At 45.1% G+C, this 1,153,433-nt stretch overlaps 2 protein-coding genes across 3 annotated transcripts; one reads left to right on the top strand and one right to left on the bottom strand.

The window, feature by feature from the left end:
- Positions 1-194,248: 194,248 nt before the first annotated feature.
- Positions 194,249-691,121, bottom strand: TEDC1 (tubulin epsilon and delta complex 1). The gene is made up of 8 exons (XM_078659574.1): positions 690,893-691,121; positions 658,526-658,616; positions 578,282-578,484; positions 486,967-487,128; positions 474,442-474,540; positions 381,617-381,703; positions 331,423-331,632; positions 194,249-196,404 (listed from the first exon to the last, which is right to left on the bottom strand). Exons 1-8 carry the CDS (start codon positions 691,016-691,018, stop codon positions 196,030-196,032), a joined length of 1,353 nt encoding a protein of 450 aa, XP_078515700.1. The 5' UTR covers positions 691,019-691,121; the 3' UTR covers positions 194,249-196,029.
- A 316,729-nt stretch (positions 691,122-1,007,850) lies between these two features.
- LOC144782644 (mucosal pentraxin-like) lies at positions 1,007,851-1,089,289 on the top strand. Of its 2 annotated transcripts, none has more exons than XM_078662002.1 (3): positions 1,007,851-1,007,956; positions 1,011,365-1,011,436; positions 1,086,864-1,089,289. In XM_078662002.1, the coding sequence occupies exons 2-3, from the start codon at positions 1,011,379-1,011,381 to the stop codon at positions 1,087,529-1,087,531; spliced, it is 726 nt and encodes a 241-aa protein (XP_078518128.1). In that variant the 5' UTR covers positions 1,007,851-1,007,956; positions 1,011,365-1,011,378; the 3' UTR covers positions 1,087,532-1,089,289. The 2 variants fall into 2 exon arrangements, with proteins under 2 accessions (XP_078518128.1, XP_078518127.1); XM_078662001.1 differs by having other exon boundaries at positions 1,007,851-1,008,064.
- Positions 1,089,290-1,153,433: the final 64,144 nt, after the last annotated feature.

Raw genomic sequence — 1,153,433 nt, 5'->3', positions numbered from 1 at the left:
CAGAGACACTTGGGCCCGAGATATGGGAGAGGACCGGGCTGATGGGGCCTGGAAAATTATTCTGGAGCACCCCAGGAGAGTGTCCAGGAACGTCAAGTTCAAATTTATACAAGCAATGATACTACATAGAGCATACCTCACTCCTAAGAGGCTACATAAGATGTTCCCCGACTCTCCACAGTGTTGCCCCCGTTGTCGGGCGGACGAGGCCGACCTACTCCACATGATGTGGTTGTGTCCCGGGTTGCGTAACTACTGGGGGACAATTTGTCATATATTGCACACGGTCACATCCCTGCAGGTCCCAGAGGAAGCGACACACTGTCTGATTGGAAATAGGAAACGTCCCAAGACCCATAGAGCCCAACTGAAGTTTTTAGATCTGTCATTATTGTTAGCAAACAGAGTCTTGACTATGAGGTGGAAGTCTGCCAGGCCCCCAGAAGTGGTGACGTGGCGCTCGGACCTGCTAAAATGGGGTGGAGCTGAGAGTGCAGCTTTGCGTAGGGAAGAAGGGAGAGGCCTCCGATAGTATCCGATTGCACAAGATTGGGACCGGAAGTTGCTGGAGGTGGAGGAACTAGATTTGACACCATCACAAGTAGACCATACATCCTAAGGAACGGAGGGAGGGTAGCAGTGGAGGTGTCCAAGGGAATGGATCAGTGCATATCCAGGTAGACCAGATGAGGGTAGACAAGCTTCCCTGGGTGGGAACGATTTACCTTTCTTTTGTAATACAGACAGCTAACACTGTAGACCGAGGGACCGGGAGACGTACGGGGAGGGTGGGAGTTGGGCGAAACGGGGAAAGTTTAAAGGTTAATTTAAATGCACTAAATCTATATCCTGGTTTGTATTTTGTATCTTGTTATATTTTGCATCTTCTTCTTTATAATATACACATTTAGATTACATAATTAGATGTATATATATGCTTATTTTATACATTAATTTACATTCTTTATTGATCTGCAACCATGACAAAAGAATTGCTAATAAACCTTCATGGTTTGAACATCATCCTATATGTAGTTTTTGCGCATGCACTGCTCGCTCTGAGAGACTGCTGTAGTAGAGTATGGGTAAGAAGCTGCACCCAATCTCCTCTCATATTTTCCATTGGCTTATGTCATTGTCTCTCGTAAATGCTGCCTTCGGATTCGTTAAGAGGCTTGTTAGTCCCTCCTTAGTACGTCCTTGTCTTCATTTGTACCCTCCCATGGTGACTGGCCCTTTTACTTAAGTTATTACACGAGACCTGTTATTTAGTCTGTAAGCACTATTTACTTTATTGAGTTTCTCTAACTGCAGGCCAGACATGCGCTGCTTCAGCTGAAACCACTTGTGTGTTTTTTAAGCAGCAAGGCCGCCCCCGTAACACAGGCACCTGCTTTCAATCAGTATAACCCAGCATTATCTCCTGTCTGTTTCAACCACCCACGTAAAATGGATTTAGAAATGATTAGCACATTAAGTCATGTGAATTCCAGGTAGCACATAATCCTGTGCTAATGGGCTGAAGCTGACAACAGCACATCAGTATTACATGTCATCTGTACTAAAGCAACCTGATGGGTTGTTTTCAAAAGCCTGTTTATTAACAACAAAACCACCAGCATCAATACCACCACCACCACCAATACTGCCACCATTACCACCACTACCACCACTACCAATACCACTACCAATACCCCCATTAATACCACTGTAAAACCTAGGGTCGGGGACAATCGATATTTGCCCGGCGGTATTGCCTCTGTAACCCACGAATTATTAATCAATGAGGTGGCAGGCGCTGGAGACTGGAAGGCAGGAAACAAGGTTTTATTTTCTCCGGAGGAGAAACACATCAGTTGGACAGCAGGTATCGTTCTGAGGTGCTCTAACTCATTTCTGAGGCCTGGCCCCTTATATACAGGTTTTTGGTGGCTTTATTACAGTTTACATACTCATGGCAATGCTTTGATGTACGGAAAGACATTCCCGGAATCTCCCCTTCGGGCCTGTTCCCACACACATTTACAGTAGAAGTCCCCACCCTGGTCACAACAGGTGATGATTATCGCGCAGCTGGATATTCCGCCGATTCATGGAATGTGGGGTTCGATCGGATCTCATGGGGTGGGGGCTTTGATCAACTCGGGGGTCCTTTGATGAGGGAAGCTTTCTACTGAACGGGGAGGGGCAAGGAATAGTATCGGCAGAGCTGGGTGTCGGCCTGGGAACGAGGAAGACAAACGGGCACACGGGGAAAAAGGGGTTTGCATCAAAGGGCCGGGGACCATGAAAGGAATGAAGGGAGGTGTTGCGCTGGGAACAGGATGAGGTTCTGAGGCAGAGCCGCGCTGAAGAGGGGTTTATGATTCAAGGCAGGTGCGAGCAGGGGGGGTTGGTCAGCGTGCAGGCTTGGTGAGGGCGAAGGGCTATGTCGGGGGCCAGTGGCATGCAAAAAGGGCTGTTCTGATCAAGGCATTTTAAAATGGCGGGCGCGCTCGAAAAAGTGTGGCATCAGGGGGAAAGGCAAGATGGCGCAGATAATGTTCACCAAACCGTACTAATTTTCCACAGTCCTCCCTTTAACATATTCAAGACATCTTGCTGATCTATTTCCTATTCAAGTCTATTATGGTGGGCATAAGAAAAAGCAGTAGGAACCCAGGTGAAGGAGTCGTAAACATTACATTTAAGATCTCTAGTTTTAGGAGGCGGGTCCATTGATAAACTTTGATAAACTTGTTAGCAGGAAAGTCATAGTAATGTAATACAAAAACGATTCTGTAGTGGGAGCAGTGAGTACATTGCATAATGTGAACTGACAGGTTATTATATACAGGCTCCGCATATATTTGGTTGGAGCATAGTCAATACAATGGTGGCTGGGAGAGAAATGAGACGTAGCAAAAACGATGATTGAGGGTGTCAATGTTCGAAGTTATTGAGTTCTCAGTATTGGTTGTCGTCTTTTGTTGGCGCTGTGGAGCACCGGCGGTGGAGCTAAGGGTCCAGCTCTATTCTAGGTCCCGTGTTGCAGGGCACGACCTTTTCCTCGCGTTTCTGGTCAAAAAGGTCCTTTTCGCCCTGTGTCCTTTGGAGTCGATAGTCAAAAAGTTCAGATGGAAGAAGAGTGTGTAAGTAGTCCATAGGGTAGGTCGGAGAAAAAAGGGGGATGGAGCAGGGCCAGATCAGGGGGCGGAGAATTCCGGGTAGGCGGGCTCATGACTGAGTTCAGAGAGCGGGGACTTTTCGGCACACACTTGAACATTGAGCAGGGGCATCAGGTCAGCCCTTTCCTCTCATTTTGTCGGAAATAGTGCCTCGTCCTGCAGCTCTTTTCTGTCGCGGTCTCGCCTTGGCCAATGTCGCAGATGCTCCATAGTCCGTAGTCAGGCCACGTGCTCCCACATCCGGTCCTTCTTTCCTCCGACAGTCGTACCCTTAAAATGAGTTTGAAAAGACAGTCTTTAGAGAATTGGTAGAGGAAGGTAAACACATAAGTCTATTTCTCTCCCAGCTCCAGGCACAAAATGAGAATAGAAACGTCCGTTATATTAGGGTTCACAACTGACATATAAATGACCGATGGTGGGCCTGCTGGATTTACTATGACTTTCCTTCACAACTATTTATTATAGTCACAACAGTTCATCTGATGGAGACCCACCTTCGTAATACAAGCCTGACAAAGCTATACCATTCTCTAGGGGTTTATATTTACAAAGGGTGTTGCGAGCTATCAACATGGTACTAATAGGTATCTCGCTGAGGGGCGAACATAGGCTAAACATCTTTCATCTTATCAATGCATCCTGCCTTTTAACTAAACATTTTCGCTTTTCAACAAGGTTCATTGTAATGGTTTTCTTCGCTTAGGTCTAGTCTTTAACTTTGTAAAACATCATTCTGGTTCCTATGCAGCCTCTCACGGCCTGATTACTAAATTAGAAAAGACGGGGTCTCATGGGAAGAACAACTAGGGACGTAGAAAATGGTGGTGGGGGGGCATCGTCTTACTTTGGGTTATAAGGGCATTATCGGCAGAAGGCCACAGTTAAGTTGGTGAGCGTTCAGTGACATTTCTCGAATTCCAAACTCTGAAATTTGCCTATCAAAAAAAATCATTTCTAGGAACCACAGCTGGCCTGCGTTAGTCGCAAGTCGACCCATCTCTTACGATCGGGGGGTGAAGGATAGTTAAAAAACTCTTATCGGGGGCAACTGGACGCAATACTGGGTGCGTCCTGGGAAGATGGGGAGGTTTCGATTACCTTTACGGTTTGGGTGTTGCGACAATTCGGAACGGGGAAGGTCGCGTCATCTGAGGCATTTTATCTCATCATAGGAGCCGCTGACATGTAGTTCCCTCATTACAGGTCAGATTAGGGAACCTCAGTCGTCTTACATGTCCTTTCCCTTATGGCCAATTCTCGGTCTTATCAAAATACTTTTCGGAAAGGAGAGGTAGTGACACAGCGTTAGGGTGATTGCATTTAAAGACAAGTTTTGAGCCAATCCTGGCGGTATTTGAAGCCAATTGGATGGTGTGCTAGGGGTGGCGGTTTGCCAATTTAGGTGCTAGTCGTTCGGAAGAGTGAGAGTGTGGAGGAAAGAGAGAGAGAGAGAGAGAGAGAGAGAGAGAGAGAGAGAGAGAGAGAGAGAGAGATGTGCAACAATAGGCTAGATAGTATACGTGCAACATAGGGAGCGGCCGTGTATTTAAGATAGAATACTCAGCGCATTACTCGATACAAGACATCGCAGGTCTGTGTTAGTATTTTGTAAGCATGCGGTTCAGGACGGGCGAGCATTAGGTCGGGTACGGGGGACATGCGTTGGGAAAAAGGAAAAGGGGGGCACCATCGTGTCGCCCTCCTTGCATTCTTGGTCCTTTGACCAGTTGAGTCAGCGCTTCAGTCACACACGAACATTCTCTCATAGTTTCATTCACACGCGACATATGTCCATTCACGCATCACGGATTAAGGGTGATCATTTTTCATCGAGTCATACTATTTGTTGGTTTGTTTGTTACATTAGTAGTTTGTGGGTGTGCTTAGGTGCCACCTTGCGGCGCTAGTCTGCTTCGCGTATCAGACATGGCAAGGTTTCAGATCTTCGCCACACCTCGGTTGTGATCTCTGATGTAACCTGTAGAGGGGGGAGGGGAAGGGAGGGGGACAACATTCGCGCATATCAAATACATGGATTCAAGGGTCCTTTACTTACCTCATACCCGTCTTATCTCCTCGGGATAGAATCCCTGAGGTTGTGGTTTCTGGTGCCAGGGGGGGGGGGCCAGTGTGTCCTTATAGGCTGTGAGTAGGAAAACGTTAGAGAATCAGAAGTACTTAGCGCGAAGTTTCTAGTTGGTAGGTGTATTTAACTATCGGGGTCCTTAAATCTCTTTCAACGGCGTGACGTTTTAAGGTTTTTTCAGCTCTTCGGTCAACTCTGTTCCCTAGTACCTTTGAGTGTCGTATCTTTATAATATTCTATCATTTACATCGTTTCACTTTACCCATCCTTTATATTCCATTTTTCACACCATTTCGCTTTTACCCATCCCCGGAAATCGAGGTCTTCCTCCATGTGCGAGTCCCTGAGTCAGTCGCATATTTGACGGTAGGGTGTCGTGTCTCAGATTCAATCCTCCATCCGGGGCTGGGCAACCATCTTCTATTAACCTTAAAGAGAGAGCAAAGTAGGGTGCACAGAAAAGAATTCTCCCGCCGATCCCACATTTTTAAAATAAAGCATGCAATACCCGTTCATAGTTTCGAAAACCTTTATTTTGCAAAATCATTTCAGCACGTGGATTATGAGGGTGTGGTCGTATTTGGCCGGACACGGCAATGGCTAAAGTGCGTACAGTGGGGGGTTGTTTTGCAACAAAAAAACATTAGAAAGTTTTATCAATTCATTTGTAGCAAACTAAAACGTCTATCAATTGGCTGGGGGGTTCGGGGGCATTTATTTCATAATTTAGAAGCATAGTCAGACTAGTTGCAATCGGATTTCCTATATGCATACCGTGTGCGTGCGTCATAAGCGAGGTTATACATCAGCTATATATATAAAAAATATAATACATTGTACATTTGTAATCATCATTTTTAACGGGATCCTTTTTACATGTTCGTCGAGTGAGCTCTCCTTTCTTCCTGTCAAGTGTACAAAGGATCATATATGTCTCAGAACATCAAGTTTTGTATTAGTAAAAAGGAACACCACGAGGCGTTCGTAAGTTCCTATCGATACCGGCGCCATTTTGGGCGGGGCCGGGTTAGTCCGGAAGTAGCATCAGGGGAAACGTTTCCTACAACTGGCAGTTGGACCAGAGTCCTTTTCGGCAGTTCTAGAATTCATGCTAACAGAAAGAGCGGCAATGTCATGCTTGTTTCATCAGTGATCGAGGCAGTCGTCCCTTACCGGAAGCCTGCAGGGGCCGAGGGCTCCGCCGGGGACCTTCGTAGACTCTTCAAGGCTGTGGAGATGCTGTCGGAGGTGGGGGCTCGTGCTCCGGTGGGCGAGCGACCGAGTTATATTGTTGTTCAAAGTTACTCTAGCGGCCGAGACCCGCCTTCCAGTGGGCCCAGACGCCATTTTGAGGCCCTGCAGCAGTCCCCTCTCGTCGAGTCTGCAAGAGTGGAAGAGACCTTCCTGAGGACAAAATAGGGAACGGAACTCTGTGTCGTGGAAGCGGGACGTTCGGCTGGGGTGCAGCTGTGATGCCCCCACCTGGGGGGCGAGGGAGACTCGTTCACGCCGTCTCCTTCTCCCGGTGCACTCCAGGCCGCTCTCTTTCATGAGCATGCGCGATGGTCTCTCCACACCCTGTGCTCCACAAGGCCCATGCTCAATGCTGTGGAAGTATGGCCACCTGCGGCGCACATTCGGTGCTGCACAAGTATCGGTGCAGCCATTGCTTATTCGGTGCTCCGAAAATATGGGCACCGTTGCATGTTCGGTGCTGCGCAAGTACTGGGGCGCCACCATGGTATGTTCGGTGCTACGCAGGTATTGGCACCGCCGTCTGGCTGGGGGAGTTCGGCGTTGGGCCGGGGGCTGGGAGACCTCCTATCTATGGAGGTGGGAGAGGCTCGTCCGCGTCGCCTCTCCCTCCCAGCCCAACTTGGACTAAATTCCATGGAGGTACGAACAGGACATCCCGCCGTCCAGAGTTGCCGCGGCCATAGTTCATAACAGAAGTGGCGCCTGGCGTGTTGCTGCTGCCACAACGGAGGAGAAAAGGAAGAGGTGTCTCGTCCTTCTCTGGGCCGGGCTTCCTTAGGTTATCGGCTGCAGCCGGATCCAGTTGGCCCCGGTCCCTGGCCATGGGTGGTCGGACCGGGGGGGGGGGCATGTGGCGGGACTGCCTGCAACTATCCAGGGCCGCTGTGGCTGGGCCGGGGAGGCATGTGGCGGGACTGCCTGCAGCTACCCAGGGCCGCTGCGGCCGGACTCCGCTGGCCCCTGCCTCTCCTCCGGCTCCCCCATACGTTAAGATTTCCTGACCGAGTGTTGGCAGCAGGGCCCGCCTTATATGGGTTACCGCCAGTTGGGCGTAGCCGTAACCCTGCCCTACTTTGGAAGGTTCCAGAATGGGGAGGTGTTCTGCTGACTTTTATTTCCTACAGTTTACTGTTCTTGCTTCTAAAGTTATTGTTTCTTGTTTGTTATGTAAAATAAAAGTTCGTGTTCATCAGTGGCTTACTGATTTCGTTTCCCATTCCTTTCTTTCCAGGTTGTTTCATGCTAAAATTTCTGTTAACAGAGTTTATGTAACACGGAAGCACGTGCAGGGGGATGACGCAGATTCATACATTACGTACACACAAACTCAGACGGGGAGACAGTAAAAGTATGACACACAAGATCCAAAGACAAACATAAAAACAGTTATTGGCCATAATTATCTTTTTCCGTCTGTTAATTTAGAGCTAGGCTGGGTTCCCGTCTTTACATTGTCCGACCTAGGAAAACTCGAACATGTCGCTGAAATCGTTCTGGCGAAATCTGTGCCATCGGGCATAATCAAACGTGGTGGTTCTATCTGGTCTGTCCATGTGAGTCTGATTAATTTTTGTCTCGCGCCTTTTTCCTTTTTGTCGGCCTGTTACTCCTGTCGGCCCTCTATTCCCACTCTTGCTCAGCAGAGTCGGCATTGTGCTTTCCAGTGTCTGACATATCTACAAAAAGCGCATTGATCTTGCCCTAAGTCTGGCCGTCCTGCGCGTAGTGTCGGGGGATAATTTTCGGGTCGTGATGCCCAGGGGTTGTCCTGTCGATATATTCCTCTACCTGCTCTGTCCTCGTCTTTTTTCTGTCGTTGCATTGCCTCTTTGCGCCACATACCGAGACTGTCGAGCATAATAGGCGTTGTCTTATTATTGCGAAGAGCTATTTCTAACGTTTCTATTTTATCAAGGTCAAAGGATCCTATCAGTGGCCACTGTTTGTCTTGACTTTCTTTGGTATACCTGTGCCACAATTTATTATAGGCTATGGTAACTAATCCATAGTTTATGAACATGTCCTTATTAGGGGTGCCTTCCAGCGGAGCTAGGTGATCCACCTCTAACAAACGGTCCGGGCTGAACCAATTATCAATCAGTGGGGAGAAGACAGACATGACGGCTCGCAACGAGGGACAAAAAGTCAGCACTGCCTATCTTATCACTGTGCGCAAAGACTAGACAGAATATTTCTATTCTACGTTGTTTGCAGGCAGTGAATACCTCAGGAACCAATAACAAAGAATAACCAATAACAAGGAACAACCAATAATAAATAAAATAAAATAAAATAAAATCAGTGGGGAGAGTAAGTAGGGCGCAAAAGTCTGCGTCCTCTACCCTTTCACTATCCGTAAAGAGGAATCTGTTATTTCCTGTTTGCAGACAGAGAATCTCCAGAAGACAATCCGTGAACAGTAGTTCGGGGTCAAAGAACCCAGTTAATCAGTGTGGGAGAGGGAATCTCCTGAAAACCGTTAATAAATAATAGAATCAGTGGGGGAGAAAAATAGGCACGACGGCTGCGTTACCTATCCTTCACTGTTTGCAAAAGGGAAAGAGCCTACTGTTTCTCCGTGTGCAGACAGTGAATCTCCAAATAAGTCAAATAAAGAGTAATACTAGTATTTTCTGAACAACCAATACAATTATTTTGCAGTTTGTCGTGTTTACACGACCTTACCCGGACCGTATGGACAGTTTCTTGTCTTCCGAATCCAGCGCCCGTTCGTCCTCTTTTTCTCGTATTTCTCACGGCACTCCTAATGGTTCCCAGTCAGGACCGTAGATCACTCGAGAGAGGTCTGTTCGGAACTAGTGAAGTTCGGATGATCGGCTGCCAGACGAGGGTCTATTGGGCAAGAGCTCTCCCGATCGTTGCAGTCGTTCACTCTGTCGTCAGGACCTCTCCCACTGGATCCACGAGTCGCTGATGGGCCCCACGCTTGGGACGCCAATTGTAAAACCTAGGGTCGGGGACAATCGATATTTGCCCGGCGGTATTGCCTCTGTAACCCACGAATTATTAATCAATGAAGAGGCAGGCGCTGGAGACTGGAAGGCAGGAAACAAGGTTTTATTTTCTCCGGAGGAGAAACACATCAGTTGGACAGCAGGTATCGTTCTGAGGTGCTCTAACTCATTTCTGAGGCCTGGCCCCTTATATACAGGTTTTTGGTGGCTTTATTACAGTTTACATACTCATGGCAATGCTTTGATGTACGGAAAGACATTCCCGGAATCTCCCCTTCGGGCCCGTTCCCACACACATTTACAGTAGAAGTCCCCACCCTGGTCACAACAGGTGATGATTATCGCGCAGCTGGATATTCCGCCGATTCATGGAATGTGGGGTTCGATCGGATCTCATGGGGTGGGGGCTTTGATCAACTCGGGGGTCCTTTGATGAGGGAAGCTTTCTACTGTACGGGGAGGGGCAAGGAATAGTATCGGCAGAGCTGGGTGTCGGCCTGGGAACGAGGAAGACAAACGGGCACACGGGGAAAAAGGGGTTTGCATCAAAGGGCCGGGGACCATGAAAGGAATGAAGGGAGGTGTTGCGCTGGGAACAGGATGAGGTTCTGAGGCAGAGCCGCGCTGAAGAGGGGTTTATGATTCAAGGCAGGTGCGAGCAGGGGGGGTTGGTCAGCGTGCAGGCTTGGTGAGGGCGAAGGGCTATGTCGGGGGCCAGTGGCATGCAAAAAGGGCTGTTCTGATCAAGGCATTTTAAAATGGCGGGCGCGCACGAAAAAGTGTGGCATCAGGGGGAAAGGCAAGATGGCGCAGATAATGTTCACCAAACCGTACTAATTTTCCACACCACCACCAATACAGCCACTACCACCACCACCAATACCACCAATAATACCACCACCAATACCACCACCACCAATACCAATACCACCACCACCAGCAATACCGCCACCACCAATACCACCACCACCAATACCACCACCACCACCAGTATCACCAATGCACCCATCACCACCAATACCAGCACCACCAATACCAATACTACCACCATCACCAATACCACCACCACCAACAATACCATCACCTCAGCGCCTCTCGCTCACTAGTAATAGTAGGGCACAGTACGAGGCTGGAGCTACAGCCGAGACCATCCCTTCCTCCATGCCTGCCATAAAGCACAGCCTGTCCTGCACCAAGAGGTGAAGCCAGGGCCCTATTACAGCTGAAGTGTTTTTTATTAGGCCAAAGATAGCAATGACATTACTCAATGTCACACTGCACACTCAAATAACGGAGAGGGCAGGAAATAGCTCCTCCCCTGCTCTTCCTCCTGAACCGCCTGAGCCGCGAAATGTGTTGGAGCGCTTTGTTAGTGTTTGTAGCTTGGATCATATGTAACACTCACTTCACACTTTGGGGCAGATTTATGAGTTCTGGCGCATCTCTGCAAATCAGCAGGGATGCGCCAGAACTGATGCGTCACGCAATTCCCTCCTTGCGGCACCACAGATGCGCCGCATTTACAATGCGGCGCACCATGGTGCAAGGAAGGGCAGATGCGTGGTGTACGGGCGGCGCATTGCTGGAGTAGCGTCGCAAGTGCGACGCAACTCCTGCAATGTACAGAGGCCACCCAAACATAACGTGGTGCGTCACTCCTTACGCCTGCTTCAAGCATGCGTAAGGATTTGACCCAGCAGCGTCGTAAAACTGACTCAGTGAAATCTTGTAGATTTCACTGCGTCAGTTTTACGGGGCTTTCCTACGAGGGAACGCCCACCCTGCGACAGAACGCCCACATGAAACCTGATGCAGGTTTCATGTGGCGCAGGGCTTTACAAGGTGACGCATCTGCCTAGATGCGTCACGTTGTAAATAGGTCGCAGGGATGCGCCACGTTTCCGCGCCGTTGCGTGACGCAACGGCGGCGTAAACGTGGCGCAAGTCCGACATAAATCTGCCCCTAAGTGTCTGTGTAATATACAACACTTACACATCTTCTTCACTGCACTATTTATAACTACTTTGAAGACGTCTCTTTCTCTGATATTTACAATCTAACAAGCGGTCGAGAAGGCCCTTTATTGCAATGCAATAGGTCTCGCTTTTGCGAGAGTTTAAGATATTAGTATTGTAAATGATAGTGCCTTTTCTTTATGTTTTGAAAACCCAAAACAGAAATAAAAGGCATTAATAGCTCAAAATCGTGTGAATGTGAGACCTATTGCATTACAAAAGCTTGTTTCTATTGTTAGCTGGATTTTTAGCTGTATACGTATTTTGGAATTGTAACTCTGCTGGTTTAATATCCTCCATTTGTTTTGTTTTTATTATGTTATGGCTACGAGCTGAAACATTAAAATATTTCATTTCATTAATTTATGCACACTTCTAACATTCCCACAGATTTAGAGGAAGGCAGTAATATCACATCAGATCACGGAAATGCTGTGATAGGCAATTCAGCAAATAGGTAGTGGTAACAGCAAGCAAATTCCCTTCTGATTTTTACATCTAAACAAAGGTGCTGTGTATTCTTTGCAAATCCGTAAATTCCATCTCATATCTTTACATTGCCAGAGAAAACAAGTTCTTTTGTTTGCAGTTGTCAGGCTATCATCCAGTCAGTACAGTGGACTCCTATTGATGCTTTCTCTGCAAATTACTGTTTCTCTTTGCCAGACCCTTTTCTGGGGCCACAAGACAGATGGGGGCTATTGGGCCACATAGATAGTGTACAGAACGAGGGGGTTGAAGGGTTCTCTTCGTACAAATCATGAATTGATTCGTAACATTCTGAAGTCATCACAGGAAACATAGTTGCATAGCACAAGCCCTCACCTACCCAGTGGTGGCATGCTGCATCATCTGCATGTGTCCTCATTGGGCCGGAACTTAAATGCCCAATGGGCCGCTTGAATGGGCTCTTTGCCGTAGATCTTTTTCACAGAAGCCAAGTGGGCCATGTTAGTACGGACCAAGTATTGGTATTAAGTAGATAGGCCAAATAAGTAATAAGGAGGTGGAAACTTTTTTTTTTTAATTATGGGGTGTCTTTGTTAAGAACAAAAACAAAAGTAGACCACAGGGAGTGTCAATGTTCCCAAAGGTCTAGACAGGGCAACGTGTCTCTTCCCTTAAACCAACCCAAAGGATCAATGGCTATTTTTCAGGACCAAAATGTGTGCCTAATCTGCATAAGGGGCTCTTAAATTTAAAGTGTGAAGGGAGAAACAACTGTGTGGTAAGTTTTACAATTTTGTAAAATTACCCAAAGATTGTGGCCACTTTTCAGAAGACTAACAGGGTTGTCACGTAAGCCTGTGAAAAGATAAACATAAAAAGATGATTACGTATATGATATTATCACACAAAAAAGAGACTTTTTTTGTGGCCATGTGACTCCTGGTCCCCCAGGTAGTCATGAATGGGGCTCAGGAGCAGTCTCAGATTTTCCCCCTAAATTCAGTAGGCAGTGGCTGCAGCAAGCGAAGAGTGCACCAAGGGTGCCTGGTAGGTTAGGCATGGGCCACGTCTCTGTTTGCATAACTGCTCACCACAGTGCAGCAACCCTAGTGTCTAAACACAGGGGTGGGCACATTTGCTGTGTCTCCTTCAGACAGTGTGCTTGGTGATTGGCCTCACCCAGGCCAGTGAAGCTAGATGACACCTCAATCATGCCAACTCTGTAATCAAGGTAGAAAGAGACCCCGACTGAGATGATGTGCAGATGCAGCCCGGCCAGGCTGATAGGCGTAGGTGCTTAAAGTGGTTTTCATCAGGACCCAGCTGTGATAGGCCATGAAAATCCTCTGGGGGTTAGGTTCCCTCAACTCGCTATCGGGTAGCTTATTTTTAGGTCGAGCCTGGGCAGGTCATGCGCTGCTCTGCGAGGCATGCAGTATTGAGGAATGGAATGAAAACATCGCCCAATTCCTGCCCATTTTTTCAATTGACTACTGTTAAAGTCCTTCCAAAATCGTTGATTTTTAATTTGTGAATAGGCTTACTAGTCCCTCCTTGGAATTACCCTGTCTGCATTTGCAACCTCCCATAACTACTAGACTTTTTACTTGTAGTCTTACACAGTCTGCTTTATCTAGTCGGAGAGCACTAACAGCCTGATTCATCATTCTCCCGTTTTGCGAGCCCCTAATAGCGATTCATAACGAATCGCTATTAAGGACTTGCAAAACGGGATTCATGTAGAAATTGCATAAAGAAATGCAATTCGTACACATTCCTTATTTGCGATTAGCAAATTGCTAATCGCAAATAAGGAATAACTCCCCATTCATTCCTATGGGCCAAAAGGCCCATAGGAATGAATGGGGAGTATTCCTTATTTGCGATTAGCAATTTGCTAATCGCAAATAAGATAGCGATTTAAAGGGTGCCAGGGGTGTCCAAAGGACACCCTGTAGCACCCCTTAAATGCAAATTGAAACAGGTGTTGCGCACACACATGTCCAAAGGACATGTGTGTGTGCAACATGCAACTTAGAAAAATGCTTTTAAAAGCATTTTTCTTAGTTTTCGCTATTTACCACGAGGTTTGACCTCGCGGTAAATAACGGGCCGAAATTGCGAATTCGCAATTTTTAAATGGATGATGAATTGCATTTAAGGAATCTCAAATAGAGATTCCTTAAATGTAATTCCTCGCAAAATAGCGAAATCGCTATTACCGATTTTTGCATTTGGGATGATGAATCCCAAATGCAAAAATAGCGCTCGCAAAGGGCCAGATTCTCAGAATCTGGCCCTTTGCGAGCCGATTTCGGCTTGATGAATCAGGCTGTATTTTCTTTAATGTCTATTCTAGCAGCCACGACGGGCTCTCCCTAACCCACTCTGCAGCACCCGATCATGAACGCTGCACCTTATTTGAAAAACTCTCCCTGTACAGAGCAGCACTTTTGCACGCGCTGTGCTGCCTAACAAATGTTTTATTATTTTTTAAAACGCCCCATTCGGCGCTTTCACTTTAATATCAGCCATGCACCTTTCTTTACACGAGCTGCATCGAAATAAAGGGGGCGTTGCCGACATTAAAGTGAAAGAGCTGCATTGGGTGCTTTATCAAAAAAAACCAATTGTTTGTCAACTTCTAGGGGTAATTCACTAACAAGAACGCGTTTGAGTTGTGTCACATGACAGCGAACAACACCCGGACGTAGTCTTTCGACCCGGCAGTTGAAGTTGTTGTACCAAACCTACATTTGAGCTTTGATCTCCGCTCTATGGTTGTGTGCTTTTGTAGCCTGCCTCTCAGCCCGGTTTTCTCCAACTCAAACTCGAAGTCTGCATGACATCATTGAATAGACAAACATTAGCAATGCAATGGGTCTTGCATTTGAGCGAGTTTAAGCTATTAGCATTGTAAATGACAAAGCCTTTTATTTATATTTTAAAAATCAAAACATAAATAAAAGTAATTGTCATTTACAATGCCAATAGCTCAAACTTGCGTAAATGCGAGACCTATTGCATTTCAAATGCTTGTTGTGGATTGGTTTCACTGTAACTGAAATCCGGTGCTCATGATAGCTCTTTTTATACTTTTCCAGTCAATAATAAAAAATAAAAGGTCCATACAATCAGTGACGCAACCTTTATGACGACTATTCCTGTACCTAAAGATACAGAAAAGTGCGCCGAATATAATATTTTCTCAATTACAACAACATAAAGTGGGTACGAAGTATCAAAGGAGAAAGGAAGTGTTCTCGTTTGCAACGTTTTGAAGACTCTTATACTTTGGTGACATTTTGAACAACATTATGCATATTTTTTAATTGAATCGTCTATACCATAACATTTGTACAACAAAATGTATGTATTTATGTCCTTTAACTTTCTACTTTCCTTAAAATACGTTTTGATTAACAAGTGGCATTAATTTATTTAACATATATCTTGCACAACAAATTGCATATATATGTTTTGTTTTGTGTAGCATACTTACAATGCTGCATGACTCAAAGTATTGAGATTCGTTCCATGTTGGACATCAGCTAGATTTAGGGGAGGTTAGTTTATCTAATGGAGAAAAATAACTTGTGTTTGCTGTTTTCTGAATGAAGATGGGTAGGCATCTTCCTGATGTCAGGGGCTGTAGGCAGTAGTGGCTTCATTGATGAAGATTTTGCTTTTGAGCAAGCCTGGTTCTTAATTGCATACCTGAAAATTGATGGCCATTTCTGCTTCTGAGGCCCCTCCGGCCAAGGAGGATTATTTTCATTAACGGCTTTGTGTGCCAGGCAGAAAATGTTGAATGGGATTCTTGCTGTGATTGGTTGGCAGTGGAGGCATTTTATAAGGACGTTTTGTGATTGAGTTTGCCATGTGTGGCTACTAAGCCACCGAAAGATGTCCTGTTCTGAGTGACGCAATGTTTGAGCAGCTCCTGCAAAGACCGCATCTGCAAAACCGATTGTAAATTCAAAACAGTGATACTGTTTTCAGCAGGGATGCGGAAATTTGGTGAATGGGTGCTCTGAGAGATTGTAGGTAGAAATTCTTCAAACTTGTTGCATGGTTAATGAAAGGAATAACAGTGAGGGTTTGAGCTAAAGAGAAGCCATGAATTTATTGTAGATGAAAGTGAGGGAGGGAAACTTTGGAATTTCCAGGTGTCTGGCAGAGAATTATCAAATTTGCTTATGAGAATTCCAGTTTGACAGTCTAACAAGGTAGGTGTTCAGGGTGGCAATATTGTCAGTTGTTGATGTTTCTGCACACAATCGAGTGTCATCTGCACATTAGCGTACAAAAATCCCTGGGGCGCGATTCACAAAAGTAATCTGAGACAAAATCCTCAAATTTATGACTTTCGGTATTCACAAAATGCATTTAGGAGTACTAACTTTAGGAATCCTAACTTTAGTACTCCTAAATGCCCTTTGTGAAAACCGAAAGTCGTATTCAAATTTCTTTCTCTGGTCACCTGATCATCTCTCTTACTGGCCAACCCAAGATGTATCCTCTGGCTCTAAATCTTCCTTTTATTTGCTTATGGGCTTCAGTGTAATCCGTCTCTGAGCTGCAATTGTGCTTCTTCCCTGAGAAATTCCCCATAAGGGATACTCCATCCGAAACTGGGAACATGGCAACTACGGGAGTGGAGGAGCTAATTCCTTGCCGTGCCCTTCCTAAATAACTTGGGGGCATATCATCAAGCCCCGGAGATAAAATTATCGCCGCTTTAGCGTCCGTTTTCGGACGGAAAGCGGCGATAATTTTATCGCCTATTCAGCAAGGTCACGCTATCGCGTGAGTCCTTGCATTATCGCCCTTTCCCCCAACGCCCATCTTTGCATCTCTAATGAGAGCCAAAGTGGGCATTCCTACCCTGACATAACTGGAGAAATGTCACTAAGCGACATTTCTCCAATTATAAATGGGCACGCTAACCTGCAGAGCGACAAGCAAAGTAGCGATAACAGAGGTTATCGCTACTTTTCTTACTCCTGCTTCAAAACTGACTTAGCCATGATATCCTATGTAAGGTGGATATCATGGCTAAGTATGTCTTGCCCTACCAAACCTTGTGCGATTATCGCTGTATTTCCAGCAATATTTCGCACAATTGGCAGCTTGTGCTCTGAATTTTATCGCTTTGGAGATAAGCGTTGTTGATATCACGCTATCTCCGCAATACAATTCAGAGTTGGCCGGCGATAATTATCCTCGCGCTAAGAGCGCTGAGCGATAATTATCGCATGGCCTTGATAAAATGCCTCTTAGTCTGTAGTGAATTTGCTCTTGCCATTATTTTTAGGGTCCAAAAAGTCAACAGTGGCCTTGCTATATGTCATGGTAAAAAGTAAATTCAAAGATTCAAAGTTTAAAGCCTTGGCAAACTCACATAGATCTTCCTCCCCCCATTCCAGTAACAAAAAAGTCAACGATAAACTGTAGCCAAATGATTACCTGGCTGGTTCATCTAGACATCACTGCCTCCCAGAGCATCTGTTCCTCCCACCAGCCTGTAAACAGGTTAGCGGGGGAGCAAAACAGGTGCCCATCGTCGTTCCTTTTGTTTGTTTGTATAACACTTTCTCAAACAAGAAAGTGTTTTCGGTGAGGCAGATGTTGATCAGTTCTGGAAGGATATGTGTGTGGGCTAGAAGATTGATTTCATGACCTTTCATGAAATATCTACATATGGCAAGATCATCTTCCGTTCGAATTCTCGTATAAAGGCATCAAAGCATGCCATGATGTAAGAGTCTTCCCAACTCAAATCCTCAATTTTCGTCAAGAAATCTTTGGTATTCCTTAAATATGAATTTAGACTATTTACAAAGCGAAAGAGGAAACTGTCCACATAGATGGACGTTTTTCAAATAAACAAAATTATCAGCCTACCTGGGGAATGTCATGTTTTGTGGACTTTGTGAAGTAGATATATTGTTGGTAACACCGGAAAATGCTTAAAAAAAAATTGCATTTCTTCCCATGTCAACAATTGCCCATTGTGCCATTCAATCAATTTGTCTGAGAACCTCTGTTGAACAATGATATAATACATTTTGCCAAACTTACTATAACATTCTGTGTTGCTCAGTTGATGTGAGGCCTTATTCTCATAATCTGCTCTAGACATCAATACAATATTCACCCCGCCCGTCAGACAGTTTGATTATGATTTTATCATCACTTTGCAGTTTTCCAATAGCCCTCTATTGTTCCCTACTTTGATTATTAGTTTCAGGTTTGTCTGTGCTTGTCTGTGCACAGTTTCAGGAAATCTTAAGCTACCAGATCACAGAAAACATCAATGTTATCTTTTGCTGTCTGAGGGATTACTTTAAATGGTGGTTTAAATTTAGTCTCTGCAGACATGATGGTAAAGATTCCAAATTCTCTTTTCATTCTCTATCATTGTTGGATCAAAAGGGTCAAAGGAGGGGTCTGTATCACCGGTACTGTCAGTGTCCAAAGACTTACTCAAATCATACAGAGATTGTAAATTCTTAATGTCATCAATGAGTACATTGGTATTCTGTGTTGTGATTGCTGTCTCACGATTTCTGGTTGAATTACCTTTGAGTGCAAAATAGTTGTACAGTCTCAATTTGGCACACCTTTATATGTCAAGCTGCAGTTGGGCATAGTTGCCAGGTATACGGGTGCAAAAATATAACCCTAAACTTAAGACGTCATTCTCAACAAATGTTGAAGTACGATTAGACATTGAGAGAGCGGAACCAGTGGTGGCGCTGTGGAGCACACGAGCTGTGGGCCGTAGGCTGTGAGCAGGCTGCGAGCAGGCGAGGAGGACGAGGAGGAGACGCCGATTGCGGCGCCTGGCCCGGCCGCACCCTATTGCCCTATTGCTTATTGCCGGAGGGGTATCCCGGGCGCGGCTGTACTGCACTGCACTGTGTCCCGGTCCCGGACGCGGCAGGAGCGAAACGTATGCTGCGACTGGTGAGCAGGCTGCGGCTGGAGCCGCGACCGCCTGCTGGTCGCAGGCGTCAGCCGCGGGTGGCGTTTGGGGTGCGGCCGGTGCGGCTGTAACTACGAGCCCCTGCTCTCGACGTCTTCTGGTGCGGCCGGAGCTGCGAGCCCCCGTAGGACGCGGCAACTGCCGCGAGTGACGTTCTGGGTGCGGCCGGTGCCGCTAGCACCCGTCAGACGCTGCAACAGGCGCAAGTGTTTTTTTTTGCATTATTTGTGTGGCCGGAGCCGCGAGCCCCTCCGGGATGCGGCAGGTACCACGAGAGGCGCTTTGGGTGCGGCCAGAGCGGCCAGGTGCGGCCAGAACCACGAGAGACTGCTAGATGTGGCCACAGCTGCGACTGATGACCCAAGTGAAGTCCTAACTGAGGCTGGAGCCATAAAACTCTCCTGGACGTAACAACAGAGGTACTCAAATTATAAAAATCAATTAACGAAAGACAGGCAATTAATGTTTAATGTGCATGAAAATTTTACTATAAGAAACCGAGCCAGGGAGCCAGGGAGCAGGAACGGGGAGCTAGTCCCTGGTGTTGCATGAGCGGCGCACCTGTGTGCTAGCACCTTGGAACCTTACCTCTTTGGCAGTGTCAATTTGAATTCGGCAAGAGTTTCTACCTTAATTCTGGCTCTAAAGTAGTGGACAACAGGCGACCATATCAACCATACAGGTGGCCAAGATCTATCAAGTATCATACTGCCGGAACAAATAGCACAGCTAAAATTCCAACTAAAACAACTTAGTAATATACTCCACTGCCATGGCCTACCTGGGGAATGTCATGTTTTGTGGACTTTGTGAAGTAGATATATTGTTGGTAACACCGGAAAATGCTTTAAAAAAAAATGCATTTCTTCCCATGTCAACAATTGCCCACTGTGCCATTCAATCAATTTGTCTGAGAACCTCTGTTGAACAATGATATAATACATTTTGCCAAACTTACTATAACATTCTGTGTTGCTCAGTTGATGTGAGGCCTTATTCTCATAATGTGCTCTAGACATCAATACAATATTCACCCCGCCCGTCAGACAGTTTGATTATGATTTTATCATCACTTTGCAGTTTTCCAATAGCCCTCTATTGTTCCCTACTTTGATTATTAGTTTCAGGTTTGTCTGTGCTTGTCTGTGCACAGTTTCAGGAAATCTTAAGCTACCAGATCACAGAAAACATCAATGTTATCTTTTGCTGTCTGAGGGATTACTTTAAATGGTGGTTTAAATTTAGTCTCTGCAGACATGATGGTAAAGATTCCAAATTCTCTTTTCATTCTCTATCATTGTTGGATCAAAAGGGTCAAAGGAGGGGTCTGTATCACCGGTACTGTCAGTGTCCAAAGACTTACTCAAATCATACAGAGATTGTAAATTCTCAATGTCATCAATGAGTACATTGGATTTCTGTGTTGTGATTGCTGTCTCACGATTTCTGGTTGAATTACCTTTGAGTGCAAAATAGTTGTACAGTCTCAATTTGGCACACCTTGATATGTCAAGCTGCAGTTGGGCATAGTTGCCAGGTATACGGGTGCAAAAAGATAACCCTAAACTTAAGACGTCATTCTCAACAAATGTTGAAGTACGATTAGACATTGAGAGAGCGGAACCAGTGGTGGCGCTGTGGAGCACACGAGCTGTGGGCCGTAGGCTGCGAGCAGGCTGCGAGCAGGTGAGGAGGACGAGGAGGAGACGCCGATTGCGGCGCCTGGCCCGGCCGCACCCTATTGCCCTATTGCTTATTGCCGGAGGGGTATCCCGGGCGCGGCTGTACTGCACTGCACTGTGTCCCGGTCCCGGACGCGGCGGGAGCGAAACGTCTGCTGCGACTGGTGAGCAGGCTGCGGCTGGAGCCACGAGCGCCTGCTGGTCGCAGGCGTCAGCCGCGGGTGGCGTTTGGGGTGCGGCCGGTGCGGCTGTAACTACGAGCCCCTGCTCTCGACGTCTTCTGGTGCGGCCGGAGCTGCGAGCCCCCGTAGGACGCGGCAACAGGCGCAAATGTTTTTTTTTTTCATTATTTGTGTGGCCGGAGCCGCGAGCCCCTCCGGGATGCGGCAGGTACCGCGAGAGGCGCTTTGGGTGCGGCCAGAGCGGCCAGGTGCGGCCAGAACCACGAGAGACTGCTAGATGTGGCCACAGCTGCGACTGATGACCCAAGTGAAGTCCTAACTGAGGCTGGAGCCATAAAACTCTCCTGGACGTAACAACAGAGGTACTCAAATTATAAAAATCAATTAACGAAAGACAGGCAATTAATGTTTAATGTGCATGAAAATTTTACTATAAGAAACCGAGCCAGGGAGCCAGGGAGCAGGAACGGGGAGCTAGTCCCTGGTGTTGCATGAGCGGCGCACCTGTGTGCTAGCACCTTGGAACCTTACCTCTTTGGCTGTGTCAATTTTGAATTCGGCAAGAGTTTCTACCTTAATTCTGGCTCTAAAGTAGTGGACAACAGGAGACCATATCAACCATACAGGTGGCCAAGATCTATCAAGTATCATACTGCCGGAACAAATAGCACAGATAAAATTACAACTAAAACAACTTAGGGGAATGTCATGTTTTGTGGACTTTGTGAAGTAGATATATTGTTGGTAACACCGGAAAATGCTTTAAAAAAAATTGCATTTCTTCCCATGTCAACAATTGCCCATTGTGCCATTCAATCAATTTGTCTGAGAACCTCTGTTGAACAATGATATAATACATTTTGCCAAACTTACTATAACATTCTGTGTTGCTCAGTTGATGTGAGGCCTTATTCTCATAATGTGCTCTAGACATCAATACAATATTCACCCCGCCCGTCAGACAGTTTGATTATGATTTTATCATCACTTTGCAGTTTTCCAATAGCCCTCTATTGTTCCCTACTTTGATTATTAGTTTCAGGTTTGTCTGTGCTTGTCTGTGCACAGTTTCAGGAAATCTTAAGCTACCAGATCACAGAAAACATCCATGTTATCTTTTGCTGTCTGAGGGATTACTTTAAATGGTGGTTTAAATTTAGTCTCTGCAGACATGATGGTAAAGATTCCAAATTCTCTTTTCATTCTCTATCATTGTTGGATCAAAAGGGTCAAAGGAGGGGTCTGTATCACCGGTACTGTCAGTGTCCAAAGACTTACTCAAATCATACAGAGATTGTAAATTCTCAATGTCATCAATGAGTACATTGGATTTCTGTGTTGTGATTGCTGTCTCACGATTTCTGGTTGAATTACCTTTGAGTGCAAAATAGTTGTACAGTCTCAATTTGGCACACCTTTATATGTCAAGCTGCAGTTGGGCATAGTTGCCAGGTATACGGGTGCAAAAAGATAACCCTAAACTTAAGACGTCATTCTCAACAAATGTTGAAGTACGATTAGACATTGAGAGAGCGGAACCAGTGGTGGCGCTGTGGAGCACACGAGCTGTGGGCCGTAGGCTGCGAGCAGGCTGCGAGCAGGCGAGGAGGACGAGGAGGAGACGCCGATTGCGGCGCCTGGCCCGGCCGCACCCTATTGCCCTATTGCTTATTGCCGGAGGGGTATCCCGGGCGCGGCTGTACTGCACTGCACTGTGTCCCGGTCCCGGACGCGGCGGGAGCGAAACGTCTGCTGCGACTGGTGAGCAGGCTGCGGCTGGAGCCGCGAGCGCCTGCTGGTCGCAGGCGTCAGCCGCGGGTGGCGTTTGGGGTGCGGCCGGTGCGGCTGTAACTACGAGCCCCTGCTCTCGACGTCTTCTGGTGCGGCCGGAGCTGCGAGCCCCCATAGGACGCGGCAACTGCCGCGAGTGACGTTCTGGGTGCGGCCGGTGCCGCTAGCACCCGTCAGACGCTGCAACAGGCGCAAGTGTTTTTTTTTGGCATTATTTGTGTGGCCGGAGCCGCGAGCCCCTCCGGGATGCGGCAGGTACCGCGAGAGGCGCTTTGGGTGCGGCCATAGCGGCCAGGTGCGGCCAGAACCACGAGAGACTGCTAGATGTGGCCACAGCTGCGACTGATGACCCAAGTGAAGTCCTAACTGAGGCTGGAGCCATAAAACTCTCCTGGACGTAACAACAGAGGTACTCAAATTATAAAAATCAATTAACGAAAGACAGGCAATTAATGTTTAATGTGCATGAAAATTTACTATAAGAAACCGAGCCAGGGAGCAGGAACGGGGAGCTAGTCCCTGGTGTTGCATGAGCGGCGCACCTGTGTGCTAGCACCTTGGAACCTTACCTCTTTGGCTGTGTCAATTTGAATTCGGCAAGAGTTTCTACCTTAATTCTGGCTCTAAAGTAGTGGACAACAGGAGACCATATCAACCATACAGGTGGCCAAGATCTATCAAGTATCATACTGCCGGAACAAATAGCACAGCTAAAATTACAACTAAAACAACTTAGGGGAATGTCATGTTTTGTGGACTTTGTGAAGTAGATATATTGTTGGTAACACCGGAAAATGCTTTAAAAAAAATTGCATTTCTTCCCATGTCAACAATTGCCCATTGTGCCATTCAATCAATTTGTCTGAGAACCTCTGTTGAACAATGATATAATACATTTTGCCAAACTTACTATAACATTCTGTGTTGCTCAGTTGATGTGAGGCCTTATTCTCATAATCTGCTCTAGACATCAATACAATATTCACCCCGCCCGTCAGACAGTTTGATTATGATTTTATCATCACTTTGCAGTTTTCCAATAGCCCTCTATTGTTCCCTACTTTGATTATTAGTTTCAGGTTTGTCTGTGCTTGTCTGTGCACAGTTTCAGGAAATCTTAAGCTACCAGATCACAGAAAACATCAATGTTATCTTTTGCTGTCTGAGGGATTACTTTAAATGGTGGTTTAAATTTAGTCTCTGCAGACATGATGGTAAAGATTCCAAATTCTCTTTTCATTCTCTATCATTGTTGGATCAAAAGGGTCAAAGGAGGGGTCTGTATCACCGGTACTGTCAGTGTCCAAAGACTTACTCAAATCATACAGAGATTGTAAATTCTCAATGTCATCAATGAGTACATTGGATTTCTATGTTGTGATTGCTGTCTCACGATTTCTGGTTGAATTACCTTTGAGTGCAAAATAGTTGTACAGTCTCAATTTGGCACACACCCTATTGCCCTATTGCTTATTGCCGGAGGGGTATCCCGGGCGCGGTGATGTTCTGGGTGCGGCCGGTGCCGCTAGCACCCGTCAGACGCTGCAACAGGCGCAAGTGTTTTTTTTTTGCATTATTTGTGTGGCCGGAGCCGCGAGCCCCTCCGGGATGCGGCAGGTACCGCGAGAGGCGCTTTGGGTGCGGCCAGAGCGGCCAGGTGCGTCCAGAACCACGAGAGACTGCTAGATGTGGCCACAGCGGCGACTGATGACCCAAGTGAAGTCCTAACTGAGGCTGGAGCCATAAAACTCTCCTGGACGTAACAACAGAGGTACTCAAATTATAAAAATCAATTAACGAAAGACAGGCAATTAATGTTTAATGTGCATGAAAATTTTACTATAAGAAACCGAGCCAGGGAGCCAGGGAGCAGGAACGGGGAGCTAGTCCCTGGTGTTGCATGAGCGGCGCACCTGTGTGCTAGCACCTTGGAACCTTACCTCTTTGGCTGTGTCAATTTGAATTCGGCAAGAGTTTCTACCTTAATTCTGGCTCTAAAGTAGTGGACAACAGGAGACCATATCAACCATACAGGTGGCCAAGATCTATCAAGTATCATACTGCCGGAACAAATAGCACAGCTAAAATTACAACTAAAACAACTTAGTAATATACTCCACTGCCATGGCCTATAAGAAACTAAGGTCAAGAACCATTTTTATGAAGAGGATGGGAACGGAAGAAGCAATTAGAAAGAGCACGGGCAAGACGGCAAGAGCCGGAAAGTCTGCAGTAATTCCCGGTATTAAAAAGTATTTTACAAAACTAACCTCAGATGAACAGGGACAAGTACAAAAAGATCAGACAGTTAAAGAAATAAAAGGGAATAAAGAGGTAGGAAAGGATGAAATACATCAAATTCAAAACCAAAGGACACCTGAAGCTCCTCAAAAAAGTATTTCCATCGAATCGGAAGAGTTAATCGCGATCTCTACTACAGTAGATTCAATAAAACCGGAATCATCCAAATTACAACACTCCCAAGAATATAACATTACATGTCCAGATATTAACATCAAAGACTTAATATACCACACGGGAACACAAAAGGAAATCCAGAACATACAGAATAGTACTCCACAAAAATCATCAGACCTAGAGGGATTCCTCGAAAAATCACCAGATCTCTCTCTCTTTAAAAGTATAGATCTTCATAAAGACCATACCCCAATATCCAAATCCTTGTTTACATTGCAAAGTATTCTGGAAGCAGTTCTCACTCATCTAGGGAACATATTGGAAAATTCTGACCAAACACTTGATACCCAACTAGGAATACTAAAATTCCTAGTTGAGAAAAAAAGCAAGAAAGAGCAAACAAAGTCAACAGCAACAACAGGAGTCTGTGGTAAATGTAAAGGGGAATACTCTTATAACTCAAAAGTTAAAAGAATAAAAACATCTCCTTCTCAAACAAAGGAAACTGCAACCCAAACTGGAAAGAAATTAATTATGGAACCCAAGGGCAAACAGGATTCTAACCCTACATACTCTCTTAGAAACCTTTTTAAGGAGGAAACCAAACCAGTGTTTCCCCAACAGCCCGTAGCTTACTATCCAATCTTCACTAAAAGAAAATGTGACTCCACCTTGAACAGCCCTGCAATATCCAACCTCAAATCAACCGCTGAGATCGCGCTGTCCAATGACGACCCACAGGGCCTAAAAAGCGCTAATGACAAAAGAAATCAAAAGTTGATTAAATCAAAAAGGAGAAAGGCGCAAAGAAGAATTAAGAAAAAGAAAGCTCGTCAAATAAGATTACAGACCAACTCTCCTCTTTCACTGGAAATAGAGGAAAGCGCAGAAATACCACAGACCAAGAAGACAAAGGAGCAGAATTCGCCGGCAAAATCCCAAAGAGACAACTCTGACCAACTGAGTAAATTAAATACTAAGGCAAAAAATGTTTTACCATCAGGACATGGGCCGACAAGCCCAGAGGTAAGAGAGATCTCAAAAGAAACTCTCTCCACACAGAAAAAGGATCTGCAAACAGTGGAGACCAGGTCTAATTTTCTGGAAATCATAGACTTATTCCCGTCTGATGAAACACCACTCAACCGCGGCCGAATTATCAGTCTGCTACAAAAAATTCGGCCGTTACAATCTCTAGCACGTAATGAAATAAAACTAGTTATGTTTCCAGAAGAATCAAAAATGTCAATCTGGAGAAATATTTCGTATATGATATTCCTGCAGAACAGGTCGATCGGGGACACGCGAAAGGTGGGATAGCGATCTTATTAAATGAAGACTACAAATGGGCACAAGAAGTAATTCCAACTAACTCAAAGAACCATCAATGTATCAAAATCAAGTGCGAGACAAATCCTCCTGAAACCTTAAAAGATATACTAATTTATAACATCTATATCCCCCCCGGAGCAAAAATGGACGCACTTACTATAGAAATCCTAAAAGACATAGAACAAACAACAGAAAATCAGGGTTATCCATCGCTTTTCATCATGGGTGATCTTAACGGGAAAATATCTAATGAGTTAATATTGAAATGGGCAAATTGGCTCACAGATGAGGCCCTGGAAATCTCTATTCCACTTTTTCCCAAAGAAAATAAGGCGGACAAAAGAGGGAAGATTCTAATAGCATCGCTACCCATTCTAAACGGAACAATACTAAATGGCAATGTAGAAGGAGACATGCCTGCCTCAAATACAAGACAGGGAAACTGTAATCCTTCACTACTGGACTACATGATCTGTAGCTATGATCTGTTCAGATCAGTTTTACAACTTAAAATCAACTTTGCCGATGGTAGTGATCATGCGATACTACAGCTAACTACAGAGTGGAAAGCACAACAGTCCCAGTCAAATCAAATTATTTATAGCTATAGTACAGTCCTGGTAAACCCAACTCAAAGACGGATTCACTGGAATTCAGCTACTCTTACCAAATTAATCTCCATAATTGATTCAACACAACTCTTACAAAGAATACACTCAGCAAATCCGATAACAAACTTCGAAATTGTGATAAAAAAACTAACACAAAAATTACAGGAAAAGCTGATGCAACCTACAAAGAAACAAAACAAAAAACAAAACTTAGCTACTAATACAACTTACCTAAACAAACTGGTACGAGCACAATTTTTAGAAAAGTCACCAGCTAGACAGATAGAAATCAACAAATTGAAAAATCAACGCAGGAGAGAAAGAGAAAAAAACAAGAGAATAACCCAAGATAAAAATTGGGTAGATTTGCAAATAGCAGCGAAACAAAATAACCAACGTGCATATTGGAACATAATCGCTAAAGAAATAGGCACAAAAAAGTATTACAAACTATCCCGGTGCCTCCATCAGAATGGGAAATGTATCTGGCCAACTTATATAAATTAAACACTACTGTAGAAAAGAGCTACCATCCTGTTAGGAACTCGGAAATAAAATCTTCAGACTGTGGAGTTTCTAGTCCATTCTCTATTGAGCTACACATAAGAAAGGCAAGATCAACAGGAGCAACAGGTCCGGACCAAATACCGATTAAGGTCCTCCAATGCAACCCCAAAGAATGGAGTAAGATGCTATCTCCCCTTTTCAACTACATTTTTAGAACTGGAGATATTCCCAAATCTTGAAAGGGGAGCATTATAATACCCATACACAAAAAGGGTACAAAGTTGTATCCTGGTAATTATAGACAGATAGCCCTTTTGGACGCAACAGGAAAGATTTTTACAGCTACAGTATTAGATCATCTAAAAGATTGGGCCTTTTCATCCGGACTGATTCCCTTATACCAGGCTGGATTTAGACCAAAGCATTCAGTCACCGACAATATCGCTGTTCTGCAAACCATCTTAGATAAATATGTTACAATAAAATCTCTGGTTATATATGCTGCTTTTATCGACTTTTCCACCGCATTCGATAGAGTAGACAGAGCGACACTATGGAGAAAACTCAGTAATATGGGTATCCCAGACAATCTACTAAATATATTATCAGTATTACATACAGATACTTGGTGCAAAGTCCAAATGGGGAAGGAAAAAGGTCTTACTAGTGCTATCCGATCCCAAATGGCCTTAGGCAAGGATGTCTCCTTGCTCCCTTACTGTTTTCCCTTTATCTCAGTGACTTGCCTCAACGTTTTCAACAGATATGTAATTTTCCACCAAAAATTGCTTGTCATAAAATACATACTTTATTGTATGCGGATGACGTCATCATCTTAGATCAAACTCCATTTGGTTTGCAAAGAAGCCTTGAGGCCCTCTACAATTATACAGAGGAAAATTATTTAATACCGAACATCTCGAAAACAAAAATAGTACAGTTCTCTGGAAGAAAAAGGAGTACTAAATTTATCTGGTCCCTAGGGGGAAAAACGGTGGAAGTGGTAAAAGAATACACTTACTTAGGAAGAATCTTCACCAAGTCTTTACAAAATAAGTCCCATACTTTGAATTTAACCCGGAAATCTGATGTCCATGCTGGAGCACTTTTATGGCTATACGCTGCATCTGGACAAAGACATTTTTCTGCAATGCTTAAGGTATATAGTGCCAAAGTTCCACCAGTACTGTCGTACGCACTTGAGCACATACCAATAAGTCAATGGTCCTTTCTAGACTTAAAAGAAGGGAAGATCCTGCGGAAACGTATGAAGTTATGCCAGTCGGTTCCAGTGCAAGCTCTCCACCTCGAGTTTTCATTAACTAGCTCCTATGCCCGAGGAATCGCCAATATCATCAGGTGGGTGTATAATCTCCTCCATGCTGAAGAAGGAACGCTCCGATTCCTGTTAAAGACTGAGACATTTGAACGTGAATCATTGAACTATGTATTTTCAAAAAATGCCCTATCTGCTTTTAAGCTATCAGAGGTTAACATCAAGCTGTTACTTTCTTGGTCTCCTGCCCAGTTGAAACTTTTCCTAAAGCACTTTACTACAAGACTAAGTTTTGACCTTGACTCTCAACATTGTCTTAAACTGTCTTTTTATATAAAAATATTTCTGAAACTATAGAGTATAAGAAACCTCAACAATATATTAATTTTAACCTGTACCATGGGGTCAGGAGATCGATTGTTTTACTCCGATTCGGAATACTTCCTGTAAAAACCATTACATTTAGGTGGCATTCAAAAGAAAACCCTATTTGTAATCTATGTAATGGTGAGGAACAGGACTTGGAACATTTATTATCTACTTGCACAAATGCGTCAGTGGTAAAAGCAAGGAAAAGATTTTTACGACCAGTTTATTCAGAATGCAGAATTAACTCAGTACAGGAATTGATTATTTTATGTAAAGTTCCGCCAAACGAATTTGTATGTCACAATTTTTACAAATTTTTAAAACCATTTTTAATTTTATATTAGAATGACATTTTTAACAAAATTGTGTAAATTTGAATATTGTGTATTTAATATTTGTGGTTCTCAGTGGAGAACCAAATCAAATACAATAAAACTTGAACTGAACCGATTAGACAGATTGATTACTGTCAGCCACTGTTCCCTGCCTCCCAGCCACTGTTCCCTATGATTGTTTCTGGCCACGCCCCCATGTTCGCATGGCATTTTCACATCTTTTTCCGCCTTTCCGCCTTTGATGCCGCCTTTTGTTTCGTTTTTTTGCCTCTGCCTCACTGTGCATTGAGGAAAGACTGTTTGCGAGTCTGTTGTAAGAGGTAGATCTTATTACCAGCCAAACTGGAAAACTCCGAGTAGAATCTGCATCCAAACTCAAACTTGTGGAAGAGTTTCCCTTTCTTTTAGCCATTGATTCCAAACCTTCATCTGTAGTTGGTTGGTTCCGTGATACATCGAATGTCCGTGCAAAACTTTAAATCTTTCAGGCTGTTTGTAACCCACCACTGGTCCAAGACTGTTCTTATTTCTGACAGCAGCTGAATTATTTGTAAGCATGGGCGGATTTTGCGAATTAGCAATCCGCAAAATTGCGTATTTACGGATTCGCAATCCGCAAAATCCGCGAACTCTCGCGAATTTTGCGGATTCCTTTTTTTTTGTGTTCGCAAGTGTTTCTGCCATTTCGCAAGGGTTTTTTACCAGTTCGCAAACGCGAACTTACTTTTCGGGTAGCAACGGTCGCGACCATGTTGTTTCTACGTCTGGTTCATCACAGCACCCTCTGTATCACCACTGCCACCCTCTGTTTCACCACTGCCACCCTCTGGCTCACCCATGCCACCCTCTGGCTCACCCTTGCCACCCTCTAGTTCATCACTGTAGATTATGAGGGGAAAAGCACACCTGCCCTGCCTCAACTGACATGAATGAATTAGGGGCTGATTAATGTGTCACTAAATTTGAACTTCCAGGCTGGCACCTGCTTCCTTATCTGTAATTGCTTTCTGTTGCAGTGTAATTTTTTTAACAGGACCTTTGTTGTATACTTGTAGCTATTCTCTGAGCCTGCTTGTGGAGCAGTGGATCTTTCTCATTTGAGGACCAGTTTTTGGTGCAAGTCCACAGGCACAAGAGGTGTTTGGGTTCAGTAAGACACTAGCGGTCTAACATCGAGGTCTATTGGATATAGATGGGTTCATCTATCATCAGTAGGGAGGGCCCTTCCCTTGGACTAGCAGGGGGCCTGTAATGGGAAGTTTCAGGTGAGAAAGGAGCTGTTTTGGTGGGGGGCTCTGTCGGCGACGGTGGCCGCTGCCAGAGCTGTGGCGGAGTTACAGGGCGATCTGGAAGCAAATGGATACAGAAGGGTACCTCTGCACGGCACATAGGGGTGCCTGAGCCAGAGCCCAGGAGCCTCATGGGAGGTTCCTGGAAACCGTGTTGGCGCCCCGTTAGTCCTTCGGGAGGTTGTGGGCCTGAACAACTGGGGGCTTGCCTTGCTACGCTCTGCACTGAAAGGGGCGTGAGTAATAAGGGACCAGGTGTCATGTGATCCGGGAGGAGGATCACCAGAAGGGGCAGCAAGGATGGGGTTCGCCCCGGACGAAGCAAGATGACGGCCGCATAGTTGTGGCTGAACACAGCGGAGCAGTGAAGTTCAGGACGGAGCCCCATGATTGTGCCATACATCTCAGCCACCCGATCCTTAACTCGGGAAATGTAACCGGCAGACAATGGAACCGGCCTGCTTCGTAAAAAGACGATGATTTCTCCCCTTACCTGTCGCGGGTCTGATGGGCACCTGTTGCAAACTCTGATGCTGGCCGTGGCTGCTCTCGCGTCGGGCTGCCGAACCAGTGCGAGAGCAGAGGGGCGGAGCAACAAAGTTGGTCCACGGAGCAGAGCGGAGCGCTGTGCGGAATTCGCGGAGCTCACAGAAGGCTGTAAGGATCGTGGCTCCCAAACATGGTGGCATAGTAGAAGAGAGAGGCAAAGAGGAGCAATGGCTCCAAAAACGAATACAGGAGCGAAGGCGGCTGCGAACAAAAAGAAAGCAGGGGCAGAAATGGCAGCAGAGGAAACGGAGAATCGACAGAAAATCCAGTCGCCCCCATAAAAAAAGCAGCAAGTAGCTGTCAGGACTAGACTGGCCACCGCCCCAATAGCAGACATATTTACCAAAGGCGGTAAGGAGAAGGGGGCCAAGGGGGTTACTCTCCCAAAGGAGGGAGGTCAGGTCCAAGAGGCAGAAGGGCAGGAGGAGCAGGAGAACGTCTCTATAGCCGGCTTGGAGGCAGAAAACCCTCCCGCCCAGATCATAGAAGCGGAAATTTCAGTAGCCGCCCCCTTAGTGCGGGTAACCACCTTAAGTACCACGGAAGCTCCGGATGCAGCAACCTTAGCAAAAGCAGCCGCAAATGCAAATTTAAATGCCCCCACAAGTATCGGACTGGCTAATAGCAGTCAATAGCAGTATGGACAGTCAGAGCTTGCTGGTGGGAAACAAGAAGCTGTAATAACTGCTGAATCAGGCATCATAATCAGGGCGGACCCAGCTGCGATTAATGCAGGCGGTTTGGGCACTGATCTGGTCAACAACAATGAAGCTCCCCTGGAAGCTGGTAAAGGGAAAGACAAGGAGAAAGTCCCGAGCGAATACTTCTTTTCAGTTTCAGAAGGGGGCGAATGGTCTGATGATGAAGAGGAGGATCATAGCTCCTACCTGGAGGATAGCAACCTGGATTCTGAAAGCGACCCCGAGCATGAGCCCCCCTCGACAGCAGTCAATCTCCGAGCTGGATTAAAAGGGCAAGAGCCTCCCCAATGCGAGCTCAGCTGGGACCATTCATCGGCAATGCCACTGCAGGGCAGCCCGTGTGGCGAATCCGCTCAGATGTCACTTCTGGTGGTAATACATCAAGAGATCATCGCACATAGGGGGAAACTCGTCAGGACAACCATAAATCCCAAGCCGCCATGAGGAAGATGCAGGGCGCAGTCAGAAAGCTGTCAAAAGCCTGAACCAGTCTAGGGGACCGGGTGTCAAATCTTGAGGAAAGAATCGTCTCAACGGAAACGGAGGCAGCAGCAGCAACAAGTAAGGTCGAGGCTCAAAGCTCCCAAGTAGAGGACATCCAGTGGAAACTGGAAGATATGGAGAATCGACTCAGACGGAATAATCTTAGGATTTTGGGTATGCCGGAGGGAGCAGAAGGGCCAGACGTGAGAGCCTATACCATCAAACTCTTTGAGCAAGCGTTTCCTGAACTCTCTAGCTGGAACTGGTCCGCGGAAATCCAGCGGGCGCATCGTACCCCTTTCAGGATGCACAAGAATGCAAAGGAAGGGGATAAACCCAGGGCAATACTAATCTTTCTGGGTAAGTTTGTGCTGAGGCAGGCGATTACAGAAAAGGCGAGACCGGACGCAAAAAGGATTATTGAAGGGGTGGCTTTCTTTGTTCGCCCGTATTTCTGTCATGCGACCGTTGAAAGACGTTGGAGACTAAGGCAACTGATCAGGCCCTTTCAGGAGAAAAAGCTCCAGGCTTACCTGATCAATCCGGCCCAACTAAAAATAATAAATGAAGGGAGGACATTGTACTTTGCATCCGACATCAAAGCAAAAGAGTACCTCGACTCTCAAGGGACTTAATTAGTCATAACGCTTGTCTGCTGTGTTTTTTTTTGTGTGTTTTGGGTTTAGCAAATGATATATCAAAGGATTGGAGAATTGGATGGTTACGGATATAGTTAGAAGGTTTTAGGGGTAAAAAGTTAAAAGGCTTTGGTTTTCTTTTACAATTCTTCACTGCTCCGACTGTGATCATCACGTGCACAGACTAGTTCTGAGCGCTTCACGAGAGAGGGTGCAGGGGAGGGGAGGGGGGTCGGGGTCTGGAGGGGGGTGGGGGTGGGAGGCATGGGGAGAAAAATGAAAAATGAGATAATGTGGTGCTTTGAGTATATTTGTTGCTTTTTGTTGGATTCAGGGAAATGCTTAGTCAAGATCAGGCTAGTATTTTTTCAGGAATTAACTACTCAGGAATATGCCAAACATTAAAATTTGTACAGTTAATGTGGGTGGGCTGAACGACAAGAGGAAGCGCCAACGGTTGGCACACTTTGTCAAATTTAATAATATTGATGTACTTTGTCTCCAGGAGACTCATCTTCCCTGGACAAAAAGGAACCTGATGAATATCAGAGGTCTCGAGTTGCTGGCTTGCTCTTCCCAAACTTCTTCAGTTAGGGGAGTTGCTATCTTAGCAAGGTCCTCTTTAGGAGGTACTAAAAGAATTAAAGCTGATAGCTCAGGGAGATGGGTGATAGCCGAGCTTGATTTAGGCTACACAATATGTATAGCTTATGGGTCAAATCAGGACGACCCTGAGATATTCGATTTCTTAGAAGGAGAGTTAGCCAGCTGGCCCACCCCCATGATAGTGTGTGGGGATCTAAATATCTCAGTTGATTGGAACAAACAGGGACCATACTTGGGACCGAAACCAAGCGTATTCAGGGCTCTGGATGCTCTCATGAGGTCACATGGGCTGAAGGATGTTTGGGGGGATAAGGAGCCGCTAAACCCGGGGTTCACGTACTTCTCTAGCCCTTTTCAGAAACATACTAAACTAGACTATTTTCTGATCTCCTCTTCTGAGTTAAATAAGGTCTGCATTAAGAAACTTCCTAAATCAATTTCAGATCATAACCTGCTGATTTTGGTTTGTGAAGCAGCCAAGATAGAGAGGAGGCACACATGCTGGACATTTGAAAGGAGACTACTAGCCGATAATAGATTTGTGGAACAGATCAGAAAGTGGTCTAAAGAATATTATGACGCAAATCGGTATAGTACGTCACGCAACGGAGTATGGGAAGCATATAAGGCCTCCCTGAGGGGGGAATCTATAAGCTGCTCAGCAAGGCTAAGGGAGGATAGGAGTGAGATTGAGAGTCTTATGGGCGACCTAGCGGCGGCCGAAGAGCAGCACATCAAGGACATCGGACAAGGTGTGGATGGCCAGGAGAGCCAAATCAGACTTACCAGCATTAAGGCAGAACTACAGAGAATTGTAACGCAGAAGGAAACTAGTCAATATCAATCTTCTAGGGCAAAGCGCTATGAAACAGGGGAACAGGCAGGGAGGGCATTGGCACTTCGCATAAAACAGGATAAGACTAAGAATATAATCTCCAGCATACAGGAAGATGGAAATGAATATACTGAGCCTAAGGAAATATGAAGAGTCTTTAAGAACTTTTACCAACAAGCACTGGCGTTGCCAATAGGTCTCGCAGTAGGAAAGTTGGAGCTATTGGTTTTGTAAATGACACATGTTATATTTATGTGTTGGTTTTGAAAATCGCGAAACTAATAGTTTTGTCATTTACAATGCCAATACTTTTAACTTTTGCAAATGTGACACTCATAGTATTTGTAATGCAAATGTTTTGTATTTACGTGACTTAGATGTATTGATATTACAAATAACAATGGTTATGAAATTTTTTAAATAATTAATACTTAAATAAAAGTTATTGTAATTTATAATGGCAATAGCTTAAACTCTTGTAAATACCTTTTGTGAAGATTATGTTCAGTGTATTTTATTGTGAGGAACATAAAAGAACAGAAGTGAAATATTAACGTCTTTTAGTGACATTTGTGTAATGTGAGAGTGTGAGTGAGTTTGAAAAGGGTGATTGATTGTGATATGATGTGTGATGCTGATAGGGTGTGTGAGTGTGTTAGTGTGTGTGATTTTTGAGAATGTTATTGAGGGTGTGTAAGGGTCTTTGAGTGTAATTGTGTGTGAGGGTGAGTGTGTGTGAGGTGGTGCGAGGGGGAGGGTGTGTGTATTCCAATGGTGCGTGGTGTTGTGAGGATGAAGGTGTGTGCGTGTGCCTTTGTATGATGTAGAGGGTGTTATGGTGACGGTGTGTGTGTGTGAGGTGTTATGAGGCTGAGGGTGTGTGAGGGTGAGTGTGTGTGAGTGTGAGTGTAGGTGCGGCTGTGTGATCTGTGTGATTTTCTAGAAAGCATGCAAACTGAAGAAAGGCGAATTCAGAAGGCCCTTTAATAACCGATACACTTGGCAGCACGCTGCAAGGCTATAATAGTATGCTTTCGCAAGGGAGCATTTCACTGACATGGGAGTTCAAACAAAAAAATTATTCATTCTGAACTTGGAACCCCTTTGTATGAAGATGTGTGATTAGGCTTAAGCACTCTCTGCAACCTGAGGCGACCCCATGATTGGAAAACAAGTGAATACAAAAGAACATATAGCAATATCAACCTTTCACAAACTATCACAAAGCTCTAATGCATTAAGGGCCTATTGCTAGCCAACTTGCTGGTACTTATTTCACTCTTCTCTTTTGGGTGAAACCGCGTTGGTCGTGTTGTGGTTGGTTTGATCTATAACTTGCAAAGTAAGTACAGGTCTCTGCAGCAGGACCTCAACCAACTGACCCTTCGTAATAGCTCCATGAATCACACGCCAGTGTCAAATATATTCACATGGTACATACAAACACCGAGTATAATAAATCTAGGGGGAGATCGTGCTGCATACAAAGTTGGCAAAAAATTCATAAGAGGTGCGGCGACTAGAATCTCTTGATTCACTAAAACAACATGGCGTTGACATATTATATATAAGTAGTAGTTCTCCTAAAGCCAACTTGTTGCTACAGGTCTGGCAATTTTTTGTGACACGTTTAAACCAAGCGACACCAAAAATCCACTTTGAAAACACAGTTTCGTATGTAAACATCGGACAAAAATATGCATTTGTTTAGCATATGCGTTTAAAATACTATTTGCCTTCTTATTATCTCGAAGTTAACATTGGCCCTGAAGGTAGGCTGAAAGCTAGTTTTTATTCTTGACCTTTAAAAGTTGTGAGGCGAGTTCTTTGGCTTTGTAATGCGAACCCGGTTTAAATTTTTAACGGCAAGGGGTGCAAGACAAGAATGTTCTGGACAGGCACAGCCCACACCGGCCTTTGTCATCGCGGAAATGGAGACAAAGAAGGGCAGGATGGGTGCTTGATAGCAGCAGAATGGCTGCAAAGGGCACCTCATTATCCGATGCTCAGTTTAACCGCCTGGCGCCAAGTCTGCCTCACATGCCGGTGATATGCTAGGACTGTTCTGAATACCAAAGGCGGGATCCGACCGAGCAGTATTAAACTTTTTCGTTTCCTCGTAATTTTTTTTAAAAGATCAATCGCAATTACTCACTGAAATGTACATTTTGCAGCAAGATGAACACATGAACATTCAGAGTTGCACACAGTTTAGAGTTAAAGCAAAAAGATGGTTAAATCAGCACTAATATAAAATACCTATAACAAGGGAGAGAACAACACGAGTGGTGGGGGAACGCACGCACGGAGACAAAGTGAAAATCACCAACACGTACCTGTTAATGCAGAGAGGCCGACAAAAATATGCATTTGTTTAGCATATGCGTTTAAAATACTATTTGCCTTCTTATTATCTCGAAGTTAACATTGGCCCTGAAGGTAGGCTGAAAGCTAGTTGGTTTTTCTTGACCTTTAAAAGTTGTGAGGCGAGTTCTTTGGCTTTGTAATGCGAACCCGGTTTAAATTTTTAACGGCAAGGGGTGCAACACAAGAATGTTCTGGACAGGCACAGCCCACACCGGCCTTTGTCATCGCGGAAATGGCGACAAAGAAGGGCAGGATGGGTGCTTGATAGCAGCAGAATGGCTGCAAATGGCACCTCATTATCCGATGCTCAGTTTAACCGCCTGGCGCCAAGCCTGCCTCACATGCCGGTGATATGCTAGGTCTGTTCTGAATACCAAAGGCGGGATCCGATCGAGCAGTATTAAACTTTTTCGTTTCCTCGCAATTACTCACTGAAATGTACATTTTGCAGCAAGATGAACACATGAACATTCGGAGTTGCACAAAGTTTAGAGTTAAAGCAAAAAGATGGTTAAATCAGCACTAAAATAAAATACCTATAACAAGGGAGAGAACAACACGAGTGGTGGGGGAACGCACGCACGTATAAATAAAAACAAGCAAAAGCAAATGGTGGGGGCCTGAAGGAGGAGGGGGTGCGAGGGATGAGTGAGGATGGGGTAGCAGGGGAGGGAACACGGCCTGGGGGAAGCTGGCTGGGGAGGGGGAGGAGAAATCCAAGGAAGGCTGTGTGCGGGGAGAGAGGGGAGGTGCTGGAGCTGAAAGTACGGCCGGCCGGCCATCCAAGAATAATTAGGGGAGGAGAAGCCGAGAAGCCGCAGAGCGCACGCTGGGCGAAGCCCTTTGATGTGCTGCGAAGATGAGCGGCCGGGAAACTGAAAGTACAGCCGATAGGAGGGAGGGAGGCTGATGCGCGTGCTTGTTTGGTCACGTGGTTCACGTGAACTTCAAGAAAACCGCAGCAGAAAGCCCTTGGTTTGACGAGGATTTTGGCTACTTGAATTCTCGCTCCCTCAATGCGCTTGCGCGCATTGTAGGTCACGAGACCTAAAAACTGTATGACGAGGAGGGCGGTATTAATGATCAGAACCTGGACTGCGGGGATGTAGGCCCGATGCTAGATGATCAGACTAGAGAGGAATTGGACAGAAATATGACCCTGAGTGAGATTATAACAGCTCTACAGGAGCTAGCAGCCGGCAAGGCTGCAGGCCCTGACGGAATCCCCTTGGAGGTCTACAAATGCTTAGAAACTGAGATTGCCCCCATTTTGCTAGACCTGTTTAATGGTATATTGTGTTCAGGCTTAATCCCAGATTCTTGGAACGAAACGAACATCATTATATTTCACAAGAAAGGGAAACCCAAGGAGATTCCAGGGTCGTATCGCCCAATTTCGCTTATCAACGCAGACACGAAACTATATTCTAAGGTCTGGGCTAAGAGATTGGGTAGGATCATTGGACGTCTCGTCTCCCCGTGGCAGCATGGGTTCGTGCCAGGCAGAGGCACAACGGACCATACTAGACGGGCCATTGCGCTGTTCGATTCCCATGGTGCCTCTGGGGGGAGATGACCATGATCCTCCTCGACGCGGAGAAAGCTTTTGACCGCGTGGTCTGGGAGTTCCTCTGGGGTATTTTGGCTGGCAGAGGTTTCGGAAGTAAAACCATGAGGGCTATCAAGGCAATGTATAGGGACCCAGTGGCCCGGGTTCTAGTAATGGGCGAGTACTCCGATAAAATATTAATTAAGAGGGGGACGCGCCAAGGCTGTCCCTGCTTCCCGATCCTTTTTTCCCTTTACATTGACCCTCTGATACAGAAGATCCTATACTGTCCACTAATCATTACAGTGGTGCTCAACTGCTTCTCCACTAAACTGCTACCCTATGCCGACGATCTGGCTGTAACAACTACGGATCCCCACCAGGCTATGCTGATTTTGGCCCAACTGGCCAATGACTTTGGGAGTCGGTCAGGGTATCGGTTAAATGAGGGGAAAACCCAAATAATATGTACCAAAAACATTACGAAGGTAGACGAAAGGTTTGCGGATACAGCCGTATATCTGGGGGTGAGAGTGGATGCGAACGTTGATAAGATCATTGCAGATAATTATCTACCCCTGGTTACATCTATGGAAGCTGAATTGAAAAGAATTGATGTGCTACACCTCTCTCTGATTGGAAGGGTAAATGTTTTAAAAATGACTATGTTCCCAAAAGTGCTATATCTGTTTCGGGCCATCCCATTGATGTAAGAAGAAGGTGTCATGAGAAAACTGGAATCGGTGTTCATAAGGTTTATATGACAGTATGGTAAGATCAGACGCTCGGTAAACCGTATGTCACTACCATTGGCAAGAGGAGGTCTGTCTATGCCGAACCTTTGGCTATATCATTGGGTATGTCTCCTGACATAAATGAATATACTGTTTCAACCTCACCCAATCCCAGGGGAAGAGAAGGGCGACATTCAGATCCCTCCAACTATCTTTGAGCTCTTACTGGGGAGAAAGGCTCTAGGTGTTTTGATGAGTGAAGTAGACCGCAGATACTATAAGAGGGCCCGATATAAGATCATGGAAGGGGTCTGGGGGACATGGAAGGCCGTCAGGAAATTTCTAAATATCCCAAAGATTACGGGTAACATCAATCTTTGGAATTCTAGTCTTTTTCCCCACTTAGGCCAGAGTAGAAATTGCCAGCTCTGGCAGGAGCAGGGGGTGAGGAGCCTGGGGGATATTATGGTAGGGGATGATATCCTCTGGTTTGAAACAATACAGCAGAAATATGGTATTCCCCAAAATCACTGGTTTTTATATGGTCAAATTGTTCAAACACTGCTGGCCGTTAGACCAAAGATTTCTCTCCCTATAGCTAATCCAATGATTGATTATTTAATAAAAGGGGGCAAGAAGATAAGAATAGCATATAATTTTCTGCAATCGGGTCTCCAAGACGACCTGGAGAAAACCGAAAGTACACTGGCACAAAAGCTGAGGGATCCCGATGCAGACCTGGATCTTGCCCTACTCTTGAATAAGAAAGTATTTCGGTCTTCAAACCTGAGGGCCCAACATTACAAGACATTGTTCAATCTCTATTATACTCCTGCGAAGCTGTTTGATTGGGGGGTCAGGGAAGACGATAGATGCCCTCGGTGCAATATTGGCCCTGCGGATTTATTACATATGTTTTTTCATTGCGTTAAACTTGTCCCAATCTGCGGGGAGATAACGGTCTTTTTGGAGGGGCTGCTAGATCAGAAAATCAATCTATCCCCTTCTTTGGTGTTATTAGGAACGGATGATAAGTTGAAGGTGGGGAGAGATGCTGAAGCTTTGGTTTTTATTGCAGTAGCTGTATGACGGATTCTTATTTCTGCAGGATGGAAGAATACCACTGCCCCCACCTTCCAGATGTGGCTTGCAAGACTATTGGGGATGCACAATATAGAGGTGTTCCTATACGAACTTAAGGGCAAAAAATCTCAGGAGAAGGGCAGAAATATCTGGGCACCGCTTAAAAAATGGAGGGATTCAAAACGCTAACTTTTTAAGTTTTCCACCATTAAGGCCCAATGGTTCCAACCGCCCCCACTCTGTGTAGGTGTTTCCAAAAGTCTGAGTTTTGTCTATGTATATACTATTAATTATTTTTTAAATTATTTAATATGTATAATGATATTTGTATTTAGAAGGAATAATGAATTTTGTAAATGTATATGACTATTACTCAATTGCACTATAATATCTCAATAAACAAAAAAAACAAAAAAAGATGGGGTTCGCTCCAGTGCTGCATGGCTCATCAGGTGGGCAGGTGGCGAGAATGCTGCCTGCCCTTGGATCGCCCGTAAGATAACCCAGCTTTATTACATAACGTTGTATGTAATAAACCTGCAGCATTTTTCCCAATACAAAATCGGTGTGGTGTATACTTATTTGCATGCATGCTATGTGTTTGGGGGTGGGGAGTGTTGCCATGATGGTACTATGCTCCCTGCATTTGTTTTCGCCTACCTGCACTTCGGATAACTCCAGCCTTTGCCATTTGGACCCATTGGATCTCAGCAGCTCATCCTCAAGATTGTCACGTCGGCTGCAACAATAAGAAACAGGCATCATTCTTCAGGTCCGTGCACTGAGCCTGCGGCTACAACATTTGTATTGCAAGACAACGAATGTTATGAAGTTAATAGCGCTCCCAGAAAAAAGATCTAAAACTGTGCGCAGACAAAGCAAAACCACCAGGATGGGGAACATTTGAATACAACCTTTTGTCCAACTTCTGATATTGCAAGTGCCTTTTCACTCAATGTGAATAACGTCCTGGGACAACCTGCTGTTAAAACCTTATGTAAGTGGCTTAGAGGGAAAAGGAGGTAGCAGGTTGGTTACAATTGTCTCCATGCCCTTCTAATGGTGTTCTTGTTTTTCCCCTTTTTAAGGTGCCTGTTGTGGGAAGAATATAGGGACTACCAGCGGTGCGTGTCTGCTGTGGTTAGTACTTGAGAGTGCATCTTCTCTTCCCTTTTCATCCCTTCCACATCCTAATCCCATGTTCCTCTTGGGCACAGCCATTGGTACCTCTTGTGCTTCATGCTAGGGATTGTTCCTTGGAGGTATTGGGAGGACTGTCTTCTCTACTACAGGTTCCGAGTCTTCAGGTGAGTGGAGTGTTGACACCTGCTGTGTGTTCTCCATGCATTACAAAACTGGGTGTCTCTTCCCACACCTGTAGCAATCATAGCAGAATCTGCAGGGATATCTATTGCAGGATTCCCTGTTAAAATTCCAGTGTGGCCTCGCCAAGTCTTGTTTATTTGACCTTCCCACCTATGCCGGGGGGAGGGAGGATGCCCATGAAAAGGCATAAATGACAATGGCAAACATCTCACTATGGCCATCATTTGCAATGACCTTGTGGTGGTCATGTACTTCAGCCATCATTCGTTATCTATTTCTGCCCATGATTTAGTCATTGTTACATTCTTCCAGGTCTACATTCCTCATCGTACCTGAGCCAGGCCAGTCTTGCAAAGTTGATCCTGGCTGTCCATTTAACATTCATATTTCCGCAGTACCATGCTACACTCTGGGGTCTACCCACATATGATACTGGCATACATTGTAAGAGCTGATGTCTAGGTGTCAATGTTAACTGGCACCGTAGGACATTTTGCTAGTTCCCTCTCTGTTGGTTTAGGCCCCTCCTAAAACTTCACCTCTCTGTATTGCAGCTTAAATACATCTGAATAAGTATTTGCTCAAACTTTCTCTTTGGTGCTCAACAACAGATGTTCCCCCAAGTTGATACATAATTCCCATGTAAGGCAGTCTCACTGGCTGGTCTGTGCCCCCCTTGCCTTTAATCTGTCTTCATGTGTTTGCACCTTGTCAGCTGCTTGCTGTCCAGTGCAACTCCCTCTCCCTCCTTTGGTCCACACCTGGGTAATGCCACCCCTCCATTTGCCTGCCCAGTTGGTGCCAGGGAGCCACAGCTTCAATTTCCTCTATCTGAGCCGACATTGACGTAGTGCACCGTTGTGCCAAGAATCTGCCCCCACCGCATTCTCTGCATATTCTCTAATTCACTTTCACTTCTGGCCACCACTCGCTCATGCATCTCTCCCCATAAGTTTTCACTCATCTCACACTTCTTCCCTATCCCCCAACCCGTGCCCAGCCTTCCCCGTACTCAGGTTTCTGATCCTCTCTGCAGTGCCTCCTACTATGCATTCACCTGGAACATTTCTCTCTTTCTGCCCTACGATCCTCTGCCTATCAACCTTGCCAGTGCTACTTCTCTCAAGACATACCTCTGTCCCTCCATCCCAGGGATGCTGGTATCACTGGATTCTTTTCCCTGATCTGACCTCTCATCTTCTTTCTCCTATCTGTCCTCCTCAGGTACTCCCATTTCAGAGCTTCCTCCATTCCTTGCTACCCACTTCCCATCTGCTTGGCTTCACCCGATTAGTCATGATTGATGTTGCTCCATCAGTGCCCAATATGTCGTCAACCACTGCACAACCCTGTCTCACAGAAGTCCCTGAACTTTCCTTTATGTTCATCATGACCACTGTGGACCTGAAGTAGCCCTCTGCTCCTCCACCAAATTGGGGCCATCCCTGCTGACATCCCCAGCTCCATTACCTACTCCCCATAGAGCCTGTATCATCTCCCTACTAGTGTTGACATTGTCCAATGTTTCTGATTTAGCTACCGTCTCTACGGCTACCATCCACCTGTGTTCTGCTAGCATCAAGGGCAGTCAACAGATTTCCTGCCCTGCAGGACTGGAATCCTAGACCAGATCTCACTTCTTGGAGGGAATCGTCCACATACTGAGCCATTTCCACTCTCCTGCGTGTACTGCCGCTATCATGGCTGCATTCAACACTCTCTGCAGTACTTGTCCATGTCAGCCCGCTCTGCCTAGGTCTGTTGATAATTGGGTTAGAGGTTGAGGGGGCTGAAACCCTACTCAAGTGGCAACCACAACCGCTGCTAGACTGAAACACAAGCAAACCTCAAATGTACCTGAGTTTTACCCTCTTGTAGCTTGGCATAAAAGCACTCAGGTTTACCTTAGAGGCAAAGTGTAAAGTTATTATGCAACATTTCAAACAGTACTACAGTGAAAACACAACACATGAAAAATCTCACATCAATTAGAGAAATAGAGTAAAATGTAATAAATAATTTAAGACCAAAACAACAACAATCCAATCAGTAGAACCAGAGATATGCGATCTTAAATAAATATGAGAAAATAGCGCCAAAAAGCAAAAAAAGCCCCAACTGTGGTTACCTGGTCGTGCTGAACCAGGACAAAATCACAGGTACGGAGCCTTTGTAATATCAAAGTGTGATAGGTGACAGCTTCTCCTCATCAACATGAAGTCAGAGTGGCCCATCCTGTCAACACCCATCTTCCCTCTGTCTCACTGTCTGGGAGCAATACCTAAAGACCAATTGCCAAATACACCTAGTTATGTGACCCGTGCTGCAGGCACCAAATAGTTGGGACAAGAAAATGCCAACTTTCTAAACATATGATTTTCAGAATTGTGACTTAAAATCCGACATTACTATTAAGGAGGGGTTTAATTCTCAATTCCATAAACACCAAACTCAAACTGTCTATCTACTCCCAATGGAAAGTTTTCACTTTTTAAATGTAATAAGGAAACCCAATGTTACCCCATGGGAGAGGTAGGCCTTGCAGTAGTGAAAAATGAAATTAAGAGTTTGTCTCTACAAGGGCATGTAAAACTTCTTAAAAAGTACATGCCCACTTGTTTAAATACACTGCATCCTGCCCTGTGAGATGTCTAGGACCTAACATGGGGTGAATTTTATGTACTGAAAAGGAAGGTTTAGGCCTGGCAAAAGGTTTATTTTGACAGGTTGAAACAGCAGTTTAAAACTGCACACAAGCTGCAATGGCAAGCCTGAGATTTGTTTATAGGATCAAATTAAGTGCAAAGCTGCCAGGTTTCAGATTGCTTGTGTGTGACATATTCTATGGATCTGTGGATGTATGAGTGACATTCAATTGCGAAATGTGTAACACTTGAAGTGATACTTACTCGTGAGTAAAACTAAGCCATGAAGAGCATGTAAACAGGTAAATATCAGAAATTCATCTTTTTTGAGCAACGAGAACTTCTGAAAATATCTTGAAAGTGCTGCAAAACCCCTGAAATGGAAGGTTAACACCTGCTTCCAAACACTTGCTTTATAACACTAAATCTGTGCAAGCTTTGCTGCAACGTATCGCATACTGGGTGTGCTACATTTATAAAACAATGTGCATATTCATAGTGCTTTCAGTCGCAGGCCGCGACCTCGCAGCACTATATTACAGAAGTCACTATTTCCCACTTCACTAACTAGGACCCAATTCTGTTTCTCTCTGGATACACACCAAATTATTGCATTGACCAATTGATATTTCATATGACTAACATACAGAATGCATTCCCATCTATTTCTTTAACTAGCATGACTTATCATATTTCCTTTAGGTGTCTGATTATTTTGTATGCAGTTACCTAAAGATGAAAGACCAATAAAATATTAAAATACCCTTCATTCTCTGTGGGAAATAAGGAGCCCCAGGCATTTTTTGCATCTCAGTTTGAAATATAAATTAACAAAACAGGCCTACCACAGACATACCTTATGCTGCAAAGATTGTAACAAGGCAAAATAGACTGGGTAATTAATGTAAACATTAACCTGCATTTGAATTGATGTATTTATAAGTGGGGAGAACAGGTCAAGCTAAATTCATTTTAGCTTGATAAAAACTGGAGCTTCTTATCTAAATCGAAAGTGTTCGATTCGCTGTAGGGTATGTTCTTACAGAAGCCAGAATGATGTGTGGGATACCTACCCAGCCACACACATGCCTTGTATTTCTCAGCAGTTTCATCTGTGGGATTCCCTGCTTAACTTCTTTGATCATTGCTTTGAGTCTCGGCATTTAAGCAGCGGCTTGTGAATAACAAAATAAGCACAACCTTCTCACGCTGCTACAGACTTCGAAAACAGCCTGCCTGCAGTCAAACATTGACCCCCCTCCAGCCTCCACAACACAGGCTGAACACCAGGTGATTTTTATTTCAGATCAGATGGGTGCCGTCCCCTCCCAGGCACTGGCAAATGTCTGCCAGTGCTTGGAGCACCTCAGTGGGCCGGGCTGCAGAACAACTGTGATGAACACATCCTACCTGCAGACAGAGAGTCTGTGCCACACTTGAGCATGATCCATCTCCTCAATGTTGGAGGTCTCATGTGCAGGCCAGCCCATAGGCTTAATGCGCCACTCTTTTTTATTTATTTAATTTCTATAGCGCACTATCACCTGACAGGCATCTTGGCGCTGCAATGTTCACACCCTCTCTCGGGTATCTGCCCAGGTGTATAATAATGACTGTGCTTCCCATAGGTCCTGTTTGATGCCCTGTGCTTTTTCCCACCTTCGTAGAGGGACCACCAAGGTCAGTTCACCTGCACTTCATCCCCTCCTAACCATCTGTATTTTAGCTGCATCCTCAGCCTTGCTAGTGGAGTGCTTATCACCCACAGCTGCTGTAATTCGTCCGGCATTCAGATTACTTTCCAATGGAAATTATTTGATGCTGAATGACCAACGTTGCTGTGGGATGAAACCGGGAGTGCCCTAAGTGGTGAACGGTCCCAGGGTCGTGACCTGTTCTACAAATGCACTTTTTCCACCAGCTCGTGGAGCTAGAGGGGTGATGGTTTGGCCTGTAATTCCTATTTTTAATGTGAACTTTGATAGTCTGAGCAGACTGAAGCCTTATTGTTTCAGAAGGAAGTTTCTTTAACATCTGCACAAGAGAGTTTTATCTGCAAGTTGCAAGGTCTTCTTCTGAAATTTGATCGCTACTATGCTCTAACCTCCCACAACATTTCAGAGAAAACTTGTGCACTTAATCTTTAATGCTTCAAATACTGTGGCAGTAGTGATTTTTTTAAGCAATTGGTCCTGGGTTTGGTAGCTCTTTCTAGACTGTCATGGGAGAGATTCCATCTTTCGTACACTCTCTGGTTTCCAGTGTCTTTGGAGGGATACTGCTTGTCCTCTTTCTGATTGTGGGGAACCTGTTTCTATTTTTGCTGCTCCACAATGGATGTTCCGCCACGCAACAACATGGGAATGGCACTACCACATGCGTTAATGTGGTGTGAATGTATGATGCAGTATTTTGGCGCACTCTTACTCCATCATAAACTGAATGACAACTGGTCCTTGGCGGTTCAACCTTTATGGTAAGATTGCGTACAGCCTGTGTTCCACTGTTGGCTGTGCACTTTAAGAATGCACTGTGGCTTTTATTGATTGCAGTATTGTTCATTTATCGATTCCCCTGAGGAAGGGTGCATGCTGCACTCGAAATACATTAGGATAGAGTGATTTATGCCCATTATGCATTATTTTTCCTGTTGTAAGGAATCCCGATCATAAGGAAAATTGAAGCAATAGAAGCAAGATTCACGAAGAAATGAATTGATACAACTATGATTTATTGTTGGTTTATTGGAATTTGTTCACAGAATTTTTTGCGTCTTGTAAACGATGTTTTGTTAATGTACGAATGTATTACACAACACTAATACACCAGTTATTTATGATATGACACTTTTTAGTGCATAATAGTGTACACTCTGTCTGAGACCTTGCAGTCTCAGTATTTCTATTGACTTTTGGAGAGTCGGCATTTTTTTTTGTTCTAACTCTTTTGTGTCTGCAACCTAATACTAGGTCACACGGCTAGGTGTAGCTGGCAGTTAATCTTTGCATATTGCTCCCAGGCAGTGATACAAAGGCACAATGGGTGTTGGCAAGATGAGCCACTCTGAGTTAACGAGGGGAAAGAGGTGTCTTCTACCATACTTGCACATCACAAAGGCTCTGCCTGACCTCGATCACAAAATGCATGGCATCTGTCTATTGTGACCCCGATCCAAGACAAGGAGGAAGGGGATGCCTGACACCTCAGTGGGGTAGAAGCCTCTAGAAGCTTCCTCCACTTCAAAGTGGTCAAATGGGCCCATATTAGAGAAGTGCCCCTAGGGTGCAAGGGGCATTTGTGCCCTCTTTGTGCACCGGGCGCTTTGGTATTGCAGAAGGGGCCGCAGACACTTGACAAGTGTCTGCGGCACCTTCTGTAATACAGATAGCGCTGGCGCACATATAGCACCTGCGCTATTGAGAAAGGGCATTCCCTCATTTGAGAAACATGGAGCAATTTTTAAAAAGCTGCTCTGTATTTCTTTCAAGGGTGCACTATCCCTGTTTGCCCCGAGCATACATGCTTTGCGTGGCACAAACAGGAAAAGTGTGCCTTATGTGTAATAGGACCACAGTTATGAATGCTGGATCCTGAGACTCAACACTTCAGTCCACTTCTGGAACTTTGGACTCTGCCTCGAAGAAGGACTGCTGTGCTGCTGAAAGGATTGCCACTCTGCTGGACTGCTACCATGAAGGACTGCTGACCCAGTGTGCTGACCTGCTTCCTGCTGGCCTCTTGGCAGGGTGAGAAGGACTGGATCAATATCTCTTAACCCAGGACCCCAGAGTGACTCAATGGGCTATATGGGCGGTGTATTGATCAGAAGCCTCTGGGACCAGGCTTCCACCAACCTTGAAACTAGCACCTGAATTCTGACATCTGTGATTCCTACCTTCCCAAGTGGTGCCACCCCCATCTGGACCCTTCGAAGCAGGCCTGAAAGTGTTCTGTGAGCCCATTTGTGGATCCAACAGAACCGACACATCACGTCCGCGGCACTGCACATCTCCCACAGAACCAGCACATCGCCTTTGCTGTTTGATACATTGCTCTTGAAACTGGCGCCTCGCCTGTCCTGCACAGATTTCCCCAATGCAAGAACTTCACATCACCCCTCGCAGCCAACACATCTCCACACAAGGACATTGCCTCGCACTTCACAGCTTCCTTGAACCGCTGCTGTGCGAATCATCTCCACACAAGGAAATCGCCTTTAACTTTGCAGCTCACCTGAACCACTGCTGCGCAACACATTCCCTCACCCAGACCTCACATCGCCTCTGCTGCATAATGCATCCTTGACACGGGTCCCTGTAGTTGCCCTGTGCTCAATCTCAGTTGGCCTTACCATCTGAATTTAATAACCACAGTTGGTGGTTGGTACTTTTCGGTGCTATTTGCACTAAAATCTTTAAACTTGCATAGCTTCGATTCTACTGATTGTCGTTTTTGTCTTGTTTTATTTATTAAAATGTACTTTGTTTTTCTAAGTTGGTGTGGAATTTTTCTTGTGATGTGCTTTCACTTTATTACTGATTGAAGAGCTGCATAAATACTTTGCCCATTGCCTCTAAGTTAAGCCTGACTGCTCTGTGCCAATCTGACAGAGGATTGAGCACTGCTTAATTTGGGGTTTGCTTGTGCCTTCACCCTGACAAGTAATGCGGTTTCTGCTTTAAAAGGGTTGCACACCCCGCATCAACCAGTAACCCAGTTTCTTACAAGTATGTGTACTTCTTTAGTTTGAAAGAGAAAGTACCTGGACTTCTCAACACAGGTTAAATTGTTTTACTGGGAGAGCACAAGCACTTCTCAATTGCACACAGGTACTCTGGGACAGTGAGTACCTACACTTCTATAATTCTATTTCAATCACTGTGCGATTCTTTGGCAGTGTTTTTTTTTTGCATAGTTATAGATCTGCTGCATTTGTCACATAATCCACCATATGCATGTTAAACTTCAGATTTTCACTAAAAAAAATCTCTAGCTCAAAAGGATCAAAAGTTGCTAAAAACGTGACGATGTGTTCGAGATCACTGTAAGGCACTTCGCAACAGTTAACTGGTCGTCTTCCACTTGCTAAATTCTGTAAATGGTTGTTAGACCTATACTAATGAGGTGAAAAACAGCAACTCGCTCTGGAATTTCATCTTCAAACAAAAATTACACTAACAGGGATTAGAATTGGAGTGGAAGTAGCTAAATGACTTTTTTTTGTAATTAAGGCGTGTTTCCAACATTTAAGTGATAGTTTGCTTACGACATACAATACATTTTAGCATTCAATAGAAAGCAGAATATGGAGTCGCTTTCAGAAATGGAAGGCTGGTAGTAAAACTGTAATGGGATGCTTAGTGTAGTGAAAGCATCTGGAAGTCTAAGATTTCGCACTTCAACCAACAGGCTTGGAGCCTGATTCGGAGTTGGGTGGCAATAGAAACTCCTCTGATTACTGGAAGAAATGCTTAATCTGGAAAAGCATCCGCTGGTACAGGGGCGGCTCTAGGCTCATGCGGCCCTGGAAGAGGGGATCCGAGCGGGGTGGGGCGCGGAGGCCAGTGAAGAGGGGGCAGGGGGGTCAGGGTGTTTGGAAGTGGAACAGAGCCGGAGGCCGCCAAATCCCTGCCAGGGGCCGCCACGCAAATATGTATCCATCCTCAGAGGATTATTATATTAAGGATATATATTGGGGGGGTGGCCCCTGGGGTTTGGTAGCCCTGTGCAGGAGCACATCTTGCACATGCCTAAGGCCGCCCCTGGCTGGTAGGATGTCCTACGATAGACTTTCAGGGTCCTAGCTGTCTTTAGGGTCGCTCAGTAAATGTAAAAAAAAAAATCCCTTGGATTCACGGATCTTGGTGAAAATGAGAATTGCTTGAGGGTGGAAAGCCATAAAATGACCATCTCTAAGAACCTGGGGTCAAAAGTACTTCATTTCTGCAGTCATCTAGCTGGAGTCCTAGGGCACGAGGCATTTGAGACACAGGAAGACTCAGTAGAGACATTGACATGTAAACAAGACAACTTACCACTATGAAATATGGACACTGCACCGCCAATTGTAAATTAATGCATGCAAACTGATAGTTGCTTTCAGGTGAAGTACACATGGAAGGCATGAGTTGGGTATGTGACGAGGCAGTGATAAGGGCTATAGGCCTGGTTCATTGTAAAATGTTATGTCTTAAGTTTAATCTTTTTATTTAGCGAATTTATAACAAAAGAAATAAGCCTGACTTTTTTAATTATGAAAATCATAAGTTAAAGCCAATAGGCCTTTAAGAATTGATTGGTTTTTTTTTTAATACTCAATTTTATTGGATTTTAACAAGATAACTGATAGACACGACAGTTCATAGCACAAGAATGTGCACTGCATCACATAAATAATGCATGATACGCAGAGAGGTCTGCTCTTACAATACTTTTGAGTGTCCGTACATCAACAACATTGAATCGAAGGAGTAGGCCATTACACGCCTCTCTTTCATATTAACCCAGAAGGCCCAGCAATATGCCCCAAACTCGTTCATACTGGGTTGGACACCCACGTGCCATGTACACTGGCTGTTCTTATGTGTCACACCAGTCCAATCCTCTGGGCCACTGGGAAATTGTAGGGAGGGCAGGACTCTTCCTTCTGGTCGCTATGTCTCTTTTGGCCACCATGTTAGCTGTGCCCAGAAATGCTTTGTTGACTCAGGAGCTTCCTATACCTTCCAACACCCCCAGAACCAGGGCCAGCTGAGTGAGTGGGACCTCCCTTCCCATAACCCCACTCAATTCCCCAACCACCTCCACCCAGTACTTCGATGTGACTGTGCAGGACCAGGTCATCTGGTAATAGCCTGTGTGCGCCTCTGCACACTGTGGACAACTTGGATTCTGAAGATACACCGCACGGTGCAGCCTGGTTGGGGTGAGATATGCACAGTGCAGATAGTAGAGTTGGGTCAGCCTCAACCTGGCTGGAATAGTGATCACACGGGGCGCCATGAGGGTGTCCCGACAATCTTTGTCTTATAGGGGGCCCAACCATTGTTCCCAGCGAGTCCACAAGTGATCTAGTGTGGTGGGGGAGTTATTGACGAGGGACTTGTAGATCTGATCCCCGATAAGGAGCTTGGCCTCTAAAGGGCTGAATTTTAGAAGAGTGGTACCTGCGGGGATGAGCAGAGTAATGGCGTGTTGGAGCTGTAGGTATTTGTATAATTGAGTGGAGGTGAGGGAATATAGGCCCTGCAGGTCCTGAAAGGTGTGAAGCTGACTCTCCGCCCAAACATTGCCAATCTGTGTGATACCAATAAGATCCATTTTTGGAACCCCTCTAGCGCCACCACATCTCCCATCCATGTACCACGCCACAAAGGTGTCTGAAGTGTGAGTTTGGCATCCCACCGGTTGTAGCATAGCGCTGAATGCCAAGAAAGGGGGACCGCTATAATCAAAGCAGGGATAGTGTGGAGGATTGGCGACCCATAAAGCATTGCTTGGATCTGTGAGATCCCCAGATTCTCCAATTCTAGTTGGTAGGCCGGGTCCGACCATCCCCCAGAGAACCAATCGTTAATCACCAAGAGGCGTGTTGCAATGTACTAAAGGAAGAGGTTGGTCATTCCCATCCCACTGTCATGTGGAGCTTTTTGGCAGTGGGTCAGGGCCACCCACGTTCTTGAGTTGCCTCAGAGGAACGCTGTCGCCATTTTGTCTAGGTCATGAAATCAGAGGTGCAGGAGATGGAGCGGTAGATTCTGCAGTACGTAGAGGAATTGAGGAAGTATCATCATCTTGTACAAGGCAATTTTCCCCATCGGGTTCAATGGGAGGGCCTGCCATTTCTGAAGATTGTCTTTGGTCTTCTTTAATAATGGGGCAAGGTTGAGGGACCAAGTTAGCTCCAGATGGATTGCCACCCAGATCCCTATGTAGCGAAGCTAAGGCATCTAATTGAGATATTCGTTTGCCACTCCACGCATTCACGAAAAAGTGTAAGGGTACCAGTACTGATTTGGCTGGGTTAAAGCTAAGACCTGACGCTTCCCCGAAGGGATCAAGGATTTGAAGGCAACAGGGCACGTATGAGTGGGGTTGCCCTGAATAAGAGTACATCGTCAGCATAGAGGGCGATATACTCTTCAGCTGTTCCAGCTCCTTCCCTGGATTTGGGCATTGCACCTAATTAGTCAGGCTAGCGATACTATTGCTAGGGCAAAAAGTACAGGGGAAAGGGGACAGCCCTGCCTCTTTCCCCGACAGATAGGGAAGTCCTCTAAGAGAACCCCATTGATCAAGACTCGGGCCGACAGATTGGAGTATAACACTCGTGCAAGCCTCCTAAAATATGAGCTGAAGCCTGCTCGGGCCCGAACAGCTCCTATGTAACACCAGTCCACAGTGTCAAAGGCCTTCTCAAAGTCTATCAGTAGCAGAGCCAGATATGGTGGAAGGAGATGACAATGAGCTAGTGCCACGTGCAGGCATTGCATGCAGTGCCTCGTACTACAGAGGGGTATGATTCCGCACTGGACGGGATTTTGAGGTGGCGAGTGCATGTTTTAGGTGGATGGCTCGGATCCTCAGTGTTAATGAGTGGGATCGGATGGTGGTCCGAGCAGGAAGCAGAGGGAGGGTTTGCTTTAGGGATGACCACGATCATGGCCACATCAATGTCTCATGGAAAGCCTCCTCTCTCCTTTGCATCCGCCTCCGCGTTGAGGGCCTAAAGGTGTGGTGTCAGGATCTCCCTGAATGTCGAGTGGTACTCCGCTGGGTAGTCATCAGGGCCTGGAGTTTTACCTGTGGCCACTGCTGAAATGGCCTGGTCTATCTCTTCCCATGTGATGTGTTGGTCAAGAATCTGAATGTTAGCCTCTCGCAACCGCGGGAGCGGGGCGTCTCGCAGGAAGTCACAACGGAACCCAGAGTTTGGGGTCAGAGTGTTGGAATAAAGGTGTTTGTAGTATACAGCAAATGTCTTGGCTATTGCCTCAGACGCCTGCTGAGTGCAACAATCTGCATTTACAATTTCGAAAAATTTCCAATTAGCTTAAAGGCAAGATGTCAGCCAATATGGGAGCTTACCGTTTTTGTCTCTTCATCCGTAAATACAGGCGTGGCAGACCACCACATTTGCTTAGCCGATTCTAGGGAGACATGCGTTTTTTTCTTCGCAAACGAGCTCGAGCAGATGGGATTCAGTGTCTTCCTACGCTGCGGGTTAATAATAATTTAAAAAACGTACCTGACACCGCCGGCTGCCTCCCGTGTCACTCCTGCTGGCCTCTTCCTTGGTGCCAGCAGCCCTTGGGACAAACTTCCAGCCAATCCCTCTGCTGCAGAGCAGCACAGGAATTGGTCTGAGGGGAGTGAAAAGACACGCTGCTCAGACCTGGGTGTCTGTGGGGGGTTTCTCCAGCCCGGCTGGTGAATGCAGCCAGGCTGGAGAAACCTAAGTGTGCATGTGTGTTTTGGTCAGCCTGAGACGGCCAGTCAAACACACATGAGCACTTACGGAGTGCACAAACACTCCTCATCCACCCACCCATGCCCCACCCCTCCATGCACAAGCTGGCAAATGAAAAATAAAACAATGCTCTTGTATCGCTTTATTTTTTGTTTGCTGGCTCTGCACCAGGCAGTGGGGCGACACTCCTTCACCATTGCAAGGAGCTGCAACTGCAAGTGTTTGGATATTTGCGACCAAGCTGCAGTCAGGGGCGGGCATAAACACTAGGTCATGTGTGAGTGGGTGTGATGGGAAGTGAAAGTATAAGTGTATTGGCGGAGTCGGGTAGTCCATGTTCTCCACACATCACATATATCAAGTTGGTAGGCCCACTACGAGAGCCACTAAGCGCCAGAGCGCCAACGATGGGAGGGGGCTCATGTAGCATCGCAGGCTGAGTCCATGACTGCTATGAAGTCCCATCCGATCAGCGGAGACACGACAGCAAAACTGCGAGGTCACGTATGGAGGTGTCGAGGACAGCTTGGGGTATATAGACCATAATCGGGTTGAGGGTGCGTCTCCCATCTTCTGAGTGCCAGAAGCGTCCCTTGGATATCTTGGGTGACTCTGAAAGGAAAGGAACAAGGGAGAACTAGTGCCACTCCTCGGGAACCCTGTGGGAATCCAGCATGGAACACTCTTTCATACCCTTGGCGGCTAGGAATGGGCAGTGATTACCTAGGAAATGGGTTTCCTGTAACATGAGAGTGGTAGGGGAATATCGATGTGAGAACTTCAGAACCGCGGTGTGTTTTACTTAGTCCAGGAGCCCATTGACATCCAAAGAGAGGACACGTAAGGGCTCCAGGTCAAAGTGGGATGACCCCATGGGTGCTTTTAATGAAGGGACCGTGATTGCTCATCTGGGATGCTCGTGGGCCCATGTGTGTTAGGTCAGTGGGCGGGAAGCAGTGGCTCCTCTCCGGTCCGTTGTTGATGGGTGAGTAATATAAACATGTTGTGTCTGGTGCCATGAACAACTGGGACAAAAATATGAAAACAAGTCCTCAAACTATCCCCCCAACCAGCCTCCTTCCCCATACTTCTTCCCTTGAAGCATCTGTTGCCCTAAAAGTAAGAACTAAAACAAGTTCGACCATTGTGGTTTGAGGACGGAGTGGTGGACCCCTCCATATTGTAGGATTTAGAGAATTTCAGGAGTACGGCATGTTCATAGTCATCGGGGCTGGTGTGAGGCTTCGATCGTCACATCCAGGAGCTTTGCTTCACATTGCTGGACTGCGGGAGAGATCTGTGTCTCTGGATCCTTCCATCAGTGGGGTCGAAGATCGTCTCTGAGGTGCCTCCCTGTCTGGCTCCAACTCCTGCAAGAGACCACATGGTCCCACCTCCACAGGAGATCCAGACATGCTCCTCACAGTCGCTCCAGGTGATGAGAATACTTTTCTTCAGGTGTTGCGTCCCTGCCGGGATCAGGTGTGTATCTTCTGAGGTTTCACTGCCTTTCCTAGTGTGGTACTGGGATGCAACCGCGTGGGGGACAAGGAAACTATTTTGTGCAAGGTGAGAGGGTGCTCCTCTGTGGCCCAGGTTCATGCCGCTTTTGGGAGAGTAAAAAAATGGCTTTTATTGTTGAGAATTACCCTGAGATGGGCTGGGAACAGGAGCTCATATGAGAGATTGAGCGCCCGCAACTTCTGCTTGACCGCGGTGTAGGATTGTCGCTGCGCTTGTACTCTCCTCTTATAGTCCGAGAATATCATCACTTTATTTCCTTGACAGGAGAGGTTGGAATGAGAGTGCTCCTCCTGCAGAAAGGCGTCTCGATCTTTAAAGTTGAAGACGCACGCTATGATCGGTCTGTTTGGGGCCCCCGGCGGCAGTTTAGGGTGAGAGTTCGGTGAGCCCGTTTCACCACAAACCATGATGACAGGCGGATATCCATGTCAGTTCTCACAAAACAAAGGTTGTTCCGGCCAGAAAGATTTTCAGCAATCTCTGCTCGTCTATGGAGCTCGGCTGTGTGGGATAAAATCTGTGAGACCTGACCTTTCATAGTCGCTGCTTCATCTTCAATGGTAAACAGACAGGACTGAGCCTCTGAGATCCTAGCTGGAGCATTGCGGAGATATTGTCTGATGAGCACCATGTCCACACATACCTCAATGAATTTGGGTTCATCTGAGTCCTGCGAGGTGCGTATTACTTGAAGGATGGTGGTGTGGTCTCCCTTCGGTGAAAGGGTTTTGGGCGGGGCCATGCCACTGGTGCCCGCATTGCCCATAGTGTACTGCTCCATGCGGGTTTGGGAGGCAGGCGGTTTCACCGCTCCGCCTTTGCCCATGGTTGGCCACGCTCATATCTCCCCCGTCACCAGTCTATTCAAGGCTGGCAACAGCCTGAGGTTTGGGGTCGCCTCCCACTTTTCTCCTCCAGCCCCGCTCAGGACTTCCTTCAGAACCTTCATCCTAGGACCGGGCCAACGGGGGAAAGCACTTTGGTGAGTAAGGGCACGGTCTCAATCCCGGCGGCCCAGGACCATCTCACTGCCTGAGTCACCCCACCTCAAGCAGTCGCTTTACTTCCCCAGGCTCTGTTCTCAAGCCAGCGCTCAGAAGTGGAGTCCCTTCTTGTTGTTCCCAGTGGTGTGGCTATCCTATTGGGGTGTCTTGTCCAGCACACGGAGCATACATTCTTGATGTCAAGCAAGGGGGTGGGGGTTTGCCCTATCTCCGAGGGTTGGGGGTTGGCCTCCTTAAGAGTGGATTGTTACTACACTGTTAGAAAGATAGTATTGTGTTAGATTCTCACAGATTATTGTGTTTGAGTCCATGTTTTATTTCCTAACTGTATGCCACGAGCAGGAAACAGGCTTTACAACAAGGCTGTGACCACGCAAAACCATTACCACACCACATATCCATAACAACACATAAGTGTTTACATCACATGCTTTTTCCACGCACATTGATTTTACTACACATGACTTTACAATACAATTTTAAGTGTTTCTTAGGTAAGTATTAATCATATATATATATATATATATTCACAGTAGTTCGAGACCAACTCGGCATCCGCTTCCGTTGATAACGAAGATTGAAAAAAGCCACAGACTCGGTGCTCTCGTTTCCAGTGAGTTTATTTCGTGAGTAACAGCCCACCAGTCGCCATGACGCGTTTCGCCTCAGCCGAGGCTTGATCATATATCCCAGTTTCACGTTTTGGTCCAAAGTCAGGGTTTCCGGGTGCTCTTAGGCGGTGCACACCAAGCGCGGTAGGACCCAGCCGCGTATTTACATAAGTCCGTTTTTCCCAAGGGAAGTTTGTTTCTCAGAGCACTCCCGGGTATTTTCAAATTACGATCCAAAACAAAGATTTGCTAATTTATACGGTTTATTCCAAATTGTTAACAGCCAGCCAGCAACACACACACAAGGTGTTGCTGGCTGGCTGTTAACAATTTGGAATAAACCGTATAAATTTGAAAATCTTTGTTTTGGATCGTAATTTGAAAATACCCGGGAGTGCTCTGAGAAACAAACTTCCCTTGGGAAAAACGGACTTATGTAAATATATATATATATATATATATATATATATATATTATATTTAGGACCATGTTTCCATAGTTTGTTGACTTGCTATATCTTTGGCGATGTTTGATGAATCTTCACAAAATGTTCCCAAAAATGTGTGCAGGTGAGCCTTGTTGCACATGGTATGTTTCGGGATGATCAGACAAGGGGGGGGCAGAAAAAAAGGGGGATCAACAAAAGTGTTTTTACAATATTATTTACATCAGGAATTTTGAACACGACTAAAGCCTGAACTGCTGTACGGAATTACACCAAACTTGGCAGAAAGCTAGCTTTTGGTCCTGAAAGAGTGATTTTTTGCTATCCATTCAGTAGTTTTGGAAATTTTAAAGGAAATCCAAATTTGTATATCTTGAGGCGTGAAGGCTCCGCGAACCCTCTGGATCTCATGCTGAGACCTGATTGACTGTCAACACTTTAACCAGGAAGTGTTGGCAAACATCTTGGGACTCTGCTTATGCGGAGTCCCACACAAAAAGTTAATAAAAGAGAGAAGGGGGCAGGGAAGGAATACCCTGACCCCCTTGGCCTCTTGTGGGGTCCCAGAGGCCACTGCCAGGGCATAAAAGCCTTCTTTGTAAACATTTTGTCGCAGGTACCGAGGACATACTATAACAATAAGAAGGGGCGCAGGAGCCCTCCTACAGCGTATTAAAGCCCCTAGACCGCAACCTCCATGGGGCATATATGTATAAATGAATGTGGGGGGGGGCCCGTATGGCCTCCTTGTAGCCCCAGAAACTACCACCTCCCCAGGGCATTTCAAAATAAATTTGTGGTTGGGCTCACTGGGCCTGTCTGCGCACCAGGGACTGCCACCTCCCCTGGGCAAATCTGCTTAAATAAATGCGAGGAAACCTGAGCGGCCCCCTCCACAGCCCAGGGAACTGACACCTCCCCAGGGACCTCCAACTCCCTGGGGCAAATTATGTAAAAGAAAGCAGGAGGCCAACACGGCCTCCCGCAGCCCTGTGACCACCACCTCCCAGAGACAATTGATTGATAGTAAGAGGGGGCCACAAGGCTCCGCCCCACAGCCCTAGGAACATCCACCTTCCTGGGGCTGAAATAAATGAATGTAAGGGGTCCGACGCAGCCCTTGGTCACAGGGAGCACCACCTCCCCAGGGCTAAATACTACAGTGGAGGAGGGCTGCATGGCCCCCCTCGTGGAGCCACGTATGGCCCTGGGGACCGCCACCTCCCAGTACCAGCTCCCGCTACCTCACTAGGTGCCCACCCTCAGGAGGTAGTTTTTTGCTTTGGCTTGGTGGGATCAAGCAAAAGCCAACATAACTTTGCTTACTGCAAGCGCAAGCTGTTAAACAGCTTGCAGGGAGCAGAGTTTTTATCTGTTTCCTTGCACACAAATATGTGGGCAGGGAAACTGATGAAAACACTGCTCATGCAAGCAGGTAACTGATATTTAACGCAGCTCCCTGCTTGCTGCGGCAATATCGGCTCCTAAAGGAGGCAGGGAACAACCTGGGACTGGTGAGGCCTTGAGAGTCCCCCCATGGTTCCATTGAACACTGAGTGACCTAAGGGCATCCAGGAAATATGGCTGGGCACCGGGGAATGGGGTCCCGGGGCTGAAATTAGCCCGGGAGGGTGCTGCATGGTCCCCCACCCTTATTCAATAAAGGCCGGGTCCTCGGGGGATTGGGTCCCCGTGGCTGATATCAGCCCGGGGGAGGGCCCCCATTTGGAGGGCCTAGGTACTCAAGCTGCCCCCTCACTCATTTAAATAATATAGTTTTAAAGGCCAGGCCCTGGGAGTGGGGTCCCCAGGTCAAAATTGTCCCACGGAGGGAGGGTGCACGGCTCCCCTCTTCATTGAATTAAGGCCGGGCCCCAGGGAATAGGGTCCCCGGGGCTGTATGTGGTCAGGGAGGGGAGCCATGTGGCCTGCCTTCCACTTTAATTAAAGTATTTGGCCCCAGGAAGGTGGTGGACTCCGGGGCAAGGGTGGTTCACTCCGCCCCATTATAATTTTTAAAATAAAAGCCCTGGGAAGGTGGTGGTCCTCCAGGCACAGGGGGAGGCATGCCCCCCACATTCAAATAAATATACATATGCCCATGGAGATGGGCCCTGTGTGCCAACCTCCTTTAATTAAAAATAAATGGACATGCCACCGGGACCTGGCCCACTTAGGGGCCTTTTTCTAAACAAGAGCAGGAGCCCACGCTTGGTTACTTTATTCATTTTTGCAATGACCTCACACACCCACTCACAGACCCACTCAGAAAGGCACAGAGCCACTCACAGACCCACTCAGACTTGCACACCCACTCACAGACCCACTTAGAGACTCATGCACTCACTAACAGACCCAGTGAGACACCTATGCAGCCACTTTAAAGCCCACTCCTCACTCAGACACTCACATACTCACTCACACACATTGAGATACTCACTCACTCACACACCCTTTGAGACACTCATGCTCTCAGTCACGCACTCGCTCTAAAAGGTTGCAGTTAGGAAATACAATTTAAAAGCCCTAGAAATTCACTTAAAAAGTTTTTAGGGATTTTATAGTTAGGAAATAGAATTTAAAAAACCTTAGACATTCACTGAAAAAACACAAAGGTTACAGGAACATTATACTTAGGCTTGGATTACACTCATACAAAACCAGAGAAATTCAGCAGTTATAGTTACCTGAGCTAACTATAACCTACGCCCCTGCAATGCCCTGCCTATGACCTCAAATATCACATCACTCATGACATGGTCAGTGATATCACTGATGATATCACTGATTTATTTATTTATTTATGTCATTTGTAGAGCGCACTGTAACCCTGCGGGCATCCTGGCGCTAGGTCAAAGGAAAGCAATCAGCCGTGAGAGCAAGAGGAAGGTATACCAACAAGAATCTATTACTATTGCACCTGGGGGATTATACCCTCGGAAAGAGCCAGGTCTTGATTTTCTTGCGGAATAGCAGCAATTCGTGAATTTTCCTTATTTCGAGCGGGAGGCTATTCCAAAGACGGGCTGCTGCCACGCTAAACGCTATTCCGCCCTGGGTCGCTTTCTTTACCCTGGGTATTCTGACAAGGTTGGTAGAAGAGGAACGGAGGTTTCGGATGGGCTCATACCACTGGAACTTGTCCTGGAGTGGCTTAGGGCCCTGACCATGCAATGCTTTGAACACGATGCATAAGGACTTAAATAAAATCCTTTGGGGTACTGGGAGCCAGTGTAAGTCTGCCAATGCTTGTGTTGTTGAAGATCGGCGAGTTCGGTAGAGTGATAACTTAGCTGCTGCCGCCTGGATACTCTGTAGCCTGGCAATCAAATATCCAGGTGATTCCAGTAACAGGGCATTACAGTAGTCCAGGAGACTTAGAATGGTACTCTTGATTACAGTTGTCTTGCCTGTACAGGTAACAAAGGCAGCAGCACTGATGACTACTCAAATGACATCACTGATGACATCATCCAAAGAACCCCTCAGACACCCACTCACACACTCACACCCCATAGAACCTCTTATACACCTACTTCCACTGCTACACAACCACTCACTTACCCATTTACTCACCCATACCAGGACTCACACAACCAATCACTCACCCATACAGCCACTCATGCACACACTCACTCACCAGTAGAGCTACTCACACATCCAGTCATGAAGACATACAGAACCTTACACACCCACTCATACACCCTTACAGCCACTCACACACCCACTCAATCACCCATACAGAATGGTTACTCACACACCCACACACTCACCCATACAGCCACTCACAGAGCCACTCACTCACCAATACAGCTACTCACACACTCACTCGCGTACCCATATAGCTACTGAGACAGCCACTCACGGATCCACACAACCACTTCCACTCACAGACCCACAGAACAACTTACATACCCATTCACACATCCATACAACCACTCACACACCCACTCACCTACCCTTACAGCCTCTCACACAGACATTAACTCACCAATACAGACACTCACCCACTCACTTACCTATACACACATTCACAGACTCACTACAACACCCATACACCAACTCACTCTCCAAAACAGCCACTCACACAGCCACTCACTCACCTATACAGCTACTCACATATCCACTAACACATCCATACAGCCACTCACACACCCATGTAGTCAGTCAGACATCCACTCACACACTGATACAGTCACACAGCCACTCAGATGAGATGTTAGAAATAGTATGACAAATTACTAGTATAGAAAAAATAGTAATTTAACTTGTGCTATGTATCTTTAAGTCTCAGAAATGTTTAAGAAACACTCACAGGATGATGTCATCAATTATGTAATTTGAGATTTCATCAGTGATGTCAGAGACCATGTCATGAGTGATGTAATATGAGGTCAAAACCAGTGCATTGCAGGGTTGTAAGTTGTAATTTAGTTAGCTCGGGTAATTATAACTGCTGAATTTCACTGGTTTGGTACGAGTGAAATCATAGCCTAAGTATAACGCCCCTGTAACCTTTGTTTTTTTTAGTGAATATATATATTGGGGAAAGGGAATTTTTAGGGTTTAGGGTGGGTAAGGGTATTTGGGTGACAGGCATATTTTTAGGATTTAGGGTGAGTAGAGGTATTTGGAAGGCAAGTGTATTTTTAGGGTTTATGGTGGGTAAGGGAATTTATTAGGGTTTAGGGTGAATAGGGGTATCTGGTTGGGAAGGGAGTTTAAGGATTTAGGGTGGGTAAGGGTATTAGGGTGGCAAAGGTATTTTTAGGATTTAGGGTGGTTAAGGGCTTTTGGCTGCAAGGGTATATTTACGGTGCGTAGGTGTATATGTGTAGCAAGGCTATTTTTAGGGTTTAAGGTGGGTAAGGGTATTTGGTTGGTAGGGGCATTCTTAGGGCCTAGGGTGGATAGGGGTATTTGGGTGGCAAGGGTATTTGTAGGGTATAAGGTGAATAATGGTTTAGGGTGGCAAGGGTATTTCAGGGTTTAGGGTAGATGGGGTATTTATGTGGCAAGGGTATTTTTTAGGGTTTAGGGTTGGTATGGGTATTTGGGTGGCAAGGGTATTTTTAGGCTTTAGGCTGGGTAAGAGTATTTCGGTGGAAATGGTATTTTTAGGGTTTAGGAAAGGGTAGGGGTATTGCAATCCAAGCACTGCATAATCTACAGAGAAGCAAGCATGAAGAAGGAGGTGCCCCTAAACAGGAGTGGTTTCCGAATTAGGTCTCCTGGCTTCCATGATGGATACCCGGTCTTTGTAAATCACTCTTGCCAGTTATCATGGTGTTCCTGTTGGTTTGTGGGGTTGTACAATTGGTATTCACCTACTGTAAAACACAGTCATCAAATTATATAGAATGCAAGTAACTAGAAAGGTTGTCACAGTCAAAAGTGAGCAAAGAGAACAGCAGGAACCTAATAAAGAAATGGTATAAATGCATGAGTTAGATAGAATAGTTGAAGCCTCAGCTACAGGGGGAATGTTAATATGGATATCATGGCGTTTATCAATAAAAATGAACTATCGTCCTTATTAATTGAATCACCAATCCCGAACTCCACATCTACGTCGACACGCAAGGCAGGCCCTGCGACTTAGGACCGAGATTATTGATTGCAGGTCACAGGTGGGAGGGTGCATAGCTGGCAGGCAAGCACGTGGACAGGAAACTCTTGATCAGTCCAACAGAACGGCACAGCGACATTCCAATGGTCATGGAAGATTGCCCCCAATAAAGCACACATGGTCAGAGGAGGTACAGGACTTCAGAAAACACCATAAAGTCAGATGCCATATGAGTTAGCAACACATAGCCAATCAGGACCAAGCACACGTAGTGATCACGCGCTCCCCATGCCGGACATCTGGACAAATAAAACACTTGGCCACACTGTGTCCATGCAAAGTTGAGATCTACCTGTAGTAACCATTTGACCTTCAATTTATGTCTCTAAGGCCGCAACCAACATTCCTCACCATATATGGTATACCGGAAACTTTTATTGCTTGCTGTAATATTGTATATAAGACAAACGCATGCCTAATGTAATTTGAGACCGTCCTCAGACCTCTTATTATTATTAAATTTGTATCTAGGCGCAACAGCTACCCAAAAAGGGTTTCCCGGCGCCCGGCAGAAACAGCAGCTGAAAAGGAAATGGAACCTACTGATTGAAAAGCCAGGTTTTGAGGGATTTACGAAAAAGAGTAAAGTTCATCTGAGTTTGAAGGGACAGCGGAAGATCATTCCATAAAACAGGGCCCAAATAAGAAAAGGAACGGCCGCCCATACGGGACAGTCTGATCCTTGGCACCTGAAATTTAGCCTGAGTAATAGATCTAAGAGTACGGGATGGAAAGTAGGGGTGGACCAAGTTTTGCACATACATTGGTGCCATGTCGTGCATGATTCTGAACATATGTCATTTCCAATCTTTATTTCGACCATTAGGTCATAAAAGATATACATACAATAAAATCACATGAATTCTGTCAAATTAATAAAACATCAATACATGATTTTAAGGTCAACACACACAATAAAACCAGTTATTTTTAAAATTTGAAGCGGTTCTAAAGTCTACCCAGCATTTTTTAAAAGACAATTACGCGTATACCAAACATTCGTAAAGAATTTGGAAAGTGCAAAAACGGTAGGGCCAGAAACATCGGATTTTAAAATCCTGTACATAGGTGTGTATTCCCTGCCACCCAGATTCTTAATCAAGGGAAGCAGCCAATACTTTCTGGCTGCCTTGTAGGCTGGGCAGAAGAAGACCACATGCAGATCATTTTCCTCTTTATCAACGCAAAGAGGACAGTACTTGGTGGAAGGGACTTGTGACCAAGTGCTTGAAAAGGACCGGAAAGGCAATGTGCCGTATCTCCACTGGAGAAATAACTTTCTGGTAAGTATCGGATATATGGGATCGAAAGCCTTCTCAAATCTGTAGAGATCCTTGGTTTGCAGGAATATGGAAGAAAGGGACCCCTCTATCTGGGTAGCTAAGGCCCTTGTCCTTTTGTGTTCATGGTACAGAATCGCCAGGGATCTTTTAGAGATTCCTGGTGCTGCATTTGCTGGTTCAGTCCACAATTCAGGGAGCCCCAGATCAGTGCAAATTGACTGGATGTTTTTGACCCAGGGAATACTGAGCGCCTTGGGGTGCTTTAATAGTTCGGCCAATTCCGCCCTATAGTCGGCGAGATCATCGCCACTCCATAGCCTACGCCAGAAGGCAATGGGTCTTAAACTTATCTCGTCGGCAAGTGGCCGTATCCCTAGATCGAGCCTCAGTGGAAGGAGTGGGGTGCTAGGGGGAAGTGCGGTTATTTGTCTTATAAACCTATTTTCCGTAGAAGACAGGTTCCGACATGGGATGTGACCCCACAATTCAGCCCCGTACAAGATCGCCCCCCTGGCCTGGGCCTTATATATCTGGATTAGGGCCCCCAGTGGGCGGTAAGTCGAGCCGGTCATCATCCGGGATATACCCCCGGTAATTTGAACTAATTTAAGGTTAGCCCTGCTCTGATGGGTCACCCAGGTCATATTTTCGTTGAGCGTCACGCCGAGATATTCAAACGTGGATACTCTTTCCAGCCGCACTGCTCCCAATTGGGGATTCGGGCGCTGTTTGGGGCTCGGATTCAATACCATATATTTGGTTTTTGTGGCGTTGATTTCCAGCCCTCTATCCTGACAGAAGGCCACAAAGGCATCGAGTATCCTTTGGATGCCCATGGGTGTTTTAGAGATCAACAGTGTGTCGTCCGCAAACATTATTGCGGGCACACTGTTGCCATTTAATTTGGGGGCATCTGTATTATCGGTAGTATTAAGATGGGCGATTACCCCGTTGACGAAGAGGCAAAACAGGGTCGGTGCCAGCACACAGCCCTGTCTTACCCCTCTGCCAATGGGGAATCTATCAGTCAGTTCCCCCAACCTCCCACACCTCACCTGGGCATAATTATTATGGTGCAGCCTCTGCAAGGTCAGTAAAATATCTGGTGGTACGCCCATCCCTGCCAAGATGATCCAAAGTTTTCCCCTGGGCACGAGGTCGAAGGTGGCCCGTAGGTCCACGAAAATCGTGTACAGACTACCGCCCTCGAACCTCACTGTCCTCCAATAAACCAGATTCAATCTGAAGACCTGATCCACAGTCGATACCCCTTTCCTAAATCCTGCCTGATAGGGACTCAGGGCGCCCACCTCTTCTATCCATTCCTGAAGCCTATTCAGGAGAACCCTGCCGAACAGCTTCTGTGCTACATCTATCAGGCTAATTGGTCTGTAGTTGGCTGGGAGGAGGGGGGATCCCTTTTTAAAGATCGGGACCACCTCCGCCCCCAGCCAAGTACTAGGGATTTCCATCCCACCGAGAATACAGTTGAAAAGAGCAGCGAGGTAAGGCGCCCAGACGGTGGGCTCCTGCTTGAACAGATCTCCAGGAAGCCCATCCAGTCCAGGCGCCTTCCCCGAAGCCAGGCCTGAAATAGCAGCAGTGACCTCACTCAATGTTATTAGGTCCGCCTGAGGGCCCAGGCTCTCAGGTTCAATTAACGCAGGAAGTTCTCCGGACTCAGCACTATATAGGGACTGGAAATGGTCCTGCCACACTCCAGGAGCTATGTTGGGCTCCACTGCCGAATGTAGACTCCCTGATCCCCCATTCACAATCCTCCAAAACAGGCGTTGATCTTGTATTGCTAAGGCCTTTGTGAGCTCTTCCCACTGGTCTTCCTCCCATTCTATTTTGGCCTGAGCGAGAAGCTTCTTGTACGCTTGCCTGCAATGCTTAAGGCGTTCCCCTCCTGTACCCTCCTTAATTGCTCCAAGGAGTTCTGTTTTGGCCCGTCTACAGGCTGCATTGTACCATTGTGTTTTACCTTGGCACCTCGCCCTTGGCTTTCGTAAGTTACGAGTGAAGTGGGGTGCCGCAACTTTTATGAGCTCCTCGTGGGCATCAAACAGTTTACTCCTTATATCTATTTTATTAGCCACACTGTCAAGATCCCCAACAGTTTCCAGGATAGGAGTAATCTCTGCATAAAACAGTGGGAGTTTATCCTTGTTTGTGACCATTTGCTCCCACCTGATTCTTTTCCTACTGTTATCTAGGAGGAGCGTGGGGCGGTTCTCTTCCTCATGGGACACTGGGGCCTGAGGTGCTGGGTGGACAAGGTCTAACTCGAGGGCATTGTGATCACTGTCCATCCTGTCTATTACCCTGAAATCCTGTATTGTTGACCACCTCACTAATTGGACCAGGACATAGTCCAAATGAGACTCTCTTCCCCGGCGGTTGTAAGTAATTTTACCTGGTCTGTCGGACTTGATTCGCCCATTACATGCTCTAAGTCCGAACCTTAACGTCAGGGCAGTGATTTGCAGTGCCAGTGGGGTCCAAGCTTTCGGAGATGGCACATCAACCCATGGTACTGCCCACCTGTCTTCTTCCTCTGATAAGAACCCTTCCTGGATGCCGGGGAGTGGCTCATAGTGAGAGTTAAAGTCCCCACCCACCACATAATATGAATCATCCGACAGGTCAGATAAAAAGTTCGAGAGTTCATCAAAGGTCGGTGATTCTTTTGCCCTTCCCATCGGCCTGGAATAGATGTTAACCAGCAGGAGGTTAGCTTTATTTGGCCATGTTAATAAGACCCCAAGGATATCATCAGAATTAAATGGGAGCCGTGTAGCCACACAGCCCAGGTGAGCAGCAACCCACGTCGTGAGGCCCCCTGATGGGCGGCCTTTGCCTTCCCACCTTGCAGAGATGTAAAATGATGAGTAACCTTGGTGTCCATAGTCCTCTCTGGCCCAGGTTTCCTGGAACATACATATGTCACCAGTCTCTATGTACTTTGCCCAGGCCGGGTCTTCCATTTTGTTAACTGTGTCCATGCAAAGTTGAGATCTACCTGTAGTAACCATTTGACCTTCAATTTATGTCTCTAAGGCCGCAACCAACATTCCTCACCATATATGGTATACCGGAAACTTTTATTGCTTGCTGTAATATTGTATATAAGACAAACGCATGCCTAATGTAATTTGAGACCGTCCTCAGACCTCTTATTATTATTAAATTTGTATCTAGGCGCAACAGCTACCCAAAAAGGGTTTCCCGGCGCCCGGCAGAAACAGCAGCTGAAAAGGAAATGGAACCTACTGATTGAAAAGCCAGGTTTTGAGGGATTTACGAAAAAGAGTAAAGTTCATCTGAGTTTGAAGGGACAGCGGAAGATCATTCCATAAAACAGGGCCCAAATAAGAAAAGGAACGGCCGCCCATACGGGACAGTCTGATCCTTGGCACCTGAAATTTAGCCTGAGTAATAGATCTAAGAGTACGGGATGGAAAGTAGGGGTGGACCAAGTTTTGCACATACATTGGTGCCATGTCGTGCATGATTCTGAACATATAGTTCAGAGCTTTAAACGTAATCCGGTTCTCAATTCTCAACCAATGAAGATCTCTCAGGGAAGCGGAAATAGTGGCCGTTCTCGGGGTTCGACAGAGCAATCTGGCTGCTGAGTTGTGTACTCTCTGAAGCTTTCGGATAACATCTTTATTAGCTCCAAGATAGAGGATGTTACCGTCGTCCAGTCTAGATGTAGTAAGAGCCTGGACTACTTTTCTCTGAATCGGATCAGGGAGCATCCATACTATTTTTCTCAACCACTTTAGAATGGTGAAGCATGTTGCAGAAACCTTCGTGGCTTGATGACGCATAGATAGTGAGTTGTCAATAATAAAGCCAAGGTTGCGAACATGGTGGGAAGGCTGCAGTACTGCACCCATTTCCGTGGGCCAGTGTTGAGGTTCCCAGAGCTCTTTGGCTTTCCCCAGTACCAAAACCTCAGTTTTTTCACCATTCAGCTTGAGCAAATTGTCATGCATCCAAGATGCAACTTTGGTCAACCCCGTCCGAAGATCAGAAAGCTTTGAATTTTTCCCTGCAGACAGTGAAAAAATAATCTGAATGTCGTCAGCGTATGAAAATAACGACAACCCCGCTTCTTCAACAACCGCTGCCAAGGGTTTAACATATATGTTGAATAACAACGGACTGAGAATAGATCCCTGAGGGATTCCATATGGGGATGAATAGACCTTGGATTTTGCTGCAGAGAAAAAATCTGAAACGTACGGTCCATGAGAAAAGAGGTTAACCAGCAAAGAGCACTACTATAGAGTGTAAGGCATTTATCAACACAGCATGGAACACGATCAAAGGCTGCACTTAAATCCAATAGGACAAGTGCGACCGTGTTTCCTGCATCCAAATTTTGGCGCGGCATTTCAGTTACGCCAAGGAGGGTCATCTCAGTAGAGTAACCAGTCCGAAAACCAGATTGAGAAGAATGCAAAATCTAGTTTTTTTCAATAAACTGAGGCAGTTGACCATTAATATGCCTCTCCAAGATTTTAGAAAATACAGGAAGCAGCGAAATTGGCCGATAATTCGACAGCACCATAGAATCAGCATTAGCCCTTTTCAATAAAGGAATAACCATTGCCTGTTTCCATTCCAAAGGAACATAAGATTCCGTTAGAGAAGTATTTAAGAGTTCCGTGATGATTGTAAGCATTGACAGGTCTAACTGTTGCAGCACAGAAATAGGAAGGGAATCGTAAGGAGAACCAGATTTAATGCAGCCCAGATGCAATTTAGGGGACGTCGTGTCCAATAATGCTCAATTCTCTACTCTATTGGTGGAATTTAAATCAGGAAAATCATTGACAGCAGATAGCACAGTTAAGTGACTGGAGACTGATGGTATTAACACTGGAGATGATGGCAAATTCTCAGTTAGAAAGGAGTATATTACTTCCACTTTATTAATAAAAATTAAAATAAATAAAAATAACCTCTTGCCTGTAACTGTTCTCCCTGCCGAACTGCTTAATTAAACAACCTGTTCCTGTTTTGCCAAACATCTCTTATCTTCTGTTTTTACTAAGAAATCCAAACCCGAGCAACTATGACATATTGCATCTCAAAACTTAAGCTGACATCATCACACAACACCACATTCTAGAACGCCTATTGTTGGTAATTGTCAGTGAAGCCTATTTGTGATAGTCAGCAATGCAGGACAGGGTAAAGATAGACTAGCTTTGCCCCCTACAGGGGTGTCGCTTTCAGAGGTGCAGGAGGTGCAGTGGCGCCGGTGCACAGAGGCCTGAGGGACCACTAGACCCCGATCATTGCTCTATTTCAATACCCAAACAGCAGTCAGGGGGCCACCGTAGCCATTGTCACCCCTGGTATGCTACTGCTAGCGTGACCAGGACGGAAGGCACGTGAATGTCTAGAAAGGTAGACACACGCTTGAACGCTAGGCCATCAGAGAGTGTGTTTGTGTATGCAAGAAATGTAGAGCAGCGAGTTTCAATGTTCCTCTTCCAGTATTTACTTTCTGTTGAGGTTATTCATTTATTGTAACCGGTGAAATCACTCTTTTCCCGTGCAATGCCGTCTCCTTCTAATGAATTAGTAACAGCCCAGTAAACAGAAGCGGGCCATGCTTTACAGCTACCTTGTAAAAGACACTAATGTTTTCTAATGTGAATATAAAGCAATGCCTTGACAGCAATGGATGGGCGAGGCTGCTGTGTGCACATTTTATTGCCGAAAATAAGTGTCAATGCGCCTGCTTTTCTAAAAGGACGTGCAATGCAGTAAAGCATTGCAACGTTTTGTCTCTGATGGATGTAGAAGCCTCCCCGTGGCTGTAGCTTTGAAACGTGCGCATCGCTTGTAAACTACACCCAGGATGCAGCTCAGGCTGCCCCTTGAGCTTTCTGAAGAATGCCTCCTCCATCCACAGTCCCTGATGCCCCATACATAGGCCACACTGCTCCTTCAGTAACACAAGGTCCACTTCCTTGCATCTGTATTGCTGCTCTTGCACCGTCAATATTCACCATCGAGTTACAAAACAAACCTTCCACACTCTATCCACACTCCCTGGTGCCCTAAAGAGAGAATGGTAACGCCCGTTCAGTAATGCAAGGTCCACTTCCTTGCATCTGGTAACACTGCTCTTCCATCATGAACGTCTTCCCAAGAGTCACAAAACGTGAACTTCCACATTCCATTTACACTCTCTGATGCCCCAAGGAGACACCCTACTTCCCCCTCAGTAATACAAGGCCCACTTACTTGCTGGCATCTGGTAGCATTGTTCTTCCATTGATCCTCCATTGAGTTACAAAGTTAAAATTTCCACTTTCCTTCCACACTCTCTAATGTCTCAAGGAGACACCCTACTTCCCTTTCCGTAATACAGGGTCCACTTCCTTGCATCGAGTAATACTGCTCTTCCATCATAAACATCTCCCCACGACTTTCAAAACGTGAACTTCCACACGCCATCCACACTCCTTGATGCCCCAATGAGAGACCGTACTGCTCCTTCAGTAATAAAAGCTCCACTTCCTTGCATCTGTAGTAATCCTCTTCCACCATGAATATCTTCCATAGAGTTACAAAAGAGAGACTTCCACCCCATCCACATTCCCTGATGCCATAGGCAGAGGCTGCACTGCGCCTTAGGCAATACAAGGTTCACTTCCTTGCATTTGGTAACACTGCTCTTCCACAACGAATATCTTCCATAGAGTTACAAATCGGGAAGTTCCAGACTCCATCCACACTCCCTGATGCCCCAATTCGAGACCGTACTGCTCCTTCAGAAATGCAAGGTCCACTTCCTTGCATTTGCAATACTTCCTTCCACCATGAATATCTTCCATAGAGTTACATAACAGGAATTCCACTCTCCATTCACACTCGCTGATGCCTCAGCGAGAGGCTGCACTGCTCCTTCAGTAATACAAGGTCAACCTCCTTGTATATGTAGTAATCCTCTTTCACCATAAATATCCTCCATAGAGTTACAAAACGGGAACTTCAACACTCCATCCTCACTAAAGAGAGAATAATAATACTCCTTCAGTAATACAAGGTCCACTTCCGTGCATCTGGTAGCACTGCTCTTCCACCAGGAACATCTTACCAAGAGTTACAAAAAGGGAACTACCACACTCCGTTCACACTCCCTGGGGTCCCTAAGAGAGACCGTACTGTTACTTCAGCAATACAAGGTCCACTTCCTTACGTGTGGTAGCATTGCTCTTCCATTCTGAATGTCCTCCATAGAGTTACAAAATGTGAACTTCCACTACGCATCCATACTCCCTGATGCCCCAAGGAGACACCCTACTTCCCTTTCCGTAATACAAGTTCCACCTCCTTGCATCTGGAAACACTGCTCTTCCACCATGGATATCTTTCGTAGAGTTACAAAACGGGAACTTAAAAACGATTTTCACACCAGTAAGAAGTCCTCCGAAATGTAAAAGCTTCTCGTTTTGGAACTCCCTACCACACCATTCTGCTGTACCACGGTTTTTTTTATTTGACTTGTAGAGCCCCACTCTTTCCAGTGGCAGCATCACAGATTCTTCCTCGCTCTCATACTTCAGGATATTTTCCAGGAGAAATTTCAGGGGTGAAAAGCATATTGATGAGAACAAGCTCCCAAAGGTGCGAAATAAAAAATGGACAAATCAGAACAGCTTCACAACCCATGTACTGACCAGTATTGAAGCATCTTTCGACATCACGAGTCTTTTATTTGACATTGAACACCCTACAGTGAGTGAGCTCGTGCAGTATCACAAATTATCCCTATCACTTGGAGGCCCTACTTTAGCATCTTGTGGTATCACACATCTTTCCTTTCTCTTGGAATAAATACAATGTTTTTAGGGTGGGATTACGAGGTCACCGGTATTATACCTGTTGAATTCATCCCCTAAATTACTAACACTGGAGTACCCGTAACTGTGGGGGTGGGGTGGGGTGTGGGAGCGGGACCCTAAGTTTCAGTGGCAATTAATCATTAGGCCTCAGGATGTCACCTGGAGATTTTGACTTTTTTCAGCAGTCAAAACCTCTGGTAAAAATACCACAGATCTCATAATTGCGATGGCGTCCGTAATTGCCATTAGTGGACCTATCAGAATAATAGGGAAATCTCTTAATGAGTCTCTTGCTGTCTCACCGATTCTACCAGCAAAACAGAATTGAGAGCTCATGCAGCTTCTCTGTCAATTTATTTGGAGTATCCAATTCTCAGGTGTCATTTTTGGGACCCTAGGCATATTTTGGCACTCTCTGTTAGGGCTACATTGAAGTTTATCACACGTTTTCTGCCAATTCAAGCCGGCATGATGCCAAACAACATTGAATTATACTTAAAATTCCAGAAACTGCGTCATCTAAAAGCAGCAGAACTATGTCTCGCTTAGAGTCCCAAATATTCTTAGAATGACACTCGTTAGAGAGAGAGGGAGTGAGAGGCAGAGATAGGCAGTGAGCAGGAGAGTGATTGAAGTAAATAAATTGGGGTAATACAAAGATCACTTTCATAGGGGTGACCTTGGAAAGTTGGGGCCCAGAGCAATTGGCCTTTGTGCATATGGCTTAAAATGTCTATGCTATTCTCTACCCTGGTTAACAAAGACACTCCCTACCACTTGGAATTCCATTGTCTGCTCGAACAAACATTAACTTGTTTGGTACGTCTTTGCTCCCACAGATTTTGAAGATTCGTTGCTGTTCACATGGCAGGTGTCTCTATTAAGCATCTTAATGTTACCCCTTTTTTTAACCACACCAGGTAAACATGAGAGCTGATGCTGCATGAATACAAAATGTTGTCTGAAGGTCAGACAGAATTTCGGAGCAAATGACTCCTCCAAGGAATCGTACAGATAGCTGTCAATCGCACAGAACATATAGGCACTTGAGGAAGATAATGTTTAAATTGTGAACTGCATGGAGATATCAAACTGGCATCTGATGCACAATTAGCAACGGGGTGGGTTGAAGGCAGTGATCATGACTGGTCTGAACTAGTTTTTGTCACTATGCTAGTGTGTGCTGCTTTATAGTCAGTGTTTGGTAATTTCCCTGGTAGGGTAGAGATTAAAAGTTTTCTAAAGAGTTCCACAGCTTCTCTAGCTGACCTGCTGACCCACGCACACAAGGCTCTAAACCACCAAGGATCGCCTGCATTATGTGAGCCTAGAGGGCAGGGATAGGAGAAGGGATGAAAGGATAAAGAGTAAGGGGAACATTCAGCCTGATTCATCAAGCGAAATGCGCTCGCAAAAGGGCCAGATTCGGAGAATCTGGCCCTTTGCGAGTGCAATTTTTGCATTTGGGATTCATCATCCCAAATGCAAAAATCGCTAATAAAGAATTCGCTAAATTGCGAGGATTAGCATTTAAGGAATCTCTATTAGAGATTCCTTAAATACTATTCATGAAACATTAAAAAATTGCAAATTCGCAATTTAGGACCGCTATTTACCACGAGGTCCAACCTCGTGGTAAATAGCGAAAACTTAGAAAATGCATTTAAATGCATTTTTCTAAGTTGCATGTTACACACACACATGTCCTTTGGACATGTGTGTGCGCAACACCAATGTAGATTACATTTCAGGGGTGCTACAGGGTGTCCTTTGGACACCCATGCACCCTTAAAATCGCATCCTTATTTGCGATTAGCTAATTGCTAATCGCAAATAAGGAATAACTCCCCATTCATTCCTATGGGCCTGTAGGCCCATAGGAATGAATGGGGAGTTAGTCCTTATTTGCGATTAGCAATTTGCTAATCGCAAATAAGGAATGTGTAGGAATCGCATTTCTTTATGCAATTTCTACATGAATCCCGTTTTGCAAGTCCTTAATAGCGATTCCTTATGAATCGCTATTAGGGGCTCGCAAAACGGGAGAATGATGAATCAGGCTGTGAGTTCCTTAGCAAGTGGAAGCATTACATGCTTCCACATTGTGACTGCTGTTCCAGTCAGAGCATCAAATTATTTTTCCCCGCATCAGGTGCAGAAGCATTAGTCCATTTGTAAATGAGCAAACCAGAATTCCACTTGTTCTTTCTCACTCATATTTTAATAGGACACTTAGGGCCTGATTTACCAGTCGGCAGAGGGGAACACTGCATCACAAACGTGATGGATATCTCGTTCGCCGTATTATGATCACATTCTATCGGGGAACAGCGTTTACTACGCAACTTTTACAACGCTGTGCCTTTACGATGCAACTTTTACAACGTAAGTCGTTACAACAACTTGCGCTGGGGGGGCGCTCCAGGATAGGGAATAGTTTAATTTACTTTCCAACTCCTTCCCTACTATCCACGGGGACTGGAGTTGGAATAGTAAATTAAACTATTCACTATCCAGAGCCCCCCAACGCAAGTCGTAACGACTTGCGTTGTAAAAGTTGCGTCGTAAAGGCATGCGTTGTAAATGCATGCGTAGTAACAACATACATCCCATTCTATCCTATGGGGATCATAATTCGGCAGAAGGGATATCATTCACGTTTGCGATGGAGTATTCCCTCCGCCGACTTCTAAATTATTAATATTCCGCATTTGTACAGCGCATAGCTACCCTAGGGCATCCCAGCGCTAGTGACTGAACCGAGGTAAACTAGTGGGATTATGGTGCCAATTATTGGAATAACCATGTTTTAAGAAATTTACAAAAGGGAAAATGGTGGCGTTCGACGCAAAGGTGTGGGCATAGTGTGTTCCAAAGTCTTGCCACATTATAGGGAAAGGATCTTCCTCCGCTTCTTACCCTCTTGATTTTGGGGATGACTGCAAGGTTAGCCGATCGCAGGTCTTTCATGGGTCGTTAGGAGGTGATGAGGGAGCTGTTGATGGCAGGGCCAGTTTGCCACATGGTCATATGGACGATGCAGAGAGCCTTGAATGTTACTCTTTTGGGGACTAGCAGCCAGTGTAGGGTCTTTAGGGCTGCCTTAGCTGACTGAGTTTTTGGAATCCCTAGCAGCATCCTGGTGGTACAATTCTGTTCGACTTGGAGCTCCCTTAATGTTGCTTTGGGAGCACCTAAGTAAAGAGAGTTGCCATAGTCCAGTCGCAATAGAAACAAGGCCTGAATCAGGATTCTTTTTGCAGCCATTGGAAGAAGAGGGAGAACCTTCCAAAGTAATCTGAGTGTGCCAAAGCAGGCCCCTGTCACCCTCACTGCTTGATGGTCAAACTTGAGAGAGCTGAATGCTGAATAATAATAATAATAATAATAATTCATGTTTGTGATGGATATTCCCTCCATCGACTTCTAAATCAGGCCCTATGTCATTTTAACAGGTTTCAGACTTCACTTGGAGAGACAGTTTCATCGCTTCACTTGACGAGGGATCCACAATTCTGTATGCACCTAAGCGATCTGCACTTGTGAAGGGGGCATGTACTCCGGCGAGCGGAGGGGCGGAGCAACCGGCGGGGGTCTGCCTCGGCTCCCGGTCCACGCTCTGCTCCGGCACGGCTCCTGGCCACTGGAGAGCATTCTCCTCGACACCGATACTCCCTACCTGAACCAGAGAGTGTGGGGCACTTGCAGGGCTGCTCCGATCGTTGCTGGTGCCGTGGGAGCGGTGAAAATCTGCAGTGCGGGGGAGAAGGCGGCGGCGTACAAAATGGCGGTCGCAACCTTGCTGAGAGCGCCGACAGCTGCTATCCCCAACAGGAGGTACGGTTGAAGGTCGCAGCACAGAGGCTAACACAAGCTTTAAAAAAAACCAGGTGCTTCATTAGCGGCATTTCACTGGAGGCAGTCCTCATAACGATATTCCTTCCCGCGCATGCCTGACCTTAAAATGCCGGCTGGCGGCGACCTGCAACTGGTGATCGGCTCCCCCTATTGAGCTTCTGAACCCAACTCTCACTGCCCTCACACACCAAAAGCTGCCCCTGATCTTAAGAATTGCTGGATTCCTCCACTTGGAGCGCTGAGGCTGTTGACATCACCAGACTGCCCCGGGGTCACGCAAGACTGATCTGGATTTCCACGGACCTGCTCATGGTGGTGTGCGCGCGCCAGCCTACCACACAGCGTGCTGAAGAATTCCACATGCCTGCACCATGACTGTGGTAGGGAATATCGAAGCCTTGCAGGACAATGTTTCATACCAACCGTCTCTGTCTACAAGCAGGCATCAGGCTGAACAGGGCTCTTTCATTTTGGCCAGGGGCACTCTTATAAGATGCATCGGAGTGTCGGATGACCTTAACTATTCACCCTGGTACGGGAAACACTTGAGGCACTGTATTGGTGGACCACAGACTCTCATGGACCTCCTCACTTTTCCTGCCCGCCATTTTGCTGCTGCTCTCGGACGTTTTTCTCTTGTCCCCGGCTTGTCTTCTTGCCCATTGCTTCCTCTTTTACCCTTTTCCCTCGTTTCCCCCTTGATGTTCCTCAAATGTTTCCTCCCTTTTATGCATTGCCTTCTCTCCCTACCCTTGATTCCCTCCCACCCTTCCTTGGTGTTGTGACTTCGTCCCCCCTACAACCCCACTTAAGGGAACTCTGCCTGAGGATCTCTACTATGTGTGCTTATTTTTGTTTATAGGGATAACTCTTATCACTAGTATTTGCAGTAGATCTTTGTACCATCTACCATTCCTATGTGACCCTTGAGTATATCCAGTCATATCCCTTCCCTATGTATATAGAGATAACTCTAATCAATAGTATATGCAGTAGACCGGTGTGCGCTCTTCCATTTCTATGTGGCTCTTAGAGTATATCCATGTGTATCCCTTCCCTATGTATATAGAGTTAACTCTAATCACTAGTATGTGGCTCTTAGAGTATATCCATGTGTATCCCTTCCCTATGTATATAGAGTTAACTCTAATCACTAGTATGTGACTCTTAGAGTATATCCATGTGTATGCCCTCCTTATGTATATAGAGAACTCTAATCACTAGTATATGCAGTAGACCGCTGTGCTCTCTTCCATTTCTATGTGACTCCTAGAGTATATCCATTCGTATCCCTTCCCTATGTATATAGAGATAACTCTAATCAATAGTATATGCAGTAGACCGGTGTGCGCTCTTCCATTTCTATGTGGCTCTTAGAGTATATCCATGTGTATCCCTTCCCTATGTATATAGAGTTAACTCTAATCACTAGTATGTGACTCTTAGAGTATATCCATGTGTATGCCCTCCTTATGTATATAGAGAACTCTAATCACTAGTATATGCAGTAGACCGCTGTGCTCTCTTCCATTTCTATGTGACTCCTAGAGTATATCCATGTCTATCCCTTCCCAATGTATATAGAGTAATCACTAGTATATGCAGTAGACCTTTATACCATCTTGGAGTATATCAACGTGTATGTGACTTTACATCTTGTACATTTGCAATATTTTTCTGTGTGTATCCTTTTTGTAACGCATGTAATCCTAAATCCTTATGTTTCTCAACTGGTGCTTATGTAAAGCGCTCTGACACCTTCGGGTAAAGTTTGCGCTATAGAAAATCGCATAAATAAATAAATACTTCCTTACTTATGGCTACTACTCATCCTGGGGTATAGGCCATCAATCAGGACTCTCCAGTCATCTATGTCTTTGGCTTTTCTTTCAATCTGAATGCAAGAGTATCGGCTTTGTGACTACCAAGGATCTCTAGCTTTCACCCCAAAGTGTCATAGCTCTCCATGAAGGAGATTCCTCTCTCCCCAAGGCCGGGTTGAATTCTGGCCGACGTTTCTGTAGCTAGGATTTAATTTTTTACATGGTGGGGTAGCCAGCATTACGCATACGTTTTCTGCTTTTGCAGCTGGGCTTGGGACCGGCCTTGGAGGAGTTTAAGGGGGGGCATGTATGATAATAAAAACTTCAGGCCATGAAAGGTGCTGTTCATTGGTGGATGCTAGTTCCAAGTATAATAGATGTACTCTATGGCATTTGTTCTTCAGTTTCAACCTGATATCAAACTCATAGCATCTCATGGCGGAGCGATTTGATGGATGAGGAGAGCTCTATGAAGAGCTGACAAGGGCTAGGAAGGGCATCATTTCCCTGGGCTGTTGCTTCAACATTGTCTTCCAATGGTGAAGTTTTTTGGAAAGATAAAGTTATATTGCTTCGTTATGCTGAATATCAGTCGCTGGAACCCCACTGTTGAGGTTTTGCACACAATCCTTTAATTCGGGTATTCATGTCAGAATGTTTGCCTAATGGTCAAGCTAAATGGAACTGTTAAAAAAGTTGCTGCAAAAGTCTCCACCATTCTTCCTGTACAGTGCTGGGGCACCTGGATGGATTTAAGAAGGTAGGGTCTTAGTTTTAACCCCTACCGCGCTACCGCGTTTTCCCGCTGTGCGCTGATTTTCAAAATAGCGTTGTTTATGACAAAGCCAGCTCGTCATCCGCGTAGCGCAGGTAACGCCCATGACGAGCTGGCTTTGTCATTAGCGCGGAAGGGGTTAAGGGAAGTCCTCTTCAGGTCTCCGGACTATCTGAATTTCTTCAATGATGCAGCTGTTTGACCAATCAGTTTCTTAAATACAGTACATTTCTGTCCTTTTTCATTGTCATAGAGCAGTGCAACAAAATGAAACTGCCCCAGTGTCACGCTATGTTGTAAATCTGAGGCAGTGTCAAAATCCATGGTTGTTGTATGGGAACACCCACAACATCACCCCTGGCACTGTGAGGCAACGCACCGACTTGCGCTGCGTGGCCTACATCTTATCTACAAGGCCATGAAAATCAGGATGGCTTTATGTGGCCTTGTAGATATGGGCCTGCACTGTACACCACCGGAGCGTCATAAAAGTAACACTCCGATGGCGCTAGGGGCTTGTAAATATGCCCCATAGATTTAAGTGAGCTACTAAACTGTAAGCAACGTTTGAAGTGCTTCGGATGTGACAGAGCGGTAACATTGGCATTCTGACCACTGCATAACTCATGGTGTACAGACTCTTTACTGGCAGGCCCTGGATCCCCTTGAATAGTGGCATCTCTTTCACACAGCAGGTGAGCTTTGTTCTGGCATTTAAATACCTACTTTAGTTCACTCTCTGATGGGTTTTCAATGCATTTGAAGTTGAGTTCAGTGAACAAACGCCACGTGTTCCATCACATCTTTCATACCAGGTGCTTTTACAAATAGGGTACCAGCCAAGGCCGCATCCAGAGGGAGCGCGGGATTGGCTGTGAGCCAACACCATCAACAATGGGACAGGAAGGGATGGCATTTGCATCTGAAAAGGTTGATGGTCTATTCAGCAGCTTCAGTGAACTAGCTGCGCATTGAACAGTGGCAAACGTCCACTTTGATACTAACCAGCCGCATTTATCTCTGAAGTGGAGCAAGCAGGAGAGGCAATTCATAGCTCCATTCTACCATGACATATCGAGCCCTTGTACGTGCGTGTAAGAGACACAGCGAGCAGCCACAAGATGAAAGGAGGGCAGTAAATGCATTAATGAAAACACTGTTCTTTTAATCTCAAACTGAGAGTCTGAATGGGGGTAAGCTGACACAAACGTGTGCGCGCACACACACACATGCACGCACGCACGCACACACAACATTCCAATTTCATTTCAGCCTAGAGCTGCAAACCGTCTACATCTATTGAAAAAAAATAATGGAACAGTGACTCAAACATAGTTGAGCTCTTGAGATGTTTGCAAGCGCGGATAACACTATTAATATTTATTTCAGCTATTCAATATGGAATTTGGATCTAGCTCCAAGGCATATGAGTGAAGGAAATATTAGATGCTACTCCTAGCAGCCTGTGCTGTAGGTAGTATTCCTGCTGTACAAAATGTAATACAGATTTAAATCTGTAACATATGATAGGAAAGTGCTATCAAAAACAAATTGAAGCATAAAAAAAATGTAAATGTAGTACTTGTATAGCGTACATATCACCCCCAAAGGGGTCTCAAGGCGCTTGTAAGCATACCGCTGTGGAACCCTTCCTGGTTTTTCCCTGTGAAGTGCCCACTCCCAGGCACCCCCAAGGTGAAGCCAAGCATCCTAGCGTTGTTGGGGCCGTTGTGGAGATTAAGCATGCTATTGCCCAGAGTTGCAGAGTGGGACCCATGATTAGAATAGGCACCGAGGCGAGAATTATCAGGTCGGAGGAAATTGATCCCAAGACCCACCGAGGCGGGAATTGAACCCTGGTCCCAGGCCAGACCTCTGCATCAGGGTCTGCCGCTCTAACCATTGAGCCACATTTCCCCACGCATACAGAGTCACTGAGCTGAAAAGACCAATTAGGAAGTTAAGCTCCTATTACCTATTGCTCTATGTCATTAATGAAATGCTTAATATATTCTTCTGCACTTAGCTGAAGTGCATCATAAAAGACATGCACCTGTATTTATGTTATTACACTTTATTTATATTTGGAGCCAGAGTTATCACAGCGTTGCATCACCCTTGCACCACGCAACAGGGCGCACAGGTGAGACAACAATTAAATTGTTTTATTAGGCCAAACACGGCCATCTTTGACTGGCCCTGAACGGCTTGCTAAATCTGGAGTATCACCAGGCAGTGAGTACCCTCGCGATCCCATAGCACACTGGTTGCCCTGGGTGGAACTCGGGGACACATGGCAGGACCCCAGGGGATGGGGTGCCCAGGCCGAAAGGGGGGGGGGGGGCCGTGCCCTGTTGATGGGGTCAACAGGGCCAGAATCGGCTCTGGCAAGGAGGACACGTAGCCTACCCTCCCCAATTGATTCGCAGCCAGGCGCCGGGGATGGGGTCCTCAGAACTAATTGGCCCAGGGAGGAAACTTAGCCCCCTCCCCAATAAAGTCATGGCTAGGACTGGGGAATGGGGGACCCAGGGGCCGTTCTGGCCCTGATGCTCATTTCATAATAATTACACCTCAACAGTAAACACTTACACATATAAACATAGCAGGTGCCCCCATTGAAGCTCCACTTCTGTAAAGAACATATGATCCCAACTCCTGGGCTTGGCGAAGGCAAAGCAAGTGTGTTTTCTCAGCAGTTCCATATTGAAATATCCTCTCAAATCCTTTGTGATGCATCGTTGATCTATTGGAGAGAAATCATATGTAACTGTGACGAGCGGGTTCTTTGTTGTCCTGTCCTGGTGAGAGCAGAGTTCATAGTTCTCCCTTTAAATTGCTAGGAGTATACAAATGTAAAAATCCCTTGAATGCTTCCCCGTTTGACCCTGCCCACCTTGGTGATTTCAAAAGGTCTTCCTGCCTTTTGTCAGGATAATGGACAGCTTAAGAAGTGTTCCCCCAGTGCATTAACCGGCGATTCTGGTGAGGAGTTCTTGATGCCGAGGAACATGAGGACATCTCCACGAGGCAAAGAAGCACTTACATCTTATAGTTAACAGGAAGGACACTTGTATAGTGGAGATTTACCTCTTTGTAGTCTTGTCCTCTTATCTATAGGAAGATTCATGTTATCACATATTTCTGGATAAAGACGCACCAGGAACAATCACATTGCCGAAATGAAACAATGTCACTGATGGCATTTCCATGTGCTCCATTATGCAGCTGCGTGTAGAATAGGTACGGGACATTTACCCAAGGAGGCAGCACTTAGTAATTAATCAATAGTAAGAACACTACTTGGGTAGAAACTTTGTGCAAAACTGTGGACTCTTGTTGGATAAAAGAGCAGGTGTGTTTTAGTTTTGGCTGAGTCACTCACACAGCTACTGACACACCCACACAAACACTTAGACACTCACCCACACACTCAGGTACTCACACATCCACTGACAGTCCCACTCAGACACTGATACACCCAATCACAGGCCCACACAGCCACCTACTCAGACACCCACTCAGACACTCACGGACCCACTCAGACACTCACTGACCCACTCACACAACCAGTGAGACACTTAGGCAGCCACTCCCAGACCCATACAGACACTCACACACCCACTCATACACCAATTAAGACATACATGCACTCCCTCACACACTGAGCCACTCATGCACTCACTGACACACTCACTTTCAAAGGGTAGAGGTTACAGTTAGGAAATAAACATTTAAACCCTTAGAACTTCACAGAAAAAACAAATGTTACAGGGACATTATAGTTGGGGAACAGAATTTTAAAAAAATAGAAATTCACTGAAAAAAACACAGGTTACAGGGACGTTATAGTTAGGCTCAGATTTCACTTTTGCAAAACATTTCAAATTCAGCAGTTATAGTTAAGTTGGCTAACTATAACTTACACCCCTGCAATGCACTGCTTATTATCTCACATATTATATCACTCGTGTCATGGTCAGTGACGTCACTCATGACATCTCAAATCACATCACTGCTGACATCATCCACAGACCAACTCACATAGCCACTCACACCTCTACACAACTTGTCATACACCCACACAACCACTCAAATACCTATTCACAGACCGAGTACTCACATAACCACTCACTCCTCCATAGAGCCACTCAAACACCCACTCACTCGCTCATACAGCCACCTACACAACCAGTCACTCCTCCATAGAGCCACTCATATACACTCTCACTCACACAGCCACTCATGCAACCATTCACTCACTCATTTAGACACTCACACAGCCACACACTCACCCACACAGCCTCTCATCACAGTCAACCATACAATCACTCATACACTAAAACACCCACACTACCACTTACATACCCATTTAAACACCTATATAAGCACTCACTCTCAAATACAGCCACTCGCACACCAACTCACTTAATCAGACACCCACTCAAACAGCCACTCACTTTCCCACACACCCACTTACACACCAAGTCATCCACTCATATAGTCATTCAGACACCTACTCACTCACCCATACAGGCACTCACATACCCATGCAGCCACTGACAAACCCACTCACACACCCATACAGCCACTCACACACCCATACAGAAACTCACTCACTCACACAGCTACTCAGAAACCCACTTATGCACCCATACAGCCACTCACACAAACTCCCTCACACACCCATACAGCCATTCACAAGCCCGTACAACCACTCAGATACCCACATCTCAGATACCCCTACAATCCCTCATACAACCACTCACACACCCACAGAGCTAGTCAGAAACCCACTCACTCACGCATACAGCCACTTATGCACCCACTCACACATCCATACAGCCACTTAGACACCCACTTAGACACCCACTCACACATTGATACAGACAGTCACACAGCCACTCAGATCACATATGTTAGAAATAGTGTCACTCATTAGTAGTACACCTAGTATACTAATCTAACTTTTGTAGTAGGTTAATATATATGTTTAACACTCGTAAACGCTTAGAAAAAACGTACACTTGTAGAAAAAGGGCAAGCAGGCAGATGCGAATCGATAGCCCTTTTCTTTTAAGAATGCCCGGCGTAGCCGCCTCTAACTCGACTCAAGGTTATCAAACAAAGAGGCAGGCGCTGGAGACTGGAAGGCAGGAAACAGGAGTTTATTCCGACGGAGCAGAACACATCAAATCAGACAACAGGGTATCTTCTCGAGGTGCTCTAACCGCATCTCTGAGGCCTGGCCTCTTATACACGAGTTTATAGTTTTATTGCATACATTGCATCCGTAACATTTCTTTGAAGTACAGAAAGACATCCTCGGAATCCCCGGTTCAGGTCCGTTCCCACACACATCTACAGTAGAGTTCCCACCCCGATCCCAGCATGTGATGGCTATCGCGCAGCTGGACATTCCGCTGGGAACGGGTATGTGAGCGATCGGTCGGATCTAGGGGTGTGAAGGTATTGATTAATCCCTGCTCCTTTGATGTGGGGTGAGTTCCTACTGTAGGGGCAATAAACTGCAGCTGAAAGGCTAGGTGGTGGCCTGGGAACGGTTCGGACAATGGACGAGGAGGAAGAGGTTATCAATGGGAGATGAGATGAAAGGAGTGTGGGGGTTCAGCACGGGATGTGGCTCTGAGGCAGGGTCGCGCTGGAGGTGCGTTTATGGCCCAGGCAGGAGAGATCGGGGGCCTTCAGAGCACGGGGGAATGCTTGCGAGGCCGGAGAGTAAGGGAGAGAGAGACGCGCTGGCTATCAGCAGTGGGCAGAGAGGCCATGGCATTCAAAATTGTTGCTGCTTACGTGCACGTACGAGTCTGGAAAGGGACAAGATGGCGCCGATAATGTTTATGTCACAATCTAGATTTTGACAGTCCTCCCTTTTCAACATATCTAGCCAGCTTGTCAATTTACGTCGATCCCCATCATATTTCTTATTTCAAAGTCATACAAAGCTTTCATGCGTTCGGTTTCAAAGTCCAGAGTCTTACGGCAGATACAGTTAGTCAAAAGTGAGCATAGAGGTGGCAAGCATTGAATACCCAGGCAGAATCCACATATTACGACAATCGGTATCAATACAATCATAAGTAACCTCCACCCCCAGTCCTTTACAGCACTCCAGAACCAACTTCCAAGCGACCAATTTTCTTGTTCCTGATGAACCTCTGAGGAAAGTCTGTGGAGGTGTTCAATGGCTTTGTAGACTGAGGGCGAATTGTCTGGTACGTAGGTGCAACAGCTGGACCCGATGATACGGCATGCTCCTCCCCGATCCGCAAGAACCACGTCTAGAACGAGGCGGTTCTGAAGGGCTACCAGGCGGACCGCCTGAAGCTCGGCCGTGTTGTTCGTGAGGATGCCAGCTGTAATGTTCATTGTCGTTTCAACTGCCTGGGTCAAATGTCAGATGGCACGGCTGTTCGCCATTGGTCCCCAGAGAGGGACGAGTCCTTTAACTGCATCCAAGAATTGTGCTCCGGTAGAGTCGGCTTGCTCAATGTCTCGTGCTCGCTTTTGTCGGTGATGGTTTGCTGAAGCCACATAGGTTGGTGGAAGGATGAATGCAATGTAGCAGGTACCTCCCCAGCCCTTTGGGAGCCAGGTGTAGGCTTTCGTACCACAGACGAAGTACATGTTCGGAGAGGTGACAAAGGAGGGTGGATCAGTTGAGTCCAAAGTTCTGGTGATGAGGCAGGCACTGTGGCCCACCATCTGTGTCCCAAGGCCTTTGATGCATACAAGGCCCGAGACATTGACGACAGATAGGGCTACAGTTAGGGTGGCAGCTGTTCGTTTCCGGAGATAGGAGAAGGTAGGTCGGGCTGGGTTGTTGAATATCTGCATTTCAATTCGCTCTTTAGCGGGGATGTCCATGTGGATAGAGTCGTTGGAGGTCAGAGGGCAAAAGGGAGCAGTACTTCTTCCTGTTTTGTTCAGCCAGACCCCATGATAAAAGTGTGACATAGTTTCGCTGGAAGTGGTATTGTCCTTGTAACTCTCTTGTAAGAGGATCAGCCAAGCAAGGCCGGAACCATGGATAGAAAAAGGCGAAGGGATGAAAGGGATGGAATGTCCGGCGGCATGTGGTATCAACCCACAAATCCAGCAGTTTGTGGCATTGGCTGCAAGGTTGTGTTGGTGCAGCAACTGTACGAAGGAGTTGTTCCAGAACTCCTTACGTCTTTCTCTGAGTTGAGGTGAAAGAGAAACCAGGTAATGTTCTTTCATGGTGGTAGGCTGCGCAGTTGTTAGAAATGTCTTATGAGCCGGGGCACTCTCTTCCACAATCCAGAGGGTGGTCATGAGGAGGAGGCAAAAGAGAAGAGCGATAAAAAGGGCAATAGTCTTTGAGCTGTGTAACCTGTTTGTCTTCGGGTTTCTGTAGTGGGTCTTCGGATGTCCGGTTGCTTCCATCATCTTCGTATCGGGCGCTTCCATCATCTTCAAGGGGCTCGGTGGCGGGCAGAACCGCAAACTTCGTTTGGCTTCTCTCCCGGCAACCTTAGTAGTGTTAGGCCACCAGTCTGAGAATTGTAACTTAGTCAGTGGTCTGCTTAGCCAAAGCTCCCTTCTTTCATCGCAGGTTATACCCTTCTCTGGATGGCACAGTGGGATCAGGGAATTTCGCCAATTCGAGTGTCTCTGTCTCAGGGTAGCAGCTCAGGGATGGTCGGTCTTTGTTCAGGAGCTCTTCTTGGTTGGTCACGTCTTCGGTTGACGTCAGGGTCGGAGAGATTTTCTTGCAATGATGTGCATGCAGCCAATTTCGCTTCCCCTCCACTCGAAGAGCTGTTCGGGTGGTGATCAAGACTTGCCAGGGGCCCGTCCAGCGGGGTTCCAGACTCTTCTCCCGCTGGAAGTTCCGAATTAGGACGAAATCTCCAGGCTGGATGGTATGTCCGGGGCCCCTGGAAGCATCGGGGATGGCCTGCAGCACCTGATGATGAATAACAGACAGTGTTTTAGTTAGGTTGTACAGATAGTCAGACATTAGGACGTCCGGGACGTCGTGAATAGATGTCGGTTTGGGTGCAGACCAGATACTCATGGGCCGGCCGAAAACTACCTCGTAAGGGGTCAAGTGGTGTTTGGTGGGGGTGGAACGCATTGACAGCAATGCCAGGGGGAGAGTGTCTGGCCATTTTAGCCCTGTGGTAGCCACTATTTTTGCCAGTTTTAGTTTCAATGTGGCATTGTGCCGCTCGACCAGTCCAGCAGATTGGGGGTGAAAAACTGCATGGAATTTCTGTCGTACCCCCAGTCCTTTCAGGATAAGCTGGATAACTTCGGCTATGAAATGGGGGCCATTGTCACTCCATAAAATATGGCAAAGGCCGTAGCGGGGGAAGAATTCTTTCAGCAGTACTTTTGCAGTGGCAATGGCAGTGTTGTCACGCGTCGGGTAGGCTTCCACCCATTTGCTAAAAGCGCATACAACAACGAGTACATATTTCAGCCCTTGACATCTCTCTAACTGAATATAGTCCATCTGTAGGACTTCAAATGGGTGGTTGGGGACCCCAAATCCTCCTCGGGGTACGACAGTTCCTTTCCCAGGGTTGTGTTGCAAACAAACTAGGCATTGTTGGACAAGACGTTTGGCTGAGTCTGTAATTTTGTCGTTATGCCACACTCGGGAGACAAGTTCAGCCATAGGGGCTGCTCCTATGTGTGCAGGGGAGTGAGCCATGGTCAGTATAGGGATCAAGTATGAATTGGGTAGCAACCATTTGTTTGTGTCTTTTGTCCTCCAGCAGCCTTCATCGTCCTTCAGTCCCACCCGTGCCCATTCAGTCAATTCGTGTGGTGCACTGGCTATCTGGATGTCCCTAATGGTCTCCCTAGCGTCCTTCCATTTCTCTGTTTGTGACCTGGTCACGTATATGCGTGTTGTCGCCCTATTCTCTGCTGTCGTCCGGGCGGTGATGTCCGCCAGTGCATTCCCCTGTCCGATGATATCTGTCACCCTTTTGTGTGCCTGACATTTGATCACAGCAAGTCGTTTGGGAAGGAGAACTGCCTCAATCAGAGCGGAGACTAGATCTCCATGCAGGATGGGGGTGCCGTGTGAGGTCAGGAATCCTCTCTCCTTCCATAGGAGCCCAAAATGATGAACCACCCCGAAGGCATACTGGTTGTCCGTGTAAATGTTTGCTGTCGTCCCTGCTGCTAGGATACACGCTCGTGTGAGGGCAATCAGTTCTGCTGCCTGTGCAGATTTCTGTGTTCGGGCTGTGGTGACTGCATACGCAGCTGAGGTGGTGCCATCGGTGAGTTTGATGCAAGAGCCTGTTGTATAGCTCCTATATATCCTAATATCGTGTTAAGTTAGCATAGGTACATTTGAGATTTAAACGCCATTTTTCCTTTCTTGCAACTTCTGCACACGACCCTTAATTGTTGACTTAGCTTTCAACCTAGTGGTTTGCCGTGGTGTATGTGAGAATAATATGTTATTGCTCTGATATCAGTTTTGTTTAATAAACCATGTCTGCACGGAGAGTGCTGAAGTTTCAGGAGCAACACGATAAGGAATTGTTATGAGGTCTGATCTCCACGCCTTCATAGTCATAACACAAGTGCAGCCTTTGCCAACTTGGGCTTGAGGCGGGATTGATATCGCTTTGCACGAGAATTTGTTAACACACTTGATGCGGTGCACATGCAGAGAGAGCTGGTGTATGCTGATGTGATTCCTTCATGCTAGGACACTAAGGTATGGGCCCGCCCTAAAACAACCCAAAGAGACCTTCTTAGCTAATAATATAATATATGTGTTAGGGAGGGTGAGATATAAGTGTTGTTAACTCTTATTCATTACAGCATGTTAACATGCTGTCACCATTCGCTTTTTATGTCTTAGTAACTATGCTGATAATTTTGCTACTGATAATAAGTATACTTGTATTATCTAAGATACTGCGCCTGAGAAGACGGCATTAGTAAATAAACATTTCAAATGCACATGTGTCTTCTTTACTCCATGTTCTGGTTTGTAATGATAATATAACGAAAGAGTGTTCATGAGTCCCACGTACCCTGAGGTACTGTAAGTTCATGTTCTGGTTTGTCTAAACATTGGAAGTTTGATATGTCCAATGAGACACTGTAGCTAGCTCGGTAAGGGGTGAGTTGGTTGCTAAGGTAAGTTTTGGGACACCCTAATTTGCCGAGGTTCCACTCCTCTGTGCACAGTTCTGTGTGAGTACAGAAACCCTGCGACATGGCGCCCAACGGTTTCGGTGGTCTTATATCATGACACTCGAGTAGTTTATCGTTCATGTCTTAACCCCTTCACATCCGTTTCCGGAAAACGGGGTGTCGGTGAAACCTACCTATTTTTTGAAATAGGTCTTTATTCAAGCTTGATTCTTTCTTAAACGGTTTCTTTGAATTACTACCCAGTTGTGCTACAAAGTATTCTTTGTGTTTTCTTGTTTCCAGTGTTGTCATGGCGGCGGTGGCTATTGCGCAGCATAGTCGCGTAGCGGTTCGCAACCATCTTCAGACGTACCAGGTCCCAGTAGATGGGATGGCTGTGATTTTCGTGGTATGTGCAGATCCGGCGTTTCCTTACGAGTTGTTTTACTCTTGGGTTACGTTTCCGGCTGTGGACGCTAATTCTGGTTTGTTCCACTCCTACACCGCCTCGGATGTCCCGGCTGAGTATACGCCGTACAGGGCATTGGAAATACCTATTGATCATTGGCAGCATCGAGTTTGGTTTGATGGCGCCCTCCCCCACTCTTTGTCCGCAGCGAGGTTAGGTCCGCTCTCAATTCCAGGTACGAATTGGCCTGCGTTGGGTGGCTTTACCCCGCACCCGAATCACGGGGCTTGTACCCTAGCAGAAATTCGCAGGCTACATGTTGTTTCCATTTCCGTGATTCGTGCTTTAGTGCAATACATCGGTCGACATCTTCCTGGTGGTCCCCAGGGGGGTGCGGCCGCTCCCGTGGATCGGGGCGGAATGCGTCTCAATCCAGTGATGGTTAATTCGGTTTTTGGTGCGCGTCCAGTTGACAACGATGACTTCCCATTCTGGCTAGCAGAGAAGTTTGATCAACTGGAGGCGGTTTTTCCGAATTCTACTCCTGCTGATAAACATAGAATGTTAACGATTACTCTACCGAAGGATATAACTCCTGAACTTGTTGACTGTGAAAGCTGGGGAAAAACATTTGCGGCAGTTTATACAAGGTGCTTCGGCACCCTGTCTATGACTGCCCTGCCTGAAATCATTAGACGTGTTCAGAATGATCACGGTCCAGAGGCAGCGGTTGAATTGGGTATGCGCCTGTGTGGTTCTTTTGAGATTGTAAGTGATCTCATTCTCTCCAATGTTAAAGGAGATGCAGTTAACTTTCAGGTGTCAAATGCTTTGGCTGCTCTGCCCGATGCCGACAAACCCCGCCAGTTAGCAAAGATTGTGGTGGCCGCTTATAAGACAATTGGCCGCACAAGTAGAGGTCTGAAATATTTTCCAGTAAAGGAGAAAAAACAACCTCAGGGACAATCTGCAGTAACAGATGTCCAGCCCAAGTCCAAAAAACAAAATTGGCCTAAGAAACAGACACAGGGGAAGAAGAATACACAGACTCAGGATTCTTTTCCTGCAGTACAAGCACCTGCGCCGACAGAAAAAGTTTATGATTTGCGCGATCGCGCGATGATTAAATCACCTGATCGATTTCAGGGTTCTGATCAACGCTCTCCTCGTTCCTTTCAGGAAACATCGGCCCCGAAGACCGGTGGAGCAGGAGGTGGTGGACGTGGACGTGGTGGCCAACAAGGACGTGGTCAGTCCCGCCAGACGGACGGCGCAGTGAAGCAGGAGGATTCTACGCCTAAGCGTCCGCAGTTTGCGAAAAAGAAAGTCGCAGCCTTAACAGCGCATAGATATGCCACAGATAGTGAGAACGCGGCTTCGGAATCTGACGTGGGCTCTGACCTTGCTGGACAGCGCGGCGGAGATTACCATAGTCAGAGAGGCGCTCCGTCCACTACTGAGGGTGACAGCGACTGAAGTGTTTGTTGTAATAGAAACAGCCGATACGAGATTAGCTCCCCCTGAAAGACTTTTTGAAATTGTCCTGTTAATTGAGGGTGACATACAGCGTACTGTCAGAGGGGTGTTTTGGGAGAACCTTTCGTCTACGTACGACATTTTGCTTTCCGAGGCTGTTCCCAGTTCCCAGTTTCGCGCACACTGTCTCGACTGAGCATGCGCAGCATTTTGCAGAAGAGTGGGCTCGGGCTCTTGCACCGGCTCTCTACCGCAACCAATGTGGTTGGGACAAATTGTCCCCTTGCCACGAAATTCCTTTGCGGTCTGAGCCGCAGCCTCAGCCTCAATATCCCATACGGCGTGAAGCTAAAGCAGCCGTCGCAGAAATCCTTGAACAATTGGAATATCAGGGAGTTATTGAAACGTGTGTGTCACCAATGAATAATCCCCTTTTTACTGTGACCAAACCTGACGGATCATATCGTTTGGTATTGGATTACCGGCATTTGAACTCGCATTGCCGTAACTGTGCAGTACAGAATACTCACGGCTCTGCCCTAGTGGATAGTCTAGTGCGTAAGCGTTTCAAGACAACGCTTGACATTTCCAATGGTTTTTATGCCCACAGACTGGATGACTTTAGCTCCCAGTGGACAAGTTTTACGTCCGCTGGGGTGCAAAAACGCTTCCGGCGACTCCCAATGGGCTACAAAAATAGTCCTGGAGTCTTCACCTCCAGAATAGTCACTCTGTTGGAGGGAATCGATCCAGATGCATGTTCTTATGTAGATGATATTTATCTCACAGACGACGAGATTTGGATGCATCTGTGTCGAGTGAATTCCATAATTTGTACCTTTGCTGATATGGGTTACAAATTTAATTTTGCAAAATCGCACATTGCAGAACACACGGTGTTGTTCCTCGGCTATGAGCTGAACAATGAAGGTAGAGGTTTGGCTCCTCACTTCTTGGAGAAATGCGCACAATTGCGCGCTCCTACAACACTGAAAAAATTACAATCTATGCTGGGTTTTTTGAATTTCGGCAGAACTTATATTCCGGAATATGCCCAGCGTATCAAGCCGTTGTATGCTTTGATACAACCAACTTTCTCAAAATCATGCTGGCTGCCTGAGCATTCAGCCATTTTGCAATCCTTGCAGGCTGATCTGCTCGCTTCTAAATATTTACTGACTCGTGATAACCACACCAACCTAGTAATAAGAATAATTCCTGGGACGGTGGGTTTCACATACCTCACTTTTAATGAAGGTGACACAGTACCTATTGCTTACAAGTCGCACTTGTACACTTCGGCTGAGTTGCGGTTTCCCACAGTGGAAAAGGTTTTAACTGCTGTACGGATGGCAATTCTTAAGGAACGAGCACTGTCTCAGGGGAAACGCATGCTAGTGGTAACACCCTGTCCTCATTTGGAGGCAGTCACGAAAGCCAGTGTACCAAATTCAAAAGCTTTGCACCCTCGGTGGATTCAGTGGGCTGCGTCATTGTCATCCACGGATGTCATGTTTATTTTTGACGCCTCCTTACGGTCGCAAGAGTACTTGCAGTATGAATTCGTTCATCCTGCTCCTCTTGCTATGCGACCTTTGGAGGACTTCCATTGCATCATTTACACTGATGGGTCGGCGCAGGTTGCGCATGGCTCTAAACATGCCTACGTTTCCGCATGCGCCATTGTGGTCGGTGCTATGTTTAATGATGAGTTCATTTCCAGGGAGGTGCACACGATGCCCCTGGGCGATTGCACCGCACAATTGGCAGAGCTTCGTGCTCTATTACTAGCGTTGGAGTACGCGGATCCAAGTGTTACAACTCTGATTGTAAGTGATTCTTACTACTGTGTTCAGTCTTACAATGAAAACTTGTTCTTTTGGATTCAAAATGATTTTCATGATTCCAAGGGTAGCACAATAAAACATAAAATGATCTGGGTTCGAGTGGCAGAGCTTAAGGCTAAGTTGCCACTCGTTTTTGTTATTCATACTCTCGGTCATCAGCGCGTAGGAGTTCACGCTGTTGGCAACTCGCTTGCTGATGAAGCAGCGAAATCAGCAGTATCTACATACTTAGTTGCAGCAGTTACTAGGTCTAAAACCAAGATTGATAGCGACATCTTGGCAGCGATTGCTGCCTCTGAGAAGGGAAGTAAACATCCTGCGGGATTCCCTTCGAAGTATAAATACCACTTAAGTCCCGAAAAGGTTCCTTTTGTGACAATTCCTGATGTTGGGGAACGGCTGATTCCCAACTCGGATCGCAGAGCAGACTTGATTACAGCGGCTCATGAAGGTGTGGCGTCTGCGCATGCGGGCGTCTCGGCCACTGTAACTCAATTACAACTACGTTTCTGGTGGCGGGGACTGTACAAACAGACGCGTGATTATGTCCTTCTGTGTGACATATGCCAGCAGATTAAACCTTCCACTGCTACGCGTCCGCCACAGACTCAGTTGTACATTTCTAATAAACCGCTAGGCTGTGTTTATTTAGATCACTGCGGTCCTTTTTCATCTGATACTGCATATAAGTACATCTTAGTAGCAGTTGACTCATGCACACGCTTTGTGTGGGTATGGCCACATCGCAGCGCTGATTCACGGACTGTCATTAGAGATTTGCGTATCTTTATAGGGATTTTTGCCTGTGGTACCTTCCATTCGGATCAGGGTCCGGCTTTCGCCTCTAAGGCGTATAAGGATGCCATGACTTCGATGGGGGTCCAAGTCAAGTTTTCGTCACCCTACAGACCTGAGGGTAATAGTGTAGTTGAACGAATGAACCGTGATTTAAAGCAATCTTTGACAGCCCGAGTTATAGGCACTGGCAGAAACTGGCTGGCTCACCTCTATGGCGTGCAGCGTGCTCTTAATAATCTCCCTAGAAGGTCTCTGGGTGGGCGGACCCCATACGAGATGCTCTTTGGCATCAAGATGTACGTCCCTGACCTTGACGGTCTAGACTTGGTGGTTCGCGCCACTTGCTTTGACGCAGATGAACATTGCAATGTTTTACAGAATCTACAAAAGACCAGAGACAGTCTTGCAAAGGAACATTTGCCCTCCACGTCGGATGATGCGTTGCAGATCCCGGTAGCTGGCTGGTTACCTCAAGTTGGCGAACTGGTTCGAGAGAAGATCGATAACAAGAAAGAATTTGGTCCTTCCTATCGAGCTCCGGTTCCCGTCCTTGGAGTGAAGGGCACAAGAACAGTCATTTTACCACCACTTCCTGGTCGTAAGGAAAACAGGTTTATTTCAATTGAGAATGTCAAGATACACAGAGTGGCCGATTCTTCTTAGCATGACACCGGCTGTTTCCTGTCCTTCCATTGTGAGAAATTCAGTTATGCCCACTGCTTCTAATATTGAACCTGAAGTGGCCATCGAATTGCCTGCTGTTTCCAGTCCATTATTAAATAATTTACCCGGAACTAACGTTGATGAGTTGGACTATACATACCCCACTGATTTGTCCATGCCTGACCTGCAAGCTCGTTTAGCCACGGAATCCAGATTTTCATTTGACTCTGCTTCCCTTGCCTCGAAAAAACCCTCTCAAATTGCAGTATATGCTAGCCTGTTTAAAAAACATTTTTTGATACCTCCTTGGACATACATTTGGCTGGTCCTTTTTTCGGTTTACCTTTTTATGTCAATTGGTTTTGTGTTTTATTTTTTTCGAATTATGAATGGGCACTATGTCGAGGAGAGAACTTGCATTACTCATTTAAATGGAACTTTGGCCCCACTTTCCTCTTCACATTCTACACACAGATTAAAAAGAGACTTGACTTTGGTTAACATCACAGCATGGCCTGTTCTGGATGGAATCGCGTGGGATGCAGTTCGTTTTCAGATTCATGGCCCAACGGAAGTCGTTAATGTTCCTAATGTACTAAGAGTGAATATGGGGGATGTGGTGAAACAAAACATTCGGTCTGATGATTGGGATGTTAATGCTGTGGAAAGTTTGTTTTCTGATTTGAAATACTATGCTGCTTTTGATGCTGAGGATTTATATTTAGAATCTGCTAATTATGGTGAATTGTTCTGTTACCAACATTATGGCAATCACTTCTTACACAAAACATCTTCCCGAAGGGATGCTGTTAATTTTACTCAGTGGGAACATTGCCCGGCACCTACACAAGGGAGTTCAGAAACGTTTCTTAAAAAGTATACTTATTTCACTGACTTTAATCAGTCCAATCCCGAGTCCTTTTATTTTAAATTTCACAAACAGCCACTGTCCAAGGTTAGACTTACCGATACAAAATTGTTGTATTCGAAGGCCTTCCTAGATCAATTAGTTACTGGGGGCTATGAGTTATGGAAGGAAACAATAGACCTTAAATCGGTTTGGGGTTCAAGGTCCTGGCAGGTACGAGGCACTGAGGCTTTGCACCGTGCATGTCTCATCCCGAATCATGTGTTGTTTTTAAATGAAACCATTTCCCAGACCACATGCTTTGGATTGGCTACATCTAAAAGGTTAAATACCCCGTCTTTCCCGGAGTTGGAGGAATATGAGGATTGGAGTAATTTTACTCAATTGTCCATTAAAGATATACAGGCTCTGCTTCTTAATTCCTCCTTTAACATTTCCTGTATGAATCCTAAGGGTTGGCTGCTTTGGCACCGTAGTGCTGATTCTTGCCAAAAAAGATTTTTAAATATAACTGACGGTTTTAAGACTGTTAGATCTGATCCCCGGTTTGATTTGAGTCATACTGTCACCTCTTACTCTGTGGGCAAGTTGTGTCAAGCTTGGCTGAAACATTCAACTTTACCTGCGGTTAAGTATCACCTTTCCAAACTGAATGCAGACGTGGATTTGAATGATTTCATTAAAGGCCCAGCTAGTGGCAGGTCGAAAAGGTGGTTATATGGGGTTTACAATGAAATTTGGAAACTGTCACAGATTGAGGCTGCTTCACGCCTTAGGGCTATTGATCAGGCGAATCTTGAGAAAGTGCTTGCAGTTGTTGACAATAGCATTAACGTGCTTTCCTCTAGAATTTACACATTAGATAATATTGTGTCGTCTGTTGTTGATATTGTGCATGATGAAGTGTCAGTGTTATACCATGGTCAAAATCAATTACGGTCAATCATGCAGTTTGCATGGACACTTCAGACTCTGAAAATGGGTAAAGTTCCCTGGGGATACATGAACGTTTCCTCTTTATTTGCACCGTTTAATTTGACAGACAAACAACGCTTGCTTTCAATGCGTGATGCTTCCTTTTCTATGCTACATATTGAAAGGTTGGAATCTTTACCTTTTTCTGTGGCAGAAGCCACTGCTGCTACGTGGCTTATCCACGGTTTAATAACACTGCCTTTTGCTTTATATAAGTTTTCAAATTGTATGAAATATGTGCCAATAGGTCGTTTTGAACCCTTAGGTAGCGGTTTTCTTCATGAGGTCTGGTCACTCCCATACACATACAGATGTTTCAAGGATGAACAGGAAGTTTATCTAACAGGGGATGAGTGTACTGAGACGCCAGATCATTCTTTAATGTGCAGACACATACAGTTACACGGTTCATGTAACAAGGACCGACCGAATATGGCTTGCGTTTTACAGGGCACGCCAGTTCCTGCTATCATCCCCACGTTTAAATTGTTAGAGAATGGTAGTTATTTAATGCTCAATAATGAAAACTGTTGTGGGTTAATTAAAGGTATAGCTTTCATAGTAACAGTAAGTGAGCGAGTTATTTGCTGCAGAAATGTTCTTTATCCTCCCACACGTGAACATAGGGAGTCTTCCATTTGGCCACAGATACCGACCTTGGGAGCAGAATTCAGCGGCATGGCTAGAATAAGAGCTCTATTGTCCCAGAAAGAGGTGGCCTTGAGCTCGGCCCGTGAAACTTTCGTGCTTCACATTGCTAACACCCGTACGGAGGTTCAGGCTCTTTTAAATACTGATTTGCCTTTGCATTTCGGAGCCATGGTTCGTTCTATCTTTAACGCATCCTCCACAACGGGCCTAGCACATTTTTTTAAAGTTGTTAGCAGTGGTCTCGTGACTTCCTTTGAGAAGATTTTTGGAGTCATCCCTGCCTTCTTCCATTCTATTTTTTCATCCTTGTTTGGAGGATTCCCGTTTTTCCTTGCATTAGCGGCTGGCGCTTTGGTGGTTTTCTGCCTTTTTAAATATGGATGCCCTTCCTGTGCAAGACCACGCGCAAGTGCTACTGACGCGGTTTCGCAACCGCATGCTTGATTATTATGGCACACTGCCGTTGGCGACTCTAAGCACGGCGTTTGGATTATCTTTTCGGTTCTCCTATTTTACCTGTGTCCAGCCTGTATTTCGCTGCCTGACCTGTGATTTCCTTTGGGCCATTGATTTGTGTCTCTGCGAACCGATTTCTTCTGACGTCGATTTTGATCAACTGATGAGTCCTATCATTGCTCACGAGTTGGTTTGTTCTGACGAAAGGATTATGGCCTTGGCGGTGGCACATGGACTAATGGGTCCCTGGGATGTGTTGTCGGCAGCGCAAAATTTCTTGGAACGAAGTTTTCTTGAAAACCCACCGAGCTGTCCTCTGATGGTTATAGAGGATCCGGTGCTGGGAGATCACGTATGTTCCTTTCATCTTTTAAATTGGATGGCTGAACTGTTTTCGGATGAGGACAGTGACTTCCTCCTGGAGGCTGTTGCAGCTTACTTTTCATATACAGTCTTATCATAAACACTGCCTCAAATTGACATGCTGATTGATAGCATTTCCTTGATTTTATTGACTTTTGGTCAAGACATTTTATTTTTGCTTGCCTATTGGCTTGAGCCACATTATACTTGTGGGCTATTTTTTAGCATTAGTTTTTATAATTGAATTTTTATTCATGCTCGTTTATTGTTGGATTCTGCTCTCATGTGATGGCACTTCTGTTATCTTATTTAGTCCGTTCTCGGATCATGGGGGGGTGTTGTATAGCTCCTATATATCCTAATATCGTGTTAAGTTAGCATAGGTACATTTGAGATTTAAACGCCATTTTTCCTTTCTTGCAACTTCTGCACACGACCCTTAATTGTTGACTTAGCTTTCAACCTAGTGGTTTGCCGTGGTGTATGTGAGAATAATATGTTATTGCTCTGATATCAGTTTTGTTTAATAAACCATGTCTGCACGGAGAGTGCTGAAGTTTCAGGAGCAACACGATAAGGAATTGTTATGAGGTCTGATCTCCACGCCTTCATAGTCATAACACAAGTGCAGCCTTTGCCAACTTGGGCTTGAGGCGGGATTGATATTGCTTTGCACGAGAATTTGTTAACACACTTGATGCGGTGCACATGCAGAGAGAGCTGGTGTATGCTGATGTGATTCCTTCATGCTAGGACACTAAGGTATGGGCCCGCCCTAAAACAACCCAAAGAGACCTTCTTAGCTAATAATATAATATATGTGTTAGGGAGGGTGAGATATAAGTGTTGTTAACTCTTATTCATTACAGCATGTTAACATGCTGTCACCATTCGCTTTTTATGTCTTAGTAACTATGCTGATAATTTTGTTACTGATAATAAGTATACTTGTATTATCTAAGATACTGCGCCTGAGAAGACGGCATTAGTAAATAAACATTTCAAATGCACATGTGTCTTCTTTACTCCATGTTCTGGTTTGTAATGATAATATAACGAAAGAGTGTTCATGAGTCCCACGTACCCTGAGGTACTGTAAGTTCATGTTCTGGTTTGTCTAAACATTGGAAGTTTGATATGTCCAATGAGACACTGTAGCTAGCTCGGTAAGGGGTGAGTTGGTTGCTAAGGTAAGTTTTGGGACACCCTAATTTGCCGAGGTTCCACTCCTCTGTGCACAGTTCTGTGTGAGTACAGAAACCCTGCGACAAGCCATCCACCCATAGCTCTCCATCAGGATCTGGGAAAGCTGTGTCTCGAAGGTCCACTCTACTCCTAGTCTGTTCGTCCGTGAGGGTCACACAGTCATGTATAGGGGGCGCATCAGGATCATTCTCAGGCAGAGGCAACAAGGTGGCTGGGTTCAGTGTGGTGCATCGTTTCAACGTGATGTGAGGTGCGAGTAGTGTCAGTTCGTACCCAGTCAGTCGTGCGCTGGTCAGGTGTTGTGTCTTGGTTTGGTTTAGGAGGGTGTTAACAGCATAGGGCACTAGTACCGTGAGGGAATTCGAGAGTACGATCCCCTCACTTTGTCGGATAGAGACAGCAGCAGCAGCTACTGCTCGAAGGCAGGCAGGCAAAGCTCTCGCTACAGGGTCAAGAGTGTCAGAGAAGTAGGCACATGGGCGTTGTTTGGGACCAATGGTTTGAGTCAGGACAGGCAGGGCGCATCCCTCCCTTTCGTGGGTGTAGAGAGAGAAGGGTTTTGTATGATCAGGGGTTCCTAGGACTGGTGCTGAACAAAGGGCGTCTCGTAGTTCCTTGAAGGAGGTTTGGCATTCAGGGGTCCAAGGGAGCGGGAAGGGTACATCTTTAGCCAGTAGGGAGAGTAGTGGTTTCATAATGAGGCTGAAATTTGGCAACCATTGCCGACAGAAGGAGGTGAGGCCTACCAAAGAGCGGACTTGCTTTGGGGTTCTAGGGATAGGGGTCTCTAGAATAGCCTGAATTCGATCGGGTGTGAGTTTTCTCCCATCTTTGGACAAGAGGTGGCCTAGGTAAGTGACTTGAGGTTGGCAGAATTGCAACTTCTTCTTGGAGACCTTGTGGCCGTTTTCCGCGAGGAAGTGTAGGAGTTGGATGGTGGCTGTGACTGCGAGTGGAGTGGTGTCGGCCGCCAAAAGGATGTCATCGACGTACTGTATCAACACCACTCCATCCGGTAGCTGGACTGCATCCAGCTGTCTCTTGAGGGCCTGGCTGTAGATGCTTGGACTTTCAGTGTAGCCCTGGGGTGCTCTACAAAATCTATATGAGCGGGATTTTAAAGTGAAGCCGAAAAGGTAGCAGCTGTCTGAGTGGATGGGGATGGAGAAGAATGCGTTCTTGACATCGATTACCGTGAAGGTGGTGGCAGTGGAAGGAATCAGGGTCAGAATGGTGGTGATGTCTGAGGCTACAGGGTACTGAGGTACGACTACTTTGTTGACTTCTCGTAGGTCGATGATGAAGCGGTACGCTTTTTCATCTCCCTCACCCTGCTTCTTCACAATGGGTAGGATAGGGCTGTTGCAAACATTGCTAACTACTTCTTCTACCACTCCTGCGTCTACCAGGGACTGGATGATTTTTACCAATGCCTTCTCGCCTTCGGGCGATATCCGATACTGTGGGAGTTTTGGGAGCACTGCGTCCTGTCGAACAGTTATGTGTACAGGGTCTATCATCATGCGTCCTACATCCGAGTCAGTCTTTGCCCATAGGTACAGAGGTAGGGTGTCGAGTAAGGACAAGTCAGCGTCAGTGATGGAAAACATGCGTTGTGTGTGACAAGATCCGAGCAGCGTTGGGTTGTCGTACAGAATGACTCGAACTCTGTCTTGCGAACACCTAATAGTAGCTCGAAAATGTTTCAACAAGTCAAGTCCCATAATGGCGTCGGGGGTGTTGGAGGAGAGCAAAAATGTTGTGTCAGTGGTGTTATTGTCCAAGTTAAAAGAGATCGGTGTGGACAAGGGATTAGTGGAGGGCGTTCCATCAAAACCTATTGATGTCACATGTGAGCCAGACAAGGGTGCCCTGGGAATCAATTGTTTAGACAACGCACTACGTGTTGCACCAGTATCTACCAGAAATGGAGACTTCGTACCTAGGACCTTAGCGGTGACATAAGGACCTTGCTGGTCAACATAGAGCTCGACTGGATCCCTTCCTTGCCCTTGGCAGTCCTATGCAAAGTCGTGGGCATTGTCGCAGTCAGACTGTTGGCACTGATTCTGTCGGGGACGGTCAAACGTGTTCGATCTGCCAGGTCTGTCATTGTTGGTGTAGTTTGTGTGCCCTCGCCCCTGTCCTCTATTTCTTGGCCCGCCCGCCACGTCTCTCGTGTCTTTATTTCTGAGTGCTTCTTGCAGAACTGGGCATTGAGACTTCCAATGGCCAAATCCTTTGCAAAACGCACACTGGTTCTCATCGAGGTCTGTTCGTGGAGCGCCGGGTGCGGGTGTGCGGTCTCTAGGGGGTGGATTTCTAGGGGCATTCGACTGGTAGTTCCCTCTATACTGTTCCCTTCCTATAGTCACCCCTTGCAACTGAGCAATCATCACCCTCTCTTTCAAGTCCTTTTTCTTTTTCTCAGTCGCTCGATCGTTCTCGTTCTTTTGTCGTTCATAGTATTGAGCCATCTGAAGGATAGCTGCGGGCTTGGAGGCCGCCCAACTACTCTCGCTAGCCTGTAGTTTCTGTGAGACTTCTGGTGTCAGGCCTTTCACATAGTTCTGGACAAACAAGTGATGTCTGGTTGCAGTGGTCATGTCCTGGCCGCTGTAATCGGAGAACACCGTTTCAAACCGGGAGAAGTATTCTGATACGTCTTCCTGGGGTTTCTGGCGACAGGCCGTTACTACCGACCAGTCCACTTTCCTTTCTGGGACCAGGGTTTTTAGTTTCTGCACGATCTTATCTGGTAAGTCTAGAATGGCTTTCAAAGGTTTCTGTCCCGGCTCTCGCTGTTTGTCTACATCACCGAGTTGTACCCAGGTATGTCCGAACAGCTCAAGGTGGTCGACTTTCCGGATTTGCTTCCACACATCAGCTGGCAGACATAACCCAAAAAACAAATCGATATCCGCTAGGGTCATAATCGTCGAACCCAAAGCGGTGGCTAATTCTGTATAGAAGGCTGTGGGGTTCTTTCGCAGATCAGGCAAAGACTTTCGGAAAGTCAGGATGTCTTGCCGATCCCATGGTTGGTAAACCCAGTTGTAAACTTCCCTCCCTCTCGCATCTTGGTGGTTAATATCGTCGTGTGTTCCCTGTCCTCGTGGGGGGACCCAATAGGAAGCGGCCTCCTTTATGGGCATCATAGTGTCAATTTTTTCTACTCTAACTTCGGTCGCTACAGGGGTCGTGGTGTTAATCTCTGGTTTCTGTTCAGTGAGGTGGTGAAGAACTTCAAGCGTACGCGTGAAGAGGTTCGTCACATCACACTCGTCTCCGTCTCCGACATCAATTTTCCTATACAGAGTCGTTAGGTTTTCAGAACCTTTTCCTTGGTATTGGTCCTCATAGGCATTAAGGGTATGGTAACAAAGGCGTACGACAAAGTGTCGTCTATGGCTATTGGCATATGTATTGTACATATCCGTTACATAATCCTCACTTTCCTTTCGCACCACCAGTGTCTTTACAATCTTGTCGATCCCAGCTCGTTCATCCTTACTTAATCTATTCGATCTCGCAGGGTCTTTCCTCCCAGCTTCGGGATCATCTGAAGTCGCTGCTCGCGCTGCGCTGAGTGCGAGGGGTTCGGTCGGCGCAGAGGCCATGAGGACCGAGGCCCCGGCACTGCTCTCGCCTGTCGTTGGGGGTTGCGGGTGCTGCGCTAAGGGTTGGGAAGGGGCATATGGAGGGGGCATGTAGATGATCGGGGGACCTATTAGTAAATCATCGTTCGTTCGCTGTTTCGAAGGTATCTCGGGGTAAAGTGTAGAGGGTGTCCTGACGGGACACTGGCCCGATGATTCGGAATCTTGTTTTAGCTTGGTTTCCTCTCCTTCAATTTGTTAGCGGCTAGGTGAGCTGCTTTGCGTAATTCCTTTTCTAACCTGACCTCATTTCTCTTTTTCCGCTGTTCCGTTTCTTTGCGCCACATGCCGAAGCTATCGAGCATAGTGGGTGTTGTCTTATTGTTATAAAGGGCTGTTCCCAGTGTGTTTATTTTATCGTTATCAAAGGATCCTATCAGTGGCCACTGATTTTCCCGATCCTTTCTCGTGTATTTATGCCAGAGCTTACTATAAGCCACGGTGACTAGTCCATATTTAGTAAACATGTCCTTATTAGGGGTGCCCTCCAGTGGAGCCGGATGGTTCACCTCTAATAAGCGGTCCGGGCTGAACCAACTACCAACAAACGGGGCAAAGACAGGCATGACGGGTTACAAAGGGGACAAAAGTCTGCACTACCTATCCTTCACTATCCGCAAAGACTAAACAGAGTATTGCGACCCTGTGCTTATTTGTGAATAGAGAATAACCCAAAGAGAACCAATTCCGAACGATCAATGTTCGGATAAACAATCAATCAAATGAGGGATAAAAATAGGCACGACGGATTACAACGGGGGCAAAAGCCTGCGTTACCTACCCTTCACTATCTGCAAAGACTAAACAGAGTATTGCGACTCTGTGCTTGTTTGCAAATAGAGAATCTCTCAGAAACAATCAAATGAGTAATACTAGTATTTTCAAACAATCAAACAATCAATTCGCAATTCGTCGTGTTACACGACCTTACCCGGACCGCATGGACAGTTTCTCGTCTTCCGCTTCCAACGCCTGATCGTCCTCTATTCTCCGTAATTGCTGTGGCACTCCTGATGGTTCCCAGTCAGGACCGTAGATCACTCGAGAGAGGTCTGCTCGGAACCGGTGAAGTTCGGATAATCGGCTGCCAGACGAGGGTCTATCGGGCAGGAGCTCTTCCCGATCGTTGCAGTTGTTCACACTGTCGTCGGGACCTCTCCCACTGGATCCACGCATCGCTGATGGGCCCCACGTTTGGGGCGCCAATTGTAGAAAAAGGGCAAGCAGGCAGATGCGAATCGATAGCCCTTTTCTTTTAAGAATGCCCGGCGTAGCCGCCTCTAACTCGACTCAAGGTTATCAAACAAAGAGGCAGGCGCTGGAGACTGGAAGGCAGGAAACAGGAGTTTATTCCGACGGAGCAGAACACGTCAAATCAGACAACAGGGTATCTTCTCGAGGTGCTCTAACCGCATCTCTGAGGCCTGGCCTCTTATACACGAGTTTATGGTTTTATTGCATACATTGCATCCGTAACATTTCTTTGAAGTACAGAAAGACATCCTCGGAATCCCCGGTTCAGGTCCGTTCCCACACACATCTACAGTAGAGTTCCCACCCCGATCCCAGCATGTGATGGCTATCGCGCAGCTGAACATTCCGCTGGGAATGGGTATGTGAGCGATCGGTCGGATCTAGGGGTGTGAAGGTATTGATTAATCCCCGCTCCTTTGATGTGGGGTGAGTTCCTACTGTAGGGGCAATAAACTGCAGCTGCAAGGCTAGGTGGTGGCCTGGGAACGGTTCGGACAATGGACGAGGAGGAAGAGGTTATCAATGGGAGATGAGATGAAAGGAGTGTGGGGGTTCAGCACGGGATGTGGCTCTGAGGCAGGGTCGCGCTGGAGGTGCGTTTATGGCCCAGGCAGGAGAGATCGGGGGCCGTCAGTGCGCGGGGGAATGCTTGCGAGGCCGGAGAGTAAGGGAGAGAGAGACGCGCTGGCTATCAGCAGTGGGCAGAGAGGCCATGGCATTCAAAATTGTTGCTGCTTACGCGCACGTACGAGTCTGGAAAGGGACAAGATGGCGCCGATAATGTTTATGTCACAATCTAGATTTTAACACACTCACTTGATGATGTCATCAGTGATGTCAGTTAAGATGTCATCAGTGATGTTATCAGTGATGTCACTGACCATGTCATGAGTGATGTAATATGTGAGGTCATAAGCAGTGTATTGCAGGGATGTAAGTTATAGATAGCTCAGGTAACTATAACTGCTGAATTTCAATGTTTTTGTACGAGTGAAATCTGAGCCCAATTCTTACGTCTCTGTAACATTTGTTTTTTTTATCTTGAAGGTGCATAGGTGTGGAGTTAAGTACAGTAAACCTATCCTTCCTCTTTATCCACTTACCTTTCGATATTTTGTCCCTCGATATTCTGCCCATGACTTTAGTGTATCACAATATTCTTAGCCTCAATATTCCATAGTACCGTCAGGGAGGAACTAAAAATTATTTGAAATTTCATGTGAGGCAGTATTAGTGGTCATCTCTGGAGCTAAACCCTCTGGGTCGTCATCTGATCTGTGTCCGGCAACTATTATAATCCGATTTTCTCTGCAGTGTAGAGGAGATTACTGAAGTGTTAGCTTTTTCAATACACAGTCAGACAGTTCCTGAAGCCAGGAAAGTAGCTAATATTAGGCAATCGCTTAAAAAAACCATCTTGCTCCTCTAGACTCGACTAATTACCACCCTATGTTTCTTCCGCCATTTCTAGCAAAGGTTTTTGAAAACCAATGATTCATCTAGCTGCAGTCCTTTGTGATGCAAACACATTAGTACATCATTTCCAAACTGGATTCGGACACAGCACCTAGTTGGTGGACCTCTCAAATCTGGATGGTCTTCAGCTTCTGGTGGACGGGTGAAACAGCCACCCTGGTCGAGTTGGATATTGTTAAGGGACTCCACGCAGTAAAGTAGTTTCTGTTCTCTTTACTACATCCACCAAAACATAGCATAGCCACTACTAGACAAGCCACCAACCAACTGATCACTGGTTGCCCAGGAAACCCTAAAGTTTCATGTGATGCCCCCAATAGTCTACAGGGTACATAAGAGTTAATGGGGCAGGGACAGGTAACAACACAAGCCCCCCCCCCCCAATCATTAAATAACTAGCGAACTGTAATAACAAATGAAAATGTTTAATCAACCAAAAAGAGAATAATATAAAAGATAAAGAACCTACTAAACTATGTGGGGCTTGGAATCATAGGCTAAATGTCTAAAGAAAATAAAGCAATACCTTTGTAAAAATGCACTGTAGAAACATTTCAACTGTACCCCATAAGGAATACTACTTACTAATTTACAATGTCGAGATGATACACAAAATGTTACAAGTCAACATATAATCTTAAATTGGTTTAACTGTAATGGAATAGTGAAACATTAAAAACCACTGGGGCGAAAAGTGGACTTAAAACTTTAAAGCACAATCCTTGAGGTAAAAGGGTACTTTCCTGAGTCGTGAGGGCCCTCGGGAGCTACCTGCAGCCCTTCTCTCTGTACCCTCGGCTCCCTCTTCTTTACTGACCTTGTTAGTGTTGTTTATATATTTTGACAACCTTGACATGCTCCACACTTCTCCCCCGCTCAGAACAACAATATTTTTCTTAATTTTTATTATTTGATTGGGTCCCATGAATGTTGTCTTTTCCATTGGAGTCCAAACTGGTCTTTTCACACAAACCATTTCGCCCACCTCCCATTTTTTTTGTCTCATACCATGTTTTTCCATCAGACTGCCTCTTATATGTCTCCTGGTATTTCCCGATCTTACATGATGAAGTGCTTGCCACGGTTATATGTTGTTACCACGAATTCCGTTGCAACGCATGCCTTTTCCACGCATGCGTTACCACGGAATTCGTTTTCCCCTCATCTTCTTTGCCACGTCGTTCTTACGTCATAAAGAGGAAGCGGAAGTTTATTCCGCTTCCTCTCTTATGACACTGTTTTTTTCGGCACGGCGGGATCGTTTTTTTATGGGGGGGGAGACCCCCCCAACCCCCCTTTTTAATCCTTCGGTTTTTTTTTTCGTGGTAAATACGATCGTTGAAGGCATACGCGTTGGAAAGACGTTTACGTGGTAAGTGCCTTGTTGTAAACGTTACGCGTAGTACTGCCTTCGTTGTTAATGATGTTTCCCGCTTGCCACACCTCTGCTTCAACTCAACCATACAGGGTTAAGTTTAGACTGCAACTCTTACCTTGAGTTTCTGGTAGGGAGAGATTCCCGTCACACTATTCGGTGCATTGTGAAGCACCCACAATTTCACACGCAGAATCCCTTTTAGTGGCACCCTATTTTCCACTGTAGTTTTCACACAAGCCCTCACCAACTGATTTTTGCTCTCCACTAGACCATTTACTTGTGGTGCATACAGCAGCGGCCGCCATAAACAAAGGGTGGTGGGGCTGCGCAGGAGGAGTTGCGCGGGGGTAGAAATACAATTTGTTTTTTAAATCTACCTTTTGCAGCCGGCCGCCTCCAGCGTCGCGTCCCCTCTCCTCTTCCTGCCTGATCCCAGCTGCTGTTAGGACAGACTTCCTATCCAATCCCCGTGCTGCTCAGCACATGGATTGGTCTGAGCAGGAGGAAAGATGCCCATCTCAGACGAGGCTGTCTGTGGAGGTTTCTCCAGCCCGACTGCTCAATGCAGCTTGGTCAGCCAGAGTCGGTCGGCCAAACACACATGAGCACCTAGAGAGTGGAGTGCACTATCACTCCTCTTTCCCCTCCCATACCTTGGCCCCGCCCCTCCCAACACCGCTGGCTAAGAGCCAGCAAATGTAAAATAAAACGATGCAAGAACATCGTTTTATTTTACATTTGCTGGATCTGAGCCAGACAGTGGAGCCGCCACTGGGCAGTGCAATAATGCATGATTGGAAAAATCCTCAAGAAACTCCTTCATTTCCTGGGAGGTAAATTGAACACCATTGTCAGTCACAATAGATTTGGGGCTACGTTTGCACGCAAAGACATCCCTCAAAAATTCTAAAACACTCTTGGTACCAATTGTACTCATGCAACAAGCTGATACCCACTTGGAAGTGTAGTCCACTAACACAATACTCTCATTTGGTGATAATACTTCAAATGGGTAAGCATGGTCCAAAAATCCATTACACTCGCAAAATTTGCTGATTTTCGGAAATTTCGCAATCCGTGAACCTCACGAAATTGCAGAAAATTCGCAAATTCGCGAGTGGGCGATATTTAAAATTTTTTATGGCCAGCTCACTCAAGGGACCCCTGCGCCCTTCGGCGCGTTGGCATAGTAACACACACATGGTCACCGGAGACAACTCTTCTGGCACTTTACGCAGCTGTAGTGTAGGAAAAGCACTATACATTTACCCAACGAGGTAGTAGCACTTACTGATTAGCCAGTAGAAAGTACTCCAGTTGAGTAGAGGTATCGCACAAAACAATGGCGTCTTCTTGGATAAATATGAAGGGCAGGGTTCATTCTGGCACGATGCTCCTGTCACAAAAATTAAACCTCAACAGGAAGCACTTACAGATATAAATAAAGCAGGTTTGCAATATCCAAATACAGGTGACTTTGCGCAAGGGGGCAATGAGTGGTCCCAGTCCACATCCGGCCCACAGTTAAAGTCCCCTCTCCAAAAATCAGGCAAGTGGGGGTCCCTGAAAAGTGCTGGAGTGACCGTGTCAAAAAATTACCGATTGATTTGAGTTAGGAGCATATAGTCCCTCCAGCGATAGAGGAGTCCCATCAAAGTTTCGCTCTGTGGTCACATACCTACCCCCCACATCAGCAGTGTTGCTGCCTACTACATAGGGAACCCCAGGGCGATGCATATGAGCACTCCCAGTGCATATGCCGAGTAGGACATGTCGTACACCTGTCCCACCACTTTAAACAGACCTTATGAAGTTTGGTGGTGGCGAGAAATGTTTCTTGTAATATGGCGAGAGGAAGGCATCTATGCAATACCACTAAGTAGGAGTGGCCATACCATGCACATTCCACATGATCACATTGTATACTGGAGTCAGTCTGTCTATGCAGGAGGCCATGGTGTGTGTCAGTATGAAGTATCACAGGCATCCAGCCAGCAGTCAACTGCAGCCGATGGTACATGGCCCATGGTCTTCTCTAAGACATTTAGTATTGCGTTTCCCCGTGTGTGTGTCCCAGTTGTGTGCAGCCATGCTTAGAGGCTCCATACTATCCGAAACAAAACTACACTAACAATAAAGAAACCAACCCCCCCCTTCATATCAGGAGATGTTGGAGTCCCCTGCCATTTGCCCAGAAGAGAACACCAATAAGTATAGAAACTGTTTAATAGGAAAAACATGTCCACGTTGGAGTTTCTGTGGAGTGTGAAAGGCTCAGACTCATCCCGTCCGTGGTGTTAGCCCATTTCAGAGGACTTACCCTCTAGCTATCATAATGCTCAATGGCTTACCTGAGTAATGTTCAGCCGCAGCCCAAACAGACTGCTACTGTTCATCTAAGCATCAAAGGTGGACATGCCTCCCAAGTCATCTGCTGATCTCAGGTGACTTTCAGGCATCGATGAACAGCAGCCAGCAACCACCCAGAACCTCCCATGTTAGAACCAGACTCCTACGGGTGTTCCATTTGTAACAGCAAAAGGGTTAATGCTGTGTTGTGATGTCTCCCACACCGCTCTAACCTGCTCGATGGCCACCTGGTCCCGAGATGGACAAACCCTGGTGGACCAGTTTTTGTGGCAGCAAAACGTCCGCGCTCAGGAGTAGTCCCAAGAATCAAGTAATGGCAGGCACTTGTGTGGTTGCTGTAGCACAGAAAGTTCAGGAGTGCGGGTGTAAGCCCAGGTGGGTCTGCGCTCACCTGTAGGTCGTAAGGCCCACAGACTCAGGCTGGTAGATGGAGGGCACGGCCATCCATCTCAGGCCATCCCACAATAGGCTGTCACTCTTTGTCCCGGGCTGCATGCAGGATCCTTGCCAGGAGGGTAGACGCACCCCCAGGTCACCTACAGTAGCAGTAGTAAGGGTTGGGCACCTTCAATGCCCCAGGCCGCTTCCCCTCTTGTGCCAATTACTCAGGTGCATGGACCCCGCATGGGGACAGGGTTGTGCTAATCTAGGCAGCACACCAGACCCGCCTCATCAGACAGAGGTGCAGGCCACAAGTCTGTTGCTGTGGGAGCACCTCGTACCCAAAGCGGGATCAGGCAGCATCTGCATACCGCCGAAGGAATTCATGCAGTCCAACTCGTGGGCCGAACGCTGGGTGGGCAGGATATTTGTAAGGATTATGGACGGGCTCACCGCAGGGCTCGTCACAATGCTTACCACTAGTGGTGTGCACCGTCTTCCCGCCATTTACCCACTATGATGGACAGCTTACTCAAGGGACCCCTGTGCCCTTCGGCGTGATGGCATAGTAACACACACATGGTCACTGGAGACAACTCTTCTAGCACTTTACGCAGCTGTAGTGTAGGAAAAGCACTATACATGTACCCAACGAGGTAGCACTTACTGGATTAGCCAGTAGAAAGTACTCCAGTAATAGTTAGGCAAATCGCAAAAAATCCGCAAGTTCACGGGAAAATCCGCGAACTCGCGGATTATTTTGCGATTTCGCGCGAATTCGGAGACCGCAGATCCGCAAAATTCGCCCATACTTACAAATGGGCCCACTATGTCTTGCGCTAGCTTTCACCATGGTTCATCAAGAACCTCAACAGGTGACAAGGGAGTAGTTCTGACCAACCTGGGTTTATCATTGCAAGCACATTGTATACAATCTCTGATCACCTCCTCTACTTGTCTGTCTACACCCCGCCACCAATACAATTCTCTCACTCTGGCTTTAGTAAGGCTCAGCGTAAATGTTCTTCATGGGCCAGGTTAATGATTTTGTCCTGTAGCTCCCCCCTCTCCGCCTGGGGGAATCAACCTCTCACCACGGTAAAGTTCATTGCCAACAATACTGAGTTCATCTCTTACATCCGAAAATGTATTTTCCCCCTCAGGCGCTCTACTGATAATCAGCCAGCCTCCCACCACATATTCCAATACCTACTTCTGGGTTCCATCGTTGGAGACCTCAGTTACCCACTTCAGTTTGTTCAAGGCTTCGACCTTGATCTGCATCACTGAAGGCTCAGTAGTGGAAGTACATTTTTTGTCAAAAAGCATCCTAGACAGGCATGGTCCTCACGCCCGGTAAATACTCAATCCTGAAATTGAACTCCATGAATCCTTGCACCCACCTTTTAATCCTAGGAGTGGTATTTTCTACATGCTTACATACAAATATGTGAACTAAAGGCCTTTGACCTAAAACAACATAAAAATAATTTGAAGTAGCTTATGGCCCACATGCAGGCCAATGCCTTACACTCGATCTCTGAGTAGCATTCTTCAGCCCCCTTCAGCGAGCGTGAGGCAAACACCACAAACTTTTCCTTGCCTTCAACCATTTTGGAAAGGACAGCCCCAGCCCCTTCATGCCGGCATTAGTGGTAAGCACCGTTTTCCTAGTCATGTCAAAATGCTTAGTGTTGGCATTCAAGTTTTTGCATTCTTGACTTTCGCACCAGCCTCCTTAGACTCTCGGGATCACACAAATCCCACCCCTTTCTTGAGCAATAACCTCAAGGGTTGCACCACACTCGCAAAGTTGAAAATGAACTTTGAATCATATTCTGATAGCCCCAAGATCGATCTGACTTGGTCTTTGTCACTTGATGTAGGAGTTAGTGATATAGTGTTTATCATTTGAACTTGGGGCTAATACCATCCCTTAAAATGGTATGTCCCAGGTAGGATAATGTTCCCACCCTAAACCTGCATTTACCTTTCTTGAGAGTGACCCCATGTTCTTTTAATCTGGACCGTACGTTCTTCAGTATGATACCATGACTTGATATGTCTTTACCATATACCAAGATATCGTCCTGAAAATACATAACTGAGTTGATCCCTGACAAAAATTCCTTCATCAACCTCTGGAAACAGGCGGCAGCTGAGTAAAACCCAATGGCACTCTTACAAATCTAAAAGATTCCAGTGGTATAACAAAAGACGTTAATACATTAGGGTCCTCATGCAGCAAAACCTGATGGTGGGCGGCTGAAAAGGTCCATTTCGCTCAACATGTTTGCCCCTCCCAGCACTGCTAATGTTTCATGCCATAAGCCACCTAACTGGATCCCAGGTGATTCCAATGGGATGGCGATGTTAGTTCCCAAATCCTCCCAGGACTTGCCCTTGGTTTACCGAAGATGACACTGATCTGGTGGCAAATCCGAGGGGGAAGAGGGTTGGGATGGAGAGTGTGTGTGGAGTCAAAAGATGCTATGGTTCCTCTACTCAACAGCAACACTGCAGCAGGCATTCACACCAGTCTTCTTTAGATACTTTTTGTCGCAGATCTGGGTTGAAATCCCTAATCAGCCAGGCTAGCTTGCATTCAGTGGCAGTTAGCAAGGGAAGCACATCTGGCCATACCCTGCCAACTTAGGGTGAACAAAGCAAACACAAGGAGATGATGGACAGCGTGCTAAAACTTTTCAGACACTCACCCCCAGTCACAGATCTGGGTTGAATCCATCATCGTTCTTTAGCTGGGTATGCCCAGACGTGGGTCCCTTGCTCACTCTGCCACTGGATTCAAGCTAGCCTGGCTGATGAGGGGTGTTACCCTAAAACCGGTCTCAGGATGCTTGTTTCCGGTCCAAGGAAGGCCTAGCTTGGCAGTTCGGGCTGGACTGTTCCCATAAAGGGTCAAGACTGATTTGCAAATAGCTGGCTCTGAACTGCGGTGGCAAAGTGAGCTAAAGAACAATGATGAATTCAACCCAGATCTGTGACTGAGGGTGAGTGTCTGAAAAGTTTCAGCGATTCGTCCATCATCTCCTTGTGTTTGCTTTGTTCTTCCTGGTGGAGCCAGTGCTCGCAGACTCCAGGTCCCAGCCTCACACCTCCCCAGCAAGGCTAAAACCACTGCCAGGGTGCCGCTGCTGACTTGCACTTAATAATTTTGCCCCATTAGTTTTGCTGATAAATCTTGGCTCTGCCATCAAAGTGTGCACTTACAGTCCTCATTGACTCCAGTGTCTGTGAATCAGAGGTACTGTGACAATAATAATAAGGAGGGACTCGCCCCGTCACCCACCTCGTTTCTGCACACTCTCATATAATGCACAGGAAAAAAGCATGCACGCACCCTCTGGAATTTCATTTGTTTATAAGATTCGTGGGGACGTCGAAGCGCACCTCCCAAGGTGAGCTTGCTCCTCGCCTCCTTCAAGGCTGAAAATGCAAGGGACAAGCCGGCGCTTCAGGTGCAGTGCTGCTTCTGGGCTTTTGCTGCAGCCACTGATGACACGTGCATGCAGGAAACCTCTCGACTCATGCAGGAGCTACTGGCCAGCATCTTGGAAGAAAGTTGCGCTCAGATCGCTGTGAGGACCATTGCAACTCCTTGCATGCACTCGAGCTGGCTCACTGCAGCCAATAGTTCACAGGAAAGCAGATTTATGAAGACTTAGATCATTTACACAGGTCTTAAAAGGGTATCAGTTGGCCTTATTCACCTTGTAAAGATGAAAAGCAGAATCAGCTGAGTGATTTGCTGGATTTTAAATCCGACTACACGTACTCCGCCCACTTTGGGATAGCTGAGGAATTTGGCAGAGTTTTCTGGTAATTCTGCGGAATTCTTCAGAGTGAAACTCCATAAGCTCCACCCAGGCCTAACGTTAATACAACAATTTAAAATAACAAATCAACACAACAAGGCAACGTAAGTTAAAATAATACTTGTTATGTGTTTCTGAATCTTCATTTCCTGATACTCTTTTCAAGAGGAAATAGTAGGTGGCTGTGCTGTATGTACAGTTGTCCCAAAATTAATTATTGCTGATAGGCAAACAAAGTCTGCGCCCTACCCCTGTCGCAGGGATTCTGCTCCTACACAGAACTGTGCACAGAGACCCAGGACCTCAGTGAATTGTGGTGTACCAAAAACTCACCTTAGTGCCTAGAAACCCTAACCAGGTAGCATCAGTGTCACATTAGTTCTTAAAAGGAACCAATGATTAGACAACCCAGAACATGCAACTTAGATTATACTCAGGAATGGTGGGAAGCAAGAACACTCTTTTGTTATACTCTCATACCAGTCCACAACAGGAGTAAAAAAGAGACACGGTAAAGTTTAAAATAATTGTTTTAACGACGTGCTCTAAGATGCAGTATCTTTGCTAACATAAGCAGACATATGATTAGAAATAATATGATCAGCATTGTTACAATTCCATAAAACACAAAAGGAGAAATCATATTACAATGATGGTAAACAAAGGTCTTATAGCGCCTAGTATATCACCCTCCCTACCTAAGAACTATGTTTTATAAAATATAGAAGGTCTCTTAGGCTTGTGTGGGGGACCCCCTACCTCCAAGATCAGAAGGAATGGATCACATCAGGATCTGCAAAAGCTCTCTGTCTCTCTGGAAAAACGGGATTCTTCCAAGTGCCTGAAATCATACTTACAGTGCAATATTAAAGGCGCCAGAATCACGTTGGCTGCAGCTGCAAGTATGTTATGGCTAAAACGTGAGCCGATCAGCCCAAACAGCTACCTTGTTATGATAACCTTGGAGGCTTTAGCACTCAGTGTGCAGACTAGAGTCACGATGTAAGTCAAGGGATGCTGAAAACAAGCCATTCTCATGTGAAGCATTTCACCCAGCCTAACTTACAACAACAGTTATATGCAGGTTTGTGTGCAAAAGCAGCAAAAAGGTAAAATGGCGTTTAAAATTCTAATAAGCCTATGCTAACATAGCAATGTGCGCAACAAGGCTCAGCCCTCACTACACCCCAAATGTCTTGCATTTTGTTTTCTTCGCACCACTGTATGGCACCTTACCCCAAATGCCCTTTTGTTTGTTTTTATTTGAACCACTGTATGTGCGTGTGATTTCTCTCCTTTACCACACGCTGTTTGGGCCTGTTGGGTGCGTGGTTGCATTAATGAGGAGAGTTGCCCTTAAAGGAAAATACTTACGTTTCTGACGCTCATTATCATCTTGCTACATACACGGCTACGTTGTATAACAACGATGGTCACATGCGGAGAATTTTCCAGTAATGCAAATGACTTTCCATACCTGACACTCAGTATGAGTCTGGCTAAATACACAGTTGCTTTGTATAACAATACTGATTCCACAAATGCTGTTTCTGATGATGTATTGTCGCTGCTCATGTGAGGAGTGCAGTTGCTCCGCATGGCTGTGTACTCATTGTATTCGCTCCAGCACTCCATAATGGTCTTCACACGGGTTAAGTACAGTAAAAATGAAATTGATACTGCGGATTCCAATTAATAATGGAATTAGAATAAACTAGATCATAGTCCCGTTGAGTAGTTGTCATTTGCTACTAGTTATGGCTTTGTTCAAAGTTGTAAATAAAGGGCAAACTCCAAACACGCTTTCAGTTTCCAACAGAAATCAGCATCATCCAAGAATTCACCAAAACCCCCGATGAGGCCATGGACATCACCCCCTCCCAGGACCTCTGCAATAAGCACAGCTCCTACTTCTATCTGAAAATCATGTAACTCTACGACAACTTCAACAAACATACTCCGGACTCCGAAACCTCCCCCCCTACATCAACGCCAGACAACCCACCATCACTGCCTGGACCCCTGCCACCACCAAAGACACCAAATCGACTATGAAAGGCATCTACGCAGGAGCATCCACAGACCTCTGCCCTCTGTACATCTGTCACAGAGCCGCTGTTGCACCGGAACTACGATGCACCATCAACACCACCTTCGAAACCGGCACCTTCCCCGACTAATGTTACGACGAAGTCAAGCCCCTGATCAAGAAGCCCTCGGCAGACTCCTCAGACCTCAAGAACTACTGACCAATCTCCCTCCTTCCCTTCGTGGCCACAGAAGCCTGTCAACGCCCAACTAATGAAATTAATTGAAGAACACTCCATCCTCGAACCCTCCCAATCTGGATTCCGCAGCAACCACAGTACCGAGACCGCCCTACTTACTGCCACAGATGACAACTATACCCTCTTCAACCTCTCTGCAGCATTTGACACTGTCTCCCAACACACACACGCCCCCAGACTCCACGATGCCGGCATATGAGGAGCCGTCCTCGAATGGCTCCGCTCCTTCCTCACCGGTAGGACCCAAAGAATCAGACTGCCACCCTTCCTCTCTGAGCCCACAGAGATCAACTGCGTAGTGCCTCAAGGATCGTCACTCAGCCCTACGCTCTTCAACATCTACATGGCCCTCCTCGCCACCATCGTCAGACTCCACGGACTCAACATAGTCTCCTATGCCAACGACACCCAGCTCATCCTCTCCCTCACCAAGGACCGCTGCACCACCAGACTCAGCCTTCAGGAAGGAATGAAAGACGTCGCATCCTGGATGAGCAGCAGCTGCCTGAAGCTCAACTCAGAGAAGACAGAGGTCCTCGTCCTCGCACACTCCGCCACCGCCTGGGATGTCACCTGGTGGCCTACCGCCCTCGGCAGCCCACCCATCCCCACCGACCATGCCCAAAACCTTGGCATCATTCTCGACTCCTCCCTCTCCATGACCTGGCAGGTCCATGCCGTTGCCTCCACCTGCTTCAATACCCTCTGCATCCTCGCAAGACCTTCAAATGGATCCCCCACGAATCAAGGAAAACCGTCACCCAAGCACTCAAAACCAGCAGACTGGACTAGGGTAACACCCTCTACACCGGATTCAACAAGTCTCTGCTACGCAAACTCCAGACACCGCAGCCAGTCTCGTCATCGGCATCCCTCAACAAGAGCACATAACCCAACACCTGCAAAACCTCCACTGGCACAACGTCGAGAAGAGAGTAACCTTCAAGATACTCACCCACGTATTCAAATGCCTCTACAACACCGGACCCCAATACCTCAACGAGAGAATCTCCTTCCACGTACCCAAGAGAAACCTCTGATCCGCCGACCTCTCCCTCGCTGAAACCCCACGCATCCGCAGAGCCAGACCGGGCGGAAGGGCCTTCTCCTACATCGCCGCCAAGACTGGAACGAGGTCCCGGTCAACATCAGACATGCACCCTCTGTGAACATCTTCAGGAAGACACTCAAGACCTGGCTTTTCAACTGAGTAGAGCTGCTCACCCCTGATTGATTGATTGATTGATATGAATACTGTTGAGGTTGCACGCTGGGTTCATTGGTGGATGCGCCAACTCTTAGCCAATTGTAAGGGACTCGACAAAGAAAAATAGTTTCTGTTCTCTTCATTACATCCATCAGTACACAGTACAGCCACTACTTGACGAGCCACCAACCAACTGATCACTACTTGTCCAAGACACCCCAAAAATTCCATGTGATGTCCCCAAGACTTTAAATGGTATAGTTAAAGGGGCAGGGACAGGTTACAACAGATATGTCTTCTACAAAGACTGAAAAAATTAGGATGTGACTCATGGACAGTACATGTCCATTCCTATCTTTCTGAATTAATCGAAGATGCATTCATGCCACCTTTCATGGAGGAAACCAAGGCTATTTCACATTTCATGGAGGAAACTAAGGCTATTTCTTGTGGGATTCCCCAGGGGTCTTTCTTATTGCGGCTTTATTTTCAACATCTGCTTGACCGCATTAGCAGAGCTGTTAGGGTGAATTAGGAGTGTGGTTTTATATGTAAGCTGACGATATGCAGTATATACTTAATCTACACTGGCAGACGTCATAGGTCTTAGGTCTAACATAGGTACGGCAGTAGATGTCAGCCAACTTTTTAACTGCACTCCATGCCTTGGGCAGTGGTTGTTGTCCCTGCCCTCTCTCAGGCATGTACGTGATCTGGGGATTTTATTTATAGACTACGAGTTATCCTTGGAGCAGCATGTGGCTCTGGCATTCAAAGTTGGTCAAACAGATTTTCTCCTCTATAGATCACAGTTACCAGGTGCTGATGATCTCAGCTTTGGTTCTATCTTATCTTGACTATGCGAATGCATCTCTGGATGAGAGATAAGTATTTGAAATGCCTCCAGATGACCCAAAACGTGGCAGCTCATGTGTTAACTGCCACACAAGATGTCACCATATCTCACTAATTTTGTAGCAGCTACGTTGGTTACCAATAAAATAGAACGTTTTCTTTAAGGCCATGGTCACAACTCATTTTATCCTGCACTGCAAATGCTTAGACTTTCTAAAAGCCACATTCAATTTATGCAGGCCACTCAGAACCTTGAGATCTAGAGGCCCTTGAACACTTGCTGTGCCTAAAATCTGAACATAAATATTCGATCATAGTTTTTTTTAGGTTTTGCTTGTGAAATCCATTGTATTTAATATTTCTTAAAAGGGACTTACATCCCGCCTTCACTCCTGATTGGTCTGTGTGCTTTCCAGTTTGCTTTCCTCAGTTACTATTGGTTGTAGGCTGTTCTCCCACCCGTGTCTTTCTTATCAGTTTTTCATGGCCTGAGTACTCCTCTCCATCCACGTTGGTGCTTAGAACTACTAATATTTACAAACGCTGCATACTGTTTACTTTTACGGGCAGCGTTTTACAGCATGCTTCCTGTGTAATCTCCCTTGCACAGCACATTTCCATAATCATTCTCCCCTGGCTGCATGCATTTCAAGCATGCATGTAGTCTCCATTTTTATTTTCTTTCATTATTATACAAAGCTTGGAACTGGCAGGGTCTGAACTGAACTGAAATGACATGGGGAGCAAAAAAACATTGGATTTCGGACCTGATCTCTTTACTGGGGTGAATTATTTTTCCATTTGTCACCCGAGTGGGCCGAGTATGCCCAGACGTGGTTCCCGTGCTCTCCATGCCACTGGAGTCAAGGTAGCCTGGCTGATGAGGGGTGATGCCCCGAAACCGCTCCCAGGATCCTTGTTTCAAGTCCAGGGAGTACCTGGCCAGTCAGTTTGGGCTGGACAGTTCCCATGGGGAACAGGGTCAAGACTGATTTGCATATGGCTGGGTCTGAACTGGAATTGCATGTGGAGCAAAAAAACGATGGATTTAGGCCCAGATCTCTGTACTGGGGTGAATGTTTGACTTTGTGCAGCATTCTGTCCATCAATAGTTCTTTTTGCAATTGGAACTCATCATGTTCCAAGCCTCGCTTTCAGCCCTGACCCCGCCCTCATATTGCCCCGCCCTCATATAGCACAGACATTACTAGAGCTCTCCGCTATGCACAGATTCTGCACGTAAAAGCTCTCCCAGATTGATGTTGCACGTGAGAGACAGTTTTGGACTAAATAAAGAACACAGAATACAGCCATGCCAAGGAACCCCAGATGCAGAGTGAATTCTTTATTTTGACTTCAGCAATCCTTTTACAAACATGCCTGTGTGACAATTTAGCGCTTCTCGGCTTTCCATACAGAATTGCTCTGCATGCTTTGAATAATCTTTTTGTCTCAAAGTTTCTTTTTATCAGGCAAATAGAGTAAACAACTTACATGTTTTCATTCACGTATATTCTGAAGACTAGCATCGTCCGAAACAAAAGCTGTTAGGGAATAAAAGATATAATAGGTAACGTTTCATAGGCTCGTGCATGAAGTTACGTATGAATAGCACTACCGCTCTAATATGACTGCCAACCTACACAGGCAATCAAGGTTGTCCTGTTATTGGCAATCTATGAAATAACACGTGATACCTTGAAGAGGTCGTTTTATGGTCAGAAATGTTCCACTCTCTCTTCAACATCCTGCCAAGCGTTCATTAAACATATACGAGCCTGACTCTAACATGGAGGGCTGTCAGCGCTGTGGGGCTTCTTTTATAATCTCATTTCTACGTCAGTGACAGAAACTACACTTGTGCCCTAAAAACACTTGTACAGAAACGTTTTAGCGCTTATGGAAGCCTTCCGCTTTCCGGTTACCATCTCTTCTGCTGCTAAAAGCACCTGGAACACTGTTGCAAGGGGTTATGCATTGCCGATACACAGTGCTCGAAGTGTGCGGTATCTGAGGGGTACAACGTGCCCATACTTTTTTGTGTGAAAAAAACCAGTTCCCCTTTGTGGCGACGCGCTCTAGTTGTGTAGAGCGTCGCAGTGCATGGTGGGAACGTGCGGCGTGCGATTCTTGGGTGATGCTGCGACCAGCGCTACTGGGCAAGACGCGTCTCCCGGCGCTCGTATAAATAAATAAATAATCTTTAATAATCCTAACATGTCCGAGTCTTACACTGAAGGATACAGCTTGACATGTATAAAATGACGACGAGGCTGCGGATCTTCACACCGCCCTTCGTGTAATATCGGACCCTTAACCAGCACCACACAGTGACCCCGAAGCGGCAGAGGAACGTTTACAGCCACGAAGTGGAGGGGACAACCCCAGACGTCCCCGGACACGGCGCAGCAGTGGTGGTTTCCCCAGGGAAGTGCGAGCTACGTGCAGGAGCTGATAGGGACCACTACGACAAAGTGAGTGGACCACAGACACCAAGAAGCCAACCACAGACCCTGGAGCAAGATTACTGGCACGCCACCAACCAGCCACTGCCCAGCTGCAGAGTAACTGGGCCCACAAGGAGACACACATGCGGCAAATACTATTTCCCACAGTGATTACAAGGCCACTGATGGTGTAGATTGACCATTAGGCATGCACGGGCCCATCGGCGGGAATATGAGCACTCTAGCCCCACCCTGACAGGGCACAGCACTGGAGCTCCAAGGCTCATCCCGGGACAGGGAAGGGAGCCCTGCACAAGCGCAGGCAAGCAGAACAGAGGAGAGATAATGTAATGTAATGTATGTATACTTGTAAAGCGCACTGTTATGCCCCGGGGAGTCCACCAGGAGTCGCCACACAGCAAGTTCCAACCCAGCGCGAAGGGGGGAGAATGTGCGCACAAACGTCATCCCTCACCAACCTGGTCCCATTCTTGCCTAAAAGGGGAGAGCCAGCGATGCCCTGGGAGGACTGGAAGCGTTACTTTCTGAACTACCTGTCAGCCTTAGAGGACGAGGGAGAAGGCGAGTTCTCCAGCGCAAGGAGGAAAAGAATACTGCTACATAACCTCGGCCCAGAGGGCATCAGAGTATACGACAACCTAGCAAAGAAAACCAGACTCCCGAACGACACAGATGAGTTCAAACATGCGCTAGAAGATTTGGACTCACACTACCGCCCGGTGGTGTGCATAGCAATAGACAGATGCAATTATTTTCAAAGGAAACAAATCAGTAACGGATCAATAGATGAGTACGTAGCTGCTCTGCAGAAACTGGCGGTGACGTGCAAATTCGGCACACTGCACAACGAGCTCATCAGAGATCAAATCATTATGTACACTGCAAATACAGCGATCCAAGAGAAACTATGGGTAAATGGAGACACCCCTCTCAAGGAAGTCGTGGCACTCGTGAAGAAGGCGGAACTGTCGAAGAGGTGTGCAGAGGCAGCGAAAAGGGAGAGCCTTAACAAAATTCCCATATGCAAAGTGACGGACAGGAGCAAACAAGAAGCAACCCAGCAGCCTACACAGTCAAGTACCAAGTTTCAGAAGAAATATCCTCAGAGACCCCCGAGAACACAAAGGCCACAAGGAGACAGCAGAAACAACTGCTACAAATGTGGTAGCAAAAACATGCCAGCCACGACAAAGAATGCCCAGCGTTCAGGGCTAAATGCTCCTTCTGTGGTATAATGGGGCACTACGAAAAGGTGTGCAGACGGAAATTCAAGAGGTCGGAGGTGAAGTACGTGGCCCAAGATACGGACAGAGAGAAAGAGGCACCTGGAGGAGAAGGAGAAGAAGAAGAGGACGAGGTCTTGTGTGTAGACGACCAGGTGCTAGGAATAAACTGCGCGAGGTACAGGAAACCCGTGTTACAAATGGATATAGGAGGAGTGCCGATCAACATAGTGGCAGATTCTGGCTCACCATATACCATCGTCCAACGAACAGTCTGGGAGAGGGACTTTGTACCACAGGTGAACAGAGACTTACTCCCAACGGACATACACCCAGTCACGTACAGCGGCGGACCCATACCCATGGTGGGCTATTGCACACTCAAGTCAGAGCAGCTGAAGGGAAGCTTTATGTCGCCAAGAAAGGACTGTCAGTCCTAGGATGGATAGACCAAGGAGCTCTAGGGTTCCACCTCAAACCAAGAGGGACCACACAAGTGATGATGACAGACGCAGTACAGGTATATGAAGAAGAAGCATGGAAGTAGAGTACCCGGAGGTCTTCAAAGGAACGATTGGTCGGATGATGAAATTCACACATAAAATATGATTAGAGGAGGGAGCACAACCAGTGAGCCACAAGGTCCACAATATTCCCTTCAGGAGCAGAGAGGCGGTACAGGAGGAGCTCCAACGATTGGAAAAAAATTGAGTCATTGAACCCATTGAAAGTGACGAGTGGCTTGCGCCATCGGTAGTCGCACAGAAACCCAACGGGAAGGTGCGTCTATGCGTAGATTTGAGGGAACTAAATAAGAACATCATAGTGGATAAGTTCCTGCTGCCCCGCATAAACGAGATGCTAGCAAAAACTAAGGGAGTAAAATGGTTCTCCACGGTGGACCTCACATCCGCGTACCACCAAATCGCCCTACATCCTTCGTGCAATCATCTAACATCGTTCATCACACCCTTCGGATGCTATAAGTTCCTAAGAATGCCGTTCGGGTTGGCATCCGCCGCTGCGGTATTCCAAAAACTGATGCACCGATTATTTCAAAAAGTGGAAGGTGTGCAGTACTTCCAAGATGACATCCTCATCATGGGCAAATCAAAGAGTGACCACGATGCCAAACTGCATGCGGTCCTGACCATCCTAGCGCAAAACGGTCTCACCGCAGAATGGGGAAAATGCAAGTTCGGAGTGGGATGAGTGACCTACTTAGCCCACGAGATCAGCGAGAGAGGGATCGAACCGAAACGAGCCAACGTGACAGCTATTAAAGAAGTACCTACGCCAAAAAGGAAGGAAGACGTCCGCTCATTCCTAGGCATGGCTGAATTTTACAGCAAATTCGTTCCCCACTTTGCGTCCAAAACGCATCACTTAAGACAACTCCTGAAGGAGAACACCTTCAAATGGACAAATGAAGAACAGGCAGAATTTGAACTACTGAAACAAGACATCTGCGCGGCTGTTCCCCTCAAGGGATTTGACCAAGCAGCCCTATCGATACTGACCACTGATGCCAGTGACAAAGAACTAGGGGCGGTTCTAATGCAGACATCCCAGGAAGGAGAGATTAACACCGTCAGCTTTGCCTCCAGGTCCTTGGCTCCCAATGAGGAAAAGTTCAGTGTTATAGAAAAGGAAATGTTGGCAGCAGTGTGGGCCACGGGACGGTTCAGGCAATTCTTGTGGGGTTCAAAGTTCTTACTCCGCACAGATCACAAGCCGCTGGTGAGAGTCCTGACCTTGAGCGGGCATGCACACGCGACAATGATGAAATCTTGAAGGTAGTGAAGAGCTACGTGATGCAAGGATGGTCGGACAAAAGGCACCTGGACAGTCAGTTGAGAAAATACTGGGAAGTTCGGAAAGAATTGTCCATCGGAGACAACCCAGTGTTCCTGCTCCGAGCTGACAAGGTAGTACCTCCACAACCGCTAATAGATCACTTCCTAACCATCCTTCACGACAGACATCTCGGAATAATGAAGACAAAGGCCAGGGCGAAGCAGGCATATTGGTGGCCGGCAATGGATAATCAAGTAGAGAAACATGTTAGGATATACGAGAGTTGCAGCCAGGCGGACAAAGCGCAAGTACTACCACGTCCACCCCTAGGGAAGTTCAATTGCCCCACAAGCCCTTGGGAAATGCTCTCCGTGGACTTCTTGGGCCCCATACTGGACACCAATGGGGTACCCAAATATGCAATTGTCCTGATAGACAGGTACACCAAATGGCCGGAGGTGGACATTAGTGAGGAAGCAGACACGGAGCCTGTACTTTCCTTCCTCACTGCCACTTTCTTGAGGGGAAGGAATCCCCAAGGTGATCACGTGTGACAATGTACCACAATTCATGTCAGCCAAATGGAACGCGTTCATGGACCGCAACGGAATAGAATTCAAGCACACCCTTGTGTATCATCCGGCGGGAAATGGACTAGCGGAGAGGTTTAACAGGGTGATAATGGTCTCCGTTCAAGCAGCAATAAGTGCAGGGAAAGACTGGGAGAAGGAACTACAAAAGATGCTGTGGGCATATCGCATTAACCCAGCCAGCACAGGATACAGCCCATTCAAGGTACTCAGAGGACAAGACCCCTTCACAAAGGACAATCTAGCATGGAAACAACTGGTGGTCCAAAGCAAATGGTCCCCAGCGGTAGTACGCCGCAATATGGACAGAGCACAGGCCTTGTACGTGGAGTACAAACGTCATCGCACGTGAAGGAAGTGTGCTTAGAGAAGGGCGAGTGGGTGAGAGTGAAGCAAGCGGTGATGAAGAAGAAAGGCGAAAGTAAGTTTAGTCCTCCATTACAAGTAGTAGAGCCGTATGCCAGGTCGGCCTTGCTAAGTGATGCCAAAGTGTGGTTGCAAGATAGTATGGCGCGATGCAACAAAGTCATGAAGTGGGAAGGCTTGCAAGCTGAAAGCTCAACCACCCCAGAGGGAAGGCAAGGACCAGGAAGGACACAAGAATTGGAAGGAGTTCTGCAAGATACCATCATCACAGAGCAGAGTGATGAAGAACGGTACGATCCAGCGGAGGGTGATGGGGACAGATCAACCTCCCCAGTCACGCCTCGCGGCCCAGGTACGGAGGGTAAGGACGGAGAGCAGAGGATCAAGGCTATGGGGGGCACCAGCCCGCTAGTCAGCCAACAGGAGGCAGCCCGATGAAAACACGTACCAGGTTGGGAAGGCTGATCAAGGCACCCAAGAGGTTTGAAGATTATGACATGGAAACCAAGTAAGACTATGGTGTACCTGTTACGCTGGCTACCATGGTAATCAAGGGACTAGTCCTGCACTTTCCAACTGTTGTTAATTTTGTTGTGTAATGTTAAAGGGGGAGATTTGTGGCGATGCGCTCTAGTTGTGTAGAGCGTCGCAGTGCATGGTGGGAACGTGCGGCGCGCGATTCTCGGGTGATGCCGCGACCAGCGCTAGCGGGCAAGACGTGTCTCCCGGCGCTCGTATAAATAAATAAATAATCTTTAATAACCCTAACGTGTCCGAGTCTTACGCTGAAGGATACAGCTTGACCTGTATACCCTACTTTTTGTGAAAAGACAACCTTCCCAGCACAGGAGAGTTGAAATGCTTCAGCTGAAAAGTATTTGAATCACGTGAAGCAGCCTGATAACACCTTTTTTTGTTGTTGTTGTTTTGCAAGGGAGTTACCAGCTGAGCTGTGAGGTGTGTGCTTTTAAAGCACAATTAGAAACACAATTGCACTATGTATAGTCTGGGTAATACTAATTATATTTTGGAAGCAATGTGTTTTATTCTAAACCTTATTGAGTGTTTTTAGCAGCCTATCTTGTATTGTTATTATTATTTCAGTACTTGTTATAGCGCATACTGTCACCCTAAGGGTATCCTGGCGCTTCCGACTGAGAAGAGAGACCAGAATGGAAGGGAGAGGTCAGGCCGAGTGTAAAGGAGGCGGAGAGCTAAGCTTTTGGGAAGAGCCAAGTTTTTAGGCACTTTCAGAATTCAATCAGAGTATCCGCTTGTCTAAGGTTCAGAGGAAGTTCATTCCACAGACGGGCACCCACCACATTGAATGCCCTCCCTCCTGACCTGGCGCGTTTGAACATGGAAACCGACAGAAAGCCGGCACTGGAGGAGCGGAGATGCCTCTTGGGTTGGTACCACCTAAACTTTTCCTGCAAGGGGATTGGACCAAGCTTGTGCACTGCTCTAAAAATCAGACATAGGGATTTAAACTGGACCCTTTCCTTAATAGGCATCCAGTGCAGCTCTCTCAGAGCCGTGGTGGACGATGAACTACGCAGCCTATTAAGTGCTAATTTCGCTGCTGCCGACTGTACTCTCTGCAATCCCTGAGTGATGTATTGTGGGGCACCAAAATACAGAGAGTTGCAGTAATCAAGCCTGCTTACCACGGTGCTTCTTACCACCAGTGAACGTGACTCAGTTGGTAATAGTGGAAGTATTTTTCGTAACAGCCGTATTAAGGAGAAACATACATTAGCGGTCTTAATTGCATGGGACTCCATCTGGAGGTTGTCATCAATCAAAACCCCCAGGTTGCATACCTTCTTAACCGGCGATATTGGTTCCTCCTCAGGAGCGAATTTAAATTCACAGGGTAGGTGTTTAGATATCTTCACAGAGGAGCAATACAGCACCACGGTCTTTCCGCTATTAAATTGAAGGGAATTTCTCCTGAGCTAACCACCTGTGCGTTGCATGCACTGCTGGAAGGAGTCCAGGGAGATCGCATGTTCACCTTCTAAGGAGAACGCCAGCTGAGTATCATCAGCATAATTAACTAAGCTGACTCCATAGGATTTAATAATAGTAAGCAGGGGCTGCAGGTATACATTAAAAAGAATAGGACTGATCGCAGAACCCTGCGGCACTCCGTATATTATCGGAGATTTGCTAGAGTAGAAAGGTGCTAAGGACACGACCTGTTGTCTCCCCGTCAAATAGGACTGGAGCCACTGCAATGCTCGTCCCTTCACCCCCAGCCTCCTAAGTCTCTCTACTAGGATGGAATGATTTACCGTATCGAATGCTGCCGACATATCGAGAAGCACTAAAACAGTAGCATTCCCATTGTCGGCTCATGGTGAAAAGTGCCGTCTCGGTCCCATGGCCTGGTCGAAACCCAAATTGGTCCCTGTCAAGCAGGAAATTATTCTCCAGAAAGCACAACAGTGTCCTACTGACTGCCTTCTCCAGGATTTTGACCGGATAGGGCAGGAGAGAGACAGGCCTAAAGCTAGCCGGGATTGATGGATCAAGAGTTGGTTTTTGATCAGTGGGGTCACCACTGCCTGTTTCCAGCTGTCTGGAACAGTTCCTTCAACCAGTGATTGATTACAAATCTGTCTCAACCACAGGAAGGTTTCTTTACCAAAAGTCTTCCAGACTTTATGAGGGAGGGGATCGAGAGGGGACCCCGACGTGACGCTGTGCGCCAGGCTATTAAAGACGTCTTCAGTAAGAACCGGAAAGTTATCCAGAACCATTGGTTGAGGAATGTCTTCAGCCACCAGTTGTTCTAGTTCATCTTGGCATTCCTCATCGGGATTCAGTGTGTTAACAATTTTAGTGATTTTGTCCTGGAAATAGTGAGAGATGTCATCACATAGTTTTTGTGATGCTGCTACCTTATTATTTAGGCAGGTAGGGGAAGATAGGTCCTTTATGATTTTAAAAAGAGCTTTTGCTCCATTTGGCGCTTGTACCATAGAGGTACAAAAGGGGGTGGTGATGGACGGAGCATCTGAACCAATCAAACACTCACACCCAGTCAACAGATCTGGGTTTAATCCATCACCGTTCTTTAGCCCACTCTGCCACCCCAGTTCAGACAGGGCCATATGCAAACGCCTTCCTCGAGACAAACGGATCCTTCGACAGTTCGGCTTCTGAGCCAACCACAGCACCGAGACCGCCCTCATCGCAGCCACCAATGACATCAGATCCCTGCTCGACAACGGAGAAACAGTGGCCCTCATCCTCCTGGACCTATCTGCGGCGTTCGACACTGTCTCCCACCGCACCCTAGTACAGCGCCTCAGCGACATCGGAATCCAAGGGAAGGCTTTGGAGTGGATCATCTCGTTCCTCGCCGGAAGAACCCAGAGAGTCCGCCTCCCCCCGTTCAGATCCGAGGCCACCGAAGTCATCTGCGGCGTACCACAAGGATCCTCACTCAGCCCCACCCTCTTCAATGTCTACATGAGCCCCCACGCAGCCATCGCACGCCAACACAACCTCAACATCATCTCCTACGCCGACGACACCCAGCTGATCCTCTCCCTCACCAACGACCCCGCCACCGTCAGAGCCAGCCTACACGAAGGGATGAAAGACGTCGCCGAGTGGATGAAGAACAGCCACCTGAAACTGAACTCAGACAAGACGGAAGTCCTCATCCTGGGATCATCACCCTCCGCCTGGGACGACTCCTGGTGGCCCCCTGCCCTGGGCACTACCCCCAAGCCAACGGACCACGCACGAAATCAGGCTTCATCCTGGACTCCTCCCTCTCGATGACCAGACAAGTCAACGCCGTATCGTCATCGTGCTTCAACACCCTGCGCATGCTCCGTAAGATCTTCCGATAGATCCCCACCGAAACCACGAAGACAGTCACCCAGGCACTCGTCACCAACCGACTGGACTACGGGAACACCCTCTACGCGGGAACCACTGCCAAACTACAGAAAAGACTCCAGCGCATACAGAACGCCTCCACACGACTCATCCTGGACATCCCTCGCCACAGCCACAACTCGACCCACCTGAGAGACCTGCAGTGGCTCCCCGTCAACAAGAGGATCACGTTCAGACTCCTCACCCACACACACAAGGCTCTCCACGACATGGGCCCGAAGTATCTCAACAGCCGCCTCACTTTCTACACACCCACCCGCCCGGTACGATCGGCCAGCCTCGCCCTCGCCGCCATACCACGCATTCGCAGAGCCACCGCTGGAGGAAGATCCTTCTCCTACCTGGCGGCCAAGTCATGGAACTCCGTCCCCATCCACCTACGGCTGACCCAGGACCACCTCTCCTTCAGGAAACAACTCAAGACCTGGCTTTTCCCCCCAGCGCCTTGAGACCCTACTGGGTGAGTAGCGCGCAATACAAAATTGCTGATTGATTGATTGATTGATTGATGGAACACACTTTTGGTGTATAAGCACTTGTATTCTTTGGTTATTTTCTAATTTTACTAACTTTTCAAGCGATTTCGGGCTAAATTATAATTTTTCTTTGCTGCCCGAATGCAGCAACTAAACTCATCAGTGAAACTGTACTTTGATTCAGGAATCTATTTACATGTATGATAATCCATAACCCACACAAGGCAATGATATTATTTTTCCTTCTTTGCTATGTAATGCACAGAGCTGCCTCAAAATGCAAAACACGTGACATGTTATATGCAACATATTACATGTGTTGGTAACAGTGGAATTAGTGCATTCTATCATTATTTTTGGCAAAATGATCCTTTTGCCAGGCCTAAACCATCCTTTTTAGTACATGTAAGTCATCCTTAAGGTAGGCCCTAAACAACGCAAAGGGTAGAGTATAGTGTATGCACGCCTCCTCAATGCAGGACCACGCATCGCAGCCTGCAAACGCCTCAGAACTGCTGCTGCGCTACGCATCCTTGATGCCCAACCTGCATGGTCTGGCTGGTAGTCCGGCTGAAGGGGAGGGCATCAGGCTCCTGAGGGAACCAGGATGTTAAAGTGAATCCTCCCATGGACTGTCCCAGTTAGTTTGGAATATGTTTATAAGGACACAAAAAAGGGGGCTAAGAAACACATCTAATATGTGTACTGTCTCCTGTGTAGGTTCTGTGATGGTGTTTACTAATTGCAAAACTTTTACAAAAATGATAGAACTTTTCAGGGTCTTTATCTGCTTTGTTATCTAGGTGGATGTTAAAGTCGTCTAAAAATAGTATTTTCTTAGTGTTGAGGAGACCTGCTGCCATGGATTCCAACAATTATAGGATACAATGCTTTGTGGGTCCAAGAGATCTGTATAAAAGAATGCATTTGAATTTGAACTTCAGTAAAATATTAAAAGTTAGAGCTAGTGTCTCTCAGGCGCAATCGGCATAGATAAAATTAAATAAAACAAAGAAAGCAAACCACTTACCTTGCACTCGCCGCATTGCCGAGTTGTGGTTTTATAGATATTTTTTATTTAATTTTACCTATCTCATCTGTCGACTCCCCCACCCCCCGCCCATCACTCTTACCTGTGCCGGCCATGCCTGGTGTCTCTGCTCCATTAATCGGAGCAAATGCACGGTGCGACCGCACCGGGTGCTTACTTTGGGTGGGGGTGTCGTGTTTGCAAGTATATTATGGATTGAAAAGCACCTGCTGCCATGTTCCTGGCCTCCAGCAGTTTTCAACCAACAATAAAAATTTCACGATAACTCCGATGAACAATGTTCCTCCTTGCGAGAGATCGCAGGTTTGTCTAGTGGAGGTTTTGACTCAAGGTAAGGTAAGGTAGCGCAGTGGGCTAATATGCCTGCTGCAAAGAAGGTGTGCTGTGCAGATCACAAAGTGCATACAATGTAAATAGGTCAGTGGACTACTGCTTTTGTCAGAGAGATCCTTTTGTTACTTGCAGTTTGTAAGCTAAAATCCTAACATAGAACAGTGAACTATTAACTGTTATCAAACAGCTGCATGCAAACTGCAAGGTATAGATGAGAGCGTTATGATTGTCTCTGTGTAGTGCGTCTGATGTAAAGTGCCCTGACACCCTTCACTGGTATGAGCGGTGCTATAAAACTAATGAAATGCATCTGAGAGAGATTGGTTATAGGAACTTGAGGGCCACTGTTAAAGGTTGGTAGTGTGGGAATCCGTGGCGGAAATGGTAATTGGGGCACCAACAAACATTGTCGCACCGGGCGCCACCAGCACTAAAGCTGATCCCGGTTAAAGTTTTCCCAGTTATTACTATCGAAGTGTGCTATTCCTCCGTCATGTTTATGTTCTCTATCAAATATATTAAATACAGCTACCCGAGTGGGTGGCCATAAAGATTTCAAGTGCGAACTTAATTTATTTAGCCTATGTTTCCATTATGAAACACAATTCAAATTAGAGTCCGTAATTATGTTGTGTTTCCATGCAATGTTTTACCAAAGATAAAGGGTCTCCTGATGAGGGTGGAGTGGCACACCGTGTCGAACGCGGCCGACATGTCGAGCAGCACTAAAAAGGCTGCCCGACCTGTGTCGACCCGCGCACGAAGATTGTCTAACACGGCTACCAGCGCTGATTCTGTCCCATGCGCTGGCCGGAACCCAAACTGGGCCACATCCAACCACTCATTATCCTCGAGAAAACTAGATAAGGAGCGGGTGACCAGCTTCTCCAGGATTTTGGCTGGAAAAGGGAGCAGGGAGATCGGTCTATAGTTAGACAGACAGGTGGGATCGAGTGAGGGTTTTTTCAGGAGGGGAGAGACTACCGCTAACTTCCAGCTCTCCGGGACGGTTGCAGTATCCAGCGACTGCTGGCAGATGGAATACAGCGGGTGGAAAAGTTCATCCTGGAGGGCTTTCCAGATCTTATGTGGAAGGGGATCTAGCGGCGAACCTGAAGATACCGTCTGTGCCAATTTACAAAACTCCTCAAAAGACGGCAAGGGTAAAAGACTTAATTGAAGATGATTAAGAGAGTCAGCCGAAGATCCCCGACGAAGATGGCTACAGCTAGTAGGTTCCTCCGGAGCTCCCTGACAGAGATACCGGAGACTCTCCCGGGGTCAACTGGAAGACTCTTCCGGAGCTCCCACAACGAGAAAAGTATTTCTCGAGGAGGGTCGACTGGAAGACTCAACCGGAGCTCCCGGGCCAAGAGAAGGGTTGTTCATCTGGGGTCGACTGGAGGTCACCTCCGGATCTTCCAGGCCAAGAAGCAGATGACTTAACCGAGGTCGGCTGAAGGGTTCTTCCGAAGTTCCCAGGTCGAGAGTCGAGACACTCGGCTGGGGTCGACTGGAAGATTCTGTCGTATTTTCCAAGGTGGAATGACTGGATAAACAGTCCAAGGGAGACGATAGAGATAGAGGCTCCTCCGCAAGTCCATTTAAAATCGTGGAGATCTTATCCTCAAAGAAAACTGCCAAGGAATCACATAGAATCTGTGAGACTGGGATAGTATTTGAGGCACCAACCGGATGGGAAAGATCATTCACAATCTTAAATAAAGATTGAGATTTATTAGTTGACTGATTTAGCGTATCCTCCAGATAAAGTGCCTTAGCACACTTAATCTGTGCTTTATATTCCTGTAGTGTCGATTTGAAAACAGTTTTATCCGCTTCTAGATAATGCCTCCTCCACACCCTCTCTGCCCGCCTGCATCTCAACCGTAGCTGCAAAAGTTCAGGGGTGTACCAGGGCATAGCACGGTTCTGTCTGTTCTCCAATCGGCGCAGTGGAATCGCCTTATCCAGGGAATCAGACATCTGCCGACATAAACTAACATAGCTTTCGTCGACGTTGTTTCCCAGTGCAAAACCCTGAGGATGGGCGCGGCCGCGGATCTAAAAAGTCGGGACCAAGGTCTACCTATTTTAGTATTGCTCTTACCAATCTCACCCGTGGCTACCGGGATGCAAAGATGAAATAGAACCAGCGCATGATCCGTCCAGCATTGGGGCAAGATGTCATTCACCACTACATGTTGGACGTCAGCAAACACCAGGTCCAGAGCATGGCCTTTCTGATGGGTCGCAGAGCGGACCAACTGCTGCAGCTGGATGTTCTTACAGGCCTGACAGAGGTCGTGGTAGGCAGAATCCAAAGGCCCATTTGGCCACAAATTACAATCTCCCAAAACAATCAGTCTATTATGAGAGTTGGAAAGATCATAGATAAGATCAATGAAAGTCGGAAGAGTAGCGGGGGCCTTGCCGGTGGTCTATAGCAAAGCACCCCTGAGTACAGCGTTTTCTCCTGTCCTTTAAGGGAAAAACCCATAAGCTCAAAACCCTGCACCTCCTTAATATGCAGCTGAGATAGAGCCAACGATTCCCTAAAAATAAAACCTATACCACCACCTCCGTTATTCACACGAGGGGTGTGCCTGATTTTATAGCCCCGAGGGCATGCCAGACCCAATTCTACCTCACAGTCTGCACGAGTCCATGTTTCCGTGAGGAAGAGCACGTCAAGCCCACGGGACTAAATGAGGATAGCAATCTCCATGTGGTGCTTACATAGAGAGCGGACGTTCAGTAGACCACATAGCAGTTGCTCTGGTTTAGTCACAGGAGCAGCCTGCTGAGGTCTGAGCTGCAGGAGATCATTCCTAGAGAATACTATACGTGGGCTGGGCGACAAAACAGAGTGAGCGGTCCTAGGCGCGTTCGTTGCGCGAACGGGCGCAAACGGGCTTACCTCTGGCGAAACTCCGGCGCGCCTACGTTGCGCCCGCTGTGCGCCAACGCTGCGCGCAAAGGAGGTGGCCATCTTATTCACCAAGGTGTCGCGAGATTCCTGTGAGGGCAAGCCACTGGCCCCTCACGCAAGATGGCACCTAAAGATAGTAATGATCTTTCGTGGTCCCAACCCAATATGGCGGCCAAAAGCGGCGAGATCCTGAAGAGTCCCCTGCTGTCCCTCTTTCCCAGCAAATGTGGGTGTCAGCCAATTAGTATGCGGGTAAGTCCTGACTAAATAGTCCCCCACACAAGAAGAGAGCAATGGCGTTCTAACGCTGACCAGTGCGAACGCAATCAAATGAATGCCAAAAGGTACTAGAGTACAAACTAATATAGTAGGTAATTTAAAATGTTAAAAACAATAGCAGATAGCAACAGCATACATCGCGCATCGCGTAGCAGGCAAATAAGTCTTTAGAGACTTTCCATCGCTGCCTGACTGCCACTTCCAACTGGCTGCGTTCCAACTCCCTCCAGTTCAACGGATCGAAGACGGAGGTTCTCTACTGTTCCAATGACCATGTACCACGTGCTCTACCGGATGAGTTCTGGCCTCCTTCTTTCTCTGGGACGGTGACGGCCGCAGAGTCTGCCCGCAATCTGGGGGTCATGTTTGGCCCCAACCTTCAACTGGATCTTTTTGTAAATAAGTCCGTGGCCACTTGCATGATGCTGCTTCGGATGCTGCGGAAGGTCCTACCACTTCTTCCAGCGCAGGCTAGGCCAGAGGTAGTGCGGGGTCTGATCCTAAGCAGATTGGACTATTGCAACGCACTACTTCTGGAGGCGCCTAAAATGCTGGTGGGCAGGCTGCAGCGGGTCTAGAACATGGCAGCCAAGCTGGCACTATCTCGACCACGTGCTGCCTCTTCTACTCTGGCATTACAAGATTTACATTAGCTGCCGGTTCACCAGCGGATCCTGTTCAAAGCATCCTGTCTTGTCTTTAGAGCCTCACATAGACAGGGCCCAGTGCTGTTACAGAACCTTTTCTCCTGGTATACCACATCTCGGAGCCTGCGCTCCTCGTCGGCGTACTTGGTGTCAGTTCCTAGAGTGCAGAGAGTAAGGATGGGTGGACGGTCGTTTAGTTTTGCGGCCGCCAAACTCTGGAACTCTCTCCTGCTCTCGTTAAGAAGCCAGGGTAAATTCCTAGCCTTTAAAAATGGGCTGAAAACCCATCTATTTCCCAGAATAGCCTAACTTTGCATCTGTTTTTCTTAAGCGCAGCCTACTTCTGTTTCGATAGTTGTGGCTGATCTAGTCAAAGCGCCAGGATGCCCTTTGGGTGACAGATTAGCGCTATATAAGTATGCCAAATAAATAAATAAAGATATTAGGTTGAGTAAAATCACATTTAAGATGCAGTGAGGATATGTTAATGCCCCTGATCGTGCTACTTACTGATTGCTCGCGCAAGCTATCTCAGTTTAACACATCGAAAGTGCTTTGTTGTAGTTCTGGAAACTCAGTGTATAGGTAATGAGGCTACTGTTTGAGGGGATTGAAACCCTAAACAAGAAGCAACCACAAATCATATCTGAGTCAAGTCACAGCTTGGCACAAAAGCAGTTAGTCTTAACTGAGATGCAATGTGAAAAGTATTTATGCAGCACTTCAAACAGTAATAAAATGAAAACACAACACAATAAAATTCCCACACCAATTTGGAAAAATAGAGTAAAGTTTAATAAACTATTTGAGAGCAAAACGACCAAAATCTAATTGGTGGAACTGGAGATAAGCAATTGTAAACATTTAGGTAAAAGTAGTGCTTAAAATCACAAAGCGCCAACTATGGTTATCTGGTGGTGGTAGCAGGGATAAAGTTACAAGTTCAGGCTGACCACGATGGAGCACGGGCTGGATACAGAAACCAAGTTAGGCAAGCTGAATAAAGTACCTTAAATCCTGGTTGCAGAGCGGTGCGAGATCCTGTGTTAAAGATGTGTCGCGCAGCAGCGGTTCTGATGGGCTGTGATGCAAGGTCCTGCATTAAGAATGTGTCGGGCAGCGGCGATTCCGGGGAGCTGCAGGGCTGTGCGGGGCAGGGCTGCTGTTTCAATGAAGAATTAAGAAGGTTGGAAAATGGAATGGTAAAAGATTGGAAAGGGTTTGGCATATGGATATGAGCCACAACATAAAGTAGCTTATTCAGCTCATCTACATCATGGCCACAAACTTATTCCGAAATCCAAGGCATCCTTCTTTCAAAGTTTCAAAGAATCTAACCCTCCACCCCCGGAGAAGTGTTTCAACTGTTTAGGAACATCTCTAGCTGAAGCTTCAAAAGAATCCCAAAATATGTGCAACAACGAATTTACTTTCTAAAAAAAAAAATAAGATTGCAGATCTAGTGGAAAATATCTCACTAGTATCTGGCAAAGGAGTAGTCATTGCGGCGAAAGCAGGAAGCCGTGAGGAGCAGTTTCGCCGAGTGTCCGGTATTTGAAGGTTGGGAGAGGACTGTACTGAAAATATCCCCCCACCCCACAGTGAATCTTAAAGCGCTCAATGAAAAGGAGAGAACGCTGCACATCAGGCGATAAAGGGACACTATAGCCCCTAATCGGTACAAAGATACCACTGGAAGGGGTGAAAGAAAGAACAGCCTGATTGTCCGCATCAGACGCAAAGGCTATTGGCACGGCATGATAACCTAATTCAGACGGTGCACATCAATACAACTTACCTGCTCGACAGACACCATTTAATAAAGTGTCTACCAGAACCCTATGAAAGTCAATGACCTAAAGAGACCTCGTAGTGAGTGACTCCATCCGCAACCATACAAGGAGATATAGATGTCCTGAAAATCAATAGAAGGACCTCTACCCCTATACTTCAAAAAGAAGTGAAATAATCTGTGGTTTTAAACTCGTCCGTCCTGAGGAAGGTGCCATAATTATAACCAACGCACTGAAACGCGTCGACAGTGGGACTTTTAATATGTATATGGTTTATATGTATTTTGTATTTAATTTGTGAGCATAAAAATGCACAATTTTTTATAATTTTTCCAATAGGGAGTGACTCTGAGGTAGATACCGTAACCGGAACTGTTAGACAGTATTTAAGATTGTACCAGAGCACCCTACGTAGAATACTAATTGTCTGAAATTTTAAACAATGGTTTTTAATATATATGTTCCTGTATAATAAACTTTTGAGAGTAAAAAAATGATTTTCTAGTGTGGAGTACGAATATTTACTTAATATCTTTGTAATACCATAATTGTAAAACTGGTATTGATTTGAATGTGTAGGCTTTTTTGGCCACCAAAGGAAAGATTAATACACAGAAAGGATTCTCTTTTGATAAGTAGCCATTAAGGGCCATAAGTAGGTGGCCAAATACTGGTCGGTAACGGCCGATTTTGGCCGTTACCGACCGGTATTTTGAGTTTCAGATGTAGGTGGCCAAAATATTACCGATTCTGTATATTTACCGAATCGGTAATATGGGATGTAGGTGGCACTGGAAACAGTGCCACAGGCCCTTAGGAATTAATTATTTACCATGAAATATTATTGCATGGTAAATAACGAATTCCTGTGTACATGCACATCTGTGCATGTACACCTGTGCCATGTGGCACACAGACATGCCCTAAGGGCATGTCTGTGTGTCACATGGCACACAAGCCAGAAACAGGGGTGCAACAGGGTGTCAAAGTGACACCCTGTCCCCCTTGTAAAATCGGTAATTTTACCGATTAGGTAATTACCGAATCGGTATCTGCTATTGCATCCTATGGGCTTCAAGGCCCATAGGAATCAATGCCAAATACCAATTTGGTAATTACCGAATCGGTAATTACCGATTCTTACCGATTCTGTAATTGTTACAGAATAATTACCTACATGGCATTTACCAATTTGTAAATACCGAATCGGTAAAATTTGGTATTTACGATTCGGTAAATGCCATTTACCTGCATATGGCCCTAAGTTAGCTGACTCTCCCCAGAAGACCTCCCTCGTCTCTTCCATCCAAGCATCTATCCCTTTATCCTTTCACTCTTCCATCCACCCACTGAAGATCAGCATTTCACCTTCACATTCATTCTTTCATCCATCATTCAGTATGTTCACCATTCAACACATCTTTCTCTGGTGTTTATTATTACTTTATTATGAGTGGCCCATAAAACAATGCACACGTGCAGTAGCACCTAAAGTGGAGGGTTCACAACATGCCTGGCTACTGGTGAGACGATCATACACACCAAACCCTCTTTTGATATTAGATGGACAGCTTTCACCCTCATATCAGAATCCGACAGCACTAAAATCCTTAGGAACATGTGTTCTTCATTCCCTCTGAATGTATGTCCAGTTCAGCAACTTAAACGAAAATATTTATACAATCTTTCCGTATCTTAACTAAATGTGTAATTGATTCCTCTCTTCAGGCAAAGTTTCAGATAACTGGAAGACAGCAATAATCTCTTCATAGTTAAAAAAAAACCTTTCTTGACCTAGTCATCTTGGCTAACTTTAGACCTTTTTCCCTTCTTCCTCTCTTTGGTAAATTAATGGCAATGGAAGTCCACTTTTAGGTTTCAGATCATCTTGAGTAGCATAGGTTGCTGCACAAATCCAGGTCAGGTTTTTGCAAGGGAACCAAAGCCTTAGAAGATATGACGTCTGTTTTGGATGGTAATCGAGTGGCTGTCATGATATAATTAGATTTATCAGCAGCATTCAACACCATCTCCCGTACCATTCTACTCCAATGGCTTGAAGCTGCTGGGATTTCTGGGAGAGTTCTAGCTTGGTTTATCTCGTTTCTACAGGACTAGACACAAACAGTCACTTTGGGTAAAGTTAGATCTTCCCCAACACCCATTTCTGTTGGTGTGCTACAGGACTCAGTACTGAGCAGGACAGTCTTATCTATATATGGATGGCACCCCTGGCTAATCTAATTGAGAATTTAATTCCATACATATACAGGCAATACACAGTTGATTATTAGACTGGATGAAGACCGGTGGAGACCACATTCATTATAAAATGCTGCCTCAGTTACATTGCTAAACAGATTAATTTTAACTCTAGTTTTAAATGGCAAGAAGACTGAATCCCGCTCCTTGGCTCCACTAGCAATTAGCCTCATGATTGTCTCTCCCGTTCAGCAAAATTGAATTTTGGGTTGATTGTAGACTCAGAGCCACCCTTCACTGAACAAATTCAAAATATACTGACTGATTTTGAGATTCTAAGAATCATCAGAGAAAATTCTTCCATCCTTTTTGACCGTGTCTAGAAAGGAACTAAATCAGGATTGTATGATTGTAATTCCCTCTTTGTGCCTAAATTCCTTATACGGATGGTACAAGTCCTACAAAACCCGGCAGCCAGACTAATTTTAAGACTAAGGAAATCAGACCCAATACTAATGAACTAAAGACAACTCTTCGGCTCCATGTCCAAAACAATATGCTTGTTAAAGGAGTTATGCCTATGCCAGAAATCAAAACCAGAAAGTATGTTCATATATGGTTCATATATGACTCTTTTCTTGATAAAGCCCCTCGAGTGTGGGGTTAATAAAAGAGAAAAAAAGTACCTTATTGCCGCATCTCTACTCCACGTCGGGCCGTAAAAGGAAGCACCAAGGCCCCCCTAAGCCAATCCCAACTCTGCAAAGCAGCATTGTCATTGTTCTGAGCACAGTGGTTGGGCGCTCAGACAAGGACTGGAAGCCTGGGCATGTCCTCCACCCAGGCTGTAATGCAGCCTGGATGGAGAACATGTAAAGTTTGCATGACTGTTTGGCCGGCCGGAGATGGCCGACTAAACCATTCATGCACACTTACAATGTGCCCACCACCGCTACCCCTGCTCTGTGAGCAGAGCAGCCCCTCCCCGCAAAGCTGCTGCAGCAGGAAAAAGTAAAATGATAATAAAACATTGAGTTATTATCATTTTATTTGTCCTTCATTTACACTACTGAAAAGCAGTGGAGTGATGCCACTGCTGGGGTAAAAGAAAGCACCCAGGCTCCCCTAAGCCAATCACAACTCTGCAATGCAGCGTTGTGATTGGCCTCAGCACAGTGGTTGGGCGCTCAGACGAGGACTGGAAGGCTGGGAATTTCCTCCACCCAGGCTATAATGCAGCCTGGGTGGAGAACATGCAAAGTGCGCATGAGTGTTTGGCCGGCCCGAGATGGCCGGCCAAACCATTCATGCACACTTACATAGTGCCCACCACTGCACCCCTTGCTCTGTGAGCAGAGCAGACCCGCCCGCAAAGCTGCTGCAGCAGGAAAAAATAAAATGATAATAACATTGAGTTATTATCATTTTATTTTTCCTTCATTTACACTGCTGAAAAGCAGTGGGGCGACGCCACTGTTGGGGTACTTCCTTCTGGATGTTACTGTATAGCGCTTTATAAACGCAGTGACACCATAACTCCTATAAAGTGTTTGTGCAAAAAGATCCCATTCTGGAGCTCCTGGACAAACTACCTGAGCAGTCTAAAAAAGACAGCCTCCCCATGTTAACTGTGGCATTATGTTTTAGCTTACACCTTTCTTGGAAGGATGTTCTAAGCTACAGTGGGTTGAAGTGTATCAGAGACCATGGGGCTCTCTCTGTCAAGCCAAACCAGAACAGGTTCAAATCTAGAGACTAAAGGACGAATAGGGCAACAGCTCAGAATTAAGAGAATATAGATTGTTGCGCAATGGGTTTATAAAGAAATCTGAAAAATTCACATATAACACTTGAGACAGGTACAGCGATTACAGCACTAAAGGCAAGGGCTGTAACAGTTCTGTAGGTGGAAATTGCAGGCAACCCATTTGCCAGCACCTTGATACTGCATAGGAGCGCTTCCAGCTGTGACATTGGATAAACATCTCCATGCCACATAAAGGAAGGATTTGAGTGTCACAGTTTTTGTTTTAGCTAAATGTCCAGCTCTGATTGATAAACATGTCTTCATTCTACATGGTGAAGTTGTAATCAAGAAAGGACACCCCTTTTCCATCTAAATGCCCTTACTCCTTGACCGCCCTGTATCCTGTAGCTTACAACTTGCTACATGCAGCGCTAACTCTTTCAAACCCATTATTGACCAATGTCCTGATTTGGCCAACACCATGACTGTCCTATATTCCAAATTGCCCCACAACCCTGACTGTCCCACTTTCCCTTCTCCCTTCATTTTACTCTTCTCCAAAGTCCCTGCTATCCCACATATCCCATATGCATTGCCCTAGAACCTAGTCTATCACACATCTCAGACTGTCGTCAAGTTTCAATTGTCCTGTGTCTCGCACTACACTGTGACTTCAGTTCTCCCTCGCCCTCTCATGTGCCAGGTTCTCAATACTCCAGTATTTCCATCTGACCTACATCTCTTCATGTGCCGCATTGTCATCTACCCTCACATTGTCCTCTCTATTAACTATACACCCCTCTACAAACCCCCTGCAGTACGAAGACAAGCTCACAGTACAGCACTGTATGAACCTGAGTCTAGTGCACCAACCCTTCTAACCACAGACCGCAAGTCAGGACCTGCAACGACTGCAGGCATTAACTGACCTCAAAAAACAAGCCTCATGCTACTTTCTCAAGAAATCAATCATTTTCTGTATTCTCTAATCTAAGCCAGTTAAGGAGATGCTCTGTCTTTTCTCTATAAACCCATCATATATGTTAAATCACACAGCAATGATATGAGATTCGTTATGAACGAGGAAAATCAGTAGTATAAAACAGTGAATTGCAGCAGCCTGAATCAGCCTTTAAAAAGCTCCAAGCATGTGTGCAGTCAAGGGGCGAAACACGTGTCTAAATGTTCACTGCTAGGCTGTCATCACCATGGAGAAAGATGACATTCGAAGCTAAAAGAAATATATGTCAGTCAGTCAAATAACTTTATTCGATCTTGAAGATAAGTTCATAAAAGTTCAGTATATCTTACAGTGCATTCTCACAGAACGTTATACTTTTAGGGATAAAAGTTTTACAAAAATATATTGCCACTGAATTTGCATACAAAGAATTATATACCAATAGCATTTGTTTTTAAAAGGAATAAAACAGAAGCTAAAATCCATCTTTTAAGTGACTTCTAAATTCATCTGATTCATAATATAATATACATGATTCCATACAAAATGAAATTAAGATATATGACTGGTTAGATAGTATTACAAACCAATTTATTTCCTGGTTGTTAACGCCATACATAGATAAGATGCAAGGGAAAGTACACACATGAATAAAGCAGCGTTTGGAAGAAATTGGGAGCTTAGCGACATTGCACAAATTTAAGTTTCTGCAAAAGTGGAATAATAAACTTTTAACGGTTTGTCGTATAAAATTAGCAAAATAAAATAAGGTGTAGATTAGATTGTGGCAAGGCACCATCACACGGAAAAATGGCAATTTGTTAAGCGAATAAACTCCAGTGAGAAAGCCCATCATGCACGACATAAGGTTTAATTAAAATCTCACCAATACATAAAGATGTCGTATATTTGTAACAAAAAGTAGGTAAGAGTTTGAATGAAAGGGGATAGGAGGAAACCCTGAATATAGTGATACCATAGTTTTTTTGCGATTTATTTTGGACCTATCATTACCCCTGTGTAATTGAAGTGGTGTTTAATTTCAATTTTAGAAATCGAATGGCAATTGGCTGGATCCGTATAAAGGGATTTAAGTCCCAGAGCTATCAATGTTTCTGTTACATATTGAATCCATGGTACCTTATGTGCCTGGTCGTGGATTAAGCAATCATTTATAATATTTTGTGTTAACTCCACCGTATCCCTCCTCCAAATAGAATGCCAAAATAAAACCGGAGCGAGCCAAATGAAGTCTCCTATAAAGGGAACATTCAACTCATTGTGAAGATTAAAATTAGAACAGCTTTCAGGGAGAGCCAGTAGTTTCTTATAAAAACAATCTTCTATTTGTTGTAGGGCATCAGCATTCGTCATTCCCAGATCCCTGCCCCATATGTGGCTGCTGAGATTGCTTTAGCGAAAAAAAATCGTTTGTATTGCCTCCAATGGCTTCGAGACGAATTTTCTTCACAAAGGAGAATATCTCCATAGTGCTTTTTTCTAACACATTACATCTGTTCACTGCCATGTTTGACCATGAGACTGAGCTAATAAATAGAAGACGCAAATATAGAAAAGTTTGGGTAATTTCAACTCTACGGCCAGAAATGTGAAAAGAAGGAGGTCTTCTGGGCCGTTTCCCCATGATCAAAATATACGTTTTCGCTCCATTGACCCGGAGGTCCAATGAAGCCCTGTATGACACATACGCGTCAATGAGCTTTTGCAGTGCTAAACCCGTCCTAGCTATCAGTACAGTGGAAGACCCACTCGTGGAAGACCCACCGTTTTTGTGACTCTTGTTTCTTGCTCCCGCCACCGGTATTCTAGCTACAGGAGTAGCACAACCTTTCCTGGTCAGAGCCCTGCTGAGTGAGAGATCGTGAGGCCGCCGAGGAGGTCGAGGCGCCGGCCCCAGGACTGCGAGGACCAGCATTCACCATCTCCAGCTGGTCCTCTTCCTGCGAGAGCCGCGCCCCCTTCCAGTGCCCCGCCCCCAGCAGACTGCTACAACTTCTCGCGGCACCCGCTGCGCGGGTGCCACTCGTGGAAGACCCACCGTTTTTGTGACTCTTGTTTCTTGCTCCCGCCACCGGTATTCTAGCTACAGGAGTAGCACAACCTTTCCTGGTCAGAGCCCTGCTGAGTGAGAGATCGTGAGGCCGCCGAGGAGGTCGAGGCGCCGGCCCCAGGACTGCGAGGACCAGCATTCACCATCTCCAGCTGGTCCTCTTCCTGCGAGAGCCGCGCCCCCTTCCAGTGCCCCGCCCCCAGCAGACTGCTACAACTTCTCGCGGCACCCGCTGCGCGGGTGCCACTCGTGGAAGACCCACCGTTTTTGTGACTCTTGTTTCTTGCTCCCGCCACCGGTATTCTAGCTACAGGAGTAGCACAACCTTTCCTGGTCAGAGCCCTGCTGAGTGAGAGATCGTGAGGCCGCCGAGGAGGTCGAGGCGCCGGCCCCAGGACTGCGAGGACCAGCATTCACCATCTCCAGCTGGTCCTCTTCCTGCGAGAGCCGCGCCCCCTTCCAGTGCCCCGCCCCCAGCAGACTGCTACAACTTCTCGCGGCACCCGCTGCGCGGGTGCCACTCGTGGAAGACCCACCGTTTTTGTGACTCTTGTTTCTTGCTCCCGCCACCGGTATTCTAGCTACAGGAGTAGCACAACCTTTCCTGGTCAGAGCCCTGCTGAGTGAGAGATCGTGAGGCCGCCGAGGAGGTCGAGGCGCCGGCCCCAGGACTGCGAGGACCAGCATTCACCATCTCCAGCTGGTCCTCTTCCTGCGAGAGCCGCGCCCCCTTCCAGTGCCCCGCCCCCAGCAGACTGCTACAACTTCTCGCGGCACCCGCTGCGCGGGTGCCACTCGTGGAAGACCCACCGTTTTTGTGACTCTTGTTTCTTGCTCCCGCCACCGGTATTCTAGCTACAGGAGTAGCACAACCTTTCCTGGTCAGAGCCCTGCTGAGTGAGAGATCGTGAGGCCGCCGAGGAGGTCGAGGCGCCGGCCCCAGGACTGCGAGGACCAGCATTCACCATCTCCAGCTGGTCCTCTTCCTGCGAGAGCCGCGCCCCCTTCCAGTGCCCCGCCCCCAGCAGACTGCTACAACTTCTCGCGGCACCCGCTGCGCGGGTGCCACTCGTGGAAGACCCACCGTTTTTGTGACTCTTGTTTCTTGCTCCCGCCACCGGTATTCTAGCTACAGGAGTAGCACAACCTTTCCTGGTCAGAGCCCTGCTGAGTGAGAGATCGTGAGGCCGCCGAGGAGGTCGAGGCGCCGGCCCCAGGACTGCGAGGACCAGCATTCACCATCTCCAGCTGGTCCTCTTCCTGCGAGAGCCGCGCCCCCTTCCAGTGCCCCGCCCCCAGCAGACTGCTACAACTTCTCGCGGCACCCGCTGCGCGGGTGCCACTCGTGGAAGACCCACCGTTTTTGTGACTCTTGTTTCTTGCTCCCGCCACCGGTATTCTAGCTACAGGAGTAGCACAACCTTTCCTGGTCAGAGCCCTGCTGAGTGAGAGATCGTGAGGCCGCCGAGGAGGTCGAGGCGCCGGCCCCAGGACTGCGAGGACCAGCATTCACCATCTCCAGCTGGTCCTCTTCCTGCGAGAGCCGCGCCCCCTTCCAGTGCCCCGCCCCCAGCAGACTGCTACAACTTCTCGCGGCACCCGCTGCGCGGGTGCCACTCGTGGAAGACCCACCGTTTTTGTGACTCTTGTTTCTTGCTCCCGCCACCGGTATTCTAGCTACAGGAGTAGCACAACCTTTCCTGGTCAGAGCCCTGCTGAGTGAGAGATCGTGAGGCCGCCGAGGAGGTCGAGGCGCCGGCCCCAGGACTGCGAGGACCAGCATTCACCATCTCCAGCTGGTCCTCTTCCTGCGAGAGCCGCGCCCCCTTCCAGTGCCCCGCCCCCAGCAGACTGCTACAACTTCTCGCGGCACCCGCTGCGCGGGTGCCACTCGTGGAAGACCCACCGTTTTTGTGACTCTTGTTTCTTGCTCCCGCCACCGGTATTCTAGCTACAGGAGTAGCACAACCTTTCCTGGTCAGAGCCCTGCTGAGTGAGAGATCGTGAGGCCGCCGAGGAGGTCGAGGCGCCGGCCCCAGGACTGCGAGGACCAGCATTCACCATCTCCAGCTGGTCCTCTTCCTGCGAGAGCCGCGCCCCCTTCCAGTGCCCCGCCCCCAGCAGACTGCTACAACTTCTCGCGGCACCCGCTGCGCGGGTGCCACTCGTGGAAGACCCACCGTTTTTGTGACTCTTGTTTCTTGCTCCCGCCACCGGTATTCTAGCTACAGGAGTAGCACAACCTTTCCTGGTCAGAGCCCTGCTGAGTGAGAGATCGTGAGGCCGCCGAGGAGGTCGAGGCGCCGGCCCCAGGACTGCGAGGACCAGCATTCACCATCTCCAGCTGGTCCTCTTCCTGCGAGAGCCGCGCCCCCTTCCAGTGCCCCGCCCCCAGCAGACTGCTACAACTTCTCGCGGCACCCGCTGCGCGGGTGCCACTCGTGGAAGACCCACCGTTTTTGTGACTCTTGTTTCTTGCTCCCGCCACCGGTATTCTAGCTACAGGAGTAGCACAACCTTTCCTGGTCAGAGCCCTGCTGAGTGAGAGATCGTGAGGCCGCCGAGGAGGTCGAGGCGCCGGCCCCAGGACTGCGAGGACCAGCATTCACCATCTCCAGCTGGTCCTCTTCCTGCGAGAGCCGCGCCCCCTTCCAGTGCCCCGCCCCCAGCAGACTGCTACAACTTCTCGCGGCACCCGCTGCGCGGGTGCCACTCGTGGAAGACCCACCGTTTTTGTGACTCTTGTTTCTTGCTCCCGCCACCGGTATTCTAGCTACAGGAGTAGCACAACCTTTCCTGGTCAGAGCCCTGCTGAGTGAGAGATCGTGAGGCCGCCGAGGAGGTCGAGGCGCCGGCCCCAGGACTGCGAGGACCAGCATTCACCATCTCCAGCTGGTCCTCTTCCTGCGAGAGCCGCGCCCCCTTCCAGTGCCCCGCCCCCAGCAGACTGCTACAACTTCTCGCGGCACCCGCTGCGCGGGTGCCACTCGTGGAAGACCCACCGTTTTTGTGACTCTTGTTTCTTGCTCCCGCCACCGGTATTCTAGCTACAGGAGTAGCACAACCTTTCCTGGTCAGAGCCCTGCTGAGTGAGAGATCGTGAGGCCGCCGAGGAGGTCGAGGCGCCGGCCCCAGGACTGCGAGGACCAGCATTCACCATCTCCAGCTGGTCCTCTTCCTGCGAGAGCCGCGCCCCCTTCCAGTGCCCCGCCCCCAGCAGACTGCTACAACTTCTCGTGGCACCCGCTGCGCGGGACGCGCGCGGGACGCAGCCCGGGGCGAAGCCCGGGCCAAGGGCGGGCCCGTTGTTGCCCGTTAGTGCCCGGAAGAGACCGGACCGGGCTTACTCTCTTTCATCAACGACCAAGAAACAAATAACCATGCCGCCTAAAACCCGCAGTGCCTCCAATTCCAAATCAAAACACGCCGAGGAGGTAGCACGAGTAACTGGCCCAATTGACTTATTCATATCACGGGTAAATGACACAATAAATCAAAGTATAGCCCTAATGGAGAAGAGAGTTTCAATGGACCTCATAAGTGCAAACGCTAAGCGCTCATCATTAGGCGCAATAGCGAATGCCACCTCTCCAATCAATCTAAACACCCAAAACTGCTCTCTTCCCGTGTCTCTTTCTGTCTCAGACTTAAACACAGTCCCATCGGTAGTCGATTTGTCGGTCACTCATTCCGACTCGGATCCTTCAATAACAACGGATGATCTGGAAGCAACTCCCGACCTTGCCGGTTGCCTAATCGAAGGAGACATCCAACTCATAGATAACTCTTCCCAGCAATGCCAGAGAGGTGGGGAAACCTCAAAAATTCAATCACCAATCAATGAAGGAACACACAGTTTCCCCTGCCAGGAACCTAAACCAACCCATTCCAACTCGGAAACCTCTAATAGCATATTACACATTTCTGATTCAATTCTTCCCCACAAGGCAATTTCAAGCGATAATATCCCGGAGCAATGCAAGACCTGCAGAATCACCTCACAAGTTCTCACTACAACTAAGGACTTATTATATCAGTACCTAAAGCCAATTCAACTAAGCATTAGGAATCTTGAAGCTCAATTAACAATAATCTCGGCAACCCTTCTAGATACGAATACCCGGATCGATGTAAGGGGTCAACGCAACACTTCACACCCACCAATAAAACAAAAACAAAATCAATTACACGTACAGAAAGTAGTTAACCATTCCAATACAACACTTGCAGTACAAAAGACTCTAAAACAACCGTCCACTGCACCCAAACCCACTGTAAACACATCTCTTCCCCAGCAGGAGAAACTACCCCATCCCAAACCACAGCAAGTAGTAACTGCAGGCAAGGCCATGATAGGTACACCAGGTTCAACAGCTAAACTAGATTGCAGTAGAACCACTGTAGAAAAGCCTGTCTCTCAGCCCTCGAATCCATCGCTTTCACAAAAAACACCTAACAATACATCCAAGAACACACCCATACCTAAAACCACGCCGAAAAAACCTCCCACAGCTAGGCGTCCCGTCCATTTGCCTCCGGAAGCTACTCCCTTCACAATAGTCCTAACAGGAGTACCCGAGTTAACTGATGGCATCTCAGAAACTGCATGGTCACTTAAAAATAAGGCCATGCAGTGGCTCAGCATAAACAGACCCCTTGAATCCCATCTCTCGGGAGGGATTACTGCAGCCCGAAGGGTGGCCTGGATAGGCAAAACAAAGAAAGTATCACGCGGGGACTGTATCATCGTTACTTGTAAAGATCCCGCAACTGTAGACCATATTTGTGCATGGCCCCAACTTGAGAAAAAAGGGGGAATAGATGCCTGCCATCTTTCCTTCTTTTATCCCCCAGTTAAACAACACCATAACCTTCATCCATGGGAATGGCACCATTATCCTAATGATCATTTCAAAAACCCACGAAATCAGGATCCTTGGTGTCAAACACCACGGAATCAGAGGGAGTACCCACGTGACTACCTAGACAGGGGAGGACCACGAGGTAGATACGTCGAACACCAAATACCTTATTGGCAGGACAGACCCTATCATGCTTATGAAGGATGGCATGGCTTCCAGACCAACAATCGTTTTGAGTGCCTTGACATGGTCGATTGACCTTTCATGGACACACCTAACAAACGCAACGCAATGTCAGTAAACCATTCCGTTGCCAACAAGCATCCTACACCTTTACCAGAGCCGCCCAGCTCACCAAAAGAATTATCGACTGATACAAACAATTTCTTAACCAGTCCTGATACAAACAATCTCTTAACCAGTCCTCACCTAGCAGATTCAGATACCAGCCAAAGATCAAACATCGTCTCTGACACAACTATCGTAATCCACACCAATGCAAGGACAGTATCCACCATCACGGAACAAAAAGAGGCTATGAGCATAGGCATAGCCTTCTGGAATGTTGCAGGCCTAACGGAAAAAATATCATGCCCTCTATGGCTGAGCGCAGTAAGGAGCCACCAAATCCTGTGCTTACAAGAGACCTGGCGTACATCCCCACTCCATCTTGCAGGCTATAAGTCATTTTTTACGAAAGCAACGCCAAGTACAATGGGAAGACCAAAAGGCGGGCTCCAAATCTATCTCTCTAACATCCTACCACTAACAGCCAAATTGATAAAGGAAACATCCATGTATCAAATTATCCTACTCACTCATCAGACAACAGCGTCAAGGAATTTACTCGTAATCATAAACTATTATAACAACTCAGGCTCCCAGGAATGTTGTACCTATCTAGATGATATGCTAGATCACATATCCTCACTACAAAATGGTAACCCAAACTCGACAATAAACTTTATCTGGGGAGGCGATTTTAACCAAACAATATGTCCAAACCATGAAAGTGGCATCTGCGGTCTACAGACCGAATCCGGAGACCCCATCCCACACTTTGTACACACTCACAGTGGGAACAAGCTTAACGAAACTTTGTTCACCTTGGACCTAGACTTTGCCAATGAACTAGTCGACCCGGCCCAGGAATTTCAACCCACGTTTCATGGGCGTGGTTGCATGACAACTATTGACTTTATTCTGGCATCAAACACCTGCAAAGGTTCACTTAAAAATTATAAAGTAGGGTCTAGCCCGATTAGTGACCATTACCCCCTGAGTGTGGATCTAGTTATGGAAAAAACGGGCTCCTCCGAAACAAAAATCAGCCCTCTCGACCAGCAATCACTTGCCTTAAAAAAGAAGAACGGGTACGTCATAAAATGGTCAAAGATAGACCCCGAAGTTACCTCACAAAGGCTTCTCGAAAAAACTCAACCATGGTCAAGGGCCTGTCTGTCTGCAGAGGCCTCCCCAGAACTAATAGTTAGCTCCTTCCATAAAATCCAAGGAGCAATAAGGGATGAGCTATTCAAATATACTGCAAACAAAGCAAATCCTCCAACAAAGAGATGGTTTGATTCTAACTGCAGAAAGGCCCTTACGACACTCAAAGAAGCCCTCCAACAGAAACCCAGAGACGCTCAAAAAATTTCAATCCTGAGGAAAGAGTATAATACTGCCCGAAAAAAGCGAAGGCGCCAGATAAAGCAAGACCTTTGGTCTCAACTTCACGAGAGTGCGTTAAAAAAGGACAGCACCACATTCTGGCAGACCATTAGATCGCCCCTCCTAGACAACGCCGCAGATCCTCACCACCTAGATGTGGCAATAACAGAAACTGACTGGGTCCACCATTTCATAAAAATTTTCGGGTCACAAACTGCCCTCCCTCAAACAGAAGACCAACCACAAGTAGAGGACAAATTCTGTCCGATCAATCTACGCTTCACCGTCAACGAGGTCAGAAAGGCCATCACTGCGTCTAAAACCGGCAAGGCCCCTGGCCCTGATGGGGTTCCTATGGACGTGTTTTTATATAACAGTGACTACTGGTCATTAATAATTACCCGGGTAATGACAGCAGTCACCGAAATCGGCCTTTTTCCATCGTGGTCTACTTCCACCCTCCTACCAATATTCAAGAAAGGGGACCGCAACGACCCCGCGTGCTACCGGCCGATCTCCCTTCTGGATTCCACAGGCAAGATTGCAGGTCGATTACTCCTGGACCGATTACAATCTTGGGCCCAGGAAAACAACATCATCACAGACCTGCAATATGGCTTCCAGAAGGGGCTCGGGACGGTGGAACAGGCACTAAACCTGACCCTCTTGGCCGGAAAATATACCAGCGCGAAAGGAGGAAAAATCTATCTGGTTTACATAGACCTTACTGCGGCCTTCGACTGCGTCCAGCATGCCAAGTTGTGGGAGATCATGGCAAACCTCGGAGTGGATCCATCCGCATTAGCTTTTCTTAGGGAACTTTACAGCAACGCGGAAGGCCGAGTCCGTTATGGCATTGCAGGAGATCTATCACGCCCCTTCAAAATAACCCGGGGAGTAAGGCAAGGGTGTGTACTGGCTCCCTTCCTGTTCAATCTATATACCAACGGGATTGAACAAGCACTGTTGGAAGGGAGTCAGGACCTTCCACAGATAGCACGCCGCCCAATACCCATCCTCCTTTACGCCGACGACTCGGTCATCCTGGCCCGGACAGCAAATCAACTTCAGCGGCAGCTGAACAAATACGTGGTATATATGGATTCACTGGGACTCAAAGTCAATATCCAAAAAACATTCACAATGACCATTGGTCCAAAGCACGGACGTTCAAGATCCATGTATATTAACAAAAATCGACTGGAAAAAACATCGGTATACCCATATTTGGGTATACTTGTGGACGATGCAATGACCTGGCGCAAGGCTATTGAAACTAGAAATCTCAACTTCCGTCGATCAGTTTCAGCACTAAGTGCCTTCTCCAGAAAACTTGGCAAACCAGCTCCATCGGAATTGCTAACAATATATTACGCAAAATGCCATAGTGTGGCCACCTATGGAGCAGGCATCTGGGGCTACGGAAGCATCGACCAGCTCCAGGTAACGGAGAACGCTTTTATCAAATACGTTTTAGCCCTCCCCCAAAGCTCCCCAATCTTTGTGTCCCATCGGGAGTTAGGAATGGACTATGTGACAGACACCATACGTTGCCAGCCCATTATACTCTGGCACCGTATATGGTGCAACTCTGAAAGCCACATCACGCGATCCATCATCACCGAATGCCTTGGCCTAGTCCACTGGAGGAAAATACCCTGGCTCAATTATATTCATAAATTCCTCCAAGACATTGACCGGGAGCAATACTTTCTCGAACCCCCGTCAATAGAGGACATTTCGAAGAAACAATTGAAAAAACTATGTATGGACCATCTAAGAGAACTTCGCAATCAGGCCGAGATTGCCAAAACACAAAATGGAAAAATCTGCTCCTTACAGTCAGGTAGGTCACTGCAGCCCTACCTGACATTCTTTCTCTCGAACCACGAAAAGTTTTTACTGACAAGACTATGGTTCGACCTCTTTTTCCGATTGGTCTCATTCCCAGAACCGAACAACTGGTCCAGGAGCCTACCACGCTGTCCTTGTGACGGGGTTTCCAACCAATCAACGGTCCATGTTGTTCTGTTCTGTAAGTACTATATAGCAGCCAGGAAAAAATGGATCCTTCCCCTTCTCCGTTTAAGCGGACTTAGATGTACATACCCAGCTCTCGCCTATCTCCAGTCACCGAAGAACCCGCATGAAGCTAAAATGACAGCGATCTTTTTAAAACTAGTAACAAAAGCCCGACATGAAATCGTTTTTTAAACTAACATATGTGTATTAATGTATCAACTTCTGAATTTTTATAAAACTGTACTTTTTATGATTATGTAACATTATAATCGAATAAAAGTTTATGAACTGAACTGAACTGAACTGAACAGTGCCATCTGCGTATAGCAGTATGGGTATGCGCATTTTATTTGCCATGGGGACATTAGTTGTAGAGTTTGTCCCTGCTGATTCAACACCGTTTGTGTAGAGCGGGAACAAAAATAGAGCCAGGACACAACCCTGCTGACTCCTCTAAGGATAGGGAACCATCTTGTACATTCCCCCTGGCTACCAAACCAAATACATGCAGAGGATTGGGAATATATGTTTGTCGTATAAATAATATAATGGCTTCATCTACACCTATTTCTTTCACAGTTCTCCATAATTTACAGTGTAAGTAACAACTGAACGCTGCAGAAAGGTCCACGAATGCCAGAAAAAATACCCACACCTGCTCCATAGCAACCTAGAGAAAAGCATTTGCTTTTATATAAAGTTAGTAGCCCCTTTATTGACCTCGTTTTTTTAAAAACCTAAAAATACCGTCAATAGACCCAGCAAACGTGCAGGCCCACTGTTTTATCAAGTCACACCACCTCAATGTATCTGAAAAATTATACCGAGGTAGTTACAACTCTGGATTTTGTGATGGAAATACCATTGATGTGAAAAGAGCGAGAGGGTTTTTTTTTTTGGACCACAGGTCATAATTGTGATTTTTGGTGATTAATATTTAGGTTAGGATCGCTCATGAAAATATTAAAAGTGTCGACCATTGGCAGTGTGGGAAATCAAACTCTAGGAAGATCTTTTCCTTTTTCAATCCAAGTAGCCTCGAAGTGGTTTATGTAAAAAAGAAATACAAAAGGTGCCAATCACATCCTTGGTTGAGTAAAAAGGTGTAGTACAGTCTCCATTTATATAATAATGGACTTGGACCTTAGTGTCACTGTACAAACGTGCTAGAAAGAAGACTAGGGCCAGATCAATCCCTGCACTACACATCATGGACCAGAACTTGCCCCTATCAACCATGTCGAAGGCATTAGAGAGGGCCATAAAGACCAAATGAAGGTCCCCTCCCTTAGCCTGAATATTTCCCTGAGAATAAAAGGAGATTTAGAATCTGCTCAAATGTCCCAGCTCCCGGCCTGAAGCCATATTGTATATCAGAGAAAAAGGTACTTTCAATGCCCCAGCTCTCCTAAGTCTCTAAAAGGACTCCGCCTAATATATTTGACGACAAGCCCAAAAAGGAGATGAGCCGATAACATGAAGGAAGGCTTGTATTTTCCTTCTTTAAATATAGGAATAATTGTTGACTCCTGCCAGGAATGGGGAATTTCTCCTTTAACTGCCGCACGGAAACCGTTGATTAAAAGAGGTGCCAAAAGTGCTGGATTTTACCTATACATATTAACGGGTACCCCTTTGGGGCCTGGGGACATAGTCATTGCAGTAGACAACTTTGTATTGTTGACCTGAAGAGTTAAGAACAAAGTAGAGTATTGTGGGCTGCTGAGGTAAATTTTGGGTGATGTACAGATTCAGAAATGGCTTCAAACTACAGGAGACTTTTGTGTGCTCAATATCTGTGACTTCCCACTGGAGTCAACAACTATGATGGCCAAGTGTCAAGGCTTTCCTGGCCTAAAAACAGACTTGTCCCTTGTATCAACAAATCTCTGACTGTGTTGTCTTAACATATCAAAAGAAACTAAATAAAATGTGTGTTTCCATATTGGCTTGTGTACCTTTTCTTGGATGAAGCCACAGCAAACACTTTATCTATCTTTTAGGGTGCATGGTTATGACCCTAGAGCAAAACAGACTCCAAGGTTTATTCCTACAATCCCAGCATACTTTTGATAAAACTGATTCACATCTTTGAATCCATTTTGGTCAGAATCATCATGACAGTGATCTTCACTAGTTTCATTTTATAGTATTTGTTTATAGATTGGGTGACTGTAACAAGCCTGGGTGTTTTTTCAGTTCAAGCCAGATGATAGAGGCCTATCAGAGGTGCCAAAATCAGGTATCCCTACTTAATGATGATCCTTTTGGCGCTGTCTCGGCCAAATCTACAAGAATACATGATACAAAAAATGGTTGAGAGTTGGTGAGTCGAATCCTGTGGAGAATGCATCGAGAAAGATATCCGAAGGGGGAATAGGCAGTAGTACTTCTGAGAAACACCAAAGGAGAGTCTACCCGCTAAGTAAATGTCTAAGCAGGAAAGCAGATTACGCTGCTCCACTGTCTTTGGCACAACCCCCAAAAGACAGATGAATGACAGCTTTGCAGGCATTAGTGTTGAACAAGCCAGCTCCTGGATGGTGGGGTTTTCTGGTGCACATGGTTTGAAAATGTTGCGCTTATACTGCCTCTGATGTATTGATATGGATAAAGTCAGGAGTACTGTGAATGGCTCTAGATTCTGGTTCAAAGGAAATATATGTGCCAGGCACAAGCCAGGAGCAGTGCAAATGAGCAAGCTGGGTCTCTTACAGCAATACTCGGAGAATTCGGGACAAAATCTGTCTGAGAACCTTGTGGAAGAACTTGGAATGAATGCCAATGGAGAGAACCTTGAAAGTCATGTAACTTTTATTTCTTGCACTTATGAGGGATCGAATGATAAAGGTCAGTACTCTTCTTACAACTGAAAAGCAGTTGGGCTTGAGTAATCAGTCTAATTGAGAGGCGAACAAGGCTCAAAACATGGGTGTGGGGCAGTATCCCTCTCCTCAGCAAAATAGAGACTGCACAAATCTAATTTGAGGTGGTCTTGGCCCACCCACCACCTGAACTAAGTAGTACTGCTTGGACCCACAGCATAGGATTTAGCAGTTGAAACTGTGGCCTGATGAACCCTTTTGGAAGGACAAACACCTTTTTGTATCCTGGATGTGGGGAGCTTTTGGTATTCAATATCCAGAATCCTATGTCAATCCTGTGAAGAAGCTGACCGACAACAGAGGTGTTTATTTTATTTCTTATTTATTTATTTTATCTAACGAGTTTTTTATAGCGCTGACAAGATCCAGGGGTATCAGAGCGCTTTGCATGACGGAGACAAAACAAAGAACAATAGACAAGACAAAGTTAGAGTGCATTGATTGTAAAATACAGGTTCAATTGAGGGTCAGGTTGGAGTAGTTCACGGAGGTGAGTCCAGGGTAGGGGAGAACAGGTGAGTCCAGTGGAGGGCTAAGGATTGGAGTCTGAGGGCTTTAAGTGTCGGTTTAGGAGGAGATCTTTTAATTGTCTTTTGAAGATCACAATGGAGGGGTTTGTCCTGATATGCACTGGGAGGGAGTTCCAGATTTTGGGTGCATTGCTTGAGAAGGAGCGCGTGAAGGCTTTTTGTTTGTATTTTCTTGGTGAGATGAGAAGCATGGTGTTGGTGCTTCTAAGATTTCTTGTCTGGCCAGCCTTCGTTAGTTCGGACGAAAGGTAAGCTGGTTTCCCGGTGTGGAGGACTTTTTGGTGAGGCAGGCCATTATAAAGCAGCAACCAGCTTCGACTGCAGGCCTCAAAAAATGTACTCGCCCTCTCGCAATTGTGAGTAAAATTGTATCAGGTTGAACTATTTTTAGCACCTACTATCCCATCTGGTGAGAAAACGTAGGCTGGAAAGAAACTGGTGTTCTGTTCATTCAGAAAGTGAATGAGCAATAAAGATGCCATTAAAACTTGTTTTTATCTTGACACATTTGCTGTCTGTTCAAGGAAAGGGGTCAAATGTCAGTTTGTCTTTTAACTAATAGCTGCTTGGAAAATTAGCTTTATTTTTCTCTCTTACTAGAGTTAGAGGTCCTTGTCAAGTGAGCTGTCTGAAGATGTCAGCTATTTTTCTTTAACAAAACATTTAAATAAATAGCCTGTAAATTAATATTACAAATATTTCAAAATATATCTGGAATTACAAAAGCACATTTTTTGTAATTAAAAAGTGTGATGCAAACCCAGTTAAATAGGAGCAAAACAAAACAGAACACTTTACTTGGTGATGTGCAAATGGCGCATATTTGCAAAACCTATTTCTAAACATTATTAGTTGTACACTATATGGTTTTATCAGTAAAGCTGCATGTCAGTGGGAAAGTTTGAGGCCAATTCAATTAAAAATCTGCTGATTACAAATGACAGTGTGCTACCACTTCATGCTTTAGTTATGTATTCATCAAAACAGTTTTTAAACATGATTTGAGAAACATTCCTGCCTCTGCCCTGATGAAAATGCTGTTAAGGAACTAAAATGCAAGTCAGGGTTCATGTGCATCCTACATGTGGCTAGATTTGTATTATATATGGAAAAAAGGTTTGGTCTATTAAATCAAACAAAATAGTATTTTATACAGCAGCCATTCTGAACTTGCACATTTGACGGTGCTCCCATATGTGATAATGAAGAAAATGGCGGCATAATAAATTACATTATTTGCCCAAAATCACATCATTTGAAACCAGTTTATGGGTCAAGAGCATTACAAATAGGTCGAGTAGACTATTTAAGTCACTAGACCTGCAAGACTAGTAACATTTTTATGATTTTTCGACGCCTGCATTGGGAGCCAGTTAAAGTTTTTTAGGGAGGAGGAGATGTGATCATGTCTTTTTGATGTGACCATCCTTGCTGCTGTATTTAGTGAGGCTCTCAGGGGGGATAGGTGTGAATTTGCAGAGCTAGTAAGTGTGTCATTCCCGTAGTCCAATCTAGACAATACCATCGCTTGTGTGGCAATTTTGAGAACATTCAGGGGAAGAAAGGGTTTGATTTTGTGTAGGAGTTTTAGGTTGTAGAACACACTCCGGGCTGAATTATTTTATGTGTTGGTTCATGCTCAGGCTTGTGACCAGGGAGATCGCCAAAGAGGCGACGGCTTCGAAAAGCGTCAGTTTGCAAATCAGAGTGTCAATGGCATTAACCCACTCTAGGGCCTGGTCAGACAGACTACTGTTGGATAGCAGTAGGAGTTCTGCCTGGTTTTGGTTGAGTTTCAGATGGTTTTTGAGAGCCAGTTTTGGATTTTTTTTTAGAGTGGAATTAAGTTGTTGTACGTCTTCCAGTGAGGATATTTCCAGGTAGATCTGGGTGTTATTAGCATATAGGTGGTAGAGCATGTTAGCATGTTTGAGTGTGGTGTTGAGGGGTTCCATGTAAATAAAGAAAAAAGTAGGAGAAAGGACTGAGCCTTGGGGAACACCCCTGGTTATGGTGGAATTGTCTGAGGTCGAGTTGTTGATTTTTAATATTGGGGAGCGGTTGTGGAGATAAGAGGTCAACCATTTAGGATCGGCCTTTGACTTCAATCTTTTTTTTTTAGGGATTCTAGGAGTATCTCATGATCAACTGTGTTGAAGGACACTGAAACCTCTAGGAGGATGAGAAGGCAGAGTCGAGTGTCTGGTGTAAGTCATCAATCAATCAATCAATCAATACATTTATAGAGCGCGCTACTCACCCGCGAGGGTCTCAAGGCGCTGAAGGGAGAGGGGGGGCGCTACTGCTCGAATAGCCAGGTCTTGAGGTGTTTCCTGAAGGTGAGATGGTCCTGGGTCAGTCGTAGGTGTGCGGGGAGGGAGTTCCATGTCTTGGCGGCCAGGTAGGAGAACGATCTTCCTCCGGTGGTGGCTCTGCGAATCCGTGGGAGGGGTGCGAGGGCAAGGCTGGCAGAGTGGAGCTGGCAGGTAGGAGTGTAGAACGAGAGGCGGTTGTTGAGGTATTCGGGCCCATGTCATGGAGCGCTTTGTGTGCGTGGGTGAGGAGCCTGAACGTGATCCTCTTGCTGACGGGGAGCCAGTGCAGGTTTCTCAGGTGGGCAGATATGTGGCTGTGGCGAGGGATGTCGAGAATGAGTTGTGCAGAGGCGTTCTGTATGCGATGAAGTCGTTTCTGAAGTTTGGCTGTGGTTCCTGTGTAAAGGGCGTTCCCGTAGTCCAGTCGGCTGGTGACGAGGGCCTGGGTGACAGTCTTTCTGGTTTCTGTGGGGATCCACCGGAAGATCTTTCGGAGCATGCGCAGGGTGTTGAAGCATGAGGATGAGATGGCGTTGACTTGTTTGGTCACCGTGAGGGAGGAGTCAAGGATGAATCCCAGGTTGCGTGCGTGGTCCGTGGGTGTCGGTGCGGTGCCCAGTGTTGTGGGCCACCAGGAGTCATCCCAGGTGGATGGGGATTGTCCGAGGATGAGGACCTCCGTCTTGTCTGAGTTCAGTTTCAGCCGACTTAGCTTCATCCATTCCGCGACGTCTTTCATTCCTTCCTGTAGGTGGGTTTTGGCGATGGTTGGGTCTTTGGTGAGGGAGAGTATCAGCTGGTTGTCGTCGGCGTTGGAGATGATGTTGAGGTTGTGTTTGCGTGCGATGGCGGCGAGGGGGCTCATGTAGATATTGAAGAGGGTTGGGCTGAGCGAGGAGCCTTGGGGTACGCCGCAGATGATCTTGGTGGCCGTGGAGCGGAACGGCGGGAGGCGGACTCTCTGGGTTCTGTTGGAGAGGAACGAGGTGATCCAGTCCAGTGCTTTTTCCTGGATCCCAGTGTTGTAGAGGCGGCTTATTAGGGTGCGATGGCAGACGGTATCAAAGGCGGCTGAGAGGTCTAGGAGGATGAGGGCGGTTGTCTCCCAGTTGTCCATCAGGGTCCTGATGTCGTTGGTGGCTGCGATGAGGGCTATCTCGGTGCTGTGGTTGGCTCGAAATCCGGATTGGGATGGGTCGAGCGAGTTGTTTGCCTCGAGGAATGCAGTCAGCTGTTTATTGACGGTCTTCTCGATGACTTTAGCCGGCAAGGGAAGAAGAGAGATGGGGCGGAAGTTCTTGAGGTCTTTGATCTCTGCGTGCTTCCAGCTCTCTGGGAAGGTGGCTGATGCGAAGGAGTTGTTTATGACGTTCCAGCGGTGGGGTGCGATGATGGTGTCGGCTTTGTTGTAGATGTGATGGGGCATGGGTCAGAGGGAGAGCCAGAGTGGATGGTGTTCATGACGTGGGTGGTGTTTTCTGTGCTGATGGGGGTCCAGTCGCTTAGGGTGGTGGTGGGGGTCGTTGGTTTGGTGATTGGAGGCGGAGTCTGGGCATCAAAGCTGTTGTGTATATCTGCGATCTTGCGGTAGAAGAACGTGGCGAGGGAGTTGTAGAGGTCTTGCGACGGTGTGATGTTGTTGTTGCTGGCGCTGGGGTCGGAGAGCTCTTTGAGGATGCTGAAGAGTTCCTTGCTGTTGTAGGTGTTGTTGTCCAGCCGCTCTTTGAAAGATGTCCTTTTGGTGGTGCGGATCAGCTGGTGGTGTTCGCGAGTGGCGCTCTTGAGGGCTGTCATGTTTTCTGTCGTCCGTTCGTGGCGCCAGGTTTTTTCGAGAGTACGGCATGATTTCAGGGCGTCGGTGAACCATGTGGTTTTCCTGTTGCTGGTCTTGCCTGGGGGGTTCTTCAGTGGAGCAAGGTTGTCGGCGCAGTTGGTGATCCACTGTGCAAGATTGTGAGCTGCGTCGTTGGTGTCAGAGGTGTCGGCTGGTGTGTTCTGGCTCAGTGATGTGGTTAGCTGGTCTGTGGTAACTTTGCTCCAGCATCTGCGGGGGATCTGTAGCCTGCGGTGGTGGGATGTGGTCTTCTTGTAGGTGAAATGGATGCAGCTGTGGTCGGTCCAGTGTAGTCCAGTGGAGTAGCTGAAGGAGACGTGGTTGCTAGCAGAGAAGATGGGGTCCAGCGTGTGGCCGGCGTAGTGGGTGGGGGTGTTCACCAGTTGCTTGAGTCCAAGGTTGGCGAGTAAGGTGGTGGTGGTGTTGTGGTTGTTGTTCTCCAGGTGGAAGTTCAGGTGCCCTAGGAGGATGTATTCTGGTGAGGTTAGTGCATGCGGGTTGATGAAGTCGGCGATGGTTTTGCTGAATTGTGTGTGCGGGCCTGGCAGTCTGTAGATGAGGGTTCCTCTGAGTGTGGTTTTGGGGTCGGTGTGGATCTGGAAGTGTAGGTGCTCGGCAGTGGAGAGTGTGTCTTCGGCGTTGGTCGTGACGCTGATGGTGTTCCTGTAGATGATGGCGATTCCTCCTCCGGTTTGGTTGACGCAGTCCTTCCGGGTGATCTTGCAGCAGTCCGGGATGGCTATGGCGAGGAGCCATTCATCCAGGTTTCCGTGAGGAAGGCGACATCCGGCGCTGTTGTGTCGAGGTCCCAGAGTTCGAAGGCGTGCTTGTGGACGGAGCGGGTGTGGAGGAGGAGGCACTTAAGGTGGTTGTTGTTGATGTTAGGTCCGGCGGGTGGGGTGCAGGATCGGAGACAGGTGAATTTGCAGGCTAGGCAGGTGAAGGGTCCGTGGGTGTGTTTCGGGGTGGCTCGGTAGCAGGTGGTTGGTCGTCCGGTGTTGAGTGTGCTGAGGGCGCGGTGTCGTATCTCAGTCGGGTACCCTGGCTCCGGCGGTGGCCAGGGATTCTGGCGCTGGGCGCAGACGGGCTTGCCTTTGGCGCTCCCGCTGCGGGCGTCCGCTGCGCGGCCTCCATATGAGGGGCTGTGGGAGGGAGAAGCAGCTGGGAGGCGGGAGCGGGGCGGCGAATGGGACAGCGGGGGTGGGGCCACAAGGACGCAGCGGCGGGAAAGTGACACAGAAGGCAAGACGGGGGACCAGAGGGCGAGGACACAAAGGGCTCAACAGTGGCAGTGAATAAGTACAATAAAGGCAACAAGTGAGAAAAACAAAAAGGCAACAGAGACGGCGGAGGACGCACGCAGGAAAACAAGCACAGGCAAAGGCAAGGGCCAGGCCGACCTCGGAGGGGGAGAGGCGGTCTGATTACAGCAGAAAGCGGGTGGCAGCGTCACAGGAGGACCGTGTGGCGACTGGGGGGGCGACTTACCTGAGGACAGGGTCAAGGGTCGCTCCCTTAACCTCTGTGCGGCCTCCATATGAGGGGCTGTGGGAGGGAGGAGCAGCTGGGAGGCGGGAGCGGGGCGGCGAATGGGACAGCAGGGGGCGGGGCCGCAGGGACGTAGCGGCGGGAAAGTGACACAGAAGGCAAGAACGGGGGACCGGGGGCGAGGACACAAAGGGCACAACAGTGGCAGTGAATAAGTACAATAAAGGCAACAAGTGAGAAAAACAAAAAGGCAACAGAGACGGCGGAGGACGCACGCAGGAAAACAAGCACAGGCAAAGGCAAGGGCAAGGCCTACCTCGGAGGGGGAGAGGCAGTCTGATTACAGCAGAAAGCGGGGGGGCAGCGTCACAGGAGGACCGTGTGGCGGCTGGGGGGGCGACCTACCTGAGGACAGGGTCATCAGTGCCTAGTGTATGTCATCAGTTATGTTCAGTAGGGCTGTTTCCATGCTGCATCATTTTCTAAAGCCTGATTGTCGAGAAGATTGTTGGAGTCAATGTGTTGGATGAGTTGTGAGAGAACGCATTTCTCCAGAATTTTGGCCAGGAAGGAAAGGTTGGAGATGGGTCGACTGAATCAGCACCTGGTTTCTTTAGCAAAGGAGTGACTTGTCCTAGTTTGTGGCAGTCAAGCATCAATCCATTACTCAGGGAGCTGTTTATTATTTTAGTCGAGAGGGGAGCTAGAGCGTGGTTGAGGATTTTCACAAGGGAGCCGGAAGGGGATGAGCAAGGTGTAAGGAGGGCTTGGCATTTGCGACCATCTTAGATGGGGCTGGCTTTTGTGGGTTTGGCAATGGTGAGGAAGCGCTGGCTTCCTCCAATTTGAAGGGACTGTTTTCGGGGGATGGCATAGTATGTTGGTCGAAGGAGAGTTCGATCTTTGCGATTTTGTCAATGAAGAATTTTGCTAAATTGTCAGTGTTCTTTGGAGATATGGGAGTTTGGTTTTGCTGGTTTCGACATTTGTTGTTTGATGACGACTAACAGTTCTTTAGGGCGTTTTTTTGCTTTATCTAGCACTTTCCAGAAGAAAGTGTTTTATTTCTTTTACAACATGGCTTTTGTATTTTCTGCGCTCCATTCTGAGCTGCTGAAGGTGGAATGAGGAAGTTTTTGTTCTCCACAGTCTTTCTGCCACTCTCAGTGGTCTTCATTCTGCATTGAGGTCTTTGGTGAACTAGGCTCATGAAGGGGTTTCAGGATTTTTCGAAGTTTACGGGGAGGTAGTTGGTCTAGGATGGAAGACATAGCTGAGTTGTAGTGGGAAGTAATTTTGTCTTTTGAGAGGTGGTCTGTGGGGGAGGGTCATCATTTTATTTTCTATGTCCTCTAAGAGGATCTGACTTATGTTTCGGGACCATTGCATAGTTATCTGTGTGTGAGTAGGGGGTTACTTCTGTTTGGTTGAGGCGAAATCGAATGATGTGGTGGTCTGACCAGTCTACTGGAAGGATGCTATCAATAGGTATCACTTCGTTTTGTGCAATGATGGCGTCCAGGGTTGCGCTCATGGAGTGTGTTTGCCCTTTGCCGTGCTGGAAAAGGTTATTGCAGAGAAGGAGACTGTATAAGTGTGTCTTTCCCGTCATTTCAGTGTAGGTTGGTGTCGCCTAGGAATACGTTCTAGTCGTTGGAAAGTGTGTAGTGCATGATTTGTTCCAATAGCTGCTCTCCAAAAGAGGGCGGGTTACCTGGATAGAGGAGGTGGCATTTCATTGTTTTGGTGTTCTTCATTGTTAAGATTGTGCGGATATGTTGAAAAGTGGGGTAGGTATGGGTGTCTGTTTCTGTCATTTGTATGTTGGACTTGTGTATAACAGCTAAGTCACCCCCGATGCGATTTTCCCTGTCTTTGATGGAGAAGCAGGAAGTGACTAGTAGGCCGAGGATAGGGAAGGAGGTGTCTTTTAGTCATGTTTCAGTGATGAATGTGATGTCAATGTCATGGTTCAGGATGGTGTTGACTAGATCTGTAGCATGTTTAGTTGCTGATCTACAGTTTAGGCACATGCAGTTGAGGTTACTGCTGCTGTGGGGTTCCAGGGGGGAGGAACCAAGTAGATCATGATGCGGTTGGTTGTTGGTCTGGCAATTTTTTGAGGGTTGATGTCTCATCTGATCCTGGTAATCACCTATATCTTGGAGGGGAGGATATCTTAGGCCAGGGTCAGGTCATAGCTTTTGGCCAAGGTCATTGCTTCTCTCAGGGACATCTCGGAGGATGATTTTATTGGCCATTGTGCTAGGCTATTAGGCTATTGAGGGGAGTTGTCGGCCAGCCGTGAGTAGAAGTCTAGGGCAATCAAGGAGGTTTTTTTAGGGATAGGAGGATGGGAGGTGTGGGTTTTGGGTAAGTTTAGGATGGGAGTTGAGTATCGTTAGGATATTGTTAATTCTGTGCTACTTCATTGAGTTGATTTTCTAGGCAAGTTAGTCTTATCTTCAGATCGCGCAGAGGGACAATAGGAGAGACGAGGTGTGAGTTTGGGCTAGTGAGAGGCATTTCACATTGAAAGGGTAGAGGCTAGAGAAGGCGAGGGTTGGGGTTTCAAAAGTTTTTACCCTGTTAGTGTTGATGGAGGATGGCGATAGGGAGCTGTTTTGGGTTTTCGGGGGCAGGCGCTTCTGGGACAGTGTTCTGTAGGGTGTAGGGGGAAGAAAGAGGGTGGAAGGGTATGATCAGGGCGGGTTGGGGAGGGTATTGAAGGGTCGAGGGTAGGTGATGTTATTGCTCACGATGGTCTGATCTCTGTAGTCGGTTTGGTTGGGTGGGTTACCGCTTGAGAGAGAGGGGGAAGTGGTGTGATCAAGAGGGGTGGGGTTGTGTACAGTTCGGGCAGAGGTGTGGCTAGAGAGAGTAAGTAATATTGTTTTAGGTTAATAAAAACCGTTTAAACAATACATAGAAAAACAGTCTCCTCAAGAGAAATTAAAAGAAAACCTTAAAAACAGGAATTAAAAGAAATAGCAAAGATAAAAAGCAATAAAACATAGTACGAGTATATTGTTCGAGGCTTCTTTGTCTTATCCAGAGGTATCCTCTCGGCCAAGTGCCTGTTTTTTTTGTTTCCGTTCTGCTAGTTTCAGGAATTTCACCAGCTTCCCGTTTAAAGGGGGGAAACCAGGATCAAAACAGGCAAGGACGGCTTGTCTCCGTGAGCGGACTCCTAGTTCGTTGAAGGCGGTTTTTAACAGAGCTACTCTTTCCTCGTTCAGCCTCGAGCAAGTACATAGTAGATGTTCTAAGTCTTCAGTCCCGATTCCGCAGAGCCTGCATTTGGTCCCGTAGTTCTGTCTCAGCCATGGTGGTAGGTGAGGGATGGCAGGTAGGATCCCTAGCCTGTGTTTGAAAAAGGCTTCTTTTGTTTTCCAGCCATACCCCAGACCAAAATATGCTTGAAGCCCCGGTGATTTATATGTACACAGGGTCATCCAGGCGTGGCGCCTCTGAGAAAGCAAGGCTTTGTCCTCCACATGCGAGTGACTCTTTAAACTCTTGTTCACTATGCGCTTGAATTGTGCATGAGATAGAGGAGTCTCCCATAGATCTTTCAGTCCTGTGATGGCCAAGGACTCCTCTAAGTATTTTTTCGCCGGCATTCTGGCTGAACTGGTCATATCTTGCCAAAGCTGTCGGTCCAAGGTGTTTTCTGAAGAGTTCTTTAATTTATGCCAGCACTTGATGTATGAGCCTCTTCGTGCGAGTGTTTGGCGCGTCAGCCCAAATTCCAACCGAATCTGGGCCTGCGAAGTGTACGATGGCAAGTTAAATAGTAGTCTGTAGGCCTTTGAGATAGTTGTATCTAGAAGTTTTGCGTCCGTTCCTCTTAGGGCCTCGCTGCCATACGTGATTGATGACTCTATTTTGATTTTTGCTACTCGAAGTAGTGGCAATAGAGTCTCGCCACTCAAGTTGGACTTTAACTGTTTCAGTGTCATGCTATTACCATGCCTTTCCTCTTGAAGGCCTCTAGTTGATTTAAATAGCGGCCACCTTTGTCGACTTGGATCCCAAGATATTTGTATTCAGAGCAGTTTGAAATTGCTTCTGTGCCAAGCGACCAAGTGTGAGACTTTTTGTTCCCAGTTATGGACAGAACTTTTGTCTTGCTGATGTTCACTTCTAATAGATTTTTAACGGCATAACCATGAAGCGTGTTAATAAGATTCTGAAGACCAACTTTCGTGTGGCTGACCAAAACCACGTCGTCTGCGTAGGAAATGCTGGGAAGCCCTTTGCCTCCTAACCGGGGACCATGGGAATTACAAGCCTCTAAGGCGGGTGGCAGGTCAGCTGTAAAAAGATTGAAGAGAGTTGGAGCTAACACGCACCCCTGCTTTAGGCCCTTTGTGGTGGGCATAGGCCTAGAGAGGTGCGAGCCGTTCCCAAGCTTTACCTGGACCCACGTATTCGTGTGTAATCAGGAGGCTTAGTAGAGGCGAGGGAATCCCCCAGGAGGCCAGTTTTTGCCAGAGGATTTCTCGATTGACATTGTCAAAGGCCGCCTTAAAGTCCACAAAGCAGAGATGGAGAGCCTGCTTGGTAACCCTAGCCTTGTTAATGAGCAACGAGATGGCCACCAGGTTGGATGTTGTCCCCATGTCTTTACAAAACCCTGTTGACTAGATGATATTAATCTTTGATTTGTAGCCCAGTCTCGCAGCTGAGTCAATAGAAGACCAGCAAAATATTTAGCCTCAATATCAAGGAGTGCAATCAGGCGGTAGTTTTTTGGGAGGAGTCTATCCCGCCTTATAAATCGGTGAGATGATTGAGCCCCTCCATGAGACGGGAAGGCGCCCAGAGTTACTAATGGATGAGTAGAGGGGGATCAACTTGTCAGCCCAGTATTCTGGTTCAAGTTTGAAAAGGGCTGGAGGAATACCATTTGGACCAGCTGCGTCGTCTTTTCTACCTTTGGAAATTAATTTCGTGATTTGGGCCACAGAGGGTACCAATATGGCATCTTCTCGTGCTGAGCTTATTTGAAGTTTTCGGCTCTCCAGAAGATTATAAAGCTCCCTTGTTTTGCCGTCCTGATGATTGAAATGTTCATCGAGAAATGATTCCCAAGTCGATTTCATTATGTATGATGTTATACCATTGTTTTTCGGGTTTAACAATTTGTTTATGATCGACCAGAACTTGTAGTGTAGTTCCTATATTCCCAATAGGCTCTGCGCATTGGAATAATATAAACAGCAGTGTAGACGTAGGACTGAGGTCATCTAGGTCTCTACTGACTATATTAGACTTAAGGTTTGCCAGCTAGCTCAGAGGTCACTAGAAACTTTCTCGAATAAACGAGGAGGAGTTTAACTTCCCTGGATAGACAAGAAGGGATTAGCTTCTGACAACCATAAAACATGACAACTTTGCTCCCTCAGAATAAGAGTGTATCTCTAGAGTTGTGTGAAAACAATAGACAGCTATTTCACTCAGTCAAGTGTGCATATTTAGTTTCACCAGAGTGCAGAGAAAAGAGAGACGGGCGTTTTCAATAAAAGGTGTTATTTATTGAGCAGTCTTCTTTCTCATGCAAGAGAAATGAATTGCCACAATTGCAATACTCATAGTAAAGTAAAGTGCGTACAGTAAAAGGAGTATTATGAAATAATACTGTAAAAGCATTGATATGGTTTCTTAGCCATATGATACTTTAAAATAGATAATAGATATACATACATATATACATTGACTAACGTACTCAACTGGTGCTTCTAAATACGCCTACCCCGGTGTACCTGACCTAAGCCTAATACGTGGGAAGGAGTAAGTAAGTAGCAGTTTAAGTTAAGTTGGTTTTGCCAAGAATCTGACTCAAGAATTCTCTTTAAGGGTTTAGTCAGCTCCGTACCTGGGTAATAGAAAGCAGGAGGTCTGGTATCTCTCTCTCAGGACTCGATATCCCAGTAACCCGCGAGGGTATCTGGAAACACCGGAGCTGGATTTCTCGGCAGGAGAAAAGACAGCGTCTCTCTCAGTGCGTCAAAGGGGAGGGGCGGCGTCCGTGGGCTCTCGCATCAGCTGGGCTCTCGGGCAAGTAGATAGCCGCTCTGCTCCAAACCACCGTGTGTTTGCTTAAGGCAACGTTGGTATATTTATACCTGAAAGGTGCCGGGTTTGACGTAAGGTTGGACATAAGACGACAATAAAGATGTCACTAAGAACTGGCCATTCTTACACCGCTCACAGGAGTTCTAGGACAAAATCAAAACAAAAGCAATGGGGATTTCCCAGGTTGCTGGAGGCTTGGTTTGTTTAGAGAACTCGTTGTGCTTTCTAGGAGTCCGGGGAAGTAGCCTTGCTTAATGTGGACTGCATGGGCTACGACCAAATATGTATATGATTCTTATGTCTTTATAAGGATATTATTTATTATAACCGTACAAGGGCATAAAATAGAAATATCGAATTAGGTTTCTAGATAGAAACACAATACCCACTCCACGATCTAATGTCCATCATTACTAAAACTAAGCAATAGTAAACATATAAAAGTGCATGTGTTTTCCAACCCACCCCAAAATACATACTTTGCATTTGAAATGGTATATTGTAAATACACGAAAATGATTATTGGTACTGTACGTTTTTCAAGCAGTGTTATCATTCAGAAAAAAGGATTGCAAATAATTATCAGCTGAATGATTTGCGAAAATTACACATGAAATGGCTCTTAATACAGAAGAGAAGGTCGAGACCATTACATCACATAATAATACAAATGCTTGTACATGTGCTAGAGGCTGAGGTAATATATTGTCTCTCGAGTTCCTAAAATAGAAGCTCTGTTCTCTAAGAATAGTTCTACTCTAAGCAGAGTACATGTGCCAGAAAAAGGTAAATATTTTGAAATTGGGAAAAAATTTTATTTTGTTTTCAGGGGAAAAACAGTTCCAAATATTTTCAGTAGCTTTTGTTTATCAAAGCTGAAGGCCGAATTCAGAGTTCAGGGAACGCTGTGTGCTCGTTGCTTAAAAAAGTTATTCTTTCTGTTCAGGGGAGAACATAATTTCAGACAGACTCTTAAAAAATTGGTCTACCGCATCAGGTGAAAGTTCGACCAAGTTTGAAAATGCTGCAACAGTGCAGTCGTGAGAATGATTGCTATCATCGATGTCAGGATTAGCAATGCTCACAGAAGGTCGTACCTGGGTGATGCTGCTCTCATCTCGTACTTCACTGCCACATAATCGCAGTGATGAAGTCTCAATGAATGCCGTCATCAGAATCGGTAGCCGCTGGGGACAACACGATGCATGAGCCGTTACAGGACTTAGCAAAGTATCTGTATCCAATGGTACTGCTGATGGTAGTGTAAGACAGACGTCCAACACGCATTCTTCTCCGCATAGCATACATCGAAGCACAGGTAAGATGCAATTCTGCCAGATGGGTCTGAATGAAAGAAACCAGGTCATATTCAGATCTCTTAGCCGGGCTAATCCGAGGACTTTAGTTATGCGGTCCCGATAGCGTATAGCTAGGATCGTTTCTTCCATCGTTGCTGGAGTCTTGTCTGTGACTTGGCTTGCCATATCGGAGCAGAAGGATCAAAAATAAAATTCCTGCTACGAGTCCCAAAAGAAGTGGTAGGCCGCCAAAGACGGAATGGACAAATTTAGGAAAAATGCCCAGAACTGTTTCGAAGGGTGTTAATAGTCCCGAAAAAATTGTTTTAAATACATGTGGGATGCCACTGGTATCTGAAATATTTAGGATTTGGCTTAGCATTTCTGCGAAATGCACGGGGCAATTTGTTGATAAAAGGGAATGTATCTCTGCCGTTGTCCTTGCAACTTGCAGATCATACGTTTCTTTTGATGACGTTAAGGGCACAGTTGTCTGTAAAAGAACAGACTTTATTCTGCTTAAAGTATCAATTCGAATAGAAGAGATATTCAAAGAAGGCCAAATTGTTGCCTCCGTATCTGAAGTGCTGTTTGGATACAATACTTGCATACAGCAAGTGACCATGGAACTCACGCTGACGAGATAGGCTTTTCCTGGCACCATGCCATAACAGCTGTGGTCCGTTATTAGAATATAACTCCCGTTAGAAAGTTGTCTAAAGAATGGCTCTATCTGTGTTGCAGGAGTGCCGTGCAGGTGACATGAAAGGTTATTTGAATACCCATCGCAGGCTCCGTGCAAGTTAATGCCTTCACAAAGAAGTGTACCGCTCAGTGATCTTTTACATTTGTAACCACTAAGAAATACATTCTTTTTCTTTTCACTGTAGCATGTGTGTGTATAAGGTAATTTCCATGTTGACTTGATGTACCCTTTACCCAAACGTTCATACTGGCCCACTGGTATATACTCTTGGCAGTATTTAAATTGGAAAGTTGTTATCGGAATTGTAATTATTCCGTGTATTATCCATTCAATGACAGGTCTTTCAGACATTTTCAATGGTAATCTCTCAAGTTTTTCAATGCTCAGAATCGTATAGTCTGCTCCTTTTTGTGCCAAGCTGATTTGTTTATCAGTAAGGTTAAAGATAGAGAATAAAGACGTTGTGTTGATTAAACGCCATGGTACATAGCCTGAACGCAGATTTTGCAACGTCCAGCCAAGCTGTACAATAGAACGTAATTGGGACTGACCGTGTTGTAACATTAGTAAGTCCTGCTCTATTATATCAATAGCAGATGATACAATCCTGTCCAGTGAATATATTCTGGAGGACAGAGTCGTTAACCCATTGTCCACAACAGAAAGTGATTTTTCCAAATTAATACGATGAATTTCTCGTATTTTTTCTGCTGTTTCAATTTGCATTACTTTCCAAGCTTCGTTGTACGCAGCGTATATACCGGCCGCTATGAAACGTTTTTGACGCTGTTTGCGTGGTCCCATTATGAAATCACGCAAGTCAGCACCGTCTTTAAGTAAAGTCAAGTGTTGCTTAATTTCAGCCAGTGTGGATTTTTGTAGCCACTCAAGGCATAGTTTGCCTGCACTGTATGTTGTAACTATCCCTGGATGTTGTCTCTGGGAGTATCTAGGGTCTGGCCTGGTCATTTTTAACCCCTGTGTTTTGTTCAGGAATCTATCTTGACAGTTATTTGTGTCTGTGGGCCAGATCAACCATTTTTTCCAATCAGGATGTGTTCTGTTTTGGTTAAAAATATGGGATACGTCTATCTCAACATCTGTAGTGTTATTACTGTCAGGTGTTGGCTTTGGAATATACGGTTTGTTTAAATCTTTTATCTTGGCTAGGCCAAGACAAGTAGTCTGCTGAATGGTATCATTCAAGAATATTATTTGTTCTGGGATCATGCAGGTTCTAAATAATGCTTCTAAACCTTGGACCTGCCAATCTTTGGTACCCCAGATGGTTTTTGTTTCAATGTTGTTTTTCCAGAAATCAAAACCAAACGTATTCATTTTTTCATAAAATGTTTCCGAATAGATCAATTTAGCATTTGTCAGCATTGTTTTTACCAGTCTTATTTAACAGTTTGAAATAAAACGTTTCTGCATCACTTGTGTTAAACCCTGAGAAGCATGGGAATTTCTCGTAAAATGTTTTCGAACTGCTTTTAGGTGGAGTTGCACAATGTTCCCATTGATTATAATTAAAAATATTTCTAGGTTTAGCAGATTTATGCAAATAGTGATGTGCAAAGTGATTATAACAATACATTTCTTCATAATTTGATGAACCCTGTAAGTAATCATGTTCTGTAAATTTTGCTGACATTACTAAATCTGACATCATATCATTAATGCTTTCAAAGTCCCAATCATCAGAGAATGTACTCGGTTTTACAAAGTCACTTAATGAAACCTTGAACTGATGTGGATATTTCAAGAGCTCAACTGGGCCATAGATTTCATAATCCGTTTTGTCCCATGCTACCCCACCGGGTATTGGATTGGCTGTGACATTCACTGATGATAGTTCTCTTTTCTCGATGTGAGATGATTTGTGTGGCTTTAAGACCAAGTTGATGTTCTGACTTGCTGTGTCCATTGTACTGTATTTTACTTCAATGAATTTTCCCAAACAAAGAACCATGATGAGCCAAAGCTGGAGGAAAAGTACACCTAACACAATCCAAAATTCAATCCATGGAGAAATCAGGTAGGTTTCTTTGAGTTGATGAAATAATTCAGTTATTTTCTCTTTAAAAGTTTTTATTGCTGGCGTTTCTTCCGGTTCGCTTGGATCTTCAGAAAAGTTATCGAAATTGATGAAGTAGCCAGATGCAGTTCGGTCAATTGTTGGAATTGCTTCCGGATTTTCAGTTGCTTTTGCATTTTTTGTTTCATTAGCATAGTCTGAGGCTACATCGTCGTAGACAGGTGTTTCTTGACGAACTGTTGCAATTTGGGTTTCAAGAGGCATAAGTTCCATGGCTTTGTTGCATAGTCCTTTTTTATTCACTGCAGGTTTATCAAATGTGATTAGTCTCTCAGTTTGAACCTCTTGTATTGTAGCAAATGTTGGTACTCTGCTATTTCTTGGGAGTCCACTGGGCCTACTACTTATTATTGGCCACATGATTGTGGTTTTACCAGGTCGATGGATACAACTCGGTTTTCCTTTTTACCAGCAAGGGGCGGTAGTACAACTGATCTTGTTCCGCTGACAGCTAAGACAGGTACTGCTTTTCTGTAAGAAGGCCCAAATTCCTTCTTCACCGCGATCTTCTCTCTGACCAGATCCCCAATCTTTGGAATCCAGACAGGCCTTGCTGGGACAGGTGGTTTATCTTCAGTGGCTGTTGGCTGCTGTTTTAACTTTACGTTGCTCAGGCCTTTTCTTGTTTCATTTAAGTCCTGTAAAATAGCCAAACAATCTTTGATATCAAAGCATTTTTTAATCTACCACTGAAGTCTGACTATCAAGGTCCCGAATATGCATTCTAGTCCCGAACAATAGTTTGTACGGACTGAAACCTTTTAGAGAATTTCTTGGCAGATTATTAAGACTACGTTGGACACTTGTTAAATGTTGGACCCACCCATCACCCGAACCTAATACCCTCGCCGTTATAGATTGCTTTATGTCCCGGTTTTTTCTTTCCACTACCGCATTTCCCTCAGGATGGAAGGGACAAGAGTACCACAATTCAATGCCCATGCCGGTCATGGCTTCCTTGTAAGCTCGAGAAATAAACGCAGGACCCTGGTCAGAATGTAGCATGTCAATTGCGTATGTGCCGATAAAGACTCGCAAATCTTTTATAACAGTTCTGGCGTCAGCCAGGCGCTGGGGCCACATCCAAATGAATCTCGTGCAGGAATCCACTGCGACCATGATGTATTTATAGTTGCCATTCCTTTGTAAGGGACCACAGTGGTCCAGGTAAACACAAGCTAATGGTTTATCTGAGATTAGAAGGGGCGTCTGTTCTGGTCGTTTCACTGTTGATACTTTCGTTCTTTGGCATATTTCGCATTCTAGAACATAGTTCTTAGTTTGTATTCTCATGCGCGGCCACCAATATCTCTGTTTTAATAATGATATTGTGGCGGAAACACCAGAATGTGCAGAAGCGAGCCCTTCGTGTGCCGCTGTAATCAGTCCTAACCTGTGTTCCATGTTTGGAATTGCCCTATCCCCCACTCCAGGGATTCGAGCAAAAGGAACATTATTCGCATCAGTTATGTATGAGTACTTTACTGGAAAGCCTTTCGGGAGTATTTTTCTATCATTTTTTACTGACGCACTAACAGCTTGCATCGTATCGCTGTCTATTTTTGTTTTTGACCGGGTGATAGCAGCTACGGAAGCCGTTTGCACAGCTGCCTTCGCTGCTTCATCAGCCAATTAATTCCCCGCAACGTGAACGCCATCACGTTGATGAGTCAGTGTATGTATCACTTGAGTCTTTTGTAGTTCTTTCTGTAAAAGAACTACTTGTTCCCAAAGCGTTTTATGCTTGATTGTGCCACCTTTTGCATCTTTGAAACCGTTTTGAACCCAGTTCTGCAAGTATTCATTATAAGACTGAAAGCAGTAATATGAATCGCACACTATTAGTGTGGGGAATTTGCAATTGGTATTGTCAAGCGCCATCTTAAATGCTAGTAGTTCAGCTCGCTGAGCTGTACAATCTCCTAGAGATTGCGTTTTAGTGACCAGTGGTCTAAATTTTCCTTTGTGCCAACGACCTTTAACAATCTCGCACGCAGCACTGTAAGCTTGTTTACCCCCAACTGCGGGTTGTGCTGATCCGTCTGTTTATATTATACAGCCGTAGTGTTCTAGAGGCAGGATTTCGGTCGGCAGAAGACATTCATATTCATATTGTAGAAATTCTTGTGTTTTCAAATTCGGATCAAATTCGTATACTACGTCTGTTGCAGCAAGAGAATTAACCCATTGTATCCATCTCGGATGTAGTGCTTTAGCATTTGGAACGCTTGCTTTTGTTACCGCTTCTAGGGCTGGTACTGGTGTAACGATTATTATTCGTTTACCTTGTGCTAGGGCTCTTTCTTTTGCTACAGCAGTCTGAACCGCAGTTAGAATTTTTTCAGTAGAACTGAATTTTATTTCAGCTTGTGTGTACAAGTGTGATTTGTAAGCTATTGGTACCGTTTCTCCCTCATTAGAGGTCAGGTACGTGAATCTGCATCTTCCTGGGATGACTCGGATTACAAGGTTGCGTATGTTTTCGCGTGTTTGTAATTTAGTTTTAGCTAACATGTCTGTTTGCAATGATCTTAAAATTTCTGTGTTTCTGAGTCCAATTGATTGGTTTGAAATCAGGTTTTATTAATTCATAGAGAGGTTTAACCCTCTCTGCATAATTTAGAATGTATGTTCTTCCGAAATTCAGGAAGCCTAGTATTGATTGTAAGTTCTTCAGCGTTTTAGGTGCTTGGAGTACAGCGCACTTCTCTAAGAAGTTGTCTGCTAGGCTTTTGCCTTCACTTGATAATTCATATCCTAAAAATAGGACAGTTAGATGGGCAATTCGTGATTTTTTAAAGTTGAATTTGTAACCCTCTGCTGCGAACCCAAGTATTATGGTGTTCACTCTTTTCAAGTGAGTATCCAGGTCATCATCTGTGAGATAGATGTCGTCGACATAGGATAATGCCTCATCATCATATATTTGTAGTAACTCTGTTACCCTTGCTGAGAATAATCCTGGGCTATTCTTGAATCCCTGTGGGAGTCAACAGAAATTTTCTGTGACCCCATTATTGAGAAAGCGGTCAAATACCTGCTTTCAGGTGCAATGTTTTGACAAAAGAATCCATTAGAGATGTGTAATGTCGTTTTGTATTTTTTGCGCACAATGTTATTCATTAGTGCTGCGCTGTGTGAATTTTGTACTGCAAATGTTTTGCAACATGAGTTAAGGTGTCTGTAGTCCAAAACTAGACGATATGAATCGTCTGGCTTGGAGACAGGAAACAAAGGATTGTTCATTTGAGAGGTGCATGTTTCAATCACCCCTTGATATTCAAGTTGATCTAAGATCTCCCCGACTTGCTTTTTAGCTTCTTGCTTGATTGGGTACTGCCTTAGTGCAGTGGTTTGACATTTTAACTGGATTTTATGAGGAGGAGAGTCCTCATCCCATCCTACATGATTTTTGTATAATGCAGGAGCTTGGCCTACTGCCCATTTTCTTGCATATGTATATTTTCTATGAATTGGAATATGATTTGAGAAGGCAGGCATAATCATTTCTTCGCCATGAGGGCACTCCCTGACAAACTCTGGTGGCCAGTCTTTCTCAGCTAAAAGGATGTCATAGCCTTTCGAAAGATTATCCCAAAAGAGACCTCTTACTTTCCTGGTCTTATCTCCCTCTATACGTAAAGTTATCTCGTATATTTTATGAGGTTTGCTAACCCTGGTATCCGCAGTTTCCACCTGAATTTATTCATTCGTGTCCACTGTCTCCAGAAGATTCATCAGGATCTTGAGAGCTATGGTCACTTCTGCTGCGCTGTCTAGCATTGTCTGGGCCCATTCTCCGTTTTTCAGTTGTGTCCTCAGTATCCTCGGCATGTTTAATTATTTTAATACTGGCTACCTTCTTTCTTGGAAATTGTAATTTTTTACTTTGATGAGCAGGTTCCTTGTCTTTGGACTTGACGTGCTCTTCCCTGTGTTCTGACCGTTCTCTTCTTTCCAATTTCTGCGAGGAAGTCTGAAAAGATCGAGAGGGACGTGTTTCAATATCTTGATATTTATCAGGTTTTTTCAAATTATCCCTATTTCTAAGGTTGTATCTTTTCTCAGAGGGCTCCCTCTGGGGAGACTTGTTTCCTCGGTCAGGAGATCTTCCTCTTCGTTGAGGAGACCTTCCTCTGGACTGGAATATTTTTTCTTTGGGAGTGGATTGTTTATTTCCATCCCAGCTCTTTTTTGGAGTGTTTAGATTATTTTTAATAAATATCTTTTCAGGATTTTCAGTTAGTGTCACAGTCCTCCACATGTGGTGCGATCCCCATTGGAAGACAGATAGTCAGAATTCTGTGTTTCTCAGTAGGTGTAGTATCAGGAAATACTGCCTCTATTTGAGTTATTTTTTGTGCTAACCAGAATGGAATTTGTTCCCGTTTTGTGGGTGCTTTACCAAGACATGATTGTATGTTCTGTGGTGTAATTTTGTTTGTGTTCCCCTGATGGGGGGTCAGCTGTGGAATGTTAATAGCTGGTTGGACTGTTGATGTCCGCATTACATATTGGACTAATTGTCTATGTATTTTAATTAGTATTTTTAGCTGAGCTAAAAGTTCCCGGTCTGACATTTTTTCAATGTCTGGATGTGGTGTGTAGCTGGCTAGAACCGGCCACGTTGCTCCTGATCTACCTAGTGGACCGAGCCTGGTGATGTGATTGTGATGTTTTAGGGCGCCTTTAAACCAGAGCAGGTGCTCTTGGTAATTTAATGGGATTTCAACATCCTCGAAAGGAGTGTATACATCCGGAGAAATTACCTCTATTACCTCTATTTTGTAATAGTGGAATTTGTGTGTTACAGCGTTTGCTGATGGAAAGTTTATCCATGAATAGAATACCTCTGTCTGCCGATATTCATGGGCCTCTACCACGAATATGACTGTACCACCTCGTGATGTCAGTCCATTTTCTATAAGTTTAAGAGTTATAGTTTTTCTTATGTTGACCGGAATGAGTATAACATTCGCGTCATTGTCTCGGAGACTTGTGCCCTCCGCTAGGAGTTGAGCTGCTATTCTAGCTGCCTCCCTTTCGTCTTCACTTTCCGTCATTTTTACTAACAGAAAGGTTTTTTGTTGCAGATCAAGTTTCAAGTAAACAAAGATTAGGTGCAGATTTTAACCTTTTGCCCACTCCAGACGTCTTTTGGAGTATTTACGGGAAAAGGGGTCTGTGTGAAAAAGCACGACTGAGTTACTCTAACGTCTTGCGTTAGATTTATCGCCTTACCAAACGTTGGGCGCCATGTAGTGTAGTTCCTATTATCCCAATAGGCTCTGCGCATTGGAATAATATAAACAGCAGTGTAGACGTAGGACTGAGGTCATCTAGGTCTCTACTGACTATATTAGACTTAAGGTTTGCCAGCTAGCTCAGAGGTCACTAGAAACTTTCTCGAATAAACGAGGAGGAGTTTAACCTCCCTGGATAGACAAGAAGGGATTAACTTCCGACAACCATAAAACATGACAACTTTGCTCCCTCAGAATAAGAGTGTATCTCTAGAGTCGTGTGAAAACAATAGACAGCTATTTCACTCCGTCAAGTGTGCATACTTAGTTTCACCAGAGTGCAGAGAAAAGAGAGACGGGCGTTTTCAATAAAAGGTGTTATTTATTGAGCAGTCTTCTTTCTCATGCAAGAGAAATGAATTGCCACAATTGCAATACTCATAGTAAAGTAAAGTGCGTACAGTAAAAGGAGTATTATGAAATAATACTGTAAAAGCATTGATATGGTTTCTTAGCCATATGATACTTTAAAATAGATAATAGATATACATACATATATACATTGACTAAGGTACTCAACTGGTGCTTCTAAATACGCCTACCCCGGTGTACCTGACCTAAGCCTAATACGTGGGGAGGAGTAAGTAAGTAGCAGTTTAAGTTAAGTTGGTTTTGCCAAGAATCTGACTCAAGAATTCTCTTTAAGGGTTTAGTCAGCTCCGTACCTGGGTAATAGAAAGCAGGAGGTCTGGTATCTCTCTCTCAGGACTCGATATCCCAGTAACCCGCGAGGGTATCTGGAAACACCGGAGCTGGATTTCTAGGCAGGAGAAAAGACAGCGTCTCTCTCAGTGCGTCAAAGGGGAGGGCGGCGTCCGTGGGCTCTCGCATCAGCTGGGCTCTCGGGCAAATAGATAGCCGCTCTGCTCCAAAGGCAAAGTTGGTATATTTATACCTGAAAGGTGCCGGGTTTGACGTAAGGTTGGACATAAGACGTCAATAAAGATGTCACTAAGAACTGGCCGTTCTTACAGTGCTCACAGGAGTTCTAGGACGAAATCAAAACAAAAGCAATGGGGATTTCCCAGGTTGCTGGAGGTTTGGTTTGTTTAGAGAACTTGTTGTGCTTTCTGGGAGTCCGGGGAAGTAGCCTTGCTTAATGTGGACTGCATGGGCTATGACCAAACATGTATATGATTCGTATGCCTTTATAAGGATATTATTTATTATAACCGTACAAGGGCATAAAATAGAAATATCGAATTAGGTTCCTAGATAGAAACACAATAAACTGGGCGCTGTTATTGCCCTTGGATGCGTAGTGGAGTTTGGCCCAAAAATCTGCTTCATTTGTTCTTTTAATTGCCCATTTGTTTTTTGAGATCCGCACGGTGTTTGTGAACCTATGCTAGAAGAGTTCCATCCCCCGGGCTTTTCTTCAACTGTCTTAAAGTTTTATTAATCGCTTTTTTGTGTGATTTCATAGCCAGTTTCTGGGTGCTCGAGATCTTCCTTGTGACCCCATGTGCTGGTGCTAAAGAGTGCCGTACGGTTGTCGAGTAGTTGTTTGCAAACTCCATCGTGAATTGTTCCCAGCCTGCTACTGTATTCCCGGAAGGGTAGTTTGAAGTGCTCAGTTGAGTTTTTGCAGCTTGAAGTACCTCAGCAGTATTTGCTACTGAAGTTTTGATGCGTTTGATGTTGATGGAGTAACTATCCTGCGGACCTGTTGCATTCAAAAGAATATCAACAGGGAACGCCCCTAGACTGACTTCTTGAGGGCGATGATCGCTGTCACCATTAACTCCTAAATTGTAGCCTAAAACGGAATGAAATAACGTTAGGGAGACTAACGTATAATCAATTGAGGAGGAAGTCTTGCCTGAGGTGAATGAGGGCACAGATGGTGAGTCCTCTGCGAATCTTCCATTTAAGACCCTCTGGCCCATGTGTTCTAGGTCTTCCAGTAATGCCTTTGCAGCCTTAGATGCCTTGCATTGGCTGCTGAATGCTTGGGTTGGTATGTTCCAGTGGAATGACTGGGCCTGAATGTCGCTGTTAACAGAGGACCCTAAAATGCATTGGTTAAAGTCTGCAGACAAAATTAGGTTTGATGATGTTCGAGTAGTCATAACATTATGTAAATGGTCCATCAAGATATTCCCCTCCTTTAGAGAGAGTAGTGACAGAGGGGCTAGAGTTGGGATGATTGTCGGGTCTCGGGTGATCTCAGTCTGTGAGGTCCCCTGGGATGGATGTTGGGTCGGAAGGGGGTGGTTGGACTTAAGGTGAACGGCGTTCAGTAGTGTCGGGAAGATGGAGTCAAACGTGCAAAGGTCGGTGTCATTGTCTTGTATCATGATATTTCTGTTTTTGTAGATGGTTATAGTGGCTTTGCCCTTGAAGGTGATGGAGTTGGAAGATCGTCAGTTTGTGGCCGTAGGGTACGTTGGGGGATTTTGTAATATTGAGGAGGTTGGTTAGGATTGGGCACCATTGCGCCGGTTGGAGTTAGTGGAAGATGAGATCAGCTTTCTTCAGCCCTTTGAAGGTTTAGTAGATATCAGCTATTAGTGTTTCCGGGTGTTGCTTGATTAGTTTATGTTTGAAGTTTTTGGCAGCAAAATCTGAGAGGTCAGGGGGTAGGTTATGGAGAAGGAGTTGGGTCCGTTGGGTTTCAGGTTGCTGGGGGATGCTTTGGAAGTGAGCATGTTTATTTATTCGAAAAATATCGATACTTGTGAAAGTGTCTATATAGATGTGGCAGTGTGAGGGGAAATTCAGACTCTACCTGGTTGAATTCTCACTCTAACTGGTTGTTTTTTGTGTAATTACTTTTCTAAGGTTATTTGTTACGGGGAGATTGCCTAATCAAAGGTGGCTGCCGCTTTTTGGAATTGCGGTTAAAGTTTTTGTAGTTAAGACCAAGGTAAGATGCCCGGTGCCGTAGCTGCTTAAGTAAATGTTTTGTTTTGTTTTTTATGAGGATGGGGGGATCTCTTGGAGGACCTATTTAAAAAGGATGATAGCATATTTACGATGGCCACTGCTCTGGCTGTTTACAGTCCTCGTGCAGGGAAACTAGTGAGGATTTCTATTGTTTTCAAGGTGTATCTCGGGGGTTACGGAGGTGGAGTGGGGGGGGGGCCGGTGGCCCCAGAGCCTGTAGCAGCGGGCCAGACAGCATAGCTGGTCTAGCCTGCAACAGAGATATCCCACAGCAGAGCAAAGGGGGCAGCAGTGAGGCTGGCCAGAGGGAAGTCCTTAGTGAGTAACAACAGTGAGAGTGCCAGTAATCATTTGAATTTAGAGCGGTATGCAGCTCTCTATATTGGGATGGAGGTGAACCTCTGAGGGTCAGAATGTGTTGCAGATGAGCATGGGGCGGTGGACGTTGAGAACGGAGCAGCTCTGGTCCGGGATAGAGGCTCCGATACGGGGTCAGGTCGGAATTTGATTTTTTTTCCAGAAGGCATTGGAAAGCGTTGAAGATGAGCATGGGATGGTGGACGTTGAGAACAGTCGCTCCAGTCTGGGAGTGCAGCTCCGCTACTACGTCAGGTCAGTCTTCAATTTATTTTTTGCTGTGCGACTTAGAGTCGAGGTCGCCAGCACTTTGTCGAGCGGGACATAAGTTAATAGCACAGAGCCGGTTCCAGTCCGGGAGTGCGTCCCTGAAGATGGAGTCTTGGGAGCAGGAGACTTCGCAATGGATCATGGAGTGACCTTAGGTCGAGGATGCAGGCGGGTCCTTCGTTCTCTTAGTTACCGGCCTCCCACCTTCTGCCTGGGATAAGACTCAAGGTTGAGGGGAGGGGCTCATCCTGCCGCGCACTTGGTTGGGCAAGCTGGCGGCTCTGCACCTTTGACCATCCGGGGGAGTGGGTCACCTGCACTCCCCTTGACAGGTAAGGGGCAGTGAGACTGTAAGTACCCCTGCATCAGCGATGGCGATGATGATCAGAAGTAGGTCTTCTGTTCGTCTTGTAGTTGAGATACTGCATGCGAGAAGGGCTGTTGGCAGGGCATACCATGGATTTTCACAGATAGTGATCCCTGCCCTTGGAGAGCTCAGAGGGGCACTTCTGTTCCATCGTCCATCTTGAAGATGTCCTCAGGTAAGATGGCCAGTAGACATTTCATGTGCACACAAGTGAGTCATTACTCGAAGCAAGTGGCAGAAGTACAAACATCTGAAAACTCAGAATCAAATGTCCAAACCCAGTTGGCAGTTATACAAGCCCCAACATACCACTGCTGATGTTACTCCTTGGAGATCTTGAGGCAACTCAGAGAAGTGAGAGCAGCACCTGACTTGATGACCATTAGTAAGATAAGTGACAGAGGCAATGTGAGTCGCACAAGGAGATGGCAATGGAAGCATGACTTAAAATCTGACTGGAGAGGAATAAACCAGGCATCAATAGAGAAAAACAATAGAAAATAATGTTGACTAATGAAATAAAAAAATCAATCAATCAGTGTTCTTGTAAAGTGCGACTACCCACCCCAAAGGGTCTCAAAGCGCAAAGGGTGGAGGGATGAACACTAACATGATTCAATGAAGAGACTCAGCACCCACACACCAACAATTATGAGACAATGAGGAGTTGGGAACTAGTTGGTAAACCAGTGCACAATGGATGTAGTATGATGATAGACATAGCGGGATGCATGCATAATGCCAGTTGTGTCGGGAAGATGAAGTCAAACGGGCAAAGGTTGGTGTCATTGTCTTGTATTATGATATTTCTGCTGAAATACTTTGAAGCAGTTTTCAGCCCCAGCATAGAATACCCTCTATATGTCTATTTACCTGCCACCCGGACCATGAACCACCCTACACTAATCTCACCCCTGACTTCGTTGCCACCTCACCAATGACTCCAGAGCCTACTTACTACTCAGCTACCTCAAATACACCTGGAAAACAGAACCGACCACTGCTCCACAGCATTCCCTGAAAGCCTGGATAACACTGGTCTCACTCAGCTCATCCCGGATCCCACACATACCGCAGGACATACACTGAGCCCCATCTCCCCCACCAGTGACAGCATAAAATAGATCACCACCATGCTGCTCACATGGACCAACCACTCCATCATTCACTTCAAAATAGACACATCGCAAGTTAACACACCCACCAGCACCAGTCTACCAAACGGCAGCTGGGGCAAAATCCACTACAACAGACTGGCTCAGAGCCTGATGGATTAACCCATCGGACAACCTCGACTAGGATAGCCCAAACTTCAACAACTGGATCAGGGCCTGTGTAGACTTGCTTGCCTTCAAACTCAACAAACAAAGAAGATCCAACAAGCACGTCAACTGGTACACTGAAGACCTAAGAGAATCAAATCTACACTGCAAACAACTAGAAATGAAATGGAGAAGCAGCCACGAACCGCTGGCACAACCACCTACAAGGCAGCTCTCAAACTCTAGTCCTAGCAACTACAAAACACCAAGAAACGTGCACTAGCAGAACCCATCAAAAAAAGCTCCAACCGCAGCAATGAGATCGTATCCATCACAAAGGACTTTACCACATCTTCCACAACTGTCAACATCACCCCATCACAAGAACTCTGCATCTACCTATCTAACTTCCTCTACAGCAAAATCAATATCTACAGCAACTTCCCACACCAACCGGATCCTGACGACCTCATTGACAAACTAAACACCATCAACCAAGACAACGACCTGATCGAATGGGCACCCCTTCACCAGAGATGACAGAGCATCTATCATGCGGAACAACCACTCAGGGGCCTACACGGACCCAATGCAATCACCACATCTACAACTTGGGAACATGCGCAATCAGCACTGCCCTCCCCCACATCATCAAAACCTCCATCGCATCCGCCACATTCCTGGACGCCTGGAAACTTACAGAAGTCAACACTCTCCTCAAAAAATAAATCAGTCGACCCAAACCAATAATGCAACTTCTGTCTAATATCCCTGCTCCCGTACCCAGCCAAAGTAATAGGGAAGCCCATCAAAAGACAAATCCCAACCCTCCTCAAGTTTCACCACCTACTGGACAACACCTAATCAGGTTTCCAAAAGAACCACAGCACCGAAACAGCACTTACTGCAGGCCCTGACAACATAAGGACCCTTTTGGACCAAAGAGAAACAGCAGCCCTCATCCTACTTGGCCTATCCTGAGCCTTTGACATCGTCTGCCACTACACTCTGACCAGAAGGCTCAACGACATAGGCAGCCAAGGACCAACACTCTACTGGATATACTCCTTCCCCACAGGAAAAACCCAAAGAGTCAGAATACCACCAGTCACATCAGAGACCAAGTAACCGATCTGCGGAGTCACCCAGGTATCTTACCTCAGCCACACCCTGTTCAATATCTACATGACCCCGTTAGTCAATATCATCTGAACCCAAGGTATCTTCGTGATCTCATATGCCAATGACACTCAACTCATCCTCTCCCTGACAGACAAGACTACCAACTCCAGAACCAACTGGATGGGAACAAACTGCTTGAGGCTCAATTCCAATAAGACGGAAGTTCTCATCTTCAAAAAGAAAGACCTCCCCATTGAACTGGTGGTCAGCGGAGCTGGGTCCAACACCTACACTCATCGACCACACAAGAAACCTAGAGATTATCCTAGATGATAAACTCTCCATGATGGCACAAGTCAACGCAGTAAGCACCTCCTGCTTACACATCTTACACATGCTATGCAAGATCTCCAAGTAGCTGCCAAAGAACAAAAGACGGACAGTCACCCAAGCACTCATGACAAGGCTCGAATACGGCAACACACACTATGCTGGAATGTCCATGCAGCTCCTTAAAAAAACACTCCAGACCATCCAGAATGCAGCAGCAAGATTCATACTGAACCTCCCACGCCATACCTACATAGTATTGCACTTTAAAAAACTCCAGTGGCTCATCATCCACAAACGCAGTCAATTTTAACTCCTCACTCCCATGTACAAAGTTCTACACAACATTGGACCAGCTTATGTTAACAAACTCATACACTTTCACCAGCCAACTAAACATTTCCGATCTACCTCACTCTTGTTCGCATACATTGGGGAGAGGATGTAGCCTAACAGCTGGAGCGGTCGACCTTAAAGCAGGGGAACAGGGTTTGAGTCTCGGCAAGGGACACTCAACATCCTGTGATTCTGGGCAAATCACGTAATCTCCCTGTGCCTAACAAATGGAATGTGTTCGTATGTGATGAACTGGTGCTCATGTAAAGCACTCGGATACCTTCCGGTCAAGTTTGCGCTATATAAAACTCCGGGAAAAAAATAAATACACCCCCGCATTCACAGAAACAAAGCAGTGGTTGCTTGTTCTCCTACATCGCACCCAAAACATGGAACAACCTCCCCCAGCCCATCAGTGCCTAACTTCATGAGTTCTCCGCAGGGATCAAACGTTCACTCACTTGCTCAAGTGCCAGGGTACCCTCACCGGTGCTTAGTGTGTTCTAAAAGTCTAAATAACATAACATACATATACCCTCGTCTTGGAAAGCACTGCGTTTCGCAGCTAGGCACACGCTCTACAAGTGCTCATACATAGTAGGCCACAAATAGGTTAATTACAGGAAAAAGTCTAGGTTTTTAGAAGTATGTAAGTTTTTAATTTCCGATAGAAAGGGAAATACAAGGAAGCAAGATTAAATGATACACGGTCTACTGAACGCAAATCATTTTAAAAGGCAAAAAAGAATAAAGAAAAATTTAAAGTTAATGACAATTCACAGAATTTATGTTCACGAAAAAATGGTCTCCAGGGTTACATTGTGCATTTCTTTGCATGAGTTTTAAGGTCAGAGCTTTACTTACAATAAGCCTATATGGCAAAATCACAAATTATATTATCCAGCGGCAGGAGCAAGAGACGCCAAAGAGAGAACATTTTGGACTTTCACAGGCGGATTATTAAAAGGGAAAGAATAAGTTTCCACTCGAGGCTCAGTCTTGAAATGTATTCCCAGTGCGCCAGAGACAGATGTGAGTTTAATTCGTGTGTTCTTTCATTATTTACTACCCCTGCTGGTTGCAAAGCTTTGGAGTGGTGTCGTTGGAAATAACCATCTGCTACACAGGCTTCTGCTTTGGAAGTCTGTTTTGGTCCCATGCCTGTTTAGCAAAACAGACTCACAATTCAAATGTCTGCACATGGAACTGAATTCAGAGTGGCAATGGGCGAGCTGGAAGCACTGGAACCAGAAAACAAGTCGACGTAACAAAAAGGTTGTTAGTTGAGACATAAACCGATGTAACACAATTAATGCGCCCTCTTACAAAGGAAAGGTTAGTCCGCTGGAGCTGACTTAAGTACTAGATTGTCCATAGCTGACCATGGAATCGTAGTTCTGGATCATAAAAAAGACTTATTGGAGGAAGAGTGAAATGTCGCCACAGATTAGCAACTCTTCCTTGTTTCTGAGTCCTCCCCCTACCCTTCCGGTTTCAACATTTGGAAACACATTAGCAAGCACAGAGCACTTGGAGAATGGTGGTCTAACATTTGATAGAAAAATGGTAAACTAGTTAACAAAGGGTTGACTAGCCACATTTTTGGCAACCAAGACAGGTTGCATGGGGAGAATAGTGTTAACAGAATATAGGTGGTGCTTCCCAGGTCACTGCCCTCAATATACTGAAATTAAGAGCATGTAAATTGAAGCTGCATGAGATACCTTTGTTTTATATACTAGAGGACCTGGTGGATTTCAATCCACAAGTATTTGAAACACTGAAGTGTAGTTTTGGTTGGATTTCTGTCTTTGGGAAGTGTGGGGTGCACACTGTTGGATTAATTATCACTCAGTCCATTAACAGACTACAGAGGATTCATTAGCCTGAGGCAATTCATGGTGAGAAACTATGAAAGCGAAGGAAGCAAAAGCACATGGAAATCTCTAAATCTTGCAGTTTGCTTCATAGAATGAGAATACATTTGCATCTTTCATCGTCCCTAATGATTGGTGGTGTTACTGAAAGCTTTAAGGACGTTGACCTCTTTTGCTTATTCTAGCATCAAACCCCTATGCTCACAAAACAAATGGCCGCCCACCTCCTGCAAGTCTCCTTTGCAGCATGCTGGAATGGAACCTGACTTCTAGCGTAGGGGAGTGTGGGAGAGTACTCCAGAGCAGGATGGTCCTCTCTGTGCAGAAAGAACACAAGGACCTCTCTTGGTACGAGGCTGCTTGATTCCTAGGTGTGACCCTCAACATCACTGGGGGAATGAGAGACTTAATCCCCACAGATACGTCAAAGGAGGGAGGAGCGCTCAACCTCTCAGTGTGGTGATATAGTTTCATCACATATATTGATCATAAACTAGATTATTTAACGTTATCAGTCATTTATTAATATTTTGACATAACGATATAACAGATATGTTATATTACATACTTTCTTTTACTTTAACATGTGCATTGTGGTATCTTTATAGTGTTTCTATACTTTATATTACATTGAGAAAAATCAGTGCTAGATATAATTATGTTCATCTTTTTGAAGCTAATTAGTTTATGTAATAAATGTGTAATTTTCCTTTAAGATGTATAAATTATTGGTATTATTGCATGTTTTTTTTGTTCCTATGTACATTACAACCTTATTAATCTAATGCAAATGTACATAACAAAAGGAGAAACAAGCTCAATCTCATAGTGCAACAACTGACCGGATCTGCTAGACCCACACAGGGAGGCTCTACCAGATAGTCAAAAGCCTCTGTAGGGTATACAAAGCTTAACACCCACAAACTGCAAACAGCTCCACTAGCAAACTGCTTTCATTATGCAGGTAAGCAAAAAAGAGCTGACCTATGGTTCGCCATGGCATTATAGTTATGTACTTCCATATAGAACAGTTGTGGCCCACAATCATACTAAAACTATAATACACCATAGTCAGCAACAAATTGGAACTTATATCCATTAAATTCACATAATGTCTGTCACACATTAATGGACAATTTTGGAGGACTATTCCATTCACTGAACGTCTCAAATTTCTATACAATCTGACTGCTTCTTTACATCTCAGATAGACACTCAGATATAAAAATTTAAATCTCACAGATCTCTCCACTTCTCTCTTCCTCCAACCATGCCAGCTCAGGACCATAACTATACACAAACTCTCAGATGGACAATCCAGTGCAGTAACCACCTAAGCACACTATTTCATACGAAATACTATAAAGGGATCTGCAGAGCTGTTCAAAGCTACCAGCATGCTGAAAACAATAAAATTGTGCGTTTGTCTCTTACAATTCAGCATCCAAATCACTGCTATGCACTGCGTCTCATAAACACACCTCAGTGGTTATTATCCACAAACTTGGGAACACTTTCCCCACATAGGATTAAAACAAAAATACCATCCTCCCAATCACACACCTTGCATGGTGTAGGGTGCTAATTATGTGGGCAGGCATTTCAGTATTGCACAAGGGGTAGCAAATGCTATTTAAATGCTGCAATACAACACAACGCAAGGAGAAAAGTCTTCAGTACCTCCACAAACCAGCATCTCATTACACATTTAAGTTAGGAAATACGAAATCGATCTCACAGACCAAATTTAACATCTGCGTAACATTTTGCACTCAAAGGCAAGGATCCAAAAAAGCCTGCCTATTTTCAAGAAAGACCTAAAAAGGGTCTCTTTAAAAAAGCCATTTTTCAGCAATCAAGTCAGTTGCAAGAGTAGTCCCCTTCCCCCTCCATTAGCTAGCCCTCCCCAACCCCTAGCAAAATGTGTGTGGGCACGTAGAATGAAGACTCTCCAAATGCAATATAATCTTTCATACAATGATCTGATATCACAATCCTGATTACGATTTCACAATCAACCTTGAAGGCATCCTCTTCAGCCTTTTTCACAGAAAGATTTTCCAAGGGCAGAAAAGTGGCCACATGTTGACAAGTCGCCAATCTAATAAAACACACCAATAAATAAAATAAATGTTGAGTCTCTGAGGAGCCCTAGACTACTTTCTCACCGATGCTTCAACACTATAATCGTCAGAAGAAAGTTGCCTGATAGCAAGGGAAAGATTGTGATGGGACAAGGAACTTTATTCATACTGACAGTACTACTAGTTATGTGGGTGAATTCCATTGGGAGGGGGAAGAACTCTTGGATATGGTGTCTCATTTCACACACTCCTAGGGGTGTCATGCTTCATCATCGGATGAGTGCTCCACGTCAGGCTGGCACTACAATGCCCTACAGGTTCCCCGAAGGGTCACTTTAGCAGAGATATTTTGGTTTTATCGCCTTATGATGAAGCCTAGTGGATCGAACTATAATGCCACGAAGGTCGCAGCAGCGGTTGCGCACAGATGTCAGTAGTGTGTCCAGTACGTAAGACTTACCCTCCTTTTCTGCTCGCCCAGACCATCATTTCGAACCAAAAACTAGTAGGTACCTCTCTTATAAAGAGGGACCGCTTATTACGTTTAAAATGTGGGGTAGGCTCATTACCCTGCTGGTCCTGAAGAAGTACCACAAATTTTTTAGAGACCATAGAGGCGCGCAATATTTCGACCTATTTCATTCATAAACACGAAACTACTTGGGTGCATTATCACCTACAAGTAGTACTACCCTAATATGGTGTTTTAACCTGACAGGGGAGTCTATGTATTAAAGGGTCTTTTTGACATCCTCTAGTCAGTTTTAACTCACTTTGTCGCACAACACCACAAATCACCCCACTTGGTCAACCTTGCACTTATCATACAGCGATAAAAATCAAAAGATCGCCACTTTGGGGAACCCATAGGGCATTGCAGTGCCAGCCCGATGAGGGGCACCTGCCTGATGATGAAGCATGACACCTTTATGGGTGTGGGAGGGTAACAACAGACAGCCCTGGTGAATGCTCTTTTTGCCTTGTCAAAAAGCTAGCTAGTTCTCCCCTATCTTTTGCTTTGAGGAACAGTTACCCCCCATTTGATTTGATTATAGTTTTGGAGCACGGGTACTAGAACTTTACCTGCTCTCTATACCTCCCTCTTTTTCTCTTGATAATACTGATGATGTTTTACCCCGGAACTCAACCTCAATAGGATCCACCTCATATATTTATTTATTTATTTATTATGCATCTTGTATTGCGCGAACTAAACCCGGAGGTGTCAAGGCGCCTAACAAAAAAGATCGAAATACAGGGCACATCTACTCATACGCTTGTGCAAAAAGACGTGTTTTAAGAGCAGCTCTAAAAGTCTGATGGGAGGGGAGGGACCTTAGCTCTAATGGAAGATCATTCCACCATTTGGGAGCCAGATGGGAGAAAGCTCTACCGCCCCATCTGGTTTTCGGAGTGCGCGGGACGCGGAGAAGGAGATGATTAGAGGAGCGGATGTTCCTGCCAGGGATGTAGTAAGACAGGATGGAGCCAATGCCTGTAGGGCTACTTTTCGCCAGAGCCTTATAGACCATACACATGGACTTAAAGACTATCCGCTCCTTAATCGGAAGCCAGTGAAGCTGCTTTCTGGCCAGCGTGGCCGAAGAGCGACGGGGAAGGTCAAGGACAAATCTGGCTGCCGCATTCTGGACTACCTGCAAGCGCTGCAGCTGACTCTTATTCAGTCCAGCATACAGCGCATTGCAGTAGTCCAGGCGAGAACCCAGAAGAGCGACAGCCAGTTGCCTTCTTGCCTGCAAGGAAAGGTAGTTCCTAATTTTCCTTAGGATGTGGATTATGCCCCAACAGGTAGATATCGTCCTGTTGACCTGTTGGCACATCCCGAGGGTGGGGTCAATCATAACCCCGAGATTTTTAGCCGAGGAGGTGGGTTTAGGGCAGGCACCCAATGAATCAGGCCACCACTCCATGGACCAAATGTCTTCCTTTCCGCCGAACACCATCACCTCGGTCTTCTCCCCATTCAATTTCAGTGAGTTGTAAATCATCCACTGGCTGACAGCCTCCATGCAAGATCTAAAACTGGAGGCTGTCAGCTCGGTTGACTGGGAGAAGGACACGAGGATCTGAGTGTCATCCGCGTAGGAGACTACCTCCATCCCAAAGGATCTAATAAGTCTGGCAAGGGGGGTCACATAGATGTTAAAAAGGGTGGGGCTAAGCGCCGACCCCTGAGGGACCCCACATTGCACAGACAGGGATGGAGATAGAAATTTTCCCAGCATTACCCTCTGCTCTCTATGATCGAGAAAAGAGGAGAGCAGCCCCAGGGCTGCCCCCCGGACCCCAATCTCACCCAGTCGAGATGTTGGGACACGGGGACACAGGGTATCGAAGGCAGCCGTGAGGTCCAGAAGGATCAGGAGGGATGTCCGACCCCCATCCACGCTCAGACGGATGGAATCGAGCACCAGGGTGAGGGCGGACTCGGTGCTATGTTCCCTCCTGAAACCATGCTGGGAGGGATCCAGGCAGCCCGAGTTCTCTACGAAGACAGCAAGATGCCCATTTAAATGGGCCTCAAGCATCTTCGCGGGGGCCGGGAGCAGTGAGATGGGGCGAAAGTTCTTTAATACCCCTGGATCTAGAGAGGGTTTCTTAAGCAGAGGTTTTACCACCGCATTTTTCCACTGCTGTGGAAAGACACCCTCCCTCATTACCCCATTCATGATGTCAAGCAAAGGGGGTAAGAGAGATCCTCTACACTGCTTCAGGATCTTAAGAGGGCAAGCATCCAGCGGAGACCCTGACTTCGTTTTGTCAAGCAGCGTCTCAAGATCTTGTAGAGACAGCGGAGGAAAGGATTCCAGACAGCCGACCGGAGGAAGCTCAGCCGAAGCAACATCCAAGACCACTATGGCCGGAGGCTCAGCCGTTGATAGCCTCTGTGACTCCAAGGAAGTATAAATGTCCGATATTTTGGACTGAAAGAAGAGAGCTATGTCATTGCAGAGCTCCTGAGATGAAATGACAGGATCGGGGACCTGAAGAGATGTAAGAGAGTCCGCGATCCTGAAGAGCTCTTTGGGAGATGACAGAGAAGAAGTCAGGGCCGTAAAGTAGTCTTGTTTGGTCCCAATAACTTCCGCCTTATATCTTTTGAGCAGGGTTTTATGGGCTTCCCTGTCTTTTAGATCCCAACTAGCATGCCATCGACGCTCCTGCCTCCTTACTTCCTGTCTAAGGAGTCTTAGTTGTTCCGAGAACCAGGGAGCTGAAGGTCTTTTCCTAGCAGAATAACAAGACCGAGCCGGTGCCAGTTCGTCCAAAGCCTCTGTAAGAATTTTCTCATAATGCGGCACCGCCAGAGAAAGATCGATCTCCCGAATAGAAGACAAACTAGGAATCCACGGGTCAAAGGAATGGTCCCCGATGTTTTTAAGATTCCTACGTACTTCAAAAGTACTCGGAACTTTCCTAAGAATTTCCTGGCTAGGAAAAGCCACATTAAAAGGGACGGCCAGGTGGTCGGACCAGGAGAGAAAGAAGGGATCCGTTACTGACAGTCTCTGATCGTTAGAGAAGATCCCATCGAGCGTATGCCCCGCTCGGTGGGTGGGTCCTTTCACCAGTTGGGTAAGTCCACATGCTGTCAGTGCATCCAGCAGCGCAGAGGTGTCATGAGTCTCCAACAACTCTAAGTGAAAATTAAAATCACCCAGAATCGTTAGATTCTCACGGCCAAAATAAGGCTCCAGAAACTGAAGCAGATTTAGGCTAAAATCTGCTCTGGGACCGGGCGGACGATAGACCAGAATCCCATTAAAAGGAGAGATAGAGGAGTCATATAATGAAAAATACATCACCTGAATGGCGTCCTTAGGGTCAGATAAAGGCATAATATAACATTTAAATCTGTCTCTATGCAGGATAGCTAATCCACCACCGACCCGGCCTATTCTGTCCTGCCGAGTCAAGCAATACCCATCTGGGACTGCTTCGATAAGGTCTGGGCCCGATGAGTCCTTAGCCCACGTTTCCATGATAAAGATCCATGTCGGGTTCTTCTCAAGAACAAGCTCCTTAAAAACAATATTGTTTTTAATGAGTGAGCGCGCATTGAGGAGCAGGCAATTTACGCTCCGTTCGCTAGGTGCCACTAGCGAGCGGAGCTCTCGGGGAGGAGCGGGGGGGGGGGGCAGAGATCAGGCCCTCCAGGCCTGTCTGAAAGCACCCACATCCCATGGGCCGGAGTAAGTCTTCAGGAGTGCTTCTATGGAAGCACGGTACAGTAGTAGGACGGAGGCGTAAGACATCCTGTAAAGAATATTTAAATACACCGCGCCCCCCTATTACCGACCTGTAGGTCCAGCCGTCCAGCCCGTCCTCAGCGTGGACGGGCGCAGACGGGCTGGACTCTGGCGTGACTCCGGCGTCACTGCGGCGCACTCGCAGCGCGCACTCGCTGCGCGCCATGTTATCCAGTTTAAGTAGTGCTCTAGGCAGTCCACCTGACTGCTAGAGCGCGCCTCAATGCATACCATTCTGAGTAAAAACATTTCGAGCCTAGTCTAAATCTCATGCATGGGGGAGTAATAGGAGTATTACCTGTTGTCTGGATGTAACTCCCACCATGCTTCCATGAAGCACTAGTGCAGAGACCAGGTCCCAAACTGCCTGGACAGTCTTGTGCCCTGCAAGAGACCCTCTGCAAGGACGAAACAGACCAGTCCTTATCTACATCCAGCACCACATTGTAATCTTCACCGCCAAAATACATGCCACATCTAGCATATCGGCTAGTGTGCCATTCAGGGAACTAATATATTGGGACTGGTTTACATTGGGGCATAAATAATGGTCAATGTCAGGTTTAGGCTATCAAGGGACCCATCTAAGGTCACATATCGCCCCTTTCTATTCACAGAGGCCCTGTGGACCTTGTAGGGCACGACAAGGACTATCCAAACTAGCGCCCCAGCCTTTGAATATGCCGATTAAATGATGTCAACCAACCACTTTCTTCATAGTTTTTCAAGTCCCAGCTTGGTAAGGTGGATCCCCACCTTAGTAGGCAAGCAATATACATCGATCTATGTTTCAGATAAAACATTCCCGTATGTCATTTTATGGACATTCTAAGCCCTAGACCATTTTAGGTCATTGTAGGTACTACGCTCTTAGTGTGTGTGAGAGCTCTAAATCCATATACAATTTGCCAGCCTCATATGTAGGGATTGCCTTACAGAAATCATTATGAGCTGTGGCTTATCAAGGCAGACCCACTCGTATGCAAATCTGTTGAACTTCAAGCACAAGACTCATACTTCGTCTCTCGGGTCGTGTGGCCCAACTAGCCAGTGTCCTGGGGCACATGACTATGAATGGATCTAGCTTGTGTTCTGTGTATTCCTTTCAGACAGTGAGACAAATTGTACTGAGTGTAGACAGGATGGGCCATCATGCCTGGATTGCTGAGGGTGGAGTTGTTCCCTGCCGCACTTACATTTTAAAGGGCAGCCTGCAGTACACACACACAAAAGAATCTGTCACTAGTCGTTTGTCACCCCAGATTTCTTGGAGCCTTGACAGAGGAAGGGAAGAACTTTCCAGAACCAGAATTAGGGATAGCCTAGAAGATTTCCCCACTTCAAAGGCTGGCACCAGGTATAACTATTGGACTCTGAGTGCAACGCTTCAGTACTCTCTGGACCTGCAGGAGACTACATCAGTACTGCCTGGACCCCTAGAGGACGGCCCTGCTGCTTGAAGCATGCCTTGTTTTCTAGAAGACTGCCCTGCTGCTTGAAGCTTGCCTTGTTTTCTAGAGGACTGCCCTGCTGCTTGAGGCCTGCCATGCGCCCAGAAGGACTGCCCTGCCACTAGAGGACTAACTTGTTGCTTGAACCCAGGACTACCAGAGAGTCTCCAGGGGCATGTTGGCTGACTTCCTGTGTCCTCCGGGACATAAGTTCCAGAACTCTTGAACCTTGCAAAAGGTCTCTGCTGGTGGTGTCCTCCATCTCCTGGATCCTTGGAAGAGATGATCTTGCCTAACCCTAAAGGCTGGAACTTACAAAAATGTTCACCAAAAATTGTGCGAAGAACCGACAGAAGACCTGCTAGTAGATACGCCCATGGTTCAGCTTCTTCCCACTGGAAGTTTTCGACTACCAAAAAGTTGTCTAAGTCCAAAGGTAAAAATCTACACTGGGCTTGACAGTGTATCCATCGACGATGACCACCTCCTCGGCCTGGAAATCCAGCTTCTCCCACTCGAATCTATTCTCACCATCATTGACGTCTTCACTGAGACCTCATCCAGTGCTCCCCTGTGACGGCGACTCCTCCCCGGACACGGCCTGCTGTCTTCACAAGCTGAACTTGGCTTTCCCCTGGACTTTTCTTCAAAATTTCCAATCTCAAAAAAATTGAGAAGCCAAGACAGGGAACAATCCATTTCATGTATCCAGCCCCTGCTCCATTGTTGGTGGCCTTGACTTTTGAGTTTGCCCTTGTCCTGTGCCACCAGATACCCCACGTTTTGCGCTTTGATCTTTTAGGTGATATTTTACACTACAACCTTTAAAAATCCATAAGTCTAGTTCTACTGAATAGATTTAGTTTGTTTTGGTGTCATTTTATTCAATAAAATATACTCATTTTCTAAATTGGTTTGGGAGTTTTCTTGTGCTGTCACTTTATTACTGTATGTGTGCTGCATAATTACTATACTCATTACCTCCAGGTTAAGCCTGACTGAATTTATGCCAAGCTACCACAGGGTTAGCACAGGTTAATTTAGTGACTTTTGTGGTTCACTCTGACAAGGATTGTGGTTGATGCTCGAGTAGAGTTTTCACCCCCCTTAACCAATAACTCAGTTTCTTACATATCCCTCTTCTCGATCCACGACCAGGCATCAGCAAGTGTAGTAAGGAAGTGTGTGGTTCTGTTTGCAATGACCCTCAACTTAGCTGGATAGAAAAATGTGCCTCATGTCACATTGGTGAAGTGCCTACTTAATGTAATAAAAAAAACTGGCTTGTCTTTAACACTGTACATGTGTGGGAAAATGTGAATGTTTGCATTGTTCATTAGAAACCCAGACCACCATTGGTCTAGAAGGACCTACAGGAGTCAACTGGCCTCTCTTTACCCAGTGTAATCTCTCCTCCAGAATGAAATGTGGCAGAGCTCCATCATACACATTTCCAAGCAGCTATTGTTCTACAAAGGGTTCAGCCTCTATGCCTTTTCAGACACACCAACTTGACGAATGTTGTTCCTACGGGAAAGTCATCAGTGCACTCTGCCCGGTGGCACAGGAACTCCTTTGCACTCTCCAGTTCTTTAGTCTGAAGCTCCTCTATGGTAGGGTGCAGAGAGGATAGTGTTAATACAAATCAGCATTGACCCTGCGCCTCACTGTGCCACTAGAACAAAGCTATACCTGGCTGATGAACCATTGCCAGGAGAAATCAGTCCTAGTTTGCGTGTTTTCTGTTTCAGTGATGGCCTGGCCTGGCAGTTTGGGTTGGACAGTTCCCATGAGGAACAGGGTCCAAGCTGATTTCCACATGGCCGAGTCCAAACTGAGCTGGCACGGTGAGAAGAACAATAGTGTGTTGGGATGCTACCCCAAGCGATTGCCAGTGCTTAAACAAATTGCAAGTATTCCTCCCATCACCTTTTGTGTGTTTGATATAACTGACCAATTGATGAAGGTGCAGCAAAGTATTTGGTAACGTTTGGTTTTGTTGTGTCAAGGATTGAAGCTATTGGATTCTTTCGCCTGATGGGAAGCCTTCAGTGCTGCGGTGTTCAAAATCGCACCCAAAAACTAAATGTAAGTGGATGGACTTTTTGCATTCAAAGAGAGAACTATTTTGAGGAATAGCCAAACCTCTGTGAATGCTTCAGACTTACAAAGTAACCTCCCTTTGATTAATCAGCTATCCAAGAAAGGAAATACTTGATGACCTTGCCACCTCAGGAAAACTATCCATTTGCATCGCCTTTTGTAAAAAACTGTGGAGGGTGGGGTTCAGCTTAAGTGGATGAGACCTTGAATTGATAGTGGAAACCTGCTTCATGAAACTGCAGGAACTAGTGGTGTTTGAGATGCATTGGTATGTGAAAGTATGTATCAGGTGATAAATTCTCCTTCTTAGAGGACCTCCTGCAAAATCATGATATGAAATTATTTTTTTCAGAGATCAGTGTCAAGTATTGGACACCAAGCTTCTGATTTGGTTGAAGTTTGGGTTTTATCCAACTAGAGCGACTGCAACTAAAGTAGTACTGTTTGCAGCCTTTAATGCATGATGAGGCTTTTATTGCTATATTATTATCAACATAAGGTTTGGCGATGTGGAATGATACATGCAAGTTAATTATGAAATATGCAATGCTGGACAAAGTTAGAGGGGGGTAAAGAAGGTGAGGGAATGACGAAAAGAGGAAGCAAACACAAAAGGAAGGATGGCGAGAGGCATGAGCAGGGAAAAGGCACTGAAAGAGAACAATCAGAGAAGGCAAAGACAAAAGTATTCAACTCTTTTCATCATCACTTCTTAAGGATTATGCACTCAGCTCAGCTAAAAGACACAACTTTTGACTGTAAATGGGTACTTTTAGGTGAGAAAAAAATTATATAATGGCCAAAGTCTTTAACCATTTCCTTCCTGACTGTTCAGGAGGCCCATCAGTGCCACACATATTAGAGCTCCTGTTGATATACCCTTTGCTGCTTCAAATGCTGTGGCTTAAGGGTAATACCACTCTCACATGTGCCTCCGGGGAAATTTGGAAGTTCTAACTGTGACGCTACAACAGATACCCTAGCAAAAGTTCTTGCTATACCTTGTTTGCTGAAATGAAACAAGGGAACAAGCTATTGGTGGCGTGTGAGAGCGGTCAAGCAAGAAGTGGGCGGGTTGGACATTATGCGTTCACAAAAATCATGTTTTAAATGAAGCAGAAGCTTCCATAACTCCCACCGGATGTTTACAAATTCCCATGAGCTGGAAGTAAGAGTAGTTTACAATATGCAGCATAAACAAACCGGGAACACAAGGAAATTAATAGGGAAAGCACTGGAGCTGATGTTTACCAATCCGGTGCGTGGGTGGAGAAGGACTGTTTACTGCCTTGATCCTCAAACTGTTCTTCCTTCCCCAGGAAGGCTTTCATAGAAAACCTCAACAAGTGGACTCCAATTATAATCCTGAAAGAAGCAGTCTCTGAATACGTGCTTTGAACCACAGCAAAGCATTTATCCAAAAAGTCAAGCTTTCAAGAATGGCACAATTCTAACACAATCATGGAAGTTATCTTCTGAAGGCACTCATATTCTCTGAAAAAATCATGATCCGTTTGAGCAGTTTCAGCAATTGAACCATCAAGATGTAACACTTAACTAAAAGCAGCAACCCATCAGTAAAATGTTGAGATCAGGCCATTATCTCCCAGTCTGTAGGCCATGACACCATAATAGGGCTGAAGAAACACAATTTAACATATCAGCTTTAGAGGGTACTTAACCCAAATTCTAGACTATAAAAAAGACGGATTCTGAACATAGAAAGGGAAAATATTTAGAAGTATCCACTTGAAAAAGCAGGTTAATGAAGGTCGTTGAGTAGTATGGTGAAAGAAAGGCCAAGCCATTCATGCACCAATAAGTATTTTTGGATAGTTGAGAGCTTGATGGCTATATGTTGTGAGCCGCTAAAGGGGTTTGGTCCAAAGGCTGAATAAATCAGATTTTTACAATATTGATGGATACCATCACCTGTAAAGTTGTAAACCAACTGGTGATCCTCCAAGCTTTCTAAGGGAACCAAATCCTTTAACCAATCATATTTATGATGTCATCACCAGGGAGGCACAGCCTAACCACGTGGAAGCAGAAATGTGGTACGCTTCTGCAAGATACTAATAGATGAATCTGAGTCTCCTGCATTCCTTTCGCTAATATCTCACATTACTTCTTTGGGCCTCAGCTACCGGAAGACAATAAATTGCTAGATCAGACTGAGGAATAGTCATAAGGCCATCCAATTCACGATACAGATTTAAGATTCTTTTAAATGCAGTCCTAGGTCTTTGGTGGTGGGATACACACAACCCCTTCAAATGCTTCTGCAATTGCTTCCAGCTTGGTGCGACATTCTTCCTGTAGCTGCCTCAATTCCTTCTCCAAGGCATCCCCCTTTACTCGCAGTACGCGGATCACCTCTGTAGCATGGAGATCTTTCATAGAGGGATCCTTGTGTCCCAAAGTAGCAGAGCCTCTTTTGACGGAATAGGTTGTGTCTTTAAACACCAGTCGGTGAGATCCATGCATTTTATTTTTGTCCTCTCCATAATTTTGCCTGAGGCTTTCAGCTTCGTTGTCTACCCGCTGTCGTATTTTTGTGGCCGTCAGGTAGAACTGTGCATCATTCAAGAGTTCCTTCTCTTTTTCTTTAATCTGAAGGAAAGAGAAAAGAAAACATGTTTGCATTTTATATCGAATTCCAGCAGAGTATGAAGCAACTTTAAACTGTGATATGTTTTGCACAGGTTTACAGCATGCACAGACAGTAAGCTTTTTCTTTCCAAGAAGATGATATAGTTTACTCGGACAGTATGTTCTCCATATCAAACACTGCCAATTATTTTCTTATTACAAGTGCATTCTGGAGTTGTAACACATTTCTAATAAGAGAGGTGCATCACTTTTCACCTGTTACCAATTATCACAGGAGGCTGCTCAAATCTCTGACCAGTGTGACTGTAGATGCAGAAATGCGTCACACGGTTGAAAGTATGCGGATGAATGGCACTGCTCTGGATTGCAGAGGGTACTGGTAGCAGCTTTGACAATTCTTGGAGAGTCCCTCTAACACTTCATAAATCTCAGCCCCCAAGCTGTGACAGAGACAGTATGAATAAAGGCCGCAGGAGTCGGCCACCTCACAGTCACAAACTCTATAATCTTCAAACAGGATGACTTAGAGAAAGGAATGAAACTATGGTGGACCTCTAACTTTCTTGCCCTGGGTCCATCTACCTGTGATGGTCAGACATGACATGACCCTCAGCAGCGTAGTGCGGTCTACAGGCATAGCAGCTGCAGACCTCTCAGGATTTTGGGGTCCTTGGCTAAGTATCTCACCCAGTCAAGGCGCTTATTTTGTTTGTGTTCTGAGACTTGTAGTCTCGTTTTTAGTTATTTTATGCCAGCATTCACTTGCACCAATCCCACCCGTTATAAAGACTAAAGAGCCATAGAATGTGCATAAAAGGATTTTTAAAGTCAGCAAGGTGTTCTTTGACCCTATAAGGATCACAGGCTACTCAGTGGCATGAAAGCTGTTATAATACACACCTTGGGGCACCTCATAATAAATACACTGCCGCTGCGCCCCCACATATGCACATAACAACCCTATTATTATGAGGACCGGCCAATGACTGTAATGAAAAGTGTATTTACTATTCCAACTCCATGCATGCCTTGATTGTAGGGTAGGTTATAGAGTGGACAGAGACAAATATAACCACACTTTAATTTTTTTGATGCACTCAATCGAAATAACCGAAAAACACTACTGTGACTGGTCCTTCTAACGCCCCAGTCCTCACAAAGATAGTGTTTATCTGCCTTTGTCAGGGTTTGTCTGTGTCCTCACATGCCCACGGACATAGAGACACACACACACTTAATTTGAGGAGGTATAACCCCCTCAGACCTCATTATTCATGTTTTTTATGTATAAACTTCTAATCTATACAGTCGAGTAACATTTTATTTAAGGTAATGCGTACCGTAATTGCACATTTTATTGAATAACTATTAAAACAAGCAGTGAACGACTGAAAAATTACAATCTGAAATAATAATATACAATACTATAGTGCTCTGCAGTCACATAAATCTACGTTAAGAATGTGTTTCTTTTTTCACTTTCATATCATTAACACTTTATTGAACAAAAAGTAAATACAAAGATAACGACGTAGCTACCCATATTCACTATTACACTTATACTAATCATATGTCAGTCCCTATTTCTAACTTACTCAAAATGCACTAATAAAAAAGTCTTTCATAATGTTCTTCACACAACAGTTTGCTGTCTCTATGTGATGTAAATGGAAAAAATGGCCATTACCCAATTCAACAGCACTAAATAGCACTAAATAGCTGACCTCAGAAGAGTAGAGAGCTCCGTAAACCTTGCTGGGATTTAATAGCAGTACCTGAAGGTCATAAGATGTGCCGGAGGAGGCGATTAACTTGCTTAGCCATTTTAACATTTAGTGGTAGAAAAATTAATAGGGAGCTTGATTATGGTTTGGATGACTCTCTGGTGTATTTTTTATCTGAGTTACATAGGGACTTAAAAGCAAGAGTACGGATAAATAATGACGGCGATCTGTCCAATGATGTTCTTATTAGCAGAGGTGTCAGACAGGGCTGCGTACTCGCCCCCCTGCTTTTTATTTTATATATCAATGGGTTGAGCAGCACTTTGAGTAAAATTATTAAGGACGTTCCAATCATAAATGGCGTCCCCATTACTACCCTACTTTATGCGGATGACGCAGTACTAATGGGGCGAACCCCGAATGCTTTACGCATTTTAATTTCGGGGTTTGTTGCGTTTATGTCCGATCTTGGTTTAAATACCAATTTTAAAAAATCCTTTATCATGAACTGCGGACCAAAAAAGTACAATATTACATCAATTAAATCTGGTAACAATATTTTAAGATGCACTAGCACTTTTCCCTATTTAGGGTTACTCTTCTCTAACTCAGGTTCTTGGCAGCCGCATGCTGCTTTTGCGAGAAATAAAATTGGCAAGTCAATTAATTCAATCTTATCCCTCCAACAACCGAAACTGGCAGATGTGGTAACACCCCTACTTAACATATACCGCACTCAATGTCGACCAACTGGGACATATGGCGCAGAAGTGTGGGGATACTGCAATAGCACGGGTCTTCAGTCTGAGGAAAATAGATTCTGTAGGAGGATGCTGGGGGGAGTCCCCTGCGCCTCTACACTTATTTGTCATAACGAACTGAGACTGTCTTACATTGTTGACTTTATTAGGTCTAGGCCTGCTCTCTTTTGGATCAAGGTATGGTTAAATCCAGCAGCGTCCTTAACGCGCAGTATAATATCTGACTGTTTGTTAAGTGATAGTTTTCACCACATACCTTGGTTTAATGCAGTCAAGGATAGCCTGCAGAGTGTGGGTCAGGGTTCCTTGTTTAGTTCCCCGAATTCTATTGTACCCGCCCATAAGCACAGTATTAAACGGGCTTTACTTGACTTATATAAAGAGGATCGCTTGAGATCTGAGTCTATTAAACCTGGTGTTATTAGATATCAGCTCATTATTGACCTAAGTTGTGATAATTTGATTAATCTGAATAATTTTTATAGATACTTGTCAATACCCATAGGAAAGTGGAATCGGAGCCTTTTGTTCAGGTTTCGGGATGGAAGCATAGTAAATTTGCTCAGCTTCCCCCTAGGCTACAATAAAAAACTGGAAGCATTGGACTGTCCCTGTTCTCAGGGCGGGAAACAAAGTCTATTGCACTATTTCTTCTTCTGTGGCTTTTACAAACTGTATACCTGTCAATATCTAAGGCCGACCCTTTGTAAATATAACCTCAGAGATTTTAATTTTGCTTTAAAATTTCTCCAAATGCTGCATACCGATGAAATTATATATACTGTAAGCTGCTTTATAAAAAGATGTGTGAAATCGAGGTCATGCATGGAGTTTGGATAATTGCCAACAGCACTATGGCATTGTTGCACTTTTTGCATTTAATTATTTTATCCTAATTGCCTATTGATTTAGTTGTATATCTCTTTTGATATAAATGATTATTTTGGGAGTACATATCCTGAATCTTATGTCTAAGTTGCTAATAGAATAATGTTTCTCCCTTTACTATCTTTTTTGTACTGTATACTATGCTCTCCGCACTTTATGATTTATGATATATGCTGCTTAAATGCTATCTTGATAAATTAGCTTATTTATATATGTTTTTAAACTGTCTTAATGCATTTTTACCTGTATGTACTTTTATGGATGTATTGATAATCCGAATAAAGATCATTTGACTGAATAGGGAGCCAAATAAACTACAGGCAGATTACACAACATGGAAGACCATGCGATTGGGAATCTGAAAAAGTGAAACAAAATAAATGCTGCTGGTTATATTCAACCACATGTGTCCCTACAGCTTCAAAGGTCCCACCTGATGCTTTTAAATACTTTCTCTTTCTGCTCTTTCAAGGATGGAGAGTTACAAATACATTCCTTGATTTTCTATTTCCTCAAAACAAAATGTTCTTGTGTTAATTTTTTTCTAAATTCAAAGTATGACCAAATTGTCAGTCAGTCAGTCAGTCAGTCAAATACACTTTATTCGATTGTCTTTGTGGTTGCATTCTGTGAAGTGATTAAAGTTGAGACGTTTTTGACACAGTCTAGTTGTGACCTAAGTCGAGTAACAAACCCTCCTTGAATGCTTCCATGACTTCAAACTATCGCCCCATTGCGCGCCTCCCTCTTCCAGCTAAAATTGTGGACAAGATCATGAACATCCAACTGTCCCAGTTCATTGATGACAATGGGCTGTTGGACCACTCTCAGTTTGGCTTCCGTAAAGAACATAGTACCGAGACAGCTCTCATCAAGGTGACCGAAGAAATTAGAGCAGTCATGGATGGCGGTGGTACAGCGGCATTAATATTACTTGACCTTTCCGCCGCATTTGACACCGTTGATCATACTCTCCTGACTCGCAGACTAAAAACTCTTGGTGTGGATGGCATGGCGCTGACCTTGCTGGCCTCCTTTTTGCAGGAGAGGAGATCAACGGTGTCAATTGACGGATTTAACTCGGATTCCTTTGTGCTGCCTTGTGGGGTTCCGCAGGGCAGCTCGTTGAGCCCCCTGCTGTTCAATGTCTATGTTACTGAGCTTGCATCTCTTGTCAGGGACCACGGCTTCTCATTAACATCATATGCAGATGATTCGCAGATTGTGGTTGCAGCCCATAAGAAACAGAGCTCCCCTGCGGTGCAGTTTTACAACTGCATGGCCGCCATTAACACCTGGATGAGCAGTCACTGCCTTAAATTAAATTCTGAAAAGACGGAAGTGCTGATTTTTGGCAACTTGCAACCTTCCTGGAGTAGGCCCTGGTGGCCTGTGGAAATGGGCCTCCCGCCCGTCCCTACGGCAAAGACTAAAAACCTGGGCATTTTGATAGACAATAGGCTTACATTTATTCCTCAAACAAATGCCATCGTGTCTGCCTCTCACTTCCTGATAAAAAAAAATCAGGAAGGTACTTCCCTATATTGCGGAGGAAACCAGGAAAGTGGTCATCGCCTCCCTGATACAGTCCAAGTTGGATTACTGCAACAGGCTGTATTTGAACGCCCAAACGCAGTGCCTGAGAAAACTTCAGGCTGTCCAAAACTCGGCGGCTCATCTACTGCTGAGTTTACCCCGGCACAAATCCATCTCAGAAGAGATTCGGAAGCTTCATTGGCTCCCAGTGAGGCAGCGTATCAAATTTAAAGCACTCTGTGTGGCTTTTAAAGCCTTGACACAGAAGGGTCCACTGTTCATGAGGGAGCTTTTTGCTTGGTATCTGCCAGGCAGATCTCTCCGTTCCTCAGGGGCAAAATTACTTGCAGTGCCAAGGATCCGAACCCTGAACTGGGGAGGACGGAGCTTCAAACACGGCACCTCTAAGCTGTGGAACCTGCTGCCACCAGAAATTAGGAAGGCTAGCTCTCTTTTAGGCTTCAGAAAAAAATTGAAAACCTGGTTGTTTCAGTGAGGGGGGCTGGCGGGGTGTCTGTTCATGGTTCTAGCGCCGAGACACCATTTGGTATTCGTGCGCTTTATAAATATCATTATCATTATCATTATCAGTCATATTCCTAAGATCTCTTTACACTTGTTCTATTATCAGGTGGCAGAGAGATTTTCTTAAAGAGATGGCCAGGATTCCTGGTTTGGGTAACTGTGAGTAAAAGTAAAAAATAGTACAATTGCCTGAGGAGTTAAAACTTTTTTAAATGGGCAGGCAATGTAGACTTTGAAGTATGTAGATCACCGTGGGCAATTGTTCTTTTCTCCTGCCATTTCAGTCAGTGGGATTTTTGCATTTGCCCTCATTCATCATTGTATATGCAGTCTCCCTCAAAGACCTACTTAATCTGCCAAAAAGCATATTAACAGGATTACACAAATGATACTAAAACAGATTGATTGCTGAAGTCTTGCATGAAGTCTTTGGTATAGGTATGTGCCTAGGTTTTGTCCCTTACTGACGAGTACTGCATCACAGTAATGCAGACTGCCAACTGAATCTGTGTATTTTCAGCAACACCGATGCCAGGTGCGCGTGTTTCTGTGCTAGCTGTAGATTTGTGCAACATCATTTTGGACGTGACAAAGTATGTCAATAAAGACACCATTGGCACAGTTACTCATATTTTTCCCTGCTACCATGACAAAACAAGTATTGGCAAATCCAAAGTATCTGGTCTTCCTATACAAGACAAATGGGTTATTTTTAGATCGATCCTAGCCAGCACGCATGTGCTGTTTGCAAGACCTGCTGTTAACGCTCCATATTAAATGTAATCCAGCCTTCTGCTTCAATTGGTTCACTCCTGCGTCACTTGTATTTTCTAGCTCCTTAATAGTGGCGCTCCCGATAAGTCACTTCCATTTTTTAGTTCAGGAGCACCGGTCAACTACAGTTTCTTTACGCTGTAGTTGTTATGTGTTCCTGTGGGGAGTACTTGTTTAAAATGTGTGCCAGTGTTACAATGTACATGGGTGCCGCGCATCACATTTCAGTACAGCACCCCTCTCATCTTTCTTTGCACGACCATAAAAGGTACACGGGCACCATGCTTTATATTTAGCACAGGAACAGACTAATTTGCATATAGCCAGGTTCTGAACTGGGATGGTGCAGTGAGCTAAAAAACGGTGTTGGATCTAGCCCCGATCTCTTGACTGGGTGAGAGTATTCTGCTTAATTCAGAAACTCTGTCCATCACCACCCCTTGTTGTTAAATATTTTGTCCACCCTAAGCGTGGAAGGGTATACTCAGATGCGAGTCCCTTGCTCATTGCACCATCAGGATTCAAGCAAGCCGGGCCGACGACGCCTGAAATGGCAGAAACCGGTCCCCGGAAGCTTGTTTCCTTCCCAGTGTAAGAATTGGCTTGGTAGTTTAGTTTGCCCTGTTCCCATCATGCACTGGGACAGGAACAGACTAATTTGCATATAGCCAGGTTCTGAACTGGGATGGTGCAGTGAGCTAAAAAACGGTGTTGGATCTAGCCCTGATCTCTTGACTGGGTGAGAGTATTCTGCTTAATTCAGAAACTCTGTCCATCACCACCCCTTGTTGTTAAATATTTTGTCCACCCTAAGCGTGGAAGGGTATACTCAGATGTGAGTCCCTTGCTCATTGCACCATCAGGATTCAAGCAAGCCGGGCCGACGACGCCTGAAATGGCAGAAACCGGTCCCCGGAAGCTTGTTTCCTTCCCAGTGTAAGAATTGGCTTGGTAGTTTGGTTTGCCCTGTTCCCATCATGCACTGGGACAGGAACAGACTAATTTGCATATAGCCAGGTTCTGAACTGGGATGGTGCAGTGAGCTAAAAACGGTGTTGGATCTAGCCCTGATCTCTTGACTGGGTGAGAGTATTCTGCTTAATTCAGAAACTCTGTCCATCACCACCCCTTGTTGTTAAATATTATATTTAGCACAGCGCCTACTTATGTTTTTTTATTACAATGGTGCCCACTTCACACACATACGTTTTATTTACAGGGGCACCACGCTTTTAGTTTCTTTTTTTTGTTATTTGAACCAGTACAAACAAGAGTCAAAACATAAAATGTACAATTACAGACATTCGAAACAGAGACAAAATACTGTACATGAATGCTAAATAGAAGAGGGGGAAGGACTTGACAAGTTGATTATAGGGTGACGCAGAAGGTAAACATTGCTTAAATAGTACATTCATTATTACACAGAACAGTGTCTGTTTTAGTCATTTAGTGACTCAACTCGGATTGCTGTTATTAGTAATTGGATTAATACCGGCTTTCCACTTAGTAACTGGAAGCCAGATCGCCTCACCCATTTTCCTTGCCTTAAGACCCCTACTAGCGTATATGGCAGTTTCATAACTAAAGACAGCTAAAAATCGAGCCAACCACATCTGGAAGCTAGGCGGATCAGCATCCTTCCATCGTGCGGACAAAATAATTCTTAATACAGCTGTACCAATAAATACCATTCTTTCTTCAGATCTCGAAAGATTCAGAGTTATCATACCCCAGTACGTACAATGTCTCAGACTCCGGAATTCTATGCCCGAATAGCTCTTCCCAGAAGTCAGATATCATGCTTTTGATTAGGGCAAGCTCACTACAGCTACTAAACATACGAATTAGAGTAGCTGGTCCCTGTAGACATCTGGGACATAAATCATTTTCCCTTTTACCCCATGCAAATAATTTAGCGGGAGTATAATAAAGACTAAATATAGTTTTAAAAAGCTGTGCCTGAAGATTACTTGATATAAGAAGGCTGTGGGTCTGTTCTACACCTCTATCAATATCCACATCTGGGTTTCCTAATTTAACAGCCCAGCTTGTTTCAGTTTTTTCTAAATCATCTTGAATTTTGGTCAGAAGGATATCATATAATATTCCAATTCTTTTACTTGATCTATTCATTGCATCGATAATTTCTATGCTTAGCAAACAAATAGTTGATTCTCTTGCTTTAAGCCTAGCAAAAACTTGTACAAATTTAAGATAATCTCCATTAGACAATTGATATTTCAGCTTTAAATCAGAAAAAGTAGTTACAAATTCTTTACACAAAAAATCATTAACTGTCCTAATTCCCAGCATTTCCCATTTCCTAGATATAACATCAAAATCAAGGCCCAATGTAACCTTTGAGTGCCAAAGAGGTGTATATCTATTGATGTTGAAGGAATGTAGCCCAACAGTATAGAATAGTATTAGGAATGGTGAGCCCGCCTCTATTCTGTGGTAGTGAAAGAAGTTTATGGGATCTCCTGATCTTGCCTTGGTGCCATACAAATTTGGACATAATAGAGTTAAATGTTTTTAGTGTCTTATCATCAATGACGAGAGGGATCGCTCGGAATAAATATAAAAACCTGGGTAAAACATTCATTTTCAAAAAATTGCCTCTACCTATAATCGATAGGTGAAGACTATTTACACGATCCAAGTCATTTTTAATAGTAACAAGGAGTGGATCAAAATTAAGATTAGGTATAGATTTGGTATTAGGGCTGATAGTAACACCCAAATACGTAGCCTTACTGGCTCTCCGTTGATCCGAAAAAATAATATTGTCCGTACATAATATAATTGTCTTCGCCTTATTTAGGGAATATCCTGAGTAATTAATATACTCACGCGTCAAATTCTCTACTTCATTCATAGCCTCCATCGGATCAGATGTAATAATCGCAATATCATCGGCATATGCCAAAACTTTTGTCTCAAATTGCCCGCAGATAACCGGTTTGATTACCTGGCTATCCAAAAACTTTGAAATTAAAGGGTTTATATAAAGTGCAAATAATAAAGGTGAGCAGGGGCACCCTTGCCTGGTGCCCCTGGAGATGTTAATGTAGCCAGATTCCGAACCCATCATCTGTAATTTTGCCTTGGGGGATAGGTACATAGATTTGATGGACTTAATAAATTTGGGGCCAAAATTATTTCGTGCCAGAACCGCCCATAGGAAATTCCATGAGACGCGATCAAAGGCCTTTTCGGCATCTAGTAGGATCATAGACATCCGGCCCCCCCGTAACAGACATGGCATCAAATAAGGCAATAGCCCTACGTGTGTGATCGGTGGTGCCCTTACCAGGGACAAACCCATGCTGCCACGGGGAGACCAGACGCTCTATGACCCCACTAAGACGAACTGCCATCACTTTAGCATATAATTTGGAGTCCGAATTAATTAATGAAATGGGACGATAAGAAGTTAGTTGCTCTGGGGATTTACCTTTTTTAGGGAAGACAATTATATTAGTCTCGTTCCAAGATTCGGGGGGAACCCCGTTCCATTGTATCCCTAAAAATAAATCATGAAGTGTGGGACCAAGTTGACAGCTCAGTATTTTGTATAGGTCTAGGGGTATCTTATCAGGGCCGGCAGCTTTACCAGATGAGAGTGATGAAAGAGCTGCCATAACCTCAGCCAATGTAATTTCTTTTTCGAGATCCTCCCGAGAAGCATCATCTAATATTCTCCCAACTTCAAGATTGTTGAGAAGATTATTAAGATATAAACATGATTCTCTTTCACTCATAACTAAGTCCTCTGTATATAGCTTCTGATAGTATTGTTGGAAGGAGTAGATAATATCTGGGGTTTGTGTGTAAGACTGACCTCTATCCTCTATAGAACTAATATTGTTAAAAACATTCTTCTGTCTAGTGTGTAGTGCGAGCTGCTTACCAACCCTTTCGCCACTCTAATAAACATCCTTCCTGTGAGCTCTATATGTTTCTGCTGCTTTCTGACTAAGACTTCAGTTGAGTTCTGATTTCAAAACTGCTACTTGGTACATAGCATGTTTACCATCTCGGCCCTGCGAGATTAGTGTGGTATGCTCTTCTTCTGCTTTAGCCAGGGCTTGTATTTTTAAATTATATTCGTTATTTGATTGTTTTCTAGCCCTACTTTGAAAACTAATTGTTTCTCCCCTAAGAGGAGATTTAAAACAATCCCAGACTATATTCCTTGACGCACTAAATCGATTGTTATTAATAAATTCTTCAGCCCAGTTTTTAATAAAAATAATATAATCCTTATTAGCCAAGAGTTTGCGATCAAACGTCCACGGCCTATGCTGTCTAAATGGGGCTTCGACATTAATTGTAAGAATAAGTGTGTTGTGGTCTGAAATTATTTTTGGACATTTACTAATTAAAGATTGTGAGGCTAGATCACTGGAAACAAGCATATAATCTATCCGAACGTGCTTCTGGTGAGGACATGAGAAGTAGGTAAACCCTGGATCCTGTTGCATCGGATGAGCCCATATGTCGGTTAGGCCAAAGCTATCTGACAGTCTTTTAATAGCTTTGTAAACCTTGGGCTTACGACCAGTATATTTACGCGATTGTAGCTTGAGTGAGATATTAAAAACACAACATATACAAAGTGGGCCCTGCCATGTAGCGAGCTCTAATTCTAGATGTTCAAAGACTGCGGGATCATCTTGGTTAGAACCATAGATAGTACAGATAGTAATACCGAGGGCAAGCTTCACAATCGCCCATCTACCATACGGATCTGAAAGCTGACGTAATACCTCACCCAGAGACGTTTTAGCTAAGATCGCTACACCCCTAATGTTCGATGTTTGTGTAGATGTTACCAATAGATTATATCCCTTTAATCTCAACATTTATCTCTTGGCCCATGGCACATGCGTCTCCTGGAGGCATAAAATATCAACAGGGTTTAAGCTCATTAATTCTCCCAGTCGATGTCGTTTATCTGCAGTTAATAAACCTCCAACATTCCAGGTTTGAATATTCAACCTACCCATTGCTTTATAAAACATTTAAACCCAGCAGCCTTCCTAAAATCCTGTTTATTGAGATACCACAACTTCTTTCTCTTTAACTCTGTTTTATTTGTGAAAGCAACAAAAAAAAAGGCAAAAAGACAATATGACTCTTGATGATACAACTGGTTCTTTTTTTAAATTCGAATTTTTCCCTCCCCTGCCTCGCCCCCCCCACCCCCCAACCCACCCCACAACACCCCCCCAAAACATAGACAAACAGACTCCATAAGAGTCTGGGTGATGAAAAGCAGTAAGACACCCGAGCTACCACCTTAAGATATGAAAAAAAAAGAAACTAGATAAAAGAAAAGTAAGCCACCAGAGAGTTACTAATTATGAAACAGTAGAGATTCTAAAGCTCTCATTATAATGCAACCATAACCTTCTGATTACTTTCAATACACCTCCACTGATTCATTCAGTCATCCCTTTCTTCCTAATAAACCTGTACGATCAATCCATATGTTGATTACTCCCACTTGTTATATCTCATCCAGAAAAGCTTTTGCTTTTATCTCGGAAAGAAAGAATTTTGTCTGGCCACCACGGACAACTTTTAACCGTGCTGGATTGTTCAGGAAGGCCTGGGCTCCTTTATCCTGAAAAGGCTTAATTAATGACCGCAGTCGCCAGCGCCTTTCGACCGTGGCATGGCAAAAGTCTGGTCGCGTAAATATGAGAAGTCATTAAACGTAAGTTTATGATCTGATCTGGTCTAGCTTTCTCAGCAACTGTCTGTCTTAACAAAAAGTTCCCAAAATAAACCAGTATTGCTCGTGGGTAGGTTCCAGGTTTGGGTGGTGGGTTGAATGGCATCCAATGAGCTCGTTGAATTTCAGCGTTCCCAGTTCCAATTTGTCAATTCGGGTAGTGACTCCTTAAACAACCTCACCACAAAAGCACGCACATTTTCCCCCTCGATTTTCTCTGGAACTCCTAGTATGCGCAAATTATTCTTGCGCTGACGATTTTCAAAATCTTCAAGCATCCATTTGATATCAGTTAACTCTGCTTCTTGTAGCTTGATCTTTTCTGAGTTCACTGTAGCCTCATTCTCATTGGAAAGCACCCTTGCTTCAATCTCCGTGACCCTTTCTCCAAATGAGTTACAGGTCTTTGAGAGCTTTCTGACCACCCCTTGCATTTTGCAAAGAGCAGCTTGCGATCTTTTGCTGTCGAGGGCTGTCTCTTCCCTGTGAGCTGCAATAGCCTGTAGAATAGTCTCAACGGCTGTCGAAGGAAGCTCAGAACTATTGGCATTGTCTGATCCTTGAATAATAGAAGGAGGCTGGATAGACATAGGGTGGCCCTCAGCTGAGCCCCCTACACCACGATGTTTAAATCTGGATGTCAAGACTGGTTTAGATCTAACAGTATTCAGTTTCATGCTCTCTTCAGCACTGCAATCCTCTGAGGTGCCAGACATAGACTCCCCATCGAGCTCGGTTTCATCCGACCATTCTACCTTTGCATCTGGCCCATCAGAGAAAGAGTAGAAATCACTTATTTCCTTATCCCCCTCAGGTATTAGATTGTCTATTGAGGTCACGAATCTTAAATCTTGAACAGATTTGCCGGATCCAGTGGGATTATTAGCGCTTTCTGACAACATCTGAGCCGGAGGGACATTTATTTCATTTACTACAGAACCTGAGGCCACTACAACTGGCGTTGCTTGAGGGGTATCAGATGTATTTTGATTTAAACCCTCATTAGAGGGAAGAATAGCAGGGATGTTAACCTTTTTGAATTGCTCCACCCCCATTATATTTTCGCCTGCTCCAGAGAAAGACATACTTTGCCCCCCTAAACATTGGTTGACAATCTCAATAGTCTCAGCCGTTTTTTCAGACTCACCAGTCCCCCGAATAGTAGCAGTACTTACAGTTCCAGGCGACATTGGGATCTGGATATCAGATAATTCATTTATTTCATTTATTGATCCTGCTGCGAGAATCTGGAAATTAATCATTTGCCGGTCTGTAGAATCCGTCCCACTGCCTGAGTTAACCACTCCAGTTTCCAGATTTTGTGTCTGTGGGCTTAAAGCTGATGTTTGTGTTTTATTGTGAAATCCTTGTTTTTTCCTAAACAAATCCATCACTGTACTGCCGGGGGTGGCTGAAGATTGAACGCTGTCTTTGTTTAATTTTCTCCTAGAGGCCAATACCTCCTGCCTCGGAGAGCAATCCGTTACTGACGCTTGATGCTTCTTTCCCCTCTACTTCGCCTTTCCCGTGGAAGAAGGTACGTTCACTGGCCCGCCTCCATTCTGCAGCTGCTCACTCCGCTGCTGACGTTCAGTTTCTTCATGGAGGGTTCTAGCGGCTTTGGCAACTCTGGCTCTCGCTGCGGCAGCCGAGGCAGCCGATGCTGTCTTTGGCGGCATGGAGAAGGGCTCAGAAAAGTAAGAAGTTCTGGCAGAGCACTTTTGATGTGGTATTTCGTGACCCTCCCCAGAACAGTCACTCTGAGTCAGCGGGTGAAACGTATCGCGGGAACAACAGGAGCGGCGAGGCGGTAAGAATCGTAAACGCTGCCCAGCCGATGAGCATGTATAGTGATGAGAGAAAATGAGCTTCTGGATGAGGCGTTTCCGAAGAGTTCATTTCTCTTTGTAAAGTACCTTATATTGTTTAAACTGCTCTAGCACTTCCCCCCGTAATTAGCGTACAGGTAGAATTCTGTTCAGGAAGGTGTAGAGAAAAGTCGATAGTAACGGGTAGTTACATTCCTCTGGTGATGGCGGAGCTCAGGTGTGCTGCTGCTACGCGGTCTAGAGCCAGACCGCCATCTTGCCGTCCGCACCACGCTTTTAAATGTATTAATTTTTTGTTACGTTTTATATAGCGCGAACTAGACCCGAAGACATCTGGTATCAGAGCACATTACATAGCACCAGTTTCATTACATGAGGACACATTCATTTTTGTTAGGCACAGGGAGATTAATTGATTTGCCCAGAATCACAGGATAAACAAAGAATGACCCTGCACCTGAGATGAGCCAGAACTCTCTAGTATTGATGTCCTAGTACAACATATTTAGGCAAAAGGAAAAAGTCCAGAGTAAACAAAGTTGACCCTGCACACAGAACAACATGTATTTTCTAGTATAAATGTCCTAGTACATCATATTTAAGAAAATTAGAACAATGTATTGAATAAATAGCTTCCCAGATGAAAATGAGGCAGATGGTGGTGTTACGAGGCCGGGTCACCCCCTTGCTTCCCACGCCTGCCGCTGCCTGCCTCCTGTTTGCCGCTGAGCGACCCAGCCGCCGCTGGGCCGCCCGGATCTCCCCCTGCCTCCCACGCTTGACCCAGGGACACCGACCCAGCCGCCTGCCGTCCAGAGGTCCTGCTGCTACCTCCCTGTGGCCCCGCCCACCACCAGCCCATTGGCCGCCCCGCTCCCACCACCCAGCTGACCCGCCCACCCGGCTTCTTACTTAAGGGGTCCGCGGGGTCAGCTAGGGAGTGACCACTGCGCCTTTAACGAGGCCGGGTCACCCCCTTGCTTCCCACGCCTGCCGCTGCCTGCCTCCTGTTTGCCGCTGAGCGACCCAGCCGCCGCTGGGCCGCCCGTATCTCCCCCTGCCTCCCACGCTTGACCCAGGGACACCGACCCAGCTGCCTGCCGTCCAGAGGTCCCGCCGCTGTCTCCCTGCGGCCCCGCCCACCACCAGCCCATTGGCCGCCCCGCTCCCGCCACCCAGCTGACCCGCCCACCCGGCTCCTTACTTAAGGGGTCCGCGGGGTCAGCTAGGGAGTGACCACTGCGCCTTTAACAAGGCCGGGTCACCCCCTTGCTTCCCACGCCTGCCGCTGCCTGCCTCCTGTTTGCCGCTGAGCGACCCAGCCGCCGGTGGGCCGCCCGGATCTCCCCCTGCCTCCCACGCTTGACCCAGGGACACCGACCCAGCCGCCTGCCGTCCAGAGGTCCCGCCGCTGCCTCCCTGCGGCCCCGCCCACCACCAGCCCTTTGGCCGCCCCGCTCCCGCCGCCCAGCTGACCCGCCCACCCGGCTCCTTACTTAAGGGGTCCGCGGGGTCAGCTAGGGAGTGGCCACTGCACCTTTAACGAGGCCGGGTCACCCCCTTGCTTCCCACGCCTGCCGCTGCCTGCTTCCTGTTTGCCGCTGAGCGACCCAGCCGCCGCTGGGCCGCCCGGATCTCCCCCTGCCTCCCACGCTTGACCCAGGGACACCGACCCAGCCGCCTGCCGTCCAGAGGTCCCGCCGCTGCCTCCCTGCGGCCCCGCCCACCACCAGCCCATTGGCCGCCCCGCTCCCGCCACCCAGCTGACCCGCCCACCCGGCTCCTTACTTATGACGCCCCCAGAGCGACCGCGCAGCGGACACGCGCAGCGGGAGCACCGAATGAGCGCCAAAGGTGCGCCAAAGGTAAGCCCGTCTGCGCCCGTCCGCGCCTGGACCGCGCCCAGCGCCAGACCCCCTGGCCCCCTCCGACGGAAGCCGACCCGACGGACCTACGACGCCACCGTACTCAACGCACTCAACACCGGCCGAATCCCGGGCTGCTACCGAGCCACACCGAGACGCACACACGGACCCTTCAGCTGCCACTCCTGCAAGTTCACCTGCAACCGGACCCACGCTACACCAGCACCCTCCAAGCCGAACTCCAGCAGCACCCACCTGAAGTGCATCCTGCTCAACACCCGCTCCGTCCACAGACACGCCGTCGAGCTCTGGAACCTGCTCGACACCACAGCCCCAGACGTCGCCTTCCTCACAGAAACCTGGATGAACGCCTCCTCAGCGCCCGACATCGCCATCGCCATCCCGGACGGCTACAAGATCATCCGGAGGGATCGCGTCAACCAGACAGGAGGAGGCATCGCCATCATCCACAGGAACACCATCCGCATCACGACCGACACCGACGACACCCTCGCACCCACCGAACACCTGCACTTCCAGATCCACGTCAACCCCAAGACCACCCTCAAAGGCACCCTCATCTACAGACCCCCGGGACCACGCACACAATTCAGCGAAGACATCGCCGACTTCATCAGCCCACACGCCCTCCCCTCCGCCGACTACATCCTCCTCGGGGACCTCAACTTCCACCTGGAGAACAACAACAACCGCAACACCACCACCCTGCTGGACAACCTCGCCAACCTCGGACTCAAGCAACTGGTGACCACCACCACCCACTACGCCGGACACACACTCGACCCAGTCTTCTCTTGCCGCAAGGACATCGCCTTCAGCCACGCCACGGGACTCCACTGGACGGACCACAGCTGCGTCCACTTCAGCTTCAGAAGGACCACGTTCCACCATCACCAGCAACAGGTTCCCCGCAGAAGCTGGAACAAGATCACTGCAGACCAGCTCGCTACTTCCCTGAGCAAGAACCCTCCCACCAGCACAACGAACCCCAGCCAAGCGGCCACCAACCTCACGAAATGGATCAGCGACTGCGCAGACGACCTCGCCCCTCTGAAGACCCCGCCGAGCAGACCCGGCAGCAAGAAAGCCCCATGGTTTAACGACGAACTCAAGAGCTCCAAGAAGAACTGCAGAGCACTCGAGAAAACCTGGCGCAGAGACCCAACACCGGACAACATGACTGCCCTCAAGCTCGCCACCCGAAAACACCACCAACTGATCCACGCCACCAAGAAAACCGCATTCAAGGAACGACTGGACAACAACGCACACAACAGCAAGGAACTCTTCAACATTGTGAAAGAGCTCTCCAACCCCAACGCCGGAAACAACGACATCACCCCTTCGCAAGACCTCTGCAACTCCCTCGCCTCCTACTTCCACAACAAGATCGCGGACATACACAACAGCTTCAGCACTCAACCGACGCACGCCACGACCGAACCACAGCCCCCCACCACCACCCTCCGCGCCTGGACCCCGATCAGCACCGAAGACACCATCCGCACGATGAACTCCATCCACTCCGGATCTCCGACAGACCCCTGCCCTCACCAAGTCTTCAACAAGGCCGACGCTGTCATCGCACCCCACCTGCGGAACATCATCAACACCTCCTTCGACACCGCCACTTTCCCGGAGAGCTGGAAGCACGCCGAACTCAGCGCTCTACTTAAGAAGCCATCAGCCGACCCCACCGACCTCAAGAACTACCGCCCCATCTCGCTGCTCCCATTTCCGGCAAAAGTCATCGAGAAGACCGTCAACAAGCAACTGGCCGCCTTCCTCGAGACGAACGGTTCCCTCGACCTCTCGCAGTCTGGCTTCCGGGCCAACCACAGCACCGAGACCGCCCTGATCGCAGCTACCGATGACATCCGAGCCCTGCTCGACAATGGAGAAACAGCGGCCCTCATCCTCCTGGACCTCTCCGGGGCCTTCGACAGTCTGCCACCGTACCCTAGTACAGCGCCTCAGCAACGTCGGAATCCAGGAGAAGGCACTGGAGTGGATCATCTCCTTCCTCGCCGGAAGGACACAGAGAGTCCGCCTCCCCCCGTTCAGATCGGAGGCCACCGAAGTCATCTGCGGCGTTCCTCAAGGCTCCTCGCTCCGCCCAACACTCTTCAACGTCTACATGAGCCCCCTCGCAGCCATCGCACGCCAGCACAACCTCAACATCATCTCCTACGCCGACGACACCCAGCTGATCCTCTCCCTCACCAACGACCCCGCCACCGCCAGAGCCAACCTGCACGAAGGGATGACAGACGTAGCCAAATGGATGTCGAACAGCCGCCTGAAACTGAACTCGGACAAGACGGAAGTCCTCATCCTGGGATCATCACCCTCCGCCTGGGACGACTCCTGGTGGCCCCCCGCCCTGGGCAGCGCACCCAAACCCACAGACCACGCACGCAACCTGGGCTTCATCCTGGACTCCTCCCTCTCCATGACCAGACAAGTCAACGCCGTCTCCTCGTCGTGCTTCAACATCCTGCGCATGCTACGTAAGATCTTCCGATGGATCCCCACCGAGACCAGGAAGACGGTCACCCAGGCCCTTGTCACCAGCCGTCTGGACTACGGCAACTCCCTATACGCCGGAACCACCACCAAACTCCAGAAGAGACTCCAGCGGATCCAGAACACCTCAGCACGACTCATCCTGGACATCCCCCGCCGCAGCCACATCTCCGGACACCTGAGAGACCTGCACTGGCTCCCGGTCAACAAGAGAATCACCTTCCGGCTCCTCACCCACGCACACAAAGCCCTACACAACCAAGGCCCAGGATACCTCAACAGCCGCCTCAACTTCTACGCTCCCAAACGCCAGCTTCGATCGACCAGCCACGCCCTCGCCGCCGTCCCCCGCATCCGAAGAGCCACCACAGGAGGAAGGTCCTTCTCCTACCTGGCCGCCAAGACTTGGAACTCCCTTCCGACCCACCTCCGCCTGACCCAAGACCACCTCGCCTTCAGGAAGCAGCTCAAGACCTGGCTGTTCGAGCAGTAACGGACCCCCTCCCCCCAGCGCCTTGAGACCCTCCGGGTGAGTAGTGCGCTATATAAATGCTTTGATTGATTGATTGATTGATACTTGATTGAAGTCAGTTTCTTTTATTGATAAGCAGTCAATTCTTTAAAAAAACACCACACAATTGCTTGCCAAGATCAAAATTTCGCGCAAAATCTACCAAATTGCACATGTCCCCTTCATCATTCAAAGTTGCTATATGTGGTCAACTTATTCACCTCTTAGACTGGCTAATTACAGCAATTAGCAGGTAAAATCTACATTTGTAAAGTAACTGGTGTGGCATTGTTTTAATAACTTTTGATTTGCTGGAGCTAGAAACGTTTTGGTAAAATGTGGCAACTATGTGGCAAGTTCATGTTTACGGCGTGCGGTCGAATTTGTCCAGTGGCCCTGCCTGTATCCAATTTGGCCTCTCATCCTAGGAACATCATTGAATATAAAGTGCTATATGTTATATTTTAAATTCACTGTTATCATTACCCACAAATAGCCAAAAATGCAGCCCACACACACTGACGATCAGACAAGCCTGTCGGGCACTGGCTGATTGCCCTATGCTGACATTTTTGGGTGGAAGCAACATGTTTTTATTTTGTGAATTTGTGAGCAATGAAGGCTGCCTTTCTTTGTAGTAGTAAATTTCTTTATTCGGCATTTCATAATAGAAATCCATAAAAGCATTTTTGTGCACATTACAGCATAAAAATCAAAAAAAGAACAATATTTACAATAAAAACGTTTTTCAGTTACAAAGGCCGAATCTTCCTCCATTAAGAACAATTCATTAAGATTAAGGCAATTGTTCTCACAGATTGTTCCTATGTCTAAAAATACATTTTAAAAAGTTAATCATGTGGTAGCAAGTAATTTCAGAGTCCAAAAGTTGGAGGCGCAGCATAGCAGGGCGACACTGTCTTAGGTCCCACGATTTCAGCAGTGGCACCAGCCAAATTTTACAATGTGCGTGATAGTATTTACAAAACAATACTGTATGTATGGTGGTCTGTACAGATATATCATCGCAAGGGCAGTGGCCTAACGTTTGTTCCCAGGTATTTCTCGTGGGGAAAGCTACTAACCGGTGGAAAAGATTTAATCTAAATCTGGTTAGTAGGAAGCGATCAAAAATGCCGATTTCAAGCGTTAGGTAAGGCTGAATTGTAGGGACAAGATGGACCATAATTGCGTGGTGAACAGAGGGTTTCCCTATTTCACTTGCAAGTCTTAATCCATCTAAGTGGCTCAAGGCCAATTCTTTTAGCTCCTTCTTGGATGTCAATGATCTTTTCCGGTATTACATAGTAATCCTCTAGGCCTAAATCTGTAAGAAACTTTCTAATATAGGCAAGCCATTTTATGTCACCCGAATGAGCTAGTGCCATAGAGTCTACCATAATTCCTCTAGTTAACATGTTTTTTTCAGTGGTCCAAATATGCCTCCATAGTAGGAGAGGTTGGATTTTTGCTAGGTCCTCAATGTGGGGAATGCCTAATTCAAGATGAGATGAGTATGTAGAAATACGCTTCGGTGCAACCAGAAGAAATCTTAAAAAGGAGTTTTCTGCCACCTGTAGAGCGCTGACATCGGCATGACTCCAAACCCCAGCCCCATACAGAGCTACTGCTCGGCATTTTGCATTATAGATGTTCAGCATTTCTACAGGCGATCGTTTGCCTAATTTTTGTGAGAACGCCATCAATGCAGCTATTGCCCTCTTAAGGGAGTGTTTTCTGGCCTCAACTGCTGCTTTCCAATTTAGTTTGTGATCTATTATGATCCCTAGGTAGGGGTACTGGGCCGTCAGTTCAAGGTTTTGGTTGTTAAGGGATATGTTTTTAAGCCCTTTTTTCCCTTTACCTGCCTCCATTACAAAGGTCTTTTTGATGTTAATGTGGAGGTCGAGGTTACCCATGAAGTCCGCATACCTAGTTAAAGCTTTTTGGAGCTCGCGTGGGGTACGGACCAAGATGACAGCGTCGTCCGCATAGAGCAGGAATAGGGCGTGACTTTACTTGAGGGAGGTCCTGGGCCCCCCTCAACAGTTCCATCTCCAGGCTGTTTGTATATATGGAGAATAAGAAGGGGGCCAAGACACAACCCTGCCTTACTCTGCGCTCTACTCCAAAGGACGCTGTCAACTCGCCCCTAACACCATAACGTACCCTTGCTGAGGCCTTGGAATATAGTTCCCTCAAGAAGTCTATAAGTGGGGGGTCCACACCCATTTGTGTTAGGACTAGCCATAGCTTGGTATGGGACACGCAGTCAAAAGCTGCAGAGAGATCGACATACACCATGTAAAGTTTATCTTTTTTTGCATGGATATATTTCCCTACAATCATTGACAGATTTAAGGCCTGCTCCACTGTACCAAACCCCTCCCGGAAACCAAATTGTAGGTCTGACAGTATCCCCCTATCCTCTGCCCATTGTTGGAGACGCTCACGTATGACCCTGCCTGCTACTTTACCCACTGAGTCCAACAGTGAGATTGGGCGGTAGCAGGCAGGGTCCTGGCGATCTCCTTTTATGAAGATTGGGACCATAACAGACCTGGTCCAAGATTCCAGGAGCCCTTTCTTTGCAACTGCCGTACACACCCTAGTCAGTATAGGTGCCCATAGGTCTGTATTATGTTTAAAAATGTCCACCGGGACTCCGTCAGGGCCTGGAGCTTTTCCATTTTTACTTACATTTTTGGCCGTAAGGACTTCAGAGATATCAAATTCTATTCGAATAGGGTAATCAACATCTGGTTGAGTTATTTCTTCACTTTCTTAAAAATTTTTGACAAGTGAGAAATCCAGACTCCTTCTTCTATAGCTACCTCTATTTTTGGGGCATTATCGTCAGCTAAGAAGGGGGATTTTACTATTCGCCAGAAAGCCTCACTGTTTTTCTGTAAGGCACTTTTATGTAGTTCATCCCACAGGGTCTGTTTTAGTTCAGCTTTTCTCTGCTTTCTGTCAGAGAGATATTCCTTTCTGAGTCTGGCGATTGTCCTTGGGTCTCTATTTTCATTATTAAGGGCCAGTTTAAGCTTAGTATATGCCGAGGTACAGCTGTAGTTAAACCAACCTTTTTGGTTTAAAATTTCTACCTTCGATGATTTTGTCAAGAGGTCCTTAATCACAGTTAGAATTTTACAGAAGTTTTTTATAACTTCCTCCTCTGTCACAGTTAGATCAAGGCATTTTATGATGTGAGAATATGCCGCTTTAATCACTTTTTCAGTAATTTGCCCAGGGTCTATTGTCCCCCATTTTAGGCTATACCCGTTTATCTGTGCCAATTGTAAATTATTCTGGTTCAAAGCTTGGGCTATCGTTGTTTCCAGGGATTGTTGGTCTAATAAGTTGAATTCTATCCTTATAGCACGATGGTCACTTAGTATATTTGATAGAGTCTCAGCATGTTTAATCTTATTTACCAGCCCTTCCGATGTGAGAACGTAATCGACAATGGTCTGATGCCCTCTCCCTACATATGTGGGCTGTAGGTTTCTTGTTTTGGGGTTTAACTTATTAGCTATTTTAAGTCCTAGGTCAGACATTAGGTCGTTCATAGCTATGCCTGATTTAGTATGGCAAAAATGTATAAGGGGAATGTCCAAATCACTAATCATTTCACTGCAGTTTTTATTAGGGCAGGGGTGCAGATTAAAATCCCCTCCCCGAAGGAAGAAGACAACACCTTTCCCTCCTTTTGACTGTCTAAGGTAAGAGAGTTTTTCATTTAAGTTTAATATTACTCTCATAAAATCTCCTTCCTCCAAGTTGTTGTAAAAATTAATGAGTATGATGGTCTCGTTTTTTGGTAAGGAGAGGGAAAGAAGCTGGAAATTCGTGTCTAATTCAAGAGTGGTTATTTTTATTTGGACAGTGTTCGCTATGTAAATAGTTAATCCCCCCTTTGCTCTGCCCGTCTTCCCAGCCAAAGCTGGCGAAAAAAACGTCCTAAAACCCAGAAGGTGCAGTTCCATTGACGACCTAGTCTCCAGGAGGCATACAATTTGGTGTCTGTCTAGGAAACTTATGGCAGTACCGTCCTCGATCTTGGGGCGGAGGCCGGCAATGTTCCAGGACACTACACTTAGAGTTTGGAGATCTCTAGTTAGAGTCTTAGTTATTTGTGATCCACTATGAGTCTCTAATTCCCTTTTTTGGAGCTGAGGTGTTTTTTTTCCTGTGGTGGTAAATCAACTAGCTCAAGGCCACTATATCTATTAGACGTTGGGATACCGTTCCAACCCTCCCAGAGAGGTGGTTCTCTATGGGAATCCCTATGGTAAGGTCCTCCACAATCGTCCCTTTCTCTAGCCCGGTGTCGAGGGCCTACTGTATGCCAAGATCCATCGTAATGATAACCATTTCGATTTCTCGGGGGGTAGAAGAAGGAAAGGCGCTTTGTTCCTATAGCCCCAATTGGGGTCTGGTAGTCCCATGAGCAGATGCGATCAACTAGTCTGGGATCATCATAGGTGATGAGAACACAATCGCCTTGTATCGTTTTTTTACCGTGTCCTACCCAAGGGGCTCTTCTTACCATTAGGATCTTGGGTGAACAGTAGGGAGGAGGAGGGCGATTTACATTTAACCAATGTTGAACCTTGTTCTTTAGCGACCAAGTCGCTTCATTAGTTTGGTCTCCCAGTTCTGGCACGCCAGTCATTACGACTGTAAAAGGAGTGGCTTCCGGTGGAAGGTTGACGGAGAATCTTCCGTCATAGGGTCCACTATCCCATCCTTTATTCGACTGTGTAAGTGGTGTTTTTGAATCTATATTATTGTGTGTCGAATTAATATTAGTGGTATTGGTCGGAGTATTACTTAAAGTGTTATCTGATGTCTTTTTTTAGTCACTAACGGTTGGGCTGGTTTAACTATCGATGGAATAGGTTGTTTGTTTGGAACATTTGGGATTACAGGAGGCTGCTCCCCCCCCCCTGTTTTTTGTCCCAGTTGGTTCGTTTTTGTTTTTAAGAAGCTGTCAGATCAGCTAGTGCTTTTTCTATTTGCCCCAGTCTCAGTTCTAGTGGTTTAAGTAATTGTTTGAAAAGGTCTCCGATTTTAGTTAGTAGATGCTCATTGGGATCAGTGTTAACGTCTACCTCCTTGCCTGATGGAATGCCAATTATAGTTTCACTGGTAATAGGAACCAAGGTATCAGATAGTGCCTGGTGAACAATCACATTGGGAATTTCCTGTTCTTTTCTCTGTGGTTTGGTAGTTCGAGTCTCTCCTGCCTTATTAGAGGTCTTATTTGTTTTTTTTGACTTGATTATTCGGGACTATCAATTTTTTCTTGCTTATTGCACCCTCCCTCCTCCCTCTTAGCTGTCTTAGATCCTCTGGTGTATTTTGAATCACCAGATCTGGTGTCTTTTCTAAGTCCAATGATAGTTGCGAGTCAGAAAGCTGGGAGACCGATAGATCCACCGTGTTTGGAAGGCTAAGCCTTTGTCCACATGCTTCACTCAGTCCGGGGTCACTACGTTGCTCAGGCGTTCGTGCATCCGCAAAATGGCCCATAGAGGACCTTTTAGCGTTAGCTAGGCCTTGGGACACTCTACGTTCTATCAGGGAGATACTTTGATCTATAAAGGTGTTTGCTCTCGTGATGAAATTATTTATAGGACATGTTATTTGTCCCTCCTTAGCGGCAGTTTTGCTTCTACTACTTCGTGTAGACATAGTGGACGCTTATAATGCAATCTTACACACAGATAGGGAATTTTACAGTATATATATGCAGGCAAAACCCCAAATTTAATAGATCCCAATATTGCGGGTAATAAAGAATAAATGTGCAGAGCAGCAAGTTAGTAGGGTGGCCCAGTCCAGTCTATAACGGTCTCTAACGGGCACAAACGGGCCCGGGCTTCGCCCGGCGCGTCCCGCGCGCGTCCCGCGATTGCGGGATTAGTGCTCCTAAAATAGGGCAGAGGGGGGAGGGGCGGGAAGAGGCACCAGGTGCGCGCGATGTCAGGAGCGCTGAGAACCCTGGTCCTCGCACTCCCGCTTCCCCACAGTCACCAACAATCCAATCAGGCGTCACAGGGACCCGCTCTTCAGGTCAGCAGATTCCCCAGCAGAGAAGAAAGCCCAGGAAGGTTCGTGTAGCACAAGGACTCACGAAGCGTTACAAAATGCCCAGACGACTTCGAGCGGCTCCCGCGGAGCGGGGGCCGCGAGTCGTATTTGAAGCTCCAGGTAGGCAGAGGGGGGAGTGGCGGGAAGAGGCACCAGGTGCGCGCGATGTCAGGAGCGCTGAGAACCCTGGTCCTCGCAGTCCCGCTTCCCCACAGTCACCAACAATCCAATCAGGCGTCACAGGGACTTGCTCTTCAGGTCAGCAGATTCCCCAGCAGAGAAGAAAGCCCAGGATGGTTTGTGTAGCTCAAGGACTCACGAAGCGTTACAAAATACCCAGATGACTTCGAGCGTAGTAGTAGTAGTAATGTTTCATAATTTTTTGGTTACACAATCCACACAAATACACTCCAAACAATGACACATAATTCCTATCAGCATAATTTTACTCAACACCACACACTTCCATGCCACACAATTCAACTCTACACATTTCTATTCCAGAGCACATAATTCAACAAACCACATAATTCAACTCAACATAATTACACAACACACCACATACATCCCATCCACACCACAGAATTCCACACCATGACACAAAATTCAACAGCACACCACATGATAAATTTCCACTACATACCACTCCACCACACAACATACTATTCCAGATAATTACACTCCATAACACACAATCCCACTCTACATAGTTCCAGTACACTCAATACCACATAATCACTAGCCACATAATTACACTCCACACACAATTCCATAACTAATAATTCAAATCCAACCCACATAATTCCACTCCACACTCCTTCAACCCATTCATAACACATGGGTAAAAGACATGTTCATTTACAACGCCAATAGCTCTCACAAATACGAGACCTTTTGCATTGCAAATGCCTGTTTTTTACATTCTATATTGCAATAATATGGCACAAAAAGGCAGAACTAACATGGCATTGAGATCTTCTGCATTAGGTAAAATTGTGAAACTACTTTAGGAAAAATTGCATAATTCTCAGTAATCCCACTTGGGGTCAAAAGATAAGATATGAGAAGAATATATCATCCAGCCAGGGTATCAAATTGGAGAAAAGCTACAGTGTTAAAATCTTACTTAAACAGTCTATAAATCTACTTTGATAAGAAATCAGGAAATAAATTACTATCCAACTAGGCACCTGAAGTGCAGGCAAAATAAATAGCCATTTAAAAAAAATATACAAAAAGAAATGTAAAAGGCCCACTTTGAAATCTGTTATTAAAGAGTCAAGAACACTTTTTGGACAGGTGTGAACAATGTGCACAATTTTTGTGCAGCAACTCAAAGTGAAGGGAGCCAATGAGAAAGGTGGGCGGATCAATCCATGCTGTAGACTGAAGTGGGTAGAGGCAAAATGTGAATGATAGTTCAACGACCAATGGATTAATGCTGACAAAAAGAATCTCTATGTACATATAATAATTATGATTTTTTTGGAAGACAAACTAGTAAGACAGCAAATGTTGACCTAAAAATTGCACAGCTAACTAGAAATTAATCTAGAAAAAAATTTGCTGGATAATTAACACGTTCTTAGCAGAGGATAGATGTGGTGGTGATTAGGAGTCAGTGGGAATATTAAACATTCATAGCTATTGAAAAATGCGGCAACTTATTTTCTCATACATTCCACTTTGACAGATTGCACACCATGATTGACTCCCAAAGCAGCGTCACACAAGGCCACAGGTAATGGTCAATTCACACTCTGTGCCTGCAACTCAAGTAATAAGATATTCCTACCTTGTTTGGGGCTAGGAGCATAACTTGTTCTAAGTCACAATTTGTTTTGTGCTCCAACTTTAACACAGCACTAATCAACTCCGTTGTCACCAGGATCAAAGATCTTTTTTTTTTTACAAATCTTACTATGAATTGTGTGTTTACATTTCCTTTAGCATTGTGCATTTTTACATTGCCTTTACATGCAATTCTATTCTTATGTGCAATGCATTAGTGTTCATTTTTACAACTTATCAATTTAAAATGAACACACCTGTATTGAAATTGAATTTCTTTTTTGTTGGTGGCTGCAGATGTTTTGTTTGTGGTGCATGTGGGTGTACATTTATTAGTATGCTAGGTTATATGAACCAAAACGAGCATGACACATTACTTACCTATATTTTTAAACCACACACAACTTATATGTGTAGTGACACATTACAAAAGTGGTACTTACCACCAGGGACTCACTCCGTCAGGAAACCCCCTCTAGCAAAACGAAAGTTCAACAGGGAACTCTAAATCGGCTCGGCACAAACCCACTGGCTTGATGGCGACATAGTACTATTAACCAGCAAAGGAGTCCGCATCGTTAGCAGAGATGCGACGCTTACGCAACGGTAAACAGGTTGGACGGAGGTTCAGCCAGCACACATCTAAATACGGCGGGCGGGACTCCGTTAGCTCGACCGAGTACTTGTAACCGCGGCTACAGGGGAAGGATGATGGGAGTCCCACCAAGATTTAAATCAGGCCCTTAGTTTTCGTGTTGTTTACCAGAATCTGAACTCGAGTCCCTGTCTCATATGGAAGGAACATCTTCATATTCAAATCAATTGCACTAAATTCTTGCACTTTTAAGTGACAAGCCCTGCTGTCCTTTTACCTGGGGAATAAAAACTAAACGTGCAACTTCATCTTGAACCCAGGACCCCATGGTGACTCAAAGGGCTGGTCTACTGAGCTCCTGATCTGAGCCTCACGGGCATAAACGGCTCCCAATTCGGCTCCTGGATCTAGCTGCAGGGAGTTCCTTACACCCAAGTGATGCCTCTCAGGTCCTGTACCCTTGGTGTGGCTCACACGCTGTTGAAATCAAGCTTTTGGGCACTTTGTGACCGCCATTAAGACCGTTCTCACTGGAAATGTGCAGCTCGCACCAAAATTTAACGTGAGCTGCCACCAGCCCGTCTCTTCGTGCAGCAAACATCGATCACTCACGAAGGACCGTCAACGCAAAGCTCCAGCCTGTCAGTCTATGACACCCGGCCTGATCTTTGCACCACGCCGACTACGCCCATGACACTCTCCTTGCTTCTCCCGACTCTCTCTAAAGCATATGAGACTCTTGGCACAAAACTTGAGAAGGTAAAATTTCAGCAGGGCTAATCTGGGACTTTATCCAACCCACGCTCGGCTTGAACTTTTGACTTTCACCCAGTCCAGCGTGACCAGATAGGCGTAGTCGGCACTTTATGTTTTTGGGTGCTATTTTACACTTTGCTGTTTAAAAATTCATAACTCCAGTTTAACTGATTAGATTTTTGCTGTTTTGTTCTAACATGGTGTGGAATATTTTTGCAATCCTGTTTTATATGAGAGCGAGACCTCAAACCTCAGACCTGCTCTGCCCCCCAGCAGCTCCGCTGTAGTGCCGCTGACCCCACTCACTTCTCTGGTAGGTGTTCGAGTCCCTCCTCCACCCCGCAGGCTCCTACCTGTGCCTCATTCCTTGTGGTCTAGTGGGAGAGCCTTTCTCTCCTGCTGGTTCCACTGCTGTCTTTATTGTGTTGTGCCCATCTTCTGTCTTGTTTGTACCCGTTTTCTGTCTCTCTGCCTGCAAGCAGACTCCAGAAACCACCCTTCCCTCCAGCGATGACAGCCAGCCAACCATCACCGCCTGGACCCCGGTCACCACCGAAGATACCACCTCAACCATGAAGAGCATCCACTCAGGAGTCCCCACGGACCCCTGCCCTCGGTACATATTCCACAGAGACACCGCCGCCATAGCGCCCCAGCTACGATGCACCATCAATGCCACCTTCGAATCCGGAACTTTCCCCGTCAACTGGAAACACGCAGAAGTCAAGACCCTCCTCAAGAAACCCTCTGCAGACCCAACAGACCTGAAGAACTACCGAACCATCTCTCTCCTTCCCTTCACAGCCAAAGTCACCGAGAAGATTGTCAACGCCCAGCTGACAAACTTCATCGAAGAGAACTCCATCCTCGACCAATCCGGATTTTGCAGCAACCACAGCACCAAGACCGCCCTCCTCGCTGCCACAATCGACATCTGCACGCTCCTCGACTAAGGCCACACCGCTGCCCTCATCCTACTCGACCTCTCTGCAGCCTTCGACACCATCTCTCACCGCACTCTCATGGCCAGGCTACACGACGCCGGAATACAGGGAACCGCCCTTGACTGGCTCCACTCCTTCCTAGCTGGCAGAACACCAAGTTTCAGACTCCCGCCTTTCCTCGCCGCACCCACAGAGATCAACTGCGGAGTACCACAAGGAGGAGAAGTGTGGCTCACTGGTTAGAGGAGGCAGACCTGGAAGCAGAGGTCAGCCCGGGACCAGGGTTCAATTCCTGGCTCGGCGGGGTCTTGAGTCCTAAAATGTCCATGGACTCGACAATTCTCGCTCCGGTGCCTACTCGATTCACGGGTTCACACTCTGCGACTCTGGGCAATAGCTTGCTTAATCTCCACAACGGCCCCTCGCGGCGGGATGCCTGGCTTTCACCTTGCTGATACCCTGCCGGGGTTATCTCACAGGGGAATACCAGGACGGGTTCCCTAAGCAAGCGCTTAGAAACCGCTTGGTGATTTGCGCTATATAAATTCCTGTACATTTACATTTACATTTACATCATCGCTCAGTCCCACGATCTTCAACATCTACATGGCCCCCCTCGCCGCCATCGTCAGCCAGCATGGACTCAGCATTGTATCCTACTCCGACACCAAGCTCATCGTCTCCCTCACGAAGGAACCCAAAACCACCAGACTCCGCTTCCAAGAAGGAATGAAAGGCGTTGCAGCTTCGATGAGCAGCAGCTGTCTGAAGCTCAACTCTGAGAAGACAGAAGTCCTCGTCCTTGGACCCACCCCCTCAGCTTGGGAAAACCCCTGGCGGCCCACCGCCATCGGCACCACCCACCTCCACAGACCATGCACTGAACCTTGGCATCATACTCGACTCCTCCTTCACCATGACACGAGAGATCAGCGCTGTCGCCTCCACCTGCTTCAACACCCTCCGTATCCTCTGCAAGACTTTCAAGTGGATCCCCCCCGAGGCCAGAAAGACAAGCAGGCTGGACTACGGAAACACCCTCTACGCTGGAATCAACAAATCCCTGCTAAGCAAACTCCAGACCATCCAGAACACCTCAGCCATATTCGTCCTCAGCATCCCACGACATGAGCACATCACCCAAAACCTGCGAAATCTCCACTGGCTCCCTATCGAGAAGTGAGTAACCTTCAAGCTACTCACCCACGCCTACAAATCCCTCCACAACATCGGACCCAAATTCCTCAACGAAAGAGTCTCCTTCCACGTACCCAGAAGGAACCTCCTCTCCGTCGAGCTCGCACTAGCAGAAATCCTGTGAATCCGCAGAACCAGAGTGGGTGGTAGAGCCTTCTACATCACGGCAAAAGCCTGGAACAAGATCCCAGTCAACATCATACACTCCCCTACTCTGCACACCTTCAGGAAGAGAACGTCAAAACCCGGATCTTTGGCTCAACTGGAGCTGCATCCCCCCCCGGCCCTTACGGGCGAGTAGCGTGCAGGTTGTTGAGCACAGGTTAATTTGGGGTTTGCTTGTGTCTTACCCTGATGAGGATTGTGGTTGCTGCTTAACCAGGGCTTACACCCCAGTCAACCTGTAACCCAATTTCTACCAAGTACATAGAAGTCTGGTTCCTGGGAAGTATCTGCACTGTTGGCATTGTGTATGTCCAGGAAATGCAGAAATTCGCTTATGGGGGACGTTTGTTTATTTGAGAGTGTTAAATAGCACTCCCCTTCACTGGTGCCACCTAAGAGCTCCAAAGGAAAAATGCACCAAATAACAGAATGACAAAGAGACAGCATTGAGACTGGGTCTGTGTCAGACCTGGAATCCTTAACGTGTTCGACCTGGTATCCTCAGGGTGGTCTTTCCCTAGACCTTTTGCCTTTTACCTCCTGTTTTTGCAGATTCTTTTTGTTGGCCTTAAGACTTTGACCACTTTACCAGTGCTAAAGTGCATGTGCTTTTCCTCTTAACATGGTGACATTGGTGTATACCTTAATGGCATATTTCATTTACTAGTAAGTCCCGTCTAAAGTGGTATACCATAAACTCAGAGCCTGTATTTCAAATGAAACTAGTGGACGTGCAGCACTGATCGTGCTACCCACGTAGGTGTCCTTTCAAACCTGCCTCATCACTGCCAGTGAAGAACCTGTGTGTGCAGTTTACTACCATTGCAACTTGGCATATAAAATATAAAATAGGGAAATCACCTGAAAAGGCTGCGAAACAAATTTAAAAATTTGATGGACCGTATATTTAACACAGCTAACTCTAAAAGAATGCTGCACAACTTGGCCCTGGCATATGAAAGGCAATGCTAGGCCGCTCTGTATTTGCTTTCTATTAATGACCGCTGACTGACTGCTCTTTAACTTGACAGGCTTTAGAAGCGAGTCAGGGGTAAGCAGTGGGCCACTTATTTCGTCTTTCGTTTTTATGCCTTTTAAGCCTGCCACCGCTGGCAGTGCGTGGGTAAGGTGCAGCAGATTGCCCATTCAATACAAATGTCAACCTCCTACCTTCCAAGCAGGCTTACACTTTGTGCCGGCTTTTTATAGCAATCAATAGCGTGCTGAAGTACTCGCAGCGCTGTTCTTTTCTCACCAACATGGGGGGACGCAGTCAGCTTTCCACTTAAAGGTACAAAATAATGAGTGCGACATTCGACACCTTAAAATGAATTCCTTCTAAGAGCTGCACAATGTGCCTCCAGATGCAGTTCCTGTTCTTGGGGGCCCTGTCTAATATGTAGGGTCTTCGTGGAACAACACTGCCTCCCTCGGAGGAGCGGATGGCTTAATGGCCTCGGTAATAGGATTTTCTTTCCATGACATTTCACAAACGATCAATCTAGCTGCGTTCAAGGTTTTGTTGGCTTGCTATTGTGATAATGTTTGTTTGTTAATGGAAAGGTCATTTTTTGGTCTTGTATTGTGACACAGATTGCATACATGTCAGGAACATGCATAGCATGGTCTGGCAGCCACGGTCCCACAAATCTAACCGAAGTCCCGAAAGAAGACATTGCCTCAGTGTTCAAGGCACGGGAGGGGCATCGTGTTGAGTGTCAGGAGCCTTGGATGCAATGTCCACCAAGGATCTGGGTCCTCAGTCTCAGAGGAGTATTTAAGCTGTACCAGTGTGTTTGTGCTAAAACTACAGCCGACCAGGAGGTGCAGCTGATACTAGAGCAGAGGTCTTCAAACTTTAGGATGCCGGGACCCCCCATTCAACATTTTCAGGCATAAGGACCCCCTCCGGACAAAAATTTCTTAACCTGTAGGCAGGGCTACTATAATTATGAGGCATGTGAGGACCAAATTACACGACAGGCTCGACCAAATTGTGTGAGAAGAAAATGTAAATATTGTTATGTGATGCAGAGTATTTTGGGTTAGCATTGCTACATTATTTTTACACACAGTAACACTAAAACGATTTCACCCTATCAGTACCAGTTTATAACCAAAATTCAGCAATTAACGTCAGAAAGATGTCTATTTAACCTTTGTGATGGGCCTTCCACTCCACAGGAATACGTGCTGCCACATTAGAAGCTCACCTGGCCCTGGCCGGGACCAGCAGGTGTCCCTTACAACCCTGGTGGTCTTGTGCAGAGTTAAGCAGTTTACCTATGCCGCTTTCCTCTCACCCTCTCTCCTCTCCTAATCCCAGATCCATCTCTCAATTTGCAGTCCACTTCTATCACCCCTTTATACAATTTCCCAACTCTCCCCATTCAACCTCTCACTTCACCTTTAACCACCTTCTGCCATTCTGTCTTTTCACTACCCTCATCTCTAACAGTCGCTCGCATTTATCGCATGGCCTCTCTGGCCCTGTCACCTCCCGTGCCCCTCAGCACTTCTCATTCACCTCAAGTCTCTCCATTCAAATTTTTGTCTATTTGTATCTTACATCTGTTCAGTCCCCCCATTCACCTTCCACACCTTTGTTCTTCCACACCTTCTTGAACTCCCCTGTTACCTCAGCACCAGTGCCTAATTTGAGCAGTGGTTTCCAGTGCTTGGCACTGGCACCTAATTGTGCATACTGGCACTATGAGAGTCTGCCTCATGATGGCTCTGTCTAATCTGTGTAATTTAGAGATTAGCAGAACAGCTGTTTATTAATTCAATATTCAATGTACATTAAAAATGATAAACTCCTGACACCCATGCCATTCTCATAGCTTTGGAGGCTTGAAATAGTCTGAATAGTCACACTTGTACAAGTGTTATGGTTCGTAGTTGCATAGGAATGGCCATTGGCTGGGCAAGCAAGGCAATCAGTGGGTGGTTAAAGTTGCAGTGGCCAACTGGTGAGCGCCCTGACACATGTTTTATTACAAATTAATCACTGCTCAGCACCCACCCCAGTACTCCCTCTCTTCCCCTATCACTGCTGTCCCGCACCGAGTCCTATGATTAGGGTTGCCAGCTCATTATTTTGATGTCCCAGATGGTTAAAAAATAAGCAGTCACCTATTTTCAGCACTTATCGGTGCATACTTAGAACAGCAAATATAAATAGAAAGCACTTTTAATTTTGTTCTAGGGCTGCCTCAATGATTGATAATTAAAGGGAACATAGACAGTAAAGTCACATAACAAATGAATACATATTTTTTTATTTAGAAGTCTATTTAGTGTCAAGAGGACGTCTTTGCAGGCTCTTTAAACAACACAGGGCTGGCATTTTCTTTTGGCAAACCTACTTTATTTTACTTTTCATGAAATGCATTCTCACACTACCCCAGTAAATGTAAAATGCAAATGTATGGAATAGGCAGAGTGGGGGCCCAGGGAGTACTGGAACTAGAAAAACCCCGAAGCCTGCCTCTGTAACCAGTTTACTAAAGGTATGTAAATATGCTAAAGGTCTTTAATGACCTGTGAAAAACTCAGGGTGTGCCGGAGATAAGACTCTAGACACTGCCCTGCCGAGCCCCCAGCAGCTCCAGCTGCACTCCAGCAGCCCTGGCTGAGACACACGACGGGGGAGGAGGGGGGCTGAAGCTAAGGGCCTGGGCAGAAGTGTGAAGGGAATGCGCGACCCCCTTCCCATTACTCCACGGCCCCCCTGGGGGTCGCGCCCCACAGTTTGAATACCCCTGTACTAGAGGGAGAGCGACCATCATGACCACCAAAGGGCGGCAGACAAAGGGAAGGGCAGCAGGGCAGGACAGCATGCCAAGGAAAGTCAGCGAGTGACCAAATTAGTTTGGGTTCAAATGGCCCAACCAAGAAAGTGGCGTGGTCACAATCACGACCTAAAAGGCAACCGGGACAAGCAGTTCCTAGCTTTGTTTTGGGAGGAACTTGATTGTACCCACTCACACCTGAGAATGCGGGAGTCGCAGCTGTAGTGTGACGAGGGGACAGGCAGTCACGAGGTTTAACAATAAATAATTTCATAAAAGGACGTAAAAGGGCAATTGCACAAGAAAGGTACTTGGGATGCCTTACGGCAGGGACTCTTGAGACAAGTGCCCAAACAATGTCCTTGGGATGCCTCTTAGCAGGGATACTTGAGGGCAGACAAAATGGTAAGAAATGGTCAGTGCTGGGCGGACACGGCACTTGCAGCTCAGGCATGGCCATGGGGCCACGAACGCCAGACATTCAGTAGCAAGTTGAAGCCTCAAAGCCACGACCCGCTGTACCAAGTGAGTAATGCCGTCACAACAGTTGGAAAGTGATGTATGGCAACCTTGAAGAGACAACACAACTGTAAGGATGATGCACTGCAGGATTAGGCATGTTATGGTTATTAAGATGCAATAAAGTATAGGATGTATACTGTATAACCTGTAATGAAAATGACTTATGTTGTAGTCCAAGATTAGCCAGAAATGAGCTTGTTGATGACCAGTGCCATCATGACAAGTGTGTACCAACTTATGATGTGAATAAACTGCGGCCTTTTTAACACCACAAAACGTCTTGGTGTAAATAATTGATGGTAAAAAGGAACAGTGGAAGGGTTCATAAGAAGCTAGCACAACTGGGGGGCGGGGGTTGAAAAAAGAGCACAATGGGGAAGAAGCTGCTCGGCAAGGGGCACCTTTGGGGGTATGTATGGTGATGCGCATTGACTGCTGGAAAAGTGGCATGGATGGAGACGGTGTGTCACAAGTGCAGTGTACCCGACTGACACAGGCCTGTGGTGAATCTGTGCACTGCCCCTGGCAGACATTCACCTGCTGACACAAGTGATGCGAAACGCACTATGTGGTCATTAGTGCCTGGGGGGATTTCCAATCCAGTAGAAACTGCAGACTTAACTCACAGGGTGTTGTAACTGTACCAACATTGCGATCAGAAAGGTTTTACGTGGCATAGAGGGCAGTATGTAGATTCACTAGCATGGAAAGGTTAACCTAGCTGGGACACAATACCAATCACGGTTTGGGCTCATTGTGCGGGTTCACTGGAGTAGACTGGCAATGACGGAACATTTAACGAAAGACAAGTGACTGATACCTCGCAGGGAGATCCTATAAGAAATAAATAAATGATTACAGGTTGGTGGCGTGGAGGGGTTAAAGACTGGTAACAGCTATACAGGTCCACAGTGAGGAATTGCCTGCTCTCAAGAAGTAAGAAGTGATTCTACAGTGTTGTTTCCAGTCCTTGCTGAGAGGGTACTGCCTGAATGCCTGGGGTAGGGAGATGCAGGACAAAGGCTCTGGAACATGGAAATATTGCATCTTAGAGGCCTAGGTGCAGCAAGAAGGTTGCACTTGGTGGACTGTAAATGGAGGTCTGTGTGTATCGGGATAGGAGAGATAGAGGAGGTGGATTGGAAGCTTTGAAAACAGCGCCAGGATCTTGTATGATGTTGTATGGGGCCCGCTGTTCGCGGGTGAGCCTGCTGGTTTACTGTTGGTAAGTTGAAGTGGATGTATGCGTGGATAAACTCTACCAACTTCAGGAAGCAAAGTTTAGGACCTTATCTAGAGCAGAAAAGAGTACTGGGAAAGGTCAAGTACAAGATTATCATAATAGTCCTCTGGACAGTGAATCGACTGTGGTTTGGCTGTATTAACTGATACGTATGTTTGTATCTTTGTATGTTCAGTCATTGGCAGCATGTTGTTGTAGGTGTTAGCTATAAAGGCGTCCACTTTCAAGGGTAGCCAGAAAAAAATCCCAAGGTTTCTGGCTGGGGCGTTGAATTCCAGAGATGTTGGTAAAAAGTGGACAGAGTCAGCAGTGGAGGGGGCTGCTGTAAAAAAAACTATTCTACCCCTTCCACAGGGAAGCAAATAAATTCACACAGTATTTGTCATACCGACTATGTTCCTTTTAAGGCTAGAAGCCTGCTTTCCACTTAGTCAAAGCACCGATGTGGCCTGTGGATACCAGTGAATACTTAGCTCCATGGTGCGATGCGTACTTTACATTCATATACTCTGTAAGGCCAGGCTTGGTGACGCTTGAGCTGCCTGCTGCACACAGGCCCAGGGCATGAAAAGGGAACCTGTGCCTTGTTCGCCAGGTGCGCATACTGCTTTGTGGATCGAGCTTTGAACCGCTGTGGAGGGAGATGACTCGGGGGCTTCCGTCCCACAAGTAGGTTTGGAGGTGAAATGATGTAACAGTGCATTTACAAACATGATCCTGCCACTGTCCGTGAATCACAGGTTAATAATGTCTTAAATAAATTGTGAGCTGCCTGAAATCATACAGGCATACCCCCCATCGGAGATGTGCATGTCCGTGGACCACAAGGCTTTGGTACACAAGGAGACATCTTGGGTCCAAGCAGAGAGAGCTAAGGAAACCATAGCCGCCCCACGGGCCAGCAAAAATAGACTTAATGTACAAAAGCAAGGGTGCAGTTTATCTAAATATAGCTCGCACATACGTTACCGCAAAGCACAAAATCCCACACTTAACTCCTTTATTCGATCTTCAAACGTACTGAGATGGCCTTCATAAAGACACGCCTAAAAATTGCTATTCTAATATCTTCTTTGTCAGCAAGGAAGTTATTGGAACCGATGTTTGCTCAGCAGCAAGGACTTTTCATTAGTCATCAACTAGCAAATGAGCGAAGGCATATCGTGTAAGAAAGAAAACCAGGTCATTGGGAAGGCACCGTCGTGGAGGTAGAGGATGACATAGCCCCCCTTGAAAAACCCAAGGTGGAGGTAAAAAGATGAAACGGGGCCCAATATAGTAAAGGCCAGATTGCAAAACGGTCAGTATTTTTGCAAACCGACTGCATTGAGACCTGGCCTTCATTTTGCAATGTGGCTGATGCACTAATTGGCTGCATAACAAAACATGGATTTGAAAAGGCTGCTTAACCTTCAACCTAGTGAATATTAATTAGGAAGGAGGCCTTTTGTAAATGCAGGAATTAAGGCCTTCAAGGTACCGCAGACCTTTGCTCTAGCTTTCACAAAAAGAAAGCAAGTGATTACCAAACTTAGGTTTGGTGGAGTAGCAAAGAATGTTACATCATCAAAGTTCCGCCCCTCAATACTAATACTCTTACTAAACCGCTCTGGGCAGTAGGGCCAGCAGGCAATCATTTTATGTTCTTACATTCTGCTTGTGGAACACCATCCATTATAAAATGCAAAGGTCTAACAAGAAACCTTGCTGCAGTTTAAGAAATCTCAAATACCTTCCAAGTAAAACAGCTTTCTCTAGTCTCTAGCTAATTCAACGGCTCTCACCTCCCTCATTCCTCTTGGAAAACTATCCGTTTTTTTTTTAAAATGCAGCTGTCCAACCTAAATGCATTTGAAATATACCTCCAACATGTTAACTTGCCATTCATGTGGGTATTTTAGTCTTCTCTAAACCCAGGCTCTTAGTTCTGCCGATCTTTCGCCTTCCGGCTCTGAGATAATACAGAGAGCACGATTATGCAACAGCTATAGATACCACTCGACAGACCTGAATTACTTGAACCCGCTTCACATCGATATAATGACACTGTGGAGGCCTTCTGGCTTTGTAGCGCCAGACTGGGTGATCATCTCCTAACCCTTTGGGTGAGAGGTAAGGGCGCAACCAGAAGCCTGTGGGAATCACAGACCCAACAGTAATGCCAGTTACACAATGTGCCCTTATATTATTGCATTGTGATCCTTGCCACTTAAGTAATGAGGCACAACATTCAATGTAGTAATCAGGGCTTTAGGTGGTCCCGGTCCCTCCCAGTCTCAGACAAGACAGTAATTGTATACAGACATTGAAACGGGTCCCTTTCGGACCCTCTATTCATAGCCTTACCTTTACAGGCAAAAACACGGATTGCTTTCTGAACAATAAATGTAAAAATGTCAGGTAATCCATGTCGTTCCTGTTTATGTTTCACATGCTTTACGTCATCCTACAATCCCTAAAATGGTTTGCTTTTTCCAGGATATTGTGTACAGTATTTTTTTTCAGGCACTATATTACTCTTGTATAGTGCATACTTTGAACTCAGTGTCCACCAGGTGCTTGGAACAGACCATGACTGGCAGCTATGTAGTTGAGGCTGGAGGCACTGCTAATTTCTCTCAGTGCCTGCCAGCGGGTTACAAAAGTGTTCAGAATACATGGCTATTTAGTGCTTGACTTCTCTGTAAAGCGCACAGAGCAAACGCAGGTATGACAGTTGCGATTCCAGGCAAATATGTGTGAAGGAGGTACACAGTTGTTGAAAGACTCACAAGGCGAAAGTATAAGAAAATGAAGGGTTTATAGGTGTGTGTGTGTTTGGGGGTGGTGAAGTGAAGGAGATGCAAGGAAGTAGATGCAGGAATGAGTGAAAAGAGTGTGCTGAAGAGGAAAGAGATAAGGTTTGAGACATGCTGATGGAGAAATGTGTCTAGCATGGACTGCAGACAAACGTGTGAAAGGGAGAACAAGAGTGGTTGTGGCACTTTGAAGACTACTACCCCTTCCACTGAACCTTAATAATGGTAAATTCCCAGTCTCAGAACTGAAGCATTTCAATATTATTTACAAGAAAATCATTGTTGCTTCTCATTGATCTTAAATTGCTAACAACCACTAACAAAGCCAAAAGTCCTGGCTTGTTTGAGGTGGATGGATGTGAGTTGTGTTATATATCTAGATGCACTAACAGAAAGCTCAGTAAGACCCCAAAATACAGGTTGAATGGCACTCCACAGGAAGCACAGCATTTTAGATTATCTGTTGAAGCTACACCCTTAACTCGTTTGCCGTGGTCGCGATTCCACGGAAGTGCGGCACTTCTGCAAAACAGGCGGGGCCGCGTTGGACGTGCGCAGAACTACGAAGGCAGTGCTCGCGACGTCCAACGGCAGCACTTAAGGGGTTAAATAAATATGCCATGCCCTTTTAGGTACAGCCACTTTTTTCATCCAACTTAAAGCCCTGGTAGTAATGGAAATACTTGCAAGCCTAAACCACTTACAAGATGTCATAGCTCAAACCCTGCCTCATGAATATTAATAAGGCAAACAGACCCTTTCTGCCATAACAAAATAGCGCATGTACTGCAAGGGAAAAACCTGGCCAAGTCGCAGTGCAGAAGAACTGCAAAGACAGTGCTAGATTTCAACCTGGTCAAGTGATGTACCTAGCTTCTTAAGTTTTTACTAGCGGACAGCATACTCTGCTTTCTTTAAAACTAGCGAAACATGCAGTCACACAAATGTACTTATTCCCAAAAGTCACTACTTTAAAGCACGCTGGGTCGAAAGAGATTTCCAGACACGAATATACACTTAACCGCCCCAGCGTTTCAATGCAATTAAGAATTTATGTCCAATTCCCTTACTTTCCATGCCCTCCAACTTGCATGAATACATAATGAAGGAAAAATTAAGAAACGGAGGTTCTGTGCGACAATACAGTCATAGCACAACTCCAGGAATCAAATAACCAGGCGTGAGTTAAAATAATTGCACATTGTTAACTGGGTAACAAGAGATACTCCATTGTTAACGTGTTACTCTGAAGAAGGCAGTGTAAATGTACACATGGCAAGCGAGCTGCCACAAATTTGAACACCAAAATCCAGCATTCCATCGCTGGCCAGCCTTAACCAAACCTGCTAGTGCCTCTGAACATCAGGGCCTTTGCACATTCATGACATATTGCGCAGGACAGGCTTGCGCCAAGTTGGCCACATTCTGGACAGAGCTTGTAATATGAGACTTTGATTTACCAACTTATTAAGTGATGATGTCTTCCATGCCACAGCTTTCTTTCCCATCTTAAAAGCACAATGCCTTAAGGCAATATGTGTAATTTATTTACAGTAAGCTCCAATTCTGATTCCTAGCACTGCAGCATAGAGGAGGAAATCAGCAGAGTTTCAGTACAGCTTTGACAGTTACTGCTCTGCAACCTACACAACGCACTCAAAGTCGAACAGATTTTACCACTACCAGAGAGAAGGCTTTGCTTGTCAAGTATGTCTCCCTCAGGACAACTTCTTCTAATCTAAGACAACCAAGTATTCTCAGCAGGCACAGTGTGCGGGATTAATGCTTTAAGTGCATTTTGCAAGGCATCAATGCCTGCATAACAGGGGGGCCCATCTAAATGTTATTCCATCATGACATATTGAACGTGAAGCCTTCCGAACAGTTAGAATTCCTGTGTGGTATTCCCTACATTTTCTTTCTGTCTTTCCTTCCATAAAACTGGGGCAAAGGAGGAAGCGCCTACCGTATGCCGGCCCTGGGATCAGCTGTGGAAGGTAAAACCCGATCCAAGGGCACAGATAGAGTAGTTGTGTGCCTCTGCTGCCTTCTCACAGACTGAAGCAAGAAGTAAAGTTCCTGCAGGCCTCCGACGGTCTGAGTTGCCTCACTGCTGACTGAGGGCAGAGCTTAGAGTGTTGAGCCTAGGTGTGGGTGGAGCTCGCGGAGTTTTACTCTGGGTAATTCCACAGGGTTAATTAAAAACTCCGCAAGATTCCATAGGGTTCCGTGAGCACGTGGAATTCGGCTTGCAGAGATGCTCACGCTGATTTTGTAGCACAGATAGCTTGTTCTGTGCTGTAAAATCAGCATGAACGATACCACGCTGAACGTCAGAGGGTGCTGCTTCTTTCTGATGCTCGAGTAGATTTTCTATTCGAGTGGCAGCTTTCTCAACGTGAACAGTCGTGACCTGCCGCGTTGATAATATTTCTCCGGGAGGCGTTGAAGCCCCCGAAAATCACGCTAGGGGACAGAGATTTCCTCGCTCACGCTCGCCAACTTAGCGTTTGGAAGCTACGGACTAGAAAAAACTCCACCACACGTCACTTGATGGAGTTTTGCTGGAACTCCGCAATATTCATGTAGCGCATTGTGGGTAAAACTTCTCAGGCAGAGCGGAATTTTCCACCCACCCATAGTTCAGCGACCCTTCTAAGGAGCCCAGGGCACCAGGCATGGGCCTTTTCCATAGCACTGCAGCCATTCTATAGCTGCAGCTAGAGGCAGCAGAAGTTAGCAGCAAGCTGTAATATTTCACCATGCTTATAAGAATGTTGAAAGAAGAGGCACTGTCTCCAGAAGACTTTGGCCAAAAAACACAGGGTCTGGTTTAGAGTTGAAAGCTATGGAGTTTGTGGAGAAAGTGCTAAGTCCGGAGGAGATACCACCACAGAACATAATCTACAACACCATCCCTACTTGGTTAGTTCTTATGAAATGAACTAAGGACAACAGTCCCATTTCCACTTTCTATCGGACAAAAAGTTACTTACTGTGACTCCACTACTGCTGGTGCCTCCCCTTTTAGCAACCCATGCTTAACAGTGATAGCAGAGTTGGGATCAGAAACGTCATCCATAACGCAGTTCACGCCTGTAAACATGCACAAATATCAAGAAATGCATCCACGCCCAGGCGTTATCTGTGCATTTATACCATCTACATTTGAAAACGACTCTGCTGGGAAAACAGATCCGGAGGGATGGATGGGGCTGTAAGTAAAGGAGAATGCCACACTCAGAGTCCTGGACTCTGCTTTATCTAGAGCCACACTGGTCTCGATAAGACATGCATCAAACCATCATACAGAGCAGTGGGATGCTCTACACACTGAGAAGGACAGAAACAGGCTTAGCAATAAGGGTTCTCTTTTGGTGATGTCTGCAGCTCATACCCCATGGGGGTCTACAGGGGTGCAACTAGAGCCAAATTTCAGGGGGGGGGGGGGGGGTAATACTTCCAGCAATGGGACAGGATAAGAATTTCCAGAAGTGGAGTACGAGCTATCCTCATTGCCAATATGAGAATAAAAAGTGACAAACTGTGCAATTTAAACATATTGGAGAACATTGATAATGTAACGTACATGTTTTTGTATATTTGACACTGTTCCTAGGCTACTCACAGTGATCTTTGAAAAACAGAGAACACTGTTCCTAGGCTACGCACAGTGATCTTTGAAAAACAGAGAGTGCACTGACACTTAAAAACAACTTCTATAAAGTTGAACCCAAAGCTCATAAGACATGTTTTCACCAAGGTACTTCGAGACAACACCCTATTTGCCAACTCCCGGATTCCTTCTGTGCAGCACAATAAGCTTGTGAAATATTTATAATTGAAAGTCCAGAAATATGCTCCTGTCTAATAAACAACTGACTGCACAATTTAGTTTACCTAATTGGATGTTGCAAAATATTCATGGGCGAAGCTGCCCTTACGTTCAGGTCTCAAAATATTAGGCTAAGTGGCAGTGCCTAATTTAAGCCAGTGTTGCAGGTGGAGCTCACCTGCACAAATATTTGGGGTGCTGCACTAATTTTTCCTCATCAGACTTTGCTCCAGAACAAGATAGAGAAAAACATGAAAGGCGGAAGAAAAAGATGGAAATATTATGACAAAACGAGAAAGCAAAAATGTTAAAGAACCTGCAAGAGTGAGATAAGGGGGCAGGGAGTGCCTGTTGGTAGACGAAAGTGGCACACAGTAGAATCAAGCCTTGTCAGTGTTGATATTCAGCTCTCCTGACATTTGAAATTGCCGGTCACAGCATCTTGAGAAAAACTTTGTGCCCTGGCCTTTATGATTTTTTGACTTAAGGACTGGTATTGACGGTCTGTCATGTAATAAGGCGCCGGGCCCGGACGGTATACCACCGGACCTCTTCAAATCAAATCCTTCCCTCTGGGCTCCAGTCTTGGTGACAGTCCTTAATGCGGCAGCAAAGGCAGGGTGTCCGGAGTCTTGGGGTACCTCGACAATCGTACCAGTGTTTAAAAAGGGTGATTGCAATAGAACACTGAATTATATGCCGATTTCCCTTATCAACTCTGTGGTTAAGGTAGTAGGTGGAGTTGTATTAAATAGATTGGCGGCCTGATCAGAAGATAATCAGAGTCTCTCTGATATCCAATATGGGTTCCGCCCAGGACACTCTACCTTAGCACTATGCCTTAACCTACATCTGATCCTTGGAAAGTACATGGTTGCCCGCCAGGGGACGATCTACATGGCCTCATGGATCGTTCCTCCGCATTTGACTGTGGGCCATGGGGTTAGAGGCTAACTTGGTTGACTTTCTGAGGGATCTGCACAGGGACACTAAGGCAAACATCAGATTCGCTCAGGATCTTAGGGTCTCAAGGGATTTCAGTACTAAAAGGGGTGTACGGCAGGGGTGCATTCTCGCCCAGTTTCTCTTTAATCTTTATATTAATGATTTAGACAAGACCTTGATAGAAACAGGGGCTGATTTCCCGTATGTGGGGCATAGGGGTCTGCCCGTTTTGCTTTACGCGGACCTCCTAGCCCAAACCCCAAGAGGTTTTCAGATCCTGCTTGACTGCTTTCGTAGCTTCATGGCAGAACGCGATCTAGCTATAAATAATTCTAAAACTTATGTAATGCAAGTTGGGCTGCGTCCTAAGAAACAATACATCTTTAAGGTGATCGGGGAAAATGTGCCCATAACTTCGACCTTTTCATACCTGGGCGTCCTATTGGATGATCATTTGGACTGGGGTGCTCTAGTTCGAAGAAGGAGGGGGAGATGATAAGAGCTAACGCAGCGATTTTCAACTTTGCCGCAAAAATGGGCAAACGCCCGATTGCGGCAATGTTGAAAATTTACCAGGCAAAGAGCGTGGCGATTGCCAGTTATGGCAGTAAACTGTGGGGTTATGCAGCATTGGAAGGAATTCAGGTGGCAGAAAATAATTTTCTAAAACAGTTGCTGGGGGTACCGAAAGGAACCTCCAATTAATAGTTCATGAAGAGACTGGGATAACATTTATCTGTGACACCCCGGTCCTGCGCCCACTGCTCTTTTGGCTCAACTGCTGGCTAAATAAAAATCTTGGCCTTAATCACGAGTTATTGAAAGAAGTTTTGAGCCTGGACCACATGATTAATATACCGTGGTTAAAGTATCCAAAGGGCTGTTTTGGAGAGCTGGGGCATCCAGACCTTTTCTTAAGACCTGATCTCATTACCGTAGCTGATGTGGCTTTTGTGAAGAAATCTTTTATCTTACTTAAAAAATTTGACAGAGATGGGTTAGAACTGTCCAAAACTAGTGTCCGTAAATTCGTGATGCTTAAAACTACCCCAGATATGGAGTCATATCTTCGGTGGCCTTTGTCGGCCCATGAGCGGTTTTTACTGACCAGGTTCCGAATGGATTATTTCCATTTGTTACTTGCTGTTCCGAAGGGATGCCATAGAGGACACGTGTTAGCACCCTGTGGCTACGACGGAGCGTCTCCACAGGATCTGCTGCACTTCATGTTTTTCTATAGCTTCAATGAAGCGCCCCGGAGATTATTTTTAAAATCGCTTTTAAAGAAGTTAAATTTTACTCAGGTGCGCCCAGCCCTCTACTTTCTACAAATGCTCAAGCCAGAATGTATCCCATTTGTGGTTGGATTCCTGAAATGTTCTCTGAAGTACAGAAAATGTATGGAATTTTAAAAATCTCTTAATTTATTTAACGGTTGTTTTAGCTGCTATCTCCTATGAGGATACATGCTCCCCCTAACCGGCTGTCTTATTCTTTTTTTTCTTTCTCTGAATATTTAGCACTTTCTTGGTTATTGATCATGGTGTATTCATATATCTACATATTGTTAGAAATGGCTAATCATTTAGTATCTTGTGTAATGTATTTTTGTGCCTCTTATATTTTAAGAACGATTTGTGACTTTTTATGGTTTTCTACTCTGTAAACCGAATAAAGTATTTTGAATGAATGACTTAAGGACTGCTTTGTGGGTTATCACACAAGAAGTTGGGGTAGGGATCTGGTAATCACAGGTTTATGTACCGAAATACCATTCCGTCTTCCACATATGTATGCCAATCAGTAGGTAATATTACTGCATTTAAATGCACTGCCACACACCTGTGCTACACTAAAAAAAAATGGTTATTATTAGCATGCCACTTTGAACAGTTCACATATATGTAAACATATTGAGCCATAGTCAGTAGGAATGCACCAGGCGGTTGTCGACAAGCTGGCAAAAAAGTTGGTTTGTAGGGAGTATTATGGGCAGAGGTGCCATTCTCCACGGCAGAGGCCTAGCTAACTACAGATACAAAGCTATTTTTTAAGAATATTTGTCCCATTTCAAGTCCCTGTAGAGATGGACAGAATGAAAGGCAAGGGTAAGGTCAAGTAATAGGTGTGCCGGTACTCCATTTGAATCCATTCCAATGTTTAAATCAACCCGTGTGGAAGTCAGTGCTGCTGTCGTGTCACAGCCATACCAGAATCTGTTTTGGTTAATCTATGAGAAGTTTATGTTCTTTAATGAATGTAGTTATTTGTCGTGACACTGAGCTTTCAATCTAGAAGTTAGAAGGAGACCTTGTTTGAAAGCCTCTTTGCTTAAGGAAGTTCTTTTGAGAAGAGACCTTTATCCGAGGAAGTGTTGATAGCTCTGGCTAGATTAGTTGCAGAGCTATTAATGAGGATATTCTTGCATATATGAGCAGGTCATATTTCTAACAATGATGGTGCTGGTCTACAAGCTTTTGCAGATTTATTGAAGTCCTGTGTGGTAAGGAGGTTAAAGGTGTGTGTAACTGGAGGTAGTTTTCATAATTTATTTTCTAGTGAACTGTGCAGCACTGTTGGAACTGTGATTGAGCATTGGAGAGGGATGGAGGGGGTCTAAAATCATTTGGAGATTTGAAGTGATGCAGTTGTGCCAGTCACACAGCAAGGAAAAGTCCAGAGGCCTTTGACTGTGTTGCCAAGGCATCAGGATTTCCTAAGGTACTGCCACTTCAATTACAGTGGTTAGAGGATCCTTTTACTTGTGAACTCTTCCAGTGAGTTTGTCATCTAGAGGCCCATTGTCGCCTCCCCCTGTTCAGATCGCCTCTCTCAAAATTAGGTCTCTTGACCATGGTATACTCTTCAGGCCACAGGTCATCTCTACAGGATATAGGACAGGTTCCTCTGAAGCAAGGTAGGGATCAGGTCAGCTTTCCCTGCTACCTACTCATAATTCTAAAGCATAGTCCGATAGGACAACTGTGCACTACCTAGCTCCATGGAGTCACTTTCATTCACTTACTAAGATTTCAATGAGAGTCCAAGGCACAATGGGTGCATAAGAACTGTGCAAGATTATTGGCAATAAATACATGAAAGAAAAGAAATGGAAACTATAATAATAAAACTGGGAGGGTTAAAAACCACTGCACCTCTTCTAGATAATGAGTTTTTATTTATTTAATTTTTAAATTACATTTATTAGAAGCTTCACAGTCAAACACAGCCTTTTGCCTACAACCCTGGGGCCGGCAGCCTGTCCTTATGAACATTAATACACAGCTAATGCGCCAACAACCCAGAGGGCAGGCAGCGATCATGTGCTAGTAATCGGAAGGACCATTCCATACATATAAAATATAAAACACTACTAAGCAGCCTGAACCAAGCATACATTGCCTACGTCGCTGATATGATGACAAAGAATATGTGGAACAACTGAAGGTCATCTGGGTATTAATGTACGGTGGGATGGTTTACCCAGCCAACTGACAGGCCCTAGGCCCATATGCCCTTCTATCTAATTATGCTATGCACCCCTGGGGGGTGAACAGGGGGTGGGAAGAGGGAGAGAGGGGGAGGGAGAGAGAGGGGGTGGCGACAACACTCGGCATAGACACACCTCCCAGGAAGGCGCTATCCGCCACGGGAAGCCTGCAGCAGATCAAGTTGTTGCGGTATGTGTAGTACCGTCAGCGCCAGTGGTGGCCTCACTGGCGGCGTCCGAGTCTCTGGTTAGCAAGTAGGCCGTGTAAAGTCCCCAGAAGTTCTTGGGTCTGCTTCTGGGGGGGAAGTAGTTTGCTAAAATTTTCAGTTTGAATACTACAGTAAAGCATGTCATGGGACCATTGTGGTATTGTGGGTAAAGTACCCTTAAACCAGCACATTGCAACTCTCTGCTTAGCCATGAGTAAACCCATATCCACTAGCCTACGTATTGTCTTCGGTAATTGCTTAGTGTATCCTAACAGGGCCAAAGTTGGGTCAGGAGTGAGCACTGTCTCCACTATTTCCCTAATTCCTGGAAGATCAATTCCCAGTATTTATACACCCCGGGCAGTGCCACGCTAGGGGAAAAGAATCCGCCAACTGTGGCCTACATCTATCGCAAGCCGGAGTCTCACTTAACCCGTATCTGTGTGATCTTTCTGGGGTGTAATACACTCTGTTCAAGTATTTGAAATATATCAATCTATGTCTGCCGTGCAGGGAGATATGTCGAGTGTTGGTGCAGCAGTAGGTCCACATGGCGTCATCAATGTTCTTTTGCAAATCTCGCTGCCAGACCAGCCTGGCTTTAGTATTAGGATTTGCTTTGTGGGAAATTGCTAATTTGTATATGTTAGTAATCAGTTAACGAGGGGACTTGGCTCTTATAACGTAGGACAATTGCGGCACGTCAAGGGGGGCTCTTGTAGGTCCTTTCCCAAAAGTCCGCACAGTGTCCTTCTCACTCTATGAAACTGAAACCGTTGTAGCATATTGCTAGAATCCTCCGGGTCTACAACGTCTTCCCAAGATTTGACTGAGCCATCTTGGAATAAGTCTCCCGCCGTCAGTATGTTCAGTGATTGTAACGCATGTATGACCCCTTTATCCCAGCACGGGGTCAACCAAAGGGTCCATTCAATGGGCATGGTCGGGGAGTACAACAGTGCCGTCGCTTGATGTTGCAATAAGTAATGCCATGCGTGGCGTGTCTAATTAATGGAGTCCAATATCTCCGTCCTACGATCTGTTGATTCAAAGATCGTGGCCGGAAGGGGGAGGGGATCTGCGAAAAGGTTTTCCATACTAAACAAAGGGATATCTTGCGAACTATGCATCCAATAATAAGCTTGGGCACCTTGAGCCGCCCTGTTATAAAAGTCCAAATCTGGCGCACCCAGCTCTCCCATATGATATGCGATGTGAGTGTCTGCCAGCTAACTCTCGCTTGTTTGCCCGCCCAGGATAATTTTATCAATAATGTATTGACTCTTTGGGAAAAGGAACAGGGTAAACAACGGGTAAATTTGCGAAGAGGAACAGTAAACGTGGCAAAACCACCATCTACATGATAGAAATTCTTCCGAGGAGAGACCGTGGATCCAGGTCTCTACATCATCCTCCAGCTTGCTGACTGCAGTGCCGTAGTTTTCTCTAATCACGATCTTTGGATCCGTGTGGAGGCGGATACCAAGATATCATATCGCTTTAGTGGACCACTGCAGCGGGTAGTCCGGCTCAAATGGGCTCGTAACTGGGGCGAGTGGGAAAATTATGGATTTAGACCAATTAACACGCAGGCCCGACAGCGCCCCAAAGTGTACTACTTCCCTATGGACAGAGGAGAGATTGTTTTCTGGCTCGCGGATGTATAATAGTGTGTCATCCGGGTAGGTGGATACTATGATCTTATAACTGGGGGAACATACGCCTTTATGACTATGATACTCCTACAACGCACAAGCCAGTGGCTCAGCAACCAGGGCATATAAAATAGGGGACAGCAGGCAGCCCTGCCTCATTCCTGTGGATACAGTGATTGAGTCCGTAACCAAATTGCCTATTTTAATATGAGCTGAGGGGGAATCATAAAGTACCCCGATCAGTTGGAGAAAGACTGTGCCCAGTCCCATCCTAGTCAGAACATGCCGCATGAAAGGCCACTCGACAGAGTCGAAGGCCTTCTCCATGTCAAGGTAGACCGCAACCGCCTTAGTGTCTTGTTTGGTACGCTGCATAGTACCAAATACTGTACGGAGATTGTAGATAAGGTTCCTGTCCGGGATGAACCCCACTTGCTCAGCGGCTATCAATACTAGTGCCAATGGCACCAGTCAGTTAGCGAGTATCTTAGCAAACAGTTTGGTATCCACGTTCAGCAGAGAGAGTGGACGGTAGGACCCACACTCGTCTAAGGGTTTGCCTGGTTTAGGGATGGCAACAATTATCGCCTCTCTCATTAAAGGTGGCATTGTGCCCGAGACGCACAAGTCATTAAAAAGCACTGATAGCTGTAGGAGTAAAAGGTAAAGAAAGGTTTTATAGAAACCGTCCGCTCCGGCGCACTTGAGGCTTTCATACCTGCCAGGACCAATAATATTTCCTCCTTTTCTTTGGGACGCATGAAAAACTCCTGATGCGTATTTGTGAGAAATGGCAATTTGATGTGCTCCAGATAATCAAGGATTTCATCCTCCGAACTGGAAGAACGTGCCGTGTACAAGTCCGCATAAAATTGCTTGAACCTATAAGCTATGTCCTTCTCTTCAGTTAGTACCTCCCCCTGCTGACTTGAGTTCCGGAACCAGCGTTTTGCCACGCTTAGCCTTCAATATCGGTGCTAATACAGAACCCGGCCTATCACCCTCCCCGTATACACGTGCTGTGGCATATTTGCCTAGATGCTTGACTTTGCGGTCGGCAGCATCTTGATATTCTCCCAGCAATTCTTTGAGTTCACGTGACATTGCCTCATCAGTACATGACAATTGGAGCCCCTTCAAGGCACCCAGTTTCCGCTCTAGATCGGCCAGCCTGTGCCAAATGGAGCGGAGTACCCCTGAGTGCTTGTCCATAGCCACACCCAGAATGTAAACCTTGAATGCCTCCCAGACGACCTGGAAACTATCCACAGACTCCCCATTAATAGTGAAGAATGTTTCTATAGCTTCAGCTACGTCTTCTTTAAAGACAGGGTCCAACAACGAATAAAGAGGAAACCGCCAAGTAAAAGGCGGGATGGTCTTCATGGGCGTGGAAAGAGTCATTAAAATAGGAGCATGATCCGATAAAGTGCGTGGGAGCACCAGGCACTCCCGCGTTAAACCCAATAGGGGCGAGGAAATCATCCAGTAATCTATACGAGTGTGTAAATTATGGTAAGCGGAGTAGTGTGTGTGTAACCCCCCCCCTTATCTGGATTTCTTGACTGCCATACATCGCAAAGGTCAATGCCTAGCATGACACTCTCAAGTGCCCTAGCTGCTGCTGATGGTCGCCTTACCGGCCCCCCTGATCTGTCCAAAGTCGTGCTCCTGAATATTTGTTGACAGTGCTTGCGAGTTTTGCGTACAACTCCGGGCAATCATAGTTAGGGCCGTAGACATTCACAATGAGTAGATCAACTCCCTTCCCTTGACACCGGGAGAGCACAAAACGTCCATCTCTGTCGGAGTCCAATTGGACCATTGTGAAAGCTGACCTGGGGTTGACCCATGTCAGCACCCGCCTGGCGTGTGTGGTGAAACCTGAGGCGTTTACGTTACCCAGCAATCCTCTACAACGTAACAATGCACTATTCTGTGGAAGATGAGTCTCTTGTATCAAAGCAATATCAATATTATGCCTATTTAAATAATTCAGCACTTCTCACAACTTTCTGTGGTCGTTAAGCCCCCGGGCATTCCACGTAATCGCGTGGAGGGTGTCCAGGGACTCCAACTTGTTACCCTCCCTTTGTCCCACCATCATAGGTATTAGAGCACTTTATGTATCCCAACGTATACAGCAAAAGAGTGTAACGCACATCATATAAATACAAATGTGAAGCTTCAAACAATCAAAACACCAGAACTTGTCTCGCCCATCCCCCACCCACAACAGACCACCCCCAATTTGGCCGTGAAGCATCCCCTAGATTTCCCGATCACCCTCCCCCTACACCCCCCCTCCGTTGCTCGTCCCAGTATCGAACACATTGAACAGCCTCCCTCGTGCACCGTAAATGGATAACAATACAGCCTCGCAGGCCCAGTATACTTCGGGCCTCAACACACCTACAGAACAAATTTGGCTATGTCCCCTTCATATCCAGGTCCCATAATATCAAGGGGTATGACAAATCGCTTGTCACATTACTGGCACAATTATAGCACCAGCTCCATACCCTCATCTTATAGAACCACTGATACCCCCATCACACAGTTTCTTGTCCAGTATCTACTACATCCATGCTACGATAGATCTGAGACCTAGCCTCGTTCCCTCCTTTCGCAACAGTTAAGAATGAACAATTGCAGACCACATTATGCATCTACTTAACCACACAAATATCGTCCCCCTCTCTGAAAAAAAATCTCCCCCCATCCCCCAGGTCATACTTATCGCCTAGAGGCAAAACGCCATCATTAGTCTTGTTCTTCAAAGGATCCCCCAGCAGCCTCATCGAACAGGTGCCGCTCCGGGCTACGGCGGCGCTCCTTAGACCAATCCTTTAGGGCAGTGGTTCCCAAACTTGTTCGACCCGTGGCTCCCTTGACATAATTGGTGTTTGGCCGTGGCTCCCCATCATGTCAATTTTTTTCAGGGAGGGGTGATGTAAAGCAAAACACACAAGATGATGGACGGAATGTTGCAGAATGGCAAAACATTCACCCCCAGTCACAGATCTGGGTTTAATCCATCGTTATTTTGCTCACCAGGCCACCCCAGTTCAGACATGGCCATATGCAAATCAGTCTTGACCCTGTGCCTCATGGGAACAGTCCAGCCCGAACTGCCAAGCCATGTATCCCCTGGACCGGAATCAAGCATCCTACGACCGGTTTCTGGCTATCAGCCGTCTTTAGCCAGGATAGCTTGACTCCAGTGGCGTAGTCAGCACGGGACCCACGTCTGGGCATACCCTTCCCACATAGGGTGAACAGCAAAACACACAAGATGTAAGCCTGACCACAGGTGCTGGAATGTGCAGTGATTAAGAAGGAGATGTAATAAATGAGAAAATGTTATGTCACATGGCTGCTTTTGGTAAGGAGGCTTACTGGTGTTGTGGTCAAACACATACCGTTGATGTGAATTGTAAGGTAAACAAATTTGTAATCAGGGGAAGATGAGATAAGTGACATGAAGAAAATCGGCCCGGTGGCATCTGCAGTGCTGACCTCATTGTAGGTTTTCTGAGAGAACTGTGTGACATTAACAGAGACTAGCAACTTTCTTCAGTAAACCTTTCAGTGCACCTGTCAAGATTAGGAGACCTCAAACTTTCCTTTACTGCTGAGGTCTCTGTGAATCTCAAGGCTCTGTCACCACTAGTACTCTTTGTTTTTTTTTTTATAGCAAGATGACAATCTATTTTTGTTTAGACAGCACCGTTCTGTCCAACCAAGGGAATGTGGTGTCCAAATTTGCAAAATTATTTATTTTAACCTGTGGCTCCTGTTTCATTATCGGCAGCAGGGAATCTATACAAATGTTACTGGGTAAATAAAACCTGACATTTCTTTTTAGGGAATTGCACAATAATTGTGGATATGTTGTCAATACAGGGTTTAAAAGCATAGTTGTGCCACCCGATGCCAAGGAGTACCCCCTTTCCCTCTCACCCTGCATATTTTTCACACATTTTGTTTAAACACTGAAAGCACTGAAATGGTAAACCCACTGTGACTACTACCATGATCAATAGCCCATGATCAAGAAACAGCCTTTCCTATTTTACTGTGTGCAAAGTCTGCGCTTTGTTATTGTCATGGAAAGGCTCATTCTTGGAAGGTAGATATGTCACAGTGAATCTGTGCCTGTGCTATGTAAGAAATCAGTCCTATTTAACGAATGAAGTAATTTTGGCAGGACATTTCTTGTATGTGTATAACAGTGGCACCAGGCTGCAATAAACAAGATTTGAGTATTATTTAGCAGCAGCCCATCATTCAATAAGTTTTCAACAACTCCGAAATGACTTGGAAAAATCCATGGGCTTAGATAAGCCCATTTCGATAGGTGTTGTCAAACATGCGTGTGCCACTGCATTTCAATGCTTTGTTTTACAGTATGCACAGCGTGGTGTACATTTTGAAATAATGGAACACAAGCAGTTTGGATTCTTAACATTGGAAAATAAGGCAAGCCAAATGAGAACATGGCATTTTCAGTGGAAGGAAAGATTATAAACGCACATTGCAAAGTTCGCCAGAAATCTTAAACACCCCCCAAAAACTCCAGAAACACTCTCAGCTGGTCGTAATTCGACCTCTTCACTTCACAAGATCATGTTTACCCGTTTTTCCGATTCTAAGAGTGGCTGATGGCAGCAATCATACTGCTTGGCAGCACTGTCTTGATTGTTACGTTACACGCTGGTTCAAACCATTCCAGACGCTGACCGGTGCGACTTCTGTAACTCCCCCACATGACAGTCCCACATGGGGTACTCGGGGCTTCCAAATGCACATTACAAAAAATGTAAGTAAAGGTCTTTACAACGAAGCCATATTAAGAAAATAAAGACTCGCATGGTAAACAAATGCAAGGCAGTCGGCATCAACAATAAAATTAAAGTTACAGTACTAGAGCAGAACCTTTCCATCGTTCCCGAGAAGTGCGCGGCGCCCCTGTTGAGTTCTGATGGCGCACTGGGGTGCCGCGGCGCACAGTTTGGGAACTACTGCTTTAGGGCCTTCTGCTAGGCCTTTGGGTCAGTGAAAATGTGGGAACGCCCCTGTCTGTTGACTCGAAGCTTTGCTGGATACAACATGGCATAATCTATGCCCATGTCCCGCAGTTGTTTCTTCATGGGCACAAATTGACGACGCGCCTCCTGAGCTCGGATAGTAAAGTCTGGAAACAGTGATATCTCAGAGCCTTCGTAGGATAATGACTGCTTTTCCCCCCCGCCAGTTTCAGCGCTGTGTCCCTATCACGATAGTTAAGCAGCTTATCGATGACTGGTCGTGGAGGTGCCCCCGAGGAGGGTGGGGGGGGAGGGGAGGAGGGAAGGGCCCAGGGAGAGGTGTGCTCTTTCCACCACGAACATGGTAGAGAAGAGCACCTCTCCCAACAGCGTAACCAGCAGTTTCTCCAAAAACTGTTCCATGTTGCCAGTCGGGGTGGATTCTGGGAGACCAGTGATCCTGAGGTTTCAGTGTCAGGAACGTGCTTCCAAATCCTCCATTTTGTCTTGGAGGACACGTAGAACTCTCCCCAATTGCTTATGTTCCAAGTCCAGTGAAGTGTGGGCTTCCTCCACCTCTGTTATTCTACGCTCAGACATATCTAAGCGTTCAGCATGTTTGTCCAATCGCTATGCCATTCTATCCATTCTGTAGGAGAGGGCGTCCATCTTCGTACCCAGAGAGGTGATTCCGCCCTGCAAGTTCTTTTCCATGGCCACTAACATCCCCCTGATGTCTGGGCTAGGGTCGACTGTCAGGGGGACTTGCATCCTGCCTGTCTCATCTGTGGAGGCATCATGGGATTTCGATAGTTTCTGTTCAAAAGAGAGCTTAGGTTGAGCTCTCTCTACTCTGCCCATTCTGATTCACAACTGGACCTCTTATGCAGGGAACTTCTTGGCTCCAGCCCTGAAACACCGTACACCAGCCGATAATTAGAACCGTGGGGTGTCCTGTACTTCGCTCTGGGAGTTGTGCACCACGCAGGTTATGGCCAGTGTCAAGCTCTCCTATGTCAGCAGCTAGTGACGGACCCTTACTTTCGTGATCGGGGCGGCCCCCTGGCCAAGCCGTGGTCTGTAGTGCGGAACCAAGCCGTGCCTCAGTAATTGGCAAAAAGTACCGCAGCATCAATCCAGGATTCAATCGCTTTGCTTCAGGCCGCCCTGCCTGTCATCGATGTATCCCAGGTTGGGCCGCCTAAGCGAGAATCCAAAGTTCCTCAACCGAGGGCCAGGGCAACAGATTGCAAGGAACTCAATCCCCCCGGGTGCACTTCTCTTCTCTAACAGGTGTGTCTATGCCGCGCCTGCAGGGGATACATTTCTGGCATTTCCCTCACCTCCCCCACTCCTCCGCGGCAAGCCCCATTGTCCGCACACCGCAGGTGACCAGGTACCGGGGGCTATCCCCAGGCTCTGTATCCCGTAGATCTACAACCAGAAGCGTTGGGCATACCAGTTCTTCCAGGACGTGCTGAGCGCGAGCAACCCCCGCTAGGCAAAATGGGGGTGACAGGGCGTAGAGATTCACTGGCAATCGGGTATGCCTATGTAGCGATCATGTGCTCCGTCTCCGGTCAACCGACCTGTAGATTTAACTCCTGCTTCCTCGTTACAGGGGGGCGGGGGGGTGGACCCGCCGCCACAGTGATATCTGGGCGCAGTAGCGCACCGGAACCTCCAAGGCTTGCCCGGTCGGCTCCCGATGCCTGTGCGCCCCCGCCCCTCTCACCTTACGGCGTCCTGAGCAATGGTCCATCCAGGGGGCTCCTCGCGGTATCTGAGTACTCCAGGGCAGCGAATCAGACCAAGTCCGTTGGGTCTCAAGGCACCGAGCAGGGTCCCAGCGCTCCGGCAGTTCAATCCCCATCAGCGCTCACCACAGGGCGCCACCTTAGCATGGGGATCCGGGCCCTACGAGGGAATCAACATCCAAGTCGCACAGCGTCCTTTCCCTCAGTCGCCGAAGCACCACCGCTGTGCTCCGGGCGTGTTAAGGTAGGCGAATCAGGATCTTTTCAGGGCCTATCTCTATGAGGCTGGTGGATATTTGTCGGATAATGACACAGCAACACGGAGCTAAAGGTTAAAGCGGTCATCTTGGTCGCGAGAAAGCTTCGCCCCCCCATTTCTGGATAATGAGTTATGTTGTGGCAACCCGAGACATAACTCCATGCAGTAGTCTAGAAAACTTAAGAAACTTCTATAGTGCTGTGACGTGCTTTTTTTTAAGGTGTAACACTATTGGAAACTAACTAATCCACTCTTTAAAAGTTAATATCACAGCATCCAATTGATCTTATGAAATGCTTGATGGCTTTCGCAAACATGTTTTTTTTATCCAGTAACACTTGCACTAGGTGTCACACAGTAAAATGGGCAACTATGCAAAAAGTCTATAAACAAGTTTCACTTTGTGGATTAAGGCAATTATTGTTTAACCACTCAAAGGCTATGCAGAGAACTGGTGAATGTGCAAAGATTCCATATCATATGCAGATGTTAGAATTGAAGTGATAAATGTCTTAGCATTCAAACTTCTCTAAAATACTGAAGCTTGCTAAGAATTGACGGCCCACCACAGTGACAGGTTAAAGTGGCTATTGGACCAATGATTTAGCATCACTTGTAACTCTTTGGTCACGCTGTGTAGTAACAGCAACTGAACGTGTCTGAACTGAAAAGATGAACAGAAAACCTCAATTCTGGTGCATGTGTTCCCATGCAGAGCCGAAGCATTGGTGCGCTTTCACGAGCCCCAGCCACTCAGCTGAAATATTGTTGGAACGTGAGCCCAAGTGCCCTAAAGAAGCTGGTGCTGTCGCGCACAGCTCAGACAGTTTCCACTGTGGTTATATAAAATAGAACAAGATTTACCCTGCCACACAGATATAGGGGGTCCTATTACATGATCCAATCAATAAACAAATGGGGTGAACATGAAAAACAGAGCCATAGACTTCACCATTCCTTTTTTTTAGTACATGATATTTTTATTTTTTTCTCTATAAAATGATTTGTCTTTTCACAGTGGTGTTCTTAAATAGAAATACTGTTGATACATAATTCATGTTAAAATGATTACATCTGGGGAGAAGACATAATTCATCCAAGATAAAGGGAAAATTAGATATAATACACAAAAAAAAAAAAAAAATCCTCACATTCCCAAACACTCAAAAGAATTATATATATACATCATCACTCAAGATACTCATTTACTTCCTCATTCATTCAAATTCATTCACAAAAACAAGTACATCCGTGCCTGCAACAACAGATGAAGAATGGTTGCATGGATTAAAGGTGGAAGGAGCGGACAAAACTAATGGGAAAAGATTTTATAGGGACCCAGAAGTTGCCGTCCAATATATAGCGCCGACGCGCGTTTCGGTGTTGGCCCTATTAGGCAGCACCTTCTTCAGGGCAGGAGTGTGCAATCAGGGAGGGGAACACATAGGCTGAGATGGGATCACTGTAATGTCCCTCTCGTCGATCACAGACTCACTAAGTCCCAAGTCAAATATAATCTTAGGAAAAGAAGAATCGGAACCTCTAATGGGGTTCTGCGGCTGGGAGGAGCTTTGTTTAACGCTGCGTGGAGTCAATAGGTAACAGCACACTCAGCTTCGTTTTTTTTGTCCGTAGATAAAGAGTTAAATTTTATCTGATTCAGCGCGGTATGTAAGTCTGTCAGGAAGCCATCTCTACATATCTAGTTTCCGAATGAGGTCCAGGGGCCTGGCTTTGGGATAGATGCTCCCTCGTGGAGCTCTAAGGACTGTAGGGTTTCTCAATCTGTCTGTATGGTTCCTTACACGCAGCGGGGCAACAATACCATCCTCGTACAGCCGTACCACTGTGGTACCTGTCACCACAGGAGCACTGCCATCATGCAGGCCAAGAGGTTCAAACACTGATCTACGCCGTGGCTTCAGCAACAGCACAAACACCAGCTCCCTCTGCAGGCCAAGGGAGAGAAGTGAAGGATTAAAAATTAACTCTGGAGACAGTGCTCGTTCATCACCTGCAATGCATCATTGACCTAAGTCCCCACTCTATTCCATCACCAGATCACAGCCTCTGTCGTATTGCTTCATCCTTAACCTGTTCTGCAGCATTTGCCTGCTTTCTCCTCCTGTACCAAATAAACACTTGCTCCCAGCTGACCACCACAGCCTCAGACTGATCGTCAGTCCCTCACCATCCTCCAAAGCCTCAGCCCTGACCTCCCTCCTTTAGCTATCACTTTCCACTCTTGCAGCAGCCACGTAGTTACAGATGGGACTGACTAGGTATCTAGAGCCCCATTTACAAGGTCACTGCGCCGCCAGTACGTCATTTTTTTGTGACGCACAGGCGGCGCAGTGTGCCTATTCCTATTTACAAGGCCATGCAAAGTCACCCTGTGAGACTTTTCATGGCCTTGTAAAGATGGACCCATTTCACACATTACTCTGCATGAAAGGAGCATTCCATAGGTGTTGCTGTGGGTGTTCCCACACTACCTGACATATTTATTTTTATTTATTTATTTTATTTATTTAAAGGTTTTGTAGAGCGCATAGTAACCCTAGAGCATCCCAGCGCTGGAACCTGAGTTCAGAAGGGAACAGCAGCGGAATGGGGGAAGGGTTTTAGGGGAAGAGAAGAGTTTTCAATGCCTTCCTAAATTGAAGGAGGTTGGGTTCGGTTCTCAGTCTCCGGGGGAGACTGTTCCACTGTTTAGCAGTGTGTACCGAAAAACGACGTCCTCCAGAACGAGCTTTTTTTACTCTGGGAACGGTGATAAGGTTCTCTTCGCTGGATCGAAGGGCTCTTGTCGCTTTATAGGGAACGATGAAATTCTTAAGGATTGGTGGACCTTTGTTCTGGAGAAGTTTGTGGGCCAGACAGAGGGCCTTGAAAGCAACCCTCTCTCTGACTGGAAGCCAGTGAAGGAGCTTCAGGGCTGGCTTAGCCGAGGATCTGGCTGGAGTGAGAGTGAGTAGGCAGGCCGCGGCGTTTTGGATTCTCTGCAGGGTGCTAAATGTGGCTTCCGGGGCGCCCAGGTAGATTGCATTGCTGTAATCTAATCTCGCCAGGATGAGGCCCTGGATCAGAAGTTTCCGAGAGGTGGCAGGGAGCAGGGGGAAGACCTTCCTACATGCCCTGAGGAGTCCAAAGCAGATTCCTGCCGTCTTTTTTGCCTGAGTTCTGAAGCTCAGGTCCTTTTCGAGCCAAACGCCTAGACTCTTGACCTCTTCCTTGGGGGCTGGGGGGTCACCCAAGCAGTCAGGCCAGATGTTAGGCGGCAAGAAGGGCCCTTTGTGTCCAAGCAGCAGGATCTCTGTCTTGGACCCATTCAGTTTCAGCGCTGAGGTGTTAATCCAGTTGTGGATTTCGGTGAGACATCCGTGCAGATTGGAGGAGTCTTGGTGGGGGTGTGAGAGGGTCACCACCAGCTGGGTATCGTCGGCGTAGTTGATGATCGTCACGCCGAATGGGGTGACCAGTTCCTCCAGCGGGGACATATAGACGTTAAATAACGTCGGGCTAAGAGATGAGCCCTGCGGTACACCACAGCGAAGGGGGATCGCGGAGGAGTGGCTGTTATTCTCCCAGACTTGGAAGGAGCGGCCGTCTAGGAAAGACGTAAGCCACTTCACGGCAGTGCCCCTTATTCCAATGTCACTCAGACGCTGGATCAAAGTCTGGTGATTTACAGTGTCGAAGGCCGCACTGAGGTCCAGGAGGATCACTGCCACTGATCCTCCTGTGTCCAGAATGCTTCAGGCCTTCTCCACTGCCGCCAGGAGGGCGGTGTCGGTGCCCTGACCTGGGCGGAAGCCTGTCTGGGAGTTCCTGAGCAGGTTGTTACTTTCTAGGAATAGTGATAGTTTTTTATTCACTAGCTTCTCCGTGATCTTACTGTTTCCCGGAAGGAGGGAAATTGGCCTATAGTTGGCTAGGTCCTGGGGGTCCAGTGAGGGTTTCTTCAGAAGACCCTTAACCACCGCCGCTTTCCAACTGGGAGGGACTACTCCCTGTGTAAGGGAGGCGTTGATGAGGGACGTGAGAGGGGGAATGATGGTGCTAGACACTTTTTTTAGGAAGCGAAGCGGAGCAGGGTCGCTGGGAGAACCGCTTTTAATTGTGGCCAGCGTCGCAGCTACTTCTTCCGTGGATACTGGGCCGAAAGTGTCGGGACAAGGAATGGGGGCGTAAGTGGGCTGGGTGAGGCAGTGAGGGGAGGTGGAAAGGTCCCCGTCCTTGTGGCCGGCGTCAGGGGGGGGTAGGGAGGCAAGGATTGTTTGGATTTTCTCGTTGAAAAAAGTGGCGAGTTTAATACATTTACTTTCCGCGGCTATGGGGTCCAAGGGTTTCACAGGAGGATCAGGGGCGTGAAGAAGCTCTTTAAGGATGACAAATGTTTCTTGGGCGGAGCAGGACGCATTTTCAATTCTGTCTTCGTAGAATGTGCTCTTGGTTTTATGGAGCGCCTGTTTGTAAGATTTTATGGAAGTTCGAAATATGTCTTTCTTATCTGCTGTCTTGTCTTTCCTCCATATGCGTTCATTCCTCTTGCATTCCTTCCGTAAGAGATTCAATTCGGGGGTGTACCAGGGGGAGAGGTTGACTCTCTTGGCACATTTAAGGGCGCTGGATCTAGGTAAGAGGCAATCCAGAGATTGGGAGAGCCATGTATTGAATTCGATGTCTGCGGTAGTGGGGTTTTGTGAGGGGGGAGGGATATTTTCCCTAAGTTTAGCAGCCCATTCGTCTGGGATCAGTTTGTGCCAGCGTCTGATGAGGGTTCTAATTTTGGGCGTATGCATAGGGAAAGTCTTGATGTGCCAATCGAGAGGGACCAGAAAGTGGTCGGTCCAGGGAAGAGGGAGATGAGCACGGGAACTGAAGTTTTGAATGTTTGTGAATATGGGGTCAAGCAGCTGCCCTTTGTCATGAGTGGCTTGTGGATTCTTTAGGTGAAGACCGGTGGAGGAAATATCCAGTAGGAGGTCGGCTGCCTGAGTGTCGCCAGGGTCGAGAAAGTGGAGATTAAAGTCTCCTAACAAGAGATAGTTAGAGGAAGTTAACGCTTCAAGAGTGACATGGTCCATGAGTTTGCTGGAGAATTCGCCAAGATGGCCGGGGGGGCGATAAACTAGCAACCCCGACAGAGATGTTACGGGCGAGATTTGGATGGAGAAGTGGCAGCTTTCACAGTCTTTAATATTACCGTCTAGGATTCTGCAGGTAAGGGAGTCCTTGAATATTATGGCTAGGCCGCCTCCCCTGCCACGCGGTCTGTTCAGAGAGCAGATTTGGTAGCCAGGGGGAAGAGCGTTGACGGTGTCAGGGCCATTGTTGGGAGTGAGCCATGTTTCAGTGAGAAACAGAATGTCCATGGCGTAGTTTGAAATCAAAAGGTTTATTTCATGGGCGTGTTTGACAAGAGACATGCAGTTAAGTAGGCCAAGTTGAAGGCCACCGTGATCAGTGTCTACATCGTCGGGCTTGCAGATATTACAGCCAGTGAATGGGTTCTCGCCCATATGGATATAATTGCAAGAAGGGTGTTTTTGAGTGTTCAGGGCCAGAAGTCTATCTCGAGTGTAGGCAGGACCTTTCTTGGCGGAACTGGGCATAGTGGCTGGGCCTGGGACCGTCCGGGCCCAGATGGGCTTGCCTTTGGCGCGCCTTCGGCGCGCCCGCGGCGCCCGTCCGCTGCGCGTCCGAGTGCTGCACATGGTTTTATGCCGGAAGGGGGGCGTGGCCAGAAGAAGTGGGCGTGGCCTGTGAGCAGGCTCGCTCGCTAATGGCGGTGATGGCGATTTTCCTTCCCCGTGGCAGCGTTCGGATCGGCTGCACGGGTGTTTGAGATTCAGGTGAGTGCCCCAACCAGGCTAGTGGGAAAGGGAGAGGTGCACAAATTATTAAAATCAATTTACACACAATTTAAAAATATGCAGATTTTGAGCAGAGCTCCCGGCTGAGCCTCAGGAGTACAGGTTCTGAAAGCGACTGGGCGTCAGCGCTTTAAATAGTTGAAGGGGGCGTGGCCAGAAGAAGTGGGCGTGGCCTGTGAGCAGGCTCGCTCGCTAATGGCGGTGATGGCGATTTTCCTTCCCCGTGGCAGCGTTCGGATCGGCTGCACGGGTGTTTGAGATTCAGGTGAGGGCCCCAACCAGGCTAGTGGGAAAGGGAGAGGTGCACAAATTATTAAAATCAATTTACACACAATTTAAAAATATGCAGATTTTGAGCAGAGCTCCCGGCTGAGCCTCAGGAGTACAGGTTCTGAAAGCGACTGGGTGTCAGCGCTTTAAATAGTCGGGGGGGGGGCGTGGCCAGAAGAAGTGGGCGTGGCCTGTGAGCAGGCTCGCTCGCTAATGGCGGTGATGGCGATTTTCCTTTCCCGTGGCAGCGTTCGGATCGGCTGCACGGGTGTTTGAGATTCAGGTGAGTGCCCCAACCAGGCTAGTGGGAAAGGGAGAGGTGCACAAATTATTAAAATCAATTTACACACAATTTAAAAATATGCAGATTTTGAGCAGAGCTCCCGGCTGAGCCTCAGGACTACAGGTTCTGAAAGCGACTGGGCGTCAGCGCTTTAAATAGTCCGGGGGGGGCGTGGCCAGAAGAAGTGGGCGTGGCCTGTGAGCAGGCTCGCTCGCTAATGGCGGTGATGGCGATTTTCCTTCCCCGTGGCAGCGTTCGGATCGGCTGCACGGGTGTTTGAGATTCAGGTGAGTGCCCCAACCAGGCTAGTGGGAAAGGGAGAGGTGCACAAATTATTAAAATCAATTTACACACAATTTAAAAATATGCAGATTTTGAGCAGAGCTCCCGGCTGAGCCTCAGGAGTACAGGTTCTGAAAGCGACTGGGCGTCAGCGCTTTAAATAGTCGGGGGGGGGGGGGGCGTGGCCAGAAGAAGTGGGCGTGGCCTGTGAGCAGGCTCGCTCGCTAATGGCGATTTTCCTTCCCCGTGGCAGCGTTCGGATCGGTTGCACGGGTGTTTGAGATTCAGGTGAGTGCCCCAACCAGGCTAGTGGGAAAGGGAGAGGTGCACAAATTATTAAAATCAATTTACACACAATTTAAAAATATGCAGATTTTGAGCAGAGCTCCCGGCTGAGCCTCAGGAGTACAGGTTCAGATCCCAGATTTACAACGTTTTGTACAGCTGGGAATACGTCAGAATCCTACGCCTCCCCAGGGGAGGTGTAAGAGTGGCACTACAAGGAGAAATACTTTTATTTTTCATTTTTTTTCCCTCTCTCTATGCGTGCTGCATTCTGCAGCATGAATAGAAAGAGGAAAGAGGAAAAAGCCATAAATTATTGTTTTTTGTGCAGGAAGGCGTCCCTTCCTGCACATAAAAATATTCCCCAGAACTCAAGCACTGTTGCAACAAGACACAAGAGTGCCTGTTCTGGCATATGGCAGCCAATTGGGCGCCAGCGCATGGAAAAACATTCAGATGCATTGTATTGTATTGTTAATACTACGTATCCCTGTGCTTTTACAATGATGCAGCTCAGTGCAGCAAAATGGCTCGCGGCACAGCACCATTTGTAAATGAGGCCGCAAGTTGAGCGAAAAGAGCAGATATTTTTCAGGTGCTTTGTAGAAATGTGCATATTTCTGACAAGTTGGGTAATTTTCAGGCCTTGCCTGTGAAAGAGTATGTGCTGCTTGCGCATGCACTCTAGCTTGCAAAACATATTATAATACAGCACGGAGCTTAGCCAATGCTTGTTATGTGTGCAGCAGAAGAGGTGAGCTCATATAAATGTTGGGTGATTGAGAACAGAGTGAATGCAGCTTGTGTTTTGCGAGTGTAGGGTGAAAGGTGTGCTAATTTGAGTGCAGGGTGAGCTACATGAGTGAAAGGTGGGAGAAGGGCCCATGTGAGTGCTGGGTGAGGGGAGTGCATACAGAGTGCGAGGAATCAGTGCAGGGTGGGTGGTGTGAGCGGTGTAAATGCAGAGTGAGTTATGTGCAAGTGTGCGTACTGGGAGGCTAGTGAGCCTGTGTGAGTGCAGGTTGAGTGGCAAGAGTGAAGGGTGAGCTGTGATAGTGAATGCATGGTGAGAGATGTTAGTGCAGGGTGAGCAGTGTGTCCCTGGGAGTACTGGCAGACTATTGTGCCTGTGTGCAAAAGAGTGAGTTGCGTGAGTGATGGGTGAATGCAGTGCCTGTGTGAATGCAGGCTGAGCAGAGTGCCTACGTGAGAGCAGGGTGAGAGAAGGGAGTGCTGGGTGAGTGTTGTGAGTTCAGGGTGAGGCCATGTGAGTGAAGGGTGAGCTGTGCGAGTGACCAGAGTGCCTATGTAAGTGCAGGATGAAAGATGTGCCCATGTGAAAGTAGGGTGAGGAGTAAGTGCAGGGTGAGTAATGTGCCCATTTGAATGTGGGTGCGGGTGAAAGTGCAGAGGTGAGTGGTGTGTCATGTAAGTGCAGGATAAACTATGTGTGCAGGGTAAACAGCATGAGTGCATTGGGAGCAGTGTAAGTACAGTGTGATCGCAGTGAGTGCAGGTTGAGCATTGAGAATGATAGGTTAGTTGTCTAAATGCAGGCCAGACACTTTGAGAAACTCAGCATATTTGGTATCAATGGTAGCAAGTGGGGTCTCAGATATAATTTGTATTATGGCATATGTTAGAAATGGAGGTCTCTAGTTGGCAGAGGTAGATACCTTTGTCCCAATTGTGACCCTTGCTTCTAGTCAGGGTAAGGGGAATACACTTCTAAAATAACCCCTGCTGGCCCCCTTGGTAGTATGGCACGAGCAGACTTATCTCAGAGGCAGTGTAAACCATTTGTGAACACATCCAGTAATACAGTAAAAACACTACAAATGGACACCACGCCAGTTTGAAAAAATAAGTAATCTTTATCTAAACCAAAACTAGACCAAACAACAAAAATCCACTATACAGTAATAGAAATAGGAGTTTCAGATTGTATAAATAGTTCAGTTAAAAACAAACTGCAGTTGCAACACTTTTCACACGAAGTACCTGGGATGAGTCACACAAACAAACAAAACGGGCCATAGGGAAGGTGATGCGTTGGTTCCTTACCCTCAGGGAACGTGATGCATCGGCTTCTTGCTCCGGGGGAGGTGATGTGTCGGTTCCTTACTGCTGCGCAGGGGAGATGATGTGTTGGTTCATTACTGGAGAGGAGGTGATGTGTCGGTTTCTTACTACGTGGGGAGGTGATGCGTCTGTTTCTTACTGCGTCCCCCAACGATGGGACATACTTGGCGCCTCGATGCAATGCAACGATCCAGGACGATTCGTGAATTCTCCCAGCGGAAAACAGTCTCTAGTGGTCCAAAACAACAGCTGGCCCCTCTTTGCAGGTCAGAACTCGCAGCAAGGAAGTTCAGCGGAACTGATGGTGAAGTCTTTGTGTCCCTGAGAATTCAGAACAGGAGGCAAGCTCAGTTTCAAGCCCTTGGAAATCTTCCTCAAGCAGGGACACAGCAAACTGCAATGTCCTTTTCTCCTTTTGTTGGCAGTAAGTAGCCACTGCAGGCCAACCCCAGACAGCAAACAGCATAGGGGCAGTATTTAACCTCAGCTTCTCTGGCTCTTCTCCATGGCAAAGATCCCTCTTGATTTCCCAGAAGTGATCTAAAAGTCTGGGGTCTGGGCCCCTCTTTATATACACAAAAAGTATTTGTTCTCTGAAGGCAGAGATTGTCTGCACCCAGCCAAAACCAGTTCTGTCCTTACTGGTGCAGGTTCCTGGCAGGAGGTGGAGACATCATTGTTGAAGGCATACCAGGCCCATTCAGGTGAAAGGAAATCTCTTTCCCCTACTCTAAATGCAGCCCTGGTCTTTTCAGCCCAGGCCTGACTCATCATGCTCTCTGATGCCAGTGCTCCTCCCCAGCCCCTGTCATCCCAAGCCAGACGTGCAATACACAAACCTAGCAGAGGTACACTGGATGACTAAGCAAGAAAATACCTACTTCCTAAAAGTGGTATTTTCAAACGCAGAATGTAAAAATCACCCTCACTATAAGATGCATTTTAAAATTCTGAGTAAAGGCATACTAAACTTTATTTGTCTACCTCGTTCCCAGGTGTAGTTATGTTTCAAAGATGTTATAAACAAACGTCCCGATCTGTGCTATGGGAACAGGTAGACTTGCAATAGTGAATTACTGCCAATTTCGTTTTTCACTATCAGGACATGCCACACACACACACACACAAGTGATACCAAAGGGGATGATGGACGGATCGTTCGAGCAAATCAAACACTCACCCCCAGTCAACTGATCTGGGTTTAATCCATCATCATTCTTTAGCTCACTCCACCACCCCAGGTCAGACATGGCCATATGCAAATCAGTCTGACCCTGTGCCTCATTGGAACAGTCCAGCCCGAACTGCCAAGCCATGTCTTCCCTGGACCAGAAACAAGCATCCTGGGACCGGTTTCGGGTTCATAACCCTCATAAGCCAGGCTATTTTGAATCCAGTGGCAAAGTGAGCAAGGGACCCACGTCTGGGCATACCCTGCCAACTTAGGGCGAACAAAGCGATACCAAAGGGGATGATGGACGGAGCATTTGAACAAATCAAACACTCTCCCCCAGTCAACTGATCTGGGTTTAATCCATCATCATTCTTTAGCTCACTCCACCACCCCAGTTCAGACATCCACTTTGGTATCGCTTTGTTCATAAATGATATAAGTTAACACTACAACGCGTAAGAATTTGATTGAATAACTGCTAATCAATAAAGACTCCAGTGTTAAGGTAACTTCTAGCAGTTTGAGACCTGTGCAGTCTGTGAGGCCTAAGATATAGTCATGCTGTGTAAGATCAAACATCTGCAATATTTGTGTAACCCGAGGGATAGTTCTGCTGTCTAATAACGCCTGATAGATTGATGTAGCATGAGGCCTAGCTCGGTGAGGTGAAAATCGACCTTGTACTTTCTTCTGGAAAAACAAGCTTTTAACAGTTTATGTAGGAGCACTGAGGTTACTTTCATATGAGGTTACTTTCATACGCTACACCCTCTGGAGCGCTTTGTTTACACGTCAGTGTTCACCAGCACCTCCTCAGTATTCCTGTGATTGTTATGCCTTCCAGTAATCATAGCTTAGTGATAAATGAGCACATAACGTCTGGTCAATAACAGGCCTTAAAAGTGATAAATGCATGATTAAGTGGCGTACCGTGGCGCGTCAGGCCTGGTGGTGGTTTGCTGTACTGAGAGGTTGACATAAACAGACACAAACTCACTACACAGTGCTTTCAGCTATTACAGCTATTGGCGCGGGCTTCCAAGAAGTGAATGCTAATGTACTCTGAGGACCATTAAGGCACACGTATCGGGTGGTGAATTAATTGACAAACTTGCCGTTTATTTTAAAAGGCATTACTTAGCATCAGGGAAAATGTGGTCAAAGCGGGCAGTTCTCTAAACTGCATCGGTCACTGTCAGATCTTTTCTGCGTGTTTTACATCACTAACATTTAGCATCAGAAGACCTGTTTTTTTTTAACAATTAATGTGCAATCCATACCCATATGTAGGGTAACTGTAATTATGCGGCAGGGGGGCACCAAGGTTGACTAGATCAGCTGCAAGAAAAGGCAAATCTAGCAGCACATTTTTTTTTATAGTATTGCTTCAATATTTTGCTATTTGTACAATGTCTGGACAACGATTCCACCTCATTAGTACCAGTTTCGCAACGAAATACAAAAATAAGAAACTGGAAGATGTCCACTTAACCTTTGTGAAGGGCCTTCCAAGGCACGTAAACTCAGTTGTTTTATTTGTTAAAATCTGCATATTACGCAGCAGATAATGGATTATTTGGCAAATGTGGCATATTCATATAAATGCGAAAGAAGCATCAGAATCGTATAATTCCAGTGGCCCTTCATATAGGCTACCACTCGCACAAATGTAATGTTTACATAGAGGCCACGCGCTCTTGTCAGCACCTCCTTTGTCACTGTACACCAAGTTATTTTTAGGTCGGGCCTGGACTGCGGCTGCACTGCTCTATTGGAGTATGTACTTGAAGCCCCGCCCACTCTCTGCCAATATTTGTCATTGACTTGTATTCTTGTCCTTCATAAATGCTGGCTTCTGATTTGTTAGTAGGCTTGTTAGTCCCTCCTTAGTACTGCCTTGTTGTCATTTGTAACCCGCCATGAGGACAGGCCCTTTTACTTCGGTTGTTACACGGTACATCTTCTTTAGTCTGTAAGCACTATTTTCTTTACTGAGTTTCTCTTACTACAGGAGGGTCTCTCGGGCGCAGTTGTGACCAGCAGCTTGTTTATTTAACTCGTAGCAAACAGGGAGCTCTCCAGGGGCCATTGGAGACAGATGTGGCAACTCAGAGATGCCTTCAAGATTTTGGAATGCAATAGGCCTCGCATTTGCGAGAGTTTAAGCTATTGGCATTGTAAATGACAATGCCTTTCTATATATGTTTTTAAAAACCAAAACATAAATAAAAGGGATTGTCATTTACAACGCCAATAGCTCAAACTTGCATAAGTGTGTGACCTATTGCAGTGCAGATGCTTGTTATTTCTTCTTAATGGGTCTTAACTTCGGCCAACCAGGGCTTTAAATGGGGTGATAAAACTGGGGTGGGCGGGGTTTCTCTCAAAAGGGAGTGGGTGATGTAATTAGGGCGTGGCTTAAAAAGTAAGCTACATTTCTGTGCTTAGCATAGTGTGCCAAATGCAAACAGAACAATTGATGGACAGAATGCTGAACAAGGTCATGCATTCACTCCAGTACAGAGATGTGGGCATACACCCATTGTTTCTTTTGCATCCAATGCCATTCCTGTTTAGATCCAGCCATATGCGAATCAGTCTTGACCCTGTTCCCCATGGCTTCAAGTGGCACAAGCTAGAACTTGGCTTTAGACAACATAACAATCTCAGGGGTTACTGAGATCCCTCAGGTGTTTGAACGAGACTGCAGAGTGGTTTCTCAGGTAACAGTGAATTTAAAGGCAAAGTCAGTAGATAGCAGACTTCTCGAAATACGCAGAGCTTCGAAGTGCAGACACAAGCCAATGGATTATATACAAGTTCAGGCTTCACACAGCACAGCCTTCTCACAGGCCCAGGCCTTGGACAACACAGCCTTTTCTCCGGCTGCACAGTGAGGAACACCTGAGATTGTAGACAGCAGGGCAATAGCTTGTGTCAGTGAACCATCAGGCTCTGGGTTTACACAGAACAACTTTCCCACAAGGAGACACGCCTCAGAGGCTAAGGCTATGCACAGCAGAGCTGTCCTTATGGTTAAGAATATCTTACCTGTGGCAGCTTTACAACGCAGAGCTGTCCTTTACGTGACATAGATCTTCCAGCTTTTAGACAGAATTTTCACGAATACATACATGCTCAGACAACATATTGAACAACAGCCCCTGAAATAACTAAGGTCAGACAGTCATTGTGTTGGGCCTGGCCCTCTCTGCCTCCACCTCTCCCGTTTTGCTGAATTTGTTTTTGTTGGCTCTAGGACTCTGCACACTTTACCACTGTTAACCAGTGCTAAAGTGCTTGTGCTCACTCCTGTAGACATTGTAAAATTGGCTTACATCCAATGGGCATATTTAATTTACTAGTAAGTTTCTAGTAAAGGGGTAAACTATATAACCAGGGTTGATAAATGATTACATATTTTGCCACCTACTTAAGTAGCCCTTTAAAACCGGTCTCAGACCTGCTAGTGCAACCTGTGTGTGCAGTTTTAAACCACCATTGCAACCAGGCAAAATCCACCTTGTGCCAGGCCTAAACCTTCCTTTTTAATACATCCAAGTGACCTCTAGGGTAACCCCTAAACAGCCTGCATGGCAGGGTATGTTGGATTTGAAAAGGTTGACTTGTACTTTTAACTTTTACGTGTCCTGGTAGTGAAAAACTCCCAAATTCATGTCTCCTTATTGAAAGGCCTACCTCTCCCATAGGATAAAAGTGGGCTATATTATTACAGTTAATAAGTGATAACTTTTGGTTTGGGAGCAGGGAGAAATGTCATGTTTGGGATCTGAAGAATGGTAATTTAAAACCCCATTTAAAGATAAAGCCGGATTTTAAGTCACAATTCTGAAAATGACTATGTAATCTGTTCCTGGGGTACATGACTAGGTGTAGTTGACAGTTGCTCTTTTTTTGTGTACTCCTCCCGGACAGCCAACCGACAGAGGGTCTGAGTGCTGGCACAATGGACCATTTTAACTTGAGTGGCGGAGCTATCACCTGTCACACTTGCATTTCAAAGACCCAGCCTCAGCTCACATCCAAAAAACTTCACACTAGCCTACTATGACTTCAAACAGACTGGGACCATAGCAGGGAGGCAAGAAATTCCAAACCCTTCTTTGGGAGGAAACTCCAGGAGCTTCTCCCACTTCAAAGCTGGAATCAAGTATAAAAATGGTACCCTCAGACCCACTCTTCAGTACACTCCTAGACAGAAGGACTGCCCTGCTGCCAGAGCACTTCCCTTCTGCTTGAGGCCTGTCCTGCTGTCTGAGAAGCAAGACTTAACCTGCACCCTTCATCCCAAACTGAAGTGACTCCCAACAGTCAGCTGACTGACGCTGTGTTCTGAGCTACAGGGACACAACAAGCTCCAGAGGCCTTCATACAACTGCCCAGCTGAGTTGCTGTACTGCACCTGCCTGAGCCCTGCTAGCGTCTGCTGGAATGAGTTCCTGATCCCTAAGAGGTGCCCTTCAAATCCTGGACACTTGGGGTGGCATTAGTGGAGCTCTTCCTAACAGAAATGGAAAAACCTGAAGTTTCGGGCCCCTTGCAACTGTGAACAGACCTGTTTGCGCCAAGATCGTGCTGCCTGCGCCGACCACCAACACAAAACTACAGTGATCCAGACTCTTTGTGCTCCAGCTTCAACCGGCAACACAAGAGTTGCACTTCGCGCGGACCGCCAATGTGAAGCTCCAGCAACAACCGTCTGCGATGCCCAACAGTATCTTCATGCTACTGCGATGACCATCTACGACGCCTGGCCTGCTCTTCGCGCTACAGCAATGACCATCTGCAATGCTCTCCCGTCTCCTCGAAGTCTCCCCCCCTGTGAACGGCACTCTTCACGCTGGACTATAGAAGGTAACTTTTTCAGCTGGACCAACCGGATTCCCTTATCCGGCCTGCGCTCTGTTGCGGTTGGCCTGAACTTGCGACTTTCACCCAGTCTTGCACAACCAGATACCTATGAGTGGCACTATACTTAATTTAAATCTTTAAAATTGCATTTTACTGCTTCTACAGATTAGATTTTTGGTGTCAAATAAAGTATTAAATTTTACCCTTTTTTCTCAATTGGTGTGGGATTTTTCTTTTGTTGTGTTTCCACTTTATTTCTGTTCATGTGCTGCATAAATACTTTACACATTGCCTCTAAAGTGCTCATGAAAAGCGCCGGTGTTGATGATTAAGTGCAGGTGCTGAGCACCATCTGAGCACCACCTCAAATAAGCATGGATTGCTGGTGAATCTTCTGTTCATTTCTGCTTCCACCTTTTCTGTCCAAGGGTCTTCCCCACTAAGGGTGCGTTAGTCAAAAATGTATGTACCTCAGGTAGGAAGTGTATTTTCCTTGTTTATTAATTAGGCATTTTTCAGACGCGGTCAGGGACCTGCAGTATTGGGCTGTATGAAGTAATGCATTACCCAGGATCTGTGGATAGTACATGTTTCCCATTTCAGTGATGCTTAACTATCTTTAATGGTTCAAATGCTATAAGACTGTCCAAGAAGTCACATATGCCTGAGCATATCTGCGGCCTGCACTTGGCAAGCTTTCCCCACACCTCCCGGGGCTAGCTCTACTCGAGCCACGAGGTACCGACGGACAGTGCGGGGCCTCCTCCCAGAGCAGCTTGCCAGGTAGAGGTGAGGCAGGATTTCCTACTTATTGAGGATACCTGGGTATGACCTGATCACCAGAATAAAAGACAGGAATACCGGTGGAGTATTTATTATTTCAATTTAATTCCGTTTTTGTCACATATTGGCAGCAGCAATATCACATTTTTTCCAACTGGTCCTGAAGAAAGCCGATGATACCTTGTGATCAAGAGGCTGAAACATGTCGACCATTTAGTGACAGTGGTTCTACCTCTATACCACTGTGCTGTTACTTTTTAATCCTGTCAAGCGGAACACATCAATAAAGTGTTTAGTGTATCCCCTTAGATAGTTTTAAACTCACTTGTTTTTGATAGACACAGCGCTGCTATCCTCACTACACCTATCTTGCTCACATATGGGATTATTATCCCTTTGCCCATAAAACATCTCTGAGCTCCTCCTTTAAGATCCCGGAGTAGTAGCTCCCAGTGTGGACTAGGATTTCTACACTGGTAAGGGGGACCCATATGATGAAGCATGTCACCCTCGGGTGAGTGAGGGTTCTTATCCTTAAGGGATGTCTCCCCAAGTTAGGTGCATGACATCACAGGGGTGTTGAGAGAGGATGACTTACTCATTTACCATATACACATGACCTTGTCCACAGTTGTGCATTTTGTGTGATTTGTTAATTGGGGAACGCACATTCAGTGGTCTTATAATTTTCCCCACAGACCCCCAATCCACGGTAGTTCTTCAAGCTTACCCCACGCCAGTGCCGCGGTGAAGCCTGGATTGCCCTGTAAGAGGGGGGGAGGGGAGGAGGTCATCAACTCCCTCCCCTCCTTCACCTCATACCATACGGCCAGCTGTTACGAATAAATGAATCAATCAATCAATCAGGGTTTTATATAGTGCGCTACTCACCCCTGAGGTCTCAAGGAGCTGGGGAGCGGCAGCTCCGGATCAGTTGAAAAGCCAGGTCTTGAGGTCCTTACTGAACGTGAGCAGCATCGGGTGCGTCTGATGTTCACAAGGAGCTTGTTCCAGGTCTTGGCTGCGATATAGGAGAAGGCTCTCCGGCCTGTTCTGTTTCTGCGGATGCAGGGGACGTCTACCAGGGCGAATTCGGCGGATCAGGTGTTCCTCTTGGGTGCGTGGAAGGATAATCTTTTGTTGAGATATTTGGGTCCGATGTTGTTGGGTGATTTGTAGGCGTGGGTGAGGAGTTTGAAGGTGATCCTCTTCTCGACGGGAAGCCAGTGGAGGTTTCGTAGGTGTTGGGTCATGTGTTTGTGACGTGGTGTCCCGAGGAGGAGACTGGCTGCGGCGTTCTGGATGGTTTGGAGTTTGTGTAGAAGGGTTCTGTTGATACCGGCGTATGGGGCATTGCTGTAGTCCAGTCTGCTGGTTATGAGTGTGTAGGTGACGGTTCTCCTGCTGTCGGGGTGAATCCATTTGAAAAACTTGCGGAGGATGCGTAGGCAGTTGAAACTGATGGAGGCGACGGTGTTGATCTGGCGGTTCATGGAGAGGGAGGAGATTAGGATGATGCTGAGGTTTCGTGCGTGGTCTGTGGGGGTGGGCAGTGCAGAGGGCTGTGGGCCGTCTGGTGTTTTCCCAAGCTGAGGGGGTGGTTTGAAGGCCGAGGACTTCTATCTTCTCCGAGTTGAGCTTCAGACAGCTGCTACTGATCCAAACTGCGACGCCTTTCATTCCTTCTTGGAAGCTGAGTCTGGTGGTATCCGGTTCCTTCGTGAGTGAGAGGATGAGCTGGGTGTCGTCGGCGTAGAATACAATGCTGAGCCCATGCTGTCTGACGTTGGCGGCCATGTAGATGTTGAAGAGCGTGGGGCTGGGGGCGGAGCTAGCTCGCAACCAGGATGGCTGCTTGAGCCGAGAGCTCCTCCGTCTAGGGAACGATCCTGCATTTATCCTGCGTGTAATCACGCCTACACTCACCCCGAGCTGTCAGCCTGTGCCCTGGGGCTGCAGTGGGTCTTGGATGACGAGGGTCCGAACCCCGACCTCTCCCACTTCATCCGGAACGAGCCTTGCGGCCTTTTCGGGTCGGCCGTGCCTGGAGGCTGGCTTGCCCTGCGGGGGGTTGGGGGGGGGGGCGCTGTCCTTGCGACCCGGACCTGGTTGAGGTGGCTCCTGCGATCGGTGGGGGCCTGTGACGACCGCTGAGCCTCTGGAACGGGGCGGGGGCTTCGGCCCGGAGTAAGAGAGCTTTGAGGCTTGGCGGGCCTGTACCCCCAGAAAAAACGCTGCGGCCTGCGGCGCGGCTTGCGCCAGGGACCGGGAACGCCCCCGCGGCTGAGGCGGTGGGCGCTGCATGGTGTCGGGAGCCGCGTCGGGGACCGGAGGTGAGGGGGTGTGCTGGCGCCCATGCCCATCGGCGGCTGCTGAACGCCGCGAGATCGACGAGTAGGAGTGTGAGCCTGCCGGGAGCCTGGGGGACGGTGAGACCGAGAAAGAGACTGCATTCGCTGGCAGAGCAGAGGGACCCCCCCGGCGCGGATCGAGCCTGGGAGCTGCAGGGGAAGTCCTGAGACAGCTGAGGCAAATCGAGTGGCTGAGAGCAGATCCTATGGTGGGTAAAGTTCCCAGAGACTGGATAGCCTGTGGTAGATCCCGGGGACTGCCCACTCAAAGCGGCACACAGGTTAGGAGGACATTATTGGCTGGGAAGCGGGGATTGTCTTGGAGAGCTGGGGCGGTGGTGGAGTAAGGGCTGCAGCAATAAGTGGATTCCCCCCTGGAACTATCGGACATCCCACGCCCTCATAGGAGACGGTGGCTGGACCCCCTGCAGGTTATGAGACTGGCTGCCTGACTCTGCACTTGCAGGGTAGCCTAACGACCCAATACTGCCTCCCCTCCAGGTTTGCTGACATACTGGAATGGGGCTGGCCTGAGGAGCTGAAATAGGACCAATACGCGGGACTAGAGGTAGTCCGAGTGCACAAAGAGCCGCAGGAGCATTGAGGACCTGAGACACGATTGAACTGCGCTGACGACATCAGGTCCCCTCCGCGTGAGCGCCCTTGATGGGAAGGGAGGTGCAGTGTCCCCGACGACAGATCGGCAGATCTTACCCTTGCCCCCAGAGATAGGGGAGCACATGGACTCACCGGGATGGGGCGTGCGGATAGGTCACAGCCTAAACTGTCTTTTGACCCAAAGAGACCCAAACCCGGCGGCCCTGCAGCAGAGGGGGGGCAGGCGGAGCCGGAGTCTACGGAAGAGTCGGCGCAACAAGATATCCGCAGTCTTTTACTGACCATGGAAAAGGGCCTGCAGGGGGGATTGCCTCACTTGGAACCAAGATCAATGCTCTCACCTATAGGATGGACCGTATGGCGGAGAGGCTTGACAAAAAGGCAGAGCGGATAGATATGTCCGAACGCCGCATAACAGAGGGGGAGGAGGCACAGACTTCTCTGGATACAGAGCATAAGCAGTTGGGCAGAGTGATACTGATGTTGCAGGACAAGACGGAGGACTTAGCGGCACTTTCCCGGAGATGTAATCTTCACATTACGGGTCTCCCGGAAAACACACAGACCGGGAATATGGAGGTGTTCGTTGAAAACCTACTAAAGAAACACCTTGGGGAAACGGCTTCTCCGGAATGTTTGTAGTCGAGAGAGCTCACCGATCCCTGGGGGCGCCACCAAGACCGGTGAGTGCTAAGCTGCTTAATTACAGGGATCGCGACGTGGCATTGAAGCTCGCCAGAGAGAATCAGCTGTTGCGATTTGAGGGATCTGTGCTATCTTTATTCCCGGATTTCACAGCTGAAGTACAGGAAGCTCGGAGACAATTTGCGCAGATGAAACGTCAACTTTGGGAGATGTGCACTGACTATGCAATGCTGTACCCCGCAAAGCTGAGGGTAAACAGGCAAGAGAAGTCTAAAATTTTCCCGGACCCAAAGGCACCTCAGAAGGCCCTCAGAGAATGGCGTAAAGAAGGGTGGTCCTCACCGGACAGAGAGCAGCAGATGGAGCGACGGGAGGCCCCATGGACGAGCAGGATTGACTGTGATACTTGCCTAGGGGATGCACTTTTTGGGCCCCCCCCTTTTTTTTTCTAGGAGGGGGGTCATGAGCAGTAAATGGAAAGACATGCTCTGTGTTGGATCTGGTGGTTTAACAGGATTGCTTATAATAAGTTCTGTGTCGCGGGGTGGGTGAGGGCGGACGGGATGGGAGTAGCACAAAATGCTGATATGATCACTACTGGGTCTTGGTTCGGAAGCCCATTCAGTTATCATCCGGATGTACAGAAGCTGAGCAAAGTACGTTATATGTTGACTCCTGTGGACGGAGAGGCCCGGATGCTATAGCTGCTGCTTCCCCTGTCGACTATGGGATCCGGTGGGGATAGGCTTGGCTATACTATGGGATAAGGATCCTTAGGTGTGAGTGGTGGTTACACGCTTAATATTTTTGATCTGGGACGGGGGAGGGGTGGACGGCCACGAGACATTGCCTTGCATAGTGACTTTACTGCTGGTTACCTACGCCCCACGTGAATACCACTTATCTCGAAGGGGTTTTGTTTCTTCTTTTGGTTTGAGGGTTGGAGGGTTGGTGGGATGGGGAGGGTAGCGGGGGAGACTTTTCAGGGGTGGGGGGATGTTCGCGGCCTAGTTGGGGTTGGGCAGGCGTGGGAAGGTGCTGGGCGGGGGGAGGGGCGGCAATTCGGGGTGCCGCTTGGGGGGGACAGTTTGCTGTTTTCGGGTTGGTTTACTGGGTTGTTTAGCACAGAAGCAACAGGGCGTGAGGAGCAGGCTACGGTGCAGGCCACTCTGCTGAGACCTATACACCGATTGTGTCGATCTGGATGGCACCACCAGGGGAATCTTTAGATACACTAACCCTGATAACATGGAATGTCTGGGGTCTTAATGACCATAGGAAGGTTAGACGGGTCCTACAATACCTTTCAAGACATGGAGTCGGCATTGCACCTCCACCCAGATAGCCCAGTTTTACGCTATAGGGGTTTTATGGGTAATGTACATGCGGCGGGATTTTCATCGCATGCGAGGGGAGTTCTCACGTGGGTTAACCCCAAAGCGCTGTTGAAGTTGACCCCACTTGAGACGGACAGGGAGGGGCGATACACAATCACGAAATGCTGCGGGAAGGGTATGGAGCTCTGTATTGTGAATACCTATGGCCCTAACTACAACCACCCAGCCTTCTACTCAGATTTATCGTCCAGAGTACTTGAGCATGCTGGGGACAGTGTTCTTCGGGGGGGGGGGGGATGATTTTAATATGACGAGACAACCCAACATAGACAGATCGGACGGCCTTGACCGCCGCCCTTCGGCTTCTGCTAGAGCGCTGGAAGCGGCAATGACACGACTGGACTTACGGGACGTGTGGAGACACCGACACCCTACTTTGGGGGGCTATACGCATTACTCATCACCACATAACATACACACCAGGATTGATTATTGGATAGCCACTACTCAGTTAATATATAAAGTTCAGGCTTGCACAATACTATCGCGCACATACTCAGACCATTCTCCCTTGCTGTTGACGATGTCTGTACCGGCGAAACGTATTCCACCATTTACTTGGCGTTTTCCTCCTTATTCTCTCCTAGACGGCTCCTTTAAGGAGGAACTAGCTGCGGCCATTGAGATGTATTTTGATACCAACGTGGGCACCGTAGACTCGTTCCAGACAGTCTGGGAGGCTTTTAAGGCGTACATCATGGGGGTCACTAACTCTAAACATGCGGGGGTCCTCAAATCAATCTGGGGCCGACTGGAGACCCTGGAGAAAAAACTTAAGGAGCAGGAGACTCAACGCCGGCGTGAAGGTAGCGAGGTCCTTGCGCAGGAGCTTGCCCAAACTCTACGAGAATATCACGAGGAGGCCAATGCTGAAGTTAAACACTTAGGAAAGTACGCCACTGCTAGATTCTAGGGTGAGGGGGAGCGTCCCGGGTCGGTCCTAGCGCAGTTGGCTAAACAGAGGAGAAGCAGGTTGACGGTACCGGATATGAGGACTTTCCCGATGGACGAACCTCTATCCGAAGAGCAGGTTGCGGAACGCTTTCGCAAGTAGTACGCTGCTCTCTATTCCTCCACAGGCCCTGTCCCGTAGGAACGTATACTTGATTATCTCTCCCATATTGAGCTCCCCTGGCTGTCTAATTTGCACCGTGAATTTCTGATACGCCCGATTGAGTGAGAGGAAATTGTTTGGGCTCTTTCTGCCATGAGGGCCGGGAGTGCACCGGGAAATGATGGTCTCACCGTTGCCTTTTATAAGGCGTTTGCAGACCTCCTGATACCTCGGTTACTCACCCTATTCGAAGACATGGCGGACTCTGGCACAATGCCGTCTACTATGCGCAAGGCGATATTGGTAGCTATTTTAAAACCGGGGAAGCCTCAGGGGGACTGCGCCTCGTATCATCCTCTGTCGTTATTGAACGTGGACGCAAAGATATTTGCCAAATTGATTGCAAACCGTCTCAGTCCCATGATAACCTCAATGGTCGCCCCGGAGCAGGCAGAATTTGTGCCCACTCGCAACCTCACCTATAATCTTGGGACGGTGTTCGTGGCGTTTCAGCACACGCGCCCGGAGGTTCCAGCGGTCGCGGTCTTTCTCGACATGGAAAAGGCCTTCGACTCTGTTGAATGGCCTTTCCTGAGACATGTCCTAAGTCGAATGCACGTGGGCGCGCTGTTTCTCCAGCTTTTAGATACACTGTACACCTCCCCTACGGCTTGTATACGGATTGGGTCGCCGACTACTGACCCCATATATATATATCAGTCGGGGCACGAGGCAGGGATGCCCTCTTTCCCCGTTCCTATACACACTCGTTGCTGAACCGCTGGTAAATATCACGGGTACAGGTGAATACGTTTCCCCACATACAATTTGATAGTGTTCACTTACGCGGATGATACCCTCTTATATGTCAGAGATCCAGAGGTGCATCTAGCGGCGGTGCTATGGGAGGTGGTCTTGTTCAGCTCGCTTTCGGGCATCCATGTGAACTGGGGCAAATCCCTTATGCTCCCTCTCACACCGGCCACGAGGCGGTTTGACCCTGAATATCAGTGGACTACTGAAGCGGTGAGATATCTAGGGATCGGACTGCATATGGACTCGGAGGTGGTTCTTCGAGAAAACTATGGTTGTGCCGTCTCCAAACTCGAGGACAATATTGAAAAGTGGATCACCTTGCCATTGTCGCTGATGGGACGCATCTCACTTAAGAAAATGATTGTTTTGCCACGTTTTCAATTTTTGTTTAGCAATATTCCCATGGTGTTATCGAGTATATTCTTCCAACAATTGCAACCGTTAATGGTTCATTTAGCATGGACTGGAAAACAGCCAAGAGTGGCGTGGAAAATTCTCATACAGCCGTATGCGGCAGGCGGTCTGAATGCCCCAGTTCTTGAACTTTAATTTCGGGCTGCGCAGAGCACACACGTCTACCATTGGATACATGGCCCAGCGGACGGCCCGCATATACACATAGAGTACACAGTTGCAGATCCTGTCCCCCTACCAGCATTGTTGGCTCGTCCGCGGGACCGCCGGACGGGCGTACTAGACTCACTAAATACGGTCATACACGCCTGGCACCATATGATGTATGTGCAGGCTTTTGACGCCTGCTGTATGCTCCGCGGGCTCCACTGGCCTGGTGTTCCTGGCTGACCCCGTGCAGGGACAAGGGGGTGCTGACAGCCTTGGGCACATTGAATATACTCAATATGGGAGACTTATTCTCGGACGGTACCGCACGTACCTGGGGAGAGATAGAGACGGAGGATGTTTCTCATCCGCTGCTACCGCGCTTTCAGTTTCATAGGGTGAGACATGTGCTTAGGGATCTTCTGGGGGAGGACATGGCGGAACCTCCGGTGGTCACGGCATTTGCTTACGTCATTAATGCCAGGACCCCTGCTAAATTGATAACAAATTTGCACCGCATTGCCCTCTGAGAAAGGACGGCGGACTATGCTAAACCTCGCCTGGCATAGCGACCTGTCCATCGATTTGCAGGACGAAACGTGGCAATACTGCTGCTCTAGCACAAGGAGAATTTCACTTAACGGCCGTCACAGGCTGATACATTTTAAATTCCTGAACAGGGTTTATTATACCCTTGAAAGGCTCTACAGATATGGTCTCCGGGAGAGTCCTAATTGCGAGAGATGGAGGGCGCAGGTGGCAGATTTTTTACATCTGGCATGGTCCTGCCCGGGCATTTCTTCCTTCTGGAGCAATGTTTATGAGGAAGTGAATAGGATCACGGAACTAGCGCTGTCACCGGATCCTTTGTTAGCAATTCTGGGCTACTCTAGACCTCTACGGAAGGAGTATAGAAGGATAGTTGACATGGCCTTTCTTATGGCCAGGAGATGAGTAGCGCTCTCTTGGATGCGGGACCGACGCCGACACTGTTACAATGGAACAACGAGATGGTATATTGTAGCACGCAAACTGAACTATACAGTGATTTATTACCCCCACGTAATAGACCAAAGAACTTTTGGTCGATATTTCTGGAAAAGAGGCCCACACGGGAGGTTTCAGGCGAGGAGGATGCTGATACACATACACAGGGGACGGATTTGGCTGGGGATACTTAAGCTATTGGGTGGGGCAGACACCCCAAACGCACCACATGCCAGAAGGACAGATCATAAATACAGAGACTGACTGTTTTTGACCCGGACAGTGACAAACATTTGTGCCATTCAGACTACAGTGTGGCTTTTGATATCATGCAATGTGAGCCTGTATTCCTATTGTGTATATGCAATGTTTTTTACTCCATAGTCTACTCGCTTTGACTCCTGACAGATGTTTGTATTTCCCAATGTCGGCATTTGATGCCAATGTCTTTTGTGCTTGTTTCTTTTTGAAATGCCAATAAAAATATTTTTTTAAAAACAAAAAAAGAGCGTGGGGCTGAGCGATGATCCCTGGGAAACTCTGCCGTTGGTATTGGTGGGTTTGGAGAGGAAGGGGAGGGAGTCTGATCCTCTGGGTTTGGCTGGAGAGGAAGGATTATGTCCAGTCGAGGGCGGTTCCTTGTATCCCCGGGTTGTGAAGTCTGGCTGCGAGTGTGCAATGTGAAACTGTGTCGAAGGCTGCGGAGAGGTCCAGGAGGATGAGAGCCGTGTTGTGCCCCTGGTCGAGTAGCATGCTGATGTCGTCAGTGGCGGCAAAGAGGGCGGTCTCTGTGCTGTGGTTACAGCAGAATCCTGACTGGGAGACGTCCAGGATGGAGTTCTCTTCGATGAAGGCGGTCAGTTGAGTGTTTACGAGTCTCTCTGGGACTTTGGCAGCAAAGGGGAGGAGAGAGATGGGCCGGTAGTTTTTCAGGTCAGTTGGGTCGGCCGATAGTTTCTTGAGAAGGGGTTTAATCTCCGCCTGCTTCCAGTCGTCTGGGAAGATGCCGGACCTAAAGGAAGCGTTGATGGTCCGTCCTAGTTCAGGTGCGATGGCAGCGGCAGCCCTGTGAAATATGTGCAGTGGGCAGGGGTCCGATGGGGCTACTGAGTGGGTTTTCTTCATGGTCACGGTGATGTGTTCTATTGTGGCGGGATTCTAGGTCGTGATGGATGGCTTATCCGCGGAGGGGTGGGGTGGGAGGGGATGGGGTGATATCCGGCATCTGTTCGTTGAAGTTGTCGTAGAGAACCTTGATCTTCAGATGGAAGTAGGAGCTGAGTTTGTCGCAGCGTTCTTGGGAGGGTGTGATGTCCGTGGCTATCCTGTTGTACTGGATGAAGTAATTTTGTATAGTTAATGCATATTGTGGTGTTTGTTGAAGCAGAGATCCGCACTCCCATATATGTGATGGGTTGGTGTTCCAATGTAGTGGGAATTGCTTTATGAGGGAGATTACTGTTCTTGGGGTGGAAATTTGGGATTTCTGCAAGTTTACACTGAACCGATAGTCCTCTAAAGCTTTCCATCTCCTGTATCCGTGGATGGTAGAGAGAAGCTTGGGTTAGAAATGGACACTAGCAAGTTATCTGTGGACATTCTCAATATAGGTCTGCTCATTTAAATATTAAGGCCGACACTGTTTCCCCTCACCCTGTCTGCGATTGGCTACATATGTAGAGCAAAAAGCAGACGGGGTGGAGAGGGGCAACCCTGTCTCGCCCTCTCTGTATAGATATTGGTTTTCAGAGGCCGCCATTTCCCCTTGTTCTTGGTTTGTTTCCCCCAAAGAAAGTCCGGGCTAAGGATTAGGGGGTAAATTGAACATACTAAGTATTTCTTCTAAATGGGGCCAATGTTGCTTATCGGACACATGTGCAGCATTAATTCCCAATAACAAGGTATTTTTGTTGGTACATAATAGGATATCTATAAGAACTGATATTTTTGTTTTATCACTACATGACCTGTCTGCAGTGAAACCGGATTAATCCAGATCGATCTGGAGTGGCATGTGTGGATTCAGTCTGCGAGCCAGAATGCAAGCGGTAGGGTGACCAACTGGCATTGGTGCAAATTCAGGACGGTAAGTGTAAAAATTCAGGACAAAGGGTAAAAAATCAGGACAGAAGGTCAAAATTCAGGACAAAATTTCGGGACAAAAGGTACATTTTACAGACATCAGAGGAAGTTGCACGATAGTATAAAAGTAAGTAAATAGACAACCACTTAAGTACAAGTCAAAATAAGTTTATATTAGGTTGAGACAATCGTGCACTTCGCGTTGTTTCGGTATGCGTGCAGCTTTGCGCAACTGTAAAGGTCTTTTTGTGGTATTTCATATGACAATAATCTATTTACATGGTTCCTGCACTGGGTTGTCCAGTCTGATATTTTGTTTACAATTCTTGGTCCTGAGCAGGCATGTTTGGTGAGAGAGGTGGTCAGGAAGAACTGCTCGTATAGACTCTGTTACTAGCATCTCATATCCGAGTGCCATTGTGAGATGTAAAGGGGCTCACATAGGTGAACTAAAGGGAGGATTGCTGTGATGAACCCACTGTAGGGAACGCATTATGGGTGTTTCAGCAAGTGGAACTTAAAATATGGAATCTGACTCGCAGAGAGTTGCACTCGCTGACAAAAGTCACAAAGGAGCTTTTCCCTGCAGCTTTCTTAAAGAATGCACTGTCGATACACTATTACAGTTTATTTTGGACGTCTTGCCTATTGCTACAAACACAATATACATCTCAAGCACAGCTCATGGGATTATGAGGCTCTATCTAAAACCTTACACCTAAAACATAACATGTAAACATTTACAATTATTAGTGTAACATTCAAGTAGCAGTTGGGTGCCACTCAAAATGTCATATGCATGGCGTATAGATCCCACACATATGCACACAGCAAATACAAATAGGCAAGGGAGTCGCCAGAAAATGTAAATACCTCCCACTTTGAACTAAAGCTCTTATGGCACCAAGAAAGCAAAGTAAGTCATCACAACAGCTCCACAGAAGAGCTCTCTTGTCCAAGGATCTAGCCATTCACCCTTCCATCAAACCCCTGATATCCACCATTTCAAACTTACATTCTGTCATCTATTAATTCTTTCATCCATAATTCAGTCTTTCACCATTCATTCTGTCCTTTCATCTGTGTGCCCATCCATATCCAAACCTTTTCAACCATTTGCAAACATATCCATCATCTATCCTTCCATCCAGTCATCATTTCACTCATCCATCCCTCCATCCACCCTTTTACTTCTCCATTTATCATCCATCCACTTTCACTCCTCCATCCACTCTTTCACCCATCCATACATTCACTCATCCATCCAACCAATTATCCTTTCACCCAAGCCATAATTTCACTCATCCATCCACTCTTCCACCCATCCATTCACTCATCTAACCATTTACCCTTTCACCGATCCAGCGATCCTTTCACTTACTCATCCATCCATCCAGTCACTCATCTGTCCACACATTCAACTTTTCACTCATCCATCCTTTCTTCAAGCTCTCCAACCTCCCTTTCACTCATGTATGCATTCTTTCATTCATCCATATTTACATTCTCCTTTTCACTCATCCATGCACCCATTCACCCATCCATTCTGTCAATCATTCATCCATGCTTTCACTCACTCATCCATCCATCTATCCTCCCTTTCTCTCTCCATTCCCCATCCATCCATATTTACATTCTCCTTTTCACTCATCCATGCACCCATCACCCACCCACCCACTCATCCATCCATTTACTCATCCACTCATGAATCCATCCATTTACCCTATCACTCATCCGTCCAACCTTGTACTCATCTATCTATCCTTTTGTCCATCTACCCTCCCTTACACTCGTCCATCCTTGCATCCACCCTTTCACTCATTCATCCATTCATTCATTCACCCTTTCACTTATCAATTCAATCCATCCATCATTTCTTTCATCCATTTACCCATTCACTCGCCCATCATCCACCCTTTCACTCATACATCCCTTCTTTTGCTGATCCATCCACCCTTTTACCCATTCATCTACCCTTCCACCCATTCATCCATCTATTTACCCTCATCCATCCTTCCACTCACACATCCATCCTTTCTCTCTTTATCCAGCCATTCATCCTTTCACTAATCCATCCAGCCATTTACCAATTCTTTCACTTATTCACTAACCCACTTTTTACATTAATTATGAGCAGAACCTTAGTCTACTGAGTTGCAGACAGAAGAGGCCCATAAAGTACTTCACCCTTGATGTAGTTCCTAAAGAAAGGGGTGTGGTGGGGTGGAGGTAAATAAGCAATATGAAAACTTGGAAGTCCTAAATCATGCACGATGCACAGTGTCAGAACGTGAAATGACTGTGAGATGGTGTTGTTTCCAGGCCTTTAAGTTGGATGAAAAAACTGGGGTCTCTCCAAGGGGCGTGGATGATGTAATTAAAGGCGTGGCTTAAAACACCTAAGCTAAAAATATGTGCTGAGCATATTTTACCGCCCGACTGGTATTTTGCGGTTTCTATCATTGCATCCAGTAACATTAAACCTACAACAAGCCATGACTATTGGCTTTGTCAATGGATGTTAGTTGCATAAATAAATAAAAAAGCAGCAACTATGGCTGCGTTGAAAATAATATTAAAAATACTTCAGCTCTGAAATGATGACACTGTGTAAGGACAATACCATCTTCTTTTTAACTTCTTTCGACAGCTTCTTCTTTTCATGAACTGGCACATAGCAACATGGGCGTTTTAGTACATTTGTTCTGTACATTTCTTCCTTCTAACCATAACAGAATGCCCTGCCCTAGACCATGGGGCAGGAGAAGGCCACAACATGCCAGAGCAGCTCAAACTGGCCCACTGTCATTCTGTAAGTGACAATCAGCTGCATACAGAATGACAATGGACGGGGTGGGTCTGCTGTTGTGCTCCTTGGATGAGTGCGAGGCGGCCCCATCAGGGAGCGGAGGCCTCTCCCAGAGGAACAGCTCTGCTCCCTGCAACACCCAAAAATACGGATAAAAGGCGTCCGTAAATGGTATCCTCCCATACAAAGGATGTGAGGTCCAAATTATGGACGGTCTGTGAGATTTAGGGACGGTTGGTCACCCTAGAATGCGGGAGAAGAGTAGGGCGTCCATCTTTAGGCAAACGACCGGCCTGTATGAGGTCCTTACCAGGCTCGGGCTCCAAAACAATAGACTATTCTAACATAGTGTTTATCTTTTCAGATTGAGCTCTACGGGCCTGTTAGGAGGGAAGCTATAACATGACAGAACATTGCGAAGTAAAGGGGCGAACAGGCAACGCAACTTAGTGGCATCATACGAGTGCCTGACTGTCCTGCAGTTTGGTAATACCGGTGATGAATTCCTCCAGTTTAATAGGTTGGCCCATATCCTCTGTTTGCTTTTGTGAAAGTTGGGCGATACTGAACTTCTCACTGTAGTCCCCGTATTTTCTCTTGGGCCCTATTTTCAGCCATACATAGGGAGTGTAGTACCCTCTGAACACACCACTATTGCACTACCTTCTAATTAGTCCTTTCCATTTTGTCCTTTCAAGTTCTCGATCCTTTTTTTGTATATTTAGCAATTAGGTTGCCGGCTTTGTTGTACCTATGTGGAATTTGTTCAGTACGGAGAAGTGCACATTCTGCCCTATCTGTGTCCCCCACTTCTGCTCTGGCCACAATCAGTTTACACCAAATCTTGAGAAAGCCTATCTTCTTTTGTGTTTTATCCAGTTCTCTCAGATTTGTTTCTAGTTCCTCTCTCTTTTCCCTCCTTTTCATGTTCGGTCTGGCAGATGAACCTATAACTGTGTCCCTTACAAAAGGCTTTCAGCATGCCCATTATGACATTGATACAAAGGTTATGGCAGCCACACTCTTTCAGATATTTAATTAATGGCTCATTTTGCCTGATTGTACGCATTGAGGATAACTGAGCTTTGCACCTTCCATTGGTTTCCTGTTTTAGGGCTATTAGCAGGTCCAATGGAATTATGCAATTTTCGGCCGCAGCATTTTTTGCATAAATATGGATTTGCCATATTTACCACATAATGCATAATTTTCTACATAATCTGCAGATTTTTACAAATAAAATTATCTTTCTAGCTCAATCGGATCAAGAACTGCTGAAAACATAGCAGCACAAGTTTTTGTGCATTGGAAGGCCCTTCGGAAAGGTTGACTGAGCATTTTTCAGTTGCATATTACTATACATGGGTATGAAATTGATACCAATAGGGTGAAATCGTTTCCCTGACAGTGTTACCATGTGTACAAATGACAAAACAATAAAATAATACTATGATGAAATAATTCGTGTTTTCTTGCCGCATGATTTAGTCAACCCTGCTGTATAATTTGGTCCTCTTCTGCCACATAATTCCAGTGTCCTAGCTATTAGAAATTTGTAAAATAATTGTTAATGGAGTGTGATCAGACAGTGCCATAGCTGAGAACTCTGAATCAATTAACTGTGAGGTAATCACAAGAAAGGATCCAATTTTGAAAATGTTTGTTGCTCTGCTAAGTAGGTGTAGTAATGTGCAAATAAGATGTTGGGCTCACCAGATATCTACAACACCAAGACTATTCGGCCATTTAAAAATAAAAATAAATGTATTTCTTTAATGCAAAGGGAGATCATCACAGTGTATACAAATATACAAAAAAAAGGAGAAACTGGGGTAGCAGCCAGATCACATCATTTCCATAAAACAAAATTGGTACATCGAGAACATATACAACAGGAAAATCATATTAAATTATCAATCCTTAAGTACCTTATGCCTAACAGTTTGAAATTTCCACGTAGCACGTATAACTCTAGTCTTTGCCACAGCTTTTTCCCTTTCACGAATCTCAAACAAAGTCCACAACTCCACCGAGCTACTAGGTTTAGGGGAGATCCAAGCACTGGCGGTGGTGAGCCTTGCAGTAACCAGTAAGATGGCAAAAAGTACACGATGTGCCGGGCTAGGATCAAACTTAAAACCATCATTATCTCCTGCATGGTAAATCTTAGTTCTAGACCCAATCTGTCTCTACAAGCGTGGCTAACGTCCTCCCAGGAAGCCCAGGTTGGGGGGCATGTAGCAAACATGTGCACTATGTCGACCGCGGTGGCTCCACACTTGGGACAGTTTGTTTTGTCGTTGGGGCTTGATCCCCTCTTTTTTCCCGCCAGCTTGCTATTCCTTAGGGGTGTAATATAGCATACACCGTGTCCTAAAATGTTGGAGCTTTAAATTGACTGACACTACAGCTTCTTTTAGTGTAGTGAATGAGTTGTTAATTAGTACGACAGGGATGTCTGTCCCCAAAGAACGGCTCCACTTCAGCACGAGCTGGAGACAAGGGTCTCTTCTGAGCTGTGTAAAATATTGGTAAGCAATCCATATTGAGTGTTTACGGGGTGTTTCATGGATAAATGTCAGTATCTCATATGCACAAGATGGATTCGAGCCTTTGAGATCTCAAGAAAAAGTCTCTAATCTGCAAATACTTGTAGTAAAATTGTTGAGGAAGAGAATGCGTTCTGGAGACTTTGAAAGGTCTTGAAACCGTTAATGTGGTATAAGTGACCAAGTCTCTCCACCCCGTACGTGGAGCCCAGCATTTTGCCACCCTATCATTGAAGATCTCGGGCAGGAGTGGATTATCCTAAAAAGGGAGCCTAACGTGAAAGGTTGGAAGCGAATAGCCAGAGAGAATGTCCCGCCAAACAGTAATGGTGTCTCTAATGGTCTTGAAGTGGACTCGCTTGTAATAAATCAGATCTAAATTAGGATATAGTAATCTCCTACTGTCTTGGCCCAGTAAAAGCTGATGGTAAAAATCTTGGTCTTCATTTGACAGAAGGCTGTTGGGACGGCCCGAGAAGGAGGCCCAGGAATAGAGCTTGAGATCAGGCAGTTGAAGACCCCCTTGTTTATAAGGATATTTTACAAGTTTAATTGCTCGGCGAGCTCGCCTACAGCCCCAAATGAAACTGCTTATAATCCTGTCAATTTAAAAAAAAGTATAGAAATGTAGGTAGGATCAACATCTTTATTATGTTCCATCTGCTGATAATACTGATGGGGTGATTATGCCATCTTTTTAGCTTTTTAGTGACTTCATGTAGGAGAGATTCATAATTCAGATTAAGTATGTTTCGTAGTTCCGAAGTGATACGCACTCTGAGATACGTTGCCACATGGTAAACACCTGCAATAGGGCAAGCAGGTTTAAAGTTAATAATCACTTGTGTCTACTACTGTTTAGTTTGTAACCAGAAAGTGACCTGAATGTTTGTGCCTCTTTCTTGATAATTTCTATACAATCAGCTGGATCAGCTGTGAAAATCGCGATGCCATCTGCGTAAGCTGTAACCTTAAACAAGCATGTTCCAGAACGCAAATGTAATTCTATAGTTAATCATCAGTTGTCCGTATTAAGGGCTCGATGTAAAGCGCAAATAAAAGTTGGGACATAGTGTCCCTCCATGTATACGAAAGGCATGGATTGAATGGGAAGATAACTCAATTTAGCCTGAGGTGTACAGTATAAGGCTCGGATTTACGTACGAAATCGGCCAGTAATTTCGAAAGCCGTGAGAGTAGGCCATGGCCAGCCCCAAGCAACGTGGACAAAGGCCTTTTCTGCATCTAAGGGTATCAGGCCTAAGTTGATCCCAGTGTGGTTAGCATAATCACAATGTTGGTATGTACTGTGGTCCCTCGACTCACTATGAAGCCATGTTCCTGTCCAGAAACGAGGTCCGGCATCAAAGCGGCCAGACGATTAGCAAGCACCTTGGCATAGAGCTTGGCATCCGCATTAACAAGGGAAATAGGCCAATAAGAGCCACATTCATCGGGAGGCTTACCCTTTTTTTAAAAAAAGACAATATTGGAGATGTCCCAGATTGAAGGAGTGATCTCGGAAGTGCCAATCTCTTGTATGACCATGGCAAGCACAATGATCAAGATATTCTTAAACCGTTTATAAAATTCCACAGGAATTGAGTCATCTCCAGCAGCCTTACCTGATCGTAGTGCTGACAGAGCAATAAGTAGTTGCTCCTGAGAGACTTTAGAAGTCAGCTGCAAATCAGCCTCCTCCTGCAGAGAGGGAAGAGCTGTTCTTCCTAGATACTTAGAAAGTTCCTCAGGAATCATCAGATCGGATTCAACGTATCAGGGTTCATAGTATGTTATGAACTGATTAAGAATCATTCTAGTCTCTTTATGAAGCATATTATCCATACCCTTGATTGCCTTTATTGATTTTTTGGCTGCCACTTGATATGCCAGTATCTTACCCACCTGTTCAACATATTTGTTTGTTATAATTTGCAGCAACCTTCTCTTTTAAAGACTGACTAGCTAAAGCTCGAGCAGAAATCAAATCAGATCTAGGTTAGCCTCGGTTCATTATTTTTAACAGCAGTGGCGTGAGATTTTCCAGACTAACCAATGCAGGGCAAGCAACTTTAGATGCACCCTCTCTGGCTTTATTCTCTCGCCACATAAACTGCTGAGTAATGTAAGCTTTCATGGAGTCCCAGAGAGTTCGAAAGTTAGTAGAATTAACATTGTTATGAAGGAATTCTACCAAAAGCCCTTCCCATATGTGTTATATACAAATTATCTGTCAATAAATATCGGGGAAAAGAAAAAGAGTGTCTAGATTTACTTGTCGGAGGGGTTTGGAAAGTGAGAATTAAAACGTTATGGTCTGATGTGATTTTAGGGCACAACTCGATCGCCGAAGTCTGGAGAATCTGAGCGTGGGCACACACCATATCTATTCTGGAGTACTGTCTGTGTGGGCATGAATAATAAGTGAACCCTGGAAGATCTGGATATAACGTTCTCTATAGGTCTCTAAGGTTATACAGAAGTGCTATTTCTAGAATTGCAGACCTAACTTTGGGCATTCTAACAGTAGTGCGAGGGCTGGTGGAATCTACGGCATAGTTCTTCAAGCAGTTAAAGTCCCCCATAATTATCAACACCCCTTGTAATTCCAATAAGGTTAGAATTAGTTGTTTAAAGATCTCTTGGTCATCGGCACTGGGGCCATACAAATTAACCAAAACGTATTTCACATCAGAAATAACCATCTGAGAGTTTACCCACCTCCCTCTTGGGTCTGCTAAAACGCTGAGAATTGTGTACGTCAGTGTTTTGCTAGCAAGGATTGCAGTTCTTCTAATTAAAAGACTTTGTGAGGTACAGGCAATTATATGATATTTCAGTTCATTGAGAAGTCTACTATCTTTATGGGCTAGATAAGTTTCCCATAAGAATACCAAGTGTGGTTTATATACGTTTAGCTCTTCCGGAACAAGCTGATGTTTGCTAGCAGCATTCAGACGGAGACATTCCAACCTAAGTATTTAAGTAACGCAATAGAAGATCAAAGATTGATCACAATGTAAAGATTTTCCTTGTGAAAAAATACTTTTTTTAGTGTGATTCGTACATTTACGGACTGTATTCGTGGTACAGGCCCGGTATAAAAGCAGCTTAACTACTCCCTGCCATTCTGTTCGTATACCCCCTTTGGTTTTAACCAACCCCTTGAAGCAAAAGCCCTCCCATCATCCAGGAACGAACCCACCTGAATCCCGCCCTGTTTCCTAAGTCGGCCATGATCTGCCACTCTCTGAGATTGATTCATAAAGGGGGTGGTGATGGACAGAGTATCTGAATTAAGCAGAACACTCCTACCCAGTCAAAAGATCAGGGCTTGATCCATCACCGTTTTTTAGCTCACTGCACCATCCCAGCTCAGAACCTGGCTACATGCAAATTAGTCTGACCCTGGCCCAGTGCATCATGGGAACAGGGCAGACCAAACTACCAAGCCAATTCTTTACTGGAAAGGAAACAAGCTTCCGGGGACCGGTTTCTGGCATTACAGCCGTCTTCGGCCCGGCTTGCTTGAATCCTGATGGTGCAGTGAGCAAGGGACTCACATCTGAGCATACCCTTCCACACTTGTGGTGGCCAAAACGATTCATAAAGGGGGTGGTGATGGACAGAGTATCTGATTTAAGCAGAACACTCCTACCCAGTCAAAAGATCAGGGCTTGATCCATCACCGTTTTTTTAGCTCACTGCACCATCCCAGCTCAGAACCTGGCTAGATGCAAATTAGTCTGACCCTGGCCCAGTGCATCATGGGAACAGGGCAGACCAAACTACCAAGCCAATTCTTTACTGGAAAGGAAACAAGCTTCCGGGGACCGGTTTCTGGCATTACAGCCGTCTTCGGCCCGGCTTGCTTGAATCCTGATGGTGCAGTGAGCAAGGGACTCACATCTGAGCATACCCTTCCACACTTGTGGTGGCCAAAACGATTCATAAAGGGGGTGGTGATGGACAGAGTATCTGAATTAAGCAGAACACTCCTACCCAGTCAAAAGATCAGCGCTTGATCCATCACAGTTTTTTAGCTCACTGCACCATCCCAGCTCAGAACCTGGCTACATGCAAATTAGTCTGACCCTGGCCCAGTGCATCATGGGAACAGGGCAGACCAAACTACCAAGCCAATTCTTTACTGGAAAGGTAACAAGCTTCCGGGGACCGGTTTCTGGCATTACAGCCGTCTTCGGCCCGGCTTGCTTGAATCCTGATGGTGCAGTGAGCAAGGGACTCACATCTGAGCATACCCTTCGACACTTGTGGTGGCCAAAACGATTCATAAAGTGGGTGGTGATGGACAGAGTATCTGAATTAAGCAGAACACTCCTACCCAGTCAAAAGATCAGGGCTGGATCCATCACCGTTTTTTTAGCTCACTACACCATCCAAGCTCAGAACCTGGCTACATGCAAATTAGTCTGACCCTGGCCCAGTGCATCATGGGAACAGGGCAGACCAAACTACCAAGCCAATTCTTTACTGGAAAGGAAACAAGCTTCCGGGGACCGGTTTCTGGCATTACAGCCGTCTTCGGCCCGGCTTGCTTGAATCCTGATGGTGCAGTGAGCAAGGGACTCACATCTGAGCATACCCTTCCACACTTGTGGTGGCCAAAACGATTCATAAAGGGGGTGGGGGGGTGATGGACAGAGTATCTGAATTAAACAGAACACTCCTACCCAGTCAAAAGATCAGGGCTTGATCCATCACCGTTTTTTAGCTCACTGCACCATCCCAGCTCAGAACCTGGCTACATGCAAATTAGTCTGACCCTGGCCCAGTGCATCATGGGAACATGGCAGACCAAACTACCAAGCCAATCCTTTACTGGAAAGGAAACAAGCTTCCGGGGACCGGTTTCTGGCATTACAGCCGTCTTCGGCCCGGCTTGCTTGCATCCTGATGGTGCAGTGAGCAAGGGACTCACATCTGAGCATACCCTTCCACACTTGTGTAGTTTAGTCTGCCCTGTTCCCATGATGCACTGGGCCAGGGACAGACTAATTTGCATGTAGCCAGGTTCTGAACTGGGATGGTGCAGTGAGCTAAAAAACGGTGATGGATCAAGCCCTGATCTTTTGACTGGGTATGAGTGTTCTGCTTAATTCAGATGCTCTGTCCATCACCACCTCCTTTTCTGAATCGCTTTGGCCACTATAGGAGTGGAAGGGTATGCTCAGACATGAGTCCCTTGCTCACTGCACCATCAGGATTCAAGCAAGCCGGGCCGAAGACGGCTGCAATGCCAGAAACCGGTCCCCGGAAGCTTGTTTCCTTTCCAGTAAATAATTGGCTTGGTAGTTTGGTCTGCCCTGTTCCCATGATGCACTGGGCCAGGGACAGACTAATTTGCATGTAGCCAGGTTCTGAACTGGGATGGTGCAGTGAGCTAAAAAACGGTGATGGATCAAGCTCTGATCTTTTGACTGGGTATGAGTGTTCTGCTTAATTCAGATGCTCTGTCCATCACCACCCCCTTTTCTGAATCGTTTTGGCCACTATAGGAGTGGAAGGGTATGCTCAGACATGAGTCCCTTGCTCACTGCACCATCAGGATTCAAGCAAGCCGGGCCGAAGACGGCTGCAATGCCAGAAACCGGTTCCCGGAAGCTTGTTTCGTTTCCAGTAAAGAATTGGCTTGGTAGTTTGGTCTGCCCTGTTCCCATGATGCACTGGGCCAGGGTCAGACTAATTTGCATGTAGCCAGGTTCTGAACTGGGATGGTGCAGTGAGCTAAAAAACGGTGATGGATCAAGCCCTGATCTTTTGACTGGGTATGAGTGTTCTGCTTAATTCAGATGCTCTGTCCATCACCACCCCCTTTTCTGAATCATTTTGGCCACTATAGGAGTGGAAGGGTATGCTCAGACATGAGTCCCTTGCTCACTGCACCATCAGGATTCAAGCAAGCCGGGCCGAAGACGGCTGCAATGCCAGAAACCGGTCCCCGGAAGCTTGTTTCCTTTCCAGTAAAGAATTGGCTTGGTAGTTTGGTCTGCCCTGTTCCCATGATGCACTGGGCCAGGGACAGACTAATTTGCATGTAGCCAGGTTCTGAACTGGGATGGTGCAGTGAGCTAAAAAACGGTGATGGATCAAGCCCTGATCTTTTGACTGGGTATGAGTGTTCTGCTTAATTCAGATGCTCTGTCCATCACCACCCCCTTTTCTGAATCGTTTTGGCCACTATAGGAGTGGAAGGGTATGCTCAGACATGAGTCCCTTGCTCTATGCACCATCAGGATTCAAGCAAGCCGGGCCGAAGACGGCTGCAATGCCAGAAACCGGTCCCCGGAAGCTTGTTTCCTTTCCAGTAAAGAATTGGCTTGGTAGTTTGGTCTGCCCTGTTCCCATGATGCACTGGGCCAGGGACAGACTAATTTGCATGTAGCCAGGTTCTGAACTGGGATGGTGCAGTGAGCTAAAAAACGGTGATGGATCAAGCCCTGATCTTTTGACTGGGTATGAGTGTTCTGCTTAATTCAGATGCTCTGTCCATGACCACCCCCTTTTCTGAATCGTTTTGGCCACTATAGGAGTGGAAGGGTATGCTCAGACATGAGTCCCTTGCTCACTGCACCATCAGGATTCAAGCAAGCCGGGCCGAAGACGGCTGTAATGCCAGAAACCGGTCCCCGGAAGCTTGTTTCCTTTCCAGTAAAGAATTGGCTTGGTAGTTTGGTCTGCCCTGTTCCCATGATGCACTGGGCCAGGGACAGACTAATTTGCATGTAGCCAGGTTCTGAACTGGGATGGTGCAGTGAGCTAAAAAACGGTGATGGATCAAGCCCTGATCTTTTGACTGGGTATGAGTGTTCTGCTTAATTCAGATGCTCTGTCCATCACCATCCCCTTTTCTGAATCGTTTTGGCCACTATAGGAGTGGAAGGGTATGCTCAGACATGAGTCCCTTGCTCTATCCACCATCAGGATTCAAGCAAGCCGGGCCGAAGACGGCTGCAATGCCAGAAACCGGTCCCCGGAAGCTTGTTTCCTTTCCAGTAAAGAATTGGCTTGGTAGTTTGGTCTGCCCTGTTCCCATGATGCACTGGGCCAGGGACAGACTAATTTGCATGTAGCCAGGTTCTGAACTGGGATGGTGCAGTGAGCTAAAAAACGGTGATGGATCAAGCCCTGATCTTTTGACTGGGTATGAGTGTTCTGCTTAATTCAGATGCTCTGTCCATCACCACCCCCTTTTCTGAATCGTTTTGGCCACTATAGGAGTGGAAGGGTATGCTCAGACATGAGTCCCTTGCTCACTGCACCATCAGGATTCAAGCAAGCCGGGCCGAAGACGGCGGTAATGCCAGACACCGGTACCCGGAAGCTTGTTTCCTTTCCAGTAAAGAATTGGCTTGGTAGTTGGGTCTGCCCTGTTCCCATGATGCACTGGGCCAGGGACAGACTAATTTGCATGTAGCCAGGTTCTGAACTGGGATGGTGCAGTGAGCTAAAAAACGGTGATGGATCAAGCCCTGATCTTTTGACTGGGTATGAGTGTTCTGCTTAATTCAGATGCTCTGTCCATCACCACCCCCTTTTCTGAATCGTTTTGGCCACTATAGGAGTGGAAGGGTATGCTCAGACATGAGTCCCTTGCTCACTGCACCATCAGGATTCAAGCAAGCCGGGCCGAAGACGGCGGTAATGCCAGACACCGGTACCCGGAAGCTTGTTTCCTTTCCAGTAAAGAATTGGCTTGGTAGTTGGGTCTGCCCTGTTCCCATGATGCACTGGGCCAGGGACAGACTAATTTGCATGTAGCCAGGTTCTGAACTGGGATGGTGCAGTGAGCTAAAAAACGGTGATGGATCAAGCCCTGATCTTTTGACTGGGTATGAGTGTTCTGCTTAATTCAGATGCTCTGTCCATCACCACCCCCTTTTCTGAATCGTTTTGGCCACTATAGGAGTGGAAGGGTATGCTCAGACATGAGTCCCTTGCTCTATGCACCATCAGGATTCAAGCAAGGCGGGCAGAAGACGGCTGCAATGCCAGAAACCGGTCCCCGGAAGCTTGTTTCCTTTCCAGTAAAGAATTGGCTTGGTAGTTTGGTCTGCCCTGTTCCCATGATGCACTGGGCCAGGGACAGACTAATTTGCATGTAGCCAGGTTCTGAACTGGGATGGTGCAGTGAGCTAAAAAACGGTGATGGATCAAGCCCTGATCTTTTGACTGGGTATGAGTGTTCGGCTTAATTCAGATGCTCTGTCCATCACCACCCCCTTTTCTGAATCGTTTTGGCCACTATAGGAGTGGAAGGGTATGCTCAGACATGAGTCCCTTGCTCACTGCACCATCAGGATTCAAGCAAGCCGGGCCGAAGACAGCTGCAATGCCAGAAACCGGTCCCCGGAAGCTTGTTTCCTTTCCAGTAAAGAATTGGCTTGGTAGTTTGGTCTGCCCTGTTCCCATGATGCACTGGGCCAGGGACAGACTAATTTGCATGTAGCCAGGTTCTGAACTGGGATGGTGCAGTGAGCTAAAAAACGGTGATGGCTCAAGCCCTGATCTTTTGACTGGGTATGAGTGTTCTGCTTAATTCAGATGCTCTGTCCATCACCACCCCCTTTTCTGAATCGTTTTGGCCACTATAGGAGTGGAAGGGTATGCTCAGACATGAGTCCCTTGCTCACTGCACCATCAGGATTCAAGCAAGCCGGGCCGAAGACGGCTGCAATGCCAGAAACCGGTCCCCGGAAGCTTGTTTCCTTTCCAGTAAAGAATTGGCTTGGTAGTTTGGTCTGCCCTGTTCCCATGATGCACTGGGCCAGGGACAGTCTAATTTGCATGTAGCCAGGTTCTGAACTGGGATGGTGCAGTGAGCTAAAAAACGGTGATGGATCAAGCCCTGATCTTTTGACTGGGTATGAGTGTTCTGCTTAATTCAGATGCTCTGTCCATCACCACCCCCTTTTCTGAATCGTTTTGGCCACTATAGGAGTGGAAGGGTATGCTCAGACATGAGTCCCTTGCTCACTGCACCATCAGGATTCAAGCAAGCCGGGCCGAAGACGGCTGCAATGCCAGAAACCGGTCCCCGGAAACTTGTTTCCTTTCCAGTAAAGAATTGGCTTGGTAGTTTGGTCTGCCCTGTTCCCATGATGCACTGGGCCAGGGACAGACTAATTTGCATGTAGCCAGGTTCTGAACTGGGATGGTGCAGTGAGCTAAAAAACGGTGATGGATCAAGCCCTGATCTTTTGACTGGGTATGAGTGTTCTGCTTAATTCAGATGCTCTGTCCATCACCACCCCCTTTTCTGAATCGTTTTGGCCACTATAGGAGTGGAAGGGTATGCTCAGACATGAGTCCCTTGCTCACTGCACCATCAGGATTCAAGCAAGCCGGGCCGAAGACAGCTGCAATGCCAGAAACCGGTCCCCGGAAGCTTGTTTCCTTTCCGGTAAAGAATTGGCATGGTAGTTTGGTCTGCCCTGTTCCCATGATGCACTGGGCCAGGGACAGACTAATTTGCATGTAGCCAGGTTCTGAACTGGGATGGTGCAGTGAGCTAAAAAACGGTGATGGATCAAGCCCTGATCTTTTGACTGGGTATGAGTGTCCTGCTTAATTCAGATGCTCTGTCCATCACCACCCCCTTTTCTGAATCGTTTTGGCCACTATAGGAGTGGAAGGGTATGCTCAGACATGAGTCCCTTGCTCACTGCACCATCAGGATTCAAGCAAGCCGGGCCGAAGACGGCTGCAATGCCAGAAACCGGTCCCCGGAAGCTTGTTTCCTTTCCAGTAAAGAATTGGCTTGGTAGTTTGGTCTGCCCTGTTCCCATGATGCACTGGGCCAGGGACAGACTAATTTGCATGTAGCCAGGTTCTGAACTGGGATGGTGCAGTGAGCTAAAAAACGGTGATGGATCAAGCCCTGATCTTTTGACTGGGTATGAGTGTTCTGCTTAATTCAGATGCTCTGTCCATCACCAACCCCTTTTCTGAATCGTTTTGGCCACTATAGGAGTGGAAGGGTATGGTCAGACATGAGTCCCTTGCTCACTGCACCATCAGGATTCAAGCAAGCCGGGCCGAAGACGGCGGCAATGCCAGAAACCGGTCCCCGGAAGCTTGTTTCCTTTCCAGTAAAGAATTGGCTTGGTAGTTTGGTCTGCCCTGTTCCCATGATGCACTGGGCCAGGGACAGACTAATTTGCATGTAGCCAGGTTCTGAACTGGGATGGTGCAGTGAGCTAAAAAACGGTGATGGATCAAGCCCTGATCTTTTGACTGGGTATGAGTGTTCTGCTTAATTCAGATGCTCTGTCCATCACCACCCCCTTTTCTGAATCGTTTTGGCCACTATAGGAGTGGAAGGGTATGCTCAGACATGAGTCCCTTGCTCACTGCATCATCAGGATTCAAGCAAGCAGGGCCGAAGACGGCTGCAATGCCAGAAACCGGTCCCCGGAAGCTTGTTTCCTTTCCAGTAAAGAATTGGCTTGGTAGTTTGGTCTGCCCTGTTCCCATGATGCACTGGGCCAGGGACAGACTAATTTGCATGTAGCCAGGTTCTGAACTGGGATGGTGCAGTGAGCTAAAAAACGGTGATGGATCAAGCCCTGATCTTTTGACTGGGTATGAGTGTTCTGCTTAATTCAGATGCTCTGTCCATCACCACCCCCTTTTCTGAATCGTTTTGGCCACTATAGGAGTGGAAGGGTATGCTCAGACATGAGTCCCTTGCTCACTGCACCATCAGGATTCAAGCAAGCCGGGCCGAAGACGGCTGCAATGCCAGAAACCGGTCCCCGGAAGCTTGTTTCCTTTCCAGTAAAGAATTGGCTTGGTAGTTTGGTCTGCCCTGTTCCCATGATGCACTGGGCCAGGGACAGACTAATTTGCATGTAGCCAGGTTCTGAACTGGGATGGTGCAGTGAGCTAAAAAACGGTGATGGATCAAGCCCTGATCGTTTGACTGGGTATGAGTGTTCTGCTTAATTCAGATGCTCTGTCCATCACCACCCCCTTTTCTGAATCGTTTTGGCCACTATAGGAGTGGAAGGGTATGCTCAGACATGAGTCCCTTGCTTACTGCACCATCAGGATTCAAGCAAGCAGGGCCGAAGACGGCTGCAATGCCAGAAACCGGTCCCCGGAAGCTTGTTTCCTTTCCAGTAAAGATTTGGCTTGGTAGTTTGGTCTGCCCTGTTCCCATGATGCACTGGGCCAGGGACAGACTAATTTGCATGTAGCCAGGTTCTGAATTGGGATGGTGCAGTGAGCTAAAAAACGGTGATGGATCAAGCCCTGATCTTTTGACTGGGTATGAGTGTTCTGCTTAATTCAGATGCTCTGTCCATCACCACCCCCTCTTCCGAATCACTCTCTGAGATTGCTCCTGTTTGCCCCACCATCTGTGTAGGCCAATCTTGGGCATTGCCCATCACCATATTGAAATCTCCACCGGTCAGGTTATCTTTATCAGTGGACAGGCAGAAATGTGTTAGTGTAAGCTTTAGAAATGTGTCCTTTCCCTTGCTCAGGGCCTATGAGTCTGTTAGGGGGATTGTGTAGTTTCCAATTGCAATTTGTAGCACCAAGGCATAGTCCTTTTCTTCCAATATTACGCCCAATTTCTCCCCTTTGAAAGAGTTGGAAATAATAATCACTAAACACCCTCTTGTGGCCATGCCAGAGGACAAGAACTGCCTCAGCAACCATTTGAATGTAAGTTTGAACCAGTGTCTTTCTAGCAGATGAGTATCTTATGTTAAGCAAATGTTCAATTAGAATCATGTAACATTGGTAGAACAGCAAACATCTTACCAGGAGCGTTTAGGCCATGATGGTTAAAAATTAAGCTCTTTAGAACAGTCCTGTACTGTATGGATGTGTCTTACACTTTACTTAAACTTCTCCTGGTGAATTCTCCTCCATTGTGTATCAATGTCTCCTGTGTTCATAGTAAGGCCATCGCAGTAAGGCTCCATCGGGGCTGTGCGAGTGGATAGCTATACTCCGTCTAACCCCAGCCCTCCAAAACATGGTCATCGCATGAGTAGCTGAGGTGGGAGGGGCTACTAGAACTACCCGGCCTATTTCATGCTAGTGAACACACGGATGCGCAGCATATGACATAAAGGATCGCTCCTTTACTTGTATTTTGAAATCTGTGGTTGAATCTCAGTTTTAAAAACGGTGACTGAATTTAACACTTTTTAAGCACACTCTTGAACTTTTGTACTTTTTCTTAGAACTTTCTTTTAGAACTTTTTTAGTGAACTTTCAAAAACGCATGTAAAATATTAAATACTGTTGCTGCTGAAACCTTCTAAATACGTTAAATACGTTTGTTGGAAAAACCTATTTTCAGTGTAAGCTTCTCAGACCTGCATAAGCACTTTACCTAGCAAACAATCCCTCCTTTGCATTTGCCCACACTCTGATGCCATTTCTCTCTTCGCGCTTGGTCAGTGCACAAATAGCTTAGGTAGGAGGAGCTACTAGAGCTCCCCAGGTCTATTTCATGCCAGTGAACACGTGGACGTTCCAAAGGCAAGCCTAAGGCAAGTCCGTCTGTGTCCGTCCGCATCAGCCAGTGGCCAGCACCAGACGCTGCCCATTTGTCCCCAACCTAACAACACAGACCACACTACGGTAAGGATACTTTGCTGGTCCTCTGGCCAAAACCTTGTGGCACCCTGCTGTTCTGTGCCCAGCCACTCACCTTACTGTTCTACCTGTAAGACTAATTGGTCCACTCCCCTTGTAGCTTCAGGGGCCACCTCGAGCCACTGCATGCCAAGCACGATAAGGGTTCCAAGAGGTACTCCTCTCGCTCTCTAAATGACATCCAGATCAGCCTAATCAATGTAAGATCCATCCCAAAACACAAAACCTACATCTGGGACCTGCTAAATGATAATAACTGGGATATCCTCTTCCTACCAGAAACTTGGCTCAACACCCACTCAGCATCACACAATGCCCTGGCCATTGCAGAAGGCTACTCAATCTCTCATATTGATCTTGTTGCCAGAGTAGGTGGGGGATTGCCATCATATACCACTCCATTTAGAGCTGCAATACCACGCAGCTTGATGGTATAGACATCATTGAGGGTACGGTATTTTCCTTTCAGTTAACTCAAAATTGCTTTCGGTCTGGTGCTGTAGTTTACTGCCTTCCAAAAACCCCCGCTTCAGCCCTCGATGCACTTATCAAGGTGTTAGCCCCCTCTTACTTATAATACTCTAACTTTGTAGTACTCAGAGACTTCAAATCCACATGACCGATCCTGATTGCAGATTCGCAGAGCTAATTAGAGAGGCTATGAATCATCTCAACCTTTCCCCATTGGTAACGAGGGCCACTCATAGTGTTGGACATACACTGGCCCAGATTTTTCTTTAAACTAGCCCTTCCTTTCAGTTGACACCCCCTTTGTTTATTTTGCTCAGATCTCTTTCTTGTGCCCGTCCGTGTATCATCTCACTCAGCCCAATTGAACCCCATGAAGCCCAAGAACATCGTTAGTCCCTGACGGGTTATCCCTGAATCAAATTTATCACACACTTTTCTCACGGATTGAGGTGATCACCTTGGAAGGAATTGAGGACGCAATCAACTCCTAACAACTCTCTAGTACAAGGCTTTGGTACTTTAGCTCCCCATAAAACCTTTGCCAGAAGGAGAACCACTTGTCCGCTAACTGGTTCACACTCAGTCTGCAGGAAGGAAAGCTCTTAGGCTAACTACTGGAACGATAGTGATATAGGAACTATGACATTTATGACAAGTGGGCTTATAGCACGGTTCTCAAACAGTTCCAGAGGAGCATTAAAAAAGCCAAAATAACATTCTTTTCCTCGCAAATTGCAGCTGCCAATTGCGCACCCAGAACGTTTTTTAAAATTGTCTAAACGTTTCTGGCTTGAGGCTTGCAAACTAAGTGTGCCCTCATCTCAGTCTCTGGTAGAAGACCTCTCCTTATTTTTCCACTCTATAGTGTAAAAAAATCTACTCTCAGTCTAGCAAACAGTCCGACTCCCTTCTTCCGAGCCTACCCCTCCCATCCGCGAGGGTGTCTAGGATGGAATCATTTGAGCCAATTTCACTAGCGGACTCAGAGCAAACAATCCACAAAATCAAATGCCCCTGGATCCCTGCCCTTCTTTTTTGCTCGCCAAGGCTGCCCCTGCCATCAATCCACTAAGCAATGCCCTCTTTAATCTGTCTCTAGAATGCGGAATGGTGCCTCTAAGTTGGAAAAATATGAAGTCAAACAAGGGGATCCCTCATACCATAAATTCAATCCTTATTTTCAAGGGGCTACATAGTGTTTCAGTGCCTCTTTATGCCACCAATGGATGGTGCTTGTAGTTTACTATTTATTTTGACATAAAGAATCCTTTCAATAGTGTCTCACACTTGCATACATATTGATATAAGACGTACAACTAACAGAATGTTTATGTTTTGTAAAGCGCCTGGCTGCCCGAGGGTTTCCCCGCGCTGGTGAGTGCTGTAATATGTGCTATGGTCATCAGGAACTTAACGGGGGAACAGCCAAGTCTTTAGATTTTTCCTAAAAGAGATTAAATGTACACATTGACCACATTGACATTAGGACGGAAAGGAAACATGAATTGCTACAATACATTCAAAAAACACATAAGATACATTTTTGTGTGTGTCTATGGGCTATTTCATTGCCCAAATTACATTAATAAAGAAATACAAGCCATCATTTCAAGTAGATTATATTGCATAAGTACAAGACATCATTTCACATGGATAAACACAGGCACACCAAGACCACTATCAGGTCTCACATAGTTTTTCTGTACATACATTCACGTGTTTTGCAAATTCTTCATATAATACAATAACATATATAAGTTTCCATCATATAAAGTGTTATTATTGAACAAACTTAAAAACTAAGCAACATTTAATTTAGGCATCCAGTGCACTGGTATGGTGATCCCTGTAGGATTGGGGTACAACACAGTGGTCCAAAGAAACATTAAATGAAGAAAACGTCATTGTCTCATTCGATTCTGCTAAAGTTTGAGTCAAATTCAACTTCTTTAAGTTTAATAAACAATTATACATACAAACGAAGGGGACTGTGAAGGGTGCCCCTTCGCCCTGGAGATGGCCATGTTTATGGTCTTGCATGAGGAGAAATGGATCTAGAATATTAACCCATTTAAAAATACATCTATATATGGAAGAGATATATAGATGTGTTGATGATCTGGAAGGGACCTGATCAAATGATCAGTGAATTCACTGACTGGTTGAACACGAGAAGCCAAGAGATCCAGCTTCCCATGACAATCAACAAAGAGATCAATTTTCTAGATTTAACTCTGAGCCATGAGAATGATCAAATCTACACCACACTATACACGAAAGGAACAGATAAAAACACATTTCTACATTATTCTACAAAAAAAACTAAATAGTCTTATGTGTTTCTGGAAAGTGCCAATTCATGTTTCCTTTCTGGCCTAAAGTCTATGTGTGCATTTAATGTTAGTTGTAAGTATAGCACCTATATGTAAGCAAGTGTGAGACTATAGTGGGAGGTTTCTTTATGTCAAAATAAATAGTAAAGTACAAGTGCCATTAATCAATGGCATAAAGAAAACTATGTAGACTGCTTACTGCTCTCCTGAGGCTTGAGCCGGGAGGTGCACATTTTATTTGTTGCTGTTTTAAAAATTATCCTTGAATCGTTTCGAATTTACCTGTGTGTCCTCCCCCCCCCGCGCTATACTACAAAACGCCTTAGCGTTCTATCTGGCACCTACTTAACGCTGCCTTGTACCTGTTCACTGTTATAGTGTGTGTACTTTCGTGACAGTTCTTGAATCACCTTGTTCGGGCAGCTTACTTGCCCGGTTCCTGTCTGTGGGTGTGGCCGATCTTAACGCCGGCATCTGCGGGGACTCGGTGCTCGAGAACAGCGGCCATCTTTGTGAGGGCGCGCTGGGGAGCGTCGCTCGAACGACGCTATAAAAACATACGTTCATGGCTCCGCGCAGCGGACGCGCATTGCGGGCGCGCCGATCGCGCGCCGGAGTCAAGCCAGAGTCCAGCCCGTCAGCGCCCGTCCGCGACCGACCGAGGCACGGGGCAGGACTCCTTACCCTTAGGACTGACAGGGCAGAATCCCAGCCTAGATATCAATATGCTAGCGCAACTCTATTAGAAATGGGTAAGATCTCGAATGAATCATGTCTGCACACCATTGACCCCAACTGGATGTTACCGTCACACTGTAACACCTGCAACAAACCGCTCCCTACTCTTCAGAACCTCGATGCTTCCAAGACTAAACTAAAAATGATGCTGCTTAACTGCAGGTCCATGATAAAACATAAGACTGAAATCCACGATTTGCTTCAAAACCGTGAATTTGATGTTATGTTCCTGACGGAAACATGGTTAGAGGAATCCTCCGCCCCCGACATCTTGGAAACAGTGCCCTCGAACTACAGTCTCCTTAGAATCGACAGGCCTAAACAACGTGGTGGAGGACTTGCTCTTATTTTCAAAAAGGAACTTGAGTGTACTCTCACTAATAAAAACATCACGAATAGTGAATGTGCTACATTCTCTATAAAACTTTCTCCATTTACCACCATTGCTGGTCTTCTTATATATCGCCCCCCGGGCACGGCTACATCCTTCTGCAACCAACTCTTAGAAGTAGCCACTCAGCTAGCCATAAGACACAGCAACTTCATGATTTTAGGGGACCTAAATCTTCACTTTGAAGACAACAATGCTAAAGAAGCACAAATACTCAGGACTGCATTACATGCGCTGGGAATAAAATTACTATCCACCAACCCAACGCATCAACACGGGCACCTTCTTGACCTGATATTTGCCACATGGGAAGGTATCGAGTTGCTCCCCCCGGTCCCAATAATATGGTCTGACCATCACATTAACATTTTTTCTATCCCTACTATCATTGCTAAAAATGTTCCCAATAAACCGCTGTCTGCTAAACGCCGTAACTGGAAAAATTACACCCCTGAACGCCTGATCAACGAATTAGAGAAACACTCCCCGCAGGTTGGTCAGTCTTTACAAGACATGTGGAATAATTATGAACGATGGTTAGATAAGGCATTAGACAACATCGCCCCATGGACCTCGAAACCACCGGTTAGGAGAACCAAATCAGAACCGTGGTACTCGGAAAAATTAAAAATAGCAAAATCCCATTGCAAAGTAACAGAACGCAAATGGAGGAAAAACTACTCCCCTGAGCTTAAGGAAAGGTATAAATCGGAACTAAAAGTCTATCAGAAAATGGTAAGAGAGGAAAAAAGCGCCTTTTACAAAACCAGAATCGAAGAGGCAGCCAATCCCTCTAAAGAACTGTTCCGTATCTATAAAGAGCTAACAGACATCTCGTGTTTAGATACGCAGGACACATACTCCAACGACATCTGCGAACAAATAGCTGATTTCTTCATTGATAAAGTCGAGAAAATACATGCCACTTTCCCCAAATCCTCTATATCAGCAAAAGAGATAGGGTTCAGGCCCCCCCTTACTCAAAAACCTACCCTTACCCAATTCACTACCCCTGAAAAAAAAGACTTGATCACCATTATTAATAGCATACATTCTGGTTCCCCTACCGATGTATGTCCTTTGGACAAGATCAAAGACATCATGGAAAGCTTTCTAATAGATCACATAAGAAATATGATAACTCTTTCTTTTCAAGAATGCAAAGTACCAGAAGATTGGAAAACTGCGCAGGTCATTCCCCTAAAAAAAAAAACCAATATTCCCATCACTCAATTTCAAAATCTAAGACCCATCTCCCTCCTGCCACAATGTGCTAAGATTATAGAAAAAATAGTCAATGCACAACTCATGGCTTTTCTGGAAAAGGAAAACATACTTCACCCCACTCAATCGGGTTTTAGACCGGGTTATTCTACTGAATCAGCGGTACTTTACTCTACAGAATGCATCCGCAAGATGGTAGACGAAGGAGAAACAGCAGCGTTGGTCATGTTAGACCTTAGCGCAGCTTTCGATACTGTGCTCCATGCCACGCTGCTGTCCCGACTCTCAGACATTGGAGTGAAAGACCACGCTCTGGCCTGGTTCCAGTCCTTTCTCTCTCATAGATCATTCCAGCTGCACTGTCCACCCTTTAAATCATCTTCTCGTGACGTGAGCTATGGGGTTCCTCAGGGCTCGAGTTTGAGCCCCACCTTATTTAACATCTATATGGAGCCCCTGGCCCGCGTCATTGAGAGCTTTGGGGTGGGCATTGTCAGCTATGCCGACGACACCCAGCTCATGTTTAAGCTGACACCAGACAGCGAGAAATATGCCACTAATTTCTCGGACTGCATGAGTGCTGTAGCCACCTGGATGGACAACAATTGCCTCCGTTTGAACGGAGACAAAACAGAGGTGTTGGTGGTAGGGAACAATGCTTCAATATGGTCCCAGGCATGGTGGCCTACGGCTCTGGGCGATCCCCCACACCCTGTGGAAAAGGTCAGAAACTTAGGGGTTATGATTGACGCGGATCTTTCAGGAAAATCTCAAGTCAACAAAACCACAGGCAAATGCTTTGGCACTCTAAAAATCCTACGAAAGATCATTGATATCATCCCTACAGAGGCCAGAAAAACCATAGTGCACGCGCTTATAACTCCCCACCTTGACTATGGAAATGCTCTCCTTTTAGGCCTTAACCAAAAACAGTTACACCAGCTACAATGCATACAGAATGCAGCCGCCCGCATGGTATTAGGTCTACCTAGAAGAACATCATCCCAAGCAGCCCTTGCTAAACTTCACTGGCTCCCTGTCAGGGAAAGAATTATGTTCAAAAGCCTCTGCTATGTCCATAAAATCGCCCATAATAAAGGACCTATCTATCTCAGAAATCTGTTGTCTATCCATCGTCCCCTCAGAGAACTAAGATCTTCTGGACTGACACAATTCAAACTTCCCCGTATCTTCAGAGCCAGAATGGGAGGAAGATCTTTTCGCTACCTTGGAGCTAAGCACTGGAATGCTCTACCAGTCTCTTTGCGTATGGAACCCTCAGAAACGCTTTTTAGATCGAAATTAAAAACACACCTTTACCCACAATAATTACTCTCCCTGCCCCCCCCCCCCCCCTCTTCTCCCTCTGACAGATTCAGTTAGCAGTTAGCGCGGGGACACACAGTTTGTGCAGCCATGCGCTCTAAAAATGTTTTATTATTATTATGTAGCTCCTTGGAAATAAGGGTTGCATCTATGGTATGATGGGTCTCCTTGTTTAACTTCAGATTTTGAATGATACCGCCTCTCATCACCTCAACAGGATCTCCCCCCATTATGATATCTAAATTGGAAAAAGGCACTGGTGATGCCTCTGTTAAAAAAAAGAAAAAATGCTGACCCGCATACTCCGAGCAATTATATGCCCATCTCCCTCCTCCCTCATCTTGGCAACATGCTATAATCCCTTCAGAACCATCAGATCAGCAGTTATATGGAATATAATGAAATCCTACACTCATCCCAGTCAGGCTTTCGGGCCGGCTTTAGTATAGAACTAGTCTTCCTTGGAGTCACTGAATTCATCACAGGTAGACTCTATTAAATGCAGAAGGTAGTGGTTATTTTACACAACCTTTCCACCGCCTTCAATATTGTGTCTCACCTAACTCTCCTACAAAGCCTGGAGGAGGCAGGCATCACAGGCCACACTCTTAAATGGCTATGCTAATTTCTAGCACATAGACAACAAGGTGTCTTCCTCTCATCCGTACACCTCCCAGTTTAGAGCAATAAGTTGTGGTCCCCCCACAGGGCTCATCCTTAAGCCCAACTCTCTTTAATATCTATCTAGCCCAAGTAGCTCAGAGATGGGGTACGAACTTTGTCTTACGCCGATCATGCTCAACTTATGTTACCTTTACACGAACTCGATGACACTGTAATTGGGGATTTCCAGGGTTGTCTCAATTCCATTGCTCAATGGATGCATACCAGCTGTCTTCAACTCAATTCCGAAAAATTGAAATTCTGATGTTTGAGTCTTCCTCCCCTTTGGACACACTGTGCCTCTGGCTGTCTGACTTAGGATCATCCCCTTCCACGGTGGTTAGGAACCTGGAGGTCATGATGGACACTACCTTCTTCTTCAAACCCCATGATAAGGCCACAGCTGCCACCTGCTGTGGTCCACTAAAATCCATGAAAAAGCTGGTAAAAGCTGCCGCTGGGCACCCGTTTGGGATTGTCCACAAACTGCTCACTTCCAGGCTGGACTATGCCAACACTCTGCAGCTAGGTGCCCCCCAGAACCTGTTGTCACCACCAATACATGTACAAAATGCAGCAGCGAGAATTATCCTGAATATCCCCAAACATCAGTCTGTCTTAAAAGGGCTCAAAGAACTTCACTGGCTACCAATCAAGTCTATACCCTATTATCACTTACAGAGCCCTCCACATAAAAGGTGCCACATACATCCAAGACATGATCTAAACTCTACTCTCCAGCAAGGACTTGCTGGTCTTCAAATCTCAATATCCTGTGCATCCCTAGAGATCGCAAATCAGACCTGGAGGTAGGTCTTTCTAGGGTCTCTGGTACTCTCTCCCTCACGCTCATGCCCTCTGAAAGCCTGTTTAAGGCTCAGTTGAAAACTGTGCTGTTCTGTGACCTGTAATCCTCCGTTCCTATCTGTCTCTCGTAAGCGTCAGGGCGCTTCTTCTGAAGCACAGTTGAGCTCTATAAATATCTCTTTATTCATTCATCACGCTCCACACCCAAAGCCATCCTCTGGCTGCACATCGAGCCTTCAGGACTCACACGTTTCATTTGTGTTAATCATGGATTTCGAAAAAAACATCAAAGGAACCTGCATTTCTCCCGATCTTTTCAATTAGGGCCTACATTCTCTGAGCCACTGCTACAGTGCTTGACAACCTATAAGTTTAAAGGTTTCATCCATACAATGAGACCCAACAAGGGTATGCAATTCCCACCCCTTATCTACTCAAGCACTCACATTCACACAAAACATATACTGACATGGAATGAAGGGGGTGGCGAGTATGACTTTCTACATGGATTGGAGAACCTTTAGTCAATACCTCCTGTGAGGGTCAGGCATAGCTGCCAAGGTTTCAGATTGATTATGTGCGACATTCATAATTTTAGTGTAATTATGAGTGACATTCAATGACTATGAGTGACATTTTCTAACAAGCAAAATCAAGCAAAGTAGACGAGGGAAACATAAATATCAAAAATTACATCCATTTGAGCAATGAGAAACTCTAAGATCTTAAAACAACTGCAAAGCAGCAGAAATGGAAGTGCACTCGTAACTGTCAAGTTTTAAGATTACCTATGTGTGTGACATTTCCATGATTTTAGAGCACTTATGAGTGGCATTAAGTGACTAAATATGTTACACTTACGGTTGATGTTTTCTCACGAGTAAAAGGGCACAACCTTCACAAACATTAAAGATCAAGTCTAAGGTACAAGTAGGGCGTTAATTCAAGGGGAAGAGAAGTGCTCTTTAATCATCTTTCTGTTTTCTTAATGCATTTCTAAAATTATTTTTTTGAACACATAAGAAAACAGAAACGTTCTAGTTGCGAGTCTGGCAACTTCGCTGTGTGTACCACACATTTATTCTCTGTAGGAATTGTGCATCTGAAATATAAAGAAAAAATATGCCTCTGGTTATCAGTGTAACTGATTGGAAGGGCGGCCTAGTAGGTTAATGCACATGCTGCAGAGACCAGACACGCAAACTTTCGTTCAGAGAGAGTATGTGACTCACCTGATTGGACTTGCAGTCCAGAAGTGCATGTGGTGTGTGTGTGCCAGGCTGAGCACTTGTCTTGAGAGTGTCTTCCAATTACTTTGGGCGGGCTGGATAGGGGAGCCCGCCCAAAGTAGCAGCAGTCAGGCTGAGCAAGTTGATGTAGGTTGAGGCCTGTAAAATCTGGGGGGGAGAGGGAGGGAGTCGGGACAGCACAGAGAGCCAGTGACTCCTCTCCCTGGCGCCTATAAACCTCCTGTGTTGTGCCCGCCAACACCTGCTGCCAGCTCTGACCAGTGATCAGTGTCCACGGGTCAGGTGTCAACAGTAGTATACTGGAGTTGCAGCTTTGACCAGTGACCTACAGCGGTGTGCCAGAAAACAACAGAAGACAGCCGATCCACTTGAGCCTGGGACCAGTGCTTGCTGTTGATTATGTTAAGCCCACTCCCTCACTCTCTCTGAAAAAGCCGCCCGGCACCAGATTTACAGCGGTCTCCTAGAGTGAGAGGCCGCCAGAGAACATATTTCTTTCCTCCCAGAAACAATGCATCAACATCAAGACTCAAGAAGAGTCTCAGTCACCATAGCAATACGTGAGCCCAGGACAGCAGCAGGGCCCGACTGGCCGTACCAGGCATCAGGTGCTTTCCCGTGAGGCTGGGAGGATGGGGGTCAGTTTTGCAGTGGCGCTACAATATTGGCCCCCAGTAACAAAAGCAGCAAGCAAGCATAATCCACTGACTTTCATATCCAGCCTCCCGGGGACGGCCAGTGCTTCACACTTGCACCTATAAAATGTGTTAGTCTAACACCTGATGCGTGTTACTTGGCAGAGCTGTTCAGGTGTAAACATCAGGAACCCCACTAGTGGAATCAGCTGCCCCCAACTGTTATATGCATCACAGCACGGGCGCAGGGAAGAGGACACCTCAGTCACGTAGATCATTGGTTAGAGGAGCCATTGGGATTGAGCATCCTGTGCTGGAAGCTCTTACACCAAAGTGGGAGAGGAGCCTCAATCAGGCAACATTAAAAGGATGAAGGAACGTCGCTTCATTCGAGGCAAGGGATTGGCTCTTTATTGTATTCAGCATTTAACACGCTTAGCGAATCTAGGATGTCACACCACACGCTTGGAAAATTAATGCAACTTCTAGCAAATGAGAAAATATGGCGGACAATTTTCACTTAACAAACGGATGGTTTGTTTATAATTAGTTCCCTCAAATCTCGCGCTTGTTGACTGGAGAGCTGAAATGTCAGTGCGGATATCTCTGCCACGGAGCACAGATTATTGTTACTGCGTCATCTGAGCCCACGCTTCATGCACCTGCTTTGTGTGCTGCGCAGAGGCGCGGGAAACTTGCACGCAGCTTCTTTAAAGATTCCAGACTTAATTTTTCTACTGCTGGGCTATAACCCATGAAAGGGAAAATGTCAATTTCAGCAAAATGTCATGTTTTATTTATGAAGCCAGGCTGACGAGAAGGAGTTTATTAGATGAGACTATCCTTTTTGATGCTAGCAATATTTCTACCGGTGATGGCATCGCGAAATGCTGTCTACTTCAGTAACTGCGGCTTTGGAAACTATTGTATTTGCATCAGTGTCTGGTGAGACAGCTATTGGCAATATTAAAGTGAAAAATGAAATGCCTGGGGGAGCTCTCAGGAAGCAGGAACAGCCACGTTATATACAGTTCCTTCCAATTTCAATACAGCCCCCCCCCCCCCCCGCATTTTAATTTAGAATCTGCACAAGTTGAGCGGTTTGTGAAAATTTGAAGGTTTTGTAGGAGATTTGAATAATTTGTCTGACATTGTGGTTCCAAGAGATTTGTGGACAGCATGTAAAGCAGCTACAGAATGGCTAAGAGAGAACCAATGAGGGATCCTTTGACTAATGGCCCATCACCCATACTAAATGAGATAGTACAATCAGGTGATGACATGGTTCAAGTCTAAAGTGTCACCCCAAGATATTGACTGACCATACGACTCCAGAACCTAAAGATTTTATTCAGGCATATTATGAGTGATTGTTACAGGCGTTCAAGCAGTACAGTGGAATGGAAACCTTGGAACCCAAGAACATAGAACATTTTCTGTCTAGGTTTGCGACCGGATAAAGACCTGAGATTAGTATGATGATTCAGCAGATCTTGCGATACGCTAAGTATTGCAATGATGAGATTGACAAGAGGCAGATTAAATTGAAACAAAAGCTCATGGTAGCTCAAATGAAAGCTAATCAGAGGGTAAGTAAAGGGCCATCATTTGTTGTAACCGTACCCCCTATGCAGGGAGTGTGGCCGCTGGGAGCTCCTGCAATGCAAGGTAGGGGTGGGTTTCAGTCCGAGGGTAGGGGCCGGGGTATTCCTACTGATCCAAGTACTGCAATTGATGTAGCTACATTGAAAAAGTGTAACACTTGCCAGTACAGTAATCGGTTGAGGCACTGGAAGCAGGAATGTTGTCTTAATCCTTCAAATCAAAGTCACAATCCATGGTTTGCACAGTTGAAGAACAATAATTCTAAGCAGACTCAAAATGTAACTACACCAAGGTCTCAAAATTTGAATGTGCTCAAACCCCAATTATGCAAGTTCCACAAACCCCAATGCCACAGCAAGCTGCTACTGGTCCAAGATCCATTTCGAACCAAGTTCCAAATGTGAATTCGAATTCTTTCCAGGTTAACATTCTTTGCCAGCAAAATCCCATGTTTGAGACGATTGAGAATTCTGGTTCCACACTGAATCATTCTTGGTTGATACTGGTGCTACCCACTCTACTGTGCGAACAGTGGAAGTTCCAGATCTACCCCTCTCATGAAAAAGGATCCAAGTTGTTGAAGTTGCTAATCAACAAATGAGGAACCCTATTACTGAGGGTGTCCCAATAAAAATAGGAAATTGTGAGGATAATCACCATTTTGTGATCTGTGGTTCAAGTCCTGTGAGTTTGCTATGACGTGACTTGTTGTGCAAGCTAAATTGCACCATTTACTGCACATAGAGAGGCATGGAGTTTCAGACCCACAACAAGGATATTGCATTTAAAATGGTTAATCAGAACCATGATGTTGCATTGTACCCTGTGATGACAAGTCAACAATTATCCCTGGACCTCTGAGACACCGTGAGGTCTGACGTTTGGTATTTTTCAAGAAAGGACACTGGACTCATTAAAGGAGTAGAGCCTGCCCATATGTTAATGTTAATGTTAATGTTATGGGAAATTTGTAAAGCGCACGGCTACTCCAAGGAGTGTCCCGGCGCTAAGAGGTCCCCCATTGAAAAGAGAGACAGTTTGCACTCACAATCCTGCACCGCTGAATTAATGAAGGTACAGCCAGGTCTTAAGTTGGCATTTGAAGCTAAGAAGCTCTCGCTCTTATCTGAGGGAAAGAGGCAGCGAGTTCCATAGTCTTCCCACTACCACCTGAAAGGAGCGTCCCCCCTTTCTGGTCCAGATGAATTTTGGCACCAATAACAGATGTTGGGCCGATGACCTCAACGTCCTGGCTGGAATAATTCTCTTTCTGATGTACTGAGCCCAGCTGTTATGGAGAGCCTTAAAGGCCAGTACCAGAGACTTAAAGTCAATCCTATTTTTCACTGAAAGCCAGTGTAAGGTTTTTAAACGACTTTCCATATGGGTCCTAGGCCCTACCAAAGAGACCGCTCTGGCTGCCGCATTTTGAACAACCTGAAGGCGGCCCAATAAATAATTTGGGATGCCCAGGTATAATACAGTGGCATAATCCAGCCTTGACATAATCGAGGCTTGGACTACTGTCTTCCTATGGGACAATGGCAGCAGAGGTAGGAAGTTCCTCATCATTTTTAAAAGTTTGAAACACCTGCCAGCCACAGATTGAACCTGCGACTTCATGGAAAGATCAGAGTCAAGCATGACTCTGAGATTCTTCACAGTGGAAACAGGACTGGATGGCGGAGGCTGATCCTGAGACCACCAATTCTGCCATTCATCACCAGGGGTGTGTCCAAAAAAGATAATTTCAGTTTTGGCGGAATTGCATGACAGTTGCTTTTGTCGAAACCAATCAAACACTTTAGTCAGGCATCGATGTATTACATTTTCATTTAGCTGCTCATCCTTTTCATATGTGAAATAAATCCAAATGCAGAATATCCCATAACAACATAGTATAATCTGACCCCTGAAACGATTGCCAGAATAACTCCAGTAATAAAGACCATGATTCAACAATGCATTTTGAAAGATATTATGAGGAGTCCATGTGAATCAACCATTATGGGCCTGCAGAAGCCTAGCAGTAAGTATTGCATAGTGCAGGACCTTAACAAGATTAACAATATAATCATTCCTTGTTGTCCCATGGTCCCGAATCCTGCTGTGATATTGTTTCAAGTTCTATGTGAGGATGAGTGGTTTTCTGTTATTGATTTGTGCTAGACATTCTTCTCCATAACCTTGCATGAGGACAGTCAGTTACTCTTTGCATTTAGGCTCAGCAATCTTGCTTTGGCTTGATACAGAGTCCCACAAGGATACGCAGAAAGTCCTTCCATTTTCAACCAGATCCTCAAAAAGAACTTGGGGTCTTTGCTTATGCCCTGTAACTCTGTCCTGGTACAGTATATGGACAACCTGCTAGTTGCATCAAGTACTTAAGAAACTTGCAAAACGGACACTATTGCACTGTTGTACCATTTGGTTGAGAATGGACATAAAGTGTCCCAGAGCAAGTTGCAGTACTGTTTGAAAGAAGTCTTATATGTTTGTCATCACGTTGGGAATGGAGTAATAAAGGTGTCACAAGAGAGAATCTCTGCGAATTTGCAAATTTATCAGCCAACCACCCAGAAAGAGGTCAGGATGTTTTTGGGAAAGGTGGGCTACTGTTATCAGTGGATGCCCAACTTTTCCCTAGTGGCCAAGCCTTTACAGAAACTGACACACAGGATGTGCTGGATCAGGTGCCTTGAGACAATGGTCGTTTAGTTGCCTTCCTAGAGTTGAGAGAAAGTCTCTGCTGTACCCGGGCACTGGGAATGCTTGATTAGAACAAAGTGATTTCGCTTTTTTTCAGAGAGGGAGGGCTGCACTCTCTTAGTACTTTCACAAAACCCGCAGACCTGTAGTATACTTCTCAACTACTTTAGATCAAGTAGCGGCGGCTCTGCCTGTCTATCTTAAATCTGTAGCAGCAGCGGGTGTCAGCACAGAGGTGTGTGAAGGCATTGACATGGGTCATCCTTTAACTGTGTACATGCCTCACTCAGTGGAAATACCGTTGATGCGTACTCGCACACAGCATTTAACATACAGCTGCCTGACCCGGTATGAGCAGACCATACTGGTGTCTGAAAATGTTACCCTGAAGAGGTGTTCCGTTTGAAATCCTGGCACCTTACTGCCTCTTCCAAAGACTGATAATGATGAAAATGAAGTTCAGCATGATTGTCTTAATGTTACTGAATTGAGCACCAAGTCGGGACAAGATATTCAAGATGAACCACTGCCCGAATAGGATTTTGATTTGTTTGTAGATGGCTCATGTTTGGAGACCATGAAGGAAATTTATGAGCTGCTTTATCAGACTGTACAGTTTCAGGAGTAGTAGAAGCTGTGTGGCTTGAGTGCTCTAACCACAAGTGGCTGAGTTGACTGCTCTTAACAGAGTATGCTGTGTCTCAGACCAGCAGAGAGTGAACGTTTTCACTGATAGTACAGTTTTGATGTCCTTCATGATTTCAGACAGTTATGGTCCCAGAGGGCATTTATGACATCCATGGGCTCACCCAGTTGAAATGGGGAGCAAGTCCGAAAACTCATTGAAGCATTACAGATACGAGCAATTTGCTGTTAAGTGTGCAGCACAATATAAGGGGGGATGATTACATGACTGTGGGCAACAGATATGCAGATAAAGTCACCAGATACTGTGCTTACAATGCTTCTACCTTTAATGTAGAGTATACAAATGAGGGAACAGATGAGACCAACTACAACCTTTTGTTAACTACAGCTGATATGTCAGTGGAAGTCAAGAGGTTGCAGGAAGAAGTAGAACAGCAGAGTTGGGTCACAGCAGGTTGCGAGGACGAGATTTGGCTTTCAGGAGATGGGAGACCAGTGTTGCCTAACAGCCTTTTACCCACGATGGGCAGACATTATCATGGAGCTAGTCATGTGGGATTGGAAGCGATTGTCAGGTTGTTTAGACAGACTTGGTTTAATCAAAGGTTTAGATTGATGGCTGAGGCATTATGTGTGTCACCAGAATAATGTGGGGAAAAGGACTGCAGTAACACCGAGCAACATAGGAAAGCCAGGAGGTCCTTTTAACAGGATGAAGTTGGATTTCTTTGAGATACCCATGTGCAAGTATTGAGGTACGTGTTGGTTATTGTGTGCATCTTTTCATGATGGGTTGAGGCATATCCCACATGAAGGAACAATAGTCTCACAGTAGCAATGCTTTTTTTGAGGGAGTTAATACCCAGATTTGGCTTCCCGACTTCTTTGGAATCTGACCGAGGCTCGCACTTAAATACGGAAGACCTGAGGATGCTGTGCGCTTGCGTTACAACGGAGACTGCATTGTAGTTACAGACCTGAGCCCTCTGGTGAAGCAGGTCAATAGGACTTTGAAATCAATGCTTGCAATAGTGTGTGCTTCCACATCATTGAAATGAGTGGATGTGTTGCTGTTTGTGTTGATAAGTCTCTGCAGCATACCTGATCGAAGGACAGGATTTCCCCCATGAGATCAACATGGGTAGGGCAATGAGGTTGCCAGAAGTGCCTGCAAATATACTTGTGAACATTACTGATTATCTGATTCTGGATTACCTCAAAGGACTGGCTGATGTGGTACATTCTACTTTTTATGAGGGTGAAGCCGCTACAGCACCGTCACAACAAGAGCAGTGTCATGACCTCAGCTCCGGTGACTGAGTCCTGGTGAAAAAGCATGTCTGAAAGAGTTGTTTAGAGCCTCATTGGCATGGGTCATACCAGCTGATCCTAGTCACCACAACTGCTGTTAAGTGCGGAAGTCTCCCCAACTGGGTGAATGCTGCTCACACTTGCTGAGTTCTGTGTCCCCTTGATGATATAACAGCACTGCTCCCAGAAATACCAGTGGTGGTCGAGAGGCCATGAAAGAAGGTTAGTCAAGCTGTTGGGGACCAGCAAGAATCTGAAGCAGCACTTGATTGGCCTGAGGGGGTTGCAGGAGAGTCCGTTGTTGAAGCTGAAAACAAAGGGGTTAGTCCTATGGTTGTGACTGAGCCAGACTTGGACCCCGACAAAGGTCCTAGTGCTGTGGAACACGTGAGTGGCTGCAGGAAAACATTGGCCGAGATGGCAGGAGGGGGGGGCTAGGGAGGGGGGGGGAGGGGGGAGAGAGACTGGTCCCGCATGGTGAAGGTGATCTCACAGTCATCCCGGAGGATGCTGAGGATTCCGATATGAGTAAAGCAGAAGGAGAGGGGAATACAGTCAGAAGGTCAAATTGAGCAAGAGTGCCTTGTTGAAAGTATTCTTCCCATGAATGGACTTACGTCCTTGCAAATGACAGAGAGAACTTGTTCTGGGAATTCTGGAATCATTGTGAAAATTCAACTTAAACTTTGGAAAATTGATCTCCAGTTTGGTCTTACATTTGAACTTCCTCTGATAGTGGAACTGTGTGCCTCGATGCATCTTATTGTGAATGTGGCTGAGTTTCCTTTCTAGGATGAAAATGAGTTTCCACTGCTAGATGATGAACTGAAACACTTCATTTTGGAACAGATTGTCAGTTCACTTGAAACCTTTATCATTAGAGACATTAACTAGACTTTGTAGGGAAGGAAGAAGATTCACAAAGACTTTGAACATAATTTCGTTGCACATCATCTGAACTTGGTTTTGCTACTTGCAAAGGTAGGAATCAACTCTGTAGCTTCTATGTTCCACCCAACGGCTTAGAACGAAAATGAAAGCCAATTATAATACTAATAGGCATATACACGTTATAGCAGGTAGACTAATAGCTGTAGTTGTCATATTAATCATCATGCTTATAAGGTCATATTCAGCTACATACAAGTCAGTAGAAGTTAAACTTACTGTTGCTGAAATTACGCAACATCCTGCTGATAACAGCTTACAGTTGTGGGGGGTTAAGAAACTGTACACAGATTTATCAAGAGAAGATTATGGCTCAAATGCTTATTTTAGATTGCTGCTTGAATATATTGAAACTATGAATGCGAGAGATAGATATGTGTGCCCTCAGTTGCCTGCATCTGTTGCAGAGGGGATTACGTACCATCACTTCCCTTTGACGTATGGAATTTCTTATAGTCTTCTACTGAGCTTATTTCATAAACAGGGTCGTTTTCAATATTTTTCGAACTATGATTTAGTTCTTTCAGAAGTTGCTATGTTCAAACATTTGAATAAGAATCCTTATTTCAAAGGTGCTGAGATTGCAGGCAAATATATTGCATGTCTTAAGTTACTAGACAGTACGTATGCACATAGACATAATTCGACCTGTTCCATGTCAGGTGTGGGGAAGAGTTCGAGTTCTTGAACTTGGTGGAAGACTGATGGAGAGATCTAGAGTCCAAATCTGAAACTGATAAAGGGGCAAATAATGAGTCTGGCCGTCTTTGAGCGTCAGACTCACGGCGGCGGTCCTGTGGTCACCCTATTCCAATGTGGCAATTCAGACCATCAACAGCTGCGCCGGCTGAGCCAGGGAACCGCCGTCCCCTGGCAGTGGCGCATCAGACAGAGGTATCTAATATGCAAGGCGGGACTGCTGCGGTCCGCCGAGCATATTTCGAGTTTCCCCACTGCCAGCCTTTTCACGGCGGTGAGCTTGCCATGGAAAGGCTGGCAGTGGGGAAACAAAGGTGGGGCCTACAGGGACCCCATGCCCCTGGGGATGCTTTCAGGGGGGCACAACATGTGCCCCCCTATTTGATTGCACCCCTATTTGATTGCACCCCAAGTTCCAGCATGGACTTTCCAGTACATGCAGTGCTAGAATTGCTTTTGCGTTCCCATTATGGTGACCGTTTTCAGAGCACTGCTGTGGGAGCGGCAAAAGAAAAGCCTGCCAGACACGAGGTGGACTGGAGCAGAGTAATTTTTGCTTCACCCTTTCATGCTAAATTAGGCAACACATAGCCTTATGTACTTGTGTGATGTAACCTTAAGTTCCAGAAAGTGCATCCACTGTGTAATCTTGACATTTATACGAGTGTATATTTTAACATTTTCTTAACAGTAAAAAGTCACAGTTCTCATATATATCTATATCCGTGTGATTTGAATCACATTGTCTTTCTCACATGTTTACGTATTTAAATAATACTCTCCATTACTCTCCATTTATTTCATAACTGAAAATGTATCCATTCAAATAGTGCTCAACACCTCTACTACAACTGTATATGCATTTGTAATCATGCATTTAAAACCTGCACGGAAATGCTTGCGCTGCTAAAATTGACCAAAGGCCTTAAGCTTTTGCATTTCACAATGTTTAATTGTAATTTGAATGCTTGTTGGATGCAATGTTTTTCTTTCCTCTGCAGGTGCATATGAATGCTCTTATGGTAAAAGAAAGGTACATTGTGTGAAAGAGATAACGATGTTTGAAAAGAGTATCTCGTGGCAAAGATAAGAAGACTTAACTAAGCAAGGGAGGACTACTGTCAGAGCGGAATATGCAACAGGGAGTAATTCAAGGATGTTTTAATGTGTAGACAAAAGTAAAGACATTTTGAGTGTAGCTGCGAAGTCTGTTATTTGAAGAGGAGTCTTTATTTGACATGCAACCTAAAATTCTAGAAGGTTCTTTGGTGGGTATAATTGGGCATTGCACTTTGGCTTTATTCAGATTCCCTTTAGACTCTAAGAGGTACAGACTTCTTTGCAACATCTCTGTTGTGTGGCATTATGCTATACAATATACTTTACATTTGAGAACTTCTACATCATTTCTGCTATGGGACACTTTTCTCTGCTTCCCTGACTCCTAGTTAGAATAGGGTTTAGTTGGTATCCCTAGACAAACTCTTTTATAGGCAAGAGGATTGAAATGTTCAATCTACTCACCAGATGTTGTTTCTTATTCTTTGTGTAGTAGCTACTGAATTCCTCATTTGCTTTCTGTTATTGAGGATGAATTTTAAACGGCGATCCAAATATCCAAATTTCACATTATGCATAATGTTAGCCTCCGGTCTTGTAATGAAATCAGTAAATCATAGTAGAACTGTCTGACACAGACAGACTTGTAATATCCAAAGAAAAGAAACATGATTTTAGATCCACTACAGTTAAATTGCCTAATGTCCATAGTACAAGAAATTGTCAATCTGCAATCATCTCTGGGATTCTTTAGGCTTTTTAAGAAGGTCCTGCACCACTTTAAAAAATGCGTCTATTCTTGCCTGTTTGAGGGGGACCATGTTGCTAAAAATGCAGTTCATGGCATTGCTGCATGCTCTTATGCCATGAATTAAAAAAGGGGCTTTAGTAATATACGCTGGAAGTGGAGAAACGTCTGGCAGCAACATAATATGCGTGTGAAAGTTTCAGAATTGTAGGCACATAGCCTGCACTTAACAATATTAGAGAGCAGTGGCCAGTTTGGATTAAAGTCTTTAATTTGTAATGCCAGCATCCTTGCAGCCAGAATTTGGGTTAGGCAGGCTTTCCCGATTGTACAATTAAGATATGATTGTACCTGGAGGCCAGCATGGCAGTCGTTGTTGTATGAGGCTGCCAGGGCCTTTAGTGGCAGTGTGGACTTGATGTTGTCCATGTCTGCGGTCTTCGAGAGGAATTTTATCTATTTTCTCAATATGCTTTTTACTGCTGTGTGTGTAATTGATGCAGTATTAAGCACAGTCAGATCAATTTGGAGAGTGGCTGCTTCCGCCGTTAAATAGGTGGACCAAGGACTGTTTTTAGTTTTGAATATGTTCAGAAGAATACATTTCAAGGTGCAGGGTGTGGCCGAGATGCACCTATTATAATATTCTAGAAAGGTCCCCATGCTAGACCATTCAATGCCCTCCAGGTCAAATTCAAGTCTCACCAGAGATCCCCTGGTGTAATAAGGCAACTTAAACACTCTTTTGTAGGCTTTTAGATGCAGTTTTTCCATAGTTTTAATGAGTTGGCCTGGGAAGGCCTCGCTGCCTTAGGTGATTGCAGAGAGTAATAAGGCCCTGAGCACTTTTCGAATGGGGGCTGAGGTGGGGCTTTCGAGGACTGAGTGCAGTTGCTAGAGTCTGGTGGTAATTAATGCAGCCTTATCCTTTAGGTGGCGCAAGTGTGTTTTAGGTGCGCCATTTGCTGAGAACCATGTGCCCAGATAGTTATAAGATTTTGCTCCCTTTATTTGAATTAAGGGGCCAAGAGACCAGTTACAATTTGTTTGCTTGTGCATCCATCTGAATGATATTACCTTTGTTTTTGAAGCGTTTACTTGTTTGCCGTGTTGTATATGTGAAGACCATTTAGGGATCTCTGGATTCCTATTTTTGAGTTGTCAAGCAGAACAATATCATCCGCACACTGCAATATTGTGATCTTGGTTTTTCTGATTTTTGGGAGGATTAGAATGGAGATGTTTAGTGCCAGAGCCATGTCAGCTGTTTATAGATTAAACCGCATTGGAGCTAGGACTCACCCTTGCTTTAGACCTTCGTTAGTGTTGATCTTCCTGGTTAATGCAGTGTCTGACACCTTGACCCTCACCCAAGTTGATGAATGCAATGATATGGTGGCATTGAGCAGGTCGCTTGGAATGCCCCACACCTGGAGTTTGCTCCGTAAAATGCCCCTAACCACCAGGTCGAACGCTGACAAATAGTCCACAAAGCATGCATTATGAGCTGAAGACTTCTGCCTGTTCACCGGGTGGACGAGGTAGGATAGAGTAACTATATTATCCAGTGTGGAGGAGTTAGGTCTAAAGCCTGTTTGGCAAAATGGAAATATTGTGTTTGTTGTTGCCCATATCTCAAGGTCTTTTAAAATAGCAGAGGCGTAGATCTTAGCCTCAATATCCAATAAGGCAATCAGGCAATAGTTGATGGGGTTCTCTCTGTCACCCTTTTTAAAAATCGGGTGCAGCATTGATCATCTCCAGCTGTCAGGCCCTTGATGAAACTTGAAGCATGTCATAAACAGTGGAGATAGTATTGCAGGCCATAATGCTGAATCTTCTTTGAACAGTTGGGCTGGGAGCCCATTTGGGCCAGGTGCACATGACGCTCGTATTTTACGTACCACTTTTTTGGATGTTATTGATTGTATATTAAGTAGTGGAGTAGTGTGGCTCACTGGTTAGAGGCAGCAGACCCAGGAGCAGAAGTCAGCCCGGGACCAGAGTTCAATTCCCGACGCGGCAGGGTCGTGGACTTGGGTCAGCGGACTCGATAATTCTCGCTTCGGTGCTTACTCTAATCAGGGGTTCCACTCGGCAACTCTGGGCATTAGCTTGCCTAATCTCCACAACAGCCCCATCAATTCCGGGGATGCCTGGCTCCACATTGGGGACTCCCAGCAGGAACGATCCCACAGGGAAAGCCAGGACGGGTTCCCAAGAGTTATACAGCGCCAGGAAACCTACGGACGGGTAGCAGTGCGCTTTACAAGCTCAAATACATTTTCATATTTAGGGACACAGCCCTTTGAGATGTCGGCAAGGTCTAAGATTTTGGGCGAGAAAGCTCTCTATTGTTTGACTACATATAGCTTTTTCACATGGAAGTCCACATAGCTTAATTGAAGGCATTACTCCTTGTAGCATCCTGGCGTATTTTGTTTTTGATATCATGCATAAATTGGCCCGATTACGCTTGCTCATAATCGAGTCAACATATTGCTAGTGCTTGTCCCTCTGCTGATTATGAAACTGCCATACCAATTGCTTATGTTCTTTTCTTGCACCTTGAAGCTCCAGTTGCAACGCAGCTTTGACTTGTTGGTTCTGGGTTTTGTTGCTTGCCGTCAGGTTACGGATGAGCCGTGAGCTAGTCAAAGTAGATAGATTTTTGGTAGAAGGTTTTGACTGAAATTGCCCACGAGCTAGGCAAGAATCCAGTAATTTATGGATGCCCGTGGTTATAGATGAGTTAATAGATATTCGCCACTTTGGGCCTGGCGGACTGTCCGGTAGTGGCTTTCCATGATGTTAATTTCTGCAGATTTGCCGGGCCCCATTTTATTCTCCGGATTAAAAATGCAGATTCGTCATAGAGAGAGGCACCCAGTACCTTGTGACCTTCGCGTTTAGATGAACTAAGGTTAAAAATTGTGAGAAGTGTAAGGTGATCACTCTCGTGTGAGGAAAGTACTTTGAAGCTCTCAAGGTGTTCCATACGTTTTTCTGACGCGAAAACATAGTCAATAGTGCTTTTCCCCCTGAAGGTTTTCAAAAACTGTAGTGATAGCTCAAGAATATTACCTATGGTCTGTGTGGACTTCAGCCCATGTTTACTAGAGATTTTATTTAGTTGTATGCTTAAGGGGTTTAGAGGTAGACAGTCGGCAGTGGTTGATCCTAGATGTCGCAGGTTGAAGTCACCACAGATTATTATTTCATGGTTTACATGATCACAGAGAATTTGGTCCAGATTGTCACTCAGCTGGCTAAGTCTTTTAGCTCGCGCCGAAGCTGTTAAAATAGACGCTAATCAAGAGGATCCTAATTTGGGAGGCTGATGTCTAAAGCCTTCTCAAGTGAGAGCACTGGAATCATCTCATCTTGAGTTGGGATTGTTGTTATTGTTGGTTTCAGGTTGATATTCAGATAGATTGACAAGCCTCCCGATGGCCTCCCAAAGATGTTTTTTTCCTTTGCTACTTGATGGACCCCTTGAAAGCTAGTGATTATTAATGGAGTTAATAACCATGTTTCTTGTAAACGGAGTTCATCAGATGCGGACGGAGTATGCGGCCACCTCCCTCGGGGCCACAAGCAGTTACTTGGAGCGACTTTTTGGGATATATATATATATATATATATATATATATGATATACAGATGTAGTGAACAAGGCGGACTTATCCGCCAAAACGCGTCTGGTTGTTTTTTTGATTAAAAACCTTTGATTTTCAATCCACGGAGTTGGTGCCTGTTCTTTCTAAGCCAAACCAGGATTGTATATTATATATATATATATATATATATATATATATATATATATATATATATATATATATATATATCTATATCTATCTATCTATCTTCGGATTCCCAGGGGAAAATAAAACGCACTCACCCGTTTCAATAGTTTGACAGCGGTTTATTCAGCAACCAATACCCAACGTGTTTCGCTTTCTTCAACAGCTTGTTCACGGGATGTCGAGCAGGTTTCTAAGTCCTCCTTTTAAACACAGCGTCATGTGGTTTCCTGTTTTCGCTGTTAATGCATTCTGGTTAATGCAGTGTCCACTGCATTATCGTCACCAGTCCGCTTGATTATATTTTCATTTTAGTAAACCAGGAAAGAGGGAGGAGGGGGGTGAGGGATAGTGTTTGTTCTGCGGACAATTTTTAGCTCTTAGGTGAGTTTTTAGTATTTCTTTGCAAATATTTCTTTCTGATTAACACTTGCAATATGATGGTGTTACCTCATTATTCACCAAACAGGGTGTGATTTTTCAGGTTAATTTCCTGATGGTTGTAAAATGGATTGCCCTCTGGTGGGCATGTTCCATGTTAGTCAGAATTCCTTTGTAATTACCATTTTCACAATTAGAGATGTACATAGAGTTCTTCCGTCAGGTTGAGATGTCTGGGCTCCTGGGTTCTGAAATTTATGATGTTTCGACTCCTTGCGTCGTAGAATTTTCTGGCGATCGCCACCCCTTTCTGACTGTGGGACTTGTTCTATGGCACAGTATTTCATGAGTTCCCAGTTGCTTCCATGTGCCTGTTCCATATGTTTCGCCACTGCATACGATCGATCTTTGTTCGTTATTGCTCTTGTGTGTTCAAGTATTCGCTTTTTGGCCTCGAAGGTTGTGCTCCCTATATATCTTCGTTTGCAGGGGCATTCAATCAGATAAACCACATGAGTGCTCTTACATGTCAAATGTTGTGGTATTGTCCATTTCGTGCCCTTCCTGATTTCTATTTCTTTCGTGGCCTGTGCGATTTTGCATACTTTGCAGTGTCTGCATGGAAAAAACAACACAAATACAAATTTGAAATTTACAATGGTAATCAGCACAGAGAGGGTAACATTTCTGGACACAGAAATTTACATAAAAAACGGGAGTATACAAACTACCTTGCACCGAAAACAAACAGCTACCAACGCAATCCTCCATGGAGAGAGCTTCCACAACACCAAACTAAAATGGAGCATCCCATATGGGGAATTCTTGCGCTTCAGAAGAAACTGCTCAGAGGATGAGGAATTTGAAAAACACAGTGCAAATGCAGTGACTAGATTCAAAGCAAGGGCATACCCCAATGCAGCAGTGGAAAAAGGTCTAAATAGAACAACGACACAAGATCGGAAAAAGATCTTATACAAACAAGAGACTCGACCAACGAAGACTGATGCTATCCGGCTGATCACCACCCACAGTGCTGAAAACAATAAACTGACGAAAACATACAAAAACATTGGCCAATACTAAAAACAGACCCCACTCTAACACGAATTATAGGTGATCACCCAAACATCTCTTACAGGCGTACGAGAAATCTGGGAACTGTCTGGTTAACAGCCACTACAAGGAAACCCCGAAAACTGATTGGCTGCAACGAAAGGGATTTTTTCCATGCAGACACTGCAAAGTATGCAAAATCGCACAGGCCACGAAAGAAATAGAAATCAGGAAGGGCACGAAATGGACAATACCACAACATTTGACATGTAAGAGCACTCATGTGGTTTATCTGATTGAATGCCCCTGCAAACGAAGATATATAGGGAGCACAACCTTCGAGGCCAAAAAGCGAATACTTGAACACACAAAAGCAATAACGAACAAAGATCGATCGTATGCAGTGCCGAAACATATGGAACAGGCACATGGAAGCAACTGGGAACTCATGAAATACTGTGCCATAGAACAAGTCCCACAGTCAGAAAGGGGTGGCGATCGCCAGAAAATTCTACGACGCAAGGAGTCGAAACACATCATAAATTTCAGAACCCTGGAGCCCAGAGGTCTCAACCTGACGGAAGAACTCTATGTACATCTCTAATTGTGAAAATGGTAATTACAAAGGAATTCTGACTAACATGGAACATGCCCACCAGAGGGCAATCCATTTTACAACCATCAGGAAATTAACCTGAAAAATCACACCCTGTTTGGTGAATAATGAGGTAACACCATCATATTGCAAGTGTTAATCAGAAAGAAATATTTGCAAAGAAATACTAAAAACTCACCTAAGAGCTAAAAATTGTCTGCAGAACAAACACTATCCCTCACCCCCCTCCTCCCTCTTTCCTGGTTTACTAAAATGAAAATATAAACAATCGGACTGGTGACGATAATGCAGTGTCCACTGCATTAACAGCGAAAACAGGAAACCACATGACGCTGTGTTTAAAAGGAGGACTTAGAAACCTGCTCGACATCCCGTGAACAAGCTTTTGAAGAAAGCGAAACGCGTTGGGTATTGGTTGCTGAATAAACCGCTGTCAAACTATTGAAATGGGTGAGTGCGTTTTATTTTCCCCTGGGAATCCGAAGCTATATTCAAACGACATGCCCAGTCGTAAAAACTGCACCACGCCTTGAAATACGAGCGCCGACACCAATTTGGGCAACAACTGCTTCATATATATATATATATATATACATATATATATATATATATATATATATATATATATTAGGGGTGAGCTTTTGGGTTGGATAGATTAAGTAACTTTTTTGATTGCGCTGGATATTTGCGCGCTGACATTTTAGAGATTCCTATGCCCCGTTCCTCAAGGATAGGCTTGCATTCCAGTATAGCTTCTGACAGTGGGTTTGTTTTTAATGTTAAGACTGTGGCTTCCCTCCAGTTGCTGCACTCCGGGGTGGATTTGAACTCTACACTCAGAATGTCCTCAGACTTAATTTTGGACTGGGTAGGGATGGCCCGTAACAGCCTTAGTAAATTGGAACAATTTAGGACATTGTGGCTCCCTTTCGAGGTGTAGTATGGGATGAGGACCTGCTTAGTCGGTCCGACCTCGCCCGAACATTTTTCAGTTTGACCTTCATTGTGGGTTCGGACATGGGGGGGTGTTCATTGGAGGTTGGTCTAATCCGGTCATGCACGGTTGATGTTCTCTGTGGATCAGCATTTACTTTTACTGTTGAGTTAACTTCCTGCGGAGCTTCTGTCGGCAACAGCCTGATGATTGTTGTGCCCTCTGTGTACAGGTGATAGACACTGAAGGTGGAGATAAAGGACTTGGGACAGTGATGGAACTTAAGTTTGAGTGGAGAGAGAGCTAATGTCACGGTGCCGTGGGGTGGGGGTTCAATCAATTGTTCTGGTTCAGGTTCTTTTTTCGTATGCCCTCTATTTCTGGGCAGAGTTGCCTTCTGATCTTGCGTGGTTGGCAGTTGCATCCCCTGTGGATGTCTTCCTGGCATAGTGGGTAATATTGCTGAGTTTTGTGCCATGATAGAGTTTGCATTTGACTTAGATAGAGTGGGTGGTAATGCCAGAGTTACATGGAGTGGGAAAGCAAGTGATTGTGCAGGTCATTCTTCACTTTTCCACTTCTTTTGAACATTGGGTATACGCTGGACAGGATGTTGTTTTTTGTTTTTTGCTTAGGTTGAAACTGGTTTGAGAAACGTTCTCTCTTCTTTACTTCTGGCCTTCTTTTGTCTTTTTTCACTCTTTTTGATAAGGCAACGGACCATTGGTTTTCTCCAGGTGTTATTCTGCCATTAGAATGGACATGCAAAGTTTTAGCCTTCGCTTCTGGGACCGGTTCCTGCACTATGGGAGGTAGGGATACTCCCTGGTTGTAGTTTCCTGCTAGAGTGTGCAGAGGACATTTTGTAAGAACTTTCATTGGTGACGTTATGCCCGGCAGTGGGGGTGTTAATGAGGTTACCTTACCAGCAGGCTCCAGTGTGCAGGTCACTCTTTGCTCAGTTTGTCCAGTTTCCTTGTCTGTTGGTTTTAGATCAGGCCTGCTAGAGGTACTTCTTACTTGTAGTTGTAAGGCCAATGTTATGTCCATTATCATTAGGTTCAGGACGACTGGCATGGTACACAATTTCTCTGCAATCTGGTGGCAGAAGCATGATGAAGAAGGGATTTGTGTGCCTCCAACATGTTTTGACCTCTCTGCCAGGGGACTGACTTTTTCCTCTATTTATAACATTGAGATGGCCAGAACTTGATTTAAGTCAAGTTGCAATTCCAATTTGTCAGACTGCCATGTCAGGGCGTTTACTGTGGTGGCTATGGAAGCCAATAGGTTGTTGTTTTAAATGTTTTTGGTGGCAGATGATATAAGATTTTCCATTATGCTTGTTCTCCTCATGGAGCTGTGATCTGGTAATGGTTGGAGCTCTTGCTGCTCAATTGCTTCCTCAATCTCTATATTATTTATTATGTTTTTGTCCTTGCTGCAAAGCAGAGCCCCAAATAGGCCATGGCCTACATCTGTTCCCTAGTGACCCCATTTAAAGACTTCAAGATCTACTTGTTCAGCTGACCTAAGGCTGCAGCCTACTGAGCCGTGTTGTCCGATGTCACCTCTTTCCTCCTTATTGCTGTGAGCAGCTATGGTTATGTTGTTTGTTTTAAGTAGGGTTGGGCCTTCAACGGGCTATTCGTAGAGGTTGAAAGGCAGGTTGTGATGTGGGTAGCATTTTTGCCTTTCTGATCTTTTCCCATAACGTTAGTTGATAGATCAATTTCTACCGACATACTATCCGGAGGGCTTCCAGACTATATGTCTATTACACTGCATTTATTGACTGCTGATGCACCGGGTTGTGTCTATTGTTTGCTCTGGGGGACGGTGTTATGAGCGATATTATATCTACAGTGGGGGCTGGTGTAGCCGCTGGGCCTCCATTGAGACCCATTTTCCTGATTGAGTCTGGAATGTATAAATGAGCTTCCGGAGGAGGTTTTTTTATAGAAATAATCAGCTATTGATTTTTGTTTCGCCGCTTCTAAGACTGTCACCATTGCTAATAGAGCTAGCCTTTTTCCTGTACTTGCAGTCCCTTGCTATGGGTGTGAATAAGATGTTATTGTTGAAGGAATGTAGATGGGTGTGCAAGCTACATCTTTAATAGGTTTGATGACTTCCAGGGTCTCCGAAGTTGGTATGCATGTCTTATTGAGACTGTGGTTGGTCACAGCACCAAGAGAAAGAGGTGCACGTAATCTGTCCTGAGTTGTCATCAGTGCATCAATTGCTTAAGGTTGTTTCTGATCTGAGCTGTGTGTCTTGGGTTTTTGATCCTTCCTTCTTGCTATGGCATTAGCACGTCGTTGATGGAATATTCTATGTGATAGTTTCCATCCCTGGAGGAAAGGATATGCCCTCCTAGTTGCATCTCGATTGGGTGCCTTTGTATCTACTCCTCAGGATGGACTGGGCTTCAGGTGAAGACATTCAAGCTGACGAACGATTTTTAGCTGTGGTGAAATACGTCAAACGGACAGCAAACTGTATTTATAGTTGTGATTGTGACTATGACTGTAGTTGTGACTGTGACTATGGTTGTGCTGGCTATAGTTATGCAGTATCACTGCAGTGGCAATTGTTCAGACCCCGCCTGATTAGGGTGGAAAAGACTGACCCCCTTTCCACCTACTTCCTTGAACGATGCTCCAAAGGTCACCAAATGCCTCTGTATCTGTGCTTTTTTTCAAGTTTTTTTTGCCTTGTGGTGGTATGTTGTTTATTAGTCTGGCGGTGTGAGGTACGCAGGAGCACACTATACCTTCAGCAGGCTGCACCCGGTCCAGGCTGAACTGCCTCTACCGGGAATCAGGCTCACTCACAGATCACAGCTCCGAGTGCAGCCCCATGCTTGTCAGGGCTCAGCACCACAATTCGGGCCATTGCTCATCGGGCTACTGGCTGACCGGCAGGCTGTTCTGGGAGAAACCAGCATTTGCAATGCAATTGGTTTCGCCTTTGGGACCTTAAATGTATTTAGCTATGCAGCATATTAGCCTGGGTGCTATTGTTCTAGCAGTACCACCCTTCACTGCCCTTGATACAACTTTAAAGAGACTTGTTTCCGTTGTTTTAGAGTATCATCATGCTAGACCTAAAGCATTTTTAATGTTATATACAAGAAAGCAATATATGGGGCTTATTTATGATATGTTACTAACTACTATTGACAAAGCAAATAATTTAAACAACCCGACAAGCATACACACTTGTTCTCCGCCTTCCTAGCCCTGCGCAGCTTTCTACTTACTGCAGCAAGGTAGGGGGGCATGGGGGACTGGTAGGCAATGAGGAGAGAGAGGAAAGAATGCAAAGCGAGTGGTGGGGGCAGGAACGAGTGGTAAGAGCGCTGAGGAGGATAGATGACAGTCTGCAACTGCACTAACAGAGTGTTACCACTGTGTGCGCCTTGAAAATTACCCAACACCATCTAGGTCAACAAAACAGGAGGAGTAATGGGCATGGCAATGCAAGGGACATCACAAGGGTGACCTGCTCTGTATAGTTTTAACATTAGATAGGCATGAAATTGTATCCTGAACCATATAGTATTATGAATCAATATTGAAGCACCAAATCCACTGGGTAACTTTGGCAGACAGAGGAGGGCGGCGTGGACACTCTCAGCCCAAACTTAATTTGCATAGACAGGATCCTATTATTACGTAATACAGAAACACCCACCATCAATGAAACAGTAATGGCCCTAAGAAGCCACTGGAACACCATTCCTCCCACAGGAACCAGCAGTTCACCATTATAGCACATTTCCCCCCCTGGCAGCAATGAGATCTACATTGCCAGATTACAGTTCTTTGCCTTTCACAGAGAGCCACCACCTCTGATTAAAGACTGTCACAACATGTTTCCTACCCAGTGTGCCACACGTACACCATCACACAACAGTGCTCCCCACTGTTCAATCATCACAGGGCTCTGCCTTAAACAAGCATCACTGCTGCACCATCATAGAAAATGTTCCCATGCAGGCACTACACCGCATCACCGCAGCTCAATGCTCCCATAGACACAAAAACTACAGCTAAAACACACACCCTCCCATAACCACCACAACTGCATCAACAGAGTAAACAATCACTTACATCACATCACAAGAGGACTTTCACTGGACCATCACGGTACCCTGCACCCACCTCTCTCCTCCACAGGCACTTCCACTGGATCATCAGAGTATGCAGCTGCCAGCAGGCACAACGGCTGCATTATCACAGCACAATGGCCCATGAAGTTACTCCAGCTGCTCATCCCAGAAGCGATGGTGCGCTACCAGCCCCATCACTGCACAGCGCCTATCACAGGAAGCATAAATGTACCTTCACTGCAAGCTGCATCCAAGGGCACCGCTGAGGCTGCTGCTGCTTAACAGCAGGCCGCTTCCCATCGGCAGCAGGCAGCATCGCCACAACAGGCCTCTTCGCATAGGCAGAGGGGCAGCAAAGCAGGCTGCTTCCCATAGGCAGCACAACCACAGCTCGCTGCTTCTCATAGGCAGCAGGTATCACAGTCACAGAGCGCTGCTTCCCATAGGCAGCAGGGCAGCACTGGCCAACGCGTTGCAGGCGCCATAGCAGGGCATAGTTCCTTAGGTTGGAGAGAGGCGTTCTCCAGCACCTGCAATCACTGTGACTTCCGGTGAAACCTCCCTCTTTCTTTCAGCTGCTGGGAGCAGCGGACATTTTTATAATAGTATCCGTGCCCGAAGCATGGGAAGGGCAGGGTGGTACTAATTACTGGGAATGAGACACGGCCTGCACTCATTCATAAATCCATCTCCGGGTGGAACACCTTCTAGGCTGTTACAAACTTGACAGGCGACGGTGGTGGCAGCCTGACGTCTGTATTGCGCATGTGTTCTGGAGACTGCCATGTTTTGGTCAGGCAAAATGTCGTGCAAGACAAAAAATAGTGCAAATTCACCCAGCCAATCCCACAACAAACAAGCATTTGCAATGCAATAGGACTCTTATTTAAGGGAGACCTATTGCATTGGAAACTGGAGTGCAGGCGGCCAAGAAGGCATAAATGGGAGTTAGGGGGAGGGGGTTGGGAGCAAAGTCACGGACTGCTGGAGGGGGTGGGGGGAGCACAGGGAAGAAAATAGTGTTCGAGTAAAGGGGACAATAGCTAGGGAAGGATACAAATCACAACATGGCAGTCAGGTGGAGGGACTGACGAGCCTAAAACCAATCAGAAGGCAGCATTTAGTATCTAAGCCATTCAAAATGATGGGCGGAGAGTGGGCAGAGCTTCCATGAAGCTTCCACGCTATAGTGTATACTGCATGCCTCGCAAAGCGATCAGCGCATATGCTGCAACGCTAGGCGAGACCTAAAAAGGATCGACTAAACAATATGCCTCACTCAAAGGCTGCATCAGAGGTGAGTAGATGGAGAAGCAAAGCACATGGGTCAGAGCATCCTGGAGCCACTTCTAACTCACTGGCGGCCCCTCCTTAGCTTTCCGGACAAGATTGGGCTGCTCACACTCTTGCTGGGGGAGAGAACATGGGCGCTCTCTTCACGCCCTTTCACCTGACCACCTGGTCTCAAAAACGGCACCAGCAGCTCTTACCGGTTCCTGGGTTCTCAGTCGGGCCATTGCAGACGTCAGGGGCCGGATTCCTTGATATCACTCTATCGGGTACGAAAGCTGCTGGTTGTGGCTGCAGCTGCGGTTACGGCGGAAACGGCATATAGAAAGTTCCTGTGTCTCACTAATGCATACTATGCTAAAGATGAAAGGTAAAGCACAGATCGCAATAAAGGTAGGTTGGCCACTGTCAAAGAAGTGTATGATAATTCAATTGTGACAATAGTAGAGTCATGTAATAACAGTTTAGACAACCCAGCAAATGTTTAGCTACTGATGATGCTACTTTAGGTTGTTTGAGTAGCGACTCATGAGCACTGAGTTTAGCCATCAGACTTGGAAATCGGATCTTCCAGTGCAGCCAAAGACACCAGGGGCAAAGAAAAGGTTGACAAATAAACTAGTGTTTTACACTCATCTGTAGCCATGACCGGGAATAAATGTGACTGGAGTTTGTGAGGACTCCTTTTAATTGGTAGAGTAAAAGGCATCAAACATCACCTGCTGAAGAATAGGTGTAAAACACCACAACCCCAGATAAAAAGGACGATGGTCTGTGATGCCCACGATTCAAGTTAGTTTTCCATACACTGTGCAAAGTCCAACACCTTAGGAGAACAATTAAAGAGTATTTAAGGAAAGTGCAAAGAATGTGAGAAATTGTTCTGTATCTGCATGGCCGCATACTATTGGACCACAAATTGTGTGTGTATCCTTATCACTATAGTGACCCTCAACAGTGGGAGCACCAGCAAAGTAAACGTCCCTCAGTCTGCGTGCATCATCTCAGATGTTGGGACAGTGCATGTGCTGACCGATGTCTGTCTAAAACATTACTGGTGCACATAACTGGCGCCATACAGAATTGGAACAGGCGAGGCCAATGTATGAGCATCTGATGCAGGAAGGATGGGTACTTCTAATCCTGTGACAATCCGCATGTAGAGATATCCTTGTTCTTACCACGCAAGTTTAAAGGCTATCACTACCATACAGACTTGCTCTTCTGCGGCCATCCTGGATAAACAGTTTGCTTTCTAGAGTGTTTTGAGCAACACCGAATTGGCCTCTGATATGACTTGCTTTTGTTTGATCAATTTGACAGTGCTATGCTGTAAATTCTGGTATAAGTTTGTTCCATACTGTTCCAATTCCATGCACAAATGTGTTTTGTCCTGTTCCATCTTATCCTAGTTCTGTGTGAGACATTGTTCTGCTCGTGCAAGACATATCCATGTATCATTCTCTTGCACACTGTTTAATACATTGCTCTGTAGTGAACAACAATTCTTCAGCTATGTTAACAGTCATCCGGTGACATTCGATGTTCAGCACATGTTGGGGGGATGGTGAGAGTTTGACTGTGGGATGGCAACCTTAGATCGGTACCCACTCTTGAGCACTATTGTTTTAGATGCAGCACAGATTTTGGTTTGTTCTGCCTGAATCTACCAACCACTTTGCTGTGGTGTAGGAGGAGGTGGGTTTGCTATCCATTGACCCAGACAAAAGGACCCACTAGGTATAACTTGGGACAGAATGTGTTAGTGTGGAGAAGATATTATTTTTCTACTTTGCAATAAGTGGATGAGAGACACTTTTTTCAGCATGAACTGAAAAAAAACAAAAAAACACAGGAAACTGCAAGTCGTTTTTGAAGCTATCCATGAATCACTGGAAGGATCACATTGACACGGGGTCGAATGCAGTTAATGAAATCAGTGTGGTGCTTGTTACCGGCAGCCAATCAGAATCGGCCTAACACACTGCCCAATTCTGACAGAATGAAAAAGTGGCCAATACTACTGCTGACATAGGAGCAATCTGATGGGCCAAACATTGAGCAAGTCGGAATAGCTGTTAAAACACTCTAACTGCTAACAGCCAATCAGGATCTCTGTGTGTTGTCTAAATTCCCTGGACCATGTTTTAGCAGTCTGTGAGGGCCCGGGCAGCCCAAACGTACACTCAATGTGTTGAACCACAAAATCCGCCCTAAAGATTTTTGTTTTTTGTGCAAACCCAAGTATTTTCAAACACAAGTAGACAAAAAAGCAGATTTTGCCCGAGTCGCTTTTCGGTGCAGTTCTGTTCCTCATTCATACTCCTATCACTAAAGGATATACTGCCACATGCATCAAAAGAAGGATGTGCGATTCCTAAATAGCAATTTTTAAGGAATCGCTATTTGGGAATCACAAATTCTTATGCATGTAGGAATCGCAAAATAAATTACGATTCCTTAACATTACCTATTACCGAATTCGCAAATTGCCAATCGCTATTAGGTAATGTCATTCCATTCATTCCAATGGTCCTATAGGCCCATAGGAATGAATGGCAATGCATTCGCAAATTGTGATTACCAAATTGGTAATCACAAATTGAGAATGCAATTACAAGGGGGCCAGGGGCCTAAGGCTCCCCTGATGCACCCCCAAAAAAGGTTAGTGTGGGCATGTGTGTGCGCCACATGTCACTTTGAAAAATGCACTTTTGTGCATTTTTTAAAGAATGCGCACATTACGATCAACTTGAAGTTGATGGTAATTAGCGTTTTCTAAATGCAGTTTGCAGTTAGGAAAGGCTTGATGCATCGCCTTTAGGGAATCGCAAATTGCGATTCCCTAAATGCATTCACAACTTAGATAATCGCAAAAAATTGTGATTACCTAATTTGCAAATAGAAATGGGTTCAGAAAACGTGTTTTTCCAGAAAAAAACTTGATGCATGTGGCCCTTGATATCTGAGACAGAAGTGGGGAGACCGAGAGATCAAGGCTTGTGATGGGGTGACACCTCATTTTTCTGAATGACACAATTCTTACCTTTTCGTTCCACGAGGCCCTCTTGCAAGTAACCATCTCCTGTAGATCATTGTGCAGTGCCACAAACTCTTCTGTCAGCTCTTCAATTTCCTTTACACTGCTGGGATTCCCTGGATAAGTATCAACGACTGGTAGGGCAAAGCTCTGATTGTCAATGTCTTGTAACTGCAAACCTCTTCTGTCTTCAAGCTTGGATTTTAATACACTTTCCTGTGGAAAAATACGGCATTAATATGACAAAGCAGCTTTCTGGAACTTCATTAATGCTGCATTAGCATACACAATATATGGGTATAGATTTTAGGAAGCCGAGGCTACGGATTTGTAACCCGTCAGAAGCTGTTTAGCATTTGTTTCATTTGCAGACATACATAAAGATGAGCGGTGAGGCAAAATGTAATATAAGTGATCTATAATCTGAGGGGATAGATAAAATAAAATATATCGACGAAAGGTAAACTATAAAAAGTTCCAAGCATCGTGTTCTAGAGAAAGGCATTTCTGCGCTCGTGACATAGAGTAGCTGTGTTAATTTGTGTTAAACATAAAGTAGGCAACCATGTCAAAAGCGATAAATTATAAAAAGTTATTTTTTAAACTTAATAAAACGGACACATTACATACAGTCTTATAAGGAAACTAAATTAAAGCCAGAACTTATTGCAGAAGTAACACTGTGGTAAATTACCATTCTGCTGGGAAGTTAGATTGATAGCATTGGTCACTTTATTTTACTAGTTTTAGGATATTACTGTTGGTGGGTTATACCATCAACCGTAATTAGCAGAATATACTGTTTTCTACTTTTCAGCAGCTAAGGTGAAGTACTTTTTACTACGGGTGGTACATTTTTACCCCGATGGTTATACAAACTATGCTTGAGATGTACAGATTGGGTAGTTGTGCCAACGTATTGCTTACACTCCAGCGACGGGCGACTGATACGAATTTTACACTACTTATGACAAACTCACATCGTATTTTCTGTGATAAATATTAACATTTTATTCACTGCAATGGGCGGGTCGGAGGTAGGGTAATGAATTTCATACCGGTAATAATGTTACTTATGGCAGTCATCTGGGAGGGTGTTTGGCAGCAGGGGGCATTTTTCCCTCCATGCATTGGGGGCGGGGTTCTTATATTTCTTTCACCAGCAGCTTAAAAACTGCCACCTGGGTGCGAATGAGAGCCTTCATAGTTCATGTGCCGCCTCTATTACGAAATTAAAATTTAATATCGAATTACTAGCAAAACATTAACATTACATCAAACATCCCACGCTAAAACTAAGGCTGCAAATAATAAACAAAACACGCAAATGGATTGCCTGTAGAGACCCCATTCCTCTCGAAATGAGTGACAGTGGCCCCTCTACGGGCGCAGTCAACTCTGAGCGTGTGGCCTGGTTGGCAGTCTCCATTATTTCTATACCTTCTTCTACTTCTTGGAAGTCAGGCTCACCAGAGCCAGGTTACCCAGAAGGAAGGCAGTTGTTAACAACAGAGTGATCCAACCGACAGCAACAAACCCCATCCAAGTTCTTGGGCAAGGTTTCAGGGAGAGGATTCAGGTAGAGGAGGAAAAGCTCTTCCAGAGTTCAGTAACAGGCAGGGGTGGCACTTAGAAAAGCAGGCGGATAACCCATTCCCCTCTTTGCATGTTGGTTCTTAACAGCCTGGGAGCTAATGATCAATTTTTAGAACAGCAATAGATTTAATCAATTCAATAAGTAGATTTGTAGAGCGTTCTTGTCACCTGTGAGGATATCCAGGTGCTGGTAGGGTCCAGGTGATAAGTCAAATAGCCAGGTCTTCAACACTTTTGAACTCTGAAAGAGATGTGGTGCTCCGCAAATGAAAGGGTAGCTCGTTCCATGTCTTTGCCGCTAGGTAGGAAAAGGTGGAACCTCTGCATCTGCTACTTCAGATGCGGGGAGAGGGTTAGAGAAAGGGATGTGGAGCAGAGGTGTCTGGTGGGCTGATGGGATGTATGACGTTACAACACAAGGGTAACAAGGGTACTCCCGACGGTAATTTCAGGTCTAGAGGAGGGAGTGGCAAACCAACAGCAATGAAATGGGGGAACCTCTATTCTGACCTATATATCTTTACAAAATAGCATTTAAGTCTGTTTGCAATTTACTACAGGATGCAACAATAATCTGTTATAATGATGAATAAATGAAAAAAATAATAATACTATGTCTAAGTGAATGATTCCATGTCCCTTGACGTTACAACACATACATTCACAACGCATACCATTACAACGAAACTTTTACAATGCAGGATCCATTACAACGCATGCCATTACAACGTAGCTGCTATTACAACGCATGCCATTACAACGTAAGTATGGGTAAGTATTTTTTTTTAATTAATGGGAATGTAATAGTAGTGTAAGTGTTGGATAGTGTAGGGGTTAAAATGACTATTCTAGCTCCAGGGGGTGTAATAGTAGGGTAAGTGTTGGATAGTGTAGGGGTTAAAATTACTATTCTAACTCCAGGGGGGCGAAATAGTAGGGTAAGTGTTGGATGGTGTAGGGGTTAAAATTTAATTAAATTCTTGCCCATACTTACGCTGTAATGGCATGCGTTGTAATAGCAGCTGCGTTGTAATGGCATGCAATGTAATGGCATGCGTTGTAATGGATCCTGCGTTGTAAAAGTTTCGTTGTAATGGCAGTGCGTTATTTTAGTTGCGTTGTAATGGCTGTTTCCCGGGCTGATGGTAGTTCAGGGGGTGGTTCACATACAACCTGAAGGTGTTCCGAGTTCAACGCATAAAAAGCTCCTACAGACCCCTCACAACCGTTTACTACCCTGTGGTGTTGGGGATGTGCCTTCTAGTATACCTACTGTGCCAGAATCTTTTGCAAAGCAACATTCCATGGGGCTAATGACAGTTTGAGGCTTAGGATTTTGCTTTTTCCTTCATTTCCAGTCACCATTAACAAATTCAGATCAGCTCAGTCCAATTCACCAGTATTCCAACACTTTCTGCAGCACTATCCCAAGATGTCATTCAGAGGGGTGGAGTCCGAAATTCTATTTAGACCTTCTCCCCAAAAATCTAAATAGTGATATGGCCATTCACAGACAATTACTGCAAGTCAGATTTTTACTAACTATTGTGTATTTCAACATTTGGTCTTCAAGTAGCTGAAATAAGGGAGTACAGAGTGTGAAAGTTAAGAAGCCTTCTTATTTTGAGTTTGAATTTTATTAAGCTGGCTTCACCATAAGATAACTCATGTCTCGAGAGTATTAAAACTAAAATAATTAACTCAATGTGACTGCTCATTTGAGATTTATGCGATGCAGCAAGGTTGAAGCACCCAGTGTGGCAACTAAGCTGCAAGGCATGCATTCACGGTTTAGGGATGAATAATCTGCTCCTGAAATTGTCAAAGACTAGAAGAAGTGAAGTACAGTTCGCATTTAGCATAGAAAGCCAGAGGAAAGCGCAACTCCTCCAAGTGGTCACAGTGTCAACCTGCAGTTTATAACGCACATTAAAGGATTCATGTGTCTCCTTAAGGGCCTGAAGGCGCTCCGGAGGGCTCCTCCTGCTCAAATACTCAACGTAAACTCCCTTATTTAAGCAGGGGTAGCTTCAGCTCCTGGAAATAGTAGATGGCGCAGAATCGGACCTGGCAATGGCTCTGCAATACCATGCATGGAACGTCAATGTTCCCCACTCATCTCGCCAGCTTTCAATGGATGAGGTGAAGTCGAAGTCTGTCTAGAATTCTTCTTGTGCCTCTACCCCGAGTGTCCAGAGGACCTCGAGTGCGATGAAGACGACTTGGGGCTCCTGGAGCAATCCTGCGACCTTCTTCTTGATCAGGACCAAGACCTCTTATGAGTCACGCTAGATGGCGTTGAATGCTGGACCGCTAGCAGCTTTAGGGATCGCTCCCTCAAAGCCTTCGGCGCTATGGCCTGGCAGTCCGAGAACAACTTGAGTCGTGGTCGCGCGCGGGACACCATAAGCACACAAGGTGTGGGTCGGTAACCGACATGGCGTGTGGACAGGTGCCACGCGGCTTAAATCCTACCTTCTTAGATGACATTCTTGACACACAAGAAAAACAAAACAAAAAGAAACAGGAGGAGTAGCTCTTCGGATCAGTGGTCATTGGCATGGAAAGAAAAGAACTGATGTCCACACGCCTGGGTAGCGCCTATATAGGTGACCATAATGTCACTTCTGGTGCCAAAGCAGCACATAACTGAACAAAGCCACCCAAGAGTGCATGAAGTACTGCTCATGCAAAAGTTTCCGGATCCAGCCTTACACCTGGCAAATTCAAAGGTAAGGAATCTGCAGCTAGAAGTCTCTATCAGATACAGTAGTTTGCAGAGGTGGTTTGGAGGGCAGCTGAAATAATAGAATTGCAGGCGCCCACTACTGAAACTAAGACAAATTTGTTACCCGAGATCCTTCAACCAGGACTAGATTCTTTGGGGTAATTTCTGCCCTTTATTAAAGCCCTTACTGACGCCCCTCAGCCTATGTGGATCAAGCAATGGTCATGGCTGCCAATCAGTCACTAGGAGACATAGACTGGATCCCGTGAGAGACGTGCTGCAGCGGCTAAGAAGTTAATTTCTTATTTTGATATCATGCCTCCCCACCTCCCCCCTTCCCGCCCCCTCCTCTGCCATACCACCCCCATACAGAGGCAGCCGCCACTGGACATCCAAGCCACTGTAGTCTGAACTCCCAAGTTTCTGCTTGGTCTGTAGGTGGCAGAATACAGCATTTACTCCTGCAAATCCATCACTTCAGATAGGTGGGTCATAGGGATTGCACGAAGGGGCTCTGCCCTGCCTTTTCATTTCTCCCTATAGAGGGATTCCTGGAGGAACACTACTACCTGATGCAGGAAGTTGATGTTTGGTTGTTCAAGAGTGCCATGGAGAGGGTACCAGACTTGGAGTGGAAGGAAGGATGCTATTTGCACTACTTCATGGTTCTGAAGAAGAACAGAGGTCTCCGGCCTATTTTGTTCTATTGATGCCTTTCCGAGGAAGAACAGCTTCAAAATACTTTCTTTGGCTCACAGCCTTTCATCTCTGGATGCAGGGGGCTAAATGGCATCCTTGGACTTGCATGATGCTTATTTCCATACACCCATCCTTCAGTCCCAATGGCAGTACCAGCAGTTGAAGTTCGGCCATGACGAGTTGCTGCTGGATTGGCGGGCCATTTGGGAGAGGTGGATATCAGAGGCCTCTCACCCACAGCAGAAAGCTAGCTCCATATTAATCTTTTGGAGAGGCAGGTTATCCATCTGGCACTGAAAGCCTTTCTACCATCATATGAGAGCTTGTGCATTTCTCACAGACAACACAACAACCATGTGGTTCTGCAATAAACAAGGTGCAGTGGATTCCTGGATCCTGTACCAGGAGGCACTATGTCTTTGAAAGTGGATGGACCAGCACAACGTATTCCTGGTCGCCACCCACTTAGAGATGTCCCCGATTACTAGAGTGGATGAACTGAGAAGACATAGTTTTGCAGATAACAAGTTGTGTCTCCAGTGGGGCATGCCCTGGCTAAATCGACTGGCTACCGTAGAAAGTGCTTAGAGTTTCCTCCAAGGCACTCGTTAGGAGATTCATTGCAACTGGAACGGATGGATGGATGGATGAACTCCTGTATGCATTTCCACTGCTACCTATCATGCCCGAGTTCTGAGGATGACGAAGAGAGACCAGACATAAGAAACATTCTCATTGCCCCGGACAGGACCTGGAGAGTCTGGTGTATAGAGCGTGAGAGCCAGAGTATTTGTCCTCCAGATGGGGTTCCACTCCTGTCCCTTACCTCCTGTTACAGCAACAGGGTGGGGTCCTACATCCCAGTTTCCACAACCTTGTGCAGCATCAGCTAAATACATTTAACTTCAAAAGTATGTGGTTCATGACATCCTTGAGCCCTTCCACAAAGGGTAACTACACTGGGTGCGGGGATAAATTTGTCACTTGGTGTGGTGTCCAAATCATCAACCCCTTACAATCCAAACTTTGCAATATTTTATTCGTTCTTACATTAGGTTAGAAAGACCTTGCTGTGGGCACGGTGGAGAACTAAGGATCAGTGTTTTCGGCCTTCTTGTGTCTGCCTTACCAACCATCTTAGTTTAAGTCAATGGCTGTGAAGCATTTTCATAAAATCATTGAAACCAGAAATCTTCGGATATACCTCAGTGGGACTTGGTCTTAACGTTACTCATTTGCAAGGAGTTCAGCTGGCTCTTAATCGTGAAAAAACATCTTCCTCATTGTGAGTACATCATGTGAGGGAGCTGTAGGTGGCCTCAGTACAACTGCCTTACACCTCCTTTCTGGACAAAATGGCATTGTGAACCAGGGTGGCCTTCCTGCAGAAAGTCATGACTCCCTTCCATGTTGGCCAATCAATTACTCTGCCAGCATTTCTTTCCCTGTCTCGTCCTTTGAGGAAGAGAGGCTCTACTGACTTGACCGTAAGAAAACTCTAAGATTTTACAGTGACCACACAAAGGACCATAGAATGGGTGATCTGCTCTTTGTGGGGTCCTCTGGGGCTACAAAAGGGAAGGCTATACAAAAGAGGACACTGTGGCAATGCATAATCCACTGCATTAACATCTACTACACGCTCGCCAAGAAGCGGCACCCTGAAGGCTTGCGTGCTCATTCACTAGAACCAATGCCGCTATGATAACCTTGTCTGGTTATCACAAGCACAGTGGCTTGAATTTGTTGCGCACACTTCACCTGGTGTCAAACACCACAATATAAACAATCAATTTCAACAATATGTTACGATATTTATTCCTGTGTTTTCAACTCGATTTTTGAAACTCAAAAATTCATTTTTCATCACTAAACTTTTACATTGTCATTGTATCAATGAATAAATCATACAATCATTTGCATTCTTCACATACATGTACAAAAGCAAAAACAATAACAATCATATGTGTAAGTTCATTCTCTGTTCATTGCTGGCGCCCAATGCATTCTGGAACTGGTAGCAGTTCCTTCATCAGGGGATAATCTGTGAATAAAACATATGATAAAAACAGTCAAGTTCCATAAATGGCTCAAGATCACTAAACATTTCCTAGGGTACAACCACTAAAACCACTGTGTGGAATTTTATTATGCTGATACCCAATGTGTGTAATGAATATATGCTGTACCCTACCTTCCTCTGATGTATACAAGCCTCAGTCTCCTATGTTCCTGTGAATAAACTGAAAACAACCAAAAACACCCAAATTCAATACCACTATCATCACACTGAAAACTCTGGTAGTAATATTCAAAGAGCCTAGAATCACTAACGCTTACCTCTATTGCCAAATCTCAAATCTCAGAATCTGTAAATAAAAACGCCAACCATATATATCCTGATGTACTGGGTGCTACAAGAAGAGACTCACTCAATCGACATGTTATATCAAGCCCGTACTATTTGGCGGCCGCCATCTTAAGACTAACACCGAAATCAAAATCAACCTGTAACTCATAGTTTGGGAATTGTACATACGACTAAACTCATGTACAGAAGGGATGGTTTTTTAAAAGGATGATGATATAAAGGCGAATATTCCCGTAATTATAGCCTAAAACTCATGGTTGCGGAGTATATACTGATGACCTAACTCACGTGCTATAAGGACAGTTTCTATAACAGGTGATGATATGAAAGCAAATATTCACGTCATAATAAACCTATTGAAAAACCACTGAAACAATAAATTATTTAAATGAATATATTTGAATAAAATGCCCAAAGAACATGAAGTGCCCAGAGAACACTAATTCAATCAATTAGATCAATAAAACAAACCAATACATCAGACGTCGCCAAAATGCCTTCTGGCAAACTTCCATTGGGAAACTGGGAGTTACACTCATTCTGAATTACAACTTCTAATATGCTGCACCAATGGTGTGCAAGTGTGAATGTATTGTCATGTAAGCTGACACTAAATGTATCACTGTCACCCGAATCAACAAGACTGTGGATTCTTATAATTTTCTCAGAATTTTAGCCACAACCTGTATGATGCTTGGTTATAAAAAGCCTGGTTATTTTCCAATGTTTTACCTGTTGTGAGATTACTAATATCGTCTGGATATTCTAAGTGTGCTGTGTTTATGTGAACATGAGCAGATGAACTGCTGGACCTAGATGAAACATGACATATCTAATCTGTCATTAAGACATTTTGGGATCATTGTTAGGATTTTGATCCAATATACTTCTCGTTGGAGCAATTTTTTATGGTTATCTATGCCTGGCCTGACTTGTACTTGCTTGATGACCTGAAACCGTAGTTGTGAAATGGAATGGTTCACCTCCATCCAATGTGCTGCTAGAGCTGAGGTAACGTTCTTTGTGCGAATGCGACTTTTGTGCTCCCTGAGCCTGATTTTAATTTTACGTTCAGTCTTTCCAATATATATCTTTCCACAGGGGCATTTGATACAATATATGACATTCTGCGTGTTGCAGTCACTTGTGTGCCTCAATGGTATTTGGAGTCCACTTGTAGGATGCATTAGCATGTTACCTGGAATAACATTATTGCAATGGTTGCAGGTGTGACATTTTGAAGTTTCTTTCCAATGTTTGCTTTGGTTATGCTTTGAAGTTTTGGATAATAGCTCCCGGAGATTCCGCCCTCTAGTGTACGCATGTACTGGCAAATCCTTGTAGATAATATTAAAATCTGGTTCATTAGCCAAAAGCTCCCATCTTGAATTTACAATTTTCTTAATCGCTGCTGACATGGTGGTATATCTAGTTACAAACACTATTTCATTAGTTTTTTCGGTTACTTTTGGAACAAATAATTCTCTACGTTCTTTGTTGGCTGCTCAGGTAATGCACTCTTTTAATATCCTGTCAGGAAATTCTCTTTGTTTGTATCTTTGTTGGTATTCTTCTGTTTTTGCTAGACTTGTTTCAGGGTCGGAGCACATTCTCTTACTTTGCACGAATTGGAAGATTTTTTATGAGACTTCTCGGGTGAAAGCTTGAGTATTCCAAAGCATTATTGCGGTCCGTGGCTTTAGTGAATATTTGTGTATGCAATCCTCTGCCATCTTTCTTTTGATTATTGTTACATCCAAATATTCAATGGTTTTATTGTCAATTTTATGGGTGAACTGAATCCTAGGGTCAAATGTATTCAGCAGTTGTATCAAGGATTCCAATGCTTCACCAGTGTCCATCCGAATCAAAAAGATGTCATCTATGAATCTACAGTATAGTTTAATCTTTGATCACCATGTGTTGTTGCTCATCAGATTCTGATGCTCGAATGAAGCCATAAAGATGTTCGCATACGCAGGCTCCCCTGAAAAACCCATAGATGTTCCAGTGAGCTGTGCATAGTATCTATCGTCCCAGGTAAGGTAACTGTATCGGAGGCAGAAGTTGAGCAGTTGTAGTAGTAATACTTTACTTGTGTTTAATTCTTCCAACTGTTGTAGGGCCCATTCCACTGCTTCCAGTCCTGCAGCGTGTGGTATAGAGGTGTAAAGTGCTACCACATCTATTGTACAGAGTAACCACGATTCTTGCATGTCCTGCTGAAGGCTTTCCAATTTAGATAAAAAATCTGTGGTATCTTTTATATACGATCTCCACTGTTGTACAAACTGCTGCAAAAAATGGTCAAGATCTCCCGAGTGGGTCACAAATTGACCCGCATCCCGATACTATCGGCCTTAAATATATTTTTGTTTAAAAATAGTATTCAGGAGTGCACCGCCTATTATGAATATATATATATATATATATATATATATATATATATATATATATATATATATATATATATATAGCTATGATAACCTTGGCACGAAGGGTGCCTGTTCTGGACATCTGTCAAGCTGCAATCTACATATGTTCATGTAACTCTTCTGAATTCACATCCTGGTCCAGTGGAAGGCTACTTCATCCATTTGGTTCTTCAGGACATTTTAGTTTGCATCAACATCCATGACTCTTCACCTCTGAAAGATACTGTCAAGCTATCTATTTTAAAGATGAGGAGTTTGAGGGTAGAATTAATCAGACGAGCGAATGACTTACCTTCTGTAATGCTCTTTATGGTGAATATTCTATTTAACCACACATTTCTCACTTCCTCACAAATCCCTGTTTTGTGGAGTGGCCTCTTTAAAATCTAAAAAACAAAAGTCCCAAGACAGAAATTCAGCACACTGTCTCAAACAATTTGTTCCCCGCACTGCATCTTAGAGTACGGAAGGAGAAAGATAAATGAAACTGACGTTATAGCACGCGGTGGCGCTGGGCGTATGGAGATACCACTGAGTCACACAGCTCCACAAACTGGTGTATGGAAGCATGGTTGGAAGAATGTTCTAGATGCAGTCTGGTTGCTGGTATTATTCTAAAGCTGAGAATCTGTGGTTAGATAGAGTATCCATCAGAGAGAGAATTACCGAAAGTAAGTAACTTGTTCTTCTAAAACATTGATTTTGAATGGTTAGCTGGAAACCATACTCACATGTGGAGAAGGCAAAATGATGACCCACTCTGTGCCTGCCTGATGATCTGGTACCACCTCCTAAAGTATCTAAGGAAGTAAAACACTTTGGAGTTACCATGAACTGCAAGTTTTCAATAAATGCCCAAGAGGACAGATTAGCAAGATCAAGCTTCATTACTATGAAAACTCTGCTACACATCTTCCCCACCTGGGATTTCCACACAAGGTTCAGGCTGCTACCTCTCTTGTACTGTCTAAACTTGAATACGCCAATGGCCTCTACCATGGATCAGCTTTATCAAATATAAAAAGACCACAATGGATTTAGAACTTTGCCGCCAGACAATTCCTACATGTAAAGCCACAAGCTCACAACTTCCCCTGCCTTGAGGGCACTACATTGGTTACCAGTTGCCAGAAGATTCACCTCCAGCTGCTTTGTATCACCCACAAAGCAATACGTGGAACAGGACAGCATCTCATCAGGAATAAAATCATCAAATACATTCAACACGGGAACCTCCACTCAAGATTGGCACCTCGCTTCAACACCTCACCATACAAGAAAAAGACCATAGGTGTTACATCTTTCTCTGCTCAAGCAGCCAAACTATGGAATTCATTACCCCCAAACATAAGATCCAGTGATAACTATCTTATGTTCAGAAGACTACTCAAGAGTTGGCTCTTAACTGCATAACCACCACACTCAAACACTAATGTACAGCATATCTCTCTGTATGTAAACATTATAATTTAATTATATGTATGTATCTAGATATGTGTATTTCTTTGTATAAATATGTATAATAACTTTTTTTAACAATGTATATTCTTTAAGGTTGCTTAACAAATGTATATATTACTTACGGGTAAATATAAAAAGTGTATATATATATACATATATATCTACAGCATAATCCTTCCCAAAGAAAAGGCGGAGGCCACATCGGGGACAAACAGGAGTCTCTTTAATCACAAACTGCCACAGAGGGGGAATGCATTTCGGCATCATTGCCTTCATCAGCGCCATGTGTGATAACGAGTAGGGAAATGTCCACACCTTTGAAAGTCCCGCTACTGTTGGATAGGCTATGGCTGTTCCTCCCCCGAAGGGCTCCGCCTAATGTAGTTTGCACTGTCGGTGCAAAAACTACGGGACCCAAAATGCAACAGTTCGATTCGGGATCCCCAGGTGGAGATATTACAAGGATTTGCCAGCATGCAGGACGGCGTGCAGCGCTTTCCCATATCCCATCGGTTGTGAACTCAAGAGTCTCCTTCTGTCCCCTACCGCATACACCGCTCAGCCCAAGATTTCTGTCAGCGGGGGCATGCGGAAATGCAGCTAACACATCGCAAGGCACCATGTCCTCGACACCGCTTCTCTCCATCCTAAGCGTCGTGGTGGGCCAATCACTGCCAATAACTTGACGAAACAAAATTGCCGGAGCGTTTGGCAGGAACGGTAAGGCCACTTGATTATGCGGGGGCCTCCGAAGACGCCTCTGGCAGGCGTGAAAATGTACAGCATAATCCTTCCTAAAGAAAAGGCGGAGGCCACATCGGGGACAAATAGGAGTCTCTTTAATCTCAAACTGCCACAGAGGGCAAATGCATTTCGGCATCATTGCCTTCATCAGCACCATGTGTGATAACGAGCAGGGAAATGTCCACACCTTTGAAAGTCCCGCTACTGTTGGATAGGCTATGGCTGTTCCTCCCCCGAAGGGCTCCGCCTAATGTAGTTTGTACTGTCATATATATATATATATTCTTTTTATATTTATAACTATGCTAAAGAAGTTTGTAGGTCACTGCATAGTTATTTTATATATTATTTGATTAGATGCGTATGGGGCTCTTTTTTATTTATCTATCACAATATGTAAATATCATAGCTATTTTATCTACAAGTGCTTCACTATTGAAATATTGAGGAAAAGAAAATTAAAATAAGAATTGAGTTATACAAAACACAAATAAATTAGCTCCAAGTACAGCAACACTTGAAAGTCTGAGTTATATAATACAACTTTAAATCTCAATGTATTATCTTCCTTCTACATGTATACCCTTTCTATGTAGTCATGCATCTGTATATTTATTACTTTACACCTACTGTAGAAGAAAAAGAACAACAAAAAAACCTTTTCACTCTCTCCAATGCACTACTCGGTCTCATCCTATACCTCTCTCAATATATCCTCTATATCTACTCTTTGAATCCTCCCAAAGCTCATTCACTACTATAATCTCCAAAAGAACCCTTTCTAGAATATTCCCTTATCTGTCCCTCCTGGCACACCCCAAACCTCATTTAAACGTCTATGATCTCCCATACAACCCTTTCTAAATTCTTACCTTGTGTATCGCTCCTTTGACTCATCCCAAACCACATTTTACTACTATGATCTCCCTAATCCCTTTCTAGAGACTCTTTCCTCCTCCATCTCTCCTTTTACTCATCCTAAAACTCACCTTACTACTATGATATCCCAAACAATACTTTCAAGACTCTTCCCTCTTCTATCTCTCTATTAGCCTATTCAATCCAACCAACAGATTCAGGTCTACTGCTCGAATTAACTTTCCCTATACTACTCCACCACTAATCCTTTTTGTTCCGGGGCAGCGCGCTACTCACCAAAAAGCGCTTTGACAGCTCATCAGGGGGTAGTAAGCATTATATAAATATAATTACAATTACATTGAGATAATTATCATTTCATAGCGGAGTGAATGTGAGGTGAAGGGAATGGAAGGTAATACCTACAGCCTTTGGGAAGGCATGGGGCGATGCAGCAAAGGTGGGCATGACACAAAATTCCCACTGAGTGTTGGACAAGAGCCAGCATTAACAGCCCATGTACGACCTGAAATCAAATCAGGAGTGAAGAGGGTTGAAGTAGAATCGTCCTCCTCTCTATACTGTTTTACAACACAAAGATTCTACCGTTATTTTACTTGATACTTTGATAACTTAATGGTTTTAGTTAAAAGGATGGTGTGGAAAAATCAAGCACCTTCTCATTGATGTTAGAAAGGCAGTCCTATTGACATTTTAAAATACCCCTCACACACTGAAACCTGATTCAATGTCATGCTTCATCATTGGGGGTCTTCCGGTCCCTCTACGGGGCGGGGACTGCTACGACCTACGTAGACGCGGGAGCACTTTTATTCGTGATGGGGATTATGTGTAGTGCACGGGGAGGTAGGGTTGTGAAAAATATGTGAAATAATTAAAAGATTTCCTGGCTAGTGGAAAAATAACTTTGTTGCCTTCCCTAGCTGGAAATAGTAAAAATGGGGAGGTGTAGATGGTGTACTGTAATGAGTCACTTTCTACAAGGTCGACATGTTTCAGAAGCCACCCCTCTGGCTTACTTCCTCAGGACCAAAAACGATCCCTACGTCACTCTAATCAGTGGAATGATGATTCCCTAGTACATATGCCTGCTGGTCACTAGTACTTTTTCAATATGCCTTAAATGAGGCAGTCAAATGAATATCAATGGTATACTTGTCAAGTCTATCCGTTTAGTAACGTTGTTGCCCCATGAACTGGCACGAAAGGTGAGAGGCGCCTGAATTCAGACAATGCTGGAGGCTGCGCTTTCACCCAGGGATTACCTTCTCGTGGCTCACCGGAGCATGTTCCCCATCACAAATAAAAGTGCTCCCGCGTCTACGTAGTTCGTAGCACACCCCGCCCCGTAGAGGGACGGGAAGACCCCAATGATGAAGCATGACACAATCAGGTGTCATTGTTTGAGGGGTATTTTACAATTTTAATAGGACTGCCCTTCTAACATCAATGAGAAGGTGCTTGATTTTTCTACACCATCTTTTTGATTAGAACCCTTAAGGTATCAAAGTATCAAGTAAAATAACAGTAGAATCTTTGTGTTGTAAAACATGTACGACCTGAGCCATCAAACAGATGAACATGTTAATCAAGCAACAAATGACATTCTAAAATTTCCTACGACTTTTTAAAATCTTTTTTTTAACTTGTATTTCAGTTCAAAACAGAACTGTATTGTCATTTGTTAAAATATTATTTTCTAAACAAAAATTTGAAGAAATAAGTTACATGCAAAACACATTTTTAAGCTTACTATACAGATTCTATATTGCTGTCAGTGTAACAACAGTACAGTCCATTAAATTCTATTAAATTAGCTTACTTGACTAGCTCTCTGATCTGCATAACTTCTGGCAGTCCCAAATTTGGCATTTAAGGTTAATGAGACAGAGAGGCAAAGTGATTTATCCAGTATCGCACAATTTGGTCAAATGCTAAAGTTGGGATTTGTGAAAGAAAGAATGTGGGTTTCCCAACCACACACTTTACAGCTGAGCCACGTTTTCTTTTCTTGTGTCTAGGTTTACAGGAAATGCTATGGGCATAGTTATTTTTTAAGAGATCCATTTATTAATATGTTTAATAAAGCGGACTTTCAAATTATACAAATCACAGGCTAAATCATCCTGACATTATAGAATGATTTTTCTAACAGCAACACAGGTAAACCGCGCCTTAATGAAAAACAAAAGGAGTGTGAGCAGGGAAAAAAAAACAGATTTTCTAAAAAATGAGAAGTCCTGCAAACTGCAAGTTTTTAAAGGCATTTTAGTTATTCTCGCTAGTTCCAAGTTAAATATAAGGAAGCAAATTATTCCATATGTTAAATGCACTGGACTTCAAGATTTAAACAAAACAGTTTCACAAGACAGTGGGCAGCGCCTAAATTGTGACAGAAGAAGTGCCGGTACTCAATGCTCTTCTCAGAAACCCGCAACAGGTGGCCTCTTTAATGGACTACCAGACACTCCCTGCCCCTGTAACTTGCTCTTGCAGGTTCCTGCTTTCTCCCTTTACGAGGGCATTGCTGCCCTTCCTCTTCCTATCTGTGTATTTCCCCTCTCTTGCGCTTGGTAAACATCTGGTGTGTAGAAAAAAGTGCCGTTTCCCCAAAAGGAAGTGCAGGAGGCCCCCACCGGCAACCACTGGCTCAAATTAAGCACTGGCAGAGTGTGAGAAGAGGAGTAAAGAAGACTTGAGGTACGGTATCACGGGGACAATTAAATTAGGCCCTGTGACGTGGCAGGAATGTATACATTTGGACTGTTGAGCGAGATAAAGCAGAGGCAGGTGTCTAGGTTATAAGCGTGGTGTAGTGGTGAAACAAGGAGAGGAAGTTGGTTGTAGGCATTTGGAGGAGCGAATGCTGTAGTCAGGGAATGGGGAATCTGGAATGGGGTGGACAGGCTGGATTACAAGTACACGCAAAGAGGCATGGTGGTAATGAAATATATACAATTAGAAAAATCACTTTCTCATTCTACATATTTAATATTAGTTACTCTAATTGTTGTCCATTTGTGGTGGTAACTACTTGATACTGCCCAATGCGCATTTGCTTGAAAGATGTTTGTCTGAACAAGATCAACAATATTTCCAGCATGGGGGCTAACATAATAAGGGAGAAAAAAAGATTAAGATTACTATATACAAGATTTCTTCTGAAATAAAGCTGAAAGATCTTCTTAAAACAGTATCTAAAAGACCTAAAAAGAATATGACACCAAAATCTGTAAAATTGTGACATTATCACCGATAAGCTGGAACAGATATTACACAACAAAGGAAACAATCAGTGCCAAAAGCTAGGACTGAAATAAAACCATTATGGCGTGCGTCCAACATTCAGTGGTGGCTGGTACGTTTTGAAAGTGATGAGGCGTAAAAGCTGGGGATGAGGGTAATGTCACAAGTGAGCAAGCAAACAAGCCCAACTGAGTAAATGACAGTTCTCATAATAAAGAAGGGTAAAACAGAGATCGGAGGAGAGGCTAGAGTGTGAGGGGGACATTTTTTCAAGAGAAGGTGCGGGCACAGGGAAGAGGCGGCGTTAGAAGGAAGGGAATATAAAGGCGAGATAAAGATGGGAGAAAGCTCAAGTGTAAGGAGGAGAGGGGTGAGCAGGAAGGATGGAGAAGTGCAATGATACCTTTGCAAGCTTCATGGGCCTAACCTTCCATGGCAGATGTGCCAATGGTCAGATACTGTTATGCGGATTCTCTCCTGTTACCAACTGCCCCAAGCTGCATTCTCAGCCCTCAACCTATCCCTCCGAATATCACAATGTACCCTCACGTCCATGAGGTTATCTGGATTGACCCAGACTGAGTCAGCCCTCGATCCTGAGAAAGCTATGGAGGAGACAGCAGGATGTTAATAAGACACACAAGCACAAGCCACTTCTGTCAATAGGCCAGGGTTGACAACGTCTCCTTTTCAGGAGGGCAGTATCATGGTAGATGTTAACTAGCACACCAAATCTGACTTCCATATCCGCTGCAATGCCTCTTTATAGTGCTTACGTGTGTCCCTTCAGCACAGCACTACACAAGAACCCTACTGCTGAGCTCCAATCTCATCATGCTATCTGGGTTTAAAGTTCAGATGGAAGATTCCAATACCCCTCAGCGCTCTACCTGTGCCTCACTGATCCCTGACAGGCACCAAAGCACAGAGCGTCAAAGCATCCACAGATACTCAACTGGCCCAGAGCATTGATAGGCCGACATCTCTGTCTTTGCCACAGAAGGGACAACACCGAGTGAAAACTGCTAGCACCAGACACAAAACATTCCCAGAACAATAGTAAGCATTATCACAACTATATTGGCAAGGATGAACACTAAAATGCACGCAAAATAAAGACAGTGAGTTATTTGTTGGCATATGTTTATTCCTACATAGCCAGTGCTAATTAGCAGAAACTAGATATTCTGCAATAATGAAAATCCAATGATGGGCTTAGCTAAGGTCTACACAGCCCACGGTCTGTAGCAGGCTGTGCCTAGGGTAAGTGCCCTCGTCCTTCTGTCTCCCTGGTCTGAACAGTCCTCTGTACCCAAAAACACAATCGCATTTTACCCTATTTGGTTCAATTCACACCGCGATGAAGAGACGGATGTTCTAGTAATGATTACATTCAGTGTGAACGACAGTATGTGAAAAAGTACAATCATTATTCATGGACAAATGGCCTCTGACTTTGGACTTACCAAAAAAGGTTGTGATGAGCCCTACTAAAATGTATGTAACACTTAGATAAAACATGTGAACTTTCATAACTGCTACTAATAACACATAACTAGAACATTATAGTAACATATATGGTATTACATAACACAAGAGATGTAGGTCAGAGTTTTGGGGGTATCGTCCATACACCATTGGTCACACAGGCTTGACACAATAGAACATTTCAATAGGTGGGCGTGGTCTCGGCGCCGCCTAAGATGGCCGCTTGACCAAGAGGCTCCGTAACGCCGGGACAGCTTCTTCTTCTCCGATGCGTCTCCCGCATCGTTAACGAGACGGAAACCACGAATCCTGTGGTCGGAATATCGCTGGAGCATGGTGAGTCATTTTTTATAAAGAAACACGTCGCGCCCCTTCATTTATGAGAGCAAGTGCGTTCTCCTCAGAGCATCAGCCATTTTAGCTCTCCTGCATTTCTCTGCGATGGCTAAGGAATGGAGCTTCGTCTTTGACGCATTTTACTGCGCTTCTTCAAACTGAAGGACCTTTTATGCCTCTGCTCACTTACTAAATTTGTTTTATTTTCATCTTTCTTATAACTTTACCTCCATGAATGGTTTTGGCTTCGCTTCAAGTGTCTCTCTCAACGAATGGTTTCACCACCGGACGTACTGTTTATGGATGCCTCTTTCTATCATACTCGCCACAATGCCTTACTTGCCATAACATTGACTATATCTTTTGACATTCCTATGTTATTTATTTATTTTTTATGGCTAGTTTACCCAAAGGATAACTCATCTTCTTCCTTCTACCATCAAACTGCGTTCCTGTGAGTGTCCTTGGCTCCATTGACTCAGCACTAAAGGGTGTCTAGTATTTCTTTTTGGAAAAATTACTATTGCGAGCACCCTCTTCATTATTTCACTCGTTTAGCCCATTTTTATGGGTAGAATACGGAAGCCTCAATTTATATTTGTTCCGAAAGGGCATAAACCTTCATCTGCTTTGCCAGAAGACATGGCTGGTATATCTTCCACTCGAAATCCTTCATTGCAGTCCAAACCCCATAAATCTTCTCCGCCTACCACGACCTCCAAACGTCTGCAGCAAGATCCTCCCTCTCCTGACAAGGCGCCATCCCCCATCTCCATGGAGCTTCTGCTGGAAGAAATTCATACTTCACGTCAGTTTGTGGAGGAAACAAATAATAAGATGCAATTTTGGGAGGAAAAATCATCTTCAATGGAGGATAGAGTGTCTACGATGGAACAACAGCTTTCTACTATCCAAGATGTCCCTCAAAAGCTTTCTTCTCTGGAGAAGGAAGTACGCAGACTTCAACAGCATACTGAGGATTTGGAAAACAGTAATAGGAGGAATAATCTACCTGTAGCTTTGGAAGGTGACAACCCTGTTTTCTTTTTCTCCTCTTTCCTACCAAAACTATTGGATATGCCCTCCTCCACAGTCCTGAATATTCAGAGTGCTCACAGACTTGGTCCTCGTCCTTCGATTTCTACATCTTCGGTCAGACCCAGAGGAGTCATCATCCTCTTTTTGAAGTTTACGGACTTACTTTCAGTTCTTTCCGCAGCTAGAGCTAAACGGCAGGTTTTATGGCTCGGTCAAAAGGTCTATTTATCTCAAGATGTCTCCAACGCCACTGCTGCCAGGCAAAAAGAATTTCTCAACCTTCATCCACCACTTCGCTCTCTTGGAGCTTGCTATGGCCTTTTTTATCCCTGCATCTTTAAGGTGACCTACCAGAATCGTACCTTGTCCTTTGAAGAGCCAGAGGAACTCAATAAATTCATCCACTCTCACACCTCAAGTAGTATGGACACTGCCAGTCCTTCTGTTGGTTGACAATAATCTACATTTATATACATTTATTCCTGTGTTTTAACATTGTTAATGTGTGATTCATGCGTTTAATATATATTTGCTTCTGTCTTCTACATACTTTCATTTTTTGGTTGTTTTACATTTTAGAGGTACTTCTTCTCCGTTGTTTTTTCTACATGTTTCTCTTTTTCAGGTTTGCCTGGTATATAATGTAATTCCCTTCTGTTTTTTGCGATGTTTGCCTAATATCTTCTTATATTTTTCACAGGTTTTGTCTATTCCTATAATTTGTACTGTCCGTCTCCTTGTTTCTATTCATGCCGGTGTGTTGTGGGCTTCCCGGGCTCGAGCGTTCCGTCTTTTCGTCCGTCGTCATTGCCCCAGTGTTATCACGTTTTTGTTTCCCTCAGGTATGTTTTTTCAGTCGTCCTATTGTGGTACTGAACATTTCGGACCCGTGTCATAAACATCGTCGTATCATGATGATTTTGGTATCAGCGGACCGAGAATGACGAGTACACTATGTACGAGCATTTTCGTCGCATTCGAGTGGCGAGATCACCCTGAAATCAGGGATCTCGTCCTGAACCCTCGGGTTCCATTTTGTGCATGGCAGCCATTTTGTGGTTGCCCTCACATAGGCCGATGACTAAGGCCAAAACGAGTCTTAAGGACACATACACCTTTGCTGACTTTTGTGTGACCTGGGCAAGTTGACTCCACTGCCTGAAGCCAAACCTGTTCAGCCAGTTCCTCTCCCAGTGGCCGATCGAGATTAAGATCAAGGCACAGCATACCATAAACCTTTCATTGCCTACAAACCATGCCTAATCTTACACACACCTGTCTCTGTTTCCTTCTTTATGACCTGCTTTACGAGGAGGAGGTGCCCGATTTTATTAGGGGTCCGTCCGATATCTGATGAAAATGTTGGGCCTTGCCGGGAAATTGATTGTGGGCTGGACAAACTGAAAACGGGCTTGTCACCATGAATCTGCTTTTTCTTTGTCATCAAAATATGTGAATGGTCAACTGTAAAATAAGGAATGTTTGCCTAAAGCATAATATTTTGTATAAAAAGGGATGGCTGGCTTTGTAAGGTTGAGCAGTCTCCTGAGAACATACACCGTGTTGTACTTCTAGGATACCTGTTACTGGCTGCAGCCAATAAATTCGATCTTTGACTTCAACTAGAAGACTCTGTGTTTCTGTAGTCTGGGACAGGAAGGAATCGAAGTCTTAGGGTGTGTTCCCTGGCACCGCTGGGTTTTTAAAAACCCAGTACTTCAGTTGGCGCCCAACGTGGGGCGATTTCAGCGGTACCGGTCCAAGCCAGAGGTTCGTGAGGAGCTTCGTGTGAAAATTCTGGAGGAAGGCCAACCACTTCATCGACCCCTGTATGTCGTTCGTGGTCCGAAAGTCTTTGCTGCGAGGTTCCCCGCTTCCCGACGGCTACGAAGGACTGCTGCCCTGACTATCGCCCTGTCTTGGACCCTTTGATGATTTGTAGAGCGAAACGATAGACGAGTCTTCTGGTGACGTCATCGATACCTCAGTTAAGTATGAGTGGAGCGTCTCCCAGTCTTTAGTTTGGTTCTTAGTTTGGGTATCCCCTTGGGATCTTTGATTTGGAACTTGCAAGTACCAAAGCCGAGGGACTCGTGTATTCACGAGACTATCGTATTTCAATATTCCTTTGAAGTTTGAAGCTAGACTAGAGAGCGAAGATGCCTGGTTTTAGCAGACTTGGAAATTTGTTTTGTCTTGGTTGTCATAGGGATTCCCGATTGGAGGACTCGTGTCCGGTTCCTCCAATTGGAACTCCAACTTATGAACTCTATGTAAAGCACGGCGTGGGCCCCATCACGTATAATGAAGTATGGATTCGATACACCAGGAAGGATGGTGTTTTAAAATGGCCCCAATATGATAGTTTTGACACAGAGATATTAGATAATCTAGAGATTAGACTCTTTAAGAAGAAAGCCCGGCCGGCGATGTTTGACTCTTTCCGACTATGGCGAAAGGAAGCCAAACAGAAAGAAATTAAATTAGCTAAAAGGAATAAAAGAGAAAAGGGTATTTCGATAATGCAAGCTGCTATGCAGTATAAAGATGATGAGGAAGAACAAGCGAGTGAGCAGTTGCACAGGCAACGTAAAATGGCAATCGATAAATGCTATCCAGTTTTGTCACCTCTCCAGCAGGATACAGCAAAGGAACTTGAGAAAGATCCTTTAATGTCACATTTATTGAATTCGCCACACCCCTTATGCGCAGAGTGCTACTGCACCTCCGCAACCTTTAGTTGTGCAACCTCCGATTGTTGTGCTTCAGGTTCTTCCACAACCGCCAGCTCCTCTTCAGTTGGCTCTTACTGCTACGGCGCAGCCTCCTCAAGGGCCGCCGACTTTGATACCTGCTCCCTCTATACTTCCTACAACTTTGCTTACTGCATCGACTACCTCTTTTGATGTTCCTACTGTTACTGCCTCTGCGTCTGCATCTGCATCTACCTTGCCTCACTCTGCTTTTCCCCCTGTTCTTTCGTCGACTTCTCCTTCTGTTCGACAGAGAATGACTGACACTGTTGCTAGTCTCCTATCCCCTCTTTTTGGGGCAGCGAGTATGACTCCTGTTTCAACGCACAAACAGTTGCGTAGTCAACTGCCCGACTCTAGAGAGTGGGAAACATTGGATTATTTGGCACATAAATGGGTTACAGACCCCACAAGATATGAGCTAGAGTCTGTTATGGATGTCTTCCATCAGTGGGAAGCACCGAAGCAAAGATACGTTTTTGATAAAATGTGTACTTTTCTTTGTGAGGATCTGGAGGATAATGATTTTGAGCCCAATCCACCTGAGTTGCGCCGTTTACGGTTCGAGTTTGCAAAAGGAACGATAGTGGGTTCCGATGTTGAAAGAGCAGTTGCGACATTGTTGTCATTTAGGAAGGAGACTATCTCTCGGTCGTTGTTTGAACCTGATCCCTCTGTTAGGAGGAAAGCGAGACAGTACCCAATGAGAGAAGTTCCTCCGGTATGGAAGGAAGCCGTTGCAGCTGATGTCCCTAATAATATCGATGCTATACCGGCACATTTTCAGCGTGTTTTTGTACATGTTCCTTGGAAACGAGCTGAAGTTTTGGCCCTTAAACAGACTTTGCCTGACCCCCGTAAAAATCCCGCAGGGTATTATAAGGAACTATTGCAGACGGCAGACTCATGTATTATGTATTTAGCTGACATAGACATGTTGTTTGGAAATGTGGTTCCATAGCCTTTGGGGGGATTGATCCGTCATACAGATCATGCGCCGGAATTAGTTGATACATGGGCTAATATTGCTACTGCAGATGGCCGACAAGTTGGTGGTGCTAAACCTGAGCCTTTAGTTGCAGAACTTCCTGGTAAAATCGTTACTTACATGAAGATTTTAATGCCTGCTATGCGAGTGAATTGGGACAAATTGTCTGCATGTAAGCAGAAGAAAGAGGAAACCGTGTCTGATTTCTTCACCAGGTTTGAAGAGACGTTTATCGACCACAGTGGTCAAGATATGAGTACAGAAGGTGGTCAACGGTTGTTCGTTGACAAGTTCGTACATAATTTGCTTCCTGAGTTGTGTAAGAAATTGAAAGATTCAGAGAGTTTGTGGGCCGTTTCCTCATCAGCACAGATATTGGCTACTGCGCAGTATTACGAAAATAGAGATAAGGACGAGAAAGATAGAGTAGAAAAGAAAACGAAAGAGTTAAAAACGAAGGTTCTTTTACAGCAAGCTTATCCGCCTCGTGGTGGTCAGCGTGATTATCAGCAACCTCAGCAATTTCAGAGAAACTCGCAAAGGTTCGAGTTTTCTCAACCACGTTTTCCTGTAGGCCCTAATCAATGTGCATATTGCAAAGAAGAAGGTCATTTTAAAAGTAGCTGCCCTGCTTTGTTACAGCGTATGAATGGTGTTTCTAGCGCACGAGGTTGAGGTGCTCCACAAGTGCCTAGAGGTAGAGGACATGGAAATTTCCCCCAGAACGCGTGTTCTTTTCCGCCTCAGAATTCAATGAATAGTTTTGATCAGCAGAATAACGCGTCTGGTAGGACGCCTCAGTACTATGCTGATGACTACTATGCAGAAGATGAGAATATGGAAGGTAATGATTGCTAGGACAGCCATAGACAAAGAGAGGGAGTTGTTTCAGTTCCAGTGGATCAGAGTGGACCTTATGTTGAGGTGATTACATCAGGTGTGTCAGAGCCTTTTCTGTTGGATACTGGTGCTACAAAGAGTTCTATTATACACTCTGAACTCCCTGGCGCACCTTTGTCTGGCAAAATGAATGTTTCAGTAGGTTTTTCTGGCGCCCCGGTTAGGAACCCGATTTCTAGTCCTATGTCCCTTTCTGTTGGACCGTATGAATTGGAAGCACCCCTTATTTTGACAACGGGTTGTGGTGAGAACTTGTTAGGATTGGATCTGTTGAAAAGATTATATGCAACCTTGTATTGTTCTCCTTCAGGAGTACAGCTTACACTGGGTAAGAAAGTGGTCTCCCCAATGTATTTGTTGAAGAATAAACTTCTGGCAGAATTGTTATCTCTTCCTGATATTCTTTGGGCTACTGGCCCTAATGATGTGGGTCTTTTGGAAATACCGCCATATGTTGTGAGATTAAAAGCGAATGTTAAAATGCCACGTATTCCCCAATACAAGATCTCTAGTGAAGGTGAAAAAGCGTTGCTAGCGATCATTTATGATTTGATTGAAAAAGATGTAATTGAGGAGACAAGAGGTAACGTTTGCAATATCCCGGTTTTGCCTGTTTTGAAGCGTACTGACCCTTCCCAGCCACCTGTTTACAGGTTTGTGATTGATCTTAGGGAGGTGAATAAAATAGTTGTGCCACAGTTTCCAGTTGTCCCTGATATCACTGCCTTATTAACGATGATTCCAGCTTCCGCCACTTGGTTCTCAGTGATTGATCTGAAAAATGCCTTTTTCAGCATCCCAATTGCCGAGGAGAGTAGGGATATTTTCGGCTTCTGTTTAGGAGGACGAAGCTTCCGGTTCAAACGCGCTCCCCAGGGCTATTGTGAGAGTCCATCGATATATAGTCAGGCTTTAAAAACACAGCTTGATACGATTGTTCTACCTGATGGCGCTACCCTTATTCAGTACGTTGACGATTTGCTAGTCGCTGCAGATACTGAGGAAATTTGTAAAGAAGCAACATTGTCATTGTTGCGTCATTTGTCTGATTTGCATCACAAAGTGTCCCTTTCGAAGTTACAATATTGTCGACAAGAAGTGACCTACTTAGGTCATCTCTTATCGAAGGAGGGAAGGAAACTGACCCCAGAAAGAATTCAGGCAATTGCAAAATTGAGTGTGCCAAGGACACAGAGAAGTGCGTGCTTTCTTGGGTATCACGTCATATTGCAGACAATGGATACCGAATTTTTCTTTACTGGCCAAACCTTTGGTGGCATTGACTTGTAAAGATACACCGAATCCCCTTCCATGGTCTGAGGATTGTCAGAGAAGTTTTACCGAATTGCGTGAAGCATTGTGTTCGGCTCCTGTGTTGGGTGCTCCCGACTATAGCAAACCTTTTACACTGTATGTCCATGAGAAAGAAGGTTGTGCATTGTCAGTGCTGACACAGTCTTTTGGGGACAAGCAACGTCCATGCGCATATTTTTCGTCGACTTTGGATCCGGTAGCTAGAGCGTTGCCGAGTTGTTTGAGAGCCACAGCGGCAGCAGCTGTTTCTATTCGGCAGTCTGCTGGTTTAGTGATGAATAATATGCTGATTGTAATGGTTCCACATGCAGTGGACATTTTGTTAAACAGAACCAAGACACAGCACTTAACTAGTGCTCGATTGTCAGGTTATGAGCTGACACTTTTAGCGAGTCATGTGCACATAAAAAGATGCAACACATTGAATCCAGCCATGTTGTTGCCGATTGTAGCAGAGACAGATGTTCCTGAACAACATGATTGCTTTCTTAGGACAGAAGAAGAAACGAAAGGGAGAATAGATCTTAGGGACACTCCTCTTGCGAAATGTGATGGTACTTTATGGGTGGATGGTTCATGCTTCAAGCTTCCGAATGGTGATACGACTGCGGCATATGCTGTTACGACTTTGCATATGATTGTTGAAGCTGCACGTATCCCACATAATTCAGCTCAAGCAGCAGAGTTGATTGCACTTACAGGAGCGTGTGTGTTATCGAAAGGAATGAAAGTGACCATATATACTGACAGCCAGTATGCATTTGGAGTGGCTCATAGTTTTGGACGATTGTGGAAAGAACGTGGGTTTCTGACTTCACATGGAGCCAAGATACAGCATGGTCAGTTGGTGAATGAGCTTCTTGAGTCACTTACCTTGCCGTTGCAAGTCGCGATTGTGAAATGCAGTGCACATAAGAAGGTTACTGATGATGTTGGTCGTGGTAATGCTTTTGCTGATGAAGTTGCGAAAGAAACAGCAAGGGATGTGATGAGTCGAATGTATGTTGCAGGCCCTGCGAGATGGGTTGGTGACATTGGGATGTGTGAAGATACGATAGAGTGTGTGAAGTCTATTCAAGCTGAAGCTACAGAGAAAGAGTTGAGTGTGTGGAGAGAGAGTACGGGTAAATTGGATGCAAATGGTTGTTGGGTTGAATTGTCAGAACATCAACGATGGTTGTTACCCGATGCATATGTGCTTGCAGTGGTTACAATGGCCCATGGAATGGCTCACATCAGTGTGAAAGGGATATGTAAGTTGTTGGCTCCAGTATGGCAAAATGCTAGAATTCCTAAGTGTGCAGAGAATGTGGTCAAGAATTGCATGGTGTGCTTGAAATACAATCCTGGTAGGGGAACCCCAACTCCAGCTGGTCATTTTCCGCCTCCAACGTATCCGTTCGAGGTTTTGCAGCTAGATTTCATCCACATGGAAAGGTGCAACAATTTGAAATACGTACTCGTTGCTGTTTGTGCCTTTTCGAGATGGGTAGAAGCATATCCCTTGAAAGACAACACTGCCTTATCCACAGCTAAAGCCCTTGTCAAAGAGTTTTTCCCTAGATTCGGCTTGCCGAGAATGGTCTGGAGTGATAACGGGCGTGAGTTTGTGGGTCGAGTGATTAAGAAAGTATGTGAAGGGCTAGGAATCCAGCAAAAATTCCACGCTGCAAATCATCCCCAATCAGCTGGACTAGTAGAATGCTACAATGGCACGTTAAAACTGAAACTGGCCAAGATACAAGCAAGCTCTGGCCTTAAATGGCCCGATGCCTTACCATTAGCACTTCTATCGACAAGAATGACTGTGCATTCACGAGTGGGACTTAGTCCATATGAAATCGTGTTCGGCCGCCCGGCCAACATATGGGGAGTGCCTAGACCGACAAAATTCAGTGAAATTGAACACCCTGTGTTGCTTGATTATTTGTATGATTTGACGGCTAAAATGCGTGTTTTACACCAACAGGTTCACGATACTCTGCCTCAGGTCTCTGAAGCTCCAGGACACACTATTGATCCTGGTTCGTGGGTCTTGGTGAAAAATTTCCAGCGGACACAGAATGATCAGCCCCGCTGGACCGGCCATCACCTAGTCCTTTTGTCAACAAGATCCGCCGTGCGAGTGGAAGGCAAGAAGAACTGGATCCACGGCGTACACTGCAAGAGGGTCCCTTTGCCTCTGTCGTACGACCGGTGGGTCCAGGAGGGTATTACTGACTCGGAGACTGAGACTGTGCCTTGTTTTCTGCCTTTCAGCTATGCACGTGTAAAAGGAACAAATTCTGAGCGTGAAAGTGACAATCTTTTGCAGGAAGCTGTGCCACCGTCAATTCGATTGGACACTACCGAGCCTGAACTCTTGTTCCAAGACCAGACATTACCTGGAAAAAGCCGTTATAATCTGAGGCCGAGAACTATGGACAAATCATTTTTTTTTCCCTTTTCTTTGCTATTTTTGAAAGTGCAGCTCTCTCATCTGAGAAACTTTTTTATTTTTGTTTTTCGAACCACCATCCGGGTTCAGCTGTAGGGTCGCGGGCGACAAGTCTTTGGAGTGCAAGCCGAAGACACAAGGTCAACGGTTCTGGTTGGTTCTTGGGCGTTTCCCTTGGACTGACAGGCGCATTCCTTAGCACGGAACACCCTACCTCCGCGAGCAGCAAGGTTAGAGGATGGAGTTTTTCAAGATGGAGAGACCTGCCAAAGAGATTAACTTTAAAACCAAAATGTGTGTAGTGATGACCAGAAAAAGCTTTTTGATATTTTGCATTTTTATGTTGCTCAGTGTAATGATGTTTTTAATAGGATATGTTTTATTTTCGAGTGACATTTGCACCAACTGTACAGCCCATGCCTCCTTCTAATGTTTCCTCACATTCTTTTCACCCTTTTCCTGAACATGAATCCGTTAGGAGATTAGAGTTTATCAATAACTCTTTCGTTCAGCTTTTGCACCAACACCAATTAGTAATGAACACGACTAACTGTTGGGTGTGTGGTCTTATGCCTCATACTACTGATAAAGGTATCCCTTATCTGGACCTGCCATTTAGCTACAATGGTTCTGTATGGGCATACAGAACGATGTTTATCTATGCTCATGAAGTCCACCCCCTACGTTCTGAAAAAGATAATCCAAAGAATAGTGCTCTGGTTAAGGGTATAGTAGATATGATTAGAGAAGCTATTTCCTATGAGACTATCCCGAGAGATGAGACACTAGCCTATATTGGATGGAACGTGACCTGATATGGAGTTACTCTGAGTGAAAACCAGCGAGCGAAGAGATCCTCCCCGATTTGGATTGTACCCCATCAGGGTCACCTATGTCTGCAAGGTAATGGCAAGAATCCCGGAGCTCAGTTAGGGAAGAGTATCTGCACTGAGACATATGTCTTTGCGTCTCAGACTTCCCCTTCGTTCTTAGCAGCTAAGGGTACCTATTTCATCTGTCATAATAGAGCCTACACATGGTTGCCCCCTGACTTCTCGGGCACATGTTTTGTTTCATTCCTGTTGCCACCCACCTATACAGCTACGGCAGATTACCATAAGACAAGGTTAGTTAGAGGTGTCTTCAGTAAAGAAGACACTGCGGGACAAGAATTTGGAGACTTTTTTAAGGGTTTTCTGCCGTTTTGGGGACCTATGGTTAACAGCAGGAACATAAGGCAATTGACGAGGGTGGTTGAATCCACCGTAGTTGAAACTGCCGGTGCCCTTAGTAACTTGACTGCTGAGCTCCAGTCGGATCGCCTTATGACCCTTCAGAACAGAGTTGCGCTAGACGTCATACTTGCAGACCGAGGTGGGGTATGTAAAGTGATCCAATCAAGTTGCTGTATTTTCATTCCCGATAACGCTCCAACAGTGTACCAGGCCATTTCCAAACTACATAAAATCTCTGAATCAATTCATGTGGATAACGGAGATTGGTCGGTGATGGGGTGGTTCTGGGAACTGTTATCGGCCTGGGGATGGAAGATTCTGATGGTCATTGGGATAACATTAGCCATCCTTTTCCTGTTTTGTCTGTGCGTACAGTGTGCTCCTGCAATATGTGGCCTCTGTGCTACATCATGTATAAGGAAACCTGTATCGAGGGACGAACTAAGTAATAGGATGATGCTACAGCGACATCTCAATGATTTTATGAATATAGACCTGGACTCAGATTAGCGCGAGTGTAGGTTGATTGCCTATGTAAGGGCAAAAGGAGGGTCTGTGGTACTGAAAATTTCGGACCCGTGTCATAAACATCGTTGTATCATGACGATTTTGGTATCAGCGGACCGAGAATGACGAGTACACTATGTACGAGCATTTTCGTCGCATTCGAGTGGCAAGATCACCCTGAAATCAGGGATCTCGTCCTGAACCCTCGGGTTTCATTTTGTGCATGGCAGCCATTTTGTGGTTGCCCTCACATAGGCCGATGACTAAGGCCAAAACGAGTCTTAAGGACACATACACCTTTGCTGACTTTTGTGTGACCTGGGCAAGTTGACTCCACTGCCTGAAGCCAAACCTGTTCAGCCAGTTCCTCTCCCAGTGGCCGATCGAGATTAAGATCAAGGCACAGCATACCATAAACCTTTCATTGCCTACAAACCATGCCTAATCTTACACACACCTGTCTCTGTTTCCTTCTTTATGACCTGCTTTACGAGGAGGAGGTGCCCGATTTTATTAGGGGTCCGTCCGATATCTGATGAAAATGTTGGGCCTTGCCGGGAAATTGATTGTGGGCTGGACAAACTGAAAATGGGCTTGTCACCATGAATCTGCTTTTTCTTTGTCATCAAAATATGTGAATGGTCAACTGTAAAATAAGGAATGTTTGCCTAAAGCATAATATTTTGTATAAAAAGGGATGGCTGGCTTTGTAAGGTTGAGCAGTCTCCTGAGAACATACACCGTGTTGTACTTCTAGGATACCTGTTACTGGCTGCAGCCAATAAATTCGATCTTTGACTTCAACTAGAAGACTCTGTGTTTCTGTAGTCTGGGACAGGAAGGACTCGAAGTCTTAGGGTGTGGTCCCTGGCACCGCTGGGTTTTTAAAAACCCAGTACTTCACTATTTGAATATGTACTGTCTCTCCTTGTCTTTCCTCTCTTCCCTCTGACTTCCTTCTTTCCTTCCCTTGTTTACTATCCCTCTTTTTTAACTGTTCTCTTTTACTATTCAGCTATTGCGTGTCTTGTTCTCTATGTGTCTTTAATGTTATTACATTCAGAGTTATCTTCTGGGATGTGAAAGGCTTTATTTGCCCTATTAAAAGACACAGTATTTTTCTCACCTTGCCTCGTATAACCCTGACATAGTTCTTTTACAGGAGACCCATCTCACAGAAACTGAATCACTTAAGTTAAAAAGAAGCTGGGTGGGTACAGTTTTATTCTCTCCATCTACTAATAAAAAAATGGTGTTGTCATTGTATGTCACAATAATCCTGATTTAGTTCTCCCAGATCTTTAACATTTTTAATTTTTTACATTCAGAGTTATCTCCTGGAATGTAAAGGGTTTTATCAATCCTATTAAAAGACAGAGAATTATTTCCCACCTTGCCACGTATAAGCCTGACATAGTTCTTTTACAGGAGACCCATCTCACAGAAACTGAATCACTTAAGTTAAAAAGAAGCTGGGTGGGTACAGTTTTATTCTCTCCATCTACTAATAAAAAATGGTGTTGTCATTCTATGTCATAAGAAATTGAAATGTAAAGTTTTATCGCAAGAAAATGACACGGAAGGCAGATGGATACTAGCCAAATTGTCAATGAATTCTGTTCCTTTAACTGTTTTTTATATTTACGGTCCTACGCAACCTGATTGTTCTTTTTGGCCTTTGATTACTCAAAAATGAATTCAATTTCGGGATGATTTATTTAATGTAGGTGGCGACTGCAACCAAATTGTTGACCCATTTCTTGATCGCAAGCCTACAGTCTGTTTTCTTCCACATAAAACTCACAAACAATTCCTTGATACTATTTCTCAGACACATCTCATTGACTCTTGGCGACTTTCTCACCCTGACACTCTTGACTACTCTTTTTTTTCTCCTCCTCATGCATCTTCTCGTCTAGACTATATCTTTCTTTCTCAATCTTTTTGTCAAAATCTTTTGTCTTCCTCTATTGAACCCATAGTTATCTCTGACCATGCCCCAATTGTAACAGACCTTGATTTACTCCCTCCACATCCAAAATCCTCTTGATAGGGTTTTAATAACTCCCATCCTACCGATCCTCTCTTCTCCTCCTGCTTTCGCTCTTTTGTTAATGAATTCTTTGAGCTTAATTGTGACTCCAGCTCCTCCCCACCCCATATCATTTGGGACTCTTGAGGCCACAGCAAGAGGTTACATCATAGACTTTGTCTCTAAGAAAAAGAAATGCTTTCTTCAAAAGCAGCTTTTGGAGCATATCAGATCCCTCCCCCTTTACTCCTCTTTGGCTCTCCATTGAACAAATCTTATTATTGCCCATTTCTTTCAAGGAAGTTATACGTTTTTCTTCTAAAACTTCTCACACTTCCCTTCCCTTATTTAGACATACCTGTTCCCTCTTGAAACCTTTGGTCCACCCTACGACTATTTCCCGCGCATCTTTCTTAGACTCCCCTATTTGGCATAATTCGCTTATCCTCCTCAATAACAGGCCCATTTTTTGGAAAGCGTGGAGATTAAAGGGTATTATATGGGTTAGACATTGTTTCAATGGAGTTTCACCATGCTCCTTTCCCCACTTTCAATCCTTATTCCATTGTCCTCGCTCCTTTCTGCAGAAGTTTACTACTATTATGGCGATTATTCTTGACACTTATTATTCCCTCCCCCCTTCACCCTCATCTGACATCCAAAACTCTCTTCTAAAAATACTCCTTACTCTTCCCAAAGCCTCTCTTATATAACAATTATTTTTGGTCCCCAATCCAGATCGTGCTAAATCTAAATTGGAACTTTCTTGGTAATCAGATCTGGGATGTGAATGGTTATCATCTTTTGGGATAAACTTTGGTCCAGATCCTTAAAAATTTCTCGTTCGACCTCTTACCCAATCTATGTTCTTCCTTTATCACAGATTTTATCTTTCCCCTGCTTCCTTAGCATGTGTTTCTTCCTCTGCTGACTCTAACTGTTGGACTTGTGGCTTGTCTAATGCTGACCTCCTTCATCTTCTCTTTCTCTGTCCTACAGTTTCTGACTTTTGGGAGAAGGTATGGTCATACATTTCTCGTCTGTTTACAACTTCCATTCCTTATTCTAGAGCCCTCCTCTTTGCTGGAAGCCTTTCTGACTATTTAGATCTTCCCTCACATGGCCATGGACTTTATGTTTTCATGTTTGCTCTAGCCTTTCAACACATCTCCTTCAACTAGAAAACTCTCACAAAACTTTCCATACAACATTGGTGGAACACCCTCTGTCTTTTTTATAGACTTAATGTTGCTTTCGCCTCCTCATTTAAACCAATAACTAATAGAGATCTCTTCTGGTTGCCCCTTACTACCTATTTATACCGTATTGTATTAAAAAATATTTCCTCTGAATATTTCAAACCTTCTTGAATCATATTATCTCTGTTCTTCATTTTTTTTTACCATGTAAATCAAATATTTGGATTTATTCATTCGACAATTCATATTTATTTATTTACAATATGTTATCTAGTATGCCTTTCTCTGTTTTATTTCTTTATATCATAGTGTTGGTATTCCCCAACCTCCCCTTCTCCCCCTCCTCCTCCTCCCTCCTACCTTGTATAAAGTCCCAGAAATTGCTTTTACTCTTCTCTTCCAGGTACCAACCAATCCCTTTGTTATATTTCTACATTTTAATTTTGTTTTCTATATATTGCTGATATGTTTATATGTTATTAATTGCTAATTAAGCTTTTCAAACACAAAATAAAGAACATTTCAACATGCATGCCACCCCGCTGTGATGAAGTTAATTTAGATAGGATCTATAGTAAATTCCACTTTGATAAAATGGAAAAAATGCCAAAAAGCATTATCCAGTCAGGTAGCCATCAAGGTGCCAAAAGGTACAGCAGCAGTGTACAAAAGAAGGGGAAAAGTTTGAAGATTGTAAGAGAAGGAGACCTGGGAGGGTTGGACATTGTTAAAGGGTGAGAAAGGTAAGGTGGAAGGAAGCAGGCACGTAAGATGGATGGAAGACGAGAGCAGAACTTTTATACTGCTCCCACTATCTCTGTTCACTCCTACTGCCCCTGCCCTGTCTTTGTGAAGCGCTCTGATATCTGTAAGGATCTTGTCCGCGCTATATAAAACTTTGAATAAATAAATAAATAAATAAATAAGCAGGGCACGAGTCTGGGTTACAAGCGGGTGGACGGCGTCCACCCACTCTTTTCACAGGGTGAACACCGTCCAGCCTGCCAAGAAGCTGGCCCCACTAAATAATGTGCTGAACTCGTCCCGGTGTAATTTCCAAACACCGGGACACTTTCAGCAGCGCATGCACGTAGTCTGCTTTCCATCTGCAACAAGCAACAACGTGCAGGCAGGGACGGGGTTTTCTTATTTTAGACTCCTGCTGGGACCATAACAAAGGCCGAATTTGAGGAGTCATCAAGCCTCCTTTTGTTGGAGTCTCCTGGCTGGGAGCAGTCAGGAGCCTCACACCTAGAAGCAAATGCAGCAGAGGGGAAACAAAGGCTCACACCTTGTTAGCACTTTACACATACTTGAGAGGCAGCTTTTCACTTTGTTCAAGCTCTGTTTACTAGATATGCATGCACTGTAAGAATATATAAATTTGGAGCAAGCGGAAACTACCACTGGCTAATGGTGGTGTGCACATTTATACTTGAACCAAGCTGGTTCTCATCACGATTTCCATTGGAAAAATAATTCTTTAAAACTCATCTCGGTTTCAAACCATAATTTACGTATGTTAACAGAAGTAATAGTTTAGCGTTAAGGTCATCAGAGAACAAACGATATGTTTGACGTAGTGGGCGTTGTAAGCTTTATTTGAATAGTTTGTTTCACTTTGAGTCAACAGGATTGAAAGTAAGACAGTTTTGCAGCAGTATTAGCGTTAAGAATGTAGTCACTAGATTTTGCCAAGTTGAGAGCAGACACTAAATACGCCGAACATATGATTATGAGGCTGATTGTATTTCCTTGGTTTTTTTCCACACAGACCCCTGAGGAAGGGTCGCCTTAGACCCGAAATGCATCGGGTAGATATAAAATGCAAAGGTCTGAAGTCGTCATAACAATGGTTTTATATCCAAGATGAAGAACAAACAGTGATGAAATTAATTAAAATTATGGTTTGAAACCGAGATGAGTTTTAAAGAATTATTTTTCCAATGGAAATCGTGATGAGAACCAGCTTGGTTCAAGTATAAATGTGCACACCACCATTAGCCAGTGGTAGTTTCCGCTTGCTCCAAATTTATATATTTTGATATAGTGTTCTGAGACAAAACACTTGGAGGGAGTTGCACACCAATAACTGAGAAGATTTTAAATTGAGTGCTAGATGGACATTCATATGATTTAGTCAAATGCACTGTAAGAATGTCAGATGTGTTGGTCTCTTCCAGTATTTAGATAATACTAAATATAATTTATATAGCGATTACTACTCCTGAGGAGGCGTTGAAATAATTTAAGTACCACAATTGTTTCTTGTTTAGCGCTACTTATCTCAAAGCAGAGTGTCAGAGCGCTTTACATCACACCTATATATTAAAGTCATGGCTTGTGATGCCACTTCCTATGATGTCAATTCCTGGGATGCCACATGTAAAGTCATGCGCCGTGATGTCATGTGCTGTGATGTTACGCGTCGTATTTTTAGGACTTGTGCCCTGGACGAGAGGGAGAGAAAGCGAGAGAGTGAGAGAGAGAGACAGAGAGTAAGAGAGAGACAGAGAGAGAGGTCAAATGACAAGTCAGACAGATGAAGGAGAGAGATAGGGGAAGGGACAGCTGGGAAGAAGCAGAAAGATGGAGAGCAGATAGGGAAAAATGTGACAGAAACACAAGGAGTTAGGCAAGTGAAGGAGCAGTAGAGAGCCAGTAAAAGTCTGAAGAGCGTGAGTGGGAGGGTGTAGTGGCAGAGAGTAGGGAAGGGTGGGAGTGTATAAACAAGGGCTGCAAAGGAAGCGACGCCCCACCCAGGAATGACCCTGAAGTTCCCCCGCAAGGTCACTGGGATCTTTGGCGAGAGCTACTGATGTCGAACTAGAAGCGCAGCCGTCCGCTTTGAAGACAGAAAAAGAAGTAACAGCGCTAGTCTAAGCAGAGATGCTGGAACCTGCAGCCGCCCGTCGTACATTAGTGGACTGGGCGCTTGAGTACCCCACCGTGACAAGCATAGGGCACCCAGCAAAAGGAGGAATGCGCATGTCTCGAATTGTAGGACCGCGCCGCCGCCTGAAACAGGCAACTTTTATATTTAAGGAAACAGAAGTTATATGATGTAGTTTCACGCTCAAACACCACACCAGCACGTGCAACAGAGACGCGTTGTGTGTGAAGAGCTCGCGCTGCTGTCTCCGGCCTCACCACTCCCAGCTTTCAGGAGGGATGAGGCAGGTACGGACAGATGGCGAAGGCTGAAGAAGAACTCATTTGCTGATGCTACTCGGAAGTGGCCATCCTGTGAGCTGAGCAAAAATGTGAAGGACTCTGGCAACAAAGCAATGAAGAGGGCTGACCCATTGTGTAAGCAAACTGTGCCCAGATCCCAACATCAAAATGTAAGTAACCAATCACGGACGGAGGATGATCCTAAGTCTCTTCATGAATTATTATTTTATAGAATGTTTTACTAAATATATTTGTCGAGCTCAGACCAAAAAAGGACTTCTTTTTTTCTACCTCCAGCAAAAAAAAATCTTACTGTTAACAAAACTGGCCTGCGACGAGCTACAAATCAGCTTTTACAACTTTAGATTTTCTTTACTTAAGCAGTATGTAATAGAAAAGGCCACATTGAAAAGCTCTCTAACACTTGTAAAGAATATGACTAAGAAGATAGTGGTGGGTGGAGTGGGAAAGCTTCTAGGAGCAGGGAGTGGAGGTGGAAAGTAGGTCTGTAGGTATAAATAAATAAATACATAGACAGTGCCTCCATGAATTGCTTTAAGGCAACGCTGTCACTTGTGCATATAGGGTTCACCAGCGGACTGCCCATCTGATGCGGGGGAATAGTCAATGGGATGTGAATTTATGAAATATCGCATGCTGGAAAATAAAAAAAACACATGACAACCATGCATGCACGCAAGTTTCTTGAAGCACATTCTATCATCCAACATTTTCTACATGTTTGCCACTGAAAGCAGCTTTGAAAAGAACTGAAAATAAGTACATTGAAAAGGTATGCAGCGGGTGTACAGATTGTCTAACATTTTTTCCAAATTTCCTCTCTGCTCCTCACCAGGGCCAGTCAGATTTCATGCAGGGCAGAGACTGAGCTTTAAATCTAAAATACAGCAGATTTCTAGGCTAGGTGTGCACAAAATGACATCAGTTGTGAGAGAGCACAAGTTTGAAAAAATGTATAAGTACGCCATATTTACAAGCACGTAGTTAGTTAACATGTACTTTGCACCAGAGTGTTTATATTTAGAAGTGAAATACACCGAGTGTCTTATATTCAGTGGTGAAATGCATAGAATGTTTAAGTAGAGTAACAATAATCATAACTGTGTGAGACTAATGTAGAAATGTTTGGGATGAATATGAAAACCTCATGTTCTCATGTTAAAGGAATAATGTAAGAGTTGAATGTAACTCTAAAACCCAGTATTTTGTGTAGGCCTCATGGCAATTCACAAGCAAATCTAAACGTGCTGCTAAAATAATGTGAGACAAGGTTGACATGGTTCTTTCAAAATGTACTATTGAACTTAGGGTTAAAAGTATATGCTTTATAGATGTGTTATTTTAGAAACGTATGCTAGTTAAGAATGTTTGCTGTTTAAATCAAGTCAACGTTTTAGGAGTGCAGGAACCTGCTGCATGTAAATCAAGTAGGCCAGAGCAGATAATGTCATGTAGTTTAAATAGTCATGTGCTCGTTAGAGGAGAGGTCGTGAGGTGTCCAGTATGGAGCTCTGAGAGTGTTTTATGGCCTAAGATATGGTGAAGTCTGGAATTTGAGGCCCACTGCAGGACGAGCTGTATGCAGGTGCGAGGGTCCTAATCAGCTCGAATGAAAGGGACTTTGTTCAGTGGCGCCTTGCGCAGGCCTGTAGGAGTTTCCAGGAATTTCAGGGGGTATCAGCGCACTGAAGAAGCTGCCTGGGAACCAAGGTCAACTTTAACGAGGGTCTTCAAGAGTACCATCATGGAGTTTGCCGCGGAAAGATGTACCACGTGAGGGGCGTCCCAAGGGGCGTTTCTATTGGAAATGTGATTTGGTATTAGGGAAAGTGACCCGGGAGGAAAGCAGAGCAGATGATTTTGGGAGCCTAAGGAAGCGGATGGGTAGGCAGATAGGCTGATCAGGAGAGACCCATTATCAGAGAAGAGACAAAGAGAAGTGCGTGATCTTCTTAGGAAATCACCACGGCTGACACCTAGAGGGTTAAGATCTTGCTAAGTAGGGATGTCATTTAGTGTAGTGTAGGGACAGACTAACCTTAATTTTCTTTTCTGTAATGACTTTGAGGTTGCAACTTGTATCCATTTTAGCAACCCTGATGGTATTCGAACTTGTACTTATTATTTTGTTCTTCAGACTCAGACTATTCAAGAAGTTCATGTTCATAGTGATACCGATATACCTTTTGAATCTCATTTTGAGAAGTTTGTATCTTCAGTTATCTTTGACTTTATATTAAATCTTTAAAACTTAATTTTGGTCAGTGGTCATTTAGAGTGGTGTAAGTTCTTAAATTGATTGTTTACCTCGAGATTACCTTTTACTCAAGACAGGTACCAACGATTCAGTCGACAGGAAAAGGGATTTGGTAAGATAATTAGTAACCAGTAATCCCGCGTTAGCAGTTGGTAGCAGAGTGAGGATGGTTATCTTCTTGAGGAAGGTAATCTAGAGAGGTTAGTTTACCCCAAGGCCCGAGACGTCGAGAGACGAGCAGCGGAAGAATCGTGTGCCGAAAGGTGCAGACGGTGCGAGAAAAGCAGCAGTATCGGAGAGTGAGTATAAAAAGGGTCATGCGTGAACAGATTGCGGTGTTTTGTGTTGTATTTGTATTGTAATGTCTTGCGGAGTTGAATGCCTCTAGTGTGAAAGAGAGAAGGTTGTGAGCGCGCGCAACCTGGTAAACTGGTAACCTGGTAAACGGGTGAACTGGTGAAATCTTAAGTTCAGGCCAGAGCTTAAGTGGTTTTGGGTGTATCGAACATCCAGGGTAGTTGTCGACCATAGTACGGAGGTCACGAGGTACCATTGACCGCCGTGGATCCAAGATAGGGGGAGTGTAAGAGTGAGTGTATGAGTAACGGACGCTGGTCGAAAGTTACTGCGTGTGAGTAACCTATCGGAGAAGGCGATTGTCTGGAAGTAAACGGAAAGACATTTCGCCAAGTTAGGGTGACAACTACAGAAAGACTGTGGGCGTACAGTCAAAGAAAGGTGATCGCTTGGACGGAAGTAATCATTTTTCAGAGTATGAATGGGATGCGTGCATGACCGAGGAGACGAGCTGAGAAAGGAGGGGAACTGCTGCGAAGGGGGACGGGTGACGTCGGCTAGAGCCGCGCTCTGATTGAGCGGTTGGTGTGACGTTAGCTAGAGCCGCGCTCTGGTTGGGCGGCTAGCGTGACGTCGGAGGAAAGTCGCGTACGGATAGGCCAGTTAGTGAGAACGGCGCTGAGATTGGTGGAATATCATCAGGAAGTAAACAAACGCGGAGAAAAGAGAAATCATGAAGTGTTTTAAGTGTTTGAAAGGGATTTTTAAACGTAAACGAAGTGAACATTATTACGGGGAAGAGGCTCCCCCAGAGGGTACGCCAGCTCATTATATGGCAACGAATGTTGGGCTGCATACGATATTGTGGATCGGGGCTTGGAATAAGCTTACAGAAGGAAATGAGGAAATGCAGTTCCCGAAGTACGGGACGTTTAAGTTAGAGGTGTTACATCGGCTAAAAGCAACCATGTCCTCATTGAAACCCTCTCCCAGACCAACACAGTTTGAGGCTCTTAATGCATGGATTAAGGCTGCACACGACCGAAATTTGAACAGGCGTCAACAAAGGCTGACGCGATCGGTAAGGGCAGTGCGAGATTCCAAATGGGATGAGGAGGAAAAGCGTTGGAGGGTACAGGCTATTGAGGTGGAGAAAATGTATCCGATGAGGGAGGTGTCAGGAGGAGGAAACCTCATGGAAGAAGACGAGGAAAGCGAGTCGGAGGACAATCTGATAAACAGATTGTTAATGGATAGACCACCTCCGAGAGTGGGATTGATAGAAGATAGAGGGCTCGCAAGGGAAGATGGGAATGAGATAGAGGGGTATACACCACTCCCTATATCGGAATGGACACCTAGCAAAGGCGGAGAAACACCTCCAAACAACACTGTACAGAGTGTAGTGGGAAGGTTTGTGGTGCAGAAAACGCCAACCACAGAAAGGGTTGAGTCTGTGGGATTGCCAGACGCTCTTCAAGTGCCTGTTACCATAGGACCCATAGTTTCGATCTATAATTCTGAGAGAGATAGAGGGGAACAACAAAGGCAATTGGATAGGGAAAGGATTGAGATGGAAAGGAGGAATAATGTGACGAATGCATGGAAACAATTACCAGGTTCGGTAACGTGGAACACCCCATTAGACACAACTGTCGGTCCCAATTCAGAACAGGGAGGTCCGAGAGGACCAATGGATCTAAGGGGACCGCGGCCAAGATCTTTTTCAGAGTTAAGAGCTGATTTGAGGGAATGGGACGGGTCCATAGTATCTCCGAGTAACAGGACAAGAACGGAACCAGAGTGGGAAAGCAGGGGTAACGGGACTGTATCTCATTGTGGGGCCAGCGACAGCAGTCAGGGCCGGGAAGGCCAAAGTCAAGAGAATAGAGGGGATGCATGTCCTACAAATCAGAGAGAACAGCCGGAACAAAATACTAAGATTGTAGAATGTGAGGAAATGTCCCGTCTCTGGGGGAATGGAGGAGATGAGGCGGTACGGAATTTTCAGAATAGGTTTAGGTGCCTTCATCATACGCTTGGGGAAGATGTCCAACATTGGAGGAAGGAGAATAGTGACAGGTCCCGTCATGCTTCAAGTAATCAAGAATCACAGGGAAGTAGGGAAGAAAGAGGGAGTAAGGGAACATCTTACCCTGCATCCCGTGAAACTAGCCAGGATGGAGAGAAAGAGGCTGGGAGGCATGAAGGAGTGTTTCACCACCCACCCCGAGAAGATGGAAAGGCATGGGACTTAGAGAGATGGGAACAGGGGAGGACTCCCTATAATTCACCAATACCTAAACGTAGATCTCGGAGCTGGGATGGGAGAGATGCGGATGGAAGAGCTAAATTGAGTGTCTTGAAAGCTGAAATAAAGGCAAAAAGGCTTGATGTTACCAGTTTAAAATCAGATGTTGATGAGATAATAGATGGAACATTGCCTTTGGAGAGGATAGAATTGTATGAACAGGATGAGTTATTGTTCATGGCAAAGGATATTACTAGGAAAGCTAGAGCGGTTCATGAAAAACTGACTGATTTGGCAGACAAGTATGCCGTGGATTTGTCTAGGACAAGGGCATTACAGAGTAACCACAGATTACAGTACGCAGACCAAGATCTAGATGAGAAGAGAACTGCTGGATTAAAAACACACATAAGAGAGCTGGTAACAGGGATAAGAGTGTGGAGAGAACTGGATAAATGGGAAGAAAGGTGGTCGAAAAAGGGTACAGTTAGGCGAAGTACAAATGTGATGACCCCTGAGGGAAGGGTAATGCAGATGGAGGCATTCCCTTTGCGAGAAATATCAAATGGAAATTATGTACATGTGCCCTGGAGTAGAGGAGACTTAGCCGCATTTACCAACTCATTTCCGAAGTTACGGGACAACCCAGTCGAGTGGTATAAGCAGGTAGAGAGGTTTGTTAAAATTTCGAAAGTATTGTGGATAGATTTGAACACGTTGTTTGACATCGTGGTCCCATCTGATTTGTGGACCCCGTGCAAGACTAGTGTCGAATGGCCAAATGCTGAACCATTGAGAGATGTTTGAACTAATGGACCAGCTGAGATTGTCATGCGAAAGTATGAAAGGGTAATAGCATGGCTGAAAGATAAGGTACCACCACAGGATATAGATTGGGTAAAAATAGACCGAACAAGGCAGGAACCCAAGGAGACAGTTCACGAGTTTTATGAAAGATTGTTGAAAACATTCAAGCAATACAGTGGACTAGATGTAATGGATCCCAAAGACATAGGGCAGTTCGTGTCAAAGTTTGTATTGGGGTTGAGACCTGATATTTGTCTGATGATACAGCAACATTTAATCTGTTGGCAGAACAAACCACTAGATGAGATTTTACGATATGCGAGGTACTGCAGTGACGAGATAGATTCTAAAGCCAAGAATCTAAAGGAGAAATTGATGGTGGTGCAAATGCAGTCCGCTGGGAAGGGTGGCCAGCAGAAGCAGGGGATGGGACGAAAACCAAATGGTCAGAACAAAGATAATGAAGAAGGGCAGAGACCTAGGATAGACTTTGCCACTTTAAAGAAAACGACAAAGTGTCATCTGTGTCATCAGGTGGGGCATTGGCGACGCGAGTGTCCCTTTAACCCTGAAAACGGAGAGCAAGAAGTAGAAGAGCAGGTCCAAGAAGACCCAGTGCAAAAAGTGACAGTCCCAAGCAGTAAGGTGGCCAAAGGGGGGACTTCGGCTCCACGGGCCCAATTCCCACAGCCACCGAAGATAACAGCTGGAGGAAAGGTCTTTAAACAAATGCCTCTGTTTATCGAGGAAGAAAAATGTTATTACATTGATCCATTGACAGGACAACGGGTGAGCAGTGAAGAGGACTGTACCCTCGGGGCAGTTCTAGAAGTGGATCAGAGAGGACCATTTGTTGAGGCAGAAGTGGCAGGGTGTCCCACTACGTTCTTAGTGGACACTGGGGCTACTCGTTCGACTCTGAGATCAGCGGTAGTTCCAGACTTGCCAATGTCAGGGGAAACAATTCAAGTGGTAGGAGTCGCAAATAAAAGAATGACTAGTCCCTTGACAGAACCAGTGTCTGTGAAAATTGGAAACCACATGAACGAACATCAGTTTGTGGTTTGTGACTCGAGTCCGGTATGTCTGTTAGGTAGGGATTTGTTATGCAAATTGAATTGCACCATATACTGCACCCCACAAGGAGTGGAGGTACAGACTACCGACGATGATGCTACCTTTAAGGTGGCCAATTCAAAATTCTGTGTAGAACTATATCCTACTCTGACTGTAGAAGATCTTCCACAAGACTTAAGAGATGCAGTGGCGTCAGAGGTGTGGGATTTCACAGGAGAAGATATAGGATTGATTAAAGGGGTAGAACCGGTAAAAATTCTGGTAAAACCAAATGTTGAGTTTCCAAGAACGCCTCAATACAAATTGTCCCAGGAAACGATTGCGGGAATAAAGCCTGTGATCGAGTCAATGATACAGCAGGGAATACTGAAGGAAATTGTGGGCAGTCCTTGTAACTCCCCGATTATGGGTTTGCAGAAACCTAGTGGGAAGTTTAGGATAGTTCAGGATTTACGAAAGATTAACAACATAGTCGTTTCATGTTGTCCCGTGGTACCGAATCCATCAGTAATATTGTTTCAAATACCATGTCAAGCAGAATGGTTCACAGTGATAGATCTTTGTCAGGCTTTCTTTTCAATCCCATTGGATGAAGAGAGCAGGTACCTTTTTGCGTTTAAAATGGAAGATCGCGTTTTAACATGGTGTCGAATTCCACAAGGATTCACAGACAGTCCATCCATCTTTAATCAGTTGTTGAAGAAGAATCTTGAGAATCTAGTACTGCCACAGAACTCGGTTCTGGTACAGTACATAGATGACCTACTTGTTGCGTCAGAAACAGAGGAAGCTTGTAAAGTAGATTCAATTGCCTTACTGAATCATTTAGCTGAAAATGGACATAAGGTATCTCCGAGCAAGTTACAGTATTGTCTGACAGAAGTACAGTATCTAGGGCACAGGTTAGAAAAAGGGAAACGTAAGGTGTCCCCAGAGAGGATTGAGGCGATAATGAAAATGAATGCGCCTACAACTCAGAGAGAGGTTAGAATGTTCCTAGGAATGGTGGGTTACTGCCGACAGTGGATAGTTAACTTTTCACTGAAAGCAAAGCCCTTACAGAAACTGACGCACAAGGAGGTGAGTGATCCGGTACCATGGGATGAAGAATGTCTGGTGGCGTTTTTACAGCTGAGAGACGATTTATGTCGTGCTCCGGCTCTGGGAATGCCAGATTATGAAAAGTCGTTTTCACTCTATTGCTGTGAGAGAGAGGGATGTGCTTTGTCAGTCTTGGCACAGACCCACGGTAATGCCCGTAGACCAGTTGCATATTTTTCGGCTACATTAGATCCAGTAGCCGCAGCGTTGCCCGGATGTCTCAAATCCGTTGCTGCAACGGGTGTCAGCATTGAAAGGAGCGAAAGTATTGTAATGGGACATCCAGTAGTGGTGTATGTACCGCATTCAGTTGAATTGTTAATGACCAGGACGAAGACGCAGCATCTGACCAATAGCAGGCTCACGCGTTATGAGCAAGTTATACTTGCCGCAGAAAACGTGACTCTCAGGAGATGCTCTGTCTTGAATCCTGCTACTTTGATGCCATTACCTACCGTAATAGAAGGCGAAGGATGTGAAGACCACGATTGCCTTGATGTGACTGAACTGTGCACGAAACCCAGACCAGATATAGTGGATGAGCCATTGTCTGACCCCGATGAAATTTACTTTGTTGATGGCTCATGTTTAAGAGACGATACTGGTCGGTTAAGAGCAGCTTATGCTGTTTGTACCATTACTGGAGTTGTGGAAGCCGCTTGCCTGGAAGGAGTACATTCCGCACAGGTAGCAGAGATTATTGCCCTAACTCGTGCCTGCATAGCAGGAAATGGAAAGAGAGTCACCATCTACACGGACAGCCAATATGGTTTCGGTGTGGTTCATGATTTCGGGCAGTTGTGGTCTCAGAGGGGTTACATGACCTCCTCTGGTTCGCCCATTCGAAATGGAGAATTTGTGAGATTGCTGATAGAAGCATTACAAGGTCCTGTTGATATTGCAGTGGTGAAGTGTGTAGCTCATACTAAGAATACAGATTTTGTGTCACAAGGTAATAGATATGCTGATGAAGTCGCACGCTATTGTGCGGAACAAAGTTATTCTTTCTCAAAGGTGGAAATAGAAGGTGCAGAAGAAAAGACTGAATTAAGTATGATGTTAGAAACTGTAGACACTTGGGAGGATTTAAGAATAATGCAGGAGAACGCACCTGAAAAAGAGAAAAAGGCATGGGAAATAGCAGGCTGTGTGCGAAGTGAAATGGATTTTTGGGTTTCAGCAGATGGGAGAGCTGTGTTACCTGAAGAATTAGCTAATCCCATGGCGAGAGAAATACATGGTCCAGTACATCTAGGAAGGGATGCTATGATGAGAGTTTTTAGGCAGACTTGGTATTGCCCGAAATTCAGAATAGCAGCAGAATCAGTATGTAAGCGATGTGTTACCTGCCAACAACTGAACGTAGGCAAACGAACACCAGTCACACTGAGTCACATTGGGAGGTCGGGGGGGCCTTTCAATAGAATGCAACTAGATTTCATTGAAATGCCAAGAGTCAATCGCCTTCGGTATGTATTGGTGATTGTATGCGTATTTTCCAGATGGGTTGAGGCATACCCTACACGTAGGTGCGATACTCTCACAGTGGCTAAATTGTTGCTCAGGGAGTTGATACCGCGCTTCGGGGTGCCTGCCTCTTTGGAATCGGACAGAGGAAAACATTTTAACAGCGAAATAGTGAAGATGTTGTGCTCCACACTGAATATCGATCAAAAGCTGCATTGTAGTTATCGACCAGAAGCTTCAGGAATTGTGGAACAAGTGAATGGCACTTTGAAGAATAGATTGGCTAAAGTAGTGGCATCCACATCTTTGAGTTGGCCAGATGCTCTTCCATTGGTGCTCATGAGCATGCGCAGCACACCTGATAGGAGGACAGGTCTCTCTCCCCACGAGATCCTGATGGGGAGGGCCATGAGACTTCCTACAGTTCCAACTACTGCTCTATTGAATATTACAGATGATCTGATCTTGGATTATTGTAAAGGACTGTCTGACGCCATCCATTCTGTGTCCCTTCAGGTGCATGCGGCTGAAGTTCCAGCAGCGAGGAACCTGTGTCATGACCTGAACCCAGGGGACTGGGTCTTGGTTAAAAAGCACGTCCGGAAGAACTGCCTAGATGTTCGCTGGCGTGGGCCCTTTCAGGTAATCCTGATCACGAACACCGCGGTGAAGTGCGGGGGGCTGCCAAATTGGATCCATGCATCCCATACTAGAAGAGTTCCAGCACCTCTAGAAGGAACAGCTCCCATCCCAGACGAAAGCCCGGAAGTGGAAGAAGAGTCGCAAGAAGGGATTGAGGCAGCTGAGGAGGTGTCGGAGGAAGTTGGGAACGCATCGGATTCAGGAGAAGAGCGAAGGCAGGACGGCAGTGAGACAGAAGACGCAACTGAAGGGGAGAGCAGAAGTGAATACGACTCAGACTCAGATCCGTATCGGAGCGATCAAGAACCAAGTGGGAGGACAAGGAATAGGAGAATAAGGCTTGGAGCTGCCACTTGGCCAACAAGAAGAAGAAGGCTAAGTTTGAGGTCGGCCCAAGAAGAAACGCTTACTCCTATATCCGAAGACTCAGATCCAGAAGAAGATATCCAGGATCAAGCCGAGGAGGGTCTTAGAAGATCAAGTAGGGTGCGAGTGCCTAGCAGAAGATACTCTACTCCCGACTGGACCTACCTTGTTGCAGATGTCTGGGAGACACAGAACAGGGAGGATCAGGGAAGTGGAACTGATCAGAACTGACCCGATCATCACAGTGCAAATAAAGTTTCTACTGCCAGGAGCGGAGACCGAAAGGTTGCTGACACTCAACATCGTTCATCCTGCTCTCCTGAGTGGAATAAGAAAATTGCTTTTAGAGACAGTTGAGTTTCCAGTTTGCTGTTCACGATATCCAATATTGGAGGGAACTCTTCTTCGTTTGGAAATGCTTGAACGAGTAGTAGAATTGCTAGGAGTGCTTATTGTTGTGGACTAAGATCATATTGCGAATGTCTTCAAGGGGGTGCAGATCTGGAAAAGTGAAGAAAGTGATCTTGATTAGAACGGACCCCTTTGTAATTGTGGATATAGAACTGATAGTACCAGGATTAGAAATTGAAAAAACGCTAACTCTCAATTTCGTCCGTCCACTTGTCTTGAGCGAAATAAGGAGAATAATCCTAGAAAAGGTTGACTTTCCATGGTGTGGTACGAACTGTCCAGAACCTGAGGGAATGATACTTCGGATGGACGTTTATGAAGAAGTAGTGTCACTCCTTGAGTCATACATAACTTCAGACGAAAATAAGACTTTTGGAAAGAAATTGTGAATTGTTGCAAGATAACCTAGCGCCGAGTGGAAGAAGAAAAGTGATAGGGGTTTCATTTTAGTGGATGGAGAAGGGCTAGGGTTGTCTATTTTCTACTGGACTTTGAACTGTTTTGCGGAAACAAATTGTCAAGCTTCCAAGTGTTCCAAGAAAGACATTGCAAGAGAGAAAGACTTTGTTTGAAAAGAAGAGGAAGTGAATGCTGGAAGAAAGTCGAAAACTACACTGTTTGAGAACATGGAGGCTGGCAACCCGAACCGCAGGGCAAAATGTATAGCTGTTACATTTTTAGGAGTAGTGGTTTCTCTTATAATTTTAGTGGTAACTGTTTCATTCCTAGCGGGACACGAAGGGGATGGAACCACAGTTAAGGAGGATAAGGGAGTGTCAACACCGAGAACTACCATTATTAAGGAGAAGGGAAACATCAATGAGAAAGACAAAGCGTTGTTAGATGCAGAAGTAAAAAGGTTACACATGGATGAGTCACAGGGGAATTACAAGTCAAATGCTTATGCTAAGTTGCTTTATGAATATGTTGATGCCATGGAGGTAAAGGACTGCTATGTATGTATGCAATTACCAATTTCGGTGGAGGAGGGTATCAAATACCATCATCTCCCGTTGACATATGGAATAACGTGCAGTTTATTGTTAAGTATGTTTTATGGACGAGACGGATTTGAGTATTACTTCTCGAATTTCGACTCGACATTGCCAGAGGTTCCGAATTTCAAGCATTTGAACAAATGGGACTACTACAAAAGCGAAGACAGGTTACACAAATGGTTTATTCCATGGAGAACGTTAGATACTTCACATGCTCGAATAAACAATCTGACTTGTCAAATATCAGAAGTTGAGAAAAAGTTTATAGCACAGGTAGATACTAGATACAGGAAGCAGAAGGTATTGAAGGCATCAGGACAAGGAGAAACAGATTGGACCAAGGAAGAAAGGGCACAACAACGAAAAGGAAGTATTGGTCCAATTGCTTTGGATAAGGAGAAACGGGGGAAACTGTGCATTCACAGGAGTTACTCCTACTATGAAAACGTTTATGTAGGACAAGTCAATTGCGAACATGCTTTTCAATTGGAGTACTACTCTAAGAACTTCATGAAAGGGATGCAAGCAATACCAAATGTATATTTTGTATGTGGAAGATATGCCTATGTGAAGTTACCAGATAATTGGTACGGATCATGCTATCTGGCTGTTGTCTTCCCTAAAATATATCATGTTGAGAATTTAGACACGCCTAAGAAAGAAATATCAACTAGATGGAAGCGAGGGCTGGGTGCAGCAGAAGTAGTTGGAGATGTAATAGGTGCTGCATTCCCTTTCTTAGGATTGATAATGAATGACATTAAGATCAGGAGGTTAGCTACAGTCGTAGATAGACTGTCTGCCAGTACTGCAAGGTCCTTGATGCTGATAGAAGGGGAGATGCAATCGATTAGGGCAATGGTTCTTCAGAACCGACTTGCTTTAGATGTTCTGTTAGCAAAAGAGGGAGGAGTCTGTAGGGCCTTGAAGGTCCAGGAATGTTGTACTTACATTCCAGACAATTCAAAGCCTCTAGAGAAGTATATACAAAACATCACTGCCATACACTACGAAATTGAGGACCTGGCAAAGGTAAATGTGTGGGAAAAAGTAGGCCATGGAATGGGTAAAGTTGGAAGTTGGTTTGCCAACTTAGGAAAGGGTATCGTTTGGTACATATTGAAGCCCATCATCATAGTAGTGATTTGTGTAATCACTTTGTGGGGATTGGTGCGTTTGTATCAATGGTATAGAGCAAATAGGTTACAGAGAGCTATGAAGAAACAGGAAGAAGAGTTGACAGCGATGCAGGACACTCAATACAAAAGTCTGAAAGCATTAGAGAGTATGAAAAGAAGTGGTACTGTCCTGACTTCACTTTAAAAGGTTCTACATTTTTGGTGTCATAGTGATGATGACCCCTGAAGGTCATCAAAGGGGGGACTGAGAGAGCACAAGTTTGAAAAAATGTATAAGTACGCCATATTTACAAGCACGTAGTTAGTTAACATGTACTTTGCACCAGAGTGTTTATATTTAGAAGTGAAATACACCGAGTGTCTTATATTCAGTGGTGAAATGCATAGAATGTTTAAGTAGAGTAACAATAATCATAACTGTGTGAGACTAATGTAGAAATGTTTGGGATGAATATGAAAACCTCATGTTCTCATGTTAAAGGAATAATGTAAGAGTTGAATGTAACTCTAAAACCCAGTATTTTGTGTAGGCCTCATGGCAATTCACAAGCAAATCTAAACGTGCTGCTAAAATAATGTGAGACAAGGTTGACATGGTTCTTTCAAAATGTACTATTGAACTTAGGGTTAAAAGTATATGCTTTATAGATGTGTTATTTTAGAAACGTATGCTAGTTAAGAATGTTTGCTGTTTAAATCAAGTCAACGTTTTAGGAGTGCAGGAACCTGCTGCATGTAAATCAAGTAGGCCAGAGCAGATAATGTCATGTAGTTTAAATCGTCATGTGCTCGTTAGAGGAGAGGTCGTGAGGTGTCCAGTATGGAGCTCTGAGAGTGTTTTATGGCCTAAGATATGGTGAAGTCTGGAATTTGAGGCCCACTGCAGGACGAGCTGTATGCAGGTGCGAGGGTCCTAATCAGCTCGAATGAAAGGGACTTTGTTCAGTGGCGCCTTGCGCAGGCCTGTAGGAGTTTCCAGGAATTTCAGGGGGTATCAGCGCACTGAAGAAGCTGCCTGGGAACCAAGGTCAACTTTAACGAGGGTCTTCAAGAGTACCATCATGGAGTTTGCCGCGGAAAGATGTACCACGTGAGGGGCGTCCCAAGGGGCGTTTCTATTGGAAATGTGATTTGGTATTAGGGAAAGTGACCCGGGAGGAAAGCAGAGCAGATGATTTTGGGAGCCTAAGGAAGCGGATGGGTAGGCAGATAGGCTGATCAGGAGAGACCCATTATCAGAGAAGAGACAAAGAGAAGTGCGTGATCTTCTTAGGAAATCACCACGGCTGACACCTAGAGGGTTAAGATCTTGCTAAGTAGGGATGTCATTTAGTGTAGTGTAGGGACAGACTAACCTTAATTTTCTTTTCTGTAATGACTTTGAGGTTGCAACTTGTATCCATTTTAGCAACCCTGATGGTATTCGAACTTGTACTTATTATTTTGTTCTTCAGACTCAGACTATTCAAGAAGTTCATGTTCATAGTGATACCGATATACCTTTTGAATCTCATTTTGAGAAGTTTGTATCTTCAGTTATCTTTGACTTTATATTAAATCTTTAAAACTTAATTTTGGTCAGTGGTCATTTAGAGTGGTGTAAGTTCTTAAATTGATTGTTTACCTCGAGATTACCTTTTACTCAAGACAGGTACCAACGATTCAGTCGACAGGAAAAGGGATTTGGTAAGATAATTAGTAACCAGTAATCCCGCGTTAGCAGTTGCTATCAGGCCTCAGGCAGACGTGAGACGAGAGGGATTACATGAGGAGAAGGGCAAATAGTTTGCTGAGGTTCGGGCTCACCATCCACTGCCAGTACACTGGTTCAAGGTCCTTCCAATCCAAGTAGGCTTCCAGGCGACTGTTCTCTGATTCGATGGACTGCAGCAACTGAAAACAAACATAAAACAAGTGCAATTATTTCTCAATATAAGCACTATTATTCCCATTTTAGATTGGGACAGAGGAATGTTTAGTCTCACTGTTAACTATTGGGTATGTCTAAAGGCCTGTCTAAAGAGGGCTTACCAATGGAGTTAATGAATAGTGAACTAGTGGTGAACTTACACAAAAATGTGGTTTAGTTACTAAATGTGATATTACAGAGATACTTCATTTGCAACAAGGGTGATTTTGTGCTATAAGCAAATTTGTGGTCCTAACATTTTCCACTGTCATTCTGTGGTTGCACCAAGGGACATTTGGAACCTTCGCTTCAAAGGCGATGTTATGCTGATGCACACTTTTTACACTAAATGTACACAACCATTGCACACCTTAATCAGTGATTTTGCATACCTGCAGCGCGTCCCCACTGAGTAGCCTTTTACCTCCCCTGGCAGAGGGCGCCACTACCCCTCTGCTACAGTGGCATAGAGGAACTACTCCTGCTCCTCCTGCCTCGCTGCACAGAGGTTCGAGCCTCCTGTCTACCTCCTGCCAGCCTCCTGCTGCCTAGGTACCGCACTGACCTAGGTGATTCCCCCACTCTATTGTTTTCTTTCGTTTTAATATTCAATTAGCCTTAATTTTATTTTGTTTCTCCATTTTGGGGACTGTATATTGCTTTCTCTGTGTTTTCCCTGTGCGATGCCCTACCCCTTTACTCCTCCCCTCTCCGGTCAGCCGCTCTCCGTCTCTGCGGCCAACTGGCTCGATCCAGTTCCTTGTTCCCGCCTGCCCTACAGCTGCCGGATCCACCTCCCAGGGCTACTAATTGGAGGTTGCAGGGTGGCTGCTCAGCGGACGTGCTCAGCAGGCATGCCGCTGGAGCGCTAAAGTCAAGCCTGTCTGCACCTGTCCACGCCCAGCGCCAGGGCCCCTGGACCTACTCGCCTCCGATATTCCTTCAACAAGATCTGCATCCTCGGGCACAAATCCTCCTCCACCAAATGCCACATCGCCTCATCATGCTCCACAAGAGGACCTCTCACCTGCCGCTACTCCCGCTTCTCCTGCGATGTGATTACCCCCCACGACCACTACCCAGCAGCCACCCAGCCAAAAGCCTTGGCTATTCTGCACACTACTCAATGTCAGATCACTCTGCAAGCAGGCCACGAAAATCTGGGACACCATAACCACCCTCACCCGACGTCATGTTCATAACAGAAACCTGGCTCACCCCCACCTTAGCACCTGACATCGCCACTGCAACTTCCACTGGAGAGAAGATGATCCACCGCGACCGCCCTGACAGACTCAGCTGAGGCATCGCCATCATCCACAAGGGCTCCCTCAACTGCAATGCATCCAACGATGACACGATACTCATCATGGAACACCTCAAATTCCAGGTCAGACCCAATGCCAACACTGCCATCAGAGGAACCCTCGCCTACAAACCTCCGACCCCCACCCCAGCTTCTGCAACTCCATCCCAGATTTCAAGTGTAGAAGTAGAAGTAAGTTTATTGTTTGTAGTTAATTAAAACCTTTACAATTTTGTTGCATAAAAAACAAATGATTTAAAGATAAAATGTACAAACTAGCAGGGTGGTTAAAATAAAAATTTCTGTAACAACTATGTGAGATTTCATAGCCCTCCTGTCCATCGACTCTGACCACTATATCTTCCTGAGCGACCTAGACTTCCACCTAGAAGATCCCTAATGACTCCAACTCCACCACACTTTTCAAAACATGGGCATTATTGGCCTCTCTCAACTGGTCGCCACCACCACCACGCACAGAGCCGGTCACACCCATGACCCAATCTTCTCCACATTCGACAGAGCAACATTTTCCTACATCACTAAATTAACCTGGACAGACCACAGCATCGTCCTCTTCACTATTGAGGGTCCACGAGATCCTCCGACAAGACTACTGACTCAACCTCGCCACAACTGGGGCTAGGCTATAGAAGCCCTCTGTACCACAGCCCTAAAAGTAACAAGAGCTGCCCCTTCGAACTCCCTCGAACATGACATCCAGAACTTCTACAGCTGGATTTCCTCGGCGGCAGACACCATTGCCCCTCCTGAAGAACATCTTCAACTACCAGACCCATCAAACAGGCCAGGTGGTTCACCTAGGAGCTACTGACCCTCAAGCGACACTGCAAGAAACTAGAGAGACACTGGCGATCCAACAAGACCCCCACCAACATCAACTCGTACAGATCGACCCTCCACAGATACTACCACCATCTCGGAGAGACCAAAGAAAGAAGCCATCAACACCGCCCTATTCAGCACCGTCAGAAAATTCTCCTACCCCTAGAGAGCACAATCCCCCATTCGACCTAGCAGACTACTTTCACTGCAAAATCGCTGACATCTACTGCAACTTCAACCCTCAACCCACCGGCCTCAACCACCTCAGCACCCCAGCCCGCCCCTCCCACCACACCAGGACCCCCGACTGGAATCTACTCTCCATGGAAGACACCATCTCTATCATGAACTCCAAACACTCCGCATCTCCCACAACCCCTGCTCGCTCCGTATCTACAAACTAGGAAGAGAAGCCATTGCACGGCCCCTCACCAAACTCCTCAACACTTCCATCGCCACAGCCACCGTACCAAACATCTGGAAACACGCACAGGTCTAGCCCCTCCTGAAGGAACCCTCTGCCAACCCTAACAAACTCAAAAACTACTGCCCGATCTTGCTCCTCACCTTTCCTGCCAAAGCCTTGGGAAAAGCCATCAACCGCCAGCTCATGTACTACCTTGAAACCAGCAACCTGCTTGAATCTTCTCAATCTGTTTTCTGATCATCCCACAGCACCGAGACCGCCCTGATCATAGCAAATGGCGAAATCAGACGACTTCTCGATCTAGGCGGAAAAGCAGCCCTCATCCTCCTCCACCTAACAACTGCATTCCACACTGTCTCCCACCACACTCTGATCACCAGACTCCACCACATCGGCATCCAGTGCAACACACTCAACTGGATCTCTTCCTTCCTCTCTGGCTGAACCCAGAGGATCTACTTACCACCCTTCTTCTCCGCACCCAAAGACATCTTATGCGGCGTACCCCAAGAATCCTTCCTCAGCCCCACCATCTCCAACACCTACATGACACCTTTGGTAAACATCGCCTGCACCTATGGACTCAAAATCATCGCCGACAACACCCACCTTGGCCTATCCCTCACAGAAGACACCGACTCCACAAGGGCTAACTTCCAACACACCATGACCGATATCACCACCTGGATGAAGACCAAGTGCGTCAAACTCAACTCAGACAAGACAGACGTCATCATCTTTGGAAAGAAAACCCTTCCCATGGGACGACAACTGGTGGCCTGCGCACTCGGGCCGTCACCTAACTCTACCAGACACATATGCAACCTCAGAATCATTCTGGACACCCACCCGACCATGAAGCAGCAGATAAACGCCATCTCGTCTGCCTGCTTCCTCACCCTCCACTTGCTCTGCAAGATCTTCCAAAGGATCACAGTCTCTTCCAGGAAGACAGTCTCCCAGGGTCTCACCGACAGCCGACTCAACTATGGTAAAGTACTCTACACCAAAACCATCAGAAAACTCCTGAACCGCCTCCAGATGATCCAGAACTCAGTGGCTCGACACATCCTTGAACTCCCCAGAAGAACCATGCCTACAAAGCTCTCCACAAGTCTGGTCCCACCTACATCAACGCCCGCCTAACACTCGCGACCGACTAGGAATCACCGATCTTCCAACCTCGCCTTGGCGTGCATCCACCACAGCCACTTTGGAGGCTGCTCCTTTTCCTACCTCGCTGCCTGGTACTGGAACAACCTCTTCCTTCGCACCGCCCCTTCTCAGACGGACTTAATGAAGCAGATCAAGATCTGGCTATTCGACAGAGGCTTGCACAGACCACCAGCATCTAGAGAACCCCCCAACCCTGAGGTGAGAAGCCATGCTAAACAAGACTGGTCGATTGATTGTCACAACTACCACTAGGTGCGATTATAAGGCTTACTGTCAACCAAGAAACTATAGTTTTTTCTTCGCAATGACTGAAAACTATTAATCGAAGGATAAATAATTACATTTAGAGGTGAATTCTACAGAGGATACTCCAGTATTAACTTTCAGAGACTCCTTGTTAGAAGACGTTTTCTACAGTCACCCTTTTGCTAGCTACAGTGAATATTTTGGCCAATATATGCTCAACTGAACAGTAATTCAGAAATACAAAAAACCAAAGATTATGATTCAGCTTCCTTAAACAATAAGGTTTAGTTTCTTTAACAGTGGTCTAATAGATGCTTTTTTTCCCAAATTTCTGGATAGTGACCTGTTTCCAGAACTTGGTTAATAAGGGGTGTAAGATTAGTACCGATCTTCTGGGCAGCCAAATGCATAATGGTAGGGGGGTAGGGGTTTGTGGGTGAGCCAGTTTTTATGGAGAGAAGTTTTTGTACTTCATCATTTGAGACTGTCTAGAAACACGACAATCTACAATGAGTTGAAGGCATAGGTTGATCATTTTTATCCTGGAACCCCGGAGAGCTAAGGAGACTACTGTAAATTCCTTCCACCTCGTCTTGGAAGAAGACGGAAAGTTTATTACACATAGCTTGGTCAGGCTTAAAAACATTATCCTGTTGTGGTCTAACCAACAGATTAACTGATTTAAATAATTCCTTGGTGGAATTTCCGGCCTCCTCTATTTTCGTTGTGAAAAAAAACTTTTTTGTGTCAATGATTGCGTCCTTATATTGTTGGATGGCTAGGTTATACTTTAACTTCATTCGATTGCTATAACTGTCTCCAGAGACGCTTGGCTCTCCTGCAATTAACCTTTAGGCATTTAACCTGCAACATGGGTTGCAGGGGCCAGCTACTAGTAAACAGTTTTCTGGATTCTCTCCATGCTTGGAAGGGGTTAATAACAGGCCATTCTCCGTGTTCGCAAGGAATTGTGCAAAAATGGAGGTATTGCTGGAAAGCTCAAAAACTCTGTTTTCCAACGATACCTCTCTTACCCTGCAAAGTGACAAGAAATCACAGTGGGATATGCACGCCATTAGCTTCCACTAGACACCAAGGACTTGTTTACTAGGGAAGCAGTCCCATGGGCAGGTGCCTATGCTCTTCCCCCACCCGCCAATATTTTTAAACTTTATGCATCTGTGGGACGGATGATGGTGCCTCCCGGGGGTACAGAAAGCCAACCAGACACCAGGGAAATTGTTAAAAGTAAAACCAAAGGGGTGGGGGTGGCCCACCACGTATAGTGCTGTGCCCTTTTCTCAAAAGGGCATTACAAGCTTATGTCTCCCCTGTGAGGCAGATTAGGGGATTTGCCCGCAATCTGCACACTGGGGAAAGTCCACCAGATGCTAAGGATGTTTCCTATCAAAAGATAGCAGCTCACCGTGGTATACAGCCATGCCCCAACTCCAAAAAGGGGCAATAAAAACGTTCTGCTCCAAAGGAAGGCAGATTGGTGGAGGCTTGCCCACAATATCTCTCCCCTCCGGGAAGGGGGATAGAAAGCTTGCTAGACACCAGGAATTACTTACCAAAAAAAAACAGAGTTGAGGGTGGCCCACCCTGGCATAGGGTCAGGCTCTCATCTCAAAAAGGGGGCAATTCAGTCTTTCTTCCTTCCTTGGGAGGCAGATTGAGGTGTGTGCCCCCAACCGACCCTCGTAGACATCACAAAACCCACTGGACACCAGGGACTTAATTACTCAAAATAAATAAGAAGGTGGGGCAGCCCTCCCTGGCATAGGACCAATCCCTCACCCAAAGGGTGCAATATAGCCTTTCAGCTTCCACAGTCTGCAAATCCCCCCCCTCCAACCCCCAAACCTGGAGTGTTAGAAAGCCCACTAGGCGCAAGGAAAACATAAAAAGGCAAGTGGGTGGAAGGCCCCACCATGACAGAGCCATAACCCTATCCCAAAATGAGCAACATAGTTTTTCTTCTACCCCCATGGAGCACATGGAGGGTTTGTCCCTCAGGGTGGCAGAAAGGCCTCTAGACACCAGGGATTTCATAAGGGCACCAGAAAAAACAAAAGGGGTGGGGTGTCACACCCTAGCACTGACCCTTAACACCACCACCACAAAAGGGGCAAGAAAATCTTTCTGATTTTCAATGGAGCAGATGGAGAGAGTGCCCCTTGGGGAGAGCCAGAAAGCACTCTTGACCCCAGGGATTTCAATTTGGCCCAGTCTGGCACTAAGCCATACCCCACCCTAAAAAGTGCAATTTGTCCTAATTGTGGGGTTGCCCGTAATCTGCCGCCCTTGGAGTAGAAGGGCCACTAGCCACCATGAATTTTACATTTTTGGCAAAAGAAGGGTTGTGGGCATCCCACCCTGGCCTATACCCCCATTCAAAAATGGGCAACAGAGTCATTCTGGTCCCCCGTGGGTAGGAATTTATTCGTCCCAATCTGCCCCATGAGGGCAGAAAGACCACTTGGTGGCAGGAATATTTTGTATAAAGTAAAAGGGTCTAGTGTAGCTCATCCTGACATCAGGCCCCACCCACAACCCTAAAGCCCCTGGGGACTAAAGCGCACCCATGCATATAGAAAACAAGAGGAAATGGAGGTTCTCCTGTCCATTGTTTTTACATAAGTGCCAGTAGAGATGGGGTAAATCCAAATTGTGTCCTTCTTGCCATGCTTAATGGGTGCACAATTCAAGCTTGGCTCGGCCATCACCCCGGGAAACCTACCAAACCTAGACATTTCTGAAAGTTAGACAGCGCAGGTAGTCCAGGATGGTGTGCCTCGCGTGGATTCCAAAGATGTTGTCTCTCCACAATGCCTGGCAAACCTCAAACTTATGTATAAAATCACTAATTTTCCTCACATTTCTGTGTCCTAATCTTCCTGAATCTGCAGAGTGGAAGGAATTTGGTTGATACCTGAAGATTCCGATGTTTTCATGGGATCCACACATGTCACACCACCCTGGACTCCCCTGTATGTCTAGTATTAATAAATGTGTGGGTTCTGTAGGTTTCCCAGTGTGGTAGCAGAGGCCAGGTCCAGATTTCACCGTTATAATGTTTCATAAAAAGTATTGTTTTTGAGTAGAATCATTTGATCTATTCATGTTGTGTTTTGGGATCTTTTGTATCTTGGGTTCTAGCCTCACCTACATAATTGGTGTACCAATTTTTAATCGGGAAATGCAGATTATGAGCCGTACTGATTACAAAACCTTCTCCTAAAGAAATGTGAAGAAAATGTATATTTTCATCCAAAGTTTGATGTTTGCAAGGGCCTGCAGGTAAAAAAAAGGCAGGGGATCCATACAAGTCAAAGTCATGAACTCCTTTACGTTTCTAGTTTTCAGAAAGGGCAGGGTTTGGTAAAGGTCTTTGGGTGCCGGCTGAGTTAGGACACCAAATCCGTAGCTACCCACATTGTAAAACGCACATTAATTTTCCTGGGTGATATGCCACGTGTCCAGGGCATGTTTTGGGTTGCTTTATGTTGTGGCCACTACGCCTATACACACAAGTGGGGTAACATTCTTAATCGGGTCACACAAGATAACACAGAATAGCAGAACATTTATTACAAATCGGATTTCTATTCATTTTTGACTACCAAAGGTGAGGCGGAGTGCAAGAAAGAAGACATTTTGCAAAATGCCCTCTGAATCACATGGTGGTATGGATAACACCAATTAAGAGGCATACAAATAACTGCTGCTCCTAAACTCATTATCTTGTGCAAATTTCCGAAATACATAGGTTTTCTGCAGACCCATTTTTCATTCATTATATTTTACAGTATGAACTGCTGCATGGTCAATACACAATCAAAAATCATTCAACGCTTCGGCTTAATTGTTTACTCTAGTTATCATGTATTTTTAGAGAACCTACAAACCCTATAGATCCCTACAACCAGAAAGGTCTACTGGAGGTAACGGTACATTGCTTTTGTAAATCCGCCATCAAGACAAAAAACTAAAGATGAAAACGTTGTCACCGATGGCTATTTTTTCCTAATTATTTTCTTTTTTTTCTATTTCAGCAGTTAGTTTTCTTTGGGAAAACCTTGAGGGACAACACAAATGACCACGTGCTGAATTCAGAACTTTGTCTACTTTTCAGAAATGTATAGCTTTCCGGGATCACCAATAAGTTTCCCTCCTATTTCCACCACAAACTGCAATTAGGTTGAGACCACAAAAATTATGAAAAATGTATTACCTTTTAGGCGAATGCAAAAATTGTAGTAAAAATATTGTTTCTTTACTACAACTCTGCTTATTCCTGGAAAGTGGGAAGATGGTGATTCTAGCCCTGCAAGCCTTTCAATAATGACATTTAAAAAAAATAGTTATCATTCTACTTTTAAGAAATGTCTAGTTGTCAGGGATCACTCATAGGTTTCACACCTGTTTCCACAACAAATGCAAGTAGGCTGAAACCACAAAATTAGGAAAAATGGCTCACTTCTTAGAAAAATGCAAAAACTGTTGTAAATGTTTTTATTTTGGATATAGCTCTGCTTGTTCATGAAAGGTGGGGAGACGATGATCTACCACAGTAAACCTTGACTAGAAAAAAACATGTTTGCTTGCACAGCACTTTTATCCCATTTTGCCACATAACCAAAATGTAGCTACATTTTGGCAATTTTCTCTCAGTTTCTTCCAAGGGAATCTACAACCCTGAATACCTTACAGAATTCCCAGGATGTTATAGACAAAGGCCGCAAATTTGTGCATACCTTTTTTTGGGGGAAAAGATTACAAAAGGTTTAAAATGAAGCTACCCAGCCAGCAAAAAAATGGCCTTGGCATCATAGTTGGGAAGCCCCATCAGTCCAGAAGGTATAACAAAGATTTTAGGAGTGACTGCTGTCTCTTATTTCGTATAGATTTTATTTCGTGTAGACTACACGCGCCTATTCATGTAAAAGCATAACAGGGCTGGCGTTCTTATCGTAGCACGCACATCACGGTTTTTCTTTTTACGAATGGGCCTGACAGTGACAGGATTTAATTGGTGCTTTGCGGGCTGTGATCATGCACACACATGTTACAGTGGAATAACCCACCAGGTCATACCGTTCGGTATCCTCAGGCCACCGTAACACAGGCAGAATGGACACAAACAAAACATTGCATATGGCTTATAAATACTTGAAAAACACTGTCTGAGACGTTACTAGATTAAAAGACTACAAATCACTATGCATTCGCCCCTTGGTTAGATCTCACATGACTGAACGGGAGGGAGGGAAGAGAAAAGAACTATTTCAAATTACAAATTGATTCGAGGAGAGAAGAAAAACAGAAACCAGATGGAAAATAGACCACTTCACAATATGCCCCAGTAAATCACAGATAATCAAATCATAAAAGGGCATGTTGGATTACAAGCACTTGATTTTTGAAAACGAAAGCTTACATTGTTTCGGTAAATCCTTTGTGCTATTATTACATGCTTACAAATCATGTCTCACGAGGTGGCATTCAGCAACATATAACCGCTCGTTATTTAGTTTGTATCAGTGGATATGTCCAATATTCCCACAGAATAGTGAAATGTTCTAATTACAATTGTTTAGTGCTGAGAGCAACAAAAATGAAATACAGCTTCCGCATCTCTGGAAAGCCCCTCGAATACTGCACGTTCGTACCACACACGTCAATATCGTGTTTTGCTAGTCAAGCATTTTTGCACACGGAAACGCAGCTGAAAAATACACAGGGGCGTAGCTCCAGAGGGGTGTTTGGTGTGTAACACCCCCCTAAAAAAATGTATTCTGCAGTAAATAGTTGGGTACAAGTGCTTTCAATTGAGTAATGTGAAGTGTCTGTTGAATTTCACTGGAGATTTTTACATGCCCACACTGACAAAAACACACACTATCTGGTCGCTAAATAATGTTGAGTAACTTGAAAAATATTGTTTTAAGTACCCCAAACAATCCGCACTCCTCTCTCTTTCCACTGTCCCTTAAGCCCCCCTCATGTCTTGCTTTTAAGAAGATGTCCCAGCGAGATTTTTGGGAAATCTGAAGCTCACACTCCCCAATCATGCTGACCAAGCTATACCCCTGAAAATACATGCACAGCCAAACAAAACTAGTGTCCTGAAAAATGGTGAGCAGCAAAAACACTATCCGTGGTCTCCATCTTAAAATGTAGACTACTGACACTGAAGAGCTAACCCACAAAACGTTATTTAACACAAAAATGAAATCTGACCGGGCCCAGAGTAATCACCATCTAATCTGGTAAGGAATAGAAGAACAAATTAGTTGCTTACTTTTGGTAATGCTCTTTCTGGTGGATATTCTATCTAACCGCAGAATCCTCACATTGTGCATACTCGAGGTGCCAGACTGGATCTGGAGGGTTTTTCCCCACTTCCCTGTCTCGCTGTTAAGTGGTGTTGTGCAACTATATTTTGCCTCGGAAGTGACATTAGAGACACATGTAACTCCCACCCCTGACTGTTGATGTCAGTTTCTTTCTGAATTCTGTCCATGCCATCTGAAGCGGAGCCTTTGTTTGATCAGGTTTTATGGTACAGATGGAGAAAAGAATCCATTCCATAGAAGAGGGAGGTAGAAGGATCAGTGAGGAATCTGTAGTTACATATGCTCAAGAACAAGAGTGATAGAAGGTAAATACATTGTTTTTTTGATGGATATTTCTAACCACAGATGGCTCACCTTGGAAATGGATACCAAAAGCAGTCCCTCCCTAGGTGGTGGGTCTGCGCAATGGTTCAGACCAAAATGTCTTGACGGACTGAATAAACAAAAGTCTCCTCCTGTTAGACCTGGCTATCAAGGCAGTAGTGCTTTTTGAAAGTGTGAACTGATGCCCACGTAGAAGCCTGGCAGATTTCCAGGTAGGCACTCTGCCTGCCAACACAGTGGAAGCAGCCCTGGTGGAATGAGCCCTCAAGAACTCTCGGGCTGCTTCTTGACCAATGTGTACCGATTTTGATGCAGAGGACTACCCACCTTCAAATGGTTCTTTTCTGCATTGCCTTACCACTCATTTCGCCTACAAATCCCACAAAGAGTTGATTGTCCATCTGTGTTTCCTTGATGTGATCCATATAAAAGCTCAAAGCTCTTTTGAAATCCAAACAATGGAGCCTTTATTCTTCTTTTGAGGAATGAAGTGGAGCAAAGAGTGCCAAAGGGAAATAGATTGCCAACATGGAAAGGCATAACAACCATAGGCAGGAATACCGGCTCTAGTTAGTAGCACCAGTTTGTCCAGTAAAAAGGTGGCATATGGTGGCTGGACAGACAGTGCTTCCAACTCACTCCTGTGACGAGTTGATGTTATTGCTATGATAACAACTGTTTTCAGAGCCAAAAAGCACAGAGGACATCTGTGCAATGGCTCAAACGGGGTGCACATCAAGCATGTGAGAACCATATTACGGTACCACTGAGGCATCACAAAAGGTTTTGGTACTTGTGGAGTAATGCTTTCAGAAAACACATCACAACAGGTGATTTAATAAAGGATCTCCTTGATTGATGTGGAGCCGCCAGGACGTCAACACCGCGCACCATTGAAGTGAAATAGGTAGACACAACACTCGTGTCTTTCCTAGATTGGCGCTTTTCAAACCGCGGGATTTCCTTATTAGGACCATTAATACATGGGAGGATTGTGTCCCATGTTGGGAATGTACTGACGTGATCTTACCCAGCGGCATCACTTTTGAAGACTTCTTTGGTTTTCCGGATACTTAAGTCGACAGAGTGGTTGTCGGCTTTGAATTATCACCGACTTCACGTTCACGCCATCTGTGGCCTTACCTAATAGCCACCTGTATTCTAGTGTTTCACTACTTTCTGTTTTGATTGACTTGTACCCTACTAGGTTGGAATTATCACCGCTTCAGGGACTACACTGAGTTTGGAAATCTCCATTCAGCCCTGAAGAGTCAGAGACCACTGTATCTCTGACAAAACACGTGTCGGCTGGCTGCTTTGAGTAACAACCAATTAAAAGAAACCAAGATATCTAAGTTGGATTTTGCACCAATTGCTTTCTATTTGCATTGCCTGTTCTAATAACTGCATGTGTGCACAGGATTGTTATTATATGTCATGTTGTAGGGTCCCCCTGCACAAATCAAGGGGTTATTAGGGTTTCCCCTTCTCAGTTAGCACCATACTAATTTCTTCTAATCATATACACACGGACATCAATAGGCTAAGCGCCACTTCTTCCTGAATACGAAAATCCTGTTCTCTGGCACTACAACAGGTGATTTAATAAAGGATGGTTGATGAAGTACACTTAAAAAGGCCAACAAGGCCGATAAATAATCCTTAACCGTGGCTACAGCAAGGCCTTGGTGGGCCACACAGTAGAAACAGCAACACATCAAACAATGTAGCTTGCTGCAGTTCGATAAGCAGAGAGGTACAAGTCACAAACTTCTCCCAATGTCCAGCAGTAAAGTTCTTTGATGATGAACATCTGGCCGCTAACATCCATTACAGAGATTGAGAGAGCGTGATCCAAAGCGGTCAGTTATCTCTATGTAATCTTCACGCAGGACATGTAAGTTGTGTAGGCCTGAAGATAGGACTCTGCCCTGCCGCTATGACAAAAAACATCATATTTCTCTTTTCAACGGCAGTCCTGAAAACATACAGGACAGGGCCTACCCTAGGGGCAGCTTATATGTATTAAAAAGGTAGGGTTGGGCCTGGCAAGAGGTTTATTTGGCCAAGTCAACATGGCAGTTTAAAAACTGCATACACAGGCTGCAATGTAATATTGTCTACGTTGCGACCCTGTGTTCAAGTGTTATTACCTATACATCATGTCGGGTCTTCCTCAGGACTAAAACTGAACAAAGGACAGCCTTAAATGTATTGAAAGAAAGACAAATGTCCAGAATGGTATATACCATGATATCTCAGTATCACTGGTCACACTCTAAATATTCACAGTTAGCACCTTCTCCTATTTGGCACCATTTTCACCCAAATCATGAAAACTGCAATTCTCTGGTTCTACCGATTGGATGTTTGTTGTTTTGGTCTTGTTTTATAAATTTTTCTAAATCTGGTGTGAGATCCTTTTGTGATGTGTTTTCACTTTAATACATTTTTGAAGTGTTGCACAAATACTTTACACATTGCCTCTGAGTTAAGCCTGACTGCTCTGTGCTAAACTACCCGAGGGTTGAGAAGAGGTTAATTTAGGGTTTGCTTGTGACTTCACCCTGACAAGGATTGTGGTCTCTGCTTGAGTAGGGTGTTACCCCTCTCAACTAACAACCCAATTCTTATATGCATGTTGGCATTGGCGAAAAGATCAAGCCAGAGTTCTACCCATAAGTGGAAGACACTTTGCTCCACCACAGAGTATACCTGGCATCCGCCAGGCAATGCCGGCTGAGTTCATCCACCCTTGCATTCAAAGATGCTGAAAGGTGATTGGTTACCAGATAGATGCCATAGTGGTTCAGCCAGTTCCAGCAGCATAGTGCCTCCTGACAGAGGATCCAGGACCCCACTCTGCCCTGTTTGTTGCATGGCGGGGGTGTTGCCTGTGAGAAACTGAGCTAGCCTACCTTGGATGGACGGGAGTAAAGATTTTAATGCCGAGTCAATCGCCTGCAACACCAACAGAATGATGTGGAGACGGATCTCCACTGTAGACCTGAGTACTCTGATCTCCACCTCTCCCAAATGTCCGCAACAATACATCCATCACAACTATCAGCTCTGGGTGGGTATGGAGACGGGCCTGCCGGTGGTCCAATTAAGATTCAGCAGCAAGCTCTGCAGGTCTTTCACACTCTTCTTCAAACCTGGATGGAATCTGACAGGTTTGCTTGGTGCTGAGACCACTGAGACTTCCGATCTCAGTGCAGAGCCCACATTTGCCATCTGGCATGTTCCACCTGCATGATGCAGGAGGCCAGAAAGCCAAGACACTTCAGAGCTGCTCTCACTGAGACCCGGGATCATAGCATGAATGTCCTGAGCTCTTTGATTCGGTACTGTATCCAGACCAGCTCAGATGCAAAAAGCCTCTGGAAAAGTCAGGTGGGATTTTGGCACGTTTATCCAGAATCTGAAAGATATGAGGAGGTTCGATGCAATCTCTAGGTCATCTATGACTCACTGTGGTGAGCCCACCTTCAGCAGTCAGTCTTTGAGAAATAGAAAGACTGGTATTGCAACCTCCAAAGGTCTGCTACAACCACAGACTTTCGTGAAAATCCAAGGGGCCCTGGTGAGGCTGAAGGGGAGCATACAAAAATAAAAATGCTAGTTATCCAACTTGAACTGCAGGTAACGCCTGTCCCTTTGTCCAAAAGACATTGGTTTTTCTACTGTAAGATGATCAAGTGGACCTTTGGCAGATGATCTGGGGTTGGTGGTTGTGGTTGTAGAAAGGTAGGATCTGACTGCATGGTTACCCCCACTTTATGCCTGGTGTTTTGCTGGTTTTTGACTAGTCTGACTGGGATCCTGCTAATCAGGACCCCGGTCTATCTGTTTTCTCCCTAAATTGGTTGTGGTATGCAATTAGGTACACTCCAGATTGGATACTGGGGGACCCTTAGAAGTCCCTAGTATATGGTACACATGTACCCAGGGCATAGGTACCCCAGAGACCTCCCGTGGGCTGAAGCATGTATTATGCCACCCATCAGATGCCATGCAAAATAGAACTACAGGTCTGCTATTTCAGCCTATGTAAGCTGGCGCTAGCACCACTTGCTTTAGATATAGGTTGACTATATCTATAGGTCACTACACTTAAAATATATAAGTCACCCCTATAGCAGGCCTTAACAATCCTGAAGGCAGTGTGCTGGGTTTTACGTGAGAGGGTGCCCCTGTATGAGCAAAGCCCCTCTGCAGCCTTCGGAGACAATTCTCCCAGGTTGTCTGTGACTCAGCTAGACATATAGGTAAAGGTGCATTATAACCTCGCGGTAAATGCTATCTCGAAAACGGCGGAAACAAAACATGTCGTGTTTGGTATCAAACACCTTGGAATCATACCTCCACACCGGTGTGGGAGGTAGGATTCTACCCTTCTGAAGCAAGCTTTGTGAGGTCACTGGTCTTTCCGGTACCAGCCTTCTCGACCCGGGCAACACAAAATGGTTGCTGCCGACTAGAGACACATTTCTGCCCTTCTGCTGCTGAGCCAAGCTCGAGCAGGGGAAGGCAGGACAATAGGCATCCTATTACATGGAGGTGTGACCACCTCCCAGACAGGATTTAGTGTATTGGGGCTGGCTGGGTGCACTTCCAACGTGCCTGAAAGTCTGCATCTGGGGCACACTTGGTGTCCCTGTGCATAGTCCAGTTCAAACCAGGTCTGGGAGCCGTTGGCTCCTGCTTGAAACTGGACAAAGAACATAGGAGTAACCTCCCCTCTGTCCTGAGTCTCCCCTAGGAGGGTCCCCTGAATCTGTCCAACTCTCTCCCGTGGGTACATAAGGGCTTACCTGACTGTAGGACCTTAGATTTGACGTGGACAAGATTCTGAACAAGAAACCACTGATCTTCGACTGTCTGGACACTTTGGACTTCGACTGGGTCCGACTTCATCCCCCTCTCCGTCCAAAGCATCATCTGTGCCGTGCACCATACAGGCTCCGTCAGGACCTGTGGAGCATCAAGGACATCTAAAGAATCTCCCTTGAGGTGAAGGAGTCACTCCCCTGCATTTGCAGGCACCGTAACGCAAATGACCGGCCTGCTGATCTTGAGCTCCTGCAGACTCCAAAGGTCCCAGCAACACAGGTGGGTTCCGACATTCCTTGAGGTTGAGCTGCCCTCTCAGAGTTTGAGGCCAGTATCCCTCGTGTGGACCGCATAACCCGAATCCCTCTGCACTGCATACTTTTGCAAGTGCATATGCTTGTTGGCGATTCTCAAGCTTATGCATTGGAGTCCGTGTAGTTCTGACCCTGATCAGTATTTCCACCAAAGAACTCTGGCCTCCTCGCACCGAGTGCTCATTGGGCTGGTACTTTGTGATCTTGCTTGAAGTCCCCTTCCAACTCCTGGTCATTCGGCCTGTGAGTACTCCTGAGGGTCATCTTGAATTCTGTTGGGCTTCCCTGGTTGCAGCAGACGTGCCCTGACTCCCCATTGCTTGGTGAGTCCCCTGGACCTTGGTGGTCCACACCATAACCTGCTTGACCTTCGGGCGTGGGTTGCTGTGGCCAAGGCTTGTTGGTGCTCCCGCCGGATACCGACCCCTCAGCACTCGGCATGCTTCGTGGGACAGCTCGTATCCGGCTCCAGGTCATCCTCGACATCTCCAGGTCCTCGTGGCCGCAGAGTCAAGCATCCCTTCTTTGCACCTGAAGCACCCAACATCGGTGGGCATTTGTCTACTGAGCCCCTGGTAACCCTGAAGCAACCCAGACTCTCTGCTTTAAGGTTCCTTCCCTCACGAATCCAACGGAGACTTTCTTCCTTCCCAGCAGCAGCTCTTCTTTGAAGTCCTCCATTGAAAACAACGGCGGTTTCCGACACAACTCAAGACTTATGCACCCAGCTCTCCTGGGATAGGTAACTTGGGTACACCGGTATCTACGGGTGGGGTGGCTCTCCAACCTCCTAAGTTCCAAAGGATTTCCTCGAAGTCCACCGAGAAGGGTCCTTAAACTTTAAAATTGTAACCGCAACTTCCACATAGAATTGTACGGAGCCCGCGGTCATGTTAGCACATTGCACCAGTCCTCGGTGGGGTCCCTGTGTACTCACCTTGGGTGGTTCCTTGGGGTCCCAGCGATTCTACGTGTTCTAGACACTGTCTCGACTCAAGTTGTGGTTCTTATAGCACTATTTCAGTATCGGGTTGGGCTCCCATGGAGCCCACTGTGTATTGTGCTACTTACAACTGTTTATTTGCTACAGTATTGTGTGCTTTGTGTTGTATCCTCGTGTAGAGGATACTAGAGAGTGTTATATAAATCAATTAATATTTTTGTAACTACTGTGTCGTTCTACTTTCATTTAGTGAATACTGAAGGTGATATTCTTGTAAAAGATAAGGCTACTCTCCACAGCTACCACTAGGATAGCTTTCTAAAGGTTATCTTTGACCTCTTACATCATAAGGGTAGTTTGACTGGTGCAAGGTACAAACTTTAATTAGTGGACAGCATATACCAGGCCAACTTCTCACAGTGGTATGTTTGGCGGAGTGGAAGGTAACAGCATTGCATATCGTTGCTGAACGATTTGAAGTATCCATCTGTCGGATGTGATGCTCTACCACCTGTAGAGGTAATACATTATCCTGCCTCCAATGGGATAGCCATCTGCCAGCACAACCAAGCTAAAGTGGCTTGGTGGTATGGGCGGGGGGGGGGGCTGGGACTGAGCTGTACTCTGCCACCGAGGGCTTGGACGCTGTTGGATGGATTGACAGATCTAAGAGTTCTGCTGCTGCGGAGGTGAACCTTGGCATTTTTGTTGTGCCAAGCCTCTTCTGAAGTTTAAAAAAATATAATATTAATCTGGGATTCTGCTACTTGGGCACACAAAGCTTTAGGTACCGCACTGTATCCTCATCTCTTTGAAGTGACCCAATGCAGAGCCTGCCTTAGTTCCAAAGAGATGAGTGCCATCAAATGACCTGCCCATCAGTGGCACCTTAACATCACTAAAGATCTCATTGTCTGGTTGCGCTGAAGCACAACGCTAGTACCAAGTGCCCAACCCACGCAGTTGGTGGTGTCCAGCACGGATGACGTAGTTCAATGTGCTTTGGTCATCCAGGATAATCTGCAGAAGCTTGGTGTGGATTTCCTCAGGGACTGTGGGCAAGATCTAACCAACCAATTGCCATAGCACATGCAAATAGCATCCCAAGAGTCCACTAGCATTTACTGAGGGGAGGACAAAACTGGCTTCAGAGAGTATCCACTGTCAGAATGCCTTCATTAATTTGTATTCCCTGTCAGGAGGCGGAGTACGGAACAAATTCAAGTTCAGCCTGCTTGTCAACATCTGGACCACTAAGTATTCAGGAGTAGGATGTTGAAAGAGGAAAAGCAGGTCTCTAGGAGCAGGCCTGTGCTGCCTGGCAACTTGTCAGTTGGATAGTAGGCAAGAGCCCAGCTTGGCCCAGGGGCCCATTAGTGTGTCTGTAAGGGCCTCGTAAAGAGTGGTTCTTTGGAAGTCTGTCCAGGTTTGATTTCAACTGATGGGAGTTGGAGAGCCAAATCTTCTGAAGCCCTCAGTATCACCGCAGTGAAGGATGCAGATTCCTCTGTGGTGGGGCCAGAAGAGGGAGTTCAACCCAGTGTCCGTGATGATGTATAAACCCCTGGCATCTTGAATGTCTGTAAAAATATTTTATTTATCATAGTAGTGGGATGCATCATCCTGTCATACCCTCCTCTTGTTGGTCAGAATCAGTAGTCAAGGGAATATTTAGGGCATGGATAAAGGCAGGGTCCTATCTGAGTCAGAATGAGATTGACTCCGCTGTGTTAGAGGCTGACGGGCACGTAACATCGGTCACTGTCATGCAAGATTCGCTTCAGAGTCTGAAAGAACAATTGGTGCCTCCTCCAGCATGGAGTGCATCAGCGTCAACATGTGGAGAACTGGCGCCGGCCCCAGCGTTTAGCTGAAGTCGGGATGGGCACCGAATCTGGTGTCAGAGTGGACTGTGCTGTGAAGAGGCACAGACATAGTCAAGGATGGATGAGCCAAGAGCAAACCAACATGGAAATCTCTTTGGATCCTGTGAGACCATGGGCATGCCAGAAGAAGCAGGAAGGGTGCAAAAGGTTGACAATATGGCACCCTTGCAGGCTTTGACTTGTTGCAGCATCGTCGATGGGCGGGGAAATTCAAGCTGGATCGGGTTCAGACGTAGGACCAGCTCAGCAGTAGAAGACTGGATCAAATTGAGAAGCACCCTGATTTTCATGCGACTCATCCTGATGAGTGTGGTGGGAATAGAGAGTTTTACATTTCGAATTCCTGCGTTTTTCTTTGAATTTGTCTTAGCTAATGACTTCAAATTGGAAGAGTTAATTTCCCACGCATGGCCTTGAGTGCAAGAACGGGTCTGTGCCCTTGACTTCGACCAAGATCAGCCCTCCTGTACCTTTCAATGGCATCTGGCAACCTAAAGCTCATCTCTGTGATGCCGGATGCCTTTAGACTCATCCTGGCTCAGTCCCAGCAAGATTTGGAGTTGTACGACGTACCCAGTTACTAGAGACAAAACTGGTGAGGGGGTCTGTCAGTGACATCTGTTTGTAACAGTACTGGCAGGGCTTAAACCCTGCAGTCCCTGAGGGGACATATCCCTTGTACACTGAGAAAATTTGGACAAAAAATACTGTCAAACAACAAAAAAGTTGAGGGAGCAAACTCCGGATCTGTATCTGAAGGTGCGGAACGAAAGGAACTAATGTCCGCGCCTTAGGAGTGGCGATTACATGTTGCTCTAGTGCCACTTTCAAGCCGGGACAGAGATGGCATTGAACCACATAAAACCACCTTCTAGCGGATGAGGGAATTGCAGGAAAAAATGCTCTGGATCCAGACTGCCCGGAGGTATTCACAAGTTTAGGAATCTGTGGTTAGAAGTAACCATCATAATATGCACATTTAACACATATCACAATCTTTAATGAAATGACCAGCAAAATAAAACCACACTTCAAGAAGAAGTCATCCAAATCTGCTGATAAAATCAATGAAAATGATTTTAAATTTCTGCCAGAAAAACTTTGTTGTAAAAAACTATGACTACTGCCTCCCATCGTCCTCATGACAGGGTCTGCGCAACATCATATGCCTCAACAGATAGCCCTTTGCATAATTACACCTCCAAAAGCCACAGCGAGGACCTGGGGGAGCACCTCTTAGGGATCAGGAAACAGCTCCAGCAGATGCCAACAGGGCTTAAGCAGGTCCAGATGAAGGCACTGTGCAGCAGGTCAGCTTGGCAGTTGCAGGGAGGAGTCTTGAGCTTGTTGTGTTCCTGTAGCTCAGGACAGAAGGTCAGGCACCTGACCCTTGGAGTCACTCATAGTCGTGCGATCAACCAGCAAGGCAGGCCTCAAGCAGCAGGACAGCCCTCTGGTAGCAGAAAGGCAGTCCTTCCGGGAGTCCTCCTTAGGTTGAGGAGTTAGCTGAAGAGTTGGTCTGAAGGTCCAATATTTATCCCTGGTGCTAGCCTTTTAAGTAGTAGATATGTTTAATCTTCCCCCCACATCTGGAATATCATTCCTCCCCTGTCCAGGCTCCAAGGGTTTTTTGTAAAACTTGAAAGTATGTGTCCAACTTTTTAAGTATCCTGGAACCTGCCCTATGGGCTGTTTGGAGCCTATCTTATGGGTGACTTGTATGTATGAAAAAGAAAGGTTTCGGCCTGGCAAAACAGTTTATTCTTTCAGGTCGCTTTGGCAGTTTAAAACGGAACACAGGCTGCAATGGCAGGCCTATGACGTGTTTTAAAGAACTGCTTAACTGGGTGGCACAATAAGTGCTGCAGGCCCACTAGTAGCAGTTAATTTAGGGTCCTAGGTACATGGTAAGTGGGCAGTGGCAGTGTCCCTACCGCTTTTAAAAGACGCGCTACCGGCGTATTGGTGATTTACAACTCGTATGCTGTCACAGCGCTTGAGCTAAATTTAAACTCTTTTAATTAATTGGGCACTGGTGTGAGATAGAGCGGGTTCGCTGTATTTGCGCTGTCTATATTTGCGCTATTGTGCTTGTATTTACCGGAGGACTGGCTGCATTTTGCACTCTGCTCTGCCGAGGCACTCTGGAAGCAGACAGGCAGTTGCAGCAACCAATCACAGAAGCACTGGACTCGTCCCTCCCTCCCGCCTCGTTCTGACGCCGGTGGCTAGCACCGTTCGAGCAGAGGGCGTGGAGGGTCCGAGCCAGATACTTCCTGTATCCATCTGCAGCGCTCTAGTTGTTGGGACGCTGGGGGGGATATAAGGCACCAGATTCTGGATTTCCTCGTGGTAAGTGGGCAGTGGCAGTGTCCCTACCGCTTTTAAAAGACGCGCTACCGGCGTATTGGTGATTTACAACTCGTATGCTGTCACAGCGCTTGAGCTAAATTTAAACTCTTTTAATTAATTGGGCACTGGTGTGAGATAGAGCGGGTTCGCTGTATTTGCGCTGTCTATATCTGCGCTATTGTGCTTGTATTTACCTGAGGACTGGCTGCATTTTGCACTCTGCTCTGCCGAGGCACTCTGGAAGCAGACAGGCAGTTGCAGCAACCAATCACAGAAGCACTGGACTCGTCCCTCCCTCCCGCCTCGTTCTGACGCCGGTGGCTAGCACCGTTCGAGCAGAGGGCATGGAGGGTCCGAGCCAGCTACTTCCTGTATCCATCTGCAGCGCTCTAGGACGCTGGGGGGGATGTAAGGCGGATGTGCCCTAGGCAGCGCAGCGGACAAGCGCAGCGGGCGCGACGAAGGCGCGCCGAAGTTGCGCCTAAGTTAAGCCTAAGTTAAGCCTAAGTTAAGCCTAAGTTAAGCCCGTCTGCGCCCGTCCGCGGCCGGGCACGGGCTAGGGCCATACCCCCTGTCTCTTCACCTAGGCACTTGGTCTGGAGTCGTGAGGATCTAGTGGCCCTCCGTGGCACACATCCCGGCCCTTGCCTGCATAAAATGAAGGCTGAGGATAATGTGGGCTGTAACTACTGTGACTTCGCCTTCTATTGGGGATGCGTGACAACCAAGGGCCATCATGCTTTGGTCTGCGGCCTATTGAATGTCCGCTCCCTGCGCAGGGATTGTCTTGACATGCATGATCTCCTCAGCAAAAAACAATGGGACCTGGTCTTTATCACGGAAACGTGGCTAGACCAAGATTCCATGCCTGAGGTCATCGATGCTATTCCTGTGGGCTACTCCCTATTGAGGCTAGATAGAGAGATAGGAAGAGGTGGTGGGATAGCTATCATAGCTAGACAGGGTCTCCAATGCCAACTGGAGCAGGCCAAGATCGTGGGTGGTGAAGTCGGTGCCTTCTCCATCTCGGTCAATGGCAATTGCACTCTGAAGGGCCTATTGATCTACAGGCCGCCTGGCACTGCAGCAAGATTCAGTGAGAGCCTACTTGAGGGAATTACTGAGGCTGCAGTGCGAGTTGATGAATATCTGGTACTGGGTGATCTCAATCTCCACCTCGATGATCCCGCAGATAAAGCAGCCAGGGAATTCCATCAAGACATGAAAGCACTTCACTTTAAGCAGAAAGTTCTAAAGCCCACTCACCAACTGGGTCACATATTGGATCCCATTTTCGCTAATTGGGAACAGGTAGAAGTTGCTGACCCTGTCCCCATCCCCTGGACAGATCACCACCTGATACCCTTTCTGATTCATACCCAGGGAGCTCGGCCGGTGATACCGTCTGCCGTTAAACATCCTAGACGGAGATGGATGAACTTTTCTCAAACTAAATTTAATCAGGTCCTCACGGAGAAAGGTCACCCAGGGGGAGTGGGAGTGGAAGCCATAAACACAAATTTTGATCAGCTTATCACGGAGGCCCTGGACCAGGTGGCTCCACTTGGTATAACAAGAGTGGGTGGCCGGGTGCAGAGTACGGCACCATGGTATGATGATGAGGTACGAGCAGCTAAAGTAGTATGTAAGCACGCAGAACGACAATGGAGGAAAGCCCTCACGGTACACGCGAAAGTGGAGTACACAGCTAAAAGGCGCATTTATCATAGACTGATTAGGAAAGCCAAAACTTTATATTTTGGCACTAGGATTAAGGAAGCGGAAAATTCCACCAAAGAACTGTTCCTAATCTATAAAACACTCTCGGTAGGGAAGCCTGCAGTGGTACCTGAAGAACTCTGCACGGTGGAGGGTTGCGACCGTATAGCAGAGTTCTTTGCTAAAAAGGTAGCAACAATCTACGCCGCCTTTCCGCGGCAGCCAGATCAGATATTTAAGCCTTTTGAAACAACTAAGGTAATGGGGAAACAGCAGTTGTCCAGTTTCACCACCCCCCCGACTGAGGACCTCATCCGCATCTGCGGATCCATACAATCTGGTTCACCTAGGGACCCCACTACGCCCAGACGACTAATGGGAAGTCTAGACGTTCTCGAACCATACATACGCCATCTACTAAACACCTCTTACGAGACGCAGACTGTTCCCGCTGCGTGGAAACAAGCAATTGTTCTCCCACTGCAAAAGAAAGCTAATGCCAGTTTTGATAAACTTGAGAACTTGCGCCCGATTTCCCTCCTGCCATATATGGCGAAGGTAGCGGAAAAAATAGCGAACCTCCAGCTGATGAAATTCGTGGACGACACCTCTCTGCTCCACGACTCTCAGTTTGGCTTCCGCCCCCGGCATTCGACGGAGTCAGCTCTTCTTATGGCGGTAGAGGCTCTGCGACAGGGTGTGGATGAAGGCCAGACCATGGCCTTGATCCTTTTGGACCTTAGCGCAGCATTCGACACTGTAGCACATTTCATCTTGCTACAGTGTCTGAATGAAGGAGGAGTCTCAGGAGCGGCGCTTGGGTGGATAGGATCTTTCCTAACTGACAGACGCTTCCAGGTTCGTCTGGGTGATTGCTATTCGAGGGAGATTGGGCTGGGCCAGGGAGTGCCTCAGGGCTCGTCCCTGAGCCCAACCTTGTTCAATCTCTATGTCTCCCCTCTGGCAGCAATCGTTGAGAAATACGGTCTGCACCTAGTGTCCTATGCCGACGATACGCAGCTGGCTATCTCCCTCTCGCGTACCCCAGGTCTTGCGGCGGACAATTTCAGAGATTGCATGAAAGATCTGGCAACCTGGATGTCCGCCAACTGCTTAAAACTTAACGGTAGCAAGACCGAGGTGCTGATTGTGGGAGGGACGCCGGCTGCTTGGTCGTCGGCTTGGTGGCCTCCTTGTTTGGGGGAGACTCCAGTTCCTTGTCAGGAGGCTAGGAATCTTGGGGTGTGGCTGGATACTGGCCTGACCTTTGACACCCAGGTCGGCCGGGTGGCTGGGGTATGCTTCGGCGTTCTGAAAATTTTAAAAAAAGTATTAGATCTTCTCCCTCTTACAGCTCGCAGAACGTTGGTGCATGCCCTGGTGACATCCCGCCTTGATTATGGAAATCTGCTATATCTGGGTGCCACGGGAAAAGTTATCAAACGCCTCCAGGTGCTGCAAAATGCTGCCGCTTGCTTGGTATTGAGGCTCCCTAGGAGGTCTCCCTCCAAAACAGCGCTCCACGCACTTCACTGGCTTCCTGTTGCTAGCAGGGTGGAATTTAAAACCCTCTCCACATGCCATCGTATCCTGAATGGCAAAGCTCCTGCCTTGCTTAGGAGCTTGGTGACTGAGTATGAGCCCACGCGTAACCTTCGCTCTTCTTGCACGGGTCTTCTGATGGTGCCAAGAGTAAGGAAAGCACGTATGGGAGGTAGATCCTTCAGATACCTGGCTGCCAAGTACTGGAACGCTTTACCCCTATATTTGCGATTGGAACCGTCTGAAACCATTTTTAGGAAAAAACTTAAAACTCTTTTATTCAGCAGGTAGGCGTCTGGGAGGCTGGGCGGACTGTTAGCTCTCACTTATCATAGCGCGGGGACACGCCGGTGGGCGTACTTCCAGGCGCTTTACAAATGTCCAAAATGAAATGTTGTACCAACTTACTAAGGACTTACAAGTAACTTACATGTGCCAGTCCGCTATAAGCCAATTTTTCCATATCTTAAGGAGCGAGCACAAGCACTTTAGTACTGGTTAGCAGGGGTAAAGTGCACAGAGTCCTAAAGCCAACAAAAACTAATTTCAGCAATAGGAGGCAAGTAGGCAAAAGGTTTGGGGGAAGACCACCCTAAGGGCTGTGAGGTCTAATGCATAGATTTCAGTCATATCAATTTTTCATTCACTATATTTTACCATATGAATTGGTCTATGGTTGGGATACAATGAAATATCATTACAAGATGCAGCTCTGTTGTTGGCTTAAGGTATTGCATGCTTCAGGAGAATCTACAAAGCGTGTGCATCCCTGCGACCAGAAGGGTCTATAAGATGTACAAATATGTTGTATTTGTCAATTGGCCATAATGAGAAAAAAATTACAGATGACAGCATTGCCACCAATGGGTATTTTTTCATACTAATTTTTACTATTTTTCGTTTCAACAATTACTTTATTTTTGAAAACCTTTAGCGTTCTCCACAAATGACCCCTTGCTTAATTCAGAACTGTGTCTACTTTTCAGAAATGTATAGCTTTTCGGGATCCCTAATAAGTTTCACACTTGTTTCCACCACAAACTGCAAGTAGTCTGAATCCACCAAAATTAGGGGGAAAAATGTATTTTTCGGAAAAATGCAGAAATTGTGGTAAAATATTGTTTTTTTAAATACAACTCTGCTTATTCCCGGAAGCTGGGAAGACTGACACTAGCACAACAAACCTTTCAATTTTGCCATTTAAAAAAACGCTTTATTGTACAGCACTCCCACCATATATAAGGGCAACCCCATATATACCTAGGTACCTAGGAACGTGGGGCAATACTGGAAAGTAAAAAGGAACAATGGTTCCTTAGGATTCCCCTAAAAATCCTTGGTCGGAATGGAGGGAGTCAAAATAAAGCAAGCAACAACTCCACAAGAAAGGATATATATTTTAGAGGGCAAAATATCATCACAGAAAAAAATTAATTGCAAAAAGTGCAGCTCCTGGTCTCGGTGCAGTGCAATTGATAGGGTGTTGTAGTGAAACAACCATACATGTAAGAATTACAATGGTTACAAATATAGATATAATTGTGTACTCCAAGACATCCACTGCTGTACAAGGGTATTCTGTCAAAGATTTCACTGGGGCCGGGCAAAAGAAATTGTCGATGTTTAAACGCTTAGAACAATTTAACACGAGCTTTCATCTGGAAAACAAAAACCTATAACAGCATAAAAGAACAACTATGATTCCCCTAAGTCCATATACAGGAGGCTATGGTAATACATTTTAATATCCACATATATAGCCAGTCTTTTTTCCCAACATCCTAGGGATTTTACATGTACCCAGTGTTTGTTGCCTGGAGGAGAATAACTAAAAAAATAAAATAATAACAGTGTGCCATTTTATTTTTCGTTTTTGTTGCGGGACTGAGTTAGGGCGGGGCAAGGGTGGTGGCACAGGGAGGAGGAGTGGCTCATGCACTTAACTCTGCATGACCGTTTGCCCGGCCAAACAGTCATGCACACTTTGCAGGTTCTCGACCGGGCTGTAATACACAGCCTGGGTGAAAAACATGCACAGGCTCCCTGTACCCATCTGAGCGCCAAACCACAGCGTTCAAGCCAATCACAACGCTGCATTGCAGCATTGTGATTGGTTTAGAGGAGCCTGTGTGCTTCCTGTTTCTTCTGAAGAGAAGGGGAGAGATGACGAGGAGGGAAGGTGAAAGAGGTAAGTGTTTAAAAAATATATTTTTCAACCCCCCGCCCCCAAACCCATCACCCTGCCACCCCCGTTCCCTACCAGGCGCCACTGCGTTATTTCTTTTGACATATAAAAATGCAGCAATGCCCCTTCCAAACGCACTGACACATTTATACAAGTATCCCAAACATTTTTGTTAGCTACATTTATACAGGTACAAATATAGAAAACTCAAGACATAATCAATAAAGAGCGATCTTCTATTCTTCTCTAAGGGCGTGATTCACAGATGCATAATCGCTATGACTATTTCATCACATTAAAGATTCTAGCATGCCATTTAGTCAGAAGTTTAATGACTTTAATACAGTGAAAACCTTCAATTGCCATCTTACCAACGTAATAGTATGACTCCCACTTAACACGCTACAAATACAACTTCCCTGTTAAAGCGAAGACTATTAGGAAAGATTTGTAAAATCCAGAACCAACAGGCTGAGGGGATTATGTCAGGCTGGCACTCAAAGTGCTTCACTGGGGGCAGGGATTATAGAACGGAATTTAAATGTCAAGTAGCTTGCAGTTTCACATTTACAAACACAGGCAAGAAAGCACACACTAATAACACAAGTAACAGCATTCCTATATCTGCTGTCCTCAAGGTTTAAAATGGAAATGGGCGATGGCCACACTCTCGCAGCAAGAGATGCCGAAACTCCCTGCCTACAGAACTGATGGCGCTCAGAGACCGTACTGCCAGGGCTGTGTTATGCAGCTAAATTTACCCTCCTTTATACACCACTGGACTAATCTATACACCACCTGTTCCATTTGTAAACTTGCCTGCAAGCATCCTGGAGGCATCAGCCACGTTACAAAAACTTCAGTAACACCATAACAAGGCCTGCTTCTTGAGCCCGGTTATCTATCTTTCACTGGAAGATGCAGGTTATTTATTTATGGATTGAGTTTCTTATCATGTCACCCTGCTGCCACTGCAAACTTATTGGTGGAGAATTTTTATTACAGTGCTCTTCGGGGAGCATGGCGATAGGCTGAAAAATAATCTGCCAGTTCCGCGGTAGGGGGGCATGCAAACTGGGAATTGAGACTAGCCCAACCTAGAGCTCCCAGATGGAAAGGTGGAGCTGTGTCTACAGCAGCAGCGAATAGCACTGATCGGAGGTGCGGGCGGGAGTGAGGAGGACGCAAGGGGGAACCAGGAATAAAAAACATAAAAACGTGCCTTCTCGCTGCTTCCTCGCCTCCGCAGTCCTCCCTCGCTGGGCCTTACTGGAAGCACACCCAGGAGACCAGTCAGCCAATCACAACACTGCCTTAGCAGGGTTGTGATTGGTCTCAGCGCCATGTTTCAGCGCTCAGACGCTGTCTCGGGTCCTGGGCATGATCTCCATGTAGGCTGTAATGCAGCCTGCATGGAGAACATGCGAAAGGAAAGGGGGGAGGGGCGCTCAGCCCCCCTGCACGCATGGCGGGGCGCCGGCCTCCTCCTTCCTCTACCTCTATAGGTGGTGGGGCGTGCCCCCCCGCGCCGCATCTTGATGACGCGGCGGGCGCGCCTCACCACCGATTGGTGCAGGCTCTCTCATTGACCCAGAGGCAATCTAATTGCTTCCGGATCAAAGGGGGGAGCCAAAGGGGGGCGGACCAGGTGCCACTGGTATGCCCCCAGAGGGGTTAAAAGGCCGGGGGAGCACTGGAGGTGCCCTCTTGTTCCAGCGCTGCCCAGGCTATCCCCCCTGCCTTAGCGCGAGGCGCACCATCATTTTCTTCTTTTCTTTGTATTTCAGAGCGGGACCAGGAGCCTCCCTGTATGCCGGAGGAACGGGCAGGAGAGTCCAGCGCGCTTCAGCGTGGTTGTGGTGTGAGTGGCGGCAAGCATCGTCAAGAGAGCGAGAACTGGCAGCACTGCTTCGCATTTTACATCCCGAGTTTCCCGGCGCGCTGGGTGAGGTTTGCACCGCGCGGACCGGAGGTTTCTGATTGCTTCTTTTGGAATCGGTAAAGCAGCGGGCGCGCGATGCATGGTGGGCCCCGGCAGATTGCGGGGCACCGTGGGGCTATTTCTACCAGAATTAGTCACAGGTGTCCGAGTCCCTCATTTACAGGCTGCTTACGATTCGCTGGGTCACTGCTTAATCGTATACAGGATTCGAACCTGAAATTGGCCCCTTACTCTTCATTCGAAAAAAGGAGCAGCTGGCAGCATTTGCACCCGTTCTTAAGGGCGAAGCAGGGTCAGGCCTGGTAGCACGTGGATGGGAGACCGCATGGGAGGATCAAGTGCTGTATGCGTGTACATAGTCAAGCGAGCTTCATTTTATAAAACGGTTCATGGGTATGTTTCAATAATCATAGTCATGGTATAAGTTGGTGTTGGTTAACGCTGGCTTTGGGGTAACTGTTTTAAGGAGCACAGTTTTGATTAAAATGGAGTGTGCTCGACGGAACTGTTCAGGGTAATCTTGTAATAAGCAGAGTCATTTGGATAGTGTTGTGTTTTACGCTGCCTTTGTTTCACTGATGCTCATGTAAAGGGGGAGTGGGATACAGCTATAGGATTGGCAATTTTTTCTTTTAGGTGTGGCAGTGCTATATGCTAATTTTCTTTTCATCTTAGGACCTCATTGAGTGGGACACTGCGGGCTGAGCCAACGGGGAGTGGCGCGGTGGGCAACGCTATCCGGGGACACAGGCAAGCCTGCACTTCACTGCTTCTGTTGGGCCGCTGGGGCTAGAGTGCGCTCGCCCAACACCCAGGCTAGCTGGTGTGTCGCGGTCACAGTTGCGTGGTGCTAACGGCCAGTCTGTGTACCTCCAACTTACAGGTAAAAGCCAGGCAGGTCCTGGTGGATGCAGGAACATATTGTGCTCATAGGGTCGGCATAAGTGTAGGATGGCTAGCAAACATGGCGCTAAGCGTTCCCGAGTGGAACATATGCTGCAGGGCATGATGCGCAAGATGGCAGCAATGGACAGGAGATGGGAGAAAGTGGACCAGATAGGTAAAAACATGACTGAGCTCAGGCAGAGGTTGGACGCTCAGGCTGGGCCATCTGGGAGACCCAAGCGAATAATAGTGCCCCCGCAGCACAGGGGGGAAATGGAGTCTTCGCCCAAGTGGGACAGGGCCAAGAAGGGTAGCGGTCCGGTTCCCAAGCAGCAGGGGGAAGGGGGTCCCCCTGGGGGGGTCCCTAATGGGGGGCTTACACCGCCGGTAGTTCCTATGCCTATTCCCCTAATCCCGGCAAATGTACAGGTAACACCGGCTCCTGCCACACCGGCGCCAGCACCAAGCATAGTGCCTCTGGTGGTCCCAGCGGTAGTCCCAGTGGTAACCGTGTGTAACCCGGCACCTATCCCGGTACCCGGCACGACATCCCCCATCCCAGTTGCAACACCTCCAGTGGTTGGTCAGGTACCTCCAGAGCTTCCAGCGCAGATAGCGGCAGTACTCCCTTGGCTAGGGATAGGGGGGTGTTACCTTCTACAGTGGGCGCAAAGGAGGTGGGAGAGGATCCCTTAGCGGAAGCACAGAAACTGGTAGCAAGGATCATGACTGCCCCTGGTGGCGGGGGGGGGGGGCAGTGCGCCTGTTACTCCACAAGCAACATGACCGGGCAGCGACTCCGGAAAGGACAAGATTGTTGAACCAACGCGGGCCGCAGAAAATGGCAAGGAGGTGGCATTACCAGTACTAGGTGTGGGCACAATACCCTCCAGGAGGGAAAATCTGTCTCAGCATGTAACACAGGAAGTGAAAGATTTGATCTGGGCGGGCAAATATATCAATATGTTCTCTTTGCTAGTGGATAACAGGGAACTGACTGGATGTCGCCTAGCGAATAGCGGGGAGAAATGGCAAGATTCAGAGTGGAGGGGACATTGATCAACTGGATTAGAGCCTTTTCTGTGATTATGGCGATTACAGCCGAGCGTTCTCCTAATTTGCAGGCAGAGATGGCATGTTACCAGAGTAGGATCACAAATTTCAGTGATAGCTATGGAGGGGAAGGGTGGAAGGAGTATGACATGAGTTTCAGGAAGGCTAAAGAGTTTAACCCCTCACTGTCCTGGGATCGGGTGGATTCCATTTCATGGTATGGCCAATTTACAGCAGGGCAACCAGGGAGTGCTGGGCCAAGTTGGAACAAAAGCTACCCCTCCAAACCCCAGCAGCCCTTTCGGCCGGCACAGGGGGGCGGCACAGCCCCTAGGACGAAAAGGGGTGCTGGGGTTTGGAGGGGTAGCTTCTGTTCCAACTGGGGCAGTGGGGGGCGAAAAGGGGTGTGCTGGGATTTTAACAAGCGTTCATGTACTAGGGCGCAGGGCACTTGCAAGTTCAGGCACACATGTTCCATTTGTAACCAACCTTCCCACCCAGAAACATCTTGCCGCAATAAAGGTAACGCCTCTGGAAACAGGGGAAGAAAGAAACAGGACGAGGGAGGGAGGACGGCTGGTGTCTCATTCACCCATTGATATTCTGGCTATGACTCCTTGGCTGAACAGGTACCCAGACCATGCCTCTGCGAGGATGTTGCAAGAAGGTTTTTTGCAGGGCTTTGGGATCCCAGCGGTGGGATATACCGGAACAGCAGAATGTAGAAACCAACTATCTGTTAGGGACAACCCAGAAGTGGCAGCGACAAAAATTGCTAAAGAACTACGCCTAGGCAGGATAGCGGGTCCTTTCAATAACATCCCTGTGCCTAATTTTGTTTGCTCGGCGTGGTGCCAAAGAAGGAGGAGGGTGAGTTCAGGCTCATTCATAACCTGTCAGCACCTAAGGGCGCATCTTTAAATGACGCCATTGATGAAGACATTTGTAGCGTTAGGTATGCGTCCTTTGACCAGGCAGTGGATATGTTGAGGACTCTGGGACCTGGAGCCTTGCTGGCAAAGTCAGACATTGAATCAGCTTTTCGGCTACTGCCGGTTCATCCCCTAGATAAGCATCTGCTAGGCTTCTCTTTTCAAGGAAAATTCTATATGGATAAGTGTATGACCATGGGTTGTTCTGTTTCATGCGCCTACTTTGAGAAATGTAGTTCATTTTTTGGAATGGGTTTTTAGGCAAACAACAGGACACCACCATGTCATGCATTACCTGGATGACTTTCTCGGATTGGCGGGCACACAGGAGTGTGCATGGACATTGAAGGAATTTTGCGTGCTCATGCGGGCTTTTGGGGTCACTCTGGCACCGGGGAAGACTGTGGGTCCAGCAACCACATTGGAATTTTTAGGCATAGAATTGGACTCAGTGGAGGGTTGTTCCAGGTTACCCAGAGACAAAATCATGAAATTTAGAGCGGCCCTGCAGCAATGTCTGGCCAAAGACAAAGTGACGCTTCAGCAGCTGCAGCAGACTGTGGGCAAGTTGAATTTCGCACTAAGAGTGATACCCATGGCACGCCCATTCTCCCGCTCAATCTTGCAGACCATGACGGGCCTGTGGGAGAAACACCATCGCACTAGGCTGCCGGCTGAGGGCCACCAGGACATGGTATTTGGATCGCATTTCTGGAGGGCTTCAACGGCAGAGTAGTGTGGTGCGGCCCCTCCACTACGTCTGCAGAGTTGGGTCTATGGACTGATGCTGCGGGCAGTGTGGGGTTTGGCGCCATACTTGGAAGCAAGTGGGTGGCCCAACGGTGGCCGGTTTGGTGGGAGGAGAATGGCCTGATAGCTAACATCGGTTTCTTGGAACTATTTCCAATCTGGGTGGCATTAACAGTTTGGCCTGATCAGTTGTGTAATCAATCTGTAATCTTCTGGTCAGATAACATGGCGGAAGTGGAATGTATCAACAAGCAGGCGGCACGGTGTAAATTTATACTTCGCCTACTGAAAAAAATTGTGCTGGTGTGCATGAAACTCAATGTACAGTTTAGGGCCAAACATGTCCCGGGGGTTTTGAATAATGCAGCTGATGCAAACTGTCGCTTTAAGATGCAGGTATTCAGGGAACATCTACCATCTACAGAGGCGACGCCTACACACGTCCCAGCAACACTCTGGCAAATTGGTGCCCCAGCTACAGAACCTCGTGGCAGCTAGCCTAGCGCCCAGGACCAGAACCGCTAACGAAGGGGCGTTTTTGTCTTATTGCTCCTTTTTGGGACGGGACTGGGCGGATAAATAGGATCAGACAGAGAATTTCACTCAGTACCTAGATGCGTTACATAAAGGAGGGCGCTCCGCAGCAACGGCTAGCAGGCACATAGCGGCTGTTTCTTTCTTTGCGCAGATTAAGGGTGCCAGAGATCCCACGAATAGTTTCATCGTGCGGAAGGCAGTAAAGGGGTGGCTGCGCCTGCAAGCAACCACCAGGGACACCAGACAACCAATAGGTTTAGAACGGTTGGCATCATTATTGAATGCCTTGTCTGACATCTGCAGTCCATTAGGGGAGGTACTCCTGTTCAGAGCCGCCTTTACATTGGCCTTTTATGGGCATTCCGGGTAGGTGAACTGGTGGCTAGCAGTAAGCATGACATGCTAGTTGGGCTCCGGCTGGAGCACACAAAAATACTGGGTGATACGCTGTTGATTACCATATGTAAATCGAAAACTGATCAGGAAGCCCGGGGGGATGGGCTGGTACTCCATCGGGCACGGACTAATCCTTGCTGCCCAGTGTCCCACTAAGAGGCCTTCATCAAACAGAGAGGGGGCGCTGCGGGGGAGCTTTGCTAATGCATGCAGATGGTACCCCACTGACCAGGTTTCAATTCCAAAGAGTATTGGCAATGACAGTAGCCAGGGCTGGTTTAAATCCGAAAGACTTTGGGACGCATTCATTCCGGATAGGGCCTGCCACTGAAGCAACGGCTAGAGGGATACATGCGAGCAGGGTGAAAAGGATTGGGAGATGGTCTTCCAACTGTTACAAGCGTTATGTGCGGTTGCACATGTTGTGAGGTGGCAGGATGATTTACGCTGACGCCTGCCTTGTTTGTTTGCTTGTATTTCAGTTTCTCGAGCCGGTCACGCAGGGCGGAAACTGGCGTTGGTTCACCAACAGCAAGTACCTTCATCACGGCGGACCCAGGCACATAAGAACGAGGCACAAGTTGTATGGGTTGTTGGTCATTCATTTGTGAAACATGCTAAATCTGTTTTCCTTGCAGATAATTATAGCCAGCGGGCGGAACAGGGGATTTTCAAGGTTTCCTTTCATGGTAGGGGGGTCTCTGCCTCAGTCAGTATAGGGGTTCTTTAAGGAGTTGCTCGATAGAAACACCCCGCCGCCCACAGTGGTTATCTTACATTTGGGCGGCAACGACCTGGGGAAATTGGGCAGGAGGGTCCTGATGGAAGAGATAATCTCAGAAGTAAACTGGTTAGTTAAAACACGCCAAGGCTGCACCATAGTTTGGTCGCAGAAGATTCCTAGACTCAGATGGAGGGGGGGGACTCTGTCAAGGCGTTGAATCACTCGGTAAAGAGGATCAACAACAAGATAGAGAAATTATTTCGGTCACCTCAACTGCAGAACATACCACATGGGTGTGTCAGGGGGGGGAACAGCTCTTCTTACAAGACGGCTCCACCCGACTAGGGCAGGCAACAAACTATTTTCTGGAGAACATTTTGGCATGGCAGTGGGGGTTCTAAGTAGGCATGACCTTTCAGAGGAGGAGGATAGGGGGGGTCAGATAGTCTTGTAACTATGCTGGCCTGTGGCGGTAAGGTTATGATTGGTGAGCAGTCAATTTAAGGTCCTTAGGGGGCGGCACCATTCTTGAATGGGGTCGCCCAGGGGGAGGGACAAGTGGTCTCTCCTAGAACTCCAGGGGCGGTGCATCTGCTTGGTTGGATGGGTGCGGGGGAGGGGGGAGTCGCGCTTTCTTTGGGCTGGTTAGCCAACCCGCACGTGCACTATGAAGTCATTAAACGGGGCAGAGTGTAAGGGCCCCCTTTGGTTAATGGAGTTCATGGAGCGTACGGGGGTGACCGGGAGGGGGGGGGGAAGCACCCTGTCGGTAAACGGGCCCTCTGCGCATGCGCACTCATACGTGAGTGCGTAGATGGCTGATAAGGATTTGACACCGGTTAGCGACTTTGCCGTAGGCCCAAAAATAGCATATGCAGAAAATTCATAAGTGTGACATGTTAGATTCGGTTAGGAAACACGCTGTATTAGACATTTGTTAAGGTTAGCCCTTCGATACCTGTCTACATTGATTGTAATCTAATGTCAGTAGAATTTTCTGCATAAATGCTTGTGTAAATATGGTTTATTTTAAATTTTGATTTGTTTTCATGGTTTAATAAATACGGCCGGGGGTCGTGAGACCCCCGCTTTCCAAAGAACTCCTCTCATGTCCAATTTCTATACAATTTTGAGGGTGCACAAGACGGGGAGGGGGATGGTCGGTAGACCCTGACTGTTTTGGGCGGCCCTAGAGGGCTGGCTAAGTAGTCACTGCACACTTTAGGAGGGTGTTGCCACTCCAGCCCTGCCCACGCCCCAGCGCAAAGCGGGCGGAAGAAGGAGAAAATACAATTATAATAACGCAAGTTATTATCATTTTATTTTCCCTGTGTCACTGCAAAAAAAGCAGTGAGGGTGAAGCTCCTCCGCCTTAGTGGAGGAGCCGCCACTGGTGGAGAGTCTTGGGACAGTGCAGTATGCTGGCCAGCGCCCTCCTTACACTGGGTGGGAAGACTTTCTGTTCCTGAATTCGCCGGACTGGTATTGGTGTTTCCATTTTCCAGTGAAAGTGGGTGGAGCAAGGGAAATGTAAGAGAGCAAGGCATGGTGGATTTGAAGCTTGAAGACACTTTTTTTTTTTAAGGAATTAGCTTTTTTTTTTAATCACTCTAACCTGGAATGTGCATGGACCGATTGTTGAGTTGATTATTCACGCTGCTATGTGTACCATTGAGTTGGGTAACAATAAACGTATGTTATTCTGCACCAAGATACCCTGGGGTGAACGTGCGCTTTACAAATACACGGTATGTTATGTGCCAGAGAGCCCCTGAAGATTTTCACTACGTTAGTTGTAGTGAGGATGCTAGCTCCTAGGTTGTGGATAAGGGTGGTTTTCTCTTGCTGACCTAATCTTTGATTCAAGCATTTTTTATCAGCAGAGGTGGATACTGCTCAGGGCACGTTTACTAGTGAGAGGAGCCTGCTAGGTTATGTTTTCCTGACATGCTGCTAGTCTACGATTTTCGGAGAGCCTCCCCTAACTCATGTTCATCAGCTTTGCTTATGTGTACCTGCTTTGTGCAGTCACCCAAAATGAAGGGCGCGGACGGGTACATGGTCTTACACTCTGCCCATGGCAGCATGCTGAGGCGGGCAGAAGTAAAATGCAAATGACACATTAACAGACTTCTGGATGAAGTACAGAGACCAAAAACTTCACTGTGGATGTATTTTTGTATGAATTGTTAGTAAAAACAATAGTCTAGAAAGACAGCTAAAGCTGTTTCAAAGGTCAGAGTCACAAACAGAATTACTCCTACGCTCCTCAGTCATTTGCATGAGCAACCATACAGGTGGAAACGGCATGATCTTATTGCACATAAGGGCTGCACTATATAATCCGAAGTAGCATACAAATGATCCTAATGCCACCTCCAGCTCACCCTCCATTTGTACTACGCAGTCGTTCATGCATGTGTGGGCTATATGTAAATAACCATGGGATGTATAAATTGAGTTGTATATGTATAGCGTCTCGTGCACAATGATGTACACAAATCATTAATATGGTGCCTTCTACACTTCGGATTCTGTATTTACTTATGCCACCTTTAGCACTACTTGTAAAATCATAAGTAAAGTTAAATACCCAGACCCAAGGTAAGCAGCGTTATCTATTTAACGTTTCATCATTTTAAGTGGTGGCTCAACATATTACACACAGCACATAAGCAGCACTGACAGATGCTCTTCAGCCCTCCCACTTTTTATCAGAGCACATCAGACACGTGGTCCTGCAGTCCAGCAGCACTCCGGATCGACTGTGAACCATTGCATCATTCCCAATGTCAGGCTGGTCCACAGGAGTGGTTACCAAAGCATAAAAGGTCCTAATTAATCACAGCTGCCTGCTCCTGAACTGGAGCGGAGAGTGCAGTAGCATGAGTGCAGCAGCTTCACAGACTCTTTTCTTGCATCTAAAAGTGTAAGGAGGCAATGTTACTAACAAAGGGCGGCCCGGGGACACAACGAACAAGAAAGTAATAACTCAACCGCGTGGGATGATTTGCTTTCATGACGCCATGTAGTGACGCAGATTCGTCCAGAGGGACACTAATTGTAGCCAGGGGCTAATGTGCATGAAAGCTCAAAAGCATTATTTTTGTGCTACAAATGTCAAACCCCAGAATAATGCTTAAGTCTTGCAAGAGTAAAGTTATAACAGAGAATGGATTGTTTTGTGCGACATTCCGGATATAAATGTATTTTTCGGCAAATAATTAAATTACCTTGTTTCTTAGGCAGGCACAGGTTCAACTACTCCATTGGGGTCTCCCGCTCCAACAGTCTTCTGACATCACGTAACCCACATTACTTGATAAGCTTGGAACCGTAAAAAGTACGTTTATGGGACAGTTCTTCAGTGGCATACTACGCTTTAACTTGGCAAATTCGTGCCCTCAGTACTTCTATAAAATCTGAATATTTGCCATGCATTCAGGTCAAATTATAAAACTAACTTCTCACTGATTTGTGGAACATACAATTCAGCAGATAGAACAGGCCTTTCTTTGACTTTCATATTTCAAAGCAAAAACTGGCTGCTAACTGCTGTGCAAAATACTTCATGAGCTTGTACCCCCGTTACTCAGAAATTTATCTTAACAAATATGTTTCAGGTCACATAGCTTCACGTAGTCGACGTAGCTGTAGCTGATGACACTGTGTACTTGTCTGCTCTGTGAACAAATTGCTAAATAATTGCAAATAGCATCCTGCACAGTGCCAGTTATGATAAAATAAGTATCTCTATCTTTATATGCTAAAGTGCATATAGTACTTTCACAAAAGTGAAACTGAAAAATTAGCAAGCAGTGAGAGAGATGATGATTTTGGGATCCTCCCTAACCTAGGGGGAGTACTAAACAGATGCCTTGAAAACAAAAGCACATCTTTTTGAACAATTTGGTGGTGGTCCCATCCTCTTATTACCACCCCAAGCATAGTTATTGGCAAAAAAACATTCCCAACCAAAGGCCCTGCAAAGCATTATGGGATGAGATTAGCAGTGGGCAGTGAATATTATATAGTATCCAATATCAAAATAATTCTACAAAGAGCTGCAGTTCAACTGGTGGTTACTAGATGTCCCTCACAAGTCAAATGCAAATGTTTGATGAAAGGGTTTCAATGGTTTTGCATTTGACTCGTGAGGGACATCTAGTAACGACTAGTGGAACTGCAGCTTGATGTAAGAATAATTTCAATGCTTTGCATTTGACTTGTGAGGGACATCTAGTAACGACTAGTTGAATTGCAGCTCTTTGTAGAATTAGAATTATTTTGATATTGGATACTATAATATTCACTGCCCACTGCTAATTTCGTCCCATAATGCTTTGCAGGGCCTTTGGTTGTGATTGTTTTTTTGCCAATAACTGTGCTTGGGGTGGTCCTAAGAGGATGGAACCACCACTGAAGTTCAACAAAATGTGCTTTTTGTTAAAGCTATTTGTGTTCAAGGCATCTGCTTGGTCCTCCCCCTAGGTTAGGGGGACCCCAAAATCATTGCCTAATGTTTTCATTGTAAAAGTTCACTTTATCAAAGGGTGGCGTAGTATTATGCACTGGGTTAACGAACACCAGACACACTGCCTTAATAAAATTAATTCAGATGTGGGAAAAAAACAATGTCACCACACGGTCAGTGTGAAATGCATTTTCTCCAATGTTTGCAGAGAGCAAAAATATACACAGACGGTTTTTCATACCTAAAAATTATTCTCAAGCACTGAAGTAATGACCTGGGAAACGGCTAATATGGACAGAGCTGTCAAAGTGAGTTAATCTACTGACAAAAACATACATACTCTGCAAAGGGTTGGGAGTAGCTCAACAGTGACGTCAGAGAAACAGGCTTATGGGTTTTATAGGGAATTTTGGATGGGTTGTTCACCCACAACCCACCCTAAAGATTTTTAGAATATTTATTTTAATGTTTATATATTTTGAATTTTTTTTTTTTAACTATTTTTGTTCATTGTACTTGTTTTTTTCCGGTTGTTGGGTTTTGGATAGGTAGAATTTTGAACATTTTAGTGTTTTTAATGTTTTCATTTTGGTTTGACTTTTTAAAAAAAAGTTGTAAAATATTTTTCATGTTATTTTTTTTTAAGTTGAAGCTTTTATAGGGGTTTTGTTTGGGAAGTGCTTGCTTTAAAATAGTGTTAAATATGTTTGCTTTTATTTGCCAATTTGTTGATTTAAAAAAATCTTTTAATATTTTCATTAAAATTATTTATTTTGAGAGTTGCTTATATTTATAGTAGTTTTGTGTGATAGTTGTGTTAAGATCTTTCATCATTTCAAAAACTATTAAAAGTGTAATTTAAGTATTTCAATAAAATTATTATAACTATTAAACTTGTTTTTTTATATATTTTTTTACTTTTAAACAAAAATATGAAATTATTAAAAAAAAATGTTTTATTATTTTTGGGGATCCTTTCACAATGTCTCTTACTCACATTCTCACACACAAACACAGTGGCTCTCTCTCTCACCCACTCATACACATTCTCACCAAGTAATAACAATCACATTTTAAATGCCTGTTGAGTTTAACATATGTTTTTCACAATCATTATCTCAGACCAACTTCCTTTCTTGTAACTTTTTATTATAAAACAAGCCTATAACCGTTATCAATTACTGGTCGCCATAAACAATTCAGACCTACTGTGAGAAATGTGGTTGTTGGTTGAGTGGGGTGCAAGCCTGTTGTGAGTTCCCTTTAGGGCCCACTTAATTCTCCCTTATTTTAGCCTAACTGCACGTTGTAGGCTGCTTTGCACGTTACACACAGCACGTTTGTTTTTGTGACACCATATTATTTTAGAAATACGCTGCACATTTTTATTATTCAGGTCTCCTTTCTGAGAACGTTTAGTACAAGGTCGAATAACACCTTGTCCTGTTTTTTCTGTGATCAGTTAGCAACATAACTTGACATTTAGACAGAACACAGAGGAACAGCTGCTGTTTTCAAGTGAGGCCAGTCTTCTCATATACACAAAGATTGGCCTTTTGAAAACAGAGAGGATTCTTGGAGAGGGGAAAGTCCTGGAACGGGCCTAATAGCTTTGCGCAACCTGAGATGCAGATCACCTAAATACAAATGAAAGGTATGGGGGTTGATTCTAATTCCAGAGATCACTTTGCTCATGTAGTGAGGGTAGGCTTAGGCAGATATATCATTCACCACGGTAGAGCTTTTCATTGTATTCAGTTTACTAGTACTGCGGATTGCTCTGCTCAGTTGTACATGTTTTATAATTGCAGTACAGTAGCTTTATATTAGAGTACGATAGGTTCAATAACTATTGTAAACTTTCCTGGTCTTTCTTTTGTTTATTATGGCCAGGCATAAGTGAGGAAATGAAAGGTGACGATCTGTTTCCAAGGTTCCCCTAAGAACTAGAATTGTGTTCTGGGGTGCCAATTTACCTGGTACTCTGGGAAGGTTAGGAGGGCAGGTAAGGCATTATGAGCTAGCCGGATTTGGGCTCATAGGTACTGTTGTGGTATGGTGAACCAGTCCCTACATTGTGACATCCTCTAGTCCCAGGCATAATTCTTTTTCCAAACAGAATCCCTGCAGCATGGAAATAGCAACGTTTGGCCTGGTACTTATTACACGGGTCTCCTGAATAGAGCTTCTGCGTGTCCGTAATACCCCTTACACATACCACCGGAGACATCTGTGGTTGAGGATTAATCCTCCAGTGTTTAGGAAGCACCAAATTCTGTTGGTTGTTCAAGCTTGGACTTTTAAAAGGATAACCAATTTTTGTGTTTGCACTTTGTTTCCATTTGTTTTACTTATGGCTGCACCAGCAACTATCGTCATTGCAGTTAACTGCAGACCTGCTGTCCATGTGTATGTAACATACCATGGACTTGCAGGTAGTGATTTTATTTTCGTTGTTGAAGCCCACAATAGTTACCACTTTGTAGTCTTTTATTCTTGGGTCAATTTTCCAACTGTGGATGTCAAAATAAACACATTTCATGAATACACGGTTGTTGCACTACCAGCACAATACATATGTGCTCATAGAAATACCATTATCACATTGGTACCATCATACTTGGTTCCACGGCACCCTTCCACATGTAACATGTACTTGCACCAGTACGCATGGGTCCCCTTAGTAATGATGGGGCAACTTGGCCAGCATTAGCTGGATACATACAATACCCTAACATTGCAAATCTCAATGCTCTGCAGCTACACCAAGCACATACTGGTCTAGTTAGACGCTTGACTCAATATGCTTCGCCCCACTTGTTAGCTGGGCCAGCAAGGCCTGCCTGGCCTAGGCAAGCCCAGTTGCCTCAGTGTCAACAATAAGTCTCATATTTGTTAATTTAGTAATTGGCAAAATACTCACTAATCGTGATGAAATTTGATTTTGGATCGCCCAATAAAATTGATCAAACTGAAGTTGCGTTTCCCCTTACGGGACCACAAGACAAGCACAGGATATTGACTATGTGCTTACCCCATGGAATGGTTCCTGCAAGAGGAGATTGTAATACTTGGGGCACAGTCTTTGCCGCTGTATATACCATCAGTCATGGCACTCCATCCATGTCAGTCTTGCCGGACATGTTAAAACTAATACAGAATGAACCCGGGCAGCTGCTGCCCTGGATTTGGGGATGAAATTAATGGGAAACTTTCCAATGGTGTCCGCAATGATTCTGTCTAACATTAAAGGCGAAGCAGCATCTCTGGCTATACATCAGAGGCTCGTAGCAGTTGCACAAGCCAACATGAACGTGAGATACCTATAATTATTGCTGATGTGTATAAATCCTTAGGATGCAATAAATAGACCACCTCTTGGCAAACCTAGTACTAACAATGAAGCCAAGCAAAACCGTGAGTTTGTTCAAAAAAAGGGATAGATCTAAACATACACAGAAAACGCAGACAAGAACATGAAGCCAAAAAGAGAATTACAATGCTCATCTGACATGAAGATAAAGGAGGAAAAATCTCTTCCATTTAAACCCACATTTCAGAAAATTAAAGTTGTGACTATAATGGCAAAATATGCCATAAACACTGAGAACCCTCCTCCTGAACAGGAGTTGGACAGTGACTTTCCTCGACAGCGCGGCAGAAGTCACTATAGTGTGCCGGAATCTCCAGGAGTTTCTTGCAGTGAGAGCAACTGATAACTCTATTACAGCTGAAACTCAAGATAGGCGCATAGCCGCTCCAGATAGGTTATAAGACTTAGATATACAAATTGAGGGTGACATAAAAATCATCATTAAAGTAGTCTTCTGTGAGAATTTAACTTTGTCTTATGACATCCTTTTAGTAGAGGTTGATTGGCCTCCACTCTTTGTCCAAACATCCCCAGAAGGTGAGGATGTAATACTTCCTTCTTTTTCTGCTCGTCCCTCTACTAGTTAAACAAGCTTATGCAGCAGAATTATCTCTTGCGCAAGCCCCAGCTGTATACCACAATCAAATCGGGTGGGACAGGGATTCTACTTGTCACATAATAATATCACGATCCAGCGCACAAGTGCAAACACACTACCCCATTAAACGGGCTGCTAAAGCACCTGTTAAAGAAATAGTCTCCCAATTGGAGAACCAGGGAGTAATCGAACCCTGTGTCTCTCAGATGAATAATCCCCTCTTTTCTGTTTTGTAACCGGATCATTCATACCATATAGTCTTAGACTACTGATACGTGAACAGCCATACAAGCACTTTGCAGTACAAAATACACCCAGTACGACACTATTAACAATATAGTCCATAAAAAATACAAAACAACCTTGGATATTTCCGATGTTTTTTATTTTTATCATTATAATTTTTTGTATAACATGCTTATTCATAAAGCATTGAATTTGCTTAGCTTGTGCTTTACTGGTTTTTATCTAGTTACTCGCTAAGTTACTTTCCCGACCAAGGAAGGAGTGTTGTGAGTTCCCTTTAGGGCCCACTTTCTTATCCTTTATGTTAGACTAATTGCCTGTTGGAGGCTGCTTTGCACACATTCAACACAGCACGTTTGTTTTTGCGCCACAATATTATTTTTGAAATACGCTGTACATATTTCATGTTATTCAGTTCTCCTTTCTGGGACTCAGTATGAACATTTCGTACATGTTCGAACAGCACCGTGCCCTATTTTTCTCTGAGCAGTTAGCAACATAGCTTGCCATTTAGAAGTAACACAGGAAAAGCTGCTGTTTTCAAACGACAATTATATACACGGAGACTGAGTTTTATATAGCGCAAACTAGACCCGAGACACTGGGTTTCAGAGCGCTTTACATAGCACCAGTTAGTTACAGAAGGACACATGCCTTTTGAAAACAGAGAGGATTCATGCAGAGGTAAAAGGTCATGGGACGGGCATGCTAGCTTTGAGCAATCTGAGATGCAGATCACCCAAGTACAAATGCCAGGTATGGGGGCCCTTTCTAATCCCAGATATCACGGAAATATCATTGAGCTCACCTAGTGAGGGTAGGCTTAGGCAGATATATCATTGGCCATGGTTGGGCTTTTCATTGAAAGCAGTTTACTCTGCTCAGTTGTATAGGTTTTCTAATTGCAGCACAGTTCCTTTATAATAGAGCACAATAGTTTCAATAAATATTGCAAACTTCCATCCTGTCTTTCTTTTCTTTATTATGGACATGCATGAGTGAGCAAACGTAAAGTGGCTATCGGTTTCCACGGTGCCCCTGGAGACTAGAGTTGTGTTCTGTGATGCTAATTTACCTGTTATTCTGGGAAGGTTAGAAGGGAAGGTATGGCACTATGAGCTAGTTGGATTTGGGCCCATAGGGACTGATGTGGTATGGTGACTCATTCCTGGATTTCTATGTTTGCAGTTAGTCACCAAAATGGAATTAGAAAAACTCCAGCGGGACGAGGCAGAGGGCTTTAGCCAGAGATAGGTGCACAAGGTCGGATACCCCTTTGACAAAGGACCGCTGAAATGGATTCGCTGCTGCGGAGAAGAATGTAGCAGGAGAAGCTGCAAAGTCAATCCAACTGTTGATGCACCTCAGGCGGATAGTCCAGCAGGTTGGTCCCAGTCTCCTCCTGGTTCTCGGAGCACTTTTTGGCCGAAATGTGTCTAAGTCCTCCATTTTGGGAATTGGCCATTTGAGCACCTTTAGCACCACAACCAAGGAACCAGGACTGGTGGGACACCTCTCGGGGATTCAGAACACACTCAGGCTGGGTCCAGGTATGCGTTCAAGATGGTAGGTGCCTTTTATGCCCCTGTAGTTCTGAGCAGGAGACCAGCCAACTAGCCCTTGGAGTCACTTCTGGTGCAGATGAATTTAAATTAATGAAATGAAAAAGAATTTGTAAAGCACGATAAACTCAAAGATATCATAGCGCTTAGCCATTCTAGAAACCTACATCATCTGTAGCGGAGAAAGCAGGAGGAGTTCTTCTGAAGGTTTTTACGAAAAGCAATTAATGAGTTGCTTTTTGAGATGTGGACTGGAAGGGCCTTCCAAAGTTTTGCCACTGCAACGGAGAAGGAACGCCTTCCCCATCTAGCTTTGTGGAACCTCGGCACTACCACCTTTCAGCTGATCTGAGTGGGCTGCTAGGCACGTACCTCTGAAAAAATTACCCGATTACCTGGGGTCCCTAATGATGAAGTGCAAGAAACACTTTACAGAGGGTTTTTAAAAAGTCACTCGCTTCCCCACTGGTAGCCAGTGAAGGGGCTCAAGGCCTTCTCTGATAAAATGATGTTTGGGAGGATGACCTGAAGCTTGTTAAGCAGAGAATTGTTGATGTTCAGGTATAGGTATGTAACCATGGCCATAGCCACAGGAATGAAAGGAAATGTTTTTTCAACGTTCTGATGATGTAGAAGCAGGTACTTGTCACATGATTGGCCTGAAAATTTAAGTTCAAAGAATTGTCAAAAAGAACGCCGAGATGCTTAGCTGAATCCACAGGAACAGATAGTGGTCCACAAGATTCAGGACAGCACAGTTCCGACCAAATAGACTGTTGTGCTCTGAAAACCACTACCTTGGTTTTGTCTGCATTTTGATAAAACAAATAATTTTTCATACAGATTCTGTCACTGGACATACACTGTTGAACGTTATCCACCGTTAGTGGTATGTTATCAGTAATTGACACAATAATTTGCAAATCATCTGCATAAGACAGAACCTGGAACTTAAAGGTCCGCACCAGCACCACAAGAGGTACGGCAAAGAATTAAAAGGGTGAGGCTAAGTGAAGAACCTTGTGGGACCCCTCAAGGGAGACTGAAAGCCTTTGTTCTAAACTGTCCGCAACCAACAATTTGAACCATGTCGATACAAAAAGACTGGAGGAGATCAATCGCTTTAGCTTCCACATCCAGATTATTTGAGCAGTGGACCATGATTGTACCGAAAGCTGCTGATACTTCCAGCATAACCAGGATGGCAGCACCACCCTGGTTCACCTGGCATCTGTTACAGTATATATCTGTTACAAGCACAGATTCAGTACTGTGCCCAGTCCTGAATCCATTCTGAGAGGGGTAATTTGAAGTTCTAGAGCTTAACAGCAGGGCAGGCCTCTGAGGGATTAAGGCAGGCTCCAGGCAGCAAGGCAGTCCGCTGAGAGTCTTTCATCAGGTACAGTACTGAACTGAACAGTGGGTTTGAAGGTCCAATTTTTATACCTTGGTGGCCTTTTTCTGGAAGGTGGTAGAAGCATCAAGTAAGCCTCTTTAAAGTGCATGGAATTTCCTGCCTCCACTGCAGTGGCTCCAAGGTGACTCTAATGACAATACAGACTCATTAGGTCCTTTGTGTGAAGGCAGAGCACAGACTACTCAGTTATAAGTGAGCTGTGCTCAGCTCTGTTCCCATGCTGCCAGTAGATGGCACATTGAGGCACACCTAATCCCTCTATTCTGCGGCTATCTGGGAGGAATTCACAAAGCCTGTCAGCTACACCCAGTCATGTGACCCAAAACAGGCTTCAGGCACAAAGGGCAGGAAAATGCCAACTCTGTTGGGACACCCTTTAGGATACACCCTTAGATGGCACGCAATGGGAACATTTAAATAGGGATATAGTGAAATTCAACCACTCAATGTACCTCAGGGAGGCGCACTATAAGATTCTGTATGATTTATATCTATACCCTCAAAAACCTCACAAGATCTTTCCCAACTCGACGAACAGGTGCTGGAGGGGTTGTGGTTTGTTCGGCGACTTCCGGCACATTTAGTGTGACTGTCCCTCCATACAGCCTTTCTGGAAGGAAATTCTGTCCCAAATTAAACTTATCCTAGGCTATCCTATTCCCAGCTCTCTCGAACATGCTTTGTTGGGGGTAAGGGACCCAAGTTTGAAATGCCAAACACAGGGTGATAGATCTTTTATGTGGTTTTATCTTGGAGCAGGCAAAATGGCAATTGCCGCTGCGTGGAAAAAACAAGAGGCTCCTTCCTTGAGCCAATGACATGTGAGGTTGTCGAGGGCTTCGGCGTTGGAGCGCATGGCTGATATAGTGGACAATGCCAGAAAAGGCTTCGACTATATTTGGTCTCCGCTGGTGAGCTACCTATCGGAAGGGCTCCCATTGACGGCCTGCGCCCCACAGCTTTAGGCCCTCAACCTGTTCCTTATCTAATCACTCTGTAGCTATGGGGGCACCGCGCAGTGCAAAGGACGCCTGAGTAGAGACCCCTGTAACCCAACCCTCACGATCACCTTATTATTATTTGCACCATGACATCACCGTTATGGTAGTTATTTAGGTAGGTTTAGGTTTCCTTTCCATGTTACTCTCTCGGCAGGGTAGATTGACGCTCAGAAGCGATGGACTGAATGCAACATGTTATGATGGTGCTGTTTTCTAAAGTTTATTCACCACAGACCTCGTGAAATAGCTGTAACCTACAAGTGAGATCTGTAACACTAGGCAATCTTTGTGACCAATGTTGCTTCTTTAATGCTTTTTGTCTCAATCTCATTGAAAAATTCCAATAAACAGAATTTGAAATAAAACATGCCTCAGGTCTGCCACGGTAGGTTGTAGTGCAGTTTTAAACTGCCATTTCGACCTCGTAAAATAAACCTTCAGTTGGGCCAACATCTTACCTTTTAATACTTATGAGTCATCCCTAAGGTAGGTCCTAAAGGTTCATATTGCAGGGTGCATTGTATTTACAAAGTTAGACATGTGTGTTCAAGTTTTACATGTCCTAACTGTGAAAAACTCTTTAATTTTGTTTTGCACTGTTGCAAGGCCTATATCTCTCCCACTGACTAACACAGGGTTCCCTTATTACATCTAATAAGTGATACTGTTGGATTAGGAGCGGATACAGGTATGCTGTTTACACTCAAATTAATTGTAATTTAAAACTCTATTTAATGGTGAAGTTGAATTTTAAGTTTCAAATTACAATTCTGATAATCCCACTTTTAGAAAGTTGGCATTTTCTTGTCCCAGCCATTAGTGCTTTCTGCTAGTGTCCTGCGTCACATGACTGCAGATGGCTCTGCTGTTGGGGGTTTGTGTATTCCTCCCAGACTGTGACACAAAGGGGACCATGTATGGGCAAAATGGGCCATCCTGCCAGGATGGATGGGGCGGAGCAGTGCCCTGCTCCACTTGCACTTCACAGGACTTGCCTCCAGCACACACAAAGAACCCAGGCACCAGCCATTTTTCAACTCAGTTTGGAGCCTTGACAGGAAGACCTTTCCAAAACCAGATATGGTGATACAACAGAGTGCCCCCCCCCCCACACACACACACAAAGGCTGCCATCAGGTAAAATATTGGACACCAGAGCCACTCTTCAATACACTCCTGGACCTGTGGTCATTACAGAAGACGAACTGCCCTGGTACCAGAGGACTGCTCTGCTGGTACTAGAGGACTGCCTTGCTCTCTCAGAAAGAAGGCGGGACTTGCTCTCTTCATCCTAGGCTACACTGAGAAACTCCGCGGGTCGGTCAGCCAAGCTCCTGTCTGAGCTACAGGGACTTAACAAGCACCGGAGGCCTTCTTGCACGGCCCAGGTCACCTGCTGCACTGAACATTAAACTAGACTTGCCTGAGCCCCTTAGGGCATCTGCCGGAGTGAGTTCCTGCAGGGTAGCCTTTCCAGGTCCTGGACCCTAGGTTGGCATAAGTTGAGCTCCTACTGAGAATAAAGGAGAAATCCTTGCGTTTACTGTTCTTAGAGACAGTGAATGGCCACTTTGTGCCGAGACTCTGCAGCTCGCAATGACCGCCAATGAGAAGCTCCAGTGAGACCTGCTCTCGCTCTACAGCACCTGCCAGTGACAACCGGTAATGTGAGATCTGCACTTCACACTACTGCATCAACAGCCCGCGGTGACCACCATGCGTAGCTCCAGCAAAGTCTGTTCACGACATCTGCCTGGCTATGTCCGCCCGCGATGCCAGGCCTGCTCTTCGTGCTACAGTGACAACCATCCGTGATGTTCTCCCTGTTCCTCGCAACCTCCTCCACGTGATCGTAAATCTTTGGGTCAGCCTTTGGGAAGGTAACTTTTTCAGTGGGACTAACCTGGTGCCTCTATCCAGGCCATGTTCAATCGTGGTTAGCCTGAACTTTTCCAAAGTCTAGCACGATCAGATGACCGTGGGTGGTGCTTTGTGCTTTTAGGAGCGATTTCCATCTAAACCTTTAAAATATTATATCTTCAGTTCTACAGATTGGCTTTTTGTCGTTCTGGTGTGATTTTATTTATTAAAATTTACTCTAATTTCCAAAATTGGTTTGGGATTTTTCTTGTGTTGTAGTTTCATTTTATTACTGTTTGTGTGCTGCATAAATACTTTATACATTGTCTCTAAGTTACTCCTGACTGCATTGTACCAAGCTACCAGAGGGTTAGGCACAGGTTCATTTAGTGACTGTTGTGGTTTACCCTGACAAGGACTATGGTTGTTGCTTGGCTTACACTTTACCCAACACTTGCCTATTCAAGTGAACATAAAATGTCAACCATCATGTATACGGTTAAAGAAATTACAAATAAGTAGAAAAATATCTTGCAAAAATATACAACCCTTCTCAACACGGCCCAGTAAGAATTCTGACCATGAAACCTCCCAGGGTTTTTCAGAACAAGTGGCCAAAGTCAAAATCATTTCCTGCTATGGTAATCTGTGAGATTCCTTGTAACAAAATACATGTCTGTAGGCTTTAATCACTCACACTTAAATGCCTTGCAACTTTAACATATGCTTTTCACAACAAATACATCAGGCCTAGTGCTTTTATCATAACAATTCATAGTAAACAAAATAGGCCTATAGCATCATAGATGATCATAGGCTTGCCAACATAACCAAACAGTCGTGCAGCATCATGTTTAACTTTGTCACAAGCCAAACATTGTAATACATGCAGTGTTTTTCGTGGTAGCATAAAAATTTGGTCCAATTGAATTCTGTATTCGGGTGGACCAACATGTGAGTAAAGCCTACGCCCATATCTCAGAAGGACTCTGAAAGCTCTTGTATGAGGATCACATGTCAAGACAGACCTAGAAATCCATGTAGGTCAATGACTATACACCTTCCATCTGTGCTGCTCCCATAGACAAATGCTGTAAATTATCTAGCTCTCTAGGACACCTTTAATAGCATTAGAATGTCTTCTATATGCCCCTCAAAGTTCTGGCTCAGGCAGCTGGATAAATAAACAAAATGATCATAGCTGCATTGAAGGCAAGCACTTTTTAATGTATTTATTTTTTTTTATTTTTTTTTTGGATGGCAGAATGCGATACATACAGAGCTGTCCGCCTACAACCCATCTCGGGCCGGCATCACTTTAAACTGGTCTACAAAATGAATAACAAGAAGGGCGAGCAGTATACAAATCATGTACTCAATAGTCCACTCGGTTGGGAGACAGGGCTCCGCTCTGTGCATGTTAACATATAACAGTACATTTTAACTTTCTCACCCCCCACCCTCCCCCCAAACCCCTGTCCCAACTCCCCAACCCCCCAGTTACTGCTCCTTGTGTGTAATTGTGTGGGTGCTATAAGTGTAGTGTGGACCCTTACCGCGAAATCTCCAAGTTAGCCCTGTGGGCCCACCCCGTGGATCGCCACCCCCAGACGTTCCCTGTCCCCCCCAACTAGTGTCCAGAGGTGGAATAACCGTATCGTTGACTGCTTCCACCTGAGTCTAGGACTATGGTGTGACTCGGCCTCGCCCCACTATTCTTGCCCTACGTATGGATCTGTGTCAAGTGGCTCTGGCTGTCTCTCCCCCTCCTGTGCCGTGGATTCCCCGTCCGAGTCTTTAGCGTTTAAGTAGGTCTGATACAGGGCCCAGAAGTTCCTAGGCCGGCTCCTGGGTGGGAGCAGCTCGCCATAGAGCTCTGATTGTGTGTTACAATACAACATGTCACTTGACCATCTTTTCAGCGTCGGTAGAGGGCCCCTCATCCAACACATTGCCACCACTCTTTTCGCAAGGAGCATGCCCATGGCTACCAATTTTCTCACCGCCACGGGTACCTTTATCGTGAATCCCAGAAGGGCAAGAGCAGGGTCCATGGCTAGCTCCAGCTCCACTATAGTACTCATTTCAGCGAACACCCCACGCCAGAATCTCTGCACTCTCGGGCAAGCCCAGGACATATGTAGGAAGTCAGCCACAGGGGCGAGGCATCTCTCGCACTCCGGAGTGTCGCGCAGCCCATACCTGTGCAGCCTCTCCGGCGTGTAATAGACACGTTGCAAGTATTTGAAGTGGACCAGACAATGCCGTCCGTTCAGTGATATTTTCCTGGAGGCCTCGCAGCAGTATGTCCACATGTTGTCGTCTATTTGGGTATTTAAGTCGGTTTGCCAGGGTAAGCGCGCTTTGGTATAATGCAACGCCGTATGTTCGTGTCCTATTTTGTAGAGTTTCGTTATGAGTTTTTGCGGTGCCGCCGAGGCAATGACATATGCCAACTCCGGAACCTCCGGGGGTTCCTCCAGGTCAGGGCCCAGCAGCTCCAGGAAGGCACTCCTTACCCTATGGAATTGGAAGCGCTGCAGCAACGAGAGCCGCGTCCCTCCCCGCGTCAGCTGCTCCCACGTCTTAACTTTCCCATGTTCAAACAGGTCCCCCATTGTGTGGGCGCCGAGGTCGCGAAGAGCCCTGCAGACCCCCGGTTCCGCCAAAGTGGGGAGCCATAGCGCCCAGTGGATAGGCATGTTCGGCGCGTATAGCAGCACTTTATCTTGTCTCCGCAGTATGGAGTGCCATGCATGATTAGTGGCCATTAGAGAGTCCAACGTCCCTACTCTGCAGTCCATTGGGCCACATATGGTCGCCGGGAGGGGAACCGGGTCCGCGAATAACCTCTCCAATATCACGTGCGGGATATCCGGGCTTCCATGGATCCACGTATGGAGATGGGTGGCCTGCGCAATTCTGTAATACTGTTCCATATCTGGCGCGGCCAGGCCCCCCTGCTCATACGGTAGCTTAAGAATCTCCCATTTCACTCTCGGCTGTTTGTCACCCCAGGCCAAGCGGACAAGGAGCTTGGTTAGTGTAGCAAAGAAGGCCTTAGATAACACAACCGGAATGTTGTTGAAGAGGAACAGAAACCCCGGGAGTACCACCATTTTCATTATGGCGATGCGTCCCATTAGGGATAGCGGTAGCTTGCTCCAGATCTCTACATCGTCGGCCAGTTTACTGTAGGCGACACCATAATTCTCTCTAACCATGACCTCGGGGTCAGTATGTAGCATTATACCCAAGTTGCGGACCAGCTCCGTTGACCATTGGAGCGGGTACTCCATTTCGAAGGGGGCGGTCACGGGAGTAAGGGGGAATGCGACCGATTTGGACCAGTTCACCTTCAGTCCTGAGAGTGCTCCGAAGCGTACCACCTCCCTCAGTACCGAGGAGAGGTTATTAGCCGGGTCCCTGACATAAAGTAAGGTATCATCGGCGTATGTGGATATTCCTATTTTGTAAGTGGGATAATTGATGGCCTCATAGGAGTGGTATTCTCTAATCGCACAGGCTAAGGGTTCCGCCACCAGAGCGTAGAGTAGCGGCGAGAGGGGGCACCCCTGCCTGGTGCCCCTGCTGATGTCAAACGGCTCCGAAACAGTATTGCCTAATCGGACTCTTGCCGTGGGCCTGTGGTAGAGCGCACCCAGTAGTTGAAGGAAGAGGTTGCCCAGGCCCAGTTTCTTAAGGACTCTACTCAGGAACGGCCACTCTACAGAGTCAAACGCTTTCTCCATATCCAAGAACACCGCGATAGCCTTGGTGTCCTGCCGCGTGTGTTGGATAGTCCCCATCACCGTTCGTATGTTGTAAGTGAGATTGCGTGACGGTATAAAGCCCGCCTGTTCGGGGGCTACCAGTTCAGGGGCAACCATCGCTAACCGTGCTGCCAACACCTTAGCATACAGTTTGGCATCCACGTTTAGGAGGGACAGCGGGCGGTACGAACCTACCTGGGTGTGAGGCTTACCCGGTTTAAGTATTGCAACAATTATTGCCTCTCTCATGGAGGGCGGCATGGTGCCTTCCTCACGAATATCGCCAAATAGGGATGATAGGTGCGGGAGGAGCTTATCTTGAAACGCTTTGTAAAAGCTAACAGTCAGGCCGTCCGCCCCGGGGGCACTGTCAGACCTCATGCCATCCAGCGCGTCCGAGATCTCCTCCTGTTGTATTGGGGACATCAGGAAGTCTCTTTGCCAGTTCTCGAGGAACGGCATTTTGATGTAACTGAGGTAGTTGTCAATGTGGTCCTCAACCCCGGATATCTTAGTAGTGTACAACTCCTTGTAGTAGTTCCTGAACTCGGGGAGAATACCTCCCTCCTCAGTGATCAGGTCTCCCGTGTCCGATTTCAACTCCGAAATGACATGTCGTCTCCTGGCGCCCTTCATTATCTTGGCCAGGAGGGAGCCTGGTCGCTCCCCCTCACCATACACGCTCGCCGTCGCATACTTGCCCAGGTGATGTACTTCCCTGTCTGCCTCCTAATTGAACTCTTTAAGGAGCTCTTGCAGGTCTCCAGAGCCCTCCACTGTTATGCCCGCCATGTGCTGCCTCTCTAGTTCGGCTATTTGCCCCTCTAAGTGTGTCAATCTCTGTCTAATAGCTTTCAAAACACTGGAGTGCTTGGCCATCGCCACTCCCCTAATGCAGACCTTAAATGCTTCCCACACAGTATGAAAACTGTCCACCGACCCTATATTTGTTTCAAAGAACATGTCCATCTCCTCACCCAGCTCACCCCTGAACGCCTCGTCCAGTAGCGAGTATGGGGGAAAACGCCATGTGAATGGAGGGATCCTACGTCTAGGGGAATTGAGAATCAACAGTATCGGGGAGTGGTCTGACAGCGTGCGGGGCAACACCTTACAATTCCGCACTGTCTCTAGGAGGGAATGCGTGGCCATCCAGTAATCTATCCTGGTGTGTATATTGTGGTAAGCAGAGTAGTGAGTGTATCCCCCCCTGTCCCGGTGCCTCTCCCTCCAAACATCCACCAGCCCCAGCCGAACCATCTCAGCCTGCATTTGCAATGCTGCAGCAGCCGGACGCCTAGGGGGACCTGCGGATCTATCCAGCTCGGTGTCGAAGATCAAGTTAAAATCTCCCCCCCATAGCATTCTAGGGGAATTCAACTCCATACAATGTCTGGCCGCCGTTGCATAAAAGTCAGGAGAGTCATAATTGGGGCTGTACACATTCATGACCACTAAATCGTGTCCCTTACCCACACATCTGCTCAACACGAACCTACCCTCCGGGTCAGCACTTAGGAGTGTGAGGTGCAATTTGGACCTAGGATTCACCCATGTGAGGACCCCCCGTGCATGAGTGGTGAAGCCCGCATGCGCAGTGTTTCCCAGGAGCCCCTTATGAGAGAGCATCTTACTGGTGTTAGGTAGGTGCGTCTCCTGCAGTAAGGCCAGGTCTATCTGGTGTCTTTGCAGGTAGTGTAGGACCTTGCGCAGCTTACGATAATCGTTGAGCCCTCTAACATTCCAAGTCATTGCTTTGAGGGACTCGGTTCCCCTGTCGAGTCCCCAGGTTGCATGTCAGCCATAATCGATACAGTGACACTTCTCATGTGCTCTCAGAATCTCACACTGAGCCCCCAACACAGACAGGGCTCTAACAGCGCAGGGAGTGTCACACCTCAACACCTGTACCTCGCTGTAAGTTGCGTAGCATACGGCCATGTGCGGATCCAGGAGCTTGAGGGCACCGGCCCAGGGGCCACGTAGCAGCAAAGCAGAACACCAATTACTCATAACATGCAGCAATAGCAAAACACCCACCATTAAGGTAACAGTTTGGATCACACCTGGGGCTAGCCCGCCAGGAATGACCCACATCAAAACTCCCAAACCCCCCCCCCCCCCTCCCACAGCCAACCAACCCCAACCTGGTCTGACCGAGTCCCCTGTCCCCCCCCTCCTCTCCCCGTAAGGAACCCACTTTGAATCCCCAAACTAGGCCCACTGTGGGCCATAACTACTGACAGCGCTAGGGCAGAGGTCGCCAAACAAGTTTCACTGCTTTCCTCCTCCCTTTAGGCTCCTCAAGGTAGTGTCACAAGTCTGCCCCTCCACCATCACCCTCCTTCTGTGAGTCGACAGTGGCTGATAAGTACTTTAGATAGCTAAATGACAGGAATCCCCCCCCCACCCCATAGGAATGTCCCACAGCCGATCCCTCCCGACGTAAAGGCGCCACGTTTCATGCTTTCCCTCGCATCACCAGTGTCAAAGCAGTGTGCCCTCACTATAGCATGGCCCCAGCATGTAAAGATCTCACCCAGAGATGTTCCTGTCGGGTCCACCCGTCTGAGTCCGACAAGGCGCTAGGTGCGTCTCCGGCGCGCCCGAGGGCTCGCCGTGCAGTCCAACAAGCTGATGTGCATTCTCGGGCCTCCGATCTCCACTTCCGACTCACTCCTGCTCCTCAAGATCGTTGTTACCGCCAGTCTCCGCCGCCTGGCTCCCCGGGCTCCCTCGCCGTTCCTTAGCCCATATCTTCAGAGATTTCTGCAATTCTTTAGGGTCGGTAAAAAAGTGCGAGTGCCCTTGTCTGTTGATGCGTAGCTTCGCCGGGTACAGCATGGCGTAATCCAGTCCAAGATCTCGGAGCTGCTGTTTGTGCGGGGCAAAGCGTCTTCTCTCCTCCTGGACTTTTGCCGTGAAATCAGGGTACAGCGATATGTCCATTCCCTCGTACTGCAGTTTCCCTTTCTCCCGGGCTGTTCTGAGTGCCGCGTCTCTGTCTCTGTAATTAAGCAATTTCGCAATGATTGGTCTAGGATTGGCCCCCGGGGGGGGGGGACGTGGACCAAGAGTGCGGTGAGCACGTTCCACGATGAACATTGGCGAAAAGGTGCCCTCCCCCAGGAGCGATACCAGGAGTTCTACGAACAGTTCCATTTTACCCATCTGGGTTGTTTCTGCCACTCCTGTAATGTGGATGTTGGAGCGCCGAGAGCGCGCTTCCAAATCCTCGGTCTTGTCCTGAATGACCTGCAGCAGTCTACTGAATTGCTTGCGGTCACTGTCCCACTCCGTCTGCGCTTCCTCAACCTCGGTCAAGCGGCGCTCCGTCATGTCCAGCCTTTCCGCATGTTTGTCCATTCTCTCGGTCATACGATCCATCAATTTTGGTACCAATTGCCGACATGCCTTCTTGTAAGCCCTTTTCCATCGTCGTCAGCATCCCCTTGATCTCCGCGCAGAGAGAGCACCCCGGCTCCCCACTGGGAGATGGCATGTGTTCTGCTCGCGGCTCCGGCTCCTTCTGTCGGCGCTGGTCGAAGGACAGTTTCGTCTGCGTTCTGTCCCCCTTTCCCATGGCCTCTTATGGGGGTTCTGTAGCCGCGCGGGCCGCACTCGCCTCAGGAGTCTTCAACTGCACACGCTTCCCGCCAATCCTCAGGATGGACCCAGCGCCGAGTGAGTGTGCTCCCACCGGGCCCTCAGCGAGTCGACCGCTCGCACCTGCCCCCAATATCTGCACCTCGGGGGACCTGCAGGAAGGGGCCGCGCCCTCGAAGCGCCCGATCCGCTCCCGTACCAGGCCGCTCGTGACCCCCAGCAAGGTGGGCCAAGATGTCCCCCACTCCCTGTGTTGCTAGTGCAGTGTCTGAGGTCGAGTTGGTGTTCCAGAGTCAGGGGGGCACCTCAGCTGCCAGACTCCCGCTCCAATCGCAGAAACTGCCCTCCTTTCAGCTTGGGAACCGTCTTCCCAGTCAGGGAAGGTCGCGTCACCGGGGGAGGCCTCCGGCACCACAGAGCAACGGGGGAGCGATGGGCCCCCTGCCACGGCCTCCTCCCAGGCGCCCCAGCAAGGCTCACCGTCTCTGCGAGGGTTCCCTCCTGCCTCCGATCCCCGCGGCGACCCTCCGGTGTCCGCTCCTGAGTCCAGGAGCCAAAGCAAGGAGACACTCTCCGGGCCTCCGGCGGGCTCCGAGAGCCGGATTCCGCTGCAGCCGCACGTCGGGTGACGCAGTGCGGGTCCCCGATCAGGAAAGACCGGTGTCTTCGGCCTGGTCCGGCGCTCGCAGGAGGAGCTTGTAGTGGGCTAATTCCGGGTGCGTCCCACGCCGAAAGTCGCACCGGGGGTTAGTCAAGGGGAGCGGAGGTGACCCCCGCCGTTTTGTGACTAGACCACGTCCTAATTAGGATAAATTGCAGGTTATTATGGGGTGATAGTGAAGAGCCTCGCTCTTACGCGTCTGCCATCGACGCCGGCTAGCTCCGCCCCCCAAGGCAAGCACTTTTTTGTGGAAGCACACAACCTCTGCCCAATCAGAATATGCACTCCTGGTTCCCAACATGTGGACGGAACCAAAGTCCCTTTCCTGGTGATACTCAGATAATTGGTGACTGCTGAGCTCTCAAGTCAGACCATAATAAACGAGGCAGTCTGCGCATTTTCTCTCCTTAGTTGAAAAGGGGGCCATGGTGGAATGGGTCATGAGGGACAGAAGAGGATGCCTTCAGCCTCCTCAGACTTATCCAGGCTCCTCATTCCATTCCTCAAAACATACTGTCATCTAGAGGTTTATATGAATATGAACCATGGAAGAACAAGCATTTACAATGCAACGGTCTTGCCTTTGCAAAATTTAGAGCTATTGGCATGGTAAATGACAAAAATGTTATGTATGTCTTGGTTTTTAAAACAGATAAATAAATGACATTGTCATTTACAATGCCAATAGCCTAATCTCTCGCAAATGCGAGACCTATTGTATTTGCACACACACACAAAGAGCCACACACACACAGAGACACACACAGAGCCAGACACACACACACACAAAGCCACACACACACACACACAGAGCCAGACACACACACACCCAGAGCCACACACACACCCAGAGCCACACACACAGAGCCACACACACACAAAGAGCCACACAGAGCCACACATACACAGAGCCACACACACACAGAGCCAGACACACACACACAGCCAGACACACACACACACACAGAGCCACACACACAGAGCCACACACAGAGCCACACACAGAGCCACACACATACACACACACACACACACACACAGAGCCACACACACACAGAGCCACACACACACAGAGCCCCCTGAATAATGTCTGGCATAACGGACAATCCAGGCCAGACTGACAGGCTATAGCTGTCGCGCTTTGTGGATAGAGCCGCCTCCAAAGTGCATTCTTGGGGTGTCTTTTTAATTGCACAAACCTCCTGGACACAGACATGGTGAATCCCATTCACAAGATTTGGGATTGGGAGCTTCTCGATTGGATTTAAAGTCCAAAACAGCAAAACAGCACCAACATCATCATTAGCTGGACCTTCATGGTTTTCAAAAAAGGAGAATACATGATACCGCGTGACTTCCATGTCTGAATCACACATACATCCTGTATGCGATTCTAATGTAATTTCCATTGTGTTACGAAAACGGACAAGGTGGGCTTGATGGGAGAATCTTATCTAGCAATTTGTGCGGCTAGAATGACGTGCTTACTCCGTGAATCACCTGCATGACTAGCAACACAACACAAGGTTCTGATTTCAGGTGATCAGACAACACATGTGAGACCTCTCCAAACCCCTTCGATCGCAGTGTTTCCCCCCACACGAGCACGGCCTGTATGGGAAAGTGCACACTTTACATCCCAAAACGGCCTCACGAGGGCACATGGGAATCCCAAGCACACACACACACAGATAAAACAAAACAAAGCGGCGGCTGCAGCGAGCAGCTCTGCTGAGTGCCAGCCCCTGTACACGGAAGGCAGCGGGTGTAAACACAACAGCCCAAAGGGGGCGAGGAGGGGCGCTCAGAGGTCAGTGTCACTAAGTGAAGGAGCGGGGGTGACCAGGGGGTCATGAGGATCTCCCAGGGCCAAGCCCAGACTTCTTGACGGATCCAAGGGGGCCGTGGCAGAGCACGAGGCCTGCCGGGGGATGCCAGACCTCGTTGTGGGCTAAGGCTGCGCTGTGGGCTCCCTCCCCAGCTCCCGCCGCCAGCCCAAGTACCTTGTAGTAGGCTCTGTTTGAGCTGCGCACTTCAACAGTTAGTTCCTCCATGTTGGAATCGCAAGGGCCGACGGGAAGGATTTCTAGAAAGTTTCTGCGTGAAACTGAGAGAAACGAAAGAGAGATCGAAGGGAAGAAGGAGGGAGGGAGGCGATCCCCGGGACAGGGGAGCGAGTGTCTATGAAGGCAGACAGGATCACAGAGGGCAGCCATAGATAACAACCAGGAAGCCAAGGAACCGGTACAACATGCAGGCTGGCTGCGACAGGAACGAAAATAGACGGGGGCCCGGGTAGAATGGGCACCTTTCTGTACGAGCTGTTTTCGGTGACGTTACAGAAAACAGGTGCGCTGCCTGAGGTGTTTATAGTGCCAACCTGTCAGAGTTGCGCGGATGTTGGTAAAGCAGACTAGGCGTGCAGGCAGGGGCGGGTGCAGCGGGAGGGGGCTTGGAGCCGGCGGGGCAGGCAGGGTCAGGTGCAGCGGGAGGGGGCGTGTAGCCAGCGGGGCAGGCAGGGGTGTGTGGGGCTCAACTGTGCCCGGAGCCCAGCGGTAACTTCCCATCTTGGCACCCCCGAGCTCCTCACCGCCGGGACACAAGAGAGACGCACAGAGGAGGAACTCTGGGAGCGCACTGTAGGACAGGAAGTCTCGGCACAAAGCGGGTTTGCACACAGCCTTTTCTGTAAGCCCCGTCTTTTTCAGATTGACTTCCCCGACTTCCTGCTGGGATAAAAGGTTCCTTATCTTCTTTATGGAGCCATCTGGACCCATAAATATGATGATAAGAAGCCTTTTACGCCAGCAGTAAGTCGGGGAAGTCAATCTGAAAAAGACGGGGCTTAAAGAGAAAGAAGAATGTCACTAGGACCTCTTCTCCAATGGCTGGCCACCGTTTAGGAGGCCAGCCAATGAAGAAGAGGGGCGGGGCTTAACCTCGCTAATGATGTTCTCTCTATCTCATTAAGTCTCCCCAGCGAGACTGCGCAAGCGCAGCCATCGCAGGCTGAGACCTAAAAATGAGGAGAAAGGAAGAAATGCATTTTCAAAGAGAGAGCATTCTCTAATCTAATTAAAATGATCCAAGAGCACTGAATATGTTGGCGAGGCGCCTTAACTCTGATGGCAGCTCTTGATATGCATCAGCAGCAGCCCGGATGCTACAAAATGCATTTATATCCATAACACTGGAGTGTCAATATCTGACCTTTAAAACGCCATACAGGGTTTACCAACAAGCTGGGAGGTCTAAGTACAAGAACATTCACGGCCTCAACGCACCTCCTGGATTCTCTGACGTTGTTGTGACTTTACTGAGGACAGGCTAAAACGCCCTACAACCAGTGCTTAATTTGAGCCGGTAGTTTCCGTTCCGGCACTTAATTATCAACACCGGCGCTTTTCATGAGTTAAGGGAACATTTATTTATGGTAGGCACGTATTTTTTACAACACAGACCACAAAAAACTATTAAAAACACCTTTTATGTTTGCAGTGCTGCAATCTCCTACATGGCCCAGGCACTGGATGCTCTTAGCGCGGCGGCTCTGACCAGCATAAACATTTAAGTGGCACTGTCGGAAAGGTGGACATTCCTCAGTGGACAATGGCTTGACCACCTCTTTGGCTCATGCGATGGTTCTGGTGTAAAGTCACAGAAACACTGTTCAGGGCAAGGAGGGACAGCAGATTATCATGGGAAAATATTATTTCCCCCCAGAGCCTGCTTATGCACCATTTTATACTCGTCTTTGTGCTGCCAGTCTTACGGTAAAGGAGCTGTGTGGAATCATTATTATGCAAATTGTGCAGGGCTGTCACCGCCGACCTTTTTAGAGCCGTGATGTCCATGAGTAAGATACAAGCCCTGCCAGCTCTGAAATTCGTAAAGGTTAACCATGTTCAGTCACTGTAGAATTTATCTCAATAAATGATTACAGAGCAGAGCCGAAGAAAGTCACTGCCTCTCAAATAGTACAGAGATTACAGGAAGAAATGTTTAGCATAATCATGACAAGATTCATGCAAATTAGCTCAAATAAGAGGTTTCTTAGCAAGAGATGAGAATAAAGACTATTCTCCTAAGCTGTGGAGTCAGCCATCATCTTTGTCGTCGCGTTACCATAAACACATCCAACAGTTTACGTCCTTGGCGACAGCAGCTCCAGGATTGTTGGCATCGATTATTTCGAATCAAGACAGCTACGACTCGGCTAAAGACCAGCCATCAATCTTGTTAGCGCCCAATTATAACAATGGAGCTTAGAGGGTTGCCCCTGGCAGAGCTGGACTTCTTCATTCCCAACCACTCGGCGTTCACCTAACGACTAGAGCAGCAGGAAGCAAGGACATCATCCCTTCTGGATGCAGCTGTCCAGCTTCAATTGTGGGTTTCATGACCTGAATATTCCCTGAGGGATAAAAATGATGCCAGTGATGGGTGCCAGTGATGGGTGCCCATGTTAGGGCCTCGGGCCTCTCAACCTGGCTTTCTTGCATGTAGAAGCTTGCTCTGATTGACAGACAGTGGGCTACTTTCCTTGTGGTGTTTTTAGCACATAGAGCGGTCGAGCCAATGTATGTTTTGTGAATTCATAGTTGTGACTAGACCTTTTTATCTGCATCACTGGAGTGGAGGCCTACTGGCCCACTTATTAAAGTTTTGCTTCTATGCTCTTTCACAGTTCCTAGAGCGGACATCCTGCATGTGTGTGTGTTCTGTCTGGAACAAGCATGGTGTATGGTGTAGGCCAGGGCAATGAGGGCTTGTATCATCTCTAATATCCATTTGCCTGGTCTTTGCACAAGATGGAGATGAGGTTGTCTTTCCATACAGTGGGATGTGTTGCTGACATTACCTAAACCTGGAGGAAGGAGACCTAGACAATGAATTGAGAGGAGAGGAGAAATGGCTCCTTTATAATTCGATTATGACTGATGCTTTAGAAAGAGCTGATGATTAGTGTTCTTGAACACTGCCATTTTGTGGATAATTAAGGTGAGGGGTGGGACAGCAGACTGTTGTGCAAGGTGACGGGAACCTTCAGGTGAGGCCTGACCATTTGTCTTTCCTAGATTAACTCCTTTAGTTGGCTTTTGACAGCCATAAGCAGAAACCGAACACCTTTTTGTGACTTTGTTGTGGGTGTTGTAAGCTGAAGGCTACCCTAGACTGAGAAGCAACACTCTACACAAAGGATGTGTCTTGAGATCACCTTGAAGAGGACACTTGACAGGAGAACCACCTAAAACCAGTTCTGTAGCATCAGATAGGGGATACACATCTCCTGTCAGATTTTTGGACATCATATTATGACTTCACCACCCCACTTGTCGTATCAAGTCCAAGACTTCTATACCCAAGGAAAGGAGAGCTTTGAGTAGTGCTTTGGAACAGCTGTTTTCTGCCTAACAGCCTGCTTCCCTGAGGAGAGGGGATATCACTTGAGTCTGTATCTCTTCTGCAGCACTGTAAACCCACCGTAAAGCTCCTAGAAATCTGCCTGCCTTACTGTTAAGACAGTAAAGGGTCCTGTCAATCCTGGTATGTCTGTCCACAGGCGAGAGGTGCAACATGTCCTAGGTGTCATCCAGAAGAGAAGGGCTGAGGACAGCAATCTGTGGACTCCAGTATCTGTGGATCTGCAGTCTATCTACATTGATTCCTTGGGGGAAATGTGATGGCTAAGTCAGGGCTGTGATCATATGTCATGAGTAAGTGGCCGCAACTGCCCAGAAGTAACTGGCCTGTATTTTGAAGAAGCTGCCCAGAGTATTAGGCTGGTGCTTTGCTGCAACTGCCAGTCCCTGCAGGGCTAAATCTACCTATGTTATGAACAGCCATAAAGGCTGCACAAGTGATTGTCGCCGAGACCCTAAAGCGGAGACATCCATTGGAAACTTGATTGGAACAGCAACAACTCACGATGGCCGAGTTCATGCCTGCAGGGCGCATTGCCAGAAATTGGGCCCAGCGGACATAGCGGGGAGTACAAACTGAGGTGGTTGCTGTCGCAACATCTCTCAGGAGAGAGTGTGCAAGCATGTGGGAGAGAAGCTGGACGGTGGCACCGATTCAACGAGAATTGATCCTCCACATGTGGCAAGACTAAAAACTGATAATTAGCAGAAAAGATGGAGCATATTAACTTCGAGAGTGAGAACTGCACCTGAGCTATAATCACACTACTACCTAATAACCTAAAGACAGGGGTAGCGCCTAGACCCTAGTATGGGGGCCAAGCTTTGGTCAAGGTGGACTATGTGGGAGATAGCGGATAGAGGTGCAGCACTGCCTGATAGTGCCCAAAGACACTAAGTTGCATTTTGTTACAATAGTGTATAGTACGCCGTTATAGTGTGTCTCCACAATACGTTTTAGGTCCTTGCCTGTCTCAGGTACTTGACCCACCCACACGTGTGAGGTACCCTTTTTATCGGAAGACCTAGGGGAACGCTTGGTGGTAGGAAATTTGTGTCAGCTTAGTGAACCTACAACTGTCCCACACAAAAATGTGGGAAAAATGTGTTTTTCCAGCTAAATTTGAGATTTGCAGGGGATTCTGGGTAGGGAAACATTTGGGAATCTACGAAAGCCATAAGGCCCTGGACTCCGCATGGTGTCTAATTTTCAGAAATGTGCGTGTTTGGTAGGTTTCCCTAGATGGCCGCTGAGTCTGTGGCTAAAAACCCAGGTGACCCCCTTGGAAAATCAGGTAGTTTTGTGAAAGGTAAATTTGATGTCTACACAATCTACAATACGTTAGGGCCCTTGCCTGTTGTGGGTACTTCGCCCACCCACACGAGTGAGGTACCGTTTTTATCGGGGGTATCTGGGGGAATGCTTGGTTGTGTGAAATTTGTGTCAGCCTGGTGATCCCACAACTCTCGCACACAGAAACATGAGAAAAATGATTTTTTTCAGCTAAATTTGAGGTTTGCAGGGGATTCGAGGTAGGAAACCTTTAGAGGGGTCCACACAAGCCATACCTCCCTGGACTCCCCAGGAAGTCTAGTTATCAGAAATGTGTGGGTCTGGTAGCTTCTCCTAGCTGGTCTCTGAGCCAAAGCCAAAAACCCAGGTAACCCCCCCTTGAAAAACCATGTCGCTTTGTGATAGATAAGTGGGCACCTATGTTTTTGATCCAAAGTTTGGAGACATCTTGGGGGACACCGTGACATTTCTTAAAACTAGACACCCATGGGAGTCCAGGGAGGAGTAGCTTGTGTTGATCCCCCAACATTTCCCTTCCAAAAATCCGCTGCACACTTTCCTCTAATATCTGTGTGGGAAAGTTGTGAGATCACCGCACTGCACAAAAGAGGTCCAAAGATTGAGTGGCAGCCAGGAAGGCGCTTAGTTGAGCGTTCAGCGCCTTTTCTATTAATTTAGCTGGTAGTGGGAGCCTTGCTATTGGGCGATAGCTATTTGGGTCCCTAATATCCAGGTTGGGTTTCTTTAGTAGTGGCAAAATTGATGCTTGTTTCCAACAAGCTGGAAAACCTCCTGTCCCAAGCATCATATTGAAAATGGTCACTAGCGATGAAACTATCAAATCTGGGGCCATTTTCATCACAGCCACCGGACACGGGTCTGACGGAGCACCTGACTTTGCCAGTAACAATAGTCGCCTAATTTCATCGCCATTTACTGGTGAAAAGCTATCAAGGTTATGACCGGGGGATGACTGCATAACAATTTCTGGGGAGGCCACCTGGCTATTCAGTCTCTCCTGTCTAGAGAAGGCTTTGAAAATCGTCTCCACCTTACTTTGAACGAATCTAGCAAGATCTTCACATAGTTCGGAACTTGCGGGAACGGCCGCAGGGGCCGGATCAGCCAAGGCTGCCACCGTTGTAAATAATTCCTTCGCCAAGTTCTTAGCCAGGTTTATACGGTTAGTGTAGAAATCTTGTTTAGCCTTCCCCACCATTTTTTTATATGTTAGGAGACTTAGTTTCAGATGACTTCTGTCACTTTCCTATATTCCTTCCGCCAGACCCTTTCCAATTTTTTACATTCCAGCTTGTGGTTTCTTAGTTCCTCCGAGAACCACGGCGCTGAAGGTCGTGCTCTGGTCAGGAGGCGTAGCTTGGGTGGGGCAAGAAAATTACACGCTTTATCAATCCAACTAGTATGGGCGAGCGCCGCCGCTTCCACCTCTAATGGAAGGGGCTCCTTTGAGGAAAGCAAATAGTCTTCCAGGGCACTACCCTCAATTTTATTCCAGGCCCTACACATCCTGGCCATTTTAGATGGGCACCCCCCACTTTGGGATTTAGGCACAGAGATGACAAATAGCAGTGCCCTGTGATCCGACCAGGTAAGTGGTAAAGATTTAGTAAAGCCCAGAGTGGGGTGATTCGAAAAAATCCCATCCAGGGTATGGCCGACCTTATGTGTAGGACCACAAACCAGTTGTTTAAGCTGGGCCCCATCCATCAGATCAATAAGAGCATTGGTGTCTGCATCCGTGAGATTAATTTGTAGCTAAATCTTGAGCTCTCACTGACCAGTGAAGGGGCAATTGAAAACTCCCTAGGGGAGGCAGCCGGACATGGCTGGGACAACTTTAAAGGGACAAATGGTTTCTAACTGTGGAGGAGTGTATGGTGGGGGAGAGGGGTGGATTTCTAAAGCAGACCTCTAAAATATTTCAGGCTCTAGAACACACGTCACAGAGCGTCTTTACTAACTATGCGAGGGAACCAAGGGTCATTACCTTTGGTGTAAGTCATACTGGTGACCAACACTAGAAAATGAATATCCAGGCAGTACATGCGTGAACTGCTTGGGAACAGTGAATGGGTAAGTAAAACGCATAGGGCTTGGGAATGAATTGCAGCAAAAAGATGAGAAGTGTCGGGCACTTTGACGGTTGCCTGCGTTACCCTCTTTCAATGATGAAAACTACAAGTTCTAGGAAAGGTACAGGCATGTCCCTCAGAAAATAGGATAAGAAAGCTGCAGTCCATGGCAAAGACCTTCTTTAGCATACTGTTGGTCAAAGTCAGACAATACAAATCTCTACCCGACCTGATGTCCTTGTGCATAAGTCTTAAACTTTATTACAGGCTCTGGATGTGGCTTATCTAAAAAGAACTGGACAACCAATGGCAGCAAGTTTATGGTGCGTGGGACAACAGTCCAAGTCACAAGGTGTTTGAAACAGGTGCTGGAATGGTATGATGGTGGATCCTTGCGGATCTCAATGCAGGGCTTCCATTCTGCCCTTCATCAGGCAGAGTAATACTCATAACAGATGAGTCCATGGATTATTGGGGAGCACACATGGAGGAACTCTTAACCAAAGGCCTGTGGTCAATCGCGGAGAAGAAGCTCTACATCAACGTATTGAAACTTCAGACTACAAGAATGGGTCCCCAAGTGTTCCTTCCAAGGCTGGCAGGTCAGGCAGTCCTCATAAGAAAAGTCACCACAAAAGTGATGTTTTACATCGCCAAACAAGGAGGAACAAGATCCCGATGTCCCTCGGAAGAGACACGGTTAATGTGGGACTGGGCCATCTCCCATAACATGGACATTGCTATGGAGAGCATCTCCCTGGGTGGCAAAACAATTAGGCGAATGCACTAAGTCAAACACTATCAGACTGTCAAGAATCGGAGCATCACCAAGACCAAATGCATTATATCTTCCACAAATGGGATCGAGGCCCCAAGCCTAGCTCTCCCATGCTGCTGCACCACCCTGTTTTCCGGAGTGCTTTCTCCTGCTTTTGCCTCATTTTTTACTGCTTTCTCCTTACTCCCCTCCTGTTTTTCCGAGTGCTGTTCCTGCATCGGCCTCGTTTTTGATTGCTTTCTCTTTCCTTTCCCCTGTTGTACGGAGTGCTTTTCCTGCTTTTGCCTCGTGTTTTACTGCTTTCTTCCTTCTCCCTGTTTTTCAGAGTGCTTTTCCTGCTTTGCTTGTTTCTTTACTGCTGTCTCATTCTTTTCTGCCGTTTTTCGGAGTGCTTTTCCCGCTTGCGTCTCGTTTTTTACAGCTTTCTTTGTCCTTTCCATCGTTTTCTGAGTGCTTTTCCTACTTTTGCCCCATTTTTCTGTGCTTTCTCCTTCTTATCCCACATTTTTCGAAGTGATTTCTCCTGCTTTTGACTCGTTTTTTACTGCTTTCCCCTTTTTCTTCCCTTTTTTGAGTTCTTTCTCCTGCTTTTGCCCCACTTATCACTGCTTCTCCTTGTTTTTTCCCCTCATTTGCCACTCTTGTCTGCATTCCCACCTCCTGCCTAGCCCGCCCACTGCTTCACAACACCCCTTCCGCCTCCCAGGACCTAATTAATGGAGGCCGATGCGCTGTCTTATTGAGCAGGCCCCAGGAAGAGCTCTCCTGTGCTGCTGCACCGCTCTGCTTCTCCCCGTTTTTCTGAGTGCTTTCTCCTGCTTTTGCCTCGTTTTATTTATTTATTTCCCCTTCCTTTCCGCCCGTTTTTCTTAGTACTTTCCTTGCTTTTGCTTAATTATTACTGCTTTCTCTGTCTTTTCCTCCCTGTTTTTCTGAGTTCCCTTCTTGCTTTTGCCTCATTTTTTATTGTTTTCTCCTTCCTTCCCCACCATTTTTCGGAGTCCCTTTCCTGCGTTTGCCTCATTTTTTTGACTGCTTTCTCACTCCCCCCCATTTTTCTGAATGCCATTCCTGGTTATTCCTCATTAATTACTGCTTTCTCCATGAAGCAGCTAGCAACTCCAGTGCCCTGAGACCCTCACAAGTGATTTGCCATGCTTTATAAATGACTGAATGACCCACAGTGAACATGTTTGCCACCCAGAACAAAAAATGTGGGAATTAAGCCATCAGGTGTTGGCAACCAGGGTCAAATGGCAACACCTTTTTGATCAAATGGCCCAACACCTGATCCCCATGGTGCGGAGGAAAGCCAAGGCGGAACATTGAACTAGAATTCTCATTGCCCTGATTCTTTCTGCACCCTAAGCATCTCCGCAGGAACACCAAAGACATTCTGCACCACAACCTATGGTCTTTGAACCTGACAGCATAGTACCGGACAATCAAGAGTATGGACATCTGGATCTCACAGCAGAATGTAGACATCCTGGCGCAAACCCAAGCACTAGCTACTACAAAAACCTATAAAGGCAAGTGGAAGAATTTCTGTATTTGGTACAAAACCAAAGGATTCCAACCAGTAACAATAACAACTGATCAAATACTTCCATATTTGCTGATGTTCGCAAAGGGTGATCTAAAGCACTTGCCAATGAGTTCGTCTAGCAGCAAGTTCACGATTCCAGAGAACATAAGACAACTCAACCATATTTTTTTCACAAAGAATCATGAAGCAATTTATGAAGTAAATTCTCAGAGCTTTTCCCTTAGTATGGCACCCACCACTCGGGGAACTTAATACTGTGCTAAGCAAGCTCATGTTGCCACTGTGTGAACCCATACATAAGAACGCAAATTCCTCTCCTAGAAAACAGCTCTTCTTTCAGCATGAAAAGTAGGGGAAATACACACTTACAGAAAGGACCCTTATCTCCATTTTACTAAGGTTATACTTGGGACTAATCTGAAGTTTGTACCCATAGTCCCCACTGATTTCCACCTAAATTAGCCTATCATTCTGTGATCCTTCTCCCCAAATCACACAACATCAGCAGAGAAGTCATTTCACTAATTTCATATGTGCAGATGTATTACATTTTACATAGAAAATAAGAGGACATTTGCTCTTCTTCTCAACTATTTGTTTCCTTCCCTCACACCAGAAGAGGCTGATCCCCCTGTCAAAACGGAATAGGGTATCAGCCTGAATCACCTTCTGTCACAACAAGCCCAAGTGTCCACTCTAGGGGCATGTGAGGGAGCATTCCACCAGGAGATGGCTACAGCTGTAGCCTCTCTACGCTTGTGTGCCTTTGTGATTCATCCACCATGGGGGTATTTGAAGTAGGAGGCACACATTCACGAAGCACTACTGCCTTGATGCGAACACAGAAGCTGACTAAGAAGTGCGACAGGCTATCTTCTGTAACCTGTTTCAGTAAAGGTAAGCCTGCTTCCATATATTTGTTATGATGGTTATGTTGTGCTTGCAATTCTCAAGCAGTTTGGGTGGCTTCAAATAAGGTAGGTGTGCTACTAAGCCAACACAATTGTTACAGCCTCTGGTCATTTTAACACGGTTTACTGCTATTTAATATTACCCAGGATTTCCAGCCCAGCTTCCTTTTTAACACATATAGGCCACCCCTGTGTATTACATATAGGTCATACCTGAGGTGTGGCCTGGACATCCCAGAATACAGAGTGCATTGTACCTAAAACATGGGACATGTACTTTCAAGTTTTACATGTCCGGGTACTGAAACTCTTAAATTAGTTTTCACTACTACGGGGCCTATTTCTCTCATAGGATAACATTGGCGTTGCCTTATTACAAATTTTAAGTGCCATTTTCAAATGGGAAGAGATAACCCCTTCAAGTTTAGTGTTTCTGGAATCACAATTTAAAATACTAACTTAAGGTGAAGTTGGATTTGAAATTACAATTTTGAAAATGCCACTTTTGGAAAGTTACCATCCCAAACCGGTCCTAGGACGCTTTTTTCCGGTCCAGGGTGGATCTGGCTTGGCAGTTCGGGCTGACAGTTCCCACGAGGCACAAGGTCAAGACGGATTTGCATATGGCCAGGTCTAAACTGGGGTGGCAAGGTGAGCTAAGAATGATGGTTTTAACCCAGATCTCTTGACTGGGGGTGAATCTTTTGATTTGTTCTGCATTCCATCCATCAATTATGTGTCTTTTATTTTTAGAAACTTGGCATTTTCTTGCCTTAGCCATTTGGTGCCTGCAGCCTACATCTAGTCACATGACTGGGTGTAGTTGACAGTTGGGATTTGTGTGCTTCTTGTAGACAGCCACACACAATGGCAGCTTAGGTGTGATTGAATGGGCCATTACTGGGAGGGAGGAGCTGGACCCAGCCTCACTTACACTTGAATAGGCTGTGTCCTGTCTTTACAGGAATGGCTTAACGACCTTGCATTTTCACTTCAGCCAGCTTGGAGCCAGGGCAGGGAAGGTAGGCAGTTCCATGCATTGCAAACCCACTGTTCCACCTTCCAGAACCAGGGCACCAGTGTATAAAAGGAGGACCTTAGACACCACCACTTCAGTACACTTCTCGGCCTGTGGCTAGTCTGCCAGGAAGAAGGACTGCTGTGTTGCTCCAGCTGGACTACTATTCTGAAGCAGCTGTTGCTTTGCTGTGCTGCCCTTTTGCCTGGGGAGGAAGAACTGGAATCCATCTTGAACCCATGACCCCAGAGTGACTAAAAGGGCTAGTCTTCCGGCCTCCTGATCTGAGCCGCAGGCGCATAACAGGCTCCCCACAGCTCCCGGACCCATCTTCAACGAGTTCCCGATCCTCAAGAGGTGCCTCTCTGGTCCTGGCCCCATGGTGTAGCACTTGAGCTCTTAAATTCGATCATGTGGGAGAACAGAACCACACTTCACACCGAAAATCAGCGTGAGCCGCTGCAAGCTTGTCTCCTCGCACAGCAAGCATGGTTTTCCCGTGGAGGACAGCCAACGCGACACCCAGCCTACACCTTATGCCACACCAACCACCGCCAGCGACGTTCTCCTTGCTCCCGGCGACTTTTCTCAACATGAACAGGAATCTTGGCACAAAACCTTTGGCAGGAGAAATCTGGGACTGTATCCGACCTGGGCTCTGTCGTGGTCGGCTTGAACTTTAGAATTTGACCCAGTCCGGCACGACCAGATATACCTGGTTGACACTATATGTTTTAAGTTGCAATTTTACAGTTTACTCTTTAAAAATTCATAACTTGGTTCTACTGATTGGAATTTTGCAGTTTTAGTCTTGTTTTCTTCATTAAATTAAGTTCTATTTTTCTAATCTTGTGTGGTGTTTCCATTATTTTACTGTTTGAAGTGTTACACAGATATTTTAAACATTGCCTCTAAGTTAAACCTGACTCTTCTGTGCCAAGCTACCAGGGGGATGAGCACAGGTTAATTTGGTATTTACTTGTTCTCTTCCCGGACTAGGATTGTGGTTGTTGTTTGACCAGGGCTCACACCTCAGGCAACCAGCAAACCAATTTCTAATACTTGTGAGGCTCTTTCCATAATTCTGATAGCACTGGCCCACCTGTACCGCCAGCGCTATTGTGAGAGGGCATTCCCTCATTTGCATAGGGGTGTGGTCCCATGCAAATGAAGAATTTACTTTGCCTCTGTGCCTGCGCTGTATTATAGGCACAGGGGCAAACAAGCTCTTAGGAGCTGCACTGGAAGTGCCCCAAACGTCAGTGAGCCCCCTGGAGGCATCCCTCTGGTGGGATGTAAGGGGTCCCATGGAACCCACCCCCCCTCCAGACATAACCCTGCAGCCGGGTGCAGTGCCTCACTGCACCTGCCACAAAGAGGTGAGAGGTACCCTTTCAAGAACCTAGGGGACAGGGTTAGTAAGTAGAAAATAAAGGTGGTGTCCCCTATGTGAAACTCTATACTCTTGCACACAAAACACTCCCTTGTTCGTAACTTTCCCATACAGTTCCAATTTATATGCCAAAATGTAACATTTTATTCATATAGTAATATTACAAATTTTTAAAACAAATTTATTCGTTTCATTCGTTTCGTTTCAAAATGCTTTATTCGGTTTGTACAAGTACAACCATGTAGCAGCACATAAATACAGTTTCAAATTCATATTTATGTCAATTAGATAGTGAAACAGTTTAAAAAGAAAAATAACGACAATGTCCATACCATTCTTGTTTTGGTTCAATTAGTACAGGGATATCACATTTTGGGAGCAAAATTAAATTTGGTCATCCTGAATATTTTAGCAGCAGTTATTATACAAGGGAAAAAGATTTCGGACAGCCTATCATATGCATAAAATACTGCTAACATATCAAATAAGCACAAAGTGCAAAAGATCATTTTGTCCCTATAGACATAACAGCAGCATTCCATATACATTAAAGGTCTGTGCAAAAGCGCTAGTGCAAAAAAAGCCAGTGCAAAAGTCAGGTACCACTTAAAATATAACAGTTAGTTATAGTTACTCTGTATATTCTAGCAGCAATTTTTATACAAAAATAAGTGCAAAAGTGCAGATGTAAAGTGCAGAAGTTCAGAGAACCTGTTATATACATAAAGTGCTAATGGACATGCCATGCCAAATAAATATAAAGGGCAGAGCTGTTAGGTCACTATAAATGTTATAGCAGCAATTTGTAACAAATAAAGATTTGTGCAAAAAACGCTAGTGCAAGGACAAGTACTATTTAAAATGTAACAATCTAGGGGATATTCGGGAGGCAAAGGTCATATTATTATAGATTTTCTTTGCCACATACATTTTAGAATGTAAGTGGCCACACGATAACACACATCAGGAGAAGCCAAATAAAATATCAGTTGCATTGCGGCTCTAGAATTGCACGTATTGTAATCTAAAAATAATTGCTTCAGATAAAACTTTCTAAAACCAGTATAAAAATTACAAAAAAGTAAAAAGTGGCAGGTGCTCTGTTTGGATTTCCCATCGCATGGACACAAACATGTTCCGGGTTTTTTTACTGTGGGGAAGGCCACAAGGTGGTGAACTATTCCCAACCTCAGACGGGCTAGAACAAAGCGATGGGAATTAATACTGACAAATGTGAGGTAGGAGGAAAGACCTGTACTAAGATTGAAATCCATATATAGTTTGAACGTACTTTGTGTTGCATACTCCTTTATTCTAATCCCTTTTGCATGGTCCAGGTAAATCAATTTGAGGTCACGTTTTGTTAAAACTGATTCTGTTAGCAAGTCTTTAAAAATGTCCTGGCCAAAAAGGGTCTTATACCAAAATTGAATGTGTTTTAGCCAGGGGATTTTGGAGTGACAGTCAAGTTTGATGCAATCAATTATTAAATCCTGGGTAAACTTGGTTTCTTCTTTAGCCCATATGGACCGCCATAGGGACAGGGGGCGTAATGCAACTAAATCTATAACATGATTTATGCCTAACTCTCTATGGGTAATCTCATTTGAGGCCGAAGCAGGGAGGCATAATAGTCGTTTTAGGTACCTGTTTTCCTCCTGCTGGATGGACAGGCCAATCTGGGAATTATATCCCCATATCCCTGCTCCATATAGAGCAGAGGACAAACACCTAGAATTATAAATGGAGATCATCTCTCGGATTCTACGGCCCCCTAGTTTTGAGGCGAATCTGAAAATACAGTTAACATTTCTGGTCATTTTCAGGTCAACACTTGATTGTTCGTTTACCCATCTCCCATCGCCTGAGAAGATGATACCTAGGTAACAAAAGTATTGGACAGCCTCGAGTTTATCCCCATCTAAAAAGAATGTTTTGTTTTTCTTCGTTTTCTTTCCACAGGTCATGGTCATTGTTTTGCCTTTGTTGATTTTGAGCTTTCTGCCAAGGATAAAATTATGAAATTTCTCAATTAGCCTTTGCAACCCATTTGCGGTCCTGGAAATCAGGACCGCGTCGTCCGCATATAAAAGGACGGGTATTTGCTTTCCATTAATAATAGGTGCATCGGCGTGAGATTCTTGTAAAAATTGGTCAACCTGATTAATAAAAAGGGAAAATAAAAGGGGGGCTAGCACGCACCCTTGTCGAATCCCTCTGCCAACTTTAAAAAAGGGGGTGCATTCGCCATCCGTTCCGAATCTGACCTTACTTGAAAGGCTACTGTACATTCTGGCCAAGAGGTGAATGATTTCGGGCGGGGCGCCCATGGCAAGTAGTGTAGGCCAGAGCAGTGCGTGTTCCACCAGGTCGAAAGCGGAACTTAGATCGGCAAAGCACATAAACAAGTTCCCTTCCTTGGCCTTCGTGTACTTGCCGATGATGAGTTCTAGGTTCACGCACTGCTCCATAGTCCCTAGACCCCTACGGAACCCGTATTGAATGGGTGAGAGAATGTTGTTATCTTCAACCCAGGACTCTAGTCTTACCAGAAGTACTCGACTCAAAATCTTTAACGACGAGTCCAAAAGTGAAATTGGGCGGTAATTACGTGCTTCTGCCCTAGAACCCTTTTTGAAAAGAGGCACGATAATTGATTGACCCCATGAAGTTGGCAACTGGTCTTCAATAGCAGCATTAAAGTAACGGGTCAGAATGGGGGCCCATAGGGTAATCTCGAATTTGTAGAAGTCCACAGGGAACCCATCCGGTCCCGGGGCTTTCCCACCCTTGCTCAATTCAATTGCCTCAGTCACCTCACTTAATGTCACAGAAAACAATATCTTCTCCCATTTAAAACAGGTTGATGTATCAATTAAAACATTAGGATTAAAATCAGGAGTAAAACCAGAGGTAATTTCAGAGTTAAAAATCCCTGTAAAATGTGCTATCCAGGCCCGGCAACTGACATGTGAAGTTAGATCAGGAAAATTATCATTCTTCAAGAATGGGCTGTTTACAGTGTCCCAAAAAAGTTTGTGGTCTTTAGTGTCAGCAGCCAGATCTAGTTTGGCCCATGCCTCATCCTGTAATTCCTTCTTCCTGATGGAGAGTACAGTTTTATAATTATGACGCTCTTCCCTGATCTTGCTAGCATCTCTTGGGGTGGCATCAAGTAGGATTTTCAACCTTTTAAGTGATTGTGCACAATTTTTATCAAACCATGCCGCCTTGACTTTCCTTGATTTTCGAACTTTTTGTGTCAAGGATTTCTCAATCGCTTTTGTTATATTTAGGAAGTTGGATAACAGAGTTCGTGGGCATGGGTTGGAAGACAAACAATATTCAACCTCTCTTTCCCATACAGTTCCAATTTATATGCCAAAATGTAACATTTTATTCATATAGTAATATTACAAATTTTTAAAACAAATTTATTCTAAAATCACAATCTAGCAGTTTCGGGTACTTGATCACAGAAATGATTTTTTGACATATCCAGAAGCACAATTTCACATCAATGTACATATATTAAAAATACATTATTTCATCAGTATCACAATAAAATAAAGGTGTGGGAAAGGTACGAACAAGGGAGTGTTTGGTGTGCAAGAATACAGTGTCACATGGGGGACACCACCTTTATTTTCTACTTACTGCACACGCCCTCAGGAGGATCTCTAACCCCTCTTCAAAGTGCAGATGGTTGCCACCTGTACAGAGAAACACGGAGCTGCTTTGAAGGAACTGCGTGGTATTTCACTGAATGTGCTGCCCCCCAGGGCTGGGAGAGTTCTTAGCTGCCCTTAGGGCAGCACATTCATAGCACGGTCCTTGCTTGCGCCCATTGCACCTCTTTAAAGGTGTAGCACAAACAGGGAAAGTGCGCCCTATTTGTAATGCGGGCCCTGATGTCTTAACAAGTATAGGATATGTGAAAGAACCAAATATTTCCACCATTGCGCAGCCAACAGTAGAGTCAGGAACAGAGCAAGAGGTCGTCTGATCAGTACAGAAAAGTCTACCCCATCATGTCATCAGACCCCTGCGTGGGTCCACTTACCAGTTGTTGCTTTCAGCTTTACTTCACAAATGTCCCTTTGCATTGTAATAAGGAAACGGAACACTTGGCCTGCATTTATTGCGGAGAATCCTTTAATAATGTACAGTCTAAAATTTACATAGACATAGCAGGGACCCATAGGGCACAGGCGGCCCGTCCCCTCGCCATCCATTCGCCACCCCGCTCCCGCCTCCCAGCTGCTCCTCCCTCCCTCTCTGCCTTAAATGGCGACCGCGCCGCAGACGCGCCAGAGGCAAGCCCGTCTGCGCCAGAGGCAAGCCCGTCTGCGCCCGTCCGTGCCTGGACCGCACCCAGCGCCAGGATCCCTCCGCAAACGCCACGACGCCATTCTCCGAAACAATGCCAGCACACTCCACGCACTCAACGCCGGCAGAGACCACACCTGCTTCCAAGCCGCCCCGAAACTGACCCACGGACCTTTCTCCTGCCGCACCTGCAGCTTCACCTGCAACAGAGCCACCAAACCTCCAATGACCAGACCCAACCACCGCCGCTGCATACTCCTGAACACCCACTCCACACGCAAACACGCCGTCGAGCTCTGGGACTTGCTCGACACCTCCGTACCAGACGTTGCCTTCCTGACCGAGACCTGGTGGAACGACTCCTCGGCACCCGACATCGCCATAGCCGTCCCGGACGGCTACAAGCTCACCCGCAGGAACCGCGCCAATGGAATCGGAGGAGGAATCACCATCATCCACAAGTCCTCCATCAAGGACTCCACCCACTCAGATGACACCCTCAACACCGCCGAACACCTGCACTTTCGGATCCACACCGACCCTAACACCACCCTCAGAGGAACACTCGTCTACAGACCCCCCTGGACCCCAGGCGCAGTTCAGCGACTCCATCGCTGACCTCGCCAGCACCCATGCTCTCGCCTCCACAGACTACATCCTCCTCGGGGACCTGAACTTCCACCTCGAGAACAACAACCACGACGCCAACTCCACCTGCCTGATTGAAAACCTCAGCCTCAGACAACTCGTCACAACTCCCACCCACGCCGCCGGCTATACGCTTGACCCTATCTTCTCCACCAACACCCACGTCTCCTTAGACCACACCACCGAACTCCACTGGATCGACCACCGCTGCATCCATTTCACCTTCAACAAGGCCACCACGCACCACTGCACCCAAGAGCTGCCCCGCTGCTGCAGGAGCAAAGTCACAGAGGACCAGCTGACCACCACCCTCGCCCAGAACCCCCCTACCGACCACACCGACCCAGACGTCGCCGCCCACAATCTCAGACAGTGGATCAATGACTGCGCCAACACCCTCGCCCGCTCAAGAAACCCTCCAACAGCCACACCAGCAAGAAAGCCACCTGGTTCACCGAAGCGCTCCAGACCTCCAAACGAGCATGCCGAAAACTGGAGAAGTAATGGCTCCACGAAAAAACACCAGTTAGCCACACTGCCCACAAGGACGCCACCCGCAGACATCACCACCTCATCAGACTCGCCAAGAGATCTTCCTTCAAAGCTCGCCTAGACAACAACACACACAACAGCATCGTGAAGGAACTCTCCAACCCTAGTGCCAACGCCAGCGACATCCCGCCCTCACAAGAACTGTGCGACGCGCTGGCCACCTTCTTACACCGCAAGATCTCGGACATCCACGACAGCTTCAACACCCCGACTGCCCCAACAACGACAGGCCGCACCCACCTGACGAACACCACCAGCATCAATGGCCTGACTGCCTGGACCAACGTTACCGACGACGAGACACACAAGGTCATGAACTCCATCCACTAAGGATCACCATCAGACCCCTGTCCACACCACGTATTCAACAAAGCAGACGCAGCCATCGCACCCCAACTACGGAAAGTCATCAACATTTCCTTCATGACATCTACATTCCCGGAAAGCTGGAAGCACGCCGAGATCAACGCCCTTCTCAAGAAGCCCAAGGCGGACCCCAAGGATCTCAAGAACTTCCGGCCCATCTCCCTGCTCCCGGCGAAGGTCCTAGAGAAAATCATCAACATACAACTGACCTGCCACCTTGAGGACAACAACATCCTAGACCCGTCCCAGTCCGGATTCAGAAGAAACCACAGCACCGAGAAGCCCTCATCGCCACCACAGACGACATCAGGCGCCAACTAGACAACGGCGAAACATCAGCCCTCATCCTCCTGGACCTGTCAGCCGCCTTCGACATGGTCTGCCACCACACACTTAAGACATGCCTCCAAGAAGCCGGAATCCAAGAGAAGGCTCTCAACTGGACCATGTCCTTCCTCACTGGCAGAACCCAGAACGTCCGCCTTCCACCTTTCCGTACTGAAGCCACCAACATCCTCTGCAACGTACCCCAGGGCTCCTCCCTCAGCCCGACACTGTTCAACGTCTACATGGCCCCCCCTCGCACATATGACCCGCCAGCACGACCTCAACATCATCTCCTGCGCCTACGACACCCAGCTCATCCTCTCCCTCACCAAGGACTCGCACACCGCCAAAACCAACCTCCACGAGGGTATGAAGGCCGTCGCCAAATGGATGAGGAGCAGCCGACTGAAGCTGAACTCAGACAAGACAGAGATCCTCATCCTCGGACCAACCCCAACAGCCTGGGACGACTCCTGGTGGCCAACCACGCGGGGAGCAGCACCAACACCCACTGACCACGCACGCAACTTAGGAATCATCCTCGACTCCTCCCTCTCCATGTCCTCCTGCTACAACACCCTCAGCATGCTCCGCAGGATCTACAAGTGGATCCCTACCGAAACAAGAACAGTGACACGGGCCCTCGTCAACAGCAGACTGGACTACGGCAACGCACTCTAAGCAGGAATCTCAGCCAAACACCTACAACAACTGCAACGCATCCAAAACGCCTCCGCCCGTCTGATTCTCAACATCCCTCACCGCAGCCACATCACCCCCCACCTGAGAGACCTACACTGGCTCCCCGTCAACAAAAGGATCACCTTCAGACTTCTCACCCACGCACACAAAGCACGCCACAACACCGGACCAGCCTACCTTAACAGCAGACTCAGCTTCTACACCCCCGCCTGCAGACTCCGCTCTGCCAGCCTCGCCCTCGCCGCTGGTCCTTGCATTCAACAAGCGACCTCCGGCGGCAGATCCTTCCTCGCCGCCAAGACCTGGAACACCCTGCCTACCCTCCTGCGGCAGACCCAAGACCTACTCACCTTCAGAAGACTCCCCAAGACCTGGCTCTTCAAGAAGTAACTGCACCCCCAACCCCACCTGCCCCCCCTTCAGCGACTTGAGACCCTCACGGGTAAATAGCACACTTTACAAGTAGATTGATTGATTGATTGACAGGCCGTTTAAGTCTGAGATTGAACAAAGTGCGAGTCGCAGGGCGCACATGTGCCCTGACATTAGGCCACTTAAAAATGCAGGATAAAGAGAACAAAGAGGAGGCTTGGCGACTACCCATGTACATGTATAAAAATGGGGACGGTCCACTATGCGTTACTAAAGCCTCCAGTACAGGAGTGCAAAAACATGTAGTCCACAAGGTCAGACCAAAAACAGGGAACCAACGTGGCAGGGAACAGGATCATTTCAGTGGGCTTTATTGGCAGTACAGCGACAGTCAAACAACTAAAAAGAAGAAAGCCACCAGGGCCACAGAGGCGGGCCAGAACCACTTAAGTTTGACAAAGAATGGAGACGAGTACAGGAATCCTAACCTTTTAATCTTCCAATATAACGATAATATAGTTTGCGGGGAGCTCATGAAGGTATTTCCAAATGTACTTGCTTGTTTGGTCAGCTGCTGTTAACTGGTAGTTGATCCTTTTCCACAGTAAAAGCTTATTAAAAGTGTAAATCTTTAAGGTATTATGTTGAATTGCAGGTAACTGCATGAGCTTCTTATATCTAGGACATATGCAATCTGGAGTTAAGCCCTTATTCAGCAATGCAACACGCTTCTGAACCGGTTTTGTGCCAATTTAAGTGATATTTGAATGCAGGCAGGAAAACAGCGGAAAAATCCTCGCTAATGCTACTGCCCACTGCTGATCAGCCTAATTGGCTCGAGGCATTAAGAGTAAGGGTCTACGGGGCTTTACCACCTGAAACCGCGCACTCTTAGCCAAACAGACTTACAGGTTCAAAAACATTGTTACTCAGACTGCAGACCCTGGTCAAATGTGCAGTCAAAAGCACATTTAGACTCATGGACTTCCACTGATAACGATATGTGAACAATGGAGAACCATAGTTTGTCTCTGCACATTACTGCTGGGCCAGGCACGTTTCCAACCGGAACTGCCTTATGGACCTCAATCCTCTTGAAGGTGCCAAATAAATGAGGCCCGTTAGTGCCTTGCAAACAACATGCTTGTCATAGTAGCACGAAGACCTAATGAGTGTCTGTGTCCACGCTTGTTAGGCAGATATTCCTTTACCTGGGCCAAGGAACAGAACAGTGTGTGGCTTCCACGTTGAACTGCAATTGACAGCTGGCGTATGTTTGACACCCCACTTCAGAGATCCTGGTTATGCCTATTGAAGGATCCAGGCGAGTATTTAACCGCTACCGCGCTACCGCGTTTTCCCGCTGTACGCGGGAATTTTAAAAATGGCTTGATCGTGACAAAGCCAGCTCGTCATCCGCGCACCGCAGGTAAAGTTGATGACGAGCTGGCTTTGTCATCAGCATCGAAGGGGTTAAAAAGAGTGAGTATGGTGAGGAGCTCAGCAGGACCTTGTAGGCCATCCTCCTTTGGCCACAGAGAAGAGAAAGGTACCTCTCAGCAACTCCAAGTAGTCCAACAATGGCATCTTTCATAGATTCGCATGCTTGAATCAGTCCCCATAGTGAGGCTGATGGGGAAGAATTTAACTATCTGAATACATAAACGACCCAATCCTGGAGTGATCAGACGTTTTCACCTGATGATTCTTTTGACAATCAATGATCCAACCAAAAATTTAAAGACAGGATTTCACACTGCAAAGGGGCATCAAGGGGTACACTGAGGATGTAAAACCAAAAGGTGTCTACTATACCTTGATGCATTGTATGGTTGCTTGCACACGGTACATCAACCTCTCAAATTATATTGTATACTTGCAACAAATAACAAAAGCTTTCTTTTGGATCTGGGGATTATTGTGATCTATAGGACAAAGTTATGTTATGAGTAAAGAGCATGTTTACCTGGGAGGATTTCTTAGTACCAACTAAAGGTGGGGACAGTTAAATGACATAACACAGTTAAAATAAGTAATGTTGTTAATATATGATCACCACATGCAGCTGCTCATGGCACCAATTGAATAACGGGTGACTGTATGGATTAAAGGTGTGTGCCTTTTACTTAATACTGACTGTATAGTTGTAAACAAGTGACATAGGGTTAACAAAGCATAGTAGCAAAACATAGATAATTAAATTGTCACGGTATACATACGTAATCTTTCGAGTGTTGCAGTTTAAAGGGCAACTTAGGTTGTACAAATTGAGGTTGTTTGTTAGCAAAACTTGTGCAAAGGCAGGGAGACATTTTCTGGCACAGTGTGACTGGTTGTACAAGTGGTCAGATTTGTATGGGAGAAAAGAACAATTGTTACTTACCTGTAAACAGGTGGTTCTCCAGTATTGGTGTCTTTCATAGATTCACATGCTTGAATATTCCCCGTCGTCGAAGTGGGAGTCCCACGGTACATAAAGATAGCAATAATGCTAATAATATATATTTGTAATAACATAAAACATAATAAAATAGAGATAATACACACTGAAAAAAAACTCTACAATGGTTCCTCCATAGGAATGTATTATAAAGAGAAAAACTCATTTGTAACATATCAGTGTCATTATGTTAGTCCAAACTGCAGCCAATCAGGCTCAAGCACCCTCTAGAACCTTCTCCTCAGAAGCTCCAGTCCTCAGATTTTCGTAGCACCAAAGTGAAGTAGAGTGCATGAGGAGAAGAGAGCCTCTGAGGGGAGGACGGGTGGGTCGCATGTGAATCTATGAAAGACACCAATACTGGAGAACCACCTGTTTACAGGTAAGTAACATTGTTCTTCTCCAGTATTAGGGGTGTCTTTCATAGATTCACATGCTTGAATAGAATAGAAAGCAGTAATCTCCTTAGAACTGGGATTGCTAAACACATTCTCCAAACTTGAAGACAAAAACATACAGCTTAAAAGTATATAGCAATCACAGAAAGAAAAGGAGGAGGGAACAGAGGCTCACCTTATTTAAAAAGATGACGAAGCACTGCTTGCCCCACTGCGGTATCCGCTTCGTTGATGGCCTCCAAACAGTAATGTCTGGTAAAGGTGTGCCTGCTGGACCATGTCGCTGCCCGGCAAATCTGGTGTAGAGGCACCCCAGCAAACAAAGCGGTGGATGACGCCATCGCTCTCGTCGAATGTGCCTTCACTGAACACTGTAAAGGCTTGCCAGCTTGCTGGTGACAAAAGGATATGGCTGCTGAGAGCCATCTTGCAACTGTTTGTTTTGTCACTGAGTGTCCCCTCCGCATCCGACCATATGCTACAAACAGTTGATCGGATTTACGGAAAGGGGTAGTCCTTGAAATGCAAAATTTTAGGCAACGTTGGATGTCTAAAGAATGTAATCGTTGTTCTGCCGGAGATTTTGGATCCGGGAAAAAAGTCCTTAAGAAGACAGGTTCGTTCAAATGAAAATCAGTAGGTACTTTCGGCAAAAAAGAAGGATTGGTACGAAGTGACACTCCATCGGGCTTAAATTGCAAATACGGAGGCTTGATCGTGAAAGCATGAAGATCACTTACACGACGAGAAGATGTTAAGGCCAAAAGTAATGCAACCTTCCAGGAAAGAAACTTGATGTCTGCTCTGTGAATCGGCTCAAAAGGAGGCTTCATAAGCTGTGACAACACCACGTTGAGGTGCCATGCCGGAGGAGGGCGCCTAACAGGAGGAAACTTCCTGAAGAGACCTTTAAAGAACTGTCGGATTATTCTGGATGAACAGAGAGACGTTGAACCATCGTGTCGAAAGCGCGAAATAGCTGCTAGAAAAACTCTCAAGGTGGCATGAGAGAGACCAGCCTGAGCGAGGCTCAGAAAGAAAGGCAAAAGCTGCTCCGGAGTGGAATTGATTGGATGGATATCGGATGCAGCGCACCAATGACAAAAACGCTTCCATTTTAGCTTGTACGTTTTGATGGTTGATGGAGCTCTAGCAGACGCTAGAATGTCTCTGCATTCTTGGGGCATATCTAAATTTGCAAATTCGATGTATTCAGGTTCCATGCCCATAATTGAAGCGTGGATGGGTCTGGATGGCAAATTTGACCTTCGTCCATCGTCAGGAGGTCTGGACGTGGATGCAGATGAATGGGTGTGCATTGGGATAACAGAAGCAGTTCTGAGAACCATGCCTGTCTGGGCCAACGAGGGGCGATCAGTATTAAGTGGCAGGGTTGCCTGCGCATCTTCCACAACGTCCTCGGCACCAACGGGATCGGTGGAAATGCATAAGCAAACAGCCCGTTCCAATCCATGAGGAGGGCATTTCCGCTGGACTCTGGGTGGGGATGCCAGCTTGCGAAAGATCGGCACTTCCGATTTGCTGGGGTTGCAAAGAGGTCTATCATGGGACGACCCCAACAGCGGAAAACCAGGTCTAGAGTCGGCTGATGTATTTCCCACTCGTGAGTGGACGACGTGGACCTGCTCAACGAATCCGCAAGGATGTTGGATACTCCCGGCAGATGGACCGCCGTCAAAGAAATTTGATGACGAAGAGCCCAGTCCCAAATCCTTTGAGCCAGTCGAGACAGTGGCTGAGATCTTGTGCCGCCCTGTTTGTTCATGTAGTGCATGCTGGTGGTGTTGTCTGTCTGAACCAGCACCGACTCCCCCTGCACCACGGGAAAGAAGGATCTGAGCGCTAGGAAGATCGCCATCAACTCCAGCCGGTTGATATGCCAGGTTCGTTGTGTCGCCGTCCATTTGCCTTTGATGGAAAGGTCCTGGAGATGAGCGCCCCAACCCTCCATGGACGCATCTGTAGTCAACGTCAGATCCGGAGACTGGGCTAGAAACGAAGTTCCTTCGTCCAGATTGGATGGTTGTTCCCACCAAAGCAAACTGCTCTTCATGCGGGACGTCACCCTTACCAGGTCGTTGAAAGACCCCGACACCTGGCGCCATTGCAGGTCTAATTCTTCCTGTATAGGACGAGTGCGTAACCTGCAATTTGGGATCAGTCCGATACAGGACGATGCCATCCCCAGAAACGACTTTAACGTCCGCACAGAAACTGACTGCCTTGACCGGATGAGAGAGACTAGACGGACTATCTTTTGATGACGTTCGAGGGAGATGAAGGCTTTTGACAGATCCGTGTCTAGAATTGCTCCCAGGAAGTTTCTTCTTTGCAGCGGAGCAAAATGTGACTTCTCCATATTGATGGTTAACCCCAGTGACTCGAACGTCTGCTGACACAGACGTGTGTCGTGAGCCAGCTGTCGAGGAGATTGGGATTTTAGAAGACAATCGTCCAGATAAGGAAAGATCTGAACTCCCTGAAGACGCAGATGAGCCATGACCGGAGCCAAAACCTTCGTGAAGACACGAGGTGCTGATCGTAGGCCAAAAGGTAGCACCTTGAACTGATAGTGTGTGTGACCCACCTTGAACCTCAAGAACTGGCGATGCCGATGGAGTATTGGCACATGAAAATAGGCGTCTTGCAGGTCTATTGTTGTTAGAAAATCTCCGCTGGAGAGAAGTCGCAAGACTTCCGATAGCGTCAGCATGCGGAAAGATTGTTGTTTTAGGAACAAATTGAGAGCTCTCAAATCCAGAATGGGCCGCCACTCTCCCGTCTTCTTGAGAATGAGGAAAAACCGTGAGTAGAAACCTTTCCCTCGCTGAGATACAGGCACCACTTTGACTGCACCCTTTTCTACAAGAAGACGAACCTGATGTTGTAGTTCCTCGAGATGGGGAGGTGGCGGGCCTGATGGTGGAGAATTTGGAGGAATCTCTGTGAACTCCAAGGCATGACCCCTGAGTACAATGTCTAATACCCATTGGTCCGATGTTATCATGGACCACTGGGAATAAAACTGCGAGATTAGCTCTCCAACTCTCTGCAGAACTTGAAAGTCATTGACGTTTGTTGTTGGAGCCCCTATAGTTAGATTTTCCTCTATAGGGCCTTGACTGCTGCTGACGATTTGACTGCTGGTTGGAGTAACACTGGTTTCCTTGATTGTACTGGCGGTACTGGGACTGCCCTCCTCGAAAAGTGCTGGAAGAAGTGCCTCGTCCACGTGCGCCACGAAAGGGCTGCTTTTTGAATTGCAAGGATCCAAGCGACTTCGCCGTATCGGTATCTTTCTTTATCGATTCTAGTGCCTCATCGATGTGAGAGCCGAAGAGAGACTCACCGTCATACGGCATGTGGAGTATCTTCGACTGGACCTCCTGCCGAAACGACGTGGATTTTAGCCAACCCTGACGTCGGAGAGACGCAGCACTGGCAAGGATACGAAAACCAGTACCCGCAACGTCCACAGCACAGTCGATCATCTCTTCTGAGGCCCTCCTGCCATCTTGAAGGATCTGGTGCGCTTCCGCTCTGGATGTCTCCGGAATCAACTAGACTAGCGCAGATATGTCTGACTACATTTGTCGGTCAAAACGACCTAAAATGGCCAATGCATTGGCGGCACGGACTGACGTAGACGCCATGGATGAAAACTTCTTCCCAATCGCATCCAAACGTCGACCCTCTCTATCAGGCGGCGTAGTGATAGGAGTTGCAGGGTTACGTGCTCGCCGTTGCGCTGCTTGGGTCACCACTAAATCCGGCTTAGGATGCGAGAGCAAGCAAGCGGGCGAACCAGTCGGTGCCCTATATTTCTTCTCTAGCCGAGGGAGTTGAGCAGGTAAGGAGTTAGGAGCCTTCATGATCTTTATTCCCTCCTTCCACACAAACTCGATAATAGGTATGGTGTGGACCTGTTTATAAGGCTGGTTTTTAAAATCATAGAGAAAGCAGTCTTCCTCTCGCTGCGCTCTTGGTAATTTGAAGCGCTCTGCCGCCTTATCCATCAATATATCGAAGCTAGCGATGTCAACCGGAGGTGAATCACCGGAGTCGCCCGGCTGAGGGGTGGGCGTTTGCATTCGATAGTCATCGAATTCTGCCATATCCGGGTCTTGGTCATCATCCGTATCCTGGGGAACTTCTCCTTCCTCTCTTTCCGGCTCTGTCTCATCCTCCACATCTTGTTGATAATTAGTGGGGATAGGTTGACGGGGCCCTTCTGAAAGAGCCGTCTGTTCTGAAGGTTGCTGCTGATGCTGAGTAGGCTCTGTTGTATCAGATGTAGCATGGCACGGTGTACCCTGAGGCGTTGGAGGAAATCTCCTATTATAATCATCCAGCATATGCTGGAGGTTGGAAAACAGAGATACTGGGAATGTTGCCATTGGAACCTGTACATATTGTTCCTGCTGCTGGTCATCGTCCTCCTCCTCGCCGTCTTCAGAACTTGTGTCCTGACACTTAATAATCAAGTCCGATGGACTGTGGGCATCACCAAGAACATTGTCGTCCGCAATGGATTCAGTTTCCTGGTCAGTAGCCAACATTGGTGAGGGTGGTTGGAGAGTAGGAGGTGGCAACTGGAGTGTAGATTCCTGGAAACTTCTCCTGGAAGGCTCCGCAATGACTAGAGAAGTGGAAGTGCCCAAAGGCACTAGGGGCATAGTGGCGAAAGACAGTGATCCTGATGTGGATGCTGCGTCTTCCTGCTGCGCTCCAGAGTTTAAAGGCAAAACTGCTGTTGACGTAGCCGTCGAGTTAATCGACGTAGATGTTTTCCCTGGAGCAGCCGTCGACGATGATAACGTAGACACAGCTGTCGGAGACGGTGATTTTTTAGATGTAATCGTGGACGACGAGTGTTTTGCCAGAGCCGTCGACGGAGCCTTCGTCGACGGGAGCTTCGTCGACGAATCCTTGAGTGTTATCTTCTTCGTCAACGAAGCCTTCGTCGACGGGATATAAGTCGTCGACGAGCTGGTCGACGGAGCTTTTAGTGTCGACGGAACCTTCGTCGTCTTTGAACTCGTCGACGGCACATTTAGCGTCGACGATGATTTCTTCGTCGACGGAAGCTTCTTCGCCGACGAGATAATAGGGGACGAGACTGTGGAGATTGATGCTCTCGTTGACGTGCAAGCCGTCGATGAAGCAGACGTCGTCGTCACTGTAAACGTCGTCGAAGCCACAGCAGCCAATTTCGTCGTTGGAATGGTCGTCGACGAGCCCGTCGACGACCGCGCTGACTGAAGTGTAACAACACTTGTAGAGGCTGGAAATGACGCCTGAGAGCCAGGTCTCGTGGGCGTAGACACAGAAGTCACAGTAGCAGTAGGTTTTAATTGGGCTACTGATAAGGCCAGCTTTTTTCTCTTTAGAAAAGGAGAAGGCAACTCCTGGACACTGCCACGCTTGGAAGCAGCAGTTGAAGGACCTGACTGGAAACTCTCTGCGTCTGACAAAACTGCGTCTTTGTCCTGAAGGCGCTTCAACCACAGAAGAAGACGACCTTCCCTGTCTCTGAGAGTTTTAGCAGGAAAAGTTCTACAGAACTTGCAGTCAACCACCTTGTGTTCGGGATATAAACAGTAAATACACTTTTGGTGGGGTTCCTTCTCAAACAAACGCAGTTTCCCACAGGAAGAGCATGGCCTAAACAAAGACTTCTTACTTGACATCTTGAGAAACAATTGAAGTAGTAGAGTAGAATGAAGAAAACTGAGCAGAGCTCAGGGAGACTCCCTTCACACGACGTGCGGTAGAAAATCTGAGGACTGGAGCTTCTGAGGAGAAGGTTCTAGAGGGTGCTTGAGCCTGATTGGCTGCAGTTTGGACTAACATAATGACACTGATATGTTACAAATGAGTTTTTCTCTTTATAATGCATTCCTATGGAGGAACCATTGTAGAGGTTTTTTTTCAGTGTGTATTATCTCTATTTTATTATGTATTATGTTATTACATATATATATTATTAGCATTATTGCTATCTTTATGTACCGTGGGACTCCCACTTCGACGACGGGGAATATTCAAGCATGTGAATCTATGAAAGACACCCCTAATACTGGAGAAGTAATGTATTAAGTAAAACATTTTTCAAGTAGTCTACAAACCATACCCAGGGTTGAATGTTGAAAGGGTTTGGAGCAATGGTCCCCAGCCACTCAAGATATCACATTATAGATACATTTTGAAGATGGGACTATAAGTGTTATATGAGGTTAAGGAATTCTAGAGTGCTACAAAAAATGGGTTTGCCACAAAATCCCCGGGCTTAATTGTATAACTTCAAATTAAACAAGGTGCAATGTTGTGATCTGAAAGCTTGCCAATGAGTGGAAGGGGGTAGACATTTTATATTTCGATCATAGGGAGAGTGTACATGGGGCTTGAAAGAAACAAATTGTAAGTAAGTGGGTTATTGGTTGAGGGGGTGAAAACCCTTCAACCAACAACCATAATCCTTGTCAGGGTGAACTACAAGAGTCCCACATTTAACCTGTGCTTAACTGTCTGGTAGTTTGGCACAAAGCAGTTAGGCATAAATTAGAGGCAATGTGTAAAGTATTTATGCAGCACACAGACAGTAATAAAGTGAAAACACAATACCAGATAAATCCCACTGTAATTTAGAAAAATAGAGAAAAAATTCCAAAATAAAATGATACATAATTGACAAAGATCTAAGCAGTAGAACCAGAGCTATGCAATTTCTAAGTTTTAGATAAGTTTTGCACCTAAAAGCACAAAGCACCACTCATGGTCATCTGGTCGTGCTAGACCGAGGAGAAAGTCACAAGTTCAGGCCGACCGGAGTGGAGCACGGCCAGATACAGGGACCAGGTCAGCCCCATTGAAAAAAATTACCTTTTCAAATTCCGGCGCAAACAGTTCCCTTCGTGGTGGAGGAGGCCGTGAGGAGCAAGGAGATCGTTGTAGATGGTCATCACTGCAGCACAAAGTTATGTCTGTAGCACGATGATCCAGTTGGACGTCACAGGCGATTATTGCTGAAGCTGCAGGTTGGTGGTTACTGCGGGCTTTCGTTGGTGTTGTGTGAAGTGCAGAATTCAAGTTGCCGGCAGTCGCTGTAGCATGAACGCTCGGCCACGCCAGAGCTTCTTGTTGGCGGTCATCGCAGGCTGTAGAATCTCAGAGCGTACGGGACCGTGAATGGTCACAAACGACCCAAAGCTTCAGGACTTCTCCTTTTCTTCCAGAGAAGTGCACTTTGATGCTAGCCAAGGGTCCAGGACAAGGGGTGGCATCTCTTCAAGATCAGGGATCCACTCTAGGAGAGGCCAGCAAGGCTCAGGCAGGTCCAGTTGCAGCAGGTCAGATGGGCAGCTGCAGGAAGGCCTCTAGAGCGTGTTGTGTCCCTGTAGCACACATCAGGTTCCTCAATTGACACTTGGAGTCACTTAGGTTAGCTTGGGATGCAAGGAGCTGGTCTAGTAATTTTCAAACTCAGACAGCAAAGCAGGCCTCAAGCAGCAGGTCAGTCCTCTGGAGAACATGGCAGTCCTTCTGTAGTCCACTGGTCTAGGAGTGTACTGAAAAGGATGTTCAGGAGGTCAAATATTTACATCTGATGCCGTCCTTTGAAGTGGTGTGAGATCCTGGCTACCTCCACATATGGTTCAGGAAAGTTCTTCCCTTTTTCCTGCCAGGGCTCAGAGTATTCTGGAGCTACAAAATACTGGGGCCAGGTCCTTTTGTGTGTGCTAGAGGCAGCCCTTTGAAATGTAAGTGGGGTAGGGAACAGCTCTGCCCCATCCATACTGGCAGGGTGGCTAATCCTGCCTACATCTAGCCCCACTTTGCCTCACAGTCTAGGTGGAATATAGAAAGGTTAACTACCAAGCTATTTACAGTCATGTAACCCAGGACACAGGAAGCAGGCACCACATAGGACAAGAAAATGCCAACTTTCTAAATGTGGCATTTTCAGAATTGGCACTTAAAATCTGACTTTACCATTAAAGAGGATTTTATATTACATTTAATTTGAAACTTTACTTGACATGCCTATCTGTTCCCAACAAAACATTAGCACTCCCTAAATGTAATTAGGTAATCCAATGTTATCCAAAGGGAAAGATAGGCCTTACAGTAGTGTAAAACGAATTTAGGAGTTTTTCACTACCAGGACATGTAAAACTTAATAACGCATGCCCTACCTTTCAAATACAACTCACCCCGCTACTCAATGTGCTTTTTAGGGCCTACTTTAGAGGTGACATGCTTAAAAAGAAAGTTTTAGGCCTGGCAAAAGGTTTGTTTTGCCAGGTCGAATTGGCAGTTTAAAACTGCACTACAGGCTGCAGTGGTTGGCCTGAGAGATGTTTTAGATGGCTACTTAAGTGAGTGGTACAACAAGTGCTGCAGCCACACTAGAAGCATTGAATTTACAGGTCCTGGGTAGATGTAGGACCATATACTAGGGACTTATAAGTAAATTCTATATGCCAATCAGGTACCATGTTTTAGGGAGAGAGCACAAGAACGTTAGCACTGATTAGCATTAGTATAGTGCATAGAGTCCCAATTGCAACAAAAACGAGATTCAAAAAACAGGAAGAGTGAAGGCTAAACTTTTAGAGGTGACTATGCCGAGACGGCCAAGTTCAACTGTTTTTGGTGCAAAGTATTTGGGCTTATTCGTCAAGGCAGCCAATAGAAAAGGAGAAATACCATCTGCTGGAGTGCAATCAGGAGTATGAACATGACCATAAATGACAAAACAATACACTGCAGTCTTTGTGGCAAGTGGTAACTGATATTGTCAATCAAATGTAGTAAATAGGCTTAAAGAAAACTGTCCGCGAACGTCCCAAGTGACATATAACCAAAGTTCTATTTTCAGGCATATATGAAGTCTGCTGACTTTTGAAAATACTGTTTTAAAGAATTGTATTCATTTACAATAAAAACAAGCATTAGAAATGCAATCGGGCTCGGATTTATTTGAGTTTGAGCTAATGGCATTGTAAATGCCAATGTATTGTTGCTATGTGTTATGGAATGTGTTCATGTTAAGTTAAGAGTTAAGGGACAAATGGGCAACCTCGCATAAGCACCTCAGGAATGTAGCACTGCTTTTAAGGCAATAACTAGGCCACTACATTCCAGAAAATGGATTATTCCCGATTCTCGAATGAACATAAATCATAACGGCTTTATTCTACTCGCTATAAAGGGTCACTCGAAGTGTCACACGTTAGGCATTGAAATGTCACATATAAGTAAGTGCACTGAAAGTCATACTAAGTAAATTTAGCGAACTCGGCGTGAGGTCAAACGACAACTGAGTAGCTATGTGGGGATTTCGAGTACAGACAGGTTTTATCATAAATGGTAGAGAGCAGAAATTCCGAACTTAGTTTTCGGGAAACTTTCTCTTTCGAGTGATTACTATGTGGAGGATACACGGCGCTAGCTGTTTGGAGGGGCTTTGGGTCCTGGTGACTCTGGTTCTTTTCAGTCGCTTTGTTTCCAGACGGCCAGGTCATTGTTTCCACTGGAAGCCCTCACTCTCTTACGAGGAACATTTGTGTGCAGGATAAATGCTTTTTATCTCCTTTTTTGTAGGGGTGCAATATTGGGGGCATCGTTGTTCGTGGAAAAATACTTCACCCCAGAGGAGGTTTGTCTCGCAATAAAAAAACAGCAGTTTACTAAGGTTTAGCTTTTAAAGACGGGCGAGCTAATATGTATTACGCATGCGCGCGCCACACACCTCTTTTCTTCATACGGTTTTCTTGCCCCACACTCCCGCTTCAGTACTGCGCTCCGCTTACAATTAGGAATTTACAAACAGAAGATCTAACCTGGACCACACCGGAAGCGCAATGCTACACAACGCGACCTTTTCCGGTGTCCCGGCTACTGCGCAGTTCACTGTACTCGTTTCACGTCGTCCCTTGTATTCGGGAAGCTTGTCACGTCGCGCCTGCGCAGTTACAAAAAAAAAAACTGAGTTTGTATGAAGCGGAGAGCCATAGTGCACGCCGGGAAAAAGGATTAATGCTCCCGTGCGTTGCTCAGTGTAACAGGTAAAAAATTGCGCGAAATCGAGAACTGTGACGTGATTCGCTCGCCGCTCGGTCGCCCGTACTCTGCAGAGAGCGGCAGAGCAGCTCCCCGGCCCGGCAGGAAGGAGCCGCACACGGCGTATATGCCTGTGTGCACGTAAGGAGGAGGACGCGCGCCCGACAAACACACTGCTAGATGGTGAACGCGCGCGCACCATCTGCAATGCATTACACGGCCACCCTGACAGCTCCTAATTAGAATTAATGTACTTCTTTGCGCGAGCACGCACGAAATATGCCTCAAAATGGTGGAACAAAACTACATTTACCCTATCACTTCAAGCCTATTAAAAAGAAAACACAAGGAAGACGAATCACTGACCAGATGACAGAAAACGCTAAGGAATGTCTGGAATTTCTCTCTCCAAGGCCCTCCTTCTTTTTTTTCTCCTTTAACATTAGTTCTCTAACTCCTCCCCTTCAGGGGGAGGAGTCCGAGCCCTAAAAAACTTCTATTTAAAAAAAAAAAGGTCAAATTCTGGAAAAGGTTCAAAATGCTACTGTATTTATTTCAGTCTGTTTCTATTTTTTGAGAAGTTTCAGCTGCATCATCGCATGAAGAATTGAAAAGGATGGCGGATCTTGTATAAGATGATTACATTCCTTCAGAAAAAAAATGGTTCAGCCTTCAAATCCTGCACAAAGAAGTGAGGAACTGCTACCCTCATTCGGTTGAAAACACTTGGTGAGCTAACTCCCCTAGCAAAAAACTGCCTAGCATGAAAACATGATTTGACTATCCCCTGCATGTCTCCCATGTGGTTCTTTGATACCAAGCAGGAAATGGACTGTCTCAGAGGTATATTTCACCATGGAACGAAATTCACCACACATGGAGCTGATGTGCAATATTTGGAATTATACTCTGCAAAATCAAGTCACAATTGAATCATCACGTATGCCTTTTTATGAATTGACTAATGAGGTGGGTGAATGTGCGAGTATCTACCACAATGCTCAATCACGGTCCTCACAATGTTGATAAACACTGACACAACCAGACAAACAACATCGCTATGAGGAACATCGATCTATGGGGGCAGCCCCTTGTAGTCTAGTTAAGCATTTTCAAGCAAGTGTATCCAAAAATTGAAAGCACAGTTATATTTGCTTTTGTCAGCTGTATATCCGACCACATTATAAAGCACAGACTGCATGGAGGTAAGATAGTAAATACACACTCCATTATAGTAAGTGGCCTGTCCTCGTGTATATAGGTATGTCATGCTGTGCGTTTGTGGTTTTCTAGATAAAGATCATTAAGCAGCAAGGGTAGTACAACCTCACTGAACGGATAAAGCGTAGAATGTGACATTGCAAGCATCTGCCCTCAGAGCCTGTAGTAGTCGAAACAGCAAGCGATAATATTCTGGTAATCTAAAGCCCATGGTCAGTCAATTGTCACTCATTTGCCTGGCACCGGTAGACCCATTCGAAATGAAGAGCTCAACTCAGCCCACCACCTCATGTCATAGCAAATCGGAGCATACTTTTCATTTCATGCAAAGTCAATCTTTCCAAGCTGTTCTAAAACGTGTGCCCATTGTACAGAATAGCTTTTGCTGACACCATTGGCCATCTGTCATCAATTTGTCATCCGGCCTTGATAGTCATCTGGCACCTCTATCAAGTCAAGCGTTTTTGGCAGAGCATCCTATATTAAAAGGACATTAATGTTTTCTAATTAAGAGGTCTGGTTGAGATCCAGACCCAAATATGAGCCAGGGATGCCAGTAATACGTTACCTCGCTGTACTTTTCAGGCTCTCGTATTATATCTACTTCTGTAATGGAGAAATGTCCAATACTTGAACTCGGATGAAATCCCCTGGTGTAAGAATGAATCTGGAATAGATCAATAGAAATCAAGTATCACAAGAAATGAAATTTGGACACATTTTGTTTTTGCACTAATATAAAGAGAAATCTATACTAATATAATAAAGAGAGAGCCCAAACCTTTGAGGCGGGTAATCTCAGGAACCACAGCACCAATCACAACACCCAATACAGCGTTGGAAAGGGCCGTTGCAGCAGAAGGACACAGGCTATGCAGACGCCGACCATATACATGTAAAAGGTAACAAAACCTTGCCAGCAAAGTAGTCCCTAGTGGGCGTGTCTGCGTTGTGCTGTGGGCGTGTGCTGGGGGCGTGACAAACGCTGGGGGCGTGTGGTACGTTCCGCCCTTCATGCCATGTCTCATATCGTGTGCTAATCCCACCCTGCCCCCTTTAAATACCCCTGCACCCCATAATCATAACCCACCCTTACTCCTTAAAATACCCCAACATCCTTAAACACTAACCCATCTTAACCCTATAAATATACTCTGTACCCCAAAACCTAAACCCCCAAAATACCCCTGTACCCCAAAACCCAAACCTAGCCCTGAACCCTACAAAAAACCCTGTACCCCCAAACCTAGCCCTGAACCCTACAAAAACCCCTGTACCTCAAAACCCAAACCTACCCCTGAACCCTAAAAATACCCCTGTACCCCAAAACCCAAACCTAGCCCTGAACCCTTAAAATACCCCTGTACCCCAAAACCCAAACCTACCCCTGAACTCTAAAAATACCCCTGTACCCCAAAACCTAGCCCTGAACCCTAAAAATAACCCTGTACCACAAAACCCAAACTTAGCCCTGAACCCTTAAAATACCCCTATACCCCAAAACCCAAACCTACCCCTGAACCCTAAAAATACCCCTATACCCCAAAACCCAAACCTAGCCCTGAACCCTAAAAATACCCCTGTACCCCAAAACCTATACCTATCATTGAACCCTAAAACTACCCCTGTACCCCATAACCCAAAACTATATCTGAACCCTTAAAATACCCAAACACCCCAAAACATATACCTCAGTACCCCAAACAATATACCCCTATACCCATACTTACCTCATCCAAACATTAAAAAAAAACATGCTTTTACCATTCATGCATTCACAACGAATTTTGTTGTAAATGTATGAAAGTGAAAGCATATAAAATGTAATGCCATGCGTTATAATGGCATTGCGGAGTCATGGTACTTTCGTAATGAAAGTATGCGGAGTGATGGTATGCGGAAAGAAAGTTGCGGAGTAATGGGTGTTTACCCTCCCCGGTAAGTACATTGGTGGCACGGCGGCCCACATCTCCAGCAACATACTCATATTTTTTCACCACCCATTTGGAAAATGCACAGGTCTCTCTCATTGATGGCCAGCACCGACATACACTTTTAGACACACCTCCCGCCACAAGTGCTAGAATTGCAAACTTTAGAGCTGGGGAGCTACGTTCGAATCTCGGCATCAGCTCAACATCCTGTGATTCCAGGCAAATCGCTTTGTCTCCCCGTGCCTACCACAAATGAATGTGTTCTTCTGTAATGTAAATTGAGCTCATGCCATGTTGTCGAGTTCGCGCTATATAATATTGCAAGGAAAAATAAAGTAGGGAAACTCGAGTTCACACACTACTGAACACACACTCTTAAGTGCATCAGCAGTGCACTGTGAATCGGAGCGTTTCACAGGCCTGTCACAGATAAGAAATGCTATCAAAACGAAATCCTACAAAACAATATACTACTGTCCGGCAGCAGTTCATACCCGGACAACGTCGGGACGGGCTGCTAGTATGAGATAAAGTACCCACACTGTAAATTATAAGAATATTATAAGTCACCAAGAAGTTAAGTTACATTATAATGAAACTCGTTGCTTTATAAGGTCATGGAACTCCGAGGTGACTTACAATATCCTTTATATCTATAGCAGAGGGTATTGCATTACTTATAATACATGTTCACAGGCAACGGAGTAGCCAAGAAAATTAAAATACACCCCCACTTTGAATTAAAGCTCTGATGGCACCAAGCAATCGAATCTAGTGTGCCCAAACCTCCCTAAAATAGCTCCCTTGCCTCATCCATCCAAGCATCTGCCCATCCAAGCATCTGCCCATTCATCAGTTCACCCTTCCAGCCACCTGCTGATATCCACTAATTCACCTTTAAATTCGGTCATTCATTCTTTCATCTATCATTCAATCTTTCCCCATACCATCCATCTACTCTTCCATCCATCCATCAATCTATTATTCCTGCCATCTATCCATTCATCTGCTCTGCCATCCTTCCATCCACTCTGCCATCCATCCATCCATTCATTCATCAATCCTTTCACCCACTTTCAATTCATCCCTTTACTCTGACATCCTTATCATCCTCATCAGTTCATCCACCTACTCATCCATTTACTCTGCCATCCTTTCACCTGTCCATTCATCTATCCATCCATCCCTTTACTATGCCATGCCTGCTCATCCACCTATTCATTCATTCACCCTTTCATTCACTCATCTATCTATCCAATCATTTATCCACCCTCATTAATCCACTTATCTATACACATTTCCTTTCGCCCTTCCTTCCAACTCAATATTCCTTTCTTCTTTCCTTTTTCTATTTACTCATCTTTTGTTCTTCCTAGTTCCTTCTTGATCTACTATTGCTCCTATATTCCTTTACAGCGTTAATTATAAGCTTTTTGCCTGCATATTTGCAGACAAACGCGGCCCTTAAAGAATCTCAACCCCGTTGTAGCTGCTAAAGCAAAGGTTAACGACAACCTTGGTCACTGTAACATCCCGTTCCATAAACCACTTAAAACCTTAATGTCTTGCTCTTTCATGTTCAATTCAGATAAGAATGATAAATGTAGAATCTATATTAAGAAATAAAACGCATCAAAAATATTGTAGTACTTTTAAAAAAAAAGATATAACTGCTTAAAGATAGTCAGGTTAAAAATGAAATGGCTCAATTGTTTAGAAACATGCAAGATTTGAACAGTCATGCATTCTGTGCTAAACCGATTGTTGGCCTCATTCATTTCGATGTCGAAAATAGGAAAGGCCTTTACAAGAGGTTTGAAATATTGGAGAGTTCAATAGAAAAGATGTCCAGAGACATCAATTAATGTACACATTCAACTAATCACCTGAGTGGATTAGTAGATTTGAGTAGACCTGAAAGTTGACCCATTTAGGGCATATGGACTCTATCTATCTAATCTATCTATCTAATCTATCTATCTAATCTATCTATCTATCTTCACTGAAAATACCAAAGGTTACAGGAACGTTATAGTTCAGTTCAGATTTTTCACACACAATACTCCAAAAACTCTGCAGTTACAGCTGTAGTTATCTCAAGTAACTATAACTATATGCCCCCGCCATGCACAGTTTTTTCATCAATAATTGCACTGCAAATGCTGCAGTGATATAACCAATGATGTCACAGAAGATGGCGGGTCGTTGATGGTGCGTTACGATACGGATCCTGGTATCGTTTGGGGGATACCAGTTCCCCCTTTCCTATTGAAGTCTACTTTAAGAGCTTGCCAGATTTGGTGCAGGAAACTGCAAATGACTGAATGATGGAAAGCCATACATGGCCTACTATATATGGATACTACTGACACTAGTACAAGGAGTAAGACAAGTAATGCAGAACAAGATTATTAAGCCCTGATGAAAATCAATTCACAATTAAATAAAAGAAAATGTTTAAACAAAAACAGACTTGAAGATTTGTTGAACCTTTTCCTGTGGGTGCACTATTCCATTTTCGTTTTAATGTCACAAGTGATGTAATATGTGGATTAGTTAGCAGTGCTTGGCAAGGGCATGAGTTATAGCTACCTTAAGGCATGAGTTATATTTACTTGAGATAACTATAACTGCTGAAGTTCTATGATTTTGTGTGTGTAAAACATATACATAATGTCCCTGTAACATTTGCATTTTTTTTGTGAATTTGTAATTTTTTTTAAATACAATTCCCTAACTATAATGTCACTATACCCTTTGTTTTTTTTTAGATAATTTCACTGTTTTTTCTTTAATATAAATTGTACTAAAATTTGACCCATAATTTCAATTTACTAATATACATTTTCACAAGTTTATAAATACATTTTATTCACACACTCATTCTTATTGTACATAATAAACTAAAAATTAAAAAATAAGGTTAAGTAAGATATAGTTTTTCTATAAATGCAATGCACCGTCTTTTTTTTACTCTAAATTCATTTTATGGATCCATCGCAAATCCTCAGACAAATAAGGGGTCTGCGGTTATAATGCGCACATTCAATTCTAAACCAATGACACATTTAAGAAAAACATTAGCTGTTGTAATTTGTACAAGCATATCACTGCCTGTGTCTGGGTGTGTGAGTGGCTGTGGGTGTTGAAATGTTTGTGTGGGGAGGAGGGGTGAATGGCTATATGGGAGTATGAGTTGGTGTGTAAGTAGGTGGAGTAGCTGTGTGGGAGTAGGTGAGTGATTGGATGTGTGAGTAGTTTTGTGGGTCTGTGTGTGAGTGGCTGTATGGGTGTGTGAGTGATTGAGTGGGTGTGTGAGTGGATGTATAAGTGGCTGTGTAGTTGTGTGTGGGTGGATGAGTGGCTATATGGGTGTGTGAGTGGGTTGTAAGAAGGAGTGGCTGTGAGGGTTTGTGAGTAGGTGTGTGAGTGGGTGAGTGCTGGTGTGGGTGAGTATGTGAGAGTGTATAAGTGGTTGTGTGTGGGGTTGGGTGATGGAGTGGCTATATGGGTGTGTAAGAGGGAGTGGCTGTGAGGGTGTGTGAGGGGATGAGTGGATTGTGGGTGTGTGAGTGGCTTTGTGGGTCTGTATGTGAGTGGATGTATGGGTGTGTGAGTGGTTGAGTTGGTGGTTGAGTGGGTGTGTGAGTGAGTGTTTGTGTGGGTGAGTATACAATGGGCTCTGTGGTTGTGGGTGGGTGAATGGCTATATGGGTGGGTGAGTGGGCGTGTAAGAAAGTGGCTGTGAGGGTTTGTGAGTAGGTGTGTGAGTACATGAGTGGATGTGTGGATGTGCGAGTGAGCGGTTTTGTGGGTCTGTGAGTGGGTGTGCGAGTGGCTACATGAGTGGGTGTGTGAGCAGTTGAGTGGGTGTGTGAGTGGTTCAGTCTTTGGGTGTGTGAGTGGGTATAAGTGGATGTGTGGTTCTGTGAGTGGTTTTGTGTCTTTTACCGGGTGTGTAAGTGGCTGTATTTATGTGTGAGTAAGTGGGTGTGTGAGTGGGTGGGTGAGTTGGTGTGCAAATCTGTGAGTGGGTGTACGTGTTCTCTTTTAATTTGGGTACGGATCCTGCCAGAATGCATGAGGATCCGGGTGGATCCTCGCGTGGTCAAAATAAAAACCTTTTGGACAATTTCTTGCCCATTAGGGGTTCCTCACAAACCTCTTCATCAGTCCCATGGGGTCATTGTACCTCTACCCTGACCCCTTCTATCACTTTTACATTTCATTTTTTCTCCCCTGGCAACTGCGTCACGAAATGGTGACCGCAACTTTTCTCGCAAGTTGCGGCCCGCGAATCACGGCATTGCTGTTAGCAAGTGGATCTGCGAATCAGCCCACATCCGCAACAGATCCATGTCTCTAGATTACAAAAATCACTTTACTTTAATAACTCCAAAACTACTGAAAAGATCTACATAAAATTACAAACAGCACTCTTTCTGGACCAAGATCTAGCGTTCTGCCAAATTTGGTACAATTCCATTCTGCAGTTCGGATTGTAGTCGTAGCTAAAATCTCTATAGGAAATTGCATGGGGGGTAACGTTTTTTGGGACCCTCATTTTTCTCCGCCCCACTTAACAGATCACCTCGAAACTTTCTAGCCAGCAACTGAAGTGACTGGCAAACTAGTTTTCAAAATTTTATGAAGATTCGTCAAATGGTGCGAAAGTTATTAACAAAACAAACAAAGCTTTTCCTATGGAAACTAAGTCCTAACAATAACTACTATTAGTTAATATAAGAGGTGGTAATATTAGTTAATATAAGAGGTGGTGGACATAAAGAGTGAGCCCATTGGCGCCCTTTATGAGAGTGATGGAGGTGCACAGAGACCCCCTACCCTGGGTACACTGCACTGCCTGGGTTTTCCACTTGCCCCGGTGCCCACTGCCTCCTGACAGTTAAAAGAATAATCTTCAAGTTTCTGTATGAACCCAAGTGGCAGTTTTGGGTACGGACCTTTATATCTTCGCATACCCTGACTTGTCTCCTCAGGTTCTCAAAGCTGGTTCTGCTAGATGTCCTGCACTTTCCTATAACACGCATTGGCGGTCGTTCCATCTCTACAGATCCACCAGCCCCTGGAGCAGTCTTCCAGTGCCACTTCTGAACACTACTCACAAACATTATCTTCCATCATTAGCCTCTGTGACTGATCAGCAAATGGAGATCAGCGCCAGGTCACCTTACATTAGCAATGCATGCAATAATCACTGAAATCAATCAGTCACGGCCACCCATGGGAAGGATCGAACAGCACCCAAGCATTTGTGGAAAATAGTGCTAGGGGTCCCCTAAAGGCTGGGTACCTGACAATCTTTAGGCACCCATGGATCCTGAAGCACACCTCATACAACAGCGGGTGAACTCTGTCAGGATATGATAGGTGCTCTCCTGTGCAATGTACGCTTATACAGGATGGCAAGCCCAGCACAGCTGGTGTCCATGTGCGCATATATATATCACATGCCTTCTTTAATATCCAAGCCTCAGACGGTCTCAATTTAGGCTTCCATAATCATCACACTCATATGTTGTAGGTCATCAACCTTACTTCACTTGTCATTTCAGGAAAGACTCCAATTTCAACTATTGTTCCAGACTTCTAAAGGCGTTCATGGTCCTTATCTGGCCTGTAAAGAACGGCATGCATACAGATTTGTTTATTTTTTTAAACTATTTGACATTGCGGCCCTTCCCAAGGGTGACCGAGCACAATGCAATATAGAAAACTTATATGATGACAAAAATCTGTTGCCATTAGTCTGAGCCAAAGACCATCCCAACTAGACAGGAAACCCCATGAACCACCTACAATAAAGAAAAAAACATATGTTTTCGGTCTTCATGAAAGATTATATACACTAAGTAGAGAACATCAGGTAACTTATTCCAAGCGGATGTTGTGGTTCTGCAAAATTATTATGACAGGATGTTGGCATTTCATAAGGAGACACCAGGGCCAATGCTAAACTTAGGCCACTGTTGCAGCAGCTTTACAGTGCCACTCAAAAGTGTAGTAAGATTGCAAGCAAAGAAAATAATGCACCATCATATCTAACCCATATCATTTCCAGGCAGCATGGTAACCGTAATGCTTATTACATTTTTGTACAACTGAATTTTCCCTAGATTTTCCTCCAATAGATGTTTTATGGCCTAACAGGATAGTCCTAATTTTAACAACTTCGAAATGGTTAATGACTGAGTGGACCTAACGGGGCAAATGTGGCCAGTAGATTGATGAATACATGGTGATCATGCCAACCCATTGGGAATGGCCTGCACTCACAAGGATGATGACCTGCTGGGGTCACTAGACCATCATGTCTGTGACTGCTTTTTAAATAATGGACTTTTTTTTTTTCAAGTTCAGCCTCTTTTCCTTAAAGAAAAAGGGAATGCATTTAAAAAAGAAAAGTGAAACGTTTCGGTTTCATTTTCAGGTCGAGCCTGGGCAGTGCATGTGCTGCTCTGCAAGTCATGCTGCATTCGAGTATGGAATTGAAGATCTGCCCACTCTCCACCCATTTTTGACATTGGCTTCTGTCTTTGTCCTTTGTAAATGTTGGCTTCTGATTCGTTAATAGGCTTCTTAGTTTCTCTCAGCTATGCCATGTATGAGGACAAAACAAAAAACAAAAAAAAACAGAAAAAAAGTTAAGCCTTGTCCTCATTTGTAACCTCCTATGAGGACTGGCCCTTTTACTTCTGTTGTTACATGGTATGTCTTATTTAGTCTGTTAGCACTATTTTCTTTAACCCCTTCGACGCTCATGACGAGCTGGGCTCGTCATGGCGTAGCCTCCTCGCACGCTCATGACGAGCCCAGTTCGTCACGTAAAGTGCGATTTTAAAAAAACCAGCGTACGGGCGGAATTCCGCCCGCACACATGCGGTTAAGGAGTTCCTCCTACTGCAGGCACCACATGCTTTCCTGCAACAGTCAGCGTGCTTTTACTTTTCAATCAGCCCGGAACAATGGCAGCTGTTTCTTTGAAATGAAATAGGTCTTGCGTTGACAAGAGTTTGAGCTATTGGCATTGTAAATGACAATGCCTTTTATTTATGTGTTAATTATCAAAACAGAAAAATAAAGGTATTGTCTTTTACAATGCCAATAGCTTAAACTGGTGCATATGCGAGACCTATTGCATTGCAAATGCTTGTTGTAGACTGCAGTAGCAACATGACACATAACTTGTAATTCAGAGTCAGTTTATGTTCTTTGATGTGTGTGCTTTACTGACAGGTTGACATTTTAATTGCTGATTTATGACCGGTTTAAGAAGTGTGTCCTAGTTGTCTTTAAGGCACACTAAGGCTATTCACTAATTACCTTTGCAAATTCATTTCATTTTACTTTGCTACCTTTATAACATATTGGATTTACAGCTGTTTTAGTTAACAAAGACATGTATACACATACGCTTTCTTAGGCTGCCCCGAACATACTGACCCATTGTCAAAAGTATGTTATATTTTGCTGCTTATGACTTGTAAGTTATTACACAAACTTCATATTCTGATGCCTTTTTTTTATACCACTCTTCTTGGAGGATACGGTTGAATTCTTCTAATGCAGTCCGAGTAAAGGGGGGCCACTTCCAACGTCCATATTTTGCTGCTCAAGAGGTTGCTTCATTGAGCAACACAGTCCCCCAACTATTATTAGGCGATTTTCCACCAAAAAAGCCAGTTCTAATAGTTTTGCCATTGAACACTTAAGAGAAGTGATACCTATTATCTTTACCAATGCTTGTTCCCCATACCAATCTAACCCTAACCAACGAGCCCCTCCCACTCGCCAGCAGTGACCATTATGGAGTACCAGCCGAGATCCCTCTTGCTTCTAGCATAACCTCAAAGCATAATTTAGCTAAGTTAGAGGCCACATCCACTATCCACCTCCTAAAGAATGGTTAGAAGGCAGTTCTGTCGACATTAGACAAATTCCTATCTATTTTCCCAAGCCCCAAATTTATCAAAAGAACTGTTTCATGGAGGGTGAGAATCAAAATCCGCCTTGACCAATGAAACTATCATGTGAGATACTCAACAAATATGTGATGTTACTCAATTATTTTTCAATAAGATCAAGCTTGTTCTTGTTAACATACAAATTGGAAACACTCTGAAGGATGAAAATATCCATTCACTGCCCCACAAGATAAACTTTGGCCACCGTAAAGTCCTTTTCATCTATTGCAGGTGAATATGTTCACTCCAACAGTGCCAGCTGTTGCCCAACATGTTCTCTAGAATGGGTGCCTGAAAAATTCATGAAATCCCTTCTACCTGCCCTTAAAATATAGCTAATAGATCTATTAATGGTCAAGGTAATTTTCTTACTATGTGGAAAACTAGTGGCATAAAAGCTCTTTTAAAAATACCCTCAAAACAGCAATTTCTATGCCGTCTCTCTCCTGCCATTCCTTGGCAAATTACTAGAGAAACTATCCTTTAAACATCTTAAACAATTTGTCTAGGATAATAATCTCTTAGAAATGTTCCAAACTGGATTTCTCCTAGGCAACTGCACAGAAATGGTCACCCTACTTATCCTGAACAATCTTTGCCACTTTGTGGATGAAGGTGTCAGGCCCAGATACTTTCGCCATGGACCACTCCCTCTTGGAAGGAACACTAGGTAAAGTTGTGCTGCACAGACAAATCATTAAATGGGTCATTTCAGATCATCAGCAGATCACCTTACTGACACCCTATCCATTCTATACCCAAGAAACTGATATGTGACGTTCCACATGGATCAATCCTGTTCACATTAAATTTGCAATCTTTAGATGCGATTCTTGGCCGCCCTCTTACAGCAACCAAGGGTTCACTCTTCTGTTTATGAGGATGATAAACTAGTGATATAACAGTAGATTTCAACACATTTGATTGTTTTATTATTTGAAACTATTGAATGATTGAGAAATACTATTCAGGTTGGAAATACACAAAAGTGTTCAATTATGAACCACCTCGAATTCACATGGAAAGTAAGACTCAAATAACGACTGCACCTCTACCGCAACACAGAATGCTCCTGGTGCAATCCAGCCATGGAAATGTAGCCCATATCGATTTGAGCTTTTGTGGGCAGAGGTAATTTTCGGTGCAATGAAGCATTCATTACCTGCTGCAATAGCAAATCGGGTGGTAAAACCCTTCCTCTAATAACAGGTGAAAACTATTTTTGTGCGGGTAGTTGCTTCTTGTTTGCACTATTTTATGACCAAATTATAATTGGTATGAAACTGTGATGCAAAGAGTGAGTGCAATTTGAGATCAATTTATAATATGCCCACATAAAATTAGGCGCAAAATGTTGGTTCCTTTTCCCACAATGAGTTGACTTCAACAAGAGTTCCCATTTGCAAGCATTTTTCTCTAAAGCGATTTTTTAAACAGGAGATATTTTGAAACGCACTATAAGTCAGTGGTTCTCAAAATTTTTTGAACCATGACCCACTTTTTAGAACAAAAGTTCATGGCCCACCTACCTTTAATGGAGTTAAGGCGGGGCAATTTTTTAATGTAACTAAAGCATTGTGTGATAGCACACTATCATTTACAGACAGCCTGTTTTCTATATTAACGTTGACTAAATTTACACAGACAACCAGTTTACTGAATAAACTAAACCACACACAAATAATAATGTATGGAAATCTGGTTTCTGTGAATATATATTGTTTGTGCATCACCAAGTAAATGTCTTGATTTGTTTTGACCTATACTCTCACTCATTCTTGCATTTACCCTCTGGCAAACAACAATAAAATACAGACTAACTCAACAGCATATGCAAGAGAAATTAAAAGAACACAAGTAAAAAAAGAACACCTACTGCTTGCATATGCTTGCAACAACGAAACTAAACATGGCGGTGAGTGTTCATCTCGCAGTAACTTGAACATAGTCTGTCGTTGTTTTAAAGTTTCAGCATGGCCACCACATTAAAGTCAATATGTCTGTCATCTTGAAATGGTAAAACTAAGAGACACAGCATTCCATAATGGTCACCTTGTTTACAAGAAGTGACCAACTGGGATATGGTGCATTGCAAACGAAGAGGCAAGCAAGCGCCTCAAACACTGCCTGTGGAGCTGTAATATCCTCTAAAGAAAAGTTAAGATAAAAAAAGAAGAAACACAGAAATGAAAGGGGAAAAAGGGTAACTATAACAGGAGAAAATCGAAAACTAAAGGAACAGGGGCCATATGTATCAAAATCCTCTTTTGCGATTCTCAAATAGCGATTTGTTGCGAATCGCTATTTGAGAAACGCAAAATGCTATGTATGTAGGATTTGTAATACATTTTGCGAATCCTACAAATTCCTTAACTGCGAGTCTCAAATTGCAATTTACAATTAAGGAATACCTCCCTATTCATTCCTATAGGTCTAGAGGCCCATAGGAATGAATAGGAAGACATTCTCAATTTGCGATTAGCAATTAGAGAATCGCAAATTGAGAATGCAATTTCAAGGGTGCAAGGGTGTCGAAAGGACACCCTTTTGCACCCCTGATATAAGCATGTGTGCACATGTGGCGCACATACATGCCCTAAGGGTATGTATGTGCTTCACATTGCACTTTGAAAAATGCTAAAAAGTGCATTTTTCAAAGAAATCGCAAATTACCATCAACTTGAAATTGGTGGTAATTTGCGATTCCTTAAGGCCAAATTGCACTTTTTTGGTGCTTCTTACATTGCATTTAAGGAATCGCTTTATTTGCGATTCCTTAAATGCAATTGCAAAATAAGGAATCGCAAATTTTGCGATTCCTTATTTTGCACGCAGATTTGCCTTTATACACCAATTTAGCAAAATTGCGATCGCGAACGCCAAAATTCTGCGAATTTCGGCGTTTGCGATCGCAATTTTGCTTGATACATATGGCACCTAGTCCATCAGCTCCAACACTGATGAGCACTAATCATGTGGTTGCACACGTTATCAGAAAACGATGTCATTCACAGGACACTTTATTGCCTATACCACAAGAATTGACTAAAGAAGCTAATGTTTCCATATAAAATGCAATTATCAAACATATGCCTGGGAAATGTATCGAATTTATCACAACATATGAAAAAAGTCTTTATATTGGCAAACACACAAACGCCCACAGGCTTGTACCTTGTGCACAGCTGCACACTTCTCTTGCTGGGCGGCGTGCAGAGCTCTCCAGCTGAACTGCAGTTTACCGTTCAACCACTGCAGGTAGCGGACGTCCACTTCAGCTTCCTTTGACGGGGTCTCATTCCTTGTTCGCGGCCTGGGAGGGGGGCATCCTGGGCACTAAATAAAGCACAGGGACAGGCATCAGCTGAAGGTTCTCTAGCAGCAGTGTCAAGAACGCATATCATACAAGAACGGAATTTCATAATTTTGCAAAATGCCACTACGGGCAGGAAGACGGGACTCCGGGGGTGCAACTCAAGAACACCACTTTTGCCTTCGTATAAGATCTTTGTAAAGCACAGAACCAGCTCCAAGAAGCAGTAGAAAGCTGTACAGTAACCCAGTTTTAATTAAAATGTTATTTAAAAGACAAATGAACTATATTCATCAGCACAAATGTCATATGCAAACACTTTATTGCTACATCGTGAGCTTGAAGTCCTCTGCGTAGGGGTGTGACTAATCTGGGTAACCATATAGAGTAGAAGTAGTGGCAGTTTCAGAGAGGTTCAATTTAGGGGCACAAAAACATTATGCACACAAAATTAGATTTTACCTACGCAAAGGGAACTTACTCACATAAAAAATCCGCCCATCAGAATGGTTGAATTTCTCTTCAGGAAAACTACTACTAGGAGTGAGTTTGCAGTTATGTCCTGTGTGGGTCCACCTGTAAATGCTCTTGCACAGCCACAAAATCACAGGTTGTGGTAGTTCACCAATAATTTATATGTAGTTCTCAATGATGAAAATGCTTGCAAATGTGACCTTGACAAGAGCAAGAATAAATGCATTTTCAGGATGGAATGTGGAGAAAATACCCGAATATTCAATAGGACTACAGGATCGGAATTTCTCTGCCAGGAAGTATATTTATTGTTTAAAAAGTTGCATATTTGCTCCAAATATAAAATTAACTCTAGGGGAACCGTTTTGCAACTTTTGCTTAAAATGTTATGTGAATTGGACTGGTATTTTACAAATATTTCTGAAAAAACTAAATATTTCTTATTTATTTTAAACAGAGTACTAAACTGTATTGTCACATTTGTATCCATTTCTTTCTATAAACATTTTACTGTTAGAAAATAGTAGCTATATCAGGGATCGCCAACCTTTTCTGTAATAAGAGCTTAGTACCAAGTTCAATCATCCCAAACTACTATTATTATAAGTGTTGTAATAGTGACGACATGAGGCCAAAATTCTATTCGTAGCCACGAAATGCAAAATTACGAGCAGTGATCACCTCCATTCATCAAGCAGTTCTGCCAGTAGTAACATTATATGTGGAGTGCCTCTAAGTGGGTAATGCATAACAGCCACAGTCATATTATTGGTAATAAGTCTTCCAAGCGCCGCATGATTGATCTATCATGTATCAGCTTTAAATATTTTTGGGATATTCCACTATCTTTCTCCAAATATCAGCTAAGGAGTCCTGATAATACTTATATTGTCATCTCAAATACATCCTTTTTAATTTTGATATACATATATTAATTTAACCAATCAAAACTTTCAATTTAGTACTCTGACCTGCACACAATAGAGCTACATATAAGTAGCTCTAGAGCTACCTATTTGGAGAAGTGCAAGCTATATTATGCTAACGGCACCAAAACAAGCTTGCAATACAAACAAAAAGCGGAGTAACGTATGTCATGGTGCAACAAAGATATCCCTGGATCCTGATGGCAGTTGCTAACCACTTGGCTTTGTGATCTAATATGTCACTGAAACAACTCAATAACATTATTGGAGAGTAATGATGAGTTACTTATTATCTTTATTATATAGTACAAAGGAGTGATAGAACTTATGGTGTAGACGAACTCACTTAAAAAAATAAAATTTGGAAGGCTAATAACATTGGCCACAATTGACCAATCTGCATAGAAGTATACATATATACTATTCATCCAATTGTGGAGATTTACTGTAATTGTCACATGGTGGTGGTGGTTTGTGTGCGTCTTCTTTTTAATACAAATGGAAAATATGTTTCCAAGCAGATAGAGCCCCTAAACACCTACTAAATATTGGAGTTTTTTCTCCTCGCCTTTAAAAACACATGGGTTTTTCTCCTGGGAGGATCATATTTGCAATCAATTTCAACATCGGAAACAAGCTGGAAATTGTTGGTTAATACCCCAAAAAACCTCTAAATTGGTGGATGTTCAAGAGCGAGGGTATCTTATATGGCAAGAAAAGGAGAATTGTGCAACACATTCTCTGGCAGCATAATTTTGATCCATTTGAGCTACATACATTTTTGATAAATCTGCAAATGATGGCAGATATGTTTTGGCAAGTGCAGTAAATCCACAATCATGACCACTGCCACAGATTCCGATATTTTCATTGGTCTCAACCACTGACCATTGTTTTATCAACATTCTATCCATGACAGGTAAACAAAACCTAAACATTCTAATGCTAGTCAGTGTCCGTTGAAGAGAACCGCTTCAACAACCTTTCACTTCTATGAACAGAATTATCAAAGAGTTTTTCCCAACAATTCTGCATTCTTCCCTGAATTGTTAAGCATTTATCTTATCTTTTTACTGCAAGCAAAAAGAACTATAGTCAACAATTTTCATGTCTTTGAATAAAAATGTCCCTGTTTGAAAGAATACCTATTATACTAACTATGCCAAAATTATATTCATGCATTTATGGCCTCCAAAGAACAAACCCCAGCATGGTAGACACTGCATACGAAATACACGTATCACGAGAAGAGATTTATAAATTATCTATTCCCAGTATCATCAGAAATATTGGTAATAGTGACCATTTTTCTACAAGGCTTTCACTATGAAATAAAATTAAAGCAAATTTATAACGCGCAGACTCAGCCCCATGGGCATCAAGGCGCCTAACCAAAAAATACTGACATGTCCAGATGGCTAATTTAACTAGTAAGCTTTCTTGAAGCACAATGTTTTGAGGGCTTTTTTAAAGAGGGGCAGTGAGGATAGGGACTTAAGCTCTAAGGGGAGTGCATTCCAAAGATGAGGGGCAACTGTAGAGAAAGCTCTTCCTCCCCATCTGGTCTTCTTATTCCGAGGGATCACCAAAAGATTCTGTTGTGATGAACGTAAACATCTGCTGGGAACATAGCCAGTGAGAAGTGATCCCAACCCATCAGAGGTTCCTGCTTTCAGAGCCCTATGCACTAAACAAATGATTTTAAAAGAGATGCGGTGCTCTATAGGAAGCCAGTGGAGGCTCTTTCTGGCTAGTGTCGCAGAGGAAGAGCGGGGAATGTCTAGTACAAATCTTGCTGCCGCATTCTGTACTGTTTGGAGGCGCTGGATCTGTCCTTTATTGATCTCAGCATACAGTGAGTTGCAATAGTCCAATCTTGAACCGACCAACGCAACCACTGTCTGTTTCCTGGCTTGCGGGGAGAGGTAATGTACTATTCGTCGGAGAATTTTAATAACTCCCCAACAGGTTGCCACCGTTCTATTGACCTGAAGGGTCATTGCCAGTGAGATATCAAAAATGACCCCGAGGTTTCTAGCTGAATGAAAGGGGACTGGGCAGGTTCCCAAGGATTGCGGCCACCATTCATTTGACCACACATCCTGGTTCCTTCCAAAGATCAGCACCTCGGTCTTATCGCCATTCAGCCTCAAGGAGTTGAGTATCATCCAGTCAGAGACTGATTGCATACAACTCCAGAAGCGGAGCGCGGAGGTGCTAACCGATTGGGCCAGCGACACCATGATCTGAGTGTCGTCTGCATACGACACTGCTTCCATTCCCTGCGCTTTTACTAATCTCGCTAGCGGGGCCACATAAATGTTAAATAGGGTCAGGCTTAAAGCCGACCCCTGTGGTAACCCACATTGCAGAGATTTAGCAGGGGAGAGGTATTCTCCCAGTTTGACCCTCTGTTCTCTAAGGTCTAAAAAAGAGGACAGAAGGCTCAAAGCTGGCCCCTCCACCCCTATCTCCCTCAAACGAGATGTTAAAGTCGAGGGAGATAGGGTGTCGAATGCTGCGGTCAGATCGAGTAAGACCAGCAGCGTTGTCTGACCCTGGTCCACTTTCATTCTGATGTTATTTGTCACCATGTTAAGTGCAGACTCCGTACTATGGAGTTTCCTGAACCCATGCTGGGACTGATCTAGAAACCCATAAACTATAAATGCAATAATCAACAAAGAACAAAAAACAAAAAACAAATTAGAAATCAGAAGACCAGTAATGACAACAAGGTGCATCTCTGTCAATCAGAAGCTAAACTGAATAAAACAAAGAACGATGAAATACACTATTGCACAGTAGACAAGCGAAGCCAAGGTAAACAATGAGGAATTGAATACTGAATGCATCGAGCAGATCACAGAGAAGAGCTACCAACTTGACCAGAGAATTCTGAAGAATAAAGGTTTCTACATACAGAAACGCAGGCGAACAACATCAAGAGGATAACATGATGCATGTAAAATGAAACAATAGATTTTATATAAAAGCACACGCAAGTACATATTTTATTCAGAGGTGTAAGGAAGAAAGTATGAATGATCATGAAGATACAGTCGTAGAGGATGAACAGTTGAAATGTAATGAAACAAGCATAGACTCGTTTTAATAGCAGGGTATAGTTATGTAGAAACGGAGATGCTTATGCACTCCCTAAAATAAGAGCATTGAGGGACACTTGGCGAAAGTTAAGGTGGCATATCTGGGAGCAGTATATACATGGGTACATGACCGGAAAAGATATAATAATAAACAGCTATGAAATTCCAAAAATGGCGACCATGATTGACCGATGCATGTAGGAGAAACATGATGCCAAAACGAGAACGAAGAAAACCAATATGAATTTCTTTTTAAATTAAATTTTATTCGAATTCTGTATAAACTAATATAAGAGTTTCCTTCTTTGCCTAAATGCAAAATTACTTGAACCAATCACTAAGTCCATCGCCAAGTCTTTTCAAATACCTGCAAGTTTCTTCATAGTAAAGAACTACTTCCAGAAACCATCTGGCCGCATCACTAACTATTTGCTCTAGTGACCCCCACACATTCTGTGTCTCCTCGCTCTTTCAAAGTGAGAAGGCTTTCCCACACCCTCTGAAAAATATTTTAAGGTCGCTTTTGCCATCTACCCCAGCCTGTCACCCCAAACTCAGGGACACCTGACGCCATAGTCCCCAAATTATCAAGTATGGCTATTCTGGATTCCTCTAGTATACTTCTGCCTGTTTTGCTCGCTTGCACATCCAAGGCGTTAGAACATGTCTGCTCCATCCTGCCTTTAGAGTATGGAGCTAAGCCAGCCTTATGTTACCTTTCAGGCAGCAGCCAGTATTACACTGAAAGATTTAATGCTGCACAAATATGGATTTTAAATATCACAATTTGTCAAACCCTGCACGATCCTTACGGTAAGAAAAATATATACACCCAGTGATCACTGGAAAAAACAATGTTAAAGATAAGTTACAGTTCTTTACTCAGCAGAGAAAATATTGATGTAGTAAAAACAAAACATGCAATGGCAATGCCAATAGGTCTGCATATGAATTAAAGTGACTTTTTTGTCACTAATGGGTTTAGGCACTCAGTAAGTCATTCTACAAGCACTCCGTCACTCATCTTTGCACTCATACACCTATTCATCCATCCTCTGACTCATTCTTGCATTCACCCTCTGGCACAACCACAATAAAACACGCACAAACCCAACATCATATTCATATAAATTAAACCGATACAAGCAGAAAAAGGAATACCTGCTGCTGTCTAAAACCACAAGTTACTTACCTTCGGTAACAATATATCTGTAAGAAACATTAGTTAGTGTTAGATTCCTCACCTCAGAATATCCCCCAGGCGTCAGACTGGATCTGGAAAGTTTTCGTCAGCAGTACCCCTGTGTGTCGGTAGGAGTCGTCCTGCGGCTCCGCGTCTGACGTCAGTTCTGTACATAGCTTTCCGCGCCAGGAACGCAGAGCCATGCAAGAAACCAACACTGGTGCCATGAATCTAGGGCCCTGACAGGGAAAGTCCTTAACCCTAGATATCGGTTCGCAGAACGGGGAGGATGGGTGGGGCGGTGAGGAATCTAACACTAACTAATGTTTCTTACAGATATATCGTTACCGAAGGTAAGTAACTTGTGCATCTGAAAGAAACACGTTAGTGTTAGATTCCTCTCCTTAGAATAGATACCCTAGCAATACCAACCCCTGGTGGTGGGTCTGCAAAGCAAAATCACATCAGAAAGTCCTGAAGAACTGAACGGCCAGGCAGTCATGCTTGGCAATCGTGTGCATCAAGGCCCACGTAGCTGCCTGACAAATGTCCTGCAAAGGAACTCCCTGCCCCAAGGCAGTAGTAGCCGCCGTGGCCCGAGTGGAATGGGAGTGCAGCCCCACAGGAGGCTCCTTTTTAGCCAAGGAATAACAGATTTTGATGCATAAAACGACCCACCGAGAGATGGTCCACTTGTGCACCGCCCGTCCCTTCTTAGCGCCCGGGTAGCCGACAAAGAGTTGGTCGTCCACCCGGAACTGTTGTGTACGGTTCAGGTAAAAAGAGAGCGCACATTTTGGGTCCAGACGGTGGAGCCTCTCTTCCTCTTTCGAGGGATGCGGAGTCGGAAAGAAGGTGGGCAAGGTAGTGGTCTGGCGATGTGAAAGGCAGTAACCACAATGGGTAGAAAAGAAGGACGGGTCCTCAGAACAACTTTGTCCGATGGAAAGAGAGGAAAGAAGGCTTAGAAGAAAGAGCCTAGAGCTCACTCACTCTCCTGGCAGAGGTGATGGCAACCAGGAAAGCAGTCTTGAGAGTCAGAAGGCGTAAAGAACAGTTATGGAGCGGCTCAAAGGGAGCACACAACAGATAGGTTAACACCAGATTCAAGTCCCACTGAGGCATTTCAAAGGGAACAGGAGGAAACATGTGAGTACTGCCTTTCAAGAATCTATTAACCACAGGGGACTTGAAAAGAGACATCTTATCAGGAAGCCTCAAGAAGGCTGAAATGGCCGAAAGTTATCCCTTGATAGTGCCCAGAGCAGAGCCCTGCTGGGCCAGGGAAAGAAGAAAGAGGAGAACCTCTGAAAGAGGGTCAGAGAGGAGATTCACAGCTTTTGCTGTGCACCATGCCACAAATTTGTTCCACCTGCAGGCGTATACCGTTTTCGTGGAGTGACGCCTGGCTGCCAGAATGACATCACAGACTTCAGGAGGCAAGTCAAATGGCATCAACTGTCGCCGCTCAATCTCCACGCATGGAGGTGGAGGCTGGACAGGTTCGAGTGGAGGACCATCCCCTGTTGCTGCGACACAAGGTCCTCCCAAAGAGGCAGTCGAATTGTGGGATCGATTGACATACTGAGTAGCTCGGGATACCAGTATCTTCGTGCCCAATCTGGAGCGACAAGGATGACCTGGGCCCGGTCGTGCCTGATCTTCTTCAGCACTCTGGAAAGAAGTGGTATAGGCGGAAAGGCGTATAACAGACCGCAACTCCACTCGCAATGAAAAACATCTCCAAGCGAGTGCCGCCTTGGAAATTCCAATGTGCAGAACTGATGACATTGCGCGTTCTCTTCGGCGGCGAATAGATCTAACCAAGGCTCTCCTCACTGCTGAAAGAGACCTTGCGCCACGTCCAAGTTCAGACGGCACTCGTGATCCATCATGCACCGACGGTTGCGTTCAGGGAACCTGTCAGGTGTTGAACCACCAGGGTGATGCCCTGATGTTCCATCCATATCCAGAGGCGCAGAACCTCCTGACATAGGGTACACGACCCCACCCCACACTGTTTGTTGCAATACCACATGGCGGTGGTGTTGTCCGTGAACACCTGCACTATACTTCCCCGGACAGAGGGAAAGAATGCCTTCAGTGCAAGCCGGATCGCCCGCAGCTCCAGAAGGTTGATATGAAGCTGGGACTCCGCCGGAGACCAGAGGAATCTGATCTACATCTCTCTCATGTGGCCCCCCCATCCCAAGAGGGACGCATCCGTCACCACTCTGCGCTCCGGTTGGGGAAGAGATCTGCCACTGACCCAATCGCGGTCCGTGAGCCACCACTGTAACTGTCTCGCAGTGCCCTAAGAGATCAGGACGTGGTCGGATAGGTTGCCGTGATGCTGTGCCCACTGGAACTTCAGGTCCCACTGCAGAGCCCGCATCCGCCACCTGGCGTGATGTACCAGCAGGAGGCCATCAGTCCCAGAAGCCGTAGGGTCAACCTGACCGAAACCCGGGATAAAGGCTGGAAGATCGGAATCAGAGCCTGAATATCCCGTACCTGCTGCTCGGGAGGATAAATCCGAAACTGCGCAGAGTCCAGAACCGCTCCGATGATGAGGAGCTTCTGAGAAGGACTCCGATGTGACTTCGGTACATTGATGGAGAACCCCAGCGAATGCAGGAGGTCGGCCGTAGTCTGTCGAGATAGGGGGAAGACTGGAACCCCTGATCTGCGCAGATGAGCTGAGACCACCGCCATCACTTTCGTGAACACCCGAGGGGCACTGGTGAGGCCGAAGGGGAGCATGGTAAACTGAAAGTATAAATAAGCGTCCTGCAAGTCCAACGATACCATCCAGTCTCCAGGGCAGCCAGAACCTGAGCTAAAGTCAGCATCTTGAACTTCTCCTTCCGGAGGAAGACACTGACGTTCCTGAGGTCCAAGATAGGGCGCACGTCCCCTTTGCCCTTCTTGGGAACCAGAAAGTAGAGGGAGTAACAACCACGCCCTACTTCTGGCCCAGGAACGCCCTCGATGGTCCCCTTGGCCAAGAGGGCGATAACTTCCTCCTGCAGAAGTTGCAAGTGATCCCCCGACATGCGGTGGTACTGCGGTGGCATGGCTGGAGGGGTCGTCTCAAAGGGGAGGGAGTAGCCTCTTCGGACGATTTGCAGCACCCACCTGTCCGAAGTGATGGTACGCCAGTGGAGCAGGTGATGGCGAACTCTGCCTCCCACTCGCGTGGAATGGGCTTGGAAGCTCGGACTAGGAAGGCTTTCAGGCAGATGCTGCGGGAGCGGATGTGGACTAACTGGCTCTCTGACCCCCTGCTCCGCCACAGCCGAATGCACGTCCGCGACCGCGTTGAGGTTGGTTCTGCGGCCTGTGGCTAGAAGAACGTGCGGGGGCGCCCCTATCGCGGCCAACGAAAGGAGCAAAAAGCCGAAGTTTGCTGGTGCTGGGCCGTAGCCCTGGAGTCCTTAAAGGGCTCCAGCGCGCTATCTGCCTTGTTGCCAAAGAGGCGACTGCCATCAAAAGGCATGTCCATGAGGGTGCTCTGGACATCCCCTGAAAAGTTGGTGGACCTCAGCCAGGCGTGACGATGAATCGCCACCGTCGTTGTAATTGCTCTGCCCAGTGAGCCCGTGGTGTTAAGTCCACATCTAATGGAGTACCGTGCTACATCCAGCCCCTCAGCAAGAGCCTGGGCAAGCAGTGTCTTGGCCTCCTCCGGACACTGGGGCAGAACGTCCGCCACCGCGTCCCACAGAGAGTGGGTGTAACGGCCCAAAAGGCATACGGTATTAATGGACCGCAACCCTAGACTGACAGAGGAAAACAGTTTCTTGCCCAGCCTTTTGGATTTCCGGTCCGGGGGTGCGGTAGGGAATGCGGTTTGGGACGTGGAGGCCTGGATAACCAAGCTCTCAGGGTTGGGGTGGGTGGACAGAAAGCAAGGGTCGCCCGGAGCTGGGGGGTGGCGGCGGGCCATGTTCTGATCCACAGGATGAACTGTGGTGGGCGTGGACGAAGTGCCCATCAGAACGTCAGTGAGGGCTTCATTAAACTGCAGCAGAGGCTCCGAAGAGCTTACTGGCGGTTGAAGCACCTCGGTGAGGAGGTTAGTCCTCACGGCCACTGCAGGGAGCTCAAAGCCCAGGGACTTGGTCGCCTTGCGCAGCACAACAGCATAAGTTGCTCCCTCCTCCTTAGCCATGGAAGGAGGAGAGAGAAAACCAGTGTCAGGCAAAGTGTCTAGACCACTGGACACCCCTAGCTCATCTGCCCAGTCCTGACTTAACTAGCACTGCTGTGCCAGAAGGTCCTCAGAACCCTCCCAGTCCTCCCCTTCATCCGTGTCCTGATAAACAGGCAAAAATGATAGAGCCGGGGCATAGGTGAAAAGCTCACCAGTCGGAGACGGCCCTGAGCGGCGCGCTCCGACGCAGAGCCCGGGCCGGGGCTGAAACCGGGGACAGCGTCGTCCGAGGACGGCACCGGAGGTGGCACCGAGGGGGTCGGCACCAGCGGAGGAGTCATAAGGGCAACTGGGGTCGACCGGGATCCAGGCCTGGATCCCACGGGGTCCGAAGTCGACGGCAGCGCCGAAGCCGCTGGCAATACAGGGCTAGGACCCCCAGTCAGACCCACTGGGCCCGAAGGCGCGCCGGCGGGTCTCAACGGCCGAAAGAGTCCTCATGGCAACGAGGAAGTCTTTGATCTGCTCCGGAGTCGCATCGAGCCCAGGGACTGGAGGGTGTGGGGCTGGATACGACTGCGCGGGCCCCGCCGGCGGCGCCACCCGAACCCTCAGCCGAGTCGCGTGACCAGCGAGGGGAAGTCGAAGAGCGACAATGCTTCTCCTACTTCTTTTTGCCATGCCTCGACTTACCCGAGTGTGAGGACTTGGATCCAGACGATTGATGAGGACTGCGGCTACGCGACCGGTCCCTCGACTTTCTCCTCGACCGGGACCTCGACCGGCACGGAGCCGACGTCAAGAGCTCGAGGAGCTTACAGGAACGCTCCCCCCTAGCCTTCGACGTCAAGGCCCGGCAGTCGGGGCACGACTTGTCATTGTGGTTGGCCCCCAAACAGTAGAGACACCAGCGGTGGGGGTCGGTGACAGGCGTAACACGGCTTAAAACTGGGCATCCCTACTGGCACCAGGAGTCGAGTAGACTCGAAAAAGATAGACAAAAAATGTCCAAAAAGATAGTCAAAAGATTACTAAGGATACGCTCTTCCCGGATCTGCGCTTGCAGGCGAGGAAAAAAGAAAAACGGACGTCAGAGCACGAGGGCGGCGTCTAAGTACTCCAGCGACGTAATTCCGGCGATCACTATGCCGACGACGGACGCGGAGCCGCAGGACGACGCCTACTGACACGTAGGGGTACTGCTGACAAAAACTTTCCGGATCCAGTCGGACACCTGGGGATATTCTAAGGTGAGGAATCAAACACGTACGTGTTTCTTTCAGATTCAGCAGGCATATGTGTGCCACAATGAAACTGAACATGGTAGAGGGTGCCCCTCTTGCAGTGTGTTGCACATAGTCTGTTTTAAAGTTTCAGCACAGCTGCCACATTATGTGTTGTTCAATCTTGGAATAATAAAACTAAGAGACACAGCATTCCATAATGGTCGCTGTGTTTAGGTGAAGTGACCAACTGGCATGTGGCGAAATGCAAATGAAATGAGGGACAAGCAAGCCGCCCATGAACACTGCTCAAGGAGCTGTGATGTGCTTTAAAGAAAAGCTAATATGAAAAAAGAGAAGAAACACAGAAAACAAAGGGGAACTATAAGAGAAGAAAACTAAACACTAAAGGACTGGCATACCAGCTCAGACACTGATGTGCACCGATATTCAGGTGGATGCGCACATCTGATCAGAAAATACAGTCATTCAAAGGGCCAGGGAGCCAATGACTGATGTGGACTGAACCATTACCACATGCAGTACACTCAGAGAGACTAGTGAGAGCAGAGGGCTGGCCCAAAGGCCCTTTACGTATCTATATGGATATAAACTCGTATGTATTGATGTATCTATCATTTATTGATTTTTTTTTTCTCTTAAATGCAAGATCCTGGCAGACAGCGAAGTCTGCCACCTTTTTGGAAGTGATTTTCGCAAAAAAAAGTTGCAGGGCAAATCTTAACTGCTAGGGCCTCTCAAAGTAGATAACCAATGCCAAAATCCTTTCATACAAAGCTAATCTGTGAGGTATCATATAAAAAAGTACAAGACTGTATGCTTTAACAGTGCAAAAATAATCCATCCTTAAAGCCTACTGGCTTTAACATATGTGTTACGCATTAAAGAAAAGAAATCTGGCCTACTGCTTTTGTCATAACTTTTCATAATAAACAGATCAAAGCTAAGGCATCTAAAGTACCTTTTCCTAGAGCTAAGGCATCTGAAGTACCTTTTCCTAGTCAACCATCAGACCTTTAGCTGTTATTAGCTTGTCAGCACAATAAACCCAGGCCTACTGTCTTGAGATTAATCTTTAACCACCGAGACAAAGGGGCCCATGGAGGCGAATAATAGACAGGTCAGACAGGGGAACAAGAACCAATAACAATCAAAGAACCCAACCTGTCTAGCGATAATATGAGAAGTGACCGTCACAACCTTCCACTGAGAGGACGCACAATAGTTGTTTTTGTTAATATTAATCCCTTATATCGAACTCTTAATTACTTTGGACTTTGGACGACATTTCCTATGATGAATTTCTCTTGAGTGGTTAGAGTGTACAGTATGTGTGTATTTGCTGTTGTGAATGTTTTTTGAGTATATGAATGTGGGACCCTATTCATTTGTTTTGTTTGCACTAATAAAATTATGTCTTATGTTATTGTTTTGCAAACTTTGACAAAATGTTGTTAATACCAAAAATAATAAAATAAAAAATATATCTATTTGGTCATACATATAAAAAAATCGTCTCTATTTTGTTTGGGGGAATATGTTTTTGTTAGCTCAGCGAGGTACCTATTTTGCAGTGACCCTGAAGGGCACTTCCCATATTATCGCTAGACAGGTTGGGTTCTTTGATTGTTATTGAGATAAATCTTTGCCACAAGACAACCATCAGGCATACAGTCATAAAATAACAAAAGTATACAAAATTATAGTAGAAAAAGCAAAATTCTATCTCTTGTAAGAGAGTTTAATAAGGATTCCCATAGTAGAGATCTGCTGAATCCTTAGTTTGTCAGATGGCTTGTTTGATCGGAGGGTATATGCTGAGACCCAAGAGTCCCGGGTACCATAGTCTCCTGGCACAATCTGGTGGCAGTAGTATGACATGGGCCCAGTCATTCCTGATTTTTTTCAGAACTAGGAGCAGAAGAAGCTGTGGCAGGGAAGGTCTACAGGAGTTCCAAGTTCCATTCTAAGAGGAACACACCTCTAAGACAAAACCTTCTTGGAAACTCCAATGTGCAAAACAGCTGACATTGCTTGTTCTCTGCAGTGGCAAAAAGATCGAGCCAGGTTCTACCTATTGATGTAAGATGCCCTGCACAACCTCCAGGTGTAACTGTCATTTGTGATTTGCAAAGCATCTGCGGCTGAGCTTGTCCACTCTGGAGTTTAGAGACGCCACCAAGTGAATCACCCCAAGAGAAATTCCCTGGTGATCCAGACACTTAAAGAGGCGTCTAGCTACCCGGCATAGGGCCAAGAATCCTCCCTGGGCTGCTTGCCAGGGGTGTTGTCCATGAGCACATATACCAGCTTAACTCCGATGGTGGCAGTAAGGCCTTCAACGCCAGGTGATTCATCCTCCACTCCAACAAATTGATGTGGAGTTGAGCTTCTGCCGGAGACCAGAGGCCTCGAACATCCACCTCTCTCAGATGGCCTCCCCAAGGCAGATGCGATGCATCCATAACCAGTGTCAGATCTGGAAGGTGTAAGGAATGGCGACTGACACTGGCCCAATTGTGGTCCAGCAGCCACTGCTGCATGTCTTTATCAATTTCCTCCAAATTCTATATGCAATACATCAGATTTGCCTGTTGCTGTGCCCACTGAGACTTCAGGCCCTACTGCAGAGCTTGCATATGCTATCTGGCATGCTTCACCAGCAGGAAGCAAGAGGCCAACAATCCATGCAGCCACAGAGTCATCAGTATCGAGATCCAGGACAGAGGCTGAAACATTGCCTAAATGTCCTGGACTCTGCGTTCAGGGGAAAGGCCTGAAACTGTACCGTATATAGAATGACTCTGATGAACAGGGCAGTTTGCGAGTAGTCAAGTGTGATTTCAGCATGTTGACAGTGAACCTCAATGAAGTTAGGACATTCACTGTTGTCTGGAGGTGGTGAACGACTGCCTGGTGTAAGGCTGCCTTCAACAGACAGCAATTGAGATAGGGAAAGACAGATACCCTGCCCTCTGATGCTGTGATGCGATTAGGCCATCACTTCTGTTAACACCCAAGGGGCACTGGTGAAGCCAAAAGAGAACACTGCAAATTGAAAATGCTCCAGGACCACTATGAAGCACAGGCAACCCCTGCGGGCATGCAGCACAAGGATATGGAAATAAGACTACTGCGAAAAATACTGGAATCTTATCACAGTTCCTAGTGATAGGAAATGGTATCACCAATTTAGGATAGGTACCCTTCCTATCAAATCGTTTACTAGTTAATGGGGTATGGGGACAAGTAAGGAATGCCCCTTTTGTCCTACACAAGTGGAATCTATTGGCCATGTCCTTTTTGTTTGCCCAACATACAAGAACCTGAGGCACAAATGGTTAAAGCCGACATGCCAATTGTTGGGAATTACTTCTGGTACAGAAGCATTAAGGATTTTAAGATCTGATGGGAATGATTTCTGTATAATTGCTATCTTAAAATTCCTACACGGCATGTGGTTCCTCCGTGACCATGGTTTGGTTACATGATGAATTATGAGACGGGAACATTCTCATCTGTTTTAATGGACCTGGTTTTTGTAGGTGGCTGTATGGACGCCATTGTTTTAACTTGGATTTTATGATAATTTATTTATAGAAATTATGTACTTAGGCAACATTGGAATATTCAAGGGATTCCTGAACTTTGTAACTCCTGGATAATGGAATTGATTTTAAGTGTATGGATTATTGTTTTAAATGTATATATGTCTTTCATGATTTTGAAATCGAATAAAGACTAATTTGACTGGACTACTGCGGGTCCAATGCCAACATCCAGTCTCCAATTTCGAAGATAGAAAGGACCTGCGCTAGTACAAACATTTTGTATTTGTCCTTCCGCTGGAAGACGTTGAGAAGGCAAAGATCTAAAATAGGATGAAGGCCTCCTTCCCTTTTTTGCACTCCTTCCCTCTTTGGCAAAGGAAAGTAGCAGGAGGAACAACCATTACCTACTTTCAAGGCAGAACCCTCTCCATTACCCATTTGGTACGATGGATCTGCCCTTTCTACAACTAACTGGACAAGTGGTCCTCTGTCAGCTGTCCTGGTGGTGGTGGAATTTGCGGACCGGCAGAAAGAAATGGGAGGGCATAACCCCGATTGACAATTTGGAGGACCCACATATCTGATGTGGGACAGACAGGGATAAGGAATGCGTTGTGGCCCTGCTTTGTTTAAAACATCCCAGGGCTGAGTGTTTTTTTTCCGCCTAAAGGCAAAAGCCATCAAATAGCATGTCCATTAGTGATGCTTGGGCATCTGTGGAGAAGCCCATAGAACTCACCCAGGCGTGGACCCAAAGTGCCACGCTCGTACCCAATTCCCGACCTAACCAATTAGGTGTGTCCCAGTGCGAATGAATTACAAATTTTGCTGCATCACCGCCAAACTGGATCGCTTGGGTCAGGGACGTCTGAGGGTCACCCGGAACTGCTGGTAAAACCGGAGTCATCATGTGCAACAGGGAAAGGGAGTAGCAGCCTAGAAGGCAGCTGTTTACTTATAGCAGAGCAAAAGAAAAAGATGTGCTTGACAAATGTCTCTATTCTCCTAAACTCACGATCAGGTGGGGTAGTGGGGAAGGCGGTCCTGCTCCCATTCTCCGTTGGAATCGATTCCAAATCTAATTCCTATGCACCTTCCTGGTGGACGTTTGCACTACCAAGCTCTCTAGCGTTGGATGTTGTGTAAGAAAGTTAGGGTTGCTTGCTGCTGGTCTATGGCACCAAAAGAACTGCTTATTAACTGGTGGTCCAAAAGGGTGTCCATGAGGGACTCATTAAATGGTAAAGAGGTTCAGTGGGTGCTTGACCGGGCTGGAGTACCTCAGTAAGAACATTAGTCTTCACCTCCATAGTGGAGAGATGTAGTTCTAGTACTTCGGCCGCCCTCTGCATAATGACATTGAAGGAGGCACTTTCTTCAAGATATGAAACGAGGCTAGTATCTGGAGAAGTATCAAGGCCACATGCATCTTGTTGTTCCTCATACCAGTTTTCCTCCTCATATTGAGGGACAAAATCATTCCCATCACCAAAATGGTCAATGTCTGAGGGAGTGCCGATCAGATCGTGAAAAGTCTTAGCCCTGCCATGTAGTAAGCGAAAGGTATCTGAATCAGAAGAGTTACCAACCGGCTCCGGTGGGAGTAAGGCACAGCCTCGGTCAAGCTGGATTCAGCTTAGAGTCAGAAAGCACAATTTTCTGCAAATTCTCCTCCGGTGTCTATGGCATCAGTGCCTACATTGATGCTAAGGGACTCATGTAGTGGGTGGAGTTAGGAACCTAAGTTGGCACTGGAGCCAGTGCAGAACCTGAAATGTGTTTGAGGAGCACAGAGGGAGCCGAGGGCAGACCCACCAGCGGAAGTCCCTGAGGCGCAAAGGCGTAGCACAGGGAGCCAGGAAAGTGCCAAAAATGTGCAGCACAGCCTCTCTAAAGGACTACAGTTTCTGCGTCGTCACTGTTGGACCCGGAAATTTGGGGTGCGGCTGACCTAGATTTTGAATCGGCTCCAATGTAGATTTGTAGCAAGACTGGGTAGCACGCTGATCTCCTCACACTCCCTCTAGAGTTTGAGAGTGGCGGGAAGGGGTTGATTCTCCTGGGCACAGTTTTCACAGGCCCTAGAATCGTGCTCCGACCCAGGCTTCACAGACATACGTGTTTGCAACGGTATCTACACAGGTTTAACCCTGTTGTCTTACGAGGTGGCATTCTCTCTTGACTACTGGTAGAATTTTCGAAACAAGGGCCTGAAAAGACAAAGGAGTAGCTCCAGATCCACATCTGAAAGCGCAGAAAGACGAGAATTGAAACCAATTCACATGGATGGAGCTTCCACGTGGTGCTGCTCATCACATTCAGAATTGATATGTTTTAAGAGATTGCTTGTATATAACTTTGTCCTCCTCGATATACTCCAGTCTCCACTTCCACTCCAACTTACAGCAGACCTTTTTTTGTTCTTTAAGACTGGAAGAATACCAAGGTTCTGAGACACTTTTGTGTTGGCTAGTTGAATGGTCTCTAGGGCCAGAATGTTGATGGCCTTAGTTAGCCAAGAGTGGTAGTTAGCTGCCATCGTATCAGGGTCTGTTGTCCGAGTGGGCTCAGAAGCAGATCGGGAGCTCACTAGGCTGGCAGGATCTATTTTGTGCCAAGGCCGCGTTATGCTGGGAGTTGGAAGAAAGGCGGAAGAAAGGCAGTAGAACTGGCCAGATTAGTGGAGGGGAGGTCAAATAGATTGCTGTGGTGGTCAGACAATACTCATAGTAAGGCCTCCTGGAAATGGAGTGATGGTTGATCTGTAAAAGTCCCGACTAGGTTATGTCCGGCCTTGTGTGAAACAGTATAAACTATTTGCCTAGGACCAAATGAAGACATGTTATCTATTAGACTATTGACCTCTGAGTCATTGGAATTTTCTAGGTGATAGTTAAAATCACCCAGAATAGTGAAACTTGTGGTGTCAAAACATGTTTCTAAATAGGAGCCTAATAATTCAAATAAGTGAGACTTTATAAAGGGAGGCCAACACAGTTTGTATCTAATTATATCTTCAAAGCAAGTGCTTCCCATTCAGAGTTATGCAAAAGAGGTGTGCAAATAGTCTTGTAGATATACCAGGAAATTATTCCGATTCCACCACCTCTGCAGTCATGGGTAAAAAATGCATATCCGGGAAGATTAGCCATCGTTCGTTCAGGTCCTGCACTGGACCATCTACATTATATTGGTGTCTAAAATCTTTCATTTCATGAGTTTTTTTTACTAATGATCATGCATTGATGAGGGTGCATTCAACAGGATAAGATATCAGCTGCTTATAAGCCGTGGGTGGTACTAAGCTGCTTTCCTTCATGTGGAGATTAGGTGTAAAGAGGCAAGTTGGACATACTATGTTTTTTACCTCCATACCTAGGCGAAGGGTGATGTATGTTTCAGACTTAATGGCTGATTGCATTGACACAAGGTCATCCTTGGAGTACACTTTCCTGCAAGTGTACTATGGTGAGAAATGGGATGGGGGGGCTGGTTCTGGTTCTGATCCGGCCACAGATGGGCTTTTCTTTGGCATGCACACTGGGTGTGTCCGCTGCGCACCCTGCCAGTCATCTGATTTCATACAGTTGCTGTGGTGAACTAGACCACTGACCCCTGATGACGGCGCAAGCGGAAGTGAGGATGCTAGCAGTGGCTTCCTCCGTTCAATCGGGAAAACCTGTGGTGGACCAGGAAGTCACTCGAAACAGGTAGGTTAGGAGTCTTAATTAAAAGAATAGATTAGGGCATTCAGTAAAAGATTATTTCAACAACGCTTGCAAGCGTTTTTTTAAAAATACAAGTGTATCGCTAAAACACATAAAAAGCACTCAGAACCAGAGAATACCTGGACTGAGCGCTGGTAGAGGCAGCTCTGGTCTTTGCAAGGATACTCTTACAATCCTCTAGAATAGCTAGGTGCTGAAGCGCTTGGTGCTTTGGAACTAGGCTGATAAATGCCGAAAAATCAGTTCTGGATTAAGGACCTGCTGGCTGTTCCTCAACAACAAGCCCACTTGGGGCGTCAGTCAAATGTGGTTGGCCTTCGACAACATGAGGAGCTCCATTAACCAGTGTCATCTAGGCCATTTGGAGCGATGAGTATTAACCAGCATGGTTCCTTTTTCATTTTCAAGAGATGCCTGGGAACAAGTGGGATCAAGGGAAAAGAGTAGGCATAAATCCCGGACCATTGCTTCAAAAAGGCATTACCCCAGGATCCCTTTCGACAACATGAGGAGCTCCATTAACCAGTGTCATCTAGGCCATTTGGAGCGATGAGTATTAACCAGCATGGTTCCTTTTTCATTTTCAAGAGATGCCTGGGAACAAGTGGGATCAAGGGAAAAGAGTAGGCATAAATCCCGGACCATTGCATCAAAAAGGCATTACCCCAGGATCCCTTTTTAGGGTACCTGTTGGAATAAAACCAGCATTTCTTGTTCTCCTGAGATGCGAAATATCCAGTTTGGGCTTGGCCCATCATTACAATATGGCGCCCAGAACGAGTTGGATCAGTTCCTATTCGTGACAACTCTGGGTCATTCTGCTCAAGGTGTCTGCTAGAGAGCTGTGCACTCCTGGAAGATGTTCTGCTCTTATGGTCACTTGATGTAGTGCCCATTGCCAGATAGTTTGAGCTTCCTGAGACAGAACTTTGGATCTTGTACCTCAGTGTTTATTGAGGTGATGCATTTTTGTCATGTTGTCTGATCTTATCAACACTGACGACCCCTCAATCCTTTGCTAGAAGGCTTGGAGAGCCAGTGTGATTGCACTTAGGTCGAGGAAGTTGATATGCATCCTGGACTGCTCTGGAGTCCACTTGGCCTGAATTTGAAGGTATTGTAAGTGAGGTCCCCACCCTTCTAGAGAAGTGTCTGTTGTAATGCAGTACTTCGAAAGGGGAGGAAGGAATGTTAACTCAGCAGAGAGATTTTCGGATCTTGTGCACTAAGGAAGAGCTGTTTTCATCCCTGGGTAGATCTGAATGATGTCGTTGAATTGCCCTTTCACCTGGAGCCACTGTGCGTCCAGTTCTTTCTGGAGAGTAGGAGAATGACTGATGACATCATGCAGAGTAGAGAATGTATCAGGCGAACTGAAGCGAACTAGTAAGAAACGTTTCTGTTGCCTGTCTATGGAAAAGAATGCCTTGTTTAGCAATGTTTTTAGAGTTGCTCCCAGAAGGTTTATTCTCGTTGAAGGAGAAAGAAGAGACTTCTGGAAGTTGACTGTGAGCCCCAGAGCTTGAAAGAGTTATAGCCACGTGGCAGTATCCCTCGATGCTTGCTGAAATCAAGGAGCATTTATTATCAAATTGTTTAGTTATGAGAAAATGTAAAGGCCTTTTTGTAGCAGGTGGGTCGCCACCGGCGTAAGACATTTTGTAAATATCCGGGGAGTGGATCAGAGTCCAAAGGAGAGCACCTTGAACTGGTAATGAGTTCTGGCTACTGTGAATCTGAGGAATTTGCAACGTCTGAGGTGGATGGGAACATGAAAATAGGAATCTTGGAGATCGAGCCTGGTTAGAAAATCTCTGTGGTTGAGAAGGTGGAGAATTGCCAGAAGGGTAATCATATGGAAAGATTGTTTCTTCAGATACCGGTTGAGGTTCCTAAGATTGAAAATGGGACGCCACTCCCCTGATTTCTTCCTCACTAGGAAAAAACTGGAGTAAAACTCCTTTCCTTTCTGAGAGTGTGGAACCTGTTCTATGGCCCCTTTTTTCTAACATAGCTAATACCTCCTTGGGAAGAAGGTGAAGATGAGATGGGAATTTTGTTGGTAGAGTATGAGGTGGAACCTGAATGAACTCCAGGGCATGGCCATCAGTGATGAGATCTAGGACCCATTTGTCCATAGTAATTTTGCTCCATTGATGTAGGTATTATGAAATTCTGGCACCCATCGAATAATGATGTGTAGGTGGTGTAATTGGCACCTTGAGGTTGTCACTGCTTCCTTTCGGTATCTCTGGCGGAAGCAGCCAGTCTTCTTCTTGGCTGTTACTTAGAATAGGCTGCAGACGACGGAGCTCCATGAGACTGGTACTGTTGATAGGCGGGCCAAAAGCACTGCTGGTAGGACTGTGGTTGATATGTCTGGTATCCTCAACGATAAGAGTATGTTTCTCGCCCATGAGCTCCGCATAAAGGGGTCTTACGGAACTGGATCCTAGGGGTCTAGCTTTCTCAGTGTTAGACGTTATAGCTGTAGGGTGTCATCGATGTGCTTTTCAAAATAAGGAATCGCTATTGAAAGGCATATCGAGGATTTTAGTTTGAACTTCTGGCTGGAATGATGTGGCCTTGTGCCAACCAAGGCACCGAAGGACAGAAGATCCTGCCAATTTCCAAAAACCTATGGATGCAAAATCCATTGCGCAGTCCATGATTTCAATGCAGATCTCTCGCTTTCCTGCAAGATACGTGTAGCTTCAGCTTTTTTGTCTTCCGGCAAGAAATCTAGGTATGTGGTGATGTCTCACCACATGTGGCGATCATATATATATATATATTATTTGTTTTATATAGCGCAAACTTGACCCAAAGGTCTCGGGTATCAGAGCACTTTACACGAGCACCAGTTGCGGACACATTCCTTTTTGTTAGGCACAGGGAGATTAAGTGATTTGCCCATAATGACAGGATGTTCAGCGTAATTGCCGAGACTCGAACCCGGTTTCCCAGATTCGAGGTCGACCGCCCTAGCCGTTAGGCCAACTCCTCTCTGGCTCTAGGCTCTGGCTCCAGAATAGCCAGAGAGTTTGCTGCACGGACAGTCGTAAATGACATCACTTTGAATCTCTTACCGATATCAAGTCACCTGCCTTCCGTGTCAGACGGAGTACAGATAAGGTGGAAGGATTTTTAGATCTGCATTGTGCAGCCAGAGTAATAACCGAATCAGGTTTTGGATGTCCTGTCAAACAGGCAGGCGAACCCTCTGGCGCCTTATATTTTTTGTCAATCTTAGGAAGAACAGCAGTGGCAATAGTCGGTGTCCTCATTATTTTCACTCCTTTCTCCCAAATATAATCTACAATCGCTATTGCTCTGATGTTTTTCTGGTTTGGTCTTTGAAATCATACAGAAAGCAGGCCGGTTGCTTGACAGAAATGGGGAGCTGGAAATGTTTGGCGGCTTTCTCCATCAGCATGTGAAAATCACCAATATCATCCAGTGGAGAATGCACTGGCTGTGCTGCTGGAGGTTAAGGTGGAGGAATAAGGTAATCATCCCATTCGTTGGTGACAGATTGATGGTCTGTTATTTCACCTTCTTCCCTACATCATCTGTAGTTGATGGATCGTCTCAAGGAGGCATGGCGATGCAAGATTGTGGCGTCATTGTGGCGTCATTCTTGGAGTAGGTGGAGGAGGCATATGGTCCGGTGACCATATGGAGGCGTAGATACCACTGCAAATTTTTGTTGTGCTTCAGCTGGTGTTGGAAAGAGCTTGTAGTAATCTTGAAGCATGCTTTGCAGATCCTGCACTAAAGCAGTAGGAACCTGGATCATGCTTGGTGGAGCTGGAGAAGCATAGTGATGGTATTGCTCCACAAATTGATGGCCCTGATAAATGGGCCCATAATCATCTTCCTCCACTTCGTCTTGATATTTCACGTGTAACTCCAAAGGGCTGTGAGCTGCACCGAAAATTCCTCGATTGTCGTCCTCATATTCTTGAAGGTCCAACAGGTGGCTGGGTGGTAGTGGAGACACCTTACTAGAGATGTGCATTCAGTACGAATACTTTCTGGAGATGGCAAAAGTCTTGTCGACGAGGTCGTCAATGGTAGCATCGACGGTGTGGTCAAAAGCAACAATAGTGGCCTCCTCCGTTTGAATTTTGACAACGACAATTAGGACTTCTCTAATGGTTGCATCGTCGAAGGTGCCATAGACAAGGGCGTTGTCCACAGTGGTACCGACGCAGATGTGGTCGTTGACAGTGTCAGCACAGTCTTTGTCGACATTACTGTCGTCGTCGACTCAGCAGACATCGTTGAATAAGTGGTCATCATAGACGAGGTAGTCTTTGATGACGTGGAAACTGTCCTCAACGACACTGTCAACGAGATGGTTGTCAGTGGTGAGAGTATTGGTGGAATACCAGTCGTCATCAATATTTTGATCTTAGATACCATCGACGATGGTTTCGACTGCATTGATGCCATCAATGACATTTTTTACAGTTAGTTTGGTCTTTTTTTAAACCAGTTCGGAGGAGAATCTAGGTTTCAATGGCAGGGTTGTAGATGGAGCATAAGGATCAGATTTAGAGTATGAAGAAGCCCTCTTTCTTTTTTCCTCATGAGAGGAGCCTTGGGCAGGTCCATGGTGGGTCTTTTTAAAGGTTTTCTTGCTGCTGAGGGGACTCATAGTGAGATGTTTCCCTCTTCTTGGAAGTCTGCGAGGAAGTAGAACACTCACTACTTTGCTCCTCAGAAACAACAGAAGTTTTAGATTTCAGTTTCAGCAACCATAGTAAAAGTCTTCCCTCATGGTCTTTGAGGGTTTTGGTAGAAAAGGTTTAGCATATTTTGCAGTCTCTCACCTTGTGAGATGGATGAAGGCAACTAATACGTTCTTTATGAGGATCTTCTGAATGAAGCAGGTTCTTACCACAAGTAGCACGGTGTCTAAAGAGACATCTCCTGGCCAGTTCTGACATACTGGAACAGATACAAATCAATTTGAAAATCGCCAAAGCTGAAGAAATGAGCAGAGCTCAGGGAGACTCCCTCACACACAACCTGAGGTGAAAATCTGAGGTAAGATGCCTCTGTTGAGTGTGTTCTAAGGGTGCTGTCGCCTGATTAGTCATTGTTCAACTTTGGTCCTTTTTTTAAAAGGACATAGATAGGCTATTAAGCTAAACCTTGCATTACCTTTACAGCCTTTTATACTGATACATACTGCTATACTATGGTACCGTACGATTCCCACTTCGACGACAGGGAATGATCCAAGCATGTGAATCTATTAAAGATAGCCCAATACTGGAAAACTATAATTATAAATATGTAGAAACATACGTTTGGCAAAACAATACACAACCCTCTCAGTAGGGCCCAATAAGAATCATCACAGTGAAAATCCCCAGGGTTTACCAGAGTGGGGGGCTGACACCGACACCCTTGCCTACGATAGTAATTTGTAATAATCCATGTAAGTAAATCAGTCTATGCAGGCTTCCATACTGAGTAATATCTACCCACCTTTAAATGGATTAATGTTAACATATAAAAATAAATGTCAGGCCTGCTGCATTTGTCATAACATTTTCTAATAAACAGATCAGGCCTATAGCCATGATAGCTTGCTTACCACCATAACCAACTCAGTTCTGCTGTAGAGAGTATAAGCTTTGCCAAAAGTTAAAACGGGCAATACAAGGAATGGTAGTACTCAACTTTGGCCGAATCAGGTCCTATGCTCAGACGAACTTACATGTGCATTGAGCCCAAACGGCAGTCCCTGTAGTACTCTGAAAGCTCTTTTTGTTTCTCACATAAGGTAAGAAGATAGTTGTGCTGTCAAGCCAGACTCAAACAGAGAAATTCTACTAAAGAAATGCTCCTGCTTTTATAGGTTATGATGCAAAACTTAATGACAGTACAGTATAAAGTGGTCACTTGAATATGAAATCGTGCACCAAAGGGTAAATCAATGAGCCCACACATTAAGGCTACGTCATTGAGCACCAGGGCCTTATTATACAAGTGCCCTGGGGACGCAACGGGCGTTTGCACCCGCTTTATGCTCCCTGGGCGCTTTGGTATCACGGAAGGAGCCGCAGACGCTTGTGTGCCCCCTTCTGTAATATCGATAGCGCTGGCGCACACAAAGTGCAAGCGCTATATTCAGAGGGTGTTCCCTCATTTACAGGGGGGCGTACCCCATGCAAATGAGAGATTCTCTTTGCGCCTGCGCCTGTGCCATATTACAGACGGGGACCCAGCGGCAAAGAAGTTTTCAGGAGGCGCACTAACAGTGTGCCATCTAAAGGGTGGCACACTGTTAGTGCACCCCCTGATTGCAGCTCTATTGCAGGGATAAGAGGTCCCCTGGACCACCAGACATCCCATTGAAGGCGGGTGCAATCACTGACTGCACCTGTCTGCAAAAAGATCTCTAATCTCCTAAAAGTGCAGGCGGGTTGCTGCCTTCACTTTGAAAACAAGGAGCGGCTTTAACCCCTTCTATGCTGATGACGGCCCCCGTCCGTCATGCATCACGGAGGGCGTGTGCTGATGACGTCTGGGGGCCGTCATGATCCGGCCCACTCTTAAAAACGGCCGCACAGGCGCAGAATCTCGGCCGCGCCCAAGGGGTTAAAACAGCCGCTCCATTTTTCACATGAATACGCTGCCCCCAAGGTAGCGCATACACCATAATGCGGCACAATTTCCTGGATTGCGCCGGGCGCACCTTTTGAAAGGTGCGCCCTGGGCAATCCAAAGAAAATGCGCCGCATCCATAATATGGCCCCAGATCTCTAAGAAAACAAGTCATAACATCTTTTATATATACACAAATCTATACAATGAAAAGTCATAATAATAACAAATAATTCAGAATCAATTACTCTACGTGTATATCGTCCATAGTACCCATGTTCCTAGGTCTGTAAAATGCTTAAATTACTGACATGTGGCCATTTAATGGATAAAATTGCGGATTAAGATCCGCACCTACATACTGTCTTAGTGTACGTGGCATGCAGTCATTTCCAAATAATCATTCACTATTTAAACGGCGATCACTGAAAACACCGCCATTTCTACCATATTTTAGTGGCACTTTGCATCCCTATATTTAGACTGCACAGCGATCACATTTACCCACCACGGCATGAGGCAAGCTTGCCTTCTGCTGCCATAAATCAAAGATAAACATATGCTTTAGGTTGACCCTGCCCTCAATTCCAGTAACTGCTGCCTCCGTTTATTTAGAGCGATTTGTTGGCAAGACCCAGCGAACATTCTAATATTACTCTTATTTGCTTTTGTTATCAAAATGCATTAATCCAACTCTCCTCAAAAACAAATGCAAATGCGCTGTTTGCTCAACAAACGGCCCATTACACTGACTTGCTATGGATGACATGTCAATGCAGAGGAAGGACGTGTCCTAAATCCTAGGTGAAAATGAGCTTTCACTAAAAAACAACCTGAAAAAAAGCTTTCTCTTCCCCCATTGCTGCTCAGGGGCAGCCCAGTACCGAGTGTGAAATTTCAGACAGTTCAGTTGTTTCTATTATTTTGAGCGACAGCATGGTGCTTCTGGGAATACAGGCTGTACCCGGAGAATCCCCTAAATAATGAGAAGATACCAGGGGAATCGGCAATTACGGGGCAGATCGCCGGGGCAATTGCTCCTCCCCCTGTTTCTCCCAGAGAAATTATTATTATTATTATTATTATTAATCGGGTTTTATAAAGCGCAAACAACCCGGAGGCCTCGTAGCGCTATGTACCGTCATACTAAGGAGAAAGGAGAAAAGATTAGTTGAAAAGGTAAGTTTTCAGATCCTTCCGAAATTTAAGAAGGCTAGGTTCACTACGAAGGATGGTGGGCAAGGAATTCCATTTCTTTGCAGCATTCCAGGAGAAGGAGCGACCACCCCAGAAATCTCCCGGGAATCCTGACAGGACCTCGGAGTTGCATAGACCTTGAACTTCCCAACACGGCCTCTGTAACCTGTCTCATTGGACGCTCCATGGCACCGTTAGGCAGGGTTGGATTGGGATTAAAAATCGGCCCGGGCATGATCAAAAAAAGTGGCCTACATTTGCATATTTCTCTTGCAAAACACGGCTTTGGCAAAGTTTTTTTTAAATAAAAGGGGGGGGGGTAAAAAAATGGACGGATTCGCTTGCACTAGTGAAACACACCTTGAATACAAGTGAGGCCACTTTTGCTCCGGCCCCCTGCCCCCGCTCAATAGGCATATGTTAATTGGCCGGCCCCAGCAAGAGAAAGGGAGTGACACCTCTGCCCTTTGATAAAAGGGAAGTAATTGAGGCCCATCTGTCTCCAGAAAGGCCACTCAGGCACCTACTGGGCCGCTGGGGGCATCCAAACAACGCAGAAACCGCCAAATCGCCCCCCTAGACTGCTTAAAAAAAGCAGCCCACAGCTGGAACTGGACATCGGCCCCTCGGGCATTGCCAGAGTGCCCGCGTTACCAATCCGACGCTGCCGGTAGGGACCCTGGATAGGATAACAAGAAGATTACAAAATAGGACATCCACACTATAGACCAGTCTGTGCTAGACGTGCGTCACTAGAGAGCTGTATTACACTAGTATTTACAAAGCACTTTCACAACCCCTTTTCTGGGATTACGACAATCTTTCGCGAAACACAAATGGCTCATACAATCATGTGGCAGCGTAAGACGATCAACACAAATGGTGCAGCAGACTAAGAATATTTATATTAAAAGAGTTGCACTTTAGATTTCTACGCTTTTGATGGTGTTTTCTCTATAGAAGGCTAACCAATTTGGTCAATTGGCTGAACCAGAGTAAACACGTTTTGGAAGATGTGTGAGAAAATAAGTATAGACACGGCCCAACTTCATACAGCTAGAAATTCACTTATTAATTGCAATTGCATTTATATAGCGCATACTACCCCAGAGGAGGCATAATGAATATCCCCTCAAAATATAGCCGATCTAGGTTTTATTTTGTCAGATTATTTGGCCTTCTCAGTCAAATCTGACCATTTCTGAAACTTCTCCCCTTCAAAGTTCATATGTGCAAAAATTACCTGACCATACATCATTCTTCCACGACCCCAAAGGAAAAACAGGTAGCAACATGAAGCAGGTAGGTACGATGGATGTGTGTTTCTGTATGGAGGGCAGTGGGGACTCGTGCGAATGGCCTTATTATCCACTTGTGTCAGCAATAAGGACAGTTAATTCTATGTCAGGACCAGAGGCGAGGATTATACTTTTTCTTTGCTTTATTTTAACTGCAGCCCTATGAAACATTAGACAAACTACAAATTCCATGAACACTTGGGATAGAAAAGTTCATCACAAGTCGACCAATTAGAGCACAACTGGCCCATTACAATCCTTTGTCTATAATCTCCTCCTCTTTCTTCACTGCTCCTCACAGCCCAGTGAAGTGCCAGGCCAGTGAGCCACTTCCTCTATTGTACTTGATGCTATTGATATAAGTGAGTTAATATTTTGCCATTTATGGCTGCATTTACGTGCCAATTGCCTTTCAGTTACTTCTCTCCACAGAAGCGTGATCGCTTCAACGTGGCTGAGACCCCGATGGTACTCGCCTCATTGAGGCGTGTTGGGGCTGTGCGACACGGTCCTCCAACCACTAGGGGCACCACACACGCCTCTTCGGAGACTTTGATCTTTGGCGGCGTAGACCCGTTGATCCGATCACATTCCAAGAATCGTGATCGGATCAGATCACATGGCTGGCCGCCTCTTTGCTTTGTCCCGGGGGCCTGCACATTAACTTATGTTGGACATTTCAATGCGTGAATTTATGAGCTGAATATTTGATTACAATTATTGGCGATTTTGACAAAAACAATAGATCTGCTGAATATTTGTTGATAAAGCCAATATTCCTACTTTTCAAACTTTGATGTTCTGACCCTTTGACAAAGTCAGTAGATGTGCCTTACTTAAAAAGACACCCCTAATATTGTAACATCACCCAAAGTCCACCCTGTGCCTGGGTACCAGCATGGGGTTGGGCACAGGGGTTGGGCACAGGGCCTGGCCACAGGCCAGGGGATACTTGTGGTTGAACAAAGGCCATGAGAAGCTGGAGATTGGGCACAAGGCCTGGACGTAAAGTAAGATGGCTATGGTCATGGGCGGCATGGGATTGGGCACCAGCAGTCCCTCCGCTTAACCCCATGCTGCACATGACAATTGACATCTTACTTTACGTTAAACCGTAGAATCCATACAATCACCCAAAAAATCAAAGGTTAAAGTGATGTCATAGTTAGGTATGGTACTAATATACTGTGCATTACACAAACCTTAGAATTTCACTGAAATAAACAAAGGCTACAAGGATGATATAGTTAAGTGAATATGTCAGTTAAAACATACCATTTCAAACTAACAAACCACTGAAATTCATCAGCTACAGACTAAAGTTAGGGGAATATTTCAGTGACAATGTGATGTTTTGAACTAAAAAAAAAAAATTCACCAGTTACGGTTATCTCAGCTAACTATCACTCGCGCACTAAGGTAACTATAACTTGCCCTCGGCCATACACCGTTTTTTCAAGAATCGTTTTATTGTGTATGCTACAGTGATATTAACAATGTTGTTACAGAAGATGTAATGAGTGATATAACATATGGGGTTGAGGAGGCAAAAGTGAAAAGCGTGCACTAGTTTACACCAGTCGGGGTCAATTATCTTGGACTTTATACCAGCGACGTTTCAGGATAAAATTTTCCTGGAGATCAAGTGGGGATACCTGTGAGTGTCCTATGGTATTGGTGTCTCCCTCAAGCTCATGTTGGGAAAGAAAAAACATACTATTGAATGCTGGATCACTTAAAACAGGATCACTGTTAGTGTAAGGCTTATGTACGGCATCAGGCTGCATAACAGATGAGTCTTCAAGGGATGCTAAAAATGATAAGGCTACTCTGGATAGTCAATCCTTGGATTCTAGTCTGCTCAGAGGAACATACCCATTTCTCAATTCCAGAGAGGGGGCTGCAGAGGTATGGGGGGCATTGTTCTAGCCAGTTTGGTGGCCTGGGTGTGTCTCACCTCTGTTTTCAAAATGCTTGTACAAGAAGTGGTAAGATGACGATCGATTTGCCCAGCCTCTGCTTTATTGGATAAGTTCCCCAGCCCAGCAGCCGACTGGCAATATTTGGGGATCTGCAGTTTATAACGATGCAAACACCAGGTAGGGACTTGCATAATGGGCCAACCCAGCTAACTCGTCTCACAAATAGAATAGCATGAAAGTCTGAATTTAAAAAGTTTGTGTTCTGTAAAAGCCAATGGCAGAATTTATTCTTTAACTGGGACTGTGATTCAGTTTGGTTTTCCTGCAAGGTGGGAACATTGATGAGAATGGCTACATAGGTACAGCATTCTGGTGGAAGATGTAAAGTCACCTGGTCATCTCGATTAGATGGCAATTTTTGTGCGGCAGTGGTGGAGATGTTTGTTGGTTTGTACATTCATTATTCCCAGTAGTAGTTACGGAAGATGGGCCTGACCTAATTTTGCTTAGGGGCATACCTGTGTTTGCCTGATGTCTAGTGCACGCAGGCCCTTGATGCTTCTGTGCAGCTACGCTAGAAAAATTTCAAGTGGCGCCATTACTCACGGCACAGGGTAATTAGTCATTACGTGTGGCAGATGACCCCCTCATCTTGGTTTAGGGTCCCACTTTAATCAGAGCCCCCATCCAACGATTTGGGTTTTGCCCCAGCCCCCAAGATTAAATCCCAAACCATTGAGTGCATTATTGCCACAGTAGACTCCAGTTTGTCAAGTCGGACTAAAGTTGGAAGAAAGTTCTTAGTAATTGTCTCTTCTAAAAGGGACGTTAAGGCCACGGTCATTTGCTGGAGGATAACCTCAATTTGGGTTGGGAAAAACAAATTGGATCCATTCTTATTTGCTGATCCTTGTGAAGGTTCTGCCGGGGCATCTGGGCTTGTATCCTGCAGTTTTTTCCTCAATCTGGTCCGTGTACACCGAACGGGCTCCATATGTTTTACTTTTGTTTTTTTAAGTTTAGGCAGCGCCGGTCATGCGCCGTTACAGAGATTGCAACGCCCCGCCAGCCGTGGATTGATGCGTAGGGGGTCCTGGTCTGCCCTACATGATGGTCTTCCTAGGAGCTTTCAGGCGTGGATGCCAATATTTGGAACATGAATATTGCAGCCCATTGTGGGATTCATTTTGAAGATAGCTGTTGTCCTCCCTTTTTTTTTACCATGAAGGTTTTGATGAACTATTATGACCAGAATGCATCTGGATGGTCATTACTGTGGTTGGCCGAGATGAGGGAGGGGCCAACGACATAAAAGGCAATAGCATTAACATTCACGCAATTTCCCAGAAAAGATGGTCAGGAGACCGAAAAGCGTATTGATAATTTCACGTTCCGGCTTGAATACAATGATAAACGCAGAGTGCATCTCTAATCCTTTGTAGGACACGTGAGGATGTTTTTTGATATATATCATATATATATCATATATGTGTGTGTATGTGTGTGTGTGTGTGTGTGTGTGTGCGTGTGTGCGTATATATATATATATCAGCTTCTTAAAACCATTTAATACCATACATGCATGTGCAACTCCACTTTACCCATGCATTCACAAACCCTCACGTTCCCATATAAATTAGACAATATAAGGCTTTGACTAATAGAAAAAAAGATTTGCAGGGTGGTGTTCATGGCATGGTTAGGAAAGGGACTACCAGTGCCGGAAGGATACTGGGACCCTTAGGAGATTGCTAGATACCCAAAGACAATATAGAGAGCTGGTCACTAATGAGGCGAAGACCCAATCCCTTGCCACCCTTCACCGTCTCTACGATGTGGGGGATAAGTCAGGCAAACTCCTAGCATGGCTAAGTCGGAAGGAGCAGGCGGCTAGATTGGTGGACGGCATAAGTAACTCAGACGGGGTGCTCGTCACCTCTGATGCGGCAATTGCTGACACATTCGCCTCACACTACGAACTTTTCTACGCAGCCAGGGATCTGGGAACGTGTGAGGAGGCAGTACATTACATGTCACAGACGGACTTACCCACACTGTCTCCTGAGGCACTACGGGTCTTGGAGGCTGACATTACAGCTGACAACATAGAAGCTATAGCCAAACTGAGACCGGGGAAAACTCTGGGGCCAAATGGTTTCCCGGACGAGTTTTTTAAACGTACAGCGGACCTTTTGGTACGCCATCTTAAGGGTCTCTTCACCGGGGCTTACCAGGAAGGGGGGCTCCCCCCAGACCTCTCCGTGGCCACGATTGTCCCGATACACAAGGAGGGCAAACCAAAGGAGGAATGTGCATCCTATCGCCCCATCTCCCTCCTTAATACGGAGGTCAAACTTTTGGCGACCATCCTGGCGCTCCGCCTGAGGTTGGTTATCCCGGACCTTATACACCTGGACCAATCAGGTTTTTTACCGGACAGGGCCACCAAACTGAATCGTAGGCGTACCCACAATTGGCGACAGGAAGTGAGGGGACGGTGCGAGCCGCACTGGTTTCTCTCCCTTGACGCCCAAAAGGCCTTTGACGCGGTTCATTGGCCATTTCTTCAAGCTGTGCTCCACAAATTTGGGTTTGGCCCTAGGTTCCAGAGGTGGGTCCGGCTCCTCTACACTGCACCGAGTGCTAGGGCGCGGGTGAATGGAAGGCTGTCCCGTGAATTCCCGATCCAGCGGGGCACCCGTCAGGGTTGCCCCCTGTCTCCCCTCCTCTTTACACTTACTATTGAGGTGCTGGCAGCCAGGATACATCAGAATGAGGGCATCTCAGGTTTTAAGAGGACCGACACGGACCTCGTACAAGAGAAGATATCACTCTATGCAGACGATGTCCTTCTATATATTACAAAACCTGAGACTACGGTACCGGAATTATTCCGAGAGCTAGGGCATTACGGTAGACAGGCGGGACACACCATTAATTGGCACAAATCTATTCTCTATGACCCGGTGGGAGAGTGCCGGTGGGTTAGGCTGCCTGAACAACTATTGACGACTACCGAAGGCTTTCAGTACCTCGGGATATACATCACTTTAGATAAGACTCTATCATTCCGAAAGAATCTGGAACGGATTATATTGAGCTCGGTGGCAGACATGGACCGCTGGAGGCAGCTCCCACTCACACTCCTAGGTCGAGCGGCAATGTACAAGATGGTCATTCTACCTAAATTTCTTTACGCACTACAAAATGAATATTACCCACTTCCGGCTTTGATACTTACTAAAATTCACTCTGATCTGAGAACCTTCCTGTGGTTGGGTAAACAACCTAGGGTGGCTCTGACCACGCTCCAAAGGCATCAATATAGAGGGGGGATCTCACTGCCTAATTTGGAGGCCTACTATTGGGCGGAACATATGGCACCGATTAATGAGTGGCTACATGCCCCGGCGGATCACCCAACCTATGCCCTGGAAAGGCTAAAATTGTCGTCAAGAAACCTACTGTACTATATATATACGGGGGCTCTAGACGGGCACCGCTACTTCCGGCCACTATCCGAACGCTCAACACGTGGACCAGGGCCACGAGGCGCATGGGATGGGAAAAGAAGCCTACTCGGCAGACGCCGTTGTGGCATTGCCAGTGGCTGACAGAACTCCACAAGCTCCGTGGCTTCCGGAGATGGGACGATGTCGGTATTTCCACGATAGGGGATGTGATCGCCAAAGGAAAGCTGAAATCCTTTCAGGTACTCAGGACAGAATTCGGGCTTCACCATTCCCAGCTCTTCAAATACACCCAGCTACGACATGCTTGGCGAGCACAGAAAGTCCCGCTCACTGATATCCCAGAATATTCGCCTTCGGAAGGACGGCTCCTTCAGGAGCGGATCCCGGAGAAGGAGGTTTCCCTCACCTACAAAACCTTAACCAACAATATGTTAGGCGACCTGGCGAAGCTTCGACGCACATGGGAAGGGGAGGTGGGAGACATGGAGAACTTAGACTGGGAGATAGTGTTAATGCATCCCCGGGAAGTGGCAATTAAATCCAGACTACGCCTCATTCAATTCAACGTGCTCCATAGAACCTATTATGACAGGATGCGACTCCATAGAATGGGGAAAGTAGAAGACGCACACTGCCTTAGGGGCTGCCAGCAGGATGGGGATTTTTTTTCACACTATCTGGGCATGCGACAAGATCCAAACTTACTGAAGGCACATCTTCACAGAACTAGGAGAGGTTTTGGAGGTCCCGCTCCAGCGTGAACCAAAGCTGTCACTGCTGGGTATGACCAATGAGGTAGAACTGCCGCGCCCACTCCTCATCTTCCTAGTACTCGCACTAGTGGTAGCTAAAAGGGATATTGCAAAATACTGGGGGTCACCGGAACCGCCGGGATTGGAGGAATGGAGAAGAGGGTTGGACCTGTACATGGCAGCCGAGAGAGTGACTTATAAGGCAAGGGGGTACCCGAAAAAACTTCGAAGGGTGTGGACCAAATGGCGGCACTACCATGGGTTGGATGGGAGATTGTGAGGGACGGGAACTCCAGGACTTGGCCGTCCCATTGTTGGAGCGCTGCTAGAAGTCCATTGGGTGGGAAGCGTTAAGTTAATTCTATTTCGTGTCGGGGGGGGGGGCTGCATCGGAAATGTGTTGCACTGTGACAGACTGTTTTTTGGCTATGAGATGGGTGGGGAGGGAAATGGGAGTGTACGTACTGCTGATTTCGTGACTATTTTGTCTAGTTCCTGCTGAACTGCAATGTTGGGGGGGTGGGAGGGGTAAAAAAGTAAAAGCAGATACCTAACATGATTCTTGGTTGCATACAGTTGCTTTTGAGTTTGTATTTCCAGCGTACTGACAATATTTGCCGCCCGACCTTCGGGGTGTGGGCCAAATGGCCGTGTGTGGCTCTACTGCTTTTATTGTGTACTACAACGATGACTAGCTGGAGTACTGTTTGAATGCTGGAATTTTCTGTGTATCTGCAATAAAAAAAAAAAAAAAAATTTAAAAAAAAAACAGAATGGCATGGTTATACTTCCTCCTCCTTTCCCTACCAGTGGGCGCATTCTGTGCCACAAAAAAGACAAATGAGATTAAAGGATAAATTACACCTGCTCTCTTTCTTAGAGTAGGTTTTCCCATGACCTCATTCAGATCACACTTAAGAAATGGTTGAACCTCCTGGAGTTGGAGATAGGATTTATTGGCATCAATGGTGAAGCCTAACCTGAATAACAAAGACACCGTTGTCGCAGTGTGTGCTAGGCATAGGTCGTTACTTCTGCTCTTTAGCAGCCAATCATCTAGATAAGGAAAGACGTGAATAGTGTTTCTGTGCAAGGGCACAGCCTATACTGCTAGAAATTTTGTAAACACCTTCGGGTCGTAGTGACTTCAAAGGGTAGAACTTTGAACTGGTAGGATTGTCCACTTAGTACAAGCATAGGTAGCAGTTGTGAGCTGGTGGTGAGGAAGTAGGCCCTGAGGGTGAAGATGACCATTTAGTTCCCTTTTCAGAGCAGTGGGATGAAGTTCTGAAGCGAGGTCATGTGGAAGTGCTCCAAAAGGATCCACAGGTTTTAGGCCCGAGGTCTAGACTCGGCTACAGCGTCACATTCTTTTTGAGGATACAGAATTACAGGGAGCGGACTGGGGAGTCAATGCTTAGAGGTAGAGGATCCCCTGCTGGAGCGATCACTCTCCTTGCCATCGCTCTCCTTGCCTCTACTGTTGCCACAGTGTCCACCTCTGCCACAGGACTTGCCTCCATTTTGAACCCCTTCGGACCCGATGCTTCTGGAATTTAGACCAAGGTGTTGCAGTCTGTCAAACGTTCATCGTCATTGTGGTGTTTAGATCCTTCTTTATTTTCTCCAGCATGGAATCAACCTGGGGGTAGCGTAGATGATCACCATCAAGGGTCCACTGCGGAATTGCTGCTGCACCTCTAGCCTAAAACCGCAGATTCTCAGCCAGGCATGTCGCCATAGCAGGAAGCTGGTGTTCATTTCACATGAAGCACTATTGTGCGGCCGAATCAACAGATATTCAATGCACACCTGATGTTGATATTAGAAATAAACATACCTTCGATTTGTTGTTGTTGGCCCTATTTGCAATGACTTCAGGAGGTGTTTGACTAGTTCCTGCAGCTCCTTAAAGTGATGCCAGTCGTACCTGATGAAGCCTGACCGAATTGGCAATTCGTCATTCAGTGAACGCAGACATACGCTTGCCAGGGACACTGATCCCCTTATTCTCCTTATCTGGGAGAAGAGCATCACCTAGAGGTCTTTACTAGCTAATTAGACCTCTAGGGAGTCAGGCTTGACCTAGCCCTGTGTTCACCAGGTCATCCAGGGCCGTTTTATATTTCTTTTCAACTTGGAGTATTGTAACTTCTCTGCTGAGGTCTTGTGAATGCTGTAGAGAATAGGGAAGATTTGGACCAACTTTTCAGCACTGGACAGTGTCATCACCAGGAAGTCATCGCCGGCATCATGCACCATGTGAAGTGTGACGCTATGGTGCTGCCCTGCATTTTAGGTCAAAATCACTTTATTACCCGCCTTATTTGGGGTAACCTATTTGAAAGTTGATGTGCTTCCTGTTGCAAGACATATTAGTAGCTTAAAGGGGGCCTAGAGGCCTCCTTCTGCTTACCATTTGTTGGCTTTATTGTCAGACTTGCTTGCTTTTTATATGTTAGCTTTCCCAAGTGCCTGCAGCCCCTTTAGTAATCCGAAATGTTTCAGAGACACAGGTAAAAACATGGATGTAAACACCCTTTGTACCCCTGGGACAAAACAAACAAACAAACAAAAGCCCCCCTCCCTCCCCAGGAGTGATCTGAATGCCACAAAGTCGAATTGGGACATGGTCAGGACAGCCTTTTAAGAATAGCAAACTTAAGGGGCGCAACTAGAACCGAATTTCGGAGGAGGGTGGGGGGACTAATACTTCGAGCAATGTGTCCTTGTATAATGTAACTAGTACTCATGCAAAGTGCATCAATTCCTTCAGGTGGAGTTTCAGCTGTATCAAACCGCAAAAAAACAAACCCTAAGGTTTCTTTTCAGGAAATGCGTTCTCACACTGTGCCACCTAAAGTAATTAGCAACTTTAAGGAATAGGCAGAGTGGAGATGCAGGGGCTCTAGGAATTGGTCAAAAAACAACAAAGCCTCGTTATCAAGTAAATGGTCTTTTAAAGACCTATGAAATACTCGGGTGCAGCTGCGAAAAGATGCCAGACCAGCCAGCCCTTTGAGCCTAGTTAAAAATGAAAATAAAGATTATTGAAAAAAAAATATTTCAAGACTCCGTGCACAATAATTTTGTGTGAATTTCGTGGATCTGGAGAGACTGTTTATAATTGATAAATGAATTATGCTTTCCTGTATGCTCCTTTTCATCACTTGATTATTTGAAGAGAAGTTCTTTCTCATATGTTTGTGACTTCTAAGCGGTGGGGTCACGAAAAGTTGAGTATTTTAAGTCTTACAGCTAGATTCATGAAAGGTAATTGCGCTCACAAAGGGCCAGATTCTGAGAATCTGGCCCTTTGCGAGCGCAATTTTTGCATTTGGGATTCATCATCCCACATGCAAAAATCGCTATTAGCGAAATCGCATATTTGCGAGGAATTGCATTTAAGGAATCTCTATTTGAGATTCCTTAAATGCAATTCATTAACCAATTTTAAATTGCGAATTCACAATTTCTGGCCGCTATTTACCACGAAGTCTGACTTTGTGGTAAATAGCGAAAAAAGTAGAAAAAAGCACTTTAGTGCATTTTTCTCTGTTGCATGTTACACACACACATGTCCTTTGGACATGTGTGTGCGCAACACCTGTGTAAATTTGCATTTCAGGGGTGCTACAGGGTGTCCTTTGGACACCCCTGGCAACCTTGAAATCACATCCTTATTTTCGATTAGTAAGGAAGATGTAGGAATCGCAATTTATTTTGCGATTCCTACATGAATTCCGTTTCGCAAGTCCTTAATAGCGATTCCTTATGAATCGCTATTAAAGACTCGCAAAACGGGTCTTTCATGAATCTAGCTGTTAATATATATGAAAAGTAATATACTGGTGCAGCCTTCATGCCTACACCGCTGTCCTCATAACTCGAAGTACTTAGTTAACTAATGTTATGAGTGACAAGTTAAGTTTGTGGTGTTTCTTTAGTCATCAATTTGCAATGTGGGACTCGTAATTCGTAACTATTATTTGGTAACGGACACGAATTGCACGTTTTGCTGAATAAAAAGCCAGGGTTGGCTGAAAGTACCGAACGTGGCCTGGCGCCATTTTGCAGAGACTATAGCATCCCTTTTCGCAGAGCTTACACATAGGGGAAACTACAGATAGATGCGCTATATTGATAATAGGATATTAGTGACTGAGTAATTATGATAATTTGCTAGCAGGGAGCCAGATCTTCCATGCTGCCTCTCACATCCTGTTTGTTACAGTCGGGTACCACGGTGCCCTTCCATTTCTGGTGCTTTGCAGCAGTTCTCAGGTCTACTTAGAGTTTCTCGTTGATCAAATGGATGTAATTTCTGATATTTATGTTTCCTGTGTCTTCATTGCTTGATTTTTCTCCGAGAAATTGTCACTCATGGCCACTGAATGTCACTTACAATTGCACTGAAATTAAGGAAATGTCACACATAAACAATCTGAAACCTTGGCAGCTATGGCAATACTGTCATTTATTTATGGAACGACTGCTGCTGGCCCTGATGTAGAACTCCTGATCAGGTACCAATGTAATTCCAATGTAGAAATCATCATATAAACTCAGGGTGGGTTTTTTCAGCATACCACTCTGTGTTTCTGTGCCGCGTGCATCTGTGTGTGGTTATCATGCTATGAAAGCTTCTTGTTGTACGTCTCCGTATTAAATACAAGAGCCCTGGCTGTACATTACTGGAAATAATACAAATATACGACATCCCTACCCCCTCTCTGCACTGCAGCATCTTATGCGAAAGGAGGCTTCATTTGCAATGTGGAGTTTTATTGCTGAACACTGCCACCTACTGGTCCCTGTTTAAAATGTACCTAGCGCCGAGGGAAACGGAATGGAAATCAAAGCTTAACTTTAATTAGAGAAATACCCTTTTATGAACCGAGCAGCCTTCAAATGACTGCAGTTTATTGCTGCTTTCATTAAAAACTCATATTCTGTTGTTTAAGGGGCACTCGCGTGCCCTCTGAGCAATAATGAAAGAGGAAAAGGCCTTGCAATTTTCCATTTTCTAATTGGCGATCTCCAATATTAGAAGCTCTAGTGGCGGGGCACACTTCCCTATCCACACGCGAGGCTCCATCCTGGTCATGCCGAAGTCACTTCTCCTCATCAACTCTGCCGCCGGCCCACCCACTCTACAACCGTTTAAAAGCCAAGGAGTAAACCGGAAATGAGATTCCATGGGCTTGGATCATCAGCTAGTGTTTAACAAGAAACACAAGAGGCTGCAGTTTTAACGGCCAAGGGCCAGTTGGACAAAGCATTTTTAAGGTTGCAAAAGGCGTTTGCAAAGAATTTTTTTTTTGAATGTACAAAGTCCTACTTAGCGATTTGGAAAACTATTACTGATTTGCTAAACGGTTTTGCGATTCGCTATTTGGAAGGAGCGTGTTAAGGGCATGCCTTCCTAATACCGAATAGCAATAGTATATGTGAATTGTTTGCGCCCGCTTTGCGGTCGAAAAACATTAGCAATTTACTGCCTACTTCAAGTAGGTGGTAACCCATTCATTAACAGGAAGTGGTCCTTTAAGGGACCCCTTTGCCTTTTTGAATGATGTGTGTAAAGAACAAGTTACTTACCTTTGGTAATGCGTGCTTTGCAATGTGCGAGGATAGATTCTTGCACAACCCAATCCGCATTAGTGTCCACATCTTATTCCGTGTTTAGTTTGTATAGTATAGGAGAGAGATCGATCTCTCTCTCTCTCTCTCTCTCTCTCTCTCTCTCTCCCTTTCCCTCTCGACTCTATGTCAGGGTCATTATTCAACAATAAGCTAGAATCGGGGGGGTTATGTCGCTTAAATACAGAGCACATGATCTCTGAGCAGAGCCCAAACCCATGAGTTAGCTTTATCAAACACAGAGCATTAGGAAGCATTAAACAGAATATCTATACTTTATGTTCTGCAAAAAAAATATACCAGCAACGATCTGCTCCTAGCTGTGGCTGGACCGTCATCCATTCCCAAAAATAAAAAAAGAAATCCTGAAACAATGCATGAAAACGGCTGCTGCTTATGTTGAACAGTAGATGGCCTGTGCTCTCGGGGAGGGCTGAACACCGGAAGAGGCATGACGTATGCAAGCCCTTGACAAATGGGGAGAACGCAAATAGAGCAACAATGGTGCCATCAAATGGTAAGCCTAAAGGCAGGCTGAAAGCCCACGAAGTAGAAACAGCATGTCTCCCTTCGAGATAGCGCATGCCAGCCGTCTAGAGCGGAGAACTAAATATACAGAGAAGAGTGCCGTTGGCATCTATTGGGACCAACACCAGAGTACTGCTGAAGAAATTAAGGTCCAGGTGGTGGCAGTAGGCTTGGGACTCAACTACAGATTGACACAGGAATAACACCCAATCTTTTCAATGATAGAGCGATGTCCAAAAATAGGTACTTGCATGTAGCTACAGTGAGAGAAGTTCAATTCTGGCACAACATAGAAAACTAAAATGCTGGCACCTTTTGGAGCTCAGATAACACCCCAGAAACTTTAATAGTGATTAGAAAGTTTAACCATCTCAAAACAACCTGGTTTTGCAAGGGGGGGTCACCTCGGTTTTTGGCCTGGTGCTCGGCGGCCAACTAGGGAAACCTATGAAGCCCACACATTTCTGAAAACAAGACAACCGGGGGGTTCCAGGGAGGTATGGCTTGCGTGGATCCCCCAACGTTTTCTTACCCAGAATCTCCTGAAAACCTCAAATTTTGCTGGAAAAATCACTTTTTCCACACATTTTAGTTGGAGGTTCAAAGCACTTAAAATAGCAAAAATAGGCTATGTCCCAGAAAAATGCCAAAACTGTGTAAATTTGTTTTATTTTCTGACAAAAGTCTATCATTCCCTAAAAGCTGGGAAAATGGAGATTTCAGCCCTACAAACCCTTTTTTGATACCATTTGCAGGGAAAAACCCAGACACATTCATATGCTGGACTTTTTCCCTATTTTTCCCCCCAAAAACTAAATTTATCTGTATTTTGGCTAAAATCTGGGACCCCCCCTGGGGAATCCACAAACTCTGGGTGCCTTTAGAATAACCATGATGTTGAAAGAAAAGGACGCAAATTTGGCATGAATACCTTATGTGGTCAAAAAGTTACAGAGGGCTAATAGCGTACTACTACAAATAGCCACAAAAGGGTTCAGCACTGTGTGACACCCAGACCGCTATATGAGAGCTGTATTTTCAACATGCTCTTCTATTTCACCTTGCAGGCAAAGCACTGTGGCAGAAAAAAAATATAAATGTATTAGACAATATTGCAATGCCCCGTCCGTTTTCTGCCCTGCCCCCAATCACCTCATAGCGTAAAAAAAAAAGGACTACAGGACCTAAGGCAACGCTGTCCAAGGTCCAGCAATATCACCCAGACCCTCACAAGTCCTCAAGGAATTTTAATAAAAAGTCCACTAAATATTTCATTAAAGGAGAAGAAACCCTGTGTCTTCATGGAGCTTACTGGCACTGGTGGCCTAGGTCTCTAGGAGCGTCAGATCGATCTCCACACCTTCCAAGGCTGCTCTGCAGCTTTGGTTTCCGCTGTCTTGTGTCCAGTTTCGGTTGTTTCGGGGGTTTATGCTCCAAATCAGACATGGAGTTTTGGAAGCACGTGGCAAAATATAAAATGATTAAGTGCTGACGCTGGCATCCTGTGTCCCGCCAAGCCTGCGGAATTTCAATTATAAATGAGAAGGTGATATAAAAAGTCATTTATTAAGTCCGACTGAACCCGAACCCAAACCCAACGTGAGAGGACCAATATGCTTGCTGCTTGGGAAAAAAGACCAATAATTCCCATGCTACTATGAGTATTCCCAATTTTGAAAATGTGCAAATATATACTTTTTCTAAACTCTATAATTTGTACCCTTTTCAGAAATACATAGTTGTCTTTCATACCGATTTTTCCATGTATACATCTTCACACAATAATTGCTATAGACCCAGAACATAATAAAAAGCCTTTGCAAATTGCTACTCAGTTTTTGACTCTGGGTTCGTCTGGTTCTTGGTGAACCTACAAGTCCTATATATCCCCACAACCAGGAAGGTCCACCGGATGTAACGGTATATTGCTTTCAAAGAGCTATCAAAATTACAATAAGTTACAGGTGAAAACGTGGACATAAAATGCTGTTTTTTTAAACAATTTTTCAATTTTTCCAATATTTAAATGTTAGTTTCTATAAAGAAACCTTGATGGATCTACAGAAATGACCCCTTTCTGAATTCAGAATTGTGTCTACTTTTCTAAAATGTACAGCTTTCCAGGATCCATTATTGCTTTCATACTCATGTTTACCATTAACTGGAAGGAGGTTGAAAGCACTTAAAATAGCAAAAATAGGCTATGTCCCAGAAAAATGCCAAAACTGTGTAAATTTGTTTTATTTTCTGACAAAAGTCTATCATTCCCTAAAAGCTGGGAAAATGGAGATTTCAGCCCTACAAACCCTTTTTTGATACCATTTGCAGGGAAAAACCCAGACACATTCATATGCTGGACCTTTTCCCTATTTTTCCCCCCAAAAACTAAATTTAGCTGTATTTTGGCTAAAATCTGGGACCCCCCCTGGGGAATCCACAAACTCTGGTTGCCTTTAGAATAACCATGATGTTGAAAGAAAAGGACGCAAATTTGGCATGAATACCTTATGTGGTCAAAAAGTTACAGAGGGCTAATTGCGTACTACTACAAATAGCCACAAAAGTGGTTCAGCACTGCGTGACACCCAGACCGCTATATGGGAGCTGTATTTTCAACATGCTCTTCTATTTCACCTTGCAGGCAAAGCACTGTGGCAGAAAAAATATATAAATGTATTAGACAATATTGCAATGCCCCGTCCGTTTTCTGCCCTGCCCCCAATCACCTCATAGCGTAAAAAAAAAAAAGACTACAGGACCTAAGGCAACGCTGTCCAAGGTCCAGCAATATCACCCAGACCCTCACAAGTCCTCAAGGAATTTTAATAAAAAGTCCACTAAATATTTCATTAAAGGAGAAGAAACCCTGAGTCTTCATGGAGCTTACTGGCACTGGTGGCCTAGGTCTCTAGGAGCGTCAGATCGATCTCCACACCTTCCAAGGCTGCTCTGCAGCTTTGGTTTCCGCTGTCTTGTGTCCATTTTCGGTTGTTTCGGGGGTTTATGCTCCAAATCAGACATGGAGTTTTGGAAGCACGTGGCAAAATATAAAATGATTAAGTGCTGACGCTGGCATCCTGTGTCCCGCCAAGCCTGCGGAATTTCAATTATAAATGAGAAGGTGATATAAAAAGTCATTTATTAAGTCCGACTGAACCCGAACCCAAACCCAACGTGAGAGGACTAATATGCTTGCTGCTTGGGAAAAAAGACTTTGCAAAGTAAATCAACATAAAAGTAAACTAAAGACAATAAAACTGAGCTGTTTGCCAGGGGATTGGTTGTGAAAATAACAATTACAAATGTCAATACTTTGCACTGAATGTGAGGCACGGGATGTTGGCTGCAGACCGCTGAGGCAGATGGGAAAGGCTGGTGCAAAGTTCCAGGAGGCCTGTAGGAATGGGGGGGGGGCTGATAACACGATGGCCGAAAGCACTTAATAATAAAAAAACAGCGACAGGCGGAAAGCAATAATAACTAGAATGTCAGGCAAATAAATGTTGATTAGTTTTACCGAGTCCATTTGATCCGGATTTTAAGTATGTTCAACAGATCCCACAAGCTATGCACGCCCCATTCCCAGTGCAAATAAAACCACCTCTCGCAAATGATCAAAGAAAGCTCAATGCACAACGCGTCTTCCACAGAGAACGTGGTAGGAAAGTGCAAAATCTTAAAATTCCACTGGACACTGTAATAAGGCAGAGCTGCTGTAAAGCACTATTGGTTCAGGCGGATTTAGAGCTAAAAATACATTTTCTTTTACCTCAGTGATGATTATAGAATGAGCACGAACTTTTAGTTAACAAGTTAGTTTTGCAGTGAATGGTTGCAGAAAACAAACAAGAAGGGGCTGCTGTCTGTTCTTCAGAGGCCGCAACAGCTAAGTGTATACATTTCAGAGATGTTGATTTACAGCTCTGCAAAAAGGCACACCAGGGTGTGGAGCGCTTCAAGACATTCTGCATGCAGTTACTTACAGTATCTCACATTCCTTTCTTTTACCTCGTCCTGTATGATAGGCGCAGATGGTTTCTCCGTGGCTCGAGCTGCAAGTCTAACAGGCAACCAACTTGCGAACAAACAGTTTGCTTCTGGTGATAACGTGATAGGGGTGGGAGGGCAGACATTTTTAGGAATTCCAGCGGCAATATCTCTTTCGGTTTCATATTGAGTAGGTCATTTAGGAAAGCAGCAGAAACAGGAAAACCAGCAGTGGCGAGGTTGGAAAGGCACCATTGTCCCGCGGCCTTGAAAGTGGGCGTGGCCGCTGAATGAAGCACGTCGTCATGCTTGAGTTCGGAGAAACTAAATAAAGAAAATAGAACTGGTCCGGTGCAACAACCTAGTAGAGGGGCCAATAGCCATGGGAGGAATGAAAGGACGACATGGACGCACTAGGGAGGGGCTAACAAGCCTCATAATCAATCATAAGCCAGCATAAAAGCCAGCATTTAGAAGGACAAAAATACAAGCCAAGAAAATAGATGGGTGGGGTAGTGGGCGAAGCTTCCCCCATTATACTGTATACAGCATTTCTCGATGAGACAGCGCATGCGCTGCCTAGGCGAGACCTAAAAAGGCAGAAAGTGCAAACTTTGGTGTGTTAAATACCAATTGGGCATGTTATGTCTAATTTTCAAAGGAAAAAATCTGGAACAGAAGCTATGTACCACACCTGGTAAATAACTTGGGCTAGATACTGATATTTACTGGGTCCAATAAATAGCTGACCCTTTACACCCATGTCGTTATAAGGGACGGATAAGAGAACTCATTTGATCTCTTTCTATACCACTTACACCTAAGTACGTTATGTTGTAAAAGGGAGAAAAGCAAAACACTTTCAAATTCACAGTATGTTTTACATAAAAGGTCAAATTTTATCACAGTGTGGCCTTAATAATTGTAGTGCTACGTTCTGATGCTTGACAGGTAGAGTTGTTGTAAGGTTCAGCTCATCACAACCCTAAGGGCATGCTGCAAGAGTGATCTTTTCACGGCCCTGAACATGATGTTTCTTGCACCACTGATCTGCAACTAATTGGGTTTACCTCCTCCATAGCTCATTACTGAACACATGGTTGGTCAGCTAGGGTGCACGGGCTCATACCGCGTTAGTATTTTCTTTCCTTTCAAAAATCAATACAGTCATTAATCTTGACAAAAAGCGTATACTGTAAGGTGGGCCTTTACTTTCAAAATCTTTGTTTTCTTTATTTAGGAAAAGCCACAAAAATACAGTACAACAGAAGGTGTTCTCTAGCACAACATTATTTCCATCTTCCGTGAGGATTTAGAAATCAAGTCATTTAATTGCTATGTGACCCATTCCTGAAACCTATATATTTTCCTTTGAGCCTTTACACTACTTCAATAATGCTAGGCTTTGCGAAGGCCCTTTGCTTAAACCAGTTAACTTGCACATGAAACAAGCCTTGTCAAACACAATAGGTGGAGCTTTAATATGCTGCACCTGTACACACAAAGGCATACCGCTTACCCTTCACTCATATAAATATATTCCTCCTGTTGCTCTTAAACAGGCCCACACCTCTGCAGTCCTTATTCAACAATATCCACAGGTCCAGAGGTGTACTGAAGATTTGGTGTCTGAGGTTCAATATATATACCTGGTGCCCTCTTTGGAGTGGGAGACATTTCTAGAGGATACCCTTTGAAGTGCTTAGGTTTCCTGCCTCCCCTGCTCTGCCCTGAGACTAACTACAGGGAATATGCAATCCTTTGTGCGAAGGCAGGACACAGCCTAATCAGGTATAGGTGGGACTGTGTCTAACTCCGCCCTACCATTCTACCAGTGATGGCAAGAGGGAGCAAGCCCCGAGCAATGCCGAGCACCGGAAGGTTAATTCGATATTTTAAAATACAATTATTGGCCCTTGGAATGAGGCGAAAAGAAAAATAACAATGCCAGGCACTCCCCCCCAAATTCCCTCAAGCACAACAAAATGAAAATAAGATGCAGTGAACAATTTTAAAAACAGCAGCACTAGCAAAGTGGGAGCTATCAGTAGCAGCGCTTTCACACAATGGGCCCACTTAAATACATTTGCCCAGTGCCGGGGAGAGGCGTGCAACAACTGGACCGCTGACCGCGCCAAGCGTGTCACGTCCAAGATGGTCGCTACCCGGTCGAAAGTAATGACAGGAGTGCTGCGGAGCCGAGGCAAGAGGGAGCAAGCCCCGAGCAATGCCGAGCACCGGAAGGTTAATTCGATATTTTAAAATACTAGCGATCTATGAGTAAATTAAATATGCCAATTGGGGATAAGCCAATGTTACCATGTTTTAAGGAGAAAGCACACACACTTTAACACTGGTTAGCAATGGTAAAGTGCACAGAGTCCGAATCCCTACAAAAATGAGATCAGAAAAATAGTAGTAAGGCAAAAAAGTTTGAGGAAAGCCCACCCACGGCTGACAGGTCTAACAGTTGTTTAGAGTCAAAGACAAACATTGGACTCTCGACATCACCACAGGTCATATCAACTAGATCCATCATTACTACAGATACGTCACTTTTGCTTTTTAGCCATGTTCCTATGGCAGGGATTCTGCTCTTACAACAGAACTATGCTTAGAACAATAGAACATCAGTATGTAAGTATTGAGTAACCATACCACCTCAGTACCTATGGGTCCGAGTCAGACTAGCTATATAATGCCTCACTTGCCCCCCCAACCTTACCAGAGAAACAAGTGAATTGGCACGCCAGAACACAACTCTCTAGACCCTCTCAGCGATCGTGGTACCAGGACACACCCTTTCGCTCTCTCACTTGTACATGTCCACAATAAGATAACTAGTAGACACGAAGGCAGTTTAAAATATTTATTTAAACTATGGTGCTCTGAAATGCAGTATACGTGCCACAATTTGAAAACACACGCATACTTAAAAAAACGTTAGCTTGGTTAATAATCCTTATATTGTGAAAAGCCCTGTCATTTTACAGAATGGAGGAACATAAACGCGGTGCTCATCTCAGAACTCTGGTTCCATGTGCCTGTTTTTGCGCATGTGTTCACCTATATGATAGGACATGTGTGCACATAAACAACAGCTACAATCTTGTGTTATGCCTAGGTGCTAGTGCCTGGCAAGAACGAACAACAAGCGACATTGTTGTTTGACATGGTCTATGGAATTCAGACTAAATCCCATCAAAAGAACAGAACGTGAAAACATATGCAGGTTCTGTGTGAAAGTACAATGTGGCAAAATAGCGAAACGTGTTTATGTAGTAACGTGTGCAAGGGAAAATGAGGCCTACAATGTCTACAGTTAGGCTAACATAGGGAAAACTATGACACAGAGGAATTGCAGAGCACAAGCAGGGACGAGGAGCTCGAACAGTTCCAACAAGAGGTGATCCGCCTTCGGGATGAACATCTCGACCACCAAGCGCACACCGAAGACTTGGAGAACCACTCGAGACATAATAACATCGGCATCCGAGGGGTTCCTCCCGGATCAGAAGGCCAGAATATCGTCTCTTTCGTAGAGGGACTTTTTAGATAAATACTGGAGGCCCCATTTGACCAGGACATCAAGCTAGACCGTGTGCATCGAGTAGGCCTGAGAAGACCCTCCTCTGCCCCTCCTGCCAATATCCTCACATGTACACGACTTTCAGTTGAAGGAACGCATTTTGCAAAAAGCCAGAGACTCCCACACAGTCCAATATCGAGGGCTTCAACCCACCCTTTTTCAAGACTTAGCGGCCTCCACGTTGCAGAAAGGAAGAGCATTTTGGCCGATCACGTCTCACCTCCGAGCCAATAAAATCCCGTACTCTTGGGGACACCCCTTCTGCTTCATCTTCCGCCTCAACGGGAAAAACCACCAAATTCGATCGCTGAAGGAGGCTAGCCAACTTCTGAACATTGCAGAGGACCTCACAGCAAGTCAATCGTGTCCCAACAACTGGGACGAGGGGGAAGATAGAGGCAAATGGAGGATGGTGGGCCCCATCCAGACTCAGTCACTTCCAGACCCAGAGACCATAGCCAAGGAGCGTCAAGCGGTCCTAGCATCCTTGGGGAAAGATTTTGCCGGCCCCACCTGAACTGGCCGTGAACCACCGCTGGACTACAGCACCTATGCTGAAATGGGTCTTCCGCGGTCCCCACCAGCTGATCTGAAGAGAGCGGGGGCCCGGGTGGGGCAGAGAGACATGATGTTCTGAGTCGCTTCCAGCCCTCTCTCGTGGGTTTGACCACACAGGACATTAACGGGACTCTCCTGCAATGTTATTTTTTTGTTGTTTGTGTTTGGGTTTGTACTCTTCCCTCTTGCGATCCCCTGGCCCGTCTTTCAGATTCACTGTGCCACCACGTCATCACTGATTTAATACGCAGACCCCCTGGCCACACAGCCACAGCAACATCTTTACCTCTCCTACAGCACGCTCCCACAGTTCCACACCAAGACTGTATTAATGTCACTATTAATGTCACAGACTCTTAAAATACTCACTTTAAACATAAAGGGGCTTAACAGCCCAGTCAAATGTTGTGCTATTCTCTCCTATTTAGAACATTCAGGAGCGCACATCTGCCTTCTTCAGAAGACTCATCTCCTCCCTGGGGACATACACAGGCTCCGCACTAGAGTATTCCCACAGCAGCTAATTTCCTCTTTATCCACTAAATCACTTTTCCTACCGTCCACTGGCCCCCGTCCCGAACCTGGCGTCTACAGGACACGCTACTACAGCAACCAAGGTAGTACAGCGGGTCTCTAAACCCTACAGGACTACCTTGCGATAAGTGACACTCCTGAGACCCCCATAGCAACCCTCTGGGATGCCCTGAAAGCAGTAGTTTGGGGGGAATTTATAGCGGTAGAAGCCCTAGACAACAGAACTTGTAGAGAGAAACAAAATCTTCTGATGGCACAGGTACAAGAATTGGAGCGCAATCATCAGCAGACAGGTGGCCCTAAAGTTTGGCGACAGCTAGAAGCGGCGCGTACTCAACTAGCGGCCTTCGATATAGACAGAACAGAATAAGCAGCACTTAAGCTACGCTACACCTTCTATGCAGGAGGTAATAGATGTGGAGATTACTGGCTAACAGGCTGAGAACGCAAAGACAGATATCCGGGATCACCTCAGTATTTACACCAACAGGAGACCTGCGTGAGACAGACCACCAGATTGCCGAAACATTCCGCCAGCTTTATGAGGCACATGATCCCCCCGCAGATGCCCCGGCCCAGTATCTGGAGTATGCTGCTACCTCCAAACAAACGCCAGAAGTCCCCTATTCAGATAGCGGAAGTAATTACAGCTATTTCCAAACAGAAATTACTTAAGTCCCCAGGCCCGGACGGGTTCACAGCCCTGTTCTACAAGACCTTCTGCCACACTCTCGCTCCGGTCCTTATTAGAGTATACAATGCCATTGGGACCTCCTCATCACTCCCCCAAACCATACTAGCAGCCTCAGTGGTCGTAATACCCAAACCCGGTAAAGACAAGAGACACTGCGCCTCATACAGGCCGATCTCTCTCCTTAACGTTGATTTCAAACTGTTCAAGGGAATCTTGGCGTTACGGTTGTCTCCCCTTCTCCCTGTCCCTTACAATAATACAAAGACACTACTCCATATTATAGATAAGGCACAGAGGTTCGAAACCGAGCCCATGCTGTTATCTGTCGATGCCGAAAAAGGGTCCGACAGGGTACATTACCCTCATCTAAAAGCAACCCTGAGCCACTTCGGGCTTCCCGCCAGATTTATAGACTGGGTCTTCAACGGCTATACCAGACCAGTTGCTTCAGTCCGGGTAAAAGGATATAAGTCTTGTCCCTTCCCCATGCAAAGAGGGACAAGGCAGGGGTATCCACTCTCCCCCCTACTTTTCGCTCTGTACATGGAGCCAATGGCCCAAAGAAAGCGCCACAATCCATATCTAACAGGGGTAAGATTTGGGGGAGACAAACACATACTAAGCTTGTATGCAGATGATGTAATAGTATCTCTGTGAGGATCCCCACGCCTCTGTTCCAGCCTTCCTGACCAAGCTAGAGCACTTATCCCAGGCGGCGGGCTTTAAAATTAATATTCAGAAATCACAGGCCCTCAGCTTCTCTCAAGACCTCCACATTAGCAGAAATGCGAGAAGCTTATCCAATCGCGCCGGTTGCAATACCATACCTTGGTTACAACTGGCCGCATCTCTACAACATACTACATCACTGCTCTACTCCGGCAAATACGTTCGCACCTTAGCTGGTGGAGACCATACAAACTGTCCTGGTTAGGCCATATAGTGCCAGTGAAAATGACTATATTACCCAAAATTTAGTTCCTTTTCCATCCAGACACTCCTGCTAGAATCCAACCACCCCCCACCCGCCCCAGGCACCATACACTCCGTGCTGCGGGAGGTGGAGCAATTTGTATGGGCGGATAAGAAACCCGACTATGTTGAGAGCCAAGCTACAGGTCCCCAAGGGAGGAAGGACTGGGTATTCCAAATCTTCAATACTACTACTGGGCTGCTCAGATTAGAACATTTGTGGAGTGGTCTCGTCCTGAATCCGAAAGGCACTGGCTTTTCATGGACGGGTGGCGGCGAGGAGGTCACTGTGGAAGATCCCCTTCCTCCCAATGCGAGCACGTCCCAAGAGCCTCTACCTCTCGCTAGTTACACAAGCCCCTCTTGTGGCGTGGGGCAAGGCAGCTGAAAGAAGGGCTTTAACAACTTTCCCATCACCTCGGACACCCATTGTAGTCCCCGGGATGGAAGTGGAGACCTTTCCCCGCTGGACCTAAGAGGGTTGTAGATCTATCAGGCACTTTTTCGATTAGGATGGCCCCCTGACATTCTAGGACTTTCGTCAACAACAGGGCCTTCCAGAAACCGAGCGGTATCGCAACCAGCAAATCAGACACTGGGTGACGCACCCAGATATTCGCCCTCTGGCGCAGCGCCAATTGACAACATTTGAGAAATGGCTGCTATCCAAATCTTCAGATACCCGCCTCATATCGGAACTATATTGCCAATTAAGACGACCCCCCCTCCATCGTCTAATAAGTCCTCGAGTCAAAGACGCTGGGAATCAGAACTAGGCCGCGAGCTCACGCCACGTGAATGGGAAGACATCTACTATAGGGCCAGGCACATGGCATGTAATGTTGCAGGAATAGAGACAGCCACCAAAATAGTCACTTACTGGTATCTCACTCCCTCTAAACTCCACAAAGGGAACCTGGCAAGAGACCCCTTATGTTGGTGGGCTGTGGATCTCAAGGAACCCTAACGCATATACTCTGGGAGTGTCCAAACATTGCCACTTATTGGAAGCAGGTTCTCGATGATGGTAATACTTGCTTTGACACACAAATTCCTCGCTTTCCGACCTACATCCTACTAGGCTTGCCCAATGCCCTCATGTTCCCTCTCAAATCCGACAAAGCCGCCAAATAGGCCTGGCTCTAGGGGCGGCCCTTCAAAACATTTTGGCGCAGTGGGGCTCAGCCGGTCTCCCCACCTATTCTGAATGGCTACAACGCATATGGTATGTTCTAGGCATGGAGCGTATTTCCCTTTCCCTCACCAAAGAAGGGGCTTCGTTCCCTGACCTCTGGAACCCATTTCTAACAATGCTCTCATCCAAATGTAAAGAACTTCGGTGCCCATGCCCAAAGTACTTACGACTCACACAGCTGTCAACGGCGGTATCCCAAGAGAACTTATAGTCACACGCCGACTGATCGGGGGGCTTGGGGGCAGGGGGAAGAGAGTGGATCAGTTTCAGGGGGGCTGGGGGGATGTTTGTTTCGATAGTCTTACCAGCCTCCCTACGATTGTGGGGCGTCAGGTTTGCATAGGATTGTCCTGTTCTTTTTATGAATTCTAATTCCATAAAGAAACTATAATCCTAAAGTGCATCAATAATAAACTAGGTCACTGGCACACTCATCTGTCCGTCTTCCGACTGAGTTACCAACATGGCTTAGAATCGATGGCAAGAAAGAAAGTGACATCAGTAAACACCATTTCATGAAACACTTCCAGCTTAACACCCATTAAAATCTCATCTGTGCCTTCCTGAAATGGGGCACTCTTGACCAAGTACAACACTGACAATTCAGTTAAAAACTGATTTAAAACATTTTGACTTTGTCAAATGGGTGACAAACCCTTTTCCCTTTTTAATAGTAAAGGATATAACTTTCCATTGTTCTTCGATGGTGAGAGAGCGCAAATCAAGAAAAAATAATAGTGCACCATATTTACAAGCACGTTGCATCAGCTTAGTAAAGATTACATAAGAGTGTCGAATTTATAGAGTGAAAATATATAAGAGTGTTTAATTAAAATAGAATGCATATATCAGTGTGAAAAGCTAATGTAGAAGTGTGTAGAGATGTTAGAATGATGTTGAAATCCCATGTTATGTGGCTGTTGTAGAGGAGAATGTAATACTGATAAACGTAGAAATGTGTAGGCCACATGGCAGTTCACAGAGAATGAAAAGGTGCTGTTACACTCTCACATGATATGGATTTTAATGTTGTTGTAATTCGAAGTATTATTGATCATAGAACTGAAATATATTTTATAGAAGGGTTTCATATAACCATTGTGTGTAATAAGTTAGAATACTGCTTAGACTAAGAAATTAGAGGTTTACAGAGTGCACAGGCCGTTTCATGTAATTCTAATAGGCCTGAATAGAGAAGTTCATTTCTTTTGATCTGCATGTGTTAGTTAGAGGAAGGTCATGTTGAGCATAACTTGCAGAGACTGTTTGATGGTTTACGACTTAGAAGATACGGTGGAGGCCGGAATTTGGGGCCCACTGTACAAGTGTCTGTTTGCAGGTGCGAGGAGGTTCCAATCAAGAGAGTGATGAATAGAGTTTTGTTCAGGGAGCCAGGCACAGGCCTGGAGGAGGCTTCAGGAATTTCCTGGGGGGTACCGTCCTGCCGGAGAAGAGCCTGAGAAGCAAGGTCAACGCTAACGATGGGCCCAGAGGAGTATCAGCATGGAAAATGCCAGAACTGACACCACGTGAGGGGCGTCTCTAAAGGGCGTTTCTATTGTAAATGTGATTTTTGTATTAGGGACAGCACCCCTGGGTGGAGTTAGGGCAGATGGTCTGAGGAACCTAAGAGAGCGGATGGGTAGGCAGATAGGATAACTGCGAGACACCGATTCACAACGAAGACTAAGGGAAGTGAGTGATCTTCTTTGGAAGTCACCACGGCTGACACCTTTTTAGGTTAAGATTTTACTAAGTAGGGATGTCACTTAGTCTAGTGTAGGGACAGTCTAATCTGTATTTTCTTCCTTTCTGTAAATGACTCACAAGTTACAGCTTGTGTCTATTCTTGCAACTCTGATGATTTTTGAATTGGTTTTGGTGATATTCTTCTGCCGACTAAGAGCATTTAGAAAATTTATGTTTGTATTCATACCAGTATATCTTTTGAACCTTATTTTGAGATGTTTGTATCTCCAGTTAACTTTGGCTTTATAATAAACTTGTAAAACTTATTCATAGTAAGTGGTTCTTTAGAGTGGTGTAAGTCCTTAACAGATTGACCTAGTAGTGGATTGCCTTTTACTCTATGACAGGTATCAACGGTTCAGTCGACCTGAGTTGGGATCTAGATCTATAGCAATATTTCAGAAATCCCGCCGTAACAGTTGGTAGCAGAGACGGATGGTTACCTTCTAGAGGAAGGTGATCTAGACTAGGTTAAGATTACCCCAAGGTCCCTAGAGATCGAGAGATGAGCAGTGGAAGAATCGCCTGCCGAAGAAGGTGCTGACGGTGCGAGAGAAAAGCAGCAGGGTCGGACGAGAGTGAGTATAACAAGGGTCATGACAGATTGCGGTGTTTTGTGTTGTATCTGTATTGTAATGTCATGCGGAGTTGAATGCCTGTAGTGTGATTGAGAGAGGGTTGTGAGCGCGCGCAACCTGGCAAACTGGGAAAATCTTAAGTTCGGAGAAGAGCTTAAGTGGTTCGGGTGTATCGAACATCCAGAGTAGTTGTCGACCAGAGTAAAGGGGGTCATGAGGTACCATTGATCGCCCGCAGGACCGAGATAGGGGGAACGCAAGAGTGAGTGTGTGGGTAACGGACGCAGGTCGAAAGTTACCGTGTGTAAGAAACCTATCAGTTAAGGCGATTGTCCGGACGTACACGGAAAGACATTTCGTCAGTTAAGGTGACAATTACAGTTAGACTGTGAGCGTACAGTCAAGGAAAGTGATCGCTTGGTCGGAAGTAATCATTTTTTCAGAGTATGAATGGGACGCATGCATGACCGGGAGACGAGCTGAGAAAGGAGGGGAACTGCTGCGAAGGGGAGACGAGTGACGTCAGCGAGAGCCGCGCTGTGATAGGCCAGTTGGTGTGACGTCAGCGAAAGCCGCGCTGTGATAGGCCGGTTGGTGTGACGTCAGCGAAAGCCGCGCTGTGATAGGCAGGTTGGTGTGAAGCTGCGCTGTGATAGGCCAGTTGGTGTGACGTCAGGGAAAAGCCGCGCTGTGATAGGCCGGTTAGCGAGAACCGCGCTGGGATTGGTGGATTGTCATCAGGAAGTAAACGAACGCGGAGAAAATAGAAATTTTGTAGATTTTGAACATGAAGTGTTTTAAATGTTTAAGAGCGATCTTTAAGAGAAAAAGAAGAGAATCTTATTACGGGGAAGAGGCACCGCCAGAGGGTACACCAGCTCACTATATGGCAACGAATGTTGGGTTGCATTCTATACTGTGGCTTGATACTTGGAGTAAGATTACAGAAGGGAATGAGGAACTGACTTTTCCGAAATACGGAACGTTTAGATTAGAAGTGTTGCATCAGCTGAAAGCAGTTATGTCCTCATTGAGACCTTTGCCTAGACCAACACAGTTTGAGGCCCTTAATGCGTGGATTAGGGCGGCACACGACAGGAATCAGAACAGACGCCAAGAAAGGGTAAGGCGATCAGTAAGGGCAGTGCAAGATGCCAAATGGGATGCGGAAGCCAAGAAATGGAGGGTATAGACGATTGAAGTGGATAAGTTGTACCCAGTGAGAGAGGTCACAGGAGAAAAGAGACCCATAGAAGAGGATGACGAGAGCGAGTCGGAGGATGGCCTAATAAATAGGTTGTTGATGGATAGACCGCCTCCGGACAATAGGGAGATAGAAGGTACTGAGCTCCCAAGGGAAGATAGGGTTGACATAGAAGGGAACAGGCCACTCCCTATAACGAATTGGGTACCTACTAAAGGTGAGGAGACACCTCAACATAGTCCTGTACAGAGAGTAGTCGGAAGGGTTGTGGTGCAGAAGATGCCAGCAACTGAGAGGGTTGAGTCTTATGGATTGCCAGATGCTATTCAAGTACCCGTTACCATAGGTCCTATAGTGTCGGTTTATCACCCAGAGAAAGGGAGAGAGGAAGAACAGGTACAGCTAGAAAGAGAGAGTTGAGATGGAAAGAAAATAAACACGACAAATGCCTGAAAGCAATTGCCAGGACCGATAACGTGGAGCACACCATTGGATTCAGCAGTGGATCCCGTAACAGAACAGGGGGGTCAGAGAGGACCGATGGACCTGAGGGGACCACGGCCGAAATCCTATAAAGAGTTGAGGGCTGACTTGAAGGAATGGGATAGGTCCACAGAAGCACCGAGCAACAGGTCAAGAGCAGAAGCTGAATGGAGAAGTCGAGGCAACGGGATATTATCTCACTGTGGGGCTAGCGAAAGCAGTCAGGAGTGGGACGGTAAAAGTCAGGAGAGTAGAGGAGTTACACGTCATATTGACGGTGGAAATGGGCAGGAGCGAAAAGGTAGAAGTGCGGAGTGTGGAGAGACGTCTGGTCTCATTCAAAGTGAGGGAGACCAAAGGACACAAGAGTACAGGGATAGGTTTAAGTGCACTCTCCATGCACCTGATGATAACGTACAGCACTGGAGTTGTGGGAACATGGGGAACCGCGAAGGGTCTTACCATGCACCTAGCGAAACCAGGCAGAATGGGAAATGTGGGACTATGGGAAATAGAGAAGTGTTTCACTATACACCCAGAGAGGATGGAACTGCATGGGACCTGGAGAGATGGGAGCATGGGAGGACTCCCCATAACACGCCTGAGCCCAGACGTAGGACTCAGAGCTGTGATGGGAGAGATGTAAATGGACCCTCTAGAGATAGCATACTGAAAGCTGTGATAAAAGCCAAAAGACTCGATGTGACCAGCTTAAAATCTGACCTGGACGATATAATAGACGGTGTGTTGCCTTTAGAAAGGATTGACATGTACGAACAAGATGAGCTGCTGTTTATAGCAAAGGATGTTACTCGGAAGGCAAGAGCAACTCATGAGAAACTGTCTGCACTGGCAGGCAAGTATATGGTAGATTTGTCCAGAACAAAGGCATTGCAGGGTAACCATAGGTTGCATTATTCAGATCAGGACTTAGATGAGAGGAGGACAACTGGATTAAAAACACACATAAGGGAACTGATCACAGGAATAAGAGCATTGAGAGATCTGGACAAATGGGAAGAGAGGTGGTCCAAAAAGGGAACTGTTAGGCGGAGCGCGAATGTGATGTCTCCGGAGGGAAGGCTACTGCAGATGGAGGCATTCCCTTTGCGAGAAATAGCGAATGGGAGTTATGTGCACGTACCCTGGAGTAGGGGAGATTTGGCTGCATTTACTAACTCATTTCCGAAGTTAAGGGAAAATCCCGTAGAGTGGTACAAGCAGGTAGAGAGGTTTGTCAAGATTTCAAAAGTATTGTGGATTGATTTGAACACCTTATTTGACATTGTGGTCCCAGGAGACTTGTGGATAGCATGCAAGATTAGTGTCGAATGGCCAACTGCAGAACCAGAAAGGGATGCTCGTACTAATGGACCGTCAGAAACAGTAATGTTAAAATATGAAAGGGTGATGACATGGCTGAAGGAGAAGGTGCCACCACAAGATATAGATTGGGTAAAAATAGACCGAACAAGACAGGAACCCAAGGAGACAGTTCATGGATTTTATGAGCGATTGCTGAAAACGTTCAAACCATACAGTGGATTAGATGTAATGGATCCCAAAGATATAGGACAGTTTGTATCAAAGTTCGTTTTGGGGTTGAGACCTGATATTTGTTTGATGATTCAACAACATTTAATTTGTTGGCAAAACAAGCCATTGGATGAAATTGTGAGATACGCAAGGTATTGCAGTGATGAAATAGACTCTAAAGTAAAGAAACTAAAAGAGAAACTGATGATGGTGCAGATGCAGTCGGCTGGAAAGGGCGGACAGCAGCAACAGGGAACAGGGACAATGGGACGGAAATCAAATGGATGTATGACGTTATAACGCATACTTTTACTCCGCAGACCATTACAACGCGACTTTTACTCCGCATACCGTTACAACGCATAGCGCCTTGGGGCGCTGGATAGTGGTAAGTATAATTTACTATTCTAACTCCAGTCCCCGTGGACCCTAGGGAAGGTGTTGGATAGTAAATTATACTTATTCCCTATCCTAGAGCGCCCCCCAGCGCAATGCGTTGTAATGGTATGCGGAGTAATGGTCGCGTTGTAATGGTAGTGCGGAGTAAAAGATCCGTTGTAACGGGTGTATACCAAATCAAATAGTCAGAATAAGGACTGCGAAGAAAACTCGAGACCTAGAATAGACATTGCTACATTGAAACAAACGACAAAGTGTCACCAGTGTCACCAGGTGGGACATTGGAAACGCGAGTGTCCCTATAACCCTGAAAACGGAGAACTAGAAGTAGAGGAGGAGGAAGTTCAAGAAGTTCCAGTCCAAAGGGTGACAGTGCCAAAGAGTAAGGTGGCCAAAGGGGGGACTTCGGCTCCACGAGCTCAGTTCCCGCAGCCACCAAAGATTGCGACAGGGGGAAAGATCTATAGACAAATGCCTCTTTTTATAGACGAAGAAGAGTGTTACTATGTTGATCCATTGACGGGACGACGTGTAAGTCGAGAGGAGGACTGTACCCTCGGGGCAGTTCTAGAGGTGGATCAAAGAGGACCGTTTGTTGAGGCTGAAGTGGCAGGGTGTCCTACAACATTCTTAGTAGATACCGGAGCTACTCGATCAACTTTGAGATCGGCAGTGGTTCCAGATCTACCAATGTCGGGGGAAACCATTCAAGTGGTAGGAGTCGCAAATAGGAGAATGACTAACCCTTTGACGGAACCAGTGCTAGTGAGAATAGGAAACTACACCGATGAACATCAGTTTGTAGTATGTGATTCTAGTCCTGTGTGTCTGTTAGGAAGAGACTTATTGTGCAAACTGAACTGCACAATATACTGCACACCTCAGGGAGTGGAGGTACAGACTACAGACGATGATGCTACCTTTAAAGTTGCAAATTCGAGAGTATGCGTAGAACTGTATCCTACCCTGACTGTGGAGGAGCTTCCTTGGGACTTACGAGATACAGTGTCATCAGAGGTATGGGATTTTACTGGAGAAGAGATAGGATTGATCAAAGGAGTAGAACCAGTGAAGATCATGGTAAAGCCAAATGTTAAATATCCAAGAACGCCTCAATACAAATTGACCCCGGAGACGATTGCAGGAATAAAACCCGTAATCGACTCTATGATTCAACAGGGAATACTGAAGGAAATCGTGGGTAGTCCATGCAACTCCCCGATTATGGGTTTGCAGAAACCTAGTGGGAAATTTAGAATAGTGCAAGATCTTCGAAAGATTAATAACATAGTTGTTTCATGTTGTCCAGTGGTACCGAATCCATCAGTGATATTGTTTCAGATACCATTCCAAGCTGAGTGGTTCACAGTGATAGATCTTTGTCAGGCTTTCTTTTCAATTCAATTAGATGAGGAGAGCCAGTATCTTTTCGCTTTTAAGCTGGAAAATCGTGTCTTAACATGGTGTCGTATCCCACAGGGGTATACAGAAAGCCCATCAATTTTCAACCAGCTATTGAAGAAAAACCTTGAAAGTCTAGTACTGCCACAGAACTCGGTTCTGGTCCAGTACATAGACGACCTACTTGTTGCGTCAGGAACAGAAGAAGCTTGTAAGATAGATACCATCGCCTTGCTGAATCATTTAGCTGAAAATGGGCATAAGGTATCTCCGAGCAAATTACAGTACTGTCTGACAGAAGTACAGTACTTGGGTCACCGGATAGAAAAAGGAAAGCGCAAGGTGTCACCAGATAGGATAGAGGCGATAATGAAGATGAACGCGCCTACGACACAGAGAGAAGTCAGGATGTTCCTAGGAATGGTTGGTTATTGCCGACAGTGGATAGCTAACTTTTCCCTGAAAGCAAAACCCTTACAAAAACTGACGCACAAGGAGGTGAGTGATCCGGTACCATGGGACAAGGATTGTTTGATGTCGTTCCTACAGCTGAGAGAGGACTTGTGCCGTGCTCCAGCTTTGGGAATGCCTGATTACGAAAAACCATTTTCACTTTACTGCTGCGAAAGAGAGGGTTGTGCTTTGTCAGTTTTAGTACAAACTCATGGAAATGCCCGTAGACCAGTTGCATATTTTTCGGCTACTTTAGATCCGGTAGCCGCAGCGTTGCCCGGATGTCTCAAATCCGTTGCTGCAACAGGTGTCAGCATTGAAAGGTGTGAGAACATAGTCATGGGACACCAATTAGTGGTGTATGTACCTCATTCTGTAGAACTATTAATGACCAGGACCAAGACACAGCACTTAACCAATAATAGGCTCACGCGCTACGAGCAAGTTATTCTTGCTGCGGAGAACGTGACCCTTAAGAGGTGCTCTGTTTTGAATCCTGCTACATTGATGCCACTTCCTAATGATTTAGAAGGCGAAGAATGTGAAGATCACGATTGCCTTGATGTGACTGAACTATGCACCAAGCCAAGACCAGATATTGCGGATGAGCCGTTGACTGACCCTGATGAAATTTTCTTTGTTGATGGCTCATGTTTAAGAGACGATACTGGTCGGTTGAGAGCAGCTTATGCTGTTTGCACCATTACTGGAGTTGTGGAAGCCGCTTGCCTGGAAGGAGTACACTCCGCTCAGGTAGCCGAAATCATTGCATTGACACGTGCCTGTTTAGCAGGTAGCAAAATTAGAGTCACCATTTATACTGATAGCCAATATGGTTTCGGTGTAGTTCATGATTATGGGCAATTGTGGTCTCAGAGAGGTTACATGACCTCCTCTGGTTCGCCTATTCGAAATGGGGAATTTGTGCGACTGTTGTTAGAAGCATTACAAGGTCCAGCAGCAATTGCAATCGTTAAATGTGTAGCCCACACCAAAAATACAGATTTTGTATCGCAAGGTAATCGAGAGGCAGATGAAGTTGCCCGCTATTGTGCGGAGCAAGGATATTCTTTCACGGAAGTGGAAGTAGGTGGGGCTCAGGAAAAGACAGAGTTAAACATGATGCTAGAAACAGTAGATACGTGGGAGGATTTAAAAGACATGCAAGAGAACGCACCTGATTCTGAGAAAAAGGCATGGGAAACAGCAGGTTGTGTGAAAAGTGAAATGGGTTTGTGGGTTTCAGCAGATGGAAGGGCAGTATTACCTGATGAATTAGTGAGTCCAATGGCACGACAGATACAGTGGAGTGGTGTGGCTCAATGGTTAGAGGCGGCAGACCTGTAAGCAGAGAACGGCCCGGGACCAGGGTTCAATTCCCTACGCGGTAGGGTCTTGGACCAGGGTCAACGGACTCGATAATTCTCACCTCAGTGCCTACTCTAACCAGGGAACACACTCGGCAACTCTGGGCATTAAGCTTGCCTCATCTCTACAACGGCCCCCCACAGACGCCGGGGATGCCTGGTTTCACCCTGGAGATACCCAGAAAAGGGACCATCTCACAGCGAAAACCAGGACGGGTTCCCCAGCGGTCTACGGCGCCAGGACACTCAGGTAGAGTAACAGTGCGCTTTACAAGTATACCACATTTACATGGTCCAGTACACTTAGGAAGAGATGCCATGCTGAGGTTATTTAGGCAGACTTGGTATAATCCTAAATTTAGGATTGCAGCAGAAGCAGTGTGTCAAAGATGTGTCACATGTCAGCAATTGAACGTAGGGAAAAGAACACCAGTTACAATGAGTCATATTGGGAGGTCTGGGGGGCCTTTCAACCGAATGCAATTAGATTTTATTGAGATGCCAAAATTCAACCGCCTCAGGTATGTTCTGGTGGTTGTATGCATATTTTCCCGATGGGTCGAAGCATACCCTACACGCAGGTGCGACACACTCACAGTAGCAAAGTTGTTGCTTAGAGAGTTGATCCCGCGCTTTGGGGCGCCGACCTCCTTGGAATCAGACAGAGGAACTCATTTCAACAGTGAAGTTGTGAAGATGCTTTGCTCTGCATTAAACATTGATCAGAAGTTGCACTGTAGCTATCGACCAGAGGCTTCAGGTATCGTGGAGCAGATAAACGGAACTCTAAAGTCCCGAATGGCCAAAGTATGTTCATCGACGTCCTTAAGCTGGCCTGATGCTCTGCCCTTGGTACTCATGAGTATGCGTAGCACACCAGACAGGAGGACAGGTCTCTCTCCACATGAGGTTTTAATGGGGAGGGCAATGAGACTTCCGTCTGTTCCAACTACAGCCTTGTTGAATATTACAGATGACCTGATCCTGGATTATTGCAAGGGACTTTCTGACGTCATTCATTCTGTGTCTCTTCAGGTGCAGGCTGCTGAAGTTCCATCTTCAAGGGACCTGTGTCACAACTTGTGCCCTGGTGACTGGGTGCTTGTTAAAAAACACGTCCGTAAGAACTGCCTAGACGTGCGTTGGAAGGGGCCCTACCAAATAATCCTGACAACGAATACTGCTGTAAAGTGTGGAGGGCTGCCAAACTGGATCCACGCTTCCCATACTCGAAGAGTTCCAGCGCCCTTAGAAGAAACAGCTCCTCTCACAGATGAAAATCCAGCTGTGGACGGCGAACCACTAGAGGGGATCAGTCAAGCTGTGGGGGTGTCAGAAGAAGTTGGGAGTGCTACAGATCCAGAAGAAGAAAGACAGGACGACAGTGAAACTGAAGTTGCCACCGAAGGAGAAAGTTGCTGTGAATACGGCTCAGACACAGATCAAGACAAAAGTGATCAAGAACCGAGTGTGAGGACAAGAAATAGGAGAACAAGGCGTGGAGAAGCTAGTTGGCCTGAAAGAAAGAAGAGGCCGAGCTTGAAGCCAACTCCAGAGAGAACTCTTGCTCCTATATCTGAAGACTCGGATCTGGACGAAGGTGCACAAAGACAGGAACAGGAAGGTCCAAGAAGATCGAGGAGGGTGCGAGTGCCCTGCAGAAGATACGCTACTCCTGAGTGGACCTACCTAGCAGCAAATGTCCAGTGCACGGAGATCTGGGAGGGTGAGGGAAGTGACATTGACCAGTACTGACCCAATCATAACATTGGAAGTAGTGTTGTTGATACCCGGAGTGGAAGTCGAAGGGTTGCTGACACTCACTATCCCTATGACCTGAAAAGGGGTTTTTAGGAAATTCAGATATCCCTAATCCTCCTTATCTGAGCAGGATAAGAGAACTGGTTTTAAACAGAATAGAATTTCCGACTTTTTGTTCAATGAGGCCAACACCCGAGGAGATCACTCTTCGTTTAGAAATACTAGAATACGTGATTAGAGCCGCTGGAACACGTATCATTCCAGATTGCTAAAGACTTTGTAAATAAACAGATTGAAAGATAACCTAGCGCCAAGTGGAAGAAGAAGAAATTTAGGGACTTCCCATGTAGTGGACGGAGAAGGGCTAGGGTTGTCTGTTGCTATAGAACTCAAAGACTGATCTTGCAGAAGGGATTATCAGCTTCCAGGTGTGGTTCGGAAAGACTGAATAAGCAAAGAAAAGAGACTTTGTGTTGTGAAAGAAAACCAGAACTACACTGTCTTGAGATCATGGAGGCCGGCAACCCAAACCGCAGGACAAAATGCATAGTAGGCACACTTTTAGTGGGAGTAATTTTTCTTATAGTTTTAGTAGTTACTATATCATATGTAGTGGAACATGAAAATGAAGAGAAGGCAACAAAGGAAGAAAAAATTGTATCGATACAGAAACCTACTACTGCTGGTCAAAGGGGGGACAATACCGAGAAAGATAAAGCTTTACTAGCAGCAGAGACTCGTAGGTTGCATGTGGATGAATCACAGGGAAATTTCAAATCAAATGCATATGCTAAATTGCTTTATGAATATATTGATGCTATGGAGGCCAAGAATTGTTATGTGTGCATGCAATTGCCAGCCTCTGTAGACGAAGGTATTAGATATCATCATCTTCCATTGACTTATGGAATCACATGTAGTTTGTTGCTTAGTATATTTTATGAACGTGATGGTTTTGAGTATTATTTTTCAAATTTTGATGCTGTTTTACCAGAAGTTCCAAACTACAAGCACATGAACAAGTGGGATTATTATAAGAGTGAAGATAGATTAAAGAAATTTTTCATTCCTTGGAAAACGTTGGATACTTCACATGCCCGAAGAAATAATTTGACTTGTAAAGTGTCAGAAATTGAGAAAAGGTTTATAGGGCAGGTGGATGATCGGTATAGGAGACAGAAGATCTTGAAGGCTTCAGGCCAATGGAAAACAGATTGGACTGAGGAAGAAAGGTCACACCAAAGAAAGGGTAGTAATGGTCCAATAGCTTTAGATCGAGAGAAAAAGGGGAAACTGTGTATATATAGGGGTAAAACCTATTATGAAAATGTGTTTGTGGGAGAAGTAAATTGTGAACATGCTTTCCAATTAGAATATTATACAAAAGATTTCTTGAAGGGAATGCAGGTGATCCCGAATGTGTACTTTGTTTGTGGAAGAAATGCATACGTGAAACTACCGGATAATTGGTATGGATCATGTTATTTAGCAATTGTCTTCCCCAAAATATACCATGCTAAGGATTTGGAAATTATAGAGAGAGGAACTCAAGCTAGAGGAAGAAGGGATGTAAGCTATGAGGAGGTAGTTGGAGACGTATTTGGTGCTATGTTTCCTCTTTTAGGGATAGCACTGAATGATGTCAAGATTAGAAGATTGGCAACAGTTGTAGATAGGTTGTCCGCCAGTACTGCTAGATCATTAATGCTGGTGGAGGGAGAGATGCAATCGATAAGGGCAATGGTTCTTCAGAACCGACTTGCTCTAGATGTTCTGTTAGCCAAAGAGGGAGGAGTCTGTAAGGCTTTGAAGGTTCAGGAATGTTGTACTTACATTCCAGACAATTCAAAACCTCTAGAAAAGTATATACGGAACATCACTGAAATTCATCATGAGATTGAGGATTTGACACAGGTAACTGTGTGGGAAAAAGTAGGTCAGGGAATGGGTAAAGTTGGAGGTTGGTTTGCCAACCTAGGAAAGGGTTTCATTTGGTACATACTGAAACCTATCATCATAATAGTGATTTGTATAATCACCTTGTGGGGATTGGTGCGGCTGTACCAATGGTATAGATCAAACAGATTGCAGAGATCCATGAGAGAGCAGGAGAAGAGATTAGCTGCGATGCAGGATAATCAGTACAGGAGTCTGAGGCCTCTAGAGATGATGAAACGAGAGAGGACTGCAGCGAGTTCTGTTTGATTTAGTTCATACCTCAGGGATGGTGTTGTGATGGTGATGACTACTAAAAGTCATCAAAGGGGGGAACTGAGAGAGCGCAAATCAAGAAAAAATAGTAGTGCACCATATTTACAAGCACGTTGCATCAGCTTAGTAAAGATTACATAAGAGTGTCGAATTTATAGAGTGAAAATATATAAGAGTGTTTAATTAAAATAGAATGCATATATTAGTGTGAAAAGCTAATGTAGAAGTGTGTAGAGATGTTAGAATGATGTTGAAATCCCATGTTATGTGGCTGTTGTAGAGGAGAATGTAATACTGATAAACGTAGAAATGTGTAGGCCACATGGCAGTTCACAGAGAATGAAAAGGTGCTGTTACACTCTCACATGATATGGATTTTAATGTTGTTGTAATTCGAAGTATTATTAATCATAGAACTGAAATATATTTTATAGAAGGGTTTCATATAACCATTGTGTGTAATAAGTTAGAATACTGCTTAGACTAAGAAATTAGAGGTTTACAGAGTGCACAGGCCGTTTCATGTAATTAGTTAGAGGAAGGTCATGTTAAGCATAACTTGCAGAGACTGTTCGATGGTTTACGACTTAGAAGATACGGTGGAGGCCGGAATTTGGGGCCCACTGTACAAGTGTCTGTTTGCAGGTGTGAGGAGGTTCCAATCAAGAGAGTGATGAATAGAGTTTTGTTCAGGGAGCCAGGCACAGGCCTGGAGGAGGCTTCAGGAATTTCCTGGGGGGTACCGTCCTGCCGGAGAAGAGCCTGAGAAGCAAGGTCAACGCTAACGATGGGCCCAGAGGAGTATCAGCATGGAAAATGCCCGAACTGACACCACGTGAGGGGCGTCTCTAAAGGGCGTTTCTATTGTAAATGTGATTTTTGTATTAGGGACAGCACCCCTGGGTGGAGTTAGGGCAGATGGTCTGAGGAACCTAAGAGAGCGGATGGGTAGGCAGATAGGATAACTGCGAGACACCGATTCACAACGAAGACTAAGGGAAGTGAGTGATCTTCTTTGGAAGTCACCACGGCTGACACCTTTTTAGGTTAAGATTTTACTAAGTAGGGATGTCACTTAGTCTAGTGTAGGGACAGTCTAATCTGTATTTTCTTCCTTTCTGTAAATGACTCACAAGTTACAGCTTGTGTCTATTCTTGCAACTCTGATGATTTTTGAATTGGTTTTGGTGATATTCTTCTGCCGACTAAGAGCATTTAGAAAATGTATGTTTGTATTCATACCAGTATATCTTTTGAACCTTATTTTGAGATGTTTGTATCTCCAGTTAACTTTGGCTTTATAATAAACTTTTAAAACGTATTCGTAGTAAGTGGTTCTTTAGAGTGGTGTAAGTCCTTAACAGATTGACCTAGTAGTGGATTGCCTTTTACTCTATGACAGGTATCAACGGTTCAGTCGACCTGAGTTGGGATCTAGATCTATAGCAATAGTTCAGAAATCCCGCCGTAACAATGGCAACATCAAAAATATTGCATGCACTCTAAATCTGCCCAGTTAAAACATAGAACTTTACTCAACTAATCGTAAATCTCCTGACAACCGGCTGTCCTTTTATGGATGTCACACTGAAGCAATGGAACAAAATGAGATCAGGCAGACCTCTGGCTCCAGTCACCACACGGTGGGTTTCTTGAAGGCTGGGAGGCAAGAAACCAGACCTGTGGTGGAGCCTTGCTCAAAAGAAAGATGGACTGCAATGGCCCTTCAAGTCCCCAATTTGATTCTTTACAAGATGCTGAGCGGGGGCGGTGGGCAAGTGGACTGCTCTATGAAACTGCCAGTTGGAGGTAGAGGGGTGATGTAGCATCTCTTGATTAGTTAGGGAATCCCACATTTTAGAATTCTTAACCTTCATTTTTAAACCCTAACAAAAGGTAAAACATTTGAGAAGAGAAGAAGCAAGAGAAGGACAAGGCTGGAACAACACTGTGGATGGGCTCTTGTGTAAAGTGAGAAGCCACTCTGGAATGTACTTCTGGTACGTTTGTTAGGATCTATCTCCAGAGCTCGTGGCATTAGCTCCCTACTTTCTCTCAGTGAGCAGCAGAGGTCGGGACTTGTTTTAGACCCGGAAGGGTTCCTTGGACTTTTATGCAATGATCCTTGTTGTGTATCACCTGGGAGAGGGTATAAGAGTATCCTGCTGGACACAAAGGTACCTTGAAAGTGGCTGACATTCGTGGGTGCTCGAGGACTGCAGGAGGGAGAGTGCCTCAAGGACCATTGTTTGCTGCAAACAGAAAGACCCCAGGTCAGGAGAATACTATGGGTCAGACAGAAAGGTTGGTTCACACTCTTACAGCCAGCCCAACTGATGGTGCAGTGGAGAGGGAAGTACTAAGGGCTGAGAAAACCCACCAAGAAATAACTTGAAAATGCTTCAGGAAAGAAGGCCCCATAAAAACACTTCTGGGACAGAAAACTGCAAACCCCCCATTATTCAGCTCAATGTGCCTTAGAGAACTAATAATATCTGTCAAAGGAGTGTGCATAGAGACGCTTGCCACAGGTACCCCGAGGTTCATGGGCACCTCCTCATCGGGGAAATCCCAAGCGGAATTAAGATATCAGCCCTGGGAAGTAGATTAAGTGGTGGAGCCCCACGGTTATTGGAAGATCAGGAGCAGTACTGCACTAATTTTAAAAAGACATGGGGGGCTGCGGAAACCTTTACCTGGAAAACTCTTGGGCTAGTGTGTAGAAGCTAATGGAAACACAGACCACCCATGAGGATAAAGCACTATTGCACTATTTCTCCTGCTCCCCGGGTCTAGGTTGGGAGGAGGAGGCAGACCAGCTTGGGAAGTGGAGTGCTGGCTTCGCAGCCTTGCTTCGACAAGACAGTTGGATAAGCCAGTCCATGTGTGCGGGGTCCCCTGGAAGAAGCTTGGGTCCCTGCACAGAGTTACTAGCGGCTGCCTCAAAACTGAAAAGAAAAAAAAGACAGAGAAACAGTGCATAGCCTGCGGACATGCAATCATATTCAATGAAATTCTCAGGGCTAAGTAGGTAGGCGAAAGGCCCAAGGACTTCAAAATGTGCATACTTGTTGTCATTGTGCGCTGGTGGGTCAATGGTAGCACAAAGTGTTTTTGGGGATCATTGAGGATGCCAGAAACCATGCAAACCCCCCCCCCCCCTCCCAGAGCAACCCCCAATTTAAAGAGAAAGTTGCCACCCTTTATCTTCCAGGAGGGAAGATCAGTGACACCGGAACAGGGTTAGGTTGGTTTCATGTCCGCCTGGGGCTGACCTTCTGGTGTGCCTTAGAGTCCATTTGGCCCCTTGATTTGATTGGTAAGCTACATAATTTAATGGCAGAAATATGGTTTTCTTGGAAATGTTGACTGTTTTGTAATAGTTATTAACGTGTGTTCAATGCAATATAAATTAATTTCCGAATTGAAGGGCAGAATATGTTCCTGTTTGTGACAGCGTCTAGAAAAGTTATTTCCTTGGTACTGAAATGCCCTTATTTCATTGTGATTGCATTGCTAACACCATGTGATACAGCCAGTGGCCTGACCTTGAACACTGTGTACCCAATGATTTGCAATGGACATGAGTGTTTGGCGGTTTTAGGGGTTACAGTATGTTGGCAGGAAAAACAGTGAAGTAGCCTTAGACCTATGGAGTCTAGTCTGTATTTAGTGGGGGGAGGGGGGACTGACTGCTGTACACTTTGATTGGGTGTAAACACCATGTCGTGTGTGTGCCCATTTAGAGGGTGTGCCCTATGGTTGGTTACCTGCCATTGTGTATGTACTTGTAAATGTGAGCAAAATATTAAGTTTTTGCATGTATTAAAGTACTTTTTTTAAAGAAATGGCATTGACTGGACATTGATTTATTAAGAGTTATTTACTGTTGCTGAGTTCTGCGTTTCTAGCCCACAGCACCTCCCTCGACAAGTCATCGACTGCTCTGCCTCACTACCCTGAGAATCAAGTGTTAATAAGGGTACTTATCCCCAGTTTGAGGGGGACAGGGATCCCTTTAACAGTACACAAATTACAGAAATAAAAAAAGAAAATTGGGGAGTTTAGCCAGTTCAGACATGAGCGAAGTACTCAGTACAAATAAACGAAAACCTCAGGAGCCTGCGTTGCCACAAATTATGCAATAGGAAGAAAATGACTCTGGGATGTTCTGAAATTAGATGAAGAGCATTTACTCACACGTGACTATATTAAATTATGAAAATGGCTGCTTTTGGGCATGTAGATTTACAGATATATAAAATACTATGCTTGCAAACCAAGTGTCTAATGCAAAAATCATTTCAACATGTTACATGGTAAAATGATGATCACTTAAGTTATTTCAGGCTTGGTGTGGATAGTGTTTTGCTGGCTACAAATTTGAATCCCAGCACTAAAGAGTCAATCTTTCATCCAACCAAGGTCAGTAGACGGAGTACCGTGGATTTGAGTAGGAACACCCACTATTTGAAGGTGGGGTGGGAAACAAAATCCGCCCTGGTTGAGAAACAAAATGAAGCTATAATAAGGGACACAGCGTGGCCCTCGAACCCTTAGGCTCCGGTGCCAGTGCACCTGCTGCACCAGTGATAGCTAGGACCCTGACTAGCATATAAAATATCAATACAATTACTGTGCTGCCCTAGAAGAGCCAGCGACAGGGGGGGTGGGGGGGGGGGGGGCAGGCTGCACAGCAGCTGCTGGACTAACCACCAGAGGAGTGACCCAAGGGAAAAGGACATGTTCATTGGTATTCCTCTGCAGCCGCGCCGAAACCGCTGAAATTTCCTTTTCTCGCGACAGAAAATATAGTTCCCAAGATAATTCAAGCCCAGGCACTGTGACTAATCAGCACTGGTGAAACAAATTATTTTAATACATTTTCTTGTTATATGCCGCCCGTACGCCCTCCCCAGAACAGAGGCGGGTATCAGCAGCACCACAGATGCTCAAGGAGGTACAGAACACGAAGAGGTGGGAAGGATTCTAGTTCTACTTTGAGTCAAAATACTTAACTCTGGCCACCAAGTGTACATTTGCTAAGTGGTCGGTGGCTAAAGAAACTCCAGTCGATTTCATGAGGATATCCAAAAGGTGCACTTTGTTTACTAAATGCATGCTCCCCTATAGATGCCTCCGATGGGCTAATTCTGAGCCATGGTTTAAACATGATGTAGGGCCACCTAAACTGCAGTTACAGCGGGGTGGTAAACCATCACCCGCTCCCACGGCACAAACTTCACTAGGTGTACAACCTGGGCACATTTGTGGAGAGGAGTTACTGTGTTACCCTATTCTGTGGAGCTTGGAATGAGAAGAGAGATCGCCACGTAAAAGTATCTGTGCCAAAAGTACAAACATCATTCATAAAAAATTTTTAAAAACATGTTTGATATTCTAGCCACTTTCTGGTGTTTCCAAGAAGTAGTTGCCTTCGGCTTGGAAATAAAGAGATATTGCAAGCAACAAAGTATGAAGTTTGGAGTAGTTCCCCCGCACTTGTGCTCTTGGGTAATGTACTTATCATGGTGGAGAGGGGATTTCTTCTCCAGTTAATGACTGCGGAGTAGAGGGTGCAACCAGTGACTATCCCCTCTTAAACCTCTCTTTCACATATTAACTTGAACATAGTACATCAGTGCATTGACGTCATTCTAGAGTATATGACGAGATTGATTAAAAAGCCCACCAGCAAAGCTAAAAGAGGTTAAATAATTCAACAAGCAACCGAATTAATTAAAAGAAAGTTCAGATAGTAAAGTAAACAAGCATTTACAATGCAACGGTTTCGCCTTTGACAAAGTTAGAGCTATTGGCATTGTAATTGACAAATTGTTTATTTATGTGTTGGTTTTGAAAACAGATAAATAAATGGCATTGTCATTTACAATGTCAATAGCTGTCCTCGTGCAGCCTATTCCATATTCATGTGGGAGGGGCTACCCCTGCACGCGCAGGGCTCAGCGAGGCTGACGAGGAGATACCAACCCACCCACGGGGAAGGTGGGGCTTGGGGAGAGAGGGGAGGGCGCAGGAGGGGACGGTGGAGGAGCAGTCAGTAAGCTGGCAAGGTGTGCGTCTGCACCGCTAGAGGCTAACAGCTGTGTAGGAGGTGGCTGGAGGGCACGTAGAAGTCACGGCAGACCATTTCTGTACGATTTTTAAAAGTACCGCGACCCCATAAAAAGTAATACTTAGTTCCTCCTCTGCATTAGATTGTTTTTTTTTTAACATAAATAAATGGCATTGTCATTTACAATAGCAGGGCAGGGCACAGAGAAGGGGGGAGAGGAGAGACGAAGGAGAGCTGCGGGCTCAGGGAAGGGGGGGCGAGGAGAGACGAAGGAGAGCTGCGGGCTCTTGTTGTAATGCTTGCATGGATGAGTTGGTGGATGCATGCATGGGTGCATGCATGGATGGGTGTATGGATGGGTGTATGGATAGATGAATGGGTGGATGGATAGATGCATATATACAGCCAATCCCTCAACAATGTATGCAATCCACCAACCCATCCAACAACCCATCCATGCATCCACCCATACATCCATGCATCATGCATATATCCATCCATCATGCATCCATCCACCCACTGTGTCCCACTCCGACCCCTCTAAATATAACTCATTTTTTCTGTATATAGAGATGACTGTATTCACTAGTATATGCAGTAGACCTTTCTACTCTAACATTCCTATGTGACTCTTGCAGTACATCTATTCATATCCCTTCCATATGTATATAGAAATATAACGAGAATCAACAGTCTCTTCTTTGTGTGACTACATCTAGTACATTTCAATTGTTTTCCTGTTTGTATCTTTTACTTAACGCATGTAAATCAAAGTCTTTAGGTTTGGCAACTGGTTCTTATGTAAAGCGCTCTGACACCTTCGGGTAAAGTTCGCGCTACATAAAATCACATTAAATAAAACTTTACCCCACAAATCCAACCATCCATTTGTGCCTAGGCTTACATTTTACGGCCTCGAAGCACACAGAGAAGGGACAGTTTACTAAGTTGAGGCTTTGTAGGGTGCATGGCAGGGGACAGTTTTAGGCGCCAAGGGAGGGTAGGGAGCAGAGTCAGAGTACTTCACGGAGGTAGGGGGCAGTATTTTATGGTTCAGGCCAGGGGGCTGCGGTACTTTTTGGAGCATGGCCTTATTTTAAAGGGCTCAGTTCAGGCGGAGGAACGGCACAAAACACCGGGGAGCCCAACCCAGGGAGCTCTGCAGAGGGGGTGATGTGGAGCCCGACTCACCTTCAAGCAGCAGTGTTGTAGGCGCTCTTTTTTGGGGGGGGGGGTCAATGCATTTTTTCATTACTCACTGTACCCCGTTGTGGCAGCTGGTCGCAATGCTGTCCTCAAAGTCCCCGTCACTCCCACAGTCGCGGCAGGGGCGGTGAGCAGCCGCCTGGGGCTCCACGCGGACGTCCCGCCCCACCCGCAAGGAAGGGATGGCCTCTTCAACTCAGGATCCCACAGTTGTGCTTTCAGACTCACACGTATGTCCAGCAGGCGGGAGAGTTCGGGGTTGTCAGTCCTGCACCTCCCAGGCACCGCACCCAGTCCCCCGTCGCAGCCTAAGCAGGGAGTAGAGGGCCGAGAGCGCCCACAGCAGTCAGGCCAATGTTGGGTGAGGAGAAGGGGGGGCGGCCCCTCGGCAGCACTGTGTCCAATCTGGGCGGGTGGGGAAGCGGGCTGTATGTTACTCACCGCCAACCATAGCCGCGATGATGCGCTCTCAAGCTGCGGCGCAACTTCTCTCACCCGGCCACGGCACGTTGGAGTCCGGGCCGTAGCGATCCCCATGCGGCGGTGCTCCGTATCTTCTCGGGCCACCCGCTCACCTCCCCAGAGCCAGTCGGATGAATTCCGACGTTCAGTAGGGACGACTAAGAAACACCCATGTTAACACGGGGAGGGCCTCTGGAGAAGCAGTCTGGAGAGGGGTGTCCCTAGCTGCGTGAGGTGCGGCTTAAAACTGGGCTTCACGCAGCCTGCGGCCTGGCCAGATCTGGGTGCCTCCCACCGAGGTCTCCGTTATTCTACTCCGAGTCTCCGATTATGTGCAATTTAAACGCCTAAAAGACTCACCCAGTGTGATTTTCGGAGGCTGAATACCTGATCCGGTGTGGTGAGAGGGGGCCTCGGCATACGGGAGAAGCATCAGCCTGGAGTTTGGTGTCCTGAATGAAAAAAACATGGCGACGAAAACAAACAAAAAAACTCCGCCAAAGAAAAACAAGTCAGGTCCAGGGCCGGCAGCCTATCACAGCGCGGCCCGGGAATGACGTCACGGGGGTGTCCCGGGCTGGCAGCCAATCACAGCGCGGCCCAGGACAAAGGGGCGGGACTTAAAAAAACACAGCGAAACGCCCCCGAATCGCGTTTTCAAGAGAAAGCGTGATTGACAGCCTCTGTCTCCCAATGGCTAGCCTCCATTTATGGAGCTAGCCAATGGTATATACTTAACAAGGATTAGAGAGCAAAGGGATTTAGTCCACAAAAGTGGATGGAAGGGTACTCCCACTCCCCTGGTTAGGTAACTATATAACAAAATTAAGGAGTATCACCAAAGATGAGGCTGACAGCCAATATTGGTGGAATGAGATATTGGTATGAAAGAAGAAGTCCTTCTTTGTTTCTAAGGAACCCCTCACTCACCGACCTGGTCGGTGACATGCTTCATCATCGGGGCCACCTTGACAGCCGAGTGCCATCAAGGTGTGCTGCGACACCTGGAATACAGTGGAGCGGGTATGTGGGTGATGAATGTAAAAAAAGTTCAGTGAGTTAAAAATTGTCCTGGTATGACTTATCCAAACATTATTTATTCTAAGACTACTGGACAATATTAAAAACAGTGTATGTTGATACAATAAAGGCTTTAATAGGACCTAGTGTATCTGTGGTATGTGTTAGGTCTACATGTTTCAAACCAAACGGGAGTTGCCGGTTTTTCTTCAGGACCAAAAATGATGTAAAAGGAGTTGGGTGGTCAGGGTACACTAACACCCTGCCATACCTGCAACCCTTTCAGAACCCTAAATAGCAATTTGCTAAGTGGGTAAAAGACAAGAAAATGCAACCCAAAAGTGGTTACACTCAAAAATGCAAAAACCTGTGAAGAAAGAGAGGACCGTAAGTCATAAAGGCTGTTTACATGCCTGTAACGTAGTGAAGTGACGTGGTCCGCTCTATCTGTAACTCACTCCACATTCAATTAATGCAAATTATCCATGGTGCGGTGTATCAGCATAATTTCTTATGGGAACTAATTGTTCCTAGGAAAACACACCTATCAATATGGGTGTGAAAGTGCACATATATTTCTATATATTAAGCCAGTCTTACACAAGCTCCATCGTGCGTGCCTATGTCATAATTCTGTATGACTAGTGCCAGGGATTGCCGACGTGAAAACATCTCAACTTGATCCAAAATCACACATAACAAGGGACAAACTACACATTACACACACATAGTCAAGGTATTGAAAAAAGTGCTCACTCCTCAATGGGGAAATGCTTGCTGCACGGGGATTGAGGGGAGAGGCTACAGAGCTCAAACGTATTCTGTGGATTTGAGGAAAAAATGGGAAATCATAAGGTTGAGGCACAATAGTAATGCCGTATATTTTCATTCCCTTCGAACGAAAAGCACTCTGGAAAACAAAGCGCTTTCATTAATGCGGGCTCTACTTACAGTTTCTCTGCGTGGGAATCGCCTGATAACCTAATTCACCCCTCCGCGCACCCGTGTGGGATGGGGATGCAGCGCCGTAGTTAAAGGCGGCCGCCATTACAGGCGAGGTGGGCGTGGCTGACTGGCGTCGCGTGGTGACGTCACGCATTAACGTAATCGTCATACGCGCGCCCTGTTGCTACGGAGCTGAAAAGTGAACACAGCCTCCGTGATCGGAGTTGTAAAAAACCGGTTGCCACGGGGATGGAGAAAAAAACAGTCAAGGGAATTAAAAAAGGGGGGCCCAGTAACCCTCAGAACCTGGGTAAAGGATATAAACAACAAAATTGGTTCTGTTGGGGACACAATTAAATTGAAAGACATATTGAATACATACAGGGAAACAATAAATCCCGTGAAATATATATCAAAAAACAAACAAACACTGACCGCTTTTTGCCGGGTTAATTAAAAAATGCATGAGGCATGCTGTCCAAAACAAGACAAAACATGGACTAGGAATACATTGAGTGAGTCGTGACGAAGTGTTAAAATGGTTAAACAAATACAAGCCAAATCACAGTTAGACAAAACAATACATCCAAATACCCAATGTACATCACAATAGTCTCAGGAGGATAAATTATTGATTTAGTTCGTTGGGACTCTGTGCAGACGGATATATACAGAACGTCGACGTTTCGACCCTAGATGGAATGCGCTGATTTATGTGCATCAATAGCGGGTCTTCATCAGGACTTGAATGTGGTAGGACAGCCTATGAATGTAAAATGAAATGTGGTCAGGGCCTACTGTGTGTCAGAGTTAAAAAAAGAGGGGGGTAATGAAAACCTTTGCCAGCTCACCTTAATGGTAATAGGTGTATCATTCGACAGTTCTTGAACTTTGGGGAGGAGATTGTCAGCCGACTAAATCCTGCAGCGTGGACTACGCAACGTTTCTATAAAAACAAGTAAGGTAGAACTCAGGTCTAAACTCAATAGAAGTACTGCATGTCATACGGGCTGCTGTGGTAAGGATTAAGCCTAACTTTAGTCTTTATTTTGAATCCTCAACACCAGCCGATGTGAAGATCATGAAGGGCGGGCCGCTGTGGCGAGCACCTGAAAAAAATGGGATCCAGGTCTCAATGGTGGAATCTCCTGTTATCCTGCTGATAAACCGCTAAATTGGGCCACCATGTAGAGATTATATATTCATGCAGTGACTAGTGAGAATGGAAATGAGTACGAGTTCTTTCGGCAATTATTAGTATGTATTGTTGCAGAATAAGACTGAGCAATCTTAATTCTGTTACATGTGTGCTCTATGTTGTACGTGGTCGAGTTGGTCAGAAAAGGGCTACTATGTAAGGCAGGCTGCTAGTTGGTAGTGCAGTGTGAAAATATATGTAATGTTAAAAAAGGGGGGGCTGATGGCAACATCGTGGGAGTGCATGGGCCCACGCAAGTGGCCTTAGTGCAACACAAAAAACATTAGATTGTGTTAAGCCTCAGCAATGACCGAGGGGCGTAGCTTGAACGCCGCTGAGCATGGACGCCTGAGCCCCGAGCTCATCTCGGCGTTTATCCTGATCAAAGATCTCCCCCGGCGGCGCCGGCGACCCAGCGTGGCGCCTAGGAGTAGCGGAGCACCTGGGTGGTGATTGTGTGCGGGGAGAGGTTCCCGGAGACGGCCAGCCCGTAGAGCAGCGGGGCTCCGCCCACAGCGACCGGCCATCTTGCCTGCGGCCCGGAGAGGCCTACTGATCCCCGGCCTCAGGTAGCGAGGGGCCGCTGGAGAGCTTAGCCGCCGCGGACGGGCGGAGGCAGGCACTTGTCCGCGACCTGCACCCTGCCATACATTGGAACGGGCGCCCGGAGGAGGAGGCGCCCGCGGACAATTGCTGCGGCAAGAACAGGAGCTGGTGGCAACTTGGTGGTGGGGCCCGGTGAGCTGTGCCACGGCCCCATCGCACCTGATTCACAGCGCGGTGCGGTCGCCGGAGGGGGGCGGCGCCCTGGTGCGGATCCACCCTACGCGGCATTGCCCTACGTAAGGAGCGGCGCTGCCTGGGGGCCTGGCTGGCTGTGGTATCGGTGGCACGGCCGGTGGACTAGGGGCGGGGCCCGGCCCGGAGAGGATAGCTGGAGCGCCCGAGGCGGTGTATGGTGCTCTGCTTGCTGAGGGACGCTGTGCCGGTGGGCCACTGTGTAGGCGGTTGGTGCACCCACGAACTGGGCAAGACTCTGAAAGGGGCACCCCGTCCATGACCTGGCGGTGGCGACGGAGTTGGTGCCTTGATCCCTGAGCGAAGCAGGCCTGGGCGCTTGGTGGCTCCTGGAGGACCCTTGGTGGCAGAGCTGGCCTGCGGGCACCGAGCTGCCCCCGCGTCCGGCTGTCTGCAGAGAAGAGAGGCCTGGGGCCACGGCAGACCCCCTCCAGATACGGGGGTGCCCGGCCGGAGTACACCGCGAGGTGCCGAGGATATTGTCCACCCTGGTGGTTCTGATCGGAAGGTGCTGAGGCTGGCAAGTGGTGCCCCCACTGGATCGGTGGGTGCCTGTGGGTCCGTAGCATCGTCTGGAGTGAGGGCCGGTGCCTGGGCCTTCTCGCAGAGGTGGCTGACCAGGCCACAGTCCTGGTAGATTGCCCGGACAGAACAGCGAGGGGCACGACCCCTATCTCAACCAGGGGCACCTCGAGGAGTTGGTTCTTGGCGATTAGCACGACTAGCGGGGCCCAGGGCTGCACCATGGGGAAGACGCCAAAGGGAGTGGGAGCGGCGCCGGCCGACCAGGCTGAGGACTTGCCGGAGGCTCAAGGACTGGCTCAACTGAGGGCCAGAGTGCGGGGCTGCAACAGCAGCAGATGGACCAGATTCTCAAGGCCATAATGGACACGAGAGACGCGCTGCGGCAGGACATTGCGCAGGTATCGACAGGCCTAGGCTTGCTGAGGGCGGACCACGACAAGCTCGCTGATCAGGTCAAGACTGCAGAGCTGGTACTGGAGACGCTGGAGCAGGCCCAAAAGGCAGCAGATGCCACGATGGAGGACTTATTGCGTAGAGTGCGCCAACTGGAAAGGAGGGCGGAGGATGCAGAGGGACGTAATACGCGCAATAACATTCGAGTGGTGGGATTGCTGGAAAATATTGAAGGGAGTGACATGGTCTCCTTCCTGGAGAAGTGGCTGCGGGATGTGGTGGTCCCTGAGGGCCTGACTCACTTCTACACACTGGAGAGAGCTCACAGGGCCCCGGCCAGGCCCCCGGCGCCGGGCCGCCCCCCCCCTACCGGTAGTTGCGCGCCTGCTGCATTTTAGAGACCGGGACATCATCCTACGACAGGCCAGAACGGCTGGCCCATATAAGGTGGACAACGCCTCGGTCTCTCTCTTCCCCGATTACTATCAGGAGGTCCAACAAAGTCGCTTCTCCTTCCTGGCGGTTAAGAGGGCCCTTCGCGACGAGGGAGTGCAGTACTCCTTATTGTTTCCGGCGCGCTTGAAAGTGATGGTGGATGGAGAAGCGACATTTTGTGATACACCGGATGACGCCTGGCAGTGGCTGGAACGGTACAGAGCGGGCAAGGACGGCGCTGGCAACTGGGCAGAGGCAGCAGAGGAACGACCGAAGCCACGCAGGAGTAGGCGCAACCGGAAACGTATACAGAACAGGAGTTCCCCATCCGCATCGCAGACGGAGCTGGAGAGGCAGGCTGCCCTGCAGGTGGTGTCGGTTATTTCTGGAGTGGTGACGGAGGCCCCATTGGTGGATTCAGGCACCCGGCTGGGGTCAGATGAAGCGGACTTTGGAGGCTCTGATGGGGGCTTCGAGAAGGACCCTGGGGAGCTGCCTCAGGTTACCCCACAGACGGCCGATGGACTGCTGGACGAATGATCCTCCCAGCTACTGAGCGAAGTACAGTAAGGGGGCGTGGTCGGCCTGTGACATTGACCCTGTGGGAGACACTGGGGGACCGTTTACTGGGGCGCTGGGAGGAATACTTTCTTCCGTACTGAGGGGAGACTGCCGGGGATTGAGAGGGCCCTGGAGGATTGGGGATGCGCATGGGCTGAGGCGCTGCTGGGGTGAGGAGGTTAACATGTACGGGATCGGCCTATCACGGTGTGGTGGGTCGCTTGCTGTCCGGCCTGGCTGGTGTAGGGTCACCCCCTCTACCTCACATAACTTGTGAGTCTCTGGTGGTTACCAGAGTTTCCCTCGTTGACGGGGGTCGGGTTTGGATGGGTAACAACTGTTTGGCACCTGTTCTGGGGAGGGTGGGTTGGGGGTTGGTTGGGGTTGTTTCAAGTTACAGGGGTTTGTCGGTGTGCCATTAAGGTTGCGTGGGGTTGGATCCAGCTATATGCCTACCGATGGCGGCTAGACTTGAACTGAAATGTATTACTTGGAATGTGCGGAGGCTCAACTCAATGAGGAAGCGATATAAGGTACATGCATATTTGGTCCGCAGGGGGGTCCAGGTGGCCTTTTTACAGGAAACACACATAACTCAAGCGGAAGGGCAGGCGCTGCAGCGGCGATGGAGGGGGCAACTATTCTATACCACTTATTCCGCTTATGCTAGGGGGGTGCTGATCTGGGTGCGCGCAGGTGTCCCCTTTCAACCCAAAACAATGTACTAATGTTTTGCAATTGCGGTCGCAAAAGACTCACAATTACCACCTACTTCAAGAAGGTGGTAATGCGTTTGCAAAGGGGAGGCTGGCGTTCCTATTGGTGGGCACTGTGTTTATGGGGGGGGGGGGACTTCAATTCGGTGGTGGACGTGGATATGGATCGCTCCCATCCTCCACTGGCACAATCGGTAGTGCGCAGGGTGGCCACGGTGTGGAGGAACTGGCAGGAAAAATGGGGCCTCATAGATGCCTGTCGGACACACCAACCCACAGATAGGGATTACTCGTTTTACTCTGCACCCCACGACCTTCATGTGCGCCTTGACACTGTTCTTTGCACGCCTGGGGCCCAGGAACTCACACTTCGCTGCGAATATCTGGCGAGGACTATCTCAGATCATAACCCTTGTTTGCTCACGGTCCTCTGGTCGAGACAACGGCAATCAGTTCCTACATGGAGACTGAACCCATTGGCGCTGGAGGACCCGGTGTTTAATGCGGAGGTACATTGAGCATTACTTTCAGGAGAACGTGGGGTCAGCAACTACTAGGACGCATGAGTGGGATGCCTTCAAAGTGGTGATACTGGGTGTGTGCCTCTCATCCACAGCGGGGGCGCGCCGGACATTGTTAGGCGACATAGAACGGGAGGAGACCTCCCTGCGGCAGGTGGAGACAGCCAGTCATGTGGCGGGGGGCAGTAGGGAGGAAGTGCTGGCGGCTCGGGAGCGGGTGGCCACTCACGTTGAGAGGCTTCGCTGCCTTGATTACAGAGTACATGGTTCGGGCGTATGCAGAGAGAGATCGGGTAGGGACTCTGTTGGCATGGCTGGCCAACCCGCACACTAGGGGCACACCGATATTGTCACTGGCTACGCCCGCGGGGGACCTGGTTCACTCGCAGAAAGAGATTAACGACCAGTTTCTGGATTATTACACGACGCTATACCGGAGCAGGTTGATGGTGCCACCGACTGGCTTAGATATCTTTTTAGAGGAGGCGCAGTTACCACAGTTAGAATCAGAACAGGGTGATGCGTTGGGTGCTGCCATATCACTAGGGGAGATTAGAGCAGCGATTAAGCACATGGCCGGGAAAATGACGCCGGGGGCAGGCGGTTTGCCGGTGGAATTTAACGCCTCGTACATTAACCTCCTGGCGCCTCATTTACATCAGGTGTATGGTGAGGCCTGGGAATTGGGCAAGTTGCCACCATCAGCCAGAGAGGCGATCATAGTGCCGCTATTGAAGAAGAGCGGACTACCTACCGCAAGGACGGCTTATCGTCCGCTCTCAATGCTCACTGTGGACTATAAGGTGCTGAGTAGGATCTTGGCCACGCGGCTGTCAGTGCACATGCGTACGCTGGTGCACCCGGACCAGTCGGGCTTCATTCTCACGCGGAACACATCGACGTGCATACGGCGACTGATACGGGTCATGGAAGTTGAGGGGGAGGGTCCGCCGGGCACGGCGGTGCTATCGGTGGATATCGAAAAAGCATTTGATAGTGTGGAATGGTCGTATTTGTTTTGCGTGCTTCGTAGGTTCGGGTTGGGGGATGATTTCGTCCGTTGGACGCAGCTGCTGTACAACTCCGCTACCACCAGGGTTCGCACGGGCCGTTCAGTATCAGCGGCATGTCCGGTGGAGAGAGGCACCCGACAGGGCTGCTCCTTGTCCCCGCTTCTCTTTGCGTTGGCGATCGAGCCCTTGGAAGCACGAGCCCGGAAGGGACGACACTATGAGGGGGTGCTGCTGCGCGGTGAACCACATTATATCTCCCTGTATGCTGACGACCTCTTACTCTATCTGGCCGACGTGGAGACTTCGGTGCGAGGAGCGCGGGTCCTCCTCCGGGAGTTCGGCGAGCTGTCGGGCTGCATGTTAACTGGTCCAAGACTTGCTTATTCCAACTGGCTCCGAATTGTGCCCGGCCCACAGCACTGGAGGGACTGCGTTGGGAGTCGGAGTGCTTACCGTACCTTGTTATCTATATTTATCACACCCACTCGCTCCTTTATGAGGGGAATGTGAGCAGAGCGTTGAGGGGCATCAGAGGCAGTATGGGGTTTTGGCGTACCCTTCCGCTGTCAGTGGCCGGACGAATAGCGTTGTTAAAGATGGTGGCCCTCCCGCGGCTGCTTTATTTTTTTCGCACGCTACCGGTGTGGATTCCGACTTCCTTCTTCAGGATGCTACGGTCGATGGTGATAGGGTTCATCTGGGGCTCCGGCAGGGGACGTGTGGCATTGAACACCCTGCTCAGATCGCGGGGGAAGGAGGATTGGCAGTGCCAGATTTTGAGTGGTACTACCTGGCGGCGCAGCTGCAATGGCTCACGCAGGCGGTGGCACGGGAGTTTGGAGGTCCAGACGGTCCACAGGGCAGAATTATTCAGCGCCATATCCTGTCCTTTATAGTGCTCCAGCAGAAGTTTTGGCTGGATCAGCTCACTCTCGAGGAGCGCACCCTTCATCAATGCTGGCTGCGTAGCCAGAAACGGGCGGGAATCACCATCCCGTATGCCCCGGAGATCCCTCTGGGCATGTGCACTGCCCTCCCGCATGGCGGGGATTGGTCAGCACTGGTCGGCTGGGAGGACCGTGGGGTCCACATGATAGGGGACCTGTATAGAGATAGTATTTTGCTGCCATTCCACGAGCTGCAGAGCGCCTTTGATTTGGCGAGGGGTGACTTTTTATTACATACGGCTTTGGTGTCGGGAATCCAGAAACATTGGAAGATGGGTCTGGTGGAACCCCCCATGTCATTGGGCTGCCAATACGTCCTGATGGCCGCTGGCACTTTCAAGGCTATCACCTGCTTATACAGGAGACTGGCATTGGAGGGACTGCCGCCCCTGGATGGGTTGAGGGCGCGCTGGGAGGAGGACCTCGGCCAGCCGATACCGGAGGCGACCTGGCCACAGCTCGTACGGAGGGCCTGGAAGGGCACACGCACCGTCCGGTTTCAGTTGGTCCAATATTTTACGCTACACAGGGCTTATTTGACGCCGGTTATGATTCAACAGGTCTTTGGGGGAGCTCATTCAATGTGCCCTCGATGTAACGCGGAAGGAGCTGACTTTGGCCATATGTTTTGGTCCTGCGCAGGGCTAGGTGCATACTGGACAGATGTTATGACATGTCTGAATGAGGTCGCGGGGCGTCAGATTGAAGTAAGCATGGGGACTTGCCTTTTACTTTGGTTTCCGCACACGCCAGCCACAAAAATCACAAGCAAATTCTTCGACCTGGGGCGGATTATGGCCAAAAGAGAGCTCACCATGCACTGGAAGTCCGGGGGGGGCCCAGCTTTCTGAGGTGGCGAGGGAGTTTCCAACAATGGGCGAGTAGCGAAGGGACTCTTAGACTCCAATTAGCCAGACGCACTTCTAATGACATAGCGCTGGATGCGGCCAGGGCGTGGGGCACGCTGGTGGCGGACCTTCAGTCAACGGTGGAGGCTGATGGGGGAGATGGGGCGGATGCGCCGGCGAGTCAGACCCTAGAGACTGCGGTGGGGAACATGGGGGTACGCACGGGAGGTGGGACCAACTAGACCCTAGAATCCCTTCGCATGTGATGGTTTCCGCGTTCTGGCCGGAAGGGAACGACGGACCAGATAGGAACACATGGTATGCTTTGCACATTTCCTGGTTTGCCGGACTTCTGAGGGATGTACTTGCGAATGTACTCGAAAGGAGTTGGGTGTTGCAGCACAAGGGTTTATGCCACTCTATAGGAGGGATAGTGGGAGGCACACTGACAAGGGGGGCTGGGGGTAGAGAGGGAGGTGGGAGGGGGACTTGAGTAGGGACAGGGGGTACGGACTAATGTTGATTTTTGTCCTGAACACAGACCCACGATGATGGAGGTCCTCTTATGCTGTAAGTTTGTAAGATGTTTGAAGAAAAGTCAATAAAATCTGTTTAAAAAAAAGCCTCAGCAATGACCAACACGTCGGCCCTGCCCTTCATGATCTTCACACCGGCTGGTGTTGAGGAATAAAAAGTTTGCAAGTTTGTGTAATGTAACTGGGCTCATGTTAAGCATCCCATACCTTCTGGTCTGGACCAGCTTGTGCTTTTTAAGAATGCAAAAAAATAAAAGGAATAGTAACTCAATTGCACCGTTGCACTGCGCCACCTAGCTTCGATTAGTGAGAAGTGAAGTGATCAAAGGGAGCTTGTTAGGAAGCACAGTAGAGAATTGGTGGAGTGAGGTCAATGGACTTAAAAATAGGTTTGAATATGCTCATAGTTCAAACTAAGTGGTTTGGATTTCTGGTGGCACAAGTTTTGGAAGCGTGTCAATGCACAAACAGAATAAGGGTTTGACTGTGGGCAAAGAATCCCTTCCGTGTAGAAGAGTGCACATACTCAAAAAGAAGATTCAAAACCCAGCCCACTTAAAGCCCTGAATAAGAATCTGTGGGAGGAGTGGCACGGGAGGTCAAGCTGCTGAACTGGGGAAAAGGTTGGAGGAGGAGGAGACAAGCAGGGGTGCCGACATACTTGCTCAGAACAAAGTTTGGCGTGCATTAAAAGCAGTACTTGGGCCAGGGATCTAATAAGAACAGAAAAATGGCATGCTACAACTAATAGAAACAAAGGAAAAGTAAGTGGCAAGCACACCAACCAATGAAAAGGCAGGGTGGGATGTAAGCCCATTTTAAGATTTATATCAACAACAGTTTTCACAAACACAGTAAAAGCACGGAGCAGGCGAAACCTAAAAAGACACAGGACAGAGAATGTTCTGGAGAGAAAGGATAATTAAACCCTGATTTCTTTTTTTCCAACAGCAAGCTTTTTTTTTTTAAATATATTTTTATTGCAGAATCAGGAAGAAATCTAGCCAGCAAACCAACCTAGACACCAAAGGCACCCAACATACAGTGTGATAGTAATACAATACACAGCCAATTAGCCCACATCCCGGAGGCTGGGCGGCGCTTGAATGAGTCAGTTCACTGTAGGTACCTCGGTGCGTGCCCCATCCGGGGCACAGGTCAAATGTAGCACCTCTTTTCTGCTTTTATCCCAACACAACCCAACCCACCCTCTCCATCAAATCCTTGGCCACTCCACTGTCATGTCACTTAAGATCACGATTACCTTCCTGGGCCATCCGGTGCCGGGAGTTTGCCGCTAGCCAGCAAACCACCCCCTTCCACTACTCCCTCCCAGTGCCCCCCCCCCGACTGCTGCTAATGCGGGTTCCAACATCCCCTTCCTGCTCTAGGGCGACAACTATCAGGAAGTATCGACAAGCAATTAGTCACATGGAGTCCCGTCTTATAATTGATCAGTGTCCTCGCCCTCAGTTAGGGAGTCCCTTAACGCTTACACCACCAGCTCCCAGGACCGTGCCAGTTCCAAACTCTTATTGTTACCCGTTCTAATCGCCTGGCGCATTCGTAACACAGTCTCACAGCCCGACCATTTCACCAGTTCATTCCTCCACCTCCGTGCAGACGGCCCCTCTTTGGACTTCCAATGCCAGGTGATTTCACGCTGTGCCAATATCAATCCCAACCCAATGAATTTGCTCGTTACCTTGGTCTTTTTGGTGTGCGGGAACCAAAGAAGCAGGCAAGCGGCCATGTCAAAGTCCACCTCCCGATCCGTGACAGCATTCAAGAGGTCCCCTACCTCGGACCAGTAGTTCCCCAGCTTCAGACAACCCCACAGCATGTGGTCAAAATCCACCGCCGGTTCCAGACATCGTGGGCACCCGGCATCAAGCACCTGGAAATGTCGGCGCAACCTCTCTGGAGTCAGATATGCCCTATGGAGCACGAAGAAATGCACCTGTTGGAATCTCGCGTTCCTCGTCCCTTTCCAGGTCCTGTGTAGCACCTGGCCCCATACGGAGTCCGGGATTAGTTTACCTATGCTGGCCTCCCAACGCGACTTCAACTCAACTAACGGGGCCAGACCTTCAGTTAACATCCTATTGTGGAGGCAGGTCACCGCCTTGACGGTGCCCGCCGCCATCACCACATATTGGCACACCATTGTCACTTCCGGTTCAGCCAATCCACCCCCCCAATGCCTCTGCATAGCCGCGACAACCGCCGCATGCAACAGGAAGGAACCACTCGGCAGGCCGAATTGCTCTTGTAAGGACTGGAACGGGGCCAGCGTCCCGTCCACATAGAGGTCTCCTACCATCTGCAAGCCCAGGTCCTCCCACGCTAACAACTGAGACCAATCACCTCCGTGCGGTAAGGCAGTGAGCATTCCCAGCGGAATCTCCGGTGCGTATGGCCGGCGCTTCCCAGCCCTCTTCAGGTTCCTGTTCCAACACATTCTAAGTGTCTTTTCCTCCATCGCGAGGTCCCTACTAGCCAGTCCCTGTTGCATCACGATAGACGACAAGACGTGCCTCTGAATGCCGACTCCCCGGTGAACTCCAGGCCCCCTGAACACTCTGGCCACGTTCTGCGTCAGGACCTGGAGCTGCGCCGCCAGATAGTATAACTCATAGTCGGGGACAGCCATCCCTCCCTCACACTTGGGTCGCATCAAGGTGGTCAATGCCACCCGTCGGCGACCATGGCCCCAAAGAAAGCCCGTAACCAACGTCCTCAGCTCCCGAAAGATACTCTGCGGGATCCACACCGGCAATGTTCTAAAATAATAAAGGAGCCTCGGGAGTGCCACCATTTTTAACAGGGCCACACGGCCCAGTACAGAGAGCGGGAGAGAGGCCCAGAAGGCCATACTGCCTCTCAGTGCTCGAATACAGCGCCCCACATTCCCCTCAAGGAGGTCCGCCGCGTCATGGTAAATGCGCACTCCCAGGTAAACAAAACAAGAGGGTTCCCACACTACCGGCCTCGTGAGCTGCGGGCAGAGCGTGGTCTTCCGCAGCGGAAACACACAAGTCTTAGTCCAGTTCACTCTGAGGCCCGAAAGCCTCCCGAACCTGCCCAGCATGTCCACCGCGCCTTCTAGAGCCCTTCCAGAGTCCGCCAAGTACAGTAATAAGTCGTCGGCATACAACGAAATATAATGCGAGTCAACTCCCTGCACAATCCCGTCGTAAACAACTCCTGTTCTCGCCTGCGCTGCTAGCGGTTCCATGGCGAGGGCGAAGAGCAGAGGGGATAGCGAGCAGCCTTGCCTCGTGCCCCGACAGACCGGATAAACCGAGGAGACCAAGGTCCCCAGCCGCACCCGCGCCTTAGCCGAAGAATAGAGCACTCTCGTCCAGCCCCGAAACCCTTCCCCAACCCCGAACTTCAGCAGCACGCCATCTAGAAAATCCCATTCTAAACTATCAAACGCCTTTTCAATATCAACCGTCAGCACTACCGGGCCTGGTTCCGCCGTGGCAGCACTGTCAATGACCCCAATCAGCCGACGGATGTTCATCGAAGTACTCCTAGAGGGGATGAATCCCGCCTGATCTCCATGTACTAAAGAGGACATCAGCGGAAGGAGCCTGGTGGCTAGGATTCGGCTCAAAATCTTGGAGTCTACAGTTAGCATAGACAACGGACGAAAAGAAGAGACATCCAGAGCATCTCTGCCTGGCTTCAGCAGGGGCACAACAAGCGCCTCCGTCATAGAGTCAGGCAACCGCCCCAACTGTTTCGCCTCCGCGAACACAACCTGCAGCCTGGGCGCCAACACTTCCATAAATTTGGCGTAGAACTCAATCGGCAATCCATCCACCCCAGGGGTTTTGTTCCGCGCCATATGACTAATCGCCCCTCTTATTTCCGCTAGGGTGATGGGGCCCCCCAGATCACGGGCGTCCTCCTCATCCAATACCGGCAAAGGGACCTGATCCAAATAATTACCAATGTCCGTGGCCTCTACTTCGAGGTGGCTGGCGTACAGACCCGTATAGTAGGACTGAAAGCGCCCCAGGACCGCCGACTGGGAATACACCACCTCCCCATCCTCCTGGCGCACACTCATAACCGGGCATCCCCTTGGGTTCGGATCAGCCAACTTCGCAAGGAGAGTGCCCATTTTATCCCGCTCTTCATGCACTTTCACCGCATACAGCTTATAGTCATAGCACCGTAATCTCTCCGTCTCAGTTGCTACCGCCTCCTGAGCATGCAACAGGCTGTCTTGCAGCTCCGGCCTCTCGGGCCGTCGCTGTTCCACCCCTCTCAGCACCTCCTCCGCCTTCGCGAGGTCATTCAGCACTGTCCCTCTCACAGTCAGAAACCGCCCCATACATACCCCCCTCACCACCACTTTCATCGCGTCCCATTCATTCGCTCTAGTCGCCGTCGACCCAGCATTGACTGTAAAGTAGTCGTCTATGCCCTGTCGGACCGTGTCACAGAACGCCGGGTCATCCAGCATCTCCGGGCGAAGTCTCCACGTAGGGACCGCCGATCTTGCCCGCTGCCATTGCACAGAAATCAACAGGGGGTTATGGTCCGAAATGGTCCTAGACAAGTACTCAGAGTGAATCACCACATTCGCCAGAGATTCGCAACACAGCACCGAATCCAGTCTAACATGCAGATCATGCAGTGCCGAGAAGTAGGAGTAATCCCGTGTTTCGGGGTGCTGTGCCCTCCATACATCCACCAAGCCCCCCCTCTCTTGCCAGTCCCGCCGATGGGCCGCAAGTCTGCGCACCGGGGAGTCCACCAAAGGCGGGTGCAACCTGTCCAACAGCACGTCAGAAATGGAGTTAAAATCCCCCGCCAACAATATAGGGCCCGCCAAATAATACGCCAGTGAGCGCGACAAACCCTCAAAGAAAAGCGCCTGATCAGCGTTGGGGGCATAAACGTTACACAGCACCACTTCCCTACCACACAGCCGTCCTTCCACCACCACATACCGACCCTCCGGATCAATTTTCTGACTCGTGACTTGGAATGGCGTGCCCGCTCTGATCCATATTAACACCCCTCTGGCAAATGCTGAGTAAGTCGTGCCAAACACCTGACCCCGCCACCTCCTCTGTAATGCCCCACATTCCTGCTGTGTCAAGTGAGTCTCCTGAAGCATCGCAATTTGAATACCCCGCCTCACCAAGTAGGCATGTACCTTGTGGCGCTTAACCATAGTACGAATACCCCGGACATTCCATGTGACACATTTCAAATTAGGTAACGTCCCCATAGAGCACCAATTCCAACAGTAGCGCACGCCAATAAGCGTGATCTGCATCACAGCAATTATACAGCCCCTTCAAACAGTCAATGTTACCCGCATTGCAGCAATTGAACAGTCCCCAAAAAACAAGACCCCTAACACTCCACAACCCCCTCCCCAGGACAGGGCCTAATAACCCAGCTTCAGCCCCGTTCCAAACCTTAAACACCCGACACATCACACTAACCTGTGGTCGACACCACAGAAGACCTTAAGGGTCAAAAGAAGGCTATGGAGCCCCAAACCAGGACGGCAGAGCTATCACCCCGCACCCGTAGCCCCATACTGCTAGTGCAGCCCCATACCTGGCAGTCCAGAAGAAGTCAGGAGTGTCCGCCCCTATAGGCATCCCAAGATTGTCCATCGGCCCCGAGCTTCACTCATTAAACAAGTTATCAGCAGTCTGTGGGGTGACCTCCGGGCCCGGCACCCCTCCCGTCTCCGAGTCATCGTCACCACTCTTCTCCCCTTCTCCGTCCGAAGCCGAGTCCCTAGAAACGTCATCCCGCTGCGATCCCGTGATGCTCGCCGTGGCCTCCAGAGCACTCCGCCTGTCAGCCAGCATTCGCGCCTCCTGTTCAGCCCGTTGGCGCCTATTCCGGGAGCGGATGCGTTGCGATTTCCTAATCTTTGCTGGTTTTTGCCGATCCCTGGCGGGCCTGTGTGCACGGTCCGTCCCTGCCCGGTACAGTTCCAGCCAGGACCATGCCTCATCAGGTGTTTGGAAAAAGTGAGTTCTGTCGTCAAGGATGACCCGCAGCTTGGCCGGGAAAAGCAAGGAATATTGGATCCCTCTTCTCTCAGCTCTTTCTTCACCGACAGAAAGGAAGCCCTGGACCGCTGCACCTCCTGTGTATAATCCGGGAATATCGTCACCTTGCTGTTGTCCACCTGGAAGGGCCCATGGTCTCTCGCCCGTTGGATCAGCAGATCTCGGTCTTTAAAGTGCAGTAGTCTGACCACCATCGGCCGGGGCGGTCGGCCCTCCAGGGGAGGCTTTGCGGGCACCCTGTGCGCTCTTTCCAGGGAGAAGAAGGGGGATAGGCCCTCCGGCGCTACCACCGTCCGGACCAGTCCTCCAAGTAGGCCACCGCATCACCCTTCTCAATTTTCTCTGGAAGCCCAACCACCCTCACGTTGTTCCGCCGGTTGCGTCCTTCCGCGTCTTCCGCTCGACGCTCCAGAATCGCCAGTCGATGGATAACGTCGTCAAGTTTATGCTCCGCCGTGACCACCGCTGGTTTCAGCTCCTGGAGCAGCTGTTCATTGGACTTCACTCGGTCAGCGAGCTTGGCGTGGTCCGCTCTCAGTAGGCCAAGCCCCGTCGCCACCTGCGCAATATCCTGGTGCAGCTCCTCCTTGGTGGTAGTGATCGCGGCCAGTATTGCATCAAGGCGGAGGTTCAGCCTCAACTCCTGCGGCGAGGGCTCCGTTGGAAAAGCGCCACCCGCTGCCTCGGACTTCTCGTCTCCCTGCTCAGGATGCGCGGCGAGGCCAGCCCCCATCCCAGCCATCCTGACAATGGGGAACGCGCCACCTGAGCCGCCCTCTCCAACGACGGCCCGCGGCTGCAGTCCTCTCGCTCCGTCCGTCCTTCGGGCCACCCGGTATCGTCCAGTGGCAGGCCCAGGGTGCACAGCCCTCCGATCTGCAGACGGCGTTGGTCGTCCCTCCCCAACACTCCGTCACCTTCCACCAGAATGCACTCCGTGCAGCTCCAACGACACACTCAGTGCCCCACCAAAGTCTGCAAAAGCTCGGGGTGCAAGCCCTCCTCAAGAGCCAGACAGTCAAGGGTCCGCCCACCGCAGATCGAGCTCACCGTCCCCGGTGGCACAGTCCCCCGCAGTCTCAGCGCACAGCGGGGTCCACCCGGCTCCCCACCGGCCAGGCGCACTCCTGCTTCAAACCGGGCGCCCAATCGCCCCGGGCGGCCGCCCCCTCAGTACTCGGCTAACTATAGGGTGACCAGGCGTCCCCGTTTTGCCAGGACGGTCCCTGTTTTTAACCAGCTGTCCCAGCAAAGGTCAAGAGATTGAGCTCATGTCCCCGTTGTTAGAGAGGGTCGACTGAAAACGGTGGGGGTGTTTTTTATGTTTTACAAATCAGGGATCTTTAGCAGTTGTTTCAAGAAAGTAATTTAAGTAACAGGCAAGCTACTGGGCTTAAAAATTGCCTTTTATGTATGTTCTTACTGCCTGTTCCGTGATTCTCTGCTGAGGAGTGCTGTCGTCGCTTGTAGTAAAATTGCAGTCCTTCCTCTATGTTTGCGAAATGTCCCAGTTTGTGGCTTGAAAATCCTGGTCACCCCAGCCAACCAGCCTCATTGGACTGTGTTCCCGTGGTCCCACTGCAGTGCTCCCAAGTGTGGGTCGGCCTCACACGCCAGCCGCGCCGCCACCGCTGCAGCGCGAGTGAAGGGCTCGCTCTCCTGCCCTCAGGGAATCAGGTGGGGGAGGGGCGCCGCTCGGGCCGGGTCTTCACCGCCGTCCACCTCCTCCGCTATACCGGTCCCGCTCTCCTGGGCCGCTCTCCTGTGCACCGCAGCGCGACGGCCCCTCAGGCCCCTCAGCCGGTCCAGCCCTCCACACCGCTCCGCTCTCAGAGCTCCTGTCCCCGCAGCTCCGCCATCTTGCCTTTGTCCGCCGGCCGCGCTGGTCGGGTCACCAGGTCCATCCGCAGTCAGTGCCCAGGGTCCCGATGAGGATCAGAGGCTCCCCGCTGGGTCAGCGACCCTATAGAAGCTCGATTACCGCTGCCAGGCAGTGCGGGGACAAGTCCTGCAGGATAAAAACGGGACTTGGTGCGGAGCAACTCGCTCACGCAGCCATCCCGGTCGGCGCCGAAACCACGCCCCTTCCAACAGCAAGCTTGATCATATTTTCTTTACTAATGTTCAATTTGAACAGTAATTAGTTAATTTTGAAAGTTTTTTCAAACCAAAATATCTCACCAAGCTTTTTTAGATGCATTCACCTGTAACAAGCATAGAGACACAGGAAGAAGAAGGGGTGCTGTTTCAATTTTCCTCCCTACATTTACTACCCTTACTTCTACTTTGGGACCAAACCATCATCAGACTCGATGTCACTGTTGAAAATGTAGCACTTTCAGTATTGCTGATCATCCAAGCGCATTATGGGTTGTCAGAGATGAGCTGCAAAGTGCATCTTTGTACAGTGTGATACTTATTAGGTATAAAAAGTGCTTACCGTGCACACAGTTATCTCGTCTCCCAGCACGAGCTTGCTAACCTCCAACAGCTTCTCCAGAAGGTGGACTTTGTGCAATAGCCAGGAGAATGCCAATAACAGCTCTCTGCTCCCTTGTGAGCCATCCTCGGGGAGTCGATAGAATTCCGAGGTGCCATAGCCATGGAACCATAGCACTGACTTCACAAATCGGATCTGGACGTCTGCAAGGAATGGCCAAACATCTTGGAATTAGAAAACATGACAAGGACCAGGTGATAAAGATAGGAAAGAAGAGAGAGTGAGAAAATACAAAATATATTCTTTGTATTGAGGATTGGAATGTTCGCTCATGATGTGATATGACCACCTAAAGCAAAGATGTACCCTGGAATGATAACTAGATGATATATTAAAAAGTTACTTATCTGTAACAATGATTCACCAGTGTGGCCATCTTGCAATGATCCACATTTGAATACTCAAGTTTAAAAAGCATCTTTAGTTTACCTACTTTATGAAGTTCCTTCATGACTTATGGACCTTGAGAACAGCAAACATCACTTTTATTCATTCTTGGTTTTTTTGTTAGTCCAGAGCAGCTTCATGGCATTTTAGCCCAAAGACTAGTAAACAAAAAGTGAGAATGATATGAGGGAAGGATTTTAGTTTGGCGGAAGATGGACCTGCTGCAATTCTATTTCTTGTTGCCTCTTTGACAGAATAAGATTTTCTGTAAAAAAGACATACTCGTTCTGGCATTACATTTATTTGATCTCTTAACTATTCTGAACTATCAAAAGGCACCACTACCTCTTGCTTGGTCACGCCTTGCCACCTCGCCAAGCTACACCAAGGGTGATGGCAGTCTTAGGAGAAATGTGCTCACATTTGTCAATAGCTGGATTTAACTGTTGCAGAAGGTCAGGTACCCTGAGAAAGCCCCGCTTGTTATTCCACCTACTTCAACCCAGTGACATCCTCTGACAGATTGCCTTTTAAACAGCCTCCCTATTAGAATGCGGTTCATTGTGTACTATTCGGAGCCATTAAAAAGTACATCTTGGGGTTTAACTTATTGGATACCAATTGATTCTATCACTATGTATAATACATGTTTACAGAGGAGCCTCAACTCTTATTAGAGACGAGGAAGAAACATTCCCCTCTAGGACCGCCTGGACACTGCACGCAAATCCTTCATCAGCGGCCTTATTCCAGCTCGTTTCTCTTTAGAATTAGGTTTACTTTTCTGCGCGCATTTCCACTTAATCAAATGTTCTTTTTAGAGTCCTTAATCTCCGCGTGAATTGTTTGTACTGGGCGAAAGCTGTATTGACCAAGCTTCAGCGCATTTCCCTCGGCAAAAATCCCCATGGTGAAGTGAGGCGTGGGCAGGCAGTGCACTCATTTCAACCACTTGACAGTGCCGATCCTCTGTGCTGCTCGGGAGGAAACCCGCAGGCATTTAAAGGTGAAGACAGTCTGTGCAAGATACACAAGCACACGCGCACTGCATGCAGGAAAACAAATTAGACGCATTACTGGTCACAATGGATTGAATTAATGTACTTCTAATGTCGCATCCCTGCTTCCCATCTGTGCCACTGACATTCACCCACCTGCCGGACTTCCTAGTCGGCTACTCCCTCACCGGCTTCACCCTCCCTACAACTCCCAAACTCTACTGCCACAGGCGCTACTATTTGAAATACAGCCCCCACCCGTGGCTGCTGAAACCTCGATGTTCGATCAGAGAAAAGGGTGCCTCTCCACAACTCAGTTACAACCATATTTATGGAACATTGAAAACGCAAGCTGTCGTTTCCAACCAGGTACTTTTATTTATACCACTTCATTGAACAGTTATACTTCATTTGTCAAACAAAACATATTATAAGCAGACAAGACCTATGTGTAGCATAAGATCAAACCAAAGTAAGACTTTTAAATACACCACAGTGTCAAAACTGAATGTGAGCAAAACTCAATATACTCATTAATTAAACAAACAATATATGGAAGACAGACAATAACATTTAAACATACATTACAATCAATGGTAAATACATTTAGGCATTTGATTAAAGCAAAAGAAAAGTAAAGAAAAAGGAAAATTAGAAAAGAGACGCGAAGTGAATTCGAGAATCTTGTGTCACCAGTGGTAGCTGGTGTATGAATTATCCTTTCCTAATTAGCCGACGCGTTTCGAATCCAGAGAATTACTTTCCAGATTCTCATCAGGGCATCGTTATTCTGTCTGTAAGTTTGCCAAAGAGAAGGAAAAATGGTATAAGCATCATGAAAAAGAGACAGTCTCCCTATATTGTGACACTCAGCTAGGGGGACCTACCGCTTTTAGAGGAAGCTAATTCATTGGAAGTGTGGCAGTGCAGATTGAAGAGAGGGTCCAAGAATTGGAACTACCTACAACAAAGTGAGTTGGCATTAGACCGATTAAAAGGCTGGTGACTAGAAAGTGCAAAATAATTTGTTTGAAAATGCACATACCGTCAATTGTTCCCAGATTAGTATTGGCGGTTTTTTCTACGATGAATGCAGGCTCATCGGCACATTTTTCAAACGTAGAGCAGCCTGTGGCACTCTATGCAAGAACAATGGTATTGGTAAAAACGGGAGCGGGAATTCAGAGGTTAGATGACTGTTATGCTAATTGACACGGAACATACCTTAACTTAAAGGTTGATGCGGAGCAGTCCTAGTTACTGGATAAGCGTTGTATTCAAAAACCGGCGTGTAAAAATTCAACCGGGGTCTGTTTCCGCTAAAGAAAAACGGAGCAGAATGTTAGCATGTTTACCGCATTTGACCGCGAGTGAGGCAGAGGCCGGCGGCAGATCCCGCCGAGGCGCCGCTTACCTTCGTGTCTCTCGCTCTGGGCTCCCTGTGTTCTGTCGAATCGCCAAGGTGAATACTATCGATGTAACCATGGCAATAAGCTTTTTGGAAAGGCGGTAAGCCTTGTGGGATTTGTAGTTCGCACTATTCTAGGCAGTTGTACAGATGGGGATTGTCCATTACAAAGACGAGTGTACAGCACTGAGACGCGACCCGTCCGGTCATCAGGCGCCAGGGCACTATTGGATTAAAGTCTGGCGATTTCAGATAAACTATTAAGGCCCTTCTGGACGCTGTTAAATTTCAGGATTAAATATGCTTCCATTTTAAGGAGCATTTTGTCAAAATCCACATTACTCTGTGATGGACGTAATGTGTGCAAAACCGTCCATTTCAAGTCATTGGCATCATGGTTGACATTTACAAAATGTTCCACCATGGGGGCAGTCATGATTTTATTTTTGATCCTGGATCGATGTTGGCAAATTCGTGTGTTGACTTGTTGTGTAGTTTTTCCAACATAAATGAGATCACAAGGACATCGGACCAGGTAAACCACATTCTTGGTTTTACAGTTCGAAAAGTCCAAATGTTTCCATCTAGTGGACCCATGTTGGAACTCGTCGCCCTCAATAGTGTTTGGACACACGACACAGGTACCACACTTGTGGTGCCCCGTGATCGGTTTGAGGTTCCACTGGCTCAAAAGGTCACTTTTCTTTTTTGGTAGAGATACATCCGCCCTCATGATGTGTTGTCCTACGTTTTGGTTTCTCTTATACGCGAACAAAGGTTTTGGAAGTGGGCATTCTAAGTTCGCCATTAAGTGCCAATTGCTCAGCACAGCTTTTCTCAGTTTGTGGGTATCTGGTCCAAAAGTGGTGACACAGACCAATCTTTCAAGTGTAGGTTTAGGCCGTACTTGCAACAGAGTTTCACGGGGGGTGAAGCGCGCTCTTTTTAGAGAATGCTTCAACAGTTTTTTTGGGTACCCCCTTTCCTGCATTTCTTGGCAAAATGTCTCCGCATGGGACGTGAAGTCTCTTAAATCAGAGCAGTTTCTCCTGATGCGCAATAATTGCCCATATGGAAGGTTGGATTTCAGATTCCTGGGATGGGCACTCCTGTGGTGCAAGATAGTGTTCCTATCCGTGTCCTTTTTAAACAGGGATGATTTAAGGACCCCGTTGATGTTCACAATTTCAACATCAAGGAAGGTCATCCTTTCGTTGCTTTGTGCCATCGAAAATTTGATGTCAACATGCCTGTTATTAAGCCAGTCATGGAAAGCTACCAGATCCGTCTGGCTCCCCTGCCACAGGAGCCAGACATCATCTATGTAGCGAAACCATTGTAAAATGCTCGGTTTGAAAGGGTTGTTATTGTCGACAAACATCTGTTCGTACTGTGCCATGTACAGCACGGCCATTTCAGGAGCATAAGGGCACCCCATCGCGGTGCCCTTGACCTGCATGTAGAACTCTCCATTGAATGAAAAGTAATTATTTTTTAATGCAATTTCAGCAAGTCTCAAGATAAAGGAAGTTGGTACCTGGTGGGGTCTCTCTCTCTGATTTAAATAAATTTCCATCACCTCTAACGCTTCTCCCTGAGGGATCTGCGTGTAGAGGGAGGTAACATCCATTGTTACCAGCAGTTGGGTTTCAGGGTCGAACTCGGTATCTTCTACTTTAAGAAGAAAGTCAGTTGTGTCGCGTAAGTACGACTTGACTGTTGTTAAAAACGGTTTCAGAAAGAAATCCACGTATTGCGAAAGGGGCTCTAGGCAAGAGTCACACCCGGAGACGATTGGGCGTCCCGGGGGATCTTGCAGGCTCTTGTGAATCTTAGGCAAGAGGTAGAGAACAGGAGTTCTTGGATGTTTTCTTAGTAAATAGTCATGTTCTTTTTTGCCCAGAAAGCCACCATCCAACCCCTCCTGGAGGGTATCAGCAATGAGTCGTTGGATCTCCTTAACAGGATCTTCTGGGAGGCGTCTGTACCAGGTTGCATTGTTGACCTGTTTATTGCCTTCTGCTAGGTATTTCTCACGAGCCCACACCACCACAGCCTCGCCTTTATCGGCTTGCTTGATAATGATCGAATTGTCTTCCTTAAGGGTTTTGATTGCTGCGCGTTGTTTCTGGCCTATGTTTTGTTGAACAAAATGTCTGCCCTTTTCTAATTTCTCGATGGATGACAAAAGGACCTGTTCAAATGCGAGAACCTCTTTGGGGATATTTTGGTAGGGGACAAAGGTGGACTTGTTGCGTAATCCAGTCACTTCCATGGTGGGCGAGGAAGGATGATTCCAAAAAAACAATTTGAGGCGAATTTTTCGACAAAACTCGATAGCTTCTAGCTTGAGTCTTGTATAATCAGTTTTCCTGCCTGGCACAAACTTGAGCCCCAATGCCAAGACTGAGTGTTCCTCTAATGTTAACGGTCTATTAGATAGATTAACCACAGCGCTGGAACCCTCTATGACTTGTATGAGCGGTTCCTTGTTCGCATCTCCCATGGCTGTTTGAAGCGGGCTTTTGGCTGTTGGCCCTGATCTAAAAAAGCCACCTGTTTCTTATTAGGATTACGATTGTCCGAACCCGATGAATCGGAAGAAGAGGTTTCCGAAAATGTTGTGAATCTATTCCTTGAGCGACCTTGAAAGGTTGATAATGCTCCTTCCTTGATGTTGAAATTGTGAACATCAACGGGGTCCTTAAATCATCCCTGTTTAAAAAGGACACGGATAGGAACACTATCTTGCACCACAGGAGTGCCCATCCCAGGAATCTGAAATCCAACCTTCCATATGGGCAATTATTGCGCATCAGGAGAAACTGCTCTGATTTGAGAGACTTCACGTCCCATGCGGAGACATTTTGCCAAGAAATGCAGGAAAGGGGGTACCCAAAAAAACTGTTGAAGCATTCTCTAAAAAGAGCGCGCTTCACCCCCCGTGAAACTCTGTTGCAAGTACGGCCTAAACCTACACTTGAAAGATTGGTCTGTGTCACCACTTTTGGACCAGATACCCACAAACTGAGAAAAGCTGTGCTGAGCAATTGGCACTTAATGGCGAACTTAGAATGCCCACTTCCAAAACCTTTGTTCGCGTATAAGAGAAACCAAAACGTAGGACAACACATCATGAGGGCGGATGTATCTCTACCAAAAAAGAAAAGTGACCTTTTGAGCCAGTGGAACCTCAAACCGATCACGGGGCACCACAAGTGTGGTACCTGTGTCGTGTGTCCAAACACTATTGAGGGCGACGAGTTCCAACATGGGTCCACTAGATGGAAACATTTGGACTTTTCGAACTGTAAAACCAAGAATGTGGTTTACCTGGTCCGATGTCCTTGTGATCTCATTTATGTTGGAAAAACTACACAACAAGTCAACACACGAATTTGCCAACATCGATCCAGGATCAAAAATAAAATCATGACTGCCCCCATGGTGGAACATTTTGTAAATGTCAACCATGATGCCAATGACTTGAAATGGACGGTTTTGCACACATTACGTCCATCACAGAGTAATGTGGATTTTGACAAAATGCTCCTTAAAATGGAAGCATATTTAATCCTGAAATTTAACAGCGTCCAGAAGGGCCTTAATAGTTTATCTGAAATCGCCAGACTTTAATCCAATAGTGCCCTGGCGCCTGATGACCGGACGGGTCGCGTCTCAGTGCTGTACACTCGTCTTTGTAATGGACAATCCCCATCTGTACAACTGCCTAGAATAGTGCGAACTACAAATCCCACAAGGCTTACCGCCTTTCCAAAAAGCTTATTGCCATGGTTACATCGATAGTATTCACCTTGGCGATTCGACAGAACACAGGGAGCCCAGAGCGAGAAACACGAAGGTAAGCGGCGCCTCGGCGGGATCTGCCGCCGGCCTCTGCCTCACTCGCGGTCAAACGCGGTAAACATGCTAACATTCTGCTCCGTTTTTCTTTAGCGGAAACAGACCCCGGTTGAATTTTTACACGCCGGTTTTTGAATACAACGCTTATCCAGTAACTAGGACTGCTCCGCATCAACCTTTAAGTTAAGGTATGTTCCGTGTCAATTGGCATAACAGTCATCTAACCTCTGAATTCCCGCTCCCGTTTTTACCAATACCATTGTTCTTGCATAGAGTGCCACAGGCTGCTCTACGTTTGAAAAATGTGCCGATGAGCCTGCATTCATCGTAGAAAAAACCGCCAATACTAATCTGGGAACAATTGACGGTATGTGCATTTTCAAACAAATTATTTTGCACTTTCTAGTCACCAGCCTTTTAATCGGTCTAATGCCAACTCACTTTGTTGTAGGTAGTTCCAATTCTTGGACCCTCTCTTCAATCTGCACTGCCACACTTCCAATGAATTAGCTTCCTCTAAAAGCGGTAGGTCCCCCTAGCTGAGTGTCACAATATAGGGAGACTGTCTCTTTTTCATGATGCTTATACAATTTTTCCTTCTCTTTGGCAAACTTACAGACAGAATAACGATGCCCTGATGAGAATCTGGAAAGTAATTCTCTGGATTCGAAACGCGTCGGCTAATTAGGAAAGGATAATTCATACACCAGCTACCACTGGTGACACAAGATTCTCGAATTCACTTCGCGTCTCTTTTCTAATTTTCCTTTTTCTTTACTTTTCTTTTGCTTTAATCAAATGCCTAAATGTATTTACCATTGATTGTAATGTATGTTTAAATGTTATTGTCTGTCTTCCATATATTGTTTGTTTAATTAATGAGTATATTGAGTTTTGCTCACATTCAGTTTTGACACTGTGGTGTATTTAAAAGTCTTACTTTGGTTTGATCTTATGCTACACATAGGTCTTGGCTGCTTATAATATGTTTTGTTTGACAAATGAAGTATAACTGTCCAATGAAGTGGTATAAATAAAAGTACCTGGTTGGAAACGACAGCTTGCGTTTTCAATGTTCCATAAATATGGTTGTAACTGAGTTGTGGAGAGGCACCCTTTTCTCTGATCGCATATACTAGGCCCGGCCTCCCCACTTGTCCACTAGGGCCAAACTCCCCTTGTACTCCTGAAACCTCGATGTTGGTAAAATTTAAAATGAGAAAACCCTTACCCTCTAAAAAAAGACCTGTAAAATGTAACTCGGGGCAGGCAACAACACACGAAAAGAGGCAAGGAGAAAAGAGGGGGGAAGTAATGCCAAGAGGGAGGGAAATAGGAAAAGTGCCATAGGTGCTATGGTATATGGGGCACTGTGGTATATGTAGGTTTAGCGGTTCTATGGAATAGATAGGGTGAGGGGCACTGGGTAGAGAGAGGGCAGTAGTAGAGGAACTAGGGCACAGGTAAAAGGGTAAAAGTAGGGTTAAAGATACTTGGTTCTGGGGAAGGGGAAGTGATATAAAGTTATAGATAGGCAACGATATCGGCATTAAGGTCTAGCTACAGGCAGGCAGAGATACTAGTGTCTAGGTAGAATACGATTTTGGTGGAGGTATTAGTACAAAAAGGTAGTATGCTAAAGGTAGAGGTAAAAGGTTAGTGGTAGAAGTAGAAACAAGCATTGGCATAGCCAATAGGTCTCGCTTGTGGGACCTTATAAGTATTTAGTTACAAGGATATTGTGCTGCAAAACAAAATACTTATAAGGTCCCACAAGCGAGACCTATTGGCTATGCCAATGCTTGTTAAGATAAGGCTGCACATGTTTGCAAGGTGGCAAAGGCCAAGGAAGTGTGCTGTAAATATGGCAGCACATTTGTTTTTTGCAACAAAAAAAAGAGGGTTGCCAAACTGTATGTAGCAGGTTGTATCTGGGTGGCGAGCTCAGCAGGGATTCCTGAGTTGTTGAGTCCCCAGCATGGCATTGCAGGAGTTGTGCGCAGCAGTGTCCTTCTGTGTTGTGTGCAGCAGGGTGCACCTCTGTGGCATGCTCAGCCAGGTGTCCCTTGGTGTGTGCAGCAGGAGTCCCTGATCGGTGTGCTCAGCAGGGTGTCCCTGGATGGTGATGTCCTCAGCATTGGTTTTTATGGGACATGTGCGCGCGTCCCGTGTACCTAGGGGGTCTTGTATGTTGCGGTCAGTGAGAATTCTCTGCATAATTACGTGCGCAGCAGGGAGACCCTTGTGCTGTGTGCAACTGTGGCAGTGTGTGCTGCTGGGCTCCCGCTGTGATATGTGAAAACCTCAAGCTGCAGGGTTTGTAGCATTGAATATCTATCGGGGTTGTGTGTGGAGCGGGGTACTCCTGTACAGAGCCAAAATGGATCAAGGGAGCAGCAGGGCAGGGGGAGAAAGGAGGGGTGATTTTGCGAGGCTTCTGGCGGAGGGGGGGGGGGAGAAAGGAGGGGCAGCGGAATGCGTGCGAGGGGAGGAGAAGTGTGGCAGGCAGATGTGCGGCCTGGTGAGGGGGCGGGAATGCGAGAGCCAAAATGGATCAAGGGAGCAGCAGGGCAGGGGGAGAAAGGAGGGGTGATTTTGCGAGGCTTCTGGCGGAGGGGGGGGGGGAGAAAGGAGGGGCAGCGGAATGCGTGCGAGGGGAGGAGAAGTGTGGCAGGCAGATGTGCGGCCTGGTGAGGGGGCGGGAATGCGAGCCTGGTGGGGGCAGGCGGATTACGGAGATGCTCGTGCTTGTGTGGTCACGTGACCCGCTTTGTGGCCACGTGACCTCACATGCACTGTGAAAAAACGCCAGTGGTTTCACTAGCCGATCGAGCACTTGAATTCGATCCTATCCATTCCTGCGGAATGGGACAGGCCCGACCTAAAAAGGGATACAAAATATTTGAAGGAGGAGGAGTCTGGGTGGGTGGATGTGTTATGTGTGATTTAGCTGACAATTCAATCAGAAACAGATTACTATAAAGGCTATTCTATTGGCTCAGAGAACAATACGAAAAAAGGAGAAAATTGAACCATGCCTAAGTATTAAATACTTTTGGAGGATCGGCACCTTGAAGTGGTCGAGTGGCTCGTGCATCCTAATGATCTTGAAAGCTATGGAGACAGGAGTTTACTCTCCTGGCAGAGTTGCCCAAGCCGGACAGGCCAAGGGTAAAGACCAGATGAAGTGTGATCCACTGATCCTCCAGGTTGGACACAAGACAAAAACCTTGTTGCATAACAGAGACAGCAGTAAGAACCACTAAATGTTCGGGCACAAGGGACTCCAGTGTTGCTGCAGAAGACGTACATTGTTGACGGCAGTCAAAGAAGCAAGGAAACTACTGACAAAATGACAGAAATTCTGAATACCAAGTACAAGCCCAGAATCGGATTCTTGAACGTACGACCTATGTATGACACAGTACGGCTGGCTCAAGTAACATCTGGGATGAGGGCAAAGAACACCTGGATGCGATCTGTGGAAACAAAAATGAAGGCCCTGAACCACAGCTGGGGCACCATACAGAAACGTTCTCAAGGAAAACAGAAGTGGAGGTCCTTTTCTGCTGCCCTACATGTCCGTAGGCTTAACGGGCAATAGCAGGCAGTATAAAATGGTATATAAAACAAGCATTTGCAATGCAATAGGTCTCGCATTAGTAAAGTTTGAGCTATTGGTCTTGTAAATTACAAATTTTTTATTTATGTGTTGGTTTTGAAAATAGCGAAATTAATAGCTTTGTCATTTACAATGCCAATGCGTTTATCTTTTGCAAATGTGACACCTATAGCATTTGTAATGCAACATGTTTTGTATTTACGTGACTTAGATGTATTGATATTACAAATAACAATGGCTTTTAATTTTTTTAAATAATTAATACTTAAATAAAAGTTATTGTAATTTATAATGGCAATAGCTTAAACTTTTGTAAATAACTTTTGTGAAGATTATGTTCAGTGTATTTTATTATGATGAAAATCCAAGAACAGAAGTGAAATAACAACATCTTTTTGTGACATTTGTAATAAAGCTTGAAACATTGAGAGAAAATATTTGAACCAGTTATTGTTGAATGGTTGCACAGATTGATACTGTGGTGGCGCTGAGTGATGTTGTGGTAGCGACGAGTGATGCTGTGGCGTTCAGTGATGCTGTGGTAGCGCATAGTGATGTTGTGGTGCCCCTGAGTGATGCTGAGGTGCCCCTGAGTGATGCTGAGGTGCCCCTGAGTGATGCTGTGGTACCCCTGAGTGATGCTGTGGTGGTGCGATCGATAGATAGCTAGAGGGAGGGTGAAAGATAGCTAGAGTGAGGGCGATAGATAGATAGAGTGAGGGCGAAAGATAGATAGATAGAGTGAGGGCGAAAGATAGATAGATAGAGTGAGGGCGAAAGATAGATAGATAGAGTGAGGGCGAAAGATAGAGTGAGGGCGAAAGATAGATAGCTAGAGGGAGGGCGAAAGATAGATAGATAGAGTGAGGGCGAAAGATAGCAAGAGGAAGGGCGAAAGATAGCTAGAGGGAGGGCGAAAGATAGCTAGAGGGAGGGCGAAAGATAGCTAGAGGGAGGGCGAAAGATAGCTAGAGGGAGGGCGAAAGATAGCTAGAGGGAGGGCGAAAGATAGCTAGAGGGAGGGCGAAAGATAGCTAGAGGGAGGGCGAAAGATAGCTAGAGGGAGGGCGAAAGATAGCTAGAGGGAGGGCGAAAGATAGCTAGAGGGAGGGCGAAAGATAGCTAGAGTGAGGGCGATGGATAGATAGAGTGAGGGCGAAAGATAGATAGAGTGAGGGCGAAAGATAGATAGATAGAGTGAGGGCAAAAGATAGATAGATAGAGTGAGGGTCTCTAGCACCTGCCCTGACCCACCTACCCCTCAACACAAATTGCTTAACTCACTTGTCTATTGTGCCTATTCTGTAATCTTTTACTTCAACCCAGGAAGATGTATGCCTCCAAGCTAATTGCAGGTAGGGTATTTGATGGATCCAAATCAACAAGCAAGCAATGCTAGAATACTGGGCTTATACTTAACAATTGATTTCAAATGTGTTAATTCAATTGGATCAACTGAAGTGAAAAAAGACTAAATCTCCTCTAATGCTTTAAGATGTTAAACAGATACCCAGTATTGTAGCACTACTTCCTTGGTGACATGGAGTTATGCGTTAACATTACCAGCAAGACAGAGAAAATTTGGCGCACCCGATTAACCCGATACTTATGTGCAACCTTCTCAACAGCCCGAAAGAACACACGGCTGACAAGTAAAAACTGGTTTTAGGTATACCGCATTCATCTTGGAGCTAAACGGAAAGACCAGCACAGGTAAACATTTCCACAATATAAAGAAAAAAAGTCCCCCCATCCACGGAATATGATGCAAATATCAGTAAGACTGCCCCTGTGCTGTTGTGCTTCACACAAGATATTTGTATTCACAATGTTCATCAAGTGTGGCTCACTGGTTAGAGGAGGTAGACCCTGAAGCAGAGGTCATACCCGGGACCAGGGTTCAATTCCCGACGCGGCAGGGTCTTGAGCCCAAATATCCACGGACTCGATAATTCTCGTTTCGGTACCTACTCGAATCATGGGTTCACACTCTGCAGCTCTGGGCATCAGCTTGCTTAATCTCCACTACGTCCGCCCCCCCGCAGGGGGATGCCTGGCTTTCACCTTGGGGATGCCCAGTATGGGTATCTCACAGGGAAATAGCCAGGATGGGTTCCCAAGGCAAGCGCCGAGATGTCTACGGGTAATCGAGCGCTATATAAGAACGCATAATAATAATAATAATAATAATAAATGAATTGAACATTCTTTCTGTCAACCGGACAAGGAAAAAGCCTGGATAGGCATTTCCAGGAAGATGATGCAACCTTCAGATCAGGGAGACATCCTAGAAGAGCATGCTTAAATGTCTGACAATCTTACTGGTCTTACATCTTTATCTCAAATGGCTTAGCAAACGAGGGTTATCAAACTGTCTCTGGGTGTCATTCGCTAGAAAGATGGGTGCAAACATTGCATCTGTAAATTGGTGTCTTGAGTAAAATCGGATAGAGGAAGTTCAAATGCCCCATACAAACACTGTGAATAGAAGTGTCTAGTAAATCTCAAATACTTTTCACATGTGTGCTTTAACATTGATTATTTGCCATACATTTCCCAGAAATCTAGAGATAGAAATCCCTGCAACACTGTGTGAAATTATTTGCAGTATTAACCAACGTCCCTGTTAAATGCACATTAAAAGCTACATTTTCTACCAATCTCTCTAATTTCTCAAACAATTCTTGGGACAGGACATAGCAAAATGCTTTCTGTACTTTAATATATTATCCTCTCATACCATCTATTTCCCGAAAAAACTGATGGGCAGACTTCTTCTACATGATGCCTTATAAATGGGAACTATGCTCTCATAAATACTGACAATAGGCCTAAACCCAATTACATTGCGCATCTATCGCCCCATATAATTCATGGAACACACTCCCTGACAGCACCATAACAGTAAGAGCAGTAACATGCAGAGCTACACCACATAAATTATTTAGCCTGGACATGGCCCACTGACTGACTCTTTCCCTAAGTGGCAGGAGTGATGCTTTGGTAGGATTGCCACTTGTATACAAATTAAATATGCACTCCAATCCTTGGTCTCCAATAACCAACATGATGGTGTCCTCTAGGCGTTGACACCATCATGGTGTTCTCCATAGATCCCTTCCTCCCTTAGTACATTGCTCTCAATGGCCATCATTGGCTCAGATCCGCCTATAATGCAAAAAAGCTACAAGACAAACACTTGCTCCTTTTTTAGTACAGATAAATAGATATAAGATTGAATGACATCAGAATAGAGCTATGACAAGTGTACTACCTCAATCCACTTCAACTTACCACCATACAGAAAATGGAGGAGCAGAGTACTAAAATTGGCATGCTATAGAAACATCTAACAAACCGTGCAGGAGAATGGGTGACTCCAATTTAAACCAAGACTGCAGGTAGTACAACATATATAGTTTGATCTTCAATTATCACCCCACCATGCTGATCACAAGGAAGAATGATGGTCTGACAGTAAATCTAGGCACATTTTTGACACACTCTTTTCTCGCCAACACACCTGTACAGCCTCATAACGTTTTAAGTGGTCCACCTTAATGCTGCAACCAATACAGAAACAAGGCTAGAATATACTTTATAATAACTATATGTACCACAGAGGTTCATGCACAGCCAATTCTGCCACCATATCTTAAACGTAAATCGTGGATCTATCCCTCCCAACGCTTTCCATGCACCACACTTGTAAGAACTGCGTCCCCCAACACAATGACTACACTACGCTATCTGTGTGAGTGGTACCAGCCAGGACAGCATCAGGGGTGAGACTAATGCATTGGACTGATTTTGTCCGCATCACTGTACTAAAATGCATTAGTCAGGCATATTATAGCACACTTGGACTAACCCCACGAGGCATGCAGGCGCTCTACAAGGAGCTACAGTGAGCTGCGCTGACAGTGATCATACTGCCATATCTTCACACATCATCAATCATAAACTCTGCTAGGCGTAGGCGGAATCATCATCACTCATAATCAAGCCAAGTCCGGCTCTGAATATACCATGTTTCTTGTCAGCACAGCGAGTTCATGATCATTAACATTATACAATTTGAACCCAGCAGTGCCCCAAGCTGGATCAGGGTGTAGATCGTTGCTGATTTCTGTGTTCCAGCAAGGCGCCTGGCCACTGCGACCACGCAGTGACTGACTGGCCCCCAGAGCAGCAACTTTGTTTATCATCCACTCTTCTTCAGGTCGACGGACTTAGAGCAGTTGTACACTGAGACCCGAGACACCTCTGTCTGCCTATGTGCGCAAGACACCGCCAGCAGTGAGCATCATACCTTCTTCAACTAAATACTAGTGCATGCACAACCATATGTTTGTGTGTTTTGATATAAACAAGGTGTTCCGTGCTCCAGGGAGTCACTCACTGAACCCGAGTGAATCAAATATGAATTGGCTGTGTCAACAGTACGGCCCTGTGTACTCAAGTCTCCACAAAGAGCTTGCAGACTGCATGCTCTTAAAGCTACATACTGTTTTCTAACTAAATGAGTCCATGTGGTAGGCCGTTAGGCACATTAGTGTAACTCAATTGCCCTTCTCCTAGTTTATAAAGATCATAACGCCATCAAAACATTACAGACAGGAAAAGATTGCCATGATTAACTTTGCTACAGAACAAACAAGTACCTGGAAATCGCTTGAGTTCCTGGCAAGCCACCGGCCCCCATCTGCCGCGAAATCCGGAAGTCCGGCAGCGTCATGCTTGCTGTGGGGCGGGACTTCCGCTATAAGCTCGTGCACGAAGTGACTCGCCGAGATGGAAGTGGTGACGCGGGGCTCCCATGCCGGAGGGGGAGCCCGGCGGTGGCGGCAGAATAGTGGTAAGCCACGTCAATGGAGGCGGAGGAGATGACACCCGGTGAGTGGGACTTGGTGCCTTGGGGGCTCGTGCACAGGCTCGGGCGACTGGTGCGTGTGTGCGCGGCCAGGGCGGCTGGTGCGTGTGTGGGCAGCTGGTGCGTGTGTGCGGGGCTGGGGGCGGCTGGTGCGTGTGTGGGCAGCTGGTGCGTGTGTGCGGGGTTGGGGGCAGGTGGTGCGTGTGTGGGCAGCTGGTGCGTGTGTGCGTGGCTGGGGGTGGCTGGTGCGTGTATGGGCAGCTGGTGTGCGCGCGCGCGCGACTGAGAGGCATGGCTGACTACCTGAGATGTGCACGGCTCGGGAGGCGGGGCTGGGCATGCGCGTCCACGAGGTGCAAATCGGCACTCGTGCCCCGGTCTGTGGTCCCTTCAGAGCTAACTAGGCAGCAATAGGTCTTTCGCTGACGCGAGACCTAAAAAAAAGTTATGCTCTAAATCTATAGTCGGCTGTGGCAAAAACACCAGAATCTTTGTATCAGGTGCCAAAGACTCAATCAAATATTGCCTAAGACGACATAAACAAAACAAAAAAAGAAGCATTCTTTTAAACTGCTCAGCTTTTATGAGCACTTCTAATCTAAAAACAAATGTATTTAGAAAAGAAATGTGATCAACTGAAATGCACTGGGGGTTGTTTGCACGCATTAAAGAAAACTCTGAAGCTTAACCAAATGGTTCAATAGTTCTAAAATACACATACCCCACACTAATCAAGTTCAAGTTAATTTTATTGTGTGATTAATAAAAATCGTTACAATCTTCGAGCAGGTTAAAATTACAGATTTCGTGCTAATAAAAAAAATATACTGTCACTGGTAAAAGAGAAAACACCGTTCTTATTTCATCCAATACAGTACATTATTAAGGTCAAGTTCTTTGGCGAGGTTTTGATAGTGTTGTTTGTGCCGCAGTAGCCTTCAAGCCTCGATCCGGACTTTGTGCTTGACTTTAAGTGCCTTTTATCAGTTAAATTTTTAGCAGCCGTTTTGTTACCTCAGTCATAAATTTAAGTCCACGACATGCCAAGATGGAGGAGGTGCCTCCTAGCCAGCTTATTACCGCTTGCCGGCATGTGTGGATCTTTAACATGATAAAAATGGCCCGTAGGTATCGTCTTCTTAACCGCATGCGCGCTAGCGGTTTTTGCGCTGCGATTTTAAAAATCCCGCATTACGTGACAAGGTCAGCTCGTCATCCGCGTAGCGCAGGTTACGCCCATGACGAGCTGACCTTGTCATGAGCGCAGAAGGGGTTAAAGCCATAAGAGACGGACATGCACATAACAAGTGCATTAAGGTTTCCTTCTGATATCCGCACAATCTACAGTGGGGGACCCCACACTAATCAATTATTAACAAGTGATCACAAAGACAGCCTGTAATGCGATCTCATTCCCCCTTTACAGAAACACCCCCAGAAATTTCTCTTTTTGACCTTTAGTTTATGGGCATCTGCTGTGGCTTGGAACTCCTAAATGGAGTTTCACTCTCTGAAAAGGAGTGACGCTCACTGAAATGGTGTGGTAAAGTGGATTTCAGCTGCAACCTCATTTGCACATCTCTGAAAACGGGTTCAAATGCTGTGTACAGATGGAGTAGGGGCCTTTGAGCAGGTTGCACTTTACAGGTGTGTACACGTGAAGACTGAGCAAGGTTGATTGTTGTCGGACTCAGCGTGGCATGGACCCACAGGCAGAACTATCGAAGATGACATCCCGTCTAAATTGTTTTAATACAATCGGGGACCTAAAGGAAATGCACCAGCTGTTTTTGTTGAAATGAGTAATGTTTCAATTTGAGCATTTTATGGCTAAATTGTCTTTAAATATAACATTGGATTGGAAAAGGGTACAAGGTTCAAAGTCACTGTCTTGTCCATATTTTCCTGCGCCAGGAATTAATATCTGAGGCCAATTTACCCTAGGTTTAACCCTTATAAAAGTTTATGGAAGAGCATATCGTCCTGAACCAGCCTTCAATGAAATCTGGGCTTTGAGCTACCTGGCTCTGTAAGGCAGCTACTCTGCGGGAAGCTCACTAATCCCTGTTGAAACGGATACGGAGGCACGCACGCTACGCACAAGCTAAATGCCTCCCAGCCTCTCTGCGTAACCTGTGAAGCTCTGCGAGTGATCCGGCAGCCTGCGTTCTTGTTTTTTAGGTCTCGCCTTAGGTCGCACATGCGCTGATCACTCTGCGAGGCATATCGTAGTAGATTATGTTTTAGAAGTGGAGGGGGAGTCACGCTTATCTTTTTCATTGGCTGGCATCATCGTCCATGGTAAATGCTAGCTTCTGATTGAAAATGAGGCTTCTTAGTCCCTCCTTGTTACCGCCCTATCTCCTTTTGAGACCGCCCATCAGGACTGGAACTTTTACTTGTGGTGTTACACCGTCTCCTTCAATTTAGTCGGTAAGCACTTTTTTTTCTATTCGCGCAATGGCGACAGATTGTTTTCTTATTTCATGTTGTACAGCAGCAAGGCAGAAAGTTTTTTTTTTTAAAGCGCTATGACACGATCAACGATGTTGCGTCGCAGCTTAAATATAATGAAAAACAAAATATAAAGTTAGAAAAAAACGGTATTCCACGGAAAGTGATGTCCGCGTAACATCGCTTTTTAAAATTCCGATCCGGAGGGGACATAGCAGCCAGAATGCTCGTAGTTCCCACCCTTCCCATTAAAGCAAGCATGTCCACGGGCTGCAGTTATTAATGAGCGCACACAAGGTCTCCAACTAACACAGGTCCCGCAGTGCGCTGGGCGATAAGAGCTACTTCCTGGGAAAGGCTGATGGACAGTGGGGGTTGGGGCCATTCTGTGCGCCTGCTCTTTGTCTGCCTTCAATTGACTTCTTCCCGTTACTGACTGAACACCACTGCTCCGTTTGCCATAAAGACTCAGCTTTGTAACCGACTGATCTGCGATTATATACTCATGACTATTGTGGGACTGACAAGCTACCGTGTGACTGAGGTCATGCGAGTGCTCCGTGAGTGAATTTGTTTTGATTGACTGCTAGCTCGGTGGCTGACTGCACACCACCGCTTCTCCTGCATGCTTGAGATTGGTTTGTGATTGTCTGCACATGAATGCACTGTCACAGGGAACATACAACAGCTCTGACACTGCTTGCACACAAATGCTCTGCCACAGTGTATGGGCGGGTTATGATGACCGCACACAACCGAGATCAATTTGGAAACCGCACACGCTGAGCTTTGTAATCTGTATCTTCCTGCACTCACGTTGTCTGTAACAGCTGCTCACAGCTACTTTGCAAGACTCCTCACCGCTCACTATCATGAGGATTTCATTTTAAGTGCCTGAATACCTCTCTGTGCTTACCTGCACACCACTGGTTTGTGAAAAAGGGTTAGTTGCTGCCATGTGCCTTTGCTACAGTGCTTTGTGTATTGCTGTGCTGCGAGCAGTTCTCCAACAGCAGCACCAGTGAGAGGGGCACAAACATCTCCATGAAAAAATTCAAATTATACTACATGACATTGAGACACTCAGTGCTAAAGAAAGAGGTGACGCCGGGTCGAGGGATGCTTCTTTACCACAGTTCAGGACAGAGCCTAGTTCTCATCCGGTCTGTGGGTGCTAGGAGTGTGTACTCCCCGCTTAAAATTTGTAAGGGCAAAGTAAAACAAAAGAACATGCAGGGGCGATTAGTGAGTAATCTTAGCCTGATATAAAGGCAAATTGGAGGCACTTCCTACACAGTTGCTGCATGTGTACAAACAAGACTATCCAACGGCTCCTCTTGGTGCAACTATTACCAAACACTACTTTCTTTCATTCGGGTTGTGTTATTTTACTGACCAAACGTGATGACTGCTCACACAACACTGCTCTGGACTGCGTACCACGTGACTGTCTGCAAGTACACAATTAATGCTCTTGGGCATGCAAAGCGACTGCCCAGCAAGGACCAAGCTGTGAATGTCAGCTCTGTCACTTTGTGATTTGTTGCCTCTGCAAAGCTATTTGATGTCAACCTTGTAAGTAAGCGACTGGCAGGGCAAGCACAAAAGAGGGCATTATTGGCCAGTTCAAGAGAGGCTGCTAGTGTACCATATTCATCAGAATATCAACAGAAGATACATTTACAAACAATAAATATGAATAAAACTAATTTACATAGTAAGTTGTTTTCCTAGAAATCTGGCATGGATCTCACTCTCCGGCATCTGTGTTGGATAACCCCTTGCCATCTCCTGCCCTCCCCTCCCGGTAGATGTTCAGAAGCTTATGTTCAGCTCCCTCAAAGTCCATGTCCAGTAGTTCAAAGAGGCAGAGGCAGGTCAGGAGCAGGGCCAGACTGCCCATTGCAGGCACCAGGCATTCCCGGTGGTCCGGCAAGGTAGGGGTCAGTTTTGGACTGGCGGGCCGTTTTTAGGTTGAGCCTGGGCTGCACATGCGCTGCTCTGCGAGGCATGCTGTATTGAGGTATGGCATAGGATCTCAATCCATCTCCCGCCCATCTTTTCAATTGGCACCTGTTACAGTCCTTTCAAAATCGTTGCTGTTCATTCGTGGATAGGCTTAGTAGCACCTCCCTGGTACCACCTTGTCTGCACTTGTAACCTTCCATACTGACTGGACTTTTTACTTGTGTTACAGAGTCTGCTTTATCTAGTCGCTGAGCACTATTTACTTTAATAATCTTCACTATTTCACCCATGACATCGCAGCATGCCACCACATTTTATATTGTTATTACTCATGTATTTTTAAACTTCCAACACGGTATGCTTTAACTATAGAGGTTATTCAATTAATTTTCGATGTGGTCTGCTTTCACTTTAGCAGCGCATTTATTTATTTAATTTAGACTGCTCGCCACTTTCACTTTAGCTGCCGTGCTTATTTATTTACCTAACAGCGTAACTGGTTTTACTTTAACTGCCTTGCTACAAAAGCCTTATTTATTTATTTTTACACTTTGTGTAAAAGCTCCCCATAGGCGCTTTCACTTTAATTTTGTCCGCACCGCTTTAGATACTGCTCACTGTAACCTGAATACGGCTAGCAGCGTCTAAAGAAAGGGGCGCGGCCAACATTAAAGTGGTCTCGCATTTTGTGAGAGTTTAAGCTATTAGCATTAGAAATTACAATGCCTTTTATATATGTGTTGCTTTGAAAAACACATACTTAAAAGGGATTATCATTTACAATGCCAATAGCTTAAAATCTCGCAATTACAAGACCTATTGCATTGAAATGGGACATGGCACTACCACACAACTCCTCTAATAAAGTCATCAACAAGCAAACAAGGAGATTATCATGGCTCGAAGATAAAGAAGATTTCGGAAAAAGACGGCACGCATGGACATCGATCGACATCTAAAGGGAGCCGCACGCCCAGAAATATTTTACGATTTTACTCAGATCATTTTATAAAAATAAGCTACTGCAGTTATTTTTTGGTTTATGCCAAATTCTAGAATATACCCCCAAATGGCAACCGCAACCTTTGAACACAAAGTGCAGATTTTGCTCACTATATGAAGAAAGCTTAACTCACATTTTATCAATCTGCCCTCTTATTAACGAAAATAACATTTTTATTGAAAATATTTTTTAATATGTATGGTATTAGATCATGTCAGCATGTTTTACTAATTTGCATGAAAGGGGAATCACAACAAACAGTAGCTGCTTTCATAAACTTTTATCTCAAAGCAGAACGCCTATTAACCGCAAAAAGTCTGATGATGTAACGTAAAGACGGCTCCTGAGTGATTTATTTGAATATAATTCAATATGAACTCCTCAACAATTTCTAAAGGAAATTGTTGAGATTCGAGTTATAACATAGTAGTTCACTTTTTAAAGTTTTTACCTGTGCTATATTTTATGGTTTTTATTAACTGAATAAAATTAATTTTGACTATCTTCTTGAACCAGCCTTCAATGAAATCTCAGCTTTGAGCTACCTGGCTCTGAAAGTCAGCTACTCTGCTATTCCACCTTCCAGATCAAAAGCCCCAGAAAACAGGTTTTATCAAGGGGGATTTAGAATCCCCTGCTCGAGGAAGGGTTGGGCCTACAATCTCCAAAGCCATCAAAAATACCTGCCCGATAGTTAGCAGGAGGCAAGCTACCACTGGGGACAATGGAATACGTTCAGAATTCAGTCTCTGCCACATAGAAGAACGGTCATTTAAAGATTTGTCTTTAGTGCACACTGCCTTCTACAATAATGCACCAGTTTTCTTTCTCACAAAGTGACTCCTTACAGACCAGCCTGAACCATGCGTTACAGCTCTGCTTCTTAGAGTCTCCTGCTTCAGAAGTGTCATGTCTTTCCTGGACCGGAATCAAGCATCCTAGGACCGGTTTCTGGCTATCAGCCGTCTTCAGCCAGAATAGCTTGACTCCAGTGGCTTAGTGAGCACGGGACCCACGTCTGGGCATACCCTTCCCACATAGGGTGAACAGCAAAACACACAAGATGAAGGACGGAATGTTGCACAATGGCAAAACATTCCCCCCCAGTCACAGATCTGGGTTTAATCCATCGTTATTTTGCTCACCAAGCCACCCCAGTTCAGACATGGCCATTTGCAAATCACTCTTGACCCTGTGCCTCATCGGAACAGTCCAGACCGAACTACCAAGCCATGTCTTTCCTGGACCGGAATCAAGCATCCTAGGACCGGTTTCTGGCTATCAGCCGTCTTCAGCCAGGATAGCTTGACTCCATTGGCTTAGTGAGCACGGGACCCACGTCTGGGCATACCCTTCCCACATAGGGTGAACAGCAAAACACACAAGATGAAGGACGGAATGTTGCACAATGGCAAAACATTCACCCCCAGTCACAGATCTGGGTTTAATCCATCGTTATTTTCCTCACCAAGCCACCCCAGTTCAGACATGGCCATTTGCAAATCAGTCTTGACCCTGTGCCTCATCGGAACAGTCCAGACCGAACTGCCAAGCCATGTCTTTCCTGGACCGGAATCATGCATCCTAGGACCGGTTTCTGGCTATCAGCCGTCTTCAGCCAGAATAGCTTTACTCCAGTGGCTTAGTGAGCACGGGACCCACGTCTGGGCATACCCTTCCCACATAGGGTGAACAGCAAAACACACAAGATGAAGGACGGAATGTTGCACAATGGCAAAACATTCACCCCCAGTCACAGATCTGGGTTTAATCCATCGTTATTTTGCTCACCAAGCCACCCCAGTTCAGACATGGCCATTTGCAAATCAGTCTTGACCCTGTGCCTCATCGAAACAGTCCAGACCGAACTGCCAAGCCATGTCTTTCCTGTACCGGAATCAAGCATCCTAGGACCGGTTTCTGGCTATCAGCCGTCTTCAGCCAGGATAGCTTGACTCCAGTGGCTTAGTGAGCACGGGACCCACGTCTGGGCATACCCTTCCCACATAGGGTGAACAGCAAAACACACAAGATGAAGGACGGAATGTTGCACAATGGCAAAACATTCACCCCCAGTCACAGATCTGGGTTTAATCCATCGTTATTTTGCTCACCAAGCCACCCCAGTTCAGACATGGCCATTTGCAAATCAGTCTTGACCCTGTGCCTCATCGGAACAGTCCAGACCGAACTGCCAAGCCATGTCTTTCCTGGACCGGAATCAAGCATCCTAGGACCGGTTTCTGGCTATCAGCCGTCTTCAGCCAGGATAGCTTGACTCCAGTGGCTTAGTGAGCACGGGACCCACGTCTGGGCATACCCTTCCCACATAGGGTGAACAGCAAAACACACAAGATGAAGGACGGAATGTTGCACAATGGCAAAACATTCACCCCCAGTCACAGATCTGGGTTTAATCCATCGTTATTTTGCTCACCAAGCCACCCCAGTTCAGACATGGCCATTTGCAAATCAGTCTTGACCCTGTGCCTCATCGGAACAGTCCAGACCGAACTGCCAAGCCATGTCTTTCCTGGACCGGAATCAAGCATCCTAGGACCGGTTTCTGGCTATCAGCCGTCTTCAGCCATGTCTGAAATGGGGTGGCTGAGTGGGCTAAAGAATGGTGATGGATTAAACCGAGATCAGTTGACTGGGGGTGAGCGTTTGATTTGCTCAAACGCTCCATCCATCATCCCCTTTTGTATCGCTTTGTTCGCCCTAAGTGTGGCAGGGTATGCTCAGACGTGAGTCCCTTGCTCACTTGGCCACTGGATTCAAGATAGCCTGGCTGATGAGGATTATGAATCCGAAACCGGTCCCAGGATGCTTGTTTCCGGTCCATGGAAGACATGGCTTGGCAGTTCGGGCTGGACTGTTCCCATTAGGCACAGGGTCAGACTGATTTGCATATAGCCATGTCTGAAATGGGGTGGCTGAGTGGGCTAAAGAATGGTGATGGATTAAACCCAGATCAGTTGACTGGGAGTGAGTGTTTGATTTGCTCAAACGCTCCATCCATCATCCCCTTTTGTATCACTAGTGCACCTGCAGCACTGATTGTGCCTTCCATTTACGTAGCCCTTTAAACATGTCTCAGGCCTGCTATTGCAGCCTTTGTGTGCAGTTTTAAACTGCCATTTCGACCTGGCAAAGTAAACTTTTGCCAGCACCAAACCTTCCTTTTTAATATATGTAAGTCACCACTACGGTAGGCCAGAGGGCAGGGTGCAATTTATTTAAAAAGTAGGGCATGTACTTTATGGTTTTACATGCCCTGGTAGAGAAAAGCTCTTTAATTCCTTTTTCACTACTGCAAGGCCTTTCTTTTCCAAAGGATAACATTGGAGTTGCATTATTACATTTTAGAAGTGTAATTTCCAAAGGAGAACACCAGTTCATGTTTGGTATCTCTGGAATTACAATTTTAAATGCTACCTTATGGTGAAGTAAAATCTTAATTTGCAATTCTAAAAATACCACTTTTAGAAAGTTGGCATTTTCCTGTCTTATCCATTTAGTGCTGTAATCTGTCTCTGGTCACATGACTGTGTAGAGCTGACCGTCTGGGCTTTGTGTATTCCTCCTAGTCAGCCACACACAATGGGCAGCTTAGGTGTGCCTGAATATCTCATCAATGGCAGGGAGGAGCTGGGCACAGCCCCACTTACACTTGAACAGGCAGTGTCCTGCCTCCACACAAAGAGCTGCATACCCCTGTAGTTATTCTGGAACCAGAACAGGGAAGGTAGGCTACCTGGGAACTTCAAATGGAAGCCTCTAGAAGATTCTCTACCACTTCAAAGGCACAACTGGGTATAAATACTGGACCACAGATACCAACACTAAAGTACACTTCTGGACCTGTGAATACACTGCCAGAAAGAAGAGCTATTGTGCTGCTGAAGGACTGCCACGCTGCTGGACTAATGCCTTGCTTTGCTGCTGCTTTGCTGTGCGGACCTGCTGCTCTCCGGCCTGAGTGATGTCTGGACATGCATCTCTTTACCCAGAACAATTCCAAGGGCTAGTTGGCAGCCCTCCTGATCTGAAGCCTCAGGAGCATAACAAGTTTCCAACATCTTTGCACCTGGACTTTGCCATCTAGGAGTTTACCCTGCCAAGTGGTGCCACCACAGTCCATGACCCTTGGAAGTGGGCTTAAGGTGCTTACCATCCTTTGTGGATCCACCGTAACTGATGCATCTATGCTGTGCGGAGCAAACCAAAGCAGAAACTACGCATCGCCAATGTTGCATAGATTGGACCCGTCGCAAAGACCCACATCGCAGCTCTTAAGAACCACCCCATTGCTCCGACTGCACAATGTATCCTCATCGCAGGCACTCGCATCCCTCATCGACAGCAGCCTCAGCAACGATGATGGACTCTGCATAACAGCCTCATAGCTTTTTTGAACCGGCGAACCGCATCCTTGATGCCGTACTTCGCATTACAAGCCCCTTCTGCAGGATCCTCGACGATGACACAGGTCCTCACATTGCAGCCTCACCACAACTCAGAACCAATGCATCACTTTGGCTGCGCTGCGCATCTTCGACGGAGATCCTCACAACCCTCTGCAAACCAGGTTTTAAGGTACTTTGTTAGCGAGCCTAACTAGGTCCCTGTAGCCACATGACGTTTCACCGAGAGGAGCAGGGGAGAGCCTGTGATACAAGTAAGGAAGGTGTTTGAACTGTGGCACTGACCTCACAACCCACTGGGGATTTTCACGCATTTGCACAGAGAATGAAACAGGCAACTCACTGGAGTAAGACCCCAGTACTACAAGGACCATGAGGTCATGTTCATGGCCACACCCACTGAGGCAGGGGTTACTGATTACAAAGGTGTACTGAGAAGAAGGACCTGGTTTCATTCACAGCAAGTACTCACCCCTTTGAAGAAGTGCTGCCTAGCACGAAACGCGTCAGGGCTGAACATTATTCACGTGAGGCAGCAAGCTGTTCCTTTGTCTTTTGCATCACAAATAAAGCAGCAAAACTTCCTTTCCCTGCTTGTGGCTCCCTCATTCCAGGCAAGCTTTTTGCTGGGAGATATCCATATATATATATATTTATTTTTTTTCCCCCAGAGTTTTATATAGCGCGAACTTGACCCGAATCGGGTATCAGAGCGTTTTACAAAGCACCAGTTGCGTTACATGAGGACACATTCATTTTTTGTTAGGCACGGGGAGATTAAGTGATTTGCCCAGAATCACAGGATGTTCAGCGTAGTTGACGAGACTCGAACCCAGTTCCCCAGATTCAAGGACGACCTCCCTAGCCGTTAGGCCAAAAATAAATATATATATGTATTTATGCATACTATTTAGTTATGTGTATATAAAACAATACCTTTTTCTTAAGTAATTCCAGAGGCTGCCCAAGGATTCATTGATAGTCATTGCTGAGTTCTCAGTTTCCACCCCACTGCACGTTCCTGAATCAGCCTTGGGGAGTTCTGCCTCACTATCCGGCAAGACAAGTGCCAAAAGGGTACCATGTCCCCAGTCTGAGGGTCGGCGACCCCAAGACATCCAAAACAAAGCCCTCCATTAATAAACTTTGGTCACAGGGGCTTCCGATTGCTCTGTATGCTCTAAACTAAGCCTGGGCTGTAAATTCCGTTCCGCTCGCGGAATTTGCTGAATTTGGGTAATTTCACATTCTGTGGCGAATGCGGAATTGGCAAAAATTCCACGATCCGCGGAATTTTTTGCTTGTTCGCGCTTTCAAAATGCGTGTTCACGAGATATTCTCCCCGAGCACGCAAACAGCATTCGCGCACAGGAAAAAAGCATCGCGAACGTGCGGATCGATCAATTCCGCGTGTTCGCAGAACTTTTGCATGCCTGCGGAGATTTTTTACGGTTTTGCGGAGCTTTGCGTAGTACGACTATGCAAATTCCACCCACCCCTACTAAACTAGATGTTTCTCACAGCCGTTCACATATTTAAAAGACATTTGTAGGATTGAGCAGTGCAATGAAGATGTAGTGCCTTGGAAGCTGTAGCATGCTCTTTCCCAAAGACAATGAAACTTGCACTGTCAAAGCACCTTCTACATCCTCTCTGTATTTGAGGACGCAAACACTGCTACCACCTGTCCTATAACTGTTTATGTAAAAAATGCACTGCCTATGACCTACCATGGTGAATATTAGTGCAGTGTGGTGAACACCTCTACACTATAGATACCCAAAGGAATTGCTCTCTCTGGGGTTTTGCAAAGGTTCAGAGTGGGAACGAAAGGTTGCAAGTAGGGATCTTTGGGGAGCAAGGAAGTGCGACAACGAAAGAGAAAGAGACAAAGAGAGAGAAAGAAAGAAGACGTCTCAATCGCACGAGAGTTAAAGCCATGGCCATCCAGCGCGGAGTGCATGGTGCAGTAGCATACAGTACAATACTGGGCTGCTGCAAGCTTTTGGGGCAACATGACCAGTTCTGGGGGCAACATCTCATACAGAAAAGATGCAGGCTGCTCAAGAGCAGCAAAGCTTCCATCAGCACTCCCAGAACCGTTCCAGGAAGGCTGCAGCAGTAAATCTGTCCTGCTTCTCTTGGCTGCTGAATCTCCTATCATGCTCACTACTTTCCCATCGACTCCAGATAATGGTGAATGGTCGAGGTGAATGAAGAGTGGAGATTAACGACCAGCTTGGTGGTTAAGCATGGTTTCTGACCCGAGCTGTACATTCACACGTGATGTTTTGTAGGGCTCTCAAGACAAGATTAAAAATTCTACGAAGTAAATATTTATTCCAATTAATTAATCACATTACAAGAATTGGTATCACAGGAAGTGACATCACACAACTTATCAATAATAACGTCAAAAAGCACAAATACAAATAAAATCATTACACTAAAACCTACCATTTCTCTGAAACTAAAATATAGAGATGTCTATACAATGTAGACAATATATAATCCCAACAGCCACAATTCACCCATATGGCGCTTTGAGCGAGGAAGACTACAACAAGCCAGCAAAACAGAATAGCTACTGGTAGCAATATTAATCGATACCCATGTACATAACACATAGGCTCCAGACATTAACATGCATCAGTGTTCTCGGGGAACATAAACTTGAAAGGTCCAAAGGCATGAGATATATATCAATGAATCAAAAGTATATGGTTTAATTAACCAGGCGGTATATACATCCATGCCATCATACAGCAATGTCCAACAAAGCACTTAGCTTGACATTTGCATTGGAGACCCCAGCCTGGAATTTGTTTCAGTGGTCAGGGACAGTCCTAGTCCACTGATGCCCGCTGACAATATAGTTGTCAATAGACCCTGGCATGTATAAGCATCAGTGGCCATAAAGACCATCTGCATCAATGGCCACACACACAAATGCGAACCAACAATCCCAGGCTGTTATTTTTGTTTGAGCTGGTTTTATTGGTTATTGGAAAGCTTGTACACGTTACAGATTTAATTCACACGACTACGTATGAGCACTGGAAGACACTTTACATATGCTGTTACATTTGTTAATAGTCATATACAATCTTATTTCGGCTTTACAATTTAACCTTACAACAGCTAAACATGTCTAATAGACCTGTACCGTGACATTGATAAGCAATCATTCTATTTGTGCAAGGGGTTACCAGGCTAGCAGTAGAAATACCAGCTTCGGGCGTTCTGATAAATTTGCATACTTATATTGAAGTTCTGGTGTCCATTGATCAAACATTTATATCATATCAAAACGTATGCAACAATTATCAAAACAAGGGGATATGGGAGTGGGCCTAACTGATGGAGAGTGTGTGTACTGGGATCCGTTGTGTCCCTCCTTAAAGTGTAGAGTAGATTAATGGCTTTTCTTTAGTCCTGTAAATGAACGCTTCTTATGTGGTATTTGGGTATTTGATATGTGTACCCCACTTGGCTTTGTGTGCACTGCAATAATATTATATTCATGGCTCGGGGAGCGTGTCATTAGAGCTATCGTTCTGGTCCTCTTCAAGCTGAAGCGTCATTACGATTACATTCCAGGAGGTTGAGATTGGATAATTACGCAGTCCTAGGGTATCTTCCCTCTGCTTTCTCCCATTTTATTATGGATTGTGACCAGGCTTGTAGAGTCGGGGATCCTCTGCTGTCCAGCGCCTTGTGATTAGTCTCTTGGCTACTATTAGCCGCAAGTCCAAAAATCTGGTGGTGGTGGCTTTATGTTTTTATCGCTAGTAAATACCCTTGTGATACAAGCCTACCATGTGTCGGAAAGCTCTCTGTCAGTGCAAGCGGACAGGCGATGAAGCACACTTTCCCAATTGTTGCACATTTTAGGATATGACCAAAGCAAGTGTAGGAGGTCTGCATCTGGCACCTTACAGCGCGGACAGCATGCGTCCATCCTGTGAAAGAATCTATTAATTTTTCCAGGGATATCCCAGATTGTTATTCATAGATGTCAGCGAACAATATTAGGCATTCATTGTCCCTCAAATGATATTCATCAATGACCAAATCCCAACTTTTGGGGCGATGACCAAAGACACAAATAAACATCAAGATTCTATCTGCATCAATGCCAGTTGACAGCATTAGACATTAATGACCACCACACAAGGTGTTCATCAATGGCCCAGACAGTAATGCGAGTCAGAGGGCCCAGCAAGTACTATATGTTAATTATCATTAACCGTATGTGCATCAATGGCACCGAACTTATGTGCACTGATGACAACTGACAGTATTATCTCAGTGGCACCAGATATAGTATTCATCAATGGCTCCTTGCAGTATTATGTGTCCGTGGACTTAGAAGGTAATAATATCAAGATGCCAGACTATATGATCATCAACTGCCTCAAGAAATAATGTGCATTAAAGGCTCCAAACAGCTTTAGACATCAATGACCTTATCTAGTGTCAGGCATTAATGGCACCAGGGAGCCTTGTGAATTAATGGGCAGGCAATATGTTATATCAATGTCACCAGACAGTGAAAAGCTTCAGGGTTCGCAATATCAATATACATTAATAGGTCCAGGAAGCAGCATGTTTTAATAGCCCTAGACCTTCATATGCATTGGTTGGCACCAGAAGTAATGCATAAATAGTACAGGCAGTCATATACAACAATAGCCCTAAACAACAAAATATAGCAAAATCCCCCAACAGAAAAAATACTTCAGCAGCAAAGGCTATACTATGCATCCCTTCCTCAACCTGGTGGCGGGGGGCAGTTGAAAGAAATGTTACAAATATATAAGTCCCATGTGTCCCAATTGCCACCTATGGTTCCACCATTTGGGGGGATGCAAATTGCGTAACCATACAGTCAAAGGAAAACAGGTTCTGCAGGTGCCTGTTGGGTGTACAACTCTCTTCCCTCCCACGTCATCTGCCACAAAGAGTTAAATATGTTAATCATGTCTCATTTTATAGAGGGAGGCCACTGTTACTTTGGTTATCGATTTGGGGTAATGACCAGGCACTGCTCACAAGAGATATAATAAATGACTGCATCTCCTGTGATAATGGCCATTGAATTCCGTGGTTGGCATATATCAAATCAGAATTCGGTAAAATCGGTATGGAGCAAGCTTTTACAATGAGAGATTTATGCCCGACCTTTAACAAAAAGGAAGTAGCCTCAGCTCTTAATAGGGAACCCATTGATAACTGTATATTTATTCCAGAGTATCCCCGTGCTACCACCCGTTTATTGAGAACAGTCTTGTGGGAGATGGGAGCGTTCCCTGCTATTTAGGTTCCGTGCTGATACGGTTAAATATTTATTGTGTTTTTAGGGCTCGGGCCTACGTCACACGAAGTGGGGCGGGGCTTCCGAGCTCTAATGTTATAAAAAAAAAAAAGTTCAGAAAGGGCTGTGGGCTGCCGCATTCCAGAAAGCGCGCGGTTTTTGCGTGTGGTATTCTGCCATGTGAATGGTAATTGGTCCAGGCAAGGCTGTGTTTAAGTAAGGCAGCACGCCATAGGGCTTTGGAATTTTTGCAATGTCCACTTCCTGCATAAAGTGTTCGGACACGCGCAGAAGAATACATAAATCCTCAATTACCAGCTGTCCGAGGTGCCGGTAATTGAAGGCAGATGGTGCTGGGAGCGTGTGCACTGCTGTGGTTTTTTTCCCTTGAGCTCTGTGTGCGCGCCGGCAAACCCGCGCCTGCTCTTTGACTGAGGTAGGCTAAACAAGCATTGGCAAAGCAAATAGGACTCTCCTATACAAAATCTGTTGGTTTTGTGGCGGTGCAGAGTGGCGGTGCAGAGTGGCGGTGCAGAGTGGTGGTGCAGAGTGGTGGTGCAGAGTGGTGGTGCAGAGTGGCGGTGCAGAGTGGCGGTGCAGAGTGGCGGTGCAGAGTGGCGGTGCAGTGCAGCAGAGTGGCGGCAGAGTGGCGGTGCAGAGTGCAGAGTGGCGGTGCAGAGTGCAGAGTGGCGGTGCAGAGTGGCGGTGCAGAGTGGCGGTGCAGAGTGGCGGTGCAGTGCAGAGTGGCGGTGCAGTGCAGAGTGGCGGTGCAGTGGTGCAGAGTGGCGGTGCAGAGTGGCGGTGCAGAGTGGTGGTGCAGAGTGCAGAGTGGCGGTGCATAGTGGCGGTGCAGAGTGCAGAGTGGCGGTGCAGTGGTGCAGAGTGGCGGTGCAGAGTGGCGGTGCAGAGTGGCGGTTCAGAGTGCAGAGTGGCGGTGCAGAGTGCAGAGTGGCGGTGCAGAGTGGCGGTGCATAGTGGCGGTGCAGAGTGCAGAGTGGCGGTGCAGAGTGGCGGTGCAGAGTGGCAGTGCGGTGGTGCAGTGCGGTGGTGCAGTGCGGTGGTGCAGAGTGGTGGTGCAGAGTGGCGGTGCAGAGTGCAGAGTGGCGGTGCAGAGTGGCGGTGCAGAGTGGCGGTGCGGTGGTGCAGAGTGGCGGTGTAGAGTGGCGGTGCAGAGTGGCGGTGCAGAGTGCAGAGTGGCGGTGCATAGTGGCGGTGCATAGTGGCGGTGCAGAGTGGCGGTGCAGAGTGGCGGTGCAGAGTGGCGGTGCAGAGTGGCAGTGCAGAGTGGCAGTGCAGAGTGGCAGTGCAGAGTGGCAGTGCGGTGGTGCAGTGCGGTGGTGCAGTGCGGTGGTGCAGAGTGGCGGTGCAGAGTGGCGGTGCAGAGTGGCGGTGCGGTGGTGCAGAGTGGCGGTGCAGAGTGGCGGTGCGGTGGTGCAGAGTGGCGGTGCAGAGTGGCGGTGCGGTGGTGCAGAGTGGCGGTGCAGAGTGGCGGTGCGGTGGTGCAGAGTGGCGGTGCAGAGTGGCGGTGCAGAGTGGCGGTGCAGAGTGGCGGTGCAGAGTTGCAGTGCAGAGTGCAGAGTGGCAGTGCAGAGTGGCGGTGCAGAGTGGCGGTGCAGAGTGGCGGTGCGGTGGTGCAGAGTGGCGGTGCAGAGTGGCGGTGCAGAGTGGCGGTGCAGAGCGGCGGTGCAGAGCGGCGGTGCAGAGTGGCGGCGCAGAGTGGCGGTGCGGTGGTGCAGAGTGGCGGTGCAGAGTGGCGGTGCAGAGTGCAGAGTGGCGGTGCAGAGTGGCGGTGCAGAGTGGCGGTGCAGAGTGGCGGTGCAGAGTGGCAGTGCAGAGTGCAGAGTGGTGGTGCAGAGGTGCAGAGTGGCGGTGCAGAGTGGCGGTGCAGAGTGGCAGTGCAGGTGCAGAGTGGCAGTGCAGTGGTGCAGAGTGGCGGTGCAGAGTGGCGGTGCAGAGTGCAGAGTGGTGGTGCAGAGTGGCGGTGCAGAGTGGCGGTGCGGTGGTGCAGAGTGGCGGTGCAGAGTGGCGGTGCAGAGTGGCGGTGCAGAGTGGCGGTGCAGAGTGCAGACTGGCGGTGCAGAGTGGCGGTGCAGAGTGCAGAGTGGCGGTGCAGAGTGGCGGTGCAGAGTGCAGAGTGGCGGTGCAGAGTGGCAGTGCAGAGTGGCGGTGCAGAGTGGCGGTGCAGAATGGCGGTGCAGAGTGGCGGTGCAGAGTGCAGAGTGGCGGTGCAGAGTGGCGGTGCAGAGTGGCGGTGCAGAGTGGCGGTGCAGAGTGGCGGTGCAGAGTGGCGGTGCAGAGTGGCGGTGCAGAGTGGCAGTGCGGTGGTGCAGAGTGGCGGTGCAGAGTGGCGGTGCAGAGTGGCGGTGCAGAGTGGTGGTGCAGAGTGGTGGTGCAGAGTGGCGGTGCGGTGGTGCAGAGTGGCGGTGCAGAGTGGCGGTGCAGAGTGGCGGTGCAGAGTGGCAGTGCGGTGGTGCAAAGTGGCGGTGCAGAGTGGCGGTGCAGAGTGGCGGTGCAGAGTGGCGGTGCAGAGTGGCGGTGCAGAGTGGCGGTGCATAAGAAGGACATCACAGGCAAGTGGTGCAATATTCGCACATTCACAAGGAGATCACTAGCAGTACAGTACACACCACATGAACACACTCCATAACACATAGCAACAATACATTGGCATTTATAATGCCATTAGCTCAAACTCAAATAAATCCGAGCCCGGTTGCATTTCTAATGCTTGTTCTTCTTGCTGCTATACCTTGCCCGTGTAATAATAAGTCAGGTCAAACCATGATACATTTTTTATTGTTTTGAAAATTTTATAATTTATTCTTGCTTCCACTTTTTAAAAGGAGATATCGCGATATTAGAGTGGAGCAATGTTCTCATTAATTTTCCAACTCTCCGATACTGAAACATGCTTACATGTGGGCTCATTTTTAAGACATGCTGTGAGGGCATGTGGCACATTACTATTTTAACAACCTGCTGCTACTTGTGCTCTTAATCCTTTTTTTAACTTATAGTGCTATGTATAGACATGTTTGATCTGATTTACTTTAATACAACAATGTAATTATGTTGAGTAATGGTGATTGTTTTATATGCAAGTACTTTTATGGAAGGGTACATTTTCCGAATAAAGAAATTGAACTGAACTGGCCCAAGTAGCAAAATCAATTCCACCTGAGAAAGCAGTATGCATCAGTACCATCTGGAAGCAATCTGAATCAGTACTACCTGGAAGCAATATGCATCAATGCCTACGGCCGCAGGATATGTTTCCCCCCGTTAGTTCATCCCGGAAGGCCAAAAATTTGGGAGTGATCATTGACAGCGACCTATCTTTTGGACCACATATTTCCTCTCTCACTGGGAAATGTTTTGGCATCCTTCGGATGCTACGTAAATTTTTACCTTTAGTATCCATCGAGCACAGGAAAATTATCGTCCAGGCACTGGTTGGCTCCAGACTGGATTACGCCAATGTTTTATTTTTGGGGCTTCCCAAATACCTGGTCAGGCGTCTTCAAGTTGCTCAGAACTCTGCAGCCCGAGCGGTCTTCGGCCTCCCAAGAAGAGCCAGAGCCACTGCTCTTCTCTCTACTTTACATTGGCTCCCGATTGATAAAAGGATTCTTTTTAAAACTCTGACTACGACCTTCAAGGCCTTACATGGTATTGGTCCTAAATATATCTCCAATCGTTTGTCTTGGTATCAGCCCTCTAGATCTCTTAGATCTGCTGCGCTATCCAAAGTGAAGGTTCCCATTATCAAGCGCGCCAGAGCAGGAGGTCGGTCCTTCCGTTATCTAGCTCCTCGTGCTTGGAATGACCTCCCGATTTCTCTAAGACAGGCTTCTAGCCTGCTGTCCTTCCGAAAGGCCCTTAAAACATGGCTTTTCCCTTAGACCGCTGCTGCTTTTTTATGTGTGTGTTGCATGTCCCTTCAGTGTTATGTTTCTCCCTCATCTGGTGGGTACCTTCGAAAAAGCGCCGGGATGCTCCAAATGGAGTGGCCGTGCGCTATAGAAGCATAAATATAACATAACATAACATACGGCAATAACAAGTGTCAGTGGGCCCAGTCAGTAATTCGCTTCACCCGTAAGCCTCCGATTGGGGCCCATGGGGGTAACCTGGGTCCCCTCTTTGCAACCATGCACAGTGAGGCAGGCACCATGAGGTGCCCGCCACAGGTTGCAAGGTTTTCCCCAACCACCCCTTTTTAGGTCGAGCGTAGCAAAGGGACCTCTAGTATACTTTAGTATACCTTGTAAATGGGACAGGGGAGGTGCACGCGCTTTCCCTCGCCGATTTCACCTCGTGGGCGCGCACGCCCAGGCCGGCGCCGTGCACATCCCCTGTCCCACTTTCACTGCAAGTCAGCCTCTCGCGCGCACACCACACACCACACACCACACACCACACACACACACACACACCCCTAGACGTGTTACCATCCTTGTGGGGACTATGTGTGGATACCTGCCTTGTGGGGACTAACCTTTCCCAATGTTTTCAAGATGTACTAATTGCAGAAAAATGTTAAGAAAAAAATCATTACACAGGATCCTGCTTCAAATATGCAAATATACTTTAATTTAACCGCGCGCACCATACCATCATTATGGGGACTTGAACATGTGTTACTATCCTTGTGGGGACTTCCTCCAACATTGTCCATTGTGATTGAAAACATTCATGAACAAGTGGTTAAATGTTTTATTTCAATACAGTAGTTACATTATATGATAGGTTATTCATATATGAATTGCGGCTTGAGTCATCCGGGCACCCTTAAGATGGTTTTTAATAAATATGCATTTGTCACTACAAACATTAGCAAAGCAGGTCCACGTACTTAAACTTACATACACTGAACACATTTTCAGAGAGATCCATAGAGTTAAATGGTATGAAAAAAGAAAATAATAACTAGGAAAACCAATTGTCAAGCCAAAAATCATGCAGCGTGGAGATTAGCTAGATCTGTTTTCACGAACTGTCCACCTAGACGTCATCATTGAATGACCAGAGGTGGTACGGGAATGCAGTATTGTTCAAGTACTGATAAGGACAGTGTGTGATTATAGTGATGGCCAGGTCACCAAAGAGATGGTGTGTGACTAGAATTATTCCCAGGTCACCGCAGAGATAGTGTGTGATTATAGTTGTGTTCACGTCTCCTCGGAAATAGTGTGTGATGAAAATCATGTTGAACTCTCAGCAGATATAGTGGATGTTTTCAATCATGCACAGGTCCCAACAGAGATAGTTTGTAATTATACTGATGCCCAGGTCCCCACAAAGATAGTGTGTGATTATGCTCTTGCCCAGGTCCCCACAAAGATAGTGTGTGATTAGGCTCTTGCCCAGGTCCCCACAAAGATAGTGTGTGATTATGCTCTAGCCCAGGTCCCCACAAAGATAGTGTGTGATTATGCTCTTGCCCAGGTCCCCACAAAGATAGTGTGTGATTATGCTCTTGCCCAGGTCCCCAGAGATAGTGTGAGATTATAATAACGTTTACGTCCCCTCAGAGATAGTGTGTGATTATAACCATGTTGTAATCCCTACAGAGATAATGTTTGATACCATTAATGACCTGATCCCCACAGAGATAAAGTGTGATTATAGTAATGCTTAGTCCTCACAGAGATAGTGTGTTATTATGGTGGCACTCAAGTCTCCTCAGAGATAGTGTGGGTTGATAATCATGTTAAAATACTTACAAAGATATTGAGTATTTATAGTAATACGCATGACACTACAGAGATTTTGTGATCATAGTGATGCCCAAATCCCGACAGAGATAGTGTGTGATTATAGTCATGTTCAAGTCCACTCAGAAATAGTGTGTGATGATAATCATGTTGAAATCCCAGCAGAGATAGTAGATGATTACAACGATGCAAAGTTGCCCAGAGAAATAGAGTGGCGTTCTACTGATACTCCGGTCCACACAGAGATAGTGCATTCAAGTCTATTCAGAGATACTGTGTTGTGATAGTTATGTTGAAATCACAGCAGAGATAGTGGATGTTTTCAATTATGCCCAGGTCTCCACAGAGATAGTGTGTGATTATAGTGATGCCAAGGTTCCCACAGAGATAGTGTGTAATTATAGTGAGGCCCAGGTCCCCACAGAGATAGTGTGTGATTATACTGATGCCCATGTCCCCACAGAGACAGTGTGGGATTATACTGGTTCCCAGGTCCCCACAGAGATAGTGTGTGATTATACTGATGTCCAGGTCCCCACAGAGATAGTGTGTGATTATACTGGTGCCCAGGTCCCCACAGAGACAGTGTGTGATTATACTGGTTCCCAGGTCCCCACAGAGATAGTGTGTGATTATACTGATGTCCAGGTCCCCACAGAGATAGTGTGTGATTATACTGGTGCCCAGGTCCCCACAGAGACAGTGTGTGATTATACTGGTGCCCAGGTCCCCACAGAGATAGTGTGAGATTATACTTATGCCCAGGTCCCCACAGAGACAGTGTGTGTTTATACTGATCCCCACGTCCCCACAGAGATTGTGTGTGATTATGCTGTTGCCCAGGTCCCCACAGAGATAGTGTGTGATTATACTGATGTCCAGGTCCCCAAAGTGATACTGTGGGATTATGGTAATGTTCTAGTCCCTTCAGAGATAGTGTGTGATGATAACCATGTTGAAATCCCTACAGAGCAAATGTTTTATTCCAGTAATGGCCAGTTACCCACAGAGATGGAGTGCAATCATAGTGATTCCAAGGCCCCCTACAGAGATAAAGTGTTATTATAGTAATGCTCAAGTCCCCACAGAGAGAGTGTATTATTATAGTTGTGCTCAATTCTCCTCAGAAATAGTGTGAGATGATAATCAAGATAGAATCCTTACAAATACAGTGTGTATTTATAGTAATGCCCATAGGACTACATACGTTTTGTGTGATTATAGTGATGATCAAATCCTGACAGAGATTGTGTGTGATTATAGCGATAGTGTGTGATGATAATCATGTTGAAATCTCATCAGAGATAGTGGGTGTTTCAAGTCATGCCCATGTTCCAGAGGAAGTAATGTGTGATTATACGGATGTCCTGGTCCCCAATGAGATAGTGTGTGATTATATTGATGTCCAGGCCCTCACATAGATCGTGGGTGATTCTAGTCATGTTCAAGTCCCCACAGAGATAGTGTGTGATTATAGTGATGCTCACATCTCAACAGAGAAACTGTTTGATTTCCAAGTCCCCACAGAGATAGTGTGTAAGTATAGTAATTCTCAGGTCGCTAAAAAATAGTATGTGATCATATTGATGCCCAGGTCCCCTCAAGGATAGTGTGTGATGATAATCATGTTGAAATCCCATCAGAGATATTGGGTGATTATAATCATCCCCAGGTCCCACTAGAAATAGTGTGTGGTTATACTGATGCCTAGAACCCCAGAGATAGGGTATGAGTATAGCAATGCCCAGCTCCCTACAGAGATAGGGTGTGATTATAGTAATGCCCAGATCCCCACAGAGATAGTGTGTAAATATAGTGATGCCCAGGTCCCTGCATAAATAGTGTGATCATAGCGATGCTCAGATCCCCACAGATGTAGTGTGTTATTATAGTCTTGTTCAAGTCCACTCAGCAATAGTATGGGATGATGATAATGTTGAAATCCTTGCAGAGATAGTGTGTTATTATAATAATGCTTATGGCTCCACAGATGTAGTTTGTCATTATAGTGATAACATGTCATGTTAGTGATGACCAGTTCACCACATAGATAGTGTGTGATTATAGTGAAGCCCAGGTCCCCACAGAGATAATGTGTGATTATATTCATGTTCATGTCCCCTCAGAGGTAGTGCGTGATGATGATTGTGTTGAAATCCCTGCAGAGATAGTGTCTGATCTCTATGATGCCCAGGCCCCCACATAGATAGTCCATGATTACAGTGATTACCAGGTCTGCACAGTGATAGTGTGTAATTCTAGTGATACCCAAGCCTCTACAGAAATAGTGTGATTAAATTGATGTTTGTGGTCCCTCAAAGACGTGTGCGATCACAGTGGTGCTAAGTCCCCTCAGAGATAATGTGCGATGATAATCATTTTGACGTTCTTGCAGAGATAATGTGAATTTATAGTAATGCCAATGGCCCCAGAGTTGTAGTGTGTGATTACAGTGATGCACAAGTCCCCACAGACATAACATGTCATTTTAGTGATGTCTAAGTCCCCACAGAGATACTGGGTAATTATAATAATGTTCAAGTCCAATCACTAGATAATCTGTGATGATAATCATGTTGAAGTCTCTGCAGAGATATTGGGTCACCAAACCAATAGGCGCCCACAAATCACTGCTACAAGGGCCACCGAGTTACACAGCAACCAAAATATCTTCACCACACCGACCCCATCCCTGATCTCAGAATGCAAGCCTAAAAGCGATCTCCAGCCAGACCTCCCCCCACAACTCTCTCAGACCAGCACAAACCCAACTACACAATCCAGAGCACACACCCCCACTTCCCGGTCCTATGCCCCAAACCATGACCACATGATCCCACGCCTCGATAAAATCTAGATCTGACAAAATTACAGAAGACCTACACCAACTCAAGTCTGAACTACAGAGCCTAATACATTACACGACGGAGCTTGCCTATAAGAGATGACTGAAAAGGACTCCAGAAAGTAATACGCACATCCATCCAGAACCCAAAACGTACCACTCATGACAACCACAAAGCATTCCTTACAACAGGTTGGTAACCATCTCACCACCCCCTCTCACAAGATGGCAATTTGTACCCAGCACAACACTTCAACGAGACATGTCAGGCTTGAGGATACGCTATCGGACAATTACATAAACTCCCTTCTCCTCACATATAATCCTGCACACCACAAAAACCCAGACAACCTGGCTCCCATCCTAACAATTACCTCAAACCCTCACAGAGAACCTAAGCCTAAATCCAGAGAATTAAATGATTCCAACTTTAAGCAGGTTCCCAACACACAGACAACCTCAGTAGACACCAAACCACACCTGAAATGCATGCTTCTAAATTGCAGATCAGCCATGAAACACTCAGCGGACATCACTGACCTTATCAGTGCGCACAAGCTTGACCACTTACTCCTAACAGAAACATGGCTAAATGACTACTCTGCACCAATCCTAGACATATTAGTCCCACCTAGCTATGACCTTATAAGATCAGACAAACGGAATGGACAGGGTGGAGGCATTGCTTGCATACACTACAGTAACCTCGCGGTGAATCAGTTACAAATCGTTGAGCGATCCTCTTGTGCATACCTATGCATAAACATTGCGAGTAACAACAAACCACTATGTACACTACACATGATCTACCACCCTCCATGCAACAACCTCTCATTCATCGAACAAATCACGGAAATCGCCACTACCAATGTAGGACAACATTGCTCCCAGATCTTCCTCGGAGACTTCAACCTTCATTGGAATGACCCCTCAGTTAATAGCCTAAAATCCTTTCTAACAGATCTTAACGTGAAACAAATCTGTGACAGCCCTACACACAACCTTGGTGTGACCCTGGACCTAATCCTTGCTAAAGCAAACTCTATTCAACTCAATTCTATTGTCCCATTCAACTGGTCAGAACACCACTGTATCACCTTTCTCATCACCGAATCAGTGAGGACACATAAACCACAACTTAAGAAACCCAGACAATGGAAAAGGATCACTCGCGACATACACCTTAAGGACTTGACATCCCTCAGCAATAACATCTTGCCTCTTCCAGCTGACATGTCAGATGTCCATGATCTTATAAACCACTACAACAACTCCATGATGACCATTCTTGATACAGTTGTGCCATTACCGCTAAAAAGACTATCCACTAGAAACTCCAAACCATGGTACAATGGGAGCCTAAATGAAGAAAGACGCAATTTGAGACTAACTGAACGAGATCCTTACCATCCCTAGAACACCTCAAGCACATGTGATCACTAAGGAATACCTACAATAAACACATCAGAAACTCAAGAGCAAATTTCTTCAGAGTTTAAGTAGACAAAACCAGAAATCGTCCAAAAAAACTTTTAGAAATTATCAAACATCAATCTACTCAAAAACCCAACCCCCACATAATGGGATCACTTCCGCTGCCACCCTTAAACATATTTGCCTCCTTTCTAGAAAAGTCTAAAAAGATTTAAAGTGATCTCCAAACAACAGTTGAGCTTCTCCCAATGACACCTCCTAATAGCCCATGCCCTCCTATGATCGTTCAGCCCCCAGACCCACAAAGACTCACCCTCAAAAATAACGCGTCATCGGACACTGTCAAAACCTTTGATGAAAATGCCATTCTTAATATCTTAACAACACTTAAACCATGAAACCACTTCTGTGACCCTCAACCAGCTAACATCTTCAATGAGATTAAAACTTCTTTCCTCCCTCTAAGATGGTGAATGCTTCACTACTCCAAGGGGCTTTACCAGACTGCCTAAAATCAGGGCAGGTAACCCCCATTAAAAAAAATCCCATAGTAGATCATACAAAGCCAGATAACTTTCATCCCATCTCCACCATTCCCTCTCTGGCAAAGCTCCTTGAGAAATGCATACATATCCAGCTATGCAATCACATTGATCAGTTCTACCTTATTGACTAATTTCAATCTGATTTTCGTCAGGGCCACAGCACGGAAACAGTCCTTACACACATAGTTGATGACGGCTTAAAATGCTAGATCAGATCAAATCTTGCCTCCTAATCCTCCTAGACCTATCCTCAGCCTCCGACACAGTCAAACATGATAGCCTCCTTGAATTACTTAAACACAGAATGGGATTATCAGCGGTTGTCCTGAATTGGTCTGCCTCATTTCTACACAACAGAACTCAAAGAATTAAGGTTAACCAATCCTTATCTACTACCATTTCGGTTAATATAGGAGTCCCTCAGGGGTCCACCTTATCACGTACTCTCTTTAACCTGTTCATGGAGCCTCTAACCGAAAATCTGAAAATTTCCAATGTACAATACCACATGTATGCAGAGGACACCCAACTATACCTTATAAATCTCCTCCCCTGAGGGTATCTGTCTACTCAACATAGCTCTGCTAAAAACCCAAAACAGGCTAACCAGAAACCACCTTGAACTCAACTTGCTCAAAACAAAATTCCTGTTAATTGCCCCACCAAAACGACCCCTCGGCATCGAAGATTGGATGAAACATTTAACATCCTTGAACTGCCTTACACATATTATAGATTTCACAAGATCACTAGGAATTACACTTGACAAGAATCTCAACATGCAGGAACACATCAGCTCAGCCACCAGAGGAGCAAACTTTCAAATGAGCATTCTAAGAAAAATAAAACCCTTCCTCCCCTTCGACGATCTTAAATCAGTGGTGCAAGCTCTAGTGATCCTCAGCTTAGACTATGGGAGTGCTACCATATGTGATCTGCTGAGATCCAAGTTGGCTCTTCAAAGGGCATCCCTTAACTCTGCGGCAAGGCTCATCACTGGATCAAAAAGGTACAACCACATCCCTCCAGATGTAAAGGCACTAAACTGGCTTCCTTACGAGGCAAGGATTCAGAGGAAAATTGCTTGCATGACCCAAAAAGCCCAACACTTCGACACACCGAAGTACCTAGCTAACAAACTGGAATGGTCTGCAGGTGGATGATCATGTAGAAGCACCAGCACCTTACTGTTGAAACCTCAAAAAGTTTAAAAAAAGAAATCCTACAACCGAGCATTCTCCGTATTGGCCCCTAGAATTTTGAATTCCCTGCCCCCGGAAATCAAACTGATCCCTTCAATCACTTCATTAAAAAAATAAGTCAAACTGTTTTAATGAACAAATCTCTACCCTGAACCCACAGACTCATGCTCTGGATACTGATATGTTGCAGTTCTTAACTAGGGCTTGCACTCGCCGTCTGAGTTGTGGTTTATAACCCACTATCCCACTCCTGATTTGCAAAGGACAAAGTCCGCGTACATGTTTTTTGGTTATCTGTTTTCTACCTATTGAACTATTTGTAAAGTGCTCTGATACCTGTCTAGGGTCAAGTTTGCGCTATATAAAACTTTATAAATAAATAAATAAAATAAAATGGGTGATTATAGTGATGTCCAGGCCCCCAAAGAGATCGTGTGTGTTCATAGTGGCGTTCAGGCTCTCACAGAGATAGCTTGTGATTACAGCTGTGTTCAAGTCCCCTTACAGAAAGTGTGTGATGTTAATCATATTGCAATTCCTGCAGAGATAGCATGTTATGACAGTCATACTTAAGTTCCTGCAGAGCTAGTGCATGATTATAGTCATGTTCACGTCCCCCAGAGAGAATGTGTAATGATAAACATTGTGAAACCCTACAGAGATAGTGTCTATTTATAATAATGCTCATGTCCCCACAGAGATAGTGTGTGCTTATAGTGATGTCAAAGTTCCCCCAGTGATAGTGTGTGATCATAGTTGTGTTCAAGTGCCCACAGAGATAGTCTGTTGAGATAGTTTTGCTCATGTACACACAAAGATAGTCTGTGAGATCAGCGATGCAATAGTCAAGTGAGGAAATGAAAGGATTTGGCTGCCCAAAAGTGTTATAGTTCCACATAGTACTATCAAGCTCATATTACTTTATCTCAAAGGTGAAAGGTTGATCAAATGAGAGACTAACTCAGTTAACCAAGTATGCTTCTGAAAAAAAAATATGGAGACTCGCACCCACCCACCCTCCTAGCTGTCATGCTTCATTATTGGTCTGCTCCTCAGCAGGACCCCAATACTGGTGGCATGGATGGGCTTGACAGTCTTTTGAGCACTTTGATGGAGTATTTTTTACACACTAAAAGGGATTCACAAGAAAATTCACATAAAACTACCTATAAATCACCAGATGGGAACTTATTGTGGTAATCTATGGTAATGTAAAAATCTTAGTGGGATCTTGAAGGATAATCAGTGAAGCCCATTCCTCTAGAGGGGACGTTATCATCCCTGCTTCTAGTGGGTGGTTTGTTGGCTAGGTTTGAGAGGTTGATGGGAGATGGAGTCGTTGGACTGTACTTGTGGCTGCACTGTTGTGTTAGTGGTGTCTAGGTTTGTCTGCCCTGCGAAGTTCCTCCATGGGCGTTGCATGGGCGTTCCAACGCAACTCCCATGGTATTTGGCTCCTTCCCATGGTTACCAAAAGTGGTAGACCTGGTGTGAGAAGTTGGCCTGATATATGATGCTCACTAGTTCTAGTGATCACCTTGTATCAGTCCAAACAACCCTTATGGTGATTGGTTGTAAGTCAACGTTATAGACCAGCTATCCTAATGGTAGCATGGACAAAGCAGTCTTAGGCTAAACTCTTTTGGCATGTGAAGCCAGCTGTTTTACCACAATATAACCCCTTGAATACCAGATGAAAGGACACCACACAGGTTGTTATGAAAATAAACAATATATTTATTAATAACAAACACCTCTGAACTCTTTATGAGGTCAGAGGGCTAAGCACATGACAATCTCTTAGGAAAAATACGTTAAGTTGCACAAAATTACAATGGTGCCCTAGGGGCACGACAAACCATATACTAAGTAAGTGGAATGTGAAAGTCGATAGAAGGAATGGAGCTGTCCAGAGGCTGTAGGATCGATGGGACCACGCTACACTAACTCTAGGTAAGTAATAGGAGGCCCACGGAACGCGTGTGCAGAGTGTGAACTCACACGCGAGATGCGTAACAACGTCTATGGACAATACAGTTCAAGTTAACGGTAAGTACGGACCATCCTGACTAGGTAGAACAAAAACGACTGTGGAACTGGACACTAGGACAGTTAAACTACCCTTGAGCACCAAAATGCTCTCTTTACCTCACCCACGGGCAGCGGGTGCATAGGTGCCAAAGTGTGTCGGGTTCTCGCGTTGAAGTCAATGGAGCCTGAAAGAAAAGATGCTGCAGGCGACCAGGAGGAAGATGTCCGGTGCAATCCAAGGGTGGATTGGTGAAGAAGAGGACCTGAAAGCAGAGGGGACAATGTTCACAGTCACTAGCCAGTGACTGGAGTGGAACCAGGAAGGAACCAGATGTCGTCGGCGCGATCAGGTGAAGAGTGGACGCTCGACTCTGCAGCCACGTGGACCCGGAGGTGTCTTTGATGACCAGGATGGAGGCACGAGCTGTCCCACACAGGCTCTCGCTGTCGGCGGTGTTGGATCCGGAATCGGCATCAACAGGCCTTGGCAAAGGAAACCCACGCGGTGAGGAGGAAAAGCGCCTGGTGCGGACTAGGAGAGTCCGAGGTGCCCCTCTTTGGGAAGGGAGCAAGGGCCAGTCTGGAGCAACCAGACCAGCAGCAAAGATTCAAAGGTTCGTCGTCTAGGAGGCCACTAGCCAGCCGTCAAGTGACCAGACAACGCGTCGAGCAGCAACAAAGCAGAAGGGCCCCACGCAGATCTTGTGGATGCTGGAGGGCTGATCTACGGTGCAGGGGCTGCTCGGGGAGGGGGCTTCTCAGTCCCCAAAGCACTTGGTCGAGTTTACCTCGGGAGTCGTGCTGGAAGCGAAGTGCAGTTTCTTTCAAGATGGCCGGTCCCACGTGTCTCGTCGCACCCACGGGGCTCAGCTTTGCTGCAGATGTGAGTTGAGGTCGGAGAGGTCTGGGAATCCGGGTCTTGTTGGGCTCTGAAGTCTGGATCCTCGAGGGAAGACAACAAAGTGAAGCCGCTGGACGCTTGGTGGTGCCTGCTTGTGAAGGGTGGACACTCCTTGCCCACAAGGGAGATTTCTTCAGTCTTCTGTGGAGCAGAACGTCGAAGTCCAGAGTTTCTTCTTGTAGAGTACTTCAGGATTAATCTAACTTGGAATGGGACCAGCTCCTACCTTTATCCTGCTAAAGGGGGGCTGCACTACTGACTAGGTCCCTCCCCTGTGTGGGACCAGGAAGGGGGGTGGCTACACCCCCTATCCTTTGTCCGGCTTCCCGCCAGAGCTGGGGCAGGGATGCCCCAGCAACTGGTTTGAACCGGTGTATGCACAGGACACCTTGTGTGCCCCGGGCTTGTCTCATTCCTTTCAGGCCTATCCTACCCGATACACAAAATCCTGTCTGGGGTGGTGCTAGCACCTCCCAAGGCAGGAAACCCTTTGTCCAAGCCTCCCTCGCTGGAAGGACTCACAGCAGCAGGAGGTCAGACTTGTGTCTGTGGTGGCAGCATCCATTTTGTGATTCCAAGGCTCGAGGTAACTTTAACCGGGGTTCTCAGTTACATACATGTCGTGTCCCTCTAGAAGGGTGGAATGCTACCCCCGTCGCCAGAATTGGCGAGGGGGTAGTATTCCAATTCGTATGACACCTTACTCGACATGTTTTGATAATGTTATACCAGAGTTAGCATTTAACAGCGAGGATTATAATGCTCTTAAGAGTATATGGTATAGCGTTATCATGGAACAGCTATAAGGACTTGGTTCCGCAAGCTGCAAACGGGCTCAGCTCATGCCAGAGCAGCATCTCACATAATTCCAAGCACTCTGCCTTCAGGATTGATAAGGCCTTCCATAGGAGTGACTGATAGGAATATATGTGTCCATTTTAGGTTTAGATATAGGTAATTATATCTAAAGCAAAGGGTGATTACACCACCTTGCCCCAGCTGTCGTGCAGCCAGTTGTGTCTGTTTAGCTGGCCAGCCAGGGGTGGCATAATACATGCTTCAGCCCCTGGTAGGCCCTGGGAACACCTATGCCCTAGGTACCTATGGTACACTGTACAGGGACTGATAAGGTGGCCCAGTACCAATTGGTAAATGCACCTAAGGTACATGGTTATCAATTTAGAGAGAGAACAGCTAGGCTGTGGGTCTGATTAGCAGGCCCATAGCCAGGAAAAGTCGTAAACCAGTGAAGCAAAAAGCAAAAATCTGAGGTGACCATAGGACTGCAGAACCCACTCTCCTACACCTGGGAACGCACTAAAAAGATGCGCCTTCTCAGGGGAGTTGTAACAAGGAGAAATGTATCCTCATTACTTCGTTCTATGTGTCCTGCATTTTGTAGCACACATAGAAAGAGAAATATGCCTCTCAAGATTGTTTTTGTGCAGTAAGGTGCCACTTCCTGCACAAAAACAATCCTGCATGCAACAGAGGCACCCTTGCACCATGGTGCAAGAATGCCTTCGTCGGCACTAGGCAGCGAAAACGGTGCCAGTGCAGGGACAAAGGCAGGAATGTGCTGTATTCTTTTAAATATGGTGCATTCTTTCCCTTTCATGCAGCGCAGCACAGCAAGCTGACTTGCTGTGCTGCACTTCATGACTTTCTAATAAATGTGCCCCTAAGTCCTTAATGAGGGAATTAGTATGAAATGTTTTTTTGGCCATGAATGCCACCTAATTAGGCAATATGGCATCATGGCATAATTTCTGGAATTTCATGTAACAAGTGTGAAATGAAAATCCAGAAATTATGTGAAGTATGTCAGCATAGTTTAAATTTGAACGCCTTCTCACCCGCACTAATTCGTTCTATTGTGTTTTAATTTCTATTTGTTGCACACGAACGCCTTGTTTAGTTTAGTCACGTTTTTTAATATAACGCACCGTTTTACCTCTTGTTCGTGAACACCCCTTACATAACTACTAGAACCTTAACGTTTAGGTTGATATTACTTGGTGATTTTGCTAACCTTTCACACGGCAATATTCATTAGGTGGTGGATATTGTTCAGAGACATATTCACATTAGTGATGTACATTATATGTTTTTCACTAGATATTCCCCAGATGAAGGCAGTAGCCGAAATGCATTGGGAATGAAAAATAAATGTAGTATGGATACCCAGGAGTGATATAAAAAAAACATATTGTTTACTTACCTGGATGCAGTAATTGATGAATAAAATCACTTACGGTTGAATAAGAAAAAGGAACATTGATTGGTTTATTACAAGGTTGAAACTACCTGTAGTATACAGCCACTAATCTGTGCCCAAGGAGACACCAATACATGCGTGCTGGTGCTACTTCAAGGGTTTTGATGCCCTCCCATTGATTGACTTTCCCTTTCACTCATGCGCTTGCTTCTTCTTCATGTCCCAGCTTGTCAATCTTGTGTTTCTCCCTATCATGGAGCATTCCCTCATTACAATCCCTTTGCTTGGCTGTCATTTATTTTTGCACTGCTTGCTTTTCCAGTACAACTTTTTCTTTTGTGTGAAGTACTCTTTGAGAGTGCATGAGATTTCAGACTGTATTTCATGTACTTCTCTCCTCCCGCTCTGTGTTGGTCTCTTGCTCTCTTCCCCAAGCCCTTAATCCTCCCTCTTGTGTTCACCTGTGTGCTTCTCCTCATTATTTCCCCTTCCCATGCCCTTTTTTCTGCTTTTTTCCAACCCCCATGTTTAAGGTCTCCCCCTCTCCCTGTTACTTTCACAGCCAGCATGTCTCCGTCAAGCCCTTCCCCTCTTGTGTAGCTTTTGCGTACCCCTTCTATCCCCCTTGTTATTACGCCATTCTCCTACCCTGTGCTGCTTTGCTGCTCCCCCTCTCTTCCCAGTGTTTATTCTGCCTGTCTTCTTTAAATAAATATTTTTGCGTGTTTTATTGTCTTTTTAGTTACTGATCCAACACGTATTGATAACTAAAAAGACAAACGAATGTCTGCATCATTTTGTAGGCTTGTGCATGTGCAGTGCGGATAAAAACCATTGGCAAAGTCAATAGGTGACAAATGTGAGACCTATTGACTTTGCCAAAGCGTGTTATATAGTGCCACCATAATACCTTACAGAATACTCAGAGGACCTAGACACATCCGTTTAGAGTATGCCTCAGAACAATGTTATATGGAGCACTCCGACTCGCTTGAAAACACAGCCTTCCCAGTGTCCGACCATGACTCACTTAAAAAAATCTACCAATTATGTTTTTAAAAGTTTGTTTACAAAAGAAATTCTATCCGGGTTGAAGAAGCCCACAAGCATGCATTTTAAAACAAAGTGCCCTTTTTGGTTCAAACCGAAGCATTAAGAACAAAATGGGCCACTTAACCTGTTACAATTGGTGTGGAACTTTATTTGCTGATAGCGTTAGTAGTTTCTGTGATAGGAAGGATTTGGATAAAATAGCTCAAAATAATTAGCTTCTGAAGGGATCGGAGACATCAGACACGTATCCTTGTGGCTGGGTGCAACCTCCTGATATAGATCCAGTCGGTAAAGAACACATTATTTAATTTCAAAATAACTTCTTCTACAGCAATAACTTCCTAAGAACCTGTTACTGCTTGCACTTCTAAACGGATGTATTGTTTTCACTGGAAAATAACTGTGTCCAGGAGCACTGGATCAGAAAGAGGCCTGCTTGGATGCTTCAGCCGATTCACGCGCTCCTCTGCAGAAAGGTGTGCTCTTTGATGAGCGGCCCATCCCCCAGTCTGGAAGAGGCATGAAGTTCAACAGCCGTCAGCGCATTGGTCTCTTGTCCTGCTAATGAGTCTTTTGTTATGCGCAATTGTGCATTTGCAAATCTGTGGCGGCGCATCCTGAAGCCTTGCCTTGAGTTTGTTTGCAGGCAAGCAAGCATACTTATCCCCTCTCCAGACACAGAGAAAAGGGCGAGGTAAAAAAGAGACGACTCCCTTCTCGTCATGGGATTGTTTTGTTTTTCACTTTTGCAAAGTCGTATTTACTTTTACACCACCTGCATTGTTTTCAGCGAGGAGCTATCAGGCCCGATTTTCAAAGCAGCCATCTGAAGAGGACTCTCTGAGTTTAAAAGAATTCCGATCATGCATCTCCTTTTAATGACCGGTGTGAATGTTAAAATGTTTTTAATGAGACGGGCATAGATGTAACACACGCATAGAAAGTAAAGTGTGCAATAAGGTTGTGCAGGGGTATTTAGAAAAGATGGAGGTGCTTCCAGAAGCCCTACAGTATAAACACACAGTAATCCATACACAGATTGATATTGAAGGCAAGTTTACACAACTAAGATGCCTATGTGTACATTTACAATCTTGTGCATTAGACTTTTTTTTAATTCAGCATAGATTACAGTAGATTCAGACAATATTGGTTAAGGCGCATTTTTTTGGTTGTAAAAACACATATGGCAGAGTTTTATCAGAGATGTGTATTGAGAATGTGTGCATTTGCCAAACCTAATAGAAACATACCACAACACTACAAACTCAACTATGTCATGTTATAGTGTTTGTTTGAAAGACGTTTGCCAAACTTAAATATCTATAATTGCATATGTCTAAAAAGGACAACACTTATTTATTTGTTTTGTTTTCAGCTCATGGCCTAGTCTCTAATTATGAAAACCAATGGTAGGCCAGTGCACTTTAGCAGGCTCATTCACTTTGCATTTTAATGTAGCATTTATTTATTTGCTATGCTGTTGCAAAGTTGTCATGAGTCCTGATGCAGGCAAGAACACATTTCTACACTTATCAATGGTTGGGTACTAAAATAGCCATAATCAGAGCCACTGGAGTCAGGTGGCAGGGGAGCACCATATTATACAGCAGAGTTGATTAAATTAGGTTGCCAGAAAAGGCAAAGTATGTGGTAATGTGCCACATTTTTCATAGCACTACTTCTTTATTTAGTCATTTTTACTCATGGTAATGCTGCCTGGGCAAAGATTTCACCTAATTAGTACCAGTTTAACAACCAAGTACACTAATGAAAGATGACCAATTAACCTTTCTGAAGGGTCTTCGAAGATGCGCAAACACTTATCGCCACATTTTTAGTAACCTTAGATCCGTTTGAGCCAGAAACAAATTGTTTTGTTAAAATCTGCAGATTATGCAGGTAGTGATGATGGACTATGTAGCAGATGCAGCAAATCCTTAATTATGGGATAAAAGGAGTGGCTGAGGCATCGCATAATTTCACAAGCTCTCCCCATAATTGACAAACAGTGAATATTTCCACTGGACCCTAGTGCTGTAGCATGTGCTACACTAATAGTAACTATGCACTTGTTTATTTGGCTTATTTGGCTGTTATGTGGATTATGACTTGCAGTGTTAAAAATTACTGGCAGGTTCAGTTTATTGGATTTGTTGCTTTCACTTTCGCCTCTTTAAATGTACCATACTTTAGTTTCACAAGATGATCTAGCTTGGATGTCCCTGTGGTTACTTGGTAAGAGTTCAGTGTGCTGTTCATAAGTGACTTGTTATATTGGGCCGCCCATAAGGACAGCCTAATTTCACAATTCAACAGCTCATTCCACTTTAATGTGCAGCCGCTCTGTTTGAGAAAACACTTGGGGCCATATGTATGAAACTTACATTTTGCGATTCTCAAATAGCGAATAGCTATTTGAGAATCGTAAAATGCTAAGTATGTAGGATTTGCAAATAATTTTGCGAATCCTACATATTCCTCAACTGCGAATCGCAAATTGCAATTCACATTTAAGGAATACCTCCCAATCATTCATTCCTATGGGCCTAGAGGCCCACAGAAATGAATGGGAAGACATTCTCAATTTGCGAATCTCAATTAGAGAATCGCAAATTGAGAATGCAATTTCAAGGATGCCACGGTGTCAAAAGGACACCCTGTTGTACCCCTGAAATGTCCATGTGTGCCCATGTGGCCACATGCATGCTCTAAGGGCATGTATGTGCGCCACATGGTACTTTAAAAAATGCAAAAAAGTGCATTTTTCAAAGAAATCGCAAATTACCACCAACTTTAAGTTGGTGGTAATTTGCGATTCCTAATGGCCAAATTGCACTTTTTCTGGGCCTCATACATTGCATTTAAGGAATCGCAATTTGCGATTCCTTAATTGCAATTGCAAAATAGGGAATTGCAAATTTGCAATTCCTTATTTTGCGAGGCTGTTTTGCTTACATACATACCACTTAGCTATTTTGCGATCGCAAACGCCGAAATTCACAGAATTTCGGCGTTTGCGATTGCAAAATTGCCTTCATACATATGGCCCTTGATTTCTCCTCCTAGGCTACACAGGAAGGAAAACCCAAGTCTTTGAATGGTAAAATGTATTTTGCTGATCAGTGCAATATGTACTAGTCATTTCTGCTTTTCTCATACAGCGCCCCATACAATCTTCGAATAATGGGATTATGCATGGACAGGTATAAAATGTCCCCCAGACTTAAAGTCTTTCATCCTATTCAGGGTGACTTTGTTCAAGTTGTAAATGAGATTTGGGTATCATTCTACAGCTATAATATTGTAAATGTCTTCTTAATGAAAAAACGAATTTATAGGTTTTCATCTTATTGCTGTTTGAGAGTCAGAACATAAATTTACACCAGTATGTATTTTTCCATAAACAAATGTGATAGATGTCTGTGTTGCATGGTTTTGCTCTTTAACCCCTTGCATGCTGCCGCGATTCTGCGCCTGTGCGGCACTTTTATTGAGTGGGCGGGTTTATGACGGCCCCCAGCCGTCATCAGCACACGAGCACTGTAGTGCATGACGGCTGGGGGCCGTCATCAGCATGCATGGGGTTAAAGGCTGCAAATTGTATTTGTGCTGATCTAATAATGAATTAATATAGGATCTGACTTAATTTTCAACGGTAGATTGAATTTAAATTCATCATCGATAAAGTCATCCTTCAGCCTCAAAAATACAAACTTATCTATTCATCCATCCATCCATTCTCTCTCTGTCATCGATCTTCATGCACAGATTCAGGAACGCCATGGTAATTTTTGAAAGCTATGTCTTCTTGTGGGTTATGCCAAGGCAACTTCCAATTAGACCCCTGGATATTTCAATTTCAAGGTGTTGTTTGTAAGCTTCATCCTCTTGTGGGTTTCCGCCTACTCTTGTTCTAGGTCGAAACACTAGAAACAGCATTTTTCTTTTGGTGGCACCCACTTCTAACCTAGACCATTCTTGAAACAGTTGGTGGCATTTGGGAAACACCGACTGCCCATGGTGTTTAACTACATGGTTCCTAGGTAGTTTACCATCCTCCCCAGGGCGAGTACCCATCAATGACTATGCCAAACATGCAGCTTGGTATAACACATCTTTATTCTTCTGTGTGGAACTGTGAACTCAGCAGTGTAAATCAGTCTGCAACACATTCAGCTCTAACTCTTATGGCACAGCTCTACTGGGTCCATCAGGAGCTAAAAGGGGTCCATCATTGCAAACTAGGCTGGGTCTGGTGGTTCAAAGGACTAATGCATTCACTGTAGGGGCCTGTGTTTGACCACATGCTCACAGGTTCAAATCACAGCGGGTCCACTCAGACTCTCATCCTGCTGGGGTCGCTCAAATGAGTACCATTGAGTTGTGTAAAAATAAACCTCCGTTATACAGATACCCTTCTGGGTCAACGTGCGCTTTACAAATACACGTTATGTTAACTCGCAAGGCACTACATCATCCCCTCTGTTACATGAAAAATGAACAATGCAATTAAATCACTTTAATAAATCTTTTTGGTGCTTTAATTGTTTGGCCTGATCCCCTCATTGGAAACTGGGAATTGTCACACTCAATGTCCAGGATCTGCGTTGATGGGGAAGGTGAACATCAGTAACTGGTATAGCAGAATCAGTCTCTCCTTCAACGTGTAGATCTGAAGAACAAGAAGTTACACGCAAAAAGTGAGAAGAGTCTCTGGTAATAGATTACACATGGTGCTGGGCAGTCACCACGTGTCCCTTGGTGGAAACCACTTGAAAATGATCTGCACCTGGTGTGGGAGCCTTCGATCTCCTCTATTAAAGACAAAGTTTTTTGCGTGTTGTCTTTTGTCAGCATAAATTTTCATTTTTTGTTAAGAACCAAGTCCTTTGCACAAACTGCGCTCACGTCTTCCTTTCTATGATTGGTCCACTGAGGAATTTTGGCTGTCTCATTGCTCTCCCAAACATCATTGTCACAGGACTTTCACCTGTGGTCAAGTGAGATTTTGAATGATAAGCTCTTAATATAAAATGTGACTCTAGTTTTTAAATGGAGCTTTTCAAGCGTAGCCTGCTGCACTGCTTTCTTTAGTGAACCCATGAAGCTCTCAACAAGGCCATATGCCTGCGGCCAGAGAGGTCTTCTGATACTTTATATTCAGCTGCTATAAGGACTCTTTGAATTCACAACTGTTAAACTGTGGGCCAAGATTTCAATATGGCTGGAACACCCCATTTTGCAAAGATCCCATCCTGTCCCTTAATGGCTTGTTTTTTTAGTGATAGTTGAGAGATCCTCAATTTAAAAAAAATCATGAGTATTCATCCGCAATCTCCATCAGGTGATGTCTATTGTCAAGTATACTGAAAAAGTCAATGGCTACTCTTTTCCAAGCATGCTTCAGGAGTTTTGGCATGTTTAAGGTATGTTGAATAACGTTAGTAGAAAGGCAGTGGCACAGATGAAAGGCCTTTAATTCCTTTTCAACCCTATCATCGTTGTACAGAAACCAGATTTGGTCTTTGAAAGCGTGTTTTGTGGCAACAATTCCATGATGGTTTTCATGGGTATCTGTTTCTGAGGACCTTGCTGGTCCCCCTGAGTGGCTCCCTACTCGAGTTGGTCACCTAAACGAACTCCAAGTGACTGAATTACACCTAGAATGTATTTTACTGAAATGTTTGGGCTAAGTGTCAAATTCTTTGATTTTGCCAATGCTTTTATGAGGTTGAATGAAATGCTTTGGTTTAATTTATCTTGTAAATTCTATATTTATAGAACCCTATGGTGGATCTTTTTCAAAGTGGTGTCTAAATATAGATAAAAAGACAGTCACATTTTATAAATTGCAGTCAGATTTGTTTGGTGTCTTGTTGATTCCTTCTTTAATTGTTTTGGTGCTGTGTATATGCATTACACGTGTTTCTTTGTGCAAGTCTTGCTGCTCAGAGCCACAGCTACACAGGGTTGAACTGAAGGTTTGACAAACGAAACCTAAGGGACTCAATGGGTTGGTAAGTGTGTTACATAGTGAGGTCTTACAACCACACAACAATACATCCCATTGTCTCACTGAAAAAAGAAAGGTTAAAGTGCCATAATAGTGAGGCATGGTAATAATATCACACTTTACATAAAAAACCCTAGAAATTCACTGAAAAAAAACCCATTTAAAGTAACGCTAGAGGACCTGATTCACAAAGGGACTTACCTGTTGTAATGTTACTAGTGCCGGGTCTCTGCACTCACGGCAGAACCCTCAACTCTCATGTGAAATCTCTGCACTTTGGGCAGAATCTTCACACAGCACACTGCAGAGAGTGTGCTGTGTCGAGGTTATGCCCCGAGAGTGTAACTTCATCCCTTTGTGTGGAGACACCGCCACGGCAGCAGAGACTACATGCAAGTCCCTTTGTGAATCAGTCTCAATGTAGTTGAAAATGTCTGTCATAAAAAACTCTGAAATTAAAAAATTATAGTTTACTGACCTAACTGTAACTTACACCTCGCCATGCCCTGCTTATGACCTCAATATCACATCACAGCAGTGTCAGGATACCCTTGCGCAGGATAGTGTGCGTTACACATAAACATAACATCACTCATGATATGCTCAGGCATCAGTGATGACAATACTGATGATATTTCAAATAACATAATTGCTGATTTCACTGATGACATCACCCAAGCTACTGCAGGGGTTTGCTGCTCCTTGGCGGCAAACTCCCACCACAAATGGCATTGACTAGGCCTTGCGGCCAATTTCCGTGGGTAGGCAACTGCTCTGTGTGTGGTTTTTGAAAGTGCAGTTGCATGTTTCCATCCTAGTCAGGCATTTAGAAGCGAGTCCAAGCAGGGTTGGTAATGATGTATACTCATTGCCTCAAGTGCGGTCATTGCCGGTAGACCTACCTCGTCTCTGCAATCCTGGAGATTACAGAGTAGGACCCCATCTTGCAGCCTTAATGGTGATTGGAACTCACTTCCAGCATTAAAAATGACCCAAACCTACATAGTTCCGCATAGAAAAATTATGACTGAGTACTTGCCAGCAAACTTTTCACATAGTGGTTTAATAGTCACTAAAGTCACATGCATCTTCTTAGAGGACAATCTTCCGACTTGAATGGCCACAAGTAACCCTAACTAGAAACTAGCTAACAGTGCAGGAAGTGGAGCCAGGTCCATAGTTGCACCCGAGCTGGTGCAGAACCGGAAGTGGGTTCAGGGGGCACAGGTAGCACGAGGGCAGACCTGTAGGCAAATTCTGACTGGAGGCCGTGAAGATCCTTGGGACCTTCTGGTGAACCAGAGGACACAGCTAAATGTCAAAGATATGTAGCATGCTGCTGCAGCAAATGACCTGACTTGTGAAAAGCTCAGAATTGGCTCCTCAGGAGATTGGGAGAATGACCGGCTGGCACATTGATGTACTCACACCTTTTCTGGAGTTCACGAATAGTGGGAAGTGGAAAGGTCCTCAATGGACTTCTTGTGCTTCTTCTTGGACTTACCTGATGACTTTCTGAAACATAATTGAGACAAAGATCTGCCACATGAAAGACTTTGGGAGCAGGAACAGCACCTTCCTTTTGAATTAGACACCAATCGTATTGCGGAGTCTTTGAATGTTAGCAATGTAGAGTTTCCTTGTGCGGTCCTGTATAGCATTCAGATTCATCTAGACGCAGTTGTCGCGAACTCTGGAATTCTATTCAAATCCCAGATACCACAGGCATGCCTTGTGAGGATCTGTCAAAGGCATCTTTTTGCAACAACCTTACAAGAGTTCAACTCTGTTATTTTTGGATTTTCCCTTGCATACTGTAAAATTGAAAAGAATTGTTAGGAAAGTCTTGTCAAGTGAAAAATTAGATCTGGATGTGCATGTGAAGGAGAGGAAAGAAAGGATCTGGTGTGGGTGTTGCTAATATGCAGCCCAGCGCTTGTCTTCTGGAGCAGCACAGATAAGGCTTTGAGTTGCCCAACACGACCTGCAAGTGCAGTACTACGGCCTTCCAGTTCCTAGTTTGATGTTCTGGAATATTCACAAGATGCGGTTAAAAGTATCGATCAGACAAGGGTTTTGGCACCTCCTCAAAAAGAATTCGGAGCACTGAGGAAGCAGGAGTTTTTCTTACCAGATGCTACTGGGGAAAAGGTCTCAGTTCTCCTGCAGCTCTCCCTTACCTCCTGCTTTCTCAGTAGTGCTTGTTTTCACACAGCAGACTGGACTCCTCCCTTGGATTTTGCTGTCAGAGATGTCCAATCAGCCATAAAAGTAGAAAAACATGTGTTAATGTGTTCAATTTTTTTGGGCTGGTTGGGCTACTCTCTCAGCAAAATAAAGAGGAGGAGCCTAATTGGCCCTATCTAATCTGGTTGCTACTGAAATTGGTGAGCTGAGGGAGAGCACTGTAGGATGGCACTGCCTGTATCCATAGTATGGGTATTCTATGCCTGTAAGCTAGATGGTACTGCTGTTGCGTCTGTTCCTTACTCTGAATGAAGCTTATACTTCTGTTGCTGTGCAGTATTTGCTGGTATGTGTTAAAGAAAATAGATGAAGGAGAAAAAGCTTTTCATCATTAAACTAAAGAGAACTAGTTTGGTCAGTGCTGGGTCAACTGTAGACAAATATTGGGAGTGGGGAGGAAGCTATTGGGCTACTTATACATAAAGTTTGCAACAGAGAAAATGTGGCACTGAATGAAGGTGCCAAATGTTCATTGTCACAAAATGCATTTATATTGTATGAGTCCACCTATGTGACAGGTAACAAAAAAGAAGCTCCGCTGGTAAAAGGGGCTTCAATAATAATATTAAAATCCATTATTCCAATGATCTACTAAAGTGCATGATTTGCCAATAACTGCTCACATTAACTATGCATATTGCAAACATCACAAACCAAACAGATATGATAGATGCTTTTGTTACCTAACCATCAAACATACTATCCATTGAGTTTGATCATAAAAGGATGAAAGCCAAGGCCAGCCATGTGAAGAGTTAAACCAGCAGTGACCTGCGTGTCTCTGGGAAGTGCATCTAGTTATAATATCAGACTACTACCTCTGCAAGGCAAATGCTATATCCATTTTCAATGAAAACTGCCTTTCAATATCAAATATGCACTCTAATTGACATAAAACATTTACTTCCAAAAGTTCAGTTTAATTTCTATCTGTGCCTTTTCAGGTGTCAATGGGTCACTGCCAAGTGAAGGAGATATTTCCCGAGCTCAGACCAAATACTTGGTATATTTTCAGAAGCTTTTAAAAAACGCCACTTTCACTTTGATTTACATGTACTATTAATCCAGTAACCAGACTCTCAGATTTTTACTATTCCACACAGTGGAAGAAGCATATCCCCTTAACGAGTGTTCTTCTGCAGTGTACACTATTTGGAGATAGGTGCACTTGTGATGAAAAGAAATGCATCATGCTCAAAAGGGGCTCACCAGGCCCAGAAGCCCTCAACTATGCCTAGCTCTCATACACTTCTCTGCGTGGATTAAGCAAGTTTATTTTACAAAGGTCACAAAAGTTAAATGCTGACACTTTTCCAATTGTTGCTTTAAGATGTGGATTACATAAAGAATACATAGATAGCTGCTTCCGTTTTCCATGCTCGCGGTAATAAAGATTAAAAAGACTTTGCATTTTAACACTGTGAAGAAAGAGGGTCTTGCAAAGCAGCGGTTCTCAAAATTTAGATTTATGTACACTTCCATCCCTCTCAGAACAGGAGAAAAGGCAGCAATATATTAGCAACACAATGGTTTTTGGACGATCACCTGTAAAGGTGTTAATGTATGTAAATCAGTGCCTTTGTTTCCTTTCCAAGGCAGGAAACAGAGGTCAAAGTCAAAAGCTGAGGCCTTAAATGTGTGAATGAAAGGAACACCTCGCCCTTCCCCCAACAACTACGATTTGCTGCAGCTTCAAAACTTGTAAAAGGCACTGCGGAGACCTGAGAGTAATGTACATTGTAAAGCCTGTAGCGTACTGAATAAAGTTCTAGTGTGCTTACAATAAAGGGGCAATGCCTATTACCACCGCAAAACCAATGAATTAAACTGGTGCCAAACCTCGTACTCTGGCGTCCTTTGTACTGCAATTATCCCACCACTCTATACCCCTAGACCTCGCATTGTAAAAGCTTGTCCTCAGATATATCTGCATTTTGTTATTAGATTGTTTGTTTTTATGACTGTGGTATGGTCACATCATCGGTCTTGCCCTGAACCACTCTGTCTTTTATTGCTTTGCGCAAGTCTTCTCATCCCCCTTAACAGTTTTCTTTCTTGCAGTCTGTTGCGCAGTTAAAAGAATGCCAGCCCCTTCGTACCGCCCCCACCCAAAGTAAATATGAATGGCGTAAGGTATTTAGTGTTGTGTAAATATGTGGCAAGAGATTTTAAATCTGGTAGAATGATGCTAAAGCATGCATAGAATAGTGTGAAAGCACTTTTCAGAACGGGATTCTAGAGGCAGGTCATTCCTTATAAAGTTTATGCCTAGTGTGTTTGCTTACTTATAATTTACACACTGCAGATTTAAATTTCTTCTAGTTAAAGTAAATTCATTGTGAATGTCAAATACAATGAAACTGGATTATTGAGCGAATACAGATGTACCTAAAGAAATACTTGCAGCCACAACAGCTGAGAGGCATAAAACATTGTATAATGAAAGGAAGGCTCTCTATTTAGGTTTCACCCTTGTTTTTTTATTGGTTCAGTGTCCCTTTCACGGCTACCAAAAGGATTTTTTTTTTCTTTTTTCACCTCTCCATCATTTTTGATATAGTACTCCGTAGTAGTGCATGTTGTACTGCTTTCTGTCCCCCTCTTCTAGCCCCTTCCAGACCCCCTCACACCCCATCCTCCTCCCACGTTCATGATTGTTATACCTATCCCCACGGTCATCATTTTTATACCCATCCAACACTAACAACTGGCCAACTCGGTGTTGCGATTTCTATCTGTTCTCCCCTCCTTTCTCTCGCTTTTTGTTTACCCTCTCCTGCCGTTAATCACTATTGGCTTTGCCAATGCCAGTTACTTTTACAATTGCACTAAAGGGGTAATCCTGTATGCCAAATAACTAATAATTAAATATCTGGTTACACAAAAAACGGTTCCTATTGCTCATTTTGAATTATTTCACAAATTAGGAATACATGAATGTTATCCAAAGTGAGTTAATCATAACAACAGCATCCATACTTATCTCATAAGTAAATAATTTTATGAAGAGCCTGTACGGTGAAAGAACATTAATGTAAGGTGCTTGCAACTGAAAACTGACCCAGTGTACGTGGGTTATGGCCATAGTGACCACAGTGTAAACTACTCAGAAAACAATGGTTTGCAAAGCCAGTACGTTTCACCTTTATAAAGTGAGTGATAAGTTAGTGGAAGGGAGAGGTGTGGCGCAGCAGCCAGGGCAGCTGACTCCAGAGCACTGGGCTCACGGTTCGATCTCCCGCGACAGCTCAGCACCATCTGATTCAGGGTAATAGCTCGCTTAATCTCCCCAACAGCACCCAGCGCCTAGAGACCCTTAGGGTGATTAGTTTGCGCTTCACAAATATCGTGTTATTATTATGCCAAAGCTTGTTTCTAAAACATTGTGTTTAACCGCTTCACTGCGGCGTACATTCCGCCATGGAAAAAACTGATGTGTGCGCAGTCCGGACGGCATCCGACGCACATGCCCACGGTGACGTCGGACGGCCAGGGGCCGTCCGACACATCGAAAAGGTTAAGAAAAGGAACCACAAATTCAAAATACTAACGCCATGTAACGCTTCTGAATAATTCTGTGATTCATGTTTGTTAAGTTTGCTCAAGATCTATTTCGACCTCTGAACTTGTCTTGGCTGCAGTGTGATGCAGGCATTGGTGAAACAGTAGTAAAGGGATATGCACTGTTCTCTGCTCTGTAAAATCACAGCATGGCAAGGAGAAACATCTGTAAGGGAAGACTTTAAAACGTGAGTCAGAGATGCGAACAGCCCATAGTATTGAGATGTCCTTTATGCAAAATAAAAAAAGGAGTGGATTCTTACCATAGGTAAAAGCATGCCCCATGACCAAAGCATCAGAGCACCGTTTTGTTAATGCTCCAAACTTTTTTTGTATCAAAGCCTTGAAACACCTCATCTAGCCATCATCTAAAAGAACATATTCTATAGTGCATATTAGTATGTAAACAAAGGCAAAGCAACAAAAACTATGAATTCCTGATATAAGCATTAAAATGTAATAATGGGCAATGATGCCTCCAGGTAATTTGCATAAACAAGTGCAGGGCAACATCATTCTTTAATTGTAGATAAGGATCAAAAGGCAATAATGAAGTATTCTGGGTCTAGAAACGTACGCTAATTGCTTTAAGCAATATTTATAAAACCAAAACAATTTTGAGACACAGAAGGTATACATTGAATTGCTTCATGTAAATATAATTTTTATTTATTACATGGAAAAAAGGTTAATTTTCATGAAAATATTTGTATAAAAACAGGATTATGCAGCTTTCCCTTTGACATCTCTGTCCTTTCTGCTGCTAGCATGTGATTCTGGTGAGCAAAGTGTGTTTAAATGCTAAGTGTGTTTAAGGCTGCAGTACCAGCTCCCCTCTACAGGGGCAGAGCGAGCAAAAATTTAAACACACTTGATGAAACACAGGTCCCCACAAGGCAATTTTTTTAAAAGTTGTAAAAATTGGCACATATGTTCCTGAAGCCATTTTTGATGATTTAGAAGAAATTGCCTTGTGGGGACTTGGGTTCAGGTCCCCACAGTGCAACCAAGTCCCCACAGCGTGAGTGTGTTATCACAACCAAGTCCCCACAAGGATACAGACAGACAGACAGACAGACAGACAGACAGACAGACAGACAGACACACACACAGACACACACACACACACACCCCCCCACAAGCCCACCCCCCCCACCCCCACCCCCCCCCCCCCACCCCCACCCCCCCACCCCGCGTCAGCGGACTCAGCCGCCACTCCTGACACCGAGACTCGCGTTCCTTAACGTGAAACGCAAAGCTCTTGTTTTCATTCCAGCTTTCCGATGTAACCGAACCCCGGCTACACATGCTTCTTGTTTTTATGGCCTGCAAGCCATTTCTGTCAAATCCCTAAAGAAAGGCTCTTCGGTGCCAAGGTCGCCATGAACACATGCCTCTCTTTCGCTTTTTCGGTAGATTACTTGGCGTGTTTGTGCACTTGTGGCCGGGTGAAGCAACAAGGAGGGACAGGGTGAGGGCGGAGGGACTCGGACTAAAAGAGTCCTCTTGTTAGCGAAGCCCGGGGCCTCGATGCTGGAGATAGAAGTGAAGTACCTAGGTGCAGCGGGGCCTTTGCTAACACTTTCCAGAATCATCGAAGGTAGCAGCGGGAAAAATACACGTTTTATTTACAGCCATATTTGGATTCGAGGTCTGAAAATGGTCATTCAGTCTTCCGCACCTAACTTGGCCGTAGGCCAGGCAGTGACACTTCAGTTCTGCTATGTGGCCAACCTCCACGGACAATAGGGCAAAAACAGCAACGAAACATATAATGACTACACAGCATAACATTTGATGATAATACCTTTTCGGTGTTTCAGCAATCAGGAAGTGCATGCAATATTTAAAAATAAAAAAAAAACGTTCATGGTAGATGTGGGCGAGTCAACAAACAGGGCGAGCCACAAGGGTCTATGAACCCAGGCATGAACCGAGCGAGCTCCGAAAATGTTTTGCCATGTAAATAATACAACCATCATGTTCAAATATGAAAAAGTTTCTTCAAAATAAAAATGTGTGTGTTCAACGTGTGGATGCGTTTCATCTTCGTACATCTGGCTGTATCAGTGCAGTGAGAGGTACTTGGTAAAATAAAAAACAAGTCAAGGATCACACAATTTTATGAAGCAGCATAGCCGAGATTAATCCCAGATTTTCGAGTTACACATTGTACAGTTCAACAACTAAACAAATATCTTTTTTCTTGCCCGTTTTACATGAAAGGTTATTGATTTGCCTATAATTCTTGGCGCATGGGTGTGGAGCGTAGGTGGCAGACAGGAGCAACATGAAAGCTCGCTTTGGATTTGGGGGTCCAACAGGATCTCGAGCAGGCCCGGCTCTCGAATTTTTACTTTGGGTGGGCCGCAAAGAATCATAGGTGGGTCATTAAGATGAGTAGGTACCGGCAAAAAACAACAACGTATTTAATCAATCTGATATTTTTTTACAATAGAGAGCCCCACACCTGGAGAGAAGCAGTTCGTGAACTACGTTATGGCAGCCAGAGCTAAAGTGAGTTGCTCTTGTAAGCAGTTCATCAACAGATTCACATATAGTTAAAATATTCTATTGTGAGTATTTCGCAATCATCGTAAAGATTTCCACCAAACCACGAAAGGATTTCAAGTTGTCCCAAACCTAACCATTGCAAGATTGTTGTAAATCCTTTCAACAGTTTTTGCTGTGCACTTGGGAAATCTCATTAGGGACTATGATTGGGAAATAAATAATTTAGGACACCTTCTATAAATAACCGCTCCACCCATGCCCGGATTAAAGTGCATAAAATGTGCCAAAACTATCTTAATCATGTGCATCCTTTGGGGAAATGTCATGAAGATTTATCCAACGGGGCAAAAATGAAGAGAGATTAAAAAAAGTGTTCACCAGAGGTGTCCAATGCAGCTCCAAGAGGGCGAGAAGCATGGCAGACTTCTACCCAAAGCAGGAGAGGCTCCTACCATCCGGCTCTTCCCTGCCCCCCCTGCTGGGAGCTCCTGTGTTGCACTCGACCCAGGGGTGTCCAACGCAGCTCCAAGAGGGCGAGAAGCATGGCAGACTTCTACACAAAGCAGGAGAGGCTCCTACCCTCCGGCACTCGACCCAGGGGTGTCCAACGCAGCTACAAGAGGGCGAGAAGCATGGCAGACTTCTACACAAAGCAGGAGAGGCTCCTACCCTCCGGCACTCGACCCAGGGGTGTCCAACGCAGCTCCAAGAGGGCGAGAAGCATGGCAGACTTCTACCCAAAGCAGGAGAGGCTCCTACCCTCCGCGGCTCTTACCTGCACCCCCCCTGCTGGGAGTTCCTGTGTTGCACTCAATCCAGGGGTGTCCAACGCAGCTCCAGGAGGGCGAGAAGCATGGCAAACTTCTACCCAAAGCAGGAGAGGCTCCTACCCTCCGGCACTTCCCTGCCCCTCCCTGCTGGGAGCTCTTGTGTTGCACTCGACCCAGGGGTGTCCAGCGCAGCTCCAAGAGGGCGAGAAGCAAGGCAGACTTCTACCTAAAGCAGGAGAGGCTCCTACCCTCCGTATCTTCCCTGCCCCCCCTGCTGGGAGCTCCTGTGTTGCACTCGACCCAGGGGTGTCCAATGCAGCTCCAAGAGGACGAGAAGCATGGCAGACTTCAATGCTATTAAAACAGAGACTTTTAAGGTCGTTCCTGAGCAGCGCATGTGCTGCTCTTCGAAGCACGATGTATTTAGGTATGGACTTGTTAAGATAAGCTTGCAGTTTTGTCCTATAGCTGAAGGTTGGTAGGTTGGGGAAGTAGTGTCTGGGGCATCCTTTAAACAAGCATTTGCAATGCAATAGGTCTCATTTTTGCGAGAGTTTAACCTTTTCCATGCTCATGACGAGCTGAGCTCGTCATGAGGCACGGTGCTCCGGTGCTCATGACGAGCTCAGCTCGTCATGGGCCATGGAACGCTCAGGTGCGGGGAGAATTCCCCTGCTGTGCTGACCGTTCCACGGGAACCAATGCACCTATGACGAGCTGAACTCGTCATGAGCACAGGAGCACTGTAGCTCATGACGAGCTCAGCTCGTCATGAGCATGGGAGCGCTGTGCGCGCCCCCCTCTCCCCCAGCACAGCGGGGGAATTACCCCTGCAGCGAAGGGGCTAAGCTATTAGCATTGTAAATGTTTAAAAACAAAAACATAAATAAAAGGCATTGCCATTTACAATGCCAATAGCTCTAACTTTAATAATGCGAGACCTATTGCATTGCAAATGCTTGTTTCCAATGGGAGCCTGTGTTCTCGTTCGGAACAAAGGCTCTTGTTGAAGACAATGCGAGGACGACCGAACAATGCTGGGAAGCATCGTAATCGGTTGGTTGGACTCGCAGAAATCGATTTGGTTGGAAACCATTCCAAAACAGATTTGTTTGGAAGAGTTTCCAACCGACAATGTAATCGGCCCCATAGTGTGTTTAATAGACAGGACAACTGGGGAGAGGAGTTGGCCTAACGGCTAGGGCGGTCGACCTCGAATCTGGGGAACTGGGTTCGAGTTTTAGCAATGACCCTGAACATCCTGTGATTCTGGGTAAATCACTTAGTCTCCCCGTGCCTAACAAAAAAAAATGAATGTGTCCTCATGTAAGGCAACTGGTGCCATGTAAAGCGCTCTGATACCCGATTCGGGTCAAGTTCGAACTATATAAAACACTGTTAAAAAAAAAAAAAAAGAAAAAAAAAAAAAAGCTCTTTCCTGATAACTTGCGTTGGTGTAAAATGCATTTAGAAAAAAACAAAACTATTAACGAGTCTAACAAAATAAATCAGACATCTTCCGCTTCCTCTGGGAGTGCTGGAACGTAGGGATCTCCCTCAACATGCCATCAATTAAGCACTACGTTTACAGCTTTAGGCATGTCACTTACAAATCATTGACATCATGCGTTTAAGTCTAATTAGTTTATCTGAAGCCAACAGACCCTTCAACATTAAATGCATTAAAGTTCTTGGTGCATGACTCCCCTGGCTAGGTTTGATGACTCCCCAGGGAGCCACGCCGCACAGTTTGAGAACCACTGATCTTGAGGGTGTCGTCAGCGGTGACGAGAGTACAGCTAAGAAGGGTCTGTTCGGTCCGGTGTTGTAGGGTGCGGTGGCTGCGGGTGTGGTGGGAAGGTCTTTAGTGAAGAGGCTGTTGTATATCTCCTTAAACTTGGGGTGGAAGCGGGTGCTGAGGTTTGTTGTTGCAGAGGTCTTGGGAAGGTGGGATGTCTGCTATCTATGTGCGGTGTCTGGCAAATTCTTTGACCATGGCAAAAAGGTCTGATAAGGTGGTGGTGTGCGGTGACGGCGATCTTGAAGGCGGAGTGGTCTTCCGGGGTATTGCTGCTCCCCATCTCTTCCTGAGCCAACTACAAGTGTGTCTGGACTCATGAAGGGCAGAGAGAACCAGCTGGCTTCCTTGGAGTGTCGCATGCTTGGGGCTTTCTTCAGGGGGGCCAGAGTGTCGGCACAGTCGGAGATCCATTGGTGAAGGTTGCGTGCTGAGGTATTAGCGTCCGTGGATGTTGGTAGAGGGGTTTTGCTGAAGGGGTGGTGAGCTGTTCTTTGGTGACCTTGTTCCAGCGTCAGCGAGGGTAGAGGTGGGCGTGATAGTGTACATTGGATTTAGTGAAGGAGAAGTGGACGCAGCGGTGGTCCGTTCACAGGAGCTCAGTGGTCTGGCTGAAGGTGATATTGACCCTTCCTGGATTTGTTTGCTGATCGTTTGCTGTTCTTACCGGATCCTACGCTGGTGACCTGGTGTGCTTCTGCAGGGCGGAGGCGGCTTCTTAATATTAAATGGGGACCCTTCCTGGATTTGTTTGCTGATCGTTTGCTGTTCTTACCGGATCCTACGCTGGTGACCTGGTGTGCTTCTGCAGGGCGGAGGCGGCTTCTACGACGACTCGCCGGACCCGCTTCGCGGGTCCCGCAGCGCGTCTGTGTCTGAGGAGGCTGATAGCCTCAGGCGTCTGTTGGGAGGAGCGCGGGAGTGGCGGTTGGACCAGCGGGGCTGCGAGCTGCTAGGCAGGGACTCCAGTCTCCAGGAGCCCCTGCGCGCCCATCCAGCTACACCTGGGCTGCTCTCCCCGCTGGCCACGCACCCCGGCTGATCAGCCAACGAGAAAAGTGTCCAGAGTACTAAGGACGGCGGTGCTTCCGCTACGCGGGAGCGTGCGGGAGCGCGCCGGGAGAAGCCCGGGACAAGGGCGGGACCGTCTGTGGCCGTCCGGGGCCGCTGGAGGCCGGGCTGGGCCACCCCGCTGATATTTGCATACATCTATCAGTCAGCAGTTAAGTGGGTTTTTAACGTCCCAACATGCCGGACCATTGCGATGGTCCAGTCCTGAGGTCTCCAACGGCCGATGCTGGCCAAATCGTGGTTGGTCCCTTGGATAAGTTCTTCAATCGCCCCGTGAACCCTATTGACAAAGAGCTATCGCTAGCTGAGAGGCGTGCAGAGCGCAGACTATCAATTGAACTGTTAAAGAACTCGGGGGACAAGCGCTCTGGCCAAATTTATCCTGCTTTAGTAACACCATTGTCCTCACTTCAACTACCTGATTTCTGTAATCTGGGCCAAGACGCATGTACGATTGGGGACAACCAGGGTAGTGAGGGTGATCTGTCTGTCCCCCGTGCAAGTGAAAGTCCTATCACAACCTCAATCCCCCTATCTGTGGTAGGTGCTCCACTGACCAACTCAAAGCCGGGTCTCAAAAGGAAGAGTAACAACACATCTAGGAAAACTCTTCCCCCTAAACCACCCCATAAACTCAGGAAAGTTAATAAAAGCATGTATCTTAGCAAGCCAGCTACTGTAGAGAGTCGAGGGGGTGAACCCACACTAGAGGCAATTACACCTTCTGGCAACACAGATTTGAGTCCTCCCACCTCTATAGATACAGAGATGGTAACAGTTGACACACAACCGTGGCTGACTAGCTTGCTTCCCGAGGTAGAACGGCTATTACGGTCCCTATTGCTTCCACTAGAAGAACGCATCACAAAGCTTGCTGATCGCTTAAATCACTTTGAGCAGGCTACCCTTGACAATTTCTTCTCGACCAAGGCATTATTAAAAACACAGTTAAGGCAGGAGGGTAATAGCAGCTGCAAGACCACTGCCGAAGCCCCATCTCATGCTAAAGGACAAAGGGAACATTCCAACTCTCCCCTGTCTGTAGTAACTAGCAGTGGAATGGCCAAGAGACCTTCGAAGTCGCTTAATCCTACACCACTAGGTACTGTCGTCAATGCACCCACCATTGCATCAACGGGCCAATCTGTTTTGCAACAGCCAATGCCTAGCACCACTCGGTTGGGTACTGTAGAGGGAGGAGGAGCGGAGGGTATTAAAAAGGGTATTGCAGTATCATCAGCCCCAGGAACTGTAAACCAGCCAACAATGCACAAATCGTTACCCCGCCCTGTCCCGCCTGTCCCCAGACCGCCCCTACCACCCTTGAAAAAGCCCCCACATAAGATACCCCCTATGAACCTCACCCCTGATTCCTTCCCCTATGCAGCGGTCCTGATCAATGTCCCACCACTTCCATCAGGACAGAGAGAATCCTTCCAGACGCTTAAGAACAAAGCCATGCACTGGTTAAGGGCGAATCGGCCGCTGCCTGGGGACGTTGATGGTCTCATTTTGGGAGTGAGGCGAATAGATTGGATAGGTTCTACCACTAAAAACCTGGGGGGGGACTGTATTGTTATCAATTTTCAAGATCCAAGGGTGGTGGGGTGGATTACGAGACAGGGCTGGTGCACGGGCAAGGGTGGCATTGGTATTGTTGACCTTACATTTTTTTACCCACGCCCCTCCTGTGTTTTAACCCCCCTGATCGTTGAGGCGAACGTCCCTGGAAATTGTCTGTGGCCAGGGATAGCAGGCCACTCTTTACAGAACCCTATTTACCCTACCATCCTGTCCACTTCTGTTGCGGATGTGTGGAATGATTTAGGGAGGGGGCAGTGACAATCCCTTGATTGCCAGATTAACAATAGGACCCCAACACCCAACAGAATGGATGGTACCCCTTACTGCGGGAATTTAATTTCTTTTGTAGAATCTATCTCGTCGCCCGCTTCTAGGGAGTACAAGGTACTAGGTGACACAAGGGAACTGGAGATAGTGCAGATTCCGACAGAGTCTATGAACACCAGTCCCTTAGCGGGAGTCACAGATCTGGCCAATATCATTGAGGCCGGTAGCATCCCGACTGTGACGGATCCACTTATTAGGATTCTCAGTTGGAATGTGGCCGGGCTGGATAGGAAACTGCCATTGCCTGACTGGAACGCCCTGGTGGAGGATTATTCTATATGTCTGTTCCAGGAAACCTGGTGCAGGGAGCCTTCGCATAAGGCGGGATATTCATCCCACCATATACCAGCAGTACAAACAGAGTGCGGTCGTGGCCGTCCTTCGGGAGGCCTCCTTGTATGGGTAGCTACCGCACTCAATTGTAGGGTGGTTGAGCACGATACTCAATGTCCCGACCTTCTTAATATTACACTAATAAATCCTAAGGGCCGGGTCATCCTTAATATATTTAACATCTATGCCCGAGGTGTAAAGGGAGGCAGAGAATCCCCCATTATAGCACGGCTGGAAGCCTTGTTACGATCCTCGCCATACAAGCATTGCACCCTGGTGGGTGGCGATTTTAATTGTACCTTTGAGCCTCTTGGCCTTGAAGTTTTAGAGGATCAAGAGGTTGTCGACAATAGGTGGGGCATTCCGGCCCTAGAGCTTAATCCAATTAAGAAATGGTCGGAAGTGGTGCTCCAGGTCATCTCTATAACATCTGAGTTCGACCTGAGGGCACTTAATGGTAGGACCAATTCTGACAAAGAGGGAGCTCACACTTATAATAGGCCTGCGCACTCCTCTAGGATAGATTATCTTCTTCTCCACATTCATTTGTGGACTTTTGTTAAGGATATGGTCATTATACCCACTGTAGATAGTGACCATAACCTCCTTTCACTCACCTTGTCCAACAGGTGTTTAGATGATTCTGGTAGGAATAATCTGTGCTCCCCAGTCCCGGATATGTCTGTTGTTGCAAATTGTGGTCGTCGGCTTAAATGGGCAAAGTTGTCCCTTTCACCTGAGAAATTACTTTTCATATCCCAAATCCTAGCGGCAGCAGTAGGTAACCTTGATCCGCGGGGGTGCGGGGTGGGGGACGTACCCGCAAGATTTTGTACTTTAACCCTGGCGCTTAGTGATCTCTTTACTGTCCCAAGTAACACCAAGGGAAAGAGACCAGGTTCTTGGGTTAGACAGGGCTGGTTTAACCGCACGTGCAGTGAGGCGAAGACTCTGCTGGTTGTTGCAGTTAAATCTAAATCTCAAGAAAGGATTAGGGAGGCCAGAAGGTTATATTCACTATGCCAAAAAGTTGCAAAGAAGGAGTGGGAAGACAACTTCTGGCAGGAACTTCTGACGGCCAGTCGCGGGAGAAATGCGAGACGTTTTTGGAATTTGGTGGGTAGCAGGAAGCGTCCTGATGACACCATGAGGACGTGTACTATCACTGCCAAGGCATGGTTTGATCATTTTTTGGGTCTCTACTGTGCTATTGAAGGCCCACTTAACGACCAATTTATTCTCCCCTCCTATCCCATGGATAGAGACATGGTTCTTTTCTCAGCCCAAGAAGTTACGAATATAATTAAAACCCTTACTCCACTAAAAGCAGCAGGCCCGGATGGGCTACCAGGGGATCTTCTTCGTGCACATCCAGGTGACTGGGGGGTGTTGATCTCCGCTCTCCTCAATGCCATCATGGGGGGAGGGATGGTTCCAGAGTCCTGGAAAGGGGCCGAGGTAGTCCCAATATTTAAAAAGGGGAATCGGGACTTACCGGGAAACTATAGGCCCATAAGCCTGATTGACTCGACCCAGAAGGTGGCGGGAAAAGCAATTTTGGGCAGGATTCTCTCTTGGGTAGACGAAAACCACATACTATCCGAGATGCAGGCTGGGTTCCGTACTGGCACAGGAACAATGGAACAAGTTTTCAGACTCCTGTTACTGTACTGGAAGGTGGTGGTACTGGGCAAGGGCAGTCTTTATCTGGCCTTTATAGACCTAAAGACTGCCTTTGACCTTGTCCCCCGGGAGGAACTCTGGAGGGTGCTGTACGGCCTTGGGATGCCCCCATACATCGTGGACCTCCTAATGAAATTGCACAAAGCCACCTATGCTCAGGTTAGATGGGGCTTGAATGGGGAGAAGACTGACAAGATCAAGGTAGAGAGGGGTGTACGGCAGGGTTGCGTCCTAGCACCCACCCTTTTTTCGCTTTATGTGAATGGGGTGGTTGATTACTTGCTTGAAGTTCCAGCAGACGCCCCCACACTCTGTAATGTTAAAATTCCAACCTTGTTGTTTGCTGATGACACCCTTCTCATCTCGAAAACTCCCCAGGGCCTCCAAAAACTCCTGAATCGGTTCCAGGACTTCTGTGTAATGAGAGGTCTCGTTATAAATGTACAAAAAACTAAATATTTAGTTATGAACCCTCCCAGGAAATTGGGGAGCCCCCCGATTCTGAATTCGATCCCGCTGGAAAAAGTTGCCGAATTCGATTATTTGGGAATTCGGCTGAGCGACTGTATGAGTTGGGTACCCCATATCACTAAAATGACACTGGCCCACAAAAGGGTGGGGGGAGCCTTACTCAAGGAGTATAGCACATCATCAAAACATTGTGTATCACCAATCATCGATATATACAAGGCTAGAGCGGTACCTGCATCGCTTTATGGAGCAGAGCTATGGGGTTTGGGCTGTTTGGAGTCTCTGTCTAAAGCAGAGAACAAATTTATTAAAGATTTGATGGCACTCCCGATGAGCACCCCGACTGTACCAATGCTTATGGACGCAGGTTGTAAACCAATTAAAGACCTGGCCCGTCTGCGGCCCCTCCTTCTGTGGGCGCGACTTTGGAGAGTCCCGGAACTTAAATCCTATGCAGATGGGCTGGCAGAGATAATGCATTCGGTTGGTTGGTCAAAGATCAAGTGGCTCAGGGACATTAAATATTTGCTTGGGGAACTAGGTCTGGACAACTGTTGGCTTACTCACTCAGCCCCTCCAAAGGAGATCCTGAAGAAAATATACTGGGGTTGGGTGTCTACTAAGCTTATGAGCAACCAACACCACTGCAATTCCACCGCAGTATACTTAAGGATTAAAGATGTCACTGCCTTTGAACCCTTTTTGGACATCATCACCATCCCAATGGATCGGGCTCTGTACATCAAGTTCAGACTAGGAACCCTACCTCTAGCAGACCTCCTTTCTAGATGGAACTTGCAAAATCAGGTATCACGCTTTTGTGCCCTCTGTTCTGATCGTTGTGAAACTGTGGCGCACTTTCTCCTTGATTGTCCAGATTATGCGCGCCCAAGATCTTTCTGGCTTAAACCTCTCTGCAACGAGTTGGGTATTCGCAAGCATTCTGAGGCCCTACGTATTTTATTGACTAATACTGCCCCCCCTATTGTCTGTGCTGTGTCCAAATTCTTAAAATGGGCTTGGTTGATACGCCTTAAAAGACTGTCTGTATCAATTTAATGCTTTTTTTAACTAAGTTATCTATTTATTCTGTTTTTACTATAATGTTTGTACAGTCTATGAGTTCCGATATGTCGTTTTTATATATTTCTGTGTAATGCTTTTATGATATACGCATATCGAAATAAAGCTATCAATCAATCAATCAATCGATATTGACACTGGATGAGAAGATGGGGCTGAGAGTGTGTCCTAATGAATGGGTTGGGAGGTGACCCATTGTTTGAGTCCGATGGTGGCGAGGTTCTCCAGGAGGGACAAGGTGTTTTGTCACTGGGGTTGTGCAGGTGAAAGTTGAGGTCTACGTGGAGAATGTAGTCCGTGGAGGTGATCAAGTGGGGTGTCATGAAGTCGATGATGGAATCGCTGAAAGGAGGGCAGGGTCAGGGGGTCTGTAGATGAGTACCGCAGAGGGTGGTGTTCGGATTGGTCTGGAAGTGGAGGTGCTCCATGTTGGTCAGGTGGTTGTCCACATGGGTGGTGAGGCGGAGGGTGCTCTTGTGCACGATGGCGATGCCTCCCCCCGGTTTGTTGATGCGGTTCTTGTGAACGATCTTGTAGGCATCCGGGATGGTGGTGGGGATGTCCAGGGCGGAGGTGGAGTTCATCCAGGTTTCTGTGAGGAAGGTGATGTCGGGGGTCGACGGAGTCGAGCAGGTCCCGGATCTCCATGGCGTGTTTGTGTATGGAACGTGTGTTGAGCAAGATGCAATTGAGGCGGTCGAGTCCGGTGTTTGTTGGTCGTGCGGTGCCTGGGGCTGGAGTGCAGTGGCAGGTGAAGGTGCAGTTGCAGTTCTGGCAGGAAACAGGGCCCTGGGTGTCCTTCGGCAATACCTGATGGTAGGAGGTATGGCATTTGGTGTTGAGGGCCTGGAGGGTGCTGGATTTGTAGCAGTGGATGGTCTGAGAACCAGGATCCGTGACACTGGGCGTGGTCCAGGCGTGGAGGGACGCAGACAGGCTTGCCTTTAGTGCACCCACCATTAAGTAGCATGATGGGGAGGGCTGGGAAGCGGGAAAGCGGCACTGGAGAGAGGCAAGGCTTCTGGGGTGGGGGGAGCAGCAGCAGGGAAACAGCAAGGAAAGGCGCGAAAGTGCAAAGTGCAGAAAGGGAAAGAAAGAAACAGAAATGCAGAAAAAGGTGAAAAATAAAGACAGAAAAGATGAGCACAAAGGAAAAAATAAGGAGGAGAACAATGAAAGAAAAATTAAAGGCAGAAAGATAGAGAGCTGAGAAGCTCCCCTCTAGATCACCAGGGAGGGCCTCGAACTTGCGGACCAGCAAGGTTCAGGGGCAGCATCTACCAGGCGGAGCTGTGCATGGAAGGATGCAGATCACTGACAAGGTGATGGTGGTGTACAGTGGGCAAATCAAATATCAGTGAACTAGGAGGAGGAGCTACGCGCGCATCCAGGATGGCCGCGTGAGCACAGGGCTCCCGAGTCCCTCGCTGCCCTCCACATATATCCTGAAAGATATCCTGACTTTGACCACGGGTTCTTGCAGATGAACCTCAGCTGATACCTTAGCTGTTTTCAAAATTCCATTTGGACTTCGGGAACCGCAGATACGCCGATCGGAGTTTCGGAGGCCCGCCCCACGGCGACAACGGGAGCTGGCACACCAAGACGCCGGGGAGTAATTGAACAACAGCGGCCTGAGGGGTTTTCCCTGTTGCCCAGAGTTGATTTTCGGTTTCGTTTCTGGGTTGCTGCCTCCTCCGACTGCGTGCTTGCCTCGCTCCCCCATCGGCGTCCAGCCTAACTCTGCTACCTGACTATACGCCAACTGTTCTGAGGGTTTGGGTGTGGGGCTGAGCTGTTGCCTCTGCCCTTTTAGCCCACTTTCGTTCTTTGCAGTGGTCTGCGGGTGAGCGGCCATTTTCACCAGGTCTCGCGGGCCCCCTCGGGGCTCACCATTCAACATGACCACCAGGCCTGACAACGAGAAGCGGAAGACTAAAACGCCTCTCCGCGGGGGACCGATTCAAACCAACGTCATGGATCGCTATACCCAACCCAAGGGGTCCCCCGGTGGTGCCAGTCGAGCTTTTGCTGGCCCCACTGCCGACCCGACTACGTTGGCCGAATTGACTTTGCAAGACGTCATGGGCGCCATTGCCAACATGCAGACTTCAATTGGTCAGCAATATGAGGCTCTCGCTCTCAAAATAGACACTGTAGCAGTTGATGTTACTTTGATCAGAGCTGATTTGTCGAAGACCAATGAAAGGGTCAAGTCTCTGGACCTGAAGACTTCTAGCCTCACGACCGATGTGTCTGATCTGCAGACGGAAGTTGGGTGCTTGCGCTCCTCCAACGATCTCATGGTCCATCACCTGGAGGATTTTGAAAATAGGGCCTGACGCAACATACGCCTTATCGGGGTCCCTGAAACCTCTGGTGCCTCGGCTACTGATCTTCTCGTGGAGGACATCGTCTTGAATCACCTGGCCCCCACAGGCCTGAGTAAATTCTTTGCTGTGGAGCGTGCCCATCGAGTGCCGGGCGGAAAGCCGAAAGTCAGGCGCCACGTTGAGACCTATCATCGCCAGGATCTTCAATTTTAGGGACAGAGACACCATCCTACAGGCCTCGAGAGTAAGTGGCCCCGTCAAATTCGAGAACACGACGGTGAGTTTCTACCCGGACTTCACGCAGCTTGTTCAGAGACAGCGGATGGGGTTTCAGGGAGTGAAACGAAGGCTGAGAGACTTGGGCCTGAAATACGCAATGCTCTTTCCAACCAGGCTGCGTGTCGAATATGAAGACCGGACTTTCTTCTTTGACCGCCCTGACGGAGTTAGTGACTGGCTGGATACCATCCCCAAACAGACTCACTCAACCGGGCATCCGGGTGGAGCCGAGGGCGGCGTGTCGGAACAAGAGTGACATTATGTTTCCTGATTTCTGAACATTCACGTACTATTCGGCTGGGTTCGATATTTCTTCTATTACTGTGTCCTATTGCTATGTACCAGAGGGTGGCGGGGGGGGGGGGACTCTTTCCTCCTCAGGGGTTTCTTTTCGTAGACTAGTTTAATGATGGGGCGACGGGCACAATGCAAGTTGGGGTGGCTTTCGAGTCTAACACAGGGGTGCAGGGCGGGGGGCGTTGTAACGGGTTCTTATTGGGGGGTGGTAGGGGGTTCTTGGGTGTTTTTTCTTGAATAGGTCATTGTGTTTGTTGTGGGGTGGACTCTGCACATCTTTTCGGGATGGGGGTTAGTGGGTTGAAATGAATGTGTTGGAATGTCAATGGGTTGGGGGATAGGATAAAACGGGGTGTGGTGTTGCAGCTGCTGCGGCGCCTCTCCCCCGATATTGTGTTGTTGCAGGAAACGCATCTGGTTGGGAACACGTATTATGCCATGAATCGGCGAGGGTATCGTCTGGTAGCACACTCTGGCTTCACCTCTGGTTCTAGGGGTGTGGGCATCCTCGTCAGGTCCTCCCTCCCCTTGGCAATCGATGATGTGCTTCTTGACGATAGGGGGCGCTATGCCGCTCTCACTGGTAGATGGGAGGGGAGGACGGTCTCATTTGTCACTGTCTATGTTCCGCCGGGTCTGCAGACCTCGACTTTTGCTGATCTTGGGCGTGTAGTACTGGGGCTCCCTGAGGGCACTTTGATGATTGGCGGAGACTTCAATTCGGTTGTCTCCGGTGACATGGATCGCTACCCCCCCAGGGATCTCCCCAAGTCGCAATCCTGGTTAAGTGGGTTCCTGGAGACACTTGTCTGGTGGACTGTTGGAGGTTTCTACACCCGAATCAGGGGCAATACACCTTTCACTCTGGAGCCCATGGCAGTCTGTCCAGACTCGACTATATTCTGTTTCCGGCGGCGCTGTCCTCGTCCGTTGTGGAGGTGAGGCACCTCGCCAGGGGCATATCCGACCACTCCCCAGTCTGGCTTAGCATGGATACTACTATGAGTAATGAGGGACGGGTCGCCCCTATAAACCCCTGGTTTCTTCGCAATCCCAAGACCCGTACCGCATTGGTGAAATCCCTTGATCATTATTTTGTAGAAAATGTGGGGTCTGTGTCATCTGCTGTATCGTTGTGGGAGGCGTTTAAGACTGTGATACGTGGGCAGGCTTTATCTTTGATCGCCACCGCCAAGAAAAGTAAGCATGAAGAGGTGGTCCGTCTGGAGGCGGAGATAACCGCACTGGAGAGTGACTTGGAGCGCGGAGTATCCCGTGCCAAACTTCATTCCCTCAGCCTCAAACAATTAGATTATAAGGCCCTGGTTACTGATGCTGCGGAGGTCATGAGCAGGGAACAGCAGGGCAGACTGTATGATGTCGGGGATAAGGCGGGTAAATTGATCGCGTGGCTGGACAAGAAAGAAAGGGCGAGTCGTGTAGTTCCTGTGATTGAGAACCTTGATGGAGTGTGCGTGACTGATCCGGCTGCGATTGTTGAATGCTTTGCGGAACACTTCTGAACTGTGTATGCTCCGGTCTCTGACAGACCGGAGGCTGACTCTCATTTGTTGCTTCGCGATATTACTTTGCCCTGCCGGTCTGCGCCTGACAGAGACCTGATGGACGCGGTGCTGTCGGCTGACGAGGTGGCTACCGCCATTCATTCAATCCGCTCTGGCAAGGCCATGGGCCCTAATGGTCTGCCCATTGAACTGTATAAATTGTGCCCAGACAAACTGGCTCCATATCTTCGTGATATGTTTCTAGAGTCCCGCGACTCTGGCTCCGTCACACGTGACCAGAGTCTTGCTACTATCGTAGTGATTCACAAGGAAGGGAAGCCACGGGATCGCTGTTCATCTTATAGACCGATCTCGCTTCTAAACACTGAACCGAAAATTCTCGCTAAGGTATTAGCTAACCGCCTGACGAACGTGATCAGCGACCTGGTCCATCCGGATCAGTCCGGTTTTATCCCGCATCGTAACACGGCGCTCAACCTACGGCGCTTGCACGGTGTTCTCGCGAGGGTGGCGTCACTTCATGAACCGGCCATCTTGGCTTCCTTGGATGCTACGATGGCCTTCGATACTCGAGTGGCCTTATTTCTGGGCCGCTCTTGTGAAATTCGGATTCGGCCCCGGGTTCATCGGCTGGGTGAAACTTTTGTATGCGGAGCCACTGGCGCAGGTGGTCGGGTCTCGCCGACGGGCTTTAAGTACCTGGGGATCTTTATATCTTTAAACCCTGCGGCTCGCTATGCACATAATCTGCTCCCCCCCCCCTTCAAAGATTGAGACTTGACGTTGAGCGCTGGCGCGGGTTGCCGCTATCGCCACTCGGTCGCGCAGCTCTTTTTAAAATGATGGCCCTACCGAGGTTTTTGTACGCGCTTCAGAATACATTCGATATTATTCCGGCGAGCTACTTTAGAGAGATTGAGAGCCTGCAGAGACGGTTAATTTGGGGATGGACGTTCGCGTATTTCCCTCGCTAAACTCACTCTTCCCTGGTATGATGGGGGTATAGCGTTGCCGGATATTAGGCGTTACTATTGGGCCTCGCAACTGAGTGCGATCAATCATGCGACATATGCGCCTGTTCCTAAGCCGGCGTTCGAGATGGATAAGTATTTGCTACCGGGCGGGGACTACAGGAGGGCGCTCTACTCCAAGGCGGTGGGCAAGGATTTATCTGGACCTACCAAGATTGCTGTACCAGTGTGGCATGCTGCGAATGCGTCTGTGGGCTGGGAAGATCGATTGACTCGTGCGACCCTCTTGTATGCTTCTGAAAGGCTGGGATGTCTCTGTAAAACGAAAGGGTTTGTAAAATGGGATATGATTGGTATTAGCTGCGTGGGCGATCTCAAGGGCAAAATCAAGACCTTTGCGGCACTAAAGACAGAATATGAATTGAGTGACAGGGAATTCTTCCGATACACACAGATTCACCATGCCTTGAGTTCGATTCTCCCTGCGGGTACTGTCGTCCTCGAGTCCTCCCCCTTTGAAGATAGGCTCCTTGACGGCCACGTCCCCGACAGTACCATTTCCCTGATATATAAGAAGTTGATCAACACCCGAGTGGACTTGTTAGTGCGTCTTAGGGAGGTCTGGACCGGCGACGGTTTGGAGCTGGACGACGAGGATTGGCAAGCTGCATTATCCTCGCCTAAGGAAGTCGCGATTCCTGCCCGTCTCCGTTTCGTTCAGCTCAAAATCTTACATCGTGTATATATCACTGGTCCGCACTTGATTCGCATGGGTTATTCCTCGGACGGGTTATGTAAGCGTGGTTGTGGGATGCTTGGTACTTTCTTGCATATACTTTGGGAATGTCCGGAGGTGGTGCAGTTCTGGAATAATGTGCATGCAGTGATGGGTAGAGTCACGGGGGTGGTGCTGCAGCCCGAGGCCAGGCGTTGCCTGTTGAATGTGTGGGAGCCGAATGATTATAGTGTGGCCCAGACGCAGTGGGCGACCCTCGGGAATAGGATTACCAAAAGGGATGTAGCGCAGTTGTGGGGCTCCCAGCGCCCGCCCACGATATCGGTGTGGAAGGAGAATATGGACTGGTGTATGTTCAGAGAGAAGACTGTGTATGTGGCGCGGGGCAAACCTAGAAAATGGAATGGTGTCTGGAGCCAATGGAACGCGTACCGTGGAAATCTATGTGCGCCTCCGTTCGTGGACAACCCCTCTGTCCCTCTGTCCCCCTAATCCGGCATTCCATGTATTGTGTGCTTCTTGTTATCCTTAAATTTGTTTTCCCGGCTGGCCCCCTCCCCACAATATGTACTATTGATCTGTTGTATAATATCGTGCCTAGGTGTCCTCCTATGTGAACACATGTCCATGTATACTGTCCTTTTTGCCTTGGATTTTGTTTTCTTTCTTTCAATAAAAAATGTATAAAAAAAAATATATATCAGTGAACTACAAGAGAAAGATGGAAAGAAGGATGGATGAAGGGAAGGATCGATCATTCGGAGAGAAGAATTATAGGAGAAAAGCAAAGATGGATGGAGAGAAGGGTGGGTAGATGACAAGAAGGAAGGATGGACGGTTGAAGAAAAAGAAGTTGTAAAACGTACCATTTACAACACTGATTTCAGAATTCCCCAGGGGAAGCAAGTGAAAGAGTGCTGGGCTCAAATTGCTCACTCACTCAGTGTCATTGGAGGAATAGTCAAAGTGGGGGATAGCTCCTTTTCTAACTACTTCCTGTGTTACAAGACAGCAATTTACAACATTGGCAATACACAGCAATATGTATCAGTGTAACATGATAGCAATACACATAAAGGGTCACAGGCAGTAATAGTAATTTGTGTGCCCCATGTAGAAATATGCACCCACACTACTCAGATCAGTATGCTTCATAACCCTGAGGCAGTAATATGAATCAATTTCCCCCCATAGCATTATGCAACAATGCCCCAGTTAGTAATATGCTTCTAAAGCCCTAGATATATATGTAATAATGGCCCCAGGCAGTAATAGGCATCTATGGCCCGTACAGTAATATGTCGCAATGACGCCAAAGAGCAAATTGCGTCAATTGCTCCTACAGGTTCAACAATAGCCCAGGCAGTAATAGGCATCAATGATCCCTGGCACTGTGCCCTAACTGCAATAGACAGTAGTGGCTTCATTGCACCTAAGACAGCAATATACATCAGAACATCCTGACAGTACAACTGTCAAGGACCCCTGACAGTGATGGGCATTATTGTCCACTTAGAGCAAAATGTAGCAATGTTTTAAGAGCAATGAAACAATATGCAATATTTGCACATATTATGGGGCAAAAACTGTCGCATGAGCCTGGTCTTGCAGTCTCATTCATCATCTCCTAGCAGAGGTTCAATGTTTCACAGTGACTGCCTCAGTGCTGCACCGATGCACCGGGATGCTTCGGAACATGGATCAGTCCCTGCCCATTACACCAACTGCACCTACTCTGCTTGTGTTAGGTCTCTTCCAACGTCCAGTTCACATGCTTTAAGTCCTCCTGATGCCAACCACAGCCCTTCATCATATCACACCTGAAATGACACAGAAGCGGAACCTGGGCAGGCAGCACAAGCAGAAGCCACTACAACTGCCTGAGCTGTCAATGTGCGGCCTGGTCATGGGCAACTGATGCAACAGGAAGCATTCTTTAGCCAAGCAGGCCAGGACACCCAATGGCCAAGCTAATGCAGAGACTGAAAATGCTTCTCTGGGCCGATTCAAAATGCAACTGACATTCCTTGAAGAGACTGATCCAAATAAACCAATGGCCAAAGGGGGCTGACACAAGCCTCCCTTCTAAGTATATACTTAGTGTTCACGGCATAAGCTTTAGCACAATGTCTGTATCCATATTTGAAGAGGAGATTTAGCTAAACATTCCTAATGAAAAGAAAATCCCACATATAGACAGTGTTACATGCATATCACACCACACAGCAATAAATATCTATGAACCTTGAAAACTGAAAACGACTTATTTGTCTGGCTTTAAGCACCGAATAAATTCCTGTAAGATCTATTTTGTTACCTAGATTTTCAGCCTCATTAACCGGGGCGCTGCTCTCCTCTACGTAGACTTTCTTCAAAAGGCTCCACAACAGCTTCCAAAACTCAGCAGTCTAGGAAACATTAGAACAAGAATCCTTGAAATGATTAATGTCCAAGCATTTTAATAGCGCTACAGGATATGCGGCTTCATTAACTTTAAACGTGCAGTGATGGAACAGTCTCCATGGGTGGCAGACATAATGGATAGCCTTCTGTTTAAAAGAGAATAAGGGTAAATGTCTGATGGCAGAGCAAGAGCAAGCAATGAATATTAAAGAGGAGTCAGTTTATGTAAAAAAAAATAGAAACATACATTAACCCGTGATCATCAATTCTAGCTATCCTAAGCATGCTAAGGTCTCTAGGATATGATGGCCATAGCATTTACTTATGTGTTCCCCTTCCACAACAACCCCCCTGGTTTAACTGCTTTATCCCAGTCTCACATTTAGGAACGTGTCTTTTTCTCAAGTAGAATTCAAGATTATTCCATTTGACATGCATTAATCTAATCATGCCACGTCTTCAGGAGAAACACTTGTTCATGTTTCCAGTGTTTTACTTCCAGCCTTTCAAATGTTTGTTGCTCAATGACTTGAAATATGTACATCTGGGTCAATAGCGCTTCTTTTGCCAATATTAAGTTGGATCTTCTGGTCATTAATAGACATGCACGACTCCGGATGATGTATGATATTAGGATTGCACGCTGAGGTCCTGTCTCCAGGTAGTGAGCCCGCTGGGGTCTAGAGCACAGTATCCTTAGCAGAGGTACAGGTGTTGATCATCAGCCACATTAAGAACCATCACAATGAAAACGTAAATAGGCAAGACTCCCATTTGTTAGTTTACTTACTTAGTCGCAATAACATTTTGAGACAGTGATGATACAAAGAGCTCTGGGAGTGAGGTGGTTAACTCGGAAAACAATGGGCAGCAGTTTGATATGGATACATTTTGTCATGTATGGATAATTTTGGAGAGGACATATGCACAATGGCATAATTATATTTCTTTTTTAGAACTTTAACATCAGTGGTAGTACAGTTACAATTAGTACACAGTACAACTCAAAGGTATCATATACGCATCAATTTTATATGGGTGGAAATTGAATCTCCATCCTAAAGGTACCAAGACCGTCATGGTTTTCTAAATAATTAGGGGTAGCAGAAGTGTTCCGGAATTTCTTGCAATTTGGAGGTATCTACCTTTTCTGGACTCTACTTCACCCGGGACACCACTGTGTTCCCCCAATGAGCTAGGTGGACGCTGGACTTAAGGGTGGGCTATCTAGCAGTATTGTCATTCATGGTTGCGTCATCAGTTTAAGTGTTGTCTGAGATAAGGAGTACTGTTCAGAGGGGTGCCCATATATCTTTAGCGACTGCTGCATGGGGTAGTATAGTTACATGTACATCAACAATGTCACTGTAGCACACTAGGTCTCCAACTAAATCTTTTTTTTTCAGGTTTTAAAAATATTTTTTTTTAATATGCAGATAAAACATGTGCATTCCAATAATTAAAATCATTTTTGGACACAAAATAGCACTCGATTAATTGCATGTTGCGGTTCGCTGGGCCCCAGGAGTTCGGCCGTCGCTGTGGTGGAGTAGCTGCTGCTGTTCGTCGGGGATCTTCGCCCGGGCTCCGAATTATCTCCTATGGCCTACGGGTAGACATTCACCTGTGGGTCATATGGTAAATATATTTTTAAGGCTAAAGGTGATGCTGGTAAATTGGGATTTATAAATGTACCAATTTTAACGCAATTATGTATGTTTTGTCCACTCTTTGTTGCTTGCTCACATTTATTTTGTTTGGTACAGTGCTCCCTTATAAATAAATAAATAAATGAATGAATAAATAAATAAATAATTAAAATCGACAAAAACTTCGGGACAGGTGACTAAGTCCACAAGTCCTGCAATGGCTGCCAGAAACATCGTTCTCGTTATGCTAGCAGTCAAGCAGACCACTTGCACCCGCCAGAGTCTGACTCCCGCAGAAACAAACTGGCTCAAGGGAAAAAAAGTCTGAACAGAATATAGTGAGAATGCCCGTGGGTTTCAGTACAAAGGCACCTACACATAACCATCAATTGATGCCACCAGGGTCAGTCACCCCACTTTCTGACAAGAAGTTATTACCCTTCTCAATTATAGGTGAGGTACATGTCTCGTGTACCCTATACATATACCTAGCACAATTGAGTATACTAAAAGAACAACACCTTGGATTCAGTCACCAATAGCCATGAAGATACCAAGTCAAAGGAGCAAAACACTCAGTAACTTACCACTAAAAATCGAAAAAAGACAGGGTGGAATAGATGACCTCACAATGTGGCAGCTGTCACCCATTCACAAATGTTATGGAACAGATTCAAGTGGCACAAGCAGACGACCAGTAGAAGTTATACATGAACAAAATGAGACAGGCGGTTCCGATATCAAGCGGAAGACATAGTACCCACTCACTGGAAACAGGCCTGGATTAACCCCATCATCAAAAAACCTACTCTGGACCCCACAAAGCCGGAGAATTACAGGCCCGTCTCACTGCTGCCCTGGGTGTCCAAACTGGCAGAAGCCCATGCGACTACCGTACTCACTGCCCACATGGCCGAAAATAACATCTTGGACCCCTCCCAGCACGGGTTCAGGCCTGGACACAGTCCGGAGTCCGCCCTCCTCTCCACTACCGAACATCTTAGGATGATCTTGGATGCCGGTCAGAGTGCTGCGCTGATATTACTGGATCTCAGCGCGGCCTTTGACACGGTGTCCCATGAGATCCTACTGAGCCGCTTGGATGGTATTGGGATCAGGGATAGGGCACTAGAATGGTTTCGATCATTCCTCTCGAGCAGATCCTTTTGTGTGTCTGCCCCCCCTTTCATCTCCCACTCGCATGAGATTAACCAAGGAGTACCTCAGGGCTCTGCCCTTAGTCCGTCCCTCTTTAATTTATACATGCGGCCACTGGCGGCACTGGCCAAAGAATGGGACCTCACGCTGGTGTTGTATGCCGACGACACACAGCTGGTTATCACCCTAACCGAAATGCCCTCTATCGCGGCCACAGAATTTAGAGACGGGCTGGCCGCCGTTGCCACCTGGATGACTCAAAACTGCCTACAGCTGAATGCAGGAAAAACCGAGGTACTACTGCTAGGTAAGAATGCCAATCACTGGAGTGACCACTGGTGGCCCCCTCTGTTAGACCTACCCCCCCTCCCAAAGCCCTTGTCAAAAACTTAGGTGTATGGCTGGACTCTGCACTTAATTACCAAACCCACACCAAAAAGGTTGCAGCGACATGCATTGGGTTACTGAGAAGCCTGCACCCCATTCTAGGCTTCTTTGACCCCAAAACACGGCAGCTCGTTGTCCAAGCCACCATCCTATCCCGTCTGGACTATGCGAGTGTTCTACTATTAGGCGCTAACAAAGCCGAAACAACTAGGTTCCAGCGAATACAGAACTCTGCGGCCAGGGCAATTGTAGGCCTCCCCAGAAGGTGCTCCGCTAGAAGCACCATCCAGAGACTACACTGGCTTCCGGTGGTAGCTCGCATACAATTTAAGGCCCTCACGACTGCTTTTAAAATCTTGAATGCGGAGGGCCCTGAACTCCTACAGTCACTGCTTACTCCCTACACCCCCCAGCGCAATTTGCGCTCCATTGGTCAACATTTAGCAGTGGTCCCCCGCACAAAGTTCAGCCGCATCGGAGGTCGCTCCTTCAGACTCCGGGCGGCAAAACTATGGAACTCCCTACCCCTCCACATCTGTTGTATTGACAACCTACTTACCTTCCGCAAAGTCATTAAAACCCACCTTTTTTCATGTTGGTAGGTCCCTTCTCCCCCCCTTCTCCCCAGCTGGTTGTGCTATGGTTCTCAGCGCCGGGACGCCCCGTTGCTGGGGCAGCTGTCGCGCTAAAAAAAAAAAACATAACATAACAGACACGTGCCTCTACTGAGAAGCAGTGGTGCCTTCCACATGGAGTGGTGGGGGTGAAATTTCCATTGCTAGATGGTAGGAGTATGTTGGGAATGCATCAGTCAAGTTTCCCACTAAGGTGTGGGACTGAGCCCTGCACAGAATTGTAGGTCGGCAAAAGATCTTGTGATGAATCATCTGCAGAGTATGTGGAAAGCTGGTATGACCCGATTGGTTAGAATTAACTATAATCATTGGGCCTGTTCAGCCAGACTTTGATTGATTGATGGAGCTGAGATTTTAATTTACTCAAGCCATGTTGGATCTTCAGTTCTCACACGAGAATAGGAGATGCTAATGCATGAACCAACTGCATGGGGCTATGCAGAACAACCCAAGACTTAGCATGAATAAAGGAGCACTTCAGACAGCTGCTAAATGTAATTTTCCCCACAAAAGTAACAGATTCTGTCCAAAAACCAAGAAGAATGTGCCAGATGTGGTCATGTCATTCAGTATATGTAGCAAAGCCATACTTTCTTAATGGCCCCAGATCAAAAATTAGACTGCTCAGTGAATTTATCTCCAAGTGGGTAACAATCCAGTAGAACAGTCACAAAAATTAAATCATCAGTGGAGTAATGATTCAGTATGGAAAGATGCATCTCTACCACACTCAGTCATGGAAACCTCTCAGCAGGTCTGCCTTACCCGCTTTTACAGAGCAAGGTGAAGTGATTGGTAGGAAATCATCAATGGAATGCAGACTCCTTCAGCCAAGGCCATCCTTCTGGCATGTATGTTGAAAATGAGCACCATAGGTGGGAAAGACCCCTGAGTCAGTGTTGCAGGGCAGAAGTGTGCTTGGCATGTAAGGGAAGTTAGTCTTCCTACCCGACCAGATACAGTCTCTGGAGCGAAGCCCCAGGGACAGTAGCATTATGTTGTCACATCCACCGAGAAGAAAAAAAAGACAACCTTCAGGGAAGGATCTAATTTGTGCAAACATCACTGCTCCCTCCTTGGAATACAATGTATTCTGTGCCTTGTCTCCGAGCCACACAACACATTTGTACCATGTCAAAAGTCAGTCCAGGTCCATATGCTGGTGGTCAGCTGGACACTACAGGGTAAAGCCTCTTGTAGCTTGTTGTGTCCGAGTATCCACACAGGAGGTCAGCCAAGTGACACTTGGAGCCCATTTCTCAGTCCTGGATACAAGTAGGAGCAGATCCACACATTCCGGTCTCCACACAGGAAGCAGACAGCAGACCTAGTCCTCTTCTGTTCTTCCAGATGTGCTCTGATGAGCTGGGGTTGAAGTGCCCCTTTTGTAGGATACAATAGCCAGTGAGTGGGGGTGACTCCTGGACACTCCCTGAACAATAAGAAAGCGTCGAGGGGCAACCCATCCTACTTTTGCAGCACATCCTGTTTGCTTTACTGCAAACTATCCCACATTGCACTTTTCTGAGTAAAATCTAAAATGGCAGCACCCTTCTGCCTTTGGGGGTGGCAGATGTATCAGCCAGAGGAGTATCTTAGGAAATAAACAAACACCTCCTCTTTAACCACACCACTCTGGTTCTGGGACCAGCTTCCTCTCTCACAGAGTTAGTGCCAAGCTGTTTACATTTGGTCCAAGGACCAAAGGCTTCTCATCCCCAGCGTTCCCTTTACCCCGGGCCCTTTCACGTTAATAAAGTTCCTGATATTGTCACAGCTGCCTTCCTGAGGGAAGCAACATACACAAACCACTCAGGCATTCCTGCCATAAAGCCCAAGTCATTATTTATTTTCTAGGACCAGTATGCACACCTCATTAAGGGGAAGCACTGACAGGGGCCAGTTGCTGACAGGCTAATGCTAATTAGCCCACACGAATATCAGACAGACAAAGTCTAACTTTTAAAAATGTACTTTTCCTAAACAGTTAGCAAATCTCCAATTTTACCATTCAATTTGATTTCCACTAAATATTAAAAATAGTGGCAGAATTATTTTGCAGCTTATACCAAACAGAAGTTAGCAGAAACAGTATTTTGTCGAAACTTTAGTTTTTCCCATAGGCGCAGATACAGCCTTTTATACTGAAAATTGATTTTGGGAACAGTCACACTGGGAACATGTCAGCATTACTTTAAAATACTAGACACCCAACCATGTGGGCTAAAAGGCCTACTTTAGAGGCGGCATATTTAATATTTAAAAGTAGGGTTCTTTTCTCCCAAAAATGATAATTGTGACAGCTTTGCCTGCAATTTAAAAGCTGCAGCAGTCAGGCTACACATATAGGGCTGTAGCCATATTTTCTTGGTTAGCCTAGTGGCTTGCATTTCTCGTGCAGTCTCCACAGTTGCCATTTGACTTTCTATGTCATTTTGAGTATTTTTCTGCATGATATACTATACCCTTACTGGATTTTAAATATGCCAATTAGGAGAGAGTCAATTACTTCATGTTTTAGAGGCCAGAGCACATATGCTCCTGCCTGGAGAGCCTCCATGTGCAGGGTTCAAAAGCCTTCAATACCAGCCCTCAATAAATGGGGGGTCGTCGCTGAAAAAGAGATACTTTCTTTTGAGATGGAGTATTTGGTCAATTTCGTATAACTTTACAAAAAAATTAAATAATACAATTGCAGTTAGAACATTTATATACCATTCATGACCACTGTGGGTGTATCTAGATGTCCTAGATATCAGTCTGAGAATGCAAATGATTTGTACATGTTCATTAATTGTTCTCACGTATATTAATTTTGGAAGGTGGTTATGAATTGGTTATCTTTAAAATTCAATATTACTGTAGAACACATGAAGAGAAGCAACATGTGAGCAACGTGAACATACCCTCAAAAGGATTCATACTTACTGCATTTACTGCAACCATTTTAGCCAGGATATGTATACACCTAGATTGGATTAGCCCCGTTTTCTCTACTGTTAAGAAATAGTGGGCTGCTATGTGTCATGATTAGGAGTTGGATGCAGTTAACTTACAGGCTAGGGGTCCAACGCGGATAAGGCGACTGCACAAAATTTGAGGCCAGCTAGTCAAAGAATCATACATTTTGCTGCTAAAATCTGTTATTTAAATGATTATGTTTATATGGCATATAGAGAAGTTTATGCTCGTTACTGGTTTTACAATGCTCTTCTTTATCAATAAAGGACGCTAAATATCATGAAGAGAGACTTTTTTTTACCATGTTCACGGTGTGGCAGATGAACCCATGTATCTGTAAGTTCAAATTTGTGTCCGAATTAGTGACCCTAAAAACCCTAATCAGTATCCTCTTGCTTAATTATGTTACACCGATAAAACTCGGAAGGGCTTCATAATGCTTGCAAATTTGTGAGTGTTCTCATTCATAGGGAGTGGAAACTAGGCATGGGTTTGTGTGTGCTGGATATCTGAGCAGGGTTTGTTGTGCTTTGAAGTAGCCATGAAAGTAGAGATTTGAAACTGATGTTGGGAAATCGGCCAAGGTGCACACATGAACAGACTCCCGCAGTCTTAACCGCATGCGTGCGGGCAGAATTCCGCTCGTACGCGGAGATTTTTAAAAGCGCGTGTTACGTGACGAGCTGGGCTCGTCATCAGCGTAGCAGGAGGCTACCTCATGACGAGCCCAGCTCGTCATCAGCGTGGAAGGGGTTTAAGGAGGGACATTCCATATGGTGGGTGGTTAGGCTTTCACAGTTACAGTCAGCAAAGGGAATCTGAAGAGAACTAAAAACTCTTCACAACGCAGGAGTGAGCCTTGTTCTGGCTGCTGCAGACGAAAAAACATTTTCTTTCTTGGATCTAAAAAAATTGAATTTTGTAAGACAGTAAAGGCAGAATTTACTGGTGAAATTCAGGTGAAACCTCTTCCATGCATTGACTTGTTGTTTGAAATTCAAAAGATTTGGTACAATGATGATCAAAGTGTAACATTTTGGGGCTACGGTGACTAGGTTTAACATTTACTATGGTGGAATCATTGCAAATTATTTTTTTAACACAAAATGCATTTGAAACCCAATTAAATATGAAATGCTTCAGGTTGTGGCAGGATTTGGAAGTGGTTTACTCCGCATATGATTTATTGGTCAGAACATCTGTTGTAAATGATATCTGCGTCAGATATAGGGACAGCAAATTAACGTTTGCAGGACCCCCTACCTCAGAACTCCAGAAGCAACATGATTTTCTGCTGCAGAGACTTCAGCCAGTGACTAGAGAGTAGAAGATGGATGTTTTGGGATGAGAAGTTGGAGCTATCCAGAAAGGAATAGAACTCGAGACCCAACCAGTCAAAAGGAGAGGAAATACTTAACTGCTGCAGCCAGCCTCAGAGCCGAGCTTATGATCCTGGGCTTAAGAAGTGTGATGAGAGAAGGGCTGGCGAGGAGGGCACTGAAAGTTCCTAGTCTTGAAAGTGTTGTGCTTGTGAAAGCAAACCTTAGAGAGGAGGAGAGGTATACCCAGCACCGTCGGGAGCAGAGCAAGTGTTCTCGGTATTGAGGGGAGAGGAGAGGTAGTAGCCCAGACACAGTATGGAACCAGTGACCCCAGTCCATACAGCGGTAGGAGGAGAAACAGCTGCCAAAGCAAAGTTTAGAAGGATTACTCCAGAAACAAGAACAGGAGTTATTACTTTCATTTCACATAGCAGGCAAAAGAAAATGCATCTGTGCACCTCTCTGTTCTCTTGACTAGTGTTTTAATTCACTTCAAACAGATATTTACCACGAGGATATTCATTTATCGAATCAAAGCGATTAGCATTTGCTCAATGCCACCACTCAGGGGTATTAAGGTATCATATGTAGCAGGAAGAGAAACATTTACAACGGTCAGAGTGTTAAGCCATAAAACAATGTTTTCAATCTACCTTTAAACTGGGGAAAGGTAATAGCATCTTGGAGTTCATGTGCTAATTCCACCTTTTATCCCCTACATCTTTGAAGAGTTTCCACCCTCATATCCCCCTCAAGTGTAACACATTTGATCCTGTGGACTTCAACCCACTTTTCTTCTCAGTGATCTCATGATACTTTTGAGGATATGGTGTTGAAATCTTATTTTCCAATGAACACAGCAGACCAGATGAATGGACATGAAAATCAAACATAAGGCTCCAAAGAGGACGTGCTTGGCTACTGGAAGCCAAGGAGTCTGTAGAGTTGGACACTGAAATAATAATGCCAGAGACAGGCCACCACACTCACTGCATGTTTTTGGATTCCCCATAGGGACCCAAGAACATGTTTAGGATATCGACAAAGACTGACTTACAGGACTCAAGGAGTGACAATACGATTGCCCGGGCTAATGCAGCCCAAATACCTTCTGATAGGCATGACTGTAGGCAGAGGAGCAGGCAGGTGTAATAACAGCAAGTTTTAGTTAGCTGGTCAGCTTATCTCTACAGGTTCATAAAGCCAAGAAAAAGCCAGCTCAAACATGTTGCCTTCCCAGATGAGACTTAATAGTGGAACCACCCAGGCTCCACTGATTGTAAGATTCACCAAGTGTGGTAAAGAAAGAGCAGGGGGAAGCCATCATCAGTTCGGTCTTGTCAGCATTTAATGTCATACAACTATCCCACATCAAGTCTGGAAGCCCTCAAACAAGGGGGTCAAGGTCATGGAGTCCACAAATAATTCTCCATTCAATCGAAGAGGTAACTGTACTCTCTCCTTACATGCTAGCAATGTGATTGAAGTGTGACCTATTATGTTTATCGCAAAATAGTAAACTGTGGGACCGTAAGCTATGTTTTCAGACTAGACATGCACTGTTCGGGATACTATTGGATTGTCTGTTATGAGTACATGGTGTTTCCATGAAATCTACTGCAGAATGAAACAGTAAAGTAGACTGTCTTAGTGACAAGGATGGATACGCTTCCTCTGTTCCTTGCAACAGCATACATCCTTTATCTTTAATACTTTAAGAGGTCGCAACCTGCTCCTCCTGATTTGAGGTTCCTAAACACTAAAAACGGTATTGTCTTGCTTAGATAGCGCCATAACTCTATCCTTAGCCATGTCTGCCAAAAGTTAGAATTCATATTACCTAGCCATACTGTGTTCAACTACAATTTATCCTTACATGCTAGCAATGTGATTGATGTGTGCCCTAACATGTTTCTTGCATAATAGTACAATGTGGACCCGCACGATAAGTTATATGACTAGGCATGTACTGTTTGGGATACTATTAGATTGACTGTTATGGATACATGGTGATTACATATACTGTTGGTGTGCTGTTTACACTCTATTTATAGTAGAATGTTCCAAATGGTCGGTCCTTACATGGTACTCAGCCACCCTGTGTGAACAGGGGTGTATGCTGGAGCTCCCATGCCTCCACGTGGAGTTCCCATATGTTTTGGTTTACCCACTTTGTGGTGGGGGATATGTCTCCGCCTAATTGGGGGGTTGGAGGGGGTGGTCAAGTTGGGTATGTTGAAGTTTGTTGGACTGGTCACCACTATTGCTATAGAAATTGGATGTATGCGGTCGGGTATCCACTCTGGGTGTGTGGAGCTACTTCCAGCTCCGCTGAGCCCCGAACCACCACCTCCCATGACTGCACTTAGGATTCTCACTTGTAACGTGAGAGGACTCAATGATTGTAGGAAGGCACACTTAGTACACGCTTATTTAACACGGCACAGTATCGACATTTGTTTTCTTCAGGAGACACACTTAAACACGATACCGTCCCTGAGGCTCAAACACAGTAGATGGGTGCATGTGCGTGCTGCAATATATTCGAATTATGCCCGTGGGGTCGCAATTCTGTTACGAAAGGGCTGGACTGGAGGGAACACGGGGTGACCTTGGATCCTGAGGGACTTTATGTTATATTGCATGGTACACTGGGAGGTAAACAAGTGGTTCTAGCAGCAATATATGGTCCGAATGTAGACTCCCCACTATTCTTTCATGAGGTGTGGGCACGGATTGCATCTACAAACTGTGACACTATCATTTGGGGCGGGGATTTCAACGCTGTGTTGAATGACAAACTAGACAGAAGGGGTACAGCTAAGACACTACATCCGCATACTCGAGAGACCCTACGCAATTTAATGAGGGAGGGCGCCCTGTTAGATATTTGGCGTGTCCGCCACCCTGACCTACTGGAGGGGACGTGCATATCAAGTACACATGCTACCTGGTCCAGATTGGACTTCTGGCTTGTCTCCTCCAACATTGCTACATGGACGTCGGAGGTAACACACTTGGCCCGCTCCCTGTCTGATCATGCTCCAAATCTACTCGTTGTCTCTATTCCTGACTCGCCCGCCCGGACTTTCAGTTGGAGGCTTCCGCCACATGCTCTAATAGATGACGTATTTAAGGAGGAGATTCGTACTGATATTACTGAGTACTTTGAAATGAATGCTGGGTCAGTGTCCACTGAGGCAACTCTGTGGGACGCCTTCCAGGTGGTTATCCATGGTAAGTGCATAGCGAGACAGGTTGGAGTTTTGAAGGCGATTAGAGGAACCTTGTCGCGCGTTGAAAGTCAGATTAAAGAACTGGAGGGTCAGTTCTATGCTGACAGCAGCCCCCAAATTGCAGCACAATTAAAAGACAAGCTTTTGGAATATTTAGAAGAGGCCCAGCGTGAGGTAAAATCTTGGGGAAATATGCTGAAGCTAGGTGATACGGAGAAGGGGATAGGCCGGGGAAGACTCTAGAGAATATGATTCGAAAGGCCACATCGACACCTTTTATACACATGATCAAAAAAACAGATGGGAACGCAGTAATAGGCCAGACCGAGGTCCTAAATGAATTTACAGAGTTTTATGCTAAGTTGTACGCAACCAAGCAGGTGGGCAGCCCTGAAAATCTGCAAGCCTTCCTGGATTCACTCGCTTTGGTGTGGTTCAATGATGCGCACCGTAAATATATGGATCTCTCTGTCTCAGTGGATGACATCAAACAGGTCATTAAGAGCCTCCCGCTGAATAAGGCGCCGGGCCCTGACGGCCTTACCAGTGCCTTCTACAAGGCATATGCTGAAGAGCTTGCACCGAGACTATACGAAGTATATGGTGAGGCACTGGAGGCCGGGGTGCTCCCAGACTCGATGAGAGAAGCCCTAGTGATAACATTATTGAAACCTGACAAGGATGAGGCAGAAATAGACTCCTATCGTCCCCTGTCTCTTATTAATGTGGACGTGAAAATCTATGTGAAACTAGTGGCAAATAGATTGCAGCCCTTGCTTCCCATGCTGGCCTTGCCAGACCAGTCAGGGTTTATACCTGGTCGGAGTACATCCCATAATTTTAGAACAATATTTGCAGTCCTACACTATCTCCACCCTAGTGTGAAAGCTGCCACCATTTTCTTGGATGCTACTAAAGCCTTTGATACCCTTGAATGGCCGTATCTATTCCAGGTCCTTACCAGAATGGGCTTTAGTCATATGTTTATTAACTAGATAAAACTTCTTTATACTGCCCCGAAAGCGAGAGTACAGATAAATGGCACGGTATCAGAGTCCTTCTCTATCACCCGTGGCACTAGACAGGGTTGCCCGCTCTCGCCTCTGTTATTCCCCATTGCCATGGAACCACTGGCTGCCAGGATCCGCCAACACCACACCGCCAGGGGTATTGGGTTCAGCACTCGAAGTTTGCTAATCTCGTTATATGCCGATGACGTCACCTTATATATCTCAAACCCATCAGAAAACTTAGATCCACTACTCCGGGAATTTATTAAATTCGGAGGATTCTCAGGTGTGTCCATTAACTGGGTCATTTTTCCATTGACTGACAACACCCCAAAAGTGACATCGGAATTTCCACTACGCTGGGCACCTGAGGAGGTGAAATACTTGGGCGTATGGATATGCAGAAACTTGCAGGATACCTGGAGCATGAATTTTGGTAGGGCTGTGAACTGGCTTGAAGGCAAAGGCTGCCCCTATCTGTGGCAGGGCAGGTGGCGCTGTCCAAAATGGTAGTGCTTCCAAAGTTTTTGTATCTTTTTGTAAACATCCCAATCCCCCTGACGCAGCAATTTTTTAAGTCCCTTCGTACCCAATTGCTGACCTTGGTTTGGGCGGGAGGTCAAGCCAGGGTGTCATGGGCGCTTTTGACATTACCACTGAGGCAGGGTGGTCTGGGCGCCCCGGATATGCAACTATATGCGCTATGTGCCCAGGTCCAATTTTTGCATTTTTGGGTGCACCGTACGCCATATCAACCGCACGTGGCCGTGGAAATAGATTCTGTAGCTCCTATGGCACTAGATGTAGCCCTTTATAAGAACACGGCACGCCCCAGATCGGATGTAGACACTGCGGATATGCTACGGTGGACTTTGAGGGCGTTACAACACAGAGCCCGCCTCCCGCTGTTATATGCCCCTGCAGTTCCCTTGAGAGGTAACCCGATGCTGGCTTTTTTGGAGGAAGGTGGGGGTTTGTTGGAGCTGAATGGAGTTCAATTACGAACATTTGTGGATTTGTACCCGGAGGGGGGGTTTCGCTCTCCACTGGTGGAGGCTGCAGACAGAGTGTTAACCTTTAGAGAGCAGTTTGAATATCTTTGTTTTCCTCACGTCTGCTGCTCCTTCCACGGCTCCCGTCCTCCCTGCACAGCGGCCGGGCTTTGCTCCGCCAGTTCACCGAAGTGAGCAACCGACCGGCCGGGCTTGGCTCCGCCGGCCGGACCACGACTCCCAGCAGCCTCAGGAGTCAGCGACGACGGCACTAACGAGCGCGCCAGGAGGCGCATAAAGCACCGGCAGGTGCAGAGTCTCCTGTCTTTGTTTTCCTCACGTCTGCTGCTCCTTCCACGGCTCCCGTCCTCCCTGCACAGCGGCCGGGCTTTGCTCTGCCAGTTCACCGAAGTGAGCAACCGACCGGCCGGGCTTGGCTCCGCCGGCCGGACCACGACTCCCAGCAGCCTCAGAGGTCAGCGACGACGCCACTAACGAGCGCGCCAGGAGGCGCATAAAGCACCGGCAGGTGCAGAGTCTCCTGTCTTTGTTTTGCTCACGTCTGCTGCTCCTTCCATGGCTCCCGTCCTCCCTGCACAGCGGCCGGGCTTTGCTCCGCCAGTTCACCGAAGTGAGCAACCGACCGGCCGGGCTTGGCTCCGCCGGCCGGACCACGACTCCCAGCAGCCTCAGGGGTCAGCGACGACGCCACTAACGAGCGCGCCAGGAGGCGCATAAAGCACCGGCAGGTCCCTCGTCCCGCGAGGACGCGCGCGGTCCGCGCCGGACGAAGCCCGGACAAAGGGCGGACAGTCTAAGACAGTCCGAGACCGTCAGAGACTGGGCTGGGCCAGTTATTCTGCCCAAATTCAGGAACCCAGGAGGTGAGCCATTGTTATAGCTGGGGGATACTTAGTATTACTGCACTAGTCCGGGAGCGGTTGAATTGTTCTGTGACTCTGAGAATTCTGTTGTTCTTTTGTTTCAATACGTTTCCGAGAGGGCTTTGCTCATAGCTTTTCGGTGTGTTATGTCTGGCAAAAAGTCATCCCCCGCTAAAAATACCATGGACAACTACCTTTATTTATTTATTTATTTATTTGCTTGTAAAGCGCATGAATCAAATTCCCGAAGGGATATCTCTGCGCTAGTGCTAGCATTAGAGGGTTACTGCAAGAAAAAGCTGAAAGGAAGACCTGAAAAATTTAAGGCATGGTGAAGAGGTAAGTTTTCAGTTTCTTCCTAAATAGTTCTAGGCTCCGAATCTGTTTTAGTTCAATGGGCAGGGAATTCCAGAGAATGGGTCCTTTGTAGGACAATGCTCGGCCTCCTTGTGATTTTAGGGACCTGGAGCAGGAGATGGTTGCAGGATCGAAGAGTCCGGCCAGGAATGTAGGGCAGGAATTTAGCTTTTAGATAGCTGGGGCTGGTGCTAAACAGGCATCTGTATATAACATTGCAGATTTTGAATTTGATGCGCTGCTTTACGGGTAGCCAATGAAGTTGGCGAAGCAGGGGGCCGGACGGCGTTCTGGGAGGGGCATTGAGGGCCAGTCGAGCCGCCGTGTTCTGGACAACCTGAAGTTTATCTAGCTGTGCTTCATTTGCTGAGATGTATAGACCATTGCAGTAATCCATTCTGCTTATAATAAGGGTCTGGATGAGAGTCTTCCTATGGTTTGGGGGTAGAAACGGGAAGGCTCGTCTCAGGAGCCCCACCACATGGAGGCAAGCACCTGCTACTTGCGTGGTGTGCTCTTTAAGCAGAAGTGCCTGGTCTAGTTTGACACCCAGGTTTTTTGCTGTTTGTTTGGGATAAGGGATGGGACCTAGTTCCAGAGGCCACCAATCCGGGGACCAGAGAAGGGTTGCCCCTCCAAACAGCATGACCTCTGTTTTGGATACGTTACATTGTAAAAAATTTTTAGCCATCCAGTTTGCTACAGCCCTCATCCCGTCTGCAAATGATGACTGAATTGCCGGAGTGAGGGTCTGGAAGGGGAATAGCAGCTGGGTGTCGTCAGCGTATGATACAGGAGTAAATCCAAAGGATCTTATCAGATTAGCTAAGGGGGCCACATAAATGTTAAACAACGTTGGGCTGAGACACGAGCCCTGTGGCACACCCTTAGTAAGCTCTCTTGATGGTGATGAATGGGAGCCCAGTCTGACACCTTGAGTTCGGTCGGAAAGGAAGCTGTGCAGCCATGATAGAGCTGTTCCTCCTACCCCTACACTGCTCAGTCTTTCGAGAAGGAGAGCATGTGATACCGTGTCGAAGGCAGCGGACAGGTCTAACAGCACTAGAATCACCGATTCCCCCCTGTCCAGTGACATCCGGATGTTGTCGGTCACGGAGAGGAGGGCTGATTCAGTGCTGTGGTTGGGCCTGAAACCAGATTGTGAGGGGTCCAGGCCTTCCGCTGCCTCGATGTAGTTCGACAGGTAGGTATTCACATGCTTCTCGGTAAGTTTACCGAGATAGGGTAGGAGGGAGATAGGCCTGAGGTTCGATAGATCAGACCAGGGCAGCGTGGTGTTTTTCCGAACCGGATTTACAACTGCTTGTTTCCACTCAGATGGAACCCGTCCTTCACTAAGGGATTGATTTATGATGGTTTGTAGAAATGGGCCTAAAAAGGAGTTCAGGGGGGCCATCATTCTAGCAGGTATGAGGTCATTAGGGGAGCCAGATTTTATATGATTAGTTAGAAGGTGGAGATCAGTGTCAGATAGTGAGGGAAAGGAAAGTAGAGATATTGTATTTTGTTGTGCGGCCGTGTTAGCGGAGATGACATTTGGAGCAGGGCAGCAAGTGCTGATAGAAGTGTTGTTCAGGATTTTGTCGTAAATCAGGTTGATTTTATTCTCGAAAAACAGAGATATCTCTTCGCAAAGAGGCAGTGAGAAGTCATCCAAGCTAACACATGCTGTGGGTTTCACAAAGGATTCGAGTATCTTATACAATTCCTTTGATGAGTTGCCGGCCTCTGATATTTGCTGGGCCAGGCTAAGCTTGCGCGCTGTTTTAATGTTTTTATAGTATTTGGATTGTGCTTTTTGATAGGCACTCGTCATCTGGGAGGTGCGACCTCCTCCACTTCTTCTCCAGCCTTCTGCACCCTTGCTTCTCACTTCTTAAGGTGGCTGTGTACCATTTTTCCTTTTTGTGAGTGGGGAATTGTTTGTGAAGTTTTAACGGGGCTACTTTATCTATAGCCTTCAGAAGAGAATCCTTGAAACTGGATAGAGTATCTTCAACGTTATCAGATGCATGGGATATGGGATTTTCCCAGACCTTCTGTAGTCCCTCTACGGTAACTTTATGCCACTGACGTCGCCATATGGGGGGGAGAGTTTTTTGGAATGGCAGTTTGGTTACTATCGGGAGGTCAAATTCTAGTAAATAGTGATCTGTCCAGTCTAATTGAGAGGTGACTATACCGGGCAGGGTGGGGCAGTTAGAGAAAAGTAGGTCTAGTAAATGTCCCCCTTCATGGGTGGGATCGGAGTTGTGAAGTTGGAGCCCTAATGCAGACATGTCTGTGAGCAAGGCTTTAGTTTCACTTAGTTCTGGTTTGTCTACATGAGTGTTGAAGTCGCCTAGAAGGATAAAGTCTTCCTTAGCTCTAATGTAGGGTGCCAGTAATTCCATGAGAGAGAGGGAGAACCCAGCATTGGGTCCCGGAGGGCGGTATATAAGTGCCCCTTTCATGGTTAATTTAGAAGAGATATTGATCCTGAAGGACATAAATTCTAGACTGGGGCTGCATAGTTTCTCTATAATGGTGACCTTCAGGTGTTCCTTATGAATGATCGCTAATCCACCACCTATCTTAACTGGCCGGTCCATATTTAAGAGCTTATAACCTGAAGGGATAGCGATCGTAATGGCTGGGGTTGTGTGGGGTTTGAGCCACGTTTCCGTCAGGAAACATAGATCTGGCTGCGATGAGTGAAGAAGATCCCATATCTGAACTTGATTCTTGGGCAGGGACCGGACGTTTAGCAGTGCACATTGAAGTGTGTTTTTAAATTTACTGGCTGCAGCCATGCTAAGGCCTGGGTGGGCTCGGATATTGGCTTGGTAGTGGCATAATTTGCAAGAGAAAGGGCCTTCGGGATAAGTCCAATTCTCATTCTTGCGGCAAAGTGACTGGGCTGGTTGCAGGGCCAGGAGGTTTGCGGCGGAATACCTGATGGGACTCTGTGAAGCTGGGTATCTGGGCATATCCCCTGGCTCCTGGCCCCGTTCTGGCGCGGACGGGCGCAGACGGGCAGGTCTTTGGCTTGTCTTAGGCGCCGTCAAGGGCGCCCCGCTGCGCGCAGTCGCTGCGCGCCAGATCCGACGAGGGGCTAAATAGCCCTCAGAAGTGAGCAGCTAGAACGCTGCCTGCTCGACTTCCTGTGTGTGTCTGGCTCTTGCCTGCCCCGCCCTCCGCACTACGCTTTTCCAGGTAGTTGCCAAAATTAACAGCGATAGAAGATCTTCACTTGGGCTGAGTTCATCATCTAATCCATTCACACCAACATCGCCGGTACCAGCCCTGGCTCAATCCCTTGAGCAACACAGCTCCTGTTGTGCTCCCGCTGTTGCTTGTGACCACGCTGACAATACCACAATGATTCAGTCAGTCTATGTAGAGACAGACACCGAAAGTGAAGAGGTGGCTGACCAACACTTAGCCGAGGACAAAGCCCCCACTCCTGTGCCTGCACCACGTACTACTAGAGGTGCCAGAAAGACTCAGACAAAGCGAGGCGGGCTAAGATCAAGTCTGAGAAAGATTGCATCCCCTGCTAGTAAAACCTTGGTGGAGGAAGACGGATCATTAGACGACGCCTGTATGTCTATATCCAGTGGACAATTTAAGAACTTGTTGGACATGATTGACATTAAGATACAGGGAATTGTCAAGCCACTGATAGGCAGAATAGAGAAGCTCACTAAGGAGGTTAATCGTTTAGGGGTTATATTGAACCACACCTTAGCTGAAGTAGCCAAAGTGCCTGATGCAGTTTCCAGCAGGGCTGAGTTTAATAAGGCCTCCTCTATTCTGGCGGGTGGTGGGGCTCTCCCTCTAATTGATCATTTGGTGGCTCCCCAGGTATCTACATTGGATGGTGTGCAGGAGAAAGATGTTCCTTCTGTTGTATCTTCTGCTCCAGAACCTGTTGATGGCACGGTGGAGTTGATAGTTGAGGCTTCTCCTTTGGTTTTGGTTTTAGCTAACGTCCCTCTATTGGCCTCTGGGCAGGAAGAATCTACTTCATCCCTGTTGTCTAAAGCCTTATATTGGCTGACAAATAATATGAAAATAACTCCCTGGGGTAAGCACCAGCTGGCCGAAGAACTAGTAAAGGCCAGGAGGGTGAAGTGGATAGGAAATAGTGCTAAGAAGTTCCAAGGTGACTGTGTTGTTTTACATTTTTCTGACCCTGAAGTTCTGGCGAACATTCTGCCCAACCTTCTACCCCCACAGCGAAGATCTACTGAAATCGTTCCGCTCACTTTAGATTTCTTCTACTATCGGAGTGGGAGGGTTTCTAATAAGATTATGTTAAAGACAAAGTGGAATGTAGTTCCTATGAAAGGGAGGAGGGAAGTGCAGCCGACAGAGTGGGGTTTAAATTTAGAAAATAGGTTTTCAGCCCTTTCCAACCTAAATGACTGTGACTGACTTTCCAGGGGTAAAATTGTAGCACCCATAGCTAGTGTGGATCAAATCTTATTTAGTTTGCCTGCCCAGAATGATATTTGTCTTAATAACGGTTCGACGAATAACTTGGCTGTTTTAGTAGAAGCTGAGACCTGTACAACGAATCCTCCTTCTGGTGCATTAGAGGGACGTGTGTCTGGGGTTGCTAACCTAATCTCCTGGAACTTAGCTGGATTGACCTCTAAACTCGACTGTGGGGATTGGCTTGGTTTTATCACCCAATTTGATATTTGTAAATACCAGGAGAATTGGGCATGTGAACCTGTCTTTATATTAGGATATTTGAATTTCTCTGTGCCAGCCGTAAAGGGTCCGAAAGGTAGACCTATGGGGGGGCTTACCATCTGGATTCGACAGTCGCTAAACCTCTCAGTTAAAAGCATAGCTATTAACCATAACGATATACAGTTGATTAGAATAACTACTGACACTTTTGGGTCACTTGATATCTATAACATATATGTTAGGAGTGCTAAAGGTGGCCGATCTGAAGTACTATCAGCCTTGGATAGCATCCTCGATGAGCACTCCCATGAGAACAACATTGTCATAGCAGGTGACCTTAACCGGACGTTTGAGCCTTTGGTTGCAGGAGAGGCCTCTACTGGAGATGAAGAAGACTCTCTTTGGGGTATCCCTGAGTTACAATTGAAACTAGTGTCTTGCTGGACTGAGGATATAATAGCTATTAATGCAATGTGTCTCGAAAAAGGCCTGAGAGCCATGAACTGTAGAACAGCGAGGGATAAAGATGGCTCAGCAACTTTTGATAACGGGAGGCACAAAAGTAGAATCGATTATGTGATCTGTAGTTTGTCCTTGTGGCCAACCCTCTGTGACATGGAGGTGACCGGGAGACCAGAAAGTGACCACAACCCCTTATGTGTGACTCATAAATGGTGGTCTGCAGAGATAAATTCTACATGTATGAATGACTTCGTTCCACCGCTCATTATCCCTGAGAATAATATGCGCAGACTAAGATGGGATTCTGTAGTTAATAATCAACAGGCTATAGATACTATCAACAGCGAAACTGACCAAGCAATCTTAGCTATGGAACTGATTAGTGCCTCTTCTTCTGGCTTGGGGGACGTGGTTAAAATTCACGATACCCTCTTTGCCAAGATCAGGGTGCACTTTTTAAAACCTAATAAGCGAAAGGGGGCTTTGGTTCGCAAAGATGCAAGATGGTAGAACGCTGACTGTAGGCAGGCAAGACTCACCCTTGGACAAGCAATTAAGAAGAGAGACTGTGTATCTATTTGCCTTGCCAGAAAGGAATACAAAGTATGCATTGTAAAAGCCAAGAGGGAGTGGGATGAGCAACATTGGTGCAAATTGAAAAAGGCCTGCGATAGGAAGGATTCCAGAGTATTCTGGAACATTGTAAATTGGGGTTCTGAGAGAGCTGAAGAGTCCCCAAACAACAATGTCTCACAAGAGGCATGGGTAAAATTCTTTAGCTCACAATATACTCTTAACACCTTGGCCACAGATGATGATAGTTTCACCATGAAGTTTTCTGAAGACTGTCCTTTTACTCACAAAGAATTTATGTCCGCTATTTGTGCAGTAAAACGAGGCCGGGCTCCTGGTTTAGATTGAGTACCCGCTGACATATTTTTAAATGACAGGGAACGCTGGTGCAAATATATTTACTTGCTTATTAATTCTATTGCTCAGGGAGCTGATGTCCCCGATTCATGGAGAAGTGCAGTGATAATCCCCGTGTATAAAAAGGGGGATCGTGCTCAGCCCTGCAACTACAGGCCTATTAGCCTTATTGACACAGTGCAAAAAGTTGTGGGTCGTGTGGTGGTCAATAGGCTCCACGAATGGGCAGAAGATCATAACATCTTATCTCCCTTCCAAGCAGGTTTTAGAAGGGCAACCAGTACGATTGACCAAGTGTTCCGTTTCCAATTGCTGCAGTGGAAGACCGTGGTCCTAGGGGGGGGCAGCCTGTATGCGGCATTCGTCGATTTGCGGGCCGCCTTTCGACCTGGTTCCACGGGTCAAACTGTGGCATGTCTTGCATAGCCTGGGGGTACCAGATGAATTATTAACAATGATACTGCGCCTCCACGAGTCTAACTTTGCTAAAATCCAGTGGGGCGGCCACTGGATGGTCACAGCTGATTTCCGTGTTGAACGAGGCGTCAGACAAGGGTGCTCAATGGCTCCTACTTTGTTTACATTGTTTATAAATGGTGTAGTTTCTCGATTGGTACCTGCGACAGTTGATGCTCCTTCTCTCTCAGGCCTAAAAATCCCCATACTAATGTTTGCGGATGACACGCTAATTTTATCAAAAACCCCTAGTGGCCTACAGCGTGCTCTGTTGATTTTTGAGAATTTTTGTGGGGAACATGGACTTGAGGTGAATACCACTAAAACTAAACTTATGATTTTTAAGCCGCATCGCAGCTTCAAGTCCAAAATTATGATGAGCGGCCGGCCTTTAGAGTTAGTCAACTCATTTACATACTTGGGTATCCAAATCGCTGATAACAACAGGTGGAGCCAGCACTTAAATACTGCTATATTGCGGCATAGGCAAATAGCGGGCGCCATTAATTCAGAGCACAGGAGGTCTCTAACTAAACCTGTTAAACCCGCCCTATTGGTTTATGAAGCAAAGGCTATTGGGTCTGCACTATACGGCGCAGAAATGTGGGGCTTTTTTGAAAATCTTAAATCTTTGCAAGCCTCAGAAAACACATTTTTACGGGCACTCACTGGTACACCTAAAAGCACTCCGTTGTTACCTCTTCGATACGATCTCGGCAGAAAACAAATCAAGGATTTAGCCAGATTGCGCACGATTCTGTACTGGCGCTGACTCTGGACTACTCCCGAGCTCTCACATTATGCCGCGGGTTTTGTGGATGTCATCAAGGCTGATGGCTTCCACAAAATAAGCTGGCTTAATTCTCTGAAAGCTATGTTATGTGAGCTTGGGTTGAGTTCTCTATGGCTGGACTCTGTTGGTGCATCATTTCCCTCCAAGCTTGTCTTAAAAAACATTTTTGGGGAAAATGTTGCTAACAAAACTTTAAACACTTCTAGCTCTGGGTCCATGTCTATGTACTTCCTTGAGGCTAAAATGTATCCAGCCTTGGAATCATATTGGGATATTATCTCAAAGCCAGGTGACAGGAAGCTCTTATTTCAACTGAGAGCTGGTGCACTCCCTATAAGAACATTGACTGCTAAATGGGGTTTAGGTGGAAGTAACATCTGCCCAGCTTGTGGGTCACGGAAGGAGTCATTGGGCCATTTTCTGTTTTCTTGTAAGGTATACGACGTGCCAAGACGTGTCTGGTTAGCACCTATGTGCAGGAACCTTGGGACAACTTGTAGTTCTGTAGCTATGCGAATCATATGTACGAGCCCAGTCTCTTGGATTTTGATAGCTACAGCAAAATATCTCGGCTGGGCGTGGGCGATCAGACAGAGACTGCTAGTTAAATAACTATTCTCTGTCTGAAAAACTGGTCCCCATGAATTTGATATTACTTTTTAAGCCAGAGACTGCTAGTTAGTTAAACTATTCTCTGTTTGTAATATTTGACTTCTTGTATTTGTATTCCTGTTCTTAGATTATCGGCGTTCCATATCTTGAAAACACTTTTTATCAATTGTATTAATTCCTTTTTTAACCATTTATTAATTGTTGTAATGGAAAAATCTTTTTAATTGAATGTATTATATGTATATCTAACAGTGCTGCGTCAATCTGTTTGACAGACAAATTTAATTTACTTTTAAATATTTGTGTGTACCATGCTTTTATGAGTAATAACTCGAATAAAGCACTTTGAAATTGAATATCACAAGCTGAAGCAGGCCTGCACTACACTATCCACAAACTTCCCTGAAGCCCCCCCCGACATTACATGCACTGCAGAACATATTGGCTAGGGCCTCGCCAAGTAAACTAATTACAAGATTATACACAGCCATGCAGGACCAGGCCCCTATTGTACGACCTAAATCATTCCAGTTGTGGAATGTAGATTTAGACCCTCAGCTATCAGAAAAACAATGGGAGTTCTGTTGTAGACAACTGCTCGAGCTCTCACCTAATTACAAGTTAAGACTAGTGCATTTCAAATTTTTGCATAGATACTATAGAACACCAACTAATCTACATCGCATGAACCTCCGAGATGACGCTAGATGCTGGAGGTGCGGGTATGAACCTGCTAGTTTTATACACATGGCGTGGAACTGCCCTCAGTTGCAGACTTTCTGGAGTGCAATTTTTGAAGCCATAAATCAGATTCTGGACAGAACAGATGTCCCCACCCCACACCTAGGTCTGTTATGCCTTGTATGTGATACTGTACCCTCTGGGAGGAAGCTACATGCGATCCTGCTGTTATATGCTGAAAGACAGATTGCTTTATGCTGGGGGCGGAAAGTAGCTCCTAGATTCCAGGCGTGGCTGGCGGACGTGACTTATGGTCAGACACAGCTGGCCATGTTTTGGGAACTGATGCCAGCTTACTCTAGACCCAGGGACATTTGGGAGCCGTTTCTGTCTTGGGCACGGACGAGGGTGGACCCCCTTGATACAGCTGACTCTTTGGTGGTAAATGAATGATGCCTGCATGGTTTTTCTTCCTACTGTAACCTTACCTTGAGCTAGTAATCCTCAAAGGCACGTCATACTGGTAGACATATGTTGCCTCAACTACTTTTGTCATCTAGCCGGTTTATTGGGATGTATATTATGCCATGCCCCACTGTGAATGACCTGAACTGCATTTGCAATTCCTTTTCTTCTTCTTTTTCATTGTATTATATTGACATGTTGGATATGCATGTGGATCTGACCGGTCCTTGTTCTTGGTTTGTACGGATGTTTTGTTCCGCAATTGACTTGTAGAAACGTGAGAGTATATATTGCTGATATTTGTTTTGTACCAATGTATAAGCTGGATTGACCGAAAATCTCAATAAAGATAATTTTAAAAAAAATAAGAGGTAACTGTATGTCATTATTATAGATGTGAAACCTTATTCCCCAACTTTCAAGTAAATTATGTAAAGGTTCCATACAATGAACAGCACAAGGGATAAAGTGAAGCCTTGGGTAGCCCCATTTGTCGAAGTCAGACGGAGCAAGTACTTAACAACCTAGTGATTCTGTTTGTCAAACAGACTCACCAGGTTGTTAAGGCTGATGTACTAGAACCACAGCAAGCAAAGAAGGGTGGGGAGGCCACAGCAATACACAGTAGGCATCAAATATACCATGTTCCATACGATCAAATGCAGCCAAAATAGTCAGGAGCACTACGTTTGGCCAACCAACCTCTCATCTGCAAACTGGGGCACTGTGTCCTAAATACTAACCATAGACATTTTCAAACAGTGATATGGTTGAACACCTAATTGCCTAAATGTTAGTTTGCTTCCAAAGGCAACAGCAAAAGATAAAATATGGGTAAAGAGCACCAAATGAAGGTACAATGTACTGAAAGTCGAAGAAAAGTATGTTTAATAAATGTTCATGTAAATTAGTAGGGTACTTACCACCACGAAAGAACCAATAGTACATAGAAAGTCTTGTAATAAAGGGGTAGGGAACCGAGGATGGAATCACTATGGAAAAACAGGATAAAGAACCTATCGGCATCAGATGGGTGACTGCAGGTAGAGTAACTGCCAAGGGCAGCTATCAAGCTCCCAAGGGCCACAGAGTAGCTCTGAACACCCCGAAGAAAATGGAGGGCTCCCAACAGGGTTATAGATTCTCAGGAAGAAATTTAGGGGACAATTTTGAAGAAAAATACACATTTTGAAGGAATGATTTCCTAGATGAGATCAAATGGAATGATTTCCTAGACAAGATAAAACTATTAGGGAAATAAGAGAAAAGAGACATGCATGCAGAAACCTCCCACCAAAACTTAAAATGGGCCGAAACCAAAAGAAAATTGTTCAGCAAAAACAAACTGGCTTCTGCACACCCAGATAAACAGCTAGTAAGTGCCCCTATAACATTGTTCAACACAAGCTTGAACACTGGATTATTGAAGACGAAACGGTGGAACATGTCTACAGAACTTCGCCAGAGGAATGCCTAAGATTTCCTTACAGGAAGGCGTGCTCTGAATCTCTACCAAAGATGGCACATTTGGGGGAAGGCTTCCAGAAATAGTAAGTTTGGGGATCTCTGATAGAAATGGCATTTTCTGCAAAAAAATATATTTATCGCTCCATCCAGATATGTCTCTCTTGCAGAGAAGCTGGACTTAGGAGACAGCATGTCATGGAGATTTTTACAAAGACAGTAGATCTAGGGAGATGCAGTCGGTCGGAGCAAGAATGTCAGAGGGAAAAACCACAGCCTTCAACAGGATTCAAGATCCCATGGGATGGCAGTCGCACTCCTATCCCTACAAAGGAGGCAGTGCCTGCGCAGGCACCGCCGTAGGGACTAGGATGTTCCTTTCCGACTGTCCCAACGCCATGAAAAGGTAGACAGAAAAGGACTTTGGGGACCCCACGCAGGGTGCACGTCCCCCATAGGCCACTACTAAGTGGCCTGGGGGGCACGAGTAGGTTATAACGACCATGTACCCTTTGGTTTTTTTCTGTGAATTTCTAAGGATTTTTCAAATTCTATTTCCTAACTATAACGTTCCTGTGACCTATGTTTTTTCAGTGAATTTCCACGGTTTTTCAATTCTATTTCCTAACTATAACATACCTGTACTTTTTTTTTTCCTAGGCCTGGGCGTAAAATCTGTGAAGTGATCAGTCACTTTCCAATCAATAGTAGAATTTAAACTGCCTGGGATTCTTCCTACTTGGTAAGGAGGAGGTCTTCCAACATATTTTCCATCATACTTTCCTTTGTTTTCTGGGACCTGAAGACTGGATCCAGTCTTAGACCAGGATGTGTTGTCCCAGATATTACTGGAGCTATTGTGCATTGTACTCGAGTGTGGATGGTTCAGTATTAGATGTTAGCTGGTATCACAGGTTCCAGTGTGGGCACATTAAGTTACTGACTGAACATCAAATATAGAAACAAAGGGAATAAGAAATTAAGCGACTTTACCCTAGGCATTTCTTCTGCAAAATCAGCAGATTTTCCGTTTTTAAATATTTTATATGAAGCATGATAAATGGTGCTGTTCAAACCATACTTTCCAGCAAAGATAGAATTATGTTTCCTCTGCATTGCAAATTATTTTTGCCAAAAGTACACTTTGATCTCTTTTATAAACAAAAAAGTTTTGAATATTGGCCATTTCAAAAAGTCATATTTTAGTAAGCATAGTAGCACTCATAAACTTCGGTTACTTACTAACACCTTTGCAGAGTGGTGGTAAAAGGCGGTGAGGCCTCTGACCAGCTCACAGCAATCCCGCTGTGTGGGACTTACTGGAGGTAACAGTAGGGGTCTTCGCACTCAAGGACCGTCAGCACCCAAGCGGGCTACATCCCCCAACCAGTAGCGCACCACGAGGCGCGTTTGCAGAGTGATGGGGAAAAGGGGTGTGGCCTCCGAAGACCAATCAGCAATTCTGCTGACTGAGACTTACTGGAGGTAACAGGAGGGGTTGTTGGCCCCCAAAGACCCTCAGCAGCCAAGGGTACTTCTTCTCCCAACTAGTAGTGAGCAAACAAGACGCGTTTGCAGAGTGGTGGTCAAAGGAAGAAGGGTTCCAGCGACTTGCCAGGCCGGCTTTAATTTGTTGTTGCTTTTTTATATTATTGGGGCAGGGTGGATGCGTGCCCCCCAAGCTGCTCCCCTCCCAGGCCGATTTCAGCCCCGGGGACACCATCCCCAGGGGCTCAGCCTCAGTTCTGAGTGCCCTGGTCCTACCCAGAGCACCCAGTGACTTTCGTTGGGGACCACGGGGGGAGCCTGAATGCCCCCAGTCTCCTGCTCTCCTGCGGGAGCCTGCATGTCTTTCATACAGAGGGAGCTGCTGGAAAGACAGCTCCCTGTGTGTGAAAGCAACTCTGCTCAGCTTCCAGCAAGCAACAGTATTTATAATGCTCTCGCTTGCTGGAAGCGGAGTGTTTGCTGTGGCTTGGCAGGAGCGGTAAAACCTCCCGCCAAGCCACAGCAAACAGCTATGTCCCTGGGGGTAGGCACCCCGGTTCATGGTAGGAGTTGGCCCTGGGGGGCAGCAGTCCCCAGGGCCTTCTATGGCTCCAAGCAGGGCACTAGACTGTTCCAATATACTTGGTGGCCTGCCATGGGGAGGTGCCAATCCCCAGGGCTGAGAACGGCCCGGGAGGGGGGGCCACTTGACAGCCCCCTCCTCCCATTTTTTAGAAATGAACTTGGCCCCGTGGAGGAGGTGGGCCACGGGCCTGGGAGAAGCCTCCCCCCCCCACTACATATGTATTATGGCCCTGGGGAGGTGGCGGTACCTGGGGCCAGGGAGGTCCAAGAGACTTCCCCATAACAATGCATTAGTCCTGTGGAGGAGGTGGGCCTCGGGACAGGGCCCCCCACTACATATGTATTATGGCCATGGGGAGGTGGTGGTTCCCAGGGCAGGTGAGGGTCCAAGAGCCCCCACCCCGATTTGTTTTTGGAATGTGGCCCTGGGGAGGTGGTGGTCCCTGGTGCCCGAGAGGCCTCGCCAATTAAAAATAAATAAGCCATGGGGAGGTGAGGGTCCCCGGGGAATTATTAAGCCCCAGGAGGGTGGGCCCGTGCGGTCCCCTTCCTTTATTTTGAAAATGCCATCTGGACCTGGCACACCCGGGGGGCGATTACTAATGAAGTGTGGGAGTCCGCGCTTTGCTTTCTTTACATTTTCGGCTGAAGCCACAGTCCAACGTGGCTCCTGCCGATAATTAAACAAAAGAAATGCTTTTATGTCCCTGGGAAGTACCTGTGGGAACCATCAGAGAGGTCTAGGGGATAAGGATTTTTCTACCCTGGCACCTTTTCTTTTTCTTAAACAAAATTCTGGGACTCAGGACCAACATCTACCTTCAGGCTATATTTGGTGTAATCCCGTTCAGCAGTTTGGGCTGTAGCCCTGTCTAAATTTCCTATGGGAATTAACATAGGGAGAACACATTTTGGGACCCCCCCTTTTCCTCAGCTCCCACCATATGGATCACCCCAAAACTTTCAAGACAGCAGCTGAAGTGAGTGGCACAATAGTTTTGAAAAGTTCATTATTCATCAAACAACACAAAAGTTATTGGCAAATGAAAAAAACTTTTTCCTATGGAAAATAGGTCCTAACTATAACTACCTACTGCCGACCGCCAGTATGTGATGATATATATATATATATATATATATATATATATATATATATATATATATCACACACACACACATATATATTTCTTCATCAATGTGATCCACAGACTCTATGTGCTCAGCTACTGGTGCTCTGCGTAGGGGGCGGATCATGGCCCGAATTCAACAATTTTTACACCAAGGACGCGGCACTCCAGACTTGGGTGTTTTAGCTCAATTTATTCAAACTTCAGAGCTCGAACCAACGCGTTTCAGCCTATCCTCGGCTTTGATCACCGTGATCAAAGAAGAGGTTAGGCTGAATTGCAGACATACTTTCGTTTTTATATGTATATCCAAAGGAATCCCGCTCCGTGAAGTACAGGGAGAGGCCACACAGGGGGTAGCTTTGGAAGATCTTTATTCAAATGCAGCTTACGCATAATGCATTTCGGCTCATTGGCCTTCTTCAGATGCTGCTGCCTTAGCAAAGGCTGACTCCACCCTCACCTTTGAGTGTTCAGAAGCACTGCCATTGGCGGAAGTCCGCTGACCACAGGTCACATGAATGTAACTCGACTGCAGCTCTCTCACAACTACAGCTCCCAGAGTGCTGTACGGCTGGGTAAGTGTTAGTAGGCAGTTGTTGAATAAATCAATCCTCGTAGTTAAAGGCTTTGAGTTCTGGAAAGGTGCGAAGTGTCCAATTATGAGTTTTTGCACCAAATGAAAGTTCATCTTCCTCCGGTCCCCTTTGACGTTACAACCTCGCGGTGTGTGTGCGCCTGCTGAACCACGAGACAGCAATACAGTGACCCCATCTCCTTGTCAGTGACAAGCTGCACCACGCAGTAGTTCAGAGTGCGGGCGTGCACCTCGGGGTGTGCTGGAAACAATTCAATCCCTTGAAAAAGTCTTGTAGCTGCATGCAGCCGATGTCAGTAAGATTCCAGCCTCTTTTCGTAACGGGACCTCTCACGTGCCTCTGACTAGCGTGAAAATATCCAAAGGAATCCCGCTCCGTGAAGAACAGGGAGAGGCCACACAGGGGGTAGCTTTGGAAGATCTTTATTCAAATGCAGCTTACGCATAATGCATTTCGGCTCATTGGCCTTCTTCAGATGCTGCTGCCTTAGCAAAGAGTGACTCAACCCTCACCTTTGAGTGTCCAGAAGCACTGCCATTGGCGGAAGTCCGCTGACCACAGGTCACATGAATGTAACTCGACTGCAGCTCTCTCACAACTACAGCTCCCAGAGTGCTGTACGGCTGGGTAAGTGTTAGTAGGCAGTTGTTGAATAAATCAATCATAATAGTTAAAGGTTTTGAGTTCTGGAAAGGTGCGAAGTGTCAAATTATGAGTTTTTGCACCAAATGAAAGTTCATCTTCCTCCGGTCCCCTTTGACGTTACAACCTCGCGGTGTGTGTGCGCCTGCTGAACCACGAGACATATATTAAAATATATATATATATATATATATATATATATATATATTGATGCTCATGCACTAGACTTTTAGGATCCTCTCTTGTTGACTACATGTTGCCTTTACCACGCACACATAAGTAAATACAAATGTAATATTATACACCACAATTTAATTTGTATTATACACCTCATGTATAATACGTGATGTACGAATGTATTTTCATGTAAAGCACTTTAACACCCAGTGGGATAAATTACAAACCCGACAATCCAAAAAACGAATGAACTGAACCCTAGCCTATTGCTTAGATGCTTTAAACTGCCTATTGGTCTTAAGTTCCTATACTCAGTTCCAGTCTCTGACTCTTTTCTAAGGCTTTAGTAGCACTTACCATCTTGAATGATTGAAAAATGCCATTATTTGATATTACATTGAAGACAAATTTACTGTTTTTTATTGGGATATTCCCCACTTCCTTTGTAACATACATAAACCACTCTGGGGCCACTGCAAGATAAATGGTGGCACTTTACAAAAACCCTACCTAAAAACAGATAATAATTTAAAAAATACTTAATCATCCCAAAACCTACTTCTTGGACCATGAGTCATTTGCATGGGTGGCAGCAATGTGTTACCACACGGCATGAGAAACCATGCAAGGGCAGATCAAAGCTGTGCTTGCTGTACTAGTTGATCACATTGCACAGGGGCTGGTGTCACATGAATCCTGCTTCATTAATATTTATGAGGTAGAATTTAAACCTATGGTTAAGAGTTGGAGACACAATCTCTCATCTGTTAATCATGTAACAACCCAATATTACACAACCTAGGAATATAGGTTGGGGATCTGTCATAAGGCTTCAAGGAGCTCCGAGACAAACAAGTCATAGAATTCAAAAGAGGTATTCGATAACAATACTGACGTTTTAATATTGATCTGCTCTTAAATTATCTCCAAAATATTGGCTGTCAACATATCATCATTAAAAGAAGACATGGAGTTAAGACTGGGAAATCTACACTTCCTTAACCTTGACCACCGATTAGTAGTCGATATTGTGGAGTTCAAATATGTGCAGTTTGAGAATATTGACCCCAATATTGTTTCAGACATACCTCAAGTCTCAAACTCTCTGTCTTCAGAGATAACAGCCTGGGGGATCACAGAGAAGGCAGGTATAAAGGGACCAATGTAGGTAAAGTCAGGTGACACAGAAGTAACTAGAAGCTTGAAGTACCAGGGAGCATCACAAAATAATAGCTGGTTCAGTGTGATCATATGTCTAGTTTGGGAGCTCCTGTGATGTGATGTTTTTCAGAACCACAGAAGAAACTTCTACCGACCAAGGAGACAATAAGACAAATGCCCCTAAAAAGGGTAGATCTAAGGGCCTCAAAGATTAACGCGTAAGTACCACAAAATAGCAAAAATATGGGTCTCAAGAGCTGGCAAGTGCATGTTTCAAAGACAAATGGTCAGAGGTAAAGGGGTGTAATAGATTCCATGTTTGAGTGACCCTGAGATCATATATACTAGAATTAAGAGACAATATGCTTATCTAGGTGCACATAAACAATAGCACTGCAATCAAATGCAACACATCTAAGTCCCCGGGGGAACTGTTCTAGTGGCTGGAGACAAAAGGGGTGGGAGACTGGAGCAATACAGTCGGGAACGACAGAGCAAGGTATGAAATCTAAATGCCAGGGGTCTACAGGCAAAAGAACCGTGGGGAAAGGGAGGGCATGCCTCTCGATAACAGGCCTAAAGACCAAGCACTGTTTCAGAGATGCATAGGCCCCCCAAGGTAAACATGCCGATGAGCTCATAAGAGGTTAGATTCAGAGGCAACGATGATGACAGCAATACAGGCCATACGGTGTCAGGTCCAATGCCGGAGTATTGGAATACCTGCCAAGTTTCCCATGTCCATGCGTCACTAGTTAGCCCAGTCTCAATTTTTTCTGAGAATTGTAGGACGTGTAATCCTGTTTTTATAATTCGTTAAACAAGTCCCATAACGCTTAGAAAAAAACCGGCGTGAACTAATTAGTCACATGGGAAAAATAGAAGCAAAGAGCTGGGGGAGAGCAGACGCATGCAGGCCTGTTGGCTCTCTAGGCAGGGTTGTTACTATATCCATGTTGTCACAGTCATGGGTTTATCTCTTACAAATCATTACTATCCGGTCAGGTGTACGGCACCAATGATTCAAGGGGTGCAGGCCGCTGCTTCAACACACAGAGTACGTCAAGCAGTCAACCGGAACTCCAAACCTGGGAAAATGATGAACTGAAGCCATAAAGTTGAGTGGGGAATCTATTCAGAGAAGGCGAGTGCTGAAGAGTCTATATGTAACCAGACGCGCCCACGAATTAAAAGTACAGACGTTGGGCAATAGAAATACCAGCAACCCCCTGTTCCCCCCCTAACTACCGAAAGGAGCAGCGATAGCATATTGTGCGCTACACAAGTGCTAATGAATAGTAACAACAATACCCTGGGAGCTCACCACCCTTTCCCACCTCTCACCGCTGGAGCTTGGTTGAACTTTGCCTGCCTGAAGGTCTCTGGGCTCGGGCCTCCGCCCGAGGCACCCAGCACCCGGCACAACGCGTTGATAGCTTCCTTTAATTGACTGCTCGACCCCCGCTTCATACTGCGTGCCTGTCAGAAGTCCCGCCACACGGGTTTGATTCTGGGTCGCAGCAAGTCTGTTGGTTAGCAACGGAGACGTCACCAAAGTGACAGCTCAGAAACTACGGAAAGCAAGACGGGCCAAACTGCTTTGGACCGAAAGTGTGCAGTTCGTGTTGATGCGATGTATTCCTTATCGGTTTCAATCAGATATTCAAAAGCAATATTTGTCGAAAGCCGCATTGAGCGTTAGTTGTACCGAACGTATTCCCAAACTACATGCGAGAACCTGCCTGCTGCTTACTAACGGACTTGGCAGTAATATTGCCATCAACAAGTCCTTGTTTCATAGACGAAAAACCCAAACCGAAATCGCAGTGATTTCAAAATCGTAATTTTGGCATTTACACCTATATTATCTATATATTAAATATTACGCTATCAGCAGTCGAGCTTTTTGAAAAGTTTTCACACATGCTCCAAGGCAAAATTGTGTTTCCGTCCTGTTTTACTGGATCTGTACTCATCCAAGATGGCCGCCACTGTGTCATAAAGAACGAGCACATCAACCATGCTGTTCGTCTTTTGCTAGTGCTTTGCTAAAATGTAAAGAGACGACGAGCCATGTTGAGATGGCGCTGGGCTGGCGCAGAATTGAGAGAGAGCGTATTTTCAAAATGTAATTTAGCATAAAAGTCTACAAGATAGACACGATTTGTCAGGACACAGCTTCATTATGATGAATGTTTTTTTTTATTTCAAAAGATTTTATTAGAAAGAGATTTTTACAATCACAGTACAGAGTCAGACATGTAATGATGCTGCTTATCAATGAATCGATGACCCAGTTGTAAGGTAATACGTTTCTTTATTTCTTACAATTTGCTTAACTGAAGAGCGCCAAGCCGGCGCTGTGTCTCTGTCGGAACTCGCGCCTCTCTATCTCGGTTGCGCGCGCATCCTCTAAGATGGCCGCCGCACGTCACGTCATGACGTGACGTGCATAAACTAGTAAGCGCCACTACATATCTCCCCTTTTTCCAAACAACAATAAAGTCACTTACAGTTCACTGTTTATATCGTAATCTCGAAACCTGGAGGGCCTTATCACAGACCTACCACTCCTGGTCACCCTGGCGGGGTTCTCCGGGGGGCCTTGGCTCTGCGCCTCCTCACTACTTTCCTCTCTCAGCCCAGCCGCAGCCTCTTCTGTGCTCCTCCTTTGTAAGTCCATATCCGTTTCTTGGTGATCATTCACTCTCCTCTGTCAGTTCATCTCTGGCATTTCCTCCTCCATGCTGCTCACCAGCGTCTTGTTCCATCTCAATGTTCGATTCATCCCTATCTTCCCAGTCGGTTCCAAATTGCTTCCATTGCAGGATCTTGTTGCACTTGGCCATGCGGTCTTGGGACCACACATTCCCATCACTCAGCAGGGCCGCTCGATCATATACTTCCTTGACTTGCATGGGCCTGCTGTATTTACTGTCTCCTTTCTTCTGTAACGTCGCCAACTTTACTCTGACCCACTCGCCCTTTTCCAACCTTGCTCCTTTCACATTCTTCCGTTTGTTGTAGTGGTTGGTATAAATGGACTGTGCCTTTTCCAGGTTGGCACGTACCACCGCGGGAGACCACTCACTGGTGATAACTTTCTCCTTCCAAACCCGGTTGTCATGGGTGAAGGGTTCACGCCCTCTCAAAATCTGGAATGGGCTGTATCCGGTTCCAGTTGGAGTTATCCTGTAGGCCCATACCATGTTCTCTATGGCTTTCTCCCAATCCTTGTTGCCTGAAATCGCAGCCTGTACGGCACCCATCACCACCCTGTTAAAACGTTCCACCAAGCCATTCCCAGCTGGACGGTAGATGGCTGTGTGTCTGCTCGTGATGCCGTTCCTCTGCATGAATTGGTTCCACCATTGTCACTGAGGATGGCCTTGGGGATACCCTCTCTCACGAACGTGTCCGACAAAAATCTTAGAATGTTCTCAGTGTCCATGGTCTCGTCCACCTTCACCTCCGGCCACTTGGAGTATCGATCCATGAGGACACATACATATTTCTGAGTGCCCTGGTCATCAAGAATGGGTCCTAATATGTCTATGGATAATTCCTCCCAAGGGTTCTGCGGAATTTCGAACTGTCCTAGTGCAGGACGCAGGGGTTTGAGCGTCTTGTCAGCTCCTTGGCACTGTGGACACTCTCTGACATGCCTCTCTGCTCTTATGTCCATGCCGGGCCACCAGTAGTTTTGTTTTGCCCTTAATTTCAACTTTCCGATGCCGAGGTGGCCCTCGTGTAACATGTCCAGTAACTTGGTGATGAGGTTCCTTGTTGGGATCACTTTGTCTCCTCTATATACAAACACTCCTCTGTCCCCTACCGATAATTCTTCTCTCACTTCATAGTATGGCTTGATATGTTCACTCACGTGTCTTTTATCTGGCCAGCCCTTGACAATGTACATTTTTACTTCTTCCATGACGCTGTCCTCCTCGTATTCTTCTGTCCACTCCTGGTAGCTGATGATCTTCTCCTGATCCTCTACTAGGGCTACCAATTCGCTTTGGTTTGTGGGGTCTTCTTCGCCTGGCTCCATGGCCGCTGCCCTGCTCAGGTAGTCTGCTACTCGGTTCCGATTTCCTGGAATGTACTCCACATCATACCTGAATTCAAGTAGTTTCAATGTCATCTTGGATATTCTGGGAGTAGCGTTGGCGTGTCCGCTAGATGTTAGCACCTTCACCAAGGGCTTATGGTCTGTCCTAAGAAGGAATCGGGTTCCCCATAGGAACTGCCGAAATCTCGATGTGGCCCACACCACGGCCAGCATCTCCTTTTCGATAACACTGTATTTGCTTTCAGTGGTCGTTAATGCCCGGGATGCAAAACTGATCGTCTCCATCTGTCCCTGTCCACGATCTTGCATAAGTACTGCACCCAAGCCTTTGTCACTGGCGTCGGTAGTGAGTACCGTGGCGCCCTGTGGGTCATATCCTTTTAGCGGTACTGCTCCAGTGACGTCCTTCTTGATTGTGTCGAACTCACCTTGCGCCTCTGGCGTCCATTGGAAGCTGGTGCTCTCCCTGGTCAGCATCCTCATGTGGTGTGTCTTTGAAGCAAAGTGTACCACGAATTTACTGTAGTACTCCGCCATACCCAAAAATGATCTAACCTCCTCCTTGTTGGTGGGGGGCGGAGCTTCAGCAATTGCCTTCACATTTTCTGCTTTTGGTGTGATGCCTTGTACCCCAATTTCATGGCCTAGATAGATCACTGACTCCAGGCCCAGTCGGCATTTTGTCCACTCAGCTGTGAGGCCTTTGATTTCCAGGGTCTTTAGCACTTTTCCAAGCTTCTGATCGTGGTCCATTTTGTCTCGCCCCATCACCAGAATGTCATCCTGGAAATATTGGCTGCCTGTCATGTCCCTAAACAGCTGGTGCATTAGCTTTTGGAAAACAGCAGCTGCCGAGGCCAGTCCAAACGGCATGCGGCGGAACTGGTAGCAGCCAAATGGGGTGATGAATGAAGTGAGTTTCCTGCTATCCGGGTGCAATTCTATTTGGTGGTAAGCGGAGGTCAAATCAATGGTGGAGTACCAGTTGACCCCCCTGGTTCTCGCCAACATTTCATCTATTCTTGGGAGGGGGAATTTCTCCACGACAATGTTCTTGTTTAGCTCCCTCAAGTCAACACAAAGCCTGACTTTCCCATTGGGCTTCATGACTACCACCAGCGGTGCGAGCCATTCCGCACAGGTAATTGGTTCAATTATCCCTTTTTTTTCCAAGTCTTGAAGCTCTGTTTGGACTGCCTCTCTTACCGCTATCGGTACATTCCTTACTTTGTGGGCAACAGGACTGGCTTCACTCTTGAGTACTATCTTGTGTTGGAATCTCTCTAATTTTCCCACTGTGCCTCCAAACACCTTTGGGTAGTTTTCTTTCCACCTAGTCAGATTGGGCCACGTTTCCGGTTCTGTGAGCAGGATCTGTTCTTTCCCTCCTGGGTCCAATTTTATTCCCAGGTCGCCCTGATCCAGCCATCCCAGTACAGACGGTCCCCTCTCTGAGACGTACAGTTTACAGAGCGCTGATCGGCCTCTGAACTCGAATTTGAGGAGCCTGAAACCCACCATGGGGATGCGGTCGCCATTATATGTGACTGGTCGGATGTCCAGTTTCTCCAACTCTGGTCCTAGCTTAGGTCTGAAGGTGTCGTCCCACACCGCTCTTTGAACAATGGTGTAGGGGGAGCCAGTATCCGCTACTACACTGATGGTTATACCACCCATCTTCATTTCTAGTACTGGTTTGGTTGACCTTGTTCCATCCACGCTCAATACCTGGTCGTATATGCATAAGACCGTGACTACTTCTTCTTCTTTGGTCCCGTCCTGGTTTTCCTCTTCTTGGTCGACATATTTCACCACGTTTTTTGACATTTTCTTCCTGTACACTTTCTCGTAATGGCCGATGATGCCGCAGTGCATGCACTTTGCCCTGAATGCGGGACATCTTCTATCGTGTGCTTCGTGGGACCAACTACCACACCTGTAGCATGTTTTCTTGGTGTCGTTGCCAGCTTGTTTTCCTTGCTGTCCCATGCTGCTTTGCCATTTGTTGGGACCTTTTCATGCGGGGCTCTTGTACCTCTGGTCCCTGCGAGGTTCCTCTTCATATACTTTGTTTACCATGGCACTGGGTGCTATGTCTTTCTTGGTAGCGTCGGCGCACCTGCGTGCAAGTTCTGCCCTCTTGACGATGACCATCACTTCTTTGAGTGTGGTGTCTCCACTCGCCCACAGCTTGTCTTGAACGTTCGTGCTGGAGGTGTGCATCACTATCTGGTCTTTGATAAACTCCTCCTCCCACTCTCTGTACCTGCACATGGCCGCTAGTTTCTTCAGGGCCGCTACGTATTCCTCAATTGACTCTCCAGACCGTTGTTTCCTCTGCTGGAAATTGAATCTGTCGACTGATACACATACAGTGGGTCGATAGTGTTCATTTAGGTCGTCGATGGCGTGGGCATATACATCATCGTCCGTGCTATCTCTTTGTTTGGGCACCAGGCTCTTGTATATCCTGAGTCCTTCTGGCCCCAAATTTAGTAGTAGTATGCGTTTCTTCCTTTTGGAGTTGAAGTCTTCTTCATTTTCATCCTCCAGGACCCCTATAAAGTTGTCTATATATTCTCGCCAGTCCTCCCACTTCATCAGTGGTTCCCCTGGTTTTGGTAGGAACTGGACCGGCGCTATGGCATGCCCTGCTGGTGTGCTCATCTTTTCTTCCTTGACTGTGGGTGTCCTGTCTGCTTTGCTGGTGGGGTTGCCTGGGGTGCTGTCCGCTTCTTCTTTGCAGGGTTGCGCCTGGGGACTCTTGGTGTCAGCCCCCTCCCCCTGCTTTGTGGCTGCCAGCTCGCTGCCTCTAGTGTAAGAGGGCGGTTTGGGTTTGGCGCCCTTTTCTAGTCTGCCCGCAGTCTCTGCGCCGCCTCCCTGCTGGCTTCTCTGTTCGGGCAGTTATGGGCTCTGCCGCGCTCTTCAGTTTTTTTTTTCTATATGTGAACTTATCGTTATCATAGGTCCTGGCTGTGATCCGTTGGCGCTGCTGGTGTCTTGTGTGGCCTCTCCGGTTCTTGCTGCCACAGGGTCTGTATGTGCTGGAGCTTTCGTGACTCTCTCTCGAGGGTTCTGGTCGCGTCCCGACCTCGTCGCCACTGTAATGATGCTGCTTATCAATGAATCGATGACCCAGTTGTAAGGTAATACGTTTCTTTATTTCTTACAATTTGCTTAACTGAAGAGCGCCGAGCCGGCGCTGTGTCTCTGTCGGAACTCGCGCCCTGTCTATCTCGGTTGCGCGCGCATCCTCTAAGATGGCCGCCGCACGTCACGTCATGACGTGACGTGCATAAACTAGTAAGCGCCACTACAAGACAGGTACGATTCAAGGCAATTACTGTTCTTGCTGTCACTGTAAACATAGGTGTTAGTACATTCTGGTTAACCATGAGCTTAAGTGATGATTATACATGATCGACTTGTAACCGTGGTGGTGTAATATATTGATCTGGGCCTAGCAATAACAAACTGGAGCCCACACGTTGCTGGTGCTGGTGGTCAGTACACTGCCTGCCACGCCCAGGGTCCTGGGCCCTTTATTAATTACTGAACGTGCCCTCCGTGCAAACGTCGGGCGAAACCAACTATCCCACGCTTGTGGGGGGGGCGGAGCATCAAGGCTGTCACAGCCGTGGGCCACAGTGGTTGCGTCCACACTCTGCAACACTACAGGTGGCATTACAGCGTTTGTTTGCGTTGCGTTGCCTTCGTGAATAGGAAAAGACAATGTGTAGAAGTGAGTAGGAGAAAAGCATGAGGAAGGAAGAGAAGAAACGGACACGCGTGTGGTGTGTGGTAAGTTGTTAGACAAACAGAGTTTACTGACGGCAGGCACTGGGGCGAGGGGGGGGCAGGGGGTGGTGCTGACTGGCTGTGTGATGTGTTCATGGCGGTTTTTGCGAGTCGAGGATTTGTCCAGGGAGTGCCACATCTCGCTGTTCTGGCCAGCTTGGGAGGTTTGGCTCTTTGTTATGTTGTCTGCTCCCCTTAGGAAGATGACCCAGTTGAAACCGACTTTGAAAGTGGCTTTCCCCGTGTCCTTCCAGTTCGAAAGGATTGAGTTGGTTGCTGCTGTGAGGAGTAGGTCAATAAGGTTCCTGTCGTTAGTGGAGTGTATCTCTGGGGCCATGAAAGCGTTTGTTAAGCTGAGGATGTCTAGTTGTGGTGTGTACCCCGTTATGTTATGTATGAAATCTCTTACCTTCCCCCAGAATGTCTTTACTTTGGGGCATTGGATGATGATATGTGCTAAGTCTCCTTACTGTTTCTGGCAATTCCAATATAGGTCATTGTTTCTCAGCCCGACCGCTGCTAGGCGCGCCGGGGTCCAGTATGCTCTGTGTAGGAGCCAGAATTTAGTTTGTGCAAGTGTGGTGGTGTCTTTGTTCCTGCTTGCTGAAGACCGGAGGTGTGCCTTTTCTCTCTCGCTAAAATGCTCGGTGTGCAGCGTTTCCCAATAGTTCATGGCCTTCCTATTTAGTCTAGTTGTTTTTGCACTTAGTTGCTGGTGCTGGTGGTCAGTACACTGCCTGCCACGCCCAGGGTCCTGGGCCCTTTATTAATTACTGAACGTGCCCTCCGTGCAAACGTCGGGCGAAACCAACTATCCCACGCTTGTGGGGGGGGTGGAGCATCAAGGCTGTCACGGCCGTGGGCCACAGTGGTTGCGTCCACACACTGCAACACTACATTCCTCCTTTACCCCAAAGTGGAAATAAAAATAAACATAACATGACTTATCAAACTTCAGAACATAGTCTCTGGAAACTGCAAGGATGCAAAAAGGAACAGTCTTACTTTTACGTAGGCAGAGGTACAGCTCGAACTCTTTCAACGTCTGCATCGGGCCACAAAGTCTCGGTACCTCTGGGACGGCTTCGGGCAGGGGCGCAGATTGTACCTGCTTTGGCTGCGCTCGCCTGATGGGGTTTGAACTAGTTCTTTAGAGTCATTTGCCTCGGCAGCTCCTGGGTAGCTTTGGGCCACTTGCGACTCGAGTCCGCTTCGGGCCGGTGTGGCCGGGTCTGTTCTTGGGCGTTCCTCCTCGCTGGGGATGTCTCCTTCCGCTGCTTCTCTTGGGCCTTGGGTCGGTCCTGGGCAGGGCTATGCAGGGTCGGGGAACTCGTCACCTTCTCCACTCGTGAGTTTCTTAAAGAACGACACGTTTCTTGTGACTCTCTCTCTACCTCGTGCCGCCGTGATCATGGTGCCATTGACGTTGGTGACAGTCCATGGGTCTAGCTTGAATGGGAGGCGGAACTTCCCGCCTGGATGGCGGTCTTTCACGAGCACCCGGTCGCCTACTTGGATGGGGCTGTCCGCAGATCTTCTTCTCCGGGACGCCTCTCTGTTAGACTTTGTTCGCTGTTCCGTGGATCGGTTGGAAGGAGTTGGAGACGATGCCCACATGGGGTGGTGTGGGATAGTGTCCATAACTCCCCTATTGAAACATAGACGGCTTGGAGGAACCCCCGTGGTGCAGTGGGGTGTCAGCCTGTATTCCCGTAGGAACTGGTAAAGGGCCAGCTCTAGGCTTTGGCCGTCTGTCATTGCAATTTGGATAGTCTTGTTCAGAGTCCTCATCAGCCTCTCAACTTCCCCGTTGGCTTGAGGCCACCTTCGGGTTATCTTACGGTGTTTGATGCAGTGTGATTGTAGGTATTCTGCTAGTTCACAGCTGTTGAAGGGGGGTCCATTGTCTGTGCGTAGTTCCTCCATGAGGCCATGGGTGGCGATTATCTTCTCCAGCTTGGGAATCACCTCGGAGGCTGCGGTGGAGGGCAGGATCTCAATTTCGGGGTATCTTGAGAAATCATCTACCACCACAAACATGTACTTCCCACCGGGCAGGCTGCCAAAGTCTGCGCTAGCACGCACCCATGGGGATGTCGGCCCATCCTCTGTGATCACAGGCGCTGGGGGGTTGGGCAGGCTGGTCGCTAGGCACACGGGGCATCGTTGGACGACTTCTTCTACTATCTTGTCGAGGCCTGGGAACCAGAGTTTGCTCCGAAGGCGGTTTTTTGATTTTACAATGCCCTGGTGTGCGCCATGGGCCAGGAGGGCTGCTTGCTGTGTGAGACTGTCAGGCAGTACCAGGCGAGGGCCTCTCAGGAGACATCCTTCCGGAGAGATAGACAGTTCGCTTCGGACTTGGTGGAGTGCTCTCAGCGTCGCTTGGGCATCCAGGGTGCGGAAGGACGCTGGACTCTGGAGTGGCTTCCAGTTTCCCGACTTGATAGCCTGGATGGCGATCTGCAATCAGTCGTCGTCCTTGGTGGCTTGCGTCACGTCTTCTAGGGAGATCGGCAGGGGTCTAGATCTTTCCACAATCATCCTGACGTATTCCTCAGTGGCATCGGCTTCAGCAGCTTCCGCTTCAGTGACCGGGCGGGCGTGCCTCGACAGGTAGTCGGCAGGGTTTCGGGTGCCGGGCCGATACTCCACGGTGAACTGGAATTCCTGGAGCTGGAGTACCCACTTCTCAATGCGAGGGGGGGGGCGTGAAGATGACCCTTGGAAGAGTGGGACGAGGGGTTTCTGGTCTGTAATTACTACAAACGGGTGCCCGTACAAGTAGATGTGGAAATGCCGGCACCCCCACAAGATGGCGATGGCCTCCCTCTCGATCCGTGAGTATCGTTGCTCCGTTGCCGTGAGGGTTCTACTCGCATACGCTACGGGGGCCCATTCCCCGCATGCTTGTTGTTGAGTCAGGACGGCTCCCAAGCCTGTTGGGCTTGCGTCCACCACGAGCTGTGATTCGTTGCGAGGGTCGAAGTAGGCCAGGGTCGTGTCTGCTGTGAGTGCCGCTTTGGTTTTCTGGAAGGATTCTTGCTGTTCTGGCCCCCACTCCCAAGTGGCTGTGGACTTCGTGAGATCACGGAGAGGGCCGGTGAGGTCTGACAGATCTTTGATGAACCGCCCGCAGTATGTGACCATTCCGAGAAAACTGCGGACAGCGGTCACAGATGTCGGGGCGGGAGCTTCGTGGATGTCTTTGACCTTGTCAGGGTCTGGTCCTACACCCTGGTCAGAGAATTTGTAGCCAAAGAAGCCAATGTCTTGGAACTCGCACTTTTCCCTGTGGAGGGTTAGACCCCGCTCTTGTAGTCTGGCAAAAACGGCTTGGAGGCGCCGGATGTGTTCATCCAGGGTCGGGGTATGGACCAAAATGTCATCGCTTACATTCAGCAAACCGTCTAGCCCTTGCAGGACATTCTGAATGATGTTCTGAAACACCTCTGCTGCGCTTGATATCCCAAAGTTGAGCCGGGTATACCTCCACAGGCCTGCGTGGGTGGAGAAAGTTGTGATCGGGCGTGAGTCTGGGTGTAGTGGAATTTGGTGGTACCCTGACCTCAGGTCCATCTTCGAAAACCACTTTGAGCCTGATAACTCTCCAATGATGTCGTCTATGGTTGGCGTCAGATGGCGCTCTCGCTTGATAGCGAGGTTGGGGATGCGCATATCAACGCAGATCCGCACAGCGTCGGGTTGCTTCGGTTTTTTGGCTACCACGATGGGCGACACCCATGGAGTGGACCCGCTTACCCTTTCGATGATTCCAGCTCTCTTGAGTACCCGCAGTTCCGCTTCCACTTTGGGTCGTAGGTGGAACGCGATACGTCGGTGCCGGAGGGCCACTGGGGCGACCGATTGGTCTATGTGGAGATGGATGGCGGGTCCTTTCAAACAGCCAATCCCCTCAAACAGTGAGGTGTGTTCTAGCACGAGATGGTCGAGGCTGTGGGCTTGGACTGTGAGTGCGAAGTGTATCAGTCCCAGGTCTTGGGCCGTTCTGCACCCAAGTAGGAATCCGGATCCCTCTTGCGACACATAGATTTTGGTGTGCAGGTGAGTGGAGTCGTGTGACAGTGCTGTCCGGAAGACTCCACACAGGCGTAGTGGGCGACTGGTGCCGTAGGCGTATACCTGTACTCTCGTGGGATGGAGTACTGGTGGAGTGTCTAATGTCCGGTATACGCTGGCCGCCATTAGATTGATTGTCGCTCCGGTGTCAATCAGGGCCGCCACAGCTTGATCCTGCACGTTGACTGTGCACATGGGTTCTGCGGATGGTGTAGCTGCCAGGGTGTTGAGCATTCGCACAACGTGGACCGAGGCTGCGTCTGCATCGTCATCGTCCATGTCGCTGCTGGCGGAGGCGTTTGCCAGTGGTTCTAGCTGTCTCACTCTCCGGGGCGGGCCACCATGCTCTTTCTTCTGTGTCGATAGGCACACACTTGCAAAGTGGTTGGCTTTTCCACAGGCGCTGCAGATCTTTCCTTGTGCCGGACATGCTCTGTTGTGGGGCGTTGCTCCTCCGCACCATGCACAGGCGTGGTCGTGGGAGGAAGGAGTTGGGCCTGGTCTCCCTCGCCGGGGTTGTCTCGTGCGTGTCTCGGTGGCACTGGTTTTGATGGCGCACACTGGTTCTACTTTGACTGCGACTGCGGGTTTTGGCTCCATGTGCGCGGCTCTGGCCTTCGACAGTTCTTTGGACCGCCCTACCGCCAGGATGTCGCGCATGGGCATGTTGTCTGTTTCCAGGACTCTTTCGCGCAGTTTTGAGGAGGCGCAGCCTTGAATGAACTGGGTGCAGATCTCGTCGTCGTCATCCGGGAGGGTGCACGTGCTGGCCAGCTTTTTTAGTCTCGCATAGAAAACGTCCACCGATTCTTCTGGGAGCTGGCGGGCTTGGCGGAGCAGGAATCTCTCATAATCCGCACTGGCGAATGGTTCGAAGTATTCCGTTATGGCGTTGCGTAGCGTGCTGTAGTTCCGGGGCGGGCCTCCTTCCACCACGTCCTTCGAAATGTCGTGGATCGCCTCACCTCCTAGGTGCAAGAGCATCGCACGCCGTCGTTCAACCGCGATGTCGGCCGCCACGAAGTAGTTCTCCAGGCGTTCCACCCATTTCCTCCACCGAGCCGCCTGCGACGGCGGCGTGCCAGTGACAGCGAAAGGCTCTAGTGGGGGCACGGCGGCCATGGCCATTGGGGGAAATGGCAGGAGTCGTCAGCCGGATTTGCCTGTTCACCAGAGGGCCAGGAACACAGGAGCACGCTGGGGGTGGCTTCTCAGGGCCTTGGAATGTCCAAACAGCGTTGCACGCGAGATGCGTGCGGAACGGCAGGGTCGCCACACGCGAGATGCGTGGGAACTGACTGGGGCCGCAGCGTTGCACGTGGGAAGCGTGAGGAAGCGCACGCTCGGTGCACGTGGTAGGCCCGGCGGCGTAGGAGGCTGGCGCTTGGCCGGAGATGAGAGCGGGTGCGGGGAGGAGGCGGCTGAGGCGCTGGGACTGCGAAAGACGCACCTGAGGCCAACGAGGCCGCTTGCCAGGGTGGAGAGGCGGGGCCACAGTCGCAGGACGCACCCGCTCGTTGGAGCGCTGAGGAGCAGCGGTGGGTCCCGATGGACGGGGACACTGGTGTCACGCGGCAGGGCCGCCGTCCGGTAAGGCCGTCCGCCGGGGTGCAGGGATCTCTCTTCCGGCAGGGGCGCGCCGGGCACGCCGTAGGGGACAAACCGCAGGGGCTGCAGCTGTAGGCTCGTGAGTGACAGAGCGGCGGTGCGTGGCACGCGATGGGGTGGCGAGACCACCTCGTCGCCAATGTAATATATTGGTCTGGGCCTAGCAATAACAAACTGGAGCCCACACGTTGCTGGTGCTGGTGGTCAGTACACTGCCTGCCACGCCCAGGGTCCTGGGCCCTTTATTAATTACTGAACGTGCCCTCCATGCAAACGTCGGGCGAAACCAACTATCCCACGCTTGTGGGGGGGGGGCGGAGCATCAAGGCTGTCACGGCCGTGGGCCACAGTGGTTGCGTCCACACTCTGCAACACTACAGGTGGCATTACAGCGTTTGTTTGCGTTGCGTTGCGTTGCCTTCGTGAATAGGAAAAGACAATGTGTAGAGGTGAGTAGGAGAAAAGCATGAGGAAGGAAGAGAAGAAACGGACACGCGTGTGGTGTGTGGTAAGTTGTTAGACAAACAGAGTTTACTGACGGCAGGCACTGGGGCGAGGGGGGGGCAGGGGGTGGTGCTGACTGGCTGTGTGATGTGTTCATGGCGGTTTTTGCGAGTCGAGGATTTGTCCAGGGAGTGCCACATCTCGCTGTTCTGGCCAGCTTGGGAGGTTTGGCTCTTTGTTATGTTGTCTGCTCCCCTTAGGAAGATGACCCAGTTGAAACCGACTTTGAAAGTGGCTTTCCCCGTGTCCTTCCAGTTCGAAAGGATTGAGTTGGTTGCTGCTGTGAGGAGTAGGTCAATAAGGTTCCTGTCGTTAGTGGAGTGTATCTCTGGGGCCATGAAAGCGTTTGTTAAGCTGAGGATGTCTAGTTGTGGTGTGTACCCCGTTATGTTATGTATGAAATCTCTTACCTTCCCCCAGAATGTCTTTACTTTGGGGCATTGGATGATGATATGTGCTAAGTCTCCTTACTGTTTCTGGCAATTCCAATATAGGTCATTGTTTCTCAGCCCGACCGCTGCTAGGCGCGCCGGGGTCCAGTATGCTCTGTGTAGGAGCCAGAATTTAGTTTGTGCAAGTGTGGTGGTGTCTTTGTTCCTGCTTGCTGAAGACCGGAGGTGTGCCTTTTCTCTCTCGCAAAAATGCTCGGTGTGCAGCGTTTCCCAATAGTTCATGGCCTTCCTATTTAGTCTAGTTGTTTTTGCACTTAGGAGTTTATATAGGTAAGATGTTTGGTGCCCTATTTTGTTGAGGTTGGTCAAGTATTGGTGGATTGTTGGGACCTCTTTGCTTAGGCCTGCCTTGGTGATTGCTGCTTTTATTTTAAGGAAGTTATATAGTTCTATGTTCGGGAATTCGTATGTCCGTTGGAGGCTGGTGAAGGTGGTGGGGGATTCGTGTTCCTCTAGTTGCGAAGGGTTAGAGATACCCCTCTGGGTCCATAAGGCTGAGGTAAGTATGTTGTCTTTGTATTTTATTTTTGTGTTGAACCAAATGGATTCCCATGTTGTGTTCCTTATGCTCCTTTCCATTCTTTTGTCAACCTGTAGGAGTGCGTTTTTGGTGTTTTTGAGAATTGTGTTTTTCGCCTCTGGGAGTTTGTTGGCTGTGAGGAAAGCCTCTGGGTTAAGGCCTCCTAGCAAGGCTCTTTCTAGCTCCAGTCAAGCCGGCGTGTATGCCTTTTCGGGCGTGAGCCAGTGTATGCTCTGTCTGGCTAGGCAGGCTGTCTGGAAAGTCTTAAAGTTTGTGACGTTGAGCCATCCTAGGTCCTTGCTCAGCCTGAGTTTTTGAAGGCTTATCCTGGCTTTCTTTCCCCTCCAGAGGAACGTATTTGTCATAGTGTTTTAATTTTTTATGAAAATCCTCTCTGACTATTAGTGGGAGCATGCTTAGCAGGTAGTTAACCATGGATGTTATTATCATTTTTATAGTTTCAACCCTGCCCCACCAGCTGACATACTTGGGGGACCACGTGTCTAGCCTCTATTTTATCTTATTAATTTTCGACTTTTCGTTGTGATCGAGTGTTGACTTGAGGTCCCTGTCGAAATAGATGCCTAGGTATTTTAGGGCCCCTCTTTGCCAGTGTAGTCCTGATGACCCTATAACTTCCTTAGTGGTGTGAACGTTGAGTGGTTTACATTCGGATTTGCTTCTGTTAAGCTTGTACCCGGCTACTTTTGCGTATTCGTCTATGGTGTTCGTTAGTGCTTGTATCGAGGGCTCTGGGTCTTCTGTCATGATGAGTATGTCATCTGCATATGCTGCTAGTTTGACCGTATTGCCATTGACTGTCACTCCTTTTATCCCAGCGTTGTTCCTGATCATGGTCAGTAGGGGTTCTAGGGTAAGTAGGAACAGTGCCGGGGAGAGTGGGCAGCCTTGTCTGGTGCCTCTTTCCAGAGATAGTGCTTCCGATGTGCCCCCGTTTACTACTACTCAGGCTTTGGGGTCTTTGTACAGCGCCATCACCATTGCCCTGTAGTTGTCACCTAGGCCAAAACTCTGCATGCATTGGTCGAGGAAGGTCCATTAGACTCTGTCGAAGGCCTTTTCTGCGTCTAGTGCGATCATGACCGCTTGTTTAGTGTCGGCGGAGGCGTGGTTAATTATGAGGCATAGGAGTCTCGTATTGTCTTGGGATAGCCTATTTTTGAGGTAGCCTACCTGTGTGTTGTGGATGAAGCTAGGGAGCTGTGCGTTGAGTCTCCCTGCTACTATTTTCGCGTAGATCTTGCAGTCTACGTTGATTAGAGAGATAGGGCGGTAGTTCAGCGGGAATTGTGTGTCTTTCCCCTCTTTCAGAATGACTATAATGTTGGCCTCTGCCATTGAGTTTGTCATTTTCCCTCCTCTGATGCAATGTTCGAAAACCTCTTTCATTGTGTTCCTAATTAGGGGGAGGAAGTGTTTGTAGAATTTTGCTGTGTACCCCTCCGGCCCCGGTGCTTTATTTTCTTTAGGGCCGCCACTACCATATCTATCTCTGCTCCTGTTATATCCTGCTCTAGTGATGCACGTTGTGCCTCTGTTAGCTTAGGTAGGTTCAGCTTGGCCAGAAGGGCAGCACCTCCATCGGAGTTTAGACCTTTGTCCTCCTTGTATAACTCCTCATAAAATTCCTTAAAGACTCTGAGTATCTCCTTGTTAGCTGTTTGGGATATCTTGTTAGAGTCTGTAATTGCCGCAATGGCGTGTTTCCTCTGCTTGCTTTTGAGATATGATGCCAGTGCTTTACCTGCTTTATTAGCTGTACAAAGGTTTATGGCTTTGTATCTGTTTATCCATAAGCTGGCCCTCTCACTTAGTATTTTAGTAAGTTCATATTTTTTCCTCGTTAGGGTCGTCAAGGTGTTTTTGTCAGCTAGGTTCGTGCTGTGGTGCTTCTCCAGGTCTTTGATCTGTCTCTCTAGTTCCAGTATTGTTTTGTTTCTATCTCTGTTCATTTTAGACTTTATGCTTATTATTTTGCCCCTGATTGTGGCTTTCATGGCGTCCCAGAGTACTCCTTTGTCTGTGCCTGGCTTGTCGTTGAATTCTAGGTAATCTCTAATGGCCTCCTCTATGCCAGCTGCGTTCGCCGGGTCCTTGATTACATCGCTATTGAATCTCCATCTACGGCTTGTTTGTTCGTTGTGGCGCCAGCTGAGTGTTAGGCTGATGAGGGAGTGATCTGACACATTTCTCGGCGCTATTTCTGTATGCTCTATGAGGTGGGTCTGTGTGGTTGACATAAGGATGTAGTCTATTCTGCTGTACGAGTTGTGGGGGTGGGAGTAGAAAGTGTAGTCTCTAGCATCTGGATGTTGGAGTCTCCATGGGTCTTCGAGGTGGAGTTTGGCACACATGTTCTTAAGGGTGTGTTGTGTAAGACTTTGGTGGCTGGCTCTTTGTGGGTGTCTATCTATGGCTTGATCTAGCACCTGATTGAGGTCTCCGGCTACTATCAGGAGCTTGTCCAGGGGGAGGTTGCTTAGTTTGTGCACCGTCTCTCTCCAGAATTTCTCATCCTCTGTATTAGGGCCGTAAATATTGGCTATATGTACTGTTTCTTCCCCGCGCTTTAGACTGGATATTAGGAGTCTCCCATCCTCGTCCGCGTCAAACTCATGTAGGGTTAGTTTAGCTTTCTTATTTATTAGCTTTATTACACCTCTCTTTTTATGCACGGCTGGGGAGCAGAGGGTTAGGCCTGTCCAGTTTGCTTTCAAGCGTTGTGCGTCCTCTTCGGAAAGCTTAGTTTCTTGAAGGACGCACACGTCACTTTTTAATTTTGTTAGGTAGTCGATTACCTTCCTTCTCTTGATTGGGTGGTTAAGCTCTTTAACGTTGAGCGAGGTTACTTTTAGATCTGAGAGTAGCTGGGAGTGCCTATGTTGTGTCATGGTTCGTGATTTTCATCGCCCTTTTTGATGTTGTCTTTGGGTACTCTGCCTCCATACGTTTGCCCCCCCTGCCTCCCTCCAGTTTTGCCTTGTGTTCCTCGATGGCTTGCTCTGATAGTCTTCCTGGCTGAGTGTGTGTGTCCGTAAAGAATGTGGAAAGATAGAGAAAGATAGAGATAGATGTGTATGATCTGTACCGGGATATCCCCCCCGCCCCTCCTGCCCCCCGCCCGCCCCTCCCCCCGCATTTTGACACAGTGGGCGTGCGTCAGCAAAGGTCCCTCCCTCCATCCCACCCCCCGAGGTTCTCGTGGTGAGCAGTCATGGTTCTTGGCCCCAAGTCCTTACATATTGTTCACTTGTAAAGGATATGCTTGTCGGTTATATACGAAAGGAAGTCTCTGCGTATTTGCAGAGGCCCCCCTGTCCCAGGGTGGGTGAGGTAGTCGTGCCTGTCCTAAGGCAGATTCAGTATCACTGGGTAGAGTCAGAATCCACCCCGGGACTGAGGTACCTTTCCTTGTTGCAGACTGAAGTTCGAGGTAGATTGTGCACTGAGGTAGAGTGGTTGCTTGAGGTATTGTTGTCTTAGACGTGCTTGGCCTTCGCTTGTGGCTGCATTAGTGCCCTTGGCTGGAGTGACCCGCAGCTCCTGTGGTGTCCAGCAAAGCTCTTCTCTTTACAGTACCTGAGAGTTGGCTCTCCATATCCTCTGGAGGAGGTGCAGAGGTATCTTCTTAGCTCGTCCGGGTCATCGAATATCAGGGTGCGCCCTTTGTCCATGATTCTCATTTTTGCCGGGCCTGCGAAGCTAAAGGTAATGTTGTCTTTCCTCATTCTTTCTCTCAGGGCAAGGAAGCCTTTCCTGGTGTCTACGGTTTGGCGTGAAAAATCTTGTGTGATTATTATTTTGTTGTCTTTCCATTTTAAGGTCTGATTTTTCCTGGCCGCTGCGAAGATGGCCTCTGTTTGCTGCGAACTTAGGGGTTTGCAAATGATCGGGCGCAGGCCTCGGCTGTTTTCGAGTTTCATCGCTGCCACGCGATATGCTTTGCCCAGTTCGAAATGTTTGTCGAACTTAATGCCCGTGATGTGAGGTATAAGCTCTTCTAGAAGGGCTGAGCAGTACCCTGGCCCGTCTTCTTCCCCTTCCGGGACTCCGAGCCGCCTGATGTTCCCTCTTCTGGTACGGTCCTCTTGTTCAGCCAGCTGCTTCTGGAGGATACTAGTGGCCTTGGCTACTGAGAATAGCATCTTATTTGACTGTGTGTTGGCATCTTCGATGTCGCTGATTCTCTTTTCTGCAGTGTCTATCCTGCTGTTAGTTTTGTGTTGATCCGCTCTTATGGCTGCTAGTTCTAGCTGCATGTTATGTTATGTTATGTTATTGGCATTTATTGTGCGCACAGCTGCTCCAGCGAAGGAGCGTCTCGGCGCCCGACAAGGCAACCACACAACATAACTAAAGAATGGATTTTTTTAAATTTTAGTTTAAAAGGGCTACGGAAACAAAAAAGTCTTAACAGGAAAGCAGGTCGACAAGAGTCCGGATTTCAAAAGGAAGTGCATTCCACAGAGCGGCTGCCCGCACCCGAAAGGAACGTCCCCCAGCTCGACTACGTCTAAAACGTGGGGCTGCTGCACGGTCCGAAGAACGAAGAGAGCGGCCGGGGATATAGGGGCACAAAAGGTTATGCAATATCTGAGCAGAAGGGCCTTTTAAGATCTTAAAGGACATACAAAGCACCTTGAAGTGAATCCGCTGCCTAACAGGCAGCCAGTGGAGAGCCCGCAGGGTGTGAGAGACAGAGCAAAACCTAGGAAGGCCTACAACTGCTCTGGCCGCTGCGTTTTGCACTCGCTGGAGACGAGTAAGCTCGGCCTGATTTAACCCTATAAAAAGGGAGCTGGCGTAATCCAGCAGAGACAATACCGTCGCCTGAACCACAAGTTGACGGGTTGCGGCATCAAAAAATTTGAGTGCAGGTCTCAAATTACGCAGCATGCCAAAGCAGCAGGCCGCCATCCTTTTGGTGTGGCCAACAAAACTGAGGGTAGGGTCCAACCACACCCCCAGATTTTTAATCTCCGAGACCGGAGTGGGGGTGGGATCCAACTCAGAAGGCCACCAAGTATCGCCCCAGAGTTCCGTCTGTTTACCAAAGACCATAATCTCAGTTTTTTTGGCATTCAGTTGGAGACAGTTGGACGTCATCCAACTGGCCACCGCCCGAAGTCCGTCCCGGAATCTTGGGGCCTCCACCCTGGAGTCCCCGCTGATCGTGACCGCTAGCTGAGTATCATCTGCGTATGACACCATGGTCATACCGTAGAGCTTTACGACCTCAGCCAGCGGCCTCACGTAAAGATTGAACAACGTGGGACTCAGCGAGGAACCCTGCGGGACCCCAAGCGTCAGAGGATGGAATTTGGACTGGTGGGGCGGGGCAGCCACACAGAAGGAACGATCCGCTAGAAACGATCGGAACCACTGGAGTGCAGTGCCAGTCACGCCTGCCTCCTCGAGGCGCTGCAGGAGGATCTCATGCGAGACAGTGTCAAAGGCGGCGCTCAGATCTAATAAGACAAGCGCCGCCGTTTGACCTGCATCAAGCACTGCCCGCAGATTCTCAACCATAAAAAGGAGTGCTGTCTCCGTACTATGGCCAGCTCGGAAACCGTTCTGTGTGTCATCCAGAACGTTAGTGCACGATAGATGGTCAGAGAGGGCGGTGTTGACATGCACCTCCGCGACTTTAGCTGGCCACGGGAGAAGCGAGATCGGCCGATAGTTCTCCGATTTACTAGGGTCGAGAGATGGCTTCTTCAAAATGGGCATTACTACTGCCTGCTTCCACTTCGAAGGCACCAAGCCAGACGTGAGCGAGATGTTAATCAGATCGCGAACTGGGTTAGAGAGTGTCAAGTCTCTAAACATTGCTGGCTTAAGCGGGTCTGCCGGAGACCCAGATTTGACTTGAAAAGCCAAAGACCTGAAAATCTCCGGAGAAAGACAGGGGAAAGAGTCTAACACTACCTGTCTAGGCAAAGTATGCGACCCGACGCCGGTATGCACAACAGTAGGAAAGGCTCTATGGATGGTATGAACCTTCTCCAGAAAAAAGGCCGCCAACGTTTCACAGTGGGTGTTGGAGCTGATGGTATCAATAGAGGGCTTTTTTGCCACAAGGTCCTTGAGAGCCTTGAAGATGGTTTTGGCTGGGTTCAAACTGTTGCGAAATTCCAGGGCGTAAAATGCGGCCCGGGCTCTGCAGACAGCTCGGTGATAAGACTTGACGGTAGCCATATAAAAGGCTTTTTTGCTGTTGTCATACGTTCTCCGCCAGTCTCTCTCTGCGCGTCTACAAGAGCTTTTCAGTGCACGCAATGTGCCATTATACCAGGGACTTGGGTCACGGGGTCCACACTTGCTCGGTATCATAGGAATAAGGGAGTCAAGGGCTCTGGTTACCCATTCGCAAAAATGGTCATAGCCAGATTCCACGTTCTCCACTGAGCCCAGTGGGTCTTCACAAAGAAGGCGGTGGAGGTCTTCCAGTTTTAATTTACTCCAACGCCGTCTGGGCAGAGCTCGCATCGAGGGCTTAAAAGGAGCCTCTGACAATGGACAGCGAACAGTCACCAACGAGTGATCTGTCCAAGACATAGGAAGAGGAGAGGCCACCTTTACCGCTGCTAGATTTGAAAAAAAGGGGTCCAAAATATGTCCACCGACATGGGTGGAATCCGAGACCAGTTGAAGCAGTTGGAGGGCCTCAAGATCAGCCACAATCCCACCCACTGAGGGTAGGGCCAAGGTGTCAAAATGGAGATTCAAGTCTCCTAAGATAGAAAAATTGGCACACCCTACTGCCAGCGAGCTGACGGCATCAGGGAGAGCCTCCCTAAATGCCACATCGCTGCCCGGTGGACGATAAATTAGCAGTCCTGAGAAAGTAAAATGAGAAGTAACGGAGACCTTAAACAGGGCGCTTTCGCAGCCCGCGATGTTTTGAACTCTCCAGGCGCAAGGGTAGCAAGATTTAACAGCAAGCGCAACTCCTCCACCCCTGGAAGAGCGATTGAGCGTGTAGGTAGAATACTCAGAAGGGAAAGCCAAGTTAAGAACAGCTGTATCGGAGTCCTGGAGCCAAGTCTCTGTCAAACAGAAAATATCAGGGAGTTCCTTGCTCAAGAGGTCGGCAATGTCCTGATGGTGTTTTACCAACGACCTCACATTCAGGTTCCAGATGGTAATATGGTGCAAGGGAGAATTGCTACCAATAGCTGACTTCGCTCCAATGTCCCCCGATAGGGCGGGCGCTTCAAGCAGCCACCTACCACATGCACACTGATAAGGGCCACACAGGGGGTAGACGCGGGCTCCGTCGCAAGGTGGCAGACACCGATTAATAAACATGAGGGCTTCCCTAGTATAGCTGAGCATCGTGCAATAGTTGACAAGGAACAGAGTCACCACCGGACCAGCGCCACCGAGCGCGGACTGGCGCAGACGGGCAGGACTCTGGCACGACTCAGGCTAAGTGAAGGCGCCACCGCTGCGCGTTACCGCTGCGCTAAGCGGGGAGCTTTAAATAGCTGTCCCCGAGTGTCTCCTGCGCACTAGAGCGCTCGCCAGTAGTAACGCCTAAACACCCCACCACTCCGCTCCAAGATGGCGGCCAGAGTCAAAACAAACCCCTCCCAGGACCCGGACCCGCTCAAACGGCGGTGCCAAACAATTACAGTGCAGGTGGGTGGGCGACTAAAATCAGGGAATAATAAACCAGAAAGAACACAAATATTAAACAGGAATTGTTAAAAAATCGCAATCAGCAATAGAAAGCGCAAAGCGCTTGTGCAGCGAAACGCTACCTTGTCAGGACGAGCGCTGGAGCGACTCGCCTTAAATAGCTGTCCCCGAGTGTCTCCTGCGCACTAGAGCGCTCGCCAGTAGTAGCGCCTAAACACCCCACCACTCCGCTCCAAGATGGCGGCCAGAGTCGAAACAAACCCCTCCCAGGACCCGGACCCGCTCAAACGGCGGTGCCAAACAATTACAGTGCAGGTGGGTGGGCGACTAAAATCAGGGAATAATAAACCAGAAAGAACACAAATATTAAACAGGAATTGTTAAAAAATCGCAATCAGCAATAGAAAGCGCAAAGCGCTTGTGCAGCGAAACGCTACCTTGTCAGGACGAGCGCTGGAGCGACTCGCCTTAAATAGCTGTCCCCGAGTGTCTCCTGCGCACTAGAGCGCTCGCCAGTAGTAGCGCCTAAACACCCCACCACTCCGCTCCAAGATGGCGGCCAGAGTCGAAACAAACCCCTCCCAGGACCCGGACCCTCTCAAACGGCGGTGCCAAACAATTACAGTGCAGGTGGGTGGGCGACTAAAATCAGGGAATAATAAACCAGAAAGAACACAAATATTAAACAGGAATTGTTAAAAAATCGCAATCAGCAATAGAAAGCGCAAATCGCTTGTGCAGCGAAACGCTACCTTGTCAGGACGAGCGCTGGAGCGACTCACCTTAAATAGCTGTCCCCGAGTGTCTCCTGCGCACTAGAGCGCTCGCCAGTAGTAGCGCCTAAACACCCCACCACTCCGCTCCAAGATGGCGGCCAGAGTCGAAACACACCCCTCCCAGGACCCGGACCCGCTCAAACGGCGGTGCCAAACAATTACAGTGCAGGTGGGTGGGCGACTAAAATCAGGGAATAATAAACCAGAAAGAACACAAATATTAAACAGGAATTGTTAAAAAATCGCAATCAGCAATAGAAAGCGCAAAGCGCTTGTGCAGCGAAACGCTACCTTGTCAGCATGTTGTCGATTGTTTGTTTAGTGGACTTTACAACCTCATTCCCCTTGTTTACTTTCTTGAGGATCATGTCCAGGGTGGTGTCGTTTTTTTAGCTTTAGGGGCGAGTCTGGAGGATTGTTCTTGTATTTCTTTACCTCACTTGCTGCTTTGCCTTCTTGGCTTGCCATTTCGCGGAACCCCCTTCTGGCCAAGTAACTTTCCAGCCTGCCGCCCTTCCGCAGTGCTCCTGCTGCTGAGACGACTTTTCCCCCAGCGGTCCTGGTGGACCCTTCCTTGTGCCCTGTCCGTCGAGTCTGTATCTGCTTGGCTCCCGGGTTGTCCTGGTTCTGGTTTTTGCCCCCGCCAGCTCCGCCTCTGGTTACTGGCTAGATGCCTTGTTGCTGCTCTATGGCTCCTTTGCTGCTGCTTATGCCTCGCCGTCAGGTTGCGGCTACCCCGGCAGCCTTATTGTCCTTGGTGGTCTGCTTGCTCTATCTTCGCTGCAGATCCTGGCTTCTTTGTTGGTCACCTCCGTTCCGCTATTTTGCTTACTGTTCGCTCGGGTTATTTAAGATGGCCGCTCCCTCGTGGCAGGGCTTTCGGTTTTGTTTCGTTTCTTGTTTACCGTGCTAGATTGTGACCTAGATTGTCTTATTCCTCCTTCTCTTCTTAACTTGGGCGATCTTGCTGTGCGGTGACACCGCTGCAGAGCCGTGCTTATCTCGGCGCTGCTGTGTATCTTATCGCTTGTTGATCTGCGTGATTGTTTCTTCAGCGATTGGCTTCCTCAAGATGGCTGCCTCCTTGTGTGCCTTTCAGTTTCACTTTGTGTGAGGGGATTAGTCGGATTGTTTGCCTGACTTATTCCGCCTGCTTACGCTTCCTTCACGATTGCTCCCCTGACCCCCGCTGCTTCTGCTGAGCTTTGCGTTGTGTGCCGCCAGTATGTGCCATTTGTGCAATGAGACACTATACTAGCTCCTCAGTGCACCCCCTGCTGCCCTCTGTTGCAGGGGGTGAAATGTCTAGTAGGAATTACTGCACTGTGTGAGGTGGACATCAGTGAAGTTTGAATGGGGGCATCTGAAAGCTGTGAAAGGCCTAGCGCTAGGAAGCGCTAATGCATACATGCCAATAGACCCGATTAAGGTGGAAGACTAACGGTTTTTCAAGCCAAAAATGGCTTTATTTTCGCTGTCTCCCGCCTGAAATTGCATTTTCTACAATAGAAGTCAATGGGGAATTTTCGTTCTCCCGATTTTTATTTTTAAATCTCCCTGTCCTAAAATGTTGGCATGTATGGTAATGTGCACACTCCAACTGAGCGACAAAGAGGCAGAAAGGCGTGGATTGAGAGACACTGGGACACAGATACAGTAACAGACGCATACTTACCGACACTGGGATGTAGAGAGATAGACATGGGGGCACAAAGACGTGGGCGGACTGTCACTAAAACTTAATGCAGACACAGGTTAGAAAGGCAGAGGGAACTCACACCAAAAGGTAGGGACACGTTAATGGGGCACAAAGGTATGGGTGAAGTGGCACTGACAATTACAAACACAATGCAGAAAGATAGAAACTGAAACTTCGAGAAACTGAAAGAGACCGAAAACAGGGTAAAAGGCTTAAAAAAAGAATGTGGCCTTGAGGGGGTAGTGAAAAGGAACGACATGATGCCAAAATCAACTGCATGACTATTGATTGCCCAGTAACACGAGCCGTTTTTTAATCATCACATGAGGCAGCACTCCGTAGGCTAATGTTTACACAGTCACCAGTCAATTATGCTACAAAACTTCAAAGAAAAAAGACATTGTTTACTAGCGACACAACCAAACATAAAGTCAGAGAATAGCAAGTCTTAAAGCAGTCAGATTTATTGCTTACCTGACTGGAAAGCGGAGTTCCCACCAGGGGCGTAACACAGGCCCCCGCAGCCAACGCGGTGCGGGGGGGCCCCTAGCTCCCAGGGGCCCCCTAGGCACTGAACTCTGGCCGGGACAGCTCCTGATTGAGCGCGGAGGGGGCCCCCCTAAGTACCGTGCAGGGAGGCACCCTCACTTTTTGTTACACCAGTGGTTTCCACTGCTGTCTGAGGATACTACAGCTGCCAGAAATGATTTAGGGAAGGTAGTGGGGCGTGTAATCGGCAGCCCCTCTCTTACTTGCACTCCCTCGGCGTTGTCTCGACCTCTCCTCGGGCCCAACTCTATCCATGAGGCCTGGTCGGCAGTACCTATCTTCTCATGGTGCTGGTCTGCACTCTCCATGCGCCTCCCGCACAACACGCCTCCCCCATTACCAGCTTCCTGAATCCATCTGGACCTCATTTCCTTCCAGGACCAGTCAGGAGATGAGGTCACATGACATTCCCCCGCGGCGCCACAGCCATTAGTATGCTGCAACGGGACCACTGATGAAGGCAGCAGGCTCCGCCCGGGTGTTTCAATATTGGGCACACAGGATTAGTGCCTCGGCGAGCGTGACATCCCGGGTGGGAATTTCATGCAGCCAGCAGGGCTATTAAGATACATTGTTGTAGGCAGCACCCAGGCCGGCAAGAAGTCTGCGGGGAGGAGAGCCGGCGCAGGTGTCACAGGCGCGCGCTAGCAGCCTGGCATAGCAAGTTTCAGTGCTGGAGCCTGGAACAGCAGAGTGAAAAAGTGGAATGCGATAAAGTCACGCCTGATGCGTGATACTTGGCAGGCCTGTTCACAGATGACCCAACATACCATGCAGACTTTTTTTGGTGCGACTGGGAAAAAAGGGACCAGGAAACTGGGACAACAGCAGCAGCATCTGTCCTCCTGCTCTTCTTCTACAGACTCCTATTAATTTGGGGTGGGACTGCACTCCTGTACTCACTGTTTTAAAGATATCAAATAGGTTTTGTGGATGGTAAAGAATCTTAGCGTGCTTACTAGTGTGAGGGATATGTGCCAGACTCCCTCCTAAGTAACAATTATGTAAATACAAGCTCTAGGAAACCCAGGGCTGCTAGTCGCACTGCAATTGGGCAAAAAGCCTCTATAATTTAAACAATATTTTTCACAAGTATTCAAGTTTCAAGTTGACATTTATTTTTCAAAGAAAAGTTATCTTTCTCTTTCATATTATGCGTCAAAATACATTTGTGTGTTTACTTGTTTCACTAAATATTCATAGTCGAAAAACATGAAGCACTTGAAAATATTAACACAACATATTTCCAATGCAGGATGAAATTGTTATAATGGCGGTTCAACAATAATTAAAAATTCAAAAGAACAAAACCCAATGCATTTCGGGTGCTTAATGCACCCTTCTTCAGGGGATTTAGACAATTACAAACAAAATTCAATGGTCCTTGAGTGACTGGTCTCTCAGATTACGGGTTCAACAGGATCTAAAAAGCAACCAACCAAACTCTGGTAAGTGATTTCATATGTACAAGTTACATTTCACAGAAACGGACTGGAGAGAACACTGAGAAAAGGCAATTTAAAGTCCACGCCACCAAAAAACACCCGTGTGTCGTACAACCATCATTGAGTACAAAGTGTGCAGGTCTGAGCAACTTATAGAAGAAAAAGAGTTTGAAAAGAAATATTTACGCTCACAGAAGTTTAGGAGCATGCTCGTGGCAGTGTCATCCTATCAAAGCATACTACGAGTGATTACACCAAGGTTACTATTCTGGTCGATTTATACCCTTTAGTCCCAGAGATTACCTAAAGAAACATGACAAAAGCAAAAGCGTACGTACGGTCTTGTAAACCAGTTTCCTGCTCCTAGTTACGTATCCAACGAGAAAAACCTCTCTGTCCCAACACCTAAATAATGAATAAATACCGATGTATTATTACTGTCTTCCAACCTGCTTTCAGTAAATCACTGCTTTACTCCAACCAAGTGCCCTCTCTTACCGCCACTCGTACATGCCAGTCCACACGCTGTTCGGAAGAGTCGCCCTGCTGCTCTCTGAATTCAAATAAGAAATGCCGTGTGAAAATTTTTGTTATGCGGGAGCCACCCTTCCCCAAGTCTTAGATAGTCTCCTCACGCAAACACAAACCTTGTGCCTCCAAAAGCGGCGTCCTGAATGATTTTCCGGTGCGAGTCCGCCCATCCGATCACGTGGTGCGGAACTCGCCCGGTTTTTACTATGTTACTAGATACAAACAAGGGACTGTCTGAGCGTGACAGAGATTCACCTCATTACTTATGGCAGTCTCATAGTTTTCCGCCTCCCACGTTCTATTCAGTTCAAGAAGGTTTTCAAAAGGCCCTATAGAGTATTGTTAAATATTTTGTGGTACTACGTCATGCTGTGATTAAAACGTGATTCTGGATTTATCCGCATGTGGTTGCGGGGACAGTTACACTATGTCAATACCCAGGTTCTACAAATTGCTTAGGAAAGCAGACTGTATTTAAAAAAAGGTGCAAAAATAAAATAAATACTAGTGGCTCATAAGACTCCAGTGTAAAAAACTCTAACTGCCTCTGGCTTAACCATACTGCTGTGAACTTAATCGTATACTGGTTGCAACTGCGACTAAATCAGAAAGGAAAAAAGGAAGAAAGAAGATAGCATAAGAAGGTTTTAGGAATCAGTGTTCCTCCTTACAATCTTACAGAAGTCCTGTTATGGGATTCATAGAAAACACACAAGTTCGTAGTGATCATTTAAACCATTCGGATTAATTGTTCCCAAAAATTTAATCCAATGTGTTTCCCGTCTAGCTAGAAGTGTATGCAAATCCAATCCTGGACTACGTTCTATACATTCTAAGACTGTGTACCTTAATTGGGGAATTGTGTGTTTGGCATCTACCCAATGTCTTGCCAATGGGGAAGTTGTAGTACGATTCCTGATGCGACTTTTATGTTCTACTATGCGGGTCTTTATTTTACGACTTGTGCGCCCCACGTAAACTAGTCCGCAAGGACACTTAATCGCGTATACAACTCCTTCTGTGTTGCAATCTGCATTATGTCTTAATTTGATGCTCACCCCTGAATGCGGATGAGGAAATTGATCACCAGTGATAACGTTACCGCATTGTCCGCAGTTGTAACATTTCATCATGCCCCTCTCTCTTTGTCTGGTGGTTCTTTTTTGGGGTTTCAAGAGTTCCCTCAGATTCTTGGTTCTGGTATGTGCGAAAAGGGGACTACCTTGAAAGACTGTTTTGAAATCAGGTTCATTTTCAATTAGTTCCCAACGGTTCTTGATTACAGTTTTGATTTGTGCGGCTTGCGTGGAATTCTTGAGCACAAATACCTCACGTTGCATGGGTATCTTTTCTTTTGGAGTTAAGAGTTCACCCCGAGTTTTTCTTGATGTAACTTGTGCGGCTTCATTGAGTATTTTTTCTGGATAACCTCGCTCTTTGTATTGTTGTGTCTGTGCTGTAATCTCTTCCTCACTTCTTACATCATCCGATGTTATTCTCTTGATTCGCATCATCTGCGAGATAGGGAGATGTTTCTTCAGACTGTAAGGGTGCGCACTCGAAAAAAGTAGTGCGTTGTTCACATCTGTTGGCTTCCTGTATACTGACGTGGATAACCCTAATGATGTTTTGCTGATTTCAATGTCCAAAAAGTGGATCTTCTGTTTTTGTATATTATGCGTAAATTGAATGCGAGGATTCCGTTCGTTCAGTTTGCTAATACTCTCTTCCAATTCATCTCTGGTACCTGTCCAGATGACTAAGATGTCATCTATGTACCTCAGAAAAACTGCTGCATGTTTTTTCCACATATCGTTGGATAATATGAATTGATCCTCAAAATAGGCCATGTAGGTATTGGCATACGACGGTGCCCCAGGAAAACCCATCGCTGTACCTGTGCGCTGTATAAAAAAGTTATCCATCCAGACAAAATAGTTGTTGTAGAGTGCAAAATGTAATAATTCTAGCAGAAACACTGCTTTATCTTGATCAATTGCAGAGTTTAACAGTCGCCATTCTATTGCCTCCAGTCCGTCTTCATGTGCAATAGAGGTGTATAGTGCAACTACATCAATAGTGCAGAGCCAGATGTCGTTAGCAAAAAGATGTTTTTGTAATTCCAATTTCAGTAGACAATCAGTGGTGTCCTTAACATATGTCTTCCAGGATTGGACCAACGGTTGGAGATAAAAGTCAAGGTAGTATCCCAGAGACTCGTGGATAGATCCACACCCTGCTACTATAGGTCGAAAAGGTGGTTTCGTTCTGTGCTTGTGCACCTTCGGTAGCATATACAGGGTAGGAATTTTTGGGGCAGAGTTGTATAGAAATTTTCTGGTATTTGCGTCTATAATGCCAGATTCTAAGGCTCTGGACAGAAACTCGTCCAGTGTTCTCAGTAATTCATTCGTGGGGTCATGTTCCAGAGGAAGATAAGTGTCTCTATCTTCTATATGTTCCCTGACACTCTTGTTGTAGAAATCAGTGTCAAGCACAACTAAAGCTCCTCCCTTGTCTGCTGGATGAAATGTCACTGAAGAATCTTGCCTCAGCTTGTTAAGGGTACGTCGTTCTTTTGGACTTAAGTTTTGATGTTGTTTTAAGCCATATTGTATTGATTCCAAATCCTTCTTGACCAGAGATTCAAAAATGTCAAGGGTCTTATGAGAGATTGGCGATAAAAATTTGCTCTTGGGTCTGAATTTCTTCTGTTCAAGTGTAAGTTCTTGTTGACTTGGGTTAAGTGTAAAAAACCACCTCAGCCGTAATTTGCGCATGAATTTAAAGAGGGCTACCTCCGTTTCTAATGCGTTGGATGTGTAAGAAGGAACAAAGGAGGTTCCTTTATTGAGTACATTAGTCTCTTCTAAAGTTAACGGTCTAGATGAAATGTTAATTACCAAGGAGTTTACTTCTTCACTGTGCGCTGTGGCCTGCCTTGCTCTTTGTGCGCTCTTGTTTTTTCCGCGCCTTGTGTTTCGTCTTGGTGTATTGGTGTTTTGTCTGGTGGAGTCCTGATCGGGGGACCCTCCCCTAAAAAAGGACCACTACTTTTGGAGGTGGTAGCCGAGGTCTCCGTGCTTGGTGCGGTAAGATGTGTTAAAGTCGCAGGGGGCCTCTGCATCGATAGATCCTCATCCTGTACTACACTCTCCTCCGACGACGCTGCATCTGGTTTTTTGAAGACCCTCTTCTGGGCATATTTTTCGGCCCAAGTATAGACCTCGTCCAACTTGTAATCAATAGTGTCCCTTCGGAACTTACGGATCTTCCTTTCATGTACTTCCTTTGCGTGAATGTCAAGATTTTTGTTTATTTTTTCAAGTACTTGATTCCAATTCTCATTTTCCATTCGGCTGCTTATTTCATTTTTCAATTTATTGATGTCAAAACTTAATTCACTTAACAGTGTTGATATCTCTTCTATTATAAGCAAGATTAAATCAAGCGAACATTTATTAAGAATAGCGTTCCAACGGGCCATAAAAGATTTATTGTATTTAAAGAGCATCGGGCGTAGAGCCACTCTTAAGCCCCTGGGTATACGCTTGACTTTATGATATTCGATCAGCGTTGTTGCGTGCAATCTTTGGTTCACTTCTTTTCTCATCAAATATTCGAGTTGTTTGAGCTGCTGCGTAGTAGTTCCTGTTGACGTTCCGTATTCCCTTACTTCCTTCACTAGGGCATAAATTATTTCCGCTTCCTCCGATGAATAAACTTTTGTGTCTGCCTGATTTGTGGTTAAATTTGAAATGTCCTGCCAGGACATGATGGCTCCTGGGTGCTAGTCCACTAATTGGCACTGTGGGTATAAATTCCTATTAATTTGGGGTGGGACTGCACTCCTGTACTCACTGTTTTAAAGATATCAAATAGGTTTTGTGGATGGTAAAGAATCTTAGCGTGCTTACTAGTGTGAGGGATATGTGCCAGACTCCCTCCTAAGTAACAATTATGTAAATACAAGCTCTAGGAAACCCAGGGCTGCTAGTCGCACTGCAATTGGGCAAAAAGCCTCTATAATTTAAACAATATTTTTCACAAGTATTCAAGTTTCAAGTTGACATTTATTTTTCAAAGAAAAGTTATCTTTCTCTTTCATATTATGCGTCAAAATACATTTGTGTGTTTACTTGTTTCACTAAATATTCATAGTCGAAAAACATGAAGCACTTGAAAATATTAACACAACATATTTCCAATGCAGGATGAAATTGTTATAATGGCGGTTCAACAATAATTAAAAATTCAAAAGAACAAAACCCAATGCATTTCGGGTGCTTAATGCACCCTTCTTCAGGGGATTTAGACAATTACAAACAAAATTCAATGGTCCTTGAGTGACTGGTCTCTCAGATTACGGGTTCAACAGGATCTAAAAAGCAACCAACCAAACTCTGGTAAGTGATTTCATATGTACAAGTTACATTTCACAGAAACGGACTGGAGAGAACACTGAGAAAAGGCAATTTAAAGTCCACGCCACCAAAAAACACCCGTGTGTCGTACAACCATCATTGAGTACAAAGTGTGCAGGTCTGAGCAACTTATAGAAGAAAAAGAGTTTGAAAAGAAATATTTACGCTCACAGAAGTTTAGGAGCATGCTCGTGGCAGTGTCATCCTATCAAAGCATACTACGAGTGATTACACCAAGGTTACTATTCTGGTCGATTTATACCCTTTAGTCCCAGAGATTACCTAAAGAAACATGACAAAAGCAAAAGCGTACGTACGGTCTTGTAAACCAGTTTCCTGCTCCTAGTTACGTATCCAACGAGAAAAACCTCTCTGTCCCAACACCTAAATAATGAATAAATACCGATGTATTATTACTGTCTTCCAACCTGCTTTCAGTAAATCACTGCTTTACTCCAACCAAGTGCCCTCTCTTACCGCCACTCGTACATGCCAGTCCACACGCTGTTCGGAAGAGTCGCCCTGCTGCTCTCTGAATTCAAATAAGAAATGCCGTGTGAAAATTTTTGTTATGCGGGAGCCACCCTTCCCCAAGTCTTAGATAGTCTCCTCACGCAAACACAAACCTTGTGCCTCCAAAAGCGGCGTCCTGAATGATTTTCCGGTGCGAGTCCGCCCATCCGATCACGTGGTGCGGAACTCGCCCGGTTTTTACTATGTTACTAGATACAAACAAGGGACTGTCTGAGCGTGACAGAGATTCACCTCATTACTTATGGCAGTCTCATAGTTTTCCGCCTCCCACGTTCTATTCAGTTCAAGAAGGTTTTCAAAAGGCCCTATAGAGTATTGTTAAATATTTTGTGGTACTACGTCATGCTGTGATTAAAACGTGATTCTGGATTTATCCGCATGTGGTTGCGGGGACAGTTACACTATGTCAATACCCAGGTTCTACAAATTGCTTAGGAAAGCAGACTGTATTTAAAAAAAGGTGCAAAAATAAAATAAATACTAGTGGCTCATAAGACTCCAGTGTAAAAAACTCTAACTGCCTCTGGCTTAACCATACTGCTGTGAACTTAATCGTATACTGGTTGCAACTGCGACTAAATCAGAAAGGAAAAAAGGAAGAAAGAAGATAGCATAATTATAGAGGCTTTTTGCCCAATTGCAGTGCGACTAGCAGCCCTGGGCTTCCTCTACAGACGGCACATCAAACCCACTTTAATTTGCCATTGCTTTGGCAATTGCCCTCGGTTAGGGGGCTGAATTCAAAACTGCCTACTGGGCTGGTGCTTGATCACGTTGTACCAATAGGTTGTACTAATTGTTTTTGGACACATCCCCTTGCATTCCCCTAGTTTATGCCTAGACTTTCACAGACTCCACCTGTATCCTCTCCAGGCAAGTGCTGATGTTGGTTGCCATGGTTGCAATCAAAAGCGCACTCAAAACTAAGCATAAGATGGGATGCCACGTGCAGTATTTCCTTGCCCCCAGGACAGATGGAGGCCTGAGGCCGATTCTGGACCTCAGGTTGTTGAACTTGTTTCTCAGAAATGAGAAGTTCAAAATGATAACACTTTTGGAAGTCTCGTTGTTCTTGGATTGTGAGGATTGAATGTTGTCCTTGGACCTGCAGGATGCATAGTTTCATTTGCAAGTTCTGCAGTTTCACAGGAAATATCTCCACTTTGTGGGAACCAAAGATTTCCACTTTACTCTCTTGCCTACATACTTTACTTTGGCCCCTCAGGTGTTTATGAAGGACATGTTTTTGGTCGCAGCTCTCATTCACAGATTGGGCATACACTTGTTCCTGTATCTTCATGACTAGCTGTTGAAGATGAGCTTATTTCTCCTAGTGTGGATCTCCTGCAGAGAACATTGTTGTTCATTCTAGAGATTGACATCAAAGAGTCCAACTTTCATCTATAACCTTCCAAGAGTTGGAAGTCCTTTCACCAAGTCCATATGCTCAGGCTGTTGGATTAGATTTGTCACGTGGTGTGAGGGGAAGAGGCTTGACCTCTTAAAGGCAAACTTGTCTGATGTTCTTTAGTTTATGTTATCTTTAGCATAGCAAGGCTTTTCACTGGACACAGTTAAAGGTTAAATATCCACCATTTCTCTTTCTTTATTTGCATGATCAGCCTTCTACATTAAATGGCCTGTGGTGGTGTGTATCTTAAACCAGACTTTGCATATGTTTCGTGCTGCTCCCTTTATTATGCTGCAGTGGGACGTTAATTTGGTCTTGACCTCCCTAATATGTGCTCCCTTTGAGCCTCTTTACGTCCGTACTCTGTGACTGTTGACAACTATTTTTCTCACTGCTCATTGCGTTAATGAGCATAAGGCTTTATCAGTACAGCCTCTGTATGCAACATTTTTTCCTGACAGGCCGGTAGACCCTTGCATCTTTTCTCCCGAAAGTGGCATCCTCTTCTATGTGGGGAATCCATTGGACTCCTCAAGTCTTTTCCCTCACCTCATCCGTCTAAAAAGGAGGAGAGATTACCCTGTTTGGACAAGTCATGCGCTTAGCTTCTTTGGACTAAAGAAAGCCCTGTTGATGATCAGCTGTTTATGGGTTTCGCTAATGCAAAGACATCGAATGTGGGACAGACGAGGACCTAGGATGGATTGTCTTGTGTATAAAACATTTATGACCTGGCCCACAATGATACACATATGACTTATTCCACTAGGTTGAAAATGGCGGCGGCAGGCCTATCTCAGGGTGTCCCTGTTCTGGGCGTTTACTCAGCAGCCATGTGGGCATCTAGTCATACTTTCATCAGGCACTACTCTTTTAATTTGCAAGTCCTGTGGGAGGGTCATTATACCAATTCAGTCCTGCAGGGCTTCTTGGTAAAAGTCCACTCCTAAGACCAACCTCCTGAAAGGGGATATTGTTTTGGTACTGATGCACAAGGTACAGGATATGCGGTTCGCAGTATCCACCTGAAGAATACGTTATTTACTTTTGATAACAGTCTTTCTAGTCGATATTCTCACCACAGATTCCTCTCCACCTACCTCTCAGTTGTGTGGAGTGGACTTGTGAGAGTTAATGAGGTCCCAAGTCAATCTTTGCGCACTGTCAGTACGAGTTGAATCTTGTCAGCCACGCAAATGAAGGCTTGGATAAAATAGAAGTCAATAGTACTTTTAGGAGCTAGAGCTTCTCAGTGTATAGCATTCTAAAACAGTGAGACCATAGTCCATACCTATAAATTAAAATGCAAAATGCGCCACCAGCTCTTCCCAATCTTGGTGATTTTACAATACCCACTGGCCATCCAAATACATTTCTCACGATAGCTTACACAAACTGGAGCCATTTTCCCTGTTTACATAGGACTTCTCCCATTTAATTGAAACCTTGCTGGCTATGCCTAGCTGCTATTGCTTTGACATAACTTCAATTGTTCCCCAGGCAGATCTATTATTCGTGCTATATAAATGTATACTAATATCAATTTTTCATCCTCTTTTTCCCCTACAGCTTCTCACGGTGGGAGAAACTCGAGGCATCTTTGCGATGAAGACCGTGCATGATGCAAGCTAAATGCAATACAACTTGCAAATGGGACCTTCCTATTAAACTCCACAATGGCACTGCAGCTCCTGTAGCTAGCTGCGCAGGTGCAGAGTGTGGGGGCTGATGAAATATGTTTTTTTTTCCTCAGCAAGTGCCCCAAGAGCTGGGAGCCTCCAGTTGCTGCAGGCGAAGATGGAGGTACATTGGCAGAGTGCACATGAATGTCAGGGGATGCTGAGGGCTGGTTTTGGATGTACTGGCAAAGCTGAAAGTGGGCCTCTGTGGTAGATAGCTAGCTGTGGTGTGTCTTGAGTGGGTCCATGTCCAGGAACAGCAGAAACTCCCAGGGGCTGGATTGTGGTGCACCGGGGGGTGCAAGTGCGGGTCCTGTACCCAAATAGAATGGGTCAGGATTGAAGAGCACTGGAAGAGCTTTGAAGAGGGCCCACTACATGAATGACAATTAATGCTGCATGCCAGGATGCAGTGCACTGGCAGAGCTGTCTGTGGGCTCCAGTACAGGAATAGCAAGATGTGGAAGTCAGGATTTGGGTGAATTGCCAGCGCTGTGTTTCCCTCCCAGTACTAGAATAACAGGAAGGGATTGGGGGCGCTCGCAGAGCTCTGAGTGGGTCCCAGTACAGAAATAGCTGTGATCAGTGCTGGTCAAGTGTGTGGTACGAGAGCTGGGTCCTTGGCAAGGATAGAATCAATCTTGGGGCTTCCTCTTACCTCTCTGGCCATTCTCCTCCATAAATCTGAATGAGGCTTGATCAGGGCAGCATTTTATGTCCTCTTCCATGTTTTGCCACACATTCTACAAGTATCCTTTTTTTAATTGATGATTTTTCAAGAACAGTTCTACTTTAAAATGTGCAGAAGCTGCTGCTCCCCACCCACCACCAAATGCTGCTTGTCCTTAAAGTAAAATTCAGGAACATTTAAGTAGCATAGTCATAGCTGCAATGTGTCGCATCTTCAGCAAGTTCTGGCTGTTTAGCCAATAGCCATGTAAAAAGGAAGACTACAAATACCAAGTTTCACTATACTTTACCATGTGGAGAGCTCCAGCCTGACTGTGGAGTCTCCCTTTAGTAAAGTATAGAGAACATTAGAAAAGTTTATTAAACTCCAACAAAAATTAAAATATTGATGTGATAAATATGATTGTAAGTACATTTTATATATTTATTCGAAATATAGAACCAAATAAAAAATGCTACAGCACTATTAACTTAATATTTGAAATAAATAATTAATTTAAATATAGTTCATTATTTTTCTGAAGTTTAATTTTAAAAATAAGTTCCAACCTAAGGATTTATTTTTATTTTTTATTATGCAACAATGACTCTTAAAATTGATTTGATAGAATTTAGTAAAAGAAAGTTAATATATTTTAAGAACATTTATTGTTACATTGATTTTTAAATACATAAAGGTTATTGCAATACTTTGTAATTACATCTAAAAATCTATTAGATTTATATATTCTTTTCAACATTAAATTATATTTATTTATATTTTAAACTTTTAAAAATAATTTAACATTAACATTATTTCCTATGAGATTTTATTGTAGGTCCCTAACTCTATTATTTTCTACAGGAGTGGGTTGCAATACTCGTGGTTGGTCCTGTATGATGCTAAACGTAATACACTTCTGAGCTTGAGTACTTTACTATTGTGTTGGGTCCCAATTTGGCTGTAGTAACTATAGAAGTGCAGTTTGTAAATAGGTATGGGCTTTCTCTTTTGTGGATGGGTCGATGTTCTTCCCTAAACCCCTCCCTGGACCTCCTTAGTCCCCTCTCCTTTATTCATAGGTATTGCCCATTTTCTAGCCACTTCCCTGTGTTCCTCCCATGTTTACTACTAAAACGTATACCTACTTGTGCTGAGACTGCGCAAGTGCCTGAGATTTATATAGGTATAGAAGAGTCAGATGAAATAAACCCTGCACCTAGGTTTTAGAATAGCATTTTGTAGTGTGTTTTGTAGTACCACAAAATGCACTAAAAAATGCAGTTTGTGAATAGGCCCCCATGTTTTTAGGGAGGGGCGAATGTCGTCTGGATACTGGTGTATGCTGAGAGCAGTTTTTTTTCAATTTTCTGAGAGGGGTTGCAGATAGTGTTTCAATATAATAATGGTGCCAGTATTGATAAGCAGGTTGCCATCCCACACAGATTAACATATATGAAAGGTGTCAAGGGTCTCCTTAAGAGTGTCTCATAAAGGAGGAAACCCCCACAATGGAAAAGCCGCCTGGCAATCTCAAGATTCTTGATTGAAGTTACAAAGTGGAAATGAAGAGAATGTCAAGCAAAACACACATTTCCTCCTGTTGGAAGATGAACGAAAAGAGAGCCATGCCAAATCCAGACAGTTATCCAGTTGAAGAGACAGATGCAATGACCAAAAATCCGGATCATAAATAGAAACCCAAGAGCACAAATAGTATAAACACAAATATGTGTTACAAGGCCTTCTTTATTCAGAACGGGCTTCCTATGTATGGTATAACAGGAACTACCATTGCAAGAAATCTAAGGACTGACTACCATCTTGAAAGGGGATGATGGTAGTCTAAGCCTAAGGACTGACTTCCATCTTGAAAGGGGATAGGCATGAGGCTTGACCATGTCCTCACTCTGGAAATCAGGGTCCTCAGTTGGTAAATGAATATTAAGCCCATATTTGAAGTCTTCCTAGAATGTGGAGCACCTCTTCTCAATGAGGTCAACGTTTCTTCCTCTTCTGTCTATAGAGGGCATCTGGTAAGTCCTTAGTTTCAATCTCAGTGAAGACATAACAAATGTGTGTAGTTCTGCAAAAAGTAGATATGTTTTGTGAAAAAAATATTTAGTATATTTTGTACATCCCTCCTCAGAACATGGCTGTTGAGGCCCATTCTGCCTTGAAGCACTATTAGCAACCTTTGATGATCGATATTGTTTATTGCTTCCAAGACGATTGGCTATATCAGAAGACTGCAATCTCCTTCACAAAGGATTTGGTAGATGTCATCAAGTACCTACAGGGCGCAGCACACCAATCAGAACCCCCAAAGTTAACGGAAATGCAATGCAAACAACTAGCGACCTATTTTAATGATAAAATTGATAAAATTTACTCCGAATTTAGTACAAATGAAGAACAGCTTCCTAAATCTAGTCAAATGTCAGCAAATCTCATTCCTCTCAGTGAGTCATTAGAATCTTCAGAAAACACACTTAATAGTTGGCAAATGCTAGATATAACATCTTACATGGACACACTTAATAGCATTAAGTCAGGATCCCTGATGGACCCCCTCCCAGTGCATGTTCTAAAAAAACTGTACCCTCCGATTCTGAAAGGGATTAGGGAACTTCTCAATGCTTCAATTGAGGAAGCAGTAGTGCCTGATACTTGGAAACATGCAATGATTCTTTCTTTGTTGAAGAACGCTGATCTGGAAGTCTTCTCCAACTTTCGCCCCGTCTCCCTGCTTCCCGCATTTTCCAAAATACTGGAAAAACATGTCAACAACCAACTGGCTCAATTTGTGAACTTCCAGAATCTTCTGCATTCGTCCCAATCCGGCTTCAGAACGGGCTTCTCAACTGAGTCGACACTCCTGGGAGTGACGGAAACCATTCGTCAGCAGTTAGACAAGGGTAACACAGTGGCACTCATCTTATTAGATTTGAGTGCCACCTTTGACATCATATCCCACGAGACCCTTGTTCAAACTCTTAAATCGAAGGGTGTCAGTGGTACTGCCCTGAAATGGTTGGAGAGCTTTCTATCTAATCGCACATTTCAGATTTTTTCAAAGAATAATAACTCCAGTTCTCATGTTTCCCTTCATGGAGTGCCTCAGGGGTCTATTTTAAGCCCATTGCTCTTTAACGTTTACATTAGTCACCTGGCAGCCATAGCAGAAGAAGCTGGGATTACAATATATTCTTATGCAGATGACACACAGCTTGTCTTCTCTCTATCCACAGACGATAAGCTTAAGGTGTCCTCTCTTCAAATAGGCCTTCAAAAGATTGCCGAATGGATGCATTCCAAGAAACTGAAGTTAAATGGAGGCAAAACGGAGCTCCTCATCCTTGGTGGTAGAAAAGATCTCTGGGGCCCACAGCACTGGCCGCACCAAATGGGTCCCCTTCCTCAACCTTCGCAATGTGTCCGCAACTTGGGCCTCATTATTGATGAACAACTGTCCATGCGACAACAAGCAGTCAAGACCACTTCAATATGCTTTGCCATTTTGAAATGGCTGAGAAAGTTCCTATGGATGCTGCCAGATGGGGCGCAAAAGACAGTGGTCCAAGCCTTGATTGTGTCAAGGTTGGACTATGGGAATGTCTTATACCTAGGGCCAACAAGGACGCCATTCGCAGGCTGCAAGTAGTCCAAAACTCTGCAGCAAGACTCCTTTACCGGCTTCCGAGAATGACCCCCATCACAAGATTCCTTCGCGATTTACATTGGCTAAGGATCGAAAATCGCACTAAATTTAAAGCACTCTGCTTCATGCACAGAATTAACACCGGAAAGACTCCCAGCTATCTTAGTGCGCTGGTTAAACAATACATCCCCACTTGTCATCTATGCTCGTCCCAGCAGGCCAAATTCGTGACCCCTAGGTTCAAACGGGCTCGGATGGTGGTCGCTTTTTTTCTCAACTGGCTCCTGCATTGTGGAATTCATTACCACTTTTACTTCACCATGAGCATAACTATGTCAGATTTCTGAAAGGCATCAAGACATGGCTATTCAATCAGTAAGCTCCATTGATTACTCCTCTTCTCAGCATGTGTCCATAGGCGCCTGGAAACCTCCGGGTAGCTTGTGCGCCATATAAGTTTAAATATAATAATAATAATAATATCTAAACCAAAACAAGACCAAACAAAAATCCACAATACAGTAATACAAATATGGCTTTCAGATGATAGAAATAGTTCAGTTCAAAGTAAATTGCAGATGCAACACTTTTCACATAAAGTACCTTGGATGAGTCACGCAAACAAACAAAGCGAGCCGCAGGGAAGGTGATGCGTCGGTTCATTACACTCGGGGAAGGTGATGCGTTGGTTCCTTGCTCCGGTGGAGGTGATGCATCAGTTCCCTACTGCAGCGCAGGGGAGGTGATGAGTCGATTCCTTACCGGAGAAGAGGTGATGCATCGGTTTCTTACTGTATTGGGAGGTGAGGCATTGGTTTCTTACTGCATCCTGCAATGATGTGACAGACTTGGTGCCGCGATGCGACGATCCGGGATGATGCGTGGATTCTTGCAGCCACACAGCAGGGCTTGCGTCGGAATCTGTGCGGTGATCTCGGACTACGGAGATCGTTGCACTCGATGCGGCGTGCGACGATTTCTCAAGCTGCGGCAGGCGCTGTGACGGTTTCTTTGGCGATGCATCATAAACAGGTACGGATGCATCACGCTTCTTCGATGTTGCGTTGATTTTCCAGCTCCCAGCGGAAAACAGTTCTCTAGAGGTCCAAAACAACAGCAGACACCTCTTGCAGATCAGAACTCCCAGCAAGGAAGTTCAGTGGAGCTGGTGGTAAAGTCTTTGTGTCCTTGAGACTATAGAACAGGAGGCAAGCTCAGTTTCAAGCCTTTGGAGATCTTCCTCAAGATGGGGACACAGCAAATAGGAAAGTCCTTTCTCCTTTCCTTGGCAGCAAGTAGCCACTGCAGGCCAACCCCAGAAAGCAAACAGCACAGGGGCAGTATTCCTCTTCAGCTTCTCCGCCTCTACTCCTTGGCAAAGGTTCCTCTTGATTCCCAGAAGTGATCTAAAAGTCTGGGGTCTGGGCCCCTCTTTATATACACAAAAATCCTTTGTTCTCTGAAGGCAGAGAATGTCTGTACCCAGCCAAAACCAGTTCTGTCCTCACTGGTGCAGCTTCCTAGCAGGAGGTGGAGACAGCATTGTGGAAATGCAACCAGGCCCATTCAGGTGAAAGGATATCTCCTCCCCTACTCTAAATGCAGCCCAGGTCTATTCAGCCCAGCCCTGACACATCAGGCTCTCTGGAGCCACTGCTCCTCTCCAGCCCCTGTCATCCAAAAGCCAGACATGCAATACACACACCTAAATGAGCACACTGGATAGCTAAGCAAGAAAATACCTACTTTCTAAAAGTGGTATTTTCAAACACAGAATGCAAAAATCACCCTCACTAAAAGATGCATTTTAACATTCTGAGTTTAGGCATATCAAACTTCATTTTCATACCTTGTTCCGAGGGAAGTTATGTTTATAAGATGTTATAAATAAACCCCCCATTCTATCCTATGGGAGCAGATAGCCTTGCAATAGTGAAAAACAAAATTGGCAGTATTTCACTATCGGGACATGCCACACACATCAGGGCATGCCCTACCTTTTACATACAATGCACAGGGGTACCTTGGGCCTACCTTAGGGGTGACTAACTTGTAAGAAAAGGGAAGGTTAGGGCCTGGCAAGTGGGTGCACTTGCCAGGTCGACATGGCAGTACCAGACTGCACGAAGGCTCTTCAATGGCAGGCCAGGGTTACATTTACAGGCTGCTTATGTGGGTGGCACAATCAGTGCTGCAGGCCACTAGCAGCATTTGATGTACAGGTCCTGGGCACACACAATGCGCTATACTTTGGATTGACTAGTAAATCAAATATGCCAATCATGGAATCACCAATCTATAACAACAATGTATAGGGAGAGCATATGCACTTTAGCACTGAATAGCAGTGGTAAAGTGCCGAGAGTCTTAAACCCGCAACAACAGGTCAGAAAAAAATACAAGAGGAAGGCAAAAAGTCTGGGATGACCCTGCAAAAAGGGCCACGTCCAACAACACCACTTTAGGCTCCATGTAGGTCCCTGGTAAATGGTACTCCTGGTACCTATGGCATTGGGAGTAAAGAGGGTATCTAAGGGCTGCAGCATGAATTGTGCCACCCTATGGAACCTCGCACCAAGCTCATGCAAACTGCCATTGCAAACTGGTGTCTTGGTGCAGACAAAAGGGAAGAGTCGACATCGCATACATCCCTGTGTGCCATGCTTGCAAAAAACTGCATGTGGTATAGGTAAGTCACCCCTACAACAGACCTTACAGCCATAAGGCAGGGTGCACTATACCTCATGTTTGGGCATAATCTTCTTGAGTGAATGTGTCCCTGTGATATCTAAGTCAATTCTTAGATATCACAAGTGCACAGGGAAACCATAATGAGTACATGGGCTGGACGATCATAATTGCGAGTTTCCCATCAACATGATGGCTTCACTGTACCCCCGATCTTTGATACCAAACATCTCATAATAATAAACCCACACTGATGCCAGTGAGGGATTTATTAATAAATACACCCAGAGGACACCTTAGAGGTGCCCCCTGAAAGCCTGCAGACTAATATTGTGGTGACTGACTGGTCTTGGCCAGCCCGCCATCACAGATGAGTTGCTGACCTCCTGAGATGAGAGCCTACGCTCTCAGAGGTCAGGAACAAAGCCTGTTCTGGCTGTGTGTTTACACCTCCTCCACACAGGATCTGCATTCCAATGCGAAGACTGAGACCTGCAAGGTGCAAGGAGAAGAGTCGCCGGAGGTCGAGGACGTCTTGCAGGAAGAAGAAGAGGACCCAGGAGTCAAGAAACACTCTCAGAGCATCGCTCTAGAGACCAGAACTCCCAGGAGGGAAGCTGAGGCTGGATCTCCCGTCATCCCGGCCCTGGAGGGTCGTGGACCCAGGCAAGTGCCCACTGCATGTTGCTTTTCTTTTAAAGGTTGGCGGGCGGGTTGCAGGCCACACCGTCTAGAACACTGATATTCCCTGCACCTAGACACTACAGGGACAGGGTATTGGTGAAGGAGCACCCAACACCCACCCCCCCCCCATCTAATTCATAAAGGCAGCAGTGTGAACCTCTGTTTTGGTTTCTTTTGTTTCTTTTGGGTTTATGCATCCCTCCTGAGGACTACACCCCAAGGCTGAAGCAAACTATAGGAACAATAGACAGGTGGAGAGGCCATTCTACCCTTTCTATTTGAGAGTGCCTTTACTCCCTTGAGATACATCAAGAGTATTGCGGACCCCCGTCTTGACAATCGTGTACCAAATAAACGATCAACCACATAAGAGGCCTGAAGGTATGTTATCTAAGGGAAGGCTTGGGGCATTCAGGGGTGCCACCCCAGTACACTCGGGTAGCCTGCCAGCACCTCGAAAATCACCTTCAGTTTCCCTTGGAGTAGAGGAGATACTCCCTAAAGTCTGCAGGCACCGCAGAGCGGAGTCTGGTCCGCTGTCTTGCTGCCCATTGGCCCGAACAATGCTGCAGTCAACCAAGAGGAGTTACTCGTGCTCTGGAGGGTCAGATCTGTATCCCCACCACGTGAGAAGACACCAAAACCAGTCGGAGGCATGCATCACCAATACCCGAGGTACCGGACGCCCAGCACCAAACACCAACAGATGGGAGTCCAATCCAGATTCTCACTGCACCATGACCAAGCAGACATCTAGGGACATCAGCATCACTTAGACCCACTTTTTGAGTGGCCCAGCTCTCCTGATTTTGCCTCTGCCAGCTGCTTGTCCCCAGCGACGAGAATCACTTTTGGCACCCATCCCAGCTGACCTATCCATTCTGCCTCCGAGCTGCCTGGCCTGGATACTAACAAACCGGCTCTGTGCCTGTGCTCCAAGGACCTTTGCAACCCAAGCTCCAATTTGTGATCTCTCAGACTTGTCCACAAGTACCCCTTTTCAGCTTGTTTCCAGGTGGCCTACTTTCTCCATAGGGCACAGCTACCAACCTGACCCTCACCCTGCTCTCAGCTAAATTGTGTCAGCTTCCGACAAATTGCTGCTAGTATTTTGGACCTTGATCCACTACACCCTGAAACCGAGACATGAACCCCTGAAACCGACTGTACTTACTGTTATGCATATTTTTCTTTTCTCTCCATTGGATTGCATTATGCCTAAGGTGCACAACTTTAAAAAGTTTACTTACTTGTAAAAATTGCAAGCAAAAACAGTATTTACTTTTGAACAAAGCTATTGGTTTTACAAACTATATTTAAATTAGTCTTATTTATCAAATTCGGTCTCAGATTTATTCTTTGAGTGTGTGTCTCATTTATTGCCTATGTGAGTACAACACATGCTTGGCTCTACCCTCTAATAAGCCTAACTGCCTGCTCACACTACCACATAAGAGATCATTAGTATTATCTACTTTAGCCGTTGTAAACCAATTGGGGATCCACTGGACTCTCTACACAGTGTACTTCTCTTTAGTGCACTATATAGAGAGCCAGATTCCTGCACTGCCATTTTGGCCTTTCAAAATAAACCTATTGCCAGGCCCAAACCTTGATTTTTAATACACATAAGTCACCCCTAAGGAGGACGTGAACAGCCAAGAGGGAAGTGGACAGTGCATTTTAAAATTTAGACATAAACCTTTAAGTTTTACATGCCCTGGTATTGAAAAGCTCGTAAATTCATGTTTTTACTACTGCAAGGCCTACCCCTCCCATAGGATAATATTGAATTTACCTAATTACATTTAATATGCTGTAACTTCCAAATGGGAACAGGTAACCAGATCATATTTGGTGTTCTTGGAATTGTAATGAAAAATCCTATCTTATGGTAAAGTGGGATTTTAAATTACAATTTTGAAAATGCACTTTTAGAAAGTTGGCATTTTCAAGCCTTAGCCATTTAGTGCCTGCACCTGTCACAAGGTCACAGCTGGGGGTAGCTGACAGTTGAGCTTTGTGTATTCCTCCTAGACAGCCACATAATAGAGAGCGTTGGTGTGCCTAGATGGGTCATCACTGGAAGGATGGGAGTCTAGAGCTGGGCACAGCCCTACTTACATTTGTCCTGCCTCCACACAAAGGGCTGCATACTCCCTGTAATTGGTCTGGCGCCAGGACACGGGAGGCAGGAAACATGTGCACTTCAAAGGGAAACCTCTAAAAGCTGCTCCCGCTCCAAATGTATAAATATTGGAAAAAGTCACCTACTCTTCAGTACACTTCTAAACTTGTGGAGACTCTGCCAGGAAGAAAGACTGCTGTGCTGCTGAAAGGACTGCCACTCTGCTGGATTGCTGCCCTCCTGAGTTAAAGGGACTGGACTTGAACCCAGGACTCCCAGTGTGACTCCAAGGGCTAATTTGCTGGCCTCCTGTTCAAAGCCGCAGGGATATAAAAAGCTCCCAACCACCTGAACCAACACCCAGATCCCGCAGGAGTAAGTCCCTGACCCTCAAGTGGTTCCCCTCAGGTTTTTGACCCTTGATGTGGCCTCAGTGGAGCTTAATTGAAGTTTTTGGGCTCTTTGTGATGGTAAACAGGCAGGTTGGTGCCAAAACCTTATCGCATGCACTGCCTGCCAATGTGAAGTTCTATCAATCTGATTCTCTGTGCTGCAGCATTAACTGCTCGCGGAATGTGCCACTGTGAATCTCCAGCAGACTGTTTATGACAACAACAGTATCTTCCCATTACGGCAACAACCGTCCACAATGCCAGACCTGCTCTTCGCGCTACATTGATGACCGTCTGCAACGCTTCCTTACTCTTCGTGGCTCCTATACTGCGAACAGGACTCTGTGCTGGACTGAGAAGGTAACTCGGCAGCAGACTAACTTGGTCCCTTTATACGATCTGTGCTCCATCGTGGTCAGCTTAAACCTATATCTTTCTCCCAGACTTGCATGACTAGTTGGCCGCGGTTGGCGCTTTGGGCTTTTTGGTGCCATTTTCACTTAAATCTTTAAAATTGTATATCTACTGATTAGTTTTTGTTGTGTTGAACTTAATTTATGGATTACATTTTGCTCTATTTAAAAAAAAAAAAAAAGGGTTTTACTTGTCTTGTGTTTTCATTTTATTACAGTGTGTGTGCTGCATAAATGCTTTACACATTGCCTCTAAGTTAAGCCTAGCTGCTTTTTGCCAAGCTACCGGAGGGTTGAGCAAGGCTTAATTTGGGGTTTGCTTGTCCCTCACCCGGACAAGGATTGTGGTTACTGCTAGAGTAAGGTTTCACCCTTACTCAGCAGTAACCCAATTTCTTTCATGACACATTTGATTAGTTGTTTGAACACACAAAATTCAGTGGATTCGCTGAGCCACAGTATGTTTGTGACTGTCCTGTAGTTTGCCAGTAGATTCCAGTCTCAATCCAACTTTCTGTTTACCATTGTTAAATATCTAGAGACTTGGAAACTGACAACAGATGGCTGTGAACACTCTGCCACTGCAAACTGGATGAAATGGTCCCGCTGAAGCAGCATTATACTACAAGGGAACACCCCACAGCACCCTGGTTCTCAGACGCTCTTAGAGTGCTTAGGCAGGGCTGCAGAAAGCAGGAGAGGCTCTGGAGACTCCACCTTGACCCCCTTGAAAAAGACACCCACAAGAGATTGCTCAAGGAGTACAAAGCCGCGGTGCTGGTAGGAAAGAAATCCCATTTCACTAAGATCACCACCTCCCTTAGCTCCCCTAGGGAGCTATTTAAGATTGTGGACTCGATCTGTGCCCTTCAATCTCCTGACCCCATTGAGACCTCAGTCACAGGACCTTTGTGATCAAATCTCTACATATTTCCATGAGAAAATCTCGAACATTTACTCTGGCCTAGAAGCCCTTAATCGTGATCTAGGGCCCCCCTCGGACCTGGAGACTCTTCCACCAGTTGCAACCTACGTTACACCGCAGGGTGGTTATTTTTCTAACTTCCCTCTGCTTACCTTAGAAAAATTTAATCTGCTTTTGGACAACCTGAAGTCTGGATCTCCTCACGACCCCTGCCCTCTTAACATTTTTAAGGAATGCAGGGATGTCCTACTTCCTCCCTTTCTAGAGGTGATCAATCAGGCAATCCTTGAGGGAGTTTATCCGAAGCCTTGGAAATTGGCCATCGTTAAGCCCCTCCTTAAGAAACCCACGTTAGACCCTGGCATTCTTAAACATTTTCGCCCTATCTCCCTGCTCCCTGCTCCTGCGAAAATACTGGAAGCTCACTTAAATACCCATCTTAGTGCCTTTTTAGATCACGCCAGCCTTCTCGACCCATCCCAACACGGTTTTCGTAAAGCCCACAGCATTGAGTCCGCCCTGACAGTTGTCACTAATAACATACGTGCGAAGGTCGACAGTGGCCACACTACCCTGCTGGTCCTGCTCGACCTTACCGCCGCATTCGACACTCTGTCCCCTGCCATTTTGGCTGGGCGTCTGCGGGAAATAGGAGTGGACGGACCGGCGCTTAGTCTCCTAACATCTTTTCTGACTCGGCGCAAACAAAGGGTCAAACTGGGCGACCACCTCTCCCCTGTCAAGCCTGTTCAGTGTGGGGTTCCTCAGGGCTTGTCCCTGAGCCCCACGCTCTTCAATATATATGTAACACCTTTGGCCAGGCTCGTCAGATCCTTTGGTCTGGAAGTCGTATCCTACGCTGACGACACCCAGATCATGGTCTCCATCTCACATTCCGCTGACATCACTGCCCTTAATTTTAAAGCATGTATGAAACCAGTCGCGGATTGGATGGTAAGAAACTACCTCAGACTCAACGCGGAGAAAACGGAGGTGATCATTTTTGGAGGAAAGCAGGAGATTTGGTCTGCGGACTGGTGGCCCTCGGCTCTTGGTGCCTGCCCCACACCCACTCAATCAGCTCGGAATTTGGGCGCTATCTTTGACTCCTCGCTTTCCTTCAATAAGCAGGTCAGCAGGACGGCCTCAACTTGCTGCTGGGTTTTGCTAATTCTGAGGAAAATCGTGCATTACCTGTCAATCGAAGCCCGTAAACAGGTCACGGTAGCCCTCATAGCCTCCCGCCTGGACTATTGTAATGTACTTTATTTGGAAATTACCAAACAACTAGTCCAGCTTCTCCAAATTGTGCAAAACGCGGCTGCTAGATTCGTTATTGACGCTCTTTAGGCGTTCATCAGGCTCAGCCATTAGGAAAGATCTGCACTGGCTCCCCATGCAAGCCAGGATTTACTTCAAGGCCTTGTGCCTCACTTATCGCGCCCTTCATGGGCTCGGGGCAGAAGACATCAGTTCTCTTGTGTCCCTCTATGTCCCCGGTAGGGTCCTTCGCTCAGCGAACAAAAACCTTCTTGCTGTTCCCAGAATTCTTAAGGCAAGATGGGGCGGGAGGGCTTTCTTCTCCCTGGCTCCTAGGATGTGGAACGCCCTTCCTGCGGAACTTAGGGATCAGTCCTCTCATTCTCAGTTCCGGAAGGCCTTGAAGACCTGGCTCTTCAGGGAAGCCTACCTCTAGCCGGCATTCCTCCTCTTTTTCACATTCAGCTTTTCTTTCCATCTTCAGCGCCTTGACGCCTTCGGGCAAAGTTGCGCTATACAAGGCTATAATCATTCATTCATTCATTCATTGAAAACCTTTCCAACGGAAAACTGGGCTCTATCAAGTGCCATGAGGTTGGTTGCAAAACATAGTTACTGCATGACAGAATCAGCAAATAGCATTCTTGGAGCCCTTCTCTTTGGTGGCCAGATAGCCCAACTTCACTTCCAGTTTAATAAGGATCTAATAAGAGTGTTACTTGTTGAACCCCATCTGCTAATGCCTCTGAGTCTAATTCCTGCTATTATTGATTATTAGAGCCATACCCAGGGTTTGGTTTTTATTTACAAGTATATAAAGCCAAAATGATTTTTTGCATCCTTGCCTATTTATGTCTAATCCCTTTTTGAGGTTCTTTATACGTTTCACCATGAAGGTAGATATTCTGGAGTCCACCTCCAATATGGTGGCTACTCTGCTGGCTAATGAAGGCCTCGGACATTTAGCTCTGAGGCAACTTCTAACTTCCTTATCTATGGTCTTTCTTTGCCTTGTTTGGACATAACTACTGCTCAAAGAGATGGTATCCAGTTGGAGAAAACGGGGTACACAATGTCCTCCGGATCTGTACTCCTTCCTTTAGTACTCTGACTGAGCCTGCACACTTTTGTCTGTTATAGCAGTCCTCCAAGTGTTGGTCATTCCTACATGCCCTCTTTCTCTAAAGCTAGTTTTTTCTGTAGGTCAGCAAATCTTGCTCATCTTGAGAGAGTAGCAAGGCAGGAACCATGTTTTAGGCAAGAACACTTCTTTTAACTTTCCAAAGGCATCCTTAAGCGAGACTTATTAGTCTTGCCTTCCACTATACGGAATGGGGTGGCTTTCTTGAGTTTCACTGTCATTTGTAACATATTCCTTTTGCCTTTATTACTCCAGTTGGCCACTGGATTACGTATTTGATGACTGTAGTTTGTTCTTTCTGACACAAGGTATTTTGGTATTTCTGGCTGTCAAAATGTATTATGGGGCTGCTCCTAGTTTCCCATTATTGACTTGATGGAGATGGACAATATGAATATCTTTTAATGCTTGCGTGCTCACAACAGAGTGAAGGAAAGGAGATCGAGTGCCACTCACCACTCAAATGCTAACTGACAATCCAAAACCATGTGCCATATGTCCACCACATCTCATCTGGAATGTTCACATCCGAACTTCCCACTACCTCATCAACCTTGCTCTCAACGAGCCTGCTGAGGACTCTTAGCTTTCTCTTCATGGGGGGCATGCAACCCCAGCATATAGTGCACCTCCAGAGCAAACTCCAAGTCCAAGCTGAGCTGTAGGGTCCACACCTGGATGAGTGCCCCCTTGGCCTTGAGTGACTGCCCCATGGGACTTGGGCAATGAGTGCAGACTGCTCCTTTGTGTAGACCAGTGACTTCTTCACTGCCTTCTGAGTGTCAGAATGCAGTAATGCAAATAAGGCGGGGTGTGTTCGGTCCTGATGGGCACCAAAGATGTGCTATGGTGCTGATGCGTCTGTGAACCCTGTGGTGTGTGGGTTGGGGTTAGGATTGTGTAGGAAGCTGGCTCTGTATATATTATTCCAAAGGGAGGTATAGTGTGCACGGAGTCCAGTGGATCCCCGAGGGTAGGCAGAGGTAAGAGTAGATAGCACCTCACTCTCTATTTGTGCTAGTTTGGTCAAGCAGTAAAGCTTTATTAGAGGACAGTGTTAAGCAATTGTTATACGCACTCAGTAAGCAAATGAATTCACATACTCAAAGACTGAACTCCAGACCACTTGTTTTTGTATAAAAATATTCTTTTAGTTCTTTTATTTTCTGGAACCAATCAAGCCTGGCACAGGTAAGCAATACATACTTTATAGTAGTAATGCAGCTGTAACATAGTTTGGTTTGCAATTGTAAATGTACTTTGATTTGATTACAGTAGTGTTACTGATAATGCAATGCTTTTCAGAATACAGTACAAGTACTTTGTATAGGGTTTTTAGTAGAATATCATGTAAGTTACTTTTCAGATTACTTTTCTTGCAAAGTGCAGTATACCTGAATCCTCTTGTTAGCTTCGGCATGGCTGTTCAGTCCTTCTTCCTCTTTTCCTCTTCTGGTTTCTTGTCTGACATTTTGGTTCAGGGCTGCCCCTAAATACTGTATTTAGGGGGCACTTTAGGGGTCTCGAGGTCAGTAGCCAATGGGCTACTGACCTTAGGGTGACTACACCCTCGGTGTGCTGACCCCACATGGGGGCATCAGTGCAATGCCTAATCCTCATTGGGGAGTGCCTGCCATCTGCAAGATGGCGGGCACTGAAGAGTGGGATTCTCCTCGCCTTTCCCCCCTGGGGGATGGGGTTGACAGAGGTGGGCACACCTTCTGGACTGGCTAATTTTTCCCGCCCGTCTTCCCCCCCTGAAAAGGGGAGACAGGAAGTGGACTTGCTTCTGATAGCAGGAGAGGTTGGGGGGTTGCATTACAAAGGCTGCAAGACCTTGAAGCTCCCCTGCCACAGATGGCTCTTCCTGGCCTGGTGGAGGCGTGAACACCTCTCCCAGGAAAGGATTTGTTTCTGGGCTCAGGGAGCAAAGGCTACCACCAGGTGGCAGGTTGGTGTGTACCAGTCAGGGAACCCACCAGAGGATGTTTGTTTGTCAGGGGGCATCTCTGAGATGCCCTCTGAGTGCATTTGTCATTAAATCCCACACTGGCATCAGTGTGGGTTTAATGTGCTGAGAAGTTTGATACCAAACTTCTCAGTTTTCAGTGTAGCCATTATGGTGCTGTGGAGTTCATAAACTCCCAGCACCATATGCTCTTAATGGTAGCACTGCACTTACAATGTCTAAGAATGGACTTAGTCACTGTAGGGGTACAGGGCTCATGAACCTGTACCCTCACCATTGGTATAGGGCATCCAGCTAGAGGGGTGACTTATCTATGCCAGGGCAGTGGGTTGTAGACATGGCGCACAGGTTATGTGTGCCATGTCAACTCTTCACTTTGTTTTGCACCAAAGCACGCACCCTGCAATGGCAGTGTGTGTATGTGTAAAGGTACATGCCTCTAAGGGTGGCACAATAAGTGCTGCAGCCCTTACAGGCCTTCCCTTGCCACAGTTCCCTTGGGAACCTGATTGGCAGGGACCCAGAGCACATCAAGTTAAAGTGCATCAGTAGTCTGGCAAAAAGTGGGGGCTTACTGCAACAGAAACCCAGCTTCCTACATATTGTCTCTGATTGGCTCCAGCTTAAGGTAGCAGGACTCTTGGGCATTTTCTAGTACTAACATGCTCTGTCATAGAGGTACTGACTCTGCATGACCTCAACATCTGCACATGTGCGTCCCCATCCATCCACCGCCAAGTCAAAACACTATTTCCAAGTAGTGCTTGTGAGAAGTTGTTCTGGCATATGCTGTCCACTAGTTATAGTGGGCACCTTGCACCAGTCCAAACAACCCCTAAGAGGTGATAGGTTAAAGACAACTTTTATTGAAAGCTATCCTAGCGGTAGCTATGGAGAGCAGCCTTCAGGATAAGTCTTGAAGGAATGTAAAGCAGTTGTTTTACAAGTCTATAATCTCTTGAATGACCAAATGGAAGGAGATCCACACCAGGTATATATATAAAATATATGTATGTATTCTAAACACACACTACTAGTCTCTTCATGAGGCTAGATGTCAAAACACATAAGTTACACTTAATATCACACAGTAAATTAGCACAATATACGTTGAGCCCTAGGGGCGTACCAAACCATATATTAAGAAAGTGGTATAAGAACCACGACTTGTCTACACACAAGGCCTAGAGCCTGTAGATTCGCTGGGGCCACAAGGAACTACCCAAGGTTGGGACACAAGGGACCCACGGGGGACGTGTGCAGTGTGAGAACACAGCACTCCTCACCCGCTAACACCGCGTGCAGTGCTCGCAATGGAGTTGGGTCAGCTGGGTAACCAGAATAAAGAGCTCTAATTGCCTGCCGTACCCACACATAGGTAAATCCCAGCATCATAGCCTGGTTGCGGCCAGCCTGCATGTAGGAGAGTGACTGAAACTGACCCTGCTGATATAAGTCACCCAGCTTTGTTTTGCTCAGCGTCTTCACAGCCGCTGGCTCTCGTGCCGAGGAAATCTCCGAGTGAGCCACAAACGCCAACGCGGGAGCATAGAGGTAAGATAACTGCACTAGTTTCGCAAGCATCTTCCACGCCCATGCCATACATAGGACGGGATTAACTTTGTTTCTTGGCCCTCCACCACCTCCAGTTGAAGGAGCCACCACCAGTGGTACAGGGAGCACAGAATCCGCCTGACTCGCAGTGTGGGGCTGGAACTGCTGTGGATAATACCAAAAATGTGCATACTGTGCCTCTGCACACAAGTAGTAGAGCCTCATATCAGGTGCTTCAAAGCCTCCCCGCTCGAACGGGAACACCAGCACATCTCAACTACACCTAGGTTTCTTACCATACCCGGTGAATGTCGTCAAGGCCGATTGAAGCATGTTAAATAATACAATATTAGGCGAAGTCGGATGTTGACGAAAAAGTAGAGAAGTCCGGGCAGCATCGAAATCCTCATGACTGCTATACAATCCACTAGAGAGAGTGGCAATTTAGCCCACCTTGCTGCCTGGTCCATGATCTTAGAGATGACGCATCCTTAATTTTCAGCATCACAACATCAGGATCTCTATGCAGCCAGATCCCTAAGTACTTCACAGGATCAGAGGACCACCCCAGTGGAAAGTCCAGTGCAGTTCTTTTGTACCGGCCGTCAATGGGAACACCGTGGACTTTGCCCAATTTATAAGTCCGGAGTACCTCTCAAACTTCACATATTCACGTAGCAGCTCCGGGAGATACCGTTCGGGCTCGCGTACAAAGAGCAACATATTATCCGCGTAAAACGAAACCACCAGCGGTCTCTGTCTAAAACGCAGCGCTGCTTGTGTGTGTCTCTGGTGGAGCTTGCAAGCAAGGGGCTCCAACGCGAGCACAAAGAGCATCGGCGACAGGGATCATACCTGCCGGGTGCCTTTCGCAATAGGGATAGCCTCCGAGACCCAACCATTCACCCGGATACGTGCATCGGGAGCATTATACAACAATCGAATCCATTTGAGGAAAAAAGGTGGTAGACCCATTCAAAGCAAGACAGTAAACATGTACTCCCACAGCAGGGAGTCAAACGCCTTTGCTGCTTCAAGAAGTAGTGCAACCGCATGGAAGTCCGGCTCGAAGTAGTGCAGCGTGGCAAACACAGTACGGAGATTATGCGATGTAGATCTGGTGAAGACAAAACCTTACTGATCTGGGAGGAACAGTTTGGAAATAAGGGGCTGGAGTCTGCTGGCTATCATTTTTCCAAAATCTTGGCGTCAATATTAATAATAGATAAGGGCCTGTACGAATTGCACCAATTAGGCGCTTTGTCTGGCTTAAGTAGTGTAACAAGTAGTGCCTCCTTCAAAGAGGGAGGTAGCATTCCAAAGTCATAGGCCTCTGCAAAAACATCCAACAGCCGCAGTGCCAGATCATCCACATAAGCCTTGTACAACTCGCTGGGGAGGTAATCAAGGCCATTTTGACATCCTCAACGTCAAATGGCTGCATGAGATACCCACGTTGCGCCAGGAACAACCAAACCAGCGCAACGCCATCTAGGTAGGCATTAATATCTGTGGCAGTCACCTGCGCATGATTCCTATATATATCGTGGAATAAAAGTCCAACACCACCCTACTAATCTAGGGCGTAGTGTAATGTGGAATGCCCTCCTAGTCGAGCATCTCGGTGATGTAGACCTGACTCCGGGGCGCAGCCAGTTTCTGAGCCAGAGACCGACTGGGTCTGCCCCCCTCGCCTTAATAGCAAGCTATGCTCCGTCGAGACCTATGCGCCATCTCTTGATCGACAGTCTCGTTATGCTCAGTAACCAGCTCCTGCATCACAGAAAGGTGATCCGGGATAGGACAACTCTCATAATCCCTTTCCAAAGCGGCAATCTCTGCAGCAAGCTTACTGATCTGACGTCGCAGGTCCCTCAACACTCCAGCCTGTGCTCCTATACAGCCCCCTTGATGGTCACTTTAAATGCTTCCCAGAGGACGCCAGCACTCGTCACAGTGCCCTCATTTTCCCTAAAAGAATTGCGGATCGCCTCTCCGATTGTGCACTTAAAAACTGGGTCTGTCAGAGAGGACTGCCGTAGGCGCCACGTGAAGGGGGGCCGTTCGCATTCCGGCACCTGCATTTTCAGTGCAATGGGGGAGTGGTCAGACAACATCTTGGCCAGGTAACTCACATTCACCACCCACGAACATACACTCTATCCAAGACCAGCCAATAGTCCAGGAGTGACCATGAGCCATGCCCCGTGGAGATAAAGGTACTCTCTCGTGCTACCGGATGTCTCAAATGCCAAATGTCACACAGGTTGGCAGCCTCTATCATCCCCAATGAAGCGTCTGTCGCTTGCTAGTGAAGTGCAGTCCCACTCACCGACCTATCTGCATTCACATCCAGGCAGGTGTTAAAGTCCCTCCCTCAAAATCTCCGCAGAAGGGTATTTGGAGATTCGGCGCCAGACATCCGCAAAGAACGCTTGGTCATCAACATTTGGACCATACACATTCACCAGGAGGACCTCCACACTTCCAAGCTTGCCATGCACCATCGCCGCTCTGCCATGCACGTCAGTCTCGGAGCGAAGGACCATGAAGGGAACCCCCTTTTTTACCAAAATTATCACCCCCCTCGAAAAGGAAGAGAAAGAGGAGGCCACCACCACCCCTGCCCAATGAGGGCCTATACTCTTCAAAGAGAGCCTAGTGAGATGTGTTTCTTGCAAAGGCCACTTGTGCACCCAACCTGTCCAGATGGGCAAAGACTGAGCAAATTTTCCTGGGAATATTTAGGCCTCGCACGTTCCATGTAAGGAACTTTATGCTACCACCAGTGCGTGTCGTACAGAATGATGACATGCAGTTTGAATTCCAATACGGCTACCATCACAGGCATGCAAGGGAGCGAACAGACAGCATACCTATCTCGCTCAGGACCATACTCAGTGCAACAGGAGGTGCCCGCCCATACCCGCCCAACCCTCCCCTCCCTCCCCCTTCCCACTTCAGCGTGCCCAACTTGCCAAAGCCATCCCTTCCCTGAGTGAACAACCCCATACATCAACAACCCAAACAATTGCATATTGTGGGGAACTCCTATACAGGAAGGCAATAGATTGCTACGAGTCTCCTACTATGCAGGAGGTGGCTGATCGGATTCAGTGATTGCACTAGGATCAAACAAGTAAACAATAGGTGCTATTGTATCGCAGTCAATAAAGTAAAGACAAACGAATAAAGACCTTCATATAGAACATTAAACCTACACACAGGTAACACTTAAGAGGGCCTGCCCACAGACTATTTTGTTAGCAGTCCTACAGACGCAGTACATATAGCTCAAGGATCTCCTTCGTCCATCTCAGGCTGGTCGTTGCGGCGCTTTAATTTCTTGACATGCTCCATCGCCGCCTTAGGTGTAGTAAAGATTTTGGAGTCTCCCTCCGGATCTACCCGCAGGTGAGCCGGGTACAGCATGGCATATGGAATACCTTCTAATTGGAGGAGTTTCTTCACGCTGCCAAACTCCCGACGTGCAGATTGAACTGTGACTGTAAAGTCCGGGAAAAAGGCAATGAGCCTGCCTGGTGGAGGATGGAGCCTTTTTCTCTTGCCAGCCTCAGTATTGCATCATGGTCTCTATAGTTCAGGACTCCGGCGATGATGGGGCGAGGTGGGGCACCCAGCAACGGTCTCGCCGCCAGAGAACGGTGGGCTCGTTCCACTATAAACATGGAGGACAGAATCTCGGGACCAAAGATATCTTTTATCAGAGTCTCTATATAGCTTTCCATCTGACCAGTATTTGTGGACTCCGGAAGGCCCGTGATTCTGATGTTATTCCGACATGAGCGGGCTTCCAAATCCTCATTTTTCGCCTGGATCAGCGCCAACACCTTTTCCATATTGAGTGATTTTCCCGCGATCTCACTGAGACCCTCTGTTGTCGAGACTCTTTGCCCCACCTCGCCCATTCTCACATTCTGCTGTGCCAATTGTGTAGACATGTGATCTAGTCTATGGTTCATAGCTGACACCGTTCCCTCAATGGATTGAAAGCTCTTCTGAATAGCCATCAGCGTGGTTTCCAGCTTAGAGGGGCCCTCGCCCTGAGCCTCCGCCTCTGAGTCAGAGGCCGCGTTCTGCTGGGACTTGCCTGATTTATGCACCTCAAACGTGAGGCGAGGCTGAGTTTTATCCGTCTTCCCCATAGTATATATTGGGCACAGCAGTTGGGGAAGAACGGTCCACGCAATAAGTCACTCCTAAACAAAGGCCCCTCCAGACAGCGCTCTCTCACAGTCCACTGCGCCAAGCCCTAGGCTGCTAGCGGGCCACCCAGTGCTGCAGCCATAAGGCCCAGGGCCACAAGGACCCACAGCCCACCCAGCAAATAAGCAGAGCCCCTACAGGGATGGGAACGTGGCGTAACCGCGCCGCCGTCTCAAGAAGTGTGCACACACACGCTTGTGTGCACACAGAGATCCGACGTCTATGCTCAGGTGAAGTGCCCAAAAGTAGAATACACAATACAGTAATGTAGACCCATGCAGACCCAGGGGCTCACCATACCAGCAATCCACAATGCAGAAAGAAGCAGGTTGGGGGCGAAGCGCTAGATTCAGAGTAGACGCTTTACAGAGAGTTTGGCATGCAGCAACGTAGTTGCCAGCAACTGCGCAAGGGGCACAACCACAGAACCGTGGGCCTGAATGTCCTGAAGTCAAGAGCACCCAAGTCTGTTTCAGCAACTCAGTTACCACTGCATCGACACCACGATTATGCAGAGAGGCGCCCAGGCCAAGTAGGCAGTCCCAACATCTGTGAGTGCTAACAATGTCTTAGCCGGCCTCCCCCGTGATGTAGCTCAGACAGTGGCAATACTGCTCAGTTCAGCCTTGGCAAGGGTGGCAAGCATCAATTTTACCACAACGAAGGGACAGCCATGAAGGACCCCGAGGCTGATGATTGATGGCAAAGCAGGTACGGGCACGTCACACGCCCCTGGAAGCCAAGCCCTGTGCTCCGGCCCCCGCCTCTCCCGCACACCAACACCCAGCCTCGGCTCGCAGGTCGCGGCCCACGCTCAGGCCAGCCCCCGCCGCTGCAGCTACCAGCCTGGGCCAGACTGTACCCCACTCACCAATGCCGGCAACAGTGACATCTTTGTGCCAACGTGGCCGCTCCACGCCTTCTCCCGGGCTCAGTCGTCTCCCGCTGGGCCTTAGCAACATGAAGTCTGTCACCAGGGCAGTGCCGGCACCAGCCATGATTCTGTCGCGATGCGGCTGCTCCGTGCATTCTCCCGGGCTCCGTCGTCTCCTGCCTGGCCTCCGCAATGTGTAGTCTGTCCCGCTACAGCGTAGTGCCCTCGTGCCACTCCAGCGACCTCAGCAAGAGCACAACACCGGGAGCGTACAGGCAGCTCACTGCTCACCCCTCCTGCTCAGGGTCCCACCGATCCGGCTATTCCTGTCCCAGGTGTCACAAGCAGCAGCAGGCGCCCACAGATTGCTAGGCCTCTGCAGCCGCCATTTTACCCAGGCGCGTCAGGGCTCAGTCGAGTTCAAAAGGCAGATTGTGCGAGGGCTTCCAGGACTACAAACTGCTGCTAGTGTAGGCAGGAGTGCACCCCAACACAGGACTCACAGCTTCAGCACTGCAATGCGATGATTACAGGCTGATATTGGTCGGATTAAAGATCAGCCGGCCAGAGTCTCACCAGGGTGCGGCCATCTTGCTGTGTGCCCTCTGGCATGCCCATACTAACTTTTCTAAATAATAAAAAAAAACAAAAAATAAAAGTGACCCTATTATCATCCAGCTCCAATAATCACCAATATTTTTAAATTAGTGTTTATTTCAGAAATTAACACAATGCAATATTTAATAAATAGTGATTAATATAAAAATATGTAATACATTTATGTTAAAAAAAATGAAACATGCCTGTGAGTCTTTCTTTATACATAGTTTTTATGATTGCAATTTGTGGGCTGAAAAATGTAAAAAGAAGGGGTCGGACCTATTGTGTTTTCTTGAATAAAAACAACATTTCTTTTGAGGTTTTCTTTTATTATTTGTAGCCCATAAAATGAAATCATAAAAACAGCCACAAGAGGGCCTTGCACTTCCGCTGAAGAGCACAGAGCTCCAGGTAGGAGAGCTTAAAAAAATATTGTACGCTCTCCATCGGTCCTGGTTGCAATGTTGCTTGGGGACCGCTTCAGTTCCTGCAGTCCCCCAACACCATAAAAAAATGCTTGGTGGTGCCCCTTCCTATCCGGGGAGCACCACTGGGCTTAAAAAATAATAAACAAAAAGGCCCTTTCCAGGCATCATGGAGTACTCCATGGTGAGGAGTGAATAATAAATGAGCGGCTCCTGCCACTCATTTATTATTCACTTAGGTGTCCCGCTGCCCACTCGAGGCACCCTTTTTAAAGGAATTATTTGGGAGGTGGACTTGCAGACCCCCTCCCTGAAGCTTTACTGCCCAGGACCCTATCCCATGGGGCCTTTATTTCTAAATATGGGGAGGGGACTGTGAGGCTCCCCTTACTGAGGCTGCTTGGGGGAAGCCCAGGGTCTATTTTATTAATTTAGGGGAGAGGGGCACGCTGCCAACCTCCACGACTCTCCTTGGGCCCTGGGGAACCTAACCTCTGGGCCCTAATGTATAAATTAAGGGGAGGGGATCGTGGCCCTCTTCCCCTGGCTGCCTAATGTCCCGGGGACTCCATACCCCGGGCTTATTTTAAAAAAGAAGTAGTGCAAGCTTGTAGACCTACTCCCTGACCCTCCTTGGGCCCCCACGGCCTGATCCCAGGGGGCCTATTTTATACTTTAAGGTGAGGGGATTCCAGCCCCCCTCCCTAAGCCTTTATGGCCCTGGGGCAACCATATGCCGGCCCCCAGCGCCGAGATACCCCTTCGGGGGTGATTCGTGCACTATACAAGTACTACATTTACATTTACATATGCCAGGGCCAGAGGTGGGTGCCCGGGTGTCCACCCGGGACAACCACAAACCGCTCTGGTGAGCCCCAGGACCCCCGCGGCCTCAGCCGACTCCCCACATGCACCCATCCTGAGTGCATCGGGAGCCAGATTTGCCTCCACCCAAAGGGAGCACCTGTTTCTGATTGCTCCCCCTGGCAGGAGCAATCTGAGTTTCTGCTCCCACCCGAGAGAAGCATTTACAAATCTCCTGCCAGGTGGGAGCAAACTTTTGATTATCGGCCCACACGCTTGCGGGCAAGGACTGTGCCCCTCCCTGTCAGTGGGCTCCCCGGAACACAGTGATATACTCATCAGCCATATAACATACTTACTTATCAGCCAGCCCTCTATATCTATTGATCTATTGTTGTGTCCTTTGTTTCTTCTGCTCACTACAGCATGCAGAATGAGGCTACGCGTCATCCCATTTTTGCCACTGGCTAACTTCATTGTGAGCAAAGGCATTCTGTCCTTTCATAAATAGGAAATCCGCACACAGTTGAGCATATATAGTGCCAGGAACTATTACAACAGTTATTTTTGTTACCAACAATATTTTTGTATTTATTTTTTTATATTGGCGAAGGCTTGGCAGCTCTCACAAAAACATTTTATGAAAGCCTGGTAAATCAAAACAAGCATTGACGAAGCCAAAGTGCTGGTAACCAAGATCAGCCGATGGGTTTGCCAATATGTATTTTACTTTGTCAAAACAAATATCGTGGTGCTTTAATTGTAGTTGGTTTCACTTGTTTAAGAATGAGTAAAGTTATCGCCTCCCATTTGGTTTAACTGCATTTTTTCACTTGCTTTCTTTATCATTCATAATTGCCCATCACTGATGTAATCAAGGTACAGACTTTGCACGTCGGGTTCATCTATAACTTGCCGTTATATCGTGTATAGGAGCTTTTTTGGTAATATTTGGGAAAATGTATACATCAGGGCTCAAAGTAATATATCTAAAATTCAGGGGCACGTGCCACGTTTAACAGGAGTAGCGATCAAAGCGAAGCAGGTTTCGTAGCACCGGGGTTGAGAGGCTGCTTTTTTTCTGCTGCGCAGCAAGTTGTAGGAAATGTGGTCGTTGCATGCAATTAGGGCCCGTAGGACGGCACAGGCGTTTGTTTATGCCACGTTTTGTAATCCTACTTGGTAACTTTTTTTTTACATTCTGCGAAATTTTAATGTTAGATTCGTAAAACTCTAATCTGATGCAAGCATGTATCTATCTATCTTTCCTTTGCTTATGTTACAAATGTTTTTGGAACCGTCAGTAAGTATGACTATTATACACTAGATGGCAGTAGACACTCATGGTTAGTTAAATAGTGATATGGAAAAAATGGTGAGAGGGCGCACAGTTTGCCTATGTGTCTCATTATTGGTGGCGTTTTATATAGCGCGAACTCGACCCTAAGGTATTGGAGCGCTTTACATGAACAGCAGTTACATCACACAAGGACACATTCATTTATCCGGACTTTCAAAACAGATCTTAAAACTCTTCTCTTCCAAAGACACTTCCAAGAATAATTCGACCCATTTCATCCTGACCTTCACGGCCTTTTGCATTCACTTGTGCTCAACTTAGTAAACATGTATTCTGTAATGTTGGGGCCCTAGGCCCGCATGGTGAAATGAATGAGACACAGGACACCAGTTAGGGGATAGTAGATCTGGCCACAAGCGCGTGCGCTCGGGTTCTTTTATTAGCAGCGTCACCTGACCCAGTGACGTCTGTGGTGGGTGGGTGCACAGTGTATGGTTACACTGAAAACAACTAGACTGTGTCCTGGCAGGACACTACATTCCTCCCAAAATTTAATGAAAGGAAAAGCGAATGTCCAACCTGCAAGAAAACAGAACAATAACATTTGATAGCCCCAACAGATCTTCTTCAGGCGATCAGCTGGGAGAATGTTGAAAGTTCGAGGACTACAAAGTCAGTCAGATGAGCTTCACCTCGGCGGTGTACTTCAGATCATCCTTGTCTTGCTGTGTTGACGCTTATATACAGTGTTCATCACTTGGAGCATCGGGAGCAGAATGGGTGTGACCCTTGAGCGGTCTCGCAGGTGTTCGTAGTCCAGTGGATGACAACGCTTGTTGGTTGTAGGAGACGACTATGGCACGAGAGGTCTTTCCTTGGATCTGCGGATCTTGATGCCTTCACATCTCCGTCCGGCCAAGTAACTTCCGACTTGCCTTTCTTGCCAGACTCCTCTCTCACTGGAGCCTCGAAGACTGGCCTCTCCTGCTTGGACTCTTCTCTCACTAGAGACGCTGGGAGGACCCTCTTGCCGGACACGATGGGACCGGGTGGACCGTGCGGGCTTCGCATGAGCCGCGCAAAGGCGTCGCTGAGGAACTGCCAACGGACTCACCGCCAAGTCTCTCATGATGTCCTCGGGGGTGTTGATGTCATCCGCCAGGATGGTCTTGCCGTTAGGACATGGGTTCAGTGTTTTCACCAGACCGTTTCTCGGTGCCAGGTGTTTACCTGGGGCCTTCATGCTTCCTGTTGCCTGTCGTGGAGCTGCCGCTGCTGCACCTCTCCCATCCGGATTCCTCTCTCACAGGACATGCGGCCGAGGCCCTTGTCCCCTGGACTGCCACATGATCGCGTGGGCTGTGCGGGTCACTGCGGAACTTCGGACATGGCCACAGTCGAGTCTTGTGTAGTACACAAGGGTGGATTGTCTAGTGCTCGGGTATGCTCTGCTTCGGCAAGCTTCAGGTTCACGGGGTACCCATACGGTTCTTCAGTGGTTGGTCTCCTCTAATGCAGGTTGTAGGGATTATTGGGATCCACACGGATGTTGCGATGTTTCTTGGACAGCACCGATGTTCCTGTGTGCTGACTGTTGCGATGCTCCTTGGACAGCACCGATGTTCCTGTGTGCTGTGGTTCTCTCTCTTCCTCTGTGGAGTGATGTTGTGATACTCCATTCTTCCTCTACGTTCTCTTCCTCGACGCGGTCCGGTCTTCTTTCTTGCTTACTCATGCTAACCAGGCTTCTCCATGTAGCGGGCCCTCTACATGTCGTCCCCTTGGTCTTGTCCATGTGGTAGGACACTGTCTTCACTTGGCTTGGTGACTAGACCTGTCGTCGTATCTTCCTGTCCCTTCTTCCTTTCCTTTATGGCGTCGCGCCCTTTCTTTCCATGTTCCTTCTTGCGACGTGGTCTGGTCCTCTTGATGTCGTTGGCCTTCCCGACCAGTCTTCCCCAGGCGGCGTGCACTCCACCTGTTTCTTTCTGGTCTGGGCATAGCTCTCCAGCATGGTGTTCTTCTCTTCTCTGACTGGACCAGTTGTCTCGATCTTCTCTGTTGCTACTTTTCTTTCCTTGGCGACCAGACTGGGTGGTCGGCTTTCATCTTGGACATGAGTTGTCATGCTGTGCTACTTACTTTGTGGTCGCTATTCGCCGTCACGGAGTTTTGGCGTTGGCGCGCTTTTGTCTGCGCGGAGGAGGGTTGCGTCACCGCTCCTGGTGCATGCCGCCATGCGTGCTAACGATGGCGTTCTGGTTGCTGTGAGACATCGCTGTGTCCCTTGGGGACTTTTGTGCTCTGTCCCGTGGCGTTGGCGTGTCGCTGTGCAGCGTCACTCGGGCGCTCCTGGCACGTTCTGGCTCAGTGCTGCGCGGTCCTGTCGTGCGGGTGTGGAGTTCTGGCACTCCTGTCGCGTACCTCGCGGTTCTGTGCTTCTGGCGCGTTCCTGAAGGTTCTGGCGTGTTCATGCGGTTCGTTGTGCGGTTCTGTGCTTCTGGTGGACTGCGCCACTGCTTCGTCGACCTTCTTGGGCGTGGAGTTCCTTCACTCCTTGTGCCTTAATGCGCAGTGTTGTGCTGTGCCTTTGGTCGGGCTTCTTTGTCGCTATGTGACGTTCCTGCGCCCGTCTGGCGTTACAGTGTGTGCCCTGTGGTGCTGGCATGGCGCTGCCCTTTGCTACTGATAGTCTCTGTCGGGTGTCCTCTGCGGGGAGTCTGCTGTCTTCTGGCACGCTTGGGGCCACTAGGGCACAGCTGTAGTGGTCACTCGCCCTGTTGCAGACTTAACTGGGGCTGTCTTTTCCTTTGAGGTGCACTGTTGCACCAGATCCACTGGGTGGCAGTGATGCGCTTTCCAAAGTAGTGTGCTGATATGCTGAGCGTGTCGCTTCGGGCGCTCTCCCACCTCGTGTAGATCTATGGTTAGTCCTGGGTCCCAGTGCAGCTGAGATGGTGGGGTGCAAAGCCTCTCGAGTGCAAGACCCCTGTGTTCCCTGTCCCGTTTTGCATGCTGGCAGGAAACTTCTTGGGGGCAGAAGGAGACGAAAAGAGAAGGACAGTCCACCCCCGGTGAGTGCAACTTGCTGGGGCCGTGCTGCTTTGCTTTTGGAAGTATTTTCCTTCGTGCTCTCTGCTGTTGACTTCCGCCGGGACTGCAGCTCGTCTTACGGGCAGAGCGGCTTCACTCATGCAGCTGGCCTCGCCGGGGTGCTTTTCTGCCGCACTTGTGCCCGCACCCTGGCTGAATTGCACTTGTCTCTGTATTTGTCAGCACTGCGAGTGGGCTCCGCTTATTGTATTGGCGCCTGGCAGCTTATCACACGCTGCGGGCGCTTCTATCGGAAGGCTTTCATCCCGCCGCCGCAGCTTCACGACTTACATGCTGCGCGGCGGGGGAGGGTGCCGGTGCTGTTTCCCTGTCGCTTCCACGGGTGGGGCCACATTCTTTCCTCCTTCCTTTTCTCACCCCCGCCGCAGCAGCCTCCAGCAGTTCACACGCTGCGGGGGTGAGGGTCTGTATCCTTCTCCCTCTGTGCGGGTAGGCACCGCTTACGTTCAGTGTCCGCCCGGCAGCACTTCACACGCTGCGGGCGCTTCTCCGGGGACTATTCACCCCGCCGCCTCCATTCACACACGCGGCGGGGACAGGGGACGCTTCGGGCAGGCCGCGGGTAGGCTCCGCCGGTCCGCTGCAATTGCGCCCGTCAAGGCGCTCTGATCATGCGGGTGGGCTCTGCTTCATTTACTTTTCACCCTCGCAGCGGCGGCCGCTCGCCACAGATGCTGCGCTGCGGGGGACAGGAGGTGCTTCAGGCAGGCCGCGGGTGGGCTCCGCTGGCCTTGCCTTATTCTGAGTTTATTTTCGGCCGTGTGCACGCAGGCCATGCGGGTGGGCACCGCAGTTGTGCAGTCATAAGAGGGGGTCGCTCCTGGCATTCGTGGCCCCCTCCGCTCACCTTCAGCCGACGGGCCTGTTCTCCTCCACGCGGGTGGGCTCCGCGGAGGTTTCACCGAGTGGTGGCGGCCGATGCAGGTGGGCTCTGCACGGCTCTTTCTTCGCCTCCAGGCAGGGACAGCTCACGAGGTGCGGGGTCGGCTCCCGGTCACCTCCTTAGTCGTGTCGGCCCGGGGCTTAGCACACGCCCCGCGGGCCTCTCGGCGCGTCGCGCCGTGGTGCAGGGGGTGCCTTCTAGGCGGGCAGCTCTCTCCCCCTTTTTCCAGGATGTTTGGCAGTGGCACGCACGGGCTACACTACCGACCTCGTCGCCAATGTAATGTTGGTGCCCTAGGCCCGCATGGTGAAATGAATGAGACACAGGACACCAGTTAGGGGATAGTAGATCTGGCCATGAGCACGTGCGCTCGGGTTCTTTTATTAGCAGCGTCACCAGACCCAGTGACGTCTGTGGTGGGTGGGTGCACAGTGTATGGTTACACTGAAAACAACTAAACTGTGTCCTGGCAGGACACTACATTTTCTATACCTGTATTAACCTAAATTTTGCCACCTCTTATTCTATTTTTTTTTAAATGATCCTTATTGTATTTGTAACTTGTTAGTGTGTAAATCTCCTTATGTAACTTTCTTGGTACTATTGTAAAGCGGTCTGACACCTTTGGGTAAAATTTGCGCTATATAAAACTTCATTAAATAAATAAATAATTAAAAGAAATACATTTTTCGTAGGCACAAGGAGATTTCGTGGTTTGCCCAGAATCAGAGTGTGTTGAGCAGACGGCGAGACTCAAAGTTGGCGTCTCTGGCCGTTAGGTCATATCCTTTCCCATATCTATTAATTCGCACAATACAAAATGGAAAAATTACCCTGCCTTTGTAATAAATATAACATAATGTAAAATGTGCACCTCTGTGGCTATTAGAAGGTGCCGGAGAGCAGTCCTTGTAATGTTTGTGAACAGTGAGGATGTGTGAAAGGCACATGAAAATGTCCAGTAAAGCTAAATGTTGTTCTTTCTTGTACGTGGAATTCTGGAATATGAATGTTCATGTTCATGTCGGGCGCTTATTTTCAAATATTTCTAATATTCCACTGGTATTTTATCCTTCACCTTCTCGTCTACTCTCAGCGCCTGCACTATTAGTATTACAGGCGCTATAAGTGTTTCTTCCAGAACCTTCCACTTACAGATTTAAAAACTATGATTTCCTCTGCACAAGCTTTACAAATCCCTATTTTAAAGCAAGATTAGAAATCACATCTTAATTGCAGTTGCATATTCGGGCAGCTACATAGCCATGTCAGAGCTTCAGTGGTGCGGGCGTCCATTGAGGGTCAGCGGGCTTGGGCAGGCTGTCGGTGGTGAAGGATTGTTGGCAGTGTCTGCAGGAGAACTGTCCGAGGGTGGTGTTCAGCGTCGATCTCTGGCAGTTGTTGTTTCTTCTGGGGTTGAGTGAGAGGAGGTTGGCGGGGTTGTAGCTGAGGATGGCCGGAGAACCATGGTCCCTGGCGCCGTCCGTGGTCGTCAGGCCCGGACTGGCCGTTGCGGGCACCATGCAATCCCCCGGTGCGCCGCAATGGTGGGGGCTGGTTTTGGGCCCAGGAGGCCATTTTTGTTACGGGGCCGAAAAGCGACCCTGTAACAAAATCGGCCGAAAATGGCCCCGCCAAAAAGCTCGGTCGCACCCCAGGGGGCCGGCCGAGCACTTTGCCATGGCCAGTTTTAATTCTCAGTCCGGCCCTGGTGGTCGGGTTGCAGACGGGCGCAGACGGCCTTGCCTTTGGCACGCCTGTGGCTCGCCCGCTGCTCGCAGCCGCCATTAAGTAGGGGAGGGGGGTGGGAAGCTCAAGCTGGGAGAAAGATCCTAATGTAAAGGAGTGAGAAGCTTTGAGAGTATCTCAACCAAGGAGACAAGACAGCAGGCCCTTGATGCCACAGCCTGTCTGGTAGGACCAGAACCAAAAGCTAAAGGACTGATGCCATCTGATTCCATGAGCTTTAGAACCCAAATCCAATGTAGGGGAGGACGCCATTCTGTGTGTATTACTACAAGAGCTGGTGTGTGGAAACCACCATCGAGGACTTTGACTAGGCAACTTGTTTGATGAGGTATTCTATGACACCAAGAGGAAGCTATCATGGGACAACAGGAGTAAAGTATCGAAAGGGGAATCCCTCTCAGTTTGAAAGGAGCTGCAAAACATCACTCTAGTGGGGAAATAATGGACAGTTGTATTTGAAATGATTTTAACATTGGGTACTCTCCCACAGGCGATGAGGACAAGATGCATAGTCGGCTTCAGGAAGAGCACGTTGAGTGAGGGGCCCTGGTTGGCAGATTCCCTTGCCCAGAGATTTAGGGTGGAAGTGACAACCCAGGTGGAAGAGTGACAACGGATCTTGAAATTGAGCTCCTTCATTGTAGATGCCTTCTTATGAGGACTCCCAAATTCAGGAGAGGGTTAAAACGTTTTTTTTTTAATTATAGTATAGCCTCAGAATAAGCTGAGGATCATTTTAGGCTAGACTCCAAACCAAAACACATTGGTAAAAAATATTGCCATGTACAATGGCAATAGCACAAACTCTCGCAAATGCAAGATCTATTGCATTGCCAATGCTTGTTTATAAATGCTGGTAAGAAATAGTTGCTCTGTGTGGGGATATGGACACATTGGGAGTTTGTGATGTCATGTAAAAGTTATCTGTAATCTGTGCCAGACTATCTCCCTCCTTTCTCTTGATTCTATCTTTTTAGGTTTCACTACAGAGTCTGTTGTGAGAGCTTGTGTCATCAATGCATAAAAAAGAAGTGTAGACGTATACAGTGAGGGTAAGCTGATGGTCAACCTAGACCAGCCACTGGATTTCATGGGATTGTCATGGTTTGCTTTTGCTGAAGGGGTTCAGTTCAGTTCGTAAATTACTTTTATTTGAGATTGCATTATCATAAACAATACAATAACCATTCATTGAAAACAAATGATGAAAAAACCTTTAAATATACAGTAGACTAAATTAGTAGCACAAATATCTGAAACAATTAACATGTGCATGGTCGGGGTAGAAAACCATTTAACACCGTTACATCCAAATATTGCATTAAAAAGAGGATTTTCATTGATATGATGGCGATTTTATATTATACTTATAGGTTTTGAAAATATACAACGCACATTTAGGAAATAAAACCAATCTAATACAATGTGAACTTTCTTGATTTTCATTTTCAACCCTGAACCACACAGCCCTTCTGAATTCTTAAAAGAGGCTAACCCGGAGGGGTAGGCGTGGAGAGGATGAAGTCCTATTCAAAACCTCAATATGGTGTTGTGTATCGCACCACCTTTGGATATATAGAAAGTAGGAATTTGGATTCCCCTGATTCACACAGATCAACTGCTGATGGCTTTTGTCTTAGATGCCTGAGGTCTCTTTCTCGCCTGACCATTGAACCCCATTTAGTCAATTCACTTTTTTAAAGGGCTGTAGGGAGTGCAATATTGTAGTTATTTTTTTGTAACATTTGTGCCACACCAGCAGTTGCTTCTTCATCTTCTTTACCCAACCCACTTCACCTTTGATTATGTAATCCTTTCATAATGTAGCTACTTTAGGTAGCTTCGACATTGTCAATTCGCCCCAAAATATCACCGATCGAACCAAGGCACTAGATGACCAGAATTGCAAACCTGATTCCAGTCTGATCACTGAAGCCATGGCCTATTTCAGGAGGGATAAGAGATTCTTTAACGAAAGGCCTTCCATTCCTTCCCAGTCTGAGTGACCACTCAGACCTAGGACCTCCGCCCCATACAGAAATTGCTGGGAAACATTGCACTGTAAGCTGCAAATAATGGATGGAGCTAGAGGCCGCCGTAATCATTTAAAAATGTTCTTAGACCTCCAATGGTTGAACTTAATTTAGATTTTAATGTGTAGGTTCCAGGATAGAGATCTGATAAACATCATCCCTAGATACTTGTATTTGGATACTTCCTCACCGGATTATATTCTATTGGTCCATCCATTCCTGGGCAGCTTTCTACCAAATGTCATAACTTTGGTCTTATTGAAATTAATTATTAATGTATTACTTTGACAATACTGATCAAATTCTGCTACATGATTTGTAGCTTAAAATTGACACCTAGTTTGTGTTTTGTGGTGTATTTACTTTGCTGACATCACAATGTAATTGCTGATTTACAGCTAGATGCATGAAACAAAAATCCGCTCGCAAAGGGGCAGACTCTCAGAATCTGCCCCTTTGCGACCTGTATTTTTGCATTTGGGATGCATCCACCCAAATGCAAAAATCGCAAATAGAGAAATCGCTAAATTGCGATTATTTGCATTTAAGGAATCTCAAATTGAGATTCCTTAAATGCAATGCATGAAAGTTTTAAAAATAGCGAATTCGCTAATAGGGCACGCAAATTACCATGAAGTACAACTTCATGGTAATTTGCAAAAACTTTGAAAAATGCACTAAAGTGCATTTTTCAAAGTTTCATGTTGCGCACACACATGCCCTAAGGGCATGTGTGTGCGCAACATATGTGCACAGATCAATTTCAGGGGTGCAACAGGGTGTCCTTTGGACACCCCTGCACCCTTGAAATCGCAATCTCAATTTGCGATTCGCTAATTGCGAATCGCAAATTGAGATTGTCTTCCCATTCATTAGAGGCCCATAGGAATGAATGGGGAGGTATTCCTTAATTGGGACTTGCAATTTGTGAGTAGCAATTAAGGAATTCTAAGAAATCGCTATTTTTTTTGTGATTTCTTGATGCATTCCATTTTGCTATTACTTAATAGCGAATCTGTATTTTTCGCTATTAAGGAATCGCAAATTGGGTTGTTGATGCATCTGGGGGTTAGTCCCTTATTTCTTGCTGTTTGTATACTCAAGCCTGTCACATGATGCACAGTGTAATTCACTGAGCGGCCTTGCTTATTCATTTGCTTTATTTGCTATCATTGTAAACCAAAGTTATGTTTAAAACGTATTTTGTTCACGAGTTAAAGACATATATAGACATAGGCTTTCTTAAAGTTGCAACAAAAATATTGACAGAAATATCCACTCTGCAATATTTTGTTTTGTTTGCCTTTTATGCTTGCCACTTACAACATAATCTTCATTTTCTGACTGGTTATTTCTGCTAATGCAAGCTGTTAAGGAAAAGACCCACTTATATTAATATGAAGTAAAAGCATAAACACACTCTTTCACTAACAAATTGTTATTTTTTCTGCGCCTACATGACTGGATTTTTCATAGTTCGTGCTGCAAATAGTAAGCAATGAACATAAACAATTTGTAGCAACAGATATGACAAACCAATCATCTATAGGTAAAACCAAGTTTGCCTTAATAATAACAGTACACGTTTTATTTTTCATTAGAAGTCCTATGGTTTTATAGTAAGCAGTGTAGAGAATGCTTCAGTAGTGCAAATGTTTAAATATCAGACACACCTAATATGTCCTACTATGCCATACTTCTTTTATCATCTACCATAACTAATCTATCTTGCCTAACATACCAAACTTACCTACTATAACATCACTCCTGCCGATCTACCAAACCTGCCAAACCTGCCTACATTGCCAGTTGTTGCCTATGCCATTGCTGTGTACATGTGCTCACAATAAAGCCATTTTACATTCAGACAACAAATATCAAAGTGGATAAGTTCCAGTAGTTTACATTGGCTGGTCTTGGGTTCTCTGGGAGCCACAGTACAGAACACAGTTAATTAAATTAATTGGTTGTGCCAGTTATAGGTAGCAGCATCATTTGTCTCCCTGTCAGATATGAATTTGTTTATCTGGTACTTATAGATTTAGTCTTTCCAATTATAAATTTAGACGTGCATGCATTACATTGAAAAGAAATAATCAGGACTAAATTAAATACTTGCACTGGGCAAAAGGAACCTTGTATTGGCTGTAAAATACTCTTAAATGCTCACTTGGGCTCTAACACACAGAGTTCAACCATCTCATTGCATTTCTGCGACAGGCACCGATGCACACTTCACCTCATAAATAGGTGTACAGTGTTTCAGTAGGGCGGGTATCAGCTACGTGAATTCTATACATTGACGTTGAAGATTGTAGGTCTTTTACTACCAACCTTCTTTTTTTAGGTCTCGCGACCTATCGATGCGCATGCGCATCGAGCGGAGCGAGAATTCATGTCGGCAAAATCCTGTTCAAACTAAGGGCTTTCAGCCCGGCGTTTTCTTGCAGTTCACGTGAATCACGTGAGCAAACATGCACGAGCATTCACGGCCAGGGCTTCTCCTTCCCTAGCAGCACTCCTCCCACACCAGCAACTCAAACCCTCCCACACCAGCACCTCCCCTCTCTCTCCCCGCAAACACAGCCTTGCCGTAGCAGCACTCCTCCCACACCAGCACCTCCCCCCTCCCACACCAGCACCTCCCCTCTCTCTCCCCGCAAACACAGCCTTTCCTTTCATTTCTCCTCCCCCTCCCAACGGCATCTGCTGTTTTACCCCTTAGAGCTCGGACATCTGACTCTTTGGTAGTCCGATCACACGTCCTTAAGGAGAAAAAAAAGGGAAAACAAAATCCTTCCTGTACAACGTTTGCTGTCTGTTATTCATGTTTTTTTAAAAGTTTTTTTTCAGACTGATGGAATAATTAAGCCGAACAGGAATATCCTGCAGACACCAATCAATCAGCATAGTACACAACGTTTATTTATTTAAACGTATTTATAGCCTTTTTCTGATTAAGCAGACACCTGCTACCCCACGTGAATTCTCTTGAATAAAGACCCATTTTGTATTATCACTATGGCGGAATTGCTTGTCGTTCTTTTCTGTAAAAAGCGCCCCAGTCCGCATTACACATCTCCCGTAGGAGTACCTGTTGGTGCTCGCGCTGTAACTGGGGCAGCGGTGCATGTGATTCACGCGTGGGAAAAAAAACCACCTCGCCAGGAAAGTGAATGCATCCCAGAGGCTGGGCTTGCTCAGGAGCAGGGAGGTCTCCTCAAAGCGCGCGTTCCGACGACGTAGTAATAAAAAAATGAAAGCAAGTTGCTCTCCTGTTTCAGCTGCCTGTGAAGTGGCGTGCCTGTGACTATTGGCTGAAGTTCTCCAGCGATTTGCATGAACAGGGAGGGAGTGTCTCTGGCGCTCTCACATCAGGGGCTAAATGACTGCAGGTTTAGTGTGACTGAGCTGCCAAGGGAATGAGAGGACGGCGCGCACCGGAGAAGCTACCTGGCTTCTGAAACAAGCATTGGCATAGCCAATAGGTCTCGCTTGTGGGACCTTATAAGTATTTTGTTTTGCAGCACAATATCCTTGTAACTAAATACTTATAAGGTCTCACAAGCGAGACCTATTGGCTATGCCAATGCTTGTTAAACGATCTAAGGGTTTCTGGAGTAATGTGAGAAGCAGTTTCATGGACAATGTCATTGCTGGTCTCATCAATGATGTCATTTGAGATGTCATCAGTGATGTCATCAATCATATCATTTTATATTTCATGAGCAATATAAAATGTAAAGTCATAAGCAGTGCATAATGGGGGTGCATGGTATTGTTAACTCCCAAAACTGTAACTGGTGAACAGGTGAATTTCAGTGATTTTCCAGTTTTTAAATGTAAGCACTAGTTGTATTTCAACACCTGCCAATAAAACCACTCTAATCATATATACATATATTTATATGTATATGCATTCACACACACTTTCAACAATTGCCTTTTGTAGGTGGCCACCAGCTTATTGGTGGCCCAATGTGTGCCCCACTAAAAATCACTTCTAGAGACATCACTTTCTTTCTGCTGGACACCATCCATTTACCAGTTTAAGAATGGAGTTTCTCCTTGCTCCGGGTATCACTCTTGTGTTTAGGAACATATTGAAGCACTGAGGAACCTTTTTGCTGAGTAGATGGAATCATTTCAAATTCTTTCCAGCCTCTTTGTTACACTACTATATGTTTAACCCGTTTACCGCGGCGGCAATTCGGGCACGGTGCGGGCGTTCTATTGCGCGGGAGGGGCCGTGAGGTAGTGCTCGTGACGGCCGTTGGCCGACGGCAGCACTTAACGGGTTAATGGGGTACACTGGAATTGACATGTACATCAAAGCTCTTAGCCCTCAGACATTCATTCCAAGGACACACCATCATAAAACATATAAAAAATACAAGAGTAAGCACAGTCCAGCTGTAACCTGGACCCACATGGGCCTAAACCTTTGATTAGATCCTCCCCTACACAAAATATGAAAAATGTGATGAATCCTAAGAACATGTTTTCGTCCTTTCTCACATCACCCATTGTAATATTCATGAGATCATAAATCTTAAAGAGAAAAATATGACTTTCCTTCACAGAGGGGGATCTGCTTTCGAGTGTACATCTACATTTCCAAGGTTCTGAATGTATACCTTTAAAGAAATCAGCAACAGTTTGGTGGTTTTACTGTACAGTGAAAGGGGTATCAAGGGAAATTACGTATTTAAGCTTGCTGTGCCTCTTTTAACTCCATGAGATATTGCAAATAGAGGTGCCCACCTGTAATTTGGATGAATCCGGTGGTACGCAGCTGTAGTACATGGTAGTACATCCTGTTTGTGTTTGACAGTTTTAATCTGTATGGTTCTTTATCTTAACCTTTGCAAATCATTGCGTTTAGTCCCATTCTTTGAGAGTGCCTTTTTCACTTTTTTCGTTCCAAATTTACTTATGATTTGCTTTCACGCTGCACAACATAGTTTATGTAACTCTCATGAGGTTTGTGGTCAACATGATGTTATGTTATGCAGGCTTGTAGAGTGCACTATTAACTGAGATGGCATCCTGGTGCTGAGCAGGTGTGTGTCTAGATACACCCAGGCCTAATAGGACTACTTGAAAAGCCAGGTCTTCAGCTGCTTGTGGAATTCAAGAAGTGAGGAGGAGGTTCTTATGTGTGGTGGCAGGTCATTACAAGTTTTAGGAGCAAAGTAGGAGAAGGCTCAAATGCCGCATCTGGTTTTCCGTATGCTTGGGATTTGTGCAATTAAGAGTCCAGCCGAGCGGTGATGTCTGGAAGGTTTGTGAAAGCAGATGCAATTGTTGAGGAATGCTGGGCCAGTAGTGTCTTGAAAGTGTGGGTGAAGAGTTTTAAATGTGCTAGTTTGTGAATGGGGATCCAGTGGAGCTCCTTCAGGAGTGGTGTGATATGAGTGCAGCATGGGAGGTTGTAGGTGATTCTGGCCACCGAGTTCTAAATGATCTGCAGTGGTGAGTTTTTTCTTGATCCTAGAATAAAGAGTGTTCCTATAGTCCAGTTTACTTATGACAAGGTCGTGCATGATTGTTTTCCGGGTGCTGGTTGGGAGTTATTTGAAAACCTTCCTCAGCATCTTAAGGGTCTGGAAGCATGAGGTAGTGACAGCACTGATTTGGGTGGTCATGTCGAGTTTACAGTTGATGGCTCCGAGTCAGCCCTCTTCATCCATTGGTTTGTTCAACTGCCATTTACACTTTCCTTCTGCCCACTACAACTCTGGGTAGTAGATCAGCCCACTTCAGCAACTGACTGTCTTGCACTTTGATTGACATCATTTTGCCTGGTCACAAAAGTGCATGCATCTGAAAAAAGTTCACTTCAGTGCCAGGGCTGGTGGGCCAGTATTTTACTTTGCCAATGCTTGTTTCCTTCCATTCATTATAATTTTTTTGTTAGCGTTCACTGTTTAAAATATGTATTCAAGGTACACTACTTCAAAGCCAGCTGCACACTTTTTCATACCAGTAAGACTCATATTTTCTTTTGATGTGCCGGAGAACCAAAAAAGATTTCTGTATCTTTTCTTGCCTGAAAGCATACCCACGGTTCTATAAACAAATTATATGTGTTAGACCTGGCACTATTGGCGTGGGTCTCCCTTCCATTTTGCTGTTGCCTCATGTATTTTTGCTGGTATTAGATGCTTTGGGCACTGTGCCACTGCTATCCAGTACCACAATGCAAGTGCTCCCTGTTGTAAATTGATGTATGGATTAGTGATTCCATGTTTGGCTGTTTGGTTTACTTGTCAGACCCTAGTACAGTGCACTGAGTGTGCCCAGGGCGTGTAATCCAAATGCTGCTGGTGGGCCTGCAGCACTGGTTGTTCCACCCACAGAAGCAGCCTTGTAAAATGTGTCTAAGGTCTGCCATTGCAGAGCCTGAGTGCAGTCTTGTACTGTCATGCTGACTGGGCAAGTGCACCCACTTGCCAGTCCCTGAACCTTCCCTTTTCTTCATATCAGTCACCCCTATGGAGGACCCAAGGGCAGGCTTCATTGTAAGTATAAGGTAGGACAAGCCCTGGTGTGTGTGGTATGTCCTATTAGTGAATTACAGCCATTTTCGGTTTTCACTATTGCAAGGCTACCTATTCTTGATAGGCCAGAATGGACTGTTAGATTATTACATGTTTATAATCCTAACAGACTCAGAGAACATGGTAGAAATTCGAGTTTAGTGTGCCTGAACTCAGAATAATAAAATACATCTTTTAGTGAAGTTGATTTTATTATTCTGTGTTTGCAAATACCACTTTTAGAAAATAGGTATTTGCTTGCCTAACCTTTCAAGGCTGCCTCTGCTAGGTTGTGTATTCCTTTGTCTGGTTTTGTGAGTGACAGGGCTGGGGAATTCCAAGAGACAGGATGAGTCACCCAGTGGTGAATAGAGAGATCTGCTTCTAGATGGGAGGGAGGAGTTGCACCTGAACCTTGAATAGGGCTGTGCCTGCCTTCCACAATGCTGGCTCCACCTCCTGGGGAGCGACTGATGTCTCTGCCTTGCACACTGAAAGAAGAGAAGGAGTCCTGTAAACAAAATGCTCCAGGACTGTACTTGCCTTCCACAATGCTGGCTCCATCTCCTGTGGGGCGTCTGATGTGCCTGCCCTGCACTGTGAAAGGAAAGGAGAATTCTGGTAAACAGAGTGCTTCAGAACTGGTTTGGACTGGGCAAAGGCCCCTCTCCCCTCAGCGAACAAAGGATTTTGGGGTATAAATATTGGGACCCTGATCCCATGAAATTAGATCACTTTTGGACTACAAGAAGAAACCTTTACTGAGGAGAGGAACCTGAAGAAACTGAGGAGAGACTATTCCCAAGCTGAAGTGCTGCTTGGGGGATTGGCCTGCAGTGGTTGCCTTACTGCCAAAGGAAGGAGAAAGGAATTGTACTGAGTGTACTTTGCTTTCAACTTGGAAAGGATCTCCAAGGGCTTGGAAAAGAGCTTGCCTCCTGCTGAGGTCTCAGGGACAACAGACTTCACCTCCCAGCTCCCCAGAGTTATTTTTGAAGTGCCTGCTGCTGTTTTGGGCCTTCTGAGGAACTGCGTGTCACAAGGAGCTGGAAGCGCGACTCAACGAGAAGAAGTGTGTCGCTGTCGCTGGGCCTGCTGTCGCAACTCCGAAGGAGGGTGTCGCCGCTGGAACTGTCGTACTGCACCGCATCGGAGAGAAGCTTGCTGCAATGAAGAGGAAGCGTGTCGCCGTCACTGCTGCTGCTGTCGCAACTCCGAAGGAGGGTGTCGCCGCTGTAGCTGTCGCATTGCACCGCATCAAGAGAAGAATCTCGCAATGAGGTCGGAGCGCGTCGCCGTCGCATCTACGAAGGAGGGTGTCACCGCTGGAACAGTCACACTACACCGCATCGAAGAAGAGCACCTCGCATCCCTGAGCAGCGCATCGCCGTCGGAGCTGCTGCCATTGCATCGTGGATGTCGCCACTGTAGTTGTTGCATTGTGCGGAAGCTTCACGCATTGTGGGAGCAGAGTGTTGCTCCTTGAGCTGCTGCCGTCGCATCACGGAACAAGGGGGTCGCCGCTGCAGTCCACGCCTCAAACCGAGAACTTCTCAAATCCCCGAAAAGCGTGCCGCATCTGGAAGATCTTCACGTCTTTATTTCTTTGCACCTGAACTTTGCCGCATTTCCCTCGCTGCGACATTGCTTGTCGTGGATGCGCAACGCAACCTAAGGCAAATTGGCGCAAAGTGTTGCATCGAAGAACTGAACTGAACTAAGCTTAAATCTACCATCTTAAAGTAACAGTATTGTGTATTTTTGTCGTTTATGGTCTTGTGGTAACTCTATATAAAGTATACTTATTTTTTATACAAAACCTGTGTGGTGTCCATTTGTAGTGTTGTCACTTGGTTACTGTATGTGGTCACAAATGCTTAACACATTGCCTCTGAGATAAGCCTGTCTGCTCTCGCCAAGCTACCAAGGGGGTGAGCAGGGGTTATTTTGGGAGTGTAATCCTCTTATCCTGACTAGATGCGAGGGTCCCTATTTGTCCCAAGTACCTACCTGTGCCAACTAGAGAACCCCAAATCTAACAATATGCAATTATTATTTATTTGAAAATGTCAAGTTTTATTTGCATGCCTATGCCCATCGTGTACTTGGTGACTTTATATCTTCTTTTTTTAGAATAAGCGTACAATTAAGAAACACATCGTGCAATCTTGCTAAGGCCAGGCCCACTGGCTCCGTCAGAAATGACATGCGCTTGTCCTTAGTCATAAATATCTCCACCACCCCCAGACACATATATCTGGCTACTGGCCTGTTCTGACCATCTGGGGTTGGGATGCCCTTTGCATGTACACATTTCACTTTCTTCCCACAGAGTTGATGAACATTACTAACATCAAGCATACACAGTCCATTTTGATGGACAGGAATGACCTGGTCAGCACTTACTGATTTATCTAAAAATGTTCACACACTGATATCCACTTGCTGCTTACTAGTAGCTACAACATGTCAGCATGAACTCACAAAAGACCAAGAGAAGGGCAAAGACAAATAAAAAAAATAAAAATAAGTGTACTTCTTGTCACATTTGCACAGATCTTCTTTAGAAGTAGCAAACTGCATACTTAACTAAATTGATAGGTGGGCCAAATACCTGGCTTACAGGTTTTTTTTAACTGTTCTCTTTATTAAAATCAATGCATCACATAAAATAACAAATTACAGACAATAAATATTATGCTCGATGCTACATTTGGCAACTATCCATATTGAAGATACATCTCCAGCCGGGGTGGAAAAACTCACACAGTACATCAATCTAGTGACCACTACTCCATGGCCATGATTGGTGTCTCTCGGCGGCTGTAAGTGTTCCATTTTTGACATATCTGCAACCATTTGTTGGGGCAACCTCTTGACACATATACCGTTTTTTCGGTAAACATACAATGGTCCATATCTTTTTCCCAGAGTCTCAAGGTCGGTTTTCCTCTCGCCCCCCACAGTTTTGCAATATTTCGTTTGGCGACCATCATCCCCAATGCTTACAGTTGTTTTTGATGCTGCTCGTAAATGAAACTATGCAAACACCGTGTTGCTTTTGAATAGCCAAACAAATTCACAATTCACATAATTATTTCATCTAAAATTAATGTGTTATAGATTTAAATGAAAGGCTTTTGTGAAAGCTTTAAAAAGAATGAATGCACTTTCCTACATAACAACGTTTCGATTTATAGTGTGACTTAATTGCTGTGAACAACTCCACACTATTTATTGGATTTTACATGCGGAAGTTGATTTTGTGTTTTTCGTTCCTGTATGTTTATTTTTGAAAGTGTTAATATTTCAGACCTTTTGCACCATTCCTTTATGTATTTATTTCATCGACAAAGTGGTTCCGTGGCTCAAGCTATTCCTTCAGACATCTTTGTGGATTGCTAATTGCAAATTTGAATCTTAGGAGCCAAACTCAACCCTTCATCCTATGAAGCCAATGCGTTGAATTATATTCAATTGGGGAACATTAACACCCATTGTTAAGAGTGCCTAGAAATGTTAAAATGAGTCCCTTATTTAGTATGCCGTAGAGACATGTTCAGTGCTTGCAGTTCAGCACGAGATATTACAAAAGAGACCACGAAAATGGACCCATGGAACTGTGGCATTTATTTATGGGTGCACCTTAAAGTTTCCTATTGAGCAATGAGTTAGTGATTAGTTGTCCTGTATGGGTCCCCTGTGGCACCTCTAAGGTTACCTGCTCCTGGCTGCCTCTTGGGCCTTCGAGCTTAGGGTGTGGGATGCTCTGGGGGTGCTTCTTCTGGTTCCTGCACCCTTTCATGTTGGGACTTTTGGCTTTAGATTCTGGTGGTTTATCCCCATCTGAGCCTTATTGGGGTAGGAGCTTGACTTCCCCAGGGCCTGCTTTGAATACTGTTGTGTGCCTTCTTATTGGTGCATCTTCCTTTTCTTGGTCTGTGGTCTGGTGACGCATTTTGTCCAGCACTCCCAGATGGGCACTAGACAGGGCCAACATCTGTCCTTGGCTGTGGCCTTTAAGCCTAGACATGTCTCTACAGGAGGAATGGAGCGATAACTGAAGCCTCTCGTTTCATTTATTTTTCTCCTTCTCCTTCCTTTTCTCTGTTGGACACTGGAAGAGGTGTACGGCAAGTTGGGATGGGAACACAACCAAACAGCGGAGTTCAGCATGGCTGCTGCAGGATGCACCAGACATTAGTGCCCAATGAAAAATAGATTCATAGGCAATATAATTAAACAACATTCCTCATTCTGAATGTACTAGAAATGGAGACAGTGTAACAACCAAACTATAAAAAATGCAAAATTTAATGACAATTATTCAAAGTTGTTATCATATCATTACATTAAAAGATTAAAAAACACAAGTTTATTGACACAATCGTTATTTCTCTAAACCTATGCTATACACATATTCTTGCTAAGATAAAAATACAATATAAAAACACAATACTGTGGCAAATAAACAATAAGTTGACGCGCGTTTCGGCGTGAACCATGCCTTTGTCAGGAATAGCCACACAAAACCTGAAATTTTAAAAAAAAATACACTAAATGACAATGCATATGTTGATGATTTTGCATTCAAATAAAACAACTATGGTACGTTTCACTGTAACAAATTATACAAAATGGCATGGATTCACTATACAAATAAATAGTTATATGACTTCATTGACAACTGTATATATTAACCAATCCAAAAAAAGGAAAAAAGGGGATAGAGAATTAGTGCCCTCATGTTTCTCTCCGTCCACAGCTTCACATGAAGCACATTCATGCATTGCTCACACTGCAACACTGCACACAGCACCCAAAAACATGAATCAATGAGATCGCAAGATTTATGGTAGGTTTCTCGAGAAGCCATCAATTACTATGTTCATGCCTGTGCAAAAATGCTTTGTTGTGTCATAAAAAATAGAACTGTATGCACTGAATATGAGTTCATAATCGCAAAGCTTTGATCAAAGCTACTTTACTCAGACATGGGAGAATGGTTTACATTCCTTGCTTCGTTGTAACAAGTCAGTTATCTGCCAACACAAGGGCACCAGACAGATATTAAGGTTTTTTTCACTGACTGCTTTGAGTGTCTAAGTGCAGATCTTTTGCTAATGTAGAGCAGTGATAACTTCTGGTATGTGAGCCTGTTTTGGCTTATTGCCCAATACAAACTAAACCATAGCAATCGAGATTTGATCTTAAAAAAATTCTAGCAAATTATAAAATGTTTTAGCAATGGTCCACCCCTGTCATGGGGTGCTGATGTGTCCTTCTACCTCCCCAGGTGGCTAACTAGCCTCACTGCAGATGTGGCCACTTTGCAAGTAGCCCACTTAAGAAACTTCATTCCTTCACCAGTAACACTTTAGCTCATCCAGGTCCCTATCAAGAACATCTCAGGCAACTCATGGCTCCTATCACTTCGAAGGACTCCATCCTCCAGAGGCCTTCAACTTTGGGACGCGTCTGAGTTCCCCCGGGCCGTCTTGTGTTATTGAGAGGATAAAGAGCATAACCACCAAGCTTCAAGGACACAGACCCCAGGGACCTCATCCCTCCTGGAAGTCTCCCAGGAAATTGCACCCTTGCCTGTGACACAGAATGCAGCTCTAATTTAGGAAAGAGTTGAAGACGCACCTCTTTAAAGAACACCACATCACAGGCATTAACAGCCCACACCCCAGATCCCTCCATATCGCTCATTGGCTTTATGTTTGTCTTTGACCCTGTACACCACTCCGCTGCCTTTCAGCTAGGGTCACACTAAATGGCATATCTATGTACATACATCCATGGGTGTTGTGGTTGAGACTCTCTCTGTGCTAACAGAATCCCCTCTTCGCTGAGTCTCCAGCAGTGGCCCTTAGAATAGTTCTGGCCAGGGAGACACTGGAACATTCACAGACAATGCAAGTTCCTCCCTGCCCATGTCAGGCAGGCCAGTGGCTCTGGTGCTGGCCTCCATGACCGAGGCGGCGCGGCGCCCACAAGATCAACAAAAGACAACTGGACGGTGAAGCACCATGTGCCCAATGCTTCTATGGTGTCCGATCTACAACCATTCACCACACACATGATCTCTTGGTACACAACACCTGCACAGCCTACCACACCACACAACCATGGCAGCAAGAGCTCCAGTTATGAAGGTCTTTACAGACTCTAGAAGAGAAAGTGAGCAGTCTGCCTCCCAAGTAAAGGGTGGAAAAATAGGTTTAGTACCCTTGACTGGAGTTCACCTGTCACCACCTGTAGCACCCTAGAGCCTCATATCTGGAAAAACACACCCCTAGACTATGGCTTGGTCAACCACACATGTACCCTATTCCACAGACTGTCCATTATAAAATTACAGGGCATCCCACCAAAAGTAAAACTGGGCAGGAAGGCACAGTTCTTCTAGCCGTGTGAGGGCATAAATCCAACTCAATCAAAATATGCAAATAAATTATCGCTAATCTTATGAGTGCTGGTCCCTGTTGAGATTATGTTTTATCTTGGGCAAGACACATCCATTAGAAATTATTACTTCTACTATTTACAGTGTAACAAAGCCATGTATGTGCAGGAGCAGGCACACAAAACAAGTCATTATTATGTTAGTTGAAATTGTACATTTAAAGTGTAAGTTGATTAACCTTTGGCAGGCTCCATGTATGTTTTTAAGCGAGGGCACCAGAGGTAAAATGACATGCAGGTTCTGAAATGTCCATGCACCCGAGACTGACCAGGGGTTGAGGCTGGATTCTCAAATATGCAACCGTTCTGTTCAGAAATGCTGCAGATGCTGCCAGGTGTCGGCTGCGGTTATATTTCCAGATTGTGTTTTGAGATGAGAAGGTTAATGCTCTCTGAATGCAGAACACTTGATAATGTTGTGCAGCGATAACATCTGTCTGGTATGTAAGTCTGTTTATTTTTCATCCAGCCACTGCAAGCTTAATCTCAGGATGTAACACATATTTTCAAAGCAAATTTCTGCCAACTGCCTGCCAGCTTTTTGACTTAGCCAAAACTTGCTTTGGCTTGGTATATGATGTGTATATAATAGAGAATATTCTCGAGGGAGCTTTAGCGATTACATAAAAACACAATTGCGAAAAGCAAAGACATTTTTTTGTCTCAAAAAAGCACATATTGCCATTGTGGTCACTGGCATCCTCGAGGACTACTTTGGGGGGTAAACGAGCAGCTTGTGAAGGAGCACACTAGCGTCACTCACAGAGAAGGCACCCATTGGCTGAAGTGGACTGACCCTTTGCCCCATGTGTATGCTTTAGTGGGTGGAACACAAATATGCAAGACACACCAATGGACCAATAGATGAAGAGAACTGGTTGAAAGCTCCTAGCTTCCAGATCCTTGAGTGAAAGAGTCTTTTTTTAGGGGAACCAAGCCCAGCCAACCTACAATCAGGTGGTTGGCGCTATAAGCAAGAGTTGAATCAGCTTCCTGTTTGCCGAGTAGCAGGTATCCCAAGGTCCCCTTCAATAACCATGTGTGTAAGTGTGTTCAGGGAAATGTGTTGAAGGTTTCACACCCTGAGGTGTGGAAGACTATCAGTGTGCATAATCCCTCTCCTTAGAGTTGCCGGAGCTGGAGTAGCCAAGCAGCTACAGTGGGATTGGCACAGCGCCTGAAGTATGAACGAACATACACAATTGTCCCCTTTGCACAATGGCAGTGGTTCTAATCCACAATGGCAATTAACAATCTGTCACAGGAGAGTAGCATAGACCATAGGTTCACTCCCTGCGCCTAGAATCAGCAGTTCTGTGCGTTGCCACTTAAAAACAGAAGCTTGGTCACTCCTGCTCCTGCAGTACACTCCTACCCTTAAAGTTGAATCTTGCGGTGCCAATCAGTAGAACGCACAGGGGCACTTTAAACAGGGATGATTCCTTGTTAACAAACTGAAGTCTGTTGTCTGTTCTAACTAGTATTTCTGCTCCATACGGGGTGAACTTTCAGTAATTACAGTGCCCAGTGGGGTTGCAAGGCATTGTTTTGTCTAACATTTATATACAAAGTTTACAAAGTTCATATACGAAAGCTTCTATGGCCTGCATTTGGTCATCAGTGGGGAATTTTAGAACAACAGGCATATACCGTTTGCCAATACCTACCTACAGATATTGAAGAGATGAAGGAACAGATTCATAATTCTTTCACGCAACACAGCAAGGCACCTTTGCTGCTCTGGGTGAAAGGGAGAGGAAAGGCATGCACCATATTGTAAGATTGTAAAAATGAGGTTAGTCAGCGTAGATGATGAAACACAATGAAAGTTTATCCTTCAGTTTCAAGTAGGAGTCATAGGTTACAGGAATTGTATGTTACAAGGTAGCAGCCCACCAGGCATCCCAGCTGCTCAGCCCACACACTCCAGCTGACATTCACTCAACCAGGCACACATGAACAATCTATGACATCACACACACTATGGCTGAGCAGCAGGGCACAGCACAGAAATGAAGAAATACATACCAAGAAGAGCGTACAGTTTTCTAATACCTACCTACAGATATTGAAGCAAGGAAGGCCCAGATTGATCATTCTTTCACGCAATGCAACAAGGCACCTTGCTGTGCTGCGTGAATGGGAGAGGAACGGTATGCACCATATCTTCCAAGATATGGTGCATTCCTGGTTTCTGCCTGTGCCGTTGCACAATCTGCTGCCTAGCACCATTGCAGGTGGCCATGCACCATGGAGTAAGGCTGCCTGCGTCGTAGGCAGAAAAAACAATTCTCTTCGGGCTTTTATCCCATTCTAAGATTGCTGCAAAATGCAGCACACTTAGAAGGAGGAAAGGACTACGGCAAATGAAGATACTTCTCTTCATTGAGCCTTCCCTGGGAAGGCATAGTATTTTAACGCATTCCCAGTTTTACCAGTATTGGTAAATCTGGCAATGTGCCAAAATTTATGGGTGAAGGCGTGGGAATACCTACGCTCTACCTATGGATCGCCTTCCCTGTAACGCGAGGCAACGACTGCTTGGTAAATCTAATTTAAGTATTGCATTGCTCTTGCAACGTAACACAAGGGCATTGTAATACCATGATAAATCTGCCCCAAAAAGTTTTTCCATGTAAAGTACTTTTTTTGTGATCTTATGAAAGTGAATGGACTCAGAGTCAGCCCCCATATTAGATTGGTAATTACAATGTCAGCCATTTTGTGAGTATTCAAGTGAGGCAAATCTAGTTTTACAGAGATGTGATTCCTGTTGAAATTGAGGAGTTGGCAGAAGAGCTTGAGATGGGCTCTGATAATCGAACGTTAGACAGAGTGTGCCATCTCAATTGTGTGGCTAATATATCATTTGTTGCCCACATGCTCGACTTTGACAGATTGCATATTTTAATTAACTACCCTCCATTTTATCATCAGTGGCAAATTGGTCTCATTTCTGGGTGCCAAAAAACTACTCTGAAAAAAACATTTCTCCCATTAAGCCACAGGTGAATAGTAATTTATGGTTGGAATAATCCAGGGAACAGCTGCGGTGGCGGCACGCTTCCTTGGCGATGCGACGGACGCTGCTACGGCGGTAACATGCTTCTCCTCATTGCGTCGCGCTTCCATCTCCCAGCGACAGGCAGTCTTCTCAGAGGGCCGAAACAACAGTAGAATTCCCTGCAGATGGAATTCTGAGCAAGGGAATTCAGGGGAGCTGTTGATGAAGTCTTGTATCCCTGAGACTTCAGGCAGGAGGCAAGCACACTTCAAGCCCTTGGAGATTCTTCTTCAAGATTAGGAAAAGTTCACAAAAGTCCTTCTCCCTTTCCTTGGCAAATAAAGTAACCACTACAAGCCAACCCCACAAATAGCAAACAGTACAGGGGCAGTCTTTCTTGATTCTTCTCCTTCGCAAAGGTTTGTCTTGATGCCCAGATGTGATCTAAAGTCCTGGGGTCTGGGCTCCAATATTTATACCTGTAAATCCTTTGTCCTCTGAAGGCAGAGGGTGCCGGTGCCCAGGCAAAGCCAGTGATGTGCAGCTTCCTGGTAGGAGGTGGAGATAGCATTATTGAAAGCAGACCTGGCCTAGGTAGGTGAAAGAAAATCTCGTCCCCTACTTTCTATTCTATGAGGGCTCAGGTCAGTGAAAGGAAATCTCCACCCCTCCACTCTCTATTCAATGCAGGTCCTATTCAGCCCCACCTTGACCCATCAGACTGCTGGAGCCAAGGTGCTCTCCAGCCCCCTGTCACTCACAAACCAGACATGGAATACACAAACCTAGCAGAGGCATGCTGGATGGTTAAGCAAGAAAATACCTACTTTCTAAAAGTGGTATTTTCAAACACAGAATGTAAAATTCACCCTCACTAAAATATGTATTTTAAAATTCTGAGTTCAGGCATACTAAACTCGAATTTCTACCTAGTTCCCTGGGTCAGTTAAGATAATAAGATGTTATAATCAAACTGCCCATTCTGGCTTATGGGAACAGGTAGCCTTGCAATAGTGAAAATCGAAATTGGCTGTATTTCACTATGAGGACATGCCACACACATCAGGGCACATCCTACCTTTTACATACAATGCACCCTGCCCATGTGGGTACCTTGGGCCTACCTTAGGGGTGACTAACATGTAGAAAAGGAAAGGTTTAGGGACTGTTAAATGTGTGCACTTGCCAAGTCGACATGGCCGTCCTAGACTGCACACAGGCTCTGCAATAGCAGGCCTGTGCCACATTTTATAAGCTGCTTCTATTGGTGGCAGAAGTTAAGAAGGAGAATTTCAAGTGCAACAGGAGCAATAACAATGTTCTTTGCAGTGTCTAGTGGTGGAGCGATTAATCCTACTTTGGATGTTTTCAAAAGCTAACTTTATCCCTTCCCCCCATTGTGGTTCTTTAGCCTGGAGTTGTAAAATAACTCAAAATTTAGACGTACTCCATTTGAAGACTCTTAAATCTAAGGCAGTCAATGCCACAGTGCCGTTTACGATTAGAACTAGGCCTTACACTGTTGGTTGTCATGACCAATATTAACCTAAATAAATATTTTCTAGATGGTACTTTGGCAGGAATTAACACCTTAAAAGTAATCATTAACAACGCCTTGAAAATGCCCACGGCTGAGGCATCGTTGCCTGAAAGATCAATTACCAGGTTGCTCCTCCCAATGGCAGCTTTAGTAAATTTGTCCAGATCAGCTTTAAAATTATTGATAAAAAAGGCACTAAAACAGAATGTCTGCTAAACAGTATTGAGGTTAAAGCAAGGTGCAAGCATAACAAGTGCACCAAAGAAACCTATACTCGCTCAGAAGAATGTTATCTTGATTAAAATATGTGGTCCTGGGAGAAGAATGTGTTCCTGCTTTTTAGGCTTCCGCATCTTTCTTTCAAGGATTTTAAATGGCTCTTGGAACTCAAAGGGTCAAACTTATAGTATGTGCAGGATGTGTAAGGTGGCTTATGAGTCTATTGAGCATCTAATATGCCTACGTACATGATTGCTAGAAGTCAGGAACACATATTTAAAACCATTTTTTAAGGCTGAAGGTATTAGAACAATTCGATATGCAACACTATTCTGTTTCAAAGGCTTTACACCAACATCTGTGGGTCATATGGTTAATTTTATGAGTCAGGCTCAGACTCACTGAAATGGGCCGGGTCTGATGGACCAGTTTTAACTTTTGCATTTGATGTTTTAGTTTTGACATGGGGCTGGACAGATGACCAGGTTTAACTTATGTATTTGATTTTTCCATTTTAATGCAATTGTGATACTATACATTTTAATATGTGTTGATTTTATTTTTGTAAATAATATTGTACACTGCTTTATTGAAACCTAAACATTTTCACTTCACTGTAGAGGAGTGCCAAAGGTCTATGGGTGAAAATGTATGTGGGCAGTTACATCAGCAATGTTTGTCACAAAGTCATAGACAACATAATTATTTTTAACGCATTGGCAGATTGAGTCGCTCTATAAATTGCCTTGCACATGCGACTAAAACCTTATCTAGGCACACTGTAAATTACAAACAGAAATGTGCCATGAGAGTGGGGATGTTACACATGGTCTTTTACAAATAATCAATGCGTTTGAAACCTTGCAAACAAGGTAACTAGCAAGTGGCGGCCACGTAGGGGTGAAGGCAGGGTTGGATTCGGAATAAAAAAAGCAGCCTACATTTGCATATTGCCTATCCACAAAACACTGCTTCGACAAAGTTTTATAAAAAGGGGGAGGGGTCTCTGACAGAGGCATGTTTTCTTAACTTTACTTAGATTTAAAAAAAATGGGGTAGTTCACACTGGTGAAACACACCTGAAAACAAGTGAGGTCACTTCTTCTTAGGCCCTCTGCCCTGCTCAAAATGCATACTTTAATGGCTCTAACCCAGCGAGAGAAAGGGAGTGACACCTCTGCTATTGATAGAAGGGAGGTAATGGGCGCCCATCTGCCTCCAGAAAAGCCACTCAGACATCCGAACAATGCAGACATCACCCAAATCGGACTCCCAGGCTGTCCAAAACAGCAGCCTGCAGCTGGAAGTTGGATACCGGCCCCTCAGCCATTGCCCGAGTGTCCACCTTACCAAGCTGACCCTGAAAGAACTCTGCACTGCGAGCAGTATTTCTGTTAGTGAGGGTTTGAGCCTGCATTGTAGTCGGAGTTGTGGTGGAGTTGGTGAAGTGCTGGGTCAACAACATCTGAAAGAGCCACGGTTGGTTGGGGTAAACACAAACATTAAAATTATGAAAATGTCTACAATTATTGTTGTTTTGTGAGTTAAACAGTTGATTTAATATAAGCAAATGCATATATTAATAGGAAAGAGTTTTTACATTGTTTAAGCTCAATGTTTAAGCATATCTATGCATACATGAAAATAAAGGTACATTATTTTTTGCAAGCAAAACGTCTGTTTTTTCTATTATTAAGTCAAGTTTTTAGATCACACCTACCTTAAAAATAATGATTTGTAATGTTCTTATGTCATGCTCTCTCTTCGAATACGTGATGTTACAACGCGGGCAAAATGATAGCAGTATGTAACATCGCAGTTTTTACAAGGCAAGTCGTTACAATGACTTGCGCTGGAGGGCGCTGGTCTTAGGAGTAGTAAGATCTACTATTCCAACACCAGTCTACGTACAGTAGGGAAGGTATTGGAATAGTAAATCTTACTATTCCTTAGGTTGTAGCGCCCTTCAGTGGAATTCAATGTTACGCTTGCGTTGTAATGCCAGCTTTCTAAATGCATCGCGGTGTAATCACCATGATGTAAAGGATGTTTCTCCTCCCTTCTGTTGCCTGTGCATCTGTTTCTGGAAATATCATGCCAGAGAGGAATTAGGACCATAATTTTGGGTGCTCGTCATCATAATAAGTATCTTACCAATTCATATGTTCATATATACAGGCTTAAAGACTTTGATAGAAAAGCAGACATTTGAGGTGAGCAAACTTACAGTGTGTCGCTGGTGTTGAGAGTGCTCTAAACTGGAGCTGCTTTCCACCTAAACTTGACAACTACCCAGAGTTCTCTGCTTCTTGTTTTTGCATAATGTATGCTTCACTCTATGCCTGAAAGGGTATTTTATTCTCCAATAATGGCAGCATGTCCTTTCCTTACGCGTTTCAGCTGGTGATAGAATAGCCTTGATCATAGGTGGTTTCTTTTTTGGCAAAACAATTGGAACTTTCATTTTTAATCACATGCACCTGGATGATTTATTACATGGAGACTGTGTCATTGAAACGCTAATCAGCAGAATGGAATGAAGTCACCAGTCTTCGATATAGTATTGATATTGCTGTTGCATTGTGATAACACCAGGATTTTACCATGGTCATGTGTTCACCAGGATTTAAGCATGCAACCAATTGCACTACATATTTGCTCACCTGTGATCAAGGCTATTCTATTAGCCGAAACGCATAAGGAAAGGACATGCTGCCATTATTGAAGAATAAAATACCAGAATGCAATTGGGTTGGGCTTCGTTATGTTCTTTGTTGGTGTGATTAATTCTGGTTGCTCCATGCCCGTTCCAAAGTTGCCCTGCAGGGATGGTGGCTACCGTCACTTGGAGGCAAAAAAGTTGCCTTCAGACGGATTGGAGCAGCAGAAAGAATATTGCTTGCATGCTGCCTTTGAGAAAGGGTATTGAGTCTGAAACGCTTCAGGTAAGGCATGCTATTATTTCTACTTGTTGTTCACTGAAGTTGTGGCAGATTTAATGCAAGGTTGATGGGTTCTGGTTGAGGGTCGAAATTGGTGTAGTATTAGTTTATATTCTCTGAAGAAAACAAAGGTTTACATAACATTAGGTATGGCGATAAAATATGACTTTCCATACAAAAACAGAAATTCACTGAAAAAACAAAGGTTAAGGGTACGCTATAATTATAGCACTCTGCATCCACTCACATATCATTAAAAAGTGTTTGGTGGTGCCCCTGGCTCATCTAGGGGCACCACAAGGATTACAATATATTTAGTAAAATTGCCCCAGGGCATTATGGGGTGCGCATTGCTAAGATTCGTGAACAATAAATGTGTGGCTCCGCTGCTCATTTAATACTCTTCAAAAAAATATATAGTTTAGGTTTCCTCCCGGGACACCCAGATCTTTTGATTTCCTTGGGGCCGCGGGGAATTCCCCAGGGCTCAAACGCCCCAGTCAGCTTCAATAAGAGCACCCTTCATGAGTCCGTAATGCTATTTTCTTTAAAGGCAGGGAGGCATGCATCCCCACTTCCCAAGCATCTACCAGCCCTAGGGATCCCATAACTCGGGCTGTATATAGCTTTTTTACTTGAGAGGGGAGTGAGGCTCCCTACCCTGAGCCAATACTAGCCTCGGGGACCCCATCCCCCGGGGCCTTGGGTGGTTGCGCCTGTACCCACTAGGACACCCACAACTCAGACTGTTGGGAGTGCACATGCATTCCTCTGTCTGCTCTCTTGTGGGCAGGGAAACTGTGTCCTGTGAGTAGGCTCCCAGGGACATAGCAATGTAAGTGGCCTTCAGGGCTTTTCGAGGCTTTGATATGGGGGGCCCCATGCCTCCTTCCCTTTAAATATATCTGGGTTTTTAAAAAAACTTTATTTAGCATTTTTTGTGAAAAAGTAAAGTAGAGCACATAGTTCAATTGTAGTATACATAGGGTACATCTTGAACATATTCATCATGACCAACCAAATAATGCACTATAGGACAAGCCAGCGGTGACAGTAACATATTTGATATACATTAAAATCCCGCTAGGTGGACTATCATTGTGTCAATCCAAGGGAACCCTCCAGAGTCCTCCAACACGCACCCACACCAAAAAAATAAATACAAGCCCATTTGTTATGTACTCATGGAACACGTTATGGAGTGTTGGACCCGGTCCTTTGGGCAGGTTCACCCCGAGACTTTTTTCTGCTTTTTCCTAGCCTGTTTCTGGAACCTGGATTGGTGATTTTAGGCCTCTGCGCACTTTTTCACTGTGGTACAGTGTAAAGTGCGTGTGCTCTCTGTGTATGTGTGGTGAGTGACCTGCCCTCCCATAGGAATGAATGGGGAATATGTATGCCCATGGTAGATTCCTGATGCGTGGGGAGTGCAGGGTCGAGTTTGATATGTGTGAACTCGTGAGAATGAGTGCTGCATAATGGTATATGCGGCATGGCTGTGTCTAGTCCAGAAGCGCCACTTTTAGAAGTTGGCATATTTGTGTAGTGAGTCTGCTGGCACGTGATTGGGTGATGAGCCTGGCCCAGGAGTGCCTGGGCCTGCTTGTGGATTTACTGTCTGGTTTGAGTGGGACAGGGGCTGCAGGGCCCCCGGAGGGGGTCGGAGCCATCCCAAGGATGAAAGGCCCCATCTGCTATCAGGGAAGTGGGAGGAGATGGTGCCGGGCTGTGTCTGCCTGCCCACCATGCTGGCTCTCCCTCCTGATGGCCCACTGTCACCTCTGACCTGAGGCTGACAGGAGAGGGAAACCAGAAACACCCAGGGATGAGGGCCCGCTTACACAAAGACTTCAAAAGACTTCAAAGCCTTTTCTGTGTATAAGAAGGGGCTGTGTCCCCTTCCAAAATGTTCTTGTTTCTGACTTGAATCTGCCAGGGGCGTGCTGCTGCTTGGGTTCAGGGGAATCCCTGAGTCCTGCCCAGCTCCTGGACTCCTGATGGACTTTCCTGGACTCCTGGGGGACCCCTCTGCCCTGCCTGGGCTGATGGGGGGACTTGGCTTTGCCCCCCTGGGAAGCTCTGGGGCTTTGGCAGCATGGAGGAGCTGCATTTTCCTGGGGATAGCGCTGGAACTGTATTTCTAGCGCCTGGAGGCGCTGAGCTTCCTCCTGAGAGCCTGGGAGCACTCTGCCTGCTGTTCTAGCGCTGGGAGCGCTCTGCCTGCTGTTCTAGCGCTGGGAGCGCTGTGGATGGTGCTCTAGCGCTAAAGGGCGCTTTATTTTGGGTTCTAGCGCTGTATGGGGATTCTGAGCGCTGATAGCGTTTTATTTGTACTTTTGGGCGCGTGGTTTTGCCCTTTAGCGCATGGAGCGCTTTAAATCTCCTTTGGCGCCGGGGAGCGCTCTAGCTGTGTTCAAAGCGCTTTGGCACGCTTTGTTTCCCCCCAGCGCTGAGAGCGCTATTTAATTGTTGGCCGTAAGAGAAAGCAGCCCCCGCCTGCCTGCCTAAGGAGAAGGGCCGCTGCGCTGCCCGCAGCGACCCGGAAGCGGTTGGCCGGCCGGCCAATCCTAGCGCGGCCGGCCGAACGTGCCCGCCCCCGTAGCCCGGGGAAGAAGAAAGGAGAAGGGCGGGAGATGGCGGCCGTTCGCGGGGCTCCTCTCGGCTCAGGGAGCCCCGAGGAGACGAGGCGGCCAGTTGGCAGGGCTCCCGTGTGCTGAGGGAGCCCTGCAGAGAGGGAGAAATCCGGCACGGTGTGGCGAGGCTCCCATGCGGTCGGGAGAGCCCCGCCTTCACCCCCGCGAGAAGGGACTGCTGCCGGGAGCCTTGCTCGCTCCACCCTGAGTCCCGGTCCCGAGACGGGGGACCGGGCAAAGCGAGGAGAGTCTGTGAGGAGCAGGAGCTCCTCAGATGCCGACGCGCCCGCCCCCGCCACACCGAAGACCGGCGAGAGCAAAGGGGAGAGCCGGTGAGTGAAGGACTGCGGGGGGAAGCTCTGTGCGGTGCCGGCCGAGGCACCGAGTAAAGGGCGGCCCCGAAGGGCAGTGGGTTGCCCCACCATGGCTACGAAGCCCGCGAGGGGCTCTTGAGGGCCCCGCCCTGCTGTATGCTGGTGCCGCTTCGAGGCACTGAGAAAGGGCGGCCCCGAATGGCAGTGGGTCGCCCCACCGTGGGTGCCGAGCCTGTGTGGCTCCAACGTTTGGCCTTCTTTAAGTTAGGGGGGGGCGCCGTGGCATATTGTCGGTGTCCGCCCCCCTCCAGTCGGCAAGTGCATGTGTAGGGCCCAGAGAGGCTCAAAGGCCCATTGATCTCGAGCCCAGAGAGGCTCAAGGGGACACCGTTGTTTTAAGAGCCAGTGTGGCTTCAACGTTGGGCACGAGTAATGCCAGAGCCTGTGTGGCTCCAACGTGGACCTAGATGTTTGTAGAACCTGTGGGGCTCCAGCGTGGTGCAGTTTGCGCCTGAGGGCCAGTGAGGGCCCTGGCGCAGTTTTGATGATTCTCCAGCTGCCCAGCAATTAGTGGGCAGCTGCACCGTTTAGGCGCAAGATGGAGAGTGAGTCCCTGAGAGGGATAGAGATGGCACAGAGGTGCCCGGCCAGTCACAGCTGCGCAGCACTTAGTGCCAGCTGCAGCGTTTAGGCCCTTGTGAGTGTTCCCAGGTGCCCAGCAAGTAGTGGGCACCTGCTACGTTTAGGCTTATGCTGAGACTGGTGCTGCATGGCAGCGCGCCCTGACATTGAGACTCAGGGCATCTTCGCCCCAACAAGGCCAGTTGGCCTAGGGACTGCCACAGGTGGTGGCTTATGTAGGTTGTGCGCACTTGTATGGTTTTTATTCCTGCACCTCTGAATGTTTTTAGACATCATGTGACTTTTGCGCTACTGTAGTATTATGGTACCTCTGAACGTATTTTTATTGCATCATGTGCTTCATTCTTAAACACCGCTGAATGTGTAGGTTTATACATTATGTGTTTTTCTTTACTACTCCTCTGAATGTATATTTATGCATCATGGGTAATGTGTTCTTGCTTAGACCCCTAAATGCTGTGTGATACTTAGGTGGTTGTTCTTTTTAGTACAGGTGGTCCTAGTGAGGTCCTGGTCCCCTGCGTGACAGTCTCCTAAGGGTTTAGGGTTGCATAGGAGGTACTTACCTGTTCCCAGTAGTTACTGGATGTGATCTAGAACTGTTACTTTGTGTTACAGTGATTTTATATACTTTTATTCTAATTTCTGACAAGTATTTCTATATCTGCAAAGTGTTGATTCTGACAGTGGCCCATGTGGCCCTGTCTTGTAAATAATCCCTTGTGAATATTGCCGTGCCAGTTGGCACAATGTACATGTGTGATTTCTATCTAATATGTTTTGACAATACAAAAGTTATTTTAATATAACCTTGTGTGGAGTCTCTTTTGTGGTGTGCCTACTATGTTGTTGCTGTTGTGCGCTGGCGCAAATGCTTTACACATCGCCTCCGAGTTTAGCCTAGACTGCTCGTGCCAAGCTACCTAGAGGGTGAGCAGGGGTTATCTTGGCGTGTGACTTCCTTGCCCTGACTAGAATGGTGGTTTCTGCCTGGCTTTGGCGTCAGCCTTAGCCCACCAGAAATAGCCGGTACTAACATTGTTGGTCAGCGGTGCGGATTTGAACTTGTGTTTGCGCTGTGCCATAGCGACAACTGGCTACATTACAAAACTCTGCATTTTTCAGATAGTCACATGTTTGGGGTTATTGTTTTGATTTTGTTTTTCCTCAAGAGTGTCATTTTCGGATGGTGTTCCTGCGCTTTATCTTTAGTGGCAGATGAGAGAAAATGACAGGGCGGGGCGCCAGTAGAGAGGGGAGGTTCCCATAGATTAGGAATCCCTTGCTGGGTCCAGTGTCCAATTCCTGTTCCTGTCCCTGTGTGGGTAGATGGAAGAGAGGGAGGTTGGAGGAGAAATTGCTTGCTCAGGAGGGTGGTTATTCCCTGAGTGTAGTGTGTGTGTCTGGATTCCCCAGTATGGTAGGATCCAGTGGTGGCAGCTTAAATGTGTCCAGTGCGTGAATTCCCATTCCCAGTTCCCAGAGTATGGTGCCTGGTGCTCAGTAAGAGGGTGACAGGTTGAGAGTCAGAGGCAGTGAGGAACTGTCTCACCAGTCTGGAGGGGGAGTGTGTGGATGAGTGCTGTGTTGAACTGGAGGAGTTGGTGTGAGTTTTTTTTTTAAGGAGCTTGCACGTGAGGTATACCTCTGGTGGTGTGCAGGAGGTCCTGCAGAGGCATTGGACAAGAAGGTGGATGTCTGGCGGTGTGCTAGATGTCTTGCCGAGGCATTAGGGAGTGATTCTAAAAGTAGTGGCTTGTGTATCTGATGATCCTGTGTAGGTGAAGAGGTTCATGTGTAGCCCAGCTAGGTCCCATTAGTATGGTAGGGGTGTAGGAGCTCACGCCCTGTCTCAGTGGAGGCAGAGTGAGTGTGGGACGGTGTGTCCCACGTTGGCCCGAAACCCTATCTCAGGGCCTGGAGGGTTCCCTAAGGGAGCGCCAGGTCAGGGGCCTAGGCTGTACTTACAAGTCATCTGAGGAGGATCTTCCTGTGTCTAGAGGACGGGGAGTGTCTGTAACCAGAACTCTGGTGGTCCTAGTGTTGGGCAGTACCGCTCCTAAGTGGAGGGTGCAGAAGTCCTGGCTCGCTGAGCATTTGACCGTCTAGAGTGCTTGACCATTTTTTGGGGCCTCTGGAGGTCGTTCCCCGAGGAGGGGGGAGGCCAGGTTCAGGTTCAGCCTGACCTGGAGGGAAGGGCATCTGTAGTCAGTGTCCTGACCGAGTGTTGGCTTCCAGGGGTACCGCTCCAAGGTGGGAGGGTGCAGAACTCTGGAGGGGGGTGCAGATGGACGGTGTCCTTACTTCTGACCCCGGTGGGAGGAAAGTGTGTTGCTGATACGCCACTGGCGTGTGCTCTGCCTAGCCTGGAACATACTGAGAATCACCCTGTGATAGGGAGTACTGGAGGAGAGTGTGTCGCTGATACGCTGCTGGCGTGTGCTCTGTCTAGCCTGAGACATACTGGGCCTGTAATCACGGAACTGGAAGGGGGTGCAGAAGGACGGTGTACTTCTGACCCCGGTGCAACCTGAGGGTTTAGATCCTAGGTTGGGAGATTAGGAAACTTCTAGGTCAAGGGGAACTCTACCGAAGTGGATCAGCTGTAGAGACCGAGGGGGCTGCCCTTGCTGTGTGTTCTGGGGCCCACCTGCAGTTTGTTGTTTCCACTAAGGTATGGGAGAGGGGGCTTTGCTGTGTGCTGTGTCCCCCCACCTGCTTGAAGAGGGACTGTGCTGTGTGCTTTGTACCTCAGAAGTGAAATAGTTTCCAGACCAGTGACGAAGTGAGGTCCTGATCTGGTAGGAGAGTTGTGTTCTGGTGAGTGCTTCCCTGTGAGGGTTATTCCTTCACCCTGACTAGAAGCAAGGGTCCCTACTTGGTCTAAGGTACTTACCTCTGCCAACTAGAGACCCCCAGTTCTAACATTGGTGGAGTAGAGGTAGGATGGGGCATTCTTGCCGTGACCTCCGGTCAACCTGAGGGTGTGGTCCCAAGGTTGTTGGATCAGTGGTAGTGTAGCTACCCTGAGAGAGAGAGTGGAGATTGGCTATTGTGTGCCAGGGGCTACTGCCCCCACTCTGTGGATTGGTTAGGACCTGTGATATCTGGATGGCCTAGGGTCTGGTCCTGGCTGTGGAAGACTAGTGTGTACCCGTGGGGTATCCTAGTTGTGCCAGAGAGCTTTTGTTGAGGGAAATCTATGTGGGTTCAGAGTGGCAAAAAACTGGAAGGTGTCCCTGCCGTGCAGGCCCGTGTCCGTGGTTTTGTCGCCCAAAGCAGTGAAGTCCATCAGTGGTGTGATTGGTCTACCCTGCGTTTTGGCTGGAAGGGGGTCGTGTTGGACCCTGTCCTTTGGGCAGGTTCACCCCGAGACTTTTTTTTGCTTTTTCCTAGCCTGTTTCTGGAACCTGGATTGGTGATTTTAGGCCTCTGCGCACTTTTTCACTGTGGTACAGTGTAAAGTGCATGTGCTCTCTGTGTATGTGTGGTGAGTGACCTGCCCTCCCATAGGAATGAATGGGGAATATGGATGCCCATGGTAGATTCCTGATGCGTGGGGAGTGCAGGGTCGAGTTTGATATGTGTGAACTCGTGAGAATGAGTGCTGCATAATGGTATATGCGGCATGGCTGTGTCTAGTCCAGAAGCGCCACTTTTAGAAGTTGGCATATTTGTGTAGTGAGTCTGCTGGCACGTGATTGGGTGATGAGCCTGGCCCAGGAGTGCCTGGGCCTGCTTGTGGATTTACTGTCTGGTTTGAGTGGGACAGGGGCTGCAGGGCCCCCGGAGGGGGTCGGAGCCATCCCAAGGATGAAAGGCCCCATCTGCTATCAGGGAAGTGGGAGGAGATGGTGCCGGGCTGTGTCTGCCTGCCCACCATGCTGGCTCTCCCTCCTGATGGCCCACTGTCACCTCTGACCTGAGGCTGACAGGAGAGGGAAACCAGAAACACCCAGGGATGAGGGCCCGCTTACACAAAGACTTCAAAAGACTTCAAAGCCTTTTCTGTGTATAAGAAGGGGCCGTGTCCCCTTCCAAAATGTTCTTGTTTCTGACTTGAATCTGCCAGGGGCGTGCTGCTGCTTGGGTTCAGGGGAATCCCTGAGTCCTGCCCAGCCCCTGGACTCCTGATGGACTTTCCTGGACTCCTGGGGGACCCCTCTGCCCTGCCTGGGCTGATGGGGGGACTTGGCTTTGCCCCCCTGGGAAGCTCTGGGGCTTTGGCAGCATGGAGGAGCTGCATTTTCCTGGGGATAGCGCTGGAACTGTATTTCTAGCGCCTGGAGGCGCTGAGCTTCCTCCTGAGAGCCTGGGAGCGCTCTGCCTGCTGTTCTAGCGCTGGGAGCGCTCTGCCTGCTGTTCTAGCGCTGGGAGCGCTGTGGATGGTGCTCTACCGCTAAAGGGCGCTTTATTTTGGGTTCTAGCGCTGTATGGGGATTCTGAGCGCTGATAGCGCTTTATTTGTACTTTTGGGCGCGTGGTTTTGCCCTTTAGCGCATGGAGCGCTTTAAATCTCCTTCGGCACCGGGGAGCGCTCTAGCTGTGTTCAAAGCGCTTTGGCGCGCTTTGTTTCCCCCCAGCACTGAGAGCGCTGTTTAATTGTTGGCCGTAAGAGAAAGCAGCCCCCGCCTGCCTGCCTAAGGAGAAGAGCCGCTGCGCTGCCCGCAGCGACCCGGAAGCGGTTGGCCGGCCGGCCAATCCTAGCGCGGCCGGCCGGAAGTGCCCGCCCCCGCAGCCCGGGGAAGAAGAAAGGAGAAGGGCGGGAGATGGCGGCCGTTCGCGGGGCTCCTCTCGGCTGAGGGAGCCCCGAGGAGACGAGGCGGCCGGTTGGCAGGGCTCCCGTGTGCCGAGGGAGCCCTGCAGAGAGGGAGAAGTCCGGCGCGGGTGTGGCGAGGCTCCCATGCAGTCGGGAGAGCCCCGCCTTCACCCCCGCGAGAAGGGACTGCTGCCGGGAGCCTTGCTCGCTCCACCCTGAGTCCCGGTCCCGAGACGGGGGACCGGGCAAAGCGAGGAGAGTCTGCGAGGAGCAGGAGCTCCTCAGATGCCGCCGTGCCCGCCCCCGCCGCACCGAAGACCGGCGAGAGCAAAGGGGAGAGCCGGTGAGTGAAGGACTGTGGGGGGGAAGCTCTGTGCGGTGCCGGCCAAGGCACCGAGTAAAGGGCGGCCCCGAAGGGCAGTGGGTCGCCCCACTGTGGCTACAAAGCCCACGAGGGGCTCTTGAGGGCCCCGCCCTGCTGTATGCTGGTGCCGCTTCGAGGCACTGAGAAAGGACGGCCCGAATGGCAGTGGGTCGCCCCACCGTGGGTGCCGAGCCTGTGTGGCTCCAACGTTTGGCCTTAATTAAGTTAGGGGGGGCGCCGGGCAAGTGCATGTGTAGGGCCCAGAGAGGCTCAAAGGCCCATTGATCTCGAGCCCAGAGAGGCTCAAGGGGACACCGTTGTTTTAAGAGCCTGTGTGGCTCCAACGTTGGGCACGAGTAATGCCAGAGCCTGTGTGGCTCCAACGTGGACCTAGATGTTTGTAGAACCTGTGGGGCTCCAGCGTGGCGCAGTTTGCGCCTGAGGGCCAGTGAGGGCCCTGGCGCAGTTTTGATGATTCTCCAGCTGCCCAGCAATTAGTGGGCAGCTGCACCGTTTAGGCGCAAGATGGAGAGTGAGTCCCTGAGAGGGATAGAGATGGCACAGAGGTGCCCGGCCAGTCACAGCTGCGCAGCACTTAGTGCCAGCTGCAGCGTTTAGGCCCTTGTGAGTGTACCCAGGTGCCCAGCAAGTAGTGGGCACCTGCTACGTTTAGGCTTATGCTGAGACTGGCGCTGCATGGCAGCGCGCCCTGACATTGAGACTCAGGGCATCTTCGCCCCAACAAGGCCAGTTGGCCTAGGGACTGCCACAGGTGGTGGATTATGTAGGTTGTGCGCACTTGTATGGTTTTTATTCCTGCACCTCTGAATGTTTTTAGACATCATGTGACTTTTGCGCTACTGTAGTATTATGGTACCTCTGAACGTATTTTTATTGCATCATGTGCTTCATTCTTAAACACCGCTGAATGTGTAGGTTTATACATTATGTGTTTTTCTTTACTTCTCCTCTGAATGTATATTTATGCATCATGGGTAATGTGTTCTTGCTTAGACCCCTAAATGCTGTGTGATACTTAGGTGGTTGTTCTTTTTAGTACAGGTGGTCCTAGTGAGGTCCTGGTCCCCTGCGTGACAGTCTCCTAAGGGTTTAGGGTTGCATAGGAGGTACTTACCTGTTCCCAGTAGTTACTGGATGTGATCTAGAACTGTTACTTTGTGTTACAGTGATTTTATATACTTTTATTCTAATTTCTGACAAGTATTTCTATATCTGCAAAGTGTTGATTCTGACAGTGGCCCATGTGGCCCTGTCTTGTAAATAATCCCTTGTGAATATTGCCGTGCCAGTTGGCACAATGTACATGTGTGATTTCTATCTGATATGTTTTGACAATACAAAAGTTATTTTAATATAACCTTGTGTGGAGTCTCTTTTGTGGTGTGCCTACTATGTTGTTGCTGTTGTGCGCTGGCGCAAATGCTTTACACATCGCCTCCGAGTTTAGCCTAGACTGCTCGTGCCAAGTTACCTAGAGGGTGAGCAGGGGTTATCTTGGCGTGTGACTTCCTTACCATGACTAGAATTGTGGTTTCTGCCTGGCTTTGGCGTCAGCCTTAGCCTACCAGAAATAGCCGGTTCTAACAAGGAGCATGTATGCATGCAGCTCATCTCTCTAACCCACCCCCGTCAGAACAATACTCTGCTGTTGTTGTGTGTGGGGGGGGGTTCCTGCTGCTGTAGTGCAAGGAAAGCTCGGAGGGGGCCCTATATGTCCTTAGGCCTGGAGGAAGGCGGGATAGTGTCATCGTACAGGTCGCTCTTCATAGAGCAGGTCGCAAGGCTTTGGATCAACCAGTTGTCGTCGGTGCCCTCTTGCTACCCCAATAAATCGCGACCTCCCTTTTGGCCAGGAGTAAGGAGATAGCTGCGAATCTGCCTACTTTCATGGGGATCTGGACTACATATCCCAAAAGGGCTATCTCGGGCACGGGCACCTAGGGGACCTGTATCATTTTGCTTAAGAGGTCGTGCACAGCAACCCAAAAGGTGTGGACTCGAGGACAAGTCCATGCGAGATGCGGGGCTTGGCAACGCTGGCAGCAATGTGGTCTGGTGGGATTAATCCTGTGGACTCGGGCAGGTGTAACATAAATTCTACGTGGAGTCCACGTGGTCTTTGCAGGCTTGGGGAGGGGCCCATGTGCCCCCTCCCCTTTAAATATGTCTGTCGGCCCCGGGAGGTGGGCGTCACCACAGCCTTTGCAGGTTCGGGGAGGGGAGCTGGACGCCCCCTTTTGATTTAGCAGCCCAGAGGGATAGGGTCCCCGGGGCCTTGCATTATAAGTTTGCAAAAAGTGTTGGATGGAAAACTCAAATTAATCACAGCTACTGGTAATTACTCAGGCCCTCATCCCTATCCGTTGTCATTTTGCATTCCATGCCACCTCAGTTTCGACCTAGCCATATGCATATCATACTTGACCCTGCTACAATGGGAACAGTCCATACTGAACTGCCAGGCCATGTACTTTCTAAACCAGATACACAAATAGGTCTGGTTTCGCCTTATTAGAGCTCATCAGCCAGGTCTAGCTTGATTCCAGTATTGCAGGAAGGGGATGGCTGAAGGAAAAGCAGCCCCCTTTGCCAATAAGAATGTTCTTTTTTCATGTTGTGCTTGCGGGACTCTTACGAGAAAGCTACTTAATGGATTTACACCAAATCACAAAAAGCATGCTTTCTGAACAAAGATCTGGCTTCCTGCCATATCTAGTGTAGTTCCATTTATCCATTTTGGTGGTAGCACATTTAAAAAAGAAATTGCAAGGGTAAGTTTCGTTTTGGGATGCCCCTTTTTCAAATCCCCCTCTTGAGTGATCAAAAGCTGAGCAAAAAAGAGCACTTTTAAAAAAAACGTTTTGTGAAGATTCATCGGATGGAACCAAAAAGTCACATCCTATGGAAATGCAATTCTAACTGTAAACATAATTAGGCCATAGGAAAAACATTTGTTGCTAATAATGTTTGCATAACGTTAGAAAAAAAGGTTCATCCACCTCAGCTCAGCTCCTTCCTGAAATGTAACAAATTATTACCACTCCTAAGCTATAACATCAACTTAACCTTTGTTTTTTTTCGTCATGCATAGTGTTGTCATCAAAGATGTAATTTCAGATGTTGCATTGATGTTATCAATGATGTCATCAAACATGTCAAACATGTCATGAGTGATGTAATGTGAGAGATAAATGAGCACATGGCGAGGGCACAAGTTTAGTTACTTTAGGGCTCGACTTACCACTCCTAAGCTATAACATCAACTTAACCTTTGTTTTTTCGTCATGCATAGTCATGCATAGTCATGCATAGTGTTGTCATCAAAGATGTAATTTCAGATGTTGCATGGATGTTATCAATGATGTCATCAAACATGTCATGAGTGATGTAATATGAGAGATAAATGAGCACATGGCGAGGGCACAAGTTATAGTTACTTTAGGGCTCGACTTATAGTTACTTGAGCTAACCGTAACTGTTGTATTTCATGGTTTTGTTAATTTAAAACTGTATGTTTCAAGTGACATTTTTATCTGATTATAACATTCCTTTAACCTTTGAATTTTTCAGCTAATATCTATGTTTTTTTAATGGAAAATGAGACATTATTACCATATCAAGCTATAACATCACATTAGGCTTTGATTTTTTTGGTGAATTTCAGTGTTTTAAAAAAAGTAAAGTAAGATGTTCATAGCCATGCACAGTGTGGCGTTGGATGCAGGGACTGGCCTGCAGCCAAGCCCTATGCCCAAGCCCCCACTGGCACCCAAGAAATTGCAAGGGTAAGTTTCGTTTTGGGATGCCCCTTTTTCAAATCCCCCTCTTGAGTGATCAAAAGCTGAGCAAAAAAGAGCACTTTTAAAAAAAACGTTTTGTGAAGATTCATCGGATGGAACCAAAAAGTCACATCCTATGGAAATGCAATTCTAACTGTAAACATAATTAGGCCATAGGAAAAACATTTGTTGCTAATAATGTTTGCATAACGTTAGAAAAAAAGGTTCATCCACCTCAGCTCAGCTCCTTCCTGAAATGTAACAAATTATTACCACTCCTAAGCTATAACATCAACTTAACCTTTGTTTTTTTTCGTCATGCATAGTGTTGTCATCAAAGATGTAATTTCAGATGTTGCATTGATGTTATCAATGATGTCATCAAACATGTCAAACATGTCATGAGTGATGTAATGTGAGAGATAAATGAGCACATGGCGAGGGCACAAGTTTAGTTACTTTAGGGCTCGACTTACCACTCCTAAGCTATAACATCAACTTAACCTTTGTTTTTTCGTCATGCATAGTCATGCATAGTCATGCATAGTGTTGTCATCAAAGATGTAATTTCAGATGTTGCATGGATGTTATCAATGATGTCATCAAACATGTCATGAGTGATGTAATATGAGAGATAAATGAGCACATGGCGAGGGCACAAGTTATAGTTACTTTAGGGCTCGACTTATAGTTACTTGAGCTAACCGTAACTGTTGTATTTCATGGTTTTGTTAATTTAAAACTGTATGTTTCAAGTGACATTTTTATCTGATTATAACATTCCTTTAACCTTTGAATTTTTCAGCTAATATCTATGTTTTTTTAATGGAAAATGAGACATTATTACCATATCAAGCTATAACATCACATTAGGCTTTGATTTTTTTGGTGAATTTCAGTGTTTTAAAAAAAGTAAAGTAAGATGTTCATAGCCATGCACAGTGTGGCGTTGGATGCAGGGACTGGCCTGCAGCCAAGCCCTATGCCCAAGCCCCCACTGGCACCCAACTCCCTGGTGCACACTGCCTTTGACTGTGTGCAGCAAGGGGGTTGAGTGGACTTTATGCCCATCCCCCTCCGCAGGTGCCCTACTTCCCTCAGGACATGGCCTTTGACATGCAGCCCCCTCCTCAAGACAATTCTGGCCCGGGACCCCATCCCTTGGGCCTAGGTGGGTGTCTCAGTCTCACCCGGTGTATCCACAAGACATTCAACATATACAACATACTCCCCCAGTGGCCCCGCCGGCTCCCCTGCATGCACCTATCCTGGAAGCAGCTTGAGATGACTTTGCTCCCGCCCAGTATGAGTAAGTTTCTTTTCCTGCTCCTACTGGGTGAGAGCAATCTCTGTTTCCCTATCCACAAGGGTGCTGCTAGGCAAAAAAGATGTGCTCCCACTTGGCGGGACCGTTTCTGCAAACCTAACAGGCTTGGGAGCATGCAAGTCTTTCCTGCCCGGTTCTGAGGGCAGTTACTGGGGGGCTGCTGCACCTCTTGCAGCCTCCCACAACATTAAATACAATGTTTAGTTGTGTCACTGGGTGCCGAAGGGAGCTGGCAATCCTTTAAATGTTTTTTTTTTAAAAATATTCAGGAGGGAGGTGTGCACCCCTTCTCCCCGAGTGATTGCTCGCTCCAGAGACCCACCACCCTGGGCAAAATATTTATTTTAATGAGGAGGGAGGTTGTTGCCCTCCTCCCCAAACGACCAAAAGCACTGGGGACCCCATCCTCCTTGTTAGACATTCATTAAAGGAGAAGGAGGCGTCCAGAGCCTTTCCTCAAGCCAGTACTGCCCCCAGGGACCACTTCATCTGAGGACTACGGTGGGTGCCTGTGTCCCACCTGGGCATCCACAAGACATATATTCTTCTCCAGTGGCCCAGTCAACTCTCCTGCATGCACTCTTCCTGGATGCATTGGGAGCCCACCCCAAAACCTTAAAAAACCCTATACCCTTAAGCATCCCTGCACTAAAAAAAACCTGGAAAACTCTTACTACTCCATACATTTTCCGATCCCTGAACCCTAACAAAACACCATTAGAACCCTTACTACTCTGAACCCTTAACCTTCTCATAGTTCTTAATTCCCCAGTTTTTTCTCAAATTACATAATAATGATGTGATTTAAAATAAATACTTGCATGGCAAGGTACCATCTGATAATGTACCAAAAAAGGCCTCTGAGGTGCGTACCTCTATAGTAACAGCATGCGTAGTAACATACCACATGGTAAAAAATGTGTGGAAAAACTGCATACCACCAAGTCCAATAAGATTTATAGGCAGACCCTCCAGCTTTTCGCGATTTCGCAAATCTTGATTTTAGCAGATTAACTGATATGTTAAGCAAACCTGCAGCAATAAAATAACAAAAAATAAACCAATGGCTTACTCATTTTGATGTTCTTTAATTTACACAATGCCCGGCAAACTCGCTTTCCAAGTAAAACGCATGACGCACCTCTTCGTGCCATCCCTGCTTCATGTACACAAAAGAGCTGGTTCTTGCATTCTGTTCTGCACCCATCATTTAGTTGTCTCCAGTAAGAGATGAGATACATTACTGCTGCAGATCCACAGTTTAGGTCTACTTAGCAGACAGCAGCAGAGAGATAGCTTTCCCCACTCCTCCACTGCAGCAATTGTATGGGGGAGAAAGAGAGGTCTTGAGACGTGCCTCTTACCTGCAAATGCATATCTCGGTAGTCCAAATATGCAGCACAGATAAAACCAAAAACTATTTACCTCAGTTTTTTTGTGCACCATATTCGTGAGAGGATTTGTAATTACATTAGATTATAACCTGTCGCTCCTAATAGGTGTTGTTATGCGTCAGGCTTTGCAGAAGAGCATTCAGAGGACTGATGTAGGTAGAGTGAAGCTGCCAACATATCATTAATAAATCTTTAGGATAAACCCAAGATTTAACACTATAATGCAACAAGGAACTGTTTGAATTATCTGGTTAAAAAAATTCTAAAGCTTTATGCAAAAGCAATTAAAGGAATCAAGTTGGTTCTATTGGGCACATGCATCAAATGAAATTGCATTCGCAAACGGTGCGAATCGCAAAAATTGTCCGTTTGCGAATGCAATTTCAACCTCTGGGATGCATCATGTTTAACGTTTTTTTTTCGCAAATTTAGGAATCGCAAACCTTTTTGCGATTTCTTAAAAAAATCGCAATTTTAAGGAATCGGTAAATTTTGGAAAAATATTGCATGCATGAAAATTCGCTATTTGCGATTCCTTAAAAAATCGCAAATAGGAATTCTTATTTTAAGAACAAGTCAGACCAGGTGGTACATTTTTTGAAGAAAAAAAAAACAGGTGTAACTCATCAGTAGTGTATTTAAGGGGCTGCAGAATGCATCTAAGACTTCTTCACCATGGCAGCACTCTTTGTTGTGGCACGTAGGTTGCGGTTGAGAGCAGCAGCAAGGAGGAGAAGGATTATACATGAGAGAATTTTCAGAGTGCGCATCACCTTACTAGGGCAGACAGAGGCAGAAATCTATGATAAGTATAGGTTACATGCTGACTCAACTTTAGATTTGATAGATGAATTGGACCCAATCTTGCAGAGACATACACAGCGGACACAAGCCATACCAACCCATGTTCAGGTATTGTGTTCCCTACACCTCCTTGCCTCTGGGTCCTTTCAGGGTGTCATAGAAGTGTGGCTCAATGGTTAGAGCAGCAGACCCTGATGCAGAGGTCTGCCCCGGGACCACGGTTCAATTCCTGCCTTGGCTGGTCTCGGCGGATCTTGGGCTCATGATTCCTCGGACCTGATTTCTCGCCTTGGTGCCTACTCTAAGCATGGGTCCCACGCTGCAACTCTGGGCAATAGCTTGCTTAGTCTCCACAACGGCCCCCTACGGCGCTAGGGATGCCTGGTTGCACCCTGGGGATGCCCAGGAGTGGACATTTCACAGGGAAAAACCAGGAAGGGTTCCCTAGCGGTATGAGTACAGCGCCAGGACACTCATGAGTATCAGTGCGCTTTACAAGTACGGCTACATTTACATTTACATAGCCATTGCTGGGGGTGTGTCCCAGAATTCCCTTTCACGTTTTTTAATGCTATGCTCAATGCCATGTTGCAAAGGATAAGGCATCACATTACACTTCCAAGCACCCAACAGGAATTGCTTCAAACTAAGTTAGATTTTTACAACATGGCACATTTTCCCCATGTTATTGGCTGTATAGATGGCACACATGTTCCCATTTGTCCTCCATCTGATAATGAGTACATTTTCCGCAACCGAAAATGTTACCATTCTCTTAACATTCAAGCAATTTGCAATTCAAGAACTATCATCACTGACTTAGTTGCAAGTTACCCTGGAAGTGCCCATGATTCCTACATATTTAGACATAGTGCCATCCACACAAGACTGCTTGCTGGAGAATTTGGAGATGGATATTTGCTGGGTAAACTTATTTCTATCCATTGTTACTAATCTCTGTACCATGCTGTCCCATTTTAATAATTATTGTTATCTTCCATAAAAAAAAACATTTTTGACAGTGCATATGCTGTGAGGTCATTCATACTCACTCCCTACCTTACTCCTGCAACCCGTAAAGAACAGCAGTACAACTCAGCGCACATAGCAACTCGCAATGTAGTAGAAAGAACATTTGGAGTCATGAAATCTAGGTTTCGTATCCTACATAAGACAGGCGGAGCATTACAATATCGTCCAGACATTTGCTGTAAAATAGTTGCAGCTTGTGCCATGTTGCACAATTTAGCCACTAGGAGAGGCCTAGAACTTGAGGATGAGGATATGCTCCCTCACAATGACAACCAGCCTCAACAACCCCAACCAAGAATACATGGACCAGATGCAGCAGAGGGGAGAAGAAGAAGGGCAGAGATTACTCCACATTATTTTTAACAGAGGTAAGAAGTACGCCAGTTAATCTTGTGCTTAACTTAATTCATTTTATTGTTTAAATGTTTAACAAGGACACTGGGTACTCAGGGCATCTAACTGCATGCATTTTTCTGACAGTTAATTATTTGCATATTTTTTTCACACTTTCATGGCAATGCTTTCAACTACAGACATCCTCTAAATTTCAACTATGTATTTACAGAAGTGACATACTACTTTTTGCGGCCTCGCACCCCTAATGCCTTGCATGCAATTCCACCATCACCCTTAGTTATGCTGCTTGCAAAGTTTGGCTTTCTTGTACTAGGGCATCCACCAGCTGCAGCAGGTGCAACTTGGCTGCTGACATTTGCACATTCTTCGATACCCTCAACATGTAGTATGTTCCTAGTTGCATTTTCATTTTGCTTTTTTACAACATTACTGTTTAGAATCAACATTCCTTTTGCAATATCTCCACAACATTGAATCATCTCCTTTTGCATGGCAACTGTGTACTTGGTTAGCTGAGAAGTAGTGTTTGAGAGATGATTTATTGCCCTGGTGTACCCCTGCATGCTGGCAAATGACCTATTATGCATACTGGCATTTCCTACTTGCTGTGCCTGTATTGCTGAACACATTGTTTCAATTGCTGTTGCAATCCGGTCTAGTTTCTCACATGATGCTGCATGACCTTTCTCAATTATATTTGACATATACTTTAGACTGTTGTTTATAGCACCAATTTCTTGACTAATGTGACCAATTTTCCCCTTTATAACACGTATATCCTTGCCTCGTAGGCGCTGGATCTTCAGGAGTTTCAACTCTACAGCACTGGCATTGCTCTCATCTTGACCTTCTGGTCTATTTTGTGATGGACGTGCCCTTCACCTATAAAACTGTTGTATCCTATTACGCCTGCCCTGCTGTCTGTGAATGCTTGCTGTTGTTTGAGCAGGCTGGTGGACTTGGACATGGTCATTTGGATCTTCATCACTGTCAGACTGCTGTAGTTGAAGCACTCTGTGTCTTTGACTTCTTGGATGAATAGTGGGTGAAGAAGTTGCTGAATTAATTTCATTTGTGTTCTGACCTTCAAGAATATGTGACTCTGACCAATTATTTGTATCATTGTCCTTTTCTGCATCTATGATTAAAATAGTGCAAATAGTATGTTAATTTTACATTGTGCACTTTTTGCAGCATGAACTCAAATACATTTCATATAAAAAGAACATGTTGCATGGCTAGTCTCCTATTCTAATAGTGGTGAAGTGTTTTTTAGATGTAAACACCAAATGTATCAGTAACTCAACCTGTACTGCTAGCTGGACTACAAAACCCATGATGTATTGCTTCTATCAGTTAAAGTGTTAATATTTACAGCTGCATACCAAACAGAAAGTAGTAATTTAAAGGGATTTCTAAAAAGCAGCTAGAACATCATTATGGGTGAATTTTAAAAAACATGTATGAATTCTTACCTTGCTCAGAGGTGTCAATATATATGACTCCAATTACTGCTTCAGTTGTAAGGGTTCCTTCTACCATGTCCTTAAGGGGGGTGTTAGGTCTATCCCTGGGTGTTCCACCAGCAGTCTTTTTTGCTGACTTAACCCGGTTTGCAATTCTTTCCTTGGCACAACTGCGCAGGTCATACCAGCGTTTCTGCAAATTATTAATGTCACGGTGTGCCACCCCCACAGCATTTACTTTGGCTTGTACGGCAAGCCACAGCTTTCTCTTTACTGCCTCAGGCACCTTCAAAGATTGCCTCCCAAAAAGCTGGTCCTGCCTCACATTGACCTCCTCAATCACTATTTCCAGCTCCTGGTCACTAAATTAAATTTTTCTTTTCCTGGCCTGCAGGTCTTCTCCAGCATTTTCCAAAGCCATTTCCCCTTCAGCAGCAGACCAAAAATATGCTCCAGTTGTTCAAACCAGAGCTCCAACTGGCAACTGCCACTCCTGTAGCTCAAACTTTGGTACAGGTGTTTTTAATTAGTCTCCTGGCTTCCTTGCTGACAATGGTTACAGGTGTGTCCAAGCAGTCTCCCGACTTCCTTGTTTAGAAATGGTACAGGTGTGTGCAATTACTCTCCAGGCTTCCAGTGTGTGATGTCTTTTCTATGCATCAATTTGCGAATTCGCAATTTGCGATTTCACAAATTGCGAATTCGCAAACAAGGAATCGCAAAAAACGTGCGAATGGGTAAAAATTGTAATTTTTACCGAATTGTAAAAAATTGGCAAAAAAATGATGAATTCCAAATTGCGATTCTTTAATTGCGATTCCTTAATTTTTGCAATTAAAAAATCGCAATTTGAAAGAATGATGCATGAGGCTGCATATCCTTTGCAAACTTTGAGATCTCCAAGTTCACTATGTAAAAGCTATTTTTGGTTCACAGGTGTTATATACAGTTTTTGTTCTATTTACGTAATTAACACTTTATGTCACATCACCAAGCTCACAAATGAGCAATGTATATATGTTGGACTGCCCTCCATAGCTTGGTGGCTAGAACATTTGCCATTTCAAAACTAGTATTGAGCTGATGGAACCGAACTGCCTATCACAACATCCACATAGTGTCCTTTGCAGCAAAGAACAGCACGCACTTCCATACAGATTACACAGTGTGTAGGACAATTCATTGCAAGCCAATTTTATTGTGTAAGTAAAGAGCTTGGGCCCATTTACACATTTTCCCTCAACCCGACTATCTTTATTAGCTGCATGTGAGGTAAGGGAGATCGCCATTGAAAATTTCAATACAGTGAAACCAATTAGTGGCCATATGGTAAACCAGTCCACAATTGAAAATGAGTTTAGGAAGTTTTAATTATAAATTCAAAAATAAATTCCCTTATACCAATGTTTGCATAATAGTATAGAAATACAGAACAAATAGAATGTATCCAAATCTCCTGAAGAGATTCACCCAATATAGAAGAAAGAATACTACCAATTCAATTATACCAACGTAAGTAATACGGAAAAAGAATTGAGAGTTAAATTGCATCAGCTGGTTCTCAATCGTAAGCATTAATCCTAATTTTCCCTACTCTAAGTAACAGGACCACCTACTCTAAGAAGCATTAGAAATCTCATGATTAGAATAGGAAGGTGTCAGCTGTCAGAGTCTTTAGTAGAAGCACTCTAAGCATAGATCACGTAGCATAAAGCCACATTCAAGAAAAGCATAGGTCTGCTCAACATGAAGTCCCAAGATGTCTCTCCTTTCCCTATTACGTTATAGCACATAATATCAGTTGCATTCAAGGTGGACAATCCCATGTGACCTCCTTCAGTAATTTTCCATGGCTCCAGTACAAATTGGATAATTGCACCACCTTTCCCACATCAATAAGTTGCAGCTTCATTCGTCCTTCGCTATTCTTCTCCTCTGCCATGAGAACTCATCTTCCAGTTCGTTTCCGCATTTCTCCTTGCCAAACTTCGTCTTCTCACACCTTGCTTTCTAATGAAAACAAAAACTCTTCAATGCTCACTAATGAGGGTTTGTCCACACCTGCAGTGGAAACAAAAATTAAACAAAAAAAATGACATTGAAGATTAGGCACATATCAAATGTTAAACTACATTGTGTACTTGCAATGAAATTATACGTGAGGCCTCACAATTAAAGTTAATTTAGCATTGCTCTGGGTTGCAAATACATGCACAATTATAAATGTTAAAAATGCAATTTCTTAACACATTAATCTTGTAGACATTAGCTTACACATATTTCAGAATAGTCTATGTCATATATGTAGATTCTCTTCTACATTATTAATTAATTAATTAGTATATCAATTCCTTCATCAATCACATTTCTTAAGCACACATTTTGTAAAACATCTCTGTTATGAGTGAAGCACATCAAGTATAAACAGTGCATCATCTTCTCTTAGTAACTTTAATCACACAAAATAAATTAAAGTGCTGACTATTCGTGATTGTAACGCATTCCTATAGTATTTTTGGATGGGATCAAAACTATGCCTGCTCCAGGTTCATGCTTTGGTCTCAATTCTTGGAGGATGGGATTAGAGCGTGGGTGGCAGGCAGAATGCTGTAGTGATTTGAACACCATACAGCATAGCTTTTTCCTGCATACGCCCTTTTTATTAGGGCGTAACTATTAATTTTCCCTATTATAAGGACCCTAAAAAATGCAGCAAAATATGAAATCTTGTGCCACAAATTTCTCATTTTTGTGCCGCAAAATGTCTCAATCCATGCTGCAATACCCTGGGGGGTCTGTACAGGGTACTCATAAAAAGACCCATACATGTCATATTTGCTGCAGTGATGATACTTTGATATGGGAGGTGAATTAACTGAATACAAGTGAGATGTCATTTCAAAAGGCTTATGTAACAATTTTATAAAGGTCAGCTGCAGCTACAGAAGGACAGGTGTGTGCTGAATCCGCCCCAACTTGCATTTGCACAAATAGGGTGATGTGTAGAAAAGGTGGGCTGCATCATGGGATTTACATCCCAGATTTCCATAAGAATTTTTTGCTATTGGCACTGCTCTGGAATAGCGTTAAGTGCTGTGGTAGGGAAATGTGTGTATTACTGCACGTACGTCCCAGGCTGGAGCCAATACACATAAAAAATTAATAGAACACAGGTGTGCGGCATTGTTCTGCCTGTTTGACAGTTTTATAAAGTGCAGGCCCCCTATGTAACTAAAAGGCTTGCAAATTATGCATTGCACACTGTGCTTTCATCTGTGCTGCAGATTTTGTGCCATGCAACTATATATATATATATATACAGCGCCTAATTCACAAAGGTAACTTCCACTTTTGAGTAAGCTTACACTTGAGTGAGTTTACTACTTTTCATCATTTACAAACTGCACTTGTATAGTAACATGCAATTTGTTAGTACTACACGTGGCCAACCACTGGTATTGGAACAACCTCCAACTGAAAATAATGGAGGTAGGGACTAAAAATACAGCCCCATAGGAAATAATGCTAAATTAAATGACATTATTAAAAGTAATTGAAAATATAAATTAATGTTAAAAGTATATACAAATTAGTACATATGTATTATTTAAAAAATAATATGACAATAAATGTTATTACAAATTATATATTTAAAAAATATATATATTTTTACCTATTTTAATTCTTTTAACTCAACATTATTTCCAATGGGGGGTTTATTTTGAGTCCCTACCCCCACAACAGTGATAACAGTGGACCAGATGCTTGGCGGCCACGAGTAATGAAAATGATCTGAAACAATACTCTTGTAAGAAAGTACATGCAGTAAGCAAAGTGTGACAGACTGTACCATATGATAAGATGAGGCAGTTGAAATATTGAAAGGATTATCTGGGGAGACTATAAGTCGAGACAAAAATATTTTACGTTATTTGTTATAGAATATATGGGCACTATGATTATCTATATCCATCAATCCTTCTATTGTCAGTGTCACTTGTATGCTTGTTACCAGTGCTGTAGACAGTGAGTCAAGATACCACACAAAAAAGTACTTGGTGCACCACTCAAAAGGTAGGCGTGTGTGACCCTATTGGGGTATGATGGAGCGGGAAGATGGGAGGAGAGCATCAACATCAGGTCACACAGATCCGCAGACCAATTTATTAAATTAAGGTTCCTAAAAAAGAACTCCACGACAGATCAAGAGATCAGGTTCAGGAAGCAGGTGAATAGAAGTGTATGGGACACAGACAAGAGGAACCTTGGTGTAAGCACCAACCCCGACTGGGGTGCAAAACCCAAATTACACTAAGGGAAGTATTTTGCCACCAACAGTTCTGACAATTAGCAAATAGCAATCCACCCTCCCCACTTCATGAGGCACTTCCTGAGTCAGGGTGCCTCTTAATACATTCTTCCACCTTCCAGTGGCTGTTTGTTACCTTGAATGAACATATTTGTTAAGAGCCAGAGGCTGCATTAACTGAGAGGATCATCTCTATTGACGGTGGTAGGTCAAACAACTGAATAAGGGGAATGAGTAACTCCAGTGCAGAGACTGACCCAGTCTGCCACCCTATAGAGTAAGTGATTCGTTATAGAGGCTAAAGGCACTTCTGGAAGACCATGGTGCTTGGTCGGGTGATAGTTTGCCAAGAGATAGCATCACATCACGCATGGCCTTAATTAATATAAACAAAGTTTAAATGAATATCAATGTCAACATCTCACCAAATGCCAACAGTGAATCTAATCCAGAGTGCACATGTGAAAGAGTAGACGATGGATTGCAGTTTGATATTCATAGGAGCCCAAACTGGTATATATGACCACCACTGGCTGAAACATGGCTTTCCCCAGCATAGTAAACAAGCTGAAAGTCATCACCAGCAGGATGCTGCATCATAAGCACCCGGGTCATCAACCAGTGTAATAATAGCCAGGCCAGTTTAAATGCAAGACTGTGAGTTGTGGGCTGCTTGCAGCTTTCATCCATCAATCAGACAAGAACCTTTGCTTGTCCTGAAGCGCGAAAAACAACAATGAAGACGGTCGCAAAGTACAGGGGCATGGTAAAGAAGAACGTGCAGAAGAGCCACATGATTGAGAAGAAACTCCGCAGAGGGGCAGCTAAGAAGAAGAAAGAAACCAGAGCCAGTCAGAGGAAAGGTAAGGACAGGCTTAGGAACAGAGAGAAGAGGAAGAGAGGGACCAGGAAGAGATGGCAGGGAAAGTAAAGGGGTGAGGTGTGATATCCTAGAAAAAAAACACTGGAAGATCGAAGGGCTAACTAATTAATACAATATTCACATGTTAGGCACTTCTCTATAAACTCTGAGAGTCAATTGTTTCTAGTTCTTTCATGAATAAAATAACACTGTATTTCAACTTCATTTTAGAAAAATGATGCTATTGTCTAAATGAATATCCTATTTCTTTTTTAAAAAGGTCAAATTATTATTGTTTACTTTCTATGGAACTGAGTTTGCTAATGGAAAATGTCATCCTAAGGTCACCATAAAATGAGATGATTTTGTTCCCATTAGTTTGAATTTTGAGGAGTTCAGAATAGCTTATATATTGTGCTGCTTTGTTTGCGCTCAGGCAGCCCTTTCATATTTTTCTCTGTTTTCTTATAGAGAACCCAGCACTGTGAGAGGGTTGGTTTATCAGATTGTTAACAGCCTGTTTCCTGTAATCATCTTTCCTCCTGTGCCTTTGAACTGCCCCCACCGGCTTTCCTTCCTTAAGGTCACTTTACCCTGTTACAGGTTATCTGATTGGTTGTCCTTTGCTCTTTTGGCAGCTGATAATTTCCCATTTTCTTTATTGATTTGTTTCAATTGTCAATCGCCTGTGCAGGGGAGAAGGACAGGAATGTGCCCTATCTTTCAGATACGGTACATTCCCACCGTTTCGGGGCAGATTTACAAGCCCCTTGCACCACCGTTGCGTCACCTTTTGTGTTGTACCGGTGGCGCATTTAACTGCTCCATATGTACAAGGACAGGAAAAGCCACCTCGTGTGACTTTTCCTGTCCTTGTCAATACGGCCCCTTTGCACGCAGCACTTTGCGTGAAAGGGGTGTTCCATAAGTGTTGCTGTGGGTGTTCCCACCCAACACCCATGGAACCAGACACATTTCCAGATTTACAAGGAATCGTAAATATGGAAAAGTGTGTGAATGCTACTCCTCCCCAGGAGAAGCATAGGGAGGTGCATTTTCTCTTCCTCTTTGTATGCGAGCTGCATAATGCAGCTCACATTGAAAGATGCAATTACCTCTAATGATTGTTTTTGTTCTGGAAGGGTTCCCATCCTGCACATAAACAATCATTGAAACAATGACATTCTTCAACTTCTATGTGTGCTAATGCAGCACACATAGAAGTTGAAAAACAGCATTTTCCAGATTGTTTTTGTGCAGGAAGGGAACCCTTCATGAACAAAAACAATTTCCCCACGACGCAGGCATTCTTGCACCATGGTGCAAGGGTGCCTACGTCAGTGCTTGGGAGCAGTTTCTTCGCCAACGCATGGGGAAGCACAGAGATGCAACATATTGTTGTAAATATGTTGCATCCCTGTGCTTTGAAAGTGACTCAGTACGGCGCAGCCAAATGGCTTGCAGCACGAACTGAGTCACTTTCTTCTAAATCTGCCCCTTCATTTTGATGCACATCAGCGCAGCTGGAAGGCCTGCTGCACTGCCCTACGTCAAAATACAGTGGGGCTCACGCGTTACACTCGGTTATACCACGGGGCACTGTCTTACAGGAGTCGTCCCCGCTTGAGGACAGACTTCTGTCAGACCACATGACGGATAAGGCCACTTCCTTCACTTATAGGAAACTCATTAATAATCTTCCTGATGTAATGTCAACGTTGAAACAGAACTGGGCTGAAGGGGTTGGGTCCCTTTGACGACTCCGAATGGCAGGAGGCCCTCGCCTCACCTTGTGAAACCGCTATCCCCTCCAGGTTAAAACTGGTCCAATTAAAGATACTGCAACACACATATTACACTAGGACGACTTTGTACAAAATAGGTAGGGCCACGCACAAGTACTGTCTTCGTGACTGTGGGGAGGAGGGTGCATTCTTCCATACCATTTGGGACTGTAGACACATGGCAACGTACTGGACAGCAGTAATGTGTACTATTTCCCAGACAATTGGTATCTCCCTGTTGCCTGAGCCTCGCCGCTGCTTGCTTAACGTGTGGGAGCCTAACGATTTGAACCATCGCCTGCTGGACTGGGTAATGTTGGGCATGATGATAGCAAAATGCAACATTGTTATGTTGTGGGGATCGGCGGTCTACCCGACCCTCAACAAATGGTGTAAAGATATGGACGAGGCGATGGTAGCGGAGAGGGCTGTCTTCATCCATCGTGGTTGCCCGAGTAAATGGGAGGGAATATGGGGGGCCTGGAACAGGTTCAGAGGTTGTATTTGTGAGCCACCACGTGCCACTGGGGAGGATGAGGACTTGGACTGATTGCTTGTAGAAACCTCGCAAAAAATAAGTTATGATGTGCTAAATTGTGTTTCTGATTATGTTTCTTCCCAGCAAAGCCTTGGATTGACTATGACCAGTATGTACCCGCTGACTTACATATGTATGATGTACCATAACGGAAAGAACTTTTAAGAAGCTGTCCTAACTGTTTTGTTAAGATGAAAATAAAAATATTTTTCCCAAAAAATAATTGACAATGCTGTAAAGCGCTCTAATACCTTCAGGTCTGGCTAGCGCTATATAAAACTCTTAAATACATAAATACTTTACTATGACTTCTGAGAGGTAAAAAAAAAATACAGTGGGGCTTATTTACAAGCCCCTTGCGTTGCCGGTACATCACTGTTAAAAATGACGCAAAAGTGGCGCAAGAAGGCTTCTAAATAAGCCCTGTGAATGAGTCCCAGAATGTATAAAAACTACTTGAACCTAAAAGATTATATAACAGTATTGCATATTTTGTATATTGATATGTATTTATTTAACCCGAAATCCGTATTAAAATAGCACATGTACCATTCATTTTTGTTTTTTCCTCGTAAACACAGATGAATAATAAAATATTGAACCACAATAAAATTCGAATAAGCGTTATAAAGTAAATTACAGCCCAGGAAAACAAAAACGTGATGGGTGGAAAGCTTTAATTAATCTCAGTTTATGGTTACTTGCAGACTCATCCCAGTGCATTGCTTATGCCCACTATGCCATCTCAGTCTGTATCCAGCCATATGAGAATATGGTTTGTCCTGCTTTAATAGGAACAGCCAAGACCGAACTGCTAGGCCAGGTCCACACTGAGGAGGAATACAAGCATCCCCAGACTTGCAGTACAGGCTGGGCTGTTCTTAATAGAGCAGAGCATAGACTAATTTGCATTTTGCCAATCTCTATCTAGAGTGGTATGGTCGAGGCTAATCTGATAATGAAGAAACAGGCTCACCTTTATGGCATGCACACATGAGCGTCAATTCACCCAAAGGCCTGGGGTAGCGGAAGTGACATCACACGCCACTTGAACTTTACGTTCACTCACACACATGTATACACATACATTCAAACATATAGACACTGTCTCTCACATAAACACACTCTCACCTATGCGAATCCGCACAACTTGCATTTAAAAGCATTTTTTTACCTACCTTTGCTGCCAGGAAGGATCATAACTATACTAAAAAAAATTATTACACCAGTAGTGAATAATGTATTATTATTATTCACTGTTACTATAATAAAAAGTTGACATAAAACAATATTGCAGCCCCAACCGCTGTCCATAAGGATGAGCTACCCCTGTGTTCCTGGCCCTGATTTTGCTACCTGTGAGGCCAGAGGTCGCAAATACATGCATACACATATAGATAAATAGATGCATGCAATATAATAGATGCATACACACATAGCATGGGTGCCCATCTTCCTATTAGAGGTGTCAACAACTAGACCGAATGTACACTTCATAATTGGTACATAAAACATGGGGAATGTGCATCCTTAAGGATGAATACCCATAAACTGTAGTGTTAGATAAATGAGGCAGTGGTTTTCCTCCCCCTGCCAATAGTTCTTAAGAAAAAGCATTCAAGTTTGAATCATTTCAATTTTAGTCTACCATATTTACATGAATCAGGACTCTGATGACAGTGTCATGTGCTCGAGTTAAGCCCTGTAGGAATTAGTATAATTCGTGCATCTACATGAATCCTTTTTCCTAAAGTTGCCATCTCTTTATCACATTAAAACGTTCGACACTTTTTGCATTCATGAAGCTTGGATTGGTTTAGCAGAAACACCTACATTGCTGACACAGAACACTTGATGAGAATCCTATCACACTGCCTTGGCATTTCGTGCAAAGCCTCTCACGTGCGTAATACAAATGTGTTTTATTATTACATCCATATGGTAACACAGCTATCTGTAGAACATAGAAAATGGCTACCTGATTACAATATCAACTAGAGACAAGCATGCCATTTTCAACATATAGTCTTTTATTTCCTAAGATAATCTTAGGAAACACGACTTCTGATTTCAAGGGGAACCTCCATGCTGAAGCTTTCTCCTAGAAGCTGACTGACATCTCAGTAAGGGGTGTCCAGTTCGTGACCAAGACAGGGTCGTATACTCTTACCCACCAGGTAAAGACTGAAGCTCTCTCCTAGCAGCTGACTGACATCTCGGTAAGGGGTGTCCAGTTTGTGACCAAGACGGGGTCGTATACTCTTCCCCACCAGGTAAAGGCGTTAGGTCATCCAGATGGGGGATTCCTTGGAAAACCATATATTCACACCCTAGACATGTAGGTTAGGTTTAACATTATAGGGATATGCTTGGTTGTTATAATCTCTTATATGTATGCATATATAACATGTCTCAACAAGATGGTGGAGCTCTTCGTTTTATTTTCTCTGTTAACACCCATTGTAACTTTTATTTGCTTCTATTTATCATCTCAGCACACATATTTTACAGAAGAATCACTCTGGTTGTCTGATCAAAAGAAAGCACAAGTTACTGAGCGATAGTTTGAAGTCTGTCACCACGGGTTTTGAGGGAACAGAGTTGTCATGTCAATGGAGCTAACGATGGTACTGCGAGCTAGCTGGTCCAACGGACAACATATCCTATAGGGGTGCATGGAATCAGTCGGGCACCATCCTAAGTTTGTCATCCACAATCATGCAGTTGCTACAGGTTTGTGAAAACTACATGACAACAGTGAAGGTTTCAAACATTTTATGAAAAACACTTTATCCGAAACTGTATATTGTTCTAACTTCACAACATCCCACAAGTTACTATCGCTAAGTATAACATGACTTTTTCTCTCAATGTTGTTACTTTACACTAATTACTAGTCCTCCTTCGAACAGTTCTTGACACAGAGGCAATAGCCACTGTGCAGTTATGGCTGAGACTGTGTTTCCATTGAAAAGGCATTGTTTTGATCTGCCTATAACTTTTGACCCCATAGACAGATTTGCACGGGGCTTGTCAATCTACTTACTCCTTCAACAAAGTGTTTATGTGCTAAATTGTGTCTTCAGTTCACTGGAAAGAAATGTCATTAATGACCTCACTAATGACATGTCAAATGACATTGATTACATTACTGATGACACCATCCAAACCTCTACTACACAAATAGCGCTATAACCTGCTTGATCATTTAAAAAAAGACAAAGTAGGTGGTAAAGGGCCCATGCTATATACCTTTCAACATGAACGAAATAGAGACAGTGTATTACTGGAGACAAGCCTAATGCAGTATGGTAAAAGTTTAATGGTGCATACTTTAGCTGCCAGGTAAGTATGAAGTGCAAGCAGTACTTCATTTAAAGAAGGTAGAGTCTGAGGACAACTAGTATGAGCTGCAGACCTAATTTTCAAATACGTTGTGAGTTAATACAAAGGCCTGTTACCAAAACATGCTAAATACTAAAGCTTCTCCTTTTCATTATTGACCTGTGGATTTCTGAGCATACACTAACTTTAAAGAGCTTCAGTGAAGTCATGAGTCCCCGCTCCGCCAGCTTAAGCAGGTGCTGGTTACCTCCTACCGAATCCCCTAGGCTGGTGACAGGAAGAGAGGAACATGCGCCGTCTCACCTCTGAGTAAACGAGGAGCTGTAATGCACAAGCAGAACATCATCCTCCAATGTTCCTTTTATGAGTGTGGGGACAACTGCCTCCAGAGTTCCTTTTATGAGTGGGAGGAGCAGCTAAGGCTGGGCTCACCCTCCCTTGCCACATTACATGCCACTCCACACTGGATGTGAACAACACTCACTTGTCCAATGATTTCTCTTGTTTGGATTAAAATGAAAACTAAGGGCCAGATTATGATGGTGGTTGGATGAGCTTCCAAAGGCCATCCTGTAGTGTAGTTCCTATATTACCAATAGGCTCTGCGCATTGGAAGAATATATCCTATAGATTTGACGTAGGACTGAGGTCAACTAGGTCTCTATCGAATATACTAAACTTAATTGTGCCAGCTAACTCAGAGGTCACTAGAAACCTTCTCGAATACACATGAAGGGATTAGTTTCTGACAACTGCATAAACATGACAACTTTGTTTCCCAAGAATAAGAATATATCTCTCAGAGTCGCGGAAACAATAGATAAGTATTTCACTCAGTCAATCGTGCATGCTTCGTTTCTACGGAGTTGCAGAGAAATACAGAGACTGGCGTTTTCAATAAAAAGATTTATTGAACAGTCTTCTTTCACATGCAAGAGAAGTGAACTGCTACAATCGTTATGCAGACTGCAAAGTATAATGCATACAGCGAGAATAGTATTATAAAATAATACTGTAAGGGCATTGTATGGTTTCTAAGCCATATAAAAATACATACATAAATACACAGGCTAAAATAGTCAACTGGTGCTTCTAAACTTTATGTCCAGTTTTTTTCTCTTCACTACTGAATTTCCCTCAGGATCGAATGGACGCCCAATTTGGCCATGACCTCCTTGTAAGCTTGAGAGCTAAACACAGGACCCTGGTCAGAATGTAGCATGCCAACTGCATATGTGCCGATAAAGACTCGCAAATCTTTTATAACAGTTCGAGCGTCAGCCGAGAGCTGGGGCCACATCCAAATGAATCTCGAGCATGAATCCACTGCGACCATGATATATTTATAGTTACCATCCCTCTGTAAGGGACCGCAGTGGTCCAGAAAAACGCAAGCTAATGGTTTATCTGAGATTAATGGGGGGCGTCTGCGCAGGACGCTTCACTGTAGACACTTTCATCTTCTGGCAGATTTCACATTCCAAAACATAGTTTCTGCTCTGTTTCCTCATGCGCGGCCACCAGTATCGCTGTTTTAATAATGACACTGTGGCAAAAACTCCTGCATGTGCAGAGGCAAGCCCTCCATGTGCTTGATCTATGTTCCATGTATGGAATTACTATATCCCCCACTCAAGGGATTTGGGAAAACTGAACATTATTTGCATCAGTTAGTTATGAGTATTTGCGTGGAAGACCTTTTGGTAATGTTTTACCACTGTCTTTGCTTGAAGCATTGACAGCTTGCATTATTTTGCTGTCTTTTTTCCTTTTTGAACGAGTGATTGCAGCTATGGAAGCCGTTTGCACAGCTGCCTTCGCGGCTTCATCAGCCAATGAATTCCCTGCAACGTGAACGCCATCACATTGATGGCTCAGTGTATGTATCACGTGAGCCTTTTGTAGGTCTTGTCGTAACTGAACTACTTGTTCCCATAGCAACGTATGCTTGATTGTGCCACCTTTTGCATCTTCGTAACCGTTTTGAATCCACAATAATACGAATCGCACACTATGAGTGTGGGGAATTCGCAATCAGTATTTTCAAGCGCCATCTTGAATGCTTGTAGTTCAGCTCGCTGAGCTGTACAATCTCCTAGAGATTGCGTTTTAGTGACCATTGGTCGGAATTTACCATCGCGCCAGCGACCTTTAACAATTGCGCACAGAGCACTATAAGCTTGTTTACCCTCCATAGCGGGTTGGGCTGATCCGTCAGTATAAATTATACATTCAAACTGCTCTAGAGGCAGAATTTCAGTAGGCAGAGGACATTCTTCTTCATATTGTAGAAATGGTTGTGTTTTCAAATAAGGGTCAAAATGTATTTAACGTCTGTTGCAGCAAGAGAAATAGCCCATTGTATCCATCTTGGATGTAAAGCTTTTGCATTTGGAATGCTCACTTTCGTCACTGCCTCTAAGGCAGGTACAGGAGTAACAACCATTATGCGCTTACCCTATGCAAGGGCTCTCTCTTTTGCTACTGAAGTTTGAACCGCTGTCAGAATTTTCTCTGTTGAAGTGAATTTCATTTCTGCTTGTGTGTACAAATGTGATTTGTAAGCAATTGGGACTTTTTCTCCTTCATTAAAAGTTAGGTACGTGAATCCGCATTACCCTGGAATGATTCGGATCACTAAGTTGCGTACGTTTATGTGTGTTTGTAAATGTTTTGTTGCTAACATGTCTTTTTGCAATGAACGCAAAATTTCTGTGTGTTTTTGACTCCAATTAACTGTTTTAAATCAGGTTTGATTAATTCATAGAGAGGTTTAACCCTTTCTGTGTAATTTAGAATGTAAGTTCTTCAGAAGTTCAGGAAACCTAGAATCGACTGTAAAATGTTGAGCATTTTTGGAGGTTGGAGCAGCGCACATTTCTCTAGAAAGTTTGCTGCCAGGCTTTTGCCTTCACTCGATAATTCATATCCCAGAAAAAGTACGTTTAGATGGGCAATTCTTGATTTCTTAAAATTGAATTTGTACCCTTATGAGGCGAAGCCAAGTATGGTGGTATTCACCCTGTTCAAGTGCCTATCCAAGTCATCGTCTGTTAGATAGATGTCATCGACATATGATAATGCCTCATCATCATTAGTTTGTAGTAACTCTGTTACCCTGGCTGAAAATAACCCTGGACTGTTCTAGAATCCCTGAGGGAGACAACAGAAGTGACCCTGTGTCCCCATAATTGAGAAAGTGGCCAAATACCTACTTTCGTATGCAATGTTTTGACAGAAGAAACCGTTAGAAATATCTAATGTGGTTTTATATTTTTTAGGCACAATGTTATTCATTAGTGCTGCACTGTGTGCATTTTGTACTGAAAAAGTTTTGCAACAAGAGTTTAAGTGTCTATAATCCAATACTAGACAATATGTATTGTCTGGTTTGGAGACAGGAAACAAAGGATTGTTAATTGATGAGGTGCATGTTTCAATCACCCCTTGGTATTCAAGTTGATCTAAGATCTCCTTGACCTGTTTTTTAGCTTCTTGCTTAACTGGATACTGCCTTTGTGCAGTTGGTTGAGTTTTCAATTGGATTTCATCGCGAGGAGAATCCTCATCCCATCCTACATGATTTTTGTATAATGCTGGAGCCTGGGCTATTGCCCATTTTCTGGCATAAGTATATTTTAAATGAATTGGAATGTGGTTGGAGAAAGCTGGCATAATGATTTCTTGGCCATGTGGGCACTCCCTGACACATTCCCGTAGCCAGTCTTGTTCAGCTAGAAAAATGTCATAACCCTGAGAGAGTCGCTCCCAAAAGAGTGCTCTTATTTTTCTTGTTATGTCCCCCTCCATCCAGAGTGTTACTTCATATAACTTATGTGGGACACTAACCCTGGTATCTGCAGTTTCAACTTGGATGTACTCATTCAAGTCGACCGTCTCCAGATGATCCTTCAAGTTCTTGCAACCTATGGTGAATTCTGCTGCACTGTCCAATATTGTTCGAGCCCATTCCCCGTTCTTGAGTTGTGTCCTCAAGATCCTCGACATGTCTGATTTTTAGACCTTCTGCCTTCTTTTTGGTGAATTGAGTTTTCCTATTTTTCTGAACGTGTTGATCGTCTTTGGACTTTTGGAGTTCTTCCTTGTGTTCTGATTTTTGTGAGGAAGTCTGAAAGCTACAAGAGGAACGTGTAACAGTATCTTGATATCTATCAGGTTTTCTCAAATTATCCCTGTTCCTGAGGTTATACCTCCTTTCAGAGGGCTCCTTCTGAGGAGACCTACCTGTGCATTGAGAACGCTTCTCTTTAGAAGTTTGTTTAGTGTTCTCCCCCTTCTGTTTAGAAGGAGTAGGAGTGTTTTTAATAAAGACCTTTTCAGAACTTTCTGACAGTTGAGGTTTAACTGGTTTCGCACCCAAGCTGTCTCTGCCTAATTCTTCATAGGATTTTTCAATTATTCTGGCCAGTTCATGTGGTTGCTCAGTCACATTGAATTTGTTTAACTTTTGGCGGATCGCCACGGATGCTGCTTCACCTTTAATATTATCTAATGTTATTGTTGAGACCTGTTTAAAATCCTTCAGTAACTTCATACCCAGATTTAAAGCAGGCTCTGCCCAGTATTCATTTTGATTCTGTTTCAGGACGTCTGGTATAACCACCATAGATAGAACACCATGTGTTTTGGTGTAGATTGCAGAAAAGACTGTACCCCAAGTGTTGCAGTCCTCCAGGTGTGGTGCGATCCCCATTGGTAAACAGATTGTTAGAATTCTGTGTTTCTCATGAGGGATAGTATCAGGAAATACTGCCTCTATTTGAGTAATTCTTTGAGCTATCCAGAATGAAATTTGTTCCCGTTTTGCGGATAATTTACCAACGACTGAATGTAGAATCTGTGCTGTAATTTTATTTATGTTCCCCTGGTAAGGGGTGTGTTGTCGAATCCTTATTGCCGTTTGGACAGTAAAAGTCTGCATGACATATTGAACCAATTGTCTATACATTTTTATCAGCTCTTTTAGTTGAACTAATAGTGCCGCATCTGTCAGTTCTCCAATGGCATGATGTGGTCTATTGCTGGCTAATACCGGCCATGTTGCTCCTGGTCTACCTAGTGGACCGAGCCTGGTAATGTAATGTATATGTTTTAGGGCGCCTTTAAACCAGAGCGCATGCTCTTGGTATGTTAGTGGAATTTCAATATCCTCGAAAGGAATGTATTCCTCTGGTGGTTTATCTTTGTATAAGTGAAACACTTTTATTCTTGGTTCTGCTTCAGGGAAGACTATCCATGAATAGAATACCTCTGTCTGATGATATTCATGTGCCTCTAGCACAAAAACTACCCTACCACCTCTTGCTGATAGGCCATTTCTTATAGGTTTTATAGTGATGGCTTTCCTTAAATTTTCTGGAATGCTTATAGCATCATCGTCGGTCTCTTGGAAACCTGTTATTTCAAGAGCTCGTACAGCGTTTTCACCCTTAGCTCCACCGGCCCTGGGATTATCTTCGTCAGTCATTTTGTTTGATGAAAGTTTGTAAAGCAAGCATCAAGGAAACAAAGGTAAGATGCACAATATTTTGGAACACTATATCCTTCAACGTTGAACAAACCAAAAACTAAGACATAGCATTGTTCGTCCTACTCAGCTATGGCAGATATTTTATCCCTTTACCCACTCCAGACGTCTATTGGAGTATTTTACGGGAAAAAAGGGGTCTCTGAGAAAAGCACGACTGAGTTACTTTAGTATCTAGCGTTAAATTAGTGTCTTACCAAACGTTGGGCGCCATGTAGTGTAGTTCTTATGTTCCCAATAGGCTCTGCGCATTGGAATAATATATCTTATAGATTTGACGTAGGACTGAGGTCAACTAGATCTCTATCAAATATACTAAACTTAATTGTGTGTGTGCCAGCTAACTCAGAGGTCACTAGAAACTTTCTCGAATACGCATGAAGGGATTCGTTTCTGACAACTCCATAAACATGACAACTTTGTTTCCCAAGAATAAGAATATATCTCTCACAGTGGCGGAAACAATAGATAAGTATTTCACTCAGTCAATTGTGCATGCTTCCTTTCTACAGAGTTGCAGGGAAATTGAAAGAGACGGGTGTTTTCAATAAAAAGATTTATTGAACAGTCTTCTTTCTCATGCAAGAGAAGTGAACTGCTACAATCGTTATGCAGAATGCAAAGTATAATGCGTAGAGCGAGAATAGTATTATAAAATAATACTGTAAGAGCATTTTATGGTTTCTATGCCACATAAAAATACATACATAAATACACAGGCTAAAATACTCAACTTGTGCTTCTAAAATACGCCTACCCCAATGTACCTAACCTAAGTCTAGTACGCGGGAAGTAGTAAGTATTGTGTAGCATAGGTTTAGTTTTTGCCAAGAATCTATTCAGCTCCATACCTTGGTTCGAATGAAGGAGGTCTGGTATCTCTGTCTCGGGACTCGATTTCACAACACCCCGCAAGGGGAGCCGGAAGCACTGGAGCTGGATTCTCGGCAGGAGAAGGGCAGCTTCCTGATCAGTGCGTCAGCTGGAGAGTCGGCTTCCTTCTGCACTTGCTGTAGCGAGATGCGTCGGGCAAGTAGGTCTTCGAACTACTCCGAACCACCGTATTTGCCATAGCAAGTAAAGGTATATTTATACCTTTAAGGTGTTTAGGAATGCCATAGTTTGACGTAAGTCGGGCATATGAACGTCACAATGTATCCCTGTGGAATAGTTGTTCATTGATTTCTTGGAGAAATAAATATTCAAGCAAGGGGAAGTTCCCTAACTGCTTAAGCCGGTTTGCCAAGAAATCGTTGTGACGGTTGAAACGGGTGGAAGTAGCCATGCCTGTATTTGGGTAGCATGGGCTTTAATTAATTAATTAATTATGTGCTTATATAGCGCTGGAATCACTCCCGAAGGGGTACCTCCGCGCTTCGACCGCTGCGAAACCCTTCCTGGCTTCCCTGAGAGATGGTCCCTTAATGGGTATCTCCAGGGTGAGACCAGGCATCCCCCGCGGTCTGGTGGGGCCGTTAGTGAAGATGAGGCAAGCTAGTGCCCAGAGTTGCCGAGTGTGATCGCTGATCAGAGTGGGCACCGAGGCGAGAGAATTATCGAGTCCGCTGACCCTGGTCCAGAAACCTGCCACGTCGGGAATCGAACCCTGGACCCGGGCCGTCCTCTGCTCTCAGGTCTGCCGCCTCTAACCAGTGAGCCACACTACTCCACACTCCGCTATGCCTAAATAAGGGTTTGATTTCTATGCTTATATAAGGGCAATGTGAATTGTACCTATATAAGAGCATGACTCTGGAAAATTCAGTTGGAGCCTAAAACACCACACAACAATCCTGTTGGGAATGGAATAGGCCGAAAGGGATTTGGCGGTCCCGCCAGACAGATTACGATCCGCCCGCCATGGAGGCAGTTGGAAACATACCTAGTAGCAAAAAAGGGCTGCAGCTCAAGCCTCAATGCTATGGGTGACCCACTGGGGGCACCCAAAGTCACTTTCTGCCAGCCTTTTCATGGCAGGTTAACTGCCATGAAACGACTGGCTGAAAGGGACATTGTAATCCCTACGGCGGTGCCTGAGCAGGCACTGCCACCATTGTAGGGATTGCAGACCGTCCGACGGTCCAGCGGGCTTATTGAGCCCGTTGGATGCGTGGCAGACAGTCTCAATGCCCGCCCACCATCAGCCCGCCATTCTAATGCGGCAGGTGGTCTTGCATGGGCCGATGGCGGTGGGGCTGCCCGACAGCCTGAAGGTGGTGGTCCCACCGCCATCATAATCGGGCCCTTAAGTATTGGCATAGCTAAATGTACCTCTACTGCTGCAAAACTGTTTGTCTTCACATATGTGGCTGAATTACTGTGAAAGGTTATTTTTTTCTTCCCTGATTTTGCAGTTGAAGTTATTTGCCCACATATTTTTTAACTGTGCTGTGCAAGCTCATTACCAGAAAGAAAATGGCTTTGTGAATTTGCGACTCGCAAAATGGAATGTACAACTATGTCTCAGACACTGTTTGCGATTCCTAATGGGTTCACTAAAGACCTACCCCATTAATATTAATAAGGTAGGTCACAATTTGCGACCCCATAGGAAACTCACATATCACAGGGATGGTGGCATACTGAGGACAGCAACCCACCATGTCTGTGTATGCTTTTTAAATAAAGCAAAGGTTTTTTTTCAAATGAGGCCCGTTTTCCTTAAAGGAAAATGGGATGCATTTAAAAGAAAATAATGAATTCTTTAATTTTAATTTTCTAAGGACAGGCAGTGATCCATGGGACCACTGGCAGCTCTTAAAACATATTTTTGCATACATTCACAAAGGGGAAGGGGTCCCGATGGTACCCTCTCCTGTTTGCGACTGGCTCACAACCTACTTGAAGTAGGTGATAACTGCTATTGTTTTGCGGCCGCATTGTGGTTGCAAAACAATCGTGCATACCAGTGCGACTCGCTATTAGGAAGGGATGCCCTTGGCACGCCCCTTCCTAATAGCGACTCTCAAACCCTAGGTTACCGACTCGCAAAATAGGGTTTGTGCATTCCATAACCCTTTTTATCAGTCACAAACAGGCTTATTACCCATTTGTGACTACTAAAAGGGGTCGTACATCTGGCTCATAGTTTTTAAATACCCGAATTTCCCTTAACAGCTTTCTGCCTTGAACAATTAGCAAAGGAAAGATGTTGGTCTTCAAAGATTGTTTAACCTAGTTACTGATATGCAACAAATAATAATGTCATGTACATTGGTTGCTGCATTTCAAACTTGTAAAAAATGAAAATGGTAGTGGACGATAACATATTAGATCTGTGACTTGGGTAAATTGATTAGATGCACCATTTAGATGTTTTGGAGTTACAGGCATCACTACTTTTTTGGACGGAACCCACAAAAAACCCCGTGGAAGGTGAGCCTCGGTAAGCAGACTTTGAGTTTAATGCCATTCTTAGAGAAATAATTGGAAAAACGTGAAACTTTTTTTCTAAATTCTTCAAAAATTATACAGTGCAAATTCAATAGATAAATTTGGACTTGCACAATTCGCATGTTCACTCACTCAAGGTTGATTGTGATGGTAATATTTCTTTACGGCTACTCCCCTGCAGAGCTCTCATGTAGTACTTTCAACAATGTCTATATACAACGGAGATTTATAAAGTGCAGGTATTTATTTCCATAAATTCAGTTAAAAGTCTTAGGACTTTATGCATTGTATGACTAAGCGTTGTTAAACTGGTATACACCCTTGTGTTAATTTCAGGACTATATGCAGGGTACTTTTACATACTATGCAGGGTTGTCCTTTGGGCTTGGTTGTGCATGCTGTATCATCGGCTAATCTATAGATGTGAGGCCGTTCACTTGAAATTCCAACAAATGTATTTAACTGGCACAGCTCATTGATGTGAATAATGACGATTGTTTTCGAGTGATGGTCAAGAATTAATAAATTGCTGTTCTCAATAATATCTACAAAGCCATTATATTTCTTATGTACTCCAATACCTGTAAAGAGCATAATATCTCCTTAATGTGGTTGAGTTTAAAGATATGCTTCATATTCTGCTTATTCCGAGAACTCATTGATTATATTTATTATGTCATGAGTCATGTAATATGTGAGGTCATAAACAATGCATGCCGGGGCTCATGTTATAGTTAGCTCAGTAAACTGTAACTGGTCATATCAGTGGTTTGGGGGCGCATAAATGTCAGTTTTTCAACACATAAGGCTAAGATCACTTCAAGCTTTTATCTTTTATGGGAATATGTATATATTTGCAGCACTTTCAGAAACCAGTTGTTTGTACAATTTGGTAATACAACTTTCCAACGTATCATGGCAAAGTAATAATAGTGAGAAATAAAAAGACGTGTCATCCCTGTATAGTTATAGTTATGTCAGAGTTTCCTTAGGAAGAGCTTCATTTTTTGTGCCAATAACTTTGGAGACATTTGAATCTGCAGAAAACTTTCCAAAAACAAAGTTCATCCACCTCAGCTCCTTCCTAGAAAGCTTCGGGGTGACCAGTCAAGTGGGGGCCCAGTAAAAGAAGGGTGCCAAAATGTAATTTTCCTATCAATTACCCATAGGAATTTTGGGAAGCCAAGAAAAAGGCGCGAAACGTGATTTTCTGAGTTAAATCTGGAAGTAACAGAATTACACCAAATTTGCCACAAAGTTCTAACTCTACTCAGAAATCTTACATTTTTGTAATGCCATGCAATTTCATTCAGCCTGTGGTCATGAAAAGGGTAAACAATCGGTATATCTGGACTAATGGTCCCACAGGAGTCCTGCTGGAGTCCTGCAGTACTGAACGTAAATAAATAGGACCATTTTGGATCCATAGGACTTGTACCGATCCGCAGGTACCTTGAGATCTAATTTGCTAGCCGCAACTCAAAAAGATTAAACATGTTGCAGCTGCCTTTACAGTAATTGGACACTTGATAACCATGTCCTGAAGTTACAAAAAAATATTACAAAGCAGAGTAGGGACAGCTTAGTCCCCCGACACTTGTCAGGGGATGCCCACAGACACCCCGCTATCCAGGCGCCAAGAAGTAACCACGACTTTTTGTATCATGATGCAGTTGTCACATTACTCCAGTAAGACCAAGTGAGGCTCTCCTGTGAGGTACATCAGTGCTCCCCAGAAGTTGCTGCACAAGCTTGAGCACAATGGTACCGTAGTAGCTCTCAAGCTGTTCCAGGGGAAGTTTGAATGGTACCTTGGTAGTGTGGCAATGAAACTTGAGCATTTGGGGTTGGCCACCTGCGAGGGGTTAGATGACTCTAGTGAAGTTAGCCCACTGCGCATAGCTGTAGGACGATCTATGCCACAGATTGCCCAGAGGCGAGGGCGTGCAGCCAAACTCCCGCTGTACATGGTTATGGCTATTAACAGCAGTAGATTAGATGCCTATGTCAGGGTTTGGTACAGGGACTGGCTACAGGACATTTGCAGCAGGGTTGTGGTCCTGTGGCCAACCTCCTGCTGTACACTGCCTGCATTTTCCCATTTTAGCTTCCCCAGGAAATATTTCTCTCACACCCACAGCCAAAAACACTGAACGCATATATACCAAACTTGCCATGAAAGAAGAACTTTATTCAGGAAGTGATGTTTTGTTGAATTGGTCTAAATCTATGTAATAGATTTCTAGATAGTCACATTTGAAAATGTTTCTGGGTGGGTTCAAAAGGTTAACATTGTATATCTTTGCTTATAACTTTGGCATTGTGTGAAAGAATATGCTTGAAATTTGGACGACACTTGGGAGCTTATTCACAAGCCCCCTGTGCCACTGGTAAGTCACTTTTAAAATGGGAAAAAGTGACGCACTAGCAACGCAAGGGGCTTGTAAATAAGGGCCAGATGTATGAAATACTAAATTTGCATTTCCTAAATAGCAATACCTATGGAATTGCTATGTAGAAAATTCAAAATGATGTGTTCAAAATTTACCATTTCGATTGAGCCCACCTGGAGGAACCCTGAAATTTACAGTGCACATGTAAGTGTGCATATGCCCTAGGGGCATATGTGCGCTTAATGCCACATTAATAATGCATTTTTAAATGCATTTTTTATTTTGCACATGGTTACCATTGACTTGGAGTCGATGGTAATAACATGTCCTAAATGCCCAATTCACATATAGGAAATGCTTTGTACATGAGCATTAAGAATCACAAATAGAGAAAATCCCTATTTACGTTTATTAAATCGTGGTTGCAATTTGTGATTTTTATTGGATATAAATTGCAAATAGTGACAGTTTTTGTGGCTTTTTTACATATGAAATGGCAGTTTTGCATTTCTTAATTGGATGAAATTGTGATCCGGACTGTTAAGAAATTCAAAAACCTTTCCTACATCTGACCCTAAGCCGTATGTTGAGAGCATTCTTGATAGTTCATGTAGATCCATTAAGAAGGAGCCATGTTAAAAAGGGAGAGCCAAAAAGTGCCTATTTGTCAATGCGTTTAGCATTGCAGGATGAATCTACACAAAATTGTGCAGAAACTTTCAAGGATTTGTTTTCTATTGGTATGTCAATCAATCAAGGGGCAAATGTTAAAAGGGGGACGGGCCTCAATAAAAATTTTGTTTGACTAACTTTGGCAGTTTGATGAACCTGCATCAAATGTTGCAGGCCATTAGCAAGTTACATCCTGTGCAAGTATTTCAGGTTTCATAAAGTTCAAATGAGAGAAGAGATTTCAAGTGTGTGGGGGGGGGTTGAATATTGTTGGTTTACTAACAACGTTATCATTGTTTGACAGATCTGCACAACATTTGGCAGAGACTTAGCCCATTTAGACTTCTCTTGGTATTGTTGATCTTGAAGGGGGGCAAAAAGTGTGCATTTGCGAATAATATTGGCACTGTATGACGGAGTGCACAACATTTAACAGATACTTAGGAAGATTGCTGAGGGTGCATAAAGTTAAAAATAAAAATAACATTTTCCATTTGCTTATTACTTTCATGCTGTTTGAATCTCCATCAACTGTGGCATGCAGTTACCAAGTCATACTCATTTCAGGTATTTTTTATTCATCCAATAGAGTTAGGAGGAAAAAGGTGGCTACAGCAACACAAAAAGAAGATTGAGGGAATGCTAAACATTGTCACACATTCGCAACCCAGTCACAGATCTACGTTAAATCCATCTTTTTTTGCACACCAGGCCACCCCAGTTTGGACCCAGCCATATGCAAATCAGTCTTGACTCTGCTCTTCATGGAAACAGTGCAGCCCAAACTGCCAGTCCATGTCCTCCTTGGTCTGCAAAACAAGCCTCCTAGGACCCGCTTCAGGGTTTAACCCCTCATCAGCCAGGCTAGCTAAAATCCAGTGGGCACATCGAGCACAGGACCCACATATGGGCATACCCTTCACACTTACGGTGACTATTGCAGCTCAAAAAGATGATTGACGGAATGCGGAACATTGTCAAATATTCACCCCAAGTCACAGATCTGGGTAAAATCCATCAATTTTTGCTTACCATGCCACCACAGTTTGGACCCAACCATATGATAACCAGTCTTGACCCTGTTCCTCATGCAAACAGTCCAGCCTGAACTGTCAGGCCAGGTCCTCCCTGGACCTTAAAACAAGCATTATGAGACCATAGTCCCTGTATCACCCCATATCAGCCAGGCTAGCTTGAACCCAGTGGCTACACATCTGGACATACCCTGCACACTAAGGGTGACTGTAGCAACACAAAAAGATGATGGACGGAATTCTTAACATTGTCAAACATTCACCAGTCACAGGCCTGGGTTAAATCCATCATTGTTTGGCTTACCATGCCACCTCAGGTGGAGTGTTAATGCATTTTTGAATTTCTAATACATTTGGCACCATTTGATGATGTGCTACGAACTATGGCAGAAACGTAGCATCATCAGCCTACTCTTGGTATTCTCAATTTCATTCATGTCCATCAGCAACGGACATATTTCAAGAGGGTGGTAAAAGTAGTGTTAATTTGCTAATACATTTGGCACGGTTTGTATATGCACAGTTTTTCGCAGATATTTGGTAGGTTTAGATTTCTATTTGTAATGTTAAATTCTGAGCAGATCTGTTGGGGTGCAAAGGTAAATGGGGGAGATAAAATTTTCATTCACTAATATCTTTGCCACTGTTTGAATCTGAATGACATTTGGCAGCTAGCAAATTAAGCCCAGTGCACGGGCAGGCTGACCCTGCGACCATCCTGTGCTGCGTATGGCCGAAGCGGGTTGGTTGCAGAATCCGGGCGAAGTCGTTGTACATCACAGAAATGGTACATGGCAGGTGAAAGCAGTGCATACGGAACCATGAAATTCACTAGAAAAATACAGCTGAATATCAGTTATGGTTAAATGAACATGAAATCGAAAAAGCCCTGAAATTCACTCGTTCTGTTGTAATGCACAACGTACATCATAACTCATGCGCTCCTCCATTCACACTACACTACTCAGTAGCCGTTGGTGTGCAAACATAAAAACTGCATAACTAGCGAATTTCAGGGCTTTTTTATTATTTGTCCACTGAACCATAACTGACATAATTGTTCTTTCAGTAAGCACAAAATCTATCTTGCAAACTATCTGTTAAACTATTCAAGGTATGTGAGGTTCGTATAGTATTTTAACTGACGTTAAAATAACCATAGAAATTCATTGAAAAAGCACTACTATTTAAAAACAAATAAACACTGAATTGGCAATTGATATGAGTACAGCTTGTACCACCATAGATTTCAGATAGTATCAGCGATGTTATACTTCAAGTCATAAGCAGAGCATTAAAGTGTTGTACGTTATACTTATGTCAATTTTTTGGGTTATTAAACAGTAGTGTTTAACCTTGGAAACTCACCAAGATTTTATTGCTTAAGTTAAAATCTTACTATCTTCTTCGCGTAGAACTCTACTTTAACCTTTGCTTTTTCTGGAAATGTCAATGTTTTTTTAAATGTCAAGTCAATTCAAAGAAACTTTGGGGCATATTCTCAAGCCCCTATCACCACGGAAATGTCACTTTTTCTGACTTGAGAATAAGGCCCTTTTCGCACTACATTTAGCGTGAATGGGGCGTGCAGTGGGTGTTGCGGTGGGTATTCCACTGCAACACCCATTGTGATCGACACTGCCACCTATTATCAATGGCGCCGATAATAGGTGGCAGTGCCGAACTTAAGACCAGAAAAATCCTGTTCTTCAGTTGGCGAAACAAGGAGAAATGCTTTATTTCTCCTTGTTTTTGCTTTTTCCATGGGTGCTGCCTTGTGCAGCACACATGGAAAAAGCAGAATGCCATGGTTTGTTCATGCACACGAAGCTGTCCATTCCTGTACATGAACAAACCTTTTCAAAAATACCATTTTGTAACTTTGATGTGTGCTGCACGAAGCAGCACAAATGAAAGTTACAAAGTTGTATTTTAGGATTGTTTATGTGCACAAAGGGGCACCTTCCTGTACATAAACAACCCTCCCCTGCACACAGACAACCTTGCACTTTGGTGCAATGATGTCTGCGTTGTCCACATTCTTGAGAATAGGGTGCAGCCTCGCTTTTCCGAAGTGGCGGTGAGAGGCGTTAAGTCAAGGAGGCTAACGCCGCTCACTGCCACTTCCTTGAGAATGTCCCCCTTTATGTCGGCACTATCTGAATAGGCCATAAAACCACATAGTAAAAACAACAAAAAACAATAATCAATATACTTTTAGTTATTAAAATATCAGACCAGAGATATTAAAATTAATAACACCAATCCAGTAATCATCAAATAAAATACTTTCCCTGGTAGATTTCTTTGCAAATTAAAAAAAAAATACAATGCATCAGGAGAGAGTAAGCTATTAAAATGGACACTCCAAGCTCATACAGATACAGCCCTCTCACCACATCCTCTTGCTAATACAGATTGCTTTACAAATAAACGATGCAACTGAAAAAAAAACAGAGCTGGAGATTCCATAGCATAGAGGAAACACATAGCAACTTTATGGTCCATAATGTTGTGTGCAATAAAAATGGGTTTCAAAAATGGCTTCCTTAAATTTATTTAAAAAATGGCAAAAATGCATGTAAGGTGCTCTTTTTAGATTTATCATCACATGGACACGTGTCTATGATTGCATCCCATTGATCAGTGTTGGGAAAATAAACACAGTGGTGTACATTTCTCAGTCATAGTCTAGTCAAAACGTAGGAGTCTTGTTGATTTGTCACTCAAGTTAGATAGGTTTGTAAGCCTATGGGTATAGTGTAAGACATGTATGTTACCACCGTTTGTTTCATCTCGTCGGCAGCGACCCTCATTCTTGCCCTCCCAGCAAGCAAGGCAGACTTCATTGCCAACTTCTCCAATGTTAAAATCTTAGCCGGGTCTTTAAGCCCCGAGGAACAAAACACCATTCTGAGAGTGTTATTGATAAAAGATAGCCACAGAATTTTTAAGTTACAAGTTGCATGGCCCTACATACCCCGCCATAAGTTGCCACAGATAAAACCTCTGCTTTATTGCTCTTAACCATCTCTTTAATGGGTCGGCTGCCAAGGTTGCTAGCAAATCTAAACACCTCCTTTCAGACTATTTTCATCTTAAGCCGGGTATTATGAATATGATCGGCCCAAGTGCCCTTTTCAGAGAACATGACACCTAAGTAGCAATGTTAGTAATATGGGCGACCTCAAGATAAAATGTTTTTACCTTCTTGGGGGTTTTCCCATAGGACATTATGGATAGGACTCCTGGTTTCATGGTATTTATATTTTTTAACATTTCCTTCTGTATTTATCCGTATTTATTTTTTATTAGCCAAGTTATTAGTATTTATCCATATTCATTTTGTGAATAATTGATATGTAAGATTGTATATTTCCTCATTTATTTAACTGATAAAAGTGCACCCATACTTGATATTAATAATAAAGAAATTTGTAAAGCGCATGGTTACGCCATCTCGGCGTGTCCTCGCGCTGAGGTGAGATAACGTGGCAAAGACCCAGCTCCATGGCGCTCAGCCAGGCTTAACTAGAGAACAGGTGGGTCTTAAGCGCCTTCCTAAACCTGACTTCAGAGGTCTCCATCCGGAGATTTATAGGCAGTTTATTCCAGTTCTGAGCTGCCACGACCCGGAAGGATCTAACGCCCACTCTGGCCTTCTTCACTTTGGGCACCCGCAATAGGCCAGTCCCACTGGATCTCAGGGATCTTCCAGGCACATAGCTGGTAACAAGGTCCCGCAGATACGAGGGGCCAATGCCCTGAGTGATGCGATGGCAAGTACACAGTACCTTGAACAGCACTCGCTGCCTAACTGGAAGCCAGTGCAGAGTATCAAGGGCTTTTTTAGAGGCAGCCCTCCTAGGCTGCGCCAGTACTAGTCTCGCAGAGGCGTTCTGCACTACCTGCAATCTCCTCAGGCATTTAACAGTAGCACCAATATAGAGGATATTGCCATAGTCTAGGCGGGATGTGATGAGAGCGTGTACCAATGTCTTCCTCGCCTCAATGGGAAAAAGGTCCATTGTTTTTCGTATGTTTTTAAGGACTCCGAAGCATTTCCCCACTACACGTCTAGTGTGTGTTTCATAGGAGAGAGTGGGGTCCAGCCAGACACCGAGATTTTTTTGCCAGGGTACATGGAACCGGAGTGGGGCCCAAGCTAGAAGGCCACCATGCCGACGTCCAGCTAGAAGCATTTCCCCCCACCACGAGCACCTCCGTCTTGCTGCCATTCAGCTTCAGGCAGTTCTTCGCCATCCAGGAGGCAAGCTCCTGCATGCATCTCCTGAAGTTAGAGGCAGCGACATCAGGCGCCCTAGATAGGGAGATCACCAGCTGGGTATCGTCGGCATATGAGACAACCTCTACTCCAAAACCCTGTGCTATCTCAGCAAGGGAGTGACATACAAGTTGAACAGGGTAGGGCTCAGGGCAGATCCCTGAGGCACACCCTGCTCCAGCTTGACATCCTCGGAATAGTACACCCCCTGTCTGACCTGAAAGCTTCGCTCTACCAAAAATGATACTTTGAAGTCTGTCATGTTTCCTCAAATTAAAGCAGACAAATACAACAAAACCGTACACCACAGATAAATATTAGCATTATACTTCAAATATATGTTGACATATGCTGTTATTTAATGATATCTTTTCCTATTTTTTAAGTCCCCTTTCTATCTATTCAACTGTTGGCCTGGCATTCTTCAAAGACAACATAAAGTCACTAAAAGCTTCATCATCGGGCATTGCTCCTCAAGGGGGTGGCACTGCAGGCCCCCATGGGCCCCGTGAGAGGGATCTTTGTCTGAGATCTATTTTGAGGAATGCCACAGTGTTGAGTGCGTGTGTAGGATGACTCCAGTTTGAACCATATTACACAGACCCCAGAATAAAGTCTCTCCAGGGTACTAGTGTGATATTTTTAACTCACTAAGCACTACACCCCACACACCTGCACTCACCACTGCGGTGTTCCCAAAATAGATCTCCGACAAAGAGCCCTCTCGCGGGGCCCGTGGGGGACTGCGGTGCCACCCCCATGAGGTGCAACGCCCGAGGATGAAGCATGACACCCGTCTGGGTGTGTGAGGGAAATTCTTGAACAAGGAGGAATTCCCCCTTTAAAATTAATATTATCCAACCTACACCCCTCGACAGAGTTCCTGTCACTTGTCCTTCTAGCGACCGGATTGGTCAGCTCTGTTCTAGGAACAGCTACCCTCTAGTGATTGAAATGTAGACTCAAGAGAGCACAGGTACTCTGTTTTCAATCTGCTCGCAGTCCCCTCACTTTTGTGTGTCTGAGACTTCTGATATGCAACAAAGCAACTCATCTTCATATTGCTGCTAATTACTTCTTATTCTACCTGTCTCCAGCAAACATAATACACTTTAAACTGACGGCATAAGTTTTGGTAGCCAAATTAAGTTTAATTTTTTTTAATTGTAATATAAATCTCAGCATTGGACTCCTGGATGGCTATCTCCTCTTTAACTCATTAATTATGTATTCATTTATTTAGTACTGATTTAGAGGGTGTTTTATCCCCTGCACATCACTTCGGAGCATTTTGACAAGATTACGGGGGTGGTGGGGAATCATAGATAACTCTGGAACAGTTTGGTAAGATCTTAGCGATCACCATGACTGCAATTGGTACTGGCTGCATTTAGGCAGTTTTGCCTCGAGCAGGACCTCTCCCAATTTCCAGTGCTTAATTTGTAAATAACCAGGGTAGCAGGGCTGAAGCTGATCTCAGTTGGCCACTGCAGCTTGCACCACCCACTTTCTGTACCGCCATTGCCAAATTCCACTACAGAGGCTACCATCAATCTTTTACAAATGTGACGATTTGGACTATTCCAGGTCACCCAAGCCTACAAGACTGACCTGGGCGTGCTTCCATTATTAGTTTAATATATATTGAGGGGAGGAGCTTCGCGCGATTCCAAGATGGACGCGTGAGCTAAGGGCTCCCGAGACCCCTTCCGCCTCCCGCGACTATCCTGTTACTGATCCTGATTATGACGACGGGTACTTTTTATTGATGCCCTGCTGATGCCAGCGATCCTTTCAAAAATCGATTTGGCCGTCGGATACCGGACTTACTGCTCCCTGAACTTTGAGGCCTACATCGTATGCCAGCCGGGGACTTGAGTCCCCGAGGTACCCAGGTGGCAATTGAACAACAACGGCTGCTAAGCTACGCCCTCTGCCCCTGGTGTACTTTCGGTTTCGTTTCTGCTCCTTGTTGAGAACGCCCAATTCCCGATCGGAGTTCCGATGCTGCTATCGCTGCCAGCCTTTTGCTAGTGCTGTGTCCCTGTCTACTCGCAGTTCCGAGCCTGCCACGACGAAGACCATTTTGACTGGATTCTACAATTCCAGTTGGGGCTCCTTACACGTCATGACGGGCAGAACAGTCGTTGAGAGACGCGGCGCCAGAGGTTCGTCCCGAGGGGGGGTCACCCAATCTCAGACCATTGATCGATTTACTCGACCGAGGGGCTCCCCGGGCGGATCGAGTGTTGCCCTGGAGGAAGCTGGGGACGGTACTCCTGATGACGAGGAGCCAACACTGAAAGACGTTATGGGTGCTATTGCGAGTGTCCGATCCACCATGGGCCAGCAATATGAAACCCTGGCAGCTAAGATAGATACGGTGGCGATCGATGTCACCCTCATCAGAGCAGACCTTGGGAAAACCAACGAGCGTGTCAAATCTCTCGACCTCAAGACCGCTAGTTTGACCACGGATGTCTCCGAACTCCAGACCACGGTCCGCCATCTTCGGACTACCTGTGACCTGTTTGCCAATCGGTTGGAGGATTTTGAGGGCCGTGCCAGGCGCAATAACGTTCGCATTGTGGGTGTCCCGGAGAATTCTGCCGACATGCCTGTTGATATCCTGGTGGAGGACCTTGTGCTCAAGCATCTGATACCGAAAGGCCTAAGTAAATTCTTCGCTGTGGAGCGGGCCCACCGTGTCTCGGGTGGCAAGCCAAAGACGGGAGCCGCTCTGCGGCCCATAATTGCTAGACTCTTCAATTTTCGTGATAGAGACGCTATCCTGCAAGCTTCCCGAACCACTGGGCCCACTAAATTTGAGAACGCTTCAATTAGTTTTTACCCGGACTTCACTCAGGCAGTGCAGAAGCAAAGGATGGGCTTTACGGGTGTGAAACGTCGCCTCAGGGACCTGGGACTAAAATATGCCATGCTCTTCCCGGCCCGTCTGAGAATCGAACATGCTGACCGCGCGCTTTTCTTTGACCGCCCTGAGGTGGTTAGTGACTGGTTGGACACTTTATCGACGCGACATGAAGGCCCGGAGGACACGAGAGGCGCTGAGGGAGGCGTGGAGGACCAGGAGCAGTGAGTCTACATCGGCAAACCAGGATTCGTTGCAGTGGCTTAGAGACTATGTTTCAAGCATTGTGTTAATGCCCGGGGGTGGGGGGGGTTCCGGGGATCTTCCTCCTCTGGGGACTTTTCTCGCTTTCTGTAGGTTAGTTTAATGGGGCGACAGGCACACTGCAAGTTGGGGTGGCTCTTCGGTCTACCGCAGGGGTGCAGGGAGGGGGGTTTGAGTTTGATGGGTTCACTGGGGGTGGTGGGGGGGGTTCTTTCCTATTTGTTTGTTTCGAGGCTGTGCTTTGCTTTACATTTATTGTCATGTGACTGTTTCGAGATGGGGGGCGGTCGGTCTTCTTTCGGGATGGGGGGTAGGGGGCTTAGGGTGTTGAGCTGGAATGTTAACGGTCTTGGGGACAGGGTTAAACGTGGGATTGTGCTGCAATACTTGAAGAGGTGTTCACCGGATGTGGTCCTGCTCCAGGAGACCCATTTGGTGGGCAATACATGTCACGCATTGAATAGAAGAGGTTATCGTTTGGTGGCGCATTCCGGCTTCACTTCGGGGTCGAGAGGGGCTGGTATCCTGGTCAGGACTTCCCTTCCCCTGGAGATAGATGGCACGGTGCTGGATGACAGGGGCCGCTATGCAGGCATTACGGGAAGATGGGAGGGGAAATTGATTTCCATACTGTCGATCTATGTTCCGCCTGGGCTGCAATCCACTACATTTGCCGATTTGGGTGAGGTAATTCTGGGTTTGCCTGATGGTTTGCTGGTATTGGGTGGTGACTTTAACTCTGTGGTGAATGGAGAGAGTGATCGTAGCCCCCCCAGCATCACAGTTATGGTTGGGGAAATTCTTGGATGCCTTCCGGCTGGCCGACTGTTGGAGACAACTGCACCCTGGCCGGCTTCAGTATACTTTCCACTCGGGAGCCCATGGAAGTCTCTCGAGACTTGACTATATCCTCGTGCCGATGGTGCAGTTGTTCTCTGTGCGTGAAATTAAACACCTGGCTAGAGGGATCTCAGACCACTCCCCGATATGGCTCCACTTGGATATCTGTTTGGGGACTGGGGGCCGAATTGCCCCAATCAATCCATGGCACTTTCAGAATCCCAACATCAGATCTGAGGTGGTCAAATGCATGAATTTTTATTTTGCCGAAAATGAGGGATCGGTGTCTTCCCCGATCTCCCTATGGGAGGCTTATAAGACTGTGATCCGCGGTCAGACTCTGTCCCTGGTTGCTGCTGAGAAGCGGCGTAAACAAGAAGAGGTGGTGAGCTTGGAGTCTGAGATTACTGGGTTGGAGGAACGGTTGGAGGCTGGGGTTACGCCTGAGACATTGCATGTTTTGGCTCTTAAGCAATTTGATTACAGGGCTTTGGTGACTGCCTCGGCTGAGGCGATGCATCGTATGCAGCAGGGGCGTCTGTATGATGTGGGTGATAAAGCGGGGAAGTTGATTGCTTGGCTGGATAGGCGTGATAGAATGAATCGTGTTGTGCCTGTGGTTGAGAGAGTCGATGGGGCGCGGGTCGTGGACCCGGTTGAGATAGTTGAGGTGTTTGCCCAGCACTTTCGGGTCGTGTACGCGCCGGTTTCGGGCTTGCCGGAGGAGGACTCGCGCTTGCTACTTCGTGATCTTGAGTTGCCCGGTCTCTCGGAGTCAGACGGGGCGTTAATGGAGACTGATTTCTCCGTCGATGAGGTTGCGCTCGCTATTCGCTCTCTTCGTTCGGGGAAGGCTACGGGCCCCAACGGTATACCGGTTGAGCTGTACAAGCTCTGCCCAGACAAAATGGCGCCGTATTTGCTGGGTATGTTTGCGGCGTCGCAAGACCTTGGATCTCTTCCCAGAGACCAAAGGCTGGCCTCTATTGTGGTCATTCATAAAGACGGCAAACCCCGCGAGTGCTGCTCATCGTATCGCCCTATTTTACTTCTAAATGCTGAACCTAAGATATTGGCGAAAATACTGGCAAATCGACTGGCAACGGTGATTAGCGGACTGGTTCACCCGGATCAGTCCGGTTTTATCCCCCAGCGCAATACTGCCCTCAATCTTCGTCGTCTGCATGGCGTCATCGCGAGGGCGGGATCTCTTAGTGAACCGGCCATCTTGGTCTCTCTTGATGCCTCGATGGCCTTTGATACAGTCGAGTGGCCATATTTGTGGGCCACTCTTGCTAAGTTCGGCTTTGGTCCGAAATTTATTGCATGGATTAAACTCCTGTATGAACAGCCGTTGGCGCAGGTGGTGGTTAATGGTAGAGCTTCGGAGCCCTTCGCTCTTGGGCGAGGCACGAGGCAGGGATGTCCTTTGTCTCCGCTGTTGTTTGCACTTGCGCTTGAGCCTCTGGCCGCCTGGCTCAGATGGGAACCTTCCCTAAAGGGTATTCGGTGGTCCCCTGGCTTCGAGGACCGTGTATCATTGTATGCTGACGACATCTTGTTGTATTTGACGTCCCCCCGTAAGTCACTGGGAGTCCTCTTTGATGTTCTGCGCTCCTTTGGACGTAACTCCGGGTTGGTTATTAATTAGTCCAAGTCATGTATCTTCCCGCTCACCGGTGATCCTCTCTCTTTGCCCCGAGTATGCCCGATCCCGGTTTGTACTGATGGTTTTAAGTATTTGGGGATTTTTATTTCACTTGACCCTGCATTACGGTATGACCGGAACTTGTTGCCTCCGCTCGCCCGGCTTCGGTCGGACGTCGCGGCTTGGTGTGGTCTGCCCTTATCCCCCTTGGGACGGGCAGCTTTGTTTAAAATGATGTCTCTTCCCCGGTTCCTGTATGCTGTGCAAAACACACTCGATCAAGTGCCGGCTGGCTACTTTCGCGAAATTGAGTGCCTCCAGAGGAAGCTAGTGTGGGCTGGCCGACCCCGTATTGCGTTGGCTAAGCTCACGCTACCCTGGTACGATGGAGGCATTGTGTTACCTGATATACGACGGTATTACTGGGCATCTCAATTGAGTGCCGTAAACCATGCTATGTATGGTCCAGTTCCGAATCCGGCTTTCGAAATGGACCGGTGGCTCTTGCCCGGGGGGGGATTATTACAGGGCATTTTATTCTCGAGGTGCTAGGAAGAATTTGACGGGACCCACTGGAGTGGCGGTACGGGTATGGGGCAGCGCTACTGCGGCTACTGGATGGACAGATAGGCTGACCAGAGCGACCCCTCTGTTTGCCGCGGAGAGGCTGGGTGAACTATGGACTTCAAAAGGGTTTGATAGATGGGACCTCATCGGGATCAGTAAGTTGGGTGATCTCTGGGTTAGGGATAGAGTGAAGACCTTTGCCGAGCTACAGGAGGAATATGGTTTGAATGCTTCGGAATTTTTTCGATACCTTCAGGTTCGTCATGCCATTGGGTCGGTTTTTCCGGCCGGTTCTGACATCCCGGAGAGCTCCCCCCTGGAAGACAGGGTGCTGGACGGACATGTTCCGGACAGCACTATCTCCCTTATTTATAAGAAACTTATTAATACTCGATCTGACTTGATTGTTCACCTACGTAGTACCTGGACTAACGATGGGCTAGAACTGGATGATGAGGATTGGCAGGCCGCGATATCCTCTCCTAAAGAGGTTGCGATTCCGGCGCGTCTGCGACTCGTTCAGCTGAAAATTCTGCACTGGGTCTACGTCACGGGTCCCCGATTGATGCATATGGGTTTCTCTGAGGATGGACTGTGTCGGCGGGGCTGTGGTATGCTTGCTACCTTCCTCCACATTGTGTGGGAGTGCCCGGAGGTTGTGTCTTTTTGGAATGGAGTACATGCGGTGATGGGTGAGGTCACGAATGTTCAGCTGCTACCTGAAGCCAGGCGCTGTCTATTGAATGTATGGGAACCGAATGATTGTAATGTTGCTCAGACTCAATGGGTGACGCTGGGGAACATGGTTGCGAAAAGGGACATTGCACAATTGTGGGGTTCCCAGAGGGCTCCGTCGGTCTCCAGGTGGGAAGACAACATGGACTGGTGCATGTTCAGGGAGAAGATTGTTTATATCTCTCGTGGCAGGTCCAAAAAATGGGGTAGGATATGGGACCAATGGAACTCATTCCGTGGGGATATATGCGACCCCCCTTTCATTGATCCCCCTGACACGCCTTGTTCCCCTTGACTATGCGTTTCGGCTCCTCCCTGTACTGTGTTATCGATAGATCACTGGCTCTGAGTCCCCGTTCTCCCCCCCCCCTTTTTTTTTTGTTCTCCTGAGGGCTCTCCTGTCTTTTCATAATGTCTTTGGACTGTCTCTCCCGCATCATATGGAACAGACAACGCAACTAGGACATAGCCTTGTTTTTCTCCTCTTCGTTTTTTCTTGTTTGTTTGTTTTAAAAATGAAACCTTTCCATATCCTGTCGTTCAGGAATTGACTGATATCGTGCACCATGGCTGCCGGACCCCTGGTTGTCGGCTGATGAGCTGTGTAATTTTACGTTGATTTGCGTTATTGTGCTAGCCGGCCCAGTGGGTTGTAGGCGTATACCTGTCTTATATTTTTGCTAATAAAGGTTTAAAAAAAAATATATATATATATATATATTGAATTATTGAAAACACTGCTGATGTGCTCGGTTTTAAAACTGGACAAACAGTGCCACTACGTGGGGGAATATACATTTGTTCCAATGTTAGAAATAAGTGCTGGGTCGAGCCCCGGCAAACATTGGCACAATGTAACCACTGCAAATTTCCCATTCAGGCCACCCTGTTAGTAAAAGTGAGATGGTGACAGCTGCTGAGGTTCGACTGTGATGGCATTGGATACTAGCTAGATGCAGTCATAGTTGCCCATTAATAAATAAATGGTATAATATATAAATGCATGACTTTTATAAGGTTAAATTGAATGGAATGTTTTTTAAAATATTTGTGTGTCAATTAACTAAGTTCAATTTTCTCTTTCTGCCCACAGTTCAGGCACGCCACTCCTACTTGGTCTAATGTTTTAATGCTGGGGATTTATAAGGATGCTGGCCCTCTTGCAAACTACTGTCCAATCTGCATGAGACAAAAGAAACAAATATGAACAGCTTTCACATCAAACTTTGCAGAAGAGTGTTTGAGGACAGGACACTTCGTGTTTATTGGCCAAATAAAACAACTTAAAAATATGTTATTTGTTTTTACACAAATCAGTTGGTATACCCAAGATCGACAGAGCCCAATAAGAGGATTCACTAATCTGAAGAAAAACAAGCATTGGCAAAGCTAATATGTCTTGCGTTGGCTGTCAGTTTTTTGGCTTTGACAATTTTTCTATTTTTCTGTCATGGTTTTTGCAAACGTTATTGCTGGGGAGGCTGCTGGCCCTCCTTAATCTAAAAAAAAACCAAAAAACATTGGCTTACAGCAAAATATATTTGGGTATTGAAAAAGTACAGGTTATCAAAGTATCGCTGGCACTGAAGGGAACTACTTTGTGTGTGGATCTGCTCCTTGTGAAAGGGAAGAATGCTGTAACTCACAGGGAAGTCAGTCAAATTTGGCTGCAGTGAACTGAATCATGCCCCATGATGCATGCTGGAGTGGGTGGAAGAAACATGTGAATGATGCAACAGCAGAAAAATGAATCATGTTTGGCTGAAGATCCCTATAACTGCATTATACGCTTATTTTCCGTAAAAGCAAAAGGTCTTGGCTAACATCAGACCTAAAAAGCCTATTGATGGGGTTGCTCGCCAGCCTCCTGCCTTTGCTATTGTTTAAAAATGTTTTGTAAATCTTTATTACACATAGATAGTGTTGAAAAGATAGAGATGTGTCCAAAGAAAGATTGAGAGGGTTGCATAGATCGCTAGTGTTGCATAGATAGATTGGTATAGATAAGTAGATAGCTAGGACTGCAGAGCTAGACAAACAGATAGAATAGTAGAGTTGCAAAGATAGATACATAGAGCTACAAATATAGAGCTGCAAAGATAGACAGATTGATAGATAAGTAGATAGGTAGATAGATAGAGAGATAGATAGATAGATAGAAAATAAACAGCACAGCTACACGTAGCAATAGCATAGTTAAATGTCTATATAAGCATGACATACAAGAGCACTTACAGGAAACTAGAAAGCCATACAAGCAGATAATTGAGACTAAATTGATTTACAATTGTAATGGTGGTCCTCAATTAAAATACATACCGTGCTGCAAAATAGCAGCAGAAAGATAAACAAAGACCATTCCAAAAGGAATTTACAGCTGCATTAGGGGACATGAACTGATAAAGCTGGAATGTGCCCTGTGCTCACATCTGGTAGAAAGCGTCCTGCTATCTCATCAAGCTCTAAACACAAAGGCAACACAAAAGTAAAAACAAAAATACTGGCACTGAAAGGAACTATCGTGTATGTGCTCTTTTAAAGAACAAAATGCAGTCACCCAAAGTGAAGCTAACCAATTCCTGAAATAGGACGACCCATTGCCCCATTATGTATGCTGTAGTGGTTGGAAGCAAAATGTGAATGAAACAACGCCAGACCAATAGATGAAGAAACCTGTCTGAAAGCCTTTTGATTAAGTATATTATACATATATTTTTGGTAAAATCAAAAGGTCTTGGCTAGCTCCAGACCTAAAGCATAATTGATCCCAATTACAGGTGTACCGCCAACGTTCGATAACAGCTGCCTCTCAAACCGCTATGAAGCGGAGAGTTGCCTGTATTCTTCAGTGCCGACTTCTGCGGTTACAGCTTCAGAATGAAAACATATTAAAGACCATCCACCATAGCTAACTCTGCCTGAGCTAGAGACACCAACCTTGCAGGGTGGTAAACATGTGTTTCCTAGTCGGTGATGTGTTACAGGCTCAGTTATTATTCACACCAATTTATCAACAACAATCTGCCCATGTCTGATAGGGTATCTTGGACATCACCTGCCTCCCTTACTGGTGAGGATACTTATAGTACATGACGCTTCTGCTGTGCTGTTTCGGTGAGGTCCCTTCCCACTTTTCACACATTTTTTTCACAACACTTTTTAGGTAGAGATGGTGTTTGGAATTGGTGTTGGAGACACAGACACTATTTTAAGCAGACGATAGGAACACCCTGTTAGTACTGCAGAAGCGTTGCGTACTATAAGTATCCTCACCAGTAAGGGAGACAGGTGATGTCCAAGATACCCTATCGTATATGGGGCAGGTTTTTGTTGATAAATAGATGTGAGTGGAGGGTAACCTGTGTCTTTTCCCTCTGAGCTCCTTTTTGTAATGATTAATCACACCAAACCTGGATTGTCATGAAAATGTATTCTACATACACAAAAGCACAAAGCATGAAATGAAATCATAAACCAATAGTCAAGTGAGATGAATCTCACCATTCACAAATACCACATGCCCAACACTTACTACCTCTTGTAACATTGATATCCAAAGCTATACCCTGTACAATGTTGAGGAACCAACTGGAATGGATCAGTGAAAGTGCAGATACATTCCATATCATACAAAGGTCTAACCAAGTCCTGAGCGATAGGGTCAAATCACAAGTGGTGACCCCATCACAGCCATCTCTAGCTCTTCCCATATATTCTGATCAGTTTGTGGGACGGGATGTATTTGAGAATGTGCTACCCATGCCACTGAGGTCCTTCTGTTAATGTAGAGGGTCATATAGTGAAAATGTGTTGCCAAGACCAGATTTACCAGCTGGATTGAGACCACATTGGATATGGTCGCCCCGTTCAAACCCTGCCATTGCGTGAGAGAGAAACAGTTACCTTGGTACTCCCTTAAACTACAATCACTTAAACAGGTGTGTAAAGGACTGAAGAGAAATTGGAGGAAAGACTAGACCAGTCTTAGCAAACAGAAATACAGAGAATCTATAAAACACTATCATACCGAAATAAAAAGTGCACAGGCTTCTTACTGTGAAGGTATTGTTAATTAAGTGGCCAACACCCCCAGGGAAATCTCCCGGATAGAGAAGGAGCTCTTAGAGTTCCCGAAACCTGAATTATCCTCTGAGGCCTCCCCAGAGCGAAGTAAGGAACTGGAAGACTTCTTTCTGGGTAAAAGTATAAACATATACGCTACCTTCCCCAGGCCAACTCACCCTAGTGATCTCCTCTTGATAGATAAGTCTCCTCTGCACCCTGAATACATACTCAAAGAATTCCCCACTTTAGATCTGGTGAAGCTAACTGATATCCTTTTTCAAATAAAATCAGGATTCCCCCTTGACCTAGCTCCACCCCATGTCCTACTCAAAGCCAGAAATGTGATACTTCCCCTTATGCTGGAAATGGTAAATCTCTATCACCTCGGGTCTAGTTCCTGTTCCATGCTGAGGGCATTAGGTCCTGGATGATTTAGGAAACTATCGACCTATATCATTGCTTCCTACGATAATTAAGGTCCTGGAAAACACGTGAACTCATCCCTCTCTGCCTTCTTAGATACACACGACCTCCTGCACCCTACCCAAACAGGTTTCCACACTCATCATGGAACTGAAAGAGCTCTTCTTGCTGTAGTTACGGAATCTAAGTGGATCCTTGATCAAGGAGGAGCCGTGGCTATTATCCTAGACCTGAGCTCAGCCTTCAACACAGTTAATCTTAACATCTTACGGGAGAGAATCAGGAGGCTGGGCGTCATAGATATGGCGGCGACTTGGATCCACTCCTATCTAGATAACAGAACTATGCAGGTTTCAGGGGAGTCAGCCTCCAGAAGACTTGAGCTTAAGTGTGGAGTTCTGGAGGGGCCCCACGTTTAATGTGTACATGCTGCCACTTGCCGACGTCATTTCACCACAAAGGATCAAAATCGTCACCTATGCAAATGATACCCAGTTGGTAATTACTCTTAATAGACCCCGAAACTTTCACTCAACCCTTTGAAGCCTGTATGGGGAAAGTGGCCTCCTGAATGGAGCATTCTTGCCTCAAGCTGAATAGGGAAAAACAAATGATGTTTCTGGGTAACACTTCCAATTTGGGTCTTAAACAGATATGGTCCATTGGTCTGGGTCCTCCCCCAAACCCCAAGACCAGGATCAAAAGTCTGGGCGTTTGGTTGGACACCTCTCTTAAATTTGAAGACCAAGCAGTGAGAGTAACAGGAGCCTGCTTTGGCATCATCAGACTCCTCCGAAAGATTCTCCCTCTTATCCCAGTGATTGCAAGGAGGACCCTTATACAGACCCTGATCCTATCATGTCTGGATTATGCAAACTCCCTCTACCTAGGAGCACTCAAAGGTACAATAAGGAAGCTACAAACTGCACAGAATTGCGCTGCCAGACTATTGCTGGGAGTTCTAAAAACCAATCAGCAAAAACAGTTCTCAAGACCTTACATTGGCTCCCTGTACTGGAAAGAGTAAAGTTTAAGGTGCTGTGCATAGCCCATAAGACCATGTGGAGAAAGGGTCCAGCTATTGACAGCGATCTTGTCACTCCCTACTGCCCTGGGAAATGCCTTCGCTTGGCATACCTCAACCTCTCAGTCATCCCCAAAATCAAAGGGTCAAGAAGTGGAGGAAGGTCCTTTTTCTACAATGTTGCCCTTAGACCTTCGTTCAGAATTCTGACATCTTCCCTTCTGAAAACTTCTCAAGACCTGTCCTTTCCAACACTCTTTCCTAAAACCTAAACTTATCTTTATACTAATTATCCACTCCGTGTTTAGCGGCTAGCGCTGGGATGCCCTCGGGTAGCTATGCGCTCTACAAATGCTACATAATAATAATAATAATTGTTCTGGAAGAGTAGATGAGCCACCATGAGTAGACAAACCCTTAAGGGATCAAATTGATAATCATGAGGACTTACCTCAATCGCAAGTCTTTTGTGGAAAAGCACAACTTTATGCACACTTTTGGCAAGGTTGGGTCTACACATTCTTGGCACACACAATTCACATGTCAAGGCACCATTTGAGACTGTGTGGGCAGCAGCAATGATAACATTATAAACATTTTTTTAGCTCATTGTAGGTGCAGGTTTTTTTGTTTGAGTTTAAGAAGCTTTATTGAAAAAAATTATAAACATAGGTACAATATATATCAAAGCTTAAAGAAAAATTTGCTTTGGATTAGCAAACTGAATAGATGATTTGATGGAATAAATGACAAACAAAACTCTATCTTAAATATACAAATATTCCAAGAAAAAGAAAAGCAATAATAAAAGAATTGTACCTAAAGACAAAATAGCATTTTACAATTTAGATTTTTTTGGGATGAAAAGGGGAAGAACTAGAGAAGAGGGAAGAAAAGAAAAGAGAAAGAAAAAGAAAAGAAAACAAAGAGGGGAAAGAAAGAGGAAAGGGAAAGAATGAAAGAAGAAACATGTGCAGAGACATAAAAATATCTTCACCAGTCAGGGTGTGAGGCAGAATGTGGCAAGGCATTGGTTGCAACGGAAGTCCACGATTGCAGGCAGAAAAGGGGCCTACCTGTTGCCTTAAAGAAGTAAGTTGCTGTGCCTAATTCTCCTCATTGTACTTAGATCACTATGCTTTTCAAAGCACGGGCATCTGGAGCTGCCTGGGGCAGTGTAACTGAGAACTATTCAGTCACGCAGTCTGCCTCAGTAGTTTTGTGCACACTATCTCATGTTATTCCCTGATGACTTAGAGCCACGGATTGTGGTGCCACTAAACTTGCAGGTAGCGGGCAGCGTGGCGGACCCCGGGCGCTACGCAGTTCAGCTGTTAATCATTTTTTGCAGTGTGAGTTAAAAGTCTTTTTGAAATGATATAGTTTTTGATATTTATGGGTTTCCCATTGCTTGATTTTGCTTGGGAGAAAGTGTCACTCATAGGCGATCTGAAACCTTGTCAGCTATGACTAAAAGGTTCACACCACCCCAAATACAATCAAGATGTTACATCTGTGCCCACCATAGCTGATCAGCCTGACTCGAATATGCCTACTTGCCTACTTGCCGAGATACAGTAAAAAGGAATCTACTATGATCTTGGAAGTCCTGTTAGGGACATATGTATTTGTGACAGACTGTTGACTTTTCTGTCTCCGCCTAGGCTAGTCTGAACATGTAAAATCACTGGCATTCAATTACTTCAATTTAAAGGATGTGCAATCGCATGCAGGCAACTCAGGAAGTGATATCAAAGGAGGTCATGTCTGAAGACGTTATCATAGAGCTATCAGACAGTTGGATAATGATGCAAAATGCAGAGTTTAAGAAACAAAAACAATCCATACATTAGGTCAATGTACACTAAACTTTGTCAATCATACGTATTGGCTAATACTCCACGGCACAGGCACACAGACAGACACAGACAGACACACACACAGACATACACACAAACAAACACACCCACAGACACACACAAACACACCCACACAGACAGACAGACACACTGAACATTAATTTTCATAAATCCTGTGCAATCATGCTTACGAGCGCACCACAAATTACACTTGTGGCTTACAGCTGCCCTGAGGCCCAAATGGCGCAGTAGTTGACGTCTGAGAATGAGGTGTCCACCATTGAGGCCGCAACGCTGTATGCTTTTTTTCTGGTTTGCAAAAGCAAACATTTTTCTGTCAACTGGTTTGTGCTGTCATGAGAGCCCCCCATTCCTAGGGGCAAGGCACCTGGCCCGGACTGCATCCCTGTCGATCTATTTCAACAGGATCAGGACCTTTGGGTCCCCTATTTAGTCCACTTAGCAAACGCTCTAGCTTCTGGTGCCAAGGTCCCCGAATCTTGGTTTGGGGCAGAAATCCTCCCAATTTACAAGAAGGGCGATCGGTCGGTTCCTTCCAACTACCGGCCGATCAGCCTAATTGATGCGGTCCAAAAAATTACAGCCCGCCTTGTTCTTGGCAGGATTCAAGAATGGATCGAGGAGTTTAATATTCTTACACCACTCCAGGCAGGTTTTCGGTCTCATGTGAGCACTTTAGATCAGGCCCTCCGGTTCATTCTTCTTTATTGGAAGACCGTTACCATAGGCAAAGGCAACCTTTACGCAGCCTTTGTGGACTTAAGGTCTGCATTCGACCTTGTCCCAAGGGCCAAGCTGTGGGACTGTCTAGCGAAGCTGGGTATGCCAGCCTCTCTTTTGCGCCTCTTGGTTAACCTCCATGCTCACACATATGCCCAAGTACGTTGGGGTAAACCAGGTGAGGTAACAGACAAATTTCCAGTCGCTAAAGGTGTAAGGCAAGGGTGCGTCTTAGCACCCACCCTGTTTTCTTTATATATAAATGGGGTTACACAATATTATGCCAATCAGTCTACCGACGCCCCGTCCCTGGTTGGATTATAAATCCCTTTGCTCATGTTCGCAGACGACACCCTTTTATTATCTAAGACCAGACAGGGCCTCCAGCAGGCTCTGTCAAGGTTTGAACAGTTCTGCTGCGAGCATGAGCTAGAGGTAAATGTGTCTAAAACAAAATTTATGGTACTAAGAGGGCACTCATCAATCACAGCCAGGGTTACTATGGGAGGTACATCTTTGGAACAGACTAAGCTGTTTACCTACCTTGGAGTTACTTTCAGTGAGACCCTTAATTGGTCTCACCAGGTTAACCTATTGGCATTAAAACATATGCAGATAGGAGGAGCCTTGCTTAAGGAACACAAAAGCTCCTTTTCTAGGCCCATGTCCCCCTTAATAAAAATTTATGGCATGAAAGTTTTACCATCTGTCCTGTATGGAGCGGAGCTTTGGGGCTATAGCAACCTCGATCCCTTGAAAGTTGCTCAAAATAAATTTTTAAGGCTGGCAATTGGTCTCCCACAGTCATCCCCACGGCTCCCACTCTTGTATGACCTTGGGTGTCAGCCGGTGGAGGATATGGCCAGATTGCGCCCACTAGCTTTCTGGCGTCGCCTTTGGACCACGCCCAAACTTCAGTTCTATGCAAGAGCATGTCTAGAGGTTAGGGATCTCCCTGGCTCCCTTAACATCAGTTGGTTCAAAGTATTAAGAACCACCTTATGTGCCATGGGCCAAGAGGAACTTTGGCTAAACCCTGTCACTGCAACCTTTCCTTCTAAGAAGGATTTAAAGCTGCAATATTGGGAATGGGTGGTGAACAATAGACATTCAGGACAGACAGGTACTAACCTTACTGGCACATTCTTTGTCATGAAAGATGTCTACAGCTTTGAAAATTATTGGGATGTAATAACTAAGCCCCTTGACCGCAAAGTATTTCACCAATTTAGGTGCGGCTGCCTGCCCTTAAGGGAGTATACCAAACAGTGGGGTAATGGTGGTCCGGGGCACTGTCCTAGGTGCCCAGGACAGGATGAAAAGGTTGATCACTTTCTTTTTGTCTGCCCGCTGTATGCTGCCCCTTGAGCTAAGTGGCTAAGCCCAGTTTGTAGGAACCTGGGAACACACTCAGCAGCGACTGCTAGTAGGTTATTAAAATCTGACCTGTCACCCCTAATTGTAACAGGAGTAGCGAAATACCTAGGTTGGGCCTGGACCCTGAGAGCTAGATTCATCAATTCACTCTAGGCTGCAGTCTTCATTTTTTTTTAATATTAGAACTGCTATTGACTTTGTATAACTGCATAACTGTGTCTTTGTAAAATGTGCCTGGACTATCAAGATTATTAGACTAAAGTCCATTCTAATTTTTAATGATTTTCAATGAAGTTTTGTATTAATGATCTAATTAGGTCTATGACAGTTTTATTATCCTAGAAGAAGCTCTCCCGCCTAGGGAGAGAACAACCCAACGCACTACGGCGTTCACCTCGTGGAACTCTTCGGAGTCCCGCTGTTACATTCACACGAAGTAATTCCCCTGACGACGGGCCATGCCCGAAATGCATTGGGTTGTGTGATGTGATAACACACCCGAACATACGTGTGGAATACAGATTATTGACATGTACCATCTATATTGAAATCCTGATATGGATATGAATAAATCACACATTTGAACATTCTTTCATCTTGAGTACGAATATCCTCACAGTTGAAGTAATGAATCAGACCTTTGGTCCTTTGAAAGTAGTGCGTTGGGTTGTTCTCTCCCTAGGCGGGAGAGCTTCTTCTACTATGTCCATTGACACACTGCAAGGCTAGACAGTGTTTTCCACCCTCCTGCACACGAAAACTCTTTACAAGTCTTCATTTTCAAGGAATACCCTGCTGTGCGAGTACCACTTTCTTCAACAGTTTTATTATCCTTTCATCTTTTGGTATGTACATGTATTTTTAGAGATTTGTAATTTGTGTTACTCGTCTTTTATGATTTAATTATCGAATAAAGACTTCTTGAAATTGAATTGAGAGCCCCTTCTTTCCTCTTTCACAATGATTCTCTAACTGGCTTACATCTCTTGCGAGCACCAGTGACGCAGTGCAAACCATTGTGTATGGCTTGAGTGGTAGAGGCGCTGCCCTAACGTGTGAGGGCCCCTGTACCAGCAGTGTGCTGCTACATTATTTGAGGGTCAGACACGGAGGCTCATATTTGATTCTGTTTTAAAAGAAATGTATTTTAAACTTGCTGAAGGTTTTGAGGTGGTCATTCACACCAGTTTCCAGCACAGTATTTTGCCATTCCCAACGTGCTTATTTTATCTACAAAAAGTGAACAATGTTGAATGCTGCAAGTTTGCGACCTGTTTAGTGGTTTGTTAAATAAAACACATCTGTGGGGTACCCAGAAATGCATTGTATCTCTAATTCTGTTATGAAGCTCTGTGGTTATACTGAATAAGCAGCTACCTATGTTATATGACATTTCTGTTATTGACCTATGTTATATGATATCTCTTTATTAATATAGTTATTAATGTAATAACTGCACTTCTCAATTGTTTATTAACCTTCCTGCTTTCTCAAATTTGCTTGAAAATGCACCATTTGTCCACAGTTTTCAAAATGTTCGTGGGGGAGAACCCCCCAAATCCCTCTTAGGTTGTTCGGGCTCGCTATCAACGCTTGCTCACGATGCTCGCTCACTACAGTGCAGTATGAAAATCATTTTATGCCTCACCACTTTCAAATGTCACCAGCCTCCATTGGAGGCCAGATAATGTGCAATCAGTCACTCAGGAAAAATCATGACTGCTCGGAGCTGCAAGCAAGTCATCCTTACGTGCGTCTCGGGATAATGCGGAATTGGATGACAAAAAAAAATACGAAAAAAAAGCTTTTCAGTGTTTTTTGTGCAATCATGGCAATTCTCTGACTAAATACAGCCAACTCATGGATAAAGGCGGAGCCAGCAACATCCTGATAAGTGTGATCTGCTGCACGCACCGAGTCCACTGAGTTACTTTAGCCAGTTATTGAATGAAAACAGGAAGAAAATCAGATGTGGGGGGTGGCAGGGGCCGCTTTTTGAATGAGGTCTTTTGTCAACTGCAGGACACCAGAAGACTCTGACAAAGTGCTCTGACTCTGCCCTCTGGGTGGGAAGAGGGAGAAGCAATGCTATAGTCAATGGGTCTCGCCTTTGGAACCTTATAAGTATCTAGCCATGCAGCACACTATCCTGGATGTCACAACATCTTCTGTTACTTTACGTGTCACTGGCAAAGGCCACACAATTAAAATAAGTGTATTTCTTTAACAAATAAGCTTTAACACTAATAGGTACATTATAGCACTGCATTCTTAAACAGTAGTCTTACAATAATGGAAGTTTCCATTATCTTGATTCAAGTTTACCAACATCATCATTCAACTCACAGCTGGAAAGAAGGCCAACCAAAGATCACACCACTCATCTTTTTTATTCCAAGTAGTCTTAAAGTTCAATAACTCACATGGGTATATGGAAACAAACTGGCACGTGGTTGTGCAAGGTTATATCAATGTACTTAATTCTGTCTATGGATGTTCATAGCTAATGCTGAATGTGCAAGAAGTATGCTAGGCCTTTTGTAGGATATCAGGGCAAGGAACACACATTTTTCTTTAACTTTTCCCTGCAAAAGTAGTGCCTAGAGAAATGATAGCCTAAACTTTGTTATGAACATCACATGCTCCTAAGGCCGTAGTGGTGCTGTTACTATGTTGAAGCAGAATCCTGTCTACTGGGGCTCAGAGGCCTGCATTCCCGTCAATGACCCATATGTTACTAGAGCCTTTTAAGTCAGACAGACATGTACTTCTTCCCCATTGGGCTGTGGCACCCGCAAACTTAAGCAGTTAGTCAATAATTGTATTCTCAAGTGTTATATGTATTGTTCATTCCTAGAATGGGATGTCAAACCAAGAATGCTTATGCCCAAAAATCAAAATATACTTCAGAACGTGGGATATACAGTTAGAAATGACATAGAAAGAAGTTGCCCGTTTGAAGCTCTTCAATTAGCAGGTTCGCGTTGCACAATTAATTGGTATTCATTGTACTGACCTAATAAGAATGAAAGGCTGCGTAAGGCCTGCTGGTTTTCAAGCCAGCGTCCCACAGATGACGAAATGCAAGTGCTCCAATACACTGGATGTTTAAAGAATCCTTGCTCACTAGAAGGTAGTGGTGCTGAGAGGTATTACATTGCTCCCCAGAGAGCCCTCCTCTATTAAATGCACCTCTCATTGCAACCGTGTCAAATACGAGAAACGTACAGCAGGCATACCTCATATCAAGGGTTGCCACCTGATCGATTTTCTACTGGCACCACCCGTATTTGGATGTCTTAACAGGTACAAAAATAAGCAAAATCACCTAAAGCCAGTATTTTTAGCAATGCTTTGCTGTCAAAATCAATTTGGGTGGTAATGCACTTGCAAAAGGGAAGGGGACCCTTTGGGACTCCTTCCTCTTTGTGAATGTACAAATAGTTTGTTTGGAAGTAGGAAGTGGTCCAGGGCATCATTGCCAATTCTGAAAAAAACTTTCATAAAAGAAAACTTTTCTTTTTAAACACAACAGTTTCCTTTCTATTTTTAGAATTTGTTTTACTTTATTGGAAGGCAATCACAGATATGGTGGTCTGCTGACCCCAGCAGGCCACCATTCCTGTGATGACCACCAATTGGAGTGAGTTGCCGTTTGCAGCTTAGCTCGTTAAAATTCATGAGATAGATCGGATTATGATTGGAATTTGGGGGCATATTACCAACAACTAGCGATAATTATCGCTATGTTTGCTTAGTGGCAATATTTTTATCGCCGAGCTGCGGCGATTTTTATCGCATAGCAACCTTGCTATTATCAAGGTCTCCTAAGCAATAAAAATCGGCCGAAATGCATGAATATCGCTGAAAAGTCCGCGATATTCATGCATTACCGAGCTAATGCTCTTAGACATGTTATCCACCTACCATTGGATAACATGGCTAAGAACTGCTCACGGGCAGGTGTTAGCTTTTGGAGATATTTGCGCTTAGCGCGAATATCTCCAAATGTTGGTAATAGGAGATAGCGATGTTAGCGACTGTTTCCAGTCGCTAACATCTTGGCACGCCCACTTTGCATGTCATTAGTGATAAATTTCACTGACATGCAAAGGGGGGCCCAAGATGGTCGCTATCTCCTACTAGCTGTCGCTAACTGGTGTTAGCGACAGCTAGGTAATAGGGAGATAATTTTATCTCCGCTTTCTTGGCTTTTAAAGCCAAAAATGCGGAGATAAACCCCCTTGATAATATGCCCCTTGGTGAGTTGACCAATTAGTACATACCCTCACTGCAGAGAGAAATATCCTTCCAAAACATGAAAAACATGTCCTTTCAATGTAACAGCAAAAAAGGCCCCTACAAGCTCCAAAGGGGTGCAATAATACGTGCTGGTATCAGAAGTCACTGTAACTAACATTAAAGGATTCTTCTAATGGCCCATGGGACCCATGATGCTGACACTACAGAAAACCCTAGACCCTGGCAATGGTAAAAAATGTTACTCTTTTTTCCTGCTGTATGCATTATCGCAGACCAGACCTGCAATCTTATCCAGATGTGCTGTCAGGATGTGGTGCGGGACACACTGCTACATTCTACTTTGAGGGTTCCGAATGTACATGTCTTCAGGAGAGGATGGAGAGATGGGCAGGGTGTGGATGTTGCTTGGATATAAGCCTCACAACTCCAAATTATATGTTTTATCAAACACCTGAGGGAAGACAAGAAGGACTACATGTTCCATGATCCCACACTACATGTCCTCTGGAGACTTGGCAAACATCCTAAAGCATAGAGGAAGAGTCCTTAGCGTCCTTGCTAGTAATCATGATGGATAGATGCTGCAGCCGGGACTTGTCATTTGGTGGTCAGTGTGATGAGGAAAGATACCCTGCTATTAGAAAAATATCTTGCAAATGTTACAGTGAGTGTAGACATGGGGGAAGACCTGTCCACAGTAACGCAAGCATCAGCAGAAAGATGCGTAGAAAGTAGATGGTGAAGGGAGAATACATCTGTCCAGCCGGACAGGGTTTAATTACACAATTTATATAGATAATCAGTTTTTACAGTAAAATATCAAAGTGGAACACAGCCGTGTCCTACTACTGTACAACGACATACATAGACAAGTGAGGCAAGAGTAGGCTGTCTGCATCTATTCGGGATGTAGCAGACAATATTTACAAGAAATACACTGTTGTGATTTAGTAAGTAATAAGTGTAAAAGCTAATGTAAGTGTCAGACTTGTCAGGTTATTTAATTTAATTCCTGTGTCTTTTTCCTTCCCATTACCTATCCCGTTCTTTCCAATTTGTGTATTATTGTTTACTGTTAAATGTTTTTATTGTGAATTGTCCATAATTTTGTATTTGTGTGTTCGGGCTGGATTATGGTTCATAGTGTTTAAAGGCATGAATAATTAAATGTCGTGATGATGATCCCATTATTTTAAATGGATCGAAACGCCGTAGACACCTTACACTGGATGATTTTATTTTATTTATTACTTACTAAATCACAACAGTGTATTTCTTGTAAATATTGTCTGCTACATCCCGAATAGATGCAGACAGCCTACTCTTGCCTCACTTGTCTATGTATGTCGTTGTACAGTAGTAGGACACGGCTGTGTTCCACTTTGATATTTTACTGTAAAAACTGATTATCATCATAAATTGTGTAATTAAACCCTGTCCGGCTGGACAGATGCTATAGTTTCCAATTTTGGTCTATATGGATTTTTTTCAATATTCTTTGAATGCCAGGGACATTGTCTTCTGAAATAATACTTGCACCCAAGGTCCCTCGCCTATTGCTCCTTTGGGTATCCCTTGTACTATATAAAAGAAGGGAGAATACAGGCACACGCTATTTACAATAGTAGAATAGAGAGCACGAAGGGATTGGGGGCCTGAGGGGAAGCAAAAACGAGCTTTAGTGAAATAGAGAAATATAATTAACAGACACAGCAGAAATGGAAAGTCACAGCACACACCACAGACATGCATTGAAAGGACACGTCTCTGAGAAAAAATGTAGATAAAGTAGACACAAAGGAACAAGATAAGCAGGTAGTCATGCATTGCAGAACTTTAGACACATAAGGAGGAAAGGCATTGCCATGTTTCAAGCACGAGACAGACAAGGATAATCTGCAGTGCATGGAGCATGAAAATGTATCAGTAGCATGTGCATTTGAGTCGCATTCCATAAACGTGTGGTTAGATGTTTTTGCAGAAACTATTGCCTTTTTCTGAAATGAGAAGAGACAACAGTGTGCTTGAGCAAGGGTTGGTTTGATATGGTAATTAAATGTATTGTGATTTTTACACTATCTTAGACACTGCTTGTTAAGTTGTAAGTTTGTGTTTAGTTTTAGTTCCAAGGAGCTGGTTGACCTCTCGCATGTGTTTGACACACTCGGTACTATGTTGCCAACAGAAGCCATGCCATCTCTTTCTCCGGCAACACAAGTATAAAAACTTACATTTGTATTTGCAATGAGTTATCTATTCGGATCATAAACTCTATTGCATTTTTTTGTTTTCATAAGGGCCCTCTATTCCAGATGGCTAGAATTCGGTTCAGGGAAAACTGGAGCGATGAGTTTAGTAATTCTTGCTGGTATTCTCGCAACAAACTCCAGCTATTCCAAGTTTCTTTTCGAATGGGGAATAACCACATGGAACCCGTGATACTGGGTCCTTTATGTGTAGTTCTCTCCGTTTCCAAGGAGGAAACCTCAGACCAAGTGGTAAGCATTAGCAGGGGAACGCAGTGGGAGGTTGAGGTATGGTGAAGGGGGCAGGGTTTGCACGAACCTCTCCAGGGTGCATCGTCTGCTTCCTTGGGTTGCTGCAGGTGGTTTGTGGGGATCAGGCAATGTTACTTCCGGGAGACCATGTCACTGCCGTATCTTTAAGCCTCCGGTGTTTCCAGACCCACAATTATCTGGTACAGAGTTTTAGGAACTGATAATGACCGGCCTAGAGACCCTTGGAATTGCGAGGTAGAATATCAATCTAAAAATCTCCATTGCGTTTTAGGTATCAATGCTCACAAATGTAGCAATATCCAGTGTCTGTTTCTCTCTCTTATTCCATTCCCCTTTCCATACTGCAAGTCCCCACAATAATGGTGTGGGATTCACTGTGGTCATGGTCAGCGATTGGCTGCCGCCCCCTCCCTATGACCACACCAACCCCCGGACACAACGACATTAAACATGGTTATCTTTGGAAGGCGGGGGGTCGCAAGACCCCCCAGCCGTATTTATTAAGATATAAAACAATACATTTTTATTGTACGATAAGCAGTTTATACAAAATTCAGCAGGACATTAGATACATGATTGTCAACAAGTGTGAGAGACTATCCTTAACAAAAACTCTAATACAGATTGTTTCCTAACCGAATCTAACATCCTCATCTGAAATTTAGTATACTAACATTTCTGGCCATATGGCAAGGTCGCTAACCGGTGTCAGGTCAGGATGATGCCCGTCCCCTCAGACCTTAAAATAACTGCTCACCGGTCATGACCTTACCGCCACAGGCCAGCATTGTTAACCGACGATCTGGCCTCCCCCTTCCTAACCCTACAATCGGACTGACTTACCTAGCAAAACCCTCTAACCATGCCCAGAGATTATTAGCCCACAGGACATTCCCTGCCTCAGTCAAGTGTACCCCGTCCCCCAGATAGAAATGCTTACCCCAGATACACCCGTGTGGAATCGTCTGCAACCGGGGGGCTCGGAATAGTTTGTCCAACTGTGTGTTGATCCTCTTTACCGAGTGATTCAACGCCCTGACAGAGTCCCCCCCCTCGCCACTGCCACCGAGGGATAAGTTGCGACCATACTACTGTGCAACCGGGGCAAATCCTAGTTACCCACCCAACAGTGGAGATGATTTCCTCAATAAGGATGCGCATCCCTAGTCTGGCCAAATCATTCTCCCCCAGGTGAATTATCACCACTGACGGGGGGTGGGCTGTTGCGCTAAGATTCCCTGGAAGAAGCTCCTAAACTGGCTGAGGCACAGACCCCCTCTACCAAAAAAGGAGATATGAAACCTGTTCCTGCGGTCTCCTGAAAGAAAAACATGTTCCGCACGCCTCACATAAGAATGGCCCACAATCCAAGTCACCACTTTCTTGTGTCCCTCCTGTTGTTTGTGCTGCGATGGTGTTGATCGTTGACGCCCGCCGGCGAGTTCCTCCCCTGCGTCACAGGTTTGAGAAACTGCAAAAAACTAGAAAGACACCAGGCGTGAGCACCATCCTGTCACACCAAGTCAATTCGTACATATCGTTTGTAACACTCCGACGACCATCTCCCTATTCTCTTTACATTCTCTACTGGGAGACCCCTTGCAACTGCTTCAGTTGCTGCCCCAATCCTGAATGAGTGAGTGCCAAATTCCTTGGGGTCGAAACCTGTCTGTCTGACCGTCAGCTCCAAAACTCGCCTAAACTGGTACCTGGTCAATGGTGTGCCATCGGCGTGACACAACAGTGCACCCCCCGACGTGCCCTCTCGCTGCCTGTGGAGTAACTCCACGTGTGAAACCGGGCAGCAAGGGTTGGCCCGTGCCCGGTGGAGCACTATGGTGTGACCCCGAGACTCCTGGTCGGTCTTTGACCTCTGAATTGTCACCCACATAGTATCCTCACTGATCTTTACACAAGCCCGCTGCAGGCCGCCTAGCGTATCCCCTTTTGACCCTGCGACTAATTCACTAATTCTCAGAGCCCCATAGAAGGCCAAGGCAAATGCAGCCTTAAACAGAAGTACCTCCCACTCGGAGCTACAGACACTGTGAAGCACTCCCAATAAGGCTGTCAGCCGAGCCAGCCCAATGGGCCTTCTTCCATCTGGTGCGTGACCTTGTAGGCGGCGCCAACCCCTCAAAGCCTTGCGCACCATGAAGGTGTTAGTAGGATCCCGCATGCCCTTAGCCTGCGCGAAGAAGGAGACCGCCGCCCTATGTCTGCTCGCCGCCGCCACTGAGCGCCCTTCCCTGTGCATTGATTCCAAGTAGGCCGCAAAACTGTCCTCCTGCGCCCACCTAGCCTCCCATTCCATCCCCAAGAAATCCCGGTAAGACAAAAACGCCCCTTCATAAGCTGTCTTGGTCCTGGGGGCTAAGCTAGCAACCACGAGGTCCTGTAGTCTGGGGCACCAATCTGCCAAAGTACTGCAGGGAAGTGAGCTGGCGAGCGGTCTGCTGCAGGACGATGCTCCCTGAATACCTGCATTTTAAAGCGAGAGAGGGAATCAGCTGCATTGTTGAGGATTCCTGGGACATGCTTAGCTCTGAAGACCACATTCCATTTTAAGCACTGTAACACAATCTCCTTTATCAGGCGGAGTATAAAGGGGCAGCGCGCTCCCTGTTGATTTATACATTCCAAAACTGTCATGTTATCCGACCAGAACACCACTGATTGATTACATAGGTGTTCCGGCCAGACCTTCAAGTCCACCCATATTGGAAAGAGTTCCAGGAAGCCAATATTGGTGGTCAGACCCCACGCTTTCCATTCGGCCGGCCACCGTTGGGCGACCCACTTGGTCCCCAGAATGGCGCCGAAGCCCACACTACCAGCAGCGTCAGTCCATAAACCCAACTCTGCTGATGTGGCGGGAGGACCGGGCCACACTATCCTGCCATTAAAATCCGCCAGGTATGCCATCCATATATGCATATCCTGGCGAACCTCAGATGACAGCCTCGTGCGGTGATGTTTCTCTCGTAGACCTCCCATAGCTTGTGCAATGGAGCGCGAAAATGGGCGTGCCATTGGGATGACCGGCAGAGCAAAATTCAGTTGCCCCACTACTTCCTGCAGCTGTTGCAAGGTCACCTTGTCCTTGCGTAGGCATTGTGAAAGCGCTGCTCTAAATCTAGCCACCTTGTCCCTGGGCAGCCTGAAGCATCCCTCCACTGAGTCGATTTCGATCCCAAGGAACTCTAAGCAGGTGGCCGGGCCGACCGTCTTCCCTGGCGCCAGCGGGACCCCAAAAGCCCGCATGAGCACGCAAAATTCCTGCAATGCCCAAGCACACTCCTGAGAGCCCGCCGCACCTAAGAAAAGGAAATCGTCTAGATAATGCATGACCTGTTGGTGGCCCGTCGCCTGTCTCATGACCCACTCTAGAAATGAGCTAAACGTCTCAAAGTAAGCACATGAAATGGAACAGCCCATGGGCATGCATTTGTCCATGTAAAACTTGCCTTCGAAATTGAATCCTAGGAGGTGGTGATCCAACGGATGGACTGGGAGGAGACGGAAAGCCGATTCTATGTCAGACTTTGCCATCAATGCCCCTGGGCTCGCAATAAATCAACTGCCTGGTCAAATGAGGCATATTTCACACTACAAATCCCTTCATCAATCGCATCATTCAAGGATGCTCCTCTTGGTGCCGACAGGTTGTGAATCAGTCTAAACTCGCCTCTCTCTTTTTTAGGTACTACTCCCAGCGGTGAACACACAAAATTGGGGACAAGCACCTCCTGGAAGGGGCCCGCTATCCTGCCCAGTGACAGTTCCTTGCTAATCTTCGCCCCCACAACTTCAGGGTTATGCTTCACCGACAGTTGGTTCCTGCAACGTGCGCTACCTGTGTACCCCCCCCCCCCGCCAGGATCCTAAAACCTTGTGAGAAACCTTCCTGAAGGAGGGTGGCCACTGTGTGGTCCGGGTATCTATTCAACCATGGGATCATTGCCAAAACGTCTATCGGTGTGGGAAGGCCCGAATCATCTGCACTACTCAGGCTTCCCCCTTCCCCTCTGACCGTGGTTGCCTTGCTTGGACCTGCAAGTTGTCTCAGGGTGGGATGGGTGACCACAGACTGCGCATGCATGTCTGAATCTACAGGTGCCCTGGGCCCTTGTGCAGGAGCGCTTATTAAAGTCCCAGCAAACACCCTTTCTCTCTGACCCCCCCCCCTATTTTTCCCCGGGACCTCACTCCCCTGGGATGACCGAAAGTTAGTGGCCTGGGATGGGGCTGTGTCCCCCGAGAACTGTTTATGCCAAGACATAGAATCTACTCTGTCCCATGCCAGTGATGAGTCAAATTCCTTTGCTTTCCTGAAATTCACATCATACTCTTTCCACGCATCCCCAGTGTATTGATCGCTCTACCCCACAATCCTGCTTTGATAGCAAGCCATATCTGCCTGTACATTAGGGGGGCGTTCGGCCGTGATAGCCGTAAGGACGGAAAAGGCCCTGATCCAATTCTTCAAAGTCTCATCTACCCTGAACCTGGAGCACTGTGCCCTCCATTCACTCGGATGCATCCATTCCTTCAGTAACTTGGACCCCGAGAGGCATGTCCGGTGGCGCTGGCGCGACAGCCAAGGGAGCGGGTGTCGGCGGCACACTCGGGACCGGAAGTGGCACCACAGGCGGGGGATTAGGGAGTGTCGGCGTTATGACCGGCACTGGCGGCGTGGGCACAGGAACTACTGGCAGAGGTGCCAGGGGAACCGCTACCGGAGGTATGGGTGTATTCGGGACCGGCACTAAGGGCACGAGGGCTGGGGCACTGTACCTCGGCTTCTTGGCCTTCGATCTCTTTGGTGGGGTAACAAAATCCCCTCTCGGCAAAGGTGCCGCTCTCTGATGCATGGGCCTGCCCGATGGGCCTGGTGGATCAGCAAACCTCTCATTCATGCGGGCCTCTAATTCATCCACTTTCCCCAACCTCTTATTAATTTCGCTCATCTCACGCATCATGGCGTGCATCATAACCTCCATGCTAGGCCCTCCTTTACCACCCTTTGGCCCCGGCATGTCTGTACACCCCTGCCCTACACTCCTAGTGTTACAACACAGGTGACCGTGTGCTTTGTACCTTCACCAGCTGGAGGATGCACAGGGGGCTATAATCACCACGCAACCGTAACCGCAACGGCCCGGCTTCTCCGGTTTGTCAGGGGTGAGTGAACTCTAGCGTAAACCCACCCGGCGGCTACCAGAAGCAGTGAAATGCAATCCCCCCGTTCTCCCCTTACCGATCCAATCCCGCGTCTCTCACGGCCGGTATCGGGTGTGCGGCCGTCCCCCACTCCAGGCTCACCGCGTGTAGGATGCTGCGTGTGTATTGGGAACACACAACTTGTGGTTGGCTGTAATAGAAAACAGATGTAAATACCTGGGGGTGGTTAACTCAAATCATCCCTGAGAATCTGCACGCAAACTGAACTGAAAATAATGTCCCAAAGGGGATGGCAATTGATCAAGCCTTTGCCGGTTGACTCAAACAATTGCTGGGAATCAGCACGCAAAACGAACTTGAAATAGTGTCCCCAAAGCGGATGGGAGTTAACCAAGCCTTTGCTGCCCACTCTTAAGGCAAACCTGTTTTTAAATCACATCCAACCCTACGCCAAAACAACCTGGCTGTGCAGTGTTCTCTCCAGTCTCCCACCCAAAGCCCTGCCCTAGCTGACCCTGCTTCACCCCAACATGAGCCAAACCGTTCTCACTGGATGCCTGGCTCAACTAGCCCGTGGATAAATTCTAAACACTCTTAAACAAAGTGTCCAAGTCACAGCCGCTGTCCCAGTGCGGCACTTTGTAGCAGCGGGCCGCGCCGTTCGTATCTGCCCGCTCCCGCCCCGACAATTACCTCGCTGGACACCGGGAACTGAATCAGGCGGCGCTCAGCTTTCCTACTCGAAAAACACCCCAGCGGGCCGCGCTGCTCTTCCCTGCCCGCTCCCGCCCCGACAAATACCTTGGGTATACGCCGGGAACCAACCTCATCCGAACAGAAACCTTTTCGTCTCTCGTCCACGCTGCTCGTGAATGCCTGCTGCCACGCTGCTCTTGAACGCCCGCTCCCCGCTGCCGCTGACGCCTCCAACGCACGATCTCTTGGGGGATCCCTGGAAAATAAACAAAACAGATTAAAAGTAACAAGAAGCTCCGAGCGCGGGGCACCACCGATATGGGGGGGGAGCGACCAGGCAACAAGGAGTCCCCTGGGCGCTCCCCGCTTCTTTATCCCCTCCTACAGCCCACCCCCCCGACCCGGATGTCGCACAATGCCATCCGGATCAGGGAGGGCGCCCGCCAATCGGTGGTAGGGCGCGCCCCTGAGGACACGCCCCACCACCGAGAGGCCTTGGTGGAGGGGAGCGATCGCCATGCCGCCATGCGGGCGGGGGGGCCAAGAGCCCCCCCTTTTCATTTGATGAAGTGTGGAAATCGTAGCTGGATCCAGATTTTGTGGCTAGTGTGCCCTATCAGGTATATTGTCAAAGGCTGTGACTGCAGCCCTTTGACATGACAGAAGACACTGCACGGTTGGTTGTAGAAGACAGGGATTTGTGACAGGGATTTGCACCAGGGATTTGCGCCAGGGCATTGCTGAAGGTAACAGCCTATGAGCAGAGTCTGTTGGGCATGGCTCAAGGCAATGGACAGCCATTTTGGGGAATGGAGACTTAGGGGCTTATTTATGAGCCCTTGAGTCACTTTTGCATCGCCGGCGCGTCACTTTTTGTGACGCACCAGCGGCGTAAAAAATGGGCCTTGTTGCGTCATATCTATAACCATGTGCTAAATATATTTAAGAAATAAAAATAAAAGGCTATGGTACTTGACTAGAAGTGTGCGAAATACCCGTAATTGGGCAAAATTCGGTGAAATTACGTGAATTATGCAAAATGCTAATTTGACTATTCATGCTATATTTTTGTGATCTTGCATCAAATTCTGATACCAGGATGGATCACGTTCTAAAAATAGTGCACAAAATCAAAGGTTCCACTAACGAAAGCCACTCATGTTCTGTTTTTCCAGTGCATATTTACCCCAAATGATGCATTAGAGGTAATTTATTACTGGGAATGGTGAGTGCTTGGGAGAAGTGCCTAATTTCAGGAATCTTGCAAAAAAAAAGTGTAATGCGGAATTCCCACAATTTCATGAATTAGGCTGACATAATATAAATGTCACCCAGACCTATTTTTGGCACAGATTTGAAAAACAAAGTCTGCTATAAAAAAGCACAAGCTTTTGATGAAGCCAATAGATATGTGTTGTTATGCGGATTAGAGAGTGAGTGAATGCAGGAAAGAGTCTACAGGTGACTGAATAGATTAAAGTATTTTAATTGTACAAGGCACTGATCCTCGAAGGAAGGGTGTATTACAGAAGAGGAGATCATAAGGCTGTGCTTCAAGCACTTGCAATGAAATACTCTAGAAAGCAATGATTGTTCTGCCTGATTACAAAATGCTGGGTGTGGGAGAGTCACTGGGCTTCATTTATGAGCACTTTTGTGCCACTGGAACTTTTTTGACGTTCCGGTTGCGCAATGTGGCCCGGCATATTTACAAGACACGCAAAGCCACTTGACGTGGCTTTTCACGGCCTTGTTAATATGTGCCCCTTTCCTGCAGAACACCGTGAAAGGGGATTTCAGTGGGTGTTGCTGTGGGTGTTCCCATGCAATACACATGAAATCTGAAACGTTCCCAAATTTATGAGAAATCGTAAACCTGGGAATGAGTCAGAATCTATGCCACCCCAGGGGTGGCATTAGGGAGGCACAATGAGGAGAAATGTTTTCATTTCTCCTTTTTTCCTTATTCCATGTGTGCTGCATTCTGCAGCACACATAGAATGAGGAAATTGGCTGAATTGGTTGAATTTGTGCAGGAAGGTGTCCCCTCCTGCACAAAATCAATCAGCCAGCAACGCAGGCATCCTTGTACCATGGTGCAAGGATGCCTGCGTTGGGGCATGGTAAACCCATTGTGTGCCAGCGCAGGGTAAGAGGACAGGAATGACCCGTATCTCATAGATTGTCTTGACGTAAGGCAACACTGCAAGGTTCCTTGCGGTGCTTCCCTATGTAAAAACCTTATAAATGAGGCCCACTATTTTGTGCCAGTGGGCAAAAATTCTAAACAGATTGTGCACCTATCCTGTATTATGTTGGCTAATATGTAAGCAGAAGGCATATACACTAGTACACTCTTATCAGTTACATGAGGGTGAAGGGCTATACTTTAAATCCACTCCAATACAATATTTAACAATAATTAACCAATTGTACTTTGGCTTTGTTAATAAAACATGACAAATGTTATAGCTGACAATAAAACAAATGAGACATGGCCTTGAAGCCAAGGATCCTTTCACTAGATTAGAAAATAATGCAACCAAAACAATTCTCATGCCACACCTTCAGGCAAGCGTGATCGTCTCTAGGCGAACATTGTCCGCCCACATCCCCCCCCAAAAAAATTTTGTATGGGGAATTCAAGGGTTTTTCTGGGTAATACTATTGTGTGAAAGTGAAAGGTTTTTTCACTTCTTCAAACGGTAAGTTCTGTAACATTCACCAACCTTCGATGTGAAATCATAATTTCACAGAGAGGAGTAGGAAGTGCTTAATACTGGGTGCCATATAATGTGAGTCAGATTGGTCTCTGGGTTCACTGGTTCTTTATTTTTGGTGCTACGTCTTGTAACAAAAACTCAAGTTAATACCGAGCCTAGTTAAATAATAGAAAACCATTTTGTTCCCCTGAACAAGACAATGCACTGCTTATGACCATACTACATGATTCATGACATGGTTTATGACAACATTTATGATATCACTGATGACATATATATTAAGGGGAAGGAGTGTGCAGCCCTCTCCCAGTCCCTCAATACCAATAAAAGGGGGAGGGGCTATGTGGTGACCCCATCCCTATGGCCCAAATACAAGAAGAAAGGGGAGGGTGGGGGGCACTGCATGGCCTCCCTCCCTGAAATATTCTTTTCCACAGGGATCCCATCCCCAGGGCCAAAATCTTAGGGGATGGGTGCATGCAGTCCCCCTCCCAAGCCCTAATAGGCACGTGGACTGCACCCTCCAGGACCAACTACAATAGAAAAGGATTGGGAGCATGGCCCTCCGCCCTGAGCCTTATTAGGCCCTGGGGACCCCACCAACCAGGATGTATATATATATATGAGCCTCTTTAAAACTTGGGGCCATTTTTATATTAGATGGGACGGTGACCACGTGGCCTCCCTCGCTCATCCTATTATGGCCCCGGGGACCCAATCCCCCAGGACTCAATTCTAAAATCGGAGGGCACCCACAAACAACATGTTGGTCGACATAGTGGCCCAGCCGGCTCCCAGCAGGCTGGGGAAGGCAGCATTGCTCCCACCTGAAGGGAGCAGCTATTTATGAAGCTCCTTTGAGGGGATGGTGTCCCTGGGGCCAATAAAGGCTCAGGAAGGGGGCGGGGGCACACACCCCCTGCTCTTTTCTTAAAGGGCACATTCCTGGTGGATGGGGACCCCGGGCCACATATGGCTTGCGGAGGGGGGCTGTGCATCATTTCCCCATGTTTATGAAACCAGGCTCCAGGGATGGGGTCCTGAGGCCAAATATTTCTGGGGAAGGTGTGACTCTACACCACCCGATGCCTACTAATAAATTGGGTCCTGGGGGATGGAGCACCCCCGGGGATGAATATGGGGAGGCAAGGGGGCCCGTGAGCCCAGTCCCTTAATTAAATAAATTGGGCCCTGAGGGATGGGGACCCTGGGATGAAAATGGCTTGGTGCGGGGGAATCCACACCCCCTCCCCATAATTGAAGAATGTTGCTCCGGGCATCCATTTATTTTTAGTCCCGCAGGATTGCATCAAATTTGCTGAATGTTATCACTTTTGGAACGGGGGTCCTTCTGAGTTCCCCTCCATGGGCCAAAGGGGGACGGATAGCCCTACCCTGCCACAATATATATATTTTTTAATGCCAGTTCGGGGCAGGAGACAGGTATCCAAATACCGGTCGGTACCGGCCGAAAATACAGATTTTCGGCTGTTACCGACCGGAATTTGGATACTAGAGATGTAGGGGCATTACCAAATCTGCATTTTGATATGTAGGTAGCACTTAAAACAGTGCTACAGTGCTTTCAGGATTCGTTATTTACCACCAACTATTAGTTGGTGATAAATAACGAATTACTATGCAAATGCAAATATGTGCATTTACACCTGTGCCATGTGGCACACATACATGCCCTTAGGGCATGTATGTGTGCCACTGGGCGCACAAGCCCTAATCAGGGGTGCAACAGGGTGTCAAAGTGACACCCTGCCACCCTTGAATTTTTCGGTATTTACCGAATCGGTAATTACCGATTTGGTAATTGACATTCATTCCTATGGGCATACAGGCCCATAGGAATCAATGGCAAATACTGAATCGGTAAATACCGATTCGGTAAATACCGAATCCTACCGATTCTGTATTTTTTACCTAATTTTTACCTACATTGGATTTACCGATTCATAAATACCGAATCAGTAAAATTCTGTATTTATGAATTGGTAAATCCAAATTACCTACATCTAGCCCTAAGTCCCTGAGTCCTATAATTGCTGGCAACATCATTCTCATGTTGTTGTCAGCCAATCAGAGTGCTTGTTCCCAAGGTAGCAAGATGGCCCAAGGGAATAAAAGCTACTTGGACCAATTAGAACACTCTATTTGATATACAAATATTTTTTAACCTTTATCAAATCATAATAAGCACAATCTATGGACCAAGACCTAGCTTCCTCCTAAATTTGATTGCCAAATTTCGTTCAGCAATTTTTGTGGCCGTGCTTCTTATAGAAGTCTATGGAAAATGCATGAGGATTTCATGTTTTGGCACCTACATTTTTTCCTGGTCCCTGCTTGATGGATCGCACTAAAACTTTCCATGTACAAAACAGCCAAAAAGTAGCAATTGTTTTGTGAAGTTTCGTGGGGATTCGCCAAACGTGCCAAAGTTTTTGCTATGTGAAAGCTAACCTAACTATAACTACCTGGTGACCGCCAATATATATATATGTCATTTGAGATGTCATCAGTGATGTCACTGACCATGTCATGAGTAATGCAATACGAGAAGTCATAATTCGTGTATTGCGAGGGCCTCAGTTATAGCTGGCTCAGGCAACTACAACTGCCGAAATCAATGGTTTTGTACAAGTGAAATCTGAGCCTAACTTTAATGTCCCTGTAACCTTTGTTTTTTTCAGTACATTTCTTAGGTTTTTTAGTTTTATTTCCTAACTAACGTCCCTGTAAGCTTTAGTCGTTTTAGTAAATTTGGAAAGTTTTTAAAATTGTATTTCCTAACTGTAACCTGTAACCTTAAAGAGTGTGTGTGTGAGTGGGCGTATAAGTCAGTGAGTAGGTGTGTGAGTGACTTAATGGGTGCGTGAGTGATTTTGTGGGTGTGAGTGGCTGTATGGGTCTGTGAGTGGGTGTGTGAGTGACTGCGAGTGGGTGTGTGAATGGCTGTATGGGTTAGTGAATGGGTGTGTACGTGCTGTATAGATGTGTGAGTTCTTTTGTGGGTGTATTAGTGGCTGTATGGGTGTGTGAGTTGCATACTACTGAGGTAGACAGGGCAGGGCCAAACAGGCAATGCCTCCAGGTGATTCTATACTTTTGCATACTCATATAAAGGGAGAACCATGGACTCTGCTCTGACCAGGAGAGGCCAAGAAAGAGCACATTTGTCACACTCACTCCAGATTGCACTCTGACAGATCAACGATGCATTCACCTTTACCAAGGATTTCAGATTGTTTTCAAAACACACTTGCTTCGCCTTCGCCAAGGCCAGGAAGTTAGGCTCATTTGTCCAGTACAGAAGTGGAGCTTCAACTGGGGAACCTGCTATTTTATATTTGTAAGTGCTTCCCGTTGAAATGAGTATCAAAGCAAGAAAGGAACCTCACCTGCCCATTTATCCAACAAGAGTGAACAGTTTTGCACAAAATGTTTACACAACTAGAGTAGTTTCTACTAGTTAACTAGTAAGTGCCGCCTCACTGGGTAAGTGCCAGGTGCGTATTCTACCCGATAGCTGCATAATGGATCACTAGGGAATGCCTCCAGTGACCTTCTCTATATTTAGAGAATGTGATTGTTCCTCATGTGTCTTCATCCAGAAATATGTGATAACATGAATCCTCCTATAGAGAAGAGAACAAGACTATAAAATGGTGAATCTCCACCAAACAAGGGTACTTTGTCCTAACTATGTGAAGTAAGTGGTTCTTTGTTTGGTGGAGATGTCGTCATTTTCTTGGGAGTGAAGAATGTAGCATCATTTTCTTAGGAATCAAGAAAGAGATGTGCCCAGAAGGCTTTTATTTTTTTAATATTATTTTTATATTTGCTGATTTGGCGTGATTTTTAGAAAGTGCGTTTATGGTTCAATACTGTTGTGTTCTATTTCCCTTTATCTTGAATACGTCGGCATTCATGATTTCTTTGGTGTTTGAAAATATCACATGGCTACAGAAAAAAGGAATTTCATTGGACAAAGTACTTTTCATTATTCTAGAAAGGAAGTCCTGAGCCAGTTTTCTTTTTTTCAATCTTCCAGTGCTGATATTTGAGGTTCTTATTTTAGCACCTGCTTTTTTCTTCTGCAAAATTCATTTTGGTGTTTTTCTGGAAAGTTGTGGCAAAGCATGTCAGGTGCTCTATATCTGAGAATATCCTCTCCAGATACGTTGTTATGTGTCACAAGTATGCTAACTCATCTAAAGAAGTACCACTCCAAGCAGTTGGCCAGAGCTCAGAAGGAGTGCTGTGCAGGAGATCCATCCATCTCAAGTGCTCCTGGGGACCCTATACCACCTGAGGTTAAGCAACATCTCCCTAAGAAGTCACCTGAACTGGAGACACTTGGGACATTTGTGTGTGGACTGCAAGAAAGTCCTCACTGTAGGGGAACCATCGCTTGCTTCAGTTCCAGAGGCAGCAAAAGTCCACAAGTGTTAATTTTTTTGATTTTTTTGTTGACGGACACTTGTGTCCCTAGATTTCCGTGTTTTGAGTTAAAACCTTTTCCAGTTGCCATTTTGTCTGCATAAACTAACACAAAAAAATTAAAAATTGTAAAAAACTCAAACAAAACGTTCTGGAAAAAATAACCAAAGGTTCCCATTAGAACCACCTTCTTGGTTAAAAAAAAAGATAGACTGGATTTGTTTATATGTATAAGAAAGAGTATGAATTACTGAGTTCCTGTGTTAGTCAGTGTGTGAGTGAATAATTCGATGTGTAAGTGGTTGAGTAAGTGGCTCTATGGGTGAGTGAGTGGGTGTGTCAGTGGCTCTATGGATGTGTAAGTGGATGTGTGAGTGTTTGTCTGAGTGAGCAAATGCATGTCTTAGTAGTCGTAGTACCTGAATGAGTGAGTGAGTGGATGTGTGAATAGATGTATTGTTGAGTGAAAGGAAGTGTTAGTGGCTTTTTCGGTGAATGAGTGGGTGTGTTAGAGGGTGTATGGGTGAGTAACTACATATGTTGCTAGCTGCATGAGGGAGTAAGTTGATCTATGGGTGGGTGAGTTGATGTGTGAGTAGGTGTATGAGAGAGTGAGTAGTTGTATGAGTGCCTGTAAATGGTGAATGAGTGGCTGCATGAATATCTGTATGGGTGAGTGAGTGGGTGCATTAGTGTCAGTATAGGTCAGTGAGTGGGTATGTAAGTGGCTGCCTGAGTGTATGAATTGATGTACAAGTGGCTGTATTGGTGCATAAATTGGTGTGTAATAGCCTGTATGGGTGAATGAGTGAGTGCATGAGTGGCTGTATTAGTGAGTGACTGGGTGTGTGAATAGCTGTATGAGTTTGAGAATGGGTGTTTGAGTGGCTGTATGGGTCAGTGGGTGCATGAGTTGCCCCAGGCCCAGCTTTCTTGCTGCTGTATTGCTTTTTCCTTCCTCATTTTCACCACTTTCTCATGCCTTTCCCCCATTTGTGCTTTCTCCTGCTTTTGCCTAATTTTACTGCCTCCCCCTTCCTCTCCCCCATTTTACTGAGTGCTTTCTCCTGCTTTTTGCTCAATTTGTGCAGCTTTCTCTTTTCTTTCCTCCATTTTTGGGAGTGACTTCTCCTGGTTTTTCTTCATTTTTCACTGCTTTTTCTTGGTTTTCTCAACAGTGCCTTGAGGCCCTCACAGGCGATTTGCTGTATTTTATGAATCCTGATTGATTGATTGAGTGGCTGTATGGGTATGTGGGTACCATCAGTGTCTGTATGGGTGAGTGAGTGGGTTAATGGGAGGCTGTATGGGTTAATGAGTGAGTGTATCAGTGAATGTATGACAGACTGAGTGTCTGGATCAGTAGCTGTATGGGTGATTGGCTGTGTTAGTAGCTGTATAGTTGATGTACTGGCTGTGTCAGTAACTGCATGGATGAGTGAGCAGGTGTGCTAATAGCTGTATGGAAGAGTGATTGGGTGTGCCAGTGGTTATATGGTAGAGTGGCTAGGTTTGTTGCTGGTTGTATGGGTGACTGAGTGGGTGTTTCAGTGGCTGTATGTGTGAGTAAGTACATGTGGTAGTAGCTGTATGAGTGGGTAAGTGGATGTGTGAGTATCTGTATGGGTGTATAAGCGCATGTGGTAGTAGCTGTATTGGTAAGTGAGTTGGTGTATTACTGACTGCATAGGTGAGTGAGTGGTCATATGGGTGAGTCACTGGGTATATGAGTGGCTTTATCGGTGTGTGTCTGTATGAGAATTTGATCCTCCAGGGACACCCTGTCCCGGAGTCATGGAAGGGCGCGGAGGTGCTGACCATATACAAGAAGGGTAACAGGGAAGACCCTGCCAACTACAGACCAATAAGTCTAATTGATACGATTCAGAAAGTAGTTGGTAGGGTCATTGTCACCAGAATGGGAGCCTGGATAGAGGAAGGCAATATACTTTCCCATTTCCAGGCTGGCTTTAGACAAAATATGGGAACAATCGACCAGGTCTTCAGGTTTTGTGCTGTATATTGGAAGACGGTGTGTGCGTGGCCGAGGCCACCTTATACCTGGCCTTCATTGACATAAAAACGGCTTTTGATCTGGTCCCTCGTGACAAACTCTGGAAGGTGCTCCTAGATATGGGGTTCCCTAGTTATCTCTTGGACCTGATAGTAAGACTCCATCAGGGAAATTATGCCAGAGTTAGGTGGGGGGCCCAGGGTCAACTAAAAGGGAGGGTGCCTGTTCAGAGGGGGGTCCGCCAGGGATGTGTGATGGCTCCGACATTGTTCTCCCTCTTTATTAATGGGGTGGTAGACCATTTGAGGGAGGACTCTGTGGATGCCCCAGTCCTGGCGGGGGAGAAAACACCTACCCTCCTCTTTGCAGACGACACCCTCCTTCTGTCTAAAACGCCCTCGGGCCTCCAGAAGTTACTTGACAGATTTAGTCTGTTTTGTGACGAGAGGGGCCTCATTGTGAACACTGCCAAAACCAAATTGATGGTGTTGTCTGCTCAAAAGTAAGTTAGGAGAACGAGTAGGACTTTAAACGGGTCCCCACTTGAGGTGGTGGAGGAGTTCGACTACCTGAGAGTCAGGATTAACAGCAGAATGAAATGGGACTCCCATGTGGCAAAAATGCCCCTAAACCTCGAAAGAGTCACAGGGGCAATACTGAGAAACCAGCGCCTATCTATTAGCAGGCCAGTAGCCCCTGCTCTGGCTGCCTATGACGGCAAGGCCGTTGCCTCTGCTGTCTATGGCTCGGAGCTGTGGGGAGGTGAGAACGTCACGGACCTCGAAAGAGCAGAGAACAAGTTCGTGAGGGATCTGGTCGCTTTCCCGCTTTCTACACCGTTAAAACCCCTCTTTTCAGACATGGGTAAAAATTCTATTGCAGATGTAGTGCGCCTTCATCCTTTGCTGTTTTGGGTACGCTTGCGAAGGACACCCGAACTGGCAAACTATGCCTTGGTCTTGGATGAGTTGATCACTTTGAATAGCGCAAACAGGATACCGTGGCTAACCAAACTGAGGCAGCTGGTTTCGAAGCTAGGTTTGGAGGATTCTTGGACCTCCCAGTCCCCTCCTGACAAGCAAATCATCAAAAAAATATACTGGGATTGGGTACAGGCAGAGGAAGCAAAATACACAAAGTGGGGGGCTCTAAAAACCCAATTTATGGAATTTAAACCCTGTAAGAAACTCGAGCCCTTTCTAGATTTCATAGAAATCCCAAGGGATAGGTCTCTTTTTTTGAAAATGAGATACGGGATTCTACCCTTGAATAAGTTCACTGAGGGTTGGAAAAGAATGGGGGCTCATGCTTATCCTCTAAACTGCCCTGGGTGCCCATGTACGAGCGAATCTCTTCCCCACTTTTTGTTCGCTTGTAGGGCATACAAAAGACCGAGAACAAGATGGCTAAAACTGGTATGTAGAGAGCTGGGTGTGAGAGATTTCAGAATTGCCTTGCGTATTCTTTTATCTGATACTACATCTCTCTTAGTTGTATGCGGGGTCGCTAAGTATCTAGCTAGCGCGTGGTCTATCCGTACAAGACTGTTAAATGATGATAGAAGCTATGCTTGGCCAGTTAAATTGTTGTATATATCCACTGCTGCAAATGTATTATATTGACTTTCTCTGTTTTAAATGTAAATATTTCGAATTTTATCTTTTTATATTATGGATTGAATTGAAATGAATGTATTAGTTTTTAAAACACGTGTTTTTATGTTTGTATTGTTTGTACTTTTATGATATGTAAATATCGAATAAAGTAGTACAACAGTTAATGACTGTATCAGGCATTTCCTTTGGTGTGTACCTTGATGGATTACGTTTGTTGAACTACACAGAAAGAAGTAATTAGGAAATTACTTTACTCCAATAGATGGTTTAATTTGTCTGTTTGAAAAGAAAAAGAAAATAAATATTAATTAGTAATACTTTTTTATAAAATTCCACAATAAATTGTAAAGCATAGGTTTATATTATAACAAATCAGTAGACATTTTGTATACGATAATAGCATTTCATATTATAGTAAAGCATTTCCTTTTCCCTTTTTCACTGTTCTCAGCTTTTTTTACTGTACTTGTACACCATGAATAATGTACTGTTTAAAGATTAATCGTTGAATAGTGGGGATAAAACAATCACATAGATTGAAGAAAAACCCCAGTTCTCATTTAGTACCAGCACTTTTATTTTTTTGAAATTCGTTTTGTGATTTTCGGGGAAATTATTTCAATATAAAATGGCATCTGGTGGCATTGAGGATCAACAGCCACACCCTGCTCTACACAGTTCTTCAGAGGAGGAACCCCATGGAAAGCAGGAACCATTTGCATTAGAGTTTCACACCACCCCCTCCGTCTGCATCCTTGGGTGAGGACTGGCACTGGTCTAGTTCCCTATTTTTTCTCAATTAAACCTCTGGGTGGTTGTTTCCAAGGAGACAGTCAAGTGGAAGGTCTTTACTGACTACCACCCTTCTCCAACTAAGTGAACCAGCTATGTCTAGGGGTACTTCAGCCATTGTCCTAATAGTAACCTCTCCTGGGATAGCCCTTACTCTTCTAGTCTAATTTTAGACATACTGGTTTGGGAGAACCAGCCTGTCATGCACAACAGTGTGTCTTTCAGACTTATGGGGGTAGCTAAAGTTGTGCCAATTGTGGTTCACTGGTACTGGGGACTTGGTTAGCAGGGACCAGTGCACTACAGTCCATGTTGTGTCAAAAAACAGGCAAAAAGTATGGGGGTATGGCAACAAAACCCCAGTTTCCTACACAAGCCCCCGACAGGCCAGGAGATTCAGCTAAATCTTGGAGAGTCTTCTTAGTCTGTCAGGCGAGGAAGAGTAAGGAAACAAGCAGGACTGTTACAGGGCCTATTCTGTCTTGCATCCTTCTCTTTGGTTCATTCCCTCTGGGGAGCTGACCAACCTCAACAGTGATATGACCCAACTTAAAATGCCCTTTGTGTGCTTCTTTCATGTCCTCACCCATCATTTTGATTTTGGGATCAGAGGTGTCCACCTCTACTAACCCTATCTTAACCAGGATAAACCTCAGCTTACCCAACGGGTTCACCTACAACTTGAGTAACCCCACCATGACCTTAGGGTCAGGAGGCAACCTAGCTATTTAACATGGGGTCATACCACCATGCCAAGGACAGTGTATCCATAAAGGCGGATACCCAAAAAAGGTGAAGGGACTAACATATAGACTTCTTTGGCTTCAGGTTGCCTGTCTGCTGTTTTAGAGTGGAGGTTATTACATCTTGTAGCAAACACCCTCTTTCCACTCTCTTTCCTGTTAGCTGAAGACCCACCATCTCAGGTCTAACAGTTGTCTGACTAGTCAGGACTTCTTGCATGTCTGCTGGAACTTTGGTAAAAGTGATGCCAACCTGTCCTACACTTGCTTTTTTTCTATTCTTGTGGGGCTTGACTGTACTAGCAGCAGGTTCAGTACCCCACAGAATCCTTGGGTGTGGACTGGCACTGGTACAGTTCTTCATTTTAGCTCAGACCAACCTCTGGGTGGTTGTTTCAAAGGAGACAGTCATAGGGGAAGTCTTCACTGACTACTACCCTTCTCCAACTAAGGACACCATATATGTCATGGGGTACTAGGGCCACTGGCCTAATAGTCACCTTTCCTGGGATAACCCGTACTCTTTCATTCTCACCTTGAATATACTGGTTTGGGAGAACCAGCCTGTCATGTACAATAGTGTGACTGGCACAGGTATCTCTCATGTCACTGGCTGGGATTTCTTTCACCAGGAGGTTGTGGATGTTTCTACTCCCCTCTGGAATCTCCAACTCACCTTTTGGGTCAATTTTCTGGTTAAAGGCTAAGAGGACACCCTGATCTGAGGAGCCACCCTCAAAGGCTATACTGGCAACCCCTGGAGGTAAACCAGAGGTTTTGTTTTAGGACAGGAAGGGCCCTATCTTGTTACATGTAAGGCACCAATTCTACTTGGGGTTCCAGTTCTTACCCTGGTACCCACTTTTGTTTTGTGAGGTGTCTCGGGCCACCCTCCTGAACGGATTTTTGGGTGCCTACAGAGGCCTCCTTACTTTTATCTTTTCCTTCAGAGTGGTACACTTTCTTCTGGAGGGGGGTATTTTTGCCTCTTTCTTTTGGCCACCCCAACCAGGTCCAGTTTTAGACACTCTTGTTCTTACCCATTGATCAGCCTTCCTCCCCAACTGTTGGGGAGGGACTGGCCCCATGTCCACCAGGTATTAATGCAACCTTTCCTGCACACCATTACTTAACAGATGCTCTTTCATAATTAAATTGTAAAGCCCATCATATTCATAATCATGCACATTGTTACCTTTTAACCAACCAGCTACTGTTTTCACTGAAAAGTCTACAAAATCAACCCAGTACTGACTCGAAGTTCTCTGATTCTTCCTGAACTTACTTCTATATTCTTCAGTGGTGAATCCAAAGCCCTCAATCAGGGTATCCTTCGTGAGATCAAAGGACTCAGCATCTGTCTCGTTTAATGTCAGGAGTCTATCGCTGCATTTTACAGAGAACAGTTCCAAAAGGAGAGTGTCTCAATGTTTTCTGTTTACCCTTCTGATGTGAGCTTTCAGGAAAGCTGCAAACCATTTTTTAAATACTTTAAAAAAAATTAAATCCACTCAGTAAATCATTCTTATATAAGTATTAAAGTAGATTCAACACATTTTAAAAAAAACGTAAACATACCATATTGTTCGTATTTGCACACACAATAACTTCTGATGCTCCTACACACTTATGGAATAACGTTCTTCCCTTCATATGTACAGTCAACTCCTGCAGTGATACCTCCATACAAACTGTCTCTTCTTTTAAATTCCTCTGTACGAATTCCATCATCCACATATTTTGTCCCATTTCCGCGGACAACCTCTGTCAGCGTATGTTACCTATTCTGCCCTGGAGAACCAATCCAAAGCTGTAAACCATTTTGTGATATCATCACCATATATATATTTGGGGACAATCTATTTGGGGATTTTCGGGTTGAAGTTTCCTCTCTGTCCTAAGTTATAAAATTGGTGCCACCATAGATGGGTCCTAGGCCCAACTCTTTTCTCTGTTTCTCTGTGTCCTGGAGTTGAGCTTCTATAGCTGCCCACCTGGCCAGTCTTTCAAGAAGAAGCTCCTCCTCTGAGAGGTCTTCTCCTTCTGAAAGATGGGACTCTACCGTCACCTCAACGTTATTGTCTTCTTCCTGATTCTCATAAGGCCTGGGTGGAGCTCACAGTTTCATTTTGGGGAATTCCACCAAGTTGCCAAAAAACTCTGCCAAATTCTGGGGAGTTCCTTAAGTGGGCAGAGTATTTCTCAGCCACCCCTAATGAAGTCCCCTTGGCTGCTGAGGGTCATTGGGGTCAAGAACCCCTATTTTTGCAACAAGTCCCCCATAGTCAGATTGCTGAGATGTTGTCGGAGGCCCCACCCCTTTCTCAGCCACTTTGCACAGGGGCCTCCTGCACACTGCTAGTTGGAGAATGAAGTCCTGTTGGCTGCTGAGGGTTGTTGGGGGCCAAGAACCCCTATTGTTGTGACAAGTAAGTCCCCCACAGCGGAATTGCTGAGACGTCATCAGTCCCTCTGCACAGGGGCCTCCTGGCGCACTACTGGTTGGGGGAGGAAGTCCCCATGGCCACTGAGGGTCATTGGGTGCCAAGAGCCCCTATTGTTGCAACAAGTAGGCCCCCCACAGCTGGATTTTTGAGACTTCATCTCATGCCCACCCCTTTTCTCAACCACTTTGCACAGGGGCCTCCTGCACACTACTGGTTAGGGGATGAAGTCCACTTGGCTACTGAGAGTTGTTGGAGGCCAAGAATCCCTATTGTTGCGACAAGTAAGTCCCCCACAGCCAGATTGCTAAGACGTCGTTGGAGGACCCGTCCCCTTTCTCAACCACTGTCTTGAAATTATGTGGCGAGCACGTAAAAAATTGTGCTCCATTGCGGAGTGCAGTTTATCAGTAACTCTGCATTCTATGTGCAACACATAGTTGCCAAATTCCGCAAACACCACGAGTGGAGCAGAATTTTATTCCCTGGCCTAATCCTCATGGGTATCAGTGTCATCCATTGTATGATCTCGCTTATATTCTGCCAACTGCCTTCGAAGCTTTACAATGGTAGTGCGTGAGCCAGTTTTGATTCAGTAACCCTTTCAGAGGGCCTTTAACCGAGAGTAGGACATTTGCAGATAAGTGGTCAGGTCGAGCTCCTGAGTCTGTCACTCTGTGTTACTCATTATTGCATTAAAGTTGGGACCTTTGTGGAGAGGTAAAAAAAACCTTGACACTTTTTTTTCCTATCTAAACTAGGTCTTTTAAATTCTAACAGCTAGTTTCATGGACTTAACCAAAGCCCTAACAATTAATTTTGGAAGTTTGGAAAAATAGACCAATCGAAAAAATAGAACTAGCTAAAGGCAATTTTTGGATTTATTCATGTGGACACTTATTGACACAGTGATATCAGCAGACGCAAAGTCATAGACCCCATCACTGATCCACCAATGTAGAAAGCTGGCTCTCTATATAGTGCATTAAAACGAAGTACAACATACAGAGAGTCCAGTTAGTCCCAGATTAGTATACAGAGGGAAAAGTAGATAATACTAATGCTCTGTTTGTGGTAGTGTGGCTGAGCAGTTAGGCTTGTCAGAGGGTAGTGTTAAGCATTTGATGAGACAAACACTCAAGAATAAATCTGAGACCAATTTGCAAATATAACACTTATTTTTCCAAATATTTTCAAACCAATAACCTCGTTCACAGCAAGTACTTAAATTCTTATAATTTCGACCATTTTGAAAAATAGTTAACTATTGTGCGCAATTACGCACAATGGTTTTTTATGAGAGGACATTCAGAAAATGGTTAGAAAATCGTGCAATTGGTTCTAGGGGTTCACCTCCGAGGATTAGTGTAGCAGCAGGACAAGGTCCAATCTTCCACCAGCGGTTCATCAGGAGAGTCCTGAATTTGGCCGGAAACAGGGTGCTGATAGCATGGGTAGCTGGTGCACCACGAAGAAGGGGGGCCACTAAAAGCAGGCTGCACAAGTGGACTTGTAGGCATGTCCGAGGGCTCCTTACAGGGGGGCTCAGGTTGTAAGGGCCTCTGGAGGAGCATGGGAACACAGCCTGTTCATCGTTACTGAGGCCGGACGGGCTGGGTGCAGAGAAGATTGGTTATCAGGGCTCTGTGCCTCAAAATGTTGTTCGTAGTCAGGGACAAGCAGGTTGCCGGGGCGGTTGCATGACTGCTGGGCCACACACAAGATGGGTCTCAGGGATTCGGACTAAGGCTGGGTGTAGTGGGGCTACGCAGAGCACCAAGGAGCTGAGAAAAAAATCTGTGGCACTCCATGTAGCTCCGCTACGCCACCCGCCTCCCACCCGCCCTATTTACAATTAGTACAACTTTCCAAAAACGCCTGCGCATGTGCAGTTTTCACGGAGAATGCAATGAAGACGAGGAGGGCTGCCTGGGGACACTGCAGCTTAAGGTAAGGTTCTGTTTATTTATTTTAAAAGCGTTTTTGAAAAGTTGGATTAATTGTAAATAAGGCGGGTGGGAGGCGGGGGCTGGCCAGCTCCGCTCCACAGCGGAGTGTGCAGAGATTTGCCTACTCCGGGTTCGCAAGCGCCTTGATGGGTGCTTGCTTACTGGGCAGTTTGAGTCCATAATGGCTCTTTCAGCCGGTGTTGGTTGCAGGGGTCAGGTACCACTGGGATTGGTATGGCATTGGTCCGGTAGGTCCTGGTTTCTGCGCACTCGGTAGGGAGACCAATTGACTTCCCAGAGCGTGAGTACCTCTTCCTAGGCAGTTGCAGCATTGGTCGGACCAGGGAGGTGTAAGTCGGTAAGATGGACTCTGCAGGTTTGGTGCCTGCGGTCTGCAGGGGAGTAGCTCTTCTACTCCAAAGGAGTTCTTGGGCAGTTGTCAAAGAGCTGGAGGGACCCTAGGGTTATTAGAGTCCTACCAGCAGCAGGACAAGACAGCTTAACAAAAAGGATTAGTCTTGAAGCGGCAGGCAAGGTTTCATGCCCAAAGTCCACAGCACGCACTTGGTTCTTGGGTTTCCGCACTTCTTCTTTGTCTGTTTTCTTCTTTAGGTCTATCAAATCGGAAGTGCTGGATCAAGGGGTGCCACCTACGTAATACATTTAGGGGTGTTAAAGGGAGTGCAAGGTAGTAGCCAATAGGCTCCCAACCTTTAAGGTGACTACACCTTCATATGACCACCTCCGTTGGAAAGTGGGCATAACCCTGATTGTCTAGTTCTCTCCAACGCAAGATAGAGGAATTCCAAAAGTGAGGTCACATCACCTGCCCCACCTTAGGGGGGGTGTTGGTTGATTATGGGCACACCTCCAACTTTTTCAAATTGTCCTGTCTGTCGATTCACCAAAAAGTGGGGCAGGACAGGGGGGTTGGCATCCTGCACTAACTGGAGATGCCAGGGTTGCATTTCAAAGGTGGCACTGCCTTTGAAGCTTCCTGCCCTGGAATGGCTTGTCATGGAATGTAGAGCAGGGCTGGCGAAATTTAAAGGCCCCAATTCTTGTAAATTAGAACTTTTTTGTTTACAGATATCTATGAAAAACAGATTATGCACCATTGCCTAACATGATTTAAAAGATAAGGACAGAAGATTTCAACAGATTGGCAGGTATGCGCTAAAAAATCTCCAAAGGGGATAAGATTAAGCGACAAAGGTACGGTGCATAAGAGTAATAGTTTGTTTATTTATGTTGTAGATGAGCCCAATGTGTGAAAATAAGATACCCTGATGAGAGCCCATAGAAAATCCATGAGGCTTGAAACGCGTTGGAAGTAATTTGAAGACTATAAAACGCCTAATGCCATTAGTTTTTGAGCATTATTGGTTTCACATTGGTTTATGTGAGAGGTCTTGTTTGTAAAAAGTATTGCAAAAGTTTAGTATATGTTTCGATCAAATGTTGGTCTTGTATATTTGTATATTATTGTAAGTACAAGTGTAAAGTGTGATATATGTAAATATTTGGATTATATGTAAGATGTGTTTGTGTTTCTGTGTGAAGGTCGAAGTCCTTCCAAAAAAAAGAGTTTGAAAACATAGGGTGAATAAATACCCCAATCACGAAAAGAATATAGTGTGGTTGTTGTTTAAAGAGAAAAAAAGATAAGTGACAAGGATACCAAGTAATTTTTTGTTCATACTGGTGTAGTGTAGTTCCTATTATCCCAATAGGCTCTGCGCATTGGAATAATACCTTCAGTAGTAAAGGCCTAGACCAGACGTTAACTAGGTCTACTACTGTCGATATTAGACTTAAAGTTTTGGGTTTGCCAGCTAGCTCAGAGTTCACTAGAAACTTTCTCGAATGTTCAGGAAGGACTTAACTTCCCTGATTAGACAAGAAGGGATTTAGTTTCTGACAACCATAGAACATGACAACTTTGCTCTCCCCTAATCAAGAGTATATCTCGAGAGTCGTGTGAACAAAAGGCAATTTATTTTACTCAGTCAGTACGTGCATTCTTAGTCTCATCAGATTGTAGAGAAAAGGAAGAGACGGCCGTGTTCAATAAAAAGGTGTTATTTATTGATCAGTCTCTTTTCTCATACAAGAGAAATGGATCGATATTATTGCAATACTTATAGCTAAGTAAAGTGCATACATTAAAAGCAATAGTATAAAATAATACTGTAAAAACATTGATATGGTTTCTAAGCCATAAGATGTTTTAAAATGAATAAAATATATTACATACACATATACATTTGACTAAACGTACTCAACTGGTGTTTCTAAATACGCCTACCCCGTGTACCTGACCTAAGCCTAATACGTGGGCGGGAATAGAAAGTTACAGTTTAAGTTAAGTTTGTTTTTGCCAAGTGAATAACTAAGGAATTCTCTGTGAGGGGTTATTCAGTTCTGTACCTGGAATCTAGGTTGAATGAGGGATGGTATCTCTCGTCTCTGGTCTCGATATTCCAGGCTGCCTGCGAGGGCTACCCAGAAACGCCGGTGCTGGATTTCTCGGCAGGAGAAAGCAGCTTCTCTCAGCGCGTCAGGAAGGCGGGGCTGCGCCAGCGGGGTCTGCTCTGCTTCTGGGCTTCGGCAAGTATGGCTGCTCCGTCTCGTCACCACCGCGTGTGTTTGCATAGGGCAATATCGGTAATATTTATACCTTTAAGGTGCCGAGATTGACGTAAGGATGGACATAGATACGTCAATAAGGATGTCATACGACTTGCTCGTTAGCACATTCTTTTGCGGAAGTTCTCGGTGAAATCAAAACAATGGCCGCAGGGTTTTGCCCAGGTTGTCATAGGTTTGATTTGTTATGAGAACTCCGTATGCCTTATCAGGGGCTGGAGGAATATCGCTTGTCTAATTAGATCGCAAGCGTTATGACCTAATCAGATAACACGTTCCTGTGCCGTAGTGTGACTGCGTCAGATAACGGTATCTGCATCATGGGGGTTTTCTGCCTCATGGGCTGACTGCTAGTTAACTTGTTGGTTTGTTTAACCAGAATAGGGTCAGGAATAGGGGGATCGATTCAGAACCTATAGGAATACATCACACCCACTCCACGCTAACTATGGACATATTTACTAATCTATGCATAGTAAAACATACTATAGAGTATAGTGTATACCTTACCACCCCAAAATACATAAATGCATTTTGAAATTATCAAATATACTGAAAAATTGCAGTCATATGTATTGTATGCACTCAAGCTGTAGAATAATGCCAAAGTAATCACATTTGTATACATTATTGCTATTTGGTATATGAGAATTACACATGAAATGGCTCTTAATACAGAAAAAAAAGTTCGAGACCATTCCATCACAGAATAAAATATTTATGAACATACCAGCGGGCAGCTAATGTCTATAAGCTATCTAAAATTTAGAAACCTTAGTTCTCTAAGAATAGTTCTTACTTTAAGCAGAAGATAGTGTCCCGAAAAATATGCAAAAATATTTTGGGGCTGCTGAAAAATTGCTGTCCGTGAACTGGAGGGAAAATTGTTCATGTGACTTTATTTTTAAAGTTGAAGGCCGAATTCAGGGAACGCCGTGTGCGAGCTTGCTCAAAAGTTTCTATTTCTGCTCTGGTGAGAACATCATATCATTTAGGCTTTCGAAAAAACAGTCAACAGCTTCCTGGGAAAGTTCCACTAACTCGGAAATAGGTGTAATCATGCATTCGTGCGCATGATTGTCTCCATTGACATTCTGATTCGCATTGCTGACAGAAGGTAGTACCTGATCGATGCTGCTTTCATCTTGAACTTCACTACCCATCAATCGTAGTGGTGAAGCTTCCACGAATGCCGTCATCAGGATTGGTAGCCTTTGAGGGCAGCACAAAGCGTGAACCTTGATCGGGCTCAACAATGTTTCTGCATCCATTGGCGCATCCGATTGTAGCGTCAGACAGGTGTCTAACACGCATTCTTCTCCGCATAGCAGACACCTTAATACAGGTAAAACACATCTTTGCCACATTGGTCGAAATGATAGAAACCAAGTCATGTTCAGGTCTCTAAGCCGGGAGAGTCCCAGGATTTTTGATATCCGGTCCCGGTATCCAATGGCTAGGATTGTTTCTTCCCTTGTCGCAAGAGTTTTGTCTGTGACATGGGTTGCCATACCGAAAAATAAGGACCAAGAATAGGATTCCTGCAATTAGTCCCAAGATCAGGGGAAGTCCGCTAAAAATCGAATGGACGAAATCTGGAAAAATACCCAGTATGGCTTTGAATGGTGTTAATGCCATCGAAAATACTGTCTTAAATACCTTTGAGACCCCATTGGTATCAGAAATATTTAAGATTTCATTCAGGATTTCTGCGAAATGTATGGGGGAATTAGTTGATAACAATGAATGTATCTCTGCAGTCGGCCTTGCGACTTGTAGATCATACGTTTCTTTTGATGACGTGAGCCTTGTAGGCGTCTGAAGAAGCACTGTTTTCATTCTGCTTAAAGTATCTATTCGAATAGAAGTAATTTTCAAATTGGGCCATGCCCTTGCCTCCCTGTCTGGAAAGGAGCTGGGGAACAATGAGCGTCAAAAAAAAAAACAAAAAAAAAAACAAAAAACTACAAACTTAGGGGTCTAGATGAGGATTCAATTGTAATCCTCTGTACGTCAAAACCCTATCGGTAGTAAAAGGGTTCGAACACAACCATAATGCTTACAGACCAGATCACAAGATGTGAAGAACCAGTAACATGAGTCACCCCTGGTGTAGGATTCCCATCAATAGTCTTGTAATGATCAATATTATCATTTGGAAGTCCTTATCGGGTATTGTGTCTCTAGATCATTGAGACCGGCATACCCCGATAACCAGATGCGGGGTAGCGACCCACAATCACTTGGTACTACCACATAGTGTTGATATGATGGGAAGTGCAGTGTAAGAAAAAAAAATAAATAAATAAATAAAAAAATGAGCGTCCACAGCACTTGACCTTCGCAGTCGTAGTTACGAGATAAGGAGTCCCGGGCATAAGACTACAACATCTGCGGTCTACAATTAGAATGTAACTCCCATTATAGAGTCTTTGAAAGAATGGTTCTATTTCTGTTGCAAGTGCGCCTTGCTGGTGACATGAAAGGTTGTATGAATTCCCTTCACAGGCTCCATGCAAACTAATTCCGTTACACAGAAGCGTGCCGCTTAGTGACATCGCACAATTATTGCCACTAAGAAACACTTTCTGTCCTTTATTACTGACACATGCATGTGAATAGGGCAGGTTCCATGTTGTTTTAATGTACCCCTTTCCCAATTTCTCGTACATGCCAGCCTGTATATATTTTTGGCAGTATTGAAACCTGAAGGTTGAGATTGGAATATTTATTATCCCATGTATTATCCATTCACTGACAGGTCGTTCTGACATTGTCACTGGTAATCTTTCGAGTTTTTCAATGCTCAAGATTGTATAATCAGCACCCTTTTGTGCCATACTGATTTGTCTATCAGTAAGGTTAAAGATTTGGAATAGTGACGTTGTGTTAATTAAACGCCAAGGCACATAGCCTGAATGCAGATTTTGTAACGTCCAGCCAAGCTGTACTATAGAACGCAATTGAGACTGACCGTGTTGTAGCAACAGTAAGTCCTGCGATAATATGTCGATTGCTGAAGACACAATGCTGTCCAAAGAAAAAATTCTGGAGGACAGAGTCATTAACCCATTGTCCACTACAGAAAGTGATTTTTCCAAATTAATACGGTCAATTTCCCGTATTCTCTCTGCTGTTTCAATTTGAGTAACCTTCCAGGCCTCATTGTATGCTGCATATACAGAGGCTGCTATGAAACGTTTTTGACGCTGTTTGCACGGTCCCATAATGAAATCACGCAAGTCAGCACCATCAGTAAGTAAAGTTAGGTATTGTTTAATTTCTGTCAGTGTGGAAGTTTGTAGCCATTGAAGGCACAATTTGCCCACACTGTAGGTGGTTATTATTCCTGGGTGATGTCTTTGGGAATATCTGGGGTCTGGCCTGGTCATTTTGAACCCCTGTGTTTTGTTCAGGAATCTGTCTTGACAGTTATTAGTATCCGTGGGCCAGATCAACCACTGTTTCCAATCAGGATGTGTTCTGTTTTGGTTTAATACATAATTTACGTCTATCTCTTCATCTGTAGAGCTATTGCTGAACATTGTTGGCTTTGGAATAGACGGTTTATTTAAGTCTTTGATTTTGGCTATGCCAAGACAGGTAGTTTGTTGAACAGTGTCATTTAAAAATATCATTTGTTCTGGGATCATGCAGGCTCTAAACAAAGATTCTATACCCTGCACTTGCCATTCTTTTGTACCCCAAACACTATTCAATTCAACATTTTTGTCCCAATAATCAAACCCAAAAGTATTCATTTGTTCAAAAAATGAGTCTGAATATATCAATTTTGTGTTGGTTATCATGGTCTTTGTCCCTGTCTTATTTGACAATTTAAAATAAAATGTTTCAGCATTACTTATGTTAAAACCTGAAAAGTATGAATATTTGTCGTAAACGGTTCTTGAGCTTCCTTTTGGAGGGGTTGCACAATGTTCCCATTGATTATAATTTAAAACATTTCTAGGTTGTGCAGATCTATGTAAAAAATGGTTACCATAGTGGTTATAACAGTACATACTATCATAATTTGTAGAACCCTGCAAATAATCATGTTTGGTAAATTTAGCAGACATTACTAAGTCAGACATCATATTATTAATGCTTTCGAAGTCCCAATCATCAGCAAATGAGCTTGGTTTTGCAAAGTCACTCAATGAGATCTTAATTTGATGTGGATATTTCAGGATTTCGACCGGACCATAAATTTCATAGTCAGTGTTGTCCCAGGCTACCCCACCCGGTATAGGATTGGCTGTGAAGTTGACTGAAGAAAGTTCTCTTTTCTCGACGTGTGAAGATGTGTGTGGTTTGAGGATCAAGTTGATTTTCTGACTTGCTGTGTCCATTTTAGCATATTTTCCCTCAATGAAGCGTCCCAAAGTTAGTACCATGATGAGCCAAAGTATGAGGATAAATGCACCAAAACCCACCCAAAATTCGATCCATGGAGAAATCAGATATGTTTCTTTCAGTTGTTTCAAAAGTTCCTTAGCTTTATCTTTAAAGGTTTTTGATGATGGCTGTGTCTTTGATTCGCTGAAGCCTTCAGAGGAATCATCGAACTTTATGAAGTAGCCGGATGCAGTTCTGTCAATTGTTCCAATTGCTTCAGGATTTCTGTTTCTTGCATTTTCACTTGGTACTTCATTATAGATTGGTGTGTCTCTGCTAAATGTTTTTATTTGGGTTTTCAGAGGTCTGAGTTCTATTGCATTGTTGCATAGTCCTTGTTGTTCTTCTGTAGGCGTTTCGAATGTGATGAGCCTCTTTGTTAGGACCTCTGTACTGGTAGCAAACCTTGGTGTTCTGCTACTTATTGGGAGTCCACTTGGCCTACTGTTTGTTATCGGCCACATGATTGTGGTTTTACCAGGTCGATGGATACAACTCGGTTCTCCTTTTTACCAGCAAGTGGCGGTAGTACAACTGATCTTGTCCCGTTGACAGACAAGACAGGAACTGCTTTTCTGTAAGAAGGCCCAAATTCCTTCTTTACCGCGATCTTTTCTCTGACTAGATCCCCGACTTTTGGAATCCAGACAGGTCTTGCTGGGACAGGTGGTGGTTCTTCAGTGGTTGTTGGCTGTTGTTTCAACTTTATGTTGCTCAGGTCTTTTCTTGTTTTGTTTAAGTCCTGCAAAATAGCCAAACGGTCTTTGATATCAAAGCTTTTTTCTTTCACCACTGAAGTCTGACTATCAATGTCAGAGATCAACATCCTAGTTCCAAATAATAATTCGTACGCACTGAATCCCTTCAGAGAATTTCTTGGCAAGTTATTTAGACTACGTTGGACACTTATTAGATGTTTGACCCACCCAGCTCCCGAACCTAATATCCTTTCCGTTATAGATTGCTTTATGCCTTGGTTTTTTCTTTACACCATCCCGTACCCTCAGGAAGGAAGTGAGAAGATTCCCGCTTGGCTATGCTCATTTGGTCATGTTTCCCCTCAGGCTGGAGGGCTAGAGTGAAGACAGTGGTCAAACGTAGCATGCTCTTAGCGTATATGCCATTTAGACTCGCAAATCTTTGTATAACAGTCCAGACGTCAGCCGAGTGCTGGTGATCTACATTATAAGTGGAAACTAGCCTGTATATGTTAATCGCAACCCTTCCTTTTTACTCTTGATTTTTTCTGGAGTAAAACGACGAGGTATTAAACTGTTTCTCTCCCCACTGCGATCTCTGTTGCAGTTTGGGCAGTTTTTTACAAACATGGTGTGACGCAAGCTCATGCCTGGCCACCAGTACCGTGATTGTAATTCTTCCAGAGAATCTTTTAGTTTGAGGTGTCTGAGACCCTCGCCCATATGTGCGTCTGCGATTAACAAGTTTCTCCTGTCCATGTTTGGGATCACTCTATCCCCCACTCCAGGGATTCGAGCAAAAGGGACAGAGTTTGCATCGATTATGTATGTATAATTGAGTGGATAGTTGATCGGTAACGCTGAGCGGTCGCCTTTTCATGACGTTTTCACCGCCAGCACTGTTTCACCGTCAATGTATTTTAATGTACGCTTTTTTCGAACTACGGGAGCCGATTTAGTGGCTGCCGCTGTGGCTGTCTCAGCCAATGAATTCCCTGCAACGTGAACGCCATCACCCTGATGACTCAGTGAGTGTGTCACGTGAGTCTTTGGTAGCTCTTTCTGTAAAAGAGCTATTTGTTCCCAGAGCAGTTTTTGCTTTATTGGTGCATCTGTGTCATCTTTGTAACCGTTTTGAATCCATGTCTGTAAATCCTTGTTATATGATTTGACGCAGTAATATGAATCTGACACTATAAGTGTCGGGAATTCGCGATCCGCATTATCTAGCGCCATTTTCAAAGCTAATATTTCAGTCTGTTGTTCTGAATTAGTTTCTACTGAGTGTGTTTTTGTTAATAGATCTTTTAGTTTACCTCCGCGCCACACTTCTTTTGTAATCCCACATGTGGGGTTGTATGCCTGTTCTCCCCAAACGGGGGGTTGAGCATGTCCGTCTGTATAAATTACACAGGCGTAATGTCGTAAAGGCAGAATGTCGATTGGCAGAGGGAATGTTCTTTCATATTCTAAATTTTCCATTTCTTCTAGTTCTGGATCAAAGTAATAGTATACTTTGTCCGTTGTGATTGAATTCACCCATTGTATCCATTTCGGATTCAATGTTGTTGTTGGTAAATTACACGGTGTTGTTAGTGCCTCAAAGGCTGATTCAGCTGTTCTGACTGTGATATGTCTACCGTCAGCTATGTCTTTTTCTCTAGCTATTGCGGTTTGAACTGCATGAACAATGTTTTCTTTAATACTCAACTTCTTTTCAGCTTCTGTGTACAAGTGTGATTTGAATGCAATTGGTACCTTTTCTCCCTCATTAGAGGTCAGGTATGTGAATCCGCATCTCCCTGGGATGACTCGAATCACAAGATTGCGTGTGTTATCACGTGTTTCTAATTTTGTTTTAATTAGCATGTCTGTTTGTAAGGATCTCAAAATTTCTGTGTTTATTTGAGTCCAATTGCATCTTTTAAAATCTGGTTTTATCAGATCATAAAGGGGTTTGACCCTTTCTACGTAATTTGCAATGTATGTTCTTCCGAAATTTAGGAAGCCTAGAATCGACTGCAGGTTTTTTAGTGTTCTAGGCGCTTGGATTACGGCACATTTCTCTAGGAAATTGTCAGCCAGGCCTTTGCCTTCACTTGATAATTCATATCCTAAGAACAGGACTGTCAGATGGGCAATTCTGGATTTTTTAAAGTTGAATTTGTAACCCTCTGCTGCGAACACAAGTATTATGGTGTTCACTCTTTTCAAGTGAGTCTCCAAGTCATCATCTGTTAAGTAAATGTCATCGACATAAGATAATGCTTCATCATCATATATTTGTAGTAATTCTGTTACTCTCGCTGAGAATACTCCCGGGCTGTTCTTGTACCCCTGGGCTAACCGACAGAATTGTTTTTGCGTGCCATTTATTGAGAATGCAGTTAAATATCTGCTCTCTGGTGCTATGTTTTGACAAAAGAATCCATTAGAGATGTCTAATGTTGTTTTGTATTTTTTGCGCACTATGTTATTCATTAGTGCAGCACTATGTGAGTTTTGCACTGCAAAAGTTTTGCAACATGTGTTAAGGTGTCGGTAATCCAAAACTAGACGATATGAATTGTCTGCTTTGGAGACCGGAAACAAAGGGTTGTTCATTTGTGAGGTGCAAGTTTCAATCACCCCCTGGTATTCTAGCTGATCTAGTATTTCTTTTACCTGTTTTTTAGCTTCTTGCTTAATTGGGTACTGCCTTTGTGCAGTAGGTTGTGATTTTAACTGGATTTTGTGAGGAGGAGAGTCCCACACTGCCCACTTTCTAGCAAGTGTGTATTTTTTATGAATTGGGATATGATTTGAGAAGGCAGGCATAATTATTTCTTCGCCATGAGGGCACTCCCTGACAAACTCTGGTGGCCAGTCTTTTTCAGCTAGAAGGATATCATAGCCCTTGGAGAGATTATCCCAAAATAGTCCCCTTATTTTTCTAGTCTTATCCCCCTCTATACGCAATGTTATTTCGTATATTTTGTGAGGTTTGCTAACTCTGGTGTCCGCAGTTTCCACTTGAAGATATTCATACGTGTCCACTGTCTCCAGATGATTCATAAGGACTTTGCGAGCTATGCTCACTTCTGCTGCGCTGTCTAGCATTGTCTGAGCCCATTCCCCGTTTTTCAGTTGTGTCCTCAGAATTCCTCGGCATTGTTAACTATTTTAATGCTGGCTACCTTCTTCTTTGGAAATTGTAGTTTCTTTTTTAGCTGAGCAGGTTCCTTGTCTTTGGACTTGGCGTGCTCTTCTCTTTGTTCTGATCGTCCTCTTCTTTCCGATTTCTGCGAGGAAGTCTGAAAAGATTGAGAGGGACGTGTATCAAGTCTTGATATCTATCAGGTTTCTTAATATTATCCCTATTTCTAAGGTTATATCTTTTCCCAGAGGGGTCACTCTGCGGTGACCTGTGTCTTTGGTTCGGAGATTTTTCTCTTCGCCTAGGAGACCTTCCTCTGGACTGGAATTTCTTTTCTTTAGGACTGGATTGTTTATTTCCATCCCAGTTCTTTTTTGGTGATGTTGAATTATTATTAAAAAATATTTTTTCAGGACTTTCAATTAGTTGTGGTTTTACTGGTATTCCACCTAAACTATCTCTACCTAGTTCCTCATAGGATTTTTCTATGATTCTGGCAATTTCAGCTGGTTGGTCTGCTATATCTGTCTCTTTTAACCTCTGGCGGATCGCCACGTTTGCTGCTTCTCCCTTTATGTTGGCTAATAATATAGCTGAGACCTGCTTGAAGTCTTTTAGTAATTTCATACCAAGAGTTAAAGCTGGTTCTGGACCGTATTCGTCTTGAATTTGTTTTAGCACATCTGGTATTACCGAAATGGATGGAACACCGTGCGTTTTTGTGTAGATGGAAGCAAAGACTGTACCCCAAGTGTCACAGTCCTCAATGTGTGGTGCGATTCCCATTGGGAGACAGATAGTCAGAATCCTGTGCTTTTCTAGCGGGGTGGTGTCTGGAAACACCGCCTCTATTTTCTGCGCTAGCCAGAATGGTATTTGTTCACGTTTAGCCGGTACTTTACCTAGGCAGGACTGGATGTTCTGTGGTGTAATTTTATTTGTGTTCCCCTGGTGAGGGGTCAGCTGTGGGAGTTTAATCGCTGGCTGAATTGTTGAAGTCCGCATCACATACTGGACTAATTGTCTATGTATTTTTATTAATTGTTTTAGCTGTGTTAACAGGTGTGGTGCAGACATCCCATCGATGTCTGGATGTGGTGTGTATCCGGCTAGGACCGGCCACGTTGCTCCTGGTCTACCTAAAGGACCGAGCCTGGTGATGTGATTATTGTGTATTAGGGCGCCATTAAATAAGAGCAAATGCTCTTGAAATTTAAGTGGTACTTCCACCTCCTCGAAAGGAGTGTACATTTCAGGAGGTTCCTCTATTTTGTAATAGTGGAAGTACTTTGTTACAGGATTTGCCGCTGGAAAATGTATCCATGAATAGTATACCTCTGTCTGCCGATATTCGTGTGCCTCAATTACGAATATGACTGTACCACCTCTAGGTGTCAGTCCATTTTCTATAAGTTTTATGGTTATAGATTTCCTTTTGATGACCGGAATGAGTATTATATTCGGGTCCGCTTCCTGCATGGTAGCATCAGCTTCTGCGAGTTCAGTTGCTAATCTAACTGCCTCTCTTTCTTCATCACTGTCTCCCATTTTACCGACAGGAAGGTTATGTCTTTTGTTTGCAGATCAGGTTTCTTATGGAAACAAAGATTAGATGCACAATATTTTGGAACAGTGTATCCTTCAACGTTGACTTATACCAAGAACCATACATAGGAGTTCCCTCCTGCGAGGTCTGGCGGATATAACCTTTCACCCACTCCAGACGTCTTTGGAGTATTTTGGGAAAAGGGGTCTGAGTGAGAAAGCACGACTGAGTTACTCTAAATGTCTTACGTTAGTTTTATCGCCCTTTCCAAACGCGTTGGGCGCCATGTAGTGTAGTTCCTATTATCCCAATAGGCTCTGCGCATTGGAATAATACCTTCAGTAGTAAAGGCCTAGACCAGACGTTAACTAGGTCTACTACTGTCGATATTAGACTTAAAGTTTTGGGTTTGCCAGCTAGCTCAGAGTTCACTAGAAACTTTCTCGAATGTTCAGGAAGGACTTAACTTCCCTGATTAGACAAGAAGGGATTTAGTTTCTGACAACCATAGAACATGACAACTTTGCTCTCCCCTAATCAAGAGTATATCTCGAGAGTCGTGTGAACAAAAGGCAATTTATTTTACTCAGTCAGTACGTGCATTCTTAGTCTCATCAGATTGTAGAGAAAAGGAAGAGACGGGCGTGTTCAATAAAAAGGTGTTATTTATTGATCAGTCTCTTTTCTCATACAAGAGAAATGGATCGATATTATTGCAATACTTATAGCTAAGTAAAGTGCATACATTAAAAGCAATAGTATAAAATAATACTGTAAAAACATTGATATGGTTTCTAAGCCATAAGATGTTTTAAAATGAATAAAATATATTACATACACATATACATTTGACTAAACGTACTCAACTGGTGTTTCTAAATACGCCTACCCCGTGTACCTGACCTAAGCCTAATACGTGGGCGGGAATAGAAAGTTACAGTTTAAGTTAAGTTTGTTTTTGCCAAGTGAATAACTAAGGAATTCTCTGTGAGGGGTTATTCAGTTCTGTACCTGGAATCTAGGTTGAATGAGGGATGGTATCTCTCGTCTCTGGTCTCGATATTCCAGGCTGCCTGCGAGGGCTACCCAGAAACGCCGGTGCTGGATTTCTCGGCAGGAGAAAGCAGCTTCTCTCAGCGCGTCAGGAAGGCGGGGCTGCGCCAGCGGGGTCTGCTCTGCTTCTGGGCTTCGGCAAGTATGGCTGCTCCGTCTCGTCACCACCGCGTGTGTTTGCATAGGGCAATATCGGTAATATTTATACCTTTAAGGTGCCGAGATTGACGTAAGGATGGACATAGATACGTCAATAAGGATGTCATACGACTTGCTCGTTAGCACATTCTTTTGCTGAAGTTCTCGGTGAAATCAAAACAATGGCCGCAGGGTTTTGCCCAGGTTGTCATAGGTTTGATTTGTTATGAGAACTCCGTATGCCTTATCAGGGGCTGGAGGAATATCGCTTGTCTAATTAGATCGCAAGCGTTATGACCTAATCAGATAACACGTTCCTGTGCCGTAGTGTGACTGCGTCAGATAACGGTATCTGCATCATGGGGGTTTTCTGCCTCATGGGCTGACTGCTAGTTAACTTGTTGGTTTGTTTAACCAGAATAGGGTCAGGAATAGGGGGATCGATTCAGAACCTATAGGAATACATCACACTGGAATGACATTCTGGCATGGAGGAGGTGTGAAACATCTCCGCCCATAGCAGGCATTGGTCCAGGCCTCTGAGAGTGAAGGCTCTCATCCCATGAGGTCAGATACATGTCTAGTGGTGGCAGGCTGGCTGAGTCCAGTCGGTGACCAATGTAGTAGTTGGTGGGTTTTCGGGGGACACATCTAATGTACTGTCTGTGTGCATTGATTAATAAATCCTACACTGGCATCAGTGTGGTTTTATTAAGACGAGACGTTTAGTCCCAAATATCTCTGGGTACAGGGAAGCCATCATGGTGCTGGAGAACTCGTATTGGCAGGTGTCCAGTCCATGCACTCTCTAGGGCTTCCCTGCTCACTTACAATATCAAAAAATGGACTTAGATATTGTAAGATCATATCTGCTCAGGCAGATATGACCACACATGTGATATAGTGCACCATGCTTTAGGCATGGAAAGCTTGTAGTTGGGGTGACTTACCTGTATCTCATGCAGTGTCTGTGGGCATAGCACACAGGGATGTGTGCCATGTCAACTCTTTACTTTTGTCTGCACCACGAAATGAAGCCTGCAATGGCAGTATGCATGGTCTTGGTGAGCGACTTCATGCTGCAGCCCTAGAGGACCCTTTACTGTCCCAATGACCTAGGTCGGGGTACCATTTTCTAGGGACTTATATGGGGGCTGAAGTTGTGCCAATTGTGGTACAGTTTTGGAAAGAACACTGGTACTGGGGACCTGGTTAGCAGGGACCCAGTAAACTTCATTCAAAGTTGCATAAAAACCCAGACAAAAAGTGGGGGGTTACTTTAACCAAAGCCCAGATTCCTACACCAAATAACTGTTCCAAATCAACACTTTCCTGTCTCTCGTGTTGCATTGCACTTTCCACTTCATTGATGGCTATTGCAACTTCATTTGCAAAAAATGGTTCAGAACTTTGGCTGCTTTGTGAACTACCCTTAGCTATCTGAGCAGCAATTGTTTCTTTCTGTTCAATCTCATCATTTAACATTCACAAATAGTTTGGAAAGACTGAACACGGAATGCTGTCTTGCACAGCATTGAAAGAATCAACATAGCAGTCAGAGTTTCTAAGAGATTCTGATTCAGAATGCAAAGGCTTGAAGAGTTGTAGAAGGGCTAAATAGAAAAACTATCTTTTGTCTAGAGTTTAGCAAGTAGGTTTTCTGTGGTGATTGGATTTCCTTTTTTGTGTCTGACTAAACAACCCTTTAAACCAACTACTGCATATTTCCCTTCTTCTATGTTGTACTGGTGTAATCTAGGATCCTCTGAATATAATCTGGTTGACCGGCATTTAGCTGCTGGTATTTGTACAGGGTGGTCATCGTAGCGTCCACCTGCTCCAGCGGGAAATAGTTGTGGAAAACAGCGAGCATCTGAACTTTTCTCCCACACACTCATAATAGCTCCTTTTGCTTGTTTAATTTGCAAGAGATCAATAGCATCACCAGAAACTTCTTTAGAATGCAGTGAATGGAGCTATTATGTTCATACATTTCTTCTAATTTGGATCGATCCAATTTTCAATTTGTCCATTTGATGCTAATGGTTCATCCTCCATACAAATGACATCTCGAACAACATCAACATTTTTATAAGAAATATTATTTTCTACCAGTTATAAAGTCGCTTTTTTTAAACTTTATTACATCCACTAACTCGTGCCAGATTTTTTTTTCTTGGTAGGCACACCGTTTACTAAAGTAGTGGTTCATCAATATCTCTCTATACCCCTACAGTTTCAATAATCCTTTGAAAATCTAAGGGTGAGTAGACAGTTCTTCCTTTAAGACCTTTCTGAAGCACTGTTGGTGGTAATTTTCCTGTCTTTGGTTCCAAAGGAACTATTGCTTAAAAAGGGTGTATGCATTGAATGAAAGTTGATTCATAAACATTTAATTCTTCTGGAACCGATACTAATTATAAATTGCTATGTATTGCACTGGGTGTAATTTTGTTATCCTCTAACTTATCATAGCAATATTTACATATAATTTGCCATGTGGACAAATCAAAGCATTTCTGTAAAAATAAATATATAGCAAACTCTTGTCATTTATCTCTGTTCTCATGTTCTGTTTTTGAGTACAGAACAATATTCCAAGTTTGGCTTTTGTAGCGAGTGCCTCAACAACAGATACAAACACAGTTTGGTTTTCTGAAGAAAATGTGTTAAACTTTGCAATCTTTTGTGTAAAGTTATCATTACTATTTCCTGTGTCCTTTTCCTGTAGACCTCCAGTAGCCACCTCTTTATTTTCCCTAGACTCCTGTTCAGGACCAAAAAACAAAACAGAACATCTTCACAAACGTTTTCTACCTCTGCTACTATATCATCCAATAGAGCTCTATTACTTTCTCCTAAATATAAAGCAGGACATTTCACGCAGTAAAGCCTTCTAACTAAATTTAGCATTTTAGAGTGATGAACTGCTGAGATTCGGAAGTGATGAAATGAGCTTGTACCCACTTTCTATGATAGGTATGCCAGTGAGTTGATTGGACAGTGAAATAGGACTTCTCTAGCTCCCCCTCATCTCCCCATCAGTTTGATGGTCAGTAATACAGGAAGACCCTGACTAAGGAGCCTTAGACTGCCTTAACCATAGTGTTCCAGCCCTGATTTACCTTAGCCTCAGACAGCTACTGACAGTTCCTCTACCCCACCACACGTCAGACTTTCGGACGGACACACTTTCCATACACACTCAGATGCCCTCCCTAACACGCCTACTCGCTGGGCATATTACGAAACCCAAAGGCACACATACCTACCACAGCACATAATAAATTAGTCACAACCTCAGTTGCTAATTTTCACACTCCCCTGCCCTCCCTCCTTCTCATACCTCAAAGAAAAAAAAATCGTCCTCCCTCGCCTACCCACCCACCTCGCATACTCGCAACACAGGTCTGCACTTTTTCCTCTTGACTCCCATACACCCCTGCTCAGACTTATACTTCTGCACATAATATATTAGTCATAGCAGGTTTTGTTAATTTCTTCCTCCCCTACCCACCCTTCCTCCCTAACTCCTCGTACAAGAACCCTTGGATCCCACCTGTGCCCTTACACACTCTTACGCCTTCCCCACACATTCCTATACCCTACTCTTTAGCGCACAACATGGAACTCTCAGGCACACACACTTACAACATCATCTATCCCCCCAAACTCTCAAACAAATCTGCGAAATACTTCAAGCATAATTTCTTTTAATTTTTTGAAATTCCCTTCGCTGACCCCTATTTCTCTTTACACAACGGGATCACAACCACTGAAATAATTTTCCACACCAAACATAGAGCCCAATGGAGGAAAGCATTCCTAGCTTTACTCTCGATATCTTCCACTAGGAAATCCGCTCATGGTCTAGTGCTCTCTATTGCACCATCCCAACTCTTCCAAGAGACTGCAACCATCACCATTTACAATAACGGAATAATACTCATCCAATCCACGGACCATAGTTTAAATCTACTGGATAACATCTTCCCCATTATTAGGGAACAAGTGTCTAACCCCATACTTCTACCTAATCCACTTCCACCCCCAATACACAAGAAGTCACAGCTTCCACCCCCTTTGTCACCCTCCTCCCCCTCTCACCCGGCCACCACGGATATTGTATCCATATGCCTCCTCCACCATAACTACCCCTCCCACCAACACACCTCCCTTCACTTCACCTAACCCTCACACTCGACCTCCATCCTGTATTACTGAACTAACATGTGTACCCCCTACTGAGTCTGACCCCCCTCTGGGTATGATCTTAGCTCCCGCTCCTCTAGCTTCTCCCCCTTCATAACCATCTCTCCCCCTACCTCAGCCTTGCCTCACAATCACACCCCTAACTCGCACTACCCCTCTCCACTACAGTAACAAATCACACACCTACAATAGTAGCTGATCCCCCTCCGGGTAAGATCATAGCTCCCCCCTCTAACATCACCCCCCCTTAATCTTCTCTCCCCCCTCATCATCCCTGCTCCACAATATCACCCTTAACACGGACTACCCCTATGCCAGCCAACCCCCCACAGTTTACTTGTTAGCACATAACAGGACACCCCACCACCACTAACTCAATAACTATCCAACCCCCACAAACCCAGCCTCAGAACACACACCACTCCCAATTGCACCTCCCACACCCATTCACCTGCCAGCCACACCAACAACTCAGACATCTACATCAACTATTCTCTCATCCACATATGCGACATAGCCTCCTATTCTACTCATTCCTGCACCAGACCTCACACCTAACCAGGTCACTGCGCATTCACCCACACCCATATCCCAGACACCTACCCCAGTCATAACCGCTCCAGACACCAGACGGGTTGAGATAACGCTCTTAAAGAGATGATTTCGAGTCAACGAAGGCGCTCTAGATCCTCAGGAACATTTTTATCAAGCAAGCTCCCTACTCACCTCCCACTCACCCCCAAACATACTGTACCCTGCTGGAAATCTATTCCATCTCGTAATTTTGCAATCCTCCCAATGCGAAGCATCAACCCTTTTTCGGAGAATGACCTACGCTCTCTTCTATACTCCTACAAATCTGCTCTTACAATCCCCATATCTCCTGCACACATGCCCATCCCTACTATCCCCCCCAACCCTTACAGGTCCTGCACATACAACAATAGAGGAATCATTGACAATAATCTTAGAAGAGTCACACTCATTCAGGATCCCTCCTCTTCCCCCATCACACCCCGCCTTAAATGCACACTCCTGAATTGTAGATCGGCCTCTAGACACGCAACTGACATAGCTGACCTCTTCATCAAACAGGACTTGGACCTTATAATGCTAACCGAAACCTGGCTAACAGAATCTTCCTTGCCACTCATCGACATTCTAGTACCCCCTAAATATGACATCATCAGATTGGAAAGGAGTGGTAAGACAGGGGGTGGAATCGCATGTATTCATCGTAGCAACATCTCCGTAAACAGAGCCATATCCCCAGTATTCCCCTCCTGTGAATACATATGCCTCGACATTAACAGCAACGGCAATCCTCTACGCTCTTTACACATTATCTATCATCCACCTGGCGACAACCTCACCTCCACCGAACACCTCATGGATATGGTCACATCGAACTCCGGACATAAAAACACTCAAATATTCCTTGGCGATTTCAAACTTCATTGGAATGACCACAGCAACTCAGTGGTCAATAGTCTCAAAAACGTCCTCGACGATCTAAACCTCACCCAAATTGCTCCCCTTCAACTAAAGAGAGTCTCCTTGAAAGTCTCAAAACCCTGGTACAATGGTCTACTTAACGAAGATAGACGCTCTCTGAGAACCTCGGAACGCAATTGGAGATCAGTCCCATTCGCTAAGCACCTCAAAATTCTAAGGAAAAAAAGAATTGCATACTACAGAAAGATCAAACGCACAAAAGCAGACTTCTTCAGCCTCCAACTAGACCAAGCAAGATACCGTCTCAAAAAACTGTTTGAGTTAATCAAAACACAATCTAAGGATGAACCACAACGATTACAAGACACAGCTCGTCCACAACCGACTTGTGAAGAATTCTCCACATTTTTTAATCTAAAGACTGATAACATCAAGAAAGATCTCCTCAATGACCTAAGCTTACACTCTAATCACCACATCACTACTTCCCCCCTTATCCCAACTTTGGCACACCAAACCCCTGCAAAGTTCGACATGCAAAACATCGCTTCATGGTCTTCCTTTGACACTTACACTGAAGAAGCTATAGGCAAGATGCTCAGTACCCTAAAGCCAGCCAATCAACTTACCGATCCTCTCCCCGCAAACACTGTCAAAGACTTATCACCATTTCTTCTGCCTCTCTGGACCACAATCATTAACAGTTCACTTAAACACGGTTGCATCCCAGACACCCTTAAAGTGGGACAGGTCTCACCCATCCTAAAGAAACCCACAGCTGACCCTACGGACCTAAACAACTATCGCCCTATTTCCAATATTCCTACCTTGGCCAAACTGTTGGAAAAATGTGTTCACCACCAATTGAAAAAACACATTGATCATTTAGACCTCCTTAACAAAGACCAATCAGGCTTCCGAGCAGGCCACAGCACGGAATCAACTATGACACACATATGTACAGGAATTTATATAGCGCAAATCACAGAGCGGTTTCTAAGCGCTTGCTTAGGGAACCCGTCCTGGTATTCCCCTGTGAGATAACCCCGGCAGGGTATCCGCAAGGTGAAAGCCAGGCATCCCGCCGCGAGGGGCCGTTGTGGAGATTAAGCAAGCTATTGCCCAGAGTCGCAGAGTGTGAACCCGTGAATCGAGTAGGCACCGGAGCAAGAATTGTCGAGTCCATGGACATTTTAGGACTCAAGACCCCGCTGAGCCGGGAATTGAACCCTGGTCCCGGGCTGACCTCTGCTTCCAGGTCTGCCTCCTCTAACCAGTGAGCCACACTTCTCCATAATTGATGATGCTCTACAAATACTTGATCAGAACCGTACTTGCCTACTCATCTTATTAGACCTCTCCTCAGCCTTTGATACCTTCAAACATGAGAACTTGTTAGAACTGTTGAATCACAGAATGGGTCTATCAGGTTCAGTGTTTATCTGATTTACCTCCTTCCTTCAAAACCGGACACAAAAATTCAAGGTCAACAACACCCTGTCCAAACCCGTTCCAGTAACGTTGTGTCCCGCAAAGGTCCTCGTTATCCCCAACACTGTTTAATCTATTCATGGAACCACTCACCAAGCTGCTACAAGCGTCTAGCGTGCAATATCACATGTACGCAGACGATACCCAATTATACCTTAAGATACACACACCTGAATACATTAAACTGCTTAACACACCACGCTTGGGAACACGCAGACTTGGTTGGCAGAGAACCATCTCAAATTGAACGCTTTAAAAACTGAATTCCTCCTTATGGCCCCACCCGCCAAAGTCTCCACCATACATGAGTAGTTCAAACATCTTACATTAGGTATAACCCTTGACTGCAACCTCAATATGCAGAAACACATTAGCAATATAACAAAGGGAGCAAGCTTCCAGATAAATACTTTGAGGAAGCTGAAACCCTTCTTGCCCACTAATGACTTCAAGATGGCAGTTCAAGCTCTAGTTATACCTCGGGTGGTAATGAAAGTGTCGCTCTCTTTCGCCTCCCTAAAGCTTCAAATGCACCCCTAAGAGCCTCCATTAATGCTGCAGCAAGACTTATCACTGGCTCGAAAAGAAGATCTCACATCTCCCCAGACTTAAAATCTTTGAACTGGCTACCATTTGAAGCCTGAATTCACAATGCACCCAGATACCTCACACAGAAACTGACAATCTCTGGTGGCTCTAGATCCACAAGAAGTGGAGAAAACCTTCTACTGAAACCACAACGATTCAACAAGAAAAAAACATATAAACGATCCTTCTCAGGGATGGCGCCTAGGATTTGGAATGCACTACCTCCTGAAACCAGACTTATTTCCTCCACTGCTTCTTTAAAAAATGAGGTAACATCGCTTTTCATGGCAAAATTCACATGATCACAGACTAAGGAATCTCTGAGAACTCTTGCACCTTCCCCTGTATTCCTTTTTGACAAGGGTCAACTAGACCACCTAGGCACGATAGCTGCCATTGCCTTAACTCTTTGGTTCTTTATTGTCGTGCACTTTTTGCTCCACCTTGCACAAGATGTTTTGTCTTCCTGATCTGTCTGCTTTATTTGCTGTATAAGTAACCTCCTTGTTGTGTATATATAACCACTATGTTTGTAAAGCGCTTTGATATCTGCAAGGATCTTGTTCGCGTTCTATAAAACTTTAAAAATAAATAAACAAACTAGTATACTTTCTTACTTTGCGTGGATCTAATCCTTGCGAAATCCCAATTTTCTGTTTCAGACTTTTGCATGGAAACTGACATAGGAAAGTTTTAAATATATGAAAGGATTCCTGCTGAACACTACAAATACTGCTGTAGTTCCATTAGCACACAGGGGCCTGTCTACAGCTTTCTTGTACCCCTTCAGCTATCACTTCCTCAACCATCTCCTCTGTTGGAATGGGAGTACCATCCTTTACCTCATACCATTGACCGGTTGTTTTGAATGCATGCACTAATGTTTCTCTGGGAAGTAGCTTTCTTCATTAAAAAAGGCTCATTACTGAAAGTGGAAGTATGCATTTTACGGAAATTACTTCTATTCATAAATCTCTTTTTTGGCTTCTGTTCATAGACAGTACTGCTTTATCCAGTGTTCTCATTCTGCAAAGAATCAAAATACATAGGTTCCTCTTCAGGGCAAATGTCTTATTAACTACAGCCTCAACATGTTCTTTTTGTTTGACTCCTTCTCTTCTCCTTTTATACTGCCACATACTTCGTACAAGATTTTTAATTACCCTACTACGAAACATGCAGACTCTTATTTCCTTAAATTGCCATTGTATTCCTGTTAAACTATGTGCTTTCTTATATGATTGATTACTCATAGTTTCCCTCACTTTGCAGTTTTCCATGTACTATTTTAAGGAATGTCTTAGTTTTCTTACCAGCAGCTCTTTTATCTTTAACCACATTGTCCACATTTTGCCCCTTTTCTTCTATGTTGCAAGGAGATAGAATCGTTCACTCTGTTTCTTGTTTCTGTTCTTTTTGGCATTACAACTTTCTGTTTTTAAGTACAGGTAGATGTCTAGAAAGAAAAACTAATCAATGCATTTAGCTTTTCAATATATACTATTAGATCACATCATTTAAGCATTTAAGTACCACATAAACAGTTATGTCACTACATTATAGCCACTGTAAGACTGTTACTTTTCATGTTTAAATCACGGTGTGACTGGGCATGTCAGCATATGTGTTAGTGTGAGCCCGGGTGTCTCAGTGTATACATAAGGTTGTGCTTGGTGTCTTAATGTAGGACTCAGTATGTTACTGAGAGTGTCACTGTATGCATCAGTGTGCGCCTAGGTGTATCAACATATATATCAGTGTGTGCCTGCGAGTGTAAGCATATGTTTTAGTGTGCCTGGGTGTGTTAGACTATGCATAAGTGTGTGCTTGGTAGTATCACTGTATGAGTCAGTGTCTGTCTGTGTGTACCAGTGTATGCATACATGTGTGCCTGGGTGTGTTAGTGTAAGCATGAAGGTGTGCCTAGGTGTGTTAGTGTATGGATCAGTGTGTGACTGGTTGTGTCAGTATATGAATGTGTCCCTGGGTATGTTAGTGTATCCATCATTGTCTCCTTGGGTGTGTTAGTGTATACGTCAATGTGTGCCTGGGTGTGCTAAGTTATGTATCAGAGTGTATCTGGGTATGCCTGTATATGTATCACTGTCTGCCTGGGCGTGTCATTGTCTGGATCAGTGTGTGCCTGGGTGCCTTAGTGTATGGATCAGTGTGTGACTGGGTGTGCTAGTGTGTGCAACGGTGTATGCTTGGGTGTGTCAGTGTGTGCATTATTGTATGTGTGGCCATGTCACTATATGCATCAGTGTGTACCTGGGTGTGTAAGTGCATGCATAAGTGTGTCCCTTGGTGTGCCATTGTATGTGTCAGTGTGTGCCTGGGGTGGCAGTGTTTGTCTAAGTGTGTACCTGGTTGTGTTAGTATATACATGAGTGTGTGCCTGGGTGTATCAGTGTATGCATTAGTGTGTGCCTAGGTGTGTTAGTGTATGGATCAGTGTGTGACTGGTTGTGTCAGTATATGCATAATTGTGTCGTTAGGTGTGGTATTGTACACATGAATGTGTCCCTGGGTATGTTAGTGTATCCATCATTGTCTCCTTGGGTGTGTTAGTGTATACGTCAATGTGTGCCTGGGTGTGCTAAGTTATGTATCAGAGTGTATCTGGGTAGGCCTGTATATGTATCACTGTCTGCCTGGGCGTGTCATTGTCTGGATCAGTGTGTGCCTGGGTGCCTTAGTGTATGGATCAGTGTGTGACTGGGTGTGCTAGTGTGTGCAACGGTGTATGCTTGGGTGTGTCAGTGTGTGCATTATTGTATGTGTGGCCATGTCACTATATGCATCAGTGTGTACCTGGGTGTGTAAGTGCATGCATAAGTGTGTCCCTTGGTGTGCCATTGTATGTGTCAGTGTGTGCCTGGGGTGGCAGTGTTTGTCTAAGTGTGTACCTGGTTGTGTTAGTATATACATGAGTGTGTGCCTGGGTGTATCAGTGTATGCATTAGTGTGTGCCTGGGTGTATCAGTGTGTGCAGAAGAGCCTTCCAGCAAATCTTACTGTATATATTAGTGTGTGCTTAGGTGTATTGGTGTACACATGATAGGGTGACCAGACATCCTGGATTTTTTCAGACAGTCTTGGTTTTCCAAGGACTGTCCCGGTGTCCCAACGCTTTCCTTAATTTTGAGCTTATGTCCCGGTTTTTGGGACAAAGGTCAAGTTATCCTGAAAGGAGAACTGAAAGTTGTGTTCTCCTTAAGTAAACAGTTTGTTTCTTTCAGGCAGGCAGTAGGTCGGCTGCGGCACATTGAGAGACAGAGTAGAATGGAGGGAAGGGAGTCTCAGGGTAGAGGTTGTGGCATATCTAAAAGGGGTGTGTGTGAGTAGGTACACACATTTACATGGCTACACAAAATCGGGACAGGCCAGATATAAAAGTATGGCTAAAGGCTTTAGTCCTACTTTTGTGTATGAAGGATGAAAACATGTATTCCCTAGACCCTCAATTTGCATTTATTCAGCACAGAAAATTGAACTTCTCAAAAACATTTCATTTATTAAAATTTCATAATTCAACAATAAAAAACATCATAATTATACAATAATCAAATATAAAGTTATAAAATCAAACAATACAAGAAATGACAATATCCAAAGAATTTACAATAATTCATAAGACATCATTATTACCAGCATAATCGGGACAGACAAAAACAAACTGTATGACATAGGATTTATCACTTACTATTTGTACATCCAAACTCCTCTCTAAGACACTGTTTCTTATACATTCAAGTAATTTGTATTGGGAAAAATAGAATTGTTCGTAGGATTGTACTATATGTTGCGTCAACGCGTTTCGATCGTTCTTTCCTGATTACACCATCTTTTTCAAGACAATCACTTTATTCTGTCTCCAAGGAAAATTATACTTTCATTCCCTGTATTATATGCAGTTGGAGCTTCTCTGATTTGTATCCATGGGAATATATAGATACTTCGGTAATCCTTTAGGTCTCTATAACTTTCCACCTTTTTTAATGTTAGTATAATTTGAGGCGTGAAATAAACTTTTCCTAATCTGCTCGTTTGTCCACATGGGTTTCTCAATAAATGTGACCGGACGCTTTCTAGCGTGCCGTGAGAGTGGTCTGATGATGTAGTCACACGTTGTTTCGATCTTAACCTATGATGTGGGTCAATATAAAATTGTGGATATGTTGTGCCGCGCGAAATTGGTGTAACATCAGCCTCCGTTCTGCTCCGATGTTTCAATAGTTGATCTGACTATTGAAACATCGGAGCGGGGAGCAAAGATGGTGGCCGTGTGAAGACGGCCGAAGGTGGCTCCCGCAGGGCTGACATGTAATTAAACGGTGTAAGAAGATAAAACCCCCGCTCCTACCTTTCGAAATGCGATTGTCCCTGAAGCAGAGAAGCCCCCGCGCACCGTACATTGGAGAGTGGGTTGCGGCGTTGTCAGCAGCTGCCGAGGCCCTGATTGCCGTGTCACGGCATTTGAGAGCGGACTTTCGGAGGTTCTCCGATGAGACCTGGCGTTGAGGGAGCAGATCCAGATGCCGCCGAAGGGGGCTGCGAAGGGCAGGGGGGGCTCCGTGCAGGTAGGCCCCCTTGGCTCTCCTCGAGGGGACGAACAAGAGACTACTCCCATGGCTCAGACGCAGGAAAAAAACGCAAGCTCCGGACAGAGAGCCTTCTTGATGGGAAGGGGAGGAGCCCGGCTTCACAGCCTCAGCCACAGCGGACCGTAATCGATCTGCTCCGAGGTCAGCAAGCAGCGCGGATAGAGGAGCAGAAAGGGACCGGCGTCCAGAGAAGGAAAATCCTGGGTAAGCCACCGTCAGGGGCAGAGGAAATGGGGCTTGAGGCAGATCTAACACGGGGGGACTTACTTGTGACTACGCTAACACCCGACAAAGAGCAATGGGGGGACTCTCAACTAACTAGTGAGCCAGGAGATCAGAGGTGTTCTTCAATTGAAAATGCAGAGCTCCCAGATAGCGTTGTCGATGCACTTACCGCCTTAACCACCCCACCCCCAACCCTTGCTAATACCCATAATACTGGCAATATAATCTTGGCTGCTTCTAATGCAGAAAGCGAGCCCCCCCTCCCCCCCCCCCAAGAGCCTGGAGTCGTGCTGAAGTCACAGGAGCTAAGGTGGGACTACACCCTTGGGGCCCAACTGGTACGGATTGAAAAAAGAACAGAGAAACAATTGACAAAAAACACGGCAGTAGCCCCGGACCCTCCAACTCTGGAATCAATCCTTCAGTGTGTCGTGGCGCACCGGGAGGAAGCTCAAATGGAGAGCAAACGTGCACAAAATGTTGCCAGGAAATTACAGGGGGGCGTGAGAAAAATTGGTAGGACCTGCAGTAATATTTGCGATTGGAGTGGAAACAAGAACAGCAACCCTTGAGGAGGACCTTGCAGGATCAAAGGGGCTAGTGGATGCACATGAGGCGCAACTTGCAGACATTCAATGGAAGCTCGAGGAGAGTGAGAACTGCCAAAGAAGGAACAATCTACGATTTCTGGGGGTGCCGTAAGAAAAAGAGGGGTACAAAAGGGGGTGGTGATGGACGGAGCATCTGAATCAATCAAACACTCACACCCAGTCAAAAGATCTGGGTTTAATCCATCACCGTTATTTAGCCCACTCTGCCACCCCAGTTCAGACATGGCTATATGCAAATCAGTCTGACCCTGTGCCTCATGGGAACAGTCCAGCCCGAACTGCCAAGCCATGTCTTCCCTGGACCGGAAACAAGCTTCCGAGGACCGGTTTCTGGCTTTCCAGCCGTCTTCAGCCCGGCTTGCTTGAATCAAGTGGCAAAGTGAGCAAGGGACTCACGTTTGAGCATACCCTGCCACACTTATGGCGGCCAAAAGCGGTACAAAAGGGGGTGGTGATGGACGGAGCATCTGAATCAATCAAACACTCACACCCAGTCAAAAGATCTGGGTTTAATCCATCACCGTTCTTTAGCCCACTCTGCCACCCCAGTTCAGACATGGCTATATGCAAATCAGTCTGACCCTGTGCCTCATGGGAACAGTCCAGCCCGAACTGCCAAGCCATGTCTTCCCTGGACCGGAAACAAGCTTCCGAGGACCGGTTTCTGGCATTCCAGCCGTCTTCAGCCCGGCTTGCTTGAATGCAGTGGCAAAGTGAGCAAGGGACTCACGTCTGAGCATACCCTGCCACACTTATGGCGGCCAAAAGCTGTACAAAAGGGGGTGGTGATGGACGGAGCATCTGAATCAATCAAACACTCACACCCAGTCAAAAGTTCTGGGTTTAATCGATCACCGTTCTTTAGCCCACTCTGCCACAAGATGGCGGCCATGTGAAGACGGCCGAAGGTGGCTCCCGCAGGGCTGACATGTAATTAAACGGTGTAAGAAGATAAAACCCCTGCTCCTACCTTTCGAAATGCGATTGTCCCTGAAGCAGAGAAGCCCCCTCGCACCGTACATTGGAGAGTGGGTTGCGGCGTTGTCAGCAGCTGCCGAGGCCCTGATTGCCGGTTGCACGGCATTTGAGAGCGGACTTTCGGAGGTTCTACGATGAGACCTGCCGTTGAGGGAGCAGATCCAGATGCCGCCGAAGGGGGCTGCGAAGGGCGGGGGGGCTCCATGCAGGTAGGCCCCCTTGGCTATCCTCGAGGGGACGAACAAGAGACTATTCCCGTGGCTCAGACGCAGGAAAAAAACGCAAGCTCCGGACAGAGAGCCTTCTTGATGGGAAGGGGAGGGGCCCGGCTTCACAGCCTCAGCCACAGCGGACCGTCATCGATCTGCTCCGAGGTCAGCAAGCAGCGCGGATAGAGGATCAGAAAGGGACCGGCGTCCAGAGAAGGAAAATCCTGGGTAAGCCACCGTCAGGGGCAGAGGAAATGGGGCTTGAGGCAGATCTAACACGGGGGGACTTACTTGTGACTACGCTAACACCCGACAAAGAGCAATGGGGGGACTCTGAACTAACTAGTGAGCCAGGAGATCAGAGGTGTTCTTCAATTGAAAATGCAGAGCTCCCAGATAGCGTTGTCGATGCACTTACCGCCTTAACCACCCCACCCCCAACCCTTGCTAATACCCATAATACTGGCAATATAATCTTGGCTGCTTCTAATGCAGAAAGCGAGCCCCCCCTCCCCCCCCCCCAAGAGCCTGGAGTCGTGCTGAAGTCACAGGAGCTAAGGTGGGACTACACCCTTGGGGCCCAACTGGTACGGATTGAAAAAAGAACAGAGAAACAATTGACAAAAAACACGGCAGTAGCCCCGGACCCTCCAACTCTGGAATCAATCCTTCAGTGTGTCGTGGCGCACCGGGAGGAAGCTCAAATGGAGAGCAAACGTGCACAAAATGTTGCCAGGAAATTACAGGGGGGCGTGAGAAAAATTGGTAGGACCTGCAGTAATATTTGCGATTGGAGTGGAAACAAGAACAGCAACCCTTGAGGAGGACCTTGCAGGATCAAAGGGGCTAGTGGATGCACATGAGGCGCAACTTGCAGACATTCAATGGAAGCTCGAGGAGAGTGAGAACTGCCAAAGAAGGAACAATCTACGATTTCTGGGGGTGCCGTAAGAAAAAGAGGGGTACAAAAGGGGGTGGTGATGGACGGAGCATCTGAATCAATCAAACACTCACACCCAGTCAAAAGATCTGGGTTTAATCCATCACCGTTATTTAGCCCACTCTGCCACCCCAGTTCAGACATGGCTATATGCAAATCAGTCTGACCCTGTGCCTCATGGGAACAGTCCAGCCCGAACTGCCAAGCCATGTCTTCCCTGGACCGGAAACAAGCTTCCGAGGACCGGTTTCTGGCTTTCCAGCCGTCTTCAGCCCGGCTTGCTTGAATCAAGTGGCAAAGTGAGCAAGGGACTCACGTTTGAGCATACCCTGCCACACTTATGGCGGCCAAAAGCGGTACAAAAGGGGGTGGTGATGGACGGAGCATCTGAATCAATCAAACACTCACACCCAGTCAAAAGATCTGGGTTTAATCCATCACCGTTCTTTAGCCCACTCTGCCACCCCAGTTCAGACATGGCTATATGCAAATCAGTCTGACCCTGTGCCTCATGGGAACAGTCCAGCCCGAACTGCCAAGCCATGTCTTCCCTGGACCGGAAACAAGCTTCCGAGGACCGGTTTCTGGCATTCCAGCCGTCTTCAGCCCGGCTTGCTTGAATGCAGTGGCAAAGTGAGCAAGGGACTCACGTCTGAGCATACCCTGCCACACTTATGGCGGCCAAAAGCTGTACAAAAGGGGGTGGTGATGGACGGAGCATCTGAATCAATCAAACACTCACACCCAGTCAAAAGTTCTGGGTTTAATCGATCACCGTTCTTTAGCCCACTCTGCCACAAGATGGCGGCCATGTGAAGACGGCCGAAGGTGGCTCCCGCAGGGCTGACATGTAATTAAACGGTGTAAGAAGATAAAACCCCTGCTCCTACCTTTCGAAATGCGATTGTCCCTGAAGCAGAGAAGCCCCCTCGCACCGTACATTGGAGAGTGGGTTGCGGCGTTGTCAGCAGCTGCCGAGGCCCTGATTGCCGGTTGCACGGCATTTGAGAGCGGACTTTCGGAGGTTCTACGATGAGACCTGCCGTTGAGGGAGCAGATCCAGATGCCGCCGAAGGGGGCTGCGAAGGGCGGGGGGGCTCCATGCAGGTAGGCCCCCTTGGCTATCCTCGAGGGGACGAACAAGAGACTATTCCCGTGGCTCAGACGCAGGAAAAAAACGCAAGCTCCGGACAGAGAGCCTTCTTGATGGGAAGGGGAGGGGCCCGGCTTCACAGCCTCAGCCACAGCGGACCGTCATCGATCTGCTCCGAGGTCAGCAAGCAGCGCGGATAGAGGATCAGAAAGGGACCGGCGTCCAGAGAAGGAAAATCCTGGGTAAGCCACCGTCAGGGGCAGAGGAAATGGGGCTTGAGGCAGCTCTAACATGGGGGGACTTACCTGTGACTACGCTAACACCCGACAAAGAGCAATGGGGGGACTCTGAACTAACTAGTGAGCCAGGAGATCAGAGGTGTTCTTCAATTGAAAATGCAGAGCTCCCCGATAGCGTTGTCGATGCACTTACCGCCTTAACCACCCCACCCCCAACCCTTGCTAATACCCATAATACTGGCAATATAATCTTGGCTGCTTCTAATGCAGAAAGTGAGGGCCCCCCCCTAAGAGCCTGGAGTCGTGCTGGATCCACAGAAGGGACCCACAAGTGGGGGGGTACTCCAAGAAAAATCCAGGGAGGGGCCCACTAAAGCCGGAGCTGAATTGAGTACTCCCCCCAGGCGAGACTCAAGGGCCAATGGCCCAGAGAAGGGAGTAGAGAAAGATCCCATTGGGCCCCAAAAAATTCAGAGGAACCCCGGGGAGAAGGACGGTGACTCTGAATCAAATGATTTCTACTCCCTATGAGATGCCACCTGGTCTGGGCAGGATTCAGAGTCAGGCTCTAATTTCGAATCAAGGGAGGACAGTGGCTCAGATGAAGGTATTGGCGGCAGACAAGCCTCTCAGGCCCCTCGAAAGCTAAAGGACAGAACCCAAAGAGCCGATAACCTGAAGTCACAGGAGCTAAGGTGGGACTACACCCTTGGGGCCCAACTGGTACGGATTGAAAAAAGAACAGAGAAACAATTGATAAAAAACACAGCAGTAGCCCCGGACCCTCCAACTCTGGAATCAATCCTTCAGTGTGTCGTGGCGCACCGGGAGGAAGCTCGAATGGAGAGCAAACGTGCACAAAATAATGCCAGGAAATTACAGGGGGCCGTGAGAAAAATTGGTAGGACCTGCAGTAATATTTGGGATTGGAGTGGAAACAAGAACAGCAACCCTTGAGGAGGACCTTGCAGGATCAAAGGGGCTAGTGGATGCACATGAGGCGCAACTTGCAGACATTCAATGGAAGCTCGAGGAGAGTGAGAACCGCCAAAGAAGGAACAATCTACGATTTTTGGGGGTGCCTGAAGAAAAAGAGGGGCAAGTAATGAGTGCATTCATGGTCCAGATGCTGCAAAAAGCCTTTCCAGAGTTAGAAGGGTGGAGATGGTCTCATGAAGTCCAGAGGGCCCACCGAGTTACGTTCAATATCCGTCAACCAATCTGCTCCGATGCCAAACCTCGGGCAATTTTAGTCTATTTCGGGAACTTCCTTTTAAGGCAACTGATTTTTGAGAAGGCTAGACCGGATGCACAACGAGCAGTGGATGGGTTCTCTTTCTTCACAAGGCCAGATTTCTGCCACATTACTGTCGAATGAAGGTGGCGACTGCGCCAGATGATCTCGCAGTTTCAGGAGAAGGGAGCACAAACCTTCCTATTAAACCGAACCCGGCTTAAAATTATTTGGAAGGACCCGGTCAGAGTCTTTACATCGGAAATCAAGGCCGGAGGCATATGAATCTTGAAGTTCTCTTCTTCGGACATAAGTGTGCCTTAAATTCACGGTCCTTTAGACTTGTTGGGAAACCTCTATCTATTGTGTCTTTTTGTATATCTTACCTTTCTTAGAGCTTAAATAATGGCGATCTAGTTTGGAAAAGGGGTAGGATCAGATTTAGATCTGACGAGAATGCTGGGGGAGGGATATTGTCGTTTCAAGTTTTTTTCTTTTCTTATTTTGTTGTCATATGTCTTAGCACAAAAAGTCACCCTTGCGGGGGAATCACCAGTAACCATCACCCACAGACCAAGTCAGGTCTGTTGCTCTACGATGCAGGGGGGGTTGGGTGGTGGGTGGGGTGTGGGGGTGGTGGTGGGGGAGGGTGGCGGGAAGGAGGGGGTAGAAAACAAAACAAAACAGGAAAGTAATTCATTGTTTTTTTAGTGCAATGGCTAGAGATAGGGCTCAATGTAGCCGGATCGTATGGTTCAAGAAGCAAAGTAGGCAAAGGGGGCACCAATGTAGATATTGGGTTGGGTAAGTTAACTGTCTGTACGATTAATATTGGGGGGCTGAACGAGCGAGCTAAGAGAGATAGTACAAGTGAAGCACTGCGAACTCTGGGTTTGGATGTCATCTGCCAGCAGGAGACCCATCTCCCATGGCAGAAGAGAGGTCTTAACTTTATCCCTGGTTTCACGCAAGTAATTTGCTCTACACAGACGGTAAATACGAGAGGAGTGGCAATACATGTTTCCTACCGGCTTCCTTCAAGCAATCGCATACTATCTGACAAGTGGGGCCGGTGGGCAATTGTTGTAATTCCCACTCTCGGTACTCTCTGCTCCGTATATGGGTCAAACTTAGACGATGCTGCCCTATTGACAGAACTAGAGGTAAAGCTCGCCTCCTGGCCCACTCCATTGATAATGTATGGAGATTTTAATATTCATATGGATTCAGGGGGGCTAGGGAGAGCTGGGTACCAAGGTAGGAAACCACGGGTCTTTCATGCAGTACAGGCACTGGCCGCAAACCATGGGCTGGTAGATATTTGGTCGATAAATAATTCTGGGGACCCAGGATATACATATTACTCGTGCCCACATAGAAAGTATGTAAGGTTGTATTATTTTTACATCCCCAGCTCGCTTGTAAATAAAGCTCAGATAAGGAAGCTACCAAAGTTTCTCTCGGACCATAACCCCCTCGTCTTGGAGATTGAGATTTCAGGGTATGTGAAACCTCCAGTAAGGTGGACCTTCGATAGAAAACTATGGTTACTAACGGGTTCATCGATCATATCAAACGTTGGACTATACAGTTTTATGATATTAATAGGTATAGTACGTCAAGGGAGATGGTTTGGGACGCATACAAATCTGGGCTTAGAGGGGAAGTAACTAGCTTTGCTGGGTTTCATAGGAAAAAGCAACAAGAGCTTATTAGATCACTGATGCAAGATCTGAGTAGACTGGAGACAGAACATATGGTTACTATTGTCCAAAAACAGATGCAGTGGCAGCTAGAGATCAAACTTAAAGTAATTAGTACCAAAGCAAAGATAAATGGGCTGTTTAATCAAACTATTGCCGAAAGATTCCAAACTAGTAGACAGGAACACTATGAATATGGGGGAAAACAGGGAAACATCTGGCCCTGCGGATTAGACAAAAAATAACGGCAAGTAGTATTACGAAGTTAAAAAGAAAGGATGGTACAGTGTCTTCCTATCCTCAGGAGATAGTGAATATCTTCCAAGACTTTTGTCAAGATCTCTATAAGTCCAGGCATCAAACCATGGCTGATCTAGCTACTACGCTCCCCCCTGTGATACAAGAGTTAGAGGGAGATATCCTAATGGAAGAAGTTAACAAGGTATTGTTATCTATGAACTACCGTGGATTGGGGGTCTAAAGGGACAGTTTATAGACCACTGGGGGTATATTCCCAATAACAATCTCAATACCTAATGATACCCCTATAGTCTTTTGTAACATGTGTGTATATGCAAGTAGGTTTCTCTCTCAAAATCAATCCAAAATGCGGGAAATAACATCAGTGACTAAAAGAGGTGCACTGTTCTCTTATTTCTCAGAAAACATAGCAACTACCTCAAACAAGAGAGTAAACAAACCCAGAGTGTGACAAAATACTAATACTTTATAAGTTGTAAAAAGGAACCAAGTACCTAGTTAGATATAGATTGGTAACAATATGTGTAAAAGAACACATAAAATGACAGAGAGCTGCCATCATAAATATGACATAGAAGGTGGAGAATTCCCATTAAGGAAGCATCTAGGTGATCTAAAAACGAATTAACATGGAGGTTTAACAAAAAGGATTAAGTTCCCCACAAGAATCCAAACAAGAATCCTGCATGTCTGAGAAATAAGAGAACAGTGCACCTCTTTTAGTCACTGATGTTATTTCCCGCAGAGCGGGGCCTCCCTCCAGAGCAGCCAGCCAGGTAGAGGTGAGGCAGGACTATCCTACAATTGAGGGTAAGTCTACTGCTCATATGACTATGTTTATAGCATAATACATGCAACACAGATAAAAATGGACGGTATGCATTATATTACATGTGATAATTTAGCAAAGTGTATGTCTCTCTCTTTTCTTTCTATTTTTTCATAACTACAGATACCTGGGTATGACCTGACAGACAAATGATACGCAGGAATACCGGTGGTGTATAATACTTTATTATATTTTTTCAATTATTAGTTTCACTTGAGTGCAGCAGCATATACACATAATAATATTCTGGTCCTGAAGAAAGCCGCAGATACTTTGCAATAGATCTTTAGTCTGAAACATGTCGACCTTTAAGTGACAGTGGTTTATATCCATACCACTGAGCTGTTCCTTTTTAACCCTGACAGGTAGAACACATTAATAAAGTTGTGTGGTGATTCTACTTAGCCAGTTTTAAATCTCACTTATTCACTCCTTCACACAGCGCTGCTCACCTCACTACACCCCACATCTCATCTATGGGATTACCATCCTTCTCTCATAAAACATCTCTAAGCTCCTTCTTTAAACACCGAAGTAGCAGCTTCCAGTGTTGACTAGGTTTTCAGCACTGGTAAGGAGGACCCATATGATGAAGCATGTCACCTTCGGGTGAGTGAGGGTTCTTATCCTTTAGGGATGTCTTTCCCATCACTTTAATTTAATGTTTTTTTTCCAGTAGATTGATTTTGAGAGAGACACCTACTTGCATATACACACATGTTACAAAAGACTATAGGGGTATCATTAGGTATTGAGATTGTTATCTATGGCCTCCGGGAAGGCGGCAGCCCCAGACGGCATACCTATGGAGATTTATAAGCTACTGCATAAGGAGCTCACCCCCTTGCTCTGGGATCTGTTCTTAGCAGTACAGCATAAAGGCATTCCGCCCAAGTCGTGGGAGGAGACCTGTATAGTTATCTTCTTGAAAAGGGGGAAGGTGGCGGAGGACCCAGCCTCTTATATAAATGTAGTACATGTATAGCGCACGTATCACCGCAAGGGCATCAAGGCGCTTGTACGCATACCACTGTGGAACCCTTCCTGGCCTTTCCCTATGAAGTGTCCACTCCTGGGCACCCCCAGGGTGAAGCCAGGCATCCTAGCACTATTGGGGCCATTGTGGAGATTAAGCAAGCTATTGCCCAGAGTTGCAGAGTGGGACCCATGATTAGAATAGGCACCGAGACGAGAGAAATATCAGATCCGAGGAAATTATTGCGCCCAAGACCCACCGAGGCGGGAATTGAACCCTAGTCCCGGGCCAGACCTCTGCATCAGGGTCGTAGTACAACTGACCATATTAATAGGGTAATATCATTATTTAACATCGCAGAGATCTCAGGGCAACAAATGTTATTAATATTTTTAGATGCCCAAAAAGCGTTTTATCAAGTGGAATGGGGGTACCTCTGGCAGAACTTAAGATCAAACGGCTTTGGACCCCGCATACTTACTGCCCTAAGAGCAATGTATGTACAGTCATATGCAAAAATACATAGGCCCGCTAATCAGAGCTATTCTAATTGACCCAGCGAATTTACCGGTGGTGGTCAGGGGATACAGTACTAAAGTGCTAGCATACTCAGATGACATCGCGGTAGTTACCCCTGACCCCCAGGCGACAATTGGTAGAATAGAAGATCTAGCTAGGGAGTTTGGGAAGGCATCCGGCTATGGGTTAAATGCAGATAAAACCAAGATCATCTGCTCTAGCTCAATTGTGTGGCAGGATCCTAGGAGGACAGAGGCACCAACCTATTTAGGGATCACAATTGCCGCTGATGTTGATACCATCTGGAATATTAATGTAGACCCTCTCCTGATTAGAATAAGTGCAGACCTTAAGAGGATGAACAATCTACATTTATCTATCATTGGTAGGGCAAATGTTATAAAAATGACTATGTTCCCAAAAATACTCTATTTACTTCGCTGTATACCACTAGAACCCCCGAATTTTATATTTAAAAAAGTTGAAGCGAATTTTTCACAGTTTATCTGGGGGTACGGGAAGGTAAGGAGATCGTTGAGATTTATGGCCCTTCCTTAAAACCGAGGGGGGCTGGCAGTCCCAAATATTCTATATTATTACTGGGCTATTATGTTTCAACAAATGTCTATATTGTTCAGATCAACCCCGCAAATTTTGGAGACAGAGACTCCACCATCTATCTTCGAATTAGCTATGGGAAATCTTGACCCCGGCCTTCTACTTAGACAACTGGACAACAGCTATTACAAAAGAACTCACTTTAAACCTCTCAGAGCAGCATGGAGGGTGTGGCAGAAAACTAGCAAATTGTTGAATATTCTTTAGATTAATCACCACCACCTATTATGGCGGTCATCATTCTTCCTAGACTCTCTGTTTGACAAGATCGGTAGTAAATGGGAACAGGCAGGAATCAATTCTGTTGGTGACATTATAAATTCAACAGGTCTTAAGACATTTGCAGAGATTCAGGACCATTTTGAGATAGACCCTGTAAGTTTATTAAAATACTTGCAATTAAGGGAATCCACTAAAACAGTTATGAGTCACCTTACTTCCCACTCAAGCATTCCGCTTTTGGATATTTTGGTTCGGAAACATCCCCAAGTGAAGGAAGTATAAGCGCTGATGATAGAAGCTAGCGAGGATGATTTAGTGAAAGTGGAATGTACATGGGCAACTAAACTTGGAAACCAAGATGTGGATCTATGTAGGTCCCTTGAACTGTCTAAAACGGTTCTCTTGTCGGCTAACTTAAAGGCTCAACATTTTAAGACCATTTATAGTTTATATTTTACACCGGCCAAACTCTGGACCTGGGGGAAAAGGGATTCCAATGAATGTCCAAGATGCGGGCAAGGTCCGGCCAACATGATTCACATGTTCGCCGAATGCCCTGAATTGGGGTTGGGTAAATTGGGGATCAAAGTCTTCCTCAGTAAGATTATGGGATGCTCATTATACTTACTTCCTCTTTGATAATGTTGGAATGGGATGAATCTTTGCAGTTAGAAAGAACGCAGGCTTACTTTTGCTTTAGGACAACAGCAGCTCTCCGTATATTGATAGCCTCTAAATGGAAGGATAAAGGCCCCCAACATATCAGGCTTGGTATGCTAGACTGTTTCATATATTTAATTTGGAGATCGCGCTGTACAAATGCAAGGGGAACAGAGCTAGGAAAAAAGCCCAGCAAATTTGGGGACCCTTGCTGGAGCTTCAGACACAGGGATGAGGATGGAGGCGGGGGAAAGGAGGGGAGGGGAGTTTGGGGAGGAAAGGGAGAGAGAGAGCGGAATTAAACGTCTATGTTGGGTTTTCTTCTTCTTTTCCCTGTGCTCCATGTAATGATTTCCAGGCTTGTTCCGCAGGAGCGTCAGGAATCTGGAGAGTAGTCCTCAGCCTTCCCCTACGGCCTTCCGACTCTATCAGACTCTAGAGTATCGAATGGCACGCCAGGGGAAAACAGGGAAACAAAACAAGGAAAGGTGGGGGAAATGACAGGTCTTGACTGTGGAACTTCAGTACGGACACTTGATGAGGAGGCAGGCTGTAAGGGAAGGAAAATGTTACTACCTATACTTTGCTACAAAACAGTGTACATTACAATGCTTACATATATATAGATATCACCTACCACAGCTAATGGTCTGGACTTTGAGATACCACTGGTGGGTAGATTTGGTGTCCGCTCTATGTACAACAAAAGGGCAAAAGAGTATAAGCACTCTACCCCACTCTATACTAGTATATGAAAGAAAGTGATATATTAATCCCACCACGCTTATCTTATCGGGAATACTTGAAGAGCACCAAACTCTATTCCAAGGTGAAATGCGCATGTGCGAGCCTTTATGCTGAAGTATGTACAAGGTATAATCTGCCAGTAAATGTCACAACTTTGTCAAATACAACTTTAACCACATACAAGAATGTAATAGAGGCAGCGCAACGCGCTGTTACCATGATTCTAGTAGCTGAGCATCGAAACACACCATACACTGGTCCACGCAAGTGCCCCAAACAAAGAGTATTCCAAAATGCCAAAGGGAAGGCTGGTTGGGTGGTTCACCCAACGGGAGGCAGCTCCGGCCAGTGAACCAATATGAATATGCAGTAGGCAGTACCCAGCCGGACGACGGGGAAAGGCCCGGCCGCCGGGCGGAGCACCAGGAACAGGGAAATATGGAATAGGCAGTACCCGGCCGGACGACGGGGAAAGACCCGGCCGCCGGGCGGAGCACCAGGAACAGGGAAATCTGGAATAGGCAGTACCCGGCCGGACGACGGGGAAAGACCGGGCCGTCGGGCGGAGCACCAGGAACAGGGGAGTATGAACGGAGAAAAGCAAAAGTAAAGCAAACACAAATTACTCCAAACGTGTTTGTGGAGAAACCAAAAAGGAAACAGAAATGCCCCACAAGGATGAAGAGTGTCAGCGCGGTAGTAGGACCGCCAAGGAGGGCCTGCAGGATACAACAGAACAGATCGCCTGCACGGAGGACGCGGAGAATCAGAACAGGAAACAGATCCAACCAAAACCGGAAGTCAGGCAAATCCTACGGGGACAGAACACCCGGAAGTGGGAGCTCGACGCTAGAACGCAAAGCGGCGTTCTGTTGAAGTGGTGCGTCTTTTATAGTGACCTAGGCAATCAGAACTTCTTTGCGAGTGGGGCCTCGGGGCATGACACTCCAGCCCCAACCCTATCCCTTTAGGAGCTTTTTGTTTCTCTCATACTCCTTTCCCTCTTTATTTTTTTTAGGGATCAGGCATCTTCCTTTTCTTTCACGCTTCTTTATGATTCTTCCGATTAATATTGTTCTAATTAATGTATGTTGTGGTCTCTATATATGGGTATATGTATGTTTATGTATTTGATTTATCTTTCCTGAAAAAAAAAATATTTTAAAAAAAAGAAACATCGGAGCAGAACGGAGGTGCAACGTATAGTGCAATCCTACGAACAATTCTATTGTTTCCCAATACAAATTACTTGAATGTATAAGAAACAGTGTCTTAGAGAGGAGTTTGGATGTACAAATAGTAATTGATAAATCCTATGTCATACTGTTTGTTTTTGTCTGTCCCGATTATGCTGGTCACAATGATGTCTTATGAAGTATTGTAAATTCTTTGGATATTGTCATTTCTTGTATTGTTTGATTTTATAACTTTATATTTGATTATTGTGTAATTATGATGTTTTTTATTGTTGAATTATGAAATTTTCATAAATGAAATGTTTTTTTAGAAGTTCAATTTTCTGTGCTGAATAATTGCAAATTGAGGGTCTAGGGAATACATGTTTTCATCCTTGGTAGTTTACCTTATTTCCCTTCATCATTTAAGGGGTACCTCTCTTTGTCTTGAACTACTTTTATGTATGGCCTGTCCCGGTTTCCCATTTTCAAAATCTGGTCACCCTAACACATGAGTGCTTTAGTGTGTTAGTGTATACATCAGTGTGTGCCTAGGTGTGCTACTGTATGCATTAGTGTGTCTGGATGTGTCAGTGTATGCATCAGTGTAACAGAACAACAATCCCCTGCACACACGAACAGTATATCAATTATGTCAATAACAGTGTGACAGAAGCTTGAGTCTTTGCTGGAACATGCACTTCAGTTTATTCACAACATCCCTAGCCAACACGTGTTTCGTCGCGCTTATGGTTGTGCGCAGCAACTTCTTCAGGGCTAAGAAACAAAAACTAGTACAGAATTGGTAATAAAAGGTATGCAACAGTAGGATCCAATGTCAGTTTCCCATTGTGACAGACTAACTTTGAAGGATCGGCTCATGTTGAATACATGAGTCTGTGGAAACCCATGCTTTCTTAAATGTGTCACCTCGGTGGTTCAATTAAAAACTAGTGTATTTTAAGAAAAATTATAATAACACTCTTAGATAAAATAAACTAGTCTGGAGTTAAGGCATGCTTTTTCCTTGTAAGACCAGTTGTGACATATGAACCTATAATCCACATTTTGTAAAGCGTGAACAATCACCCGTAAGGGTTTCCAGGCGCTGGGGGCCGTCGGAAAGATTAAGCAAGCTATTGCCCAGAGTCACATGGTGCTGGGGTAATCTGCCACCAGCGCCGGGGATCGAACCATGATCCTCAGATTCCAGCGTCAGTCGCCGTGGCCGTGGCGCCACACCTCGACAGTGTACAGTCAACAGTGACTTTGCTAAAGTGAATTTAACATAACAAAACCCCCTTAATATTGCCTGGTACCCAAAGGTATGTAATAAAAACCAAAATACCTATACTCAAATTCAAATTCAAAAGAGTCTTTATTTCGATATACATATCATAAAAGACTATACATTTAATTTAAAAAGATACATTTAATTTAAAAAGTTTAAAAAACATAAACATTCCCTTCTCATATGAGTGACAAAGCAACACAGCAAAAAGATTTGATCATAAAGTTAATCCATCCAATACACAATAATTTATCTAAAAGCAGAATAAAAAACTTTAAAAAAAGTAGAAAAAGAGTCCAGGGCCGAAATACAATGAGCATCAAAGAATTAAATTAACAATAAATATATATAAATATTTTAAAACTATTTTAGTTCTGGCTTAACTTACGTGCACCAATTACGCACATCCAATGTAAAAATTTAGCGAAAGCAATAACAGTGGGTTCTGAACAATCTGTTTCAAGTATCCTTAGTGCCTCTGAACCAATGGAGATGCCCTTCAACAGAGAAATAGGCTTCAACCACATATGCCTGGGATATTTATACTCTGGGCAAATAAACAGGATGGGTGCTATACTTTCTGGCTGAGATGGACAAAATGGACAACTTGTACTGGTTTTAGCATGCCATTTGCCGGTGAAGGAGATGACATGAAGCGTTCCCACCCTAAATTGGTCGTACCGTTTCCTATCCCGGGAAGTGTGATAAAATCCCAATACCCTTTGTAAGCAGTTTCATGTTTTAGCTCCAGGAAGTCTCTTGTGAGCGATGGACTAATACAAATGGATGTATGACGTTACAACGCATACTTTTACAACGCATACCGTTACAACGAATTTTTTACAACGCAAAAACTTTTACAACGCATACCATTACAACGCATGTTTTTACAACGCAAGTACTTTTACAACGCATGCCATTACAACGTAAGTATTGGTAAGTATATAATATTTTATTTTTAAATTAATTGTAATTAATATAATTTAATTTAATTTAATTTAATTAATGTAATTTTTTTTTACCCTGTACCCCAAAAACCCAAATTAACCCAGAACCCTAAAAATACCCCTGTACCCCAAAAACCCCAAACTGTCCCTGAACCCTAAAAATACCCCTGTACCCCAAAAACTGAAAACTGTCCCTGAACCCTAAAAATACCCCTGTACCCCAAAAACTGAAAACTGACCCTGAACCCTAAAAATACCCCTGTACCCAAAAACTGAAAACTGACCCTGAACCCTAAAAATACCCCTTTACCCAAAAACTGAAAACTGACCCTGAACCCTAAAAATACCCCTTTACCCAAAAACTGAAAACTGACCCTAAACCCTAAAAATACCCCTTTACCCAAAAACTGAAAACTGACCCTGAACCCTAAAAATACCCCTTTACCCAAAAACTGAAAACTGACCCTGAACCCTAAAAATACCCCTTTACCCAAAAACTGAAAACTGACCCTAAACCCTAAAAATACCCCTTTACCCAAAAACTGAAAACGTAAAAAAAAAAAAAACATATAAAATATTAAATATAATTATATACTTACCAATACTTACGTTGTAATGGCATGCGTTGTAAAAGTACTTGCGTTGTAAAAACATGCGTTGTAATGGTATGCGTTGTAAAAGGTTTAGCGTTGTAAAAGTTTCGTTGTAATGGTAGTGCGTTGTAAAAGTTGCGTTGTAAAGGTTGTTTCCCATACAAATCCTAACACTTCTCATAGAGACCATCGTCCACTATAACTCCCTAAAGGCCTTTCTAGGCGGAAAAGGATTAGCAGTGGGATTCTCCCACAATGAACTCAAGCCCATAGAAGTATAGACTGACCTGGCCTCTCTCATCCATGGAATTCTACAGGCACTATCAGCATCTCTAACTTCGAAGGAAGCCTGAGCGTACTGGGCGAGCTCTGGTGTAACCCACAGTCTCCTCCAGTAAGCCACGGGTCTAAATCGTGCTACGTCCTCTAGTCACTGGCATCCCAGATCACAAAAGAGGGGCAATAATGGCATAGATGGTGGAAGGCCAATTATTCCCCTCACAAACTTGTTTTGGGCGCTTGTTAATGCTGCTAGATTGCTGAACCCCCATTGTTCAGCCCCATAAAGGACTGAAGCACTGATTTTAGTGCTGTAGATTCTAAGCGCTGGGGTGATTGGTTTTGTAGCTGAGAGGCGGCGTTCCTTTACTAGGGCACCAGCTAGTTGTGCATGTTTAATAGCCAGCTGATTAGTGTGACGTTTCCAATCTAATTTAGAACCCAAAGTTATACCAAGGTAGGAAAAGACTTGGGCCTGTTCTAGCATAACACCATTCATAACCACCCTCCCTCTTACAAACTTGTGCTTGTTCAGCACCATACACTTTGTCTTACTCACATTAATGGTAAGACCATGGTCCTTGCAGAACACCTCCAAACACTCTATAGTCTTCTGAAGACATTGCTGCGTTTTAGAAATTAACAAGGTGCCATCTGCAAACATTAGCAAAGGGATCATCTTGCCATCGAGTTTGGGGTCATCAGTAGGATGATTCTTAAAATACTGAACCACCCTGTTAATATACAGGGAGAAGAGTGTTGGTGCTAGTACACACCCTTCTCGTAACCCCCTGGAAATGGGAAACCTATCCGTTACTTTCCCTTGCTGTCCCCAGTGTACTTAGGCGAAGTTTGCGTCATGAAGTTTAATTAAAAAGGCCAGTACGTCCAGTGGCATACCCTGTTAAGCAAATGCACTCCACATCTTAGCACGTGGCACTAAATCAAATGCCGACTTAAGGTCGACAAATGCTGCGAAAAGCATGCCTCCTCTAAGGATTACCACCCACCAATAAATTAAAACAAATCTAAAAACCTGATCAATAGTGCTCGTATGTGAGCGGAACCCAGCCTGAAGAGGAGACAGAATGTCCTCCTCCTCAATCCAGCCTTGGATTCTGGTCAAAATGAGCCTAGCTATCATCTTCTGGATGCAATCAATTAAACTTATAGGCCTATAATTTCCTGGGTCTGAGCGATCCCCCTTCTTATAGATCGGGATGATCTCAGCACCCTTCCATGTATCTGGTATGGGAGAGCCTTTTGCAATAGCATTGGCGATGGCTAAATATAAGTCACCCACACTCCCCTATCATGTAAGAACAAGTCAGCTGGTACACAGTCCAGCCCGGGCGCTCTACCCTTGGGGACAGAGTTGAGTGTTCTTTCTACCTCTGTCTTGCTGAAATGTAGGTGTGTGATATCTTTGAGGATGTTTGGGAGGTCAGGATACAGCTCTATATCAAGAGCTGGGGGGGCGAACTGAGTCGTAAAGTGCGATACCCACAGGTATGTTGGTACGTGATTAGATGGTTGTTCCCTAGGATGCCCCTTCCCCCATTTAACCAAATCCCAGAATGCAACCATATTCCTGTTTCTGCTGGCATGATACAACTCCATCCAGTGCTGCTCATCCCAAGCCCATTTTGCATCATGTTGCACTTTCTTATACGCCACCATAGCATTTTTAATCCTGTCCCTATTTTTAGTTCTTATGGCCCTCGCCAAGGCTTTGTAAGCATTCCTGCATGATTTCCCATACCATGTTTCTGCCCTAAAATTAGACCTATTCTTTGAATTTTGTACATTTATTATAAAAAAAAACCTTGAGCTTATTCAAAAAGTTAGTATGGATGGAAATAACTTTAGACACCATATCCTGCTGCGTAACACATTTTTGAAGGTCTGCTGTAGCCTCAATGGCCAACTCACTCATTGCGACTAGATGATCCTCTTTAAGAAGGCAGTTCGACCATTTTACTCTCCTTGTATCATTGGTGAGTAAAGTATCGAAACCCTCTAAGCAAGCTTCTGGAGGATGACTTCCAAACAACTGAAAGGAAAATACAAGTGGATTATGGTCGCTTTCCACTCTTTCCTGTACGACCATGTCCTTGATTGAGAACCAATTTTCTTTATTAAAAAGAATGTAGTCTATACGACTACTACGCAGTCCGTTATTAAAAGTGGGAGCTCCCTGCTTATCGGATTCCGTTCTTCCATTCACAGCCCTTAACTCCTGTTCCAGGCATAAAACTTTAAGCTGGAGTGCAGCCTCTGTCCATTTCTTAATTGGAGGTAGGGACAGTTGCGAAATGTCCCACGAGCAGTCTTCCTCCAAGGTGAGGTCTATGTCATTGCTATCTAGTGGTTCAAAACAGCAATTAAAGTCTGCCACTACTAGAATGTTCCCCTTTCCATTATAAAGGTCAAGATACAAATCTAACAAGGCAATGGTATCCAAGGCTTTGCCCCCAGGCTTACCCCTTGTATAAATATAAAAAATGAAAAGATCCTTAGACTCCGGACTTTTGGATTTAAATTATTAGAATGTCACTACTCTCGGAGTCCATCTGTTTGACTTTGTAACTGTCTTCCTGTCTCACCCAGGTGGTTAAACCCCCCCATCGGTCTACCCCACAAACTGGGAGTGGCGGGCTTGAAAAAATTTAGGTAACCTTGTCTAAACTCCCATTCGACTAGCCATGTTTCCTGAAATATTATGACATTATTTTTATCTATAAATGTAAGCCAGTCATGAGATAATAGTTTACTTTTTAACCCTGCGATGTTCCATGAGACCAAAGTCAATTGTGTACAGCCAAAACTGAGATTACTGCGTTGATGGTGCCCGCTTGCACCAGGGGTTACGCTTGGAACAGTTATACCGGTTACTGGATATACAACAGACCCTATATGATCTACCCAGTTGTTATTACCCTTGGGTGCGCCAATAGTCAATAACATAGTGGCCCCTTGTCTCTGGTTAATCCTTATAACTTTGTTCTCACTAGGGCCCTGGGATGTACTCACCTCTAGTGTTTAACTGTCTGTTTTTGGGGACAGTCAATCATTTTCGTCCAATGTGCTAAGCACCTCAAATCTATTAGCCATTGAGATTGCACTGTTGGTAGATCCTGGCCAGTTCCAGGTTGACCTCCCCCTTGTTGCCCTTTGATGTGTATCAGATCAGTAGAAATAGCCCAACGGAAGAACACTGATAGCCTCAGTACTAATCCTAAGGGGGGGCTGCCTGGTCCAAGATACAACGAACCATGTTCGGAGACCTGAAACTTAAAACAACACAGTCCCCATCCAAACCTTTTTGAGAATGGCCTACCCAAGCAACCCTTCTTACCATCTTAAACTCCCTAAGAGATGGTTCCCAAGCCCTGTTTTAATATTCATGAAGTGGAATGCCTTATTCTTAAGTGAGGACCAATGTTCATCTTCTTGGTGTTGGAGTTTCTGAACATTTGCTTAAATAATGGTGTGTGGGGTCGGCTCGGGTGGAAGATGTAAGGATGCTCCTGCAGGCATAGCACTTCCCAAACCCTGCAATCTCCCTGCTTGGCCCTTTGGCCCTTCCCTGCCTTTAGGTTCAAACAATGCAGGGGGGGTTCAGAGGGGTTACCCTGGAAGATGGAGAAGGGCAAGCCATGTTGGAGCGTGGTGATCTTGATGGAATTCTTGTTTCTCTAACGATTGGATCTTCAACATGTCTGTTCCCAGGATTAACAGATTGATCTTTAGATATGTGCTGCTCTATTTTACTTAATCTTTGGTCAATTGCTTCAAGTTTCACCATTACAGGGTTAATCAGAACTAGGAATCTTTCTTCCAACTGTTTTATAAAGTCTTATTGAACCCAAGGAGAGTCATGACCAATCACTGGTACAGATCGGTTATCGCTAACCTCTACCCCCTTAGTACTGTCGAAATCGGTCGGTGTATCCGTGGGCCCTCTCAGCCTGTGAACTACATTTCTGTTCTTTGCCTGCTTTGAGATCTGATTACTAGTTTTGGGGGCACTATGCGCTTTCCTTTTCTTAGGCTGTTTGTTGCCTTTAGGGGCTTGTGAAGACCTTAGGTTCCTGGTGCGAATGGTTGGCGGAGAAAATGGGGTTGGGCAAGACAAGTTGACCATTGGTGGGGATTGGGGAGTACCCTGCTGTGAGCTAGGTGTAATCCTTAGAAGGGTTTAAGGGCTTATAACTACAATGGCATTGGACTCCGGCACTGGTGCTTGCTTTGCGAGTGGGTTTAATGGATCTAAAGAAAGCCTCCGTTCCGTGAGCTTAATCTTGTGTATTAACACGGATTCGGCCCATGAGAGGAAGGCATCTAGGGTCCCCACTACTCCTGCCCCAGTCCCCCCTTACGTGCGTTTTTAATTATAACGTTGAGTATAAACTTGACTAGGGTATAATTTAGAAAATTAGCAAAAATAACACACTAGATAACACAACTTGTTCTTTCAACAATAACTCTCCTTCCAGCACGACGGAATACAAGCAGTGTCCCCTTAAGTCCAAAGTCAAAGTCGATCACTTAGCTTACTTCATATCCAAGAAAATGTTGGAGGGGTGGCCCAGCCCAGCCTCTAACTGCCGCTGACGGGCGCCGACGGGCTTGTCCTTGGCCCGGGCTTCGCCTAGGTGGCGCCCGGGCACGCCCGCACACGTCCCGCGCGGTGGGAGCCCTGGCCTCTTTTTAAGCACCTCCTGGTGCACGTGGCCTTGTTAGGCGGCGGTACTGCCGCAGAGGATGGTGGGGGATGTAGTCCCCTTGTGTCAGGAGTCAAATGGCAGCTCTTGACAGCACTCAGGTGGAACTTTTACGGTGGGGCGGCCCCCTCAATACTCAAGACAGCTACTGGGGCAACAGGTAGGGCAATAATCCCGAAAACGCCAGCAGGAACCACGAGGCAAGTGTCATTTGAGTTAAAATATCCGGATGTAGCAAGCAATAAAACAGACTATAACAGCAGCAAAACACCAAAACGGACGTTGACAATTAGTTCGATACCACTGCTGCCTCACATAAATGGCCAACACACCCACCAAACAGAAATCAGGAAAAAAATCTACCTATACTCAATGTGTGAAGATCCTAGGGGAAAAGAGACGGGTAAAAAAAGAAAGAAAAATAATACTAAGTATAAAATCCCTGTAAGAGCATGTTTATGTGCTAAGGTGACCATATCTGACCAGGAAACCAACCTTAAATCCAGTTGTATTTCCGTCCCGAATGGGATTCAATAGGGTCCAGTGTTGGACACACAGTTAATACTGCACATATCTTGTGCCCAGAAATAATCCCTCCTATTCACAGTATATGTATCCTGGATGTTTCCCAATGAGGAGTCCTTGGATACACCCAAAGGAAAAATGGCAGGGGCATATTCCATATACTTTGAGAATATGGTAATGTGGCCCCACATACCTTAAATGAGGATTTAGTAGTAGTGCAAGTTTATTTCGGCATGAATAAATAAAATCTGTGGTGCCTTGCACCCACTCGATGCAGGTTGTGCTAAAGAAAATAAACGGCAGCCATATCCTCGCATATATACTAATATGAGACCTTTACCTAACAAAATGGATCAAAGGAAAGTGTGTCAGAACAAGCGAGTAGACAGACCCCCACGGTGAATATTTAAAAGATGCACCCAAATGCAGATGTTCGTATCTAGCGTAATTGACACTACCGCTAATTGTACGAGAACATTAAGTTAGTTATGGGCACTTACCTCTGTGTGGTGTGTGTACTCTGGAGACCTAATGGCCCGGAGGAAAACACACATTCACATAGGCCTGGGAGCGGAAACAGTTATAGGACTGTACCCGCTCCGAAGACGTCGGCCATCTTGAAACTATACATTCAGTACACCCGCTGATCAATAGAGCTTAAAAGTGGGCAATTCATCAGCCCTAGAGGTGTGTTGATGTAAAGCTCAAGGGTCGTGGGGTATTGATCAGCATTATGCTCGATGTGCTAATGCATAGTGGTAAAACAAATACCGTCGGCCATCTTAGAGTATCTAATCTCCGCATCCGACTTAATAAAAGCGATAGTGATCGGCAAATAACGGCCCGAGAGGGAGTAAGGGACATATCAAATTAAAGCGATTTTAACTGCGTGCATCCAATAGGGATCTGAAAATATAATTTCGATTATCACTGTGTGCATACAGAAAAAAGGTTTGTAGAAGGAAAACAATACTGATGCCCTCACGTAATGGTGTGGCCACTGCAAGTTTAGAAATGTGAAGGCGAAAAATGTAATAAACGGAACATGGATGAACCATCCCTAGGGTAACAAATCCATATGGATATAAATGCCCTGAAACAATAAGTTATTTATTATTTGAATCCAAGAAAAGGGGGGGGTCTCTAGTAGTAGAGTTCTAAGGCAACGTTAAAGGAGAGTCCAGGGAAATGGATTCTCGAGTTCAGTGTGTGCTGCAACCGTCTAAGTAGAACAGTACAGAATAATAGATATCAAAAATATTATATGTCCACAGGATCTATAAACACAATCCTGCGGGTCACCTTAAGATAGTTAAACATACACAGTAAGTACATCGGTGCCAGAGTAAGCATATCAGTTCCAGAGTAGGAAGATAGGTTGTGACACTAGAATTCTAAATCTGAGGGGATAGGGGAACAGGTATATGGAGCATGATAGATTGTTGGTGAACAAATGGGCTCCCCAAGTGACCCCCTATAGTGCTGAGGAAAACAAAAGCATGTTAGAACATGTAGTCCTGGGTAAGCGTGCACGTAAGCTAATGGAAGCAGACTTCAAAACTTCATTTCAAACTCAACAGTAGTAGTAAGATAGAGATCACATCACAAACAAGTCATATGACCACATGGAGATTGTGGTGCTGGGTAAATAGATACTGTTTCAACTTGGTAACATGGTTACGTCTCATGTGGGAAACGTGGACAGTAGTCCCCCAAAAAGTAGTGTAAGTCATGGTCTGTGTTTAGGCCCATTTCCACACTTCTTAATCACATGATGCAAGTCACCTCCCTTCTCCTCAACTTTAGTTCCCTTTTACCACCTCTCACGTCTCTAGTTATGGTTTCAAAGTCATTAAAGGAGAAGGTTTTGTGGCTACCCTGAGCAGGACATTCCACTATGTGCATGGCTATGGGGTACCTGGTGTCAGCCTGTTTAACCTCCCTGATGTGTTCTAAGATGCGGTCTTTCAGAGATCTGATTGTACTGCCAATGTAGCTACGTTGACATTTGCGTACAACTGCATAGACCACATAGTTGGTCTGACAGTTAATGTTAGTATTTATCTTGTAAGACCGGCCATTCGAGCCAGAATATTATTTTTGTCAGTGGCCTATCTGCTTGCAGTGCACTGTCTACATTTGAAAAAATCAAGTCCGTAGGTAGAGAGCCAGTGTACCTGATTGCCCATCCTAGTACAACAAGGGCTAAGTAAGTTACTAAGGCTCTTCCCCTTGCAGAAAGTCGTTTCTGGTCTGAAAGGTTCCAACGTCTTATCAGTATGTAGTAAGTGCCATTTTTTCCTCATGCTTTGAGCACATCTCTAAATAGGTGTATCAGTTCCTCTCTGGGTGTGTCACTAGATGTGTAAGTAACTATGTTGCTATATAACTAGCTCTATGCTTTTGTTAGTATGTATGTAAGTAACAGTATGGCTGGACAATCCAATGTTTAGTTGTACAAATAGTTTTAGAACTGTGCATGTTACTCACTGAACCTTCTAATTACATAGCTTTCCTTTTAAACACATAGCAGCCTGCCCTATGGCCAATGTAAACCCAACCTGAGGGATGACGTGTGTAGTTGAAGGGACGTTTACAATTAGCAAGGAGTGTTTAATGGCAGCTTAAACTGGTGGTAAAACTGCAGACGCAGGCTCTGCAATAATAGGCCTAACACATGTTAAAGGAGTATTAGTCTGGATGGATGACTGGGAGTATCCTCTGCTGTAGTACAATTCCAAATAAGTGTATCAGTCCCTCTCTGGATGTGTCACTGGATGTGTAAGTAACTATAACGCTATATGACTAACTGGCACAGCATATGTTTTAAGGATTACTCACACACCTACTCTCAGACCTAGAGAGACACACACACTTACTCATACACCAACAGAGACACTAACAGATGGGAAACATCCTTTACAACGCAACTTTTACAACGCAGTGCCTTTATGACGCAACTATTACAACGAAAACCATTACAACGCATTGCACTGGGGGGCGCTCTAGGATAGGGAATAGATTTACTATCCAACACCTTCCCTAGTGTCCACTGGGACTGGAGTTGGAATAGTAAATTAAACTATTCACTATCCAGCACCCTTAAGCACTATGCGTTGTAATGGTTTGCGTTGTAAAAGTTGCATCGTAAAGGCATGCGTGGTAAAAGCATGCGTTGTAACAACGTACATCCCTAACAGACACATTCATAAACCCAAACACTCACACACCAACTCACAAATCCCCACATGCACTCTCAATACTTTTGTACATATCATAAACACTTTCATCAACCTCATGTGCACACATATCTTTTCAAACACATATTATCTATCTGCACTCTCATTCACGTACCTGTTAATTTAGTTGGTTGGTCCGTAATTTCTTTTAACATTATCAGTTACACTGTACCAGTACCGGTACCAGTGATACCGTTAGAAAAACGGCCAGGTGACAATGCTAGATGAAACCAATGCCAAATATATACAAAAGTTTGAGCTTTTAATTAAAATCCAGACTGCATTTTAATAACATGCAGAAGAATTTAGGGGCATATGTACAAAATACAGTTATTTCCATTTCCTAAATAGCGAATCCTATGAAATCGCTATTTAGGAAATGCAAAATGGAACGTATGAAAATAAAGAATTCTCTAATAGAGATTCCTAGGAATCACTATTTAGGAAATCGCAACATACGTAATGCCAAACCATTGATTCCTATGGGCCCAGGTACGAATGCACCCCAAAAAAAGTGGTGCATGTGTATAGCCCACAAATGCCCTTGGGGTAAGTGTGCGCTTTATAGCAATTTAAAAATAAGCATTTTGGGGTGATTTTTTTAAATTGCACATAGTAATCTTTGATTTGGAGTCGATGGTAGTAGCATTTCCTAAATGCCCATTTCGAATTTAGCAAATGCTGTATACATGTACTTCGGAAATCACAAATAGGAAATCCCTATATGCGATTTCCTGTTTAGGGAATCGTAAAGTGAGATTTCTACTGGGTAGAAATCGCATTTTGCGATTACCTCTCTACCAATTACATATGGAAAAACATTGCTTAACAGACCAAAATTGCATCTGGCCCTTAATCTTAGAAGATCAGATTATACCACAGCATTGAGAGGCATTTTTAGAAGTGATGTCGTTTTTAAACATCATGGACTGCCTTTATTTCTGATGACAAGAAAGGAAAGTCGTTTATCATGTGTATCATATATGTGGCCTAGGTTGTTATTAGTACACACAGAGCATTATTGTCGCACAGGAGAGATTTTGTACAGTGCATACTCTGAACTGATGCGTTTCAAGGTGCAGTAGTGTGTCATAAAGAAGAAACGGGAGGCATTATGTGCTTACTATCCCAATGTGTAGCACCGAAGCACGTACTTACATGGTCAGCAAGCAATGCCATTTAGAGTCTGTGGTTGATAGTGATTTTCAGTCAGCTTTGAACAGCTATATAGGTCCCATTAATATTTCTGGTGATTGTAGCAGTCTGCTAGTTGCTGCAGTTTGTTGTAGAGGGGAGCCAAGTTTTCTGGTTTCATGTTGGACAGCTCACTCACCTTCTCCCTAGAGATGACTTGGCCACCTTTAGTACTTCGTAGGGTGAGTAGCGGCCTGTGGCATACTGATGAAGAAGATAAGACACAAGCAGAGCAATGAAGCAGTTCAGAGAAGAAGTGCTCAACGCCCTGGCTTTTTGCAATATGGCCAGTGAAGTGACTGGTCATCCTGATCCTGATCGTTATACCCTACCTCAGTCAGCTGTGTGCAATATGGAGTATGCATATGGAATAGGTCACCCCTCACCCAATGTAGCAATGTCTGGTTTAAAACTCAGTTAGGTTTTAGGCCCAGGACATCTTTACCTGTAATTGTTCCTTTCATGGTACATTGAAAATAAAGAGCAATTACTTATTTCAATGCTTTTTCAGAATTTTTACTTGTCTTGCGTACATGTGATTTTCTTGACTCAAAAATCCAGGTGAAGGCAGGCATATAAGAGGGTGATCCCATAAGGAGAATGAATATTCTTTAGAAGGTTGATATTGGTTTGTGATTGGCCAGAGGTTACTGGTTTGTCATTCAATCTGTAGCTGTCGTGGAATATCATTATCATTATCTTGAGTAGTTTTGGGAGCTTGTCCTAATTGAAAAAAGTCCAATGTTTGCTACAAATGGTGCAGTATCCAATAGAAATGAACTACAAGCCTTTCACCTTTGTGAATTGGGTCTTTTGTGTGGTGGGGACCGTAGTCTACTTCCTAGTTGCATATGTCAGCTAAACTATACACAACCCATAGTTTTAGGCTCTTCTAGGGTCATGCTGCATCAAATGTAGGGTAATTTGTGGAAAGCGATCCAGCATTCATAATTAAACATAGTGAGTTAGTTATCTCACTTTACAACGGTGCTTTTTAATTTACCAGCATGGCTGCTAATCAAAATTCTGCTGAAATACAACATCATTAAAAGTGTCCACATGGTACTCTTGCCTTTTATGGATTTAATGTTAACTTCATAAACATTTCTATTCTTGCCTACAGCCTTAACAACTACTACAATCATGGATGAAGAATCAGGTCCCTTCAAAAGGCCAAAGCGTAAGATGTACTGCTTCCATCAAGAGTGGAAGAGCACATATATATTAACACAAATTTAAGAAAACTGTGTATATTTAATCTGTGGAGCAAAAGTTGCAGTGGGAAAAAACAGCAATGTTGAGAGGCATTTTTCAACAATGAACATGCATTCTGAGAGGAACTTCCCTAAAGGAAGCAGCCTGAGGTCCCAAAAAGTAAACAAACTCAAATCTGCTTTGTAGACACAGGAATCCTTTTTTGCAAAGCTAACAAAGACCGCCACTGCAGCAACTGAAGCATCTTTCAGAGTTACTCCTCACTTACACATTCACAAAGCAACATTTTCTGATGGAGCCATTGTGAAGGAAGCAATGCTTCGAATGGCAGAGTCCTTTTTCAAAGATTTCAAGAATAGCCCTGAAATTATGTCTGCTATTTCAGATGTGCAGTTAGGGTCGAACGCTATGGCAAGAAGGGTATCTGCACTATCAACCTACATGAAAGAGAAGCGAGAGTGGGATTTAATGACCAGCACAAAGTTTCCTATTGAGTGCGATGAAGCCTTTGATGCGAGTGATATTGCCCAGTTGTAATGTTCATTAGAATGGTTTTTGAAGATTTCACTCATACAGAGGAATTTTAACTTTATTGACATAGGAGCTCACATCCACGATGAGGTGAAGAATTATTTTGTGAAACAAAATGTCCCATTGAAAAAGCTACTGGCAATAACAACTGAGGGCGCACCCACAATGACAGGATTTCATTCTGGTTTCATTGCCAATTGTTAAGCAGATACAGATTTCCCTCCATTAATGAATAACCATTGCATTCATAATCAACAAGGCAATATGTTCAAAGGAAATGAGGTTTGATCACAGGATGACTCCTGTTGTTAAAATTATTAATTCAATTTGTGCTAAGGCCAATTAGCACCGAACTTTCATATTATTCCTTGAAGAAATATCAGCTGAGTATGATTACGTTTTACTGCGTACTTGGATCCGATGGCTTGGCAGGGGAAAAATACTGCATAGAATCCTTTCGTCATTGCAAGAAGTCAACATTTTCATGGAGTTTAGAAATAAAGATACCACACAGTTATCAAATACTGAGTGGTTGTCAATTTAGCATTGTGGACAGATGTGACAGAAAAATTAAATGCCTTGAACTGCAAATTACAAGGAAAAAAACAAGACAATTGCCAATGTGATTAGTTCAGTGAAAATATTCAAATGAAAATGTAACCTTTTCATACAGCATCTACAGAAAAGAGAGATGCATCACTTTCCCTCTATGCTCCAGATCCTTTCAGAAAACAAAGCTGAGGCTGAGCTCCTGGACCTATAAAAATACAGTAGCCTACTGATGAGGCTCAATCATGAGTTCAGTGACAGATTTAGTGATTTTGAGCACCTGGAGCCATGTGTGTTGTTTATTTCAAACCCCTCCATAGAAGTGGATGTAAGAGACATTTCTAAGGAAAATTGTGTGCTTCTCAACCTTGACTCTGCCACCATGGAATTGGAGATTATTACACTTCAAAATGACATTTAATTGAAAGGAGGGCAATCTGAAGCTAATTTCTGCGGTCTTGTGCATGCTGACTAGTATAAGAACATCTGCACAGCTGCAATGAAACCTTTTTCTCTGTTTGGTTCCACTTATCTTTTAGCATTCTCTGATATGAACTTTGTAAAATCAAAGTTTCGAACACGTCTGACTGGTGAACATTTGAATGACATCATTTGAGTTGCCTTTCAAGCTATACCCCAGATTAAAGGGGATTGGTGGACACCAGACAGTGTCAAGTCTCTCTCTGAAATGCTATGTATGCATTGGCTGCTCCTCCACAATGGTGGAGGAGCATCGCCCCACTGCTTTTAAGCAGTGCAGTTATTATCATGTTATTTTCCCTTTGCGGGTGAGAGGGAGGGCGGGGCTGCTCTGCTCATGGAGCAGGGCATGGGCAGAGTGATTTGCTCACTCAAGTGTGCAGTGACTGTTTGGTCGGCCCTCTCTGGCTGCCCAAAGCAGTCATGTGCACTTCCCTGTTCTCCATGCAGGCTGCATTACAGCCTGCATCACGAACATGCCGAACCCCACAGCCACGACCCTCAGACCATGGACTGCAGCGTTGTGATTGGCTATGGGGAGGGAGCCTGTTTTTCTTTAAATTTCTAAACCCCGCTTTCCCTGCATGACACCCCCGTGACTCTTGCCTGCAAAACTCCCACAACACCGCGGGCCCTCACACCCATCCCCACCCACAAGCCATGCTGCCCGCCTGCGTATGTATGCAGTTGCATTGAATATACTAGTGACAGTTACTGGTGAAATCCCAAATCCAGGTATCTGTTTCATTTCTGACACCAAGAAAAAGTTGCTGCAGAGAACATTCTCCAGCATCTTACAAAGTTTTTTATTAATTGAACAAAAACAAGCCTGCTTTACCAACACCAAGAAAAGGTAGCTGAAGAGAAGTATCTTCAGCACCTTATCAAATTTCTATTAGCTGCACAAGATAAGAATAAAGCTGTGTTTACTGTAGTTCTGGTTTATTGCATCAAGAAAAAAGATAGCTTTAGAGAAGAACCTTAAGCATCTTTCAAGGTTTTTAGTAGTTCATCATCTTTCAAAGTTTGTTATTAGTTGAAAAAGAACATAGCAATGTGTACTGCAGGTCTGGGTTAATGACAGCAAACAAATTGAAAGGGAATTAATGGGAATATAATTGCCAACTTGACTGGTGCCATAAAAACCTTAAAGCAAAAGCTTAACCTTTCAAAGAATACAAAGTAGAGGACAAATTCAGTACTTTCCTTCATTCTTCTGTCCAAATAGCTGCATAAATCAAAGCTGAAGTTCAGCTCATCTGGACATTGAAAAATGCAGTGATCTTATCACAGATGCAATAGAAGAGTAATACCTCTTTGAATCCATCTGTACTTGTGATTAAGCTAAGCTTTGCACCAACTAACTGCCACACACTGTGACTACTATAATGCCTTCTTCAGAATTGCCCTCCCAGGCTTCTAGATTACACTGTATAGAGGACATCACACAGTTCCACATTAAAAGGAGGATTGATTTTCTTGTATGTTTGTTAATTGAGCTGCATTACAATTAATATTTCAGTGACAGCTATTAATTGAAAGGTCTTGAAGTGTGGTGACAACACAAACGCACAGACATTCCTATCAGTGTTTATAGCGAACCCTAAGTATTTTGTTCAAAGCGCAGTATGGGCTCTAAAGAAATTAGGCTTAAAGTCAGAGAAGCAGGGCTTGGGGAGACTCTACGAAAAATGCGTGAGTTGCTTGGCCGTTAGTAGCTCACAACGATTTTCACTGATCCAAAGTAGCTCTCAGTACAGAAAAGATTGGATACCCCTGTATTAGGGAATACATGATACAGTCAGACTCTCCCAGGCTATCCTAAAACTCAGTGTAAGGATTTTGAGTAAATTGATGAAGCAACTGATGGCAATCAGACTGGCCGGTGATACTTGGCACGTTAGACGCAGTATCAATACAGTCCTCTTCCCAATGTCTCAGCTGGCGAAATTCAAATCCAGAACTTTCCACTCTCAAGGTCTTTCTCTAGCCCCTTCTGTTCTCTCTTCCAGTTCTCCTGCCTCCCTGCCCTCCTCTTCCTTCTGCCATCTTCTCGCCTCTCCGCTGCAAATTTTGTAATTTCAAGGACATTATTTTTGATTCAGCATTCTTTTTCTTTTTCTCTTGTGAGGCCGCGCACTGATTGGTGACCGTCACCAGTTCAGGGAACTTCTTAGACTGCCATCCAGTATAAATTGTTAACTGACTCCTAATATTTGGTAATACTCCCTTCAGAAAAGTAGCACCTACAGCTTCCTGGGCCATCTCCGAGGGACAGACTGTGGCCGAATACCTTTCAAACATATCCTTAAGTGTGTCCAAAAAAATCAGCTGGTGCCTTGCCTTTACTTTGGTTACAATTAAAAATCTTATTTCAATTGATTTTCACTAGGCATACCTCCACAATTGCATTTAATAATGCATTCTTCCTTGCACTTAATTTACCATCAGTCCCAGTGGCCACTCTCAGCCATGGTACTTTCTCTATCAATCCTTCGCTCACCTCACTCGGCACCACCAATCACAATAACAGATTCACATCTTCTCAATTAGGCCTATATGCCTCAAACACACTTGCCAAATCTTCTCAGAACTAAATATTTGGATAGTGTTTCTTGATATTAAATAAATCACATGGGATCCATGAGTTGTGGACCATAATTCTACACCTGGCTGCAGGGTAATCACTAAAGGGTACAACTGTAGAAAAGGAAGTGCCCTAATCATTGACATCACTTAGTTGAGGAGAAAGGGAATGCCTTTTAGACAGTCGTTCTGCAGTCTGTCTTAAGCTTTCAAGGGCAACAGTGGGACTTGATTCTTGTTAGTGTCTATATTCTTGGAATGAATGTGTGCACATTTTAGATGAATCCACAGTCGTGGAATCAACCTCTAACCTGGTCACTCTACTGCTCACCAATCGCTCGCTTGGACATTACCTCCTAGTGCTCTGGCTGCTGGCAGTCCTGCATGTGTTGCTCCATTTCCAGGTGCATCTACAGCTGCACCAGCAGCCCCATCGGATAGAATGTAGAACATATCCAACAAATCTTCCCTTGTCTCTTCACTCTCCTTTTTCCTCTTTTGTGGTTCAGTGATCTGGGGGAATGGATACAGGTATGGCGGGCCAGTTGGAGCACAATACCTATCTCTGTCCCTAAGATGTCTGATTTAGTATTCCAATATCTCCTCGGTATCTCCCATACTCCGGACTTGAGATTGATGTTTAAGTTTGTGTGTCTTCTCGTAATGCCATTGTTTGAAGAGGGGCCATTCTACAGCATCTATTGTATTTTTAGGATCCTTCATAATTTCTGTAAATTAGCTAATCTTTCAATATCTAAGGTACCATTTTTACGAAAGGAGTACTTCATTACTACATTAGTGAGCCCCATCTACTCTCATACATATTTGCACATGTATTTACCATATTGTTGATACATAGGGTCAAATGTATCATGCATTTTACAGCTAGCAAAGGGTTAGATTTGTAGAATCGGGCTGTTTGCGACCGGTAACATGTATTTTGGTATGTATGAATTCCAATCTGCCATTCGGTAACATGTTACCGAATAACAATTTGGAATTGTGAATATGCCGATTCAGTATTTGGAAGGGGTGTGTTTATGGAGTCCCTTCCTAATACCGAATCGCCACGGTATGTAGGAATGTTTTGCAACCAAAATGAGATCACAAAACATTCACATTTTAGCACCTACTTCAAGTAGGTGGTAACCCATTTGCAAAAAGGAAGGGTCCCCACGGGACCCCTTTCCCTTCGTGAATGTTTGTAAAAATTGTTTTTTAAGAGCAGGCAGTTGTCCCAGGGATCACTACCTGCACTTGAAAAATTAAAATAAACTTAAAATTTTCTTTTTTAAACGCTAACCGTTTTCGTTTAAGGAAAATGTGTTGCAAAAAAAAAAAAAAGATCACTTTTTTAAAATCAATCATAGACATGGTGGTCTGCTGACTCCAGCAGGCCACCATCCCTGTGATTTTAGCGATTCCTAAAGGGTTGCATATTGCAACCTGCCTCCTTAATATTATTGAGGTAGGTCAATTTGCGACCCATTAGGAAAAGCATGGAGTTGCATACATTCAAATAGCAATTAGCTAATTCTGATTAATAAAGAATCACAATTAGGTAATTGCTATTTGAAATAATTATACCTGTGGCCCATAGTCTCTTGTAAACTTCTCTTCATTCATCACGTGGCATACAAGGCACACAGATGTGTTTCAGTTACAAGCCTTGATCACTGTAATTGTGCTTGTGTCTCCTCCCCATTTTTAAAGTACAAACTCATAAAAAAGTTTATAAACAAAGAAAGGACTGTCTAATATTTAATGAAGGGTTGCAATTGTAGGTTGGTAACTAGGGGCCAGATGTAGGTAATCCCCGATTACCGATTCTTAAATACCGAATCATACCAATTCGGTATTTAAGAACTGGCAATCGGGATGTAGGTATATTTACCGAATCAATTACCGAATCGGTAAGATTCGGTAATTACCGAATTGGTATTTACCGATTCAGTATTTGCCATTGATTCCTATGGGCCTTGAGGCCCATAGGAATCAATGTCAATTACCGAATCGGTAAATACCGATTCGGTAAAATTACCGATTTTACAAGGGGGACAGGGTGTCACTTTGACACCCTGTTGCACCCCTGATACTGGCTTGTGTGCAATGTGACACACATACATGCCCTTAGGGCATGTATGTGTGCCACATGGCACAGGTGTACATGCATAGATGTGCATGTACACAGGAATTCGTTATTTACCATGAGATAGTATTTAATGGTAAATAACGAATTCTTAAGGGCCTGTGGCACTATTTTAAGTGCCACCTACATCTGGAATTACCGATTCGGTAAATATACCGAGTCGGTATTTTACAGAATCTGTAAATTTACCGAATCGGTAAATTTATTTACCAAATCGGTAAATTTACAGATTTGGTAAAATTTGGGCCCCCTACATCTCAAAAACCAATTACCAGTCGGTAACGGCCGAAATCGGCCGTTACCGACCGGTAATTGGCGACCTACATCTGGCCCTTAGTGTGTACTATTGATGTAGAATTAATTTCTCAAATAGATTCTATGTTTTCAATTATAGATTTCGGTCATTTGTATTATGAGGTGGGGCTGAATTGATAAAATAGAATATCAGAGTAATCGATATTCTTAGTGATATTAACCACCTCATGATGGCTGAAATGTTGTAGTCTATCAAATTCTCATACTGAGTCCTTTCTTTCTTTTAAAACTTTTTTATGAGTATGAGTTTGCACTTTAAAAATAGGAGAGGAGCCACAAGCACAATTACAGTGATCAAGGCTTGTAGCCGAACGGCGTCTTTCTATGAATTCTGACTGGGGCGGGAGGCTGTGTGGCCCTCCTCCCCATTAGATAATGGGCGGGCCCTGGGGGAAGGGGTCTCCGCAGCTGAAATCAGCCCAAAAGGACACTCATGCACCCACTCACAGACCCACTCGGACAGTCACACACCCACTCACAGACCTTCTCAGAGACTCACATACCAACTCACAGACCTACTCAGTCACTCACACACCCACTCACAGACCCACTCAGAGACTCATGCATTCACTCACAGACCCACTCAGAAGCTCATGCGCTCACTCACAGACCCACTCACACACTCAAACACACGCTCACTGACTCACTCAGAGACTCACACACCCACTTATAAACCCACTCAGAAACTCATGAACTCACTCACAGACTGACTCATGCATCCACTCACAAACCCATGCAAACTCATACCTCCACTCACAGACCCACTCAGAGACTCACACACTGACACATACCCAATATGACACTTATGTGGCCACTCCCAGACCCACTCAGTCACTCACAGACTCACAGATACACTCAGACACTCTCATGCCCACTTACAGACCTACTGAGACACTCATGCACTCACACATCAAAGGCTACTGATTACAGTTACGAAATAACATAGAAAAACCTAGACATTCACTTAAAAATGTTTTTACAGTGATTTTATAGCATTAAAAAGCTGTAGAAATTCACAAAAAAATACAAAGGTTGCAGGGATAATATAGTTAGGATATAGAATTAAAAAAACACCTTAGAAATTCACTGAAAAAAACAAAGGTTACAGGGACGTTACAAGTTAGGCTCAGATTCCACTCATGCAAAACCAGTGAAACTCGGTTGTTATATATATATATATATATTCACTGAAAAAACCATAGGTTTCACACCAGTTATAGTTAGGGATTAGCATTAAAAAAAACCTATTAAATTCACTGAAAAAAACATAGGTTTCACACCAGTTATAGTTAGCTGAAAGTTTTACTCGCATAAAACCATTGAAATTCCCACGTTATAGTTAGTTGGACTAACTATAACTTGCGCGTGCAATGCACTGCTGATGACGTCACATATTACATCACTCATGACATGGTCAGTGACATCACTCATGACATCACTGATGACACCATCCAGTGAATGTGTATCTTTCTGAAAAATAAATATTAGTGAGTAATGTTTAAATATTTAAATATAAGGATTAGTGTTTCACTTTGTGTATAAGTGGCTGCATGGGTTGGTGAGTAGCTACATGTGTATGTATATGGGTTATTAGATGTTTTAATATCAGTATGAGTGTCTATATGGTTTGGTGGGGGTATTACTTAGCACATAGATGCATGAATGACTGACTCTCTGTATGTGTTTTGAAGACAGCATATGTGCAGGACTGTATGGGTGGATGAGTGTGTATATGTGTACGTTAGTGAGTGAATGACTGTCTCACTAGTGTCTTTATCAGTAACTACATATGTTTTAATCTAGTTTATGTGAATATTGATGTATATAAGTGAGTATATGTGAGAGTAAGAGATTGTAAGAGTTCCTGTTTAAATATGTATGTGTTTCTATAAGTGATTGCTTAAGAGAATACATATGTGTAAATTTCCTTAGAAGTAAGGTGGTAGTGTGTGTATAGCTCTATATGCAAATAAATGGATGTTCAATAGTTTATTTGCATGTGTGAGTATGTGTGTGAGTAACTTTTGGATGACTGTCGGTGTGTAACAGGATGTATAGGTGTATCACTACATATGATGAGTGAGTATATGTATGAGTGACTTTATAGAACAATTGGTGAATGAGTGGATGTGTATATAGATGGTGGAATTACTGAATTGGTTGTTGTAACTGGTATGGGTATCTCCATTTTTTTTGAAAATGTTAGTTTCTATTTTTGAATATGTGTTTAAAGGGTTACATTACAGTGAAAGGTCTGTCACTCTGTCACAAGTGATGTCACTGACCATGTCATGAGTGATGTAATATGTGACATCATCAGCAGTGCATTGCACGCGCAAGTTATAGTGAGTCCAACTAACTATAACGTGGGAATTTCAATGGTTTTATGCGAGTAAAACTTTCAGCTAACTATAACTGGTGTGAAACCTATGGTTTTTCAGTGAATTTAATAGTTTTTTTTAATGCTAATTCCTAACTATAACTGGTGTGAAACCTATGGTTTTTTCAGTGAATTTCAATGGTTTTTAATAGCAAATCTTTATAGGTATAAAAAGTGAAAAAATGTTAAAAGAATTTTATATTGTATAAATATGTTAATTTTTTTATTTTTAACCCCGGGGCGCGAACCGGTGAACGCACGGGTAAGCGCAATGTTACGGCGCGCCCCGGGGCGCGTACCGGGGAGCGTCCCGGGAGCGCTAATTCGACGAACGAAAACAACATCGTGACGTATCGCGTAGACGCGTGATGCATCATATGACGCACCGCGTAATCGCAACCGAAAGCACGCGATCGCATACGATCGCGGAACGTCCTGACGCGCTTACGCTACGCATCCGCGGGCGCTCCCCGGAGCGCGACTAGGGCGCGCCCTGGGGCGCGTAGCGTAAGCGCGTCGGGTTCTGTGACCTGAAAATAACACTTTCTATTGGTGCAGAACAGTTTTGGTTTCCAAATGAGTAAAGCCTGGGTCTTGTCACCTGAAAATAACACTTCTGATTGGTTCAGGACAGTTTTTTTTCCCAAATGATGAAAAACCCCACCTTCCTTCCTAATTCTGACTTTGTCCTTTGACTGAGGAAGACCTGTTTCATCTACAGAGACAATTCTTTTGTACTTTGTAATGGCTACTGTAGCAGCAACAGCTGGAGCATCTGCACCACAACCACCACCACCACCACCAAGAGGACCACCACAACAATACATTGGTGGTGAAGAAGAGGAGGAGGAGGAAGAGAAGGAGGAGGAGGGGAGAAGATGGCTGCCTGAACAAAATACCCCATACAAGCCAAAAGAACACATTGTATGGGAGTTTTTTTAACTTCCAGAGGGCAAGAAAAAAGTTAATGCGGCCAAGGTAACATGTCGAATCTGTGGTGCAGTACTCTCAAGGGGCAATCCAGACAAAAAATATTCATTTGGTAGTAATACCATGATTCGACATATGACCCGGAAGCATGCTAATAACTATTCTCGTGCAGAGATCAGGGAACTGGCCAGTCACCTCCCCCAGTGTTCAAGGACCAGCTCCAAAAGAAAGCAACCCACTCAATCGGGACCAGAAACAACGGAGACGATGCCTTGCATTCAGCCACGATTTGCTGATTTTAAAATCACTTGTACTGAATGTGGCAAGCTCATCGCCTATGGTGAAAAGAGCGTAAAGCTCATGTCCTTGCTGGTGACAATCCCATTTGCCCCCAAAAAAGTAATTTTTTCAGTTTTTTGATTTTTGCTCCAGTTAAGCCATTTTCAATTCCCTTTCTCTTTGTTTCTTCCCATAAAAAATACAAAAAAATATAAAACTGTTTTGAAAAGCCAAAAAAAGTACAAAATGTTCAAAAACCATTAAAAAAAATATAAAACAACAAAAAGAATCAAAAAAACAGTTCTTTCATTTATAAAATTAAACCTATATTTTTAAAGGATCTCAGTCCATTTTTTGTCCTTAGGGTACGCATACCGGGGCGCGCCCCCCCCAAAAAATTTTTTTTTTACTGAAGCAGTTAGCATGAGGGAAGGACACAAAGAGAGTTATGTTAAGAGAAAAAGAGCTACAGGATGAACACAGAGGGATTGTTTATTACATAGTAAAAAATAGAGAAGGTGTAATTGGATGAAAGTGAGAAAAGTAAAATGACTAAAGGAGCGAAAGAAAGGAAGAGAGAGGAAGAACACTAAAGTAGAGATAGTGGGAGACTGTGACTGGCTGTTAAAAGAAAAAGAAAGGACAGTAAAAAATAAAGAATGAAGGGTAGTGGCGGAACCGGGATAAATGAAGAACGATGAGGGAAAGTGAGAAAAGACCAGGTAGTATAAGTAAAGAGGGATGAAAGAGGGGGAAAATTGAATTAGGATAAGACATGGGGAGTGACAAAGAGAAAGGACGAAGAGAGTAAAGGAAACAGTACCTGAATGGGCTTGAGTAAAATAGCAAAGAAAGATAAGTAATGCAGTGTGTGTGACTTATAGGGAGTTAGTGGGTGTAGGTCGGGGTGTGGGTGTGTAAGGTGTGTCTGTGGGTGTGGCTGTGTGGGGTGTTTCGGTGTGGGTGGAGGTGAGGGTGTGTGAAATATGTGTGAGGAGTGTATGAGTGTGGGGTGTATATGTGCTCGATGTATGTGTGTGTATGGAATGTGTGTGTGTGTTTGAGGAGTGTGTGTGGGAGGATTTTTTGTGTGTATGAGGTGTGTGTGTGGTGTGTGTGTGGGGTGTATGTTACAGGTGTGTGTATGTGTTGGAAGGGGGATAGGATGTATGTGAGGGAGTAAGGTAAATAATTAAGAAAAAGAGAATGAGTGAAGAATCAAAGGAAGGGAACAGAGGGTAAGTGAAGTAAAGAATAGGGATTGAAAGAAGTTGAATATGAGAGGGAAAATAGGGAAAGGGGAGTAAACCTGTAGAATAAGAATAAGTGAGGGAAGCAGAGTAAAGACACAGGAGTGAGGTAGATTGAGAAAATGTTAGTGACCTTAAAGCAAAGGGTGATGACAAACGACATTTTTTTAGTCATACTTACCATATAATAAATGTAACTTTAATTAATTTTTTTTACTACACTTTGTATCTGTGAAAGAGAGAAGAAAAAATAAGTTATAATTAGTAAAATATGTATTTTAAATTAAAAGATACAAATGAAGAGGTTAAAAATCACAACTCTCTATTTAGAAATAAAGTTAGAGTGAAGGACACAGAAAGGGAAATAAAGTAAGGTAGAAGGACAAAAAGAGAGAAAAAGAAATAGAAGGAGAGCAAATTACAAAGAGTAAGGCATATAGATTCACTGACAAAGAGAGAGAGAAGAACAGAGAAATGAACTGAAGGTAAGACAGATACTAAAACAATGTGAGTTAGCAAAACTAAATCAGGAAACAGAAGTATCTGTGGTGCAGAACTCTCAAGGGGCAATCCAGACAAAAAATATTCATTTGGTAATAATACCATGATTCGACATATGACCCGGAAGCATCCTAATAACTATTCTCATGCAGAGATCAGGGAACTGGCCAGTCACCTCCCCCAGTGTTCAAGGACCAGCTCCAAAAGAAAGCAACCCACTCAATCGGGACCAGAAACAACGGAGACGATGCCTTGCATTCAGCCACGATTTGCTGATTTTAAAATCACTTGTACTGAATGTGGCAAGCTTATCGCCTATGGTGAAAAGAGCTTAAAGCTCATGTCCTTGCTGGTGACAATCACATTTGCCCCCAAAAAAGTAATTTTTTCCGTTTTTTGATTTTTGCTCCAGTTGAGCCATTTTCAATTCCCTTTCTCTTTGTTTCTTCTCATAAAAAATACAAAAAAATATAAAACTGTTTTGAAAAGCCAAAAAAAGTACAAAATGTTCAAAAAACATTAAAACAATATAAAACAACAAAAAGAATTAAAAAAACAGTTCTTTTTAGAACTACCTTTCATTTATAAAATTAAACCTATATTTTTAAAGGATCTCAGTCAATTTTTTGTCCTTAGGGTACGCGTACCGGGGCGTGCCCCCCCAAAAAAAGATTTTTTTTTTTAATGAAGCAGTTAGCATGAGGGAAGGACACAAAGAGAGTTATGTTAAGAGAAAAAGAGCTACAGGATGAACACAGAGGGATTGTTTATTACATAGTAAAAAATAGAGAAGGTGTAATTGGATGAAAGTGAGAAAAGTAAAATGACTAAAGGAGCGAAAGAAAGGAAGAGAGAGGAAGAACACTAAAGTAGAGATAGTGGGAGACTGTGACTGGCTGTTAAAAGAAAAAGAAAGGACAGTAAAAAATGGAGAATGAAGGGTAGTGGCGGAACCGGGATAAATGAAGAACGATGAGGGAAAGTGAGAAAAGACCAGGTAGTATAAGTAAAGAGGGATGAAAGAGGGGGAAAATTGAATTAGGATAAGACATGGGGAGTGACAAAGAGAAAGGACGAAGAGAGTAAAGGAAACAGTACCTGAATGGGCTTGAGTAAAATAGCAAAGAAAGATAAGTAATGCAGTGTGTGTGACTTATAGGGAGTTAGTGGGTGTAGGTCGGGGTGTGGGTGTGTAAGGTGTGTCTGTGGGTGTGGCTGTGTGGGGTGTTTCGGTGTGGGTGGAGGTGAGGGTGTGTGAAATATGTGTGAGGAGTGTATGAGTGTGGGGTGTATATGTGCTCGATGTATGTGTGTGTATGGAATGTGTGTGTGTGTTTGAGGAGTGTGTGTGGGAGGATTTTTTGTGTGTATGAGGTGCGTGTGTGGTGTGTGTGTGGGGTGTATGTTACAGGTGTGTGTATGTGTTGGAAGGGGGATAGGATGTATGTGAGGGAGTAAGGTAAATAATTAAGAAAAAGAGAATGAGTGAAGAAGCAAAGGAAGGGAACAGAGGGTAAGTGAAGTAAAGAATAGGGATTGAAAGAAGTTGAATATGAGAGGGAAAATAGGGAAAGGGGAGTAAACCTGTAGAATAAGAATAAGTGAGGGAAGCAGAGTAAAGACACAGGAGTGAGGTAGATTGAGAAAATGTTAGTGACCTTAAAGCAAAGGGTGATGACAAACTACATTTTTTTAGTCATACGTACCATATAATAAATGTAACTTTAATTAATTTTTTTTACTACACTTTGTATCTGTGAAAGAGAGAAGAAAAAATAAGTTATAATTAGTAAAATATGTATTTTAAATTAAAAGATACAAATGAAGAGGTTAACAATCACAACTCTCTATTTAGAAATAAAGTTAGAGTGAAGGACACAGAAAGGGAAATAAAGTAAGGTAGAAGGACAAAAAGAGAGAAAAAGAAATAGAAGGAGAGCAAATTACAAAGAGTAAGGCATATAGATTCACTGACAAAGAGAGAGAGAAGAACAGAGAAATGAACTGAAGGTAAGACAGATACTAAAACAATGTGAGTTAGCAAAACTAAATCAGGAAACAGAAGTATCTGCGGTGCAGAACTCTCAAGGGGCAATCCAGACAAAAAATATTCATTTGGTAATAATACCATGATTCGACATATGACCCGGAAGCATCCTAATAACTATTCTCATGCAGAGATCAGGGAACTGGCCAGTCACCTCCCCCAGTGTTCAAGGACCAGCTCCAAAAGAAAGCAACCCACTCAATCGGGACCAGAAACAACGGAGACGATGCCTTGCATTCAGCCACGATTTGCTGATTTTAAAATCACTTGTACTGAATGTGGCAAGCTCATCGCCTATGGTGAAAAGAGCGTAAAGCTCATGTCCTTGCTGGTGACAATCACATTTGCCCCCAAAAAAGTAATTTTTTCCGTTTTTTGATTTTTGCTCCAGTTGAGCCATTTTCAATTCCCTTTCTCTTTGTTTCTTCTCATAAAAAATACAAAAAAATATAAAACTGTTTTGAAAAGCCAAAAAAAGTACAAAATGTTCAAAAAACATTAAAAAAATATAAAACAACAAAAAGAATTAAAAAAACAGTTCTTTTTAGAACTACCTTTCATTTATAAAATTAAACCTATATTTTTAAAGGATCTCAGTCAATTTTTTGTCCTTAGGGTACGCGTACCGGGGCGTGCCCCCCAAAAAAAAGATTTTTTTTTTTAATGAAGCAGTTAGCATGAGGGAAGGACACAAAGAGAGTTATGTTAAGAGAAAAATAGCTACAGGATGAACACAGAGGGATTGTTTATTACATAGTAAAAAATAGAGAAGGTGTAATTGGATGAAAGTGAGAAAAGTAAAATGACTAAAGGAGCGAAAGAAAGGAAGAGAGAGGAAGAACACTAAAGTAGAGATAGTGGGAGACTGTGACTGGCTGTTAAAAGAAAAAGAAAGGACAGTAAAAAATGGAGAATGAAGGGTAGTGGCGGAACCGGGATAAATGAAGAACGATGAGGGAAAGTGAGAAAAGACCAGGTAGTATAAGTAAAGAGGGATGAAAGAGGGGGAAAATTGAATTAGGATAAGACATGGGGAGTGACAAAGAGAAAGGACGAAGAGAGTAAAGGAAACAGTACCTGAATGGGCTTGAGTAAAATAGCAAAGAAAGATAAGTAATGCAGTGTGTGTGACTTATAGGGAGTTAGTGGGTGTAGGTCGGGGTGTGGGTGTGTAAGGTGTGTCTGTGGGTGTGGCTGTGTGGGGTGTTTCGGTGTGGGTGGAGGTGAGGGTGTGTGAAATATGTGTGAGGAGTGTATGAGTGTGGGGTGTATATGTGCTCGATGTATGTGTGTGTATGGAATGTGTGTGTGTGTTTGAGGAGTGTGTGTGGGAGGATTTTTTGTGTGTATGAGGTGCGTGTGTGGTGTGTGTGTGGGGTGTATGTTACAGGTGTGTGTATGTGTTGGAAGGGGGATAGGATGTATGTGAGGGAGTAAGGTAAATAATTAAGAAAAAGAGAATGAGTAAAGAAGCAAAGGAAGGGAACAGAGGGTAAGTGAAGTAAAGAATAGGGATTGAAAGAAGTTGAATATGAGAGGGAAAATAGGGAAAGGGGAGTAAACCTGTAGAATAAGAATAAGTGAGGGAAGCAGAGTAAAGACACAGGAGTGAGGTAGATTGAGAAAATGTTAGTGACCTTAAAGCAAAGGGTGATGACAAACTACATTTTTTTAGTCATACTTACCATATAATAAATGTAACTTTAATTAATTTTTTTTACTACACTTTGTATCTGTGAAAGAGAGAAGAAAAAATAAGTTATAATTAGTAAAATATGTATTTTAAATTAAAAGATACAAATGAAGAGGTTAAAAATCACAACTCTCTATTTAGAAATAAAGTTAGAGTGAAGGACACAGAAAGGGAAATAAAGTAAGGTAGAAGGACAAAAAGAGAGAAAAAGAAATAGAAGGAGAGCAAATTACAAAGAGTAAGGCATATAGATTCACTGACAAAGAGAGAGAGAAGAACAGAGAAATGAACTGAAGGTAAGACAGATACTAAAACAATGTGAGTTAGCAAAACTAAATCAGGAAACAGAAGTATCTGTGGTGCAGAACTCTCAAGGGGCAATCCAGACAAAAAATATTCATTTGGTAATAATACCATGATTCGACATATGACCCGGAAGCATCCTAATAACTATTCTCATGCAGAGATCAGGGAACTGGCCAGTCACCTCCCCCAGTGTTCAAGGACCAGCTCCAAAAGAAAGCAACCCACTCAATCGGGACCAGAAACAACGGAGACGATGCCTTGCATTCAGCCACGATTTGCTGATTTTAAAATCACTTGTACTGAATGTGGCAAGCTTATCGCCTATGGTGAAAAGAGCGTAAAGCTCATGTCCTTGCTGGTGACAATCACATTTGCCCCCAAAAAAGTAATTTTTTCCGTTTTTTGATTTTTGCTCCAGTTGAGCCATTTTCAATTCCCTTTCTCTTTGTTTCTTCTCATAAAAATTACAAAAAAATATAAAACTGTTTTGAAAAGCCAAAAAAAGTACAAAATGTTCAAAAAACATTAAAACAATATAAAACAACAAAAAGAATTAAAAAAACAGTTCTTTTTAGAACTACCTTTCATTTATAAAATTAAACCTATATTTTTAAAGGATCTCAGTCAATTTTTTGTCCTTAGGGTACGCGTACCGGGGCGTGCCCCCCCAAAAAAAGAATTTTTTTTTTAATGAAGCAGTTAGCATGAGGGAAGGACACAAAGAGAGTTATGTTAAGAGAAAAAGAGCTACAGGATGAACACAGAGGGATTGTTTATTACATAGTAAAAAATAGAGAAGGTGTAATTGGATGAAAGTGAGAAAAGTAAAATGACTAAAGGAGCGAAAGAAAGGAAGAGAGAGGAAGAACACTAAAGTAGAGATAGTGGGAGACTGTGACTGGCTGTTAAAAGAAAAAGAAAGGACAGTAAAAAATGGAGAATGAAGGGTAGTGGCGGAACCGGGATAAATGAAGAACGATGAGGGAAAGTGAGAAAAGACCAGGTAGTATAAGTAAAGAGGGATGAAAGAGGGGGAAAATTGAATTAGGATAAGACATGGGGAGTGACAAAGAGAAAGGACGAAGAGAGTAAAGGAAACAGTACCTGAATGGGCTTGAGTAAAATAGCAAAGAAAGATAAGTAATGCAGTGTGTGTGACTTATAGGGAGTTAGTGGGTGTAGGTCGGGGTGTGGGTGTGTAAGGTGTGTCTGTGGGTGTGGCTGTGTGGGGTGTTTCGGTGTGGGTGGAGGTGAGGGTGTGTGAAATATGTGTGAGGAGTGTATGAGTGTGGGGTGTATATGTGCTCGATGTATGTGTGTGTATGGAATGTGTGTGTGTGTTTGAGGAGTGTGTGTGGGAGGATTTTTTGTGTGTATGAGGTGCGTGTGTGGTGTGTGTGTGGGGTGTATGTTACAGGTGTGTGTATGTGTTGGAAGGGGGATAGGATGTATGTGAGGGAGTAAGGTAAATAATTAAGAAAAAGAGAATGAGTAAAGAAGCAAAGGAAGGGAACAGAGGGTAAGTGAAGTAAAGAATAGGGATTGAAAGAAGTTGAATATGAGAGGGAAAATAGGGAAAGGGGAGTAAACCTGTAGAATAAGAATAAGTGAGGGAAGCAGAGTAAAGACACAGGAGTGAGGTAGATTGAGAAAATGTTAGTGACCTTAAAGCAAAGGGTGATGACAAACTACATTTTTTTAGTCATACTTACCATATAATAAATGTAACTTTAATTAATTTTTTTTACTACACTTTGTATCTGTGAAAGAGAGAAGAAAAAATAAGTTATAATTAGTAAAATATGTATTTTAAATTAAAAGATACAAATGAAGAGGTTAAAAATCACAACTCTCTATTTAGAAATAAAGTTAGAGTGAAGGACACAGAAAGGGAAATAAAGTAAGGTAGAAGGACAAAAAGAGAGAAAAAGAAATAGAAGGAGAGCAAATTACAAAGAGTAAGGCATATAGATTCACTGACAAAGAGAGAGAGAAGAACAGATAAATGAACTGAAGGTAAGACAGATACTAAAACAATGTGAGTTAGCAAAACTAAATCAGGAAACAGAAGTATCTGTGGTGCAGAACTCTCAAGGGGCAATCCAGACAAAAAATATTCATTTGGTAATAATACCATGATTCGACATATGACCCGGAAGCATCCTAATAACTATTCTCATGCAGAGATCAGGGAACTGGCCAGTCACCTCCCCCAGTGTTCAAGGACCAGCTCCAAAAGAAAGCAACCCACTCAATCGGGACCAGAAACAACGGAGACGATGCCTTGCATTCAGCCACGATTTGCTGATTTTAAAATCACTTGTACTGAATGTGGCAAGCTCATCGCCTATGGTGAAAAGAGCGTAAAGCTCATGTCCTTGCTGGTGACAATCACATTTGCCCCCAAAAAAGTAATTTTTTCCGTTTTTTGATTTTTGCTCCAGTTGAGCCATTTTCAATTCCCTTTCTCTTTGTTTCTTCTCATAAAAAATACAAAAAAATATAAAACTGTTTTGAAAAGCCAAAAAAAGTACAAAATGTTCAAAAAACATTTAAAAAATATAAAACAACAAAAAGAATTAAAAAAACTGTTCTTTTTAGAACTACCTTTCATTTATAAAATTAAACCTATATTTTTAGAGGATCTCAGTCAATTTTTTGTCCTTAGGGTACGCGTACCGGGGCGTGCCCCCCAAAAAAAAGATATTTTTTTTAATGAAGCAGTTAGCATGAGGGAAGGACACAAAGAGAGTTATGTTAAGAGAAAAAGAGCTACAGGATGAACACAGAGGGATTGTTTATTACATAGTAAAAAATAGAGAAGGTGTAATTGGATGAAAGTGAGAAAAGTAAAATGACTAAAGGAGCGAAAGAAAGGAAGAGAGAGGAAGAACACTAAAGTAGAGATAGTGGGAGACTGTGACTGGCTGGTAAAAGAAAAAGAAAGGACAGTAAAAAATGGAGAATGAAGGGTAGTGGCGGAACCGGGATAAATGAAGAACGATGAGGGAAAGTGAGAAAAGACCAGGTAGTATAAGTAAAGAGGGATGAAAGAGGGGGAAAAATTGAATTAGGATAAGACATGGGGAGTGACAAAGAGAAAGGACGAAGAGAGTAAAGGAAACAGTACCTGAATGGGCTTGAGTAAAATAGCAAAGAAAGATAAGTAATGCAGTGTGTGTGACCTATAGGGAGTCAGTGGGTGTAGGTCGGGTGTGGGTGTGTAAGGTGTGTCTGTGGGTGTGGCTGTGTGGGGTGTTTCGGTGTGGGTGGAGGTGAGGGTGTGTGAAATATGTGTGAGGAGTGTATGAGTGTGGGGTGTATATGTGCTCGATGTATGTGTGTGTATGGAATGTGTGTGTGTGTTTGAGGAGTGTGTGTGGGAGGATTTTTTGTGTGTATGAGGTGTGTGTGTGTGGTGTGTGTGTGGGGTGTATGTTACAGGTGTGTGTATGTGTTGGAAGGGGGATGAGGTGTATGTGAGGGAGTAAGGTAAATAATTAAGAAAAAGGGAATGAGTGAAGAAGCAAAGGAAGGGAACAGAGGGTAAGTGAAGTAAAGAATAGGGATTGAAAGAAGTTGAATATGAGAGGGAAAATAGGGAAAGGGGAGTAAACATGTAGAATAAGAATAAGTGAGGGAAGCAGAGTAGACACAGGAGTGAGGTATATTGAGAAAATGTTAGTGACCTTAAAGCAAAGGGTGATGACAAACTACATTTTTTAGTCATACTTACCATATAATAAATGTAACTTTAATTACATTTTTTTACTACACTTTGTATCTGTGAAAGAGAGAAGAAAAAATAAGTTATAATTAGTAAAATATGTATTTTAAATTAAAAGATACAAATGAAGAGGTTAAAAATCACAACTCTCTATTTAGAAATAAAGTTAGAGTGAAGGACACAGAAAGGGAAATAAAGTAAGGTAGAAGGACAAAAAGAGAGAAAAAGAAATAGAAGGAGAACAAATTACAAAGAGTAAGGCATATAGATTCACTGACAACGAGAGAGAGAAGAACAGAGAAATGAACTGAAGGTAAGAAAAAGATACTAAAACAATGTGAGTTAGCAAAACTAAATCAGGAAACAGAAGTAAGTAAAAAGATAATGACTGAGACAGAAAACAGTCTAATTAAGGATGCATTTAGAAGAATGAGGAATAGAAGATAACTGAGAGTAAGTGAAGAACAGGCATAGAGTGAAAGGATGAAGGGAGAGAGGATAATATACCACGATTGAGGGAAATGGACTGAGGAAGTTAGTAGGTAGACACACTAAGAGAAAAACTGAGTGAGGTGGAGTACAATGAGTGAGAAAAGGAAATGAGTAAGGGAGCAAAAAGAAGGAAAGAGAGGAGAAGACGACTAAAACAGTGGTACTGAGAGAAAATAATTTGGTGATGAAAGTAAAGAGAAGGACATTGAAAGAAAGGAAATGAGGGATAGTAATGGAACCAGAGTAAAAGAAATGGGATGAAGAACAATGAGAGAGGAGCAGTGAAGTTGTTGTAAAAGAAGTGATAGAAGGTAGATAAACACAAGTGAACATAACACAAGTAGAGTGAGGCACTGAGGACATAGAAGTAGTGAACGAAAAATAGAGAGAAGAGGTCAAACGTAAGGAGCAAACAAAGATAAACGAGGGAGAGTGGGTGATTTATAGTGATAGAGTGCAATAATACTGCTGAGTAAGTAAACAGGAATTACTAAAAGAGCAAAGGAGGAAAATACAGAAAAGGGAAGTAAAGCAGAGAGACTGAAAGCTGAAAAGTTATGCAAGGGAGACAGGGGATGCACACAGTTGAAATGAGAATGAGGGGTTGTCAAAGAAGTGGAGTAAAGGAACGGGGTTACAGAGAGTGAGAGAAAGACATTATAAGTGAGTAAAAAGAGCTGAAAGAGGATGGAAAAAGGAAAGTGAGTGTCAGAGAATGGTAATACAATTTAATTTACACAATCCAAAGTATAAAATAACTTGTACAACATGTTACATAGTTTATTTTTGCTGTTCTCAGAATATATTGAATTTCACTTAAAACAGTGGGTTCAAATTACTCATCATATGACAGCGGGAAAAAAAAACACAATCTAAAAGATTGTGTTTTAAAAAAAACTTAGATACTGACAAATGACAAATGTACGCTAATCTTTGATTGACTTACTTTTCCTTGAGGCCAAATACTGTATTATGGAGGTCCTTTTCTCGTTGCAAAGTACTTTGCTGTTCACTTAAAAATCATTTCATCGACTTTCTACAAGAAAAGCTCGAAGAACATCTGAAATATTTTCAATATTTTCATATACTCCTTTTTTTCAGTCATGACTCTTTACTCATTCCTGCACCTTTCCATTTGGCCAAATAGTGTCAGATGTATGAGTATATTTTCTAATTAATTCTAAGGCACTCTGAAATGACCTGTTTCCCGATGTTCTGAAAGAAAGGATCTACAACATTTTCACAATATTTAAGTATTTGTAAAACCATCTCTGACTCACTCATGTTCATCATTTTGTATAATACTAATATCACTTACTATGAGATCCACTTACAGTACCTATATGACAAGTCAATTTTTTATATTGCCTGGATCACTTTTACTCAGAATATATTTTTAAACAGCAAAATAACCTTTATTAACTGCTCCCGTCTTCATAGGCTAATTACCTTTACCTACATTTTGGCTGTAAAAACACTAGGTATGAATTTATAAAGCCAAAAGGCAAACGTTGTTTGAAAGTCAAATGAGTGTCGTTACATTGGGTCCAACCTTTAGAACTTTTTAAATAGCATGTGTAATGCCCTGATGTTGTAGTAAGGACCGTCATGAAAAATAATAGCTACAGTTGCAAAGGTTCTTCCTCATATCGATAACTGAGAAGCCACGACATTTTTAATAGAAGTTGTCAATTTAGTTCCATCAGGTCTACATCGTTGGAACATTAAAATGACATAGTGACCACAACTTTGTAGAAATAATGTGGACAGCATTGTAGACTTACATTGGGTACACACCATATTGTGATCCGCTGCTTTAACTAGATTATTAAAAGGCACCGATTTGCAGTCTGGTAAAGTCAAATATATAAATCTTTCAGAGTCTATTCTAGTAGTACTTGATGAAGCACAGTTATCACAGTCATGTTGCCATTGATAAGAAAGGTTAAAAAGATTTTTTATATCTACTCCTTAATCTTCCAATACATCAAACATATACATTAAAAATTCCTCACAATCCTGCTGAATTATCTGTGAAAATTGATTTTGACCTTAACATATGTCTAGAAGATTTCTAATTTCTGAAACACTTTCTATTTTTGCTCTATCACTACTACATTTCTCTAACACAGAATTCAATAAACAGCACAATGTTTGTTCCCGATTTTCGACAATCTATTTTTGTAAATTTTGAAGAAAAAAACAACATTAACTACTACATTAGCATAGCAGTTGACACCAGAACTGTTTTCAAACTGAAATCCAACAACATCTTCAACAGAATCCTTTTTCTTTCTCCTTACAATTACACTTTTATCTACTTTTTGCCTTTTTGCTGGTACCTCACTGCAATTAATCTCATTTCTTCTTTTTCGGCCTACCACACGTTTTTCAAACAGAGGATATTGAGGCAAATGTGGAGCATACTCTCTTCTTAACCTATTGTGTTCTTTAACACAATCTAGATCAGCACAAATCTTTGTTTCATCACACTCAATCAAGTACAATCCTGATAAAGTTCTGACTCGTGATAATGCCACATATGCCATACCCTCTTTAAACACAGAACTTCCAATGTTCACCAAAGCACTATCTACACTTAAACCTTGAGATTTATGAATTGTCACTGCATATGCCAAACAAATAGGAAACTGTTTTCGGCGAACATATAAGTCTTTCACGAGCAAAAATCTAGCTGAACAACCACAAATTTGTTCTATTTCATCAATGCCATCAAATTAAATTTTTTAAATTTCAATTCCATCTCTATTTTTGTAATTCACAAAACCAACAACATGACCCATTGCTCCATTTACCAGACCTCTTTCAACATTTAAATTCTTTTTCAAAATGATACGACAATTCAAACACACATTCAGAGTCTTTTCAAAACCAGCAGTTTTAGATATAGTCTTCTCTAATGAATCCAATTTTGATTTCAAATGTTCAGACAAAACAATTGTTGCTCCCATATGCTCTATTTTATCTGTAGTTTCCAGTTTCACTATCTCTTCATTTTCTAAATGTAACATTTTGTTGTTGAACATGGAACATTCTTTCAGAGTTGGCATCAAACATATGCCAGATTTCTTCTCGTTAATTTTCTTAAAAATATTCTCAGAAAGAATGTTTTCATTTGGGTACAAATTTGAAATTAACCGTCCATGTAAAGCTTCTTTCCCTTGCTGACTTATTTTTCCAACTCTTACATCTTGTAAAATATTTTTATAATCTTCATCCTTTGCCTGCCGCATATTTTGAAGCAGTTCTGCATATTTGAAGTTTAACCATATATTAACGTTTCCAATGCTTCCTAGGCACTTCCTGGTATCTTCATGCGTGAGTATTTTGAACACAGGTTGTCCTTTCACTGGAGTCAACTGCAGAAGATCTCCAAAAACAATAATATGTTTTCCTCAAAATAAAACATCATAGTCTGTTCTAAGAATTTCTTGCATTCTCAAATGCACAAAAGCAAGCATTATATTTGACACCATGCTTACTTCATCAATGATAAGAAGTTTCATTTTCTTCAAGACTCTCGAAACTTCGGAACACGCATCTCCAGATAGCTTGTGATATTGCAATTTGTCATCATGCTCCACTGGCAGCATCAGTAAACGATGTAAAGTAATCCTTTTAATATTATGTGCTGCCAGCCCAGTTGGAGCGGTAACAACACAAGACAGCGGTGATTCAGTCCTTTTCTGCAGATAAGATGCAATTGCTTTAATCAGAAAACTTTTTCCAGTTCCCGCTTCTCCACTCACATACAGTCGGACAGGCTTAAATGATGTACATGAGCACTCTTTCTTCTCATGACTCAATCCATGTTCAACCTGTACTGTGACTTCGTCATATATCTGTTTCTGCTCAAGGTTTAATTGTTTCACCAAATCTTCTAAATTAATTACATCCTCTTGAGCTTGCTCCATAGCTCTTTCCACCTCATCCATGGCAGTGGCAGCTTCATTTTGGATAATTGGTCCTCCTAGTGGATCCTGACTCAATGAAGCAGAACTCTGACTGCCTTGAGAACTGTCTCTCGCAATCTCTGCAGCAATTGTTGCTTCTTGCTCTATTTCTTCATTCAACATTTGCAGATAATTTGGAAAAACAGGACATTCTATGGTATCCTTGGTTGCATTAAAAGAGTGTTCATAACAGAGAAAATCTCCAAGTAGTTCCTCTTCTTCACGCCATGGTTTAAAGAGTTGCAAAAGAGCCAAATAGTAAAATTCTCTTTTATCTGGATTTTCACAACTCAATTTTCGATGATTAATCAAATGACCTTTTTTCTGTTTCACTAGACATCCTTCACATCCAATGACAGCATATATTCCATTATTGATATCTTCTCTGATGTTCCTCTTATAAATATATCTTTGCAGAACTTCTTAGAGACAAGCGTTCTCAAGGTGAGGACTTCTATTTGGATAGTATGTATCCAACATGTTTGTCTTGAAAATATCTGTACTTTCTGGTTCTTTCTCCGCCAAATAATCTATCTCTTGTACAGATTTCAAAACTCGATTTCATGTTGCAGCAAGACCTAGACTCACCCAAACGATGGTTCTAGATTTGGCATAGAGACTTGCTGATGACAATCGATCAGAACATTCATATGCTCCAATTTCTCGATGCGACAACATCTTCAGACTGTAACTGTATAATTTCTTGCTTAGGCTCTTTTCATGTGAAATGTCCTCCCACATTTCCTTCAGTTCTGTCTTTTCTTTTTTTGTGATGTAAGATGTCACATATCAAGCCACAGCAATAGAGTTGTCAGCAACGAATTGAATATCCATGTTAGCATTCCACATGGACAAAATCACTGGGTTGTAGTCGTTGATGTACTTGGACTCTTCGTTTCTTTTTAAATTGTATGTATTTTTTGGTGATTTCCTCGTCACAGTATGTCGCACAGAAGACATCAAATTATTTACTCTTCCTTTAGAAATCACTGGTCGTGGAAAGCCGAAACGACATTTTGTGTAGAACTTGTCCTTGTTTCTGAATTTTCGACGACAGTACTTTCCACAACGATGGGATTGAAAGCGTAAAACTTGTTGCCTTAAACTGTTTTCTTCGGTGGTTTTTGGAACAGCACATGTTGAATACTCTTCAATGAAGCTCATCACTGTCTCATCCGAATCTGTTCCAAATTTGGGTGCATCTTTAATCCATAACAACATATGTATGTGAGGAGCACCTCTCGCTTGATACTCCTTTCTCCAAAAGAAATCCAAAACCACTCCAAGGGGAGGATTTTTTTTGTTGGTAATAAAAGACATCATAGCTTCAAATCTATGATTAAAATATCTGCATACATTCACTGGATCCAAAGAACACAGTTCTCCAGGTTTTTTTAATTCTATATTTTGTATATTTGCATTTGCCTCTCGTAGAAATTGAAGTAAGTCATCCCATGCATACTCGGCACAGCTAAGAGTGAGGAACCATGTAGGAGTTCCTAAGTTTCTTAACATACATTTCAATTCCCCATGACGACGGTACCAATACTCGTTTGTACCACGCTGACATGCCATGAGATTGATTAGATGAGATTCTAAAATATTATCTTGCAGAATCACTTTCTCCATAAAGTCCCTCGCCGAAACATTTTGCAGATGTGCTCCACTTTTCAGTATATGGTTTACTGCATAAGAAAGCCCAGACAAGTCACTTTCATACAGTAGATGAAACAAATAGGGAATGCATTGACGAAACCTTGGATCTTCAGCATATAATCTTACAGTTCGATATTCAGATGCAGGAATTTGAAGTGGTCGATCGTCATATCGTCCACCTCGACCTGTTGGAAATAGCTGTGGAAAACATCGAGCTTCCAAACTTTCTTCCCATACACTAATGGGACTTCCTTTTGCTGCTTTCATTTGAAAAATTCAATTGCATTCCCCATTACTTCTTTGGAATGCAAAGGATGAACAGTATAATGTTCATATATTTCTTCACTTCTAGACACATCAACTTTTTCAATTTGGCCGCCTGAACAATCACTGTCTTCATCTACAGCTGTTTCCTCTGCTGCAACACATACATTTTTGTAATACTCATTGTTTTTGACTAAATACAACGTTGCCTTTTTGACTTTCCTAACATCCACTAAATCTTGCCAGATTTTTTTACTCTTTGTCGGAACCCCATTAACTAGAATACCTAAAGGTTCCTCTTCTACTTTTTCTATACCAATTGTATCAATATTTTTTTTGAAATCTAGAGGCAAATAAACAACTCTTCCCTTTAATCCTCTCTGCAAATCTGTAGGAGGCAATTTCCCTATCTTAGGCTCCATGCGAACAATTGCCTGAAAAGGATGGACACATTGAATGAAAATAGACTCATATGTATTTAAATCCATCAATTCACGGGGAATGTCTACCAACTCCAGATTATTATGAACAGCTCTAGCAGGCATTCTGTTTTGATTTAATTTATCATAACAATATTTACAAATACGCTGATCAGAACTCAAATCAAAACAATTCTCCACTCAAAAATAAGTTGCAAAATCTTTCCACTCATAATTATTCATCTTTTCCCTTTTTACGTATAAATCAACTAATCTAGTTTGATGCTTATAATGACTTCGTCGACAACACACACAAGTAAAATTCGGCCTTTCACTTGATTTAACCTTAAACCTGGTTATTTCCTGCTCAAACTTTTCTGTATTTGAAATCTGTACATTATCTTCCACATTACCTTGAATTGCTGTGTCAATTCCTACACTGTCCTCTTTTTCACCAAAATAACAAATCTCAATTTCTTCACGAATCTTCTTCACATCTAATTCAGTTCCATGCAAAAGAGCACTGTTTAATTGTTTAAGCTTAAGTGCTGGACTTTTTGCATAATATAACATTCTCACTAATTTCCTAATTTTGGTATGATGCACTGCTAACATCCTAAAATGATGAAAAACACTTTGACAGACTTTTCTAGAAAGACAAGCCAGTGAATAGCCTTGCAAACCTGTCTTTTCTCTCACTCTGCAAGGATCTAAATCTTGCAACAACTTTATTTTCTGCTTCATACTCTTCTTACTATATGTACGTAAGAAATTACAAAACAAATCAATTGATTCCTGTCGCACACTACAAATACGACTACACTTCCAAGTGTACACTGGACCCTTAGTACGTCTCCCTAAAACTTCATCATTTAACACCTCTTCTGGTTCTCTAGGCACAAGTTTCTCTTTTTCACTCGGACAACCGTCTTTCACTTCATACGCTCGACCACTGGTGTCAACTGCATGCACTAAATCATTATCCTGGAAGTAACTCTCCTCATTAAAAAATGGCTCACAACTTGAACTGTGCATCCATTCTCCCGAAAAAAACTTTACAAAAATTAGTCCGAGTAATTACTCTTTTCCATCTACTGTTTGATTTGAAAACATCAATTGTCTTCTTAAGTGTCCTAATTCTATTGATTATTAAAATAAATAATTTTTTCTTAACTTCAAAAGCCTGATCAACAATCTTCTCTACACTTTTCTTTTTCTTATAAAAAGCAGCTCTCTGTTTACCTTTCCTAATGTTTTTTAACAAATTTAAAACCACCCTATTGCGAACCATTCATTTACGAATGTCTCTAAACTGATTCTGCCTTCTATTCCTATACATATTATTCTCTCCTGCTCCAGTTGTAGAATTCTTTGAGGTTCTCTCCTTCCTTTTCAAATTTACTCTCTCATTCTCTTTTTCTACATGCTGTCCATTATTTTTTTGGGATGTACATATGTTACGTAAGAAAGACTTAGTTTTCTTACCAGGAGCTTTGATCCTGTTTTTTGAAGTATTTGTTGTGGAAGAGTGCTGTAATTCCGTTGCTCTTTTTGTTTTTTGGCGGTTATCTTGTTTTCTTCGCCTTTCCCTTGAGGGCATTTTTTTTTACTCTTGAAATCTTGATTTCAACCTGTGTTAAAGATAAAAATAGCACATTATAGACCACTATTACCAAACAACAAAGCAATGACAAAAAGAAAACGGTCTATTCAGGGTTACAGATCAAGTCAGGATTCTCCAGGGGTGCAGAAGAGGTGAGGCCTGTATTGAAGAGTGTAGTGGAAGACAGCTCTGTCCACAGGTACAAAGAAGATGAGACCTGTGTCTAAGAGTCCAGTAGGGGATAGACTTCATGAAGTCTAGTCCACTGCACTCTTATACAAAGGCTTTACCAACTATGCTTCCCAGGAAAGGCCTCTCTCCCACTACAGTCTTGAACATAGACCTCACCTCCTCTGTCCCTCTGGACATGCCTCACCTCATCTCCACAATCTACTTCCTAATCTCAGGTAAAACAGGTGACATGATTGTGAAAAGGTCAATTTTTTTATGTAATCATGCACACACAATTTATTCTTTCTCAAAAATGTAAAACACATTATTTTGCCCTACAAATGTTTCAGTAGTGTAATGAAAAGCTTATACATGTGACCTTTTCTCTGTTTTTCAAATTTTATTCTAAAAAAAGATTATGAGGCATAAGCAGGACTGCTCATGTGATGAAGCCTGTCCAGGGGAGCACATAACGTGAGGCTTGTGTCCAAGAGTGCAGTGGACAGGACTAAACTGGAGTAGTGTGCAAAAAAAAGATGAGCCTCATTTATAAAGCCCTGCGTCAGTTTTGCGCTACTGAGGTGTCATTTTTTGTGACGCATTGGCGACATAAAACATGTGCCTTGTTCCACCATATTTAAAAAGTGACGCATGTAAGTAGATGCGTCACTTTTTAAACCTCTGCACCTCAATATACCTCTGTCAGGTGTAATGTACACAGAGGGGGCATTCCCCCGCAAAAAGCCTCGTAATAGTGACGCAGTGAAATCTATGACATTTCACTGCATCATTTTTAGGACACTGTTACATCAAAATCTTGCACCTGCCTCACAGCAGGCATAAGACTGAAGCAAACGCTTTCACATGGGGCTTTCCCTATGTGATAGGATTCTGACACCTAAGCAGGAGTGCAGCTGAGATAAAGCCTGTCCAGGGGAGCACAAAAGGTGAGGCTTGTGTCCAACAGTGCAGTGAACAGGACTAAACTGGAGTAGTGTGCAAAAAAAGATGAACCTTATTTATGAGGCCCTGCGTTAGTTTTGCACTGCTGATGCGGCACTTTTTGTGACGCATCGGCTGCATAAAACATGTACCTTTTTGCGCCATATTTAAAAAGTGATGCATGTAGGTAGATGCGTCACTTTTTAAACCTCTGCCCCATAATATACCTCTGTCAGCTGTAATGTACACAGAAGGGGCATTCCCCCACAAAAAGCCTCGTAATAGTGAAATCTATGAGATTTCACTGCGTCACTTTTAGGACACTGTTACGTCAAAATCTTGCGCCTGCCTCATAGCAGACATTCCTCACCTCATCTACACAATCTACTTCCTAATCTGAGGTAACACAGGTGACATGATTGTGAAAAGGTCAAATATTTCTATGTAATCATTCACACACTATTTATTCTTTCTCAAAAATGTAAAAGACATTATTTTGTCCCAAAATTGTTTCAGTAGTGTAATGAAAAACTTATACATATAACCTTTTCTCTGTTTTTCAAATCTTATTCTAAAAAAAGATTATGAGGCCTAAGCAGGAGTGCAGATGTAATGAAGCCTGTCCAGGGGAGCACAAAAGGTGAGGTTTGTGTCCAAGAATGCAGTGGACAGGACTAAACTGGAGTAGTGTGCAAAAAAAAGATGAACCTCATTTATAAAGCCCTGCATCAGTTTTCCACTGCTGATGCATCACTTTTTGTGACGCATCGGCGGCATAAAACATGTGCTTTGTTGCGCCATATTTAAAAAGTGACGCATGTAGTTAGATGCATCACTTTTTAAACCTCTGCGCTACATTATATCTCTATTAGCTGTAATGTACACAGAACAGGCATTCCCCCACAAAAAGCCTCATAATAGTGACGCAGTGAAATCTATGAGATTTCACTGCGTCACTTTTAGGACACTGTTACGTCAAAATCTTGCGCCTGCCTCACAGCAGACATTCCTCACCTCATCTGCACAATCTACTTCCTAATCTGAGGTAACACAGGTGACATGATTGTGAAAAGGTCAAATATTTCTATGTAATCATTCACACACTATTTATTCTTTCTCAAAAATGTAAAAGACATTATTTTGTCCCAAAAATGTTTCAGTAGTGTAATGAAAAACTTATACATATAACCTTTTCTCTGTTTTTCAAATGTTATTCTAAAAAAAGATTATGAGGCCTAAGCAGGAGTGCAGATGTAATAAAGCCTGTCCAGGGGAGCACAAAAGGTGAGGCTTGAGTCCAAGAGTGCAGTTGACAGGACTAAACTGGAGTAGTGTGCAAAAAAAAGATGAACCTCATTTATAAAGCCCTGCATCAGTTTTCCACTGCTGATGCATCACTTTTTGTGACGCATCGGCGTCATAAAACATGTGCCTTGTTGCGCCATATTTATAAAGTGACGCATGTAGGTAGATGCGTCACTTTTTAAACCTCTGCGCCACATTATACCTCTATCAGCTGTAATGTACACAGAAGGGGCATTCCCCCACAAAGAGCCTCGTAATAGTGACGCAGTGAAATCTATGAGATTTCACTGCGTCACTTTTAGGACACTGTTACGTCAAAATCTTGCGCCTGCCTCACAGCAGGCGTAAGACTGAGGCAAACGCTTTCACATGGGGCTTTCCCCATGTGAAAGTATGCATTGCTGGCGTTGTGTCATTTTTGTGACACACTCCAGCAATTCGTCACTTTTGCGCTTACAGATACATCACAAATACTGACTTATCTGTAAGTTCTAGAATAATAATGCGTCATACATTAAAAATAATGCATCATTGGTGTCACAAGGAGTGCACAGTGAAAAGTGATGCATCACTGTTTTCATAAATAAAGCTCTCAGTGTGCTTCCTAATGTGAGGTAACACAGGTGACATGATTATGAAAGCTTCAAATTATTTTACTTAATCATGCACACAATATTTATTTTTTCTCAAAAATGTAAAAGCTATTAATTTGCCCCAAAATTGATTTTTCAATAACATTTTAGAAACACAGTGCAAGTCTTATGTGCAATCATTCCATTTGAGTACTGAAAAGTCACTATTTTACAAAATACATTTCCTATCTCTTATAAACATTCCTACGAAGCATTACCCAAAAAATTAAGCAAACCAACAGCAAAGAAGCTCAATCTGCTTCCCAATCTGAGTTAAAACAGATAACATGTTTGTAAAAGATTCAAATATTTTTATGTAATTAAGCACACACTATTTATTCCTTCTTAAAAATGTTAAAGCCATGGATTTGCACTAAAATCATTTTTCAATTACCATTTTAGGAACCGAACACAGGGCCTATGTACAAGCATGTATTTTCACTACTGAAACCCATTCATTTGCTCTAAAATCGTTTTTCAATTACCATTTTAGGAACAGAACACAGGTCCTATTTAGAAGCATTCATTGTCACTACTGAAACCCATTGATTTGCACTAAAATCGTTTTTCAATTACCATTTTAGGAACAGAACACAGGTCCTATGTACAAGCATTCATTTTCACTACTGCAACCCATTGATTTACCCTAACATTGATTTTTAACATAACATTTAAGATACAGAGTGCAAATCCTATGTACAACCCTTCAACTTCACTACTGAAACATCACTATTTCTCAAAATACAAATCCTCTATTTCACAAATATAGAAACCATGCATTTTCAAAAAACATCAAACAAACCAACAGCAAAGAAAATCAATGTGCTTCTTAATCTGAACTCTCTATCTAAATGAATCATAACTCACCTTTACAAATGCTTTAGGAGATTCAGAACAGTGTCAGATACACACACCAATATTTCTTTAGCAGAGCAAAAGGTATGTTCTACAGGCACTGCAACCATTAATGGCACAGAAAACCTCTAATTCTACACACATATTGCTCATGGTAACCAATCAAAACTCTTCCCTCTGTATTTTCAAACCAACACCCTTCCCCCCCTCAGCCCTTTCTACCTGTTACCATAGCAACTCCCTCCTCACTGAGCTCTCAGGTTTAAAAGTTTATTTTACAATGTTGCAAATCACCTCAGCAAGGATGTTTGACCTGCGAATACACCAGCTTATCTGGTGCAAAGTTTCTTTAAATGACTTTTTTTTAACCATTCAAATTACTTCTTACACAGAACACAACCATGCACCCTAACTTACAGTTTTCAACTATCTCAATCTACCAATCATTGCTTATGATTCAAGAGCACTGAAAGTCCACAGTCTTTTTTTGCAAACTCCTATTGTTCCAACTGCCATTTCATTCCCACACTTCATCTAACTGCACCAGAACCTCCTCTCACCATGTATTCTGTCTGGATTATTGGACATAGCTACATTCACTGGGCTCAAAGGTATGCAGCTACCAGAAATTTTCACAACCTTGATTTACCAAATGTGAACATTAAATGGATTGGCCAGAGAGGATTGAGATGTCACCAATTGATACCATTGGTGAAAACCTTTTTGCATTTGCCACACCCTGACCTTTTAATTGAGCACTGTGGAGGAAATAACTTGGGCACTTTGACTGGGGTAGGTCTGGAAATGCTTTTAAAGGACACCTTTGATCAATTGATGGCACTTTTTTCTCAAACTGCCTTGGTATATTCCAATATATGCCAAAGACAGAAATGGAAGTGGTCCAACCAATTTTGTCCGCAATTTGAGAAAGCACGGACACATGTGAATAAATCTGTTTCTGCTTACATGAGAGACTATGGAATGGGTTCAATATACAATAATAACTTGCGTTACAACATGCAAGATATCTACAGAGGAGATGGTGTGCACTTTTCAGATGAGGGGAATAGAATATACCTCCTGAATTTAAGACTGTGCATTGGAACCTACTTGTAGGTACCTAAATCAGCCGCAGAACCCAAAAGCTGTTTTCAGGGCTACCCTACCTCTGATCACTCCAAATGATTATCTTTTTCTAACTTTTTTCACTATTTTTCACCAATGTACGCTCCCCGGTACGCTCCCCGGTGCGCGTACCGGGTGCTCCCCCGTGAAACTTTGAAAAAAGAAAAAAAATGTTTTGGCCTATATGGGCCTCCTAAGACCCCCTCAGAAAACCTAGAGGGTCAGGGAGTGCCTACCGTGCCCCCTTATACCCATTCCTAACGTTGTTTGTCTGCCATTTTCTGACTCAAATCTACCGAAACACAAAATGGAGGACTCCCGTTGCGCTGCCGGTACGCATACCGGGGCGCGCACCGGGAAGCGCTCCAATTTTTTTTTTAAAGTTAATTTACATAAAAACCACTGGAGACACTTTCACCAAATATAGAATAGGCCATACTACATACCAGTCCCTACTATTTTCCCAAATTTGGTGGAATTCCAATGAGCCATTTAGCCTGTAGACCTCTCTAAATATCCTGAGGTAAATTACTTCACAAAAAGACATCTGAAGTGTTAGAATTGAAAACCAATTAAAATGTTACTTTCATTTTCTACTATTATTTCATGACATTTGATTGGTTATGTAGATAAATATATAAAGAAAGAGAGGGAAACACAGCCATTTTGACTACTACTTCCTGAAGTACATTTCAAGAGCATTTTCACTGACAACTTAAACTTCTTTTTGAAAGGTAAGATGTTACCTTGAAAACTGAAGTATGTTGTGCACAAAATTAATTTGGAAAACATTTTCTGATAGTTATATACTATCCCTCTGTAATAGTTATAGATTGAGATATACTTCTCTGTTATAGTTATGGATGGAATTAGGCTTGTCTTGTATAATTATGAATTGGCTTAGGCTTTATCACATACACTTTTTTATATTTCTACTTCCAGTCTGATACCATACACTGCCCAAAGATAAATTCACTGTTAAAAAATCAAAACTACCTGTCTGAACTTAAACCCAACAGTGCCCTATCTCTACTGATATATTTATTTTTTATGCAAATTACAGCACGAAAATGGAAGGAGAGCAAAACATTTCTGTTGAAATTGTTCTGGAGAGCAACAATGGAGAAGTTATTGAACCCAATGATGACTTAGAATTCATGGATGAGTCACGGAACTATGAACTACTTCAATGTGTAGAATCAGTAGATTTGCTGATTCAAAATGAGGACATTTCTGAGTCACGGGACTATGAACTACTTCAATGTGTAGAATCAGTAGATTTGCTGATTCAAAATGAGGACATTTCTGACAATCAAATATTAGAAGTTCTGTTAAATTTGGAAAAAGAATCTGAAAAATAAATGTATATTTAATAATTCTAAAATTGTTTGAGACATTATTCATTTTTATATGTAATTCTTAAACTAGTACCAAATTGATTAGAATGTAAAGTCAGTCTTATAGTATACTGTGCAACTTTTTTATGTTACATAATAATTTTGCTCATAGATACTTCCTTTCTCCCACTATATTATCTCCAATGTGTATTTGACATCTCTTTTTCATCTCCTGTCTCCATGTTCTTTCTGCTTTCCTGACAGACTATGATATGGATTCCATATAGCACAATAACTTCTGTAACAACATGCAAGATATCTACAGAGGAAACGGTGTACATTAAATGTAAGACTCAGCATTGGTACCTACATGTTGGTACTTAAAACACCCAAACAACAAAACAACTCTATGCAGAGCTACCCTACCTCTAATCACTTTAAATTATTATTTTCCTGTTTCACTGGGTTTTCCCCGTGGTACGCTCCCCGGCACGCTCCCTGGTGCGCGTACCGGGCGTTCCCCCCGTTTAAATCGAAGAAAAAAATATATATATAATTCACCCTGCGGGCCCCTTTTATGGCCCCCACATCAAACCTAGGGGGTCAGGGCGGGTCTGCCCTGCCCCCTTTTGGTCATTTCCCCCTTTGTTTTTTACCACCTCTTGTATCTCAATCCTACCGAGACACAAGATGGCGGCCGCTGCGGACTGTTTCGAATGTTTACAGACACCCGAGAGCCAATCAGCTTCCCGTGCGCACGTCGCGTGGCGCGCCCGGGGCGCTCCCCGGTCCGCGTATCGGGGCGCGGCTATAGATATATACATTTTTTTTAACCCAAATTACTCAAAATCCTCTCGAGCACATATCTTGAGACATAGCAAAGGCACATTGGGCTACCAGTCCCTACAATTTTGCCAAGTTTGGTGAAAATCCATTCAGCCGTTCGAGCTAAAAGTGAAACCGACCGCCCTATGGAAATTAACATGGGGAAAACACATTTTGGACCCCCCCTTTTATCTCGGCCCCTGATTGACGAATCCCCCCTAAACTTTCAGGGAAGGAGCGGAGCGCCGCGAGGCAAAGTTGCTGAAAATTTCAGGCAGATTCCTCAACCAGCGCCAAAGTTATTCCCAATAGAATGTTGCGATTTCCCTATGGAAATCAATCCTAACTATAACTACCTACTGGCGACCGCCAGTAGGTAATATATATATATATATATATTTATTTTTTTTCACAGAAAAAAAACATAGGTTTCAGGCACGTTATAGTAAGAAATTAGCATTTAAAAACCTTAGAAATGTACTGAAATGTACTGAAAAAACCATAGGTTTCAGGGGCGTTATAGTTAGCTGGACATTTTACTCGTACAAAACCATAGAAATTCCCTTGTTATAGTTAGTTCAGCTAACTAAGCTAACTATAATTCGTGCGCCCGCAATGCTCTGCTGTTGACGTCACATATTACATCACTCATGACATGGTCAGTGACATCACTCATGACATCACTGATGACATCTCAAATTGCCACTGTCAGCTACCCTAGAGGGAGTGAATAGTTAATAGAAAACCTACATCGACTAACTCTATTCTTCATGCCACCAGCAGTCACCCTTGCCATAGCATAACAAATATTCCAGCTGGCGAATATTGACATGCTAGAATGAACTGTAGTTCAACTGAGGAGTTTCAAGTTAATTCTGATTCAATCACTCAAAGACTCAGACAACGGAGTTATAAAGAACATACCCACAACAAAGCCCAGAAACAGTTTGCTGACACTGAAAGACATTCATTACTGCACAATAACCAAGTCAGAGAACATCAAGCAGTGATCCGCTTCAATACCCAGTACAATTCTGGACATCACCATATCCGTAAAGTTTTGAACAAACACTGGCACCTTTTAAAGGATAATCCCATCGTATCTAATGCTCTAAAAGGAAATCCACAATTCAGTCTTTCCGGAAGTAAAAACTTGCGACACATCTTGTGCCCAACCTTTCTGGATATCACGCAAAAAACAACCACTTTTTTGCAGCAACCAAGTGGCTTTTTCACTTGTTCAAATTGCTCGATCTGTAAATTGGGCAAATCAAAAACGAAAGAAGTCTCAGTCAATAGCCACAGTTTCAAAATCAATGACTTTATCAACTGTGAAAGCACCAATGTGATTTACCTTATCACATGAACGTGTGGACAAAGCTACATAGGGAGTACGACTCGGCCATTAAAAACCCGCATCCAAGAACATTATCGAAACATACACAAAACTGATGCAAGACAACCTTTGGTAGAAATTTTTTTACAAAACCACTGCCTTCAACTACTGTTTTCATTTGTTGGCTTAAAAAAACTAAAGCGGCACAAACGAGGTGGGAATTTGGAACAATGTCTAAGAAAAGAGGAGAGTGCCCTGATTATTGGCATGGAGACTTTAGACAAAGGCCTCAATAAGGAATATGAGTGGCATCATTGATTGTAATAACTTAAGATTTGGAAAGAGACTCCATGTGTGATAAAACTATGTACTAACTGGTAATGTCGTCTATAACAACAAAAGCTGGCATCTGGTTTACACAAGTACTGTAAAAGGCCCAAATAACTCCTGTTGGTATTATGAACTTATACTGACACCCCAAACTTACATAATTAGACCACACAGTCTCTAAATAGTCACACAGTTAGATAAACAAACCAAAATAACCTGTTTTATATATTTTCTCTTCACTATATAATAAAGGCTTTATGCATATAAAGAAATTAAGTCAGTGACCATTCAGAGATCAGCGACTCTCTGATTAACGATTATTGTGATTATAACCTTTACAAAACTCCTCAGCACCCTTACGTTGACATCTGTTCTTAACCACTATTTTAATGGCAACAATAAATAGTAGTTTGCCCATGATCTCTAAAATAGATAAAAACTAAAATCTTTTTTAATATATATATCATGTATATACTCTGTCGTAAAAATGGCCATTCCAATATGGCCGCCATGCTATTTCGGATACAATATTAGTCTCTCCTTGATACCTATCACAGACCGAACGTTTGCTGCCAACATTGCTGTACTATCGCAAGATTGGGGGATACGTTATTATCATCGGATGAATTAATTTCTGATCGTGCATAATACATAACCTGATAAAAGGTCAAAAGAAGTTTCCCAAAAAAAACTACGATCAAATAAAGTTCACGGAACTTATCGATGTTCACTTCCGAGTCAAACTTTCACGTAAGACCATTTAAATATGGCGGCGTCCCTGAGTCAATAAGGCGGGACCATTGCCTAAACACCAGATTACCTGGAGGACTTTGCTGCTTTAAGATCTTCACTTTTAAGATAGTAAGTCTAGCGTGCTTAATGATGGAGGTTTACTAACGATTGCAACTCTAACGCGTAGTATGGTCTAGTACCGCAATAATTAGCATTTTCTATTTCCTCTTCTCGCTTGACTGGTCTTGGTAATAAATGATAAACAACCGTGTATCGCGCTACCGGGATACACGCATTACTATAGATGTTCCATCTTGATCAGACGGGCGTTTTAAAGAGGGCTGTTTGGTAAGATCAGACCACATTGGAATAGCGGAAGTCTTTATACTTGTCATTAACCACTTCCTTAATAACGTGAGCCGTAAACCTACTAATTTTTTATTGCTAAACTGATTAGATAAGGTACATCCATTTTTCAGAAACCCTAATTCTAAAATATATCAGAGTTGTGGCGCACACTTGCTAGAGCGCGCAGGTCACCCGTCTATAATTTTACCAGATACTCACCTAGGCCCATATACAAATTTATCACAATCACTTAGATCAGGTAACCTGGGCATTACCTATCAGCATATTAATATTTCCTAGGTCCAATACCTTGACTTACACTCCTTGTCACTGATACCTATGATCACACTGGATCAGGGAGTTAGTTGTAAGGAAAGGCAGTCAATAACACAATAACATTTGCACTCATGTAATGACCACAGACTCTGGAAGTTTTGAAAACCTTTATCTAATCTTCTTCAAAAATCATGAGCCAAAGGTTTACAGGAAGCAAGCTATCAATAATCAGAATCATGAAAAGCGTATAACTATGCAAAAGATATATTATGCCCACCATTTAGAAGTCTAAAGGGAAGGTAAGAAAAAGGAGCATGCTGAAAAAATCAGAAAATCAGACTGGAAACTGGTATTTTCTAAAGGACGGGAAAAATAAGGAACCGGCTAGAATGTCACAGTTTAAACAAAGGTGGGTGAGAAGGGAACACAATTATAATGACATATCTGATTTTACCATGTACTATAGGGAAAGGTAAGAAAAAGGAACACGCTAATAATTCAGGATAACCACTTCAGTTTTCCTTAAGGGGAGGATAAAGAAAGGACAATTCTATATATTCATGGATAGCATTCAATATTCAATTCTAAGGAGGGCAAGAAATGGAACATACTAATAAAGGCAAGATTTATGACTTATTGTTTATCATAAAGGACAGGAAAAGAAGGTGCATATGCAATTATAATTTCAGCAAGATCAAGGGAAGGGTAACAAAAAGGATGCAAATATACTACTTGTTTCCCACAGTGATTTATATTTACCTAGAACGGATTGAAAACCAACCCTGGCCACGGGTCAGTTAAGGACAGAAACCCCGAAGTTGCAAACGCCAGTAGGCCAGCAAGTGCAGGTCAGAGACAGGGCTGGAAAACCAGATTTGGATCAGAACCGGACCACCAAAGTTGAGACCAGCACCCGCAGTTCAGTTGCAACGCCTGCGCTACACCCTTTCTGCAGCTATCAGTCAGAACCCCGATTGGGTTATCGAATTCCCCAGCAAAGTGCTTCGCCAGCACTTAAGGTCCCGAAACCCCGATTGGGTCAGTGAAACTTCTGACAGAGTGCTTCGCAGCACCTCTGTCCTCGATCAGCTATTGAGTGCGTTGGGTCAGTGACAGGTCAGCTATTCGGATAAGTTGGACAAATTCTCTAGCTAAACCTAGGCTAGTTATACTATTTTCCAGGTCAGTGTACCACCCCCCAATGTTGCAACTGTAAGGATCCCCAATGTCGCTTGGACAAAGGAGGAGAACAGGTCATCACACCACCTAAATTTGAACTTTCTCAGGCTCCTTATTTAAATTTCGTCTCCACCCCAAGTTCCAAGTTCCAAAAGACCTTTATTCGAATTTCATAAAATTCATAAAAGTACCGATTACAGCAATAAAACATTTGTATATAATACAGACAGAACAATAAAAAGAATTTGTTCAGAGAAACATTTCATAATATCATAAAAATTCATACAATAACTATACATTGAATTTCATGTCATTGTAATGTTTACACAATAAACACCATTGTGACTAGTTTCTAATTTCAGGGATTTTCCATCGTCTTACGCGCTCGTATGGCTGATCTTAAAAAAGTGCTAGTGCGGAAGGTCAGTTCATCAGTGTCCAAAGTAAGCAGCATCATATAGGATTCTTTAAGAGTGAGAGGTCTGTATTTTTTAAAATAGGGAGTTAAAAACCATTTAATAAATCTCAAATAAAATTTGCAGAAAAATAAAAAGTGCAGATCATCCTGTGTGCTCACACCATCACAGGGACATGGAGTGAGATCAGCACTATGTTGGTACCCCATAGGAAAAGACAGCAAAAATTTTACAGTTCCTGCCCTTAAACGAAACAATAAAGATCGCTCCCAACTGGACATGGGGAGGGAGAGATAGAGCGGCAGAGTTTGTCTACAGAGACCATTTCATAACACTTGATTTCTGGGATTCTCTTCCTGTGCGACCATTTCTATAAAGTGCATAAAGTGCATTTTGAACCTCAACTTTGTCCTTTTGTTCAATTGACATTGGGGCGGTGAACAAAGTGCCTTTATCAACTTCATTAAGTGATTTAGAAACTTCTATGAGCCAAGGAATCTTCATACCATGTTCGCAATTTAGGCAGTCCTTGATAATATTTTGTGTAAGGACAGCAGCATCATTCCTCCAGATTCTAATCCAGAAGAGAGCTGGTCTTGCTCTAATGAAATCACTTATGTAAGGAAGATTAAGTTCGTTATGACAAATAAAATCAGATGTGGAAATCGGTGCGCCCAGCACTTTTCTGCAAAAACGGTTTTCCTCTCTTTGGATACAAATACTGCTTCCCGACCCCCATACCTCTGCTCCATACGTGGCGACAGGTGAACACTGTAGTTTCAAAATCTTTAAAATAGCCCTAGTGGCACCAATTTTCTTTGGGTGGGGGAGACTCAGAACAGAATTGTTGGCTTTCGAGAACTTGCTCGTGGCGTGGGCCAAATGCCCACTCCATGAGCTGTTCGCAGCGAAAACCAACCCTAAACAAGGAAATTTAGGAACAGATTCTAGTTTATCTGTGCCTATCCGGATTGTGCTGAGTTTCCTTTTGCCCGGTCCACAAGACATAATGAAAGATTTTTTTAAATTTACCTTCAAGTCCAAGCCCTCCATAAAATCAACAAAACTGTGTACAAGCAGACGGAGAGCATTAGGAGTGCGGGCCATAAGCACCGCATCGTCTGCATATAAAAGCACAGGTAAAGAATTACCTAGAATCAGTGGAACATCAGAGGTTACTTTTTTCAAGTGATTGCATAAACCATTGATATAAATAATAAACAACAGGGGTGCTAAAACGCACTCCTGTCTCACCCCCCTCCCTATCTCAATGGCTCCCGAGACCTCTCCACCCATCCCAATACGTACCCGTGCTTTCAGGTCTGTATGGAGATAGGCTAAAAATCTAACGAGAGTGTCATCAAGACCATTGGATGAGAGAATTGACCAGAGCTTAGATCTATTCACAAGATCAAAAGCGGATGAAAGATCCATAAAGGCAAGGTAGGTAGGAGATGAGCGGGCAATGCAATATTTATCAATTATCAATTTTAAATTGAAACATTGCTCCACTGTTCCTACCCCGCTCCTAAACCCCATCTGACAAGGATCTAAAAAGTCAGTATCAACCGCCCATTCCAATACCCTATTGTAAATTATACGTCCTAGAACTTTTAGGGTATTATCCAAAAGGGAGATAGGACGATAATTTGCTGGATCAGATCTGTCTCCCTTTTTATAAATTGGGACAATAATACTGGTAGCCCAAGTAGCCAGCATTGCTGCTTTTGGGAGACTATTAAAAATATTAAGGAGTATTGATGTCCACAAATCGACATTGTATTTAATAATATCGATGGGAAGGCCATCTGGTCCAGGCGCCTTGTTTCCTAAACTCTCTTTTATGGCTATTTTAACTTCATGGTCCAAAATCTTTAAACCATCCAATTGGCCTGAATTAGGGAGAGAATACTCATCGGAGGGGGCTGCATAGATTTTGGAGAAATGGCTCTCCCATGCTGCACTTGCTATATTGCAGCTAATTTGTGTGAGCTCTTTTCCCATTTCCCTCGTTCTCCTGACAGCGGCCCAAAATGGGCCACTGCCACCCAATTTCGCACTAATTAACAGGGAGTCCCAGTGATCGGAAAGCAAAGTAGCCTTCCTTTCCGATATTTTATCTTTATAATTTTTCCTGGCAGCTTGAACAACAACTTTGCACCTTGGTTTGACAGAGAGTGCCTTTCTTAGTTCTCTGTTGGCCAAGGAGCAAGATGAATCGAACCATCTAGGCTCTTTGCGTTCCTTGGATAATGGGACTGACAGGAGGGTTTTAATGGTTGAACATAAAGCTTCAAAATCTGCAATTAATTTATCATGGTTTCCACTGAGGGACAAGCAAGATTTTATCAAATGTGGGTGTGTTGTTTGTACACTTGCTAAAATGGACCCACAGTCAATTCCTCTCCATTTTAATCGAAGACCGTCAATTGAGGGTGTAATATCCCTTGCCCCATTTAAATTCATAAAAATCGGACTAGATGCAAAATTTAAAATCACCAGCAATGGATTATGATCGCTAAAAGATGTTTGTACCACAGAAGTTTTTGCTATACAATCTGTTAGCAGTGGTGACGTAAATACATAATCAATAATTGAGCTACTATCCCTGCTGATAAATGTGGGGGCATAAGGAAAATTCCTATTATACCCTACTCTCATAGCATCAGCAAGGTCAAATTCGGATAATATTTTAAACAATTCAGATCCCCTGCGATCTACTAAGTCAGGGTAAATAGGATCATCAGACCCATAATTCTCTGTTAATTTCACATTAAAATCGCCCCCTATTAGAATACCAGTCTTAGTGTCTACTGATAAAGAACATTCAAACATACTTAAACCCTTAGATAATGCCAAGAAATTCTTATTCGGTACACCATAAAAATCATTATTATAAAAATTAATTAAATAAATCGTGGTCTTTGTCTTTGACTTGTATTCAAGAATTTGGATGTTAGGGTTAACAAGGTTATCAATCTGCAGGTCTCTGGTTGTACCACCTGCCAGAATTCTGATCCCAATGAAAAGGCCACCCACTGCTCGACCGAAACTAGGTTTGGGTGATGTTAAACTGAAACAGTGGTAGCCCTCTATGTACAAATTCCCAACAGCCCATGTTTCTTGGAACATGAGAATGTCCACATCATTAATTATCTCAATCCATGCAGGGTCCGACAGCTTGGATTCCAGTCCTGCAACATTCCAGCTTAATATTGATAAACCATAGGTAGTACAACGTTTGACAGGTCTGCTCCCACTATTCCCTGTTTTATGATGAATTATTTTATAAGGAATGGACAAAACACTGTCGGATAACATAATTTCTGTAGGGCGATTCTGATCCTGACAAACTACAGCTGGAATTGAAGATCCCTCTAATTTACAGGCTGCAACTTGGCCATACATTTCATTTTTGACCGATGTACCCAGTCAGTCCTGTTCATCTAAATTGGAAAAATATTCAAACCGATTATGAGTAGGGATGTTAAATGTTGACCCAACTTCAGTTATCGGTGTGAACTGATAGGGGTCAGGAACTGGGTAGGACCTATCTCTATGATTATATTGATGCATGGTTGGGAATTGTGGATAGTGCGGGGGTTGAAAAATGGGAATTGACATTGGGGCCTGATTCCGCCAATTGCGGCTATTCATGTAATTAACATTGGGATTCTGATTCTGAATAAAGAGCGGTGATTTGATCCTTGCTCCAAAATTCAAATCTTGATAGGGAATTGTAGAATAGTTCGCCATAGCTTGTTCGGGGGGTATCAGGTGTCTGTAGAAATAACCTAATGGAAGGAGTGTGGTGTTGAATTCCCGGGGTGAGGGTGATGGGGCGCTGACAAGTGTTTTGTCTGCCCATTGAGGGCTTTTAAAGCTTATAGTAACGCAATCACCCTCAATCTTTTTCCTGAGTGGGCCTATCCAGCCCACTCGCTGAGTGTTAATAATCTCCCTTGCACCATCTATGGGATAATTGCAATTTGCAATTAACCAGTGTAAGGTTTTATTTTTGAGAGATGTAGGTGTTTCATCCTGGTCCTTCCTTAATTTGGAGACATTTACTAGCACCAATACATATGCTCCGCATTCCGGTGGAAGGTTAATGCGAGAGGGGACTTGCCTAATTGCTTTTTGTGGTGGTTGGGCGGTGGTATAGCTGCTTACGGGGTTCACAGGTTGGCCTGTAGTAGTCCCATTTAATTGTTTAGTATTGTGGTCCTTCCTTTTATCTGAGGCTACATTGTTGGTGTTAAGGGTAGCTATTGACTGACTAGTGGATGGGCCCTTCGGTGTCACTGAAGTAGCTGATGGGACTTTGGGTGCAATTTTTGTATTTATAATTGGTGCTTGAGAAGTGTTAGGTTTGGTGCCTACTGTTTTAGTAGAACTATGATTGATTGCACCATTTGCAGCACCTTCTTTGGATAGGTTCTTAATAGGGATACTCAGTTCGGCTATTTGCTTTTCTATCCGAGTAAGCCTACTTTCAATGGGAGATAAGTAGATACTTAATAATTCACCCAGCCTTTCCAGCATGCGGTCATTTACATTTTCAGTGTTGTCATTAATTGTGTTATTGTTATCTAATATTCTACCGTGCTGTTCCCTCTCTCTTTCCTCCCCCTGAGTGGTCTCCGTAACCCTACTCACATTTTGATTGAGGTTAGAATTGGTACCTTTCCCAGTTTTTCTTTTTATCAGACCATGTTTCCTAACCTTTGTAGACCGGGACTTGGGTGCATATGATTTTTGTTTTAGGATAGCCCCCTCACGTCTACCTCTTAATTGCCTTGTATTATCAACAGATATTGGTTCAGGAGTGGAATTGATAAGCAGATCTGGGGTCTTCTCCAGATCCATACTGATATCTGTGTCTGAGTCTATCAAAGGAATAGAGGCTGATAAGTTTACCTCACTTGGGATGGTATGAATGTCGGCATTTACATTTAATAAGGGTCTTATATTGTTGGGCAAAACCTGAGCAGGTGTGGTAGCAGCAGCAATAAGACCAAGGGAAGAACGTTTAGCATGGGCCAGATCTTGTGAGACCCTGCGTTCTAAAAGAGAAATACCCTGGTTTATAGCATCATTGGCCTTAGTGATGAAATTATCAATAGGGCCAATTACTGGTCCACCCCCCGCGGCAGCTGTTTTACTGCGACTGCCCCTTGGGGACATAATGGGAATGGTATATACTAGTCCAAACACAATATGAGCTAACGTTTGTTAGACAAGACGGTAAGAATGGACAGAGCAGATACGAAGGACAACAAACTAGGAGGAGTAATGGGTTACCACTCAGTACACAAAGTAAAACGACTAAGAATCAGCATGCAGGTAGTCCCAACTAAGATGTAGAACAGAAATGTCAGTAACAATAGTCCTCAGAATGAATGTGACTGTGATTGCCCAGGCACGTAGACAGGATTTAAACAAGAAAGTACCTTATGGGAATAATGTTAGGGAGGTTGCCCCGTCCCCTCCTCCTCGTGCCTCTGAGGGCCACAGAGGGCCCGCCCTTTGCCCGGGCTTAGCCCGGCGCTGGTCCGCGCGCGGTCCCGCGACGCGGAAACTGTGTGGAGTTTAAGTGCCTCCTGGCGCTGGGTTTGCGGGCGGTGACCGCTTCCTGTTTCCTGCCGCTGTGCAGGCTGGGTATTGTAGTTTGCCTGTGCCTGTCTCCCCTCCACTCGGCGGCCGCTGTAGGCTGGAGGTGCGGCGGCGGGAGGGAGAGCGGCTGCAGGCTGGGCAGGTGCTGGCGAGAAGTGCGGGACCCAACAGGCAAGTCCGGCGAGTCTACAGATTGCCCCCACTCCACCGAAACTGTGTGGAGTTTAAGTGCCTCCTGGTGCTGGGTTTGCGGGCGGTGACCGCTTCCTGTTTCCTGCCGCTGTGCAGGCTGGGTATTGTAGTTTGCCTGTGCCTGTCTTCCCTTCCACTCGGCGGCCGCTGTAGGCTGGAGGTGCGGCGGCGGGAGGGAGAGCGGCTGCAGGCTGGGCAGGTGCTGGCGAGAAGTGCGGGACCCAACAGGCAAGTCCGGCGAGTCTACAGATTGCCCCCACTCCACCGAAACTGTGTGGAGTTTAAGTGCCTCCTGGCGCTGGGTTTGCGGGCGGTGACCGCTTCCTGTTTCCTGCCGCTGTGCAGGCTGGGTATTGTAGTTTGTCTGTGCCTGTCTCCCCTCCACTCGGCGGCCGATGTAGGCTGGAGGTGCGGCGGCGGGAGGGAGAGCGGCTGCAGGCTGGGCAGGTGCTGGCGAGAAGTGCGGGACCCAACAGGCAAGTCCGGCGAGTCTACAGTTTGCCACCCATTAAAATTCAGGTTCTCATGACATATGCTTTACACATAACAATGGTGAATTTAACATTGTATACAATGTAATAATTTCAGTACAGTTCAGCTTTTTCAGGCTGGGTTAGGGTTCTTCTTCCCAGGCGCATCTTGGCTGGAGTTGCCATCTGGCTGGGATTCAATGACAGATGATTTCAACCCTCCTCTCATAGCGTGCCGTGTGCAAAGGACTTTCAAAATGGAGTATTCCCGTCTCTCAGGCCCAAAGTTTACGATACATGAAAGGTAAAAGGAAACAGTCTTAGAACACAGAATAAATGATGTCACTGTATACCATGAGTCTCTACACTACTCCCATTACTTTATAATAAAACTATAGCATTAAGATTAAGCAGAACGAACAATTTAGCAAAAGCAGCAATGCAAGCTTCTCGCATGTGAGAACACAAAGCAGCCATCTGAGCTCTACTGCGCAAGTGCAAACAGTTTCCCACCAAGACAACGAATACGTCACATCACATGGGTATGACAGACGCATGCGCAGTCTAAATTCCCGCGTAGCAGCGGTCATATTAGATTGCAAGCGTATTAATATTAGTAAACACATAAGCAAGCTTCACTCGGATACCCCGTGTAAAGGGAAAATATGCAAAATTAGTAAAACAAACATGTTGGTTATTTTATTAACATTATTCGAGGTTCATGAGTACAAGCAAGTTGCTTTACGTGTGAATCATTGCTCCATCACACTTTAACCTGATACATAATATAAATTGGTAAAATGTCTTTATCTGACTTCTTCGCCTTGACTAAAAATACTAAATAGTGATGGCCAATGTTTGCATAAACATGTACTTCAGGAAATGTGAGGAATAAAGTATGATGCATTCATGTATGGACTTGCATTTAATGTGACCATTAATTTTCTTTACAGATTTCTATACATATGTATTACACTGTGACTGAATGGTGAAATACCTTAAAATGTTGTGATATAACTGTTTAGGTATTGACTATTTCTTCCTCCTGGACAATTCATTATCTCTTTAGATCTTATTTTCGTCTATCTGTTGTCGCTTACACTAAAGGTATCACTTTCAACAAAGATCTTGAGCAGATAATAATGATCCCTGATGCTTAGAAGGGTTTAAACGAGAACCTTTTTCGGTTTTTATTAATGAATTGTATGGGAAGTAGTTCTTTCACTTTGGCACTAACACCACTTTAGTCCCACTTTTTAGATAAATTCAGTCTAGTACTGGGTCCCGTAGATACAGTATTCTGAGAAACTTTTTATTCCCTTTTGGAAATTTTAAGTCAAAATCTTGGAAATTATTTTTCCTGAAAAAAACGAATAATTTTTACACTTTTTCACGTTTCCCAGCACCTGTTTCTTCACTCTTTGGGGTCTATTGTTATAATGTTCAATTTCTTCTTACAGTGTACCCTGTTTCTGTTACGGCCTTGAGAAAGCCCTTGCGCTGCTCGCCACAAAGGGTGAAACATGTGTCGGCTGTCCTCTATTCTGTGTTCAATAAAGCTATGAAAATCTATATCGAGAATGGAATTCTTAAAGGAGATGAATGAACTAAACATGTAATAACTGAGTTTGTTATTAAACCACATATAAAAGGATGTATTTATCCATGCTATATTAAACTCCAGCTATTTAAAATACAAAGGAATGTATGCTCAAACCCAATTTCAATATATATATATATATATATATATATATATATATATATATATATATATATATATATATATATATACAGAAAAAACCATAGGTTTCAGGCACGCTATAGTTAGAAATTAGCATTTAAAAAACCTTAGAAATGTACTGAAAAAAACATAGGTTTCAGGGGCGTTATAGTTAGCTGGACATTTTACTCGTACAAAACCATAGAAATTCCCTCGTTATAGTTAGTTCAGCTAACTATAACTCACGTGCCCGAAATTCCCTGCTGTTGTCGTCACATATTACATCACTCATGACATGGTCAGTGACATCACTCATGACATCCCTGATGACATCTCAAATTGCCACTGTCAGCCCCCCTAAACCTGAACAGGGAGTGAATAGTTCCGGCACCCACTGAACATGACAATTCTGTTTACTCTGGAACCGTGGTGATAGACTTCAAAGTTTCGCTCAGTCACTTGTGCTTTCTTGTGCTCAAACAAATATACAAAGTACACACAAAGGGGCGTTTTCAATATTTATTGAACAGTAGTAATTCTTGTATAGGAAATATGGGCTACGATGATTAATAGACAGAAGCAAACAAAAGTTATGTGTCAACACAGTGAATAAAACAAAGAGTTCCTCCATCTTGTTGAGACAGGTTATATATGCATACATATAAAGGATTCTAACAATCTAGCGTACTCCTGCGATGCTAACCCTGTCTGGGGTGTGAATGTACGATCTGCCAAGAAAACCCCAGTCTGGATGATCTAACCCCTTTATCTGGTGGGTAAGTGTGTATGACCCCGACTTGGTCACTAACTGGACACTCCTCACAAAGATGTCAGTAAGATGCTAGGTAAAACCTTCAGCATGCAGGCACCCCTCAAAGTCAGAAGAAGTGTCTTCTCTGATTATGTTAGGAAACAAAAGTCTACATATAGAAAACTGCATCTTTGCCTCGGCCCGAGATTGCGATCAGGCAGTCATTGTTTGTGTTGTACAGACAGCTGTGTTGCCGTATGGATGTAATAATAAAATGCATTTGTATTACTCATGTGAGAGGTCCTTGCACTAGTGTCAAGGCAGTGTGATAGCATTCTTGTGAAGTGTCAGCATGGTCGGTGTTTCTACGAAACCAGTCCAAGCGTCACAAATGCAAAATGTGTGTCATATTAGCACATAACTGAGGCACCCACTGCGCAATGCTGCTCTGCAACTGTTCCTGATCTTATAGAACAAGCAATCGATTATGGTGGGTATAGACCTGTATTTGGGGAGGTGCTTGTGAAAAACTTCTAAGCAGTCCCAGGTGAAATTTAAAATACAGCAATTTAATTCGAGTAATTTGGGAAATCCCACATTATGCTTGTTACGTTAACTTCCCAAATTACATCATAACGCCAGATATCTTTCCCAGAAATCCTGTTTGGACAAAGGCGTTCCTCAGGGTTCTTGCCTAAGGCCTACATTATTTAACATTTATATGACCCCCCCTTGCAAAAATTGTTTAACTGTTTGGATCCAAGATAATCTCCTACGCTGACGATACTCAGCTGATGTTTGCAATCGGCTCCAATTCGGAAGGTGAGAAAATTCGATTTGCAGCAGGCATGCTCGCAATCTCAAACTGGATCACAGGGAACCGCCTCCAGCTGAATCCCAGTAAAACTGAGATTATGCTTATGGGTAAAGCTTCAACCATCTGGACACAACAGTGGTGGCCTGGTCAGCTGGGAATGGCTCCCATTCCAACCCATTCCGTGAAGAATCTTGGATTAAAATTGGACATAACACTAACCATGAAGGATCATGTTGCGACCACTATTAGTTTCTGCTACTACAGCCTACGCCTTCTACGCAAGAGAATTCCCTATTTGCCTATCAAACATCGGAGAACCTTGGTCCAGGCTATGGTGATGAATCGCCTAGATGCGTTGTTGGCGGAAGTGGGAGAGACATTGCTTGCCAAATTGCAGGTGATTCAAAACACTGCGGCAAGGATGATTTTAAACCATCCTCCAGCAGGGCCGGCCCTAGGCATGTGCAAAGTGTGCACCTGCACAGGGCCGCCAAACCCCAGGGGCCGCCACGAGCCAGGACTGCCAAGTATCACGCATCTTAATTTAGTCCCTCTGCTGTGCCAGTCCCCCTAATTTCCTGCAATTGACAGCTCCTGGGCCCAAGGAGCTGCTGCCGATCTGCGGAAGTTTGATTGTCCTCCCAGTGACCTCGACTCTTAAGGGCAGCCGCGGCAGCAGGATGGTGTAGCACAGAGTTGTGACACTCTCAGCTTTGCTTTCCTCGAAGTGCAGGGGCCTCCTTGTCCGAAAGTTTTAAGCTGGTTGGAGTTCTAAGGGTGGAAACATGTTTTCTTTAATAATAGAGTATTGCTTGTTGAAGCTGTTGTCTTGAAGTTGTGGTGCAGGGTCCCCTAAGTGTTCAGTTAGTTTTGTTTCACTTTTATTTCTTGCAGTCAGTGCAGAGGCTCGTTCTTTCTTTCTATTTGTAAGTGGTTGCAGCCATTGCTGGAACCGATTACTTTAGTTTTACAGGTGATGTGTTTTCACAAATAATAAAAAACACCTTCTGCTGAATCCCCGTCAGCTGTTATTAATTTTATCCCTGCGTAGTACTGAATGCAGCCTATTCGGAGAAGTGACCCGGGAATTTCGGGGCCATGGGGCCGCCAGGAGAGTATCACTGGGCGGCCCCTCACTGAACTTCAGGACAGCGGCAGCCCAATCACTTTGTGGGGGCCATGGGCCGGGCGGCAATTAGTCCTGGAATCACAGCCTCACCTGAGCTCAGCCTGCCGCAGCCTGCAGTGCTGCAGCCAGCCCTAGCAGGCCGGAGTGGGGTGCTGCCTAGAAGTGCCACCCATCTGCAGCCTCCGAACACACAAACCTTAGGACTCATCTGCGACCAGGCAGTGGCCCAAGTAGGTATCATGTCGATATTTCTGGTCCAGGTGCTCCATTTCCCTTATGCTCAATTATTGCCCACTATGATGCCCATTAACTGTTTATTGCCCTCGCTGGTGGTGCCATATTATTGTCGTGTCTGGTTACCCTCACAGACGCCTTGCCATTGTTCTCTTTTAGGCCTTATTAGCCCCTGGGATGACATTATAGCCCCTCTGATTCGCTCCTCTGCCCTCTCGATGCGCTATTACTACCCAATCTGAAGTAAACCTCTTTTATTCTTCGGGCGCCCGTTATTGTTTTATGTAGTTGGCTGTTATTCCTGCCACTGATGCTCTGTTATTGACACCTGAGGCCCTATCATTGTCTGTGCTGATGCCATGTTACGCCCCCTGATTGCCTCTTAACGCCCCCTCTGAGGCAGTATTATTGCCCTGTTCGAAGTAGTATGATTTCCTTATGTATTGCCCTGTTATTTACCCTTTCCATGGTCTATTATTGTCCAGCCATCCAGAGATTACCTCTGTCTGCCTTCTACTCTCGGCACAGCACTTGCCAGAAAAGAAGACTCCTTACCTTCTACTGCCTGCATAGAGTCCCCCCCTCAGAGATGACCCCTTGCCATCTACGCCTTGCATGGCATGGTGTGCCCAATGGGGGTGATGCTCTGAAGACTATCAGATTTTGTGCACTTGATCCTCATCAGATTAATGCAGTGGGTGTGTGTGGACAAATCTACCTGGCTGGGTGGGAATATAATGATGCTCTCCAGTTGACAAAAAGGGCACCTTGGCAGATCTTTCGAGTGAGTGTTGCCGGGGACTGCGTGGTAATGGCATTTTGTTTGCTTTGATACTTGCACAAGTGCCACCATTGCCTTTGCCTACGAACGTAACGTTTGTTCTTGTGCTCGAGTGTCTACCATATATTGCTGTATTATACCTCCTCTAATTATACTTTGTTTTCTCTCGAGCAGGCTTCAGTTTAAAATAGTTTATTGCAGGGGATTAGACTGTAGACACCTAGATCTTTGTTTACCCAACAAATTCCAAACCATTGTAGCTGTAAGATAACTTTGATGGTGAATACACTTGCTGGCGACTGGCGAGATCTGTGTGCAGATTAGTTACAGGCCGGCCTCAGTCACTCACACAAAGTATAAAGAGACAGAGTTAAATGCGATGTCCCAGCTGCAAAGTGAAGCATGCACCATGCAGGTCACAGATGCGCCGAGTCCCTCATGTCATGTGTCACAATGCCCTCCTCATCCTAAATTGTATCGTTCTGAGACGAATTCGGAAGGGTAGGAGCAGCCGCAGGTACTGGTCAATCATCTAACGACTTTTCTGGAAGTATTATTAAAACACCTTCCTGAGCTCCGCCCCGTCCGGACCCCTCTTCCGGGGCCCCCACCTACGCTCCCTGCACAGGGCCACCATACGCCTAGAGCCGGCACCTGCCTCCAGGCTCCTCCTCAGCCCCCTTGCTGAGAGAGCTTCACTGGTTACCGATCAAGAAGCGATTCATTTTTAAAGATCTGCTGCCTCACTTTTAATGCCGTGAATGATAAAGGTCCCCTTTACCTTCAGAAGAAATTCACAAAGCAGGTTTCGGGCTGCAACCTTAGATCTAACTCTTTGGCTCTCTTAAAGGTTCCCCGAATCTGTTTAAGCCGCACAGGGGGGAGATTCTTTTCGTACCTTGCCCCACGGTACTGGAATCAGCTCCCCACTGCCCTGCGAAAATGTACTTCGTACATCGCCTTTAAGAAACAACTAAAAACTTTTAACACACTCATTTAATGCTACTGGTCTCACCCTCACTTCGCTAGGTAAGCGCCGAGATGCCTCCTGGTGATTCGTGCGCTATAGAAAAACAACTAAAATAACATAACAACATAACAAATCACATAATTATGCATGTTCGTGGCAAAATTATATAGTGCTGATGCAAAAGGAGAGACCAGAACACATGCAGATGTGGTTTGCTGTATTTGTTTTTGGGTGCTATTTTTTTGCGTGAAATGCATCCTCGCATCCAAAATATGGCATTAATACAGTTTAATGACGACCATTTAGCAAACTTCAAAAGTCTGGGTGTCTACGGAGGTCCTTCACATAAATCAATGACAAACCAAAAGAACAAATCAGGAGTGACAACTTTGCTTTCAATTTTGTAGTTTGACTCCAGAGCTACGAAAATTCAGTCAATCATGAGGAGCAGGTGACTGAGTCCAGTGACTGCAAGAAGCAGAGACCTTCAAAGGAGAAGAGTAAGGGTGGCAAGGGAAAAAATGGCATGAGAGTAGAATTAGGGGAGAGGTATCTGTAGTGGCAGAGTAGATAAGTCAAAACCAATATGTTTAAACATCAGACAAGATGGAAGGAAGGCACTGAAAAGTTCAGCGCTCGGTAACGCAGAGCGAGTCAGAGTAGAGATTGCAGTAATAGAAGTGTGAGGTTTGAGAGTAGGAGTACATAGGAGTACAGAAAAGCAGTAAAAGAAGAAATATGTACGCGAAGGACCAAGTAGCAGTAAATAGACGTGAGTATAGAACCACTAGGAAAAAGTAAACATTGGAGTAGGAGTAAATAGGAGAAAAAGTAGGGGTAAGTATGAGTAAGAGTAGGAATATGTAGGTGTAAGTTGACATGGTCATAAAGAAGTGGAAGGAAGCGCTATTATAAGTAACTGTTGGTTTAGGTGTAAGAAGAGTAAGAGTAACTATAAGTAAATGGAGGAGTACGATTATTAGGCTTACTTAGGAATGAAGGAATGTGTGCATTTCAGTAGCGGTAAGTAGCAGTAAGAGCAGCCATGTGCAGGCATGTGTAGGAGTAGGTAGGAGTAAGTATAGGAGTGAGAAGGATTACATTTAGGAGTATGAGTAAGAGAGAAAGAGTAGGAGAAGGAGTAGGACAAAGAGTGTGGGTAATCAGATGGGACTAGGAGATGGGGTAAAGGTAGCGCTGTGACTAGGGTTAGCAGTAAAGATGGGGGTTGGGGCAGGAGTAAGTGTGGGGCTAGTGTTAGAAGTCAGGCTATGAGTAGGAGTAAAAGAAGCAGTAGGAGAAGTGAGTGATAGAATAGAAGTGTAGGGGTGCACATTTGTTCAAGGACATGAATGCCTCACTATTCCTTCGTTCCTTCATTGCAATATAAGCACTCTGCAAGCACACACATACTCCTAATTGCCAATAGGGTAATGGTAAAGAGGAAATACTCTTGTATTCTAATTCAAAATGTAAATGACACTTTTATCAAGCAATGGCTGAAGGGGACTGAGCTAAAGCAACCAATTGCTGAAGTAGGCCGGCACGTTTTTGTTTTTCACGTAAATCTCAGCAGGCACTAAAGTAGCCTGTAGGTCTGTCCTTGAAAGACGTGGCAGCAAGCAGGCGTGCTTGTGTGATGTAGCAGAAGACAACAGTGGGAAGTCATTGACTAGAGTTGTGATTTTACAGAAGTAAGCATTGGGTTTTGGTGTGCACTATGCTAAAGTGGTCCTCAATGGCTTGTTTATCACATTCGACCTTCGGTGTAAAATACTAAGGACATATATAAGAAAATACCTGAAACTGAATTCTGCCAATACTTGCAACCAGGCCTTCTCAGACGCCCGCGGAAGCCCAAGCAAATTACTTGTAAGCTCCCAAACTTTAATGCTATTCTTTTTATTTATTTTTTACATGCATTGAGTGTAGCGAACAACTCCCTCTCGATCGGCGCATTGCTATTCAGGAATAGGGGTGCACTTATTTGAATATCTACGCCTTCAGCAGCGTCTTAAACAGTGCAAATTCGGAACAGGAGCATATGTGGGGAAGCAGTTTATTCCAGAGGAATGGGGCAAAGTAGGAGAAGGATATTCTGCCCCCATATCTGGAGGTGCGAATGCGTGGAATTTTTAGTAGGGCTTTATCTGTGGACCTGAGCAGATTGATGGGCTGATAATGATGAAGTCTGGAGTGCAGATACAGAGGAAGGGCTTATTTAGCTCCTTATGGGTCACGCAGCATAGTTTGAAGATTACTCGATTTCTAATAGGGAGCCAGTGCCAAGTCTTTAGAATAGGGCTGGCCGAGGAGCGGGAAGGCAGATACAAATTCGCTGAGCAGATATATTCTGCACGACTTGCAGTGTTGACAGCATAGAGTAATTTGCTGCCACTATAAATGCAATTCCATAGTCCAGGCGACTGATGATTAGAGCCTGCACTAAGGTCTTTCGGGAGTCAGACGGAAAGCCAAGTGAAGACTTTCCATAATAAATGCATTGCGGCAAAACACTATAATATAACTCACTGGTCTTTAATAGAACCTGAGGGATATCAAAGTGGTGCAGTTAGCTTCAGCCAGGAGGAACCCGTAGTCAGTCCCGGGGACCTCAGAAAAACTTTAAATCATAAAACAGATCAGTGATTAAATCAGTGCTTAATTTGTAAAAACTGGTTAGGAGGCCACTGCAGCTTGCACCATACACTAACCCTGCTATGCTGCCAATGATATTAACAACACAGCTACTAACCATTTCATTCCTACTAGTGTGACAATTCAGACTATTTCAGGCTCCCAAAGTTATAAGAATAGCTTGGGCGGCACGTAATAGTAATTTTTAATGTATATTGAATTACTAATTAACTGTTGTTGTGGTCATCCATAAATTAGTCGGACAGTGACCACCTTGTGGTAGACTGCCACAATCACTGGTGTTTACAATTAAGTGCCGCTGCTGAGCACCGGAATCCACCGGCTCAAATTAAGCACTGGCTTTAATATAACAGTAGAGAAGACCCTGTCTAGTCTGTGATAATTAATCAGTTAAGCCTTGTGAATCATCAACTGAACATTGTCTCCCTATTAGCTGTCAATTTTTGTATAAGAATTTTGTGAAACTCAGGTAAAATTATATTTTGCTGTTTGGACGCCTACTGTCTTATCAACAAGTTCATTGTTTTGCCCATTTATTGTAACCTGCCAAACTCGGTCTTTTGTGGAAGCCCTCCAAGGCAAATGTCATAGTGGTCATAGTGTAGCACTGGTCCTACTGGTAGAAGATGGGGACATTACAAATACTGGACTGTTTATATATTGCACAAAATAATCGAAATTACTATAATCAGAGCATGATGCGATAGAATACTTAATGAGTTTTTAGAACTGTCTATAAAAACCATTATGCAGTTTCCAATAGATTCTGAATTTAGGTGCTGATTAACAAAGGGGTTTTGGAGTTGTTGGACCAGGCCCTTTTTGGCAAGTTCACCCCGAAACTTTTTGCTTTTAAAGTCCACATTTGTAAAGCGCACAATCACCCGTAAGGGTCTCTAGGCGCTGGGGGCCGTCGGGAAGATTAAGCGAGCTATTGCCCAGAGTCACATGGTGCTGGGCTAACCTGCCGCCGGAGCCGGGGATCGAACCGTGGTCCCCAGATTCCAGCGTCAGTCGCCCTGGCCACGGCGCCACACCGCTTTTGCCTAGCCTGTTTCTGTAACCTGGTGTTGGTGATTTTAGGTCTCTGCGCACTTTTTCACTGTGGTACAGTGTAAAGTGCATGAGCTCTCTGTGTATGTCTGATGAGTGACCTGCCCTCCCATAGGAATGCATGGGGAATGTGTGTGACCATGGTAGTTCCTGATGTGTGGGGAGTGCAGTTTTGAGTTTGGTATGTGCGAACTCGTGAGATTGAATGCTGCGTAATGATGTATGCGGCATGAATGTGTCTAGTGTGGAAGTGCCACTTCTAGACATGGGTGTGCGTGTGTAGTGTGTGCTGACATGTGATTGGCTGGAGCCTGGCTCCAGGATGTCTGGATGGGTCTGCCCAGTGGTGAGTGTTGAGATTAGCATGCTGATGTGAGTGGAAGAGTGCACCTGGGTCCTGAATGGGGCTGGGTTTTCCCCACACAATGATGGCTCCGCGCCCTGTGGTACGACTGATGACCCTAGCCTGACAAGTGAATGGGAGGGGTGGCTGAGCTCATCAAGGGGGCTCCCAAACCAGCTGCGCCTGGTTTTTCCCCCACCCTGCACCTTTAGACAAAGGAATTCACTGTATAAAAAGGGGCTGTGTCCCCTTCCAAAATGTTCTTGTTTCTGACTTGAATCCTGCCAGGGGCATGCTGCTGCTTGGGCCCAGGGGAAGGTTTGCCTCCCTGGGCCCTGCCCAGCCCCTGGATTGCTGGAGGACTTCTTTTGGAACCCTTCTGCCTGGCCTGAGGATGGCTGGGGGACTTTCTCCTTGCTCTGGGAGACTTTCCTGTGGGGCTGGATGGTTGTTGTGCCCCAGAAACTAGTAGGTGTTTGTTTCCCCTAAAGGAGCCTTTGTTTCTGCCCTGCAGCCCTGGGCTGCATTGTGTGCTGGGGATACTCCTCTTTGTGCCTTCGCAGGAGCCTACCCTGCGTTATGCCCCGCATATTTAATTATTTTTATTGATGGGTGCCACCCGATTTATTTAATTATCTAATGGGTGCTCACCCCGTTTCTACTTTTATTTTTACAACCGAGGGTGCCCACCCCTCGTATTGCCCCTTTGTTCTACCGCCACGGCCAGGGTACCGGGATTGAGAAAACCGGAAGTCCGGCCCGCGCCCGCCTGACAGTGGGCGGGGCCGGGATGGAGTCACTTCCGCTTCCCCCTGCCTGGGGGAAGCCGTGCCGTGGTTGCCGGTCTCCCGTAGGAAAAGGGAGACCGGAGATGCTGGCTGCCCCCCGCCGCGACCAGAGGAGGAGTGCTGCGGCCTGTTGTGCACTCCCCGGTGCTGAGGGAGCCCCGCGGTGTACCAGCCACAGGAGAGAGAGTCTGCGTGAGGCCCGGGAGAGCCCCGCCCGCTACACGACCGAGGCGCCCTGGGAGCAGACTGGAGTAGGAGTCCCGCATGTTGCCCCGGTGAGTCAGGGTTGGGCCGGATGACGTGGGGATAGTTCTGTTGCTACTCCACGAGGGAGCAGATGGATTCTTGTTGTGCCGGTGGAGGCACTGTGTCAGAGCGGCCCCCTGTGTCAGTGGGCCGCTCCAACGAGGAGGATGGTTGCTAGGGTCTAGAGGGGCCCACACTTTGTTATTTAAGGGAGGGTGGTGTTGGGGCACGTTGTCGGTGCCCGCCCCCCCTGTGCCCATACCTGTACAGCGCCCATCTTCAGAGCGGCCCCGATGGCAGCGGGCCTTTCCAGCCTATGGGGGCAATTGTTTTCTAGAGCCAGAGGGCTCCAACGATGGGCATGTGTATTTATAGAGCCTAGGTGGCTCCCACAGGTTGCCTGTCTGTTTATTCTTAGAGCCCGAGAGCTCCAGTTTTGGGGGCACTTTGTATTTGTTTAGAGAGCCTGTGTGGCTCCAACAGTTGGCGCAGTTCTGTCTTAGGGTCAGTGAGGGCCCTGTTGCAGTTTTATTGATTCCCAGCTGCCCAGCAATAAGTGGGCAGCTGCACCGTTTAGGCTCCAAGGGAGAGAGAGTCCCTGTGTGGGACGGAGATGGCACAGAGGTGCCAGGCCTTCTACAGCTGTACAGCACTTAGTGCCAGCTGCAACGTTTAGGACCTTGTGAGAGTTCCCAGCTGCCCAGCGAGTAGTGGGCAGTTGCAACGTTTAGGTTTGCGCCGGTGGCGCACCCCTGACTGACGCTGCATTGGCAGCGCGCCCTGACATTCTGGACACAGGGCTTTTTGAGTCCCCTTGTTGGATGGCCAGTTGGCCAGGGGGCTGGTATGTGGGTAGGGCGCAAGGCCCTAATGTGGTTTTTGCGCAATGTGATTTTGCTATGTTTATGATAGTAATTGCCTAAGGTGATATTTGCGCAATGTGATTATGAGTTTATTTTACCTATGTGTGTTTAGACTAGTGAGGAGATGGCCTATTGTATTTTTACCGGTTAGGACCAAATGTGAATTATGCGTAATGTGCTATGCCATTATGCCTGTGACACCTCTGAATGTGTTTTATGCATTATGTGTCTTACCTACACCGCTGAATGTATGTCTATGCATCATGTGTTTTCCTTCCCTACACCTCTGAATGTTGTGATGCATCATGTGTAGTGTGTTCTTACCTATATTTGTTCTTTTGTGATACACTTATTCTATGATCTACAAAGTGCTATTTCTAACAGTATTTCTGCTAAGTGCTGATTCTGACAGTGGACCAGGTGGCCCTGTCTTGTACATAATCCCTTGTGAATATTGCCTTTGACAGTTGGCACAATGTACATGTGTGATTTCTATCTGATGTGTTTTGACAATACAGAAGTTATTTTTTTATAACCTTGTGTGGAGTTCCTTTTGTGGTGTGCCTAGGATGTTGTTGCTGTTGTGTGCATGCGCAAATGCTTTACACATTGCCTCCGGGATAAGCCTGTCTGCTCGTGCCAAGCTACCAAGGGGATGAGCAGGGGTTATCTTGGTGTGTGACTCCCTTGCCCTGACTAGAATGGTGGTTTCTGCCTGGCTTTGGCGTAAGCCTTAGCTAACCAGAAATCCCAGTTCTAACAGGAGTATGTAGAGTAATACTCCTGCTAGAAGTGACCATCGCTTGCATGGTATTCCCCCTGATTTATGTCTTCTGCTGCTGAACCCATTTTGTTGGCCTTGCCAACCAGAGGTAAAGTGCTAGTGCTTAAAAATGATAAAAACTGGCATACACCTGATTGACACATTTCATATGCCTGAACGTCCCTAGTATCTGTTAGAACCTGCTCCAAGGGCCCGCAAAAATAGAAATGCTACTAGTGGATTGAGGCACTCATTGTGTCACTCACTAAAGTAGCATTGTAAACCATGTCTGTAGGCCTACCACTGCAGCCTGGGGGTGCAGTTTTAAACTGTAATTTCGACCTGGAAAAATAACCATTTGCCAGGCCTCAACCTTCATTTTAAGTGTTATAAATCACCCCCACGTTAGGCATTAACAGTCCTAGGTGTATGATATTTAAAAAGTAGGACATTTATATTCAATAATTTACATGTCCTGTCAGTGAAAAACCTCCAAAGTAATTTTTCACTATAGCGAGGTTGGCTCTCCATAGGTTAACACTGCTTTAAAATATTACATTTTTAATGCATGCTAAATCAATCTTGGCAGTAGCTAGAAAAATGGCTCCTCAAGGACTCATTCTAGTAGTAACTTAAAATTCAACTTAATGGTCAAGTCTGAATTTCTATTTCTATTTTGGAAATGGCACTTATTGAACGATGGTGGACAAAGGTCTCTGGGTGTGGAGAGGGTTACTCCTCCCTTTAAGGGATCGCCTAAGGGCTGAGAAGAGTCCCTTCCTGAGCTTCAAATGATGCCTTCCTTGTCACTGGCAGATGAATCATACCTAGGGATTTCCTCTCTTTTGTCTCTCCAGTCAGGCTGGTTCGAAACCCAGAATGAGGAGAGGAACTGACTTTAACTTGTTTAAAGAGTAGGCACAGGCTTGCCCTCCACCTACAGGCTGGCACTGGGCATACAAGTGGACAGCACATACCTCTCCTCATAAAACCCCTAGACTAGTGAAAAATCAGAAGAAGGACTGCTCAGCTGTCTAAATCCTGAGGGAAGACTGGGTCTGCTTGCCTTCAAGTTAGGACCACAGAAAGGGTCAATTGAGCTACAAGGACTCAACAAGTTTCTAGAAGCCTTTTCATGTTATCCAGCTGACCAGTCCCAACTGGACATTACCTAGTTCCCTCTGCTGACCTCTGTGGTAGTGGTACTTACCGTAACGTCATGGACACTTGCTTGTGGACAGAGTGTACTTCTCCCTGCCTAACATCAAGCTTCATCAGATTCAACTCCAAGCATCGATACTGAGCAGTACCCGATCAACAGCTTCACTGGATTCGACACTGAGAAGTACTCGATCAACGGCTTCACAGTATTTGATGCCAAAGAGTGCTCAATTGACACTGACAAACTTTGGCTACAGCTCCACTGAGCCTGATGCCGACAGCTGTCAATCAACTCTGAGACATCGTACAGCAGCCATTCCTCATATCCTGTTTGCCATGCCAACGACTCATCGACAACTTCTTTTTCTCTAGAAACTTTCAGTTAGAAAGGAAGTTTTCCACCAGGATGAATCTAGCCCCTGTACCCGAACAGCCTTCCATCACGGTCAGCTGTAACTTTTGACTTTTACCCTGTCTAGCGTGCTCAGATGACAATGGTTGGTGCTTTGAGAGACCTCTCACAGCGGCTTATTATTGTTGTTGAGCCATTCCCCGGATCCAGGTTGCCCTGCCGACGACTTGTCAACGACCGGGACGAATCTGGCCCCTGTACCCGAACTGCGCTCCATTGCGGTCAGCCTTAGCTTTTGACTTTGACCTGGTTTCGCGTGACTAGATGACCATGGTTGGCTCTTTGTGTTTTGGTATTTTTTTTAATTTAAACTTTAACAAATTATTATCTCTGGTTCTACTTATTGGATTTTTATTGTTCAAGTGTAATTTTATTTAATAAAATATTGTCTATGTTTCAAAATTGGTATGGGATTTTTCTTGGGTTTAACTTTATTACTGTTTGAGGGTACATAAAGAATTTACACATTACATCTAAGTTAAGCCTGACTACTTTGTGCCAAGCTTCCAGAGTGGTAAGCACATGTTTATTTGGTTTTGCTAATATCTGAAGGACAGAGACTTGTAACATTTATTTAGTCATTAGCAGTATAAAACTGACTGTGCTGTTTTCATCCAAAATTATTATTCTATCTACACTGATTACATCTTGTGGATAAATTGCAATCTTGAAGTCTCATGTTCATTATGTGTTATTGAATAGCTTCAAATACGATTGTGACATTGTCAGATATGAATGGTTTTGACTAATATTATGAATAATGTATTCTTTTAGTTTGTACGGTTAATGACTACATTTATTTCACATGTCTCTGTGCTCCAGACATTAGCAATATGTAGGAGAAGTCCTTTTCTTATGCAGTTGACTCATCAGCACCTCTTAGCAGCAGGGGTGCTGTCTGTGGTAGCACTGTTTACCCATTTTTGTCCTCCACTGACCATAACTATATGGAGGTTATTGTGTGGTTGTATTCTGTACCACTGCTGCCCCGCTGTAATAACATGTTTATTTAGTGACTTTAGTAGTTTACCCTGACAAGGATTAGGATTTTTATATGAGGTGAGTTCTCACCCCCCCAACGTATACTCTAACTTATTACAACTCCTATAGTACTTTATGAGGAACTTTTACATGACTACGTGAATTGGCTTCAAAACATCTAAAACAGGAATACAATGGGAATGTTCAGGTAATATTCATATACACTTAGTACAAATAGCAAGGACTTTTTCTTCTGCACTTTTGCTAATAGGGAGGTGGACATTTTGGGGGTTATTCGCCAAGAAATGTCAGAGAACGCAAATGATTCCTGTAGTACTACTTCCTATGCAAATGCTTGACACCACAAAAGGCTAGGTGGTATAGCAGCATCCAGCAACGGACTCTGGAATCATACAGTTCTTAATGATACATTCCACATGCCTTATTAGAAATCTTCCATCACAGTAAAGATAGAAAACAAACCATAATACATACCACTCTGTATCATAACTGCTATATATAAGAAACATGATGTGTACAATTCTGGGCCTTGGTAACATAAGTATTATAAATACATAATTGGAACTAAAGAGCCATGTTTTCTCGGGAACTTATCATAGAGACCAAGGACCCAATTCAAAAAAGGTATTTTGATCTCTAAACTTTTGTTTATAGCTGTAAATACCTCATTCCAGCATTTCACAAAAGGATTCCTGACAGGCATAAATTGCTTTACTTTTGCAGATCCCTCTGCTATGATGGCAGAAAACCTTTGCGGCAATAAACCACATACATGGGTTGGGAAGTGGGATTTATAAGGCATGGTTTGCTCTCTAAGTTGGGAATGCTCACACACGTTTATCCCAAACTCTGATTCAAACCTTTCCCTTGATTGAAGAAAAGGAAAATGGATCACATTCAGGTTTGGTGGAGGTACAGAGGGAGGGCTTTTTCCATTAGTGAAACTAATCTCCAAAATGAACCAATATGTATATTTGAATAGCAGGCTCCATTCCCTCTAAAATTAATATTATGCTAAGCAGATTTCTGTGCATGGGATATAGGAGACCTCTAAGATATGTCACATCACATTTCTAGTACCATACCTGGAAAACTCCTCCTTAAATAGCTCAATCATTGTGTGAACTCTGGCTCAATCATTGTGTGATCTCTTCTTGCTTTGGGCATAGCTGTCCTAGTGTCCTCCTTCGACACAATGCTTCGCTCAAAGCTTTTTCGGTGCCCTAAACTAGCATTTTAGGAAGTTTCACCACAATAACATCTATCTAGCCTGGTGGTCATCATCACTTGTTCTGGCAATTGTTATACCAAAATCTCTCGTGTTTTTATAATTAAATGCACTTTTTATTTTGCTGCATTCACCTTCTTGACAGTTTCTCTCACCTTAAACTTTTCCTTCAGGTTTGTAAATCCAATTAGATTAATCCTGCTCTTCTAACTGCCTCCATGATTGATGTTACATGTGAACAATTCTCTGTTTTCCACCCAATAAAAACATTTTGTGAGTATTATCTTCAAAGATTCGCTATCATTTTCGTCTCATCACCTTCAATTATACACTTTGATATCAATATTTTATGCTCCATCACTTCACCTCCATCAGCACTCACTCACTCATTTTCTTCTGCTACTTCTGTCACCTCATCCTCCAGTTATACTATGCTACTCTTAAACACATATGTATAATGGCTGTAATGGATACAGGGCATGGTGTGCCACAGGACGGTGGGTTGGAATGCTGCTCCAGCGATTGCCAATGGTTAGACTTACTGCAAGCCTACCTCCCATCATCTTTTGTGTGTTTGATGTAATGCCCTAAGTGGCCAACGGTATGCCCAGATATGGGCCCCTTGCTCACTGTGCCATTGGAACCAAGCTACACCTAACTGAAGAGGCCCATTTAGGCTCAAAATGTTTATGGATTGATTGTGCTCTGGTTTAAAAAAGGCCTGGCCTGACAATTTGGGCTGGACTGTTGCTATTGGAGCAGGACCAAGACTAATTTGCATGTGGTTGGATCTAATCTGAGGTGGCATGGTGGGCAAAAGAACGATGGGTGATTTCCAGGCGTTAGACTTATTGAAAGCATTCCTCCCAACACTTTTTTTCAAGTTTTATTGGGTAATAAAGAACAAAGGTACAACTATACATGAAAGGAACAAGTTATGAACATGTATAACCAATAAGTCAACTGGTGACCCCAATCCATCCATTCCAGTCAAAAAAAGAGCAGTATGCTAACCAGCATGTTAGCCAGGGTACGGGTGGCAGAGAACACAGGGTATAGGCAACAGAGAGTGGACTATGGAGCAAAGGAACCCGCCCAATGACGATATCAGGTCACAACCTGCTGACATAGGAGGAGAACCAGGGTAACACAGTGGTTCTAAATTGGGGGGACCAGAGGGGCGGAACCCAGCGCAAGCAGGTGGGTCAGACAAAAGAAAAAAGAGGGGGAATCAAATGCCATGGAGGAAGGGAAGAGTTGGGTGAGAGGTGAGGTAAGGAAGAAGAAGAGCAAGAAGAGGAAGAGCAAAAGTTCAGTTGGCAGCCCATTTGACCAGGCGCCACATGGAGGGAAGGTGTAAGTAAGCACACATGGACTTATTCTGGAACCGCAGTGCCTGACACGACTCAAGTGGGGGAGGTGCATTGGGGTTGCCCCTAGGGCCGTCATCTTGATTCAGGAAGGGGTACCATATGGCTTTAAATAGTTCAGCTTTATCTTGAAGTTGATAAATAATGCACTCATATGATTCCACCTCATACTTTTCAGCGATCCATTCATCATGGGAGGGGATGTGTTGTGAGCACTAGTGGTGGAGAATACAGAGTTTGGCTGTAGTCAGGGCTGTTGACAAGAGTCATAGTGCATGTGTGGTGAGATCAGGAATATCTACAGTACCAAGGAGCATATTCAGGGACCATGGGGAGGGTAAGGCAGCCACAAGACTGAGAGTCAGGCCTATGCATGATCACAATCAGGCAATACTTGGGTAGTCATACAGGATATGCACTATGTTGCATTGAGAGTCGGGCATTTCCAGCAATTTGAGTGGGGAAGAAGGACCACAGTGGTGAGTTTTTGGGGGGTCCAGAGACAAAACTTAATTCTAGCCTTACGCATGCATCCACTCAATTCCTCAATCACATTTCTCCAGTCCTCAGCCGGATATTGAAGTCCTAGAGTGTTCTGCCACAACATACGGAGAGAGGTGAGGAGAGGGTGGGAGTGGAGATGGGGGACCAGTAAATTGTATAGTCAGGGCCATAACCCCTTGTGGGTACCCCTAAGGTCCAAGAATTGGCGGATGGAAGATATTAGGATGGTCCATGACCTAGCCACCAGGACAATGTATAGACAGTGTTGTAATTGGGAGTAGTGCCAGAATTGCGTGAGAGGTAGGTGGTACTCCTCTTGAATTTATGAGATTTCAGCAGGACATTTATTTTAGGGCCCGATTCATACCAGATAGTTTGAGGTTTTTTTCCAGGTAAACTGGAGTGTTATAATGAAGAGCTTTGTACATCAAGCAGGCTATCTTGAACCTAATTCTTGCTTCGAGGGAGCCAATTGAGTTGAATTAGATCTGGTGTGATGTGGTCGCATTTTCTTGATCCAGTGAGGAGTCTGGCAGCATAGTTTAGAGTAGCCCTTAAAGTGACCAGTCTAGCTTTGGGTAGCCTTGCCAGTGTCACAATTCCGTAATCTAAATGGGAGATAACTAGGGATCGGACTGCTAATTGCATGTCATCGGGGAGCAGGAACGGTTTGATTTTCCTTAATGTGTTGAATTGGTGAATGGCTCCCCTAGTTATTGCACTGATGTGGTCTTGCATAATCTGGTATTTGTTCAGAGTTATGTCTAAAGATCTAGTGGAGTCAACAACATGTGTAGCGTAGTTGAGAGCCTTTAGTTGTTTGAGCCAAATGTGAATGAGCGCAGAATGATTGCGGGGGCAGTCATGAGGAATTCCGTCTTGAGTGTATTTTGAATAAGGTGATTGAGAGTTAACCACTGTTGAGTTTTCAGAAGTGCACAGCTAAGAGTTTTGATATTATCCGGTGAAGACATTTTCATGTACAATTGAGTATTATCAGCATACATGTGATAGTGTGTGTTTGAGCGATTCAGAATTTCAGTGAGAGATTCCATGAACAAGTTGAAGAGCGTGGGAGAGAGTGCAGGGCATCATCAACAATGTGTGTGAGAGCAGTTTCAGTACTGTGTCCCGATCTGAAGCCCAATTGGTATTGGTCAAGGAGGTGAAACTGTTTGATGTGATTACAGAGTTGCATGTGTACGCATTTCTTTCAAAAGGGTGTCTAACGTCATGATATTAGTAACTGGACAGACGTTTTTGAGTTCAGATAAGTCTACATTTGGCTTTTTTGGAATGGGGGTTACTTGTCTTATCTTGAGGCAATCAGGAATCCTACACAGCACTAGAGATTCATGGCAAATCTGAAAAAAAAATTGGAAGTATAATCCATAGAGTCAGAAAGGGGGGAACTCGATAAGGTTAGCCATGGAGAGGGAGTGGGCTGGGTCTGATAATGTGGATTTGGTGAAGTGAGTTGCCGTTCTAGTTCAATATTTCATGCCTTTCAGTGAAGTGTGCAGAGAACTCCTCACCACTAGGGAGAGTGACCGTGAGTGCAGAGTGTTGGTTGGTTGAGTGGTTAGGTTGTTGTTTGATGAATTCAAATACGTTTTTTGGTATATTTTAATTAGTTAATTCAACGTAAATTAGTGCCCCTATTTCTTGCAGGGATACCCTCATCTGTGAATTAAGAAGGAGATAAGTTGACACTTCCCCTTCCCCAGTTTGTGTCACTTTACTGAACTAAATATAGAGCTCATGTAGAAACATCTAGTGGTGAGGTGGATCCAGCATGCCTCTGCAAGTTCAGACTCAAAAGGAATTGTCCACTCTGACCCATACATGATTAATTGGAAGGAAACATATTTCAGTGCTATTTTCTAAAACACCCCATTCTGTAATCTCATCTTCTCACTTGAAATGTATGGGTTACTTGCTATGTCGTACAATTAATATATCTATTGTGTTTAATGGAAAACCACTGCTGCATATCTGCTTTGTCTTTAGTTGTAACATGATCTGCACTCAAGCCCCTCTCACATTTTTAATTGGTTGAAGTATTTAAACTTTTATCAAAATAATTGTAATAAAATTTGTTTATATAATTTTGGGTTGCCAATCCAAATTATTTAGTATCTTTACGACTGCCTATCTTTTTATGTGCGCAGTCTCCGCCACGAGCGCCGAGATTGCGCAGTCGTAAAGATACTACTTGTAAAATTCCTTTGTGAATTATATTCAAACCTAAACATGCACACCTTGGCACCTTTGTGAATTAGGCCCTACTGCTCCAGGTGAATTCTTGAGTATGTAGAGATGGAAAAAGAACAGGATTTCAGCACCTGACTGAAACTTGTCTCCCATTCTCAACAGGGCATAGGGGAATTGTTCTGGCCCTGGGAGTGTTCAAACACCAACCAGTTAATCTTTACCATGGCTCAAAAGAAATGCCATTGTTGAGGCCAGCTCACGACAACTGAAATTGGAAAGTGTTTTCCTTTATATGTTGCCATATACGATTACAGCATGAGTTGGTCAAAATAATTTACCCAAATCAATTTCTTGGTATTGCCGGGGGCAAGATGGCCGCCGAGGCGCTGTGGGAGTAAGTCGCACTCAGACCCCTCTCCTGCCGATAAGTAAAAACTTCGGGCGCTAATGGAGAACTGTAAGCAGTATGCAATCCGCAGCTTTGATGCACCACGGTGGAATTATTAGCCTTACAAGCATATTCAAGAGAGCGAAATTGTGGTACTCCAGACTCCTTAAGGCATTGATGGCAGAAATGGGCACTCGAGGAAAGGAGAAACAAACACCCATGCCTGGCGCTACAAGTAAGGAGACATCACAGAAGGAAGCGAGCAGATCGGGCGCTATCCCGAAAAACAAGATGCCACCTAACAGTAAAAAGACAACCCCCACGGTCTCCACCTTAACAAAAACACAGCTACGCAAATTGGAGAGAGCCGGCGAAAAGGAGAAATCGCTGAATCAGAACAAAAATGCGAGAGGCGCTAGTACTGCACCAATGGTCGGGGATGCAGCAGAAAAGAAGAGAAACGATACCGTATATCGGCAACCTTCAGTGTCCGAGGTCTTCGGCGCCAAAACTCAAGCGGAGGCATCAGGAGCTTCAGGGCCATCAGGAACCCCGCAAAACACGGCAATCATGCCGCCCGTAGGCTCTGCTCAGAGCGTCCTCGTGGACGCAAGCCAAAGCGTTGCTAAGCAACCGGGGGTTACGGAGCGCACGCTTCCCGCGGAGCATCTAGCAGAGCGTCAGACAGCGGCTCAGACCCAGGCAGACGGCATCGCACTGGAACAAGAGCAGACGCAGGGGTTACAGGATGGAATCCAAGAACCGGATAAAGAGGTGAGAGAGGCCAACGGTGGGGATGTGATGTCGAATACAGGGCAAATGCTTGAGGCCCTTAAAGAGGTGGAAGCTGAAATACGGGAGGAACAGCTACAAGCCAAGGACAATGAGAATGTTGTGCTGGGGACACACAATGTCAATCTGGCAGATGGAGAGGGGTTCTTTTCTATCCCTGAGGAAACAGAGTCAGAATCAGCATTGGCAAGCAGTGAGGAAGAGAGAGACTTCTCAGACTCATTCTCGAGCTCTGAAGCTAGCGATAGTTCCAGGGGGAGAGGCACGCAAAAAAAATGCAAAACAACATCCAGAAGAGCAGGCCCCCCCCAGAACATGCATAAGGGAACAAATAAAAGGCTAGTCTGGGACTATTCCGCTACCTCTAGTATATACAAAGAAGATGAAAAAGAGACACAAAATGATGAAGGGAAGCTGGACTTAATGTTTGCCACGCTGAAACAGATACAAATGGAGGCAAGGGTTGAAAGTCGGAGGGCCAGGCATGACACGAAAAAAATCCAAGCCTCAATCAGGAAAATAAATAAAAAGTTTGAAGAAGTGGAGGAAAAAATCACTGAAGTTGAAGAAAGAACTGGTCGTCTAGAAGACGAAGTAACTGATTGGCAGACATCTAGAGAGGGACAGTCTAAGATCATGGAAGATTTACAGTGGAAGGTGGAGGATTTGGAGAATCGCCAGAGGCGCAATAATGCCAGACTCCTTGGAATAGAGGAAGGGATTGAAGGCCAAGACCCCAGAGGCTTCGTCGTCAAGCTGCTAAAGGGAGCATTCCCAGAGGTACCATGGAACTGGGAACAAGAAGTGCAGAGAGCCCATAGATATCCAATTTTTGTAAGAAAAACTCAGAAGGAAGGTTCAGGAACGCTACCCAGGGCTATGCTAGTTTTTTTCGGAAACTTTCTGGCAAGGCAAGAACTAATGGAGAGAGCCAGACCGGATGCCAAAAAAACGGTGGAAGGGATAACTTTTTTTGCGAGACCTGACTTTTGTCACATAACAGTTGAGAGGCGCTGGAGACTAAGACAGTTGATTAATGCGTTTCAGTCCCAAGGAGCAGAGGCATTTCTAATGTTTCCAGCAAAACTGAAGGTTATTGTAGCAGGTCGCACTAGAATGTTTTTCTCTGAAATAAAAGCGGGGGAATTTCTGACAGAACTGAAAGAGCAAGGGGGAGCTCGAAGGAAATAATCAAGGATAACTTACTAAGCCTGACAGGCTAAAGTAGTAGATGATAAGAGGGGAGGAGAGGGGGAGCGACGCTACAGCGTTAAGCGGACACGCATAGGTCAGGGATGACCTATTTGCCTGTCACAGGGGGGGGGCAATCAGGGAGGGGGGGCTTAAAGGGGGGGGGGGAAGGAAGGGAAGTAGTCACGGGTGAAAGGTGGTGGTGTAAAATAATACAGATTTGTAAAGTTTGTAGTGAAGCAGATAAAGTATGCATAGAAAAAGATAAAAAAGTAGGTGTGGGGTCGGCAAATGCTAAACTAAAATTATGGCAGTCAGGATAATGACGATCAATATTTGTGGGCTAAATAACATGGAGAAAAGGCAGAAGCTCTCTTCACTGCTGCGATTCTGGAAAATCGATATAACTTGTCTACAGGAAACACACGTAGCAGCTGAAGATAAGTTCTTGTTTGGTCAGATGGGATTTGAGGTTCTTGCTAGCACAGGTCAAGAGGGAAGAAATAAGGGGGTGGCAGTTCTGGCCAGAAAAGGTGTTGTCAAAATTAAAAAGAAAAAAGAGGATTCTGAAGGGAGATGGGTGATGCTAGACATAGAAACAGCTGCGGGAAGATGCACTTTGGTTTCACTATATGGTCCAAACGAAGATGAACCAGAATTACTAGATTTTATTGATAGTGAGCTAGCCCTGTGGCCAGAGCCTGTGATCTGTTGTGGGGATTTTAATATCAATGGATTGAATGGAGTAATGGATGCAAGTGGAGGCATATACCAGGGAAGGAAAAAAAAGGTGCATAAAGCAGTACAAAACCTTGCTAGACATAATGCGCTGGTGGATATATGGTTGGAATTTAATCCCCTAGGCGTAGGCAGCACTTTTTATTCAGCGCCACATCAAACAGTAGCCCGACTGGACTATTTCTTTATTTCTAGCTCATTAGTCAGCAGGGCCAAAATAGAATGTCTCCCAAGAATAATGTCGGACCACAACCCGCTGGTGTTAAGTCTAGCAATGACACAAAAAGTAGAAAAAATAAATTCGACATGGACGTTTGAGAGAGGTTTGCTGAAGGAGGAGGAATATATTATAAGGATGCAAGAATGGATCACCCAATTTTGGGACATAAATAGATACTCAGCCTCAGCAGATATGGTATGGGACAGTTTTAAAGCAGGAGTAAGGGGGGAGACACTAAGCTATACCCTGGGAAGAAGTAAAAAGGAAAAGGAAAAGGTGGAAGAGGAGATTAGAAATCTGATTGCGCTGGAAAAAATGCTATTGGTCGCAATAGAAAGACAAGATCCTATCGAACAGATTTTAGTGGCTATAGAGGTGCAGAAGTCGGAAACAGGGACCACCTTGGCACAAAAAACAGCAAGAAGATACTTAGCTAATAAGGAAAAATGCTATGAATATAATGAGAGGGTGGGACATCTGCTGGCAATTAGAACTAGGCAAATGCTAGCTGTAGGCGAGATTAAAGAAATTAAGGACTGCAATGGGATAATCGTCAATAAAGTGGAAGAGGTGCAGGAGGTGTTCAGAAGATTCTATGAGAGGCTATATGAGCAAGATAAAAATGATGAAGAGATAGAGACGAAAAGTCTGGAATACTTAAGGCAAGGCCTACAAGAGGGGTTGAGTATAGAAGAAAGGGATAAACTAGATATGCAGCTAACGGTACAGGAGGTAAGGGACGCAATATTCAACTTACCATCTGGTAAAGCAACGGGACAAGACCAGATCCCGGTAGAATTTTACAAAACCTTTTGGGAGGTACTAGCTAAAGATATTTGGTCAATTTGCTGTTTGGCACAGGGAGGCAGAATAGTCCCTCAATCTTGGGCGGGCGCGGATATAATTGTGATCCTAAAAAAGGATAAACCCCCCATTGAGCCGGGTTCTTATAGACCCATTACATTGCTTAATGCAGATGCAAAGATATTCTCTAAGGCACTGGCCAACAGATTGAGTAAGGTGATAGAGAGGGTGGTCTCCCCTACACAACATGGATTTATACCAGGTAAAGGAACAACTGAACACACTAGACAGCTGATTACTATATTGGATGCTGCAGCGGTATTAGGTGACCCTGTCGCGGCTATCTTTTTGGATGCCGAGAAGGCTTTCGACAGGGTCTCATGGGTGTACCTATGGAAGGCTATGGAGTGGGCTGGTATAGGGCAAGGATATATAACTGCAGTCCAGGCACTATATAAACAGCCTAGTGCTAGGATACGTATTAACAGATCATATTCCAACGCAGTACAGATCAGACGGGGGACTAGGCAGGGATGCCCAGCTTCACCTCTACTATTCGCAATATATCTAGATCCCTACCTGAGAAGGCTTACAAAAAATAGAGGGATTAATCCAGTCTTATTACACGGAAAAGAGTATAAACTATTTGCCTATGCGGATGATGTGGCTGTTATAACACCGACACCAGAGGAGTCACTGGTTGAAATAGAAAAGGAGGCAAGAAAATTTGGAGAGGTGTCTGGATATTTAATAAATAGGGGGAAAACACAGGTAGTTCAGAATAGACACACAACATTTGTAGATGTAAGAGTTGTCTCAGACACAAAATATTTGGGGGTTAAGGTGACGGCAGATTTAGAAAAATTAGTAGAGATAAATCTGGAACCATTGCTAGCCAAGGTCAAAAGTAACCTGGAGAGGATCAATAACTTACACTTGACTCTTATGGGCAGAATCAACTTTATTAAAATGGTTACTTTTCCTAAATTTTTATATTTGTTCAGGGCAATTCCACTCTTTATCGAAGGTATATGGTTTAACAAAATAGAATCAGTAATAAATAAATTAATTTGGGCACAGGGGAAGACACGTAGGGCGTACCGGTTTTTAACTCTCCCACGAGAGAGGGGAGGCTGGGGAGCACCTGATTTTAGATTCTATTACTGGGCAACAGCTCTACAATACTCCAAAGGATTATTAGGTGGAAGTGCTCAGGAGGAGGAGGGGAGAAAGTGTCCGGCGAATGTATATGAAGCCCTCCTAGGTAAAGCGGCAGAAAACGCTTTAGTAACAACTGTGGACTTCGCATACTTTAAACATACAAGATTTAAGACCCTGAGTGCGATTTATAAAGTTTGGAAAGTAATAAAGAAAAAACTGGGATTGGGAAGGTATAATAGGTACTTAAGGCTCTATATGAATAATGATCTCCCCAAGGAAATTTTCTGTGACACAGCTATGAAGGAATGGGATGAGAAAGGGATCAAGAAATTGGGGGACCTAATGGATGCAGGGGGAGTAATCTTAACGTTCCAAGACATACAGCATAGGTATAATATAGCTGGGAACAGCTTCTTTAAATATCTACAAGTGAGGAGCTACTTTCATACTAAAACAGGGGGTGCAGGAGGGATGGAGAGCTGTAGGATAATGGATTACCTGGGAAGTAGCCTCTTATGCTCAATAAGACAGCTGTATGCAGAGCTACAAGTTTACAAAATAGATGACAGAGAGAAATATAGCAATAAATGGAGTGAACAGGTAAAGGCACGACCGGAAGACCTACAAATTTCCTTAGATTTTGGTCGAACTATTTTATGCTCAGCTACACTCCAAACCCAACACTATAAAACAGTTTACTCACTATATTTCACACCGGCCAGAATAGCCAGCTGGGGAGGCTCTACTGGAATAACGTGTCCAAGGTGTAATTCAACACAGGCTAATATAACACATATGTTTGCAAACTGTCCGCAATTATACACTTTAAAATTGACAATAGAAGAATTTCTGGAAAAATCACTGGGAATAAAAACTAAATTAACTGAGGAGCTGATAATTCTGGGGGTAAGCTTAGAGGAAAATATATCTCATCCAGAATTCCTATTTATGGTTACAGCAATATATAGGATAGTTGTCGCAAAAGCGTGGAAGGAGAAATTAGCACCGTCATTCCAGACTTGGATAGCAAGACTACTATCTACATACAACTTAGAGAGGGCCATATATGACAGAAAAGGAAGGAAGGCAAAAGCTCTGGGGGGCAAGATATGGGTTCCCATTGAGCAATGGAAAAGTAGGAAAAATATCTGTGGCAGTAATCGAGAAATTTGTTAGATCTATAAGATTAATAGATAGGATGTAGGATGTATTATATTTATGCCCAGTGTTTTTGTGTTCTAAATCTGCATTTTTTCTTCTTTTTTTATTTTATTAATGCAAATCTGTACTCGTTGTAAAAAACTGTGTAACGATGTAAATACACCGGATGTAAAAGAAAAAAGTGGCAAAACTTTTGAATAAAGATATTTAAAAAAAAAAATAAAAAAAAATCAATTTCTTAATCCAGGAAGGAAGAATTCTGTAGAAATTAGATCGTTTACTCTAAAGGTCATATATATACAGACATCCTTAGAGTAATATAGCAAGCCATTCAGCTAGAGAAATACCAGCAAGCAGATAAGCAGTGAGGTCTTGATATATGTAGCAACACAGGAGGATGCATAGTGGGTAGATGGATAGACGGATAGAGATCCAATTTGATTTAATTCCTGTGGTGCATTCATACTAATTCACAGTAACTTGCTCTGAACATTAGAAACAGAATAGAATACACAATAGAACCAAACTGAAGGACTAAATATATATATATGGCCATACAAATTGTCAGCTGGAGATCTTTGTAAGTGGTGGTGGGTATTCCAAATGAGGGACGCCAATAAACCCTATTTCTTCCAAGGGTGGTTGCATGATCTCTTCTTTGAAAAACGGGCCCAAATATTAAAATTAATAGCTCAATTTTCCCAAAGATTTTAACTCAAGCTATAGGTTCTGAATGAACACTCATGAAATGTTGCAATAATTTCATGATAAGCTAGAACGCCTCATCATCGCCAGGAGTGTTAGGTACTCTCCAGTCCCAGAAATGGTTGAGAAAATTGTAACAAGACTGCATTTTACAGCATAATTTCCCTCACACCATTCGTGTTTAATTTTACAAGTGTCTACTTGATGTTTCGCCGTGAGGCTGCTGCCAATATTTGTGTGGATTGTAAATGGGTGTTTTAGTATGAGATGCCAAGCTGAAAAATCAAAGAAAGAATGCTCTCAACATGAATTTCGTTTAATGTATTTTTAGCACTTTATTGCGGATGGATCCGATCTTATGGGAGAGGCTATTTTTGCCATATGAAAGTGAACCATATGGATTATTAATTTAGCCTGTTTTTGTATTACCTCAACGTGAGCATTATGCTGTTTTCCAAATGGAAGAAAACTAGATTAGTTTATTCATCTGTTGCATCTACTATGACAGCAGGATGAAAAAACTGCACTGAATAATTAACATTGGAATCCATTTGATAAAAAATGATGCTATTCACGTGTTTTATTGCTTTTTATTGAATCGTTGGTATAATAAAATGTATAATCAAATTTCCCTCAAAAGTATCTATTAAATTAAATTCCTAGTTCAGGAGCATAAAACCAGTGGACCGGAATATCATGCAATGTGTTAGCAGGGTCCCCGGTTAATCTGAGTATCCTACCTGTCATTTTTCAAATTTTTATTTTTATCAGCGTAATACCCAAAATGCAATGTATATGTCAAGACAGTGCCCCATGCTTGGCGCCCCCTAGGAGCCAAGCTGCACGTCGCTGATGAAGCCCAAGAAAGAAAGCGGTCTGGGTTTGCTTTCATCTCCATTTAGTGAGGAACTGTCCAATTGAAGCAGAACCAAGCATGATTTGCATAAAGTGTCCCTCTGTCTGGAGTAACACATTGAGCAAAAATGATGGACTGGAATTTGGCCTAAAGTAATTACCAGTGTCTAAGGTGGATTCAAGCATGCCACACATCACTTTTTTGTTTACCATTTTTCATGACATCTTGAAGGAGATTTTCAGCCATACATCATGACTGAGAATCTCCTTGGAAAGGGAAGGGTAATGAAAGGGTTAGGCCCATTAATTCTAGACCTTTTCTAGAGACACACGCTGATGGTTCTTTTTCGCAGCATGAAAGTGTGTAGAGAGGAGAAAAGTTGTTAATAAGCCAATAATTCTCCTTTATACATAATAACCCACTGACAACTACGTAAGGTTAGTTCGTTTATTACAAAGCCAAAAATAACTGGACATAGAGACACCTCAACACAAGGGTATAGAAAATATCCAAATTAGACGAGCAGCATGAACACAATTATTAATTCAAGAAGTAGGATACAGCAAATAGGAAAGCATGAGTCCAAATTTCCATGCATCAAGGGTTGGTAAGAGAAAAGCATCAAACCCATCCCTACTGTAGCATCAACATGACATCCCTACATAAGCATTTCCAATAGCAAGGAAATGTGTCAGTAAATGGAGTCTTCCTAAGAAGCCTCTCCACCATCAATGTGTCAAGTAGCATAAAGACACTATCGCAACGAAAGAGCTCATTCTGGAATGCTCTCTCTATGAAGGCAAGAACGAAATAGGGCTCTTTCCCTAGTTACGACAAGCAGGTAGAATTCCCATAGTGAATCTCGCATAAGCCATCCACTCTGGGTATACTCCTGAGTGTACTTTTTCCACGGAGTTGTCCATGTGCAACCTTGGCAATATTTCGTCCTTGGCTCCTAGGCCTTCTCCCTTGTGAATCCCAACATCCTTCCTTTATCGACCCACGTCACACTATTGTAACTTCTACTCTCATTGTCTGGATAGTAAAACAAAGACAATATTCTGCCTAAAAGAATGCTTCTTCACCTTCATTTCAGGCCTACGATTTCAGCTAACATAAGAATGCATCATGTAAGCTTTACCAATTTATAGAATCATTGATAAATTTTTTAATTATTGTATTTACCTACGTATGAAATGTTACCATTAATAATCACTTTTAGTACATGAGTATTTATCAGTTTTACAACACAGGTTCTTCATGTTAACGTTTTCGGCTAGGTACATCCATTTCCGAGGTTAATTATCCATATTACTTGTCAATAACCAAAAATACGTCACTTAGTTACATTAATCCATTTCACAATTCTTACTCTTCACGTTAACATTGTTGCAAGATTATATTCTGGTGTGCTCTACGCATGATTATGATGCACCCCTACAAATGTAATGAGATTTCCACTCCATCGGTTAAAACACCAACAAAATACACAGAGGCTTATTTACAAGGCCCTTGCGCCACTTTTTGTAATTTTTAACATTGGAAAAGTGACGCAAAAGTGGCACAATGGCCTTTTAAATCTGCCCCACAAAGCTTAAGGTCTCAGACGTAGAGAGCAGAGCTTGGAGGTTTAACTGGCCTAGACAGCAATGCTATTGCTTATGTTATGGCCATACAGGTTCAGTTAATAGACACGTTTCATCAGTCTGACAGGTTAGAGTCTCAAACTGCATTAGTGATCATCACTTCAATATCAGCTTTAAATATATATAGTTTTGCCCACAAACCTTTGTGCCGCAGCAAAGGTTTTTGGTCACCAAGGCTAAGAACAAACGGGAAACACCTGTTACAGCGGAAGCACTGCATCGCGTTGCTATCGCATCGCGACTATTACATCGCAGATGCCTGCACACCGCATGCTACTGCGACGCATGCCAAGACGCCGCAATGACTTTCAAAGCGCGAGGCATTACATCGCATTACAGGGCAAGGCCATGACATCGCCACAAAGCCCAAACAACCAGAAAAGCATTAACGATCCCAGATGGGTGATGTAAATGCTTACAACCAAATAATGGAAAAGATTGGAAAAACGGAAAACCCATATGGGTGGATTTACCAACACATATTATATGATACAACTGTGGCTTCCAGCACAAATGAGCACAAATAATGGCAAATAATGATTACGACCCAAATAATGGCAAAGAAAAACATAAACGAAAGAAAATAATACAAAGGATTTACGACCACTTATTATATGATAAATTGTGACTTCCAGGAAAACGTACACCAAAGTTATTACGGGAAATGAGCACAAATAATGGAAAAGAATGATTTACGACGAAATATACCCAGCTAAGTTATTAATGAAAATGTACACCAAAGTTATTACAAAAAATAAGAAATATACCCAGAAAAGCATAAACGGAAGCAAATAATACAAAGCATTTACGACCACTTATTATGTCATACAATTGTGACTTCGAGCATAAATGATTACGACCCTAAAAATGGACAAAAAAGTTACGAGCACAACGATGGTCTGAGGGCAAGGAAAACGTTAATTCTGTTTATTTCATATCTGGCCGAGGCGCCCAAATACCAGAAATTATTTAAGGCCACATAACGGATAACGATGTGGTCTGAGGGCAACGCGCTCACCTTTGGTCCCGGGGACTAATGTTCGAACCTCCTGTCACGTCGACAATAAAAAATACACAAACAATGTACATTTTGTTTTGGTGGCCAACATTCAAAAAATAAATTTCTTTTTATACACTGCGTGGAAGATTCAACAATATACCCGTAATACATTGTAAGTGTTTTTGTTACTTGCAAACATATATATTTGCTTTTTATGGCTGCGTGCATGGGGTGGATGGGTGGGTGGATGGATGCGTGTGTTGGATGCGTGGGTGGGTGGGTGGATGCATGGGTGGGTGGATGCATGGGTGGGTGGATGCATGGATGAGTGGGTGGGTGGGTGGATGCGTGGATGGGTGTGTGGATGGCTGTGTGCATGGGGTGGATGGATGCATCGATTAGTGGGTGGGTGGGTGGGTGGATGCGTGGATGGGTGTGTGGATGGATGCGTGGGTGGGTGGATGGGTGGGTGGATGGGTGGGTGGATGCGTGGATGGGTGTGTGGATGGATGCGTGGGTGGGTGGATGGATGCATCGATGAGTGGGTGGGTGGGTGGGTGGATGCATGGATGGATGCGTGGGTGGGTGGGTGTGCTGAAGCGTGGGGTGAATGCATGCGTGGGTTGGATGCGTGGATGGGTGTGTGGATGGATGCGTGGGTGAAGAAATATACCCAGCAAAGCATAAACGGAAGCAAATAATAGAAAGGATTTACGACCACTTATTATGTGATACAATTGTGACTTCGGGCACAAATGATGACGACCCTAAAAATTGACAAAATTTAAGAGCACAACGATGGTCTGAGGGCAAGGGCAACGCGGCCAACTTTGGTGCACGGGACTAATGTTATTACACCAAAGTTCTTTGAAGAACAGCAGTTAAGATCTGCTTATATACAAATTGCTCTGCTACTTGAATTAACGTTAATTCAGTTTATTTCATATCTGCCCGAGGGGCCAAAATACCAGGAATGTTTTAAGGCCACATAACGGATAACGATGTGGTCTGAGGGCAACGCGCTCACCTTTGGTCCTGGGGTCTAATGTTCGAACCTCCTGTCACGTCGACAATAAAAAATACACAAACAATGTACATTTTGTTTTGGTGGCCAACATTAAAAAAATAATTTACTTTTTATACACTGCAAACATCCGATAGAAAGCGAAGATTTGGCGTTGAGGTGAGGGGGGGAGGGGGGGGGAGATGGGGGCCAGGGCTTAGAGGCGGGTTCTCGCAGGCGATTCCAAAGACCGCGTTGTTTTGCCATGCGACATGCTGTACTGCGGGGTAAAGTACGGCCCCATAGAAACCAATGGAATCGCGCTGCAATAGATTGCGCGGTGAAAACAGACGATGTAATGGACTCGCCGATCAAATAGATGCGGGGAAAAAGCGCGCGATGTAATTGTGCGCGATGGAACGTCATACATTCAGAACAAACCCCAGTGCCTGAATATCCTAACCTGTGACAAGCAATACTCTATACATCCACCTTAGATTACATTTGATGTTCTAAAGTGTATCATTTTTGCAATAAAACATAATCTCTGTACTGAAATCCCTGCATAACATGTTTAGCATATACATGTACAGCACCCAAAAATCAAATATTTGTATGTACTAGTGCCACACATGGACAGATTCTGTCTGAATGCCCAGATATCACTGGTTCTTGGTATGGTTACATAAAACATTGAAACAATTATAACCTTTATTCCACAGCCACAATTGCGGCAAGTGGGGGTATTGTCATGCCATTGATGTCCACAATATATATTGTATTGTATAGTATATAGCATTTGTAAAGCGAAGCAAACACCCTATGGGTACCCTGGCGCTATGGTTCGTGACGCGAACCATCATAAAATGGAGAGGGTAGAACCCAATTAGATAGCACTCAAAGACAAGAAATCAGTTTCTGGGGAACAGACACATTTACAGCTAGATTCATGAAAGGAAATCCGGCTCGCAAAGGGCCATATTCTGAGAATCTGGCCCTTTGCGAGCACAATTTTTGCATTTGGGATTCATCATCCCAAATGCAAAAATCGTTAATTGCAAAATCGCATATTTGTGAGGAATTGCATTTAAGGAATCTCTATTTGAGATTCCTTAAATGCAATTCATTAACTATTTTTTATTTGCGAAATCGCTATTTCTGGCCGCTATTTACCACGAAGTCTGACTTCGTGGTAAATAGCGAAAACTTAGAAAAATGCACTTTAGTGCATTTTTCTAAGTGGTATGTTACACACACACATGTCCTTTGGACATGTTTGTGCGCAACATCAGGCTACATTTACATTTCAGGGGTGCTACAGGGTGTCCTTTGGACGCCCCTGGCACCCTTGAAATCGCATTCTTATTTGCGATTAGCTAATTGCTAATCGCAAATAAGGATTGACTCCCCATTCATTCCTATGGGCCTTTAGGAATCGCAATAAAAATTGCGATTTTTACATGAATCCCGTTTTGAGAGTCTATTACAGACTCGCAAAAGGGGACTTTGATGAATCTAGGGGTTAGATCCTTTTCCTAAACATAGACAGGGTGTTGCATTGTCTAATTTCAAGTGATAGTTCATTCCAGAGCCTCGCAGCAGCAGTACTAAAAGCCCTCCCTCCCAATCTAGCCTTATTAAACCTTGAGAACTTCGCCAAACAAGCAGAAGAGGAGCGGAGGCACAGAGTGGGAGTGTACCAAACCAGTTTCTTCTGTAGAAGCTTAGGGCCTTTCCATGCAGAGCCCTAAACACTATGCATAAGGACTTAAAATATGTTCTTTGTAACACTGGGATCCAGTGTAGCTCAGCTAAGCACATTGATGCAGAAGAGTCTCATGGTCTGGACAGAACTAATTTTGCCGCCGTATTTTGGACGCGTTGCAGTTGCTGAATCAGATACTTGGGAGACTCCAACAGTAGGGCGATGCAATAATGAAGTCTGCTTAAAATAACGCCTCGTAATGTTAAGGCTCTGGCCGAATTTGGAAGCAGCGGGAGGATCTTTCTTAGTGCTCTGATAAGACCAAAACAGCTCCCCACAGTTTTATTCACTTGCGTCTCCAAAGACAGGTTAGCGCTGAACGTGACTCCTAAATTACGCGCCGTCTTGGTTGGACCAGAGGAGTAGATGTTACAAGGGGCCAAAAGTTGTGAGGGAGAGGCAGAGGAACCCTCCCAAATGCACACTGTAAAATAAATTTCGGTCTTATCCGAATTGAATTTTAAAAGGTTATTCCGTAGCCACTGCGAAGTATCATGCATACAGGCATGGAAATCCTCCAAGGCATAGACTGGGTTCCATCCAGGGATAAGATAATCTGGGTGTCATCAGCGTAATTGACCAACTTCACAGTGTGAGCCCGAATTATGTTAATCAATGGGCTCAAATATATGTTGAACAAAATTGGGTGGTTGGCAGACCCTTGAGGAACACCATGCCAGATGTTAGAAAAGGCTGATTGAAACAATACAATCACCATTATAACAGGCCCAACATTATATCATGGGTGGGCACACTCGTGCCAAAGAATTTTACAACATGCCAGAATTTAGCATTATTATGTCAGAGACAGGACTGTACTAGGTGTGGGCATCATTTTGGCAAGAAAGATCACAGTTTGCCAAAGACTAGCACTGTTTTGCCCGGGCCAGTGGTAGGCACTGTAATACCATGGATGCTTCCATTATACCAAGAATTACCAGCATTAGGCAAGAGCAAGGATTGTAGCAGTGGTGCACATTGTCATGCCTTGAATGCCCACAGTATGCCAAGAACTAACCACCATTGTGTCAGGGCCAACTTTGTATCACTGTGAGCACCATCATTGTTCACACAATATGTAATGCAATACCACCATTAAGCTGTGTCCACCACAAGACGTGGGGTCAGTTCTTCACATCAACACACACACACAAATTCAGGAATTATTTTCTACACATTTATCCTCTGGTGTCTCCCACTCTAGTGTTCGTCTGCATCCGCCTGGCTGACACACTTTACTAGACTCCTGTTTGCCACTTTAATCTCATTCACAGTGCATGGGAGAGCCTGTGGCACAGCCAATAACCATGCATGCTTCCAGCAAGGGTCACTGAGCCACCATTTGAAGGCAAGACACCACCACATTTCTGCATAAATATTTTCCCCCTGACTAGGTGCTTGAACTGTGTTTATCAAAAAAATGTAAAACATGAACCCTTTCCAGAGAACGTACATGGGTTATATTGAGTTTCTCAAGAACGGATCAATCGATCCGTTTTAATCCCTGTTATCTTTTACGGGATTGTTCCTATCTAAAATCCATACCTTCAAGCATTTTCCTTCTACATGGATTGCATAACATGTCACTTTAACCCTGTGACGTGGACTAATCAGATTGGTTAACCAGCTGCATTTAATCCTCAGCAGGACACTTTGCTGGCACTGGCTGTCTCGAATTGAAGAAAGGAGGATTATAGAGCGCTGGATATGTAAGTCATGATATTATGTTAGTTTCTTGCGATGTGCACTTTGTATGTTCTTTGTATGTAGTAAGATATTGGGATCTAAATGTTCTTAGAAAGATGCAACTCAATGGGGCGCTGGAATGGCTAGCTTTGGATACTCTGACGGTCCCCTTTGGGAAATGAAACTGGTTTAGTGCATTCCTTAGGAGTCAATGAACAAAGTACACCTGAACATGCTCAAGAAAATATCTCAACTTGAAACAGGTATAATGATGGTACTTTGCCATTAATGTGCTGCCAGACATAAACTTTGTAATCAAATGAATTCATCTGGCAAATTTCTGAAGTCATTCGAGTGTCACCACCACCTCTGTTTGCTGGCCACCCACAAGCTGGCTAAATTTATCGACTTTGAGAAAACATGTTGTTAAATGGCTAGGTATTGGTAGATTCAACAGGTGGTGAAGATAAGCAGTGCTGTTTGATACACATTTGTACTTAGTGAAGGGGGATTCACTGCAGGAGCAGGAATGATATTAGGAAATACTTTTTCACATGTATGGGATCAGTCAGAAGGTGGGATACTACACTTACCACTGGTGTGTGAGTAGTGTGCGACCCCACCCCCAATTGTAATGTTAAAGCTCCCTCGAGCAGTTGGCTGACGAGCCTGGGACCCCGCACCTGCGCGCCTGAGTGGTACTACACCTGGCAATATTTGGCAGCCACCGGCACCCCAGAACACGGCCTAATCCCTGCTGATGAGGGGTAAATACCCTGAAACACGTGTCCAGGGATGGCGAAGATAGCAGAGAATCGAAAGAAGATGCATCGCGGAACACAAACTACACTTACCACAGTCCTTAGGGGCGATCCCGCTGGTGTGTGAGTAGTGTGCGACCCCACCCCCAATTAGAAGGTGGGATAGAGTTGGAGAGAAAGAGACAGAAAGAGACAGAGACAGAAAGAGACATAGAGAGAGAGAGAGAGAGAGAGAGAGAGAGAGAGACATAGAGACAGAGAGAGATACATAGAGACAGAGAGAGAGAGACAGAGAGAGAGAGAGAAAGAGAGATAGAGAGAGAGAGAGAGAACATCAAACACAAGCCCAGATTTAAAGGCCAAGTAGAAAAATACATTTGCTATGTTTAGAGGACATTTGTGATCTTTCAGGATCTCTCGACACTCCCATGAATCTAAGCCAGTCGTAGATTGCCCGGAGTACTAACTGGTGTAACATTTTATCGTCCATATGACGTGAGAAGAGAAGATGATGAGGAGGTAATGCATCAATTTTATACTGGTAAACTCATTCCCCTGACTCTTCTTTCTTGTTCTAGTCCTTCCAACTTTCACCAACCAACCAACTTTGTTCCCTTCTTTCTATTGGACAGCTATGGTGGTTGCCTCAAGAGGATGTTAGACAGATGTGGCCCTAAATAGATAAATGTGGAGGGGAAGGAGTTTCATTTTTTTGTTTGTCTTAGGAAGTAAACGGGCTGCCCATCACTAGGGTGTGAACTGGGACTGAGACTAGGAATTAATATCATCACTAGGAAGATCACTAGTAAGTAATCAAAGCATTGAGAACCAGGAAGGGATGTTGCTTTCCTTAGCTTTTTTGACCTAAGAAGCTGGTATTTGGGCCTGTCTGTAAAATAGATGATTGAATGAATTATTCATTACATATAAAAATGTTTAAAATGAAAATAATAGCTAACCCCATATTACTGAATAAAAAGTAGAGAAACAGATAAATGGAAGATTTTCATTCCATTAGATTTTCTCAACAAACATAGCACACACCTTTGTAGTTAGTACAATGACTTTTTTTATCTCATGGAGTCATAGATTAATTTACAAACAGTGTATTAAAATATTAAAATTCATCCTCCAGAATACACTGCAATGAGAGAAGATGCTGTTGTGATCATCGCACAAAGGAGCATATTTACAAGCCTGTGACGATATGTGCTTTGCCTTATTTACAATAGCGTGCAAGGTGAGGACAATGGGTGTTGCTGTGGGTGTTCCACCGCAACACCCATTGATTTTGATGCTACCCCATATTTACAAGGGCGGCGTAAATATGGGGCTGTGCCAAAATTAAGACGAGGGAAAACCTGGTTGTAAACAGGCGCAATCCAGGAGAAATGTTTCATTTCTCCTGGTTTTTGCTGTTTCCTTGTGTGCTGCATTGTGCAGCACAAATGCAAACAGCAAAAGGCCTTTCATTGTTTATGTGCAGGAAGGTGTCCCTTCCTACTTATAAACAATCAGTGAAAGAAAATGACGTTTTGCAACTTCTACGTGTGCTGCATTAAACAGCACACATAGAAGTTTCCAAATGCCAATTAAAGATTGCTTATGTGCAGGAAGGGATACCTTCCTGCACATAAACAATCTTCCCCTCAACGCAGACACTCTTACACTATGGTGCAAGGGTGCCTGCTTTGGCCCCACGCTGCTACATTTAGCACCAGCACAGGGGAAAATACAGGGCTGCACAATGTTGTGGTAAATATGGTGCAGCCCTGCGTTTCAGAAGTGGCGAAGCGTGGCGTTATCATGGAGGCTAACGCCTCACTCCGCCACTTCTCAAGTGAATATGACCCATAGTCTATACAATTCACATAGATGGATAAGAGAGCAACAAATGAATGACAGATAGAGATCTGTGGCCCAGGTCCTAAACTGTCACGCAACGCAGTGTAGCAAGGGAACTTGCTGCATTGTGTTCAGTGAAAGAAGGAGAGCAGAAATGAGACATATTTAATAAGATATGGAGCACTTCTACTCTACCCTTGAGCTGGTTCAGTTATGACAAACTAACGCCAACAGAGCCACCTTTCCGTTATGCAGTAAGGGTGTCTGCGTTTTAGTCAGGATCGTTTTTGAGCAGGAAGGGATACCTTGATGCACAAAAACAGTACTTAGAGGCGTATTCCTCTTTCCATGTGCTCTGGAGAATGCAGCACACATTCAAACAGAAAGTAACAAAGAGAAATATAAATATTTCTCCTTATTGCGCCAAGGTCGGTGAGGCTCACTATTTAGGTGCAAATCCAGGTTTATTGACTTTAGTAAATCTGGCTTTGCATCAAAATATATGAAAGTATGCATGGGAATTCCCGTGCTCCAACTTTGTAACACTTCCCCGATGCAGGGTAATGCAAGGCCCTGCCTTGCTTTTCTTTGCGGGTGCAAAATGACGCAATGCCACACAAATATCGAGGCTTGGTCAATGTAATTAAAGCACTTGCTTTGACTTGGGTGATGCACGGACAACACAAATGCTTAGTGTATCTGGCCCTGTGTCTTAAAAACTGCAATGTCTGTGAGTGATGAAGATATTATATGAGCATGTGGTCATACAGATCACATTTACATAAAAGTTCTCTTTAATCGATACATTTATGCTTTCTGTTGCAGAAACAGATGAGAACATGGAGATGTATTTTCTGCTACTGATTAGCATCACAGGAGCCATTTCCGATGCAGCAGGTTAGTGGTATGAAAGCATCAACTGTTATTTTTAGAACCTCATATGTAGTGCTAAAATATATTCAAATGATATTTGTGCTGGTTCAGCACTAGTGCCAATCATAGGCTTAGTTAGGCACCTCCAACGGGGCATTTGGAAAATATATGGGTCATTTCATAAAAGAAATATGATCTATCTATCCCATTAAACAGATCATTTTATCTTCACAGAAATCTTGAAAACACAGAACCCTTTAGAACAAGTATTGGCAAAACCTATAGGTCACAGCTCCCAAAAGTTCGACTATTGGTTTGCCAATTGCTATTGAACACCTCATCAGGTGGCACTTTGTCAGAAACGATTATTCTGGAAGTCTGTTCTGCTGTGCCTCATATACGGCCTTGTAGGATTAACAGAACAGAGGGTAGCAGATCCAAGGGAGTAGTCAGAAAATTAAAATACCCCCCACCTTGAATTAAAGCACTGATGGCAATAAGCCATTGTAGCTAGTGAGCCCAAGTCTCCCTAGAAGAGCTTCCTTGTCTCTTCTATCCTGGCACCTATCCGTTCATTCTTTCACCCTTCCATACTCCCGCTGATATCCACTATTTCACCTTACATTCTATCATTCATTTATCCTTTTATCTATCATTCAATCTTTCCCAATACCATCCATCCATCCACTCTGCCATCCATCTATCCACTCTGCCATCCATCCATTCATCATTTCATCCATCCACTCTGCCATCTTTCCATCCACTGTCATTCACCCATCCACTTTGCCATCCATTCTCTCATCCATCCGCTTATCCTTTCACCCACTCATCCATCCATCATCCATTTACCATCATTTCACCTGTCCAGCCATGTTAGAAATTGGGTTACTGGTTGACGGGGGTATGAGCTCTGGTCAAGCAACAACCAAAATCCATGTCAGGTTAAGGCATACGAAAACCCCAATTTAACCTGTGCTCAACGCCCAGGTAGCTTGGCACAGAGCAGTCAGGCTTAACTTAGAGGCAATTTGTACAGTATGTGTGCAACACTTTAGACCGTATAACAATGAAATCATGTGGGATCGCACTGTCATTTACAGACACCACATTTTCCTTTGAATTAGCCAGTAAATTGCACAGACATACAGTTTTAGTGATAAAGCTATATCCCACAAAAATGAGACAAGATTGTCACATAATTCACTTTACTAATCTTTCCAGGTCGGCAAAGAGAGAGTTTTAAACCCCAAACCCTTTAATAAAAAACTAAGAAGCAATTTGTCAGAAGACACAGCCTGACATTTTATCTGTCTTTGAAGTGCAAGGAATGTGATGAGATAAATGCAGTTTTTAAAGGCATCTTTATGTATTGCTTGGACTTTCCTGACCCACAAAATATTGGCTGTTTTCTGACTAGGGGTTTATAACCCACAATTTGGGGAATGCTGATCTAATCTGTTAAATTTGAGAATTCATGATGAACATAGTACGTCTGACAGATTGCAGATTGATTGTGAAGTGTAAATGTTAAAGCAACAAGCATTTATTGTGAATTGTTATTTCTCTGTATCAAAGTCTACTGATTATCACTGAATACCTTTGGAAGGAAGGATTTGGTGTTGTTTACGCGCTCTGAGAAGCCCAATGGGGAGAAGATTTGCACTTTAAGAATTCCTGCGATAATCTCTTCTTAGCTGTCTGCCAGGATTTCATAACAAAGAAAATAATTAACTAATATATACAGCCATGCCTAATGATGACTAATCATGACAAATTGAGTGCCTAAACCCATCAGTGACACAAGAGACACTTTCATTCATAAACCCGACCTATTGGCATTGCAATGCTTGTTCAAAATAAGGTTACCTGTTTTTGCCCTCCTGCTGGCTTTGAACTAAACAGAACAGCTTCTGAATCGTGTCTGTTGTAAAAAAACAAGTTATTGATCAAAATCTTGTGAGAGTTCCACCAGCATGAGACTTGGTTGCCTAGAAATGGGAGTACAGGAAGATGGCTATAGAGATGGGGAGAGAATCTTGCACAAAAGCTGTTGCTAAGAAAAGATACCTAGATAAAGAGATTGTGGCTCAGGGAGATTTATACTACACAACAGGAGCGGCAGGATATGATCTGTGTGCTGTTTCCTTAAAGAGCTAAGAGTCCCCTTGGGAGCAGGCCTAACTCTGGAACAATATTATACTATTGTCGAAGACTCAGAGCAATTATGCACATTATGCAAAAATTGAATTTTCACGATCCTTCTACATAGGAGGGAGAAGATGTATTTACTCACTATCAACGAAAGGAGACTAATTACATGGCTGTGCATGCTGAAAGCAATAAAGTCCTTAGAAAAGAGTTAAGGAACGTTGAAAAACTGCCTTGCCCCTGTATGCAGATTAAACGACAACACTTAGAGAATTTCCCTCTTCTGGTAAATTGTCTTAAAGCTGAATTAGGATTTCAAGGCTTAATAATATATCAGGATGCCACTCTTACAGACTCCGGTGACGGAAAAGCAGACGCAGCAGTAAAGATTTTATGCCGACTCCAACTTTGCTGTGCAAAGGATCTGACATCCTTGACATTGTATTCCCCCAAACTTTTTGCCTCTACTCCCTTAATTTGCTAAACTCATTTTTGTTGGCATTAGCCCTGCTAACCAGTGCTAAAGTGCTTGCGTTCTCTCCTTCAGACTTGTTAAAATTGTATTACACCTAATGGGTAATGAGCAACACTCATTGTGCCGCCACTGACCACTACTGATGTACCTAATTGAAATATGTCTCAGGCATGCCACTGCAGCCTGTAGTACAGTTTTAAACTACCATTTTGATCTGGGAACATAAACCTTTCAAACCTTTTGCCAGGCCTAAACAGTGGCATAGCAAGGGGAGGGTGGGAGGGGCTGTCCGCCCCACTAGTTTATCTGCCCTTTCGGGGCTGCAATCGCAAGCATCCCCCAACCTCCCTCTGCTCTTCATTACAACCGCTGTGGACAGCAAATGCAGGGACCGCCATGGACAGCTAAAGGGCTAGCTAAGCCACTGGGCCTAAACCTTCCTTTCCATACTTATAAGTCACCCCTAAGGTAGGTCCTGAAGGCTCATGAGGCAGGGTGCATGTATTCAAAACGTATAGTGTATGGGTCTAAGTTTTACAAGACCTGCCAGTGAAAAACTCCTAAAGTAGTTTTTCACTGTTGTAAGGCCTATTTCTCCCTAAGACTAACACTGGGTTACCTTAGTACCTTTTATATGTGCCTACTTCAGATTGGGAGCAGATAGAGAAATGCTTTTACATTACAAATGATTGTACATTATAATTAAAAAAATCTTTATTTAATTAAAACCATTCAAATCTTTTAAACACATAAGTTCATGCATCTAACACAGGCAATTCATATACACCAAGCATGTGTCGGGTGTTTAAAACTTAAAAGGGGGGGTTCTAAAAATATTAATCATAGCACAGTACCAAGTATAATTTTATCAGAGGTCTCATATGTGTTATATGTCAGCGGACACGGGGTTTGCGAGTGAGGCGCTTCTAGCAGCCACCATATCCATAAACTTCACAAAGCACACTGTAAACCTGCAGTCCCTTTCTTCAAAACAATGGTTGATTGCATCCTGACATAAGCAAATGTACAGTTCTCGAGATAATGGTTTGAGCCAAAATTGCCTTTCCTACGCAAACCCAGGGCAGGAGCACAATACATCAGCCAGTGGTTCCTTCTGTTAAGGGCAGAAGCAGCATGAATCTCCTGCCAGTATAAGATTCCATCTTTAGATTATTTCCCCCACATAAAATAGACCCATTCCCAGCCTTAAAAACTTCATTTATAGGAGTTTAATAAAGGTTTTTGTATATATGGTTGGGGGTTTGATTCACTATAGATCGCTACTAAAACAAGCATTGGCATAGCCAATAGGTCTCGCCTTTGGGATCTTATAAGAGTTTAGCCATGCAACAGTAGATGTTGTTGCAACAAGGATATTGTGCTGCATAACTAAATACTTTTAAGGTCCCAAAAGCGAGACCTATTGGCTGTGCCAATGCTTGTTATCTTTTGGGGCACTTTCTGTGAGAGCCCAAGATGACAAGGGCAGCCCATCTCATGTTCAGTATGCCAGCTCGAGGCGTCTAAGCCGCAGCTGTAAGGGTCTCCATTCTCAGGTCTCTGGGTGGGTCACCTTAGAAATTGTGCTTGAACGTGTTCTGAATTGTGGAATCTCATACTCACTCTACTAAATGCAGTCTGCGGCAAAATGTACTGGTTATACATGTACAAGAATGTAATAAATATTATTCACAGGAATTACAAAAGCAGTGAAAAAAAGTGTTTTCCACTGCTTCCACATAATTGTCACTTTGCATTCACTGCCATTGTACTATTTTATTTCTATTTGATGGAATGCACAGTCTGCCTTCGCTAGGATAGCAAATGTATTTGGGCCCTCGCTGCTGCTAATCAACAAAATGAGGAAGCAGGAAGCCACTTATGTGTTCACAGGTCTGTCCCAGGCTGAGTACATCAGAGCGGTGATGGGGCTGTGAACCCGACATCTCTGCATCTTCCCAAACTCACTCTATTCACCCACAGCTTCGCTCCATCACGCTGGTGCCAAGTTGGTGTGAGGCTGCATGGGGTGGGAGGGGGATATGAAGGCATGGGAGGGGCAGACGGAATGTTAAAAACAATGTCTGTACATGGTAATACATTATTAAAACCACTTTAACTGAATCAATGGAGCCTGGTGAGAGGGGCGGTGTTGCTTGCATGACCTTAGTGCAGACAGCTTCGAAAATTCCTCTGAAAATTGGCGTCTTGTTCTTTGGCCCAGCTTGCTCATGTCAGAAGCCAGCCTGGTTGGTATAGGACCCACATACAATATAAAAAATTGTGGATAACTTTGACTAAAGAGAATGTTTTTCACTTCCTAACTCTCAGTGACATTTTGGACAAGTCTGACTTTGGTCTCATTGCCTAATTGACATCACAGTTTTGCCCTTATTATTGTATGTAATTTTCTTTAGGCTGTGGTTTGCTTGCTTTGTTTTCAATCATGCCTGTGTTCCGAGAGGGAAAAAATTTGATTCACCAAAGCACCTAGAAGCAGATGTAGAACGGAAGTGCCCCCCATCCCCCTCAAGAATGGATCAATGGCATGAATCTCTATTTCTCAAGTCAAGGAGGCAAAGTCTTTGCGAGCCCAAATGTGGGTCACAACATTAAAATGTCTAAGAAATGCCTACACCCCCAGGCTGCCCACTACCCAGAGACTGGCATCACAGCCCGAGATGCCACCATAAACTGGGACTTCAGCTGGAATGAGTTAATAAACTGAACTCTAGTAGACCCTAAGAGCCTCAGCCCCCACCCAAGCTCCTTGTGCATCTGGCTGAAGACAAGACTGAGCCCCTGCCTCCCTGGAATTAGTGAAACCGGATCAAAGTAAGATTTTAGAAGGTAATACTGCATACTTATGTAACCAACACCACAAACTAAAATCTCTGATCACAAGCATTAATGCAACACTATTCAGCGTTATTCTTTTTATCGTGATTGGGGGATACAAGGCGTAGTCTACCTCGGAGTGCTAAAACTGGAAAATTAATCTGTGGCCATTACATTAGAAACATATCTTTGCCCCGAGATCAAACAACCCAGCTATCCCACATAAGCCAAGAGAAATTTTTGCAGAACACACAAATTGCAGCAAAAAAACTAAGAGGTTTCCAAAGCTAATACAATTCCAAAACCATCCTGACAAAGACTTAAAACAACTCTGAAAAACAGTCCTTAAAAAGTCAAGTTAGCATGCAAGTTTACATTGTTGGAGAGAATTATTCCGTCCTGAGAATTCTTGGACAAAAGCAGTGTTTACAAAAGCTTGTCAGTGAAAAAGCAGTCCGTTTGTTTGTTATCATATTTCTGTAGCCTGTGCTCTCAACCAAAACCAGCCTAGGAACTCTAAGAGGTGAAAAACAAAGGAAGCCGGACACCTCCGACCCAGACAAAACAAGATGGGGACTGAGGCACTGGCACACACAAGAACACAGCGCGCACCCTCTGGATTTTTTTTAATGTATAAAAGCCAGATCCTTCTTCCCTCCTTGTTTCTGTGCCAGTAAACACTTGCGCTAGTTGGAATAAACAGAAATATTTTTGCCGTTTAACAATGAGTTCTATAGAGGCCAAGCCAGAATCATGAGGGGGGGCGCCTGGCTCGAGCAGGCTTCGGTCAAAGGCTGTTCTCCGCGGGCGATTTGTTGTGGCAGAGCAACCTCTACAAGGGATTGTGGTGCATAGTTGGGAAGCCCAATTGTATCTAGTAAATGCCGACAAACCACTGTCCGATTTGTAAATCGACTCCTTTCTGACATTGAAGTTCCTTGTTTTTTTTTAGAGGTGACAGGAACCGGCAAGAAAGTGAAAGCACTCATGCATGTACGGCACCTACCTTGCAGGCCATCTGTTTCCAATTAGCAAGCACAAGCACGATAATTGGAAATAGATGGGGAAGCTGCACGCTCCTGCAAGGTGGATACCTTACATGTACGAGTACTCATTGGAAACAGTGCAGTACATACACAAGTTTTCCAAAAAGTACAGACCGATTCCAAAAATTCAGATCCTAAGCAGCGCTTGCGCGCTGATTAGGCTCTACCTAAAAGCAGTTGTGAGACTGACTGGTTTCTAATGGTCTGAGCAGGCGTGGGGATTTTGACGCAGTGAAGGCGTAGAGTGACGCAGTGAAATGTTGTAAATTTCACTGCGTTAGTTCTACATGGCTTTTTGCGTCGGAACGCCTAGCCTGCATAAATTGTACCTGGGGCAAGTATAATGTGACCCAGGGATTTACAACGTGACTCATCTCCCAAGATGTACATTGGCCGCATTGTTTGCGCCGCCATTGCATAAAAAAGTGACGCAATGGCGGTGCAAGGAGGCCCAAGGGGCTTGTAAATCTGCACCATCCAGTTTTAGACCTTTGGGAATGGGGACGCTGTTGGACAGAGGGCCATCCACACTTTGTTTTACTTGCACTCAATTGTTCGAATAAAGAGCGGTGATGGCGTTGAATATTTTTGTCAGGAGAAACTTGATGCATAGTTTCTGCCACAACCATGACATATCATTGCTATCAAAGGCTTTTTTATAATCTAAAAAGCAGGTATGCAGAACACGCGTATTGGCCAATATCGAGTGGATTTGGAGAGCCAATGTTATGATGTTGTCCATGGGCCCGGTGTATTTACGGAATCCTGTCTGGAAGCATAGAATTATGCTTTCTTCGAAGGCTTAGACCTCGAGATCTTGAAGAACTAGCGAGGCAAAGAATTTTGCATCAAAATCAGGCAGGGCAATCAGACGTTAGTTTGCTTTATCTTCCCCGTTTTGTGAATGAGAAAGATATATGACCCCTGCCTGGATAGGGAGCCCAGACTGGTTAGCAAAACAGTGTCAAAGACACTACTCATTCTGTCCCTCCAGAATTGAGGGTTTGCTTTGAAAATTCTGGTAGATAAGCCATTCATCCCCAGAGCCGGGTACTTCTTCCCCTGATGGTAATCTTTTCAGTAGCTGCAGAAATAGAACTAACAGTGAATTGGCTGAGTTTGTGAGGTGTGGCAATGCTGTTGCTTGCTCAAGATATACTGGTACCACATAGATGGAATCAATATTGGTGCTGTAGAAACAAGTAATGTAAGATTCCCATGACGTACTGTCTAAAAGGTTACGACTTTGTGGGACTGACGACACCATGAGCTGATTTGCCCACTTCCAGAACAGGCGACTATTGTCAGACACTGATTCTTTGAGTAAAAACAACCAAATTTGCACTTGTGCCACTTACCTGGCTTCCCAGACTAACTTTTTGTATTAATTGACTATACATTACAAATTAATTGTAATTTTAAATTATTTTTAATACTAAAGTTAGATTTTTAGTTACTATGCCACTTTGGAAAGTTGGCATTCTCCTTCCTTATCCACATGTGACTTATTGCCAGTGTCCTGGGTCACATGACTGTGAAGGACTCTCCAGTTGTGGGTTGTGTATTGCCTCCAGACAGTGAGACCAAGAAGGCTTAGGTGTGAAGGAAGAGGGTTTTCCTGACAAGAAGGCTATGGAGAAGCTGTACCTTGATCTGATTACATTTCAAAGACAACAACTGCCTGCGCCTTATTGGCGAAAAAACAGAACTATTAGTGGTGGGCAAAACAGTATCTGCCTGGTCTCATAGGTGGTGGCCTACAGAGCTGGGCAGCCCGCCCACTCCTGTGGATTCGGTAAGAAATCTCGGCGTTATGCTTGATTCGGACCTCTCTTCCAAGTCACACGTCAACAAGGTGACAGGGAGGTGTCTCAGCGTGCTAAAGGTCCTTCGTAAGGTTTTAGATCTCCTTCCAATAGGTGCCAGAAAAACTATTGTCCATGCCTTGGTGACCCCCCACCTTGATTATGGAAATGCCCTGCTAGTAGGCCTGAGTGTGAAAGGCCTCCACCAACTTCAGTGCGTCCAGAATGCCGCCGCACGTCTTGTGCTTGGGCTTCCTCGAAGAGCCTCTGGGAAGAACGTACTGGCAAAGCTTCATTGGCTCCCAGTCAGGGAACGGATCAAATATAAAGTACTCTGTTTTGTACATCGCATCGCACAAGGCACAGGCCCAGATTATCTTAAGAATCTTCTTAGTATACACCGTCCCACCCGGAATTTAAGATCTTCCGGCACGATGCTGTTCAAACTTCCCCGAATCAAGAGGGCCAGGATGGGCGGCCGCTCATTCAGATATTTGGCCCCTAAACAGTGGAATGAACTCCCGCTAAATCTTCGCATGGAACCTTCGGAAACGAGATTCCGAGGTAAACTTAAGACATTCCTGTTTCCCAGTGCGTAACTCTCCCCTTTTATGGCTCTACCATCAATCTGTCTCTGGAAATCGTAGCAGCAATTAGCGCGGGGACACACTGTTTTATGTGTAACCATGCGCTCAATAAATGGTTTATTATTATTATTATTACAGCCAGCAGCCCACACAAAGGCATCGCACACCAGGCCTGCCTTGCCTTTGTCCCACTATCCAGGTCCGAGTTAAATTCTGGATGAGGAGAAAACTGGCCTGAACTAGTTTGAGAGTAGGCCTGGGATTTTACACCACACAAAAGCTGGCATCAAGAATACATGTATCATCTTCAGACGCTCCCATCAGAACACTGCTATATCTGTGGAAGATTCAGAAGAAGAACTGCCTTGCTGCCTGAAAAAGGAAGATTTGGACCTGTTTTCCTTGATCCCTGGCTACTCAGAGTGGCTCCAAGGGTCAGTTGGATTATCTCCTGTGTGAGCTACAGAACACAACAAGCTTTCAGAGGCCTCCTTGCTGACAGCACCAACTGGACCTGCCTTTGACCTGGGGCTAGTTTCTGCTGCAGTGAGTCCTGATCCCCAAGAGATGCCTCCTAGGTTCTGGACCCTTGGATGGCATCATAAAGAAAAGGTGAACAAAACAGCCATTTTTGCCTGCCTGCAACCATGAAGTGACCTCTTTGCACCGAAGAGCAGGGTAGTTAATGCTTCAGAATTGACCAGCTTTTGTGCTACAGTGAGGACCATCTGCGACTGGCTCTGCACACCAAAAGCCTCCTCAATGCGGCCTCATCCAAAGCGAACAGAACTCTTCACAACAGAATTAAGAAGGTATTTTTTCAGCATGACTAACCTGGTCGTTGAACCTGACCTGCTCTCCATTGTGATCTGCCTGAACTTGTGCTTTTCCTCTGGTCCAGTGTTACGAGATAGCCACAAGTGTTGCTTTGTGCTTTTTGGCACTACTTTGATATAAATCTTTATAAATCATAACTATGGTTCTACTTTTGGGACTTTTGTCATTTGGGTGTCATTTATTAAAATTTACTCTATGTTTTTCAATTGGTTTGGGATTTTTCTTGTCTTGCTTTTTACTTTATTACTGTTTGACTGCTGCATAAGCTAGGCCTGACTGCTTTGTGCCAAGCTACTAGAGGATTAAGCACATGTTTATTTAGTAACTTTTGTGGTTCTCCCTGACAAGGATTGTGTTTATTATTAGAATGCTGCTCCCACCACCAATTTCTTACAGAGAGCATCAGCCTGTGCATCCTAGATGTTACAGTCACTCTTGTTGGGTTTTCAAAGTCTGGCTGAATAGATTCAAGATGGGTCAGACTGTACTGAAAGTCATTATCAATGGAACAAGTCAGATTCTTGGCTTATTAATGTTTTGACTTTGTTTGTACTGCAGCTTCCACTTAAGGTTCATATATATCTGCTAGGGCACATATTACTGATTAATGTGGGTGGAGTAACCTCCCTTTCCATAACTCAATAATAATATATTTGCCTAACTTACCTTATAATGTCTGCTAAAGTCTTGCATGATAAAATCCAATGGGCTTAAGTTTTGCGGGGTAAAGTACCATGCATTGTAATTAATGTGTGGTAAATGTGCCAAGTAGTAATTACTGCATAGTAAAGGTAACATACTCATAGAGAAAGCCAATAACTAACTCTTAACCTTGGTCTACAATGCCAGCACATCTGAGTTAGAAGGCCATTTCCATAACCAAAACTTCAGACTGTAATATACTACCACATTGCTACAGGGCTGTCTTGTGGTCCAACTTAGGCAAGAACTTAAGCATTGTTAAGACAGGAATGTCCTCTGCATGGTATAAGGTTGAGCTTTCCTTGCCTAAGTGTCCGCCGGCATGTGAAACTAGTTTCATGATTTTTAATGTGACAACTGGAGTATGCTAATCTAGCATGTACAAGAAGGCCTATACCTGTCCCTGGTAATGCAAGGTCCAGGAGGAACTGCCCTGTGAACTAGAGGGATGCACCAAGTATGCCCTCATAATAGGTATGAACTACTGTCCATAAACTAGGTTTATCTCATAAAGCATAGTGGTCTTGTACTGTGTTTGTTGAATTTATAATATGGACTTTCCTTTTTCCCTTTGTCAGTGAGAATGTGGTCTACTGGCCCCTCTCATGAAATCTTCCACTGTGTATACCCAGCACCTTGCACTAATATTCTGTGTCCATGGCTAGTGTGTTTGCATGCAGTTTGTGTAAAGCGCACATGTGGTACTGTGACTCTGTGTATTGTGTGAGTTTGAGTACTGGATGTCCCTGGATTAGTACAGTACACAATGGAGAATGAGGATACCTTCCACACAATAGAAGTGTTTTCCCTGCATTTCTATGGATAGAGGTGAATGCCCATGCACTGAAGTGAGGAGGAAGGAGACACGGCTACTGTTAGAAATTCCATGAAGTAATTTTTAGCAAAGAACTTATGATTAGTTCTTCTTGAGCACTGCCTTTTGTTAGCAGCTTTGGCTAAAGAGTGGGCTTTCTGTTCTGCACGTTAAGAAGGTTTTGTTGTCAAGGTCTGCACTTTCGTCTGCCTCTGAATACTGCTTCAGAAAGTATGTTAACAGCCAGGTGAAGAGACCTCACACTTTATTGTGCCACTGTTTTACACAATTGCACAGTTTATCTTCATTGCTACCGAGTATGAGAATCATCACTTTGCACAAAGGTTGTGTCTTAAGAGAAGCCTAAAAAGGGCATTTCAATGAGAAGGTGTTTAGACAGAATATCGGAAACAAAAATATTGTGGGACAAAATATCTTGTCAAGAATATTGAGGACAAAAATATTGTGAAGGTAAGTAACCCTGGATCTCCAACCGTCCATCGCTACGACGCGACCACCCTCCTCGCACTCAGTCCTGGAAGTCGTAGAGACTGCCAACAGGCCTCGCCAAATACCACCCATGGCCAGTTCTCCTGCCTCCACTGTCGCCAGACATTCAGCACCACCCCGGCCTCCAATACCCCCAATGCCAGCACTAACGACACCCTAAGATGCATCCTCCTCAACTAGCGCTCCTAGCACAAACATGCCATAGAGATCTGAAACCTACTCGACTCTCTCTTGCCCGACATCACCTTCCTCGCGGAGACCTGGCCAATACCGCCTCAACCCCCGACATCAACACCGCCATCCCGGAGGGATACAAGATCCAGAGGATGGACCGCCCCAACCACCCGGGAGGGGGCCTCGCCATCGCCCACAAGAGCACCCTCTGCCTCACAACCTCCAGCGAAACCTTCCCCTCCGCCGAACACCTGCACTTCCAAATCCAGACCAGCCCTAACACCACACTCGGAGGAACCCTCATCTACAGACCCCTTGGCCCCCGCACACCCTTCGCCACCACCATCAACAACCTCATCGCACCCCATGCCATCGCATCAATTAACTACATACTCATTGGAGACCTGAACTTCCACCTCGACAACCCCAGCGACCCCAACTCCACCGTCCTTTGTGACAACCTCACCAACATCGAGCTCAACCAACTCATCACCACACCGACACACAGAGCCGGACACACCCTTAAAACCATCTTCGCTGCAGGTAACCGCTTGCACTTCAGCCACACAACGCAACCACCATGGACCAACCACCCCTCCGTTCACTTCACCATCGACAAACCCAAGGCACCAAAACCAGCCCCCCGCCCACCACAAAGGAACTAGATCAAGGTTAACGACTGAACTCCACCCTCACCCAAAACAACCATAACACGAGCATCCGAAACAAATATCTTGGCCAGAGGACTCCACACTTGGATCTCCAACTGCACAGACAAGCTTGCCCTGCTACGCAACCCCGTTAAACAGCGCACCAGGAAATACGCCTGGTCCACCACTGATCTCCAAGAAGCCAGGCGCACCTGCATATGCCTGGAGAAGAACTGGAGGAACACCAAGACAACTGATAACTATTCCACCTGCAAGGATGCCATGACAGACTACCACAACCAAGTCAGAACCGCCAAAAGGAACTTCATCCACAACAAAATCCTCGCCAACTCCACCAACCCCAATGCACTCTTCAGTGTCATTCAGGAATTCACCAACCCACGCAGCGAAGCCACAGACATCAACCCGTCCCAAGACCTCTCTGCAACAAGCTTGGAACCTACTTCCATCTCAAGATCAAGACACTCTACGACAACTTCATCGACCACCCACAATATGCCACAGCCAGTCCCCCCGAGACACCAGCCAGCCCACCATCTCCAACTGGACACCGATCACGACCGAGGACACCGCCACAACTGTGAAAGGCATCCATTCAGGGGCCCCACCAACCTCTGCCCCCTGCACATCTACCACAGAGCTGCGGACACTAACGCACCTGAACTGCAACACACCATCAACCCCACCTTCAGAACAGGCACCTTCCCAGATGACTGGAAGCACGCAGAAGTCAGGCCCTTGCTCAAAAAACCCACAGCCGACCCCACCGACCTCAAGAACTGCCGGCCCATCTTGCTCCTCCCCTTCAGTGTCATTCAGGAATTCACCAACACACGCAGCAAAGCCATAGACATCACCCCTTCCCAAGACCTCTGCAACAAGCTTGGAACCTACTTCCACCTCAAGATCAAGACACTCTACGACAACTTCGTCGACCACCCACAATACGCCACAGCCGGTCCCCCCCAAGACACCAGCCAGCCCACCATCTCCAACCGGACACCGATCACAACTGAGGACACCCCCACAACTGTGAAAGACATCCATTCGGGGGTCCCCACCAACCCCTGCCCCCTGCACATCTACCACAGAGCCGCGGACACTATCGCATCTGAACTGCAACACGCCATCAACCCCACCTTCAGAACAGGCACCTTCCCAGACGACTGGAAGCACGCAGAAGTCAAGCCCTTGCTCAAGAAACCCACTCCCGACCCCACCAACCTCAAGAACCGCCGGCCCATCTCGCACCTCTCCTTCACAGCCAAAGTAGCAGAGAACACAGTCAACAGGAAACTGACACAATTCATCGATGAGAACGCCGTCCTCGACCCGTCCCAATCTGGATTCTGAAGCAACCACAGCACTGAGACCACCCTACTCGCCCCCACAGATGAAGTCCGCACCCTCCTGGACCAAGGCCACTCTGCAGCCCTCATCCTCCTCGACCTGTCTGCAGCCTTCGACACTGTCTCTCACTGCACACTAGTCGCCAGATTACGCGACGCTGAAATACAAGGAACTGCCCTGGACTGGATCTGATCGTTCCTCACAGGAAGAAGCCAACGGATCAGACTACCGCCCTTCCTCTCCGCCCCCACGAAAATCACCTGCGGAGTCCCACAGGGGTCATCACTGAGCCCAACCCTTTTCAACATCTACATGGCCCCCCTCCTCGTAGCCATTGTCCGACAACCCGGCCTCAACATCGTATCCTACGCCGACGACACCCAGCTCATCCTCTCCCTCACCAGAGACCCCACCACCGCAAAACTCAACTTCCAGAGAGGAATGCACGATGTCGCAGTCTGGATGACCAACAGCTGCCTAAAACTCAACGCCGCGAAGACAGAAGTGATCGTCCTTGGAACGACCCCTTCAGCATGGGACAGCACCTGGTGGCCCACCGCCCTCGAAAGCCCACCTACCCCCTAAGACCACGCCAAAAACCTCGGCATCATACTCGACTCATCACTCACCATCAACGCCGTCACCTCCAGCTGCTTCAACACCCTCCGCATCCTGTGCAGGACCTTCAAATGGATCCTCCCGAGTCAAGGAAGTCACCCACGCACTCATCACCATCAGACTGGACTATGGAAACGCACTCTACGCCGGCATCAACAAGTCCCTACTCCGCAATCAATACAGAACACCGCACCAGACTCGTGCTTGGCATCCCCTGGCACAAACACATCAGCCAACACCTGAGGAGACTCCACTGGCTCCCCGTGGAAAAGAGAGTCACCTTCAAAATCCTCAAATCTTCACCCACGCCTACAAATGCCTACACAACAACGGACCCAAATACCTCAACGATAGAATAAACTTCGACCTACCCCAAAAAAACCTCAGATCTTCCAACCTCACACTGGCCGTACCCCCACGCATCCACAGAGCCAGAGCAGGCGGAAGATCACTCTCTCACATTGCAGCCAAGACCTGGAACGAGCTATCCGCAAACATCAGACGCACCCCCTCCCTGAACACCTTCAGGAAGACCCTCAAGACCTGACTCTTCAGCTAAACGGATCTGTGTACCCCCACCCCCTCTCAGCACCTTGAGACCCTCACGGGTGAGTAGCGCCCTTACAATTCCCTGATTGATTGATTGATTGATTATAGGTAAGCAGAGTTTTACTACACATAAATGTACCTTGATGATATGTATATCTGCAAGGTACGTAGATCTGGAGTAAAGAATAGTAAATCTATACTTACCTATTTGCACTTACCTTCTCGATATTTTAGTCCTCAATATTTTTGACACAATACTCTGTCCACAATATTTTTGTTTCCAATATTCTGTCAGTGATCCAAAGTGTACCAACCAAACTGGTTCTAAAGCCTTAGAGAGAATTCTCATTCCATCTGGAAAGTGTGTATAAAAGTGGGATCTAAACCACTCTACTTTGTTCCTGTCCAAGTTCTTCTTGGCCAAGGAAGGGAGTGCTCCACAGAATAGTTGAAGGTTTCTGTGTAATGAGGGCTGGTGTCTGCCTGGCAGTCACTCTTCCAGTAGTGCGGGGACATAAACTGTCTTGCTTTCAACTGGAGGAGCTGAAGACTTGCCTAATGCACCTAGAAGCCTACCTTCCTGCCGAAACAAGAAAGGAGTGTGCCTGGTACTGAGGGAGGATATACTGTCCAGGAGGACAGGGTAGAGGCCCAGCATGATCCTGGTGTGAGGAGCACCTTGAGAAATCCAATGAACCCAGCAATAGCCAGGAGGGATGTATGACGTTACAACGCATACTTTTACAACGCCTACCTTTACAACGCATTTTTTACACCGCAACATCCATTACAACGCACACCATTACAACGCATGCCATTACAACGAATTCTTTGAAACTACCTTTACAACGCATTCCACTACAACGCATACTACATTTACAACGCATACCATTACAACGCATTACATTACATTGCATGTAAGGTAAGTGTTGGATAGTGTAGGGGTAAAAATTACTATTCTAACTCCAGGGGGTGCAACAGTAGGGTAGGTTTTGGATAGTGTAGGGGTAAGAATTACTATTCTAACTCCAGGGGGTGCAACAGTAGGGTAAGTGTTGGATGGTAATGTTATGCGTTGTAATGGTATGCGTTGTAATGACTGAGTTGTAATGACATGCGTTGTAGTGGTGTGCGTTGTAGTGTCATGCGTTGTAATGACTGCGTTGTAAATACATGCGTTGTAATGAATTTTGCGTTGTAAAAGTTTCATTGTAATGGTAGTGCGTTGTAAAAGTTGCGTTGTAAAGGTTGTTCACCAGCCAGGAGTGATCTCTAGTGTAAAGGACTGTACAAGTGCTAGTATTCCTTTGTTGCATGTCAGAGTGTTGAAGGCCAGATAGTCTGTTGCTGCTGCTGCCAACAAGCAGAGTAGAAGCCATGTCTCTGTCGAAGTGGGAATCCCTCATTGGCACAGTGGCCACAAGTGCCCCAGAAATACCACCACGAAGGATGTGCCCCAAAGGGCACAATGACCACTTGGTCTGCTGTCGGCTAGAAGGGCTGGTGCTGCTGAAGACAATTGATACCACACAGACCTGCCTCATCGAGTGCACCCTGTTAAAATTGCCCTGAGCAAGGCTGCTGTTGAAGCCCCTGTAAGAGAAGTATCAGCGCCGTAAGTGAAGGAGCGAGACCCACATTTCCAAAATAGCCCAAATTGTGACCAAGCACCAGCAGAAAAAGTGGAATGCTTTGTCTACAGAAAATAGAAAAATGCCTACATGTAAGTCTGCTATGCCCACTTCAGGCTTTTTACCAAAAGGCTTTGAACTGAGCTGTGTCTTTAACTAGTGACAACATTGGAGCCATCAGTTCATGGTATTTCATTAGACAAATCCATGAGTTGCATTGCATTTAGAAAACATTTTTGGGAATTTTCTATGTAATTTTTGTACTTGAAGGTGTCTGTGCCTTAATGTCACCTTTCATGTCATTTCTTTTACATTGCTATTGTTGCCTGTCGGTTTGATTTACTGAAGAGTTATCAATTATTCTTTAATGCTCCTATCCATTAGATGTGCATATAATAGTTCATTTTTAAGACATTTCAAAATCTGAATCTATTTAATCAACTTCTTGTTGCGCAAACTTATCTGCTAGTGTTTAGGTTTCGCCTTTGTGAAATCTATTGTTTTTAATATAAATCTTAAAAGGGGTTTACATCCCATCCCCTTGGTTTCCTGGCTTTTAATTTGTTTCTATGCTTGTCACTTACTTGTTTTCCATTTCTATTGGATGTAGCATATTTTCCTGCATTTACCAATGGTTGTTTGTGCTTTATGTTGGTAATGTAGTAACAAAACTGGTGTACAAAGGTTTTGCTTATATGTAATTGTCACAAATGAATTTCTTCATTGGTTTTCCACTTTAAATATTGCTTTGGTAATTGTTGAACTAACTTACCCGCATGCTTGAAGTTATTCACAAATTATTTCATGTTCTTTTTAATAAGTTTCAGAACCTGACAAAATGCACTCCAGAGAAATTAATTGTGAATATGGTAAGTGTTTTTTTAAACAATCCTTGTCAAAATTGCTGTGCAGTAAGGTGCTTCTGTTGGTATGTTTAGTGTTTAAGGTGGTAACCCATTCAACATTTCTGTATTGTACCCATACATCTAAGAATAAAATCACCTATTCACTAATTTTATATGTGAATGCGATGCATCCGAAGGTAGGGGCAGATTTAAAAGCCCCTTGCATCACTTTTGCGTTATTTTTAACATAGGAAAAATGAAGCAAAAGTGGCGCAAGGGTCTTGAAAATAAGCCCTGTATTATTTACTGGCTCTGTATTCATCCAAAGCATGTTTTTGAAGCTGCCCCTACTAAAATCACATCCGTGATGCACTGGCAAGGGACTTAGCTCTTTCTGCCAAGATTCAACATCAAATATATTTTCTTGCTTAAACTGTGCCTCCTCCTACTGGCCCAGCAAGCACCAGTGTGTTCACATGAGCATCTCTAGGTCCCAGAAGCATCATCTTATCTGCAAATTCCTCCAACATTTCATTTAATCCCCCAACACCTTCAACCTGTACATAGAGTTCAATATTCCAATAACAGCATCACAATTCATCAATTTGGTGACACAGCTCTAATTGAAAGTCTCCTCTGCTCCAGACATCCAATGGCTCGCCTCAACCAAACCCAGATCTAGATGTCTACTACCCACCGGAAGCTCAATCCACCAATACAAGTGCTGCTATTCACCAAGAACAATAAGCAGCAACTTGCTCAACTACATGAACCTGGACGGATTTCAAGCCCAGCTTTCACCCAATGCCAAGTCACTCAATGTATCATGGACTTCTCATGGAATGCTACACCAGGAGAACAAGAAAGGCTGGTACCAGCGTGTGTTAATAAATAAAGAGAAAGCATGCTTCACATAACCCAACTTCAGAACTTCAATTCAAGCCCTTGCACTCTTTTATCTGGATGGGTGCCATGCCCTGTATCATGGCCTCCAAGATTCCAGACTGCCCCTCCATTAAGAGCATCCTACATTGCACAGTACTCATCTTTAAGCACCTGAAAAATTATGACCATATCGTATCATCCACGTCCTTAATGAACTCTACTGGCTCCCTTTGCTAGTCACACCACTTGCAAAACCCACTACATAATCTATAAAGCCATGATGACTGGCAACGCACCTATCTGGTGACTCTCAGCATACCCACACGTAGCATAACATTAGACTGGAGCTGAAGAAAAGTGGAAAAACAAGACAGCAGCAGACATTATTCTTTTATGCACTCAGAATATGGATAGGCATCCCTGTATCCATCAGGACTACCCCAACACTGTTCCATTTAGTAAAGAGGCTTTAAATATCCCTACTTCACAAACCAGTGATGGTCCACTTCTGCACTCACAACCCAGATAGCCCTCCAACCACTTGATGACCGTATCTTTGCCATTGCCCCCTACAGCTGTCCTCTGCCTCTCATCTAAGTTATTACTTTACAAATACTACATACATAAATAAATATGTACACTGGAATATCGGCTTTACGTGGTCCAATGCTAAACCCTATTGATGTGCTAGAACTCTGTATATCTTCTATATATATAAAAACGAAAGTATGTCTGTTTGTCCTTTATGAATTACTACACCATTCATCCGATCGCCATGAAACTTTGGGAAGTTGTTGAGCACATTCGCCGCGAATGTTTCTGGCAACAAAAAAAAAAAATTGGTAAAAGTTGTTGAGTACACTCCGGTGAAGGTTTCTGGCAAATAAAAAAAAATCGACCTAGGAGGGCCCTCAGAATCTTTCTAATACTGAAATTATCAGCAAATTTGCAAGCATCGTCGACAGTTATGCCCCCCCAAACGGAAATCGATTTGTCGAACTACATCTAAAGCACGAAAGAAAAAAGGCATTACAAGCTTCAGAAACAGACAAGCAACGGAAAGCAAGATTAGAAGCCATTCGAACACAAACTGGTCAAGCACGTTCTTCTCAAACGATCGAGTACGCACTGCTCAAGCCCGTTCTTCACAAACGAACAAGCAACGAGAATCAAGATTGGATACAGATAGATTACGCACTGCTCAAGCCCGCTCGAATGAAACAGGAGAGCAACGAGAATCAAAATTGGAAACCGAGCAATTATGCACTGCTCAAGCCCACTCGAATGAAACAGGAGAGCAACGAGAACAGCAACGCGCGGACGGGTAAGCTAGTCTATATATATAAAAACGAAAGTATGTCTGTTTGTTTGTCCTTTATGCATTACTACACCATTCATCCGATCGCCATGAAACTTTGGGAAGGTGATGAGTACACTCCCGCGAAGGTTTCTGTCAATTTTTTTTTTTTTTAAATCGGCCTCCCAGGGCCCTCATAATCTTTCGAATATTGAAATAGACAGCGAATTTGCGAGCATCGTCGACAGTTATGACCCCCAAACGGAAATCGATTGGTCAATCTACATCAGAAGCACGAAAGAAAAAGGCATTACGAGCTTCAGAAACAGACGAGCAACGGGAAGCAAGATTAGAAGCTGTTTGAATACAAATTGCTCAAGCCCGTAATTCTCAAAAGAACGAGCAACGAGATTCAAGATTGGAAGTCAATCAATTACGCACTGCTCAAGCCCGCTCGAATGAAACAGGAGAGCAACGAGTATCAAGATTGGAAAACGATCAATTACGCACTGCTCAAGCCCGCTCGAATGAAACAGAAGAGCAACCAGAATCAAGATTGGAAGCCAATCGAGGACGCACTGCTCAAGCCACACTTAGAAATGTTTTCAAAAATAAAATGAATAAGTTGCAATAACAATGACACAATGTAAATTGAATGTTAGCATAACGAGTTTCCTTGAATTTCCTTTCTTCTGAGATCGAAGCAACGCGCAACGGGTAAGCTAGTAGCACACATAAATGTCCTACAGATGCACACCTTGGGACATAGCATGAGCTGCGCCTGGGAGGTGGCGTTCCCTAGGACCATGATGCAGTGGTTACTGCATTACTACAGAATTAGTATAAACGCATACTAACACTACTTGCACACGTGTAGTACAGCAACAGGGTGTACTGAAGAGGCAGAGGAAGCCCAAAATCAAAAAATATAAATCCTATCAGAGGTCGGATGACATAGTTCAATGAGCCGACGACCCTGGGATGAGTAAAAACAGCTTCACGAAGAAAACGGGTCTTCAGCACAACGCAAGCAAGCACGAAATATTGGTAAGTGCTGCCTTCTTTTTACCTTCTCCCACTCGTCGCCAAATTTATCTAGTGAAGAGGCAGACAGCAGTGGATCCGATAAGTAGATTTATTGCAGGCAAACAAGACAGCTTAAACAGCCACCAACAGGAGCAGACAGCAAGGCAACCGTCTTCTCCAGCACTGTGTACAAACTCCCCAAGGTTCCCCTCATGACAGCCCTACATTCTAACATTACAATTTTACATTCTACTTGCATTACATACTAACATTTTAATATGACTTACATTAGAATACTACACAGAGCACATGACTTTACAGCAATGAGCTCATGGTTTCATCCACGAGTCTTGAGACCGGTAGGGGTGAGTACTTCACTTCCCACTCCCTGTATTGTATAAACACAAACTAACACTACTTCCACAGGTATGCTACAGCTCCCAGAGCACACCACTTTACAGCAATGAGCTCACAGTTTAGGCTCTCGGTTTCATACCCGAGTGTAGAAGCATCTCATCTCAGCGCCATGTCACTCTGAGCAACACCGCACTTTCAGACCGGTAGGAGTGACTACTTCGCTTCGCACTCCCCCACAGAGGTTACACTGCTCCTATTCTCTGCTTTCCTACTCTTTTCGCCCTTTTTTCCCCTTACTCGTTTCCAACACCAGAGCACATCACTTTACAGCTATGAGCTCACGGTTTAGGCTCTCGGTTTCATACCCGAGTGTAGCAGTATCTCATCTCAGCACCATGTCACTCTGAGCAGCACCGCACTTTCAGACCGGTAGGAGTGACTACTTCGCTTCGCACTCCCCCACAGAGGTTACACTGCTCCTATCCTCCTCTGTCCCACTATTTTCGCCCTTTTTCCCCAATATTTATTTCAAGGAAATAACAAAATGGTGGCCAACACTTCCTAGTTGCAACCACTCGAAGCGCTCGCAACCAATAAGCAGCAAGCTTGTGCTTGTAACGCCCCAGCCAATCAGATGACAGAATTCCCAAATATCGATATCTGTAAATTTCAATATTTATCCAAAACTACTGAACGGATTCACACCAAATAAACAAAAGCGTGCTTTCTAGACCAAGCCCCTTCTCCCTGCCAAATTTGGGGCAATTCGGTTCACCCGTTCGACCTGTAGCATCGTCTGAAGTTTCCTATGGAAATTAACATGGAGAAAACACATTTTGGGGCCCCTTTTTTCTCAGCCCCCCCTTGATGAATCATCCCCACACTTTCAACGTAGCAGCTGATATGAACAAAGAATTAGTTTGGATAATTTCATGAAGATTCATCAAACAACGCCAAAGTTATAGGCAAAACAAAAAATGCTCTTCCTATGGAAACTTGGTCCTAACTATAACTACCTACTGGTAATATATATATATATATATATATATATATATATATATATATATATATATATATATATATATATATATATATATATATATATATATATATATATATATATATATATATATATATATATATATATTCACTGAAAAAACCCAACCATAGGTTATAGACCATATATAGTTAGGAATTAGCATTTACAAAACCTTGAAAATTCACTGAAAAAACCATAGGTTATACACCATATATAGTTAGGAATTAGCATTTACAAAACCTTATTTTACTCACACAAAACCATTGAAATTCGCATATATAGTTAGTTGCACTAACTATATATCGCGCACCCGCAATCCACTGCTGATCATGTCACATATTACATCATTCATGACATGGTCAGTGACATCACTGATGACATCACTGATGACATCTCAAATGACATCACTGATGACATCACTGATGACATCTCAAATGACATCACTGATGACATCACTGATGACAACATCCAGTGACTGTGTGTTTCTGTAAAGTTAAAATATGTCTTACATATTGAAGAATGAGTGGATGTATAAGTGTCTGGATGAAGGATTTAGTAGGTGCATGACTGACTGTATGAGTGAGTGATTAAATGTGTCTCACTGAGTGCATGGGTTAGTGACTAAACTGTCTTAATTTGTGCATCATTATGTCTGTTGTTCTGTAAACTGCTGCATGTGTTGATCAGTAGCTATATGAGTAACTATATGGGTTATTGATTGGTTGCCCAAGTATTTGTATGGGAGACTGAGTGTGTGTGTGGGTGGCTGGGAGGTGTATGACTCTGTGCATAGATGTGTGAGCAGTTGATTCACTAGATGTATGGGTTCAAAAATGCATGTGGAAACAGCTGTATGGGCGGTTGACTGTGTGCATGAGTGTATTGGTGAGTGAATGGATATCTCAGTGCTACATGTCAAAGCAAGTACATATGTAAAACACAGTACATTTGAGAGTTGACATATATAAATAACTGTGCATAAGAGCCAGTGAATGTGTGAGTGGCTGTATGGATCATTGTGAACTTGTATCCGGGATTGTATAAGAGAGTAAATATGTGTTAGTATATGTTTGAATAAGTAAGGTGAGTATAACTGGATAGTTGAGAAAATGGAGGTGTGATTGATTCTTTGCATGACTGACTAGGTGTGTGTGTAACTTCATGGATGAGTGACAGTCTGTGAGTGTCTGTTTACACTGAGTGTATCTAAGGTTATATTAGAGTCTGAAGAGGTTCATCGTATTATCACATGAATGATGTCATCAGTGATGTGCTCAGTAATGTCAAATGAGATGTCATCAGTGATGTCATTTGAGATGTCATCAGTGATGTCATCAGTGATGTCATTTGAGATGTCATCAGTGATGTCACTGACCATGTCATGAATGATGTAATATGTGACATGATCAGCAGTGGATTGCGGGTGCGCGATATATAGTTAGTGCAACTAACTATATATGCGAATTTCAATGGTTTTGTGTGAGTAAAATAAGGTTTTGTAAATGCTAATTCCTAACTATATATGGTGTATAACCTATGGTTTTTTCAGTGAATTTTCAAGGTTTTGTAAATGCTAATTCCTAACTATATATGGTCTATAACCTATGGTTTTTTCAGTGAATTTCATTGGTTTTTTAATAGCAAATATCAAAAGGTTTAAAATGTATTCTTCTTTAAATCGAAAAATATATTTTATATGATTTTAATATAATTTTTTTATGTATTTTTTTTTATTATTTTTTTTTGTTGCGCTACCGGTCCGCGAACCGGGTAGCTTCCTGTTAGCTCAATTCGGTGCCGCGACTCGGTCCGCGAACCGGTAAACGTTCCGTTTGCGCAACTGGCCCGTTAGAAAACAACATCGTGACGCGTCGCGTAAGCGCGACGTATCGCATTGTCGCGTAATGCGTCTTATGACGCGCCGCGTTAGCGCACCCGGAAGTGCTCCGGAGCGCGAACAGAGGCGCGAAGCGCAGCTCCCCGGAAGCGATCCGGGGCGCGGAGCGCGTAACGTAAGCATAACAGGTCATGTGACCTGTAAATAACACTTTTCATTGGTTCATTTCACTTTTGGTTTCCTAATGATGTAAAGCTAGGTCATGTGACCTAAAAATAACACTTTTAATTGGTTTAGAACTATTTTTTTCCCAAATGATGAAAGCCCCCACCTTTTTTCTCACTCTGACTTTCAACTTTGTGAGAGGAAGACCTATTTTGATTAAGAAGAAATGGCTTCATTAGTAGCTGCAGCTGGTGCACCCCCACCACCACCACCACCTCCTAGGAAGAGAGGACCACCTCCTCAGGTCATCATTAATCAAGAGGAGGAAGAAGAGGAAGAAGAGGAAGAGGAGCAAGAGAGGAGGCAGTTTTTGCCTGAAGAGCCCAGGAGGTCCCATGTGAAAGAAAATTACATCTGGCAATTGTACACATTTCCCCGGGGCCAAAAAAAAGTAAATGCCCGCTATGTTACCTGTCTCATCTGTAAAAAAGATCTGTCCAGAGGGACTGATAAGAAGTACAGCTATGGCAATTACACCATGCATCGGCACATGGAGAGGTGGCACCCTATAAATTATAGTGCTGCGCAGGTACGTGACCTGCAGGAAAACCCCCCTCCTGTGGCCAGTACATCAACTGAAGAGGCAGTGACGGGACCAGAGGCGAGGGAGACGGTCCCAAACATCCAGTTGAAGTTCGGGGACGTGAAGCAAGTGTGCATTTTTTGCGGCAAATTAATTTGCTACAGGGAGAGTAGCATAAATTTTATCAACACAGCTATTGAAAATCATAAATGTGCAAAACGCCCCAGAAAGTAAATTATCTTTTTTTTTGTTGCTCCTGTTGAGCCCTTTATAATCAATGATTTTCGTTCCCCCCCCCAAAAAAAACAAAAAAAATATAAAACCGTTCAAAAAATAAAAAAAAGTACAAAAATATAAAACAACAAAAACAATAAAAAAAAGTTCTTTTCAGAACTACGCTACCTCACCTTTATAAAAAATTGCTAGAATGTTTAGCACTCTGGCAACCTCTATTTCTTTTGATTCGCTTCCCGGTTCGCGCGCCGGTACGCGAACCGGAAGCGAAACAAAAACATTTTTTTAAAAAAAAGGAAGAGTGAGTATAAGGGAAGGAAACAGAGAGTAATGTTAAAAGAAAGACAACTAGAGGGAGTAACACAGAGATACTGTTTAATAGATCTATTTACCGAAGAAAAGATGTAAGAGGGTATAATTGAGAAAAACAAAATAGATAAGGAAGTGAAAGAAAAAAAGGAGAGTAGAAGAATAATAAACAAGAGTTTCTTGGAGAATGTGAGTGAATGTTCAAATTAAAACGAAAAACAGTAAAGGATGTGGAATGAGAGGTAGGGATAGAACCGGACTAAAAGAACAACCCTGAGGGAAAGTGTTAAGAAAACAGTGAGCGAAAGTAAATAGGAATAAAACAAGATGTATGACAGTGACTAAGGTTAAAACATGTGGAATAACAGAGAGAAAAAACAGAAAGCAGAAAAGAAGAAGTGACAGAAAAGGAATGATTGAAACAGCAAAGAAATGTAAATAACATAGTGTGCTTGAACTACAGGGAGAAAGCATAATGAACAAGTAGTGAAAGAGTGATGAGTCAGAGACAGTGAGAGTAATAGAGACGGAGTGAGTGAACAGGAGTGAGGAAGTATGAGAACAGAGGGACTGAGAAAAGGAATGGAAGGAGTAGAGTAAGTAAGTAATAGAAAAAGGAATGAGGGAAGTAGCAAAGGCAGGAAACTGAGGGTTAAAGAAATGAAGCAGTGGAACTAATAGAAGTTAAATGTGATAGAAATGTAACGAAAAGAGTACAAAACACTTACCTTATAATTGTCGTTAACTTAGTCACTTGTTATTTTTATACTTTCAATCTGTGAAAGAAAGAACAAAAATATGAAAACATGTATTTAAAAATTAGAAAAGACAAGGGAAAAGATTGAAAATCATCCAATTTTACAAAGAAATAAAGTTAGAGATAAACATTCAGAAAAAAAAGAGAAAGAAACGGTGATAGACAGTCAGAGACAAAAAGAAATTGTAATAGAGTAAATTACTAAGAGAAAAAAAGGAAGATACTTTCAGTGACAGAAAAGAAGGATAGAAGAGAAAACTAAATTGAAGTTGTGTAAGCTACTAAAAGAAAGTGAGTAAGGTAAACTATATAAGGAAAGGGTGAATAAGGAAAAGAGAGTGAGGGAGAGCGGAGACAGAGGAAGTGAAGGAAAGAGTGTCAGATACAGACTGAGTGAGGCAACAAAGAAAGATAAATGAGTGAGGGTGAGTTATACTAACTGATTGCACCAAAAAAGGAGAACCCAAAAATATTTAATTTAGAAAACAAAGGGAGGAAAGATGGAAAAGACAAGCGAAGCAGAAGGTCTAAAAGCTGGAAAATGGTGCAAGAGAGAAAAGAAAAAAGCAGAGTTGGAATAGGGAAACAAAGGTTGAAAGATAAGTGGAGTTAGAGAGCAAGGGTGAAAGAGAATAAAACAAAAGGCAATGTGAGTATGTAAAGAGGATTGATAGAAGGTAGTAAAAGATGAGTGAGCATGAGATAGGACGAGTACAAATTAAAATTCACTATACAAAGTACAGAATTAATTATACATGTTAAATGGTTTATTTTTGCTGTTCTCAGAATATATCAAATTTCACTAAAAACAGTGAGTTGAAGGTATTCATCATATAACAGCGGGGAAAAAAAAACACAATCAAAATGATTGTGTTTAAAAAAACCATATGACATAACCAATCAGAAATCAGAACTCCTCAAAAGTAACTTACTTTCCATGACGTTGAAAGATGTCCTATGAACAGCTTATACTCTGTTGTGCTGCTATTATTTTCTGCCCGCCACTTTCTGAAAGAAAAGCTCCATCGTTTTGACAAATATGTTACATACAATAAATGACTTCTCACTCTCTACCGCACTTCTCCGCAAGGCCAAATAGTGTAAGAGCCATTTATAAGTCTTGGAATTCTTCTAAGCAAATCCCGTCATTTTCTTTTTCCGCAACTTTCAGAAAGAAAACGTTCAAGATCACTTTCACAATCCTGTACTAGTAATATCTCACCCTTCTTGCTCACTCATGTTCCACATTTCCTATGACACTGATACTGCTTACTATGAGGCACACTTACACTACCTCTATGACTACTACAATTATTTAATTCTCTTGATCACTGTTAATCACAAAGCAATTTAAAACAATACATAAAATTATATCAACTCCTAGAATCATTATAGGCCAGTTACCTACCCTAAATTCTCTCTTCTGAAAACACAAAGTAAGAATATTTTAAGTCAAAAGGCAACATTGTTTCATAGTCAAATGTGAATCATTTCCGAAACACCAGCTTTTTTTTACATTTTAAATAAGCTGTGTAATAAGCGGATGTTGTCAAAGGACCATCATGTCATATAATAGCTGCAGTTACAAATGTTCTTCCTAAAATCAACGACTGTGTAGCCACAACATTTGTAATTAAAGTTGAAAACTTAGTTTCATCATGTTTATATTGTTAGAATTTTAAAATGACATTATAACCAAATGTTTGTACAAATAATGTGGAAAGCATTGCAGACTTACATTACCTCTACTCCATGTTTTGATTGGCTGCTTGAATTAGCTTATTAAAAGAAACAGTTTTTCTGAACTCATTCAAAGTGCAGTTATTTTTCCATGACATCAAGTGTTATGGTAAGAACACCGTTTGCTTTGGGAAATACTCTGTTGTCCTTTAACTAATCCGTGCCCACCACTTTCTGTAAGAAAATCTTCTTTTTTTCCAGGAACTACTTAAAACTCAAAAATAACTTTTCACTCTGTACTACACTTATCCTCAAGGCCAAATAGTGTAGGAGCAATTAGAACCTCTTGAAATTCTTCAGAGCAAATCCCGTAATTCCTTCCCTAAAATTTTGGTTGTAAAAACACCAGGTAAGAATTTTTAAGGTCAAAAGGCAATCTTTTTTTGAAAGTTAAAACAGAATCATTGCAGAATGACCAGCCGTTTCCAGACTTCAAATAAGCTGTGTAATGTCCTGATGTTGTTGAAGGACCGTCATGATATATAATTGCTGCAGTTACAAAAGTCCTTCCTGATATTGACAACTGCGAAGCCACAAAATTTTTAATTAAAGTTGTCAATTTTGTTCCATCAGGCCTACATAGTTGGAACATTAAAATGACATACTGGCCATATGTTCGTATAAATAATGTGGACAGCATTGCAGACTTACATTGGCTACACTCCATGTTTTGATCGGCTGCTTTTACTAGCTTATTAAAGGACACTGATTTACTGTCTGGCAAAGTTAAATATATAAATCTTTCTGAGTCTACACTAGTAGTACTTGATACCCTACAGTTCTCGCAGTCATGCTGCCATTGATAAGAAAGGCCAAACAGATGATCTACATCTACACCTTCATCTTGCAATACATCAAGCATATACATTAAAAACTCCTGACAATCTTGCTGAATATTTTGAGAGAATTGCGTTTGACCTGAACATTTGTCTAACAGATTTCGAATCTCAGACACACTTTCTAGTTTTTGTTCTATCAGTGCTACATTTCTTTAACACAGAGTTCAGTAAACAGCAAAAACTTTGATCCGAATTGATCACAATCTGTTCTTTTAAAGTTTCTAGAGAAAAGACAACATTAACCACTACATTAGCATAGCAGTTGACACCAGAACTATTTTCAAATTGAAAACCAACAACATCTTCATCAGAATCCATTTTCTTTCTGCTTATAATTTCGGGTTCATCAACTTTTCGTCTTTTTGCTACAACCTCCCTACTATTGGTCACATTTCTTCGTTTCCGGCCTACCACACGTTTCTCAAACAAAGGATATTGAGGCAAATGTGGCGCATACTCTCTTCTTAACCTATTGTATTCCTTAACACAATCTAGATCCGCACAAATGTTTATGACATCACACTCAATCAAGTACAATCCCGATAAAGTTCTGACTCGTGACAATGCCACATATGCCATACCCTCCTTGAACACAGAACTGCCAATATTCACCAATGCACTGTCTACACTTAAACCTTGCGATTTATGGATTGTCACCGCATATGCCAAGCAAACAGGAAACTGCTTACGGCGAACATATAAGTCTTTTACAAGCAAAAACCTAGCAGAGCAACGACCAATTAGCTGTACTTCCTCAATGCCATTAAATTAAATTTTTTTAAATTCAATTCCATCTCTATTTCTGTATTTCTCAAAATCAACAACATTACCCATTGATCCATTTACCAGACCTTTTTCAACATGTAAATTCCTTCTCAAAATGATACGGCAATTTAAGCACACATTTAGAGTCTTTTCAAAACCAGCAGTTTTAGATATAGTCTTCTCTAATGAATCCAATTTAGATTTCAAATTCTCAGACAAAATAATTGTTGCTCCCATATGCTCTATTCTGTCAATAGCTTCCAGTTTCACAATCTCTTGGTTTTCTAAATTCAAAATTTTGTTGTTGAAGATGGCACATTCTGCAAGAGTTGGCATCAAACATATTCCAGATTTCTTCTCAGTAATTTTCCGAAAAATATTCTCTGGCACAACGTCTTCTTCTGGATACAAATTTGTCAGTAATCGTGCATGTAAAGCTTCTTTCCCATGCTCGGTCACTTTTCCGATTCTAACATCGTGTAGAATATTCTCATAATCTTCATCCTTCGCTTGACGCATATTTTCACGCAGTTCAGCATAATTGAAGTTTAACCATATATTAACGTTGCCAATGCTCCCTAGGCACTTCCTGGTATCTTCATGTGTAAGTAGTTTAAACACTGGTTGTCCTTTCACTGGTGTCAGCTGCAGAAGATAACTGAAAACAATGATGTGTTTGCCACCAAATAACACATCATACTCTGTTTTAAGAACTTCTTGCATTCTCAAATGCACAAAGGCAAGCATGACATTGGAAACCATGCTTACTTCGTCAATGATAAGAAGTTTCATTTTCCTCAAGACTCTTGAAACTTCACAACAAGCATCTCCAGATAACTTGTGGTATTGTAATTTGTTATCATGCTCCACTGGCAGCATCAGTAGACGATGCAAAGTAATACCTTTAATGTTATGTGCTGCCAGTCCAGTTGGAGCGGTGACAACACAAGACAGCGATGACTCAGTCCTTTTCTGCAAATAATATGAAATTGCTTTAATGAGGAAACTTTTTCCAGTTCCTGCTTCTCCGCTCACGTACAGTCGGACAGGCTTCAACGACGTACATGAGCACTCTTTCTTCTCATGACTTAATCCATGATCAATTTGGTTGGTAACTTCGTCATATATTTTCCTCTGCTCAACGTTGAGTTGTCTTTCCAAATCTTCTAAGTTAACCGCATCCTCCTGAGCATGTGCCATGGCTCTTTCCACTTCAATAATGGCAGTGGCAGCTTCATTTTTGATAACTGGTCCTCCTAGTGGATCCTGACTCAATGAAACAGAACTCTGACTGTCCTGAGAACTGTCTCTAGCAATCTCGGCTGCAATTGTTGCTTCCTGCTCGATTTCCGCATTCATATGTTTATGGTGGGTATGTTGACCCAACTAATCACGCACTGTTCACTGCATGCTTCCGCATTTCATTAAATTTGTTGAGTTATTCACCATACTCCAAGTTTTTTCTTATTATACTTTGTTTTATTCAATGTTCAAATTATTTTCTGTTCAAATCATATTTATCATCCACTGATTGTTCATACAAACAAAATTTACATAATCTCGAATATTTCTCAATACATCCAGTTAATATCATTCAATTTTCATGGTCACAAATGATTTCTTATGAGGCCCAATGCATTTCGGCACCCGAACGGTGCCTTCATCAGGGGCAAACCTGGTGCTGCTGGCCTGTATCCCTGTTATAGAATTGTGTCCCACTTTTGTTGTAGATTCTCTTACTCTTATGTAGCCTCTTGTGGACTACTGATGAAGTAAATTATCTTACTGAAATTCAAATGTATCGACGCTTCGTGGTTAATTATCCCGCTGACCTGATGTCTTCATACGTAAATCTTTGTAAACCCTGCTCCGACGCCGACTTTCGCTCCTCTCGAACAAGCGAGCAAACTATAAACACTTGTTCGACTGTAAAGATAGATGAAGGACTGAATCACGCCAGTCCCCTGTTTTATGATGCATAATGAGCAGCACAAGTATTTCAGTGCACTACCAACGCAACCAGCACCAGGACTACAACTAAGTTCAATACCGTCGACCACCAGCACTAGTGGATTAATAGCAATAAACTAGAATACAACCGAGTGCTCCACACAAACCCCATAACTATCATCGATTTCCGCATTCAACATTTCTAGATATTTTGGAAAAACAGGACATTCTATGGTCTCCTTGGCTGCATTGAAAGAGTCTTCGTAACAGAGGAAATCTCCAAGCAGTTCCTCTTCTGCACGCCAAGGCTTGAAAAGTTGCAAAAGAGCTAAATAGAAAAACTCTTTTCTTTCAGGAGATTCGCCACTCAATTTTCGATGATTTACCAATTGGCATTTTCTTTGTTTGACCAGACATCCCTCACTTCCAATTACAGCATACACTCCTTTATCAATATCTTCTTTGATGTTCCTCTTGAATATGTAATTTTGTAGAACCTCATACAGACAAACATTCTCGAGGTGACTGCTTCTATTTGGATAATATGTATCCAACATGTTGGTCTTCAAAATATCTGTACTGTTTGGCTCCTTTTCCGCCAAATACTCAATTTCCCGTACTGAGGCTCTTTTCATGGGAAATGTCCTCCCACATATCCTTCAATTCTGTCTTTTCTTTTTTTGTGATGTAAGATGTCACATACCGAGCCACCGCCATACAGTTATCAGCCACAAACAGTATATCCATGTTAGCATTCCACATGGACAAAATCACTGGGTTGTAGTCGTTGATGTACTTGGACTCTTCGTTTCTTTTCAAATTGTATGTATTTTTGGGTGATTTCCTCGTCACATTATGTCGCAGCGAAGACATCAAACTGTTCACTCTTCCTTTAGAAATCAGCGGTCGTGGAAAGCCGAAACAACATTTTGTGTAGAACTTGTCCTTGTTTCTGAATTTACGACGACAGTACTTTCCACAACGATGGCTTTGAAAGCGTAAAACTTGTTCTCTTAGGCTTTTGTCTTCCTTTGTCTTTGGAACAGCACATGTAGAATACTGTTCTATGAAACTCATCACTAAGTCATCCGGATCTGTTCCAAATTTGGGTGCATCTTTGATCCATAGCAGCATATGTATATGAGGAGCACCATTTGCTTGATACTCCTTTCTCCAGAAGAAATCCAACACCTCTCCAAGAGGTGGATTTTTCTTGTTCATGATGAAAGACATCATAGCTTCAAATCTATGATTGAAGTACCTGCATACATTCACTGGATCCAAAGAGCACAGTTCTACGGGTGTCTTGAATTCGATATTTTCAATGTTTCCATTTGCCTCTCGTAGAAATTCAAGTAAGTCTTCCCAGCCATACTCGGCACAGCTGAGAGTGAGGAACCATGTGGGAGTTCCTAAGTTCCTCTGCATACATTTTAAATCTCCATGTCGACGGTACCAGTACTCATTAGTACCACGCTGACATGCCATGAGATTAATCAGGTGAGAATCCAAAATACTGTCTTGCACATTGACTTTATCCATAAAGTCCCTTGCCGAGATATTTTGCATCTGTACACCACTTTTCAAGATGTGGTTCACTGCATATGACAGTCCAGACAGATCGCTTTCAAACAGTAGATGAAGCAAATAGGGAATGCATTGACGAAACCTAGGATCTTCTGCATACAATCGTAAAGTCCGGTATTCAGAAGCAGGAATTTGATCAGGTCGCTCATCATATCTTCCTCCTTGACCTGTTGGAAATAGCTGTGGGAAACACCGAGCTTCCAAACTTTCCTCCAAAACACTAATGGGACTCCCTTTGGCTTGTTTCATTTGAAACAACTCAATAGCATTCCCCATGACTTCCTTGGAATGCAAAGGATGAACACTATAATGTTCATATATTTCTTCATTTTTAGAGGCTTCTACTTTCTCAATTTGTCCAGCACACAAATCGCTGTCCTCTTCTTCACTTACTTCCTCTTCTGCAACATATACATTCTTGTAGTACTTATTGTTTTTCATCAAATACAATGTTGCCTTTTTGACTTTCCTAACATCCACTAAATCTTGCCAGATTTTCTTACTCTTTGTCGGAACCCCATTAACTAAGATAACCAGAGGTTCCTCTTCCACTTTCTCTACTCCAATTGTATTAATGTTTTTCTTCAAATCTAGAGGCAAATAAACAACTCTTCCCTTTAATCCTCTCTGTAAATCTGATGGAGGCAATTTCCCTGTCTTTGGCTCCATTCGTACAATAGCCTGAAAGGGATGGACACTTTGAATCAAAATAGATTCATAAGTATTTAAATCCTTCAATTCAGAAGGAATGTCAACCAATTCCAGATTATTATGAACCGCTCTAGCAGGCATCTGGTTTTGATTTAATTTGTTACAACAATAAGTACACACACGTTGATCCGATCCCAAATCAAAACAATTTTCTACCATCAAGTATGTTGCGAAATCCTTCCATTCACTATTATTTTCCCTTTCACTTTTTGCATATAAATCCACTAACTTAGTCTGATTCTTATAATAAGTGCGTTGACAACACACACAAGTGAAATTAGGCCTCTCACTTGATTTCACCGTAAACGTGGAAATTTCTTTGAGAAACTTATCTATACTGGAAATCTGTACACTCTCTTCCACATTACCTTCTTCTACTGGGTCAATTTCAACATTGTTCTCTTTAGTAGCAAAGTAACAAAACTCAATTTCTGCACAAATATTCTTCACATCTACTTCTGAACCATGCAAAAGAGCAGTGCATAATTGTTTAAGCATATTTGCTGGACTCTTAGCATAATACAACATTCTAACTAATTTCCTCACTTTATTATGATGCACTGCTAGCATCCTGAAATGATGAAAAACACTCTGGCATACTCTCCTGGAAAGACAAGCCAATGAATGACCATGCAAACCTGTCACTTCTCTCACTCTGCAAGGATATAATTCTTGCAACAACTTCATTTTCTGTTTTAAACTTTTCTTATTAAATGTCCGTACAAAATCACAAAGCAAATTGATGGAATCCTGTCGCACACTGCAAATACTACTACACTTCCAGGTGTACACTGGTCCCTTAGGACGTCTTCCTAAAACCTCATTACCTAACACCTCTTCTGCCTCTGTTGACACAAGTTTTTCTTTTTCAACCGGACAACCATCTTTCACCTCATATGCTCGACCACTGGTGTCAACTGCATGCACCAAATCATTATCCTGAAAATAACTCTCCTCATTAAAAAATGCCTCACAACTTGAACTATGCATCCATTCTCCTGAAAAAACTTCACAAAAATTACTACGATTAACTGTTCTCTTCCATCTACTATTTGTTTTGAAATCATAAATTGCCTTGTTTAGTTTCCTAATTCTATTGATTATCAAAATAAATAACTTTCGCTTAATTTCGAATGCCTGATCAATAATTTTCTCAATGTTTCTCTTTCTCTTATAAAAAGCCACTTTCTGTTGACCTTTCTTAATATTTTTTAACAAATTGCTAATTATCCTGTTGCGGAACATTCGTCTACGAATGTCTCTAAACTGATTTTTCCTTCTACTACCATGCACAGAGTTATCTCCTGCTCTAGCAGTAACATTTTTGAGGGGCCTTTCCTTTCCGTTTAAATTGGCTCTCTTTTTCTGGACTAAAACTTGTTCTGTAGTGATACTTTTTTTTCTGGAAATGTTTTTTAGGAAAGATTTCCTTCTCTTACCCGGAGCTTTTTTGGTGACTTGACACGTTTTTATTGTAGAGGACTGCTGCAAGCATGTAGTAAGCTGCTGTGTTTGACGTTTTGTAGCCTTCCTCCTTCTTTACCTCGAAGGCATAGTTTAATTTTGAAATGATCTGCAGTTGAATCTGTGGTAAAATATAATAAAAAATGTTATTAACCACTATTACCAAACAGTAAATCAATAACAGTCGTCAAAAAATTAACACACTAGTTGTCAATTCTACATACAATAATTTTTAGTGCATTGACAAATTTAAAACTCACAAATAGTAGCAAAGAAATGGAATGCTTCTACATTTGACCTGTGCTCTTTTATATGTGAATCTGAACTAATTTTATTAGCATATTTCACTATTTTATTAAAGACACTTCACACAAGCTGTTTTTGAAGTTGTATTTAATTTTAAATGAAACGGTTAACATGGTTACTTTTAATTTCCAGTAACTTAAATTTATTTTTAAAAGTCTTTATAGGTTAATAGGCTCGAGCAGGTCAGCTGCCCACCCTATGTCATACAATTCTGACAAATCAGCATCCTCATCATATTCTTCATCATCCACAGGATATAAATCATCCAAGGGATCTACTTCCACTGATGTTTCAATGACAAGTTCAATGATAAGATCGAGATCAACAGATTGCTCATTATCACTCATGGTTGATGTTGTTGTTATCTTTAAAGAAAGAGAACAACAATGAGATGTTGCAGAGTAAGAGACAAATCTCAGAGACTATAATAGTAAAATTGTTTAACAAGAGTAACATTTTGCAGATATTATTTAGCCATGTCCAGCGATGCTGAGGAGGTGAGGCCTATGTCTAAGTTTTCAGTGAACAGGACTCATCTCTTCTTAACCTTGGATAAGCCTCACCAACTCTGTGTCCCCTGCTCATACTTAAATGTAAAGGGGCAGATTTATGTTAACTGGCGCATCCCCAGGGATGCACCAGTTAACGTGCGCCGCTGCTCTGCCACCCATGATGTGCCGCATTTACAATGCGGAGCACCATTGAGCAAAAACAGCACAGATGCGTCACGCATCTGTGCCGCAAAAGCGGCGCATTGCAGGAATCAAGTCGTAAGCGCGACATGTCTACTGCAATGCACAGGGGCAAGCCACACATTGCATGGTGCGTCACTCCTTATGCCTGTTTCAAACAGGCGTAAGGATTTGATTCAGCAATGCCATAACGCTGACTCAGTGAAATCTTCTAAATTTCACTGTGTTAGTTTTACAGGGCTTTCATGCAAATGAATGCCCACCCTGCAACAAAACGCCCACATGAAACCTGACACAGGTTTCATGTGGCGCAGGACTTTACAGCGTGACACATCTGCCTAGATGCATCAAGTTGTAAATATGTCGCAACATAGCGCATCTTTTGCGCCGCCGCTGCGTCACAAAAGTGACGCACAGCGGCGCAAAAGAGGCGCACGGCCATCATAAATCTGCCCCTAACATTTTAAATGATTGTTTCAGGATGCCGATAAGGTGTGGCCTATCCAGAGGTTTGTTTGAGGTGAGGCCTACTCAGGGTTACAGGTGAAATTTAGGCTTGTTGAAGAGTACAGAGGAGATAATACATGTGCAGGCCTACCAATGAAGTGAGTCATGTCCACTGCACTCTTCAACAAAGGCCAGACCTCCTCTGTCTCCCTGGACAGGCCTAAACCTCATCTGCACAATGTGATTCGTAATGTTAGGAAACACAGGTGATGTAATTGAAAAACGTGCAATTTTTTTTGCTCATTTCACAATCACATCACCTGTGTTTCCTTTGCTTAGGTATCTCATTGTGCAGATGTAGTCTAGCATATGAAAGAGTACGTAGAAGGTGAGCACTGTATGCAACAACTTTGACACTTACAGAAGCCTCAGCTTCTCCATGCCCCCTACACAGTCCTAAATGTATACAGTTTATACTGACGGTATCTTGTTGCAGATGAAGTGAGGCCTATCTTGCAACATGGTGCATCTTTTGCACCACTGCTGCGTCACATAAGTGACGCAACAGCGGCGCAAAAGAGGTGCACGGCCATCATAAATCTGCCCCTAACATTTTAAATGAATGATTCAGGATGCCGATAAGGTGTGGCCTATCCAGAGGTTTGTTTGAGGTGAGGCCTACTCAGGGTTACAGATGAAATTTAGGCTTATTGAAGAGTACAGAGGAGATAGTACATGTGCAGGCCTACCAATTAAGTGAGTCATGTCCACTGCACTCTTGAACAAAGGCCATACCTCCTCTGTCTCCCTGGACAGGCCTAAACCTCATCTGCACAATATGATTCGTAATGTTAGGAAACACAGGTGATGTAATTGAAAAACGTGCAATTTCTTTTGCTCATTTCACAATCACATCACTTGTGTTTCCTTTGCTTAGGTATCTCATTGTGCAGATGTAGTCTAGCATATCAAAGAGTACGCAGAAGGTGAGCACTGTATGCAACAACTTTGACACTTACAGAAGATTCAGCTTCTCCATGCCCCCTACACAGTCCTAAATGTATACAGTTTAAACTGACGGTATCTTGTTGCAGATGAAGTGAGGCCTATCTTGCAACATGGTGCATCTTTTGCACCGCTGCTGCGTCACAAAAGTGACGCAACGGCGGCGCAGAAGAGGCGCACCGCCATCATAAATCTGCCCCTAACATTTTAAATGATTGATTCAGGATGCCGATAAGGTGTGGCCTATCCAGAGGTTTGTTTAAGGTGAGGACTACTCAGGGTTGCAGATGAAATTTAGGCTTGTTGAAGAGTACAGAGGAGATAATACATGTGCAGGTCTACCAACAAAGTGAGTCATGTCCACTGCACTCTTGAACAAAGGCCAGACCTCCTCTGTCTCCCTGGACAGGCCTAAACCTCATCTGCAAAATGTGATTCGTAATGTTAGGAAACACAGGTGATATAATTGAAAAACGTGCAAATATTTTTGCTCATTTCACAATCACATCACCTGTATTTCCTCAGCTTAGGTATCTCATTGTGCAGATGTAGTCTAGCATATCCAAGAGTACGCAGAAGATGAGGACTGTATGCAACATAGCAATGTACCTTACTCACCTCCCTTGACACTTACAGAAGCCTCAGTTTCTCCATGCCTCCTACACAGTTCTAAATGTATATCATTATCATCATAGTGACTATGAAACTCTAGCAGTACATATTGTGAAACCTAAATGTCTTAAAGTAATGATTTTTTAACCAACAAACAAGTACATTATTTTCCCAGATTGATGGTGAGAAGTGATCTATTTATTTAAAGAAGCAGACACCTTTTTGTCATTGTCATAAATGTAAAAAGCATTCCTTTTCTTTATGAACCATTTTCATGTCATAATTTGAAAACACAGCACAACTCCTATGTACAAGTACACCCTGTCAGTATTTAAATTTGCCAAGCACACATGGGGGCGTATTTACAAGGACCTTGCACCACGGGGAAATGACTTAAATTAAAATGGGGAAAATAACGTCAAAGTGACTCAAAGGCCTTGTAAATATGCCCCAAGCAGCCTATGAAACTCTAGCAGTACATATCAAGAAACCTAATTGACTTCAAGAAACGTTTTTAAACACATCAAGTAAACAAATTATTCACCCAGATTCATGGGGAAGTGACTTAAAATGCCCTAACACACATGAAAGCGTATTTTTAAGGCCCTTGCACCATTTTTGAGTCACTTTTAACATGGCTATGTAACTCAAAGAAACAAAATCTAAATTTGCCAAGCACACATGGGGGCGTATTTACAAGGACCTTGCACCATGGGGAAATGACAAATTAAAATGGGGAAAATAACGTCAAAGTGACTCAAAGGCCTTGTAAATATGCCCCAAGCAGCCTATGAAACTCTAGCAGTACATATCAAGGAACCTAATTGACTTCAAGAAACGTTTTTAAACACATCAAGTAAACAAATTATTCACCCAGATTCATGGGGAAGTGACTTAAAATGCCCCAACACACATGAAAGCGTATTTTTAAGGCCCTTGCACCATTTTTGCGTCACTTTTAACATGGCTATGTAACTCAAAGAAACAAAATCTATTTGTAAAACACTTGACACAAAGCAACATTTTAAATACACAACTTTCTTCATAATTTTCTCCCTAAAGCATACTATTCTATGCCCCAAGCAGCCTATGAAACTCTAGCAGTACATATCAAGAAACCTAATTGACTTCAAGAAACGTTTTTAAACACATCAAGTAAACAAATTATTCACCCAGATTCATGGGGAAGTGACTTAAAATGCCCTAACACACATGAAAGGGTATTTTTAAGGCCCTTGCACCATTTTTGCGTCACTTTTAACATGGCTATGTAACTCAAAGAAACAAAATCTATTTGTAAAACACTTGACACAAAGCAACATTTTAAATACACACCTTTCTTCATAATTTTCTCCCTAAAGCATACTATTCTCTATCTAAATTAAATGAATCTTTTCTCACCTTAGCAAATACTTTTTGAGTTTCAAAACAGTCCCAGACACACACCAATTTTTCTTTAGCAGAGCAAAGGGTATGCACTCCAGAGGCTGCAACCAACAAAGGCACAGACATGCTGTAATTCATCACACATATCTCTCATGTCACCCAATCAAAACTCTTCCCTCACTTTTTTCAAATCAACACCCTTCCCCCTCTGCCCTTTCTGCCTTTTTTCCATAGCAACCACCTCCTGAAACACCTCTCATGTTTACAAGTTCACACAACAATGTTTCAATTGAACTCTGAACTCTCAGTACACCTGCGTATTCAGTGCAATCTTTCATAAAATGATTTTTTCTTGACCATTCAAATTACATCTTTCAAAGAACTTATCCATGCACCCTAACTTTCTGTTTTCAGCAATCAAAATCCACCAATCACTGCTACTCAATCATTAGCACAGAAACTCCACAGTTTTTTTCATTACAAACTCCTACTGTTTCAACTGCCATTTCATACCCACACTTCATCTGACTGCAGCATAATCTCCTCTCACCATGTTTTCTGTCTGGATTGTTGGACATAGTTACATCCACTGGGCTCAAAGGTATGCTGATAACAGAAATTTACACAACCTCAATTTACAAAATGTGGAAATCAACTGGATTGGCCACAGAGGATTAAGATGTCACCAATTGATACCATTGGTGAAAACCTTTTTGCATTTGCCAAAACCTGGCCTGTTAATTGTGCACTGTGGAGGAAATGACTTGGGCACTTTGACTGGGGTAGGTCTGGAAATGCTTTTAAAGGACACCTTTGAGCAATTGATGGCACTTTTTCCTCAAACTGCCTTGGTATATTCAAATATATGCCAAAGACAGAAATGGAGGTGGTCCAACCAATTTTGTCCACAAATTGAGAAATCGAGGAAGCATGTAAATAAGTCTGTTTCAGCTTACATGAGAGACCATGGAACGTGCTCCATCTACAACAATAACTTGCGTTACTACATGCAAGATATCTACAGAGGAGATGGAGTTCACTTCTCAGATGAGGGGAACAGAGTTTTCATCCTGAATTTAAGGCTATGTATTGGTACCTACTTATAAGTACCTAAATCTACCACATACCCAAAAGCTCTTCTCAGAGCTACCCTAACTATGATCACTCTAAACAAATTTTAAATGTAACTTTTTTTTTTACTAATTTTCGCGATTTACGCTTTCCGGAACGCTACCCGGTTCGCGCACCGTACGCTAACCGCGCGAAAATTAAAAAAAAAATGTGTTTTTTTTCGCACATATGGGCCTCCTCAGCCACCCTCAGAAAACCTAGGGGGTCAGGATACGTCTCCCGTGCCCCCTTATACCCATTTCCCACATTGTTTTTCCTCCATCTTGTGATTAAATTTCACCGAAACACAAGATGGCGGACTCCCGTTACGCTACCGGTTAGCTACCCGGTTCGCGTACCGGGTAGCGCCTCTACCGCGAAAAAACGTAATTTTTTATTATTTTTTTGCCCCGCGGGACCCTTTAATAGCCCCCTCATCAATCCTAGGGGGTCAGGAGGGGTCTACCTTGCCCCCTTTCATTAATTTCCCCCTTCATTTTTCTTCACCTCTTGTCTCTCGATACTACCGAGAGACAAGATGGCGGCCGCTCCGGACTGTTTAGAATGTTGACACCGGAGAGCCAATCAGCTTCGCTTCGCGAAGTTCCGTTACGCGTCAGGTACGCGAACCGGGGCGCTAACCGGAGCGCTGTTACAGATATATATATTTTTTTGAACGTTAATTTATCAAAATCCACTGGAGCACATATATTGAGACCTTGCAAAGGCACATCGGGCAAACAATATCTACAATTTTGCCAAGTTTCGTGTAAATCCATTCAGCCGTTCGAGCTAAAAGTGAGTCCAACCGCCCTATGGAAAATTGCATGGGAAAAACGCGTTTTGGGAACCCCCTTTTTTCTCGGCCCCCCCTGACGAAACCCCCCACATTTTCAGGGCCTGCTCAGAAACAAAATGTTCCATTTTCCTGAAAATTTCAGCCAATTCCGTCCTCAAACGCCAAAGTTATTCCACATAGAATTTTCAAAAATCCCATAGGAAAAGAATCCTAACTATATATACCTACTGGCGACCGCCAGTTGGTAGTATATATATATATGTATATATATATATGTATGTATATATGTATATCTATATATATATATATTTATATATATATATATATATATCTCCAAATTTTCAGGTAGCACCCATTTCGAGAGAAGCCACAGAAGCTTGAGATAAAGTTCATTTATTAAATGTTCAAAAACTTTGCAAGCAGTCACATTCACCGGGTTTGCGTATTTCCAAAGTGCAGGCCAAACGCGTTTCAGGATTCAAGTTCCCTTTGTCGGTGGCAGATGCAGGAATGAAAACTCGCGCTGCAAAAGTCACAGTTTATATTGCACACAGTTCGTTCTATGCCTGGAAAGCGGGGCAGTCACGCCACGGATTTTGATCTTTCACCCACTGGGGTTTTATTTTGCTTGAATTGTGAAGAAAACTGAGCACCCACTGGGGTATTATTTAAAGGAACTACACTCACCAGAAGGCAGTGAGAGAGCCGCGCCCACCGGGGCAGGTGTGTGCAATATAAACTGTGATTTTTGCAGCGCGAGTTTTCATTCCTGCATCTGCCACTGACGAAGGGAACTTGAATCCTGAAACGCGTTTGGCCTGCACTTTGGAAATGCTCAAACCCGGTGAATGTGACTGCTTGGAAGGTTTTTGAACATTTTATAAATTAACTTTATCTCAAGCTTCTGTGGCTTCTCTCGAAATGGGTGCTACCTGAAAGTTTGGATATATATATATATATATATATTTTGTGCACCTGAGCATTAAAAGTTTCACCAAAGGACTCCCCCTCTGGCCTCTGCTTGCTCTTTGGAGGAAGGTGTTGTTCATATTTTCAGCGCCAGCCTGCGGCGCTGTACAGATGGCCCTGCCGCAACAAGTGACCCGGACTCAGCTGGCAACCGCACTGCTTGCAGTGCTTGACTGTTCTCGAGGGATCGAATAGCCCGGTGTCCGCCATCACTCAAGGAACTGTTCCAAACGGAGCGAGGTATTTTTCCTCAAACTGGGCGTTGTGTGGCTACTCAGCTGCCCCCGTTTATTGACTTACCTTGTAAGATGGCAGCGGCGGTACGAGGGACCCGAGGTGATCTTTGGAGGCTCTGATGCTAGCGTGGGGGTCCTATCGCCATTCCTGCACCAAGCCAACACTTGAATTAACATTTTGAAAATCTCCATCCACATCGCCAACCCAGGTGCATACCATGTTGCATGCTGGGAGTTGTAGTTCGGCATTTACCATAAACTACCAACAGGTGAGCTGCATTCATCAAGGGGAGGAGTGTGTTGGCCTCAACAATATTTAAAACAGAGGGGCAGGACTATTGGACTATTTCGACTGGCCCCACACAGTGATGGGCGCTGATGAAGGCACGAAAATCGCCGAAATGCATTTGCCGCCACTGTTATTTTGTGCACCTGAGCATTAAAAGTTTCACCAAAGGACTCCCCCTCTGGCCTCTGCTTGCTCTTTGGAGGAAGGTGTTGTTCATATATATATATATATATATATATATATATATATATATATATATATGTATAGAATATATATCCAGAAAAGCTCGTCTAGTACTTATATTGAAGAAAACGAGAGTAGACTCAATTGAAGTGCCAATTTAGTGTTTATTCAGTACAACACCGTGCCGCCATGACGCGTTTCGACCGATCAACGGCCTTGGTCACTGACAGCGCCTGGGGGTAGAGGCTCACCTTTTAAAGTGACAGTGCAAAATAGCTGCAATAATGAACATAGAAAATATCCTACATTGTTTTCTGCAATGTATGCTTAAATGCATTAATATTGCCCAACGTTAATACATAGTAGTATTATGGTTAAAACAATACTTAGTCAACATGGCTAAATTCAATTATTTGTGAGCTAATACTTGTGTAAATACATAAAATGAATAATTGCCCTATTGCCTGGTATTGTAGCTGTTGTTCAAACATTTACTATGCTATTATTATGATAAAGTGACTAGTGCATGAGTACCCCTATCCTAAGTGCAAGTCTATAAAGCGATCTGTGTGCAAAACGTGCAATTTATGTGCAATATCAGTTTTGTAAGGGTTTAGCAGCAGTTTACTGTTATAAATTGGCTAATGCCACTATATTTATCACATATCGAAAACCATCGCCTTTACAATCTTGGCAGGCATAGCAACCAAAAGCCATTATATCAAAGTACCTATCTGTTGCATACAGTTGATTTCCACAAATTAGGATATACAATATATAAAATATTATATAAAATCATTTCAACCGAATAAAATCAGATAACATTGGCTAAAATCTGGTAAATAAGAATCTGGTATGTAAAAAAATATTAAGAAAGTTTTAAAGAATACATTCATTCATTATTGTGTAGGACTCCTCCCGTTTTTGGCACCTTAAAACTCAAGAGAAGAAATTCATAATATATACAATGTGGAGATTTGGATGTACAAATACAATGTTTCCCTATGAATATCTATAAATATTTATGCATGTCCTCGCTCGTGTTGAGCCCACCTGGATGTTTCGTATCCATCTCAAGTATGTATCTTGTTTCTAGTCACCTTGACTTGGTCTACCTGTTGCCTCCTCTTTTATGTGCTGGCACTGCATCTAAAATAAAATAATTCAAATGTTTCCAACTGCTGTTATGTTTTTCTTTAAAATGCCTGGCAATAGGGTAACTTGGATCGTTATTTAAAATGGCTCGTGTGTGCTGTAATATCCTTTTGTGCACTGCCAATTTTGTGCTGCCTACGTAATACAGGTTGCAACTGCAAACTAGTGCATATACCGCAATTTCGGTTTTACAGGACAGATGTTGGTTTATCATTTGGGTGCGGTCACTAGAAGCTGTTTTATATGAGATCTTGTTTATTCCGAACTGGCAGGCCTTACAGCTTGAACACCTATAAAATCCCTTTCTGGCTGTAAGGCATGAGTCTGTTTCCAGATCTTCTGAACTGTTTTTGACCAAGGCATTGCCCATTGAGGCCGTTCTTCTATATGTTATTGCTGACTTTTTGGGAAGTAACCCTCCAATTATTGGGTCTCCCAATATTATGGGCCAGTTGCTTCTTATGATAGATCTTATAGGTCCTTCTTGTCTAGAATACGAAAGTATTAGCCATGTAGGCTCCTTTAGTGTGTTGTCTTTTGCACCCCGGGTTTATGATCTATACTTAAGTAAATCCTGTCTGGCTTGACTTCTTGATTTTGATATCGCCGTATTTATAGTTCTTGATTTATAACCTCTTTGGAGGAATCTGTTTTTACATTCCCTTTGCTTGTCTTGTGTGTTGTTTTCCTCACTACAGATACGTCTTATCCTCAGCATCTCCCCATAGGGGATGCTTTATATAAGGTGAGGAGGGTGGAAACTTGATGCGTGCAGTACTGCATTGCCAGCAGTTTGTTTCCGAAAAAGGGAAGTTGCTAGTTTGTTGTTCGTTATATACACTTTTACATCCAAAAATGTTATGCTTTCACAACTGATAGAATATGTCAACTTTAAATTCACATTATTATTGTTAATTTGCTAGATAAAGTCATGAGCACTCTGCTCTGAGCCATTCCATACAATAAATAAATCGTCTATGAATCCTAGCCATATTATTGCTTTTTCAGTATAGGTGCATGCATATTGTTGCGGACCAGCTCCTCCCACCATCCCATAAACAAACAGGCATAGCTGGGAGAGAAGCTGTCCCCCATTGTTACGCCTTGAATTTGTTGATACATCTGGTTTTTGTACATAAATAAATTGTTTTCAAGACAAAATATTAACATATCGATCAGCATTTGATTGTGTTTAGCAAACTTCATAGGGCTGTTGGCTAAGAAATGTTCAACCGCCTTGTTGCCATCATTGTTCTTTATGCATGTATAAAGTGCAGATACATCTAGTGCTATTAAGTGATAGCCAGCTTGCCACTTGATTGTATCAATTTTTCTTATAAAATCACTGGTATCCTGCACGGACGATTTAAGTTTTTTAACATGTTCTTGTAAAAACGAATCAATATAGATGGACATATTTTCCAGTGGCTCATCACAGGCTGAAATGATGGGCGCCCCCAATGGTTTATTCAGACATTTATGAACCTTAGGGACAAAGTAGGTTACTGGAATCATGGGATTTTCCTTTTTCAAATAAATATATTCCTCTAAGTTCAGGAGGGCCAGGCTTTTCCATGCCAATAGTTTTTTGAAAAAGTTATCTTGTGTACTTTTGAACTTTTGCATGGAACTTTTTCGATAACAATCATGATCATTTAGCTGTAAGGCTGCTTCTTCCATGTAGTCCTTGAGTACTGATGTTAACCTGTTATTGCGGTCCAGTCTACCTCTGATTTCAATTTTCCTCATTTGTTTAAATCAACCTCCCTATATTTCGTCACTATTGTTAGCAGCATATTTATTTTGTTATTTTAACTGTTATTTGCTCCATTTTTTTGCGATGTAATCTGTTTTTGCTCTCTAATTTGCACCTGATTTCTTAAACTCCTCGCTTGCTGACACCACTTCCCGTTCCTGCCTCTATTTTTTTCTCTCCCAGCACCCCTCTCCCCCCAGTTTTTGGTTTCTAAATCCTCGCTTGCTTACCCTACTTCCTGATCCCGCTCTACCTTTGCTCTCCCAGCAACCCCCCCACTCTTTGGATTTCCAATCCCCCTCTTCCCTCATCTCCTTAACTTCCCTGTCTTCACTCTGTCCTCCTCCCTCGTCCTCCCAACATGCCTCCTCACAGCACCGTCCATCAACAACTGGACCCTACTCTCGCCAAACATGGCCCTAACTCCTGGATCATTCTTTACCCCCCAGTCTCTCCAAACATGCTAGAAAAAACTTCAAACATAAACTCCTTATTCGTAACCCGGAAACCCTCATTGTTGACAACTACATCAGCCTCACTTCCTCCATTATCACCAATTACATCTTTTACTCCAAACGCCCCTCCAAATGGAAGAGCATCTTCCTTCAACACCTCCCAATCTCTAAAATAACTAAAATACCATATGGATCCAAAATATCCACCACTCCCTCCCCAGCCTTTCATGGTGATGTTAATATCTCTATCTTCAAAACAGGTAACATCCTCATACAAGCCATGACATCCCATCTTTCCATCTTTGAACTCCACTTCAGCACTATGTCCCTCCTCCTCGACCACTCGGCGCCTAACACTCCACCTCCCCAAACGAATAGCACCCCTCACACCCCCCCCTGCTCTACCTCCACTCTTAAACACCCAACTAACACTGTCGTCCAACAAAGGACTTCACTATCTCCCTCCTTGGACCTCACTACTGCTAATGACATCCCCCATCCCCAATCACATTCCTCACATCCCCCTCTTATCTCCCTCTCTCCCCCAACCCCCATGAACTCCCTCTCTTCAGACTCCTCCTTGAGTAATGATAGCCCCCACTCCCAATCACCCACTTACCACTCCCCTCCCATTACCCCACCTCCACTTGACCCTCCAAACGCCCTCCCCCTGGCCCAACCACTCACGTACTCCACCGCCCTCTCCCCTCAGTCACCCGCTTCATCTATGCCCCCCAAACAACCTAACCCCTCCACTGACACTTAACAGCTCTGTCACCCCACACCCCTCACCTACCACCCAATCTCACCACCCACACAACCTGCCACCTTCCGCAACCAAACTTGACCGATCTAATTTGACTATCAAACCTCTCAAAACTCCCAGCCCCATCGCTTTCCACCACACATCTCCTACCCCACCCCCCTTCACACACTAATCCTCCCTCCGCAAATAACACAGACCGCGCCTTCTCGACACCTCACCTTACCTTAATTGCCCATAGCCTACAAAACATTGAACGTGACCTTCAGAACGTAACTACCTAACTGACCCGACTTAGGAAAGATTTCATCCTCCTCAGCACCAAAACCCTCCCCCACCATAAAACCCCCTCCCTCAAAAATCCCTCACACCACACACAACTGTTGGAGATCACGCCCTCTCCGCTGCGATACACACAGACCTCGCCACACCTCTAACCATCTCTCCCCGTCTGACCTTGCTCACCTATGCAACTCCTACCTTCCTAATGTACCAAACACAAACCCTCCACTCCCCCACGCCCCCATCCCTGTTATTATAGGTACTAATAGAACCCCTTCCCCCAGACCACCGCCCCAACTCACGTTGATCCCCTTGTGCCCACCCTCCACATACAACCCCACACCACTGAAGTGCATGCTCGTCAACTGCCGATCCGCTGTTTTACACGCCACGGAAATTTCTGAAACAATCCTGAGTGAATCCATTGATATCGCATTCCTCACAGAAACCTGGCTAAATGACCACTCGGCGAGCATACTCGACCGACTCTCCCCTCCTGGTTACTCTATACTTAGAAAAGACAGACCAATCAGAGAGGGGGTGGTCTCGCCATCATCTTCAAAAAGGATTTTTAGTTATCCCTTGTCACTAACCCAGGCTACTCCTCCTGCGAATACCTGGAAGCGGAACTATCAACTCAAAACTCCCTCCCAATTCGCCTACACAACATCTATCGCCCCCCGGGTCCACCACAGCCCTTCATTGAGGACTTATCTGAGCTCCTGACGAAATCTGCATTATCCAACTCAAAAAATATCTTTCTTGGGGATCTTAACCTCCATTGGAACGATACCAATGACCCCACTATGTCCTTCCTCACTACTCTCCTTGAGATCAGTGAACTCAAACAACTTTGCTTATCCCCAACACACTCCAAAGGTTCCATACTTGACGTCATTCTGTCTAATGAAGATCTGACATCCGTGACCAATATCATCCCCATTGACTGGTCTGCCCACCACCTTACACTGTTCACCATAGATACCTCGGCAAGCCTCCCTGCCTCAAAAGTTAACAGACCTAAGAAAATAATAAGGAACCTAAAATGTATCTCCCCAGACGCTCTCCAATCTAAACTCCAAGCTCAACTCCTTCTCATTCCCAACTCACAAAATGCAAATGAGCTCACTGAACTGTACAATAATACTGTCTCTGATATTCTTGACAAACTGGCCCCGCCTAAACTCAAAAACCAAAGAAACACCGCCTCAAACTCTTGGTTTAATACTGAGTTAAATAATGAAAGACGGGCACCCAGACTAGCGGAAAGAACCTGGAGACACCAGCCCTCTCCCTCCCATCTGGCTCAACTTAGATGTGCTAGATCCACATACAAAAAACACATCTTCAAGCAAAAGGCATCCTTCTTCAGCACTCAACTAGATCGTGCCAAAAACAGACCCAGGGAACTCCTCTTTATAATTTGTTATCAAACTTCCCAAGCACCTCCTAATATGACAGCCTCCTCAGTGAGATGCGACGAAATTGGCCATTTCTTCTTGGAAAAAATTGCCAAAATTGATCAGTCCTTCCTTCCCACACAACCATCCTCCAACCCGCTGCCTTACGACCCCTCTCACCCTATCACTTCTCTACACCCCCCCCAACCACTCCACTGGCCTCCCTCCTCCCACTTCACCGGCTACCAACTCCCCTAACTCACAACTAAAGAACAATGCAGCCTTGCTCAACTTCCTCCCCGTCACAGAGCTAGAAGTCCTCAAAATAATTGGCAATCTTAAACCGTCCTCCCACAAAAAAGACCCTGTACTCTCCAATCTTATCCCCACCCTTAAACACATCATCGCCCCATACTGGACAAAAATTATCAACACCTCTCTCTCCATGGGCTGTGTCCCCACCTCACTTCAACTTGGACAAATCTCGCCCATAATTAAAATCCTAAAGCTGACCCAAATGACCTAAACAATCTCCGCCCTATCACCAACCTCCCCCTTCTCTCAAAGGTCCTTGAAAAATGTGTCCTACTACAACTTGACAAACACATCAGAAACTTCAACCTACTCGCCCCCCTTCAGTCTGGCTTCAGGAAAGGCTGCAGCACCAAAACGGCAATGCTCAATGTCATTGATGACATCCATCAATCACTTGATAATGGCGAGACCTACCTTCTTATCCTCCTTGATCTCTCCGCAGCGTTCGATACAGTCAACCATTCAGCCTTACTCAATGTTCTTAGGACCCGTTCCCGCCTGAACGACACCGCCCTCAAATGGTTCACCTCATACCTTCAACACCGAACTCAGCAAATAAAAATTCAAAATTGTCTCTCTAACCCCTCTCCTGTCTACCTTGGACCCCAAGGATCTATTCTCTCCCCTTCCCTCTTTAACTTCTTTATGGAACCCCTCACTCTCATTCTTTAACAAGCAGGCATCAACTACCACCTATACGCTGATGACACCCAAATCTATTACAAGATTAAAACTCACGCTGACATCTTACACCTGAACAACTCCCTTCACAAGATTCAATCCTGGTTCCAGTGAAATCATCTCAAACTAAACCCAAATAAAACTGAAATCATCCTCTTCTCCCCTAAAAAGAACCGTCTCCCCATTCAATCATGGATTTCAGACCTTAACGCACTGAACTGCTCACTCACACTGTCCAACTCCGTCAAATCTCTTGGCATTTCTATCGACAACATTCCTCACCCTTAACGTTCACATCAAAAACTCTGCCAAGGGAACCCTCTTTAATCTCCGTCACCTCAAGAAAATCAAACCATTCTTACCCATCGATTATTTTAAACTTGCAGTTCACTGGTTCTTTCACATATTGACTATGGCAACGCCATCCTCAGTGGAATACCCAAGGTCCACCTTGCTCCAATAAAGCTGTGCTCAACCTTGCAGCCAGGCTCATCACAGACTGCAAACGCTTCGATCATATCTCCCCAGTTCTCAAATCCCTATCAAAGAGAGATCAACTTACAAAACGGCCTGGATTGCTCATAAAGCCCTCCACCAAAACACTCCGCAGTACCTATCCCAAAAACTCCTCTTTGCTGCTACCACTCATCCTCTGAGAAGCACCAACGCCCTCCTCCTAATCCCACTGCTGCATAAAAAGAAAACCACACAATGGCAATGCCTCTACTATCTGGAATCCCCTCCCAAAAAACCTGCGCTGTAACCCCTCTTACGCCAGCTTCAAAAAAGACCTCCAAACCCACCTCCTTAACTACTACTGGGGATTCTAACCTGTGCCCGACTCCTGATCTCTTTTCACTATACCATATTTGTCTCAGTAATATATGGCTCTCTTCATGTACTCCACTCTACCCACATTACCTGTATTGTATTGCTACAACTCCTGTTTCATTCCTCCTTGATTTTGTAATTTATGTTGTTTTTTACTGTGTTATTATGCTTTTTATACCATGTTTGCCTTATACTATCCTGATCATGTAAAGCGCTCTGATACCTCTGGATCTAGCCAGCGCTATATAAAACTTTTAAAATAAATAAATTTAAATTAAATTAAAATAAATGAGGGGCCACAGCACTATGTTTCCCCCTTTATCTGCATTTCTCACCACAACTTCTTTTTCTTTCCTCAATTTTTCTATCAGTTGATGATATTGCCTTTCTTGGTTAGTAATCTTTTTTTTGGATTTGCTGGTATCCATATGGAGTTTTTTTACTTGCGCCACCACGTGTTCATTAAATAGATCTAGAGAGTCTCTTGGCATAATGGGCACAAACTTGGATATTACTTTGAATGTTGTCATTGGTTTTGCACACGCTGCATGGGGTGGGGATATGAGATCTTGTGTATTCATTTCCAGTTGTTGATTTTCGCGGGCAGCCCCCTTCACCCCAATTTTATTCTAAATTGTGGCAGTCTTTGAGTACACCCAAGTCAGCTACTGTAAGGTTCTCCATTGCTGATTGTCTGATATTGAATAAGGGGTACCGGTGTCCCGCATTGGCTCCTGTTGTTTAGTCTGCAACTGGTGAAACTTCTTTAGTTTTAATTTTCTTATGTCCGCACTTGAGTTTATGTAATCGAAGTTGGTTTCGGGACAGTAGGACAATCTCAGAGCTTGTAGCTGTTGTTCTGCTACATCCAGGTTCACATTGGTTAAATTAATGATGGTGTTATCTTTGATGGTTGTTTGTGGGGAACTAGGAGACGTTATTGTTTGCATCTCCATTGGCCCATCCTCTTGTCGGTTTCGGATTGCCACTGTTGCTTCCTTTTTCTGGCAGTCTGCCTTTGTTGCCGCCTACTCTCTGTCTGTCGTTTTTTGCCGGTTTATTGGCTCTTGGTCTAAGGGTCTCCCTTCGACTTCTTCTTAGATAATCCAACTCCTCTCCAAATGATACCTTTATAGCCCTTTGATCTTGTCTTTCCCATGCTGTTTCCGCCTCTGATTCACTCTCAACAGCCAAGCTGAGATCTGATGCCGATGCTGATGCCTATGTACCCCCAACTTGCGTTTGTGATCCCACAATAGTCTATTAAGAGGCAGCACAGACCCCTGTGCTCCAGAGAGAGTCTTGAGAAAGCACAAGTAGATGCCCTGACTCCCAATAGACTCTCATGAGAGTCCAGTGGTATGAAGAGAACAATTACAAAAGAAAAGGACTGTGCAAGGCAGTAGTTTGACCATCCTTGGCAGAGACATTGTCAAACGCCATACTCTTTGGGGGTTAGCATAGTTATGTAGTTGTGCCCTAAAATAATTAATATTACTCATGACATGATTTATGACATCATTGATAACATGACTGCAACATATGAAATGACAACATTGATGACAAGACTGTGCATGGCGGGGCGAGTTATAGTCACTCTACGGCACGAGATATAGTTACAAATACAGTAATATATAGTTATATATATATATATATATTACCTACTGACAGTCGCCAGTAGGTAGTTATAGTTAGGACCTATTATGCATAGGAAATCGTCAACATTCTATTTGGAATAACTTTGGCGCCGGGTTGACGAATCTTTGTGAAATTGTCCAAACCTTTGGCCAGCTCCGGTCCGCTCCTATCCTGAAAGTCTCAGGATGGTTCGTCAAGCGGGGGCAGAGAAAAAATGGGGGTCCCAAAACGTGTTTTCCCCATGCAATTTCCAATAGGACTTTTAGCCGCAGCTACAGCCCGAACTGCTGAACGGAATTACACCGAATTTGGCAAAGAGGTAGTCCTTGGTTCAGACTCATGCCTTCTGCTTATTTGGTGTAATTCTGTTTAGTAGTTCCTGGGAAAATTACAGTTAAAACCATTAATATATCTATGGGCTCGGTGGATCCGCACTCCCTGCGTGTACAGTGAGCGCACCATAAGCGCACCCTCCAGATCACGCGCTGAATGCTAATTGGCTGTCAAGTTGTTGTCAATATTTGAAACTAGGAAATGTTGGCAGCCATTTTATGCTTTGCTAGAAGCGAGGCTGAAGAAGTCTGTGAAATATGTGTGCAAAACGGGTAAAGGGTGCAGGGTAGACACACTGTGACCCCCATAGGTCTGCTCAGGGGGTCCCAGAAGGACCCCCAAGTCCGAATTTATTTATTTTTTAAATCATGGAATGCACGTTAGATCCGCGCATTTCGCTGCTGAAAAAGGTTATTAGCCCCCGGGGGGGCCAAATCCCGGGGGTATTTGAAAAAAATAGTGTGGGGGTTCCCAATGCCCAGACACTGCCCCAGGGACTGCCACCCCCCGGGGCTCTAACTTAATATATGCAGGGGGCTCAATGGGCTTGTTTAAAATAGGTGGGGGGCTCTTAGGCCCCCCACCCCCTGGGACCGCCACCCCCAGGGCTTCAAAACATTAATTGAGAGGGATTTCTGAGGTCCCTCCAGCCCCGGGGACTGCCACCCCTGGGGTTTCTTGAAAGTGTGGGAGGGGGCCGCGTGGCCCCCCTCCTGGAGCCCAAGATGGCCCTGGGGACCGCCACCCCCCAGGGCCGGCTCCTGCAGTGTCCCAGGGTGCCCACCCCCGGGACACTGCCATTTGCAATGACAGGGCGGGAGCCTCGCAGCTCCCACCCTGTCATTACAAACTGCTTTCCTATTTGGAAGAGAGAGCAGGTTAACCTGCTCTCTCTTCCAAATAGGAAAGCAGATTGCTTTTCCTCAGGGGGAGCAGCATGTTAGCTGCTCTCCCTGAGGAAAAGCAATGCCGGCTCCCGAAGGACACGGGGAGCCGGCTGGGACCGCAGGGGCATTGGGGCTCCCCCCATGGTCCCCAACATTTTATATAAGCCCCGGGGATGGGGTCCCCGGGAGTAATACAAATTTGTGATAAAGGCTATTTTTTTTTTACAGTGAAATAAGGAGACGCGCACTCAGTGCGGTGCTCAGTGCGCCCCCTGGTGTCCATGCCTTGGGTGCACAGCATCTAACCGGTAGGGTGCGTGACTCCAGCACGTGTGGTGCACGACTCGCACGCGTTGGTTACACGACTTTGGCGCGTTGGGTGCACGACTCCAAGCAAAAAACAGACCATATTTTTCAGATATACATCAAGCTTATGTGCTTAGTTGTTAGATAGCTCTAAAAAGAGCCCTTGTGTTTATTGAGAGATTTTACTACCTACAAGTATATACTGATGCAGAGTCTAAAGTTCAAGAGGAAGACTCTGTTCCCTTCATCTGTAAAATGTACACCATCTCTCCTATAGATGCCATGCATATGGAAAAGCAGATTGTTGTGGTATATGGACCCCATTCTGTAGTCTCAGAGAAAAGCAGAAACAGATGTATTCACATGTTTCCTAGCTTTCTCAATCTGTGGCAAAATTGATTGGACCAGTTCCATTTCTGCCTTTGGCATATGTTAGAATAGACAAAGGCAGTTTGGGGGAAAAGTGACATCAATTCTCTAAAGGTATCCTTCATAAGCATTTCCAGATCTACCCCAGTCAAAGTGCCTAGGTCATTGCCACCACAGTGCACAATTATGACGTCAGGGTGTTGGAGATGCAAAAAGGATTTAACCAATGGCATCAATTCCTTTGTTTTCTGTGTACCTTTGGCTCCAGAAAATATAGCTCTGTCCCACAATCCACACTCTAAGCATCTTGAAGGGAGGTCTGGATGCACTCAGATGGTCTCTGTAAATGAAATGGCAGTTTGAAAACTAAGATTTTTCTAAAATGGTGAATAAGATGCAGGTTTGAAAAAAGAAAAGAAATGATTAGTTGTTTGACAACATTCTACACCGAAAACTAGGGTGCATGTTTCTGGTTTTTTAAAGCATGATTCTTATTGGTGAACAAAAACTGATTGAAAGGAATGTTACATAAGATAGGCTGATATGTTGAAAAGTCAAGCACACTTGCTGTTTTGATAAGCAACATTGTGTGATGAACGTTTGACCTGTGTGCTCAGTTAAGTGTTCCATGAACTGTTTCTATGGTAACAGGCAGAAGGCAGATTGGAGTTAGGGTTCAAATGTATGTCAATTGGAAAGGGTTGAAATGTGTAACCAATAGAAATGTGTGTTTGCTTTTAAATTAATGTAGGAAGCAATGTGATTTGATGTTTAAAATGTATATGTGTTCAAAATGAGAGGGAAAGTCTGCCATTCTTTGGTTCTGGGGTTTTGGTGAGAAGTGTAGAAAACAGAGATTCTGTATAAGGACAAGACGGAAGTCCTCATCCTGGGATCCTCACCCTCCGCCTGGGACGACTCCTGGTGGCCCCCCGCCCTGGGCAGCGCACCCAAACCAACAGACCACGCACGCAACCTGGGCTTCATCCTGGACTCCTCCCTCTCCATGACCAGACAAGTCAACGCCGTCTCCTCGTCGTGCTTCAACATCCTGCGCATGTTACGTAAGATCTTCCGATGGATCCCCACCGAGACCAGGAAGACGGTCACCCAGGCCCTCGTCACCAGCCGTCTGGACTACGGCAACTCCCTCTTTGCCGGAACCACCGCCAAACTCCAGAAGAGACTCCAGCGGATCCAGAACACCTCAGCACGACTCATCCTGGACATCCCCCGCCGCAGCCACATCTCCGGACACCTGAGAGACCTGCACTGGCTCCCGGTCAACAAGAGAATCACCTTCCGGCTCCTCACCCACGCACACAAAGCCCTACACAACCAAGGACCAGGATACCTCAACAGCCGCCTCAACTTCTACGCTCCCAAACGCCAGCTTCGATCGACCAGCCACGCCCTCGCCGCCGTCCCCCGCATCCGAAGAGCCACCACAGGAGGAAGGTCCTTCTCCTACCTGGCCGCCAAGACTTGGAACTCCCTTCCGACCCACCTCCGCCTGACCCAGGACCACCTCGCCTTCAGGAAGCAGCTCAAGACCTGGCTGTTCGAGCAGTAGCGGACCCCCTCCCCCCAGCGCCTTGAGACCCTCCGGGTGAGTAGTGCGCTATATAAATGCTCTGATTGATTGATTGATAAGAAAATCTGCTGTGTGACTGACATACTTCTTATTCTACAAAACAATTGGAAAGGTGAGTTATTAATTTGTGAGGGGATGTATGTGGTGCATTTTGATTTTAATCAGACTAATATGTTTCTCTTGCTAAAGTGCAGGGAATACTTTTTTTTCTAGAAAGCATTCTGAGATAAGTATTTATATATTTTATGTGTTTGCAGACAGATAACTATGCTGTTCTCATGTTTTGGTAGAATTAGAAACCAGTCATTTTTTATTTATTTGCAAAATGACTCAGATTTCTACATTAAAATGCAGTACTCCTTCTAGACTACGAAATGTGTTTCAGTAAAAGGCAAGGGATAGTGTTTTTTGTCTAGAATTACACAGTGACCCTTGTGTGCATTTAGGAATCATTCTGATAGAAGCACTCTATACTAATGTGTAGTAGAAAATGTTGTGCAATGTGTAGAGTTACCTAAAGTCTTGTAGACTAGTAAATGTGTTTTGGTAAAATGCAAGGGATAGTGTTGTTTGTCTAGAATCACACAGTGAGTCTTATGTGCATTTAGGAATCATTCTGATAGAAGCACTTATACTAATGTGTAGTAGAAAATGTTGTGCAATGTGTAGAGTCACCTAAAGTCTTGTTGAGTGGTAAATGTGTTTTGGTAAAATGCAAGGGATAGAGTTGCTTGAGTAGAATCACACAGTGAGTCTGTGAGCCTTTAGGAATCACTTTGAGAGAAGCATTTTGGTAGTTCATGTGTTTCCTGACATGTAATTGATTAAAAACGTATTGTGTTCTCACATTTTGGTAGAATTAGAAAATAGTCATTGGTTATGTGTTTCCAAAATGAATTTAGCTTTAATAGTAAAATGCAGTACTGAAATATATGGAATGCATGCTTGATGGTTTTGCAGACAAATAAGTACATGTAGTCTTGCAGTGATACTACTCCCAGTACAATTTCCTACACTACATAAACACCACTGCACTACTGTAAACCCTTAATCTACCTCCAGCACGACCACCTACACTACCCATTCACCCATTCACCACTTTAAAACCCTAAACCTTAAATCTACCACAGCACAACCTCCTACAATACCCAAACACCACTGTACTTTCCTAGAACAGTACCCCAGCACAACGCCCTACACTACACAAACACCACTGCAGTACCTTAAACTGTAAAACACTATCACTAGCATGACCCTGTACACTACATAAACACCACTGCACTACCTTAGAACACTGCCCTAGCACGCCCTCTTACACTACCCAAACACCATTGCACTATTCTAAACCTTAAATGTACCCCAGCACGACCTCCTACACTACCCAAACACCACTGTACTTTCCTAGAACACTACCCCAGCACAACCACCTACACTACACAAACACCACTGCACTACCTTAGCACACTGCCCTAGCACGACCTCTTACACTACCCAAACACCATTGCACTATTCTAAACCTTAAATGTACCCCAGCACGACCTCCTACACTACCCAAACACCACTGTACTTTCCTAGAACACTACCCCAGCACAACCCCTACACTACCCAAACACCATTCCACTACCCTAAACATTAAATCTATCACAGCATGACCTCTTGCACTACCCAAATACCACTGTACTACCTTTGAACACTATCCCAGTACGACTTCCTACACTACCCAAACACCATTTCACTACCCTAAACCTTAAACCTACCCCAGCACAATCCCTTAGACTACCCAAATACCATTATACTACCCTAGTACTCTGCATTTATATGAAATTGTGTTATCTGTCTAGAATCACAGTGTGAGTCAGTGTCCATTTGGGAAAATTGAGAGACAATGATTTGGTTGGTTTATGTGTTTGCAGATATATAAATACATGTACTCTTGCAGTGACTCTATCTGTAGCATGATGTTGTACACTACACAAAGACCAGTGCACTAGCCTAAACTCTTAATCTACCTCCAGCACGATCAGCTACACTACCCATTCACTACTGCAGTACCCTAAACCCTAAAACACTACTCCAGCACAACCCCCTACACTACCCAAATACCATTGCACTTCCCTAAGCCTTACACCTACCTCAGCATGACCTCTTACACTACCCAAAAACCACTGTACTACCCTAAAAGAGTAATTCAGCACGATCCCTTACACTACATAAAAACCATTGCACAACTGTAAACACTAAATCTACCTCCAGCAAAAACCCCTACATTACCCATTCACCACTGTACTAACTTAAACGGTAAAACACTACCCCAGCACGTCCTCCTACACTACTCAAACACCACTGCACTACCCTAGAACAGTACTCCACAGCGACCCCCTACACTACACAAACATCACTGTAGTACTCTAAACTCTAAATCTGTACTGTAGGTAAACAATAGTGACTGTTTATTTACCATGTAGTAATCTATTTACTAAAGTAAAAGTGAACCAATTATGAATTCACTCAGTGTCTCTCCTTATAGTATTGTGATCATTTTCTTAATCTGCAAGTACTCATAAAGTGCTTCAGGTTTTAGTTTTATTGAGTGCTTCAAACTGGTATGTACTATGTATGTACTGCTGTTACCAGCTTTACAGTTGTGCTTCAGGCCTAACATTTCTTAGTTAGAATGTATATGGAATGTGTCTTTATAGTAATAAAAAAGTATAATTTTAAAGTTATTAATAAATACTTATTTATGATTATTTTTTACAGATACTGTTTATCATCATTAAAAAAAAGTTATCATGCCAGAGAAAAAAAGAAGAAGAAAAGCTCAGAAGAAGGATACTTACTTGAAAAAGACTCAAACACAAGTATTGGAAGACCAACATAATGTGTCTAAAAAGAGAAACATTTCTGGTAAGACCACAAAGGATTTCATAAAAAATATTACAAGATTCAGAAAAAAAATGCAAATATGCAAAGCAGTGAAAATGTTCCAAACACAAAAAAAAGTGCAAAGATTCGGAAAGGAAAAAAAGGCAATGTACATACAAAGGATACAACTTATAGTAAAAAAAGAGAAAATCAATATAAAGAAATGCGCAAAAAAATATTTTACAACAGAGTAGTCCATAATTTACTGAAACACACAAAGAAATGTTAAAAGAGAACACTATTTTATAAAAAGAAGAAGCATATCGAATCCATTGTTGAAAAGGCTTTTGAAGTAAAGAGGAAATTATTCATTTTAGTATTAAAGAGATTTCGATCACTAGATAAACCAATCCATTTAATGAAGGCCAAAAGTAAGAGGAAAAGAGTAATTAACAAAAGTAATTTTTGTGATATTTTCTTAGGGCAATGGAAACACAGTTCAAGTTCTGAGCCTTTTTTTTAATGAAGAGAGTTATTTACAGAGCAATATTTTGTTGCATGCAGTTTACACCAGTGGTCGAGCTTATGAGGTTAGAAATGGTTGTCCAATTGAGAAAGAGTAAATGGTTCCTAGAAATGCAGAAGAAGTGATAGCTGATGAAGTTCTAGGCAGACGTCCTAAAGCCCCAGTGTACACTTGCGATTGTGGTAGTATTTGTAGCGTACGTCAAGAATCTGTTGATAAATTACACAATTTCTTACAAGCATATGGTAAAAAAAAGTGTTAAACAAAAGATTAAGGTGTTGCAAGGACTAGACCCTGGCAGAGTGAGAAAACTTACTGGTTTGCAAGGTCATTCTCTGGCGTGTCTTTCTAGGAAAGTATGTCAAAGTGTTTTTCACCATTTCAGGATGTTGGCAGTACATCATACTCAAATGCGGAAGTTAGTGAGAAGATTGTATTATGCAAAAAGTCCAGCACTAAAGTTAAATGAGTTGAACAGTGCTCTTTTGCGAGGGTCAGTATCAGATGTGAAAAAGGTTTGTGATGATATTGAGTTTTGTTACTTTGGTCCTGAAGAAGAGAGTGAAGAAACTCAGACATTAATAGAAGAAAATGTGGTAGAGAATGTTGAACATAGTTGTACAAAAATTTTTGAAAATGAAATTACAAAGTTTAAGGTGATTTCAGGTGAAAGGCCAAATTTTTCTTGTATTTATTGTCGCCGAACTCACTACAAAAATCAGACTAGGAGTGTTGATTTGTATTTAAAAAGTAATAAAGAAAATAATGATAACTTTAAAGAATTTGCAACTTATTTGTTGGTAGAGAATTGTTTTAATTTGGGTTCTGATCAGCGTATTTGTAAATATTGTTATAACAAATTAGATGAGAATAAAATGCCCGCTAGAGCTGTTCAAAATAATCTAGAGTTGGTTGCTATTCCTCCAGAACTGATAGATTTAAACATGTATGAGTCTATTCTCATTCAATGTGTGCACCCATTTCAGGCTATTGTTCGTATGGAGCCTAAAACAGGTAAATTGCCTCTGTCAGATTTACAAAGAGGATTAAAAGGAAGAGTTGTGTATTTACCGTTAGATTTAATGAAAAATATTGAAACTATTGGTGTAGAAAGTGAACCACTAGTTATTCTTGTTAATGGTGTGCCGACGAAGAATAAGAAAATCTGGCAGGAGTTAGTGGATGTTAGGAAAGTGCAAAAGGCAACATTGTATTTGATAAAGAACAATATATACTATAAGAATGTTTATATGGGAGAAGAAGAAATAGTTTTAGCAGAACATACTGAAATGTCAAGTGGAGAAATTGAAAAAGTGGATACGTTAAGATGTGAAGAAATCTATGAACATTACAGTGTGCATCCACTTCATTCAAAAGAAGTGATGGGGAACACTATTGACTTGTTCCAAATGAAAAAAGCAAAAGGAACTCCCATGAGTGTATGGGAAGAGAGCTTGGAAGCTCGTTGTTTTCCACCGTTGTTCCCAACTGGAAAAGGAGGACGATATGATGAACGTCCTGTGCAGATTCCTGCATCTGAATATCGGACAACAAGATTATATGCAGAAGATCCAAGATTTCGACAATGTATCCCTTATATATTTCATCTTTTGTTTGAAAGTGACTGGTCTGGACTTTCATATAGGTATAGGCGAATTTTGCGGATCTGCGGTCCGTGAATTCGCAAAAAAATCAGCGAATTCACAGATTTTCTCGCAAAATCGCAGATTTTTTTGCAATTGCACTATACTCAACTGGAGTACTTTCTACTGGCTAATCAGTAAGTACTACCACATTGGATACATGTATATTGCTTTTCCTACACTGCAGCTGCATAAAGGGCCAGAAGATTTGCCTTCAGTGACCCTGTGTGCCTGTAACTTTGCCACGGCGCCAAAATGCGCTGAGGTCCTTTGAGTGAGCTGTCCATCATAGTTGGGAAAGGGCGGGAAGACGTTTGATACCGCCAGTGTGTGGTGAGGGGCTTCTATGCGTGTTCACATGCCTCTTGTGTATAAAGGGTCAGAGAGCGAGCAGGGCAGCAGATGAGGAGAAAGCAGCCTCCCGGTCACAGGAACGGGGATTGCGCACAAGAAACTCAGGGATACAAAGACCTCCCTCGAGTATTACAGCTCATTTTCGACGGCAGATATGGGGTTAAAGCACACTTACCCAGCCTCGACCATGCTAATGTTTTGGGCTGATTAAAACGTTACTGACTTTGAGCTTCAACTCGGGCACCTGCTTTATTTGTATCTGTAAGTGCTTCCTGCTGAGTTTTAATTTTTTGGACAGGAGCCTCGTTGCCTACTTGTAATCATTCTCTGACCCTGCTTCGAGGGTCAGTGCAGGGTCAGAGAATAGTTGCAAGTAGGCAACGAGGTGCCGCTCAGGAAGCACTTACAGGGTTACAGCAGGTGCCCAAGTTGAAGTTAATTTCTTTGTAACCCTTTGGTAAATGGTTACAAAGAAATTAGCTTCAACTTGGGCACCTGCTACTATAACCCTGTAAGTGCTTCATGGAAAATTCGTCCCGCTTGCGGATTCGCGGATTTTTCTGCGATTTCGCGAGATTCGCGGATCGAGAAATCGCAGAAAATCCGCTAATTCCGCAAGCGGAACGAATGTTCGGCCCATCCTTACTTTCATATGCAGTCAATCACATTTTAAAAACTGGAATACATCTGCAAAATGTATCTGCAAAAGATTTTATGGATAAAGTGCACCAGAGAGATGATCATCTAGAATCTCAGCTCATTAATTTGATGGCATGTCAGCGTGGGACTAATGAATATGGGTACCGTCGTCATGGAGAACTGACATGTATGCTACGGAACTTAGGAACTCCAACATGGTTCCTTACCCTAAGCTGTGCTGAGTACGCTTGGGATGATTTACTAGAATTTCTTCGAGAGGCATATTCTAATGTAAAAAATATTGAATACAAGACACCTGGAGAATTCTGCTCTTTGGATCCTGTTAATGTATTCAGGTATTTCAATCATAGATTTGAGGCGATGATGTCTTTTATCTGCAATTAAAAAAATCCTCCTCTTGGAGAAGTTGTGGATTTCTTTTGGAGAAAGGAGTATCAAGCAAGAGGTGCTCCTCATATACATATGCTGTTATGGATTAAGGACGCTCCCAAATTTGGAACAGATGCGGATGATACTGTTTTGAGTTTTTTTTAACAATATGCAACATGTGATGTACCCAAAAGCACAGAAGAAAACAACTTAAGAGCACAAGTGTTACGATTCCAAAGCCACCGATGTGGAAAATACTGTTGACGAAGGTACAAATCTAAGGACAAGTTCTACACCAAATGGCGTTTTGCATTTCCACATCCTGACTGGCATGGCTGGTGGCCTATTAACATGTTTTCACCTTCTTCCCCATCCTTAGTTGCCAAGAATCTGGGGGTTAAGATGGACAAGGGCTTGTCGATGAGAGCCCAGATTCTGGGAGTGACGGGCACCTGCTTCGGTCTCCTGAAGGTACTAAGAAAGTTTCTACCCCTGTTGTCGGAAGAACATCGGAAACTGACTGTGCAGGCTCTGATCGGGTCCAGGCTGGACTATGCCAACGTCCTCTACCTGGGCCTGCCGGAGTATCTGCTACAGCGCCTCCAGGTGACGCAGAACGCGGCGGCAAGAGCCATTTACGGCTTAAATAGGCGAGCTAGGGTGTCGGGCCTCTTGCAGGCCCTGCACTGGCTGCCTATTCGCAAGCGTATTATTTTTAAGACGCTGACTTTGACCTATAAGGCCCTGCACTCTGGAGGCGCAAAGTATCTCCAAAGGAGACTGTCTTTTTATCATCCGGCCCGGGCGCTTAGATCAGAGTCACAGTTTTTGGCTGTTGTGCCGCGCGTCCAAAAAGCCCGCATTGGGGGTCGCTCCTTTGGGTTGCGTGCCCCCCAGCTGTGGAACGCCCTGCCGCTGACACTTCGTGGCGCCACTAGCCTGCTGGCTTTCAGGAAAGGTCTTAAGACTTGGTTGTTTACTTTATAGGCTTTTCTTCTCCGTTTATTTTATCCCCTCTCTGTTTTTATTGTCGTGTTGTGTTATTCTCTGTAGGTCTCGCCGTGAAAGCGCCAGGATACTCTTTTTGAGTCGCTGCGCGCTATACAAAAGAAACGTAACATAACATAACATAACATAAGGTCCAAAGGAAGAGTGAACCGTTTTATGTCATCTTTGCGACATACTATCACAAGAAAGTCTCCAAAAAATACCTACAACTGAAGAAGAAATGAAGAGTCAAAACACATAAATGACTACAAACCAGTTATTTTGTCCATGTGGAATGCTAACATGGATATTCAATATATTGCGGACAATTCCATTGCTGTTGCTCGATATGTAACGTCCTATATTACAAAATCAGAAAAGACGGAATTGAAAGAAATGTGGGAAGAGATTTCTCACGAGAAGACTCCAAGTAAGAAATTATACAGTTTCAGTTTGAAGATGTTATCGAGAAATTGGAGCATATGAATGCTCAGATCGGTTATCATCTGCAAGTCTGTACTCCAAATCTAGAAGAATCCTTTATGTGAGTCTGGGTCTTGCAGCAATGCGAAATCGAGTATTGAAATCTTTACAGGAAATTGAATATTTAGCAGCAAAAGATCCAGAAAGTACAGATATTTTGAAAACGATTATGTTGGACACATATTACCCAAACAGAAGTCATCATCTTGAGAACATGTGTCTCTATGAAGTGCTACAAAACTACACTTTTAAACTGAATACTACAGAGAACATCAATGATGGAAAATATGGAGTCATTGGTTCCGAAGGATGTTTGGTGAAACAAACAAAAGGAAATTTGATTAATCACAGGAAGCGAGTTGCGACACTGCTGATAAAAGGGAATTTTACTATTTAGCCCTTTTACAACTATTCAAACCATGGCGTTCAGAACTGGAATTATTTGGAGATTTCCAGAGCTATGAAGATTCCTTTAATGCTTGAAAAGATAGCATACAATGCAGTGCTTTTGCAAAATATGTGAAAATGTTAAACGATGAAATTGATCAAGAAGCTACAATTGCAGCTGAGATTGCTAGAGACAGTTCTCAAGACAGTCAAGGTTCTGCTGCACTGAGTCAAGATCCACTAGGACAACCAATTGTTGAAAATGAAGCAGCAATCGCCATGAATGAGGTGGAAACAGCAATGCATCAAGCTAAAGAAGATGTAACAAACTTAACAAAGTTGGAAGAACATCTAAATGTTGAGCAAAAACAAATATATGAGCAAGTAAGACAACAGATTGACCATGGATTACTTCATGAAAAGAAAAAGTGCTCATGCATGTCATTTCAACCTATCTGAATGTACACGAGTGGAGAAGCTGGAACAGGAAAACGTTTTTTAATTAAAGTAATTACAAGTTATCTACAGAAAACAACTGAGTCACATTTGTCTTGTGTTGCCACTGATCCAACTGGGTTGCCAGCACACAACATTAAAGGAATTACTTTACATCGTTTATTAATGCTACCAGTAGAGCATGACAACAAATTGGAATACCACAAGCTATCTGGAGAAGCTTGTTGTGAAATTTCAAGAGTCTTAAAGAAAATGAAACTTCTCAATATTGATCAGGTAAGCAAGGTATCAAACTTAATGCTTGCCTTTGTGCATTTAAGAATGCAGCAAATTCTTAAAACAGAGTACGACGTGTTATTTGGAAGAAAACATGTCATAGTTTTTGGAGATCTACTGCAACTGTCTCCTGTATTATTATTATTATTATTATTATCATTCTGAGTTTTGTATAGCGCCTGGTTACCAAATAGGCATCCCAGCGCTCCTGTAAAAGGACAACCAGTATTTAAAACACTTGCGCATGAAGACACCAGAAAGTCTCTGGGTAGTGTTGGAAACGTGAACATTTGGTCATATTTTGAATACAAAGAACTCATTACAAATATGCGACAGGCAAATGATGTTGATTATGGAACTATTCTCCAAGATATAAGAATTGGACTACTGACTGAACATGGCAAACAAGCTTTGCAGACTCGATTAATTTGTTTCCAAATGAAAACGTAATTCCTGAGAAAATATACATGGGAATTGCAGAAAACAAATCTGTAATCTGCTTAATGCCAACACTGCGTGAGTGTTATATATTCAACGAACAACTTTTGAAACTGGAAAATGAAGAAATAAAAATGGAAGCCATCGATAAAATAGAGCATGAAGGAATCACTATTATTTTGACCGAAAAATTGAAGACAAAATTGGATTCTTTAGAAAAAATAATATCTAAAACTGCTGGTTTAGAAAAGAATCTATATTCATGTAGAAGCTGTCGGATAATTTTAAGGTGTAATTTGGATGTAGAAAAAGGTTTAGTTAATGGAGCACTCGGCAAAGTTGTGTATTTTGTTAATTATCAAAATAATACGGTATTGAATTCTTAAAAATTAAATTTGATCAGATTGAAGAAGTTAAACAAATTGGTCATTGTTCAGTTCGTTTTTTGCTTGTTAAAGATTTATATGTCCTTAGAAAACTGTTTCCAGTTTCTCTGGCATATGCAGTGACTATTCATAAATCTCAAAGTTTAAGTGTTGACAGTGCTTTGGTGAACATTGGAAATACTGTGTTTAAAGAGGGTATGGCATATGTTGCTTTTTCATGAGTCAGAGCATTATCTGGTTTGTTTTTGATTGATTTTGATTATACAAAGGTTACTGCAGATGCCAACTGTGTGAAAGAGTACAATAGGTTAAGAAGAACATATGCTCAATATCCTGTATTTGAAAAGCGTGTGGTTTGGTCGAAAAAGAAGGTATGAGAATATATGTACTGAAGGTGTAGAGAAGGGGAACAACAAGATAATGTTGTGATTGCAAGCAAAAAGAAAGTGTAGTGTAGCTCCTATTTTCCCAATAGGCTCTGCGCATTGGAATAGTACCTACAGCAGTAAAGGCCTAGGCCAGACGTTAACTAGGTCTACTACTGTCGATACTAGACTTAATTTTTGGGTTTGCCAGCTAAGCTCAGAGTTCGCTAGAAACTTTCTCGAATGTTCAAGGAGGAATTAACTTCCCTGATTAGACAAGAAGGGATTTAGTTTCTGACAACCATAGAACATGACAACTTTGCTCTCCCCTAATCAAGAGTCAATCTCGAGAGTCGTGTGAGCACAAGGCAATTATTTTACTCAGTCAGTACGTGCATTCTTAGTCTCATCAGAATGTAGAGAAAAGGAAGAGACGGGCGTGTTCAATAAAAGATGTTATTTATTGATCAGTCTCTTTTCTCATACATGAGAAAGGGATCGATATTATTGCAATACTTATAGTTAAGTAAAGTGCATACATTAAAAGCAATAGTATAAAATAATACTGTAAAAACATTGATATGGTTTCTGAGCCATATGATGTTTAAAATGATTAAAATATATTTACATACACATATACATTTTGACTAAACGTGCTCAACTGGTGTTTCTAAATACGCCTACCCCGTGTACCTGACCTAAGTCTAATGCGTGGGCGGGAATAGAAAGTTACAGTTTAAGTTAAGTTTGTTTTTGCCAAGTGAATAACTAAAGAATTCTCTGTGAGGGGTTATTCAGTTCTGTACCTGGAAGTTAGGATGAATGAGGAATGGTATCTCTTTCTCTGCTCTCGATATTCCAGGCTGCCTGCGAGGGCTGCCCGAAAGCGCCGGTGCTGGGTCTCTCGGCTTGAGATAGCAGCGCGTCTCTCAGCGCGTCAGGAAGGCGGGGCTGCTGCCAGCGGGGTCTGCTTCTGCTCTCTGCTTCGGCAAGTATGGCTGCTCCGTCTTGTCACCACGCGTGTGTTTGCATAGGGCAAGGTCGGCAATATTTATACCTTAAAGGTGCCGAGATTGACGTAAGGATGGACATAGATACGTCAATAAAGATGTCATACGACTTGCTCGTTAGCACATTCTTTACTAAAGTTCTCTGTGAAATCAAAACAATGGCCGCACGGATTTTCCAGGTTGTCATAGGTTTGATTTGTTATGAGAACGTCGTATGCCTTATCAGGGGCTGGAGGAATGTCGCTTGTCTAATTAGATCTCAAGCGTTATGACCTAATCAGATAACACGTTCCTGTGCCGTAGTGTGACTGCGTCAGATAACGGTATCTGCATCATGGGGGTTTTCTTGCCTCATGGGCTGACTGTTAGTTAACTTGATAGTTAGTTTAACCAGAATAGGGTCAGGAATAGGGGGACTGATTCAGAACCTATAGAAATACACGACAAAAGGGATACTGTTGAAGAGATTGTTATCAGTTTGAAAATAGTTCTGGTGTCAACTGCTATGCTAATGTAGTGATCACTGTTGTTTTTTTCTTGAAGGTGTGCAATAGCAAATTATGGAGAATCGGGAAAAAAGATTTTGTTCCTTGTTGCATTATGTTTATGAACAATTGAGAACTGATACAAGTAAAATACAAAGCGTTTCTGATGTTCGCAATCTTTTGGATGTATGTTCTGGTTCTACACAACTCACACAAAATATCCAACAAGATGCTCAGGAATTTCTAATGTATATGCTTACTGTATTGGAAAATGAAGGTGTAGACATAGAGAGTATTTTTGGCCTTTGTTATAAATGGGATCATTATTGTGAGAATTGTATGTATAGATGTAGCACTAATGTAGACACTGAAAGATTTCTATATTTGACATTACCGGACTGTAAATCAGTGTCTTTCAGTAAAATTAGTTAAAGCTGCAAATCAAAACATCGAGTGTAGCCAATGCAAATCAGAAATGCTATCAACATTATTTATACAAAGATATGAAAAATATATCATTTTAATGATGCAACGTTGTACAGCTGACGGAAGAAAATTGGACACTTTAATAAAACATTTTGTAGCTACACAACTATCAATATCAGGAAGGACTTTTGCAGCAGTAACAATAATTTTCCACGATGGTCCTTCAACAACTTCTGGACAATATACTGCCTATTTAAAAAGTGAGAAAGGCTAGAGTCTTTGTAATGATGCTGAGTTGGTTTTCAAACAACGTTTGCCTTTCGAATTACCAAATTCCTACCTAATAATTTTAAAGCCAAAGTTTTAGGAAGATAATTAAGCGTCTGGGGAATTTATTATTATCATTTAATAGGATTACCATTGGACAATTTACATAAAAATGACTGCAAAAATACAATTTGGCCTCAAGGAAAGGTATTTCTTTGAATTATGGACTTTTTGTTGCATATTGTCTCGGTGTACAATTTTAACTGGCATCATTTATAGTGTTTATAAATGTAAGTTATATCATTTGCTTAGCAGTAATCATTTAATATATGTGTGATTTGTATTATCTAGTATTTTACTATAGATGGATTATTGTTTTTTTAACAATCTAATTGATTGGGGTTTTTTTTGCCCGCTTTTATGTGTTGAGTTCAATTGAAATCACTATTTCTAGTGAAATTCAATATATTCCGAGAACAGCAAAAAAGGCAAAGTAATTACTTTGTGAAATGTTAAAATTATGCTGTGCTATTAAAAATGTATTATTACATGTTATAAATATTTTTTCTTTTCTTTTACAGATCCTAATTTTAAGATATGGAATTTACCACAATTTAGATTACAAAAAACAAGTGAATAAAATGTGTAGCGTTTTTTAGGTGTATAACTGTTGAGGTAAGTTTAAGTAAGTCTTAAAATGCACAATGGACTGTGTTTCCACGCAGTTGAAAAAAAGGAAGATGAAAGGTCTACATTTGTGCCAGAAAATTCCAATGCAGACAGGTATGAAATATGGGACAGCTTCAGAACACCTGTTTGCAAGATACCTGAGACACATATGGTTTAGTAGGTCTTGGTAATTTCAGAATTAATAGAAATGAAACCCTTTAACTTAAACCACATCACTGAGTGTTTTTGCATATGTCATATTAGGCCCCATCCCTTCCCTTCAGTAATAGATAAACATGTCCTATCAGTTTCCTAAAACGTAAGTAGTTATAAAAGTATCTTGTTCTCTATTACCAGGACAGAAATTTACTCCAATAATAACAATTAGCCTAGCCATTAACTCACTTTCATATTTACAAGGTGAGTAAAAGGCATTCTGTATGCCTTTTCTTTTCCATGTAAATATAATCTCATCATACACACCACTTTGCGTTGAAAAGGCATTCTATAGGTTTTGCTGTGTGTGTTTGGACAGAACACTCATAGAAGAAGTCACATCTTCAGATTTATCAGAAATCATAAATCTGGACATGTTTGTGTATGCTGCACCATCCTCCAATTGGTGAAGCAAAGCACAACGAGGAAAATTGTTTTCACTTCTCATTTTTTCACTTTCAATATATGCTACAATGCACAGCATATATTAAAGGAGAAAATTGCCTTTACTGATTGTTTTTGTGCAGGAAGGTGTCCCTTCTTGCACAAAAACAATCTCCACATGACACGGACATCCGTGCACCATGATGCAAGGGTGCCTGTGTCACCACATGGCTGCAGTTTAAGCAGCTGTGCAGAGTGAAGCACAGACCTGCAACATATTTAGATACATATGTTGCATCCCTGTGCTTCGAAAGTACCACAGCATGCTGTAGTTAAACAGTTTACAGTGTCATGCTTCAGCACTTCCTTATAATTCTGCACTTATGCATTCACGACACATCACAAATATATTTTTACAGGCAATTATGCACTACACATACATTCATCTAAACTTTCACACACTAGCATACTAGTTTAGCTCTTTCTTTAACCAGAGTAGTTAGTTCTGAAAATAACTTTTTTTTTCTTTTTGTTGTCTTGTATTTTTTTCTTCTTTTTTGAACAATTGTTTTTTTTAAAAGAGGGGGGAAAATGTGAACCGGCAAAACAGAACTAATAACTGGGAGGAGAGAAAAAAAGAAGACTAACAATGGTGGTTGTCAATGGCTCGACACATCAGATCCACCGACTGCTCTCCATATGCAATAAGACGACCGCATTTTATGCATGTAATCCGGAGTTTCCCAAGTTGGGGTCGGATGTCTGGAGGCGATGATGAGCTTGATGGTGTTGCTCCACTTGTACTAGGCACTGTCAATGGATCAGGAGGAGTCTCCCTTAGTCTTCTTAATTCCTCTCTGGCATAGTTCACAGGGTGTTTTGTTTGCAAGTACTTCCTCATATTCGCAGTACCACACAAGTATTTTTTTGTGGGGTCTCCCCTAGAAAGCACTGCCTCGCAAATTCGGCAAGTAACTTTAGTAGCATTCACCTTCTTCAACCCTGGAGGAAATGTGAAAAATTTCCAAACACTACTTGAGTACCTCTCTTTAGGGGGAGGTTCTGGAACAAATTCCTCTGTTGTTGAGTGTTCTGAATCAGAGGAAGGTGGTTCATTTGTAGCCATTGTAGAATCAGGCGAATGTCTTCTCAAATCAGGAAGGAAAAGCAGTTCATCTTAGTAGGTATTTCCCTAAGAAAAGTTCTAAGAAGAGTGATTGAAATGGGTGGGGTCCTTCATTAGTTTCACTAGGAAGTCTAATGAACCAATCAAATCTCTTTTTTTGAGTTCACATGGGGTATGCGTAGGATGCGTGCACTCAGCATGCACCCTGCTCGCACCCAGCGCGACTTCGCGAAATTGCATTAAAAAGTGATGTACTTTTTAAGAAAGTTAAAGAATATTATTTTTATAATAACCTCAGATAATGTCTTGTCTTAATATTTCTATTAAATATATATATATATATATAACTTTTTAAACATTAAAAAAAATTCGCCGGAGTCGCGCACCCACCGCTTCCGATATGCATATGACGTCACGCGCTACCACGCGTCCGTCACGTCACCGAATACGTATATCTCGCGTATGCACCAGAAGTTGCGTACAAGTCTCATAGCAACCGCGTTGGGAAAGCCGTACCCTTCGCACACCCTACACAGATCCTAGACAGCAACCCAAAATTGGCGGACACGTTTCGCGCATTGAACGAGCAGGGTGCTCTTAGGGTGCACGACTCCAAAAAAAGGAAAAAAATTATAAAAATAATTTAAGTATATTATAAAGAATATAAAATAATGAAAATATTTTTTTATTTAAAACAAATTTTATAAAAAAATATGTGTAATGTAATTTAAAAAATAACATATCTAAAAATTAAAAAATTAAAAAAATTTAGTTAAAAATATTATAGTTAGCTGGATATTTCATGTCATGAATGATGTAATATGTGACATCATCAGCAGTGCATTGCGGCGCGCGAGTTATAGTTAGCAGAACTAACTATAACGGAGGAATTTCAATGGTTTTGTACGAGTTAAATGTCCAGCTAACTAAAACAGCCCTGAAACCTATGATTTTTTCATTGAATTTCTAAGGTATTTTAAATGATAATTTCTAACTAGAACGTGCCTGAAACCTATGGTTTTTTCAGAGAATTATATATATATAATGTAATATCTTATACCACTTCATGTGGAAATTGCACATTTTAAGATGGCGCTTGAAATGACATTAACGTAATTGTCCTGCTTTGATTTTGATTAAACAAATTGAGCATATGTATATTTTGAAAAATGGCGCCCGTCGACACTGACGAAGGCTTATGCTGAAACACGTCTGTTTGTTTTGAATTCTATGTGCGCAATAAATCCTAACATGAATTAAAACCAACGTGAGTGCTGATCTGTACTTTTCGAAGTAAAGCAGGAGATGTAGCGGTTTGCCACCTCCCAGCCACCCACACACACACTCAGTCTCCCATACAAATACTTGGGCAACCAATCAATAACCCATATAGTTACTCATATAGCTACTGATCAACACATGCAGCAGTTTACAGAACAACAGACATAATGATGCACAAATTAAGACAGTTTAGTCACTAACCCATGCACTCAGTGAGACACATTTAATCACTCACTCATACAGTCAGACATGCACCTACTAAATCCTTCATCCAGACACTTATACATCCACTCATTCTTCAATATGTAAGACATATTTTAACTTTACAGAAACATACAGTCACTGGATGTTGTCATCAGTGATGTCATCAGTGATGTCATTTGAGATGTCATCAGTGATGTCATCAGTGATGTCACTGACCATGTCATGAATTATGTAATATGTGACATGATCAGCAGTGGATTGCGGGTGCGCGATATATAGTTAGTGCAACTAACTATATATGCGAATTTCAATGGTTTTGTGTGAGTAAAATAAGGTTTTGTAAATGCTAATTGCTAACTATATATGGTCTATAACCTATGGTTTTTTCAGTGAATTTTCAAGGTTTTGTAAATGCTAATTCCTAACTATATATGGTCTATAACCTATGGTTTTTTCAGTGAATTTCAATGGTTTTTTAATAGCAAATATCAAAAGCTGTAAAATGTATTCTTCTTTTAAAGGAAAAATATATTTTATATGTATTTAATATAATTTTTTTATTCTTACATGCCAAACTTCACGATCAAAGAAGGCGCTGACTCCGTGAATCTGAATCCAAACTTTTATTTCTTAGATCAGTTGCTGCTTAGACGCGTTTCGGCGTTGCCGCCTTGTTTTTTTATGTATATAAATTTTTTGAGGGAACGAATTTATCAACTATCATGCCGAAGAAGAGTGTGGGGAAAAAAAACCAAAGAGGAGGACTAAGAGGAAAGAACAATCAGTTCAAAAATACAATTGCTTTAAAGCATGAAGTGCTTTTCCACACATTTACATTTAAATAACCCATATTAGAACATACAAAATATCTACAGAGGAGACGGTGTACATTGAATTTTAGACTCTTCATTGGTACCTACATGTTGGTACTTACATCACCCACACAACACAACAGCTCTATTCAGAGCTACCCTACCTCAAAGCACTCTAAAATAATATTTTACTATTTTCCTTGGTTTTCCCCTTGTTACGCTTTCCGGAACGCTACCCGGTGCGCGGACCGGGCGCTACCCGTGCTTTTTTTACATATATGGGCCTCCTCAGCCACCCTCAGAAAACCTAGGGGGTCAGGATATGTCTCCCGTGCCCCCTTATACCCATTCCCAACATTGTTTATCCTACATCTTGTGACTAAATTCGTCCGAAACACAAGATGGCGGACTCCCGTTACGCTACCGGTGAGCTACCCGGTTCGCGTACCGGGTAGCGCTTCCACCGCGAAAAATCGAAAAAAAATGTATTTTATTTTTTTGCCCCGCAGGGCCCTTTAATAGCCCCCACATCAATCCTAGGGGGTCAGGAGGGGTCTACCTTGCCCCTTTCATTCATTTCCCCCTTCGTTTATTTCCACCTCTTGTCTCTCGATCCTACCGAGAGACAAGATGGCGGCCGCTCCGGACTGTTTAGAATGTTGAGAGTCACCGGAGAGCCAATCCGCTTCTCCTCGCGAAGTTCCGTTACGCGTCTGGTACGCGAACCGGGGCGCTAACCAGTACGCTGTCACAGATATATATATTTTTTTGAACGTTAATTTCTCAAAATCCACTGGAGCACATATCTTGAGACCTAGCAAAGGCACATCCGGCAAACAGTCTCTACAATTTTGCCAAGTTTCATAGAAATCCATTCAGCTGTTCGAGCTAAAAGTGAGTCCAACCGCCCTATGGAAAACTCAATGTTAAAACAGGTTTTGGGACCCCCCTTTTTTCTCGGCCCCCGCTTGACGAAACCCCCCCAAACTTTCAGGGGACGCTCGGAAACATAATGTGCCATTTTCCTGTAAATTTCAGTCAATTCCGTCCATCAACGCCAAAGTGATTCAACATAGAATTTTCAGAAATCCCTATTCAAAAAAATCCTAACTATATATACCTACTGGCGACCGCCAGTAGGTAATATATATATATATATATATATATATATATATATATATATATATATATATATATATATATTTATATTTATATATTTATTTATTTAGTATGGTTATGTTTTTTTACATTCTGGAGCAACATGGAATATGGAATTCGTGAGGTTATATACTGGAGTATCAGAATATTTAATTTGTTCTTTTCAGAACTGCCTTTGAAAACTATTTCCTTTCCAGTTATATATTTGGAAAATTGTGCTGTAATTCACCAAGTAATCTTACTTTTCCCAAAACGTAATTGAGAGAGAATTGCCTGAAACTCCCCAGAAGAACCAAGGGCCTTAATGTTTGGTGGAGTGTCCTTCAGGATGGTGGCGTTCCATCAGCAGACTACTTAATGGCCACCCTTCTCTAAATGATTCAAGCTGGCCAAGGCTTTTGCGGGCTGGGGCCTCGTCATGTTTGTAACAGATTACCCTATCTGCCAAACTCTAAATCTGGCCATACATATGGTAAGGGTACAAGAATGGGAAGGATTTATGAGCTTGGCAGAGTTCTTACAGCTGCATTCACTATAGAGAGAATGCTGCTTTATGTTAATGCTCAGGGATCACTACATTAGCTCTAATTGTCTTTGTTTTCAAAATTCAACAGAATATAATTACTGTATGTTTACACCAACTCAAACAGGTCTGAGGAAGTTAAAATATTACATTCAATACCATGTAAAACACAGAAAGAATATACATGCCGTTTTACTTATGTCCCTTCTCCTGTGCCTTCAATTATCACCTTGATGATGTATTTATTCCATTCCATTGTCCCTCCTTCTCTTCTTCTCCCTTGCACCAGTGTCACATTGATTTACCCCACTCACCCCATCTTTAATGCCACTTGTTCCTGTGGCTTCTAGATCCACTATGTTTGTTGAAAATTATATCTCTGTCTGTGTCCCTTCTTCTGGTTTTGTCATCTTTCATTCTTTTCCTCCTTCGCACTCCTGCTTGACATCTTTCATTTCCAGCACTCCACACTCTACCACGACCTTACCATTTTTAATTTCCTCTCTTCACTGTGACGACTCCTGACCCCTCCCCAATTCCTCACACAACGTCTTCCACTCTTCCTCCACCACTTTGAGCCTCCACCCCAGAGTAGTCTACTAACCCCTGGTCTACAGAGAGCCTCAACATTGTCTAAGCAGCTGAAAAGAGCTAATCACAGTGTGTGTTCAAATGTTTGCATAGTCTGACATCTTTCTTTCAAAGATGAGAGGCTTTACATTTTTTTCATATCTCCTTTTCTCTTCCACAGACCTGGATGGCATGGTATTTCTTTTCCCAAAAGAATCAGTCACTGACTATGTGATACTGCAGCCAGAACTGGCCACCCCGGTGAAGAGTTTCACAGTCTGCCTTCGTGCATTCACAGAGCTCTCTCGCACCATTGGACTCTTTTCTGTGAGCAGCTCCACTCAATTCGATAATCTCCTACTTTGGTATAATCCTGCTTCTGCCAGTCCATATTCTGTGTATGTTGGTGGTCAAGCGAGGAGTTTCAAAGGCCTGGGAAATGCCCATGAGAGGAAGCATCTGTGTGGCTCATGGGATTCCTCATCAGGGGTGACACAATTCTGGCTTAATGGAGAACCATTGGTCAGGCAAGTCATGGCAAAAGGATACACCATTGAAGGACCCTTTAGCTTTATTCTTGGACAAGATCAAGATTCATTTGGCGGTACATTTCAGGCTGAACAGTCATTTGTGGGTGAAATGGGAGATGTGCATATGTGGGATTATGTTCTGTCTGCTGCAGACATACATCAGGCCTTCATTAACAACAAACACTTTAATGGTAATGTCATCAGTTGGAGGGCCCTGCGCTACGAGAAACATGGAGATGTCCTTGTGGAGCCCATGCATCAGAGCGTCTGGGAGAACCAGGCGGGTAGCAGTGTGCAGCCAGGATGTACGTCAAAGTAAGATGGACGGGTACCATCCAGGAGGCTAGCAAACAGAATACTAGAATGTTTGCAAAGAATTTGCTGCATATCGCAAAACATATGGCAAACATGCAAACATACATTTTCGGTGGGTCTATGCTTAAGTAATCTCAGCAGATAACAATCTAAATGCACCTGTAAAGAGGTTGCCATTGCAATCAACCTCGTCCCCCTCATGTTAGGCTCATTTTGCTGGACCCTCAAAGAACATCCGAATACATCGCAGCTGGCTGGAAGGAAAACAACCAATCATTAGGAATTGTCTTAGAGTAATGGGATGCTGGTGGTAGAAGGCCAACATATTCTAAATGAGACATTAATACATCTGTTAGCAGATATTATGAAAACAACCTGAGGCTTTTTAACATTTCAAGAGGAGCATATTTTAGATAGAGACATTGAGTGGAAAAGACTGACACCCATCTCCGCCACATCTCTGTGACCTGACCTGAACAATGCCTTATTAAGGAGACATGCGAAGGAAAACTGTAGGTGTTGGCTCTAGTGCTTAGTTTGTGAAAAATAAACTACAAAAAAACTTCCAGGACCCTCGTCAGGAGGACACTGCAGCTTGCAACACCCATTACCCCTATTAGCGCTGCCAATGACACTATCAATATAACTACCAACCATCACACTCCTACAAGTATGGCAATCCAGACTATTGCAGAACCCTAAAGCTATAAGAATAGCTTGAGTGTCAGGTATTAGTCATTTTTTAATGAACATTGAATCATAAACAACTGTTGTATTGCTCATCTCTAAATCAAAGAAACAGCGCTGCCATGTGGAAGACTTTCATAATTGGCAGTTTTGACAGTTAAGTGCTGGTGCTGAGCACCGGAAACCACTGATTAATTTAAGCACTAGTTGGTTCCCATCAAGCCATGTACTGAAAGTACATACCAATAGCAAATTCTCCACCTCATGCCGGGAAGCTCTTTTTCTGGGGGAAGCTACAGTTTCTTTCTTAGCAAATCCCTCTTGATACCTTTGAGATTTCTGGCCAAAAGCTCATTCTCTCAATACAAATCAAGAGGGAATTCAGAAATGTGTTTTCACCACTAAAATCTCCCACGCAGGTAATATGTTGCTTTTTCTTGCCAGAAGAGACCATCATATATTTAAAGGGCAAATTAGTTCATTTGTTTGCGTCTGACATACATTTCAAGTTTAATTTCGCTTAATGGTACACATTTAGAAATCATGTTAGAGCCCAAACCTGTAGATCGATGTACAGAGATTTGAAAGGGGTCCAACATATCCAGGGAGTATTCGGAAATATGACCTAGTTTATCCTTCCATCCTCTCTTTCTGTCCCCCTTGACTCTCCATCTGGCCATCTAGCATTGCTACATAGCTACACACATGAAATATGTGTAATAATTACAAATAACATGTAATGTGAGATGAGATGTCTCCTGGCAGAGATGTCGCCTTGATTGTCAAGACTTGAGCTCACATCCTGTATTTGGCACTTGACTTAAATCATGTGATCCTTGCCAAATCACTTACTTTTCCTGTACCTAATACTGTGAACATGTGTAATGCAAATGTAAATGCATATACTGTAATGTATTTCAAATATGAAATACCACACTTGATGCTCACAACCTTGTATTGCCTCTCCAGCCCTTTCTCCAATTAATGTACAGCTCCCTGTTGCTTCCAATCTGGACTTGTGCTATATAAATGTGATTGTCAATACAGTGTAATAAATGTTACTAAATAAATGAAATTCACTGCATCAAGAATGATCATTTATCTTATAAGATTGTAGAAACCTAATCCATTGAGCATGTAGGTAGATTCCATTTTCAAGGCTCCAAAATTAGCCAAAGACAAACAGGACCTCACTCAAGCAAGGTCGGCTTCAACCGAGACACTATTGCTAGAGCTACCAACGAAACCAAAACAATCTTCAAAGTAATAGGACTGTATCAACCCCCTCTGTCCATTGACATGCTACATCCAGTCCATACATTATTGAATACTTGATTTAGAAGAATTAATTAATGAGACAATACATGGACATCACCAGCATCACAACCGACAACTTAGTCTAGATTTCCAAAATATAGCTAAATGAACACGCCCTACTCTCTGACTTTAGATGACCTCTCAAACATAAACAAATCTCTGAAACCCAACACTTACATCATAGCATCCTCTTCCATATCATATGCATCTCCTGAAGCCTTAAAATCCTGCCTCTTCCAGGCAATTCCTCTCTCAGAACAGGGTCAATCCCTCCTTTCTCAAATTCTGCCTTTTCTAAAATGTTTTGAGGTACATTAACTCAGATTCCGTTCCTGGGCAAAGAAACAGAAACAGCTGCATCAATCCAGGCTCAAGACCAAATCCACAGAAATCAACCGCCATCAACTACTCCAGGCTAATGAATCAGAATTCTACCATTTCTGCAAAACGGAGCCATGCACTATCCAGGAACTTATTGAGAGAGTCCACTAGCAGCAGACAAAGGAACCCATCTGGCAAATTCCACGTAATGGCAGCCTTTGAACTTGTAAACCATCAGGCTCACAGATCACTAACAATATGCCCCCCACACTCAATGATCTACACTGGCTCTCACTTCAAGTTACATACTTTTCATGGTTTTCTGTGTCCTCTTGGGTTGAAAATGGTTTGCATTAAGAAAAGTATAACCACAATTTAACGTGTCGATTGAGTACCCATTTTCCCTGAAGGCAGAGGTATGGAGGAGTAATCAGGTGGACAGCACAACATGTCACCACAGATCACAGTGCACTTGTTTATGGAGTCAATGACTACCTTAACAATTCAAGGGGCATATCAACAAGGCAGCGAAAAAAAATGTATCGCAGCTTTTGTGGCGGTTTTCGGCCGAAAAGCGGCGATAATTTTACTGCAATATTAGCAAGGTCACGCTATTGCGTGAATCCTTGCTTTAGCGCCCTTTCCTGTAATGCCCACCTTTGCAGCTCTAATGAGATGCAAAGTAGGCGTTCCATTCAAAATAACTGGGGAAATGTCGCTAAGTGACATTTCTCCAATTATTAATGGGCACGCTAACAAGCAGAGCGATAAGAAAAGTAGCGCTAACCTTGGTTATCGCTACTTTCCTTACGCCTGCTTTTCCTTTGACTAAACAATGTTAGTCAATGGGTGGTCGATTGTAGGGCTGGGACCACCTACCCCTATCAACAAGGATATCACCCTTTTCCATGAAACATCACTGGAAAACCTATAATGTTCCATGGAAAACATCGCTATCTCGGGAATAATTATCACCATTGCGCTATGCGTTGGTAATACAGTGCTAGCATGGCGATAATTATCTGAGATAGCAGGTGATAATATTCTTCACGCTAAGGGCAGCCAGGGATAATTATCGCTGCCGCTTGTTGATATGCCCCATAGCTCCTTAACTCAGATCACTGGTATCTCAATGCAAACTACATTGAATCTAGCCCTTTGCCTGTCCAGTCAAGCAAAGAATTATCTGGGTCAATCTACATGCAAGCTGAGTGATCAAAGAAGAGCTAAAGGAAGCCCCATCTTGTATTTCGACCTGCTTCTAACAGCCAGCGTTGTGGAACACAACTACACATCCTCTCCCTCCTTAATTACTACTACCATACCTACCAAGCAGCATGGTATATGTCTTTAAAAGGGCTTAAATTATGCTGGCTTGAGACTCCTGGTTTACTGAACAAACACAACTTAACCTACTGAGAAGTAAATGATGTTTTGTATCTAAGAGCTCTGAAGAGACAGGAAGGCGACATTGAAGTGCTCTAGAACATTCGGTGTAAATAAAACCCAGCTTGACCTAGTAAGGCCTCCATGTTGAGTGCCCCTGTGGCCAGTGTGCTATTTTTCGCACCAACTTCACGGGATTACAAATTTAGCAGTTAAAATAAATAGCATATTTTTCAAGTTAAGCCCTTACAAAGGGCACCAAAAACTGCAGTCATGGTATTTACTGGGCTTTTTGCCTTGTGAAATTTTAGCATTCTGACCTGATGAAATGTTTCAGTTTTAAAGTCCAAAAGTGAGGTCTTTGCCAGGACTCAGTGATGAACAGGGCACCACTTGTAATTGCAGTTCCTGCACAAACATCTGTTGAATCTTCAGTTTCATGGAAGACCAGGCCCAGATTTACTAGATTATACGCAGTGCAGCAGCCACAAATGTTGTGCTGCGCTGCATGAGAAGGAGAGAGCAAGAGAGCGCCATATTTACAGAATTATGGCACGCTCTGCAGTGGCGTAACGAAACTTGAGGGGGCCCCCCTGCAAAGTACATGGTGGGGGCCCCCACACTCCGGATCCAGACAAGAGCTCTAAGTCCAGGGGCCCTCCACCCGTGCACAGTGCCTGAGGGGTTCTGCGGGTTCTATCATTATGCTACTGAGTCTTCTATGACATTGCTTACCCCAGTTTGGGCAGATTTCCTTGGATGGGGGGTTTGGCTACATTTAATTAGTTTGATTACATATGAGGCCAAAGCATGCTTTGTGGAGTGGTGGCCATTTTAGGCACTGCACACTACAACATCAATGTAGGCAGGTGACTAGAGAGGAAATGCTCGATCCCCTCCTCAAGCTGTGGTGCTCTGTAGGAGTGGGCAGCTTGCACTCCTACTACCTGTTTAGTTGATTTCTGTTCTGTGAGGTAGCGGAGTTTGCACTGCTCATGTCCACGTAGTACTTGTACTCTGTGTTGTACTGTAGCTATGCATTAATTTGCTCACATTTAGCCAGCCATACATGAACCCAAAAGAATCAATTAAGCAACAGTTAAATATGGCAAGACACACAGGTGGGGCCAACGCCCCTACAAAGAAACCGCTGCTGCACCATGTAGGCAAAATCTAAAACACAAGTCAAAACGCAAATGTAAAGTACAAATGCTAATTTATGAAAAATTCATCCAATGGAGACATTTAACTTCCAACTCATTCTTTTCCCATTTCGTAATAAATATGGATCCAAGCCAGAATCAAGACATATAATATAATGCACGTTTAACTCCAGGCGGACAATAATGTTGCCTCAATCAGACAGACTCACCTGAGAGTCCTGGCCTGCAGCTTCAGAGCAGAGGAATGCAGGCAGGCGCAAGCGGGCAGCCCGCAGCCGAAGACAGGGCAAGGCTCAAGGCTGGCTAGCCAGGCCGCAGGGGATAGTATTAATAATTAAATTAAGGCCGGGGGCCTGCGCCACACGGTGACGGTCGTCTTCTCAGTAGTCTGGTCCTGGATGCCTAAAATCACGCGCACTTTAAATTAAGCTGTGTAATGCGCATGACTATGGCATTGGTCAGGTCACCAGCCCCACCCATGCCCTGAAGACCGAGGAGACCATGTAATTAATTAAGAGGCCTTGCGCACCAGTATATTAATTAATAAACACAGCAGTTGTGGGGGTTAGTTACACCCAGTGCCGCCTACATTTATTAATTTATTTATAAAGTTTTATATAGCGCGAACAAGATCCCGAAGGATATCAGAGCGCTTTACAAAGGATGGAAGGAAGGACATAAATCTAAAAACGACATCAAGTAAGCATACACCACAAGAATAATAGCATAATTCCCAGACATATGAATCAAGGTGAGTAATACAAAAAACAGGTATAAAGCAGGCTATGAGGGGAGGGACCTAATGAGGAAAAGAATAGCATAGATCTAATATCGACATCAAGTAGGAATACACAACAGGAATAATGGCATGATTCCCAGACAAATAAATCCAGGAGAGTAATACAACAAGCTATAGTTATGCAGCACAATATCCTTGGTGCAACAACATTAAATGTTGCACGGTTAAACACGTATAAGGTCCCAAAGGTGAGACCTATTGGCTATGCCAATGCTTGTTTTTGTTGGCACGTAGACATTTGTGTGCAAAGGTTTCCAAAAGTAGGACACACTGTATTTAAACAAATTGGAAATCTAACACAGTTCTAAAACGCGACCTGGTGGAACACAACAGTTACAATGCAGTGAATGTAAAAGAAATGTATAAAACAATTTAGTAATATGCTCCATTTCGTAAATAAATAAACACTTCCATCCCTAAATAAATTTTAAGACTTTGTTTCTTTGGACATCGCGCTTGTGAGTTTTAATAACGTCTTGTTTTTTTTATTACATTATTTGTGAGCTTTGGAGCACGATGACAGTTATACCTTATTCTTAAATATGTATATATGTGGTGCAAATTGCTTTACTGGCATCAGAAGGTTGTATGGCTTTCCATTTAATTTATTTATTTAGGACTGACTGTTTCATTATGTCGAAAATGGACCCTGTAAGGTACATTATAAAGAAGTGTATTTACTGCTGACGGGAGCAATGCACACTGTGGAGAGGACATGTTTAAACCGCGCCGCAGCTCAATGCACAGTGTATTGAGATGTGTTCAGACGCGTGCAGGGGGGTGGGTACTCGCTAGTCCTTGTGAAGGGGTTGTGGCTGTTGGTGAACGCACTGTGTAAGTGTAAGCAGGTTGGCTCAAGGAGCGCTTTGAACTCTGGTCCATGACATCTGTATTGCCCGCACCGTATGAGTAGGAGTCCCGCCAAGGCCACCTCAGCTCTTCATCCTTCATAAATTGGGTAGCATCAAATTAAAAATTGGCGCCACCTCCTAATTACTGCGCCTCGAAACAGTTGTAAGTAAAAAAAGTTGTTGCTACTGTCGAAAAGTTGTCCATTGTAGATTAAGTGTATCACAACAAGCAGCTCACAACGGTACTACTTTGATTTAGGCCTGAACACAAGCACTGGCACTCTTCCCTCAGAGTGTCTTCCTCATGGCTACAACCCCCTGTGTGCCTGTGATTGTACACGAGGGTGTGAACAAAGAAAGTGTGATCTCCGATTCATGGACGCTCCTGGTACTGTTTAGTTACAGTTCTGTTAATAGCTCTTAAACTGACTATACTATGTAAATCGCTATGATAACACGGAGGGAAGATCAGCTGCATATAAACTGAAATAAATAAATGAACCATTTTGAGTTTCACCCTAGCCCTCCTCATTAAAAACGTATTGGTGATATTTCACTTTACAATCAGTAAATTCATGCCCAACTGCTACATTTTCTAAGCGGTTTAAATAGTAGGTGGTATTAATTTCTAGTTTAATGGTCCATCCTCGGAAGAAGTGAAGGCTGAGACGGCCAAGCTGGGAGTCGAGATGGTGGCCTGTAGCTCACAGCCAGTGTCAGAATGGCTGGGAGAGCTAGACCTGGCTTTCCTCTGCAGAAAATACAGGCGTATGCTCTCCGCACATCCATACAGATTTAAACATGTGAGAGAGAGAGAGAGAATGTGTGTATACACTTATATAAGCATTCACACTATTGATGGTTGCTATTTGGAAGAAGCCCCGCCAGCTTTATCTGTGTTGACCCCACCCCTAAAAAAAAAAGAATTCTAAGGATGCCACTGCCTCTGCGTCAGAAAATATATCACCTTCTCTTCTATAGCACTTAATGATCAGAGGTAATCAAGCGCTATAAACAAACAACAGCAGAAGGTTCAATTTCTAAAAACAGAAAAAGTTTTCGGAACTTTCTTAAATTGATGAACTAACAATACCAACCAGGCTGGCAGTAAAAGAGGCGTACTAACCTAAATACAAATGTTCGTATCTTTAGCTTCGAGTTGTCAGAAGGTGCCCTGCCATGAGGAATGAAATACACAGTATGCTGTCACCATCCGCAGACACTAGAAGCATGCCAGGCTCTGGCAGTAAACACTGACTGGTAAGTAAACGTATCTAAGCTGGCTCCTACAGCCGTTTGAGGTGTACCTGGTGGGCTCTCTAGAGCGGGGGCCCCTGCGGGAATGATTTTATCTTAAGTGCTACAGCGCATAGTGAACGCCCCTCCTCCGATCCCCTCTCTTCTCTGCAGCTAACTCTTGCACAGCCGAGCTTTTAGGTAACTCCATACAGAGTCCTGGTTTGGTTTTGCTCATCCCACGCCGTCCAGTCCCTAAATGACAGCTGCATGGTGTTGAAACTCTAGTGCACAGCGCCCGGCACATATTACCTACCTAACGTTTTTCTTTTATTCTTGATTTACCGCCAGGCCCCACCATGACGATGCCCTCCCTCCCTGATCCAAATTATGATCTTAACTCATCCACCCACCCAGTGAGACTCCTCGCCTCACCACGCCTGGCTCTCACAGACTTACCTGAGAGGCCTGCAGCTACTTCAGTGGCAGGCGCGAGGGGCAGCAGAAGCGGGCAAGGGCAATGCAGGGGCTAGTAGTAAATTATGGTCGGCGGGGGGGGGGGGACTAAGAGACTCAGAGGCCCGCCCGGGGCCCGGCAGAAATGCGCAATTGCACACCATTTCAAATGTCATTAGTTAAGAAGAGGCCGGGGGCGGGCTGGCATGCGCATGCGCATGCGCACCATTTATTCATAAAAGGCTTGCTGGGTGACCTGAAAGGGGCCCCGACCTGGAGCCCGCCCCCCTCCTAACGCTGCCCGACGGCTTGCGCACACCATTTAATTAATGAGGAGGCAGAGGCCATGTGCACCATTTAATTTATGAACTACGACAACTAAGAGGCTTGCTAATCCATGCTCCACTGAGACCCAGTGAGGGGGCCCTCGACGGGGCCCCTGGAGCACGAGGCCCCCCCGCAACGCAGGGGCTGGGGGGGGGGGGGGGGGGGGCTGTGTTACGCCCCTGACGCTCTGCCCCTCTCATTAGCGATGCAGCAGAATTGTGCTGCCATGTGCCACATACACACCTTTGCACCATAGTGCAAGGGTGTCTCAATTAATCTAGCATAGGTTTCGTACTGGAAGGATATATTACAAAATTCTATGCTTAGTCTAACTTTAAACCTTTTCCCACTTTGTATGTGTGCTGTACAATGCAGCACACATGCAAAGTAAAAAAGAAAGGAGAAATAGAAGCATTTCTCTTTCATTGCAACAATTTGAAATGGGCGCAGTTTTTGCTGCAAAGCCCAGTCTACTTTTTTAAAGTAAGTCGGGTTTTGCATCAAAAACTTTGGATGGTTGCATGGAACGCTCATGCACCACCTATGGAAGGCCCCTTTGGTGCTCAGTAATGCAAAGCTGTGCTATGCGCTAGTTTGTGTTAACTTTCAAGTGATTTTCCAGAGAAAAACAGGTTTTTTGCTGAAAAGTAAATAGGTAAAAAAAGATTTTGTGTCGATTTGCATCACTTTTGTGTTGCAAACATGGCGTACAATATAGTAAATATACCCCCTTGTGTTAAATAAGGAGTTTCCAGTTTGAGTAAATGCCCTGAAATCGAGATGGCTTGCTATGCAAGTATTTGCAAATTTAAAAAACTGGTTTGCAGTGAAACAGTCTGATCATAAGATTAGGCCTCTGCTTCTGTTTGCTTGTCTTTATGGGAAGTTTTGTCTAGTTTCCCTAATATATGACTTACAAAATATTTCCTTGAAAGTTAGAAAGCATCTGGGTTCACTTGTTAAAACCAATGCAATTCAAGTAATCAGTGTAGGAATCTGGCTCTGTATATACTATACCAAAGCAAGGTATAGTGTTCACAGAGTCAAAGAAGTCCCCAGAGTTATATTAGAGGCTAAATTAGGTTAGTACTAACAGCTCTCTTTGTGACGGTGTGGGCGAGCAGTTAGGCTTTTCCAGAGGTTGTTTTAAGCTTTTATTGTATTTACTCAATCAAGACTGATGGCACACACTCAGAGACAGAATCCAGACAAATTGGGTAAGTATGAAAAAGTTATACTTATATTTTATTTTTAGAACCAAGCAGGACTTAGCACAGGGCTTGAGGGAGGTCAGGGATCACCGGATCCCAGGTCAGGATCGCTGGTGAGACCTCCTCGTGGTGTCAGGCCACTCAAACTCGGGCCGTGGGCGCCGGGTGCAGAATGGTGCAGCATTGCTGAGTCGTCAGAATCCAGATTCCGGTCTTGGAGTCTTTATTGAGCAAATCCGGTGCTCAGGGGAGACGTAGTATGTAAGGTCAGTGCAGGGCAGGTCCACCGGGCTCTGGGGGACTGCTGGACACATTCTTCACTGTAGGCAGGTCAGAGGCGGACAGGCTGGTGGGGCAGGGGATAAAGCAGTAGTTGTCCTTCTTCCAGGGTTAGCACAGCTCTTCGGTCTTCTTCTGTCTTCCTCGAATCTCCGGAGGCAAGGTTCAGGGTGGCCCCTAAATACTAGACATGGGGTGTTAAAAGGGTTGTGTAGGTTGGGACCAATGGGTTAATTCCTTGGGGTACACCCCCTACTGTGTCATCCTCCAGTAGGAAGGGGCATGGGCCTCTTCCCGATGGAGGGCACTGAGATGTGTGTTTCACCTCGCCTCCCCCACCTGAGGGGTGGCATTGGCAAAGGTGGGCACACCGCTCCTCCTAGCCTGGTTTTCCTGCAGATTCTCCCACCCAACGTGGGGGGCAGAACTGGTGGGAGCCAGTTGCTGGGGGCAGCAAAAGGCAGGGACAGCTCCCAAAGGTGACAGGCCTTTGAAGCTTCCTCTTCGTGACCCAGCCCATCCTGCGGGAGGATGCATGACACCTCTGCCCAGGATGGGTTTTGTTTCTGAACCCTGAGAGCGGAGGCTCTCTATCCAGGGATCCAGAAACCTGTCTGGTGGTGACAAATGGTGGACAGTCATTCAGGAACCACACTAGGGCTGGTCGTTTTTCAGGGGCATCTCTAAGATGCCCTATGAGTGCATTGTACATTAAATCCCACACTTGCATCAGTGTGGGTTTAATGTGCTGAGATGTTTGCTAACAAACTTCCCAGGTTTTAGTTAAGCCATTATGGAGCTGTGGAGTTTGTTATGACCAACTCCCAGGCCATATACTCTTTATGGCTTTACTACACTTTTAGTGACTAATAATAGTCTTAGACACTGTAGGAGTACAGGGCTCATGACACTGTAACCTCACCTGAGGCTAGTGCACCGTGCTAGCAGGGTGGCTTATCTAGGCCTCAGGCTCTTCACTTTTCTCTGCACCAAAACACGCAGCCTGCAATGCCAGTGTGTGGTTGTTAAGGTACAGGGCCTCTAAGAGGGCCACAAAAGGTGCTGCAGCCCGTAGAGATGTTCACTGGTCACAGTGACCTTGGTACCCATGGTACTTTTTACATGGGGCTTACCTGTGGTCAGGGATGTGCCAATCTTGGGTACAAAGGGAAAGAACACAGAGCCTGACTGGCAGGGTCCCAGGGCACATCAATTCAGGTTGCATCAGGTTGCATCAGATGTCAGGCAATAAGTGGAGGGTAACCATGTAAAAAGAGGCACTTTCCTACAATCTGTCTAGATATCTGTCTAGATATAGTAAGGCCTGGTGTATCCCCTTCATTGTAGAGGCAGAAGGAGAACCTTCTATTGTGCAGTAACATTGGAGTAAAGGGTACTTTGTAACTTTAATATGGCAACAGTACATTAAAGAGAAATAAGATAAGTGGTTCAGTATTGACAACTTGAATATTGTATTCACACTTGTCATTTCGCTCATACCTGGTTCACCTGCTCATCTATATCCGGTCCTAATAGTCTCTGTGCTTGTATCGTTACACCATTTGTATATGGGGGAGGTCTAAAATCCAAAATAAATTATCCTCCTCATCAGAATCTTTTTCTTTATTTTATTTCTCTGTCACCTTCAGAGCTACTTGGTCTGCTTCTTGTCTATCTTGATAACTATTGCGGGAAAAACTATCATTCCTTCTACCATATCCTCCCTCCATCCAAAATCTTTCCTGAATACCCTATTTAGTTTCTAACCTTTGACTAAATTAACTTATAAACTGTCTTCATTTTCTTTTTTTCTTTCTCGGTGTTCGATCTCATTTATTCAATGCTTCAAATTGTGTGCACCTAGGATGTGACTTTCTCTCATTCAGTGTATGTCTCAAGAAATCTAGCTTTCTAATATTAAAAGTACGCTCCAACGGGGGGCGGAGCTTGCTCGAGTTCAAGATGGTCACTTGACTCCCGAGCTCCGCCACGCCTGTACATAATCCTACAAATATCCTGAGCCCTTAGGTCGCTGGAGTGACAATGACTTGCGGAGGACGGTGGCGAAGCAGTCCGGCACCCACCACCCGTTCGTGAACGGAGATCGAGGCCGCAATCAGATTCTACATGAGAGGCGGTCTGGCGGAAGTACAGGCCGCGAAGCACCGGCCTGGAGTTGCACAATCCCCCGGGCGACTCACTGTACGTTCGGCCTGAAGACGCGTCGGAGAACCGATAGTGCAGAGATAGCCAAAAATCCGCTGAGCCTGGGCCTGGTGAGAGCTGCTGACCTGCAGGACTGGTGGGGCGATACTGTGCATCCTAGCGGAGGTTGCTTTTCCAAAGCGGCGACGGAGCTGAGCTGCGCTGACCGGATCATACAAAGAGCCGAGAGGCGCTGTAAGGGCCAACGTGGCGACACCTATAACTCCCGGACTGGACGGCGGCGGTGAAAAGGGCCCCCCTCGTCTCGGCGGACGTCCACAAACGCAGGCATCCGAAGATCCACATGGTCACAATAGGCGGTGCGTGACGTAGCGCTGTTTACATAGAGGCAGACTGAGGCCATTACAGGAGGGACCGCTACTGTGGCCGAGGCAGGAGCGGAGGACTGCGAAGGTGTGGGGCGGTGTGCTGCATATAGCGCTGGGGCCCTATGGAGGTTGCGTTCTGAGAGCGCTTGGACGGAGGCACTATATATAGATAGGCTCTGGGCACTAGCAGGGCTGCGAAGAACGGCGAATAAGGCAGGGAAAAGCAACTAGTGAGCCCTCTCCCCCTAGCTGGCTCACCACACAGGAGGACACCCATAGTGCGGAGCATGGGTAGAATGTGGCGTTTCCCCGCCCGAAGTGAAGACTGAAGGAGCAGGAGATAGCCCACAGTGGGAGAAAGCGGAGATAACTACGGGCAGGGAGACATAGTAGGGAGTGTGTCTTGCTCAGGTATAGTGTACGCACCAATCTTTGCTGGCGTAAACCATTGACCTTGTCGTTATTTGATTTGGAGCGTGTCTCTCGCAGCTACGAAGCCTTCTGTGTGGGTTGAGACTCACTGGCTGAGGATCTTGACATAGTTGTACACTTTTACGGGATCTTTGACTGCTCAGGTGGGCGGCGTTTTGTCCTAAAGCCTTCAGTAGTGACGCGGGCACCCCTTGGACAGCGCGATGGGTAAGCCTGACCGCAACCAATCCAAGCTCCCCTTCACCCAAACTCGGGCTAAATCTCAGGATAGAGGGGCAGGAGGCGAAAACAGGCCCTTTACGCCTACGGAGCAAGATCAAAACATAAGGAGCATGCTGAAGTCCATGGATTAGGGACTACAGGAGGGTATCACCTCACTTGGGGCGAAGATGGATGCGCTCCCGTATAGAATGGACAGAATGGGTGAGAGGCTGGATAAGCATGCTGAGAGACTAGACATGTCGGAGAGAAGGATTACGGAGTTGGAAGACGCGCAATCTACCATTGATACTGAACATAAGCAATTGGGCAGATTGATACAACTGCTACAAGATAAAACGGAGGACTTGGAAGCCCGCTCTCGTCGCTGCAATGTGCGCATTCTAGGCCTTCCTGAGACGACTCAGACAGGCAAGATGGAGCCTTTCATTGAGAGCATGCTGGTGACCCTGCTGGGAGAGGAGATCTTCTCTAACACATTTATCGTGGAGCGAGCGCACCGCACATTGGCCCCCCGCCCGAAGCCAGGAGCACCACCATGGCCAATAATAGCCAAGCTGTTAAACTATAGGGACCAGGATGCAGCCTTGCATGCAGCCAGAGAGAAACAGTCGCTGTCCTACGAGGGCTCCACCATCTCACTGTATCCCGATTTTACAGCCATAGTCTAGGAGGCGAGGAAGCACTTTGTCCCGATGAAACGACAATTACGGGGTCAAGGGATTGACTATGCAATGCTATATCCAGCAAAGTTGAAAGTTAACAGAAATGGACAATCGCTTATATTCACGGAGCCAAAGGCATTGCAGAAAGCGTTGATAGAGTGGGCTAAGGAACGGAGGAAAACCCCAGAACGAGATCTGCTGGACGAGGCTTCTGGTGGCGGTTTGGATGACCAGGACTGATGGATGATCCGGGCCTGGGACTGTAAAGTTACCTCCAGCGCCTGATGGGCGTATAGCGGCCGGCTGGCGAGGCCGGGATGAGACTCAAGTACTGTGCTCATATCCGACCTTTTCAATGGTTCGAAGCAACCTCCACACACATGTGGTAACACCTTGTTTGCTATTGTTTTGGGGGGGAGGGCGAGTGGGGGGAGGGGTCTTAAGGGACAGCAAATTCACGACCTAGTTTGGGGTGGTCCGCTGTGGGTGGGATGGGCTGGTAGTGGGGGGAGGGCAGTTTAAGTTCATTGATAAGAGGTGCTGGCCATTACTGTTTGAACATCAGAACCCATGTGGTTGTCTATGTGGTAGAGAAGGATGAAGTATTCAGCTAACTGTGCAAGCTACGTCTGGTGAGGCTAATATGGAGAATGCTGTGAGTGGTCTGCGTACGCTGATGTGGAATGTGCGCGGTCTGAATGAACACCGTAAGCTGCGGAAGGTTTTGAACTACTTGACTAGACACCATGTTGATCTGGCTTTGATTCAGGAGATGCACTTGCCAGTGAACAGTCCCAGGCTGCAAGCAAGGGGGCTGAGGGGACAGATTGATGCTGCTGGCTTTACGCCTCTTGCGCGGGGGTGCTGACCTGGGTTAACCTGAAATCTGAATACGCATTAAGCTAGCTGCTGACCGGAAGGTAGATATGTTATATCAAAGTTGGCTGGAAGGGGTATGGAAATTTTGGTTGTGAATATTTATGATCCTAACTATGACTGCCCCGAGTTTTTTATAAAGCTTGCGGAAGTAGCATGAGGGTTTCCCGGACTTGACGCCCTATAGGGGGGGACTTTAATATGACTAGATGCCCAGTTGTAGACCGTTCGAGCGGTCCAGTCAGATGTCAGGCAAGGACTGCCCGGGAATTAGATAAGATTTTAATCAGTGAAGACCTTGCTGATGTTTGGGGTAGTCTATACCCTGGGACAGGAGGGTTTACACATTATTCGGCCTTTCATTTTTTATTTTTTTATTTATTTTATTCTCTTATATAGCGCCTGAATAGACCCCCAAAGGGGTATCTCCGCGCTTTGCCTGAAGAAGGAACATAGAGTATGCCAAATCATGTTCAGAGAGAATTGAATAGGTGGATAGGTGTTTAATATCAGGAATTCCCGTCGTGCGGGGGAAAACGCCGTGATCGGCGAAAACGGACTACGACTCCCAGGATGCTTAGTGGGCAAGGTTATGCAAACGGAAAAGCCGTTGCATAACACAGGGGTAAAAACGCCCATAAAGGAGGAACCCGGGGGAAGAAACGCTGTCGGATATTGAGTTTACACCGGCACTCCCGCATCATTGTCAGAGGCTATCGGAGAGAAGAGAAGCAGCGGGAGCATTCCGCGAGAACGGAGGTAGGTCGAGTCGTTACTCCCTGGGCCGTGTCTTGCCTAGCTTGCCCTGTGTCAGTTCAGAAGCTCCACCGAGCCTCAGCCTACCGCCGTGTAGACTCGGCGGACTCAGAGCTCCTGCGTTGCAGACGCTGGTTGGAGCCGTGTCTCCCAGCCCTGCCTGCATTGCAAGTGAGACCCGCTGTGACGCACACTGGGAGGTGTTTGCCGCGTCGCAGCCGCCGGGTGTCCAGAGGTGATCGAGCGGCTGCTCTCGCCCGTTCACCTGCCATTTGTTGTGATCATCGGAGACGCAACACCAGGGGGTGTTCAGCGTCCCGGTGTAGAACGAGGAAGAGGTCGAGCGGCTGCTCCCTTCAGGTAGAGAACCCGGCTGGGTGTCTCCCTGTCTCCTCTGTCCAACCACAGAACACCATTGCCACTCACAGCATATCGAGTGGTATTGCCGGCCACTGGGTTTTCTGCCCTCTGTTGGCATACGCCGGGACCGGCGTATATGCAGAGGACGGTCTGGACCATCCGTGCTGTGGGTTGGTAAAACGTCCAGGAGTAGTCCGAGGAAGAGGTCGAGCGGCCGCTCCCTTCAGGTAGAGACCCCGGCTGGGTGTCTCCCTGTCTCCTCTGTACAACCACAGACTAACAGTGCCCCTCACAGCATAACAAATGGTATTCCGTGCTGTGGGTTGGTAACATAGAAGGCTGGAAGATTCCAGCGACACTTTCCTTTTGGCTTATTGTAGTTTCTTTAACCTTCATTAAAGTCCTCAATACATATTTTAGTGTTGTGTCCTCCTTGTGAGTGTCTGTTACCGATCCTGAGACCACCAGGACGTTACATTTAATTAATTGTGAAGAGATAGGTCTTAAGGGATTTTCGGAAAGTTAGATGATTAGTGATTTGTTTTAATGTCTGGGGCAGAGGGTTCCAGAGAACGGGTCCAGTGTGGGCCAGGGCACGACCTCCCTGTCTGGATTTCTTAATTCTAGGCACTTGCAGTAGCTGGAGGTTGCTAGAGCGTAATGAGCGTCCTGGGACATAGGGTAGGAAGGCTTTTGTTAGATACTTAGGCCCTGAACCTGTCAAACATTTATGGATGGTGCATAAGATTTTGAATTTAATGCGTTTCCGCACTGGGAGCCAGTGTAGTTTACCTAGTAGAGGGCGGGAGGGAGTCCTAGGTGGAGCGTTGAGGACTAACCTTGCCGCAGTGTTTTGGACTATCTGCAGTTTGTTAAGTTGATCTTCATTAGTTGATAGTAGAAGACCATTGCAGTAGTCCAATCTGCTAATGACTAATGCCTGGACCAAGGTTTTTCTATGACTGTCAGGTAGATACGGAAACACCCTTCTCAACAGTCCGATGGCCCTGAAACATGTACCGGCAACTTGGTTAACATGATCTTTAAAAGTCAGGGCTTGGTCTAATAGCACTCCCAAGTTTTTCACGGTCTGTTTAGGGTTGGGAACTGGTCCCAGTTCTTGGGGCCACCATTCGGGAGACCACAGTGTCACTGCCTCCCCGAACAACAGTACTTCCGTTTTGCCTACATTACACTGTAGGCAGTTCTTAGCCATCCACTCTGATACTGCCCTCATTCCATCTGCGAAAGATTTTTTTAAGGCAGGTGTGAAGGTTTTAAAAGGAAACAGAAGTTGGGTGTCGTTGGCGTATGACACCGGGGTGAACCCAAAAGGATCTCACTAAGTCAGCCAGGGGGGCCACGTACACATTAAATAATGTGGGGCTTAGGCATGAGCCCTGTGGCACTCCCCTGGTGAGCTCCCTAGAGGTGGATTTATGGGAGCCCAACCTGACTTCTTGAGAGCGGCCAGAGAGAAAACTCTCCATCCAGGACAGGGCTACACCCCCCAATCCCACATCTTTCAGACGACTGAGAAGCACTTCATGTGATACCGTATCAAAGGCAGCGGACAAATCCAACAGCACCAAAATCATAACATACATACTCGGATAGACTACTGGTTGGCATTGTCGGGACTGCTCACACAGGTACGTAAGTGTCAGGTTTTGCCCCGAACTCTTTTGGACCACTCCCCTATATTGTTGGTGCTCACATTGCCGCTGAAGATTCTATCCCCGTTCACATGGAGATTCCCGTCGTACTCATTACAAGACCCTAATTTCCGTGAGGAATTACATGAAGCGATCAAGACATACTTTGAAAAGAACATAGGGTCCGTGGATATTTTCCAGACTGTCTGGGAGGCGTTTAAAGTTTATATTAGGGGGTGGCTATGAGTAAACATTCAGGCATACTCCGCTCGATCCGCCAGAGGCTGTCCCTATTGGAACGACAGCTGGCAGATTGTGAGGAACGGCAGTTGGCGGGAGACACTGACGCGACTAGGGAAGAGAAGAAATGAAAGGGCTGCTGTCAGAGTATCAGGTAGAGGCGGATGCTGAGGTAAAGCATTTAGGCAAATACGCGATAGCCAGAGCGTATGGTGAACAAGATAGACCGGTTAAGGTATTGGCAAATATGGATAAACAACAACGGTGTAAATTAACAGTCACGGCAGTTAGGTCACAAGGGGGAGTACTACTCGAAGAAGAAGAGGAGATTGCGCAAAGGTTTCAGGAATATTACTCAGACTTGTATGCTTCGCGTACTACGGGGAGAGAGGAGGAGATCCTAGTCTATTCGGAGCATATTCAGCTCCCGTTCTTAAGGAACGTGCAGCGTGAATTTTTAATGCAGCCCATAGAGTTTGATGAGATCCGGGATGCCCTGGGTGGGATGAGGGCGGGTAGTGCTCCAGAAGCAGATGGACTAACAGTCAGTTTTTATAAGTCATTTCTGGAACTGCTGCTGCCGCGGTTATCCGCTTTGTTTGCAGATATGTGCAAAACGGGCCAGATTCCGAGAACAATGAGGGAAGCACTAATAGTTGCAATCCCAAAACCAGATAAGCCCCCAGAGAATTGTAGCTCTTATAGACCATTGTCGCTTCTAAACCAAAATATACGCGAAAGTTCTAGCGACTAGGTTAGCTTTACTAGCCCCGGAACAGGCGGTATTTGTGGCAGGCAGAAATATTACATACAACTTATTTGGAGCTATTCAACACACGAGGCCGGACTCGAAGGCTATGGCAGTGTTCTTAGACATGGAGAAGGCCTTCGACTCTGTGGAATGGCCTTTTCTGGAGACTAGGGCTGGGCTCCGTATTTATGCAGATGGTGTCTGTACTCTATAATGACCCGACCGCACAAATTAAGCTTGGGAACCGCGTCACTGAACCAATTAAGATACGCAGGGGCACACGACAGGGCTGTCCTTTGACGCCCATGCTATACGCCTTGGTCTCTGAACCTCTGGCGTGTGTGATGCGAGAATACCATTCCCACCGGGGACTTAATTTCCCCACTTATCAACTGGTCATAACAACTTATGCTGACGAAACCCTGCTGTATGTTAGAGAGCCTGGAGTGAACCTAGCGCCGCTACTGTGAGAGGTGGTTAGATTTGGGGCTCTTTCTGGCCTGACGGTTAATTGGAACAAATCAATTGCGTTCCCCATTACAAACGCCACAGAACAATTTGAGATGGAATACCCATTGAGATGGACCACTGACTCTGTGCGCTATCTAGGGATACAACTACACACTGACCCTGAGACGGTGTTTTGTAAGAACCATGGTACAGCCATGGCAAGTTTGGAAGATAACTTTGAAATATGGATGGGTTTGCCTCTGTCCTTGCTAGGCAGGATATCGATAATGAAAATGGTGGTCTTACCTAGACTGCTGTATTTATTCACGAACGTCCCAATGGTGCTCACAAAGTGCTTCTTCACTCGGCTCACGACGCTGATGATCAAATTGGCCTGGGCTGGTAAGCAAGCGAGAGTGCAGTGGAAAATACTGGTCCTTCCTTATCAGTTAGGTGGCCTAGGAGCCCCTAATTTTGAATTATATTATCATGTGGCGCAGGGGGCGCACTTACACAGTTGGATACATGATAGAGAGAAAGCGCCTTTCATTAAGCTTGAAAGCCTTTTTGCTGCCCCATTGCCGCTCCCGGCATGTTATATTTGAACCAGCAGATCGGCACACGGGCCTGCTTGACTCATTAAATTCGCCACGGCATGCCTGGCATGCGTTACTGTAGTACCACGCGGGGGCGCTTTTGTACTCCCCGTTAATGCCAATAGAATGGATCACTTGGTTGGCCCCATGCAGGGACGAGGCGTGCTTACGGCAATGAAAGCACTGGATATACGTACGGCGGGAGACATGTTCATCAACTTGAATCTCAAAACAATGTCTGCTGTGGCAACTCAGGAGATAAGACTCTCCGGTCTGCAGCGTTTTCAATTTCACAGAATCAGAGAGGCCTGGCGAGAACAGTTAGGGGACAATCTACAGGAGCCCCCAGAACTACTAGAACTTTCATATGTAATTAAAACGGAAGCACCGAGAAAAATGATCTCAACTCTGTATAAGATAGCGATTGCCGAGCGGGTGACTGGGTACAGTAAGGAGCGCCTTGCCTGGCAACACGACTTAAATACAACACTTGTGATGTATTTCCTATGGGTACTGTATCAATCCCCTTAGTTCTGACCCTTGTCTGGTTAATAATTAACTAGCAGCCATTCAACGGCACAAAAACACGTTATCTGATTAGCCATACCACGGCACAGAAGCCCCTTATCTGATTAGGTCATAGCGCATGCCATCTCATTAGGCAAGCACTATTTCTCCAGCCCCCTAATAGGCATACGGAGTTCTCAAAACAAATCAAACCTAAAGCGAGCTGGGAAATCCCCGCAGCCATTGTTTTGATTTCACCGAGAACTTCAGTAAAGAATGTGCGAACGACCAGTTCGTATGACATCCTTATTGACGTATTTATGTCCATCCTTACGTCAATCTCGGCACCTTTCAGGTATAAATAATACCGACATTGCCTTAAGCAAACACACGCGGTGGTGACAAGATTGGAGCAGCAAGACTTGCCGAGGATCCCAGCTGACAGCGAAGCCCACAGACGCTGCCCCTCCTTTCTGACGCGCTGAGAGAGAGAGACGCTGCCTTTTCTCCTGCCGAGAAATCCAGCTCCGGCGCTTCGAGCCGCCCTCGCAGGCAGCTGGGATATCAAGCCGGGAGATAGAGATACCAGCCCTCCAGCCTTCTAATTCCCAGGTACTGAACTGAATAACCCTTGCAGAGAATTCTTGAGTCAGACCCTTGGCAAAGCAAACGTAACTTAAACTACTACTTATCTACTCCCGCCCACGTATTAGGCTTAGGTCAGGTACACTGGGGTAGGCGTAATTAGAAGCACCAGTTGAGTACGATTAGTCAATGTATATATGTATGTATCTATTTTATCCATTTTAAAGTATCATATGGCTCAGAAACCATATCAATGCTTTTACAGTATTATTTTATAATTCTGTTTTTACTGTATGCACTTTACTTAACTATAAGTATTGCAATAATAGCGATCCATTTCTCTTGTACGAGAAAAGAGACTGATCAATAAATAACATCTTTTTATTGAACACGCCCGTCTCTTCCTTTTCTCTACAATCTGGTGAAACTAAGAATGCACTGAACTGACTGAGTAAAATAAGTTGTCTTTTGTTTTCACACGACTCTAGAGATATACTCTTGATTTGGGGAGAGCAAAGTTGTCATGTTCTATGGTTGTCAGAAACTAAATCCCTTCTTGTCTATCCAGGGAGGTTAAAATCCTCCTTGCCTATTCGAGAAAGTTTCTAGTGAACTCCGAGCTAGCTGGCAAACACTAAACTTTAAGTTTAATATCGTCAGTAGAAGACCTAGTTAACCTCTGTCCTACGTCTATACTATTGAAGATATTATTCCAATGCGCAGAGCCTATTGGGATAATAGGAACTACACTACATGGCGCCCAACGTTTGGATAGGCGATAAAACTAACGCGAGACATTAGAGTAACTCAGTCGTGCTTTTTCACACAGAGCCCCTTTTTTCCCATAATACTCCAAAGACGTCTGGAGTGGGTGAAAGGTTAATATCCGCCAAAACTTCGCAGGAGGAGACTCCTATGTATGGTTCTTGGTTTATTCAACGTTGAAGGATACACTATTCCAAAATATTGTACATCTAATCTTTGTTTCCGTGGAAACCTGATCTGCAAATAAAACAAAATAACCTTCCTAACAGTAAAATGTCAGACACTGAAGAAGAAAGAGAGACAGCTAGATTAGCAGCTGAGTTCATAGCAGCTGATAATACTCGGCTGCAAAATGACCCGGAGGTAATACTAATCCCGGTCAACAAAAGAAAATCTATAACCTTAAAACTTATAGAAAATGGACTGACACCAAGAGGTGGTACAGTCATATTCGTAATTGAGGCACACGAATATCGGCAGACAGAGGTATTCTATTCATGGATAAACTTTCCAGCAGCAAACGCTGTAACAAAGGACTTCCACTATTACAAAATAGAGGAACCTCCTAATGAGTACATTCCTTTCGAGGAGGTGGAAATACCACTCAAATATCAAGAGCACCTGCTCTTGTTTAATGGTGCCCTAAAACATAATAATCACATCACCAGGCTCGGTCCACTAGGTAGACCAGGAGCAACGTGGCCGGTCCTAGCCGGATACACACCACATCCAGACATTGAAGAAATGCCTGCACCAGATCTTTTAGCACAGCTAAAACAATTAATTAAAATACATAGACAATTAGTCCAATATTTAATGCGGACTTCGACAGTCCAACCAGCAATTAAAATTCCACAGCTGACCCCTCATCAGGGGAACACAAATAAAATTACACCACAGAACATACAGTCCTGTCTAGGTAAAGTACCCACAAAAAGGGAACAAATTCCATTCTGGTTAGCACAAAAAATCACTCAAATAGAGGCGGTGTTTCCAGATATCACCCCTGTTGAGAAACACAGGATTCTGACTATCTGTCTTCCAATGGGAATCGCACCACATGTGGAGGACTGTGACACTTGGGGAACAGTCTTTGCTTCCATTTACACAAAAACACATGGTGTACCATCCATGTCAGTAATACCAGATGTGCTAAAACAAATTCAAGATGAATACGGTCCAGAACCCGCTTTAACTCTCGGTATGAAATTACTGAAAGACTTCAAGCAGGTCTCGGCAATATTACTAGCCAATATAAAGGGAGAAGCAGCAAATGTGGCGATCCGCCAGAGGTTAAAAGAGACAAATATAGCAGACCAGCCATTTGAAATTGCCAGAATTATAGAAAAATCCTATGAAGAACTAGGAAGAGATAGTTTGGGGGGAATACCTGTAAAACCCCAACTAATTGAAAGTCCTGAAAAGGTATTTATTAAAAATAATCTAAACAATCAAAAGAAGAGCTGGGATGGAAATAAACAATCCACTCCCAAAGAAAAAAGATTCCAGTCCAGAGGAAGGTCTCCTCGGCGGAGAGAAAGATCTCCTGACCAAGGACGCAAGTCTCCCCAAAGGGAGGCCTCTGTGAAAAAATACAACCTTAGAAATAGGGATAATATAAAAAAACCTGATAGATATCTAGATATTGATACACGTCCCTCTCAATCTTTTCAGACTTCCTCGCAGAAATCGGAAAGAAGAGGACAATCAGAACACAGGGAAGAGCACGTCAAGTCCAAAGACAAGGAACCTGCTCATCAAAATAAAAAATTACAGTTTCCAAAGAAGAAGGTAGCCAGTATTAAAGTAATCAACCATGCCGAGAATACTGAGGACACAGCTGAAAAACGGAGAATGGGCTCAGACGATGCTAGACAGCGCAGCAGAAGTGAGCATAGCTCGCAAGATCCTTATGAATCATCTGGAGACAGTGGACACGAATGAATACATTCAAGTGGAAACTGCAGATACCAGAGTTAGGAAACCTCATAAAATATATGAAATAACATTGCGTATAGAGGGGGATAAGACTAGAAAAATAAGGGGTCTATTTTGGGATAATCTCTCCAAGGGCTATGACATCCTTCTAGCTGAAAGAGACTGGCCACCGGAGTTTGTCAGGGAGTGCCCTCTTGGCGAAGAAATAATTATGCCTGCCTTCTCAAATCATATTCCAATTCATAAAAAATATACACTTGCAAGGAAGTGGGCAGTAGCTCAAGCTCCTGCTTTATATAAAAATCATGCAGGATGGGATGAGGACTCTCCTCCTCACAAAATCCAGTTAAAATCACAACCTACTGCACAGAAGCAGTACCCAATTAAGCAAGAAGCTAAAAAACAGGTAAAAGAGATCCTAGATCAACTTGAATACCAGGGGGTGATTGAAACGTGCACCTCACAAATGAACAATCCTTTGTTTCCTGTCTCCAAACCAGATAATTCATATCGTCTTGTTTTGGACTACAGACACCTTAACTCATGTTGCAAAACCTTTGCAGTACAAAACTCGCATAGTGCTGCACTAATGAATAACATAGTGTGCAAAAAATACAAAACAACATTAGACATCTCTAATGGATTTTTTTGTCAAAATATAGCACCAGAGAGCAGATATTTGACGGCGTTCTCAATAAATGGCTCGCAAAAAAATTTCTGTCGATAACCCCAGGGGTTCAAGAAAAGCCCAGGGTTATTCTCAGCGAGAGTAACAGAGTTAGTACAAACATATGATGACGAGGCATTGTCTTATGTCGACGACATCTATCTAACAGATGATGACTTGGATACTCACTTGAAGAGAGTGAACACCATAATACTTGGGTTCGCAGCAGAAGGTTACAAATTCAACTTTAAAAAGTCAAGAATTGCCCATCTAACTGTCCTGTTTTTAGGATATGAACTATCAAGTGAAGGCAAAAGCCTGGCTGACAATTTCCTAGAGAAATGTGCTGTAATTCAAGCACCTAGAACACTAAAAAACTTACAATCAGTTCTAGGCTTCCTAAATTTCGGAAGAACTTACATTATAAATTACGCAGAAAGGGTCAAAACCCTTTATGATCTAATAAAACCAGATTTTAAAAGAATTAATTGGACTCAAAAACACACAGAAATTTTGAGATCTTTACAAACAGACATGTTAGTTAAAACAAAATTACAAACACGTGATAACACACGCAACCTTGTGATTCGAGTCATCCCAGGAAGATGCGGATTCACATACCTGACCTCTAATGAGGGAGAAAAGGTACCTATTGCATAAAAATCACACTTGTACACAGAAGCTGAAAAGACGTTCAGCATTAAGGAAAACATTGTTTATGCGGTTCAAACGGCTGTAGCAAGAGAAAAAGACAAAGCTGACGGTAGACGTATCACAGTCAGAACAGCAGAATCAGCCTTTGAGGCATTAACAACCCCATGTAATTTACCGACTACAGCATTGAATCCAGAATGGATACAATGGGTAAATTCTATTGCTACGGACAAAGTAAAATACTATTTTGATCCAGAATTGAAAGAATTGAAATATCTAGAATATGAGAGAGAATACCCTCTGCCAATCGACATTCTGCCCTTACGACAGTACGCCTGTGTAATATATACAGACGGACATGCTCAACCCTCAGTTTGGGGAGATCAAGCATACAACGCCACATGCGAGATTGTAAAAGACGTATGGCGCGGAGGTAAATTGAGACCTCTATTGACAAAAACACACTCAGTGGAGAATAATTCAGAACAACAAACTGAAATAATAGCGTTAAAAATGGCGCTAGATAATGCCGATCGCGAATTCCCGACACTTATAGTGTGCGATTCGTATTACTGAGTCAAAACATACAATAACGAATTGCAGAAATGGATTAAAAACGGTTACAAAGATGACACAGGTGCAACAATAAAGCAAAAAGTGCTTTGGGAACAAATAGTTCTTTTGCAGAAAGAACTACCAAAAACTCACGTGATACACTCACTGAGTCATCAGCGTGATGGCGTTCACGTTGCAGAGAATTCATTGGCTGAGACAGCCACAGCGGTAGCAACTAAATCGGCTTCCTTAGCTAGAAAAAAGCGTTCAGTAAAATACATTGACGGTGAAACATTGCTGGCGGTGAAAACGTCATCAAAAGGCGACTGTTCAGTGCTACCGATCAATTACCCACTCAATTATACATACATAATCGATGCAAACTCCGTTCCTTTTGCTCGAATCCCTGGAGTGGGGGACAGAGTAATTCCAAACATGGACAGGAGAGGCTTGTTAATAGCAGACGCACATATGGGTGAGGGTCTTAGACACCTTAAGCTTAAGGATTCTCTAGAAGAATTACAATCAGTATACTGGTGGCCAGGCATGAGTCTGCACCATCACATTTTTGCAAAAAACTGCCCGGACTGCAACAGAGATCGCAGTGGCGAGCGAGGCGGACTATTGCCATGGCATTTCATTCCAGATAATCAACAAGAATAAAAAAAATACCCATCATGAATAATGCGTCATAAATAACATGTAAAGACTATTTTTCACTTATAATGTAGACCCCAGCGCTCGGCTGACGTCTGGACTGTTATAAAAAGATTTGCGAGTCTATAATGGCATATACGCTAGGAGCATGCTACGTTCTGACCAATATTTTTCCTTTAGCTCTCAAGCTTATGGGGAAGCATGGCCAAATGAGCATTGCATAGCGGGACTCTTATCACTTCCTTCCTGAGGGATACGGGATGGTGTAAAGAAAAAACCAAGGCATAGAGAAATCTATAACAGAAAAGGTATTAGGTTCGGGAGCTGGGTGGGTCAAACATTTAATAAGTGTCCAACATAGCCTAAATAACCTGCCAAGAAATTCTCTGAAAGGATTCAGTCCGTACGAACTATTGTTCGGGACTAGAATGTTGATCCAGGACCTTGATAGTCAGACTTCAGTGGTTAAAGATAAATGCTTTGATATCAAAGATCGTTTGGCTATTTTACAGGACTTAAATGAAACAAGAAAAGACCTGAGCAACATAAAGTTGAAACAGCAGCCAACAACCACTGAAGAGAAACCACCTGTCCCAGCAAGGCCTGTCTGGATTCCAAAAGTCGGGGATCTAGTCAGAGAGAAGATCGCGGTAAATAAGGAATTTGGGCCTTCTTACAGAAAAGCAGTTCCTGTCTTGTCTGTCAACGGGACAAGATCAGTAGTACTACCGCCCCTTGCTGGTAAAAAGGAGAACCGAGTTGTATCCATCGACCTGGTAAAACCACCATCATGTGGCCGATAACAAGTAGTAGGCCAAGTGGACTCCCAAGAAGTAGTAGAACACCAAAGTCTGCTACAAATACAGAGGTTCAAACTGAGAGACTAATCACATTCGAGAACTCTACAGAAAATCAACAAGGACTATGCAACAAAGCAATAGAACTTAAACCTCTTAAAACCCAAATAAAAACATTTAGTCAAGACACACCGACCTACAATGAAGTAACAAAGGACTATGCTGATGAAACAAAGCAAACTCCAAAAAACAAAAGTAATCCAGAAGCAATTGGAACAATTGATAGAACAGCATCCGGCTACTTCATCAACTTCGATGATTTCTCTGAAGATCTGAGTGAATCTGAGAAACAGCCATCAACAAAAACTTTTAAAGATAAAGCAAAGGAACTTTTTCAACAACTGAAAGCAACTTATCTGATTTCTCCATGGATTGAAATTTGGGTGGCATTAGGTGCATTTGTCCTCATACTCTGGCTCATCATGGTATTATGCTTGGGACATTTCATTTAGGGAAAATATGCTAAAATGGACACAGCAAGCCAGAAAATCAACTTGGTCCTTAAACCACACACATCTTCACACATCGAGAAAAGAGAACTTTCTTCAGTAAACTTCATAGCCAATCCTATACCCGGCGGTGTAGCATGGGACAATACTGATTATGAAATCTATGGCCCGGTTGAAATTCTGAAGTATCTACACCAATTCAAGATTTCATTAAGTGACTTTGTAAAACCAAGCTCTTTTGCAGATGATTGGGACTTTGAAAGTATTAATGATATGATGTCTGACCTAGTGATGTCTGCTAAATTTACAGAACATGATTATTTGCAGGGTTCGTCTAATTATGATCAGATGTTCTGCTATAACAACTATGGTAACCATTATCTACATAAATCTGCACAACCTAGAAATGTTTTAAATTATAACCAATGGGAACATTGTGCTACTCCTCCATAAGGTAGTTCAAAAACATTTTATGATAAATATTCATATTTTTCGGGGTTTAACACAAGTAATGCAGAAACATTCTATTTCAAATTGTCAAATAAGACAGGAGTGAAGAACATGCTTACAAACACAAAATTGATATATTCAGATTTATTTTATGAACAAATGAATACATTTGGTTTTGATTTCTGGAACAATAACATTGAAACGAAGACAATTTGGGGTACTAAAGATTGGCAAGTACAAGGTATAGAATCATTGTTTAGAGCCTCCATGATCCCAGAACAAATTATATTTTTGAATGACACTATTCAACAAACTACCTGTCTTGGCCTAGCCAAAATCAAAGATTTAAACAAACCGTCTATTCCAAAGCCATCAACAAACAGTAATAGCTCTATAGATGTTGAGATAGACGTAAACCATATTTTAAACCAAAACAGAACACATCCTGAATGGAAACAATGGTTGATCTGGCCCACAGATACAAATAACTGTCAAGACAGATTCCTGAACAAAATACAGGGGTTCACACTGACCAGGCCAGACCCTAGATATTCCCAAAGACAACATCCAGGGATAGTAACCACTTACAGTGTGGGCAAGCTCTGCCTTCAATGGCTACAAACATCCACACTGGCAGATATTAAGCAACACCTAACTTTACTTAAAGAAGGTGCTGACTTGCGTGATTTCATCATGGGACCACGCAAACAGCGTCAAAAATGTTTCATAGCGGCCTCTATATATACAGCTTATAACGAAGTCTGGAAAGAAACTCAAATTGAGACAGCAGAGAAAATACGGGAAATTGACCGTATTAATTTGGAAAAATCACTTTCTGTTGTGGACAATGGGTTAATGACTCTGTCTTCCAGAAAATATTCTCTGGACAGCATTGTGTCTTCAGCAATCGATATAATATCGCAAGACTTACTGATGTTACAACACGGTCAGTCCCAATTGCGTTCTATTGTACAGCTTGGCTGGACGTTACAAAATCTGCGTTCAGGCTATGTGCCTTGGCGTTTAATCAACACAACGTCATTATTTAATATCTTTAACCTTACTGATAAACAAATCAGTTTGCCACAGAAGGGTGCTGATTATACAATTCTGAGCATTGAAAAACTTGAGAGATTACCATTGACAATGTCAGAACGACCTGTCATTGAATGGATAATACATGGAATAATTAATATTCCGATATCAACTTTCCGGTTTCAATACTGCCAAAAATATATACAGGCAGGCCAGTATGAAAGGTTGGGTAAAGGGTACATTAAGTCAACATGGAACTTACCCTATACACACGCATGTGTCAGTAATAAAGGCCAGAGTGTGTTTCTTAGTGGCAATAATTGTGCGAGGTCACTAAGCGGTACACTTCTGTGTCAGGGTATTAGTTTGCATGGAGCCTGTGAAGGGACTTCAAATAACCTTTCATGTCACCAGCTAGGCACACCTGCAACACAAATAGAACCATTCTTTAGGAGACTCTCGAACGGGAGTTACATTCTAATAGTAGATCGCAGATGTTGTAGTTTGCTGCCCGGAAAACCTTATCTCATAACTGTGACTACGAAGGTCATGTGCTGTGAACGAGTATTGTTCCCAAACGATGCTCCAGACAGGGAGGCAAGGTTATGGCCCAGCTTGAAAATTACTTCTATTCGAATTGATACTTTAAGCAGAATGAAGACAGTGCTCCTACAGACGCCGACCCGGTTAACATCATCAAAAGAAACGTATGATCTCCAAGTTGCAAGGACAACGGCAGAGATTCATTCATTGTTATCAACTAATTCCCCCATACATTTCGCAGAAATACTGAACGAAATCTTAAATATTTCTGATACCAGTGGTGTCTCAAGTGTATTTAAGACAGTGTTTTCAGGAGCTTTAACCCCATTCAAAGCCATCCTGGGTATTTTTCCTGACTTTGTCCATTCCATCTTTGGCGGACTTCCTCTCCTTTTGGGACTAGTGGCAGGCATCCTATTTTTGATCCTGTTACTTCGCTATGGCAAACCATGTCACAGACAAGACACCAGCGACAATGGAAGAAACGATCCTAGCCATACGCTACAGGGACCGCATAACTAAAGTCCTTGGACTAGCCCGGCTTAGAGACCTGAACATGACTTGGTTTCTTTCATTTAGACCGATGTGGCAACGTTGTGTTATGCCTGTATTAAGGTGCTTGCTATGCGGCGAAGAATGCGTGTTGGACACCTGTCTGACACTACAATCGGATGTGCCAATGGACACAGAGACTTTGTTGGGTCCGGTAACGGCTCATGCATTGTGCTTTCCCCAGTGGCTACCAATCCTGATGACGGCATTCTTGGAGACTTCACCACTACGATTGAGGGGTAGTGAAGTACAAGATGAAAGCAGCATCGATCAGGTACGACCTTCTGTCAGCTATGCCGATCAAAACATCAATGAGGACATTCATGCTCATGAATGCATGGTAACAACTTTTTCCGAGTTAGTGGAACTTTCGCAAGAAGCAGTTGACAGTTTTTTCGAAAGTCTCAATGATATGATGTTTTCACCAGAGCAGAAAGAATGACTTTGAGCAAGCTAGCACACGGTGTTCCCAACACCCTGAATTTGGCCTTCAACTTTGAAAATAAAACAATATGAAAAATTTTCTCACCAGTTTTACGGACAGCGGGACATTTTTTTTTTTCTTCCAAATCCCAAAATATTTACAATTTTTTGGGACACTTATCTTCTGCTTAAGGTAGAACTATTCTTAAAGAACTACATTTCTATTTTAGGTACTCTAGAGACATTAGCTACCCTTTAGCATGTTCACAAGTATGTTATATTTTGTGATGAAATGGTCTCGATTTTTTTTTCTTCTGTATTAAGAGCCATTTCATGTGTAATTTCCGCATTTCGTTCATGCTAATTTCAAAATATGCGTAATAGATTTTGCATTATTATACTGCTTGAGTGCATATAGCAACTATACTCATCTTGTCGTGTATTTCGCATTTCAAATTTTCAAAATGCATATGAATGTATTTTGGGGTGGTACGGTATACACATGCACTACTAGTTTTGTTTACTATGCCTAGATTTGTAAATATGGACATAGATTACGTGGAGTGGGTGTGATGTATTTCCTATGGGTACTGTATCAATCCCCTTAGTTCTGACCCTTGTCTGGTTAATAATTAACTAGCAGCCATTCAACGGCACAAAAACACGTTATCTGATTAGCCATACCACGGCACAGAAGCCCCTTATCTGATTAGGTCATAGCGCATGCCATCTCATTAGGCAAGCACTATTTCTCCAGCCCCCTAATAGGCATACGGAATTCTCAAAACAAATCAAACCTACAGCGACCTGGGAAATCCCCGCAGCCATTGTTTTGATTTCACCGAGAACTTCAGTAAAGAATGTGCGAACGACCAGTTCGTATGACATCCTTATTGACGTATTTATGTCCATCCTTACGTCAATCTCGGCACCTTTCAGGTATAAATAATACCGACATTGCCTTAAGCAAACACACGCGGTGGTGACAAGATTGGAGCAGCGAGACTTGCCGAGGAGCCCAGCTGACAGCGAAGCCCACAGACGCTGCCCCTCCTTTCTGATGCGCTGAGAGAGAGAGAGACGCTGCCTTTTCTCCTGCCGAGAAATCCAGCTCCGGCGCTTCCAGCCGCCCTCGCAGGCAGCTGGGATATCAAGCCGGGAGATAGAGATACCAGCCCTCCAGCCTTCTAATTCCCAGGTACTGAACTGAATAACCCTTGCAGAGAATTCTTGAGTCAGACCCTTGGCAAAGCAAACGTAACTTAAACTGCTACTTATCTACTCCCGCCCACGTATTAGGCTTAGGTCAGTTACACTGGGGTAGGCGTAGTTAGAAGCACCAGTTGAGTACGATTAGTCAATGTATATATGTATGTATCTATTTTATCCATTTTAAAGTATCATATGGCTCAGAAACCATATCAATGCTTTTACAGTATTATTTTATAATTCTGTTTTTACTGTATGCACTTTACTTAACTATAAGTAAAGTAACGCCTCCCCGCAGACCCTCCCGACCGGCTCCCTTCTTAAGGGGAGCCAGAGCAAGTTCCAGGGAGTGACCACTGCGCCTACGGCCTGGTCACCCCCACGCTCCTGTGCCTGCTGCCGCTGCCGCAGCCCCAGCCTCCCGAGGGCCGCCGAGCCCACACCAGCTTTTCCCGCCGCCCCAGCCTCCCGAGGGCCGCCGAGCCCACACCAGCTTTCCCGCCGCCCCAGCCTCCCGAGGGCCGCCGAGCCCACACCAGCTTTTCCCGCCGCCCCAGCCCGTGGCCCCGCCCCCCGACAGCCGATTGGCTCGCGCTCCCGCCTCCCCGCAGACCCTCCCGACCGGCTCCCTTCTTATGACGTCCCCAGAGCGACTGCGCAGCGGACGCGCGCAGCGGGAGCACCGATTGAGCGCCGAAGGTGCGCCAAAGGTAAGCCCGTCTGCGCCCGTCCGCGCCTGGCCCGCGCCCAGCGCCAGGACCCCTGGCCCCCGCAGACCCCAGCCCACCCGCCGGACGTACGACGCCGCCACCCTCAATGCACTCAATGCCAGCCGAACCCCTGGATGCTACCGAGCCACCCTGAGATGCACCCACGGACCCTTCATCTGCCAGTCCTGCAAGTTCTCCTGCACCCGGACCTGCACTGCACCAGCACCCACCAAGCCGAACTCCAGCAGCACCCACCTGAAGTGCATCCTGCTCAACACCCGCTCCGTCCACAGACACGCCGTCGAGCTCTGGAACCTGCTCGACACCACAGCCCCAGACGTCGCCTTCCTCACGGAAACCTGGATGAACGCCTCCTCAGCGCCCGACATCGCCATCGCCATCCCGGACGGCTACAAGATCATCCGGAGAGACCGCGTCAACCAGACAGGAGGAGGCATCGCCAACATTCACAGGAACACCATCCGCATCACGACCAACACCGACGACACCATCGCACCCGCCGAACACCTGCACTTCCAGATCCACGTCAACCCCAAGACCACCCTCAGAGGCACCCTCATCTACAGACCCCCGGGACCACGCACACAATTCAGCGAGGACATCGCCGACTTCATCAGCCCGCTCGCCCTCCCCTCAGCCGACTACATCCTCCTCGGGGACCTCAACTTCCACCTGGAGAACAACGACGACCGCAACACCACCACCCTGCTGGAAAACCTCGCAAACCTGGGACTCAAGCAGCTGGTGACCACCCCCACCCACCTCGCCGGACACACACTCGACGCCGTCTTCTCATCCAGCAAAGACATCGCCTTCAGCCACGCCACAGGACTCCACTGGACGGACCACAGCTGCGTCCACTTCACCTTCAGAAGAACGACGACCCACCACCACCAGCAACAGGTTGCCCGAAGAAGCTGGAACAAGATCACAGCCGACCAGCTCGCCGCTTCCCTGAGTCAGCACCCTCCCGCCAGCTCAGCGAACCCCAGCCAGGCCGCCGACAACCTCACGAAGTGGATCAGCAACTGCGCGGACGAACTCGCCCCTCTGAGGACCCCGCCCAGCAGACCCGGCAGCAAGAAAGCCCCATGGTTCACCGACGAACTCAAGAGCTCCAAGAAGAACTGCCGAGCCCTCGAGAAAGTCTGGAGAAGGGAACCAACACCGGACAACATGACCACCCTCAAGCTTGCCACCCGGAAGCACCACCAACTGATCCGCGCCACCAAGAAAACTGCATTCAAGGACCGACTGGACAACAACGCACACAACTGCAAGGAACTCTTCAACATCGTGAAAGAGCTCTCCAACCCCAACGCCGGAAACAACGACATCACCCCATCGCAAGACCTCTGCAACTCCCTCGTCTCCTACTTCCACAACAAGATCGCGGACATACACAACAGCTTCAGCATTCAACCATCGCACACAACGACCGCAGCAACGCCGCCCACCACCACCCTCCGCGCCTGGACTCCGATCAGCACCGATGACACCGTCCGCATGATGAACTCCATCCACTCCGGATCTCCGACCGACCCCTGCCCTCACCACGTCTTCAACAAGGCCGACGCTGTCATCGCACCCCACCTGCGGGACATTGTCAACACCTCCTTCGACACCGCCACCTTCCCGGAGAGCTGGAAGCACGCCGAACTCAGCGCTCTACTAAAGAAACCAACAGCGGACCCCACCGAACTCAAGAACTACCGCCCCATCTCGCTCCTCCCGTTTCCAGCCAAAGTCATCGAGAAGACCGTCAACAAACAGCTGGCCGCCTTCCTCGAGACGAATGGATCCCTCGACCCCTCACAGTCTGGCTTCCGAGCCAACCACAGCACCGAGACCGCCCTCATCGCTGCCACCGATGACATCCGAGCCCTGATGGACAACGGAGAAACAGCGGCCCACATCCGCCTAGACCTCTCCGCGGCATTCGACACTGTCTGCCACCGCACCCTAGTGCAGCGCCTCAGCAACGTCGGAATTCAGGAGAAGGCACTGGAATGGATCGTCTCCTTCCTCGACGGAAGAACACAGAGAGTCCGTCTACCACCGTACAAGTCAGAGGCCACCGAAGTCATCTGCGGCGTCCCTCAAGGATCCTCGCTGAGCCCCACCCTCTTCAACGTCTACATGAGCCCCCTCGCGCCCATCGCACGCCAACACAACCTGAACATCATCTCCTACGCCGATGACACCCAGCTGATCCTCTCACTGACCAACGACCCCGCCGCTTCCAGAGCCAACCTTCACGAAGGGATGAAAGATGTAGCCGAGTGGATGACGACCAGCCGCCTGAAACTGAACTCAGACAAGACGGAAGTCCTCATCCTGGGCTCCTCGCCCTCCGCCTGGGATGACTCCTGGTGGCCCCCCGCCCTGGGCACCGCACCCACACCGACAGACCACGCACGCAACCTGGGCTTCATCCTGGACTCCTCCCTCTCCATGACCAGACAAGTCAACGCCGTCTCCTCGTCATGCTTCAACATCCTGCGCATGCTACGGAAGATCTTCCGGTGGATCCCCACCGAGACCAGGAAGACGGTCACCCAGGCCCTCGTCACCAGCCGACTGGACTACGGCAACGCCCTCTAAACCGGAACCACCGCCAAGCTCCTGAAGAGACTCCAGCGGATCCAGAACGCCTCAGCCAGACTCATCCTCGACATCCCCCGACGCAGCCACATCTCCGGACATCTGAGAGACCTGCACTGGCTCCCCGTCAACAAGAGAATCACCTTCCGTCTCCTCACCCACGCACACAAAGCCCTACACGATCAAGGCCCGAGCTACCTCAACAACCGCATCAACTTCTACGCTCCCAAACGCCTCCTCCGATCAGCCAGTCACGCCCTCGCCGCCGTCCCCCGCATCCGAAGAACGACAACAGGAGGAAGGTCCTTCTCCCACCTGGCCGCCAAGACCTGGAACTCCCTCCCGACCGACCTGCGCCTGACCCAAGACCACCTCTCCTTCAGGAAGAAGCTCAAGACCTGGCTGTTCGAGCAGTAGCAGCACCCCCCCCCCCCAAGCGCCTTGAGACCCTCCGGGTAAGTAGTGCGCTCTATAAATGTCCTTGATTGATTGATTGATTGATAAGTATTGCAATAATAGCGATCCATTTCTCTTGTACGAGAAAAGAGACTGATCAAACTGACTGAGTAAAATAAGTTGTCTTTTGTTTTCACACGACTCTAGAGATATACTCTTGATTAGGGGAGAGCAAAGTTGTCATGTTCTATGGTTGTCAGAAACTAAATCCCTTCTTGTCTATCCAGGGAGGTTAAAATCCTCCTTGCCTATTCGAGAAAGTTTCTAGTGAACTCTGAGCTAGCTGGCAAACACTAAACTTTAAGTCTAATATCGTCAGTAGAAGACCTAGTTAACCTCTGTCCTACGTCTATACTATTGAAGATATTATTCCAATGCGCAGAGCCTATTGGGATAATAGGAACTACACTACACACTTGATGATGACATGTGGCGATACTGCTGCGCTAAGAATTTGGGGTGCGCGAGGAGCACTCTCTGTTTGAATTTTAGACTCTCTTTTATATTGGTGCTATGATTGTTAGGATTGTCAGTCCTGAGTCAAACTGTGGTTTTAACTAGCCTGTGGGTTAGTCCAATCATGCACATTTCACTTGGTGTTTTCCTACACCTGATCAATTACATACAACAGTTCACAATATAATCAATGTTCATACTTTTGAATTTTCTAAATTTTGACCATAATTCATTTTATGATTCTTAATCCATAACTTTTCATAAGTCGTATCTACAATGTAAATTGCATTTTCATTTACTATTGTACATAGCGTTATATACAATGATACATTTCACAAAATAGTATTCAGCATTAATATTTCACACGCCCGATGCATTTCGGTACTGTGTACCTTCCTCAGGGGCAAAAACTACAAAACAAGAAGAACAATGATATCTATATTAATACGTGTGCCCACGGTAGCTCTTAATTTATCAGTTTTTCTCATTATGATAATGCATACCTTCTTACTAACGATGTCTTAGTTGTATCCCTATAAGAATGGGAGATGTTCTAAATGTAATTGATATTCTGATTTTTTCCTAAGTGAGGTTAAAGTGTAATATTGTACGTTTCTTACCTAAAGAGGCTGTTTGTAAAGACCAATTCTGCAAAAAATAGTGAATGCATAATGTTTAATACATCATGTTCATTGGTGAGTATACCAAAAGGGTTATGCACGAGGAAAATATCAATGGCTCAGCCTACCTTAGTTGGACGGTGATTTATGCGAAAACCTATACGATAAAAAAGCAATGCAAGATTGCATTAGTGCTTGGATCTTAAAATGGACGATGTTAGTGCCGGTTACTTGATGTAGAATGTTACCTTTCGGTCTGTCTTGCTGTTGCTGTCTGCAAAAAGACAACAATGCGAATGTTTCCACGTGCTTCTTCGCAATCTTGACTAAATAAATGTCACAAACATAAATTTCTACCGCATTTTTAATTTATCGTACCTATTTAGGAACCGCTGTCATCTTTAGACTCGACCGCCAATAAATCTCGGAACGCTATCTTCCTGGCTGCGCTAACACGAGGTCCGTCTCCCTGAATGGTAGGCACAGATTGGTGCATTTCAAATTTATTAATAGGGTTTATCATACCCTGGAACGACTACACAGCCTTGGACTCCGTGAGGGGTCGTCCTGTGAACGATGTAATAGGCAGGGGACAGGGTTCATGCACTTGGCGTGGGAATGCCCAGGCGTGTACCAGTATTGGAATGAGGTGTTTCAAGAATTGAGCAGGATTCTAGAGGTGGTGATGGCCCGGTCGCTGACGCTTGCACTGTCGGGCTATTCCAAAGTACTTCCAAATACGCATCATAAGATTGTAGATAGGGGTATGTTGATGGCGAAGAGGAGGCTTGCTATGTGCTGAATGAGGGGACCCTTACCCAAGACAGAGCAGTGGATTAGAGACCTGACTTACTGTTGCACGCAGTCAGAGATTTATAGTGAGCTATTGCCACCCAAAAGCAGGCCCAATAATTTCTGGGGATTGTATCTTGATTACAGGAGGCGGCAGGACATGCTGGCTGCTAGCAGTGGGACGGACGAGTCAGAGAGCGCTCCCTGTGGGCTGGACGATGATGGGGCAGTTGGGTAGGATGGGGCTTATTTAGACAAAACTCTGTTAGTGTGAGTGGCACGCCTGGGGCGGCGGAGTTGACGCTTAGTTCGCTGAATGTTATACGGCTTGTCAGAAGTCATACACCACAGGTACACTAGGTCATAGATAATTGGTAGACACCTCTAGTTTATCTCTTCTTATCTTTGGGTTTATTTGCTTTGTGTATTAAAACTGTGATTTCAGCATTGGATGGTTGAGGATGCAACTATCCTTACTCCGTGAACCTGGGGTGATCCTTCGTTTAACGCCGCCCGGTCTTCGGGATGTGGGTGAAAAGGCTGTGTATGGCTCTTCGTAGTGTATGATTCTTTTTTCATAATTATGTAAGCCGCGATACATTTCATATGTCTGTAATGTTGTTGTCACTGTAAAAAATAAACTGCAGCTCCTTGTCACCATAAGTATTCTCGTGCCAGTCTCTTATCCATACACATGTATTTTTCTACCACAAAATATAGCCTGCCCATTTTGTGTCCCTATTTCCCACATATTGGGGATTTTAAATGTACTCTGGGGTTGTGGATTCCCTGGAGGAAACTGAAAAGAATGGCAAAATGTAGAAACTTAAAAGGTTTGGGGGGGGGGAGATTTGAAACATGCAGTACACAAGAAAGTACGTCTTTTTCTTCAAAAAATATCATAAAGAAAAGATGTGTTGTGCTAAGATCACACACCGCCCAGCTATCAGGAATAGGTTGAGATGTTGAAAACATTTTTACCACAGTTTTTGCAGTTTTCTAAGTGGTAGTTGGTTTCCTAATTTCTGTGATTTCTGCATTCTTTCAGTATGTAGTGGAAACAGGTAGGACACCCATGGGTGAACCTGGAAAAGTATCCATTTCTGAAAAGAAGACAACATTTGAATCGTAGCAGCAGTTATTAATGTAGTTTATACATGTTTTTTTAAAAAGAAACTAATTAATGAAATTTTTAAAAACTAATGGAATATGGTGTAAAAAAATGCCCGCAGTCATCAGCTGAGCTGCAGCTTATAATGATTTCTCGTGTACGACCACGCATACATTCATATGGTAAAATCTAATTAAGGAAAAGGTGTATGAAGGAAACACATGCATTTTTAAATGTGGCCAAGATAATGTGTGAATAGTGGTATTTTCACAACTCTGTATTTTGGGATACCTATTATAACAAATGATTCAGATAGCATTTTGTAAAAAGAGGTCCTTCTTGCACACTAGAATACATTGGAAAAACATAAATTGAGAGAAATTCAGTTTGGTAATTAAAAATGTTCTATTATGGGGTCCAACACTTCTATTGATAACATGGTACCCAATTTGTGTTCCTGGGTCTATCACATCTAAAAGGAAAGGTCCCAAATACCCAACAAGGAAACAAATATTTAGCTTTTCAAACACACCCAATCTGTCAATGTGTGTAGCTGTGGTATGTTTGGCTGGGCTTTGCTGGTGTTCAGAAAAGTCTATCAAAGCTCCTACAAACAATAAACTTAGGCTACAGTCACAACATTGTCTCATAATTCTGTGAAGGGGAAGCTATGGAATACATGACAATTCACAAAAGTCATACCCAAGGCTCCTACACTTCTCCCACTAAGAATCACACACCACTTGCTTGGCTGGATCTATAATGCTAGACAGAAAACATGGACTGTGTGATGTCAATACAGCACCAATACTGTACTGTTTTTCTTTGGTGACAGGTGGGAATTCAGATGATAAGATTTTTGCCATCCCCCAGAAGTGTCTTACATTTCTGCTACATTAATGTGGGCAAAATTGCAGTTGTAACCCTTACTTTACAACTTGCAGGACATCCTGGGTAGGAGAGGCCCAGAATTAGTAGGATTTCCAGGGTGTTGGTTGACACGGGCACAAATGCTGCATTCTTCCACCATGGAAAGAGTAAGGCGATTTCGTGTTTTTAGGCAGTTTTGATGTTTGCGTGCTGGGATCCATGCATGCTCCACTGCTCTGGATTCCTCTGGGCCCTGGGTTTCAGTGGTACCCAGGGTTTGTAGGCTTCCCTAGACAGCAGCCAGCCAAGAAGCTGAACACTGGCAAGTGACAGGAGAGAGTAATTTATTTCATCATTGCTTTGACGTATGAACCTACAGAAAATGGGTACATCTCCCATTTCCCCCAGATACAGAATGACAGACTAGGGCTCATGAGTGTGGGAGTGTTATATTCCCAAGTTAGGCCCATTTACCGAAGCAGCTTATTTCTTACATTGCCCTCACAATAACATTTTAGCTGTGACCTTTTGAACATATATGCGTACACGACAATGTTGGATTTGTTTCCCTGAAACTAAACTTGTTTACACATCTAGCTTCACACATCATTATCACAATGCCCTGAACATCATGTACAAGGTCTCTTTTTGCCCTAAGTGCAAATTTCATCTCAATCTTCATCCACGGGGCAAAAGGACTATCTACATATCCATAACATCACTAATCTATACGCACATCGCAAGGCTGCTTTCTATTATAAATCCCAATAGATTAGCAGGGGAGGCACTTCAGATAACACCAGGGATCCTTGCATGCTGAGAATTCACCACGCAGTGATCTGACATTTCATGAGGGGTGTCCAGTTTGTGACCAAGATCGGGTCATTCATTCTCTCCCACCAGGTAAAGGTGTTGGATCGTCCCTCGGGGGAATTTTTGATTCCACACCTACACACACTCTAGGTACACTTAGAGTAGGGTTGCATAATAGGAGTACATTCGATTACTGTCTTGTTTTATTGATGAAGAACTTGGCGCGCAAGGACAATGCGTCAAAAATACAGATGCGCTGGGCAGGTGCTGCTTTGATTCTTCAGCCGCACCACAACGATGCATTGGTTTTTTAACCGCATAGCAGTGCTGCGTCAGAAAAACAGGTGCTGGAGGTCGATGTGTGGATTTTCTTAATCCTTTGCAGCAAAAACCACCTCCAAGGACCCAGAACTGGAATTGGCACCACGTGGCAGGTCAGAACTCCCAGCAGAGGACTTCAGGGGCTGCAGATGAAGTCTATGATGGGCTTGAGACTTTTTAAAAGGAGGAAGCACACACAAGCCCTAGGAGAACCTTGGCAAGCAGGGTGTAGAAAGTAAAGTTCAGTCCAGTCAGAAACAGCAAGCAACAACCCAACACAGCATTCTTTGTGGTCATATTTGTACCTTACCTATATAAAGCACTTGTGCCTTGCAAAGTTATTTTATAGCCCTTTAACATGCGGAATGCAATCATCCCCGCGCTTTTTATATCCGAGCCAGTAGTACAAAAATGTAAGTAGAAGCAATGGTTAAAAAATGTTGATATCTACCTAATAGCCATTGATGGACACAAGTTTAATGCAAGAAGAACATTTGTATTACTTTATAACTGTTTAGGTGCACTAGGGCAAGGCATATTTGATCATTTACCTACTGCCATTCCACCTCCTGACACAGAGTGGGATGCTTACAATGAAGCTATCAGTAGACTTAAGAATCATTTTGAGGACGACTCCGGCATAATTATAGAGAGGCATAGGTTTTTCACTAGGATCAGTCACAATTTGAGCCCATTGACGCTTTTCTTGTGGAATTAAGAATTTTGGTCTTGATGTGTGAGTTTGATGGCATCTTAGACAACTATTTTACGAACCAAATTGTAGTCAATTGCTATGTCAAGCGCATTCAAGAGAAACTATTATGGTATCGTAACGCCAACCTACATAAAACATTAGAAATAGCCAGTGGGCTTGAAATGTCATTTAAGGCTTCCCAAGAACCAAATAAAGGCAAGGGACAGGTTGTGACCAAGCAGGTAAATTCAATAAGTGCAAATCCCAAGTTAACTTACATTGCAATAAAGGACAATAGAAAAGGAGGGAAAAGTGTTAATACCACCACCAATGTATGCTTCAGGTGTGGTTCCAGCACCCACTATGCTAATGTGAAAAGGTTGTCCTGCTGTTGGTAAAACATGAGTAAAATGTAAAAAACTGGGACATTTTGCGAGTGTGCAGTAATGTGCAGCAGCTAGCATTTATCAAGAATGAGGAAATTATAGGGAGCCACACCGACTCAGTGGATAGTTGTTCTGTCCATTAAAATGGTAGTGATGAGTCAAAATCATCCGAGGACGGTGATCCTGTTTGTGACATTGGCATTGGCAAAGTAAAAATTTGAGTTACCGTGGACTCAGGATCACCAATCACCATCACTGATGACTTATATTGGTCGAAATGGGAGTCAGCTCCATTGTTGCCTCTGTACATACACAATATAGCATTTGGGGGCCACAGCATCGATTTAATCGGGTATTTTGTTGATTCACTTTCTTTTCAAGATAGGGTCATCTCCACAAAAATGTATGTCGCAAAGAAAGGGTACAACATTTTGGGGTAGAAAGAGCAGGGAGCATTTGGCATTGTTTTCAAGAAATGGCCCATTTCTTTAATCAAACCTGTCACTCCTTTGTTTGAAATTCATGGATAAACATAAAGCACCATTTGAAGACTGACTAGGTTTATTTGATGGCTTTAAACATTACATTTTGTTAAAGGAAAATGCTGTACCGGTGGTGCACAAGAGTAGAAACGTTCCTCTGAGCATAAGGAGTCAGTTGAAAGATCAGTTCCCTAGCCTTTGTTCAGAAAAAGTTATAGAACCGGTTGATTCCTCAGCGGATATCCCCTTTTTTGTGTCCAAAATGAAGAATTGGGACATGAGGCTTTGTGTTGGCCTCAGGTCCCTGAATAAAAACATCTTAGTGTATTGTTTCCTTTTGGTAAACAGACATAATATCGATTCCAAAATATCGTTTGGACAAAATATCGAGTAAAAAATATTGACTAGCCAAAATATCGACCAGACATAATATAGACCACAAAAATATCGAGTAATATCGATAATAATAGCCAAAATATCGAATCAAAAATATAGACTAGACATAATATCGACTAGATAGAAAATAAGGTAAGTTTTTAATATTTTTTAATAATTGTGTAATATAAATCTGTAGCGGGTTGTGGGTTTATAGGGGAATAGGGTGGGAAGTAATTTAATTATAATTAATTAATCATGTAATGTAATTGTACTTGTTAATTAATTAATAAATGTTAATTAATTAAAATTTAATTGGTAATTAATTATAATAGAATAATTGATAAATAAATAATTTTTTGTGCATTATTTTCAGTAGCGGGTTGTGGGTTTATAGGGGAATAGGGTGGGAAGTAATTTAATTATAATTAATTAAATATGTACAATAATAATTATTGTTAATTAAGTATTAATTTGTAAATAATTGTAAAATAATTGGTCATTAATTTTAATTGATTAATTGATAAAAAAAAGTTTTTTAGTACATTGTTTTATATAGCGGGTTGTGGGTTTATAGGGGAATAGGGTGGGAGGTAATTTAATTATAATTAATTAATTATGTAAATTAATTATAATTGTTAAATAATTATTAATTGCTAATTAAATAAAATATAATTGGTAATTAATTATAATTGAATAATTGATAAACAATTTATTTTTAGTAAATAATTTTCTGTAGTGGGTTGTGGGTTTTTAGGGGAATAGGGTGGGAAGTAATTTAATTATAATTAATTAAATATGTAAATTAATTATAACTGTTAATTAATTATTAATTGTTAATTAAATAAAATATAATTGGTAATACAAATTAATTGGTATTGGCAATTAATTTTAATTGCTATTTATATTTCTATTAATTATATATATATATGAAGTATTTACTTTCCCTACTGTTGCACCCACTGGAGTGGGAATAGTAATTTTTAACCTTACGCTATCCAACGCTTTCCCTACTGTTGCACCCACTGGAGTGGGAATAGTAATTTTTACCCCTACGCTATCCAACACTTTCCCTACTGTTGCACTCTCTGGAGTGGAAATAGTAATTTTTACCCCTACGCTATCCAACGCTTTTTCTACTGTTGCACTCTTTGGAGTGGGAATAGTAATTTTAACCCCTACGCTATCCAGCGCTTTCCCTACTGTTGCACCCACTGGAGTGGGAATAGTAATTTTTACCCCTACGCTATCCAGCGCTTTCCCTACTGTTGCACCCACAGGAGTGGGAATAGTAATTTTTACCCCTACGCTATCCAACGTTTTCCATACCGTTGCATCCACTGGAGTGGGAATAGTAATTTTTACCCCTACGCTATCCAGCGCTTTCCCTACTGTTGCATCCACTGGAGTGGGAATAGTAATTTTTACCCCTACGCTATCCAGTGTTTTCCCTACTGTTGCACTCTTTGGAGTGGGAATAGTATTTTTAACCCCTACGCTATCCAGCGCTTTCCCTACTGTTGCACCCACTGGAGTAGGAATAGTAATTTTTACCCCTACGCTATCCAGCGCTTTCCCTAATGTTGCACCCACTGGAGTGGGAATAGTAATTTTTACCCCTACGCTATCCAACGCTTTCCCTACTGTTGCACCCACTGGAGTGGGAATTGTAATTTTTACCCCTACGCTATCCAACGCTTTCCCTACTCTTGCACCCACTGGAGGGGGAATAGTAATTTTTACCCCTACGCTGTCCAACGCTTTTCCTACTGTTGCACCCACTGGAGTGGGAATAGTAATTTTTACCCCTACGCTATCCAACGCTTTCCCTACTCTTGCACCCACTGGAGTGGGAATAGTAATTTTTACCCCTACGCTATCCAATGATCTCCTTAATTTAGCACCCACTGGAGTGGTTACATTAAATTTAAACCTTTTGCTATGCTACAGTGAATGTATTATATATGTTTTATTAATTAATATGTATTTATATATATATATGTATTAATTTTTTTATATATATTTTTTAAAGTTACGTTAATTATTTAATAATGGTACATGTATTTAATAATGTTAATAATGTTTATATTAAATATATTTATTAATATATTAGTTGTAATTTAATTTAAAGGCATATAAATATGTATTTATATATATATATATGTATTATATTTTTTATAATTTTGTTAAAGTTACATTAAATATTTAATAATGTTACATTTCTTTAATATTTTTAATAATGTTTATATTAAATATATTTATTATTATAATACTTTTCAAATTATTTTAAAGACATATAAAAAAAACGATATTTTGACAGTCTATATTTTTAATACTCGATATTTTAAACTCGATATTTTTGTACTTACCTTTGTAAAGATAGGAACTCGATATTATGTCCCTCGATATTTTTTACTCGATATTTTAGGTACTCGATATTTTGGTAGTCGATATAATTTCAGTGATCCTTTCCTTTTACCCAAGATTCCGGAGATGTTAGCACAATTGGGGGATGCCACGGTTTTCCACCATAGACTGAGGGCAGCTTACCACCATGTTGAATTAAGCTTGGATGTGGGACTTGGTCCTTTTTGCAGGGTCATCCCTGAACTTTTTGCCTTCCTCCTGTATTTTGTCTGACCTGTTTTTGTTGGTTTTATGACTCGGGGCACTTTACCACTGCTGAGCAGTGCTAAAGGGTATATGCTCTCCTATGGTTAATTGATGAATAGATTAGTGACTCCATGATTGGCTTATGTGGTTTACTTGTCAAACCCTAGTACAGTGCACTGCATGTGCCCAGGGCTTGTAAATCATATGCTGCTGGTGCCTATGTGCAGTCTGGTACTGCCCTGTTCACTAGCAAGTGCACCCACTTGCCAGCCCCTAAAAGGGCAGGGTGCATTGTGGGTGAAAGGTAGGACATGCCCTGACGTGTGTGACATGTCCTGATAGTGGATTACTGCCATTTTCGTTTTTCACTATTGCAAGGCTACCTGTCCCAATAGGCCAGAATGGGCAGATTGATTATAACATCTTATAATCCTACCTGACTCAGGGAACTAGGTAGAAGTTCGAGTTTAGTATGCCTATACTCGGAATGATAAAATACATCCTTTAGTGTAGTTGGTTTTAACATTCTGGGTTTGGAAAATACCACTTTTAGAAAGTAGGTATTTTCTTGCTAAACTATCCAAGCCTGACTCTGCTAAGTTGTGTATTCCATGTCTGGAGGTTGAGTTACAGGGGCTGGGGGATTCCAGGAGACAGGGTGAGTCAGTATAGGGCTGAATTGAGCTATCTGCATAGAGAGTGAGGGGAGGGGTGGCACCTGGGTCTAAATAGGGCTGTGCTTGCATTCCACAATGCTGGCTCCACCTCCTGTGGTGCGTTTGATGCCCCTGGCCCACACTGTCAAAGGAAAGATGGAGTCCTGTAAAGAAAGTGCTCCGGGACAGACCAGAACTGGTTTGAACTAGGTACAGATGCTCTCTGACTTCAGAGAACAAAGAGAATAGTAGTATACATATTGAGGCCCAGACCCCAGGACTTTAGATCACTTCTGGGAAACAAGAAGAACATTTGCTGAGGAGAGAAACCAGAGAGAAACTGAAGGAGGAGACTATCCCTAAGCTTAGTGCTGTTGGGGTATTGGCCTGCAGTGGTTGCCTGACTGCCAAAGAAAGGAGAAAGGAACTTTGTGCTACTTTCATAATCTTGTAGAAGATCTCCAAGGGCTTGAAGATTGAGCTTGCCTCCTGCTGAAGTCTCAGGGATAACCGGCTTCACCAACCAGCTCCCCTTAATTCCCTTGCTGGGAATTTGATGCGCATTTTGTTGTACTGGGCCTTCTGAGAGACTGCGTGTCGCTGGGAGTTGGAAGTGCGACTCACGGAGAAGAAGCGTGCCGCCGCTGCGGCCATCCCATTGCCGAAGCACCTTGCATCGCCGGAGAAGAGTGTCGCTGTCGCAGCAGATGCCGTTGCATCACCGGAGAAGCGTGTTGCAGGGCCTGTCGTGTCGCAAAAGATTCACTGAGTCGCAGCACGGCCGTCGGGCATGCACACATCACCCCTTTGTTGTCACATCAAGAAGAAGACGCCATTTTGTTTCATTGCACCGAATCGCCAGCGCATCGCGGTTCTACTGGTCGCATTGCCACCGACGTATCACCTCCCCATGCGGAGAAGAACCGTCGAATCACCTCCCCTCCGGTATGGAACCGACACATCACCGCCCCTTACACAGCAGTAGGGAACTGACGCATCACCTCCTCCGGAGTAAGGAACAGACGCATCCCCGTTCTTGCGTGTAAGGAACCGAAGCCTCACCTTCCCTGCAACTCTTTTGTTTGTATCGTGTTACGCATCCAAAGGTACATTGAACGTAAAGTGTCGCATTTACTATCTAAAGAGAACTAAGCTATTTCTACCATACTAAAGTACAGTGTTGTGGATTTTTGTTGTTTGTGGTCTTATGTTAAGTCTATGTAAAAATACTTATTTTTATAATACAACCTGTGTGGTGTCCATCTGTAGTGTTGTCACTGTATTACTGTATGTGTTCACAAATGCTTTACACACTGCCTCTGAGATAAGCCTGCCTGCTCGTGCCAACCTACCAAGGGGGTGAGCAGGGGTTATTTTAGGAGTGTAGCCCCTTACCCTGACTAGACGCAAGGGTCCCTATTTGGTCAAAGGTGCCTACCTCTGCCATCTAGAGACCCCCAAATCTAACAATGGACTGCAGATGTTTAACTGCGATCAATACCCCCTTTGGCACATATAGATTCCTGTGGTTACCATTCGGTCTAGCGTCAGCCATATCCGTCTTTCAGAAGTTAATGTTTTGGCTTTTTGGGGACTGTAAGCAAGTATTAGCCTATCAGGATGATATCCTTGTATTTACTGAGAGTGAAGAGGAACACATGAGGGTTCTGGGCGAGGTTCTGGGCACATTGAGAGTCCAAGGAGGAAAGGAGGGTGTGAAGGAGGAAAAATGTAATTTCATGGTACCAGATCTCGAGTACCTGGGGCATGTTCTCTCTGGGGGAAGGCATCAAACTAAAAACAAATTTGGGTGAAACAATCAAATGTAGTCCTGATCCTGCAGATAAGGACCAACTAAGATGATTTCTGTCCCTTTGCGAGTACTACTCCATGTTCATTAAAAACTTAGAATGCGCCAATACTGCAAAATTGTTTATCAAAACATCACCATGACGAAAAGAATTAAACTCTTTCATCAGAAAACATCATTCGTTTGAATTAATCTATTTATTTTTAGAAGTTAGTCAAAAAAAATAACATTTACCTTTTTAATCAAAAACGTGACATATTAAATCCACAGGAGAGAAAGGGAAACACAGGGGAGAAAAAAGTTTTTGTGTTTTCTAAAATTGGCACATTCTTACACTCATACATATGATTCCGCATTCATACTCATATATACAATTTTTCAACGTCAAAGATGTAGTGTTTAAGGGAAAAACAGAAGGAGGGGGTTGGGAAAAGTGTTCACAAAAACAACAACTATAATTCTACAACCTAATATCAAAAAGGGGGGCAAAACATTTAGAATTCAATTTATAATTTTGACAATAGGCCATCAAAAAGATAAAGCATAATTTCAAAAATGATTTGTTTTCAATATTCAACGATTGGCCTAACACAATGCTGGTCGACGCGTTTCGAGTTCCCAGTGTGAGGAACTCTCTTCAGGACCTCTGATGGTTCGAAAAATAAGGAGAGAACTCTGTCTTATTTTGATGTCATGAGACTTAGTGTATCCACAACCCACTCCCAGCCTGGAGCATTGACTTTCTTACCTTAGCTAATTCCCACATATACGGTGGTTTTCATAGTGGCAGTCATTCTCCGAAAATAACAATGGCCCTTGTAAGTGTTTATTCTTAAACAGGTCTCAGAAGCAATGTCAGGGGATTGTAAATAAAAAATCCTTACTTATAGCTGCTGACAGCTTGTATTTCTTGAGGTTCAGTTGTCCGCTGGTCTAGACTGGGTGCACGCCTGCAACCCCAAAAAAAGTCTAATTATTGATTTACTCTATCTGGCGTGTTTGCACGTGATGGTTCAGTTATTTAGAAATTCATACCTCAACTCTTTCTTTATTCCTGCGTAGTCCAGGACTTTCGTCACTTTAGGTGTGCAATCTGTGAGAAATTCAGAGGAAACTGTGTTTTTTAAGGGATTTGTCGGCTCGTAGTGCGGGCTCCTAAGCATGCATTCGTGATCTAATCCATGTTCGCATAATGGCGTGTGCTCAGAACACGGTGTACTGTCAGAAAGCTTCTACCCTGCTTTACATTCGTGCAGTAATGTCTAATGTGATTGCACAACATCCTCTTATATCTATTCTAGTGCCACTCGCTAGTGTGTAGCACAGTTAATTCGATTTACCTGGGAGACGGCTCCATGTCCCGTGTCTCTCAGCTTGGCGTTTTCTCTGTTTTGCTCGTCTCCGGTAGATCTCGTGTTAATATCCCGCGAGCAGTTGCTTCAAGGCTTCTGGGATTTGTAGTTAAACCAAGTAGTTTCCGCCTGGCTGCACAATGACGTTGTGCCGTTTTTTGGTTTCTTTATTGACTTTGAGGATTTGTGTTTTGTGCACGCGAGGAGCGTTAAACTCGGCAGTTAGTGTGCTTGAGTTCGAGTCTTCCTAGCGAGTTGGTGGTGATTATATACAATATCCGAAGGTGCAACAATTTCAGAGTTGTTCCATAACGAATAGGCAATGAGGCCAGAAAGCTGTAGTATTGCACTTTTGGTGTTCATGATATAGACGTGTATTTGTCCGCTTTTAAGGTTTAGAGATTAAAAATCTCAGAAAGTTCATTCAATCCTTCTGTAGCTGTGTTGAATTTTATAATTAGCATTGCTTCTTGTTTGGATAGTTTGACCTCTAGGTCACCGCCTCTGGCATCGTGTTCTATTTTTGCAATTACAGTCCATTGTAATTGTTGTTCTGTGTGAGACTGTGAATGCCAGTGATTTACAAGGGGGGCAGTTTGTACATGTCTTCTGATTCTGGATTTATGTTGGGATATCCGATAGCGTATTTCTTGCGATGTTTTTCCAATATATATTTTTTCACATGGGCAATGAATTGCGTAGATAACATATTTTGATTTACAATTAGTAAAAGTTTCATGTCTCCAAAAAACACCTTTATGGCTGAACAGATCCCCTTCAATTGTAGAGTTACAACAAACACAGTTGCCACATTTATGGTGGCCTTTCACCGGGGGTAGGTTAACAAAATCCCGCAATGTTGGCATGCGTTCTTTTGGCATAGCTGCTCGCACAATTTGGTTCCCTATACTTTTGTCCTTTCTGAAGGCAAAAAGTGGGATGTCTGTTAGTTTTTCGTCTAGCCCTTGTACTAGATGCCAATTGTTTCTGATCTGTTTCTTGAGCCAGTTAGATGTTGGGCAATAGCTGGAAACACAGACTATCCTGTCCAGTGTTTTTTTCTGGTTGGATTGCAGTAATATATCGCGGGGTGTCCACCAAGCTCTTTTTATTGCTCTTTTTAGCAATTTTTTAGGGTAACCCCTTGCAAGCAAGTTATCTTTTAGCTTATTTGCGTGAAAGAAAAACTCATCCTTAAAGGCACAATTCCGTCTGATTCGCAGGAATTGTCCCACTGGTAAATTATCTTTCAGACTTCGCGGAGGGTTGCTGGTATAGTGCAGGGATTTATTTCTGTCAGTCTTTTTCTTGTAGAGGGTTGTTTTTAGGCTTCCTTCAGAGGGATAGATCTCCACATCCAAGAATGGTAGTTTGCTGCGTGAATGATTTAAACTGAGTTTAATATCCTCTGTCTGATTATTCAGCCATTCGTGAAATTTGTGTAGCTGCTCCTCCGTGCCTTTCCAAGTCAGAAAAATGTCATCGATATATCGGATCCAACATCCGATATACTGCTGGTAAGGATTATTTGCATATATGAATTTCTCTTCATATTGTGACATGTACAAAACTGCCAGCTCTGGGGCAAAGGGGCACCCCATCGCTACACCTTTGATTTGGTAGTAGAAGTCTTCTTTGAACTTAAAATAGTTCCTTTTTAGGGCTATACTGGCTAGTTCCAGAATAAATTCTGTTGGTATTCTTACTGGTCTTTCTCGTTTGTTTAAGTACAATTCTAGGACTGCTAGGCCTTCTTCCTGGGGAATCTGAGTGTATAAGGATGTAACATCCATGCTCACCATAAAATCTGTCTGATCCTCAAATTGAATCGTTGCAAGCTTGTTAATGCAGTCTGTCGTGTCCTTAATGTACGATTTCACATAGATCATACAAGGTTTGAGGAAAAAGTCCACAAATTTTGAGATTGGTTCAAACAGCGATTCACAACCAGAAACAATTGGTCGCCCGGGTGGTTGATGTTCATCTTTGTGCACTTTTGGCAGTACATAAAAGATTGGTGTCCTAGGGTGTCTGTTTTGGAGGTATTCATATTCCTTCTTTCCAAGGAAGCCATTTTCGAAACCTGTCTGAAGAATTTTGAAAAGTTGGTTCTGTAATTCCTATGTCGGGTCCTTAGGGATTTTTTTATAGCAATTTACATCTGAAAGCTGTCTGTTGACCTCAGTCGTATATTCCGTGGCCCCCCACACCACTATTGATCCGCCCTTATCGGCTTGCTTTATGACGATAGACTGGTCATTTTTCAGATTTTGTAGAGCTTCTTTCTGTGGTTTACTTAGATTGTATTTGATAAAACCTTGTCTTTTATTTTCTTGAGCTGTAATTGCCGAGAGGATGGTTCTTTCAAAGGTCACGACCTCCTTTGGTATTTTATTCGATGGTGGACAAAATTTTGAGGGTCTCCTCAGGCCTGTAGTTTCGGTATTTTCAGGAAGTTGTTGTCCTGAAAAGAAGGTTGTTAACCTAGTTTTCCTGCAAAATTCGATTAATTCTGTTTTCATTTGTACGTAGTTGGTGAATCTCGTGGGGACGAAAGATAGTCCTTTCTCTAGTGCACTTATTTCCATAGTTGTTAGAATTTTTGTTGACAGATTATGTATCGGGGTTTCTTTTAATTTCTGTATGTCCATGTTCGAGTTGACATCTCCCATGGTTGTTCGTTGAATCTTGTTTTCCCCCTTGGCTTTGGTTGGCCTCTCCCTAAAAAAGGCTGTTGTTGTGCTTGAGGGTTTTGTTGATGGAAATTCCCTCTTCTATTGTAACCAGTTCTATTATTGGTATTGTACGTTTCGCTCCCACTTGAGGATGATGATGTATCAGAAAAAGTAATGTAATTATTCTTGGATCTTCCTTGATATTCGGACAAGTAACGCCTTGAATTGGTGCTTGTGTAGAAGTCTTGTTGTAAGTAGGGATACGCCTTTTCAAGGGAGAAGTTCTTTTTATCTTTTTCAAATTTGGACTCTTTTTGATTTATGGTGTAGTCCTTGAACTCTAAGATGTCTTTTTTCGATTTTGTCCAGTAAGGCTTTCGAATCGGTGATAAGTTGGTTTGTTTTTATTTCTGATTCCAATTTTTCAATTTCACTGAGTTGTTCTTTTGAAAGTCGTTGTGCTGTTTCGATTGTTAAGACCATAAGGTCCCTGCTGCACTTAGTCTCAATGAAACTATAGCCTTTTTTTATATATTGGGTCCTCTGTGAAGATTACTGGAATGTTGCGTACTATTAATCCATTCGGAATGGTCCCAGAACGTAAATGCTGGATGAGGTAGTGTCCGTGGAGGTCCGTTCTTATCTGTTTCTTTTTCAGCCTAAGTAATTTTTCAGATTCATTGTTTATTTTAGCCGTAGAGCTCAAGGCTGCCGAGCTGAATAGAGGTGGATTGCTGATAAGCTTTTGAATATGGTCTTCACTATATGCAAAAGTTGCGTTCTCTGACATGGTCTGATTGGTCACTTAACGTGTCTAACTGTCAGTGCTAGCTATTTTGAAAAAATTATAAACGTGGAGGGATTTACAAAACGTGAAAGAAAAAACAAACGTACAGTGACTCACTCACACTCTACCTGTCCAGATAGGCAATCAATCTACCGAAGACAAACCGTAGTTTGCCTGTTTAAACCCCCACCTGGTGGGAACCCAGTGTTGAGCAAAAGATCAGACGGGCTATCACGTCTTTTGTAACCTCGCTCGTAATAGCGAAAACCAAAATAAGGGTTTGGCTTATCTGCAGTAAGGCCAAGCCTTATATATAAGAAACAACCACAATGCGCAAATACTGTCCTGGACTACGCAGGAATAAAGAAAGAGTTGAGGTATGAATTTCTAAATAACTGAACCATCACGTGCAAACACGCCAGATAGAGTAAATCAATAATTAGACGTTTTTTTGGGGTTGCAGGCGTGCACCAAGTCTAGACCAGCGGACAACTGAACCTCAAGAAATACAAGCTGTCAGCAGCTATAAGTAAGGATTTTTTATTTACAATCCCCTGCTATTGCTTCTGAGACCTGTTTAAGAATAAACACTTACAAGGGCCATTGTTATTTTCAGAGAATGACTGCCACTATGAAAACCACCGTATATGTGGGAATTAGCTAAGGTAAGAAAGTCAATGCTCCCGGCTGGGAGTGGGTTGTGGATACACTAAGTCTCATGACATCAAAATAAGACAGAGTTCTCTCCTTATTTTTCAGAACCATCAGAGGTCCTGAAGAGAGTTCCTCACACTGGGAACTCGAAACGCGTCGACCAGCATTGTGTTAGGCCAATCGTTGAATATTGAGAACAAATCATTTTTGAAATGATGCTATCTATATCTTTTTGATGGCCTATTGTCAAAATTATAAATTAAATTCTAAATGTTTTGCCCCCCTTTTTGATATTAGGTTGTAGAATTATAGTTGTTGTTTTTGTGAACACTTTTCCCACCCCCCTCCTTCTGTTTTTCCCTTAAACACTACATTTTTGACGTTGAAAAATTGTATATATGAGTATGAATGCGGAATCATATGTATGAGTGTAAGAATGTGCCAATTTTAGAAAACACAAAAACTTTTTTCTCCCCTGTGTTTCCCTTTCTCTCCTGTGGATTTAATATGTCACGTTTTTGATAAAAAAAGGTAAATGTTATTTTTTTTGACTAACTTCTAAAAATAAATAGATTAATTCAAACGAATGATGTTTTCTGATGAAAGAGTTTAATTCTTTTCGTCATGGTGATGTTTTGATAAACAATTTTGCAGTATTGGCGCATTGTGGTTGTTTCTTATATATAAGGCTTGGCCTTACTGCAGATAAGCCAAACCCTTATTTTGGTTTTCGCCATTGAAAACTTAGGCCACATAGACTGGAAAAGAATGGTTCCAAATTCTTCCCATCCACATGGGTGGTAAAACTTTCAAGCCATTATTTTTTGGTGGAGAATGGAAAGTGGTGGAGAAAGAGGATTAACTGTACCAATTAGTTGTAGTACAATTTCACCAACTTTTTAGGAGAGAGCACAAGCACTTTACCACTAGATAGCTAGGCTAATGCTAACAAAAATGAGTTTAGCAAAATAAGGGATTGAAGGCAAAAAGTTGGGGCAATACCATGTCAAGGATGTCAGATCCTTTGTGCACAGCAAAGTTAAAGGTTCCATAAAATATTTACTGCTGTGCCCAATTTTGTTGTCACTTGAGTCTGTAAGAGTGGCATCGCCATATACTATTAAGCCTTAAGATGCTAACTCAGCTGTAAGAGAGTCCAATTTACCAGAAGAAGGAAATTCTTTAAGGGTCATCGTTTAACTTGAATTCAAGGACATGGTTGTGGAAAAGCGCAATATACCCCCCTTCCTTATGTGTTGTATGAGAGCCACATTTATGTGCATTAGAACAATACATTTCTGTTGAAGAAAGAGGTAACTTTAGAATGCATTAATGACCTTCATTTCTAAGATGCATCTGCCATATACACTTTACGGTTAGAATGTAAACGGATGTACAAAACTGCAGTATCGCAGTGCATTTTTCTGGAGGGATTAGAGACTTATATGTGTGCGCATTGATGTTAGTCTAACTTGAAGAGCTGCAGTTATGTTTTGAATTATATTGCTTCTAGTAGAACGGTATCTCTATATACCCATATACTCATGTATTAATGTTATGCTTTTATATCATACCTATATGTGTAGCTATAGTCATGTATTCAGAGTGCACTTTGACCGCGTTTTAAGTTGACATAATAAGAGGCCTTAACATTTGATTTTCAGTATTTGAACTTCAACACGGCCCGTCTTTGCTTGTTTTGCAATGTTCTCTCTTTTCTGCAGGTGCACACACATGATCTCATAAGCTAATGAAAAGACCATTATCCTTATGAGATGAATGTGCTTTGGAGGAGACCTTCTAGCAAGGATGAGAAGAATTAATGATTAGAAGGGAGGATTTCTATTCCTGTCATGGCCAAATTTGAGAAGTGCTCAAGGTCGTTCTAATATTCTACTATGAGATGGGAAGATCAAACAAGGATGTCAATTCCTACTGTTTAATTGTGGAAAGTTACAGAAGCTGGTCATGTGATTTACTTGAAAGTTCTGTTTATTTGTTAGGGCATACACAGTTGGGTCAAATATTCAGATTCCCTTTTGGACTTTTAGAGGTACAGACCTCTGCCTGATTCTCATTTTGTTGCTTTATGCTATACATTGCTTTCACTGGAGAACTTTTACTGAAGTCTCCACTATGTTGACACCTTTCTTGATTCCTTGGATTTAACTAGGTTTCCCAATTTTTCTCCATAATTTAGGAATTGTGTAGGTGTTTAGGTTTTTTTAATGAGTAGACCGGAGAACCAAGACTTTTACACTAGCCACCAAATGCATTTCCTTATGTTCTGTATTGCAGCAAAAATATTGTTATGTTTAACTTTACTAAGACCTAATTTTGATCGACACTTTAATTCACCATTGGTGATGCTGTATCTTTACAATATACGGTTGAGATGTATATACATCAGTTTGGCTCTAAATTTGCAATAAATCTTTTAAACTGTAGATTGATTCCTGGTCCTTAATGTGTGGCCAAATAGTCTACACTGGGATTGAAATTATGAATTGAGATTAACTCCCTTTTACCCTTCAAGCAACTCACAAGAACCATTGACCAGTAAATGATAGAGGGGCCCAGAGCTCTCACAGTTGTTTTTAATTTCTCTGAACTCTTATCTAAGGATTTTGTTGAAGGTAGCATGCATAGCCATGGAATTAGTCTCCTTTTGTTGATAAAGAGTAAAGAAATCTTTCTCTTATATGGAAGGGTCGTGAAAATTTACATCTTGCATAATATGCACTAGAACTTCATTGATGTCAGAGCCCTGTGTGTAATGACCTCATTGCTCAAGCTCTTCAACAATAGGATAATATTATTCCCCAGTTTGGCCAGTTTCCAAGGGGGCTCTTAGCTCTTTAAGGCAGCAGCCCAGCTTTATTGATCATATCCAGCAGCTTCTGTTGTGTAGTATATGGAATTGAAATAAAATCTCCCTGAGCCACAGACTTATGATCTAGTTGTTGTTTCTTAGCAACAACGTAAGTTCCAGATTCACCCTTCATCTCTATAGCCGAATATACGTTGTTATCCCACATTCTTTTTGCCTGCAGGGAATCACAACGGGGTCGTTACAACGACCCGTTGTGATTCCGCATACCATTACTCCGCAAGTCGGAATAACGACTTGTGAAGTGGGGGTGCTGGATGTTGGAATAGTATCATTTACTATTCCAACTCCAATCTGTGCGGACAATAGGGAAGGTGTTGGATTTCAAATCCAACACCTCCCCCCCTCCGCAAGTCGTTGTTCCGACATGCAGAGTAATTATATGCGGAATCACAACGCGGTCGTTGTAACAACCGCATTGTGATTTCATGCAGGGCAAAAGATTCGTGGTAAACGTTGTTTACCCTATAGCCATCTTCCTGTTCTCCCATATCTAGGCAACAAAGCCTCAACCTGGAGGAACTCTCACAAGATTTTGATCAATAAAAAAACTTATTTTACAGCAGACAAGATTCTCAAGCTGTTCTGTTTAGTCCCAAGCCCAGCAGGAGGACAAGAACAGGTAAGATATTTTAAAACAAGCATTGGCAATGCCAATAGGTCTGGTTTATGAACAAAAGTGTCTCTTGTGTCACTGATGGGTTTAGGCTCCCAATTAGTCATGATTAGTCATCAATAGACATGGATGTATGTATTCGTTACTGATTTTCTTTGTCACAAGATCCTGGTAGAGATTTTCGCAAGAATTATTACAGTTTAAACTTTTTCCCCTAGGGCTTGTAAAGAGCCGGTAACCGTCACCCAAATCCTTCCTTTCAAAGGTATTTTGTGATAATCTGTTAAATCTCATTTAAAAAAAATGCATATCTGTAGCCTTTAATACAGAGAAATAACAATTCATGCATAAATGCTTCATGGCTTTGACATATAAGCATCACAATCAATATGTCAGACATACTGCGTTTATCATAACAGATTAGTTCTATGTTTCCCAGATTGTGGGTTGCAAGCCACTAGAAAAGTAGGAGGCAATTTTTGGTGGGGCGTGAAAGTTCATTCAATAAATACAGATGACTTTTATCTCTGTATTTATCTTGTCACATTTGCTGTGCTTCAAAGACAGAGGTCAAATATGTCTTCTGACAAATTGCTTCTCATTTTTTTATCATGGGGGTTGGTGTTTACAAACTCTCTCTTTGCAGTCTTAGAGAGAATAGTAAGAAATTATGTGAAAATCTTGCTGGGGTACAGGTAGTGTGAAAGGAAAGTAAGATGTAATTTTCTTGTAACACACAACAAAATATAAATAACTGTAAATTAACTGTGAACATTTCAATAGTTAGGAAAGAAAAAACAAGCATTGGCATAACCAATATGCCTCGCCTTTGGGGCCTTATAAACGTTTAGCCATGCAGTACATTATCCATTACATTACTCATTAAAGACATCAAAGGTAGTGGTAAATCATTTATGATATACTGTCCCTATCACTACTAGATATTAATTGAAGAACTTTGAGAGGGTTTGCATTCTATTTTATCTGAGATGGGAATTATGAGATGTGTGGCAATGAACTCTCGCCTATAATTCGGCTGTCATATATAGAGATGTTGGTCCTTACATTCAAAACTGAAGAAACGAGGCAAACTATATCAGACAAAAATGCAAAGGAAAATGGCTACACCACATAAACTGCAACACAAGTCATGAAAGAAATATTAAATAGGTTCTAAAATGTAAAATATTATTTGTGCAATGGTGAATAATGGGATTAGCCTGTTTTCGCTGTGCGCAGACGCACATTACAACAAAGGCGTTACTCAGTGACGTAAAGAAAGTGTGAAAGTAGCTTTCTGGTAGATGATGTCACAGTACATCTCAAAATCCAAGCTGACATCATCAAGCCAAACGACACCCTAGGATGGGGTTGATGTGGTCAAGAAGTGCTGTGAATCCAGGTCTTTGTCAGCCCTTTTTGTGAACACTGCAAGTAAATTGACATGGTCCCAGGGCTCTTGTGGAAACGGCTGGAGAGTGCAATGAGCCATGAGGCTTATGGGAGGGACTTAGAGTGAGAAAAAATTATTGTGCCATCAGGAGGTTTCACCGTTTGGGCTATTGCAGGACAGTCACCTATGAAAAGAAGTGTGTGGTTATGTGTTTTCTAGTTTTGCCGGATAATCAGAGCAAAAAGAACCTGGTGAAAGGATTGACCACATTTTAGAAATATGTAAGTAGTAAAGACAAATAGCTGGTTCATTGAGTCTGTCATCAATGCAGAAATTAAGTGATATGTTGCACGGTAGCACAGAACCATGATTTAAACATCTCAACAGAGGCAGTAGTTTGAAACAGTTTCAGCCTTTTCATTAAGTGTCAAGGAAAAAAGACACTACACTTCATACTCCAATCCCGGGCTTTCAAATAACACACTGAATAACACACGGGAACATTCTAGGTAAGGGATACCTTCTAGATAATTTTGTTTCATTGAGAGTGCTCTGTAATGGTAGAGGTTTACAAAGCTCCTAATAAATAAATCAGTGCTTTAAGTGGGATGAAAAAAATGGGAGGTCTCTCAGAAGGGCCTGGCCTATATAATTGAGGGCGTGGCTTAAAAACACATTAGCAAAAAATCTGTGCTTAGCAGGACTATTGGCTTTGTCAATGGTTGTTAGTTACATAAGATAAATAAGCAGTAACTATGGCTTGTATATAATATTGAAAAAGCTTCCACTCAAAGCCCTGGTGACACCAAGACAATGTTGTTGCTCCTGAGTTTCAAAAAGAGAAGGGAAATCCAGAGAGAAAATGACTCTCTTTAAATGATTCCCCTTCCCCTACAATGTTCACCTGGCAGGAGGGCATGCCATAACTTCTCCACTAGTGAGAATTGAGCAGTGTGAGCAGCGCACATCGATGTGCCTGCTATCCCTGCAGTCTGGAGAAAACCGGACCACCTATGCCAGGGCACAAAACAGAGCCCGATAGAGACCCGTTTCGCGGCCCCCTTAAAAAACACTGTCAGTGCTCAGCACTGGTGGGACCCGGCCATCTTAAAGCCCTGAAATAAATACATTTAACGAAAGCTTCTGCAAACTTTTTCCCAAGCAGCCCCAAGCAAGCCCCCCACCCCGCGGCCCCATCCTCCTCGTCCCCTTTCAAGGCATTGCCCTCACCACCCACCTCACCCGAGTTAATCACTTGCCATAGGCTCATCCTCACTGACAGGAGGAACCTGTCTGCAAGGACAGGGGTGAGAGGGCGAAGCAGCGGTGTGGACCTGAACACAGAGCAGCAAAGTGAGAAGAGAGGAAAACACGCAAACCCACCAGATAGACATAGGAGATGAAAGACAGGTGCAACCAGTGTTGAGTATGTCATTGTAGTAAACTTGGAGCTACTTAAAGGGACAGACCGTGGGATAGAGAGACTGATGTAGCACAGAATAGTCCCTGAAGAGTGTCAAGAAGCTTGGGAGCAGGAAAGCCCAAGATGTGTAATCTAGCTGCTGACATGTGTGGTGATCTGCAGCTTACGAGTTGGAATCCCAGGAGGGCCAACTCAGGCTCCCATCCTTCTGAGGGGGTAAAGTCAGTACCATTGTATGGGTAACAGTAACACTTGTTGCTACAGCGCTCAGGGATGGAAGACAGCACCCTGAGACCTAACGGTAATATGTGCGCTTTACAAGACTCTCTGACTTTGACTTTACAGCAGACACGCGGTATGAAGCGCTAAATGTATAAACAAAATCGTTATTATTATTAATGAGAAATGTTGCTACAGATTGACTAGAGCTTATGCTGCACAGTGCTCAGTAAAATGGATCCCTGGCAGATTATCGACAACACTAATATCGACCTACAGAAATATCGGGACATAAATATCATTGTCAAAAATATCGATCTCCTATTTTTATATTGGTAAGTGTGAGAAGTTGGCCTGGCATATGCTGTCCACTATTCTACTGGGCACCTTGCACCAGTCCAAACGATCCTTATTGATAATAGGTTAAAGAAAACTTTTATAGTAAGCTCTCCTAGTGGTAGCTCGGGAGAGCAGCCTTCAGGCTCAGTCTTGGAGGAATGTAAAGCAGCTTGTTTTACCAGTCTATAATCTCGTGAATGACCAAATGAAAGGAGAACCACACCAGGTATATATATAAAATATATGTATTTATTCTAAACACATCCCTCTAGTCCCTTTATGAGGCTAGAGACAAAAGTACATACTGTAAACTTAATATCACACAGTAAATTAGCACAATATGCGTTGAGCCCTAGGGGCGTAACAAACCATATGTTAAGAAAGTGGTATAAGAACCACGACTTGACTAGACACAAGGCCTAGAGCCTGTAGAACCGCTGGGGGTAAAAGGACACTAATCCCTTCTTGTGTATTCGAGAAAGTTTCTAGTGACCTGAGTTAGCTGTTACACTCACTATTAAGTTTAGTATATTCGAAAGAGACCTAGTAGACCTCAGTCCTATGTCTAATCTATAGGATATATTATTCCAATGCGCAGAGCCTATTGGGAATATAGGAACTACACTACAGGTGTCCAGGGTTTCTGGTTCCAGATCACTTGCGAGGGCTGAGGGTCTCAGCTTTGCTGGGGACTTGGGTCTGCCTCTGAGAAGTCTGGAAATCCGCTTCCTGTGTCGCAAATACTTCAGAGTCCGGCAGGAGCTTCGGAAATGCAGACTGGCAAGATGCTTTGTTGGTGCCTGCTTGTGCAGGGGAGTCACTCCTTGACCCCAAGGGAGATTCTTCCGTCCTCTAGTCTTTAGTAGAAGTTCCAGGATTCAGTTTCAGAGTTTCGTCCAGGTGTAATCTAAAGTCCTGTTGCCAGGGGTTCCTTACCTATACCTAAGAAAGGGGTTGGACATACTCTGGGGACCCACCTATGGGAGGGTCTGGAAAGGGGGGTGGCTACACCCATTTCCTTTGTCCAGTTTCACGCCAGAGCAGGGGCTGATAGCCCCTGCATCCGGTTTGAACTGGGCTATGCACAGGGACACCAAATGTGACCCCAGTGCTGACTTCAAAGCACTTTCAGAGTGCACCCACCCAGCCCCAATACAATAAAGCCTGTCTGGGAGGTGGTTACACCTCCCTGTGACAGGAAACCTATAGTCCAGGCCTCCCCTGCTGGAGTTTCAGCAGCAGGAGGCCAGACTTGTGTCAGTGGCTGCAGCATCTATTTTGGGATGTATGACGTTACAACGCATACTTTTACAACGACTACCTTTACAACGCATTTTTTACAACGCAGGATCCATTACAACAAAGTACCATTACAACGCATGTATTTACAATGCAGATACCTTTACAACGCATGCCATTACAACGTAAGTATTAGTAAGTATATAATATTTTTTGAAATATAAATTAATTAAAATTAATTTAATTTAATGTAATTTAATTAATTTATTTAATTTGAATAATTTAATTTAATTAATTTAATTTAATGTAATTTAATATAATTAATTTATTTTAATTTAATTTAATTAATTTTATGTAATTTAATGTAATTTAATGTAATTTATTTAATTTAATTAATTTAATTTAATTAATTTAATTTAATGTAATGTAATTTAATTAAATTAATTAATTTAAATAATTTAATATAATTAATTTAATTTAATGTAATTTAATATAATTAATTTATTTTAATTTAATTTAATTAATTTTATGTAATTTAATGTAATGTAATTAAATTAATTAATTTAATTTAATTTAATTTAATTTAATTCATTTAATTTAATTAATTTAATTAATTCTAATCTAATTTAATTATTTAATTTAATTTAATTTAATTAATTTTAATGTAATTTAATTTAATGTAATTAATTTTTTTAATTTAATTTAATTTAATTATTTTATTTTATTTAATTTATCCTGTACACCTTTACCCCAAAAACCCAAAACTGACCCTGAACCCTAAAAATACCCCTTTACCCAAAAACCCCAAACTGACCCTGAACCCTAAAAATACCCCTTTACCCAAAAACCTAAAATTGACCCTAAACCCTAAAAATACCCCTTTACCCAAAAACCCACAACTAACCCTGAACCCTAAAAATACCCCTTTACCCAAAAACTGAAAACTGACCCTGAACCCTAAAAATACTCCTTTACCCAAAAACTGAAAACTGACCCTGAACCCTAAAAATACTGCTTTACTCAAAAACTGAAAACTGACCCTGAACCCTAAAAATACCCCTTTACTCAAAAACTGAAAACTGACCCTGAACCCTAAAAATACCCCTTTACCCAAAAACTGAGAACTGACCCTGAACCCTAAAAATACCCCTTTACCCAAAAACTGAAAACTGACCCTGAACCCTAAAAATACCCCTTTTCCCAAAAACTGAAAACTGACCCTGAACCCTTAAAATACCCCTTTACCCAAAAACTGAAAACTGACCCTGAACCCTAAAAATACCCCTTAACAAAACCCAAACATATAACATTTTAAATATAATTATATACTTACCAATACTTACGTTGTAATGGTATGCGTTGTAAAGATACCTGCGTTGTAAAAACATGCGTTGTAAATACATGCGTTGTAATAGTTTTTGCGTTGTAAAAGTTTCGTTGTAATGGTACTGCGTTGTAAAAGTTGCGTTGTAAAGGTTGTTTCCCTCCATTTTGTGATGCCAGGGGTCTTTTAAACTGTTACCGTTTAGACCAGTGTGGACATGTCTCTCCCTCTAGAAGGGTGGAATTCTACCCCTGGCGCCATGTTTCCATGCATCCATTCCAAAGTAAGGATTTACTGCGAGGTTATAATATGATCTGGCTGCATCACAGAACAGCCTCATAGAATAGATTCTGAAAGCTACAGAGGGGTCCTGTTCATGCATGGGCACCCTCTCACATTAAACCAAGCACCCTGCCTTCAGGATTGATAAGGCCTGCCATAGGTGTGACTGATAGGGTTCTATGTGCAGTGATTTAAAGGTAGATATAGGTAACCTATATCTTAATAAGAGGTGAATGCACCACCTTACCCAGACTGCAGTAGCAGTCCTGTGGTGTCATTTTGGAAGGCTTCCCATGGGTGGCATAGTACATGCTGCAGCCCCTGGTAGGCCTCTGGGGTACCTAAGCCCTTAGTACCTAGTGTACCATGTACTAGGGACTCACAAGGGTACCCCAGTAACCAAACTGGAGTGTACCTAAAGTATATGCAATCAATTTAGAGAGGAAGCAGCTAGGCTGGGGACCTGATTAGCAGGGCCCCAGCCAGACTAATGTCGAAAAACAGTGAAACACCAGCAAAAAGTGGGGGTAACCATAGTAAGCAGATCCTACTCTCCTACAGTAAGTACATACATTTTATAAAGATCGAAGTATAAAATATCGTTTTTTATATATATATATAAAAAAAATAAATTAAAATAAATGAATACATTTAACTTGTAAAAAATATTTAGATTTATTTGTAAATTTTAACAATGAGTAATACATTTAATTTATAAATAAATAAATTAAACAAACATATATCAAATGTAATATATGTTTACTTACAAATAATTAAATAATAATTTTAATTAATTATAAAATGTTACAAATATATAAAAAATTATAAATAAATATATATATATATATACATACACCTGTAACATAAAAAAATAAAAATAATGATATAAATTGAAATATTTAAATATTTAATATTTTTTAAGCATACATTTTACACTAGATTTAGTGCAACAGTAGGGAAAGTGTTGGATAGCGTAGGGGTAAGAATAACTATTCCCACTCCAGCGAGTGCAACAGTAGGGAAAGTTTTGATAGCGTAGGGGTAAAAATTACTATTCCCACTCCAGTGAGTGCAACAGTAGGGAAACTGTTGAATAGTGGAGGTGTACAAATTACTATTCCCACTCCAGTGAGTGCAACAATAGGGAAAGTGTTGGATAGTGTAGGGGTATAAATTACTATTCCCACTGAAGAAAATTCAAATTTAAAAGCAAACAAAATATCAACTACAATACAAAATATAATAAAAAATCCAAAACATAAAACATATATAGCAATATAAAAAAATCAGAAAACATAGAAACATATTATAATGTATAAAAAATCTAAAGTTTACATACAATATTAATATTTTAAATTGACCAAAACATTTACAAACAAATAAATATTTTGTAATACAAATGAATTTTAATTAAAAAAAAAAATATTACATAAATGTAATATTCTTTTTCCTACCATATAACACCACACAATTTACAACACATGTCTAATTTATTGCTTGATCCGCCTTTTCGCAATGCTTTTTTCCTGTTCGCGAATGCTTTTTGCGTGCTCGGGTTGAAATATTTTGCGAACACGCATTTTGAAAGCACGAACAAGCAAAAAATTCTGCGAAGCCTCGGATCACAGAATTGCCAAAAATCTGCAAATTCCGCAAGCGGAACGGAATTTGCCACCCAGGCCTAAGTCGACCCCCATGTGAGACAAACGAGCGGAGTTTTACCTTTATTCCCTTCGACCTCGGTCACGTTATTTCGGATTTTGACTTCACAGGACTTGGCACATGGTTGAACTCAAGCTCCCTGTGCTGTAGTTCCCTAATCTTCTGCCCTTTCCACACTTGGCTCTGCGGTAGGCCTTCAGGCAAGTGAGGAGCGAGACAGAAAATAGCAGAGGTTATCACTTCCTTCAAGCTGGACGAGCAGTCGAGTCCGGTCCCTTCTCTCCTAGCACAACTTCGGGGACAGGACTGGAGCTCCAGCCGATCAGCAGCAGGTTTCTTGCTCTTTAAACAGGGCCGCCATTGCAAGCGATTTCTCATGCGCTAATATATTGAGGGCCCTGCAGACAAACGACATTGTGGGATGCATTCAATAATGACATGAGTAGTTAGCATAAGGCGCTTTCCATCAAGCCTTAAAATAGAGTTTTACAGAAGCAGATTCTCAATCCAAAGAAAAAGGCAAGTATTCCACTGGTGCAGATCCTAGTAGCCATGAGAACCCTATTGTAGGGTTGTGGCTGTATGCCCACGTTAGTGTTTGTTCGATGATCACCCGATCCAATAATCAGCTGGTAAATCCTCCCGCATGTAAATGGGACGGCATCCCGTTTACACGCAGGAGGATTCACCAGCTGATCATTGGATTGGGTGATCAGCGAGCAAACACTAACGTGGGCATACAATAGGGTTCTACAATAGTAGATTCTCCACCAGTGGAATACTTGCCTTCTTCTTTGGAATGTTTAATGTCCCACGGCGTTCCAGTGCTCGTCCCCTCCTCCATGCTCTTCACTGGCTTCCAGTTGCCCACAGGATTTTGTTTAAAATTTTAGTACTGGCATATCGAGCTATCCACCAAACTGGCCCCGTCTACCTTAGAAAAAGGTTCTAGCGGTATGTCCCTAACCGCCCTCTGCGCTCGGCCAATCTGTGTCAAATGTCTGTTCCCAAATTCAAATATTGCAGACTTGGCGGCCAATCAATCTCAGTGAGAGCAGCAAAATCCTGGAACACTCTTCCTCTTTCCTTAAAAAACTGCCTCGACTCTTAGTGCTTTCAAGAAAGGCCTTAAAACTTACCTCTTTAACATCACCGTCTAAAACTCCCCTTTTTTAGTAAATCCAGTCATTTGTTCTCTCCCACACTGCTCGGCCTTCAACGCGCCAGGATACTATTTTTTTAGTAATAGAGCGCGATATAAAAGCCTTAATAATAATAATAATAATAATGTGGACTGGAATCATGGAAATTAAAATTAGAACCTGAGGAGTAATTTCCGACTGCCATCCTAATAGACCCCATAGTTACTTGTTGAAGAAAAGGGGGAGAGGGGTTGCAGGATTAGAACAATATAAAAGAATATCATCAGCGTATACTGACATTTTAACTTGATGAGGACCATATTGAAAACCGGTAATGAGAATATCTTGTCTAATTTTGGTTAAAAAGGGTTCCAGCGCTATGACAAATATAAGAGATAAGGGGCACCTTTGTCGTACCCCTCTAAGGAGCCGATTGTGATCTTGTTGGGAGAAGGCTCTGCCTGACTCGGATAAAGAGGGCTTTCAAACCGACTCGTGCTCCGGGGCTCTGAGCAACCGAGTACAATGGGAACAAGTGCTAACGGACACGGGTCGCTCTGAGCCCCATTGAAGTCAATGGGAGCCTGTTGTACGACGCATACCTATGCTCCCATTGACGAAAAAGGTACTTTGCTCGCAAGGTCGCCCCCTGTAGTGGGGACGCATCTGTGCCACCCGCAACGTACATGCATGTGTCCCCCTGTGA

This window comes from Lissotriton helveticus, chromosome 9 (genome assembly GCF_964261635.1).
Source record: "Lissotriton helveticus chromosome 9, aLisHel1.1, whole genome shotgun sequence".
Taxonomy (NCBI): Eukaryota; Metazoa; Chordata; class Amphibia; order Caudata; family Salamandridae; genus Lissotriton; species Lissotriton helveticus.
The sequence above is the reverse complement of the archived record's forward strand: the minus strand, read 5'-3'. Positions and strand labels throughout refer to the sequence as shown.

Excerpts from the sequence above, each read along its gene's own strand:
- TEDC1 (XM_078659574.1), bottom strand. The coding sequence starts at position 691,018 with ATGAAGCGGGGGTCGAGCAGTCAATTAAAGGAAGCTATCAACGCGTTG. Across the intron at positions 658,617-690,892 it reads AGTTCAACCAAGCTCCAGCG|ACTGCTGAGTTTTGGAAGCT; the intron begins GTGAGAGGTGGG and ends AATGTTTCCTAG. Across the intron at positions 381,704-474,441 it reads AGCCTGAAAAGTACAGCGAG|TTGCTGCAGTCCATCGAATC; the intron begins GTAACGTATTAC and ends GTTTGTTTTCAG.
- LOC144782644 (XM_078662002.1), top strand. The coding sequence starts at position 1,011,379 with ATGGAGATGTATTTTCTGCTACTGATTAGCATCACAGGAGCCATTTCC. Across the intron at positions 1,011,437-1,086,863 it reads AGCCATTTCCGATGCAGCAG|ACCTGGATGGCATGGTATTT; the intron begins GTTAGTGGTATG and ends TCTCTTCCACAG.